Raw genomic sequence first — 1,153,433 nt, 5'->3', positions numbered from 1 at the left:
GTATGGTGTACACTACACCACACACCCCAACCTGACGTACACTACACCACACCCCAACCTGACGTACACTACACCACACACTCCAACCTGACGTAGTGTCAGGTTGGTGTGTATGGCGTAGTGCACGTCAGGTTGGTGTGTGGTGTTGTATAGTGTACGTCAGGTTGGTGTGTGTGTATGGTGTACACTACACCACACACACCAACCTGACGTAAACTACACCACACCCCAACCAGACGTACACTACACCACACACCCCAACCTGACGTACACTACACCACACCCCAACCTGACGTACACTACACCACACACTCCAACCTGACGTAGTGTCAGGTTGGTGTGTATGGCGTAGTGCACGTCAGGTTGGTGTGTGGTGTTGTATAGTGTACGTCAGGTTGGTGTGTGTGTATGGTGTACACTACACCACACACACCAACCTGACGTAAACTACACCACACCCCAACCAGACGTACACTACACCACACACTCCAACCTGACGTAGTGTGTCAGGTTGGTGTGTATGGCGTTGTGTACGTCAGGTTGGTGTGTAGTTTGGTATAGTGTACGTCAGGTTGGTGTGTGTGTGTGGTGAATACTACACCACACACACCAACCTGACATACACTACATACCTTCCATACGCAACATGGTGTCCGCTAATGAATGGAGCTAATTTTCCATTCAAAAAGTGAAATGGCGCTCCTTCCCTTCCGAGCCTTGCCGTGCGCCCAAACAGTGGTTTACCCCCACATGTGAGATATCAGTGTACTCAGGAGAAATTGCCCAACAAATTTTAGCATCCATTTTAGCCTGATGCCCATGTGAAAATGGAAAAAATTGAGGCTAAAATAAAATTTTTGTGAAAAAAAGTACTTTTTCATATTTATGGATCAATTTGTGAAGCACCTGGGGGTTCAAAGTGCTCAATATGCATCTAGATAAGTTCCTTGGGTGGTCTAGTTTCCAAAATGGGGTCACATGTGGGGGAGCTCCAATGTTTAGGCACACAGGGGCTCTCCAAACGCGACATGGTGTCCGCTAAAGATTGGAGCTAATTTTTCATTCAAAAAGTCAAATGGCGCTCCTTCCCTTCCGAGCCTTGCCGTGCGCCCAAACAGTGGTTTACCCCCACATGTGAGATATCGGTGTACTCAGGAGAAATTGCCCAACAAATTTTAGCATCCATTTTATCCTGATGCCCATGTGAAAATGGAAAAAATTGAGGCTAAAATTAAATTTCTGTGAAAAAAAGTACGTTTTCATTTTTATGGATCAATTTGTGAAGCACCTGGGGGTTCAAAGTGCTCAATATGCATCTAGATAAGTTCCTTGGGTGGTCTAGTTTCCAAAATGGGGTCACATGTGGGGGAGCTCCAATGTTTAGGCACACAGGGGCTCTCCAAACACGACATGGTGTCCGCTAAAGATTGGAGCTAATTTTTCATTCAAAAAGTCAAATGGCGCTCCTTCCCTTCCAAGCCTTGCCGTGCGCCCAAACAGTGGTTTACCCCCACATGTGAGATATCAGTGCACTCAGGAGAAATTGCCCAAAAAGTTTTAGCATCCATTTTAGCCTGATGCCCATGTGAAAATGGAAAAAATTGAGGCTAAAATAAAATTTTTGTGAAAAAAAGTACTTTTTCATATTTATGGATCAATTTGTGAAGCACCTGGGGGTTCAAAGTGCTCAATATGCAGCTAGATAAGTTCGTTGGGTGGTCTAGTTTCCAAAATGGGGTCACATGTGGGGGAGCTCCAATGTTTAGGCACACAGGGGCTCTCCAAATGCGACATGGTGTTCGCTAAAGATGGGAGCTAGTTTTTCATTCAAAAAAATCAAATGGCGCTCCTTCCCTTCTGAGCCCTGCCGTGCGCCCAAACAGTGGTTCCCCCCCACATATGAGGTTTCAGCGTACTCAGGACAAATTGGACAACAACTTTTGGGGTTGAGTTTCTCCTTTTACCCTTGGGAAAATAAAAAAAATGTTGCTAAAAGATCATTTTTGTGACTAAAAAGTTAAATGTTCATTTTTTCCTTCCATGTTGCTTCTGCTGCTGTGAAACACCTGAAGGGTTAATAAACTACTTGAATGTGGTTTTGAGCACCTTGAGGGGTGCAGTTTTTAGAATGGTGTCACTTTTGGGTATTTTCTCTCATATAGACCCCTCAAAGTGACTTCAAATGTGAGGTGGTCCCTAAAAAAAATGGTGTTGTAAATTTTGTTGTAAAAATGAGAAATCGTTGGTCAAATTTTAACCCTTATAACTTCCTAGCAAAAAAAAATTTTGGTTTCAAAATTGTGCTGATGTAAAGTAGACATGTGAGAAATGTTATTTATTAACTATTTTGTGTCACATATCTTTCTGGTTTTACAAAATAAAAATAAAAAATTTGAAAATTGCGAAATTTTCAAAATTTTCGCCAAAATTCCTATTTTTTTTAGAAATAAACGCAAAAATTATTGGCCTAAATTTACCACTAACATGAAGCCCAATATGTCACGAAAAAACAATCTCAGAACCGCTAGGATCCGTTGAAGCGTTCCTGAGTTATTACCTCATAAAGGGACACTGGTCAGAATTGCAAAAAACGGCAAGGTCTTTAAGGTCAAAATAGGCTGGGTCATGAAGGGGTTAATATTCTTTCAGCATCCGAGTAAAGTAAAGAAAACCTTGAGAAGCTCATATGAGTTCTTAGTATGAAATAGAGAATGTTTTTCAATAAGTGGAATCGTATTGTACATTGGCAGCACATAAATAGAAATGCCCATCAAATTTTCTGTACATTGCCGACAATTATTAGAGATCACGTATAGTATGCCAGATGAATATGTCCAAATACTAAAAAAGACTGACATTCTGGTATGGTAAGACAGTAAGAAAGTAGCGACAATGATTGTTTTAGGTATTTAATGGTAACAAGTGACGTAAATACAGTGAATAATTTACAAGAGCAGCTTAAGATTATAAGTAGGTCATGAAGTACTGCAGTCTTGGTTGGCTGATACAGTGAGATCCTTTTAGTGCTCCCTTGGCATCAACGAAGAAAGTGCACATGACATGGGCTTTTAATTTTTCAGGAAGGAATAGACATTAAAGTTGCTCAGTCAGATTTTGTCCGGTAATGCCTTAATAAATCAAGAAATTCAGCCTGAGAACTGTATGGAGGAAGTCAGGTCAACATTGATTCATGAACCTAGTGACAGGATGACAGTTTCAGTACAGAAAAACAAATGTGCTGTAATTAAATTTCATTTTTTCCAACGGACTCTGATCTAACGTGATCTTGGATGCGGGATCAAGATGGGAATGTCAATGGGGAGTAAAGGGTATATATATACAGTACAAAAGGTTATTTGTGTAGTATATGGTTTGCGATGTGTTTTCTGAGATATTAATATGTTTCATCAAGAAAATAGTCTGTGTTAAGTTCTGTATTAACCCCCTACCAGAGAATGGGTAGAACACCCAGCCTCTAGAAAACACATAGTCAAATTACCACCAATCTACTCTAGAAAAAGCGTAAACAAATTACCACCAATCTAACATTTATGGCTAATCCTCGCGATATTTCTTCAGTGTCTGGACCTAACAGCTTACTGAGATAGCAAGCCATATGGCCATTATTCTCATCTGAGGTATTGCTTCACTTTTCCAGATTTTTTAATATCAAATATGTCTTTTTGCAATTGAGGAGTTTGGGAGAGTTGTTTAAAGCTAGTATGTGATTTGTAATGGCTGACATGTACAGTTAGGGCCAGAAATATTTGGACAGTGACACAATTTTCGCGAGTTGGGCTCTGCATGCCACCACATTGGATTTGAAATGAAACCTCTACAACAGAATTCAAGTGCAGATTGTAACGTTTAATTTGAAGGGTTGAACAAAAATATCTGATAGAAAATGTAGGAATTGTACACATTTCTTTACAAACACTCCACATTTTAGGAGGTCAAAAGTAATTGGACAAATAAACATAACCCAAACAAAATATTTTTATTTTCAATATTTTGTTGCAAATCCTTTGTTGGCAATCACTGCCTTCAGGTCTTGCTTGTTTGTGGGTCTTTCCATCTTAAGTCTGGATTTGAGCAAGTGAAATGCATGCTCAATTGGGTTTAGATCTGGAGATTGACTTGGCCATTGCAGAATGTTCCACTTTTTGGCACTCATGAACTCCTGGGTAGCTTTGGCTGTATGCTTGGGGTCATTGTCCATCTGTACTATGAAGCGCCGTCCAATCAACTTTGCAGCATTTGGCTGAATCTGGGCTGAAAGTATATCCCGGTACACTTCAGAATTCATCCGGCTACTCTTGTCTGCTCTTATGTCATCAATAAACACAAGTGACCCAGTGCCATTGAAAGCCATGCATGCCCATGCCATCACGTTGCCTCCACCATGTTTTACAGAGGATGTGGTGTGCCTTGGATCATGTGCCGTTCCCTTTCTTCTCCAAACTTTTTTCTTCCCATCATTCTGGTACAGGTTGATCTTTGTCTCATCTGTCCATAGAATACTTTTCCAGAACTGAGCTGGCTTCTTGAGGTGTTTTTCTGCAAATTTAACTCTGGCCTGTCTATTTTTGGTATTGATGAATGGTTTGCATCTAGATGTGAACCCTTTGTATTTACTGTCATGGAGTCTTCTCTTTACTGTTGACTTAGAGACAGATACACCTACTTCACTGAGAGTGTTCTGGACTTCAGTTGATGTTGTGAACGGGTTCTTCTTCCCCAAATTAAGTATGCGGCGATCATCCACCACTGTTGTCATCCGTGGACGCCCAGGCCTTTTTGAGTTCCCAAGCTCACCAGTCAATTCCTTTTTTCTCAGAATGTACCCAACTGTTGATTTTGCTACTCCAAGCATGTCTGCTATCTCTCTGATGGATTTTTTCTTTTTTTTCAGCCTCAGGATGTTCTGCTTCACCTCAATTGAGAGTTCCTTTGACCGCATGTTGTCTGCTCACAGCAACAGCTTCCAAATGCAAAACCACACACCTGGAATCCACCCCTGACCTTTTAACTACTTCATTGATTACAGGTTAACGAGGGAGACGCCTTCAGAGTTAATTGCAGCCCTTAGAGTCCATTGTCCAATTACTTTTGGTCCCTTGAAAAAGAGGACGCTATGCATTACAGAGCTATGATTCCTAAACCCTTTCTCCGATTTGGATGTGGAAACTATCATATTGCAGCTGGGAGTGTGCACTTTCAGCCCATATTATATATATAATTGTATTTCTGAACATGTTTTTGTAAACAGCTAAAATAACAAAACTTGTGTCACTGTCCAAATATTTCTGGCCCTAACTGTATGTAATCTGTCTCTCCACATGTTAGATACAGGTATATGCCAAGAAATAGAATGGGCGCAAGCACATTGACTAATGAATCTCAGTAAGGCAGATATTCAGGATTCACTATTCCCTTCTGAGTATCGGATGAAACCGGTGCTAAAAAAAATAGCATCCCAAAATGGATCACCCATATAGCATGCATGTCTTTCTGGATACATTGTCAGTATTAGATATAAAGGCAACTAAGGGCGCTGCACAAAATATATATCTATATTGGTAATCCTCCCGCTGCAAATAAATGGACACAACTACCAAAACTGTCCGATACAAAGTGCAAAAACACCAACGATTATATATAAATCTGTATCTGCGCTGGAGGTACCATCAAATCCAAACAAAGCAATTAATAGAAAAGCTTTCTACATAAAGTGTCTGTCCCCAACATATATAAACAATTGCCTCATTGGCAGATATTAATACGGCATCCAACCTGCATATAAGATGTTAATAATTACCGGATGTTCACATGCAAGTGTATCATAGTCCGGGATTCCCAAATATATGCACAACGGTAGTATAATCTTCTGCTCTGTTTCCAAAAAATATGCGAGGGAAGGGTGTAAAAAGCCTGTCCCGGCCGGTGACAGTCACCCCCTACCTCACAATCGTTGTTTCCGGGTCTTCAGCGCAAGACCGCGCTTCCACACGCTGGTTGCCGGCAAGGTGCAGAAAGTCTGCAGGACCTCGCGTGACGTCACATACACGTGATGCTTCACGTGAACGGCTTACGGAGTGCACACAGTGCCAAAAAGGTTCTATCCAACGCGTTTCGGAGTCGGCGGACTCCTTCCTCAGGGATGGACCGGTGCATATCAGCAATACCTTTTATATCATGTGGCGAGTGGAAGCGCTGAGTTTAATTGGCTAAAAGTAAAGAGTTCAAACCCACTGTTAAGCCCATTTAGAATCATATATTGAGTGGAAGCACTGTTGTGAATTCTGTGGCTGAATTCACTCCTGTGGTCACAAGTGGTACTGCAGCTTCTGAGCTTCCTCCCTCAGGTGTTCTGGTGAGCTCGTTAACTGCTTCATTACTTAACTCCGCCTGATGCTGCTATCCTTGCTCCTTGTCAATGTTTCAGTGTTGGATCTGAGCTTCTCCTGATTGTTCCTGTGACCTGCTGCTCTGTATAGCTAAGTGCTTTTTGCTTTTTTGTTGCTTTTTTTTCTGTCCAGCTTGTCTTTTGTTTTGCTGGAAGCTCTGAGACGCAAAGGGTGTACCGCCGTGCCGTTAGTTCGGCACGGTGGGTTTTTTTTGCCCCCTTTGCGTGGTTTTGCTTTAGGGTTTTTTGTAGACTGCAAAGTTCGCTTTACTGTCCTCGCTCTGTCCTAGAATATCGGGCCCCACTTTGCTGAATCTATTTCATCCCTACGTTTTGTCTTTTCATCTTACTCACAGTCATTATATGTGGGGGGCTGCCTTTTCCTTTGGGGAATTTCTCTGGGGCAAGTCAGGCCTATTTTTCTATCTTCAGGCTAGCTAGTTTCTTAGGCTGTGCCGAGTTGCCTAGGTAGTTGTTAGGCGCAATCCACAGCCGCTTTTAGTTGTGTTTAGGATAGGATCAGGTGTGCAGTCTACAGAGTTTCCACGTCTCAGAGCTCGTTCTTGTATTTTTGGGTGTTTGTCAGATCACTGTGTGCGCTCTGATCGCTAAGCACACTGTGTTTCTGGATTGCCTTCATAACACCTGTCATTAGCAAACATAACAGTAACACCTGTCATTAGCAGACATAACAGTACAAGGAGCCAAACTAATGATTCTCAATAGAGGGAAAGAAAAAGTTCTGACATCATTTTTTTTTTTTTTTCTGCTCTGTGTTCACTTTTTTTTTTTTCCCCTAGACATTTGGGTGATTCTGGACACAGGTGTGGACATGGATATTCAGGGTCTGTGCTCTTCAATGGATAATCTCGTTATAAATGTACAAAAAATTCAAGATACTATTGATCAGAAATCTATGTTAGAACCAAGAATTCCTATTCCTGATTTGTTTTTTGGAGATAGAACTAAGTTTCTAAGTTTCAAAAATAATTGTAAGCTATTTCTGGCCTTGAAACCTCATTCTTCTGGTAATCCTATTCAACAGGTTTTGATTATTATTTCTTTTTTGCGCGGCGACCCTCAAGACTGGGCATTTTCTCTTGCGCCAGGAGACCCTGCATTGAGTAGTGTCGATGCGTTTTTCCTGGCGCTCGGATTGCTGTACGATGAGCCTAATTCAGTGGATCAGGCTGAGAAAAATTTGCTGGCTTTGTGCCAGGGTCAGGATGATATAGAAGTATATTGTCAGAAATTTAGGAAATGGTCAGTACTCACTCAGTGGAATGAATCTGCGCTGGCAGCTTTGTTCAGAAAGGGTCTCTCTGAGGCTCTTAAGGATGTCATGGTGGGATTTCCTATGCCTGCTGGTTTGAATGAGTCTTTGTCTTTGGCCATTCAGATCGGTCGACGCTTGCGCGAGCGTAAATCTGTGCACCATTTGGCGGTACTGCCTGAGGTTAAACCTGAGCCTATGCAGTGCGATAGGACTATGACTAGAGTTGAACGGCAGGAATACAGACGTCTGAATGGTCTGTGTTTCTACTGTGGTGATTCCACTCATGCTATTTCTGATTGTCCTAAGCGCACTAAGCGGTCCGCTAGGTCTGCCATCATTGGTACTGTACAGTCCAAATTCCTTCTGTCCATTACCTTGATATGCTCTTTGTCGTCGTTTTCTGTCATGGCGTTTGTGGATTCGGGCGCTGCCCTGAATCTGATGGATTTGGATTATGCTAAACGTTGTGGGTTTTTCTTGGAGCCTTTGCGGTGTCCTATTCCATTGAGAGGAATTGATGCTACACCTTTGGCCAAGAATAAACCTCAATACTGGGCCCAGCTGACCATGTGCATGGCTCCTGCACATCAGGAAGTTATTCGCTTTCTGGTGTTGCATAATCTGCATGATGTGGTCGTGTTGGGGTTGCCATGGCTACAAACCCATAATCCAGTATTGGATTGGAATTCCATGTCGGTATCCAGCTGGGGTTGTCAGGGGGTACATGGTGATGTTCCATTTTTGTCGATTTCGTCATCCACCCCTTCTGAGGTCCCAGAGTTCTTGTCTGATTATCAGGATGTATTTGAAGAGCCCAAGTCCGATGCTCTACCTCCGCATAGGGATTGTGATTGTGCTATCAATTTGATTCCTGGTAGTAAATTCCCTAAAGGTCGATTATTTAATTTATCCGTGCCCGAACACGCCGCTATGCGCAGTTATGTGAAGGAATCCCTGGAGAAGGGACATATTCGCCCATCGTCATCACCACTGGGAGCAGGGTTCTTCTTTGTAGCCAAGAAGGATGGTTCGCTGAGACCGTGTATTGATTACCGCCTTCTTAATAAGATCACTGTTAAATTTCAGTATCCCTTGCCATTGTTATCTGACTTGTTTGCTCGGATTAAGGGGGCTAGTTGGTTCACTAAGATAGATCTTCGTGGTGCGTATAATCTGGTGAGAATCAGGCAAGGAGATGAATGGAAAACTGCATTCAATACGCCCGAGGGTCATTTTGAGTATCTAGTGATGCCGTTCGGACTTGCCAATGCTCCATCTGTGTTTCAGTCTTTTATGCATGACATCTTCCGTGAGTATCTGGATAAATTCCTGATTGTTTACTTGGATGACATTTTGATCTTCTCAGATGATTGGGAGTCTCATGTGAAGCAGGTCAGAATGGTTTTTCAGGTCCTGCGTGCTAACTCTTTGTTTGTGAAGGGATCAAAGTGTCTCTTCGGTGTGCAGAAAGTTTCATTTTTGGGGTTCATCTTTACCCCTTCTACTATCGAGATGGATCCAGTTAAGGTCCAAGCCATCCAGAATTGGATTCAGCCGACATCTCTGAAAAGTCTGCAAAAGTTCCTGGGCTTTGCTAATTTTTATCGTCGCTTCATCTGTAATTTTTCTAGCATTGCCAAACCATTGACCGATTTGACCAAGAAGGGTGCTGATTTGGTTAATTGGTCTTCTGCTGCTGTGGAAGCTTTTCAGGAGTTGAAGCGTCGTTTTTGTTCTGCCCCTGTGTTGTGTCAGCCAGATGTTTCTCTTCCGTTCCAGGTCGAGGTTGATGCTTCTGAGATTGGAGCAGGGGCGGTTTTGTCACAGAGAGGTTCTGATTGCTCAGTGATGAAACCATGTGCTTTCTTTTCCAGGAAGTTTTCGCCCGCTGAGCGTAATTATGATGTGGGCAATCGAGAGTTGCTGGCCATGAAGTGGGCATTCGAGGAGTGGCGTCATTGGCTTGAAGGAGCTAAGCATCGCGTGGTGGTATTGACTGATCATAAGAACTTGACTTATCTCGAGTCTGCCAAGCGCTTGAATCCTAGACAGGCCCGTTGGTCGTTATTTTTTGCCCGCTTCGACTTTGTGATTTCGTACCTTCCGGGCTCTAAAAATGTGAAGGCGGATGCTCTGTCTAGCAGTTTTGTGCCCGAGTCTCCGGGTTTATCTGAGCCAGCGGGTATCCTCAATGAAGGAGTCATTGTGTCTGCCATCTCCCCTGATTTGCGGCGGGTGCTGCAAAAATTTCAGGCGAATAAACCTGATCGTTGTCCAGCAGAGAAACTGTTCGTCCCTGATAGGTGGACTAATAAACTTATCTCTGAACTTCATTGTTCGGTGTTGGCTGGTCATCCTGGAATCTTTGGTACCAGAGAGTTAGTGGCTAGATCCTTCTGGTGGCCATCTCTGTCACGGGATGTACGTACTTTTGTGCAGTCCTGTGGGATTTGTGCTAGGGCTAAGCCCTGCTGTTCTCGTGCCAGTGGGTTGCTTTTGCCCTTGCCGGTCCCAAAGAGGCCTTGGACACATATTTCGATGGATTTCATTTCTGACCTTCCCGTTTCTCAAAAGATGTCAGTCATTTGGGTGGTCTGTGATCGCTTTTCTAAAATGGTCCATCTGGTGCCCTTGGCTAAATTGCCTTCCTCCTCTGATTTGGTACCTTTGTTCTTTCAGCATGTGGTTCGGTTGCATGGCATTCCTGAGAATATTGTTTCTGACAGAGGTTCCCAGTTTGTTTCAAGGTTTTGGCGAGCCTTTTGTGGTAGGATGGGCATTGACCTATCCTTTTCCTCGGCTTTCCATCCTCAGACTAATGGCCAGACCGAACGAACCAATCAGACCTTGGAAACATATCTGAGATGTTTTGTTTCTGCAGACCAGGATGATTGGGTGTCCTTTTTGCCGTTGGCTGAGTTCGCCCTTAATAATCGGGCCAGCTCGGCTACCTTGGTTTCTCCATTTTTTTGCAATTCTGGGTTCCATCCTGGTTTCTCTTCAGGACAGGTTGAGTCTTCGGACTGTCCTGGTGTGGATTCTGTGGTGGATAGGTTGCAGCAGATCTGGACTCAGGTAGTGGACAATTTGATCTTGTCCCAGGAGAAAGCTCAACTTTTCGCTAATCGCAGACGCCGTGTGGGTCCCCGACTTCGTGTTGGGGATCTGGTTTGGTTATCTTCTCGTCATATTCCTATGAAGGTTTCCTCTCCTAAATTTAAACCTCGTTTTATTGGTCCGTATAGGATTTCTGAGGTTCTCAATCCTGTGTCTTTTCGTTTGACCCTCCCAGACTCCTTTTCCATACATAATGTATTCCATAGGTCGTTGTTGCGGAGATACGTGGCACCTATGGTTCCATCTGTTGAGCCTCCTGCCCCGGTTTTGGTGGAGGGGGAATTGGAGTATATTGTGGAGAAGATTTTGGATTCTCGTGTTTCTAGACGGAAACTCCAGTATCTGGTTAAATGGAAGGGTTATGCTCAGGAAGATAATTCCTGGGTTTTTGCCTCTGATGTTCATGCTTCCGATCTTGTTCGTGCCTTTCATGCGGCTCATCCTGGTCGGCCTGGGGGCTCTGGTGACCCCTCCTCAAGGGGGGGGTACTGTTGTGAATTCTGTGGCTGAATTCACTCCTGTGGTCACAAGTGGTACTGCAGCTTCTGAGCTTCCTCCCTCAGGTGTTCTGGTGAGCTCGTTAACTGCTTCATTACTTAACTCCGCCTGATGCTGCTATCCTTGCTCCTTGTCAATGTTTCAGTGTTGGATCTGAGCTTCTCCTGATTGTTCCTGTGACCTGCTGCTCTGTATAGCTAAGTGCTTTTTGCTTTTTTGTTGCTTTTTTTTCTGTCCAGCTTGTCTTTTGTTTTGCTGGAAGCTCTGAGACGCAAAGGGTGTACCGCCGTGCCGTTAGTTCGACACGGTGGGTTTTTTTTGCCCCCTTTGCGTGGTTTTGCTTTAGGGTTTTTTGTAGACTGCAAAGTTCGCGTTACTGTCCTCGCTCTGTCCTAGAATATCGGGCCCCACTTTGCTGAATCTATTTCATCCCTACGTTTTGTCTTTTCATCTTACTCACAGTCATTATATGTGGGGGGCTGCCTTTTCCTTTGGGGAATTTCTCTGGGGCAAGTCAGGCCTATTTTTCTATCTTCAGGCTAGCTAGTTTCTTAGGCTGTGCCGAGTTGCCTAGGTAGTTGTTAGGCGCAATCCACAGCCGCTTTTAGTTGTGTTTAGGATAGGATCAGGTGTGCAGTCTACAGAGTTTCCACGTCTCAGAGCTCGTTCTTGTATTTTTGGGTGTTTGTCAGATCACTGTGTGCGCTCTGATCGCTAAGCACACTGTGTTTCTGGATTGCCTTCATAACACCTGTCATTAGCAAACATAACAGTAACACCTGTCATTAGCAGACATAACAAAGCACTAGGTTTTATTTGTTGAAGGCAAAGAGTTCAATCTCGCTATTAAGCCCATTTGGAATCAATGTATTCATTTCAAAGATCCATTTGCTCTCTTCCCTTGACATCTGATGGATGAAGTTACCTTTCCGCCAATCCTTTTTCACTATTTTGATCCCAGTGACCACAATATCTTTTCTAGAGCCCTCATGATATTCCTCAAAATGTTGTGATACGGGATGACCCTCAAATTTTTGGTTGATATTGCGTAGGTGTTCCCCTATACGTGTACTCATAGGACGAATAGTACGCCCTATATATAGTTTTTCACACGGGCATTTTATGCCATAGATTACTCCTCGGGTGGAACAAGTTATGAAATCCTTAATTTCTGCCTCATTGTCTTTATGAATAATACTCAATTGTTTTTTCGTGTTTAATTTTCTGCACAATAGGCACTTTTTGCATGGAAAAAAGCCAGACATGGTTTGTGATATAGACGGTAATGTTTGTAAACCTGTGTCGCCCACATTACCGTCTATATCACAACTTGTTCCACCTGAGGAGTAATCTATGGCATAAAATGCCCATGTGAAAAACTATATATACACGTATAGGGGAACACCTACGCAATATCAACAAAAAATTTGAGGGTCATCCCCTATCACAACATTTTGAGGAATATCATGAGGGCTCTAGAAAAGATATTGTGGTCACTGGGATCAAAATAGTGAAAAAGGATTGGCGGAAAGGTAACTTCATCCATCAGATGTCAAGGGAAGAGAGCAAATGGATCTTTGAAATGAATACATTGATTCCAAATGGGCTTAATAGCGAGATTGAACTCTTTGCCTTCAACAAATAAAACCTAGTGCTTCCACTCAATATATGATTCTAAATGGGCTTAACAGCAGGTTTGAACTCTTTATTTTTAGCCAATTAAACTCAGCGCTTCCACTCGCCACATGATATAAAAGGTATTGCTGATATGCATCGGTCCATCCCTGAGGAAGGAGTTCGCCAACTCCGAAACGCGTTGGACAGAACCTTTTTGGCACTGTGTGCACTCCGTAAGCCGTTCACGTGAAGCATCACGTGTATGTGACGTCACGCGAGGTCCTGCAGACTTTCTGCACCTTGCCGGCAACCAGCGTGTGGAAGCGCGGTCTCGCTCTGAAGACCCGGAAACGATTGTGCGGTAGGGGGTGACTGTCACCGGCCGGGACAGGCTTTTTACACCCTTCCCTCGCATATTTTTTGGAAACAGAGCAGAAGATTATACTACCGTTGTGCATATATTTGGGAATCCCGGACTATGATACACTTGCATGTGAACATCCGGTAATTATTAACATCTTATATGCAGGTTGGATGCCGTATTAATATCTCCCAATGAGGCAATTGTTTATATATGTTGGGGACAGACACTTTATGTAACATAGTAACATAGTAACATAGTTAGTAAGGCCGAAAAAAGACATTTGTCCATCCAGTTCAGCCTATATTCCATCATAATAAATACCCAGATCTACGTCCTTCTACAGAACCTAATAATTGTATGATACAATATTGTTCTGCTCCAGGAAGACATCCAGGCCTCTCTTGAACCCCTCGACTGAGTTTGCCATCACCACCTCCTCAGGCAAGCAATTCCAGATTCTCACTGCCCTAACAGTAAAGAATCCTCTTCTATGTTGGTGGAAAAACCTTCTCTCCTCCAGACGCAAAGAATGCCCCCTTGTGCCCGTCACCTTCCTTGGTATAAACAGATCCTCAGCGAGATATTTGTATTGTCCCCTTATATACTTATACATGGTTATTAGATCGCCCCTCAGTCGTCTTTTTTCTAGACTAAATAATCCTAATTTCGCTAATCTATCTGGGTATTGTAGTTCTCCCATCCCCTTTATTAATTTTGTTGCCCTCCTTTGTACTCTCTCTAGTTCCATTATATCCTTCCTGAGCACCGGTGCCCAAAACTGGACACAGTACTCCATGTGCGGTCTAACTAGGGATTTGTACAGAGGCAGTATAATGCTCTCATCATGTGTATCCAGACCTCTTTTAATGCACCCCATGATCCTGTTTGCCTTGGCAGCTGCTGCCTGGCACTGGCTGCTCCAGGTAAGTTTATCATTAACTAGGATCCCCAAGTCCTTCTCCCTGTCAGATTTACCCAGTGGTTTCCCGTTCAGTGTGTAATGGTGATATTGATTCCCTCTTCCCATGTGTATAACCTTACATTTATCATTGTTAAACCTCATCTGCCACCTTTCAGCCCAAGTTTCCAACTTATGTAGAAAGCTTTTCTATTAATTGCTTTGTTTGGATTTGATGGTACCTCCAGCGCAGATACACATTGTCAGTATTAACCTAAGACTCTGTATTTGATCATTTACATTTCAAAATGTTCACGTATAAAAAAAAATGGCACACGGATATCACATGGATGTCACACAAGATGTAAAATGCGAATATGTGGATATTTCTCGGATGACAAAAAATTGTTTGAGTTTTTTGGATTCAAATCTGATGATCTTCCACACACTCGCCTGGCCTTCAACATATTTCATTTGATACTTTTAAGACTTTTTGAACTTTATTCCCTTTGTCCATTAGTACATTAAGGCTAAGTTCCTTCAGGTGTCCACTAAGCCTTCTTTTTTCTTCCGTTTCAATGGGAACCGTTTTGCTTACTAAAACAGTTTCAAACCGATGATCACAGGACATGTGAACCGTCAAGTAATCACCTATTTGAAACTGATCCAGTAAGAAAAACAACAGATCCCTTTCAAATGGATGGCCATTTAATGGATCAGTTTTCTGTAAACTGCAGCGTTAAAAAAAATGGATCCAGTTGCATTCAGTTCTTTTAGCCGACAAAAAAACTTGTCTGCATAACTTGTTTATTCATTATTTAATTAGGATGTAAATCTTTTCTTCTCTCATTTGAGCTTTTGACACAAACCAATGTGTCATGTATTGAATTATAGAAGTTTTATATTTCTGCTGTCAGTTCTAAAGCCAATATTTTTCACTTACTAGTGATCAAAACTAGGAGTCTAAACTGCAAATGATTGTCTGCCAGTAATTGATCAATTGGTGACAGAAATGAAATGTTAATATAAATCAATAAGACATTCTGTAATAAAACCTTGTTTTATACAGTGTCCCCATAATCATAAAGCTCCATTTAAATGACATAGGTGGTTGCATGTCCTGTAATGGATTTTTAATAATATTTTCAGGAAAATGCAGCAATCATTCTCTGAAGGTGTACAAAGAAATTGTCTTGTGACGAACATATATCTACCTATATTTTCTATTGTAAGGCCGGCGTCTCACACAGCGTAAAACAATATGGTCCGTATATTACGGCCGTAATACGCTGAAAAGTCCCCAAAATAGTGGTCCGTAGCTCCTCTGTAGGCAGGGTGTGTCACCGTTTTTTGCGCATGGCATCCTCCGTATGTAATCCGTATGGCAGCCGTAATGCGTGTTTTTATCGCAGGCTTGCAAAACCGACATACGGCTATACAAGGGATCCATGTGTTAAAAAAAAAACATATATACTGTCTCTCTATATATATATATATGTCAGTAGACACATATATGTATATATATTATTACTTCATACAGCGCGAGATAGCAGAAAGCCGGTAATTCAATTGCCGGCTTATGCTATCTCCTTCCTAAAACCCGACATGATATGAGACCTGGTTTACATACAGTAAACCATCTCATATCACCATTTTTTTTGCATATTCCACACTACTAATGTTAGTAGTGTGTATATGCAAAATTTGGCCGTTCTAGCTAGTAAAATAAGGGGTTAAATGGCGCCCTCTGCTGGTTGTCCTCATATGAACTCGAGCCTGGGAGCTTTCTAGGAAAGTTCCCACGATCTAGGAACAGCCAGCAGAGGGCGCCTCACCGCAAATGAAGCTAAATATAGATCATTGACCTATATTTAGCTTCTTTCGCCGGGGTTTTGCAGAAATGAGCATCCTGCATTAGCGGAGCTCGTGTCTGCAAAATATTTTAACCCCTTCAGATGGATTTACATCGTTGGACGTGCCAGATCCTCGGAAGGTAAGTATATTGTTGGTTTATTATTTTTTTTATTTACAGATCGAGGGTCTTCAGTGAGTGGATTGAGAGTAGAATAAATTAATACAACAGCTTTTGTGATTTTTTCAATAAATTAATTTTTAATAATGTGTGTGTTTTTTTTTTAAACCCTTTACTAGTATTGGATTAATAATGGATAGGTTTCATAATTGACGCCTCTCCATTATTAATTTGGCTTAATGTCACCTTACAATAGCAAGGTGGCATTAACCCTTCATTACCCCATATCCCACCGCTACACGGGAATGGGAAGAGAGTGGCCAAGTGCCAGAATAGGCGCATCTTCCAGATGTGCCTTTTCTGGGATGGCTGGGGGCAGGTGTTTTTAGCCAGGGGGGGGCCAATAACCGTGGACCCTCTCCAGGCTATTAATATCTGCCCTCAGTCACTGGCTTTACTACTCTGGTGGAGAAAATTGTGCGGGAGCCCACGCCAATTTTTTCTGCCATTTAACCCCTTAATTTACTAGCTAGAATGGCCAAATTTTGCATAGACACACTACTAACATTAGTAGTGTGGAATATGCCAAAAAAAATGGTGATATGAGATGGTTAACTGTATGTAAACCAGGTCTCATATCATGTCGGGTTTTAGGAAGGAGAAAGCAAAAGCCGGTAATTGAATTACCGGCTTTAAAGCTGTCTAGCGCTGGAAGAAATATTAATATATATACATATATGTGTCTCACTGACATATATATATATATATATATATCTATTCTATGTGTACACATTTATTCTACCTATTCTACTGTAAGCTGTCAGTGTGATTTTACTGTACACCGCAATGAATTACCGGCTTTTCTCGCTAACACCGCTGCGTATTTCTCGCAAGTCACACTGCTGGTCCGTGTGTAATCCGTATTTTTGGGGCTTCCATAGACTTTCATTGACGTTTTATTTGCGCAATACGGTGACAAACGCAGCATGCTGCGATTTTCTACGGCCGTAGAAAGCCGTGTAATACTGATCAGTAAAATACGAGAATAATAGAGAATAATTGTGCCGTATTTTTTGCGAGTTTTACGGACGTAGTTTCTGCGCTCTTACGTCCGTAAAACTCGCAAGTGTGACGCCGGCCTAAGGGTATTAAACTTTAATGGCCAAAGCATCATACTAAACAAAGGCAGAAAAAGAACATATACAATATATCTGTGTATATTAGAGAATTAAATTACGGTAAATTTATATTCTCTACTAAATTGTGAATAATAGAATCACTTTTGTTCATAGATCTTAGTAATTTGTCATGTACTCAAAAACAATAAGATTTTCGTCAATGTTTTAGATTTGATTTCTATCAGTGTTTGGTTAGTGTCAGTTTTTACTATCAATAGCTTCATCAGTGATTTTTTTCCTGTAAAAAAAAATAGATTACAATGCTTCTATTCATTACAGTGTTAATCTCAGACTGCTGACTTATGTCATCCTTGTGCTATTTGTGATTTTTCGAAGACCCTGATCAAAACTGTACATGCCTATTTGTTTTTCTTGCGGACGCAGAGTCCGCAAAAAAATTATGTGATCAGCTCCATAATCTATAATTGCTACATGTTCTATCCGTGAAAAACACATGTGAAAAATGTATTTCTAAATGAGGGCTCAGGGAAAATTGACAACTCGAAAGTTTTCATACAAAATCAAAGGCTTATTTTATATGACAATTTTTTATTTTAGTCTGTTTTTCTTTTATTCAAGCTTTACTGACTCACAAATTTGGCGCAAATCCTTATTTCTGCAGATCTGGTTTTGGCTGTCATAATCTGTAGGTAAATATTTTACAATAATTAACACTTAGCTTCACAGAGTTAAAATCAATAGGTTTTTATGACATATTGTTTTTGATATTTCTATCCTAAATTTTACTGTGCCATTTGTGTCAATGTAAGATCTGTGTTTCATGTTGTTTGTTATGTCCAGAAATATTTGGATAGTAACTGAATCTTTGTTATTTGGGCTCTGTATGTCACTATTTTGGATTTCAAATGAAAAAAACTGAGAGGCCATTGAAATGTAAAGTGGGCACGGTGGGTTTACAGACCCCTTTAAATTTTCTACTCTTTGTTTCATTGCAGCCATTTGGTAAATTGAAAAAAGTTTATGTTTAACATATTAATGTACAGTCTGCACCCTATCTTGACAGAAAAATAACAGAAATGTAGAAATGTTTGCACATTTAATAAAAAAGAAAAACTGAAATATCACATGGTCATAAGTATTCAGACCCTTTGCTCAGACACTCATATTTAAGTCACATGCTGTCCGTTTCCTTGTGATCCTCCTTGTGATGGTTCTACTCCTTCATTGGAGTCCAGCTGTGTTTAATTAAACTGATAGGACTTGATTTGGAAAGGCACACACCTGTCTATATAAGACCTCACAGCTCACAGTGCATGTCAGACCAAATGAGAATCATGAGGTCAAATGGACTGTATTATGTATGTAGTATGTAGTATTCTCTTTATGATAGACTTAGATACTGTATCAACTATTTCCTGGAGAGTGTTCTTCACTAGATTCAATGTTGTGATGGGGTTTTTCTTCACCATGAAAAGGATTCTGCTATTATGCACCATTTTTGGCTTCTGTGGACATCCTGGCCTTTTTGAATTCTCAAGCTCACCAGTGCACTCTCTCTTTTTGCTAAATTAATAAAATTATTGATTTGTCAACTAATAACATTTCTGCTATCTCTCTGATGGATTTCTTCCTCTGTTTCAGCTTAAATATGGTCTGTTTCCCTTCCACTGAGAGCTCCTTAGACCAGTTGTTGTGTGTTCACAGCAACAGCTTCCAAATGCAAATGCCACTCCTGGAGTCAGATCCAGACCTTTTACCTGCTTAATTAATGATTGATAAACAAGGGAATGGCCCACAAAGCCCATTAAATAGATTTTGAGATAATTGTCCAATTACTTTTGGTCTCTTTAAAAAGAGGCACTACATATTAAAGAGCTGTAATTCCAAAATCCTTACTCCAAATAGGATGTGAATACCCTTAAATTAAGGTTGAGAGTCTGCACTTAAAGTCAATTTTGCTTATATAACTGTATCTTGAATATATTTTGGCAAACAGCTAAAATGCTAAAACTTGTGTCTGTCACTGTCCAAATATTTCTGCACCTAACTGTAATATTGCAGGTACACATTAATAATTTTAGTTCAAAACATTATGATCGGATTGGTGTTGATTGAACTACTCAGATGGAACATAATGGGTGTGACTCATTAAGACTATCGTGTATTAAGTACATTGACCTTTGCTTAATATGGTTCTTGTACCCAGCATGCGCTGTTAAGAAAAATGTTCGCCAGCTAGGGGCAGTGGTGTAAGTTACACCACACTAATGGTGTTGTTATGATGAATTTGATGGGTGGACATGAACATGCCTACACTAGGCCCATATTGACATAGCTCACCAGCTCTAGCTTTTAAATGCCAAAAGTTGCAATAATTTTGCACAACTGCTGAGTTGTTCAAAAATATTCCTATTAAGATTTCTGGCGTAACCACTTGAATGAGTCGCTCTCAGTATATTTCAGCTTTGCCTGATTTTGCCAGTCAGTATTATTCAGTTGCATGTAAGTGAGCTTTAGTGTACTGCAATATGACGTACAGCCAGTACCAAATGTATGTGTCTCATAGGGTAAGGTAAATGAATTACAGTCATTTAGTCACTGAATGCTGGGGGTTCGTGCTGTTGGCTTACCCACCAACCTGATCATATTGATAGCCTAATCTAAGTATTAGCCATCGATAACAAAGCCTTGGAAAACCCTTGAAAGATATATGGATACAGCATCTTAAAGACGGTGGTGTACCTTCATAGTTTTTGAAGAAGATGCTTCATGTGTTTTTTCCTGCAGCGTCTTCTTGCTTGACTCCCTTATTGCTTTTGCAACAGTTACGTTTTTATTTTTTTTCTATATATAAAATAGTGTCCGTTCCCAAGCAGAAGCCTGAGGAATTGTAAGGTTTAGAAACAATTGAACAGTTGCACAGAAAGTCATTATGACATTGCTGTGAAGGGGTTACCGTATATACTCGAGTATAAGCCGAGATTTTCAGCCCATTTTTGGGGGTTGAAAGTCCCCCTCTCGGCTTACACTCGAGTCATACCCAGGGGTCGACAGGGGAGTGGGAGCTGGGGCTGTCAAATTATACTCATCTGCTCCTGGCGCGGTCCCTGCAGGCCCCTTCTTCCTGTACTGAGCAGTCACATGGTACCGCTCATTACAGTAATGAATATGTGGCTCCACCTCCCATAGGGGTGGAGCCGCATATTCATTACTGTAATGAGCGGTAACAATGACCGCTCAATACAGGAAGAAGCTGCGGCGCAGGGACTGCACCGCGCCAGGAGCCGGTGAGTATAACGGGGAGGGGAGCACTGCATGATATTCACCTGCTCCCCATTCCAGTGCCGCTCTGTTTTCAGCAGCTTCTGCAGTGATGCTCAGGTCAGAGGGCGCGATGAAGTGGTTAGTGCGTGCCCTCTGCCTGACTGTCAGTGCAGAAGATGCTGAAGATGGAGCGGCACCAGAACGAAGTCAGGTAAATATTGAAAGCGTCGGGGGCCTGAGCGACGGAGAGGTGAGTATGTGATTTTTTTTATCGCAGCAACAGGAAATGGGGCAAGTGTCTGTATGGAGCATCTTATGGGGCCATAATCAACGTTTGTGCAGAATTTTATGGGGCAAATATCTTTTTGGAGCATCTTATGGGGCCATAATCAACATTTGTGCAGCACTATATGGCGCAAATAACTTTATGGAGCATCTTATGGGGCCATTTTTAACGTTTGTGGAGCATTATATGGGGCAAGTGTCTGTATGGAGCATCTTATGGGGCCATAATCAAGGTTTCTGCAGCACTGTAGCGGGCAAATATCTTTATGGAGCATCTTATGGGGCCAAAATCAACATTTTTGCAGCATTATATTGGGCAAATGTGTCTATGGAGCATCTTATGGGGCCATTATTAACCTTTATTCAGGATTATATGGGGCATATTTTAATATGGAGCATCTTATGGGGCCATCATAAACTTTATGGAGTATTATATGGTTCTCCTGATTCAATATGGATATTCAAAAACACTTAACCTACTGATGTCTCAATTAATTTTACTTTTATTGGTATCTATTTTTACTTTTGACATTTACCGGTAGCTGCTGCATTTTCCACCCTAGGCTTATACTCGAGTCATTAAGTTTTCCCAGTTTTTTTGTGGCAAAATTGAGGGGGTCGGCTTATACTCAGGTCAGCTTATACTCAAGTATATACGGTAGTTACTTTTTAGTCTTATTTTTTTTTCTAATTTTTTTATGCATGTTCTAGGCTGAATCCGCCTAAAAAGATGCTGTGTACACATACTCTAATTTAATATATTTCTACTTATTAGGCTCCTTAGTTCTGCCGCATAAGCTTAACTGTTGCCACGTTCCATAATTTACAGCCCCTTCATCCTATGCATAGGTTTACCTAATGTGCGCAGGATAATACGTTTAACATTGTATTATTACCCCCGTGACATACTTGTCAATGAATTATTTACTGTGGTTTCAATATTATTTATTTTACAGCTGATTATATATGTATATTAGGGAAACGTTCTCAGTGTGACTGCTATTATTTAGTAGCACTTTCCATGTTACTTGAGAGAATGCATGTGGCTAAATTTAGCTATGTATTAATAATTTAGTAGCTTCCCTGCAGTGTGAGACATTAACTATGCTGTGTTTATTGTCTGGAAATGTGTGGTTTATACTAAATTGGTAAAAATGTCTGTAGAAATGTTACAGGTTCAGCTTTGCTAAAATTGCTCCTTAGTAATTTTAAAGAAAAAAATGCAAGTATAAAAATGTGTTTAAGATACGAGGCTTTACATGGAGTAACCTTCTTATGGATCATTAACAGATGCATTTGTTAATTACTGAACATATTCAGGTACACTTGAGATTAACAGCAATTGACATCAAATCCAAAAAACATCACAGCACAAAAAGCTGTCATACCTTGTAAATGCCTGATCACAATATTAATGCACTGCAGGATTAAGCAGGACCCCCATGACACAAACGGAGGCATCACAGGTGCAAAATACTGGTGAACAATCATTTACACAACTACCATTCATGGAGGGGTTGTTTCGCAAGTATTGTAGATGTACAGGTAAGGCGTTTATAAGGCAATAGTTACCCTGTTACATGTAATGCACCCTGCCGGCTTACAGCCTATTGGTTGCCCCCGTACTATTAGATCAGGTTAGCTGTCCAGCACACAAGTGTATCCTACTAGAACAGACATTCTTATTACCCCTACTTGAGATATATTTTTTGTATGTAAACCATGAATATTAGTTTTCTTCACACCTGTAAATCGTCGCAATGCTTGTACTAATAGATCTAGCACATTGACCCCATTAACAGTATCAGTAGAGTGGTTTTTGACAGACTAAGGAGTCAAGATTAAAGGGAGCAAGATAATTAAATATAGAACAAAATCTTCTTAATGGTGGCTGACAGCAGATTTTACAGGAGACTTGTCTTACTTTATTCAACCCCTTCATGACAAGAATCTTTAGTACTTAGTAAAGATTAATTTTGCTGTTATGATCTGCTGTAAACATAATGCAAAATGCTTGGGATTACGGCCTTTTGTAAGGTCTAGTGATGTGCAAGCTTTAGCCACCTCAGTAAAGGCATGACATTTCTTAGTAAGAATGTATTCATAATGGTTTAAATCCATATTTCCATCCTTACACTGCAGGTTTATGTGCCAGAGAAAGCTAAGCAAGCCACAGAGCATTACAGAGCTACCACCATGTTTCACTGTGGACAGGTTGTTTTCAGCATGTGTTTACTGTGTATACTAAAACCTCATTGCCTGATGTCACCAAATCTTGCTGCAGGTCTTTTGCAGTTACTCATGAGTTTGACTGCCTTCATCCTCAGGAATCCGGTGGCAGATAGTGAGAGTTTCCTCTTCCTGCCAAGTCCAGGCAGTGTAGCCACGGTTCTTTGAACTTGCAAAGTTTGTTTCCAGCTTTATTTCTTAGTCAATGCCTTTGCTATCTTTTTGTATCCTTCTCCTTGTTTGTGACATGATCTTTTAACTTCTTGCATCACTCTCTTGACAACACAAAATTATTAATGTACTGGAGTCCCTTTCTTCTGAGGAATAGCTAAGATTCCTCAGGAGCACTGCCAAAACCAAGGGTCTGGTTATGTATTATGTTTGCATCAGGTCATAACATTCAAAGGGGCTCTACTAAGTACTTAAGATGCCTATGATCAAGGTGAATTTTGAAAATGCAGTAGACATTAAAAGTGGTATTTTGTGTTGAATTTTGAGAAATCCCTAGGAGAGGAGAGAAGTTGAGGAGAACCTGGGGAGTGGAGCTGTAACCAAGCTCACCTCAGAGCTGAGCGCTAGAAACCTCACACTGGAGTCCGTAGTTGCGCGGGTACTGAAGTCCCGGCAGCTAAATCCGGAAGGCAGGAGACTGAAGGTCCCCTGGCTCATCTAATACCCAGTGGCACAGCAGCATACCAGAGTCTGGAGCTGCGATGAAGGAGCGACACCTGTAATAGGCTCAAGCGGCCTGCGATGCGGGTAATGTTTTATTCTGTCAGACAAAGAGAGGAACTTGAGCAGAGCTTAAAGCAGCAAGGACCTAACAGCCCCTGTGTCCTCCAGTCATTTCTCGCACCCTCATTCCTGAACCCAAACATCCACGATCCCCTACAACAGTACTGGTAGCCCTGGGGCCCCACTCCATCTGTAGGGAGCAGAACCATCCCAGCTGTGTCACCATCAGCCCCAGGGGTCCTTATTTTATTGCACGCCCAGGGCCATGGACCGAGTCACTGCTGCCGTGCAACCCCCTGAAGAAATCCCCGACCTGGACCAAGTACCCCGCAGCCCTAGCGGGCATCGCACTTATTTAAGTGTTTCATCATCATTTCTTAGTTGATTAAAGAATTTTCATTGTCTTGTTCCTGTCACGTCTGTCAGAGATATGTTCGAAAAGGCTAGTTTGGACATACTTAGAATAAGATACTCCATCTACAGAATCCAGAGGAAACACAACCTTCACGATGTAAACCCTGTACAGGGATCTTGTCTTACAATGGGCTCCAATGGATTGCTTCTATGGAAGGGCTGCTGACCGGAAGAACAAACCAGCCTCAGGAAGTATCGCCTATCAGGGCCAATACCAAGAGGTCACAGAATCGGTAAATAAGAGGGTAGTCCAAATTCACACCAAGGTCAGAAAATAGGAGGAATCAGAAAAACGCCACAAGCAAGGACAGACACACAAGTCAGGTAGCAAAACTAACTGACTGATACTGGATACAGATCCAAGGATCTAAATAGCATGCAGCCCATGGATCTCTGACACCAGACAATAAACCCCATAGTTCCCTGGTCTCATGGCACTGTCATGATCCGTTCCAGGGTTTATTAGTGTCTGCCCTTTTTTGGACGGATCATATCAAGGGTTAACTTTGCTCTGCCTTATTCTGGGTTCGGGTTTGCTTTTTAGCTCCCATGAATCTTGCTGGCAGTGTCAGTTATAGTTCTGTCTTCGGCTTCTGAACCTGACTCTGGAAACCCTTGGTTTGTCCTGCTGTAAACCCTGACTTGTCCTGTGTCTGTAATCCCCCTCTGTCTGCCCTATCCCTGCGTTGGTCTGTTCTGATTGATTCTCTGATGCTGATCTCATGGCTTGGTTATTGACTCTGTCTTGATTTGTCCCTTTGTACCGTATTTTGCTTGCCCTGGTTTACTGATCTCCTGCTATGTCCTGACTATCCTTTCTGTTTAATCCTTTTGTACTGACGTGTTATCTTGTGTCCTGACTCGGCTTTTTCTGACTACTCTCTTGCCACTAGGTGGCATCTGTTCAGCTGCTCAGTGTATGCAGTCTCGCACCCCTATTAAACTCCCCCTGGTGTTAGTTGCACTGCAGCTTCATGTCATTATAACTGACCACACATTTAAAGGGGATTTTGTCTTTTTTTTTTCTCTGGTCATGGATCCGCTTTGCAATCTGGCGGATCAAGTGTCCAGTCTGACAGAGTTGGTGCTGGATTTTTCTAGGAAACATCAGTCCCTTGACACGTCTCATGTTGTTAGCCTGCCTGGTGACTCAGTGGATGTCTCTTTGCACTCTCCTGAACCTACTGTCAAACTCCCAGATACCTTCTCTGGGGAGAGGGAGAGATTTCATACTTTTAAGGAGAGTTCCAAGCTTTTTTTTTCTCTTAGGCCTCGATCTTCTGGAGATGAGAGTCAACGGGTGGGGTTAATTATTTCCTTACTGCGGGAGGGACCTCAGTCATGGGCCTTCTCTTTACCTGCTTCTGCTCCTGAATGTGTGTCTGTGGACAAATTCTTTGAGGCTTTGGGACTTATTTATGACGAACCAGACTGGGTCAGGGTTGCAGAGGACATGATCATGAGTCTCTCCCAGAATGAACTCACTGCTGAACAGTATTGTTCTGAGTTTAGGCGGTGGTCCGTTGAGGTGCCCTGGGATGACTCTGCTCTGAGATGCCTGTTTGAGAGAGGACTTTCTGATCATCTCAAGGACGCTCTGGCCCTTCATACGCCACCCAGTTCCCTGGTGGAGGCCATGACTCAGGCCATTCGTATGGACCGGAGATTACGGGAGAGAAGAATTATCCAGCGTGAGATTCCTATTTTGCTTGTCAAGTCTGAGGAGACTATGGAACTTAGTGTCATCAATTTCAAGGAGAAGGAGAGGAAACGTGACGTGATGGGAAATTATGTTTTTGTTGTGGAAATTCAGGACATTTGAAGAAAGACTGCCCCTCTTGTCCATCGAGTAACAAGCTGCTGAGTCTGGGTGATGGTCTTGGAAGTCATCCAGACTCTCAGGTACCATTTTTGTCATGTCAAAAAGTTTTGCTACAGGTGGAACTGTGTTATGGAGGTGTTTTTGCATCCACCTCAGCATTTGTGGACTGTGGATATTCCATGAACTTCATTGACTATAGTCTGGTGTCCAAGTTAAAGTTAGGGACAGTTAGGCTAGAGACTCCCATCCATATCGTTGCTATTGATAAGACACCGTTGGCTCAAAATGTCCTTAGATTTGTCTCTGAGGAGTTCCTCCTCAAGGTGGGTTCTTTACACCAGGAACGAATTTCATGTTTTGTTATGAATAATCTTCCTGCGGGACTGGAGTTGGGGTTTCCCTGGTTAAAGAGGCATAATCCTGTTATAGACTGGGGATCTCGTGATATTGTTAAATGGGGTCCTAATTGTTCCAATGGTTGTCTTTCTGCTGTGTGTGTGTCCGCCATTTGTCCAGAAGGTATTCCGGAGTACCTAAAGGACTTTGGTGATGTGTTCTCCGAAAAAGAGGCTGAGGTCTTACCACCCCATCGTCGATATGATTGTACCATCAGTCTTATTCCGGGTTCTAAATTGCCCAAAGCCCGTTTGAACAATCTTTCTGGCCCGGAACGTACTGTCACATCTGTCCCTCTGTCTCACCTGTGGCCACGGGATTTTTTCTTGTCAAGAAAAAAGATGGTGCTTTACGTCCATGCCTCGATTTCCGGGAACTAAATAAAATTACGGTGAGAAATACCTACCCTCTTCCACTCATTCCTGATCTCTATAACCAATTGTCTGGGGCTAAGTGGTTTTCGAACCTTGATCTTAGGGGAGCATATAACCTTATCCGCATTCAGGAAGGGGATGAGTGGAAAACGGCATTTCTCACCTCCGAGGGCCTGTTTGAAAATTTGGTCATGCCCTTTGGTCTCACGAATGCGCCCTCGGTGTTTCAGAACTTCATAAATTATGTCTTTTCTGATTTTATCGGGCACTTTATGGTTGTATACCTGGATGATATCCTTGTGTTCTCGCCTGACAAAGAATCTCACATTGGTCATTTACGTGCTGTTCTTCACAGGTTACGGGAAAATTCTTTGTTCGCTAAACCAGAGACATGTTTGTTTTATGTCCAGGAGCTTTCTTTTCTGGGGATCATCCTTTCTGCAAATGGGTTTCGGATGGATCCCGGAAAGGTACAGGCTAGGGTTGAGCGACTTTTACTTTTATAGGATCGGGTCGGGTTTCACGAAACCCGACTTTCTCGAAAGTTGGGTCGAGTGAAATCGGCCGATCCTATAGAAAAGTCGGGGTCGGGGTCAGCCGAAACACGAAACCCAATGCAGTGCAATGGGATACTATGGTCCCAGGGTCTGAAGGAGAGGAAACTCTCCTTCAGGCCCTGGGATCCATATTTAAGTGTAAAATAAAGAATTAAAATAAAAAATATTGCTATACTTACCCTCTGACGCGCCCTGGTACTAACCGGCAGCCTCCCTTCCTAAGAATCAGCGCTTGAAAGACCTTCGGTGACGTCGCGGCTTGTGATTGGTCGCGTGACCGGTCACATGGGCGGTCGCGCGACCAATCACAAGCCGCGACGTCATCTAAGGTCCTTCACGCGCTGATTCTAAGGAAGGAAGGCTGCCGGTTAGTACCAGGGCGCGTCAGAGGGTAAGTATAGCAATATTTTTTATTTTAATTCTTTATTTTACACTTAAATATGGATTCCGATACCGATTTCCGATATTTCAAACATATCGGAACTCGGTATCGGAATTCCGATACCAGATTCAGAAGATCGCCGACCTCATGGCCGACCCCACACAGGGGTCGGGTCGGGTTTCATGAAACCCGACTTTGCCAAAAGTCGGCGACTTCTGAAAATGGCCGACCCGTTTCGCTCAACCCTAGTACTGGCCATTGTTGATTGGGTGCAACCCAGAGACCTCAAGGGGTTGCAGTGTTTTTTGGGTTTTGCCAATTATTACCGGAAATTCATCAAGGGGTTTTCTCAGGTAGTCAAGCCACTCACCGATCTCACTCGCAAGGGGGCTGATCTCAAAGTTTGGTCATCCTTGGAAGTTGAAGCATTTATTACATTAAAAAAGTGTTTTATGTCTGCTCCTGTATTAGTTCAGCCCGATCCATCTAAACCATTTATTGTAGAGGTGGATGCATCGGAGGTGGGAATAGGGGTGGTGTTATCTCAGGGACCCGTTACTTTGACCAACTTAAGACCATGTGCTTTTTTTTCCCGGAAGTTTTCTTCTGCTGAGAGGAACTATGATGTTGGGAACCGGGAGTTATTGGCTATAAAGTTGGCTTTTCAAGAATGGAGGCATTTTTTGGAGGGGGCGGTTCATCGGATCACGGTGATTACTGATCACAAGAACTTGTCTTATATTGAAACTGCCAAACGGTTAACTCCTAGACAGGCTAGGTGGTCGCTTTTTTTTCTCTCGTTTTCATTTTTCAATCACTTTTCGGCCTGGTTCCAAGAATGTCAAGGCTGATGCCTTATCTCGCAGTTTTGATCCAATATCACCCCCCGAACCTCCTTCCTCCATTCTTCAGCACGGGGTGGTTGTTGCATGGGTATCCTCTGAATTGGAGCAGGAGATTCGAGAGGCTCAGTCTCTTGCTCCTCCCTCTTTGCCTGACAATAAGCTTTTTGTCCCAGTTCAGTTCAGATTGAGGATTCTCCGTGAGTTCCATGATTCTGCTCTTAGTGGTCACCCAGGGATCTCTGCCGCCTGGAAAACTATTGCTAGGCTGTTTTGGTGGTCCTCCATGAACTCTGATATCATTGTGTTTGTGTCTGCTTGTGATACCTGTGCCCGTGCTAATAGCTCCCATAACCGGTCGGCCGGGGAATTGGTGCCATTGCCAATTCCGGATAGACCTTGGACTCATTTGTCCATGGATTTTATCACTGATCTTCCTCCCTCCAATGGCAAAACTGTAATCTGGGTAGTGGTTGACAGATACAGTAAGCAAGCGCATTTTGTACCTCTGACAGGATTGCCTAATGCTGAGACACTATCTAGATTTTATGTTGAGCACGTGGTACGGCTGCGTGGCATGCCTTTGAGTGTGGTTTCTGATAGAGGGGTACAATTTATGTCCAAATTTTGGAAGGCATTTTGTAAAAGATTGGGTATTTGTTTGACCTTTTCCTCTGCTTACCATCCTGAGACCAATGAGCATACGGAGAGGACCAATCAGTCACTTGAACAGATTTTGAGGTGTCTTGCTACGTCTCAGCAGGATGATTGGTGTTCTTCATTGCCCGTGGCTGAATTTGCATTTAATAATCGGATTAACCAGTCCACGGGCACTTCTTCATTCTTCTGTAACTACGGTTTTCACCCCCATTTTGGTGAATTTTCTAGGCTGGATTCAGGATGTCCAGGGGCTGATACGGCAGTGCAACGGTTGGGGGAGGTGTGGAGGGAGGTCCAGAGGAACATTGGGAAGGCTCAGGGCAAACATAAACTTTTTGCTGATAAGCGACAGTCTGTAGGACCTATATTTCTGGTAGGAGATAAAGTGTGGTTGTCTACCAAGAACATTCATCTAAAGATTCTTTCTGCTAAGCTTGGTTCTAGGTTTATCATTCCTTACGAGATCACTGAGGTGGTCAATCCAGTTTCCTTTCGTTTACGCCTTCCTCAGTCACTTCGGATCCCCAATGTGTTCCATAAATCCCTTCTTAAGTCCTTTGTACCATCTTCCGCTGGACCTCCATCCCCTCCGCCTCCTGTCTCTGTGGATGGTCAGACCGAGTTTGAAGTAGAACGGATCATGGATTCTCATATGGTTCATAGTTCACTTCAGTATTTGGTCCATTGGAGGGGTTATGGTCCTGAGGATCGATCTTAGGTTCCGGCGCGATCTGTCCATGCTGATCGATTGATCTGGGCATTTCATGCACGTTATCCTGGGAAACCTGGTGGTCCCGTGGCCCTCCCTTGAAAGGAGGGTACTGTCATGATCTGTTCCAGGGTTTATTAGTGTCTGCCCTTTTTTGGACGAATCATATCAAGGGTTAACTTTGCTCTGCCTCATTCTCGGTTCGGGTTTGCTTTTTTAGCTCCCATGAATCTTGCTGGCAGTGTCAGTTATAGTTCTGTCTTCGGCTTGTGAACCTGACTCTGGAAACCCTTGGTTTGTCCTGCTGTAAACCCTGACTTGTCCTGTGTCTGTAATCCCCCTCTGTCTGCCATTTCCCTGCGTTTGTCTGTTCTGATTGATTCTCTGATGCTGATCTCCTGGCTTGGTTATTGACTCTGTCTTGATTTGTCCCTATTGTACCATATTTTGCTCGCCCTGGTTTACTGATCTCCTGCTATTTCCTGACTATCCTTTCTGTTTAATCCTTTTGTACTGACGTGTTATCTTGTGTCCTGACTTGGCTTTTTCTGACTACTCTCTTGCCACTAGGTGGCATCTATTCAGCTGCTCAGTGTGTGCAGTCTTGCACCCCTATTAAACTCCCCTTGGTGTTAGTTGCACTGTATTGCACTGCAGCTTCATGACAGGCACCAAAAGTCCCATGAATAAAACAGGACTGATGCTGCTAAACATCACCTACAACAAAGGTGCAACGCCTTGCTGCCAAAGAGGAAACCAGCACAGATGTTACAGATTTTCACTTAGTTTGTCATCTATAATCAAAGATTAAAAATCCGTTCAGTAGCTTTAAAGCGAACCTGACACCCCCAAAATCGAGGGTTAGGTAAGCCCACCGGCATCAGGGGCTTATCTACAGCATTCTGTAAAGCCGGGATCACACATACGCGAGATACGGCCGAGTCTCACAGGTGAAAACCCAGCTCTGGCACCGGCACTCCGGAGCGGAGCGTGCAGCCGCACAGCAGTACATGGAGCTGCACACTCCGCTCCGGAGTGCCGGCGCTAGAGCTGGTTTTCACCTGCGAGACTGGGCCATATCTCGTGTATGTGTGATCCCAGCCTAATGCTGTAGCTAAGATGAGAAAAACAGGTTATATTATACTCACCCAGGGGTGTTCCCACTGCTGGTCCGGTCCGGCGCCTCCTATCTTCATCAGATGATGTCCTCTTCTGGTCTTCACGCTGCGGCTCCGGCGCAGGAGTACTTTGTCGGCCCTGTTGAGGGCAGAGCAAAGTACTGCAGTGTGCAGGCACCAGGAAAGGTCAGAGAGCCCTGGCGCATGCGCACTGCAGTACTTTGCTCTGCCCACAACAGGGCCGACAAAGTCCACCTGTGCCGGAGCCGCAGCATGAAGACCAGAAAAGGACGTCATCATAAGAAGATGGGAGGCCCCGGACCCGGACCGCAATGCCCATCGGATCGGACGGCCCTCCCAGTTTAGTATAAGCTAACCTTTTTTTCTCATCTTTTAGGATACATCGGGGCTTATCTACAGCATTACAGAATGCTGTAGATAAGCCCCGGATGCCGGTGGGCTTAGCTCACCGTTGATTTTGGGTGTGACAGATTCCCTTTAAGGCATAAATTATAGCCATTTACTGGGGAGAGTGTTGACATAATGACTAATTTATCCTTAAATGTTGGCAAGAATTATAAGCTACTATACCCTTTCTTATACTTAATGTAGTTGCTTCTATGAAAGATTTTACTTTGAACCCATAAACTTCTTGTTACATCCCTAGATAACTAAACCAGTAACTTTCTGAATGCTGAATAAATAAAGTTTTAATTTGTATTGATTATGCACTCTTCCTCTCCTTAAGTGCATGGAAATAAATTTAAATGGCTGTCCACACCGACCACACCAGAAAATGCTGATACGTTTGCTTTTTAACTATGCGCATAACAATCTAGCCATATTAACATCATTGCACTGTAGTATATTTTAATGCCTTCATTTTTAATATGTTTACACATCCGGTCTACAGTTTTTTTTATAAGGTTTAATTCCACAATCTGAAAATCAAAGCTACTACGTTAATTTTCATAATGATGTATTACAGACTTAGTGTTAGAATATTTTTCTGCTTACTGTAATTACTGAAGATATTAAAACGGAAGTTTTATGTTTCTGACAGCATTTTAAAAATACATACATGCATGCTTTTTTATCAAAATATCTACTATTTAGTTGGTGTCTTACTTGATTCAGCCCTTCCTTTGTGCCTGTAGAAATAAGCAGGTTACTTGGTATAGAAATGTCTCTTGCTGTTATATCTGAGGTATTTTTATCAGAGCTCGGGTGATAGGTCTGCAAAGTGAATCTGACTTTATCTTTCACCTGAACAGTGTAAAAATGACATTTGCTATGATGATACAAGGCAGTAGCCCTCCTTGGTTTTAGCAAGGATATTTATTCTTCTGGAATAAATGTTAAATATATATATCCACTTGAGAATAGCATTTGGTGTGATGCTTAAAACTATTTATTTTGCATAATTTAATACACTGACAATATAAATATTACCATTTCACTTCAAAAGGATTTAAATGATGCTGATTAATTGCTAGTTATAGATAGACTAGATTGTGGCCCGATTCTAACGCATCGGGTATTCTAGAATATGCATGTCCCCGTAGTATATGGACAATGATGATTCCAGAATTTGCGGCAGACTGTGCCCGTCGCTGATTGGTCGAGGCAACCTTTAGGACATCATCGTTGCAATGGCAACCATTATGACATCTACGTCGATACTGTGCCCGTTGCTGATTGGTCGAGGCCTGGTGGCCTCGACCAATCAGAGACGCGGGATTTCCAGGACAGACAGACAGACAGACAGAAAGACAGACAGACAGACAGAAAGACAGACAGACGGGAAAAACCCTTAGGCAATTATATATATAGATATCTCCTGGGTTCAACATAGCCAAGAAAATTATTGAGGATTTTACATTGGGCCATTGCTCTGACAAAAGTAATCTATGAATCATTACTGAGTGATTACTACAACCCCTGGCAATAATTATGGAATCACCGGCTGTTAGGGCTAGCGGAACGCACCGAGTAATAGGTAGATAGCTACAAGGTGCGTTCGCAGCCCGGGATCCACTGTGCAGAGATATCTGCTGCTAAGTAAAGGCGGATGGACTCTGAGCTCACAAGTGGGTTAAGGTACCTTCACACTGAACAACTTAACAACGATATCGCTAGCGATCCGTGACGTTGCAGCGTCCTGGATAGCGATATCGTTGTGTTTGACACGCAGCAGCGATCTGGATCCTGCTGTGACATCGTTGGTCGGAGCAGAAAGGCCAGAACTTTATTTAGTCGCTGGATCTCCCGCAGACATTGCGTGTGTGACGCCGATTCAGCGATGTCTTCACTGGTAACCAGGGTAAACATCGGGTTACTAAGTGCAGGGCCGCGCTTAGTAACCTGATGTTTACCCTGGCTACCATTGTAAATGTAAAAAAAACCAAACAGTACATACTTACATTCCGGTGTCTGTCCCCTCGCCGCTCTGCTTTACGGCCGGCCGACGCTGACACAGTGCAAGGAAGCTGACGCCGGGGGACAGACACCGGAATGTAAGTATGTACTGTTTTTTTTTTTTTTTACATTTACAATGGTAACCAGGGTAAACATCGGGTTACTAAGCGCGGCCCTGCGCTTAGTAACCCAATGTTTACCCTGGTCACCAGGGGACTTCGACATCATTGGTCGCTGGAGAGCTGTCTGTGTGACAGCTCTCCAACGACCACACAGCGACGAAACAGCAACGCTGCAGCGATCGGCATCGTTGCCTATATCGCTGCAGCGTCGCTTAATGTGATGGTACCTTTAGGCTTCACCCCGTGTGAACTGGTAGCGAACTCTGTTGCCTCACATAGTCGCACGGTACACAAAACTAATGCCCTAACTAGGCTAATTGCCCCCACTGACGCTAGCTGCCTGCCTGAGTGTACAGTCCCAATGCTAACAACTTCACACCACATACAACTGAGTGGTATAGTATCCACTGGCATAAGCCAAAACACATTTGATACTAGCGCATGGCCGTGCGGCCATGCGAGCCTTAAATAGCTGCAGCACATATAGGACCCTTCAAAGAAGGACCAATGGAATTACTGCAGTAACTGAGCATGTGACCTTAGATCTCCACTGAGAGATCTTGCCCTGGGCATGCTCAGTGTGCAAAGCAGAACTTAGTCCTAGCAACTGCAGGACCTTCTGTGAGAAGGACCAATGGAAGTCGCTGCAGTACCTGAGCATGTGACCCTAGATCTCCACTGAGAGATCTTGCCCTGGGAATGCTCAGTGTGTGCAAAGCAGGACTTAGACCCAGAAAAGCCTGCTCACCGCAGATCATTGCAGGGTATAATAGCAGAGCCTGGAGAGGCAGTAGTAACCCTTTGCACAGTATCAGTCTCAGTGAGATGCTGGGAGCGACGTCTCCACTGAGCAGGCTGCACTGCGGCCGATGCAGAATGGGAGACCGCAGCAGACACGGATCAAGATTCCCCCTGTGCAGCAGAGGAAACAAGACTCCTAACATTACCCCCCTCCTAGGGGCCCCCTCCTTGAGCCTCGCTACGCTCAAAAGCTGCAATGAGCAGCGTAGCCCGAATGTGCTCCACAGGCTCCCAGGTTCTATCCTCTGGACCGTGGCCCTTCCAGTCCACCAGATAAAATTTCTTGCCACGTACCACCTTGCACCCCATGATAGCATTCACTTCAAACTCATCCGTGGATGAACCTGATGTCCCGGCAGATGACTCAGAAAACCGGGACAAATGAACGGGCTTTAAGAGGGAAACATGAAAAGTATCTGTGATGCCAAGGCGTGGAGGAATAGCCAAACGGTAGACCACAGGGTTGACCTGTTCCAGAACCTTGAACGGGCCAATGTTATGAGGCGCAAACTTAGTGGACTCAACTCACAGCCTGATTTTACGGGCTGAGAGCCACACTAAGTTGCCAGGAGCAAAGGTCGGAGTGGGGCGCCGGTGTGTATCAGCCGAAACCCTCATTCTCTCCTTGGAGGCCCGGATGGCATCCTGTGTGCGGTCCCAGATGTCACGTGCCTCCACCGCCCAGTCTGCCACACTAGAATCGGTGGATGACACGGGCATGGGAACAGGGACACGCGGATGTTGGCCGTAATTAAGGAGAAAAGGAGTCTGACCAGTGGAATCGGCTACGGCGTTGTTCAATGCAAATTCCACCCAAGGTAGCAAAGATGCCCAGTCATCCTGCCTAGCAGAGACAAAATGTCGCAAGTATGTCACCAGAGTCTTGTTGGTTCTCTCTACCAACCCATTCGTCTCGGGATGATATGCAGAGGAGAGATTCAGCTCTATGCAGAGCTCTCTCCAAAACCGAGATGCAAACTGGGGACCCCGGTCACTGACAATTTTATCAGGCATTCCATGTAAGCAGAAAATATGTCTTCTGAACAATGCCGCCAAGGCTCGTGCAGAAGGTAACCGTGGAAGCGGCACCAAATGCACCATCTTGGAAAAATGATCGGTGACTACCCAGATAATGGTGCAGCTACGAGACTTGGGTAAGCCCACCATGAAGTCCATCCCGACCATCTCCCAGGGCCTATCTGCCACCGGCATGGGGTAAAGTAACCCAGCAGGCCTTTGTCGCGAAGACCGATTCTGGGCGCAGGAGACACACGCTCGAATATAGTCCCCGACGTCACGAGCCATATGCGGCCACCAGTACGTCCTCATCAAAAGCTCACATGTCCTCTTGGTCCCAAAATGTCCACCCACTTTGGATGAGTGAGCCCAAGAGAGAACCTCCGGTCACAAATTCGCTGGTATGAAAGTCTTGCCTAGGGGCACGGACTCTAGCGAAACCGGAGCCACAGTTCTCAGGCTCTCAGGAGGGACAATAAGCTGGGGCTCCTCTTCCTCCTCCTCAGATTACACTACGGAGCAGGAGAGAGCGTCGGCACGAATGTTCTTCTCCCCAGAGAGAAAATGGAGAGTAAAATGGAACCGGGAGAAGAACAGGGACCATCTAGCCTGGTGAGAATTCAGCCGCTGGGCCGTCTGAATATATACCAAGTTCTTGTGGTCAGTGAACACTTGGAAGGGAAAGCGAGCTCCCTCCAAGAGGTGTCTCCACTCTGAAAAAGCCAACTTCATGGCTAGTAACTCCCTGTCCCCGATGGAATAATTCCTCTCCGCTGGTGTGAAGGTCTTGGAGAAGAAGAAGCAAGGATGCTTCCGACCTTGAGCATCCTTTTGGAAAAGGACTGCTCCAGCACCAACGGATGAGGCATCCACCTCCATGACAAATGGCTTATCTACATCGGGGCGATGTAGGATGGGAGCGCTAGCGAAGTGTGACTTAATCGAGCGAAAGGCCTTGGAGACCTCCTCTGACCACAACTTGGGATTTGCTCCCTTTTTGGTGAGGGCAACCAAGGGAGCTACCAAAGTTGAGAAGTGTGGGATGAACTGACGATAGTAGTTAATGAACCACATAAAGCACTGCACCGCTTTAAGTGAATGGGGTTCCTGCCAGTCCATCACAGCCTATAGCTTGGCAGGATCCATAGCCAAACCCTGGGCAGAGATGATATAACCAAGGAAAGGCAAGTACTCCTGCTCAAACACACACTTCTCCAACTTGGCGTAGAGGGAGTTTGCCCGTAAGAGGTCGAAGACTTTGCGAACATCTCTCCGATGGGAGTCAATATCTGGAGAGTAGATGAGAATATCATCCAGATAGACTACGACCGAGGTGGTGAGCATATCCCGGAAAATGTCGTTCACAAAGTCTTGGAAAACGGCTGGAGCATTACAGAGCCCGAAGGGCATCACCAGATATTCATAGTGCCCATCCCTGGTGTTAAAAGCCATCTTCCATTCGTCCCCCTCACGGATGCGAATCAGGTTGTAAGCACCCCGCAGATCTAATTTTGTAAATACCCTTGCTCCCCGTAGCCTATCAAAAAGCTCAGATATCAGGGGTAATGGGTACTTGTTCTTAACGGTGATGGCGTTAAGATCCCTGCAGTCTATGCATGGACGAAAGTCTCCAGACTTCTTCTGTACAAAGAAGAACCCAGCCCCTGCAGGTGACACTGACTTCCTAATGAATCCTCTTGCGAGATTCTCTTGGATGTACTGAGACATTGCCTCCGTCTCCGGGAGTGACAACGGATAGACTCGACCCCGGGGAGGCTCAGCACCAGGCAAGAGGTCAATAGGGAGTCATAGGGGCAGTGAGGCGAAAGGGTCTCCGCAGCCCTTTTGGATAACACGTCTGCATAGGGCCAATAATGCTTGGGGAGAGAGGAAAGATCTGCGGGTACCTGTGTTGTAGCAACCTGAACGCACTCCTGACATCTACCCTCGCAGGATTTACTCCATCCCAAAATTCACCCAGAGGACCACTCTATATGAGGAGAATGATAGCGTAGCCATGGTATCCCCAACAGGACCTCATCATTTCCCTCAGGAATGACTAATAGGGAGATAATCTCCTGATGTGATGGAGACACAGAAAGCGTAGTAGGAATGGTTTGGTGGGTAATCTGTGAGGGTAGTGTCGACCCATTTACCACTCAAACGGTTACTGGCTTGGCGAGCATCACCAGGGGTATTGCGTGACGCTTTGCGAAAGCGGATGACATAAAATTACCCTTCACCCCAGAGTCCACGCATAGCTCTACCATAAGAGTGGATGGGCCGATGGTAATTGTCCCCTTGAAGGGCAACTTTGAGGCAAACGTCACTGTGTCTATTGTACCTCCTCCAACTGCCACTAGACGCTGACGTTTTCCCGACCGCTGAGGACACTTGGAAGCAAGATGTCCTGACTGCCGGCAAACATGACAGACCTTATGTGCACGAGTGGACTGGGACGTGGATCCCGCTCGTGTCACCTCTGTGGCCTCATGTGACTCGGACGCCTGGACTGGAGATTCCAAAGGTCTGGCGAAGGTGGGAGCCAGCCAAAACCTCTGCCTACACTGGGCTCGCTCCAACTTTCGCTCGTGAAAATGAAGGTCTACGCGAGTTGATACTGCTATGAGCTCCTCCAGTGTGGCGGGAATCTCCCTAGTAGCCAAAGTGTCCTTCACATGGTCAGCCTGCCCCTTCCAAAATACGGGAATGAGGGTTTTATCTGGCTATTCCAATTCAGACGCTAAAGTGAACAGCAAAATGACTCACCATGGTTGAACCCTGAGTCAAAGCCAGCAGTTGGAGCGCTGTATCATGGGTGACTTAAGGTCCTAAAAAGACCTGTTTCAGAGTGTCCAGAAACCGAGGAACACTCCGCACCACATGATCGTTGCGCTCCCACAGCGGCGTAGCCCACTCCAACGCTCGGTCCGACAAGAGAGAGATTATGAATCCCACCTTTGCCCTCTCAGTGGGAAAACGTGCAGCCAAAAGCTCGATGTGTATACCACACTGGCTCACGAAACCCCTACAGGACTTACTGTCCCCTGAGTATCTCTGAGGCAAAGGGAGGTGAGATAGGGTCGAAACAGAGGTGGCAGTGGGTAAGGCTGCTGCAGCCACGCTAGCAGCCTGAACAGCTATTGCGGTAACATCCACCGCCGAGGTTGCACGCTCAAGAGATGCCAACCGGCCCTCCAGCAGCTGGATGTACCCCTGCAATCACTGTTCAGCCGCCATTACTTAGCCAGATCCTGGCGCTAGTATACTGTTAGGGCTAGCGGAACGCACCGAGTAATAGGTAGATAGCTACAAGGTGCGTTCGCAGCCCGGGATCCACCGTGCAGAGATATCTGCTGCTAAGTAAAGGCGGATGGACTCTGAGCTCACACGTGGGTTAGGCTTCACCCCGTGTAAACTGGTAGCGAACTCTGTTGCCTCACAGAGTTGCACTGTACACAAAACTAATGCCCTAACTAGGCTAATTGCCCCCACTGACGCTAGCTGCCTGCCTGAGTGTACAGTCCCAATGCTAACAGCTTCACACCACATAGAACTGAGTGGTATAGTATCCACTGGCATAAGCCAAAACACATTTGATACTAGCGCATGGCCGTGTGGCCATGCGAGCCTTAAATAGCTGCAACACGTACAGGACCCTTCAAAGAAGGATCAATGGAATTGCTGCAGTTTCTGAGCATGTGACCCTAGATCTCCACTGAGAGATCTTGCCCTGGGCATGCTCAGTGTGTGCAAAGCAGGACTTAGACCCAGAAAAGCCTGATCGCCGCAGATCAGTGCTGGGTATAATAGCAGAGCCTGGAGAGGCAGTAGTAACCCTTTACACAGTATCAGTCTCAGTGAGACGCTGGGAGCGACGTCTCCGCTGAGCAGCCTGCACTGCGGCCGATGCAGAATGGGAGACCGCAGCAGACACGGATCGAGATTCCCCCTGTGCAGCAGAGGAAACTCGACTCCTAACACCGGCCTTGGAGGATGTTCATTCAGTTGTTTAATTTTGTAGAAAAAAAGCAGATCACAGACATGGCACAAAACTAAAGTAATTTCAAATGGCAATTTTTTGACTTTAGGAAACACTAAAAGAAATCAAGAACAAAAGATGTGGTAGTCAGTAATGGTTACTTTTTTAACCAAGCATAGGGGAAAAATTATGGAATCACTCAATTCTGAGGAAAAAATTATGGAATCACCCTGTAAATTTTCATAACCAAAACTAACACCTGCACCAAATTATATCTGCTGGTTAGTCTGCATCTAAAAATTAGTGATCACACCTTGGAGAGCTGTTGCACCAACTGGACTGACATGAATCATGGCTCCAACATGAGAGATGTCAATTGAAACAAAGGAGAGGATTATCGACTCTTTAAAAGAGGGTATATCATCACGCAATGTTGCAAAAGATGTTGGTTGTTCTCAGTCAGCTGTGTCTAAAATCTGGACCAAATCCAAACAACATGGGAAGGTTGTTAAAGGCAAACATACTGGTAGACCAAGGAAGACATCAAAGTGTCAAGACCGGAAACTTAAAGCAATATGTCTCCAAAACAGGAAATGCAAAACAAAACAAATGAGGAACGAATGGGTGGAAACTGGAGTCAACGTCTGTGACTGAACTGTAAGAAACTGCCTAAAGGAAATGGGATTTACATGCTGAAAAGCTAAACGAAAGCCATCATTAACACCTAAACAGAAAAAACAAGGTTACAATGGACTAAGGAAACAGCAATTGTGGACTGTGGATGACTGGATGAAAGTCATATTCAGTGATGAATAGCGAATGTGCATTGGGCAAGGTGATGATGCTGGAATTTTTGTTTGGTGCCGTACCAATGAGATTTATAAAGATGACTGCCTGAAGAGAATATGTAAATTTCCACAGTCATTGATATGGGGCTGCATGTCAGGTAAAGGCACTGGGGAGATGGCTGTCATTACATCTTCAATAAATGCACAAGTTTATCTTGATATTTTGGACACTTTTCTTATCCCATCAATTGAAAGGATGTTTGGGGATGATGAAATCATTTTTCAAGATAATATTGCATCCTGCCATAGAGCAAAAACTGTGAAAACATTCCTTGAAAAAAGACACATAAGGTCAATGTCATGGCCTGCAATTATCCCAGATCTCAATCCAATTGAAAATCTTTGGTGGAAGTTGAAGAAAATGGTCCATGACAAGGCTCCAACCTGCAAAGCTGATCTGGCAACAGCAATCAGAGAAAGTTGGAGCCAGACTGATGAAGAGTGCTGTTTGGCACTCATTAAATCCATGTCTCAGAGACTGCAAGCTGTTATAAAAGCCAGAGGTGGTGCAACAAAGTACTAGTGATGTTTTGGAGTTTGTTTTTTTTGTTTGTTTGTTTTTCACGATCCCATAATTTTTTCCTCAGAATTCAGTGATTCCATAATTTTTACCCTAAGCTTGGTTAAAAAAGTAACCATTAATGACTACCACATTTTTTGTTCTTGATTTCTTTTACTGTTTCTTAAAACCTGAAAGTTGCCATTTGAAATTACTTTTTTTCTACAAAATTAAACAACTGAATGAACATCCTCCAAGGCCGGTGATTCCATAATTTCTGCCAGGGGTTAGAACCCATGGATGTTCAGCTGATCCTGGACCTCATTAAAATGGATGGGGGGCCTGAAAATTGGGTGTTTCCCACGCTGTCATCTGTGTGACAGCGCGAGAGGCACAGGCTCTGAATTTTGTTACTGCAACAGTTCTTTTATCTCCCCTCACTCAATCCAACATTTAACCTGTGTTATAGATTGTAAAGTCAGCATAAATCACATGCCAACATAGCCTGATTTCTTAATGAGCTGCCACCACTCATCAAACACACAGTGGGAACCAGTCCCCAAAATAACATATGTTACTATCAGACAATCAGCAGGTCACATACACAATCTTAAAGGCTTTGGCTTCTTTAGAGTATACAGGGATCAAACATATTAAAAATTTAGAGGTTTAATATAAAATATACGGTGCTACAATAAAAGATATAAAAAGATAAAAAGAAAATGACACAAGTATGCAAAAGTTATAAAATAAAAAGGGAGAAATAACAGAAATATCTAAATATCTAAACATTTCCATCTACCGTTATCTTCCGTTTCCTTGTGGGAAGGAGAAGTCAATTATGGATCACAACGGAATACACAGCAATCGTATATGAGCAAATTCTTTTGTGCCACCCAGCTTTTTATAGTCCTAACCATAGGCTCATATTTCCAGGATGACATGGATTGGCCAATTTAAAAGTTGCGGTTTGTGAATGGACCATGGGCTAAGTTGTGGCATTTCAAATATCCTGTGTCCTCCCTCCTTCTCTCTATATAAGCAAATAGGAAATATTCTGCCCAGTTACCCCTTGTGGTTGTGAGTTCCTGCAATAAGAGTAGGCAGATGTTATGTCCTTTATCTTAGAGAAAATCATGTGGCTACAGCCATACTGGTTATTATACTAACATTATAGTTTCCGTTACAATTATATAATTCCTTCACAGGTATCAACTTATGTGTCTTTTGCAGTGTGCCGACTGGCAAGGAGGGCAGGGGTGTGGAATGGTTTGCAGATGATGCGGGGTATGATGAGTTCCTATACCCCACATGGAGCGAAGGCCATCTTAGTGACGTGGTCAGTTCAGAGGAAGAGGAAGTCGTCTCACTGTCCCAGCATCACAGACCAAAGGGGAGCAGGATGGAAAAGGACAGGTTTCAGCTTGTAGTTGGTTTGCCAGCTGTGCAATGCTATCAGTGGCATGGTCCACATAACGACTGATATGTGGACCAGTAAGCATGGCCAGGCACGTTACATCTCCTTAATAGCAGACTGAATAACTGCATTGAAGTGGTGGCTGGGCCAGAGGCAGAAGGCGATCTAGCAGATGTCCTACCACCACTGAGGATTGATTGACATTCCTTTGACAAGGTTGCCGCTTCCTCCACCGCCTCATCATCCACTCACAGTAACACCTGCACCACCAACGTGAATTCAGGCAAGGGGAAATGTTAGGCAGTTCTGAAATTGATCTGTTTGGGGGACAGACCCCACACTGCACAAGAGCTGTGGACTAGGATGAGAGAACAGATAGATGAGTCCTCAAGCCCAGCCAGTTGGTGTGCGATAAAGGGTAAATCTGGTAGCCACTCTGGGTCTAGCCGGGTTGACGAACATCCCTTATCTGGCACTTGTTCTTAATTTGGTTTTGCAGAGTTTCCTCAAAAATAACCCAGATATGTCTGATCTGTTGGTGAAAGTGCAGGCAATGTATGAACACTTTTGGCTATGTCACCCTGCTGCTGCTTTCCTGTCTATGTTGCAGCATCACTTCTCTCTTCCTGCTCACTACCTCTAATGCAATGTAACACCAAGGTGGAACTCCATCCTGCATATGCTGGAGAGACTGTGTGAGCAGCAGCAGGCAATTATACACTTTCAGCTGCAGCACCCACAGGTGAGTTGCTCTGCAAGAACAACCATACTTCATAACCAATGACTGGGCCTCCATGTGCGACGTGTGTGCCATGTTGCTCTTCTTTGAATATTCCAGCAACATGGTGTAGGGATTCCACTCACTCAGGTGCGATGGCTGAGACTCAGGAGGCGTGTTCCTTTAAAGTTCACTGGGTTTATTGCTTCATAAACCATATGGCAAAACAACAGAAAACAAATAGCCTTTGGTTCAGGCAAAGAAAAACAAGTGTCCAGTTCATCCGGCTCAGTCCTGAAGCCTTGACACTCAGGAGGGTTTCACCTCCACACATATCTACTGTGTTAAGCATTAGCCTGTCTTATATAGGACTAACCACACCCAGTAATCTATCACATGATTAGCCATGTGGTCTGACATCACCACAGGTCCTGAAACACAAATATATGGTTATGCAAAACAAAGAAATATTCCGGGCTACATTACAGCGACAAGGTACCTATGTGACACATACCTCCCGTCGACCACACACCCGTTAGCCATGCTACATACCTCCCCCCTCTGCCTAAAGCCATGGGGCTTGGCACTTTCCCCAACTAAACAAGGGATTCTTGATAGGGCATCCGCATTACCGTGCAGCTTTCCGGCCCTATGTTCCACATGGAAACTAAAGTCCTGCAGGGCTAAGAACCAACGGGTGACCCTAGCATTCTTACCCTTTGTTTCCCTCATCCATCTAAGTGGGGCATGGTCAGATATTAGTCTGAATTTACGACCCAGCAGATAGTACCGTAACGTGTCCACCGCCCACTTTATGGCCAAACACTCTTTTTCCATGACTGAGTAGTTCTTCTCAGATGAGGACAGCTTTCTACTCAGATAGAGAACGGGATGCTCCTCCCCATGTAGCTTTTGGGAAAGGACTGCTCCTACCCCAACATCTGAGGCATCTGTCTGAAGAATAAATTCTTTCTTGAAGTCTGGGGCCATCAGAACGGGCTGCTTACATAGAGCCCCTTTCAACTCTTGGAAGGCTGACTCTGTCTCTTCGGACCATTTAACCATCACTGCCTTTGTCCCCTTCAGCAGATCAGTTAGAGGCGCAGCCACTGTGGCGAAGTTCGGGATGAACCTCCTGTAATATCCCACGATTCCCAGAAAGGCTTTAACTTGCTTTTTTGAAAGTGGTTTCGGCCACGTTTGGATTGCCTCCACTTTCCTGATTTGGGGCTTTATTTCTCCACGACCCACTATATAGCCTAGGTATTTAGCTTCTTCCTTACCCAAGGCACACTTCTTCGGGTTTATTGTAAACCCCGCCTCTCTTAGAGCATCAAACACCGCTTGGACTTTCTCCAGATGACTTTCCCAGTCCGGGCTAAAGATGACGATATCATCTAGGTATGCAGCAGCGTAGGCCTTATGGGGTGCAAGGACTCTATCCATAGCCCTCTGGAAGGTCGCCGGAGCTCCCTGTAGGCCAAACGGCATCCGGACATACTGGAAGCATCCATCAGGTGTCGAAAAGGCCGTCTTCTCCTTGGCTTCCTGTGCCATGGGGATCTGCCAATACCCCTTTGTCAAATCCAAGGTGGATATATATCTGGCGTGCCCAAGCCTTTCAATGAGCTCATCAACGCGGGGCATGGGATAAGCGTCAAACTTGGAGACCTCATTCAACTTCCGATAGTCGTTGCAAAACCGCCACTCTCCATCAGGTTTTGGGACCAGGACAATTTGGCTTGACCAACCGCTCTTGGATTCCTCAATGACTCCAAGCTTCAACATACGCTCCACTTCCTTGGAGATAACTTCTCGACGAGCCTCAGGAATACGATAGGGCTTCACGTTCACCCGCACATGTGGCTCTGTTAGAACCTCGTGCTCTATGACCTTCGTGTGTCCTGGCAACTCTGAAAACAGGTCCCTGTTTTTCTGGAGTAACTCCCGGCACTGCTGTTTCTGGGTCTTCGATAGCGTCTCTGCTATAGTAACTGCTCCAACCTCACCTTCTGGGTTGCTTAACAACGATGGAGTTACTGTCGGCTCTCTATCTTGCCACGGCTTGATGAGGTTGACATGGTAAACTTGGAATGGTTTCCGTCTTCCTGGTTGGTGAATTTTATAATTTACCTCACCAAGATTCTCGACAACCTCATATGGCCCTTGCCATTTGGCCAAGAACTTGCTTTCCACCGTCGGAACTAACACAAGAACTCGGTCTCCCGGATTGAACTGCCTCACTCTTGCAGACCGGTTGTAGACCCTGGCCTGAGCTTCTTGTGCTTGGAGAAGGTGATCTTTCACGATAGGCATCACCTTTGCAATCCTCTGCTGCATCAGGGCCACATGCTCAATGACGCTACTGTGGGGCGTGACTTCGGCTTCCCAGGTTTCCTTGGCTATATCCAGGAGTCCTCGTGGATGTCGGCCATATAGAAGCTCAAACGGTGAGAACCCTGTGGAGGCCTGTGGAACTTCACGAATGGAAAACATCAGATAGGGTAAGAGACAATCTCAGTCTCTACCGTCTTTCTCTATAGCTTTTCTCAGCATGCTCTTCAGTGTCTTGTTAAATCTCTCAACAAGGCCATCTGACTGGGGATGGTACACCGAGGTCCTCAACTGGGAGATTTTCAGGACTTTGCATAACTCCCTCATCACCTTGCTCATGAAAGGTGTACCCTGGTCAGTCAGGATCTCCTTCGGCAGACCTGTCCGGGAAAAGACATGGACCAACTCGCGGGCTATGCTCTTTGAGGAAGAATTTCTCAAGGGAATTGCCTCAGGATAGCGTGTGGCATAGTCCAGGATGACTAATATATACTGATGGCCCCGGGCTGATTTAACTAAGGGACCGACCAAGTCCATGGCAATTCTCTCGAATGGTACCTCAATAATGGGCAGTGGCACAAGGGGGTTCCGGAAATGAGGAGTGGGAGCAGTTAGCTGACATGTAGGGCAGGACCTGCAATAGTTCACTATTTCCCGGTGACACCCAGGCCAATAGAACCTCTGCACAACCCGTTCCTGCGTTTTATCCACCCCTGGGTGTCCACCCAAGATGTGTGAATGGGCAATGTCCAATGCCTTCCGTCTATACGGACCCGGCACTACCAACTGCTCTACCAACTCCTCCCTTATTTTCGTGACCCGGTACAACAACTCCCCACTCATCAGAAAATGGGGAAATCTTGTGTCTGCCCCCGTCTCCTGTACCACCCCGTCAATAACTGTGACATTATTAAAGGCTTCCCTTAGAGTGGGGTCCCTATGTTGGGCAGTCCCAAAATTTTCACCGGATACCTCTAACTCCAGAATGTCAGATGCAGGGGACACTTCCTCCTCATCTCCAACCAGGACACAAAAAGGAAACCTGTCTGACTCTGGGTGTGGCGACACCCTTCCAGGGTTCATTGGTTCCCTACTCTTGCTAGGGAGCTCAGAACCTTTCCCCCACAAATCCCAAAACAAACAGAAATCCCGGCCAATAATTATAGGGTGCAACAAGTCCTGAACGACGCCGACTATTTGGGACTCAGTGCCACATGCCGTTTCAATGTCCACCCTGGCCATAGGGTAGTCCTTTGCATCACCATGTATGCACCGCACTCCGACCTTCTTTCCTGGGAGCAGCTGGAGAGGAAAAGTGGCTCTCACCAGGGTCACTAGGCTCCCCGAGTCTAACAGTGCCGTTACTGCTCGACCGTTCACCTTTACGGGACACGCTTGAGGTCCCTCGTTGGATGGAGAGTTCACACTACTGGCTGGATACGCATAGTATGAACAACGGCGTCCCATGCTGCAGTCCATCTGCTCAGTGGTCTGGGAACAACGGGCAGCTATATGTCCTGGCCCGTGGCACCTCCAACAAATAATATCACCCGTAGGGACCTTGGGCACCACCTCCCCCGCCCTTTGTGACCTTGGACGCACCACCCCTTTTTGGGGCTCAGCTCCCTTCTGGGACCCCCAGTACGGCATGGGCTGCCTCCCGAAGGAGCCTTCCAACCCTTGGTATCTCTCAACCAGTTTGATCAGCTCGTCGGCATTCTGGGGATCACCCGTCAGGTATGGCGCCAATACCTCTGCCCACTGCTCTGGCGGAAGTTTTTCCCTCTCAGCGACCCTCTCAAACACCGTCAGGAATGCCTCAACATCATCCCCGGGGGTCATTTTCTGCAATGCGCGTCTTACCATCTTCCGGACGTGGGTGTCATCAGCCAGACCTAGGGTTGGGGAGCTCATCTTGCCCTGGATGGCGGTTGCCAGAAGCTGCATCTGCTGCCGTTGCTCCTGCTGGCTTTGTTGCATCTGCTGCCGTTGCTCCTGCTGGCTCTGTTGTATCTGCTGCATCAACAGCCTGTTGGTCTCTTGCTGCCTTTGCTCCTGCTGGCTCTGCCGTTGCTCCTGCTGTGACTGTAACTGACCCAAGTGTTTCAGCAGGTCCTCCATTTTCCCCGGCGATGCTTGCTGGCTTGCAACAGACTTGACCCAGGACATTAAACAATAGACTTACGTCTCTGCTGGGAACGCTGCCCGCATTCTCCACCAATTGTAGGGATTCCACTCACTCAGGTGCGATGGCTGAGACTCAGGAGGCGTGTTCCTTTAAAGTTCACTGGGTTTATTGCTTCATAAACCATATGGCAAAACAACAGAAAACAAATAGCCTTTGGTTCAGGCAAAGAAAAACAAGTGTCCAGTTCATCCGGCTCAGTCCTGAAGCCTTGACACACTCAGGAGGGTTTCACCTCCACACATATCTACTGTGTTAAGCATTAGCCTGTCTTATATAGGACTAACCACACCCAGTAATCTATCACATGATTAGCCATGTGGTCTGACATCACCACAGGTCCTGAAACACAAATATATGGTTATGTAAAACAAAGAAATATTCCGGGCTACATTACAGCGACAAGGTACCTATGTGACACATACCTCCCGTCGACCACACACCCGTTAGCCATGCTACAATGGCCAGCGCTCATGATACCATCATCAGTGTTATGATACCAATTGTTTGTCTGCTATAAAAAACACTACAGGCAATGATGCACAAGGAAGAGGGAGAGCAGGAAGAGGAGCAGGAGGAACAGAGAACAAGTGTTGTCAGGTGAGTCATCATCACAAGTGTAGAACCAGGGGACAGTAATGGAGAAGGAGGAAGACGAGGAGGTGGAAAACAGCTGTGTTCCCAGCAGTGTGGCTTGCAGAGCAGCTCATGTGCACCACTGGAGCATGGATGAGGGGATAGTGAGGATACAGGCTATACACCTCCCACCGAGGACAGCCTTTTGTTGATTCTCGGCAACATAAAACACATGAGCCAAGAAAAGCTGCAGTGCCAGTTCAATTACAGTCCAGTTGCTCATATTTTCAGTAGTGCAAATTATTGCTGACCACCCTGCTGGATGCCCGTCAGTGGAGCGGGATCTAAAAATGCGGCAATACAAGATGCTTATACAGAAACTACTGATGGCTTTCCCACCTGACAGCGGATGCTCAGTGGAAGAACAAGGCAGATGGGGAGGAAAAAGTCGCCAACGCAGCTTTGACACCTCCTCCACCAAAAAATGCAGGGTTAACATAGTTGCAATGTGACAACATTTCATGAGCACTCTACAACATACAGCACGATCAAGTGATACTGCCTGCATTAGCAGGACACAGCATTTACAGAACATTATGGAAGAGTACTTGTCCACACATACAGCTCTGGCAAAAATTAAGAGACCACTGCAAAATGTTCAGTTTGTCTGATTTTTCTTATTATATGTATATTTTTGAGTAAAATGTAAATTGTTCATTTATTCAATAAACTTCTGACAATGTGTCTAATAATTTCCAAGCAATAAATTTTGTATTTTTTTCCAAAAAGGAGCAATGGTCAAAATAAAAAAACAGGCCTTTCAGACCTCAAATAATGCAAAGAAAACAAGTTCATAATCATTTAGAAACAACAATAATGATTTAACTCAGATAGAGTTCAGAAATCAATATTTTGTGGAATTTTTAATCACAGCTTTCATGCGTCTTGGCATGCTTTCCACGAGTCTTTCACACTGCTCCTGGCGCAAAAAATTGAAGCAGTTCTTCTTTGTTTGATGGCTTGTGACCATCCATCATCCTCTCAGAGGTTTTCAATGCAGTTATTCAGTCTGGAGATTGGTCTGCCCATGACAGAGTTTTGATGTGGTGGTCTCTTAATTTTTGCCAGAGCTGTATATCCATGTACAAACTGATGGGTCTGCCCCATTTAACTGTTGGGTGTCAAAATTGGAGATCTTACCCTGTATGCCTTGGAGAATGCTGGCCAGCCTTGCAGCAGTTATGATGTTGGAGCGTGTCTTTAACACCGCAGGTGGTGTCATCACAGACAGGCGCATCTGCCTGTCCACAGACAATGTGTGCAAGATAACATTCCTAAAAATTAAACAAAAGGTGCATCACAAAGGACATGACCTTACCTTTGGCTAACTAGACAATTATACCAGCCACATCCAGCCATGGTTACACTGTAGTTTGCATTTGTTTCATTTCGTTGCATGCCAAAATATAAACAAAACCCAAAAAAATAGTGTTGGCCCCATCTTCCATGTACAGCACCACATTCACCTCCACTTGAACCACTGCATCATGGTTTTATATTTTATTTTTGTTAATTTTTGTTTAATAATTTCTTTATTTGTTATTTTAAGTGAGAACTTTCTCACGATGGTAGCAGTCACGTCAGTGAAGTGACTGGGGTTCTTCAGCTATGAACTCCGGTGACCTTTCTCAAGTCAGTGTTACACAAAGCAGGAGTGTAATCACACTCTTTTTTCAGTGTATTCTGGCTGGCTTGTTGAGTGATCGCATCATGCCAGAGCTCAACAAACCACCCATATGTAACAGAGCTGGATTTCTTTTTGAACAGATATGGATTATTTTCTCTTCGGACAAGTGAGCAATAAAGTAGTTTATGATTTTTATTTTACAGAAAAAAATGGGAAGAAGAGGGACTTTATTTTGGCTGTGTATTTTTTGCAATCTGACTATGTGGTTAGTAATGGGGGTGTCTTATAGATGCCTCTCCATAACTAACCTGTGGGTTTGATGTCAGCTGACATTACAAAGCTGACATCAACCCCATCAACTATTACCCCTCTTTCCACCACACTAGCCAAAATGGGAAGAGTCAGGAAAAGCTTTTCTAGGGTGGCTGCGGGCTGCTATTTTTTGGCTGAAGGGGGCCAATATCCATGGCCCCTTCCCAGTCTGAGAATGCCAGCCCCCAGCTGCCTGTTTAGCTTGGCTGGTTGTCAAAAATGAGGGGACCATAGGCTGTTTTTTAAATTATTTATTTTAATTTTTTTTTAAGAAAAACAGTATGAGGATGCCTCTATTTGATAACCAGCCAAGATAATGCTAACAGTGAGGGCTGCAGCCCACAGCTATTAGTTTGGCCTGCGCTGGTTGTCAAAAATAGAGGGGACCGCATTTTTTTGTATTTACTTGTCGCACAGGCGCTGGATGGTTAATACTCTCATCTTCGTACACCAGCTCTCACTGCTATTAGTGAGAGCAGGCGTACGATGATGAGAGTAGTGTTAACGCCTGTGAGCAGTGGTAACCTTTTTACTGCCAGTCAGAACACCTGGCTCACACGCTCACATGAACGTACTGCTGATTAGAGCCGGAGTTTCTTGCGTTGTCACATAGATGACAGTGTAGGAAACACCCGATGGTTGGGCTGCCGAACCAGAACAGTAACATGGACTTCCTGGAGAAGTCAGCGTTTGCGGTCCGTGCACAGACACAAGTTGTTAGGTACGGTCCCCAAACTTTACCATTCGGATTCGCCCACTACTAAGTACTAGTTCTGAGGGTAATGATAACGATAAAGATTACTATGCAGTAAAAGTGGATGTGCATATTCTGAGGGTGAACATTCAGTCTGAAACTTTTTTTTCTTGAAACAATGTTAAATAAGTAACATTTTATCTACAGTATATAGGAAAAAAAACTGAAGCCATGGGTGTTTTTCTAATCATGGTAGCCATAGATTAGCTTTTTGGTGGCCATATAACCCATATTGCTTTAGATAGACTTTCTGGTTGAATCATCTAATATTCTGCCATTCAGTTTAATATACTGTACTATCAGTTGATGACCATAGTGATTAATGATATTTGTATTATGTGTTATGGAAAAAAATTAAATTTGGTTTGTGAAAATATAGTTGGTATGTAATTGTGTTTCCCAAACTCCAATCCTCACGGCCCCAACAGATCATGTTTTCAAGTTTTGCTCAGGTGGTGAAATTATTATCAGAAGCGTCGTCCACAGTTTCTCTCACCTGAGCAATACTGAGAAAATCCTGAAAACCTGATCTGTTGGGGACCGTGAGGACTGGAGTGTGGGAAACACTGGTGTATAGCCATCTGAAAAGGGGTAATCTACTGCTACTATGATATTGATGACCTTTCCTTTGGTGGCTCAGTGGTTACCCCTGCTGCTTTTGATCGCTGGGGATCAGCATCCAAATCCCACCAAGAATAACATCTGCAATGAGTTAAAGACATTCTGATTGGGAATTTTGATTGTGAGCCCTAATTGGGACAGTGATTATGATGACTCTAAAGTGCTGTGAAATTAATGGTGACATGAAAGTGAGTAAAATTAATCAATGTTGAGCCAACATCCAGCACCTTGACTGATCAGCTGTTCCAACTGCAGGCAGTGGCCAGATAAAAAAACAGAATACTGTGTTGTACAGTACATCAGAGCTCTGAACACAGCTTAGTGGCTGCTCTCGGGTACTCCAGATCATCTCCTATTCAAATGATAGACTAGCTGACGCAGTTCCCGGTCACCAAGCAGTCACTAAACAGAGTGAAGAGCTGTGAGGTTCTCCTCTGTACACCGTTTTTTTCCAGCCGCCAACAACAGTTATTCATTGAAGATGCCGGATGTCAGACTCCAACCGGTCTAATCTTGATGACCTATCCAATATGATAGTAGTGGACAACCCCTTAGAGAAAAAATGATTGATGTATCCCTGCCCTAAGGAGAGTTTTGCTATTTTGTTTTATTGAATGAATACAAAATGACACAAGTATTACATTTTTGTTCCACATCGCTTAAAACCATGAGAGATAAAGGGATTTTCTTGTTCATAGATGCAATAGATGAGCCAGTATTTGTTCACACCTGTAGTCATTGACCTGGGATGCAATGTAATCAAAGATAATGTAACTTTGTGTATGGTTCTGCTCATGGACTAAGCTGATTTACTTTTTTTGTGTTCACTCATTAGACATTGATGAATGTGCCGAAGGATTTGTTCAGTGTGACAGCCGTGCTAACTGCATTAACCTACCAGGCTGGTACCACTGTGAATGCAGAGACGGCTACCATGACAATGGGATGTTCTCTCTGGGAGGAGAGTCATGCGAAGGTCAGTACTCACATTCCCAGTGCTTCAAAGGTCTTTGTGAGATAAAGTATAAGGCATGAAACATCATAACACAATAACATCTTTATGTTAAGGATCATTTTCTATGCATATCAAACAATTTTCAGTTCCGTAAAAGATGGAATCATACTTTTTAAATATGATTTTGTGGGGTTTAGAAAGAGAGATGAACATTTCTGTTCATCGGGCCATTCATGTTCATGGCCACAGTCGGGCCATTCCTTTAGCACTACAAATATGACGAAGAAAGGCTCCATAGGTTCTGCTCTGCCTATTCATGCAGGAAAGAGAGAGAGGATTTGTGAAAATGCATTTATTTCATGTCCCAGAATCTCTCCTCTGCTCTGTAAAACCACATAAATAAAAGGCTAAGTAACACTATGTGGTGCTTCCATCTGAAGTACAAATGATATTCTTTCTGGTGACTGAATAGGCCTCTAGGAGAAATAAAATCAATTACAATGGCAATACAACTAAATGCAGCACTATCCTTTAAAGTCAGGTGCTGTACAAGGATTAATGTTAAAAGAAATGAAAACCAACCGCTGATTCAAAAATGTTCTCCGATGCAATGTTCATAATAATACAGATGTATAACGCACAATACACACTGTAACTTTGGATCCATGGAAATCTGGAGATGCATATTAATTAGTGCTGAAGATTCTCTCTTCTATTAAGCTAGATGCATTTTAATGAATTTCTTTCTCATGCTTTCAAGAGGCAGAAATCCATGTGTGCGCATAGCATTAATTTCAAGTGGAAATTAGAATTTGAACCTCATGGGTTCTGTCTAAATTTAGCCTTATTAATATGGCTAATAACTATCGATTTGATGATTTTATTTCTTGCATTAATACTATAATATTTTGGGTTATTTTTCTTCGGGAAATTGTGTCCTATAAGCATATTTAACAAAAAGAAGTTCCAGCTTCACAAAGTACATTATCTGGTTTCTGTTAAAGAGGTTGTCCAGTGCTTTAACATTGATGGCCTACCCTTAGAATAGGTCATTCATGTCTGATCAGTGGGGGTGCAACCCTGGGCACACTCGTTATAGAGGCTACAACCAGGTATTGTACATCTGCCCCCTTTTCAAATAAATAGGGGTTGGATGTGCAGTACCTGGCCGCGGCCACTACTTAGTCAACAGAGCTGCACTGAGCAATTCTGGCCTCTGCTGACAGTGGGAACAGCAGCCCCACCGAGCAGACATTGATGACCTATCCTAAGGTTGGCCCATCAGTGTTAAAGTAACGGACAACCTCTTTAAATACTCTTCTTCCTTGTATAGAGTAGAGTTCTGCATTTCAGGTATTCATTTTTATCACAGATACAACTTGTGTTTTAACCCCTTTCTGACATATGACGTACTATCCCGTTGAGGTGACCTAGGACTTAATTCCCAGGGACGGGATAGTACGTCATGAGGGAACAGCCACGCTCACAGGGGGGGAGCGCGGCCAATCGCCGCTAAGTGTCAGCTGATTATTACAGCATTCCGGCAGCATAGGGAAGCATTGCGCAGGGAGGGGGCTCCCTGCGTGCTTCCCTGAGACCCTCGGAACAACACGATGTGATTGCGTTGTTACGAGCGTCTCCTCCCTGCAGGCCCTGGATCCAAGATGGCCACGGGGCTCCTTCCGGGTCCTGCAGGGAGGTGGCTTGCAAGCACCTGCTGAGAGCAAGCACTGGCAAGCAGGGCCGGACTGGGACTAAAATTCAGCCCTGGCTTTTGAAGTTACACAGGCCCTCTTGTCACATGGTGACTGTATATCTTTGTACACTTGTAGGCTGGGCTGGTTTTAGGTAAAGTGGGGCCCTAGGCAAAGTTTAAAATGGCGCCCCAAATGCTAACATATTGCACATCACACAAAAGCATTTCGGTTGTATTTACAAGCGCTGAGATCAGGCCGCTAAATGAGTTTGATCGACAATACTGAAGTTGTTCAACGCTTGTTTCCCGGCCTCTTTCCACCAGCTGAGGAATAATGATGGGACAGAACGATCACTAATAAATCACTAACAGATCACCATACAGTATCATGTTATCATGTTTTTAGAATGGTGTCACACTTGTGTATTTTCTATCATATAGACTTCTCAAAGTGACTTCAAGTGTGATGTGGTCCCTAAAATAATGGTGTTGTAAAAATGAGAAATTGCTGGTCAACTTTTAACCCTTATAACTCCCTAACAAAAAAAAATGTGGTTCTAAAATTGTGCTGATGTAAAGTAGACATATGGAAATTGTTACTTATTAAGTATTTTGTGTGATATACTGTATCTCTGTGATTTAAGGGCACAAAAATTCAAAGTTGGAAAATTGCGAAATTTTCCAAATTTTTGTTAAATTTCTGTTTTTTTTTCACAAATAAATGCAGGTAATATCAAATAAATTTTACCACTATCATGAAGTACAATATGTCACGAGAAAGCAGTGCCAGAATTATCAGGATCCATTGAAGCATTCCAGAGTTATAACCTCATAAAGGGACAGTGATCAGAATTGTAAAAATTGGCCTGGTCATTAACGTGCAAACCACCCCTGGGGGGTAAGTGGTTAAAGGCCAAACAATGGGGCCAATATTTTATACCGAGTCTATCCAAAAATTGCAATCCAATCCTACATAGCAAAGAGACCCCCCCCCCCCCCCACTGTCAATAATACGGAAATCGTTATTAAGTCATGATTACTCTGAAATGTTCAAATAAAAGACATAAAAAATAAAGGAGGAAAACATAATACAGGATATGTTATAAAAAGCTCATTGCTGTGGGAGTACAATTACATAAACAGTTATTGGTAGGAGGAAAACTAGTAAAATACACATCCAGTGTACACAGTTAGGCCTATTTCAATGAAAGCGCAAGTGCAGCAAAGGGAAAAAAATTCCTTAAAACATTCAGGAAATCAGGAAATATTATGTATAAGGATAGTGCTATTGACACATTTCCACGCCAAATCTAAGCTGATAGAAATAAATTAGAAAAAAAACCCTTCTAAGTTTATAAGGGTATGTTCCCACATACACACACGAATAGTCAGCTCACCTGAATATCGGCTATTCCTCATCTGTTCCTGCGCGGAAAGGTTGAGCAATCAGTAAACAGAAAAATACGATGAATCCAGCAGGAATGTAAATTAAAATTTGTATATTTATTTCTCCATTTTAAAAATTCTTTGACTTTCTATGGTAAACCACTTAAAAATAGTAATATCTTACACCATTACGCACATTTAGCAGCATTTGTCTGACGCGTTTCAACTGATGTCTTAATCATAGCATGTCTGGAGTGAAACTGAACAGTTCTTATACTTCTTTCTCTGGAATCATAACAACTGATTCTGATTGTATTAATTGTCTTGCAAGTAACACCCCCAGCTTGCTGCAACATTGCGTGTTCCAAAATTAAAACTAAAAAAAAGGGGAAAGGGAGGGAATAAAACTATATACATGTAGTATGTTAAAAACAAGAAGAGAATATATGTATACATGATTGGACATTAAATTAAAGAAGAAAATCATCAATATTGTAAGGTTAGATCTTGTCTGGAGTTCAGACCATGCGGATTTCTGGTCTCCAAGGTAAAGATCCAGAAGGATTCTCTGTTTAATAGTTTTCTTCTGTGATCTCCTCCTCTTTGTGGTTTGTATACCTTTTCTATAGCACAGAAAGAAAATGCCGCTGTGCACATTGGCAAAATGCTTGGATACTGAGGAAGATGAGAATGCTGTTGAATTGGACGCATCTGACAAATGTCTGCGAATCCTTGTTTTTAATGTGCACATTGTGCACCCTACGTATTGCAATTTGCATATGGTGCATTCAATCAAATATACCACATAAGTATCATTACAATTCAACATTTGTCAGATCACATACGTGATCCAGAGACATCCAACTGAGGCGCTGAGTGATCTTCGTCCTGTGGCCCAAGAGAGCGAGACCCCGGGTCCACCATCTGCTCTCGGAGCCCGTCCCAAATCATTTCCCTCTGCCACAACCGGCCAACTCACGCCAAAAGAGTCAGAGGTGCTGGGGCGTACAACCTCGCCAGGTGCTGGAGGGGACACATGTCTCAAACAGCCAGGCAACCCAGGGAACCACATGCCCGGCACACCTTAATGAGAGTCAATTTCCATCTCCAGACCAGCTGGTGTGGATTGCCAATGTGGTGGAGCAAAAGAAGAAAAGTGAGAGGGAGGTCTGGGCCGAGTTGCGCCAGCCAGTAGGTGGCACTATTGTTTGTCGCCGCACATATGGTCAGTTAACGTGTGTGGAGTCAGGCCGAGGATACGGCTTTATTTGTGACGTCGAGACCCATCAAAAGGTGTTTGTGAACACGGCCTCCGTGAAATTCAAAAAGCTCCTGGAGAAGGGAGACTGGGTCTCATTCTATAAAGAGAACTGCCCTGTGGGCTGTTATGCTGTAGTTGTGGCCTTGTGTACCCCAGAAGAAGTGAAGCAGTATGCGGGACTGAGGGTGGCCTAATAAGACTCCCGCAGAGTATTTGTATGTTTTTCAAGCTCCTACCACTTTATTGGGGCAATCCGTGGCTCCTGCGGCTGCAGAGTCACCCCATCCCAAAGTTGGGTAAGTAATAGAGGATTGTTCCGCGTCCTGTCAGGGCAAAAGAGACGCCCTGCTGTTTTGCCCAGTAGATAGGAGTCCCGTGTGTGTTCCTTGTTTGTCTGTTTTGATGCAGAGGACTGTGAGCTGGATGTTCTTTTACAGAGCCCATGGACTCTTTTGTTTGTTTTTGTTGCACCTTGTTTTTGTTGCTGGAAAGCAGGACTTCTACAAAAAGTACTGTGTTTTAAGGTACAGGAGTACCACATTCTAAGAAAGGGGGGAGCGTCTCCCTTTGCCAAGAACATTTATTTAACTCTTTATTATATTATTATATTGGGAACAACCATATTAGTAGAAAGGGGAAATGTAGGGGAAGTGGTATTATTGTTCCTTTTTCTCCCCTACCCCTGTTTGCACTTCGCCTTTTATTAATGTGTTCATGTACCATATGATACTGCTACATATTTAATGTATTATCACTGTGTCTTATAATGCGTACTGCTACGCATAAAGCATATTACTCTTGTTATATATATATATATATATGTACAGCAGTGCCACAAAGTTTCTCACCTACAATACGCAAAACAGCACAGAGACAAGCCTCAAAACTTCTGGAACAAGGTAATTTGGAGTGATGAGACCAATATTGAACTTTTTGGTCACAGCCATAAACGTTACATTTCAGGAGATGTGACAGCTCTATAAGCCTCTAGTGACACACTGACAGGAGACAATGGCTCCTGCAGTGTTATCACTGAGAGTTCAATGGCCTCTCACTTTACGGCACTGCTGCATGAGAATTTTCCCACGCAGCGGTGCTGCAAGTAACAGTATGAACTTTACTGTACTCACAGCAGCGGAGGGATACAGTGCGGAAGGATACCTTCCGTCATTGTATCCTGGAGCCCCTGGAGAGTGGTCACACTGGAGATCATCGCGGGACACTCGTTATTAAATGGATTACATTGGATCAGGGAGTATACTGTTGGTTTATTTTTATTCTTTTTTTCAGGTGATCGAGGGCTTCGGGGACTAGGTGTATGGTGCGTATATACTGTATGTTGTATGTTCTGTATGTGCATGTTTTGTTTTTTTTACACTTGAACACAGTAGCCAGATGATGGGACTACTACTGTCCCATCATCCGGCTAGCTGTCACTGTAGCAGGCATAGCCGGATGGGACTAGTAGTCCCATTGGACAATGCCTGCCTACACACAGACCTGCACGCACACGCACAGAGCCCTGCACACACACACATACAGCCCCGCACACCCACACACACACAGATGCACACAAACACCCACACACAGAACCGCACACACACAGTCTCCGCCTACACACATAGTCTCCACCCACACACTCTTCTACCTCCCGATCTGCAGCATTTCTCGCAGGCACATCCGCAGCAAATCTGCAGATCTTTTTTAAACCTGCAGTTTTGCTGTGGATTGGCCTAACACAATGGAAGTCAATGGGTGTAGAAACGCTGCTGAACCGCAATAAGAATTGACATGCTGCGAAAAAAAACGCTGCAGTTCCGCATGTTTTTCTCCACAGCATGTGCACACCAAATGTCAATTTCACATAGACTAATATTGCTTGTGCACTACACTGGGGATTTGATGCAATTCCGTGTGTCCAAAAACTCTGCGGATCCACATAAAAATCCACAATGTGTGCACATAGCCTAAGACTAGTCCAAATTATCACATTTCATATGAGGAGAATAATCAGCAATGATTATTGATGTCTCAAGTGTTAAATGACAATGTTCCTTTCACTAATATTCACACAAACTTTCCAAATTGTAATCCATGTTAACAGCATGCAAACTCGGCATGCGCTGTAAGTTGCAGTTTGTAGTATGCTCTGCTGATAAAACTTATTCTGTTTCCAGCCAAGCTCATCACTGGCATAATGAAAAGTTATACAGTTTTCTAGTATACTTTCTCTTCTTCTAGTCTTTGATTGGAAAACTACATTGTTTTTCCAGGATCACGTGATGATTTGCATAGGTGCGTGGCTGACTACAATTCAGTTAGTAGACCTGTGTCTTCAGCCCCCAATACACATTAGACTAACGTTGCGCGAACCTGCTGATATCTCCGTGTTCGGCTGACAGTCTCATGTGTATGGAGGTCCTGGACAATTGTTTTTCTTGAGAGACCAATTTCGGATTGCAGATCCTTTTGTTCTACTGGAGATAAGTCATCGCCAGACAGTCAGCCCTCTCATAGAGGACACAGAATGTTTCGTCTTTTGAGTGATAGCCATCTAATGTATATGGTGGGCTTAATAAAAATAATTTTAAAGGGCTATGCATTGCTGTTCACTAGTCTGTCCTCCTCATTCTGTGAAGTGCGATTATTTTGCCTCTTCAAGCGTAGCTGTAGTACCACACAATAATGATTAATCTAACCAAAGTCATGACCAAAGTAGATATCTTTACTGAAAATATATGATGAGCCAAGTGTCAGAGATTGCATGCATTAAAGCTTCGTATTGATCTCCTGATCTAGTAGCTGGACTGAAAATTCAATTTTCTCTATATGGCTTTTAGCCTACTCAAGCAATCCATAGGAAATCTAATTCTAAAATGTAAATAAAAGCCTCTGCATTTGATATATGTATGCCTCAGTCATTCTTTATGGAGGTTCAGAGCTCTATTTTATGACTGCCATGTGACCTTCTGATCATTTACCTCTGGTGTACATCCTGAATATTCTGACTTATCTAATCAGTTGATGCATTTTATGTGCGTCTTTATTTACGTCTTTATTTACTTTGCACTATAAACCTTCAATGAAATATATGTACTCATTTTCCCTTATGTAAATGTAGCCGCAATCATTTTTATTGATTGAGCCCTTGCTTTATAGTTCTCCTTTCCTTTAGCTTTTCCTGTCTGTATAATAAGGTATGGCACAAATGGCAATCATTTAGATTAAATGTTGATCCATAATTACATTACTCAGAGAATTAAGCCATCTTGGACGTTTGTGAACATCTAACTTTCCTTCTTTGGGTTCTCCAAATTAAATATGGGCAAATCTAGGATCATTCATATTGTCATTAGAAATCAATTATTCTTAGCTGTGACATTCTGTTTCTCCTTGGAAAATTGCATATTTTGAGCTCAGTTGTCCAAATTGTATAATAACGTGAACACATGGAGCCTTGTAAAGCTAGAACTTAAAGTTAAATTCAAAACCCAAGTTAGTACCAACCCACCGCAGATCAACTCACCTTGTGAATGCCCAATGAAGGTTTTATCAAAATATTGATAAATAAATAATAGGATAATACAAATGCAGTAACGCCATTAGGCTCACAGTTGTTTTGCAGTTAAGTAAGGGAGTGAGGAGAAGATTTCAGAGGTGGGCGGTTTACGTTTTGAAGAAGGATGTGAAAGAGCGGTACAGGATAATAAGGAACGTGGCAAGCTCTGCCTTCTCTGTAATTATTGTTTTGTACTAGTTCTTCTTTATTTTAAGCATTGGAACTAATTACTATAATAAATATAATAAAAAAAAGTTATAAATAAGAACAAAAGATAAAAGTATTTATATACTGCAAGGTAGCATTTTCATTAAGGGCCAAAGTAGAGGCTTTGAAATGTGTTGCACTATATATATACTTTTATTACTTTTTTCATACTATTTGTTGTTTCATCCAGTTGTTTATTTTTGTGTAATATGTTAATAAAGCATTCACTGATTATACACTATGTATGATGTAAAATCCATGAGTAATGCACATATTCAGCTCACGTAAAGCAAAAGCTGGTTTTGCAAGAGTACTCTTTTGTGCTTTGGGTAATATTATTATTATTATACATTTTTATAGCGCGAAATGAGAAATGACCATTAATACTAAGTGTTATGGCCACAATGTTCCAATAAATGATGGACATCTGTTCTGACAGTATGGCTGTCAGCTTACTTTCTTCTTCTGTGTGCTCACCCTGAAGGAAAAAGCACCTATATCTTCCTGAGCTGCAGTAATTGATGATGTCTGGATCTCTTGATAAAGTGTTTGCATGTTATTTAAAGAGACATAGGCAAAAGAATATAAAAAATATATATTTTATTCAAAAATTATTAAAATGATGTAAAACAAGGGGAAATTCTCAAAAAAAGTTAGCTGGGGTGGAGGCGTGCTCTAGGAGGGTCGAGCTACATTGCGGTGGGTATAATTCCTGTCTTGCCATACACTGTCACTTTGTTACATGTGTGATTGTTTCACTCTGCTACGTGTGTGATTGTTACTATATTATAGTGGTGGCTTTGTAGACATGGTCTATTATTAGTCCCACCATCTCTTGCCATGCAGTGTCCATTTTTGGGACTTTCCTATGTTTAGGGACCTGGTGCCAGTGGTTGAGGATATTTATCCCCCCATAATTCGGGTTACTTATATCAGTGGTTTCCGGGTGGTGTATCCCTAGTATTAATCTGCATGTGTATATATATTGACCCCCTAGTCCCATGCCTCTTGTCAATGTTGTTATGTAGCATGACTTTACCTCTATGCTATTCATCGCCTTTAGCTACCCGATGTCAAATTTTTATACATTTTTTGATGAATAAAGTATTGTGATTTTATATTATTTTTTTCGACTGGGTATCATCTGTTTTTCATGATATATGTTACATATGATGATGGGTCGTATGGTGGTCGTATTCATGGTGAATCATTATTGATTGCTATACATGTACCATGCATAGAAATACTATAAGTGGTTACATAGTAACTATAAAAGGTAGATAAAACACAGACAATATTTCCAATTATAATCCTTTGTAAGGTAATAAATCGCATTTAGACTGTGTTTGCATAAAAAAGTAAAGTGCATAATGCTAGTACATTGCAAAGTAAGTACATAAATGAAATCATAAAGTGCATAAGTGCATTGGAGCAATATAAATAAAGAACTGTGTAACTTACAACTGTGTCCATGTTTCACCTGCTGGCTTCCTCAATTGGGGGTATGTGTGTTGTGGGTGCAACACGTGCCCCGACGCTACCTACAGCTGTCACCTGAATATTTAAGGGCACGCGTTGCGCACACAACACACATGCCCCCAATTGAAGAAGCCAGCAGGCGAAACGGTGCTGTCGGGGTGTAGCTGAGGTGTGCCCAAGGCCAGAAGAGACACGGATGTAAGTCACACAGTTCTTTATTTATATGGCAGATGTTTTGCTCCAATGTACTTATTCACTTTATGATTTCATTCATTTACTTACTTAGCATCAGGAGCATGGTTGTTTTTCCGTAGGTGACTATGTTTTGCAATATACTAGCATTATGCACTTTACTTTTTTATGCAAACACAGACTGAATGCGGTTTATTACCTTACAAAGGCTTAAAATTGGAAATATTGTCTGTGTTTAATCTACCTTTTATAGTTACTGTTCCTAGCTCTTGTTCACTTCCAGCTAAATTTTCTGAAAATGTTTTGAGAATTTCCCTTTGTTTTACACCATTTTATTTTAATAATTTTTGAATAATATATATATATATTGTTAAAATATGCAATACAATTTAGGTACATTTTTATTTATTTTTCAATTTTTTAAATGACCAATAATGTCACTTCCAAAGGGACAAATACCACCGTACCATGACCAGACACCATATTACCACCACAGTGACCCAACAATATCACATACAAGGGACAAATACAACCGTACCATGTCCAGACCACATATTACCACCACATGGTGACCAATAATACCACAAACAAGGAATACCAACACAACATGACCAGACCACATATTACCACCACATAGTGACTTATAATACCACATATAAGTAACAAATACTGCCACACCATGTCCAGATCACGTATTACCACCACAGTGACCGACTAATATCACATACAAGGGACAAACACCATCGCACCATATCAAGATCACATATTACCACCACATGTGACCAATAATACCACATACAGGGAAAAAATACCGCCACACCATGACCAGTCCACATATTACCACCAAAGTTACCGAATAATAGCACATACAAGAGACAAATACTGCAACACCATGAACGGACCACATATTACCACCACATAGTGACTGAATACTACAATACTGATCATTAATAAATAAAAAACCAATACTATCACCAAAAGTGCCACTATGCACAGGAGATCTGTACTTAGTATGCAGTGTCTGTGTACAGGTAATACAGTGCTCACTGGTGATATTATACACAGGGGCTCTTTATACAGTATCAGTGTACAGGTAATACAGTGATCACCAGTGACAATATACACAGGAGCTCTGTATATAGTGTAAGTGTAAATGTAAAACACTGATCACTGGTGACATTGTACACAGGACCTCTGTATATAGTGCCAGTGTACAGGTAATACAGTGATCACTGGTGATATTGTACACAGGAACTCTGTATATAAGGTAGTGTATAGTGTCAGTGTACAGGTAACACACTGACTCACCAGTGACATCTCTAGGTGAAGTCCTTCAGCTTTGGTTTTCATCCTCAACCAACACAGACTGCCATCACTTCATCCAGCCAGGACTTGTCTCTGCAGGAAATAACACAGTTATCTAGAGCTCCGCTTGCAGAACACATTACTTAATTTTTTCCCAACTTCTACACTGCACCAGATGAAGAAAAAAGGGCGACATAGTATCACTCTGCACAGTAACAGGACTGCCCCCTCATTTAAAACAGTATCCTCAAAAAATAAAATAAATACATCACTGCGGTAATAATATCCCTTAGTCTGGGTTCACATTGCATTAAACAGCAGCCCGTTCAACACATAAGTGAACGGGCTTCTGTAACGCAAGTGCCGACTTGTCACATCGCTAGCGCAGGTAGAGCATCTGCTAGCTTAATCTGCGCTAGCAGTGACAGACCCGGAAACACTGCAGCCTGCGTCTCGGGGTCCGTCACTCAATGACGGCACATTGCTAGCGCACACCCATTGTGGGCGTGCGCTATCAATGCATCCAACATTGAATCCAATGGCAGCGTTACCAGACTGTTACACCGCGTTATGCCACGGTGTAACGTAGTCCGTTTAACGGATACCATTAACGCTATGTGATCCCAGCCTTAATTAGCCCCTATGGTAATAATATCCCCCATCCTGACCCCATGTATCTCATTCCTGGCTCCAGCCTTATGTTCTCCCATTCTGCCCTCATTAGGATCCATTCTGCCCCCATATGATTGCCCAATCTGTCTCATAATCCTGCCCCACCTGTCCCATCCTACCACCCCATCTGTCTCCATCCTGCCCCATGATCCTGCACCATGTGTCTCCATCCTGCACCATGATCCTGCCCCATCTGTCTCCATCCTGCTCCTATTTCTCCCATGCCCCCGTGTCTCACATTCTGCCCCCTGTGTCTCCATTCTTCCCCTTGTGTCGCCATCCTGCCCCTTGTGTTGTTTCCATTCCTGCCCCCTGTATTGTTTCCATTCCTGCCCCCTGTATTGTTTCCATGCCTGCCTCCTGTGTTTATTCCATTCCTGCCCCGTGTTGTTTCCATTCTTGCCCCCTGTGTTGTTTCCATTCCTGCCCCCTGTGTTGTTTCCATTCCTGCCCCCTGTGTTGTTTCCATTTCTGCCCCATGTTTCAATTACTGCCCCCTGTGTTGTTTCCATTCTTGCCCCCTGTGTTGTTTCCATTCCTGCCCCGTGTTGTTTCCATTCCTTCCCTGTGTTGTTTCCATTCTTGCCCCCTGTGTTGTTTCCATTCCTGCCCCGTGTTGTTTCCATTCCTTCCCTGTGTTGTTTCCATTCCTGCCCCCTGTGTTGTTTCCATTCCTACCCCCCGTATCTCCATTCTGCCCCAGACTTGCCGCATTCAATAAAAATAAAAAAACACCTTTCTCCTTACCTGGCCACGGTCCAGCGCCGATGTCCATCCCTGGCATTTCAGCGCGAACTCGCCGGCAAATAACAATGATGTCATACGTTGGTGACATGCGCGCTGATGTCAGCTGCCAGCCTCTGATTGGCTTGCGGCTTTAACTGCTGCTTTGCGGGCACACACGCACACAAACACTCAGGAAAACTCACATGCACACACACCCCCACCAATACTCAGGAAAACACACACTCAGGAAACACACACACATACATACACACACCCTCACACTTAGGAAAATACACACACTCAGGAAAACACACACACACATTCAGGAAAACACACATACTCTGACCTGCCATGTTTAATTTGTTAAATGCCCCCCTTCCCGCTGCCACTTAGCACATCAAGCGTTGAGATGAGCAGCTGGAGAGGTTACCTGGTGTGTGCTGGACAGTGGGCACAGAGGGCAGCCTTCCTCTCATCTTGTCTATGTCCTGCCGTCCTGTGCTGCTGCTCTAGTCTGCACGCTGTAACTCCTACCCCTCCAGGCCTGGCTGAGCAGACATCAGAGACAGATCTGCACACAGAGGAGGAGGCTGCGTGCGATCACTATCTATGTTATGCAGTCTCCTCCTCTTCTTGTGTGCCAGGACTAGGAGCTGCCCCCTCTCACTGCAGCGTGCACATTACTGAAGCCGGCCATAGCTCCAGCCACAGGTGCACGCTGCGTGTCCTGCCCTCCTGTTCCTGCTCATCACAGGTCCTCCAGCGGCCCTGTGCAATGGCTTAGGCACCAGCCCGGGGGGCAAATGCATTCCTGCCACCCGGCCCAGTCTGCCCCTGTTAGCTTGCCTTCTTCCCATAGGACATTTTAGTTGTCATCTCTTCACCAGTGACATGCAGACACACAGCTATCCACAAATTCAGTAGACCAGGCCACCTTCTTCTCTTGTTCTATGTTTCTATTCTGATCTTTATCTTTACAGACCCATAGTAGACACTTTCCATGGTGATCAGGGCTCTGCAAAGGCTCCCTCACAGGATCTGTCATAGCCAACATTTTTTGCTATAGTAATGCAGCAATTAGCCCTGGACACACATGAAATCTGTCACTAGTTCATCATTGATCATATATGGATCGCTTTTGGTAGGTAATAGCCACTGCATACTCAGAATACTGGATCTGACATTTTTAATATGGTCTGATCCAGTTGTTACAATTAGGCAACCATGAGCCTGTTGCCCAATTTCTTAATCCACAGCATTAACCATTAATTAAACATTAATCGAAAACATTAACTCCAAGAACTGGCAGTTTATTTGTTGCCTTGTATATGCCACCTTTTCAAACAGTGCAATTATAATAACATAATCGGTAGGATTCACTTCACCAGATTTTAATGTTTTGGCTGATTGGTGAATATATTTCAGGTAACAAGAACAACGATCTAACATCCTAACATTAAAAAATATTAATTAATTAAAAAAGCAATACTTTAGAATCCTGAAGAAAAAACAATTTGGTTAGCATTGAAATGCTTGATCATTGTACACGTTCTTGATGAGAAAAACAATGAACTCCAGGCTAGAAGAAGTGACTGTGTTGTGTTTTGTTATAGACATTGATGAATGTGCTACAGGAAGACACAGCTGCAGTAATGACACTGTTTGCTTCAATTTGGATGGTGGATATGATTGTCGATGTCCACATGGTAAAAACTGTTCTGGTGACTGCATACATGAGGGAAAAATCAAGCATAATGGACAAATCTGGGTGTTGGAAAATGATCGATGCTCAGTATGTTCATGCCAGGTTAGTTAAACTGATGTCTCCAGTATTTCAATGTTTTCTATTTCCTACTTTTTAAGAACTCTTGCATAATTAGTATAATTAAATTACTTTTTATGCATTGCCACAGGTGGGGCTGGTAATGTGTCGTCGTATGGTCTGTGATTGTGAAAACCCAACGGTTGACTTGTTTTGCTGTCCTGAATGTGATCCGCGACTCAGCAGTCAGTGTCTGCATCAAAGTGGAGACATTACATATAAAAGTGGAGACACCTGGGTACAAAACTGTCAGCAATGCAGATGTTTGGTAAGTGCAGAAAAAAAATGCTAGTTTCTATGACATTACATCATTCAATTCAGTAGCAAACATACTGAAATAGTGAATAGAGAATACTGCTATATCTAAACTGCACATAGGTTCTACTAGAAATTAATCTCAGAGGAGGACAGAGTAGTTGACAGACTTTAGTTTTCTTCTAATTTTCCTGAAGTCCAATATCTTTTCAGCTGTTTTTTTTTTTGCTCATGGTCTCTTATTAAAATGTTTCCCAAGTTAAGGCTTCATGCTTCTCCGAACATAACTGGAATTCTTGTCGCTTTCCTCAGTCATAATAATCTTTGCTGCCTCATTTTTGCAATAAAAAGTAAATAAAGTCTAAAATCCATTGAATGTCTCATTTAAAACACAGAGTCTCAAAGTTTTTGTTTTTCCATTTTCTGCACCGTGTAACTTCATGGCATCTTAGGTAGAGCTTTAGGACTTTATAAAAACTTGGAGGTTGAGCCAAAGCGTTGAACTCTACATATCTTAGATTTGTCCCTTTTTAGTCATGACCATCCTATGTAAATATATAATTTTGGGCGCAAACTGTTGAGGAAAAGAAAATCCTGTTATATCATGTCTCCAAAGTATTAGACAACCTAATTGATACCATCTTGGATTCAATTTTGATTTTCCAAATGGGAAGGCAAGTGTGTGACACATCATCTTGGTTGAAATTTCACAGGAAACACATTTGTGTGCTTTATGTTTTCGTACCTTTATTTGTTTTCATGGTAAAACAGTGATTTTTCTTTTGGACAGGTCAGTAGGTCAATGACTTCATCACAAGGAGAATTTGTTCTGATGAACAAACCACAAATATTATTGCAGATAATTTTAACCAACACCAACCAAATAGGCCTCCCATTATCCATAGTGCAGTTCCAAATTTTTGTCAAACTCCTAGAAGCAAGTTCAATCACCAATAACACAAAAGCTGGACAACTAAAAAAAACGCTATAAATGTAGCAACTACTACCACTGCACTAGCCTCACTCAGCAAGGTGTCACCACGTAAGGCCCACAATCAGGAATAGTTGCATATTTTCTGTGCTTCCAAAAAGCTGCACAGTTGATGGGATTTATAGAAATCAATTTTCTTCTTTTACACACTACGTGAACTCACCTGCAATGCGGGTTTCCGAGCAGCAACATGTAAGATTCTGTAGCGGAGATGCTTAGTCTCCTGTGCGTATTCTCTCCAATAGACTGTCATTAGATGCCGTAAATTCATATAGTTCCAAAAAACAAGTGCATAACATATAACACAGCATTTTGGATTTATTGAAAATACGCTGCATCCAAAACACTACTATTCCTGATCGTGGGCACGTAGCCTAATACTCATATTTTACATCTGCAATATGGGGTTAGTCATCCCTGAATTTAGCAAATTTTTTTGTTTACCCACATGTGGTATTTTTGCACATTTCTGATGCTGCAAACACCTTACCAAGCATGACTCAGACTGTCGGCTAGAATTTTGAGAAAGGGTGAAACACCAACTTCAGATAAACCTCATCAGCTGCTGATCAGTGATGGCAGGAAGTTTAGAAACTGTGTTGTGGGTAATGAGAAGCTTTTTTTGGGTGCCGTTGACTGAAATGATCTGCAATAACAAGTGTGCTTACTTCACCAGATATCAAAACAATCTCAAAACATCTTGTTCCCTTTAACACCAGTCTTCATATATCAGGAAAAAAAGTAAATTCATTGGTTTAACACAATAATGTATAAAATTGTTACCAAGAAAAGCTACTTTTTTCTGGGGACAATTTCTAAAAAATTAGTTATTCATTTTGCGCCATCGTATTCCGCAGCGCTTTACAGACAGTATTGGCACTGCCCCCATTGGGGCTCACAGTCAAAATATCCTATCTTTATGTCTTTTTGGAGAGTGTGAGAGAAAAGTGGTGTACCAGGAGGAAACCTATTCAAACATGGTGAGAACACACAAACTCCTTACTGATGGTGTCCTTGGTGGAATTTGAACCTGGGCCTCTGAGTCACCCGCCAGTGCCATGGGGTGCCCGGTACCAGATCAGTGTTCACAGGGGGATGTCACGGTGGTGACCCGGTCTGTGTCCCTGGGCGCCCATGTAAAAGGGGAAAGTCTTTGAAGGGATTTAATGTTCGTGACGCCACCTATGGTATTCGGTCAGCGGCGACCGACGCTGCTTTAAGGGGTCCTCTGCGGTGATGTTATGGAAGGTAGATGATATAACTTCCCACAGGTGAAGTGTGTCCCCAGGGCTCCGGGTGTGTAGATGGAAGATGGTGAATGGCGCAGTAAAGAATGAGGACACAGGTTTGCAGTCTCTTTACCTGGTTTACTGAAGACTTCAGGCACCCACTGTCCAGGGTACCAGATCACAGGGCAGGCAGGGTCTGGCCGGCTTGGAAGCGAATCCAGAGTACCCTTTACCAGGTGGAGTTAAAAGCCTTCCTCTAACGCAGTGGTGTTGTAGTCACTTACTGCCTATGGCTTCACAAAAGGTCATCATAGTTCTTCTCTCTGTCCCCCATATAGGATAGGACATAACCTGTATGACTGGTGACTTGAGCCATTTTACAGGGACTCTAGCATGCCCCGGGCTCTATAGGTGTCACCGTGCCTCCTGGTTATTAAGGCGAACAGGTAACTTGCAGTTCAGCTGTCCTTCCGGTCTCTGATGTAAGTCGTAGAGTCCTTAAAACTTCGATGATCCGGCTACCAGTTATCTGCGCCTCAGAGGAGGCAGCCTGTTGTGAATTCTGTTGTCGGGCTCCCTCCTGTGGTCATGAATGGTACTTCGGCTGGTTCTGTCCATGGACTTTCTCTGGTGGCTGTGGGTGTTTCTGAGTTTCCTTTCCACAGGTGACGAGGTTAATTCGTTAGCTCGCTGCTCTATTTAACTCCACTTAGATCTTTGCTCCATGCCACCTGTCAATGTTCCAGTATTGGTCTAGTTCACTCCTGGATCGTTCTTGTGACCTGTCTTCCCAGCAGAAGCTAAGTGACTGCTTCTTTTTCTCTGGTTTGCTATTTTTCTGTCCAGCTTGATATTTTGATTGTTGTCTTGCTTGCTGGAAGCTCTGGGACGCAGAGGGAGCGCCTCCGCACCGTGAGTCGGTGCGGAGGGTCTTTTTGCGCCTTCTGCGTGGTCTTTTTGTAGGTTTTTGTGCTGACCGCAAAGCTACCTTTCCTATCCTCAGTCTGTTCAGTAAGTCGGGCCTCACTTTGCTTAATCTATTTAATCTCTGTGTTTGTATTTTCATCTTTACTCACGGTCATTATATGTGGGGGGCTGCCTTTTCCTTTGGGGAATTTCTCTGAGGCAAGGTAGGCTTTATTTTTCTATCTTCAGGGCTAGCTAGTTCCTTAGGCTGTGCCGAGTTGCATAGGGAGCGTTAGGAGCAATCCACGGCTATTTCTAGTGTGGTTGATAGGATTAGGGATTGCGGTCAGCAGAGTTCCCACGTCCCAGAGCTCGTCCTATATTATCGGTAACTATCAGGTCATTCCGTGTGCTCTTAACCATCAGGTCCATTATTGTCCTGACCACCAGGTCATAACAGCAGCCTGCTCATAGCTTGTCTCCCCCGATGTTACTCTCCTGTGCTTCGTTCTCCTGCACGCTCACTGAACAATGTTCGACTTTCTGTATGTCTCTTTCCAGGAGCTGTAGTGCTTCGGACTACATGGCCCCTTCAGACCTTCTGACCCTCTAGGTCGGTCTGCTCTCTTCTCTGTCTCTCACAGTCTGAACTGAACTCTCTTTCCCTCCAAACCACAATATATATATAGGGGAGCTTCCTAGTAAATAGGATCAACAGCTCCCCCTTCTGACCTGGAGTGTGAACATGTTGTATGCATTGTGGTTACCTGATAAAAGATATCCTTCATCGCTTCCAAACATAACATCACTCTCCCATGAGGAAAGCAATGCTACTGTGATGACCAGGACCCTAGGGCGCCACACTTGCAAAACCACAATGCTAATCACTGAGCCAACCTGCTGCCACTAGTTTGATGTGTCACACTCCTACCTCACTTAAATAACTAAATTTGAATCTCAGATGGCAGCATTCAAGATGACCATGCTGGTGTCATGGCCTAACAGGTTTCTCCTTACCCAAAATATTGTGTATAAAATTTGATCACTGTTTCCAAACAATTTTCATTTTATATGAGTGTTTACTTATTTTTGAGACACCCTGTATTTTTAATGTAGAAATAAACTCCTATTTAACATACAGTTTGCAGTATGTACTGTATTGCATGTTGTATTTTTACTGTCTGCACTGTATTGCATCTTGTATATGTATTGTATATACTATATTGTATCTTTTACAAAATTTTTTGGTGGATGAATATTACAGACACAATAATATTCAGTTTATGACCCTGTACTTAAACAGGTTTGTTTCTTTGTTTGTTTTTTTCATTTTTGCAGCAAGGAGAGGTAGATTGCTGGCCTTTGCCATGCCCAGAAGTTGACTGTGAATTTAGCGTGGTTCCAGAGAGTGAGTGTTGCCCACGCTGCATCAATGACCCCTGCCAAGCTGACATAATACGCAACGACATCACAAAGACATGTGTTGACGAAACAAATGTAGTTCGTTTTACAGGCTCTTCTTGGATTAAGCATGGCACAGAATGCACCCTTTGTCAATGCAAGGTAAGTAAAATTATGGACTTACCATGTATTCATATATGTTTCCCAGTAAAAGGAAAAGCATCTAGTATGACAAAAAAAATTGCACAGTAAGGTAAATGTGCTCAAAACCAACCATAAAAGCTGATGTAACACATATTGTATACTGTTTACACCAAATTCACTACAATGTTTGTAATAACCCTTTGTTAGATATGCAGTCTTGACCATTAACTTGTGAGAATTCTATGTATTTATATATGTACCTAAGTGTTCATAATTTTGTTTGTTTTATGCAGATCCATCTAAACCTATATTGCGTACCCCCAACAAAATTTTAATCTTCTTAGAATATATTTGTATTAAATATAATTTAAGAAATTATAATTAGAAGTTATAATTCTGCCATGGGACAAAACATTATAATCGTTACAGTTTAATTTCATTTAATAAAAGGATACAGGAACAGGAAAGCAAAATTAAATATCTGAGCACCTCAGAGCAAATAATGGGGCAAATGGACAATAGTTATTAACTGGAGAAGAAGTAAGGTAATAAAGAAAGTAAAAGTAGGGAGTTGAAGGGAAAAGTAAATGAGAAAAGTAAAAAGAAACAGGGAAATTGAACATGTAAAGGTGGTGAAGAAGAAATACTCCCCAGTGCAAATTGTTAACATTATGCTATCATGGCAAGAAACTTAAACATTTTCCTTGTAAAGTGCTTAAAGTAGTAAAAATATAACAGCAAGAGAGCAGCCAAGTCTACAAGAACAAACAAAAGGGTTAACGGAGAAGTTTGTACCAAAGAAGGTTTGTATAGTCCACTACAGTGAGAGTTGCTGTGACCCCTAGTTCGTGGTCTCCACAGTTCTAATGTTCTGCTTTAGGTTTTAAAGTCTCACTTCTTCAGGTGTTTTGTTCCCTTGTATTACTACGAATATTCTAGAGGTTACAACTTCCTCCTTCCTGCACAAGTACTGAACTAAAGTAATAGCACCATAGGGAGCAATGTTTTATATCACAAGTGTATTAGATGAGCTTTAAATCTACTAGGGAGTCGGTTCTCCGTGATGACATAACATGAATCAGAATGAAAAACGCTCTAACTTATTACTAGTAATGATCAAATCTGCCAACAATCAAATTCACCAAACTGTGCAGATGTTACAGGGAAATTCACAGTGAAGGAATTCTCTGCTAATTGAATGTTCTTTTTTATATTCTGGGATCTCTCCAAACATAAACATACAATGTAAAAAATACTTCACTGCTGACCTGTACCGCTCTTGCCACAGACCACCATCCTCTAAGCCTTTTCCCCTTTCCAATTCGAATGCATTCTTTTTAGCATCTTCACTCCAGGTCATGGCTTCTGACTTGACTGAGATGCAGGAAAGATATATATCTTGGTACCGTGTTAGCCAGTGGATAGAAAATATTTAGAACTGAGAGTCCTCAGTGATTGATACCTTTAAAAGGCTAACTGAAAAGATGGTAACAAATTGCAACCTTTCGAGACTACTCCGGTCCCTTCAGCAGGCCATACAGTCTCTGGAAACCAACAAAGAAATCATCATCAAATCTACTGACAAGGGTGGGGCAATAGTCATGATGAACACATCAGACTATATGAAGGAAGTAAACAGACGCCTTATGGACACACGCTGCTACAAAAAATTGGAGTCGGATCCTACACAGGACTATTACAAGGAACTAAACAAGTTGGTATCTTGTATCTACATGCTTCCCAAAATCCACCAATCTGGAAATCCAGGAAGACCAATTATTTCATGTGTGGGCACCTTTACTGAGCAGGTATCTGGATGGGTAGAGGGTATTCTTAAACCACTGGTAATGGATACTCGCAGCTTCATTCAGGACACAACTGACCTATTGAATAAACTGTCAGCAATAGGTCCTCTACCAGAAGGAGCCATCCTGGCCGCCATGGATGTGGAATCTTTGTACTCCAATATCCCACACCAGCATGGATTAAATGCCTGCAAATTCTTCCTGGAAAACACAGGGACTGATGGTGATTCTGTGGTGAAACTTATAAAATTCATCCTCACCCGCAATTACTTTGAATTTGACAACAAGATATACAGTATCTACAGGAGACTGGCACAGCAATGGGAAGTATGGCCCCTCAGTATGCAAATATTTTCATGGCCAAGCTTGAAAGTGAGTTTTTGTCTTCATGTCCCATCAGGCCTCTGGCGTACTACCGCTACTTTGATGATATTTTAATCATCTGGATGGAGTCTGAGCCACAGCTAAAGACGTTCCATGAACATTTTAATCAATTTCAACCTACCATCAATTTAACACTCAACTACTCCTGCACTGAAATTAACTTTTTGGACACCATCATTAAGCTGCAGAACAATGGAACAGGAACATCCCTGTATCAGAAACCTATCAACCGGCCAACATACCTTAAATGGGACAGTTTCCATCCAAAACACATAAAAAACTATATGGTCTACAGCCAAGCCATCAGATACAATCATATATATTCCAACCCCATGGATAGGGATGACCACCTTGGTCACCTCAGAAAGTCCTTTTTGAATCAGGGCTACCACCCAAGCACAATTCAAAACCAAATTACAAGAGCCACCAGAATATCAAGGAATCACCTGCTACATTCAAAGCTAAAGAAGAAAATAATCAGGTGCCTCTAGTAGTCACTTACAATCCAAATGTGGAGGTGCTGAGGGGAGCTGCACGGAAATTACAACCTTTGCTACAAAAAGATGCCCGCTTACAATCTGTTTTTCCAGACCCCCCACTACTGTGTTTTAGGCAGAAACTCCCTGTCCTCTCAAACAGCTGCAGGAACCTTTCCTTGCAACCACAAAAAATGTAAAACCTGTCCATTTATAATGACCATGGACAAGATAAAGATCCCCAATTCACATCAGGACTACAAGATACCAGGTGCTTTCAGCTGCATCACTTCTAATGTGGTGTACTTAATTATTTGTACTAAATGTCCAACTGGGGGTCTGTATGTGGGGGAGACAGGGCAGAAACGGAAAACAATGATGAACTCTCATCATCATACAATAAGAGAAAAAAGAATGGATCTACCTGTGGCAATACATTTTTGTCTCCCTGATCATAGCATTATGGACATGAAATTACTTGTATTAAAAGGTAACTTCAAATCTCAGAGAGACAGAAGAAATAAATAGGATGAAAATAAAAAATTTTACATATTGAAATATCTGCCCCACTCTCCCTCCCAAAATGTCTATTATGACCTTTATGGAGGGCAAAATGTGTAAAACAAATTAATGAATAAACAAAAAATAGCAGGTAAAAAATAGATTAAAAAAATAAATAAAAAAATGCCACTGTCAATCCAAATCGCTGTTACTAGTACAACTCTTATAAAAAAAAACATGTATGATAAATAAAAATATTGTTTTTAAGTGTATTTTTAATTGTATTTTAGTAGTTCTTTGTGGTTATAAGACTAGGAAAAACAATCATATATTTTCCTTATATCTGAAAGCAATATAAAGGAAAAGAATATTATAGTGACACAAAAATCAAGATCAAAAGTGGCCATTTTTTTCTAATTTAATTCCCCCTGATAACTTGAGTATTCTACTGTTCCAGAAATATGAGCCTTTTAGTTTAGCGCTAATGTCTATTAATTATACCAAAAAGGCATTTCTCACATTGTTAGGGCTAGCGGAACGCACCGAATAATAAGACAGATGGAGTAAGGTGCGTTCGCAGCCCAGGGTCCACCGTGCAGAGATGGAACCTGCTGCCAAGTAATGATGGACTATATGGCGGTAAAATATGAATACACACATGGGTTAACCTCACCCTGTGTGAAGGAAGCGAACCCTGTTGCATCACAGGACCGCGGTACCGCACCAAAAGCGCAAGCAAGGAGTCTTAGAACTCAATCCCAAGACACAGGATTTGAGTACATATAGACCTCATGCACTCGACACTGCTACTGAGGTGTCAGAGTGACTGAAATAATTACAATAAAGAAGCACGAAAGTGCATGCGGTGCTGCACTGGCTAACGCCTCTAACCACCCAGGCTTGGGTCAGGAAAGCGCTGTGAAAGCGAATGGCGCCGCACTGGCGGTCACAGCAATTAGAGGCTGTATTGTGTGTAACGTGCTGATGGTTATGTCGGGCGCTAGGTAGCAATCATCCACCTTCCGCGAGCAGTCATACAATAGGGAGGGGATTTTAAAGAACGACTTTCATCCATCGACATACATCCATCAACACACACACATTATCAAGACTATACTAGCGCATGGTCGTGCGGCCATGCGAGCCTTAAATAGTTGCAGCACGTTTAGGACCTTCAGAGAAGGACCAATGGAGTTGCTGCAGTAACTGAGCATGTAACCCCAGATCTCCACTGAGAGATCTTGCCCTGGGCATGCTCAGAGTGCAAAGCGGGACTTAGTGCTAGCACCTACAAGGACCTTCCAAGAAGGACCAATGACCTAGCTGCAGTATCAGATCATGTGACCCTCGATCTCCACTGAGAGATCTCACTCTGGGCATGCTCAGAACGCGAAAAGCAGGACTTAGACCCAAAAGCGTCTGCTCGCCGCTGCGCAGCACTGACTACAATGGCAGAAGCAAGAAATGCAGCAGTAACTCTATTAACAGAGTGAGACTGAGCAAGACACTGGGACCGACTTTTCTGCTGAGCAGACTCCACTGCGGCTGGAGAAGAATGGGAGACCGCAGCGGAGATGGCTCGAGATTTCCCCTGTGCAGAAGCGGGAACTCGACACCTAACACACATGGTCATAATACAGAGCAGCCTAAACATGAGCCACCGGAGAATCATGTGAGCAACAGCCTTTGGTAAAGACCGTAAAAGACCATTAAAGTAACTAAATAAAAGCCCCATATTGTAGAAATTGATACTTTTGACCTAGTGAATGGTCCCCTTTAAGTAGTATAAATAAATAAATAAATATTTTTCTACATGTTATTACATTTGCAATGATACCATATGTATGTTTTTTTTTAATAAAATATCATTTTTCTAATAAATCATGAGGAGGGAATTTTATGTTAAACTTTACTGCTCTATTAAGTGATAAGAGGCTGCAAATGTTTGATATCTGATGTAATGTTGTGGAATACTACATAATCCAAAACATTAATGCCAGTCAGAATTACATAGCCTGATATAAATTTTTAACTATGGCAGACCCAGGGTTCTTTATAATCTATGAAATCTGGCATCCATTGCTAAATTGTGTCTATGATATCTACTTTAAAGGGAACTTCCCATTAGGATACAAGACCCTTAACTTATGGCTTGTGGGCAAGGGCCTTTTAAAGTTTATTAAAGGGAGCCTGACATACAACCTATGGGCATCAAGTATCAGACAATGGCTGTACGATTTCAGCACTGTGTGTTTGACTTAAAAACTTTGTGGTATTTCAGAGTAGAACATACTTAAAAAGCCAACTGGTACTGAGCCACAGGGCAGACTAGTCAGATAGGCGGGATCTCCCACGGCTTCTCCACACCCACTTCCCTATAGTGACAAATGCCTTCCTAAGGAAAGACCTGTAATTCAAAGGGAGTGGACAGGGTGAAGCCACCGAGGATCCACCTGCCAGACTAGTCCTCCGTGTGGCTTGGTCCCTGTTGGCATTTAATATATGGGTTTTTTTTTAGGAAACGCCACAACATTTCAGAGTTAAACATACCTGGCAGAAATCAGAGTTCATGTAGCATATATCAGCCATCCCTTTGGATCCATATACTATTTGTAATGTTTTTTTGGAAATTATAGAGAAATCTAGCCTCCAAATTTTAATTGCAAACAGTGTATTTCTACCTCTTCTGCCTCTCTTCTATTTCCTGCTGGACTCTGGTAACTGATGGACAATCTAGCATTAATGATCTGCGCATGCACTTCCCCCTCTGATGAGATAACCCCAGGCATGTTTGCTGTGATGCACACAATTAGGATTTAAGGTGGTTTTCCACGACTAGGATAGGTCAACAATATCAGATCTGTGGGGGCCCCACACCCTGACTTCCACAAATGAGCTGTCACCTAACCCCAACTTTGGCTGGATATAAACAACAGAGTGCAACAGCAGCGGTTCAACACTGTTTAGCGGCAGCTGCCAGGTTCTGCGGATCAGCTCCTGTTCCACAAGAAATCAATTTAAATGTTTATTTTTACTAATATATGAATGGATCAGCAACATTTCAGAATAGCAAAAATGAACAACTTTGCAGAAAATTAAATAACAAAGATAGAAATGTATATTTGCTGACTACGGTAAATGACACTAAGAAACTTAATAACACAAGTACTCACCAAAACATTTCCCCTATCTACTGGAATACCGGTCTTTAAAGGGAACCTGTCATAAGATTCATGCTGCTCAATAACACGTTGCGATGTTTCAGAGGGAAACATACCATGGTTCGAGCATCATGAATCTTGTTAATAAACCACTCCTGATTACTACTGCAGGGCAGGGTGCTTGAGTCTTGCTCTACTTTATCGATATCATTCAGAAGACATATAATCCTCCCACTCGCACACGATGGACACCATCGTACTGTAAAGGGAAAGGTTTTTGCAGCACTTAAGATAATGTAAAAACCCTATGGCAGAGCGTTTATCGCACATTCTGGAAGTTACTGCTCTCTTCAGAATAGAATGACTCATTATTAAATTGCGAGGAAAGTGTTGTTTATGTAGTATGTACCTAACAAGTGCGGTGCACAGAAGCGAGTGCTTGTTTCTCCAGGCTGGGACCGTACAAATTGTCAATTTGAATACATCTTCTCCATGATATGTCTCTGGCTGACTGGTAGAATTTAGAGATGTCAGCCAGTTATGTCACACCATGGCTTTAGGAAATCTCCATGCACAGCTCTTTGGCTGAATAATATAATGGTTTTGATTGTGAAAATCAAGGTTGCAAGAGAAAAGTCTACAAAGAAGAATACAATCAAAGAGCCACAATTACTATCTTTATTGTTTGCTGCCCATTTAAATTACCAGTGTGGACAAATGTGAACCTAAATATCATTGTCAATAACTGAACCATTCCTAGATGGTAATGATGCACTGCAGAGGATCTATTTTATCTTTTGCCCAAATGAAATGACTAAGGAAGTAACAACACAGCTCAGAAATACATTAGCAGAAGGATACACAGCAGATACAACGATTTCATGGTGTTTACACATACAATGGCATGTAACAGGTTGGGCACTCCTGGTCAAAATTACTGTTATTGTGAACAGTTAAGCAAGTTCAAGATAAAATGATCTCTAAAATGCCTAAAATTAAAGATGACACATTTCATTTGCATTTTAGGGAAAAAAAAATATATATTGTCATTTTTTACCTTTTAAAAATTTCAAAATGGAAAATGGGCTACAGCAAAAGTTTGGGCAGCCTTGGAGATTTCTGTGCTCAGATAACTCTGACCAAGGTTTCAGACCAAAGTTTTGAGAAAGTTCAGCTATGAACTCCGATCATCTCATTAACGTTAGTGCTAGACACTGCATGACCATTCTCACGAAGGGGCAGCTTGGGGCTGATATTCTTAGTTTGGGAGGAGGCCAATATCCATGGCCTCTTCCTAGGCTATTAATATCAGCTCACAGCTGTCTGTCTAGACTTTGCTGGTTATTAAAAATAGGCGGGGACTCCACATTATTTTTTTGAGGGTCATCACTTGTTAATAACCAGTAAAGGCTAAGCCGACAGCTGTGAGCTGATATTAATAGCCTGGGAAGCTCCATGTTTATTAATTACTTCCTAGGCTATAAACATCATTCTTCGGCTTTCCCCCAGCTGGTAATGAAAAAATGTGGGCAATCCTACACAATTAAAAAAAAAATTAGAAGCATGTAAAACTACTAATAAAGTTGGACACTAAACTACTGTACATATGAAAAGAAAATATAAGGTCCCTAGTTTCGTGCTAAAGTCACCACTGCTATGGGCCTTTGAAATCCCCCTTTTTATAAATCTTTTCACATTATGTTAGGGCTCGCGGAACGCACCAAATCATAAGATACGTAGAATAAGGTGCGTTCGCAGCCCGGGGTCCACCATGCAGAGATGGAACCTGCTGCCAAGTAATGATGGACTATATGGCGGTACAATGTGACTACACACACGGGTTAACTTCACCCTGTGTGAAGGAAGCGAACCCTGTTAAGTCACAGGGCCGCGGTACCGCACACAAGAGCATAAGCAAGGAGTCTCCGAGCTCAGTCCTAAGACTTGGGATCTGAGTCTGTGTAGACTACTTGCGGTCGACACCGCAACTGGGGTGTCAGCGTAACCAAAATAATAACTAAAGAATGCATGAGAGTGCATGCAGTGCCGCACTGGCGGACGCCACTAACCACCCAGGCTTGGGTCGGGAAAGTTCTGTGAAAGCGCATGGCGCCGCACTGGCGGACACAGCAACTAGACACTGTATTGGTGTGTAACGTGCTGTTGGATAAGTCGGGCGCTAGACAGCAATCATACTCCTTCCGCGAACAGTCATCCAATAGGGAGGGTTTTTTAAAGAACGACTTTCACTCACAACACACACACGTTTACCAATGTACACTAGCGCATGGCCATGGACACACACAGAAATCCTCCTGTCCATCATAACTCACAGCAATTTCCAGGTCACATACGCCAGTGCTGGTGTATGGGGCACTCCTTCGCTGGTAGCACAGCTGGCTTATTGGTGCATGGAGGGAGGTGTCCATGGACTGCAGTGAGGCGGTGCTCTCCGAAGGCTCCTCTTCAATCTGGCCTCCAGTTCTGCCTCCAGGGCACAATCCTCTTCGGCCTACAGCAGCTCCGAGCTGGAGGTAGTTCACTTTTTTCTCAGACTAGTTTTGTAAGGTGAAGGGATGACAGGGAATACAATTTTTTGCCCTGAAAAATCATAATCAAAACATTGCAAACAAAAAACTGAAAAAGGTAGCCACTTATGGGTGAAGATCTAGGACTTGGGACAAAAACTGCAGCTGGTCATAATAGAGGAATGGCCTTTTTCCAAGGGCCACACCACCACTCTTGCTCCACTTTTGTCTGTCACAGTGGATCTAGTCCCAGCAACTCCTTTAACGTCTTGTCACTAATCCTACTAGAAAGAAAGGTGGAAGATATTAGATAACAGATTAGTGTAGGTAAAAGATGTTCTCTGAAATAACATGTATAATGTGTCTTCAAAAATCACTGCTAGTGTGGCGTTTAGTTTTCTTTGTGTTTTTTATTGTTTATGTTGGCTAGCTAAATTTGTTCTTTTATTGGGGCATTTTGGTGGGAAAAAAATTGGACACAATGTTTTTGATTAAATATTTTTTGTCTTTCACCTCACCTACAAAATTACACATATAATTATAATGTGCCATTTATATTTGCCATACTTACATCCTCTTGAACCTGTTGTGAGCGACCTTCAAAATTTGAATACAGTTGGCAGCAACTCTAGGTCCATTATGCATGCCAGCAACCCTCGTCCGCATAACCATCATCCTTGCTGTCCCACACTTCTTGCCTTTGATGCACAAGAACCAACATCATTTCCATATTGATGGTGGGAGCCATATTTATGGGTTCCGTGAGGTGTTTTTTTTTCACTTTATAGTATCCCTTGTGTCAAATGATAAGCTTCCTGGATTTTCCAAAAGAAATTTCCTTTTTTTTGTTACATAGATGCGTTTTATATGGAGGCAGTACGGATGGCATATGCATGGTCCCAGTGCTGTGTGATATTTTTCTCGCACCCACTGAATAAAATCCTTAAATTGAAATAAATGACACAGACTCCTTTTGTTTGAAGTAAAAGTAGAAAACAAATGTAGACTGACCTTACGAGTTGACCATTCCATTGAAGCCTTTGTCCATGTAAAAAAACAGAAAATAATAAACAAAAATATTCACCTTACGCCTTATCCACCAACACTCATGTCCCCTGTAAAAAGAAAAAAAAGTGCAGCTAATCCAGAGTGTCCCACAATGATTTGGAAAGCAGTCACATTAGTGACCGCTCTCCCCATCATCCATCTTATACAGACAGGAGCGATATGCTCCTGTCAGTGTCTAGCGCTAAGCTCCTGTGAGAAAGTTCACTGAAGTTCAAAGCTGAACCCCGGTGAACTACGGCACCGCTGCACGAGAAAGTAAGTTCACCAGGGTTAGACCCCAGTCCAGAGCCTCTCACATAGCCAAATTAGTTCTCATGCTTCGCACTGACGAGGGTCAACAGCCCGAAACACCGTGTCTGCGAATTGAGATACTGATTTGGCTTTTATCCTAAGTCATATTGCACGACTCGTTAAAGAGTTGATTGTGACTTGTAGGATCGCTACTTTCAACAGGTGGCGCTATAGAGTTAAGTCCTCTTTGTCTCAGAAGAGGCAATTTGCATATCAGGGTTCATCTGTGAAACTCTGGTGAAGTTTCTCACTGCAGTTCAGCAGTTCAGCGTTAGACAATGACAGAAGCAATTACTATAGTGTTAGTAGTGGATGGGCTTGATGTCACCTGACAATACAAAGGTGACATCAACCCCCAACCCTATTATTCCAATTTCCACCACCACAGGGCAAATGGGAAGAGTGAGGCTAAGCACCAGATTTGGCGTATCTTATTGATGCGCCATTTCTGGGGTGATGAGGGCTGATGTTCTTAGCCTGGGAGGAGAGACAATTTCCCATCCCCTTCCTTGGCTATTAATATCAACCCACAGTTGTCTGTTTAGCCTTTAGCCTTTGCTGCTTTCAAATTATGGGGACCCAACATAATTTTTTTCTGTGGTCCTACCAACAACTGTGAGCTGATATTAATAGCCTGGAACCCTTTAGAGATATTGCCCTCCTTCACAGAATATTAGCTTCAGCCCTCAGCCTTTGGCTTTCCCTCCGCTGCTTATAAAATTACTGGGGACACCACACCATTATCAGTGACAGCAGGTGTGGCTGAGTAGTATTCCTATCAGCCGATGCCTCTGTGACCATTGCACTGCATCGCTCTGACTGCATCGCTCTGACTGGCGGTAATAATCAGATGACAGCATTGGAAACACCCGATGTTCGGAGTGAGGAACCTGAACAGTAGCACCGACTTTCTGGAGAAGGCCGTGTTCAGGGGCCGTGCCCAAACAGTAGGTATTCAGGAAGGACCTTGAACTTTACTGTTTGGGTTTTCCCATCTCTCCACATATTCACTAAAAATACAGTGGGTACAGAAAATATTCATACCTCCTTTAAATTTTTTACTCATTGCAGTCATTTGGTAAATTCAAAAAAGTTAATTTTTTCACATCTTGACTAAAAAAAACAGAAATTTAGACATTTTTGCAAATTTAATAAAAAAGAAAAACTGAAATATCACATGGTCATAAGTATTTAAACCCTTTGCTCAGACACTCATATTTAAGTCACATGCTGTCCATTTCCTTGTGATCCTCCTTGAGATGGTTCCACTCCTTCATTGGAGTCCAGCTGTGTTTAATTAAACTGGTAGGACTTGATTTGGAAAGGCACACATCTGTCTATATAAGACCTCACAGCTCACAGTGCATGTCAGACCAAATGAGAATCATTAGGTCAAAGGAACTGGCCAAGGAGCTTAGAGACAGAATTGTGGCAAGGCACAGATCTAGGCAAGGTTACAAAATAATTTCTGCAGTACTCAAGGTTCCTAATAGCTCAGTGACCTCCATAATCCTTAAATGGAAAAAGTTTGGGACCACCACAAGTCTTCCTAGACCTGGCCGTCCAGCCAAACTGAGCAATCATGGGACAAGAGCCTTGGTGAGAGAGGTAAAGAAGAACCCCAAGATCACTGTGGCTGAGCTCCAGAGATGCAGTATGGAGATTTGAGAAAGTTACACAAAGTAAACTATCACTGCAGCCCTCCACCAGTCGGGCCTTTATGGCAGAGTGGCCCAACGGAAGCCTCTCCTCAATGCAAGACACATAAAAGCCCTCATAGAGTTTGTTAAAAAACACATGAAGGACTCCCAGACTATGAGAAATAAGATTCTCTGGTCTGATTAGAGGAAGATAGAACTTTTTTTGTGATAATTCTAAGCAGTATGTGTGGAGGAGAAAACCAGGCACTGCTCATCACCTGCCCAATACAATCCCAATAGTGAAACATGGTGGTGGCAGCATCATGCTAAGGGGGTGTTTTTCAGCTGCAGGGACAGGACAACTGGTGGTCTTTGAAGGAAACATGAATGCAGCCAAGGACAGAGATATCCTGGATGAAAACAACTTCCAGAGTTTTCTGGACCTCAGACTCGGCCGAAGGTTCACCTTCCAGCAAGACAATGACCCTAAGCACACAGCTAAAATAACAAAGGAGTGGCTTCAGAACAACTCTGTGACAATTCTTGACTGGCACGGCCAGATCCTGACCTAAACCCAATTGAGCATCTCTGGAGAGACCTAAAAATGGCTGTCCACCAACGTTCACCAGTCAACCTGATGGAACAGGAGAGGATCTGCAAGGAAGAATGGCAGAGGATCCCCAAATCCAGGTGTGAAAAACTTGTTGCATCATTTCCAAGAAGACTCATGGCTGTACTAGCTCAAAAGGGTGCTTCTACTCAATACTGAGCAAAGGGTCTGAATACTTATGACCACGTGATATTTCAGTTTTTGTTTTTTAATAAATTTGCAAAAATTACTGCATTTGTTTTTTTCAGTCAAGATGGGGTGCAGAGTGTACATTAATGAGAAAAAAATGAACTTTTTTGAATTTACAAAATGACTGCAATTAAACAAAGAGTGAAAAATGTAAAGGGGTCTGAATACTTTCATACCCACTGTACATAAAGCTGTCACGCTTGGCTCAGGAGAGTCCTGACCGTGCCCACTGCAGCCCTTGATCGGACCAAAATCCACAGACAACTGCATGCGCCCTAAGGGAATGAATTGTTACACATTTAGATGACAACGGTAATGTGGTTGTCTTACCAGAGATGTAGTCACAGTTTGACAGTAATGTGTCTTTCTGTTGAAATAATTAAATATAATGTGATTATTTTTATTACCCAGTAAAGCAGAAAAGGTTCAAAGGTTGTGTTTATACAGTATACTAGTTGCCACTGAATATAAATATCTATATAAATAAGTATAAGGTGAAATTCTTACTATTGATGGTCCTGTTTTTCTTCTGGTTTGCTCATATTTATGGCACAAATCTTTTACTGGAAGTACTATACAGGCCAAGCTTCTACCAAAACTGCCACAATTGTGTAAAGCAAGTGTGTTTTTTTATTTCATCTCTGGAGTGGTGCTTAAAATCCAAGTCCCTTGTCCCCAAGTCTCATACTCACCTTACGACGTTTTCATTAATTTTCACAGAATTGGTCCATCTCTTGCACTTTGTGACCTGCTTGCTGCTCCAATGTTTCATAGAACGAGCTGGAGGTCACTAATCAATGTAAATCTATGAGAGCCTCATTCTGGATTCTTTCTGGCTCTCATAGACTTGCCTTGAGAGCTTGTGACATAAGTTCAGATTATCGGTCAGTCAGAAACTGCACTCACAAGATGGCGTCACAGGACCAGAGCGAAAAATGACCAGGGCCAGAGCACTTACGTCACCACACCATCAGTGAAAAAAAAATATTGCAGTGGGATTTTAACCCATTACATGCCAAAATCAATCACAATTTAATCCAAGGAGTTAAAATAAAAGAAGGGGTGATTTCACAAGCCCTTAAAACTCTACCTTAACCCCTTCATGACCCAGCCTATTTTGACCTTAAAGACCTTGCCGTTTTTTGCAATTCTGACCAGTGTCCCTTTATGAGGTAATAACTCAGGAACGCTTCAACGGATCCTAGCGGTTCTGAGATTGTTTTTTCGTGACATATTGGGCTTCATGAAAGTGGTAAATTTAGGTCAATAAATTCTGCGTTTATTTGTGATAAAAACGGAAATTTGGCAAAAATTTTGAAAATTTCACAATTTTCACATTTTGAATTTTTATTCTGTTAAACCAGAGAGATATGTGACACAAAATAGTTAATAAATAACATTTCCCACATGTTTACTTTACATCAGCACAATTTTGGAAACAAAATTTTTTTTTTGTTAGGAAGTTATAAGGGTTAAAATTTGACCAGCGATTTGTCATTTTTACAACGAAATTTACAAAACCATTTTTTTTAGGGACCACCTCACATTTGAAGTCAGTTTGAGGGGTCTATATGGCTGAAAATACCCAAAAGTGACACAATTCTAAAAACTGCACCCCTCAAGGTACTCAAAACCACATTCAAGAAGTTTATTAACCCTTCAGGTGCTTCACAGCAGCAGAAGCAACATGGAAGGAAAAAATGAACATTTAACTTTTTAGTCACAAAAATTATCTTTTAGCAACAATTTTTTTATTTTCCCAATGGTAAAAGGAGAAACTGAACCACGAACGTTGTTGTACAATTTGTCCTGAGTAGGCTGATACCTCATATGTGGGGGTAAACCACTGTTTGGGCGCACGGCAGGGCTTGGAAGGGAAGGAGCGCCATTTGACTTTTTGAATCAAAAATTGGCTCTACTCTTTAGCGGACACCATGTCACGTTTGGAGAGCCCCCGTGTGCCTAAAAATTGGAGCTCCCCCACAAGTGACCCCATTTTGGAAACTAGACGCCCCAAGGAACTTATCTAGATGCATAGTGAGCACTTTGAACCCCCAGGTGCTTCACAAATTGATCCGTAAAAATGAAAAAGTACTTTTTTTTCACAAAAAAATTCTTTTAGCCTCAATTTTTTCATTTTCACATGGGCAACAGGATAAAATGGATCCTAAAATGTGTTGGGCAATTTCTCCTGAGTACGCCGATACCTCATATGTGGGGGTAAACCACTGTTTGGGCACATGGTAAGGCTCGGAAGGGAAGGAGCGCCATTTGACTTTTTGAATGAAAAATTATTTCCATCGTTAGCGGACACCATGTCGCGTTTGGAGAGCTCCTGTGTGCCTAAACATTGGCGCTCCCCCACAAGTGACCCCATTTTGGAAACTAGACCCCCCAAGGAACTTATTTAGATGCCTAGTGAGCACTTTAAACCCTCAGGTGCTTCACAAATTGATCTGTAAAAATGAAAAAGTACTTTTTTTCACAAAAAAATTCTTTTCGCCTCAATTTTTTCATTTTCACATGGGCAGTAGGATAAAATGGATCATAAAATTTGTTGGGCAATTTCTCCCGAGTACGCCGATACCTCATATGTGGGGGTAAACCACTGTTTGGGCACACGGCAGGGCTCGGAAGGGAAGGCGCGCCATTTGACTTTTTGAATGGAAAATTAGCTCCAATTGTTAGCGGACACCATGTCGCGTTTGGAGAGCCCCTGTGTGCCTATGCATTGGAGCTCCCCCACAAGTGACCCCATTTTGGAAACTAGACCCCCAAGGAACTTATCTAGATGCATATTGAGCACTTTAAACCCCCAGGTGCTTCACAGAAGTTTATAACGCAGAGCCATGAAAAGAAAAAATAATTTTTCTTTCCTCAAAAATGATTTTTTAGCCTGGAATTTCCTATTTTGCCAAGGATAATAGGAGAAATTGGACCCCAAATATTGTTGTCCAGTTTGTCCTGAGTACGCTGATACCCCATATGTGGGGGTAAACCACTGTTTGGGCACACGGCAGGGCTCGGAAGGGATGGCACGCCATTTGGCTTTTTAAATGGAAAATTAGCTCCAATCATTAGCGGACACCATGTCACGTTTGGAGAGCCCCTGTGTGCCTAAACATTGGAGATCCCCCAGAAATGACCCCATTTTGGAAACTAGACCCCCAAAGGAACTAATCTAGATGTGTGGTGAGGACTTTGAACCCCCAAGTGCTTCACAGAAGTTTATAATGCAGAGCCATGAAAAAAAAAAAAAAAATTATTTTCTCAAAAATGATCTTTTAGCCTGCAATTTTTTATTTTCCAAAGGGTAACAGGAGAAATTTGACCCCTAAAGTTGTTGTCCAGTTTCTCCTGAGTATGCTGATACCCCATATGTGGGGGTAAACCACTGTTTGGGCACATGCCGGGGCTCGGAAGTGAAGTAGTGACGTTTTGAAATGCAGACTTTGATGGAATGCTCTGTGGGCGTCACGTTGCGTTTGCAGAGCCCCTGATGTGGCTTAACAGTAGAAACCCCCCACAAGTGACCCCATTTTGGAAACTAGACCCCGAAAGGAACTTATCTAGATGTGTGGTGAGCACTTTGAACCCCCAAGTGCTTCACAGAAGTTTATAATGCAGAGCCGTGAAAATAATAAATACACTTTCTTTCCTCAAAAATAATTATTTAGCCCAGAATTTTTTATTTTCCCAAGGGTTACAGGAGAAATTGGACCCCAAAAGTTGTTGTCCAGTTTCTCCTGAGTACGCTGATACCCCAAGTGTGGGGGTAAACCACTGTTTGGGCACACGTCGGGGCTCAGAAGGGAAGTAGTGACTTTTGAAATGCAGACTTTGATGGAATGGTCTGCGGGCGTCACATTGCGTTTGCAGAGCCCCTGGTGTGCCTAAACAGTAGAAACCCCCCACAAGTGACCCCATTTTAGAAACTAGACCCCCCCAAGGAACTTATCTAGATATGTGGTGAGCACTTTGAACCCCCAAGTGCTTCACAGACGTTTACAACGCAGAGCCGTGAAAATAAAAAATCATTTTTCTTTCCTCAAAAATGATGTTTTAGCAAGCATTTTTTTATTTTCACAAGGGTAACAGGAGAAATTGGACCCCAGTAATTGTTGCGCAGTTTATCCTGAGTATGCTGGTACCCCATATGTGGGGGTAAACCACTGTTTGGGCACACGTCGGGGCTCGGAAGTGAGGGAGCACCATTTGACTTTTTGAATACGAGATTGGCTGGAATCAATGGTGGCGCCATGTTGCGTTTGGAGACCCCCTGATGTGCCTAAACAGTGGTAACCCCTCAATTCTACCTCCAACACTAACCCCAACACACGCCTAACTCTAATCCCAACTGCAGCCATAACCCTAATCACAACCCTAACCGCAACACACCCCTAACCACAACCCTAACCCCAACACACCCCTAACTCTAATCCCAACTGTAGCCATAACCCTAATCACAACCCTAACCCCAACACACCCCTAACCCTAATCCCAACTGTAGCCATAACCCTAATCACAACCCTAACCACAACCCTAATTCCAACCCTAACCCTAAGGCCATGTGCCCACGTTGCGGATTCGTGTGAGATTTTTCAGCATCATTTTTGAAAAATCCGCAGGTAAAAGGCACTGCGTTTTACCTGCGCATTTTCCGCGGATTTCCAGTGTTTTTTGTGCGGATTTCACCTGCGGATTCCTATTGAGGAATAGGTGTAAAACGCTGCGGAATCCGTACAAAGAATTGACATGCTGCAGAAAATACAACGCAGCGTTTCCGCGCGGTATTTTCCGCACCATGGGCACAGCGGATTTGGTTTTTCATATGTTTACATGGTACTGTAAACCTGATGGAACACTGCTGCGAATCCGCAGCCAAATCCGCACCGTGTGCACATGGCCTAATTCTAAAGGTATGTGCACACGCTGCGGAAAACGCTGCGGATCCGCAGCAGTTTCCCATGAGTTTACAGTTCAATGTAAACCTACGGGAAACAAAAATCGCTGTACACATGCTGTGGAAAAACTGCACGGAAACGCAGCAGTTTACATTCCGCAGCATGTCACTTCTTTGTGCGGATTCCGCAGCAGTTTTACAACTGCTCCAATAGAAAATCGCAATTGTAAAACCGCAGTGAAATGCGCAGAAAAAAACGCGGTAAATCCGCCATAAATCCGCAGCGGTTTAGCACTGCGGATTTATCAAATCCGCAGTGGAAAAATCCGCAGAGGACCAGAATACGTGTGCACATACCGAAACCCTAACCCTAACCCTACCCCTAACCCTACCCCTAACCCTACCCCTACCCCTAACCCTAACCCTAACCCTACCCCTACCCCTAACCCTACCCCTAACCCTAACCCTAACCCTACCCCTACCCCTAACCCTAACCCTACCCCTAACCCTAACCCTACCCCTAACCCTACCCCTAACCCTAACCCTTGTTAAGGACTGGCGGAACGCACCAAGTATAGATGGTAAGAAACTAGGTGCGTTCGCAGTCCGAGGTCCACCGTGCAGGTAAAAGACCCTGCAGCTAGCAAGACGGACAATATGGCGGTACTAGGTATACACACATGGGTTAACTGCACCCTGCATGAAAGAAGCGATTCTGTTACGTCACAGGACCGCAGTACCGCACATAGAATGCGAGCAAGGAGTCAGCGAACACAACCCCAATCCGGGATTGAAGTCCGATTAGACTCTTGCTGGCACAACACCACAACTGGGTGTGAAAGGAAACTTATAAATAGAAACTTAAGGCACAAGAGTGCGTGCGGTGCCGCACTGACGGACGCCACTATCCACCCAGGCTTGGGTAAGGAAAGCGCAGAGGAAGTGCACGGCGCCGTACTGGCGGACACAGCCAAAGGACGCTGAGATGTGTGTTACGTGTAGATGGCAAGTCGGGCGCTAGATAGCTACCATCATCCGCGAACAGTCAACAACACTAGGGAGGGATACTTAGGAGCTTTCATCCTTCGACATACATCCATCTACACACACACATTATAACAAGACAATACTAGCGCATGGCCGTGCGGTCATGCGCAGTTTATATAGGTGCAGCACAGGAAGCTGCTACTGAAGTTTTGCCCTTCCAAGACCTTCCAGGAGGACCAATAGAATGTGCTGCAGTACCTGAGCATGTGACCCTTGATCTCCAATGGGAGATCTTGCCCTGGGCATGCTCAGTGTGTGCAAATAAGGACTTAGTCCCAGAGAAGCCAGCTCGCCGCAGATCAGTGCAGAGTACAACAGGAGAGCCAGGAAAGGCAGCAGTAACTCCCTGCACAGAATCAGTCCCAGCAAGACGCTGGGAGCGACGCCTCTGCTGAGCAGAGCCCACTGCGGGCGAAGCAGAATGGGAGACCGGAGTAGACACGGATCGAGATTCCCCCTGTGCCGCAGAGGAAACTCGACTCCTAACATTACCCCCCCTCCTAGGGCCCCCCCCTCCTTGAGCCTCACTACGCTCAAAAGCCGCAATAAGCAGCGGAGCCCGAATGTGCTCCACAGGCTCCCAGGTTCTATCCTCTGGACCATGACCCTTCCAATCCACCAAATAAAATTTTTTGCCACGTACCACCTTGCTTCCCACAATAGCATTCACCTCAAACTCATCCGTGGATGAACCCGATGTCCCAGCAGATGACTCGGAAAACCAGGACAAATGAACGGGCTTTAAGAGGGAAACGTGAAAGGTATCGGTGATACCAAGGCGTGGAGGAATAGCCAAACGGTAAACCACAGGGTTGACCTGTTCCAGAACCTTAAACGGGCCAATGTAGCGAGGAGCAAACTTAGTGGACTCAACTCGCAGCCTGATGTTACGGGCGGAGAGCCACACTAAGTCGCCGGGAGCAAAGACCGGAGCGGGACGCCGGTGTGTATCAGCCGAAACCCTCATTCTCTCCTTGGAGGCCCGAATGGCATCCTGTGTGCGGTCCCAGATGTCCCGTGCCTCCACCGCCCAGTCTGCCACCCTAAAATCAGTGGATGACACGGGCATGGGCACAGGAACACGCGGATGCTGGCCGTAATTAAGGAGAAAAGGAGTTTGGCCAGTGGAATCGGCTACGGCGTTGTTCAAGGCAAATTCCGCCCAAGGTAGCAAAGATGCCCAGTCATCCTGCCTAGCGGAGACGAAATGTCGCAAATATGTCACCAGAGTCTGGTTGGTTCTCTCCACCAACCCATTCGTCTCGGGATGATATGCAGAGGAGAGGTTTAACTCTATGCTGAGCAAACGGCAGAGCTCTCTCCAAAACCGAGACGCGAACTGGGGACCCCGATCGCTGACAATCTTATCAGGCATACCATGCAATCGGAAAACATGCTTCATGAACAACACCGCCAAGGCCCGTGCTGAGGGTAACCGAGGAAGCGGTACCAAATGTACCATCTTAGAGAAATTATCGGTGACAACCCAAATAATGGAGCAGCCACGCGACTTGGGTAAGCCCACCACAAAGTCCATTCCGACCATCTCCCAGGGCCTGTCTGCCACCGGTAGAGGGTAAAGCAACCCAGCAGGCCGTTGCCGAGGAGACCGATTCTGGGCACAAGAAACGCACGCCTGAATATAGTCCTTGACATCTCGGACCATATGCGGCCACCAATATGTTCTCGCCAAAAGCTCAGATGTCCTCTTGGTCCCAAAATGCCCACCCACTCTGGAGGAGTGAGCCCAAGAGAGAACCTCCGGTCGCAAGTTAGCTGGCACAAAAGTCTTGCCCGGGGGCACAGACTCCAGCGAAACCGGAGCTACAGTTCTCAGGCTCTCAGGCGGGACAATAAGCCGAGGCTCCTCCTCCTCCTCCTCAGATGACACTACGGAGCGGGAGAGAGCGTCGGCACGAACGTTCTTCTCCCCGGAGAGAAAATGGAGGGTAAAATGGAACCGGGAGAAAAACAGGGACCATCTAGCCTGGCGAGAATTTAGCCGCTGGGCCGTCTGTATATACACCAAGTTCTTGTGGTCAGTGAAGACTTGGAAGGGAAAGCGAGCTCCCTCCAAGAGTTGTCTCCACTCTGAAAAAGCCAACTTCATGGCTAGCAACTCCCTGTCCCCGATGGAATAATTCCTCTCCGCTGGTGTGAAAGTTTTGGAGAAGAAGAAGCAAGGATGCTTCCGACCTTGAGCATCCTTTTGGAAAAGGACTGCTCCAGCACCAACGGATGAGGCATCCACCTCCAAGATGAATGGTTTATCTACATCGGGGCGATGTAGGATGGGAGCGCTAGCGAAGTGTGACTTAATCGAGAGAAAGGCCTTGGAGACCTCCTCTGACCACAACTTGGGATTTGCTCCCTTCTTGGTGAGGGCGACCAAGGGAGCTACCAAAGTTGAGAAGTGTGGAATGAACTGGCGATAGTAATTAATGAACCCCATAAAGCGCTGCACCGCTTTAAGAGAATGGGGTTCCTGCCAGTCCATTACCGCCTGTAGCTTGGCAGGATCCATAGCCAAACCCTGGGCAGAAATGATATAACCAAGGAAAGGCAAGGACTCCTGCTCAAACACACACTTCTCCAACTTAGCGTAGAGGGAGTTTGCCCGTAAGAGGTCGAAGACTTTGCGAACATCTCTCCGATGGGAGTCTATATCTGGAGAGTAGATGAGAATGTCATCCAGATAGACTACGACCGAGGTGGTGAGCATATCCCGAAAGATGTCGTTCACAAAGTCTTGGAAAACGGCTGGGGCATTACAGGGCCCAAAGGTCATCATTAGATATTCATAGTGACCATCCCTGGTGTTAAAAGCCGTCTTCCATTCATCCCCCTCACGGATGCGAATCAGGTTGTAAGCACCCCGCAGATCTAACTTTGTAAATACCTTTGCTCCCCGTAGCCTATCAAAGAGCTCAGATATCAGGGGTAATGGGTACTTGTTCTTAACGGTAATGGCGTTAAGACCCCTGTAGTCTATGCATGGACGTAAGTCTCCAGTCTTCTTCTGTACGAAGAAGAACCCAGCCCCTGCCGGTGACACTGACTTCCTAATGAATCCTCTTGCCAGATTCTCCTGAATATACTGGGACATTGCCTCCGTCTCCGGGAGAGATAACGGGTAGACTCGACCCCGTGGAGGCTCAGCACCAGGCAAGAGGTCAATAGGACAGTCATAGGGGCGGTGAGGCGGAAGGGTCTCCGCAGCTCTTTTGGAGAACACGTCTGCATGGGACCAATAGTGCTTGGGGAGAGAGGAAAGATCTGCGGGTACCTGTGTAGTAGCAACCTGAACGCACTCCCTCTGACATCTACCCTCACAGGATTTACTCCATCCCAAAATTCTCCCAGAGGACCACTCAATATGAGGAGAATGGTAGCGAAGCCATGGCATCCCCAACAGGACCTCATCAATTCCCTCAGGAATGACTAATAGGGAGATTATCTCCTGATGTGATGGAGACACAGATAGCGTGAAAGGAATGGTTTGGTGGGTAATCTGTGAAGGTAGTGTTGACCCATTTACCACTCGAACGGTCACTGGCTGGGCGAGCATCACCAAGGGTATTGCGTGACGCTGGGCAAAGGCGGAGGACATAAAGTTACCCTCTGCCCCAGAATCCAAGCATAGCTCGACCGTAAGAGTGGATGGGCCTATGGTAATTGTCCCCTTGAAGGACAACTTTGAGGCAAACGTCGCCGTGTCTAGTGTACCTCCTCCAACTGCCACTAGACGCTGACGTTTCCCCGACTGCTGAGGACTCTTGGAGGCAAGACGTCCTGACTGCTGGCAAACATGACGGACCTTATGTGCACGAGCGGACTGAGACTTGGATCCCGCTCGTGTCACCTCCAAGGCCTCATGTGACTCAGATGCCTGGACTGGAGATTCCAAAGGTTTGGCGAAGGTAGGAGCCAGCCGAAACCTCTGCCTACACTGGGCTCGTTCCAACCTCCGCTCGTTAAAACGGAGGTCTATGCGAGTAGAAATAGATATTAACTCCTCCAGTGTGGCAGGAATCTCCCTAGTGGCCAGAGCGTCCTTAACATGGTCAGCCAGGCCCCTCCAGAATATGGGGATAAGGGCTTTATCCGACCACTCCAGCTCGGAAGCTAAAGTACGGAATCGGACGGAAAAATGGCTGACCAAGGACTCACCCTGAGTTAATGCCAGTAGTTGGAGCGCTGTATCATGGGTGAGTTGAGGTCCTAGAAAGACCTTTTTCAGCGTGCCCAGAAACAATGGAGCACTCTGCACCACATGATCATCACGCTCCCACAGCGGCGTAGCCCACTCCAACGCCCTGTCCGACAACAGCGAGACAATAAATCCCACCTTAGCCCGCTCTGTAGGAAAACGTGCAGCCAGGAGCTCGAGGTGGATAGAGCACTGACTCACGAATCCCCTACAAGTTTTGCAATCTCCAGAAAATTTTTCTGGCAACGGGAGTCGGGATAATGTCGGAACAGGGGTGGCAGTGGACAAGGTTGCTGCCGCCACGCCAGCAGCCTTTACAGCAACTGCGGTAACATCCACAGCTGAGGTTGAGTTCTCGAGAACCTTCAACCTACCCTCCAACTGCTGGATAGACCGCAAAGATTGCTGAATGTCCGCCATACTAGCCAGACCTTGGCGCTAGTATTATGTTAAGGACTGGCGGAACGCACCAAGTATAGATGGTAAGAAACTAGGTGCGTTCGCAGTCCGAGGTCCACCGTGCAGGTAAAAGACCCTGCAGCTAGCAAGACGGACAATATGGCGGTACTAGGTATACACACATGGGTTAACTGCACCCTGCATGAAAGAAGCGATTCTGTTACGTCACAGGACCGCAGTACCGCACATAGAATGCGAGCAAGGAGTCAGCGAACACAACCCCAATCCGGGATTGAAGTCCGATTAGACTCTTGCTGGCACAACACCACAACTGGGTGTGAAAGGAAACTTATAAATAGAAACTTAAGGCACGAGAGTGCGTGCGGTGCCGCACTGACGGACGCCACTATCCACCCAGGCTTGGGTAAGGAAAGCGCAGAGGAAGCGCACGGCGCCGTACTGGCGGACACAGCCAAAGGACGCTGAGATGTGTGTTACGTGTAGATGGCAAGTCGGGCGCTAGATAGCTACCATCATCCGCGAACAGTCAACAACACTAGGGAGGGATACTTAGGAGCTTTCATCCTTCGACATACATCCATCTACACACACACATTATAACAAGACAATACTAGCGCATGGCCGTGCGGTCATGCGCAGTTTATATAGGTGCAGCACAGGAAGCTGCTACTGAAGTTTTGCCCTTCCAAGACCTTCCAGGAGGACCAATAGAATGTGCTGCAGTACCTGAGCATGTGACTCTTGATCTCCAATGGGAGATCTTGCCCTGGGCATGCTCAGTGTGTGCAAATAAGGACTTAGTCCCAGAGAAGCCAGCTCGCCGCAGATCAGTGCAGAGTACAACAGGAGAGCCAGGAAAGGCAGCAGTAACTCCCTGCACAGAATCAGTCCCAGCAAGACGCTGGGAGCGACGCCTCTGCTGAGCAGAGCCCACTGCGGGCGAAGCAGAATGGGAGACCGGAGTAGACACGGATCGAGATTCCCCCTGTGCCGCAGAGGAAACTCGACTCCTAACAACCCTACCCCTAACCCTAACCCTATTCTAACATTAGTGGGAAAAAAAATTTCTTTATTTTTTTATTGTCCCTACCTATGGGGGTGACAAAGGGGGGGGGGGTCATTTATTATTTTTTTTATTTTGATCACTGAGATATAATCTATCTCAGTGATCAAAATGCACTTTGGAACGAATCTGCCGGCCGGCAGATTCGGCGGGCGCACTGCGCATGCGCCCGCCATTTTGGAAGATGGCGGCGCCCAGGGAGAAGACGGACGGAGCTCGGCAGGATCGGTAAGTATGATGGGGTGGGGGGGAGCACGTGGGGGTGGATCGAAGCATGGGGTGGGGAATCGGAGCGCGGCAGGCGTGGAACGGAGCACGGGGGGCGTGGAACGGAGCACGGGGGGGCTGGAACGGAGCACGGGGGGGCTGGAACGGAGCACGGGGGGTGGATCGGAGTGCACGGGGGGTGATTGGAGCACGGGGGAGTGATTGGAGCACGGGAGGAGCGGACAAGAGCACGGGGGGGAGCGGAGCACTGGACGGAGGGGAGTCGGAGTAGTGTACCGGCCAGATCGGGGGGCTGGGGGGGGCGATCGGTGGGGTGGGGGCACATTATTATTTCCAGCCATGGCCGATGATATTTCAGCATCGGCCATGGCTGGATTGTAATATTTCACCCGTTATAATAGGTGAAATATTACAAATCGCTCTGATTGGCAGTTTCACTTTCAACAGCCAATCAGAGCGATCGTAGCCACGAGGGGGTGAAGCCACCCCCCCTTGGGCTAAACTACCACTCCCCCTGTCCCTGCAGATCGGGTGAAATGGGAGTTAACCCTTTCACCCGGCCTGCAGGGACGCGATCTTTCCATGACGCCACATAGGCGTCATGGGTCGGATTGGCACCGACTTTCATGACGCCTACGTGGCGTCATGGGTCGGGAAGAGGTTAAAATAAAAAAGTGATGGGTCTCAGAAATCAAAACAAATTATTCTCAGGTGATTTTATTAAGCAAAAATAATAAAGCATTTTATAAATTTTGTATTGTTGCAATCATACTGACTGCACGGCAAATGAAACCCAAAAACACAAAACCCCAAGAATTATGGAATTGTTATTTTTTATTTTTTTTTGCATCCTTGCAAAATATTTGTTTACAAAATCTAATCAATAATTTATGTGAACCTCAAATTAGTAATATTTAAAACACTACTTGTCCTGCAAAATACAAGCAAGTCCTAATACAGAAATAAATATAAATGTTATGACTTTTGGAATAGAAGGTTAAAAATGGAAAAAAAGCTAGGTCCAATCAAAGGTTGTCAATTACTTTGACTAGTTAAAAAAAAAAGTAAAACAGCCAAGTGCTGTATAAGAATAACAAATAGTATATACTCATCTACTAATCCGCTCTCCGCTCCTCTACTACCGCTTTCCAGGATCCTCACTAGTATTGCTGAAACCAGTAAATACCTACATTGGTCATATGTCTATACAATTAGGGATGGATCTTGGGCCTGGGCAGTGTTAACATTGGAATGATGGGAGATTGTTAGAAAAGTATATACTATTTGTTATTTTTCCACAGAGGTAAGCTCTCTTTTATTGTCCAAAACAGGTCTGTCCTTCAGGAGTTAAATTGAGACCTTCAAGATTATCTACGTTCTGTATCACTGCACTAAATTCTGGCCCATAAATTAATAACTCAATCTAAAGTAAAATAGGTAAACCAGAGCATTACCTAACTAAAAAAATAAAAATAATCTGCATTTTGAATTTATACCCATCTTGTTTGGGAAGTTCTGCCCATCCACCCTCCGGCCCCACATAGCGGTGCTTTTCCCCATTATGATGACATATATTAGCATAATGTCAGAATGCAACATGAACACTGCAGATATGTCAAATGTAATATCTAATGCATCATATTATAGTACAGAGCATTTCCTAACCATTCCTTTTAATATGCAGCAAATAATTCACTCATACGAGTAATGCCAAGTATCCAGAGAAATTGCATCAAATGAAGGTATCGGCAGAGATGACATTTTATTCCTTCATGTTTTATACATTACCTTTGATAGCATTTTAATGAATACACCATACTGGATATTAAAACATCAGTATCATCTAATAAATGACTCGTTTTCTTCCATATTATTTTTCTTATGTGCATGCTAAGCTTTTTCAGCAGATTATTTTTAATGGCACTTGGACATCACATTAGATTCTTTGTCTGTACTTTATTCTTGTAGAAAGTGATGCATTATTATGGAGTAACCTCTGTGCTTCAGATCACAGCAGTTCATGGAATTCAGCGCTTTAGAATTAAAACACCATGACTTTTGGACATTGTATGGTTGTCACTCTTAAAGGGGTTGTTTCACAATGACAACCTCTATCCATTTACCCAATGGGTCATGAAAGGTGGTTTCCCCAATCAAAACCTCCTTTATTAACCAGAGCATATATCTAGTAATGACTGTGCATTGAAATGCTTAATGTAATGCTACAGAGGAGAGATGAGTGAATCAGGCAAAATTCAATCTCAAATTTTAATGTCCCTTAATATGCTTTGGAGTTTCTTTGACCCCAGAACATGATCAACAAAAGATGTAAAAAATACTTATACTCACCTTATCGGTCACCTCTCTGGCCCCTCCACTCCTCACTGTCACCCATCTGGTGCTTATCACATCTTCTTATCACAGCCACAGATGCTGAATCCTTGGCCTCCTCACACTAGGCCATGACATCTGGCTTTGATGTGGCCCAGGATAGTTGTGCACAAGCACGCGTAAGGTCATGATGCCGCAACCTTGCACAAGCATGACCATAAGTGTCCTGGGCCCAGGGATTTCAAAAGATGCAAGAAGAACTGAATGGCGGGCAGTGGAGAAGCCAGTGAAGTGAGCAGTAAGGTGAGTATAAGCATTTTTTTATTTTTTAACCTGTTGATGGCCCATTAAGGTCCAGAAAAATGTAGACCAGTGGCCACCATTTTGCTGAATTAGCACAGAAACTAACTACAAAAAAATCTGCATTTTGATGAATGTGTATTCTTATAGTATGCTCACGTAGAATTGAATGCTTCTTGAATATTAGCTCATCTGTAATACAGCAAAACTTCTTAGCTAGAGCCCACTTTGGTGATAACAGCTCATTGCTGGGGGTTACAGAAACCAAAAGGGTATCTTTGTGAATACGTTTTAAGAAAAGTATCCCAAATTTGCAACTATAGAATCCAAAATAAATGCATTTAATATTTTATTTTAGCCTTATTTAAAATCACATTAATGTAATAGAAACCTGGTGCACAAATTGGAAGAGTGGATACTTTGAGATACATTCCCAGCAATCTGGAATACAACATATGGGTTGGAAGCGATGGAGGGAAGGAATACCCTTGCTTGATATTCTAGATGAGTAAATTAAAATAAAACTTTCTTAACAGTGTTAATGGACCAATTTCACCCATGATTAGTCTGATCACACCAGTCTACAAAAATTATAGCATTGTCATTGTCAGCTAGATGTTCTATATTTTTCTGGAGCTTCATCTTCATCAGTCAAGCAGAGAGGTTTATGAAGTACTTTAGTAATTATAATATTCTGTACGAAGTTATATGAAGATAATTCCTTATTATTGCAGGGAGAAAAGGACATCTGATACCATATTATTTCCATTAGAAGTTGTGGAATCTCTTATGTCTTCTTCAATTATGTGACAAATTAAAGCGTATCATTAATCTATATTGACAAGCTATTATATCGGCAATGAGCAAATATAATTTTATTATGTGATGCAAGTTGTTAACCTTTTATTTCTATTTCTACCTGCAGAATGGGCATATGTGTTGCTCTGTAGATCCACAGTGCCTTCAGGAGCTGTGAGGATGACCGACTACTCCTACAGAAGGCTCATGGGTTAAGAATGTTTTTCTCATTAAAGAACTGACACCAAATAAAAATTACATAATTGGAACTGATGTATTATAGTGTGCAGACAAATCTCCTGGTTCAAGAAGAATTCCAAGTGATAACAGCCAGTATATGGAAGGTTTTACCTTTGATTTTGTGATACTTGAGGCCAAATATAGAACAGTCGCCACCGACATTTTTGTGCAGGATGTCCTTTGGGAATCTAAGTACATGACCATGTTTTTTAAATGAGGCATCAACCAAACATTTAATGTATAAACCAATGGAACTGTTCATGTATAAAGATGAATCTACGCACCTTTTCATAAGATTTTATGCCAGCCATTGCTTGAAAACCATGGATTACCTGGAAAATAGTATTACACACATCCGTTCTCATGTTTCTAAAAATAAAAAAAATAGAATGTGCGACCACTCTGTACACCAAGTCTTTGAACATGAACTTGGCATATCTAATTGATCTTTGAAACTTTCCTCACTCTTCATCAACTGCACATAATTTTCTCACTGAAATATTTTATTACATATTGTAGAAAGTGTTTTTGCAAATGATAAAAAAGATTTATGATATATCGTGTTATGGGCACTTCATATTCCTTGGTAAACAGATATTTATGTACTGGCATGGTAAAAAAAAATGTGTTTTGAAGGAAAAATTGCCATCCATGTTTTGATTTCTTTCTTTTTTTGCACATCTTATTTCCTTATTTCTTGATTGGATTGGATTAGTATAATCGTGTTCTTGTGAAGACTGAAATAAATGTTTCTCTTACATATGATTTTGGATTAGATTGTATTCTTTTTTTATTTCATACTCAACTATACTTACACAAAAAAGGAACAAGAGCAGAATAATAGAGCTATATCCTGGCTCTTTTGACACATACCTGTTTGACCCACTGGACGTCAAAACTCAAATTTCTGAACAGATTTCGCAAACTCGGATGACATTCCTTAATGAATTGCACAAAATTAACTGAAAAATTAATTCCAACCATTTAAAGAGGGTATGTCAGCAGGATATTCAATCATTACCTGGGTTCGTTGTAACGACAGTGCTGACATAGTAAGCTTTTCATGATGTTGGAGGAGTCAGTAAATTGATCTTGCAGCATTGTCAGGAGTTCACTGTACAGACGCCATCCATTATGGTCAAATGAACCCAGGCAATGACATTGCCAGGGAATGCAGGTCCATGAGAGAAGAGTGACCTGTCAATGACAGGAGGCCGGAAATGGGTGGTAAAGTACAGCAGAGCTGGTGAACGATGCGCCCGTTCAGATGCACTTGAGAATAAAACTATAATAAAATGTTACTAGGAAGGTATGAATGTAATATCCATTAAAGGGGCTTTCTACTCGTACCTTTAGTTAGTTATCTAATATCCTGCTGACAGGTCCTCTTTAATACCATTTGTTATGAGATATACTGTATATCTAGCCTATTTAAATGTTCTCATCATATTTGCCATTACCCTCTCCTGGTGCATGGCCTTCCTTTGTTCCACTACTCTGATGTATAAGTTGCTCTACCTCTATATGTAAAGAAAGTGATGAGTTTTATCAATGCAGATACACTTAGAAGTAGCAAGGGTAAATAAACTCTTAAGAGTGTATAGAACTCCAAAACAGAAAATAAGGCATAAAAAGGGCTGAAAAACAGGAGTATATTTTGCCCAAAATGTAATCATTTATTTAAACATAAATAGATAAATCATATTTAGACAAAAAAGGACAAAGGAAAGCATAGTTCTGCACACAAACAGGAAACACAGTATGTGGAGGTATGTGCTGTAAAATAGACATAATAGAATTACTTGAGTAAGGTATCCTATAAGTTGAACAAATATCATAAGAAATTAAGACTATGCCGATACATGCTTTCTTCCATTGTAGCTGTTACTCTACGCGTCCTTGTCACCCCAACACACGTTTCACCCTTCATCGTCAGGGGAGCATGACAGAAAATGGAAAAACATGCATTGGAGTGACAGTGACACACAGAATACCAGCCACAATGTTAGTTAGCATATATGGGCATTGCCTTAGATTCTTGTGACACTTGTTCAACATATGGGATATCTTCCTCAAGTAATTTTATAGTGTCCTTTATGCAGCACATGCCTCAACGCAGTCCATTTACTTGGTCTAATGGAAACGAAGGTGTCAGCTCACCAAACTGGCAGGCTTCGGAACAGTGGGAGGCTTTGCATGGATCAGGCTGGAGCTGCAGCGATTTCAATGAAGGACAAATGGAGAGAATCCAGCTTGGAATGTGCCAATCCAGGTGAATATGAATAAAACTAAAATGTTATTACATACAAGTAAAAACTCCAGAACAAATGGCAGACAAAAATCCACAGTAAAGCAAGTATAAAAAAGGAGTCCAGACATACCTACGCGCTTCGGCTTTCAAACCTTACCCATGGTCTGAACAGTAGTAGCTAGTATCCCCATTTGAATAATGAGGTTATCCCATAGCAGGGCATTCCCCATTGCTATTTAGTATGTAAAGGGAGAGCTAATAAATGGGTAGATTGATACCATTAATTAAAAACAATTAGAATGACTAGATACCAATATGCATGATGAACAACAACCAGAAAACTAACATGACAGAAACAACATGACATGCTAGAATCAATGTAATTATCAATCATAAGAAAAAAGGGGAGCAATAAGTCCAATCATATAAAAATGTATACATTTATTAATAACAAAATTACCAAAATGCATTCAGCAAATGACAATAACAGACTAGGATCAGGTAATAAGGCTGAACAATGTCCAGACTGTAACAGTTTTCATTTTATATGGGTAAAGTGCTCAAATGCCAAAAAACACCCAGATAAGGGAAATTGTGGTGAATAAGGAACACTATAAACCAACAATTATCATAAGTGCACGCTATATCGTTGGAACTCGAGTCGCCACACTACTATACGTGCTTACCCATGACGTACGGAGTTAGGACATGTGCCTCGCCACCAGCGACTCACGTTTCGCTTCTTTCTCAAGGTGCGGTCTATGCAATGTAATTAATGGATAAGATCATAAATATTATAAAATGAGATGATGTCTAGTGTTGAGACCACTGGGTACATGGGTTTCTAAGGTAAACATACACTTTGATTCCATATTAAATGGTTTGCGCCCATAGTCTCCGCTTGCAGTGGTCAATACACTTTTTCAATACCCATGAATTTTAAACCAATAAGGTTGCATTTATGTACCTGGGAAAAATATCTACGTATGCGTATTTTAAGGGGTCCTGTTCTGCATCCCACCTATTGGATTTCACAGATGGTACATTCAATAAGATAGATGACATGTGTACTGTTACGATTAATATAATAATGTATTACAAAATTTTGTTTATTTGTGCTTGAGGAAAAATGAGTTGCTTTTGTGCATACTTGCAAGCTTTACATTTATTGGCTCCGCACTTAAAAAAGCCAGTTCAGTTAAGCCATGTTTTTTGTTGTCTAGGGTAATCACTAGTGATAGGCGAACCCCTCGATGTTCGAGTCCGGCAGGTTCGGCTGAACATTTAAAAAAAAAGTTTGGTTACCAGAATAGTACCCGAATCTGGACTCCATTTAAATGAATGGAGGGCCTGAACATCCATTGTTTGCCACGCCGTCATCTGCATAACAGCTCGGGAAATACTGCCTCTGATCAGCGGTAAGATCATTACCCCCGGTTAGAGAGCACCGGTTCCCAATCTGTCAGATAACAGCATGAGCCAGCAGCTGTGATTAGCAGCAAAAAGTTTACCTCGATTCACAGTCCTACTCCCATCAGCCTACCCCCGCTGTCACTAATAACAGCGAGACCACGTGCCATTGATGGTAGTATACATTAGCCTACACTATAAATAAATTAATCATTAAAAAATGACATGGCGCCTGTTCTATTTTGGACAAACAGCATGGCAAAACTGACAGCTGTGACCTGCAACCCTCAGCTGTCAGCTTTATCATGGCTAGCTATTAAGAATAGAGGGGTCTCCACACCATTTTTTAAAGTTATTTGAATAAATAATAAAAAAAGAGCATGGAGTCCCCTTTATTTTTGACAAACAGCCAAGCTAAAGCAGAAAGCTGGGGGCTGTTACTCTCCGACTGGTAAGGGGCCATGGATATTGGCCCTCCAGCCTAAAAATAGCAGCCTTCAGCCACCTCAGAAAAGGCGCATCTATTAGATGTGCCAATTCTGGCACTTTGCCTAGCTCTTTTCATTTGCCCTGTGGCGGTGGCAAGTGGGGTAATATTTGTGGGGTTGATGTCACCTTTGTATTTTCAGGTGACATCAAGCCCACAGGTTAGTAATAGAGAAGCGTCTATAAGGCCCCTATCCATTGTCATATTGTAAATAAAAAACACCCAGAATAAAGTCCTTTATTTGAAATAAAAATCCACATCCTGTTTTATAGATATATTTGGGAAACACTACTATTTCGGTGCAAGGCAGGTCTAGCACCGTTTGACTTTTTGAACACAAAATAAGCTGAAATCAAGAGCAGATGCCATATCGCGTTTGGAGAGCCCCTGATGTGCCTAAAGAGTAGAAAACCCCCACAAGTGACACTATTTTGGAAAATAGACCACTTAAGGAATGTATTTAAATGTGTGCTGACTGCTGAGCACCTTTAACCCTCAGATGCGTCACAGAAGTTTATAACGTAGAGCCAAGCCTTATTACGATTTTTGGAATGTAGAATAAACAAACAGACAGCAGTACAATAATAGTTCTTATTTTTATTTTTGCACGGTTCTTCGTGCAGTATAAGTGATAAGGCAGATTTATTCTAAGGGTTGGTTCAAATACAGCAATATTAGATTTATATAGTTTTTTTTAGGTTATGCTGCTATCATATAGTAAAAATGCTTTTTTATAAAAAGTAGTTTCTTTTTGTCCCCATATTAACTGTCAGTTTTTTATTTTACCATTTTGGAGTTCATAATATTTTTTTATTGCTTTTTTTCTTCAGATTTTTCAGATGCCGAATAAACAAAACCCAGCAATTCAGTTATTGTTTTTTTTGTTTTGCTTTTTTTTGTGCCGTTCACCATGCTGTAAAAGTGATAAGACCAGTTTGTTCGTCGGGTCGGTACGATTACAACGATACCAGATTCTTATTGTTTTTTTATGCTTTGTTCTTTTTACAGATTAAAAACAACAATGAATTTGTATTTCCATGACTATATTCTGAGCGCTGTAACTTTTAAATTTTTTTGCCAAATGAGCCACATTAGGGCTTGGTTTTTGCGGGACAGTTTGTGGTTTTCAGTAATACCATACTTTTTTACATATGACTTTTTGATCGCATTCTATTCACTTTTTTGTGAGTCAGCATGATAAAAAAAGTTACGTTTTCGGCATGTTTTTTATTTTTTTCCAGTAAACGGAATAAATAACATGCCAGTTTTATAGGGCAGGTCGTTAGAGATGCAGCGATACCAATTATGTGTATTTTTTTGGTTTATTTTTATTTTATCACAAATGCTAAGTTTTGAGTGGCAAAATGGATTTTAGTGATTTGTATACGCTTTTTTTTTTATTTTTACATATTCTATTTTACTTTTTTTCACTTTTTTACTTAGTCCCACTGTGGGACAGGTATAATTTTCAGTCTGATCACTTGTCTCATACACTGCTGGATTCATGTACAGCAGTGTAAGAGACTGTCAGTGACTCGATGGATCTCACATGACACCATGGTAACCATCGGACCTGTGATTCTCATTGCGGGGGTCTGATGGTTACTAAGATAGTCTTGGTACCAAAATTGGCCAGGGCCGATACAGCATGGTGTGAGCTGTCATGTACAGCTGACACCCACAGCTTGTCCCTTATTCCCGATCGCCATTTAAAAATAATAAGTATAATAATGACTGCCGTTTTAATACGAATCGGCGGTCATTAAGGGGTTAAACAGCCGTGATTGTATGATGTAAATGCATCCTTTACAGTACTGTGTACAGTTTGTAAAATCCGCTATCAACAATAATACCTTTCAAGTTCTCCAAGGATGCAGTGGTTGCCCAGTTGGTAAAAATGTATTTTATGAAAAAGTTGAAGATCTAATTTATGTTATGAATTATTTATTTATTAAGTGCTGTTGCCCCTTGAATCATTTGTATGAACCAAAACAAAATATAATTCCAAAAAAAATCAATGACAATATTAATCTTAGATTTATGATACTTTTATTATAATTTTACAGATTAAAGTTTTAAAGTGTGCTGCCACGTCTTTTTCTGTAATTCGACCGGTAGCTGAACTTCAAATTCAGCTTGTTACCATCCTCAGTCTCAGAAGAGCCAAAATGAGATTTATATACATTTTTCATGTCATGTAATCTCAAGCTTTGGTGTAACATTATAAAGTCTCAGGCACCTGGCAGTGCTCTGTGAATATATCCTAAGTGATTCCTTTTAAAAATAGAGATGAACAGCCACCGATGTTCAGTACATACAGAGTTCAATGGAACGCGCCTCAATATTCATCTGAGCTCTAACGATCCACTATATTCAAGAACCAGAAAACCCGCAGCATATTGAAATTTAACTTTGCATTCAATTAGAATATATATATATATATATATATATATATAATATAGTATATAGATTTAAACTGTGAAATGTAATATTGTGTTATTTTAGTTACATATTGTCGAAGGAAATTTCAAAAGAAAGTAAAGGTATGGCTTTTACAGAACAGACTTTCTATTACCCTGCTGTCTACATAATGGATTTAACTAAATATGCATTATACCATGGCTCATTTCCTTCTCTATTGCCCTTATACCATTGTGATGACAGAAGAATACGGCCTATAATGAATACACAGCACCAAAGACAATTTCATCATCTTTTACGATAGTCTTTGTATAAGTTAATAGCATTCTTCTGTGTGACGAAAAAATAGTATTAGTATATTTAACGATTGCAGTCGTAAGCGGTGCTGTAAATTGTGAACTAAGCAATGTGATGTGCCATATAAATTTGGGTATCCACTAGTGACAATGTATGATGTTCTTCAAAAGGGTTTATAAGCCTATGTCTGCTGTGTTGGTGCATTTATAATGTTAATGTTTAAGCTCAACCCCAGAGAACTAAAGATTTATAGATGGGCAAATGAGATTTTCATATGACAGCTAACGCTAACCCCTCCATCCAGACCTCCCCCAAAGGCCTTGTAATCCTGCAAAATCTAATTATTGCAATTATTTTTCATACAATGCCACAGATACTCCATAATAGGATTTTGCAGTTGCGTGCTCGTGTAATAGATGCTTATGCATGAAATATGCTTTTATTGAAAAATTCATTTGCTGCAGCTGCTTTAGCAATTTTTACAGATTTCACAGAAAGAAATTCTTCTCCAATGACTTGTGCTGACAGCACTATGGACTAACAGTGCGCACAGTACGAGTAATTTACAATTAAATATGTAAAACCACAGACCAAGGCATGCATGAAAGAAAAAAATGTGTTGACATGTAAATAAACAATAAATATTAAGAAATGATCAGTAGGTTCATTAATATATGAATGCAATTTAAAGATAGTCCACCAATGTTGAAGTCCAGGCGTGTCCTTTTAACCCATTCATACATTTTTCATTTTTGCGCTTCTATATTTTTCTTCCCACTCACACAGCTTTTTTTTTTTTTTTAAATTCCATCAATATTACCATATGAAAACTTGTGGGACGAGTTGTTGTTTTCATGATGACATTCATTTTGCCAAGGAAGGTACTGTAAAAATTAAATGTTGAAAATAAAAATGCAATTGTGTCAATCTTTTTTTGTCTTTCCATTGTTCATTGTGTAATAATTTATATCAATATCAGCATAATTTTCCAGGTCAGTGCAATTAAAGTGTTCGCAAACATGCATAGCATTTTTATTTAGATTTTAAGTGGGGGAAAAAATTGTAAACAAAAAAAAATTGCCAATTTCTGAGACCTGTAATTTTTTTTATTTTTTCAATTGATTTGGATTGTATTTTGTGGGGAAACATATTTTATTGATGTGATGTTATGGTAAATATGACATTTTGATCACTTTTTATTTAATTTTTAAGGAGGTGCTAAAGTAAAATAATTCAAGCATTTTGATTTTTTTTCTTCCTGCTGGACTGTTATAAACATGACAATACTAAATACGCTTACGTTTTATTTCTTTACTATTAAATGGGAAAAAGGGAATTTTTAATTATTTTTTTTACTTTTTTACAATATTTAATTTACCTTTTAGTTTCCTTAGGAGACCTGAATCTGCGATCAATTGATTGTTTCATCTATTTACTGCAATTCCACCATTTGCACTATATAGTAAAAATGACATTCTCATTTGAAGCCCAGCCACACACTGAGCTTCAGACAAATTATGTCAGCTTTCAGCAGGCCCCGAGCTGCCATGACGAGGGTTGCCAGATTCTCCACTTCATTACTCTGGCCCTGCTCTACTTTAACCTATCAAACATTTCTTAAAATATCCAATACTTTTTTTAGGTATATTTTTATTTTTATTTAAGGGAATGTGTCACATACATTTTTTTATAATTACCAAAAATACAATATACAAGGAACAAATACCATCACACCATGGCTGGACCACAGAATGCCACCACATAGTGACCGATTAATGCCACCTACAAGGAGCAAATACCGCTACACCATGACAAGACCACATATTACCACCTTATAGTGACTGAATTATACAAGAGACAAATACTGCCACACCATGACCAGACCACATATTACCACCACATAATGACTGAATGATAGAATAATACCACATACAAGGGACAAATACTGTCAAACAATGACCAGACCACATATTATCACCACATAGTGACCAAATAATACCACAAACAAGACCAAATATTACCAACACATAGTGGCTGAAAAATACCAAATACAAGGAACAAATGCCACTACACCATGACCAAATCACGTATTACCAATACATAGTGGTCGAATGCTACAATATCGACTATAAATGAAAAAAAAATTCTAATATTACCATATGTGCCATTATACACATGAGCTCTGTATATGGTATGCAGTGTCTGTGTACAAGAAATAAAGTGATCACCAGTGACATTATACACAGGTGCTCTGTATATAATGTCAATGTACATGTAATACAGTGACTCACCAGTTACATTATACACCAGATCTCTGTATTTACTGTCAGTGTACAGGTAATGCAGTGACTCGCCAGTGACATTATACACAGGAGCTCTGTATATAGTGTCAATGCACAGATAATACAGGGATCACCAGTGATATTATACACAGGAGCTCTGTATATAGTATCAATGTACAAGTAACACAGGGACTCACAAGTGACATTGCACACAGGAGCTCTGTATATAGTGTGCAGCTATTACAGTGATCATTTGTGACATTATACACAGGAGCTCTGTACATAGTGTACAGTGTATAGTGTAAGTATACAGGTAACACACTAACCGGTGACATCTATAGTTGAAGTCCTTCATCTTCGCTTTTCTTCTTCATCCAGTGCAGACTGCTATTATTTATTCCAGCCAGGACTCATCTGTGCAGAAAGTATAACACAATTATCTAGGGCACTGCTTCCAGAGCACATTCCCCACTTTTTCCCCAACTTCTACACTATGCAGCTGAATACAGACATGCACCCAACATTAATCCCTTAACTACCAGAGGTTGTTAGGGGTTGAGTTCCTGCCTCTGCACAGGGGGAATCTCGGGCCATCTCTGCTGCGTTCTCCCATTCTTTTCCTGCCGCAGTGGAGCCTGCTCAGCGGAGATGTCGGTCCCAGCGTCTCGCTCAGTCTGACTCTGTGCAAAGGGTTACTGCTGCTTTTCCAGCTTCTGCCATTGAAGCCAGTGTTGGGCAGCGGCGAGAAGACGTTTTTGGGACTAAGTCCTGCTTTTCCCCTTCTGAGCATGCCCAGGGTAGGATCTCTCATTAGAGATCGAGGGTCACATGCTCGGATACTGCAACAAGACCCATTGGTTCTCCAGGAAGGTCCTGAAGTTCCCCAGGCTCTGTGGCAGCCTCTCATTGGTCCTTCTAGGAAGGTCCTGTACGTGCTGCAGCTATATAAGGTTTGCATGGCCGCCCGGCCATGCGTTAGTATCAATTTATGTATGAGCTCAGCGCCAGTGTGGTCATGTTTGTATGCAGTCAGGGACCCGGCTGAAATAAGCCCATAGTATGCTGGCACCTCCGGCGAGGAGTTTTGTGTGTGTGTATTCAGGGACCCGGCTGAAATAAGCCCCTAGAATGCTGGCACCTCCGGCGAGGAGTTTCATGTTTGCATTTGACTGCATGACCACCATCTGCTCTACTAAGTAGCTGTGTTCCTCTGTGAGCCAAACAGGGCACAGCGTTATCTTTGCTGACAGACTCTGTGAAGTAACAGTCTGTTTATACTGCTTTTTGTACCGCCATATCTAGCAGCAAGTGCTTTCCTGCATGGTGGATCCCGGGTTGCGAACGCACCTACTTCTTCTAAAAAATATATATTCGGTGCGTTCCACCAACCCTAACAGAGGTATTTTGGGTTTTGGTAAAATTATGTACCTCAGTACATGTAGGTACGTGCTAGATAATTGCCAAAAGGGAGCCACTGATAGATAAATAAAAGAGTGGAGTGGCCTATAATGGTGATCGGTAGAAAAGTGCAACTTATAGATATATTCACAAAAGTCTATAATGACACCAAAGGTAGGTAGAATGGATAGTGTTCATAGGTATTCCTACCTCCAGTCACAAGTCACACGTCCTCGATGAAGTAGGAAGCCGCTTTGCTGCCGCTGTAGTTCCGGTGAATTCCAGGTAAGAATGAAAAGTACAAATCCAAACTGGTGGCTGCCCCGGCCGGTAGCAGCCACCTGAAACTAACCTCCGGGATGAAACGGAGTCCTGCGGTGCCGGACGCCGCGTGGAGTGAAAGCGGTGAGTCCGGATGCAGTGCAGGACCTGCGTGACGTAGCTGGTCACGTGACCGTAAACGGAGCCCGGGAGTGAGTACGGAGCGCAATGAGGGTCACCTAACCTACGCGTTTCGGAGACTACTGTCTCCTTCCTCATATCTATAAGTTGCACTTTTCTACCGATCACCATTATAGGCCACTCCACTCTTTTATTTATCTATCAGTGGCTCCCTTTTGGCTATTATCTAGCGCGTACCTACATGTACTGAGGTACATAATTTTACTGGATTATATATTTACTAGATGGCAGCCCGATTCTAAAGAATCGGGAGTCTAGAATCCATATATACTTTATTTATTCAAATGTAAGAATAATACAATTAATAAATAATAGTAAGAAAGAACAATAATAGGCAGTATATGGAGAAAACACCAAACAAAAGTTCAAAATTGGTGTGAAAATGTCACTGAACCACTTCACAACTAAATATATATAGTTTTGGTAAATGGTATTATCATTTTTTTGACAAAATTCGGCAGGAGCTTGAAGAGCAACGTCACTGGGCCCGCCTCCACGCAGTAGAAACTTGCTGTGAGGTAAAAATTAAAAAATCACACCAAAATGGCGGGCGGAGTGTGTCACAGTACGGCATGTTTCTGATTGGTCGCTCGCAGCAGGCGGCAACCAATCAGACACTGGACACTGTTGACGTCACTTATCTCCGGACATTAGCTCCGGACATTAGCTCCGGACATTAGCTCCGGACATTATCTCCGCACATTAGCTCCGGACATTAGCTCCGGACATTAGCTCCGGACAAAGCCACGGAAGTTGGCACAAATTGCAGGAAGTAGTATTCTAGGCAATTAATCTCCGGACATTAGCTCCGGACATTAGCTCCGGACATTAGCTCCGGACAAAGCCACGGAAGTTGGCACAAATTGCAGGAAGTAGTATTCTAGGCAATTATATATTAGATTACCAACTGGGTGTGGAAGTTGGTTTGGTATCGCAGCAAGGACTAATAGTTTTTTAACACTTTCGCGCCACCATTAATATACACCTTAGTATTTTGGGTTTTGCATTTTCGTTTTTTGCTCCCCTTCTTCCCAGAGCCATAACTTTTTTATTTTTTTGTCAAAATGGCCATGTGAGAGATTGTTTTTTGTGGGACGAGTTGTACTTTTGAACAGCATAATTGGTTTTGCCATGTTGTGTAAAACCAAAAAAATCCAAGTGCGGTGAAATTGCAAAAAAGTGCAATCCCAGTGTTGTTTTTTGCTTTGCTTTTTTACTATGTTCAATAAATGCTAAAACTGACCTGCCACTATGATTCTCCAGGTCATTACCAGTTCATCGACATCAAAATGTCTAGGTTGTTTTTTTATCTAAGTAGTGAAAACTAAATCCAAACTTTGTTAAAAAAAAAAAAAATTGCGCCATACCAATACCTATAATGTCTCCATTTTTCATGTTCTCTTGTTTGGATAAGGGCTTATTTTTTGCACGCTGAGCTGACATTTTTAATGATACCATGTTGATGCAGATACGATCTTTTGATCACCTGTTATTGCATGTTAATGCAATGTCGCGGTGACCAAAAAAATTTAATTTGGGCGTTTTGACTTTTTTTCTCGCTACGGCATTTAGCAATCAGGGTAATCCTTTTTTATTGATATATTTTACAATTCTGAACGTGGTAATACCTAATATGTGTATGTTAGATTTTTTTATTGTTTTATTTTGAATGGGGCAAAAGGAGAGTGATTTGAACTTTTATATTTTTTTATTTTTTTATATATTTTTTTAAACATTTTAATTTTACTTTTTGAAGGCTTCAATAGTCTCCATGGGAGACTAGAAGCTGCCACCACCCGATCGCCTCTGCTACATACAGGCGATGATCAGATCGCCTGTATGTAGCAGAATATCTCCCTTGCTTTGAGTGGCGACCAACGGGCGACACTCATAGCAACCGTCAGTTTCAACCAGAGATGTCTGCAGGAGACCTCTGGTTGTCATTCCAACCCATCGGTCACATGACGGGGGGTCGCAGATAGCCAGATATCTGGCATTTTTTGCCAGAAGCGCGTGTTAAATGTCATTGTCAGAGTTTGACAGCGGCATTTAACGGGTTAACAGCCGCAGGAGGATAGCGATTCCTGCCTATGCAGCATCAATAGTAAAAAGATCTAATGTTAAAAATAATAAAAAAACAAAAAACCTGCTATTCTCACCTTCCGTCGTCCGCCGATACGCGCGCGGCTGCCGCCAGCTTCCGTTCCCAGAGATGCATTGCAAAATTACTCAGAAGACTTAGCGGTCTCGCGAGACCGCTAAGTCATCTGAGTAATTTCGCAATGCATCGCTGGGAACGGAAGCTGGCGGCAGCAGCGCGCGCATCGGGACAGCTTCGCTGGACGCCGGCGGGTGAGTATTTAACTATTTTTTATTTTAATTATTTAATTTAACAGGGATATGATGCCCACACTGCTATATACTACGTGGGCTTTGTTCTATACTGTGTAGCTGCTATATACTACGTGGCCAGTGTTATATACTGTGTGGGCTGTGTTATATACTGCGTGGGCTGTGTTATATACTGCGTGGCTGCTATATACTACGTGGGCAGTGTTATATACTGCTTGGGCTGTGTTATATACTGTGTGGGCTGTGTTATATACTGCGTGGCCACTGTTATATACTGCATGGCCTGTATTATATACTGCGTTGCCTGTATTATATACTGCGTGGCCTGTATTATATACTGCATGGCCTGTGTTTTATACTGGGTGGGCTGTGTTATATACTGCATGAGCTGTGTTATATACTGCGTGGGCTGTGCTATATATTACGTGGGCTGTGTTACATACTACGTGGCTGTGTTATAGACTGCTTGTCTGCTATATACTACATGCCTCCTATATACTACTTGGCCTGTGCTATATACTATGTGGCTGCTATACACATACATACATATGCTAGAATACCTGATGAGTTAGAATCGGGCCACCATCTACTTCTTTATAACGAGCAATGATAAAGCTGACAGCTGAGGGTTGCAATCTGCAGCTGTCAATTTTGCCTGAGCTAGTTATGAAAAGTAGTTAATTGGATAAAATATAACTTTTAATAAATATGCAAATAAAATAAAGCTAAATCAAATCCAAAGTGCAAAGTGCTAGGACAAACAAAACAGACATGGTGAAAACACACAAATACAAGGAAAGTCAGTAGCCTATAAAATACCCTTATGGACCCTCAGTCCGTTTCTTATATGGTAGATACAGCCATTGTTTGTATCCTCTGGTAGCAATACCTAACTTCAAACGTACACAGTTTCAATTTCAAAAATGGGTACAAATAGTCAACCAGGTTGTGTGTATATTCCACAATACAATCGTAAAGGAAACCGGCGTTGCAGGTTATATGGACCGGCTTACATAAAGCATACCTCTAGGTCCTTATAAACTACTGCGCTGGTTTTTAAACTTTTGTGTATACATTAAAATATTGCAGGTGCTGCACAGAAAAGGCTTGCCAGGCAAAGCACCAGCATGCCATCAATCAGACCTTATGCCCCATACTTCATGGCAAGTCCCCCATCAATCTAAAGGGCTATTATATGCCACATGTATATGCAAAGGCTGCAATCTGATTCCAACAGATCTTGGTGAGGTCTCACTTACACTGGGAGGTACGGTGCCTTGCGAAAGTATTCGGCCCCCTGGAACTTTTCAACCTTTTCCCACATATCATGCTTCAAACATAAAGATACGAAATGTAATTTTTTGGTGAACAATCAACAAGTGGAACATAATTGTGAAGTTGAATGAAATTTATTGGTTATTTAAAATTTTTGTAGAAATTCAAAAACTGAAAAGTGGGGCATGCAATATTATTCGGCCCCTTTAATTTAATTCTTTGTTGCGCCACCTTTTGCTACGCTTACAGCTGCAAGTTGCTTGGGGTATGTCTCTATCAGTTTTGTACATCGAAAGACTGAAATTCTTGCCCATTCTTCCATGGCAAACAGCTCGAGCTCAGTGAGGTTTCATGGAGATCGTTTGTGAACAGCTGTTTTCAGCTCTTTCCACAGATTCTTGATTGGATTGATGTTTGGACTTTGACTTGGCCATTCTAACACCTGGATATGTTTATTTGTGAACCATTCCATTGTAGATTTTGCTTTATGTTTGGGATCATTGTCTTGTTGGAAGACAAATCTCCGTCCCAGTCTCAGGTCTTTTTCAGACTCCCAACAGGTTTTCTTCAAGAATGGTCCTGTATTTGGCTCCATCCATCTTCCCATCAATTTTAACCATGTTCCCTGTCCCTGCTGAAGAAAAGCAGGCCCAAACCATGATGCTGCCACCACCTTGTTTGTGACAGTGGGGATGGTGTGTTCAGGGTGATGAGCTGTGTTGCCTTTACGCCAAACATATCATTTGGCATTGTTGCCAAAAAGTTTGATTTTGGTTACATCTGACCAGAGCACCTTCTTCCACATGTTTGGTGTGTCTCCCAGGTGGCTTGTTGCAAACTTTAAACGACACTTTTTATGGATATCTTTGAGAAATGGCTTTCTTCTTGCCACTCTTCCATAAAGGTCAGATTTGTGCAGTGTATGACTGATTGTTGTCCTATGGACAGACTGTCCCACCTCAGCTGTAGATCTCTGCAGTTCATCCAGAGTGATCATGGGCCTCTTGGTTGCATCTCTGATCAGTCTTCTCCTTGATTGAGATGAAAGTTTAGAGGGACGGTCGGGTCTTCGTAGATATGCAGTAGTATGATACTCCTTCCGTTTCAATATGATCCCTTGCACAGTGCTCCTTTGGGATGTGTAAAGTTTTGGAAATCATTTTGTATCCAAATCCGGCTGTTGTTTTCCTTGGTCTTCATGATGCTCTCTGTTCTTCAAACAGATCCCTGAGACTATCACAGAGCAGGTGTATTTATATGGAGACTTGATTACACACAGGTGGATTATATTTATCATCATTGGGCATTTAGGAGAACATTGGATCATTCAGAGATCCACAATGAACTTCTGGAGTGAGTTTGCTGCACTGAAAGAAAAGGGGCCAAATAATATTGCACGTCCCACTTTTCCGTTTTTGAATTTCCACAAAAATGTAAAATAACCAATAAATTTCGATCAACTTAATACTTTTTTTGACTTGTTGTTGATTCTTCAACCAAAAATTTACATTTGGTATCTTTATGTTTGAAGCATGATATGTGGGAAAAGGTTGAAAAGTTCCAGGGGGCCAAATACTTTCGCATGGCACTGTATTACTATACACAACACCCAATTCCCAAAAAGATATGGTGATCAACACTCCCATAACAGATACTTCCCGGCATCAAATGATAAGAATCAAATGCGACATATGGGCAAGTTATGTGAAAAGGAAGAGGTCTCATCAGATACGGAATAATAATAATAATAATAATCTTTATTTTATATAGCACTAACATATTCTGCAGCGCTTTACAGTTTGCACACATTATGATCTCTGTCCCCGATGGGGCTCACAATCTAAATTCCCTATCAGTATGTCTTTGTAATGTGGGCGGAAACCGGAGTACCAGAAGGAAACCCATGCAAACACAGGGAGAACATACAAACTCCTTGCAGATGTTGTCCTTAGTAGGATTTGAACCCAGGACTCCACTGAGCCACCGTGCTGCCCCGGAATGAGTGATTCACTAGTTACTGCACCACTCTTTCCAAGTTCCATGGAGGACGCTCTCCCCCTTCTCCCAATGGTTATGAAAAGTAGAAGAGATCCCACTTTATTTTTTTTTACTATTTATTTATAGCACAGGTGTGGGCTGATGAATACTGTCATCATTGACACCTGCTCTCGCTGTTATCAGCGACAGCAGGAGTAGGCTGATAGGAGTAGTATTTTTTTTTATGTTTGCTGGGCTGTCATGGCAGCGTGGCAAACAATGTATGTTCATGCCCCCCATTCATTTGAATTGGGCCCCGGTTTGGGTTCGGGTACTGTTCAGATACCAGAACCAAACTTTAGTTTTAGATGTTCGACCTAACCCACCAGACCTCAACATCCAAGCCCATCACTATCCACCACTGTGTCCCTACTAAGTATAAATAGCCACGTTTCCCATCATAAATATATAAATTAATTAGCATCTGTACTCTTTCCCACAATTCAATACCAGTCACACTCCTGTATCCTTAATGCCCTCCACTCTCTATCTCCTATTCCTTCTATTAATTATATTTACAAGTCACCCTGAACCCCAATTCATTGTCATGTCCACTGTTTCATCCCCACCATCTATTCATTATCACCTGCTCTCCCCCTCCCTCAATTCATCATCATTCGGTCTCCTGCACACTGAATACATCATTTGCCTTTCAATTCATCATCATTAGTGTTGAGCATTCCGATACCGCAAGTATCGGGTATCGGCCGATACTTGCGGTATCGGAAGTCCGATACCGAGATCCGATACTTTTGTGGTATCGGGTATCGGTATCGGATACATAGAGATGTGTAAAATAAAGAATTAAAATAAAAAATATTGATATATTTACCTCTCCGGCGGCCCCTGGACTCAGCGCGGGTAACCGGCAGGCTTCGTTGTTCAAAATCAGCGCTTTTAGGACCTGAGAATCACATCCCGGCTTCTGATTGGTCGCGGGCCGCCCATGTGACCGCCACGCGACCAATCACAAGCCGCGACGTCACCGCAAGCTATTAACGCGCTCATTTTTAAAAATGAGCGCGTTAATGACTTTCAAAGACGTAGCGGCTTGTGATTGGTCGCGGCCACGCGACCAATCACAAGCCGCGACGTCACCGCAAGCTATTAACGCGCTCATTTTTAAAAATGAGCGCGTTAATGGCTTTCAAAGACGTAGCGGCTCGTGATTGGTCGCGTGGCCGCGACCAATCACAAGCCGCGACGTCACCGCAAGCTATTAACGCGCTCATTTTTAAAAATGAGCGCGTTAATGACTTTCAAAGACGTAGCGGCTTGTGATTGGTCGCGGCCACGCGACCAATCACAAGCCGCGACGTCACCGCAAGCTATTAACGCGCTCATTTTTAAAAATGAGCGCGTTAATGGCTTTCAAAGACGTAGCGGCTTGTGATTGGTCGCGTGGCCGCGACCAATCACAAGCCGCGACGTCACCGCAAGCTATTAACGCGCTCATTTTTAAAAATGAGCGCGTTAATGGCTTTCAAAGACGTAGCGGCTTGTGATTGGTCGCGGCCACGCGACCAATCACAAGCCGCGACGTCACCGCAAGCTATTAACGCGCTCATTTTTAAAAATGAGCGCGTTAATGGCTTTCAAAGACGTAGCGGCTTGTGATTGGTCGCGTGGCCGCGACCAATCACAAGCCGCTACGTCTTTGAAAGTCATTACCGCGCTCATTTTTAAAAATGAGCGCGTTAAGGACCTGCGAATGACGTCACGGCTTGTGATTGGTCGCGTGGCGGTCACATGGGCGGCCCGCGACCAATCAGAAGCCGGGACGTGATTCTCAGGTCCTAAAAGCGCTGATTTTGAACAAAGAAGCCTGCCGGTTACCCGCGCTGAGTTCAGGGGCCGCCGGAGAGGTAAATATATCAATATTTTTTATTTTAAGTCTTTATTTTACACATCCCTATGGATCCCAGGGCCTGAAGGAGAGTTTCCTCTCCTTCAGACCCTGGGAACCATGAGAATACCTTCCGATACTTGATGTCCCATTGACTTGTATTGGTATCGGATATCGGTATCGGCGATATCCGATATTTTTCGGGTATCGGCCGATACTATCCGATACCGATACTTTCAAGTATCGGATGGTATCGCTCAACACTAATCATCATTTGTTGTCCCCCACCCTTCACCCTCAATTTATCATCATATGTTCTCTTTCACTTTCATTACATAATCCTTTACTCACCCCCACCCCCAATTATTCATTATTTGCTCTCCCCACCACAATACATCATAATTTTTTGCCCACCCCTCTCCCCCACCCTTAACTCACCATCATTTGCTCCCACCACAGCCATTTTATTCAGTTTATTAAAAGACTTTATCTCCCATATGATCCCCTGCAGGTCCACCTCTGGTATCCTGGCGTGTGTACATGCCAGCACCTACGCAATGATGTGAATACATAGGCACAGTTACCAGCATCTCACTGCGCTACCATTCTCTTTTGTGGCCATTGAGCTCCAGGAAAGCTTCCTGCTATGAGATGTGTGCTGCGGATAGTAGCAAGCCGGCGCAAAATACATTATTATACCCTGGGGCTCGGTGAGCAGAAGCAAACAGGGGGTGTGTGTTATGACCTGGTGGTTAGGAGCACCAGGAATGACCTGATGGTTAATCACATAGGACAAGCTCTGGGAAGTGGGAACTCTGCTGACCGCAATCCCTAATCCTATCACACACAATAGAAATAGCCGTGGAGCGAACCTAACAGGCCTAGTCGCCTCAGCACAGCCTAAGAGCTAGCTACCCCTAGAGGAGAAAGTAAAGCCTACCTTGTCTCAGAGAAATTCCCCAAAGGAAAAGGTAGCCCCCACAAATATTGACTGTGAGTAAGATGAAATACACAAACATAGGAATGAAAAGAGATTTCAGCAAAGGGAGGCCCGACTAATTAAACAGACAGAGGATAGAAAAGGTCACTTTGCGGTCAGCACAAAAATCTACAAAAGACCACGCAGAGTGTGCAAAAAGACCCCCGCACCGACTCACGATGCGGCGGTGCCACTCGGCATCCCAGAGATTCCAGCTAGCCAGACAAAATCATATTAGCAAGCTGGACTAAAACGCAAGAACAACAAAAATTAACAAGCAGGGACTTAGCTTCTGCTGGCATAGACAGGTCACCAGAAAGATTCAAACACGAACTGAACCAGTGCTGGAACATTGACAGGTGGCCAGGAGTAACGATCAGGGTGGAGTTAAATAGGGCAGCAGCCTAAGAACAAACCAGGTCACCTGTGGAAGGAATCTCAGAACCAGCAGCTCCACTCACAGCCACCAGAGGGAGTCCATGGACATAACTTGCCGAAGTACCATTCATGACCACAGGAGGATGCTCCAAAACAGAATTCACAACAGTACCCCCCCCTTGAGGAGGGGTCACCGAACCCTCACCAGAACCCCCAGGCCGGTCAGGACGAGCCAAATGGAAGGCACGAACCAGATCGGCAGCATGAACATCAGAGGCAACAACCCAGGAATTTTCTTCCTGACCATAACCCTTCCACTTGACCAGGTACTGAAGTTTCCGTCTCGAAATACGAGAATCTAAAATCTTCTCCACCACATACTCCAACTCCCCCTCGACCAACACCGGGGCAGGAGGATCAACAGAGGGAACCATAGGCGCCACGTATCTCCGCAGCAACGACCTATGGAACACATTATGGATGGCAAAAGAAGCTGGAAGGGCCAACCGAAATGACACAGGATTAAGAACTTCAGAAATCTTATAAGGACCAATGAAACGAGGCTTAAACTTAGGAGAGGAAACCTTCATAGGAACATAACGAGACGACAACCAAACCAAATCCCCAACACGAAGTCGAGGACCAACACGGCAACGGCGGTTAGCGAAATGTTGAGCCTTCTCCTGGGACAATGTCAAATTGTCCACTACGTGAGTCCAAATTTGCTGTAACCTGTCCACCACCGAATCCACACCAGGACAGTCCGAAGGCTCAACCTGCCCTGAAGAGAAACGAGGATGGAAACCAGAATTACAGAAAAAGGGCGAAACCAAAGTAGCCGAGCTGGCCCGATTATTAAGGGCGAACTCAGCCAAAGGCAAGAAAGACACCCAATCATCCTGATCAGCAGAAACAAAGCATCTCAGATATGTTTCCAAGGTCTGATTGGTTCGTTCCGTTTGGCCATTTGTCTGAGGATGGAAAGCCGAAGAAAAAGACAAATCAATGCCCATCTTAGCACAAAAGGACCGCCAAAACCTCAAGACAAACTGGGAACCTCTGTCCGAGACAATGTTCTCAGGAATGCCATGCAAACTAACCAAATGCTGGAAAAATAATGGCACCAAATCAGAGGAGGAAGGCAATTTAGACAAGGGTACCAAATGGACCATCTTAGAGAAGCGATCACAAACCACCCAGATGACCGACATCCTTTGAGAGATAGGGAGGTCTGAAATAAAATCCATAGGGTCTCTTCGGGACCGGCAAGGGCAAAAGCAACCCACTGGCACGAGAACAGCAGGGCTTAGCCCGAGCCCAAGTCCCACAGGATTGCACAAAAGAACGCACATCCCATGACAAGGAAGGCCACCAAAAAGATCTAGCCACCAAATCCCTAGTACCAAAGATTCCGGGATGACCAGCTAACACCGAACAATGAACCTCAGAGATAACTCTACTAGTCCATCTATCAGGGACAAACAGCTTCTCCGCTGGACAACGGTCAGGTCTATCAGCCTGAAATTTCTGCAGCACACGCCGCAAATCAGGGGAGATGGCAGACAAGATTACCCCCTCCTTAAGAATACCAGCCGGCTCAGGAACGTCCGGAGAGTCAGGCACAAAACTCCTTGAAAGGGCATCAGCCTTCACATTCTTAGAGCCCGGAAGGTAAGAAACCACAAAATCGAAACGGGAGAAAAACAGCGACCATCGAGCCTGTCTAGGATTCAACCGTTTGGCAGACTCGAGATAAGTCAAATTCTTGTGATCTGTCAGGACCACCACGCGATGCTTGGCTCCTTCAAGCCAATGATGCCACTCCTCGAATGCCCACTTCATAGCCAACAACTCTCGGTTGCCAACATCATAATTACGCTCGGCAGGCGAAAACTTTCTAGAAAAGAAAGCACATGGTTTCATCACCAAGCCATCAGAACTTTTCTGAGACAGAACAGCCCCTGCACCAATTTCAGAAGCATCAACCTCGACCTGAATCGGGAGCGAAACATCTGGCTGGCACAACACAGGGGCAGAAGAAAAACGACGCTTCAACTCCTGAAAAGCCTCAACGGCCGCAGAAGACCAATTAACCACATAAGCACCTTTCTTGGTCAAATCAGTCAACGGTTTAACAACACTAGAAAAATTAGCGATGAAGCGACGGTAAAAATTTGCAAAGCCCAGGAACTTCTGCAGACTCTTCACAGATGTAGGCTGAGTCCAATCATAAATGGCCCGAACTTTAACAGGATCCATCTCGATAGTAGAAGGGGAAAAAATGAAACCCAAAAATGAAACCTTCTGAACCCCAAAGAGACACTTAGACCCCTTCACAAACAAGGAATTAGCACGAAGGACCTGGAACACCATTCTGACCTGCTTCACATGAGACTCCCAATCATCCGAAAAGACCAAAATATCATCCAAATATACAATCATGAATTTATCCAGATACTCTCGGAAGATGTCATGCATAAAGGACTGAAACACAGATGGAGCATTAGAAAGCCCGAATGGCATCACCAGGTACTCAAAATGGCCCTCGGGCGTATTAAATGCTGTTTTCCATTCATCGCCCTGTTTAATGCGCACAAGATTATAGGCCCCTCGAAGATCTATCTTGGTGAACCAACTAGCCCCCTTAATCCAAGCAAACAAATCAGACAGTAGCGGCAAAGGGTACTGAAATTTAACCGTGATATTATTAAGAAGGCGGTAATCAATACAAGGTCTCAGCGAACCATCCTTCTTGGCCACAAAAAAGAAGCCTGCTCCCAACGGTGACGATGACGGGCGAATATGTCCTTTCTCCAAGGATTCCTTTATATAACTCCGCATAGCGGCGTGTTCTGGCACAGATAAATTGAACAGTCGGCCCTTAGGAAACTTACTACCAGGAATCAAATTAATAGCACAATCACAATCCCTATGAGGAGGTAGGGCACCGGACTTGGGCTCATCAAATACATCCTGGTAGTCCAACAAAAACTCAGGAACTTCAGAAGGAGTGGAAGACGAAATTGACAGGAATGGAACATCACCATGTACCCCTTGACAACGCCAGCTGGACACAGACATAGATTTCCAATCTAATACTGGATTATGGACCTGTAGCCATGGCAACCCCAAAACAACCACATCATGCAGATTATGCAATACCAAAAAGCGAATATCCTCCTGATGAGCAGGAGCCATGCACATGGTCAATTGAGTCCAGTACTGAGGCTTATTCTTGGCCAAAGGCGTAGCATCAATTCCTCTCAATGGAATAGGACACTGCAAGGGCTCCAAGAAAAAAACCACAGCGCCTGGCAAACTCCAAGTCCATCAAATTCAGGGCAGTGCCCGAATCCACAAACGCCATAACAGAATAGGACGACAAAGAACACATCAGAGTAATGGACAAAAGAAATTTAGGCTGTACCGTACCAATGGTGGCAGACCTAGCGAACCGCTTAGTGCGTTTAGGACAATCAGAGATAGCATGAGTGGAGTCATCACAATAAAAACACAGCCCATTCTGATGTCTGTGTTCTTGCCATTCAGCTCTGGTCAAAGTCCTATCACATTGCATAGGCTCAGACCTATTCTCAGAGAATACCGCCAAATGGTGCACAGCTTTGCGCTCACGTAAGCGCCGATCGATCTGAATGGCCAAAGACATAGAGTCATTCAGACCAGCGGGCGTGGGAAACCCCACCATAGCATCCTTAAGGGCTTCAGAAAGACCCTTTCTGAAAATTGCCGCCAGGGCACACTCATTCCACTGAGTAAGCACAGACCACTTTCTAAACTTCTGACAATATACCTCCGCTTCATCCTGACCCTGACACAAAGCCAGCAAATTTTTCTCTGCCTGATCCACTAAATTTGGTTCCTCATAAAGCAATCCAAGCGCCAGAAAAAACGCATCAACATCACGCAATGCAGGATCTCCTGGTGCAAGGGAGAATGCCCAGTCTTGAGGATCACCATGTAACAAAGAAATAATGATTTTTACCTGTTGAATTGGGTCACCAGAGGAGCGGGGTTTCAAAGCAAGAAACAGTTTACAATTATTTTTGAAATTCAAGAACCTAGATCTATCCCCAGAAAACAAATCAGGAATAGGAATTCTAGGCTCTAACATTGGATTCCGAACTACAAAATCTTGAATGCTTTGTACCCTTGTAGTGAGATGATCCACACAAGAGGATAGACCTTGAATGTCCATATCTACACCTGTGTCCTGAACCACCCAGAGGTAAAGGGGAAAAGAGAGACAAAACACACTGCAGAGGAAAAAAAATGGTCTCAGAACTTCTCTTATCCCTCTATTGAGATGCATTAGTACTTTGGGCCACCTGTACTGTTATGACCTGGTGGTTAGGAGCACCAGGAATGACCTGATGGTTAAACACATAGGACAAGCTCTGGGAAGTGGGAACTCTGCTGACCGCAATCCCTAATCCTATCACACACAATAGAAATAGCCGTGGAGCGAACCTAACAGGCCTAGTCGCCTCGGCACAGCCTAAGAGCTAGCTACCCCTAGAGGAGAAAGTAAAGCCTTACTTGCCTCAGAGAAATTCCCCAAAGGAAAAGGTAGCCCCCCACAAATATTGACTGGGAGTAAGATGAAATACACAAGCATAGGAATGAAAAGAGATTTCAGCAAAGGGAGGCCCGACTAATTAAACAGACAGAGGATAGAAAAGGTCACTTTGCGGTCAGCACAAAAATCTACAAAAGACCACGCAGAGTGTGCAAAAAGACCCCCGCACCGACTCACGATGCGGTGGTGCCACTCGGCATCCCAGAGCTTCCAGCTAACCAGACAAAATCATATTAGCAAGCTGGACTAAAACGCAAGAACAACAAAAATTAACAAGCAGGGACTTAGCTTCTGCTGGCATAGACAGGTCACCAGAAAGATCCAAACACGAACTGAACCAGTGCTGGAACATTGACAGGTGGCCAGGAGTAACGATCAGGGTGGAGTTAAATAGGGCAGCAGCCTAAGAACAAACCAGGTCACCTGTGGAAGGAATCTCAGAACCAGCAGCTCCACTCACAGCCACCAGAGGGAGTCCATGGACAGAACTCGCCGAAGTACCATTCATGACCACAGGAGGGAGCTCCAAAACAGAATTCACTACAGGTGTGTACTGGATCTGTGCCCCCTCTTTGCTTCTGCTCACCAGGCCCCATACACGAGTAAGGGCAGTAGTGCCTTCATGGTGGCCCTGATCACGACATTTGATCCGCACCTGGTGATCCCATCCTAAGAGTCGATAGGAGCCAGTGTAGGGTTCTATTTAAGTGCTGTCAGTGATTAACAAAGACATTTAAATAGTTAAACAGCAGCGATCAGAGCTTAGCTCCTATTACTATTGTTATAGGAAGATGCTGGTGTGGCGCACTGTCTGTGTCGCCAAAAAATGGTCAATTATGTGCTATTTTATACATGTATTGTAAATGGGAGTTATGATTTCTCTGCTGGGGACAACTGCACACACAATTTACCCAGCTCCCTTACTCTGTCTGAAGCTTAGAGCTTTGCAGAGATACCATAACTGGGAGGGGAGGGGCATAGTTAGTCTTTGAGGAGACAGTGTGTGAAAAAGAAAATGGAGAAAGTTCATGGAGGAGAGACATGTGCTCTCTCCAGGGACAGTGCTGAGAAGGATCAGGGCATCAGCCCCTAGGCCATCCAGGCTTCCAGAGTCACATGGTAAGCTGAGATGCTGTGTGTAGGGTTGAGCGAAACGGATCGTTCATTTTCAAAAGTCGCTGACTTTTGGCAAAGTCGGGTTTCATGAAACCCGACCTGACCCCTGTGTGGGGTCGGCCATGCGGTACGCGACCTTCGCGCCAAAGTCGCGTTTCAATGACGCGAAAAGCGCCATTTCTCAGCCAACGAAGGTGAACGCAGAGTGTGGGCAGCGTGATGACATAGGTCCTGGTCCCCACCATCTTAGAGAAGGGCATTGCAGTGACTGGCTTGCTGTCTGCGGCGTCACAGGGGCTATAAAGAGGCGTTCCCGCCGACCGCCATCTTACTGCTGCTGATCTGAGCCTAGGGAGAAGTTGCTGCCGCTTCGTCAGAAGCAGGGATAACGTTAGGCAGGGTCCATTAACCACCAAACCGCTTGTGCTGTAGCGATTTCCACTGTCCAACACCACCTTTTGTTTGCAGTGACAGTGGAAGCTACATTTTTTTTTCTCAGCGCTGTAGCTCATTGGGCTGCCCTAGAAGGCTCCCTGATAGCTGCATTGCTGTGTGTACGCCGCTGTGCAAACCAACTGCTTTTTTCAAAGCACAAATCCTGTTGTTCCTTCCTTTCTGCACAGCTATCTTGTTTGTTTGTCCACACTTTTTATTTAATTTGTGCATCAGTCCACTCCTTATTGCTGCCTGCCATACCTGGCTGAAATTACTGCAGGGAGATAGTAATTGTAGGACAGTCCCTGTTTTTTTTTTTTTTTTTTTTTTTAGTTCTCCCTAAAAAAATAAGTTGTGGGAGATTAAGATTGGCATTTCTGCTAGAGTGCCATCCCTGTGTGTGCCATCTCTCTCACATAGTGGGCCATAGAAAGCCTTTTTATTTTTCTGTTTTTTTTTGTGGGGTTTATAAATTCTCCCTAAAAAAAAAAACAGTGGGAGATTAATATTGGCCTTTGGGCTTGTGTGCCAGTCCTGAGTGTGCCATCTCTCTCTCAAATAGTGGGCCATAGAAAGCCTATTTCTTTTTTTTTTATTTGGTTTCTAAATTCTCCATGAAAAAATCATTTTTTTTAAATTTGGTTTCTAAAGTCTCCCTGAAAAAATTAAAAAAAATCAGTGGGAGATTAATATTGGCCTTTCTGCTTGTGTGCCATTCCTGACTCCTGGGTGTGCCATCTCTCTCTCTCAAATAGTAGGCCATAGAAAGCCTATTTTTTTTTAATTTGGTTTCTAAATTCTCCCTGAAAAAATAAAAAAAAATCAGTGGGAGATTAATATTGGCCTTTCAGCTTGTGTGCCACTCCTGACTCCTGGGAGTGCCATCTCTGTCTCTCAAATAGTGGGCCATAGAAAGCCTATTTATTTTTTTTTTATTTGGTTTCTAAATTCACCCTGAAAAAATAAAAAAAATCAGTGGGAGATTAATATTGGCCTTTCTGCTTGTGTGCCAGTCTTGACTCCTGGGTGTGCCATCTCTCTCTCTCAAATAGTGGGCCATAGAAAGCCTATTTTTTTTTTTATTTGGTTTCTAAATTCTCCCTGAAAAAAATCATTTTTTTTATTTGGTTTCTAAATTCTCCCCGAAAAAATCATTTTTTTTAAATTTGGTTTCTAAAGTCTCCCTGAAAAAATAAAAAAAAAAAACAGTGGGAGATTAATATTGGCCTTTCTGCTTGTGTGCCATTCCTGACTCCTGGGTGTGCCATCTCTGTCTCTCAAATAGTGGGCCATAGAAAGCATATTTATTTATTTTTTATTTGGTTTCTAAATTCACCCTGAAAAAATAAAAAAAAATCAGTGGGAGATTAATATTGGCTTTTCTGCTTGCGTGCCAGTCTTGACTCCTGGGTGTGCCATCTCTCTCTCTCAAATAGTGGGCCATAGAAAGCCTTTTTTTTATTTGGTTTCTAAATTCTCCCTGAAAAAATCATTTTTTTTAATTTGGTTTCTAAAGTCTCCCTGAAAAAATAAAAAAAAATCAGTGGGAGATTAATATTGGCCTTTCTGCTTGTGTGCCATTCCTGACTCCTGGGTGTGCCATCTCTCTCTCTCAAATAGTAGGCCATAGAAAGCCTATTTTTTTTTATTTGGTTTCTAAATTCTCCCTGAAAAAATAAAAAAAAATTAGTGGGAGATTAATATTGGCCTTTCAGCTTGTGTGCCACTCCTGACTCCTGGGTGTGCCATCTCTGTCTCTCAAATAGTGGGCCATAGAAAGCCTATTTATTTTTTTTTTATTTGGTTTCTAAATTCACCCTGAAAAAATAAAAAAAAATCAGTGGGAGATTAATATTGGCCTTTCTGCTTGTGTGCCAGTCTTGACTCCTGGGTGTGCCATCTCTCTCTCTCAAATAGTGGGCCATAGAAAGCCTATTTTTTTTTTATTTGGTTTCTAAATTCTCCCTGAAAAAATCATTTTTTTTTATTTGGTTTCTAAAGTCTCCCTGAAAAAATAAAAAAAAAACAGTGGGAGATTAATATTGGCCTTTCTGCTTGTGTGCCATTCCTGACTCCTGGGTGTGCCATCTCTGTCTCTCAAATAGTGGGCCATAGAAAGCCTATTTATTTTTTTTTTTATTTGGTTTCTAAATTCACCCTGAAAAAATAAAAAAAAATCAGTGGGAGATTAATATTGGCCTTTCTGCTTGTGTGCCAGTCTTGACTCCTGGGTGTGCCATCTCTCTCTCTCAAATAGTGGGCCATAGAAAGCCTATTTTTTTTTTCTTTTGGTTTCTAAATTCTCCCTGAAAAAATCATTTTTTTTTATTTGGTTTCTAAATTCTCCCTGAAAAAATCATTTTTTTTAATTTGGATTCTAAAGTCTCCCTGAAAAAATAAAAAAAAAACAGTGGGAGATTAATATTGGCCTTTCTGCTTGTGTGCCATTCCTGACTCCTGGGTGTGCCATCTCTGTCTCTCAAATAGTGGGCCATAGAAAGCCTATTTTTTTTTTTTATTTGGTTTCTAAATTCACCCTGAAAAAATAAAAAAAAATCAGTGGGAGATTAATATTGGCCTTTCTGCTTGTGTGCCAGTCTTGACTCCTGGGTGTGCCATCTCTCTCTCTCAAATAGTGGGCCATAGAAAGCCTATTTTTTTTTTATTTGGTTTCTAAATTCTCCCTGAAAAAATAAAAAAAAAAGTGGGAGATCAATATTGACATTTGTGCTTGAGTGACAGTCCTGCGTGTGTGGCATCTCTGTCATTTGGTGCCACCGAAAACAGAGTGTGTAACATTGTGCCTGATTTTCCTTGCGGTCTCACCCACCTGTAAAGGGATATCTAAATCATACTGAAGTTATAGCTCACCGTGTAAGTTGTTTTACAGCAACAAATACCGTTACTTTGGTTAAGTTTTTAAAACAATGAGGAAGTCTGGTGGAAGAGGTCGTGGCCGTGGGCGTTCATTGTCAGCTGGTAATGATGGTAGTGGTAGTGGAGCATCAGGTGGTCGTGGGAAAAAAAATATTGCACCTAAGTCTGGAGCTGTGGAGCCAGGTTCGTCGTCTGGCTACAGAAGGCCTCGAACGCTCCCTTTTCTGGGAGTAGGAAAACCGCTTTTAAAGCCGGAGCAGCAAGAGCAAGTTTTGGCTTAACTTGCTGACTCAACCTCTAGCTCTTTTGCCTCCTCTTTTGAAACTGGTAAATGTAAAAGCAGCGCGTCGTTAGTGGATGTTCACGGTCAGGGACAAGTCGCTTCCTTGTCCTCTTCAGCAAAAACAACAACAGAGAAGGATGCAGCAGGCGACACAACGGGTTACTCCATGGAGCTCTTTACACATACCGTCCCTGGCTTAGAAAGTGAAGCAGTTAACAGGCCATGCCCATTACAAGTTGAATCTGACATGGAGTGCACTGATGCACAGCCACAGCCAGACTACTATGCTGGTCCTTTGACTCAGACCACAACATTGCCCTCGCAGGGTACTGATCCAGAATCAGACCCTGATGAGACTATGTTGCCCCGTCACGAACGCTCTACCACCGACTTACACGGTGACACAGACGAAGTTGCGCACGAGCTAGAAGAGGAGGTTATAGATGACCCAGTTGTTGACCCCGATTGGCAGCCATTGGGGGAACAGGGTGCAGGCGGCAGTAGTTCTGAAGCGGAGGAGGGGCCGCAGCAGGCATTAACATCGCAACAGGTTCCATCTGCCGGGCCCGTAGATGGGACAAAACGCGTGGCAAAGCCAAAACCTGTTGGAGGACAGCATGGCCATCCGGTTAAAGCTCAGTCTGCAATGCCTGAAAAGGGATCCGAGGCTCGAAAGAGTGCAGTCTGGCATTTTTTTAAACAACATCCAATTGATCAGCGCAAAGTCATCTGTCAAAAATGTTCAACTACCTTAAGCAGAGGTCAGAATCTGAAAAGTCTCAATACAAGTTGCATGCATAGACATTTAACCACCATGCATTTGCAAGCCTGGACTAACTACCAAACGTCCCTTAAGGTTGTAGCACCCTCGGACAATGAAGCTAGTCAGCAACGCTACATCCCTGCCGTCACTCTAAGGCCACCATTTTCCGCACCACCTGCAGTATCTGTGCAGGTTTCTTTGCCAGGCCAAAGCAGTCAGGGTCAGGGAATCACCAGTTTCATAGTAGGAAACACTGCATCTAGGGCACTGGCGGAAACAATACCGTCTCCAACCGTCTTTCAGTCTGCCATGTCCACCGGCACACCCGCTAGTTCCACGATCTCCAGCTCTTCAGTCCAGCTCACCCTACATGAGACTCTGGTTAGAAAAAGGAAGTACTTATCCTCGCATCCGCGTACACAGGGTTTGAACGCCCACATAGCTAGACTAATCTCGTTAGAGATGATGCCCTACCGGTTAGTTGAAAGTGAAGCTTTCAAAGCCCTGATGGACTACGCTGTAACACGCTACGAGCTACCCAGTCGACACTTCTTTTCGAGAAAAGCCATCCCAGCCCTCCACCAGCATGTTAAAGAGCGCATCGTCCATGCACTCAGGCAATCTGTGAGTACAAAGGTGCACCTGACAACAGATGCATGGACCAGTAGGCATGGCCAGGGACGTTACGTGTCCATCATGGCACACTGGGTGAATGTGGTGGATGCAGGGTCCACAGGGGACATCAATTTCGAGACAGTTCTGCCTAGCCCACGGTCTAGGAAACAGTTGGCTGTAGGTGTTCGCACCCCCTCCTCCTCCTCCTCGTCCTTCTGCAGAAGCGAGAGCTCGTCCACAGACCGCAGTCGCCAAACCACTCCATCCGCAGCTGGCACTGTTGCACACCAGTTGTCCCATTATGGGGCAGCTACTGGCAAGCGTCAGCAGGCTGTATTGGCTATGAAGTGTTTGGGCGACAACAGACACACCGCAGAAGTTCTGTCCGAGTTCTTGCAGAGAGAAACGCAGTCGTGGCTGGGCACAGTAGATCTTGAGGCAGGCAAGGTAGTGAGTGATAACGGAAGGAATTTCATGGCTGCCATCTCCCTTTCCCAACTGAAACACATTCCTTGCCTGGCTCACACCTTAAACCTGGTGGTGCAGTGCTTCCTGAAAAGTTATCCGGGGTTATCCGACCTGCTCCTCAAAGTGCGCAGACTTTGCTCACATATCCGCCGTTCGCCCGTACACTCCAGCCGTATGCAGACCTATCAGCGGTTTTTGAACCTTCCCCAGCATCGCCTAATCATAGACGTTGCAACAAGGTGGAACTCAACACTGCACATGCTTCAGAGACTGTGCGAACAGAGGCGGGCTGTTATGTTTTTGTGGGAGGATACACATACACGGGCAGGCAGTAGGATGGCAGACATGGAGTTGTCAGGTGTGCAGTGGTCAAAGATACAAGACATGTGTCAAGTCCTTCAGTGTTTTGAGGAATGCACACGGCTGGTTAGTGCAGACAACGCCATAATAAGCATGAGCATCCCCCTAATGCATCTGCTGATGCAAAGTTTGACACACATAAAGGAGCAGGCGTCTGCAGCAGAGGAAGAGGAAAGCCTTGATGACAGTCAGCCATTGTCTGGTCAGGGCAGTGTACAGGACGAGGTAGCGGGCGAACAGGAGGAGGAGGACGAGGAGGATGATGGGGATGAGTATTTTTTTAATGAGGAAGCTTCTCCAGGGCCACTGGGAATTGGTGGCGTGGCAAGGCCGGGTTCCGGGTTTCTGAGGGACACAAGTGACGTAGATTTGCCTGAAACTGCCCCTCAACCAAGCACAACCGCAGATTTGACAACTGGAACTTTGGCACACATGGCAGATTATGCCTTACGTATCCTCAAAAGGGACACACGCATTACGAAAATGATGAACGATGACGATTACTGGTTGGCCTGCCTCCTTGATCCTCGCTATAAAGGCAAATTGCAAAATATTATGCCACATGACAACTTGGAACTAATATTAGCAACCAAACAATCAACTCTTGTTGACCGTTTGCTTCAGGCATTCCCAGCACACAGCGCCCGTGATCGTTCTCACATGAGCAGCAGGGGGCAGCAGACCAGAAGTGTTAGAGGTGAAGAAATCCGAAGTGGCATTGGACAGAGGGGTTTTCTGACCAGGTTGTGGAGTGATTTTGCTATGACCGCAGACAGGACAGGTACTGCTGCAACAATTCAAAGTGACAGGAGACAACATTTGTCCAGTATGGTTACTAACTATTTTTCATCCCTTATCGATGTTCTACCTCAACCGTCATTCCCATTTGATTACTGGGCATCCAAATTAGACACCTGGCCAGAATTGGCAGAATATGCATTGCAGGAGCTTGCTTGCCCGGCAGCTAGTGTCCTATCAGAAAGAGTATTCAGTGCTGCAGGTTCAATATTAACCGAAAAAAGGACTCGTCTGGCTACCCAAAATGTTGATGATCTAACCTTCATTAAAATGAACCACAACTGGATTTCGAATTCTTTTGCCCCACCTTGCCCGGCCGACACCTAGCTTTCCTATGAAAAGGTATTGCCTGTGGACTACTCTGAATGACTTTACCAATCTCGTAATTTGCAGCAGCTGATTGTCCAGCATACGACATGTTTACACCTCCCTAAATGGCCAAACTCCCCACACGGGGCCGTGGTATCGCCACTTGGCGCAAGCACCTGTGAGAGTGATGTTTGTCTGAAGAGGTGGGTGTGCCCGCTTTTGGTCGACGGCACTACCACTGGGTCCCTCATAGTACAATAAAGTGTCTCTGGCGGTGGTGGTGCGCACCCAACGTCAGACACACTGTTGTAACATGAGGGGCCCTGGGCATGTACCGCCGGCCACAAGAGAGTTCCCCCACCCCCAGCTCAAACATTGCTCTACCACTTGCACAATTATCTCTCACAGTTCCACCAATGTTTAGTCTATGCGCTGACATCCGTAAATTCCTGCCACTGACAATACCATTGTGTTGACATGTATGATGGTACTTAACATAGTCAGGGGCAGTGTCCTATATTAACCCAAGTAAATACTTTGTGCCAAATTACTAGGTCTGAAACTACGCAGAGGAGCCCACCCCTGTACCTAATGATTGCACCCTTTTGTGTTTTCGTTTTGTTGTAATGTGAGACATTAACATGTATTTATTGTTTGGGACTACTAACTGGCAGACACTCATTACAATCGGCCGCCGCTGACAACACCAATGGTGCCTGTGTACCCCTGCAAGAGAATTCAAAGTGCCTACAGCCCAATTTTATTATGTTAGGCCTTCGAAGCCTGTCTGCGGTTCCTCCTTCCACTAAGCCTCCACTGACCTGTCTACTGGTTGAAACCAGGGATTCAAGCTTCAGGAGGCTAATTTGCATATTCCAGGTGCCTTCTGGGAGAAGCGAAGTCTCCCTAAGCTAGAAGATCGTTGGGTACAGCCGGGACCAGCTGCTTCGAAAGCATCACCAAACCAGGGATTCAAGCTTCAGGAGGCTAATTTGCATATTCCAGGTGCCTTCTGGGAGAAGCGAAGTCTCCCTAAGCTAGAAGATCGTTGGGTACAGCCGGGACCAGCTGCTTCGAAAGCATCACCAAACAAGGGATTCAAGCTTCAGGAGGCTAATTTGCATATTCCAGGTGCCTTCTGGGAGAAGCGAAGTCTCCCTAAGCTAGAAGATCGTTGGGTACAGCCGGGACCAGCTGCTTCGAAAGCATCACCAAACCAGGGATTCAAGCTTCAGGAGGCTAATTTGCATATTCCAGGTGCCTTCTGGGAGAAGCGAAGTCTCCCTAAGCTAGAAGATCGTTGGGTACAGCCGGGACCAGCTGCTTCGAAAGCATCACCAAACCGCGCACCTTATGGCGCGCAAATTTTTGCCTGTAGGACATTATTGCAAGAGAGCTTGGCTGAGTAGATTACACAAGAAGGAAAACACACAGCAAGTCAGCAGGATCTAGGAGCAACATGGCAGATGTGACAACCTACATGGTGAGCTGCAGCATGTGCTACATGTTCACAGATCGACCAGAAGAAGAATCCAATTTCACCTGTCAGAAGTGTAGACTAGTGGCCCTTTTAGAAGAAAAGGTGCGGGGTCTGGAAGAAAGAATAGCAACTTTGAAACTCATCAAAGAGAATGAAGACTTTCTAGACAGAACAGAAGCATCTCTACTGGTCACAGAAGGTGCAAAAAGTGTCAGAGAACCTCCAAAAGCAGATGAGTGGAAGCATGTGACCAAAAGAAGCAAGAAGACCATGGAGAAATCACCAACCACACAACTGAAGAACCGATATCAAATCTTTGTAGAGGATGAAGATGGCACACCTAAGAATGAAGCAATACCAGCAAGCAAAAAAGAAAAGGGCACACAGCAACAAGTGACAGCAAAAAGTACAGCCAAGAAGCAACGAAGAGTGGTGGTGGTGGGAGACTCACTACTGAGAGGCACCGAAGCAGCCATCTGCAGACCGGACATAACTGCAAGAGAAGTATGCTGCCTTCCAGGTGCGATGATCAAGGATGTGACCGATAGGATACCAAAGCTCTTCAGCTCCAAGGACGTCCACCCATTTCTTCTGATACATGTTGGCACCAATGACACGGCAAGGAAGGACCTACCGACAATCTGCAAGGACTTTGAAGAGTTGGGGAAGAAAGTAAAGGAACTGGATGCACAGGTAGTTTTTTCTTCTATCCTTCCAGTAGACGGGCATGGCACCAGGAGATGGAACAGGATCCTTGATGCAAACAACTGGCTAAGACGATGGTGCAGACAACAAGGATTTGGATTCCTGGACCACGGTGTGAATTACTGGTATGATGGACTCCTCGCCAGAGACGGACTACACCTCAACAAACCTGGGAAACACACATTCGCCAGAAGACTCGCTACACTCATCAGGAGGGCGTTAAACTAGAAGAAGAGGGGACGGGAAGAAAAACATTAGACTCGAACAAAGACCACCCAGGAAAACATACTCAGAAGGGAGGTAAGAACATTTCTAAAACAATTCACAGTGAGGAGATTGGAACAAAACAAAATCCTCTAAACTGCATGCTCGCAAACGCCAGAAGCCTGACAAACAAGATGGAAGAACTAGAAGCAGAAATATCTACAGGTAACTTTGACATAGTGGGAATAACCGAGACATGGTTAGATGAAAGCTATGACTGGGCAGTTAACTTACAGGGTTACAGTCTGTTTAGAAAGGATCGTAAAAATCGGAGAGGAGGAGGGGTTTGTCTCTATGTAAAGTCTTGTCTAAAGTCCACTTTAAGGGAGGATATTAGCGAAGGGAATGAGGATGTCGAGTCCATATGGGTTGAAATTCATGGAGGGAAAAATGGTAACAAAATTCTCATTGGGGTCTGTTACAAACCCCCAAATATAACAGAAAGCATGGAAAGTCTACTTCTAAAGCAGATAGATGAAGCTGCAACCCATAATGAGGTCCTGGTTATGGGGGACTTTAACTACCCGGATATTAACTGGGAAACAGAAACCTGTGAAACCCATAAAGGCAACAGGTTTCTGCTAATAACCAAGAAAAATTATCTTTCACAATTGGTGCAGAATCCAACCAGAGGAGCAGCACTTTTAGACCTAATACTATCTAATAGACCTGACAGAATAACAAATCTGCAGGTGGTTGGGCATTTAGGAAATAGCGACCACAATATTGTGCAGTTTCACCTGTCTTTCACTAGGGGAACTTGTCAGGGAGTCACAAAAACATTGAACTTTAGGAAGGCAAAGTTTGAACAGCTTAGAGATGCCCTTAATCTGGTAGACTGGGACAATATCCTCAGAAATGAGAATACAGATAATAAATGGGAAATGTTTAAGAACATCCTAAATAGGCAGTGTAAGCGGTTTATACCTTGTGGGAATAAAAGGACTAGAAATAGGAAAAACCCAACGTGGCTAAACAAAGAAGTAAGACAGGCAATTAACAGTAAAAAGAAAGCATTTGCACTACTAAAGCAGGATGGCACCATTGAAGCTCTAAAAAACTATAGGGAGAAAAATACTTTATCTAAAAAACTAATTAAAGCTGCCAAAAAGGAAACAGAGAAGCACATTGCTAAGGAGAGTAAAACTAATCCCAAACTGTTCTTCAACTATATCAATAGTAAAAGAATAAAAACTGAAAATGTAGGCCCCTTAAAAAATAGTGAGGAAAGAATGGTTGTAGATGACGAGGAAAAAGCTAACATATTAAACACCTTCTTCTCCACGGTATTCACGGTGGAAAATGAAATGCTAGGTGAAATCCCAAGAAACAATGAAAACCCTATATTAAGGGTCACCAATCTAACCCAAGAAGAGGTGCGAAACCGGCTAAATAAGATTAAAATAGATAAATCTCCGGGTCCGGATGGCATACACCCACGAGTACTAAGAGAACTAAGTAATGTAATAGATAAACCATTATTTCTTATTTTTAGTGACTCTATAGCGACAGGGTCTGTTCCGCAGGACTGGCGCATAGCAAATGTGGTGCCAATATTCAAAAAGGGCTCTAAAAGTGAACCTGGAAATTATAGGCCAGTAAGTCTAACCTCTATTGTTGGTAAAATATTTGAAGGGTTTCTGAGGGATGTTATTCTGGATTATCTCAATGAGAATAACTGTTTAACTCCATATCAGCATGGGTTTATGAGAAATCGCTCCTGTCAAACCAATCTAATCAGTTTTTATGAAGAGGTAAGCTATAGACTGGACCACGGTGAGTCATTGGACGTGGTATATCTCGATTTTTCCAAAGCGTTTGATACCGTGCCGCACAAGAGGTTGGTACACAAAATGAGAATGCTTGGTCTGGGGGAAAATGTGTGTAAATGGGTTAGTAACTGGCTTAGTGATAGAAAGCAGAGGGTGGTTATAAATGGTATAGTCTCTAACTGGGTCGCTGTGACCAGTGGGGTACCGCAGGGGTCAGTATTGGGACCTGTTCTCTTCAACATATTCATTAATGATCTGGTAGAAGGTTTACACAGTAAAATATCGATATTTGCAGATGATACAAAACTATGTAAAGCAGTTAATACAAGAGAAGATAGTATTCTGCTACAGATGGATCTGGATAAGTTGGAAACTTGGGCTGAAAGGTGGCAGATGAGGTTTAACAATGATAAATGTAAGGTTATACACATGGGAAGAGGGAATCAATATCACCATTACACACTGAACGGGAAACCACTGGGTAAATCTGACAGGGAGAAGGACTTGGGGATCCTAGTTAATGATAAACTTACCTGGAGCAGCCAGTGCCAGGCAGCAGCTGCCAAGGCAAACAGGATCATGGGGTGCATTAAAAGAGGTCTGGATACACATGATGAGAGCATTATACTGCCTCTGTACAAATCCCTAGTTAGACCGCACATGGAGTACTGTGTCCAGTTTTGGGCACCGGTGCTCAGGAAGGATATAATGGAACTAGAGAGAGTACAAAGGAGGGCAACAAAATTAATAAAGGGGATGGGAGAACTACAATACCCAGATAGATTAGCGAAATTAGGATTATTTAGTCTAGAAAAAAGACGACTGAGGGGCGATCTAATAACCATGTATAAGTATATAAGGGGACAATACAAATATCTCGCTGAGGATCTGTTTATACCAAGGAAGGTGACGGGCACAAGGGGGCATTCTTTGCGACTGGAGGAGAGAAGGTTTTTCCACCAACATAGAAGAGGATTCTTTACTGTTAGGGCAGTGAGAATCTGGAATTGCTTGCCTGAGGAGGTGGTGATGGCGAACTCAGTCGAGGGGTTCAAGAGAGGCCTGGATGTCTTCCTGGAGCAGAACAATATTGTATCATACAATTATTAGGTTCTGTAGAAGGACGTAGATCTGGGTATTTATTATGATGGAATATAGGCTGAACTGGATGGACAAATGTCTTTTTTCGGCCTTACTAACTATGTTACTATGTTACTGCTGCCCGTGTACCCCTGGAACCAATTATAAAGTGCCTACAGCCCAATTTTATTATGTTAGGCCTTTGAAGCCTGTCTGCGGTCCGTCCTTCCACTAGGCCTCCACTGACCTGTCTACTGCTGCCCGTGTTCCCCTGGAACCATTTTTAAAGTGCCTACAGCCAAATTTTATTATGTTAGGCCTTCGAAGCCTGTCTGCGGTTCGTCCTTCCACTAGTCCTCCACTGACCTGTCTACTGCTGCCCGTGTTCCCCTGGAACCAATTTTAAAGTGCCTACAGCCAAATTTTATTATGTTAGGCCTTCGAAGCCTGTCTGCGGTCCGTTCTTCCACTAGTCCTCCACTGACCTGTCTACTGCTGCCCGTGTACCCCTGGAACCAATTTTAAAGTGCCTACTGCCATATTTTGTTATGTTAGGCCTTCGAAGCCTGTCTGCGGTCTGTCCTTCCACTAGGCCTCCACTGACCTGTCTACTGCTGCCCGTGTGCCCCTGGAACCAATTTTAAAGTGCCTACAGCCATATTTTATTATGTTAGGCCTTCGAAGCCTGTCTGCGGTCCCTCCTTCCACTAGGCGTCCACTGACCTGTCTACTGCTGCCCGTGTGCCCCTGGAACCAATTTTAAAGTGCCTACAGCCCAATTTTATTATGTTAGGCCTTCGAAGCCTGTCTGCGGTCCCTCCTTCCACTAGGCGTCCACTGACCTGTCTACTGCTGCCCGTGTGCCCCTGGAACCAATTATAAAGTGCCTACAGCCCAATTTTATTATGTTAGGCCTTCGAAGCCTGTCTGCGGTCCCTCCTTCCACTAGTCCTCCACTGACCAGACCACTGCTGCCCGTGTACCCCTGGAACCAATTATAAAGTGCCTACAGCCCAATTTTATTATGTTAGGCCTTGTAAGCCTGTCTGCGGTCCCTCCTTCCAATAGTTCTCCACTGACCAGACCAATGCTGGCCTTGTACCCCTGGAACCCAGCTGAAAGTGCATGGAGCCTACTTTTTTCTTTGTTTTATATTTCTAAAGCCCAGATGAACTACTCTGTACCACGGTTCAAGCTACCCAGTCGACACTTCTTTTGCGAGAAAAGCCATCCCAGCCCTCCACCGGCATGAAAAAGTCTGCATTGTCATAGCACTCAGGCAATCAAACAGTACAAAGGTGCACCTGACAAGAGACGCATGGACCAGTAGGCATGTCCACAAAAAAATACGTGTCCATTACGGCGCACTGGGTTAATGTGTTGGATGCATGGTCCACAGGGGACAGCCTACAAAGTCTGTCTGCAGTCCCTAATTCAAATTGTCCTCCGCTGACCACACCACTTCTGCCCGTGTACCCCTGGAACCAATTATAAAGTGCCTACAGCCCAATTTTATTATGTTAGGCCTTTGAAGCCTGTCTGCGGTCCCTCCTTCCACTAGGCGTCCACTGACCTGTCTACTGCTGCCCGTGTGCACCTGGAACCAATTATAAAGTGCCTACAGCCCAATTTTATTATGTTAGGCCTTCGAAGCCTGTCTGCGGTCCCTCCTTCCACTAGTCCTCCACTGACCAGACCACTGCTGCCCGTGTGCCCCTGGAACCAATTTTAAAGTGCCTACAGCCATATTTTATTATGTTAGGCCTACTACGCCTGTCTGCGGTCCCTCCTTACACTTGTCCTCCACTGACCAGACCACTGCTGCTCGTGTACCCCTGGAACCAATTTTAAAGTGCCTACAGCCTAATTTTGTTATGTTAGGCCTACTACGCCTGTCTGCGGTCCCTCCTTCCAATACTCCTCCACTGACCACACCACTGGTGCCCGTGGACCCCTGGAACCTATTTTTAATTGCATAGAGCATCCTTTTTTTAATAGTAGGCGTACAAAGTCTGTCTGCGGTCCATAATTGAAATTGTCCTCCACTGACCAGACCAATGCTACCTGTGTTCCCCTGTAACCTTTTTTAAACTGCATTGAGCCACATTTTTGTTTTAAGGCCTACTACCTGTGTCTGTCTATGCCACTCAATACAGCTGTCCTCCTTTGAAAAAAGCTGAGCGTCAATAGTCTTGTTTTCAGCCTCTAGGAATTTGAAAACTACATTGGGGCTACTACTTCGGTAGGGCCTACTAACGGTGTCTGCCGCTCCAAGGTGTTCCCCAGGTTTCCTCGCCATTGCTTCGATCTTCTGACTCTCGTTTAGTAGTTGTTGAAAACTACACTGCATTAGGCCTACAAGTTGGGTCTGGGGTGTAGAGACGGTGTGTTCCACTCCAAGGTGTTCCCCAGGTTGCCTCTCCATTGCTTCAATCTTAAAGCTCTTGTTTAGTAGTTGTTGAAAACAACACTGCATTCGGCCTACAAGTTGGGTCAGGGGTGTAGAGACGGTGTGTTCCACTCCAAGGTGTTCCCCAGGTTTCCTCTCCATTGCTTCAATCTTCTGGCTCTCGTTTAGTAGTTGTTGAAAACAACACTGCATTCGGCCTACAAGTTGGGTCAGGGGTGTAGAGACGGTGTGTTCCACTCCAAGGTGTTCCCCAGGTTTCCTCTCCATTGCTTCAATCTTCTGGCTCTCATTTAGTAGTTGTTGAAAACAACACTGCATTCGGCCTACAAGTTGGGTCAGGGGTGTAGAGAAGGTGTCTTCTACTCCAAGGTGTTCCCCAGGTTGCCTCTCCATTGCTTCAATCTTAAGGCTCTCGTTTAGTAGTTGTTGAAAACAACACTGCATTCGGCCTACAAGTTGGGTCTGGGTTGTAGAGACGGTGTCTTCCGCTCCAAGGTGTTCTCCAGGTTGCCACTTAATCGAAGCTGCATAGAGCCTATTTTGTAATTTTACGCCTACAAAGTCTTTCTGCGGTCCCTCCTTCCAATTGTCCTCCACTGAGCACAACAATGCAGAACGTTTACCCATGTAACCTTTTTTAAACCAGCGTCGAGCCAACTTTGTGGTTTAAGGCCTACTTGTAGGGTCTGGCTGCGCCACTCAATACAGCTGTCCTCTTTACAAAAAATGACCTACAATTATCTCGTTTTCAGCCTATCGGGATTTTAAAACTGCAGTGGGCCTACTAGTTGGGTTGGGGCCTTCTATCTGTGTCTGCCGCTCCTTGCTGTTCTCCTACAGTGAACAAAGCTGTGCCGCCTGTTTACTACTCTTGCCAATTTTGAACTGCATTTAGACTACTTACAGATTTGGGCCTACTCTCTGTGTCAGCCTCTCATTCCAGTTGTCCTCCACTGAAAAAAACAATGCCCCCTGGTTAGTCCTGTTACCAATTTTGAACTTCATTTAGCCCACTTTAGTCTTTGGGCCTATATCTGTGTTTCCTCCTCATCCTGCCCATTGCCCAGCCAGTGATAGATGAGTCTGCTGGTACATTGACCCATAACGCAACATTCCCCGTGCACGCTACACTGCAAGATTGTGACCCTGCTGAAAGTCAGGTCCCCCTTCCCGCATACCATACCACCTTACGCGGGGACAAAGAGGAAGGTGCAGATGAAGGTGCAGGTTCCTTCATCAGGTGGGGGGAGGAATACTCGTTGGCGACGTCACTGGCACAGGGCCCCTCATAGTACGCAAAAGTGTTGCTGCCGGTGGGAGGCGCCCCCGCCATGCAAACACACCGCTGTACTTTGAGGGGCCCTGTGCCAGTGCCAATGCCAACGAGGGGGCCCCCCCTGCTTGCTCAGGATCACAGCACTTGCAAAGTTGAAATACTTACCTCTCCCTGCTCCACTGCCGTAACGTGGTCCAGATGTCCTGGGCTCAGTAATTGCTTGAACCAGCCCTACCCCCCACAACATTAGCCAAATGACCCCCAATTTCAAATGCCTTCCAATTATTATAAGCTAAATTACGATTGACAAGCTTCAGTAGCAAGAATGGATGTTTTTGCCAATACAATGGGCTCTGTACCGACTGCCGACTATGCTCCCCCATTGACTTGCATTGGGTTTCGTGTTTCGGTCGATCCCCGACTTTTCGCGATAATCGGCCGATTCCACTCGACTCGACTTTTGAGATAGTCGGGTTTCGCGAAACCCAGCTCGACTCTAAAAAGGTCAAGGTCGCTCAACTCTAGCTGTGTGGTTTTCATAACCAGCAGTGAAGTGTTTTTCAAAGGAGCTCCATAGCAACAGAGAATCAGTGAGGGATTGTGCAAGAACAAACACGTGCTTCACATAGGTTTCACGCTGCGGGCTACAGGAGAAGAAAACACAGTGAGTACGTGGCTGCACTGGAAGTTTCAGACTCCAGGAAACCTTTGTCCCAGAAGGTATTAGAGCAGCAGGGAGTTCATACTGAATCACAGCAGAGATAGATAATTCCCATTGTGCAGAGCAGACTGTGTACCTGGTGAGAGTTAAATTCCATATTCTGAAATTGCATCTGGACTTCAGTATATTGTAAAGTGACTTTTCCTGTCTCCTGCCTTAATACTCTGCACCATATACTTCCATCACTATCCCACGGGGCTAGCCCTAGTTGGAGGGGGTTAAACACCTGCACTGCCATCATCACCTACCCCTCCAAGGATCATCTGCAGTGCCGGCCATCTTACAGCCGAACACTCCTACTGGCGTCACAAACTCTTCTTTTTAATTTTTGTTTTCCTTTTTATTTTTTTTATTTTTAATCCCAATTTCACTGTCCCCAGAGCACAGGCACCGGACACGGCTGCCATCCCTGCGTTCGTGACCACTGAATCTAACGCTGCCCGGTGAACTGAGTACCCCGCTCTGGGCGATACACTGGCTATGTATTACAGCAAGTATCTCCCAGGTATGATGTGAACTCAGCTCCTGAGCCTGCTCAATACTCCAACATCCAGCATGTGCTGCACATTGAGAAGGAGTTAAACTAGAATACATCAGTAGAGTAACAAGCAAACAGGGTCAAATAGCAACATTTGGTGTGGGAATGGCCTCCAAATTTTGCACCAAGTTATTTAATAAAGAGATTATGATTCATTTGCTTTTCAGCGTGTGACATCTATGTCCTATTAATGTACAGGCATAATGCCAATGGTAATACATTATCTGTGGGCATAATGCTAACAGGGCTGTCACAACATTGAGACTATGCACATTGTGCAGAATAATTCACTCTCGAGAGCTAGAGCTAATGAATCATGCACAAGGTAGTAGAGAGAACAAGAGGGTCTGTAATCTTGGACCAAATTGTTACCAACAGGGAGGAAATGATTGAGGAAGTATAGGTGGCTGAGAATTTAGGAGGCAGCGATCATGCTATCCTTGAATTTTGGATTACAAGAGGAGGAAAATCAGTGAGGACTCAGACTTTAAGGCAGATTTTAATGGACTTAGAAAGAGAGTAGGAAAGGTCCAATGGCTGGATGTTCTAAAGGACAGAAATGTCTAAGAAGGATGGGAGATTTTGCTAAATGAAAATTTTCACCGCACAATCGGTATTAATCATCAAAATAAAGTAAAAAACCCACTATAAACAGAAATAGTTAGGGTTAGGGGTAGGGATCATAACCCTAACCCTAACCATAAAGGGATCCTAACCCTAACCCTACCCCTACCCCTAAGCCTAAAGGGATCCTAACCCTAACCCTAAAGGGATTAGGGTTAGGGGTAGGGTTAGGGTTAGGATCCCTTTAGGGTTAGGGTTAGGGATAGGGTTAGGATCCCTTTAGGGTTAGGGTTAGGGATAGGGTTAGGATCCCTTTAGGATTAGGGTTAGGGTTAGGGATAGGGTTAGGATCCCTTTAGGGTTAGGGTTAGGATCCCTTTAGGGTTAGGATCCCTTTAGGGTTAGGGATAGGGTTAGGAACCCTTTAGGGTTAGGGTTAGGGTTAGGATCCCTTTAGGGTTAGGGTTAGGATCCCTTTATCACCTTTATGGTGGCGGGTGGCATATCAGTGTGTTTTCTGTTTTTTTAAAATAAAAACGCATGCGTTTTTAACGCAAACAAACGCATGTGCTTAAAAACGCATGAGTTTACATAGACATCAATAGGTTTTTTTGCCGTGAAAAAACGCATGCTTTTTTGCGGCAAAAAAAAAGCCGCAAAAATTACTACATGTTGCATTTCTGCAACACAACGCATGCAGAGAAAAAAATGCATGCATTGCAAAAACGCGTCAAAACGCATGCAAAAAACGCATGCGTTTTTAATGTTAAATATAGGGGAAAAAAACGCAGGCTTTTTTTTGCGTTTTTTACCGCAAAAACGCAAAAAAAAATGCAAATGTGAAACCAGCCTAAGGCTTGCAAGGGAGCCCAAAAGCAGCAAAAAGGATTTGAGGGGTATGTCAAAAGGAAAGTCAAAGATGCTATAGGATTTTTACAGGATGAAAAGGGTGAAGTGGTCAAAAATAATGTTGAGAAGGCAGAACTTTTAAATTCCTATTTTGCATCTTTGTTCTCTAAGAAAGCAAATGCAACATCAACTGATCTTCACGGTGCCATTGAAGGAATAAAATAATCCACTCTATCAATAATCAGAGAGATAGTGAGGAAACACTTAGATAATTTAAATTAATTAAAATCTCCTTGTTCAGATGAATCACATCCTAGAGTGCTGAAAGAGTTAGCAGAGGAAATTGCAGAACCGCTAGCCAGAGTCTGAAAAATCCTGGAAAACAGGAGAAGTCCCAGAAGATTGGAGAAGAGTAAATGTTCTCTCTGCCTTCAAAAAAGGAAAGAACATGGAGCCAGGAAATGACAGGCCAGTGAGCCTTACTTCTATCACAGGAAAGATTTTGAACAAATTATGAAACAGCATGTATGTAAGTACTTGGATAAGAATACAGTATTTAACCAGAGCCAGCATGGGATTGTAGCAAACAAGTCATGCCAGACTAAGCTAATTTCCTTCTGGGATGGAATCATTGACTGGGTGAATCAGGGAAAGGCGGTAGATATAGAATATCTCAACTTCAACAAGGCATTTTATAAAGTATCTCATACAATCCTTATTGAAAAAATGACCAAGTACGGGATTGACAAGGTTACGGTTACTTGGATTCATAACTTGCTCAGTGATCATACTCAAAAAGTGGTAATAAATGGTTGCATATCCAATTGGAAAAGTGATTTAAGTGGGTTACCACAGGTCCCAGTGTTGTTCAACATTTTTATAATTGATCTAGATGAGGGAACTGAAGGTAAACTAATGAAATTTGAAGATGATGCAAAGTTAGGAGGGATAGCTAACACTAGACAAGACAGAGAAAGGATTCAGAAGGATCTAGATAAGCTTGAACAATGGGCAGTGACTAATAGAATGGTATTTAACAGGGAGAAAATCAAGATTCTACATATGGGCAAGAAAAACGAAAATTGCATCTATAAAATGGTAGGAATAGAACTAAGCAACAGCACATGTGAAAAAGACTTGGGCATACTAATAGATCACAGGCTGCACATAAGTCAGCAGTGTAATGCAGCAGCCAAAAAAGGTAAACACAGTTCTGCAATGTATTAAGAGAAGCAGAGAGTCTGGATCACATGAAGTAATTATCTCCCTCTACTCCTCCTCGGTCAGGCCTAATCTCGAATATTGTGTCCGGTTCTGGGCACCACATTTTAAAAAAGACATTGAAAAACTGGAGCAAGTTCAGAGAAGAGCTACCAGGATGGTGAGCTAACTGTAAAGTATGTCCTACGAGAAACCGTTAAAGGATCTGGGAATGTTTAGCCTGCATAAAAGAAGGCTGAGAGGAGACTTAATAGCTGTCACAAATATCTGAAGGGATGTCACAGTCTAGGGGCATCATCATTATTCTCATTTGCACATGGAAACATGAGAAGCAATTGAATGAAACTGAAAGGGAGAAAATACAGACTAGATATTAGAAAAACATTTTTGACAGTGAGAGTGATCAATGAGTGGAACAGGCTACCACGAGAGGTGGTGCATTCTCCTTCAATGGAGGTCTTCAAACAGAGGCTGGACAGACATCTGTTTGAGATGGTTTAGTGAATCCTGCATTGTGCAGGGGGTTGGACACAATGACCCTTGATGTCCCTTCCAACTCTAACATTCTATGATTCTATGAATCATAACAATGTATCGTAGTAGGATAATGCACATAATGAGAAATCAAAAACAAATGAAGACAATAGTCAATAATCAAAACAAAATAATAAAACACACAATGATATCACAGCAAGGGATAATGCACATAATAATGTCCCAGTCCAGAGATAAGTGTGCATCATAACATCACAGCATATAAATCATTCAAGGTGTGATGCACCAGTATAGTATATCACAAGATGAGTTCACAGTATTGTAATGTAATCCAATCTTTGATCTCTTCTGCATTCTATTTTAAACTCTCCCTGTGCATCAACCAAAATCATTATTAACAGCACTTCACCTCTTCTCAAGAGAGCCCCATAGCAGCAGCTGCTGTGCCTAGTATCCTGGACACTTTGCCCAAGCAAAGAAAGAATAAATAATCTGCTGACATCCTGTGCATGCTCTCAATGCAAAAATGTTGTCAACAAAGTAAGAAGCAGAACCAGAATGCGGCATCATGTGTGACTCAAAATGGCCATTTGTGGAAAGGTAAAATGCTCTGGCATTCATGTTTTAAAGGAAAAATGCTCCCAGCGGAGTTATTGGCGCAGTACCACACGATTCCACATTATATGGCAAGATAGCAGTTGAAATAGATTAGGTTAGGTGAAATGTTCAAGGTGGGGGGAGAAGAGGTGTTTGGCAAAAAGTGCATCACTATATATAATTTGGAAGGGGTAGTAATCTGCTAGGTTGCAGATAGGTACCACTGTGAAAGGTTCCAGCCATCAGCCCTTAATTTGGGAAGATGGGTAAGTTAATGTACTTAAGACAAGTATGGTAGCTCTGTGTGTCTTGTCAACAGGTGGTGGGAAGGGGATTCTTTGAGTTGGTGGCAAAAATTGTGGTAAGCGTTGTACACCAAGTATATAGTAACCTAATATTGAGTTTGGAATTTTGGTAATCTTCCTTTTCTGTTGAGCCTTGATCCCATTTTCAATAAAAAATGACTCATGGTTTAGCGAATCTCCCAAATGTGTTGGGTAAGGGGCCTACATCATGCAAATATATAGCATCTTCTAGGTTTTTTTCTAATATAAGCTAGTAAATTCTGTTTCTTGTAGTAAAGGGTAATCTGTATATTGGCCCTATTCACTTTAATCAGGGCCATTTTCTGCTGGGATATGTTTAATGGTAGCCATTAGGTGTTGAATGTTAGTTTGGAAGTGTTCATGCCAGTCTATGGCTAGTCAAGTCCTAATAAAAAATAAATACACTATGCTTGGAATATATTCTAGAAACATTCCAGAAGAGTTAAATCTTTTATTTTATTCAAAGTTTAGGTCTTTTTTTTCTTGTTGAACATTTGATATTCTAAAGGAGATGGATTAAGTTAGGAATGTCAACGTGCAGCGGAGGATATATTGCTATTTCTAACTAAATGCAGAAAGAAAATGAGCAGCTTAATGAAAACAAGCACAGATAATAAAGAGAGAGGGTGCAGCTGACAAAAAATCTATTGCTGGCTCTATTGGCAATTGGCTTACTTACAGAAGTTAATTATCCATAGCATTATTGGCAATTGGCTTACTTACTGTATTCTGAGCCTTATTGGCGATTGGATTTCAATCATTTACAATATGATGGCAAGAGAGAGCAAAGTAAACTCATGAAATAAAAAATAGACATCTTAGGAAAGGGAATTCGAAATTGCATTTTGGAATCCATGACTGTTGGACTCCAGCTCCATTAGATTTTAATAGGATTGTGGAACCTACAACACATTTCATTTTTTTTAATTAAAACACACATGATTTCTCATTTGCAAAAAAAAACATCCGTAATGCACAAATCTACTCAGACATTGCTCCTTGAATTAGTAATTTTGACAGCTGCTCATGGCGTTGCCACTGTTAAAACCTGAGATTTCACATTTTAAGATATGAATCTTGTAGATAATCATACTGACAAGAAGTACTGGATTAAGAGCAAGCACTTCATACAGACTGGGTCAAGAAGAACAAAATCCAGTTTCTTGCTGAAGGAAGTAATTTCAGGTTGAGATAACTTTGCATAAAATTTCTGGAAGATGTCCGTGTACATCTGTGTTTACTTTTTCATCAAGTACTATTGCCTTGACTATTATCTACAGTTTCTGTGTGCCAGTATCTATTCAGCGGATTAACACACCTAGTTAGGCTACTTTCACACTAGCGTCGCAATGCGTCGTTTTGCAGAAAAAACGCATCCTGGAAAGTTGTTTGAAGGGACCTTTTCAAATCACATATGTGGTCAATAAATTTTCAACTGGTGCTTAGGCATTTCAATTTTACATGAGGCCATTGTTTTTTGGGTGGGGGGAAATGATTTTACAGCTTGGACATATTATTGAACTAGGTAATCCAGCTCAGACTGGTGTGCCTTGGGTATATTTTTTGGGGGTTGTTTCTCAAAGCACTGTTTGTTGGCTTGCTTGAACATTGCTCAGATCATTTGAGCAGGGTGGTTTTTAAATCTTTTACATTAGCTAGTTTGGGAGGTTTGTGGGTCTAAGTATAAATTCTTTATACTTACAGATCCATCAGGGACCTCTCAGCTAGCAGAGACCACCAGGACAGCAGTGACCACCGTGCCAGCAAGACAGTTTCCTGATGTAAGTATTAAAGACCACAAAGCTTGAAATTTTATTTGTATAGTAGCTTACAAGAGTCTTTATACTTGCAGATACACCAGAGACCACCGAGACAGCAGAAAATGTCTTCTTCTGGGAGCCCTCCTCCACAGCGTCTGCATTGTGAGGGAATCTAAAAAATTTTTAGTTTTTAGTATTCTTGTTAAAATTTCGGTTAAACACTATATGCATTAATAATGTTTTCTGTTGTGAATTCTGTGGCTGAGTTCACTTCTGTGGTCACAAGTGGTATTGCAGTCTCTGGGCTTCCTCCCTCAGGTGTTTTGGTGAGCTCGTTGGCTGCCTTGCTATTTAGCTCCACCTGAGTCTGTCTTCCTTGCTCCTTGTCAATGTTCCAGTGTTGGATCTGAGCTACTGCATCTTTCCTTGGGCCTGCTGCTCTGCTAGATAAGTGCTTCTAGTTTGTTTTCTGTTTTTTTCTGTCCAGCTTGCTATTGTCTTTTGCTGGAAGCTCTGAGAAGCAGAGGGGTGCACCGCCGTGCTGTTAGTTCGGCACGGTGGGTCTTTTTGCCCCTTTGCGTGGTTTTCGTTTTAGGGTTTTTTGTAGACTGCATAGTTCTCTTTGCTATCCTCGCTCTGTCTAGAATATCGGGCCTCACTTTGCTGAATCTATTTCATTCCTACGTTTGTCTTTTCATCTTGCTAACAGTCATTATATGTGGGGGGCTGCCTATTCCTTTGGGGTATTTCTCTGAGGTAAGTCAGGCTTGTATTTCTATCTTCAGGCTAGTCAGCTCCTCAGGCAGTGCCGAGTTGCATAGGTAGTTGTTAGGCGCAATCCACTGCTGCTTATAGTTGTGTGAGGATAGATCAGGTACTGCAGTCTACAGAGATTCCACGTCTCAGAGCTCGTCCTATTGTTTTTGGTTATTGCCAGATCTCTGTATGTGCGCTGACTACTGCACGCTGTGTTGCCTGATTGCCAGCCATAACAGTACAAGGAGCCACACCAATGATTCCCAATAGAGGGAAAAAAGAAATCCTGACATCATTTTTTTTTCTTAGCTCTGTCTTCAGTCTTTTTTTTCCCCTAGACATTAGAGTGCTTCAGGACCCATCTGTGGACATGGATATTCAGGCTCTGTGCTCCTCAATGGATAATCTCGTTGTAAATGTACAAAAGATTCAAGATACTATTGATCAGAAATCGATGCTAGAACCAAGAATTCCGATTCCTGATTTGTTTTTTGGTGACAGAACTAAGTTCCTGAGCTTCAGAAATAATTGTAAGCTATTTTTGGCCTTGAAACCTCATTCTTCTGGTAATCCTATTCAACAGGTTTTGATTATTATTTCTTTTTTGCGCGGCGACCCACAGGACTGGGCGTTTTCTCTTGCACCAGGAGATTCTGCATTGAGTAATGTTGATGCATTTCTCCTGGCGCTCGGATTGCTTTACGATGAGCCTAATTCAGTGGATCAGGCTGAGAAAAATCTGCTGGCTTTATGCCAGGGTCAGGATGATGTAGAAGTATATTGTCAGAAATTTAGGAAATGGTCAGTACTCACTCTGTGGAATGAATCTGCACTAGCGGCTTTGTTCAGAAAGGGTCTCTCTGAAGCTCTTAAGGATGTAATGGTGGGATTTCCTATGCCTGCTGGTTTGAATGAGTCTATGTCCTTGGCCATTCAGATCGGTCGTCGCTTGCGCGAGCGTAAATCTGTGCACCATCTGGCGGTACTGCCTGAGAGTAAACCTGAGCCTATGCAGTGCGACAGGACTATGACTAAAGTAGAACGGCAAGAACACAGACGTCTGAACAGACTGTGTTTCTATTGTGGTGATTCTACTCATGCTATTTCTAATTGTCCTAAACGCACTAGGCGGTTCGATAGCTCTGCCGTTATTGGTACTGTACAGTCCAAATTCCTTTTGTCCATTACCTTAATGTGCTCTTTGTCATCGTATTCTGTCATGGCGTTTGTGGATTCAGGCGCTGCCCTGAATCTGATGGATTTGGATTATGCTAAACGTTGTGGATTTTTCTTGGAGCCTTTGCGGTGTCCTATTCCGTTGAGAGGAATTGATGCTACACCTTTGGCCAAGAATAAGCCTCAGTACTGGGCCCAGCTGACCATGTGCATGGCTCCTGCACATCAGGAAGTTATTCGCTTTCTGGTACTGCATAATTTGCATGATGTGGTCGTGTTGGGGTTGCCATGGCTACAAACCCATAATCCAGTATTGGATTGGAACTCTATGTCGGTAACCAGCTGGGGTTGTCAGGGGGTACATGGTGATGTTCCATTTTTGTCTATTTCGTCATCCATTCCTTCTGACATCCCAGAGTTCTTGTCGGACTTTCAGGATGTATTTGAAGAGTCCAAGTCTGATGCCCTACCTCCGCATAGGAATTGTGATTGTGCTATCGATTTGATTCCTGGTAGTAAATTCCCTAAGGGTCGTTTATTTAATTTGTCCGTACCTGAACACACCGCTATGCGCAGTTATGTGAAGGAGTCCCTGGAGAAGGGACATATTCGCCCATCGTTGTCACCATTGGGAGCAGGGTTCTTTTTTGTAGCCAAGAAGGATGGTTCGCTAAGACCGTGTATTGATTACCGCCTTCTTAATAAGATCACTGTTAAGTTTCAGTATCCCTTGCCATTGATTTCTGACTTGTTTGCTCGGATTAAAGGGGCTAGTTGGTTTACTAAGATTGATCTTCGTGGTGCGTATAATCTGGTGAGAATCAGGCAGGGAGATGAATGGAAAACGGCATTTAATACGCCCGAGGGTCATTTTGAGTATCTGGTGATGCCGTTCGGACTTGCCAATGCTCCATCTGTTTTTCAGTCTTTTATGCATGACATTTTCCGTGAGTATCTGGATAAATTCTTGATTGTTTACTTGGATGACATTTTGATCTTCTCAGATGATTGGGAGTCTCATGTGAAGCAAGTCAGAATGGTTTTCCAGGTACTGCGTGCTAATTCCTTGTTCGTGAAGGGATCAAAGTGCCTCTTCGGTGTGCAGAAAGTTTCATTTTTGGGGTTCATCTTTTCCCCTTCTACTATCGAGATGGATCCGGTTAAGGTTCAGGCCATCCAGGATTGGACTCAGCCGACATCTCTAAAAAGTCTGCAGAAATTCCTGGGCTTTGCTAATTTTTATCGTCGCTTCATCTGTAATTTTTCTAGCATTGCCAGACCATTGACCGATTTGACCAAGAAGGGTGCTGATTTGGTTAATTGGTCTTCTGCTGCCGTGGAAGCTTTTCAGGAGTTGAAGCGTCGTTTTTGCTGTGCCCCTGTGTTGTGTCAACCTGATGTTTCTCTTCCGTTCCAGGTCGAGGTTGATGCTTCTGAGATTGGTGCAGGGGCGGTTTTGTCACAGAGAGGTTCTGGTTGCTCAGTGTTCAAACCATGTGCTTTCTTTTCCAGGAAATTTTCTGCTGCTGAGCGTAATTATGATGTGGGCAACCGAGAGTTGCTGGCCATGAAGTGGGCATTCGAGGAGTGGCGTCATTGGCTTGAGGGTGCTAAGCATCGCGTGGTGGTATTGACTGATCATAAGAACTTGACTTATCTCGAGTCTGCCAAGCGCTTGAATCCTAGACAGGCCCGTTGGTCGTTATTTTTTGCTCGTTTTGATTTTGTGATTTCATACCTTCCGGGCTCTAAAAATGTGAAGGCGGATGCTCTGTCTAGGAGTTTTGTGCCCGACTCTCCGGGGTTATCTGAGCCGGCGAGTATCCTCAAGGAAGGAGTCATTGTGTCTGCCATCTCCCCTGATTTGCGGAGAGTGTTGCAGAAATTTCAGGCTAATAAACCTGATCGTTGTCCGGCCGAGAAACTGTTCGTCCCTGATAGGTGGACTAGTAAAGTTATCTCTGAACTTCATTGTTCGGTGCTGGCCGGTCATCCAGGAATCTTTGGTACCAGGGAGTTGGTTGCTAGATCCTTCTGGTGGCCATCTCTGTCACGGGATGTGCGTGCTTTTGTGCAGTCCTGTGGAATTTGTGCTAGGGCTAAGCCCTGCTGTTCACGTGCCAGTGGGTTGCTTTTGCCCTTGCCGGTCCCGAAGAGGCCTTGGACACATATTTCGATGGATTTCATTTCTGACCTTCCCGTTTCTCAAAAAATGTCGGTCATTTGGGTGGTCTGTGATCGCTTTTCTAAAATGGTCCATCTGGTGCCCTTGGTTAAATTGCCTTCCTCCTCTGATTTGGTGCCTTTGTTCTTCCAGCATGTGGTTCGTTTACATGGCATTCCTGAGAATATTGTTTCTGACAGAGGTTCCCAGTTTGTCTCGAGGTTCTGGCGAGCCTTTTGTGGTAGGATGGGCATTGACCTACCTTTCTCCTCGGCCTTCCATCCTCAGACTAATGGCCAGACCGAACGAACCAATCAGACCTTGGAAACATATCTGAGATGTTTTGTTTCCGCTGACCAGGATGATTGGGTGTCATTTTTGCCGTTGGCTGAGTTCGCCCTTAATAATCGGGCCAGCTCGGCTACCTTGGTCTCTCCATTTTTCTGCAATTCTGGGTTCCATCCTCGTTTCTCTTCAGGACAGGTTGAGTCTTCGGACTGTCCTGGTGTGGATTCTGTGGTGGACAGGTTGCAGCAGATCTGGACTCAGGTAGTGGACAATTTGACCTTGTCCCAGGAGAAGGCTCAGCTTTTCGCTAATCGCAGACGCCGTGTGGGACCCCGACTTCGTGTTGGGGATTTGGTTTGGTTATCTTCTCGTCATATTCCTATGAAGGTTTCCTCTCCTAAATTTAAACCTCGTTTTATTGGTCCGTATAGGATTTCTGAGATTCTCAATCCGGTGTCTTTTCGTCTGACCCTCCCAGACTCCTTTTCCATACATAATGTATTCCATAGGTCGTTGTTGAGGAGATACGTGGCACCTATGGTTCCATCTGTGGAGCCTCCTGCCCCTGTTTTGGTGGAGGGGGAATTGGAGTATATTGTGGAGAAGATTTTGGATTCTCGTGTCTCTAGACGGAAACTCCAGTATCTGGTCAAATGGAAGGGTTATGCTCAGGAAGATAATTCCTGGGTTTTTGCCTCTGATGTCCATGCCCCAGATCTTGTTCGTGCCTTTCATGTGGCTCATCCTGGTCGGCCTGGGGGTTCTGGTGAGGGTTCGGTGACCCCTCCTCAAGGGGGGGGTACTGTTGTGAATTCTGTGGCTGAGTTCACTTCTGTGGTCACAAGTGGTATTGCAGTCTCTGGGCTTCCTCCCTCAGGTGTTTTGGTGAGCTCGTTGGCTGCCTTGCTATTTAGCTCCACCTGAGTCTGTCTTCCTTGCTCCTTGTCAATGTTCCAGTGTTGGATCTGAGCTACTGCATCTTTCCTTGGGCCTGCTGCTCTGCTAGATAAGTGCTTCTAGTTTGTTTTCTGTTTTTTTCTGTCCAGCTTGCTATTGTCTTTTGCTGGAAGCTCTGAGAAGCAGAGGGGTGCACCGCCGTGCTGTTAGTTCGGCACGGTGGGTCTTTTTGCCCCTTTGCGTGGTTTTCGTTTTAGGGTTTTTTGTAGACTGCATAGTTCTCTTTGCTATCCTCGCTCTGTCTAGAATATCGGGCCTCACTTTGCTGAATCTATTTCATTCCTACGTTTGTCTTTTCATCTTGCTAACAGTCATTATATGTGGGGGGCTGCCTATTCCTTTGGGGTATTTCTCTGAGGTAAGTCAGGCTTGTATTTCTATCTTCAGGCTAGTCAGCTCCTCAGGCAGTGCCGAGTTGCATAGGTAGTTGTTAGGCGCAATCCACTGCTGCTTATAGTTGTGTGAGGATAGATCAGGTACTGCAGTCTACAGAGATTCCACGTCTCAGAGCTCGTCCTATTGTTTCTGGTTATTGCCAGATCTCTGTATGTGCGCTGACTACTGCACGCTGTGTTGCCTGATTGCCAGCCATAACAGTTTTCACAGGAAGCTGAAGCAGCCGAGGGCCTCTCAGAAGAAGATGGGATGGGTGGAGAACCGCTAGAAGCGGGTGCACAGAGTGTAAGTTGTGCGAAACAGTTGCTTCACACATCACAGTGCACCCAACACATACAAAACAGATCATCATACATCACAGAACACATACAACATATGCCTACATACAGCATAATTAATTTTCCTTTTTTTTAGTCTGCTGCACATTCTGGCCAACGCCATGAAGGTCCTCCCAGCTGCTCCCAGAGTCGAAGTCGTAGTCGCCGCAGCTGTCAGCCAGCAGTAAGTTGTTTTTTTTTTCTTTTTTCTCTTGGTAGTTTTGTGTTTCAGTGTACTAATTTTTTTTTGCTCTTTTCACAGTATTCACAGCGTGCTCCCGACTCAGATGTTGAGGACGGCAGACTAGGTGTGGACCGCCTCATCGAGGAGGTCTGCGAGCGGGAGCCACTGTGGAACATGGCTGACCGCAGCCATGCAGATCAGTTTGTAACATGTCGGCTCTGGGAGCAAACATGCATGAACGTTGTGGCCAACTGGGAGGACCTTGATCCAAGGCTCGAGAACGTAAGTAGTCACATTTCAGTAATTTCTGTAGCAGGATGGAATGTGTCGTAATTAGTGTTGAGCGATACCGTCCGATACTTGAAAGTATCGGTATCGGATGATACCCGAAAAATATCGGATATCGCCGATACCGATATCCGATACCAATACAAGTCAATGGGACATCAAGTATCGGAAGGTATTCTCATGGTTCCCAGGGTCTGAAGGAGAGGAAACTCTCCTTCAGGCCCTGGGATCCATAGGGATGTGTAAAATAAAGAATTAAAATAAAAAATATTGATATGCTCACCTCTCCGGCGGCCCCTGGACATCACGCTGCTAACCGGGAGGCTTCTTTGTTTAAAATGCGCGCCTTTAGGACCTGCGAATGACGTCCCGGCTTCTGATTGGTCGCGTGCCGCCCATGTGACCGGCACGCGACCAATCAGAAGCCGTGACGTCATTCGCAGGTCCTCAATTCCTAGAATTAGGAGTTTTTGTGAATGAGAATGACGTCGCGGCTTCTGATTGGTCGCGTGCCGGTCACATGGGCGGCATGCGACCAATCAGAAGCCGGGACGTCATTCGCAGGTCCTAAAGGCGCGCATTTTAAACAAAGAAGCCTCCCGGTTAGCAGCGTGATGTCCAGGGGCCGCCGGAGAGGTGAGCATATCAATATTTTTTATTTTAATTCTTTATTTTACACATCCCTATTGATCCGATACCGATACCCGATATCACAAAAGTATCGGATCTCGGTATCGGAATTCCGATACCACAAGTATCGGCCGATACCCGATACTTGCGGTATCGGAATGCTCAACACTAGTCGTAATTAACCCATTTTTTTATTTCATTCTTCTCTTCAAAGGTGAAAGGGTTATGAAGTGGTGGCGGTCACTCAGGGATCGCTTCAAGAGGGAGTTCAACAAGGATATGCAGGCCCCGAGTGGCTCAAGAGGACGCAGGCCACAGTACAAATATAGCCATGCCCTGTCATTCCTCCGGGAAATGATGTTGAGAAGAAGGTAAATATTCAACAGCCCATTTAATAATTCAACATGTTTACTTGTCTAACCTTTTTTTGTTTCAGGCATGGCTTTTTCCTATCAATATATTAATTGTTATTTTTTTCTATTATTTCACAGCACCTTCTGCAGCACTCGGGAGCCTGCTTCTACCTTGGATCCCACAGGAGTCCGCCACCGTGGGCCACGTTGGTAGACCCCACCCCTCTGACCCCTCATCTGGCCCTTCCCTCACTTCTGGTACCTCTGCCCCATCAACATCAACATCCGCCAGCGCTGGAGCATCATCGCAGACTTCGTTACATGAAGCTGCTAGTGATGAGTTAGCATTCCCTTTACCCCACCCCTCTGATCTTGCCACCTCTAGAACACCTTTAGGTTCAGGGCGGCAGCGACAGAGGGGTCAGGAAAGGAGTTATGCTCCTGAGTTCTTGCATCTGAATGCATCCTTCCAGAGCTCTTTCAAACTTTTGGGAGAGCAAGTGACTGTTGGGTTCAGCTTGGTGAACAAAAGCATCAGTGAACTCAGCAGTCGCTTGGATAGGCTGCATTCAGATGCAAGGGAATCTCCAAATCTTCCAATCAATGCTCAGGAGCATGGAAAAGCTAAAGGTACCATCACACTCAGCAACTTTCCAACGATCATGACCAGCGATACGACCTGGCCGTGATCGTTGGAAAGTCCTTGTATGGTCGCTGGAGAGCTGTGTAAACGCCGGTCGTGAAGCAGAGCGGTGACATCACCGCTGTGCTCTGCTTTACGGCTGGCCGGCGCTGACACAGGATGCAGGAGGAGTGCAGGGAAGCGGACGCCGGGGGACGTGACAGGCACCGGAATGTGAGTATGTGTTTGGTTTTTTTTACATTTACAATGGTAACCAGGGTAAACATCGAGTTACTAAGCGCAGCCCTGCGCTTAGTAACCCGATATTTACCCTGGTTACCAGTGAACACATCGCTGGATCGGCGTCACACACGCCGATCCAGCGATGTCAGCGGGTGATCCAGCGACGAAATAAAGTTCTGGCCTTCTAGCTCCAACCAGCAATGTCACAGCAGGATCCAGATCGCTGTTGTGTGTCAAACACAACGATATCGCTATCCAGGATGCTGCAACATCACGGATCGCTATCGTTATCGTTGTAATGTTGTTCAGTGTGAAGGTACCTTAACTCTTGACCAGCAGATGCATGTAATGCAAGGCTGCCATGCTGCTCTAGTGCAGGCCATCACCCAAGCCCCTCCAACTCCCACACCTCCCACACAGCCACTGTCTCTCCTACCAACCGTTTCCAAACTACTTGTCATTTCCCAACCCAGGTCCAATTCCCAACCCAGGCCCAAATCCCAACCCAGGCCCAAATCCCAATGTCCTCCCCACTGTTTCCTTCCCTATCATATTTTCCTTCCCCGTTTAGTTTTCCACCTACCCCAACACCACCCCCTGTCCAACCTGACCTCCCTGCTCAGCCTCATGTTCCCCCCCCCTTCCACTACAGATCAACCCCAACCCAGTAGGCTTTCCCCCACTATCGACGTGGTCCAACCTTCCAGCCCCTCCGTTAGTATCTCCACCCCACAATTTACAGATTTATAAAGTGTTATGTTTTATAATTTTGTGTAATAAACATTTTTAAAAATATTTTGTTTAACCCAAAAAGGATTTAAAAAGTGTTTAACCCAGAAAGGTTTTTAAAAAAATTGTTTTACCCAAAAAAGTTAAAAAAAAGTGTTTAATAAAAATATGTAAAATAAAATTTGGTTTTGTTTAAAAACTATTTTATTGTTAAGTGTTTTCATTTAAGTATGGTAAGAAAAAAAGGTACAAAAACCATAACACATGTTGACAAGGTATAACATGTTTGGTTTATTAGAAAACATACCATTAGGGAACTACGTAAAACTTGGTGTCAAGAAAATCATAAGACTTTGTAAAGAAACATTATTGACATAGGCATCAGAGAAACATCTCAAACTATGTCATCTTGCCATGGAACTCTGCCTTCAGGTGACATGAAATAATCAGCGAAGTGGTCCCTCATTCTGGAAACCGCAACTGCGGTCCGAACAAAGTTGCTTTGATAGTCCCACAAGGTTGTCTGAGAGTCCTCTTCATCCATGGAAACTGGCTCCTGGGAAATAACATAATTGTGCAGCAGCACACAGGCCTTGACAACCCCATCCACAGTCTCTGTCTGTAGTTTTATGGCGCTTAGCAGCACTCGCCACTTTGCTGTTAAAATGCCAAACGCGCACTCCACCACTCGTCTGGCTCTCGCTAAATGGTATAACACTCATTTGGTTCTGGTCAATCCACTGCTTGAATAAGGTTTCAGTAGGTGTGGTGACAGCTGGAATGCCTCATCACCAACACAGACAAATGGCATAGGTGGGCCAGATGTTCCCAGGAGTGGTCTTGGTGGTGGGAAATCATAGGTGTCTCTATATAGACAACGGCCCATAGGAGATGTTTTGAAGACCTGTGAGTCGTTTGAGTGGCCATAGGCTCCAGTGTCCACAGCAATAAACTTACAATTGGCATCTGCTATGGCTATAAGCACTATCGAAAAGTACTTTTTGTAATTAGAGTACTCGGAGCCAGATCCTTCAGGTTTTGAAATCCAGATATGTTTGCCATCTATGGCACCCAAGCAATTAGGGAAATGGCACAGTTTTTCAAAACTTTCAGCACTCTGCAGCCAGATGTCCATAGTCGGGTTCGAAATGAATTCCTGGTGCAAAGTATCCCATAGTGCGCGGCATGTCACTTTAACAATTCCTGAAATTGTGCAGATTCCCAGACGAAACTGATAATGCTGTGATGTTTGGGATTCTCCAGTAGCAAGGAATCTGTAGAAAAAAAATAAATACATTTTATTAAAAAATGCAAGCACCAACATTACATTTTAAAGCAATTTTCACAAATATAATATCTTTAATTTAATTTTTTTTTTTTTTTTTAATTTTGTTAAACGGCACTGCGGAAGTTTTTTGTTTCTGTTTTAGTGCACATTTAAACCAGCATTTTTACATCTGTGCATTCCTATTATGGAGCAGGTGTTAAACACTGTGGAATGGGCACAAATAATTAAATAATTGACATGCTGCAGAAAATGCAACACAGTGTTTCAGAGCAGTATTTTCTGTAGCATGTTCACTGCTGATGTGGTTTTCCTTAGGTTAACATGTGCACATGGCATTAACTATGAACAATGATAAAAAAAAAACATAAAAATAGGCTTACCGCAGTGTCACCATGAGCCGCTCCGCCGGTGAGATGGAAAACCTCAACTGTGTGTCCTTCCTTCGGATGACATCCCCAACAAGTTCCAACAAAACATCAAAGTGTTCCTGTCTCATTCGAACATAGTTAAAGAATTTATCTGGGTTCTGCCGCAACTCCATGTAGAGTGTTGAATAAATGCCCCGGGTCATCCGCTGTGCATTTACGGGATGTATCCATAGGCAGCATTGGTGACGTCGCTGTCGAAGAATCCTCTCTCTTGCTGCTGCCTCCTTCTCCTGAACTATTATTGCCAGCCTATTGGTCTCAAAAATAACATCAGAACATATGGTCGCAATCTTCACAAGCACTCCTTCCATCTCTGCCACTTTCTCTAAACCCTGTCAAAGATGGGGTGTAAAAACAGTCAATATATAGGTTATTTTCCAGTAGCCAATCACATTTGGGAGACTCCCATTTTTAGTCATGGAAAACGGATCCGTCAAAAAAATGGATGAAACGGATGCTAAAAACGGACAAGACGGATGCAACGGATCCAGAACCATCTAGCGGGTCCGTCGAAATACTGTATGCGTTGCATCCGTTATTCACTATTTTTGACGCATCCGTCTATACGTTGCGCCGACGCATTGTGATGGCCACCAGACGACGGAAGTGTGAAAGAGGCCTTAGATGGAACATCAGACAATGTATTGCAACAGTATACAATACACTATATAATTCACTTTAAAGGGATTTTCCCATCTCCATATAGTATAGTTATTATGATTAGCTAAGTCCCTTTCCCTATGTAGGGCATTGCAGGAGCTTAGGTATCCATGCTTACAAGCAAATAACTGTCACTATATCAGGGGTAATACCCAAGGATAGCTAAGCTACTGCAATGACCTGCACATGGGGTAAGCAGCATAGCGTATCATAAGAAAAATACTAAATTTTTAATGGGAGGTATTTGCTAATATTATAATTAATATTGAAACAACAACAGGTGGTGGGGTCCGGCCGGTTTGGAGGCAAGTCCAGAGTCCCCTCGTCCAGGTGGAAATCAATAGCCTTCCCCTGCGCTGTAGTGGTGTATTCCCTTACTGCTAAGCCTCTCGTAAGGTCCTCACAGATGTGGTGTCTCTCTCTGTCCCCCATATAGGATAGGAGAAAACCCGTATGACTGGTGACTTGAGCCTGTTTATAGGGTCTCTTAGATAACCCGGCTCTGTGGGGTGTCACCGTGCCTCCTGGGTGTAGGTGCAGACAGGTAACGTGCAATTAGCTGTCCTGCCGGTCTCTGAAGAAAGGCTTAGAGGTCCTTACTACCTCGGAGTTCCGGCTTCCGGTTATCTGCGCCTCAGAAGGAGGCAGCCTGCTCGGGGCTGGTCTCCTTCTGGTATCCTCTCCCGTGCTTTGCTTTCCTGCACGCTCAGTGCAATGTATTCGGCTTCCTATGTGTCTCTTTCTGGGAGCTGCCGCTCTTAGGGCATGCACAGCTCCGTGAACCCTCCATCCTCCTCAGACGGCTGTCTGGAACTGACTAACTTTCCCTACAGGCTACCAGTTATATATATATGGGGAGTCACCTAGTAAATAGGACTAAAAGCTCCCCCTGGTGGCCTGGAGTGTGAATGTGTTGCATGTTTGTGGTACCTGGATGCAGTTATCCTTTCTTGCCTCCAAATGTAGCATCACTCTCCCCAGGAGGAAAGCAATTCACTGTGATGACCAGGACCCTGGGGCGCCACATGTGTACATAGTCCTTTACTATCACAGTTCTTTGTGTTATCGAACATGGCATGTTGGACACACTCACACAATAGTACTGTCCTCCGTAGAAATACCTCTCAACTGACCACTGCTCAGGTAAAATGAAAGCTGTGCTCTGATTGGTTGCTATGGGTATACTGGGAGACATATTGGATAATTGAGGCCTGATAAACATTATCATGTACAAACCACACTAGAGAAGCAGGATTTTTGTCTGAACCACCTTGTAGAAGCCTAACCCATGGAAATGTTGCACTTTATAGACTTTCTTTAGGTTCCATTATGTGTACAACCTAGTCAGTCTCGTCCATGACTATGGGACATGACAAACACTATAATAATCTAATAATAATAATCTTTATTTTTAAATAGTGCTAACATATTCCGCAGCACTTTACAGTTTGCACACATTATCATCGCTGTCCCCGATGGGGCTCACAATCTACAGTGGTGTTCAAAAGTCCTGCATAGGCGTGAAGAAAATGATATGTTTCATACTTCTGCATTACTACAGTGAAACTGGTGGAACAGATATGTTTTTGTAATCCCTCATTGTATGCCATACTCATTTTTGAATGTCCCAAGTGTATAAATTGTTATGGTATGCGTATTTTTGATAATTTTTTTTACAGCATAACCATACCTACACCAGTACAGTGTGTAGAATGGTGAACAGGTTTCTAAGTTCACTAACTTCCAATGCAAGTACACACAGACTTAAATTTTACTTTTTAAGATTTATTATTTTTTATTTAATTCAGAGTGTTGAGCAGAAGGCAGCATTTTCTTATTAAGGATGTCTATGTATTTTTTTGCATTAATCATACCCTCCACAATATGAAGCCTTCCAACACCATTGGCTGCCATACAGCCCCAGACCATTACTTTCATAGGATGTTTCACAGAGGAGCTCAAACACTCTGGCTTGTACTCTTCATGTGGGAACCTTCTCACATAAGACTTGCCATCATTTCCTAAAATGCAAAAAGTGCTTTCATCACTAAATAGCACTTTTTCCCACTCCTCCATCCTCCATTTTAACTATTTCAATTCCCACAGTTTTCGCCTTTGTCTTTGTATGGCTGTCATCAATGGCTTCTTTCGGGCCTTGCACCCTCTCAATCCTGCTTCCAAACATCTCTTCCTAACAGTTGATGTTGCTACCTCAATATTGTACTTTTCTTGCCATTCTCGCAGAAGCTGAGGAGAGGTGAGCTTTCGATTGGCAAGGGATGTTCTTATCAGTACTCTATCCTCCCTTTTAGTTGACTTTCCAGGCCGACCAGATCTGGGCCTGTCCTGGGTGATTCCAAGCTGCTTATGTTTCTGCAAAATTCTTATGACTGTCTGATTACAGCCGACCTTCCTTGCGATCTGGGGGCCAGTATAACCCTCTTCATGTAGCACCACAACTCGCACACGATCCTCCGCTGGCAAAAATCTGAAGGCTCCCATCATAAAACTCTACAGTATGATTCACTAGATAGACCAACAGATAAAACAAACAAACAAAGCAGCAGATGTGATGCAATGTAATGCAATGTGATCGGCTGCCATATCCAGGTTATGATTGGTCACAAGAACCTCATCTGTGATTGGCTAATTTTGGATCTGAAGCTGTACAATGTTTAGTTCTGCTTTCAATTCCCATATTGTTGCAATAATTTCAGGCAAAACTGCTTCAAAAGCTAAAAATATTACAGGGAGAGAATGCAAAATTGTATTCTGAACAAAACGATATATAATATGTCATATTAGCATCGAAAATATTCAACAGAAAACGTTTAAAACATGAAAAATCAATCAATTTATCCTATGCAGGACTTTTGAACACCACTGTAGAATCCCTATCGGTATTTTTTTTCGGGATGCGGTAGGAAACCGGAGTACCCGGAGGAAACCCACGCAAACACAGGGAGAACATGCAAAATCCTTGCAGATGTTGTCCTTGGTGGGTCCTTGGTCCACTATTTGTAGAGATGAGTGAATAAGTGGAATTTAATTCTACTCAAATTTTTTACAAATCGCCATTTGCCGAAATGCAGATTTTGGTAATTTGCTTCCACTTTTCAAACAGTAAAGGGCCATCAAAATGTTAAAAAATGAAAAAAAAAAATCCTATACTCACCTTGCCGCTCATCTCTCCAGTCCATCTGTGTCACCTGTCAAGTCCTCATTGAGTTGAAATCCCCGGAAATTCCCTCTCACGCTGATATGGGACTTCTGGCTTTCATGAGGCCTGGCAGAATTCTGTACAATCGACCAAAAGGTCATGGCGTTATGACACCCAGCAGCTTCTGTCACAGGCACTTTATTAGACTTCAAAAGCCCTATATACTGTGCTGGCACAGGGGCCCTCTACTGTTAAGTCAGCCACTAGTAATGTTACATACAGTATAAATGGCTGCCCTCACTGTGTCCTCTGCAAATTTGCCATATACAGACATAGCAGGCAATAAAATGTGACAAGTAGCTAAATTTCCTCCATCGTGGTGTTGGCTTGTCAAAGATGACATACTGTATTTTGCTCTCCGGCAAAGCACAATACATCAGAGGTGGCCATATCATTGGTGCAATCAGTGCAGTTGATCACAGACACATTATTGGGCTGCATAAGGTGCATATATTGTTCTTGCACAGGGGCCCTCTTCTATCTGTCTTTGCCCCTGCAATACATTGTGTGATATACCAATAAAATGTCCATTATTCCTATCATCTGATGAACACAGATGTTCCCTAGCTATACAGCATGTGTTCTAAAATTGAAAAAAGTTACCCAACAATAAGATATACATTGAATATTGTTTTGACCAGTAGTTTTCTGCCAGGCTTATTTTTGCTCCTGCAGTACCCAATTTTACTTCCTACTCATAGCATCTGGGCCATAAAACAATGTAATTAGATAACCCACTAGGACCAGTGTGATGTTCTACTGAACTTTAGATGAACTGTGTAAAGTTGCCTAACTGTATAACAACTCTACAGCACTGAGAAAAATGTTTCAGTTATCTAGCTGTATAGACAAAACCCTGAGGAGTATGTTAAAATCTGGTTGTACATTTGCTTGCTTAGAATTCTATAAGGACTACAGTGATTCAGTACATGTTAATAATATTGGCAGCTTAGGGTATTGAAGGAGTTAATATATTCTATAAAATGATGCTGTTGATTCCTGGCTTTCTTGATACCTGAGATGTCAGGAGGCAGACATGACTGGTCCTAGATTGCCCACATAGCTTGGTGATATTTCTGTTTTGTGCATGGTTAGCTTTAGTGTCTGTAATGTTGTCATGAAGAAGAATAGACGTAAGAAAAAGTAATCTATTGTATGTTGACTTACCCTGGCCAGGAATACTTCAATGCAGCCCTGAAATTTGGATGAAGCCATTCAATATTATGATGCTGACACAGTCACTTTGGGCACTGTCTCGCCTTTTTAAGCCAAATAAAAGTACATGAGCAAATACATCATTAAATTGGCAATTTTACGAATTCAAACATTTTGAGATTCAGTTGGTGCTTCACCAAAAAAACAACCTTGCTTGGCACATTTCCCTCATTACTGAATCATCTGGGAGCAGGCTGATGTCTTTTTGCATTAATAAAAATAATCTATATTTTTTATATAGCGCTAACATTTTCCGCAGCGCTTTACAGTTTGCTCACATTATTATCACTGTCCCTGATGGGGCTCACAATCTAAATTCCTTATCAGTATGTCTTTGGAGTGTGGGAGGAAACCGGAGTACCCGGAGTAAGCCCACACAAACACGGGGAGAACATACAAACTCCTTGCAGATATTGTCCAAGGTGGGATTAGAACCCAGGACTCCAGCGCTGCAAGGCTGCAGTGCTATCCACTGAGCCACCGTGCTGCCCCTTTGCATTGCCACATGGGCCTCCCTACAATGCCCTGCATTTATGACATATTCTGGATTATCATACCTTGTTTGGTGGTGGTCAGTACCAGGGCCCAGTACCAGGGCCATTACATTTCAGCGGTTCCCAGTGTAATGAGAAGACCCAGACCAGGCCTACCTACTCCATGACAGATCCAGAACTGTTGGGGCTGTCACCCAGTTTTCATGGGGGAAAGCTTAAAGCCCAGGACCGACCTATGCACCTAGGAGCAGGGTGTGTGGCTAATATAAAAGGGCCACAGCGCATGACAAATCAATTAGTTGCCGTGGGAACGTGCATCATGCAGGAGGGCAGTGTCATGGCTTCTGCGAGGGGGGGGGGGAGCAACTGCCAGAGTGGGCAAAAACCAGCAGAGGCTAAAAGCTGTTTACAGAGACTGCCGACAACGACGTACCTGGTCACCGCTGACATCGCTGACTGGGGAAAGACTGTGCTCTGTCCGGCTCATCGTTTCCTGACACATCGATCATCAACCGGACCACGAGGAATCACTGCTGCCACCAGGATCCAGGACACCATCTTTTCCAGGACCATACTGGACCCCTTACTGCTTTGGCGCCAATGTCCACATCCTGAACTAACCGCATTCTGAAGTCGTCAGACTGATAAGTTTGCTATCTTTGAACTTCCTACCCTATGCTTCACACCCCCTTACCCTAAGTTATGTTTCCTGTGTTCCTTTATATTGTTTTATCTGTTTTCTCCCTGCGAGGAGTATATATGTTAAATTAAACCCCATGTTAACACTTGCTCTGCCTCTGAGCCGTTACTGCATCTTCCTACCTGCTCACAATTGGCATAGTCAGCAGGATGCAGTCTTCTGGCACGGAGGGTGCAGACCAAGTGTCTGGGGAGAGCCCTAAGTCCAGCATTTCCCTTGGGGCAATGTTAAACAACCTACCTAAATTTAATGGGAGTAACACCATGTTGTGGTGTTACGTATACTGGAAGAAACACATGGGGACCCCACATATGTAGGAGAGCTGCGCATGTGACTGTTTAGCCGGATTCAAAAAGAAGAGGAGACAGTGACACAGTTCATGTCTGGCATGTCTGGCAGATACCGGCTCCCATGTAACCACGATGCCAGTGAAGTATTTCAGAAACCATTTCCCTGAAGTGATTAGACCTGAGTGGGGACAGGTGATAAAGTTGACAGCAGCCATTCAACTCCCCATCCGGGTCGCAGGGGTGGCATGGATGCAAATTAGAGTCTGCGGCAAAGACTTGGGCTGCCGAGGTGTGGTACTGACTTCGGGTTACAGTGAGCATGGATATACTGTTACCCTGAGGATGAATATGCTTAAGGAGTTCGGAAGTTTGCTTATCAATGGGTCCCCGGACCAGTTTCTGAGACAACGGAGCCCCCGAACACCCCAAAGGAAAATATTTCAACAGTTGATTCGGATGGCTCAGGCGCAAGAAGATTCCTGTGATGGAAAAGTGCTGGGCAGAGTGGTCATTCCAGCTGCAAATAGTCTTGAAATACCTCCAGGGCAGACTGTGCTCTCTGTCCCTGTCCAGGCCTGCACCCCTCTGGAAGGAGTGGAAGGAGTGGAAGTACAACTAGAACCAGCTGCTATAGAGAATCTACCACCTGGACTCCTAATTGCCCAAATATTGGCGACACACTGACACTTTTCCCCAGGCGTGAAATAGCACAAATAGTCGGCATGCCCGAGGAGCTGATACCATCACAATCCGTACAGTTGACGGCAAAAAAAGGAGACCCTTGGACTGTAACAGTAGAAACTCATTCAATGTCGGAACCCCCACAGTAAAGAAAAGGGCAAAGAATCTTAGAACAAATGCGGGCTGAACTAACAGAGCTCACACTACAGCAGATACAGCAGGTGGAAGATGTACTCAGATGCTATCAAGACGTATTTGCTCGCCATGAGGACGATTTGGGCTGTACCACTGCAATCGCTCACGAGATCCCTACGGGCAATGCTGCACCCATAAGAGAACGCTGCCATCAAATTCTTCCACAGTTGTATCAGGAGGTGAAAGGAATGCTCTCACAGATGTTACAGAACGGTGTCATCAAGGAAAAAAAAAAGCCCATGGGCTGCTCCTATAGTCCTAGTATGAAAAAAAGATGACAGATTTTGTGTAGACTATCGCAAGTTAAATGGCTGCACTTGTGCGGGATTCGCACCCGCTACCCCGGATTGAAGAGTCCTTATCCACCCTGGGACAAGCAAGATACTTCTCTACCCTAGATCTGGCCAGTGGTTATTGGCAAGTGCCGATGTCCAAACACGACAGAGTGAAGACGGCCTTCATACTACCTATGGACCTGTCTGAGTTTAATAGAATGCCGTTTGGGCTGGCCAACGCTCTTGAAACTTTTCAGCGACTGATGAAGAGGTGCTTGGGTGACCTGAATTTCTAAGTCACTTTGTTCTATCTAGATGATATAATTGTCGATGCCACCACGTTCGAAGAACACCTGCAGCGTTTGGATCAAGTACTGAGCCGGCTCCAGAAACATGGACTGAAGGTAAAACCATCCAAGTGCCATTTGTTCCGCACCCAAATCGAATACCTAGGACATGTGGTCTCTGCGGAAGGAGTACGTCCGTCCCATGAAAAGATTGCAGCAGTGCAAGATAGGCCCACCCAGAAGAATGTCAAGGATGTCCAGGCTTTTCTGGGAATAACCAGGTACTATCGATGGTTCGTGAAAGACTTCACTCGCATAGTGAATCCGTCATTGGGGCTGCTGAGAGGAGTTCCGTCTGCAGCCAAAAACCAGGAAATCCAGTGGGGAGAATGGCAGGAGAAAGCATTTTAAGCCTTGAAAGTGGCTTTAACAGAAGCACCCATCCTGGCCTACACTGACTTCTCTTGGCCCTTCATCCTACATACTGATGGAAGCTTGCATGGACTAGGAGCTGTGTTGTCACAGGTTCAGGACAGGAAGGAGCGAGTGATTGCTTACGCCAGTCATTGTCTTCATGAATCCGAACGGAATCCGGAAAACTACAGTTCGCTCAAGTTGGAGCCAGGTCCACAGTCTTACCTTAGAAAGACTTACCTTAGACTGTGGACACAGACAGTCATCCTCACTCTGGGGCTCCTAGCCACTGCGGGACCCACGATGTGCACGGACTTACATCTGGACTTATTGTACCTACTGGAACTCATCTCTATATAACTTCCCTGATGATTCTCCGTGACTGGAGTTGAAACGCGTAGGAAGAAAAAAAGACTTTACTTCCAATGGAAGAATGAGCTTTGCCATCATATACATTTGGTGTGGCGGTTCCTTTTAGTGAGGTCCATTTGGGGCCTGTCCTTGTGAGGACAGGAGTTACACTGGGGTATACATGGTAGATATTGAACTCCTAGCCCTGCCCCTATTCCACAACCTGGGACCTCCTGTGTATCCTTGGAAACATTACTGTCCATCGGCTTTGGTGAGATCAGTCCAAATTTTATTCTGAGCACTGGTTCACTAGAGCACTTTTTGTTTGTTGTTTGTGTCTGATTTTGGGTGTACTATATTTTAATCTTTTCAGTAAAAGTTATGTTTTAATAGTGGATATCCTCCACAGCTGATTCCACTTATATTAAGACCAGAAATCCTTAATCCTTTGGAAATCATCAGATTTCATAAGGCCTTGCACACAGTCAAGGCACCCAGTGACAGAGGCAGCAAAACAACCCCAAAATATTTGTGAACCATATTTGACTGTAGGTAGTTGTTCTTTTCTTTGTAGGCCTCAATTCATTTTCAGTAAACACTGTAGAATGATGTGCTTTACCAAAAAGCTCTATCTTGGTCTCATCTATCCACAAGACTGTTTCCCTGAAGAATTTTGGTTTAACCACATACATTTTGACAAACTGCCGTCTAGCTCTTTAATGTCTATGTGTCAGCAGTGTGGTCCTCCTGCATCTCCTGCAGTAGCCGATCATTTAATTCAAACATCGAAGCATAGTTTGCGCTGACACTAATGCACCTTGAGCCTGCAGGACCGCTTGAATTTCTTTCGCACTTGATTGGGGCTGCTTATCCACCATCAAGACTATCCTGCATTGCAACCTTTCATCAATTTTTATCTGCCATCCACATCCCGAACGATTAGCTGCAGTGCCGTGGGTTGTAAACTTCTTTATTATGTTTTGCACAATTGACAAAGGAAAATCATGATCTCTGGATTTGTAACCTCAAGATTGTTGATATTTTTCAACAGTTTTGGTACTCAAGTCCTTAGACAGTTCTTTTTGTTTTTTGTTCTTCTTGCTTAGTGTGGCCCACAAACAATGCAAAGATTGAGTCAATTTCTCTCCTTTTTATCTGGTTTCAGGTGTGATTTAGATATTGCTCCCATCTACTATTTGCCACAAGTGAATTTGAATGAGCATCACATGCTTGAAACAAAATTATTTACCCTCAATTTTGGAAGGGTGGCAACAAGTTTGTCCAGCCCATTTTGGGGATTTTATGTGAAATAATGTCCAACTTTCCTTTTTTCCTCTGTTTTTTTTTTGTGTTTTTCAATACATACAAAGGAAATAAAGTTGTGTATAACAAAATATGTTTAATTGCAATAATTTGGGGGGAGAAACACTTCATTTTCTAGAACAATTTCAAGGGTGCCAACACTTTCGGCCAATACTGTATACACATATACACGAATATTGTGAGGCAGTGAGAAGAATCATATGAGGGCTGGTATCTGTCCCATAGAGGCATATTTAACCCGCTGGAGAGAATTGTAGCTTCGCTTGTGGTTACAATGCAAAATAAAATAGAGAGTGGATTTGGTCAAACTATTTGACCAGTCATATTTTGGGAAAACCTGACAAGGGCTTTTATTTTTGGAGAGATCTGCAGGATTGGTTGTGGGGTGGATCTCTCCCTCCACTCCGAGTTTTGGGAGTGGCTCATTTCCACAAAACCAATTTAAACTTTCAGTTAAAGTTTGGGTTTGTCAGTGTGTTGTTTGCAAGCATCTAAGCAGGGAGCTATGTCTGATATGATGCCAAATTATGGTATCTGAAATGATACCATAATTTCCCACGGGATCAATAAAGTGTATCGTATCGTATCGTATCGTATGTGCAGGACAGGTCTGTGTGAAGTCTGAACACAGGCTAGAGAAGTCAAAGCCATGGACACACCCACGAGTGATACGAACTGTTGTGGACGACCCGGCTGGGATCCGGAGGATAAAGTTTGCCTTTAGTTTGTAAGTTTTGAAAATAAAGAAATTAAGTTGAACTTTCTTGGGTCACTGCCTCATTGCCACATGGACACGAAAGCCGCTGCCTTACACTATATACATACAGATATATACTGTATATATGGCAGAAATATTGCAGAAACATAAATCTTTTGGTATACATGCTTCACTGGCATTACTCTCGATCTGACAATCAATTTGCTTCATCCACTATTATGTTGCTTCCTGTCTGCAAAATCATCGTGCATATTCCCTGAATCTCATTCGCATTGTATTCATCTTTCTCTGCATGTTTATCACCTCAATTTTTTGATGCTAATACACACTTGTCTATATCTGTTCATTTGAGTACATCTATTTATTTTAATGCAATTCATCCTAAATGCATTTTAGCTCCTGTCTCCTAATTATCCTCTTTTGTTACCTGTCTCACTGCGGTTCCTCCTGCTCACACCTGTCCTATTCCATATGAGTTGTATAAATGTGAAGACCTAGGTCTGATGAATGTGGTCTGCATGGCTCCATCAAGTGTGGCTCTTTAAGTGTACATCAGAAATATGCCAGAAACATAACAGAAGTGACCAGATGCTAAGAGTAACCACTGCTTATTATCTGTATTAAGCTTTTCTTTTACCAATACACTTACTCTTTCACCATGCTTAAATACACCATTACAGTTTTTCCTCCACTAATCCTCACTCTCCTTCGCTATCCCCAATCCCCAGCATCCTCTAAACAAATAATTATCTCTCCTTCCCTCTAACCTCCCCATCGGACCTCATCTGCAGACCTGCTCCTCAAACTCAGATCTACTAAAATATAAAAAAGGACGGCCACTCCACTCCCTCCTGTTCTCTCTCTCTGCTTCTTCTCACTGCTAGAGACAGACATAAAACCCATGCCCTTGAGACCTAACCCCCTGCTCTCTGTCTCTGGAGTACTCTAGACCACCCACTCCATCTGCAATAAGCTCCATGTGATCCATGACCTCTTTACCTCTCGCAATCTATCCTTCCTGGGCCTCACCGAAACATGGCTGACACCATCCGACACAGCCTCTCCTGCTGGCAGTGTTACGGTGGCCTTCACTACACACTTCTCATCCTGGCAACAGACATGGTGGAGCAGTGGGTCTTCTCCTTTAAACCTGCTGCACCATCAATCCAATCCCACCTCTACCCTCCTTTATTCTCTCTTCTTTTGAAGTACTATCTGTCCATACCAACTCATTCTCCAACCTCCAAGTGGCCGTCATATACCAACCTATGGGCCCAGCCACTGCCTTTATTGACCAGTTCTCCACCTGGCTTCTTCACTTTCTCTCTGCTGACATTCCTACCATCATGATAGGTGACTTTAACCCCTTCATGACCCAGCCTATTTTGACCTTAATGACCTGGCCGTTTTTTGCAATTCTGACCAGTGTCCCTTTATGAGGTAATAACTCAGGAACGCTTCAACGGATCCTAGCGGTTCTGAGAATGTTTTTTCGTGACATATTGGGCTTCATGTTAGTGGTAAATTTAGGTCAATAAATTCTGCGTTTATTTGTGATAAAAACGGAAATTTGGCGAAAATTTTAAAAATTTCGCAATTTTCACAGTTTGAATTTTTATTCTGTTAAACCAGAGAGTTATGTGACACAAAATAGTTAATAAATAACATTTCCCACATGTATGCTTTACATCAGCACAATTTTGGAAACAAAATTTTTTTTTTGCTAGGAAGTTATAAGGGTTAAAATTTGACCAGCGATTTCTCATTTTTACAACGAAATTTACAAAACCATTTTTTTTAGGGACCACCTCACATTTGAAGTCAGTTTGAGGGGTCTATATGGCTGAAAATACCCAAAAGTGACACCATTCTAAAAAATGCACCCCTCACGGTGCTCAAAACTACATTGAAGAAGTTTATTAACCCTTCAGGTTCTTAACAGCAGCAGAAGCAACATGGAAGGAAAAAATGAACATTTAACTTTTTAGTCACAAAAATTATCTTTTAGCAACAATTTTTTTATTTTTCCAATGGTAAAAGGAGAAACCGAACCACGAAAGTTGTTGTCCAATTTGTTCTGAGTACGCTGATACCTCATATGTGGGGGTAAACCACTGTTTGGGCGCACGGCAGGGCTTGGAAGGGAAGGAGCGCCATTTGACTTTTTGAATGAAAAATTGGCTCCACTCTTTAGCGGACCCCATGTCACGTTTGGAGAGCCCCCGTGTGCCTAAAAATTGGAGCTCCCCCACAAGTGACCCCATTTTGGAAACTAGACGCCCCAAGGAACTTATCTAGATGCATAATGAGCACTTTGCACCCCCAGGTGCTTCACAAATTGATTCGTAAAAATGAAAAAGTACTTTTTTTTCACAAAAAAATTCTTTTAGCCTCAATTTTTTCATTTTCACATGGGCAACAGGATAAAATGGATCCTAAAATTTGTTGGGAACTTTCTCCTGAGTACACCAATACCTCACATGTGGGGGTAGACCACTGTTTGGGCACATGGTAAGGCTTGGAAGGGAAGGAGCGCCTTTTGACTTTTTGAATGGAAAATTAGCTCCAATTGTTAGCGGACACCATGTCGCGTTTGGAGAGCCCCTGTGTGCCTAAACATTGGAGCTCCCCCACAAGTGACCCCATTTTGGAAACTAGACCCCCCAAGAAACTTATCTAGATGCATATTGAGCACTTTAAACCCCCAGGTGCTTCACAGAAGTTTATAATGCAGAGCCATGAAAATAAAAAATAATTTTTCTTTCCTCAAAAATTATTTTTTAGCCTGGAATTTCCTATTTTTCCAAGGGTAATAGGAGAAATTAGACCCCAAATGTTGTTGTCCAGTTTGTGCTGAGTACGCTGATACCCTATATGTGGGGGTAAACCACTGATTGGGCGCATGGCAGGGCTCGGAAGGGAAGGCACGCCATTTGGCTTTTTAAATGGAAAATTAGCTCCAATCATTAGCGGACACCATGTCACGTTTGGAGAGGCCTTGTGTGCCTAAGCTTTGGAGATCCCCCACAACTGACACCATTTTGGAAACTAGACCCCAAAAGGAACTAATCTAGATGTGTGGTGAGGACCTTGAACCCCCAAGTGCTTCACACAAGTTTATAACGCAGAGCCATGAAAATAAAAAAATATATATATTTTCTCAAAAATGATTTTTAGCCTGCAATTTTTTATCTTCCCAAGGGTAACAGGAGAAATTTGACCCCAAAAGTTGTTGTCCAGTTTCTCCTGAGTACGCTGATACCCCATATGTGGGGGTAAACCACTGTTTGGGCACATGTCGGGGCTCAGAAGTGAAGTAGTGACGTTTTGAAATGCAGACTTTGATGGAATGCTCTGCGGGCATCACGTTGCGTTTGCAGAGACCCTGATGTGCCTAAACAGTAGAAACCCCCATAAGTGACCACATTTTGGAAACTAGACCCCGAAAGGAACTTATCTAGATGTGTGGTGAGCACTTTGAACCCCCAAGTGCTTCACAGAAGTTTATAATGCAGAGCCGTGAAAATAATAAATACGTTTTCTTTCGTCAAAAATAATTATTTAGCCCAGAATTTTTTATTTTCCCAAGGGTTACAGGAGAAATTGGACCCCAAGAGTTGTTGTCCAGTTTCTCCTGAGTACGCTGATACCCCATGTGTGGGGGTAAACCACTGTTTGGGCACATGTCGGGGCTCAAAAGGGAAGTAGTGACTTTTGAAATGCAGACTTTGATGGAATGGTCTGCGGGCGTCACGTTGCGTTTGCAGAGCCCCTGGTGTGCCTAAACAGTAGAAACCCCCCCACAAGTGACCCCATTTTGGAAACTAGACCCCCCAAGGAACTTATCTAGATATGTGGTGAGCACTTTGAACCCCCAAGTGCTTCACAGACGTTTACAACGCAGAGCTGTGAAAATAAAAAATCATTTTTCTTTCCTCAAAAATTATGTTTTAGCAAGCATTTTTTTATTTTCACAAGGGTAACAGGAGAAATTGGACCCCAGTAATTGTTGCGCAGTTTGTCCTGAGTATGCTGGTACCCCATATGTGGGGGTAAACCACTGTTTGGGCACACGTCGGGGCTCGGAAGTGAGGGAGCACCATTTGACTTTTTGAATACAATATTGGCTGGAATCAATGGTGGCGCCATGTTGCGTTTGGAGACCCCTGATGTGCCTAAACAGTGGAAACCCCTCAATTCTACCTCCAACACAAACCCCAACACACCCCTAACCCTAATCCCAACTGTAGCCATAACCCCAACACACCCCTAACCACAACCCTAACCACAACCCTAATTCCAACCCTAACCCTAAGGCTATGTGCCCAAGTTGCGGATTCGTGTGAGATTTTTCAGCATCATTTTTGAAAAATCCACGGGTAAAAGGCAGTGCATTTTACCTGTGGATTTACCGCGGATTTCCAGTGTTTTTTGTGCGGATTTCACCTGCGGATTCCTATTGAGGAACAGGTGTAAAACGCTGCGGAATCCGCACAAAGAATTGATATGCTGCGGAAAATACAACGCAGCATTTCCGCACGGTATTTTCGGCACCATGGGCACAGCGGATTTGGTTTTCCATAGGTTTACATGGTACTGTAAACCTGATGGAACACTGCTGCGAATCCGCAGCGGCCAATCCGCTGCGGATCCGCAGCCAAATCCGCACCGTGTGCACATAGCCTAATTCTAAAGCTATGTGCACACACTGCGGAAAATGCTGCGGATCCGCAGCAGTTTCCCATGAGTTTACAGTTCAATGTAAACCTATGGGAAACAAAAATCGCTGTACACATGCTGCAGAAAAACTGCACGGAAACGCAGCGGTTTACATTCCGCAGCATGTCACTTCTTTCTGCGGATTCCGCAGCGGTTTTACAACTGCTCCAATATAAAATCGCAGTTGTAAAACTGCAGTGAAATGTGCAGAAAAACCGCGGTAAATCCGCCATAAATCCGCAGCGGTTTAGCACTGCGGATTTATGAAATCCGCAGCGGAAAAATCCGCAGAGGACCAGAATATGTGTGCACATACCGAAACCCTAACCCTAACCCTATTCTAACCTTAGTGGAAAAAAAAAATTCTTTATTTTTTTATTGTCCCTACCTATGGGGATGACAAAGGGGGGGGGTCATTTACTATGTTTTTTATTTTGATCACTGAGATATAACCTATCTCAGTGATCAAAATGCACTTTGGAACGAATCTGCCGGCTGGCAGATTCGGCGGGCGCACTGCGCATGCGCCTGCCATTTTGGAAGATGGCGGCACCCAGGGAGAAGACGGACGGATCCCGGGAGGAATGGTAAGTATGATGGGGTGGAGGGAGCACGGGGGGGATCGGAGCGCGGGGGTGGATCGGGCACGGGGGGGTGGATCGGAGCACAGGGGGTGGATCGGAGCATGGGGGGTGGATCGGAGTGCAGGGGGGTTGGATCAGAGCACGGGGGGGTGATTGGAGCACGGGGGTGAGCGGACAAGAGCACGGGGGGAGCGGAGCACAGGACAGAGGGGAGCCGGAGCAGTGTACCGGACAGATCGGTGGCTTGGGGGGGCGATCGGTGGGGTGGGGGCACATTAGTGTTTCCAGCCATGGCCGATGATATTGCAGCATCGGCCATGGCTGGATTGTAATATTTCACCAGTTTTAATAGGTGAAATATTACAAATCGCTCTGATTGGCAGTTTCACTTTCAACAGCCAATCAGAGCGATCGTAGCCACGGGGGGGTGAAGCCACCCCCCCGGGCTAAACTACCACTCCCCCTGTCCCTGCAGATCGGGTGAAATGGGAGTTAACCCTTTCACCCGATCCGCAGGGACGCGATCTTTCCATGACGCCACATAGGCGTCATGGGTCGGATTGGCACCGACTTTCATGACGCCTACGTGGCGTCAAAGGTCGGGAAGGGGTTAACATCCCCACTGACACCCGCCAGTCGGCAGCCTCCAAACTCCTCTCATTTACTTCATCTTTTGGACTTACTCAATGGTGCTCCTTAGCCACCCACACAAATGGACATACATTAGACCTTATCTTCACCTTCGTCTGTTCCCTATCTAACCTCAAAATGTCACCTCTATCTGACCACCATCTACTCAATGTCTCATCCCTGTCCTTCTCACATGTCACACATATCCAGCAACTAGCACCACCTTGCAGAAACCTCGCACATCTAGACACTCACACACTCTGACTCTATTCTAACACTGTCATCCATATCTTTAATCCATGACACAGACAGTGCCACTGCTTTCTACAATGCCACTCTTGCATCTTCAATTGATGTGATCACCCCTCTTGTGCATTGAATAGTGTAACGAATCAAAAAACAACCCTGCTAATGACTGACACACAATTCATAAATAAGATCGACCAAACAAGGCATGTTTTTACAGTTTAACCACCACAACCTCTTTGTATACCAGACAAATGCCCTTCCCCCATTACCTCCCTCTCAAACATCAGATAGCCTACTCATCTCCTCTCCAAATCACACCTCATCACTTGTGTACTTGATCCTAGTCCATCGCACCTCATCCCCAACCTTAGGGTACCGTCACACACTGCCATTTCGATCGCTATGACAGTACGATTCGTGACGTTCCAGCGATATCGTTACGATATCGCTGTGTCTGACACGCAGCAGCGATCAGGGATCCAGCTGAGAATCGTACGTCGTAGCAGATCGTTTGGAACTTTCTTTCGTCGCTGGATCTCCCGCTGTCATCGCTAGATCGGTGTGTGTGACACCGATCTAGCGATGCGTTCGCTTGTAACCAGGGTAAACATCGGGTTACTAAGCGCAGGACCGCGCTTAGTAACCCGATGTTTACCCTGGTTACCAACGTAAATGTAAAAAAAAAAAAAACAGCACATACTTACATTCCGGTGTCCGTCAGGTCCCTTGCCGTCTGCTTCCTGCACTCACTGACTGCCGGCCGTAAAGTGAAAGCAGAGCACAGCGGTGACGTCACCGCTGTGCTGTGCTTTCACTTTACGGCCGGCAGTCAGTGAGTGCGGGAAGCAGACGGCAAGGGACAGACACCGGAATGTAAGTATGTGCTGTTTGTTTTTTTTTACGCTGGTAACCAGGGTAAACATCGGGTTACTAAGCGCGGTCCTGCGCTTAGTAACCCGATGTTTACCCTGGTTACCCGGGGATCTCGGCATCGTTGGTCGCTGGAGAGCTGTCTGTGTGACAGCTCTCCAGCGACCACACTACGATTTACCTACGATCACGGCCAGGTCGTATCGCTGGTCGTGATCGTAGGTAAATCGTATAGTGTGACGGTACCCTTACCATCACACTTATCCCATCCCTAACCCATCTCTTCATCCTATCACTATCTTCTGGTACCTTCCATTCTGCTTCCAAACATGCTACAATCACGTCTATCCTCACAAAGCCATCCCTCGACCTGACCACTATGTGTAGCAATAGCCCTATATCGCTGCTCCCATTTGCTTTCAAACTCCTTGAGCAGCATGTTCACAAAGAACTTTCATCCCACCTCTCATCTAACTCACTCTTCGACAACCTACAATCTGACTTCCGTCCCCACCATTCCACTGAAACTGCCCTGACCAATAATACAAATGGCTTATTTACAGCCTAAGCTAACAGACAATTCTCTATACTCCTCCCTCTAGATCTGTCAACTGCTTTCGGCACAGTTTACCACTGCCTCCTACTACAGATCCTCTCTTTCTTTGGCATCAAAGACCTTGCCCTATTTTGGATCTCCTCATACCTTTCCAACTGCACATTTAGCGTCTTTCACTCCCACACTACCTCCTCATCCCACCATCTTTTGGAGTCCCTCAAGGGCTCCTTCTCTTCTCCATCTATACCCTTGGCCTGGGACAACTCAAAGTCCCATGACATCCAATACCACCTATACGCTGATGACACTCAGATCTACCTCTCTGGCCTAGATGTCACCTCTCTCCTGTTCAGAATCCTAGAGAGTCTATAAGGCCGGGATCACACATACGCGAGATACGGCCAAGTCTCGCAGGTGAAAACCCAGCTCTGGCGCCGGCACTCCGGAGCGGAGCGTGCAGCTGCACAGCAATACATGGAGCTGCACGCTCCGCTTCAGACAGGGTCCTTTTCCGTCTTTACCAGTCTATTATTATTAGTGTACTGTAAATTACATCTGTATTTTGTATGTAACCCCTCATGTACAGCACCATGATAAATGTATGTACAGCTGCATCGGAGAAAGATGATAATATGATAATATAACAATACACTGGCTGATGACTGAAACCCTTGAATTTACATTTATCATTCAAGGTTAATTGTTTCATCTACATGATTGTGTTCTCTTTAGTATTCTTGGTGCATGGTACAAGCATTTACTCAAGACCTACACAGTCAATATGGTATGTACAGAATTTACATAATGTACAGGTTGCTACTTAATTATACAATGCTCTTGTTTTTTTGTAGTGCTAAAATGTCAGATTTTGCATAATTAAGTTTGTCACTGCAGCTTAGCACCTGTAGTTTATTAAGAACATTGTGTTCCAAAATTAGATCATAAGAGAGTAGAAAATAATTGCTAATCCATTGTACATTTTTCTTTTACATCTTTTCCTAATACTTAACTTCAGTTCTGTGTGGTAACAACTTCCTCTTAAAACTGATTCCACATAAAACAACAGAAAGAAAGAAGAAAGACATCTTTGCAGTGTATAGACATTAATTATTCAAACTTAATTGATTACTTCAAACTTAATTGGATATATTTTTGGAAAGTGTAAAGGGTGCTTTCACACTGTGCTTTGTCCCAGGTGTGGTAGTTTGTGTCTGAATGTCGCCTCCAGAATTTTGTATACATTATATAAAAAGACACATATGCATGTTTTTCTCAATACCTGACATGAAATCAGAATAAACCTTTCCTGTTTAAGGTCCATTAGGATTACCAGAATTAGTAATATTTGCCAAATGCCAGAATAATAAGAGAGAGAATGTTTTAAGGAATTTTTATTACTTACTGCAAAGTCAAAAGTTTACATACACTAAGATTACTATGCCTTTAAACAATTCTAGATGGCCCATATGATAATGTCATGTGTTTGGAAGCTTCTAAATGTGTCTAGTTCATCTGTACTAACAATTATATACAAGTACAGACAAGATCGGAATGTCCAGCCATCACCACTCAGTAAGAAGACGAGTTCTGTGTCACAGAGATGAACGTGCTTTGGTCCGACATGTACATATCAGCATCAACCCAAGGACAAAAGCAAAAGATCTTGTGAAGATAATTGTGGAAGCTGGTAAGATTGTGTCAATATTGTAGCATGGCTAAAGGTCATATAGTCGACGGGAGATATGTGTCACATAGGTGGCTTGTCGCTGTGACATAACCATGCCTATCTATGTGTGTTTCAGGACCTGTGGTGATGTCATAACCACATGTCTAATCATGTGATGGGTTCCTGGGTGTGGTTAGACCTATAAAAGAATGGCTAATCTTTAACACAGTAGGTATATGTGTGGAGTTGAAACCCTCCAGAGTGTGTTAAGGCTCCAGGACTGAGCCTAAAGGACTGGACACTTGTTTTTCTTTTCCTGAGCTAAAGGCTATTTGCTTTCTGTTATTTTGCTATGTGGTTTATGGAGCAATAAACCCTGTGAACCTTTAATGGAACGTGCCTGCTGAGTGTCAGCTGTTGCACCTGAGTGAGTGAAACCCCTACAATATCCACAGTGAAACAAGTACTCTATCAACATGGACTGAAAGGTCACTCTGCCAGGAAGAAGCCATTACTTCAAAAGAAACATAAAAAGCCAGATTAATGTTTGCAAATGCACACAGGAACAAAGACCTTAATTTTTGGAGACATGTCCTGTGGTGTGATGATAAAATTTAACTTTTTAGGCATAATGACCATCCTTACGTTTGCAGGAAAAAGGGAGAAGCTTAAAAGCCTACGAACACCATCCCAACTGTGAAACACGGGGGTGGCAGCATCATCTTGTGGAGCTGCTTTGCTGCAGGTGGGGTACATGTAGCACCTGTACAGTCTCTCACCAGGTAACCATGCACCTTTATTTTGTAGAAACACTGACTTTGGTCATATACAGTATATCACTAGTGCGCATGTGATATACTAATATATTGTCACTATTTTTTTCTAGCATTTATATGTATGCATATTTTCAGTGTATCCTGCATACTTTGGCATGTGTCTATATCCATCCCTGGGTTCCTACACTTTACTTATGCCCCTGGTCACATCTGATGATCATACACCAATTTTATACTCCTCTCTTCTTTATATTTATTGATTCTGGCCACCCTATATTTTGGTATACACTGATACACCTTGCACCAGAATCACTTCGACACCTGGCAAGTCCTGTCCACTTGGATATCTATATACAATATTAGTATCTTCCATCTGAATACCAGCTCTACTTTGGTGTATTCATTTACCTCTGTGTTGCATTTACATTCCAAACAGGATGCTGTGATGTACTATTATATTTCATTATCTGTATGTGCAGGCACCTCCATTAGTTCTGCCACCATTTCACCAATTGTCATAATGAAGGTGTTTTATTCTAAATTTGTTTTCATCTTTTCGTGACCTATATTCGATTTTTTTCTGTTGGTTCTGCTGTATTCATCCAAATGATCTGCCATTCCTGTGCATGCACATGTTTATCACTGTCACTGATGATATGTATTGTGAAGCAGTGACTGGTGTTACATGTGAGGGTTGCTGTGTGGTCCCCCCAGGATGCGCACAGAGGTGTATTGAGGCCATGAGAGTACATTGCAGTCACAGGCGGAGCTGTGATTGCAATTGTGAGGCAGTGACCGACGTCACAGGTAGGGGTCACTGTGTGGTCTTCCCTGGATGTGCATGGAGGAGTATGGAGGCCATGGGAGTGCATTGCAGTCACAGCTATAGCTGCGATTGCAATACGGAATAAAAGTAAGTGTTAGTCTTAAGCCAGATGTAAGAAAATCTGCTGGGCTTTTATTTTTTAAAACGGACTACAGGATGGTAGTAGGGCAGTCCATTTCCTTCCTGGTCAGATTGTCCTTGTGGCTGAAGGTCACAGATTCCAGTTAAAAACCCTGCAGTAAAGGGTTTGGGGGTGTCAGGGTCACTGTCAGGTGTTTGCAAGAGTGCAAAGCAGAAAGCTCTGCAGAGCTCCACCTGTGTGAGGCACAGCTGAAAGGCCTGGCACTCACAGTGTACACAGCAGTGCAGTGCAGTGCAGTTTACATACTCTGGCAGAATTTTTTCCTTCACCTAAACGTTTTCTCCACTCATGGTTAGTGGTTGGGTGAAGCCATTTATTGTGAAACTACTGTGGTTTCCATTTTTAAATCATAATAACAACTCAAAACATCCAATGACCCTGAACAAAAGTTCACATACCCCATTTCTTAATATCATATATTACCCCCTCTAACATCAATAGCAGCTTGAAGTCTTTTGTGGTAGTTGTGGATTAGATTCTTTATTTTCTCAGAAGGTAAAGATGCCCACTCTACTTGGCAAAAAGCCTCCAGTTTCTGTGAATTCCTGAGCTGTCTGGCATGAACTGCAGGCTTCAAATCTCCCCAGAGAGGCTCAATGATTTTGATTTCAGGAGAGTGAGGTGGCCACTTCAGAACCTTCACTTTGTTCCGCTGTAGCCAATGACAGGTCGACTAGGCCTTGTGTTTTGGATTGTTGTCATGTTGAAACGTCCAAGTACATCCCATGCACAGCTTTCGGGCTAATGAGTGAAAATTTGCCACTAGTATTTGCTGATAAGGTGTTGCATTCATCTTTCCTTCAACTTTGACTAAGTTTCCTGTGCCTTTGTAGCTCACACATCACCAAAACATCAGCGATCCCACCTCCATGCTTTACAGTAGGAATGGTGTTCCTTTCAACATAGGCCTTGTTGCCAAAGGGAAAGAAGCCAACTGTATCCGTTTCAGTATCCTTTACAGATAGGCTTAGCCTCATTGCTCACTTCTGCCCTGGCAATTGTTGCTCTTCGAATGGTGGGATAGTCTTTTCCTTCTGGAACAAATGCCACATGACTGCAGCTCAGTTTGGAACTTTTTTGCTCCTTTGCCTCCTTATCTAAGTTCTAGGGTGGCACACCTTAGTAGCATGTGTGAGCGCAGGATTTATATTTTATCTACCTTGACTTGATATTAGTTTCTTTCTAAATGTATTTCTTTCCTTCCAAGATGGAGTCCATGATCAGATAAGGGGGCTAAAGAATGCCTTTGTGTAAGAGACTTAGAAAAAACATAGGAAAGTGAAAGAAACTAAACTAAAGGTACCGTCACACTTAGCGACGCTGCAGCGATACCGACAACGATCCGGATCGCTGCAGCGTCGCTGTTTGGTCGCTGGAGAGCTGTCACACAGACCGCTCTCCAGCGACCAACGATGCCGGTAACCAGGGTAAACATCGGGTAACTAAGCGCAGGGCCGCGCTTAGTAACCCGATGTTTACCCTGGTTACCATCCTAAAAGTAAAAAAAACAAACACTACATACTTACCTACAGCCGTCTGTCCTCCAGCGCTGTGCTCTGCACTCCTCCTGTACTGTCTGTGTGAGCACAGCGGCCGGAAAGCAGAGCGGTGACGTCACCGCTCTGCTTTCCGGCTGACCGACGCTCACAGCCAGAGCAGGAGGAGTGCAGAGCACAGCGCTGGAGGACAGACGGCTGTAGGTAAGTATGTAGTGTTTGTTTTTTTTACTTTTAGGATGGTAACCAGGGTAAACATCGGGTTACTAAGCGTGGCCCTGCGCTTAGTTACCTGATGTTTACCCTGGTTACCAGTGAAGACATCGCTGAATCGGTGTCACACACGCCGATTCAGCGATGTCTGCGGGGAGTCCAGCGACCAAATAAAGTTCTGGACTTTCTTCCCCGACCAGCGACAGCACAGCAGGGGCCTGATCGCTGCTGCCTGTCACACTGGACGATATCGCTAGCGAGGACGCTGCAACGTCACGGATCGCTAGCGATATCGTCTAGTGTGACGGTACCTTTAGAGGCTAGGAGGACACCTAGACCACAGGCTGGGTGTTAACAGTGTTAAGTTAGCCAATTAGTATGCATGCTAATGCCAGCACATTTTTAGAGACAAGATGAGGCAATTATATTGTTACAATGCATGAATACTGATAAGCTATAAAACCCCTGACCAAGGTATGGAATAAAGAAAGATCTGCTTTCATTCTTAATGTATCAGCGTGGCTCTTCCGTGCACATATTTGAAATTTACAATTTAATTTGGAACAGGGGCAACGTCTCAGAATGTCCCACATTATGTGGCGACGACACATGTACTGTCCCCTGCCTGCAGCTAACTACGGTGCTAGTGTTCTCATAGCACAAGCTTCTCGTGAGACTATCTGAGCTGTCTGTGTGTCAGACACCTACTGTCAGAAAGTTGGACCCTTTTATGCTCTCTAACTTGATTAATATTTAATAGAGGAAACTCACATCTATCTAGAGATTGGAGCTCCACTGAGCACTCTCCCAAATGGAGAGGTGGCTGCAAAAGAGCAGCCTTCTTTTCATCTCTATTGGCTAAAATTGCCAAGTATGCTGACTCTGCAATTTTAGGAGCTCCTATCGAAATTCATGGGTAGACCTGCGCATGTGTGGCCACTTTTCCATTCATGACAGTCAATGTATAACTTGGTCAAGTTACTTGAATTGCAATAGTTCTGCTCCCACCAAGACTCTTGACCAATCTTGAGGTGCTTAGCTTCTCTACTTTGTTTTCAAAGGTAAAATAATAGCACAGAGATTTCCAGTCTACCCAGTTTTAAGAATTTTATTAGGGCACTTACACTTTTGTTTAACATTTTACTTACTGCATTATTAGCCATTGTAAATGTGTAGCCTTACTTTTTCTGTACTATGCTATAGGAAATATGTTCTTAAACACCTTACACAAAGCTTAGATTATCTGTGACTCAAGCTAGACTTTCACTTGATAACAATACGTTAAACGTTGTAACATTGAACACAGTGATCACATAACTCCGTACATTATGCACATAAATGCGAAGAGGTACAATCTTTCCAAAAAATGATTTTAACTACAGTATTTCAGAAATAATGGAGCTTCAGAGCTAAAAGACCTTTGAAACTACCATACAGGAAACAATGTACATTGCATAGTGGATTTCATTACTTTTCAACATGTATTCAGTCTACCAAACTATAATTGGCTTATATAGCATTGCTTTAAACTGAGCTATACTTCTATTAGAATACATTGCTATTGTGCTAAAGTAGTAAGTGAGTCGTGAGGAAAAAATAAATACAACATAAAACGGTCTTAAAAATATATTTTAAAATGACCCATAAAAATATATTAGAATCAAGGCACACATCTAGAAAAGTTTGAAAGTTAACTAGTTTGTATACATAATATACACAATATTCAACTCACTTAATAATTCAAGTCAAGTAGACCATATAACGTAACCTATAGCAGCTACTATGATAATACAATAGTTGGCGTTTCTCTTCATATTTTCTGATACGTACATTTTCATCCATATATACTGAGTTTGCAAGTCAGGAGGCCCTATAGTCACCCTCCGCTGCTGGTAAGACTACTAATATCCTAACAACCTAAGACAGTGCCTGCTTGCCCCCTGCGTCTATGTTCTTTGTTTTCTAGGTTGAGTCCCCATGTCCTTGTTTGTAGGAGCTGTGGAGTGGAGGCCCATATTGGCCACATATGTCTAAGGTACCCTAGGCCACATATGTCTAAGGCACCCTAGGCCACATATGTCTAAGGCACCCTAGGCCACATATGTGGCACCTAAAGAGGTTGTCACTTTTTATGTAGAAAATAAAAATGAATAGAATGTCTATTATAGTTGAAACAAAAAACATCAAACAAGAATAAACCTACATAAAGTACAATGGAAAGGTGCCTTAGAGCCTTTTAAGAAAATGAATAAATAAATGGTTACATTTGATCTGTTTAATTGGTATGGACATATTGCTTTTTATTCAGTGTATTCAATAGGGTGTATTTCTGTACAAATCCATACCTACTGCTTAAAGGGACTCTGTCACCCCCTCCAGCAGTTAGAAACTAAAAGAGCCACCTTGTGCAGCAGTAATGCAGCATTCTGACAAGGTGGCTCTTTTAGTTATTGGTGCAGTCAAAGCAGAAATAAAGCGTTTTATAATTTCGCAAAAATACCTGTCTTTAGTCGTGGAGGCAGGTCTTAACCCCCCTGCTGCACACGCCACACTTCCGTCACTCAAAGCTTCTTGGGCGCCGGGCACCGCCCCCTCCGCGCTGTTTTCCAATCAAATCCGGTGCCTGCGCTGTTTAGTTCTGCCAGGGGCAGGTGCAGTGAGCGCTGCCTGTCTGACCTCAGATGCAGTCTCGCAGACTGCGCCTGTGCGGCCACCCAGCTTGTGAATCCCAGCCCCACACTGTGAATAAAGCATAACACACTGCGGGGCTGGGATTCGCAAGCAGGGTGGCCGCCGGCCCCGAAGAAACTTTAAGTGACGAAAGTGTGGCGTGTGCAGCAGGGGGGTTAAGACCTGCCTCCCTGTCTAAAGACAGGTATTTTTGCGGAATTATAAAACGCTTTTTTTCTGCTTTTACTGCACCAATAACTAAAAGAGCCACCTTGTCAGAATGCAGCATTACTGTTGCACAAGGTGGCTCTTTTAGTTTATAACGGCTGGAGGGGGTGACAGAGTCCCTTTAAAACAAATATGTCGTAACAGACACATGATTTGGAAGTTTGCTGATACTATAGCAACAGCTTTGGCCTCAAACTCCTTCAGCCCAAAAATATTTGACAGTCCTGCAGTTGGATTTCTTTCACAGTTTGTCATTTAAAGATAACCTGCCACCAGGTCAAAAGTGGCTGGTCTTTGCTCTTACTATTTTCCTGCTGATCCCCTAAGTATTGTAGATTTTGAGATTTCAAAATCCATCATACATTTTACAGAGATATGGGCTTTTTTAATTTTGGGTCTTTAATAAGGGGCATTGCTCAAAGGATTCTCTGGAGGCTTGCCTTTAGACTGATCTACATAATTACTCCATGAGCACTGCCACCCTTGGAAAACACCATAAAATAATGGTACAAAACAAAAAGGTCTATATCTCTGGAAAGATATATAACGGAATTAAAAAAAAAAAGAAAAGCTGGAAGCCTCTAGAATGCAGTGACGATCTGGCTACTTTTGACCTAGTGACTAATGATGGGTGAACGTGCTCGGATAACGTCTTATCTGACCATGCTCGGGTGTTATTCGAGCATCTGGGAGTGCTCGTATATAGGGTTGAGCGACCTTGACTTTTTTAGGGTCGAGCCGGGTTTCGCGAAACCCGACTATCTCAAAAGTCGAGTCGAGTGAAATCGGCCGATTATGGCGAAAAGTCGAGGATCGACCGAAACACGAAACCCAATGCAAAGTCAATGGGATTTTTTTTTCTCTCTCTCTCTCTCTCCCCCTCCGTCCCTGAACTTTACACAGTGCAAATCGCTACAGCGCACAAGCGACAACATGACGATAGGCGTCCACGCCCCTAAGACCTATGTCATCACTCTGCCCACGCTCCTTCATTGGCTGAAAAAAATGGCGCCGAGCGCGTCATACGAAACACGACTTTGGCGCGAAAGTCGCGTACCGCATGGCCGACCCCACACAGGGATCGGGTCGGGTTTCATGAAACCCGACTTTGCCAAAAGTCGGCGACTTTTGAAAATGAACGATCCGTTTCGCTCAACCCTACTCGTATATTATATTTGCATCCCTTCGGCTGCATGATTTGTGGTTGTTAGGCAATCCATGCATGTGGTCAGGCTGCCAAACAGCTGCAAATCATGCAATCACAGGAACTCGAACATAATATACGAGAACTCCCAAGATACTCAGATAACACCAGAGCATGCTCGGATAACACGTTATCCGAGCACGTTCGCTCATCACTACTGGTGACAGATCTTATTCAAATGCTGTTTCTATCTTGGAGATTTAGAAAAGACACTTTTCTAAAATAAAGAATTAAAGGATTGTATGTGTTAAAGGGGTTTATCAGAGATTAGAAAAATATGACTTGCCTTCTTTCAGAAGCACCACCATTAGTCTAATAGAACTGTGATTCGTAATAAAGCATAGCCATATAGATGCAACTGTGGCCTTACTACAATACCAGTCACAGACCATAGCATTCTCTTAGAAGAAATCATCCATGTTTTTCTAATCTCATACAACCTCTTTATAGATACAGCCATTTCAGATGTGCTGCATTAAAGTATATATTTACAGTTAGAACCAGAATTTCACATACACTATGTTTTCTCAATATCTGACATGAAATCAGAATAAACCTTCCATAAGCTTCTCACAATAGTTGGTTGGAATTTGGGCCCATTCCACCTGACAAAACAGCTGTAACTGATCCAGGTTTGTAGGTTGCCGCCTTGCTCGCACCTGCCTTTTCAGCTTTGTCCATAAAATTTGAATAGGATTGAGATCAGGGCTTTGTGATGGTCACTCCTAAACATTGACTTTGATATCCTGAAGCCACTTTGTTACCATTTTGGCTTTAAGCTTTATGCTTTAAGTCATTGTCCATTTGAAAGACCCATTTCCGCCCAAGCTTTAACTTCCTGGCTGATGTCTTGAGATTTTGCTTCAGTATTGCCAAATAATCCTTTCTCATGATGCCATCTATTTTGTGAATTGCACCAGTCCCTCTTGCAGCAAAACAATCCCACAACATGATGCTGCCAACTCCGTGTTTCACAGTTGGGAAGGGGTTCCTTGGCTTCCAAGCTTCTCCCTTTTTCCTCCAAAACATACTGATGGTCATTATGCCCAAAAAGTTAAATTTTAGTTTCATCAGACCACAGCACATCTCGAAAAATTAAGGTCTTTGTTCCTGTGTGCATTTTCAAACATTAATCTGACTTTTCATGTTTCTTTTGGAGTAATGGCAACTTCCTGGCAGAGTGGCCCTTCAGCCCATGTTGATACAGTACTCGTTTCACTGTGGATATTGACTGTTGTGAATTCAGCTTTTGGGCTCCCTCCGGTGGTTGTAGAGGGTAATGCAGTTGTGCCTGGACTGCAGGAGTGGACAGGTGTATCTACTAATTGCAAAACTGACTGGGGTATATAGCTTTGCAGGATCCTTTAGTCAGTGCCAGTTGTCCATGGTTCTGGAAGGATTCTCTTCCCTGCTGGTCCCTCCAGTTTGCTGTGCTTTTCTACAAAGATATACCCCCCATGTCTTTAGTCAGATGTGGTGATCCGTATTTTCTGCGGTGGATATTTTCTAGTGTTTTTGTACTGACCGCATAGTACTCTGTTCTTTTCTTTCTTTTTAGCTAGTATGGCCTCCTATGCTAAAATCTGATTTCATATCTGCGTATGTTATTTCCCTCTCCTCTCACAGTCAATATTTGTGGGGGGCTGTCTATCCTTTGGGGATTTTCTCTGAGGCAAGATAGGTTTCCTGTTTCTGCCTTTAGGGGTAGTTAGATCTTAGGCTGTGCCGAGGGGTCTAGGGAGTGTTAGGTACCCCCCACAGCTACTTCTAGTTGCGCTGCTAGGTTCAGGGTTTGCGGTCAGTACAGGGACCACCTTCTCCAGAGTCCGTCTCATGCTGCTCCTAGGCCACCAGATCATAACAATTGACATCTTAACACCTGATATCTTAACACCTTCGGCCATCGTCTTCACAAAAGTCTTTTGCTTTTGTCCTTGGGTTGATATGCACATGTTGGACCGAAGAACATTTATCTCTGGGACACAGAACCCATGTCCTTCCTGAGCGGTATGATGGATGTTTGCACTTGCATATAATAGTTTGTACAGATAAACGAGGCACCTTCAGGTATCTTGAAATCCTTGTACCCAAGGATGAGCTACACTTGTGCCAGTCCACAATTTAGAAGCTTCCAAACAGATAACATCATCATAGGGGCAGTCCAGAATTGGTTAAAAGCAGAGTAATCTTAGTGTATGTAAATGTTTGATTTTTCAGTAAGTGATAAAAATGCCTTAATACATTCTCTCTCTCTCATTATTCTGGCATTTGGAAAATATGAATAATTACAGCAATCCTAACTGACCTAAAATGGGAAAGGTTTATTCTGATTTCATGTCAGATATTGAGAAAAACATGCATATGTGTCTTTTTATACAGTGCGTGTAAACTTTTGGTTTCAACTGTATATACACTGCTCAAAAAAATAAAGGGAACACTTAAACAACAGAATATAACTCCAAGTAAATCAAACATCTGTGAAATCAAACTGTCCACTTAGGAAGCAACACTGTTTGTCAATCAATTTCACATGCTGTTGTGCAAATGGAATAGACAACAGATGAAAATTATTGGCAATTATCAAGACATACTCAATAAAGGAGTGGTTCTGTAGGTGGGGACCACAGACCACATCTCAGTACCAATGCTTTTTGGCTGATGTTTTGGTCACTTTTGAATGTTGGTTGTGCTTTCATACTCGTGGTAGCATGAGACGGACTCTACAACCCACACAAGTGGCTCAGGTAGTGCAGCTCATCCAGGATGGCACATCAATGCAAGCTGTGGCAAGATTTGCTGTGTCTGTCAGCTTTGTGTCCAGAGGCTGGAGGCGCTACCAGGAGACAGGCCAGAACACCAGGAGATGTGGAGGGGGCCGTAGGAGGGCAACAACCCATCAACAGGACCGCTACCTCAGCCTTTGTGCAAGGAGGAACAGGAGGAGCACTGCCAGAGCCCTGCAAAATGACCTCCAGCAGACCACAAATGTGCATTTGTCTGCATTGCATGTGCATTTGTTAGAAACCGACTCCATGAGGAAGGTCTGAGTGCCAGACATCCACAGATGGGGATAGAAACAATATCTCAAATACAGATATCATATTATGATACCACACAACAGGCCCAGAAAAAGTGCCCGGAACCAAGATGAATGGTATCGTCTGGAGCTCCTAAACGTCTCAAAATAACAAAAAATTGGAGCAAACAACCAAAATATATAAAATATATCAAATTTTATTAAATTCCATTTAAAATTGCATATCAATACAGTATACCACACAGAGCAAAAATAAAGGGTAAATGGTGCACCTTGAGTGATGGCACCCCCTGGACAAGACCATAAAGCCACTATTCCATGTGTGAGTCATACAATGAAACAAGAGCCATAAAATGCCCAGTGCATTACATAACAAAGGCTAGCTAATACAATCTCCTAAGTCACGGGTAAATGGATCCCTCCATATTAAACAGCACAGTGGCTATGCAGTAGAAAATACCCGAGACCATCAGTGGATCTTACCTATGTTCCCGTCCATGGGGATACCCACGCGCCCCATGGTGCGTGGGTATCCCCATGGACGGGAACATAGGTAAGATCCACTGATGGTCTCGGGTATTTTCTACTGCATAGCCACTGTGCTGTTTAATATGGAGGCATCCATTTACCCGTGACTTAGGAGATTGTATTAGCTAGCCTTTGTTATGTAATGCACTGGGCATTTTATGGCTCTTGTTTCATTGTATGACTCACACATGGAATAGTGGCTTTATGGTCTTGTCCAGGGGGTGCCATCACTCAAGGTGCACCATTAACCCTTTATTTTTGCTCTGTGTGGTATACTGTATTGATATGCAATTTTAAATGGAATTTAATAAAATTTGATATATTTTAGATATTTTGGTTGTTTGCTCCAATTTTTTGTTATTTTGATCCACAGATGGGGGTTGTGCTCACAGCCCAACACCATGCAGGATGCTTGGCATTTGCCACAGAACACCAGGATTGGGAAATTTGCCACTGGCGCCCTGTGCTCTTCACTGATGAAAGCAGGTTCACACTGAGCACATGTAACAGACGTGACAGAGTCTGGAGACGCTGTGGAGAGCGATCTGCTGCCTGAACATCCTTCCGCATGACCGATTTGGCAGTGGGTCAGTAATGGTGTGGGGTGGCATTTCTTTAGAGGGCAGCACAGCCCTCCATGTCCTCACCAGAGGTAGCCTGACTGCCATTTGGTACTGAGATGAGATCCTCAGACCCCTTGTGAGACCATATGCTGCTGTGGTTGGCCCTGGGTTCCTCCTAATGCAGGACAATGCCAGACCTCATGTGGCTGAAGTGTGTAAGCAGTTCCTGTTAGATGAAGGCATTGAAGCTATGGACTGGCCTGCTCTTTCCCCATACCTGAATCCGATTGAACACATCTGGGACATCATGTCTCGCACATCCACCAACGTCACAATGCACCACAGACTGTCCAGGAGTTGGCGGATGCTTTAGTCCAGGTCTGGGAGGAGATTCCTCAGGAGACCATCCGCCGCCTCATTAGGAGCATGCCCAGGCATTGTAGCGAGGTCATACAGGCACGTGGAGGCCACACACCCTACTGAGCATCATTTCCTTGTCTTGAGGCATTTCCACTGAAGTTAGATCAGCCTGTAACTTCATTTTCCACTTTGATTTTGAGCATCATTCCAACCTCAGACCTCCGTGGGATATTAGTTGTGATTTACGCTGATCATTTTTAGGTTTTATTGTTCTCAACACATTCCACTATGTAATGAATAAAGATTTACAACTGCAATATTTCATTCAGTGATATCTAGGATGTGGATTTTAGTGTTCCCTTTATTTTTTTGAGCAGTGTATATACAGGGTGGGCCATTTATATGGATACATCTAAATAAAATGGGAATGGTTGGTGATATCAACTTCCTGTTTGTGGCACATTGATATATGGGAGGGGGAAAACTTTTCAAGATGGGTGGTGACCATGGTGGCCATTTTGAAGTCGGCTATTTGGATCCAACTTTATTTTTTCCAATGAGAAGAGGGTCACGTGACACATCAAACTTATTGAGAATTTCACAAGAAAAACAATGGTGTGCTTGGTTTTAACGTGACTTTATTCTTTCATGAGTTATTTACAAGTTTATGACCACTTATAAAATGTGTTCAAAGTGCTTCCCATTGTGTTGGATTGTCAATGAAACCCTCTTCTCCCACTCTTGACACACTGATAGAAACACCGCAGAAGAAATGCTAGCACAGGCTTCCAGTATCCGCTCCTCATGTGTTAACCTCTGTGACATGTCAATGGCTGTAAACAGAGAGAAATTTTTAAATAACTCATGAAAGAATAAAGTTATGTTAAAACCAAGCACACCATTGTTTTTCTTGTGAAATTCTCAATAATGAAGAAACACCATTGGCTGTCCTAGCTTCATTCAGCAAAAGCCCACAGCGTAGCACTCGCCGCATGTCAATGTAGAGTGGCATCAGTCAAACATCCCTTCGGTGGATATTATCACTCAGAAATGGCATCCCTACAAAATCCAGCTGCTGCAGCATCTCAACGAGGATGACCCAGATTGGCATGCTGAATTTGCAGAATGGGCAAAACAAAAATTGGAACATGAACCTCACTTTAAACAACTGTCAATTGGCAATTGTCTATGCTGTGAAGATATGAGATGTGCAGCATCTGAAACAACGCATATTGGAAGCCTGTACTGGCATTTCTTCTGCGGTGAAAGAGTGGGAGAAGAGGGTTGCATTGACAATCCAACACAATGGGCAGCACTTTGAACACATTTTATAAGTGGTCATAAACTTGTAAATAACTCATGAAAGAATAAAGTTATGTTAAAACCAAGCACACCATTGTTTTTCTTGTGAAATTCTCAATAAGTTTGACGCCACATGACCCTCTTCTCATTGAAAAAAATAAAGCTGGATCCAAAATGGCAGACTTCAAAATGTCTGCCATGGTCACCACCCATCTTGAAAAGTTTTACCCCTCCCATATACTAATGTGCCACAAACAGTATTTTATTTAGATGTATCCATATAAATGGCCCACCCTGTATATAAACACACATATATAAATAAACCAGTGCTAGTGGGAGCAGTAGTTGTGGCTTAAGTATTGCTATCCACCCTTCCACATTAGGAATTGGCCTAACCTGACACACTTCTTTTAAGGAAAGTCAAATATAGGCACAGACAACAAAATACAAAAATGTGCGGGTTGTAACTTTTTGAGCACCAGAATAACCTTTAACCTTATGCGCATTTTTTTTTACAAAAGGTAAAAGTAAGAAATCATCTATATACACTGTATGTATACTGTGTCTATATATATATATATATATATATATATATACATACATACAGTATATATAATCATATATTATTGCGACACATGTAACATTGTTAACTAATTGGATCGTCATAAGGAACAATGTCTGCAGCTGGCTCTGTCTCTGTTATAGAGGGAAGATTGTCTAATTCTGTTGCTGGAGGGTAACACAGTATTTCATTTTCTTTTGTCCTTGGAGCTAAGAGCGTTGGATCATGTAGGCATAAAGGTTCCTCTACAACTGCCTGAAGGTTTTCTATGGTCATTCCCATTTCCTTGCTGTGCTCAGAAGGAGATTTCCTGTTGATGCGTTTATAAGATTTATCTTTATTTTCCATTCCTTGTTCACTTTTCTGAAATCGCCCAAATAATGAAATGAAAAATCCAAATAACACAAATGCCATGAGACTTGGAATGAAAGCCAAGCATTTCACATTCAGACTTGCTCCAGTAAATCTGCTGTGTAAGAACATGTCTCCATCGACATAACTTCGATTGGTATACGGGTCAGTATGGTTTGATCTCCATTCCCATGATAAAGTTGATTGATTAAGATTCTGCAAGCTTTCGGAATCTTCAACCGTATATATCTTCTGGCCAGGGCCTATGTATTGACCATATGCAGGGGGCTTGTAAAAGATTTGATTCTTCCACATATTGAGATCAAGGATTAATACAAGGAATATAATGCCATAGTTAAACCATTTACCTACATGGAAGAACAAAAAGGAAATAATATAGTAAACACCCATAAAAGTACTAATCACAATACTCTATAATAAAGATGAACTGGATAAGTTCTTGAAGGGTAATTACAGTATTAATAAAGAATAATTCTAGACTTGTCACTGCTGTGTTGCTCAGTTATGATTACAATATGAGGAGCTTTTGTGGAGGAGAGAGAGTGCATGGTGATTGATATCTCTGCTGTCAAGTCCTTTTATGCCATAGTCCTGAGCTGGAAGATAACTGCACATATCTTAAAGCACTGGAAAGCATAATCAACACAGACAATATACAATATTTATTGGCTAATGTGCTTTGTGCAGCGATCTTTGAGCTTAGTAGCACAAAAAAAAGCCCTATGAGATAAAATTATCTACAGCTTTCTCTCTCTATCCAAGAAAAAGTATGGACAACAAGTGTATTGTACTGTACAAGACCATACAATACTTGATTTCCTTTGATTCGGCTAAAGTAACCTTTTTATAAAGAATTGTATCCAGGCTGGAAAACAAAATACTTGCGTAAGTTTTTCTCTTTTTTTTTAAATGTCCACTAAATTTTATTTACAAAAACCCATGTAAATCCTTTTATCCCACTAACAAGCCACTACTGGTGAACAGAGCAGGGGATAATGTTCCTAAACATGTATCCATATAACTTAAATTATAAGTTAAAGAAGTTAAAGAAGAAGAACTATAATTAAAGAAGTTTAATTGTGGCATGTTGCACAGTAATTAATGAATACAAGGCCAGTACCAGACGAATATAATACCAGGACATCTCTCTGCCTTCTGATGCCATTTTTTCCCTAGAGACATGATAATAAGTAAGCAAGAACCAGACGAAGTTTAGAAAAGAGGATCACATCTGTTGATTTTAAGAAGTAATCAGTACATAGCTTGCTTGGCCTTTTCACTTTTTTAAGATAATCAAGTCACATATAAAGGCACATGTGCTTGCCACATTTTTAAAAAACCTTAGTGTACTCCATAGACCAATTTTATGTTGTAGATGTATTTTTATATTTTACTTACGGTATATAGCGCCATTAATTCCCATAGCACTTTGCCGACATCGTTACTTTCCACATTGTTGCTCACAATATAAGTATTTCTTTGAAGTGTGGGAATAACCCAGAGAAACCAAAGCGAATACTGGGAGAACATACAAACTGCAGTTTTCTCCACGTTATTCAGCGTCCTATGAACTGCATGCCTATATAGATTTCTTAGGAGGGTTGATTCTACTAACAGACTCCCTTTAAGTCTTTTTAAGCTTTTTCAGTCCAATGTTACAATCTGATTCTATTTTACAGCAAAAGCCATGGTCTGTAAACAGCTTACAACACAGCAAAGGGACTTCATTGTTAAATGTTGTTAGTCAGGAGAAGGGTACAAAACATTTTTGAAGAAATTAGTTATACCATGAAACACTTTGAAGACAGTGATCAAAAAGTGGCTTAAATTTGACTTTACGTAGAATTAGACATCCCTCAAAAATTGATGAAGAGACAAAAAGAAAAGTTACCCAGAAAGCTGCTAAAAGGCCTACAGTAATATTATAGGAGCTACTGAAATTTCTGGCTGTTTACTGCAAGTGACAACAATCACCCATAATCTTCTTATGTCTGGCATGACACTGAAGGTGGAAAAACTTCTGAAATTACTCTTTTTGGTATGATTTTTCTACATGACAAAAACATGGCATTTTAATAGTTGTGTGTAGACTTATTATGTACACTGTACGCATCATCAACCATATGCAAGAATTATAGTGCATACGCATAATGAGAAAACATATACTGCTTTTCAAAAAATACATATTATAAATCACAGGAAAAAAATTAAACAAATACCATTGAAAATGGGATTTGAACCCAAACAGTATGACCAAACTTTGCAGAGAAAAGTCACAATAGCAAATGCAGCATGTAAAGTACATATAAAAAGTAAGAAACAATTGGTTATAGATGTAAAATAATAACATGGACAGGCATTTTTTTCTTAAAAAAACATTGCAGACTATTGTACACAGTTTGACAATATATAGAATAAATAAATTGTAAAGATTAAAGAATAACCAGTGTTTTAATTTGTATTCTATAAATCCATAGTATGTGTGAAACAATAAATTTTGTAATATATCTCATATGAGAAATCTGCTTCTTTCTTCTTCTGGACTGATCTTTCTTTTTCAAAATTCTCATTTCATGGGTAAAATCTGTATTCAGTGAGGACAAATTTTTACATCACTGAGATAGGAGATGGAGGCTGCTACTGATAAGATTTTACATAGAGAGGAGGAGGAATTTTTAGCTCCTCCCTCCCCTCTACATAGAATATTATAAGCAGAGACAGTTTTGGTCAACAACCCTCAGAGCGCTTCCTTCCGACTTCCCAACCCTCCACCTCCAAAGCCAACTTCTCCACCATTACAGAAGATCAACTCTCCACTCTACTCTCAAGATCGCATCTCACCACCTGTGCACTTGACCCGCTCCCATCCCACCTCATCCCAAACCTCACCACAGTCTTCATCCCAACCCTAACCCATCTCTTCAACCTATCACTAACAACTGGTGTTTTCCCCTCAAGCTTTAAACATGCCTCCATCACACCTATCCTCAAAAAGCCCTCTCTTGACCCATCCTCTGTATCTAGCTATCGCCCTATATCACTTCTCCCTTATGCCTCCAAACTACTGGAACATAGTAACATAGTAACATAGTTAGTAAGGCCGAAAAAAGACATTTGTCCATCCAGTTCAGCCTATATGCCATCATAATAAATCCCCAGATCTACATCCTTCTACAGAACCTAATTGTATGATACAATATTGTTCTGCTCCAGGAAGACATCCAGGCCTCTCTTGAACCCCTCGACTGAGTTCGCCATCACCACCTCCTCAGGCAAGCAATTCCAGATTCTCACTGCCCTAACAGTAAAGAATCCTCTTCTATGTTGGTGGAAAAACCTTCTCTCCTCCAGACGCAAAGAATGCCCCCTTGTGGCCGTCACCTTCCTTGATATAAACAGAACCTCAGCGAGATATTTGTATTGTCCCCTTATATACTTATACATGGTTATGAGATCGCCCCTCAGTCGTCTTTTTTCTAGACTAAATAATCCTAATTTCGCTAATCTATCTGGGTATTGTAGTTCTCCCATCCCCTTTATTAATTTTGTTGCCCTCCTTTGTACTCTCTCTAGTTCCATTATATCCTTCCTGAGCACCGGTGCCCAAAACTGGACACAGTACTCCATGTGCGGTCTAACTAGGGATTTGTACAGAGGCAGTATAATGCTCTCATCATGTGTATCCAGACCTCTTTTAATGCACCCCATGATCCTGTTTGCCTTGGCAGCTGCTGCCTGGCACTGGCTGCTCCAGGTAAGTTTATCATTAACTAGGATCCCCAAGTCCTTCTCCCTGTCAGATTTACCCAGTGGTTTCCCGTTCAGTGTGTAATGGTGATATTGATTCCTTCTTCCCATGTGTATAACCTTACATTTATCATTGTTAAACCTCATCTGCCACCTTTCAGCCCAAGTTTCCAACTTATCCAGATCCATCTGTAGCAGAATACTATCTTCTCTTGTATTAACTGCTTTACATAGTTTTGTATCATCTGCAAATATCGATATTTTACTGTGTAAACCTTCTACGAGATCATTAATGAATATGTTGAAGAGAACAGGTCCCAATACCGACCCCTGCGGTACCCCGTTTACCTTGTTTTACGTTTACCTTGAACTGTCCTCCCATCTCTCTTCTTGCTCCCTCTTTGACCGCTTACAATCTGGCTTCCGGTCACACCATTCCACTGAAACTGCCCTAACTAAGGTCACCAATGACCTCTTAACCGCCAAGAGCAAGCGACACTACTCTGTCCTCCTCCTCCTCGACCTGTCGGCTGCCTTTGACACAGTGGACCATTCCCTATTATTACAGACCCTCTCATCCCTTGGCATCACAGACTTGGCCCTATCCTGGATCTCATCATACATAACAGACCGGACATTCAGCGTCTCCCACTCACACACCACCTCCTCACCTGGCCCCCTATCTGTCGGAGTCCCACAAGGCTCAGTCCTTGGGCCCCTGCTCTTCTCCATTTACACCTTTGGCCTGGGACAGCTCATAGAATCTCATGGCTTTCAGTATCATATCTATGCTGATGACACACAGATCTACATCTCTGGACCAGATATCACCTCCCTTCTAACCAGAATCCCTCAATGTCTGTCCACTATTTCATCCTTCTTCTCCGCTAGATTTCTCAAACTTAACATGGACAAAACAGAATTCATCATCTTTTCCCCATCTCACGCGACCCCCCCAACGAACCTATCCATTACAGTAAATGGCTGCCCACTCCCCCCAGTCCTTACAAGCTCACTGCCTCGGGGTAATCCGTGACGCTGATCTCTCCTTCAAACCACATATCCAAGCCCTTTCCACTTCCTGCTGACTTCAACTCAAAAATATTTCACGAATCCGTTCATTCCTCAACCATGAATCTGCAAAAACCCTAGTCCATGCCCTCATCATCTCTCGCCTTGACTACTGCAACCTCCTGCTCTGTGGCCTCCCCTCTAACACTCTCGCACCCCTCCAATCTATTCTAAACTCTGCTGCCCGACTAATCCACCTGTCCCCCCGCTATTCCCCGGCCTCTCCCCTCTGTCAATCCCTTCACTGGCTCCCCATTGCCCAGAGACTCCAGTACAAAACCCTAACCATGACGTACAAAGCCATCCACAACCTGTCTCCTCCATACATCTGTGACCTCGTCTCCCGGTACTTACCTACACGCAACCTCCGATCCTCACAAGATCTCCTTCTCTACTCCCGTCTTATCTCCTCTTCCCACAATCGTATACAAGATTTCTCTCGCGCATCACCTCTACTCTGGAACCCTCTACCACAACACATCAGACTCTCGCCTACCATCGAAACCTTCAAAAAGAACCTGAAGACCAACCTCTTCCGACAAGCCTACAACCTGCAGTAACCACCGATCGACCAAACCGCTGCATGACCCGCTCTATCCTCACCTACTGTATTCTCACCCATCCCTTGTAGATTGTGAGCCTTCGCGGGCAGGGTCCTCACTCCTCCTGTACCATTTATGACTTGTATTGTTTAAGATTATTGTACTTGTTTTTATTATGTATACCCCTCCTCACATGTAAAGCTCCATGGAATAAATGGCGCTATAACAATAAATAATAATAATAAAGCACCAACTGTCATCTCCCATCTCAGTAATGTAATAACTTGTCTTCACTGAATACAGATTTTATCCGTGATTTGATAATTATGAAAATTAAATATCAGTCCAGAAGGAGAAAGAAGCAGATTTCTCTAAAGATATATTACAAAGTTGCTTATTTTCATGTATACTAATGATTTATGAAATAAGAATTAAAATGATGGTTACTTTTTACACAATAAAGATATCATCCTTTAACCAACAACATGCTGTACCTGTTATATGTATATGGTATTCTTCTTTTAATATCCTGTGACAGTATGGTACTCTGAACTGCATGTGAGCAGTTGGCAGACCAGGGAGATTAACATCCACATCACCCATGAAGTGAGGAAATTCCCAGTCCTGAAATAATAATTCAGTTTGAAATCACACATGGGAAACAATTGATTGACCATAGCATACCGTAAAACAGATTTTCCATATTAAATATTATAATAATTATTTTTCATATTATTTTTATGCTATTTTTAAATCAGTCCATGCTACATCTCCATAGAACAAACTAATTGTTTCAGTTCAGATTCAAATGGAATTGTCTTAAGATAGATCTTGGGAGTCTTATCACTGTCAAACCATTTTTCCATTAGATCTATAGTGGTAGCGAGGCTAACTCTGCCTCTGTCATGTAATGGCTGTTAATGATAAGCAGGGAGAGACAAAGACATGGCTGTAATATAAAAGCATCAATAACATTTAGGTTTTTGCCACACGGTCATATCTTTCACCTGCAGCCCCAACACCATACCAGTGTAACATCTTTACTTTCTAATTATCTTATATCATATTGTGTCATTAAAGGAGTTGTCCAAGACCTTTAATTTTTTTTTCTATAGGCCGAAAAATTAACAGAGGCGACTACATACAAATTGCCTCTTCTGAGAAAAAGAGGACTTAAACTCTATAGCGCCACCTGTTGGAAGTAGCGATCCTACAAGTCACAAGCAACCCTTTAACGAGTCGTGCAATATGACTTAGGATAAAAGCCAAATCAGTATCTCAATTCGCAGACATGGTGTTTCGGGCTGTTGGCCCTCGTCAGTGCGAAGCATGAGAACTAATTTGGCTAGGTGAGAGGCTCTGGACTGGGGTCTAAGGAGTATCGTTTCTCCCCATAGGCCTCCATATAGTATAATGCACTCCCCATAGGCCTCCATATAGTATAATGCACCCCCATAGGCAGCCTCTATAGGGCAATGCAGCCCCTAATATAATGCACCTCATAGGCGGCCATTATAGTGTAATGCGGCCCCTAATATAATGCACCCCCATAGGAAGCCTCTATAGTATAATGCAGCCCCTAATATAATATATAGTATAGGAAGCTTGTATAGTATAATGCATTCCCCATAGGCAGCCTGTATATTATAATGCACCCCCATAGGTAGCTTGTATAGTATATTGCACCCCCATAGGTAGCCTGTATAGCAGGGGTGTCAAACTGCATTCCTCGAGGGCTGCAAACAGGTCATATTTTCAGGATTTCCTTGTACTGCACAGGTGATAATTTAATCACCAACTCATTATTTGTGTAGATGATTAAATTATCACCTGTGCAGTACAAGGAAATCCTGAAAACATGACCTGTTTGCAGCCCTCGAGGAATGCAGTTTGACACCCCTGCTGTATAGTATAATGCACCCCCATAGGTAGCCTGTATGGTATATTCCACCCCCATAGGTAGCCTGTACAGCATAATGCACCCCCATAGGTAGCCTGTATAGTAACATGCATCACTATAGGCAGCCTGTATTTTATATTACACACCCATATGCAGCCTGTATAGTATAATGCATCCCCATAGGCAGCCTGTTTAGTATACTGCACCCCCATATGCAGCCTGTATAGTATAATGCACCCCCATATGCAGCCTGTATACATAGTATAATGCACCCAATAGGCAGCATATATAGTATATTGCACCCCCATAGGCAGCATACATAGTATATTGCACCCCCATCCATAGGCAGCCTGTATAGTATATTCAATATACTATACAGGCTGGCTATGCATTATACTATACAGGCTGCCTATGGATGTGGGTGCAATATACTATACATGCTGCCTATGGGGATGCAATATTCTACACATGCCTGGGGGTGAATTATATTATGTATACAGGCTGCCTGTAGGGATGCATTATACTATATTGCATCCTCATAGGCAGCCTGTATACTATATTGCATACCCATAGGCAGCCTCTACAGTATAATACACCCCCCAAAGGCAGACTATAACATGATGCACCCCCAAAAAAATAAATCCAATACTCACCTCTCTTCCTCCTGGTTTCATCGCTGCTTTGAACGACTGCACGTCTCTGGACCGCGGGCGCCGAGTAGTAATGTCATCGCAACCCCCTGCCAGTGTCGGCATCGGTGACGTCAGACGCTGACAGGGGGATGATGGGAGAGGGAGAGTAATGCTCCTTCTCTCATCATTGCAGTCAGCTGAATGCCATACAGCTGAAACTGCGATGATGGGTGGGGGCCTACTGCTGGCACCGACCTCCCCCCGCCTGCTAAGGGGCCCCATAGCGGCTGGGAGGCAGTGCAGGGAGATCGATTCTCCCTTCTCTGCTGCAGAATGTAACTGTATCGGCGAGCTGCACCCACCGATGCAGTTACAGTACTGTAGCTCTGGGTGGGCGATGGCCCCCTCTGCCCCCCCCCCCGGTAGCTACACTACTGGCAGCACCCATCGGACTTCACCGCCCCGCAGGTGAGTATAATAAAAGTTATTTTTCTTCTCTTGCAGGTCGGCTTGGGGGGCTTATATACAGCATTATATCAGCCCTGAAAGGTGGTGGCCGTAACTCTTATCAGCCAAACCTCATGACCGGTTCCCTTTAATTTTTTTTTTATTTGTGCCAAATTCACAAAACATTGTTGACCATTTTAATGAATTTGGCACAAAGTTCACAAATTAAAACAATGTCAAGACACAACCATTACTTAATAAATGCAATTGATGAATGGGGAGGCAATGTTTCTTTCATAGTCTGTCTTGACTTTTTTACTTGTCGAGTTACTGCCACGTGATTGGTTGATTTGGTAATAGGCTTGTACAGATATGGAATGGGTCATTATGGCTCCTTTTTTTGTTAGGAGTTACTGCCACCTGATTAATTGATTGGTTAGATCTTGTAGTAATGGGCATTTGTACAATGTCATCATGGTTTCACTTTACAAATCATGAAGGATATTGTGCATCAGCTATGACGAATTTGGTTGGTCTGATATGATTATTTTGCCATCACATTTTTCGTTTCTATACTGAACATACTACAACATACTATATTAGAAGACACAAAAGAGAATAGTAAAACCAAAAACACTCAGTTTGAAAAAATGTTGCAGTAATCTGCAAGTGCTAGTAAAAGATGTAAAAAACAGGGTATTTGGTTGATACGTTTTTTGCAAAAAATGTATACTAAGCTGCTCTACCAATCTTCATGGTATACCCTTATCAGAGCAGTCCTAACTAATGTATGCAATCCCTATCTGATGTATTTAAAAACCTGATCATCTGTATATAACCTGTGTGAACAGGGTTCAGAGAGGAAAAATCCATGTGTGCATACAGGGTAGAACAGCTTTTGTGCAGATAGCCCAAGAGGAGTGGTGGAACTCCCCAGTCTTGTAGACACAAGAGAACAATTATGGAAACAGGAACACATGGGCTACTTGCACAGTGAACAAGTCTGTATGATCATGTTCACACACCACCAAGAAACCTGAAGACACAAAAGAGAATAGTAAAACCAAAAACACTCAGTTTGAAAAAATGTTGCAGTAATCCGCAAGTGCTAGTAAAAGATGTAAAAAACAGGGTATTTGGTTGATACGTTTTTTGCAAAAAATGTATACTAAGCTGCTCTACCAATCTTCACGGTATACCCTTATCAGAGCAGTCCTAACTAATGTATGCAATCCCTATCTGATGTATTTAAAAACCTGATCATCTGTATATAACCTGTGTGAACAGGGTTCAGAGAGGAAAAATCCATGTGTGCATACAGGGTAGAACAGCTTTTGTGCAGATAGCCCAAGAGGAGTGGTGGAACTCCCCAGTCTTGTAGACACAAGAGAACAATTATGGAAACAGGAACACATGGGCTACTTGCACAGTGAACAAGTCTGTATGATCATGTTCACACACCACCAAGAAACCTGAAGACACAAAAGAGAATAGTAAAACCAAAAACACTCAGTTTGAAAAAATGTTGCAGTAATCCGCAAGTGCTAGTAAAAGATGTAAAAAACAGGGTATTTGGTTGATACGTTTTTTGCAAAAAATGTATACTAAGCTGCTCTACCAATCTTCACGGTATACCCTTATCAGAGCAGTCCTAACTAATGTATGCAATCCCTATCTGATGTATTTAAAAACCTGATCATCTGTATATAACCTGTGTGAACAGGGTTCAGAGAGGAAAAATCCATGTGTGCATACAGGGTAGAACAGCTTTTGTGCAGATAGCCCAAGAGGAGTGGTGGAACTCCCCAGTCTTGTAGACACAAGAGAACAATTATGGAAACAGGAACACATGGGCTATCTGCACAAAAGCTGTTCTACCCTGTATGCACACATGGATTTTTCCTCTCTGAACCCTGTTCACACAGGTTATATACAGATGATCAGGTTTTTAAATACATCAGATAGGGATTGCATACATTAGTTAGGACTGCTCTGATAAGGGTATACCGTGAAGATTGGTAGAGCAGCTTAGTATACATTTTTTGCAAAAAACGTATCAACCAAATACCCTGTTTTTTACATCTTTTACTAGCACTTGCGGATTACTGCAACATTTTTTCAAACTGAGTGTTTTTGGTTTTACTATTCTCTTTTGTGTCTTCAGGTTTCTTGGTGGTGTGTGAACATGATCATACAGACTTGTTCACTGTGCAAGTAGCCCATGTGTTCCTGTTAACATACTATATTATTCTGACCTTCAAAAATCAATGAAAATGTGATAACAAAAACACAAGTGTGAAAAGAAACCCCTCTCTGAATATCTCTCACTTGGCGTAAGACATTTCTAAACTGACCACGTTTCTATGAGAACAGCAGTAAGTTACAAAGATAAAGCCAACATTCTGTATTGATTCAGTTTGTACAAAACCATAAAAAGGTTTAGATTACTCAATTCTCTCGTATTTAGCCACACGCCCAAAGGGGAATGGAAACTCATATGTCTCTGGTCCCATTGTTCACAACACTAAAGGAAAATATATCTAACGTGAACCTAGTTCCCAATTTATTCAGGAGATAGGCTGGATATTTGACCTTTGCTCACGACAGGGTTACATCTCAGAGTAAATGCATGAACATGACATATCTACAAGCAGCATCCAATTTCATTTACAATAAGCTGAGAAAACAATCCTCAATTTGTGAGATAATACAGAACAGATAAATATGACACCGAAACAATCTACCCAGTATAAGTTGAATCTGTAGAGTCATTGGATCCATAAAATAAGATGAGAGACTGCGGTTTCAGTATTACAGCCTGGATTTCATGATCGGTACAATTCAGGACTAAAGTGTCTTAAACAAATGCTTGTTTCAGATTGCTGGGATTTTCAGAAATATTATTTTACAAAAATGCTTTTCGAAAGTATCAGCCAAATAAAACCCACTGTTTCACTCTAGCTATCTATCTATGTCATAGAGCGTATGCCATGGGGAGCCGGAAGAATGCGGTGAGCAGTAACAGGGTTTTCTTGTCCTTGTGTGTTCTTTATACCCTTGGGGAGGTCCGTTTCCTCACTGTTTTATTTATAATTGTATGAGCATTTCTATTTAAGTATCTTTAAGACTCATTAGGGAAAACTATTTCCTCCTAACCAGCATTTAATAAATATGCCAGCAAAAATGAAGGAACAGTGTTGCATGACAGTGTAAAACCGTTCATCCCCTCTGGAGCTATCAGACAGCTGAGAAGACATGCAAATGTAATAGTCAGTCTTCCAAATCATCCTCACTGTTCAGCCTGGAATGCTCCCAAGTGATACTGTTCTCACTTACAGTATTTAACCCAGTGTGCCTCAAAGTCCCCACCAGTCTTGTTTCAAACACCAGGACTATGAGGCATAACTCTGTACAAAATCATTTGTTAACATTACCTCAGGTTACTGCAAGACTCCTGCTGAAAATTGCATCTGGCTTGATTTCATAAATCTAAAATAGTCCACATTCAATAGCCTCAATAGTACCTCATAACTACTAACTTTGAAAGATAAGAAAGAAGGAGAGATACGGCAGTGCGCTGCATGGCACTTTATTTTTTACGCTAAGCCAGTACCTTTTCCTTCCCTAGCTCTTTAAACGTGCAAACACAATGAAGCCCATCAGTCTTCCCATACAGTATGGTACCCCTTTCATTGCAATCACTATCCCCCACACAGTACGACGTGCCCACGGAGCATGTGATGACCTCACAGTGTCCCACTATACAGTAATATACACCACACTAGATTCCTCCCACAGACAATATGATATCCCCACAGTACATTCCCACACAACACATTCATCTCACACAGCCATCCACCTACACTATGATGTCCACACAGTTACCTACACACAGTATGATACCCCAACAGATCCCCCCTGCACATACACACTGTATGGTTTACTCACACAGTACGTTGCCCCCCAAACAGTACAATATGCCCTCACTGCACATTTTCCCCACACACACACACACACAGTATTATATTCCTGAAGCCTCGCTCACACGAGAGTATAACACGATCAAGTGCTATCCGATGATTTATAGGATAGCACTTGACCCAATGTTATACTATGGGGCAGTGCAGATTAGCGATTATTTTCTCATGCCAATTCGACATGAGAAAACAATCACAGCATGCTGCGATTGGCAACGAGACTCAGCTTACAAGTATATGGGTGCATGTGAAACATCAGACTGCACTTGGATGTCATCCCAGTGCAGTCCGCTATACACCAAGACAGGCAATTTAGGATATGGATAAAATACTTTCTCCGACTCTTCCCCACATGTACTGCGATTCTCTCATGTGAGAGGAACAAAACACAGAGCACTGACACTCAACTCACTGGAGCCGAGTGTCATTGGCATATTGCATCTGATGCTCTCACATGCGATGCTATACGCTAGTGTGATTACAACCTGAAGACTCTGACGTCACTGACGCGGACACTGACAGGGGTCACGATGATGTTACTGCTCGGAGCGCACTGTCCGGAGGCGTGTGGGCGCTCAGAGCAGTGGAGGAACCAGGTAGAAGAGAGGCGAGTATTTATTTTTTATGGGGGCTCCCTTATACTACAGAGTCTGCCTATAGGGGGATTCCTTATACTACAGTCTGCCTATGGGGGGATTCCATATACTACAGAGTCTGCCAATGGGGTGCTGCCTTATAAAATAGAGTCTGCCTATGGGGGGCTTCCTTATACTACATAGTCTGCCTATGGGGGCTGCCTTGTGCTATAGAGTCAGCCTATGTGGGACTGCCTTGTGCTATAGAGTCTGCCTATGGAGACTGCCTTATACTGCAGAGTCTGCCTATGGGGCTGCCTTATACTACAGAGTCTGCATATGGGGGCTGCCTTACACTACAGAGTCTGCCTATGGGGGGCTGCCTTATACTACAGAGTCTGCCTATGGGGGCTACCTTATACTACAGAGTCTGCCTATGTGGGCTACCTTATACTACAGAGTCTGCCTATGGGGGCTGCCTTATGCTACAGAGTCTGCCTATGGGGGCTGCCCTATACTACAGTCTGCCTATGGGGGCTGCCTTATACTACAGAGTCTGCCTTTAAGGGCTGCCTTATACTACAGAGTCTGCCTATGGGGGCTGCCTTATGCTACAGAGTCTGCCTATGGGGGCTGCTTTATACTGCAGAGTCTGCCTATGGGCTGCCTTATAGTACAGAGTCTGCCTATGGGGGCTGCCTTATACTACAGAGTCTGCCTATGGGGCTGCCTTATACTACAGAGTCTGCCTATGGGAGCTGCCTTTTACTACAGAGTCTGCCTATGGGAGTTGCCTTTTACTACAGAGTCTGCCTATGGGAGCTGCCTTATACTACAGAGTCTGCCTATGGGGGCTGCCTTTGCTACAGAGTCTGCCTATGGGGTGCATTATACAATATAGCTTCTGCCTATGGGGAGTGCATTATACAATATAGAATAGGCCTATGGGAGTGCATTATATTATGTGGAGGCCTATGGGGAGTGCATTATACAATATGGAGGCCTATGGGGAGTGCATTATACTATATTGAGGACTATCTGGTGCATTATACTATATGGAGGCTTTCTAGGGGCCATCATACAGTGTGGAGATTACAGTGAGGGGGCCATCACACAGTGTGGAGATTACAGTGAGGGGGTCATCATACAGTGTTGGAGCCATCAAACAGTTTGGGGAACACTAAGGGGTCAGTATACTGTGTGGGTGGTGCTATACAGTAAGGGTGCATTATATTGTGTATAAGAGAGCATCATAATGTGTATAGGGGAGCTGTACATGGGGGAGACTCGGGACATTATTAAATGTAAAGTGGTCACTTATTGTTATAGGGGAACTCAGGTTACTGTGACTATTAAAGGGGCACATAGAGGGCAATATTACTTTCTAGGGGCAAAATATGGGCACTGGTTTCTAGAGCACTTGCACCCGGTATTACTATATTCTAGAAGGTTGCTTTAGAATTTAGAAGGCACAGTGAACCACACAGTAGGTGTTGAAATAGGGACACATATGGCAGCAGCGGCTCAATATTGGGATATCAGCAGGATGAGGAGTTTGTGCAGGTTGGGAATAGATGGTGATGAGGCTGGAATATGAGAAGTGAAATGTGTCTTTGTTGTATTCTCTGCAGCTGAATCGTGGCTGGAAGAAGTTGTCATTTCGGTCTGGGCCAGATGGAAAAGACTTGAAAAGTGAACGACTCCATCAGAAAGAACGTCAGCGGTAAGTCATTATCTGTAACTGTGCAGTGATATCTTATGTTCTGTAGGACTGGTATCTACCACTGACCATATGGCAGTAATATCCATGTTGGTCTTTATATAGAGATTATTTTCAGTAGCAGCACGGTCATCTGCTGCGGTCCTCCTCCACTATTAGGGTGCGTCACCGAGTTGTATTCAAGGTTACCTAGTTAGGGGCCAAATGAGAAGTTTCGCCTCCCTGAACAGAAACCCTTTCTATGCCTCTGTCCCCCACTATCCCACCACCATAGTAGGATAACTCCCATGTCCACCACACATTATGATGACCCCTACATTGCCCCAAGAACACTAATATGACACACAATATAATACCTTGTCAATATAAATAAATTCATAAATATCTGTGTCACATTAGTTTTGAAGTAATCACTGTAATACATTAAAATGGCCACCGTCTTGTTAGATACAAAGAAACTAGTCCTAGAATTAAGAGGAAAGGTGCCTGATAGCATGTACAATAGGAAGCTTTACCCTCCTCCCTCCCTGAGAAATGGGCTCCCAGAGAATATATCGATCTACAGTAATACTGGAGATATTCACTGGAGATATGCAGCATTAAGAACAAGTTTCTTACACTGCTGTCCCACCCAGGGATGCCACTAGGAATTTCGGGGCCCCATACTGGAAACATTTTCAGGGCCCCTGAGACTACACCCAGGCTCCACCCCAGCCCCGCCTCCACCCTTCAAACTGTCCACAGCCCCACCGCTCTGTCTTGGAAAAACTCCACTTCTCACCAATCACACATTAACAGTTCCCATCACTAGATCACACATATAGCCAGCAGCTTTTGTTTTGGTCAAAAGAGCTCTACTCTACTAAAAGAGCTCTACTCTATCGTATTAATCATTTGTTAAAATATCCAATACAATTTTGGTATATTTTTATTTACTTTTCAATTTTTAAAAGGACCAATAATATCACATACAAGGGACAAATACCACCGCACCATGGCCAGTGTTGTGAATTCTGCTCTTGGGCTCCCTCCGGTGGTTGTAAGTGGCACTTTTGTGAGTTCTGCTCTTGGGCTCCCTCTTGTGGTTTCTAGTGGTATGGCTGCTCCTTGGAGTTAGCTGTCTTCAGCTGCCTCCACTTATCGTCTCTTCTGCTCTGCTATTTAAGTCTGGCTCTTTCTTCAGCCTGTGCCACTTGTCAATGTTTCCTGGCTGGATTCACATCTCTGCTTGGATTCTCCTGGTTTCCTGACCAGTTCTGCAAAGATAAGTTCTGGCTTTGCTCTTTTCAGTCCACATGTTGTGGACTTATTGTTCTGTGCATTCTATATTTGTCCAGCTTGTCAGTATGGATTATTTCTGTTAGCTGGAAGCTCTGGGAAGCAGATTTACCCTCCACACCTTTAGTCAGGTGTGGAGATTTTTGTAAACTCTGTGTGGATTGTTTTGTAGTTTTTATACTGACCGCACAGTATCCTTTCCTGTCCTATCTATCAAGCTAGACTGGCCTCCTATGCTAAAATCTGATTTAATTTCTGCGTATGTTATTTTCCCCTCCTCTCACCGTCAATATTTGTGGGGGGCTATCTTTCCTTTGGGGATTTTCTCTGAGGCAAGATAGGTTTCCTGTTTCCATCTTTAGGGGAAGTTAGATCTTAGGCTGTGCCGAGGGGTCTAGGGAGCGTCAGGTACCCCCCACGGCTATTTTTAGTTGCGCTGCTAGGTTCAGGGTTTCCGGTCAGTACAGATACCACCTCCTTCAGAGCTTGTCTCATGTTGTTCCTAAACCACCAGATCATAACAGTACAAGTGGCCAAAAATGAATTAAATGCATCTCAAAAGAAGGAAAAGAAAGTTCTGAACCATTTTTTTTTCTGTGCTTTGGTTTGTCTTTTTTTTCCCTCTTGATATCTGGGTGGTTCAGGATATATGTTTTGGCATGGATGTTCAGGGTTTGTTTTCTCGTGTGGATCAACTTGCTGCAAGAGTACAGAATATCCAGGACTATGTTGTCCAGACTCCGGCTTTAGAGCCCAGAATTCCTACTCCTGATTTGTTTTTTGGGGACAGATCCAAGTTTTTGAACTTTAAAAATAACTGCAAATTGTTTTTTGCTTTGAAACCCCGTTCTTCTGGTGATCCCATTCAGCAAGTAAAAATCATCATATCCTTGCTGCGTGGTGACCCTCAAGACTGGGCTTTTTCTCTTGAAACAGGGGATCCGGCATTATTGAATGTAGATGCATTTTTTCAGGCGCTCGGATTATTGTATGACGAACCTAATTCTGTGGATCATGCAGAAAAAACCCTGTAGGCCTTGTGTCAAGGTCAGGAAGCGGCAGAGTTATACTGCCAGAAATTTAGAAAATGGTCTGTGCTCACTAAATGGAATGAAGAGGCTCTGGCTGCTATTTTCAGAAAAGGTCTTTCTGAAACCCTTAAAGATGTTATGGTGGGCTTTCCTACGCCTGCCGGTTTGAGCGAATCTATGTCTCTAGCCATTCAGATTGATCGGCGTCTGCGCGAGCGCAAAGCTGTGCACCATATGGCAGTATCCTCTGAGCAAAGTCCTGAACCTATGCAATGTGATAGGATTTTGACTAGAATAGAATGGCAGGAATTCAGATGTCAGAATAGGCTGTGTTTTTACTGTGGTGATTCGGCTCATGTTATCTCTGATTGCCCTAAGCGTACTAAGAGAGTCGCTAGGTCTGTTACCATTAGTACTATACAGCCTAAATTTCTCTTATCTGTGACCCTGATTTGCTCATTGTCGTCCTTTTCTGTCATAGCATTTGTGGATTCAGGCGCTGCCCTGAACTTAATGGACTTAGAATTCGCCAGGCGCTGTGGTTTTTCCTTGCAGCCTTTGCAGAGCCCTATTCCTTTGAGGGGCATTGATGCTACACCCTTGGCCAAGGATAAACCTCAGTACTGGACACAGATGACTATGTACATGGCTCCTGCACATCAGGAAGATTGCCGTTTTGTGGTGTTGCATAACCTGCATGATGTTGTTGTACTGGGATTTCCATGGTTACAGGAACATAATCCGGTGCTGGATTGGAAAACTATGTCTGTGACTAGTTGGGGTTGTCGAGGAGTACATATTGACGTTCCTTTGATGTCAATTTCCTCTTCCCCCTCTTCTGAGGTCCCTGAGTTTTTGTCGGATTTCCCCAATGTATTTGATGAGCCCAAGTCCAGTTCCCTTCCTCCACATAGGGACTGTGATTGTGCTATTAACTTGATTCCAGGTTGTAAGTTCCCTAAGGGCCGACTTTTCAATCTGTCTGTGCCAGAGCATGCCGCCATGCGGAGCTATGTTAAGGAATCTTTGGAGAAAGGGCATATTCGGCCCTCTTCGTCACCATTGGGAGCGGGTTTCTTTTTTGTTGCTAAGAAGGATGGCTCCTTGAGACCCTGTATTGATTATTGTCTTCTTAATAAGATCACGGTCAAATTCCAATACCCCTTGCCTTTGCTTACTGATTTGTTTGCTCAGATTAAGGGGGCTAGTTGGTTTACTAAGATTGACCTCCGAGGGGCATATAATCTTGTTCGTATTAAACAGGGTGACGAATGGAAAACTGCATTTAATACGCCCGAAGGCCATTTTGAATACCTTGTGATGCCATTTGGGCTCTCTAATGCTCCATCTGTGTTCCAGTCTTTCATGATATTTTCCGCAATTATCTTGATAAATTCATGGTCGTATATTTGGATGATATTTGATTTTTTCCAATTATTGGGAGTCTCATGTGAAGCAGGTCAGGATGGTGTTCCAGATCCTTCGTGATAATGCTTTATTTGTGAAGGGGTCTAAGTGCCTATTCGGAGTTCAGAAGGTCTCTTTTTTGGGTTTTATTTTTTCTCCCTCGTCTATAGAAATGGATCCTGTTAAGGTCCAAGCTATTCATGACTGGATCCAACCCACATCTGTGAAGGGTCTTCAAAAATTTTTGGGCTTTGCTAATTTCTATCGCCGTTTCATTGCCAACTTTTCCAGTGTGGTTAAGCCCCTTACTGATTTGACGAAGAAAGGCGCTGATGTGACGAATTGGTCCTCTGAGGCTGTTGAGGCCTTTCAGGAGCTTAAACGCCAATTTACTTCTGCCCCTGTGTTGCGTCAACCGGATGTTTCTCTTCCTTTTCAGGTTGAGGTCGACGCTTCTGAGATTGGGGCAGGGGCCGTTTTGTCTCAGAGGGAGTCTGATGGTTCTTTGATGAAACCGTGTGCTTTTTTTTCCAGAAAGTTTTTGCCTGCGGAACGCAATTATGATGTTGGCAATCAGGAGTTGTTGGCTATGAAGTGGGCGTTTGAGAAGTGGCGACATTGGCTTGAGGGAGACAAACACCGTGTTGTGGTCCTGACCGATCATAAGAATCTGATTTTTCTCGAGTCGGCCAAGCGGCTGAATCCTAGACAGGCTCGATGGTCCCTGTTTTTCTCCCATTTTGATTTTGTGGTCTCATATCTTCCGGGATCTAAGAATGTTAAGGCTGATGCCCTCTCTAGGAGTTTTTCGCCTGATTCTCCTGGAGTCCTGGAGCCGGTTGGCATTCTTAAGGAGGGGGTGATTCTTTCTGCTATCTCCCCTGATTTGCGGCAGGTGCTTCAGGAATTTCAGGCTGATAGGCCTGACCGCTGTCCAGTGGGGAAGCTGTTTGTTCCTGATAGATGGACAAGTAAGGTAATTTCTGAGGTTCATTGTTCAGTGTTGGCTGGTCATCCTGGGATTTTTGGTACCAGAGATTTGGTTGCTAGGTCCTTTTGGTGGCCTTCCTTGTCTCGCGATGTGCGTGCTTTTGTGCAGTCCTGTGGGACTTGCGCCCGGGCCAAGCCTTGCTGTTCCCGCGCTAGTGGGTTGCTTTTGCCTTTGCCGGTCCCTGAGAGGCCCTGGACGCATATTTCCATGGATTTTATTTCGGATCTTCCTGTTTCCCAGAAGATGTCTGTTATCTGGGTTGTTTGTGACCGGTTCTCTAAAATGGTCCATCTGGTACCTTTGCCTAAGTTGCCTTCCTCCTCAGATCTGGTTCCATTATTTTTTCAGCATGTGGTTCGTTTGCATGGCATTCCGGAGAATATTGTCTCTGACAGAGGTTTTCAGTTTGTCTCTAGATTTTGGCGGGCCTTTTGTGCTAGGATGGGCATTGATTTGTCTTTTTCTTCGGCGTTTCATCCTCAGACTAATGGCCAAACTGAGCGAACTAATCAGACCTTGGAAACCTATTTGAGATGCTTTGTGTCTGCTGATCAGGATGATTGGGTGTCTTTCTTGCCGTTGGCTGAATTTGCCCTTAATAATCGGGCTAGTTTGGCTACTTTGGTTTCACCTTTCTTTTGTAATTTTGGTTTTCATCCTCGTTTTTCTTCTGGGCAGGTTGAGCCTTCTGATTGTCCTGGTGTTAATTCTGTGGTGGACAGGCTGCAGCAGATTTGGACTCATGTGGTGGACAATTTGACGTTGTCTCAGGAAAAGGCTCAACGTTTTGCTAACTGCCGTCGGTGTGTTGGTCCCCGGCTCCGTGTGGGGGATTTGGTTTGGTTGTCTTCTCGTCATGTTCCTATGAAGGTTTCTTCTCCTAAGTTTAAGCCTCGGTTTATTGGTCCTTAAAAAATTTCTGAAATTATTAATCCGGTCTCTTTTCGTTTGGCTCTTCCTGCCTCTTTTGCCATTCATGATGTTTTCCATAGATCTTTGTTGCGGAGATATGTGGTGCCCGTTGTTCCCTCGGTTGACCTCCTGCCCCGGTGTTGGTTGAGGGAGAGTTGGAATATGAGGTTGAGAAGATTTTGGATTCTCGTTTTTCAAGGCGGAGGCTTCAGTATCTTGTCAAGTGGAAGGGTTATGGCCAGGAGGATAATTCTTGGGTTGTTGCCTCTGATGTCCATGCCACCGATTTGGTTCTTGCATTTCACTTGGCTCATCCTGATCGGCCTGGGGGCTCTGGTGAGGGTTCGGTGACCCCTTTGTTGTGAATTCTGTGGTCGAGCTCCCTCCTGTGGTCACAAGTGGTACTTCGGCTGATTCTGTCTATGAGCTTCCGTTGGTGGATGTGAGTGGTACTGCGGCTTCTAAGTTTCCTTCCTCAGGTGATGAGGTTAAGTCGTTAGGTGCTGCTCTATTTAACTCCACCTAGTGCTTTGCTCTTGGCCTCCAGTCAATGTTCTAGTGTGGATCTTGCTCTCTCCTGGATCGTTCCTGTGGCCTGTCTTTCCTGCATAAGCTAAGTTTTGCTGGTGTTACTTTTGTTGCTATATTTTCTGTCCAGCTTGCGCTATTGGTTTTTCTTGCTTGCTGGAAGCTCTGGGACGCAGAGGGGGTACCTCCGTACCGTTAGTTGGTGCGGAGGGTCTTTTTGCCCCTCTGCGTGGTTGTTTGTAGGGTTTTGTGTTGACCGCAAAGTAATCTTTCCTATCTTCGGTCTATTCAGTCAGTCGGGCCTCACTTTGCTAAAATCTATTTCATCTCTGTGTTTGTATTTTCATCTTAACTCACAGTCATTATATGTGGGGGGCTGCCTTTTCCTTTGGGGAATTTCTCTGAGGCAAGGTAGACTTATTTTTCTATCTTCAGGGCTAGCTAGTTTCTCAGGCTGTGCCGAGTTGCATAGGGAGCGTTAGGCGCAATCCACGGCTACCTCTAGTGTGGTATGATAGGATTAGGGACTGCGGTCAGCAGAGTTCCCACGTCTCAGAGCTCGTCCTTGTTATTGGTAACTCTTAACCACTAGACCCATTGTGGTTCTGAATTACCTGTTCATAACAGTACTGGAGGCCAAGGTACTAATGCTTCTCAATAGAGGGAAAAAAGAAGTTCTGAGACCATTTTTTTTTCTTTGCACTGTGTTTTGCCTTTTTTTCCCCCTAGACATTTGGGTGGTTCAGGACACAGGTGTAGTGATGGACATTAAAGGTCTGTCTTCATGTGTGGATCATCTCACTGCAAGAGTACAACATATTCAAGACTTTGTGGCTCAGAATTCTATGTTAGAACCAAGAATTCCTATTCCTGATTTGTTTTCTGGAGATAGAGCTAAATTTCTAAGTTTCAAAAATAATTGTAAACTGTTTCTGGCTTTGAAACCTCGCTCCTCTGGTGACCCAGTTCAACAAGTTAGGATCATCATTTCTTTATTACGTGGCGACCCTCAAGACTGGGCGTTTTCCCTTGCGCCAGGAGATCCTGCATTATGTAATATTGATGCGTTTTTTCTGGCGCTCGGATTGCTGTATGAAGAACCTAATTCAGTGGATCAGGCAGAGAAAAATTTGCTGGCTCTGTGTCAGGGTCAGGATGAGGTAGAGGTATATTGTCAGAGGTTTAGGAAGTAGTCCGTGCTCACTCAGTGGAATGAATGTGCGCTGGCAGCGATTTTCAGAAAGGGTCTCTCTGAAGCCCTTAAAGATGTCATGGTGGGATTTCCTATGCCTGCTGGTTTGAATGAGTCTATGTCTTCGGCCATTCAGATCGGTCGATGCTTGCGTGAGCGTAAATCTGTGCACCATTTGGCGGTATTATCCGAGCATAAACCTGAGCCTATGCAGTGCGATAGGACTTTGACCAGAGCTGAACGGCAAGAACACAGACGTCAGAATGGGCTGTGTTTCTACTGTGGTGATTCCACTCATGCTATCTCCGATTGTCCTAAGCGCACTAAGCGGTTCGCTAGGTCTGCCACCATTGGTACGGTACAGTCAAAATTTCTTTTGTCCGTTACTTTGATCTGCTCTTTGTCATCTTATTCTGTCATGGCATTTGTGGATTCAGGCGCTGCCCTGAATTTGATGGACTTGGAGTATGCTAGGCGTTGTGGGTTTTTCTTGGAGCCCTTGCAGTGTCCTATTCCATTGAGAGGAATTGATGCTACGCCTTTGGCCAAGAATAAGCCTCAGTACTGGACCCAGCTGACCATGTGCATGGCTCCTGCACATCAGGAGGATATTCGCTTTCTGGTGTTGCATAATCTGCATGATGTGGTCGTGTTGGGGTTGCCATGGCTACAAGTCCATAACCCAGTATTAGATTGGAAATCTATGTCTGTGTCCAGCTGGGGTTGTCAGGGGGTACATGGCGATGTCCCATTTCTGTCTATTTCGTCATCCACCCCTTCTGAGGTCCCAGAGTTCTTGTCAGATTACCGGGATGTATTTGATGAGCCCAAGTCCAATGCCCTACCTCCGCATAGGGATTGTGATTGTGCTATCGATTTGATTCCTGGTAGTAAGTTTCCTAAAGGTCGACTGTTTAATTTATCTGTGCCTGAGCACGCCGCTATGCGGAGTTACGTAAAAGAATCCTTGGAGAAGGGTCATATTCACCCGTCATCGTCGCCATTGGGAGCAGGGTTCTTTTTTGTGGCCAAGAAGGATGGTTCGCTGAGACCTTGTATTGATTACCGCCTTCTAAATAAAATCACGGTCAAATTTCAGTACCCCTTGCCGCTGCTATCTGATTTGTTTGCTCGGATTAAGGGGGCTAGTTGGTTCACCAAGATAGATCTTCGTGGTGCGTATAATCTTGTGCGTATTAAGCGGGGCGATGAATGGAAAACTGCATTTAATACGCCCGAGGGCCATTTTGAGTACCTGGTTATGCCATTCGGACTTGCCAATGCTCCATCAGTGTTTCAGTCCTTTATGCATGACATCTTCCGAGAGTACCTGGATAAATTCCTGATTGTATACTTGGATGATGTTTTGGTCTTCTCGGATGATTGGGAGTCTCATGTGAAGCAGGTCAGAATGGTGTTCCAGGTCCTGCGTGCTAATTCTTTGTTTGTGAAGGGATCAAAGTGTCTCTTTGGTGTTCAGAAGGTTTCATTTTTGGGGTTCATTTTTTCCCCTTCTACTATCAAGATGGACCCTGTTAAGGTCCAGACCATCTATGATTGGACTCAGCCGACATCTCTGAAGAGTCTGCAAAAGTTCCTGGGCTTTGCTAATTTTTATCGTCGCTTCATCTGTAATTTTTCTAGTATTGCTAAACCATTGACCGATTTGACCAAGAAGGGTGCTGATGTGGTCAATTGGTCTTCTGCTGCTGTGGAAGCTTTTCAAGAGTTAAAGCGTCGTTTTTCTTCTGCCCCTGTGTTGTGCCAACCAGATGTTTCGCTTCCGTTCCAGGTCGAGGTTGATGCTTCTGAAATTGGAGCGGGGGCTGTTTTGTCGCAAAGAGGTTCTGATTGCTCGGTGATGAAGTCATGCGCCTTCTTTTCCAGGAAGTTTTCGCCTGCTGAGCGAAATTATGATGTTGGCAATCGAGAGTTGCTGGCCATGAAGTGGGCATTCGAGGAGTGGCGTCATTGGCTTGAAGGAGCTAAGCATCGTGTGGTGGTCTTGACTGATCACAAGAACTTGACTTATCTCGAGTCTGCCAAACGGTTGAATCCTAGACAGGCTCGTTGGTCGCTGTTTTTCTCCCGTTTTGACTTTGTGGTTTCGTACCTTCTGGGCTCTAAAAATGTGAAGGCGGATGCCCTGTCTAGGAGTTTTGTGCCCGACTCTACGGGTTTATCTGAGCCGGCGGGTATTCTCAAAGAGGGAGTAATTTTGTCTGCCATCTCCCCTGATTTGCGGCGGGTGCTGCAAAAATTTCAGGCTAATAAACCTGATCGTTGCCCAGCGGAGAAACTGTTTGTCCCTGATAGGTGGACGAATAAAGTTATCTCTGAGGTTCATTGTTCGGTGTTGGCTGGTCATCCTGGAATCTTTGGTACCAGAGAGTTAGTGGCTAGAACCTTTTGGTGGCCATCTCTGTCGCAGGATGTGCGTTCTTTTGTGCAGTCCTGTGGGATTTGTGCTCGGGCTAAGCCCTGCTGTTCTCGTGCCAGTGGGTTGCTTTTGCCCTTGCCGGTCCCGAAGAGGCCTTGGACACATATCTCTATGGATTTTATTTCAGATCTTCCTGTCTCTCAAAAAATGTCAGTCATTTGGGTGGTTTCTGATCGCTTCTCTAAGATGGTCCATTTGGTACCCTTGTCTAAATAACCTTCCTCCTCTGATTTGGTGCCATTGTTCTTCCAGCATGTGGTTCGTTTACATGGCATTCCAGAGAATATCGTTTCTGACAGAGGTTCCCAGTTTGTTTCGAGGTTTTGGCGAGCTTTTTGTGCAAGGATGGGCATTGACTTGTCTTTTTCCTCGGCTTTCCATCCTTAGACTAATGGCCAGACCGAACGAACCAATCAGACCTTGGAAACATATCTGAGATGCTTTGTTTCTGCTGATCAGGATGACTGGGTGTCCTTTTTGCCTTTGGCTGAGTTCGCCCTTAATAATCGGGCCAGCTCGGCTACCTTGGTTTTGCCGTTTTTCTGCAACTCTGGGTTCCATCCTCATTTCTCTTCAGGGCAGGTTGAGTCTTCGGACTGTCCTGGTGTGGATACTGTGGTGGACAGGTTGCAGCAGATTTGGACTCATGTAGTGCACAATTTGACCTTGTCCCAGGAGAAGGCTCAACGTTTCGCTAATCGCAGACGCTGTGTGGGTCCCCGACTTCGTGTTGGGGATTTGGTTTGGTTGTCTTCTCGTCATATTCCTATGAAGGTTTCCTCTCCTAAGTTTAAACCTCGTTTCATTGGTCCGTATAGGATTTCTGAGGTTCTTAATCCTGTGTCTTTTCGTTTGACCCTTCCAGATTCTTTTTCCATCCATAACGTATTCCATAGGTCATTGTTGCGGAGATACGTGGCACCTATGGTTCCATCTGTTGATCCTCCTGCTCCGGTTTTGGTGGAGGGGGAGTTGGAGTATATTGTGGAGAAGATTTTGGATTCTCGTGTTTCAAGATGGAAACTCCAGTATCTGGTTAAGTGGAAGGGTTATGCTCAGGAAGATAATTCCTGGGTCTTTGCCTCTGATGTCCATGCTCCCGATCTTGTTTGTGCCTTTCATGTGGCTCATCCTGGTCGTCCTGGGGCTCTGGTGAGGGTTCGGTGACCCCTCCTCAAGGGGGGGGTACTGTTGTGAATTCTGTGGCAGAGCTCCCTCCTGTGGTCACAAGTGGTACTTCGGCTGATTCTCTCTATGAGCTTCCGTTGGAGGAGAGTGGTACTGCGGCTTCTGAGTTTCCTTCCTCAGGTGATGTGGTGAAGTCGTTAGGTGCTGCTCTATTTAACTCCATCTAGTGCTTTGATCCTGGCCTCCAGTCAATGTTCTAGTATTGGACTTGCTTCCTCCTGGATCGTTCCTGTGGCCTGCTGCTCTGCATAGCTAAGTTCCGCTTTTGTTATTTTTGTTTGCTGTTTTTTTCTGTCCAGCTTGCTTATTTGGTTTTTCTTGCTTGCTGGAAGCTCTGGGACGCAGAGGGTGTACCTCCGTGCCGTTAGTCGGTACGGAGGGTCTTTTTGTCCCCTTTGCGTGGTTGTTTGTAGGGTTTTGTGTTGACCGCAAAGTTACCTTTCCTATCCTCGCTCTGTTCAGAAAGTCGGGCCTCACTTTGCTAAATCTATTTCATCTCTACGTTTGTCTTTTCATCTTAACTCACAGTCATTATATGTGGGGGGCTGCTTTTTCCTTTGGGGTATTTCTCTGAGGCAAGGTAGGCTTATTTTCTATCTTCAGGCTAGCTAGTTTCTCAGGCTGTGCCGAGTTGCATAGGGAGCGTTAGGCGCAATCCACGGCTGCCTTTAGTGTGGTTGGAGAGGATTAGGGATTGCGGTCAGCAGAGTTCCCACGTCTCAGAGCTCGTTCTATGTTTTTGGGTTATTGTCAGGTCACTGTATGTGCTCTGACTTCTATGTCCATTGTGGTACTGAATTACCTAATCATAACAGTCTCCATTCTTTCCCCTGTGTCTCCATTCTTTCCCCTTTGTCTCCCATCCCGCCCCCTGTGTCTCCCATCCTGTCCCATATCTCCACTCTTCCCCGTGTCTCCATTCTTCGCCCTGTGTCTCCCATCCTGCCCCGTGTCTCCATTATTCCCCCCTGTGTCTCCATTCTTGCACCATATCTCCATTCTTGCCCTATATCTCGATTCTTGCCCCGTGTCTCCATTCTTGCCCCCTGTGTCTCCATTCTTGCCCCCTGTGTCTCCATTCTTGCCTCCTGTGTCTCCAATCTTGCCCCCTGTGTTTCCCATCGTGTCCCCATGTCTCCCATCCTGCCCCCGTGTCTCCCATCCTGCCCCCGTGTGTCCCATCCTGCCCCCATGTTTCCCATCCTGCCACCGTGTCTCCCATCCTGCCCCCCTGCCTCTTGCAATAAAAAAATCAACTTTCTTCTTAACGTACTCCTGTGGCGAAGTTTCCTCCACGCTGTTGCAGCACGACTCACCTGCGAATGACAATGATCTCATACGCCGGCGACGTGTGCGCTGACGTCAGCTGCCAGCCTACAATTGGCTGGCGGCATTTAACTATTGTCGTGCAGGCCCGGACTCACACAGCAATAGAGTTTAACTGAACCTGTGTCTCGGATGCAAGTTCAGTTTCTGCATCCTTCTACTGGGGCCGATGACTAGAAGAGACGGGGCCCAATACGGGCCCCCTCTGGTCATCTGGCCCCATACCCCAGTCAGGGCAGTAATGCCCTCATGGCGGCTCTGGTCCAACCTGTCTTTCTGATTTAATACTGGAGATACCAAGGGTGCGGTGATAAGAAGAGGCTGCTCACATTGCTTTTCAGTGTCTTTCTGATCTAATACTGTAAATACCTTAAGTGCTGAGGTAAGAAGAGGCTGCAGATGCTGCTTTCCATCATGTCATTGTGATCTAATAATAAAGATACCAGGGGGTAGGAAAGTAAGAAGCAGTTGCTAACACTGCTATCCACCATGTCGATCTGAATGCTGAATGACTGTTTTTCAACCTGAAGATAACCTATGCCACATTCTGTCAAGCTATCTCCAGGTCACAGAAGCAGCATTTTCTACTACACATACAGTAAACAGTCCACTGTCAGACACAGACAGGAAAGTCCCCCTGCGCAAGAACAATATATGGATCCTTTGCAGCCAAAGAGCTCATAAAAATGCAAAATTGCTCCTGTTATGGAGGTAGCAATGGGCCCCCTTACCTCCTGGGCCCCTGTGTGGCCGCACAGGTTGCATCAATGATATTCCCGCACCTGCACCAGTTAGATTAACATTTAGGATAACAGGACACATTTTGTCAGTATAACAAGACAACAGCGATTTTAACATTTTTACAGTGATTATCTCCCTTAGGCCGATTTCACACGTTCTGATATTTCCGGTACCGGTAAACACGGTACCGGAGAAATCCGTGTGTCCTACATGTGGCACAAGTGTGGCAAACGTGTGCCGCATCAGGACCACACGGACGGCCACCGGGAAGCAGCACTGCAGTAAGCGCTGTTCCCCTGCGTATGGTGCTGAAGCCAGCGGTCATCCATTCTTCTCCCCTACTCGACCGGCGAGCAGGGGAGAAAGAATGAATGATACGCAGTGGGCACAGGCTCAATAACTAGCGCTGACGTCACTGGGTCTCTGCTCGCTCGCCAGCATGAACTCGTGTGACCTCAGGACCGTGTGAGAATGTAAGTGATGAGGTCACTGTGACAGAGCTTGAACTGCCATGACCTCATTACTTGCATTCTCCCACGGTCCTGAGGTCACAGGAGTTCATGCCAGCGAGTGAGCTCAGACTCAGTGACATCACCGCTAGTTACTGAGCCTGCGCCCGCTGCGTATCGTTAATTCCCCAGTAGTTTACAGCCTGGAGCGGTCCTGGTTGTAAACTGTAAATTCCCCTAGATATGGATTACTGCATGGGACTGACTAAACGCCGGACAGGTATGGTATATTGTTGTTTTATTATTTTTACATTTTTTACAGGAGATCGAGGGCTTCGCTTGGAATGGCAGAAGAATAAAGATGTAAAAATGTGTATATTGTTTTATTTAATTAAAAGACTTTTTAACAACTATAGGATTAGTAATGGAGAGGTGTCTTATTCAAAACACGCCGACATCTGCCTAGACCGAATGGGTCTAAGTGTGTCAGTGTCTCCGGTACGTGAGAAAACTGTCACTACACTTATTGGAGACACTGACGTGTGAAATTGGCCTTAACAAAAGAAGTGTAATTTGCTAATTTAATGTATTTATTTATATAAAGTGTTTTTTTATTTTCTTCTATTTCTACAGGATCCCTTTAATCCCTTTGTGACACAGCCAATTTCCGTTTTTTCCTCCTCTTCTTCCCAGAGCCATAACTCTTTTATTTTTATGTCCACATAGACATTTGAGGACTTGAATTTTGAGGAAGAAGTTGTACTTTTGAATGACATCATTAATGTCACTACATAGTATACTGGAAAATGGGGAAACAAATTCCAAGTCTGGTGAAATTGTTAAAAAAACCAAAACACAATTCTGACGTTTTTTGGGGAATTGTTACGGTGCACATTTTGTGACAAAAATGACCCTGCAATTCAATTCTCCACATCAATACGATTACAGTGATACCAAACATATCCTTTTTTTAAAATATTTTAGTGGTGAAAAAAATCAGAAGTTTAAAAAAAAATAAATTGGGGGTTGTGTTGCCATTTTCCAAGACCCGTAATATTTTTATTTTTAGGCCGATGAAGCTCTATGACAGCTTATTTTTTCCGGGCCGAGACAACATTTTTGTTATTACCATAGTGGAGTAGAGTTCAATTTTTGATCGCATATTACAGCCTTTTTTGGGGAACTGCGGCAACCAAAAAAACGCAATTTTGGTGTTCTTGAATCTTTTCCATTTATGGTGTTTACCGATTGGGTTAATTGTTTTTATATTTTGATAGATCAGCCTTTTCTGAACCCGGCAATACCACATATGTGTATTTTTTAATTTTTTTATATCTTTATTTTCAATGGGGGAAAGGGAAGTGGTTTGAATTTTTATTTTTGTTTTTTTTTTTACTTTTTACTGATTTGAGTTAGCCCCCTTAGGGGACTCGCAATCATTTGTTCGCAAATCACTTATCAAAAAGTGATAACTGATCTCCTTAGCTGTCTTGTGGCTGAACCCTATCGTTAAAGGAAATCTTTTAGTAAGTTTTAGCTAAAGGTACCGTCACATTTAGCGACGCTGCAGCGATCTAGACAACGATGCCTATTGCTGCAACGTCGCTGTTTGGTCGCTGGAGAGCACAGACAGCTGTCACACAGACAACTCTCCAGCGACCAATGATCCCGAAGGCCCCGGGTAACCAGGGTAAACATCGGGTTACTAAGCGCAGGGCCGTGCTTAGTAACCCGATGTTTACCCTGGTTACCAGTGTAAATGTAAAAAAAACAAACACTACATACTTAAATTCCGGTGTCTGGTCACGTCCCTCGCCTTCAGCTTCCCGCACAGATTGAGCGCCGGCCGTAAAGCACAGCGGTGATGTCACCGCTGTGCTGTACTTTACGGCCGGCCAGTGCTCACAGTCAGTGCGGGAAGCTGAAGGCGAGGGACGTGACCAGACACCGGAATGTAAGTATGTAGTGTTTGTTTTTTTTACATTTACACTGGTAACCAGGGTAAACATGTTTACCCTGGTTACCAGTGAAGACATCGCTGAATCGGCGTCACACACGCCGATTCAGCGATGTCAGCGGGTGATCCAGCGACGAAATAAAGTCCTGGACTTTCCCCAGCGACCAACGATCTCCCAGCAGGGGCCTGATCGTTGGTCGCTGTCACACATAACGATTTCGTTAACAATATCATTGCTATGTCACAAAAAGCAACGATATCGTTAAGGATATCGTTATGTGTGACGGTACCTTAAGTGCAGCATGATGTAGGGGCATATATACCTTGATTCCAATGATGTGTAATTTACTCAGCTGTTTTGTTGTTTCAATAAAATCAGTATTTATTTATCAGTTGTCTTGTGACATCTAGTTCTCCTGCTCTGTGTAACCTCACCCTCACCACTGATTGGCAGCTTTCTGACAATTTACAGTGTACACAGAAAGCTGCCAATCAGTGGTATGGGTGAGGTTTTAAAGAGATCAGAATTCAGAGATATGTTAGATCTGCAGCAGAGAAAGCAGATATTTTATCAAAACTGCAGCAATCATAATAGTAAGTGATCCATCGCTAGAATCATGGTCTCTGTTCCTACATCATGAGTCTCAGATTACATAGCAAAACCTGGTACTAGATTTCCTTTAACCCCTTCCCAACATATGACGCACAGTTACATCATATGTTGGAACCCTGTCCTTTCCCGGCAGATGATGGCTGTTTTATTTTACCATCTTCTGACTCTAAAAGCAGTTGGTGGAACAGAGCTGGCCTTAAGTGTTTTAACCTGTTAAATGCCACTGTCAATCTCTGGCAGTGGCATATACAGTGCGGCTGCAGGGGGGACGCATCATTCTATTCACCCATTGGCACGCCTGTGACGTAATCTCGAAGCACCAATGGGTTGCCTTGATGGCTGGGAGTCTGTTGGAGGTCCCTGTGCCTGTCATTACTGTACTCCTGTGAAAGCCAGCCTGTAGCTGGAGTTCATAGGAGACCACGATTTTCAAACTACGTAGTAATACTATTGCATTGCTGTGTATAGTACAAGGGATCAGACAATCACAGGTTCAAGTTCATTAACCCCTTAGCGACCGCCGATACGCCTTTTAACGGCGGCCGCTAAGGGTACTTAAACCACAGCGCCGTTAATTAACGGCGCTGTGGAAAAAGTCCATAGCGCCCCCCAGAGGCCGATTTTCTCCGGGGTCTCGGCTGCCGAGGGTAGCAGAGACCCCAGAGAACATGATTCGGGGTTTTTTTAACCCACCCCGCATTTGCGATCGCCGGTAATTAACCGTTTACCGGCGATCGCAAAAAAAAAAAAAAAGCGATCTCTTTTTAATTTCTCTGTCCTCCGATGTGATCGCACATCGGAGGACAGAGAAAAGGGGTCCCAGGTGGCCCCCCAATACTCACCTAGCTCCCCCGATGCTCCTCGTGTCTCCCGGTGGGCGCCGCCATCTTTAAAATGGCAGGCGCATGCGCAGTGCGCCCGCCGGCCGGCATCGGGAGAATCTTTGGGGTCTCGGCTGCCGGGGGTAGCCGAGACCCCAAAGAGCATGATTGGGGTCGGTATTACCGACCCCTGTTTTGCGATCGCCGGTAATTAACTGTTTACCGGCGACCGCAAAAAAAAAAAAAAAAAGTAAAGTGTAATTCTCTGTCCTCTGATGTGATCGCACATCAGAGGACAGAGAAATAGGGGGATTCGGGGACCCTACAATACTCACCTAGGTCCCTTGATCCTCTTGCTGCTCCTCCTGGCCGCCGGCAGAAGAACATGGCGGACGCATGCCCAGTGCGCCCGCCATCTGTCTCCATCTGCCGGCCGGCAGGAGAACAGCAGTTGGGGCTAAAATTAGGGTTAGGGTTAGGGGTAGGGTTAGGGGTAGGGTTAGGGGTAGGGTTAGGGGTAGGGTTAGGGGTAGGGTTAGGGGTAGGGCTAGGGTTAGGGGTAGGGTTAGGGGTAGGGTTAGGTTAGGGGTAGGGGTAGGGTTAGGGGTAGGGTTAGGGGTAGAGCTAGGGTTAGGGCTAGGGTTGGGGCTAGGGTTGGGGCTAAATTTAGGGTTAGGGTTGGGGCTAAACTTAGGGTTAGGCTTCTTTCACACTTACGTCGGTACGGGGCCGTCGCAATGCGTCGGCCCGACATACCGACGCACGTTGTGAAAATTGTGCACAACGTGGGCAGCAGCTGTAGTGTTTCAACGCATCCGCTGCCCAATCTATGTCCTGGGGAGGAGGGGGCGGAGTTACGGCCACGCATGCGCGGTCAGAAATGGCGGATGCGACGTACAAAAAAACGTTTCATTGAACGTTTTTTTGTGCCGACGCTCCGCCAAAACACAATTGATCCAGTGCACGACGGACGCGACGTGTGGCCATCCGTCACGATCCGTCGGCAATACAAGTCTATGGGCAAAAAACGCATCCTGCGGGCACATTTGCAGGATCCGTTTCTTGTCCAAAACGACGGATTGCGACGGAATGCCAAACGACGCAAGTGTGAAAGTAGCCTTAGGGCTAGGGTTAGGGTTGGGGCTAAAGTTAGGGCTAGGGTTGGGGCTAAAGTTAGGGTTAGAGCTGGGATTAGGGTTAGGGTTTGGATTAGGGTTGGTATTAGGGTTAGGGTTGGCATTAGGGTTACGCTTGGGATTAGGGTTAGGTTTGGGATTAGGGTTAAGGTTAGGGTTGTGATTAGGGGTGTATTGGGATTAGGGTTAGGTTTGAGGTTAGGGTTGAGATTAGGATTAGGGGTGTGTTGGATTTAGGGTTTTGATTAGGGTTATGGTTAGGGTTGACATTAGGGTTGTTTTGGGGTAAGGGTTGTGATTATGGTTAGGGTTAGTGATTAGGATTATGGATCAGGTTGGGATTAGGGTTAGGGGTGTGTTGGGGTTAGGGTTGGAGCTAGAATTGGGGGGTTTCCACTGTTTAGGTACATCAGGGGGTCTCCAAACACGACAGCCAATTTTGCGCTCAAAAAGTCAAATGGTGCTCCCTCCCTTCTGAGCTCTGCCGTGCGCCCAAACAGTGGTTTACCCCCACATATGGGGTACCAGCATACTCAGGACAAATTGGACAACAACTTTTGGGGTCCAATTTCTCTTGTTACCCTTGTGAAAATAAAAACTTGGGGGCTAAAAAATCTTTTTTGTGGAAAAAAAAAATATTTTTTATTTTCACGGCTCTGCATTATAAACTTCTGTGAAGCACTTGGGCATTCAAGGTTCTCACCACACATCTAGATAAGTTCCATGGGGGGTCTAGTTTCCAAAATGGGGTCACTTGTGGGGGATTTCTACTGTTTAGGCACATCAGGGGCTCTCCAAACGCGACATGGCGTCCGATCTCAATTCCAGCCAATTCTACATTGAAAAAGTAAGACGGCACTCTTTCTCTTCCAAGCTCTGCGGTGCGCCCAAACAGTGGTTTACCCCCACATATTGGGTATCGACGTACTCAGGAGAAATTGCACAACTTTAGTGGTCTAATTTCTCCTGTTACCCTTGTGAAAATAAAAATTTGTGGGCAAAAAGATCATTTTTGCAGAAAAAATGCGATTTTTTTTTTTTCACGGCTCTACGTTATAAACTTCTGTGAAGCACTTGGGGGTTCAAAGTGCTCACCACACATCTAGATAAGTTCCTTAAGGGGTCTAGTTTCCAAAATGGTGTCACTTGTGGGGGGTTTCCACTGTTTAGGCACATCAGGGGCTCTCCAAACGCGACATGGCGTCCAATCTCAATTCCAGCCAATTCAACATTGAAAAAGTAAAACGGCGCTCCTTCACTTCCAAGATCTGCGGTGCGCCCTAACAGTGGTTTACCCCCACATATTGGGTATCGACGTACTCAGGAGAAATTGCACAACAACTTTTGTGGTCTAATTTCTCCTGTTACCCTTGTGAAATAAAAATTTGTGGGCAAAAAGATCATTTTTGTAGAAAAAATGCGATTTTTTTTTTTTTCACGGCTCTACGTTATAAACTTCTGTGAAGCACTTGGGGGTTCAAAGTGCTCACCACACATCTAGATAAGTTCCTTAAGGGGTCTAGTTTCCAAAATGGTGTCACTTGTGGGGAGTTTCCACTGTTTAGGCACATCAGGGGCTCTCTAAACGTGACATGGCGTCCGATCTCAATTCCAGCCAATTCTGCATTGAAAAAGTCAAACGACGCTCCTTCACTTCTAAGTTCTGCGGTGCGCCCAAACAGTGGTTTACCCCCACATATGAGGTATTGGCGTATTCAGGAGAAATTGCATAACAAAATTTATGGTTACATTTCTGTTTTTACACTTGTGAAAATAAAAAAAATGGTTCTGAATTAAGATGTTTGCAAAAAAAAGTTAAATGTTCATTTTTTCCTTCCACATTGTTTCAGTTCCTGTGAAGCACGTAAAGGGTTAATAAACTTCTTGACTGTGGTTTTGAGAACCTTGAGGGGTGTAGTTTTTAGAATGGTGTCACACTTCATTATTTTCTATCATATAGACCCCTCAAAATGACTTCAAATGTGATGTGGTCCCTAAAAAAAAATGGTGTTGTAAAAATGAGAAATTGCTGGTCAACTTTTAACCCTTATAACTCCCTAACAAAAAAAAATTTTGTTTCCAAAATTGTGCTGATGTAAAGTAGACATGTGGGAAATGTTATTTATTAACTATATTTCGTGACATATCTCTCTGATTTAAGGGCATAAAAATACAAAGTTTGAAAATTGCAAAATTTTAAAAATTTTCGCCATATTTCCGTTTTTTTCATAAATAATCGCAAGTAATATCGAAGAAATGTTACCACTAACATGAAGTACAATATGTCACGAAAAAACAGTCTCAGAATCAGCGGGATCCGTTGAAGCGTTCCAGAGTTATAACCTCATAAAGTGACAGTGGTCAGAATTGCAAAAATTGGCCCGGTCATTAAGTACCAAATTGGCTCTGTCACTAAGGGGTTAAGGGAACTAAGAAGTGAAGTAGAAATTTAAAAATATATATGTTTAAAAAAATAAAAAACTTAAAAAATTCAAATCACCCCCTTTCTCCCCAATTAAAAATGTAAAAACTAAACATATTTGTTATCGCTATGTCAACAAAAGTCCAATCAAAAAATAAAATAAATTAATCCAATTGGTAAACAGTGTTATTAGAACAAAAATCGAAACGGAATTACATTTTTTCAGCAGCTACAACACTGCAATAAAATATAATAAGCGGAGACCAAAACATTGTATCTACCCCAAAATGGTATCAATAAAAACGTCAACTCAATGCACAAAAAATAAGTAATCACACAGCCCCATTAACCAAAAACTTAAAATATTATAGGTGTTGGTAAATGGCAACACAAGCAAAATAAAAAATTTTGACAAATTTCCAAATTTTTTTTCAACACCTCAACAAAAAAAACTGTGCATATTTGGACTCTGCGTAATTATACTCACCTGAAGAATCATATTGACAGGTCTATTTTACCGTACAGTGAATATGGTAAATGAAACCCCCCCCCCCCACAAAATTGTGGAATTGCACTTTTTTTTTTGCAATTTTATCACAGTTGTAATTCTTTTCCCCCGCTTTCCTGTGCATCAAATAATAAATGATTGTTGTCATTCAAAAGTAAAATTCATCCTGCAAAAAACAAGCCCTCATATTGTTATGTGGATGGAAAAATAAAAAAAGTTATGGCCCTTGGAAGAAGGAGAGGAAAAAACGAAAATGAAGAAACGGAAATTGGCTGCGACGGGAAGGGGTTAAGACAGAACTTACATCCTTTGCACTACCCTCTGGTCTTCTGAAAGAGAAAATGCAATTCCAATATACAAAAAGACCAACAAACAAGTACTGTATATGTCAGTATAAAAAAATAATCTTTGTTTGAAAAATTCAGAAACATAATTTAAGAAGGTATCAGACAATGTAGTAGAGGACAATATAGTAAATAAATTACTAGTACATACAGGATATAACATATACTATTACCATGTGTACTGGAGCAACAAACAGATTGAGTAATTATGTAAAAAGACTGGCCAAAGCGTTACAATGTGCTAATAGAGGTAGCGATAGCAGACCAGCAAAATAACCTGCTAGATTCGGTGCGTGGAAATAAGTACAAGTGTCAATTACAATAGATACATTTGTAAAATCTAATACCATATATTAAAAAGCTGGAAAACAAAAGCCAAAAGAGGGCCAAGCTATCAAGGAGACAAAGTAAAACACATTCCCATTAAAAGTGCATCTCACAAAATTAGAATATCATCAAAAAGTTAATTTATTTCAGTTATAATAATAATAATAATTTTTATTTATATAGCGCCAACATATTCCGCAGCGCTTTACAAATTATAGAGGGGACTTGTACAGACAATAGACATTACAGCATAACAGAAATACAGTTCAAAACAGATACCAGGAGGAATGAGGGCCCTGCTCGCAAGCTTACAAACTATGAGGAAAAGGGGAGACACGAGAGGTGGATGGTAACAATTGCTTTAGTTATTCGGACCGGCCATAGTGTAAGGCTCAGGTGTTCATGTAAAGCTGCATGAACCAGTTAACTGCCTAAGTATGTAGCAGTATTGACACAGAGGGCTATTAACTGCATAAAGTGAATGAGAACATGATGCGCGGAAGTGAAAAGTGAAACTCATATATTGCATAATCATTACAAACAGAGTGATCTATTTCAAGTGTTTACTTCTGTTAATGTTGATGATTATGGCTTACAGCCAATGAAAACTCAAACATCATTATCTCAGTAAATTAGAATACTTTATAACACCAGCTTGAAAAAAACTATTTTAAAATCCAAAATATTGTCCTACTGAAATGTATATTCAGTAACTGCACTCAATACTTGGTCGGGGCTCATTGTGCATCAATTACTGCATCAATGCGGCGTGGCATGGAGGCGATCAGTCTGTTGCACTGCTGAGGTGTTATGGAAGCCCAGGTTTATTTGATAGCAACCTTCAGCTATTCTGCATTGTGTTGTCTGGTGTCTCTCATCTTTGTCTTGACAATACCCGATAGATTCTCTATGTGGTTAAGGTAAGGTGAGTTTGCTGGCCAATCAAGCACAGTGATACTGTGTTTAAACCAACTCCAAAAAACTTGTCGGCAGAGGGAAGCATGAAGTGCTCTAAAATTTCCTGGTAGACAGCTGGGCTGACTTTGGTTTTGATAAATCACAGTGTATCTATACCAGCAGATGACATGGCAACCCAAACCACCACTGATTGTGGAAACTTCACACTAGACCTTAAGCAGTTTGGATTGTCTGTCTCTCCACTCTTCCTCCAGACTCTGGGACCTTGATTTCCAAGGTCTAGTGTGAAATATCCACAATCAATGATGGTTTGGGGAGCCATGTCATCTGCTGGTGTAGGTCCACTGTGTTTTATCAGGACCAAAGTCAGCTCAGCCATCTACCAGGAAATTTTAGAGCACTTCATGCTTCCCTAACATGTACTCGGATGAATATTAGTCTGTGGTTCTAACAGAGAGGACCGCCTAATTAAAGTGTTGTGCAGGAGGAGAACTTGGTAAGCGCTCAAGGACTGATGGGCAGTTGTTATGCTGGCCTACGGACGCAAGAACATGAGCTCTTTATTCTTGGGTCAGTGCTCTGGGGTCAGAGAAGTGCAGTGCCAAGTTTAAGTTCAAGTCCAGTTGGCTACTAGGGTCAGCATGTGACCACAATTCCAGGTAGTAGGATGTCATACTGGAATCCCGAGCATAGGTGTCACAGATTTACTGCAACAGAGTGGAGGCAGCAGACTGCAGCATCTCCTACTACTGCACTGTTTAGAAGCACTTCACCTTCATATTAAAGGGAAACTGTCACCCCCAAAATCGATGGTGAGGTAAGCTCTCCGTCATCAGGGGCTTATCTACAGCATTCTGTAATGCTGTAGATAAGCCCGCCGATGTTACCTGAAAGAGGAGAAAAAGACGTTAGGTTATACTCACCCAGGGATGGTCCCGCTGCGGTCTGGTCAAATGGGTGTCTCAGGTCCGCTCCGGCGCCTCCCATCTTCATTCCATGACATCCTCTTCTGGTCTTCACGCCGCAGCTCCGGCGCAGGCATACTTTGTCTGCCCTGTTGAGGGCAGAGGAAAGTACTGCAGTGCGCAGGCGCCGGAAAGGTCAAAGAGGCCCGGCGCCTGCACACTGCAGTACTTTGCACTGCCATCAACAGGGCAGACAAAGTACGCCTGCGTCGGAGCCGCGGCATGAAGACCAGAAGAGGACATCATGGAATGAAGATGGGAGGCACCGGATCGGACCTGAGACACCCATTTGACCAGACTGCAGTGGGACCGCCCCTGGGTGAGTATAATCTAACGTTTTTTTTCTCCTCTTTCAGGATACATCGGGGGCTTACCTAAAGCATTAGAGAATGCTGTAGATAAGCCCCTGATGACAGTGAGCTTACCTCACCATCGATTTTGGGGGTGACAGGTTCCCTTTAAGCAGTGCAGGTTTCTTTTAGAATACAGGGGTTAATCTGGTCAGTTGAGAGCTCTTGGAAGCTTTCCTGCATTAAGGTTTTCAGCTGTTCAATTGGCCACTCCCCTCTCCTATATAATTTGGACCCTGGTAAGTAGGGTTGAGCGAAATGGGTCGTTCATTTTCAAAAGTTGCCGACTTTTGGCAAAGTCGGGTTTCATGAAACCCGATCCGACCCCTGTGCGGGGTCGGCCATGCGGTACGCGACTTTCGCGCCAAAGTCGCGTTTCAATGACGCGAAAAGCGCCATTTCTCAGCCAATAAAGGTAAACGCAGAGTGTGGGCAGCGTGATGACATAGGTCCTGGTCCCCACCATCTTAGAGAAGGGCATTGCAGTGATTGGCTTGCTGTCCGCGGCGTCACAGGGGCTATAAAGGGGCATTCCCGCCGACCGCCATGTTACTGCTGCTGATCTGAGCTTAGGGAGAGGTTGCTGCCGCTTCGTCAGAAGCAGGGATAGCGTTAGGCAGGGTCCATTAACCACCAAACCGCTTGTGCTGTAGCGATTTCCACAGCCCAACACCACCTTCGGTGTGCAGGGACAGTGGAAGCTACATTTTTTTTTTTTTCCTCAGCGCTGTAGCTCATTGGGCTGCCCTAGAAGGCTCCCTGATAGCTGCATTGCTGTGTGTACGCCGCTGTGCAAACCAACTGCTTTTTTCAAAGCACAAATCCTCTTGTTCCTTCCTTTCTGCACAGCTATCTTGTTTGTTTGTCCACACTTTTTATTTAATTTGTGCATCAGTCCACTCCTTATTGCTGCCTGCCATACCTGGCTGAGATTACTGCAGGGAGATAGTAATTGAAGGACAGTTCCTTTTTTTTTTTTTTCTTTGTGGGAGATTAAGATTGGCATTTCTGCTAGAGTGCCTTCCCTGTCTGTGTCATCTCTCACTCAGTGGGCCATAGAAAGCCTATTTATTTTTTTGCTTGATTTGGGTTCTAAAATCTACCTGAAAAAATCACTACATCAATCAGTGGGAGAAAAATATTGGCCTCAGGGCTTGTGTGCCACTCCTTACTCCTGTGTGTGCCATCTCTCACTCAGTGGGCCATAGAAAGCCTATTTATTTTTTTGCTTGATTTGGGTTCCAAAATCTACCTGAAAAAATCACAACATCAATCAGTGGGAGAAAAATATTGGCCTCAGGGCTTGTGTGCCACTCCTGACTCCTGTGTGTGCCATCTCTCACTCAGTGGGCCATAGAAAGCCTATTAATTTTTTTGCTTGATTTGGGTTCTAAATTCTACCTGAAAAAATCAATAAATCAATCAATCAGTGGGAGATTAATATTGGCCTTTGGGCTTGTGTGCCAGTCCTAAGCGTGCCATCTCTCTCTCTCAGATAGTGGGCCATAGAAAGCCTATTTATTATTTTTTTTATTGGGTTTATAAATTTTCCCTGGAAAAAAAAAAAAAAGTGGGAGATTAATATTGGCCTCTGGGCTTGTGTGCCAGTCCTGAGCGTGCCATCTCTCTCACAAATAGTGGGCCATAGAAAGCCTATTTATTTTTTTGGTTGATTTGGGTTCTAAATTCTACCTGAAAAAATCAATAAATCAATCAGTGGGAGATTAATATTGGCCTTTGGGCTTGTGTGCCAGTCCTAAGCGTGCCATCTCTCTCTCTCAGATAGTGGGCCATAGAAAGCCTATTTATTATTTTTTTTATTGGGTTTATAAATTTTCCCTGGAAAAAAAAAAAAGTGGGAGATTAATATTGGCCTCTGGGCTTGTGTGCCAGTCCTGAGCGTGCCATCTCTCTCACAAATAGTGGGCCATAGAAAGCCTATTTATGTTTTTGGTTGATTTGGGTTCTAAATTCTACCTGAAAAAATCAATAAATCAATCAGTGGGAGATTAATATTGCCCTTTCTGCTTGTGTGCCAGTCTTGACTCCTGGGTGTGCCATCTCTCTCTCTCCAATTGTGGGCCATAGAAAGCCTATTAATTTTTTTGCTTGATTTGGGTTCCAAAATCTACCTGAAAAAATCACTAAATCAATCAGTGGGAGATAAATATTGGCCTCTGGGCTTGTGTGCCACTCCTGACTCCTGTGTGCGTCCTCTCTCACTCAGTGGGCCCTAGAAAGCCTATTTTTTGTTTTATTTGTTTTCTAAATTCTCCCTGAAAAAATCATTTTATTTTATTTGGTTTCTAAATTATTCCTGAAAAAATTATTTTTTTTGTATTTTTTTTTTCTAAAGTCTCCCTGAAAAAAAAAAAAAATCAAATCAGTGGGAGATTAATATTGCCCTTTCTGCTTGTGTGCCAGTCTTGACTCCTGGGTGTGCCATCTCTCTCTCTCCAATTGTGGGCCATAGAAAGCCTATTAATTTTTTTGCTTGATTTGGGTTCCAAAATCTACCTGAAAAAATCACTAAATCAATCAGTGGGAGATAAATATTGGCCTCTGGGCTTGTGTGCCACTCCTGACTCCTGTGTGCGTCCTTTCTCACTCAGTGGGCCCTACAAAGCCTATTTTTTTTTATTTGTTTTCTAAATTCTCCCTGAAACAATCATTTTATTTTATTTTGTTTCTAAATTCTTCCTGAAAAATTCATTTTTTTGTATTTTTTTTTTCTAAAGTCTCCCTGAAAAAAAAAAAAAATCAAATCAGTGGGAGATTAATATTGCCCTTTCTGCTTGTGTGCCAGTCTTGACTCCTGGGTGTGCCATCTCTCTCTCTCTACAATTGTGGGCCATAGAAAGCCTATTAATTTTTTTGCTTGATTTGGGTTCCAAAATCTACCTGAAAAAATCACTAAATCAATCAGTGGGAGATAAATATTGGCCTCTGGGCTTGTGTGCCACTCCTGACTCCTGTGTGCGTCCTCTCTCACTCAGTGGGCCATAGAAAGCCTATTTTTTTTTATTTGTTTTCTAAATTCTCCCTGAAACAATCATTTCATTTTATTTGGTTTATAAATTCTTCCTTAAAAATCATTTTTTTTTATTATTTTTTTTTTCTAAAGTCTCCCTTTAAAAAAAAACAAAACAAATCAGTGGGAGATTAATATTTACATTTGCGCTTCAGTGACAGTCCTGCGTGTGTGGCATCTCTCTCATTTGTTGCCACCAAAAACAGAGTGTGTAACATTGTGCCTGATTTTCGTTGTGGTCTCACCCACCTGTAAAGGGGTAGCTAAATCATACTGAAGTTATAGCTCACCATGTAAGTTGTGTGACAGCAACAAATACCGTTAGTTTGGTAACGTTTTTAAAACAATGAGGAAGTCTGGTGGAAGAGGTCGTGGCCGGGGGCGTTCATTGTCAGCTGGTAATGAGGGTAGTGGTAGTGGTGGAGCATCAGGTGGTCGTGGGAAAAAAAATATTGCACCTAAGTCGGGAGCTGTGGAGCCAGGTTCGTCGTCTGGCTACACAAGGCCTCGAACGCTCCCTTTTCTGGGAGTAGGAAAACCGCTTTTAAAGCCGGAGCAGCAAGAGCAAGTTTTGGCTTATCTTGCTGACTCAGCCTCTAGCTCTTTTGCCTCCTCTCGTGAAACTGGTAAAAGTAAAAGCAGCGCGTCGTTAGTGGATGTTCACAGTCAGGGACAAGTCGCTTCCTTGTCCTCTTCAGCAAAAACAACAACAGAGAAGAATGCAGCAGGCGACACAACGGGTTACTCCATGGAGCTCTTTACACATACCGTCCCTGGCTTAGAAAGTGAAGCAGTTAACAGTCCATGCCCATTACAAGTTGAATCTGACATGGAGTGCACTGATGCACAGCCACAGCCAGACTACTATGCTGGTCCTTTGACTCAGACCACAACGTTGCCCTTGCAGGGTGCTGATCAAGAATCAGACCCTGATGAGACTATGTTGCCCCATCACGAACGCTATACCACCGACCGACACGGTGACACAGACGAAGTTGCACACGAGCTACAAGAAGAGGTAATAGATGACCCAGTTCTTGACCCCGATTGGCAGCCATTGGGGGAACAGGGTGCAGACGGCAGCAGTTCTGAAGTGGAGGAAGAGGGGCCGCAGCAGGCATCAACATCGCAACAGGTTCCATCTGCCGGGCCCGTATCTTGCCCAAAACGCGTGGCAAAGTCAAAACCTGTTGGAGGACAGCGTGGCCATCCGGTTAAAGCTCAGTCTGCAATGCCTGAAAAGGTATCCGATGCTAGAAAGAGTGCAGTCTGGCATTTTTTTAAACAACATCCAATTGATCAGCGCAAAGTCATCTGTCAAAAATGTTCAACTACCTTAAGCAGAGGGCAGAATCTGAAAAGTCTCAATACAAGTTGCATGCATAGACATTTAACCACCATGCATTTGCAAGCTTGGACTAACTACCAAACGTCCCTTAAGGTTGTAGCACCCTCGGCCAATGAAGCTAGTCAGCAACGCAACATCCCTTCCGGCAGTGTAGGGCCACCATTTTCTGCACCACCTGCAGTATCTGTGCAGGTTTCTTTGCCAGGCCAAAGCAGTCAGGGTCAGGGAATCACCAGTTTCGTAGTAGGAAACACTGCATCTAGGGCACCGGCGGCAACAATACCATCTCCCACCGTCTCTCAGTCTGCCATGTCCACCGGCACCCCCGCTAGTTCCACGATCTCCAGCTCTCCAGTCCAGCTCACCCTACATGAGACTATGGTTAGAAAAAGGAAGTACTTAGCCTCGCATCCGCGTACACAGGGTTTGAACGCCCACATAGCTAGACTAATCTCGTTAGAGATGATGCCCTATCGGTTAGTTGAAAGCGAAGCTTTCAAAGCCCTGATGGACTACGCTGTACCACGCTACGAGCTACCCAGTTCGACACTTTTTTTCCAGAAAAGCCATCCCAGCCCTCCACCAGCATGTTAAAGAGCGCATCGTCCATACACTCAGGCAATCTGTGAGCACAAAGGTGCACCTGACAACAGATGCATGGACCAGTAGGCATGGCCAGGGACGTTACGTGTCCATCACGGCACACTGGGTAAATGTGGTGGATGCAGGGTCCACAGGGGACAGCAAGTTTGGGACAGTTCTGCCTAGCCCACGGTCTAGGAAACAGTTGGCTGTAGCCGTTCGCACCCCCTCCTCCTCCTCCTCGTCCTCCTGCAGAAGCGAGACCTCGTCCACAGACCGCAGTCGCACAACCACTCCATCCGCAGCTGCCACTGTTGCACACCAGGTCTCCCATTATGGGGCAGCTACTGGCAAACGTCAGCAGGCTGTATTGGCTATGAAGTGTTTGGGCGACAACAGACACACCGCTGAAGTTCTGTCCGAGTTCTTGCAGAAAGAAACGCAGTCGTGGCTGGGCACTGTAGATCTTGAGGCAGGCAAGGTAGTGAGTGATAACGGAAGGAATTTCATGGCTGCCATCTCCCTTTCCCAACTGAAACACATTCCTTGCCTGGCTCACACCTTAAACCTGGTGGTGCAGTGCTTCCTGAAAAGTTATCCGGGGTTATCCGACCTGCTCCTCAAAGTGCGTGGACTTTGCTCACATATCCGCCGTTCGCCCGTACACTCCAGCCGTATGCAGACCTATCAGCGTTCTTTGAACCTTCCCCAGCATCGCCTAATCATAGACGTTGCAACAAGGTGGAACTCAACACTGCACATGCTTCAGAGACTGTGTGAACAGAGGCGGGCTGTTATGTTTTTGTGGGAGGATACACATACACGGGCAGGCAGTAGGATGGCAGACATGGAGTTGTCAGGTGTGCAGTGGTCGAAGATTCAAGACATGTGTCAAGTCCTTCAGTGTTTTGAGGAATGCACACGGCTGGTTAGTGCAGACAACGCCATAATAAGCATGAGCATCCCCCTAATGCGTCTGCTGATGCAAAGTTTGACGCACATAAAGGATCAGGCGTCTGCAGCTGAGGAAGAGGAAAGCCTTGATGACAGTCAGCCATTGTCTGGCCAGGGCAGTGTACAGGACGAGGTAGCGGGCGAACAGGAGGAGGAGGACGAGGAGGATGATGGGGATGATTATATTTTTAATGAGGAAGCTTTTCCGGGGCCAGTGGAAATTGTTGGCGCGGCAAGGCCGGGTTCTGGTTTTTGGAGGGACACAAGTGACGTGGATTTGCCTGAAACTGCCCCTCAACCAAGCACAACCACAGATTTGAGAACTGGAACTTTGGGCCACATGGCGGATTATGCCTTACGTATCCTCAAAAGGGACACACGCATAACAAAAATGATGAACGATGACGATTACTGGTTGGCCTGCCTCCTTGATCCTCGCTATAAAGGCAAATTGCAAAATATAATGCCACATGAGAACTTGGAACTAATATTAGCAACCAAACAATCAACTCTTATTGACCGTTTGCTTCTGGCATTCCCTGCACACAGCGCCCGTGGTCATTCTAACACGAGCTGCAGGGGCCAGCAGACCAGAGGTGTTAGAGGGGCAGAAATCAGAAGTGGCGTTGGCCAGAGGGGTTTTCTGACCAGGTTGTGGAGTGATTTTGCTATGACCGCAGACAGGACAGGTACTGCAGCATCAATTCAAAGTGACAGGAGACAACATTTGTCCAGTATGGTTACTAACTATTTTTCATCCCATATCGACGTTCTCCCTCAACCGTCATTCCCATTTTATTACTGGGCATCAAAATTAGACACCTGGCCAGAATTGGCAGAATATACATTGCAGGAGCTTGCTTGCCCGGCAGCTAGTGTCCTATCAGAAAGAGTATTCAGTGCTGCAGGTTCAATACTAACAGAAAAAAGGACTCGTCTGGCTACCCAAAATGTAGATGATCTAACCTTCATTAAAATGAACCACAACTGGATTTCGAAATCTTTTGCCCCACCTTGCCCGGCTGACACCTAGCTTTCCTATGTAAAGGTCTTGCCTGTGGACTATTCTGAACGACTTTTCCAATCTCGTAATTTGCAGCACCTAATTGTCCAGCATCCGACATGTTAACACCTCCCTAAATGGCCAAAGTCCCCACACGGGGCCGTGGTATCGCCACTTGGCGCCAGCACCCGTGAGAGTACTGTTTGTCTGAAGAGGTGGGTGTGCCCGCTTTTGGTCGACGGCACTGCCACTAGGTCCCTCATAGTACAATAAAGTGTCTGGCGGTGGTGGTGCGCACCCAACGTCAGACACACCGTTGTAATATGAGGGGCCCTGGGCCTGTACCGCCGGCCACAAGACAGTCCCCCCCCCAGGTCAAACAGTGCTCTACGACTTGCAAAATTTTCTCTCACAGCTCCACCAATGTTTAGTCTATGCGCTGACATCCTTCAATGCCTGGCACTGTCAATACCATTGTATTGACATTTTTCTTATGTTAGGCCTTCGAAGCCTGTCTGCGGTCACTCCTTCCACTAGGCCTCCACTGACCTGTCTACTGCTGTCCGTGTTCCCCTGGAACCAATTTTAAATTGCCTACAGCCAGCCCAATTTATTATGTTAGGGCTTCGAAGCCTGTCTGCGGTCCCTCCTTCCACTAGGCCTCCACTGACCTGTCTACTGCTGCCCGTGTTCCCCTGGAACCAATTTTAAATTGCCTACAGCCAGACCAATTTATTATGTTAGGGCTTCGAAGCCTGTCTGCGGTCCCTCCTTCCACTAGGCCTCCACTGACCTGTCTACTGCTGCCCGTGTTCCCCTGGAACCAATTTTAAATTGCCTACAGCCAGCCCAATTTATTATGTTAGGGCTTCGAAGCCTGTCTGCGGTCCCTCCTTCCACTAGGCCTCCACTGACCTGTCTACTGCCGCCCGTGTTCCCCTGTAACCAATTTTAAATTGCCTACAGCCAGCCCAATTTATTATGTTAGGGCTTCGAAGCCTGTCTGCGGTCCCTCCTTCCACTAGGCCTCCACTGACCTGTCTACTGCTGCCCGTGTTCCCCTGGAACCAATTTTAAATTGCCTACAGCCAGCCCAATTTATTATGTTAGGGCTTCGAAGCCTGTCTGCGGTCCCTCCTTCCACTAGGCCTCCACTGACCTGTCTACTGCTGCCCGTGTTCCCCTGGAACCAATTTTAAATTGCCTACAGCCAGCCCAATTTATTATGTTAGGGCTTCGAAGCCTGTCTGCGGTCCCTCCTTCCACTAGGCCTCCACTGACCTGTCTACTGCTGCCCGTGTTCCCCTGGAACCAATTTTAAATTGCCTACAGCCAGCCCAATTAATTATGTTAGGGCTTCGAAGCCTGTCTGCGGTCCCTCCTTCCACTAGGCCTCCACTGACCTGTCTACTGCCGCCCGTGTTCCCCTGGAACCAATTTTAAATTGCCTACAGCCAGCCCAATTTATTATGTTAGGGCTTCGAAGCCTGTCTGCGGTCCCTCCTTCCACTAGGCCTCCACTGACCTGTCTACTGCTGTCCGTGTTCCCCCGGAACCAATTGTAAATTGCCTACATCCCAATTTTTGTTATGTTAGGCCTTCGAAGCCTGTCTGCGGCCCGTTCTTTCCACTAGGCCTCCACTGACCTGTCTACTGCTGCCCGTGTACCCCTTGAACCAACATCAGAAAATATAAAAATAAGTATTTTGCTTATAAAAAAGAAAATACTGGAGAGATATCAAATGCAGACATTTTAACATTAAAAACAAACACATACAACAAAAATCGGGTACAGTACTAAAAATGGCCACCAGCTACAATAACTTTCTCCTGCAAGTAGTTAACTGAAAGTTTTTTTCAATTTAAAACACAGATATGGCATCCACCGAGTGTTGTCCTGTCGCGTCTTCTTTATATTATTGCCAAGAAGATGCAAAACAATGAAAATAATAAAATCATTATTTACCAAAAAAATAGAGTAAGTCAAAACCACATTGCAAATAAACATTCATTACAAATAAAGAAGCAGGGCGCGTCCGAGGGTGAGTATATACCTAATAAGAATATAATCACCCTCGGACGCGCCCTGCTTCTTTCCGACAGCCTTCCTTCCTAAGAATCAGCCCTTCCGTGGTGTAGAGAGAGGGTGTGTTACACTCCAAGGTGTTCCCCAGGTTGCCTTTCCTGAGCTTTGATCTTCATGCTCTCGTTTAGTAGTTGTCGGAAAGTAGGCTGCATTAGGCCTACAAATTGGGTATGGGGTGGAGAGAGATGGTGTGTTACACTCCAAGGTGTTCCCCAGGTTTCCTTGCCATTGCTTCGGTCTTCCGACTCTCGTTTAGTAGTTGTAGAAAACTACACTGCATTAGGCCTACAAAATGGGTATCGGGTGGAGAGAGATGGTGTGTTACACTCCAAGGTGTTCCCCAGGTTTCCTTGCCATTGCTTCGGTCTTCCGACTCTCGTTTAGTAGTTGTAGAAAACTACACTGCATTAGGCCTACAAAATGGGTATCGGGTGGAGAGAGATGGTGTGTTACACTCCAAGGTGTTCCCCAGGTTTCCTTGCCATTGCTTCGGTCTTCAGACTCTCGTTTAGTAGATGTAGAAAACTACACTGCATTAGGCCTACAAAATGGGTATCGGGTGGAGAGAGATGGTGTGTTACACTCCAAGGTGTTCCCCAGGTTTCCTTGCCATTGCTTCGGTCTTCCGACTCTCGTTTAGTAGTTGTAGAAAACTACACTGCATTAGGCCTACAAAATGGGTATCGGGTGGAGAGAGATGGTGTGTTACACTCCAAGGTGTTCCCCAGGTTTCCTTGCCATTGCTTCGGTCTTCCGACTCTCGTTTAGTAGTTGTAGAAAACTACACTGCATTAGGCCTACAAAATGGGTATGGGGTGGAGAGAGATGGTGTGTTCCACTCAAAGGTGTTCTCCAGGTTGCCTTTCCTGAGCTTCTATCTTCAGGCTCTCGTTAAATTGTGGTTAAATGGAACAACTGCATTTGGTGTACTAGTTGGTTTGGGGCCTACTAACAGTGTCTGCCGCTCCTTGCTGTTCTCCTGGTTTCCTGTCCTGAAATTCCGTTTTCAGGCGCTCGTTAAGTAGTTGTTAATGTTAGACTGCATTTGGCCTACTAGTTGGGTTGGGGCCTACTATCGGTGTCTGCCACTCCTTGCTGTTCTCCTCCACTGAACAAAGCTGTGCCGCCTGTTTACTACGGTTGCCAATTTTGAACTGCATTTCGACTACTTACTGATTTGGGCCTACTCTCTGTGTCAGCCTCTCATTCCAGTTGTCCTCCACTGCAATGCCCCCTGGTTATTCCTGTGTTACCAATTTTGAACTGCATTTAGCCAACTTTATTCTTTGGGCCTATATCTGTGTTTCCTCCTCATCCTGCCCATTGCCCAGCCAGTGATAGATGAGTCTGCTGGTACATTGACCCATAACGCAACATTCCCCGTGCACGCTACACAACAACATTGTGACCCTGCTGAAAGTCAGGTTGCTCTTCCCGCATACCATACCACCTTACACGGGGACAAAGAGGAAGGTGCAGATGAAAGTGCAGGTTCCTTCATCAGGTGGGGGGAGGAATACTAGTTGGCGACGTCACTGGCACAGGGCCTCTCATAGTACGCAAAAGTGTTGCTGCCGGTGGGAGGCGCCCCCGCCGTGCAAACACACCGCTGTACTTTGAGGGGCCCTGTGCCAGTGCCAATGCCAACGAGTGGGCCCCCCCTGCTTGCTCAGGTTCACAGCACTTGCAAAGTTGAAATACTTACCTCTCCCTGCTCCACTGCCGTGACGTGGTCCAGATTTACTGGGCCCACTAATTACTTGCACCAGCCCTACCCACCACAACTTTAGCCAAATGACCCCCAATTTCAAATGCCTTCCAATTATTATAAGGTAAATTACGCTTGACAAGCTTCATTAAGAAGAGTGTAACATAGTAACATAGTAACATAGTTAGTAAGGCCGAAAAAAGACATTTGTCCATCCAGTTCAGCCTATATTCCATCATAATAAATACCCAGATCTACGTCCTTCTACAGAACCTAATAATTGTATGATACAATATTGTTCTGCTCCAGGAAGACATCCAGGCCTCTCTTGAACCCCTCGACTGAGTTCGCCATCACCACCTCCTCAGGCAAGCAATTCCAGATTCTCACTGCCCTAACAGTAAAGAATCCTCTTCTATGTTGGTGGAAAAACCTTCTCTCCTCCAGACGCAAAGAATGCCCCCTTGTGCCCGTCACCTTCCTTGGTATAAACAGATCCTCAGCGAGATATTTGTATTGTCCCCTTATATACTTATACATGGTTATTAGATCGCCCCTCAGTCGTCTTTTTTCTAGACTAAATAATCCTAATTTCGCTAATCTATCTGGGTATTGTAGTTCTCCCATCCCCTTTATTAATTTTGTTGCCCTCCTTTGTACTCTCTCTAGTTCCATTATATCCTTCCTGAGCACCGGTGCCCAAAACTGGACACAGTACTCCATGTGCGGTCTAACTAGGGATTTGTACAGAGGCAGTATAATGCTCTCATCATGTGTATCCAGACCTCTTTTAATGCACCCCATGATCCTGTTTGCCTTGGCAGCTGCTGCCTGGCACTGGCTGCTCCAGGTAAGTTTATCATTAACTAGGATCCCCAAGTCCTTCTCCCTGTCAGATTTACCCAGTGGTTTCCCGTTCAGTGTGTAATGGTGATATTGATTCCCTCTTCCCATGTGTATAACCTTACATTTATCATTGTTAAACCTCATCTGCCACCTTTCAGCCCAAGTTTCCAACTTATCCAGATCCATCTGTAGCAGAATACTATCTTCTCTTGTATTAACTGCTTTACATAGTTTTGTATCATCTGCAAATATCGATATTTTACTGTGTAAACCTTCTACCAGATCATTAATGAATATGTTGAAGAGAACAGGTCCCAATACTGACCCCTGCGGTACCCCACTGGTCACAGCGACCCAGTTAGAGACTATACCATTTATAACCACCCTCTGCTTTCTATCACTAAGCCAGTTACTAACCCATTTACACACATTTTCCCCCAGACCAAGCATTCTCATTTTGTGTACCAACCTCTTGTGCGGCACGGTATCAAACGCTTTGGAAAAATCGAGATATACCACGTCCAATGACTCACCGTGGTCCAGTCTATAGCTTACCTCTTCATAAAAACTGATTAGATTGGTTTGACAGGAGCGATTTCTCATAAACCCATGCTGATATGGAGTTAAACAGTTATTCTCATTGAGATAATCCAGAATAACATCCCTCAGAAACCCTTCAAATATTTTACCAACAATAGAGGTTAGACTTACTGGCCTATAATTTCCAGGTTCACTTTTAGAGCCCTTTTTGAATATTGGCACCACATTTGCTATGCGCCAGTCCTGCGGAACAGACCCTGTCGCTATAGAGTCACTAAAAATAAGAAATAATGGTTTATCTATTACATTACTTAGTTCTCTTAGTACTCGTGGGTGTATGCCATCCGGACCCGGAGATTTATCTATTTTAATCTTATTTAGCCGGTTTCGCACCTCTTCTTGGGTTAGATTGGTGACCCTTAATATAGGGTTTTCATTGTTTCTTGGGATTTCACCTAGCATTTCATTTTCCACCGTGAATACCGTGGAGAAGAAGGTGTTTAATATGTTAGCTTTTGAGTGGATGGTTTTGACATTAAAATGGGCACTCTAGGTGTTTTCCTGGCCCCCACTCACTGCCGACTATGCTGCCCCATTGACTTGCATTGGGTTTCGTGTTTCGGTCGATCCCGACTTTACGTCATAATCGGCCGATTTCACTCGACCCGACTTTTGAGATAGTCGGGTTTCGCGAAACCCGGCTCGACTCTAAAAAGGTCAAGGTCGCTCAACTCTACTGGTAAGCACTCAATGCCAGAACTAGCTTCATACTGCATGGTTTAGGAGATAGTCGTTTGTTATTGTTTGAGAAGGTGTTTGGTAGATTTGTCTGATACTGTTGCTATGTTTTGGATTTGTGTTAATCCCCTCCTTCTCCTAATTTGGTTTTACCCCATTCTCCACTCCCTGGTGTTTACTGTTGTGAATTCTGTGGCTGAGTTCACTTCTGTGGTCACAAGTGGTATTGCAGTCTCTGGGCTTCCTCCCTCAGGTGTTTTGGTGAGCTCGTTGGCTGCCTTGCTATTTAGCTCCACCTGAGTCTGTCTTCCTTGCTCCTTGTCAATGTTCCAGTGTTGGATCTGAGCTACTGCATCTTTCCTTGGGCCTGCTGCTCTGCTAGATAAGTGCTTCTAGTTTGTTTTCTGTTTTTTCTGTCCAGCTTGCTATTTACTTTTGCTGGAAGCTCTGAGAAGCAAAGGGGTGCACCGCCGTGCTGTTAGTTCGGCACGGTGGGTCTTTTTGCCCCTTTGCGTGGTTTTCGTTTTAGGGTTTTTTGTAGACTGCATAGTTCTCTTTGCTATCCTCGCTCTGTCTAGAATATCGGGCCTCACTTTGCTGAATCTATTTCATTCCTACGTTTGTCTTTTCATCTTGCTAACAGTCATTATATGTGGGGGGCTGCCTATTCCTTTGGGGTATTTCTCTGAGGCAAGTCAGGCTTGTATTTCTATCTTCAGGCTAGTCAGCTCCTCAGGCAGTGCCGAGTTGCATAGGTAGTGATAGGCGCAATCCACTGCTGCTTATAGTTGTGTGAGGATAGATCAGGTACTGCAGTCTACAGAGATTCCACATCTCAGAGCTCGTCCTATTGTTTTTGGTTATTGCCAGATCTCTGTATGTGCGCTGATTACTGCACGCTTTGTTGCCTGATTGCCAGCCATAACAGTACAAGGAGCCCACCAATGATTCCCAATAGAGGGAAAAAAGAAATCCTGACATCATTTTTTTTTCTTAGCTCTGTCTTCAGTCTTTTTTTTCCCCTAGACATTAGAGTGCTTCAGGACACAGCTGTGGACATGGATATTCAGGCTCTGTGCTCCTCAATGGATAATCTCGTTGTAAATGTACAAAAGATTCAAGATACTATTGATCAGAAATCGATGCTAGAACCAAGAATTCCGATTCCTGATTTGTTTTTTGGTGACAGAACTAAGTTCCTGAGCTTCAGAAATAATTGTAAGCTATTTTTGGCCTTGAAACCTCATTCTTCTGGTAATCCTATTCAACAGGTTTTGATTATTATTTCTTTTTTGCGCGGCGACCCACAGGACTGGGCGTTTTCTCTTGCACCAGGAGATTCTGCATTGAGTAATGTTGATGCATTTTTCCAGGTGCTGGGATTGCTTTATGATGAGCCTAATTCAGTGGATCAGGCTGAGAAAAATCTGCTGGCTTTATGCCAGGGTCAGGATGATGTAGAAGTATATTGTCAGAAATTTAGGAAGTGGTCAGTACTCACTCTGTGGAATGAATCTGCACTAGCGGCTTTGTTCAGAAAGGGTCTCTCTGAAGCTCTTAAGGATGTAATGGTGGGATTTCCTATGCCTGCTGGTTTGAATGAGTCTATGTCCTTGGCCATTCAGATCGGTCGTCGCTTGCGCGAGCGTAAATCTGTGCACCATCTGGCGGTATTGTCTGAGAGTAAACCTGAGCCTATGCAGTGCGACAGGACTATGACTAAAGTAGAACGGCAAGAACACAGACGTCTGAACAGACTGTGTTTCTATTGTGGTGATTCTACTCATGCTATTTCTAATTGTCCTAAACGCACTAGGCGGTTCGATAGCTCTGCCGTTATTGGTACTGTACAGTCCAAATTCCTTTTGTCCATTACCTTAATGTGCTCTTTGTCATCATATTCTGTCATGGCGTTTGTGGATTCAGGCGCTGCCCTGAATCTGATGGATTTGGATTATGCTAAACGTTGTGGATTTTTCTTGGAGCCTTTGCGGTGTCCTATTCCGTTGAGAGGAATTGATGCTACACCTTTGGCCAAGAATAAGCCTCAGTACTGGGCCCAGCTGACCATGTGCATGGCTCCTGCACATCAGGAAGTTATTCGCTTTCTGGTACTGCATAATTTGCATGATGTGGTCGTGTTGGGGTTGCCATGGCTACAAACCCATAATCCAGTATTGGATTGGAACTCTATGTCGGTAACCAGCTGGGGTTGTCAGGGAGTACATGGTGATGTTCCATTTTTGTCTATTTCGTCATCCATTCCTTCTGACATCCCAGAGTTCTTGTCGGACTTTCAGGATGTATTTGAAGAGTCCAAGTCTGATGCCCTACCTCCGCATAGGAATTGTGATTGTGCTATCGATTTGATTCCTGGTAGTAAATTCCCTAAGGGTCGTTTATTTAATTTGTCCGTACCAGAACACACCGCTATGCGCAGTTATGTGAAGGAGTCCCTGGAGAAGGGACATATTCGCCCATCGTCGTCACCATTGGGAGCAGGGTTCTTTTTTGTAGCCAAGAAGGATGGTTTGCTAAGACCGTGTATTGATTACCGCCTTCTTAATAAGATCACTGTTAAGTTTCAGTATCCCTTGCCATTGATTTCTGACTTGTTTGCTCGGATTAAGGGGGCTAGTTGGTTTACTAAGATTGATCTTCGTGGTGCGTATAATCTGGTGAGAATCAGGCAGGGAGATGAATGGAAAACGGCATTTAATACGCCCGAGGGTCATTTTGAGTATCTGGTGATGCCGTTCGGACTTGCCAATGCTCCATCTGTTTTTCAGTCTTTTATGCATGACATTTTCCGTGAGTATCTGGATAAATTCTTGATTGTTTACTTGGATGACATTTTGATCTTCTCAGATGATTGGGAGTCTCATGTGAAGCAAGTCAGAATGGTTTTCCAGGTACTGCGTGCTAATTCCTTGTTCGTGAAGGGATCAAAGTGTCTCTTCGGTGTGCAGAAAGTTTCATTTTTGGGGTTCATCTTTTCCCCTTCTACTATCGAGATGGATCCGGTTAAGGTTCAGGCCATCCAGGATTGGACCCAGCCGACATCTCTAAAAAGTCTGCAGAAATTCCTGGGCTTTGCTAATTTTTATCGTCGCTTCATCTGTAATTTTTCTAGCATTGCCAGACCATTGACCGATTTGACCAAGAAGGGTGCTGATTTGGTTAATTGGTCTTCTGCTGCCGTGGAAGCTTTTCAGGAGTTGAAGCGTCGTTTTTGCTGTGCCCCTGTGTTGTGTCAACCTGATGTTTCTCTTCCGTTCCAGGTCGAGGTTGATGCTTCTGAGATTGGTGCAGGGGCGGTTTTATCACAGAGAGGTTCTGGTTGCTCAGTGTTCAAACCATGTGCTTTCTTTTCCAGGAAATTTTCTGCTGCTGAGCGTAATTATGATGTGGGCAACCGAGAGTTGCTGGCCATGAAGTGGGCATTCGAGGAGTGGCGTCATTGGCTTGAGGGTGCTAAGCATCGCGTGGTGGTTTTGACTGATCATAAGAACCTTACTTATCTTGAGTCTGCCAAGCGCTTGAATCCTAGACAGGCCCGTTGGTCGTTATTTTTTGCTCATTTTGATTTTGTGATTTCATACCTTCCGGGCTCTAAAAATGTGAAGGCGGATGCTCTGTCTAGGAGTTTTGTGCCCGACTCTCCGGGGTTATCTGAGCCGGCGAGTATCCTCAAGGAAGGAGTCATTGTGTCTGCCATCTCCCCTGATTTGCGGAGAGTGTTGCAGAAATTTCAGGCTAATAAACCTGATCGTTGTCCGGCCGAGAAACTGTTCGTCCCTGATAGGTGGACTAGTAAAGTTATCTCTGAACTTCATTGTTCGGTGCTGGCCGGTCATCCAGGAATCTTTGGTACCAGGGAGTTGGTTGCTAGATCCTTCTGGTGGCCGTCTCTGTCACGGGATGTGCGTGCTTTTGTGCAGTCCTGTGGAATTTGTGCTAGGGCTAAGCCCTGCTGTTCACGTGCCAGTGGGTTGCTTTTGCCCTTGCCGGTCCCGAAGAGGCCTTGGACACATATTTCGATGGATTTCATTTCTGACCTTCCCGTTTCTCAAAAAATGTCGGTCATTTGGGTGGTCTGTGATCGCTTTTCTAAAATGGTCCATCTGGTGCCCTTGGTTAAATTGCCTTCCTCCTCTGATTTGGTGCCTTTGTTCTTCCAGCATGTGGTTCGTTTACATGGCATTCCTGAGAATATTGTTTCTGACAGAGGTTCCCAGTTTGTCTCGAGGTTTTGGCGAGCCTTTTGTGGTAGGATGGGCATTGACCTATCTTTCTCCTCGGCCTTCCATCCTCAGACTAATGGCCAGACCGAACGAACCAATCAGACCTTGGAAACATATCTGAGATGTTTTGTTTCCGCTGACCAGGATGATTGGGTGTCATTTTTGCCGTTGGCTGAGTTCGCCCTTAATAATCGGGCCAGCTCGGCTACCTTGGTCTCTCCATTTTTCTGCAATTCTGGGTTCCATCCTCGTTTCTCTTCAGGACAGGTTGAGTCTTCGGACTGTCCTGGTGTGGATTCTGTGGTGGACAGGTTGCAGCAGATCTGGACTCAGGTAGTGGACAATTTGACCTTGTCCCAGGAGAAGGCTCAGCTTTTCGCTAATCGCAGACGCCGTGTGGGACCCCGACTTCGTGTTGGGGATCTGGTTTGGTTATCTTCTCGTCATATTCCTATGAAGGTTTCCTCTCCTAAATTTAAACCTCGTTTTATTGGTCCGTATAGGATTTCTGAGATTCTCAATCCGGTGTCTTTTCGTCTGACCCTCCCAGACTCCTTTTCCATACATAATGTATTCCATAGGTCGTTGTTGAGGAGATACGTGGCACCTATGGTTCCATCTGTGGAGCCTCCTGCCCCTGTTTTGGTGGAGGGGGAATTGGAGTATATTGTGGAGAAGATTTTGGATTCTCGTGTCTCTAGACGGAAACTCCAGTATCTGGTCAAATGGAAGGGTTATGCTCAGGAAGATAATTCCTGGGTTTTTGCCTCTGATGTCCATGCCCCAGATCTTGTTCGTGCCTTTCATGTGGCTCATCCTGGTCGGCCTGGGGGTTCTGGTGAGGGTTCGGTGACCCCTCCTCAAGGGGGGGGTACTGTTGTGAATTCTGTGGCTGAGTTCACTTCTGTGGTCACAAGTGGTATTGCAGTCTCTGGGCTTCCTCCCTCAGGTGTTTTGGTGAGCTCGTTGGCTGCCTTGCTATTTAGCTCCACCTGAGTCTGTCTTCCTTGCTCCTTGTCAATGTTCCAGTGTTGGATCTGAGCTACTGCATCTTTCCTTGGGCCTGCTGCTCTGCTAGATAAGTGCTTCTAGTTTGTTTTCTGTTTTTTCTGTCCAGCTTGCTATTTACTTTTGCTGGAAGCTCTGAGAAGCAAAGGGGTGCACCGCCGTGCTGTTAGTTCGGCACGGTGGGTCTTTTTGCCCCTTTGCGTGGTTTTCGTTTTAGGGTTTTTTGTAGACTGCATAGTTCTCTTTGCTATCCTCGCTCTGTCTAGAATATCGGGCCTCACTTTGCTGAATCTATTTCATTCCTACGTTTGTCTTTTCATCTTGCTAACAGTCATTATATGTGGGGGGCTGCCTATTCCTTTGGGGTATTTCTCTGAGGCAAGTCAGGCTTGTATTTCTATCTTCAGGCTAGTCAGCTCCTCAGGCAGTGCCGAGTTGCATAGGTAGTGATAGGCGCAATCCACTGCTGCTTATAGTTGTGTGAGGATAGATCAGGTACTGCAGTCTACAGAGATTCCACATCTCAGAGCTCGTCCTATTGTTTTTGGTTATTGCCAGATCTCTGTATGTGCGCTGATTACTGCACGCTTTGTTGCCTGATTGCCAGCCATAACAGTTTACCTCTGTTGTTTGTGTGAGTACAGTGTGGAAAAAAAATTTTTATTCAGCCACCAATTGTGCAAGTTCTCCCACTTAAAAAGATGAGAGAGGCCTGTAATTGACATCATAGGTAGACCACAACTATGAGAGTAACAATGAGCAAACAAATCCAGAAAAATCGCCTTGTCTGATTTGGTAAGATTTATTTTGCAAATTATGGTGGAAAATAAGTATTTGGTCACCTAAAAACATGCAAAATTTCTGGCTCTCACAGACCTGTAACTTCTTCTTTAAGAGGCTCCTCTGTCCTCCACTCATTATCTGTAGTAATGGCACCGGTTTGAACCTATTATCATTATAAAAGACACCTGTCCACAACCTGAAACAGTCACACTCCAAACCTCCACTATGGTGAAGACCAAAGAGCTGTCGAAGGACACCAGAAACAAAATTGTAGCCCTGCACCAGGCTGGGAAGACAATCTGCAATAGGCAAACAGCTTGGTGTGGTGAAATCAACTGTGGGAGAAATAATAAGAAAATGGAAGACATACAAGACCACTGATAATCTTCATCGATCTGGGGCTCCACGCAAGATCTTATCCCGTGGGGACAAAATGATCACAAGAATGGTAAGCATAAATCCCAGAACCACATGGGGGACCTAGTGAATGAGCTGCATAGAGCTGGGACCACCGTAACAAAGGCTACCATCAGTAACACTACACCGCTGGGGACTCAGATTCTGCAGTGCCAGACGTATCCCCCTGCTTAAGCCAGTATATGCCCGGGCCTGTCTGAAGTTTGCTACAGAGCATTTGGATTATCGAGAAGAGTATTGGGAGAATGTCATATGGTCTGATGAAACCAAAGTAGAACTGTTTGGTTGAAACAAAACTTGTCGTGTTTGGAGGAGACAGAATGCTGAGTTGCATCCAAAGAACACCATACCTACTGTGAAGCATGGTGATGGCAATATCTTGCTTTGGGGCTGTTTCTCTGCAAAGGGACCAAAACAACTGATCCGTGTACATAAAACAATGAATGGGGCCATGTATACTGAGATTTTGAGTGCAAACCTCTTTCCATCAGTAAGATGAAACATGGATGGGTCTTTCAGCATGATAATGATCCCAAGCACACCACCAGGGCAACAAAGGAGTGGCTTTGTAAGAAGCATATGAAGGTCCTGGAGTGGCCTAGCCAGTGTGCAGATCTCAACCCCATAGAAAACCTTTGGAGGGAGTTGAAACTCTGTTGTCCAGCGACAGGCCCAAAATATCACTGCTCTAGAATAGATCTTCGTGGCCAACATACCACCAACAGTGTGTGACAACCTTGTGAAGACTTACAGAAAACGTCTGACCTCTGTCATTGCCAACAAAGGTTAAATAATAAAATATTGAGATGAACTTTTGTTAATGACAAAATACCTATTTTTCACCATAATTTGCTAAATAAATCTTGCCAAATCAGACAAGGTGATTTTCTGGATTTGTTTTCTCATATTGACTCTCATAGTTGTGGTCTACCTATGATGTCAATTACAGGCCTCTCTCTTTTTTTAAGTGGGAGAACTTGCATAATTTGTGGCTGACTAAATACTTTTTTCCCCACTGTATATTTGTATTATTGGTATTTTCCTTTATCCCTGTTTGTATTACCTTGTTAATTTGGTTGGTTTATTATGGTACACTACTACTCCCCTCTTCCCTGAGTGGGGGAAGGGTACAGAGTGAGTGCTGATTCAGGAGCTAAGGCAAGGTACATGGCCCTGGTGTCTTCACCCTCAGAAGTAATCTGGGGAATAGGGTGAGTTGGGGTGACCCTAGCATTAGGGACAGGAAAGGAGCCCCTGGTCCTGGGACACCCGACAACAGAGTCATGACAATACTCATCTGTAGCGCCCAGAGTCCAAGGTCTGACTTGGGGGCTGCCGATCACATCGTGTCCTTTGGCGCACAAGGGAAGATGGACAGGGGCCCACCAAGACAGAAGGTAATGGATCCCGGGTGCTCTGCTGAATGGGAAGGGAGATCCCTGGGGCTAACAGAGCCTGTGGGCAAAGGGTTGCTCAAGGAGGACTGAATGGTAGGTCTGAAGACGTGCTCTGCTAAGAAAGTAAGTAATATGAATTGCTGTGCCCTATCTCATGTGTTACCACTTGATCAACTTAGATTGACTAGTAAATGTTTGCTTGTTGCAAACAACAAGGTGTCCATCGATTCGTGTGCGGTGGCTCCTGAGGATGGAGGCCTGGAGACAGCTGATGCCTGCAGCCTACAAGTGAGTGTGATGCACCCCACACCTAACAACACACTTTTACTGGGACACTGTTTATCTGTAAAGTGGCAGAGCGTAACAGGCCTAAGCTCAGTCATGGCTCCCGCTCTCACACACTTCACAGCTGTATATCCTAAGTCAGGGGAGAAGGCCCTTTAAAGAGTAGATATTGACTTATAGGATTGCAGCTTCCACTAGGTAGCACTAGGATTCCTGTACTTTTCCACTGTGAAGAGGTTTCTTGAAATTGGTGCACCTTTCTTGTAACATATTTTTCAGTACTCTTCTGATATTTCAGTAGAATCACATTTTCAGAAGCAGCTAAAACAGCTCCACGGTGTAAGAATCCCTGCAAACAGCTGCCTATAGCTTAGATCCCTAGAATTCTGATGTGCCAAAAGTGAATTAGGTCAACTTTAGTCACAGTCCTATTTGAATTGTTCTTTTTTCAGCAAAATTTATATTTATCAAGGTAGAATCTATTTTCTCAGTTAAATTAATAAAAAAACGCAGGTTGCCCTATGAAAAAACACTGTGTAATTGGAAATAACCTAAGCTGGCATGTTGACTATTTACATGCATTACTTAGGGTACCGTCACACTGAAACGACGCTGCAGCGATACGACAACGATGTCGATCGCTGCAGCGTCGCTGTTTGGTCGCTGGAGAGCTGTCACACAGACAGCTCTCCAGCGACCAACGATCCCGAAGTCCTCTGGTAACCAGGGTAAACATCGGGTTACTAAGTGCAGGGCCACGCTTAGTAACCCGATGTTTACCCTGGTTACCAGCGTAAACGTAAAAAAAACAAACATTACATACTTACATTCCGTGTCTGTCCTCTGGATCTGTGCTCTCCTCTGCACTGTCAGCGCTGGTCAGCCGTAAAGCAGAGTGGTGACGTCACCGCTGTGCTTTCCGGCTGGCTGGCGCTGACACAGGATGCAGGAGGAGTGCAGAGAAGCAGAGCGCCGGGGACAGAAAGCTGAAGGTAAGTATGTAATGTTTGTTTTTTTTACGTTTACGCTGGTAACCAGGGTAAACATCGGGTTACTAAGCACGGCCCTGCGCTTAGTAACTCGATGTTTACCCTGGTTACCAGTGAAGACATCGCTGAATCGGCGTCACACACGCCGATTCAGCGATGTCAGGGGGAGATCCAGTGACGAAATAAAGTTTCAGACGATCTGCTACGACGTACGATTCTCAGCGGGGTCCCTGATTGCAGTAGCGTGTCAGACACAGGGAGATCGTAACGATATCGCTGGAACGTCACGGATCGTGCCGTCCTAGCGATCAAAGTGCCACTGTGTGACGGTACCCTTACACTGTCCCAAATCTGTTAAGGAACTATATAATTAAATCTTTCAGTCAAGCTTTATTTTCTTACATTCTGCCAGCGTGTGTCATGTTAGGACATTTCACAATGTTTCCTGTGTTATAAATGTAAACCTTGCAGGCATGTTGTTCTCGTACACTAAGAATTATTAAAGATTATTAAAAAAGAAGCACACAGGACTCAATGGGTGTTAGGGCTAGCGGAACGTACGGAGTATAGGAAGGAGACAACAAGGTGCGTTCGCAGCCCGGGGTCCACCGTGCAAAGATATCTGCTGCAAAGTAATTGGCGGCACTATATGGTGGTATAAGCAAACTCTGTTAACTTCACAGAATCGCAAAGATATGAAAACGCTGTGCCTTGTTAACCTCACAGAGGATCCCAGCTACCTAACTGAGCAAAGCAAAGAGTGGTCATGCAGTCAGCATAGCACACAAACAATTCTTCACCAGAGGTGCCGATATTCTAGGGGCTTATTTCAGTTGGGCCCTGAATCCAAGCATACAAAACTCCTCACCGGAGGTGCCGGTATTCTAGGGGCTTATTTCAGCCAACCCTAACCACATGCAGACATGACCACCAAGTAGCAAAGCTCATAACACAGGTTGATACTAGAGCATGGCCGTGTGACCATGCAAACCTTTTATAGCTGCAGCAGACAAGGACCTTCCTAGTGGTCCAATGGGAGCTGTTACAGGGCCTGAGAGTGTGACCCCTGACCTCCAATGAGGTCCTCCCGTGGGCATGCTCAGTGTGTGCAAAGCAGTCCCAGAAAAGCCTGCTCGCTGCTGACCAGTGCAGGCTACAACAGTAAAGCCTGGAAAGGCAGCAGTAACCCTTTGCACAGTATCAGGCTGAGCGAGACGCTGGGACTGACGTCTCTGCTGAGCAGGCTCCACTGTGGCCGATGCAGAATGTGAGACCACAGCAGACACGGCTCGATATTCCCCCTGTGCAGTGGCAGGAACTCAATAAGATGCACACATATATCAGTAAGTTCATAACTCATCCTAACAGCTATTTGCAGAGCTTGTTAGACTCCCTCCAACAAAGAAAAATGCATATTAAAATAAGATAAATTCAAAGAATTCTCCTAAAATTAAAACAGCATAAAAGTATGATACTGCAATTAAATTGTATAGTACATGTAAAGCATTGTGTCATATGTCAAGTAAACACATTTTAGGCCTTATTCACACGTCTGTGTTTAAACATGTATGCAAAAAATGATACTGGTGTCATCAGTGTTGTGCATCAGTGCGTCTGATTTTTAACCATAAGTATGTCGTGTGTGTGTCCATTTTTTACTATCATTTTCATCAGTGTTTTCCATCAGTGTGTTAGTGTTAACCATCAGCATCATCAATGTTTTCCATCAGTGTGTCCGTTTTTACCATCAGTGTGTCATCAGTGTTTTCCATCAGTGTGTCCATCTTCACCATCAGTGTGCCATCAGTGTTTCAGTGTGTTCGTCTTTACCATCAATGTGTCCATCTTTACCATCAGTGTATCATCAGTCTTTTCCATCAGTGTGTCAGTGTGTCCGTCTTTACCATCAGTGTGTAAGGGGATGAAAAGACTGCCCCTTTAAGAATCTTTAACTGCTTTGTATATACGATATGTTATGTGATGTGATGTAAATGTATAAAGTGCAAGGGAGTTAATGTCGTGACCATTTTTGACCACTAGATGGGGGGGCATTCTAGTTCTGACTTTCACCCTGTAGATAGTTAATGTAAGAGGGATTGACCCCATGTGCAGTGAGTAAGGAGGAGGAGGATGCTGTATTCTCACAAGGGACAGTACAGTCGGGCAGGTCGCTCACCTCGTGGCAGCTGACTGCAAGGGCGGAAGACTCTAGGTCTGGTGCGAAGCAGACGGGAGTACGCCAAAACGTAGCAGAGCTGAACAGGGAGGACGCTGAGGAACTGAGTGAGGCAGTTCATCCAGGGAACGAGCTGTGTAGTAGCGAAGAGAGTGCAGGACAGGGAAAAGCAACGTGTACTTTGAAAACTGCTGTTAATGGTTACTAAGGATGTGCTGTGTAACAAAGCCAGTAAAGAAGTTCTGATGAAAGTTGATATGGACTGTGTGTCATTCTGTAAAAAACCGTGCGGAGAGAATCTTCAGCAAAGCAGAGAAGATCCTGATGGTGCAGAGTATGTGGACACAGGTATGCTGAATAGTGGACCTTATTTACATGTAATTGTGGACCAAGGCATGTGAAATCAGCTAACTGCAGCCACGACTGCTGCCCTGGTCCGACCTTTTATAAGTGTGTCATCAGTGTGTCAGTGTGTTCTTCTTTACCATCAGCGTCATCAGTGTTTTTCCATCCGTGTGTCATCAGTGTATCGGTCTTTACCATTAGTGTCATTAGTTTTTTCCACAGCTGGATAAAGAAATAAATAAATGCCAAATCTTCTCCTGTTCATTGCGATGATAAATACGGACAGCACATTACAGTGATGAATATGCGGCTCCACCCCATATTCATGACTGTAATAAGTGGCACCACGTGACCGCTCATACAGGAAGAGCTGCGACGCTGAGAGGAGTCATCGGGGGAGCTGGGTAAGAATTTTAATGCCAGCGCGCGGGCGCACAGGAGGAGGGAGGGGGGAGATAACCAGGAACTTTATTTTAACAAAAAAAAAGATTTTTCATTCCTTCTCTCCATCGAACGCTGCTGGTGAGAAGAAATGAATAGGGCTTCAGCACCACAAGCTGGGGGGACAGCGCTTACTGTAGTGCTGTCTCCTGCACAGCACACGGACTGCACACGGACAGCATCCATGTGCGGTACGTGTTTTACATGGACCCATTGACTTTAATGGGTCCGTGTGATCCGTGCACTCCCACGAACACTGACATGTCTCCATGTTTTTCAAACGACACATGGTCCGCTAGCAGTGGTGGCATTTACCAGGCACTCAGTAAAGATTCCCTAAAAGCCGGTCCTACCATTCTGGATTCTGACCGTGAAGGAGATCAGACCCCCAGAGAATTTCGAACTCAGGGCAACCATCCCCATGGCTCCCCATGCTACGTTATTGGACTGATGGTATGCCATAGTGGTGGGACATGCTGTTTAGCTCTTCTAACAATACATCTTCCATATACCATTGCAGTGTACACAGTTCACATGTTATGCACAGCACAGGAAGCTTTTCCTATAATCCCAAGGCAAGGTGTCCTTCCTACACAAGCACATTAGAATGATCATCTCATTATTCCAGAGAAAGGAGGAAGGTTCACATAATTATCCATGAAACGACAGGTTCATTAAACTTAACGGTGTGCAATCTCCTGGCCCTAATGAATATTGAGATCACCAGTAGCTTTATTTATTTATTACCCGTCTACCCACTCAGAAGCTAATACCTGCAAAAATTCCTCTTACTGCATAACATGAAAAAAGAAACAATTTTGCACAATAAAATATTTATTTTGCAAACAAGTTCTTAAAGTAACAAATGTTATCAGCAAAATACAAGCATGAAATATAATCTAAATGTACAGTGCAGACCAAAAGTTTGGATACACCTTCTCATTTAAAGAATTTTCTGTATTTTCATGACTATGAAAATTCACACTGAAGGCATCACAACTATGAATTAACACATGTGGAATTATATACTTAACAAAAAAGTGTGAAACAACTGTAAATATGACTTATATTCTAGGTTCTTCAAAGTAGCCACCTTTTGCTTTGATGACTGCTTTGCACACTCTTAGCATTCTCTTGATGAGCTTCAAAAGATAGTCACCGGTAATGGTTTTCACTTTACAGGTGTGCCCTGTCAAGTTTAATAAGTAGGATTTCTTGCCTTTATAGGGCTGTTTTCACACATCAGGTTTTTTGTTTCAGGCTAAATCCGGCTCTCGGGAGAAAAACCGGAACCGGAAAAAATAAAAACCGTTTTTTCTCCCATTGACTTGTATTAGCACTGGCTTGCGTTGGATAGCCCAGCGTTCTTTCCGGTTTGATGCCGGATCCGGCGTACAATCGATTCCGGCGTCTGGAAAAAACGTCTACTGTAACGTTTTTTGTCTCCGACGAAAAAGTCTGAAGCACCGGTTCAGGCACTTCCGGCCGTTTGCTTGAATGGAAGCCTATGGAAGCCGGAAGGTGCCGGATGCAGAAAATGGCGGATCCGGTGGCCCGATCCAGTTTTTTAAACTGAGCATGCTCCAAATTTTTTTTATCCAATAATCTAGATAGGCTAGCCGGATCCGTCAAAAAAACGGATCCGTCGCATCAGTTTTTCACAATCTGCGCCGGATCCAGTTTTTCCAACATTCGCCGGATTTAGCCTGAAACAAAAAACCTGATGTGTGAAAGTAGCCTTAATGGGGTTGGGACCATCAGTTGTGTTGTGCAGAAGTCTGGTGGATACACAGCTGATAGTCCTACTGAATAGACTGTTAGAATTTGTATTATGGCAAGAAAAAAGCAGCTAAGTAAAGAAAAACGAGTGGCCATCATTACTTTAAGAAATGAAGGTCAGTCAGTCTGAAAAATCGGGAAAACTTTGAAAGTGTCCCCAAGTACAGTTGCAAAAACCATTAAGTGCTACAAAGAAACTGGCTCACATGAGGACCGCCCGAGCAAAAGAAGAACCAGAGTCACCTCTGCTTCTGAGGATAAGTTTATCCCGAGTCACCAGCCTCAGAAATCGCAGGTTAACAGCAGTTCAGATTAGAGACCAGGTCAATACCACACAGAGTTCTAGCAGCAAACACATCTCTACAACAACTGTTAAGAGGAGACTTTGTGCAGTAGGCCTTCATGGTAAAATAGCTGCTAGGAAACCACTGCTAAGGAAAGGCAACAAGCAGAAGAGACTTGTTTGGGCTAAAGAACACAAGGAATGGACATTAGACAAGTGGAAATCTGTGCTTTGGTCTGATGAGTCCAAATTTGAGATCTTTGGTTCCAACCACCGTATCTTTGTGCGATGCAGAAAAGGTGAACAAATGGACTCTAAATGTCTGGTTCCACCGTGAAGCATGGAGGAGGAGGTGTGATGGTGTGGGGTGCTTTACTGATGACACTGTTGGGGATTTATTCAAAATTGAAGGCATACTAAACTAGCATGGCTACCACAGCATCTTGCAGCGGCATGCTATTCCATCCGGTTTGCGTTTAGTTGGACCACATTTATTTTTCAACAGGACAATGACCCCAAACACACCTCCAGGCTGTGTAAGGGCTATTTGACCAAGAAGGAGAGTGATGGGGTGCTACGCCAGATGACCTGGCCTCCACAGTCACCAGACCTGAACCCAATCGAGATGGTTTGGGGTGAGCTGGACCGCAGAGTGAAGGCAAAAGGGCCAAGTGCTAAGCATCTCTGGGAACTCCTTCAAGATTGTTGGAAGACCAATCCCGGTGACCACCTCTTGAAGCACATCAAGAGAATGCCAAGAGTGTGCAAAGCAGTCATCAAAGCAAAAGGTGGCTACTTTGAAGAACCTACAATATAAGACATATTTACAGTTGTTTCACACTTTTTTGCTGAGCATAAATTCCACATGTGTTAATTCATAGTTTTGATGCCTTCAGTGTGAATTTACAATTTTCATAGTCATGAAAATACAGAAAATTCTTTAAATGAGAAGGTGTGTCCAAACTTTTGGTCTGTATTGTAACTGTACTTCTTTCCATATTTCGGAGCGGTGGCATTGTACAGAGTGTGATTGGTGCCAAATGTTCTTAGTTTATTCCATGCCTGCTTTCAGTGTAGGCGGCTACTGGCATATTGGGTATGGTTTGTTCATGTGTTTGTGTTTTGCTCAATCTGGCATCAACCACTTAGTGATGGAGTCATTTCTGGGATTTGTAACTAAAACTCAATTTTTCAATTCTGTCACGAGTCACTTTATGCGGAAATCTTGTTTCTCATTTCTGAATGTTTCTCATTACCCCAGTGATTCTGAGTGTGACAAATTATGTTTTATGTTAGTGGTAAATTTACGTCGATATCTTTTGTGTTTATTTATGAGAGTATTTATATGCGTTTTCAGGACTCTTGAGATGCCAAAACATCAGAAATCACCCATAAGTGAATTTGGGAATCTAAACCTCTCAAGGAATTCATCTAGGGGTTTGGTGATCATTTTCAATCCAAAGGTGCGACACATAATTTTATAAGAAATTATATTAGAAAACACTAACTTGGACTTAACTAAAGTTATTAAGTGCTAAATAGTTTGGTTGCTAAGGCTGGTTTCACATTTGCGTTTTTTTTTTGGCGTTTTTGTGCTAAAAAACGCAAAAAAGCATGCGTTTTTTTTCCTATACTTAACATTAAAAACGCATGCGTTTTTTGCATGCGTTTTGACGCGTTTTTGCAACTCATGCGTTTTTTCTCTGCATGCGTTGTATTGCACAAATGCAACATGTAGTTATTTTAGCGGCGTTTTTTTGTAAGAGTTAAAAAAACACACACAATATTAAAAAGTATTTGATTATACTGTACATAAGGAGAAATGGTGGCATCATACAGTGTATAGTGAGATGTGGTGGCATCATATTGTGTATAGAAAGCTATGGAGGACATTATACTGCATTTATGGGAACATTATATTGTGTATATGGAGCTGTGGGGGATATCATACTGTATAAAAGAAGCTATGGGGACAATAATACTGTATAAAAAGAGTTGTGGGAACATTATACTGAATATAGAGGGGCTGTGGGGACACCAACCAGTTTATAGGGGAGCTGTGTGGTCCATCATAGTGTATATAGGAAGCTGTGGGGGATATCATACTATATATAGTGGGCTGTGTGGGGCACCATACTTTGTAAAGGAAAGGAAGCTGTGGGGACATCATACTACGTACAGTGAGCTTTGAGGGTACTGTATATAGGGGAGCTATGGAAGCTTTATACCGTATACATGGAGGTGTGGAATCCATGATACTGTATATATGGAGCTTTGGAGCCATTATCCTCTGTGTTGGGTGCTGTAGAGGCAAAATACGGTGTAGCGGGGAAAGTGGAGGTTATAATACTGTGTATTAGGAGCTGTGAACGCCATCATACTCCTTATAGAGGGGTTGTGGGGTCATCATATTGTGTATAGGAAGTTGTGGGGGTCTTCATCCTGATCCTATGTATAGAGAACTGTAATGGTCATTATACTCCATTTAGAAGGGCTGTGGGGGCCATTGTAGTGTGTGTATACAGTGCTCTTGTGACCATCATACCATGTTGGAGGCTGTGGAGCCATCATACTGTGTATAGTGAGCTGTGGGTGCCAATATACTGTGTATAGGTTGGGTGTGACATTACACTATGTTTGTGTGGGGGGACATAACTGTAGTAATATCATACAGCATTGCATTGTTATTTTCCTGTCCCCTGTTTGCATTCACATGGATTTTTTTAAATCTTTTGAATAAACTCGGAAACATATTTTATTGAAGAAGAAGCTGGAATAATCCTTTCTTGTTTTTTTAACCCCTTCAAGACCCAGCCTATTTTGACCTTAAAGACCTTGCCGTTTTTTGCAATTCTGACCAGTGTCCCTTTATGAGGTAATAACTCAGGAACGCTTCAACGGATCCTAGCGGTTCTGAGATTGTTTTTTCGTGACATATTGGGCTTCATGTTAGTGGTAAATTTAGGTCAATAAATTCTGCATTTATTTGTGATAAACACGGAAATTTGGCGAAAATTTTGAAAATTTCGCAATTTTCACATTTTGAATTTTTATTCTGTTAAACCAGAGAGATATGTGACACAAAATAGTTAATAAATAACATTTCCCACATGTTTACTTTACATCAGCACAATTTTGGAAACAAAATTTTTTTTTGTTAGGAAGTTATAAGGGTTAAAATTCGACCAGCGATTTGTCATTTTTACAACGAAATTTACAAAACCATTTTTTTTAGGGACCACCTCACATTTGAAGTCAGTTTGAGGGGTCTATATGGCTGAAAATACCCAAAAGTGACACCATTCTAAAAACTGCACCCCTCAAGGTACTCAAAACCACATTCAAGAAGTTTATTAACCCTTCAGGTGCTTCACAGCAGCAGAAGCAACATGGAAGGAAAAAATGAACATTTAACTTTTTAGTCACAAAAATTATCTTTTAGCAACAATTTTTTTATTTTCCCAATGGTAAAAGGAGAAACTGAACCACGAACGTTGTTGTCCAATTTGTCCTGAGTACGCTGATACCTCATATGTGGGGGTAAACCACTGTTTTGGCGCACGGCAGGGCTTGGAAGGGAAGGAGCGCCATTTGACTTTTTGAATCAAAAATTGGCTCCACTCTTTAGCGGACACCATGTCACGTTTGGAGAGCCCCTGTGTGCCTAAAAATTGGAGCTCCCCCACAAGTGACCCCATTTTGGAAACTAGATGCCCCAAGGAACTTATCTAGATGCATAGTGAGCACTTTGAACCCCCAGGTGCTTCACAAATTGATCCGTAAAAATGAAAAAGTACTTTTTTTTCACAAAAAAATTCTTTTAGCCTCAATTTTTTCATTTTCACATGGGCAACAGGATAAAATGGATCCTAAAATGTGTTGGGCAATTTCTCCTGAGTACACCAATACCTCACATGTGGAGGTAAACCACTGTTTGGGCACATGGTAAGGCTCGGAAGGGAAGGAGCGCCATTTGACTTTTTGAATGAAAAATTATTTCCATCGTTAGCGGACACCATGTCGCGTTTGGATAGCTCCTGTGTGCCTAAACATTGGCGCTCCCCCACAAGTGACCCCATTTTGGAAACTAGACCCCCCAAGGAACTAATTTAGATGCCTAGTGAGCACTTTAAACCCTCAGGTGCTTCACAAATTGATCTGTAAAAATGAAAAAGTACTTTTTTTTCACAAAAAAATTCTTTTCGCCTCAATTTTTTCATTTTCACATGGGCAGTAGGATAAAATGGATCATAAAATTTGTTGGGCAATTTCTCCCGAGTACGCCGATACCTCATATGTGGGGGTAAACCACTGTTTGGGCACTCGGCAGGGCTCGGAAGAGAAGGCGCGCCATTTGACTTTTTGAATGGAAAATTAGCTCCAATTGTTAGCGGACACCATGTCACGTTTGGAGAGCCCCTGTGTGCCTAAACATTGGAGCTCCCCCACAAGTGACCCCATTTTGGAAACTAGACCCCCCAAGGAACTTATCTAGATGCATATTGAGCACTTTAAACCCCCAGGTGCTTCATAGAAGTTTATAACGCAGAGCCATGAAAATAAAAAATAATTTTTCTTTCCTCAAAAATGATTTTTTAGCCTGGAATTTCCTATTTTGCCAAGGATAATAGGAGAAATTGGACCCCAAATATTGTTGTCCAGTTTGTCCTGAGTACGCTGATACCCCATATGTGGGGGTAAACCACTGTTTGGGCGCACGGCAGGGCTCGGAAGGGATGGCACGCCATTTGGCTTTTTAAATGGAAAATTAGCTCCAATCATTAGCGGACACCATGTCACGTTTGGAGAGCCCCTGTGTGTCTAAACATTGGAGATCCCCCAGAAATGACACCATTTTAGAAACTAGACCCCCAAAGGAACTAATCTAGATGTGTGGTGAGGACTTTGAACCCCCAAGTGCTTCACAGAAGTTTATAACGCAGAGCCATGAAAATAAAAAAAAAAATTATTTTCTCAAAAATGATCTTTTAGCCTGCAATTTTTTATTTTCCCAAGGGTAACAGGAGAAATTTGACCCCAAAAGTTGTTGTCCAGTTTCTCCTGAGTACGCTGATACCCCATATGTGGGGGTAAATCACTGTTTGGGCACATGCCGGGGCTCGGAAGTGAAGTAGTGACGTTTTGAAATGCAGACTTTGATGGAATGCTCTGTGGGCGTCACGTTGCGTTTGCAGAGCCCCTGATGTGGCTTAACAGTAGAAACCCCCCACAAGTGACCCCATTTTGGAAACTAGACCCCCAAAGGAACTTATCTAGATGTGTGGTGAGCACTTTGAACCCCCAAGTGCTTCATAGAAGTTTATAATGCAGAGCCGTGAAAATAATAAATACGTTTTCTTTCCTCAAAAATAATTATTTAGCCCAGAATTTTTTAATTTTCCCAAGGGTAACAGGAGAAATTTGACCCCAATATTTGTTGTCCAGTTTCTCCTGAGTACGGTGATACCCCATATGTGGGGGTAAACTACTGTTTGGGCACATGCCGGGGCTTGGAATTGAAGTAGTGACGTTTTGAAATGCAGACTTTGATGGAATGCTCTGCGGGCGTCACGTTGCGTTTGCAGAGCCCCTGATGTGCCTAAACAGTAGAAACCCCCCACAAGTGACCCCATTTTGGAAACTAGACCCTGAAAGGAACTTATCTAGATGTGTGGTGAGCACTTTGAACCCCCAAGTGCTTCATAGAAGTTTATAATGCAGAGCCGTGAAAATAATAAATACGTTTTCTTTCCTCAAAAATAATTATTTAGCCCAGAATTTTTTATTTTCCCAAGGGTTACAGGAGAAATTGGACCCCAAAAGTTGTTGTCCAGTTTCTCCTGAGTACGCTGATACCCCATATGTGGGGGTAAACCACTGTTTGGGCACACGTCGGGGCTCAGAAGGGAAGTAGTGACTTTTGAAATGCAGACTTTGATGGAATGGTCTGCGGGTGTCACGTTGCGTTTGCAGAGCCCCTGGTGTGCCTAAACAGTAGAAACCCCCCACAAGTGACCCCATTTTAGAAACTAGACCCCCCAAGGAACTTATCTAGATATGTGGTGAGCACTTTGAACCCCCAAGTGCTTCACAGACGTTTACAACGCAGAGCCGTGAAAATAAAAAATCATTTTTCTTTCCTCAAAAATTATGTTTTAGCAAGCATTTTTTTAGATTCACAAGGGTAACAGGAGAAATTGGACCCCAGTAATTGTTGCGCAGTTTGTCCTGAGTATGCTGGTACCCCATATGTGGGGGTAAACCACTGTTTGGGCACACGTCAGGGCTCGGAAGTGAGGGAGCACCATTTGACTTTTTGAATACGAGATTGGCTGGAATCAATGGTGGCGCCATGTTGCGTTTGGAGACCCCTGATGTGCCTAAACAGTGGTAACCCCTCAATTCTAACTCCAACACTAACCCCAACACACCCCTAACCCTAATCCCAACTGTAGCCATAATCCTAATCACAACCCTAACCCCAACACACCCCTAACCACAACACTAACCCCAACACACCCCTAACCCTAACCACAACCCTAATTCCAACCCTAACCCTAAGGCTATGTGCCCACGTTGCGGATTCGTGTGAGATATTTCCGCACCATTTTTGAAAAATCTGCGGGTAAAAGGCACTGTGTTTTACCTGCGGATTTTCCGCGGATTTCCAGTGTTTTTTGTGCGGATTTCACCTGCGGATTCCTATTGAGGAACAGGTGTAAAACGCTGCGGAATCCGCACAAAGAATTGACATGCTGCGGAAAATACAACGCAGCGTTCCCGCGCGGTATTTTCCGCACCATGGGCACAGCGGATTTGGTTTTTCATATGTTTACATGGTACTGTAAACCTGATGGAACACTGCTGCGAATCCACAGCCAAATCCGCACCGTGTGCACATAGCCTAATTCTAAAGGTATGTGCACACGCTGCGGAAAACGCTGCGGATCCGCAGCAGTTTCCCATGAGTGTACAGTTCAATGTAAACCTATGGGAAACAAAAATCGCTGTACACATGCTGCGGAAAAACTGCACGGAAACGCAGCGGTTTACATTCCGCAGCATGTCACTTCTTTGTGCGGATTCCGCAGCGGTTTTACAACTGCTCCAATAGAAAATCGCAATTGTAAAACCGCAGTGAAATGCGCAGAAAAAAACGCGGTAAATCCGCCATAAATCCGCAGCGGTTTAGCACTGCGGATTTATCAAATCCGCAGCGGAAAAATCCGCAGAGGACCAGAATACGTGTGCACATTCCTAACCCTAACCCTAGCCCTAACCCTAGCCCTAACCCTAGCCCTAACCCTACCCCTAACCCTAACCCTACCCCTAGCCCTACCCCTAGCCCTACCCCTAACCCTACCCCTAACCCTACCCCAACCCTAACCCTACCCCTAACCCTAACCCTATTCTAACATTAGTGGAAAAAAAAAAATTTCTTTATTTTTTTATTGTCCCTACCTATGGGGGTGACAAAGGGGGGGGGGGTCATTTATTATTTTTTTTATTTTGATCACTGAGATAGATTATATCTCAGTGATCAAAATGCACTTTGGAACGAATCTGCCGGCCGGCAGATTCGGCGGGCGCACTGCGCATGCGCCCGCCATTTTGGAAGATGGCGGCGCCCGGGAGAAGACGAACGGGACCACGGCTGGATCGGTAAGTATGATAGGGTGGGGGGGGACTACGGGGGGGGGGATCGGAGCACGGGGGGGGGATCGGAGCACGGGGGGGGGGAATCGGAGCTCGGGAGGGGTGGAACGGAGCGCGGGGGGCGTGGAACGGAGCACGGGGGGGCTGGAACGGAGCACGGGGGGGTGGAACGGAGCACGGGGGGGGGTGGATCGGAGTGCAGGGGGGGTGATTGGAGCACGGGGGGTGATTGGAGCACGGGGGGAGCGGACACGAGCACGGGGGGAGCGGAGCAGTGGACGGAGGGGAGCCGGAGCAGTGTACCGGCCAGATCGGGGGGGTGGGGGGTCGATCGGAGGGGTGGGGTGGGGGCACACTAGTATTTCCAGCCATGGCCGATGATATTTCAGCATCGGCCATGGCTGGATTGTAATATTTCACCCGTTATAATGGGTGAAATATTACAAATCGCTCTGATTGGCAGTTTCACTTTCAACAGCCAATCAGAGCGATCGTAGCCACGAGGGGGTGAAGCCACCCCCCCTGGGCTAAACTACCACTCCCCCTGTCCCTGCAGATCGGGTGAAATGGGAGTTAACCCTTTCACCCGATCTGCAGGGACGCGATCTTTCCATGACGCCGCATAGGCGTCATGGGTCGGAATGGCACCGACTTTCATGACGCCTACGTGGCGTCATGGGTCGGGAAGGGGTTAATATCATACTACGTGTTGGGGAGGACATTTTGGAGGTCATTATACTCATAGAGGACCATGAAAGAGGTATCATAATAATGGGCGTCTTTGGGCAAATTACCTGGATGTTCTAATCCTCGAATGGATCACTGATATCAGATTTATGGTGATCCAGAACCCAGCACCCATGTTGATCAGCAGGCATATCCTCTGGCAGAGGCTGGGTGTAAACATTTATGAAGCTTCACTATACAACTCTCTCCAAAGTGTCATTTTACATTATCATTAAAGGGGTTGTCCAGGCCAGAGCTAATCTTGTTCAGACACTGTATAATGCCTAATCCTAATAGTGTGGAGCATTAAAATTGGTATTCAGAGAAGCAGAAAGATTAGAAAATTGCGTACAAGTGATCACAGACTGAATTGGCAATCTTAACATTGTGTACCACATGTCAATACCATAAGATACCGTGCCCTGGTCTAAAATAAAAAACCTTTAATGATAATGCATTGGCCTCTGTATTCAAGTGCTGCATAGCAGTCAGTGCGCTGGAGAGAGAATTATTCATTAGGCTGCTTGGAGGACACTTTGTTTATTACAGTATAACATTTATAACTGTGATAACTGTGTGTGTGTGTATATATATATATATATATATATACAGTCATGGCCAAAAGTATTTAAAGAAGCTGCGGAGACACCATCACGTGTTTCTCGACACAAGCAGTGAATAGCCAGGCCTTTCCCCGGGATGGAACAACCACGGGAAGGGCAGCATCCTATGAAGGAAAGCCACCTATGCCAAGCAACAGCTGTCTGTGGATGGATACCATGCTTGGCATAGGTGGCTTTCCTTCATAGGATGCTGCCCTTCCCGTGGTTGTTCCTTCCGGGGGAAAGGCCTGGCTATTCACTGCTTGTGTCGAGAAACACGTGATGGTGTCTCCGCAGCTTCTTTACATGCATCTGCATATTTCCCATAAGGGATGGGGGCAGTGTTCTGGAATCACTGCGTTGAGAAACACGTGATGGTGTCTCCGCGGTGTTGGATGTTTTGGTCTCCCCGAGGCCAATCATCTGTGCCTTTATGGCCAAAAGTATTGACACCCCTGCAATTCTGTCAGATAATACTCCGTTTCTTCCTGAAAATGATTGCAATCACAAATTCTTTGGTATTATTATCTTCATTTAATTTGTCTTAAATGAAAAAAAAAACTGGATATAATTCCACACCAAACATAAAAAAGGGGTGGACAAAAGTATTGGTACTGTTGGAAAAATCATGTGATGCTTCTCTAATTTGTGTAATTAACAGCACCTGTAATTTACCTGTGGCACCTAACAGATGTTGGCAATAACTAAATCACACTTGCAGCCAGTTGACATGGATTAAAGTTGACTCAACCTCTGTCATATGTAGTTGTGTGTACCACATTGAGCATGGAGAAAAGAAAGAAGACCAAAGAACTGTCTGAGGACTTGAGAAGCCAAATTGTGAGGAAGCATGAGCAATCTCAAGTAGGGTTGAGTGACTTTTAGTTTTTTAGGGTCGAGTCGGGTTTCGCGAAACCCGACTATCTCAAAAGTCGAGTCGAGTGAAATCGGCCGATTATCGCGAAAAGTCGGGGATCGACCGAAACACAAAACCCAATGCAAGTCAATGGGGGAGCATAGTCGGCAGTGAGTGGAGGCCAGGAAAACACGTACAGTGCCCATTTTAATGGCAAAAACATCCATTCTTGTTACTGAAGCTTGTCAATCTTAATTTACCTTATAATAATAGTAAAGCATTTGAAATTGGGGGTCATTTGGCTAAAGTTGTAGGGGGTAGGGCTGGTTCAAGTATTTAGTGGGCCCAGGAAATCTGGACCACATCACGGCAGTGGAGCAGGGAGAGGTAAGTATTTAAACTTTGCAAGTGCTGTGATCCTGAGCAAGCAGGGGGGCCCACTCGTTGGCATTGGCACTGGCACAGGGCCCCTCAAAGTACGGCGGTGTGTTTGCACGGCGGGGGCGCCTCCCACCGGCAGCGACACTTTTGCGTACTATGAGGGGCCCTGTGCCAGTGACATCGCCAACGAGTTTCCCCCCCTCACCTGATGAAGGAACCTGCACTTTCATCTGCACCTTCCTCTTTGTCCCCGTGTAAGGTGGTATGGTATGCGGGAAGGGGAACCTGACTTTCAGCAGGGTCACATTCTTGCTGTGTAGCGTGCACGGGGAATGTAGCGTTATGGGTCAATGTACCAGCAGACTCATCTATCACTGGCTGGGCAATGGGCAGGATGAGGAGGAAACAAAGATATAGGCCCAAAGAATAAAGTGGGCTAAATGCAGTTCAAAATTGGTAACAGGACTAACCAGGGGGCATTGCTTTGTTCAGTGGAGTACAACTGTAATGAGAGGCTGACACAGTGAGTAGGCCCAAATTAGTAAGTAGGCTAAATGCAGTTCAAAATTGATAACAGAAGTAAACAGGCGGCACTGGTTTGTTCAATGTAGGAGAACATCAAGGAGCGGCAGACACCGTTAGTAGGGCCAACAAAACAAGTAGGCCAAATGCAGTGTTATATTAAAAACAATTTAACGAGAGCTTGAAGATAGAAGCTAGGGAGAGGCAACCTGGAGAACACCTTGGAGCGGCAGACACCGTCTCTACAACCCAGACCCAACTTGTAGGCCTAATGCAGTGTTGTTTCAACAACTACTTAACGAGAGCTTGAAGATAGAAGCTAGGGAGAGGCAACCTGGAGAACACCTTGGAGCGGCAGACACCGTCTCTACAACCAAGACCCAACTTGTAGGCCGAATGCAGTGTTGTTTCAACAACTACTTAACGAGAGCTTGAAGATAGAAGCTAGGGAGAGGCAACCTGGAGAACACCTTGGAGCGGCAGACACCGTCTCTACAACCAAGACCCAACTTGTAGGCCGAATGCAGTGTTGTTTCAACAACTACTTAACGAGAGCCTGAAAATGGAATTTCAGGACAGGAAACCAGGAGAACAGCACGGAGCGGCATACACCGTTAGTAGGCCCCAACCACACTAGTAGGCCAAATTCTGTGTAATATTAACTAATAACAACTACTTAACGAGAGCCTGAAAATGGAAGTTCAGGACAGGAAACCAGGAGAACAGCACGGAGCGGCATACACCATCAGTAGGCCCCAACCCAACTAGTAGGCCAAATGCAGTGTAATATTAACAACTACTTAACGAGAGCCTGAACATGGAAGTTCAGGACAGGAAACCAGGAGAACAGGAAGGAGCGGCAGACACCGTTAGTAGGCCCCAACCCAACTAGTAGGCCAAATGCAGTTGTTCCATTTAACAACTATTTAACAAGAGCCTCAAGATAGAAGCTCAGGAAAGGCAACCAGGAGAACACCTTGGAGTGGCAGACACTGTTAGTAGGCCCCAACCAAACTAGTAGCCCCACTGCAGTTGTGAAATTCCGATAGGCTGAAAACTTGATAATTGCAGGTAATTTTTTTTAAAGAGGACAGCTGTATTGAGTGGCGCTGCCAGACACTGTTAGTAGGCCTTACACCACAAAGTTGGCTCGACGCAGGTTTAAAAAAGGTTACATGGGTACACGGTCTGCATTGGTCTGCTCAGTGGAGGACAATTGAAAGGAGGGACCGCAGACACACTTAGTAGGCCTAACATTAAAAAAAATAGGCTCAAAGCACTTTCGATTATGTGGCAGGGGTACACAGGCAGCATTGGTGTGGTCAGCGGAGGACAATTGGAAGGAGTGTCTGACACAGTTAGTACTCCCAAAAAAAAAAAAAATATTAATGTCTCGCAAAACAACAAAACCAAAAACAAAGGGTGGCATACTTAGGTACAGGGGTGGGCTCCTCTGCTGAGTTTCAGACATAGTAATTTGGCGCTAAGTATTTACTGGTGCCAATATAGGACACTGACCCTGACTATTTTAACTGGCATCATACATGTCAAAAAATTGGTATTGTCAGTGCCAGGCATTGAAGGATGTCAGCGCATAGACTAAACATTGGTGGAGCTGTGAGAGATAATTTTGCAAGTGGTAGAGCCCTGTTTGAGCTGAGGGGGGGAGCAAGGGAAACTCTCTTGCGGCCGGCGGTACAGGCCCAGGGCCCCTCATGTTACAACGGTGTGTCTGACGTTGGGTGCGCGCCACCACCACCAGAGACACTTTATTGTACTATGAGGGACCCAGTGGCAGTGCCGTCGACCAAAAGCGGGCACACCCACCTCTTCGGACAAACGGCACTCTCACGGGTGCTTGCGCCAAGTGGCAAGACCATGGCCCCGTGGGGGGAGTTAGCCCATTTAGGGAGGTGTAAACATGTCGTATGCTGGACAAACAGCTGCTGCAAATTAAGAGATTGGAACAGTCAGTAAGACCAATCCACAAGCAAGACCTTTTTATAGGAAAGCTAGGTGTCAGGCCGGAAAGGTGGGCCAAAATAATTAGAAATCCATGAGTGGTTCATTTTAATAAAGGTTAGATCATCAACATTTTGGGTAGCCAGACGAGTCCTTTTTTCGGTCAATATTGAACCAGCAGCACTGAATACTCATTCTGATAGCACACTAGCTGCTAGGCAAGCAGGCTCCTGCAATGCATATTCTGTCAATTCAGGCCAGGTGTCTATTTTGGATGCCCAGTAATCAAATGGGAATGACGGTTGAGGAGAACATCGATAAGGGATGAAAAATAGTTAGTAACCATACTGGACAAATGTTGTCTCCTGTCACTTTTAATTGATGCTGCAGTACCTGTCCTGTCTGCGGTCATTGCGAAATCACTCCACAACCTGGTTAGAAAACCCCTCTGTCCAACGCCACTTCTGATTTGTGCACCTATAACACCTCTGCCCTATTGCCCCCTGCAGCTCGTGTGAGAACCATCACCGGTAGTGTTGAGCATTACGATACCGCAAGTATCGGGTATCGGCCGATACTTGCGGTATCGGAATTCCGATACTGAATTCCGATACTTCCCGCGTATCGGATACCGGAATCGGAAGTTCCCAGAATTCAAACTGCACGCAGCAGCCAATGAGGAATGAATGGAAGTGTGGGCACATCCTGTTTAGCATGGTGGGCATGTAAGTACTGGCAAGGCTGTGATTGGCTGCTGAAATGATGTCACCATGCACTATAAACAACGCTGCCGCCATTTTGCGCTCACTCTGCTGTGATTTCAGTTAGGGACAGGACGCTGTGTTCTAACTGAGGGCCAGTTGAGATAGCTAATTGCTTTATTTTGCTTTTCCAAGGCTAATTTAGCAAACGCTGTGTTTACTGTTCAGTTCACCTTGCTCTTGCCTTGCAGCGCTGTTTTAACAGCGTTCTGCAAGGTCTCTGTGTGTGTGTGTGTGTGTGTGTGCAGCTCACTCTGTAGTCTGTGTGCAGCCATATACCAGGTTGTATTCAGCTCAGGGGGGGTTCACACTGCCTCATACAGTTCTATCCATTGTCCTTTTTTGCTCATAGTGCAGCCTGCTGCACATTTTTTCTAAAATGTCCTATTAGTGTCTTTCCACCCGTCTCCAGCCAAATAGTGGAAAAACACTACATAGGATAACCTAGAGGGGGTTTTTTGGGCCTTGCAGCACCGTTTACGGCTGTCTGCACAGTCTCCGTGTGAGCGCAGCTCGCCCTGTAGTCTGTGTGCAGCCATAGCCGGTTGTATTCAGCTCAGGGTTTGTCACTGCCTCATACTGTAAAATAACTTGTCCTTTTTTCAAATAGTGCAGCCTGTTGAAATTTTTTTTTAAAATTTCCTATTAGTGTCTTTCCACCCGTCTCCAGCAAAATAGTGGAAAAACACTACATAGGATAACCTAGAGGAGGGTTTTTGGGCCTTGCAGCGCCGTTTACGGCTGTCTGCACGGTCCCCGTGTGAGTTAAACTCGCTCTGTAGCCCGATCTGCACCAAAAAAAAAAAGTAAAGTTCACCAAACACCACTTAACACTTGTGTAGGCCACATTTTATCAATAATAAAGTCTAGTCCACACTTTACAACATTAGTGTTTCTTACACCTGTTAGGAGGAGCATTTCAGGAATAAGCACACTAAGGCCTTAGTACTTTTCTGCTTATCTTTATCTGTCAACCAAGATGAAGAGGGCAGGGAGTAAGGGGCGTGGGCGTGGGCGCGGAGCAGGGAGAGGAGCAGGGAGAGGACATGGTGATTCTGTGCCTGCTGCGGGCACCGGTGACTCATCATCACCCAGTTTCAGCAGGGAACAGTCCTTCATGCGCAGCTTTGTCGGAGAGCGCCGTGCACCGCTGCTGCGTGAAGATCAAATTGAAGCCATTGTCGGATGGATAGCAGCTAACGCATCGACTTCAATTAGTGCCACATCCTCTCAGGCACAGACCACTGGAGAGCAGCCATCTGTCTCTTCACCACCTGCCAAATTGGCCAGGCAGTCAGAGAGCCCAGGACAGGAGCCGTCTTTACTTCTGTTCTCTGAATCTCTTGGCTTGGAAACAGGGGGCCAGCCAAGCAGCATTGGAGAAATGGAAGAAGAGGCAGTGTGCAGTGATGCCCAACACCTTTGTCTCTCTGACTCTGAAGAGGCGGGTGGGCCAGTGCCTCCGGTGACCACAGCACAGTAAGCATCTGATGATGAAACTCAGGTGCCGCTTTCTGGTGCGTACTGTGCTGCCGAGACTACCCAGGAGGAGCAGTTGGTGGCAGAGGGTAGTGGAGATGATGAGGTCCTTGACCCATCGTGGCGTGAGGAACAGGAAGGTGGTGGGAGTAGCTCTGAGGAAGAGATTCCCCAAACGGGCCAAAGAGGGAGAGGGAGGGGGAAGACTGCGGAGCCTGTAGCCTCCACTTTGGCACCCGTTAGGAGCCTGTCTCTTCCACAAGCCAAAAAGGGCGCTCCCAAGACTTGCAGTGCCTGGTCCTTTTTTGACACAGTTGCAGATGACATTTGTTTTGTCAAATGCAAGCTGTGTCATCAGAAAGTCAAAAGAGGGAAAAGTGTCAGCAACCTCAATACCACAAATATGTGGAAACATGTGTGGACCAGGCACGCGGTGGAGTTACAAAAACACACTGAAGACCTAGGCCAACCAACAGCGGCAGCTACCACCTCTTCAGCTCGTGTTGCCTCTTCCTCCAGCTCACGCACAGCTGGTTCGGCTTCCTCCTTGGATCGCCATGGAAGAACCTCTGGCACTGTTGTCCAGAGACCTAGTGTAATTCCACCCACAGCACCACGTTCCCAGTCATCCTCACACTCCCAGCCTAGTCTACAGCCATCGGTAGTACAGGCATGGGAGAAAAGGCGGGCATTCTCGGCAAACCACCCCCGAGCACAGGCTCCGAATGCAGGCATTGCCAAACTTCTGTCGCTGGAAATGCTCTCATTCAGGCTGGTGGAGACTGACAGCTTCCGTGACTTGATGGCATTGGCAGTCCCACAGTACAAGGTGCCCAGCCGCTTTTACTTCAGCAGGCAAGCCGTCCCTGCCCTGCACAAGCATGTGGAGGGACAAATAAAACACGCGCTACTGAACGCCGTCAGTAGCAAGGTCCACCTCACCACCGATGCGTGGACCAGTCAACATGGACAGGGGTGATACCTTTCCGTCACTGCCCTTTGGGTTAATGTTGTTGAGCCGGGTACAGACCGTGCGAGTGGCGCAGGACGTGTCCTGCCCACTCCAAGGATTGCAGGAATCCAGTCTGTACGCATTGACTCCTCCTCTTACACAAGTTCCTCAGATTCATCGCTGCAGGATCCGTCACAGTCCACCTCCACATGGACCCGTGAACGTTTACCTGTTACGACTGACATGAGCACAGCCGTGGCCAAACGTCAGCAGGCCGTCTTGAAATTAGTTTCTTTGGGGAATCGAAGCCACACAGCGCAGGAGCTCTGGAATGCCCTAAAGCAGGAGAGCGATGTGTGGTTTGTGCCAGCGAATCTCCAGCCAGGCATGGTAGTGTGTGACAATGGCCGAAATCTGGTGGCAGCTTTAGCCCTTGGCAACCTCACTCACATCCCATGTCTGGCACATGTGCTCAATTTGGTTGTGCAGAGTTTTCTGAGGGACTATCCGGATCTTGATGCACTTCTGCACAAGGCCCGCCTAGAGTGTGCTCACTTGCGGCGTTCCAGCTTGGCAAGATCCCGCATTGCTGCTCTGCAGCGTCGGTTTCGCCTTCCTGAACATCGCATCATATGTGACCTACCTACCAGGTGGAATTCCACGTTACATATGTTGGAGCGGTTGTGTGAGCAGCAGCAAGCAGTAATGGAGTACCAGCTGCATCAGGCGCAAAGAAGTCGCAGTCAGCGCCGATCAGACTTCACAACCACAGAGTGGGCCACTATGAAGGACGTCTGCCAGGTTTTGCGTCCTTTCGATTATTCCACGCGGATGGCAAGTGCAGATGATGCACTAGTCAGCATGACTGTCCCCCTTATCTGCCTGCTTCAAGAAACCCTGCAAGGGATAAGGGATGATGTGGAAGAGGTGGAGGATGAGGAGTCACCTTTTCCATCAACTTCTGGACAGTCAGCGCCACGTGGTTCCTCACAAAGGGGTCGGCAGGGGACCCTTTGTGAGGAGGATGAGGAGGAGTCAATGGACGAGGAAGAGCTACGTCCAGAGGAGGGAGTTACACCATTGTCCAGTGGTCAGTGTGTACAGCGAGGGTGGGGTGATGAAGAGCGGGCAGAGATCATGTCTCAAGCAGGGGACAGCGTTTCTGGGCCAGTTGGCAGTCTCAGGCACTGCAACATGAAATCAACCATGTGCTGCACAGACGACCGCCGCATCGACCACATTCTCAACGTGCCTGATTATTGGGTGTACGCCCTCCTCGATCCTCGCTACCGTGACAACGTCCAAAACCTCATCCCGGCGTTGACACGGGAGCGTAAAATGCGGGAGTACCACGACACACTGGTGAATTCCATCATCTTCTCCAGTCCAACTGAGAGGAGTGCTGCTAGTGCTTTAGAAAGCAGCTCAGTGCGTCGAGGAAGTGGAGGAGGCTCTGCACAAAGAGGGAGCAGAAGCAATGCCTCTGCCCAAGGCAAGACCAGTATGGCACAACTGTGGAAAACTTTTGTGTGCCCGCCCCAAATGTCTACACCATCACCGGCGGCTCCAGTCAGCAGGAGGCAACGGTTCCGTCAGATGGTGACAGACTACATGGCTTGCCCTCTTACTGTACTCCCAGACGGCTCTTCCCCGTTCAAGTTTTGGGTCTCTAAGCTGGATACATGGCCAGAGCTAAGCCAGTATGCATTGGAGGTGCTGGCTTGCCCTGCGGCTAGTGTCTTATCGGAACGTGTCTTTAGTGCCGCAGGTGGTGTACTAACAGACCGTCGCATGCGACTATCCTCCGATAACGTTGACCGGCTTACTTTCCTGAAAATGAACCAGGCCTGGATCTCGCAGGAATTTGCCACTCCTCTGCCTGATTAAGTAATTGGGTGTCATCCAGGTCTCCTGATGTGTTCATCTTTCTACCACCTGAACTGCTATTCCTGGGCTCCAACACCGCCAGTTGTGGCTCAGAAGTGCAGGCTGCACAGTCAAAACATACGACCCAGTGTTATTGGGTTTCAGTAACGTCAGCTGATCCCCAGCTGTGTAGCCGGCAATGTGTCCTGCGACCGCCACGCTGGCACAACAACCTAAATGTAAGGGAACCTGTCCCCCCCCCCTCGGCGTTTGTTACTGAAAGAGCCATCTTGTGCAGCAGTAATGTTGCACAAGGAAAAGGTAGCTCTTTTAGTTTAGCTCCTTGCACACACAGAACTTAACACTTATAAAATGTGTTCACTGATACCGTTATACCGTCCCGGAGCTGGGACTTTCCTTCATAATGTGACGCAGCACAGCCGTCATTCCTACCCCCTTGGTGCCATGCGCTGCCTCCTCAGCGTTGTTTTAAGCTGTCACGGAGCCTGCGCTGTTCTGTTATCCCTTGGCCATGGCCAGTTTGCGCTGCCTGTCTTCTGACATAATTTGTTGTCAGGATTGCTGCGCCTGTGCGCCCGCGCTGCCCGAGAACCCGCCTCGCAGTGTCTTCTGATTGAATCACACTGCGAGCCTGGGATCCATGGGCATGCGCAGTGCATATCTTCACCTCGGCCTCTCGCCCATCTCCCTCCACCTTCTTTAGACTGTGCGCCGTCAGCTGATCCCTAATAGCATGCCACGGCCGTGACGCCGCACAGTCTGAAGAAGAGGGAAGGAGGGGAGTGAGAGGCGAGGATATGCACTGTGCATGCCCATGGATCCAAGGCCCGCAGTGGGATTACATTAGACGACACTGCGAGGTGAGATCTGGAGCAGCGTGGACGCACAGGCACAGACAGCCTGACACCAAATTATGTCAGAAGACAGGCAGCGCAAATTGGGCATGGCCAAGGGATAACAGACCAGCGCAGGCTCCGTGACAGCTTAAAACAACGCAGAGGAGGCACCAAGGGGATAGGAATGACAGCTGTGCTGTGTCCCATTACGAAGGAAATTCCCACCTCCGGGACGGTTTTACGGTATAAGGGGACACATTTTTAGTGTTTACTTCTGTGTTTGCAAGGAGCATAATTAAAAGAGCACCCTTTTCCTTTTGCATCCTTAGTGCTGCACAAGATGGCTCTTTCAGCTACAAACGTCTTGGGGGGGGGTTAAAGGTTCCCTTTCAACTTGCTCCAATCAGGCTTCGGCCTACACTCTGTTCCTCTGCTCCTCCTGCTGTCCCTGGGCTCTAACACCGCCAGTTGGTGCCTGGAAGTGCTGTGTGCACAGTCAACAGTCGCTCCTCTGTTATTGGGGTTCAGTAACGTCAGCTGATCCCCAGCTGTGTGTGCGGCAATACCTCCAATCTGCTCCTCCTGCTGTCCCTGGGCTCTAACACCGCCAGTTGGTGCCTGGAAGTGCTGTGTGCACAGTCAACAGTCGCTCCTCTGTTATTGGGGTTCAGTAACGTCAGCTGATCCCCAGCTGTGTGTGCGGCAATACCTCCAATCTGCTCCTCCTGCTGTCCCTGGGCTCTAACACCGCCAGTTGGTGCCTGGAAGTGCTGTGTGCACAGTCAACAGTCGCTCCTCTGTTATTGGGGTTCAGTAACGTCAGCTGATCCCCAGCTGTGTATCCGGCAACGTGTCATGCGACCGCCACGCTGGCACAACTAAAATGTAAGGGAACCTGTCCCCCCCCCCAGGCGTTTGTTACTGAAAGAGCCACCTTGTGCAGCACTAATACTGCACAAGGAAAAGGTCGCTCTTGAAATTATGCTCCTTGGAAACGCTGAACTACACACTCATGTAATGTGTCCCCTCACATCGTCCAACCGTCCCGGAGGTGGGACTTTCCTTTGTAATGTGACGCAGCACAGCCGTCATTCCTACCCCCTTGGCACCGTGCGCTGCCTCCTTAGCGTTGTTTGATTCCGTCATGGACCCTGCGCTGTTATGTTATCCCTTGGCCATGCAAAGTTTGCGCTGCCCGTCCTCTGACATCATTTGTTGTCGTCCTGGCTGCGCCTATGCGTCCACGCTGCCCGAAATGCCACCTCACAGTGTCGTCTAATGTGATCCCACAGTGGGCCTGGTATCCATGGCCATGCGCAGTGCATATACTAGCCTCTCACTCCCCTTCTTCACGCTTCTTCAGACTAGGCGGCGTCAGCTGATCCCTAATAGCATGCCACGGCCGTGACGCCGCACAGTCTGAAGAAGCAGGAAGGAGGTGAGTGAGAGGCGATGATATGCACTGTGCATGCCCATGGATCCCTGGCCCGCAGTGGGATTACATTAGATGACACTGCGAGGTTGGATCTCGGGCAGCTTTGACGCACAGGCACTGCCAGCCTGACACCTAAATGATGTCAGAAGACGGGCAACGCTAACTGTGCATGGCCAAGGGATAACATTACAGCGCGGGCTCTGTGACAGAACCAAACAACGTTGAGGAGGTGGCGCACGGCACCAAGGGGGTTGGAATGACGGCTGTGCTGTGTCACATTACAAAGGAAAGTCCCACTTCCGTGACAGTTTTACGGTGTGAGGGGACACATTATATGAGTGTGTACTTCAGCGTTTGCAAGGAGCATAATTTAAGGAGCCACCATTTTCCATGTGCGGTATTACTGCTGTACAAGATGGCTCTTTCAGCAACAAATGCCTGGGGGGGGGTCAAAGGTTCCCTTTCAACTTGCTCCACTGCAGGCTTCAGCCTACACTCTGCTCCTCTTTGATTCCCTGGGTTTCAACACTGTCAGTTTCCACCTGGAAGTGTTGTCTACACAGAAAAAACACTAGCTGATGTGTCAGTGGGGTTCAGCACCGCCAGCTGTTCCCCTGCTGTGTAGTTGGCAACGTGTCCATCACAAGCCACGCTGGCACAACAGAACAAAAGCTGTCACCAGTGCAGGCTTCGGCCTACACTCTGCTTCTCTCCTCCTCCTGCTGACCCTGGGCTCTAACACCGCCAGTTTTTGCCTGGACGTGCTAGCTGCACAGAGAAAAACACCAGCCAATGTGTTAGTGGGGTTCAGCACCGTCAGCTGTTCCCCTGCTGTGTAGCCGGCAACGTGACCTGCAAACGCCACGCAGGCACCTGAACTGAAATTAAAGGGACCCTGACCCCCACCCCCAGGTGTTTCTATGTATAAGTCACCTTGTACAGCAGTACTGCTGCATTTGTACAAGGTGGCTGACTTTTTCTCCTTGCCCACGTTGAATGTAACACGTACAAAATGTGTCTCATTACAGACCATTACAATGTCCCTGAGGTGTGACTTTCCTTTTTAATGACACGCAGCACCCCCCTTGGTAGCACTGCCCGTCTTCTGACATCATTGGTTTGCTGCCTGTGCCTGTGCGTCCGCCCTGCCCGACACAACCCCCCTCGTTGTCTCATATATTTTGGCTGCGAGGGTGTGATTGATGGGCATGTGCAGTGCATATGTTCGCCTGTCTTAACTCATCTCCTTCCGCCTTCTTCAGACTGTGCGGCCCCATGGCCGTGGTAGGCGATAAGGGATCAGCTGAGGCCGCCCAGTCTGAAGCAGGTGTAAGGACATGTGTGAGCGTCGAACATATTTACTGCGCAAGGCCACAAATCCCAGCTCTGTAGTGTGACTTTATTAAAAGACACTGCGGGTCTGGGATTCATGCCCATTGCTAACCGCACCGGCCAACATGAAATGAGGTGAGAAGACAGGCAGCGCTCACAGCGCATGGCCAAGGGATTACAATAGCGCAGACTCCTGTACAGCAAATAACAACGCTCAGGAGGCTGCGCCTAGCACCAAGGTGTTATTTATGTGCACCTGTGCTGCGTCTCCTTAAAAAGACAAGTCACGCCTCCAATACAGAGAAATACACCCGCCATTGTGTCAGTGGGGTTCAGCACCGCCAGCTGTTCCCCTGCTGTGTAGCCGGCAACGTGACCTGCAAACGCCACGCAGGCACATGAACTGAAATTAAAGGGACCCTGCCACCCACCCCAAGGTGTTTCTATGTATAACAGCCACCTTGTACAGCAGTAATGCTGCATTTGTACAAGGTGGCTGACTTTTTCTACTTGCCTCAACACGTACAAAATGTGTCTCATTGAGACCATTCCACTGTCCCTGAGGTGTGACTTTCCTTTCTAATGATACGCAGCACCCCACTTGGTAGCGCTTCCCATCTTCTGACATCATTGGTTGACTGGCTGCGCCTGTGCGTCCGCCCTGCTCGACACAACGCCCCTCGGTGTCTTACTTATTTCGACACCGAGGGTGTGATTGATGGGCATGTGCAGTGCATATGTTCGCCTGTCTTCACTCATCTCCTTCCGCCTTCTTCAGACTGGGCGGCCTCATGGCCGCGGCATGCGAGAAGGGATCAGATGAGGCCGCCCAGTCTGAAGCAGGTGTAAGGACATGTGTGAGCGGCAAACATATTTACTGCACAAGGCCACGAATCCCAGCCACGCAGTGTGAATTTTTGAAAACACACTGTGGGTCTGGGATTTATGGCCATCGCTAACCGCACCGGCCGACATGAAATGAGGTCAGAAGACAGGCAGCACTAACAGTGCATGGCCAAGGGATAACAAGAGCGCAGACTCCTGTACAGCAAATAACAACGCTCAGGAAGCTGCGCCCATGCACCAAGCTGTTATTTGGGACACCTGTGCTGCGTCTCCTTAAAAAGACAAATCACGGCTCCACTACAGTTTGACTGTATAATGGGCTAAATTGTGTACGTGTTTCATTCAGCGTGTGCAAGTAGACAAATTAATAGAGCAACCTTTTACTTGTGCAGCATTAATGCTGCACAAGGTGTGGCTCTCGTACCTTGCAACACCTGAGGGGGGGTTAAAGGTTACCTTTGAAATTGGTTCTACTAGGCTTCGGCCTACACTCTGCTCCTCTCCTCCTCCTGCTGACCCTGGGCTATAACACCGCCAGTTGTAGCCTGGAAGTGCTAGCTGCACAGAGAAAAACACCAGCCAATGTGTTAGTGGGGTTCAGCACCGCCAGCTGTTCCCCTGCTGTGTAGTCGGCAACGTGTCCAGCACAAGCCACGCTGGCACAATTGAACAAAAGCTGCCACCAGTGCAGGCTTCGGCCTACACTCTGCTCCTCTCCTCCTCCTGCTGCCCCTGGGCTATAACACCGCTAGTTTTTGCCCGGAAGTGCTGGCTGCACAGAGAAAAACACCCGCCATTGTGTCAGTGGGGTTCAGCACCGCCAGCTGTTCCCCTGCTGTGTAGCCGGCAACGTGACCTGCAAACGCCACGCAGGCACATGAACTGAAATTGAAGGGAGCCTGCCCCCCACCCCCAGGTGTTTCTATGTATAACAGCCACCTTGTACAGCAGTAATGCTGCATTTGTACAAGGTGGCTGACTTTTTCTACTTGCCCACGTGGAACTCAACACGTACAAAATGTGTCTCATTGAGACCATTCCACTGTCCCTGAGGTGTGACTTTCCTTTCTAATGATACGCAGCACCCCCCTTGGTAGCGCTTCCCGTCTTCTGACATCATTGGTTGACTGGCTGCGCCTGTGCGTCCGCCCTGCTCGACACAACGCCCCTCGGTGTCTTACTTATTTTGACACCGAGGGTGTGATTGATGGGCATGTGCAGTGCATATGTTCGCCTGTCTTCACTAATCTCCTTCCGCCTTCTTCAGACTGGGCGGCCTCATGGCCAAGGCATGCGATAAAGGATCAGCTGAGGCCGCCCAGTCTGAAGCAGGTGTAAGGACATGTGTGAGCGGCGAGCATATTTACTGCACAAGGCCATGAATCCCATCCCCGCAGTGTCATTTTTTGAAAACACACTGTGTGTCTGGGATTCATGGCCATCGCTAACCGCACCGGCCTACATGAAATGAGGTCATAAGACGGGCAGCGCTTACAGGGCATTGCCGAGGGATAACGCAAGAGCGCAGACTCCTGTACAGCAAATATCAACGCTCAGGAGGATGCGCCCAGCACCTAGGTGTAAATTTTGACACCTGTGCTGCGTCTCCTTAAAAAGACAAGTCACGCCTCCACTACAGTTTGACTGTAGAATGGGAGGAATTGTTTACGTGTTTCATTCTGCGTGTGCAAGTTGAAAAATTCATAGAGCAAACTTTGACTTGTGCAGCATTAATGCTGCACAAGGTGTGGCTCTTGTACTTTGTAACACCTGAGGGGGGGTTTAAAGGTAACCTTTGAAATTGGTTCAACTAGGCTTCGGCCTACACTCTCCTCCTCTCCTCCTCCTGCTGACCCTGGGCTCTAACACCGCCAGTTTTTGCCCGGAACTGCTAGCTGCACAGAGAAAAACACCCGCCAATGTGTCAGTGGGGTTCAGGACCGCCAGCTGTTCCCCTGCTGTGTAGTCGGCTACGTGTCCAGCACAAGCCACGCTGGCACAACCGAACAAAAGCTGCCACCAGTGCAGGCTTCGGCCTACACTCTGCTCCTCTCATCTTCCTGCTGACCCTGGGCTCTAACACCGCTAGTTTTTGCCCGGAAGTGCTAGCTGCACAGAGAAAAACACCCGCCAATGTGTCAGTGGGGTTCAGCACCGCCAGCTGTTCCCCTGCTGTGTAGCCAGCAATGTGACCTGCAAACGCCACGCAGGCACATGAACTGAAATTAAAGGGACCCTGCCACACACCCCAAGGTGTTTCTATGTATAACAGCCACCTTGTACAGCAGTAATGCTGCATTTGTACAAGGTGGCTGACTTTTTCTCCTTGCCCACGTTGAATGTAACACGTACAAAATGTGTCTCATTACAGACCATTACAATGTCCCTGAGGTGTGACTTTCCTTTTTAATGACACGCAGCACCCCCCCTTGGTATCGCTGCCCGTCTTCTGACATCATTGGTTGGCTGGCTGCGCCTGTGCGTCCGCCCTGCCTGAAACAACGCCCCTCGTCTTACTTATTTTGACTGCGAGGGTGTGGTTTATGGGCACGAGCAGTGCATATGTTCGCCTGTCGTCACTCATCTCCTTCCGCCTTCTTCAGACTGTGCGGCCTCATGGCCGCGGCATGCGAGAAGGGATCAGCAGAGGCCGCCCAGTCTGAAGCAGGTGTAAGGACGTGTGTGAGCGGCAAAAATATTTACTGCTCAAGGCCACGAATCCCAGCACCGCAGTGTGACTTTATGAAAAGGCACTGTGGGTCTGGGTTTCATGGCCATCGCTAACCGCACCGGCCAACATGAAATGAGGTCAGAAGACAGGCAGCGCTCACAGCGCATGGCCAAGGGATAACAAGAGCGCAGACTCCTGTACAGCAAATAACAACGCTCAGGAATCTGCGCCCAGCACCTAGGTGTAAATTTTGACACCTGTGCTGCGTCTCCTTAAAAAGACAAGTCACGCCTCCACTACTGTTTGACAGTATAATGGGCTAAATTGTGTACGTGTTTTATTCAGCGTGTGCAAGGAGCAAAATTAATAGAGCAACCTTTTACTTGTGCAGCATTAATGCTGCACAAGGTGTGGCTCTTGTACCTTGCAACACCTGAGGGGGGGTAAAAGGTTACCTTTGAAATTGGTTCTACTAGGCTTCGGCCTACACTCTGCTCCTCTCCTCCTCCTGCTGCCCCTGGGCTATAACAGCGCCAGTTGTAGCCTGGAAGTGCTAGCTGCACAGAGAAAAACACCAGCCAATGTGTTAGTGGGGTTCAGCACCGCCAGCTGTTCCCCTGCTGTGTAGTCGGCAACGTGTCCAGCACAAGCCACGCTGGCACAACCGAACAAAAGCTGCCACCAGTGCAGGCTTCGGCCTACACTCTGCTCCTCTCCTCCTCCTGCTGACCCTGGGCTCTAACACTGCCAGTTTTTGCCCGGAACTGCTAGCTGCACAGAGATAAAAACACCAGCCAATGTGTCAGTGGGGTTCAGCACCGCCAGCTGTTCCCCTGCTGTGTAGCCGGCAACGTGACCTGCAAACGCCACGCAGGCACATAAACTGAAATTAAAGGGACCCTGCCACCCACCCCAAGGTGTTTCTATGTATAACAGCCACCTTGTACAGCAGTAATGCTGCATTTGTACAAGGTGGCTGACTTTTTCTCTTTGCCCACGTGGAACTCAATACGTACAAAATGTGTCTCATTGAGACCATTCCACTGTCCCTGAGTTGTGACTTTCCTTTCTAATGATACGCAGCACCACCCTTGGTAGCGCTGCCCGTCTTTTGACATCATTGGTTAGCTGGCTGCGCCTGTGCGTCTGCCCTGCTCGAAACAACGCCCCTCGGTGTCTTATTTATTTTGACAGCGAGGGTGTGGTTTATGGGCACGAGCAGTGCATATGTTCGCCTGTCGTCACTCATCTCCTTCCGCCTTCTTCAGACTGTGCGGCCTCATGGCCGCGGCATGCGAGAAGGGATCAGCAGAGGCCGACCAGTCTGAAGCAGGTGTAAGGACGTGTGTGAGCGGCGAAAATATTTACTGCTCAAGGCCACGAATCCCAGCACCGCAGTGTGACTTTATGAAAAGGCACTGTGGGTCTGGGATTCATGGCCATCGTTAACCGCACCGGCCAACATGAAATGAGGTCATAAGACGGGCAGCGCTAACAGGGCATTGCCAAGGGATAACACAAGAGCGCAGACTCCTGTACAGCAAATAACAACGCTCAGGAAGCTGCGCCCAGCACCAAGGCATTATTTGGGACACCTGTGCTGCGTCTCCTTAAAAAGACAAGTCACGCCTCCACTACAGTTTGACTGTAGAATGGGCTAAATTGTGTACGTCTTTCATTCAGTGTGTGCAAGTTGCAAAATTCATAGAGCAACCTTTGACTTGTGCAGCATTAATGCTGCACAAGGTGTGGCTCTTGTACTTTGTAACACCTGAGGGGGGGTTAAAGGTTTCCTTTGAAATTGGTTCAACTAGGCTTCGGCCTACACTCTGCTCCTCTCCTCCTCATTCAGACCCTGGGCTCTAACACCGCCAGTTGGTGCCTGGAAGTGCAGGCTGCACAGAGAAAAACACCCGCCATTGTGTCAGTGGGGTTCAGCAACGCCAGCTGTTCCCCCACTGTGTAGCCGGCAAAGTGTCCTGCAAACGCAACGCAGACACAAAGCTGCCTCCAGTGCAGGCTTCGGCCTACACTCTGCTCCCCCTGCTTACCCTTTGCTCCAACACCGCTAGTTGGGGCTGTAGGAAGACAATCTTTAATAGGCAAAGCATCCTGGTTCCAGCACCGTCAGCTGGTTCCGGGTAGTGTCAAGGTCACTGACACACCTATACGTTGTCGCGTCGTGTTGCGGTCGGGTTAGCCAACTCCATGGTGCCTCCAGTTTAGGAGCTTCCTATGTGGGCTGCGTGAATTGGTAGTCAAGGCTGGCTCTGTAGTGCCAGTAGGCCAAGCTCCCCCTGTAGGACTGTTGGGGTTCGGTAACTGCGGCTGCCTCGCGGCCTAGCTGTTCTCTCCTCTCCTGTGGACCTTCTGGTCCACATCCTGGTTCCAGCACCGTCAGCTGGTTCCGGGCAGAGCCTTTGGCTTTGGTGCCTCCTCCTGGGTATCCGAGTTCCGCCAACGCCAGGCGGTCCTTGGTAGTGCTTTTAAGCGCGGGTACCTACAGCTTAGTAACCGGGTTCCAGCACCTTCAGCTGGTCCTCGGTGCCATTGGCTCTTGCACACTGGGGCAACGCATCCTGGTTCCAGCACCGTCAGCTGGATCCGGGTAGCGTCAAGGTCACTGACACACCTATACGTTGTCCCGTTGTGTTGCGGTCGGGTTAGCCAACTCCATGGTGCCTCCAGTTTAGGAGCTTCCTATGTGGGCTGCGTGAATTGGTAGTCAAGGCTGGTTCTGTAGTGCCAGTATGTCAAGCTCCCCCTGTAGGACTGTTGGTGTTTGGTAACTGCGGCTGCCTCGCGGCCTAGCTGTTCTCTCCTCTCCTGTAGACCTTCTGGTCCACCACCTGGTTCCAGCACCATCAACTGGTTCCAAGCCGAGCCTTTGACTTAGGTGCCTCCTCCTGGGTATCCGAGTTCCGCCAACGCCAGGCGGTCCTTGGTAGTGCTTTTAACCCCTTTCTGACATCGGACGTACTATCCCGTCCATGTGGGGTGGGCCCCTATGACCATGGACGGGATAGTACGTCCAGCGCGATCGGCGGGGCTCACGGGGGGAGCGCCGCCGATCGCGGCCGGGTGTCAGCTGCCTATCGCAGCTGACATCCGGCACTATGTGCCAGGAGCGGTCACGGACCGCCCCCGGCACATTAACCCCTGGCACACCGCGATCAAAGATGATCGCGATGTGCCGGCGGTGCAGGGAAGCACCGCGTAGGGAGGGGGCTCCCTGCGGGCTTCCCTGAGCCCCCCGCAGCAACGCGATGTGATCGCGTTGCTGCGAGGGTCTTACCTCCCTCCCTCCCTGCTCGAGCCCCGGATCCAAGATGGCCGCGGATCCGGGTCCTGCAGGGAGGGAGGTGGCTTCACAGAAGCCTGCTCAGAGCAGGCACTGTGAAGCAGCCTGCACTGCTATCAGATCAGTGATCTGACAGAGTGCTGTGCAAACTGTCAGATCACCGATCTGTGATGTCCCCCCCTGGGACAAAGTAAAAAAGTAAAAAAAAAATTTTTCAAATGTGTAAAAAAAAATAAAAAAAAATATTCCAAAATAATGAAAAAAAAAAAATATTATTCCCATAAATACATTTCTTTATCTAAATAAAAAAAAACAAAACAATAAAAGTACACATATTTAGTATCGCCGCGTCCGTAACGGCCCGACCTATAAAACTGGCCCACTAGTTAACCACTTCAGTAAACACCGTAAGAAAAAAAAAAAAAAAGAGGCAAAAAACAACGCTTTATTATCATACCGCAGAACAAAAAGGAGAATAACACGCGATCAAAAAGACAGATATAAATAACCATGGTACCGCTTCATCTTGTCCCGCAAAAAACGAGCCGCCATACAGCATCATCAGCAAAAAAATTAAAAAGTTATAGTCCTGAGAATAAAGCAATGCCAAAATAATTATTTTTTCTATAAAATAGTTTTTATCGTATAAAAGCGCCAAAACATAAAAAAATTATATAAATTAGGTGTCGCTGTAATCGTACTGACCCGAAGAATAAAACTGCTTTATCAATTTTACCAAACGCGGAACGGTATAAACGCCTCCCCCAAAAGAAATTCATGAATAGCTGGTTTTTGGTCATTCTGCCTCACAAAAATCGGAATAAAAAGCGATCAAAAAATGTCACGTGCCCGAAAATGTTACCATTAAAAACGTCAACTCGTCCCGCAAAAAACAAGACCTCACATGACTCTGTGGACCAAAATATAGAAAAATTATAGCTCTCAAAATGTGGTAACGCAAAAAATATTTTTTGCAATAAAAAGCGTCTTTCAGTGTGTGACGGCTAGGGTTAGGGCTAGGGTTAGGGTTAGGGCTAGGGTTAGGGCTAGGGTTAGGGCTAGGGTTAGGGCTAGGGTTAGGGCTAGGGCTAGGGTTAGGGCTAGGGTTAGGGCTAGGGCTACAGTTTGGGTTGGGGCTAAAGTTACAGTTAGGGTTTAGATTACATTTACGGTTGGGAATAGGGTTGGGATTAGGGTTAGGGGTGTGTCTGGGTTAGAGGTGTGGTTAGGGTTACTGTTGGGATTAGGGTTAGGGATGTGTTTGGATTAGGGTTTCAGTTATAATTGTGGGGTTTCCACTGTTTAGGCATATCAGGGGCTCTCCAAACGCGACATGGCGTCCGATCTCAATTCCAGCCAATTCTGCGTTGAAAAAGTAAAACAGTGCTTCTTCCCTTCCGAGCTCTCCCGTGTGCCCAAACAGGGGTTTACCCCAACATATGGGGTATCAGCGTACTCAGGACAAATAGGACAACAACTTTTGGGGTCCAATTTCTCCTGTTACCCTTGGGAAAATACAAAACTCGGGGCTAAAACATATTTTTTGTGGGAAAAAAAAGATTTTTTATTTTCACGGCTCTGCGTTATAAACTGTAGTGAAACACTTGGGGGTTCAAAGTTCTCACAACACATCTAGATTAGTTCCCTGGGGGGTCTAGTTTCCAATATGGGGTCACTTGTGGGGGGTTTCTACTGTTTAGGTACATTAGGGGTTCTGCAAACGCAATGTGACGTCTGCAGACCATTCCATCTAAGTCTGCATTCCAAATGGCGCTCCTTCCCTTCCGAGCTCTGCCATGCGCTCAAACGGTGGTTTCCCCCAACATACGGGGTATCAGCGTACTCAGGACAAATTGGACAACAACTTTTGGGGTCGAATTTCTCCTCTTACCCTCGGGAAAATACAAAACTTGGGGCTAAAAAATGATTTTGGGGGGAAAGATTTTTTTTTTTAATTTTCACGGCTCTGCGTTACAAACTGTAGTGAAACACTTGGGGGTTCAAAGCTATCACAACACATCTAGATGAGTTCCTTAGGGGGTCTAGTTTCCAAAATGGTGTCATTTGTGGGAGGTTTCTACTGTTTAGGTACATTAGGGGCTCTGCAAATGCAATGTGACACCTGCAGACCATTCCATCTAAGTCCTCATTCCAAATGGAGCTCCTTCCCTTCCGAGCCCTCCCATGCGCCCAAACAGTGGTTCCCCCCCACATATGGGGTATCAGCGCACTCAGGACAAATTGGACAACAAATTGTGGGGTCGAATTTCTCCTGTTACCCTCGGGAAAATACAAAACTGGGGGCTAAAAAATAATTTTTGTGGGAAAAAATTTTTGTTTTATTTTTACGGCTCTCCATTATAAACTTCTGTGAAGCCCTTGGTGGGTCAAAGCGCTCAGCACACATCTAGATAAGTTCCTAAGGGGGTCTACTTTCCAAAATGGTGTCACTTGTGGGGGGTTTCTACTGTTTAGGTACATAAGGGGCTCTGCAAACGCAATGTGACACCTGCAGACCATTCCATCTAAGTCTGCATTCAAATGGCACTCCTTCCCTTCTGAGCCCTCCCATGTGCCCAAACAGTGGTTCCCCCCACATATGGTGTATCATCGCACTCAGGACAAATTGGGCAACAAATTTTGGGGTCCAATTTCTCCGGTTACCCTCAGGAAAATACAAAACTGGGGGCTAAAAAAATAATTTTTGTGGGAAAAAAATTTTGTTTTATTTTTACGGCTCTGCATTATAAACTTCTGTGAAGCACTTGGTGGGTCAAAGTGCTCACCACACCTCTAGATAAGTTCCTTAGGGGGTTTACTTTCCAAAATGGTGTCACTTGTGGGGGGTTTCAATGTTTAGCCACATCAGTGGCTCTTCAAACGCAACATGGCGTCCCATCTCAATTCCTGTCAATTTTGCTTTGAAAAGTCAAACGGCGCTCCTTCCCTTCCGAGCTCTCCCATCCACCCAAACAGTGGTTTACCCCCACATATGGGGTATCAGCGTACTCAGGACAAATTGTACAACAACTTTTGGGGTCCAATTTCTTCTCTTACCCTTGGGAAAATAAAAAAATTGGGGGCGAAAAGATAATTTCTGTGAAAAAATATGATTTTTTATTTTTACGGTTCTACATTATAAACTTCTGTGAAGCACTTGGTGGGTCAAAGTGCTCACCACACCTCTAGATAAGTTCCTTAGGGGGTTTACTTTCCAAAATGGTGTCACTTGTGGGGGGTTTCAATGTTTAGGCACATCAGTGGCTCTTCAAACGCAACATGGCGTCCCATCTCAATTCCTGTCAATTTTGCATTGAAAAGTCAAACGGCGCTCCTTCCCTTCCGAGCTCTCCCATCCGCGCAAACAGTGGTTTACCCCCACATGTGGGGTATTGGCATACTCAGGACAAATTGTACAACAATGTTTGGGGTCCATTTTCTCCTGTTACCCTTGGTAAAATAAAACAAATTGGAGCTGAATTAAATTTTTTGTGAAAAAAAGTTAAATGTTCATTTTTATTTAAACAGTCAAAAAATTCCTGTGAAGCACCAGAAGGGTTAATAAACTTCTTGAATATGGTTTTGAGCACCTTGAGGGGTGTAGTTTTTAGAATGGTGTCACACTTGGGTATTTTCTATCATATAGACCCCTCAAAATGACTTCAAATGAGATGTGGTCCTTAAAATAAAATGGTGTTGTAGAAATGAGAAATTGCTGGTCAAATTTTAACCCTTATAATTCCCTAACAAAAAAAAATTTTGGTTCCAAAATTGTGCTGATGTAAAGTAGACATGTGGGAAATGTTACTTATTAAGTATTTTGTGTGACATATCTCTGTGATTTAATTGCATAAAAATTCAAATTTGGAAAATTGCAAAATTTTCATAATTTTTGCCAAATTTCCGTTTTTTTCACAAATAAACGCAGGTACTATCAAATAATTTTTACCATTGTCATGAAGTACAATATGTTACGAGAAAACAATGTCAGAATCACCAGGATCCATTGAAGCGTTCCAGAGTTATAACTTCATAAAGGGACAGTGGTCAGAATTGTAAAAATTGGCCCGGTCATTAACGTGCAAACCACCCTTGGGGGTAAAGGGGTTAAGCGTGGGCACCTACAGCTTAGTAACAAGGTTCCAGCACCGTCAGCTGGTCCTCGGTCGTGCCATTGGCTCTTGCACACTGGGGCAACGCATCCGGGTTCCAGCACCACCAGCTGGTTCTCGGCAGTGTTTTTGTCACGGGTACTCCCTCGTGCCCAGCCTGGTCCCAGCACCGTCAGCTGTTTCCGGGTAGTGTCAAGCTCACTGAGACGCCTATGCTTGCCCCGTCGGGTTGCGGTCGGGTTAGCCAACTCCAGGGTGCCTCCAGTTTAGGAGCTTCCTATGTGGGCTGCGTGAATTGGTAGTCAAGGCTGGTTCTGTAGTGCCAGTAGGCCAAGCTCCCCCTGTAGGACTGTTGGGGTTCGGTAACTGCGGCTGCCTCGCGGCCTAGCTGTTCTCTCCTCTCCTGTGGACCTTCTGGTCCACCACCTGGTTCCAGCACCGTCAGCTGGTTCCGGGCAGTGCCTTTGGCTTAGGTGCCTCCTCCTTGGTATCCGAGTTCCGCCAACGCCAGGCGGTCCTTGGTAGTGCTTTTAAGCGCGGGCACCTACAGCTTAGTAACCGGGTTCCAGCACCGTCAGCTGGTCCTCGGTCGTGCCATTGGCTCTTGCACACTGGGGCAACGCATCCGGGTTCCAGCACCGCCAGCTGGTTCTCGCAGTGTTTTTGTCACGGGTACTCCCTCGTGCCCAGAATGGTCCCAGCACCGTCAGCTGTTTCCGGGTAGTGTCAAGCTCACTGAGACGCCTATGCTTGCCCCATCGGGTTGCGGTCGGGTTAGCCAACTCCAGGGTGCCTCCAGTTTAGGAGCTTCCTATCTGGGCTGCGTGAATTGGTAGTCAAGGCTGGTTCTGTAGTGCCAGTAGGCCAAGCTCCCCCTGTAGGACTGTTGGGGTTCGGTAACTGCGGCTGCCTCGCGGCCTAGCTGTTCTCTCCTCTCCTGTGGACCTTCTGGTCCACCACCTGGTTCCAGCACCGTCAGCTGGTTCCGGGCCGAGCCTTTGGCTTAGGTGCCTCCTCCTGGGTATCCGAGTTCCGCCAACGCCAGGCGGTCCTTGGTAGTGCTTTTAAGCGCGGGCACCTACAGCTTAGTAACCGGGTTCCAGCACCGTCAGCTGGTCCTCGGTCGTGCCATTGGCTCTTGCACACTGGGGCAACGCATCCGGGTTCCAGCACCGCCAGCTGGTTCTCGGCAGTGTTTTTGTCACGGGTACTCCCTCGTGCCCAGCCTGGTCCCAGCACCGTCAGCTGTTTCTGGGTAGTGTCAAGCTCACTGAGACGCCTATGCTTGCCCCGTCGGGTTGCGGTCGGGTTAGCCAACTCCAGGGTGCCTCCAGTTTAGGAGCTTCCTATGTGGGCTGCGTGAATTGGTAGTCAAGGCTGGTTCTGTAGTGCCAGTAGGCCAAGCTCCCCCTGTAGGACTGTTGGGGTTCGGTAACTGCGGCTGCCTCGCGGCCTAGCTGTTCTCTCCTCTCCTGTGGACCTTCTGGTCCACCACCTGGTTCCAGCACCGTCAGCTGGTTCCGGGCAGTGCCTTTGGCTTAGGTGCCTCCTCCTGGGTATCCGAGTTCCGCCAACGCCAGGCGGTCCTTGGTAGTGCTTTTAAGCGCGGGCACCTACAGCTTAGTAACCGGGTTCCAGCACCGTCAGCTGGTCCTCGGTCGTGCCATTGGCTCTCGCACACTGGGGCAACGCATCCGGGTTCCAGCACCGCCAGCTGGTTCTCGGCAGTGTTTTTGTCACGGGTACTCCCTCGTGCCCAGAATGGTCCCAGCACCGTCAGCTGTTTCCGGGTAGTGTCAAGCTCACTGAGACGCCTATGCTTGCCCCATCGGGTTGCGGTCGGGTTAGCCAACTCCAGGGTGCCTCCAGTTTAGGAGCTTCCTATGTGGGCTGCGTGAATTGGTAGTCAAGGCTGGTTCTGTGGTGCCAGTAGGCCAAGCTCCCCCTGTAGGACTGTTGGGGTTCGGTAACTGCGGCTGCCTCGCGGCCTAGCTGTTCTCTCCTCTCCTGTGGACCTTCTGGTCCACCACCTGGTTCCAGCACCGTCAGCTGGTTCCGGCAGAGCCTTTGGCTTAGGTGCCTCCTTCTGGGTATCCGAGTTCCACCAACGCCAGGCGGTCCTTGGTAGTGCTTCTAAGCGCGGGCACCTACAGCTTAGTAACCAGGTTCCAGCACCGTCAGCTGGTCCTCGGTAGTGCCATTGGCTCTTGCACAGTTGGCCAACGCATCCGGGTTCCAGTACCGTCAGCTGGTTCTCGGCAGTGGCTTTTGCTCTTGTACCTTCTGCTCCCCATCCTGGTTCCAGTACCGTCAGCTGGTTCCGGGCAGAGCCTTTGGCTTAGGTGCCTCCTTCTGGGTATCCGAGTTCCACCAACGTCAGGTGGTCCTTGGTAGTGCTTTTTAGCACGAGTACCTCCTGCTTAGTAACCGGGTTCCAGTAACGTCAGCTGGTCCTTGGTAGTTCCATTGGCTCTTGGACCTTCGGCTACCCATCCGGGTTCCAGTACCGTCAGCTGGTTCTCGGCAGTGTCTTTTGCTCTTGTACCTTCTGCTCCCCATCCTGGTTCCAGTAACGTTAGCTGGTTCCGGGCAGAGCCTTTGGCTTAGGTGCCTCCTTCTGGGTATCTGAGTTCCGCCAACGTCAGGCGGTACTTGGTGGTGCTTTTTAGCACGGGTACCTCCTGCTTAGTAACCGGGTTCCAGTAACGTCAGCTGGCCCTCGGTAGTTCCATTGGCTCTTTGACCTTCGGGTAGCCATCCGAGATCCAGTTCCATCAGCTGGTTCTCGGCATTTTCTCAGCCTTCTTGTACCTTCTGCTACATTTCCAAGTTCAAGACCCTAAAGACGAAGACCCAGAAGACCACCCCTAAGATGACGACGACACCAGAGACGACAACCACTGAGATGACGACGACCCTGGAGATGACGACGACCCTGAAGACCACCCCGATGATGACGATGACGACGGCGGAGACAACGACGGCGAAGACGACGACCCTGGAGACGACGACATGGAAGACCGAGAAGCAGAAGAACAAGAGGCTGCAGAACAAAGAGCAGAAGAACATTAAGCATAACACTTAATATCAGAGCAAAAGATATTATCTAAATTATATGCAGAAGAAGACTAAGCAGTGTATGGGGGTGAGTCCGTACCTCCTCGTGGTGCCCCTGGATAAAGCCTGATGCTGCAGGCCAAACTGAACGCGGACAAATGTAACTTTTGTGACAGGCAGAACGGAAGGTGTAATCTTCAAATTTTTATAGATAACAACTACGGCAATGCCTGTCACAAATGAGGATATGATGAAGAAGTAGAATAGGAAGAATAATAATAGTTGAATAAAATTAATATGAAGAATGTAATCCAAAAAAATAATAGGTAGAAGATGAAGAAGAAGATGAATAAGGTGAAGAAGAAGTTGATGTCAAAGATGCTGATGATGATGATGAAGGTGAACGTGTGGGAAAAGTTAAAAAAAAGAAGGGGAAGGGCGTGGAATAGTGAAACATCAATATCGGACAAAATAAAAAAAAATTTACATAGTCAATATCTTTGTCACTCCGAACGTCTTTAAAAAAAAAAAAATCATGCTATTCTATTTGATTGGGCTAAACCTCTATGCCTTTAATGTCTCCGCCACCTCACCAAATACATCCTACATTATTCTAAAGTTGTTTTCCTTCATATAGAATGAACCTACAAGGAAAGAAAGGGTTTATTTTAATTCCGATATTTTGGTCCCATTGACTTGCATTGGGATCGGGGATCGGGTATCGGTATCGGCGATATCCGATATTTTTTGAATATCGGCCGATCCAATCCGATACCGATACTTTCCAATATCGGAAGGTATCGCTCAACACTAATCACCGGCGCTGTGTGCTGGGAATGCCTGAATCAAACGGTCTACAAAAGTTGCTTTTTTGGTTGCTAATATTTGTTCGAGGTTCTCATGTGGCATGATATTTTGCAATTTGCCTTTATAGCGAGGATCAAGGAGGCAGGCCAGCCAGTAATAGTCATCGGTCATCATTTTAATAATGCTTGGGTCCATTTTGAGGATACGTAAGGCATAATCCGCCATGTGGGCCAAAGTTCCAGTTGTCAAATCTGCGGTTGTGCTGGGTTGAGGGGCAGTTTCAGGCAAATCTACGTCATTTGTCTCCCTCAAAAAACCTGAACCCGGCCTTGCAACGCCACCAGTTTCTTTTGGCCCCGGAGAAGCTTCCTCATTCAAAAAATACACATCCCCATCATCCTCCTCGTCCTCCTCCTCTTCGTCCGCTACCTCGTCCTGTAGACTGCCCTGACCAGACAATGGCTGACTGTCATCAAGGCTTCCCTCTTCCTCGGCTGCAGACGCCTGCTCCTTTATGTGCGTCAAACTTTGCATCAGCAGATGCATTAGGGGGATGCTCATGCTTATTATGGTGTTGTCTGCACTAACCAGCCGTGTGCATTCCTCAAAACACTGAAGGACTTGACACAGGTCTTGTACCTTTGACCACTGCACACCTGACAACTCCATGTCTGCCATCCAACTGCCTGCCCGTGTATGTGTATCCTCCAACAAATACATAACAGCATGCCTCTGTTCGCACAGTCTCTGAAGCATGTGCAGTGTGGAATTCCACCTTGTTGCAACGTCGATGATTAGGCGATGCTGGGGAAGGTTCAAAAACCGCTGATGGATCTGCATACGGCTGGAGTGTACAGGCGAACGGCGGATATGTGAGCAAAGTCTGCGCACTTTGAAGAGCAGGTCGGGTAACCCCGGATAACTTTTCAGGAAGCACTGCACCACCAGGTTTAAGGTGTGAGCCAGGCAAGGAATGTGTTTCAGTTGTGAAAGGGCTATGGCAGCCATAAAATTCCTTCTGTTATCACTCACTACCTTGCCTGCCTCAAGATGTACAGTGCCCAGCCATGACTGAGTTTCTTGCTGCAAGAACTCGGACAGAACTTCCGCGGTGTGTCTGTTATCGCCCAAACACTTAATTGCCAATACAGCCTGCTGATGCTTGCCACTAGCTGTCCCATAATGGGACACCTTGTGTGCAACAGTGGCAGCTGCGCATGGAGTGCTCGTGCGACTGCGGTCTGTGGACGAGTTCTTGCTTCTGCAGGAGGACGAGGAGGAGGGGGGGGCCAACGCCTACAGCCAACTGTTTCCTAGACCGTGGGCTAGGCAGAACTGTCCCAATATTGCTGTCCCCTGTAGACCCTGCATCCACCACATTAACCCAGTGTGCCGTGATGGACACGTAACGTCCCTGGCCATGCCTATTGGTCCATGCATCTGTTGTCAGGTGCACCTTTGTACTCACAGATTGCCTGAGTGCATGGACGATGCAGTGTTTTACATGCTGGTGGAGGGCTGGGATGGCTTTTCTCAAAAAGAAGTGTTGACTGGGTAGCTCGTAGCGTGGTACAGCATAGTCCATCAGGGCTTTGAAAGCTTCGCTTTCAACTAACCGGTAGGGCATCATCTCTAACGAGATTAGTCTAGCAATGTGGGTGTTCAAACCCTGTGTATGCGGATGCAAGGATGAGTACTTCCTTTTCCTAACGAGAGTCTCATGTAGGGTGAGCTGGACTGGAGAGCTGCAGATCGTGGAACTAGCGGGGGTGCCGGTGGACATAGCAGACAGAGAGGGTTGGAGATGGTATTCTTGCTGGTGCCCTACCTGCAGTATTTCCTACCACGAACCTTGTGATTCCCTGACTGCTTTGGCCTGGCGACGAAACCTGCACATTTACTGCAGGTGGAGCGGGAAATGGTGGGCTTACAGTGAGGGAAGGGATGTAGCGTTGCTGACTAGCTTCATTGGCCAAGGGTGCTACAACCTTAAGGGACGTTTGGTAGTTAGTCCAGGCTTGCAAATGCATGGTGGTTAAATGTCTACGCATGCAACTTGTATTTAGACTTTTCAGATTCTGACCTCTGCTTAAGTTAGTTGAACATTTTTGACAGATGACTTTGCGCTGATCATTTGGATGTTGTTTAAAAAAAATGCCAGACTGCACTCTTTCTACTATCGGACACCTTTTCAGGCATTGCAGACTGAGCTTCTTTAACCGGATGGCCACGCTGTCCTACAACTGGTTTTGGTTTTGCCATGCGTTTTTGGCCAGATACGGGCCTGGCAGATGGAACCTGTTGCGGTGTTGATGCCTGCTGCGGCTCCTCCTCCTCCGCTTCAGAGCTACTGCCGCCTGCACCCTGTTCCCCCAATGGCTGCCAATCGGGGTCAACAACTGGGTCATCTATGACCTCCTCTTCTATCTCGTGTGCAACTTCGTCTGTGTCACCGTGCAAGCCGGTGGTATAGCGTTCGTGACGGGGCTCCATAGTCTCATCAGGGTCTGATTCTGGATCAGTACACTGCGAGGGCAATGTTCTGGTCTGAGTCAAAGGAACAGCATAGTAATCTGGCTGTGGCTGTGCATCTGTGCACTCCATGTCCAATTCAACTTGTAATGGGCATGGCCTGTTAACTATTTCACTTTCTAACCCAGGAACGGTATGTGTAAAGAGCTCCATGGAGTAACCCGTTGTGTCGCCTGATGCATCCTTCTCTGTTGTTCTTGGTGAAGAAGACAAGGAAGCGTTTTGTCCCTGACCATAAACACCCACTAACGACACGCTGCTTTTACATTTAGCAGTTTCAGAAGAGGAGGCGAAAGAGCTAGAGGCTGAGTCAGCAAGGAAAGCCAAAACTTGTTCTTGCTGCTCCGGCTTTAAAAGCGGTTTTCCTACTCCCAGAAAAGGGAGCGTTTGAGGCCTTGTGTAGCCAGACGACGAACCTGGCTCAACAACTCGAGACTTAGGTGCTATATTGCTTTTCCCACGACCACCTGATGCTCCACCACCACTACCATCATTACAAGCTGGCAATGACCGCCCACGGCCACGACCTCTTCCACCAGGCTTCCTCATTGTTTGTAAAACATAACCAAACTAACGGTATTTGTTACTGTAAAACCAGTTACAAGGTGAACTCAAACTTCTGTTGGATTTATATATCCCTTTATAGGTGGGTGAGACTGCAGGGAAAATCAGGCCCAATGTATAACAGTACACAGCTTCAGTGGCAGACAGATATGCCACTAACAGGACTGACGCAGATGCAGACACTACCAATAAAAATCTCCCCCTTTTTATTTTTTCTGGGAGAATATTGAAGAAATGTGGCCCACTCTTATACAGTATATGTTCTGTGGCATAAAATGAAAGACAGATGCCACACACGACTGGCACTGAGGCAGAATTGCCAATCTTAATCTCCCACTATTTTTTTTATTTATGGGAGAATTGGCAAGAAATCAGGCCCACTGTTAGACTGTATGTTTTCTGTGGCACAAAATGAGAGACAGATGCCACACACAGGACTGGCACAGAGGCAGAAATGCCAATCTTAATCTCCCACTATTTTTTTTTTCTGGGAGAATTTTAAAAAAATCTGGCCCAGTATTACACACTAGGTTTTCTGTGGCACAAAATTAAACACAGATGCCACACACACGACTGGCACTGAGGCAGAAATGCAAATCTTAATCTCCCACTATTTTTTGTAACTTTATTGTGTGAGAATTGTCAAGAAATCAGGCCCAGTGTTACACACTAGGTTTTCTGTGGCACAAAATAAAAGACAGATGCCACACACAGGACTGGCACTGAGGCAGAAATGCCAATCTTAATCTCCCACTTTTTTTTCTGGGAGAATTGTCAAAAAATCTGGCCCAGTGTTACACACTAGGTTTAATGTGGCACAAAATTAGAGACAGATGGCACACACAAGACTGGCACTGAGGCAGAAATGCCAATCTTAATCTCCCACTATTTTTTTTTTCCAGGGAGAATTATAAAAAAAATCAGGCCCAGTATTACACACTAGGTTTTCTGTGGCACAAAATTAAAGACAGATGCCACACACACGACTGGCACTGAGGCAGAATTGCCAATCTTAATCTCCCACTATTTTTTTTTTATTTGTGGGAGAATTGGCAAGAAATCAGGCCCACTGTTAGACTGTATGTTTTCTGTGGCACAAAATGAGAGACTGATGCCACACACAGGACTGGCACTGAGGCAGAAATGCCAATCTTAATCTCCCACTTTTTTTGTAACTTTACTGTGGGAGAATTGTCAAGAAATCAGGCCCAGTGTTACACACTAGGTTTTCTGTGGCACAAAATGAGAGACAGATGCCACACACACGACTGGCACTGAGGCAGAATTGCCAATCTTAATCTCCCACTATTTTTTTTTATTTATGGGAGAATTGGCAAGAAATCAGGCCCACTGTTAGACTGTATGTTTTCTGTGCCAGAAATGAGACACAGATGCCACACACAGGACTGCCACTGATGCAGATTTGCCAATTTTAATCTGCACCCTTTTGTTTTTTTTTCTTCAGGGAGACTAGTGAATAAATCTGGGCCACTGTATTAGAGTATATTTTCTGTGGCAGAAAGTGGCTTGAAGAGATATAACGGAAAAAAAAAAAAGGGACTGTCCTACAATTACTATCTCCCTGCAGTAATCTCAGCAAAGTATGGCAGGCAGCAATAACAAGGAGTGGACTGCTGCACAAAAAAGTCAAAAGTGTGGACAAACAAACAAAATAGCTGTGCAGAAAGGAAGGAGCAACAGGATTTGTGCTTTGAAAAAAGCAGTTGGTTTGCACAGCGGCATACAAACAGCAATGCAGCTATCAGGGAGCCTTCTAGGGCAGCCCAATGAGCTACAGCGCTGAGGGAAAAAAAATGTAGCCTCCACTGTCCCTGCAAACAAAAGGTGGTGTTGGACAGTGGAAATCGCTACAGCACAAGCGGTTTGGGGGTTAATGTACCCTGCCTAACGCTATCCCTGCTTCTGACGAAGCGGCAGCAACCTCTCCCTATGCTCAGATCAGCAGCAGTAAGATGGCGGTCGGCGGGAACTCCCCTTTATAGCCCGTGCGACACCGCAGAAAGCAAGCCAATCACTGTAATGCCCTTCTCTAAGATGGTGGGGACTGAGACCTATGTCATCATGCTGCCCACACTCTGCGTCCACCTTCATTGGCTGAGAAATGGGGCTTTTCGCGTCATTGAAACGCGACTTTGGCGTGAAAGTCGCGCACCGCGTGGCCGACCCCACACAGGGATCGGGTTGGGTTTCATGAAACCCGACTTTGCCAAAAGTCGGCGACTTATGAAAATGACCGATCTGTTTCGCTCAACCCTAATCTCAAGGCTACAAGTCCATCTCCAAAGACCTGAATGTTCCTGTGTCTACCGTGCGCAGTGTCATCAAGAAGTTTAAAGCCCATGGCACTGTGGCTAACCTCCCTAGATGAGGATGGAAAAGAAAAATTGACAAGAGATTCCAACGCAAGATTGTGTGGATGTTGGATAAAGAACCTACACTAACATCCAAACAAGTTCAAGCTGCCCTGCAGTCCGAGGGTACAACAGTGTCAACCCGTACTATCCGTCGGCGTCTGAATGAAAAGGGACTGTATGGTAGGAGACCCAGGAAGACCCCACTTCTTACCCCAAGACATAAAAAAGCCAGGCTGGAGTTTGCCAAAACTTACCTGAACAGCGTAAAACGTTTTGGAAGAATGTTCTCTGGTCAGATGAGACAAAAGTAGAGCTTTTTGGGCAACGGCATCAACACAGAGTTTACAGGAGAAAAAAAGAGGCATTCAAAGAAAAGAACACGGTCCCTACAGTCAAACATGGCGGAGGTTCCCTGATATTTTGGGGTTGCTTTGCTGCCTCTGGCACTGGACTGCTTGACCATGTGCATGGCATTATGAAGTCTGAAGACTACCAACAAATTTTGCAGCATAATGTAGGGCCCAGTGTAAGAAAGCTGGGTCTCCCTCAGAAATCATGGGTCTTCCAGCAGGACAATGACCCAAAACACACTTCAAAAAGCACTAGAAAATGGTTTGAGAGAAAGCAACGGAGACTTCTAAGGTGGCCAGCAATGAGTCCAGACCTGAATCTCATAGAACACCTGTGGAGAGATCTAAAAATGGCAGTTTGGAGAAGGCACCCTTCAAATATCAGGGACCTGGAGCAGTTTGCCAAAGAAGAATGGTCTAAAATTCCAGCAGAGCATTGTAAGAAACTCATTGATGGTTACCGGAAGCGGTTGGTCGCAGTTATTTTGGCTAAAGGTTGTGCAACCAAGTATTAGGCTGAGGGTGCCAATACTTTTGTCTGGACCATTTTTGGAGTTTTGTGTGAAATGATCAATGTTTTGCTTTTTGCTTCATTCTCTTTTGTGTTTTTTCATTTAAGACAAATAAAATGAAGATAACAATACCAAAGAATTTGTGATTGCAATCATTTTCAGGAAGAAACGGAGTATTATCTGACAGAATTGCAGGGGTGTCAATACTTTTGGCCATGACTGTATATATATATATATATATATATATATATATATATAATATAACGCTGGGAGCGTCACTCTTTCTGAAGCCTTTATAGACTGCGCAAGCGCAAGTGCCGTCGCAGTCTGGGCCTCACAGAGTGACGCTCCCGGGAGATCCGGTATGCGTTAACACAGAACGCACATCGCGATCTCCAACAGAGAAGCAGGGACCGCCAGGAGGGTGAGTATCGGCTATATTCACCTGTCCTCCGTTCCATCGCTACGCGCCACCATCTTTCCGGTCCTCGGCCTGTGACCTTCAGTTCAGAGGGCGCGATGACGTGCTTAATGCACGCCGGCGCCGCCCTCTGACTGACCAGTCACAGCGCGCAGCAGTGGAACGGAGGACAGGTGAATATAGTAAGTGCTGGGGGGCCTGAGCTGGCGGCGATACCGGCACCTGACCCCCACAGCGTGCCGGTGTCCCCGCCTGCTCAGGCCCCCAGCACTCGGTGCCCAGCGACGATAGGTGAGTATGTTTGTTTTTTTTTAATATATTGCAGCAGCATACGGGGGCATATAGAATGGAGCATGTTAAGGGGGCCATCAACCATAATGGAGCAGTGTACGGGGGCATATAGAATGGAGCATGTTAAGGGGGCCATCAACCATAATGTGGCAGTGTACGGGGGTATAGAGTATGGAGCATCTTATTAGGCCATAAACCATAATGGAGCAGTGTACGGGGGCATATAGTATGGAGCATCTTATGGGGGCCATAAACCATAATTGAGCAGTGTATGGGGGCATATACAATGGAGCATCTTATGGGGCCATAAACCATAATGGAGCAGTGTACGGGGGCATATACCATGGAGCATCTTATGGGGCCATAAACCTTTATGGAACAGCGTACGGGGCATACACTATGGAGCATCTTATGGGGGCCATAAACCTTAATGGAGCAGTGTACGGGGGCATATACTATGGAGCATCTTATGGGGGCCATCAACCTTTATGGAGCAGTGTACGGGGCATATACTATGGAGCATTTTATGGGGGCCATAAACCTTTATGGAGCAGCGTATGGGGAATATGGATGGGAGCAGCAAATTAAAGAACGGTGTCGCAGGATGGGAGCAGCACATGACAGAACGGGGGCACAGGATGGGAGCAGCACATGACAGAATAGGGCAGCACATGACAGAACGGGGGTGCAGGATGGGAGCAGCACATGACAGAACGGGGGCGCAGGATGGGAGCAGCAAATGACAGAACGGGGGCGCAGGATGGGAGCAGCACATGACAGAACAGGGGCGCAGGATGGAAGCAGCACATGACAGAACGGGGGCGCAGGATGGGAGCAACACATGACAGGATGGGGGCGCAGGATGGGAGCAACAAATGACAGGATGGGGACGCAGGATGGGTGCAGCACATGACAGGATGGGGACGCAGGATGGGTGCAGCACATGACAGGATGGGGACACAGGATGGGTGCAGCACATGACAGGATGGGGACGCAGGATGGGTGCAGCACAAGACAGGATGGGGATGCAGGATGGGTGCAGCACATGACAGGATGGGGACGCAGGATGGGTGCAGCACATGACAGGATGGGGACGCAGGAAGGAGCAGCACATGACAGGATGGGGACGCAGGATGGAGCAGCACATACCAGGATGGAGACCATATACATGCTCGCCACCCAGGCGTAGAATTGGTTCAATAGCTAGTATATAAATATATGTGTATATATATATATATATATATATATATATATATATATATATATACACACATACAGTACAGACCAAAAGTTTGGACACACCTTCTCATTTAAAGATTTTTCTGCATTTTCATGACTATGAAAATTGTACATTCTCACTGAAGGCATCAAACTATGAATGAACACATGTGGAATTATATTCATAACAAAAAAGTGTGAAACAACTGAAGTTATGTTTTATAGTCTTGTTTCTTCAAAGTAGCCACCTTTTGCTTTGATGACTGCTTTGCACACTCTTGGCATTCTCTTGATGAGCTTCAAGAGGTAGTCACCGGGAATGGTCTTCCAACAATCTTGAAGGAGTTCCCAGAGATGCTTAGCACTTGTTGGCCCTTTTGCCTTCACTCTGCGGTCCAGCTCACCCCAAACCATCTCGGTTGGGTTCAGGTCTGGTGACTGTGGAGGCCAGGTCATCTGGCATAGCACCCCATCACTCTCCTTCTTGGTCAAATAGCCCTTACACAGCCTGGAGGTATATATATATACTAGCTGTTTCCAGCCAGCTAACGCTCGGCACGCTCATTGCTATCTAATTAACACTGCTGGTGATTACAGTAAAGTAAATAATGACAGCATTCAATAGCGCTTACGCAGGTTGTAAATTAACTTAAAATGAAGTTAATAACAATAGTAAAAATAAAAAATCTGAATAATACTAATAATACATTTTATTCACAGTGTAAAATCAAAAACAAACTGGATTCAGTAAGATGTGCGTTGTTTATTCATTCCAGCATCTAAACAAATTTCATAACGAAACATAAATTATGTTAAAATTTCTCTGTAAACACAATTAAATGTATAGTCATTTTCATCATTTTCAAAGATCTTTCCTTGACTTCAACCAGGCACAATTTAATGTGTGGGGATGGGATTGTGTGTGGTGATGTGGTGGGGGGCGGGATTATGTGTAGTAATGTGGTGGGGGGCGGGATTATGTGTGGTAATGTGGTGGGGAGGAGGGATTATGTGTGGTAATGTAGTAGAGGGGATTATGTGTGGTAATGTGGTGGGGGCGGGATTATGTGTGGTAATGTGGTGGGGGGCGGGATTATGTATGGTAATGTGGAGGGGGGATTATGTGTGGTAATGTGGTGGGGGGCGGGATTATGTGTGGTGATGGGGTGGGGGGCGGGATTATATGTGGTAATATGGTGGGGGGCGGGATTATGTGTAGTAATGTGGTGGGATTCGGGATTATGTGTGGTAATGTGGGGGGGGCGGGATTGTGTGGTAATGTGGTGGGGGGCGGGATTATCTGTGGTGATGTGGTAAGGGGCGGGATTATGCATGGTGATGTGGTGGGGGCGGGATTATACATGGTGATGTGGTGGGGGTGGGATTATACATGGTAATGTGGTGGGGGGCGGGATTATGTGCGGTAATGTGGTGGGGGGCGGGATTATGTGCGGTAATGTGGTGGGGGGCGGGATTATGTGTGGTAATGTAGTGGAGGGGATTATGTGTGGTAATGTGGTGGGGGCGGGATTATGTGTGGTAATGTGGTTGGGGCGGGATTATGTATGGTAATGTGGAGGGGGGATTATGTGTGGTAATGTGGTGGGGGGTGGGATTATGTGTGGTGATGTGGTGGGGGGTGGGATTATATGTGGCAATATGGTGGGGGGCGGGATTATGTGTAGTAATGTGGTGGGATTCGGGATTGTGTGTGGTAATGTGGTGGGGGGGCGGGATTGTGTGGTAATGTGGTGGGGGGCGGGATTATCTGTGGGGATGTGGTAAGGGGCGGGATTATGCATGGTGATGTGGTGGGGGCAGGATTACACATGGTGATGTGATGTGGGGGGGCGGGATTATGCATGGTGATGTGGTGGGGGGCAGGCATATGCATGGTGATGTGGTGGGGGGCTGGATTATGTGTGGTAATGTGGTGGGGGGTGGGATTATGTGTGGTGATGTGGTGGGGGCAGGATTATGTGTGGTAATGTGGTGGGGCGGGATTATGTGTGGTAATGTGGTGGGGGGCGGGATTGTGTGGTAATGTGGTGGGGGCGGGATTATGTGTGGCAATATAGTGGAGGGGATTATGTGTGGTAATGTGGTGGGGGGCGGTATTATACATGGTGATGTGTTGGGGGGCAGGATTATGTGTGGTAATGTGGTGGGGGGCGGGATTTTGTGTGTTGATGTGGTGGGGGTGGGCAGCATTATGTGTGGTAATGTGGTGGGGGGCTGGATTATGTGTGGTGATGTGGTGGGGAGCAGGATTATGTGTGGTAATGTGGTGGGGGGCGGGATTATGTGTGGTAATGTAGTGGAGGGGATTATGTGTGGTAATGTGGTGGGGAGCGGGATTATGTGTGGTAATGTCGTGGAGGGGATTATGCGTGATAATGTGGTGGGGGGTGGGATTATGCGTGGTGATGTGTTGGGGGGCAGGATTATGTGTGGTAATGTGGTGGGGGGGCGGGATTGTGTGTGGTGATGTGGTGGGGGGCAGGATTATGTGTGGTAATGTGGGGGGTGGGATTATGTGTGGTAATGCGGTGGGGGTGGGATTATGTGTGGTAATATGGTGGGGTGTGGGATTATGTATGGTAATGTGGAGGGGGGATTATGTGTGGTAATGTCGTGAGGGGTGGGATTATGTGTGGTCATGTGGTGGGGGGCGGGATTATGTGTGGTAATATGGTGGGGGGGTGGAATTATGTGTGATAATCCCGCCCCCCCACCATATTATGTGTGGTAATGTGGTGGGATTCGGGATTATGTGTGGTAATGTGGTGGGGGGCGGGATTATCTGTGTTGATGTGTTAAGGGGCGGGATTATGCATGGTGATGTGGTGGGGGCGGGATTATACATGGTGATGTGGTGGGGGGTGGGATTATACATAATGATGTGGTGACGGGCGGGATTATGCATGGTGATGTGGTGGGGGACTGGATTATGTGTGGTAATCTGGTGGGGGCGGGATTATGTGTTGTAATGTGGTGGGGGGCAGGATTATGTGTGGTAATGTAGTGGAGGGGATTATGTGTGGTAATGTGGTGGGGGCGGGATTATGTGTGGTAATGTGGTGGGGGGCGGGATTATGTGTGGTAATGTAGTGGAGGGGATTATGTGTGGTAATGTAGTGGAGGGGATTATGTGTGGTAATGAGGTGGGGGGCGGGATTATGTGTGGTAATGTGGTGGGGGGCGGGATTATGTGTGGTAATGGGGTAGGGGGCAGGATTATGTGTAGTGATGTGTTGGGGGTGGGATTATGTGTGGTGATGGGTGGGGGGGCAGGATTGTGGGTGGTGATGGGGTGGGGGGTGTTTTTGTGGGTGGTGATGGGGTGGGGGGGTGTTTGTGGGTGGTGATGGGGTGGGGGGCGGGATTGTGGGTGGTGATGGGGTGGGGGGCAGGATTGTGGGTGGTGATGGGGTGGGGGGGCGATATTGTGGGTGGTGATGGGGTGGGGGTGCAGTTTGATTTTGGGTGGTGATGGGGCGGGATTGTGGGTGGTGATGGGGTGGGGGGCAGGATTGTGTGGTGATGGGGTGGGGGCGGGATTGTGTGTTGTGATGGGGTGGGGGGCAGGATTGTGTGTGGTGATGGGGTGGGGGGGCGGGATTGTGTGTGGTGATGGGGTGGGGGGCGGGATTGTGTGTGGTGATGGGGTGGGGGGGCGGGATTGTGTGTGCTGATGGGGTGGGGGGTGGGATTGTGTGTGGTAATATGGTGGGTGGCGGGATTGTGTGTGGTAATGGGGTGGGGGAGGGATTGTGTGTGGTGATGTGGTTGGAGGCAGAGCTACTGTGCAGAGGGCGGGATTAGCGAGTAATCACGATGCCTCTTATATATATATATATATCTTTGTGTATGTGTATACATATATATATATATATATATATATAAATTACAGACCAAATGTTTGGACACACGTTTCCATTTAAAGATTTTTATGTATTTTCATGACTATGAAAATTGTACATTCAATCTGAAGACTTCTAATCTATGAATTAACACATGTGGAATTATATACTTAACAAAAAAAGTGTGAAACAACTGAAATTATGTCTTATATTCTAGGTTCTTCAAAGTAGTCACCTTTAGCTTTGATGACTGCTTTGCACACTCTTGGCATTCTCTTGATGAGCTTCAAGAGGTAGTCACCGGGAATGGTTTTCACTTCACAGGTGTGCTCTGTCAGGTTTAATAAGTGGGATTTCTTGCCTTATAAATGGGGTTGGGATCATCAGTTGTGTTGTGCAGAAGTCTGGTGGATACACAGCTGATAGTCCTACTGTATAGACTGTTGGAATTTGTATTATGGCAAGAAAAAAGCAGCTAAGTAAAGGAAAACGAGTGGCCATCATTACTTTCAGAAATGAATGTCAGTCAGTCTGAAAAATTGGGAAAACTTGTGTCCCCAAGTGCAGTGGCAAAAACCATCAAGCGCTACAAAGAAACTGGCTCACATGAGGACCGCCCCAGGAAAGGAAGACCAAGAGTCACCTCTGCTTCTGAGGATAAATTTATCCGAGTCACCAGCCTCAGAAATCGCAGGTTAGCAGCAGCTCAGATTAGAGACCAGGTCAATGCCACACAGAGTTCTAGCAGCAGACACATCTCTACAACAACTGTTAAGAGGAGACTTTGTGCAGCAGGCCTTCATGGTAAAATACCTGCTAGGAAACCACTGCTAAGGACAGGCAACAAGCAGAAGAGACTTGTTTGGGCTAAAGAACACAAGGAATGGACATTCGACAAGTGGAAATCTGTGCTTTGGTCTGATGAGTCCAAATTTGAGATCTTTGGTTCCAACCACCGTGTCTTTGTGCGACGCAGAAAAGGTGAACCGATGGACTCTACATGCCTGGTTCCCACCGTGAAGCATGGAGGAGGAGGTGTGATGGTTTGGAGTTGCTTTGCTGGTGACACTGTTGGGGATTTATTCAAAATAAAAGGCATACTGAACCAGCATTGCTACCACAGCATCTTGCAGCGGCATGCTATTCCATCCGGTTTGCGTTTAGTTGGACCATCATTTATTTTTCAACAGGACAACGACCCCAAAACACACCTCCAGGCTGTATAAGGGCTATTTGACCAAGAGGGAGAGTGATGGGGTGCTACGCCAGATGACCTGGCCTCCACAGTCACCAGTTGTGAACCCAATCGAGATGGTTTGGGGTGAGCTGGACCGCAGAGTGAAGGCAAAAGGGCCAACAAGTGCTAAGCATCTCTGGGAACTCCTTCAAGATGGTTGGAAGACTATTCCAGGTAACTACCTCTTGAAGCTCATCAAGAGAATGCCAAGAGTGTGCAAAGCAGTCATCAAAGCAAAAGGTGGCTACTTTGAAGAACCTAGAATATAAGACATAATTTCAGTTGTTTCACACTTTTTTGTTAAGTATATAATTCCACATGTGTTAATTCATAGTTTTGATGCCTTCAGTGTGAATGTGCAATATTCATAGTCATGAAAATACAGAAAAAATCTTTAAATGAGAAAGGTGTGTCCAAACTTTTGGTCTGTACTGTATATATATATATAGTGGTGACCTTTAAGAAACAAACTACTTTTCCATTTTTCTCTAAAAAAACCCTGCAATTGAATGTATACAGACTTTCCCCTAGAGGTACAGTACATGTATAGTTCCTTATTAAGGGTTACATTTCAAAGAATGCCTTAATATTATCTGCTGAATATTATTATATGTATCGCTGGTAAATACAGTCACAAGCTATGGTTCTATCATAAAACCATAAAAAAGAAACATACCTGCATAACAATAAGAAGGTCAAACACCAAGATAAATGAAGCCAAAAAAGCTCTTGAGACCTCATCACTGGGCAAAAATCCCCGATTCAGCTTGTCCCAGCTTATCCAGTCAGTGGTAATGACAAGAACAACCACAGAGGTCAGGCTGAACAAAACAGTCCTAGAAGAAGAAAAAATAATTATTTTAAAGGGGGTATACCTTAGTAGAGTCAGCCAGCAAATATACACTAATCATAAATCTCTGCCAGGGATAAAAACAAAAGCGTACGAATAATCATTTGTTATTTCGTTCTGACATTATCTAAAGATTAATTTATGGTATACACTGTCTGATTACGGTAAATCATATAGCTGTCCATTTCTGATCATATCGCTCCTCCTATTGCCTCCTCTTTTTCAATGATTTACTCTCTTTTAATCATCATCGGACAGAGCTATTTAATGAAAAAGCATTTACTATATGAGTGCCCTATCGGGGGATGGTGCTTCATTGTATTATCCTATTACAGAATGATTGGTGACTAGAACTGCAGTCTGTAGCTTTAAATATTTCATTCAGACGTCAGTGATTTTTCCCATACACAAAAAGATGGTCCAATTTTCACCAGTGTTTTTAATCAAGTTTCCATCAGTATTTGGTCAGAGTTTTCCATTTATAGCATCAGTACTGTGATCAGTGATTTTCTACTGAAAAGTCTACTATATAATTGTCTAAGGCTGCCTTCACACTAGCAGTATTTGGTCAGTATTTTACCTCAGTATTTATAAGCCAAAACCAGGAGAGGAACAAATAGTGGAAAAGTATAATAGAAACATTTCACAACTTCTGCATTTATCACCCACTCCTGGTTTTGGCTTACAAATACTGATGTAAAACACTGACCAAATACTGATAGTGTGACGTCAGCCTAAGGGTCACTTCCGTCTGTCTGTCCTTCTGTCTGTCTGTCACGGATATTCATTGGTCGCGGCCTCTGTTTGTCATGGAAATGCAAGTCGCTGATTGGTCTCGCCAGCTGCCTGTCATGGCTGCCACGACCCATCAGCAACGGCCACAGTCCGATTAGTCCCTCCCTACTCCCCTGCAGTTAGTGCCCGGTGCCCGCTCCATACTCCCCGCAGTCAGCGCCCGCTCCATACTCCCCTCCAGTCACCGCTCACACAGGGTTAATGCCAGCGGTAACGGACCGCGTTATGCTGCGGGTAACTCACTCCATTACCACCGCCAATAACCCTGTGTGACCAAGTTTTTACTATTGATGCTGCCTATGCAGCATCAATAGTAAAAAGATCTAATGTTAAAAATAATAAAAAAACAAAAAACCTGCTGTTCTCACCTTCCGTAGTCCGACGATGCGCTCACGCCTGCCGCCAGCTTCCGTTCCCAGTGATGCATTGCAAAATTACCCAGAAGACTTAGCGGTCTCGCGAGACCGCTAAGAGATGTGGGTAATTTCGCAATGCCTCCTGGGAACGAAAGATGGCGGCAGCCGTGCGCGCATCGCCAGAGGTTCGCTGGATCTAGCCGGCGGGTGAGTATATAACTATTTTTTATTTTAATTATTTTTTTAACAGGGATATGGTGCCCACACTGCTAAATACTATGTGGGCTGTGTTAGATACCGCTTGGCTGCTATATACTACCTGGTCAGTGTTAGATACTATGTGGGCTGTGTTCTATACTGCGTTATATACTACATGGCTGCTATATAGTACGTGGGCAGTGTTAGATACTATGTGGGCTGTGTTCTATACTGCGTGGGCTGTGTTATATACTACATGGCTGCTATATAGTACGTGGGCAGTGTTATATACGTGGGCAGTGTTATATACTACGTGGCTATGTTCTATACTGTGTGCTATATACTACGTGGCCACTGTTAGATACTAATGGGCTGTGCTATATATTACGTGGCCAGTGTTACATACTATGTGGGCTGTGTTATATACTGCGTGGCTGCTATATACTGTGTGGGCTGTGTTATATACTACGTGGGCTGTGTTATTTACTGCGTGGCCTATATTAACACATTGGGTATTCTAGAATATGTATGTATGTATATAGCAGCCACATGGTATATACCACAGGCCACGCAGTACTCCTCTATACTACGTGGCCTGTGCTATATACTATGTGGCTGCTATATACATACATATTCTAGAATACCCGATGCGTTAGAATCGGGCCACCATCTAGTAACTTAATAAACTTCAAAGCTTCTTCGATATATCTTTCTGATTTTTCTTTTTGCACACAGTCTGCAAAAATATCACACACATGTGACCAGCACCATAGATTATAATGGTACGTGTACGTGTTCTATCCATGAAAATGGTCTTGTGAATTATTATTATTATTTATTACTGCGCCTTTTATTCCATGGCGCTTTACATGTGAGGAGGGTGTACATATTAAAAAACAAGTTCAATAATCTTAATCGATACAAGTTACGACGGGTAAAGTTGGAAGAGGACCCTGCCCGTGAGGGCTCATTATCTACAAGGGATGGGTGAGGATACAATAGGTGAATGAGAGCTTGGTTAACTCTTTGACCAAAATACTTTATTTTTCTTTTCTTAACAGTATGAAGTCATAAAGTAATAAGAATATAAATACATGTCTCATGTAATTCTGAAAGTAGAAATAGATATAATCCTAATACAAAGATGAAGCCCCGTCACTCACCAAATAGGAAATCGCATTTACTTTATGGAATGCACAAATAAAATCTCTTTTCCAACACATTAAAAAACAAACAATTCTGCTTACCTTCCTCCGCTCCCACGACATGCGGTGTCCTCTTATACAGCCTGCAGCTAATTTCTATGTGCTAGCTATGGGCGGCACATGACGCCACTGATGTGCGCCGCTCGTGATGCCAATGTTACGGCCCTCTGATTGTCCAGTGGCGTGTCTTTGGACACATATTCAGTTGAAATAGGCGCTGGTGTCAATGGCCTACTTTCTGCACCGCCCGGTCGTGATTACTACACCCCAAGTCATTTCATACTGGTCATATTTTATTCTCACCCATTCTTTGGTACTTTATAAGGAATGAAGGTATGACACAGATGTCTTACACCGGACCATATCGTTGCTCCAAATTGCTTTGATGTTGTATGATTGCACTATGCATTGCACACTTTCTAAGAAGACAGCTTGGAATGTGGTCATTTATATCCAAGTGCCGATACGCGTCTCTAAGTTACACATTCGCTATTGTTTTTTTCCTGCATACTGGCACTTTTACCGCAGGGTAACGATAGGTGCGCGCACTGACATTCTGCACTCTGAGGATGTTTTCGCAGATCTCCAGCTCCAGAACAGCAGGCCTGAAAGCTATACAGAGGACAACAAGCTTTCATGTAATTTGTAAACCTTTGTATGAAAACAATTCTATGCATGAATTTAACCCCGCAATGTTCAAGCTCAAGAATTCCATTTGTTGCTAAGTTACATAAGCTTGCAATATGTTGAGGTGTGTTCAGAATGCAAAGTATGTCCTAGTTTCTACTTAAAAACCTCTTGCTGTTGTTACAATAAGATGGGATCATTTTCCTATAAATATATTGCAATCCCATACATTAATTGAATTATTTAATTATTATTTTTTTATTTTGGTATTTTATTAGTAATTGCACCTCATGAGAAAAGAAATATCTATTTTGCTATTTCAAAATGTACATTTGCTAAATGTAAATGTGTTGCCATTTTAGAGCAAAGTTAACTATTAAACATGGAATGTCATAAGCCACAACGTAAAGTTTAATATTAAAAGCGTTATATAGAACTAGAAAAGGTTTGCACACCCCCATTTATCTGAATAGTGCTGAATTGCAATAATATACACAGCCCGTTGACAAATGTGCTGCTATTTCTGGAGAAACAGCAGATCCTTTTTCCCAGCCCTGGCCCATTCAGAAGGGTGAATAATTATTGGTAACGAGCATTTGTAAGATTAGCGGCTCATCTATACAGGCCATAAACATCTGAAAAAATTGCATAATGTCGGTGAGGCAGGTGCAGTGATTTTTAAACAGGATTAGAAACCATTGTTATCGACAGCACATAGTCCTGTGTAAACAGGCGATGTGCTGATAACATGATATGCTATGTGGACAGTATCATCATACTATCAGAATTCCGATCAATCTGTTTAAACAGGCCAATAAATGACTGTCGATCTGCAGTTGTTTAACGTCTCGGATTGGGTAGTGTAGATTAACCCTTAATTAAAGTTTAAAGAGAACCTGTCAGTTGATACATGCTGCCCAAACTTTGGGCAGCATGTATCTGCCCTGCTGTGCGATCACAGCCATATATGTTTTACTCTGAAACACTTTGAGGAAAAAACATACATTAAATTGCCGCCAGGGACTGAGCCATGCTATTGTCTAGTTGTACAGGTGGGTCCCCGGAAGCTTTTCCCAACCCACTGACAGTGATTGGGCAAGCCTTTGGCTATAAGCGCACATAGAAAGAGACTTACTAGTCACTGTCAATAGGCAGGAAGAAGCCACCAGTAACCCGGTCCCTGGCGGTGATTAAAAGTATGTTTTCTTCTGAAATGCCGCAGTATTTCAGAGTAAAACATACATGACTGTGATCGCACAGCCAGGGGCGTGGGCAGCATGTACCAACTGTCAGGTTCCCTTTGAGCTGATGGCAATTCTTGGTACTGAATAAAAAGTAACTGAAAGCACAATCGCTGACATAAAAATCAGCATAAATATTGTATCTCCTCTTAAATAAAAAAAATTGGCACAAGGTGTTCCTCCCACTCTGTGATCCCTGTCTCATCAAATCAAAATGCATTGAGGCCCACTACACACTTTTATATCCATTCTGTTGTGTTGTTCTCCTCTCCCTTATACTCTACTGATACTGACATGATTCTCCTGACTCTGTGACATCTGAGAGAATATGCAGTTGAACTCTAGGATTCTGGTAGCGTGGAGCAATTAACAGACAGAGACAGGTTTCTTTAGTGCAAATAGTGTATTTGTACCACAGCAATAACACCCAAAACAATATACTGATAACCCGCAATGAAACAAGTCCCTTAAGCATATACAGAAAATTGGAAGAGTTCTTAGGGCAGAGTCCTCGGCAAGGTGAGTGTGACCGGTGACGTAGTGCAGATCCAAAACACTGTAGGTGCAGAAAGAGTCAAATCCAGGTATGTAGTAAACACAGGGAAGTCCAGAACAAGTCCTCAGGTTAATCCCAGGTGTGGCATGAACACACGTAAGTCCAGAAGCAAGTTCTCAAGTTGATCTCAGTTGTGGCATAAACATGGGTAAGTCCAGAACAAGTTCACATTAAAGTGTTATACGGGTGTAATTTCCAGTAGCTCCCTCTGGGGGGAGTAAATGAAGGATTAAGTAGCAAAAAAACAGTCCAGCAACATAGTTCCAAAAACACAGTTCCAAAACAGAGTTCTTACCAGGAGGAGTGAACCAAGGGTTAAGTTCCAAAGCGAACAGACTGAGAGTGTAGCTTACATAGGCAGAGATTGTCCAGAGCCACGGGTAGAAGCACAGTAGAACAAGCAGCTGAGCTGAAGTGGAAACGGAAGCAGAATACTCCAGCAAAGAGGCTGACACCTGACCCGGGTTTTCAACAAACGAACAGAAAGTAGGGCAGACAAAAACAGCAAACTCCATCTTAACAAAGGGCAAAATTATTCACAAGGTGACTTGGAAAACCCAGAATACTGACACTCGGTTTGGGGATTCGATCTGGTGACCTCTTACTCCATGGAGCGTTCTCCTGTCTGTTGATCTATTGCTATTTTCTTATCTGTCCATATGCTGATCGTTCCTATTGCCTTTAATTTTTTCTTTCTGGGTTTGCTCATCATCAGGCATTTCCAAATGTCTCAATTTGGTTTCCCTAGCACATTCTGGGTTGGGCTTTATATTTTCTCCCTTCACTACACTTCCTTGCTGGCTATACTTCTAAGTGGGTTATTGCTAAGAAGTTCCAGGTCTTCAGCAAAGGGATTTTCCCTGCTAAACAAACACCATTTGTATTTCTGCTATGTGTTTGTTTATCTGCCTTCTCAGCACATTTCCTTTCTCCTCAGTTAGGTTGGTGGGACATTATTCTTGCTTCAGTAATTATTCCTCCTTACTTACCCTTCATGCAGGTGCTTTAAATTTCCTTACTCCTCATGACCTTCTGCACACTCTCTCTTTGCTGGTTAGCTGTGCACAGCGGCCTCCCCATTGGTTCCTTAGGAGGTACGAGAAGCCTCTCAACGGCCTTTTGGGGAGCCAGGTCCAAGGTGGTGTTTTCAGTTGTGCAGTTAGGGATTATCTAATCTGTATCGGGACCAGTAGGGTGTGAGTGTGGCTTTTCTTTCTTGTAGGTTAATTGTCGCTGTTATCTGTATATGAGTGACTTACGTGCCTAACAGGTCATAGGACGCAGAATAAAATGATACCTTGATATCTGCGATCCGATTTCTTATTTCAGATAAATACATGTTTTTGTTATATGTAAATGAGCTGTTCCATGCTATGGGCAGGACACTGATCTGCATGAGAATCTGCCTCCAGAACTAATGTTAAATAGAAAAGGTAGTTTGTGTGAGACTAAATGAAGAAACAGAAGGATTTGCGCAAACCTACTTCCACAGAACTGTTGTTAGTTCTCCAAGAAGTTTACAACAACCTTCCTGCTGAGTTACTTCAAAAATTGTGTACAAGTGTATCTAGAATAAAGTTATTATGTCACTTATGCCACACAGACAACAGAAAACAAAGCAGCCTAATTGGGAAAAAGATTTCCATTCTCACTTTCACTTCTGTCACATATTAATTTCTTGAAGATACTTTGGGGGTCAAAGCACCACTCAATAAATGCTTTGTTGTGTACATTTTTTAAAATGGTGATTTCTTCTATACTACCACCTCCAGGGCATGATAATGAAATATAACAACAGGAAACTATTCCAGCAAAGTTTGAGTTCCAAATTGCAAAGTTTAAATTTTTATGCCCTTAATCCACATAGCGATATCAGATAAAAAAGTTAATGCATAACATTTGCCGCATGCATACTTTATATAATCATTTTTTAAATAAAAATGTTTTTTTTTTAAGATGTTAGAAGGGTTAAACTTTGATCAGCAATTTCTCATTTTTCCAACAAATTTACAAAATGAATTTTTTCAGAGACCACATCACATTTGAAGTGACTTTGAGGGACCTATATGACAGAAAATAACCAAAAGTCACATGATTTTAATAAATGCACCCCTTAAACTGCTCAAAACCACATTCAAGAAATGTATTAATCTGCTTCACAGGAATTAAAGCAATGTGGAAGAAAAAAATGAAAATTTACTATTTCACACAAAAAAGTTGGTTTTGACCCAAATTTTCCATTACCACAATGGTTACAGGAGAAAATGGAACACAATTTGTTGTGCAATTTTTCCTGAGTACACTGATACTCCGTATGTGGTGGAAAACTACTGTATGGGCGCACAGCAGAGCTTGGAAGGATAGGAGCAACAGTTGACTTTTGGAATGCAGAATTGGCAGGAATAGATAGCGTATGCCATGTCATGTTTGAAGAGCACCTGATGTGCCTAAATAATGGAAAACCCTCACAAGTGACTCTATTTTGTAAACTACACTCATCAAGGAATTTATTTAGAGTTTTGGTAAGCACCTTGAATCCACAGGTTCAGTTTTACAATGTTGCGCTGTGAAAATAAAAAATTACCGCATATACTCGTGTATAACCAAGTTCTTCAGCACATTTTTTTACGCTGAAAATGTCCCCCTTGGCTTATAAACGAGTCATTGTCCCAGAAAGACTGCAGGGGAGGGGGAGTGGCAGAACAGCGGGTCACAGAGGCAGGAGCCGGCTGGCAGTGAATATTAATTTCTCTTATAGCGCGCAAAGTTACAGACGCAGGCTTCCAGCACACATTCTATTTACCTTTCCTGTGTGCCTTCGCTGCATTTAGTTCGCTCTGGCAACAGCAGCTCTTCCAGCCAAGTGATCACGTAGCTCCGCTCATTAAGGTAATGACTATTCACACCTCTCCACTCCCATAGGTGTGGAGTGCATATTCATTACCTTAATTAGCAGGGCCATGTGATCGCTTAGCAGAAAGAGCTGTTGGCGCCGGAACGAGATGCAGCGAGGGCGGGCAGGGAGGTATGGATGTGTTTTTTTTTAATAGGAACCATGCATACAAGGATAGGGCATAAGAAGCCATGCATACAATGATAGGAAATAAGGAGCCATGCATACAAGAACAGGGACGGGGAGCCATGCAAAGAAGTACAGGGAAGGGGGAGCCATGCATACCAGGCCAGGGACGAGGGAGCCATAAATGCAAGGACAGGGATGGGGAGCCATGCATACAAAGACAGGGTTGGGGGAGCCATGCATACAAGGACAGGGATGGGGGAGCCATGCATACAAAGGAAGGGAAGGGGAGCAATGCATACCAGGATAGGGATGAGGGGACAATGCATAGCCGGCTTATACTCAATAAGTATACCCAGTTTTTCATGGCAAAATTAGGTGCCTCGGCTTATACTTGGGTCGACTTATATTCGAGTACATATGGAACACCCGCCAGGGCCGTGGGGTATTCGGTACCAGGTCCGGGTCGGTACTTAGAGGGATGTGTCACGGCGACAGCGACTCAGTCTGTGGCCCTGGGCGCCCATGTTAAAGGGAAAGTCTTTTTAAAGGGGTTTTTGAAAAAAAAAGTTAATGACGCCACCTGTGGTATTCGGTCTGATGTGACCAACACTGCTTAAAGGGGTCCTCTGGGGTGATGTTATGGCAGCCAGATAGTATAACTTCCCACAGGTGAAGTAGGTCCCCAGAGCTCCCGGTGAATAAATGAAAGATGATGAGTGGTGCAGTAAGGAACGAAGAACGCAGTTGTGCAGTCTTTTTACCTGGTTTACTGATGGTAGCAGGCAGCCACAGTCCAGGGCACCAGAGCACCGGTACAGGCAGGGTCCGGCCGACTTGGAAGCGAGTTCAGAGGTCAGCTTTACCAGGAGGAGTTAATGTCTTCCTTCTAGTGCTGTGGTGTAGTTCCTTACTGCAAATGGCTTATTAGTTAGGTCCTCTCAGTTATATATGTCCTTTATTGAAGTGGGTCACAAAACCGTATGACAGATGACTCGAACCTTTTTACAGGGTCTCTATCATGACCCAGGCTATGTGTCACTGTGTCTCCTGGGCATTAGGGCGAACAGGTTACGTGTAGTCTAGCTGTCCTACCGGTTTCTGCTGTGCCTCATTGAGTATGACACAACCTCAGTCTTCCGGTTACCGGTATCTGCGCTCTATCAGGGAGGTAGCCCTCGCACAGCTATTGTTCCTTGTTGTCTCTCTCCTGTGCTTTGCTCTCCGGCACATTCACTAAAAGCTGTTCTTCCTTCTGTATATCGCTATCCAGGGGCTACAGCACTTCAGGCTGTACGGCCCCTCACTCATCCTTCTGCCTCAGACTGCTCCAGTCTGCTGTCTGACACCAACTGTCTATCTTTTCCTAACTGCCTAGCAACTGCCTAGAAACTAACTTCTCCTCCTGACCAGAGAGAGCAGCTCCCCTGAAGTCAGGGTTTAGAGCTCCCCCTTCTGGCCTAGAGTCAGAATGGTGTTGTATGTGCTAATTACCTGTTAAGAGGAATCTTCCATCGCTTCCAAGCATGACATCACTCTCCCTGTGAGGAAAGCAATGCCACTGTGACAACCAGGACCCTGGGGCGTCACACATACGGTACATTTTTCCAAGAAAAATGTTGTTCTTGCCCCAAAGTTTTAATTTTCACAAGGGTAACAGAAGAAAACGGACCATAAAATTTGTTGTGCAATTTCTCCTGAGTACATCAATACCCCATATGTGATGGAAAACTACTGTTTGGGCGCACAGCAGAGCTCAGAAGTGTAAGAGCGCCAATTGAACTGTGGAGTGCAAGTTTAGCTTAAATAAATTGTGCATACCTTGTCTCACTTGAAGAGCCCCTGACATGCCAAAACAGCAGACACCTCCACAATGGCTATATCTTGTAAACTACACCTCTTGAGGAATTCACATAGGGGTGTAGTCAGCATTTTTAACCTTAAGATGATTCACAGAGTTGTATAACATTAGGCTTAGTAAATGAAAAATTACTATTTTTTCCACTAAAATCTTGCTTTGGCCCCAAGTTTTTAATCTTCAAAAAAATAATAAGAGGAAATGAACTGTACAATTTGTTACACAATTTCTCCCGAGTATGCCAAAAGCCCATATATGATTAAAAACTACTTTTGAGGCATAGTGCAAAGCTCAGAAGGGAATAAGTGCCATACTGGAGTTCAGATTTTGCTGGAATGGTTTGAGGGTGCCATGTCACATTGGTAGAGCCGTTGAGGTACCAGAAAAGTAGAACGCGGAACAGCAGAAGTAAACCCAATTTACAAACTACATCCCCAATGAATTTATCTAGGGATGCAGTGAGCATGTTGACATCACTTGTGCCTTGCAGAATTTTATACCATTGGGCAGTAATGAAAGAATAATTACTTTATCACTAAAATGTTGTTTTAGCCCCAAATGTTTAATTTCTATAATTGGCAAAAAATGGACCTCACAGTACAATTTCTCCTGAGTGCGCCAACGGCCTACATGTAATCAGGAAACTACTTTTCAGGCACAGTGGAAAGTTCAAAAGGGAAGAAGTACCATATTATAATGCAGATTTTGCTGTTATAGTTTGCGGTGTCATGACCCACTGGGAGAGCCCCTAAGGTGCAAGAACAGAAGAAAGCCCCAATAAGTGACCACATTTTAGAATCTACACCTCTCAATCAATTAATCCAGGGTTGCAGTGATCATATTGACACCACAAGTGTATCACAAAATTTTACACCATTGGGCAATGAAGAAAAAATAATTACATTTTTACTGCAAACATTTTGTTTTTGCCCCAGATTTCACATTTGCACCTGGGGAAATGAGCAAAAATGGAACCAAAATGTGTCAAACAATTTCTGCTGAACATGGAAAGCACCACATATGTGGTGGTACAATACTGTCTAGCAGAAGAGCAGAATCACACCTCAAGTTGCCCAATTTTGGAAATCACACCCCTTTGGGAATTTATCTACAGGTGTAGTGATGATTTTAACTTCACGGGTGTTTTCCATAAATGAGCAGCAATGGATGTTACTAAGTGAAAATTGCAAATCTTCCATTGTAGTGCCTGTACATTGTTGTGGCCAGTACATTGTAGTGCCCAGTGCATTATGCCCAGCTTGTGCTTCTGGAGACATGCACCGGTAAATTAACTGGACTCTCATCACTACAGAAATGCCAAACATGTGGATGCTATTTGTGGTTTAGGCACACTGGGGCTGAGAAGGGAGTGGGGCTATTGAACTTAGGAGTGTAAAATTCAATGGATTTCTTTTGCAGAGAGAGGAGCTGTAGTGCTTTTCCACAGTGTTACCAGAAATGTGGATACTTTACATAACATTTTGGATCACATTTATCCTATGCTAACTGCTGAGCACTTACATCGGGGTTTCCATGGAAATCTCCAAATGAAGTGATTCAGATGAAACCCCTGACAGATCCATTCAAAAAGTTACTCTGTACTCTGGCCTCTGTTCGTGGTGCCTTCTTTTCGGAGATGCGCAAAGCTGTGGTCGACCGTGCTTTTAGGCAGCCTTAAAAAGATGGACACCGTTGGATCACAGGCCAGAGGGCTGCCACAGTGTCTTCATCAGCCTTATTATAGGAACTATTTCACCTGTGGTTATGTCTGAATTGCATATTTCAGAGATGTACACGAAAACCCCGGTGTAAGCGCTCATCATAGAGCACAAGATAAATGTGAGCCGAGCCTTACTGTGATTTTGGGAGGCAAAATGGACAAAACAGCAGGTCAAGAATTGGCTCTAATTATTTTTTATGTCGTTCCTCATGCAGTATAAATGATTAGACGGCTTTATTTTTTGGGTCAGTCTGATTCCAAATTTATATTGGGGTGTTATATTTGTCTGCTGTCACATACTAAAACACGCTTTTAAAAAAGTTTTTGTATTGCAATATTTTGAGAGCTACAATTTTTCTGACAGTCATTTGAGGGCTTGTTTTTACTGGGGCGAGTTAATGTTTTTAATGGTACCATTTTGCGCACATAACATTTTTGATCGCTTTCTATTCTGATTTTTGGGAGACAGAATGAACAAAAACCAGCAGTGTTGTGGTAAAAGTGATAAGGCAGCTTTATTCTTCAGTTCAGTGTGATGCTGATACATTTGAAGGCTGCGCGCCAGGCTCCCCTGACTCACAGGCCCCACAGTGGCTGCGTGGTATGCTGCTTTTAGCGGCACACTACTGGCTGGGGTCCCTAGGCAGCTGCCTAGTCTGCCTGCCCCTAATGCCGACCCTGATTATAATCATCAGTATCTGTACCATGAGGATGCAGATACCGGTTAAATCAAGATGTAGGATGGAGAAGGGGAGAGCAGCCGGAGTGTTTGGCCTGCAGGCCACTTTTTCCAGTCTCTTTGCTGCTCTAGTGTCTGGGCCGAATAGGAACGGCCAGATGTGATCCACAGACTATATTTTGCTCGGGCCTGGTGTAGACTGCAACAAATTGTAACCTTAACAATTTTATACAATAAAAAATTAAATACTTTGAAAAATATTTCACTACACCTCTGACTTTGCATATATAAAAAAATGATTTTTCCTAGCAGGAATTTATTTAATGCAGTATAAGTCCACATTATAATTGCTTAGAGTGGACATTTTTGATGCCCTTGACTTTGGACGCAGTTATTGCAGGTATTTGAAATATGCAGAGCTGACGAGAACATGAACAAGCTGATTCAATCAAATTATTACAATTTTTATTTTCTGCTTAGCCCTACAAGACTGCAGACTGATCATAAAGAACTCTGCAATGAATGAACAGCGCTTCATCTTACTGCCTGTTTTTCTCTTTAATTTGGTGTCAAATAAAAAGTTCTTTCCTGTGTTCTTATTTTGAAGATACAAAGTGAAATACTTTGCTGTACTTGTCCGCTAAATTGATGTCTTCTATTAAAATGGTTCTGCGGATGAAATGAATGTGGATTCATTGTATGCATTTCTGTCCTATTGGTTAACACATATCAGAAATACATTACCAAGAAATATGCTATTGCCTAACCAGCATATAAATCAAGTTAAATAACATTTCCTGGATCACAGTGAATGATGAGGATGAAGTCTCCAGTAAGGTCAAATAGTAGCTCTACTGCTACTTAAACAGATGGAAACGTAAATCAGATTAAAAAAAAAAGGTATGGTATTCACAAAATGAAATGTAATAAAGATAATGACAATAACATGACTAACAAAGAGACTCTCCACCTTCTTTCGCTTTATATTTTATATATCAAAATACAACTTAATGTAATGCCACATAAAAAAAATTCGGCTGCCCATATTTATGTGTAGAAACATGGATAGTGAGGTATGAGACATGAAGCAGGAATATGGTCATATTAACAATAATATTATTTTGAAATATTTTATTTGTTTTACAGTTACTTTACATATGCATTATATTTGCACTGCAGCTGATGGTACTGCATTACCATATTATGATTTATTCATACTGGATGATTACATTTTATGAGCATCATGGCTGGTACAATTTGAAGAGGACTATGCTTGGTATGATATAGCCACATCTATGGCTTTTATGATACTGTAAAAGCCAGACGATTTCTCATCTTTGCACTATTGTTTTTTTATTGTCTTCCATACCTAGCTATATAAGGGCTTGTTGTTTGTAGAATCCTTTCTAGTTCTGAATGACACTATTCATTTTTACTATAAATGTAGTGAAAACAGGAAAACATATTTCAAGTGCAGTGAAATGGTGAAAAAAGGCATCAGTTCTGACAACAGTTTCTTTTATCAGCATTAGTGATGAGCGAGTGTACTCGTTGCTCAGGTTTTCCCAAGCACGCTCGGGTGGTCTCCAAGTATTTGTAACTGCTCGGAGATTTAGTTTTTGTTGACGCAGCTGCATGATTTACGGCTGCTAGCCAGCCTGAGTACATGTGGGGGTTGCCTGGTTGCTAGGGAATCCCCACATGTATTCAAGCTGTCTATCAGCTGTAAATCATGCAGCTGAGGTGACGAAAACTAAATCTCTGAGCACTTACATATACATAGAGACCACCCGAGCGTGCTCGGTAAAACCCGAGCAACGAGTATACTCGCTCATCACTAATCAGCATTCAATACCCTGACATTATTCTCCATAACGCTGATACTAAACATATGAGTTTTCAATTATATTTAAGTGGGCCGAAATTTCTGAACTTAGAAAATAAAAACACAGACCAAATTTTAGTTTTACAAAGACTTCTATGTTATTCTGTTTGTGGACCTGTGCTTTCAAGTCTCAAGCTTTTTTTTATTACATATTGGGGTACATATGATGTTTTCATCACTTTGTACTGCATTTTTTAGGTAAATATCTAGACCAAAATCAGCAATTCTGGTGTTTCAAATTTTTCTCTCGGTTTCATCATTCACTGTAAGAGAGAAATATTTTATATACTTGTTTGTTTCAGGGAATAACACATGTGGCAATACCAAATATGTAAATTTTTTACATTTTGCTATTTTAATCTTCAAAAAAGGGGTATGATTTAAAGGGAACCTGTCACGTCATTTGTAGCATCTAAAGTGTCCCCAGTGCATTGGTAGTGATGCAATGTGCATCACCAACATGTTTTTTCCATTAAAATCACTGCTGTAATTCTTTTCAAAAAAGACTTTATATGCAAAATTCCTTATGACATGTGCGCAAACCTCATCATCAACTATAAAAAACGTCTGACTGCTGTGCTTGCCAACAAGGGTTTTGCCACCAAGTATTAAGTCTTGCTTGCCAGAGGGATCAAACACTTATTTCTCGCTGCAAAATGCAAATATATTATATAATTTGTACAATGTGATTTTCTGGAATTTATTTTTGATATTCTCTCAATGTTAAAATTAACCTACCCTTAAAATTCTACACTGTTCGTGTATTTGCCAGTGGGCAAACTTACAAAATCAGCAAGGGATCAAATACTTACAGTATTTCCCCCACTGCAGTTATATCTTACCTGCTCGTTTAGTCATAGGGGTGTGCTTCGTTGCATTCAGTCAGGGTTGTCCCTGCCCACCCAATTTGAATTATGTCCCGTGATTTTCACAGATGTCACTGCATAGCCTGCGCTTGTGCATTATTTATCATGTTGCCGCGCTTGCGCTGTGTGTATGGGGGGAACCGCACTTGTGCAATATGTAATGTAGTGCCCTTAGGAGACTTGAATGTGTGAGCGTACGTTCAGTGGATTGTGAAATTGACGATCTTCTATGAAGTCCAACAATACGCTGGGCCTTATGGGAGTTTCAATAAATGTTACAGACATGCAAATTTCTGCAGGCCTCCACCTGCTATAACAACAATCAGTACCTCATAATTGTGTAATACAGGTAACTATTAACCATCAGAACAGACTGGCACCAGTCTGGAAGCCTTTTAAATGTCATTATCAGCATTTGAGAGGTGAAACTGATAATATTGGAGCTAACTCAGACTACACCAACTACGGTACTCTTGAGGACAAGCTATGTAAACTTAAACATGAAAAGAACCGTGGATAAAAAAACAAAAAATAGGAACTTAACTTACAATGTAAATACTTATAATTCAGGGGCTTTCTCACTAGATTTTATTATTGTACAAATGGATGTGATGGAAACATCAAAGTATTACATACATGATCATATACCAGACTGGCGCCACTACTCCTTACTGTGTTCCCGCTGGTCTCCAGTCTTCCACTTACGTTGAGAATGACTGCAATAGTCAATAAGGGGTAAAACTTGTCTGAGCCAGAAAAAAACAGTCAGGCCATATTTAGCCATTGCAAAATGCCCACTGCCAAGAGAGGAAGCCAGGAGACCAATGGGGGGACACAGTAAGGAGTACAGAATAGCATCAGTAACATACAGTCAACAACCCATTTAAGACCTAGTACATTACATTGTAAAATGTTTTATATAGTCTAGTACTATTTATTTACATGCATGATGAACATATTGTGAACCAAGAGCTAAAATAAAAAAGAATTGATAAAAGGTTATTATATAGGAATCATACACAGTCAAACGAAATTTCCCTGCAATCTTACAATATTTAGGCTATGTGCACACGATCAGGAAAGTTTGCAGAATTTTCCTGAGCAAATATAGACAACTTTCGCAGGAAACCCGCTTGAGGTTTTTTTTCGCATTTTTTGCGAGGATTTTTCCGGAGGTTCCCAATGCAATAAAATAGCGGCAAATCCGCAAACAATCCACAAAATGAATGAACATGCTGTGTTATTTTTTTCACGATGCGTTTTTTTCACGGAAAAAAACGCAGCATGGGCACAAAAATTGCAGAATGCATTAAATTGATGGGGTGCTTAATGTAAGCATTTTTTAAGCGTTTTTGCAGTGGAAAAAAACGCGAAAAATCCAGAACGTGTACACGCAGCCTTACTTGTATCTATATTTGACCCAATGTTTAATCATAAGTTTCTTTGAAAATCAAGATTCCAAATCTATATAAGAAAAACTAATTGACAAAAACAAGAAAAGTCTACAAAGAAAGCATGCTATAAAATGATGTTCTCGTAAATGACAATGTGCACTTAGGCGGATAGCATGACTAAACACTATTGACTATCCATGCTTCATAAATAAGCCACAAATGGCAAAAGGTTAATTTATTATTATTTAACACTAAGTATTAATTCCAGAATCCACAAATTCAACTCTAAGTTACTGTAAAGAACATTGTTGGATGGAGAGAAGGGTCAAATATCAAGGCTGTCCAGAAAGACGACATGACATTCACCTTTAAATTCACAGCTTTCTCTGAAAAGCTTAAGGGGCTCCAGAGTGCTCTTGACCTTCACTGAATGTCACTGAAGTACTTTCGCTGATTAAAATCCCATGTTACTCTGCACAGCATGATCCATTATCTCCAAGTATAATTTAATGGTAAAGCCAGTGCTGCCATTAGAGATTGTGGCTGAACATAAATATTTAGATAATTAAGAATGTTATTTAAAAAAAAAAAAAAAAAAAAATTTAGACCTCTATTGCAAATTGTTTTGTAACTCAAAACTTAAATTAAATCCACCCAAGACTAAAGCAGACTGAAAATCAAAATCCATATTGTACAATATTCTATAGGAAAAAAATAAAACAATACTAGAAAACACTGGGTCAAAATGAACATTCCAAAGCAAAAAAGTAGGCATTAGTCCTACCAGCAATAGGTTTTCCAGGAGTCCATCATGACAGCACCATCAGTAAGTTGTCCTTCTTATCCTTGCTAGGGACAGGAACACACAAGAGGTTAAAAGGTTCCTCCCTCCACCACCCTCAGTGATTTTCCAAGTACCACACCAGGATGGATGCAACACTATTTTATTCAGTTTTCCTTCTACATATGTTACCATCAAATATTAGATAAGAATTTAAGGGAGAGAATGTAATAGGTGCTGTCATGATGGACTCCTAGAAAACCTATTACCGGTAGGACTAATGCCTACTTTCCAGTACGTCCCTCCTGACAGCACCATCAGAAAAATGCCAGAAGATACATTCAGGGCAGGACCACTGCTTGGAGGACCTTCCTTCCGAAGGCCATCTTTTGGCCAGATAAAACGTCCATTTTATAATGTCTGCAAAAGGTATTAAGGCTTGTCCATGTTGCAGCACTGTAGATTTGGTCCACCAAGGCTTGGTCCACCAAGTCCACCCTGCTTTCTCTGCCTAAGATGTGGCTACTGTTCTCATGGAATGGGCTCTAATGTTGATTAGAGGAGACTTTCCTTCTGATGCGTAGGTCAGGCTGATCACTGACCTAAGCCATCGTGCCAACATCGCTTTTGTCGTATTTTTCCCCCTATTCTTCACCCAAAAATGTATGAACAGATTGGGATCTATTTGCCAGTCCTTTGTGGCTTCCAATTACCGGAGGACTATTCGCCTGACGTCTAGGGAATTAAATGACCGTTCTTAACTATTTTTATGGTCCTGGCAGAAGGAAGGCAAGACTACCTCTTGGCTCATATGAAAGGATGTTACTACTTTTGGTAGAAATTAAGGGTCTAACCTAAGAATAATGCAATCATCTAAGATACTCAGGTATGGGCTTTTTATGGAAAATGCCTGTACTTCTCCAATTCATCTGGCTGTTGCTATGGTAACCAGGAATGCAGTTTTAAAGGAGAGAGATTTTATATCTGAATCCTCAAGCAGTTCATATGGTGATCTGCATAATCCATTTAAGACTGTTCAAATCTGAAGGCGGGACATTGGCTCTAACCATGGTCTTATTCTGCCTGTGGCCTTAATGAATCGTTCAATCCATGGATGCCCTGCTAGTGGACAGTCCATAAAAATACTCAGAGACAAGACTTTCACTTTCAGAGTGCTGGGTCTTAGGCCTTTATCAAATCCTGCTTGGAGGAATTCTAATATCAGAATATCAGAACTAGATAATTCTATTGTTGCCTCAGGATATTGCGCACAAAATTTTCTCCATATTTTCATATATACTGTATAGCCGATGTTACCAGTTTCCTGCTTTTTTTGTATTGTTGTTATGACAGAGTCTGAGAGATTTTTAGATTTCAAGATCTGCCACACAGGCAGACAACTGTAGGGGCTTCATATTGAGATGGTGTATTGGCCCCTGAACCAGTACATCCTGCCTCTCTGGAAGGATGATGGAATCTTCTATGGCCATCCTTCTCAGTAAGGGAAATAAGGGAAACCAGCTCCTTCTGGGCCAAAATGGTAATATTATGATCATCTTGGCTTGATCCTCCTGTATCTTCCTCAGCACTGCTGGTATTAGAGGAAATGGGGGAAATGCATAAGCGAGGTACATATCCATTTTTTGATATAAAGCATTCACACCTGTTGGTCTGTCTCCCTGATTGAGGGAAAATAATTTCTCTGCTTTTGAATTTTTTCTTGCAGTGAACTGGTCCATCTGGGAGGCACCCCATCGGCGTATTATGTGATGGAATTCTTCCCAGTTCAGCTCCCATTCTGACTGTTGAACTGTTTTTTGGCTGAGAAAGTCTGCTACCACGTTCTGAGACCCTTTCAGATGTACTCAGGTTACTGATAGCACCGTTTCCTTTGCCCAAAGGAAGATTTTATGTGCTACCGCATGTAAAACGTGGTGTCTTGGTCCCCCTTGATGTTTGAAGAGGGCCACTGTTTCTGGCTGACAGGCCTCAGATGTGCTGTTTCTTTAGACTTGGCCCACATAGCTTTAGTGTTTCCCAGACCTCCTAAAGCTGTGAGGTTGCATGATCTGGGACAATCTGAGCTTTGCCAGGTACACTGTATTCACAGATCCTGCACTTGAGTTCCCCAGCCACTCCCATTTGCGTCTGTGGTGATCAATATAAACAGGGACAGTTTCCACATAATCCCCTTCTTCAGGTTGGTTATGGAAGTCCACCAGGCTAATAACTATTTTGTTACTGTTGACAGTCTTAACTTTTTGTCTAGCCCATCTCTTCTTCTGTTCCAGGTTGTCAGCACCTGATCTTGTAGCTGTCTCGAGTGGAATTGACTCCACCGGACTCCTGGTATAGAAGCAGTCATCAGTCCCAGAATCCTCTGAGCCTCTATGATGGACACCAGTGATCTCCCTCTGAAGGCTATAACCTTGTTACTGAGTTCTTTCTGTTTCTTTTCTGGCAGAAAGGACATCTGCTGTTCAGAGTCCAAGAGATTTCCTAGGAAGACCTTCTGTCTTCCTGGCACAAGGTCTGATTTTCCCCAGTTTATGATCCACCCTAAGTTGTTTAGCACTAAGATGGTTGATGTTAAACTGGTCCTTAGTTTCAGGGGGATACATTTCAAAAACCTGACCTGCACATCCAAACATAGACTGAGTGTGAACAGGTGCTGAACCCAGAGTCGCCAACTCGTATATAGTTAAATAAATAGGGCAGCACACTGCAGCGCCAAAACATGCAAACTTGAAAAAACTAAATTTGAACTGCATTACTGCACTAGAAATATGAAAAATGAGAGCTTTTAGCGCACAAAAATGGCCAATTTTATGTGTACCTCGTAGCCACGTTAAGGCATCTCTCTTATACGAGGTCCTACGTTTGACCTACCTCACTGAGAATAAACGTCTCCATCTGAATGGGTACATGTAAAAACCTCTTCTTGGACTCAAATTCTCTCTCTATGTGGAGGGGTATTGGACCTACTATAATTAAAACACCTGAAGCTAGGAGGCGGGGAGTGCACGAACAGAAGGCTAGAGAATACATTTCAAAAACCTGACCTGCACATCCAAACATAGACTGAGTGTGAACAGGTGCTGAACCCAGAGTCGCCAACTCGTATATAGTTAAATAAATAGGGCAGCACACTGCAGCGCCAAAACATGCAAACTTGAAAAAACGAAATTTGAACTGCATTACTGCACTAGAAATATGAAAAATGAGAGCTTTTAGCGCACAAAAATGGCCAATTTTATGTGTACCTCGTAGCCACGTTAAGGCATCTCTCTTATACGAGGTCCTACGTTTGACCTACCTCACTGAGAATAAACGTCTCCATCTGAATGGGTACATGTAAAAACCTCTTCTTGGACTCAAATTCTCTCTCTATGTGGAGGGGTATTGGACCTACTATAATTAAAACACCTGAAGCTAGGAGGCGGGGAGTGCACGATCAGAAGGCTAGAGAATACATTTCAAAAACCTGACCTGCACATCCAAACATAGACTGAGTGTGAACAGGTGCTGAACCCAGAGTCGCCAACTCGTATATAGTTAAATAAATAGGGCAGCACACTGCAGCGCCAAAACATGCAAACTTGAAAAAACGAAATTTGAACTGCATTACTGCACTAGAAATATGAAAAATGAGAGCTTTTAGCGCACAAAAATGGCCAATTTTATGTGTACCTCGTAGCCACGTTAAGGCATCTCTCTTATACGAGGTCCTACGTTTGACCTACCTCACTGAGAATAAACGTCTCCATCTGAATGGGTACATGTAAAAACCTCTTCTTGGACTCAAATTCTCTCTCTATGTGGAGGGGTATTGGACCTACTATAATTAAAACACCTGAAGCTAGGAGGCGGGGAGTGCACGATCAGAAGGCTAGAGAATACATTTCAAAAACCTGACCTGCACATCCAAACATAGACTGAGTGTGAACAGGTGCTGAACCCAGAGTCGCCAACTCGTATATAGTTAAATAAATAGGGCAGCACACTGCAGCGCCAAAACATGCAAACTTGAAAAAACGAAATTTGAACTGCATTACTGCACTAGAAATATGAAAAATGAGAGCTTTTAGCGCACAAAAATGGCCAATTTTATGTGTACCTCGTAGCCACGTTAAGGCATCTCTCTTATACGAGGTCCTACGTTTGACCTACCTCACTGAGAATAAACGTCTCCATCTGAATGGGTACATGTAAAAACCTCTTCTTGGACTCAAATTCTCTCTCTATGTGGAGGGGTATTGGACCTACTATAATTAAAACACCTGAAGCTAGGAGGCGGGGAGTGCACGATCAGAAGGCTAGAGAATACATTTCAAAAACCTGACCTGCACATCCAAACATAGACTGAGTGTGAACAGGTGCTGAACCCAGAGTCGCCAACTCGTATATAGTTAAATAAATAGGGCAGCACACTGCAGCGCCAAAACATGCAAACTTGAAAAAACGAAATTTGAACTGCATTACTGCACTAGAAATATGAAAAATGAGAGCTTTTAGCGCACAAAAATGGCCAATTTTATGTGTACCTCGTAGCCACGTTAAGGCATCTCTCTTATACGAGGTCCTACGTTTGACCTACCTCACTGAGAATAAACGTCTCCATCTGAATGGGTACATGTAAAAACCTCTTCTTGGACTCAAATTCTCTCTCTATGTGGAGGGGTATTGGACCTACTATAATTAAAACACCTGAAGCTAGGAGGCGGGGAGTGCACGATCAGAAGGCTAGAGAATACATTTCAAAAACCTGACCTGCACATCCAAACATAGACTGAGTGTGAACAGGTGCTGAACCCAGAGTCGCCAACTCGTATATAGTTAAATAAATAGGGCAGCACACTGCAGCGCCAAAACATGCAAACTTGAAAAAACGAATTTTGAACTGCATTACTGCACTAGAAATATGAAAAATGAGAGCTTTTAGCGCACAAAAATGGCCAATTTTATGTGTACCTCGTAGCCACGTTAAGGCATCTCTCTTATACGAGGTCCTACGTTTGACCTACCTCACTGAGAATAAACGTCTCCATCTGAATGGGTACATGTAAAAACCTCTTCTTGGACTCAAATTCTCTCTCTATGTGGAGGGGTATTGGACCTACTATAATTAAAACACCTGAAGCTAGGAGGCGGGGAGTGCACGATCAGAAGGCTAGAGAATACATTTCAAAAACCTGACCTGCACATCCAAACATAGACTGAGTGTGAACAGGTGCTGAACCCAGAGTCGCCAACTCGTATATAGTTAAATAAATAGGGCAGCACACTGCAGCGCCAAAACATGCAAACTTGAAAAAACGAAATTTGAACTGCATTACTGCACTAGAAATATGAAAAATGAGAGCTTTTAGCGCACAAAAATGGCCAATTTTATGTGTACCTCGTAGCCACGTTAAGGCATCTCTCTTATACGAGGTCCTACGTTTGACCTACCTCACTGAGAATAAACGTCTCCATCTGAATGGGTACATGTAAAAACCTCTTCTTGGACTCAAATTCTCTCTCTATGTGGAGGGGTATTGGACCTACTATAATTAAAACACCTGAAGCTAGGAGGCGGGGAGTGCACGATCAGAAGGCTAGAGAATACATTTCAAAAACCTGACCTGCACATCCAAACATAGACTGAGTGTGAACAGGTGCTGAACCCAGAGTCGCCAACTCGTATATAGTTAAATAAATAGGGCAGCACACTGCAGCGCCAAAACATGCAAACTTGAAAAAACGAAATTTGAACTGCATTACTGCACTAGAAATATGAAAAATGAGAGCTTTTAGCGCACAAAAATGGCCAATTTTATGTGTACCTCGTAGCCACGTTAAGGCATCTCTCTTATACGAGGTCCTACGTTTGACCTACCTCACTGAGAATAAACGTCTCCATCTGAATGGGTACATGTAAAAACCTCTTCTTGGACTCAAATTCTCTCTCTATGTGGAGGGGTATTGGACCTACTATAATTAAAACACCTGAAGCTAGGAGGCGGGGAGTGCACGATCAGAAGGCTAGAGAATACATTTCAAAAACCTGACCTGCACATCCAAACATAGACTGAGTGTGAACAGGTGCTGAACCCAGAGTCGCCAACTCGTATATAGTTAAATAAATAGGGCAGCACACTGCAGCGCCAAAACATGCAAACTTGAAAAAACGAAATTTGAACTGCATTACTGCACTAGAAATATGAAAAATGAGAGCTTTTAGCGCACAAAAATGGCCAATTTTATGTGTACCTCGTAGCCACGTTAAGGCATCTCTCTTATACGAGGTCCTACGTTTGACCTACCTCACTGAGAATAAACGTCTCCATCTGAATAGGTACATGTAAAAACCTCTTCTTGGACTCAAATTCTCTCTCTATGTGGAGGGGTATTGGACCTACTATAATTAAAATACCTGAAGCTAGGAGGCGGGGAGTGCACGATCAGAAGGCTAGAGAATACATTTCAAAAACCTGACCTGCACATCCAAACATAGACTGAGTGTGAACAGGTGCTGAACCCAGAGTCGCCAACTCGTATATAGTTAAATAAATAGGGCAGCACACTGCAGCGCCAAAACATGCAAACTTGAAAAAACGAAATTTGAACTGCATTACTGCACTAGAAATATGAAAAATGAGAGCTTTTAGCGCACAAAAATGGCCAATTTTATGTGTACCTCGTAGCCACGTTAAGGCATCTCTCTTATACGAGGTCCTACGTTTGACCTACCTCACTGAGAATAAACGTCTCCATCTGAATGGGTACATGTAAAAACCTCTTCTTGGACTCAAATTCTCTCTCTATGTGGCCATTCAGATGGAGACGTTTATTCTCAGTGAGGTAGGTCAAACGTAGGACCTCGTATAAGAGAGATGCCTTAACGTGGCTACGAGGTACACATAAAATTGGCCATTTTTGTGCGCTAAAAGCTCTCATTTTTCATATTTCTAGTGCAGTAATGCAGTTCAAATTTCGTTTTTTCAAGTTTGCATGTTTTGGCGCTGCAGTGTGCTGCCCTATTTATTTAACTATATACGAGTTGGCGACTCTGGGTTCAGCACCTGTTCACACTCAGTCTATGTTTGGATGTGCAGGTCAGGTTTTTGAAATGTATTCTCTAGCCTTCTGATCGTGCACTCCCCGCCTCCTAGCTTCAGGTGTTTTAATTATAGTAGGTCCAATACCCCTCCACATAGAGAGAGAATTTGAGTCCAAGAAGAGGTTTTTACATGTACCCATTCAGATGGAGACGTTTATTCTCAGTGAGGTAGGTCAAACGTAGGACCTCGTATAAGAGAGATGCCTTAACGTGGCTACGAGGTACACATAAAATTGGCCATTTTTGTGCGCTAAAAGCTCTCATTTTTCATATTTCTAGTGCAGTAATGCAGTTCAAATTTCGTTTTTTCAAGTTTGCATGTTTTGGCGCTGCAGTGTGCTGCCCTATTTATTTAACTTAGTTTCAGGGGGGACTCTGCCATCAACAGGAGGTCATCCAAATACTGGACAATCAATATCCCTCTTTGAGATCTAGCATGCACATTGCCATATTTTCCTTGATCAATAGAGTCATAGATCTTACAGACTCCATCTTGAATTTCTTGTGGGATACCCATCTGTTTAGAGTGTTTAGATTTATTATGGTGCTATTAGGGTTGAGCGAAACGGGTCGAAATTGTTCAAAAGTTGCCGACTTTTGGCAAGGTCGGGTTTCATGAAACCCGACCCGACCCCAGTGGGGGGTCGGCCATGAAGTCGGCGATCTTTTGAATCTGGAATCGGAATTCCGATCCCGATTCCCGATATGTTTAAGATATCGGGAATTGGTATCGGAATTCAGATTAAAGTGTAAAATATAGAATTAAAATAAAAAATATTGCAATACTTACCCTCTGACGCGCCCTGGTACTAACCGGCAGCCTTCCTCCTTCGAATCCGCGCTTCTAGGACCTTGCCGTGACGTCGCGGTGACGTCGCGGCTTGTGATTGGCCGACCATGTGACCGCTCGCACGGCCAATCACAAGCCGCGACGTCACCCGCGACGTCACCGAAGGTCCTGGAAGGGCTGATTCTTAGGAAGGAAGGCTGTCGGAAGGAAGCAGGGCGCTTCCGAGGGTGAGTATATTCCTATTAGGTATATACTCACCCTCGGAAGGGCCCTGCTTCCTTCCGACAGCCTTCCTTCCTAAGAATCAGCCCTTCCAGGACCTTCGGTGACGTCGCGGGTGACGTCGCAGCTTGTGATTGGCCGCGCGAGCGGTCACATGGGCGGCCGCGCGGCCAATCACAAGCCGCGACGTCACCGCGACGTCACGGCAAGGTCCTAGAAGCGCGGATTCGAAGGAGGAAGGCTGCCGGTTAGTACCAGGGCGCGTCAGAGGGTAAGTATTGCAATATTTTTTATTTTAATTCTATATTTTACACTTAAATATGGATCCCAAGGCCTGAAGGAGAGTTTCCGCTCCTTCAGACCCTGGGAACCATGGAAACCCAATGCACTGCATTGGGTTTCGAGTTTCGGCCGACCCCGACCCCGACTTTTTTTATAGGATCGGCCGATTTCACTCGACCCGACTTTTCCAAAAGTCGGGTTTCATGAAACCCGACCCGATCCTATAAAAGTGAAGGTCGCTCAACCCTAGGTGCTATAATTGCCCCCAAGTTTCTTTATTGAGAGAAGGCTTGAATAGACACCATTCTGACTCAGGCACTGGAGCACTGCTCCTGAATCCACCAACTTCTTTACTTCTTCCAGCAGCCTTCTTGCAACCTGGGGGACCGGATAGTTGTCAGGTGGAATCTTCCCTGGGATATCTGCACAAATTGTATTTTGTATCCTTCTGTTACTGTCTGCAGTATCCATGGGATCTTGGATACTTCTGTCCATGCTGGAAGAAAGTTTTGGAGTCCCCCCCCATTTTCTTGGCATCATTGCTTATCCAAACTATTTGCTGAACTCAAATGCTGAACTCCTTTACCGCCCTTCGGGGAGCTACATCTACCAGTCTTCCCTTTTTCTTTTATATTCCGGTTTCTGATGGGAGGCTTCCGAAAGGATGAAACTTTTTTAAGATTCTCTTTCGGAAACCTATTTTTTTTATCTGACACCCTTTCCAAAATGCCAGCCAGTACAGGACCAAACATTCAAAGGCCAGACAAGGGGATGGAGCACAAATTATTTTTAAGAGTAACAATCCCCTGATGTTTTTAGCCAGATTGCTCGCCAGACATGTTGGCCAATGCCCCATTCCTTGCGGCACATCTAATGGACTCTGCTGAGGCATCCGCCATGAACCCTGTTGCCATTTTGAGTAACGGCATAGATTCCAAGATCTCATCTCTGGATGTCTTCTTCCTTAGATTAGCCTCCGACACTTCTATCCATATATTCATGGCTCTTGCCACAGAGGTAGATGCTATATTCGCTTTAATTATAGATGCAGAGGTATCCCCTTTTTTTTTTTAGAATCCCCTCTGCCTTTCTGTCCATTGGATCTTTTAGGCATGGTGAGTCTTCAAAGGGGATAGCAGTTATCTTTGCTACCCTAGCAATAGGGATATCTACTTTAGGGATTCCTTCTCATAATATTATGTCCTCAGACTCAAAAGGTAGACGTGATCTGAAACTTCTTGGGATTATCAGTCTCTTTTCCATGTCTTCCCACTCCTCGATGGCTTTACTATGTTTATTGAGAGAGAAAACTTGGTTCATATGGCTCTTTAAACCTCCGAACATTTCATCCTGTGTTGAAGAGGGTTGGTGGGTATCCTTCACCTCCATAGTATTCCTGACGGCTGATAATAGTGCGTCAGTATCTTCCTAAAAGATAAAGACCCAAGAGAAATAGTATTGTCTCACCTTTCTTCCATCTGAATTGTCAAAAGGCGATTCCTATTTAAATTAGGATTCAGTGCTTTTTTTCAAATTTTCCAGAAGTGCATTCCACATTGGAACGCACGCCGGGTACTAGAGGCCTGTGTGTCATCCTTCTGTAACCAGAAATGCCTCTTTCTATCTTCAGTGCGTACTGGAGTCGCGCGCAGGGATGGGCAGCGTGAGCCAAGAGCCCCCCTGGATGGGAACCCCAGGAGCCACCGCTCAACTGGACAGGCTGAGGGACCCCTTTGTTCGTCGGGGTGTTGGCCTCCGGACCTCATGCAAGAGGAAGGGGAGAAATGGTGAGGATCCCTTCCCGATCCTCCTTTATCCAAGATCAGGAGCTCCAGCTTGCTGAGAGATGTAAGGTACACTCTTCTGCATCCCTCACTGATAGGAACAGGAAAAACACTGAGGGGTGGTTGAGGGAAGGGTCTTTTAACCTCTTATATGCTTCTGTCCCTATCAAGGATAAGAAGGACAACATACCCACACATACATACACACACAGGTGGTTCTCACAAAATTAAAGTATAATCAGAAAGTTAATTTATTTCAATTCTTCAATACAAAAAGAAATACTCATATATTATACAGAGTCATTGCAAACAGAATGATCTATTTCAAGTGTTTATTTCTGGTAATGTTGATGATTATGGCTCACAGCCAATGAAAACCCAAAAGTCATTATCTCAGTAAATTAGAATAATTAACAAAAAACATCTGCAAAGGCTTCCAAAGCATTTAAAAAGGTCTCTAAGTCTGTTTCAGTAGGCTCCACAATCATAGGGAAGAATGTTGACTTGACAGATGTCCAGAAAGCAGTCACTAACATACTCCACAAGGAGGGTAAGCCACAAAAGGTAATTGCTAAAGAAGATGGATGTTCACAGAGTGCTGTATCCAAGCATATTAATGGAAAGTTGAGTGGAAGGAAAAAGTTTAGAAAAGGGTACACAAGCAACCAGGATAACCGCAACTTTGAAAGGATTGTTAAAAGGCCGTTCAAAGGCCTTTCAAAATATGGGGGATATTCACAAGGAGTCATTGCTTTAACCCCTTCATGACCCAGCCTATTTTGACCTTAATGACCTGGCCGTTTTTTGCAATTCTGACCAGTGTCCCTTTATGAGGTAATAACTCAGGAACGCGGTATTTTCCGCACCATGGGCACAGTGGATTTGGTTTTCCATAGGTTTACGTGGTACTGTAAATTTGATGGAAAACTGCTACGAATCCGCAGCGGCGAATCCGCTGCGGATCCGCAGCCAAATTCGCACCATGTGCACATAGCCTAATTCTAACCCTAACCCTAGTTCTAACCCTAATTCTAGCCTTAACCCTAACCCTAGCCCTAACCCTAGCGGGGGAATAAAAATATTTTCTTTGTTTTATTTTTGTCCCTACCTATGGAAGTGATAAAGGGGGGGGTTATTTATTATTTTTTTATTTTGATCGCTGTGATACAACCTATCACAGCGATCAAAATGTACTTGTAACGAATCTGCCGGCCGGCGGCACCCATGGAGCAGACGGATGGACACCGGGAGGGACACCGGGAGGGACATGGGAGGTCGGTAAGTATGATGGGGGGATCGGACTGCGGGGGAAGCGGACAGGAGGATGGAGGAGAGCGGAGGACAGCTAATGACCGGACGGAGGATGGAGAGGAGATCGGTGGTGGTGGGGGAGGGGCAGATCGCGATCTCCAGCCATGGCTGATGCTATTGCAGCATCGGCCATGGCTGTATTGTAATATTTCACCAAGTTTCATTGCTGAAATATTACTATCGCTCTGATTGAAAGTGAAACGTCACTTTCAACAGCCAATCAGAGCGATCGTAGCCACGGGGGGGGGTGGCAAAGCAACCCCCCCCCCAGGCTAAAGTACCACTCCCCTGTCCCTGCAGATTGGGTGAAATTGGAGTTAACCCTTTCACCCTGCAGGGACGCTATCATTCTGTGACACAGCATATGTGTCACAGGTCGGATTGGCACCGACTTTCATGACGCATACGCTCTGTCACAGATCGGGAAGGGGTTAACAGCCACAACACACACAGACATATCCAAGACATGGGCTACAAGTGTCATATTCCTTGTGTCAAGCCACTTATGACCAATAGACAACACCAGAAGTGTCTTACCTGGGTCAAGGAGAAAAATAACTGGACTGTTGCTCAGTGTTGTTTTCTAAGGTGTTGCTTTCAGATGAAAGTAAATTTTTGCATTTAATTTGGAAATCAAGGTCCCAGAGTCTGGAGGAAGAGTGGCGAGGCCACAATCCAAGCTGGTGGAGGTTTAGTGTGAAGTTTCCAAAATCAGTGATGGTTTGGGGAGCGATGTCATCTGCTGATGTAGGTCCACTGTGTTTTATCAACCCAAAGTCAGCACATCCGTCTACCAGGACATTTTAGAGCACTTCATGGTTCCCTCTGTCAGCAAGCTTTTTGGAGATGGAAATCTCATTCTCCAGCAGGACTTGGCACCTGTCCACACTGCCAAAAGTACCAGTATCTGGTTTAAAAAGAGCAGAATCACTGTGCTTGATTAGCCAGCAAACTCGCCTGACCTTAACTGCATAGGGATTCTATGGGGTATTGTCAAGAGGAAGATGAGACACCAGACCCAACAATGCAGACGAGCTGAAGGGTGATATCAACGCAATCTAAGCTTCCATAACACCTCAGCAGTGCCACAGGCTGATCGTCTCCAAGCCACACCACACTGATGCAGTAATTGATGCAAAAAGAGCCCTAACCAAGTATTGAGTGCATTTTCTGAACATACAGTAGGCCAACATTTCGGATTTTAAAATCATGACTTTTGGGTTTTCATTGGCTGTAAGCCATAATCATCAACATTAACATAAATAAACACTTGAAATAGATCCCTCTGTTTGTAATGACTCTATATAATATATGAGTTTCACATTTTGTATTGAAGAACTGAAATAAATTAACTTTTCGACGTTATTCAAATTTTGGAAGAAGCACCTGTATGTATAATCTCCTAATATATATGCAGTATACATATATATACATATATATATATATAGATATACACACTGTATATATAGTGTATATATATATATATATATATATATATATATATATATATATAGTAACAATGCTGCTAACTTGGAAATGGGAAGGGTTATCACAGGGACTGTTTCTACTTAAAAGTGCAGCTGGTTTATTTCATTCCTTATAAACCGCATCAAAGGAAAAGTTAAGTACAGCCTTTGTCCAGCATAAAGTGAAACATAAAGTAAAGAGTCCATACAATAGTGTGAGTTACCATGTAACTTCCCGGCTCTGTGCTCCACATGGAAATGGAAATCCTGCAGGGCTAGAAAACAGTGGGTGACATGGGTAGCAGTCCAGATTCTCAGACCTTTAGCAAATGCACACAATCCTGGAGGTCTGCACACCTCTAAAAACCAGACGTGTGAGACAAACAGGTCACATTTTACAATTTGAACCACAAACAGGGGTGGAGATATGGTGAGCAGCCATTCTGCACAACTCTACAGCTGCTCATAATGAATCCAACCCTCTCATGTCTAATTAACCCCTCATAGTACTATGTGTACTAGAGCATTACTCCAGGTTTATATCTCAGAGGGCAACCACATCTGTGATACATATTTCCCACACACTATGTGTCCAGCAGCTATCTTATGTACCTCCCCCTCTGCCTAAATCTGTAGATTATGATGTAACTTCCTCGCTCTGTGTTTCACATGGAAGCAGAAATCCTGCAGGGCTAGCAACCAGTGGGTGACATGATCATTTTTTCCCTTTTTCTCCCTCATTCCACCTGAGTGGGGCATGGACTGACACTAATTTAAATATTCACCATAACAAATAGTATTGCAATGTGTACACCATCCACTTTAGTCTTCCTTTTCTATGATGGAATATTTTTTCTCACATGCTGACAGTTTCCTACTCAGGTAGAGAACCAAGTTCTCCTCTCCGTGTGTCTCCTGATAAAGGTCTGCTCCTAATCCAACTTCTGAGGCATCCGTCTGGAGTACAAATTGATTCCTAAAATCGGATAGGTACCAGGACCGGTGGCTTACACAGAGCTACTTTCAGTTCTTGAAAGGCCGTCTCTGCCTCCGTCGTCCATTTGGTCATAACCGATTTTGTCCTCCTACAAAGGTCGCTCAGGGGTGCGGACACCATGGCAAAGTTTGGAATGAACCTCCTGTAGTACCCTGAGATTCCCAGAAAGGCCCTAGCTTGCTTTTTTGAGAGTGGTTTTGCCAGTTCTAGATTGTTTCCACTTTATTGATATGTGGTTTGATTTTGCCTCTGCCTACTACATATCTAAATTATTTGGCCTCTTATTTTCCCATGGCACATTTGTTTGGATTTATAGAGATCCACATCTTTGTGAGAGCATTAAACACCCACTGGACCTTTCCCAGATGACTTCCCCAAACCATGCTGAAGATTATGATATCGTCCAGGTATGCCACAGCGTAATTCTTATGGGGTGCGAGGATCTAGTACATGGCCCTCTGGAAGATGGCCGGAGCTCTCGGTAGTCCGAACAGCATCCGGACGTATTGGAAGCACCCATTGGGCGTAGAGAAGGCCATCTTCTCCTTGGCCTCTTGTGACATGGGGATTTGCCAATATCACTTCGATATATCCAAGGTGGTTATACACCTTGCCAGTCCAAGTCTGTAGATCAGCTTATCGACATGCAACATCGCATATGCGACCAACTTGGAGACTTTGTTCAGCTTCCAATAATCATTACAGAATTTCCATCTGCCATTGGGTTTTGCAACACGGACAACTGGGCTACACCACTTAGATTCCTCAATGACTCAGAGATTCAGCATTCATTTCACTTTCTTGGAGATCAGTTCTCGCCGGGCCTTGGGAATTCAAACCTTGTGTTCTATGACATCTGTAAACCCCTGCAAATCTGAGAATAGGTCCTGGTTCTGCTGCAGCAATTCCCAAAACTGCTATTTTTGAGCCTTCAACAGCATCTCGGCTACTGTGACAGATTCAATGTCCCCTTCTAGCTTAACCAGCAAGCACAAATTTTTAACGGGGTCCCTGTCTTGCCGTGCTTTGATAAGATTGACGTGGTATGCCTGTTACAGCTTTTGCATAAGCAGCTTATTTGTCTGCTGTTGTGCCAGCTGTTGTTGTTGGTGCTGTTGATGCTGGGCTTGCACAAAGTGTTTAATCAGTTCCTCCATGCTGTCTGACGTTGCTCTCTGGCTTATATCTGCCTTAACCCAAGACATGCAGTACTTCTGCAGCAGTCACACGTTACATAGTTACATAGGTTGAATAAAGACCTAGGTCCATCAAGTTCAACCTTTCTCCACCAGTTGTACATTTCGTCACGAATCTAGCCATAACCCGCAATGTTATGTGTATCAAGGGAATCGTCCAGCCCTTTTTTTAAAGCTGTTATAGTGTCTCATGGGAAAGTTGCTCACACTTCTAACACCAAATGTAACAATGCTGCTCACTTAGGAGTGGGAGGAGGTTTCACAGGAACCGTTTCTATTTAAAAGTCCAACTGAACTATTTCATTCCTCATAAATCACATCACAGGAAAACGAAAGTATAGCCTTTGTCTGGCATAAAGTGAAGGGGAAACGCATATATTACACAAATGACACATATCAAATGGCACATTGCAGCCCTGTTCATACAGAAAAATGAGAAGAGATTCTGTTAAATCCACTTAGTCAAAATGTTAATCAAATAACTGAAATCGTAAAATTCTGTCAAATAAAAAACACTATCTCCAATTAAAAATAAAAAATTTGCATCATGTTTTTTTAATGAATGTCAAAAGTCTAGACCACCAACAGAACAGCACTGATGATAAAACAATGTAAAGCATAAGTTATTAATTATGCAGAAGAAATGGCTTATGATTATTTATATTACTACATATTTTATTAATAATTCATGCATACAGTATGTCCATGTCAGATAATCGAGCATGTATGTCATTTTGTTCTGACAATTATTGTAGGTGGTATCAACGACATAACGCCACCGCCCCCAGTGAAGGGGGCTCATCAAACGCATTTCCAGCTGAAAAGTATTGTCACACAGGGAGCCACTAGATATACAATCCCCTGCCCAATGAAACCATACAGCTAACATCAGCATCATGTCACAGGTAGCAGAATAATGTAGAAGAGAGGAGCTGCTTGTTGTGGGAGCGTGTAATGATAATGTGAAAAACACCAGAATGGGAGACATTATTACTATACATATATATGGGCCAAATTCTGGGATGTTTTTACTGAATAGGGATCAGAATGTGGGACATTATTATTGTATGGGGGCAATTGGGGGGAAACCATTACTATATGGGTCTAATTGGTGGACATTATTATTATACTAGATGGAGGCCCGATACTATCGCATCGGGAGGGCGGTAATGTCACGATGGGGGCAGGCTTTGCAGCATCGAGAATCTCTCCCCCCATGCGCTCACCCACCTATCCACTCTCTCTTTCCAAATGTGCTGTCTTCTCCCATCTGTGATCTTTTCTTTGACCTGTCTACCCCATGTGCTATGCGCTTCTCCTATACAAAGATGGCGGTCAGTGAATCCCGGCGGTGGTGTATTCGCGATGGTGTTCCGCTGGTGGTACCGCGCAAGAGGCTGTGTGTGGTGCGTACTGCGTATACAGTGTGTGTGTGTGTGTGTGGTGCATATGGCATATACAGTGTTTGTTTGTGTGTGTGTGTGTGTGGTGCGTACGGTGTATGCAGTGCGTGTGTGTGTGTGGTGCGACAGTGTAACGCTGGTGGTACCGCGCATGAGTCTAGTACCAACAGCAGTGTCCATATTGAGACTCCCATCACTTGGGTGTCCCAATATGGAGGTTGGTGAACTTCCGCCTCTTGGAATTCTGGGATGCAGACACATCTGGACTTACAAGGTAAGTATATATTAAGATGTGACCAAAATAGGTGACATTATTACTATATGTGGCTACCACGGTAGGACTTTATTACTGTATGCGGCCACCATAGGTGACATTAATAATGCCCTTCATTGCTTCTTTATACCTTTACAGTAAAATCCCTTGAAGCGCCATACATTATTAAAAATATAGGGGTCCACAAATTGGGACATTTCAGCTTATCAAGGCATAAAAGGAGGGTGCTGTTACTGTTGGGGTGTCAAAAAAATCTACATTACTACGGTATGTGTGCAACTGGGGAGGGGGCCATTGCAGCTGTATTTGAGCACACATATAAACTTTGCTGCTGTATAAAAGCACAAAATGTAAGGGGGTCTTAAAAGGAGACATATGCATTAAAATTGTTTGCAACCAAACAGAGAGAGTCAAAAAGGGGGGACATCACTGCTGTAATATATTTTATTTTTTGGGCTATTGTTACTGTGGGGGAAGTGCTGTTACAGTATAGGACACATGGATGGTATTATAGTAATTGTCTTCTTTATCTGCTGCACTGTATAGATGGAAAAAGTGAGGAGGGTGCCCTAGAGGCGATCAGCTAGAGACAGGTCGTGGGTGGAAGAAGTCATAGCAGTCTGTACCAGATGAGGAAGAAGAGCAAAATTTAGTCCTTTAATTGAAGACATCATTAGTGAGTCATTGTATTTTTATATATACGTACACTATATGCTATATTCCGTGTATAAATGTGACTGGTGATAATACTAGTGTTAGGACTGTGGTTTTTGTTAATGATCAATATGGCGGTATTATTCTGTCAACATGAGGTGGTTAGAAATAAAAAAAAATCTATTTGATGTGAATTGAATTTATGACAACTTTTATGAAATTTGCAGGTCCTGGTGAATTAAAATAGAAATTTGCATCAGCCACAGAAGGGTCACATAAAATCAAACACAACCACGTGGGCTTACCTATAAAGCCTTGCAGCTATCACATCACATCTTAAGCATAGTCAACCGTAAGGGACTATTTTAGCCTTTATAAAAACCAAGACAGGGAAAGCAGCAGCCATTTTAGGATGATTTAGAATAGTAAGAGGACATCAGAGCTCACAAGTCAGCAATACAGATAAGAAAAGAACGTGATAAAACATTGGACAAATACTTCAGGCAGTAATACAGGTGCTTCTCACAAAATTAGAATATAATCAAAAAGTTAATTTATTTCAGTTCTTCAATAAAACAAAAAGTGAAACTCATGTTATATAGAATCATTACAAACAGAGTGATCTATTTCAAGTGTTTATTTCTGCTAATGTTGATGATTATGGCTTACAGCCAATGAAAACCCAAAAGTCATTATCTATGTAAATTAGAATACTTTAGAACACCAGCTTGGTCGGGGACCCTTGGTCGGGGCTCCTTTTGCATCAATTACTGCATCAATGCAGTATGGCATGGAGGCGATCAGCCTGTGGCACTGCTGAGGTGTTATGGAAGCCCAGGTTGCCTTGATAGCAGCCTTCAGCTTATCTGCATTAACATAGTAACATAGTAACATAGTTAGTAAGGCCGAAAAAAGACATTTGTCCATCCAGTTCAGCCTATATTCCATCATAATAAATCCCCAGATCTATGTCCTTCTACAGAACCTAATAATTGTATGATACATTATTGTTCTGCTCCAGGAAGACATCCAGGCCTCTCTTGAACCCCTCGACTGAGCTCGCCATCACCACCTCCTCAGGCAAGCAATTCCAGATTCTCACTGCCCTAACAGTAAAGAATCCTCTTCTATGTTGGTGGAAAAACCTTCTCTCCTCCAGACGCAAAGAATGCCCCCTTGTGCCCGTCACCTTCCTTGGTATAAACAGATCCTCAGCGAGATATTTGTATTGTCCCCTTATATACTTATACATGGTTATTAGATCGCCCCTCAGTCGTCTTTTTTCTAGACTAAATAATCCTAATTTCGCTAATCTATCTGGGTATTGTAGTTCTCCCATCCCCTTTATTAATTTTGTTGCCCTCCTTTGTACTCTCTCTAGTTCCATTATATCCTTCCTGAGCACCGGTGCCCAAAACTGGACACAGTACTCCATGTGCGGTCTAACTAGGGATTTGTACAGAGGCAGTATAATGCTCTCATCATGTGTATCCAGACCTCTTTTAATGCACCCCATGATCCTGTTTGCCTTGGCAGCTGCTGCCTGGCACTGGCTGCTCCAGGTAAGTTTATCATTAACTAGGATCCCCAAGTCCTTCTCCCTGTCAGATTTACCCAGTGGTTTCCCGTTCAGTGTGTAATGGTGATATTGATTCCCTCTTCCCATGTGTATAACCTTACATTTATCATTGTTAAACCTCATCTGCCACCTTTCAGCCCAAGTTTCCAACTTATCCAGATCCATCTGTAGCAGAATACTATCTTCTCTTGTATTAACTGCTTTACATAGTTTTGTATCATCTGCAAATATCGATATTTTACTGTGTAAACCTTCTACCAGATCATTAATGAATATGTTGAAGAGAACAGGTCCCAATACTGACCCCTGCGGTACCCCACTGGTCACAGCGACCCAGTTAGAGACTATACCATTTATAACCACCCTCTGCTTTCTATCACTAAGCCAGTTACTAACCCATTTACACACATTTTCCCCCAGACCAAGCATTCTCATTTTGTGTACCAACCTCTTGTGCGGCACGGTATCAAACGCTTTGGAAAAATCGAGATATACCACGTCCAATGACTCACCGTGGTCCAGCCTATAGCTTACCTCTTCATAAAAACTGATTAGATTGGTTTGACAGGAGCGATTTCTCATAAACCCATGCTGATATGGAGTTAAACAGTTATTCTCATTGAGATAATCCAGAATAACATCCCTCAGAAACCCTTCAAATATTTTACCAACAATAGAGGTTAGACTTACTGGCCTATAATTTCCAGGTTCACTTTTAGAGCCCTTTTTGAATATTGGCACCACATTTGCTATGCGCCAGTCCTGCGGAACAGACCCTGTCGCTATAGAGTCACTAAAAATAAGAAATAATGGTTTATCTATTACATTACTTAGTTCTCTTAGTACTCGTGGGTGTATGCCATCCGGACCTGGAGATTTATCTATTTTAATCTTATTTAGCCGGTTTCGCACCTCTTCTTGGGTTAGATTGGTGACTCTTAATATAGGGTTTTCATTGTTTCTTGGGATTTCACCTAGCATTTCATTTTCCACCGTGAATACCGTGGAGAAGAAGGTGTTTAATATGTTAGCTTTTTCCTCGTCATCTACAACCATTCTTTCCTCACTATTTTTTAAGGGGCCTACATTTTCAGTTTTTATTCTTTTACTATTGATATAGTTGAAGAACAGTTTGGGATTAGTTTTACTCTCCTTAGCAATGTGCTTCTCTGTTTCCTTTTTGGCAGCTTTAATTAGTTTTTTAGATAAAGTATTTTTCTCCCTATAGTTTTTTAGAGCTTCAGTGGTGCCATCCTGCTTTAGTAGTGCAAATGCTTTCTTTTTACTGTTAATTGCCTGCCTTACTTCTTTGTTTAGCCACATTGGGTTTTTCCTATTTCTAGTCCTTTTATTCCCACAAGGTATAAACCGCTTACACTGCCTATTTAGGATGTTCTTAAACATTTCCCATTTATTATCTGTATTCTCATTTCTGAGGATATTGTCCCAGTCTACCAGATTAAGGGCATCTCTAAGCTGTTCAAACTTTGCCTTCCTAAAGTTCAATGTTTTTGTGACTCCCTGACAAGTCCCCCTAGTGAAAGACAGGTGAAACTGCACAATATTGTGGTCGCTATTTCCTAAATGCCCAACCACCTGCAGATTTGTTATTCTGTCAGGTCTATTAGATAGTATTAGGTCTAATAGTGCTGCTCCTCTGGTTGGATTCTGCACCAATTGTGAAAGATAATTTTTCTTGGTTATTAGCAGAAACCTGTTGCCTTTATGGGTTTCACAGGTTTCTGTTTCCCAGTTAATATCCGGGTAGTTAAAGTCCCCCATAACCAGGACCTCATTATGGGTTGCAGCTTCATCTATCTGCTTTAGAAGTAGACTTTCCATGGTTTCTGTTATATTTGGGGGTTTGTAACAGACCCCAATGAGAATTTTGTTACCATTTTTCCCTCCATGAATTTCAACCCATATGGACTCGACATCCTCATTCCCTTCGCTAATATCCTCCCTTAAAGTGGACTTTAGACAAGACTTTACATAGAGACAAACCCCTCCTCCTCTCCGATTTTTACGATCCTTTCTAAACAGACTGTAACCCTGTAAGTTAACTGCCCAGTCATAGCTTTCATCTAACCATGTCTCGGTTATTCCCACTATGTCAAAGTTACCTGTAGATATTTCTGCTTCTAGTTCTTCCATCTTGTTTGTCAGGCTTCTGGCGTTTGCGAGCATGCAGTTTAGAGGATTTTGTTTTGTTCCAATCTCCTCACTGTGGATTGTTTTAGAAATGTTCTTACCTCCCTTTTGAGTATGTTTTCCTGGGTCGTCTTTGTTCGAGTCTAATGTTTTTCTTCCCGTCCCCTCTTCTTCTAGTTTAACGCCCTCCTGATGAGTGTAGCGAGTCTTCTGGCGAATGTGTGTTTCCCAGGTTTGTTGAGGTGTAGTCCGTCTCTGGCGAGGAGTCCATCGTACAAGTAATTCACACCGTGGTCCAGGAATCCGAATCCTTGTTGTCTGCACCATCGTCTTAGCCAGTTGTTTGCATCAAGGATCCTGTTCCATCTCCTGGTGCCATGCCCATCTACTGGAAGGATAGAAGAAAAAACTACCTGTGCATCCAGTTCCTTTACTTTCTTCCCCAACTCTTCAAAGTCCTTGCAGATTGTCGGTAGGTCCTTCCTTGCCATGCCAACATGTATCAGAAGAAATGGGGTGCATTGTTGGGGCTGGTGTCTCTCATCTTCCTCTTGATGATACCCCATAGATTCTCTATGGGGTTAAGGTCAGTCAAGTTTGCTAGCCAATCAAGCACAGTGATACTGTTGTTTTTAAATCACGTATTGGTACTTTTAGCAGTGTGGACAGGTGCCAAGTCCTGCTGGAGAATGAAATTTTCATCTCCAAAAAGCTTGTTGGCAGAGGAAAACATGAAGTGCTCTAAAATTTCCTGGTAGACGGCTGTGCTGACTTTGGTCTTGATAAAGCACAGTGGACCTACACCACCAGATGACATGGCTCCCCAAACAATCGCCGATTGCGGAAACTTAACACTAGACCGCAAGCAGCTTGGATTGTGTGCCTCTAAACTTTTCCTCTACAGTAGACTCTGAGACCTTGATTTCCAAATGAAATGCAAAATTTACTTTCATCTGAAAACAACACCTCGGACCACTGAGCAACAGTCCAGTTCTTTTTCTCGTTGGCCCAGGTAAGATGCTTCTGGCGTTGTCTATTGGTCATGAATAGAGATGAGCGAATAGCTTCGGATGACTCCTTATCCGAATAGCTATAGCGCTTACCGAATAGCTACATCGGGAACCCAGATACTTGGAGCGCTCCCGATAATCAGCTGTTCAGCACCGCAGCTGCATGTGTCACGGCTGTGTGACAGTCACAACACAAGCATGGAGAGCTGTAAGCCATAATCAAACATTAACAGAAATAAACACCCAAAATAGATCACTCTGTTTGTAATGAATCTACTGTTAGGGTTTGGCGGAATGCCCCAAATATATATTTAAAGAGTAATAGGTGCGCTCGCAACCCGAGGTCCACAGTGCAGGAGTAAAGCCCGCTGCTAGTAACTGATGGTACTACAGTATATGGCGGTATAAGTGAACTCTGTTACTTCACAGAGTCACTTAAGACAAGAGAACGCTGTGCCCTGCTAACCTCACAGAGGAACACAGCTACCAAATACAGTGAACAGTGGTCATGCAGTCAGAATAGCACACGCAAAACTCCTCACCAGAGGTGCCGGTATTCTAGGGGCTTATTTCAGCCGAACCCTGAAACCACATACACATGACCACACTGGCGCAGAACACACAACTTAGTTGATACTAGCGCATGGTCGTGCAACCATGCAAAGCTTTTATAGCTGCAGCAACTACAGGAACTTTCTAGAGGACCAATGGGAGCTGCTACAGTACCTGAGCCACTTCAGGACCTTGCTAGAGGACCAATGGGAGCTGCTGTAGTACCTGTAACAACTCTGCTGGCATCATGGCATGGCCTCGCATCTCTCACACTATCTTACCCACTGCTCCAGGTCATGATGTGGTTTCTGTTTCATGCCAGCTCCATGTTCTATGTCTCTGCTCTGTGCATGCTTTATGGCTATGTGTATAGGGAGGCGGCGCCTGAACTCTCTGGTTCTTATAGGAATCAGGTGCACCTGTCTAATCTGTTCCTGACCAATTACCAAGAGGCCTCCAGTATTTAGTGCAGCTCCACCCAGTGGACTGGGCCTGTGGAATGTGTTAGCTCAGTTACTGTTTAGCTTCCGAGTTTGCCAGGCCTTGCTCTGAGTTACTACCTCTCTGGAGGCTTTTCTCTGTGCTATTGCCTTGATCTTGTTGTCCGCCCTCCAGGAGGCAGAATATCCTGGTCCCTGTGTCTTTGTCCTTGTGCCTTGTTCCAGTGCCTTGTCTGTACTTTGTCCTATCTCGGTCTCCTTGTCTGTGGCTTCCTTCCCTGCTGTGTCTTTCCTTGTGTTCTCAGTCTGCTTACGCTCCACACTCTTGCGGCTCTGCCTGCTCTGTACCTTTGTGGCTTGATCTCTGCTCCGCACTCCTGCGGTTCTGCTCCATTCTGCTCTGCTCCGCTCCGCTCCCGTTGCTGCACTAATCTCTTGCTGCAGCTTCTCTCCGCAATCCTTGCGGTTCCACTCTGCTTAGCTTCTGCAGTATCTCTTGCTGCAGCTCCTCTCCACATTCCTTGTGGCTCCGCTCCATTTAGCTTTTATTGCTGTGCTATCTCTTGCTGCTCTACCGCTCCTATTCGCAGCCTTGCAGTTCTCTTCCAGTCTGAACAGGTCCCAACCTGTTCCCTCTTACTTCTTTCATACTACATTTCCGTATCTGCACCTCCTGTGTGAACAGGTCCCTACCTGTTCCTCCATATTACATTTCCGTACCAGCACCTCCAGTGTGAACAGGTCCCTTCCTGTTTATTCATTCTACATATTCATACCTGCACCTCCTGTGTGAACAGGTTTCTACCTGCTCCTTCATATTTCATATCCGTTCCTGCACCTCCAGTGTGAACAGGCCCCTACCTGTTCATTCATACACCACATCAATCAGTCCTGTGTTCTCTGCTGTGCCTTCCTATCCAGTGTTCCTACCAGTCCAGCCTTTCCTGCCGTGCCTTCCAGTCCTGTGTTCCTGCCGTCCTAGCAGTCCTGTTTCCTGCCGTCCCTGCCAGTCCTGTGTTTCTGCCAGCCCTGTGTTCTCTGCCGTGTTCTCTGCCAGCCCTGTGTTATCTGCCGTGTCTCTGCCAGCCCTGCGTCTCAGCCGTGCCAGCCTACTCCTCTGAGTTTCAGCCGTGCTCTTCTGCCAGTCCTGCCTGATGTCCACACCAATCCTGGTGTTCCTGTCTCCCAAGTGGGATCAGCAGCCACAGCCAGACAACACCCTGGAGTAGCACCTGGCAGCTGCCTGCTGCACAAGCCTGACCTCACCATCAGAGACTCCAGCGAAAACCCAGGCAGCTGTCATAGTCACAACCCTTCCAGGGTAGTCTGGTTTGTGGCACAGTGGGGCCACAAACCCCCCGATCTCACGCCCACCAGTCAGGGCATGAGCGTGACAGTACCTGAGCATATGACCCCCGACCTCCAATGAGAGGACTTACCCTGGGCATGCTGAGAAGGGGAAAAGCAGGACTTAGTCCCAGAGACGTCTGCTCGCCGCTGACCAGTACTGGCTACAATGGCTGAGCCTGGAAAGGCAACAGTAACCATCCACACTGTATCAGGCTGAGCCAGATGCTGGGACCAATGTCTCCACAGAGCAGGCTCCACTGTGGCTGGAGAAAAATGGGAGACCGCAGTGGAGATGGTTCGAGATTGCCCATGGGCAGAGGCAGGAACTCGACCCCTAACATTACCCCCATCCTAGGGCTCCCTCCTTGGACCTCGCTATGCTCGAAGGCCGCAATGAGCTGCGGAGCTCAAATGTGCTCAGCAGGTTCCCAAGACCTGTCCTCTGGGCCATAAACCTTCCAGTCCACCGAATAGAATTTTTTGACACATACTACCTTGCACCCCAAAATAGCGTTCACCTCGTAATCGTCCGTAGACGAACCCGATGTCCCGGCAGATGACTCAGAGAACCGGGACATGTATACAGGCTTCAAGAGGGACACATGAAAGGTGTTGGTGATACCTAGGCATGGAGGAAGGGCCAGACTGTAGACCACAGGGTTAACCTGTTCTAGGACCTTGAAGGGACCCAAGTAGTGAGGTGCAAATTTAGTGGACTCAACACGCAGCCTGATGTTATGGGCGGAGAGCCACACCGGGGCACCGATGAGCATCGGTGGAGGACCTCATTCTCTCCTTGGAGGCCCAAATGGCATCCTGAGTGCGGTCCCAAATGTCACGTGCCTCCACAGCCCAGTCTGCTACCCTGGAGTCGGCGGAAGACACAGGCATGAGCTCAGGGACACGCAGATGCTAGCCGTAATTAAGGAGGAATGGAGTCTGACCGGTGGAGTCGGATACGGCGTTGTTAGGTGCAAACTCCGCCCACGGTAGCAAGGATGCCCAGTCAGCCTGCCTGGCAGAAACAAAATGACGTAGATATGTGACCAGAGTCTGGTTGGCCCTCTCTAGCAACCCATTTGTCTCGGGATAGTATGCCGAGGAGAGATTCAACTCAATGCTGAGTAGACGACAAAGCTCTCTCCAGAATCGAGACGCAAACTGGGGACCCCGGTCACTGACAATTTTGTCCGGCATACCATGTAGGCGAAAGATTTGTTTGATAAACAACGCTGCCAGCGCCTGTGCAGAAGGTAGCTGTGCAAGAGGCACCAAGTGCACCATTTTGGAAAAATGGCCGGTGATCACCCAAATAATGGTGTAGCTACGAGACTTGGGTAAGCCCACTACAAAATCTATCCCGACCATCTCGCAGGGCCTATCCGCCACCGGCAGGGGGTAAAGCAACCCAGATGGCCGTTGATGAGGAGACTTGTTCTTGGCGCAGGAGACACACGCCCAAACATAGTCTGCGACATCACGGGCCATATGCAGCCACCAGTATGTCCTCGCCAGCAGCTCAGATGTCCTTTTGGACCCAAAATGTCCACCCACCCCGGACGAGTGAGCCCAAGAGAGAACCTCCGGATGCAGACTGGATGGTACAAAAGTCTTGCCTGGAGGCACAGACTCCAGCGAAACCGGGGCCACAGTTCTCAGACTCTCTGTATGGACAATAAGCTGAGGCTCCTCTTCCTCCTACTCAGATGATACAACAGAGTGAGAAAGAGCATCGGCACGAATGTTCTTCTCCCCGGAAAGGAAATGGAGGGTGAAATGGAACCAGGAGAAGAACAAGGACCGTCTGGCCTGGCGAGAATTTAACCGCTGGGCTGTCTGCAGGTAAACCAAATTCTTGTGGTCTGTGAATACTTGGAAAGGAAAGCGAGCCCAATCCAAAAGATGTCTCCACTCAGAGAAGGCCAACTTCATTGCTAGCAACTCCTTGTCCCCGATGGAATAATTCCTCTCCGCTGGTGTGAGGGTCTTGGAAAAGAAGAAGCAAGGATGCTTCCGACCTTGAGCATCCTTTTGAAAGAGGACTGCTCCAGCACCAACAGAAGAGGCATCCACCTCCATTATAAACGGCTTACCTACATCGGGTCGATGTGGGATGGGAGCGCTAGCAAAATGGGACTTAATAGAAGGGAAGGCCTTGGATACCTCTTCAGACCACAATTTGGGATTTGCTCCCTTCTTGGAGAGGGCTACCATGGGAGCTACCAAAGTGGAGAAATGAGAAATGAACTGGCGATAAGTTAATGAACCCCATAAGGCGCTGCACCACTTTAAGAGAATGGGGTTCTTGCCAGTCCATCACAGCCTGTAGTTTGGCAGGATCCATAGCCAATCCCTGGGCGGAGATGATATAGCCCAGGAAAGGCAAGGATACCTGCTCAAACACACACTTCTCCAACTTGGCATAGAGGGAATTAGCTCATAAGAGGTCGAAAACTTTGCAAACATCTCTCCGGTGGGAGTCAATATCTAGAGAGTAGATGAGAATATCATCCAGATAGACTACAACCGAGGTGGAAAGCATATCCCGGAAGATATCGTTTACAAAGTCTTGGAAAATGGCTGGGGCATTACAGAGCCTAAAGGGCATCACTAGATATTCATCCCTGGTGTTAAAAGCCGTCTTCCATTCGTCCCCCTCATGGATGCAAATCAGGTTGTAAACACCCCGCAGATCTAGTTTAGTAAATACCCTTGCTCCCCAAAGCCTATCAAAGAGCTCAGATATCAGGGGCAGGGGATATTTATTCTTAATGGTGATGGCGTTAAGACCCCTGTAGTCTATACATGGACATAGTTCCCTGTTCTTCTTCTGCACGCATTTAGACACAACTACAGATGTACCAAACACTGTTCACTAATAACCGTGCCACAGTCATCAATATTGGAATAATAGAAACCATATACCAGTGATTAGTGCTCTGTGGAGAAGGTTTGGAAAACCACTAACAAGGGGATAAAGGCAAACACAACCAATATACAGAAATACCAGAAAAAACACCAAGCAGGGAATAGATATAAAATGCCTTTATTATATATAATTGGCAAAAATAATAATATAACAAATTGTGCGCACAACAGGACAAAAAAAATAATTTTTACCACTAATTAAATATAAAATAAATATATATTAAAAAGGAGATGGCAAAGGCTTACCCAAATAAATTGATATGTCTAGATATAAGGTTAGTGCTACCCTATTTTATAAAAATATGAAAAAATTATGACAAAAATTGATGACTAAAAATTTATGACAAAAATTGAATGAGGTAGTATATGTAAATTGTAATATCTAAAGTGCAGGGTTACAATTATCAAGAAGTACCCATATATATCAGCCTACGTGTGATGCCCTATAGGTCATAATGTAACTCGCGTGCACAAAAATATATATGTGCAAAAAAATAAAAATATAAAATATATAAAGTGCAATGTGACTAACTTCCAATACAAAATATTGGCCTACATGTAATTAATGTGTAATGTGTGCAAACAGCAATTTAGATGTGCAAATGGGCAGTTATCTCAACCAAAGTATCAGACAATGTGGGTAATAATATACCCCTCATATATAAGGTGCTATAGTGAAATGTGCAAGCTGCTATTATATATTTAACCAAATGGAAAGTTGCCCAGAATGCCAGTATATATCAGCCTAGGTAGAATGCAGCACAACCGCAAGAGTGTTCACAGGTGTCAACATAAAGTGTGCTAAAATGCCGAGTCTTACTACGGAGGAGATCCAGCAGGAATCCCACCACAAAAATAATCTAAAGTACGGAGTGTAGGAAATAGGGATGAGCATACACTATACCTTTAAATAACAGGGTCAGCCACGTCCCTTGATAGCGCACATCGACGCGCGTTTCGGATCTCAATCCTTCGTCAGGGGGTGGCCATTGTAGCACATATGAACCTTTTTATACGGTCCCCCAACCTAGCACTGCGGCCCGGGTGTAGCCGGCGCATGTGCGGTCCCATCGTTCCGGAGTTTCCGACGCCCGCGTCATGCAGCCGGACGTACGGGGGCAGAGTACCTGACGTCACCATAAATACGAAGACGCGATGCGGCCGAGCTCCCTCACGTCGACTGGGCATGCACACGACCAAGGACCGAGTCTAGGGTAAGTAAACGGGAAACTACCAGCGGCATTAACCAAAGCATGGTAGTATTAACTACTTGTGGGCCCGATCTAGTAGAGAAATAGAATAGAAGGGACATATACAATATAGTGTATGCCCACAGACCGTCACAGCAAAATCCCCACTAATGAAAATAGAAGACATGGGGGGAATATGGTATGAATGGTTACTAAATGGATCAGACATAATTGTAAATATTCCCACATGAAAAAACAGACCGTCACAGCAATATTCCCTATTAAAAAAATAGGAAAAGGGGAGATATGGTCAAAATACAAACTAGATGGATCAGACATAGTGGGAATATGGCACCTATAAGTAAAGAACAAAAAGAATATATTAAGAAAATTATGATATAAAGAATATCTATAATATAACGCTGGGAGCGTCACTCTGTCCGAAGCCTTTATAGACTGCGCAAGCGCAAGCGCCGGCGCAGTCTGGCCCCCAAAGAGTGACGCTCCCAGGAGATCGCGTTATGCGTAAGCACTGAACGCATACCGCGATCTCCACCGGAGAGTCAGGGACCGCCAGGAGGGTAAGTATGTTCACCTTTCCCCGTTCCAGCGCTGCGTGCGGCTCCGTCTCCCGGGTCCTATGCTGTGACAGTTCAGAGGGCGCGATGACGCGCTTAATGCGCGCCGGCGCCGCCGTCTGACTGACCAGTCACAGGCAGAGGAGCCGGAGTGTGCCTTCAAGAAAATGGCGCCGGAAAGCGCGGACTGCGCAGGCACCGATTCCTGCTGCCGGAATCGGCGCCTGCGCAGTCCGCGCTTTCCGGCGCCATTTTCTTGAAGACACACTGCCGGCGCCATTTTCTTGAAGACACACTGCAGGTGTGTCTTCAAGAAAATGGCGCCGGAAAGCGCGGACTGCGCAGGCGCCGATTCAGGCAGCAGGAGGATGAAGAAAATGGGCGGAAAGGAATGGCGTAAGTAACAAATTGCTGTGGCATGAAGCTGTGACACTTCATGCACCAGCAATTTATTTATGCCACCTGATTCCTTTCCGCCGCCATTTTCTTGGTCCTGCTGCCGGAATCGGCGCCTGCGCAGTCCGCGCTTTCCGGCGCCATTTTCTTGAAGACACATTGCCGGCGCCATTTTCTTGAAGACACACTGCAGGTGTGTCTTCAAGAAAATGGCGCCGGAAAGCGTGGACTGCGCAGGCGCCGATTCCGGCAGCAGGAGGACGAAGAAAATGGGCGGAAAGGAATGGCGTAAGTAACAAATTGCTGTGGCATGAAGCTGTGGCACTTCATGCCACAGCAATTTGTTATTTACGCCACCTGATTCCTTTCCGCCGCCATTTTCTTAGTCCTGCTGCCGGAATCGGCGCCTATGCAGTCCGCGCCTTCCGGCGCCATTTTCTTTAAGACACACTGCAGTGTGTCTTCAAGAAAATGGCGCCGGAAGCGATTCCGCCAGCAGGAGGACCAAGAAAATGGCGGCGGAAAGGAATCAGGTGGCGCAAGTAACAAACTATTTGTTACTTACGCCACCTGATACGGGGCATATACTATGGAGCATCTTATGGAGCAGCGTATGGGGCATATGGATGGGAGCAGCAAATTAAAGAACGGTGCCGCAGGATGGGAGCAGCACATGACAGAACGGAGGTGCAGGATGGCAGCAGCGCATGACAGAATGGGGGCGCAGGATGGGAGCAGCACATGACAGAACGGGGGCGCAGGATGGGAGCAACAAATGACAGAACGGGGGCGCAGGATGGGAGCAGCACCATATCTCCCCTTTTCCTATTTTTTATAATAGGGAATATTGCTGTGATGGTCTGTTTTTTCATGTGGGGATATTTACAATTATGTCTGATCCATTTAGTAACCATTCATACCATATTCCCCCCATGTCTTCTATTTTCATTAGTGGGAATTTTGCTGTGACGGTCTGTGGGCATATATTATATTGTATATGTCCCTTCTATTCTATTTCTCTACTAGATTGGGCCCACAAGTAGTTAATACTACCATGCTTTGGTTAATGCCGCTGGTAGTTTCCCGTTTACTTACCCTAGACTCGGTCCTTGGTGGTGCGCATGCCCGGTCGGCGTGAGGGAGCTCAGCCGCATCGCGTCTTCGTAGTTATGGTGATGTCGGGTACTCTGCCCCCGTACGTCCGGCTGTGTGACGCGGGCGGCGGAAACTCCGGAACGATGGGACCGCGCATGCGCCGGCTACACCCGGGCCGCAGTTCTAGGTTGGGGGACCGTATAAAAAGGCTCATATGTGCTACAATGGCCACCCCCTGACGAAGGATTGAGATCTGAAACGCGCATCGGGGTGCGCTATCAAGGGACGTGGCTGACCCTGTTATTTAAAGGTATAGTGTATGCTCATCCCTATTTCCTACACTCCGTACTTTAGATTATTTTTGTGGTGGGATTCCTGCTGGATCTCCTCTGTAGTAAGACTCGGCATTTTAGAACACTTTGTGTTGACACCTGTGAACACTCTTGCGGTTTTGCTGCATTCTACCTAGGCTGATATATACTGGCATTCTGTGCAACTTTCCATTTAGTTAAATATATAATAGCAGCTTGCACATTTCACTATAGCACCTTATATATGAGGGGTATATTATTACCCACATTGTGTGATACTTTGGTTGAGATAACTGCCCATTTGCACATCTAAATTGCTGTTTGCACACATTACACATTAATTACATGTAGGCCAATATTTTGTATTGGAAGTTAGTCACATTGCACTTTATATATTTTATATTTTTATTTTTTTGCACATATACAATTTTGTGCACGCGAGTTACATTATGACCTATAGGGCATCACACGTAGGCTGATATATATGGGTACTTCTTGATAATTGTAACCCTGCACTTTAGATATTACAATTTACATATACTACCTCATTCAATTTTTGTCATAAATTTTTAGTCATCAATTTTTGTCATAATTTTTTCATATTTTTATAAAATAGGGTAGCACTAACCTTATATCTAGACATATCAATTTATTTGGGTCAGCCTTTACCATCTCCTTTTTAATATATATTTATTTTATATTTAATTAGTGGTAAAAATTCTTTTTTTGTCCTGTTGTGCGCACAATTTGTTATATTATTATTTTTGCCAATTATATATAATAAAGGCATTTTATATCTATTCCCTGCTTGGTGTTTTTTCTGGTATTTCTGTATATTGGTTGTGTTTGCTTATATTCTTCTGCACGCAGAAGAACCCAGCCCCTGCAGGTGACAATGACTTCCTAATGAATCCCCTTGCCAAATTTTCATGGATGTACTGTGACATTGCCTCCATCTCCAGGAGAGATAACGGATAGACTCAACCCCAGGGACGCTCAGCACCAGGCAAGAGGTCTATAGGACAGTCATTGGGGCGGTGAGGCGGAAGGGTCTCCGCAGCCCTTTTTGAGAACACGTCAGCATAGGGCCAATATTGCTTGGGGAGAGAGGATAGATCTGAGGGTACCTCGGTAGTAGCAACCTGAACGCATTCCCTCTGACATCTACCCCCACAAGATTCACCCTATCCCAAAATTCTGCCTGTGGACCACTCAATATGAGAGTGGTACCATAGCCAAGGTATCCCTAACAGGACCTCATCAATTCCCTCAGGAATGAGAAGCAGAGATATGATCTCCCGATGAGATGGTGACATGGACAGAGTGAAAGGGATGGTCTGGTGTGTTATCTGAGAGGGCAGTGTTGACCCATTCACCACTCGTATGGTAACTGGTGGAGCTAGCATAACCAGGGGAATTGCGTGACGTTGGGTGAAGGCAGAAGACATAAAATTGCCCTCCGCCCCAGAATCCACGCAGAGCTCTACCGAGTGGGAGAATGAGTCTATAATAATTGTCCCCTTAAAGGACATGTCTAGTGTACCTCCACCTACTACCACTAGACGCTGACGTTTCCTCGACCGCTGGGGACATCTGGTGGCAAGATGTCCTGACTGCTGACAAACATGACAGACCGTGAGTGCACGAGCAGCCTGGGACTTAGATCCCACTCGTGACACTTCCATGGCCTCATGTGACTCAGGGACCAGGACCAGAGATTACAAAGGTTTGGCGAAGGTGGGAGCCAGCCGAAACCTCTGCCTACACTGGGCTCGCTCTGGTGGCAAGATGTCCTGACTGCTGGCAAACATGACAGACCGTGAGTGCACGAGCAGACCAGGACTTAGATCCCACTCGTGACACTTCCATGGCCTCATGTGACTCAGGGACCAGGACCAGAAATTACAAAGGTTTGGCGAAGGTGGGAGCCAGCCGAAACCTCTGCCTACACTGGGCTCGCTCTAACCTCCGCTCGTGAAAACAGAGGTGAATACGAGTGGACAGTTATTAACTCATCCAGTGTGGCGGGAATCTCCCTAGTGGCCAGAGCGTCCTTCACGTGATCAGCCAGCCCCTTCCAAAATATAGGGATAAGGGCTTTATCCGACCACTCCAGCTCTGATGCTAGGGTATGGAAGAGGACGGCAAAATGGCTGACCAAGGACGAGCCCTGAGTCAATGCCAACAGTTGGAGCACCATATCATGGGTGACTCGAGGTCCTAAAAAGACCTGTTTCAGAGTGCTCAGGAATAGCAGAGCACTCTGCACCACATGATCGCCACACTCCCACAGCGGCGCAGCCCACTCCAACGCCCTGTCCGACAGGAGAGATACTATAAATCCCACCTTTGCCCACTCTGTGGGGAAACGTGCGGCCAAGCTCGAGATGTATAGAGCACTGGCTCACGAAACCCCTACAAGATTTACTATCTCCAGAAAATTTCTCTGGCAGCGGGAGACGAGAAATAGTCGGAACAGGGGTGGCAGTGGACAAGGTTGTTGCAGCCATGCTAGCAGCCTGAACAGCAACTGCGGTAACATCCACTGCTGAGGTTGAGCGCTCGAGAGCCGCCAACCTACCCTCCAGCTGCTGGATGCACCGCAAAGATTGCTGTTTTTCTGCCATTTACTAGCCACACCCTGGCGCTAGTATTATGTTAGATTTTGGCGGAAGGCACCAAATATATATTTAAAGAGTAATAGGTGCGTTTGCAACCCGGGGTCTACCGGTGTAGGAGTATAACCCGCTGCTAGTAACTGACGGTACTATATGGCGATATAGGTGAACTCTGTTACTTCACAGAGTCACTTAAGACAAGAGAACGCTGTTAACCTCACAGAGGAACACAGCTACCAAATACAGCGAACAGTGGTCATGCAGTCAGAATAGCACACGCAAAACTTCTCACCGAATGTGCCGGTATTCTAGGGGCTTATTTCAGCCGGGCCCTGAAACCACATACACATGACCAGACTGGCGCAGAACACACAACTTAGTTGATACTAGCGCATGGCCGTGCGGCCATGCAAACCTTTTGTGGCTGCAGCAACTACAGGACCTTCCTAGAGGACCAATGGGAGCTGCTACAGTACCTGAGCCACTTCAGGACCTTCCTAGAGGACCAATGGGAGCTGCTATAGTACCAGAGCATGTGACCCTCGACCTCCAATGAGAAGACTTACCCTGGGCATGCTCAGAAGGGGAAAAGCAGGACTTAGTCCCAGAGACGTCTGCTCGCCGCTGACCAGTACTGGCTACAATGGCTGAGCCTGGAAAGGCAGCAGTAACCATCCACACCCTATCAGGCTGAGCCAGACGCTGGGACCAACATCTCCACTGAGCAGGCTCCACTGCGGCTGGAGAAGAATGGGAGACCGCGGTGGAGATGGTTTGAGATTCCCCCTTTGCAGAGGCGGGAACTCGACCCCTAACATCTACCTTATTTAACCCCTATCTGACCTCGGACAGGACAGTACGTCCGAGGTCAGATCCCCTGCTTTGATGCAGGGCTCCGCGGTGAGCCCGCATCAACGCCGGGACATGTCAGCTGTTTTGAACAGCTGACATGTGCCCGTAATAGGCGCGGGCAGAATCACGATCTGCCCGCACCTATTAACTAGTTAAATGCCGCTGTCAAACGCAGACAGCGGCATTTAACTACCGCTTCCGGCCGGGCGGCCGGAAATGACGTCATCGCCGACCCCCGTCACATGATCAGGGGTCGGCGATGTGTCTCCATTGTAACCATAGAGGTCCTTGAGACCTCTATGGTTACTGATCGCCGGTGGCTGTGAGCGCCACCCTGTGGTCGGCGCTCACAGCACACCTCCATTTCTGCTACATAGCAGCGATCAGCAGATCGCTGCTATGTAGCAGAGGCGATCGAGTTGTGCCTGCTTCTAGCCTCCCATGGAGGCTATTGAAGCATGGCAAAAGTTAAAAAAAAAAGGTTGAAAAAAATGTTAAAAAAATAAAAAAAATATAAAAGTTTAAATCACCCCCCTTTCGCCCCAATAAAAATAAATCAATAAAAAAAATATAAAATCTACGCATATTTGGTATCGCCGCGCTCAGAATCGCCCGATCTATCAACTAAAAAAAAGCATTAACCTGATCGCTGAACAGCGTAGCGGGAAAAAAATTCAAAACGCCAGAATTACGGTTTTTTGGTCGCCGCGACATTGCATTAAAATGCAATAACGGGCGATCAAAAGAACGTATCTGCACCGATATGCTATCATTAAAAACGTCATCTCGGCACGCAAAAAATAAGCCATCAACCGAGCCCAGATCACGAAAAATGGAGACGCTACGAGTATCGGAAAATGGCGCAATTTTTTTTTTTTTTTTTTAGCAAAGTTTGGAATTTTTTTTCACCACTTAGATAAAAAATAACCTAGTCATGTTAGGTGTCTATGAACTCGTACTGACCTGGAGAATCATAATGGCAGGTCAGTTTTAGCATTTAGTGAACCTAGCAAAAAAGCCAAACAAAAAACAAGTGTGGGATTGCACTTTTTTTGCAATTTCACCGCACTTGGAATTTTTTTCCCGTTTTCTAGTACACGACATGCTAAAACCAATGATGTTGTTCAAAAGTACAACTCGTCCCGCAAAAAATAAGCCCTCACATGGCCAAATTGACGGAAAAATAAAAAAGTTATGGCTCTGGGAAGAAGGGGAGTGAAAAACGAACACGGAAAAACGAAAAATCCCAAGGTCATGAAGGGGATAATATACGAGTTTCACTTTTTGTATTGAAGAACTGAAATAAATTAACTTTTTGATGATATTCTAATTTTGTGAGAATCACTTGCATGTTGTGCAACTGAAGCACTTAAGAAGATGAGAGTGATAGTCTGACAATAATGGTAAGCTCACACTAACGTATAAAAAATTGGTCCTAGTCTCATCCAGAACAGTGGTATAATTTTTTCCTCACTTGTCATCTGTGTGCTGTCCATATACAATCCATTTTTTACTCAGCAGCTACAGAATTGAAATGTATCTGTAAAAATTGAATATCGTACTGATGGCATGCAAGTTTTTTCTCACACCTGTCACATTTCGGAGTGAAATTGCAGTATGCTACAATTCTTTTCTACAGCTGAGAACAAATACAAAAATCTGCACTGCCTCAGTGAATAACATTGGTCCGAGAGAAATCCGATTTTTTCTCACATTGCACTCGTCCGAAATTATACGTTAGTGCGAGCAACCCCTTATACAGAGATTCTATGAAAGGGGGTGGGGGAATGGTAGGAGAGGTGCCAGCAGCACTGCCAGAAATTGTGTAATTGGCATTTGTCCTAATCCATTTGAATTACAATGTTTTCCTAATACATAAGAAAGTTGCAGCAGGGCACAGATGGAAAAACCTGAAATCAGTGTCATTTAGAGACAGTGTGCTTTCTTATGATTTGTGGAGGGAGAATTAATTGTGTTTTTTTAATACAAAATAAAATTTCACAAAATCCAGACATTTACAGTTAAGTCCATATATATTTGGACAGAGACAACATTTTTCTAATTTTAATTATAGACATTACCACAATGAATTTTAAACAAAATAATTCAGATGCAGTTGAAGTTCAGACTTTCAGCTTTCATTTGAGGGTATCCACATTAAAATTGGATGAAGGGTTTAGGAGTTTCAGCTCCTTAACATGTGCCATCTGTTTTTAAAGGGACCAAAAGTAATTGGACAATTGACTCCAAGGCTACTTCATGGACAGTTGTCAGCAATCCCTTCGTTATGTCATTCTCAATTAAGCAGATAAAAGGCCTGGAGTTGACTTGAGGTGTGGTGCTTGCATTTGGAAGGTTTCGCTGAGAAGTAAACATGCAGTCAAAGGAGCTCTCCATGCAGGTGAAACAAGCTATCCTTAAGTTGCGAAAACAGAAAAAAAACATCCGAGAAATTACTACAATATTAGGAGTGGCAAAATCTACAGTTTGGTACATCCTAAGAAAGAAAGAAAGCACTGGTGAACTCATCAATGCAAAAAGACCTGGGCGCCCACGGAAGACAACAGTGGTGGATGATGGCAGAATAATCTCTGTTATGGACCTGGTGGTTAGGAGCACCCGGAACGACCTGATGGTTAAACTCACACAGGGCAAGCTCTGGGAAGTGGGAGCTCTGCTGACCGCAACCCCTAATCCTATCACACAACTAGAAATAGCCGTGGAGCGTACCTAACTCTACCTAGACGCCTCTTCACAGCCTGAGAGCTAACTAGCCCTAGAGACAGAAAATAAAGCCTACCTTGCCTCAGAGAAATCCCCCAAAGGAAAAGGCAGCCCCCCACATATATTGACTGTGAGTTAAGATGAAAGTCACAAACACAGAAATGAAACAGGTTTCAGCAAAGGGAGGCCAGACTTACTAAACAGACTGAGGATAGGAAAGGTATCATTGCGGTCAGCACAAAAAACTACAAAAAGACCACGCAGAGTGTGCAAAAAGACCTCCGCACCGACTCACAGTGCGGAGGTGCCACTCTGCATCCCAGAGCTTCCAGCTAGCAAGGCGAAATCATGATAGCAAGCTGGACAAGAAAACAAAGAACAAATAATTAACTAGCAGGGACTTAGCTTCTGCTGGAGTGGACAGGTCACCAAAAAGATCCAAGAGCGAACTGAACCAGTACAAGAACATTGACAGCTGGCATGGAGTAACGATCTGAGTGGAGTTAAATAGAGCAGTCAGCCAAAGAATAAACTATGTCACCTGTGGAAGGAACCTCAGAAGCAGCAGCTCCACTCACAGCCACCAGAGGGAGTCCATGGACAGAACTCGCTGAAGTACCATTCATGACCACAGGAGGGAGTTCGATAACAGAATTCACAACAGTACCCCCCCTTAAGGAGGGGTCACCGAACCCTCACCAGAGCCCCCAGGCCGATGAGGACGAGCCAAATGAAAAGCACGAACTAGATCGGCAGCATAAACATCAGAGGCAAAAACCCAGGAATTATCTTCCTGACCATAACCCTTCCACTTGACCAGGTACTGGAGTTTCCGTCTCGAAATACGAGAATCCAAAATCTTCTCCACCACATACTCCAACTCCCCCTCGACCAACACCGGGGCAGGAGGATCAACGGAGGGAACCATAGGTGCCACGTATCTCCGCAATAACGACCTATGGAACACATTATGGATGGCAAAAGAAGCTGGAAGGGCCAAACGAAATGACACAGGATTGAGAACTTCAGAAATCTTATACGGACCAATGAAACGAGGCTTAAACTTAGGAGAGGAAACCTTCATAGGAACATAACGAGACGACAACCAAACCCCCAACACGAAGTCGGGGACCAACACAGCGCCAGCGGTTAGCGAAACGTTGAGCCTTCTCCTGGGACAATGTCAAATTGTCTACCACATGAGTCCAAATCTGCTGCAACCTGTCCACCACAGTATCCACACCAGGACAGTCCGAAGGTTCAACCTGCCCTGAAGAGAAACGAGGATGGAAACCAGAATTACAGAAAAAAGGCAAAACCAAAGTAGCCGAGCTGGCCCGATTATTAAGGGCGAACTCAGCCAAAGGCAAGAAGGACACCCAATCATCCTGATCAGCAGAAACAAAGCATCTCAGATATGTTTCCAAAGTCTGATTAGTTTCGGTTTGGCCATTTGTCTGAGGATGGAAAGCCGAAGAAAAAGACAAATCAATGCCCATCTTAGTACAAAAGGACCGCCAAAACCTGGAAACAAACTGGGAACCTATGTCCGAGACGATGGCTGGCCCGATTATTAAGGGCGAACTCAGCCAAAGGCAAGAAGGACACCCAATCATCCTGATCAGCAGAAACAAAGCATCTCAGATATGTTTCCAAAGTCTGATTAGTTTCGGTTTGGCCATTTGTCTGAGGATGGAAAGCCGAAGAAAAAGACAAATCAATGCCCATCTTAGTACAAAAGGACCGCCAAAACCTCGAAACAAACTGGGAACCTATGTCCGAGACGATGTTCTCCGGAATGCCATGCAAACGAACCACATGCTGGAAAAACAATGGCACCAAATCAGAGGAGGAAGGCAATTTAGACAAGGGTACCAAATGGACCATCTTAGAGAAGCGATCACAAACCACCAAAATGACCGACATCCTTTAAGAGACGGGGAGATCTGAAATAAAATCCATGGAAATATGGGTCCAGGGCCTCTTCGGGACCAGCAAGGGCAAAAGCAACCCACTGGCACGAGAACAGCAGGGCTTAGCTCGAGCACAAGTCCCACAGGACTGCACAAAAGAACGCACATCCCGTGACAAAGAAGGCCACCAAAAGGATCTAGCCAACAAATCTCTGGTACCAAAGATTCCAGGATGACCAGCCAACACCGAACAATGAACCTCAAAGATAACTCTACTAGTCCATCTATCAGGGACAAACAGTTTCTCCGCTGGACAACGGTCAGGTCTATCAGCCTGAAACTTCTGCAGCAAACGCCGCAGATCAGGGGAGATGGCAGACAAAATTACCCCCTCTTTGAGAATACCCGCCGGCTCAGGAACACCCGGAGAGTCAGGCACAAAACTCCTTGACAGGGCATCAGCCTTCACATTCTTAGAGCACGGAAGGTACGAAACCACAAAATCAAAACGGGAGAAAAACAGCGACCATCGAGCCTGTCTAGGATTCAACCGCTTGGCAGACTCGAGATAAGTCAAATTCTTGTCATCCGTCAAGACCACCACGCGATGCTTGGCTCCTTCAAGCCAATGTCGCCACTCCTCAAATGCCCACTTCATGGCCAACAACTCTCGATTGCCAACATCATAATTGCGCTCAGCAGGCGAGAATTTTCTAGAAAAGAAGGCACATGGTTTCATCACCGAGCCATCAGAACTTCTTTGCGACAAAACCGCCCCTGCTCCAATCTCAGAAGAATCAACCTCGACCTGAAACGGGAGCGAAACATCTGGCTGGCACAACACAGGGGCAGAAGAAAAACGATGCTTCAACTCCTGAAAAGCCTCTACAGCCGCAGAGGACCAATTGACCACATCAGCATCTTTCTTGGTCAAATCAGTCAACGGTTTAGCAACACTAGAAGAATTAGCGATGAAGCGACGGTAAAAATTAGCAAAGCCCAGGAACTTCTGCAGGCTCTTCACAGATGTCGGCTGAGTCCAATCATAAATGGCCTGAACTTTAACAGGGTCCATTTCGATAGTAGAAGGGGAAAAAATGAAACCCAAAAATGAAACCTTCTGAACTCCAAAGAGACATTTTGACCCCTTCACAAACAAGGAATTCGCACGAAGGACCTGGAACACCATTCTGACCTGCTTCACATGAGACTCCCAATCATCCGAAAAGACCAAAATATCATCCAAATATACAATCATGAATCTATCCAGGTACTTTCGGAAGATGTCATGCATAAAGGACTGAAACACAGATGGAGCATTAGAAAGCCCGAATGGCATAACCAGGTACTCAAAATGGCCCTCGGGCGTATTAAATGCTGTTTTCCATTCATCGCCCTGTTTAATTCGCACAACATTATACTCCCCTCGAAGATCTATCTTGGTGAACCAACTAGCCCCCTTAATCTGAGCAAACAAATCAGACAGCAGCGGCAAAGGGTACTGAAATTTGACTGTGATCTTATTAAGAAGGCGGTAATCAATACAAGGTCTCAAAGAACCATCCTTCTTGGCCACAAAAAAGAACCCTGCTCCCAACAGTGATGACGACGAGCGAATATGACCTTTCTCCAAGGATTCCTTTATATAACTCCGCATAGCGGCGTGCTCTGGCACAGATAAATTAAACAGTCGGCCCTTAGGAAACTTACTACCAGGAATCAAAATAATAGCACAATCGCAATCCCTATGAGGAGGTAGGGTGTTATGACCTGGTGGTTAGGAGCACCAGGAATGACCTGATGGTTAAACTCACAGGACAAGCTCTGGGAAGTGGGAACTTTGCTGACCGCAATCCCTAATCCTATCACACACACTAGAAATAGCCGTGGAGCGTACCTAACAGGCCTAGACGCCTCGCCTCGGCAGAGCCTAAGAACTAGCTAGCCCTAGAAATAGAAAATAAAGCCTACCTTGCCTCAGAGAAATTTCCCCAAAGGAAAAGGCAGCCCCCCACAAATATTAACTGTGAGTTAAGATGAAAGTCACAAACACAGAAATGAAACAGGTTTAGCAAAGGGAGGCCAGAATAACTAAATAGACAGAGGATAGGAAAGGTATCTTTGCGGTCAGCACAAAAACTACAAAAGACCACGCAGAGTGTGCAAAAAGACCCCCGCACCGACTCACCTTGCGGAGGCGCCACCCTGCATCCAAGAGCTTCCAGCTAGCAAGACAAAATCATGAAAGCAAGCTGGACTAGAAAACCATGAACAGAAAATAACAAACGGGGACTTAGCTTCTTGCAGGAAGAGACAGGTCTCCAGAATGATCCAAGAACGAACTGAACCAGCACAGGAACATTGACAGCTGGCATGGAGTAACGATCTGAGTGGAGTTAAATAGAGCAGCCAACCAAAGGATAAACCACGTCACCTGTGTAAGGAACCTCAGAAGCAGCAGCTTCACTCACAGCCACCAGAGGGAGTCCATGGACAGAACTCGCCGAAGTACCATTCACGACCACAGGAGGGAGTTCAACAACAGAATTCACAACAGTACCCCCCCCTTGAGGAGGGGTCACCGAACTCTCACCAGAGGCTCCAGGCCGATCAGGATGAGCCAAATGAAAGGCACGAACTAGATCAGCACCATGAACATCAGAGGCAAAAACCCAGGAATTAAATTCCTGACCATAACCCTTCCACTTGACCAGGTACTGGAGTTTCTGTCTCGAAACACGAGAATCCAAAATCTTCTCCACCACATACTCCAACTCCCCCTCGACCAACACCGGGGCAGGAGGATCAACGGAGGGAACCATAGGCGCCACGTATCTCCGCAACAACGACCTATGGAACACATTATGGATGGCAAAAGAAGCTGGAAGGTCCAAACGAAATGACACAGGATTGAGAACTTCAGAAATCTTATATGGCCCAATGAAACGAGGCTTAAACTTAGTAGAGGAAACCTTCATAGGAACATGACGAGATGACAACCAAATCAAATCCCCAACACGAAGTCGGGGACCAACACAGCGCCGGCGGTTAGCGAAACGTTGAGCCTTCTCCTGGGACAATGTCAAATTGTCCACCACATGAGTCCAAATCTGCTGCAACCTGTCCACCACCGTATCCACACCAGGACAGTCCGAAAGCTCAAGCTGCCCTGAAGAGAAACGAGGATTGAAACCAGAATTACAGAAAAAAGGAGAAACTAAAGTAGCCGAGCTGGCCCGATTATTAAGGGCGAACTCAGCCAAAGGCAAAAAGGACACCCAATCATCCTGATCAGCAGAAACAAAGCATCTCAGATATGTTTCCAAAGTCTGATTAGTTCGTTCGGTTTGGCCATTAGTCTGAGGATGGAAAGCCGAAGAAAAAGACAAATCAATGCCCATCTTAGCACAAAAGGACCGCCAAAACCTCGAAACAAACTGGGAACCTCTGTCCGAGACGATGTTCTCTGGAATGCCATGCAAACAAACCACATGCTGGAAAAACAATGGCACCAAATCAGAGGAGGAAGGCAATTTAGACAAGGGTACCAAATGGACCATCTTAGAGAAGCGATCACAAACCACCAAAATGACCGACATCCTTTGAGAAACAGGGAGATCAGAAATAAAATCCATGGAAATATGCGTCCAGGGCCTCTTCGGGACCAGCAAGGGCAAAAGCAACCCACTGGAACGAGAACAGCAGGGCTTAGCCCGAGCACAAGTCCCACAGGACTGCACAAAAGAACGCACATCCCAAGACAAAGAAGGCCACCAAAAGGATCTAGCCACCAAATCTCTGGTACCAAAGATTCCAGGATGACCAGCCAACACCGAACAATGAACCTCAGAGATAACTCTACTAGTCCATCTATCAGGGACAAACAGTCTCTCCACTGGGCAACGGTCAGGTCTATCAGCCTGAAACTTCTGCAGCACGCGCCGCAAATCAGGGGAGATGGCAGACAAAATTACCCCCTCTGTAAGAATACCCGCCGGCTCCGGATCACCCGGAGAGTCAGGCACAAAACTCCTTGACAGGGCATCAGCCTTCACATTCTTAGATCCCGGAAGGTATGAAACCACAAAATCAAAATGGGAGAAAAAGAGCGACCATCGAGCCTGTCTAGGATTCAACCGTTTGGCAGACTCGAGATAAGTCAAATTCTTGTGATCCGTCAAGACCACCAGGCGATGCTTAGCTCCTTCAAGCCAATGTCGCCACTCCTCGAATGCCCACTTCATGGCCAACAACTCTCGATTGCCAACATCATAATTGCGCTCAGCAGGCGAGAATTTTCTAGAGAAGAAGGCACATGGTTTCATCACCGAGCCATCAGAACTTCTTTGCAACAAAACAGCCCCTGCTCCAATCTCAGAAGCATCAACCTCGACCTGAAACGGGAGCGAAACATCTGGCTGGCACAACACAGGGTCAGAAGAAAAACGACGTTTCAACTCCTGAAAAGCCTCCACAGCCGCAGAGGACCAATTGACCACATCAGCACCTTTCTTGGTCAAATCAGTCAACGGTTTAGCAATACTAGAAAAATTAGCGATGAAGCGACGGTAAAAATTAGCAAAGCCCAGGAACTTCTGCAGGCTCTTCACAGATGTCGGCTGAGTCCAATCATAAATGGCCTGAACTTTAACAGGGTCCATCTCGATAGTAGAAGGGGAAAAAATGAAACCCAAAAATGAAACCTTCTGAACTCCAAAGAGACACTTTGACCCCTTCACAAACAAGGAATTCGCATGAAGGACCTGGAACACCATTCTGACCTGCTTCACATGAGACTCCCAATCATCCGAAAAGACCAAAATGTCATCCAAATATACAATCATGAATCTATCCAGGTACTCTCGAAAGATGTCATGCATAAAGGACTGAAACACAGATGGAGCATTAGAAAGCCCGAATGGCATAAGCAGGTACTCAAAATGGCCCTCGGGCATATTAAATGCTGTTTTCCATTCATCGCCCTGTTTAATTCGCACAAGATTATACGCCCCTCGAAGATCTATCTTGGTGAACCAACTAGCCCCCTTAATCCGAGCAAACAAATCAGACAGCAGCGGCAAAGGATACTGAAATGTGACTGTGATTTTATTAAGAAGGCGGTAATCAATACAAGGTCTCAAAGAGCCATCCTTCTTGGCCACAAAAAAGAACCCTGCTCCCAATGGTGAAGACGACGGGCGAATATGACCCTTCTCCAAGGACTCCTTTATATAACTCCGCATAGCGGCATGTTCTGGCACCGATAAATTGAACAGTCGACCCTTAGGAAACTTACTACCAGGAATCAAATCAATAGCACAATCACAATCCCTATGAGGAGGCTCATCAAATACATCCTGGTAATCCGACAAAAACTCAGGGACTTCAGAAGGAGTGGAAGACAAAATTGACAGCAATGGAACATCACCATGTACCCCTTGACAACCCCAGCTGGACACAGACATTGATTTCCAATCCAATACTGGGTTGTGGACCTGTAGCCATGGTAACCCCAAAACGACCACATCATGCAGATTATGCAACACCAAAAAGCGAATATCCTCCTGATGTGCAGGAGCCATGCACATGGTCAAATGAGTCCAGTACTGAGGCTTATTATTGGCCAAAGGCGTAGCATCAATTCCTCTCAATGGAATAGGATACTGCAAGGGCTCCAAGAGAAAACCACAGCGCCTGGCAAACTCCAAGTCCATCAAGTTCAGGGCAGCGCCTGAATCCACAAATGCCAAAACAGAATAGGACGACAGAGAGCAAATCAGAGTAACGGACAAAAGAAATTTAGACTGTACAGTACCAATGGTGGCAGACCTAGCGAATCGCTTACTGCGCTTAGGACAATCAGAGATAGCATGAGTGGATTCACCACAGTAAAAACACAGCCCATTCCGACGTCTGTGTTCTTGCCGTTCAGCTCTGGTCAAAGTCCTATCACACTGCATAGGCTCAGGCCTATGCTCAGAGAATACCGCCAGATGGTGCACAGCTTTGCGCTCACGCAAGCGCCGATCGATCTGAATGGCCAAGGACATAGACTCATTCAGACCAGCAGGCGTGGGAAATCCCACCATGACATCCTTAAGGGCTTCAGAAAGACCCTTTCTGAAAATTGCCGCCAGGGCACACTCATTCCACTGAGTAAGCACAGACCACTTTCTAAACTTCTGAGAGTACACCTCCGCTTCATCCTGACCCTGACACAAAGCCAGCAAGATTTTCTCTGCCTGATCCACTGAATTTGGTTCATCATAAAGCAATCCAAGCGCCAGAAAAAACGCATCAACATCACGCAATGCAGGATCTCCTGGCGCAAGGGAAAATGCCCAGTCTTGAGGGTCACCACGCAAGAACGAAATAATGATTTTTACTTGTTGAACGGGGTCACCAGAGGAGCGGGGTTTCAAAGCTAGAAACAGTTTACAATTATTTTTGAAATTCAGAAACTTAGATCTACCGTATATACTCGAGTATAAGCCGAGATTTTCAGCCCAAATTTTAGGGCTGAAAGTGCCCCCCTCGGCTTATACTCGAGTCACGGTAGCGGTGGGGTCGGCAGGTGAGGGGGTGAGGGCGCTGGGGTATACTTACCTAGTCCCAGCGATCCTCGCGCTGTCCCTGCTGTCCCACGGGCTTCGGCGCTGCAGCTTCTTCCTCTCTTCAGCGGTCACGTGGGACCGCTCATTACAGAAATGAATAAGCGGCTCCACCTCCCATAGGGGCGGAGCCGCTTATTCATTTCTCTAATCAGCGGTGCCGGTGACCGCTGATAGAGAAAGAAGCTGCAGCGCCGAAGACAGGAGGGGACAGCGCGAGGATCGCCAGGACTAGGTGAGTATGTTATATTCACCTGTCCTCGTTCCAGCCGCCGGGCGTCGCTCCATCTTCCCGGCCGGCGCCTCCATCTTCCCGGCGTCTCTGCTCTCTGACTGATCAGGCAGAGGGCGCGATGACGCATATAGTGTGCGCGGCGCCCTCTGCCTGATCAGTCAGAGCAGAGACGCCGGGAAGATGGAGGCGCCGGAACGAGACGCTGGGAGCTGCAATCAAGGGAGGTGAGTATGTGTTTTTTTTTTTTATTGCAGCAGTAGCAGCGGCAGCACAGATTAATGTGGAGCATCTATGGGGCACAGTGAACGGTGCAGGGCACCGTATATGGAGCACATCTATGGGGCACAGTGAACGGTGCAGAGCACCGTATATGGAGCACATCTATGGGGCACAGTGAACGGTGCAGAGCACCGTATATGGAGCACATCTATGGGGCACAGTGAACGGTGCAGAGCACCGTATAAGGCACAGCTAGGGGGCACAATGAACGGTGCAGAGCACCGTATATGGCACAGCTAGGGGGCACAATGAACGGTGCAGAGCACCGTATATGGCACAGCTATGGGGCACAGTGAACAGTGCAGAGCACTATATGGCACAGCTATGGGGCACAGTGAACGGTGCAGAGCACTATATGGCACAGCTATGGGGCACAGTGAACGGTGCAGAGCACTATATGGCACAGCTATGGGGCACAGTGAACGGTGCAGAGCACCGTATATGGAGCACATCTATGGGGCACAATGAACGGTGCAGAGCACCGTATAAGGCACAGCTAGGGGGCACAATGAATGGTGCAGAGCACCGTATAAGGCACAGCTAGGGGGCACAATGAACGGTGCAGAGCACCGTATATGGCACAGCTAGGGGGCACAATGAACGGTGCAGAGCACCGTATATGGCACAGCTATGGGGCACAGTGAACAGTGCAGAGCACTATATGGCACAGCTATGGGGCACAGTGAACGGTGCAGAGCACTATATGGGGCACAGCTATGGGGAAATATGAATGGTGTAGAGCACTATATGGCACAGCTATGGGGAAATAATGATCTATTTTTATTTTTGAAATTCACCGGTAAATGCTGCATTTCCACCCTAGGCTTATACTCGAGTCAATAAGTTTTCCCAGTTTTTTGTGGCAAAATTAGGGGGGTCGGCTTATACTCGGGTCGGCTTATACTCGAGTATATACGGTATTCCCAGAAAATAAATCAGGAATAGGAATTCTAGGCTCTAACATAGGATTCTGAACCACAAAATCTTGAATGTTTTGTACCCTTGCAGTGAGATGATCCACACAAGAGGACAGACTTTGGATGTCCATATCTACACCTGTGTCCTGAACCACCCAGAGGTTAAGGGGAAAAGAAAGACAAAACACACTGCAGAGAAAAAAAAATGGTCTCAGAACTTTTCTTATCCCTCTATTGAGATGCATTAATACTTTGAGCCAGCTGTACTGTTATGGACCTGGTGGTTAGGAGCACCCGGAATGACCTGATGGTTAAACTCACACAGGGCAAGCTCTGGGAAGTGGGAGCTCTGCTGACCGCAACCCCTAATCCTATCACACAACTAGAAATAGCCGTGGAGCGTACCTAACTCTACCTGGACGCCTCTTCACAGCCAAAGAGCTAAATAGCCCTAGAGACAGAAAATAAAGCCTACCTTGCCTCAGAGAAATTTCCCCAAAGGAAAAGGCAGCCCCCCACAAATATTAACTGTGAGTTAAGATGAAAGTCACAAACACAGAAATGAAACAGGTTTAGCAAAGGGAGGCCAGACTAACTAAATAGACAAAGGATAGGAAAGGTATCTTTGCGGTCAGCACAAAAACTACAAAAGACCACACAGAGTGTGCAAAAAGACCTCCGCCCCGACTCACGGTGCGGAGGTGCCACTCTGCATCCCAGAGCTTCCAGCTAGCAAGGCGAAATCATGATAGCAAGCTGGACAAGAAAACAAAGAACAAATAATTAACTAGCAGGGACTTAGCTTCTGCTGGAGTAACAGGTCACCAAAAAGATCCAAGAGCGAACTGAACCAGTACAAGAACATTGACAGCTGGCATGGAGTAACGATCTGAGTGGAGTTAAATAGAGCAGTCAGCCAAAGAATAAACTACGTCACCTGTGGAAGGAACCTCAGAAGCAGCAGCTCCACTCACAGCCACCAGAGGGAGTCCATGGACAGAACTCGCCGAAGTACCATTCATGACCACAGGAGGGAGTTCGATAACAGAATTCACAACAAATCTCCATGGTGAAGAGAAACCCCTTCACAACAGCCAACCAAGTGAACAACACTCTCCAGGAGGTAGGCGTATCAATATCCAAATCTACCATAAAGAGAAGACTGCATGAAAGTAAATACAGAGGGTTCACTGCACGGTGCAAGCCTCTCATAAGCATCAAGAATAAAAGACTAGACTGGACTTTGCTAAAAAGAAGAACATTCTCTGGACAGATGAAACAAAGATCAACCTCTACCAGAATGATGGAAACAGAAAAGTATGGCGAAGGCGTGGTACAGCTCATGATCTAAAGCATACTGCATCATCTGTAAAACACGGCGGAGGCAGTGTGATGGCTTGGGCATGCATTGCTGCCAGTGGCACTGGGTCACTTGTGTTTATTGATGATGTGACACTGTTAGGGCTAGCGGGTCCACCATGCAGGAGGAACCTGCTGCTAGTGAATGGTGGCACTGTTTGGCGGTATAGACTAGCTCTGTTACCTCACAGAGCAGCCGTGAGAGGAAAGCACTGCGCCCTGTTAGCCTCACAGGAGCACAAGCTTACTGCCGAACTGATAGCAGTCAGTGGTTATGCACACACGCAATCTCCTCACCGGAGGTGCCGGTATTCTAGGGGCTTATTTCAGCCAGGTCCCTGAATACATTCACACAATCTCCTCACCAGAGGTGCCGGTATTCTAGGGGCTTATTTCAGCCAAGTCCCTGAACACATTCATGCACAACAAAACTGGCGCAAAGCACATATTTGGATTGATACTAGCGCATGGCCGTGCAGCCATGCGAGCCTTATATAGCTGCAGCAAGTACAAGACCTTCCTAGAAGGACCAATGAGAGGCTGCCACAAAGCCAGAGCACCTACAGGACCTTCCTGAAAGGACCAACGGACTTAGCTGCAGTATCTAAGCATGTGACCCTCGATCTCCACTGAGAGATCTTACTCTGGGCATGCTCAGAACGAGAAAAGCAGGAATTAGTCCTAGAAGCGTCTGCTCGCCGCTGCCCAGCACTGACTTCAATGGCAGAAGCAGGAAAAGCAGCAGTAACTCTTTGTACAGAGTGAGGCTGAGCAAGATGCTGGGACTGACGTCTCCGCTGAGCAGGCTCCACTGCGGCAGGAGAAGAATGGGAGACCGCAGCGGAGATGGCCCGATATTCCCCCTGTGCAGATCCGGGAACTCGACCCCTAACAGACACAGAACAGACGCAGCCGAATGAATTCTGAGGTATTCAGAGCCATACTGTGTGCTCAGATCCAGCCAAATGCAGCCAAACTCATTGGTCGTCGTTTCATACTACAGATGGACAATGACCCAAAACATAAAGCCAAAGCAACCCAGGAGTTTATTAAAGCAAAGAAGTGGAATATTCTTGAATGGCCAAGTCAGCCACCTGATCTCAACCCAATTGAGCATGCATTTCACTTGTTAAAGACTAAACTTCAGAAAGAAAGCCCACAAACAAACAGCAACTGAAAACCACCACAGTGAAGGCCTGGCAGAGCATCAAAAAGGAGGAAACAGCGTCTGGTGATGTCCATGAGTTCAAGATTTTAGACAGTCATTGCCAACAAAGGGTTTTCAACCAAGTACTAGAAATGAACATTTTATTTAAAATTATTTAATCTGTTCAATTACTTTTGGTAATGTGGATACCCTCAAATGAAAGCTGAAAGTCTAAACTTCAACTTCATCTGAATTGTTTTGTTTAAAATAAATTGTGGTAATGTCTATAACCAAAATTATAAAAATGTTTTCTATGTCCAAATATATATGGACGTAACTGTAACTGTGACTGTCTACCTCACAAAGCATGCATTTTTTCAATCTATTTTTTGTGTGCATGTCTGTTTTTGCACTCAATTTACTAGTATAATTTGACAATTGTACCTGGCACAGCTATTCTGCAACAAGCCACCACATTTTGTTTTTTATAAATCCGAGCACATACATATGTTATACATTTCCTGACTACTACACTGTGCCAGTATGGTCAAATACTCCTACAGATATATATCAAATTAGAACAATTGGAGTCAAACAATGATATCAAATAAACAAAAGCAATTTATTAATCACAATTACAACATTAACAATTACATATCAAATATAGTAATATAAATATAGATAGACTGGTGATTAGACCAGATATCAAAAAGACTGAAGGACACAGGTAAAAAAAAAAGAGTCCCTTGAGAAACGCTAACAGCAAATATCCGACCAGAGAATACAAATTCTTTGAGCAAAAAGTCCACAAAGTAAACACGTGTATGCACCTTTAAGTGCAGGAAGTAAATTGGCTAGTCAAAGATTGATTCTCACTCATCATGGTCGCAGCACATCAATGGAATACCAGTCCCTACGCGCGTTTCGCGTTGGCTTATTCGGGGGGCCAGGCAGCATTAGCTTGCCTTACACACACAATCGTGCTGCACTGCATAGCTGAAACCAGCAGGAACAGTGCACTGTGCTGTTCTGTACCACCCCTTGGCCCTGTGATTTCAGTTCGGCAACGCGATAGTGTGCGGAAGGCAAGCTAATGCTGCTGAAGAGAGAATGGAGGTGATGAGCCTCTGTATCAGGCCCGAAGAGACCCGCGCTCTCCTTCCTATAATCTAATATATTCGTGTCTTTCAGATGCGAATACATTTGAACAGTGTGGCGCCGCCACTGAGGCAGAGGAGCGCTAGTCAACCCCGGCCACGACGCACAGCAGCAGGTTGAGGTCAGCACGCTGCGAATGTTATCACATGGCATTTTGGGCACCGGTAAGTGCTCCATCATGGAGCTGAAGAATAAATATTTAGCACCCAAGTCCCAAGGCACTCTGTGACATTAACACTGGCACATAACTTTTTTGATTCTTCATGGATCCGGTGGCTGCTCTGGCAGGGCAATTGCAGCAACTCAGTCTGGAGGTGGAAGACTTGCACACAGTTTCTGTGCAGCACCCAAACACTTCAGGCTTAGGGCCAACGGCTATCAGGCAATCCCTAGTTGAGCCTAAGATCGCTTTACCGGATACCTTCTTTGAGGGTCTGGATAAGTTGGTTGTTTTTTTCAGGGAGGCTAGTAAACTCTATTTTAAATTATGTCCTCACTTCTAAGGTACCAAGGAGCAAAGAGTGGGGATCGTAATTTCTCTCCTCCAGGGTGATCTCCCAAGCCTAGGCATTTTCTCTCCTGTCTGACTCTGTCTCTTCAGATGGTATAAGAATTTTTTCTAGCTGTGGGTCTTACAGTGGGGAAAATACGTATTTGATAAACTGCCGATTTTGTAAGTTTTCCCACCTACAAAGAAAGGAGAGGTCTGTAATTTTTATTGTATGTACACTTCAACTGTGAGAGACAGAATCTTTCAAATAAAATTCAGAAAATAACACTGCATGATTTTTACATAATTAATTAGCATATTATTACATGAGTTTTTGATACAATAGAAAAACATAACTTAATATTTGGTACAGAAACCTTTGTTTGCAATTACAAAGGACAAACATTTCCTGTAGTTCTTGACCAAGATTGCACACACTGCATTTTGGCCCACTCCTCCATACAGATCTTTTCCATATCTTTCAGGTTTCGAGGTTGTCACTGGGCATTATTGAGTTTCAGCTCCCTCCAAAGATCTATTGGATTCAGGTCTGGAGACTGGCTACGTCACTCCAGAATCCTAAAATTCTTCTTATGGAGCCACTCCTTAGTTGCACTGGATGTGTATTTAGGGTCATTGTCATGCTAGAAGAACAAGCCATGACTTATCTTCAAAGCACTTACTGAGGGAAGGGAGGGTGTTGGCCAAAATATCGCGATACATGGCCCCATCTATCCTCCTTTCAACATGACCCCATCCTGTCCCCTTTGCAGAAAACTACCCCCAAAATATGATGTTTACTCTACCATGCTTCAAGTCTGAGACAGTGTTCTTCGAGTTGTACTCACCCTTCTTCTTCCCCCAAACACGGCGAATGGAGTTGATACCAAAAATTTCTATTTTTATCTCATCTGACCACATGACCTTTTCCCATGCCTCCTCTGAATCATTCAGATGGTCATAGGCAAACTTCAAACGGGCCTGGTCATGTGCTGGCATGAGCAGGGGGACTTTGCGTGCCCTGCAGGATTTTAATCCATGACAGCGCAGTTTGTCACTCAAGGTAATGTTCAAAACTGTCGTCCCAGCTCTCTGTAGGTCATTGACTAGGTTTTTACCCCACGAGGCGAGATCCTGCATGGAGCCTCAGACTGCGGAAGACTGACGGCCATCTTGTGATTCTTCTATGTCTTAATAACTGTACCAACAGTTGTTGCCTTCTTACCAAGCTGCTTGCCTAATATCTTGTGGTCCATCCAAGCCTTGTGCAGGTCTACAATTCTGTCCTTAGACAGCACTTTCGTCTTAGTCATCGTGGAGGAGTTGGAGGTTGATTGAGTGCATGGACTAGTGTCTTTTATACAAATGCAATTAATACAGGTAATAAGTGGAGAGTAAGAGGGCTTCTTAAAAAAAACTAACAGGTCTGTGAGAGTCAGAATTCTTGATGGTTGGTAGGTGATCAAATACTTATTTCATGTAATAAAATGCAAACTAACCATACCATGTGATTTTCTGTTTTTTTATTTTTGGATTCTGTCTCTCACAGTTGATAAAAATGAAATGAAATCTGTGCTTTGGTCTGATGAGCAGCATGGTGGCGCAGTGGATAGCACAGCAGCCTTGCAGCGCTGGAGTCCTGGGTTCAAACATCTGCAAAGAGTTTGTATGTTCTCTCCGTGTTTGTGTGGGTTTCCTCCCACATTCCAAAGACACACTTATAGGGAGTTTAGATTGTGAGCCTCAACGGGGACATTGATGATAATGTGTGCAAAATGTAAAGTGCTGCGGAATATGTTAGCGCTATATAAAAATATTTTTTTAAAAAATTTATTTATACTTATTTTCCCCACTGTATTACAGCATGCTGAGCACTCTATATTAAAAAGGCAACAAACTTTGAAATGCTTTCCAGCCATGAGAAAAAGGTGTTCTACGACTGTCCATATACTTGTAATTCACAGTTTGCAGAAATGTGACAATTGTGTATTTTACATATTTGTATTATAAAGTCATGACTCATGACACAATTCCATGAATACAGAGTGTGAGTATTTTATAGAGATAAATCATGTATTGTTATTAAAGGAAGCCTCTTAGGTGTTACAATACTAATGCAGTCTGCATCTTTAAGCTTGTCTCGTGCATGAAGTATAAAGGTTTTTGAGTTCATATTGTATTGACAGTGTTTGAGACAGACAAAGAGCAGAACCTTGTCTATCAAAACTATTGTTTCCATGTATTTTGGGATAAGAATTTGCCATGGGACTTGTCAAATATTTCTTCCCCTACACATCACACATCTAGGAACATTTTTAACATTCTTGTTGTGCACTACAAACCAGAAATTATACTGTAACATTAATTTTCTCTTTTTATTGAAATAAAAACAGCCTTTTATATTAATATATCCCATGAATATCAGTATGCACATATATTTCTTTCTTCAGTATACTGTATACACGAAGTTGCATTTCTTTGACTTATTTACATAACATGTTAAATTAAACAAATTATTTGTTTAATTTTCCTATAAAGCTGTTCTATTTCACCCAGAAACCACAAAAATATATTTACACGCATAGACATTTTTACGACTAAGTAAAAATTAATATTCCAAAAGAATACTGAAGCAAATAGGTACTTGGAAAGTAAAATTAGCTAATGAATTAATTAAAATGTAAAACATGACAGGCAGGAGATAAGAATAAAATGAAGGTTGGGGGAAGAAGTGGCATTAAAAAGTCAGTGGGTCAGATAAAAATTAAGAAATACAAGTCCAGCTGTACAATAGAGTAGATATCAGATAATAAACATATAAATTCAATTAGTTTCTAAACATAAAAATTGAGCTTGGTTTGAGTTGGTATACATGCAGCACATAAACGCATGTTCATATTGGCCATAAAGCGCACAAAACCTACAAGAGAAAAAGTGAGCAAAAACCCTGCTGTAACTAAATAAGTAAAAAGTAAAAGTGCATTTAAATAACTCAGGGTTCTTAGTAATACTGTTCTTGATCAAAAATAGCATAAAAGCCATCCCACCGTCAACAAGGTGACTCTGATCGGGAGGTCCTACATGGTCTAATATTAAAAACCTTACCATGTGTCAGAGTTGACCTCAGTGTGTGAATAAGGGCAGACAAAAGGACCGGCTCCCAACCAGTGGACACCAGTCTGGGGAAGACTTTAAATGTAATTTCCAGCTCAGGAAAGGGAGGCCACACCCCGACTTCCACAGAATGCAAAAATACAAAAAAATTTTTTTTTACTTGTATTTTTGCTCTCTAGGGTCTCAGCTCCCCCGGGTAGCCGAGACCCCGGAGAAATTCTGTATAGCACATATGCTAATGATCAATCATTTCACTGAATTGCCAGCCTAATAGCCTTTTTAACTTTGAATGACAGAATAGCCCTGTGGTGCTTTAATAGGCCCTTTACAGTTGTTTACTGCCACTAAACATATCCCAGATCTAAATAAATATAAACATAATCATAATATAAGGTGTATCAATGCTCGAATAAAATCTCTCAAGAAGAAAAAAATGAATAGGTAATAAATAATGAGGAACAAAGCACTGACGTAGAAAGGGATATAAATAATAATAATAATAATAATAATAATAATAATAATAAAAAATACCTATAACATAGATTATAGGCATACAAGGAGTCCAAATATAAAAATCTCTTCAATTTATACTTGTGATCAATATCACCTAATACATGTGCAAACCACACATATGCAGCAAGATATGCCCAATAACAAATCAATATCAAATGACCAAAAAATCATAAAATGTCAATCTGCTACCTCGACAATATACACCACTATTAACAATACACACAACGGTGTCAATAACAACCCATCCTATAGAAAATTGGTATATGAACAACTTCAACAAGCCTGAATAAAGCCAAGCAGCTTGGACTCAACTCATGTCCCCTTAAATAGGTTAATCAGGAGTAACATAAATAATAATTTGCCTCAAGATGATATATGATGCCAACATCACCAACCAGGCAGGTATTCCAGTGTATGCAGGGACGAGATGACCCAATAATAGCCAACTTATTAGCACTCATCACTGAAAAATAAGAAGATGGCCCATATGGAGGTAGGATAGGGTAAAATATCTATATATATAATTGTCTAAGGGTTTTTCCGTCTGTCTGTCTGTCTGTCCTGGAAATCCCACGTCTCTGATTGCTCGAGGCCGCCAGGCCTCGACCAATCAGCGACGGGCACAGTATCGACGTAGATGTCATAATGGTTGCCATGGCGACGATGATGTCATAAAGGTTGCCTCGCCCAATCAGTGACGGGCACAGTCTGCCGCGAATTCTGGAATCATCATTGTCCATATACTATGGGGACATGCATATTCTACAATACCCGATGCGTTAGAATCGGGCCACAATCTAGTATCTATATATATAATTGTCTAAGGGTTTTTCCGTCTGTCTGTCCTGGAAATCCCACGTCTCTGATCCAATCAGCGACGAGCACGGTATCGACGTAGAAATCCCGCGCCTCTGATTGGTCGAGGCCGCCAGACCTCGACCAATCAGCGAAGGGCACAGCGACGATGATGTCATAAAGGATGTAGACATCCCGCGTCTATTATTGGTCGAGGCCCACGTTTCTGATTCAGCGATGGGCACAGTATCGACGTAGATGTCATAATGGTTGCCATGGCGACGATGATGTCATAAAGGTTGCCTTGACCGATCAGCGACGGGCACAGTCTGCCGCGAATTCTGGAATCATCATTGTCCATATACTACGGGGACATGCATATTCTAGAATACCCGATGCGTTAGAATCGGGCCACAATCTAGTGTATATATATATATATATATATATATATATATATATGTATATACAGTATATATATATATATATATATATATATTTATTTATACCATATTTTAACTTAGAGAATAACTTTTTTGTGCGTCTGTACAAAAGTATAAAACTGACTAAAGATTAGGAAGTTTTGGGGCATTTTAATGTGCACCGCATATTACACAAATATGAGAAGGACAATGTGGCTTTTTGAAGGCTTAATGCCATTACATTATTTAGTCAGAATTCTACAACATCAGATAGGAAAAGTAATTCAAAGTAATACAGTATGCATTAGTCTAACAATCACAATTCATATGTGAGCAGCTTTTGAAAGAAATAACAAAGAAAAATATGCTTCCTCTGGTTTATCCTTGTCTCATTATTCCACAAGTGAAAGAAAATGTTATCTGTTTCAAACACAAGTTCACTTCAATTAAACTAATCAGTCTTAAGCCGCTACTTCCAAATATTTTTACATATCTAGAGCAAACAGCATAAAGAGTTTGAGGAGATTACAATATGCTTATTATAACTAGTAACGCATTTTGAGTTGAAACTAATTGTAAGAAGATTTATAAAGACATCTCTTGCTATGCTGATGTATTAAAGTGCATTTCACAAATCAGCCGGCAGAAGAGTTTAATAAAGCGGGAGACATGAGGTCTATTCTCTCGTGACATACTTCATCTATTTTTGGAACAATGTGAACACGGTTCATTTCATCCAAATTCATATCAGGTACAGATTAGAATAATTTTGTCAAACTATTGGACTGGACCTATTGACTATATGATACAATGACTCCCCACAGATGTGCCCTCATAACAATGGTCTCATCAGGTCAAGAAAAGGTATTCGATTCTAGTATGCTGCAAACCAGTGGAAAGACAAGCAAAGACATTAGCTCCCCAGAGTCCTGAGAATAAATTGTTAGAGAACAGTCAATGCCTTGTTTTTATTGAGACTCGGTGGTAAACCACTGCAGAACAGCACGGTAAAATGAATCGATAGATTAATGGATAACTCATGAGTGTAGCCACCTTTACCAGGTGGAGGAAGAATACAATGCAAGTTTATTAGCATGGACGCTTTGTAGGGAATATGTTGCTGGTCACAGTCTATAATTCCCATATTCATTGCTTTACTTCTGCTAACTTCACAGTCGGCAGGTTGAGCTATGTTTTCATATTCAGGGATTGCATTCTAGATTATGAATATTATAACCCATCACTTATATATTTACCTACATTGCTCTACTTTATTGGCATTAAAAAAATATTATGGCATATGTAAGGGGAGCAACGAGACTGCAGGTACCTACGTGTCGGGTCCGGAACTAGAAAAGCTGCATCCCCTGTTCCCTGGGGGAAGATTTAGTGAGGCGGACCTTCCCTTTGGCCTGGGAGAAGCGGGACTTCACTCCATACAGAGGGGGCAGGGGGATAAAAAGGCAGGGCACGCGCAGCAGGGGAGTTTTGGCACGAACCTGGGGCAACGAGCGGTCAGAGGAGCACTGTGCTCCATCCCTTCACACAGTACCGTTGCTGTGACAGGCCCCACCACCTGCAGAGGGGCCGCAGTAGAGAGAAGGGCCCGGCGTGCTGCAGCAGACAAGGAGAGGTATTGCTGTGCTGAGGGGCCGTGTGTCCAGCAGCAGCCAAGCAGAGGAGTGCTCTGTCTGGGGAGCACCAGCATCGTGAACGCCAGCGTTCACCATCTCCCACTGCCAGCGGCAGAGATCAGAGAGAGAGAGAGAGGTGCAGCGTGCCCGGTGACTACCAGAGAGTAAGGCGCCATTTCTGGTACCCTTGCTTCAGTCTTTTTAGGGTAACAGGTGTTTTAACTTACTCATTTTTCTGCCCTATCACCTTTTGAGTGTGGCTTTATATACTTTCCCCTTGCTGGAATTTCCTGCTGGTGATAGTCTCATTTGGATGTTCAGACATACAGCTGTCATTTAAACTAGTCAGTGAAAGATCAGCTAGGGTTTATCTCTTTACTGCTTATGTTATTAATCCTTTATTTTGTATTTCATGGTTTGTTTTACTCACCCTGGGATCTCTTTCTATTTCAGCATACTTTCCCTTCTATAGGTAATTTGAACTCTGCTCTGCCCTCCGGTTCTTTAGGAGGAACGCCAAGTGTTTGACGAACTTTCTTGCAATTTAGGGCTGAGTTGCCATTGTCTAGTCTGTGGTTTGGGCTATCTCAGAAAAAAAACACTAGAGACTGTGGGGTCAGGATCTCTAGTCTGTACAGGAATCGGCAGGGTCAGTTGCAGTTTTTAGTGTGTTACCTATTTTCCTGAGTTATTACACTATCATAAATAAATCTTGCTAAAGAAAAATGTCTGTCTGCAAATATCAATAACAGACGCAAACTTCACCATAAAATACGATCTAATGGGATGAGTAGAAGGAAGTGATGCTTTATTTAGTATAATCAGACAGGTGAATACAGATGCATAGCTGGTCTTTTTCAAAATTATCTGAATGCAAATCAAATTGAGTCATGAAAATAATATAATGACAAGACAAATGATAACAAAATAACATCAAAAGTAGTATCCTGTCAGATTATACTAAATAAAGCATTACTTCCTTCTACTTATCCCATTAGATCATATTTTGCGCAAAAGTTTACCTCTGTTATTGATGACATTAGTCATTTCTTCTGAGCACAATTCATTTTGGCAGTAGTGGAAGCTTATCTACTTATGTCCCCTAATATCAGACATATCTGCCTATCCTACATCCCCAATATCTGGCCATTGCGCTGTCTCGATTGCACTGTCTGTGGTCATAATCTCTGCACTCACTGAAATACCATGACAACAGTAAGGCAGAGTACCATTGTAAAATATCAGTAAGGGGAAATAATAAAATATACAAAAAGAATAGAATGAGGTAATAAAGGAATATCAGATCATCTACTTATTTATATGCTTCAGACTAGGGTGAACCCTGTATTACAGAATCTGTTGAAGATACTGTTATGATTGTTGGAGAAATTATTGCAGCATGCAGCACTATTTTTTTGGTGGAAAAACCCGAAACAATAATAATAATCTTTATTTTTATATAGCGCTAACATATTCCTACACATAAACCCAGACTCATAATGAAAAAGGTGGCCAAAGACAATATCTAGGCCCCTATAAATACTACTCCCAATAAGACATCTATACACACAGGAGGACAACAGGAGTGTCTAAAAGGATGAATATAAACTTTATTTAGGAAATTTGTTAAAAACTGACATACTTAAAATACACCACATGAAAACACCAGAGAAAAGTATCAGTGCCGGTACCCTTTGTTAACAACAAAATTGTTAGCATATAATAATGCATGAAGAGAAGATCCATAATCACCAAAGCCCCCCAGAAAGGACAAAAAATTCAAGACCAGCTTCTATATCCTATTATTAACCAATGTCGCCCATACGGCTGAAGCAATAAAAGGCTAGCCAGAACGTAGTCTCAAATGAGGGTAATTATGGGTAGTGTCCTAAGGAGCAGCGTGGGTAAAGTGCCACCTGGCGTAAACCCCCCCCCCCAGAACACAAATAGTATCCAGATCTTACCCAGTACTGAGGTCCCTGGATTGGGCGCCACCCCCGACGCGCGTTTCGCTGCTATTTTGCTTGCTTTATCAATCCAACAAGATTTATTGCAACAGGAACTGGGATAACACAAATGAAAGTAGTTCTGCAGTGTCCGTAAGTAGTCCACAATGAGTCCACAATGAATCTACACAAAGGGAGCAGATCTGGGGGTGCCACCCGGCAATCCAACGCCAGGGAAATAGAAATAGTCCTTTAGTGAATTCAATGGCTCCAGCAGATGAAGGACACAACACAGTCCAACGTGGCAGCTTTTTACCTGCCACACCCGAACCACAGCCCGAAAGACTCTATTAGGATATGTGTACACGTTGAATATTTGGATGCTGAAATTTCTGCACCATTTCAGCATCTTTTGTCATCTCTTGGCAGGAAATACACAGCATACTATACAAGTGTTTTTGATGCATTTTTGCATGCGTTTTCAGATAGCAATGGATGCTATATATAAAGATAATAGAGATAGATAATAGATATAGGTAGATAAATATAGATAGACATATAGACAAACCAACAGACATACAGTGGGGCAAAAAAGTATTTAGTCAGTCAGCAATAGTGCAAGTTCCACCACTTAAAAAGATGAGAGGCGTCTGTAATTTACATCATAGGTAGACCTCAACTATGGGAGACAAACTGAGAAAAAAAATCCAGAAAATCACATTGTCTGTTTTTTTAACAATTTATTTGCATATTATGGTGGAAAATAAGTATTTGGTCAGAAACAAAATTTCATCTCAATACTTTGTAATATATCCTTTGTTGGCAATGACAGAGGTCAAACGTTTTCTGTAAGTCTTCACAAGGTTGCCACACACTGTTGTTGGTATGTTGGCCCATTCCTCCATGCAGATCTTCTCTAGAGCAGTGATGTTTTTGGCTTTTCGCTTGGCAACACGGACTTTCAACTCCCTCCAAAGGTTTTCTATAGGGTTGAGATCTGGAGACTGGCTAGGCCACTCCAGGACCTTGAAATGCTTCTTACGAAGCCACTCCTTCGTTGCCCTGGCGGTGTGCTTTGGATCATTGTCATGTTGAAAGACCCAGCCACGTTTCATCTTCAATGCCCTTGCTGATGGAAGGAGGTTTGCACTCAAAATCTCATGATACATGGCCCCATTCATTCTTTCATGTACCCGGATCAGTCGTCCTGGCCCCTTTGCGGAGAAACAGCCCCAAAGCATGATGTTTCCACCACCATGCTTTACAGTAGGTATGGTGTTTGATGGATGCAACTCAGTATTCTTTTTCCTCCAAACACGACAAGTTGTGTTTCTACCAAACAGTTCCAGTTTGCTTTCATCAGACCATAGGACATTCTCCCAAAACTCCTCTGGATCATCCAAATGCTCTCTAGCAAACTTCAGACGGGCCCGAACATGTACTGGCTTAAGCAGTGGGACACGTCTGGCACTGCAGGATCTGAGTCCATGGTGGCGTAGTGTGTTACTTATGGTAGGCCTTGTTACATTGGTCCCAGCTCTCTGCAGTTCATTCACTAGGTCCCCCCACGTGGTTCTGGGATTTTTGCTCACCGTTCTTGTGATCATTCTGACCCCACGGGGTGGGATTTTGCGTGGAGCCCCAGATCGAGGGAGATTATCAGTGGTCTTGTATGTCTTCCATTTTCTAATTATTGCTCCCACTGTTGATTTCTTCACTCCAAACTGGTTGGCTATTGCAGATTCAGTCTTCCCAGCCTGGTGCAGGGCTACAATTTTGTTTCTGGTGTCCTTTGACAGCTCTTTGGTCTTCACCATAGTGGAGTTTGGAGTCAGACTGTTTGAGGGTGTGCACAGGTGTCTTTTTATACTGATAACAAGTTTAAACAGGTGCCATTACTACAGGTAATGAGTGGAGGAAAGAGGAGACTCTTAAAGAAGAAGTTACAGGTCTGTGAGAGCCAGAAATCTTGATTGTTTGTTTCTGACCAAATACTTATTTTCCACCATAATATGCAAATAAATTGTTAAAAAAACAGACAATGTGATTTTCTGGATTTTTTTCTCAGTTTGTCTCCCATAGTTGAGGTCTACCTATGATGTAAATTACAGACGCCTCTCATCTTTTTAAGTGGTTGAACTTGCACTATTGCTGACTGACTAAATACTTTTTTGCCCCACTGTATAACTGCACAACCTTCTGACATATGATAAAATGTAACATCATGGAGATTAGTAGACAGCTTTTATGATTAAATAAATAAATGAAAAAAATGACATGGAGTCCCACTCACACATTTTTTGTAACCAGCAAAGGTAAAGAAGAAGGAAACTGATATTATCAACCTGAAGCTAACAGAAGAAGTGGAACATCACATGAGATGCACCAATTTTGGCGCTTCGCATTGGCTCTTGCCGATTGTCTTGGTCTGTTGGCAATCGAGGTAATGGAGATTGATGTCAGCTCTTTAGTGTCCAAAAACACGCAGACATCAAAGCCTGTTGTTCATAATGGAGAGGTGTCTATCAGAAGTAGGTCTGCTGTAGTCCACAGAATACGACATATGTCTATATAGTCTATAAGTCTACATGTCTGTCTATCTACATTTTCTATCTTTATCGATCTACCTACCTATCATTGCTACTGCATTCACTGCTGTAAAATATGCATGTGTAAAATGCAAGCAAAAATGCTACCAAAACACAATCATTTTTAGACCTGCGTTTTTATAGTGTTGAAGTCAAAGGGTGAAAAAACGCTGATAGAATTGACATGCTGAGGACTTGAATCCGCCAGTCACAAATAAGCAAAGTGAGTATAATCTAACCTCTTTTTCTCATCTTTCAGGATACATCGGGGGCTTATCTACAGCATTACAGAATGCTGTAGATAAGCCCCTGATGGGGCTTAGCTCATTTTGGGGGTGACAGGTTCCCTTTAAAGGAACAGAGAACCAGAAATGTTTAGTGCAGATGAAACTATCCTTTAACTGATTATATTAATATCTTCTTATTTTGAGGACATCTTAAACTAGTTAAGTAAATTGGTAAGTAATTGGTTACTAGGTAAGTAAATTGTGAATCTGAGCAAATTAATTTTAAGAGCGAGGACAACTATCCTGTCTGTTGCATTTCCATAAAAGCTTTGATCTTGACACTTCATAGTTTAAATATTAAAATACTCTTGACTTACAGAGTTCAAATGCAGCTTTAGTTGAAAGAAAGCTTTTTTTGAGGTTATGTGTATATTCACACTGTGAAATGATTTCACTTCATTGTGGGAAACAAAGTGAATATTCTGAACATCTTGATGGAATCTGGCAGTCAGGCAATCCACTGATTGTTCTATATGCCTCTCAGAGAATAAATATAGCTACTGTCATTCACGGATACTGGAGAGTAGAGGATATGTTGTACTTCAAGTGTTTGGAAAATCAGACAAGAAAAGACAGTATACTGCATCAATTACTAAGAAATAGAGAATTTACATTTAGGCATTTCTGTTTCAAACAAAATATTTACTCAATTGTTTGCCTTATTGTTGGGTCACATATGCGCTGTCAGTAACACGGCATTGACATACTATGATTTTTCTTACGATTCTATTAATTGTGATTTATAAGCTATCATTCCATGTAAATGACCTTTGCAACTTACGAGTTTAAATTTAATTTGAAAGTAATCACTACAATTAGGATTGAAATCAGTCTAATAATGTAGACCATTGTGTAATTAGACGGAATGGTAATTGCCACACTTATACAAAGAGTCTTTTTCGGTTATCTGTATCAGACAGAGTGTGTGGTCTTAAACAAGTCACACCCTACTGAAAATGAATCAGCTCACAATTTAGTAGAAGCATAGTATGTCTAAAGGTACCGTCACACTAAGCGACGCTGCAGCGATACCGACAACGATCCGGATCGCTGCAGCGTCGCTGTTTGGTCGCTGGAGAGCTGTCACACAGACCGCTCTCCAGCGACCAACGATGCCGGTAACCAGGGTAAACATCGGGTAACTAAGCGCAGGGCCGCACTTAGTAACCCGATGTTTACCCTGGTTACCATCCTAAAAGTAAAAAAAACAAACAGTACATACTTACCTACAGCCGTCTGTCCTCCAGCGCTGTGCTCTGCACTCCTCCTGTACTGTCTGTGTGAGCACAGCGGCCGGAAAACAGAGCGGTGACGTCACCGCTCTGCTTTCCGGCTGACCGACGCTCACAGTCAGTGCAGGAGGAGAGCAGAGCACAGTGCTGGAGGACAGACGGCTGTAGGTAAGTATGTACTGTTTGTTTTTTTTACTTTTAGGATGGTAACCAGGGTAAACATCGGGTTACTAAGCGCGGCCCTGCGCTTAGTTACCCGATGTTTACCCTGGTTACCAGTGAAGACATCGCTGAATCGGTGTCACACACGCCGATTCAGCGATGTCTGCGGGGAGTCCAGCGACCAAATAAAGTTCTGGACTTTCTTCCCCGACCAGCGACAGCACAGCAGGGGCCTGATCGCTGCTGCCTGTCACACTGGACGATATCGCTAGCGAGGACGCTGCAACGTCACGGATCGCTAGCGATATCGTCTAGTGTGACGGTACCTTAACTCAAGTAGAAAGGAGCACACCAGAGGCATAGCTTGGGGTTTATCAAAAGAGGGGATGGAACAGCTCTGTGTGGTCCCCCAATCTGAATTGTTCATGTTTACAACTATGATGGGGAACCACAGCAGACAGACTTGCTGCTATTGAATAAAAAAACAAACTACACAAAGACCAAGACCAATATTTCTATAATGCAGTGACCATATACTGGTAGATACAAATTCTGCAGACCACATAGGTAATTTCAGTACAGGTGATATCTTTTCTGAAAAGAGTTGTTAACTTTTCTCATCTTTTCCAACTTGCCCACACCATCATAAATACTTCTCCCAGCCATAAATTGTCTGCATAGTTTGAATCAAATGTCTATTTCAGTCCTTAATAATGTAAAGAGTGCCTCGTTACTCAATAATCATGCTAAAGAGTAGAGATGAACGAATGTGTTCGGGTCCCTCCTTATTCGGCAAGCTATAGCGCTTACCGAATAGGCTGCAGAGAGAACCCCGCTTCCTGGAGCGCTGCTGCTTATCAGCTGATCGGCTCCACAGCTGCATGTGTCACGGCTGTGTGACTAACAACACATGCATGGAGAGCCTGTTTGTTGGGCTGTCCATGCATGTGTTGTGCCTGTCACACAGCCATGACACATGCAGCTGTGGAGCCGATCAGCTGATGCAATCCAGGAAGCGGGGTTATTTCTGCAGCTATAGCTTGCCGAATAAGGAGGGACCCGAACATATTCGTTCATCTCTACTCAAAAGCCCCTTAATGACTGATAATAATATTAATATAAAAGTGTCCATTAATTTAATAATAATAACGCCCACATGCCTATTATTGAATAAAAATGTCCTAGTGTGCTACCTTATTCAATATTAATTATGCCAAGAATAGCCTTCTAATGCTTTCATTATCAAAAGTAGTAATCTCTCCCCAGAACTCCTCAGCACTCCTCTTCTCCGCAGAGTTCCAAACACCACAGCACTCCTCCTTAGAAACACAAGCTTCAGACCAGAAAACATTTCCTTAATCACTTATTCCCCTTAATTCATACGGTAGGGTGCTACAGCCCCCCCCCCCCAGGAAGCCCACGCGAAACGCGCATTGGGGCTGCAATACTCAGGTCACCGCAGTGGAGATTATGCGTAAGGGCATTATTTGACATCCTCAGAAGTGTGAATAGATCTTAAAGTGATACATGCTTAATTTCTCGCTGGGTTTCATTGTGACTGGTCAGGTTGTTGTTCTGCCTCCCAATTTTCTTATATTAGCAGCATTCTACATTCTGATACTGTGTTTATGAATATACTGTTTTAGAAACTGCATTGATCTATTTATTTTTTTGAGCAGTATCATTTCTCCTACCAGTGACATTTCTACCTAATGCGACATTACTTCATACTTCATGTACTAGCACTTTCTGATGTAAGGTTGTTTCTGTTCTCCCATCCTTTTTGATATATGCGGCTTCTGGGTGTTACACCTGCAATGTCAGCTATTCCACTTTGTCTATTTGATTATTTTCTGTGGTTACTTTGTGTTGTCTACCTGTAAATTTAAATAAATTATGATTTTGATTGTATTTGGGACTTTTGGTGCTCTTTTTCTCTTGTGTTGTTCTTCTATACAATTAACAGCCAAGATCAGATTGAACAAAGAAGTGATGTCACTGCGGTGCTTGGGCGGGGATGCTGGCGTCTTGCATGGCGCCACTGTCTTGTAGTCCGCGGATCAAAAGTGGCCTGCAGCTTACTGAACTAAGAGGAGAAGTGCATGGAGCCCCAGGATTTAAATATATTAGTGCCCTGAGAATGCTAATGCAGCTAAAAGTGGCAGTAGTGAGTGGGCCTTCCAGCCAGGCACCCTGATAGCTAGGCCACAGACATAGTGGCTAAAGCAGGAAAACCGCAACAACTCAATTAAACAAGGGAGTCTATGTATAGGGAACAGAGGTTGTACAAGGACAAAAATAAATGCAACATTTTTAATATAGTAACTGTACGACGATGTACCCCCAAATCACATTCATACCACGGTGTATTTCTTGCATCTATAAGATCGAGAGTGCAACCTTGGTACCGAATTATAAAATAACATAGTAAACTAAACATTGCCAGGAATTATTGCATTTACTTCACTGAACAATATTTTTTAGATAGAGGCTATCTAATCTGGCTTAGCTAGGGGAATGCAAAGCGTGGAGCTGTGCCTCTAGGGTACGCTCTTTGTTTCTTTCACACTAAGCCTATGATCCTGTTTTAAGCTTATGCGTTACAAGAACCCTGGGTGGTCAAAAACATTTTTTCTGGTGTTTGACATAGTTGCTTTTGAAACTGCCCTTTATATCTATACAGAGCATAATTTAACAAAAGAAAAAGATATAAAAATGTAGCAAAATGCCCTATGAGGAATATCATAATTGCTAAACTCTTCAAAGACAAATAGAAATGTGTTTAACAGATTGGTTTCTTCAAAGGTTTCATTATACCTGATTTACGTCACTTTTGAAAAACAAGACTGCAACAGATAATGAGACAAAACAATAGGCTACTGACATGCAATTTTACAAAGAAAAATGCAGTTCTTGGCAGAGTAATTTTCCTTATACTGGGAACATTCCCAAATGAGCTTCCTACTGAGTTAAGAGCACAATCAAGGAGAAAAGAGATGAGCTTTATTAGTGAAAAGTGTCGAGGGAAAATGTGGGCTTTAAAGAAGATGGAATATAAAATATCATAGTTACATTAAGTCCAACATTACACAACATGAAACATAAGTTGTATTGTGCTTAATCATAACTAAGACTGCAGAAGACTTAATAATGTCAGTTGTCAGCTTTATACATAACACTAGCTGGTTGCACAGAGATGGACAGATCCCAATAGAAAGGACGTGACATAATGTACAGGAGATACAGCTCCTTTAATGAAAACAATGCACAATGCAACAACATGGAATTAAGATTTGCGAAAGCATCGAACTGTCGGAGAATAAATTATTAAATGAGATAACAGGTCATTTTTACAATAAACATAATAATCATACTTTCTTAGCCTGGAAAAAAGATAGAGCTTATGTTTAAACTAGATGGAGGCCTGATGCCATAGCATTGGGCGGCGTGTGAGTCCCGGCAGGGGGGGGTACTGCGCAAGGGCCTGGTACCACCAGCGGGTGCCATATTGGAATACCCATGACTTGGGTATTCCAATATGGCAGTCAGCGTACTTACCATGCGGTGTGGTGGATCGTGACGGGGAGTCCCAGCAGCTCCGGTGCGGCGCGGTGGATTGCATTGGGCGCCGGGGGAGTCCCAACAGTGGGGGGTCCGACGATGACCCACTGGTGGTACTGCGCAAGGGCCTGGTACCACCAGCGGGGGCCATATTGGAATACCCATCACTTGGCAGTGGATGACAGACAATTTAAGGTAATTATATAAATAGATTTTATGACCTGGTGCATGATTTATAGATTCCAGATCTTGTACAAAGGTCCATAACATACGATGGATTTGTTCTTCCGATTACAGAATTCAAACTATGGAAAGCCTTACTGCAGGAGGTTGGTAATGGAAGTTTCAATGTCAGCATTTAAAAAGGGCTAGATGTTTTCTAATGATAAATAGCATTTTTTTCTATCAAATCAATTAATTAAAGGGGTATCCCATTGATATAATGCCATAAATATCTGAGAAGGGAGTACTCTCTTAATAATGTAAGATTGATCAAAAAGGGCCTTAATTGATGTCTTTTTTCAACCTATGTAACTTAGGATCTCCATACACATTAGACTAATATCGGCCCAACCTGCTATTGTTAAAAGGTTTTGGCAAAAGTATATTGCATATGGGAGCCTTCCAACTTTCCCACAATAGATGATGTTAGTAAACAGAAAGATCCTGCATCGTCTGATTTTGGCTGCTGATCATTTTGTTGTCTAAGACAGGGGTCCCCAAATCCAGTCCTCAAGGCCCACCAACATGTCATGTTTTCAGGATTTCCTTAGTCTTGCCCAGGTAATAATTGCATCACCTGTGCAATGCAAAGGAAATCCTGAAAACATGACCTGTTGGTGGGCCTTGAGGACTGGAGTTGGGGACCCCTCGTCTAAGAGATAAACTGCCGCCAGATATGTCTGGCAGTGGTTCTCTCATACAAAACACAGGAAGGCTCAACTAGAAAAGCGCTACTGCGTATGTCAGTGGAATGAATGGTCTATTTAAAGTGTGCAGGGGTTAAGTAAAAAGTTACATATATTAGTTATACAAAATTATATTGCACAAGAATCTAATGCCTTCAGAACCGCATCAAAGTATCAATTCTTCTAGGTTCTCTTGTTACCTGCACATAGGTTTTGAATAAATTTCACAGGGCGGATGCTGCAAACATCTTGGAGAAACAACCACAGATCATGTAATCCAGGACAGACTCAATGAAATTGAGATCAAGGCTCTGTGGAGGACATATCAATCTCTTCCAGGACTCTCGGTTTTTCCTAATGCCGAAGATAGTTCTTAATGACATTGGCTGTATGTATGGGGTTGTTGTTCTGCTGCATAATAAATTTGGAGCCAATCAATGGTATTGCATCATGGATAGGTATCTGATATTAATCCAGGCAAAATCCTCAAATTTATTTGCTGAAATGTAGTACCAAACTTGGAAGGAACCTCCACTGTTGCCTGCCCACAGACACTATTGAAACACTCTCCAGGCCTTTGGTGAACAATTGACTTTCACACACAATTATTTCACATTTTAACTGATCCATCCAGAGCACCTGCTGGCATATTTCTACCCCACAATTCCTATGTTTGGCCTTGCTTCAATGTTGAAGGTCTGGATTTTTGGTCATAATTCTTCCATAAAAACCACTTTGAGCCATACTATTCCGAACAGTAAAATGATAGCTTAACCCATTTACCCCCCAAGGGTGGTTTGCATGTTAATGACCAGGCCAATTTTTACAATTCTGACCACTTTATAACCCTGGAACACTTCAAGGGATCACAGTGATTCTGACAATGTTTTCTCATGACATATTGTCCTACATGATAGTGGTAACATTTCTTTTATATAACTTGCGTTTATTTGTGAAAAAACCAGAAATTTGGCGAAAATTTCGCAATTGACCAAATTTGAATTTTCATGCCCTTAAATCACACAGATACAGTGCCTTGCGAAAGTATTTGGCTCCCTGGAACTTTTCAACCTTTTTCCCACATATCATGCTTTAAACAAAGATACCAAATGTAAATTTTTGGTGAAGAAACAACAACAAGTGGAACATAATTGTGAATTTGAACGAATTTTATTGGTTATTTTAAATTTTTGTGGAAATTCAAAAACTGAAAAGTGGGGCATGCAATATTATTCGGCCCCTTTAATGTAATAATTTGTTGCTGTGATTACAGCTGCAAGTCGCTTGGGGTATGTCGCTATCAGTTTTGTACTGAAATTCTTGCCCATTCTTCCTTGGCAAAAAGCCCGAACTCAGTGAGGTTTGATGGAGATCGTTTGTGAACAGCAGTTTTCAGCTCTTTCCATAGATTCTCGATTGGATTGAGGTCTAGACTTTGACTTGGCCATTCTAACACCTGGATACGTTTATTTGTGAACCATTCCAATGTAGATTTTGCTTTATGTTTGGGATTATTGTCTTGTTGGAAGACAAAGCTCCGTCCCAGTCTCAGGTCTTTTGCAGACTCCAACAGGTTTTCTTCAAGAATAGTCCTGTATTTGGCTCCATCCATCTTCCCATCAATTTTAACCATCTTCCCTGTTCCTGCTGAAGAAAAGCAAGCCCAAACCATGATGCTGCCACTACCATGTTTGACAGTGGGGATGCTGTGTTTAGGGTGATGAGATGTGTTTCCTTTATGCCAAAAATATCGTTTGTCATTTTTGCCAAAAAGTTCGACTTTGGTTGATGCAAACTTTAAACTACACTTTTTATGGATATGTTTGAGAAATGGCTTTCTTCTTGCAATTCTTCCATAAAGGCCCGATTTGTGCAGTGTACGACTGATTGTTGTCCTATGGACAGACTGTCCCAACTCAGTTGTAGATCTCTGCAGTTCATCCAGAGTGATCATGGGCCTCTTGGCTGCATCTCTGATCAGTCTTCCCCTTGTTTGAGATGAAAGTTTAGAGGGACGGCCGGGTCTTGGTAGATTTGCAGTGGTATGATACTCCTTCCATTTCAATATGATCACTTGCACAGGTTCCCCCTTAAATGTTTAAACTTTTGGAAATCATTCTGTATCCAAATCCAGCTTTAAACTTCTCCACAACAGTATCACGGACCTGCTGTTAGGAGTCGAGTTCTGGCCGCTGCACAGGGGGAATCTCGAACCATGTCTGCTGCAGTCTCCCATTCTGCATCGGCTGCAGTGGAGCCTGCTCAGCGGAGACGTCGGTCCAGCATCTCACTGAATCTGATACTGTGCAAAAGGTTACTGTTGCCTCTCCAGGCTCTGCTATTGTACCCTGCACTGGTCTGCGGCGAGCAGGCTTTTCTGGGACCAAGTCCTGCTTTGCACACACTGAGCATGCTCAGGGTAAGATCTCTCAGTGGAGATCACGGGTCACATGCTCAGGTACTGCAGCAACTTCCATTGGTCCTCCAGGAAGGTCCTGTACCTGATCAAGTTCTGTGGCAGCCTTCTATTGGTCCTTCTAGGAAGGTCCTGTAGGTGCTACAGCTATAAAAGGTTCTCATGACTGCACGGCCATGCGCTAATATCAAAAATGTACGAAATCAGTGCCAGTGTGGTCGTGTGTGTGGTCAGGGATCCGGCTGAAATAAGCCCCTAGAATTCTGGCACCTCTGGCGAGGAGTTTTGTGTATGCAGTCAGGGACCCGGCTGAAACAAGCCCCTAGAATGCTGGCACCTCCGGTGAGGAATTCAGGGCTGGATAATAGCCATTAGAATCCCGGCTCCACCGGAGAGGAGCTGCGTGTTGGTTGGACTGCATGACCACTGTCGGCTCTACACAGTAGCTGTGTCCCCTGTGAGCTAAACAGGGCACAGCGTTCTCTTTACTACGGGCTCTGTGAAGTAACAGAGTTCGTTTGTACTAATTTGCTTCGCCGCCTTGCTTAGCAGCAGGTTCTTTCCTGCACGGTGGATCCCGGGTTGCGAACGCACCTATCTCATTTAATAAATATATTTGGTGCGTTCCGCCAACCCTAACAGTATACTTGCGCCAGGATCTGGCTAAGTAATGGCGGATGAACAGCGATTGCAGGGGTACATCCAGCTGCTGGAGGGCCGGTTGGCGTCTCTTGAGAGTGCGGTGGATGTTACCACAATAGCTGTTCAGGCTGCTAGCGTGGCTGCAGCAGCTTTACCCACTGCCACCTCTTTTCCGACTTTATCTCACCTCCCATTGCCTGAAAAATACTCTGGGGACAGTAAGTCCTGTAGGGGTATCGTGAGCCAGTGTGGTATACACCTCGAGCTCTTGGCTGCACGTTTTCCCACAGAGCGGGCAAAGGTGGGATTCATAATCTCTCTTCTGTCGGACAGAGCTTTGGAGTGGGCTACGCCGCTGTGGGAGAGCAACGATCATGTGGTGCAGAGTGTTCCTCGGTTTCTGGACACTCTGAAACAGGTCTGTCACGGGTGTTGTGAATTCTGTTATCGAACTCCCTCCTGTGGTCATGAATGGTAATTCGGCGAGTTCTGTCCATGGACTCCCTCTGGTGGCTGTGAGTGGAGCTGCTGCTTCTGAGGTTCCTTCCACAGGTGATGTAGTTTATTCTTTGGCTGGCTGCTCTATTTAACTCCACTCAGATCGTTACTCCATGCCAGCTGTCAATGTTCTTGTACTGGTTCAGTTCGCTCTTGGATCTTTCTGGTGACCTGTCTACTCCAGCAGAAGCTAAGTCCCTACTAGTTAATTATTTGTTCATTGTTTTGTTGTCCAGCTTGCTATCATGATTTCGCCTTGCTAGCTGGAAGCTCTGGGATGCAGAGTGGCACCTCCGCACCGTGAGTCGGTGCGGAGGTCTTTTTGCACACTCTGCGTGGTCTTTTTGTAGTTTTTTGTGCTGACCGCAAAGATATCTTTCCTATCCTCAGTCTGTTTAGTAAGTCTGGCCTCCCTTTGCTGAAACCCGTTTCATTTCTGTGTTTGTGACTTTCATCTTAACTCACAGTCAATATATGTGGGGGGCTGCCTTTTCCTTTGGGGAATTTCTCTGAGGCAAGGTAGGCTTTATTTTCTATCTCTAGGGCTAGTTAGCTCTTAGGCTGTGAAGAGGCGTCTAGGCAGAGTTAGGTACGCTCCACGGCTATTTCTAGTTGTGTGATAGGATTAGGGGTTGTGGTCAGCAGAGCTCCCACTTCCCAGAGCTTGTCCTGTGTGAGTTTAACCATCAGGTCGTTCCGGGTGCTCCTAACCACCAGGTCCTTAACACACGGGGCTACCACGACAGAGAGGTTCCAGAGAACCGCAGCGCTCTGGGCCTCGTTCACACACAGTGAACAGAAGCTCCTCTCCTGTATTTTGACCTGGTTGCTTTGTGCCAGCAGTGCAGGAGTTAACCTTATTTGCTAAGTTGCTCTGAGCTGGGTCTCTCAGCTGAAGGTGATTTTGTAATCTCCTCCTCTATATAGACCCAGTCCTGACTACAGCTAGTGTCAGTGATCAGTTCTGCTGCCTTGCTTGGAGGTTGAAGGAGAGTGATATTTGGAGCTTGGAGGTTTATTACAGAGATTGGTATCTGCAGTTTTGGTTGCATGTTAAACCTGTTTTCCTTTCTAGTTTTCTCCTTCTCTTCCCTTCTATGTGTACCCTCTGTGGTTGTGTGAGTATTTGGTGAGTTTGAGACTTTTAGTTACCTTGTCTGTATACCCTGTTTATTGTTGTGTTTAAACACTGGTGCAGTCCTCCTCCATGGGGGGAGAGGGGGTCACTTATAGGGCCTGCACAGGAGACAGGGATACGCTGGTGGCTCGGGCCTCCTAACCATCATAGGTACCCTCGAGATAAGGGAATACCAGGGCCCCATTAAAGTGGTAGGGACAGGTGCGGGACCCAGTACGCCATCCTGCCCCTTTAACGCCGTTTACGGCGTGACAAGGTCTTTGTAGGACCTCAAGGCACCCATGATACAGCGCTCCAACTGCTGGCTTTGACTCAGGGTTCAACCATGGTCAGCCATTTTGCCGTCCACTTCTGGACATTAGCGTCTGAGTTGGAATGGCCAGATTAAACCCTCATTCCTGTATTTTGGAGGGGGCTGGCTGACCATGTGAAGGTTGCTTTGGCCACTAGGGAGATTCCTGCCACACTGGAGGAGCTCATAGCCTGAACAGCTTGGAGTAGGACAACATGTATAAAAAGTATCATGTGATCAAAATACAACTTGCCTAATAATTCTGCACACAGTGTAGTAGCAATTACACATGTTTTGTTATACACATGCTTGTTTCCTTTGTATGTATTGGAACAGCACAAAAAACAACAGTTAAATTGGACATTATTTCACACAAAATCCCCAAAATGGGCAGAACAAAATTGTTGGCACTCTCAGTCTAATATTTGGATACACACCCTTTGGTACAAATAACTGCAATCAATTGCTTCCTATAACTATCAACAAGCTTCTTACACCTCTCAACTGGAATTCTGGACCACTCTTCTTTTGCAAACTGCTCCAAGTATCTCATATATAAAAGGTGGCTTCTCCCAACAGTAATTTTAAGATCTCCCCACAGGTGTTCAAAGGCATTTAGAGCCAGACACATTGCTGGCCACTTCAGAACTATCCAGTGCTGGGTTTCCATCCATTTCTATGTGCTTTTTGAAGTATGTTTGGGGTCATTGTCCTGCTAGAACACCCATGACCTAGGACGCAAACCTAACTTTCCAACCAGACACTAGGCACTACCTTGCGACCCAAAATAACCTTTGCAATTTTTAGTTTTCATGATGCCTTACACACAGTGAAGTACCCAGTGCCAGATGCAGCAACACAACCCCAAAACATCTTAGAACATCTTGGAAAAGTTTTATCTTGGTTACATCTGTCCATAAGATGCTTTCCCAGAGGGATATTGGTTTACTCAAGTACATTTTACCAAACTGCAGTTCAGCTTTTTATGTCTCTGTGTCAGAAGTGGGGCCTACTATGGCTACTGCCATTTATGTCATTCAAATGTTAACTGATAGTTTACACTGACACTGATACATCCTGACCCTGAAGGACAGCTTGAATTTGTTTGGAACTTGATTGGGGCTGTTAATCCACTATCTGGACTATTCTGTATTTCAACCTTTCATCAATTTTTCTCTGTCGCCAACATCCAGGGAGATTATCTACAGTGCCATGGGTAGTAATCATCTTGAGTATGTTGCACTTCGTGGACAAAGGAACATCAAGATCTCTGAAGATGGATTTGTAACCTTGAAATTGCTGATATTGGTCAACAATGTTGGTTCTCAAGTTCTCAGACAGTTCTCTTCTCCTGTTTCTGTCCTCCATGCTTAGTGTGGCACTCACAGACATACAATGCAAAGATTGAGTAAACTTCTCCCCCTTTTATCTGGCTTTAGGTATGATTTTCTTATTGCCCACACCTCTTTCTTGCCACAAATGAGTTTGAACAAGCATCACATGCTTGAAACAAAGTTATTTTCCCACAATTTAGGAAAGGTGCCAACAATTTTGTCCACCCCATTTTAGGGGGGTTTGTTTGAAGTTATGCCCAGTTTGCTTTTTTTACTCTGATTTTTATGATGTTATAATACTCACAAAAGAAATAAACATGCATATAACTTTTTTGTGAGTAATACTTTTTTGGAACGATTTCAACGGTGCCAACATTTTCTTTCACATACATATATATATATATATATATATATATATATATATATATATATATAAAAATATATATATATATATATATATATATATATATATATATACCGTATATACTCGAGTATAAGCCAAACCCGAGTATAAGCCGACCCCCCTAATTTTGCCACAAAAAACTGGGAAAACTTATTGACTCGATTATAAGCCTAGGGTAGGAAATGCAGCAGCTACTGGTAAATTTCAAAAATAAAAATAGATGCTCTATACCGTTCATTATTGCCCCATAAGATGCTCCATATAAAGCTGTGCCATATATGTTATGAAAGGTAATTCAGTACCACAATGGACATAGAGGTCAGCGCACATACAGTGACCTGGCAATAACCCAAAAAACAAGAACGAGCTCTGAGGAAGGAAACTCAGAAGCCGCAGTACCACTTTCCTCCACCAACGGAAGCTCACAGAGAGAATCAGCCGAAGTACCACTTGTGACCACAAGAGGGAGCTCTGCCACATAATTCACAACAGTACCCCCCCTTGAGGAGGGGTCACCGAACCCTCACCAGAGCTCCCAGGACGACCAGGATGAGCCATATGAAAGGCACGAACAAGATCGGGAGCATGGACATCAGAGGCAAAGACCCAGGAATTATCTTCCTGAGCATAACCCTTCCACTTAACCAGATACTGGAGTTTCTGTCTAGAAACACGAGAATCCAAAATCTTCTCCACAATATACTCCAACTCCCCCTCCACCAAAACCGGGGCAGGAGGATCAACAGATGGAACCACGGGTGCCACGTATCTCCGCAACAATGACCTATGGAATACGTTATGTATGGAAAAAGAATCTGGAAGGGTCAGACGAAAAGACACAGGATTAAGAACCTCAGAAATCCTATAAGGACCAATAAAACGAGGTTTAAACTTAGGAGAGGAAACCTTCATAGGAATATGACGAGAAGATAACCAAACCAAGTCCCCAACCCGAAGTCGGGGACCCACACAGCGTCAGCGATTAGCGAAACGTTGAGCCTTCTCCTGGGACAAGGTCAAATTGTCCACTACATGAGTCCAAATCTGCTGCAACCTGTCCACCACAGTATCCACACCAGGACAGTACGAAGACTCAACCTGCCCTGAAGAGAAACGAGGATGGAACCCAGAGTTGCAGAAAAACGGTGAAACCAAGGTAGCCGAGCTGGCCCGATTATTAAGGGCGAACTCAGCCAAAGGCAAAAAGGACACCCAGTCATCCTGATCAGCAGAAACAAAGCATCTCAGATATGTTTCCAAGGTCTGATTGGTTCGTTCGGTCTGGCCATTAGTCTGAGGATGGAAAGCCGAGGAAAAAGACAAGTTAATGCCCATCCTACCACAAAAGGCTCGCCAAAACCTCGAAACAAACTGGGAACCTCTGTCAGAAACGATATTCTCTGGAATGCCATGTAAACGAACCACATGCTGGAAAAACAATGGCACCAAATCAGAGGAGGAAGGCAATTTAGACAAGGGTACCAAATGGACCATCTTAGAGAAGCGATCACAGATCACCCAAATGACTGACATCTTTTGAGAGACGGGAAGATCTGAAATAAAATCCATAGAGATATGTGTCCAAGGTCTCTTCGGGACCGGCAAGGGCAAAAGCAACCCACTGGCACGAGAACAGCAGGGCTTAGCCCGAGCACAAATCCCACAGGACTGCACAAAAGTACGCACATTCCGCGACAGAGATGGCCACCAAAAGGATCTAGCCACTAACTCTCTGGTACCAAAGATTCCAGGATGACCAGCCAACACCGAACAATGAACCTCAGAGACAACTTTATTCGTCCACCTATCAGGGACAAACAGTTTCTCCGCTGGGCAACGATCAGGTTTATCAGCCTGAAATTTTTGCAGCACCCGCCGCAAATCAGGGGAGATGGCAGACACAATTACTCCCTCTTTGAGGATACCCGCCGGCTCAGATACACCCGGAGAGTCGGGCACAAGACTCCTAGACAGAGCATCCGCCTTCACATTTTTAGAGCCCGGAAGATATGAAATCACAAAGTCAAAACGGGCAAAAAACAATGACCAACGAGCTTGTCTAGGATTCAACCGCTTGGCGGACTCGAGATAAGTCAAGTTCTTATGATCAGTCAAGACCACCACGCGATGCTTAGCTCCTTCAAGCCAATGACGCCACTCCTCGAATGCCCACTTCATGGCCAGCAACTCTCGATTGCCCACATCATAATTTCGCTCAGCAGGCGAAAACTTCCTGGAAAAGAAGGCGCATGGTTTCATCACCGAGCAATCAGAACGTCTCTGCGACAAAACAGCCCCTGCTCCAATCTCAGAAGCATCAACCTCGACCTGGAACGGAAGCGAAATATCTGGTTGACACAACACCGGGGCAGAAGAAAAACGACGCTTCAACTCTTGAAAAGCTTCCACAGCAGCAGAAGACCAATTGACCACATCAGCACCTTTCTTGGTCAAATCGGTCAATGGTTTAGCAATACTAGAAAAATTGCAGATGAAGCGACGATAAAAATTAGCAAAGCCCAGGAACTTTTGCAGACTTTTCAGAGATGTCGGCTGAGCCCAATTATGGATGGCTTGGACCTTAACAGGGTCCATCTCAATAGTAGAAGGGGAAAAGATGAACCCCAAAAATGAAACCTTCTGGACACCAAAGAGACACTTTGATCCCTTCACAAACAAAGAATTAACACGCAGGACCTGAAACACCGTTCTGACCTGCTTCACATGAGACTCCCAATCATCCGAGAAGATCAAAATGTCATCTAAGTACACAATCAGGAATTTATCCAGGTACTCTCGGAAGATGTCATGCATAAAGGACTGAAACACTGATGGAGCATTGGCAAGTCCGAATGGCATTACTAGATACTCAAAATTGCCCTCGGGCGTATTAAATGCAGTTTTCCACTCATCGCCTCGCTTAATACCCACAAGATTATACGCACCACGAAGATCTATCTTGGTGAACCAACTAGCCCCCTTAATGCGAGCAAACAAATCAGATAATAATGGCAAAGGGTACTGAAATGTAACCGTGATCTTATTTAGAAGGCGGTAATCTATACAAGGTCTCAGTGAACCATCATTCTTGGCTACAAAAAAGAACCCTGCTCCTAATGGCGACGATGACGGGCGAATATGCCCCTTCTCCAAAGACTCCTTCACATAACTCCGCATAGCGGCGTGCTCAGGCACAGATAAATTAAACAGTCGACCTTTTGGGAATTTACTACCAGGAATCAAATCGATAGCACAATCACAATCCCTATGCGGAGGTAGGGTATCGGACTTGGGCTCATCAAATAAATCTCGGTAATCAGACAAGAACTCAGGAACCTCAGAAGGGGTGGATGACGAAATAGACAGAAATGGGACATCACCATGTACCTCCTGACAACCCCAGCTGGACACAGACATGGATTTCCAATCTAATACTGGATTATGGACTTGTAGCCATGGCAACCCCAACACGACCACATCATGCAGATTATGAAACACCAGAAAGCGAATAACCTCCTGATGTGCAGGAGCCATGCACATGGTCAGCTGGGTCCAGTACTGAGGCTTATTCTTGGCCAAAGGCGTAGCATCAATTCCTCTCAATGGAATAGGACACTGCAAGGGCTCCAAGAAAAACCCACAACGCCTAGCATACTCCAAGTCCATCAAATTCAGAGCAGCGCCTGAGTCCACAAATGCCATGACAGAATACGATGACAAAGAGCAGATCAAGGTAACGGACAGAAGAAATTTTGACTGTACCGTACTAATGGTGGGAGACCTAGCGAACCGCTTAGTGCGCTTAGGACAATCAGAGATAGCATGAGTGGAATCACCACAGTAGAAACACAGCCCATTCAGACGTCTGTGTTCTTGCCGTTCAACTCTGGTCAAAGTCCTATCGCACTGCATAGGCTCAGGTTTAAGCTCAGGTAATACCGCCAAATGGTGCACAGATTTACGCTCGCGCAAGCGTCGACCGATCTGAATGGCCAAAGACATAGACTCATTCAGACCAGCAGGCATAGGAAATCCCACCATGACATCCTTAAGGGCTTCAGAGAGACCTCTTCTGAAAATAGCCGCGAGCGCACCTTCATTCCACTGAGTGAGTACAGACCACTTTCTAAATTTCTGACAATATACCTCTATCTCATCCTGACCCTGACACAGAGCCAGCAAATTCTTCTCTGCCTGATCCACTGAATTAGGCTCATCGTACAGCAATCCGAGCGCCAGGAAAAACGCATCAATATTACTTAATGCAGGATCCCCTGGCGCAAGGGAAAATGCCCAGTCCTGAGGGTCGCCACGTAGAAAAGAGATAATGATCCTAACTTGTTGAACTGGATCACCAGAGGAGCGAGGTTTCAAGGCCAGAAACAGTTTGCAATTATTTTTGAAATTCACAAACTTGGCTCTATCACCATAAAACAAATCAGGAATAGGAATTCTTGGTTCTAACATAGGCTTCTGAACCACCAAATCTTGAATCTTTTGTACATTTATAACGAGATTATCCAATGAAGAGCACAGACCCTGAATATCCATGTCCACACCTGTGTCCTGAACTACCCAAATGTCTAGGGGAAAAAAAAAAGGCAAAACACAGTGCAAAGAAAAAAAAATGGTCTCAGAACTTCTTTTTTCCCTCTATTGAGAATCATTAGTACTTTTGGCCTCCAGTACTGTTATGAAATGTAATTCAGTACCACAATGGACAGAGGTCAGCGCACATACGGTGACCTGGCAATAACCCAAAAAACAAGAACGAGCTCTGAGACGTGGGAACTCTGTTGACCGCAATCCCTAATCCTCTCCAACCACACTAAAGGCAGCCGTGGATTGCGCCTAACGCTCCCTATGCAACTCGGCACGGCCTGAGGATCTAGCTAGCCTGAAGATAGAAAATAAGCCTACCTTGCCTCAGAGAAATATCCCCAAAGGAAAAGGCAGCCCCCCACATATAATGACTGTGAGTTAAGATGAAAAGACAAACGTAGAGATGAAATAGATTTAGCAAAGCGAGGCCCAACTTTCTGAACAGAGCGAGGATAGGAAAGGTAACTTTGCGGTCAACACAAAACCCTACAAAAACCACGCAAAGGGGGCAAAAAGACCCTCCGTACCGAACTAACGGCACGGAGGTACACCCTCTGCGTCCCAGAGCTTCCAGCAAGCAGGAAAAAACAAATAGACAAGCTGGACAGAAAAAACAGCAAACAAATAGCAAAGAATAACTTAGCTATGCAGAGCAGCAGGCCACAGGAACGATCCAGGAGGAGACAGGTCCAATACTAGAACATAGACTGGAGGCCAGGATCAAAGCACTAGGTGGAGTTAAATAGAGCAGCACCTAACGACTTCACCATATCACCTGAGGAAGGAAACTCAGAAGCCGCAGTACCACTTTCCTCCACCAACGGAAGCTCACAGAGAGAATCAGCCGAAGTACCAATTGTGACCACAAGAGGGAGCTCTGCCACAGAATTCACAACACATATATAATGCTCCATACTGTTCATTATTGCCCCATAGATGTGCCATAGAAAGCTCTGTCATATAGTGCTCTGCACCGTTCATTATTGCCCCATAGCTGCCATATAGTGCTGTGTGCCATTCAGTAATGCCCCATAGCTGCCATATACTGCTGTGTGCCGTTCAGTACTGCCCCATAGCTGTGCCATAAAAAGCTCTGCCATTGCTGCTGCTGCAATAAAAAAAAAATCCATACTCACCTCTCTTGATTGCAGCTCCCAGCGTCCGGTCCCGGCGTCTCTGCGCACTGACTGATCAGGCAGAGGGCGCCACGCACACTATATGCGTCACCTGAACAGTCAGAGCGGAGCGACGCCGGGAAGATGGAGCGGCGCCCGGCGGCTGGAACGCGGACAGGTGAATATTACATACTTACCTAGTACCAGCGATCCTGACGCTCCCTCTGCCTGTCACAGCTGGTCTTCGGTGCCGCAGCCTCTTTCTCTATCAGCGGTCACCGGCACCGCTGATTAGAGAAATGAATAGGCGGCTCCACCCCTATGGGAGGTGGAGCCGCCTATTCATTTTTCTAATGAGCGGTCACACGTGACCGCTGAAGAGGGGAAGAAGCTGCAGCACAGAAGACCGTGGGACGGCAGGGGGAGCGTCAGGATCGCTGGGACTAGGTAAGTATACCTCAGCGCCCTCTCCCCCTCACCCGCCGACCCCACCGCTACCGTGACTCGAGTATAAGCCAAGAGGGGCACTTTCAGCCCAAAATTTTGGGCTGAAAATCTCGGCTTATACTCGAGTATATACGGTATATATATATAGATATATGACTGTAGTTCCACTACCATTTGCTGTTGCTGAAAAATAACTGTGTATGAGTACATTTACTGACATACAGCTCATGTACAGTGTACCTGCCTGAATACTAACAGTACTAGTCAAAAGTTTGAACACATTTGTTCATGTAATAGTTTTATTTGTTCTCATTGAATTATACATATTCTACACTGCTCAAAAACAATGAAGGGAACACTAAAATACCACATCCTAGATATCAATGAATTAAATATTTCAGTTGCAAATCTTTATTCATTACATAGTGGAATGTGTTGAGAACAATAAAATATAAAAATGATCAATGTATATCAAAATGAATATCCCATGAAGTCTGAATTTGGAATGATACTCAAAATCAAAGTGGAAAATCAAATTACAGGCTGATCCAACTTCAGTGGAAATGCCTCAAGACAAAGAACTTATGTTCAGTTGTGTGTGTGTTGCCTCCATGTGCCTGTATGACCTCTCTACAACACCTGGGCATGCTCATGATGCCAACTCCTGGACAGTCTGTGGTGCAACGTGACGTTGGTGGATGGTGCAAGACATGAAGTCCCAGATATGTTCAATCGGATTCAGGTCTGGGGAATGGGCGGGCCAGTCCATAGCTTCAATGCCTTCATCTTGCAGGAACTGCTGACACACTCCAGCCACATGAGGTCTGGCATTGTCCTGCATTAGGAGGAACCCAGGGCCAACCGTACCAGCATATGGTCTCACAAGGGGTCTGAGGATCTCTTCTCGGTACCTAATGGCAGTCAGGCAACCTCTGGCGAGCACATGGAGGGCTGTGCGGCCCTCCAAAGAAATGCCACCCCACACCATTACTGACCCACTGCCAAACCGGTCAAGCTGAAGGATGTTGAAGGCAGCAGATCACTCTCCACGGCATCTCCAGACTCTGTCACATCTGTCACATGTGCTCAGTGTGAACCTGCTTTCATTTGTGAAGCGCACAGGGCACCAGTGGCAAATTTGCCAATCCTGGTGTTCTGTGGCAAATGCCAAGCGTCTTGCACTGTGTTGGGCTGTGAGCACATCCCACATCTGTGGATGTCAGACACTCAGACCATCCTCATGGAGTCGGTTTCTAACTGTTTGTGCAAACACATGCATATTTGTGGCCTGCTGGAGGTCATTTTGCAGGGCTCTGGCAGTGCTCCTCCTTCCTCCTTGCACAAAGGCCGAGGTAGCGGTCCTGCTGCTGGGCTGTTTCCCTTCTATGGCCCCCTCCACGTCTCCTGGTGTACTGGCCTGCCCCCTGGTAGCCTCCAGCCTCTGGACACTATGCTGACAGACACAGCAAACCTTCTTGCCACAGCTCACATTGATGTGCCATCCTGGATGAGCTGCACTACCTGAGCCACTTGTGTGGGTTGTAGAGTCTGTCTCATGCTACCACGAGTGTGAAAGCACAACCAACATTCAAAAGTGACCAAAACATCAGCCTGGAAGCGTTGGTACTGAGATGTGGTCTGTGGTCCCCACCTGCAGAACCACTCCTCTATGGAGTGTGTCTTGATAAATACCAATAATTTTCTTCTGTTGTCTATTTCATTTGCACAACAGCATGTGAAATTGATTGTCAAACAGTGTTGCTTCCTAAGTGGACAGTTTGATTTCACAGAAATTTGATTTGCTTGGAGTTATATTCTGTTGTTTAAGTGTTCCCTTTATTTTTTTGAGCAGTTTGTATTCAGATTGAGGGCAGAAAAAGCATAGCACACTCATGGAAACAAGAAGCAAAGAAACGTGTGAAACAAACCAGAATATGTGTTAAACTTTAGATTTCTAATAGGAGAATGGAACATAGTAACATAGTAACATAGTTAGTAAGGCCGAAAAAAGACATTTGTCCATCCAGTTCAGCCTATATTCCATCATAATAAATCCCCAGATCTACGTCCTTCTACAGAACCTAATAATTGTATGATACAATATTGTTCTGCTCCAGGAAGACATCCAGGCCTCTCTTGAACCCCTCGACTGAGTTCGCCATCACCACCTCCTCAGGCAAGCAATTCCAGATTCTCACTGCCCTAACAGTAAAGAATCCTCTTCTATGTTGGTGGAAAAACCTTCTCTCCTCCAGACGCAAAGAATGCCCCCTTGTGCCCGTCACCTTCCTTGGTATAAACAGATCCTCAGCGAGATATTTGTATTGTCCCCTTATATACTTATACATGGTTATTAGATCGCCCCTCAGTCGTCTTTTTTCTAGACTAAATAATCCTAATTTCGCTAATCTATCTGGGTATTGTAGTTCTCCCATCCCCTTTATTAATTTTGTTGCCCTCCTTTGTACTCTCTCTAGTTCCATTATATCCTTCCTGAGCACCGGTGCCCAAAACTGGACACAGTACTCCATGTGCGGTCTAACTAGGGATTTGTACAGAGGCAGTATAATGCTCTCATCATGTGTATCCAGACCTCTTTTAATGCACCCCATGATCCTGTTTGCCTTGGCAGCTGCTGCCTGGCACTGGCTGCTCCAGGTAAGTTTATCATTAACTAGGATCCCCAAGTCCTTCTCCCTGTCAGATTTACCCAGTGGTTTCCCATTCAGTGTGTAATGGTGATATTGATTCCTTCTTCCCATGTGTATAACCTTACATTTATCATTGTTAAACCTCATCTGCCACCTTTCAGCCCAAGTTTCCAACTTATCCAGATCCATCTGTAGCAGAATACTATCTTCTCTTGTATTAACTGCTTTACATAGTTTTGTATCATCTGCAAATATCGATATTTTACTGTGTAAACCTTCTACCAGATCATTAATGAATATGTTGAAGAGAACAGGTCCCAATACTGACCCCTGCGGTACCCCACTGGTCACAGCGACCCAGTTAGAGACTATACCATTTATAACCACCCTCTGCTTTCTATCACTTAGCCAGTTACTAACCCATTTACACACATTTTCCCCCAGACCAAGCATTCTCATTTTGTGTACCAACCTCTTGTGCGGCACGGTATCAAACGCTTTGGAAAAATCGAGATATACCACGTCCAATGACTCACCGTGGTCCAGCCTATAGCTTACCTCTTCATAAAAACTGATTAGATTGGTTTGACAGGAGCGATTTCTCATAAACCCATGCTGATATGGAGTTAAACAGTTATTCTCATTGAGATAATCCAGAATAACATCCTTCAGAAACCCTTCAAATATTTTACCAACAATAGAGGTTAGACTTACTGGCCTATAATTTCCAGGTTCACTTTTAGAGCCCTTTTTGAATATTGGCACCACATTTGCTATGCGCCAGTCCAGCGGAACAGACCCTGTCGCTATAGAGTCCCTAAAAATAAGAAATAATGGTTTATCTATTACATTACTTATTTCACTTAGTACTCGTGGGTGTATGCCATCCGGACCCGGAGATTTATCTATTTTAATCTTATTTAGCCGGTTTCGCACCTCTTCTTGGGTAAGATTGGTGACCCTTAATATAGGGTTTTCATTGTTTCTTGGGATTTCACCTAGCATTTCATTTTCCACTGTGAATACCGTGGAGAAGAAGGTGTTTAATATGTTAGCTTTTTCCTCGTCATCTACAACCATTCTTTCCTCACTATTTTTTAAGGGGCCTACATTTTCAGTTTTTATTCTTTTACTATTGATATAGTTGAAGAACAGTTTGGGATTAGTTTTACTCTCCTTAGCAATGTGCTTCTCTGTTTCCTTTTTGGCAGCTTTAATTAGTTTTTTAGATAAAGTATTTTTCTCCCTATAGTTTTTTAGAGCTTCAATGGTGCCATCCTGCTTTAGTAGTGCAAATGCTTTCTTTTTACTGTTAATTGCCTGTCTTACTTCTTTGTTTAGCCACATTGGGTTTTTCCTATTTCTAGTCCTTTTATTCCCACAAGGTATAAACCGCTTACACTGCCTATTTAGGATGTTCTTAAACATTTCCCATTTATTATCTGTATTCTTATTTCTGAGGATGTTGTCCCAGTCTACCAGATTAAGGGCATCTCTAAGCTGGTCAAACTTTGCCTTCCTAAAGTTCAGTGTTTTTGTGACTCCCTGACAAGTCCCCCTAGTGATAGACAGGTGAAACTGTACAATATTGTGGTCGCTATTTCCTAGATGCCCAACCACCTGCAGATTTGTTATTCTGTCAGGTCTATTAGACAGTATTAGGTCTAAAAGTGCTCCTCCTCTGGTTGGATTCTGCACCAATTGTGAAAGATAATTTTTCTTGGTTATTAGCAGAAACCTGTTGCCTTTATGGGTTTCACAGGTTTCTGTTTCCCAGTTAATATCCGGGTAGTTAAAGTCCCCCATAACCAGGACTTCATTATGGGTTGCAGCTTCATCTATCTGCTTTAGAAGTAGACTTTCCATGGTTTCTGTTATATTTGGGGGTTTGTAACAGACCCCAATGAGAATTTTGTTACCATTTTTCCCTCCATGAATTTCGACCCATATGGACTCGACATCCTCATTTCCTTCGCTAATATCCTCCCTTAAAGTGGACTTTAGACAAGACTTTACATAGAGACAAACCCCTCCTCCTCTCCGATTTTTACGATCCTTTCTAAACAGACTGTAACCCTGTAAGTTAACTGCCCAGTCATAGCTTTCATCTAACCATGTCTCGGTTATTCCCACTATGTCAAAGTTACCTGTAGATATTTCTGCTTCTAGTTCTTCCATCTTGTTTGTCAGGCTTCTGGCGTTTGCGAGCATGCAGTTTAGAGGATTTTGTTTTGTTCCAATCTCCTCGCTGTGGATTGTTTTAGAAATGTTCTTACCTCCCTTCTGAGTATGTTTTCCTGGGTCTTCTTTGTTCAAGTCTAATGTTTTTCTTCCCGTCCCCTCTTCTTCTAGTTTAACGCCCTCCTGATGAGTGTAGCGAGTCTTCTGGCGAATGTGTGTTTCCCAGGTTTGTTGAGGTGTAGTCCGTCTCTGGCGAGGAGTCCATCGTACAAGTAATTCACACCGTGGTCCAGGAATCCGAATCCTTGTTGTCTGCACCATCGTCTTAGCCAGTTGTTTGCATCAAGGATCCTGTTCCATCTCCTGGTGCCATGCCCGTCTACTGGAAGGATAGAAGAAAAAACTACCTGTGCATCCAGTTCCTTTACTTTCTTCCCCAACTCTTCAAAGTCCTTGCAGATTGTCGGTAGGTCCTTCCTTGCCGTGTCATTGGTGCCAACATGTATCAGAAGAAATGGGTGGACGTCCTTGGAGCTGAAGAGCTTTGGTATCCTATCGGTCACATCCTTGATCATCGCACCTGGAAGGCAGCATACTTCTCTTGCAGTTATGTCCGGTCTGCAGATGGCTGCTTCTGTGCCTCTCAGTAGTGAGTCTCCCACCACCACCACTCTTCGTTGCTTCTTGGCTGTACTTTTTGCTGTCACTTGTTGCTGTGTGCCCTTTTCTTTTTTGCTTGCTGGTATTGCTTCATCCTTAGGTGTGCCATCTTCATCCTCTACAAAGATTTGATATCGGTTCTTCAGTTGTGTGGTTGGTGATTTCTCCATGGTCTTCTTGCTTCTTTTGGTCACATGCTTCCACTCATCTGCTTTTGGAGGTTCTCTGAAACTTTTTTCACCTTCCGTGACCAGTAGAGATGCTTCTGTTCTGTCTAGAAAGTCTTCATTCTCTTTGATGAGTTTCAAAGTTGCTATTCTTTCTTCCAGACCCCGCACCTTTTCTTCTAAAAGGGCCACTAGTCTACACTTCTGACAGGTGAAATTTGATTCTTCTTCTGGTCGATCTGTGAACATGTAGCACATGCTGCAGCTCACCATGTAGGTTGTCACATCTGCCATGTTGCTCCTAGATCCTGCTGACTTGCTGTGTGTTTTCCTTCTTGTGTAATCTACTCAGCCAAGCTCTCTTGCAATAATGCCCCACAGGCAAAAATTCGCGAGCCGTAAGGCGCGCGGTTTGGTGATGCTTTCCAAGCAGCTGGTCCCGGCTGTACCCAACGATCTTCTAGCTTAGGGAGACTCCTTGCTTTTCCCAGAAGGCTCCTGGAACATGCAAATTAGCCTACTCTAGCTTGAATCCCTGGTTTGGTGATGCTTTCCAAGCAGCTGGTCCCGGCTGTACCCAACGATCTTTTAGCTTAGGGAGACTCCTTGCTTTTCCCAGAAGGCTCCTGGAACATGCAAATTAGCCTCCTCTAGCTTGAATCCCTGGTTTGGTGATGCTTTCCAAGCAGCTGGTCCCGGCTGTACCCAACGATCTTCTAGCTTAGGGAGACTCCTTGCTTTTCCCAGAAGGCTCCTGGAACATGCAAATTAGCCTCCTCTAGCTTGAATCCCTGGTTTGAATGAACAGCTGTGTTTATGTAAGGGTAAGACGGGTCTGCGAATACCTTCTTGCCGGGTCCGGAACCGTTGAGGCTGCATCCCCTGTTGCCTGGGGGAAGAAATGAGAAACCGGACCATCCTCCTGACCTGGGGATGCGGGGTGGCATAAAAGGAAAAGCATGTGCAGCAGCAGCATTTTTGGCGCCAACCCGCAAGCAGAACACAGTCAGGTGAGTGGCGTGCTCCATCCCCCCCGAGTACTGGAGCCACAACAGGCCGCATTGGATGGACCCCACCGCCTGCAGAGGGACCGCTGCCCTGAGAGGTGCTGTGCATTCTGCAGTAGCCAGCAAGAGGAGCGCTCTGTCCCGCGAGCATAGGCATTGAGCAGTCCAGCGTCCATTGACTCCCGCCGCCAACAGCGGGGAATTGAGAGTTGTAGTGTGCTCGGTGGCTACCAAAGAGCAAGGTGCCATACACTCCAATGTCCGTGAGTACAGCGCATGTGCCACATAAGAGAAACCAGGTATGAGACAGACACTTGTGCTCTGATTTGCCAGTTTATACTTGCCGGTCTACATTGGACCCGGACAGCGCTACGGCCTTAATTGTCTCAGCCGCATCGGTTTATGGACTAGGGGCTCAGCGGAAGGTACCGGAGACCAACTGCTGCAGCCAGAAGATGGATCACCATTGTCTACAGGACCTTCTTGTACAAGCACAGCTCCAGCCGTTGTTGGTGCTATTGACTTCCCCACAGCATTCACAAGAACTGCCATTATCTCATTCATTGTTCCTTAACTTCGGATATCCTTTACAGTTGAACTGTTTATTCCCTCATTTAACTGTTTACCTCTCTACATGGAGTATCCCATTGTTAAAGTAAAATTGTTAACCCTTGCTCTGCCTCCTGTCCATCACTGCATCCCGCAACCTGCTTACACTTGGAGTAGTCGGCAGGATGCAGTCCATAGGCGCAGAGGTGGCAGACCAAGCGTTCGTTGGTGCCCCAACGGTCAGCTTACCATTAGGGGCAATGATTAGTTACCTCCCAAAGTTCACAGGGAGTAACAAAATGTTGTGGGACTGGACTTAAATAGTTAAGAGCATGATGCAAATGTGCCCTATGGCTCCTGTGCTGCAGGCAAAGATAGCATTAATGTCCCTAGATGGTGAGGCCCGGTATTCTGTAATGTTCTGCCCCCTCATGAATGGGACACATTGACCAAGGTATTCCAGATCCTAGAGGAAATGCATAGAGATCCCACTGATGTTGGGGAAGAAGGGGTGCCTACCCGAATAGTCCACCAAAGTAAGTCACGTCCCTGCCTGTCACAAGATCCCTTAAATGCTCACTCCCACTCGTTATGACCAAGACCAGTTTATTTGGCAGCTTGTGAACGTCTGATGAAGGAACTCTCACCCGTGGAATTGCGAGTCAAAGGAGAGGGGGAGTGTAAGGGGGAAGACCAGGCTGCGGATACTTGCTTGCCGGGTCCAGAACTGTTTAGGCTGCATCCCCTGTTGCCTGGGGGAAGAAATGAGAAGCCAGACCAACCTCCTGATCTGGGGAGGCAGGGTGACATAAAAGGAAAAGCATGTGCAGCAGCAGCAGCAATTTTGGCGCCAACCCGCAGAAGCATGCAGTCAGGTGAGTGGCGCGTGCTTCTTTGCCCAGAGTAGCGGTGCCGTGACAGGCTGCATTGGTTGGACCCCGCTGCCTGCAGAAAAAACGCTGCGCTGAGAGGTGCTGTGCTATCTGCAGTAGCCAGAGAGAGGAGCACTCCGTCCTGCGAGCACCGGCATTGTGCAGGCCAGCGTCCATTGACTCCCGCCACCAAAAGCGGGCGGAAATTGGAAAAGGTGCAGTGTGCCCGGTGACTACCAGAGAGAAAGGTGCCGTATGCTCCTTGTCCGTGAGTACAGCGCATGTACCACATAAGAGAAACTGGGTACGAGACAGACAATTGCGCTCTGATTCGACAGTTTATACTTGCGTACTTTTATACAGTTTATACGGTCTACATTGGACCCGGACAGCCTTAATTGTCTCGGCTGCATCGGTTTATGGACTAGGGGCTCAGCGGAAGGTACTGGAGACTGATGGCTGCGGCCAGAAGACGGATCGCCGTTGCCTACAGGAATTATCCAGTGAGTTTTCTATTATTTTATAACATTTCTCCCAGTTGGGATTACTTTTTTTCTGATGTTAGAAAACTATTATAGTTAATTATTGGCAACTAAATAGAGTTCATTAATTTAATAACAAAATTGGGGTCTAATCAGTGACTCTTGAGAGATTACATCAATTTTTAATCAGTGACATGATCGTTCAAATGTGCATTACAGTAAATAATAGAATAAAGTATATACACTTTTATGATGATTTTATATCAAGGACAAGGAACTATTATCTGGTTTGTATATTTGGTTGATTATCACAGATTTATTTCAAGTTTATACTTCATATTCCTTTTCCTTGTCTATGGAAGTCTCTTTTGTTAAATGCTAAAATTTACTTTCTGTAAAAAGAAAAGATCATTGAAACATTATGGAAATGTATGTTTGGCCTTTTATTTTTACCATCATATTGGCATGATAATGTCTGCAATGCATATAAACGACTATTTAAACCTAAAAGTTAGAGAGAAGAATAGTAACAATGTCACGTGGTTTCATTAACCTTGGTAACATTATGTTCTTTTTAATTTTAGCTTGTATTCTACTATGCTTGTGCTACCGTAGCAACTAATGGAATTTCCATTTATGCCGAACAGAATATACAAGAATGGAATTCTTGATGGTTTCCTGACCTATGGTCTCCATTACCAATCAAGCTTCAATTTAGGTTTGAAGTGTTTTCGACTGCTTCACCAGGCTGTTTAAGAGAGAAAACAGGGCATAACCTTTATATTTAAACTACCTAGAATACAATGAAACCTTCTAAATAAAATAAAAAAACAATGTACTATAGATCAATATACTGTACAATTAAACTAATTTATTAAAATCAGTATAAAAAATAAGTAAAGCATAGAAAATTTGAGAGTTGAGCAAATCAATCCAATGTAAACTGAATGACTAAAATTTCCAAGTATAAGCAAATTTGAACAATTTTCAATTTGCTTTGTATGAACCACCAAAAAAATGCCGACTGTCACATTGCTTAAGACTTCATCATCCACAGAATGCTCACATGACTTTAAAGGGAACCGGTTAGCAGTTTTAATATGTCTGAAGTAAGACTAGCACCTTAATCAGTGCCTGTGCTGCATTCTACAAAGGAGTGTATAACTCCCTGACTCCCCCTATATGCCCCCAAAAACCTTTTGAAATTCTCCCATTCTCTATGTAAATCCTGCTGCTCCTGTCCTATAGGTGTCCTTGCTGGAATTATGGAATACATGCACATGCATTTGGGAACAAATAGGCATGCACAGCAGCAGAAATGAATTCTTCACCAAGCAGAATGTCCCAAGTGATTAATAGGCTGTAGCACATGGTTGAGGAACTTGTGGTGAAACTGCAGGAGTTCTCTTGAGCTAAACTGGTGAGATAGATTCCCAAAGTTGCAGGATAGGTTGTAATAATGCATCCGCTGATCCCGTTGTGCTGCGTGGTCACAGGATGCGTTGGTACGTCGGCCCGACGCACTGCGATGGGCCGACGCCGACGCTAGTGTGAAAGTAGCCTTAGTATCCTCTTTAGTTTATGTCTCGACTGAACCAAGCTCAGCTCCCTTTCTATATGACTGCTGCCCTTTGCAATACTCCACATCAGGTTTATAAGCTGCTTTTATGACTATTATATCACTAGGACTTTTTAAGGCCCATTTGGATGCACTCCTATATCTGATCATTAATCAGGAACTGTGTCCACCAGACTTATTTGTACTGGTATTGTAACCAAGTCATCAGTTTCTGTTATTGCTTCAGACTTCTGTAAACTCTGCACAGTACCTGCAGGTTAACTCTTTCTGTATGCTTCTTGAACTATTATTGAAGCTTCTAATACCTCCTCAAAAAAAGGGTGAAAGAATAAAACATACAAAACCAATATGGTAAAAATACATACATTTTTATTAAATAATGTTAAAAACACATTAAAAGAGGGGGAAAGAGAAAACACCAGGACAATGCAAAAAAACCCCATAGTGCAATAATTGGAGTGGGCTCATAGACATAGTAGTAAATAAGTAAAAGGGTATAAATGGTAAATCCTCTAGCACATAGCCAACATCTATTTTGCAGACATGCATTCAAAGAGATTAAAGTAAGGCAAAAAAAAAGGTATTAACACAAGTACCCTATAACATAGAACAGTTCATACCCAGGAATATCCTGCTAGCTCCAACTCACGTTTCGCCTGGACGTGGCTTTTTCAAGGAGTCCTTCAAGGAGCTCAAAATAGATGTTGGCTATGTGCTAGAGGATTTACCATTTATACCCTTTTACTTATTTACTACTATGTCTATGAGCCCACTCCAATTATTACACTATGGTTTTTTTTTGCATTGTCCTGGTGTTTTCTCTTTTCCCCTCTTTTAATGTGTTTTTTAACATTATTTAATAAAAATGTATATATTTTTACCATATTGGTTTTGTATGTTTTATTCTTTCACCCTTTTTTTGAGGAGGTATTAGTAGTTATATGGGGTGATATTTGATTTGTTCATATATTATTTACTGTAGGAATTGCATTTAGTGTATTATTGAAGCTTGAATGACCTGCATCTGCTGATATTTCACCCATTAACTGCTGCGAACATCCACAACTGTTATCGGAGTCTGTTCACATTACATACTCTTATGTGTCTGCTTAAGACTTGCCATTTTTCCTACATCTGCACTTCTGGTCCTGTGGCTTCCAGCGTCTCACATTTCTTGTTTGCATGCTGCCCAGTGTAGCCAGTTATACAAGTCCTCATTTTACCATGTGCCACCTAGCTTGCTGTTATGAACTGTGGAAATCTCAGTCAAAGTGGTAGGGACACTGTCAGTGCCAAGGTGTTAGTGAACCACTAAGTCAGATTAAATTTCAATCTGGGAATTATCCTGGAGAGGGTGAAAGGACCCCTGGGACTCCTGGGCCACAGGTGGACAGGCGGTGTAACACCAGGTGATCGCCGCCACCTATTACCGGCTGTAGGAATCCATAGGGAGAGGCAGGCTGGATCCTGCTTCACTGCCTCTCCCTCCGCACATGCACAAGGCCCGCCGTCCCTGGAACTGTGGTGCTTCGGAGAGAGAAGACCACGATACCCGAGGCAGGGCTCCCTGATGCTTAGATCGGTCAGATGGACCCCCTGCATTCCACGACGACTTGTCAATCAGGTATGCTGTAGGTTTCCTGTCAGGGACAGGAAACTGAACTGATGTGGGAGAGAGGTACCGCCTTTTTCACCTGTATGTTTCCTGTCCCTGAGGGCAGATCCCTCTCTCTCCGATGTGCCATTATGGGGGAAAGAGAAAATAAAAGATTCCCCACAAATATGTTTTTAGCACAAAATATTGCATTTTCATAAGGGTAACAGGAGAAATTGCACGATAAAATTTGTTGTGCAATTTCTGCTGAGTACGCCGATACCCCACTGTTTGGGTGCACGGCAGACCTTGGAAGGGAAGGAGTGCCATTTGACTTTGAATTTAAAATTTCCTGGAATGATTAGTGGACGTCATGTCCCATTTGGAGAACCCCTGATGTGCCAATACAAGTGACCCCATTTTGGAAACCAGACCCCTCAAGGAATGTATTTAGATATGTGGTGAGCATCTTGAACACCCAGGTGCTTCACAAAAGTTTATAATGTTGAGCTGTGAAAATAATAAAATCACATTTTCCTCACAAAAATGTTGTTTTAGACCCAAGTTTTTCAATTTTTCAAAGGGCTAATAGGAATTTGTTTTTACAACAAACTGAGGTCCATTTTCTACTGAGGGCGCCAATACCCTACATGTATTAGGGAAATATTTTTCAGGCACAATACAAAGCTCAGAAAGCAAGGAGCGCTAGATTTTACTGTTATGGTTTGCAGGTGCCCTGACACACTGCGAGAGCCTATGATATGCCGGAACCGCAGAACCCCCCATAAGTGACCCCATTTTATAAGCTACACCTCTCAATGAATTCATCTAGGGGTACTGTGATCATACTGACACCATGGGTGTACCACAGAATTTTATACCTTTGAACAGTGATGAAAAAATAACCACATTTTTACCACAAAGATTTTGTTTTAGCCACAGATTTTAAATTGCCACACATTTACATTTTCACACAAGAAGTGGGTAAAAATGGCCCCAAAATTTATTCCACAATTTCTACTGAACGTGGCAATACCCCACACGTGGCCGCACAGTACTACTTAGCCATACGGAGAGACTCGGGAGCGCAGATTTTCCTAGAACAGTTTGCGGACTCAATTAACAGAGGCCCTAATTGCTAGGAGAGCAGAATTTCCCCTCAAGTGATCCCATTTGGGAAACTATACCCCTAGGAGAATTTATCTACAGGTGTGGTGCTGATTTTGACTCCATTGGTATTTTCCAGAAACAAGCAGCAATGAATGTTGCCATGTGAAAATTGCAAACTGCCGTTGTACTGACCAGCACGCTGTAGTGACCAGTACGTTGCAGTCACCAATACATTATGCCCAGGAGGCATGCACCTGTAAATTAGGTGGGCTCTCATCTCTTAAAAAATGCCAAACATGAACGCAATATGTGGTTTAGGTACACTGTGGGGCTCAGAATGGAGGGGGACATTTGGATTTGGGAGCGCAGAATTTGCTGAATTTCTTTTGTCGGGTGAGGAGCCATTTAGCTTTTTCAGAGCCTTTGTGCAACCAGAAATGTGGAAGCCCCCTTTATTTCCATTAAGAGATGACAGACCTGAGTGAGGCTTGCTTTTTTGGATTGAGTTGAAGCTTTAATTGGGAACATTTAACATAACTTTTGGGATCACATTTATCCGACACTCTACATGAGCACTTACATTGGAGTTTCCATCTAAATCTCTGAGAGATGTGATTCAGATGAAACCCAAGAGGGATTCATTCACTATAATGAGGCAGCAGAGTTACTCTGGACTCCATCTGGCCTCTGTTCAGCGGTGTCCTTTTCATAAGTGCACAAAACTGTGTCCGACGGCACTTTTATGCAATCTTAAGAAGACGGACACCGCAGTATCACAGGTCAGACGGCGTCCACAGTGCCTCCATCTGCCTCATTATAGGGAATCTTCTACCTGGGGTTCCATCTGATTCACATATTTCAGAGATTTACATGGAAACCCTGGTGTAAGCACTCAGCACAGAGCGCAGGATAAATGTAGGCCAAGCCTTACTGTGATCTTTGGAAAGTAGAATGAGAAAATCAACAGCATGTGAAGAATTGGTTTTATTTATTTTTTATGTCATTCGTCGTGCAGTATAAGTGATAGGGCGACTTTATTCTTCGGGTCAGTGCGATTACAGTGATTTATATCAGTTTTTTACGTTTGACAGCTGCCACACACTAAAAGACGCTTTTTATTGCAAAAAATAGTTTTTGCATCACCACATTTTGATGATGATGATGATTCATTATAATACCCCTGAACAAAAAGGGGGAATAAACGCGATCAAAAATATGAATATAAATAAATATGGTATTGTAGAAAACCATCTTGTCCCGCAAAAAATAAGCCTAATATACAGCTCCATCAGCAGAAAAATAAAAAAAGTTATAGTATTCAGAATAAATCACTTCAAAACTAAATAAAATTCTCTAGAATTATTTTTATTGTGTAAAAGTGCCAAAACATAAAAAAAATAAATGTGGTATCTCTGTAATCATACTGACCAGAAAAATAAATCTGCCTTATCAATTTTACCACAGAGGGAACAGCATAAAAAAAAAAGAACTCTTGAATTGCTGTTTTTTGTTCAATCTGCCTCCCAGAAATCGGAATAGAAAGCATTCAAAAAATGCTATGTGCTCAAAAATGATACGAATAAAAATGTAAACTTGTCCCACAAAAAACAAGCCCTTTAAATAACTCTGTCAGCCAAAATATAGAAAAAATATACCTCTCAAAATATGGCGATGCACAATAAAAAGCGTTTAGTGTGTAACAGCAGCCAGGCAGAAAAAAAAAACTATATAAATCTGTTATCGCTGGATTTGCACCGCCCTGAAGAATAAAGTCGCCTGATCACTTATACCACTTACCAATTCTTCACCTGCTGTTGATTTTTTTTTGGATCCCAGACATCGCAGTAAGCCTCAGCTCACATTTATCCTGTGCTCTGTGCTGAGCACTTACACTGGGGTTTCCGTGTAAATCTCTGGAATATGTGATTTAGACGGAACTCACGGATAAAGATTCCCTATAATGAGGCAGATGGAGGCACTGTGGACGCCATCTGGTAGACTATGATATGGAACTGTTCATCTTTTTAGGTGTGCATAAAAGCGTGGTCTGCAAAAAGCACTCAATAATAATCTATATTTTTATATAGCGCTAACATATCTGCAGCGCTTTACATACATTGTCATGGCTGTCTCCAATGGGGCTCACAATCTAAATTCCCTATCAGTATGTCTTTGGAATGTGGGGGGAAACCAGAGTGCCCGGAGGAAACCCACGCAAACACAGAGAGAACATACAAACCCAGGACTCCAGCGCTGCAAGGCTGCAGTGCTATCCACTGAGCCACCGTGCTGCCCATTATATTAAATGGATCCCTCAGGGTTTCATCTGAAACATGTCACTTCAAGATTTAGATGGAAACTACAAAGTGCTCAGCATAGGTTGCAGGATACATGTGATACCAAATGTTATGTTTAATGTTCCCCAAAAAAGTCCCCACTCAGGTCCATCTTCTGCTTTCAGAAATATAGAGGGCTTCCACAAAACTGGTAGAACAAAAGTTCAGGAAAAGCTAAATGGTTCCTCGCCTCCAAAACAAATTCAGCATTCCCAAATTCAAATGCCCCCTCTCTTCTGAGTCCCAGTGTACCCAAACCACATATAGCATCCACATTTTTGGCATTTCTATAGTGACAACAATCCGATTAAATTACGGGTGCATATCTCTAGAAGCATGAGTTGGTCACTACAACATCCTGGTCACTACAATGCACTAGTGACTACAACTTACTGGGCACTACAATGGCAGTATGCAATTTTCACTCAGCCACATGCACTGCTTCTTGTTTCTGGATAACACCAATGGAGTCAAAATCGTCACTACACCTGTAGATAAATTCCCAAAGGGGTATAATTTCCAAAATGGGGACCCTTGAGTGGGGATTCTACTTTTCTAGCACTTAGGGGCTCTGCATATGCAGTCTGCAAACTATCCCAGGAAAATCCATGCTCCAGGAGGTAAATAGCTCTTCATCCCTCCAGAGTCTAACGTTTAGCTAAGCTGTACTGTACAGCCAGATATGAAGTACGTCTACAATCAACAGAAATTGTCCAACACATTTTGGTGCTATTTCGCCTATTTCCTCTTGTAACAATGGAAAATCTGGGGCTAAAACTACATTTTGGTGGTAGAAATGTAATTATTTTTTCTTCACTGCCCAATGGTATAAAATTTTGTGACACACCTATGGTGTCAATATGATCACTGTACCCCTTGTTGAATTCATTGAGAAGTGTAGTTTGTGAAATGGGGTCACTTATGGGGGGTTCTGCTGTTCTGGCACCTCAGGTTCTCTGCCAATGTCACATGGCACCCTCAAATCAGTCCAGCAAAATCTGAACTCCAATATGGCGCTTCTTCCCTTCTGAGGTTTGCACTGTACCTCAAAAGTAGTTTTCAACCACATATAAGGGGTTCCTTTTTTGCTGTTATCCTTGTGAATATAAAAAATGTGGGGCTAAAATTACATTCTTGTGGGAAAAAAGTATTTTTTTTATTTTCACGGCTCTACATTATAAACTTCTGTGAATCACCTGGGGATTCAAGGTGCTCACCACACATCTAGATACATTCCTTAAGGGGTCTAGTTACCAAAATCTGGTCACATGTGGGGGGTTTCCACTGTTTAGGCACATCAGGGGCTCTCCAATCATGACATGACACACGCAGACCATTCCATCAGTCTGCATTACAAAATGTCACTTCCTTCCTGAGGCCTGCCATGCACTCAAACAGTAGTTTTCCCACACATATAAAAATTTGGAGCTAAAATAAAATTTAGTGTCAGCTAATTATTCCAGCAAATGTTGCATTCAAAAAGTCAAATGGTGTAGTTTCCCTTTCGAGCCCTGACGTGCGCTGAAGCAATAGTTTTCCTGCACATATTGGGTATGGGACTCAAGACAAATTTTACAATGGAATTTCTCCTGCTATCCTTGTGAAAAAACAAAATTTGAGAGTAAAAACCTTTTTCTGGGAAAAATTTTATTTTTTTAATTTTCACGGCTCAACGTTATAAACTACTATGGGGTTCAATTACCATAGATCTAGATAAGTTCCATGTGGGGTCTAGTTTCTAAAATGAGGTCACTTGGTGGGGTTTCCACTGTTTAGGCACATCAGGGGCTCTCCAAATGTGACATGGCATCTGTTGATTATTCTAACAGTCAAATGGTGCTCCTTCCCTTCTGAGCTCTGCTGTGTGTCAAAACAGTGATTTTCCCCCACATATACATTATCAGCATGTACAGGAGAAATCGCACAACAAATTTTGGAGTCCATTTTTTTCCTGTTACCCTTCAGAAGATAAAAAATTTGGGGTCTAAAGTAAACGTTTTGTGAAAAAAAGTTAAATGTTAATTTTTTCCTTCAACATTCCATTAATTCCTGTCAAGCACCTGATGGGTTAATAAACATTTGAATGTGGTTTTCAACACCTTGAGGGGTGCAGTTTTTAGAAAGGTGTCACTGAGTATTTTGTGTTACATAGGCCCCTCAAAGTCATTTCAAATGGCATGTGGTCCCTAAAAAAAATGGTTTTGCAAATTTTGCTGTAAAAATTAGAAATCGCTGGTCAACTTTCAACCCTTATAACTTCCTAAAAATAAAATTGTGCTGGTGTAAAGTAGACCTGAGGGAAATGTTAATTATTAATTATTTTGTGTGACATACCGCTCTAAGGGCATAAACATTTAAAGTTTGAAAATTGCAACACTAACATTTTTTGCCAAATTTAAATTTTTTTTTCACAAATAAACACAAGTCATATCGAAGAAATTTTACCACTATCATGAAGTACACTATGTCACAAAAAATACAGTCTCAGAATCAGTGGGATCAATTGAAGCTTTACAGAGTTATTACTTCAAAGTGACACTGGTCAGAATTGAAAAATTTGGCCAGGTCATAAAGGTGAAAACAGGCTTGAGGGGTGAAGGGGTTAAGGATAGGTCATCAATATTTATTTATTTCTAATTTTATTTATTTTACTCATTTATATAGTGTTAGGGCTAGTGGAACGCACCGAGTAAATAGAGATGTTTATTGATATTGGTGCGTTCGCAGCCCGGGGTCCACAGTGCAGGAGTATCTGCTGCTAGCAAACGGCGGAGCTATATGGCAGTATAGACTAACTCAGTTAATTCACTGAGTAGCCGTGAAAGGAAAGCACTGTGCCCTGTTAGACTCCACAGAGGCACAGGCTAACTGCCCAAACAGAGAGCAGTCAGTGGTCACACAAACACACAAGGCTCCTCCGGCGAGGAGTTAGCATTCTAGGGGCTTATTTCAGCCGGGTCCCTGAACACACATACATGTGACCACACTGGCGCAAAGCACATAACATAAGACAATACTAGCGCATGGCCGTGCGGTCATGCGCAGTTTATATAGTTGCAGCACAGGAAGCTGCTACTGAAGTTTTTGCCCTTTCAGGACCTTCCAAAAGGACCAATGGAAAGTGCTGCAGTACCTGAGCATGTTTTGCCCTTTCAGAACCTTCCAGAAGGACCAATGGAATGTACTGCAGCACCTGAGCATGTGACCGAACATGTGGCCCTCGACCTCCAATGGGAGACCCTGCGCTGGGCATGCTCAGTGTGAGTAAACAAGGACTTAGTCCCAGAGAGGCTCGCTCGCCGCAAATCAGTGCAGGGTACCATAGGAAAGCCAGAAAAGGCAGTAGTGACCCTATGCACCGAATCAGCCCCAGCGAGACGCTGGGAGCGACGTCTCCGCTGAGCAGAGCCCACTGCGGCCGATACCGAATGGGAGACCGCAGCAGACACGGATTGAGATTCCCCCTGTGCAGCAGAGGAAACTCGACTCCTAACATTACCCCCCCTCCTAGGGCCCCCCCTCCTTGAGCCTCACTACGCTCAAAAGCCGCGATAAGCAGCGGAGCCCGAATGTGCTCCACAGGCTCCCAGGTTCTATCCTCTGGGCCGTGACCCTTCCAGTCCACCAGATAAAATTTCCTGCCACGTACCACCTTGCACCCCACAATAGCATTCACCTCAAACTCATCCGTGGATGAACCCGATGTCCCAGCAGATGACTCGGAAAACCGGGACAAATGAACGGGCTTTAAGAGGGAAACATGGAAAGTATCGGTGATACCAAGGCGTGGAGGAATAGCCAAACGGTAGACCACAGGGTTGTCCTGTTCCAGAACCTTAAACGGGCCAATGTAGCGAGGAGCAAACTTAGTGGACTCAACTCGCAGCCTGATGTTACGGGCGGAGAGCCACACTAAGTCGCCAGGAGCAAAGACCGGAGCGGGGCGCCGGTGTGTATCAGCCGAAACCCTCATTCTCTCCTTGGAGGCCCGGATGGCATCCTGTGTGCGGTCCCAGATGTCACGTGCCTCCACCGCCCAGTCTGCCACCCTAGAATCGGTGGATGACACGGGCATGGGCACAGGGACACGCGGATGCTGGCCGTAATTAAGGAGAAAAGGAGTTTGACCAGTGGAATCGGCTACGGCGTTGTTCAGGGCAAATTCCGCCCAAGGTAGCAAAGATGCCCAGTCATCCTGCCTAGCAGAGACGAAATGTCGCAAATATGTCACCAGAGTCTGGTTGGTTCTCGCCACCAACCCATTCGTCTCGGGATGGTATGCAGAGGAGAGGTTTAACTCTATGCTGAGTAAACGGCAGAGCTCTCTCCAAAACCGAGATGCGAACTGGGGACCCCGATCGCTGACAATCTTATCAGGCATACCATGCAATCGGAAAACGTGTTTAATGAACAACACCGCCAAGGCCCGTGCTGAGGGTAACCGAGGAAGCGGCACCAAATGCACCATCTTGGAGAAATGGTCGGTGACAACCCAAATAATGGAGCAGCCACGCGACTTGGGTAGACCCACCACAAAGTCCATCCCGACCATCTCCCAGGGCCTGTCTGCCACCGGTAGAGGGTAAAGCAACCCAGCAGGCCGTTGCCGAGGAGACCGATTCTGGGCGCAAGAAACGCACGCCTGAATATAGTCCTTGACATCTCGGGCCATATGCGGCCACCAGTACGTTCTCGCCAGAAGCTCAGATGTCCTCCTGGTCCCAAAATGCCCACCCACTCTGGAGGAGTGAGCCCAAGAGAGAACCTCCGGTCGCAAGTTAGCTGGTACGAAAGTCTTGCCCGGGGGCACAGACTCTAGCGAAATCGGAGCTACAGTTCTCAGGCTCTCAGAAGGGAAAATAAGCCGAGGCTCCTCCTCCTCCGATGACACCACGGAGCGGGAGAGAGCGTCAGCACGAACGTTCTTCTCCCCGGAGAGGAAATGGAGAGTAAAATGGAACCGGGAGAAGAACAGGGACCATCTAGCCTGGCGAGAATTCAGCCGCTGGGCCGTTTGCAGATACACCAAGTTCTTGTGGTCAGTGAAGACTTGGAAGGGAAAGCGAGCTCCCTCCAAGAGATGTCTCCACTCCGAAAAAGCCAACTTCATGGCCAGCAACTCCCTGTCCCCGATGGAATAATTCCTCTCCGCTGGTGTGAAGGTCTTGGAGAAGAAGAAGCAAGGATGCTTCCGACCTTGAGCATCCTTTTGGAAAAGGACTGCTCCAGCACCAACGGATGAGGCATCCACCTCCAAGATAAATGGCTTATCAACATCGGGGCGATGTAGGATGGGAGCGCTAGCGAAGTGTGACTTGATCGAGAGAAAGGCTTTGGAGACCTCCTCTGACCACAACTTGGGATTTGCTCCCTTCTTGGTGAGTGCAACCAAGGGAGCTACCAAAGTTGAGAAGTGTGGAATGAACTGGCGATAATAATTAATGAACCCCATAAAGCGCTGCACCGCTTTAAGAGAATGGGGTTCCTGCCAGTCCATTACAGACTGTAGCTTGGCAGGATCCATAGCCAAACCCTGGGCAGAGATGATATAACCAAGGAAAGGCAAGGACTCCTGCTCAAACACACACTTCTCCAACTTGGCGTAGAGGGAGTTTGCCCGTAAGAGGTCGAAGACTTTGCGAGCATCTCTCCGATGGGAGTCAATATCTGGAGAGAAGATGAGAATATCATCCAGATAGACTACGACCGAGGTGGTGAGCATATCTCGGAAGATGTCGTTCACAAAGTCTTGGAAAACGGCTGGGGCATTACAGAGCCCGAAGGGCATCACCAGATATTCATAGTGCCCATCCCTGGTGTTAAAAGCCGTCTTCCATTCATCCCCCTCACAGATGCGAATCAGGTTGTAAGCACCCCGCAGATCTAACTTTGTAAATACCCTCGCTCCCCGTAGCCTATCAAACAGCTCAGATATCAGGGGTAGTGGGTACTTGTTCTTAACGGTGATGGCGTTAAGACCCCTGTAGTCTATGCATGGACGTAAGTCTCCAGTCTTCTTCTATACGAAGAAGAACCCTGCCCCTGCCGGTGACACTGACTTCCTAATGAATCCTCTTGCCAGATTCTCTTGGATGTACTGGGACATTGCCTCCGTCTCCGGGAGAGATAACGGATAGACTCGACCCCGGGGAGGCTCAGCACCAGGCAAGAGGTCAATAGGACAGTCATAGGGGCGGTGAGGCGGAAGGGTCTCCGCAGCTCTTTTGGAGAACACGTCTGCATAGGGCCAATAGTGCTTGGGGAGAGAGGAAAGATCTGCGGGTACCTGTGTAGTAGCAACCTGAACGCACTCCCTCAGACATCTACCCTCGCAGGATTTACTCCATCCCAAAATTCTCCCAGAGGACCACTCAATATGAGGAGAATGGTAGCGAAGCCATGGTATCCTCAACAGGACCTCATCAATTCCCTCAGGAATGACTAATAGGGAGATTATCTCCTGATGTGATGGAGACACAGATAGCGTGAAAGAAATGGTTTGGTGGGTAATCTGTGAAGGTAGTGTTGACCCATTTACCACTCAAACGGTTACTGGCTTGGCGAGCATCACCAAGGGTATTGCGTGACGCTGGGCAAAAGCGGAAGACAAAGTTACCCTCTGCCCCAGAATCCACGCATAGCTCGACCATAAGAGTGGATGGGCCTATGGTAATTGTCCCCTTGAAGGACAACTTTGAGGCAAACGTCACCGTGTCTAGTGTACCTCCTCCAACTGCCACTAGACGCTGACGTTTCCCCGACCGCTGAGGACCCTTGGAGGCAAGGTGTCCTGACTGCTGGCAAACATGACGGCCCTTATGTGCACGGGCAAACTGAGACTTGGATCCCGCTCGTGTCACCTCTAAGGCCTCATGTGACTCGGATGCCTGGACTGGAGATTCCAAAGGTTTGGCGAAGGTGGGAGCCAGCCGAAACCTCTGCCTACACTGGGCTCGCTCCAACCTCCGCTCGTTAAAACCGGAGGTCAATACGAGTAGAGACAGTTATTAACTCGTCCAGTGTGGCAGGAATCTCCCTAGTGGCCAGAGCGTCCTTAATGTGGTCAGCCAGGCCCCTCCAAAATATGGGGATAAGGGCTTTATCCGACCACTCCAGCTCGGAAGCTAAAGTACGGAAGCGGACGGAAAAATGGCTGACCAAGGACTCACCCTGAGTTAATGCCAGTAGTTTGAGCGCTGTGTCATGGGTGACTTGAGGTCCTAAAAAGACCTTTTTCAGAGTGCTCAGGAACAACGGAGCACTCTGCACCACATGATCACCACGCTCCCACAGCGGCGTAGCCCACTCCAACGCCCTGTCCGACAAAAGAGACACAATAAATCCCACCTTAGCCCGCTCTGTAGGAAAACGTGCAGCCAGGAGCTCTGACTCACGAATCCCCTACAAGTTTTGCTATTTCCAGAAAATTTTTCTGGCAGCGGGAGGCGAGATAACGTCGGAACAGGGGTGGCAGTGGACAAGGTTGCTGCAGCCACGCTAGCAGCCTGTACAGCAACTGCGGTAACATCCACAGCTGAGGTTGAGCTCTCGAGAGCCGCCAACCTACCCTCCAGCTGCTGGATATACCGCAAAGATTGCTGAATGTCCGCCATTTACTAGCCAGACCCTGGCGCTAGTATTCTGTTAGGGCTAGCGGAACGCACCGAGTAAATAGAGATGTTTATTGATATTGGTGCGTTCGCAGCCCGGGGTCCACCGTGCAGGAGTACCTGCTGCTAGCAAACGGCGGAGCTATATGGCGGTATAGACTAACTCAGTTAATTCACTGAGTAGCCGTGAAAGGAAAGCACTGTGCCCTGTTAGACTCCACAGAGGCACAGGCTAACTGCCCAAACAGAGAGCAGTCAGTGGTCACACAAACACACAAAACTCCTCGCCGGAAGAGCCAGCATTCTAGGGGCTTATTTCAGCCGGGTCCCTGAATACACTCAGACTCAATCTCCTCGCCGGAGGAGCCAGCATTCTAGGGGCTTATTTCAGCCGGGTCCCTGAACACACATACATGTGACCACACTGGCGCAAAGCACATAACATAAGACAATACTAGCGCATGGCCGTGCGGTCATGCGCAGTTTATATAGTTGCAGCACAGGAAGCTGCTACTGAAGTTTTTGCCCTTTCAGGACCTTCCAAAAGGACCAATGGAAAGTGCTGCAGTACCTGAGCATGTTTTGCCCTTTCAGGACCTTCCAGAAGGACCAATGGAATGTACTGCAGCACCTGAGCATGTGACCGAACATGTGGCCCTCGACCTCCAATGGGAGACCCTGCCCTGGGCATGCTCAGTGTGAGTAAACAAGGACTTAGTCCCAGAGAGGCTCGCTCGCCGCAGATCAGTGCAGGGTACCATAGGAAAGCCAGAAAAGGCAGTAGTGACCCTATGCACCGAATCAGCCCCAGCGAGACGCTGGGAGCAACGTCTCTGCTGAGCAGAGCCCACTGCGGCCGATACCAAATGGGAGACCGCAGCAGACACGGATCGAGATTCCCCCTGTGCAGCAGAGGAAACTCGACTCCTAACATATAGCGCCATTGATTCCACAGTGCTTTACAGACATTATTGGGACTGTCCCCAATATCACAGTACTCAACATCCTATATATTTTGTACAGGGGCATAAGGAAAAAGTAATGAAAGTATGTTTTACAAAAGATGGCTACTGCTAACCTGCGTAAAAATTCAACATTTACTCAGAGTAATTTTGTCTGCCTCTTATCTACAAAAGCACATCAAAAAGCTGAAAATGACTACAGCACAGAGGGTTATCATCTTCTGAAACAGGTCATACAATAGAAGATCTAAAAAAAATTGTCTCTAAAAGGTCACTTCAGAATTATCTTAGAAAGAAGAAATCTTTGAGCTAAAATTATGATTTTTATTCTTATAACAGCACTCTCAATGACTGCCATGATTATCCCCAAATGATCTTTCAGTACACAAATGATCCGTATCCTGACTTTTTTTTGCTTTTACTGCTACACAATACTCCAATTCTAACAGATGAGGAGCCAATACGATTCCATAAGCCATTTGCCTCCTGTGTGACACCATAACAGGTATTCTTCTCGAAGACACTTTTATTGGCTAGAGCGGTTTGAATTTCCAACTATTAGTCACATAACAGTTATTTAGGCTGCGCTCACACACAGTGGTCATGCTGCAGCCTTAAACAACAACAGCTTTGCGCTGCTGCAATCCTGTCCACTACTTTTAATTTATCTTTGATGGAATAAAGATTATTTTTGGAATTTTACCAGAAGCTGGAACTCTTCTTCTTTTCTCTGCATTACGATTGCTCACCCAGTTTTGCAGGAAATAGATGTTTCCCGGCAAGATTAAAGGGGTTGCCCATTATTCTGACAACCTCCTCTTAAATATATTTTCGAATAATAACACATGTTCATGTCCTGAACTAACAATGTTTCAGGGATGTGAGTACAGGGTTATCCGAGGCTTGCATGACAATATTATGCCATGTGAGCACTGCAGCCAATCACTTGCAGCTAATGTGCTGCAGGTCACACACTTTCTTCAGATGTCGGAGGTTCATCTGAAGAAAGTGTGAGTGAAGCAACCCCTTACTGGATGTTTACAATGACCCATGTACCTTGGAAGATCCAGCGAAAACATCGCAGAAACAACGCATGTGCAGAGGTGAGAATACGATATTTTTATTTTACCTTAGGGAATATTTTATTTAAGAAGGGGTTGTCCACACGGTGGACAAGTCCTTTATATGATTGTACAGGACTACTGCGTTTTATAGCTGCAGCATTACCATTATGTGCGAGTGCAAGCTTAAAGAGGACCGTTTCCCAGGTCAAAAGTGTCCAACTTTCCTTTTATTTTATTGCCACTATTTTCTTTAATGTTCCATTTTTGGGGTGATTAAATTTGCCAAACAGTTTCAGAGATATGGAACCTATAATTTACTCCAAATTTGTAGTTTTTATTAATGAGGCATTGCTCTCAGTATAAGGCTGCCGTCACACTAGCAGTATTTGGTCAGTATTTTACCTCAGTATTTGTAAGCCAAAACCAGGAGTGGAACAAATAGAGGAAAAGTATAATAGAAACATTTGCACCACTTCTGCATTTATCACCCACTCCTGGTTTTGGCTTACAAATACTGAGGTAAAATACTGACCACATACTGATAGTGTGACGGCAACCTAAGTATGCAAAGCATCCTAAAGACACAACCAGAGAATGCTGTGAGTCACACCCCCTTGTAAAAACCATAAAAACAAGCACTAAATAAAAAGTCCTTATCTCTAGAATCGTATGACGGATTTAAAAACAAAAAGAAAAGAAAAAAGGAAAAATGGAATACTCAGGAGAGTTCTGAGAATAAAATAAGAGCAATAACTGGACACTTAATTTGGTGACTCGTCCTCTTTCACCTGTAAAAATATATAAAAAGGAAAAGCAATTCTAAGAAACTTTATAATGTGTCTTATCAAAGAAATCAGCGTGCTTGCCCATTTATCAGACTTTCTCCCCTCCCCTATATCCTGAACTCAACATCCACTGAAAAAACAGCTCAAGTCCGTCTTGCTCAGAGGAGCAAGGTGTTTTATGACAAATGTGACAGATGCCATGTGACACATTCCATATTTCATAGCAGGGAAGAGAATAGACATAGGCAGACAAAAAAGCATGGGGCAGAGGTCTATGACAAGTGTTTTAACCCCTTAGAGGCTAATTCAGATCAACACAGCTAAGCTCTGCTGTATAACGACTTCTGTGCTGCAGCTTCTCTCTGTGAGCTCAAAAGTGAAGAAAGATCAGGTACCCTCCTGTTTCTGCTGAGTTTTCTATAGAAGATATCACTGCAACTTGTCCCCTCTTCCAGATACCAGTGGATTGCAAGTTACAGATAGAGCTCACTGAGGGGAATACTGATTATAATGTAGGATATGTCACATAATTGCCAGAAATGATGTTATTCCTCATGTACACATAGGACAGTTTAAAGCACAGCTACCCTTTAATTCTAAACAACATTCAGTTGTGCTGAGGAAGCATTTAAAACAGAGAAAATCAGTTATGTTTTTGATACATTGCCGATTTTGCAAGTTTTCCCTCCTACAAAGAATTAAGAGGTCTTGAATTTTTATCGCAGGTGCACTTCAACTGTGAGAGACAAAACCTTAACAAAAATTCAGAAAATCACATGGTATGATTTCTAAATAATTAATTAGCATTTTATTGCAAAAGTTTCAGCACCCTACAAAGATTTTCTACTGGGTTAAGGTCTGGAGACTGAATAACCCACTTCAGGACCTTGAACTGCTTGTTATGGACCACTCCTTAGTTGCCCTCGCTGTGTGTTAAGAGTCATTGTCATGCTGGAAGACCCATCTTCAATGCAGTTACTGAGGAAAGGAGGTTGTTTGGCAAAATTTTGTGATACATGACCCCATCCATCCTCCTTTCAATACAGTGCAGTTGTCCTGTTCCCTTTGCAGAAAAGCAGCCCCAAAGTATGATGTTTCCCCCACCATGCTTCATGGTTGGCACAGTATTCTTGGGGTTTGACTCAGCCTTTTTCTTCCTCCAAACACGGCGAGTGGAGTTGATACCAAAAAATTCTATTTAGGTTTCATCTGACCACGTGATCTTCTCCTATGCCTCCTTTGGATCATCAAGATGGTCATTGGTGAACTTCAAATGGGCTTGGACATGTGCTGGCATGAGCAGGGGGCCTTGCATGTCGTGCAGGATTTTAATCCATGATGGCGTATTGTGTTACTAACTGTAATGCTTGAGACTATGGTTCCAGCTCTCTTCAGGTCATTGACCAGGTTCTCCCATGTAGTTTTGGGCTGATTTCTGAACTTTCTCAGAATCATCTTTACGCCACGAGGCGAAATCATGCATGGAGCCCCAGACCGAGGAAGACTGACAGTCATCTTGAGTGTCTTCCATTTTCTAATAATTGTGCCAACAGTTGTTGCTTTCTCACCAAGCTGCTTGCCTATTGTCTTGTAATCCATCCCAACCTTGTGCAGGTCGAAAACTTTGTCCCGGGTGTCCTTAGACAGCTCTTTGGTCTTGGCCAAGAAGGAGAGGTTGAGTGTGTGGACATTTTACAGGTAATGAGTTCAAACAGGCAATGAGTGCAGAGTAGGAGTTATTCTGAAAGAAAAACTAACATGTCTGTGAGAGGCAGCATTCTTGCTCGTTGGTAGGAGTGAGAAAAATGAACAAAGAGTGAAAAATGTTAAAGTGGTTGGAATACTTTCCATACCACTGTACATATATATTCAGTGGCATGTAAAAGTTTGGGCACGGTAGGTCAAAATTACTATTATTGTAAACAGAGATGAGCAAATATTTCAATGTTTGGTTTGGATTACGATCGCCGAATTTGCAATATTCGCCTGTGTATTTGTATTCAAGGCAATGGGAGACAAAAACAAACGAATACACAAAACCTTCAAACAGGCCGAAAAGCTGCCAAAACACATCAAATGAGGGACAGACATCAGGAAGGTGGCCTCAATTCAACACAGTACAAATTATAGCATGGCACGGCAGCAATCAGCATGAGGTATGATGGTCTGGGCCAGCATTTCCAGCTTAAAATTGAATGTCAAATTAAGGCGAGGTGGGTGAGGGATTGGTGTAGGCCTGCTGTGCTGGGAGCCTTGATACCACATGCAATAGCTCAACCTGCTTTCATGCTCAGCCACACTCAGATGGCACAACTATCAGTTTTGTACACTACTACACTACTATTGTCAGAAAAATCTAAGGATAGTAACATGGGTAGCTGACTCATAGGAATTGACGGCCTGAAGGCCTCAGAGGCCTACTACTACAGGCAACACACACGAAGGAGACCCAACCAGGAGTCTACACATTTAAAAAAATTAGTGGCAGACCAACAAAGTGGCATCAATTTCACAAGAATGGAAATAGTATAATAGGGATCGACATCTCTTCCATTACAGCCTGTTACGCCATCCTATACTTACCTTTCTGGCCGGTGGGCTCCCGACGCTCCTCCTCGCTCTTCTGTCTCTGCTTTCCTGGGTGCTCGTCCCTTTGCCGGATGGGCTTTTTGTACCGCTGGGGCTTCTGGGAGTTCGTAACCCGTTGGCTCCGTCCCCAATATGGCGGCGCCCATTGGGTATTTCACTCCTGCATTTGCCCTGGTTAGACGCCTTTGTGTCTATCGTGTTTGTCAGCTCCTAGCCGGCATCCCTTTAGTTTCCTTGGCTCCACTAGCATTTACTCTGTTTTGGTCTTTGTCTCATTGTCGCCTTCCTTGCCAGTCCTGTGTTACTGCCGCCTTGCCAGTCCTGTGTTCCTGCAGCCTTGCCAGTCCCGTGTTCCTGTCGTCTCGCCAGTCCCGTGTTCCTGCCACCTTGCCAGTCCTGTGTTACTGCCGCCTTGCCAGTCCTGTGTTCCTGCCGTCTTGCCAGTCCTGTGTTCCTGCCGTCTCGCCAGTCCCTTGTTCCTGCCGTCTCGCCAGTCCTGTGTTCCTGCCGCCTTGCCAGTCCTGTGTTCCTGCCGTCTTGCCAGTCCTGTGTTCCAGCCGCCTTGCCAGTCCTGTGTTCCTGCTGTCTTACCAGTCCAGTGTTCCTGCTGTCTCACCAGTCCCGTGTTCCTGCCGTCTTGCCAGTCCCGTGTTTCTGACGTTCCCCATCTATCGTGCGTCTCCTTCATACCGGTCAGTACATTTTCCCTACCTACTCTGCTCGTCCTGTGACTCTTCTGATCTGTTTGCCTTAGTGACACCACCTCTCCCTTATCCTCTGACCCATCTCTGGTTCTTACTTCAGTCGTCCCTTTGGCTCCGGCAGTCGAGGCTTCACCCTCCTTGGGCCTGTCCCTAACACTCCCTGTATAGGGGGTGGCTCCATCTGGTCCTCTTGCCTTTGGGGGCTCTGTAGCCGTGACCCAGAGGGTCCACTTCTCGGGTCGTAATACAGCCAACCCAGCAGATGGAGAGACCCAATCAGGAGTGTTCACATTTCAAACAATTAGTGGCACACACCACCAAAATGGCATCAATTTCACAAGAGTAGGAAATAGTATAATAGGGATTGACATCTCTTCCACTACAGCCAACCCAGCAGATGGAGAGACCCAATCAGGAGAGCTCACATTTCAAACAATTAGTGGCAGACACCACCAAAATGGCATCAATTTCACAAAAGTAGGAAATAGTATAATAGGGTCAGCATCTCTGTCACTAAAGACAACCTATAATAATAATAGTCTTTATTTTTTTATATAGCGCTAACATATTCCGCAGCGCTTTGCAGTTTGTACACATTATCATCACTGTCCCCGATGGGGCTCACAATCTAAATTCCCTATCAGTATGTCTTTGGAATGTGGGAGGAAACCGGAGTACCCGGAGGAAACCCACGCAAACACTTAGAGAACATACAAACTCTTTGCAGATGTTATCCAGGGTGGGATTAGAACCCAGGACTCCAGCGCTGCAACCTATCACATGGAAACCCAACCTGGAGTGTTGACATTTCCAAAAATTAGAGCCTGACACCACTGAAGTGGCATCAATTTCACCAGACAAGAAATAGCATAATGGAGAATGATATCTCTTTCACTACAGCCAAACCAGAGCAGATGGAGAGACCCAACCAAAACTCTCCACATTTTCAAAAATTATTGGCAGACACCACCAAAGTGGCATCAATTTCACAAGAGTAGAAATAGTATAATAGGGATTAACATCTCTTCCACTATAGCCAACCCATCACATGGACACCCAGCCAGGAGTGTTCACATTTCAAAAAATTAGGGCCTGACACCACTGAAGTGGCATCAATTTCACCAAAATAGAAAAAGTATAATAGGGATTGACACATCTTCCACTACAGCCAATCCAGCAGATGGACACCCAACCAGGAGTGTTCACATTTCCACAAAGTTGTATTAACATCTGCAGCAGCAACAGCAGGCACAGAAGCCACACTAAAGATATTACAGAGTGTAATTACATTAGATTAATGCAGCACAAGAAAAAAATTAACAATGCCTAGTCTGTACAGTGTGCAATTGGGGTGCAAAAGTCCTTGGAGATCCATAACTCGTTCATTTTGATGAAAGTAATAGGTGGTCTGTAAACATGATATGTGCTGTCATGATCCCAATGGCAGGGGATCACAAAAGGACAAGCACAAAAAACAAAACAAGCTCTAGGGTGATGGAAACTGAGCTGACCGCGATCCTGAACCTCAACACACAACTAGCTGTAGCCGGGGAACGTGCCTACGATGATTCTAGACGTCTCGCGCCAGCCGAAGAACTAACTTTCCCTATTAGAAGAAACACAGACCTCTCTTGCCTCCAGAGAAACACCCCACAGAAATAGCAGCCCCCCACATGTAATGACGGTGAAATGAGAGGAAAGCACATACGTAGTTATGAAAACAGATTCAGCAAAATAAGGCCCGCTAAAGCTAGATAGCAGAGGATACAAAAGTGAACTGCGCGGTCAGCGAAAAACCCTACAAAAAACCATCCTGAAATTACTTGAACTCATGTTCCAACTCATGGAACATGAGGAGTAATATCAGCCCACTAGAGCAACCAGCAAAAAGGAATCACATATCTGCAAGCTGGACTAAGACAAAAATTAAGCAAAACGTGGAACAGGAAAATCAAAAACTTAGCTTGTCCTGAAGAATACAGAAGCGGGAAGCAGAGGTAACAAGACACACTGATTACATTGATAGCCGGCGAGGAAATGACAAGAAAGCCAGGTTAAATAGGAAACTCCCATATCCTGATAGAACAGGTGGACACCAGAGACCGCAGAGAGCACAAGTCACCCAGTACCATCTGTAACCACCAGAGGGAGCCCAAAAACAGAATCCACAACAGTACCCCCCCCATGAGGAGGGGTCACCGAACCCTCACGAGAACCACCAGGGCGACCAGGATGAGCCCTATGAAATGCATGGACCAAATCAGCAGCATGAACATCAGAGGCAACCACCCAAGAATTATCCTCCTGACCATAACCCTTCCACTTGACCAAATATTGGAGTTTCCGTCTGGAAACACGAGAATCCAAGATCTTCTCCACAACATACTCTAATTCTCCCTCCACCAGCACCGGAGCAGGAGGCTCAAGCGAAGGAACAACAGGTACCTCATACTTCCGCAACAACGACCGATGGAACACATTATGAATAGCAAACGATGCCGGGAGATCCAAACGAAACAACACAGGGTTAAGAATTTCCAAGATCCTATAGGGACCGATGAACCGAGGCTTGAACTTAGGAGAAGAGACCTTCATAGGAACAAAACGAGAAGACAACCACACCAAGTCCCCAACACGAAGTCAAGGACCCACGCGGCGACGGCGATTAGCAAACTGCTGAGCCCTCTCCTGGGACAACTTCAAATTGTCCACCACATGACTCCAAATCTGATGCAACCTATCCACCACCATGTCCACTCCAGGACAATCAGAAGGCTCCACCTGACCAGAGGAAAACCAAGGTAGCAGAACTAGCCCGAATATTAAGGGCAAATTCGGCAAGCGGCAAAAAGGTAACCCAGTCATCTTGATCAGCAGAAACAAAACACCTTAAATAAGTTTCCAAGGTCTGATTAGTTCGTTCCGTCTGGCCATTCGTCTGAGGATGGAATGCAGACGAAAAGGACAAATCAATGCCCATCTTAGCACAGAACGTCCGCCAAAATCTAGACACAAACTGGGATCCCCTGTCAGAAACGATGTTCTCCGGAATCCCATGCAAACGAACCACGTTCTGAAAAAACAGAGGGACCAACTCAGAGGAGGAAGGTAACTTAGGCAAGGGTACCAGATGAACCATCTTAGAAAAGCGGTCACACACAACCCAGATGGCGGACATTTTTTGAGAGACAGGGAGATCCGAAATAAAGTCCATGGAAATGTGCGTCCAAGGCCTCTTCAGAATAGGCAAAGGTGACAACAATCCACTGGCCCGAGAACAGCAAGGCTTAGCCCGAGCTCAAACTTCACAAGACTGCACAAAAGAACGCACATCCCTCGACAAGGAAGGCCACCAAAAAGACCTGGCCACCAAGTCTCTAGTACCAAATATTCCAGGATGACCTGCCAACGCAGAAGAATGGACCTCGGAGATGACTCTACTGGTCCAATTATCCGGAACAAACAGTCTTTCAGGCGGACAATGATCAGGTTTATCCGCCTGAAACTCCTGCAAAGCACGTCACAAGTCTGGGGAGACAGCCGACAAAATCACCCCATCCCTAAGGATACCAGTGGGCTCAGAATTTCCAGGGGAGTCAGGCACAAAACTCCTAGAAAGAGCATCCGCCTTCACATTCTTTGAACCTGGCAGGTATGAAACCACAAAATCGAAACGGTGAGAAAAACAGTGACCAACGAGCCTGTCTAGGATTCAGACGCTTGGCAGACTCAAGGTAAATCAGATTTTTGTGATCAGTCAAGACCACCACACGATGTCTAGCACCCTTAAGCCAATGACGCCACTCCTCAAATGCCCACTTCATGGCCAAAAGCTCCCGATTACCAACATCATAATTCCGCTCAGTGGGCGAAAACTTTCTAGAAAAGAACGCACATGGCTTCATCATTGAGCAATTGGAGCTTCTCTGTGACAAAACCGCCCCCGCTCCAATCTCGGAAGCATCAACCTCAACCTGAAAAGGAAGCGAAACATCTGGCTGACGCAACACAGGAGCAGAAGAAAACCGGCGCTTAAGTTCCTGAAAGGCCTCCACAGCCGCAGGAGACCAATCAGCAACATCAGCACCCTTCTTAGTCAAATCCGTCAAAGGCTTAACAACACTAGAAAAATTAGTTATGAAACGACAATAAAAATTAGCAAAGCCCAAGAACTTCTGTAGACTCTTAAGAGATGTAGGCTGCGTCCAGTCACAAATAGCCTGAACCTTGACGGGATCCATCTCAATAGTAGAAGGGGAAAAAACATACCCCAAAAAAGAAATCTTCTGGACTCCAAAGAGACACTTTGAACCTTTTACAAACAGAGAATTGGCCCGCAGGACCTGAAACACCTTCCTGACCTGCTGAACATGGGACTCCCAGTCATGCGAAAAAACCAAAACATCATCCAAATACACAATCATAAATTTATCCAGATATTCACGGAAAATATCGTGCATAAAGGACTGGAAGACAGAAGGAGCATTAGAAAGTCCAAAAGGCATCACCAAATACTCAAAATGGCCCTCAGGCGTATTAAATGCGGTTTTCCACTCATCACCCTGCTTTATCCGCACAAGATTATACGCACCCCGAAGATCAATCTTAGTGAACCATTTAGCCCCCTTAATGCGAGCGAACAAATCAGTCAACAATGGCAAAGGATACTGATATTTAACTGTAATCTTATTCAAAAGACGGTAATCTATACAAGGCCTCAAGGAACCATCTTTTTTGGCCACAAAAAAAAAACCTGCTCCCAAAGGGGACGAAGATGGACGGATATGTCCCTTTTCCAAGGACTCCTTAACATAATCCCGCATAGCAGTATGCTCTGGCACTGACAGATTGAACAAACGACCTTTAGGAAATTTACTGCCAGGAATCAAATCTATAGCACAATCGCAATCCCTGTGAGGAGGAAGCGAATTGGGCTTAGGCTCCTCAAAAACATCCCGATAATCAGACAAAAATACCGGAACCTCAGAAGGAGTAGATGAAGCGATAGAAATCGGAGGTGCATCATCATGAACCCCCTGACATCCCCAGCTTAACACAGACATCGTTTTCCAGTCCAAGACTGGTTTATGAGTTTGTAACCATGGCAGACCAAGCACTAAGACATCATGTAAATTATACAGTACCAGGAAGCGAATCACCTCCTGATGAACGGGAGTCATATGCTTGGTCACTTGTGTCCAGTACTGAGGTTTATTCATAGCCAAAGGTGTAGAGTCAATTCCTTTCAAAGGAATAGGGACTTCCAGAGGCTCCAGACTAAACCCACAGCGGTTGGCAAATGACCAATCCATAAGACTCAGGGCAGCGCCTGAATCCACATAGGCATCGACGGAAATGGCTGATAATGAACAAATCAGAGTCACAGACAGAATGAACTTAGACTGTAAAGTACTAATGGCAACAGACTTATCAACCTTTTTTGTGCGTTTAGAGCATGCTGATATAACATGAGCTGAATCACCACAATAAAAACACAACCCATTTTTCCGCCTATAGTTTTGCCGTTCACTTCTGGACTGAATTCTATCACATTGCATTGTCTCAGGTGCCTGTTCAGAAGACACCGCCAAATGGTGCACAGGTTTGCGCTCCCGTAAACGCCAATCAATCTGAATAGCCATAGTCATAGACTCATTCAGACCTGTAGGCGCAGGGAACCCCACCATGACATCTTTAATGGCCTCAGAAAGGCCATCTCTGAATCTTGCAGCCAGGGCGCACTCATTCCACTGAGTAAGCACCGACCATTTCCGAAATTTCTGACAATATATTTCTGCTTCATCTTGCCCCTGAGAGAGAGCCAATAAAGCTTTTTCAGCCTGAATCTCTAGGTTAGGTTCCTCATAGAGCAAACCCAATGCCAGAAAAAACGCATCCACATTGAGCAACGCAGGATCCCCTGGTGCCAATGCAAATGCCCAATTCTGAGGGTCACCCCGCAGGAAAGATATAACAATCTTGACTTGCTGAGCAGGGTCTCCAGAAGAGCGAGATTTCAAAGAAAGAAACAACTTGCAATTGTTCCTAAAATTCAGAAAACTAGATCTATCTCCAGAAAAAAACTCTGGGATAGGAATTCTAGGTTCAGACATAGGAGCATGTACAACAAAATCTTGTATATTTTGAACCTTAGCAGCAAGATTATTCAGGCTGGAAGCCAAACTCTGGACGTCCATGATAAACAGCTGAGGTCAGAGCCATTCAAGGATTAAGAGGAGGTAAGACGCAGCCAGGCTGCAAATAAGGCTATTCAGCAAACTCTGAGGGGAAAAAAAAAAAAAAAAAAAACTTCCTCAGACTACTTTTCCTCCTACTTCAGCCAATACGATTACCACTTTTTGGGCCGGCTATACTGTCATGATCCCAATGGCAGGGGATCACAAAAGGACAAGCACAAAAAACAAAACAAGCTCTAGGGTGATGGAAACTGAGCTGACCGCGATCCTGAACCTCAACACACAACTAGCTGTAGCCGGGGAACGTGCCTACGATGATTCTAGACGTCTCGCGCCAGCCGAAGAACTAACTTTCCCTATTAGAAGAAACACAGACCTCTCTTGCCTCCAGAGAAACACCCCACAGAAATAGCAGCCCCCACATGTAATGACGATGAAATGAGAGGAAAGCACATACGTAGTTATGAAAACAGATTCAGCAAAATGAGGCCCGCTAAAGCTAGATAGCAGAGGATACAAAAGTGAACTGCGCGGTCAACGAAAAACCCTACAAAAACCCATCCTGAAATTACTTGAACTCATGTTCCAACTCATGGAACATGAGGAGTAATATCAGCCCACTAGAGCAACCAGCAAAAAGGAATCACATATCTGCAAGCTGGACTAAGACAAAAATTAAGCAAAACGTGGAACAGGAAAATCAAAAACTTAGCTTGTCCTGAAGAATACAAAAGCGGGAAGCAGAGGTAACAAGACACACTGATTACATTGATAGCCGGCGAGGAAATTACAAGAAAGCCAGGTTAAATAGGAAACTCCCATATCCTGATAGAACAGGTGGACACCAGAGACCGCAGAGAACACAAGTCACCCAGTACCATCTGTAACCACCAGAGGGAGCCCAAAAACAGAATCCACAACAATGTGCCACGTCCATAATGCATTGGCCCAGGCTATACAAAATGACATACCGCATGAGATCTCGTAGCTGCTGCCACAGTCTCTGCAACATGTGCAGAGTGGAATTCCACCATGTGGGCACATCGCATATCAACCTGTTAACTGGCATGGACAAAGAATTCTTCAATGATGCAAGTCAATGACCTGAGGGGTGAGAATGGCGGAAGTGACTACACAGGTTCCGTGCTTTCTGCAGTAACTCACCCAGGCCAGCATAGCAGCGGAGAAAACGCTGTACCATCAGGTTGAGGATGTGAGCCATGCAAGGCACGTGTGTGAGCTTGCCTCTGAGTAGGGTCATCACCAGGTTAGCACTGTCATCGGACACTTCCTTCCCTGGATCCAGGTTCAGCAGAGATAGCCATTGCTCAAACTCGGCTCGGAGAGGTGTCCACAACTCTTCAGCTGTATGATTGAGATCTCCAAGGCTTATCAATTTTAACACTGCCTGATTGCAGTGAACCCTGGCTGCACAGTTCAGAGGTGATGGGGAGTTGTTCTGCACTGTAGGAACTCGAGTCTCATTAAGGCTACTTTCACACTAGCGTCGTACGACGCACGTCGCAATGCGTCATTTTGCAGTAAAAACGCATCCTGCAAAGTTGTTTGCAGAATGCGTTTTTTCTCCATAGGCTTGTATTAGCGACGCATTGCGACGCATTGCCACACGTCGCAACCGTTGTGCGATGGTTGCGTCGTGTTGTGGCGGACCATCGGCACCAAAAAACGTTGCTTGTAACGTTTTTTGGTGCGTTGTGTCTGCCATTTCCGACCGCGCATGCGCGGCTGGAACTCCGCCCCCTCCTCTTCGCAACTCACAATGGGGCAGCGGATGTGTTGTAATAATGCATCCGCTGCCACCATTGTGCTGCATTGTCACAGGATGTGTCGGTACGTCGGTCCAATGCACTGCGATGGGCCAACGCTAGTGTAAAAGTAGCCTAAGGCAGAGGTTGAGGGAGCAGGTGGAGGTCCTAAAGGAGGTGGAGGAGGCAGAAGCAGTGGAGTAAGTGTGAAATATAGAGGTCTATCCTGCAAGACTTGAGGATTCCAAGATTTGTGACATGCTAGTGTACCACAGGCACAGCTTTCATAGAAAAGTAATGGCAACTGGAACTGGGTGACTGTGAAGGCCATCAGCTTTTGGAAACAGTCTGTATTTACAGGGGGAAAGGCAGCCTTTCCGTGGCCAACAGATTGGAGAAGGTAGAGTTCAACCTCTTAGCTTTGTCATGTGTAGGAGGAAACAATCTTTTACATGACCACAACTGTGAGACCTTGGACTGGCTGCAGTACTGACAGAGGGCAAAGTACGGTGAACCGAACAAACTGCTGGACCATGAGGGAGGTGCAGGCAAATATGTTACGGTGGATTGAGAACATTGTGGAATGCTCAATTACTAAGATCGGTGAAAAACAGAAGGCTTGTTTGCTTCTGTTACAGCTGACGGCGGGCTCTCAGTCAGTGTGACTAGAGCAGGTACAGAATCAGGGGTTCTGCGGTCAGATACCTGCGTTACAATACTTGGCACAGTAACAGAGGAGGAGGAAAAAGCAGCAGATGTGATTGATGTGGCGGCTGATTGTTGTTGAAGTCTGCATATTAGCGCAGTGGGATTCCTAGAGTAATGCATGTCGATTGAGCATGTGACAGTTCATACATGTAGTAGTCAAATTATTGCAATTTTTCACTCTACTCAACTTTTTTCGCAAAGTTGTCAGATTATGTGAGCTGGCTCATCCTTTGCACTGTCAAAAAAGGACCAGGCTAGGCAACCCCTGCCAACCCTGCTGTTACGGAACTGCAACACAGCACTAGGATAGAAGGGGAAACTGACAATGCACTATGACTAGGCTGATTCCCTACGATAGAGTGGGCGACCCATTCCTAGCGAATAGACCCACGATCCTAGGTTAATCTCAAGTGAAGACCTATAGATAGGGGGAAGGGGATCCCTGAAAGAACTAAGGACTGGGTACAAAACAGGTCACCTCCTAATAGAAGGCACAGAGAAGGTTGCAGAAACCAACTGAAAACAAAAACTAGACTAGCAGAACCAGAGGTCCCAGACCTGCACAAATTGTACACATGGAAGACAAAGCAAAGCACCAAGCTAGAACTCAAGCAGATTAACACTGTTGTCCAGCAAGGACTGGGAGGCAGGTGCTGGTTAATAAAGACTAATACAAACACCTGACCCAAGACCAACCCAGCACCAGAGGAAAAAGATCAGCAGCCAAAGCACCACAAGAAAATGGTGGATAGTCACAAAATAAACAGATTCTAACACCTGCGAGCTGCAGACCCTGGAACGCTGCTGGTCAAAGCCACAATTAGGTCTGCGATATACAGCGCAACGTAACCTCCTCGTCTTCCTCCTCCTCAGATGACCTCTACTCAGCTGTGTGACTTTATGTTCACGCCAACTGGGATCTACCACCTCATCATTATCATCCTCTTTGTTATCACTTTCTTCACCCTTAGTGTCACCCTCCTCTTCCTGCCCTGACAGCACAGTACAGTCCGCAAGAGCCTCAGACATCTGAGTCTCATCAGGATCACCTCCCCTGTGGGTTAACATCTGTTGACATGGGTCAGGATGCTGCTCGGAACCTACTTCATCCTGCCCTGTATCCAAGCTAAAAAAATTGGGGGCATCGGTGCAGATTTCTTTCTCTTGAAGATTTTGAGCACACTTCTGATTCCCATGGCATGGAATATGTGAACAGCTCTTCAGACTCACCCACTTGCGGTTCCCTACAGTCAGTTGTAGGGTTGGAGAGATGTGATGCTGAGGTATGCAATGGTAATTTGGGTGCCACCTCTGTGGACACTACTGGGTGTGATGTTGAGGTGGAAGAAGAGGAGAAGGAGAAGCCACTTAAAGCTGCCATCCACTCAAGAACATGTTGTTTCTGGCCTCATCAACAAGGTGTACCACTGTGCGTCTGCTAAAGAAATGTAGCGGAGTTGCCCATCCAGTAACCGTAGTTGTCAGTTGTCTTTGTATAGGACGTGACGTTGTTGGTTCACTAGTGCTTAACTACAATTGACCCTTATAAAAAATAACTTTTATTAAGTAACAATTTAAAATATATTACCCAAAGGGAAGTGAATAAGGCACTGAAGTGCAAAGAAAATATCAATGGCAGGAGCAGGGCAAGAGATGGATTAGGTTTCCTGCTCGGCGACGGGGTAAAAGAACACATACAGGGATGCTAGTAAGAGCAGGGCACATCCTCAGGTGAGTGCAGGCGGTGTCCATTCCCCATTCCCTACCGACAGGGCCCACCGTTGTTAGTGTCAACATTTTGTGTTTTGCCGTTTTTTGACCGTCCATTAGTCTGGTCATGTTATGCTTGGATAGTCACTTCGTGACATTATAAGCAACCCTCCCATTTTTTCTGGTGAGCCATGGCTCAAATGCAGGCCTTTGCCCAACTGCTTCAGACCTTCACCGAGGAGTTTAAGGTGCTGCTGGGTGAGGTGGTGCAGCAGCCGCAGCAGTTGGTGGGGTTTTGGGTTTCGGCACAGATGCAGGTTAAAACAGAACCAAAGATATCTCTTCCTGAAAGGTTCTCTAGAGGGAGAGATACATTTTTGTTTTTTCAGGAAGCCTGCAAGTTGTACTTCAGGCTCCGCCCTCGTTCATCAGGGAGTGAGGAACAGCGCATGGGGATTATAATCTCCTTTCTTAAGGGTGATCCCCAATCCTGGGCCTCCTCCCTGCCGGCCGGTTCTCCATCTTAATGGTCGGTGGATGAGTTTCTTGTGACATTGGTGCTTGTGTGTGGGGATCCTGATGGCGTCTCCTTGGCGGAATCCCGACTGCATAAAATCAAGTAGGGGGGGTCAGCCAGCTGAGAAGTACTGCTCGGAGTTCAGGAGGTGGGCCACTGACACACAGTGGAATGACCCTGCCATTAGGAGCCATTTAATGCAGGGCCGGTCTCCAAGGTTGCAGTATACTCTTGTGCAGTACACTGCCCCCAGGTCATTGGAGACTGCCATGTTCGTTGCCATCCGGGTAGATAGACGCTTGAGGGAGAGACATACACAAAATGTGCCCCTGGTAGTCCTTGCTAGGGAGGAGGACAGACCTGAGCAGGCAGATGAACCCATGCAGGTGGGAGGAGTTGGTTCCCAAATGGGGTTGCCTGCGGTTCGTCATTGTGTGGGGGCATGTTTTTACTGTGGGCGGACTGGTCATTTCATTGGTGTCTGCAAGCTTGCGCCAGAATATCTGAACCATCTAAGCCGCGTCCCCCTGGTCGTGTGGAGGGAGACGACCAGGGAGTGTATATTTCCTCCATTTTTACTCAACCCTCACCACATGCTAACCCCGAATGTCGGAGTCCCCTCAGGAGGAGGGGTCAGGGGAGCGTGTTGGTTCCCTCTGAGCATTGTGGGGGTGTGAGTGACACAGGAGGATGCCTCTGTTGTCAATTCCTCAAAGAATTCACCATCTTGTGGCAGACGTATGCATGGAAATAAACATTCAGGTCCGGACCTGTGTGTGAATGAGTACATATGCGTTTCCACCAAAGACATCAGGTGTAAGTATGCAAATGGGACCTGGAGCTTTGCCGTTTTGTGACAGTCCATTAGTTGGGTCGGGTCACGCTAGCACAGTCACTTTGTGACAGAGGCGATCAGCCTGTGACACTGCTGAGGTGTTATGGAAGGCCATGTTGCTTTGATAGCAGCCTTCAGCTTGTCTGCATTGTTGGGTCTGGTGTCTCTCATCTTCCTTTTTACAATACCCCTTAGATTCTCTATAGGGTTAAGGTTAGGCAAGTTTTCTGGTCAATCAAGCACAGTGATGCTGTTGTTTTTAAACCAGGTATTGATACTTTTGGCAGTGTGCAGAATGAAGTCCTGCTGAAGAAATTTCCATCTCCAAAAAGCTTGTCGGCAAAGGGAAGCATGAAGTGCCCTAAAATTTCCTGGTAGAAGGCTGCGCTAACTTCGGCCTTGATAAAACACATTGGACCTACAACAGCAGATGACATGGCTTCCCAAATCATCACTGATTGTGGAAACTTCACACTAGACCTTAAAAAGCTTGGATTTTTTGCCTCTCCACTCTTCCTCCAGACTCTGAGACCTTGATTTCCAAATGAAATGCAAAATTTACTTTCATCTGAAAACAACACCTTGGAACACTGAGCAACAGTCAAGTTCTTTTTCTCTTTGGCCCAGGTAAGATGCTTCTGGCATTGTCTATTGGTCATGAGTGGCTTGACACAAGGTATGCGACGTCCTGGATACGTCTGTGTGTGGTGGCTCTTGCAGCAATTAATTCAGCAGCAGTCCACTCCTTGTGAATCACTCCCAAATTTTTGAATGGCCTTTTCTGAACAATCTTTTCAAGGCTGCGGTTATGCCAGTTGCTTGTGCACTTTTTTCCACCACACTTTTTCTTCCACTCAACTTTCCATAAATATGCTTGGATACAGCACTCTGAACAGTGAGCTTCTTTAGCAATGACATTTTGTGGCTCACCCTCCTTGTGGAGTGTGTCAATGACTGCCTTCTGGATATCTTTGATTGTGGAGCTTACTGAAATAGACTAAGTGTTAGGACTGGCGGAACGCACCAAAACAGATGGTATAGATGCGTTCGCAGTCCGGGGTCCACCGTGCAGGTGAAAACCTGCTGCTAGCAATTAGCAGACTATATGGCGGTACACTAAAGTATACACGCGTGGGTTAACCTCACCCAGCGTGAAGAAAGCGATCCTGTTAAGTCACAGGACCGCGGTACCGCACATAGAGCGCGAGCAAGCAGGCAGCGAACTTAACCCCAAAAGGGATTGTAGTCCGATTAGACCCTTGCTGGCAGAACACCGCAACTGGGTGTGCAAAGAACCTTATCTGCAATATAAGAGCACAAGAGTGCGTGCGATGCCGCACTGACGGACGCCACTAACCACCCAGGCTTGGGTATGGAAAGCGCAAGGCAAGCGCACGGCGCCGTACTGGCGGTCACAGCAACTGGACGCTATAATGTGTGACTAGTGCTGTAGGATAAGTCGGGCGCTAGGTAGCAGCCATACACCTTCCGCGAACAGTCATTCAATAGGGTAGGGGTATCCAAGGACGACTTGCACTCACAACATACACACATTAGCAATTGTAAGACAATACTAGCGCATGGCCGTGCGGTCATGCGCAGTTTATATAGCTGCAGCACAGGAAGTGGCCACAGCACCTTTGCCCTTCCAAGACCTGCCAAGAGGACCAATGGAATGTGCTGCAGAGCCTGAGCACATGACCCTCGATCTCCAACGGGAGATCTTACCCTGGGCATGCTCAGTACGTGCAGACAAGGACTCAGTCCCAGAGAAGTCCGCTCGCTGCTGACCAGCACTGACTTTAATGGCAGAGACTGGAGAAGCAGCAGTAACTCTCAGAACAGAGTGAGAATGAGCAAGATGCTGGGACCGACGTCTTTGGTGAGCAGACTCCACTGCGGCTGGACAAGAATGGGAGACCTCAGCGAAGGTGGCTCGAGATTCCCCCTGTGCAGAAGCGGGAACTCGACCCCTAACATGGCCCCCCCCCTCCTTGGGCCTCGCTACGTTCGAAGGCAGCAATGAGCTGCAGAGCCCGAATGTGCTCAGCAGGCTCCCAGGACCTATCCTCAGGGCCGTAACCCTTCCAGTCCACCCAAAAAAAATTTTTGCCACGTACCACCTTGCACCCCAAGATAGCGTTCACCTCGAAATCGTCCGTAGACGAACCCGATGTCCCGGCAGATGACTCAGAAAACCGGGACATGTATACGGGCTTAAGGAGGGACACATGAAAGGTGTCGGTGATACCAAGGCGTGGAGGAAGGGCCAGACGGTAGACCACAGGATTAACCTGTTCGAGGACCTTGAAGGGACCCAAGTAGCGAGGAGCAAATTTAGTGGACTCAACTCGCAGCCTGATGTTACGGGCGGAGAGCCACACCAAGTCGCCAGGAGCAAAGGTCGGGGCGGGGCGCCGATGAGCATCGGCGGAGGACCTCATTCTCTCCTTAGAGGCCCGAATGGCATCCTGAGTGCGGTCCCAAATATCCCGTGCCTCCACAGCCCAGTCTGCCACCCTGGAGTCTGTGGAAGGCACGGGCATAGGCACAGGTACCCGTGGATGCTGACCATAGTTGAGGAGGAATGGGGTTTGTCCAGTGGAGTCGGCTACGGCGTTGTTCAGCGCAAACTCTGCCCATGATAGCAAGGATGCCCAGTCATCCTGCCTGGCTGAAACAAAATGTCGCAGGTATGTGACCAAGGTCTGGTTGGCCCTCTCTACCAACCCATTCGTCTCGGGATGATAAGCGGGAAGAGAGATTCAACTCAATACTGAGAAGACGACACAGCTCTCTCCAGAACCGAGACGCAAACTGGGGACCCCGGTCACTGACAATTTTGTCAGGCATACCATGTAGGCGGAAGATGTGCTTAATGAACAACGCAGCCAAGGCCCGTGCAGAAGGTAACCGTGGTAGCGGCACCAAATGCACCATTTTCGAGAAATGATCGGTGATGACCCAAATGATGGTACAGCCGCGAGACTTGGGCAAACCCACGACAAAGTCCATCCCGACCATCTCCCAGGGCCTATCTGCCACCGGCAAGGGATAGAGCAACCCAGCTGGCCTTTGACGCAGAGAATTATTTTTGGCGCAGGAGACACATGCCAGAATATAATCCCTGACATCCCGGACCATATGCGGCCACCAGTACGTCCTCGCCAGTAGCTCAGATGTCCTCTTTGTCCCAAAGTGTCCACCCACTCTGGACGAATGAGCCCAAGAGAGAACCTCCGGTCGCAAATTAATGGGCACAAAAGTCTTGCCCGGAGGAACAGACTCAAGCGAAACCGGCGCTACGGTTCTCAGGCTCTCAGAAGGAACAATAAGCCGAGGCTCCTCTTCCTCCTCTTCAGTTAACATAAGGGAGCGAGAGGGAGCATCAGCACGAATATTCTTCTCCCCGGCGAGAAAATAAAGAGAAAAGTGGAACTGGGAAAAGAACAAGGACCATCTGGCTTGGCGAGAATTTAGCCGCTGGGCTGTTTGTAAGTAGACCAAATTTTTGTGGTCAGTGTAAACCTGGAAGGGAAACCGCGCACCTTCCAGAAGATGTCTCCACTCTGAAAAGGCCAACTTCATTGCTAGCAGCTCCCTATCCCCGATGGAGTAGTTTCTCTCCGCTGGTGAGAAGGTCTTAGAGAAGAAGAAGCATGGATGCTTCCGACCTTGAGCATCCTTCTGATAGAGGACTGCTCCAGCACCAACGGACGAGGCATCCACCTCCATTAGGAATGGCTTATCCACATCGGGACGATGTAAGATGGGAGCGCTAGCAAAGTGGGACTTAATAGAAGTGAAGGCCTTGGAGACCTCTTCCGACCACAATTTAGGATTCGCTCCCTTCTTGGTGAGGGCTACCAAAGGAGCTACCAGAGTTGAGAAGTGGGGAATGAACTGGCGGTAATAGTTAATGAACCCCATAAAGCGCTGCACCGCTTTAAGAGAATGGGGCTCTTGCCAGTCCATCACAGCCTGTAGTTTGGCAGGATCCATAGCCAATCCCTGGGCGGAGATGATATAGCCCAGGAACGGCAAAGACTCCTGCTCAAACATACACTTCTCCAACTTAGCGTAAAGAGAGTTTGCCCGTAGGAGGTCGAAGACTCTGCCAACATCTCTCCGGTGGGAGTCAATATCTGGAGAAAAGATGAGAATATCATCCAGATAGACTACAACCGAGGTGGAAAGCATATCCCGGAAGATGTCGTTGACAAAGTCTTGAAAAACGGCTGGGGCATTACAGAGCCCGAAGGGCATCACCAGATACTAATAGTACCCATCTCTGGTGTTAAACGCCGTTTTCCATTCGTCCCCCTCACGGATGCGAATCAGGTTGTAAGCACCCCGCAGATCTAATTTAGTAAACACTCTAGCTCCCCGAAGCCTATCGAAGAGCTCGGATATCAAGGGCAAAGGATACTTGTTCTTAACGGTGATAGCGTTAAGACCCCTGTAGTCTATGCATGGACGTAGCTCCCCATTCTTCTTCTGCACGAAGAAGAACCCTGCCCCAGCAGGTGACACTGACTTCCTGATAAACCCTCTTGCCAGATTCTCTTGAATGTACTGAGACATGGCCTCCGTCTCCGGGAGAGATAATGGATAAACTCGACCCCGGGGAGGCTCTGCACCAGGCAAGAGATCGATAGGACAGTCATAGGGATGGTGGGGCGGAAGGGTCTCCGCCGCCTTTTTGGAGAACACGTCTGCGTAAGACCAATATTGCTTGGGGAGAGAGGATAGATCTGCGGGTACCTCAGTAGTAGCAACCTGAACGCACTCTCGGTGACACCTACCCCCACATGATTCACCCCATCCCAGAATTCTGCCAGAGGACCACTCGATGTGAGGAGAGTGGTACCGTAGCCAAGGTATCCCCAACAGGACCTCATCAATACCCTCAGGAATGATGAGCAGAGAAATAATCTCCTGATGGGATGGCGACATGGACAGAGTAACAGGGATGGTCTGATGTGTTATCTGTGCGGGGAGTGTCGACCCATTCACCACTCGTACCGTTACTGGTTGAGATAGCATAACCAGGGGTATTGCGTGACGTTGGGCGAAGGCAGAAGACATAAAATTGCCCTCCGCCCCAGAATCCACGCAGAGGTCTACCAAGTGGGAGGATGAGCCAAAGGTAATTGTCCCCTTAAAGGACAATTTGGAGGCAAACATCGCAGTGTCTAGTGCACCTCCACCTACTACCACTAGACGCTGACGTTTCCTCGACCGCTGATGACATCTGGTGGCAAGATGTCCTGACTGTTGGCATACATGGCAACCCTGGAGTGCACGAGCGGTCTGGGACTTAGATCCCGCTCGTGACACCACCTTAGGTTCCTGGAACTCAGGAGCCTGGACTGGAGATTCCAAAGGTTTGGTGAAGGTGGGAGCCAGCCGAAACCTCTGCCTACACTGGGTTCGCTCTAACCTCCGCTCGTGAAAACGGAGGTCAATGCGAGTAGCTACTGTTATTAACTCTTCCAGTGTGGCGGGAATCTCCCTAGTGGCCAGAGCATCCTTAACGTGGTCAGCCAGCCCCCTCCAAAATATAGGGATAAGGGCTTTATCCGACCACTCCAGCTCAGATGCTAGAGTGCGGAAATGGACGGCAAAAAGGCTGACCAAGGACGAGCCCTGAGTCAGTGCCAACAGTTGGAGCGCCGTGTCATGGGTGACACGAGGTCCTAGAAAGACCTGTTTCAGAGTGCTCAGGAATAACGGAGCACTCTGCACCACATGATCGCCACGCTCCCACAGCGGCGTAGCCCACTGCAACGCCCTGTCCGACAATAAGGAAATTATAAAGCCCACCTTAGCCCGCTCTGTAGGGAAACGAGAGGCCAGAAGCTTGAGATGTATTGAGCACTGACTCACGAAACCCCTACAGGACTTACTGTCACCAGAAAATTTCTCTGGTAGCGGGAGGCGAGATAGCGTCGGTACAGGGGCGGCAGTGGACAAGGTAGCTGCAGCCACACTTGCAGCCTGAACAGCGACAGCAGTAACATCCACAGCTGAGGTTGAACGCTCAAGAGCCGCCAACCTTCCCTCCAGCTGCTGGATGTACCGCTGTAAACGCTGGTCGTCCGCCATTTTACTAGCCAGACCCTGGCGCTAGTATTCTGTTAGGACTGGCGGAACGCACCAAAACAGATGGTATAGATGCGTTCGCAGTCCGGGGTCCACCGTGCAGGTGAAAACCTGCTGCTAGCAATTAGCAGACTATATGGCGGTACACTAAAGTATACATGCGTGGGTTAACCTCACCCAGCGTGAAGAAAGTGATCCTGTTAAGTCACAGGACCGCGGTACCGCACATAGAGCGCGAGCAAGCAGTCAGCGAACTTAACCCCAAAAGGGATTGTAGTCCGATTAGACCCTTGCTGGCACAACACCGCAACTGGGTGTGCAAAGAACCTTATCTGCAATATAAGAGCACAAGAGTGCGTGCGATGCCGCACTGACGGACGCCACTAACCACCCAGGCTTGGGTATGGAAAGCGCAAGGCAAGCGAACGGCGCCGTACTGGCGGTCACAGCAACTGGACGCTATAATGTGTGACTAGTGCTGTAGGATAAGTCGGGCGCTAGGTAGCAGCCATACACCTTCCGCGAACAGTCATTCAATAGGGTAGGGGTATCCAAGGATGACGTGCACTCACAACATACACACATTAGCAATTGTAAGACAATACTAGCGCATGGCCGTGCGGTCATGCGCAGTTTATATAGCTGCAGCATAGGAAGTGGCCACAGCACCTTTGCCCTTCCAAGACCTGCCAAGAGGACCAATGGAATGTGCTGCAGAGCCTGAGCACATGACCCTCGATCTCCAACGGGAGATCTTACCCTGGGCATGCTCAGCACGTGCAGACAAGGACTTAGTCCCAGAGAAGTCCGCTCGCTGCTGACCAGCACTGACTTTAATGGCAGAGACTGGAGAAGCAGCACTAACTCTCAGAACAGAGTGAGAATGAGCAAGACGCTGGGACCGACGTCTTTGCTGAGCAGACTCCACTGCGGCTGGACAAGAATGGGAGACCGCAGCGAAGGTGGCTCGAGATTCCCCCTGTGCAGAAGCGGGAACTCGACCCCTAACACTAAGGGACCTTTTTAAATGCATATGGAGCCTTTGCAGGTTTTTTGTCAATTATTCTAATATACTGAGAAAATGACTTTTGGGTTTTTATTCGCTGTAAACTACAATCATCAACATTAACAGAAATAAACACTTGAAATAGATCACTGTTTGTAATTACTCTAGAAGTACTTGAGTATATAGTGGTGCAATTTTGTGAATGGACACTGGGTTTGAATAGTTTCCTAACATCCTAATACTGTATAAATTTTTACTCATTAACACATTAATAACCAGTGTAATTATTATGTATTCATATGGTAATCTGACTTTTAGTTGCTCTTGTGTTAATTAGCATCATACATCCAAGCGTCAATGAACCAAGGTGTCCTGAGCATTCACACATAGCATAATTAGAATAAATATAAAGCCATTAAACGATCTGTACCCAGCCGATAGCCTGCAGGTAACAAGAGAACAATTATTTTATGTTGCTTAGATTAGCAAATTCAAAATAGGTAAAATGCTAATTAAAATATATTACAACAGTGCAAGCTTTTACATTCACTAAGAATCCAGAAAATGTTTACCGAAGGATTTAAAACACTTCTTGACATGGAAATCTGACATTTGTTACACATGAAGAAAATATGTTGTTTAAAGGGACAGATAAAACTGTGATTAGATTATTTAAAAAATCCATATATATACTGTAGAGATAAGGCCATTCATTAAATCACCAGATCCCCCAAAAAGTCTAGCTTAACCTCAAATACAACACAAATACCAAATCCCCTCCCCCCAAAAAAAATTTTTTTTAAAGGATAGAGAGACATCAACGAAATAAATTAAAATTTCAAATATTTTATTGAATTCTACAATGAAATGTATAAAACACAATTTCAAACATAAGGGTATTTAATAAAAAATGTAGCAAAAGGGCAAAGAGCTCAAATATTGAATACTTTTTTAGGACTCACAAAACCCTCAGACGGATATATTCCTAAAAATTAAAATAATTTGAAAAAGCTCAAAAAAGTGCGAAGTGCAATACTTTAAGTAGGTAAAAAGATTATGAATAACTGAGTCTTTTCTTATATAATAAGTATATTTCCCCATGATTAGAATGTATAGATCAAACCTAAATGTGATATATTCTACTGCAAAAGTTCCAATGCTGATAATCAGTGAGATACTTATTATTAATGAGGATTACTAAAGCATGCTGTCTGCAAAAAAGTGCTTAGTGCATAAAGATCCTTTTGAGGACTACTTACATTATAGATGATGCATCAAGGAAATGCAGTGCTCCAGAGCGCCCTAGCTACCACCCCGACAGTGCCGTTTTGCCACCCAGGCTTCTTCTATTAGGGGGTATGTGTGTATTGTTTGTGTTTTGTCCTTTAAATAGTGCTTAAAGTCCATTACAGCTGCTCAGCGTCTCAGTTGATTATTGCGCATGCGCCGTTTGATGAGCCGCTCCCGTGTACTCAGTGATTTCCGAACCTCCGCACCTGGAAAGCAAGCATGGAATGCTCGTGTCACCAGATGTGTGTGGTCAGGAATCACAAAGGGGCTCTGAACGGGTCATATGCAGACTGAAAACAGTAATGTATCACTGTCCCAGAAGGTGCAGGGTTGAAAAAGAGCAAACCAATAACAAAAATCTAATGGGGCGGAAAGGATAAAGCTGATTGAAAAAAAGTCTAAGATATGAATATATGCAATAGTGCAAACAATATTAAAGGTATATAGATGTCATTAAACCAAAATTAAAAGGGGAAACAATAATCAAGTAAAAACATCCTAAAGGTAAACATATATAAGTGAATATGTGCTATAGTGTAGATAATGTAAAATTATATGAGCGATATAAAACCGAAACAAAAAATTAATAACGACCTAAAGATGAAATTATGAGTAATAATACAATAGATATTGAAAATATGCAAACAGTCAATGCCAAAATTTAAAATTTAAAAGGCATGATTGCTTTAAATAGTGAAGACCTAGTGATTGTAGAAAATGAATGATTCTTCCAAAAATTATAAGTGAATCCTGATTAAATACAATTATAAGTGCTGTTAAAGTGTAGTATCTATGTGATTGAGATTTTATAATTCCACTAGCTGTACTACCCGGCTTCGCCCGGGTTAATAACTGCTTTTAGCAAAATAGAATGTGTTAACAAAAATTTATTCTGCACACAAAAACCACAAAACTAATAGAAATGAAATTATTAAAAGGCAAAAACTAAGCTAATAGAAGCATTTCACAACATATATTTCAACACCAGAGATATTCCACACAGATTTAAAAAAAAATTGGCCAAGTAATGTGAAGTAATCTTCTGCAAAAAAGAAAAAAAAAAAAAGAGCATGAACCGCACATCCCAAAATCATACGTTGATCTAAAGCCGCTAGGCAAAAATTAATATAACTGAATATGAGGTTTTCAGTTTAACATTCTGATCAGACTGTATGAAGCCCACTGCCACTTCACGGCAAACCTCGTAGTGGGTCCTATCGCCCTAACGGAGCGGAGCCGTGCGGCGCCCTCCGCCACATCGGCCATGCACCAGCAGGGCGGACGGCCTGTTGCCCCACAGCACCCATGCTGCGAGACTGAGCCCCCAGTGAAGTGGCAGTGGGCTTCATACAGTCTGATCAGAATGTTAAACTGAAAACCTCATGTTCAGTATATAAATTTTTGCCTAGCGGCTTTAGATCAACGTATGATTTTGGGATGTGCGGTTCATGCTTTTTTTTTTTTTTTTTTTTCCTTTTTTTTCCTTTTTGTGAAGTAATCTTCTACTGCTTATTCGAGAGCCTTTTGATAAACAACATTCTTAGTTGTTCCTTCAGGTGCAAAGACAAACAGATTTTTGGCTGTTCCAACTCTTGAACAGGCCACATAAAGTTGACCATGAGAAAAACATGGAGATTGTAAATTGATTCCAATTACTTTCAAGGACTGTCCCTGAGCCTTGTTGATGGATATAGCAAATGCCAGTCGAACAGGAAACTGGAGGCATTTAAAATCAAAAGGCAAATCAGATGGAATGAGAGGAATTGTTGGAATGAAAACATATTCTCCTGTGGCACATCCTGTCAAAATGGTTGCCTCAATTACATGTGGAAACAGGTTCTTAATCAAAAGTCTTTTTCCATTACACAGCTTTAGTGGATCCAAATTTCTCAATAGCAGAATAGGTGCTCCAGGTTTTAGAAAGAGGTTGTGAGGAGGAAGTACTTGTGGTCCAAGAAATTGAGGGACTCAGTTGGATAAAATAATGCTTGAGCAGGGTCTATTACTGTATCCACTGACTTATAGGTTGTGCACACACCTGGAAGGAGATTTAGAATTTGAAGATTGATCTTGTTGACGCTGTCATTTTTGGGAGCTAGAATAGCCCTTTCACACAGCCAGCCAGAATTTTTGAAGTGGAGTTGAATGTTTGGAAAAACCTTTGCTTTCAACTCCTCAATGGAAGTCACAATGCAACAAAAGTTGCTTGGGAAGGTGATCTGTCCAGTGGTTGAGTTTACTGGTGCCAATAGTCAGCAGCTGGCTTGAAAACAGTCCAGCAGAAACATCGCCTGTTATGTAGACCCTCATATTTGTGTTCAGTGACATTTTCTTTACTTTTCTCCAAAGGTATGATGCTTTGAGACAGGCATTGAGTTCATCTGCAGGGGTTGATCTTGGAATAACAGGTAGGGTTTGGCGGAAGTCACCTGCCAAAACAACAACTACTCCTCCCATTATATATTTGTTGCTACACAGCTCTTGCAGCAGTCTGTCCACTGCTTCCAGAGCCCTTTTGTGTGACATGGTGCATTCATCCCAAATGATGGCACTGCATTTTTGAAGCAATTTGGCCAGTCCTGATCCCTTGGCAATATTACACACGGGGCTGTCACTACGAGACAGGTTAAGTGGTAGTTTGAATGTTGAATGTGCTGTCCTGCCACCTTTTAAAAGTGGAGCTGCAATTCCAGAAGATGCCACTGCAAGTGCAATCCTTTTTTGTTGTCGAAATTTTGCCAGGAGCAAGTTGAAATGCTTTTCCTGTTCCACCTGGAGCATCAAGGAAGACAACCCCACCTTTGTTGGTTTCACTGAAACTTAAAATGTAGTTATAGGTGTCCCTTTGATCTGGTACCAATATTGGCTCATTCTGAGACACACTTCCTCAGTGAAGTTGATGAGTTGCTGAAGATTTTCCCTTCTAATCTGCATGAGGATGTCCTCACTGAGATCAGTTTTGTACTTTGTCCAAATCTCAAGAGGATTTGAAATGCTACAGGTTGTTCGAATAATAGCAAAGAGGTGTCTTAGTCGCTTTGGGGTTTGTGTGGCTGCTGCTTCACTGAGGGTCATGTCCCAGTGTCCATCATTTTTCAGAAGTCCTTTTCTTTGGCAAGCTTCACTGAGTGTTTCGCACACATGGCCTCCAACGGTCTTCAGGTCAGAAAATGATGTAGGGCCTTTGACAACATGAAGTAACATGCGTAGGCAGAAGCACTCTGCATTTGACGGATGAACAGTGTAGACGCAACCAAGAGTATCAATTGCTTTCACCCCTGGATAGCCTTCAATAGAAAGCCTCCATTTCCTCCATTCAAGTGTTGTTCTGGAGGCATTCCAAGTGTAGTACTTTGGTAAATCACAGTAGAGAATTGTTTTTGCAAAAGGGTCTTGTTGACACAGCTCAAAAAATGCCAAGAGGGTGGTCTTAGGTGGTGTTAGGTGCTGCTGCGGGAAGTTTGCTGGGTCAAAGTAAATTCTCTGTCCATTTTTCAAGTGCACTCTCAGATGCACAACTGGTGGGTAGCGCTCATGAATGGAGAATCCTAGAATTCTCCAAACAGCTTCATTGATGCTTATGTACTTGCCCATCTGGAATGCCTCCACTTCATCAATAATAGGTCCATTTTTCTGGAGTTCAAAAACTGCTTGATCACTTCTTTTGTGGACATATTTGCAGATATACTTGATTGAATTCATAGAGTGGCAAGATTCGACATTTATGTGGGCCTGGAAGATTTTTGAGAGCAAAGGGTTGTAAAGCACTACCCAACTGTTGTCAATTTCTATATCTTGAAGTGATAATCCAACATGCATTTTTAGCTTTGCAGTGAAACCACCATCCCCTGGCTTTCTTCGGTAGACTGGATATCCATCTTTTCCTGATTGGGTTTCTTGGACCAGGGATTGTCGGCAATGCTTTGAACACCTGCCATCAATCATACAGTGAGAATTTTTGTTGAGACTCCCACAAGGACCATGGATCATGTTTTTTGTGATGGTGTCAAACAGCAATGGGTCAATCTGAAGGTCTGTCAATTCGGCACTGATGATATTGTCAATTTCGGTCAATTTTTTTTGCTTCAGCCAGATCAAGATGTGGGCGTGAGGAAGGCCTCTTTTTGCCATTCAACTGAATACATTCAGCACTGTGTCTCACCATAAATATGTGATTTTGTGATGAGATTAGTCATTTTTGAAAGTTCCTGTTTGAAAACCCGAGCAATAGGGTCATGGCGATTCACTGTTTTTTGGCCCGGCAACAGGTGCCCTCCAATTTCCTCCCAGGCAGGATTGCAAGTAAAGGTGATGAAAAGATCTGGCCGGCCATACTTTCTCACATAAGTCATTGCATCCTGTGTGTATTCATGCATGTGTCGTGGGCTTCCAGTGACAGTTGATGGAAGAATAACCATTTTCCCCAACTCTTTTGGATCAGCATCATTTGCAACAGCATCTCTAAGGTGAATATATTCCTCTGCCCTGAACTTCTTTTGATTTAGTTGAATATATAAAAAGACGTTCGCTCTCAATCTTTGTATACATGTCAACAATAAATTAGTGGAAGAGGTGTTTGCATTTCAAGATGTGATTTTCCTCTGAAAATCTTGTCATGGTCCTATATGCATAGAAGTCCATGGAAGACACTTTTTTTCCTGAAGGGTTGCCTGTTGTAGGATCTGACCTCGTCAGAATGCTAAGCAGCTTTAGGCTAGGCAGGGACCAGCATGGGACACTGGCTGGGAATCCCTGGTACCGTTTGTACTCCTTATTATTTATTCCTTATTTGTGTGTGCCAAGGTGTCATCCTCTGCCTCCTTTTGTATTTAAATATATGACCCTTCCAGCCCTGGGCGTCCTTAACCCCTGTATGGTTCGGGATCTTTTGGTTTTAGCATTTGTTTTTATGTTTGTGTTTGTGATTTTAACCTCTGGTTTATTTACATTATTAGTGATAATAATTGATCTGTGGCCTTAAGTTATGCCTTTTGAATATGTCCTTGGCTCCGTTCAAGTAACCAGCGTGGATACCATCCAAATCGGGGCAAAGTGGACTCATCAAGACATCTGCTTCAGAGAGAATGGGACAAATATTCTTACTATGAAGACTGTTAAACTGAAGCGATGCACTTTTTCCACTATAATGTGATGCCGATGTATAGAAAACGGTTTAGTGCCACTTTCTATATTTGTTCATTTACCGGTTTTTATTGTGAGCTGTATTTTTGATGGGTCCCCAATTGTCCTGTATTGGTAGTAGCTATGAGTAGTGGATGTGGAGGGAGTAGCTTTTATACTTATATTGTGCACTTTTAGTATTTTCCCTCACCAGTGGCCGTGCGCATTGCGCTGTGATTCGTCCTGTCCCTGTGTGGACCGGCGTCTTAGGGCTCGGTGTGTGCGCTCCGGACATTTTTTCTTTGCCCTGGGTGTGCGCACCTGGTCTGACGCTGATTTCCACTGCTGGGACTTGCCGGACACAGTGCACATGTGCCGATGGCGCCACTGTGATTGGCTGCTGTGTACCATGTGACCGGGGCCAAGGGCTATTTTAAGGTCCTGTTAGGCAGTACATGGTTATCCCCCTGAGGAAGTGGCACTGGTGGCCACGAAACGTGCGTTGGGGACCATCGCCCGACCGCCCCCCCCTACCTCTGTGTAGTGGTAAGTGCTAGCACCCTTTCTCCACCACCATACTTAATGGCATTACTATAGAATCCCACTGCTTTGGGGTGACCTTGGTTGGATAGTGTAGGTGCTTTTTCTTATGCATACCATTACAAGGGTATTTACATCTGGGGGAGTGGGGGGATGGGCGCTTTTCCAGCATTCCTGGGACATTCATCCTGTGCTCTAGTCATTAGATAATGTAATATTTTGATATATGTTTTTGTATTATTTATGGCAATTAAAGTTTGTTTTATAAATCATTGCTCTGAATTGCTCTCCTTTTGGCACTGTTGTAGGATCTGTCTGAGGTATTCCAAAGTGATAGCCATTCTGTCCCTGCCAAAAGATGATTGGATATTGCAGTGCATCATAGGACCTGTGAGTTTCTCCTACTCGTTGCAAACTATTGTTCCTTTTCTGAAGCACAGTGTTGCAACTTTTGTGCATGTGGCAATTTTTCCGCGTGTGCAAGTTTAGCATGTGGCGAGTTTTCCTAGAGGTGACTTTTGCACGCGTGGCGAGTTTTGCGTGTGGCGAATTTTGCGCTCGGTGACTTTTGAGTGGCGACTTTTGTGTTTTGACTTTTATATGGCGAGGTTGGTGTATGTGTGGTAAAATGTGTGCTGAGGGTGGTATATATGTGTTCAAGCACGTGGTATTGTGTGGTGCATTTTGTGTGTGTTCATATGATCATACCCCCGTGTGTGGTGAGTATTTCATGTTGGGGCCCCACCTAAGCAACTGTACGATATATACTCTTTGGCGCCATCACTCTCAATCTTTAAGACCCCCTTGTTCACATCTGGCAAGTGTCAACACTTTTCCTTTCACTTTTTCCCCATTATGTAGATAGGGGCAAAATTGTTTGGTGAATTGGTGAATTGGAACGCACGGGGTTAAAATTTCTCCTTACAACATAGTCTATGACGCTCTCGGGGTCCAGATGTGTGACTGTGCAAAATTTTGTGGCTGTAGCTGCGACGGTGCAGATGCCAATCCCGGACACACACACATACATATATATATATACACACACATATTCAGCTTTATATATTAGATTAAAACCATCCCATTCCATTATAAAATTAATTACATAATAACAATATTATATCTTACTTTACAAAACAATAATAACCCATTAGAATTATATTAATAAATTCTATTAAGCATAATACTATCCATATATACCTTCACTGAGAGAAAATACAATAATAAATCCCCAAAAATGCTATCCCATGAAATTAGATGTGACTTAATAATGCTAAAAGGAAAGTCACCCAAACAAAAACGAAATGAAATACAAAAGACCAAAAAAAAAGAAAAGAAAAGAAAAAGAGAAAAAGGATTACACACAAAAGTATGCCTTATAATAGTCAATGGGTTATTGTTTCGTAAAGTAAGATATAATATTGTTATGTAATTTTATAATGAAATGGGATGGTATTAATGGAATTATAAAATCTCAATCACATGGATACTACACTTTAACAGCACTTATAATTGTATTTAATCAGGATTCACTTATAATTTTTGGAAGAATCATTCATTTTCTACAATCACTAGGTCTTCACTATTTAAAGCAATCATGTCTTTTATATTTTAAATTTTGGCATTAACTGTATATTTTTAATATCTATTGTATTACTCATTTTCACCTTTAGGTAGTTTTTACTTTTTTGTTTTGGTTTAATGTCGCTCATATAATTTTACGTTATCTACACTATAGCATATATTCACTTACGATATATATTTTTACTTTGAGGATTTTTTTACTTGATTATTGTTTCCCCTTTAAATTTTGGTTTAATTCCGTCTATATACCTTTAATATTGTTTGCACTATTGCATATAGTCATATCTTAGATGCTTTTTTCAATTAGCTTTATCCTTTCCTTCCCATTAGATTTTTGTTACGCCTCTTTTCAACTCTGCACCTTCTGGGACAGTGACACATTCCTTTTCTCAGTCTGCGCATGACCTGTTCAGAGCCCCTTTGTGATTCCCGACCACACACATCTGGTGACCCGAGCGTTCCATGCTTGCTTTCCAGGTGCGGAGGTTCGGAAGTCACTGAGTACACGGGAGCGGCTCGTCAAAACGGCGCATGCACAATAATCAATTGAGACTGAGTAGCTGTAATGGACTTTAAACGCTATTTAAAGGGCAAAACACAAGCAATACACACATACCCCCTAATAGAAGAAGCCTGGGTAGCGAAACAGCGCTGTCGAGGTAAGTAGGGCGCTCTGCAGCACTGCATTTCCTTGATGCATCATCTATAATGTAAGTAGCCATTTACTTATCTCAAAAGGATCTTTATGCACTTTTTTGCAGATATCATGCTTTAGTAATCCTCATTAATAATAAGTATCTCACTGTGATTATCAGCATTGGAAATTTTGCAGTAGAATATATCACATTTAGGTTTGATTTATACATTCTAATCATGGGAAATACACTTATTAAATAAGAAAAGACTCAGTTATTCATTCTTAATCTTTTTTACCTACTTAAAGTATTGCACTTCACACTTGACTTTTTTCAAATTATTTGCATTTTTAGGAATATATCCTCCTGAGGATTTTGTGAGTGCTGAAAAAGTATTCAATGTATGAGCTCTTTGCCCTTTTGCTACATTTTTAATTAAATACCTTTATGTTTGAAATTGTGTTTTATACATTTCATTGTAGAATTCAATAAAATATGTGCTATGTTCTGCATAAATATGTGAATCTTCAAAATTTCTTTTAGTCATTGCTTGATGAAGAGACCTGTGTAGTCTTGAAAGCTGCAATTTGTTACCATCTTTTCAGTTAGCCATTAAAAGGTACCAACCAAAATCTCTGGTACCAAAAATCCCAGGATGGCCAGCCAACAAAGAACAATGAACCTCAGAAATCACTTTACTAGTCCATCTATCAGGAACAAACAGTTTCCCCACTGGACAGCGGTCAGGTTTATTAGCCTGAAATTCCTGAAGAACACGTTGTAAATCAGGGGAGATGGCAGAAAGAATCACCCCTTCCTTCAGAATGCCGACCGGCTCAAGGACCCCAGGAGAATCAGGAAAAAAACTCCTAGAGAGGGCATCCGCCTTAACATTCTTAGTACCAGGAATGTACGAGACCACAAAATCAAAACGGGAGAAAAACAGGGACCATCGAGCCTGTCTAGGATTCAGCCGTTTGGCAGACTAGAGGTAAATCAGATTCTTATGATCGGTCAGGAACACAATACGGTGCTTGGCCCCCCCAAGCCAATGTCGCCACTCCTCAAATGCCCACTTCATAGCCAACAACTCCAGATTGCCGACATCATAATTGCGTTCCGCAGGTGAAAACTTCCGAGAAAAGAAGGCACACGGTTTCATCAAGGAACCATCAGAATTCCTCTGAGACAAAACGGCCCCTGCCCCAATCTCAGACGCGTCAACCTCAACCTGAAATGGAAGAGAAACATCTGGTTGATGCAACACAGGGGCAGAAGTAAATCGGCGTTTAAGCTCCTGAAAGGCAGAAACAGCCGCGGAGGACCAATTTGTCACATCAGCGCCTTTCTTTGTCAAATCGGTCAGAGGTTTAACCACACTGGAGAAGTTGGCAATGAAACGACGATAAAAATTAGCAAAGCCCAAGAATTTCTGAAGGCTCTTCACAGATGTGTGCTGAATCCAATCATGAATGGCCTGAACCTTAACCGGATCAATTTCTATAGATGAGGGAGAAAAAATGAAACCCAAAAAAGAAACCTTCTGCACTCCAAAGAGGCACTTTGACCCCTTCACAAATAAAGCATTATTACGGAGGATCTGAAATACCATCCTGACCTGTTTCACATGAGACTCCCAATCATTGGAAAAAATCAAAATATCATCCAAATATACCACCATGAATTTATCAAGATAACTCCGAAAGATATCATGCATGAAGGACTGGAACACAGATGAAGCATTAGAGAGTCCGAATGGCATCACAAGGTATTCAAAATGGCCTTCGGGCGTATTAAATGCAGTTTTCCATTCGTCACCCTGCTTAATACGAATAAGATTATATGCCCCTCGAAGGTCAATCTTAGTAAACCAGCTAGCCCCCTTAATCCTAGCAAACAAATCAGTAAGCAAAGGCAAAGGGTATTGAAATTTGACCGTGATCTTATTCAAGAGGCGATAATCAATACAGGGTTTCAAGGAGCCATCCTTCTTGGCAACAAAAAAGAACCCCGCTCCCAACGGTGAAGAAGATGGCCGAATATGCCCCTTCTCCAAAGACTCCTTAATATAGCTCCGCATGGCGGCATGTTCTGGCACAGACAGGTTGAAAAGTCGGCCCTTAGGGAACTTACAACCTGGAATCAAGTCAATAGCACAATCACAGTCCCTATGCGGTGGAAGGGAACTGGATTTGGGCTCATCGAATACATCCTGGAAGTCAGACAAAAACCTCAGGAACTTCAGAAGAGGGGGAAGAGGAAATTGACATAAAAGGAACATGATCATGAACCCCCTGACAACCCCAACTAGTCACAGACATGGATTTCCAATCTAACACCGGATTATGTAGCTGCAACCATGGAAAACCCAGCACAATATCATCATGCAAATTATGCAACACCAGAAAACGACAATCTTCCTGATGGGCTGGCGCCATGCGCATGGTCAGCTGTGTCCAAAACTGAGGTTTATTTTTAGCCAATGGTGTAGCATCAATGCCCCTCAAAGGAATAGGGTTCTGCAAAGGCTGCAAGGGGAATCCACAACGTCTGGCAAATTCTAAGTCCATTAAGTTCAGAGCGGTGCCTGAATACACAAAAACCATGACAGAAAATGATGATAATGAGCAGATCAAGGTCACAGATAACAGAAATTTAGGTTGTATAGTACTGATGGTAACAGAACTAGCGATTCTCTAAGTACGCTTAGGGCAATCAGAAATAACATGAGCAGAATCGCCGCAGTAAAAACACAACCTATTCTGACGCCTGAATCTTTGACGTTCAGCTCTAGACAAAATCCTATCACACTGCATAGGCTCAGGGCTCCGCTCAGAGGACAACGCCACAGTGTGCACAACTCTGCGCTCGCGCAAGCGCCGATCAATCTGGATGGCCAGAGACATAAAATCACTCAGACCAGCAGGCGTGGGGAACCCCACCATAACATCTTTAACAGATTCAGAAAGACCCTTTCTGAAAATTGCCGCCAAGGCATCCTCATTCCATTTAGTCAGTACAGACCATTTTCTAAATTTCTGGCAATACGATTCTGCGGCTTCTTGACCTTGACACAGGGTCAACAAGATTTTCTCAGCCTGATCCACAGAATTAGGCTCATCATACAACAACCCCAATGCTTGAAAGAAAGAATCAACATTAAGCAAAGCAGGATTGCCAGTTTCCAGGGAAAATGCACAATCCTGTGGGTCACCACGCAGCAGAGATATGATGATTTTAACCTGCTGAATAGGATCACCAGAAGACCGGGGTCTTAATGCAAAAAACAGTTTACAGTTATTTTTGAAACTCAAAAATTTGGATCTGTCACCAAAGAATAAATCAGGAGTGGGAATCTTAGGTTCTAAGGCAGGAGTCTGAACAATAAAATCTGAAATACCCTGTACCCTAGCAGCAAGCTGATCCACCCGAGAAACTAACTCCTGAACATTCATGTTAATACTAGATTCCGTAGCCACCCAGAGGTTAAGAGGGAGGATAACACAAAACAGGCTAAGGAAAAAAAATGGCTCAAAAGCTTCCCTCCCTTCTTCTGAGATGCAATTAACTCATTGTTGGCCAGTTGTACTGTTATGATCTGGTGGCCTAGGAGCAGCATGAGATGGACTCTGGAGAAGGTGGTCCCTGTACTGACCGCAAACCCTGAACCTAGCAGCGCAACTAGAAGTAGCTGTGGGGGGTACCTAACACTCCCTAGACCCCTCGGCACAGCCTCAGAACTAACTTCCCCTAAAGACAGAAACAGGAAACCTATCTTGCCTCAGAGAAAATCCCCAAAGGATAGATAGCCCCCACAAATATTGATGGTGAGAGGAGAGGAAAATAACATACACAGACATGAAATCAGAATTTAGCATAGAAGGCCATACTAGCTAAAAAGAAAGAATAGAACAGAGTACTATGCGGTCAGTAAAAAACACTAGAAAATATCCACCACAGAAAATACAAGTCACCACATCTGACTAAATACATGGAGGGTATATCTGCATCTCCAGAGACACAGCTTGGCTGCAAAAAAAAAACCTTCACAGACAAAGCTGGACAAGACAAAAACATGAATATGCACAGAACTGTAAGGTCCACAGCAGGTGGACAGCAAAAACAAAAGCCAGGACTTATCTTTGTAGAAAAGCACAGCAAACTGAAGAGACCAGCAGGGAAGTGAATCCTCCAAAAACAATGGACAACTGGCAGGGACTAAAGAGTCCTGCAAGACTATATACCCCAGTCAGTTTTGCAATTAGTAGATACACCTGTCCAATCCTGCAGTCCAGGCACAACTGCATTACCCTCTACAACCACCGGAGGGAGCCCAAAAGCTGAATTCACAACACTGCTGCAAAGCACCACACAACAGAGGAAAGGCACAGGACCACAAACTCCACAAAACAAGCAGATTCACCACTGCAGCCAGAGAGCTCCTTATTCCAGACATGGTCAACATAGATTACTATATCACTGACAGTCAGCTGATGCATCAGGTGACTATTTAAACGATTGTGGGAGTAATCACAACCCACATCAGCTAATCAGCAATGCAGGAGCTGCCAGCAAGGAAACAGACATTAACCCTTGCTGGCCTGAAAGGAAAAAAGCTACATTTAAATTATAGCACAACCAGTGCTGCCACGAATTCAAACCTGAATCATGACGACAGTCTGGTACTTGTAGATAATGTTATCCCTTCCGCATCCTCCTCTGCTTTCTCCTCTTCTTCTGGCACTACCATCTCATCTCCTCCTGCAGGCTATTCAAAGTCTGCTCCAGCATATAGATGACCGGAATAGTGATGCAGATAACTGCGTCAGAGCTAACCATCTTGGTAGCCATTTCAAAACTGCAGAAGGGTGCAGAGGTCCTTAATCTGTGCCCACTCAAATGTCATATGCACCATATCCGTACTGTGTAGGCCCAGGCTATATGACATGACAAACTGCATCAGGGCTTGTTGCTGCTGCCACAGTCGGTGCAACATGAGCAGAGTGGAATCCCACCATGTCGGTACATCGCATATCAACCTGTTAACTGGCATGGACAAAGACCTCTGTATCGATGCAAGTTGATGACCTGAGGGGTGCGAACCGCGGAAATGAGCACACAGCTTCCATGCTTTCTGGAGCAGCTCACTCAGGCCAGGATAGAGGTTGAGAAAATGCTGTACCACCAGGATGAAGATGTGAGCCATGCAAGGCACGTGTATGAGCCTGCCTCGCAGTAAGGCCGCCACAAGGTTTGCACCATTATCGGACACGGCCTTCCCTGGATGCAGGTTCAGCGGAGACAGCCATTGATCAAACTCAGCCTGGAGAGCTTTTTACAATTCTTCAGCTGCATGACTGCGATCTCTAAGGCATATCAATTTTTAACACTGCCTGATTGTGGTTAGCCCTGGCTGCGCAGTACGTAGGTGGTGGGGATTCGCACTGCAGTGTTGCAACGTGTCTTTTATTAAGGCATAGGTTGAGGACGCAGAAGGAGGACCTAGAGGAGGGTGCAGAAGCAGCAGGGGAAGTGTTAAATGTGGAGGTTGGTTTGCAAGCCTTGAGGATTCCAAAACTTGTGGAGCAGCGCCTGCCACCATAGCCACCAGAGTCACCAAGTGCCTAGTCAGCAAGATGCTACATCCTTGGCCATGCTTACTCGTCGAAGTGTCTGTGGTGAAATGCACCCTGGTAGACAGATTTAGTCATGGAAAAGGTGATGTTGTCTGTGACATGCTGGTGTAGAGCAGGCACGGCTTTCTTAGAAAGTAATACAGCAATTGGTACTGGAGAACTGCGACGGCCATAAGCTTTCAGAATCCGTCTGTATCTACCAGGCGGAAAGGCAGCATTTCCATGGTCAACAGACTGGAGATGGTAGAGTTCAACCTCTTAGCTTTGTCATGCATAGAAGGAAACAATCTTTTACATGACCAAAACTGCGGAACTGTGGTCTGGCTGCAGTGCTGAGTGAAGGCAGAGTACGGTGAACCAAACAAACTGCTGGACTGTGAGAGGTGCAGGTGGAGATGTTGCGGTGAATTGAGAAAGTTGTGGTGTGCTCATTCTCTGATATCGGTCAAAAACAGCAGGCATGTTCTCTTCCGTTACAGCTGACTGTAGGCTCTCAGTCAGCGTGACTGGAGTGGGTAAAGAACCCGAGGTTCTGTGGTCAAAGACCTGCATCACAATAGTTGGCATGCTAACAGAGGAGGAGGAAGAAGCAGCAGATGCGATTGATGGGGCGGCTGATGGTTGTTGAGGCCCGCTGGTCCTCATTTTTGCACAGTGGGATTCCTGTTATGATAGGCAATTCAGTACTACAATGGACATAGCGGTCAGAGCACATACAGTGATCTGACAATAACCCAAAATCATAGAACGAGCTCTGAGACGTGGGAACTCTGCAGACCGCAATCCCTAATCCTCTCCAAACAACACAAGAGGCAGCCGTGGATTGTGCCTAACTCTGCCTATGCAACTCGGCACAGCCTGAGAAACTAACTAGCCTGAAGATAGAAAATAAGCCTACCTTGCCTCAGAGAAATACCCCAAAGGAAAAGGCAGCCCCCCACATATAATGACTGTGAGTTAAGATGAAAAGACAAACGTAGAGATGAAATAGATTCAGCAAAGTGAGGCCCGACTTTCTTAACAGATCGAGGACAGAAAAGGTAACTTTGCGGTCTACACAAAACCCTAAAGAAAACCACGCAAAGGGGGCAAAAAGACCCTCCGTACCGAACTAACGGCACGGAGGTACACCCTTTGCGTCCCAGAGCTTCCAGCAACAAAATAGACAAGCTGGACAGAAAAAATAGCAAACAAATAGCAAAGAAGAACTTAGCTATGCAGAGCAGCAGGCCACAGGAATGATCCAGGGAAAAGCAAGTCCAACACTGGAACATTGACAGGAAGCCAGGATCAAAGCATTAGGTGGAGTTAAGTAGAGAAGCACCTAACGACCTCACCAGGTCACCTGAGGGAGGAAACTCAGCCGCAGTACCACTTCCCTCCACCAACAGAAGCTCACAGAGAGAATCAGCCGAAGTACCACTTGTGACCACAGGAGGGAGCTCTGCCACAGAATTCACAACAGTACCCCCCCCTTGAGGAGGGGTCACCGAACCCTCACCAGAGCCCCCAGGCCGACCAGGATGAGCCACATGAAAGGCACGAACAAGATCGGGAGCATGGACATCAGAGGCAAAAAACCCAGGAATTATCTTCCTGAGCATAACCCTTCCATTTAACCAGATACTGGAGTTTCCGTCTAGAAACACGAGAATCCAAAATCTTCTCCACAATATACTCCAATTCCCCCTCCACCAAAACCGGGGCAGGAGGATCAACAGATGGAACCATAGGTGCCACGTATCTCCGCAACAATGACCTATGGAATACGTTATGTATGGAAAAAGAATCTGGAAGGGTCAGACGAAAAGACATAGGATTAAGAACCTCAGAAATCCTATACGGACCAATGAAACGAGGTTTAAACTTAGGAGAGGAAACCTTCATAGGAATATGACGAGAAGATAACCAAACCAAATCCCCAACACGAAGTCGGGGACCCACACGGCGTCTGCGATTAGCGAAACGTTGAGCCTTCTCCTGGGACAAGGTCAAATTGTCCACTACATGAGTCCAAATCTGCTGCAACCTGTCCACCACAGTATCCACACCAGGACAGTCCGAAGACTCAACCTGTCCTGAAGAGAAACGAGGATGGAACCCAGAATTGCAGAAAAATGGCGAAACCAAGGTAGCCGAGCTGGCCCGATTATTAAGGGCGAACTCAGCCAAAGGCAAAAAGGACACCCAGTCATCCTGATCGGCAGAAACAAAGCATCTCAGATATGTTTCCAAGGTCTGATTGGTTCGTTCGGTCTGGCCATTAGTCTGAGGATGGAAAGCCGAGGAAAAAGACAAGTCAATGCCCATCCTACCACAAAAGGCTCGCCAAAACCTTGAAACAAACTGGGAACCTCTGTCAGAAACGATATTCTCTGGAATGCCATGTAAACGAACCACATGCTGGAAGAACAATGGCACCAAATCAGAGGAGGAAGGCAATTTAGACAAGGGTACCAGATGGACCATCTTAGAAAAGCGATCACAGACCACCCAAATAACTGACATCTTTTGAGAAACGGGAAGATCAGAAATAAAATCCATAGAGATATGTGTCCAAGGCCTCTTCGGGACCGGCAAGGGCAAAAGCAACCCACTGGCACGAGAACAGCAGGGCTTAGCCCGAGCACAAATCCCACAGGACTGCACAAAATCACGCACATCCCGCGACAGAGACGGCCACCAAAAGGATCTAGCCACCAACTCTCTGGTACCAAAGATTCCAGGATGACCAGCCAACACCGAACAATGAACCTCAGAGATAACTTTATTGGTCCACCTATCAGGGACAAACAGTCTCCCCGCTGGACAACGATCAGGTTTATTAGCCTGAAATTTTTGCAGCACCCGCCGCAAATCAGGGGAGATGGCAGACACAATTACTCCTTCCTTGAGGATACCCGCCGGCTCAGACAAACCCGGAGAGTCGGGCACAAAACTCCTAGACAGAGCATCCGCCTTCACATTTTTAGAGCCCGGAAGGTACGAAATCACAAAGTCAAAACGGGCAAAAAACAGCGACCAACGAGCCTGTCTAGGATTCAACCGCTTAGCAGATTCAAGATAAGTCAAGTTCTTATGATCAGTCATTACCACCACGCGATGCTTAGCTCCTTCAAGCCAATGACGCCACTCCTCGAATGCCCACTTCATGGCCAGCAACTCTCGGTTGCCCACATCATAATTTCGCTCAGCAGGCGAAAACTTCCTGGAAAAAAAAGCGCATGGTTTCATCACTGAGCAATCAGAACCTCTCTGCGACAAAACAGCCCCTGCTCCAATCTCAGAAGCATCAACCTCGACCTGGAACGGAAGAGAAACATCTGGTTGACACAACACAGGGGCAGAAGAAAAACGACGCTTCAAGTCTTGAAAAGCTTCCACAGCAGCAGAAGACCAATTGACCAAATCAGCACCCTTCTTGGTCAAATCGGTCAATGGTTTGGCAATACTAGAAAAATTGCAGATGAAGCGACGATAAAAATTAGCAAAGCCCAGGAACTTTTGCAGACTTTTCAGAGATGTCGGCTGAGTCCAATCATGGATGGCTTGGACCTTAACAGGATCCATCTCGATAGTAGAAGGGGAAAAGATGAACCCCAAAAATGAAACCTTCTGCACACCAAAGAGACACTTTGATCCCTTCACAAACAAAGAATTAGCACGCAGGACCTGAAAAACTGTTCTGACCTGCTTCACATGAGACTCCAAATCATCCGAGAAGATCAAAATGTCATCCAAGTACACAATCAGGAATTTATCCAGGTACTCTCTGAAGATGTCATGCATAAAGGACTGAAACACTGATGGAGCATTGGCAAGTCCGAATGGCATCACTAGATACTCAAAATGACCCTCGGGCGTATTAAATGCAGTTTTCCATTCATCTCCTCACCTGATTCGCACCAGATTATACGCACCACGAAGATCTATCTTGGTGAACCAACTAGCCCCCTTAATCCGAGCAAACAAATCAGATAACAATGGCAAGGGGTACTGAAATTTAACCGTGATCTTATTTAGAAGGCGGTAATCTATACAAGGTCTCAGCGAACCATCCTTCTTGGCTACAAAAAAGAACCCTGCTCCTAATGGTGACGATGACGGGCGAATATGCCCCTTCTCCAGGGATTCCTTCACATAACTGCGCATAGCGGCGTGCTCAGGCACGGATAAATTAAACAGTCGACCTTTTGGGAATTTACTACCAGGAATCAAATTGATAGTACAATCACAATCCCTATGCGGAGGTAGGGCATCGGACTTGGGCTCATCATATACATCCCGGTAATCAGACAAGAACTCTGGAACCTCAGAAGGGGTGGATGACGAAATAGACAGAAATGGAACATCACCATGTACCCCCTGACAACCCCAGCTGGACACTGACATGGATTTCCAATCTAATACTGGATTATGGGCTTGTAGCCATGGCAACCCCAACACGACCACATCATGCAGATTATGCAACACCAGAAAGCGAATAACCTCCTGATTTGCAGGAGCCATGCACATGGTCAGCTGGGTCCAGTATTGAGGCTTATTCTTGGCCAAAGGCGTGGCATCAATTCCTCTCAATGGAATAGGACACTGCAAGGGCTCTAAGAGAAACCCACAACGCTTAGCATACTCCAAGTCCATCAAATTCAGGGCAGCGCCTGAATCCACAAATGCCATGACAGAATACGATGACAAAGAGCAGATCAAGGTAACGGACAGAAGAAATTTTGACTGTACCGTACCAATGGTGGCAGACCTAGCGAACCGCTTAGTGCGCCTAGGACAATCAGAGATAGCATGAGTGGAATCACCACAGTAGAAACACAGCCCATTCAGACATCTGTGTTCTTGCCGTTTAACTCTGGTCAAAGTCCTATCGCACTGCATAGGCTCAGGTTTAAGCTCAGGTAATACCGCCAAATGGTGCACAGATTTACGCTCACGCAAGCGTCGACCGATCTGAATGGCCAAAGACACAGACTCATTCAAACCAGCAGGCATAGGAAATCCCACCATGACATCCTTAAGGGCTTCAGAGAGACCCTTTCTGAACATAGCTGCCAGCGCAGATTCATTCCATTGAGTGAGCACGGACCACTTTCTAAATTTCTGACAATATACCTCTATCTCATCCTGACCCTGACAAAGAGCCAGCAAATTTTTCTCTGCCTGATCCACTGAATTAGGTTCATCGTACAGCAATCCGAGCGCCAGGAAAAACGCATTGATATTACTCATTGATTAATGCAGGATCTCCTGGCGCAAGAGAAAATGCCCAGTCCTGAGGGTCGCCGCGCAAAAAAGAAATAAAAATCAAAACCTGTTGAACTAGATCACCAGAGGAGCGAGGTTTCATGGCCAGAAAAAATTTACAATTATTTTTGAAACTCAGAAACTTAGTTCTATCTCCAAAAAACAAATCAGGAATAGGAATTCTTGGTTCCAACATAGCTTTCTGATCAATAGTGTCTTGAATCTTTTGTACTCTTGCCGAGAGCTGATCCACAAATGAAGACAGACTTCTAATGTCCATCGCTTCACCTGTGTACTGAACCACCCAAATGTCTAGGGAAAAAAAAGGCAAAACACAGTGCAAAGAAAAAAAAATGGTCTCAGAACTTCTTTTTTCCCTCTATTGAGAATCATTAGTACTTTGGGCTTCCTGTACTGTTATGAAAGGCAATTCAGTACTACAATGGACATAGCGGTCAGAGCACATACAGTGATCTGACAATAACCCAAAATCATAGAACGAGCTCTGAGACGTGGGAACTCTGCAGACCGCAATCCCTAATCCTCTCCAAACAACACTAGAGGCAGCCGTGGATTGCGCCTAACTCTGCCTATGCAACTCGGCACAGCCTGAGAAACTAACTAGCCTGAAGATAGAAAATAAGCCTACCTTGCCTCAGAGAAATACCCCAAAGGAAAAGGCAGCCCCCCACATATAATGACTGTGAGTTAAGATGAAAAGACAAACGTAGAGATGAAATAGATTCAGCAAAGTGAGGCCCGACTTTCTTAACAGATCGAGGACAGAAAAGGTAACTTTGCGGTCTACACAAAACCCTAAAGAAAACCACGCAAAGGGGGCAAAAAGACCCTCCGTACCGAACTAACGGCACGGAGGTACACCCTTTGCGTCCCAGAGCTTCCAGCAACAAAATAGACAAGCTGGACAGAAAAAATAGCAAACAAGTAGCAAAGAAGAACTTAGCTATGCAGAGCAGCAGGCCACAGGAATGATCCAGGGAAAAACAAGTCCAACACTGGAACATTGACAGGAAGCCAGGATCAAAGCATTAGGTGGAGTTAAGTAGAGAAGCACCTAACGACCTCACCAGATCACCTGAGGGAGGAAACTCAGAAGCCGCAGTACCACTTCCCTCCACCAACAGAAGCTCACAGAGAGAATCAGCCGAAGTACCACTTGTGACCACAGGAGGGAGCTCTGCCACAGAATTCACAATAGATTCCCACAGTAACACATGTTGATTGCGCATGTGAAAGTTCATACATGTAGTAGTCAAATTATTGCACTTTTTACCTCCACTCTGTTTGCAAAGTTGACAGATTTCATGAGTTGGCTCATCCTTTGCAGTGTCACAAAAGGCCCAGGCTAGGCAACCCTTGCCACACCTGCGAGCTACAGACCCATGGACGCTGCTGGTCACAGCCACAGTTATGGCTGAAGATGCATTGCTCGTCGTGGCTACATCACTAGGTGTCTGCGACGTACAGCGCAACGTAACCTGCTCGTCTTCCTCCTCAGATGACCAACTCAACAGTGTGCCTCTATGTTAATGCTAACTGGGATCTAACACCTCCTCATCATCATCCTCTGTGTTATCATATTCCTCGCCCTTGGAATCACCCTCCTCCTCTTCCTGACCTGACAGCACAGTATAGTCCATGTTAGCCTCAGATATCAGAGTCTGATCAGGATCACCCCCACCCCCCAGGGGTTAACGTCTGATGATGAGGGTCAGGATGCTGTTCGGACCCTACATCATCCTGCCCCGGATCCAAGCTTAAAATATTTTGGGCATTGGTTTAGATTTCCTTCTCTTCACTCCTTGAAGCTTTTGAAAACACTTCTGATGACCATTGGGTATAATGTGTAAACAGCTCTTCAGACTCACCAATTTGTGGTTCCGTATAGTCAGTTGTACAGTTGGAGAGTTGGGAGTCGGCGGGGGAAGCAAGGCTAATTTGGGTGCCACCTCTGTGGACTGTACTGGGTGTGATTTTGAGGTGGAGGAAGAGGAGGAGAGGCCACTTGAAGCTGTGCTTGCCATCCACTTGAGCACATGCTCTTTCTGGGCCTTATCAACAAGGAATACTGCTGTGCGTCTGCCAAAGAAAGGTAGTGGAGCAGCCCGTCCAGTAACAGTCTTTGCATAGGACGTGATGCTGTTGGTTTACAAGTGCTTTCACTAACCTTACCACCTACCCCACTAAGGCTGGTTTCACACTTGCGTTTCAAAACGCATGCATTTAAAAAAAAAAAACGCATGGTGAAAAAACGCATGTAAACGCATGCAAACGCTGTGTTTTTTTGATGCATGCGTTTTTGCATGTGGTGAAAAAAACGCGGCGTTTTCATGCGTTTTTTTCATGTGTTTGCGTTTTTTAAACGCATGCTGAGAAATGTGTGTCAGCTGCCAATCATCAAAATAAAGTAAAAAACCCACTATAAACAGATATAGTTAGGGTTAGGGTTGAGGGTAGGGTTAGGGGAAGGGATCATAACCCTAACCCTAAAGGGATCCTAACCCTAACCCTACCCCTAACCCTAAAGGGATTAGGGTTAGCGTTAGGGGTAGGGTTAGGATGCCTTTAGGGTTAGGGGTAGGGTTAGGGGTAGGGTTAGGGATAGGGTTAGGGTTAGGATCCCTTTATCACCTTTATGGTGGGGGGTGGCATATCAGTGTGTTTTCTGGGTTTTTTAAATAAAAACGCATGCGTTTTTAATGCAAACGCATGTGCTTAAAAACGCATGCGTTTACATAGACATCAATAGGTTTTTTTGCCGCGAAAAAACGCATGCTTTTTTTTGCGGCAAAAAAAACGCCGCAAAAATTACTACATGTTGCATTTATGCAACACAACGCATGCAGAGAAAAAACGCATGCGTTGCAAAAACACGTCAAAACGCATGCAAAAAAAAACGCATGCGTTTTTAATGTTAAATATAGGGGGGAAAACGCATGCTTTTTTTGCGTATTTTACCGCAAAAACGCAAAAAAAAACCGCAAATGTGAAACCAGCCTTACACTTCAACATCAAGCCTAATTCCCCTTCCACACAGCCTCGCTTTTTCACAGGCATGTTGCTCAGATCGTGTGGTAGCAGCACGGTATTTGCAACACAAAATTAGATTTGAGCTCTTTACCATCTCTGCAAACAACTGAATTTCAGCGCAGGTAAATTCCACAGTGAAACATGGCCTGCTGTATCGCGTGTGAGAGCGCTCACTGCATGTGTTGTGGGACACTCGCTTAGCAACGGGACTCAGTCACACAGGCACATTTTTTCTCATAAAAACAGTCGATGCGGTTTGTTATGGCATCATAAACCGGGTCATACACAGTCCATTACACTTCAAGGAACACAATAGGCACCAACAGGTGACATTAAACTGCATCTTTAATTTAGATATTTCAGATATGGCTTTCAACTCACAGTTCAGACACTACACCAGCCAGCCCTCCTTGACTAGTTCCCGGGGGTGTCCGTACGCAGTATCAATGTCTCTAGTCATTTGGTGCACACGACATTGGTTCACAGTCTCTAAACGCGATGGACCTCACTTCGTCCAGGTACTGTGGGAGACCACATAGTTCATTACTGACCCCCTGTCGTGTGCACACAATTCCCATACTCTGGGTTACCTTCCAGGAACTCCTGCTCCACATGCTGACTCCTGTCAGTCCTCTCTCCTCCAGGGAAACTGCCGAACTGGGATCACCAACTTGCCTGTCAGGTACACATCAGTCAGTCCAGATCCTCAGAAGGGCTGTAGCTCCCCCAATACAGTGCCATTGCAGACTCTGCATACACTCCTTCCCATGTGCTCTTCAGGAAGTCCTACTCCCAGGACTCGCAACACAGGTTGTACTATTCAGGAAGTCTTACTCCCAGGACGTCTTACTCCCAGGACTTCCAACACAGGCCACTGCGTGTGCTGTTCAGAATGTCCGTCCCCACCTGGGACCGTCCAACACACAAGTCTCTCACTGTGCTTATCAGGGATCTAATCATTCTCCCAGAATCTCCCAACACATAGAACTTTTTGTGTGCTATTCAGGGATCCGATCCTACTCCCAGGATCTCCCAACACACAAGTCTTCCAGATCCACAGCCTCTCAGTGCACTGTTCAGGGATCCAGTCCACACACAGGACCTCCCAACACACAAGATGTCCAGGATCTAAACACTCTAAATTACAGAGAGCACAGGAACCATTAAGACTCCATTGCAGAGATCACAGGAACCATGTGACCCACAGCCTGGTCGCATTATGTATTGTAACCACTCCTATAGATGGGTAGTGTGTGTGACTAGTTAGACCCGCCCAGCTCTCATAACTAGCCCTGTAAGCCTCCCTTCACAATTATACAAACACTTGTGGGACTACAGGCCCATAACAACAACATTACTTCAGGCTTACAGCGCAGACTCCCTCTGCAACACATAACAGCCATTTACAACTCTGTCAGTCACTGTTTCACCATCATTTTAACCACAGATATGCCTCCATGCATATCCCGAGGAGCACACACAGCGACCCATAGCTGTATCAGGGTTCACTGCACTACACGCGTTAATCACAGAACAAAGAATTGTTTGAGTGTGGATGAGTCCTGTATGACAAAGAAGATATGCTACAAACAATTTGAAAGTCAGATGTCTGCTACTGTATGACGTTAGGAACAGAAGAATTTTTTTGTGGCTTCTGGATAAAGCCTCTATAACACACTAGATGCTACAAACTGTTTTAATGTCAGGTCCCCTACTGTATAACACTAGGAACTGAAGATTTTTTGTGGCCTCTGGATAAGGCCTCTATAACACACTAGATGCAACAAACTATTTTAAAATCAGGTCTCCTACTGTATGACATTTAGCAACAGAAAAAATGTATTGGTTATGTGCGTGACATCTGCATACAGCTTAATTTCAATCCAAAAAAATGAAAAAGTGTGATATGGTGGGCAGTCTAACTTTTTGCAATATAAAAATTATAATTTTTTTAATGTGTGTTAGGTCTGCAGACAGTTTCATATCACCACAGCACTAAAGACAAGGTGGGATACAACAGGCTGTTTCACATTTAGCTAGTGAAAAAGTATTATTTAGAATGCTGTACTCATGCATGGAGCCGATTAGAAGCAGTGCACAACAAAATTGTAGGACATGTCCCCTGCTGGCTTTGTCTTTTGACCTCAGTAATGAGAAAAAAAATGCTGGAAGTGGAAGGTACATTTAACCGCCACACTCGACACTAGCTAGCTACACTATCTGACTGATATACTACTGTGGGTAAAATCCTGGAGGGCATTCTAAGGGACGCTATACTGGAGTATCTGAAGAGGAATAACCTCATGACCCAGTATCAGCACGGGTTTACTAGGGACCGTTCATGTCAGACTAATTTGATCAGTTTCTATGAAGAGGTAAGTTCCGGACTGGACCAAGGGAACCCAGTGGATGTAGTGTATATGGACTTTTCAAAAGCTTTTGATACGGTGCCACACAAAAGGTTGATACATAAAATGAGAATAATGGGGATAGGGGAAAATATGTGCAAGTGGGTTGAGAGCTGGCTCAGGGATAGGAAACAAAGGGTGGTTATTAATGGAGCACACTCGGACTGGGTAGCGGTTAGCAGTGGGGACCACAGGGGTCAGTATTGGGCCCTCTTCTTTTTAACATATTTATTAATGACCTTGTAGGGGGCATTCAGAGTAGAATTTCAATATTTGCAGATGACACTAAACTCTGCAGGGTAATCAATACAGAGGACAATTTTATATTACAGGATGATTTATGTAAACTAGAAGCTTGGGCTGATAAATGGCAAATGAGCTTTAATGGGGATAAATGTAAGGTCATGCACTTGGGTAGAAGTAATAAGATGTATAATTATGTGCTTAATTCTAAAACTCTGGGCAAAACCATCAATGAAAAAGACCTGGGTGTATGGGTGGATGACAAACTCATATTCAGTGGCCAGTGTCAGGCAGCTGCTACAAAGGCAAATAAAATAATGGGATGCATTAAAAGAGGCATAGATGCTCATGAGGAGAACATAATTTTACCTCTATACAAGTCACTAGTTCGACCACACTTAGAATACTGTGCACAGTTCTGGTCTCCGGTGTTTAAGAAAGACATAGCTGAACTGGAGCAGGTGCAGAGAAGAGCGACCAAGGTTATTAGAGGACTGGGGGATCTGCAATACCAAGATAGGTTATTACACTTGGGGCTATTTAGTTTGGAAAAACAAAGACTAAGGGGTGATCTTATTTTAATGTATAAATATATGAGGGGACAGTACAAAGACCTTTCTGATGATCTTTTTAATCATAGACCTGAAACAGGGACAAGGGGGCATCCTCTGCGTTTGGAGGAAAAAAGGTTTAAGCATAATAACAGACGCGGATTCTTTACTGTAAGAGCAGTGAGACTATGGAACTTTCTGCCGTATGATGTTGTAATGAGTGATTCATTACTTAAATTTAAGAGGGGACTGGATACCTTTCTGGAAAAGTATAATGTTACAGGGTATATACACTAGATTCCTTGATAGGGCGTTGATCCAGGGAACTAGTCTGATTGCCGTATGTGGAGTCGGGAAGGAATTTTTTTCCCAAATGTGGAGCTTACTCTTTGCCACATGGGTTTTTTTTGCCTTCCTCTGGATCAACATGTTAGGGCATGTTAGGTTAGGCTATGGGTTGAACTAGATGGACATATAGTCTTCCTTCAACCTTAATAACTATGTAACTATATATGTAACTATGTAACAACTGCCTAGCTAACTAGCTTGCTGAAAACAGTGCCAGCATCAGGAGCAGCCTCTCTTGCACTGTTACATTGTCAAAATGGTGCTAAAACAAGATGTCCGCTCTTTATTTGGAGGGGGACATGTGATTTCAGCAGCCAATGACACAAGCCGTGGTGTCAGGACATTGTGGATGTTTCCTGCCCCCAGATTGTGTGCACATTGCAGCTAGCCAATGTAAGGGAAAAAAAAAAACTTCACAAGAACACAACGCCTCTGAGCTCTGCAAATCCCTTCCCTTCATGGAACATATGCAAAACGCTCATGATACAGTAACACCACCAATATCGTTGCAAAAATGCTGAAAATACTTTTGTGGCAACGCAAATATTTTCCCGCACTCATTACCGAATGTTACCAATTTTTACCGATTTTATAAAAATTTGCTTGTGTTTCGGATCACGAATGCAAATGTGCCATATTCGTGCCAAACTTATGTTTGGCAATCGTTTTCCAAACAAATGCGCCCATCACTAAAAATCACCACAAATCTACTTTTATAAAAAATATTAATAGCCATCTTTTACAGAATTAATTATTGTTTGAGCTTGGTTGCAGAATGTGAATTTTGACCCAAACTGAAAAATTTGACACTTGGCACAAAGGAATTATCTGTTCATATTTCCAAGTCAATAAAGCTCATTAAAAGTATGCCTACAATATAAACTATTCCACAAGAGTTCAGTTTAGGATGAAATTGACAGGAATAATACACTCGCTCATTACAAATCCAATTACTGTGTTGAACATTTTCCATAACAAATAGAAGAGAAGGATTTCTGCACATTGATTGTATGTGTGCGGTTACCTAGCAACAAATAAAAAGACTGTATAAAAATCTGTATAAATACAAAAAAAATTTAAGTCCTAAAATCAGGCCACATCCTAGATTGTGAACAGGTATAATAACTGTTGTTCTAGAGCCTAAGAGGAGGCTTAAAGGTCCATCTGTCACATACACGTGGTCAAAATTGTTGGTACCCCTCGTTTAATGACAGAAAAACCCACAATGGTCACAGAAATAACTTGAATCTGACAAAAATAATAAATAAAAAATATCTGTGGAAGCATGGTTGAAAAGCAATATCTAACTTTCATTTGTTCATTTTCATAGATTTTTAATTTATTATTATTTTTGTCAGATTCAAGTTATTTCTGTGACCATTGTGGGTTTTTCTGTCATTAAACGAGGGGTACCAACAATTTTGACCACATGTGTATACAGACTCCAGTATTAAAAGTAGGATATGGTAATTTGACAGCCATGTGACAAATCTTGCATCAGGAACGAAGAGCTACATGTTTCACCTCTACATGAGTCCCATGTTGCCAAAGAAATGGTCTTGTTAATGGTCCAGTGTTGACAATAATGTCATAGACAAGCTGGAAACTTTAAAAAGTCACCACTGCAGCCACTAATTCACAAGACTCACTTGTGTTATCAGTCCATGAAATACCAATCACACAAATAATGCCCAATGCGTCAAGTCCTTTTTCAGCATCAAATGTAGATAAAGCACCAAGAAAAGGGGATAGATGTTCAGAAAAAAACATAATCACATTCAGGGTGAGAATAGTTAGAAAAACGTATTTGAAATTCAAAATTCAGATGTGTTGTATGTTTAGAAAAGTTATTGGAGTTTAGGTAGAACAAAATATTTCATCATAGTTGTTCAAATTTATCACTACGCACCAAGGACACAACTGACTGACAAATCCAGGCCCGCTACATCTGCTTCAGATACAGTAATGGCCATGTTTTTTTATTTCTATGCAACCTGATAAGCTAATATGAGTAGCAGATGAAGGCAAGTACAAAGTTAATTTAGAGAGATTTCAAACTTCAGGGACCCTTTAACTGATTTATACTGCCCAATTATAGTGAAAGAACATTACTGCAAGGTGAGATGATTTTTAAGCTGACTTAAAAATCATTATTTTTGGCAGCACATCATAGTGTATAAATAGAACAAGTGCTGCCAAGAACATTATCAGCTGTAAGATGGCCACCGGACAGATCCTCAAGGGGAGATATGTATCTGATAGCCTCAGTGATGTAAGCCCATAAAAGCAGGCTCCAGCACTTATAGTACTGAGAGAGTTAAAAAGGAGTGTCCAGGGCCGAGTTTTTATGAGCATTCAGAGAGATGGGTGGCACTGGCTGTTCAGATATCCCCACCCCGGGGCGTTATATGGCAGACATAAAGGAGACCAGTTGTTTCATTCAGTGTCTTTGTCTGGAGGTGAGTAGTATTGCTTGTGTTTGCTAAAGGACTCAATAGCTGGACACTAACCTGAGCAGGTGAACCTGCAATACTGTATGAACTATTTACTCTGTGTTTTCACTTTGTGCCCAGGATGCTGTTTTGTGTGGTTTCCAGATCAGTTTATAAAGTCTTAATAAACCAACCTGGACATTTTACTCAAATCGTTACCTGTGACTCCCTCAATTGCAATCGAGTGAGTAGAAACTCTACAATTGATACTAGAAGCAGGGGAATTGATAAAGCAACTGGTGCAGACTAGTCTCCTGCTCCAACAGCTATGGCAGCATAAGTGGCAACAGCAGCAGTAAGTGCAGCACGGGCAGCAGATGGAACTTATGACCAAGGCGATCCATGGCAGTGCAACCACTCCACCCTCAAGTCAAGGTGATGACTGACACGTGAGGAAGATGTTAATGAGTGCCTTGCAAAAGATGGCCCCAGGTGATCACGTTGAGGCATTCCTGACGGTTTTCAAAAGCGAAGTGAGATAAAGTGCCTCCACAGCAGTGGGAGGAGGTTATTGCACCATATCTAATAGAGGAATCACAGAAAGACTATTATGATTTGGCCTTACAGAATGCAAATGAGTACACAAAGTTGAAAACTGAGATCTTGAAGAGCATAGAAGTGACTGACTGACACGGTGCAATGGGTGCACCGCTGGGTCTATTATGGTGAAAAACCTCCCAGTCCCAAATGTACAACCTCCTAATAGTGGTTGCAACCTGAATGTTCATCCCTAGCGCAGATGGTGAAGAGGGTCTTCATGGACAGATTCATGCACTTCCTTCCTAGGCCGATGCAATCCTAGGTTGCCCAGGAAGATCCCCGGAATGCTAATCACTAGGTGGGCCTGGTGGAAAGGTACAAGGCAGTTGGGAGTTCCTTGGGAGGCAAGGGGTTTTAACATCTCCATACTGGGGTTCCCAAACTAGAGCCACGCCTGAGGGGCATCCAAGATTCCAGGAAGCCTCTGATTTGTTGCTAAAAGTCCCATCCAATAACATAATTTGTTGGAGGTGTCACACTCTGGGTCACATAGCCGCTTGTTGCCACATGACCACTGAGCCAACGGACTGCAGAATAGAATGGCAGTGCTCTACTTTGCATATAATGCCTGCAGTGCTGTCCTTCAACCAGGTGAGGGATCACAGGCATGTTCCGTATTAGTGAACAAAATGCAAATGACTGATCTGTTGAACTCGGGAAATTTGGTAACTCTATTGAGAGCCACAATTCCTTATCGGTTGATTGCTAGGAAGATGGTGGGCATCCACTGTATCCATGGGGAGGCTAAAGACTACCCTGTGGCCCTAGTGGTCATAAACACAAACTGTGGCACCGAGCCCCATGAGGTTGGCATAGTCAAGGACCCATTATACCCTGTTATAATAGGGCGAGACTTTGCCTTGTTTTGGACTTGTGGGGGAAAGTTAGAATGTCTGGCTGCCCGGACCACAGCCAGGTCACTCCTAAAGAAACCTTGTTGCAGGCCGCAGCTGACTGGCTTCCCTTTTGATTCCTTGTTGGCAATTAGAATGAGGCAGCTTCCCCTGGAGGTGTCCATGGGAAACTCTGGAACCACCCAACTCAGGGACTTAACTCTAAAAGGGGCATATGATAATGTGACTGTACCCTTGATCCCGAAGCCTGTTTTCATTTTCCTGACTAGGCCAATTTTTACAATTCTGACCAATGTCACTTTATGAGGTCATAACTCTGGAACGCTTCAACGGATCCCAGAGGTTTCTGAGACTGTTTTCTCGTGACATATTGTAATTTATAAAAGTGGTAACATTTCTTTGATATCACTTGTGTTTATTTGTGGAAAAATGGAAATTTGATGAAAATGTAGAACATTTTGCAATTTTCAAACTTTTAATTTTTATGCCCTCAAATCAGAGAGTCATATCGCACAAAAAAGTTAAAAAACAACATTTCCCACATATCTACTTTACATCAGCACAATTTTGGAAACATAATGTGTTTTGTTAGGAAGTTATAAGGGTTAAAATTTGACCAGCGATTTCTCCATTTTACAACAAAATTAGCAAAACCATTTTTTTAGGAACCACCCCACATTTGAAGTGACTTTGAGGGACCTATATAACAAAAATAGCCTAAAATCACACCAACCTTAAAATTGCACCCCTCTAGGTACCCAAAACCACATTCAAGAAGTTTTGTTAACCCTTCAAGTGCTTCACAGGAATTTTTACAAAATGTTTTTCTTTAGACCTATTTTTTTTTTTTAAATTTCGCAAGGGTAACATTACAAAATGGACCATACATTTTGTAGTGCAATTTCTCCTTAGCATGCCGATACTCCATATGTGGGGGAAATCTACTGTTTGGGAGCACGGCAAGGCTCAGAAGGGAAGGAGTGCCATTTCACTTTTTGAATGCAAAATTTGTAGGTATAATTAGCGGACGTTATGTCATGTTTGGAGAGCCCCTTATGTCTCTAAACAGTGGAAACCCCCCACAAGTGAAACCATTTTGGAAACTAGACCCCTTATGGAACTTATCTAGATGTGTATTGAGCACCTTGAACTCACAGGTGCTTCACAGAAGTTTATAGCGTAGAGCCGTGGAAATAAAAAAAATCTAATTTTTCCCAAGTAAATCTTTTTCAGCTCCATATTTTGCGTTTTCTTAAGAGTAACAGGAGAAATTGCTCCATACAATTTATTGTGCAATTTCTGCTTAGTACGGCGATACACCATATGAGGGGCAATACTACTGTTTGGGCGCACGGCAGGGCTTGGAAGGGAAGGCGCGCCATTTGAGTTTTTGAATAAAAAGTTGATGGACTAATTAGTGGACGCCATCTCGCGTTTCAAGAGCCCCTGATGTGCCTAAACAGTGGAAACCCCCCACAAATAACACTATTTTGGAAACTAGAAACCTTTGGGACCTTATCTAGATGTATATTGAGCACCTTGAACCCCCAGGTGCTTCACAGAAGTTTATAACGTTAAGCCGTGAAAATAAAAAATAAAAAATCACATTTTTTTCCTCAAAAATCTTTAGCCACAAATTTTGTATTTTCACAAGAGCTATATTTTTTCATATTTTGGCCCACAGTGATGGCTTGTTTTTTTGCTGGGCAAGCCGACGTTTTTATTGGTAACATTTTCGGGCACATGACATTTTTTGATCGCTGTCTATTCTGATTTTTGAGAGAAAGAATTAACAAAAACCAGCAATTCGGGAATTGCATTTTTTTCCTTAATACTGTTCCACGTGTGGTAAAATTGGTAAGACCACTTTATTCTTCGGGTCAGTACGATTACAGCCATACTGTATTTATATCTTTTTTTATGTTTTCGCGCTTTTACACAATAAAAACTATTTTTTCAGAAAAAATAATTTTGCATGACTTTACTCTGAGAGCTATAACTTTTTCATTTTTTTGCTGATGGAGCTGTATGGCGGCTTATTTTTGCAGGACAAGGAGACATTTTCAGCAGTACCATTTTTATATCCATCTTTTTGGTCACGTTTTATTGCACTTTTTGTTTGGTGGTATGATGATAAAGCATTGTTCTTTGCCTATGTTTATTTTTTTACGGTGTTCACTGAAGGGGGACAGTTTTATAGAGTGCGCTGTTATGGACGGGGCGATAACAAATTTGTGTACTTTTATTGTTTTTTATTTGCATAAATAAATGTATTTATTGGAAAAATATATAATGTATTTCCTTTACTAATATTTTTATACTTTGTAATATTTTTTTCCTAACTTTTTAACATTGTCCCGGGATGGGACATTAATATATTACATATATTACATCAGATCGCTGATCTGACACTCTGCACTGCAGAGTATCAGATCAGGATCTGACATGCAGGGAAGGAAGAGCTCACAAGCACCTTCCCTGTAGGACTCAGAAGGACCCTGTGGCCATCTTGGGGCCAGGGATCTCCATGGAGACCATCAGGACAACGCGATTGCATTGCGTTGTCTTAATGGAAGCGAGCAGGGAGCCCCCTCTCTACACGATGCCCCATCTGCCACTACTGACAGCAGCATCAGAGGGGTTAAATGCCCATGATCGGTGCTAGCACTGATAGTGGGTGTTGCCATAGGGTGTCATCTGTCACATACAGCTGACATCTGCACCCAATCGCCACGCGATCAGTGCACCGTACTAGCACTGCTGTTTGGGGGAACACATCTCCCACAGAGCAGTATTAGTATGGCGCATGTTGGGAAGGGGTTAATGGGGTGGTTCAAGAGCTGGGGTCCGACACACGATATCCATATTTTGCTGTAAATGGGGAGTTACCATATCGGGTCACCAGAGAGTGAAGGTAATCAAGCAGTTACTTGTACCATGGCCATACATAGTAGGGTGTTAGACAAGGACCATGCTCATGAGTTATGTGCTCATCTGGGGGTAGACAAAAAACAGTAACGGATCCTCCAGAGGTTATATTGGCCTAGTTGTCACTGAGAAATCTTGAACTATTGTAGGTCCTGTCCCACCTGCCAGCTGACCTCCCGGGTGGCTCACTTCTGTAGCCCCTTAGTGCCATTGCCCATCATTGAGGTCCTTTTTGATTACATAGCAATGGATCTAGTGGGACCCCTGGTCAAGTCAGCTAGAGGGCATCAGTACATCCAGGTGATCTTGAGTATGCTACATGGTATCCAGAGGCCATACCACTATGAAGCTACTATGCCAAGTGCATAGTTTGTGAGTTGGTCCATGTCTTTTCCAGAATGGGGTTGCCTAAGGACATCCTAATGGACCAAGGGACTCCATACATGTCAAAAGTAATGAGAGAGTTTTGCAAAACCCTGCAAATCGCACAACTCAGGTCCTCAGTCTACCATCCACAGAGAGAGTGGAAAGGTTTAATAAAACCTTGAAGGCCATGTTAAAGAAGTTTCTTCTCATTTGAACTGTTTTATGGTCGACAGCCCTGTGGACTCCTGGATGTAGCAAAGGAGACTTGGGAAGCGGAGTCTACACCCTACAAGAGTGTGATCGAACATGTGGCCCAAATGTAAGAGAGAATTGGTAAGGTGATGTTCATTGTGAAAAAATGTTTCCTCAAAACACAAGAGGCACAGTCGAGGGTGTACAATTTGTGAATATGAGACACTTCAACCCTAGGGATCAGGTAGTGGTGCTGGACCTATGGTGGAGAGAAACTTTCTGGCCAAGTGGCAGGGCCCCTATCAAGTTGTCAAAAAGGTTGGTGATGTCAACTATAAAATCCACCAACCAAGGAGAAGGAAGGCCTACCACGTCTACCACCTCAACCTGATTAAGCCATGGTGAAATAGGGAGCCCTTGGAAGCTCTGTGCTTTGATGGCTACATCTAAAGCAAACATAAAAGAGGTCAATGCAGCAGAGTCACTGTCACAGGCCCAAATGCAGCAGTGCTGAGAATTGTTACATCGGAACAGAGACCTGTTCTCAGAATTACCAGGTTTTGCGCAGATCATAGAGCATGAGGTTCTTATGGAGCCTTATGTTCAGGTGATATTGAAGCCGTATCAGATCCCCGAAGACTGCTGAGAGATGATCTAGAAAGAGGTGAAGAGGATGCTGAGACTGGGAGTCATTCAAGAGTCTAAGAGTTGCTGGTCCAGTCTAACATAGTAACATAGTAACATAGTTAGTAAGGCCGAAAAAAGACATTTGTCCATCCAGTTCAGCCTATATTCCATCATAATAAATACCCAGATCTACGTCCTTCTACAGAACCTAATAATTGTATGATACAATATTGTTCTGCTCCAGGAAGACATCCAGGCCTCTCTTGAACCCCTCGACTGAGTTCGCCATCACCACCTCCTCAGGCAAGCAATTCCAGATTCTCACTGCCCTAACAGTAAAGAATCCTCTTCTATGTTGGTGGAAAAACCTTCTCTCCTCCAGACGCAAAGAATGCCCCCTTGTGCCCGTCACCTTCCTTGGTATAAACAGATCCTCAGCGAGATATTTGTATTGTCCCCTTATATACTTATACATGGTTATTAGATCGCCCCTCAGTCGTCTTTTTTCTAGACTAAATAATCCTAATTTCGCTAATCTATCTGGGTATTGTAGTTCTCCCATCCCCTTTATTAATTTTGTTGCCCTCCTTTGTACTCTCTCTAGTTCCATTATATCCTTCCTGAGCACCGGTGCCCAAAACTGGACACAGTACTCCATGTGCGGTCTAACTAGGGATTTGTACAGAGGCAGTATAATGCTCTCATCATGTGTATCCAGACCTCTTTTAATGCACCCCATGATCCTGTTTGCCTTGGCAGCTGCTGCCTGGCACTGGCTGCTCCAGGTAAGTTTATCATTAACTAGGATCCCCAAGTCCTTCTCCCTGTCAGATTTACCCAGTGGTTTCCCGTTCAGTGTGTAATGGTGATATTGATTCCCTCTTCCCATGTGTATAACCTTACATTTATCATTGTTAAACCTCATCTGCCACCTTTCAGCCCAAGTTTCCAACTTATCCAGATCCATCTGTAGCAGAATACTATCTTCTCTTGTATTAACTGCTTTACATAGTTTTGTATCATCTGCAAATATCGATATTTTACTGTGTAAACCTTCTACCAGATCATTAATGAATATGTTGAAGAGAACAGGTCCCAATACTGACCCCTGCGGTACCCCACTGGTCACAGCGACCCAGTTAGAGACTATACCATTTATAACCACCCTCTGCTTTCTATCACTAAGCCAGTTACTAACCCATTTACACACATTTTCCCCCAGACCAAGCATTCTCATTTTGTGTACCAACCTCTTGTGCGGCACGGTATCAAACGCTTTGGAAAAATCGAGATATACCACGTCCAATGACTCACCATGGTCCAGTCTATAGCTTACCTCTTCATAAAAACTGATTAGATTGGTTTGACAGGAGCGATTTCTCATAAACCCATGCTGATATGGAGTTAAACAGTTATTCTCATTGAGATAATCCAGAATAACATCCCTCAGAAACCCTTCAAATATTTTACCAACAATAGAGGTTAGACTTACTGGCCTATAATTTCCAGGTTCACTTTTAGAGCCCTTTTTGAATATTGGCACCACATTTGCTATGCGCCAGTCCTGCGGAACAGACCCTGTCGCTATAGAGTCACTAAAAATAAGAAATAATGGTTTATCTATTACATTACTTAGTTCTCTTAGTACTCGTGGGTGTATGCCATCCGGACCCGGAGATTTATCTATTTTAATCTTATTTAGCCGGTTTCGCACCTCTTCTTGGGTTAGATTGGTGACCCTTAATATAGGGTTTTCATTGTTTCTTGGGATTTCACCTAGCATTTCATTTTCCACTGTGAATACCGTGGAGAAGAAGGTGTTTAATATGTTAGCTTTTTCCTCGTCATCTACAACCATTCTTTCCTCACTATTTTTTAAGGGGCCTACATTTTCAGTTTTTATTCTTTTACTATTGATATAGTTGAAGAACAGTTTGGGATTAGTTTTACTCTCCTTAGCAATGTGCTTCTCTGTTTCCTTTTTGGCAGCTTTAATTAGTTTTTTAGATAAAGTATTTTTCTCCCTATAGTTTTTTAGAGCTTCAATGGTGCCATCCTGCTTTAGTAGTGCAAATGCTTTCTTTTTACTGTTAATTGCCTGTCTTACTTCTTTGTTTAGCCACATTGGGTTTTTCCTATTTCTAGTCCTTTTATTCCCACAAGGTATAAACCGCTTACACTGCCTATTTAGGATGTTCTTAAACATTTCCCATTTATTATCTGTATTCTCATTTCTGAGGATATTGTCCCAGTCTACCAGATTAAGGGCATCTCTAAGCTGTTCAAACTTTGCCTTCCTAAAGTTCAATGTTTTTGTGACTCCCTGACAAGTCCCCCTAGTGAAAGACAGGTGAAACTGCACAATATTGTGGTCGCTATTTCCTAAATGCCCAACCACCTGCAGATTTGTTATTCTGTCAGGTCTATTAGATAGTATTAGGTCTAAAAGTGCTGCTCCTCTGGTTGGATTCTGCACCAATTGTGAAAGATAATTTTTCTTGGTTATTAGCAGAAACCTGTTGCCTTTATGGGTTTCACAGGTTTCTGTTTCCCAGTTAATATCCGGGTAGTTAAAGTCCCCCATAACCAGGACCTCATTATGGGTTGCAGCTTCATCTATCTGCTTTAGAAGTAGACTTTCCATGCTTTCTGTTATATTTGGGGGTTTGTAACAGACCCCAATGAGAATTTTGTTACCATTTTTCCCTCCATGAATTTCAACCCATATGGACTCGACATCCTCATTCCCTTCGCTAATATCCTCCCTTAAAGTGGACTTTAGACAAGACTTTACATAGAGACAAACCCCTCCTCCTCTCCGATTTTTACGATCCTTTCTAAGCAGACTGTAACCCTGTAAGTTAACTGCCCAGTCATAGCTTTCATCTAACCATGTCTCGGTTATTCCCACTATGTCAAAGTTACCTGTAGATATTTCTGCTTCTAGTTCTTCCATCTTGTTTGTCAGGCTTCTGGCGTTTGCGAGCATGCAGTTTAGAGGATTTTGTTTTGTTCCAATCTCCTCACTGTGGATTGTTTTAGAAATGTTCTTACCTCCCTTCTGAGTATGTTTTCCTGGGTCGTCTTTGTTCGAGTCTAATGTTTTTCTTCCCGTCCCCTCTTCTTCTAGTTTAACGCCCTCCTGATGAGTGTAGCGAGTCTTCTGGCGAATGTGTGTTTCCCAGGTTTGTTGAGGTGTAGTCCGTCTCTGGCGAGGAGTCCATCATACCAGTAATTCACACCGTGGTCCAGGAATCCAAATCCTTGTTGTCTGCACCATCGTCTTAGCCAGTTGTTTGCATCAAGGATCCTGTTCCATCTCCTGGTGCCATGCCCGTCTACTGGAAGGATAGAAGAAAAAACTACCTGTGCATCCAGTTCCTTTACTTTCTTCCCCAACTCTTCAAAGTCCTTGCAGATTGTCGGTAGGTCCTTCCTTGCCGTGTCATTGGTGCCAACATGTATCAGAAGAAATGGGTGGACGTCCTTGGAGCTGAAGAGCTTTGGTATCCTATCGGTCACATCCTTGATCATCGCACCTGGAAGGCAGCATACTTCTCTTGCAGTTATGTCCGGTCTGCAGATGGCTGCTTCGGTGCCTCTCAGTAGTGAGTCTCCCACCACCACCACTCTTCGTTGCTTCTTGGCTGTACTTTTTGCTGTCACTTGTTGCTGTGTGCCCTTTTCTTTTTTGCTTGCTGGTATTGCTTCATACTTAGGTGTGCCATCTTCATCCTCTACAAAGATTTGATATCGGTTCTTCAGTTGTGTGGTTGGTGATTTCTCCATGGTCTTCTTGCTTCTTTTGGTCACATGCTTCCACTCATCTGCTTTTGGAGGTTCTCTGACACTTTTTGCACCTTCTGTGACCAGTAGAGATGCTTCTGTTCTGTCTAGAAAGTCTTCATTCTCTTTGATGAGTTTCAAAGTTGCTATTCTTTCTTCCAGACCCCGCACCTTTTCTTCTAAAAGGGCCACTAGTCTACACTTCTGACAGGTGAAATTGGATTCTTCTTCTGGTCGATCTGTGAACATGTAGCACATGCTGCAGCTCACCATGTAGGTTGTCACATCTGCCATGTTGCTCCTAGATCCTGCTGACTTGCTGTGTGTTTTCCTTCTTGTGTAATCTACTCAGCCAAGCTCTCTTGCAATAATGTCCTACAGGCAAAAATTACGGCGCGCGGTTTGGTGATGCTTTCGAAGCAGCTGGTCCCGGCTGTATCCAACGATCTTCTAGCTTAGGGAGACTTCGCTTCTCCCAGAAGGCACCTGGAATATGCAAATTAGCCTCCTGAAGCTTGAATCCCTGGTTTGGTGATGCTTTCGAAGCAGCTGGTCCCGGCTGTATCCAACGATCTTCTAGCTTAGGGAGACTTCGCTTCTCCCAGAAGGCACCTGGAATATGCAAATTAGCCTCCTGAAGCTTGAATCCCTGGTTTGGTGATGCTTTCGAAGCAGCTGGTCCCGGCTGTACCCAACGATCTTCTAGCTTAGGGAGACTTCGCTTCTCCCAGAAGGCACCTGGAATATGCAAATTAGCCTCCTGAAGCTTGAATCCCTGGTTTGGTGATGCTTTCGAAGCAGCTGGTCCCGGCTGTACCCAACGATCTTCTAGCTTAGGGAGACTTCGCTTCTCCCAGAAGGCACCTGGAATATGCAAATTAGCCTCCTGAAGCTTGAATCCCTGGTTTGGTGATGCTTTCGAAGCAGCTGGTCCCGGCTGTACCCAACGATCTTCTAGCTTAGGGAGACTTCGCTTCTCCCAGAAGGCACCTGGAATATGCAAATTAGCCTCCTGAAGCTTGAATCCCTGGTTTGGTGATGCTTTCGAAGCAGCTGGTCCCGGCTGTACCCAACGATCTTCTAGCTTAGGGAGACTTCGCTTCTCCCAGAAGGCACCTGGAATATGCAAATTAGCCTCCTGAAGCTTGAATCCCTGGTTTGGTGATGCTTTCGAAGCAGCTGGTCCCGGCTGTACCCAACGATCTTCTAGCTTAGGGAGACTTCGCTTCTCCCAGAAGGCACCTGGAATATGCAAATTAGCCTCCTGAAGCTTGAATCCCTGGTTTGGTGATGCTTTCGAAGCAGCTGGTCCCGGCTGTATCCAACGATCTTCTAGCTTAGGGAGACTTCGCTTCTCCCAGAAGGCACCTGGAATATGCAAATTAGCCTCCTGAAGCTTGAATCCCTGGTTTCAGTCTGATAGTCTTAGTGCAGAAACCAGATGGAAAATGGCAATTTTGCAATGATTATAGGAAGCTTAATGAGGTCTCTAAGTTCTATACATATCCAATGCCTCATGTCGATGAAATGAATGAAAGTCTAGGTCTAGCCTGGTACATTACCACCCGGTACTTCACGAATGGGTATTGGTAAATTCCCATGTCCAAAAATACCAAGAAGAAGATGGCCTTCTAAACAACAGATGGATGTTTTCAGTACACAAGGATGCAGCTTAAGCTGCAAGTAGCTTTGGCTACCTTCTAGAGAGCCATGGACTGGATCCTAGCTCCCTACAAGAAGTACAAAGCAGGCTATCTGGGTGAGATCGTGATCTTCAGTCAGGATTGGGGAAGCGATCTCAGCAAAATCCAGGCAATGTGCCATGGGAATGGAGGAAGCTGAATACGTGGGCTACGTCATAGGCAGAGGCGAAATACAGCCCAAAATAAACAAAGCTGACAATAACGCATGTACTATTTTACTTTATGTTTTCACCTTGTGCTGGAAAAGGCTGTTTTGTTTGGTTTCCTGACCTGTTTAAGAATCTCTAATAAACCAGCCTGGACATTTTTACTGAAACCCGGTTCTGTGCCTACCTCAAACACAACCAAGTGAGTAGAAACCCTACACAGCAAATACACACTGAACAATCTACTACTGATCTTTCTATTAAAATAGGACATGCAATCGGCCTGTCTAAACTGGTATTAAACAACAGCAAACAAGTACTAGACTTGGGTTCATTTCACGTTGCAAACCAGGAGGTGTAAATCCACCCTTATACATAAGAAAGATCATGATGACCTATTCTATATGATATCAGCCAGGATGACTAAACAAATGAATTCTTCCTTAAATAATTTTATACTTCAAATTTGCTTACCAAAACAGGATTATACGTATATTTCCCCTTCTCCAAAAGGTTCGTGCAGATTTACCCCAATCAGGGTACTGAGTGTCCTGAAGCATCATATCAGTCACCTGTAGAATAAAAATGTTACAATGTTATAGTATTTTTTAGTACATTCACAGTTTAATTTAATAAACCCAAAAATAAACTGATATATACAAAGATTTAACATGAAGCCCTAATTGTACCAATGAACCAAACATTTGTTTCTATATGTCACAGAATTGTATTTTTGTTACTTTTCTTCCTCTGTCAGCCATGGCAGTACAGTCCAAGTGTGGAAAGTGAAGCTGGGAAAAACAGCTGATAAATTAAAAGGGCATGTATTAATAATAATAATAATAATAATAATAACAATAATAATAATAGCAAATACTTCCAATTAGAAAAATGTAGCTTGCAAAGAAAACCCACTAAAATGTAACTTTTCATATTCTATTTAAAATTTTTAGATAAGAAAAACCCTCCATACTAGAGGTAATAAGATAAACATGGTGTTAGGGTTGGCGGAACGCACAAAATATATTTATTAAATGAGATAGGTGCGTTCGCAACCCGGGATCCACCGTGCAGGAAAGAACCTGCTGCTAAGTAAGGAGTGAAGTAAATTAGAATAAACAAACTCTGTTACTTCACAGAGCCCGTAGTAAAGAGAACGCTGTGCCCTGTTTAGCTCACAGGGAACACAGCTACTGAGTAGAGCCGACATTAGTCATGCAGTCCCAACCAAACATGCTGCTCCTCTCCGGTGGAGCCGAAATTCTAATAGCTATTAGCCAGCCCTGAATTCACTCATGAGAAACTCCTCGCCGGAGGTGCCAGCATTCTAGGGGCTTATTTCAGCCGGGTCCCTGACTGCATACACACAAAAACTCCTCGCCGGAGGTGCCAGCATTCTAGGGGCTTATTTCAGCCGAGTCCCTGACCACACTGGCACTGAGCTCGTACATATTTGATACTAGCGCATGGCCGTGCAGTCATGAGAACCTTTTATAGTTGTAGCACCTATAGGACCTTCCAAGAAGAACCAAAGGAAGGTGCTGCAGTACCTGAGCATGTGACCCTAGCTCTCCACTGAGAGATCTTGCCCTGGGCATGCTCAGTGTGTGAAAAGCAGGACTTAGTCCTAGAAAAGCCCGCTCGCCGCAGAACAGTGCAGGGTACAATAGTAAAGCCTGGAGAGGCAGCAGTAACCCTTCGCACAGTAGCAGATTCAGTGAGACGCTGGGACCGACGTCTCCGCTGAGCAGGCTCCACTGCGGCCAATGCAGAATGGGAGACCGCAGCAGACATGGTTCGAGATTCCCCCTGTGCAGCAGCGGGAACTCGATTCCTAACACATGGTATTTTTTAAATAAATAATACATGATTTCTGCCACAAAAAAGGTATAATTGGTTTATGCCAAAAAAGACAATATATCTCTCTCTACTTGTCCCTTGACTGTTTACCCTGCCTTGGCACCCTACAATAAACACTAATGGAGTCCCACTCATTGTTGGCTGACCTGGATTGGTCCTATTAATTACTGGCCTAATACGAAGCAATTCCAATCAAGGCCCTACAGGCCTACAGATTACAAATCCAAATGGAGTGGAATACCAGATTTAGACTGATTTTTCTTATATATCTATATAAATTTGAAATAGAATATTAAAAGTTACATTTTACTGAGTATCTTTTTGCAAGCCACAAGTCATTTACGGTACTCTTGAAAAGCATTAATTAGAAATGTAGTATTATTCTGATTTGCTATTTCATATCCCCATGTGCATGACATTGCAGTAGGTATCCATTACAACCACTCTTATAGTAACAGTTAGTTGTTAGTGGTCGTAACTTTGGATACCTAAGCACATTGGGTAAGAAACACAGCTTATAAGAAGAACTATACTGCATTTCTAATTGGGATTATTTGCTTTTATTATTTTATTATTATTATTATTCCTACTACATATTGGCATAGGATCTTGGACATGGCAAATCCCCTTTAAACTCTAGGTAACCAAACTAAAAAGGAAACATCTCTGGTAATAGAGAGAGACTGTCAGTATCAGTTGCCTATTTTACAGGCTCATCTGCTCTCATCTAGGAATTACTTCTTCAACTTCTGCCATTATTAGGCTACAAAAGTGTCCACTATCGAGTCTTGAAGATATAAGAGGAGGTACTGTATCCAAGAGATTTTTAGTTCCATTTTGTTGTGATTCACCCACTTTGCTATCTTCATACATAACATAAGGTAAGGATAGTCTAAAACTGGAGTTTAAAATAGTCTTATCTTCATGGCCAATTTACTTAAAATATATACGGTAAATAGATCTGGTATGGTGTATGATTGGCATATTTTTACAGCCAACATCAGTAACATACAGCACATTTTTTTTATATAGAAATGTTCACATAATAAGATCATGTCTTTATTAGTTACAATACAGAGCTCCAAATCTTCAGCACAGAACTTTTAAAAATAATTTAAAATTAAATGTCAAAATTCTGGTTACCTAAACACACAAATTGGGGAAACTTAGAAGCTATCACTTACTTCAATGTCTTTTTAAAGGGAATCTATCACAAAGCTTTTGCTTCATCATCTTAGAGCATTGTTATTTATGAAAAGAGAGACAGATTTCATAGACGTATCACTAAATTTACTGAGTGCAGCAGATTGTGATACAATCAGAGTTTTTAGATGTAGCATTTAGCAGGCCTCAAAAGCTAACCCCATCCACACCACAGGTTTCTGTGTACATTGTATATTTACAGTAAGCTGCTAATCAGTGGTGGGTGCAGAGTTGGACCAGGTCTCACGTGGACACCAGTCTGGGCAATGATAATCTCCTGCTTATAAAACACTCATTGTATTGAAACAACTACACACGGCCTAATAAGTAACACATTGCTGAAATGAATGTCTCAGACCTTACATTATGCTGTCCTCAGATTGCCCAGCAAAATCCTGCTGACAGATTTCCTTTAAGCTCAAAGGGAGTTCTAACCGCTGTAACGACATAATGCAAAGTTCTTAAGCAGCAAATGTTTTACCTATTTAAATTTACAAAAGTGGTGTTCATGGGTGAACATTAAACAACAAACTGTTCATTGGTTAGTGTAGCAATAGCCACTAAATAAGGGTATACAGGACTAGAGATGAGCAAACCTTTAAAGGTTTGGTTTGGATTCTGCGAATGGACCTATGTTCGCCAAACATATCCAAACCTCACTGAATTCAATGGGAGACAAAATCAAATGCATAGACAACACCTTTGGGGAGGGGGGAGCTATCCAAAAAGCTCAAATTAGGGCAGACACCATGAAAAGTGGCATCAATTGACCCACAGTAGAAGTGTTAGGCTATATTCACACGTTGCGGTTTTTACCGCGGAACCGCAGCGATTTTGCCGCTGCGTGTCCGCTGCAGTTTCCACAGCGTTTACATTTTAGAATGGCACAGTAGTCAGGCATGCCAGCATTTATAGCCTAGAATTGAAGTTTCAATGAGGGCCTGGTGGTTAAGGGAGCAGTATAAATCTTATTAGCTGGTAAACCTGATTCCTCATGCAATAACTCCAATTTTTTTTTTTAATTTCAGCCACACTCAGATGGCACAAACATCAGTTTCATACAGTACTATAGGTAGAAAAATGTAAGGAAAGTAACACAGGTTGTCGACTGATCAATTGACACACATTAGAACCTTTTATAATGGCACATAAATAGTGAGCCATGGCCCATGCATGAGGTATAAGGGCCTGGCCCAGCATTTACAGCTTGTAATTGAAGTTTTAATGAAGACCTGGTGGTTAAAGGGAATCTGTCACCTACTTTTTCGTATATAAGCTTCGGCCACTGCCATCAGGAACTTATCTACAGCATTCTGAGTTAGATTATACTCACACGGGAGGGGGGGGGCGGTTCAGTCCGATTGGCGTCGCAGTCCAGGTCCGGCGCCTCCCATCTTCATGCGATGATGCCCTCTTCCTTGCTTCTTGTCGCAGCTCCTGTGCAGGCATACTTTATCTGCCCTGTTGAGGGCAGCGCAAAGTACTGCAGTGCGCAGGTGCTGGGCTTCTTGGACCTTTCCTGGCGCCTGCGCACAGCAGTACTATGCTCTGCCCTCAACAGGGCAGATAAAGTACGCCTGCACAGGAGCCATGACAGGAAACAAGGAAGAGGACATCATCGCATGAAGTAGGGAGGCGCCGGACCGCGACGCTCATTGGACCGGATCGCCCCCCAGGTGAGTATAATCTAACTTGATTTTCTTATCTTTCAGGTTACATCGGGGATTTATCAACAGCCACACTCAAATGGCACAAACTTCAGTTTCATACAGTACGATCGCCAGAAAAATGTAAGGAAAGTAACACAGGTAGTTGACTGAAAGTAGGTGAAAGCCTGCCTGTCTGGGAGCCCTACTTACACAGGCAACCAGCCAGATGGAGAACCAACATTCAGTCTCCACATTTCAACAAAATAATTGTCACACACCAATAAAGTGTTATCCATTTCCACAGAGTAGAAACAGTATAATAGGCCAATAACACACCTTCCACCAAAGGCAACTCACCAGATAGAGACCCAACTTGGAGTCTCCACATTTTCAAAAATTGTTTGTAATATTAGCAGCAGTAGCAACAGCAGGTGCAGCAGAGACCACAAAGATGGCACAAGCTGCAATAACGTGAGATCAATACATGACACTAAAAACAACACCATCGCCTAGTCTGTAGTCTGCGACTGGGGTGCAAAAGTCATTGTAGATCCATGACTTGTTCATTTTAATGAAAGTTAGGTGGTCTACACTTTCAGGGGACAGCCGGATACACTTATCTGTCAGGATAAAACCAGCAGCGCTGAAGACACATTCTGAGAGAACGCTGGCTGCTGGGCATGACAGAACCTTTATGGTGTGACAGGTGAACTCAGGCTACTATTCCATTTTTGAAGACCAAAATGCAAAAGGGTTCAAACCCCTCCCGATGGCATTGATGTTGAGCTCAGATACTCCTGCACCATCCTCTCCAGTCTTTCTCAATGTGTCAGACTTGTACTCTGTTCTGGTGGTGCACAGACTGGTCTAAAAAACATGTTAAACGACACACAGAAATTGCTTATGCCACTTACACTGCTGCTGCTAATATTTTTGCGATGAGGCCTTGACATTCCTGGGGAGAGAGCAGATCATTATCCTTTTCATCTCCTGACTGTTGTGCATCCATCACCTAGTTCTCTTCCATTTGTTCCTCGGTTCCTGCATCTTCACTAACAGTTTGGTATGATGAGCCCCCCATGATTGCTGTAAGCCTTCCTCCTATGGCACCCGCCTGTGCGACGAGAGTCTGGAAATTTTGAGATCTTGTTATCCATATCCTCCTCTGCTTTCAACTCTTCCTCTGGGACCATCACCTCCTCACGCAGACTATTCAAATTGTGCTCCAGCATGTAGATGACTGGAATAGTGATGCTGATGACAGCATCGTCAGTGCTAACCATGTAAATAGCCATTTCAAAACTTTGCAGTGGTCCTTCACCAATACCAACTCTGCAATCATGATTTGCACCACATCCAGACTGCATTGGCCCAGGTTATGTGCAGAGTGGAATTCCACCGTGTCTTAATAGGACTAATCAAACAGTTAACTAGTAGGTAGGCAGAAAGACCTCTGCAGCAGTGCACACAGTCCGGGAGGGTGGTGGAGAAATAGCTGTACCAGCAGGTTGCACATGTGAGGCATGCAAGGCACATGTGTGAGGTTGCTATGGTGTAGAGCCACCAGCAGGTTTACACTGTTATCACACACAGCCTTCCCTGGATCCAGGTTTAGTGGAGACAGCCATTGATCTAACTCGGCCTGGATATCTGTCCACAACTCTTGAGCTGTGTAACTACGATCTCCAAGACATATTAATTTAAACACTGCCTAATTGCGGTGAGCCATGGCTGCGCAGTATGGAGGTGGAGGAGATTCTATCTCCACTGTTGGAATGCATGACTAATTAAGGGAGAGGTTGAGGGCACAGGTGGAGGCCCTAGAGGAGGTGGAAGAGGCAGAAGCAGTGGAGGAAGTGTTAGATATAGAGGTTTATCCCACAAGCCTTGGGAATTCCAAGACTTGTGGAGCAAGTCGAGATGTTTGCTCATCAGGTGTCATTGGTGAAATGCACCCTCATAGACATAGATTTGTACAGGGAAGTTGTAGCACAGGCACAGCTACCTTAGAGAACTAATGGCGACTGGGATACTGGTACTGAGGACTGCGATGAACATCACCTTTCTGAAACCGCCTGCATCCACCAGGCTGAAAGGCAGCATTTCTGTAGCCAACAGATTGAAGATGGTGGAATTCAAGCTCTTAGCTTTGCCATGTGTAGGAGCAAACATTCTTTTATGTGACCACAACTGCGGGACTGAGGGCAGGCTGCTGTGCTGAGAGGGCAGAGTACGAGAACAGGACAAACTGCTGGACTGTGAGGTGCAGGCGGAGATGTTATGGTGGATTGAGAAAGATGTGTTGTGCTAGGTGACACAAAAGGAGCAGTCATGTCTACTTCCATAACAGCAGACTGGCTCTCACTCACCTCGTCTGTGGTGTGTAAACAATTGTAGTTTCTGTGGCCGGAGACCTGTGTAAGGCCGGGGTCACAATTGCGAGTCAGAAACATGGGAATGGAGTTTGTGGCTGCATGTATTTCTATGCAGCTGAACGCTCTGCTCCCGAGTGTCGGTGGCAGTGTCGGGTATTGATACGAGAGACTTGTGCGAGTTTCTCGCATTGCACTCGCAAGTGTGACCCCGGCATAAGACTGAAAATGGGGACGGAGTAGGAAAAAGCAGCAGAAGGGGTTGATGGGATGGCTGGTGGTTGCCGAGGCTCACTAGTTCGCATTTTAGCGCAGTTCATGAATGTAGTTGTAAAATTATTGCAATTTTTGCCTCTACTGAGTCTTATTTTGCAAATTTGACAGATAACTAGTGTTGAGCATTCCGATACCGCAAGTATCGGGTATCGGCCGATATTTGCGGTATCGGAATTCCGATCCCGAGTTCCGATATTTTTGCGATATCGGGAATCGGGATCGGGATGAATATTTATGTGTAAAATAAAGAATAAAAATAAAAAATATGAATATACTCACCCTCGGACGCGCCCTGGTTGTAACCGCTGCAACCGGCAGTCTCCGTTCCTAAGAATGAGCGAGTGAAGGACCTGCGATGACGTCGCGGCTTGTGATTGGTCGCGTGAGCCGCTCACCCGCTCATTCTTAGGAATGGAGACTGCCGGTTACACCGCTAAGGTCCAGGGTCCGCCGGAGGGGTGAGTATATCCATATTTTTTTTTATTTTTATTCTTTATTTTTACATGAATATCGATCCCAGGGCCTGAAGGAGAGTTTCCTCTCCTTCAGACCCTGGGAACCATTCCAGGATACATTCCGATATTTGTGTCCCATTGACTTGGTATCTGGTATCGGTATCGGCGATATCCGATATTTTTCGGATATCGGCCTATACAATCCGATACCGATACTTTGAAATATCTGAAGGTATCGCTCAACACTACAGATAACGTGTGCTGAGTCATCTTTTGCGGTCACAAAAAAATATCGATAATAGGCCTATCGATTTTTAAGTGGAAATCTGGCCTTCTGATTTGCCATTGAAAGTTTGATCACAAACGATTTGGAGTAGGTAATTGGGGCTCATGGCTGCACCACTATATTAGGCACCCTTGCAGCGTCCTGCTCTGTTGCCATCAGCTGATTTATGCTTGTAAGCAGCGCATGGGACTGTGTGAGCACAGTGTCAGCCGGAGCCTTCCTGCAGCTGCCAGCGAGCGGTCACGTCTTAAGTAGTGGCACATGTAGTGGCCACTAGCAGCTGCATGAAGCTGGCTGCTGACACTGTGCGCGCTACTGAACAGCAATGAATACTCACTGCTCTCTGAGCACACAGTCCTGGCGTGCAAAGCAGTGAGTATTCCGACAGCTGCTCTTCGGCTTGCAAGCAGAGCTTGATCTCCCTGCCATGCACTGCTTACAAGCATAAAGCAGCTGCTGGCAAAGGAGCAAGATGCTGCAAGGGCGCGCCGGGAAGGTAGGTGTAATGGTTTGGGGTTTTTTCTTGTGATCTGATGGGGCCAATCATACCAGGGTAAGGATGGGGCCCTGCATAATAGGATAGAGATTGGGAGGTATGCATACCAGGATGAGGATGAGAAGGACAATTCTTACCAGTATAGGGATGAGGGGGCCATGCCTACCAGGCTAAAGATAAGGGGGACATGCGTACCAGGATGGGGATGAGGGCCATGCATACCAGGATAGGGATGAGAAACCATGCATACCAGGATGGGGATGAGAAGCAATGCATACCGGGATGGGGATGAGAAGCCATGCATATTGGGATTAGGGGACCATATATACCAGGATAGGGGATATTAAGTACAGAATTGACCACATTTTTTGCTTTTTTTTCTTAATTTCCTCCTCTAAAACTTAGGTGCGTCTCATGGTCCGATGCGTCATATAGTCTGAAAAACACGGTATTTGGAGTAGCTAATTGGCCCTCCAGGCTACAACGCAATATTAGTCTTAACGATTTTTAAGTGAAAATCTGGCCTTCTGAATTGCCACTGAAACAGTTTTAGCACAAAGGATTTCGAGTAGCAAATGGGGCATCCGGAGACTGCCACACAGTTTTTGCACAATATACTTTGATTCTGGAAGTTTGGTTTTCACACAGGACAGGACCTTATCTAATTCAATGACAAGTTCACTTTCAGCACCAACGCAGGAGCGACCTCTCTGCACTGTGACACTGAGCAAATGGCGCCAGCAAAACAAGATGTCTGTGTTTTATGTTGCCAGGGACATGTGACTTCAGCACCCAATCACAGAAGATTTTGTGTCATGGCGTTGTGGATGGTTTCTGCGCCCTGATTGGTTGCCGAAATCAATACACAAAGTTAAGGGGAAAAAAAAGCACGCCACTGCTGTAACCACTCCACACGCTCCTCTAACCTATCCATACTCCCTCCCCTCAAAACACGTCCACCCACTCATCATACTGCATCACTATCCTAGCCAAAAGCATTAGTTGAAACGCAGTGATTTATCGAACGGTGACTGATTTTTGCTGACTGAGTAAAAATGCTTGTGAAAGTGAACACTAATCAGAATGTGCTAAGTTCGTGTCGAATTTGAGATTGGCAGACGTTTTTCGAACACGTTTGCTCATCTCTATGCAAAACACCCATATTTATATGCCTTTAGAAAAAAGTACTGTTCAGACAAATTTATGAAATTATAAATAAATCCATCAAAAAGGGTTTTAACTTTACCAGAGAAGAACTTATTTTGAAAAAGAAAAAGCTTACAACTAAAAAAGGAAAAATATATGCACAATTAACAAGTCCAATGAAGGGTCTAGGATTTACAATTTCATACTATATGTTTCCACAAATGTTATTTTATTCCTATCTTTCTCTGTTTTGCTTGCTGCTTTTATTTACTGCCTAGTTCTCACTAATGACGGCATGAGAAATGCTAAATATAATAGCTACACTGCTAACCAAAGCTGGAATAGTTATTACAATTTTTATTTATTGAAAAAAAATACATCAGCAAAAAGCAACAATAGCACACTATTAAAAAAAAAATAGTACTGGAGAGCTTAGCAACATGAAACAATGTGGAAGAGCATAGAGGTTAACATGAGTGGATGATCACTGAATCCTTTCATTGCTAAAGAAAAACCCTTTCACAATATCTAACCAATTCAAGAATGTTTTCAAAGAGGTGAGTTCATCATCCTCAAAGTTTACAATTTAGAAATTCCTGAATGCATGAAAATCTAGAGGACTTATCTCAAACTTCAAACAAGTAGCAACAATGAACAACAGAAAGGCCAGTTTAGAGTTTGCGAGAAAACATCTAAAAAATATGCCCAGATACTTTGGTCAGATGAAAACAAGAATAACTGGTGCCAGATTGTTAGGAAGAGAGTAGTTAAAATAAAGAATCATATGTCAAAAAATAGTGGAGCCAATGTTACAGCTTGGAGATGTATCCACAAGTAAGAAGTAACTCAAGGATGCTGCAATCAAGTGCTATCAAGGAAGGTCACTCATTAGGTGATGTCTATATGTTCTGCCTTTCAAGGAATTGCTGAATAATAATGCATTCACTTTTGTTCTGTAACATTTTGATATGTGTTCTGCATCAGTGACTCAAACAGTAGTGGGTCAAGTACACACAGGTACAGAGCACTCCATTCTACTTTTTTTGTTTATACTCCAGCTATAGTTTTGGCTTAGAACAACTAATGCAAATTGCCAGCCAAGAGAAGTTAATTGTATTTAGAACTATTTTAGCATCGAGTTGGGGATAATTTAACTTATTAGATTAATAATGTTTCCCTAAGGGTAAGGGTAATTGACACACAATTTTGTTTCACAGTTATGCAGGTGTTGGTCCTGGGTGTTTGGAGTTTTGGCAATGCTGCCACTGCACTACAATGCTGTCTACACTCTCTGGACGTACCCTAAGCTTCTGTTTATATTTACATAGTGTGAGGCAGTGACTCCTGTTACAGCTAGGGGGCGCTGTATGTGCTCTCCAGAACGTGCATGGAAGCAAAGTGAGGCCATGGGGGTATACTACAGACACAGGTGTGGCTGTAATTAGAATAGTGAAGCAGTGACTGATTAAAAGCCCTGTAGTAGAGGGAGAGGTGTGTCAGTGTTGGTTTGGAAGCAGGCAGATAAGTTGTCTGCAGAGCTCTTTGTGTGTGGAGCAACACAGGGGCAAAAGGAACTGACACCCTGCATCCCGGGCCGTCTTGTGTTGCCAGGCTGCAATCCGGAGGATAGCGTGATGTGCACGGCGTGAGTAGAGACTTGGTATCAGCGGGCAGTTGCCCCAGGGAATCTGGACAATGGGAAGTCTGGCCTGTGTAGGGACTGCAAAGGTAAAGCCGGTTACTGTGTATTTCTGATCGACTATGTGAAGAAGCCGTGTACTGTATATTTTCCTTTGGCCTGGATGAAGAAGTCATTTACTATGTATTGCTAAAAGACTGTGTGAAGTAACACAATAAAGAAATGTTTTGTTTGAACTTGCGTGGGTATCTGCCGCTTCACTGCGTATAGTCCTACCGTGGCATCACAATAGGTAGCTCTGTTGCTTATTATCCAGCAATTTTTTTCTTATAAAATTATAGGAACTATAACTAGTAATGAGCGATTGAACATTGGGGTGCTCGGGTATGCTCATTAGCGTGGGTGCTCGAGTGCCATGCTCAAGTCCCCGCCCTGTATGTATCGCGCTTGTTAGACAGCTGATGAACATGATGTGATTGCTTGGCATTCAATGTACTGCCATAGCCATGTTGGCTACAGTCAGTACTGTGATTAACCGGCCTCATCGCATCATTGGGTGTTATATAAGACGCGGTGACACAATGCTCGGCACACTCATCTGGAAGCAGTTCAGGGAGAGTCGTTATAGGAGGGAGAGCTTATTATAGAGCAGTCATAAACAGTGGAGTGTAAAAGTTTTTGCACCCCTGGTCAAAATGATTATTATTGTGAACAGTTAATCAAGTTGAAGATTAAATGATATCTAAAAGACCTAAAGTTAAAGACAACACATTTCCTTTGCATTTTAGGCTAAAATTTACTTACATAATCTTTTTTTTTATTTTAAAAATTACCAAAAGGAAAATGGGATAATGCGAATGTTTGAGCAACCTTGGAGATTTGTGCGCTCAGATAACGTTGACCAAGGTTTCAGACCTTAATTAGCCTGTTAAAGTAATGGCTTGTTCACTATCATCATTAGCACAGGGCAAGGAGATGCTAATTTCCCTGCTTTATAAAAATTCTAACTCCTCAAACCTTGTACCAAAGAACAGCAGCCATGGCTTTTCTAAGAAGCTGCCGAGCACTCTGAAAATGTACGTGGTGATGGCCCAGAAAGCAGGAGAAGGCTATAAGAAGGCTATAAGAAGATAGCAAAATGTTTTCAAGTTACCTTTTCCTCAGTTTGAAATGTAATTAATAAATGGCAGTTAACAGAAACAGTGCATCTAGGCATCTTCTCCATTCCATTTGAACACTGTTTCCATCAATTTCAGTGAATTTCCTGCCCCCTACCCCCCCCCCCAGCATTTCTGTTAGGGTCTTCTGGAAAATGCTTGAGTTTCCCATTGACTTCCATTATACAGTACTTGTTACTTTAGTCACGCTCATCAGAGCATCCAACCTGCTCAATTCGACCACTGAGCACTTGAGTATTTCAATTATTATTATTTATTTATATAGCACCATTAATTCCATGGTGCTGTTTATGAGAAAGGGTTTACATACAGGGTTATAGATATCGTTTACAGTAAACAGGTTTACAGTGACAGACCGGTACAGAGGGGAGAGGACCCAGTCCTTGTGGGCTTACATTTTAATTCTCGCTCATCACTAACTATGATGGAAACAAGATGGAACCCAGTTTTAGTCGATGGGGTCTATCAGGTGCCACTGTGGCCATCATGTGACAGATCTGTCTTTTGCATGAATTCTATTTTTAACTTCTGTACCAGAGTAGAGATGCAAATTCTTAATGCACATTTAGACTTAGAAGGAATTATTCTATGAAAGCTTTTATATGACAAAGAACATTGTATTATAGAATGTAGATTTAGACCTTTACAGACCGTTACATTATGGAAAAATCATTACTATAGGTCTAGACATATTCCTTAGTAAAGTTATCAATGCTGTCAACCAATGACATACATTTAACTGTAGATGTTCCCTATTTAAATACAATTCAATGATGTATTAATGTAACACTTTAATACTTCAATTATGCAAATATAGCTTATAGCGCAAGTCTTTTCTGAACAAATGTGTCTAATGCAATTGTCTATGATTCATGGTTCCCTGAGCCTCAATCTATGAAAGTGGGGCAGGGAGAAGCTGCCTCGGACTAGTCATCTGAGACATCTAGTCCTGGCTAGCCTTTCAAAGGAAGCTTTCTCTGAAACACCTTCTGTTTCAGTGGAAAACATATATGGCTAAAATAGGACTGTCAGATCCTGATTCATGCTTCAATACCTCAGGCAGCATGCGTTAGCTGACAAAATTCCTTTAAAGAAAGTGACCTTGTCATACACCTTTTTTATTGTCATATTCTATCTGTACAATATTAAACCTGTCAGGTTCTGAAAATGTTGGATGAAAGTAAATTTACTTAGAAGTTTTCCTATAGGATGTGTCCTTTTACTAAATTTCACTTTACAAAGAATACGCATGGAATCTAAATTGGTAATATGTCATGCAATGCAAAAAAAGGCTTCACCCATTATTCCATGAATTCGAAAAGTTTTACAATTCAAATTAGTCTTTATAAAGTATTTGTATTAGTTTTCCCGTATATACTCGAGTATACGCCGACCCCCCTAATTTTGCCACAAAAAACTGGGAAAACTTAATGACTCGAGTATAAGCCTAGGGTGGGAAATGCAGCAGCTACTGGTAAATTTCAAAAATAAAAATAGATACCAATAAAAATAAAATTAATTGAGACATCAGTAGGTTAAATGTTTTTGAATATCCATATTGAATCAGGAGCCCCATATAATGCTCCATAAAGTTCATAATGGGCCCCATAAGATGCTCCATACAAAAAAATAGGCGCTCGGTACTTCATGGCGGCCAATAAGTTATATAAACCATCCCACATGCTTGGTTTCCGTCTATCTCTGCCATTCGTTGGCTCTATGAAGCCAGAATAAAAAAAAAGACGGAGGATGAAGATAGAGGAAAAACAAGCCGGTGGGAAGGTGTATGTAAATGATTGGCGTCGCCATGGAACACTTAGCGGTGGGACTTCATTTCAATAGTCATTCAAGACTCTAGAAGATTCTTGGCAAGTTTTTGATTTAGAAGAAAAATGATTGCTGATCTAAGGCCATATTTGTGTTGAAATGTAATTCTCCCTACTTATGGGAAGAATACATTACATGATAAGAAATGTATAAAACAATTTGACAAATACTTCAGAATGGTGGATACTTCAACGCTATGGTATTCACCTCAAACAATTTGTTAATACATACTTACTCATCTATATATATAATTGTCTAAGGGTTTTTCCGTCTGTCTGTCTGTCTGTCTGTCCTGGAAATCCCGGCTCTCTGATTGGTCGAGGCCGCCAGGCCTCGACCAATCAGAGACTGGCACAGCATCGACGTAGAAATCCCGCGTCTCTGATTGGTCGAGGCCGCCAGTCTGATTGACACTTCTATATTGATCAGTCCTCCTGACACTTCTGTATTGATCAGTCCTCCTGACATTCTATATTGATCAGTCCTCCTGACACTTCTATATTGATCAGTCCTCCTGATACCTCTATATTGATCAGTCCTCCTGACACTTTTATATTGATCAGTCCTCCTGACACTTCTATATTGCTCAGTCCTCCTGACACTTCTATATTGATCAGTCCTCCTGACATTCTATATTGATCAGTCCTCCTGACACTTCTATATTGATCAGTCCTCCTGATACCTCTATATTGATCAGTCCTCCTGACACTTCTATATTGATCAGTCCTCCTGACACTTCAATATTGATCAGTCCTCCTGATACCTCTATATTGATCAGTCCTCCTGACACTTCTATATTGATCAGTCCTCCTGATACCTCTATATTGATCAGTCCTCCTGACACTTCTATATTGATCAGTCCTCCTGACACTTCTATATTGATCAGTCCTCCTGACATTCTATATTGATCAGTCCTCCTGACATTCTATATTGATCAGTCCTCCTGACACTTCTATATTGATCAGTCCTCCTGACACTTCTATATTGATCAGTCCTCCTGACACTTCTATATTGATCAGTCCTCCTGACACTTCTATATTGATCAGTCCTCCTGACACTTCTATATTGATCAGTCCTCCTGACACTTCTATATTGATCAGTCCTCCTGACACTTCTATATTGATCAGTCCTCCTGACACTTCTATATTGATCAGTCCTCCTGACACCTCTATATTGATCAGTCCTCCTGACACTTCTATATTGATCAGTCCTCCTGACACTTCAATATTGATCAGTCCTCCTGACACTTCTATATTGATCAGTCCTCCTGACACTTCTATATTGATCAGTCCTCCTGATACCTCTATATTGATCAGTCCTCCTGACACTTCTATATTGATCAGTCCTCCTGACATTCTACATTGATCATTCCTCCTGACACTTCTATATTGATTAGTCCTTCTGACACCTCTATATTGATCAGTCCTCCTGACATTCTATACTGATCAGTCCTCCTGACACTTCTATATTGATCAGTCCTCCTGACATTCTATATTGATCAGTCCTCCTGACACTTCTATATTGATCAGTCCTCCTGACATTCTATACTGATCAGTCCTCCTGACACTTCTATATTGATCAGTCCTCCTGACATTCTATATTGATCAGTCCTCCTGACACTTCTATATTGATCAGTCCTCCTGACACTTCTATATTGATCAGTCCTCCTGACACTTCTATATTGATCAGTCCTCCTGACACTTCTATATTGATCAGTCCTCCTGACACTTCTATATTGATCAGTCCTCCTGACACTTCTATATTGATCAGTCCTCCTGATACCTCTATATTGATCAGTCCTCCTGACACTTCTATATTGATCAGTCCTCCTGACACTTCAATATTGATCAGTCCTCCTGACACTTCTATATTGATCAGTCCTCCTGACACTTCTATATTGATCAGTCCTCCTGACACTTCTATATTGATCAGTCCTCCTGACACTTCTATATTGATCAGTCCTCCTGACACTTCTGTATTGATCAGTCCTCCTGATACCTCTGTATTGATCAGTCCTCCTGACACTTCTATATTGATCAGTCCTCCTGACACTTCTATATTGATCATTCCTCCTGACACCTCTATATTGATCAGTCCTCCTGACTCTTCTATATTGATCAGTCCTCCTGACACTTCTATATTGATCAGTCCTCCTGACACCTCTATATTGATCAGTCCTCCTGACTCTTCTATATTGATCAGTCCTCCTGACACCTCTATATTGATCAGTCCTCCTGACACTTCTATATTGATCAGTCCTCCTGAAACTTCTATATTGATCAGTCCTCCTGACATTCTATATTGATCAGTCCTCCTGACACTTCTATATTGATCAGTCCTCCTGACACCTCTATATTGATAAATCCTCCTGACACTTCTATATTGATCAGTCCTCCTGACACCTCTTTATTGATAAATCCTCCTGACACTTCTGTATTGATCAGTCCTCCTGATACCTCTATATTGATAAATCCTCCTGACACTTCTATATTGACCAGTCCTCCTGACACTTCTATATTGATCAGTCCTCCTGACACTTCTATATTGATCAGTCCTCCTGACATTCTATATTGATCAGTCCTCCTGACACTTCTATATTGATCAGTCCTCCTGACACCTCTATATTGATCAGTCCTCCTGACACTTCTATATTGATCAGTCCTCCTGATACTGCTATATTGATCAGTCCTCCTGACACTTCTATATTGATCAGTCCTCCTGATACCTCTATATTGATGGCGGCCTCGACCAATCAGAGACCGGCACAGCATCGACGTAGAAATCCCGCGTCTCTGATTGGTCGAGGCCGCCAGTCTGATTGACACTTCTATATTGATCAGTCCTCCTGACACTTCTATATTGATCAGTCCTCCTGACACTTGACGATGATGTCATAAAGGACGTAGATATCCCGCGTCTCTGATTCAGCGACGGGCACAGTATCGACGTAGATGTCATAATGGTTGCCATGGCGACGATGATGTCATAAAGGTTGCCTCGACCAATCAGCGACGGGCACAGTCTGCCGCGAATTCTGGAATCATCATTGTCCATATACTACGGGGACATGCATATTCTAGAATACCCGATGCGTTAGAATCGGGCCACAATCTAGTATATTTATAAATATGTTCCAAAGTCTGCATCCAAATAGTCCTCATTACTTTAATAATGCTTACAAAATAATTTGCTAATGACTTTTGTGAAATAAATACATTTTACTGCATCACTTTTTTGTTACTAATTAAAGCTAAACACTGAAACAAATACTCTTTTCTAATCCTACTTAAGTTTTAGTACATCATTTGAGGGCAGCCATCTTGCTGCTCGGCTTTAATAACGTGATTTCAAACATTTGCGTTTGAGAAGTCTGAAGAAGACCAATTTACTTCTATGAGAGAGATCTGTGTAGAGATTGTAGTGCAAAGAAGGGGAGTTGTTCAATCATCTATTGTCAATCCTTTGCCTCCAGCTACCTCCTTTGACGATAATAAGATGATGGAACATTTAAATTCCAGTTATAGAGACTAAATGGCCGGTGAAAGATCTAAATATATTAGATTGTTAACCTTAAAAGTTTAAAACCCCCACCAGATATGGAACCTTCTCTGAAAGGCCAATTACACATAATGTTTTATTCCTTTTATTAAAAATCATTACTTACACATAGTAATTTCAATGGAGTAGTTAATCAAAAAAGTCAACTTTTGCCAATATTGATAAAGTGAACCCTAAATAAACTTGATGGACCTAGGTCTCATTTTTTCAAACTATGTAAATAGCGTATTTACTTAACCTTGTATAAGATAGCGCCACTGTTTATCATTGGTGTATACTCGTTAGACAAATTAGGGGTATATAAAATTAGATGCACGGCATATGTCCCCCCAACGTGTTTCACCGTTTTTTCAGTGTCATCAGGGGATGGGATATTAGTATGAAATAGCCCATTTAGGATTAACTATCTAATAATAAGATGACATCTGGGAAGTCACAGGATGGGTGACCTATTAGGGGCTCAGTGATTTCAGGATTCTTTTCAAAATAAAGAATGCAGTGAAAAATAAAAACAAACACTTTTTTTTATAAACACTTGATTTACACAAGTCATTTTTAATGAAAATTTAAATTTAATAATTTGCTTCTAACCACTAAAGCAGCAATATTTAAAAAAAAAATAGCTGAAGGATAGGTGTATAAAACACAGATTTTAATAGTATAATTGGTATTGTCTTTTAGCTACCAAATTGTAATTTTCTAATTTGCCTTACAAGAAAACACTATCACTCTTACCTTAATTTCCTCGGCCTGTACCTAATGTATCAATGTCAACTAATAATCAAACTACAGTGTCAGCCATGTATAAAATGAGCCTAGACTAATAAATCTCCTTGTCAGCATGAGAATAGTGAAGGAAATCTTTGAGAAACACCTGCCCGTTGAGAGTTGGGACAATAACAAACAGCTCTGTCACTAACATTTCATTTAGAAAGCATGGTTATAATAATGACACTATTAGATGTCTAAATATCAAAGAGATTAATAGACGTAATAGTGCTTTCAGACTGCATGGTAAACAATCCCAATACCCCTCCAGAGCAAGAACTTTCCGAAATTGCATTCCTACATTTAGAAGGCTAACATATATTGTCAGCAAGGGAAATAAATATGGGCGGTGAATACATTAAATTGGATTTATATATGCTATCCTGGCAGCTTGTATTTATGTAGCAAGCATGGTTACTTTTTACCGTGCTACATGTTTCTCTGATTTTAATGTACCTGGCATGATATTTTATTAAACAGGAGGATGCTTTTTATATTTTACTATGCATAGATTATATCTTGACAGTTAGATGGGTTACTATGGCAATTTGATTCTGCTCCAAGAATATGGGGGTAGGTAATGCAATCTCTATATTATTCATTGCGCAAAATAAATAGATGCAATTAATAGATGGAGGAGAAAGGCGGATGGCACAAGCAAGAGCCTGATTATATTCAGTAAACATTAGAGATATGGCAGCTCTTTGTTGGATCGCAATGCCCTCCAGATTTTAGAAAACGTAAGCTATTTCTTTTCGTGTGAAACATTTTCCAAAATCTAGTCCAAGTGAAACTCTAAACAACATCATATTACTGTTCTCAGTGTTGGTAAGGGCATGCAAACCGAAGAAGCAGGCCATTGTTGATAAAGAAAGAACTTACAACTCCAACTTAAAGGGTTTTTCTGGGACTATTTCATTCTTTTTACTTTGGACTTAAGAACTAACTGGCAGGTGGATGCTAACTTTGTGCCTGTTCAACATGCCGCATCACAGACGGCTCCTGCCCGTGATTCTGCGGCTTCCGTTGACATTGCGTCGACAGACCAGCTGCTTCACTTCTGCTGTGTTCTGTTGATGGGGCATGAATGTCAACGTTATACAGATTGAGAGATGGCTCTCAACTGCCTAACTGTGCAAAGCCACCTGTCAATCAGCATGACGCCAGCAGTAACAACCCATCAACAGAGTAGACTGGAATACTTTCTTTGTCTATGTGAAGCAGCAGAATTGCTGGCAGGAGCGGTCCATGACTGCCCTCAGTCAGCATCAGGCAGAACAGGCAGGTAGTTAGCCAAAACCAGTCTTTTAGGTCTTAAGGTACCTTCACACTGAACAACTTAACAACGATATCGCTAGCGATCCGTGACGTTGCAGCGTCCTGGATAGCGATATCGCTGTGTTTGACACGCAGCAGCGATCTGGATCCTGCTGTGACATCGTTCGTCGGAGCAGAAAGGCCAGAACTTTATTTCGCCGCTGGATCTTCCGCAGACATCGCTGAATCGGCATGTGTGACGTCGAGTCAGCGATGTCTTCACTGGTAACCTGGGTAAACATCGGGTTACTTAGCGCAGGGCCGCGCTTAGTAACCCGATGTTTACCCTGGTTACCATTGTAAATGTAAAAAAAACCAAACACTACATACTTACATTCCGGTGTCTGTCCCCCGGCCTCAGCTTCCCGCACTGACTGAGCGCCGGCCGGCCGTAAAGCACAGCGGTGACGTCACCGCTCTGCTTTACGGCCGGCCGGCGCTCACAGTCAGTGCGGGAAGCTGACGGCGAGGGGACAGACACCGGAATGTAAGTATGCAGTGTTTGTTTTTTTTTACATTTACAATGGTAACCAGGGTAAACATCGGGTTACTAAGCGCGGCCCTGCGCTTAGTAACCCGATGTTTACCCTGGTTACCAGGGGACTTCGGCATTGTTGGTCACTGGAGAGCTGTCTGTGTGACAGCTCTCCAGCGACCACACAGCGACGAAACAGCGACGCTGCAGCGATCGGCATCGTTGCCTATATCGCTGCAGCGTCGCTTAATGTGACGGTACCTTTAGGCCCACAGTAAACAAATAACCTAGTCCCTGATAAGTTGGAGTGTGAACCAGCACAAAGAGAGGAGCTCATTATTACATATGAAGCTCTATAGTGTATATTCCAGATTTCTTACCATACAACCTTACTAATAATTGTACTTATTATATGTATTAAAGTAAAGTTAAAAAAAAAACAGAAAAATAACTCAAAGAAAACCTCCCATGATGGATAAGATTAATTTATATGGAGCATTGTCTTCATGCGTGAACTAAGAACATATCCACCACTACATGCATTGTGACTAAATCTAGTGTCATTCCTTATAGTATGAAAATGTGCTGTATTTTATTTTTCAAAAAATATAAAATCCTACAACAGACAAGTTATCGCACTTATGCCTTTGAAAAGGCCCAATGGATTTACTGTCAGGCCAGGTCACATAATTCATATAATCATTCTGAGAGAAATGTTATAAGGTGCATTATGATCATTTGACAGGATAGGAAATACATAATTTAAAGTCAAAGCACATTCAGTCTACAAATCTTTAACTGCTATTACAGTGTCAATGCAATTACAGCTTGTCAGTGGTTTCTGCTACAAACTGTCATCAATGTGGCTGCTTTTATAAAAACTTGAGAATAACGATGAGGGTTTATTGTTACTTTAAAATATATACATGAAAATATAAATTAGCTTAAATAACAGCCTGCAGGTATTATATATTAATGTAAGGTTCAGGTGGCCGATCGTGATGTCGAACTACATACGTTACAACATTTAGTTATCTAATATATAAAGCTGAATGTGTGTATGTGTGTGTGCGTATGTATGTCCAGGATTGGCATCTGCACCATCGCAGCTACAGCCACAAAATTTTGCACAGTCACACGCCTGGACCCCGAGAGCGTCATAGGCTATGTTGTGAGGCGAAATTTTAACCCCGCGCGTTCCAATTCACCAAATAATTTTGCCCCTATCTACATAATGGGGAAAAAGTGAAAGGAAAAGTGTTGGAGGCGTCGCAGCTACAGCCACAAAATTTTGCACAGTCACACGTCTGGACCCTGAGAGCGTCATAGGCTATGTTGTGAGGTGAAATTTTAACCCCGCGCTTTCCAATTCACCAAACAATTTTGCCCCTATCTACATAATGGGAAAAAATGAAAGGAAAAGTGTAGGAGGCAAATTGACAGCTGCCAGATGTGAACAAGGGGGACTTAAAGAATGAGAGCGATGGCGCCAAAGAGTATATACCGTACAGTTGCCAAGGTGGGGCCCCGACATGGGATACTCACCACACACGGGGATATGAACACACACACAAAATGCGCCACACACTACCACGTGCTTGAACACATATTACCCTCAGCACACATTTCACCACAAATACACCAACCTCGCCACATAAAAGTCGCCACTCAAAACTCGCCACGCGCAGAACTCGCCACATGCAAAAACTAGGCTCTTGCAAAACTCGCCACAAGTGCAAAACTCACCTCATGGAAAACTCGCCACACGCAAAACTTGCACACGCGGAAAAATTGCCACATGCACAAAAGTTGCAACACATGCAAAAGTTGCCTCACACAAAACTTGCACAAACTCAAAAGGCACCACACATAAAACTCGCCACGTGCAAAACTCGCCATGCGCAAAACTTGCTGCACACAACTTGCTACACTAACCTGTCACATGCAACTCGACACACAAAAAGTTGCTACACGCATGTTGCCACACAAAACGCATCTCACAAAAGTCGCTACATGCATGTCACCACACGCAACTCAACACACACAACTTGACAAACGAAACTCGCCCTAAAACACACACAAGTCTGGTATTATCCTTCAAAAATAAAAATCTGATTAATAAGCAGACAAACTACAACAAATGTACCAAATAGGAAATACAGCAGCTGTCAGTCACATGACCTGTCTATTATGTGTATGTGTGAGCTAATATATACTGCCAGGGGGAGGGCTTCCTGTTGGCTGGGGATTTATCAGGCTGCCAATTTAGCTTACAAATACTGAGGTAAAAATACTGAGCAAATAACGTGTGAACGAGATCTAATACAGGAGGAGATGACACACAGGTATATACTATATACAGGGGAGATGACACACAGATATATACTATATACAGGAGAGATGACACACAGGTATATACTATATAGAGGAGGAGATTACATACAGGTACATATATATACAGGAGGAGATGACACACAGGTATATACTATATACAGGAGCAGATGACCTACAGGTATATACTATATACAGGAGGAGATGACATACAGGTATATGCTATATATAGAAGATGACATGCAGGTGTCTATATATAATTGTCTAAGGGTTTTTCCGTCTGTCTGTCTTTCTGTCTGTCTGTCCTGGAAATCCCGCCTCTCTGATTGGTCGAGGCCGCCAGGCCTCGACCAATCAGCGATGAGCACAGCGACGATGATGTCATAAAGGACATAGATATCCCGCGTCTCTGATTGGTCGAGGCCGCCAGGCCTCAACCAATCAGCAACGGGCACAGCGACGATAATGTCATAAAGGATGTAGAAATCCCACGTTTCTGATTCAGCGACGGGCACAGTATCGACGTAGATGTCATAATGGTTGCCATGGCGACGATGATGTCATAAAGGTTGCCTCGACCAATCAGCGACGGGCACAGTCTGCCGCGAATTCTGGAATCATCATTGTCGATATACTACGGAGACATGCATATTCTAGAATACCCGATGCGTTAGAATCGGGCCACAATCTAGTATACTATATACAGGAGGAGATGACACACAGATATATACTATATACAGGGGAGATGACACACAGGTATATACTATATACAGGAGGAGATGACATACAGGTATATACTATATATAGGAGATGACATTCAGGTATATACTATATACAGGGGAGATGACATACAGATGTATACTATATATAAAGGAGATGACAAACATGTATATACTGAGGTGATGAGGTGAAAATGACAGGTGTGAGGAAAAATAGTGGAGTGATCAGAAAATGACAGATGTGAGGTAGAAATGACTAGTGTTAGGGGGGTATGAGAGGAGTGAGGGAGAAAATGAGAGGTGTGAGGGAGAAAATGAGAGGTGTGAGGGAGAAAATGAGAGATGTGAGGGGGAAAATGAAAGGCGTGATGGGAAAATAAGAGAAGTGAGGTGCTATAACTAGCCACAGATATTTCCTATGCCCAGGCAACGCCGGGCTCTTCAGCTAGTCTAAAAATATAGTGGTAATCTGCAGGTAAATGGCATTGAAACGCTGTGTAACGAGTATACTGGAAGAAACTTACCTTTTATTCTCCTTGCAGCCACTTTCTTCCAGTCATTTCGGGGAGGCAGAGGGCTGTTACAGTCACCATCACTACACATTGAGCACGGCACCTACACTGACAGCCTGCTCTGAACACATACTCCACTCATACACTACAGAGCACAATGTCAATCAAAGTCCTGGGGACTGATTACTTTATGCTCACTCTAATGAGCAGTGACTGACCGCTCCCTGCACCGCCCTGATGACTTGGAGCGAATCGGCTCCAGATAGAATATCACTTTATTTTCTCCCTGTAGCCGCACTTCCAGTAATTTGGCTACACAGTATTTAAATGCTATTTACATGGAGATTAACCCTATATCTGCAGGTAAATAGCATTACTCGAGGTGACAGGTTTCTTTACTGATGTATTGTAGAAATGTTCTGAGCTCAAACTCAGGATTCTCTCTCCATCCCTGAGAATAAAGTGGCAAAATGACTTTATTCCAGAGATTCATTGCCAGGGCTTGATCTTTAATATAAACCTTAAGATCTGTCCTATCCGCCAGTTTGAAAGTATTTGAATAGTGAATAATCAGGGCTTTGTATGCAAGGTGTATTCTTGAGTGTGCCAATAAATCAAGGATGATAACAGTGTGGCTCTTTTATTAAGCTCTAGACTAGCGATACTCAAGCCAAACAAGTGTCCAGGGTTCATGGCTCTATCCCAACACATGTATGATGCTTCCTGTCAGACCTGTCTACTCCCATGCTGATCTGACTGCACAGGAAGTGAATGGAAATGACAGCTTATGAGTTGCACAAAGATAAAACAGAGGGACGGGCAGGTCTATCTTGATGTTATTATCGCTCTGTAGCTATTTGACTACATGATCACAACTGTGGTGTACAGCTGAAAATTGCACCAGCATATACTGTAGATAATTTCTTGCCCCAAACATTTGCATTGGCCCATTTTCTTTTTTGTAATTTTTAAAATGTAAAAAAAGACTTTTTTTGCCTAAAATACAATGGAAATGTAATTTTAATGTTTTTATTTAGGCCCTATATGGGACTTTAACTTTTATTACTCAGATCGCAGATATAATACATTGAAGAGCACCAGTATTGCAATGCATAATACCTGTCAGTGTTACAATGACAGAAGCCTCTTAGACCATACCGCTGGCATGGTCTAAATAGGCCATAGTAGCTGGTCCTCAGGTTGCCATAGCAACGATCAAAAGCCCACAATGTTATCTGCTGAACTTGATAGACATTTGCTTTTTTAAACAGTATTAACTATTACATGATCCTTATAGTCAAATCATCAGCAAATTTAGAAAAAAAACTCTACATGTGTTAAAAAGGGCACATTGTTTTCACCACTCACTGTGTTCTAAGGATGCTCTGAGTGACAGCTCAGCCACCCAATCTGAGGCAGGTGCTTGAGCTGTCAGTATTGTGACTGACAGTTCTGCTGTCCAATCTGGCCGATCCTGTGGGGGTTTTCTCCAGATGCCGCCAGATTACCTGGCTGGAAATGATTAGAACATTGCCAGTTGTAGCTTAGCTTGTGGTGGGTGTTTGCTCTGTCCACTGAGTAATTATATTCTGATCTTTGTTGCTCATCCGTGGAATTTGCCTTTGACGATCTGTTTGCCTAGTCCCCTTGTCCTGATCTGCTACCTTCTTGGAATTCTGACCTCTGACTGTGACCTGACTATGCCTTTTTCTCTTCCCTCATTTATGATATACCCTCCTGGCTCTTGACCTCAGACGCCTACACTTCCCTGATTACTGGTTTGTCTCTGAGAAGTGACTCTGTCATACTACAACTAGCCTATCCATTTTGGCAGAGAAAAAAATAGTTTAGTATATTCAGGGAGAGCTGTAGGCTATTTTTACCCTGTGACCTCAGTTTTCAGGGGATGAGTTCTAGTGGGTGGGGATAACCATGTCTACTGCAAGGGAGGCTTTGGGCCTGGACATCTTTGTCCCCACAAGCTTCAAAACCATCTTCTGTTGACGCCTTTTTAGACTTTAATCTATGACTAACTCGACACGATCCAGGTCGCTGGGGCAAAGATCATGAACCTGGCACCAGGGGTGGCCGCTATGCTGAGGACAACTGCATCAAATTTCGGTTCTGTGGAATGATGCAGCTCTCAGGTGCCAGTTCCGCAAAGGCCTTTCCTAGACTTTAAAGGACTCTCTGGTTCTTCATGAGTCCCCTAGTTTTTTGGCAGAGGCCATAACCAAGGCCATATAGATGGACAGCAGAATCAGTGAGAAACATGGTAAGCAGCAGGGTGCCTGTTATACTTCCCTGGAGCATATCCATTTACCTGAGGTGGAACAATTGGAGGTTGGAGTTGCCAGTTTTCATGCTGTGGAGAAAAGACATAGACAAGATCTTGGTCTCTGTCTATACTCTGGTCCCATAGGACATTTTTTAAAGCACTGTCCTACTCATCCTCAAGCAGACAAGCCATTAGGAAAATGCCTTAGTCTGGGTGATTGTGGAATAGTCACCCAGATTTCCAGGTACATATTTTCTAATCAGATAAAGAACTGTTTAATACAGTATTGGAATTCAAGAACCAGGTGTTGCCAGCATTTGCTTTCATTGACTGTGGTTCTGCACCTAACTTCATTGATTTGGAACTAAAATTAGGATTAGGGACAGTTAGTCTGGATAAAACCATTCAAATTTTTGCTATTGACAAAACACCACTACTTCAGAACTTCATTAAATGGGTAACTGTGGAATTCACAATTACAGTGGGAGTACTTCACTCTGAATCCATTTCCTGTTTTGTCTTCTAGGATTAACCTGCTGGGGTGGTGCTGGGTGGGTGGGGTACTCATGGCTGCTTATTCACAATCCTGTAATTGATTGGTGTCAGAATTAAATTGTTAAATTGAACCTCAATTGTCATAAGAAATGTCTTAGTTCTGTACAAATATGCTCTGCTAGAATGGAGGGTCTGCTGAGGAACCTGAATAACTTTGAGATGTGTTTGACAAAGAACACAGCTCGTGTTCGAAATGCGTAGCTGCACATATGGGTGTCATGTCACTATTTTATACGAATATGGAATACAGACAAGCTTTTTTTATCAGCTGGACTCATACTGCTTTTTTTTCATTATGTATGCATTGCTTCCGCCCCACTGGGGAGGTGCCTGAGAAACCTTACTGTTTTGCAGTCTATGTTGTGCAAGGTTGCATACCAGTCCCTGCTGCACTCTGGTGCAGACCCTGCCTGCTGCACTCTGGTGCAGACCCTGCCTGCTGAACTCTGGTGCAGACCCTGCCTGCTGAACTCTGGTGCAGACCCTGCCTGCTGAACTCTGGTGCAGACCCTGCCTGCTGAACTCTGGTGCAGACCCTGCCTGCTGAACTCTGGTGCAGACCCTGCCTGCTGAACTCTGGTGCAGACCCTGCCTGCTGAACTCTGGTGCAGACCCTGCCTGCTGAACTCTGGTGCAGACCCTGCCTGCTGAACTCTGGTGCAGACCCTGCCTGCTGAACTCTGGTGCAGACCCTGCCTGCTGAACTCTGGTGCAGACCCTGCCTGCTGCACTCTGATGTAGACCCTGCATGCTGCACTCTGATGCAGACCCTGCATGCTGCACTCTGATACAAACTCTGCATGCTGCTTCATCTACTTTTATCCTCTGGTGTTGTGAATTCTGTGGCAGAGCTCCCTCCTGTGGTCACAAGTGGTACTTCGGCTGATTCTCTCTGTGAGCTTCTGTTGGTGGAGGGAAGTGGTACTGCGGCTTCTGAGTTTCTTCCCTCAGGTGATCTGGTGAGGTCGTTAGGTGCTTCTCTACTTAACTCCACCTAATGCTTTGATCCTGGCTTCCTGTCAATGTTCCAGTGTTGGACTTGCTTTTCCCTGGATCATTCCTGTGGCCTGCTGCTCTGCATAGCTAAGTTCTTCTTTGCTATTTGTTTGCTATTTTTTCTGTCCAGCTTGTCTAATTTTTTGCTGGAAGCTCTGGGACGCAAAGGGTGTACCTCCGTGCCGTTAGTTCGGTACGGAGGGTCTTTTTGCCCCCTTTGCGTGGTTTTCTTTAGGGTTTTGTGTAGACCGCAATGTTACCTTTTCTGTCCTCGCTCTGTTAAGAAAGTCGGGCCTCACTTTGCTGAATCTATTTCATCTCTTCGTTTGTCTTTTCATCTTAACTCACAGTCATTATATGTGGGGGGCTGCCTTTTCCTTTGGGGTATTTCTCTGAGGCAAGGTAGGCTTATTTTCTATCTTCAGGCTAGTTAGTTTCTCAGGCTGTGCCGAGTTGCATAGGCAGAGTTAGGCGCAATCCACGGCTGCCTCTAGTGTTGTTTGGAGAGGATTAGGGATTGCGGTCTGCAGAGTTCCCAAGTCTCAGAGCTCGTTCTATGATTTTGGGTTATTGTCAGATCACTGTATGTGCTCTGACCGCTATGTCCATTGTGGTACTGAATTGCCTTTCATAACACTCTGGGTCCAGCTGCTGCATGACCATTGGGCTGTCCTGGAGTGGCACCTGGCACTCATCGGGAGACAAGTCTAACCTCGCCATCAGAGGCTCTAGTGAACAGTCCGGAGCTCATTTAGTCATGCCCCTCCAGGCTCTCCGTGGTCCAATGCACAGTGGTTCCACAAACCACATCTGTCACAAATGAAAACACAATCCATGCAACAGAAAGCATACTAATTATAGTGAACCCATCACCAAGTAGTATTCTGGGTAAAGGTTACAGGACGCTCTCATTAATGGCAAATTCATGTATTGTCATCCGTGACAAAGGTATCGCTTTTAAAAATTAAAAAAAGTTTATATTTGTCCTTCCTCCTCCACTGTAGCTGCTAAGATGGTGGCCTCTGTCCTCACCTCGATTTCCAGAAACTGCAAAATTACGGTTAAGAAAAGATACCCATTTCCACTTATACCTGACCTATATAATCATCTTATGGGGGCTAAATGGTTTTCTAAACTTGACCTTAGAGTGGTTTACAATTTGATGCGCATCAAGAAGGGTGATGAGTTTAAAACAGCATTTTTGAAGTCTGAGAGTTTATTCAAAAATGTTATTTGGATTAACCATATTTCAAAACTTTATGAATGATATTTTTTTCTGAATGCATTCGGAGATTTGGTGTGATCTAACTTGATATTTTATTTTATTTTTTGCCTGATTTGGATTCTCACCAAGAACATGTCTGTCTAGTATTACAAACATTGAAGGAGAATTCTTTGCTTGCTAAAATTGAGAAATGTAATTTTTTCGCTCATAAAATTTTATTCTTGGGGTTCATTTTACCGGCTGATGGGTTTAAGATGGATCCTGAGAAGGTGCAAGCCATAATAAATTGGGTCCAACCTAGTGACTTGAAAACATTGAGAAGTTTTCTTGGATGCAACAACCATTATAGGAAATTAGGGGTTTTTCTCCGATTGCTAAACCTCTTACTGACTTTAAACGTAAGGGAGCGGATTTCAACATTTGGCCACCAGATGCTTTGAGTACATTGGAAAAATTAGAAAGGTGTTTTATATCTGCTCCTGTTCTAATTCAACTCGAACTTCAAGAATCATTCATTGTGGAGTTGGATGCTTTGGAGGTCAGGGAAGGGTTATTTTTTTCTCAGGATTCCAAAACTCTGACTAATTTGCGGCCATGTGATTTTTTTGTCAAGAAAATTTTTGTCTGCTGAAACAAATTATGATGTTGGCGATCGTGAGTGACTCACTGTTAAATTATCCTTTGAGAAATGAAGACATTTTTGGACAGGGCAGTTTATCAAGTCACTATGGTTACTGACCATAAGAATTTGGCTTGAATCAGCTTAAAGGGAGCCTGTCAACAGGATTATGCATATTAACCTACACACACTGTCAGGTCGGTGGTTGCATTATACTGATTAAAATGATACCTTGGTGGATGAAATTCGTCTTTTGGTTGTTTCTTAATCTTTATTTTTAGTTTTGTGTTAATGATATGCTCATGCCCTAAGGTGGGGTTGGTGTATGTGGTGCTCTGATTAGGTATTCATAATGCAGACTGCTGACAGGTCACTGATCCCTCACTGACCTGCCCCTTAGTTTGCATAATGAATACCAGCATATACTGAGTAAAGGTACCGTCACACTCAGCAACTTTGCAAAGAGAACGACAACAATCTGTGACGTTGCAGCGTCCTGGATAGCGATCTCATTGTGTTTGACACGCAGCAGCGATCTGGATCCCGCTGTGCCATCGCTGGTCGGCGCTAGAAGTCCAGAACTTTATTTCGTCGCCAGGTCGGCATGTATCGTCATGTTTGACATCAAAAGCAACGACGCCAGCAACGTTTTACATGGAGCTAACAACCGAGAACGAGAAGTGAGTCGCCGTTACGTCACTGGATTGCTCCTGCATTGTTCTGGAGTTGCTATGTTTGACGTCTCTACAGCGACCTAAACAGCGACGCTCCAGCGATCTAGTTTAGGTCGGCTCGTCGTCTATATCATGGGTCCCCAACTCCAGTCCTCAAGGCCCACCAACAGGTCATGTTTTCAGGATTTCCTTTGCATTGCACAGGTAATGCAATTATTACCTGGGCAAGACTAAGGAAATCCTGAAAACATGACATGTTGGTGGGCCTTGAGGACTGGAGTTGGGGACCCCTGGTCTATATCACTGCAGCGTCGCTGATTGTGACGGTACCTTAAAAGAAAAAAAAGCTTCTGCAGACAGGTGCCAGCTGTGGCACCTCGGCTACAGCATAATCACATGTTTACAGTGCACTGAATCCCTTTTGCTTATTTAATTAAGGAACAAAAAAGTATTTTTAAAAAATGGCGTGGGGTTCCCATAATTTTTGACAACCAACCAAGCTAAAGCAGACAGCTGAAGCAGACGGCTGGGGGCTGGTATACTAAGCCAGGTAAGGGGCCACGGACATTGCCCCCCGCAGCCAAAAAAATAGCAGCTTGCAGCCACCCAAAAAGGGAGCATCTATTAGATGCGCCAATTCTGGCACTTTGCCTGGCTCTTCCCACATTTCCTGTAGCAGTGGCAAGTGGAGTGTCACAGCGCCGCTCAGTGCCGCCGCTCGTGCCGCCCCACCTGCCACTCCGTCTCCTGCTCACCAGAATACTTACCCTCTCTGGGGTGCTCCTCCTGCAGGTGTACATTCTTCCTTCTACTCCCCCTGATTCACCGCAGCTTCCTGGGGTCCGTCGGGTGCGTTTGTGCACCTGGCACTCCATCTCCCGTGCACTTCCTCTTTGATATACTTGTGCACTCCTTCTCCTCTCTGTGGCCTGGAGGACCCAGAACCGAAAGTCCTCCTTCACACCATGTATTTAAGGTACACCCTTCCTCTGCTCCTTGCCTGATTGTCATTTGTGCTTCCTATGACCCAGGTCCTCTCTTGTGTCTACTCGGTCTGTCCTGTGTCCTTGCTCAGTGCAGCCTGTCCTGTTTCTTCACCGTATTTAGTCTTCCCCGTCGCATCGTCCAGTCCAGCCTGCCCTGTGTCCACCCCCGTACCTGTTCTACCACCTCTGTGCCTCCATCATTCCCAGCTTTTCTTTGTGTCTCGCCTGTGTCCAGTCCGTACATGTCCATTCTGCATCTTCTCCCGTTCAGTCTAGTCCTACGCTCTCCCACTCTCTTTTGCATCTCCTATTCCCTGTCCCCAGGTGCCAGCTTCTGCGGCAATAGTCTCCCTCAGGCCTGCCCCTAATGCTCCCTGTATAGGGGATGGTCTATCTGGCTAGCTCACCCTTGGGAGGTTCGTTGTTGTGGATCTGCGGGTTAACTCTAGGAGCTCCAAAAAACCTCACAGTACAATCAGGCCATGGACCCCGCTGGTACCCCGACTCTTAGGGTACCGTCACACAGTGCCATTTCGATCGCTACGACGGTACGATTCGTGACGTTCCAGCGATATCGTTACGATATCGCTGTGTCTGACACGCAGCAGCGATCAGGGATCCTGCTGAGAATGGTACGTCGTAGCAGATCGTTTGGAACTTTCTTTCGTCGCTGGATCTCCCGCTGTCATCGCTAGATCAGTGTGTGTGACACCGATCTAGCGATGCGATCTAGCGATGCGTTCACTTGTAACCAGGGTAAACATCGGGTTACTAAGCGCAGGACCGCGCTTAGTAACCCGATGTTTACCCTGGTTACCAGCGTAAATGTAAAAAAAAACAAACAGTACATACTTACATTCCGGTGTCCGTCAGGTCCCTAGCCGTCTGCTTCCCGCACTCACTGACTGCCGGCCGTAAAGTGAAAGCAGAGCACAGCGGTGACGTCACCGCTGTGCTGTGCTTTCACTTTACGGACGGCAGTCAGTGAGTGCGGGAAGCAGACAGCAAGGGACAGACACCGGAATGTAAGTATGTACTGTTTTTTTTTTTTTTTACGCTGGTAACCAGGGTAAACATCGGGTTACTAAGTGCGGTCCTGCGCTTAGTAACCCGATGTTTACCCTGGTTACCCGGGGACCTCGGCATCGTTGGTCGCTGGAGAGCTGTCTGTGTGACAGCTCTCCAGCGACCACACTACGATTTACCTACGATCACGGCCAGGTCGTATCGCTGGTAGGGATCGTAGGTAAATCGTATAGTGTAACGGTACCCTTACTCAGAAGGAGTTATTTTTCCTTTGGGAGAATCAATCAAGGATTATGTCCTTTTTGAAATCCATGGAGTCTCGACTCGTCTCTGCAGGCTTCAGACCCTGGGAGTGCTTTAAAGTTGGCCAGTTTCCAACAGGAGCTTGTTCAGCAGCGAGACACTCAAGCTCACATTCTTAATTTCATGGCCTCTGTGTATGATCATCTTCGCGCCCTTCAGTCTTCTGCTCCCGTTGTTTCTCAGTCCTCGGTCCCTCATCCACCACTATAGTGGGGATCCTAAATTGTGTAGAGGGTTTTTAAATCAATGTCAGCTTTATTTACTACCCTTGCAGTACCCCACGGACCGTGCTAAGGTGGCTTTTGTAATTTCTCACATAGAGGGTGAGGCGTTAGCATGAGTTAATCCTCTCTGGGAGCAGGATGACCCTCTTGTTTCTCAACTCTCCATCTTTCTTGATACTTTCCGTAAAGTATTCAATCAACCAGGTCGTTTGGCCTCTACCACCGAGTCTCTTTTTAATCTTCATCAAGGGACGCTTTCGGTGGGTCAATACGCCATCCGGTTTTGCACCCTTTCATCTGAATTAGGATGGAATAATGAGGCTTTGGTGGGAGCTTTCTCCTCAGATCAAAGATGAGTTAGCAGGTCGTGACACTCCGATGTCCTTGGAGGATCTAATCTCGTTGGCAACCCGCATCGATTTACGTTTCCAAGAGCTTACTCAAGAATCCACTAGAGAGAGGAGATTTCCTTATCTATCCTCGGTTACTCTTAGTCTTTCCCGCTCTCGTCCTGAGTCGTCTTCTGCCACTTCTGCCACTTCTGCCCCGGAACCCATGCAGGTGGATCGTCTTAAGCCTGTGGAACAGCGTTGGAAGGAGAGGCTTGCTCAAGGTTTCTGTTTCTATTGTGGCAGTGCGGCTCATCTTTTGCATTCCTGTCCTTTGAGGCCGGGAAACGCCTCCACCTAGGACAGGTAGGAGAGGCCTCCCTAGGTATTCCTGAACCCTCTTAAGTTATAAGTTGTTTTTCTTATTTAGCTTATATAGATTCTGGGGCGGCCGGGAATTTCATCCAACTCGAAGTGGTTAGGAGATTGCGGATTCCGGTCAGATCCCAGGAGACTCCTCGACAGCTTGCGTCAGTCGATGGCCAACCTCTGCGGGAGTCCGTTACTTTGGTAACTGAAGAATTGGAACTTCAAAATGGAATCCTGCATTGGGAGAAGATTGCCTTTTATGTGCTGCCTTCCTTGTCCCATACCATTCTGCTTGGTCTTCCTTGGTTGAGGACTCACGAGCCTACTCTTGACTGGTGATCTGGCGAAATCCTGCAGTGGGGACTCTTCTGTCAAAATAACTGTCTGCTTCTTGTTCTGCCAAGAAAACCTGCTCATCCTATTTCAATGTCCTCTAATTTACCTTCTTCATATTTGTCTTTCTCGGATGTCTTCAATAAGAAAGAAGCCGAGACCTTGCCTCCGCATCGGCCCCTGGTTTGCCCAATCGATCTTGTACCAGGCTCTACTCCACCTCGAGGTCGAATCTACCCGTTGTCTCCAGCTGAGACTCGGGCCATGACTGAATATGTCCGGGAGAATTTAGCTAAAGGCTTTATTCGCAAGTCCTCATCCCCTGCAGGTGCGGGTTTTTTCTTCGTTAAGAAGGATGGAACTCTCCGTCCATGTGTAGACTACCGAGGTTTCAACAATTTCACGATCAAGAACAAGTATCCTCTACCACTTATTCCAGAGTTGTTCAATCGCCTTAGGGGAGCACGAATTTTCACGTAATGGGATCTTCGCGGAGCTTACAATCTTATGCGTATTCATTCCGGAGATGAATGGAAAACTGCCTTTAACACTCAAGACGGCCATTATGAGTATTTGGTCATGCCCTTTGGCCTGTGTAATGCTCCAGCAGTGTTCCAGGAGTTTGTGAATGATGTTTTCCGGGATCTACTCTACTCCTGTGTGGTGGTATACTTAGACGACATTCCTGTGTTTTCCTCGGACCTGGCTTCTCACAGGAGATGTTTGCCAAGTCCTTTCTCGTCTTAGACAGAACCATCTTTATGCTAAACTCGAAAAGTGTGTCTGTTTGAACACTCTTTGTTACCGTTTCTTGGCAATATCATTTCTGACTGGTTTGCGGATGGACCCGGATAAAGTGTCTGCTGTGCTAAACTGGCCACGTCCTCAGGGAGTGAAAGCCATTCAATGCTTCCTCAGGTTCGCAAACTACTACAGGCAGTTTATCCCGCATTTTTCTACTTTGTTCGCCCCAATTTCTGCCTTGACTCGCAAAGGGTCCAACCCTCACATCTGGACTTCTGAAGCTGAAGATGCTTTTTGGTCTCTGAAACAAGCCTTTGCCTCGGCTCCTGTACTCCGTTGTCCAGAGATCAACAAGCCCTTCATTCTGGAGGTAGATGCCTCTGCCATTGGCGCTGGCGCGGTACTTTCCCAGAAATCTTCTTCCGGACAGCTGGCTACTTGTGGTTTCTTTTCCAAGATCTTCTCCATTTCTGAAAGGAATTACGCTATTGGCGACAACGAACTATTAGCCATCAAGTTGGCGCTGGAGGAGTGGCGGTATTTGTTGGAGGGAGCTGTTCACCCTTTCAAGATCTATACTGATCACAAGAATCTGGAATATATCCACTCTGCGCAAAGACGTAACCCCCGACAGGCCATATGGTCGTTATTCTTTGCCCACTTCAACTTTGAATTACATTTCCGTCCTGGCGACAAGAACTTTTCTCACGTCCGATATTGAGGAGGAGCCTTCACACATAGTGGACCCCAGCAAGATCATTCTTGTAGCTCCGATCAGCATGTCTTCCTTACCTGCAGGTAAGACCTTTGTCCAGGCAAATGAGAAGTCTTGCATTCTACGATGGGGTCATGCCTCCAAACTGGCAGGCCATGTGGGGTACAAGAAGACGCTCGCTCTCATCATTGGTGGCCGTCCCTTCTACTGGATGTCCAAAGTCTTATCGCCTTGTGTCCATCTTGTGCAAAAAACAAGGTTCCTAGACATCTGCCCTCCGGTCTCCTGCATCCGCTTCCTGTTCCTTCGGCTCCCTGGCAACACATCGATATGGATTTTATTATTGATCTGCCTTAGTCTTCTGGACACACGGTCATTTTTGAAGCTGTGGATCGATTCTCCAAGATGGCTCATTTTGTCCCTTTGCCTGGATTACCTTCTGCTCCTGAATTGGCAAGAATCTTCATTGCTCATATCTTCCGGATTCACGGTTTTCCTCTACATATAGTCTCTGATAGAGGAGTCCAGTTCACCTCTCGATTCTGGCGGGAAACAAATGAATGTTGCTTTGGATTTGGATTCGTCTTAAGATTCCTTCGTATAAATTGGGTCCTCGGTACATTGGTCCTTTCGAGGTTTTGGCTCATATTAACGATGTTGCCTACAAATTGAAATTGCCCGCTTCACTTTGCATACCCAACTCTTATCACGTTTCCCTTCTGAAACCAGTTGTTTTCAATCAGTACCATGCTTCTCCTGCTCAAACTCCTTTGCCGGTTTCTAATCCAGATATCTTTGAGGTTAAAGATATTCTTGCCATGAAAAAGTCTAGAGGTAAAACTCTCTTTTTGGTCGATTGGAAGGGTTTTGGTCCCGAGGATAGGTCTTGGGAACCCCGTGAAAACATACAGGCTCCTCGTATTTTAGCCAGATTCCTTTCTGGTCTTAGAAAGAGGGGGAGTAAGGGGAGGGGTACTGTCATGGCGCCACTCAGCGCCGCCGCTCCACCTGCCGACATACTTACCCTCTCCGGTGCGCTCCTCCTGTAGGAGCGCGTTCTTCCTTCTTCTCCCCCTGATTCACCGCAGCTTCCTGGTGTCCGTCGGGTGCGCGTGCACACCTCGAACTCCATCTCCCTCTGCGCACACGCACTTCCTCTTTGATATACTGGCGCACTGATTCTCTCTGTGGCCTGGAGGATCCTGACTCGAAAGTCCTCCTGCACCCCATGTATTTAAGGTACACCCTTCCTCTGCTCCTTGCCTGATTGTCATTTATGCTTCTTATGACCCAGGTCCTCTATTGTGTCTGCTCGGTCTGTCCTGTGTCCTTGCTCACTGCAGCCTGTCCTGTTTCTTCACCATATTTAGTCTTCCCCGTCGCATCGTCCAGTCCAGTCTGCCCATTTTCCATCCCCGTACCAGTTCCACCACCTCTGTGGCTCCATCATTCCCAGCTTTTCCTTGCGTCTCGCCTGTGTCCAGTCTGTACCTGTCCGTTCTGCATCTTCTCCCATTCAGTCTAGTCCTACGCTCTCCCACTCTCTTTTGTATCTCCTATTCCCTGTCCCCAGGTGCCAGCTTCAGCGGCAATAGTCTCTCTCGCGCCTGCCCCTTACGCTCCCTGTATAGGGGGTGGTCTATCTGGCTAGCTCACCCTTGGGATGTTCGTTGTTGTGGATCTGCGGGTTCACTCTAGGAGTTCCAAAAATACCTCACATGGAGTTCATATCTGTGGTGTTGATATCACCTTTGTATTGCCTGGTTACATCAAGCCTATGGCTTAATAATGGAGAGGTGTCCATTACTAATCCTATATATATATATATATATATATATAGTATATACCTGTATGTCATCTCTCCTGTATATAGTGTACATACCTCTCTCTCTCATATATATATATCCTTTGGAGGCAATCACTGCCTTAAGTCTGGAACCCATGGACATCACCAAACGCTGGGTTTCCTCCTTCTTAATGCTTTGCCAGGCCTTTACAGCCGCAGCCTTCAGGTCCATATATATATGAGAGAGAGAGGTATGTACACTATATACAGGAGAGATGACATACAGGTATATACTACAGTTAGGGCCAGAAATATTTGGACAGTGACACAAGTTTTGTTATTTTAGCTGTTTACAAAAACATGTTCAGAAATACAATTATATATATAATATGGGCTGAAAGTGCACACTCCCAGCTGCAATATGATAGTTTCCACATCCAAATCGGAGAAAGGGTTTAGGAATCATAGCTCTGTAATGCATAGCATCCTCTTTTTCAAGGGACCAAAAGTAATTGGACAATGGACTCTAAGGGCTGCAATTAACTCTGAAGGCGTCTCCCTCGTTAACCTGTAATCAATGAAGTAGTTAAAAGGTCAGGGGTGGATTCCAGGTGTGTGATTTTGCATTTGGAAGCTGTTGCTGTGAGCAGACATAATGCGGTCAAAGGAACTCTCAATTGAGGTGAAGCAGAACATCCTGAGGCTGAAAAAAAAGAAAAAATCCATCAGAGAGATAGCAGACATGCTTGGAGTAGCAAAATCAACAGTTGGGTACATTCTGAGAAAAAAGGAATTGACTGGTGAGCTTGGGAACTCAAAAAGGCCTGGGCGTCCACGGATGACAACAGTGGTGGATGATCGCCGCATACTTAATTTGGTGAAGAAGAACCCGTTCACAACATCAACTGAAGTCCAGAACACTCTCAGTGAAGTAGGTGTATCTGTCTCTAAGTCAACAGTAAAGAGAAGACTCCATGACAGTAAATACAAAGGGTTCACATCTAGATGCAAACCATTCACCAATAACAAAAATAGACAGGCCAGAGTTAAATTTGCAGAAAAACACCTCAAGAAGCCAGCTCAGATCTGGAAAAGTATTCTATGGACAGATGAGACAAAGATCAACTTGTACCAGAATGATGGGAAGAAAAAAGTTTGGAGAAGAAAGGGAACGGCACATGATCCAAGGCACACCACATCCTCTGTAAAACATGGTGGAGGCAACGTGATGGCATGGGCATGCATGGCTTTCAATGGCACTGGGTCACTTGTGTTTATTGATGACATAAGAGCAGACAAGAGTAGCCGGATGAATTCTGAAGTGTACCGGGATATACTTTCAGCCCAGATTCAGCCAAATGCTGCAAAGTTGATTGGACGGCGCTTCATAGTACAGATGGACAATGACCCCAAGCATACATCCAAAGCTACCCAGGAGTTCATGAGTGCCAAAAAGTGGAACATTCTGCAATGGCCAAGTCAATCTCCAGATCTAAACCCAATTGAGCATGCATTTCACTTGCTCAAATCCAGACTTAAGACGGAAAGACCCACAAACAAGCAAGACCTGAAGGCTGCGGCTGTAAAGGCCTGGCAAAGCATTAAGAAGGAGGAAACCCAGCGTTTGGTGATGTCCATGGGTTCCAGACTTAAGGCAGTGATTGCCTCCAAAGGATTTGCAACAAAATATTGAAAATAAAAATATTTTGTTTGGGTTATGTTTATTTGTCCAATTACTTTTGACCTCCTAAAATGTGGAGTGTTTGTAAAGAAATGTGTACAATTCCTACATTTTCTATCAGATATTTTTGTTCAACCCTTCAAATTAAACGTTACAATCTGCACTTGAATTCTGTTGTAGAGGTTTCATTTCAAATCCAATGTGGTGGCATGCAGAGCCCAACTCGCGAAAATTGTGTCACTGTCCAAATATTTCTGGCCCTAACTGTATATACATTAGATATTTCACAAAAACCTAAGAGATCAACATACTGTGAAGAGATTTGTGACTAAAACGGAGCACAGGCAGAGTTCATGCAGATAAGGCACAATGAGGAAGGTTTCTGCCAGACAAATTCATTGGGTTAAGAGAGCAGCTGCCAAAATACCATTACAAAGCAGCAAACTGTTTTTTGAAGCTGCTGGTGCCTATGGTGTCCCTCGAACCTCAAGGTGTAGGATCCTTCAAAGGCTTGCTGTGGTGCATAAACCTACTATTCGGCCACCCCTAAACAGTGTTCACAAACAGAAACTGTTACAGTGGGCCCAGACATGCATGAAGACTAATTTCCAAACAGTCTTGTTTACTGATGAGTGTCGAGCAACTCTGGATGGTCCAGATGGATGGAGTAGTGAATGGTTGGTGGATGGCCACCATGTCCCAAGAAGGCTGCAACATCTGCAAGGAGGTGGAGGAGTCATGTTTTGAGCTGGAATCATGGGGAAACAGTTGGTAGGGCTTTCTAAGGTTCTTGAAGGTGTGAAAATGACCTCCGCAAACTATATAGAGTCTCTGACTGTAAACTCTCTTCCATGGTCTAAAAAGCAGAAACGTGCTTTCACGAGCAAAATCATCTTCATGCATGACAATGCACCATCTCATGCTGCAAAGAATACCTCTGAGTCATTGGCTGCTATGGGCATAAAAGAAGATAAATTCATGGCGTGGCCACCATCTTCTCCTGACCTTAACCCTATAGAGAACCTTTGGAGTATCATCAAGCAAAAGATCTATGAGGGTGGGAGGCAGTTCACATCAAAACAGCAGCTCTGAGAGGCTATTCTGACTTCATGCAAAGGAATACAAGCAGAAACTCTCCAAAAACTCACAAGTTCAATGGATGCAAGAATTGTGAAGGTGATATCAAAGAAGGGGTCCTATGTTAACGTGTAACTTGGCCTGTTAGGATGTTTTGGCGTTAAATAGCTTTTTTGTTCAGTGAATGTGACTTCCTAATGCTGCAAATTCTACAAATGAGCATTTTCAGTTCTTTAAAACATATTAAATGTTTAGAAATTCTACTGTGCCTGATAATTTGGAACAGTGCATTTTGAGTTTTTATTCATTTTGGAGATTATACTGTTATCATTGGGAGGTTTCTTCAATAAAATTTGATGTATAATCTAACGGGTGATGACTTTTATTAGACTGTCATTTGCACTGACCATTTAGGAAAATCCGAGAAAAATATCATTTGCATAATAATTTGGGACACGGTGTAAAAAGGAGCAGATGACATACAGGTATATACTATATACAAGAGGATAGCCAAAAAGAAATGACCTAGTCACAAATGGCACTTACAAATAAACTGAAGCATATGCCAAGTAAAATTCAAAAAAAAAATTTTATTTAACAAATATTGACACACACAACAACCATATTTTCTGGCGTACAAGACGACTTTTTAACCCCTGAAAATCTTCTCAAAAGTCGGGGGTCGTCTTATACGCCAGGTACGGCGTGTGCAGGGAGTGATCCTGGATGGTTCCCAGGGTCTGGAGGAGAGGAGACTCTCCTTCAGGCCCTGGGATCCATATTCATGTTAAAAAAAAAATAATTAAAAAAAAAATATGGCTATACTTGCCTTCTGTCGGCCCTCAGCGGTGCAAGCGGCGGCCTCCGTTCCCAAGGATGCACTGCGCGAAGGACCGGAGATGACGTCGCGGTTGCGTGAAAGACTAAATGTGCACCATTTGTTATAGATCTTGCCTAATATGTAACATAGTCAAAATGCTTGCAACTGTATATGAAAATTATTTTATAACATTACTAACATAGAATTTTGAAAATCAACAGTGAGTTACTTCTGTGTCATCATCAAAAAATTTGAGCATTTAGTCTAAATGGAATTGCTTTTCAAAGTCTTAAGTTGACAGCTTTATAGAGCACAGTATATCAGCTGGACATTTCAAGATAAATGACGGGTGACATAAAATAACAAAAGTAAATGAAATATGCTCTTAAGTAAAATCACTCAGTGAAATGTTTCTAGGGGAAAAGCTTAATTTGGCATTTATTCCAGTAAATTATGCAGCAAGAACACATGGCAGGTTCCCTTTCATCTGATCTCTGCTCCCTGTGCAGAATTAGTTTTCATAACCTTTAATCAAATAGCAGCAATCAGTGTAACTGCAGGAGAATCAACAAGACAAGATCAGCTCCCTCCACTGCACAACTGACATAGGGACCAATAATAACTGCAGCCAAAGTTTTATGCTAAACTTTTCCTCCATCTGTGGTCCTGCTAGAAGAGAACATCTGATAAACTTAACTACACAACATAAATTAAAGGCCGATGTATATGAATTGACAGCACATAGGGTCCATCTGCCACCACTGATTTCCTCATTTCCATACCTGCTGAAACATGTTTGCCCAGATATATGCATCGTCTTATCTCTTTTGTCAAAATAACACTACAAGTGTAGTATAGAATAACACAAAGAATTAAGTATAGAACTAAATATATGTCCTATGTGCCGATAATTATCAGAAAAATGTTTGCTCGTCATTATTGCCCAGTATAAAATTGTCAGATCTCCAACGATAAAAGATAACTAATTTGTTTGTCATTGAATACATTATTTATGATGACATCATCATTTGACTGCAGCATTTTCCTTGTGTAAACGCATCAAATCACGCATGAAAGCTGTGATTAAAGATCATGGTTATTCCACAAAATATTGATTTCTGAACTCTTCCTGAGTTAAAACATTAGTATTGTCATTTCTAAATGATTATGAACTTGTTTTCTTTGAGGTCTGAAAGCACTGGGTTCTTTTTAATTTTGACCATTCCTCCTTTTCAGAAAAAAAGTACAACATTATTTGACTGGCAATTCAGAGAGATGTCAGAAGTTTATAAAATAAAAAAAAAACAATTTACATTTCACTCAAAAATATACTGTACCTATAAAGAGACAAATCAGACAAACTGAACAATTTGCAGCGGTCTCTTAATTTTTGCCAGAGCTGTATGCTATGCGAAACGAATGTCTGGTGCAGTGGGCATTCTGTTATTCGGTCTTTATTTTTCACATTTTCTTACCTGTGGCCGTATCTGGTTCTACTTATTGCAATGTAATTCGTTGTTGTACATTTTGAATGCAATTAACTTTAATAAAGTTTACTGTGTCCGCCCGGTATTTTGCCTTGTTCTATTTTTCCTGTGCGTGTGTTTAAAATATTTTGGTTTAGTGTACATTAATTATGGATTTATCTTGGTCCTATGCATGCCCTTTAATTAGTTGGGGTTTTCAATTTTGCATGCATCTGCTTGTTAATTTTGAGACCATTTGGTACATGTTTATGTTACAAATCAGGAGCATAAAGGCCTACAGAAAATTTTTATTTGATAGGTAACGGTAAAAGCATATACTCAATTGCAAGTAGTCAAATCATAATGTCTTCTATCTGAAGTTAATGTGTACTTCTGCTTTTATCCATTTTATGTTTAAGGCTATGCAAGAAAATGGCACTGATAGAGCTGTACTGCGTGAGTGTCCGAGTTTTAACCCCTACACGACCTATGATGTATAGATAAATCATAGTATGTCTCCCGGCGCTTGATGTGGGCTGTGGCATTGGGCATGCATCTTTTCAGGCCCATGACAGCTGATTTGATCAGCTGTCAAGTGCCCCTAACAGTCGCTGGTGGAAAAGCGATCAACCTGTGGCTGTTGACATGTTAAAAGCTGCCGTCAATCTCTCACAGCGTCAAGTAACTTGTGCTTACCAGAAATACGTTACAAACCCCGCCTATCAGTGGCCTTGTCACATGATCGCACGGCACTAATGGGTTGGCATTAGTGATGAGCGAGTGTACTCGTTGCTCGGGTTTTCCAGAGCACGCTCGGGTGACCTCTGAGTATTTATGACTGCTCGGAGATTTAGTTTTCATCGTGGCAGCTGAATGATTTACAGCTATTAGCGAGCTTGATTACATGTGGGGATTCCCTAGCAACCAGGCATGTTACCCCCACATGTACTCAGCCTGGCTAGTAGCTGTAAATCATTCAGCTGCCGCGATGAAAACTAAATCTCCGAGCAGTCATAAATACTCAGAGGTAACCCGAGCGTGCTCTGGAAAACCCAAGCAATGAGTACACTCGCTCATCGCTGGTTGGCATAACAGCCAGTGGTCTGCAGAAGTCCCCCGTGCTTGTCTTTGCAGATCTCCTATGAAAGCCAACCCGTGGCCACGTCATGAAGGGGTTAAAGAACCTTATTATGGCACTCATAGAAGAGTATGGAGACCTACTGCGCTTACACATGCCAAGGATTAATATGCCATACAGTGCAGAACAAAAAGGGCATTTTAAGTCTAGCAATTTTTGGGATAACCACTCATGCAATTTTTTTTTGGCATGCCTTAATGACATATGACAAGATACTGTACATCTTACCATCCAAGCTGTAACAAAGTCTCCCATCCATGTTCCAACTGCTGCAACCTTCATAAAGCTCTCATTCCTGATGCCCATGAATTCAGTTATAATATAAGGGCTGTGGAGAACAAAATCAAATGGTCATAAATCTGTATTAGAAAAATATTAATGTTCCAAAAAACTGCAAGTGGATTATATTCTGTACTGGATTCTTCTTCCTATAATGTAATACAACTATACATAATAGACCTTTTTTGTGTTTAAATGGTAAAGTACTGCAGTGCGCAGGCGCCGAGCCTCTCTGACCTTTCCGGCGCCTGCGCACTGCAGTACTTTGTTCTGCACTCAATAGGGCAGACAAAGTACGCCTGCGCCGGAGCCGTGGCTGAAGATCAGAAGAGGACGTCTTGGAATGAAGATGGGAGGCGCCGCAGCGGACCAGAGACACCCATCCGACCGGACCAGCAGCGGGACCGCTCCTGGGTGAGTATAATCGAACGTCTTTTTCTCCTCTTTCAGGTAACATCGGGGGCTTATCTACAGCATTACAGAATGCTGTAGATAAGCCCCTGATGACGGTGGGCTTACCTCACCTGCGATTTTCGAGGTGACAGGTTCCCTTTAATGTCATCCAATTGTTTTCACGCCCCCGCAGACTTGCATTGGACATGATCGCAGCCTCAGAATATCAAAGGTACGAGTGCTATCCATGAAAACCACAGATAGCACTCGTACGAGAAAATCGGCCATGTGCACGAGCCCTTACCCTTACTACTTAAGCAGAGTTAACCAATAGGGCTGATGCACATATCAATCTTGATTTCTATGTAAGGTCAAAAATATTGTGTCTGGGATGGCAGAATTATGGGTTTGTTATTTTGCTATTCAGTTTTATTTTTCAGAAATATAATACTAAAATCCAGCAAATATGAAAATATTCCACTTTGTTCTGTTTCATATTGTTAGACAAGTCATACTATGGTAATACATGAAATATTAAGACTGTGCCAACAATATTCATATTTTTTACACTCTTCATAAATTCATAATTCTGGATATACGGTCTTATTTTTATTTCCAGTTTATGTTTTCACATTGGTTGCTTAAAAATATAATGATTTAGAAGCTGAAAGAGTTTCTGTTGATGTTTCCACGCGTTTTCTCTTCAGCCTACCAGCTGTTTCATTTGTTATTTCCTACATTAATATGGAGTTTTATGCCTTGCTGCTGGCCAGAATGATATTCATTTAAGAACTATAAAATGTCCAAGTATCCATAATACAACCAACAGCCTCCATTTATCACCGCTTGCATTTGGAAATAGATCTACGTTAAGTTAGACACTGCATAGGCAGCCTTGTATTTTTATGCAGCCAACAACCTGTCCTGGGGGACCATGCGAACAGACAAATAGTTCTCTACTAAAACAACACTTGTTTTATGTTTTGTTTGCCATCCAGATTGTTTCTTGCAAACTAATAAAATATGAGGAACGTTCCCATCCTGAGACACTATTAGGTAATATACGACTGATTGCCGAAACATTAAAGAGGGAAAAAGGAGACATGAGAGAGAGAAATGGAGGATTTCGTACATGCAGCTCATTAGCACCAAAATAAATAATTAACCATTTCGCTCCAGAGCCTGTTTTTACCTTCGTGACAAGGTCAATTTTTTCAATTCTGACCACTTTGTGTCACTTTATGAGGCAGTAACTCTGGAACGCTTCAGCGTTCTGAGAACGTTTTTTCATGACAAATTGTACTTCATGTTTAGTGATAAATTTAGGACAATATGTTTTGCATTTATTTGTGAAAATATCAGAAATTTGGCCAAAAGTTTGTAATTTTCAAACCTGTAATTTTTATGCCCTTAAACCAGAGAGTTATGTAGCACAAAATAGTTAATAAACAACAATTCCAACATGTCTACTTTACATTGGCATAACTTTTGAAACATAATTTAGTTTTGTTAGGAAGTTAGAATTTTTCCAACAAAATTTATAAATCCATTTTTTTAGGGACCGCTTCAATGTTTGAAGTGACTTTGAGGGGCCTTTATGACAAAAAATACCCAAATGTGACAATTCTAAAAACTGCACCCATCAAAGTGGTCAAAACCACATTCAAGAAGTTTATTAACCCTTCAGGTGCTTCACAGGAATTAAAGCAATGTGGAAATTTTATTTTAGCCCCAAGGTTTTCATTTTCATAAGTGTAAAAGGAGAAAATGTGTGTGGAAAACCTAAACAGTGGAAACCCCCTGTTGGCGGATTGCACTAAATAAAATAAAGCAGAATCGCAACTGGGGGCCACCATTCAGAGATGGAAAATTGCTGCTAGAGTACAATGATGGAACACACGGCGAACGATTACTTGAACACACAGAAATGAAAGAGATGCTCTGCAACTGAGCTGTGTCACGCACACACAGTAACAAAAGAGATGCTCTGCAACAGAGCTGTGCCACTCGCACACAGAAACGAAAGAGATCCTCTGCAACAGAGCTGTGTCAGTCGCACACAGAAATAAAAGCAATGCTCAGCAACTGAGCTGTGTCACTCGCACACAGAAACAGAACAGATGCTCTGTGCTTAATACCCTGAGTAGAGTTGTGCTTGCTCTGGAACTCTACTGTGCTAACCGCACACCTGTAGGAACCAGATGCTAAGCCAAGCGGCTAATTACCCCCACTGACACTAGCTGCTTACCTAAGTGTACAGTCCCAAAACTAGACAGACATTCAAGACTTGCAGGCAGAGTGGTAGAGTCTCCTCTCACATAGCTGAACATAAATGATACTAGTGCACCCCAACCCCCCTCGCTGTCACTGGGAGCCTTTGATACCCAAAGCTCCACCCCAAACACTCACACTGATATCACCTGTGGGCCAATCCAGAGCTGACACATCACCAGAGCAGGCGATGTTCGAGCACCAATGAGAAGGCGCCACATCACAGACATGCTCAGTAAAGTAATTTCTGGACAGACTTCAGTATGCAATGCAGCACGTGCAATACACTGGTTATCATAGACTTGACTGGAGAGACAGCAGTAAACAAATGTGTGGCACGAGCCTGAGCAAGATGCTGGGACTGACGTCCATGCTGAGCAGCAGTCCCAGTGGCCAGGACCGAATGGGAGACCACAGCACTGGACACAACCTGGGATCCATCCCATGCAGCGGGAAAATCCAGATGATTAACACCCCCCACAAGTTATCCTAGTTCGGAAATTACACTACTTGAAGAATCCATCTGCTGTTGTGATGACCATCTTGATGCCCTGAAAATGAAATATTATGATTTTTTCATGTAAAAGTTGATTTAGCTTCAAATTTCTTATTTTCACGAGGGTAAAAAGAGAAAATTGACCCTACAGTAAATTGTGCAATTTATCCAGAGTATGCCAATATCCCATATGTGGTTGGAAACTAGATTTCAGCCACATTACAAAGCTCAGAAGAGAAGGAGTGCAATATCGGAGAGCAGATTTTGCTAGAATTGTTTGTGGGTGACATGTCACATTGGCAGAGACTCTGAGGTGCCAGAACAGCAGAATCGCCTATAAATGACCCAATTTTACAGCCTACTCCCTTGAATAAATTCATCCAGTAGTGCAGTAATCATGCTGACACCACCGCTGTTTCATAGAATTTTATATCGTTGAGTGGTGAAGAAAAAAAATTACATTTTTACCACTAAAATTTTATTTTAACCCTAGATTTTACATTTAAACATGGAAAATATGTAAAAGTAGCCATTTGTCTAACAATGTTTGCAATACCCCACATGTGGCTGTACTGTTTGTCAAGGCAGCAGGACTGAGGAAGGAAGAAGTGCTAGTTGACTATTGGAGCACAGATTTTCTTAGCATAGTTTGTGGACTCCATTTGCAGAGCCACTAAGTGCCAGAACAGCAAAATCCCCCTGAAGTGACCCCATTTTGGAAATTACACCCCTCTTGGAATGCATTAACGCAGTGGTCCCCAACCTTTCTGACCTTGAGAGCCTCATTTAGCTTAAAGAGAGGGTCGTGAGCCACATTCAGCACTGAGAGAGGGTCGCGAGCCACATCCAGCTCCCACCTTCTTCAAAGTAGTGTCAACCAAAGCCCCCATTAGAGGTATAATGATAACCGAAGCTTTTCCACAGAAATCACTCCAGAGCAGTACACTGATATCCAGGGGTTCCCACAATACCCCCATTCAGTATTCTCCCAACACACTGTCACATCCAGCTTTGAGCACCTCCTCTAACAGGTAGTACAAACCTCCAGCGTACCATACCTAAAACATCTCTAAACCCCTAAGACCAGTAAATGTGCATCTAGATCTGCAATTCTGTGCAGGGCTACTCACAAAATTCACCATTTTGAGATGTGGTCTTCATACCTGTTTGCTAGACCTGGACCTAATCCATCAAGCTGGCAGACAGTCGCGAGCCACAATTCATGGGGCCGCGAGCCACATGTGGCTCCCGAGCTACAGGTTGGGGAGCCCTGCATTAACGGGTGAAGTGACTATTTTCACCCCATGGATGACTTCCAGAAACAAGCACGCAGTGGATGTTTTAGAGCAAAAATGGCAAATATGCCATTATAGTGCCCAATATATTGTGCACAGTTTAAGTTTTGATAAGCGAGCTCTACTCGAACTTGTCATTCACTATCGGGTATCACATCTCATTCCTCTCTTGGAGCATACACGACATCTTCTCTGGGGGTTCTTTCTTGTTTCTGTTCCTGGAATGAGTGCAATAAAATGTCGCTCAGTTATCTTTTGACATCTTCTGATTCTAATGGATGAGCGGGGCCAACATTTGCAAAAACAAGATTTTCAATGACTTTTTCCTGTTAATCCAGGAAAGTATCTGAATTTCCTGATTTTTTTTCACAAAATAATTATAGGTGACCACCTAAAACAAGTAAATAACTAACTTTTTGTACTAGGTAAATTATTTTCTGGATACCTGGTATGGCTGTAAAACCTGTTCCGCAAGGTCCACACCCAGCATGCATTTGTTGCATTCAATGACTGACACAGGTTTTTGTTTTGGAGTAGTGGATCCTAGTTCTACAATAGCCCTTGTGGAATCTGTGTGGATCAAACTGAGGATAAAAAAATATCTTTCTTATGCTTCAATACTAGTAGAGGATAAGCAGCTCTCCATTACATAAAGCCCCTGACTGCCCCTATTGGAACCTTTTGTTGACCAATGATTGTGAAACCCTTAATGGTTTTTATGAATGGTCCCAAAAGCCTCTATGTTGAGTTCAACAAGACTTTTAAATAGTGGTATGCTGGTGTAGTAATTGTCAATATACAGATTATAGCCTTTTTTTTTTAACTGGACTTATCAGCTCCTAAACGATTTTTCCAGATGTCCCCAGATAAGAAAAATATTTAGAATTGAGAGTCCTCAGTGGTTGATACCTTTTAATGGCTAACTGAAAAGATGGTAACAAATTGCAAGCTTTCGAGACTACTCAGGTCTCTTCATCAGGCACAAACTAAAGCAAATTCTGAAGAATCACATATTTATACACAACACAGCATAGAACTGTCATTATGGAACAAACATTTTTGTATGCCTGATCATAGCACCATGGACCTGAAATTACTTGTATTAAAAGGTAACTTCAAATCTAAGAGAGACAGGAGAATTTGGGAGTATAAATTTATGACACCCTTTGACAAACTTAGTGCAGAAATGAATGTGTCGCATGGATTTATGTCTTTTTACATCAGTTGAGGAATTTGCACTTCAGACCATGTAGGGTCATTATAACAGAACCAGACCCCAATCAGAGGACAACAAAACATTCCCTCCTAATCTAGGAACTTTCTAATATTTATGGACACAACTGTTTATCACTTATCACTCTCCCATAATGACAGTTCTGTGCTGTGTTGTGTATAAATATGTGATTCTTCAGAATTTGCTTTAGTCTGTGCCTGATGAAGAGACCAGAGTAGTCTCGAAAGCTTGCAATTTGTTACCATCTTTTCAGTTAGCCATTAAAAGGTATCAACTATCAACCACTGAGGACTCTCAATTCTAAATATTTTTCTATTTACTGGCTAACGTGGTACCAAGATATATATCTTTCTTGTACCCAGATAAGAAGGACATCCTGATGGGTGTAGTTGGCTATCTTTCCCCTCATAAATGCGAAAACCTTATGTGTATCCTGTTGAACTCTTGCATGTTTTATAGAGTTTTAGACTTGAACACTAAGACTGGAAAAACTCTTTTAACTAAATAGCAGAATCTTATTCAGGTATAGAAATTGAACAACTAAAATGTACAAAAATATCTAAAAAACTAAATTTGGCAAATGATTAGATCATGTATTGCAGTTTTTGATGGCAATACACTGGAAAGTAACGGCATACAGTAATATATGTTTTCCATCTTCAGTAGAACAGAAACTGCAGGATATGAATCAGCACAATTTCTGTACTTTCTAAATCAGGTCTCTATTTCTAAAAATGATTTCAGTTTTCTGAAAGCTTATGGTCATGCCCCTATTTCACTACACTAGTAACATGACTTTGTAAGGTACATCTGAAATGTGTGATGACAATTAAAGTAGTTTTAATTAGTGTTTGGATATAAGTAATTATGTTCAGGAAGGAAACAATAAAAAAAATGCAAGCCCTTAATCTCTAAATGTTATGTGGTCAATGCCTCTTAATGAGCTGCATCCTAATTGAGATTAATAACCTTCCTTTTAAATTAATTATCCCAAGCCGTTTTACTGCACACTTCATGGAATCAAAATAAGTAATGTTCACTGAAATATTACAATACTATTTAATTATGTTTACAAAATTATTGCTCTCTAGTAATAAAATCTATTATTATTTTATACAGTTTTAGAGATTTTTCCCTCTGAAGCCATATTCACGTATTACAGATTCTGCCATGAATATGCTATGGATTCCAGTCCAGACAGAATTCATGTAATTCCACTACCAATTAATGGGTTATTTTAGCTGGCAGAAGTCTAACCATTTCGGATGTGGACTTAACCTGCGGACATTAATGGACCATCCTCAGTCATGTAAATTGGTGATTAAAGGGGTTGTCTGGGCACAGTATCCTAATACAATATCTGTATCAGATTGGTGGGGGACAAACACCCAGCACCTGCCATAGGGAAAAACTGTATACTCCTTAATCTTGTCATAGGGGTCATTCTGCAGTACTTGGCAGCTGCTGCTACACATTGAATGAGTCCAATTAAATTGTTGGGGTTTTTTATGATTTGACTGCCATTAGATCAAATAAAAGCTGATCGTGGGGTTGCCTGTTGTGGGACCCCAACCAATCTTATATTAATGACCTATTTTATGGATAACAAATGTGTAGGGTTAGTTCCAAGCACTCTTCAAAAAGGACAAAACAGCAGATCAGGGCATTCTCACATATAAAGACGACAAGGGTGGATATATCTGGGAGTGGAGCCCGGAATTTTGATCACTGTTCTGTCTAATTGGGTATACTATTGAAACCTACTGTGCTGCACTGTTTTGTATGCTTGAAAAAGACCTGTGATTAGGGTTGAGCGAAACGGGTCGAACATTTTCAAAAGTCGCCGACTTTTGGCTAAGTCGGGGTTTCATGAAACCCGATCCGACCCCTGTGCGGGGTCGGCCATGCGGTACGCGACTTTCGCGCCAAAGTCGCGTTTCAATGACGCGAAAAGCGCCATTTCTCAGCCAATGAAGGTAAACGCAGAGTGTGGGCAGCGTGATGACATAGGTCCTGGTCCCCACCATCTTTGAGAAGGGCATTGCAGTGATTGGCTTGCTGTCTGCGACGTCACAGGGGCTATAAAGAGGCGTTCCCGCCGACCGCCATCTTACTGCTGCTGATCTGAGCTTAGGGAGAGGTTGCTGCCGCTTTGTCAGAAGCAGGGATAGCGTTAGGCAGGGTCCATTAACCACAAAACCGCTTGTGCTGCAGCGATTTGCACTGTCCAACACCACCCTCGGTGTGCAGGGACAGTGGAAGTTTTTTTTTTTTTTTTCCCCCTCAGCGCTGTAGCTCATTGGGCTGCCCTAGAAGGCTCCCTGATAGCTGCATTGCTGTGTGTACGCCGCTGTGCAAACCAACTGCTTTTTTCAAAGCACAAATCCTCTTGTTCCTTCCTTTCTGCACAGCTATCTTTTTTGTTTGTCCACACTTTTTATTTGATTTGTGCATCAGTCCACTCCTTATTGCTGCCTGCCATACCTGGCTGAGATTACTGCAGGCAGGGAGATAGTAATTGTAGGACATTCCCTGTTTTTTTTTTTTTTGGTGGGAGATTAAGATTGGCAATTTGGCATTTCTGCTAGAGTGCCATCCCTGTGTGTGCCATCTCTCTCACATAGTGGGCGATAGAAAGCCTTTTCATTTTTCTGTATTTTTTTTTGTGGGGTGTATAAATTCTCCCTGATAAAAATACAGTGGGAGATTAATATTAGCCTTTGGGCTTGTGTGCCAGTCCTGAGTGTGCCATCTCTCTCACAAATAGTGGGCCATAGAAAGCCTATTTTATTTTTTTTGGGGTTTTATAAATTCTCCCTGAAAAAAAGGGAGATTAATATTGGCCTCTGGGCTTGTGTGCCAGTCCTGAGCGTGCCATCTGTGCCAGCCCTGAGCGTGCCATCTCTCTCACAAATAGTGGGCCATAGAAAGCCTATTTAATTTTTTTTTTGGTTTTATAAATTCTCCCTGAAAAAAAGGGAGATTAATATTGGCCTCTGGGCTTGTGTGCCAGTTGTGAGCGTGCCATCTGTGCCAGTCCTGAGCGTGCCATCTCTCTCACAAATAGTGGGCCATAGAAAGCCTATTTAATTTTTTTTTTGGTTTTATAAATTTTCCCTGAAAAAAGGGAGATTAATATTGGCCTCTGGGCTTGTGTGCCAGTTGTGAGCGTGCCATCTGTGCCAGCCCTGAGCGTGCCATCTCTCTCACAAATAGTGGGCCATAGAAAGCCTATTTAATTTTTTTTTTTGGTTTTATAAATTCTCCCTGAAAAAAAGGGAGATTAATATTGGCCTCTGGGGTTGTGTGCCAGTTGTGAGCGTGCCATCTGTGCCAGTCCTGAGCGTGCCATCTCTCTCACAAATAGTGGGCCATAGAAAGCCTATTTAATTTTTTTTTTGGTTTTATAAATTTTCCCTGAAAAAAGGGAGATTAATATTGGCCTCTGGGCTTGTGTGCCAGTTGTGAGCGTGCCATCTGTGCCAGTTGTGAGCGTGCCATCTCTCTCACAAATAGTGGGCCATAGAAAGCCTATTTAATTTTTTTTTTGGTTTTATAAATTTTCCCTGAAAAAAGGGAGATTAATATTGGCCTCTGGGCTTGTGTGCCAGTTGTGAGCGTGCCATCTGTGCCAGTCCTGAGCGTGCCATCTCTCTCACAAATAGTGGGCCATAGAAAGCCTATTTAATTTTTTTTTTGGTTTTATAAATTCTCCCTGAAAAAAAGGGAGATTAATATTGGCCTCTGGGCTTGTGTGCCAGTTGTGAGCGTGCCATCTGTGCCAGTCCTGAGCGTGCCATCTCTCTCACAAATAGTGGGCCATAGAAAGCCTATTTAAATATTTTTTTGGTTTTATAAATTCTCCCAGAAAAAAAGAGAGATTAATATTGGCCTCTGGGCTTCTGTGCCAGTCCTGAGCGTGCCATCTGTGCCAGTCCTGAGCGTCCCATCTCTCTCACAAATAGTGGGCCATAGAAAGCCTATTTTTTTTTTTTTTGGGGTTTTAGAAATTCTCCCTGAAAAAAAAAGGGAGATTAATATTGCCCTTTGGGCTTGTGTGCCAGTACTAAGCGTGCCATCTCTCTCTCTCTCTCTCTCTCAGTCAGTGGGCCATAGAACGCCTATTTTTGGTTTTATTTGTTTTCTAAATTCTCCCTGAAAAAATCATTTTATTTTATTTGGTTTCTAAATTCTTCCTGATAAAATCATATTTTTTTTATTATTTTTTTTTCTAAAGTCTCCCTGAAAAAAACAAAACAAAAAAAAAAACAAACAAAAAAAACAGTGGGGGATTAATATTGGCCTTTCTGCTTGTGTGCCAGTCTTGACTCCTGTGTGCGTCATCTCTCACTCAGTGGGCCATAGAACGCCTATTTTTTGTTTTATTAGTTTTATAAATTCTCCCTGAAAAAATCATTTTATTTTATTTGGTTTCTAAATTCTTCCTGATAAAATCATATTTTTTTTATTATTTTTTTTTCTAAAGTCTCCCTGAAAAAAAAAAAAAAAAACAGTGGGAGATTAATATTGGCCTTTCTGCTTGTGTGCCAGTCTTGACTCCTGTGTGCGTCATCTCTCAGTCAGTGGGCCATAGAACGCCTATTTTTGGTTTTATTTGTTTTATAAATTCTTCCTGAAAAAATCATTTTATTTTATTTGGTTTCTAAATTCTTCCTGATAAAATCATATTTTTTTTATTATTTTTTTTTCTAAAGTCTCCCTGAAAAAAAAAAAAAAAAAACAACCAAAAAAAACAGTGGGAGATTAATATTGGCCTTTCTGCTTGTGTGCCAGTCTTGACTCCTGGGTGTGCCATCTCTCTCTCTCTCTCTCTCTCTCTCTCTCCAATTGTGGTCCATAGAAAGCCTATATTTTTTTTCCTTGATTTGGGTTCCAAAATCTACCAGAGAAAATAACTACATCAATCATTGGTAGAAAAATATTGGCCTCTGGGCTTGTGTGCCACTCCTGACTCCTGTGTGCGTCATCTCTCAGTCAGTGGGCCATAGAACGCCTATTTTTGTTTTTATTTGTTTTATAAATTCTCCCTGAAAAAATCATTTTATTTTATTTGGTTTCTAAATTCTTCCTGATAAAATCATATTTTTTTTATTATTTTTTTTTCTAAAGTCTCCCTGAAAAAAAAAAAAAAAAAAACAACAAACCCCCCCAAAAAATGGGAGATTAATATTGGCCTTTCTGCTTGTGTGCCAGTCTTGACTCCTGGGTGTGCCATCTCTCTCTCTCTCTCTCTCTCTCTCTCTCTCCAATTGTGGTCCATAGAAAGCCTATATTTTTTTTCCTTGATTTGGGTTCCAAAATCTACCAGAGAAAATAACTCCATCAATCATTGGTAGAAAAATATTGGCCTCTGGGCTTGTGTGCCACTCCTGATTCCTGTGTGCGTCATCTCTCACTCAGTGGCCCATAGAAAGCATATAGTTTGTTACATTTGTTTTCTAAATTCTCCCTGCAAAAATCTATTTTTTTTTTTTTTTGGGGGTTTCTAAAGTGTTCCTGAAAAAAATAAAAATAAAAAAAAAATAATAGTGTGACATTAATATTAACATTTGTGCTTCAGTGACAGTCCTGCGTGTGGGGCATCTCTCTAATTTGCAGCCACCAAAAACAGAGTGTGTAACATTGGGCCTGATTTTCGCTGTGGTCTCACCAACCTGTAAAGGGGTAGCTAAATCATACTGAAGTTATAGCTCACCGTGTAAGTTGTGTGACTGCAACAAATAACGTTAGTTTGGTTACGTTTTTAAAACAATGAGGAAGTATAGTGGAAGAGGTCGTGGCCGGGGGCGTTCATTGTCAGCTGGTAATGAGGGTAGTGGTAGTGGTGGAGCATCAGGTGGTCGTGGGGAAAAAAATATTGCACCTAAGTCTGGAGCTGTGGAGCCAGGTTCGTCGTCCGGCTACACAAGGCCTCGAACGCTCCCTTTTCTGGGATTAGGAAAACCGCTTTTAAAGCCGGAGCAGCAAGAGCAAGTTTTGGCTATCTTGCTGACTCAGCCTCTAGCTCTTTTGCCTCCTCTCGTGAAACTGGTAAAAGTAAAAGCAGCGCGTCGTTAGTGGATGTTCACGGTCAGGGACAAGTCACTTCCTTGTCCTCTTCAGCAAAAACAACAACAGAGAAGAATGCAGCAGGCGACACAACGGGTTACTCCATGGAGCTCTTTACACATACCGTCCCTGGCTTAGAAAGTGAAGCAGTTAACAGTCCATGCCCATTACAAGTTGAATCTGACATGGAGTGCACTGACGCACAGCCACAGCCAGACTACTATGCTGGTCCTTTGACTCAGACCACAACATTGCCCTCGCAGGGTGCTGATCAAGAATCAGACCCTGATGAGACTATGTTGCCCCATCACGAACGCTATACCACCAAACGACACGGTGACACAGACGAAGTTGCGCAGGAGGTACAAGAAGAGTTATTAGATGACCCAGTTCTTGACCCCGATTGGCAGCCATTGGGGGAACAGGGTGCAGGCGGCAGCAGTTCTGAAGCAGAGGAGGAGGAGGGGCCGCAGCAGGCATCAACATCGCCACAGGTTCCATCTGCCGGGCCCGTATCTTGCCCAAAACGCGTGGCAAAGCCAAAACCTGGTGGAGGACAGCGTGGCCATCCGGTTAAAGCTCAGTCTGCAATGCCTGAAAAGGTATCCGATGCTAGAAAGAGTGCAGTCTGGCATTTTTTTAAACAACATCCAATTGATCAGCGCAAAGTCATCTGTCAAAAATGTTCTACTTCCTTAAGCAGAGGTCAGAATCTGAAAAGTCTCAATACTAGTTGCATGCATAGACATTTAACCACCATGCATTTGAAAGCTTGGACTAACTACCAAACGTCCCTTAAGGTTGTTGCACCCTCGGCCAATGAAGCTAGTCATCAACGCAACATCCCTTCCGGCAGTGTAGGACCACCATTTAGCGCACCACCTGCTGTATCTGTGCAGGTATCTTTGCCAGGCCAAAGCAGTCAGGGTCAGGGAATCACCAGTTTCGTAGTAGGAAACACTGCATCTAGGGCACCGGCGGCAACAATACCATCTCCCACCGTCTCTCAGTCTGCCATGTCCACCGGCACCCCCGCTAGTTCCACGATCTCCAGCTCTCCAGTCCAGCTCACCCTACATGAGACTATGGTTAGAAAAAGGAAATACTTAGCCTCGCATCCGCGTACACAGGGTTTGAACGCCCACATAGCTAGACTAATCTCGTTAGAGATGATGCCCTACCGGTTAGTTGAAAGCGAAGCTTTCAAAGACCTGATGGACTACGCTGTACCACGCTACGAGCTACCCAGTCGACACTTTTTTTCCAGAAAAGCCATCCCAGCCCTCCACCAGCATGTTAAAGAGCGCATCGTCCATGCACTCAGGCAATCTGTGAGCACAAAGGTGCACCTGACAACAGATGCATGGACCAGTAGGCATGGCCAGGGACGTTACGTGTCCATCACGGCACACTGGGTAAATGTGGTGGATTCAGGGTCCACAGGGGACAGCAAGTTTGGGACAGTTCTGCCTAGCCCACGGTCTAGTAAACAGTTGTCTGTAGCCGTTCGCACCCCCTCCTCCTCCTCCTCCTCCTCGTCCTCCTGCAGAAGCAAGAGCTCGTCCACAGACCGCAGTCGCACAAACACTCCATCCGCACCTGCCACTGTTGCACACCAGGTCTCCCATTATGGGGCAGCTACTGGCAAACGTCAGCAGGCTGTATTGGCTATGAAGTGTTTGGGCGACAATAGACACACCGCGGAAGTTCTGTCCGAGTTCTTGCAGCAAGAAACGCAGTCGTGGCTGGGCACTGTAGATCTTGAGGCAGGCAAGGTAGTGAGTGATAACGGAAGGAATTTCATGGCTGCCATCTCCCTTTCCCAACTGAAACACATTCCTTGCCTGGCTCACACCTTAAACCTGGTGGTGCAGTGCTTCCTGAAAAGTTATCCGGGGTTATCCGACCTGCTCCTCAAAGTGCGTGGACTTTGCGCACATATCCGCCGTTCGCCTGTACACTCCAGCCGTATGCAGACCTATCAGCGTTCTTTGAACCTTCCCCAGCATCGCCTAATCATAGACGTTGCAACAAGGTGGAACTCAACACTGCACATGCTTCAGAGACTGTGAGAACAGAGGCGGGCTGTTATGTTTTTGTGGGAGGATACACATACACGGGCAGGCAGTAGGATGGCAGACATGGAGTTGTCAGGTGTGCAGTGGTCGAAGATTCAAGACATGTGTCAAGTCCTTCAGTGTTTTGAGGAATGCACACGGCTGGTTAGTGCAGACAACGCCATAATAAGCATGAGCATCCCCCTAATGCGTCTGCTGATGCAAAGTTTGACGCACATAAAGGATCAGGCGTCTGCACCAGAGGAAGAGGAAAGCCTTGATGACAGTCAGCGATTGTCTGGTCAGGGCAGTGTACATGACGAGGTACCGGGCGAAGAGGAGGTGGAGGATGAGGAGGATGATGGGGATGAGTATATTTTTAATGAGGAAGCTTTCCCGGGGGCACGGGAAATTGGTGGCGTGGCAAGGCCGGGTTCTGGTTTTTTGAGGGACACAAGTGACGTAGATTTGCCTGCAACTGCCCCTCAACCAAGCACAACCGCAGATTTGACAACGGGAACTTTGGCCCACATGGCGGATTATGCCTTGCGTATCCTCAAAAGGGACACACGCATTACAAAAATGATGAACGATGACGATTACTGGTTGGCCTGCCTCCTTGATCCTCGCTATAAAGGCAAATTGCAAAATATTATGCCACATGAGAACTTGGAACTAATATTAGCAACAAAACAATCAACTCTTGTTGACCGTTTGCTTCTGGCATTCCCTGCACACAGCGCCCGTGATCGTTCTCACACGAGCTCCAGGGGCCAGCAGACCAGAGGTGTTAGAGGGGCAGAAATCAGAAGTGGCGTTGGCCAGAGGGGTTTTCTGACCAGGTTGTGGAGTGATTTTTCTATGACCGCAGACAGGACAGGTACTGCAGCATCAATTCAAAGTGACAGGAGACAACATTTGTCCAGTATGGTTACAAACTATTTTTCATCCCTTATCGACGTTCTCCCTCAACCGTCATTCCCATTTGATTACTGGGCATCCAAATTAGACACCTGGCCAGAATTGGCAGAATATGCATTGCAGGAGCTTGCTTGCCCGGCAGCTAGTGTCCTATCAGAAAGAGTATTCAGTGCTGCAGGTTCAATACTAACAGAAAAAAGGACTCGTCTGGCTACCCAAAATGTAGATGATCTAACCTTCATTAAAATGAACCACAACTGGATTTCAAAATCTTTTGCCCCACCCTGCCCGGCTGACACCTAGCTTTCCTATGAAAAGGTCTTGCCTGTGGACTATTCTGAATGACTTTTCCAATCTCGTAATTTTCTTCACCTGATTGTCCAGCATACGACATGTTTCCACCTCACGAAATGGCCAAACTCCCCACACGGGGCCGTGCTATCGCCACTTTGCGCTTGGACCCTTGAGAGTGCTGTTTGTCTGAAGAGGTGGGTGTGGCCGCTTTTGGTCGACGGCACTGCCACTGGGTCCCTCATAGTACAATAAAGTGTCTCTGGCGGTGGTGGTGCGCACCCAACGTCAGACACACCGTTGTAATATGAGGGGCCCTGTGCCTGTACCGCCGGCCACAAGACAGTTCCCCCCCCCAGCTCAAACAGTGCTCTACCACTAGCAAAATTATCTCTCACAGCTTCACCAATGTGTAGTCTAGGCGCTGACATCCTTCAATGCCTGGCACTGACAATACCATTGTTTTGACATTTTTGTTATGTTAGGCCTTCGAAGCCTGTCTGCGGTCCCTTCTTTCTACAACTACTACACTGACCAGGCCACTGCTGGCCGTGTTACCCTGGAACCAATTTAAAAGTGCCTACAGTCAGCCCAATTTTGTTATGTTAGGCCTTCGAAGACTGTCTGCCGTCACTCCTTCCACTAGACTTCCACTGACCATACACTGCTGCCCATGTACCCCTGGAACCAATTTAAAAGTGCCTACAGCCAGCCCAATTTTGTTATGTTAGGCCTTCGAAGCCTGTCTGCGGTCACTCCTTCCACTAGACTTCCACTGACCAGACCACTGCTGCCCGTGTACCCCTGCAACCAATTTAAAAGTGCCTACAGCCAGCCCAAGTTTGTTATGTTAGGCCTTCGAAACCTGTCTGCGGTCACTCCTTCCACTAGACTTCCACTGACCAGACCACTGCTGCCCGTGTACCCCTGGAACCAATTTAAAAGTGCCTACAGCCAGCCCAAGTTTGTTATGTTAGGCCTTCGAAGCCTGTCTGCGGTCACTCCTTCCACTAGACTTCCACAGACCAGACCACTGCTGCCCGTGTACCCCTGGAACCAATTTAAAAGTGCCTACAGCCAGCCCAAGTTTGTTATGTTAGGCCTTGGAAGCCTGTCTGCAGTCACTCCTTCCACTAAACTTCCACTGACCAGACCACTGCTGCCCGTGTACCCCTGGAACCAATTTAAAAGTGCCTACAGCCAGCCCAAGTTTGTTATGTTAGGCCTTCGAAGCCTGCCTGCGGTCACTCCTTCCACTAGACTTCCACAGACCAGACCACTGCTGCCCGTGTACCCCTGGAACCAATTTAAAAGTGCCTACAGCCAGCCCAAGTTTGTTATGTTAGGCCTTGGAAGCCTGTTTGCGGTCACTCCTTCCACTAGACTTCCACTGACCAGACCACTGCTGCCCGTGTACCCCTGGAACCAATTTAAAAGTGCCTACAGCCAGCCCAAGTTTGTTATGTTAGGCCTTGGAAGCCTGTCTGCGGTCACTCCTTCCACTAGACTTCCACTGACCAGACCACTGCTGCCCGTGTACCCCTGGAACCAATTTAAAAGTGCCTACAGCCAGCCCAAGTTTGTTATGTTAGGCCTTCGAAGCCTGTCTGCGGTCACTCCTTCCACTAGACTTCCACAGACCAGACCACTGCTGCCCGTGTACCCCTGGAACCAATTTAAAAGTGCCTACAGCCAACCCAAGTTTGTTATGTTAGGCCTTGGAAGCCTGTCTGCGGTCACTCCTTCCACTAGACTTCCACTGACCAGACCACTGCTGCCCGTGTACCCCTGGAACCAATTTAAAAGTGCCTACAGCCAGCCCAAGTTTGTTATGTTAGGCCTTGGAAGCCTGTCTGCGGTCACTCCTTCCACTAGACTTCCACTGACCATACACTGCTGCCCATGTACCCCTGGAACAAATTTAAAAGTGCCTACAGCCAGCCCAAGTTTGTTATGTTAGGCCTTCGAAGCCTGTCTGCGTCCCGTTCTTTCAACTACAACTACACTGACCAGGCCACTGATGGCCGTGTTCCCCTGGAACCAATTTTAACTTGCCTACAGCCAGCCCTATGTTATTATGTTAGGCCTTCGAAGCCTGTCTGCGTCCCGTTCTTTCAACTACAACTACACTGACCAGGCCACTGATGGCCGTGTTCCCCTGGAACCAATTTTAACTTGCCTACAGCCAGCCCAATGTTAGGCCTTTGATGCCTGTCTGCCGTCACTCCTTCCACTAGGCCTCCACTGACCTGTCTATTGCTGCCCGTGTACCCCTTGAACCAACATCATTAAATATAAAAAAAATTAATTTGATTATAAAAAATAAGATCGTGTTGAGATCTCAAATGCAGACATTTTAACAATCAAAACAAACACACAACAAATATCTGGAACTGTACTACAAAGGTCCAACAGCTACAATTTCTTTCTCCTGCAAGAAGTTAACTGAAAGTTTTTTGGAGTTGTTAACACAGATATGGCATCCACCGAGTGTTGTCCTGTCGCGTCTCCTTTAAATTATTTCCAATAAGATGTTAAACTATTAATTTAATAAAATCAATAATTAAAAAAATAATTGAGTAAGTCAAAAGCACATTGCAAATAAACATTAATTACAAATCAAGAAGCATGGCGCGTCCGAGGGTGAGTAGATACCGAATAAGAATATAATCACCCTCGGACGCGCAATGCTTATTTACAACAGCCTTCCTTCCTAAGAATCAGCCCTTTCGTGGTGTAGAGAGAGGTTGTGTTACACTCCAAGGTGTTCCCCGGGTTGCCTTTCATGAGCTTCGATCTTCCGGCTCTCGTTTAGTAGTTGGTGGAAACTACGCTGCATTAGGCCTACAAATTTGGTATGGGGTGTAGAGACAGGTTGTGTTACACTCCAAGGTTTTCACCAGGTTGCCTTTCCTGAGCTTCTATCTTCAGGCTCTCATTAAATTGTGGTTAAATGGAACAACTGCATTTGGCGTACTAGTTGGTTTGGGGCCTACTATCGGTGTCTGCCGCTCCTTGCTGTTCTCCTGGTTTCCTGTCCTGAAATTCCATTTTCAGCCTCTCGTTAAGTAGTTGTTAATGTTAAACTGCATTTGGCCTACTAGTTGGGTTGGGGCCTACTATCGGTGTCTGCCACTCCTTGCTGTTCTCCTCCACTGAACAAAGCTGTGCCGCCTGTTTACTACGGTTGCCAATTTTGAACTGCATTTCGACTACTTACTGATTTGGCCCTACTCTCTGTGTCAGCCTCTCATTCCAGTTGTCCTCCACTGCAATGCCCCCTGGTTATTCCTGTGTTACCAATTTTGAACTGCATTTAGCCCACTTTCTTCTTTGGGCCTATATCTGTGTTTCCACTTCATCGTGCCCATTGCCCAGCCAGTGATAGATGAGTCTGCTGGTACATTGACCCATAACGCAACATTCCCCGTGCACGCTACACAACAACATTGTGACCCTGCTGAAAGTCAGGTTGCTCTTCCCGCATACCATACCACCTTACACGGGGACAAAGAGGAAGGTGCAGATGAAAGTGCAGGTTCCTTCATCAGGTGGGGGGAGGAATACTAGTTGGCGACGTCACTGGCACAGGGCCTCTCATAGTACGCAAAAGTGTTGCTGCCGGTGGGAGGCGCCCCCGCCGTGCAAACACACCGCTGTACTTTGAGGGGCCCTGTGCCAGTGCCAATGCCAACGAGTGGGCCCCCCCTGCTTGCTCAGGTTCACAGCACTTGCAAAGTTGAAATACTTACCTCTCCCTGCTCCACTGCCGTGACGTGGTCCAGATTTCCTGGGCCCACTAATTACTTGAACCAGCCCTACCCCCCACAACTTTAGCCAAATGACCCCCAATTTCAAATGCCTTCCAATTATTATAAGGTAAATTACGCTTGACAAGCTTCATTAAGAAGAATGGATGGTTTTGACATTAAAATGGGCACTCTAGGTGTTTTCCTGGCCCCCACTCACTGCCGACTATGCTGCCCCATTGACTTGCATTGGGTTTCGTGTTTCGGTCGATCCCGACTTTACGTCATAATCGGCCGATTTCACTCGACCCGACTTTGGACATAGTCGGGTTTCGCAAAACCCGGCTCGACTCTAAAAAGGTCAAGGTCGCTCAACTCTACCTGTGATAGGTCAAAACGTCGCATCCTGTGTATGGCAGAAAAAAGATGATTTGAGCTTCATTACCTACTGGACGTTGTCTACTATTTTGCTATTCCATAGAAAAGTCATCAATATTTTGTGCCTGGATAACCTTTTTAAAAAAACTATAATTACTACATTTCGAGTGTTTTAATGCTTTTAAATTACCGTAGTTGTCCTCTATCAAATAATGTTTCAATAAAATATTGCTCATTTTTTTTAAATGTCCCAATTTACGTATATATAACTATATTTGGTATATTTTATTAGACTCATAAAGATGATAAGAAGCAAAATATTTAAAATGTTATTGTGAAGAAGATTATTTTTTAAGTTAAAGTATTCAATAGAGTGGAATTCACTGCTTATAGCAGATCTAATTTAATACAGCAAATACTCATGTTCCTTTATTTTAGTACAAACGGTAAATGAGATCTCAATAGACTTAATAAGAAAAAATATAATTACTGGTATGATTAAAGCATAAGCAGCTTATTTGTAAGAAGAAAGTATTTCTCTGATGTTATATTAACTGTAAATCTGAAATCCAGAAAATAATCTTATTGTTCAAATTAAAATATGTATCATCAATGCTGAAAAAGAAAACTGGGTGCTCTACAGTCAGCCATAGCCAGAGCAGAAATTGTTCCTTGAAATAATCTATATGTTCCTTACAATATGTTCCTTACCATATAGAAGTCCAGGACTTATATATTACGGATCTATCTCTATGATAGGCCATCAATATCAGATCAGTCCAACATCCGGCTCCAGAGTTGACAACTTGACTTTTTATTTTTTTCTAGACAGCTCATCAAAAAAATCACAGGCAGACAATATTTTTACGGACACATTGGAAAACCTTGATAAATCCTTATGATTATAAGTGATCCATGTCTACCTGCCATGCCTATAATTATGATAATAGACTTCAGCTGCATTCATTCACTGTAAAATGATCATTACAGTTAACATTTTCTGTAGAAGGTTCTTTAGCCTCAAAAATTACCACGGATGCCCTACATTTTTTTTACGGAAAGGGCAAAAAAGTGCCTTATTTTTACGGGCTGTCCTAGAATTTCTGGAAAGTTGGCCACCCTGCCGGGCTTCCTCATGATCAGCTGTTTGCAGGTCCCATTGTGGCTGGATGTAGACAGTGTAGAGTTTTGAACACTGTAATGCTCATTTTCGGGAACTGCAGCTCAGCTTCAAATCACTTCAATAGGAGTCAAGCTGAAGTACCTAAAAATGTACACTATATAGTGTAAAGAGTTGTGCTTTTCTTGCTCTGTACGCTGAGTACATTTGAACACCATGGGAGCTGCAAAAAGCCAAACAATATAGGTGCAGATGTCAAGCCACCACCAATCTGATATTGATGGCCTAGCCTAAAGATAAATCATCAATATATAGGTCTTGGACAAGGCACATATTTTTACATTGCTATAGTTATTGTTCTGCTGTTGCTTTTGCTGGTATTCTCATAGCTAACAGACCCCACAAAAAAGACTGATCTGCCAAAAATAATGCACGGTTCTTTGAACATATGAGAGCACCTACAGTAACTGTCTTAACAAAAAAAAATGTTGTATCACAGTATTTTTCGCTTTGTAAGACGCTCTGGATTATAAGACACACCCCAAATGAGGAGTAAAATAGGAAAAAAACTTTCATTTAATAAATTGGTGGTGCTTCATATAATCCATGCGTCTTATTGCTTACCGGGGGTGGTGGCAGCGGTGATGCGGGATCCCAGGGTCGCTGCTGGAGGAGGCAGGAGTGGAGCATTGCTGCAGGCTGGGATGAGGGGGTGTGCAGGTGTCCTGTGCTGCAAGGGGCTCCTGTGCTGCAAGGGGCTCCTGTGCTGCAGGGAGGCTTCTGTGCTGCAGGGAGGCTTCTGTGCGCAGGGGGGCTCCTGTGCTGCGGGGGGCTCTTGTGCTGCGGGGGGCTCCTGTGCTGCAGGGAGGCTTCTGTGCTGCAGGGGGGCTCCTGTGATGCTGGCGTCTGCGGTGCTGTAGGGGGCTCTGCTGACATTTTCTGAAAGGCCAGAGCCCCCCGGCAATTGTCCATGCTTTCCTGTGCAGTTTACTTCGGGAAAATGGCCGCCAGGACCAAGATCTCGAGAGATGAGATCTCAGCACTGAAACCTCTTCTCCCGAGATCTTGGTGCTGAGATCTCTATCTGCGCATGCGCCGCTTCACGGCGGCAATTTTCCCGAAGTCCAGGAAAGCATGGACGAACTGCCGGGGGGCTCTGGCCTTTCACAAAACATTGGCAGAGCCCCCCGCTGCACTGCAGACACCAGCATCACCCTCGGCAGTGGCTGACACCCGCGGCAGCAGAACCCCCTCATCCCAGCCTGCAACAGTACCGGTAAGCGGTATATCCACTTTGTAAGACGCACCCCTATTTTATCACAAATTTGGGGGAAATAAAGTGCGTCTTACAAAGCGAAAAATACGGTATTTAGAAAAAAAAAATTACAGAACTGCTGTTTGTGATAAGCTCACATAAGGTCAAAAAGTCAAATGTAAACTCCAAATGGTACTGATAAAAACTAGAGCTTATGCTGCAAAAATGCAAGCCCCTTACATCTGTGCAGACTAAAAATTAAAAGCTAGAGCTCTCAGGAGCTAGAAGGAAAGACAAAAACGAAGAGGGAACTACTGAGCAGGGGCCAGGATGGGGGCTATTCTGAAATAAAGAGGCCAGGGTGGGGAAAATTATTGCAGCAAAGGACCGAGGACAGAGGTCATTATTAATTAAGGGTTAGGATAGGAGACCTTATTACAGGAAAGGGCCAGTATGAGGATATTATCGTATGGGTGGTGAAAACCTATGTCTTTATAGGATGTTTACAAGGCCCAGGTACAAATCTCTGGAATGGGTGATGTCGTAAGTATGGTTTAATTAAGATTTATTAAAGGAGTCTGCGTCATTCTATCAATGAAAGGACTTTATTCTGGGTGTGGTTGTTTTTTATACCAAATTACTATGGGATTAGTAATGGGGGCATCTTATAGCTGCATCTCCATAACTAACCTCTGGGCTTGAGGTCACCTCACAATATAAAGGCTGCCCCCTGAAATATCACATGGTCATAAGTATTCAGAACCTTTGCTCAATATTGAGTAGAAGCACCCTTTTGAGCTAGTACAGCCATGAATCTTCTTGAAATTTTTTTCCACCTGGATTTGGGGGATTCTCTGCCATTCTTCCTTGCAGATCCTCTCCAGTTCCATCAGGTTGGAGGGTGAACATTGGTTGACAGCCATTTTCAGGTCTCTCCAGAGATGCTCAATTGGGTTTAGGTCAGGGCTCTGGCTGGCCCAGTCAAGAATGGTCACAGAGTTGTTCTGATGCCACCCCTTTGTTATTTTAGCTGTGTGCTTAGAGTCATTGTCTTGTTGGAAGGTGAACCTTCGGCCTAGTCTGAGGTCCAGAGTACTCTGGAAGAGGTTTTCATTCCGGATATCTCTGTACTTGGCTGCATTCATGTTTCCTTCAATGGCAACCAGTCGTCCTACCCCTGCAGTTGAAAAACACCCCCATAGCATAATGCTGCCACCTCCATGTTTCACTGTTGGACTTGTTTGGGGCAGGTGATAAGCAGTGCCTGGTTTTCTTCACACATACTGCTTAGAATTACAGGGGTTGGACAAAGTAATGGAAACACCTAACGTTTTGGCATCATAATCTTCGAACATGTGATAAACATGCAAACCGTGACATATGGTAATGTTTTGTAGTTGATTATTTGTGTTATGTGATATGTGTATGTAAATTAACTGTTTGTTTTGCATAATTGAAAGAACATTGATGAGAAACTGATACCAATGGCAGACCTCTCGGATTTTCAAAGAGGCCAAATTGTTGTTGCTCGTATGGCAGGCGCTAGTGTAACAGAAAGTGCCTGAATGCTTGGCGTGTCAAGAGGTACTGACTGCGTTTGAAAGAGAAGGAAAAACGTCCGCAGCAAAGCACAGGTCCGGCCGAAAGTCAAAGTTGACTGAGAGAGACCGTCGGACTCTAAAGCAAATTGTTAGAGAGGATCGCAAGACCACGGCTCCGCAATTCACTGCTGAGCTCAATGAACACCTACAGAACCCAGTTTCCACTAAAACTGTTCGTCGGGAGCTGCACAAATCTGGATTCCACGGAAGAGCTGCAATTAGAAAACCGCTGCTCTCAATGACAAATGTTTCCAAGCATTTAGAGTGGTGTACAAACCTCCAGAATTGGTCCCTCAAGCAGTGGAAACATGTGATATTCCTAGACGAATCATCGTTTACCTTATTTCCGACCTACGGCCGAGTGTACGCTTGGAGACAGCAGAAACAAGCATTCCATCCAGACTGCCTTCTCCCAACCGTAAAACATGGTGGAGGTTCTGTGATGATCTGGGATGCTATTTCATGGATATCCACCGGGCCAATGATATCCCTTTATGGAAGAATTACCAGCCCGAGATTATTTAGGCATTTTGAAAGACCAATTGCATCCAATGGTTCAAGCACTGTTCCCGAAGGGGAACGCCATCTTTAAGGATGATAATTCACCAATTCATACAGCTATAATCATTAAAGCATGGCACGAGGAACATTCTAATGAAGTTGAGCATCTCATCTGGCCCTCAGAATCCCCAGACCTCTACATTATTGAGCATTTATGGTCGATTTTAGAGATTCAAGTTAGACGTCGATTTCCGCCGCCATCGTCGCTCAAAGAACTGGAGGGAGTTTTAACTGCAGAATGGGCTAAAATTCCTTTGGAAACAATTCACACCTTGTATGAATCCATACCTCGGAGAATTGCAGCTGTAATCGCTGCAAAACGTGGACCTACACCATATTAAACTAACTTTTGTTGATGTTTCCAGGTGTTTCCATTTTTTTGTCCAACCCCTGAATCACCAAAAAGGTCTATCTTCATCTCATCAGACCAGAGAATCTTATTTCTCATAGTCTGTGAGTCCTTCTTCATGTATTTTTTTTAGCAAACTCTATGCGGGATTTCATATGTCTTGCACTAAGGATATGCTTCCGTCGTGCTACTCTGCCATAAAAGCCCACTGTATATGTCACTGACATCTTTATATCTATGTATTCTATGTGTATATATCTATTCTACTCTAACCTGTCATGCTGTGATATTGCTGTATGTGGCAGATGAATTACCGGTTTTTCAAAGGAAATCGGTGTGTAAAAATTGGACACAACTCGCATAGTCCGAATGCTGTGCGATTTTTTTTCTCACACCCATAGGCTTGCATAGGCGAGTCTCAGACGATATACGCGTACAATCACAGCCTGCTGTGTTTTACACGCACACTGAATACGCCTGAGAAAAAAAAAAACTCTGATTTGAGCTGCCCCATAGAGTAACACTGGTCTGAGTGCTATGTGATGTTTTATCGCACAGCACTTAGCCGTATTCTACGGTAGTATGACTCCAGCCTATGTGGAAATTCTGCACAGAAATCTCAAGAGAAATTGATGGGTTTTGGATTTGAAACATGCACCGCCGGTCAGATTACGCTGCATTTAAAAGTAAAACAGTGGGCATGAGATTTGTATACATCCCATTCAGTTTGCTTGTACTGTAAAATGCTGCATTAACGATGGAGCAAAAATACGCAGCATCAAAAATGCACCATCATCATAGCCCAAGGGTTTCATATGATATGCAAACAGTCTGAAACGTATGTGTTTTTTTATTCGTCTTTGGAACATTCATGATTTTACTATTAGAAGTGCCCCAAATAGAAGCTTGCTTCCAATCTGAAAGAGTAGCAATCGGCAAATTTTTTTCTAATTATTTTTTTTATTTCTGTTTACCATGTGTCTCAGCTATGTATATACACAGTGTATACATATACCAATGCCAAGAGTGTGCAAAGCAGTCATCAAAGCAAAAGGTGGCTACTTTGAAGAACCTAGAATATAAGACAGAATTTCAGTTGTTTCACACTTTTTTGTTAAGTATATAATTCCACATGTGTTAATTCATAGTTTTGATGCCTTCAGTGTGAATGTACAATTTTCATAGTCATGAAAATACAGAAAAATCTTTAAAAGAGAAGGTGTGTCCAAACTTTTGGTCTATACTGTATATATATATATATATATATATATATATATATATATATATATATATATATATATATATATATATACATATACAGAAATCGTGCAGGTGAAGAACTTTCCGGTCTCTGTATACACAACGCTGAACGAGCTGTCAGAACTTCCTCCTCTGAACCCAGTGATTATGTGATTTTTAGGTGTCCGGAGAAAATAGGGCTATTATATAGGGGACATCAGTAATAATAATAGTAATAAAAACATGTCTTAAAATTACCACCACAATCTTTGAAAAGGTCTATTATTAATAATAATAATAATTTTTATTTATATAGCGCCAACATATTCCGCAGCACTTTACAATTAAGCGGGGACATGTACAGACAATAAATTCAGTACAAGTTAAGACAATTTAAACAGTGACATTAGGAGTGAGATCCCTGCTCGCAAGCTTACAATCTACAAGGAAATGGGGGGACACAATAGGTGAAAAGTGATTGTTATTTCAGGTCTGGCAATTGTAATAAATAGGGATTTTCATATAAAGCTGCATGATCCGGTCATCAGCCCGTGTGTTTAAGTGCAATAGTCAAGTATCAAGTGCAGTTATCATGTGCATGGAGGGTGTGGAGACAGATGAATAGTAGGGTGCAGATTCACATGCAGATAATATTTGGAAGGAGGGAACAGGACAAAGTTAGTTTACTGAGTAGTTGATGTGGTAGGCTTGTTTGAAGAGATGGGTTTTTAAAGCGCGCTTGAATAGGTCGGGGCTAGGTATCAGTCTGATCGTCTGGGGAAGTGCATTGGAGACTGAGGTGCAGTCTTGGAGACTGAGGTGCGAGGTTCGGATTACGGAGGATGTTAGTCTTAGGTCATTTGTAGAATGGAGGGCACGTGTAGGGCGATAGACAGAGATGAGAGAGGAGATATAAGGCGGTGCAGAACTGCGGAGAGCTTTGTGGGTGAGAGAGATGAGTTTATACTGGACCCTGTAGCGAATGGGTAGCCAGTGTAATACCTTTTAATACCTCATGGGGGGAGGCAAATAAAAATAATTTCTACAAAAGGGGGCATGCAGGTTAAAATATTTTAGTGGTACTTTGTAGTAATAAAAATAAACTGGAAAAATGTCCTATTTTCATTTTTTTCTGATATACGTCTAAAAAGGAATATGAGAATGACAAAAAAAAATTATTTTAATATCTGAACAGGAAAAATATTTAGAGCTGCTAAAAGTGTAATGTACAAAAAAAGGGAAAATGTGCCAGGTCAGGCAGGGTATTAGGGTATTGTGACAGCGTGCAATGTGCACATTGTCACGACTCCTCATGTATTTGCAGCACGAGTGGATAGTCATGTGATGCTAGTATGCAAACTGCGGTCACATGCCGACTAGATTCTCATTCGCTTCATTCCATTTTCTATTAGTGAAATGGATGAGACTCTAGTTGGCATTTTCGATTGAGAGAAGCAGATGAGAATCTAATCGGCATGTAATACCCACTTGCACTGGAAATAGTGAGGACGGCATACAATTCTCTTGAGCCTGGAATACCCCTTGAAGATGGATGGCTGTTAAAGAGTTAAAGATAAATGTGCCCCATTTGTATAAAACTAGTGTCATCATAATCAAATATAATTCTATCTCAGTACTGATCAGATTAAGCAAAACCCAACAGATTGGCAGTTTCATTAAATCAATTAAAGTGCGCCCCATCTGCCATTATTTTTTCTGTCATGCAGAATGATAAGATAATATATGTTCGTGCCCTGACATTTTGATGCCAGATACTATTTATAAACATTTCTAATGAATGTGTCAGTTGATGAAGTACATTGTTAAACTTCTTGAAACCTATTTTATGGAAACCAGCCAGCATAATTCACATTCTGTTTGTTTAGAGATGATATACATAAGATGAGAGAAAGAACATATGTGAAATGTCACTTAAGAATATACTGAGAATGCCTCGTATTCTAGTGTAATGTTGCGGGTTTATACATGTCAACTGGAGTTATAGTAGTATAAAACCAAATAAAAAATAAATAAATATGCCACTTGTTTTACTTAAATATTTTGAGGTATTCCTGAAATTTCTGATTGCAATGTACTTGGAATAAAAATAAAATGTTGAAGGCAATAATATAAAAAAAGTACTCCCTTTACATTGTGTCATCTAACCATGTGATATACTGCAGTAACCATTTCAAACATTCACTACCACTTTTTATCCTGCCCCAGTCAATGAATAAAACTCTAGAGAGGTCTAAGCATGGAAACAAGTGCGTTGGCTGCACTCAGAGCACTCAGGGCAGGGAATGGATGGGGACCGCTGGCATAAATGGAGACACAGCAAAACACGGCAGAGGTTCTTACCTGCCTAGGCCTCCAAACAAATGCACTAACAGGATGCAGTGGACCCATGTGGTAAAATAGAAACACAGGTGCAGCATAACCGATGACGCAGCCACTCACCAGCTACCAAACTAATGGAGGGGGTGGCTGCTTGGCACATAGCTGCACATAAAAACTTGTATGTGGCACTGTTCACACAATGGAGATGCACAGCATCCAGGCAGGCCTAGTAGTGACACCCTTCTATTAGATCAGGCGGGCCTGCCCAGCGCTATCCAAATGCACCCCATGTGCACAGACACCACAGTTTACAAGCAGAAAATGGGCCCAACTGCACCCCGAAAAAAAGTGCAAAAAACACATAAAAAAATATTATGTGAGGTATTGGTTTATATTCTGGCCAAAATACGCTGCTTGTAAACTGTGGTGTCAGTGCACATGGGGTGCATTTGTTTAGCGCTGGGCAGACCCGCCTGATCTAATAGAAGGGTGTCACTACTAGGCCTGCCTGGATGCTGTGCATCTCCATTGTGTGAACAGCGCCACATACAAGTTTTTATGTGCAGCTATGTGCCAAGCAGCCACCCCCTCCATTAGTTTGGTAGCTGGTGAGTGGCTGGGTCATCGGTTATGCTGCACTTGTGTTTCTATTTTACCACATGGGTCCACTGCATCCTGTTAGTGCATTTGTTTGGAGGCCTAGGCAGGTAAGAACCTCTGCCGTGTTTTGCTGTTTTTTCTAATTTTTGGAGGATCTCTGAATCCTCTTTTTGTGCTTTTGCTGTTTAGACATAAATGGAAACACCTTTCCTGTCTCACTGCGTGTAGGTTGCATGTCAGAATGGTAGATTAGAGGATTGATGCTCCAAAAACCAGCATCTCCAACAATTATGGCATACCTTGTGGATAGATGTTTGGCCCATGAAGCTGCGAAATAGGTTAAAATCTGGCTGCATGCAGCTTTATTATCTTTATACATGTCAAAGCAAGTAAATAACATTATAGCCAAATAACTCTGCAATCAAGTTACTAACTAAACATTACAGCACCTTAATTGTCCAGGGTCTGAGCCTCAAGCGAAAATCAGAAAATAACCTTTATACCATTCCTCATGGTGATGACACTGAGTCTTATCAGTGCCTGCTCTTCAAGATGGAAGCACAGAGTTGAGCTTTGCCGAACTCACACATCCATGTGTTAGGGTTCATGTACTGACTTTCAAAGCATGGACTGGCCACAGGTATCCTACTGACCCTGAGTTTGGGTTAATAGACCTGCATCTGATCTGTGGATCACAGTCTGTGTGCGGGCCATGACATATGTACGCAAGAATGCAAAAAAAAATACGGTACCTCTTTGCTGTATCTGGATATATATACGGCTATACAGCTCAAACTGGCCCACCGAGGGACCAGGGAATCCCCCAGAAGGCCCATGAGATGGTGGGCCAATAAGTAAGGTTTGAACAATCGTGACAGGGCCTTAAGCAGTCTTAACCTTACAATAGAATTGCTGGAGGGACTTAAGATAGTGGGGGCCCTGATATATTGCCCACTTTGAACCACGCTGCCCTCTAACGCAAGCCCTGCGTACCATCCTGTTTCCCCTTCAGTTCCTCTTGACTCCCTTAGTTAAAGGACCTTTGGTAACATAATGATCACATGACCAAAAGTCTTTAAGCATTCTTAACATTGGAATAGAAAGGCTGGGAGCCACCAAGATAGTCGGGACCCTGAGAAATTGCCCCGTTTGCTATCCTCCCCAATGCTGGCCCTGACTGTAGCTAGGACTTATTTTTGGAGTAGGACTTATATTTCAAGCATAGTCCAAAAATCCTGGAAAATTATGCTAGGGCTTACTTTCGGAGTATTTTGGGGAAACAGCATCAATATAATTGATGCTATTCTGTAATGTCACCAGACTGTACACTTACACTCTACAGTATATACTATATACAGAGCTTATATGTATAATATGACATGTGATCACTGTATTACCTATACACTTACACTGAACTTACACTGAACTATACACTATTTACAGGGCTTCTGAACATAATGTCACCAGTGATCATTCTATAACAGTAGACTTATGCCCTGAATCATCAAAGCAATTTCGCCAGACTTCAGTCATAAATTATTTGAAACCATGCACTGTTGTGCAAAAATGTTGTAACTTTTTGCGTTTTAATGCCAGCAGCAAGTTTTACATTGTAAACTGAGCGTGGAAGGAGGAAAACTTCCAAGTCTTCAGGAAGGGCAATTCACATAAGTTGTACTTTGTCTCAGTGTAGTTAGAGGGGAAAGAACCTAAAGTATTCTGAAAGGTGAGAATCATACAGCCTGTGTGCTTATCTATGGAGACAAGAGAGACCCCTTTCCAAACTGTACAAGGAGAGACAAATCACAAACTTTCCAAATTTTATAGCTCTTTAAACTGCATGTATGAAAAAACATGAAAATGTGCCTTGTCAGAAAAGGAGAAAAATGGCATGGTCCTGCAATGATTAAAGGGAACCAGTCAGCAGGATTGTGCATAGTAACCTACAGACAGTGTCACGTCCACACCATTATACTGATTAAAATGATACCTTGGCTGATGAAATCCGTCTTATGGTTGTTCTTTAATCTTTATTTTCAGTTTGTAGTTAATGAGATTCTCGTGCCCTGAGGCGGGATTGGTGTATGTGGTAAATATACTGTAAGTAAAAAATGAAGGCAGCACTCCATATAGTTCACATTCATCAGCTCTCGCTTACGGCACCACTGTGTGGGAAAGTTCTCATGCAGCGGTGCCGTAATGAGAGCGCCAGAGCTGATGAACTCTGGTGAACTCTCATAGCAGCGCAGTGATGCACTGCGGGAGCGATTATTTCCTGCCAGTGTATCGCTGGAGGCCAGGTAGAGCGGTCACATCTCCCAATGTGACTGTTCTACACGTGAGAACGCCATGGGACACTCAGTATTAAATGGACTACGTTGGACATGATAGTATTATATGTTGGTTTATTATTTTATTTTTGTTGCAGGAAACAAGGGCGTTGGGGATTAGGCATCCAGTAAGAATGGTAAATTAAGACTCAATAAAGGAGTCTGTGTGATTATTTCAAATAAAAGACGTTATTCTGTCTGTGTCTTTATTTGCCATGTAACTATAGGATTAGTAATGGAGAGGCATCATAGATGCCTCTCCATTACTAACCTGTGGGCTTGATGTCACCTGACAATACATAGGTGACATCAACCCCACAAATGTGAACCCCACTTGTCACCACTACAGGTGAAGTGGGAAGAGCAAGTCTAAGTGCCAGAATTGGCTGTGTGTGTTTATTTAATATTAATGAGGGTATCTGGCTGAAGAGGTTGAACAAAGAAATTTCATCACAATTCTTTTTTTTTTTAAATAATAATATATCTGTATTTAGCATACAAAACTGCATGAAAAACCGCATCAAAACTGCAACAAAAACAAGTGCGTTTTTCACTTATTCTAATGAATGGGGAAAACACGCATCAAAAGCGCATGCAAACAATATGTCAAAAACGAATCAGAAACTCATCAAATGATATGTATTTTATGCTGCATTTTTCTTGACTACACTTCAGTATTTGCAGGAGAAATGTCTGCAGCATCTACGTACTGTGTACACATACCCTTACCCAGAACTGAAAGTAGGATTGACCATTATAGCTACCATAGCATTTGACAACATATGACATTTTATGTTTTACACCAGTCATGAGTCTCTTAACCTGATTTCAACAGCCTCAAACAGAAAACAGAAAGAATACTGGAAGTTTCTATTTCACATTCTTGTCATTCCCCTTAACCCTCAAGGTGTCCAGTTTTACAAATTTTGTAGAAGTAAATAATATGTATCCTTACTTTGGGCTGGGTCCTGGGGAGAATATGCTGAGTCAGTCAGTGTCGAGGGTGCGATTACAGCCGCTGCTCTCTAAACTAAGAGCGGTAACTGAACCTCCGTTGGCGCCGCGCCTGTGACTGGAACCAGAACGCTGCCAGCCTCACGCCGGAGGGGGTCTAAGTGCCGACATGGGGCAGGTTCCCTTAAAGATATGATATTGGTATTATAAACTCCAAGTAAAGAGTAATGGAAATTAGATACACCTGTCTTTCTCAACTGGAAATATTAACAACAAAGTTACCACGTCCCGTATTTATAATCCTTCAGAGATTCCCCACCATGAAACGGACCCTGTCAATTGATTCATGCTTCACAGACAGAGGGAACAAGAAATTTTGCCAGATATATTATTCTCTGAATAATGTTATTAATAATTATTCTCTAATAATAATTCTCTCATTCAAAGAAAATATACTTTGTATGACTGGGTACCATTGCCAGAGATGGGACCAGTTCAGCACCGCCTCAGCCAGCTCGTCCCGACGCCCTACGTACACGCGCGGGAGAGATCTGTCAGTTACCTTCAGCTGTGCTGGGAAGAGACTGGGGGTGAGATCTTCAAAGTATATTGTTTTCTAAATGCTTGAGCGTGAGACAGAACCTTATACCTGGCTGAATTCATATAGCCTGACTGCGATTCATGATGTCTGCGGTTTAGAGAGAACCTGTCATTTTTATACATGTAGTGATACATGTAAGCATCAGTGTACACAGCAGAGGAACTGATCAGATTGACATATAGTTTTGTAGGTTAACGAACCTGTGATTTATTCATTTCTATGCATTGGAGTCTCGTAGGTGGTTTTATTAAATGACTGACTGCCATCAGGGAATATAAAGTACACACAAGTAAAGCATAACCATGCCATACAGTGCCATGTACAAATAATAGTGACTTACATTGGCAAAACAAGAAATAGTGATGCTATACTGTGCCAAAATAATACATAATGCAGTGTTACATAATGCTTTGGTAGATACTAGAACACAGTAACCAAATAATACCAAAATATCATTATATTAGTCTTTGTTCCACAAATAACGATCACTATTTAATAGACACAAGACTAAATGACAGTATGCTAGGAAGCAATCACCTATTAATTACTGTTACTAAGTCAACAGACATGAATCTCAATTAGGACATTGCCATGTTATCATAGTACAAGGGATATAAAAAAATTGGTGTCATCTCCTGGATATAAATACATATCACATAGAAGTGACCTAAATCTATCACTATCATAAGAGCATAAACAAGTATTTTTCTATTCCACTCTCACTGGTGGTGGCAAATGTGTTGGCAGAAGAGAAAAATCTTTATAGGGCCACGGTTGTAAACATTTTCATAGTTTTTTTTACCAGTATTTTTAATGATATTCTTTATCTTGTTACATTTGTGTAATGCAGTTTTTTATTTTTTCACTTTTTAAGAGCTGTAAAAAGTTCATATTAAAAACATAAATAAAAATGCACAAACCCACTCCAAAAAGCCAAGACCAAGAAAAATACTTTTGACAGGTTTACTTTAAAGTAACTTAAGGGCACAGTGATTTTTAACCTAAAAATTGCTTAAAAAAGGGCAATAAAAATGCCTTGAAGAAGAAGAAATACTAAAATATGTTAGAAGCGAATCTATCCCATACATACACATGTGAATATCTATAATATAACGTTGGGAGCGTCACTCTGTCCGAAGCCTTTATAGACTGCGCAGGCGCAAGCGCCGGCACAGTCTGGCCCCCACAGAGTCACGCTCCCAGGAGATCGCGGTATGCGTAAACACTGAACGCATACCGCGATCTCCACCGGAGAGTCAGGGACCGCCAGGAGGGTAAGTATATTCACCTTTCCCCGTTCCAGCGCTGCGTGCGGCTCCGTCTCCCGGCTCCTCTGCTGTGACAGTTCAGAGGGCGCAATGACGCACTTTTAATGCGCGCCGGCGCCGCCCTCTGACTTACCAGTCACAGGCAGAGGAGCCGGAGTGTATCTTCAAGAAAATGGCGCCGGAAAGCGCGGACTGCGCAGGTGCCGATTCCTGCTGCCGGAATCGGCGCCTGCGCAGTCCGCGCTTTCCGGCGCCATTTTCTTGAAGACACACCTGCAGTGGAGCCGGACGATAGGTGAGTATGGTATTTTTTTTTATATATGGCAGCAGCATACGGGGGCATACACACTGGAGCGTCTTATGGGGGGCATATCATACAATGGTGGCGCAGGATGGGAGCAGCACATGACAGAACGGGGGCCGGATGGCAGCAGCACATGACAGAACGGGCGCAGGATGGCAGCAGCACATGACAGAACGGGCGCAGGATGGCAGCAGCACATGACAGAACGGGCCCAGGATGGCAGCAGCACATGACAGAACGGGCGCAGGATGGCAGCAGCACATGACAGAACGGGGGCGCAGGATGGAGCAGCACATGACAGAACGGGCGCTGGATGGCAGCAGCACATGACAGAACGGGCGCAGGATGGCAGCAGCACATGACAGAACGGGCGCAGGATGGCAGCAGCACATGACAGAACGGGCGCAGGATGGCAGCAGCACATGACAGAACGGGCGCAGGATGGCAGCAGCACATGACAGAACGGGCGCAGGATGGGAGCAGCACATGACAGAACGGGCGCAGGATGGCAGCAGCACATGACAGAACGGGGGCGCAGGATGGGAGCAGCACATGACAGAACGGGGGCGCAGGATGGGAGCAGCACATGACAGAACTGGGGCGCAGGATGGCAGCAGCACATGACAGAACGGGCGCAGGATGGGAGCAGCACATGACAGAACGGGCGTAGGATGGGAGCAGCACATGACAGAACGGGCGCAGGATGGCAGCAGCACATGACAGAACGGGCGCAGGATGGGAGCAGCACATGACAGAACGGGCGCAGGATGGCAGCAGCACATGACAGAACGGGCGCAGGATGGGAGCAGCACATGACAGAACGGGCGCAGGATGGCAGCAGCACATGACAGAACGGGGGCGCAGGATGGGAGCAGCACATGACAGAACGGGCGTAGGATGGGAGCAGCACATGACAGAATGGGCGCAGGATGGCAGTAGCACATGACAGAATGGGCGCAGGATGGGAGCAGCACATGACAGAACGGGGGTGCAGGATGGGAGCAGCACATGACAGAACGGGGGTGCAGGATGAGAGCAGCACATGACAGAACGGGGGCGCAGGATGGGAGCAGCACATGACAGGATGGGAGCAGCAAATGACAGAATGGAGGCGCAGGATGGGAGCAGCACATGACAGAACGGGGGCGCAGGATGGGAGCAGCACATGACAGAACGGGGGCGCAGGATGGGAGCAGCACATGACAGGATGGGGATGCAGGATGGAGCAGCACATGACAGAATGGGGATGCAGGATGGAGCAGCACATGACAGAATGGGGGCGCAGGATGGAGCAGCACATGACAGAATGGGGGTGCAGGATGGAGCAGCACATGACAGGATGGGGGACGCAGGATGGAGCAGCACATGTCAGGATGGGGATGCAGGATGGAGCAGCACATGACAGGGGAGCAGGATGGGAGCAGCACATGACAGGATGGGGACGCAGGATGGAGCAGCACATACCAGGATGGAGACCATATACCAATATAAATGCTCGCCACCCGGGCGTAGAACGGGTTCAATAGCTAGTATAAATATATACAGTTAGGTCCAGAAATATTTAGACAGTGAACAAATCTCCATGATTTGGCTCTGCATGCCACTATTTTTTCTTTAGGGCCGAGTGCTATGCGATAAAAAAATTGCATAGCACTCGGACCAATGTTAATCTATGGGGAAACTCAGATCACCGTTTTTTTCTCGTCCGTATTGTAGGTGCAAGTGAAATCGCAGCATGCTGTGATTTCCCGCGAACGTCGACCAAGTCTCACCATTGCAAGTCTATGGGTGCGAGAAGAACTCGCACACCATACGGATCATCAATGTGACTTGCGAGAAATACGCAAGCTTTGGCCAGGTGTCAGGAAATTCCCTCAGTGATTATTCAGGAAGCTTTGGCATGCTAATTACCCTGGCAAGCTCAACAAAAAGCCTCCACAGAGTCCAGCAAGATGGACAGACACATAAGGCTGGTTTCACACATCAGGTTTTTGCCGTCAGGCGCAATCCGGCGATTTTTGAAAAAAAACAGATCTGGCGAATGATGCCGCTGGATCCATTTTTTTCTCATAGACTTATATTAGCGCCAGATTGTGCCGGATGGCCTCACGTTTTGTCCGTCTTTTGCCAGATCCGACGAAAATTGTCGGTCCGGCGCAGGAGACAACGCACAGTGGAACGTTATTTGTTTCCGTTGAATAAACGGACAGCGACAGATCCGATGCCATCCGGCGTTTGCTAGAATGGAAGCCTATGGTGCGGAATCCGTCAAAAGTAAAAAAAAAGCAAAAAGTTTTTAAAAATGTTACAAAAAATATAAAAAGTAAAAAACTTAAAATCACCCCCCTTTTGCCCCATTTAAAATAAAACAATAAAAAAATGAAATATTTGGTGTCGCCGGATTCAGAATTGCCCGATCTATCAATATAAAAAAAAATAACACTATCACTAAAAGGCATAATGAGAAAAATATTCAAAACATTGCAATAAAATGCAATAACGGGTGATTAAAAGATTGTATCTATCCCAAAATGGTGTCAATAAAAACATCAGCTCGGCGCACAAAAAATAAGCTCTCACCAAGTCTAAGATTACAAAAAAAGGAGACGCTCCGGGTCTCGGAAAATGGCACCATTTTTTACCAAACTATGGATTTTTTTCTCACCACTTAAATAAAAAAGAACCTAGACATGCTTGGTGTCTATGAACTCGTAATGACCTGGGGAATCAAAATGGCAGGTCAGTTTTAGCATTTAATGAACATGGTAAAAAAAACTCCAAAAAACAACTGTGGAATTGAATTGTTTTGCAATTTCACCGCACTTGGAATTTTGCTCCTGTTTTCCAGTACTCTATGTTAAAACCAATGGTGTCATTCAAAAGTACAACTTGTTCTGCAAAAAACAAGCCCTGAAGGGGTTAAGGGGGGGGGGGGGGGGCAAAAGGTCTCTTTGGCCACTATGAGCAGACTAAAACTAATACATTTCAATGACAGCTGGAGGCTTTGTTTTTGCATTGGGGCCCACAAAATTCAAGCTACATCACTGCTGATCAGGCACAGAATGGAAAAAATTAATAAAAAGAAATAGTAAAGTTTTAGATTGTATTATGATTATGTTTTCAAATTTTTTCCAGGAGGTTCTCTAACCTTAAAAGTGAGTTTTATATTTTTTTAGTCTTTTACAATAACTACATGCTAATACAAAAGCTAGCAGAAATTATAATTTAATAGGAACACGTCAGATCCGAAAATTAACCTGCAGATATGGGGTTAATGAAGATGCCAGACCGCAGTACTGAAATTGCGGCACCCAGGAGAAAATGAACTCAGCAATGCATCAGTGTAGAGTCATGCACCTTCATAACGTTATTAACCTAGATACAAAGAGAAACAAGAGCAACCAGGTACAATTTATCAAAGTATTATTTATTAGTTATTAGTAAAATCAGGACCAGTAGATCCAATAACCATAGACCGTCACAAAATTCAATAGGACAAATACAGGAAGAAAACACACAAAAATAGTGTAGGAAAATAGTGGGGGTTACATATTGCCACTGCCCGATTGTGCAAAATATATTCATAAGGCTCTAAAGTGCTTGAACGGCACTAAGAGTCATTGTTATTAAGGAAGCCACCCCTAATATGGGAAATCTCACAAAATCATTACCAACAATAATACGAGGGGCGATCCAAAGGTAATGATAATCGGTTATTTCTATTGCACACAGAAATTAAAATAAAATGTTTTCTTCTCTCTTAGGTACCCACTAGTCCAGGAAAAAAATTTTACTTAAATAGACCATGATTCCCAAGAGCTACATTCATTTGAATATGAACTGCTGAGGAGTAAACATCAAAATGGAAAAAAACGAGCTCAGAGCTGTCATCAAATACCTCTGCTTGAAAAAAATGACTACCAAAGACATACACAGCGACTTGGTGGAAACATTGGGGGACTCTTCTCCTCCATATTCCACAGTTGCACGCTGGGCCAAGGAATTTAAGCTGGGAAGAACATCGACGGAAAATAACCATCGTGAAGGACGCCCATCCACGTCCCTCAATGAAGAAAACGTGGAAAAAGTTGAAGAAGTTGTATTGGCAGATCGAAGAGAGGGTCAAGATCAAGAATTTTTTCCAAGGGAATTCTAAGTTTAGAAAAGAGATGGACTAAATGTATAGACTTGTTAGGAGACTATGTAGAAAAATAAATTTATTTTTTGACTATATTCATTGTGTTTAGTATTGATTATCATTACTTTTGGATCGTCCCTCGTATGTTACATAGGGGAAAAGGCTTAGCATAGGCAGAGGTCAATACACCCCAAGTGGGATGTTGGGTGACCCCAAGGAACAACCCCGATGCGTGTTTCACGTGCTCCCAGCAACCCTTTATCAAGGGGAGTACCAAGATGTCCCTGCAAGGACCTTTTATGATCACATGGTGGGTCAGATGGTATGGAAAGAGCCAATCACGGTGGCTATATAGACGACGCATGCGCATCGCGTCACACAGGTCCTGGATGGCACGGATCAGCGCCACACGTCACTGCACACGCGCGGGGAGATGGAAACCGTAAGGCCCCATGCGAGCGAGGCTACAGACACATCACCGTCCACCAGGTAAAAAAGGACGTGACGCGCATGCGCCTCACATATACGTATGATGAGAAGAGGGTCAACTTCCTTGGACTTTCCCCGAATGACTGCCAGAAGATCAAAAAATCTTAAAGATTTATTAGTGAGCAGCCATTATGTCCATTTGGCTCTATAGGTCCAACTTTGGGCTCTTATCGTGCGGTCGCTGTCTTGCCTGCGCAAATGTCCTGCGCTGCTCCACGTTCAGCTCTTCGGACGGTAAGAAGCAATTCGATATCAGACACAGGATATCGTGCAGTAGTACGAATGTGATTTATTACGCAACCTGTGGTTGTTCTAAGATCTACATTGGACTCACATCCAGAGAGCTGAGAATACGTGTACGGGAGCATGTGCGGAACATTTGCGCGGCCAAGACAGCGGCCGACCTTATCCTCCTGAAAACGATCCCGCGACATTTCAGACAATGTCATAATTGTGAACCCTCGTCTTTTCAGGTGAGAGGGATTGATATTGTCTATCTGGGGATCAGAGGGGGTATTTATAAGAAAATTCTGGCCCAAGTTGAAGCTAAATGGATTGTCTTATTAGACACTACGACCCCTAAGGGACTAAACGAGCCGTTGCCATTTGCATCGTTCTTATGAGCTCCATTTGGGGATCAAACCCAACTTGATTGCGTATCTGTGTCTCTAAAATCCTTTTTAGTTGCTATACCCTTTTGTACATATCCCTTCCCCTGGTACGATGTTGGTCTCCCCTATTTTTAATTTTCTGTTTTTAATCTCTGTGTTCTTTTCATTTATAATTTTCGCAGTGTAATTGATTTTGTGGTCTGAAGTTACTCCTGATGGACCTCTGCAGGGATGGAGCCTCTCTATATCTGAATTTGAGCAGCCAGATGATGTCATCAATTTGCACCTGATTTTGCGTGAAACTAAACAGCACATACATGAATGTGGACTATCAGGGATATGATCTAATTATGTATTTTTTGTATATTTTTTCACGAGTGATGTATGTCCGTGTTATATCCCTATGATTGGTGCTTTAGATTATACATATAGGTGCTCTGACTCATATATGCTGGTGTTTTAAACATCTCGGTGGCTGTGTGCATGCGCTTCGCGTCCTTGGTTACCTGGTGGACGGTGATGTGTCTGTAGCCTTCCTCGCTCACGTGGGGACTTACGGTTTCCGTCTCCCCGCGCGTGCGCAGTGACGTGTGGTGCTGATCCGTACCATCCAGGACCTGTGTGACGCAATGCGCAAGCGCCGTCTATATAGCCACCGTGATTGGCTCCTTCCATACCATCTGACCCACCATGTGATCATAAAAGGTCCTTGCAGGGACATCTTGGTACTCCCCTTGATAAAGTGTTGCGGAGAGCACGTGAAACGCGCGTCGGGGTTGTTCCTTGGGGTCACCCAACATCCCACTTGGGGCGTATTGACCTCTGCCTATGGCAAGCCTTTTCCCCTATGTAACATATTATTGTTGGTAATGATTTTGTGAGATTTCCCATATTAGGGGTGGCTTCCTTAACCCCTTCATGACCTTAGGATTTTTCGTTTTTCCGTGTTCGTTTTTCACTCCTCCCAGTTCCCAGAGCCATAACTTTTTTATTTTTCTGTCAATTTGGCCATCTGAGGGCTTATTTTTTGAGTTGTACTTTTGAACGACATCATTGGTTTTAGCATGTCGTGTACTAGAAAACAGGAAAAAAATTCCAAGTGCGGTGAAATTGCAAAAAAAGTGCAATCCCACACTTGTTTTTTGTTTGGCTTTTTTGCTAGGTTCACTAAATGCTAAAACTGACCTGCCATTATGATTCTCCAGGTCAGTACGAGTTCATAGACACCTAACATGACTAGGTTATTTTTTACCTAAGTGGTGAAAAAAAATTCCAAACTTTGCTAAAAAAAAAAAAAAAAATTGTGCCATTTTCCGATACCTGTAGCGTCTCCATTTTTCATGATCTGGGGTCGGCTGAGGGCTTATTTTTTGCGTGCCGAGATGACGTTTTTAATTATAGCATTTTGGTGCAGATACGTTCTTTTGATCGCCCGTTATTGCATTTTAATGCAATGTTGCGGCGACCAAAAAAACATAATTTCTGGCGTTTCGATTTTTTTTCTCGCTACGCTGTTTAGCGATCAGGTTAATGCTTTTTTTTAGTTGATAGATCGGGCGATTTTGAGCGTGGCGATACCAAATATGCGTAGATTTGATATTTTTTTATTGATTTATTTTTTGTTTTTTTCACATTTTTTTTTTACTTTTTTTTTTTACTTTTGCCATGCTTCAATAGCCTTCATGGGAGGCTAGAAGCAGGCACAGCACGATCGCCTCTGCTACATAGCAGCGATCTGCTGTTCGCTGCTATGTAGATGAAAATCAGGTGTGTTGTGAGCGCCGACCACAGGGTGGCGCTCACAGCTACCGGCGATGAGTAACCATAGAGGTCTCAATGACCTCTATGGTTACAATTCTGAAGCATCGCCGACCCCCGATCATGTGACGGGGGTCGGCGATGATGTCATTTCCGGCGTCCGGCCGGAAGCGGTAGTTAAATGCCGCTGTCTGCATTTGACAGCGGCATTTAACTAGTTAATAGGTGCGGGCAGATCGCGATTCTGCTCGCGCCTATTACGGGCACATGTCAGCTGTTCAAAACAGCTGACATGTCCCGGCTTTGATGCGGGCTCATCGCCGGAGCCCGCATCAAAGCAGGGGATCTGACCTCGGACGTACTATCCCGTCCGAGGTCAGAAAGGGGTTAATAACAATGACTCTTAGTGCCGTTCAAGCACTTTAGAGCCTTATGAATATATTTTGCACAATCGGGCAGTGGCAATATGTAACCCCCACTATTTTCCTACACTATTTTTGTGTGTTTTCTTCCTGTATTTGTCCTATTGAATTTTGTGACGGTCTATGGTTATTGGATCTACTGGTCCTGATTTTTTTAATAACTAATAAATAATACTTTGATAAATTGTACCTGGTTGCTCTTGTTTGTCTTTGTATCTATATTGATTTTTGAGTGGGTACATAGTTTTTTGCTTTATGGGCTACTCTTAGCCCGATTATGACACTATGGTGTCACTGAGGTATATTTGTATATCATCATTATTAACCTGCAGACTGATCCCGCATCTGCAGATGAATAGCGTTATCTGACCTGACAGGTTTCTTTGAAGCAAAATTAGTAACATCATATTCACTTACTCGAGTCCTACACCTGAAATAAAAAAAATATGCAGCAGGCTTAAAAAAAAAAAGAAAAAGCATATTCTCCTTACTGTTCCTCTGCTGCCTATTTGCTTTTAAATTCTTGTGCAGTCTACCTACTTCTTCCTTTACCCGAGGCAAGTATGTGACCGCTGTAACCAATCACTGGCAGCAATAATAACAATGTCATCACTGCAGTCAGTAATTGGTTGCAGAACATGATGGGCAGAGGCTGGATCTTTGTGTCATCTTCAGGTTGTACAGGCAAGTGACTGCCATGCCCCTTCTAAATAGAAGAGGAAACACATGAGCAATAGGTGTACGAAATTACTTAATGACCAATATTCATACTTGCATCAGTGCAAGAACCAAAAACTGAACTTAGGGTAATCCTAATTAATTTTTTTCATAATTAATCCATACTTGTATAACTGAAAAAAATGAAAATATACTAGAGAACTGTTATCTGATATAATGGTGGGCATGTTGAGCTGCACCAAAGTGATCAATGGTAGTTTTCTAGGCTAATTTACTGGGATAATTCAGAATATGAATGATCCAAAATTAAATGCAAGAGTCCAAAATAATACTGAAATGAGTCCAGGTCACTACAGTTTGTTATTTGTGCTGCTGCATTTGTCATAATATCCCAGCAAAGAAGAAAAACTCCAGTTATGATGCAGCTGCAGTGCTCAGCATGGGACTGATCCCAGCAGAGCAGAACAATCACCAGCAACAGACGGAGCCAACAAATTGGGCGAGATTAATGAGTGATGCAACTAATACACGTTCCTAATTAAATAACTGTGGATAAAGAGCCAGTGATTTATGGTTAAGAACTATTACAGGAAAATAAACTCAGAAAGGGACCTACCGTAATTAAAAAAAAGCTGGTTTTTATCTTCTTGAATCTTGATGAATTATTAGCTATAACTTTGACGATAAATGAAGGAGAAATGCAAACTGGAAATGACAACCTGAACTTTTTCATGCTTTCTTTAAAAATGACATGGAGTCTACATAATCTGCTTATCAGTTCTCGCACTTTGTGTTGTACTGTAGAAGCTTACAGTATTTCAATTTACTATGGGTTTAAAATCAAATTTCTGGTTATGAACAGAATGTTTCCCGAGACCTCATCTTCTTATCTGGTCACATTCAAAGAAGGTTTTCTGGCTCTAAATCTTAGAATTTACACTTAAATGAGTGCACTTTTGCATCAGATACATTGAAGGTGGCCCCAGGGCTATCTCACTCCTGTCTTGTTTTCTTATCATGGACCCTGTTTAAGGCTAGAGTATGGCAGTAACTTCCCAGTTTCGTCCTGCCTTGACAACTTCTTTGAAGACGACCATCCAGAATACAGTTTCAAAATATTCCAAGTTATCTCTGTAAGGGCTTGTACACACGCAATATTTGGTCTCACAGAATGGAGAAGAAATAAAGACTTTTCACCATTTTCTCCTCATCCAAAAGAATCAGATCAAACTATGATCACACTTTGATCAACCTCTAAATAATTGACCCGATTCTCTCGGATGAGACAAAATACGCTCATGTGACCCTAGCTTAAAGTAGCTGAAACCAGAGAATCCTGAGAATTTTTCTGGACAAATGTAAAGAGATCTTTCAGGTTATCAAGGGTACTCCATTTACACATATGACTGCCATGCACAATAAAAACCAGAAATGATGCATGTACAATGACACAGCAAATGCCAACAAAAAACATTTTTACACATTGAACATGAATGGCTGGTATTTCATTCATCCGGATCTTTGGAATGCTGAGCAAAAAAGGAAGAGAAAAGCTGAACAGTAAATAAGCGTACACACCCAAATATATAATATACATAGCTTAACATGGTCTCTTTGATCAACAAAAAAAGTGCTTAAAAACAAACAAAAAATTAAAACAATTAAAAACACATATGAAACTCAAACAGGTGAAGGATATAATAATCCAAGAAATATATATATACCCCACCACATCTGCCCCTGACAAAGATACATCAGGTAGCAACACACGTTGAGTTTAGTCTCCTTCCACAGGGCATCCTAATATATCCTTGAATGTCCCTTTGGTATTACCTGCAGGTGTTCGACAACACCACAGCCCCAAATATATAAATTAAAGGGGAAAGAGGATCCATTGCAAAAAAATTGTAAAAATATAAATTTTATTACAGAATACTTAAAAATTATTAGAAATCCAAGCATTGGCATACAAACCAAGTGATACGTTATTGATAGTATGATTATAAATTCTATATTAGGTCAACATCACAGGCAAAGAGTTTTTAAAGGTGGAAATAGTTAAACAGCGTTCCAGATATAAAGTGCATGTGCATATAATTGATTTAAAGCTATTTATCTATATTACTAAGCAAAAAAAAATTTTGTGCAAAAATATATATATATATATGTCTGTGTGACAAAACACTCTGGGATCGCCTTTGCTGGGGTCAAAGGACACGTGGTTTGTGCATTGAATCTGAGGCGTACAGCAGGTTTCTGAGCAGGCTGACCTCAGGTCAGATTTTATTAACGTGAAAGCAACACAAAAAACAAAACATAAAAATAAATCCTAGCCTGTCCGGCACTAACTAAACAAATACGTTGCTATCTCAACAACTGGGGGGGCTTCTCCCACCCAGCTAACATCACACAATTCTTGAGCAGAGCTCTTCACTCACGTTTGTCTCACACAGGCAGGCAATCTGTGTGCCCCAGGCAGACACTGGAAACACCCAGCTGGTCATCTTTTATTCCTGCAATCATTAACCCATTAGCACCCTGAAGATACTGAGTGGCCTAATTCACATAGGACAAACACCTGGGCGAGATATATCTGCCTCCAACTACCACACCAGCATGAGTCTTACATATCCCCCCCCCTTGCTCAGACCACTCCGGTCGAGCAAGAACACTTTTGAAACAGTGCTCTCGGGATAGGGCATCGGCGTTCCCCATCTGCACCCCAGGTCGGTGCTCCACCGTAAAAGAGTAAGCCTGCAGGGCAAGGAACCACCGGGTTACCCGACTATTACGGTCCTTGTGGAGGTGCATCCACTTGAGAGGGGCATGGTCTGTGACCAGCCTAAACTTCCTACCAGCCAGGTAATACTTGAGGGAGTCGAGAGCCCATTTAATGGCTAGGCACTCTTTTTCAACCACCGCATACCTCTGCTCATGTACATTCAGTTTCCGACTGAGATAGAGGACCGGGTGTTCGACTCCGTCCCTCACCTGGGAAAGTACAGCTCCGACACCAGTATCAGAGGCATCAGTTTGTACCACAAACTCGCTGCTGAAATCAGGAGTCAGTAGTACGGGCTGAGAGCACAAAGCCCGTTTCAGGCTGTGGAAGGCCTCTTCAGCAGCTGAGGTCCATTTTACCATGACGGAACCCTTCCCCTTGGTAAGATCCGTCAAGGGAGTAGCCATGGCTGCAAAATTGGGTATGAACCGGCGATAATAGCCGGCAATCCCCAGGAAAGCCTGCACTTGTTTCTTGTTCACTGGTTGTGGCCAGCCATGAATTGCCTGTATTTTGTCGATCTGGGGTTTAACCACTCCTCGGCCAATCACGTAGCCCAAGTATCGGGCTTCTTCAAGCCCGATGTGGCATTTCTTGGGGTTTGCCGTTAAACCTGCATCTCGCAGGTCATCAATCACCGCTTGTACCTTCTGGAGATGAGTTTCCCAGTCCATGCTGTAAATTACGATGTCATCCAGGTAGGCAGAAGCGTACTGTCTGTGAGGCCTCAAGACTCGATCCATCAATCTCTGGAACGTTGCGGGAGCTCCGTGAAGTCCAAACGGCATATAGACATACTGGAACAGACCTTCCGGTGTAGCAAATGCCGTCTTCTCTCTGGCCGCCTCGGCCAGAGGAATCTGCCAGTACCCCTTTGTTAAATCCAGGGTCGTAATGTATCGGGCTTTACCAAGCCGGTCGATCAACTCATCGACCCGGGGCATAGGGTACGCATCAAATTTAGAAACTGCATTCAGTTTCCTAAAGTCATTACAAAACCGGATGGAGCCATCCGGTTTAGGTATCAACACAATTGGACTGGACCAGGCGCTGTGTGACTCCTCAATGACTCCTAAGTCCAACATTGCAATCACTTCCCGGGAGACGGCTTCACGGCGGGCTTCCGGAATCCGGTAGGACTTCACATGAACAGTGACGCCAGGCTCTGTGACAATCTCATGTTTCACCAACTTAGTCCGGCCAGGTTTTTCGGAGAAAAACTGTCGGTTCTGTAACAAAAATTGCTTAACCTCAGATTTTTGTCGTTCTGAGAGAGTCTCAGCAACCTGCACCTCTGGTACAGTAGGTGAACAAACCGGACGGGGCAGATCCGCCGTTAGGGCAGAGCGGTCTTTCCAGGATTTTATCAGATTCACATGATAAATCTGTTCCGGTTTTCTCTTACCCGGCTGGTACACTTTATAGTTCACTTCACCAACTCTTTCTCGGACCTCAAATGGGCCCTGCCATTTCGCCAGGAATTTACTATCCACCGTAGGGATTAGGACCAACACCCTATCGCCGGGTGCAAATGTACGGACCTTAGCGCCTCTATCATAACTTTGCCTCTGGGCTCCCTGGGCCTGTAACATATGGTCCCTAACAATGGGCATGACAGCGGCAATACGATCCTGCATTTGTGTTACATGGTCGATCACCGTTTTAAAGGGAGTGACTTGACCTTCCCAGGTTTCTTTTGCGACGTCCAGCAGTCCCCGGGGACGACGGGCGTACAACAGTTCGAAAGGCGAAAACCCTGTGGAAGACTGGGGAACTTCCCTAATGGCAAACAGCAAATAGGGTAACAAGTAATCCCAGTTCTTCCCATCTTTGTCTATCGCCTTCCGGAGCATCTGTTTTAAGGTTTTGTTGAAGCGCTCAACCAGGCCATCTGTTTGAGGGTGATAGACAGACGTACGCAACGGGTCTATTTGTAAGAGCCTGCAGAGCTCCTTCATTACCCTCGACATAAAGGGAGTCCCCTGGTCGGTGAGTATCTGTTTTGGAATTCCCACCCGACTAAACACTTGTACCAATTCCTTGGCGATCGTCTTGGTAGCTGTGTTACGCAAAGGGACGGCTTCCGGGTAACGAGTGGCATAGTCCATGATGACGAGGATATGTTGGTGCCCACGTGCGGATCGGGGAAGGGGCCCAACCAAATCCATCCCAATTCTCTCAAAAGGGACCCCGATGATAGGAAGGGGTACCAAAGGGCTACGGAACTGAGATTTAGGGGCCGCGATTTGGCACTCTGGACAGGACTCACAATAGTTACGCACATCACAATGTATTCCAGGCCACACAAAACAATGCAATATCCTTTCTGTGGTTTTCTGTACCCCCAGATGCCCCCCCCATTATATGTCCGTGGGCCAAATCCAGTACCTTCCGCCGATAAGGTTTGGGTACCACTAACCGTTGCACTGTGTCTTCCCCTTTTTTTTCTACCTGGTAGAGCAAATCATTTTCAAGAACCATATACGGGTACGCTAGCCTAGTGTCAGGTTCTACGGGTACCCCATCTATCATTTTTACATTTTTCCTAGCCGGAGTTAGGGTAGGATCTTTCATTTGCTCGCTGTGGAAGTCATCCACCTGGACTCCCAAATCTGGCAGGCAGGGTGCCGGATGGCTGTCTGCCTCCGCCTCTCGCTGAGGTTCCTCAGTTTCCTCTGTTTCCCCCGCCATGACGGAGAAGGGGTACTGAAGGTTAGATTCACCAACCTCCCCAGCAACATCTTCCTGTGGGGTCTCCTCTAGGGACTCGGGACCTCCAGATGGCATGGGAGAAGATTCACGGGTACAGCTACCGTGAAGGAGCAACTGATTCTCCCACAACTGCCAGAAATAGGGAAAATCCCTGCCCAGGATTACATCCTGTAACAATGCGGGGACGAGTCCCACTTTGTGCTGCACTGACCCATAGGGAGTAGAAATCCATATGACCGCTGTTAAGTACGAGCGGGTGTCACCATGCACACACGTCACAGAAAACTTGTCAGATGGACCAGACGGAAGTGCCACCAGACTAGCTTTCACCAGAGTCACCACACTTCCAGAGTCTAGTAATGCCACAACATTTTTCCCATCAACAGATAATTCACACAGGTGTTTCACTGTATCATTTTGACCCGCATTCACACTCACTAGCTGTGTAACCAAAGACATGCGTTTTCTAGAGTCTATAACGTCGCACTGCATGGGTTCAGCGGTAACAGGACAGTTCGCAGAAACATGACACTTCTCATGGCAGCGGAAACACCTAACAGGTCCCCTACTGAGACCACCGTCCAATACTCTTGGTCTCGGAGTGCGAGCAGTCCCGGACTCCTCCCCCACAGTTTTAAGCGATTTTCCTTCACCCGTGGTCCCTGGAACAGTCTTACCGGTTCAACGAGGAGGAGGCACAGACCGGGGGTTGGCGGTGTCGTCGGGAAGTCCTTCTGCCACGGAATAACGCTCGACCAACTCCACAAGTTGATCCGCTGTCGTGGGATTTCCTTGGCTTACCCACCTTTTCAGCGCTGGGGGTAGTACTCTCAGGTACTTGTCCAGGACAACCCGCTGGATTATTTCGGGTATTGTCAGTACCTCGGGTTGCAGCCATTTCTTTGTCAAGTAGATCAGATCGAACATCTGAGACCGCGCCGGTTTATCTTGCTGGTATGTCCACTGATGTACCCTCTGTGCACGGACAGCCGTCATCACACCCAGCCGGGCCAGGATCTCAGCTTTCAGCTTCTCAAAGTCCTGAGCGACCTCCGGGTCCAAATCATGGTAAGCTTTTTGGGCCTCGCCGGAGAGAAACGGGGCAATCAAATCGGCCCATCGTGCCTTCGGCCACTTCTCTCTCAATGCCGTCCGCTCAAACGTTGTCAGGTATGCCTCGACGTCATCTTCTGCAGTCAGCTTTTGCCAGTATCGACTCACATGGATCCTTCTGGACTCTGCTTCCGGGTCAGCATCAGGCATGCTCACCAGGCGCTGCGCCACCTGTTGGAGAAGTTGGCGGTCTGCAACCGTCATGTCCAGTAACTCCTTCAGCTGTGCGGCCATCAAGCGATTAGCTTCGTGCTGTGCGGCAGTGGCCTGCTGCTGTACGGCAGTGGACTGTACTAAGGCTTTCACCACGTCTTCCATGCTGTCGCCTGTGCCACGGTATGCCCGCACTCTCCACCACAATGTGACAAAACACTCTGGGATCGCCTTTGCTGGGGTCAAAGGACACGTGGTTTGTGCATTGAATCTGAGGCGTACAGCAGGTTTCTGAGCAGGCTGACCTCAGGTCAGATTTTATTAACGTGAAAGCAACACAAAAAACAAAACATAAAAATAAATCCTAGCCTGTCCGGCACTAACTAAACAAATACGTTGCTATCTCAACAACTGGGGGGGCTTCTCCCACCCGGGGGGGCTTCTCCCACCCAGCTAACATCACACAATTCTTGAGCAGAGCTCTTCACTCACGTTTGTCTCACACAGGCAGGCAATCTGTGTGCCCCAGGCAGACACTGGAAACACCCAGCTGGTCATCTTTTATTCCTGCAATCATTAACCCATTAGCACCCTGAAGATACTGAGTGGCCTAATTCACATAGGACAAACACCTGGGCGAGATATATCTGCCTCCAACTACCACACCAGCATGAGTCTTACAGTCTGCTAGATGCTTCAAGATCAAAGTTCAACAATAGTTCCACAGCTTTTCAATATTGAATGCATGTGCATATAATCAATCATAAAGCTATCAATCTTTTTGCCGACTTAATTGAAAAAAAGCATCCAGAGCAAATGCAAGTCTGTTAGATAAAATTGGGTATACTTACAAATGCTGTTGTGCCTATAAGATGAGGATAACGTATCACCGCCCTGGACGACGCCATTTCGCTAAGTGCTTCTTCAACATGGGCGTTCGTAAACTGATGTTTCATTTTGCAGGGTATATGGCATTTTGCACTTTTACTGCTCAGGTTACCATTATAGCATCTATAGTATTACTATAATTTTAGTAGTTATACATTTACTTACGTGTATACACTTACTTATTTGTGCATTGTCAATTACCGGAAGGTATTCATATTCTGATGCTTCAATGCTTCATTTTGCATGGTATATAGCACTTTGAATTTCAACTACTCAGATTATTATTATTAGAGCACTTAAATTATTATTTTATTATTTATACACCTTTGCTCATTTGTATACATTTATTTATTTGTGCATCTTATCCTGCTCTCATCATATTTAATTTTTGTGTGAGCCTGGTGTGGTGGGATATATATATATATATATATATATATATATATATATATATACATAAATGCACACACACTGCTCAAAAAATAGAGGGAACACTTAAACAACAGAATGTAACTTCAAGTTAATCAAATTTCTGTGAAATCAAACTGTCCACTTAGAAAGCAACACTGTTTGACAATCAATTTCACATGCGGTTGTGCAAATGGAATAGACAACAGATGGGAATTATTGGAAATTATCAAGACACCCTCAATAAAGGAGTGGTTCTGCAGGTGGAGACCACAGACCACATCTCAGTACTAATGCTTTCTGGCTGATGTTTGGTTACTTTTGAATGTTGGTTGTGCTTTCACCCTCATGGTAGCATGAGATGGACTCTACAATCCACACAAGTGGCTCAGGTAGTGCAGCTCATGGCACATCAATGCGAGCTGTGGCAAGAAGGCTTGCTGTGTCTGTCAGCGTATTGTCAAGAGGCTGGAGGCGATACCAGGAGACAAGCCAGAACACCAGGAGACATGGGGGCCGTAGGAGGGCAACAACCCAGCAGCAGGACCGCTAAATCAGCCTTTGTGCAAGGAGGAACAGGAGGAGCACTGCCAGCGCCCTGCAAAATGACCTCCAGCAGACCACAAATGTGCATGTGTCTGCACAAACGGTTAGAAACCGACTCCATGAGGGCGGTCTGAGTGCTCGACGTCCACAGATGGGGGTTGTGCTCACAGCGCAACACCATGAATGATTATTGGCATTTGCCACAGAACACCAAGATTGGCAAATTCGCAACTGGCGCCCTGTGTTCTTCACAGATGAAAGCAGGTTCACACTCAGCACATGACAGTCGTGACAGTCTGGAGACGCCGTGGAGTGTGATCTGCTGCCTGCAACATCCTTCAGCATGACTGGTTTGGCAGTGGATCAATAATGGTGTGGGGTGTCATTTCTTTGGAGAGCTGCACAGCCCTCCATGTGCTCGCCAGAGGTAGTGTGACTGCCATTAGGTACCGAGATGAGATCCTCAGACCCCTTGTGAGACCATATGCTGGTGTGGTTGGCCCTGGTTTCCTCCTAATGCAGGACAATGCCAGACCTCATGTGGCTGGAGTGTGTCAGCAGTTCCTGCAAGATGAAGGCATTTAAGCTATGGACTGGCCCGCCCGTTCCCCAGACCTGAATCTGATTGAACACATCTGGGACATCATCTCTCGCACCATCCACCAACGTTACGTTGCACCACAGACTGTTCAGGAGTTGGCAGATGCTTTAATCCAGGTCTGGGAGGAGATCCCTCAGGAGACTATCTGCCTCCTCATCAGGAGCATGCCCAGGCATTGTAAGGAGGCCATACAGGCACATGTAGGCCACACACACTACTGAGCATCATTTCCTTGTCTTGAAGCATTTCCACTGAAGTTAGATCAGCCTGTAACTTCATTTTCCACTGTGATTTTGAGCATCATTCAAACTCCAGACCACTGTGGGATATTAGTTGTGATTTAGTTGATAATTTTTAGGTTTCATTATTCTCAACACATTCCACTATGTAATGAATAAAGATTTACAACTGGAATATTTCATTCAGTGATATCTAGGATGTGGGATTTTAGTGTTCCCTTTATTTTTTTGAGCAGTGTATTATCAGGATTATTATATCCTTCCTGTTTGTTTTTCATATGTTTTTTAATTGTTTTTAATGTATTGTGTGTCTGTAATCAATAAAACCAAGTTTATCCATTTATTATATACAGTAATTGGGTGTGCACTTATTTACTGTACAACCTTTTCCTTCCTTTTTTGCTCAGTTTGCATGTTTAGCACAGTTTTATATACAGTAGCACCCCTTCATTTATTTTTTTATATTTTATTTTGTGATGGCCACTATACTTTTTTTTGCTTCTTTGTATATCGTGGGAAAGTGTTTCCACAGTCAGGAACGTCAATGAGAGTATATAAGACAATGTTGAGGGCTGAAGATAAAGGACTCATCCCTACTTGTCACTTATGTCAATGTCCAGCAGGCATTTACCGTATACACTTAGCTGCACTTGACTTTGGGGCTCTTCAAACATGTTTTTGACTGCTACAAATGATTGGCATATTGGTGTTCTGGAGCACTCAGATATGTGTCTACATCTTGTGAAAAGATTTCAGCCAAAACCTCAGGGAAACAATTTTCACTGTTCATAAATGTGAGAACAGTTTAAGGCCGTATGCAAACAATTGGAAATTCACTATTCTACATCAAGGCAGACTTTATATAAATGGAAAGCCCACAAAATAATTGTCAATCTTGTAAACAATGGGTGTCCCATAAAAACTGGTCTTCAATTAGACCTGCACAGACAAAGATAAGCCTGAGAGCTACATTACATGACCTACAAACATTCTGTAAGCATACTAAACGTTCATGTCCATGACATCACACTTAGAAGACTGAACAATTACAGGTACTATAAAGGGGAGATTAGCAAAATTAGGATTATTTAGTCTAGAAAAAAAACAACTGAGGGGCAATCTAATAACCATGTATAAGTATATAAGGGGACAATGCAAATATCTCTCAGAGGATCTGTTTATACCAAGGAAGGCGACGATCACAAGGGAGCATTCTTTGCGTCTGGGGGAGAGAAGGTTTTTCCACCAACATAGAAGAGGATTCTTTACTGTTAGGGCAGTGAGAATCTGGAATTCCTTGCCTGAGGAGGTGGTGATGGCGAACTCAGTCAAGGAGTTCAAGAGAGGCATGGATGTCTTCCTGGAGCATAACAATATCAAATCTTACAGTTATCAGTGTCTTTAGAAGGACATAGATCTGGGGATTTATTCTGACAGAATATAGTAACATAGTAACATAGTTATGAAGGTTGAAGGAAGACTTTAAGTCCATCTAGTTCAACCCATAGCCTAACCTAACATGTTGATCCAGAGAAAGGTAAAAAAAAAAACATGTGGCAAATAGTAAGCTCCACTTTGGGGAAAAAAATTCCTTCTCCACTCCACATACGGCAATCAGACTAGTTCCCTGGATCAACGCCCTATCAAGGAATCTAGTGTAAATACCCTGCAACATTATTCTTTTCAAGAAAGGTATCCAATCCCCTCTTAAATTTAAGTAATGAATCACTCATTACAACATCATACGGCAGAGAGTTCCATAGTCTCACTGCTCTTACAGTAAAGAACCCGCATCTGTTATTATGCCTAAACCTTCTTTCCTCCAGACGTAGAGGATGCCCCTTGTCCCTGTCTGAGGTCTATGATTAAAAAGATCAACAGAAAGGTTTTTGTACTGTCCCTCCATATATTTATACATTAAAATGAGATCACCCCTTAGTCTTCGTTTATCCAAACTAAATAGCCCCAAGTGTAATAACCTATCTTGGTATTGCAGACCCCCCAGTCCTCTAATAACCTTGGTCGCTCTTCTCTGCACCCGCTCTAGTTCAGCTATGTCTTTCTTATACACCGGAGACCAGAACTGTACACAGTATTCTAAGTGTGGTCGAACTAGTGACTTGTATAGAGGTAAAATTATGTTCTCCTCATCTATGCCTCTTTTAATGCATCCCATTATTTTATTTGCCTTTGTAGCAGCTGCCTGACACTGGCCACTGAATATGAGTTTGTCATCCACCCATACACCCAGGTCTTTTTCATTGACGGTTTTTGCCCAGAGTTTTAGAATTAAGCACATAATTATACATCTTATTACTTCTACCCAAGTGCATGACCTTACATTTATCCCCATTAAAGCTCATTTGCCATTTATCAGCCCAAGCTTCTAGCTTACATACCGTAAATCATCCTGTAATATAAAATTGTCCTCCTATAGGCTGAACTGTATGGACAAACCTCTTTTTTTGGCCTTGCTAACAATGAATAGGAAATCGCCTCTTTTATGTATTAAAAAAAATAAAATAATGGCAATGGGATTTATGTTTGCATCTGAACAAATCACAATACTCCTGTAAGAACATCTTTTAGATCCATATGATGAAAGTAGAGATGTTTGGTCATGATTGTTGGTTTTCAGTCAACACGTCACATAATTTAAAACAGGCTAAAAGCTATAAAAAGTCATATGTACCCCCAGACAATCTATATAAACACTCAAAAGAAAATCAAATGATGGCATGAAAAAAATAAATTGTCCAGCAAAAAAGGTACTTATACGGCTATATAAATCGAAAAATATAAAAAATAGTGATGAAACAGCAAATAAAATAACAATTAGATACATTTTTTTTTTAAATTGAATTTGAAAGTGGATAATCAGTTAATATTATTTTGAAGGTGGCCAATTTTTTATTGCAGCTAATTTACCCATTACCAAAGGTATATAGGAGAAAAAAAAAATTGTAAACTCTACATACTGTTAACCTAAACTTTTTTTAATCTGACCAGTGTCACTTTATGTACTAATAACTCTGGAATGCTTTAATGTATCTCAATGATACTGCAACTGTTTTTTCGAGAGACATTGCACTTTATGTTAGTGGTAAATTTAGGTTGATATGTTTTGCAAATATTTGTGAAAATATTGGAATTTTGGCGGAATTTTAGACTTTCAATATTTATTATTTTGGCTGGAAAAGATTGAGGATGCCTTGTCACATTTGAAGAGTTCCTGACATATGAAAACTGCAGAAACATCACCGAGTGACACCATTTTGGAAACTACAACTCTTGAGGAATTCATCTAGGGGTGTAGTGAGCATTTTTAACCCTCAAGCTATCACATAACTGAATAACATTGGGCTGAGTCAAAGGAAAATTACCATTTTTCCACTAAAATGTTACTTTGGCTTCAAGTTTTCAATTTTCAGAAGTTTTAATAGGAGAAAATGGACAACAAAGCTAAAATGGCACCCGATATTTATTCCATCAAATTTTGCATTCAAAAACTTAAATGATGCTCCTTTCCTTCCGAGTCCTGCTGTGTGCCAAAACAGTAGTTTTACCTCACATATGGGATTTTGGCATGCTTAGGAGAAAATACGCAACAAATTTTGGGGTCCATTTTTTACTGTTACCCTTGTGTAAAAAAAAAAAAATTGGGTAATATTTTTTGTGAAAAAAGTTAAATGTAAATTTTTTCCTTCCACATTCTAAAAATTCCTGTGAAGCACTTGTTAATAAGAGATAATAAGCTTATTGAATGTGGTTTTGATGACCTTGAGGGGTGCAGTTTTTAGAATGGTGTCACTTTTGAGTATTTTCTGTCATACAGACCACTCAAAGTTACTTCAATGTAATGAGGTTCCTAAAAATAAAATGGCTTTGTAAATTTTGTTGGAAAAATGACAAATTGCTGGTCAAATTTTAGCCTTTCTAACTTCCTAAGCAAAAGAAAATGGTGTTTCAAAAATTGTGCTAGTATAAAGTAGACATGTGGGAAATGTTACTAATTAACAATTTTGCATGACATAACTCGGATTTAAGGCCATCAAAATTAAAATTTTGAAAATTGCAAAATTTTCAAAACTTTCCACGAATTTCCTTTTTTAAAACATAAATAAACAAATAAAGTCATATAAAAAAATGTAACAGTATCATGCCGTACAATATATCACGAAAAACAATCTTAGAATCAGTGGGATCCATTGAAGCACTTCAGAGTTACCACATAAAATGACCTTGGTCAGAATTGTAAAATTTGGCCTGGTTATGAAGGTGAAAACTGGCTGAGGGGTGAAGGGGTTAAGTAGCTCCACATCAAGTTGTCTGAGCATGATGGAGTTATTCTCATTTTTGTGAACAAAGGATTATATTGGAATAACTCTTTAAATACTGTTTTTTTCTGAAAAGTGACAAGGTGATATAGGTCCCGAGTCTGTAGTGACAGCTTTGACATGTTGTATTAACATAATCTTTCATAATTAGTTTCCAACCCCAACTGTCAGAGACAGCCAGGGACCTTGAGAAGAAGACAGAACACGTCTAATTTCTTTTATGTCATCCAGCATAACATGTAAATAGAACCTGTCACCAGGTCAATAATGTCCAGCTTGTGCTCTTATTTTGTTCTCGATGCTCTCCTATGTAATCCAATTGTTTTCTTTGTTTTCTTTGGTTTTTTTTCTTTTTCTTTTTAAATCTGCCAAATGACTCCAGAGTTATGGACCTTTTTATTTGGTATTAATTTTTAAGTCCTTTACTAGGTGGGCTTGGCTCACAGTATAATAATGTGGAGCAAGCCTAACGACACTCCCTCAGAAAATCATGTGAGACATACTCCCTTTAAAGGCCATAAAAATCAGCACCAAATAAACAGTCCATATCTCTGGAACTCTATGGCGGATTAAAGAAGCACTCCCATCAAAGATTTTATCCTCCTAATTTATTGCAGTCATCATATTATATAGCTCTGTGTACTTACAATTTCTCATTTTGCCTTTCTACCCAGCTCATCCTTCTTTTTTTCTCTGATCTATGTGGAAACAGGAAGTCTCTTGTCCCTGCAGAAATTATTCCTCTCTTCAACTCCAGACTTAGCTGCTCTGCACCTACAACTGCCATTGACTTTTGCAGTGACTGATGAGTCATCGAGGAACATTTGACCTCCTGTTTGCTTCTACATAGAGATTAGAAGGATTCAGCTAGTCAGTTTTTAATCACGTGATATCATAGATGTTATGGGAAAACAGAAGAATTAACAGAGTAGAAAGGCAAAATGAGCAATTGTAAGTACACAGTGCTATATAATACGATGTCTGCAATATATTAAGAGGATAAAAAATTTGATGGGAGCACTTCGGTAAGAAAAAAAACTGCATGCTCAGTGGAGCAGTTGTAATGAAATAAGAGCAAAAACTTGTCACTTTTGACAGGGTGACAAGTCCTCTTGAAAAATTCTATTGTATTGAATAAAAGGATCGGCAATGACCATGCTTAAATTGCACTGGGTGATTACATGATCATTAGGTGTTTGCCCAAAACAGCAGAGTTGCAGCCCAGCATCAACTTGAGTTATTTCATAGATTGGAGCTGTGTTCCTTTTTAACTGGTGCTTAAATAGATGCTTTAGCTACAGTGAAAAATTGCACAATTAGAAAAAAATTAATGTCAACTCTGTAATGCTCACGCCCAGACTGGTTGGCGCCGGCATCCAGGGTTGGACCACTGACCAGACAACCCTGGAAGGGGCATAACTAAGTAGCTTCCTAGGTTTTCGCCAGAGCCTCTGATGGTGAGGTCAGACTTGTGCGGCAGATAGCTACCAGGTACCATTCCAGGGTGGTGTCTGGCTGTGGCTGCTGATCCCACCGGGGGACAGGACACAGGCAGGCAGGCACAGATGTGACACTGGCAGACAGACGGGTACGGCAGAGACACTGGCGGACAGATGGGCAAGACTGAGACACTGGCAGGCAGGTGGGCAAGGCTGGCACTCTGGCAGGACAGGCAGACAGCACTGATATTCTGGTAGGACAGGTAGACAGGGCTGATACTCTGGTAGGACAGGTAGGAACTGGTAAACAGGCGGGTGTATGGAAACAGGTAAGAACCTGTTCAGACTGGAGGGTATATGGGAACAGGTACGGACCTGTTCAGACTGGTGAATGTAAAGAAACAGGTAGAGACCTGTGCGGCAAGTTGTTGAACAGAGGTAGAGCAGGACTGCAAGAGCAGATACAAGGTGGAACCAAAGGAGGTGGAGTAAAGAGCAGAAATGTAGGAGGCGGAGCCAAGAGCAGAGAGGGAGAAGGTGGAGCTATGAGCAGAGAGGGAGAAGGTGGAGCTAAGAGCAGAGAAGGAGGCGGAGCCTAGAGCAGAGCCACTGGAGGCGGAGCCAAGAGCGGAGCCTAGAGCAGAGCTGCAGGAGGTGGAGCCAAGAGCAGAGCCACAGGAGGCGGAGCCAAGAGCAGAGCCACAGGAGGCAGAGTCAAGAGCCAGAAGGTGCAGAGCCACAGGTTGTGGTGAGCAGAGCAGTGAAGCACAGAGCCACGGTTGTGGCAGAGCACAGAAGCAGAGCTGCGGGTTGTAGTGGGCAGAGCAGAGGTGCAGAGCCACTGATTGTGGCATGCAGAGCAGAGAGGTGAAGAGCCACTGATTGTGGCAAGCAAAGCAGAGACATAATGCAGAAATACACACAGCAGAGTGGGAATGGCAAACAAACAAAGAAGGAACGGACATAAACCCGAGTACAGGCAAGAACAGACACGGATACAGAAACAGAACACAGATATAGGCCTGCATATTGCAGCCCTCAGAGACAGAGACAGAACACGACCTGGCAGCTCAGTAGCACATACTAACTGAAGGAGATAGTTTGCTCAGGCGTCCTCCAATGGGTGAGGATGCCTTAAGTTTCAGAGGCCTCTAGGCAATTGGCCAGGGAAACCATAGGGAGGTGCACACAGTCTCAATAAGAATCTGGATTTGCCAGCGCCTCCCCCTATGCACACAGCCAGGAAGTGTACACAGAGCAAGCACATGGCATGGAGTCAGCAGCAGACAGATCTCACAGCATGGCACAGGGTGAGTGAGTTGATGTATCAGGCAGGTGGGGGATGGAAGGCCATGCAGTGATGCTGGCAGGGTTGTTACGAACTCAATATTTTTAAAATTACATTTAATAGCATACATAATATGTAAACGCAAATCCATACACATATTAGACCATGTATATTAGTCATTTACATGACATGACAGTACAAATCTGAAAAAGTTGGGTATTTTCCGTAGAACATTGTGAAAAAAAAGAAAAAATTTAAATTTAAAAAATTGCATGGCATCACAAGATTAAAGAGGCTGTACAATAGGTTGTTAACAGTCCAAAGTAACCAGATAAATAATGCTCCCAGTATTCAGATACACATGAAATACAATGCCCAGATAAATAAAGCGTTCTTATGGAAACTTACAATACACATACTAATAGTGAGTAAATTAAAATTGGGCCATACAATTTATGGAATTTTTCTTAGAAAAAACAATTCTTTATTTTAAATTATAGTTTGTTACATAGATACATAATTACATTACTTAGTTACATAGTTATATAGGTTAAATAAAAGACCTAGTTTCATCAAGTTCAACCTTTCTCCACCAATTGTACATTTTGTCACTAAATTAACTATAACCCGCAATGTTATGTGTATTGAGGAAATCATCCAACCCTTTTCTAACCCCTTAACCCCGGAGCTTTTTTCGGTTTTGCTTTTTGTTTTTCGCTCCCCTTCTTCCCAGAGCCATAACTTTTCAATATGGCCGTGAGGGCTTGTTTTTTGAGGGACAAGTTGTACTTTTGAACAACTAGGTTCACTAAATGCTAAAACTGACCTGCCAGTATGATTTTCCAGGTCAGTACAAGTTCATAGACACCTAACATGTCTAGGTTCTTTTTTTATCTAAGTAATGGAAAAAAAATTCCAAACTTTGTTTAAAAAAAAAAGTGACATTTTCTGATACCCGTAGTGTCTTCATTATTTGTGATCTTGGGATGGTTGAGGGCTTATTTTTTCCGTGCCGGGCTGACGTTTTAAATTATATAATTTTGGTGCATATACGATCTTTTGATCGCCCATTATTGCATTTTAATGCAAGGTCGCGGCGACTAAAAAAAACGTAATTCTGGCACTTTGACTTTTTATTCTCGCTGCGCCGTTTAGCGATCACGTTAATTTTTTTATTGATAGATTGGGTGATTCTGAAAGCGGCGATACCAAATATGTATAAGTTAGATTTTATTTTTATTGTTTTATTTTGAATGGGGCGAAAGGGAGTGATTTTAACTTTTATATATTTTTAAAAACATTTTTTATTTTTGGCATGCTTCTATACTCTCCATGGGAGACTAGAAGCTGCTACAACCTGATCAGCTCAGCTACATAGAGGCGATGTTCAGATCGCCTCTATATAGCAGATTTACTAACATGCTATGAGCGCCGACCACTGAGTGGCGCTCACAGCAAGCTGGCACTGACAACCATAGAGGTCTCCGGGAGACCTCCAGTTGTCATGCCAACACACCGGTGAAAAGCGAACATGTGACGGGGTCACTGGTGCGTGTATTTCCGTCGCGATTGCTGGAAGCGCATGTTAAATGCCACATCTGACAGCGGCATTTAAGGAGTTAATAGCAGTGGGTGGATCGTGATTCTACCCGCGGATATTCTGAGCACATATCAGCTGTTCAAAACAGCTGATATGTGCCGGGAAAGATGTGGGCTCACCGCCGGAGCTCACATCAAAGGGAGGGAGTCTGACATCGATGTACTATCACGCCCGATGTCGAAAAGGGGTTAAAACCTGTTATAACATCTGCCATTACTCCCTCTTGTGGTAGAGTATTCCACAGTCAGACTGCTTGAACTATAAAGAACCCTTTCCTAATTAGCTGCCAGAATCGCATTTCTTCCACCCGTAATGAGTGCCCCCTAGTCCTTAGTATGGTCTTTAGAAGGAAGAATTATTATTATTATTATTATTGTTATTTATTTATATAGCATCATTAATTCCATGGTGCTGTACATATGTGAAAAGGGGTTACATACAGGGTTATAGATATCGTTAACAGTAAACAAATTTACAATGACAGACTGGTACAGAGGGGAAAGGACCCTATCCTTGCGGACATACATTCTTCAGGATAATGGGGAAGAGACAGGCGGTCGGTGTGCTGCAGCACTGGTGGTGGTGAGGCGGCAGCTCTGGTGGTGGTGAGGCGGCACCTCGGGTGGTTGGTGAGGTGGCAGCTCGGGTGGTTGGTGAGGCAGCATCTCTGGTGGTGGCGACGCAACAGCTCGGGTGGTTGGTGGGGCGGCAGCAGCTTGGGTGGTTGGTGGGGCAGCAGCTCGGGTGGTTGGTGAGGTGGCAGCTCGGATGGTGAGGCGGCAGAATGGTTATTGCAGGCAGTAGGCTTTCCTGAAGAGATGGGTTTTCAGGTTCCATCTGAAGGATCCGAGGGTTGTGGATAATCGGACGTGTTGAGGAGTGGAATTCCAAAGTATGGGGGATATTCGGGAGAAATCTTGGAGGCGGTTGTGTGAGGAACGAAAAAGGGTGGAGGAGAGTAGGAGGTCTTGGGAGGATCGAAGATTAAGTGAGGGAAGATAGTGGGAGATTACTTCAGAGATATAGGGAGGGGACAGGTTGTGGATGGCTTTGTAGATGAGTGTTAGTAGTTTGAACTGGATTCATTGGGGAATTGGGAGCCAGTGGAGGGATTTGCAGAGGGGTGAAGCAGGGGAGTAGCGAGGAGGTGGATTAGCCGAGCAGCAGAGTTGAGGACAGACTGGAGTGGTGCAAGGGAGTTAGCGGGGAGGCCATAGAGAAGGGTGTTGCAGTAATCGAGGCAGAAAATGATGAGGGCATGCACAAGAGTTTTAGTAGATTGTGGGCTGAGGAAGGGACGTATTCTGGCAATATTTTTGAGTTGGAGGTGACAGGAGGTGGCAAGAGTTTGAATGTGCGGTTTGAAGGACAGGGCAGAATCGAGTTACCCAGAGGCAGCGGATTTCAGGTGCGGGAGAGAGCGAGATGCCGTTTACCATAATAGATAGATCGGGTAGGGGGGATACGCAAGATGGGGGAAAGATGATGAGTTTGGTTTTGTCTACATTGAGTTTTAGGAAGCAAGAGTTGAAGAAGGAGGATATGGCTGACAGACACTCCAGGATTCTGGACAGAAGAGAGGCGACATCTGAGCCACAGAGGTAGATCTGAGTGTCATCCGCATATAGGTGGTACTGGAAGCCATGGGACTTTATGAGTTGTCCTAGGCCAAGGGTGTAGATGAAAAAAAGTAGGGGCCCTAGCACAGAGCCTTGAGGGACTCCAACAGAGAAATGCTAAATGTGCGGTCGGAAAGGTATGAGGCAATCCAGGACAGGGCAAGGCCTTTGATGTCGAGGGAAAAAAGAATCTGTAGCAGTAGGCAGTGGTCGACTGTGTCGAAAGCAGAGGACAGGTCGAGAAGGAGGAGGATGGAGAACTGTCTGTTAGCTTTGGCTGTGAATCATTAGTAATTTTGGTCAGAGCAGTTTCGGTGGAGTGGTGGGGGCGGAAGCCAGATTGGAGGTCGTCAAGGAGAGAGTTAGATGAGAGGTGGGAGGAAAGCCGACCATGGACATGCTGCTCAAGGAGTTTGGAAGCAAACGGGAGCAGTGATATGGGGCGATAGCTGGGCATAGCAGTTGGGTGAAGGTTAGCTTTTTTGAGGATGGGTGTGATGGTGGCATGTTTGAAGGCAGAGGGGAACGTACCAGAAGATAGCGATAGGTTGAAGAGATGGGTTAGGGCTGGAAGGAGAGTGTTAGTGAGGTTGGGGAGCAGGTGGAAAGGGATGGGGTCAAGTGCACAGGTGGTGAGGTGTGATTTGGAAAGGAGGTACAGTGGGGCAAAAAAGTATTTAGTCAGTCAGCAATAGTGCATGTTCCATCACTTAAAAAGATGAGAGGCGTCTGTAATTTACATCATAGGTAGACCTCAACTATGGGAGACAAACTGAGAAAAAAAATCCAGAAAATCACATTGTCTGTTTTTTTAACATTTTATTTGCATATTATGGTGGAAAATAAGTATTTGGTCAGAAACAAACAATCAAGATTTCTGGCTCTCACAGACCTGTAACTTCTTCTTTAAGAGTCTCCTCTTTCCTCCACTCATTACCTGTAGTAATGGCACCTGTTTAAACTTGTTATCAGTATAAAAAGACACCTGTGCACACCCTCAAACAGTCTGACTCCAAACTCCACTATGGTGAAGACCAAAGAGCTGTCAAAGGACACCAGAAACAAAATTGTAGCCCTGCACCAGGCTGGGAAGACTGAATCTGCAATAGCCAACCAGCTTGGAGTGAAGAAATCAACAGTGGGAGCAATAATTAGAAAATGGAAGACATACAAGACCACTGATAATCTCCCTCGATCTGGGGCTCCACGCAAAATCCCACCCCGTGGGGTCAGAATGATCACAAGAACGGTGAGCAAAAATCCCAGAACCACGCGGGGGGACCTAGTGAATGAACTGCAGAGAGCTGGGACCAATGTAACAAGGCCTACCATAAGTAACACACTACGCCACCATGGACTCAGATCCTGCAGTGCCAGACGTGTCCCACTGCTTAAGCCAGTACATGTCCGGGCCCGTCTGAAGTTTGCTAGAGAGCATTTGGATGATCCAGAGGAGTTTTGGGAGAATGTCCTATGGTCTAATGAAACCAAACTGGAACTGTTTGGTAGAAACACAACTTGTCGTGTTTGGAGGAAAAAGAATACTGAGTTGCATCCATCAAACACCATACCTACTGTAAAGCATGGTGGTGGAAACATCATGCTTTGGGGCTGTTTCTCTGCAAAGGGGCCAGGACGACTGATCCGGGTGCATGAAAGAATGAATGGGGCCATGTATCGTGAGATTTTGAGTGCAAACCTCCTTCCATCAGCAAGGGCATTGAAGATGAAACGTGGCTGGGTCTTTCAACATGACAATGATCCAAAGCACACCGCCAGGGCAACGAAGGAGTGGCTTCGTAAGAAGCATTTCAAGGTCCTGGAGTGGCCTAGCCAGTCTCCAGATCTCAACCCTATAGAAAACCTTTGGAGGGAGTTGAAAGTCCGTGTTGCCAAGCGAAAAGCCAAAAACATCACTGCTCTAGAGGAGATCTGCATGGAGGAATGGGCCAACATACCAACAACAGTGTGTGGCAGCCTTGTGAAGACGTACAGAAAACGTTTGACCTCTGTCATTGCCAACAAAGGATATATTACAAAGTATTGAGATGAAATTTTGTTTCTGACCAAATACTTATTTTCCACCATAATATGCAAATAAAATGTTAAAAAAACAGACAATGTGATTTTCTGGATTTTTTTTCTCAGTTTGTCTCCCATAGTTGTGGTCTACCTATGATGTAAATTACAGACGCCTCTCATCTTTTTAAGTGGTGGAACTTGCACTATTGCTGACTGACTAAATACTTTTTTGCCCCACTGTAAGTTCTCCTTCAGTGATGTTGGAGAGGGAAGTTATTGGGGAAGGGCAGAGGTATGGTATATGGAGTGGTTGGGGTGGTGGAACAGTAAAGGTTTGCCTTGTTTGGTCGATCTTGTTTTTGAAGTAGGTGGCAAAGTCCTCAGAAGAGATGAGGGAAGTTGGAGGTGGCAATGGCGGGCGGAGGATAGAGTTAAATGTGCTGAACAGTTATTTTGGGTTGTAGGATAGTGAAGATACAAGGTTAATGAAATAGGTCTGTTTAGCAGAAGTGAGGGCTAGTTTGAAGGCAAGTGTAGATTGTCTGAAAGCGGTGAAGTCGTCTGGCAGGCGTGTTATTTTTCCAGCGCCGCTCTGCGACCCTGGATGCTTGTCGGAGTTTTTTGGTGAACTTGTTATGCCAGGGTTGCCTTGTCACACTTTGCCGTGCATGAGAAGGGCGACTGAATCTATGGCTGATGTGAGGGTGGAGTTATAGAAAGCAGTTGTGCTATCTGTGTCGTAGAGTGAAGATATGGAGGACAGGGGTAGGCGAGAGTCTGAGAGTCTGTGAATGTCTAGGTGTGCAAGGTTTCTGCGAGGATGTGGTAGTGGCTGGACATGGGGGGAGAGTGAGGAGGACAAGGATGAGAAGGTGAATAGATGGTGGTCGGATAGGGGGAAGGGAGAGGTTGTAAGATTAGAGAAGGTGCAGAGGCGGGTGAAGATGAGGTCTAGTGTACGTCTGTCTGTGTGGGACCACTGAGTAAGTCCAAAGGATGAGGTAAGGGCCAGGAGCTTGGAGGCTGCTGGCTGGCAGGTGTCGGTAGGGATATTAAAGTCACCCATTATGATGGTGGGGATGTCAGCAGAGAGAAAGTGAAGAAGCTAGGAGGAGAATTGGTCAATAAAGGAAGTGGCCGAGCCCTGTGGTCGGTATATGACAGCCATTTGGAGATTAGAGGGAGAGTAGATATGGACAGAGTGAACCTCGAAAGAAGAGAGGATAAGGGAGGGTGGGGGTTGGATAGGGTTGAAGTAACAGTTTTTGGAAGCCATGTCTGTTCCCAGAGCGAGGAGTGTGGGTAAAGTGGAGGCCACCATAACTCAGTGCAGCAGGGGAGGAGGAATAACTCATGTGCCAGTGTGTACTGGCCACACATATACTTATACATGTAAATGAGATCTTCTCTGAGGCGCCTTTTTTCTAAGCTAAACAAGCCCAATTTTTCCAACCTCTCCTCATATGAGAGGTCTTCCATCCCTTGTAATCATCTAGTTGCCATCTTTGAATTGACTCTAACTTCTGAATATCCTTTTGAAAATGTGGAGCCCAAAACTGGATCCCATATTTAATTGTTTTCTATATTGCTCACTGCTTTATATTAAAGTGTGTTTAAAACCCCAGGAAGCAAGAATCTGCCCGTCAGACAAAATGAAATCTAGATTTCCAACGCAGTTGTTAATAAATACATGTACACTACCATTCAAAAGTTTAGGGTCACTTAGAAATTTCCTTATTTTTGAAAGAAAAGCACAGTTTTCCCAATGAAGCTAACATTAAATGGTTCAGAAATATACTCTATACATTGTTAATGTGGTAAATGACTATTTAGTTTATAATGCAATATCTTCATAGTTGTATAGAGGCCCATTTCCAACAACCATCACAACCATCACTCCAGTGTTCTTATGGTACTTTGTGATTGCTAACTGTGTAAGAAGGCTAATGGATGGTTAGAATACCCTTGAAAACCCTTGTGCAAGTATGTTAGCACAGCTGAAAACAGTTTGGCTGATGAGAAAACCTATAAATCTGACCTTCCTTTGAGCTAGTCGTGAATCTGGAGTGTTACTTTTGTTGGTTCCATTAAACTCTCAAGTTGGCCAGAAAAAAAGAACTTTCATGTGAAACTCAACAGTCTATTCATGCTCTTAGAAATGAAGGCTATTCCATGCGAGAAATTGCCAAGAAACTGAAGATTTCCTACAACGGTGTGTACTACTCCCTTCAGAGGAAAGCAGAAATAGGCTGTAACCAGAGTCGAAAGAGAAGTGGGAGGCCCCGCTGCACAACTGAGCAACAAGACAAGTAGATTACAATCTGTAGTTTGAGAAAATGACGCCTCACAGGTCCTCAACTGGCAGCTTCATTAAATACATGCAAAAGGCTAGTGTCAACGTCTACAATGAAGAGGCGACTCCGGGATGCTGGATTTCAGGGCAGAGTGGCAAAGCCATATCTGAGACTGGCTAATAAAAAGAAAAGATTAATATGGGCAAAAGAAAACAGAAATTGGACTGAGGAAGATTGGAAAAAAGTGTTATGGACAGACGAATCCAAGTTTGAGGTGTTTGGATCACGCAGAAGAACATTTGTGAGATGCAGAACTGAAAAGATGCTGTAAGAGTACCTGACACCATCTGTCAAGCACGGTGGAGGTGATGTGATGGTCTAGAGTTGCTTTGGTGCTGGTAAAGTGGGAGATTTGTACAAGGTAAAAGGGATTTTGAATAAGGAAGGCTATCACTCCATTTTTCAACATCATGCCATACCCTGTGGACAGCGCTTGATTGGAGTCAATTTCATCCTACAACAGGACAATGACCCAAAGCACACCTCCAAATTATGCAAGAACTATTTAGGGAAGAAGCAGGCAGCTGGTATTCTATCTGTCATGGAGTGGCCAGCGCAGTCACCAGATCTCAACCCCATTGAGCTGTTGTTGGAGCAGCTTGATCGTATGGTACGCAAAAAGTGCCCATCAAGCAAAACCAACTTGTGGGAGGGTCTTCTGAAAGCATGAGGTGAAATTTCTCCAGATTACCTCAGCAAATTAACTGCTAGAATGCCAAAGGTCTGCAATGCCGTAATTGCTGCAAAGGGAGCATTCTTTGAGGAAAGCAAAGTTTGAAGGAGAAAATTATTATTTCAAATAAAAATCTTTTTTCAAACCTTGTCAATGTCTGGACTAGATTTTAAATTCATTTGCCAACTCATTTGATTAATAAAAGTATGAGTTTTCATGGAAAACACAAAATTGTCTGAGTGACCCTAAACTTTTGAACGGTAGTGTATGCGCATAGAATTTCATGTTAAACCTCATATGCACATATAAGGCACACTGCTACGACTGGCCTCTGGTTTATTTCCCCTAAACTAATGCATCAGATGTGCTTTAATTCCGTAGTAAACTGTGGAATACCATTAAAAATATGTCGGTATGGTTTTATGTAAATGAGTCATTTTGGGATAGAAAAATCTAAACACTCTTTTGAAATATAAAAAACTCTCCTGCCTTTGCTTTTTAGATAAACCCTTAATAACAGCACCATTAAACACCCCTTTATCAGCTCAGCAACACAGCCACTTTGCAAAGCATAAAAGTGGGAAATGCGCTTTTTGAATGGCTAGCATGCATTTATATCCTTCTAGTTACAGAATTTCCTTTAGAAAGATCCTCACATAATAGCGCAGCTTTTCTTGCTGTTTTACAAGATTACTTTCATTGAAACAAGAGATTTTACCTCGATTTATCCTGCTACTCATGCTCTCTGTCAAACTCCTGCTGGCTTGCTTGCAGAAAAAGGACTTTAAAAATAACTTAGCAAGCAGCCTACGCAGAGCAAGCTGAGAGGAGAAAATAATGGGGAATTAATTAACATTTTAGTATTTCCAAGCTATTGGTAGATCTATCTACACAATTGGGAAACGCAATTTGCTTTTCATAAGCCTTTTTATATTCATCGAGTAATCGTTCCACTACTTTGTAGCAGAGCTTTTACCAGACGTAATAAACACCTGCATCATCGGCACTGGTGACGTGGATTCAGATGATCTTCTAAAAGCCACCTCCTAAATATATTAGAATAGGTTACCCATTGCTCTTTAATAACTTCCATTGATGAAGATCTCCAGTATGATATCATATAAAACTAATAATACCCAGTTGAACAATTGTGGGTAACAAACACAAGGCTTTGCAATAAATGCCACATTTTTATTGTTTAGCAAGGGCACAACTAGGCACTCTCAAAAGAAACCCCAAGAATGCTGAACAGTTGATGAACTGTGACTGCATCCTTGGCATGGGGATACTGTTGAATAATGTGGTAGAAGAGAAGGACTTCGGTTCACCACCATTTGTTCTCATAGACCACATCTTATGAGGAGGTAAGACTCAATGCAGTGATGTCATCTTACCTGCCATGCCTCTGAAACAACAGGCCAGAGTTGGAACTGCTCAGTTCATTGTGGGTAAAGGGTTAGGTGAGTATAATTTATTTTGGGGGGGAAGAGGGGTGGACTATTCCTATGTGTGAAGCACTAGACTGAAGCTACAATGAGGAGCAATAATGGGGAATTTGCAAAAAAAGGCGGCACTAGTACTAAATTGTAGGTATGAAGGGAGGTCTATAACTCTTCAGAGAGCTCTATTACTCTTTAGGGCCAATAAGCAAGCACTAATTCTAGGTAGGCATAGTAAGGAGGTTTTAGATAGGTAGTGATAATCCTGAAAATGTGTAAAAACATTAACATGGCGATCTTACTGTGTAATGGCGTATTCCGAGCGCTTTGGAAGCAGTGGACACCCGCCCCGTCCAAAGCGCTGCCGGGTTTTGTATGCGCGGTGATTCCGCATGCGTTCATTGAACACATGCAGAATCACCGCATCCTATACAAGAATGGTGCTATTTATTTTGCGGAGACTGTGCGTCTCCGCAAAATAGACATGCTGCGGTATAAAGACGCGCCGCTTGTGCATATATGCAGGTTTGCCACATGCGTCTTTGTACACATAGTGGATATGTGATTTCATAAAATCCCATCCACTATGCTGTAAAATCTGGATGCTGCGGACTGGACGCTGCGGACTGGACGCAGCATCCAATCCGCAGCAAATACGCCACATGGAAACATACCCTTACGGTGTATTGTACACATAACTTTATCCTCTATTTTTATGATAACACCAGCAAATATACTTCTTGTCTTACCTTTACTAAAATTAAATCACATTCATAAATTTGGATGTTACCAAGTGTCATGTTTCTGTTTTTACCAGCTTAACATGAGACAATCCCTTTAACCCCTTAGTGACAGAGCCAATTTGGTACTTAATGACCAAGCCAATTTTTACAATTCTGACCACTGTCACTTTATGAACTCTGGAACGCTTTAACGGATCCCGCTGATTCTGAGATTATTTTTTCGTTACATATTGCACTTCATGTTAGTGGTAACATTTCTTTCGATATTACTTGCGATTATTTATGAAAAAACGGAAATATGGCAAAAAATTTTAACATTTTGCAATTTTCAAACTTTGTATTTTTATGCCCTTAAATCAGAGAGATATGTCACAAAAAATAGTTCATAAATAACATTTCCCACATACCTACTTTACATCAGCACAATTTTGGAAACAAAAGTTTTTTTTGTTAGGGAGTTATAAGGGTTAAAAGTTGACCAGCAATTTCTCATTTTCACAACACCATTTTTTTTTAGGGACCACATCACATTTGAAGTCATTTTGAGGGGTCTACATGATAGAAAATAACCAAGTGTGACACCATTCTAAAAACTGCACTCCTCAAGGTGCTCAAAACCACATTCAAGAAGTTTATTAACCCTTAACGTGCTTCACAGGAGCTGAAACAATGTGGAAGGAAAAATTGAACATTTAACTTTTTTTGCAAACATTTTAATTCAGAACCATTTTTTCTTTTATTTTCACAAGTGTAAAAACAGAAATTTAACCATAAATTTTGTTGTGCAATTTCTCCTGAATATGCCGATACCCCATATGTGGGGGTAAATCACTGTTTGGGCGCACCGCAGAGCTTGGAAGAGCTTTTCAATGCAGAATTGGCTGGAATTGAGATCAGATGCCATGTCACGTTTAGAGAGCCCCTGATGTGCCTAAGCAGTGGAAATGCTCCACAAGTGACACCATTTTGGAAACTAGACCCCTTAAGGAAATTATCTAGATGAGTGGTGAGCACTTTGATCCCCCAAGTGCTTCACAGACGTTTATAAAATAGAGCAGTGAAAATAAAAAATCACATTTGTTTACAAAAAAATCATATTTTTGCCCCAAAATGTTTATTTTCACAAGGGTAACAGGAGAAATTAGACCACAAAAGTTGTTGTGCAATTTCTCCTGAGTACGTCGATACCCCATATGTGGGGGTAAACCACTGTTTGGGCGCACCGCAGAGCTTGGAAGAGAAGGAGTGCCGTTTTACTTTTTCAATGTAGAATTGGCTGGAATTGAGATCGGAAGCCATGTCGCGTTTGGAGAGCTCCTGATGTACCTAAACAGTAGAAACCCCCATCAAGTGACACCATTTTGGAAACTAGACCCCTTAAGGAACTTATCTAGATTTGTGGTGAGCACTTAACCCCCAAGTGCTTCACAGAAATTTATAAAGTACAACCGTGAAAATAAAAAATCCTTTTTTTTTCCTCAAAAATGATTTTTTAGCCTGCAATTTTTTATTTTCTCAAGGGTAACAGGAGACATTGGACCCCAAAATCTGTTGACCAGTTTGTCCTGAATATGCCCATACCCCATATGTGGGGGGGACTGTTTGGGCACCCATCGGTGCTCGGAAGGGAAGGAGCGCCGCTTGGAATGCAGACTTTGATGGGATGGTCTGCGGGCATCATGATGCATTTGCACAGCTCCTGATGTACCTAAACAGAAGAAACCCACACAAGTGACCCCATTTTGGAAACTACATCCCCCCCAAAGAGCATATCTAGATGTGTGGTGAGCACTATGAACCCCCAACTGCTTCACAGAAGTTTATAATTTAGAGCCATGAAAATAAAAAAAATCATATTTTTTCCACAAAAATGATCTTTTCACCCACAAATTTTTACTTTCACAAGGGTAACAGGAGAAATTGGACCCCAAAATTTATTGTGCAATTTATGCTGAGTAGGCTGATACCCCATATGTGGGAGGGACCACTGTTTGGGCGCATGGCAGAGCTCGGAAGGGAAGGAGCGCCGTTTTGGAATGCAGACTTTGATAGAATGGTTTGCGGGCGTTATGTTGCGTTTGCAGAGCCCCTAATGTACCTAAACATTAGAAACCCCACACAAGTGACCCCATTTTGGAAACTAGACCCCCCGAAGGAACTTATCTAGATGTGTGGTGAGAACTTTGAATGCCCAAGTGCTTCACAGAGGTTTATAATGCAGAATCGGGAAAATAAAAAATATTTTTTTTCCACAAAAAAGATTTTTAGCCCCCAAGTTTTTATTTTCACAAGGGTAACAAGAGAAATTGGACCCCAAAAGTTGTTGTCCAATTTGTCCTGAGTATGCTGGTACCCCATGTGTGGGGGGGACCACTGTTTGGGCGCACGGCAGAGTTCGGAAGGGAAGGAGCGCCGTTTTGGAATGCAGACTTTGATAGAATGGTCTGCGGGGATTAAGTTGCGTTTGCAGAGCTCCTGATGTACCTAAACAGTAGAAACCCCCCACAAGTCACCCCATTTTGGAAACTAGACCCCCCAAGGAACTTATCTAGATGTGTGGTGAGAACTTTGAATGCCCAAGTGCTTCACAGAAGTTTATAATGCAGAGTCAGGAAAATAAAAAAATATTTTTTTCCACAAAAAAGATTTTGTAGCCCCCAGTTTTTATTTTCACATGGGTAACAGGAGATATTGGACCCCAAAAGTTGTTGTCCAATTTGTCCCAAGTACGCTGATGCCCCATATGTGGGGATAAACCACTGTTTGGGCGCACGGCAGAGCTCAGAAGGGAGGGAACACCATTTGACTTTTTGAGCGCAAAATTGGCTGTCGTGTTTGGAAACCCCCTGATGTATCTAAACAGTGGAAACCCCCCAATTCTAACTCCAACCCTAACCCCAACACACCCCTAACCCTAATCCCAACCAGATCCATAATCGTAATCACAACCCTAAAGATAATCACAACCCTAACCCCAAAACAACCCTAATCTCAACCCTAACCATAACCCTAATCAAAACCCTAAATCCAACACACCCCTAATCTTAATCTCAACCCTAACCTCAAACCTAACCCTAATCCCAATACATGCCTTTATTGTGCAATTGTATACTGGGCAGTCACCCCCTCCAGGAGTGGGTATGTGGAGGGTGGCTGTTGATCTGGTATTTTGCACCTGTGTTGCTAACATCTTGCTTTATGGGCTGGCTGCACCCTGCAGAGTAGGACTGTCTGGCGCTAGGTTGCTTCCAACATTCGTGAGCAGGCAACACTAGGGATGGGAATGATTCAGAGCTTTCATCCATCGACAGGCATTCATCTACACACACAAGTAAATATGTTTACACTAGCGTATGGCCAAGTATGGGAAAAGCAGGACTTAATCCCAGAAAGGCCTGCTCGCTGCTGATCAGTGCTGGTTGGAAAGGCAACAGTAACCATTCACACAGTATCTGCTTGAGCCAGACGCTGGGACCGATGTCTCCACTGAGCAGGTTCCACTGCGGCTGGAGGAGAATGCAGCGGACATGGTTCGAGATTCCCTCTGTGCAGCGGTGGGAACTCGATACCTAACACAGTGTATGAAGATGTTCCCTCACAATCACAAATAATAAAGGTGAGAGTGGACACCCCAGTTTCATGTCATTCTTTATGGGAATGGGTGGGGATAATGATCCATTAAGCAGGTGCGTAGCACACGTATATAGGGAAAGAATTTTACGGCGAAGTAAGGGACATAGGACTATCTGAGAGATGCTGTCATGAAGCTCCAGTGCACTCAATTAAAGTAGCAAATCAGTGTGAGCTGGATTCAGTTTTGGACATTAAAAATAAGGTTTTATTATAGTCCTGTCTTGTTCCTTTCAACCTTTTACAAACCCAACTTGGTCTGTATTTTTAACCAAGGAAAGAAGAAGTGGTGTTAACCTGTTGGCCAATGTTTTATACAATATCTTAATAGCTACAATAATTAGGGATATACAGTACAGACCAAAAGTTTGGACACACCTTCTCATTTAAAGATTTTTCTGTATTTTCATGACTATTAACCCCTTCCCGACCCATGACGCCACGTAGGCGTCATGAAAGTCGGTGCCATTCCGACCCATGACGCCTATGCGGCGTCATGGAAAGATCGCGTCCCTGCAGATCGGGTGAAAGGGTTAACTCCCATTTCACCCGATCTGCAGGGACAGGGGGAGTGGTAGTTTAGCCCAGGGGGGGTGGCTTCACCCCCTCGTGGCTACGATCGCTCTGATTGGCTGTTGAAAGTGAAACTGCCAATCAGAGCGATTTGTAATATTTCACCCATTATAACGGGTGAAATATTACAATCCAGCCATGGCCGATGCTGAAATATCATCGGTCATGGCTGGAAATACTAGTGTGCCCCCACCCCACCCCTCCGATCGCCCCCCCACCCCCCCGATCTGGCCGGTACACTGCTCCGGCTCCCCTCCGCCCTGTGCTCCGCTCCCCCCTCGTGCTCGTGTCCGCTCCCCCCGTGCTCCAATCACCCCCCCGTGCTCCAATCACCCCCCCTGCACTCCGATCCACCCCCCCCCGTGCTCCGTTCCACCCCCCCGTGCTCCATTCCAGCCCCCCCGTGCTCCGTTCCACGCCCCCACGCTCCGTTCCACCCCTCCCGCGCTCCGATTCCCCCCCCCGTGCTCCGATCCCCCCCCCCGTGGTCCCCCCCCACCCTATCATACTTACCAATCCAGCCGTGGTCCCGTCCGTCTTCTCCCGGGCGCCGCCATCTTCCAAAATGGCGGGCGCATGCGCAGTGCGCCCGCCGAATCTGCCGGCCGGCAGATTCGTTCCAAAGTGCATTTTGATCACTGAGATATAATCTATCTCAGTGATCAAAATAAAAAAAATAATAAATGACCCCCCCCCTTTGTCACCCCCATAGGTAGGGACAATAAAAAAATAAAGAAATTTTTTTTTTTCCACTAATGTTAGAATAGGGTTAGGGTTAGGGGTAGGGTTAGGGGTAGGGTTAGGGTTAAGGTTAGGGCTAGGGGTAGGGGGTAGGGGTAGGGTTAGGGGTAGGGTTAGGGTTAGGGCTAGGGTTAGGGTTAGGAATGTGCACACGTATTCTGGTCCTCTGCGGATTTTTCCGCTGCGGATTTGATAAATCCGCAGTGCTAAACCGCTGCGGATTTATGGCGGATTTACCGCGTTTTTTTCTGCGCATTTCACTGCGGTTTTACAATTGCGATTTTCTATTGGAGCAGTTGTAAAACCGCTGCGGAATCCGCAGAAAGAAGTGACATGCTGCGGAATGTAAACCGCTGCGTTTCCGTGCAGTTTTTCCGCAGCATGTGTACAGCGATTTTTGTTTCCCATAGGTTTACATTGAACTGTAAACTCATGGGAAACTGCTGCGGATCCGCAGCGTTTTCCGCAGCGTGTGCACATACCTTTAGAATTAGGCTATGTGCACACGGTGCGGATTTGGCTGCGGATTCGCAGCAGTGTTCCATCAGGTTTACAGTACCATGTAAACATATGAAAAACCAAATCCGCTGTGCCCATGGTGCGGAAAATACCGCGCGGAAACGCTGCGTTGTATTTTCCGCAGCATGTCAATTCTTTGTGCGGATTCCGCAGCGTTTTACACCTGTTCCTTAATAGGAATCCGCAGGTGAAATCCGCACAAAAAACACTGGAAATCCGCGGAAAATCCGCAGGTAAAACACAGTGCCTTTTACCCGCAGATTTTTCAAAAATGGTGCGGAAATATCTCACACGACTCCGCAACGTGGGCACATAGCCTTAGGGTTAGGGTTGGAATTAGGGTTGTGGTTAGGGTTATGGGTTTTGGGGTTAGTGTTGTGGTTAGGGGTGTGTTGGGGTTAGGGTTGTGATTAGGATTATGGCTACAGTTGGGATTAGGGTTAGGGGTGTGTTGGGGTTAGTGTTGGAGTTAGAATTGAGGGGTTTCCACTGTTTAGGCACATCAGGGGTCTCCAAACGCAACATGGCGCCACCATTGATTCCAGCCAATCTCGTATTCAAAAAGTCAAATGGTGCTCCCTCACTTCCGAGCCCTGACGTGTGCCCAAACAGTGGTTTACCCCCACATATGGGGTACCAGCATACTCAGGACAAACTGCGCAACAATTACTGGGGTCCAATTTCTCCTGTTACCCTTGTGAATCTAAAAAAATGCTTGCTAAAACATAATTTTTGAGGAAAGAAAAATGATTTTTTATTTTCACGGCTCTGCGTTGTAAACGTCTGTGAAGCACTTGGGGGTTCAAAGTGCTCACCACATATCTAGATAAGTTCCTTGGGGGGTCTAGTTTCTAAAATGGGGTCACTTGTGGGGGTTTCTACTGTTTAGGCACACCAGGGGCTCTGCAAACGCAACGTGACACCCGCAGACCATTCCATCAAAGTCTGCATTTCAAAAGTCACTACTTCCCTTCTGAGCCCCGACGTGTGCCCAAACAGTGGTTTACCCCCACATATGGGGTATCAGCGTACTCAGGAGAAACTGGACAACAACTTTTGGGGTCCAATTTCTCCTGTAACCCTTGGGAAAATAAAAAATTCTGGGCTAAATAATTATTTTTGAGGAAAGAAAACGTATTTATTATTTTCACGGCTCTGCATTATAAACTTCTATGAAGCACTTGGGGGTTCAAAGTGCTCACCACACATCTAGATAAGTTCCTTTCAGGGTCTAGTTTCCAAAATGGGGTCACTTGTGGGGGGTTTCTACTGTTTAGGCACATCAGGGGCTCTGCAAACGCAACGTGACGCCCGCAGAGCATTCCATCAAAGTCTGCATTTCAAAACGTCACTACTTCAATTCCAAGCCCCGGCATGTGCCCAAACAGTAGTTTACCCCCACATATGGGGTATCACCGTACTCAGGAGAAACTGGACAACAAATATTGGGGTCAAATTTCTCCTGTTACCCTTGGGAAAATTAAAAAATTCTGGGCTAAATAATTATTTTTGAGGAAAGAAAACGTATTTATTATTTTCACGGCTCTGCATTATAAACTTCTATGAAGCACTTGGGGGTTCAAAGTGCTCACCACACATCTAGATAAGTTCCTTTGGGGGTCTAGTTTCCAAAATGGGGTCACTTGTGGGGGGTTTCTACTGTTAAGCCACATCAGGGGCTCTGCAAACGCAACGTGACGCCCACAGAGCATTCCATCAAAGTCTGCATTTCAAAACGTCACTACTTCACTTCCGAGCCCCGGCATGTGCCCAAACAGTGATTTACCCCCACATATGGGGTATCAGCGTACTCAGGAGAAACTGGACAACAACTTTTGGGGTCAAATTTCTCCCGTTACCCTTGGGAAAATAAAAAATTGCAGGCTAAAAGATCATTTTTGAGAAAATAATTTTTTTTTTTATTTTCATGGCTCTGCGTTATAAACTTCTGTGAAGCACTTGGGGGTTCAAAGTCCTCACCACACATCTAGATTAGTTCCTTTGGGGGTCTAGTTTCTAAAATGGTGTCATTTCTGGGGGATCTCCAATGTTTAGGCACACAGGGGCTCTCCAAATGTGACATGGTGTCCGCTAATGATTGGAGCTAATTTTCCATTTAAAAAGCCAAATGGCGTGCCATCCCTTCCGAGCCCTGCCGTGCGCCCAAACAGTGGTTTACCCCCACATATGGGGTATCAGCGTACTCAGGACAAACTGGACAACAATATTTGGGGTCCAATTTCTCCTATTATCCTTGGCAAAATAGGAAATTCCAGGCTAAAAAATCATTTTTGAGGAAAGAAAAATTATTTTTTATTTTCATGGCTCTGCGTTATAAACTTCTGTGAAGCACTTGGGGGTTTAAAGTGCTCAATATGCATCTAGATAAGTTCCTTGGGGGGTCTAGTTTCCAAAATGGGGTCACTTGTGGGGGAGCTCCAATGTTTAGGCACACAGGGGCTCTCCAAACGCGACATGGTGTCCGCTAACAATTGGAGCTAATTTTCCATTCAAAAAGTCAAATGGCGCGCCTTCTCTTCCGAGCCCTGCCGAGTGCCCAAACAGTGGTTTACCCCCATATATGAGGTATCGGCGTACTCGGGAGAAATTGCCCAACAAATTTTATGATCCATTTTATCCTACTGCCCATGTGAAAATGAAAAAATTGAGGCGAAAAGAATTTTTTTGTGAAAAAAAAGTACTTTTTCATTTTTACAGATCAATTTGTGAAGCACCTGAGGGTTTAAAGTGCTCACTAGGCATCTAAATTAGTTCCTTGGGGGGTCTAGTTTCCAAAATGGGGTCACTTGTGGGGGAGCGCCAATGTTTAGGCACACAGGAGCTATCCAAACGCGACATGGTGTCCGCTAACGATGGAAATAATTTTTCATTCAAAAAGTCAAATGGCGCTCCTTCCCTTCCGAGCCTTACCATGTGCCCAAACAGTGGTTTACCTCCACATGTGAGGTATTGGTGTACTCAGGAGAAATTGCCCAACACATTTTAGGATCCATTTTATCCTGTTGCCCATGTGAAAATGAAAAAATTGAGGCTAAAAGAATTTTTTTGCGAAAAAAAAGTACTTTTTCATTTTTACGGATCAATTTGTGAAGCACCTGGGGGTTCAAAGTGCTCACTATGCATCTAGATAAGTTCCTTGGGGCGTCTAGTTTCCAAAATGGGGTCACTTGTGGGGGAGCTCCAATTTTTAGGCACACGGGGGCTCTCCAAACGTGACATGGTGTCCGCTAAAGAGTGGAGCCAATTTTTGATCCAAAAAGTCAAATGGCGCTCCTTCCCTTCCAAGCCCTGCCGTGCGCCAAAACAGTGGTTTACCCCAACATATGAGGTATCAGCGTACTCAGGAAAAATTGGACAACAACTTTCGTGGTTCAGTTTCTCCTTTTACCATTGGGAAAATAAAAAAATTGTTGCTAAACGATAATTTTTGTGACTAAAAAGTTAAATGTTCATTTTTTCCTTCCATGTTGCTTCTGCTTCTGTGAAGCACCTGAAGGGTTAATAAACTTCTTGAATGTGGTTTTGAGTACCTTGAGGGGTGCAGTTTTTAGAATGGTGTCACTTTTGGGTATTTTCAGCCATATAGACCCCTCAAACTGACTTCAAATGTGAGGTGGTCCCTAAAAAAAATGGTTTTGTAAATTTCGTTGTAAAAATGACAAATCGCTGGTCGAATTTTAACCCTTATAACTTCGTAACAAAAAAAACTTTTGGTTCCAAAATTGTGCTGATGTAAAGTAAACATGTGGGAAATGTTATTTATTAACTATTTTGTGTCACATATCTCTCTGGTTTAACAGAATAAAAATTCAAAATGTGAAAATTGCGAAATTTTCAAAATTTTCGCCAAATTTCCGTGTTTATCACAAATAAATGCAAAATTTATTGACCTAAATTTACCACTAACATGAAGCCCAATATGTCACGAAAAAACAATCTCAGAACCGCTAGGATCCGTTGAAGCGTTCCTGAGTTATTACCTCATAAAGGGACACTGGTCAGAATTGCAAAAAACGGCAAGGTCTTTAAGGTCAAAATAGGCTGGGTCTTGAAGGGGTTAAAATTGTAAATTCACACTGAAGGCATCAAAACTATGAATTAACACATGTGGAATTATATACATAACAAAAAAGTGTGAAACAACTGAAATTATGTCTTACATTCTAGGTTCTTCAAAGAAGACATCTTTTGCTTTGATGACTGCTTTGCACACTCTTGGCATTCTCTTGATGAGCTTCAAGAGGTAGTCACCGGGAATGGTCTTCCAACAATCTTGAAGGAGTTCCCAGAGATGCTAAGCACTTGTTTGCCCTTTTGCCTTCACTCTGCAGTCCAGCTCACCCCAAACCATCTTGATTGGGTTCATATCTGGTGAATGTGGAGGCCAGGTCATCTGGCGTAGCACCCCATCACTCTCCTTCTTGGCCAAATAGCCCTTACACAGCCTGGAGGTGTGTTTGGGGTCATTGTCCTGTTGAAAAATAAATGATGGTCCAAGTAAACGCAAACCTGATGGAATAGCATGCTGCTGCAAGATGCTGTGGTAGCCATGCTGGTTCAGTATGCCTTCAATTTTGAATAAATCCACCAGCAAAGCACCCCCACACCCTCACACCTCCTCCTCCATGCTTCACGGTGGGAACCAGGCATGTAGAGTCCATCTGTTCACCTTTTCTGCATCGTACAAAGACACGGTGGTTGGTACCAAAGTTCTCAAATTTGGACTCATCAGACCAAAGCACAGATTTCCACTGGTTTAATGTCCATTCCTTGTGTTCTTTAGCCCAAAGAAGTCTCTTCTGCTTGTTGCCTGACCTTAGCAATGGTTTCCTAGCAGCTATTTTACCATGAAGGCCTGCTGCACAAATTCTCCTCTTAACAGTTGTTGTAGAGATGTGTCTGCTGCTAGAACTCTGTGTGGCATTGACCTGGTCTCTAATCTGAGCTGCTGTTAACCTGCGATTTCTGAGGCTGGTGACTCAGATAAACTTATCTTCAGAAGCAGAGGTGACTCTTGGTCTTCCTTTCCGGGGGCGGTCCTCATGTGAGCCAGTTTCTTTGTAGCGCTTGATGGTTTTTGCAACTGCACTTGGGGACATTTTCAAACTTTTCCCAATTTTTCGGACTGACTGACCTTCATTTCATAAAGTAATGATGGCCACTCATTTTTCTTTACTTAGAATTTGTATTATGGAAAGAAAAAAGCAGCTAACAGTCTATTCAGAAGGACTATCAGCTGTGTATCCACCAGACTTCTGCTCAACACAACTGATGGTCCCAACCCCATTTACAAGGCAAGAAATCCCACTTATTAAACCTGACAGGACACACCTGTGAAGTGAAAACCATTTCCGGTGACTACCTCTTGAAGCTTATCAAGAGAATGCCAAGAGTGTGCAAAGCAGTCATCAAAGCAAAAGGTGGCTACTTTGAAGAACCTAGAATATAAGACATAGTCTCAGTTGTTTCACACTTTTTTGTTAATTATATAATTCCACATGTGTTAATTCATAGTGTTGATGCCGTCAGTGTGAATGTACAATTTTCATAGCCATGAAAATACAGAAAAATCTTTAAATGAGAAGGTGTGTCCAAACTTTTGGTCTGTACTGTATGCCTCTAATTTGAGGTGACTAATGAGCTTTGGCTCAACACTGATATGAGCCTCCAAAAATTGTGACACAAAAGATGGACTATTTGAATTTTAAGTTGAAAACGTTCATGAGGAAGGGAGTGAGCTCATCTCTATGCAACTTATAAAAGGCAGGAGTAAAGGTACCTTCACACTCAGCGACGCTGCAGCGATACCGACAACGATGTCGATCGCTGCAGCGTCGCTGTTTGGTCGCTGGAGAGCTGTCACAGACAGCTCTCCAGCGACCAACGATCCCGAAGTCCCCGGGTAACCAGGGTAAACATCGGGTTACTAAGCGCAGGGCCGCGCTTAGTAACCCGATGTTTACCCTGGTTACCAGCGTGAAAGTAAAAAAAACAAACACTACATACTTACCTACCGCTGTCTGTCCCCGGCGCTGTGCTTCTCTACACTCCTCCTGCACTGGCTGTGAGCACAGCGGCCGGAAAGCAGAGCGGTGACGTCACCGCTGTCTGCTTTCCGGCTGACCGACGGTGACAGCCAGTGCAGGAGGAGTGCAGAGAAGCAGAGCGCCGGGGACAGACAGCGGTAGGTAAGTATGTAGTGTTTGTTTTTTTACTTTCACGCTGGTAACCAGGGTAAACATCGGGTTACTAAGCGCGGCCCTGCGCTTAGTAACCCGATGTTTACCCTGGTTACCAGTGAAGACATTGCTCCAGCGATGTCTGCAGGGAGTCCAGCGACGAAATAAAGTTCTGGACTTTCCTCAGTGACCAACGATCTCCCAGCAGGGTCCTGATCGTAGGTCGCTGTCACACAGAACGATTCCCTTAACAATATCGTTGCTACGTCACAAAAAGCAACGATATTGTTAACGATATCGTTATGTGTGAAGGTACCTTTAAGCTGTCTTGGCGTTGTTCTCAGAATGTTTTTTAGCTACGCAATATCTTTGCATGGGTTTAACTATAGTTTTAAGTGTCAAAGGGCAAATTTTGGAACTGCTCCTAAACCCCCATCACAACTACCTTGAGTAGTTACTATAAAAATACAAATATAATATAAAATATAATATAAAACATAATATAATATAAAAATCCCACAGAAAACATAAGGCATAAGATAATGACTGTCTGCTCTGCCACAGATGCAAATCCAGTTGAAAACAGTGTAGGAAACTGGAGGAACCTCATCCCCACCCCTTGTGACTGCAATTGTTACGTGCCTGTCTGTGTCAGATAAATCCTCTTCCAATGTTTCTATATCTTCTCTATCCAGAAGCATGACATTTTAACAATGTGTTAAATAAAGAATTTAATTTTATCTGCATGCTAGGAGCATTTTTCTTTTTGGATATAATTTGACTCTTTATTGTGAACCCCAACACTGAGAGTATTGGAAATTCACTTGTAGATATGGACAGTCCAAACTCTAAAAAAGGCTGTGGAGCACATTTTAGTAAAATCCAAACAGATGCCTCTGCAGTGGAAAAAGTCCCTCGATAAATGAATAACATGTTACTTAGTAGTCAGAATCCTTCCATTATCCATATCTATTGGTTTGTTCTACAAACACAAGGCATTTCGCCATCGGGGTCTAACTAAACTAAGAAGAAAATCAGCTACTTATAGATTTTATTTCCATGTTTCTGTCAAGAAGTGCAACATAAGGCAGATAATTGTAGATATAAGGCTTTAAGGCAATACAGTTATTCAATGGTACAGAAAACATTAATCCAAACTTTAATTATTACACATTTTACAGATAAGCATTCTCTAGATAGATCTGTACTTCTTATTTAATTTCAATTTTATATCTCACTCACAACTACATTTCTTAAGAAGACATTGCTTTATCCTCAGTATTAAATGGACACAAAGCCAATGCAGACTCGTGTTAATCCAAAGCCATCTGGTCACATGAATACAAAATAAATCCAGGATTTCTACATTGATCAGTGCATTAATCAAAACATGCATTTTGCTTTTATTACTATACTTGAAACATAATTTGAAATAAATTCTTCCAGCATCATAGGATTATGATTATAAACCTAAGATTATAGCTTTTTTTTAGTCCAGAAAATGTAGTAATGGTTTTACAATGTCCTACTGAAATGTTAAGTGAATGAATAATAATAACAACTCAAATAAAAAACAAACAACACAATGAGATTAATGCTATTAATCTGCCAGAAATAAGAGGCACAACCAAAAAAGATATACAGTGAGGGTATGTGCACACGCCAGGATTTCTTGCAGAAATTGCCTGACAAAAAACAGACATTTCTGCCTGAAATCCGCATGCGTTTTTTTCACACTTTTTATGCGTTTTTTATGCATTTTTTGCGCATTTTTGTGCATTTTTTTGCGTTTTTTCCCCAATGCATTAAATAGCGGGAAAAACGCGAAAAATCCGCAAAATTAATGAACATGCTGCTTTTTTTTACCGCAATGAGTTTTTTTTGCAGAAAAAAATGCATCATGTGCACAAAAATTGCAGAATGCATTCTAAATGATAGGATGCATATATCTGCATTTTTAATGCGTTTTTATAGAGAAAAAACGCGAAAAAAAATGAACGTGTGCACATAAACTGAAGGAAATAATTATTTGATCCCTTGCTGATTTTGTAAGTTTGCCCACTGACAAAGACATGAACATATTATACATACCATATTTTTCGGACCATAAGATGCGCTTTGTTTCCTCCAAATTTGGGAGGAAAGTGTGGGGTGCGTCTTATGGTCGGAATGTAGCATGTGGGGAGGGGGGCAGTGGCTAGTGGGATCGCACTGTGATCCCACTTGCAGGAGGCATAAAAATGTCCCAGCTGCCTGGAATCCAGCACTGCGGAAACCACATGGTCCCGATCATTAAAGTGCAGTGAATATTCATTAGCTGCTTCCCTGCCCACCTGTCAGCTGAGCAGTGAGTCAGGAGCAGCAAATGAATACTCCTTCAATAGGGACACACATGGTTTCCCCAGCACTGGATTCCTGCAGCTGCTGGGGAGATCTGTGTGTCTGGTGTAGGAGGAGGGGGCAGCAGCAGGGGCCAGAGGGGACAAGATCGCTGCATACCTGCCTGGCTGTGCTGGATGGATGCTGAGTGCTGCGGCATAAGGACCTTTGTGAGGTCATGAAGAGGGCGGGCTGGAGCATCACATGATGGCACAGAGCCCTCCCTCTTCTGATGTCATCACAGATCCTTCAGACTCCCCACTAGAATCTCCAAGCTTCCCCTTATGACCTGTGCTGTGGAGAGGCAACAAGAGGGAGCGCTCTGTGGTGTCATGGGATGGGATGCTCCAGCATTTTACCTCACCACAGTGTGGCTGGCACAATTAAGCACTCTGCCACTCCTGTGGTGAAGTATAACTCCCAGCATGCCATAGGATCTGCAGGACATGCTGGGAGTTATAGTTCTCCCAATGGGATCTTAAAGCAGCACTCCAGTGTTTTTTTTCAGTTCTGGAGTGGTGCTTTAAATATAAGCCCTGTACCCCCATTCTTATTCTCACCCTCAAGAGTCTTCATACAGTACAGACACCACACTGGTCCCGCAGCTTCCAACATAATAACATACTGTTATATAATAACACCACATATAATAGTATGTTATTAAATTTTACCACATTTTATTTTTTTTTGCTTCAAATATTTTCCCCCTATTTTTCACCTCTAATACCTGGGTGCGTCTTATAGTCCAGTGCGTCATATAGTCCGAAAAATACGGTATCTATAATTTTAAGGGTAGGTTAATTTTAACATTGAGAGATAGAATATCAAAAATAAAATCCAGAAAATCACATTGTATAACTTTATTTGCATTTTGCAGTAAGAAATAAGCATTTGATTAAACAGCTTATTAACATTTACATTTATTCATATTTCTGCCCTTATTTTTTGTTCAAATATTTTTTTTTATTGGGATTTTTAACTTATTAACTGACAAATAAGCAAAAGTACACATTACTAAAACCAGGGAAGGTAAAAAGGGGTGGAATATCGAGGGAAGGAAGGTAAGTAAAGAAAAGATTTGTTAGGGGAGGGACCAAGAAGGGAGGGGGAGATGGGATGGAAAGGAAAGAAATCCCCTACAGTTATAGGGAAAAAAGACAAGTGCACATTGCATTCGCCCAACCTTTATAGAATATAATATAACACGCAGTATAATTATCTATAGAATATAGTACCTTACTGTATATAAGAAATAAAGCAAGAAAAATAAAAACATGTTAGTAACATACAATAGACAGTGCTTTAAGTAGTTGCTACATGTACACTTGCCAAGGTCAGGAACTAGTCCATGAACTTCTGGGGGAAAAATTTGCTTTGAGACAATACTGTAATATTTTCAGGTGGATCTTGAAAGAAATCTCTAAACTCTTTATATTTCCATTAGTCTTAACCCCTTAATGACTAAGTGGATGGGATCTATAGAAATCTCACGCCCACTGTGCTTTTCTTTTTTTTGCTCAACGTAAACTGACCTGCGGTGCATGTTTCAAATCCGCAACATGTCAATTTCTCTTGCGGGTACGCTGAGTTTCATGCTTCCTATAGACTTGTATTAGATGGGGAAAATCCGCAAGCAAAACCAACACATGCATTTTTAGTGCATTTCTGCAACAGATTTGCATTAAAAAAAACTATGTATTCAGCACATGACTATATCAATAAAGTTTTCTGTAAAACACGGCACACCACAAGACAAAAACCGAAGTGTCAAAAATGCTATAAAAACGCATGTAAAAAAAGGCACTCAAAAACACAATAAAAAAAGCAAGTAACCTAATTTACTTAATAGGTGCCGAAAATCTGCAACATCAAAAGCTCACTGTGTGAACGTAGCCATAACATCAGTATTATAAAACTAAGAGCATTACAAAGTATATTTTGTGCACATTTAGAATATTGGGCAGCTGAACAAGAAAATTGGGTAACCTCATTAAGATTATGTTTTCCTAGTGTTTTGAATGTACAAGGAATTTGAAGCCTCAGGCACTAATTCATACCTGAAGATTAAATAGTAATAAAAAAAAGCCTGCAGCAATATTGCCAATCATATTTGAAGAAGTCACATCTGTTAAAACAGAAAATCCCCTCCTTAGATAAATTTCAAGGAGATTTACTATGCATGAGCTACAGAAAACATTAGGTTCCATTAAATGAATAAACACAAATCTGACCTGGAGTAGCTCCCTTGGGATCACTTTTTTCCCTAATGGAATAATAAAACCCGTTATAAACGTCTGCCTTCAAAAATATGATATGATATTCCATAATATTTTATCTCTGTATAATAGTACCCATTCACTTTTCTATCCCACCCATATTTTCAGATTTGCACCAATTTTACTTTTAGTTCACATTTTTTAATTATTATCAATGCAGTAGATATAGTATGTGCAGAAATAATTACTTCACAGCAATACAATAGAAAGGTTACCTAATATACCCCAACATGGTACCGGTAAAAACTACAGCTCATGCTGCAAAAAATAAGCCTTTATATAAAAAAAATTGACCTAATAAAGAAAGTTATTGCTTTTAGAATATTGCGACTCAAACAATTTTTTTTAAAAACTTAAAAAATATATAAATTGGGTTTCTCTATATCTGATTATATTTTAATGTGAATGGTGAATTTCAAAACTACAACACGTCCTGCATAAAAACAAGCCATCATGTGGCTATTTAATGGAAAAATAAATAGACACAGCTCATTGCCGACCACAGCTTCGGTACAGCTTGTGGAGCGCCCCCATGGGGCCGTGGGGTACTCGGTACCGGGTCCTGCAGTTCACAAGGGGATGTCACGGTGGCTGACCCGGGCCGTGGCCCTGGGACGTCCGTATAAAAGAGAAAGGTCATTAAGGGGAATGTTCGTGACGCCACCTGTGGTATTCGGTCAGGGTGACCAACGCTGCTTTAAGGGGTCAGCTGGGGTGATGTTATGGCAGCAAGATGGTATACCTTCCCACAGGTGAAGTGTGTCCCCAGGGATTCCCAGTGTGTAGATGGTGGATGGTGAGTGGCGCAGAGAAGAACGAGGACACAAGGTTGCAGTCTCTTTACCTTTACTGAAGACTTCAGCATCCACAGTCCAGGGCACCAGATCACAGGGCAGGCAGAGTCCGGCCGGTTTGGAGGCAAGTCCAGAGTCCCCTTGTCCAGGTGGAAATAAAAGCCTTCCTCTAGCGCCGTGGTGTTGTAGTTCCTTACTGCTAAGATTCTCATAAGGTCCTCACAACTGTTGTAGATGTTCTTTCTTTCTCTGTCCCCCAGATAGGATAGGACAAACCCGTGTGATGGGTGGCTTGAGGCGGTTTGTAGGGACTCTAGCATGCCCCAGCCTCTAAGGGGTGCCACTGTGCCTCCTGGGTGTAGGGCGGACAGGTAGCTTGCAATTAGCTGTCCTACCGGTCTCTGGAGCAAAGCATAAAGGTCCTTACTCCCTCGGTGTTCCGGCTACCGGGATCCTGCGCCTCAGAAGAAGGCAGCCTGTGCAGGGCTGGTCCCCTTTTGGTATCCTCTCCTTTGCTTCCTCTCCTTTACACGCTCGCTGCAATACAATTCTGCCTTCTGAATGTCTCTTTCTGGGAGCTGCAGCTCTGAGGGCATGCACAGCTCTTTGGACCCTCTGTCCACCTCAGACTACTGTCTGGAACGTTCTACCTTTCCCTACAGACTACCAGTTATATATATATGGGGAGTGACCTAATAAATAGGAGCAGAAGCTCCCCCTGGTGGTCTGGAGTGTGAAATGTGTTGCATGTGTGTGATACCTGGGTGCAGTTATCCTTCTTTGCCTCCAAACGTAGCATCACTCTCCCCGAGAGGAAAGCAATACCACTGCGACGACCAGGACCCTGGGGCACCGCACTTGCAAGTGCTGCTCTGAGGCTAGAATAGGAGAAAATAGTGCACTCCAGCCATCCTGACCAGCCTCAAAGCAGCACTTACAAGCTCAATAGAAAAGAGCTTCCAAGCAGCGCACATGTTCTGCTGTCAAGTAGCAGTGATTGGTCTACACGGTAACAAGCTATACACAAAAAATAGTATTAGTATATCAAGAACATACGGTAATTATGAAAAATTTTAATAACAAATTGCTAAATTTGCAACTAAGAAAATGGGAATAATCCTTTAATTAAAACTGCATGAACATTGTCTGCTAGAATGTTTTGGAAAATGAAATCCCAAAACAATGCACGTCTGCACAGAATACAATCAATATATTGAGAGCGAAACGATCAGAAGTAAAAGGAGCAATATCCCCAGCACGTAAAATGAACAATTTTACCTTTAGTTCACATTTTTTAATTATTATCAACGCAGTAGATATAGTATGTGCATAAATGCTTAGTGTACAGCAATACAAGAGAAAAGATACCTAATGTACCCCAAAATGTGACTACTCTCAAAGACAGCCAGCGATACACTGACAGGAGGTAATCGCTCCTACACTGTATCACTGAGCTGCCGTGAGAGAGTTCTCAAGCAGTGGTGCCATGAGGGCACCGGAGCTGATCAAATAATGAACTCCAGTGACCTCTCTCACGGTAGGTCAGTGATACACTGTGGGAGGATTACCTCCTGTCAGTGTATCGCCGGAGGCCGGGTAGAGCGGTCACACCTCCCGATGTGACTGTTCTATACGTGAGATTGCTGTGGGACACTTGGGAGTTCGGTGGGAGAAGTAGTCTCATCAGCCAACGCCTGCTGACCTGTGGTCAGCTTTTTACCGAAAGTCACCACTGCGGGTCACAGCTGCGGAGTCAGGCTGGCATCTGACAGCGTGACCCGGCAGCGCTCTGAACGATGGTCTTAATGGCGTTACCGCTGATAGGAACCACTACGCCGTTGTTTCCCACACTGTCACACAAATGACAGCGTGGTAAACACCATAGGAAGCCGGTAAAAACACAAACAAAAACTCTTCAAATCCTCAAACATTTTTATACCTGCATTTTTGCTGCGGATTTGACTCACTCAATTGAAGTCAAAGTGTAAAAACGTTACAAAAACGCACAAAGAATTGACCTGTTAGAGAAAAGAAATGCACTACAAATATTCAAAGAAAATGTATTGATCATATACACAACACTTCAGGATTGTTATTAAATTAGCTTGCATAAGGATTCCATAGAATTTTTGGCCCACTTCAGCGCGGAAAAAATGCACGGTGTGCACACAGCCTTATGCAAATGTCATGCGTTTTTCATGCGAGTATAATCCAATTTTTAACACCTAGCATCCAATTTATATCCTAATGCAGTGCGATTGCTATCAGATTGCAATGTGATCTTAACTTGAGCTTTTACATAGAGCAATTCTCTGTCATTTACACATCGTTTTCAAAGAAAATATTCTTCATAGCATAGATAGATAGATAGATAGCAATTCAGCAGCTGCGTATAGTAAAATCACAGCAGGACTCAACTTTTTAATAGCCAGTAAAGGCAAAGTATACAGCTCTGAGTTGTTTTTAATAGCATGGGAAGCATCATGGGTATTACTCCATTCCCAGGCTATAAACATCTGCCCCCAGCCGTTGGCTCTTCCTCTGCTCTGCTGGTTATGAAAATTACTTGGAAACACATGTCATTTTTTTTTCAGAAAAATCATTTAAATAATTAAATACATGTACAGTAAGCTGCAAATTATTTGGTATTATTATCTTCATTTAATTTGTCTTAAATGAAAAAACACAAAAATAATTGTCCTAAAGCCAAGTTGGATATAATGCCACACCAAACATAAAAAAGGGGGTGGACAAAAGTATTGGCACTGTTCAAAAAATCATGTGATGCTTGTCTAATTTGTGTAATTAACAGCACCTGTAACTTACCTGTGGCACCTAATAGGTGTTGGCAATAACTAAATCACACTTGCAGCCAGTTGACATGGATTAAAGTTGACTCAACATCTGTCCTGTGTCCTTGTGTGTACCACATTGAGCATGGAGAAAAGAAAGTAGACCAAAGAACTGTCTGAGGACTTGAGAAACCAAATTGTGAGGAAGCATGAGCAATCTTAAGACTACAAGTCCATCTCCAAAGACCTGAATGTTCCTGTGTCTACCGTGCGCAGTGTCATCAAGAGGTTTAAAGCCCATGGCACTGTGGCTAACTTCCCTAGATGTGGACGGAAAAGAAAAATTGACAAAAGATTTCAACGCAAGATTGTGCGGATGTTGGATAAAGAACCTCGACTAACGTCCAAACAAGTTCAAGCTGCCCTGCAGTCCGAGGGTACAACAGTGTCAACCCATACTATCCGTTGGCATCTGAATGAAAAGGGACTGTATGGTAGGAGACCCAGGAAGACCCCACTTCTTACCCCAAGACATAAAAAAGCCAGGCTGGATTTTGCCAAAACTTACCTGAAAAAGCCTAAAACATTTTGGAAGAATGTTCTCTGGTCAGATGAGACAAAAGTAGAGCTTTTTGGGCAAAGGCATCAACATAGAGTTTACAGGAGAAAAAAAGAGGCATTCAAAGAAAAGAACACAGTCCCTACAGTCAAACAAGGTGGAGGTTCCCTGATGTTTTGAGGTTCCTTTGCTGCCTCTGGCACTGGACTGCTTGACCGTGTGCATGGCATTATGAAGTCTGAAGACTACCAACAAATTTTTCAGCATAATGTAGGGCCCAGTGTGAGAAAGCTGGGTCTCCCTCAGAGGTCATGGGTCTTCCAGCAGGACAATGACCCAAAACACACTTCAAAAAGCACTAGAAAATGGTTTGAGAGAAAGCACTGGAGACTTCTAAGGTGGCCAGCAATGAGTCCAGACTTGAATCCCATAGAACACGTGTGGAGAGATCTAAAAATGGCAGTTTGGAAAAGGCACCCTTCAAATATCAGGGACCTGGAGTGGTTTGCCAAAGAAGAATGGTCTAAAATTCCAGCTGAGCATTGTAAGAAACTCATTGATGGTTACCAGAGGCGGTTGGTCGCAGTTATTTTGGCTAAAGGTTGTGCAACCAAGTATTAGGCTGAGGGTGCCAATACTTTTGTAACATAGTAACATAGTAAGGCCGAAAAAAGACATTTGTCCATCCAGTTCAGCCTATATTCCATCATAATAAATCCCCAGATCTACGTCCTTCTACAGAACCTAATAATTGTATGATACAATATTGTTCTGCTCCAGGAAGACATCCAGGCCTCTCTTGAACCCCTCGACTGAGTTCGCCATCACCACCTCCTCAGGCAAGCAATTCCAGATTCTCACTGCCCTAACAGTAAAGAATCCTCTTCTATGTTGGTGGAAAAACCTTCTCTCCTCCAGACGCAAAGAATGCCCCCTTGTGCCCGTCACCTTCCTTGGTATAAACAGATCCTCAGCGAGATATTTGTATTGTCCCCTTATATACTTATACATGGTTATTAGATCGCCCCTCAGTCGTCTTTTTTCTAGACTAAATAATCCTAATTTTGCTAATCTATCTGGGTATTGTAGTTCTCCCATCCCCTTTATTAATTTTGTTGCCCTCCTTTGTACTCTCTCTAGTTCCATTATATCCTTCCTGAGCACCGGTGCCCAAAACTGGACACAGTACTCCATGTGCGGTCTAACTAGGGATTTGTACAGAGGCAGTATAATGCTCTCATCATGTGTATCCAGACCTCTTTTAATGCACCACATGATCCTGTTTGCCTTGGCAGCTGCTGCCTGGCACTGGCTGCTCCAGGTAAGTTTATCATTAACTAGGATCCCCAAGTCCTTCTCCCTGTCAGATTTACCCAGTGGTTTCCCATTCAGTGTGTAATGGTGATATTGATTCCTTCTTCCCATGTGTATAACCTTACTTTTATCATTGTTAAACTTCATCTGCCACCTTTCAGCCCAAGTTTCCAACTTATCCAGATCCATCTGTAGCAGAATACTATCTTCTCTTGTATTAACTGCTTTACATAGTTTTGTATCATCTGCAAATATCGATATTTTACTGTGTAAACCTTCTACCAGATCATTAATGAATATGTTGAAGAGAACAGGTCCCAATACTGACCCCTGCGGTACCCCACTGGTCACAGCGACCCAGTTAGAGACTATACCATTTATAACCACCCTCTGCTTTCTATCACTTAGCCAGTTACTAACCCATTTACACACATTTTCCCCCAGACCAAGCATTCTCATTTTGTGTACCAACCTCTTGTGCGGCACGGTATCAAACGCTTTGGAAAAATCGAGATATACCACGTCCAATGACTCACCGTGGTCCAGCCTATAGCTTACCTCTTCATAAAAACTGATTAGATTGGTTTGACAGGAGCGATTTCTCATAAACCCATGCTGATATGGAGTTAAACAGTTATTCTCATTGAGATAATCCAGAATAACATCCCTCAGAAACCCTTCAAATATTTTACCAACAATAGAGGTTAGACTTACTGGCCTATAATTTCCAGGTTCACTTTTGGAGCCCTTTTTGAATATTGGCACCACATTTGCTATGCGCCAGTCCTGCGGAACAGACCCTGTCGCTATAGAGTCCCTAAAAATAAGAAATAATGGTTTATCTATTACATTACTTAGTTCTCTTAGTACTCGTGGGTGTATGCCATCCGGACCCGGAGATTTATCTATTTTAATCTTATTTAGCCGGTTTCGCACCTCTTCTTGGGTTAGATTGGTGACCCTTAATATAGGGTTTTCATTGTTTCTTGTCTGGCCCATTTTTGGAGTTTTGTGTGAAATGATCAATGTTTTGCTTTTTGCTTCATTCCCTTTTGTGTTTTTTTAATTTAAGACAAATTAAATGAAGATAATAATACCAAATAATTTGTGTTTGCAATCATTTTCAGGAAGAAAATGAGTATTATCTGACAGAATTGCAGGGGTGTCAATACTTTGGCCATGACTGTATATATCTATCTATTCTATGTGTATATACTGTATATAATCCATCTATTCTATCCTGTCAGGTCCTGGTGTGATTTTACTGTACGTGGCTGCTGAATTGCGGGCTTTATATCTATTTGTTATCTATTATCTCCTTTAAAATATTTTATCGGCAAAGCAATTATTTTCCTGCACTTTTACTGACTTTTTCCGATTTTAAGAATAAATGCTCATGTTTCCGATCATGAATCCGAATGTGCCATATTCGAGCCGAATTTATGTTCGGCGATCGTTTTCCAAATATATTCGCTCATCTTTGAATGTGAGCACCGCATGTGTTAGCCCTTAGCTCAATTTAATATGTCTTCAATAACATTAAATTCAAAAAGATGGTTTCAAATACAGTTAAATTAAAGATGTGGCACAAAATATCGGACTCACGGAGACAGGTGACAGGGTAGATGAAGCAGATATGATGAGTTGTAAAAGACAAGGTGTCAGACAAATGCCTTGGGGTGAGTCTTTAAAGAAATCTATGAGCAAGCAGGGTATTCCTGAAGATGGAATAACAAGCAGGGACAATTTACCATAATAAGTAATAATATACCATATGGTGAAAATTGCAAAAGTGAATCCAACGCTCGCAACATATTCAGGCAGTATAGTAAATGGCAAAAGGTTAATGCTTAAAATACATCTGTACAGCTCACGATTTACAGACATGAGCAGGCTTTCAGTGAGGGGCTTACAAGAGCAAAAGTCAAAAAATATTCTGGTCACACCAGAGAATCGAGGAGTTCACAGAATCGTTTTTCTTATTCCTTTTGGCAATGACCAGCATTTATCCTTCTGTCTGAGCATTAGTAATACTGGTACAGATTTAGTACTGACAATTTTAAAGTAAATTTTATTAATTGATAACTGCTGATGCACTCTGTTCAGAAAGGACACAAAGTCAAAAAGAAATTGCAGCATCATTCAAACAGACCAGATTTCTTACTTTGTCTTCTTTTAGGCTACGTTCACATTAGCGTTGTGCGGGACAGAGTCGGCGACGCAACGCACAACGCATGCAAAAACGCATGCTCAACGCAGCTTTTTGTGACGCATGCGTTCATTTTTGCATGATTTTTGGCGCAGAAAAAACTGCATCATGCAGCGTCCTCTGTGCCCTGACAGGTGCGCCAAAATGACGCATGCGTCACAAAACGCAAGACAAGGCATGTTCATGCACCCCCCATGTTAAATATAGGGGCGCATGACGCATGCGTCGTCGCAGCTGAGCCTGACGCTGCCCCGCACAACGCTAATGTGAACGTAGCCTTAGAAATTAGGACTCCCAAGTGAAAAGATATTTGTATAACTTGGAACACTTACGTGCAAAATCATCTTGGAAAAATTTATAATTTTACATAGAGAGTAAAACAATCTTGTCGGTGCCGGCACTTCACTAATGAGAAATCAATGTGTTGTAAACTGCAGAAGGCGTCTGCGCAGACTGGGTGGGTAAAGCTGTACATATCATTCCATACTTCATTATTAAGCACCAGAACACAGTTTACTAAACACAAGCGTAGCAACATAAAAATAGCTAATGGAAGTCTGATAAGTAAAAAAAAGTTCTGGAAAATACAACTTTTTGTACTTGGAAATGGGGCTGAGAAGATCACACAAGAGTGAGCTCAGAAGACTTGGTTACATTTTAGGAAACTACCTGCTGTTATACTTCTCTCTAATCTTGTCTCCGAAAGAAACGTATTTATATTTCTAGAAGGAAATGCTGCGTATTTAGTTCCCCTGATATGTCTGTTTTGTTAATTACTTCTATTCCCTATGAAACAACAAGGTTCATTCCTCAGATATTATTCCTATAAATGACCGCTCCTGCTAGCAATTCTCCTACTTCCTGTGATGATACGACGACATGGCAGCTCCTTTCCTCCTCTGCTCTGTCGATAGGGTGCAATTGCCAACGTAATGCAGACTGAAATCGTCTCTCTGCTACATAACTATGGGTAATCAGCTGTTAGGGTATGTGTCCACGTTCAGGATTGCATCAGGATTTGGTCAGGATTTTTCATCAGTATTTGTAAGCCAAAACCAGGAGTGGAACAATTAGAGGAAAAGTATAATAGACACATATGCACCACTTATTTATCACCCACTCCTGGTTTTGGCTTACAAATACTGATGTAAAATACTGACCAAATACTGATGCAATCCTGAACGTGGACACATACCCTTAGTCAGCATGATATCAGTAGTGACACCCTGTCACCATAGCAGAGCAGAAGAGAAAGAGCTGCTCTTTCAATATGAAAAAGGAGAATTGTCACCTAAAATGGGAGAAATCTTTGCAGGACAGAACGGGCACATAGATAGCAATAATATGCTGACTGTCACGGTTCCACACCTCAGTGTGTCTGGGATGCAATTACTGACAGTTCCGCCATCCCATCTGGTATAGGGATGTGCTGAAGCTGTCAGTACTTTAATTGACAGCTTGGCCATCCAATCTGGTACAGGGGTGTGCTGAGCTTTTAGTGTGTTGATTGACATTATCAACTATCCAATCTGCATCTGGGAGGCGTTGGCTGTCTCCATGTGTTCATTATTCCAGTTAATTGCCATGCTTCTTAACTGAGCTGGGTCTGCCAGAACTCTGCCAGACCTACATTCAGCTTGTGAGGATTGTCCTCTCCTGTGCCTAGAGTTCTTTATGCTTGATCTGTTGCCTGACCTTGGACTTTGATCTTACCATCTGTCTGTTTAACCCCTTCAGCTATGATCCGTTATCCTCCCGGTACTTTGACTTCGGAACGTTACCTTTTGTCTCTTCCTTCTGTTTATAACATACCCTCCTGGCTTCTGACCTTGGACTCCTTGACCACTCCGACTCACGGCTTGGCTATGAGAAGTGACTAGCATCACACTGATGAAACCATAGGTTAGAGGTGAAATGTGCTTCGAGGCTAAGCTTACCCCACACATGGAGCCTAATGTGCCAAAGTATACATGATAGGTTTTTCATTTATTCTATACTGCTATTTTCATTATTGTAATTTGCACTTTCTAGTATACATTTAGTATGATATATAGCTATCTGTCCTATTTTCCTTGTGCATTCTAATAGTGGCAGCCCTATGCCACAATATATATATGAGTGGTGCTTTGCAATTTCATTTACCCTATTGTATATTGTACTATTTTATTAACAGTTACCTATGATATTATTTATAGTCTTCTGCGTTAACAAGGTTTCACCTCCATTCTGTGCCCTTTTCTCTCTGCAAAGCAGACTACATTGCATTTATTTTTGCTTTATCTTTGCATAAGTCTAATAAATACCAAGTTTTAATATTGCTGTAATCATCTGCAAATGTTCTTATATCCTTTATAAGTTTCTATATAGTTAGCAACTACCTGCCAATAAGTTTAGCCCTAAAGGAAAACTGAGTGGTCCTTGTTAATATTCATGGAGCCTAGAGAGTTCAGTTATGTTGCCTTGTCCATATAAAACCAGAAGAAGACAAACAAAAACCATTTACAATTACACAATTGTCCACATATGAACTTATTTAACCTATTTTTTGCTTGTTAGTGGACCAAATCTTGCAACGCACATTAAACATCAAACTCGCCATGCAAGCTAAACCACATGTACCCACATCTTGTTTTAGAAAACATTTTGGTAATTAAGATGGTAAAACTATCATTACAGATTTTAGCTCAGCTTGTTGACAGATCGAGCAATCATCTAGTCAGCAGGAAATGCTGCCGGGCAGGAGGTGGGATAAATCAGAGACAAAGTGCTTTCTGTACACATTATAACTATGCTCTAAATGCTGTGTAGCCACTTATTACTACCTGCTTAGAGGTACTTTTGCACCTCAGATTTTCTCCTGTCAAAAAAATCCATCAAATACAGTACAGACCAAAAGTTTGGACACATCTTCTCATTTAAAGATTTTTCTGTATTTTCATGACTATGAAAATTGTACATTCACACTGAAGGCATCAAAACTATGAATTAACACATGTGGAATTATATACTTCACAAAAAAGTGTGAAACAACTGAAATTATGTCTTATATTCTAGGTTCTTCAAAGTAGCTACTTTTTGCTTTGATGACTGCTTTGCACACTCTTGGCATTCTCTTGATGAGCTTCAATAGGTAGTCACTGGGAATGGTCTTGCAACAATCTTGAATGAGTTCCCAGAGATGCTTAGCACTTGTTGGCCCTTTTTCCTTCACTCTCCGGTCCAGCTCACCCCGAACCATCTCGATTGGGTTCAGGTCTGGTGACTGTGGAGGCCAGGTCATCTGGCGTAGCACCCCATCACTCTCCTTCTTGGTCAAATAGCCCTTACACAGCCTGGAGGTGTTTTTGAGGTCATTGTCCTGTTGAAAAATAAATGATGGTCCAACTAAACGCAAACCGGATGGAATAGCATGCCGCTGCAAGATGCTGTGGTAGCCATGCTGGTTCAGTATGCCTTCAATTTTGAATAAATCCCCAACAGTGTCACCAGTAAAGCACCCCCACACCATCACACCTCCTCCTCCATGTTTCACGGTGGGAACCAGGCATGTAGAGTTCATCCGTTCACCTTTTCTGCGTCGCACAAAGACACGGTGGTTGGAGCCAAAGATCTCAAATTTGGACTCATCAGACCAAAGCACAGATTTCCACTGGCCTAATGTCCATTCCTTGTGTTCCTTAGCCCAAACAAGTCTCTTCTGCTTGTAGCCTGTCCTTAGCAGTGGTTTCCTAGCAGCTATTTTACCATGAAGACCTGCTGCACAAAGTCTCCTCTTAACAGTAGTTGTAGAGATGAGTCTGCTGCTAGAACTCTGTGTGGCATTGACCTGGTCTCTAATCTGAACTGCTGTTAACCTGCGATTTCTGAGGCTGGTGACTCGGATAAACTTATCCTCAGAAGCAGAGATGACTCTTGGTCTTCCTTTCCTGGGGCAGTCCTCATGTGAGCCAGTTTCTTTGTAGTGCTTGATGGTTTTTGCCACTGCACTTGGGGACACTTTCAAAGTTTTCCCAATTTTTCTGACTGACTGACCTTCATTTCTTAAAGTAATGATGGCAACTCGTTTTTCTTTACTTAGCTGCTTTTTTCTTGCCATAATACAAATTCTAACTGTCTATTCAGTAGGACTATCAGCTGTGTATCCACCAGACTTCTGCACAACACAAGTGATCGTCCCAACCGCTGCCAGGGCACACCATTCCCGATGACAAGCTCTTGAAGCTCATCAAGAGAATGCCAAGAGTGTGCAAAGCAGTCATCAAAGCAAAAGGTGGCTACTTTGAAGAACCTAGAATATAAGACATAATTTTAGTTGTTTCACACTTTTTTGTTAAGTATATAATTCCATATGTGTTAATTCATAGCTTTGATGCCTTCAGTGTGAATGTACAATTTTCATAGTCATGAAAATACAGAAAAATCTTAAAATGAGAAGGTGTGTCCAAACTTTTGGTCTGTACTGCATGTACAGTTAAAACAAGACAAACATCCTTGGTTGAACCGTACGTCTCACATTTCTGCCGCCAGTGTATAGGTTGGGATGCCACAGTCCTGTGTGTATAACATCCTATTCAATGGGGATTATGCATGTACAGCTACCCACTGCAGTTTCCATAGAAAATATGCAGGGAAAAAGCAAAATTAATCGGCATGTCACTAATTATTTACCAAGTTACTGATTTCAAATCATTGGAAAATATTGTGGCCGTGTGATCAGTAAAGAGGATGACTTGTGGGTCTACATCTGTGGGAAATATGTGGAAAAATCCACGTGATGATTCTATTATGTAAACTTATCCTAAGGATGTTCTCAGTATTGAAATGTAAAAAAGAATAAAGGAAAAATGTAAGCTGAAAAGAACTTTGAAAACTTTAGGGCTCGCTCACACTACCGTATGAATCAGACTAGTACTATCCGTTGTTTTATCGGACCGCACTCGGACCAATGTTATTCAATGAGGCAGTGTAGATGGCTGATTTTTTTTCACTGACAGAATCTGTTTGTGACAAAAATCGCAGCATGCTATGATTTCAGTCCATAATCTGGTGCGTGCGAGACAAAAAAATAAATAAATAAATTACAATTCTGTAACACATGAAACTGGAAATGGACCTGTAAACTATTAATACCTGCTGAGCAAAAACAAAACGGACAGCACGAGGATGACATGTGGGGAAACAGATCTTTTCTTGATGAAAATTGGACTGATTTTTAAAACTCTCATGTGACCCCAGTCTTAAAGGGAATCTAATACGCGGCTTTTAGTACCCCATTGGAGACCAGCATGATATAGAGAAAGAGACTCTGATTCTAGTGATATGTCACTTACTGCATTTTTGGCAACATCACAATTTCATCTACTGCAGATTTAGCAGTTCTCTAAACACTGAGCTCTGTATAGCCCCGCCCACACCACTGATTGGCAGCTTTCTGAGTACACGGTGCATAGACAAAGTTGCCAAAAAGTGGTGTACATTCGATTATGCAGTCCTCATGAATATGGAAGACTACATGCCAGCAGGTTTATTAGTCCTCTAGAGATCATTTTGTTAAAACAACAACAAGCAGCATAGTAAGTGACACATCCCTGGAATCAGGGTCTCTGTCTCTACATTCTGCTGCCTGGTGACGGATTCCTTTTGACTTGCCATCCTAAACCATGAAGTGTTTAATGCCGCTCCACTGGAGGGACCATTCCATCACTCCAAAAACAACACTGTTAAAGGGAACCTGACAGTAGACTCATGCTGTCTGAGCCACGTATCAGACACTGGCTCACCTTGCTCCTAAAGACTAAAAGGTCTCTTAAAGGAGTTGTCCGGTCTAGAACAACAAGTCTGCAGTCATTCTGTGTGTCTGCAGACTGGCGAATCCTCCCAATGCACGCACTGTGTGCTGCAATGATTCACCAGCGTCAAGTATGAGATATGTAAACTCCAGGCCACAATACATTTGTGACTGCAGACTTGTCATTCTAGAGAACCCCTGTAACATACACACATAATATAAGTTATAATATGTTATTTTACAGAACAGTTTAAATTCCCTTTATCCCTTGCCCCAGCTATGCACGGAGGCCCCTGCTGATCATGGATGAGACAGTTGGTCGCTGCACACATGGGATATAAAATGGCAGACTCCCTCACTGTCAGTTTTTTCATTCATTCTGCGGAGGCGCTGAATAGTAGCTGAACTTGTGCATCACGCAAATACAGGCTGCATCTACACAGAAGACAAAGGCTGCACTCAAAAATAAGCACATACAAGCCTTAACACTCGCATTACTGGAGGATATGTCTAGCTTCCCTTTTCTACTGATCCAAACTAACGGTATCACAAGTAATGTGCGTTAGATATCTTTGACAGGGTCAATTCATGCTGCATTACTGTTACCATAACAAAGGCTGGATTTGACATGAGTCTAACATACAAATGAGGTCTGTAAAATTATATTTTTGACTGTTTTTTATATCAATATAATGTAATATAAAAAAACAAAACAAGGTAAAGGGAAATTAGCATTAGAGGTTGATTGTAATTGCAAAGATTTCTACGTTATTGAGGGACAATTTGTTTCATTTTCAAATCATATACTTTTACTTTTCACAATTCATGTCATTTATTATTATATCAATGTCACTGTTATTTATACATCCAGTATGTTTTTGAATACAGATATCTTAATAGATATTGTGTTTTTATGTTGCAGCTCCAGCATGGAATGCTGTGCATGATATTTTACTGCTCTATTGTTAGCACACAATTATAATACTCTGTCCACTGTATTGATGGAGGAGAAAAGAAATCTGCATCAAAGTAACTCGCAGTGGAGTCCAAAATCACCAAGACAAGGTAATTTGCTGCCATCTAGTGGTATCACATGAGCGGTGTCAAATAAGAGGAATATTAAAGGGAATCTGTCACCTGCTTTTGTTACCCCATCTGAGAGAAGCGTAATACCGGGGCAGAGACCCAGATGTGTCACTGAGCTGCTTGCTGTTATTTTAATTAAATCACTTTATTATCTGCACTTTTCTGAATAATCCCATCCACACCACTGATTGCCAGCTCTCTGCCTATGTAAAATGTACACAGATAGATGCCAATCAGTGGTGGCGTCCGGATTATACAAAGCTAATGAATATGGAGGACTAAATGGCAGCAAGGTTACTAGTCCTCTAGTGATAAACTGCTGATTTTACAAAAAACTGCAGCAAACAGCCCAGTAAGTGACACCTCACTGGAATCAGGGTGTCTTGTTCTACATTATGCTGCTCTCAAATTACAGAGCAAAATTCTGGTGACAGATTTCTGTTAAGGGGTTAACCTGCTTAATAATAATAAAAAAAAAAATACAGAAGCAAATGCTGTAGAACAAAAAGTAACACTGCCTGCCGCTTGTTTTCCCCATCTTTGCAGTGCAGATTTCCTAATTGTGCTTTGTTTCCAAGAGGCCAGGGCGTGATTTCTGCAGCAGTCATGTGCTATACTACTATACTACTATCATTAATGCTCAGCCATGAGCAGGGATGCCAATGTAAAGTAAGGCATGTGATCCAGGGTGCGGTGAGACCCTCCTCTCTACCCTACCCTCGGAGCCATGTGGGTATTTATTGTGGATGACAGCTATATGGCTTTACTATACCGTAGATGTGGGTGTTCTTCTGGGAGGGTTACTCAGACATAATACGACTGTCTGCCTTACTGCAAGGTAGAATGGCAGAGGATCCCCAAATCCAGGTGTGAAAAACGTGTTCCATCATTCCCTAGAAGACTCATGGCTGTACTAGCTCAAAAAGGTGCTTCTACTCAATACTGAGCAAAGAGTCTGAATACTTATGACCATGTCATATTTCAGCTTTTCTATTTTAATAAATTTGCAAAAATTTCAACAGTTTTGTTTATTTAGTCAAGATGGGGTGCAGAGTGTACATTAATGAGAAAAAAATGAACTTTTTTGAATTTACCAAATGGCTGCAATGAAACAAAGAGTGAAAAATTTAAAGGGGTCTGAATACTTTCTGTACCCACTGTAAGTGTGATTTTAATGGCTTGCATTTTTTTTCTATCATTGGTATTATTGTTGTTTAATGCATATAATCCTTACTGTATAGATTGTAAGTATTAGGTGTGATCACAGCAGCAACACCCTCCAGCAGAGATGAGCACTTCTTGTGTAAAAGAGGTAGATTGGACTGTCGTGTTCATAGCCATGAAGATACCAATTGCGTTGTGTGTATCAAATGTGTTGTGTGTGTGTGTATGTATATATATATATATATTAGTCATGTGAAGTGTAATATCATGTATAGTGTATAAGTAATGTTGGTATTGTACAGTATAGGATAAGTGTAGGGTAGGACATAGTTTAGGGCTTAGGACTAGCCCACAGTGGGAGGGGCTTAGTGTTAGGGCAAGTGACTGCTTCCTGTAGTTAAGCAGATAGAGACAAGTTCATGTTCAAGTAGGAAGTGTGTGTGAACAGTGCTACCATTTAGGGAGAGCTACCGAGGTAAGGAGACTAAGGGAGTAGCGCGATCCTGAAGTGACCAATGAGACAGAGTGGCCTGCCTTCCACAGCAAAGGGATAGGGCAACAGGTCATGACGAGAAACCCTGGGCTTGCAAAACGCAGAGGGTAATGGACCTAAACAGGACTGAGTTTGTGGGACTAGAGGGAGTCCCGAGTAGTAGATCCAGGGCACCAGTAGTGGAAGAAATCGGATGCAAAACTGCTGAGCAGATAGAGGGGCCTGCTAATCAGGACTGTGGCGACAAGCTAGGCTGTGATGAAGTAGATATAAACAGTGTGTTTCACCAGCCCTGGAGTAGAAATACAGTGGAAGGATACTGCGCGAATGAAAATGAAAAAGACTGTGTACTCACTAATGCTTGTATATAACCCTTACCAAGTTACTGTTCGGTACAGACTGTGTGGTAGAACAGGAGTCTCCTTTATTAAACTGTGAAACCTATGGTCCTATGCAGCCAACACCAACAGCTACATAGGCCTGCATGGGCACAAGGCCCTCACAGCACCAACACCCAGCCAGAACCCACACTGTCATGTAGCGTGCCGGAGCATAAAAGTGAGATACCATTGATTCACCCGCTGCTACCACACCGCACAACCCATGGTCCAGGTCAGTGTTCTAAGGGAGTTGATTTTTTTAGAAGTTTTTTCACCTAATAGGATATGCACTCTTGCCTGAGGCTACCGGCTGCAACTAGGTCTGGGTTGACCGTGTGCACGTACAGTCATGGCCAAAAGTATTGACACCCCTGCAATTCTGTCAGATAATACTCAGTTTCTTCCTGAAAATGATTGCAAACACAAATTATTTGGTATTATTATCATCTTCATTTAATTTGTCTTAAATGAAAAAACACAAAAAGAATTGTCCTAAAGCCAAATTGGATATAATTCCACACCAAACATAAAAAGGGGGTGGACAAAAGTATTGGCACTGTTCGAAAAATCATGTGATGCTTCTCTAATTTGTGTAATTAACAGCACCTGTAACTTACCTGTGGAACCTAACAGGTGTTGGCAATAACTAAATCACACTTGCAGCCAGTTGACATGGATTAAAGTGGACTCAACCTCTGTCCTGTGTCCTTGTGTGTACCACATTGAGCATGGAGAAAAGAAAGAAGACCAAATAACTGTCTGAGGACTTGAGAAACCAAATTGTGAGGAAGCATGAGCAATCTCAAGGCTACAAGTCCACCTCCAAAGACCTGCATGTCCCTGTGTCTACTGTGCGCAGTGTCATCAAGAAGTTTAAAGCTCATGGCACTGTGGCTAACCTCCCTAGATGTGAACGGAAAAGAAAAATTGACAAGAGATTTCAACGCAAGATTGTGCGAATGTTGGATAAAGAACCTTGACTAACATCCAAACAAGTTCAAGCTGCCCTGCAGTCCGAGGGTACAACAGTGTCAACCCATACTATCCATCGGCATCTGAATAAAAAGGGACTGTATGGTAGGAGACCCAGGAAGACCCCACTTCTTACCACGAGACATAAAAAAGCCAGGCTGGAGTTTGCCAAAACTTACCTGAAAAAGCCTAAAACGTTTTGGAAGAATGTTCTCTGGTCAGATGAGATAAAAGTAGAGCTTTTTGGGCAAAGGCATCAGCATAGAGTTTACAGGAGAAAAAAAGAGCCATTCAAAGAAAAGAACACGGTCCCTACAGTCAAACATGGCGGAGGTTCCCTCATGTTTTGGGGTTGCTTTGCTGCCTCTGGCACTGGACTGCTTGACCGTGTGCATGGCATTATGAAGTCTGAAGACTACCAACAAATTTTGCAGCATAATGTAGGGCCCAGTGTGAGAAAGCTGGGTCTCCCTCAGAGGTCATGGGTCTTCCAGCAGGACAATGACCCAAAACACTTCAAAAAGCACTAGAAAATGGTTTGAGAGAAAGCACTGGAGACTTCTAAGGTGGCCAGCAATGAGTCCAGACCTGAATCCCATAGAACAGGGGTCCCCAACTCCAGTCCTCAAGGCCCACCAACATGTCATGTTTTCAGGATTTCCTTAGTCTTGCCCAGGTAATAATTGCATCACCTGTGCAGTGTAAAGGAAATCCTGAAAACATGACCTGTTGGTGGGCCTTGAGGACTGGAGTTGGGGACCCCTGCCATAGAACACCTGTGGAGAGATCTAAAAATGGCAGTTTGGAGAAGGCACCCTTCAAATATCAGGGACCTGGAGCAGTTTGCCAAAGAAGAATGGTCTAAAATTCCAGCAGAGCATTGTAAGAAACTCATTGATGGTTACCGGAAGCGGTTGGTCGTGGTTATTTTGGCTAAAGGTTGTGCAACCAAGTATTAGGCTGAGGGTGCCAATACTTTTGTCTGGCCCATTTTTGGAGTTTTGGGTGAAATGATCAATGTTTTGCTTTTTGCTTCATTCTCTTTTGTGTTTTTTCATTTAAGACAATTTAAATGAAGATAATAATACCAAATAATTTGTGTTTGCAATCATTTTCAGGAAGAAACGGAGTATTATCTGACAGAATTGCAGGGGTGTCAATACTTTTGGCCATGACTGTACAAGGTCGTTCCAGTCCCTGACACATCCAGAAGATGTATTATGAAGACATAGCTCACATCTGCTGCAAGAAGATGGGTTACAGCCAACAGTGGAGGTGGCCAGAGAAGTGAGTGGTAAAGTGAGAATTGTCTTCTTTTTTTTAAACTTTGGTTCAGCAAAATGTCAGACAGCTGTTTTCCATTTTGCTGAACTTTTGCGGCGCAAATCACAAAAAAAAAAAATCAGCATGCTGGAGAATACAGATTTTTTAATAAACATCATCTCCTGCCTCAGTAATGGGAGAGTCTGTATTCGCTAAAGACAAATTTTATACATTGCACCCAAGAATTAAGAACGAAAAATCAATCCAAGAGGTGATAAAAGCTAATTTCACCGATAACATGAAAAAGAAACTTTGTAATTTATCTTAATTTATTAAATAAAAATTAAAATGACGGTTACTATTAAGGAATCGTTCAACTATTTTTAACAATTTTACTTGGGGAAAACAGATAGTTCAGACCAGATAGCAAAAATGTCTGAAAGAAAAGCAATCAGCCATTAGAGATCCAACTAGGTAGTATCAGTCAGAGTGCTATTTAATGACTACCAGAGTGCCCACAAAACTAATAAGGCTGTGTGCACATGTTCCAGATTTTTTGCATTTTTTTCATGTTTTTTCGCTATAAAAACGTAATAAAACCGCAAAAAAAACGCTCACATTAAGCATCCTATTAATAGAATGCAATCTGCATTTTGTATGCGCATGCTGCATTTTTTTCTGGAGCGGAAACACATTGTTCATTAATTTGCGGAATAGCGGGGATTTCGCACACATAGGAATGCATTGATCTGCTTACTTCCTGCATGGGGCTATGCCCACCATGCGGGAAGTAAGCGGATCATGTGCAGATGGTACCCAGGGTGGAGGAGAGGAGACTCTCCTCCATGGAATGGGCACCATATAATTGTTAAAAAAAAGAATTAAAATAAAAAATAGTGATATACTCAACTTCTGATGGCCCCGGAGTCCTCCCGTCTCTCAGCGGTGCACGCAGCGGCTTCCATTCCTAGGGATGCTTTGTGTGAAGGACCTGGGATGATGTCGCGGTCACGTGACCATGACGTCATCCCAGGTCCTTCACACAAAGCATCCCTGGGAACGGAAGCCGCCGCGTGCACCGCTGAGGAGATCAGGGGCCGTCGGAAGGTGAGAATAACCATTTTTTTATCATTTTTAACATTAGATCGTTTTACCATTGATGCTGTATAGGCAGCATTAATAGTAAAAAGTTGGTCACACTTGTCAAACACTGTGTTTGAGAAGTGTGACCAACCTGTCAATCAGTTTTCCAAGCTATCCTACAGATCGCTTGGAGAACGCTAGCATTCTGCAAGCTAATTACGCTTGCAAAACGCTAGTGCCAATTCCACATGCGATATACCCTCAGCAGGAGTTGCAGAATTGCCGCAGAAATTTCCGCGGCAATTCTGCAATGTCTGCACTTAGCCTAATAAGTGACAGCCATACTGCCTCCATATACAGAGACAGTCAATGATCTTAATCGTCAATAACAGCCAGTCTGCTTCCAAGAAGTGACCATCAGAGAGCAGTCACAGTCAGTGACTAACCAGAATGTCTACAATAAATCCCATGTAAATAGACACTGTGCTCCCGGAGAAAGTGAATAATGAGAATTTATTTGAAATTGATAAAGCCAGCAAATATTTGTGAGCATCAGAGATCGGTCGGTCAAATGGAAGTTTCTCCCATTTTAAGCACCTTGCGCGCTGCTGCTCCTGTTGGTTTTATATATCAACTAGTGATTAGCTGTAAATTTGTAATATGCAAAATGTCCTTGTACAAAACTTAGTTAACTTAGTGAAGTCTAAGAACGAGCAAAATGTTTCTACTTACCTCATATTTCCAGCTATTAGAAGAAGAATATTGTAGATATGAGAAAAGATGAAGAGAAAAAGTATTGTGCTGAAAAACATGGTCATCCACGAGCCATGGTCATCTCGAAATACTTTCAGACGTAGAAACTGACCTGCAACAAAAACAATAGTCAATAATGTATTGGATCATACATTTATCTACAGTTGAAACTAGAAGTTTACATATACTATATAAAAATACACATATGCATGTTTTCCTCAATATATGACATGAAATCAGAATAAACATTTCCCGTTTTAGGTCAATTAGGAGATGCAAAGTCAAAAGTTTACTTACACTAAGATTTCTATGCCTTTAAACAATTCTGGACTGCCTATATGATGTTGTCATGTGTTTGGAAGCTTCTGATAGTTTTTTTTTTTTTTTTGCAACATCTGAGTTAATTAGAGACACACCTGTGGATGTATTTTAATGCAACCCTGAAACACACTGCTCTTTGTGTAGCATCATGGGAAAATCTCAAGAAATCAGCCAAGATATCAGGAGGAGAATTGTGGACTTGCACAAGTCTGGCTCATGCTTGGATACAATTTCAAGACACCTGAAGGTGCCTCGTTCAACTGTACAAACAATTATACGTAAGTATAAACAAGCTGGGAATGTCCAGCCATCATACCGCTCAGGAAGGAGACGGGTTCTGTGTCCCAGAGATGAATGTGCTTTGGTCCGACATGTGCTTATCAACCCAAGGACAAAAGCAAATGACCTTGGGTAGATGATGCCAGAATTTTGTAAGATTGTGTGTTATATCCACAGTGAAACGAGTACTTTATCAGCATGGGTTGAAAGGTTACTCTGCCAGGAAGTTGCCATTACTCCAAAAGAAACATAAAACAGCCAGATTAATGTTGGCAAATGCACACAGGAACAAAGGCCTTAATTTTTGGAGACAGGTCCCGTGTTCTGATGAAACTAAAATTTAACTTTTTGGGTATAATGATCATCATTACGTTTGGAGGAAAAAGGGAGAAGCTTGGAAGCCTAAGAACGGCATCTCAAGTGTGAATCATGGAGGTGGCATCATCATGTTGTGGGATTGTTTTGCTGCAGGAGGGACTGGTGCACGTCACAAAATAGATGGCATCATGAGAAAAGAAGATTATGTGGCAATACTGAAGCAACATCTCAAGACATCAGCCAGGAAGTTAAAGCTTGGGCAGAAATGAGTTTTCCAAGTGGACAAAGCGCTTAAGGATAACAAAGTCATTCTTTTGGATTGGCCATCACAAAACCCTGATCTCAATCCTATTGAAAATGTACCGACAAAGCTGAGAAGGCAGGTGCGAGCAAGGCGACCTACAAACCTGAATCAGTTAGGCTATGTGGACACGCTGCGGAAAGGTGTGTGGATTATTCCGCACTGATTTTGGTAAATCCGCAGGTAAACCGCACTGCGGATTTACAGCAGTTTTTCCCCAGTTTATGTGCGGATTCCACCTGCGGTTTTACACCTGTGGATTCCTATTGAGGAGCAGGTGTAAACCACTGCGGAATCAACACAAAGAATTGACATTCTGCGGAATAAACAACGCTGCGTTTCCGCCGGTTTTTTTCCGCAGCATGTGCACTGCGGATTTTGTTTTCCATAGGTTTACATGGTACTGTAAACTCATGGAAAACTGCTGCAGATCTGCAGCGTCAAATCCGCTGCGGATCCGCAGCGTGTGCACATACCCTTACACCAGTTTTGTCAGGAGTAATGGGCCCAAATTCCGACCAGCTATTGTGAGAAGCTTGTGGAAGGATATCCCAAACATTTGACCCAAGTCACTCAGTTTACGGGCAATGGTACCAAATACTAATGAAATGTATGTAAACTTTTGACTTTGCAGTAATAAAAATGCCTTAATACATTCTCTCTCTCTTGTTCTGGCATTTGGCAAATATTAATAATTATGGTAAAACTAATTGACCTAAAATGGGAAAGGTTTATTCTGATTTCATGTCAGATATTGAGAAGAACATGCATACGTGTCTTTTTATATAGTGTATGTAAACTTTTAGTTTCAACTGTACACTCCTACATAGCAAGAACAAGGCTGTCACAAGGATAACAGTACACTGTTTGACAAGGGCACACCATCTGTATACAATATGAGACAAAATAGAAAGGCTACAAACAAGCTCAACCAAAAATGTAGACATTTTAGAGGTTTTAGAGAATGACAGTTTTTTTTTTCAGTGGAAGGACTCAGGTCACAACTAGAACCATGAGCCCCCAAAATTCTCAAGACTTCTGTAGCTGATCTTCCAATGCAGTATTAAAAGACAACACCATATTAGAGCATCTGTACATCATTGAGGGGCTAGAACAAAGCCAAACTGTAATAGACTACCGTATTTTGATACATTTTCCTGACAAAACCTCCAGCAAACACAATGGGCTTGATTCATCAAAGCTTTTATGGCAATATTTTGGCATAATTTTGGTGCAAATGAGGGCAATGCTAAAATTATGCAACTTTTTCTCACACCATGTTTGCCCGGCTCCTACAAAGTGAATAGAGCTGGGACAGGACTGTGGCATGGCATCACATTAATGATGAGTGGTGGCATTCGATATTCCACAAATCTTACTCCAGCAGGGACCGGAGTAGGATTTGTGGCAAGGTGCCCACTGAAGAAAATGCCACTTGTCTGGGGCTCCTGACTCATGAAGAGGTTTACGCCACATGAATCAGGGCCTTACGACTCGGACACACCTCCTCATCAACACATGTGTCAACAATGCTGGTCTTGATGTATCGGGCCCAATGTATTTACTGGGTAATTTCTAAATATATTTGGGGATAGAAAATATGCAATGTTATGCAGTATTAGAAAAGAAACACTCCAGAAATTATCTGCGCAGAAATTGATCTTCATTATGGATCTTGAAATCCTCAGCATGTAAATTCTTGCTGCGAATTTTGATGCGAGATTGTAATCTTGAAGGGTGAATTTCAAGGAATAATCATATTATTCCATTTTGGCAAAATTCACTGCAGAAATATCTGTTCTTTGTGCAGGTACCCTAAGGCCATGGTCACACTTGCAACTGCAATGCAAGAAACACGTGAGAGTCTCTCGCCTCAATACCCGGCACTGTCGCTGGCACTTGGGACAGGAGTGTTCAGCTGCATAGAAATACATGCAGCTGCACGCTCCGGTCCTGAGTGCCGGCGGCAGTGTCGGGTATTGAGGCAAGAGACTCGCGCAAGTTTCTCACATTGCACTCGCAAGTGTGACCCCGGCTTAATAGATATAGTTGCCCCTGTCATTACCAGCTGTTACCCCTGGCTTTACCAGCTATTTGCAGAGGGGCAGAAAATACAGACTCATTGCATTCAGCTGATCTTTAGGTCAGTTTTCTTTTGTGATTCAACCTTCTAAGGGTATGTGCACACGATCAGGAATGGCTCAGTATTTGTTCAGGATTTTACGAAGGTGAAATCTGCACAAAATCTGCATCTCAGGTCACTGGGAGGTCACCTGCGTTTTTGATGCATTTGATGGGTTTTTTCAATGCATGCGTTTTTTTTGTCATTTGAAATAAAGCTAATTGAAAGTTGGCTTCTGGGAAGGGAAAAAAAGTGATTTCCTGTTTGCAGATATATTGGGGGTCCAACCTGCAGCGCCCAGATGGTACAGCATAGTGGATGGGATTTCATGAAATCCCATGCCCACTATGTGGGCACCAATGCCCGCAGCTCACCAGCTGAGACGGAAATGCAGCGCATCTTTCCAGACCATAGCATGTCTATTTATGTAGCGGAGACCCTCAGTTTCCGCTGCATAAATTACCCACACACTTTCATTAGATGCGGTAAAACCGTATTACCTTCCTAATCACATGTGTAGTAAGTGCGGGGACGCAGCTTACCATGCATGTGTACTAATTTACATAATGGTGAATCTTGTGACACAGCTGGAAGTAAATGACTTAGGAAGTGGAGGAAAGCGCAGAGAGAGGTCCCCTCCTTTTTTAATAAGTAAATAATTTTTAAAAAATAGCATGGGGTCCCCCTATATTTGTTAACCAGCCAGAGTACAGCAGACTACAGTGACTGGTATTTTAGGCTGGTAAAGATCCAACATCCATGAACCTTACCAGCCTGATAATACCAGGCCTCAGCAGTCTTGTATGGTTAGCAAAAATAGTGGGATCCCCTCCATAAAAAAAAAAATAGCGTGAGGCCCCCCCTTTTTTGTTAACCAGCCAAGGAAAAGGCAGACAGCTACAGCCTAGTATTCTCAGGCTGGCAAGGCCTATGGATTTTGGCCCTCACCAGCCTAAAAACAGCAGCACGCAGTCACCTTACAATTGGCACATCCACGGATGTGCCAATTGTGGCACTTTACCCGGCTCTTCCCACTTGCCCTGTAGCGGTGGCAAGTGGGGTTCATATTTGTGTGGTTGATGTCACCTTTGTATTGTCAGATGACATCAAGCCCACAGCTTAGTAATGGAGAAGCGTCTAAAAGACACCTATTGATTACTATCGGTTGAAGTGAAGGACAGTATATAGTCAGGGTGAAAAAGATTCTTCTTTATTAAGCCATAAATGCCATAAATGCAACGTTTCAACCTCTAGGGTCTTTGTTGATTCTTTGCTTGACAAAGACCCTAGAGGTTGAAACGTTGCATTTATGGCTTAATAAAGAAGAATCTTTTTCACACTTACTGGATGCTCTCCTTCACTTCAACCGACGGTATGTACTCTTCCACTTGGCTCCAGTGGAAATGGGACGAGCATCCGCTTTTACTTGTTTTATGGTCAGATGTGCTGTCAGCCGCCAAAACCTTTATTTTGGACCTATTGATTACTAATCCTAGAGTTACATGGTAAATAAAGTCACAGCCAGAATAAAGTATTTTAATTGAAATAATGACACAGACTTCTTTAACAGATCTTAATTAAACCATACTTGCTGCATCACCTATTCCACAAACGCCCTTGTCTCATGGAAGAGAATTAAAATAAAAAAGTAACAATATTCTTACCTGTCTGCCAAGAAGATATACATCTTGTCCCACGACGAGTCCAGCTCTGCTACATCTGGATGCCTTTGGCTGAATGGTGGCATTATGCAACCATTCAGCCTGACATCCAGAACACAGCTGAGCTTAAAGCTGGTCACCGGAGAAAGCGCTGTCCCCAGCGGTCACGTGCACTGCAGTTCTCTCGATCAGCTGATTGTGAGAACTTGGCTAGTGACCGCAGATAACCCCATCCACGACGGTCACATGCACGGCAGTTCTCGCGATTGGCTGCCGATCGCGAAAACTGCAGTGTACGTGTACTTCCGGCTAAAACAAGGTACACCATTATTTAAATTAGTGCACGTGTGTAGTAAGTTGTGTTCCCGCACTTAATACGCATGTGACTACAAAGATAATGTGGTTTTACCACATCTAATGAAAGTGTATGGGTAATTTACTCAGCGGAGACTGAACGTCTCCGCTACATAAATAGACATGCTGCGGTCTGGAAGGACGCGCCTCATGTCCGTCTCCACAGGGAAGCTGCAGTGTTGGTGCAAGAATAGTGGGCATGGGATTTCTTGAAATCCCATCCACTATACTGTAACATCTCACCGCTGCGGATGTATTCAGCTTCCAACCCGCAGTGTTTACTGACCGTGGGAACATACCCTTAAGCTTTACATGCATATGAATGTCCTTTTACTTAGCATGTTGTTTCATATGTAAAATAACAGAAATCTCTGAAAAGTGTCAAAAAGGTTGCAAAGTCTTTTAAGAGCTCTATCATTCTGGATTTAGAAGAAAGAATGAATCTGTGGGTCTAAGAGGGCAAATTTCCCCATACAGCACAGCTGTCCCTGTCCCTGTATGTCTTCGGACAAGTCTCACATATTTTCATATTGTTTATATTTTTTATATTAAATTAATAAAGTATTTAATTGTATAAATTAATTATCTGCTTCGTCTGATTTTTCTTATCTCCATTATTTATATTATATGAGAACATGGGTGTGCTCTACATTATTTAGTGAGATTATCTACAGTTCTGGAAATAATTAAAGGGACACTGTCACCTGAATTTGGAGGGAACAATCTTCAGCCATGGAGGCGGGGTTTTGGGGTTTTTGATTCACCCTTTCCTTACCCGCTGGCTGCATGCTGGCTGCAATATTGGATTGAAGTTCATTCTTTGTCCTCCGTAGTACATGCTTGCACAAGGTAATCTTGCCTTGCGCAGGCGTGTAGTATGGAGGACAGAGAATGAACTTCAATCCAATATTGCAGCCAGCATGCAGCCAGCGGGTAAGGAAAGGGTGAATCAAAAACCCCCAAACCCCGCCTCCATGGCTGAAGATTGTTCCCTCCAAATTCAGGTGACAGTGTCCCTTTAAGAGACCACTGCAAAATGTTCAGTTTGTTTGATTTTTCTCTTTATAGGTATATTTTGGAGTAAAATGTAAAAATTTTCTTTTATTCTATAAACTTCTGACAACAGGTCTCCGAATTTCCAAGTAATACATTTTGTATTTTTTTTCTGAAAAGGAGAAAGTCAAAAATACAAAAAAAAAACAACCCAGTGCTTTCAGACCTCAAATAATGCAAAGCAAACAAGTTCATAATCATTTAGAAACAATACTAAAGTTTTAACTCAGGAAGAGTTCAGAAATCAATATATTGTGGAATCACCATGATTTTTAATCACAACTTTCATGCATCCTGGCATGCTTTCCACCAGTCTTTCACACTGCTCCTGGCACAAAAATGTAAGCAGTTCTTTGTTTGATGGCTTGTGACTATCCATCATCCTCTTGATTACATTCCAGAGGTTTTCAATGGGGTTCAGGTCTGGAGATTGGGCTGCCCATGACAGGGCTTTGATGTGGTGGTCTCTTAATTTTTGCCAGAGATGTACAGTACAGACGAAAAGTTTGGACACATCTTCTCATTTAAAGATTTTTCTTTATTTTCATGACTATGAAAATTGTACACTCACACTGAAGGCATCAAACCTATGAGTAAACACATGTGGAATTATATACTTAACAAAAAAGTGTGAAACAACTGAAATTATGTCTTATATTCTAGGTTCTTCAAAGTAGTCGCCTTTTGCTTTGATGACTGCTTTGCACACTCTTAGCATTCTCTTGATGAGCTTCAAGAGGTAGTCACTTGGAATGGTTTTCACTTCACAGGTGTGCCCTGTCAGGTTTAATAGGTGGGATTTCTTGCCTTATAAATGGGGTTGGGACCATCAGTTGTGTTGTGCAAAAGTCTGGTGGATATACAGCTGATAGTCCTACTGAATAGACTGTTAGAATTTGTATTATGGCAAGAAAAAAGCAACTAAGTAAAGAAAAACGAGTGGCCATCATTACTTTAAAAAATGAAGATCAGTCAGTCCGAAAAATTGTGAAAACTTTTAAAGTGTCCCCAAGTGCAGTGGCAAAAACCATCAAGCGCTACAAAGAAACTGGCTCACATGATGACTGCCCGAGGAAAGGAAGACCAAGAGTCACCTCTGCTTCTGAGGATAAGTTTATCCGAGTCACCAGCCTCAGAAATCGCAGGTTAACAGCAGCTCAGATTAGAGACCAGGTCAATGCCACACAGAGTTCTAGCAGCAGACACATCTCTACAACAACTGTTAAGAGGACACTTTGTGCAGCAGGCCTTCATGGTAAAATAGCTGCTAGGAAACCACTGCTAAGGACAGGCAACAAGCAGAAGAGACTTGTTTGGGCTAAAGAACACAAGGAATAGACATTAGACCAGTGGACATTTGTGCTTTGGTCTGATGAGTCCAAATTTGAGATCTTTGGTTCCAACAACCGTGTCTTTGTGCGACGCAGAAAAGGTGAACGGATGGACTCTACATGCCTGGTTCCTACCGTGAAGCATGGAGGAGATGGTGTGATGTTGTGGGGGTGCTTTGCTGGTGACACTGTTGGGGATTCATTCAAAATTGAAGGCATACTGAACCAGCATGGCTACCACAGCATCTTGCAGCGGCATGCTATTCCATCCGGTTTGCGTTTAGTTGAACCATCATTTATTTTTCAACAGGACAATGACCCCAAACACACCTTCAGGCTGTGTAAGGGCTATTTGATCAAGAAGGAGAGTGATGGGGTGCTACACCAGATGACCTGGCCTCCACAGTCACCAGACCTGAACCCAATCGAGATGGTTTGGGGTGAGCTGGACCGCAGAGTGAAGGCAAAAGGGACAACAAGTGCTAAGCATCTCTGGGAACGCCTTCAAGATTGTTGGAAGACCATTCCCGGTGACTACCTCTTGAAGCTCATCAAGAGAATGCAAAGAGTGTGCAAAGCAGTCATCAAAGCAAAAGGTGGCTACTTTGAAGAATCTAGACTATAAGACATAATTTCAGTTGTTTCACACTTTTTTGTTAACTATATAATTCCACATGTGTTAATTCACAGTTTTGATGCCTTCAGTGTGAATGTACAATTTTCATAGTCATGAAAATACAGAAAAATCTTTAAATGAGATATGTCCAAACTTTTAGTCTGTACTGTATATACGTTTCATGATCTAAAACTTTTTCAGTGTTTAAGAAGTTGCACCCTTTGTACTGGAGGTTGCATAGGTTTGGTAAGAATAATATATGAACCCTTTGAAGTCCAATAGATTATCATAATGCAAAATTCCACCTGCTTTGGAGGTAGAATTGGGCTCCATTACATCTTAAACCAATGGTATGTGTGCTCCTGTATGTACTATTCCTCATGAGTAAAATATTTAATAAAATGTTTCATGCAAATGTCAGCAATTATGCAAAAAATACACACATGCTGTACATTTCTGTTAATTGCGAGTATTGCCAAATGGAAATCAATAGCAATTGAACAGAAGGATAGACATTTTAAATGGGATAACAGGGAATTTGTAGAAAAAAAATGCCTAAGCACTAACAGGCATATAGTTGCTACTGATATAGAAGGGTTAATAGTTTGCCTTTAACTACCTTGCCTTTAAGTGCCTTTTGCCTTAAAGTGTTAGAATTACTAGAATCTGTTGACTCAGTAGTCTGACGGTCTCCTCTTCAAGGAGACTGTACTTCTTATCATGTATGTTCTCAAGAGTCAGTACAACATATTCTGGGTTATGGTAAATAAAGTATGACCCTGGGTGATGGTGGGGGCTACATGAGTTACATTGAAATGCATTATGTGTAAATGGTATAACATATTGCTTCTTGCTCTATTACTTCAGATAAAAGTGACTTGCTCACAGGATATGTGTGAGGTGTCTTTTTGTCTCCAAGCGCGCTTGTAAAATGACGGGCGTAACTCCACAATTTGGCCCTCACTGGTGATCTGTCAGCTGACATTTGGGTCAGAATGAAAAACAGCTACGACAGTTTGGGCGCCCAACGTGGGGCCGTGTATCCAGCCTATTCGGAATCCGTATGGGGGAGCTTCTGGGAGATTGGCATGCAAAACACCAGCTGCAGCAAGGTGAGAAATATTATTCTTACAATCTGTTTTGCACTTGCAATCTCTCATCTGGATCTCTCCATACCTATGGGTAAAAGGCTGCGAACATGGTTCAAAGAATCCACATCACCAGTGAGTTTTGTGTTTTGTCTATTTATGTCCGTATGAGAGTTGAATAATAGAGTTATAAGATGATAATTGTTATCTGTATCATTTGTCATTACCCTAATTGGTTGTGTATTTGTGTAGTGTGTAATACAGAGCTGGGATAGACTCTGTGCAGTGTTGTTATTTTGGTCATTTTGGATTGGCAGTACATTATATGAAGCTGTATTTTGTATTAGGGCCGTGGTTTTTGTTGTTTGGCCTTAAAGTGCTTTCAGAGTGTCACTGGACACTGCTGCAGTTTTTGTTATATAGAGTTGTGTTAATTCCAAAGTGCAAAATAGGCAGGCTGTGTGAGCCTTGTATGTCTATGAGAACTCTGAATGAGATAAGAGGTGAGTAAATGAGTATAAGGAATAAACATAAATCCCTGATTGATGAGGGGTTCCGTTAGGTGTGGTCCTCTGTATGTGACAGAAGACATTATTCAGTGCAGTTTGAGCTGAATTAGGTGGAGTGATTGAGATAAGGGATTTTCTTCTTGTAAAAATCAACTGAAAGTGAAAGGAAAAGAAACAACAATCCCTGAATGAGCATGTAGGTATGAGTGATCACATAAGTATCATTACTTATCTAACTGTTGTTAATTGTCCAGGACGAATGAGTTGTGGATATTTTTAATGTACATTTAATTTACAACTGAGATTCAGTGAAACCCGTGTTATGTGTGCTTTGACATTGGATAGGTTTCTATATGTGTTTTGGCCGGACGCGGTCAGAATCAGCTTATTCAAGTTGTGCAGTGATCTGCCTGTATAGAGAAACTGTTTTTAATTCCGAGAGAATGAATGTTTTGTAGAGATTAAGTCTGAAAACTGCTGCATTCTGTTTCTGTGTGTGTAAGACAAGCTCTTATCTGTGTTTACCTGATGGGAGGGGCGAACCCCTGCGCAAATTGTTTTTGATTTTCTCCTCCTTGTGCTGCGGGCCAGAGGAAGGGGGGCCACATAGCTGCATTCTAAAGTTTCTCTGTCTTTGGTTTAGTACACGCTGAGAGATTTGTGTTTAAAGCAATAGTACTGTATGTATTGAAGTAGAAAGAAATATCGTAAGTTCAAGTTGGAATTTGAAAGTGAAAAGAACTGTGCCTAGTTTTAGAGGAAGCTTGTAAGTGATTGAAAAGATTGGTAAAAGATTCACCTGCTTCAAGTTGAGTGATTGATATAGCAAATTGAGGATCAACAGAGGAGGTAGCCAACTGCACGGCTGATGTAATAGGTGGTGTAACCTGCTACAGTCAGCCTACGGCAAATTGGTGGTGTAACCTTGCCGTTCCATGGAGCTGTGCTAGCCAGCTGATCTACCGAGTGGTAGGTGGTGTAACCTGCTTGCTAGAATCCTTTAGGTCTACCGAGTGGTAGGTGGTGTAACCTGCTCGCTAAACCTTGACACTCACTCTGACTTGTCACGTGTTGCAACCCTGGTTTAAGGCAAGGCACACTAATAAAGGGCATTTTTAGAGGTGAGTGTCTGAGCGGATAAGTTGAAGTCATGGGCAACTTATTCTGTGTGCAGTCAGGGCCCCCAATGGGATCCAGAACCGCTATAGAGATTGTAAAAGACAGAGAAGGAAAGGAAGCAGTGAAAGATGTGAGACCAATATTGAAACAGGCAAAGATGCCAGTGAGTGGATGGATGTTTGGATGTTCAAAAAGGCACAGACAAATGAGGAAAATAGCATGTGAATAAATGGCATCTGAGAGAGTGCAGCAGGACGGAAGTAAGGTGTATTATGAATGTATGAATGAGTGTCACCCCCACCATCAGAGAACCAACCACATCAGGTAGTGTAAGACAGATACAGGAGTATTATCCCTGGAAGCCCTCTGGCTAGCTAGCTGCGCTAAAATAATTGGCTGACCCTGAGAACAAACCTTTCCCATTTTACAGACAAAGACAATATGCTGGACGTATAAGTGCACCTGAGCAGACCTAGAGAGTTGGTGAGCACAAAAGCAGGTGACGTACTAGGATGCAAATTAAGACTTTTACAGATGTGACTAAAGGAGAGAGAGTAGAGATGTACTCTGGACGGTTACAGCTGAAATGGGCAGACATGGGGTACAGTCCAGTAAACCCACTCAATGTTAAAATATTGGTAAATACATTCATTGACGGTATGACAAAAGGCTTATGAGACGCAGTACAGACAGCCAGACCTAAATGGAGAAATGTAGATCCAAAGACCTCCTAAAGGTTGCTAAAGGAGTTGAAGAAACTAGGACAATAAGACGACGTGTCATGTATGCTGGAAAACGAGGAAAACAGTAGAGACGTAGTAAGGGACCTAAGGACTTAGAAACAGTGAAGTGCTGGAATTGTGGAGAAAATGGACACTCAGACCAATCTTCCACCTTCTTCACCTTCAGACTAGCTGACATTTGGGTCAGAATGAAAAACAGCTACGACACTACCTACCTGCCAGTTGTGTTTGTCACCATTCTTTGATGCCACAGAGCGGTTACAGGCCGCTCCTGGTAAAGATTCAGCTTCCTCTTCTGACATCATGTTGACAGAGTGGTGGCTTCTTTGTCCCTGTGCTCTGTTGACAGAGCAGGACTGCCAACATTTTGCTGATTGACAGCCAGCTCCCTGCTGCCTAATTGGGGAAGCCTGTTGTCAAACAACATGACGTTCGCAGTAACGCACCCTCAACAGAGCAGGGTGGAAAAAAGCCTTTTAGTGCTTAGTCACTTTTTTTTTTTTACAAAGTCCTTGATATCCCCTTTAAGTTTCATTGGAGCTAAAGCCCAAAAAACAAATTTATTATACTAAAAGATTAAATTTGATTCTACATTCACAGGGCAATTCAGCAATCTTAATTCAAGGCATGAAACTCAAGCAAACGGAAAAGCAGTTTAATTATCTAACCTTAAGCTTGTTACTGCTCATTTTAAGATTAATTAGGATATTACTGTCACCTTGCTTGACCTTTAGATTATGCTTCGATTTTTACACAAATAAAATACAAAATGTTAAACAACTGATGATCCCAAGTTGACCCTGTCTGGAAACATAAGTCATATGCGTTCATAAATAAACAGACTTGGGAAAACAGATTGAAATCAAATACAACAAAATAAACAAAACAAAAATTCTATAAAAATAAAATGCAAAATAAAAAAGATGAATTGAAAAAAGGAACAGTTTTACCATATATGCTGGAAATACAGCTTATCATTTGCTTTTCTTTCAGGCTGTGTGCACACGTTCAGGATTTTTCGCGATTTTTCGCTATAATAAAGCTATAAAACCGCGAAAATAACGCATACATTAGGCATCCTATTACTAGAATGCAATCCGCTATTTTTGTGCACGTGTTGCGTTTTTTTCCGCAGCGGAGTCGCATTCCGGAAAAAAACGCAGCATGTTCTTTCTTTGTGCGGAATCGCAGGGATTCCGCACACATAGGAATGCATTAATCCGCTTACTTTCCGTATGGGGCTATGCCCACCATGCGGGAAGTAAGCAGATCATGTGCGGTTGGTACCCAGAGTGGAGGAGAGGAGAATCTCCTGCAGGCCCTGGGAACCATATAATTGTTAAAAAAAAGAATTAAAATAAAACATCATGATATTATCACCTTCCGGCGTCCCCGGCAGTCTTCCCGCTCCTTGCGATGCTCCCGTTCCCAATAATGCTTTGCGGCAATGACCTGTGAGGACGTAGCAGTCTCGCGAGACAGCTACGTCATCACAGGTCATTGTTGTGAGGCATCACTGGGAACGGAAGCTGCCAGGAGCATCGCGAGGAGCGGGAAGGCTGCAGGGGACGCCGGAAGGTGAGAATATCACGATTTTTCATTTTTTTTTTTATTACTTTTAACATTCTATCTTTTTACTAATGATTCTGCATAGGCAGCACCAATAGTAAAATGTTGGTCACACTTGTCAAACGCTATGTCTGACAAGTGTGACCAACCTGTCAATCAGTTTTCTAAGCGATGCTACAGATCGCTTGGAAAACGCTAGCATTCTGCAAGCTAATTACGCTTGGTAAACGCTAGTGTTTAGCTGGAAAATTCATGCCAATTCCGCATGCGTTTTACCCACGCCAAAGTTGCGCAATTGGTGCAGAAATTTCTGCGGCAATTCCGGACGTGTGCACAAAGCCTCAGTTTTCTTTTTAGTCTTACTCTATTTTTACATATTTGATTTTGCTCAGTTTTCTTGCCGCAATTTTTTATGAAAATTAAAAGCTATTTTTTTACAGTACCAGCAAAAACTATGAGATTTCACAAATCTCATGCACATGCTTGTTTTTCTTCATGACTAAATTGGAAAACGGCTTTTTTCTTTAAACTGCAGCAAATCAATTTTTCCAGTGTTTTTGCAGCATTTTTTCACCCATAGAAAGCAAAGAGCAAGTGCAAAAAAGGTTGACAGTTTTTGCAACATTTTTTGTTTAAAAAGCAGGTACAGCAGGATGTGTAACCCATTTATTTTGTTAGTTATCTAAGTTTAAACCAAAATGTCTTGGTATCCTCACACGAGCATGGATGTTAGTATTAAAACAGTTTAATTAACCCCTTAGTGACAGCCAATTTGCTACTTAATGACCAAGCCAATTTTTACAATTCTGACCACTGTCACTTTATGAGGTTATAACTCTGGAACGCTTTAACGGATCCCGCTGATTCTGAGATTGTTTTTTTCATGACATATTGTACTTCATTTCAGTGTTAAACTTTCTTGCGTTTATTTATGAAAAAAACGGAAATATGGCAAAAAAAAATTAGCAATTTTCAAACTTTAAATTTTTATGCCCTTAAGTCAGAGAGATACAGTGGGGCAAAAAAGTATTTAGTCAGTCAGCAATAGTGCAAGTTCCACCACTTAAAAAGATGAGAGGCGTCTATAATTTACATCATAGGTAGACCTCAACTATGGGAGACAAACTGAGAAATAAAAATCCAGAAAATCACATTGTCTGTTTTTTTAACAATTTATTTGCATATTATGGTGGAAAATAAGTATTTGGTCAGAAACAAACAATCAAGATTTCTGGCTCTCACAGACCTGTAACTTCTTCTTTAAGAGTCTCCTCCTTCCTCTACTCATTATGTGTAGAAATGGCACCTGTTTAAACTTGTTATCAGTATAAAAAGACACCTGTGCACACCCTCAAACAGTCTGACTCCAAACTCCACTATGGTGAAGACCAAAGAGCTATCAAAGGACACCAGAAACAAAATTGTAGCCCTGCACCAGGCTGGGAAGACTGAATCTGCAATAGCCAACCAGCTTGGAGTGAAGAAATCAACATTGGGAGCAATAATTAGAAAATGGAAGACATACAAGACCACTGATAATCTCCCTCGATCTGGGGCTCCACGCAAAATCCCACCCCGTGGGGTCAGAATGATCACAAGAACGGTGAGCAAAAATCCCAGAACCACGCGGGGGGACCTAGTGAATGAACTGCAGAGAGCTGGGACCAATGTAACAAGGCCTACCATAAGTAACACACTACGCCACCATGGACTCAGATCCTGCAGTGCCAGACGTGTCCCAATGCTTAAGCCAGTACATGTCCGGCCCCGTCTGAAGTTTGCTAGAGAGCATTTGGATGATCCAGAGGAGTTTTGGGAGAATGTCCTATGGTCTGATGAAACCAAACTGGAACTGTTTGGTAGAAACACAACTTGTCGTGTTTGGAGGAAAAAGAATACTGAGTTGCATCCATCAAACACCATACCTACTGTAAAGCATGGTGGTGGAAACATCATGCTTTGGGGCTGTTTCTCTGCAAAGGGGCCAGGACGACTGATCCGGGTACATGAAAGAATGAATGGGGCCATGTATCGTGAGATTTTGAGTGCAAACCTCCTTCCATCAGCAAGGGCATTGAAGATGAAACGTGGCTGGGTCTTTCAACATGACAATGATCCAAAGCACACCGCCAGGGCAACGAAGGAGTGGCTTCGTAAGAAGCATTTCAAGGTCCTGGAGTGGCCTAGCCAGTCTCCAGATCTCAACCCTATAGAAAACCTTTGGAGGGAGTTGAAAGTCCGTGTTGCCAAGCGAAAAGCCAAAAACATCACTGCTCTAGAGGGGATCTGCATGGAGGAATGGGCCAACATACCGACAACAGTGTGTGGCAACCTTGTGAAGACTTACAGAAAACATTTGACCTCTGTCATTGCCAACAAAGGATATATTACAAAGTATTGAGATGAAATTTTGTTTCTGACCAAATACTTATTTTCCACCATAATATGCAAATAAAATGTTAAAAAAACAGACAATGTGATTTTCTGGATTTTTTTTTCTCAGTTTGTCTCCCATAGTTGAGGTCTACCTATGATGTAAATTACAGACGCCTCTCATCTTTTAAGTGGTGGAACTTGCACTATTGCTGACTGACTAAATACTTTTTTGCCCCACTGTATGTCACACAAAATACCGTACATAATAAATAACAGTTCCCACATGTCCCACATATCTACTTTACATCAGCACAATTTTGGAAACTAACATTTTTTTGTTAGGAAGATATAAGGGTTAAAAGTTGACCAGCAATTTTTAATTTTTACAACAAAATTTACATAACCATTTTTTTTAGGGACCCCATCACATTTGAAGTCACTTTGAGGGGTGTAAATAACAGAAAAAGTGACACCATTCTAAAAAGTGCACCGCTCAAGGTGCTCAAAACCACATTCAAGAAGTTTATTAACGTGCTTCACAGGAACTGAAGCAACTTTTTTTCACAAACATTTTACTTCAGAACCAATTTTTTTATTTTCACAAGTGTAAAAAGAGAAAATGAGCCACAGAATTTGTTGTGCAATTTCTCCTGAATACGCCGCTACCCAATATGTTAGGGTAAACCACTGTTTGGGCGCACGGCAGAGCTTGGAAGGGAGCGCCATTTGACTTTGTCAATGCAGAATTGGCTGGAATTGAGATTGGACGCCATGTCGTGTTTGGAGAGCCCCTGATGTGTCTAAACAGTGGAACCCCCCAAAAGTGACAACATTTTGGAAACTAGACCCCACAAGGAACTTATTTAGATGTGTGGTGAGCATTTTGAACCCCAAACTGTTTCACAGAAGTTTATAACGTAGAGCCATGAAAACAAAAAATCATTTTTTCCACAAAAATATTTTGCCCTCAAATTTTTATTTTCCCAATGGTAACAGGAGAAATTAGACCCCCAAAGTTGTGCAATTTGTCCTGGGTATGACGAAACCCCATATGTTGGGGTAAACCACTGTTTGGGCGCGTGGCAGAGCATGAAAGGGTAGGAGCGCCGTATGACTTTTCAATGCAGAATTGGCTGGAATTGAGATTGGACGCCATGTCACATTTCGAGAGCCCCGGATGTGCATAAACAGTGGAAACTCTCTAATTCTAACTCCAACCCTAACCCCAACACACCCTAATTCCAACATAATCCATAACCCTAACCACAAACCTAACTCTAACACACCCCTAACCCTAATCCTAACCTTAACCGTAATCCCATCCATAACCCTAATCCCAACCCTAACCCTAGCCCCAACCCAAACCATAACCCTAACCACAAACCTAACCCTAACACACCCCTAACCCTAATCCCAACCATAACCCTAATCCCAACCTCAACTTTAACCCTAATCCCAACCTTAACCTTAATCCCAACCCTAATCCCAACCCCAACCCTAGCCCCAACCTTAACCATAACCCTAACCACAAACCTAACTCTAACACACCCCTAACCCTAACTGTAATCCCAACCATAACCCTAATCCCAACCCTAATCCTAAACCTAATCTCAACCACAACCCTAACTATAACCCTAACCACAAACCTAACCCTAACATACCCCTAACTCAAACACACTCATAACCATAATCCCAACCCTAACCCTAATCCCGACCCTAACCCTACTCTCAACCCTAACCCTAACTTTAGCCGCAACCCTAACCCTAACATTAGCCCCAACCCTAACTTTAGCCCAACTCACTTTAGCCCAACTCCAACCGTAGTGGGAAAATGGAAATAAATATTTTATTATTTTTCCCTAATTAAGGGGGTGATAAGGGGGGATGGATTTACTATTTTTTTACTTTGATCACTGTGATAGGGTCTATCACTGTTATCAAAATGAACCAATAGGAAAAATCTCCTATTATTGCCGGGTGCTGGCCGGCAGATCTCTTTCCGGAAGACGCCGGCAGTCATGGGGGGGAAGCAGGAGAGTCCAGTGACACCGGGAAGTACTGAGAGGGGACCGGGGGACCCCATTTCTCTCTCCTCTGATGTTCAATCACATCAGAGGAGAGAGAAAATAAATGGAAAATCAGACTTTTTTTTGCGGTCTCTGTTATACCGTTAATAACGGCGATCGCAACACCGGGGTCGGTAAAAACCGACCCAAGTCATGTTCTCTGGAGTTTTGGCTACCCCCGGCAGCAGAGACCCTGGAGAAATTCCAAATCTGGGGGCGCTATACACTTTAATTAATGGGGCCGTGGTTTAAGTAAACTTAACTGCCGCTGTGAAAAGGTGTATCGACGGTCATTAAGGGGTTAAATTTGAAAACAAAGTCTAACCAATGTGTGAAAGTAAACACTCTGAGACCAACTCAATGCCCTACTAATGTGTTATAGTAAACAATGGAATCACGATCCACCCGCTGCTATTAACTAGTTAAATGCCCCTTTCAAACTATGACAGCGGCATTTAAATCGCGATTCCTGCCATCGGGCTGGAAATACGCACACCGGTGACCCGCATCATGTGATAGCGGGTCACCGATGTGTTGGCATGACAAGCTGAGATCTCCTGGAGACCTCTATGGTTGTCAGTACTGGTTTGCTGTGAACGCGACCCAGTGGTCAGCGCTCATAGCAAGTCAGTATATCTGCTACAAAGAGGCGATCTGAATATTGCCTCTGTAGCAGAGCCGATCAGACTATGGCAACTTCTAGTCTGCTATGTAGACTATGCCAAAAGTAAAAAATAATGTTTTTAGAAACATAAAAAATATAAAAAAAAAATAAAAGTTCAAATCACCCCCCTTTTGCTCTATTCAAATAAAACAATAAAAATAAAAAATAAAAAATACACATATTTGGTATCGCCGAGTTCAGAATCGCCCGGTCTATCAATAAAAAAAATAATATATAAACAGCGTAGCGAGAAAAAAAGTAAAAATGCCAAAATTATGTTTTTTTAGTCGTCGTGACATTGCATTAAAATGCAATAATGGGAGATCATAAAATCTGCTCCAAAATAGTATTATAAAATGTCAGCTTGGCACACGAAAATTAAGCCTTCACCCATCCGGAGATCACAAATAATGGAGACACTATGGGTATCGGAAAATGGCACAATTTGTTTTTCAACAAAGTTTAAAAAATGTTTTCACCACTTAGATAAAAAAGAACTTAGATATGCTTGGTGTCTATGAACTCATAATGACCTGGAGAATCATAATGGCAGATCAGTTTTAGCATTTAGTGAACCTAGTAAAAAAGCCAAACAAAAAACAAGTGTGGGATTGCACTTTTTTTTGCAATTTCACAGCACTTGGAATTTTTTTCCCATTTTCTAGTACACTACATGGTAAAACCAATGGTGTCGTTCAAAAGTACAACTCGTCCCGCATCAAACAAGCCCTCACATGGCCACATTGACGGAAAAGTAAAAAGTTATGGCTCTGGGAAGAAGGGGAGCGAAAAACGAAAATGCAAAACCGAAAAAAGCTCAGGGGGTTAAGGGGTTAATCAAGAGATTCCAGGGTGGAGCCAATTAGGGTGGAGGAAATCAGGAACAACACAGGTACTAGTATCTAGGTTAGTGAGGAACTGTCTAGTGAGCTGAATAGCTCAAAGGAAAGAGCTGCCTGCCTAGTGCACAAGAGCTGCTGGGTTCAAATCCTGACAGCCATGCCAATACTTTATCACAACTTATATGGGCAGTTAACAATTATAATATCATAAGCTTATTAATATTCATGCTATGAACACTGGGACCTGTTGTTTGCTTACTAATGGTCTGAACATACTTTGTGTTTGCTCAGCCCTGTAAATGCAACATAAAGAGCCAAACCTTTTTGTGTTCTTTGTTACAAATTAGTTGTAGACTAGTCACCAGCACACACAGAGTTAGCTCCTATGTTCATATGACAAACAGGGCAAAGATGGCTCAAGCTTCCCAGTTCTTGAACAAGGATAAAAAGCGAGGGCATATCTGTCTGTAGTAAATCACTATGGAACTTGATTGTGCACAAAGCTAGTGTGAAAACAACCCTTCTCTATGAGAAGACTGTCAGTTGACATGTTAACCGGGAGCCTATCTTTGGAAGAATAATGCGAAATCGAACATGCCCAATCGACATCTCCCCCGACAATCAGTCGGCCAGCACCTCCTTACACATTCGACTTCCTGTCGAATCCAGCAATATCCGCAGGTTCAGCTGACATTAGTCTTAAATGTATGAAGGCATTAAAGGGGTGGTGCAGTACCTAAACTGCATTTTCTAAATATCTACCTTTATATCACTTTATAACCACTTTTATAATGAGCTTTATTACACAATACCCTACACTTCTTCCTATTTAATCCCTAAATGTGTTTTTTTATATCACTTCCTGTAACTTTTTTTGTTTGAGTGGAATCTCAAACAGGATGTCACAAGAGACTGGGGCTGTACTCACTCCAGCATCTCTCGCCATGCCTGGAACAGGACGTCATTAAAAGACAGCACTGCAGTTAGTTCCTAAGGTTTATTGCATCGCCACTGTCACATGACTGTAGTTTGATATTCCAGGAATAGAGGCTCCTTCCCTATCCCTAAAGCTAGGGGCGACCTAGCTATCCCTGCTCCCCAGATTACTTCTAATGGTGAAGAAGCCAGCCAATATAACTTGCTGAACTCCAGAATCAGCCCTTATCTGTCCCCTCCAACACCCAGGAAAGTGGGGAGTACTTGTATGTAAGAATACACAAAACAAACTAACAAGGGAAGTCATACACAGATAAATGAAAATACCAATCATACAAATTTGCACTTACAAACAACAGAATGGAACACCAGGAAGTAAAAGGAAGGAACAACCAAATAGGAGAGGATGAGGATATACTGTGTATTCAGACCCTTTGCTCAGTATTGAGTAGAAGCACCCTTTTGAGCTAGTACAGCCATGAGTCTTCTTGGGAATGATGCAACAAGTTTTTCACACCCGGATTTGGGGATCTTCTGCCATTCTTCCTTGCAGATCTTCTCCAGTTTCATCAGGTTGAATGGTGAACGTTGGTGGACAGCCATTTTCAGGTCTCTCCAGAGATGCTCAATTGGGTTTAGGTCAGGGCTCTGGCTGGGCCAGTCAAGAATGGTCACAGAGTTATTCTGAAGCCAGTCATGTGTTATTTTAGGTGTGTGATTAGGGTCACTGTCTTGTAGGAAGGTGAACCTTCTGCCAAGTCTGAGGTCCAGAGCACTCGAAGAGGTTTTCATCCAGGATATCTCTGTACTTGGCTGCATTCATGTTTCCTTCAATGGCAACCAGTCATCCTGTCCCTGCAGCTGAAAAACACCCCAATAGCATGATGCTGGCACCACGTTTCACTGTTGGGATTGTATTGGGCAGGTGATGAGCAGTGCCTGGTTTTCTCCACACATACCGCTTAGAATTATCACCAAGAAGGTCTATCTTCGTCTCATCAGACCAGAGAACCTTATTTGTCATAGTCTGGGAGTCCTTCATGTGTTTTTTAGCAAACTCTATGCGGGCTTTCATATGTCTTGCACTGAGGAGAGGCTTCTATCGGGACACTTTGCCATAAAGGCCCAACTGATGGAGGGCTGCAGTGATAGTTGACTTTTAGAGCTCAGCCACAGTGATCTTGGGGGTGAAATCTTGACTTCTTTCACCAACGCTCTTCTCCCACGACTGCTTAGTTTGGCTGGATGGCCAGGTCTAGGAAGACTTCTGGTGGTCCCAAACTTCTTCCATTTAAATATTATGGAGTCCACTGTGCTCTTAGGAACCTTGAGTACTGCAGAAATTCTGTTGTACCCTTAGCCAGATCTTGATAGTTGACTTTTGGAGCTCAGCCACAGTGATCTTGGGGTTCTTCTTGACCTCTTTCACCAAGGCTCTTCTCCCATGACTGCTCAGTTTGGCTGGACGGCCAGGTCTAGGAAGACTTCTGGTGGTCCCAAACTTCTTCCATTTAAAGACTATGGAGGCCACTGTGCTCTTAGGAACCTTGAGTACTGCAGAAATTCTGTTGTAACCTTAGCCTGATCTGTGCCTTCCTACAATTCTGTCTCTGAGCTCCTTGGCCAGTTCCATTGACCTCATGATCCTCATTTGGTCTGACATGCACTATGAGCTGTGAGATCTTATATAGACTGGTGTGTGCCTTTCCAAATCAAGCCCTATCTGTGTAAATTAAACACCGGCGGACTCCAATGAATGAGTGGAACCATCTCAAGGAGGATCACAAGGAAATGGATGTCATGTCACTTAAATATGAGTGTCTGAGCAAAGGGTCTGAATACTTATGACCATGTGATATTTCAGTTTTTCTTTAATAAATTTGCAAACATTTCTACATATCTGTTTTTTTCAGTCAAAATGGGGTGCAAAGTGTACATTAATGAGAAAAAAATGAACTATTTTGAATTTACCAAATGGCTGCAATGAAACAAAGAGTGAAAAATTTCAAGGTGTCTGAATACTTTCCGTACCCACTGTATACAAAATTATACAGTGGGGAAAACAACTATTTGATACACTGACGATATTGCAAGTTTCTCACCTACAAAGAATGGAGAGGTCTGTCATTTTTTATCGTAGGAACACAAACTGTGAGAGACAGAATCTTAAAATAAAAAACAGAAAGTCACATTATATGATTTTTAAATAATTAAATTGCATTTGATTGCATGAATTAGTTGATCACCTACCAAACAGCAAGAATTCCGGCTCTCACAGACGGTTAGTTTTTCTTTAAGAAACACTTCTACTCTGCAATCATTACCTGTATTAATTGCACCTGTTTGATCTTATTACCTGTATAAAAGATAACTTTCCACACACAATTAATCACATTCCAACCTCTCCACCTTAGACAAGACCAAACAGCTGTCTAAGGAAACCAGTGACAAAATTGTAGACCTGCACAAGGCTGGGATGGGCTACAGGACAATAGGCAAGCAGCTTGGTGAGAAGGCAACTGTTACACAATTATTAGAAAATGGAATAAACAAAAGATGACTGTCAATCTTACTCAGTCTGGGGGTCCATGCAAGTTCTAGCCTCCTTGGGAAAGGATGATTCTGAAAAACGCCATTGATTAAAATCCCGCAGAGCTTGCAAGGTTTCCTTGCTCACGCCAGCACATGTTCAAGGCCCATTTGAAGTTCATCAATGACCAACTTGATGATCCAGAGGAGACATTGGAGAAGGTCATGTGGTCACATGAGACCAAAATAGAACTTTACTGGTGTCAACACCACTCGCTGTATTTGCAGGGAGAAGAAGGATGAGTACAACCCCAAAAATTCCGTCCTAACCATGAAGCATGGTGGGGGAAGCATCATACTTAAGGTGTGCTTTTCTGCAAAGGGGACAAGACGACTACACCATATTGAAGGGAGGATGTATGGAGTCAAGTGTTGCGAGATTTTGGCCAACAACCTCTTTTCCTCATTTAGAGAATTGAAAATGGGTCGTGGCTTGGTCTTTGAGGATGACAATGACCCAAAAAACATAGCCTGGTCAACTAAGGAGTGGCTTCATAAGAAGCATTTCAAGTATTGGAGTGGCCTAGACAGTCTCCAGACCTGAGCCCAATAGAAAATCTTTGGAGGGAGCTGAAACTCAATGCTGCCCAGCGACAGCGCCGATACCCCAATATTTGATGCCTTAAAAAATGCAACAAACGACGCATACATACGCATGCGAACGCATGCAAAAACATGTCCCTGCGTACACAATGTTAAAGATATGTATGCATGATGCATACGGATGTATGCGGATCATACGCTGCGAACAGAAACGCTAATGTGAACCCAGCCTTACAGAGGAGTAAGACTATTCCCAAAATCATGGCCCAGTTGCCACATCTGTAATCCATAGCCATTGGATCGGAGCCCTGCAATCCCCTTAGTGCTTGAAGGAATCCTGGACACCTTTTTTGATTAATAGGCTCTGCGACAGTGTTGTTCCAGCATAATGTACATATGACACTGTGCAAGGTCTTCTACTCAGAGAAGGTGTTGGGAATGTCAATAGGTAAAAGAAGGATCACAGGGCTCTAGTCTGGCGATAAGACCACCAACATGGTACCTTTTGATCATCTCTATTGCACATGATCACTGCAACAAAGTTAACAATGACCAGCTAGGACCGCTGTATGTTGATGTTGGGTCAGGAAGATAATTTCCAGGTATTTCATAAGGAATTAATTTCATTCTTTTCTATCTAAAAAAAAATGAAATCCGAGACAACCCCACTAAAGGGGTTTTCCACTACTGGAACAACCTCTTCTCAATCAGTATGGTTTACCAATATAAAATAATAGCACCTATACTCACCTCTGGTGTCAGTGCCATTCCTGTGACATTGGCACCTGGTCTAACAGCGGTGACGTGACATTCTTATGTCACGTGAGCCCTGCAGCCAATCAGCGGCCTCTTCCTTCTCACTTCCTCTGGACTAAATGGACACCTGGAAGAAGTGAAAGCTCAATTGATTGCCTGCAGGGCTCACGTGACATAACAATACCAGGTGTCAACACCACAGAAAAGGCACTGCCACCAGAAATGAGTAACATAGTAACATAGTTAGTAAGGCCGAAAAAAGACATTTGTCCATCCAGTTCTGCCTATATTCCATCATATTAAATCCCCAGATCTACGTCCTTCTACAGAACCTAATAATTGTATGATACAATATTGTTCTGCTCCAGGAAGACGTCCAGGCCTCTCTTGAACCCCTCAACTGAGTTCGCCATCACCACCTCCTCAGGCAAGCAATTCCAGATTCTCACTGCCCTAACAGTAAAGAATCCTCTTCTATGTTGGTGGAAAAACCTTCTCTCCTCCAGACGCAAAGAATGCCCCCTTGTGCCAGTCACCTTCCTTGGTATAAACAGATCCTCAGCGAGATATTTGTATTGTCCCCTTATATACTTATACATGGTTATTAGATCGCCCCTCAGTCGTCTTTTTTCTAGATTAAATAATCCTAATTTCGCTAATCTATCCGGGTATTGTAGTTCTCCCATCCCCTTTATTAATTTTGTTGCCCTCCTTTGTACTATCTCTAGTTCCATTATATCCTTCCTGAGCACCGGTGCCCAAAACTGGACACAGTACTCCATGTGCGGTCTAACTAGGGATTTGTACAGAGGCAGTATAATGCTCTCATCACGTGTATCCAGACCTCTTTTAATGCACCCCATGATCCTGCTTGCCTTGGCAGCTGCTGCCTGGCACTGGCTGCTCCAGGTAAGTTTATCATTAACTAGGATCCCCAAGTCCTTCTCCCTGTCAGATTTACCCAGTGCTTTCCCGTTCAGTGTGTAATGGTGATATTGATTCCTTCTTCCCATGTGTATAACCTTACACTCTCATGTACAGCACCATGGAATCAATGGTGCTATATAAATAAATAATAATAATAATAATTTATCATTGTTAAACCTCATCTGCCACCTTTCAGCCCAAGATTCCAACTTATCCAGATCCATCTGTAGCAGAATACTATCTTCTCTTGTATTAACTGCTTTACATAGTTTTGTATCATCTGCAAATATCGATATTTTACTGTGTAAACCTTCTACCAGATCATTAATGAATATCTTCGTTATACCAAGAAACAGAAAGATGATCGGCACAGAGCTTCACTATAGCGCAATTGGAGATTCGCTTAAACGATCTGTTTCAGAAGGACAGATGAGGTCTCCCTTGCTGTGAGCTGCGGGTGGTGCTATGCAATCGTCAGAGTTTTGTACAAGACCATATAAGGAGAAGAAAAATGATGCAGCACTCACCCTTGCGCTTCTTCCAAGTGTGCTCTTTATTCAGCAAAACATACTATGCATAGTATGAACCGGCATACGCAGTGATCTGTGAGGGAGCGGGAGTGAGGAGAGACCGGACGACGGCCGTATCGCGCTACGGCGCTTCTACGGGTCCATGCCGCCGGGCATGGACCCGTAGAAGCGCCGTAGCGCGAAACGGCCGTCGTACGGTCTCTCCTCACTCCCGCTCCCGCTAGGGAGTTATAAGGGTTAAAAGTTGACCAGCAATTTCTCATTTTTACAACACCTTTTTTTTTTTAGGGACCACATCACATTTGAAGTTATTTTGAGGGGTCTATATGATAGAAAATGACGAAGTGTGACACCATTCTAAAAACTACACCCCTCAAGGTTCTCAAAACCACATTCAAGAAGTTTATTAACCCTTTACGTGCTTCACAGGAACTGAAACGATGTGGAAGGAAAAAATGAACATTTAACTTTTTTTTTAAAACATTTTAATTCACAACCATTTTTTTTATTTTCACAAGTGTAAAAACAGAAATTTAACCATAAATTTTGTTATGCAATTTCTCCTGAATACGTCGATACCCCATATGTGAGGATAAACCACTGTTTGGGCGCACCACAGAGCTTGGAAGTGAAGGAGCGCCGTTTTACTTTTTCAATGTAGAATTGGCAGGAATTGAGTTTGGACGCCATGTCGCGTTTGGAGAGCCCCTGATATGCCTAAACAGTGGAAACCCCCCACAAGTGACACCATTTTGGAAACTAGACCCCTTAAGGAACTTATCTAGATGTGTGGTGAGCACTTTGAACCCCCATGTGCTTCACAGAAGTTTATAACGTTGAGCCGTGAAAATAAAAAATCGCATTTTTTCTACAAAAATGATCTTTTTGCCCCCAAATTTTTATTTTCACAAGGGTAACAGGAGAAATTAGACAACAAAAGTTGTAGTGCAATTTCTCCTGAGTACGTCGATACCCAATATGTGGGGTAAACCACTGTTTGGATGCACCGCACAGCTTGGAAGAGGAGTGCCGTTTTACTTTTTCAATATAGAATTGTCTGGAATTGAGATTGGACGCCATGTCGCGTTTGGAGAGCCCCTGATGTGCCTAAACAGTGGAAACCCCCCCACAAGTGACCCCATTTTGGAAACTAGACACCCCATGGAACTTATCTAGATGTGTGGTGAGAACATTGAATGCCCAAGTGCTTCACAGAAGTTTAGAATGCAGAGTCGTGAAAATAAAAAAATATTTTTTTTTCCACAAAAAAGATTTTGTAGCCCCCAAGTTTTTATTTTCACAAGGGTAACAGGAGAAATTGGACCACAAAAGTTGTTGTCCAATTTATCCCGAGTACGCTGATGCCCCATTTGTGGGGGTAACCCACTGTTTGGGCGCACGGCAGAGCTCAGAAGGGAGGGAGCACCGTTTGACTTTTTGAGCGCAAAATTGACTGTCGTGTTTGGAGACCCCCTGATGTAACTAAACAGTGGAAACCCCCCAATTCTAGCTCCAACCCTAATCCCAACACACCCCTAATCCCAACTCAATCCATAATCCTAATCACTAACCCTAACGATAATCACAACCCTTACCCCAAAACAACCCTAATGTCAACCTTAACCATAACCCTAATCAAAACCCTAAATTCAACACACCCCTAATCCTAATCTCAACCCTAACCTCAAACCTAATCCTAATCCCAATACACCCCTAATCACAACCCTAACCTTAACCCTAATCCCAAACCTAACCCTAATCCCAAGCGTAACCCTAATGCCAACCCTAACCCTAATACCAACTCTAATCCAAACCCTAACCCCAAATCTAACCCTAACCTTAGCCCCAACTCTAGCCCTAACTTTAGCCCCAACCCTAACCCTAGCCCTAAGGCTACTTTCACACTTGCGTCGTATGGCATCCATCGCAATCCGTCGTTTTGGACAAAAAACGGATCCTCCAAATGTGCCCGCAGGATGCGTTTTTATGCCCATAGACTTTTATTGCCGATGGATCGTGACGGATGGCCACACGTCGCGTCCGTCGTGCACTGGATCAGTTGTGTTTTGGCGGACCATCGGCACAAAAAACGTTCAATGTAACGTTTTTTTGTACGTCGCGTCCGCCATTTCTGACCGCGCATGCGTGGCCGTAACTCCGCCCCCTCCTCCCCAGAACATAGATTGGGCAGCGGATGCGTTGAAAAACTGCATCCGCTGCCCACGTTGTGCACAATTTTCACAACGTGCGTCGGTATGTCGGGCCGACGCATTGCGACGGCCCCGTACCGACGTAAGTGTGAAAGAACCCTAACCCTGAATTTAGCCCCAACCCTAAATGTAGCCCCAACCCTAGCCCTAACCCTATCTCTAGCCCTAACCCTAACCCTAGCCCTAACCCTAGCCCTAGCCCTAACCCTAGCCCTAACCCTAGCCCTAACCCTAACCCTAGCCCTAGCCCTAGCCCTAACCCTAGCCCTAACCCTAGCCCTAATCCTAACCCTAACCCTAATTTTAGCCCCAACTGCTCTTCTCCTGCCGTCCGGCAGATGGCGATAGATGGCGGGCGCTGTTAGGGTTGGCGGAACGCACCAAATATATTGTTTATTAAAAGGAATTGGTGCGTTCGCAACCCGGGATCCACCGTGCAGGAAAGTACCTGCTGCTAAATAATGGCGGCTCTATATGACGGTATATACTAACTCTGTTAGCTTCACAGAGTAACCACGAGAGGTTAGCTATGTGCCCTGTTAGACTTTCACAGAGGCACAGGCCAACTACCCAGATGTGAGCAGTGAGTGGTCATGCATGCATACTCAATCTCCTCACCGGAGGAGCCAGCATTCTAGGGGCTTATTTCAGCCGGGTCCCTGAACACACTTATACACAATCTCCTCGCCGGAGGTGCCAGCATTCTAGGGGCTTATTTCAGCCGGGTCCCTGAACACATACAAACACATGACCACATTGGCGCAAAGCATATAGCAACAGACGATACTAGTGCATGGCCGTGCGGTCATGCGCAGTTTATATAGTTGCAGCACAGGAAGCTGCTACTGAAGTTTTTGCCCTTTCAGGACCTTCCAGAAGGACCAATGGAAAGTGCTGCAGTACCTGAGCATGTTTTGCCCTTTCAGGACCTTCCAGAAGGACCAACGGAATGTACTGCAGCACCTGAGCATGTGACCGAACATGTGGCCCTCGACCTCCAATGGGAGACTCTGCCCTGGGCATGCTCAGTGTCAGTAAACAAGGACTTAGTCCCAGAGAGGCTCGCTCACCGCAGATCAGTGCAGGGTACCATAGGAAAGCCAGAAAAGGCAGTAGTGACCCTATGCACCGAATCAGCCCCAGCGAGACGCTGGGAGCGACGTCTCCGCTGAGCAGAGCCCACTGCGGCCGATACCGAATGGGAGACCGCAGCAGACACGGATCGAGATTCCCCCTGTGCAGCAGAGGAAACTCGACTCCTAACATTACCCCCCCCCTCCTAGGGCCCCCCCCTCCTTGAGCCTCACTACGCTCAAAAGCTGCGATAAGCAGCGGAGCCCGAATGGGCTCCACAGGCTCCCAGGTTCTATCCTCTGGGCCGTGACCCTTCCAGTCCACCAGATAAAATTTCTTGCCACGTACCATCTTGCACACCACAATAGCATTCACCTCAAACTCATCCGTGGATGAACCCGATGTCCCAGCAGATGTGTTGTGAGTTCTGTTTTTGGGCTCCCTCTGGTGGTTACTGATGGTACTGGGTGATTTGTGTTCTGCTGTCTCTGGTGTCCACCTGTTCTATTAGGATTTGGGAGTTTCCTATTTAACCGGGCTTTCTTGTCATTTCCCCGCCGGCTATCAAGGTTATCAGAGTGTTTTGTTACCTCAGCTTCTGGCTTCAGTAATCTTCAGGACAAGCTAAGTTTTTGATTTTCTTGTTCCACGTTTTGCTTTATTTTTGTCTTGTCCAGCTTGCATATAATTGTTTCTTTGCTGCTGGTTGCTCTAGCGGGCTGTAATTGCTCCTCATGTTCCATGAGTTGGAACATGAGTTCAAGTAATTACAGGATGGTTTTTTGAAGGGTTTTTTGCTGACCGCACAGTTTACTTTTGTATCCTCTGCTATCTAGTTTTAGCGGGCCTCATTTTGCTGAATCTGTTTTCATACTGTGTATGTGCCTTCCTCTCATTTCACCGTCATTATATGTGGGGGGCTGCTATTTCTGTGGGGTATTTCTCTGGAGGCAAGAGAGGTCTGTGTTTCTTCTAATAGGGGAAGTTAGATCTTCGGCTGGTGCGAGACGTCTAGGATCAACGTAGGCACGTTCCCCGGCTATTGTTATTTGTGTGTTCAGGTTTAGGGTCGCGGTCAGCTCAGGTTCCATCACCCTAGAGCTCGTTGGTGCTTGTCCTTTTGTGATTCCCTGCCATTGGAATCATGACAGTATAGCCGGCCCAAAAATGTTTGGGCTGAAGTAGGAGGAAAAGTAGTCTGAGGAAGTTTTTTTTTTTTTTTCTCCTCTGAGGTTGCTGCCTAGCCCTAATTGCAGCCTGGCTGATTTTTTTTTTTTTTTTTTCCTCCTCTTAATCCTTGAATGGCTCTGACCTTAGCTGTTTATCATGGACGTCCAGAGTTTAGCTTCCAGCTTGAATAATCTTGCTGCTAAGGTTCAAAATATACAAGATTTTGTTGTACATGCTCCTATGTCTGAACCTAGAATTCCTATTCCAGAGTTTTTTTGCTGGAGATAGATCTAGTTTTCTGAATTTTAGGAACAATTGCAAGCTGTTCCTTTCTTTGAAATCTCGCTCTTCTGGAGACCCTGCTCAGCAGGTTAAGATTATTATATCTTTCCTGCGGGGTGACCCTCAAAATTGGGCATTTGCATTGGCACCAGGGGATCCTGCGTTGCTTAATGTGGATGCGTATTTTCTGGCATTGGGTTTGCTCTATGAGGAACCTAACCAAGAGATTCAGGCTGAAAAAGCTTTATTAGCTCTCTCTCAGGGGCAAGATGAAGCAGAAATATATTGTCAAAAATTTCGGAAATGGTCAGTGCTTACTCAGTGGAATGAGTGCGCCCTGGCTGCAAAGTTCAGAGATGGCCTTTCTGAGGCCATTAAAGATGTTATGGTGGGGTTCCCTGCGCCTACGGGTCTGAATGAGTCTATGACTATGGCTATTCAGATTGATCGGCGTTTACGGGAGCGCAAACCTGTGCACCATTTGGCGGTGTCTTCTGAACAGGCACTTGAGACAATGCAATGTGATAGAGTTCAGTCTAGAAGTGAACGGCAAAACTATAGGCAGAAAAATGGGTTGTGCTTTTATTGTGGTGATTCAGCTCATGTTATATCAGCATGCTCTAAACGCACAAAAAAGGTTGATAAGTCTGTTGCCATTAGTACGTTACAGTCTAAGTTCATTCTGTCTGTGACTCTGATTTGTTCATTATCATCCATTTCCGTCCATGCCTATGTGGATTCAGGCGCTGCCCTGAGTCTTATGGATTGGTCATTTGCCAATCGCTGTGGGTTTAGTCTGGAGCCTTTGGAAGTCCCTATTCCTTTGAAGGGAATTGACTCTACACCTTTGGCTATGAATAAACCTCAGTACTGGACACAAGTGACCATGCGTATGACTCCCGTTCATCAGGAGGTGATTCGCTTCCTGGTATTGTATAATTTACATGATGTTCTAGTACTTGGTCTGCCATGGTTACAAACTCATAATCCAGTCCTTGACTGGAAAACAATGTCTGTGTTAAGCTGGGGATGTCAGGGGGTTCATGATGATGCACCTCCGATTTCTATCGCTTCATCTACTCCTTCTGAGGTTCCTGTATTTTTGTCGGATTATCGGGATGTTTTTGAGGAGCCTAAGCTCAGTTCGCTTCCTCCTCACAGGGATTGCGATTGTGCTATAGATTTAATTCCTGGTAGTAAATTTCCTAAAGGTCGTTTGTTCAATCTGTCAGTGCCAGAGCATACTGCGGGATTATGTTAAGGAGTCCTTGGAAAAGGGACATATCCATCCATCTTCGTCCCCTTTGGGAGCAGGTTTTTTTTTCGTGGCCAAGAAAGATGGGTCCTTGAGGCCTTGTATAGATTATCGTCTTTTGAATAAGATTACCGTAAAATATCAGTATCCTTTGCCTTTGTTGACTGATTTGTTTGCTCGCATTAAGGGGGCTAAATGGTTCACTAAGATTGATCTCCGGGGTGCGTATAATCTTATACGAATAAAGCAAGGTGATGAGTGGAAAACCGCATTTAATATGCCTGAGGGCCATTTTGAGTATTTGGTAATGCCTTTCGGACTTTCTAATGCTCCTTCAGTCTTCCAGTCCTTTATGCATGATATTTTCCGTGAACATCTGGATATATTTATGATTGTGTATTTGGATGATATTTTGTTTTTTTCTGATGACTGGGAGTCTCATGTTCAGCAGGTCAGGAAGGTGTTTCAGGTCCTGCGGGCTAATTCCTTGTTTGTAAAGGGCTCAAAGTGTCTCTTTGGAGTCCAGAAGATTTCTTTCTTGGGGTATATTTTTTCCCCTTCTACTATTGAGATGGATCCCGTCAAGGTTCGGGCTATTTGTGACTGGACGCAGCCTGCATCTCTTAAGAGTTTGCAGAAGTTCTTGGGCTTTGCTAATTTCTATCGTCGTTTTATAACTAATTTTTCTAGTGTTGTTAAGCCTTTGACGGATTTGACTAAGAAGGGTGCTGATGTTGCTGATTGGTCTCCTGCGGCTGTGGAGGCCTTTCAGGAACTTAAACGCCGGTTTTCTTCTGCTCCTGTGTTGCGTCAGCCTGATGTTTTGCTTCCTTTCCAAGTTGAGGTTGATGCTTCCGAGATTGGAGCGGGGGCGGTTTTGTCACAGAGAAGCTCCGATTGCTCGGTGATGAAGCCATGTGCGTTCTTTTCTAGAAAATTTTCGCCCGCTGAGCGGAATTATGATGTGGGTAATCGGGAACTTTTGGCCATGAAGTGGGCATTTGAGGAGTGGCGTCATTGGCTGGAGGGTGCTAGACATCGTGTGGTGGTCTTGACTAATCACAAAAATCTGATTTACCTTGAGTCTGCCAGGCGTCTGAATCCTAGACAGGCTCGTTGGTCACTGTTTTTCTCTCGTTTCAATTTTGTGGTTTCATACCTGCCAGGTTCAAAGAATGAGAAGGCGGATGCTCTTTCTAGGAGTTTTGTGCCTGACTCCCCTGGAAATTCTGAGCCCACTGGTATCCTTAGGGATGGGGTGATTTTGTTGGCCGTCTTCCCAGACTTGCGACGTGCTTTGCAGGAGTTTCAGGCGGGTAAACCTGATCGTTGTCCGCCTGAGAGACTGTTTGTTCCGGATAGTTGGACCAGTAGAGTCATCTCCGAGGTCCATTCTTCTGCGTTGGCAGGTCATCCTGGAATATTTGGTACTAGAGACTTGGTGACCAGGTCTTTTTGGTGGCCTTCATTGTCGAGGGATGTGCGTTCTTTTGTGCAGTCTTGTGAGGTTTGTGCTCGGGCTAAGCCTTGCTGTTCTCGAGCCAGTGGATTGTTGTCACCTTTGCCTATCCCGAAGAGGCCTTGGACGCACATTTCCATGGACTTTATTTCGGATCTCCCTGTCTCTCAAAAAATGTCCGTCATCTGGGTTGTGTGTGACCGCTTTTCTAAAATGGTTCATCTTGTACCCTTGCCTAAGTTGCCTTCCTCCTCTGAGTTGGTCCCTCTGTTTTTCCAGAACGTGGTTCGTTTGCATGGGATTCCGGAGAACATCGTTTCTGACAGGGGATCCCAGTTTGTGTCTAGATTTTGGCGGACGTTCTGTGCTAAGATGGGCATTGATTTGTCCTTTTCGTCTGCATTCCATCCTCAGACGAATGGCCAGACGGAGCGAACTAATCAGACCTTGGAAACTTATTTGAGGTGTTTTGTTTCTGCTGATCAGGATGACTGGGTTACCTTTTTGCCGCTGGCCGAGTTTGCCCTTAATAATCGGGCTAGTTCTGCTACCTTGGTTTCTCCTTTCTTTTGTAATTCGGGGTTTCATCCTCGTTTTTCCTCTGGTCAGGTGGAGCCTTCTGATTGTCCTGGAGTGGACATGGTGGTGGATAGGTTGCATCAGATTTGGAGTCATGTGGTGGACAATTTGAAGTTGTCCCAGGAGAAGGCTCAGCAGTTTGCTAATCGCCGTCGCCGCGTGGGTCCTCGACTTCGTGTTGGGGACTTGGTGTGGTTGTCTTCTCGTTTTGTTCCTATGAAGGTCTCTTCTCCTAAGTTCAAGCCTCGGTTCATCGGTCCTTATAGGATCTTGGAAATTCTTAACCCTGTGTCTTTTCGTTTGGATCTCCCGGCATCGTTTGCTATTCATAATGTGTTCCATCGGTCATTGTTGCGGAGGTATGAGGTACCTGTTGTTCCTTCGCTTGAGCCTCCTGCTCCGGTGCTGGTGGAGGGAGAATTGGAGTATGTTGTGGAGAAGATCTTGGATTCTCGTGTTTCCAGATGGAAACTCCAATATTTGGTCAAGTGGAAGGGTTATGGTCAGGAGGATAATTCTTGGGTGGTTGCCTCTGATGTTCATGCTGATGATTTGGTCCGCGTTTTTCATAGGGCTCATCCTGGTCGCCCTGGTGGTTCTCGTGAGGGTTCGGTGACCCCTCCTCAAGGGGGGGGTACTGTTGTGAGTTCTGTTTTTGGGCTCCCTCTGGTGGTTGCTGATGGTACTGGGTGATTTGTGTTCTGCTGTCTCTGGTGTCCACCTGTTCTATTAGGATTTGGGAGTTTCCTATTTAACCGGGCTTTCTTGTCATTTCCCCGCCGGCTATCAAGGTTATCAGAGTGTTTTGTTACCTCAGCTTCTGGCTTCAGTAATCTTCAGGTCAAGCTAAGTTTTTGATTTTCTTGTTCCACGTTTTGCTTTATTTTTGTCTTGTCCAGCTTGCATATAATTGTTTCTTTGCTGCTGGTTGCTCTAGCGGGCTGTAATTGCTCCTCATGTTCCATGAGTTGGAACATGAGTTCAAGTAATTACAGGATGGTTTTTTGAAGGGTTTTTTGCTGACCGCACAGTTTACTTTTGTATCCTCTGCTATCTAGTTTTAGCGGGCCTCATTTTGCTGAATCTGTTTTCATACTGTGTATGTGCCTTCCTCTCATTTCACCGTCATTATATGTGGGGGGCTGCTATTTCTGTGGGGTATTTCTCTGGAGGCAAGAGAGGTCTGTGTTTCTTCTAATAGGGGAAGTTAGATCTTCGGCTGGTGCGAGACGTCTAGGATCAACGTAGGCACGTTCCCCGGCTATTGTTATTTGTGTGTTCAGGTTTAGGGTCGCGGTCAGCTCAGGTTCCATCACCCTAGAGCTCGTTGGTGCTTGTCCTTTTGTGATTCCCTGCCATTGGAATCATGACACAGATGACTCGGAAAACCGGGACAAATGAACGGGCTTTAAGAGGGAAACGTGGAAAGTATCGGTGATACCAAGGCGTGGAGGAATAGCCAAACGGTAGACCACAGGGTTGACCTGTTCCAGAACCTTAAACGGGCCAATGTAGTGAGGAGCAAACTTAGTGGACTCAACTCGCAGCCTGATGTTACGGGCGGAGAGCCACACTAAGTCGCCAGGAGCAAAGACCGGAGTGGGGCGCCGGTGTGTATTAGCCGAAACCCTCATTCTCTCCTTGGAGGCCCGGATGGCATCCTGTGTGCGGTCCCAGATGTCACGTGCCTCCACCGCCCAGTCTGCCACCCTAGAATCAGTGGATGACACGGGCATGGGCACAGGGACATGCGGATGCTGGCCGTAATTAAGGAGAAAAGGAGTTTGACCAGTGGAATCGGCTACGGCGTTGTTCAGGGCAAATTCCGCCCAAGGTAGCAAAGATGCCCAGTCATCCTGCCTAGCAGAGACGAAATGTCGCAAATATGTCACCAGAGTCTGGTTGGTTCTCTCCACCAACCCATTCGTCTCGGGATGGTATGCAGAGGAGAGGTTTAACTCTATGCTGAGTAAACGGCAGAGCTCTCTCCAAAACCGAGATGCGAACTGGGGACCCCGATCGCTGACAATCTTATCAGGCATACAATGCAAACAGAAAACGTGTTTAATGAACAACACCGCCAAGGCCCGTGCTGAGGGTAACCGAGGAAGCGGCACCAAATGCACCATCTTGGAGAAATGGTCGGTGACAACCCAAATAATGGAGCAGCCACGCGACTTGGGTAGACCCACCACAAAGTCCATCCCGACCATCTCCCAGGGCCTGTCTGCCACCGGTAGAGGTTAAAGCAACCCAGCAGGCAGTTGCCGAGGAGACCGATTCTGGACGCAAGAAACGCACGCCTGAATATAGTCCCTGACATCTCGGGCCATATGCGGCCACCAGTATGTTCTCGCCAAAAGCTCAGATGTCCTCTTGGTCCCAAAATGCCCACCCACTCTGGAGGAGTGAGCCCAAGAGAGAACCTCCGGTCGCAAGTTAGCTGGCACGAAAGTCTTGCCCGGGGGCACAGACTCTAGCGAAACCAGAGCTACAGTTCTCAGGCTCTCAGATGGGACAATAAGCCGAGGCTCCTCCTCCTCCGATGACACTACGGAGCGGGAGAGAGCGTCGGCACGAACGTTCTTCTCCCCGGAGAGAAAATGGAGAGTAAAATGGAACCGGGAGAAGAATAGGGACCATCTAGCCTGGTGAGAATTCAGCCGCTGGGCCGTCTGTATATACACCAAGTTCTTGTGGTCAGTGAAGACTTGGAAGGGAAAGCGAGCTCCCTCCAAGAGGTGTCTCCACTCTGAAAAAGCCAACTTCATGGCTAGCAACTCCCTGTCCCTGATGGAATAATTCCTCTCCGCTGGTGTGAAGGTCTTGGAGAAGAAGAAGCAAGGATGCTTCCGACCTTGAGCATCCTTTTGGAAAAGGACTGCTCCAGCACCAACGGATGAGGCATCCACCTCCAAGATAAATGGTTTATCTACATCGGGGCGATGTAGGATGGGAGCGCTAGCGAAGTGTGACTTAATCGAGAGAAAGGCCTTGGAGACCTCCTCTGACCACAACTTGGGATTTGCTCCCTTCTTGGTGAGGGCAACCAAGGGAGCTACCAAAGTTGAGAAGTGTGGAATGAACTGACGATAGTAGTTAATGAACCCCATAAAGCGCTGCACCGCTTTAAGAGAATGGGGTTCCTGCCAGTCCATTACAGCCTGTAGCTTAGCAGGATCCATAGCCAAACCCTGGGCAGAGATGATATAACCAAGGAAAGGCAAGGACTCCTGCTCAAACACACACTTCTCCAACTTGGCGTAGAGGGAGTTTGCCCGTAAGAGGTCGAAGACTTTGCGAACATCTCTCCGATGGGAGTCAATATCTGGAGAGTAGATGAGAATATCATCCAGATAGACTATGACCGAGGTGGTGAGCATATCTCGGAAGATGTCGTTCACAAAGTCTTGGAAAACGGCTGGGGCATTACAGAGCCCGAAGGGCATCACCAGATATTCATAGTGCCCATCCCTGGTGTTAAAAGCCGTCTTCCATTCATCTCCCTCACGGATGCGAATCAGGTTGTAAGCACCCCGCAGATCTAACTTTGTAAATACCCTTGCTCCCCGTAGCCTATCAAAAAGCTCAGATATTAGGGGTAATGGGTACTTGTTCTTAACGGTGATGGCGTTAAGACCCCTGTAGTCTATGCATGGACGTAAGTCTCCAGTCTTCTTCTGTACAAAGAAGAACCCAGCCCCTGCCGGTGACACTGACTTCCTAATGAATCCTCTTGCCAGATTCTCTTGGATGTACTGGGACATTGCCTCCGTCTCCGGGAGAGATAACGGATAGACTCGACCCCGGGGAGGCTTAGCACCAGGCAAGAGGTCAATAGGACAGTCATAGGGGCGGTGAGGCGGAAGGGTCTCCGCAGCTCTTTTGGAGAACACGTCTGCATAGGGCCAATAGTGCTTGGGGAGAGAGGAAAGATCTGCGGGTACCTGTGTAGTAGCAACCTGAACGCACTCCCTCTGACATCTACCCTCGCAGGATTTACTCCATCCCAGAATTCTCCCAGAGGACCACTCAATATGAGGAGAATGGTAGCGAAGCCATGGTATCCCCAACAGGACCTCATCAATTCCCTCAGGAATGACTAATAGGGAGATTATCTCCTGATGTGATGGAGACACAGATAGCGTGAAAGGAATGGTTTGGTGGGTAATCTGTGAAGGTAGTGTTGACCCGTTTACCACTCGAACGGTTACTGGCTTGGCGAGCATCACCAAGGGTATTTCGTGACGCTGGGCAAAAGCGGAAGACATAAAGTTACCCTCTGCCCCAGAATCCACGCATAGCTCGACCATAAGAGTGGATGGGCCTATGGTAATTGTCCCCTTGAAGGACAACTTTGAGGCAAACGTCGCCGTGTCTAGTGTACCTCCTTCAACTGCCACTAGACGCTGACGTTTCCCCGACCGCTGAGGACCCTTGGAGGCAAGATGTCCTAACTGCTGGCAAACATGATGGACCTTATGTGCATGGGCGGACTGAGACTTGGATCCCGCTCGTGTCACCTCTAAGGCCTCATGTGACTCGGACGCCTGGACTGGAGATTCCAAAGGTTTGGCGAAGGTGGGAGCCAGCCGAAACCTCTGCCTACACTGGGCTCGCTCCAACCTTCGCTCGTGAAAACGAAGGTCTATGCGAGTAGATACGGCTATGAGCTCCTCCAGTGTGGCGGGAATCTCCCTAGTTGCCAAAGCGTCCTTTACATGGTCAGCCAGCCCCCTCCAAAATACGGGAATGAGGGTTTTATCTGGCCATTCCAACTCAGACGCTAATGTCCGGAATTGAACAGCAAAATGGCTGACCATGGTTGAACCCTGAGTCAAAGCCAGCAGTTGGAGCGCTGTATCATGGGTGACTTGAGGTCCTAAAAAGACCTGTTTCAGAGTGTCCAGAAACCTAGGAACACTCCGCACATGATCGTTGCGCTCACACAGCGGCGTAGCCCACTCCAACGCTCTGTCCGACAGGAGAGAGATTATGAATCCCACCTTTGCCCGCTCAGTAGGGAAACGTGCAGCCAGAAGCTCGAGGTGTATACCACATTGGCTCACGAAACCCCTACAGGACTTACTGTCCCCAGAGTATCTCTCAGGCAAAGGAAGGTGAGATAGGGTCGGAACAGAGGTGGCAGTGGGTAAAGCTGCTGCAGCCACGCTAGCAGCCTGAACAGCTATTGCGGTAACATCCACCGCCGAGGTTGCACGCTCAAGAGACGCCAACCGGCCCTCCAGCAGCTGGATGTACCCCTGCAATCGCTGTTCATCCGCCATTACTTAGCCAGATCCTGGCGCTAGTATACTGTTAGGGTTGGCGGAACGCACCAAATATATTGTTTATTAAAAGGAATTGGTGCGTTCGCAACCCGGGATCCACCGTGCAGGAAAGTACCTGCTGCTAAATAATGGCGGCTCTATATGGCGGTATATACTAACTCTGTTAGCTTCACAGAGTAACCGCGAGAGGTGAGCTCTGTGCCCTGTTAGACTTTCACAGAGGCACAGGCCAACTACCCAGATGTGAGCAGTGAGTGGTCATGCATGCATACTCAATCTCCTCACCGGAGGAGCCAGCATTCTAGGGGCTTATTTCAGCCGGGTCCCTGAACACACTTATACACAATCTCCTCGCCGGAGGTGCCAGCATTCTAGGGGCTTATTTCAGCCGGGTCCCTGAACACATACAAACACATGACCACATTGGCGCAAAGCATATAGCAACAGACGATACTAGCGCATGGCCGTGCGGTCATGCGCAGTTTATATAGTTGCAGCACAGGAAGCTGCTACTGAAGATTTTGCCCTTTCAGGACCTTCCAGAAGGACCAATGGAAAGTGCTGCAGTACCTGAGCATGTTTTGCCCTTTCAGAACCTTCCAGAAGGACCAACGGAATGTACTGCAGCACCTGAGCATGTGACCGAACATGTGGCCCTCGACCTCCAATGGGAGACCCTGCCCTGGGCATGAGAATGAAAAAAGTAAGGCGCACTGCTATATAACTATAATATTAATGTCAGAGGGTGCAATAGCAGTGATAAACAAAAGCAGCAAAAATATATGAGAAAAAAGCATCACTGCATCACATGCACACCATCCAAATAATAACAAACATAATAAGAATAACAGAAAATAATTTATTGACACATCTTAAAACACACCAACAATTAAAACATACTTAAAACACCAAAAATCATACAACACAGGATATTCATCTACACCAGGTTGTATGCTCATTGGGATTTTGTCATGGGCTTGTTATTTGCCGTCCCTATGGCAGAGTACCTTCACCTTGTGTCCAGCCCGTTTTAGGAGTTTGATTATAACTCTGGCTAGGGTCATCTATTTGTGGGGATGTATTTATTTATTTTTTCTTTACCCCCCTTTTTTTTACCCATACTAGTGGCTGGTTAGTCCTATTATGGATACATGGGATGTTATAATATGAGCCAGTTAGGTTTAGGCATTGGTTTGGCCCTATTGTATACAGCTATTTAACCTGTGTTGTATGATTTTTGGTGTTTTAAGTATGTTTTAATTGTTGGTGTGTTTTAAGATGTGTCAATAAATTATTTTCTATTATTCTTATTATGTTTGTTATTATTTGGATGGTGTGCATGTGATGCAGTGATGCTTTTTTCTCATATATTTTTGCTACCCTGACCTGGGCATGCTCAGTGTGAGTAAACAAGGACTTAGTCCCAGAGAGGCTCGCTCGCCGCAGATCAGTGCAGGGTACCATAGGAAAGCCAGAAAAGGCAGTAGTGACCCTATGCACCGAATCAGCCCCAGCGAGACGCTGGGAGCGACGTCTCCGCTGAGCAGAGCCCACTGCGGCCGATACCGAATGGGAGACCGCAGCAGACACGGATCGAGATTCCCCCTGTGCAGCAGAGGAAACTCGACTCCTAACAGGCGCACTGCGCATGCGCCCGCCATGTTCTTTTCCCCGGCAGCCAGGAGGAGCAGCAGGAGGATCCAGGGACACCGGTGAGTATGATAGGGTCCCCGAATCCCCCTATTTCTCTGTCCTCTGATGTGCGATCACATCAGAGGACAGAGAATTACACTTTGATTTTTTTTTTTTTTGCGGTCGCCGGTAAACAGTTATTACCGGCGATCGCAAAACAGGGGTCAGTAAAACTGACCCCAATCATGTTCTTTGGGGTCTCGGCTACCCCCGGCAGCCGAGACCCCAAAGATTCTCCCGGTGCCGGCCGGCATTTTGAAGATGGCGGCGCCCACCGGGAGCCACGAGGAGCACCGGGGGAGATAGTTGAGTATCGGGGGGCTACCTGGGACCCCTTTTCTCTGTCCTCTGATGTGCGATCACATCGGAGGACAGAGAAATTAAAAAGAGATCGCTTTTTTTTTTTGCGATCGCCGGTAAACGGTTAATTTCCGGCGATCGCAAATGCGGGGTCGGTTAAAAAAACCCCGAATCATGTTCTCTGGGGTCTCGGCTACCCCCGGCTTCCGAGACCCCGGAGAAAATCTGACTCTGGGGGGCGCTATTCACTTTTTCCACAGCGCCGTTAATTAACGGCGCAGTGGTTTAAGTACCCTTAGCGGCCGCCGTTAAAAGGCGTATCGGCGGTCGCTAAGGGGTTAAAGCAAAGAAGTGGAATATTCTTGAATGGTCAAATCAGTCACCTGATCTCAACCCAATTGAGCATGCATTTCACTTGTTAAAGACTAAACTTCAGACAGAACGGCCCACAAACAATCAGCAACTGAAAACCACCACAGTGAAGGTCTGCGGGAGCATCAAAAAGGAGGAAACACAACGTCTGGTGATGTCCATGAGTTCCAGACTTCAGGCAGTCATTGCCAACAAAGGGTTTTCAACCAATTACTAAAAATGAACATTTTATTTAAAATTATTGAATCTGTCCAATTACTTTTGTTCCCTTTAAAAAGAGGGTGGCACATGTTAAGGAGCTGAAACTAATAAACCCTTCATCCAATTTTAATGTGAATACCCTCAAATGAAAGCTGAAAGTCTCAACTTCAACTGCATCTGAATTGTTTTGTTTAAAATTCATAGTGGTAAAGTCTATAACCAAAATTAGAAAAATGTTGTCTCTGTCCAAATATATATGGACCTAACTGTATTTTACCAACAATAGAGGTTAGACTTACTGGCCTATAATTTCCAGGTTCACTTTTAGAGCCCTTTTTGAATATTGGCACCACATTTGCTATGCGCCTGTTCTGCGGAACAGACCCCGTCGCTATACATAACATAGTAACATAGTTAGTAAGGCCGAAAAAAGACATTTGTCCATCCAGTTCTGCCTATATTCCATCATAATAAATCCCCAGATTTACGTCCTTCTACAGAACCTAATAATTGTATGATACAATATTGTTCTGCTCCAGGAAGACATCCAGGCCTCTCTTGAACCCCTCGACTGAGTTCGCCATCACCACCTCCTCAGGCAAGCAATTCCAGATTCTCACTGCCCTAACAGTAAAGAATCCTCTTCTATGTTGGTGGAAAAACCTTCTCTCCTCCAGACGCAAAGAATGCCCCCTTGTGCCCGTCACCTTCCTTGGTATAAACAAATCCTCAGCGAGATATTTGTATTGTCCCCTTATATACTTATACATGGTTATTAGATCGCCCCTCAGTCGTCTTTTTTCTAGACTAAATAATCCTAATTTAGCTAATCTATCTAGGTATTGTAGTTCTCCCATCCCCTTTATTAATTTTGTTGCCCTCCATTGTACTCTCTCTAGTTCCATTATATCCTTCCTGAGCACCGGTGCCCAAAACTGGACACAGTACTCCATGTGCGGTCTAACTAGGGATTTGTACAGAGGCAGTATAATGCTCTCATCATGTGTATCCAGACCTCTTTTAATGCACCCCATGATCCTGTTTGCCTTGGCAGCTGCTGCCAATTTTAATGTTTGCTCAATTACCAGGACAAAACGCAACTGCTCCAGGCGTTTAGAGCCGCTTCATCGTTGAAGAATGAGGGTCACTCCCTTCTCATGTTTCAGGATTTCTCTGCCTTGGTAGTGGCCAAGCGCCATGCTTTTCATCAGTTTGTAAACTGTTATATGACAGGGGTACACATTTTGCCATTCTATACCCTGCACGCCTCTAGGTGGTGCTTCACAGAAAGCTGGTGTTCTTTGACGATCCTGATACAGCCTTGGGGAAAGTGGAGCGTTCCTTCCGGGGCCCTTCTCTGGTTACTTGACTTTGATTTCTCGTCATATGTTCCATTACCTTTAAATATTGGGATCCGGGTGGTGATGTGATTTTATTGTACAATTATCACCTAGGGGGTTTCTTTTTTTTTCTATATAGCGTGCACAATGTTTGCTCATATTTTGTAAAATTCCTTTCCAGGGGTTGTTATTAGTCGGGTTAATTTAACTTGATGTTCAGTATTTTGATTTATATGTTGTTTTTCAGTTTTTTGGGGGATTGGTGGTTTTTAATGTCTTTGGGCACACTCTGTACTCATTATTTTTGGTCATTTTGGGACTAGAGGTCTGCTCGCTGGGACAGACCTTTGCCCATATATCCTTTTCTTATTACTTCTATTTTCTGGCCTCCATGTGGGATGGGTTAATATGGCTGCATTTAATGATGTAGCTTCTCATATCAATATAGACTCTCTCAAACTTTTATCCTGGAATTTTCAAGTGAAGCGTAAGAAGGTATTAGACCATATTACACGCCTACGCCTGCATATTGTTTTTGTACAAGTAACTCACTGGCTTTGCAGAGGTCACCCGGCGCTCCATAATAGACATTATTTGGAGTGCTTGGAGGCTTCCTTTTCATGGAAGAAGCGTGGGGTGGCCATTTTGTTTCATAAAGATCTCGAATACTCTATTGTTGTGAATTCTGTGGTCAAGCTCCCTCCTGTGGTCACGAGAGGTACTTCGGCTGGTTCTGTCTATGAGCTTCCTCTGGTGGATGTGAGTGGGCCTGCGGCTTCTGAGTTTCCTTCCTCAGGTGACGAGGTTAAGTCGTTAGGTGCTGCTCTATTTAACTCCACCTAGTTCTTTGTTCCAGGCCTCCAGACAATGTTCCAGTATTGGTCTTGCTCTCTCCTGGATCGTTCTTGTGGACTGTCTGCCCTGCATAAGCTAAGTTTTGCTTGTGTTACTTTTGTTTGCTATATTTTCTGTCCAGTTTGCTATATTGGTTTTTCTTGCTTGCTGGAAGCTCTGAGACGCAGAGGGAGCACCTCCGTACCGTTAGTCGGTGCGGAGGGTCTTTTTGCCCCCTCTGCGTGGTTGTTTGTAGGATTTTGTGCTGACCGCAAAGCTATCTTTCCTATCCTCGGTCTATTCAGTAAGTCGGGCCTCACTTTGCTAAAATCTATTTCATCTCTGTGTTTGTATTTTCATCTTAACTCACAGTCATTATATGTGGGGGGCTGCCTTTTCCTTTGGGGAATTTCTCTGAGGCAAGGTAGGCTTATTTTTCTATCTTCAGGGCTAGCTAGTTTCTCAGGCTGTGCCGAGTTGCATAGGGAGCGTTAGGAGCAATCCACGGCTACCTCTAGTGTGGTATGATAGGATTAGGGATTGCGGTCAGCAGAGTTCTCACGTCTCAGAGCTTGTCCTATGTTAGTAACTATCAGGTCACTTTGTGTGCTCTTAACCACTAGGTCCATTGTGGTTCTGAATCACCTGTTCATAACACTCTATACAAGATGCAGTGAGAGATAAGGTGGGCCAATATTTACTAGTTAGAAACCATATTCAACAGTGAAAATACTGCCTCATTAATATTTATGTACCCAACACTGCCAATCCTTCTTCTTTCGCTAGACTCGTGGAAGTTGTTCATGGCTGGCATCCCACTAATATATTATTGGGTGGAGATTTAAATACCCTTCATGATGTCTTCCTTGATAGATCTACACCTATGTCTGCATCTCATTCTCCTACTGGAGCACTTTCTGCCCTATTAGATAGGCTTGATCTAGTTGATGCTTGGAGATGCTGCCACCCTACGGAGAGAGAGTACACATTTTATTCTAGAGTACATGACGTTCATACTTGCATTGATTACTGGATATTCTCTGCCCGTCTTCTTTACTTCTTGAAAACAGTTGATAAACTCCCATTGGTTATCTCGGACCATTCTCCGGTTTTTCTTATTTTGGAACTCCCCACTAGTAGAACTGTTTCTTTTCGTTGGCATTTTCCTTCATATCTTTATACTTCAGATGACTTCAAACGCTATATAACTGATTGGTGGGAGACCTACAGTACATGGAGGATAACTTGGAACACTTGGACGATATTAAATTATTTTGGGCCACTGCTAAAACGGTGCTTAGTAGACATATTATCTCCTTTGTGTCTCAAAAAAAAAATTGTTGTCCTCCCTGCAGCCTTAGACCGGCTTACTCAAGCATATAGGGATTTTTAGCTACATAATATTCCCTCTTTCAGAGAGGCTTATCTTATGGCTAAACTAAATTTCGACACCTTTCTTCAAGAACAGGCACACAATCAATTAGCTCATCAACGTAACTGATATTTTCGGTGGGGTAATAAACCAGGTCATCTTTTGGCGTCCTTTATGAAGCCATTCAAAGCGGCTACTAGAGTCTCTAATATTACACTATCAGATAGCTCTATTACCCATGACCCAACTTAATCTGTGTGGTTTTTAGAGATTTTTATGCAGATCTTTATGGTCCATCCCTAGACTCGCAGGAGGATGGGTACAAAATTTTACATAAGGCTCATCCGCCAAAACTTCCGCTTCCCAAAGGGACACTTCAAATCAACCGATTTCTCCTGGAGAGGTGATCAGTCATCAAGTCTTTAAAGTTGCTTAAAGCACCTGATCCGGATGGATTTTTGGGGAATTTTATAACATGCTACAACCTTTACTCACTCCCCACCTAACTTCTCTTTTCAATCATATTATTGATTTAGGTTCTATGCCTGACAAACTCAACAAAGCTTGTTTATCTTTGTTGCTAAAGCCAGGCAAGGACCCGCTTCTCCCTGCCTCGTACTGTCTGATCTCCCTCCTACACGTTGATTTTAAATTGCTTACTAAAATCATGGCTAATAGACTTCAGTATATTCTTCCTCCATCTCAAACGGGTTTTGTTCATGGTCACACTATCACTTATAATATTAGGACGGCATTGGCTGCCATTATACATAGTTACCAGACCAAAGCCAAGCAGCATATATTAGTCAGCCTTGATGCTGATAAAGCTTTTGATCGAGTGTCCTGGTCTCACCTCATTCGAACACTTATGTATAGATTGTTTGGCTTTACTTTCTTTAACTTTGTGAGGACAATTTATACCAATCCCCATTCTTCATTATGGCTTAATGGCATTCAGTCACCTTCTTTTTCCATCTTCGGGGGTACGAGGCAGGGATGTCCCCTGTCACCTTTGTTATTAAATATTGACCTAGACCCTTTACTAAGATACCTGGCGATCGGCCACCATACGCTTAAAACATTGGCAATTGCTGATGATCTTACTCATGATAGCCAATCCTAAGGAATCCATTCCTTCTATAATGTATGCCTTTAATGAGTTTGGAGCAGTTTCAGGATTTCACAAATTATGCTAAATGTTACGCTTTTGCGATCTTCAAAGCTGTTCAGAAACGGTGGTCAGTCGCTTTCCCCTTTCAATGGAGGAGAGATTCCTTGCGATATCTTGGGGTATATTTACCCTCTAATCCTTATGACATTTATAAACTAAAAGTTCGACCCCTTATTTCTGCGGTTATACAGGAAATACAATCCTGGAAATCTCTTAAATTATCCTTTGCAGTCAAGGCCCATCTGATTAAAATGATCTTTTTCCCTTACAGATGCTACCAGTTCTACTCTCTAAAACTGATGACAGGCTTTTAACAAAAGTCTTCCTTCAATTTATTTGGGGCTCAAATTGGGGCTCCAGAATTAGTAATTTTAAGTTGCAACAAACTAAATCCCATTAATGGCCTTAATCTCCCTAATCTACGCCTATATAGTATAGCGGCTGTTTTCCGCCTCTCCCTGGACTGGATCTATCCCTTCACCCACTTTAATAATACTCCAATAGATGAGGCGATGTGTAGACCTTTTAGTCTTCCTGCTATGCTGTACTGCGGGATATACTGGACGACGTTAGAGTGCACCCTTTAAACTTAATCTGCATTAAAGCACATGTGGGGAATTATTCTTTCAGTCATATATACAAGTCAATAAAACCTTCCATACAGTGGTCAGACTCTTCACCGGGGAGGTGGGTATCTCAACTAACCGACTGTCAGGTAAAAAACCTCTTGAAAGGTACATTACGTATTAACTCTATGTTACCATATGATAGTTACACAACCATGACTCTCATGATATTGCATAGACCATATATCTCCCCAGAGATTAAATCTAAAATGTCCCCCTCAGGTTATTTTCCCTGCCCTAAATGTTTACATTCTCCAGCTGATATTTTTCATTGTCTCTGGGACTGTCCAAAAATACCAGAGGTCTAGGATACACTCTTGCAACATTTCACTAATACCTTTGGTGTATCCATTTCCTTTTCTCCAGAGTGGACCATATTCCACATTCTCCCACAAGATCAGTTGGTGAGGCTTTCTGTTCAGCAGTGCCACATTCTGTTTGGGCGGCAGCCACCCGTAAAAGTATTCTACATTTATGGGCACAGAGTAGTACTCCCTCTTTGAGCTCAATTAATACGAAAGTAGCCTATCTCTTCAAGATGGACTGGATAGAGTCCATAATGAATAAAGAAAATACACTTAACGGTTTTTCTTTAAGTGGTCTTCTTTTATTAATACCCAGACATTATTTGCATGCCAGGCGATTCATGGTTGCTTCCAATTTACAGACTAGTACATGAGAGAGCAAATGGGTGACAGAACTCCTGTTAGGCTTGATTGATGTGATTTTATGAAGATGTAGGTGTGTGCCTGGAGGTGGGGTGGGGTGTGGTGGGGGGTTGGCTTAGGGGAAGTTGGTTACAGTTATAATACACTGTCTAATGTTTAAAAGTACTGTAAAATTCTATTTGTCGGATCTTTTCTGGTGCTTTTGAACAATTTTTGTACTTTCTGTTTATTGTTCAATAGACGGTTTAAAAAAAACGATTCCCATGGGTGTCAGCTGTACACGGGTGTCAGCAGGCCGTATCAGCCTCGACTGGTTTTGCGACCTATCGGGCCAGATTGTGCCAGTGATATCTAACTTGTTACGATGGGGTCCCGATGGTTACCATGGTACTTTGAGGTCATGTGATGACCCTAGGGTACAGTGGCCTGTAAGATCCAGAAATAAGCCGGCTTTAACAGGCACAGTCAGTGAGTCACTGACAGTCTCATGCACTATGAGACAAGTGATAAAAATAAAAATTATACATGTTTCACAGTGAGACTAAGTAAAAAAGTGAAAATAAAATAAGTAAAAAAGTTTTAAAAAAAGCGCACAAATCACTAAAATCCGTTTTGTTACTGAAAATACAGCGTTTGTGATAAAACAAAAATAAACAAAAAAGTACACACATCGTCGCATCCGTAACGACCCACTTTATAAAATTGGTATGTTATTTTCTCCGTTTGGGGAACTCCGTAAAAACAAATAATTAAAAAAAAACACAGCAAAAATGTAACTTTTTCATCATACTGACTCACAAAAAGTGTGTAAAAAGCAATCAAAAAGTCATTTTTTAAAAATGGTATAAATGAAAACATCAAACAGTTGCAAAAAATAAGCCCTAATATCTGTCAGAATATGATGATGCAAAAACAAATTCCTTTTTGTAAAATAGTTTTTAGTATCTAAAAAGAACATACCATAAAAAAATATAAATTTGGTATCGTTGTAATCATACTGACTCGACGAACAAATCGTTCGTTCATTCTGTGTTTGAAAACTCTGAATAAAAAGCAATCACAAAATATTATGTGCCCCAAAATGGTACCAAAGAAATTTGCAAAAAATAAGTACTCATATAGCTCTGTTCGCAAAAAATAAAAAGTTACAGCTCTCAGAATATGGCGACAAAAAAACTACTTTTTATTTAAAAAAAACATTTTTACTGTGTGATAGATATTAGCAAAAGCTAAAAAAAAAAAAAACAACTATCTAAATCTGGTATTGCTGTAATCGCACTGATCTGAAGAATAAATCCACCGTCCAATTATACCGCTCAGTGGACAGTGCAAAAGTATAAACAAGAAATGTTCTTGTACTGCTATTTTTTCATTCTACCTCCCAAAATTTGGAATAAGGCTCGGCTCACATTTATCCTGTGCTTTCTGCTCAGATCTTAAATCAGGTTTTCTGTGTAAATACCCCACAACCGTGATTCAAACCCCTGGACGGAACCACTCATTTATGAAGCAGATGTAGTCACTCTGGACTGGTCTGTGTTCTGGTGGTGTCCCATCATTTTAGGCATCTTTTTAGCGCACAAGAGTGGACAATCACAGATCTTTGCACACCTGAAAAGATGGATACCATTGGAGCAGACGTCAAATGGAGTATGAAGTGTCTCCATCTGCTTTATAGAAGGGTAGGGTTCCATTGGGGGTTTTGTCTGAATCACATTTATGTGGGATTGATATGGAAACCCAGACGTAAGTGCTCAGAGCAGAACACAAGAATGTGATCCCAGCCTTATACTGGAAGCAATCAAAAAATGTTATGTACCCCAAGATGTTACCAATAAAACCCCTATTTTATCCCACACAAAACCAGCCCCCACTCAGGTCTGTCATCTGTCACTGGAACTATAGGGGATTCCCATGTTACTAGTAGAAGAAAAACTCTGGAAGAGCGACATGACTCCCACCCCCATAAATAAAATCCAGTGAGTGAATTCTGTGCTCCCAAATCCAAATCCCCCTCCTTATGAGCCCCACTGTGACTAAACAACAGTAAGCGGCCACAAGTTTGGCATTATTGTAATGAAGAGAGAGCACTTAATTTATAGGTGTGTATCGTCAGAAGCACAAGCTGGGCACAATGTATCGGGGCACTACATGGGGGCTCTACACTGTATGGGGACACAAAACAGTCACGGCAGCCATAGATTAATTCATTGAGAGGTGCACTTTCTACAATGGGGTTACTTTTGTTTTTTTCTGCTTTTCTGACACCTTTGAGGCTCCGCAAATATCACAGGCAAACTATTGTAGCAAAATCTGTGCTCCAAAAGCCAACTAGCGCTCCTTCCTTCTCAGCCCAGATGTGTGGCCTAACAGTAATTTCTTACAACATATGGGGCAGCACTGCTTTTGGGAGGAATTGTGCAATAAATTGTGGGGTCTAGTTTCACCTATTAACCCTTGTGTACCTGAAAAATTTGCAGCAAATACAAAAATTAAATTTTTACCACTAAAATGTCATATTTCCAAGTCTCAATGTTATAAAATTCTGTGAGGCACCTATGGGTTCAAAATACTCACTACACCCTTACCCTAGATGAATTACTTGAGGGATCTAGTTTCCAAAATGGGGTCACTTGTGGGAGTTTCTGCTGTTTTCCCATGTCAGCGGCTCTTCAAATGCGACATAGCATTCACACACTATCCCAGGCAAACAGCGTGCTTTTCTTTTCAAGTCCTGCCATGTGCCCAAGCAGAAGTTTTTGACCACATATGGGGTATAGGCGCATTCGAGACAAATTTTACAACAAACTATGGGGTCCAATTTCTCCTATTATGCATTGTGAAAATTACAAATTTGAGGTGAAAACATTTTCATGAAAAAAATAAACATTTTCAATATGATAACCTAATGCTATCAACTTCTGTGTAGTACCTGTGGATACAAAATGCTCAAAACACCCATTGATAATATCCTCCTTGAGGGATGTAGTTTCCAAAATGGGGTAACTTGTGGGGTTTTTTCACTGTTTAGGCACATCAGGGGCTCTCCAAACAGAACATGACGCCCACAGACTATTCAAAGTCTGCATTCTAAAACGTCCTTCCTTTCCGAGCCCTGCCGTACACATAAGCAGTAGTTTTCCTCCACATATGGGGTATCGGCGTACTCAGAAGTTGCTCAACAAATGTTTGGGTCAATTTTCTCCTGTTACCCTTGTGAAAATAACAAAGTTGGAGCTAAAGTAAAATTTTTGTGAAAAAAGTTTAAATGTTTATTTTTTTCCTTCCACATTGCTTTAGCTCCTGCAAAGCAACTGAAGGGTGCTGTTTTTAGAATGGTGTCACTTTTGGGTATTTGCTGTCATATAAGCCCCCAAAATCACTTCAAATGTGATGTGGTCCCTAAAAAATGGTTTTATAAATTTTGTTGGAAAAATGAGAAATCGCTGGTCAACTTTTAAACCTTCTAACTTCCTAACAAAAGCAAATCATGTATCCCAAATTAAGTTGATATAAAGTAGACATGTGGGAAATGTTATTTATTAACTATTTTGTGTTGATTTAAGGGCACGAAAATTAAAATTTTTAAAATTGCAACATTTTCAAAATTTGACAAATTTCATTTTTTTTCATAAATAAACGCAAGTTATATTGAAGAAATGTTACCAGTACCACTACCATAAAGTACAATATGTCACGAAAAAAACCAATTTCAGAATCAGTGGGATCCGTTTAAGTGTTCCAGAGTTATTACCTCATAAAGTGACACTGGTTAGAATTGTAAAATTTGGCTTGGTCATGAACGTGAAAATTGGCTTGGTCGCTAAGGGGTTAAATTAATACTAGACTTGCCAATTCTCTCAAAATGCACATGAAAGTTCTAATAAGGCCACGTTCAGTATTTGGTCAGTATTTTCCAGCTGTATTTGTAAACCAATACCATATTTTGAGTAGATTCACATTATGAATCCTAAAAGTGGGTGGCAAAGCAAGGGGAAATGTTGCAGGATTGACAACGGCCACAAGTTAATAAGGACCAATGAACCTGGGTCCCAGTTTCCAGAAAGAAAGCTTTAGGTTAATGTTCTTCGAGGACAACCACACCAAATCACCAACACACAGGTTCGGACCCACCGTCTCCAATCTGCCATGCTCTTATATTTAGACCCCCATCTTCTTCAAATTATTAAAAATCTCTTGCCACACAGATGTAATAGAAGATGAAAACCGTTCCTCTTAACCCTTTCACGACATGCGCAGTAATAGTATGGCGCATGTCGTGTCTCCCCCTTTGATGTGGGCTCTGGCGGTGAGCCCACATCAAAGTCGCGACATGTCAGCTGTTTTGTACAGCTGACATTTGCACGAAATAGCGGCGGGTGAAATCGCTATTCACCCACCGCTATTAACCTGTTAAATGCCGCTGTCAAACGCAGACAGCGGCATTTAACCGGCGCTTCCGGCCCGGGCGGCCGGAAATAATGTCATCGCCGACCCCTGTCACATGATCGGGGGTCAGCGATGCATCAGGAAGGTAACCATAGAGGTCCTTGAGACCTCTATGGTTACTGATGCAGGCCTGCTGTGAGCACCCCCTGTGGTCGGCGCTCACAGCACACCTGCATTTCTGCTACATAGCAGCGATCTGATGATCGCTGCTATGTAGCAGAGCCGATCAGGCTATGCCAGCTTCTAGCCTCCCATGGAGGCTATTGAAGCATGGCACAAGTAAAAAAAAAATATTTTTAAAAATATGAAAAAAATAAAAAAAATATAAAAGTTTAAATCACCCCCCTTTCGCCCCATCCTAAATAAAACAATTAAAAAAAAACAAACCTACACGTATTTGGTATTGCCGCGTTCAGAATTGCCCGATCTATCAATAAAAGAAAAGCATTAACCTGGTCGCTAAACAGCGTAGCGAGAAAAAAATCCGAAATGCCAGAATTACGTTTTTTTGGTCGCTGCGACATTGCATTAAAATGCAATAACGGGCAATCAAAAGAACCTATCTGCACCGAAATGGTATCATTAAAAACGTCAGCTCGGCACGCAAAAAATAAGCCTTCACCTGACCACAGATCACGAAAAGTGGAGACGCTTCGGGTATCGGAAAATGGCACTTTTTTTTTTTTTAAAGCAAAGTTTGGAATTTTTTTTCACCACTTAGATAAAAAATAACCTAGACAAGTTAGATGTCTATGAACTTGTAATGACCTAGAGAATAACAATGGCAGGTTAGTTTTAGCATTCAATGAACCTAGCAAAAAGCCAAACAAAAAACAAGTGTGGGATTGCACTTTTTTTGCAATTTCACCGCACTTGGAATTTTTTTCCCGTTTTCTAGCAAAAGACATGGTAAAACCAATGGTGTCGTTCAAAAGTACAACTCGTCCTGCAAAAAATAAGCCCTCACATGGCCATATTGATGGAAAAATAAAAAAAGTTATGGCTCTTGGAAGGAGGGAAGTGAAAAATGAAAACGCAAAAACGAAAAAGGGCCGCGACTTGAACCAAATCACCAACACACAGGTTCGGACCCACCATCTCCAATCTGCCATGCTCTTATATTTAGACCCCCATCTTCTTCAAATTATTAAAAATCTCTTGCCACACAGATGTAATAGAAGATGAAAACCGTTCCTCTTAAGGTATTCCTGAGGAACAATTCCTATTAAACCAGCTGAATTGAGGATGAAGCACCGAAGTCTTACCAGTAGACTCATGACAACGGTTATTCACCGCAAATTCAGCTACAGGTAAGTAAGTAACCCAATCCTCACACACAAAACACCTAAGATAAGTCTGAAGATTCTGGTCAACACATTTAGTTTGCCCATTAGACAGTAGATGAAAGGTTGGAGAAAATGACAGATGGATCTCCAAACGAGCCCAAAACGCTCAGCAAAATTTGGAATTAAATTGCACCTCCTGTTGAAAAACAATATCGGTAGGAAACCAAGGTACTTTTACGATTTCTTTTATGAAATTTTACATCAATGTCTTGATATTGGGTAAAACAGAAAGCACAATAAAATGAGACATCTTGCTGAATTTGTTTACCACCACCAAAATAACAGTATTACATGCAGATACGGATAGATCCGTGATGAAATCTAATGATAAATGAGTCCAAGGTCTACTGGGAATTGCCAATGCATGGAGAGACCAGACAGATGAGTATGAGGGGTCTTAGTATGCGAACAAACACTACAGGCAGCTATATACTCCCAAACATCCTGTTGAACCCCAGACCACCAAAAACACTGAGTAAGGCGATTTCTGGTGGCTTTACTACCAGGATGTTCAGCCAAGACTGAATCACATGCTGTTTACTTAGAACTCTAAGATGGGAGATTGACAGGTATGAACAATTTACCTAATGGACAGACAGCAGGGGCATTCCCCTGAGCCTCCACCACCTTCCTCTGAAGATCAGAACCTATAGAAGCAATAACAACTCCTTTTTGTAATATAGGAACCAGTTCACTATTATCTCCACCCCCAAGAAAACGAGATAAGACATCCGCCTTAATACTTATTCCCCGGCCTAAACGTCATAGAGAAGTTGAATTTGGTGAAAAATAACAACCATTTTGCCTGTCTAGACATCAGATGCTTAGCAGATTCTAAATATAACAGATTTTTATGATCAGAGATTACCATGACCAGAGGAACTGCCACATCCAGAAACGCTCGCCCCTTCTCAAAAACCCATTTAAGTCACAAGAGTTCCCTATTACAAATGTCATAGTTTTTCTCAGTGAATGACAGTTTCTTAGAAAAATATACTATGACAACATTTACTAGGAGAAGCACTCTGCAACAAAGCCCCCACCCAAACTTCAGACTCGTCAATTCCTAAAATAAATTGCTGCATGACTTCAGGCTGTATAAGAATTGGTGCAGACTACACCATTTGGACCAGTATGTCCCTTTCCTGGTCATATCCATAAGTTGTTTGGCCACTATCGCAATTTTTTTTGATGAACTTAGGGTAGTAGTTGGCAATACTCAAAAACCTTTGTAACATCTTTAAGTCCTCAGGACGATCCCAACCCAGTACCTCTTGGACTTTCGCCAGATCCATACGAAATTCAGTGGCCGCTAAAAAATAACCCAGAAATGAATTGAACTGCGAACATACATTCCTCTAGTTTGACAAATAATTTGTCTCTGAGTATCTGTAAGACCTGCCTGACATGTATCTGATGTGACTCAATGTCAGGTAAATAAATAAATCAATATGTCATCAAGATAGATCACAACAAATCCACCTGCCAAGTGACTAAAAATGTCACTAGCAAAGTGTTGAAAGAAGACGGGAGCATTAGATAACCCAAATGGCATCACAAGGTTTTCATAGTGACCCTCAGAGGTACTGAAGGCTGTATTTCACTCATCCCCCTGCTTAATGTGAATGAGATTATATATTAGAAAACCATTTGGTCCCTACGATCTGATTAAAGAGGCTCAGGATGAGAGGGAGAGGATATGGATCCCGGACCGTGATCTGATTTTGTTCACAAAAATGGAGGTAAGGGAGTAGCCCTCTTTTTTTTTTACAAAGAAAAGCCCAGCTGCAACAAGAGATGAAGATGGCCTGATATGGCCCTTTCTCAGACTTTCAGTGATACAGTCCTTCATGGCCTGCCTCTTTGGAACAGAGATATAATATACTATGCTTTTTTGAATCTTGGCTCCAGGAATATGATTAACGTTCTTGACCCAGCTGTTCTGAAAACACATCCCTGAAGTCAGACAGGTATTTAGATAGAGATAGGGTACCCAGACACTGGCTAGCAATGCCCAAGTAATGTCCTTATACAAAAAAACCCTGTTTGGGAGAGAACAGACAAATCGCGGCGCCCTAAGTGCGTAAACACAATATTATAGTCTTTAAAGGGTGCACAATTTTATGCACTCACCTGATAAAAGACTAAAATGGCTTTAGATCGTGTATCCTCCAAATTCCCTCTGAGATATTTTTCAATATACAGGGCTTGCAGCTTGCCTCGGGTGGATCCAAGTGAGAGAGCCAGAGTAAGGCTCACACAGGATGAGTAGTTCAAGAAAAGCACATCCAGCCCATGAATGGCAGCGCTTCCCAGGACTCACATTCAAAGATGATATTTCATATTTTTTTATTTCATAACTTAAAATAGAAGAGATACAACGCGTTTTGGATACAGTATATATCCTTCTTCAGGTATCATAAAAACACAGTACAAATCTTACTAGTATAAAATTCAATTACACTTATATATAGTATCACACCTTTTATCCCAGTCTCAGAAACTTGATTTGGGGTGTGGACCAAATTCAGGAAAACACCCACTGATTGATACAGCCTTGTTAACATTGATGCAAGAAAGAGAGAAAAAAGAAAAATAAAATAAAATAAATAAATAAAAAAAAATATCAAAGGGAAAAAAAAAAACACAAGAAGAAAATAAAAAAATAAAAATCACAAGAAAAAAAAAAAAAAAAATCCTTTAAACTCTCTCTATGATATCATTCAATCCATTTGGAAATAATGTTCCCAAACGATATATCCAAAACGTTTCTTTCCTGTTTAAAAGAGCATTCCTGTTTGCAACTCCAGAGGGTATCTGCTCCACTGGAGTTACTTTTATGTTAAAATTTTTATTATGTTTAAGTAGTAGATGCCTTGAGAGACTATGTTTTAAAAAGCCATTTTTTGCTCTATTTCTGTGGCCATTAATGCGGGACCGCAGTGTCTGTACAGTGCGTCCCACATACTGCAAACCACAACTGCATGTGATGACATATATAACATGATCACTACTACAGGTGAGTCTTTGTGAGATTTCAAAGACATCACCAGTATTATTGCATTTAATAGTTTTAGCCCCATGATCTAGGATCCCACAGGTACAACATTTTTTGGAGTTACATTTAAAAACTCCGGTGCCTTTAAGAACTCCACATAAAGTTTGATCCTTATTTTTATAAATGTTTTTTCTTTTTGGATCCAACTGTTTTTTTAAATTTACTGGGGGCCACCAAATTTTTCAAAGTTTTCCCCCTTCTATATGTAATCCCTGGTTTATCAGGGAGATGTTTTCCCAAGACAGGGTCACGCTTCAAGATGTACCAATATTTAGAAAGCACAGTTCTTATGATTTTATTGCCCCTATTGAATGTTGTCACAAAATTCAATTTCCAGCGATCATCACTTTTTTCCTTACCAGTGGTCAAAGTGTCCCCCTTCCTGGCTTTTCCTTTTAAACATTCCTCCTGTGTTTTTATTTTGTTGTCCCTATATGCACCATTTATCAAATTTTTCGGGTATTTTTTTTCTTTAAATTTTCTTTTTAAAATTTTAGACTGAGCTACATAATCAGATTCTCTCGTACAATTCTTTCTGATGCGATAAAATTGGCTGTGGGGTATATTAACCTTCCACTTCTTGTAATGTGCACTATTGAAATCTAAAAAGCCATTTGAATCCACTTTTTTGAAGTGGGATTTCGTGATGATTTTTTTACCACTATGGCTGATCTCTAAATCAAGAAATACCATTTTTTCTTTATTAATTTGTGATGTAAAGGTAATCCCCCAGGTGTTATTATTGAGCTCCTTTATGAATTGTGCCGCTTCCTCCTCTGTCCCCTTCCATATGATAATCAGATCATCTATGAAGCGCTTGTAAAGCCTTATTTTGTCATAGAAAACAGGCTTAGAAAGTGACGATGAGGACTCGAATCGCCCCATGAATAAGTTTGCGAAACTTGGCGCGACCCGAGTCCCCATCGCGGTGCCGAGCAACTGTAAGTACAGTACGCCTTCAAAAATGAACACATTGTGTTCAAGAATGAATTTCAGACCCTTTAAGAGAAAATCTCTTTGTTCGGGGAGCATCTCTGTCTTTGCTAAATAAAAACCCACTGCATTTACCCCCATTTCGTGGTCTATGTTGGAATATAATGAATTGACATCCAATGAGATAAAGGAATAGTTATCTTCCCATTCAATATCCCTCAGCTCCTCGATTAATTGTGTGGAATCTCTCAAATATGAAGGAAGAGACTTTACTAGATCTTGTAGAAACAGGTCAATATAATGAGAAAGATGACAAGTTAAAGACCCTATTCCTGATATAATTGGTCTACCAGGTGGTTTTTCACAGTTCTTATGCACTTTTGGTAGATGATAAAATAACGCCATGGTTGGCGCAGGATTTGATAAAAACCTTTTTTCTGTTTTATTGAGAATGTTCCTCTCATAGGCTTCCTTAATCATATGGTGATAGTCCCGAACAAAGGATTGTGTAGGATCTTCTTTTAGAATTTTGTAATATCTCATATCAGACAATATGTTCAAAGCTTCCTCAATATAGTCAGATCTGTTTTGCACAACTACTCCCCCTCCTTTATCAGCTTGCCTTATTACTATATCTGTATTTTGTCTCAAATCCTCCAATGCCATTTTCTCTCTTTTAGAGATATTGTTCTCCTTTTTTATCTTGTTTTTTCCAGTTCCATGCTTTTGGATTTTATGTTTATTATTATTATTTTCCCATTTCCTAAATTCTTCAGATACTAATGAAAAAAAGGTATCTATATTTGGTCCTCGGTGTTGATGAGGATTAAATAGAGATTTTGGGTGTACCTCCTTATGGATATATTCTCTTTCTTTGTTTGTCTCTATTGGGATCAGTATTTTTGGGGGATCCCCAATGTCCCCATTTTTTTCGTTCAACAAGAAATGCCTTTTAAGAGTGAGTTTACGAGTGTACGCATTTAAATCGAGAAAAAGATCGAATGCATTCATATCTTGAGCAGGGCAGAAATTTAGTCCCCTACTTAAAATTTCCATTTCTGAGGAGGATAAAATATGGGACGATAAATTAAATATTTTAACCAGAGGCGGATTTAGTTGTTTATAAGTTTCAGGGTTCCTTGTTTTTTTACATATTCTCAGATTTCTATTAGATCCCTTTCCTCTTTTTCCTCTTGCTCTACTTTTCTTTTTTTGGATCTTGATATTACAGTTGGTGCGAAGTAATTTGTAATATGATTCTTTTGTATTGGACTGAAAATTTGAGCCGTTTGTGAAGAACTGATTAGTGGTGGTAAAATTATTTCGGAAACACTTGGACGTGTGGGACCTATCTCTAAAAAAGAGATGTTGGATACTACTGAAGATGGTGATGGAGTGGGCGCTTGTAATACTGTGGTGAATGTAGATGGGGATTCTGTATGATCATGGATAGTTAGTTCATTTATATCAAATTCAACATTGGAAATTTCTTATAGTCTTATGAGTTTGTTAGTGGAAAAGCGTTCTGAGTTAGCCAGTAAAGCCACAATGATTTGTGAAAAGAAATCACTTGAACTTGAAAAGTTTAAAAGTTTACATTTTTTTAATTTGGTGAATGATGACATTACCAGGAAACTCAAAGTATTTGAAAATGATCTAGTAGATGTAAAAATAAAAAAATTTCGTAGGGATACTGTTAAAACTAAACCAATGTCAAAGGAACCAATCAGGAATAAATACCTGATAGGTATCAATGAACCAACAAAGAAAAAACCTAGTAATTTAAGAACAGAAGTCCTGGTCTCACAGGAATTAGGTTTAAAACAAACAAGGACTATAATCAATTCAAATATAAAAAATATACATGACATTGAAACAACTATATCTCAAATTAAATTACCTCTAAATACGTCTACCCCCGAGAACATTCACACCATATTGAATAAAAATGCAAAAAAGAAAAAACCTCCACCCATTGAAAAAAACATTCCATTAGAGCCCAGGATCATTATAATGAAAAATGCTCCAACATTACCTCTCCCTAATCCTGGACTTCCCCCATTGGAAATTCCTACTGCTTCCCACAGGTTGGAAATTTCCAATGTTGAATTTGATATAAATGAACTAACTATCCATGATCATACAGAATCCCCATCTACATTCACCACAGTATTACAAGCGCCCACTCCATCACCATCTTCAGTAGTATCCAACATCTCTTTTTTAGAGATAGGTCCCACACGTCCAAGTGTTTCAGAAATAATTTTACCACCACTAATCAGTTCTTCACAAACAGCTCAAATTTTCAGTCCAATACAAAAGAATCATATTACAAATTACTTCGCACCAACTGTAATATCAAGATCCAAAAAAAGAAAAGTAGAGCAAGAGGAAAAAGAGGAAAGGGATCTAATAGAAATCTGAGAATATGTAAAAAAACAAGGAACCCTGAAACTTATAAACAACTAAATCCGCCTCTGGTTAAAATATTTAATTTATCGTCCCATATTTTATCCTCCTCAGAAATGGAAATTTTAAGTAGGGGACTAAATTTCTGCCCTGCTCAAGATATGAATGCATTCGATCTTTTTCTCGATTTAAATGCGTACACTCGTAAACTCACTCTTAAAAGGCATTTCTTGTTGAACGAAAAAAATGGGGACATTGGGGATCCCCCAAAAATACTGATCCCAATAGAGACAAACAAAGAAAGAGAATATATCCATAAGGAGGTACACCCAAAATCTCTATTTAATCCTCATCAACACCGAGGACCAAATATAGATACCTTTTTTTCATTAGTATCTGAAGAATTTAGGAAATGGGAAAATAATAATAATAAACATAAAATCCAAAAGCATGGAACTGGAAAAAACAAGATAAAAAAGGAGAACAATATCTCTAAAAGAGAGAAAATGGCATTGGAGGATTTGAAACAAAATACAGATATAGTAATAAGGCAAGCTGATAAAGGAGGGGGAGTAGTTGTGCAAAACAGATCTGACTATATTGAGGAAGCTTTGAACATATTGTCTGATATGAGATATTACAAAATTCTAAAAGAAGATCCTACACAATCCTTTGTTCGGGACTATCACCATATGATTAAGGAAGCCTATGAGAGGAACATTCTCAATAAAACAGAAAAAAGGTTTTTATCAAATCCTGCGCCAACCATGGCGTTATTTTATCATCTACCAAAAGTGCATAAGAACTGTGAAAAACCACCTGGTAGACCAATTATATCAGGAATAGGGTCTTTAACTTGTCATCTTTCTCATTATATTGACCTGTTTCTACAAGATCTAGTAAAGTCTCTTCCTTCATATTTGAGAGATTCCACACAATTAATTGAGGAGCTGAGGGATATTGAATGGGAAGATAACTATTCCTTTATCTCATTGGATGTCAATTCATTATATTCCAACATAGACCACGAAATGGGGGTAAATGCAGTGGGTTTTTATTTAGCAAAGACAGGGATGCTCCCCGAACAAAGAGATTTTCTGTTAAAGGGTCTGAAATTCATTCTTGAACACAATGTATTCATTTTTGAAGGCGTACTGTACTTACAGTTGCTCGGCACCGCGATGGGGACTCGGGTCGCGCCAAGTTTCGCAAACTTATTCATGGGGCGATTCGAGTCCTCATCGTCACTTTCTAAGCCTGTTTTCTATGACAAAATAAGGCTTTATAAGCGCTTCATAGATGATCTGATTATCATATGGAAGGGGACAGAGGAGGAAGCGGCACAATTCATAAAGGAGCTCAATAATAACACCTGGGGGATTACCTTTACATCACAAATTAATAAAGAAAAAATGGTATTTCTTGATTTAGAGATCAGCCATAGTGGTAAAAAAATCATCACGAAATCCCACTTCAAAAAAGTGGATTCAAATGGCTTTTTAGATTTCAATAGTGCACATTACAAGAAGTGGAAGGTTAATATACCCCACAGCCAATTTTATCGCATCAGAAAGAATTGTACGAGAGAATCTGATTATGTAGCTCAGTCTAAAATTTTAAAAAGAAAATTTAAAGAAAAAAAATACCCGAAAAATTTGATAAATGGTGCATATAGGGACAACAAAATAAAAACACAGGAGGAATGTTTAAAAGGAAAAGCCAGGAAGGGGGACACTTTGACCACTGGTAAGGAAAAAAGTGATGATCGCTGGAAATTGAATTTTGTGACAACATTCAATAGGGGCAATAAAATCATAAGAACTGTGCTTTCTAAATATTGGTACATCTTGAAGCGTGACCCTGTCTTGGGAAAACATCTCCCTGATAAACCAGGGATTACATATAGAAGGGGGAAAACTTTGAAAAATTTGGTGGCCCCCAGTAAATTTAAAAAAACAGTTGGATCCAAAAAGAAAAAACATTTATAAAAATAAGGATCAAACTTTATGTGGAGTTCTTCAAGGCACCGGAGTTTTTAAATGTAACTCCAAAAAATGTTGTACCTGTGGGATCCTAGATCATGGGGCTAAAACTATTAAATGCAATAATACTGGTGATGTCTTTGAAATCTCACAAAGACTCACCTGTAGTAGTGATCATGTTGTATATGTCATCACATGCAGTTGTGGTTTGCAGTATGTGGGACGCACTGTACAGACACTGCGGTCCCGCATTAATGGCCACAGAAATAGAGCAAAAAATGGCTTTTTAAAACATAGTCTCTCAAGGCATCTACTACTTAAACATAATAACAATTTTAACATAAAAGTAACTCCAGTGGAGCAGATACCCTCTGGAGTTGCAAACAGGAATGCTCTTTTAAACAGGAAAGAAACGTTTTGGATATATCGTTTGGGAACATTATTTCCAAATGGATTGAATGATATCATAGAGAGAGTTTAAAGGATTTTTTTTTTTTTTTTCTTGTGATTTTTTATTTTTTTATTTTCTTCTTGTTTTTTTTTTCCCTTTGATATTTTTTTTTATTTATTTATTTTATTTTATTTTTATTTTTTCTCTCTTTCTTGCATCAATGTTAACAAGGCTGTATCAATCAGTGGGTGTTTTCCTGAATTTGGTCCACACCCCAAATCAAGTTTCTGAGACTGGGATAAAAGGTGTGATACTATATATAAGTGTAATTGAATTTTATACTAGTAGGATTTGTACTGTGTTTTTATGATACCTGAAGAAGGATATATACTGTATCCGAAACGCGTTGTATCTCTTCTATTTTAAGTTATGAAATAAAAAAATATGAAATATCATCTTTGAATGTGAGTCCTGGGAAGCGCTGCCATTCATGGGCTGGATGTGCTTTTCTTGAACCAAGCAATGTCCTTGACACACTCCATTTCACCACCTTCCGAACCAAGTTTGCAGAGTCAATGGAGATTATAAGTATTGGTCTATCTAGATAGGTTATGTGATTTGAGACCCTGGAGCTGGACAAACTTAGCGTCAATTAAATTAAACCCTGCCTCACTGTCAAGAAAGGCTTAAATAACCACGTTATTTTTGCCCAGATGTATTTCTACCAAGAAAAAAAATATGACCTACCCACAGAAGAAATATGTACAATCGGGTTGCTAACTTCCCCGAAACCCGAGATCCTTAGTTTTCCAGGGCCTGTTTACGGTGTGTCATGGATGAACAAGCACCAACAAAATGACCTTTCCCACTACTGAAGAAACATGCTCCCTCTTTACTCCAAACTACAGTTGGACCAACAAAAACTAATCGCCCCATACAACTGCATGGCTTCCTCAGTTAACTCAGACCCAGATTCCTTTGATCCTCAGGTACCCAGCAAATTGAAGTGTCTATAAGTGTCTGCAAAAACAGCAGTCCATATGGATTGCCAGAGACATGGCCGCCTCAAGGGAAACTGGAGTCTCATACAAGACAAAGGAATATTTTACCCTCACAGAAAGACCCTGACTGAACTAGCTATGGAGCAGGTGGTCATTCCACTTAAATTCAGTGGACCAACTCCGAAACTCGAAGCAATACTCCTTCACTGACCAGCCTCTCGGATGAAGCAGATATAGAGTAGCCTCAGCCAGGGAGACGCAATCGGGGTCATCGTATATGTGACCTAATATCTGAAAAACTTCATCAACTATCCAAAGTGACATAGTCTACCCGGAGAGAAAAGGCCCAGGCTTGAGGGGGTCACACTACATGAGCAAGATTTTGATTCCCACCGGTTGATCCTTGGTTCTCAAAGAGTGGGCCCGCAATTTAAAGTAAAGCTTACAGGCCTCCCTGAAAACAACAAACTTGTCACGCCTCCCAGAGAACCTGTCAGGCAACACAACCTTGGACTCCACCAGGAGTTGCCTAGAAGCCAGAGACAAAATAGAAAAAATAGGCGCGCACTTACCCTGTTGCGGTGAATATCACTTTATTAGGACATATAAACAAACGGATAGCAGGGAGGGATAGGGTCAGCCACGGACAACGATCGTTTCGTGCTCTACGGCACTTCAACGGTTGCCTAGAAGCCAGAGATCCTAAACTACACGTGTTAGGGTGCTGTGAAACATCCAAGCAAAGATCTGCCACCTCCAGGCTGAGTTGCTGCAGTTGACCAGCCAGAGCAGTAAATTGATCTATAATGGATCAAAAAATGGCCAGCGTTAATGTCACATGACTGTAGTTTGATATCCTGGGGTTAGGGGCCCCCTTCCCTATCACTAACGCAAGGGGTGCCCTAGCTATCCCTGCTCCCCAGATTACTTTTAATGGTGAAGATGCCGAGACCATGTGCCTTGCTGAGCTCCTGAATCAGCCCTTATCTGTCCCCTCCAACACCCAGGGAAGTGGGGAGTAGTTGGCAAAATAAGAATACACAAACCAGACTAAAAAAGGAAGACGTACAAGGATAAATGGAAATACCAATCATACAAATATGCGCTCACAAACAAGAGAGTGGAACACCGGGAAGTAAAACAAAGGAACAACCAAATAAAGAAGGATAAGGATATGCACACAAACAAATCACCAAGCAACAGTCTTTAGCACAATACTCCAAATGACTCCTCAATAAACACCTCCAACACCACACCAGGCAGTATGAAACTATCGCTGGCAATTCTCATTGCCGAAGGAGAGTATATATAGCAATGGGGAGTGGTCAACACTGAACAGCTGAGATCATCGCAGCTGGAAAGCTTCAGGGACTCTCAACTGAACAAATTTAATCCCTGCACTGCTAGCAGAGACCTGCAAAGTTTACTATAATTGTGAAGTGATTCTAATCAGTGCAGGGGTATGTGGAATTAACACCGCTGTCTTCTGGCCCCTCTCTGTTGCTGTAAACCTGTGACAGACACCCTCTGTAGATGTACTGAATCCATGGTCATGGTGATAGAATATGTGGGATAGGTGAGTGCAGGCAACCACTCTATTTCTATCTCTGCTGCTGCTTCCAACTCAAATGAATCTTCATCAGTGGCAGGCGCTGGTGTCACTCACAGAACTTCTATCAATGCCCCTTTAGACGATTCATGTGAGAGCGGTAATAGAACCTGTGGGCAGCGGTGATGTCACTCATACAACTATCATCGCCCCCTGGTGACGATTCATTTGAGGGCAGTAACAGAAGCTGTTAGGCAGCACTGCTTCTATCTCCGCCCCCTTTCACTTAGAAGAAGCAGCGGTGGAGATAGAAGCAGAGGGCTGGCATTGCTCATATCTCCCATAGGTTCTATCACCAAGACCATAAATCCAGTATATCTTCAGAGGGCAGGGAAGTAAAAAACTGTAGTAAGTATCTGCCCCGATGATGTCCTGCTCCAGTAGGGGTGATAAATGCTGCAGGGAAGGGAGTGCAGCCCCAGCCTCCTGTGATGTCCTGTTTGAGACTACTCAAAGGAAACATCAAAGGAAGTGAAGTAAGAAAAAACACATTCAGAGATTAGATAGTAAGAAGTGTAGGGAATTTTATGATAAAGCTAATTACAAAATTGGTTAGGGTGTAAAGATAGATAGTCAGAAACAACATTCTATGTACCGCTTTACGATATCCATGCAAAGTCCTGTAATATGTGAACATTTACTAACAGTAAATGTTAAAATGCAAGTGAAAAATAATATAACTAAAAAATAAAACCCTACTAATTAAATTAAGCCCAAATGATGGGAATATTACATTAAATAAACCTCTCAATTTTTAATTAGCATGGTGATTTCATAACTTACAAATACATGACTCAGTTAAGGAAATACATTGTACATATTGCGCATTATGTACTGGAAAGTCAACATGTATTGAGAGTCACTCATTATTGCAATCAGCGCACATGACAAATAGATCATATTGAAACAGTTTTTGATTCCAAACAGGTGGAAGTCAAGATCACAGGTCGGTCCTACAAAAAATTATAACTTAACAGGTGCCTGGATTCAGAAAAATAATCTGGCAGAAGATATACCACTTGCTGCAATATAACTGAAAACAGCAACTACATTCAGAAATGAAGAACTGTGGTCAGATAAACAGGGATAGAAATGATTCAGAAAAAGGTATGTAATGCTGGATATAATATTATGCATATACAATACTACTAATGTATGCATGATGTTAGTCATTGCTCAGTGTGAGGTTGTCAAAATACATGCAATGGATATTTTTATGATTACACACTTCGCACTTCTTATCAGATACAATCTACACCTCATTACAACCTGTTTTCAAGTTGAATTTTAACCAAAAAATTATTATTATAATCTGTGAATAAACAACCCCGTTCAAGTCAGTAAACTCTCCATGAGTGTAAGGCAGAGATTGTGACTTGGTTCTTTGGTATGGTAGCTTTGTTCTCATGATGTGCCTATTTACTAACATGTAAACTATCTACCTTCTCTTATACCACAGGTAGTCACCCTTGGAACAGCGACAATATCACATGCGTGTCTTTATTCTGCTCAGACGACAATCTGGAATGGTACTGCTATGTACTCATCGCAATGTGCTTCACCTGTATATTGGTTGGATTTTTGGGAAATATAATTGTTCTCATCAGTTATGCCTACTACAATAAAGCATGGAAAAGCAGCACAATTTTCTTGTTCAATCTTGCGCTCTGTGACTTTACATGGATTATTATCCTTCCGATCTCCATCTACTTCAGCATTAATAAATTAGTAATGTTCTCTTTTCCTGCGTTCTGCAAGTTTAAGAGGATTATTTTCAACATCAACATATATGGCAATATTTTCTTCTTAATGCTCATAAGTTTTGATAGATATCTTTATTCTGTGCATCCATTGACCTCACTAAGATGGTGGGACAAGAAGAAAGCCAAGCTGTGCACTACAGCAATATGGTTATTCATTTTTATTGAATTAACCCCGGACATCTATTACATACTACATACAAAGCATGCAATCGAGGCTGTCGCGTGTTTTGATTACTTAGAGGAACCAATGGATTTTGTGGTTCCCCTTACACTGTCGAGATTTGCAATTGGTTTCCTAATTCCTGGTGCCATTATATTTATATGTTATTTCTGTTCCCTGAGAGCTTTAAGGCACCTTAAAGGGCAATGTCACAATAGAAGAGCCAAGAAGCCTTTAATGCTGGTTTCAGCCACAATGCTTGTGTTTGTCATCTCATTTGTCCCATATCATATTGTGACGATGATTATACTTTTCTACAGATTTAACTGTTCAGTAGACTCTGCTAATATCAGTTTACTTTTCGCATCATATCAGATTTCTGAAATGCTTTGTTCTTTAAGTAGCTGTGCAGATCCAGTTATCTTCATTTTGGCAAATAACAATTTTAAGCAGATCAAATCCATGAAATGTTCTTCTACAAGATTTTTCTTTTGTTGTCCTTCAAACAAGGTTGGAACAATAAATCAACAATAAATAGGTTCTAAAAACTCCAAGCAGTTTTGTTTAATATACATATCCATATTAAAAATAAATCACAATAGCTTTCATGTTGTATGCATATTAGATGTAGTGCAACCAGGAATATTGCATCTAGCCAGCATCAGTTGGGTCTTTTTCCTTCCAATATATTTCCCACCTATAATTGCACATTTTCATTCTCTATACTTGCGGACCGACCATATATAAGAGCTATGCTGTGTGTTCGGAGCCAATTAAATTTCTTCTCTCTACTACCGCTCCTATTTAAAAATAAACTAAAGATAAAAACAAAATGGGCATATACCCTGTAGTAAGTAAATAAATAGCAATAGTCCATGTAAATAACATAGGGTACTATATTAAATGTGAACATGCTCCTACACATTATACCAACTTAAAGGGAACCCGTCACCCCGTTTTTTCAGATTGAGATAAAAATACTGTTAAATAGGGCCTGCGCTGTGCGTTACAATAGTGTATGTAGTGTACCCTGATTCCCCACCTATGCTGCGAAATACATTACCAAAGTCGCCGTTTTCGCCTGTCAATCAGGCTGGTAAGGTCAGGTGGGCGTGGTGACATCGCTGTTTCTTCCCCAGCTTTTCGTTGGTGGCGTAGTGGTGTGCGCATGTCCAAGTGCCGAATCCACTGCGCGCACGTGAAGAAACAGCGCGCGATCTGCGCTATTACCCTTGTCATCGGTGGGGACGGCCATCTTCCTGGGGCCGCGCATGCGCAGATGGAGTGCTCTGCTGCACGGGGCTTCAGGAAAATGGCCACGGGATGCCGCGTGTGCGCAGAAGAGATCGCGGCGGCCATTTTCCCAAAGCCGAGTTTTCCTCAGGAAAATGGCCGCCACTACCGATAACAACAGGATTCACCCGGCTCTGCTGCTTACCGGGCTGCTGCATCACCTCACCGGAGAAAGGGACCCCGCTTACTGTGCCTCCTCTGCCGCCACACCTCTGCCGCCGCACCTCTGCCGCTGCACCTCTGCCACCGCACCTCTGCCGCCACGGTAAGCCTGCATTGCGACTATTAGACGCACCCTCCATTTTCCCCCCTTTTTTGGGGGGGAAAAAGTGCGTCTTGTAGTCCGAAAAATACGGTAATCTGAACCGAATTTTGAAAAAAATTTGCTCAAATCTATTTGTAAATCCATTACATGCTCGTGAGAAAGGGTACTGCTGTAACCAGCAACATTTGAAAGTCAAAGAAGTGACTAGACCAGATGTGCAAACACTAGGATAAAACTTTTCCCTAAAAATCAAAGTTCCTAAAATTGGGCACAGGGGAAAAGTTAAAGCAGTGAACAAAAAAAAAAAAAAAGGTTCATATTTAAAACGACAAATTAAAAAAGTAAAATCTTTAAAACTTTTTATGGAACAGATCATCTTTTGAAGGAAGAAGCCCACAAACTTCCACAGTGTGGACTGTCAGTTTCATTCTTCACCTGTCATGATCAATAGCAGTGGTATAACTAGCCCTTATAATAGTTACACTGTTTGACCTCTCTATCCTTTACTATCGGGGGAAAAATCAAACTGTTCCCTTAGCTAAAGGAAAAATAATTGCTTGGGGTACAATTTTTCCTCTGATCTAGTCACATGTTTGAGTCAGATGTAAGGCATAGCTTGAAAGAACCCTAATAATAATGTTATGTATTACTCTTACATTTACATATTAGATGAAGTTCATCATGACCCAGGCATAAGCTGCCCTTATTTTACCCCAAGTTAATGAATAATTAGAATTTCAACTATTCAAGTTTATCAACCCAAACTTTGTGATATAAATGGCTATTCTTTTCTCAGTATTTTATCATAATGCTGTTAATATTAGTATATTTACCTATTAATCCTATAATATCTAGACTGAACATCTTTGAATCCTAGATTTTGCTGCTAACTCAATGACGCCAGATTTTTCATTGTCTTTATTTCTCATTTCCTTATCCATGGTTGTACTGTGAACACACATTTTTCTATTGACTTCCATAACAATGATTTTTTATTAATAACACTGTTTGATTTTAAAAGAGAATAATGGGGTAGCCGATATATTTGTTTGCACAGCTTTACTGCTGCTTTCATTTCCCACATTTCCTTATTACTAGAATATAGTCATACAGTTACAGTTAATACGCTTGAAAAACGACAAATGTCAATCCAGTTCAACCGAGGGAAGCGAAAGATAAGTAGCAGGGGTATAACCACAATGGACAATCCAGTCCACACCAAAAGAGTTAATCTTTCCCTCCTGAATCCAATTGTCCATCCACTTCACCCAACATTCAGAATAGAACATTTACATAAACATACCGTATTTTCCGCTTTGTAAGACGCACTTTTTCCCCAAAAAATTTGGGGGTAAAATGGGGGGTGCGTCTTACAATGCGGACATACCTTATCGGTGCTGCCGCTGCGGGTGTCCAATGCTTGCCGCCACACTATCCCCGATGCTGCCTTGTGCTGTTGCTGCTGCGCTGTGTCCCCTGTGCTGCTGCCGCCACGCTGTGTCCCCTGTGCTCCTGCCACCGCGCTGTGTCACAGGTGCTTGCTGCCGCTCTCTGTCCCGTGCTGCATGGGGGGGCTCTCCAGTTCCATCCATGCCTTCCTGTGCAGTGGAATCTTTCCAGGAAAATGGCCGCCGGGAGGTCTCGGGAGATGAGATCTCAGTGCTGAAATCTCATCTACCGAGATCTTGCTGCCGAGATCTTCATCTGCGCATGCGCCACCTCCCGGCGGCCATTTTCCCGGAAGGAATCCACCGAACAGGAAAGCATGGATGGAGCTGCAGAGCTCCCCCATGCAGCATGGAACAGAGAGCAGCGGCAGCACCCGACAGCATTAGACAGACCATGGCATCAAGCATCGGTGACACAGCACGGCAGCATCACCCGGTAAAAGAGCGCGGCAGCAAGCATCAGGGATACAGCGTGGCAGCAGCACCCAGTAAAAAAAAGTGTGGCAGCAAGCATCAGGGACACAGCATGGTGGCAGCACGGGACAGAGAGCAGCGGCAGCACCCGGCAGCATTAGACAGACCATGGCATCATGCATCGGTGACACAGCACGGCAGCATCACCCGGTAAAAGAGCGCGGCAGCAAGCATCAGGGATACAGCGTGGCAGCAGCACCCAGTAAAAAAAAGTGTGGCAGCAAGCATCAGGGACACAGCATGGTGGCAGCACGGGACAGAGAGCAGCGGCAGCACCCGGCAGCATTAGACAGACCATGGCATCATGCATTGGTGACACAGCACGGCAGCATCACCCGGTAAGAGCACGGCAGCAAGCATCAGGGATACAGCGTGGCAGCAGCACCCAGTAAAAAAAGTGTGGCAGCAAGCATCAGGGACACAGCTTGGTGGCAGCACCCGGCAGCAAGGGACAGAGTGCAATGGCAAGCTTCGGGGACACAGCATGGCGGCAGCACACGGCAGCATGGGACAGAGTGCGACGGCAACACCCACCTCCTGCAGCAGCAATGCTGAGACCCAGCTTCACCACAGCCACCACCCCGGTAAGCAATAAGATGCATGGATTATAAGAAGCACCACCATTTTATTAAAAATGTTTTTTTCCTATTTTTCTCCTCAAAATTTGGGGTGCATCTTATAATCCGGAGCGTCTTATAAAGCGAAAAATACGGTATATGGTATTTTCTTCTACAAAAAAAAAAGCATCCAAGCCTTTTTTTAAACTATCAACCATTCAGCTTTAACCAGCTCCTGAAGTAGAGTACTCCGCAGATTAATAGCTATTATGCTTAAGAAGTTCTGCCTGCTCTGGAGAATGAACCCTTTTTTCTACAGAAGGAAGGAGTGCCCCTTTATTTTTTGAGGGGGGTTACATTAAGACAGTTTTTGACCATACTTTTTGCATGGGCAATAAATGTACTGAACTTATGCATTCCAGGTGAAGCTGTACTAATGCTTTTTAAAATGGTAGCATTTCATCCCTGTCCTGTGAGTCCATGCCTTTTTTGTTATGGTTAATAATTTATACCTTGTTTTGATTATCATTTAAGCAATTTACATAGCAGAGTTTCCAGCACATTACAATAACAACAGAAGGTGGAGGGCACCAACCACAATACTTTAGAAAATAGAAGGGATCAACCCAGGGTATGTCAAAAATAACAAACAATTGGATAAAAAAAAAGTTTACAGCCCATTACGTAGTGCCTGTAATCCCAGCATTGTCAAAACTGGACCTTCTTCGGACTCGAGTGCAAGGATCTCTCTGGGAATCACTCAATAAAGCATCAGTGAGTAACCCATTGTGCTACGAATAATTCAGTCTTACCTAGAGGGCTCTGGGACAGGTGGTCCGAACAAGACACCCTGTTGAACCTTTACCGGTGTTTGAATTCTGTCTGTATCACTTACAGTCTATTATGTGTATCAATGTGTATTTAGATGTGTAACTGATGATTGAATGACGGTTGAATGAAAATTGAAATTGAAAAAGTGACAAGTAGCCAACATTGCCCAACGATACTGGTGAGGTGCCGCCGCAGTTCTACCTATATATTTCAGAAGTCGGAGGATTATTACATGTTGTTCTCATTTTTTATATGACTGTGCTGTCTGGAATGATATTGGTGAAAACTTTGACGATCCCTGAATGTAGGACTGAATCACTTTTAGTGACTAATAAGGGACTATGGTCTCTGATTGATAAGAAATCTCATTAGATGTGATTCCTCACATATGGTGAAGGAAAAATTGTCACTATAGTGAAGTGTAACTGTCTATAACAGAGGAATCCTTCACGGAAAGGTAGTATAAAATTTCCCTTGTAAATTAATAAGGGCACACTCTTGAAAGGGTCAATACATCAATACAAGGACCAGAGTGTGTGGCTGCATGTATTTCTATGCAGCTGAATGCTTCATCCGAGTGTCGGCGGCAGTGCTGGGTATTGATGTGTGAGTTTCTCGCATCACACCCGCAAGTGTGACCCCAGCCTTAGCCCGAACACAACAGGAAGAATTATAAAAGTGATTGTGAAGTGTTAATTAAGTAACTGACGTACTGTAAAATTGTGTAGATGGATCAGAATCTTTGTCACGCACTATGTCCCGGTAGTATTTCGCTGTGTTCCGGGACATAGTGCACCGGCGCATGCGCACTAATGCTTTTCGGCTTTGCCCGCAGTTGGGCAAAGCATACTGCGCGTGCGCAAGGCAAGATTGCTTTGCGCACGCGTGAGCTACAGAGGAAACAGACTCATATTCAAGATAATATTGCGGCCAGCGGGAAAGGAAGGGGTGCATGAAAGGAGAGAAAACACCGCCCATTGGACCGGACAGAGAGCCCGCAAAATTCAGGTGACAGAGTCCCTTTAACATTACTTGCGTTTGTGAAAAAACTGAAATTTGGTGAAAATTTTGAAAATTTCGCAATTTTCCAATTTTTAATTTTCATGCCCTTAAATCACAGAGATACAGTATGTCACACAAAATACTTAATAAGTAACATTTCCCACATGTCTAATTTACACCAGCACAATTTTGGAACCAAATTTTTTTTGTTACGGAGTTATAAGGGTTAAAAGTTGACCAGCAATTTCTCATTTTTACAACACTATTTTTTTTTAGGGACCACATCACACTTGAAGTCACTTTGAGGGGTCTATATGATAGAAAATACCCCAAAAATACACCATTCTAAAAACTGCTTCCCTCAAGGTGCTCAAAATCACATTCAAGAAGTTTATTAACCCTTCAGGTGTTTCATAGGCATTTTTGGAATGTTTTAAAAAAAATTAACATTTAACTTTTTTCCACAAAAAATGTACTGCAGATCCAATTTGTTTCAGTTTACCAAGAGTAACAGGAAAAATTGGATGCCAAAAGTTGTTGTACAATTTGTCCTGAGTACGCTGATACCCCATATGTGGGGGCAAACCACTGTTTGGGCGCATGGCAGAGCTCGGAAGGGAAGGAGTGACGTTAGACTTTTCAATGCAAAATTGACTGGAATTGAGATAGGATGCAATGTCGCATTTGGAGAGACCCTGATGTGCCTAAACAGTGGAAACCCCCCATAAGTGACACCATTTTGGAGTAGACCCCCTAAGAAACTCCTCTAGATGTTTTGTGAGAACTTTGAACCCCCAAGTGTTTCACTACAGTTTATAACGCAGAGCCATGAAAAAACTTTTTTTCAACAAAAATGATTTTTTTAGCCCCCATTTTGTATTTTCCCAAGGGTAACAGGAAAAATTGGACCCCAAAGGTTGTTGTACAATTTTTCCTAAGTACGCTGATACCCCATATGTGGGGGGAACCATCGTTTGGGCGCATTGCAGAGCTCAGAAGGGAAGGAGCACCGTTTGGAATGCAGACTTAGAAGGAATGGTCTGCGAGCGTCACGTTGCGTTTGCAGAGCCCCTGATGTACCTAAACAGTAGAAACCCCCGACAAGTGACCCCATATTGGAAACTATAGCCCCCAAGGAACTTATCTAGATGTATTGTGAGAACTTTGAACCCCCAAGTGTTTCACTACAGTTTATAACGCAGAGCCGTGAAAATAAAAAAAAAAATTTTTTCCTCAAAAATTATTTTTTACCCCCAGTTTTGTATTTTCCCAAGGGTAACAGGAGAAATTCGACCCCAAAAGTTGTCAATTTGTCCCAAGTACGCTGATGCCTCATATGTTGGGGTAAACCCCTGTTTGGGAGTACGGGAGAGCTCAAAAGGGAAGGAGCACTGTTTTACTTTTTCAACGCAGAATTGGCTGGAATTGAGATCGGATGCCATGTCGCATTTGGAGAGCAACTGATGTGCCTAAATAGTGGAAACCCCGAATTCTAACTCCAACACTAACCACACCCTTAACCCGAACACGTCCCTAACCGTAATCTCAACCCTAACCACACCCCTAACCCCAACACACCCCTAACCCTATACCGTTCCGCGTCTGGTAAAATTGGTAAAGCAGTTTTATTCTTCGTGTCAGTACGATTACAGCAATACCTCATTTATATTTTTTTTATGTTTTGGCGCTTTTATACAATAAAAACTATTTTATAGAAAAAATATTTATTTTTCATCACTTTATTCTGAGGGCTATAACTTTTAATTTTTCGCAGATGATGCTGTATCGTGGCTCATTATTTGTGGGACAAGATGACGTTTTCAGCGGTACCATGGTTATTTATATCTGTCTTTTTTATCGCGTGTTATTCCACTTTTTGTTTGGCGGTATGATGATAAAGCATTGTTTTATGCCTCATTTGTGTTTTTTTACGGTGTTCACTGAAGGGGTTAACTAGTGGGACAGTTTTATAGGTCAGGTCGTTACAGATGTGGCAATACTAAATATGTGTACTTGTACTGTTGTTTTTTTTATTTACATAAAGAAATGTATTTATTGGAACATTTTTTTTCTTTATTTAGGAATTTTTAATTTTTTTTTTTTTACACATGTTAATATTTTTTTTTTACTTTTTTACATTGTCCCAGGGTGGGACATCACTGTATAGTGTCAGATCACTGATCTGACACTTTGCAAAGCACTGTGTCAGATCAGCGATCTAACAGGCAGTGCAAGAGGCTTGCCGGCACCTGCTTTCATCCCCATCCTGGTAGGCATAGCCCCCATCCCCATATACATGGTCCCCTCATCCCCATTCTGGTATCAATGGCTCCCTCATCCCTATCCTGGTATGTATGGCTCCCTTATCTCCATCCTGGTATGGATGGCCCCCATCAAAAAAAACATAAACCATTCTACTTACCTGCCCTGCACTCCCTCGCAGCATCCTGTTCTGATGAAAGCAGCCGATTTCAGCTTGTAACGGTGGGCATGATTCTGGGCGTGTGGAACAGTGAATATTCATTTCTCTTTAATAGCAGGCAGAGTGTTAACCGCAGCCGCCGGTTTCCTGCAGCGGCTGTGCAATCATGTGTGCCCACTAGTGATGAGCGAGTGTAGTCATTGCTCGAGTTTTCCCGAGCACGCTCGGGTGCCCTCCGAGTATTTTTGACTGCTCGGAGATTTAGTTTTCATCGCGGCAGCTGAATGATTTATAGCTAATAGCCAGCTTGATTACATGTGGGGATTCCTTAGCAACCAGGCAACCCCCACATGTACTCAGCCTGGCTTGTAGCTGTAAATCATTCAGCTGCCGGGATGAAAACTAAATCTCCGAGCAGTCATAAATACTCGGAGGTCACCCGAGCGTGCTCGGGAAAACACGAGCAACGACTACACTCGCTCATCACTAGTGCCCACTACTAAAGGGAATGAATATTCACTGCTCTCCACTCCCACAAGTGATCACACAGATGTTGCAGAAAGCTGGCGGCTGAAAAACTGCGCCCACCTTTAAAGATCAATGGCAGTGGAGAGCAGTGAATATTAATTCCCTTTACTAGCAGGTACATGTGATTGCGCAGTCACTGCCTAACAATGTGCCTGCTATTAAAGAGAAATGAATATTCATTGCTCCCTACACCCGTATTCCCTTTCACCTCTTGGTGCCGGCTTCAGTTCATGGAGGTGGGATGGACTATGGGCATGAGGAGAAGTGAATATTAATTTCTCTTTAGCAGAGGACACAGGGGTTAGCCGCAGCAGCCGATTCCTGCCTCCTGTGACCCCTGCTCCGCCGCTGCCACTCTCCCACCTCCCCATCCACAGCCACAGCAGGTACATCCGGACTATTGGAGGAAAAAAATGCCAAAATATATGGTAATCCAACATTCCCCTTGCTTTTGTGGGTGTAATAAAAACTTGGGACTCGGCATCTGAGATTTCTGACACAAAGGCGTTCTCTGCCTCTGGAGTCCATATTTTAGGATTGGCCCCCTTGCAGGTCAGAGCAGAAATAGGAGCAGTCCAAGAGGACAAATGTGGAATAAACTGGCGGCAATAGTTCACAAATCTGAGAAACTGCTGGATGGCTATCAGACTGTCTGAACGGGGTCACCTTAAGATGGCAGAAACCTTATCGGAATCCATTTTCAAGCTGGTTTCGGAGATGATGTACCCAAGAAACAGAAGAGAGGTCTGCTCGAAGATGCACTTTTCATATTTGGTGTACAGATGGTTCTTCCTTAACCTCTGCAAGATGTGGCGATTATTACTTTGGTGTGAAGGCAGATAGAGAGAGAACACCGAGGTGTGTGGTATACTACCACACCCATGTAGAGAAGGTGCCGGAAGATGCCATTTACCAGTTCTTGAAAGACAGTGGGGGCATTACATAGTCCGAATGGCAGTACCTGATACACACAATGGCCATCTCGGGTATTAAAAGACCGTCTTCCATTCATCTCCGCATCGAATACGGATTAGGGTGTATGACCCGCTAAGTTCGAGCTTCATGAAAACTTGGTAACCCATAAGTCGATTGAACAACTCAGATGAGAGGCAGGGGGTACTTATTCTTGATAGTAATAAGGTTGAGACTTCGGTAATAGATACAGGGTCAAAGAGAACCTTCCTTTTCTTCACAAAAAAAAAATTGCTCTAGCTGAGGAGGAAGATTTCCAGATAAATCACCTGGCAAGGTTCTCTTCAATATAGTCAAACAAGGCCCGGGTCTCAGGCCAGCATCACACTTGGCGTAAGACAATACGGTCCGTATATTACGGCCGTAATACGCTGAAAAGTCCCCAAAAAAGTGGTCCGCAGCTCCTCCGTAGGCAGGGTGTGTCAGCGTATTTTGCGCATGGCATCCTCCGTATGTAATCCGTATGGCATCCGTACTGCGTGTTTTTCTCGCAGGCTTGCAAAACCAACACACGGCTATACAAGGGATCCATGTGTTAAAAAAAAAATTATATATATATACTGTCTATATATATATATATGTATATATATATATATATATATATATATGTCATTAGACACATATATGTATATATATTATTACTTCATACAGCGCTAGATAGCTTTAAAGCCGGTAATTCAATTACCGGCTTTTGCTATCTCCTTCCTAAACCCGACATGATTTGTGACATGGTTTACATACAGTAAACCATGTCATATCACCTTTTTTTTGCATATTCCACAGCCTGCGACAGGGGATAGATTTGGCCTCGTGGGGGAGAAACACCTGGTAGGAGATCAATAGGACAGTCATATGGCCTATGAGGTGGTAGAGTCTCAGCCTCCTTTTTATCAAAGATGTCAGCATACGTCCAATATGCAGTAGGCAGCCAGGTAAATTAGATGGAGAAGCTGGAGGTTGAGCTAATCCTCTCTCGTGGCACTTCTGGTTCCAGCGGAGAACTTCTGTGAATCTTCAATCCTAGACTGGTTCATGTTTTCGGAGCCATGGCAGACCTAGCAGCAGAGGGTGAGATAGTCCCGACAGCACACATAGATTAACCTTCTCCAAGTGCAGCACTCCTACTCGGAGTTCTACAGTCTCGGTCACGAATAGGATGGTTTCGGAAAGGGGTTTTTCATCCAGATTACATGTTCAGGCCTGCCACAATAGAAGCACCTTCCCTCAGACCGGCGGACCTGCTGACAATGCTTGGTCTTTTTCACCTAGTTTACCTGCATGGACTCAGGAGAGGGTGCCGGAGCTGAGGTTTGCTGTATGACCAGTCTTTAAAACGTAGGAGCCAGGTATACAGGTTCACCTCCTTGGAACTCTCCTGAAACCTGATGTCTATAAGTGTTGCTAGAGACACCAGGTCATCCAGTGAGGTGGGTATATCACGACCGGCCAGTTCGTCCTTGATTCGCTCAGACAGGCCCTCCCAGAAGGTGGTGACCAGAGCCTCATTATTCCAGATGAATCTAAAAGGAAAGATGCGGAAACGTACAGCGTATTGACTCACTTAATGTTTTCCCTAGTGTATTCAGAGGAGAGAAGATGCAGCTGAGGATGCTCCACTGGGTTTGTTGAAGACGTTATGGAAGGTCTCTGGAAAGGACTGATTGTTTGACACTAGAGGATTCCCTCTCTCTCATAGCCACGCTAAAGCTTCGCCAGGGAGGTGGGACATAATGAAGGTCACGTTGTCCCGATCTGAAACGTACTGATGAACCAAGAGTTCGAAATGTATTGAGCACTGATTAATGAACCCTCGACATACAGCAGGGTCACCGCCATAGTGAGAAGCAGACAGATGGGAGAAGTCAGATACACAGCGGGCAGACTGTTGGAGTACATCTGACGCTGTTGCATCTTGGGTAGATGCGGATGCAGCCGGACTTTTCAGAATGTCTACACGGGTGTTAACTGTCTGCAGTTAGACTAGGATCTTGTCCTGTTGGTTTTTCTGGTGGGAGACCTCCAGAATCTAACCTCGTATGTGTGGTGGCTGGTAAAACCGCAATCTGCTACCAGGACTTACCACGGGTAAATGGCCGCTGACCCACAAGAGACAGAAGGCAGGAATGGTAGATTTAGCAAGTACTGGCTGGCACAGCTGGTATAGTGACTGGCACGATGGACACACAGCCAGGCAGGTACTGACAGGCACAACTGGCATCCTGGCAGGCGGGTACGGCTGAGATACAGACGGACGGGTGGGCACAGGTGATAGACAGGCAGGCACAGCCGATAGACAGACAGGCAGGCATGGCTGATAGGCAGGTAGGCAGTCTGGCATTCAGGACAGGGATACTGGGATATGAACACTGGGACCTGAGAACTAGAACTGAGGACATTTTAGGACAGTGTGCGTGCAGCCCCTTTAAGAAGGAGGGTGCACGTGCACCCTAAGCACAGTTCCCGGGGATGTGTGCACTGTGCACATATCCCACACATCAACAGCAGGAGAGGAGGAGGTGTGGGACCGTAGCGGTGAGTGGAATGGCCGGGGAATGGAGGCAGAGTGCAGAGACGCTGGTGCTACACATAGTATTAGAGAAACTTGGAAAAGTATCCTTCAGTCTCTATTACTAAAGATCAATGGAAGGAAACAAATTCTCACTTCTAGCCTAAATGCATACAATACCAAGAAAACGCCTGGGAAATCTATTACAGAGGATATTTTTGGCCAGTTAGACTAGCTTGTATTTATCTCTCTACTAGAAATGTGGCTAAACAGATGGATCTCTTTATAACAAGGGGTGGAAGTGTGGGTAAAATCATAATCGATGGAAAGATGCTTTTCAATTCCTTTCCTCATAAGGAGGTTTTAGTATCTCTCCCAAACCAGCGTTGGCATTATTATTAGTGATGAGCGAATATACTCGTTTCTCGAGATTTCCCGAGCACGATCGGGTGTCCGACGAGTATTTTTTAGTGCTCGGAGATTTAGTTTTCTTTGCCGCAGCTGAATGATTTACATCTGTTAGCCAGCATAAGTACATATGGGGGTTGCCTAGCAACCAGGCAACCCCCTCATGCACTTATGTTGGCTAATAGCTGTAAATCATTCAGCTGAGGCGATGAACACTAAATCTCCGAGCACTAAAGAAATACTCGGAGGACACCCAAGTGTGCTTGGGAAATCTCGAGAAACGAGTATATTTGCTCCTCACTAATTATTATCTATAAATTGTACTGCATTTCCTCTAAACAATGTTACATTTATTCCTAATTACCAGATTGAGAGTACTGGCATGTGGTGAGAGAAAAATTCACGTTCACTGAATACCTTGATTAAAAATTTGAATGATAATTGCTGGTTTGAATTCACGGAGGCATTTGCTCCTAATGGTAAATACTTGTTCATTAGAATATGGAGATTGTGGTGAAGAAGTGAATTCAATTCATTATCTGAATGAAACTTCACCCCTGCAAACCTGTCTCCCTACGTTTGTAAAACAGATTTACTGCTTTACACCTCTGTGATCTCTGTATTACTTATGTACTCATATATGCTATGTTTTAAAAAAACTTCAATAAAAATTAATATTTAAAAAGTAGATGGTGTAAATGTATACCAGACAATCTACAAATATGTGAGGTTTATAAAACCACATTAACCATTGTGATAAATCTGGTCCATTTTAACAGCTTTATACCCAGGTGATTTTCTTTTTTTTCTTCAGAATTTTGTAAGAAAACCAATTGTTCTTTGGTCTCCAGTTTCCGAGACCCATAACATTTTCATTTTTCAGGATATGGGGCAATGTGAAGGCTTTTTTCACACTCTGGGGTGAGCTTTATCTGATACCATTTTGGAGTAGATACAATGCTTTATTCACCTCTCATTGCATTTTATTGCAATTTTGTGGCAACCCCAAAAAATTGAATTCTGGCGTTTTGATTTTTTTTTCCTTACCAAAAAATCATCAGATATTGATCAGACTTTTACGAACGCAGAGATAACAAATATGTGTATTTTTGTTTTTACTTTATTTTTAATGGGGCATTTGAACTTGTTTTTTAATTCTATTCATATTTTTCAAAACTTTTTGTTCAATTTTTACTGTATTTAATAGTCCACTTAGGGGACTTGAAGCTGCAATCATCTGAACGCTTCTGCTATACATAGCACTGCAACAGCACTGCTATATATAGTGAAAATGAAGATCTATGAATGCCAGCCACGGGCTGGCTTTCACAGGAGAATTGCAATAACAAGCACAGAAGTCATTACCAGAACCCGGCTGGTATGACAACTCATTGCAATCACACCACCGGCGCGCTGATGGCAGCAGGAAATGATTAAATCGGACTCATGTGTGGGGAAATATGTGGATTCGGCATGAGAGACCACATCAAAGTCAGGGACAATACATGTTGGTCAAAAGTCATGAAGGGACTGCCTAATCTAAGTTTGCACAGTCTAAGAATGAGATCATATTGATAAATCTGCCCTTGTGTGCTTTCACAAAAAAGAAACTGTACCAGCCACTAAAGCTAATGTGAAATATAAATTCCCATTGTCAGAGTGGTATAGCTCTTTGCAGTTTGTCTGCTGTAATTTGCGTCATTCTCTATACATATTTTATCCATAAGAGCTCGCTGACATAAGTGTATAACACAGCCGAGTGCTAGGCGATGTTTTATCGGATAGCACTCGGCATCATGTTAGAGGTTGGGGCAGTGCGCTGATGACTTGGCATGAAAAAACAATTGTAGCATACTTCGAGTACATTCGATAATCGGATTGCACTCACCCATTTAAGTCTGGGTGCGTGTAAAACATCGGACTGCGCTCGTATTTAATCCGAGTGCAGTCTGATGTACGTGTACAGAGACAATGGAGAACATGGAGAAATTCATTTCTCCGTACCTGTGATTCGATTTTGTCATGCGAGAGAATCTGAACACAGTAGATGACTGTTATGATCCAAAATGGCCTTCGGGCGTATTAAACGCAGTTTTCTATTCATCACCCTGCTTAATACGAACAAGATTATATGCCCTCCGAAGGTCAATCTTCGTAAACCAACTAGCCCTCTTAATCCTAGCAAACAAATCGGAAAGCAAAGGTAAAGGGTATTGAAACTTGACCGTGATCTTATTCAAGAGGCGATACTCAATACAGGGTCTCAAGGAGCCATCCTTCTTAGCAACAAAAAAAAATCCCGCTCCCAACGGTGAAGAAGATGGCCGAATATGCCCTTTCTCCAAAGACTCCATAACATAACTCTGCATGGCGGTATGTTCAGGCACACATAGGTGGAAAAGTCGACCCTTAGGAAACTTACAGCCTAGAATCAAGTCAATAGCACAATCACAGTCCCTGTGCGGTGGAAGGGAACTGGACTTGGGCTCATCGAATACATCCTGAAAATCAGACAAAAACTCTGGAATTTCAGAAGAGGAAGAAGAGGAGATTGACATCAAAGGAACATAATTATGAACCCCCTGACAACCCCAACTAGCCACAGACATAGACTTCCAATCCAACACAGGATTATGTACCTGCAACCACAGAAAACCCAGCACGATACCATCATGCAAATTATGCAAAACCAGAAATCGACAATCTTCCTGATGGGCTGGCTGTTGTGAATTCTGTGGCAGGGCTCCCTCCTGTGGTCACAAGTGGTACTTCGGCTGGTTCTCTCTGTGAGCTTCCGTTGGTGGAGGAAAGTGGTACTGCGGCTTCTGAGTTTCCTTCCTCAGGTGATGTGGTGAAGTCGTTAGGTGCTGTTCTATTTAACTCCACCTAGTGCTTTGATCCTGGCCTCCAGTCAATGTTCTAGTATTGGACCTGTTTCCTCCTGGATCGTTCCTGTGGCCTGCTGCTCTGCATAGCTAAGTTCCTCTTTGCTATTTGTTTGCTGTTTTTTTTCTGTCCAGCTTGTCAATTTGTTTTTTACTGCTTGCTGGAAGCTCTGGGACGCAGAGGGTGTACCTCCGTGCCGTTAGTTCGGTACAGAGGGTCTTTTTGCCCCCTTTGCATGGTTTTTGTAGGGTTTTGTGTTGACCGCAAAGTTACCTTTCCTATCCTCGCTCTGTTCAGAAAGTTGGGCTTCCCTTTGCTAAATCTATTTCATCTCTACGTTTGTCTTTTCATCTTAACTCACAGTCATTATATGTGGGGGCTGCCTTTTCCTTTGGGGTATTTCTCTGAGGCAAGGTAGGCTTATTTTCTATCTTCAGGCTAGCTAGTTTCTCAGGCCGTGCCGAGTTGCATAGGGAGCGTTAGGCGCAATCCACGGCTGCCTTTAGTGCGTGTGGAGAGGATTAGGGATTGCGGTCAACAGAGTTCCCACGTCTCAGAGCTCGTTCTTGTTTTTTGGGTTATTGCCAGGTCACTGTATGTGCGCTGACCTCTATGTCCATTGTGGTACTGAATTACCTTTCATAACAGCTGGCGCCATGCGCATGGTCACCTGTGTCCAAAACTGGGGCTTATTTTTAGCCAAAGGTGTAGCATTAATGCCCCTTAAAGGAATAGGGTTCTGCAAAGGCTGCAAGGAAAAACCACAATGTCTGGCAAACTCAAAGTCCATTAAGTTCAAGGCGGCGCCTGAATACACAATTGCCATGACAGAAAATGATGACAATGAGCAGATCAAGGACACAGATAACAGAAATTTAGGTTGTACAGTACTGATGGTAAATGAACTAGCGATCCTCTTTGTCCGCTTAGGGCAGACTGAAATGGCATGAGAAGCATCGCCACAATAATAACACAACCTATTCTGACGTCTGAATCCTTGTCGTTCCGTTCTAGACAGAATCCTATCACACTGCATTGGCTCAGGAATCTGCTCTGAGGACAACGCCACAGCGCGCACAGTTCTGTGCTCCCGCAAGCCCCGGTCAATCTGAATGGCCAGAGACATAGAATCACTCAGACCAAAAGGCGTGGGAAACCCCACCATAACATCTTTAACAGATTCAGAAAGACCCTTTCTGAAAATTGCCGCCAAAGCATCATCATTCCATTTAGTCAACACAGACCATTTTCTAAATTTCTGACAATACAATTCTGCCGCCTCTTGACCCTGAGACAGGGCCAACAAGGTCTTCTCCGCTTGATCCACAGAATTCGGTTCATCATATAATAATCCTAAAGCCTGAAAAAAGGAGTCTACATTAAGCAAAGCCGGATTCCCAGATTCTAGGGAAAATGCCCAATCCTGTGGATCGCCACACAGCAGGGAGGTGACGATTTTAACCTGCTGAATGGAATCACCGGAGGATCGAGGTCTCAGAGCAAAAAAAGAGTTTACAGTTGTTTTTAAAACTCAAAAATTTGGACCTGTCACCAAAAAACAAATCAGGAGTAGGAATCTTTGGTTCTAAAACAGGAGTCTTAACAATATAATCAGAAATACCCTGTACCCTAGCAGCAAGCTGGTCTACACGAGAAGCTAATTCCTGAACATCCGTGCTAGCACAAGACTCCTCAGCCACCCAGAGAAAAAGAGGGAAGAGAAGACAAAGCAGACTGCAGAAAAAAAATGGCTGAACACCTTTCTTCCCTTCTTCTGAGATGCATTTAACTCATTATTGGCCAGTTGTACTGTTATGATCCGGTGACCTTGGAGCCGCATGAAACTCTCTCTGGAGTAGGTGGTAACTGTACTGACCGCAAATCCTGAACTAACACCGCAACTAGAAGTAGCCGTGGGGTGTGCCTAACAAACCCTAGACACCTCGACACAGCCGGAGGACTAAATACCCCTATAGATGGAAATAGGAATTCTACCTTGCCTCAGAGCAGAACCCCAAAGGATAGGCAGCCCCCCACGAATATTGACTGTGAGTAGGAGAGGAAAGACACACGCAGGCAGAAAACAGGATTTAGCAAAAGAGGATACTCTAGCTAAATAGGAAAGGATAGGCCAGAATACTAAGCGGTCAGTATTAAAATCCTTCCAAAAATATCCACAGCAGATAATACAAAAAATTCCACCATCTAACTAAAGACGTGGAACGTATATCTGCAACTCCTGAGAATCCAACTAGACTGAGTAAATACTGACACAATCTAAGCTGGACAAGAAAAAACAAATGAATAGCACTGAATTATCAAGCACACAGCATGTGTGCCACAGAAACAAAACCAGACACTTATCTTTGCTGATTTGGCAGCAAGGCAGGAGGAACCAGACAGAGGTCCAACACCTCCCAACAACCATGGACAACTGGCAAGGACTAATGAATCCTGCACACCTAAATACCCCAGTCAGAACTGCAATCAGCAGATACACCTGACCTGGACTGCAACCCAGGGACAACTGCATTACCACCTACAACCACCGGAGGGAGCACAAAAGCAGAATTCACAACAGTAGTCCCCCTTGAGGAGGGGTCACCGAACCCTCACCAGAGCCCCCAGGCCAATCAGGACGAGCCAGATGAAAGGCACGAACCAAATCAGCAGCATAGACATCAGAGGCAAAAACCCAAGAATTATCCTCCTGGCCATAACCCTTCCATTTGACAAGGTACTGAAGCCTCCGCCTCGAAAAACGAGAATCCAAAATCTTCTCAACAACATACTCCAACTCCCCATCAACCAACACAGGGGCCTGAGGATCAACAGAGGGAACAACGGGCACCACATATTTCCGCAATAAAGATCTATGGAAGACATTATGGATAGCAAAAGAGGCCGGAAGCGCCAATCGAAAAGACACCGGATTAATAATCTCAGAAATCCTATAAGGACCAATAAACCGAGGCTTAAACTTAGGAGAAGAAACCTTCATAGGAACATGACGGGAAGACAACCAAACCAGATCCCCAACCCGAAGCCGGGAACCAACACACCGACGACGGTTAGCAAATCGTTGAGCCTCCTCCTGAGACAACACCAAATTGTCCACCACATGAGCCCAAATCTGCTGCAACCTGTCAACCACAGAATCCACACCAGGACAGTCAGAAGGCTCAACCTGCCCAGAAGAAAAACGAGGATGAAAACCAAAATTACAAAAGAAAGGCGAAACCAAAGTAGCCGAACTAGCCCGATTATTAAGGGCAAGAAGGCCACCCAATCATCCTGATCAGCAGACACAAAGATGTTATGATCCGGGGACCTTGGAGCTGCATGAGAACTTTCAATGGAGAAGGTGGCCACTATACTGACCGCAGAGGCGTAGCTAGAGCTTTTGCCGCCCGGGGCTGTTCCCGAGTTTGGCGCCCCCCCCCCCGGCTCAATACACACTAAGGTTACCAAAAACAGTTTTCCTGTTTTGTAGAACTTAAACTGGGCCTAATGGTGTCACCCCCACATGCCACACCTGTGACTTAATACCACCACACCATGACCAGGCCACATGGTGACCGAATAATACTACATACAAGGGACAAATACCACAACACCATTTCCAGACCACATATTACCACCACATAGTGACTGAATACTACAATACTGATCAGTAATAAAAAAAAAACCACAATACTATCACCATAAGTGCCAGTATTCACAGGAGATCTGTACTTAGTATGCAGTGTCTGTGTAGAGGTAATACAGAGATCACTGGTGACATTATACACAGGACCTCTATATAGTATACAGTGTATAGTGTCAGTGTATAGGTAACACTGACTCACCAGTGACGTCTCTAGGTGAAGTCCTTCATCTTTCATCCAGCACAGACCGCCATCATTCCTTCCAGCCAGGACTCGTTTCTGCAGGAAATAACACAGTTATCTCGAGCTCCGCTTGCAGAACACATTACTTAATTTTTCACAACTTCTACATTACATCACATGAAGAAAAAAAGGTGATATAGTGTCACTCTGCACAGTAACAGGACCGCCCCCCCATTTAAAACAGTATACTCAAAAAATAAAATAAATACATCACTGCAGTAATAATATCCCTTAATTAGCCCCTATGGTAATAATATTCCCCACCCTGGCCCCGTTTCTCATTCCTGGCTCCAGCCATATGTTCTCGCATCCTGCCCTCATGAGTATCCATTCTACCCCATATGATCTCCCCATCCTGCCCCACCAGCCTCCATCGTATCCGTCCTGCCCCATGATCCAATCCTGCCCCGTGTCTCCAATCATGCCCCGTATCTACATTCTGCCCATGCCTCAAGTCCTGCCCCCAGTGTGTCCAGCATATTACCCCCATGTTGTCCAGCAATCTGCCCCAGTGTGTCCAGCATATTACCCCCATGTTGTCCAGCAATCTGCCCCAGTGTGTCCAGCATATTACCCCCAGTGTGTCCAGCAATCTGCCCCAGTATGTCCAGCACTGCCCCCAGTGTGTCCAGCAATCTGCCCCAGTGTCCAGCCTTTCCCCAGTGTGTCCAGCAGTCTGCCCTAGTGTGTCCAGCATATTACCCCCAGTGTCCAGCATTGCCCCAGTGTATCCAGCATATTACCCCCAGTGTGTCCAGCAATCTGCCCCAGTGTCCAGCATTGCCCCAGTGTGTCCAGAAGTCTGCCCCAGGGTCTCCAGCATTGCCTCAATGTGTCCAGAAATCTGCCCCAGGGTCTCCAGTATTGCCCAAGTGTGTCCAGCAATCTGCCCCATGGTCTCCTGTATTGCCCCAGTGTGTCCAGCATTCTGCCCCATGGTCTCCAGTATTGCCCCGGTGTATCCAGCAATCTGCCCCATGGTCTCCTGTATTGCCCCAGTGTGTCCAGCATTCTGCCCCATGGTCTCCAGTATTGCCCCGGTGTGTCCAGCAATCTGCCCCATGGTCTCCAGTATTGCCCCAGTATGTCCAGAAGTCTGCCCAGGGTCTCCAGCATTGCCTCAATGTGTCCTGAAATCTGCCCCATGGTCTCCAGTATTCAGTGTGTCCAGCAATCTGCCCCATAGTCTCCTGTATTGCCCCAGTGTGTCCAGCATTCTGCCCCATGGTCTCCAGTATTTCCCCAGTGTGTCCAGCATTCTGCCCCATGGTCTCCAGTATTGCCCCAGTGTGTCCAGCAATCTGCCCCATGGTCTCCTGTATTGCCCCAGTGTGTCCAGCATTCTGCCCCATGGTCTCCAGTATTGCCCCAGTGTGTCTAGCATTCTGCCCCATGGTCTCCTGTATTGCCCCAGTGTGTCCAGCAATCTGCCCCATGGTCTCCTGTATTGCCCCAGTGTGTCCAGCATTCTGCCCCATGGTCTCCAGTATTGCCCCAGTGTGTCCAGCATTCTGCCCCATGGTCTCCAGTATTGCCCCAGTGTGTCCAGCATTCTGCCCCATGGTCTCCAGTATTGCCCCAGTGTGTCCAGCATTCTGCCCCATGGTCTCCAGTATTGCCCCAGTGTGTCCAGCAATCTGCCCCATAGTCTCCTGTATTGCCCCAGTGTGTCCAGCAATCTGCCCCATGGTCTCCTGTATTGCCCCAGTGTGTCCAGCAATCTGCCCCATAGTCTCCTGTATTGCCCCAGTGTGTCCAGCAATCTGCCCCATGGTCTCATGTATTGCCCCAGTGTGTCCAGCAATCTGCCCCATGGTCTCATGTATTGCCCCAGTGTGTCCAGCAATCTGCCCCATGGTCTCCAGCATTGCCCCAGCCCCAGACAGTCAGACATAAAGAAAAAAAAAAAAAAGTAAAATCCTCACCTCTCCCGTTCCTAGCGCAGGTCCGGTGCAGTCAGCGTCTCTCCGGCTCTGCGACGCTCAGGACAGAGAGGCAGAGCGGCGCGCACAGTAGTGACGTCATCGCGCCCTCTGCTCTGAGACGTCGCAGAGTCAGAGGACGCTGCAGCTGCCGGCGCCGCAGGAACCAGGAGAGGTGAGTATAGAGCGGGGGGCGGGGTCCGGTGGTGGGGGGAGCTGGCCCTGGTCGTGGCGGCGGACGGCGCCGCCCGAAGATTTAAAGGGGCGTCTTTTTTTTTTTTTTTTTTCTTCTGCAGCGCCGGCCGCCCCCCGCATTGTGCCGCCCGGGGCGGACCGCCCCCCCCGCACCCCCCTTCCTACGCCACTGACTGACCGCAATCCTGAACTTAACACCGCAACTAGAAGTAGCCGTGGAGTGTACCTAACACACCTAGACACCTCGTCACAGCCGGAGGACTAATTACCCCTAAAGATGGAAATAGGAATACTATCTTGCCTCAGAGAAAATCCCCAAAGGATAGACAGCCCCCCACAAATATTGGCGGTGAGTCGGAGAGGAAAAAACATACACAGGCAGAAAACAGGAGTTAGCACAGGAGGCCACACTAACTAGATAGGACAGGATAGGACAGAGTTCTGTGCGGTCAGTATTAAAACCCTTCAAAAACATCCACAGCAGAAATTACAAAAACTTCCTACATCTAACTAATAGATGTAGGAGCGTAAATCTGCAACTCCAGTGAATCCTACATTCAGAGCAGGAATAAAACTGAAACAAGCACTCAGCAGTGTGCCACAGATACAAAAAAAAACAAACACTTATCTTTGCTGAATTTGGCAGCAAGCAGGAGAAGCCAGAAAGTGATTCATCACTTCACAAGGAACATTGACAACTGGCAAGGGCTAAAGGATCCTGCACACCTAAATATCCCAGTCCGAATTGTAATCATCAGATACACCTGGCCAGGACTGTGACTCAGAGACAACTGCATTCCCACCTACAACCACCGGAGGGAACCCAAGAGCAGAATTCACAACCAAAGCATCTCAAATAAGTCTCCAAAGTCTGATTAGTTCGCTCGGTCTGACCATTTGTCTGAGGATGAAATGCAGAAGAAAAAGACAAATCAATTCCCAGCCTAGCACAAAAGGCCCGCCAAAACCTAGAAACAAACTGGGAACCTCTGTCGGACACAATATTCTCCGGAATACCATGCAAACGAACCACATGCTGAAAAAACAACGGAACCAAATCTGAAGAGGAAGGCAATTTAGGCAAAGGCACCAAATGAACCATCTTAGAGAACCGGTCACAAACAACCCAGATTACCGACATCCTCTGGGAAACCGGAAGATCAGAAATAAAATCCACAGAAATATGCGTACAGGGCCTCTCAGGGACCGGCAATGGCAAAAGCAACCCACTGTCATACCGGCCTCCTCTGATGCTGCGGCCGCTTCTCTTATCAGTCCCGCTCTCTCCATTTCTCCTCGCCGCTCTCAGTGTCGCGCCGGTTCCCCGCGTCCTCTTCCTGCTGCTCGGGGATTTCGGCGTGTGGTGCGCGCTCCTCTTCCCTCCCGTCCTGTACCTGTTCCACACATGCGCCTTAGGACGCGGGCGTGCACTTCTTCCTCCAGTTAACCATTTCGGACCCTCCCTGCTCCTGTCTCCTCCAATCAGGTACTTCTTTGGAGGTGCCTGATTGTTGTGTGCAGTTTGTACCTTCGTTTGGCCCTGTCTGATTCAGATCCTTTTCTGCTCCGGTCTGGTCCGTTTTCTCAGGCTCATTCTCCTCCTGTCTTCCCTCCGTTTTCCCAGCCTATCTCCCTTGGTTCGTCCCTTCCTCCCCTCTCCCTTTTACTTTCATTCCCAGGATTTCTCCTCCACTTCCGTCCTTCGCTTCTGTCCTTTCCAGAGCCGTCCCTCTTGGTGCCAGCTGTTGCGGTATTGTTCCCCTCGGGCCTGCTCCCCAACTATCCCTGTATAGGGGTTGTCATCGCGGGTTCGCTCGCCCCTGGGTGTATCAGTACCGTGACCCAGAGGGTCCACTCTCTGTCCGGTTCTTCCGTCCTCACGGTCACTATTGGACTGCGCTCAGATTTCATCAGAGTGCAGTCAGATTGTCACAGTCTTCCGTCCTCACGGTCACTATAGGACTGCGCTCAGATTTCATCAGAGTGCAGTCAGATTGTCTCAGTCTTCCGTTCTCACGGTCACTATAGGACTGCGCTCAGATTACATCAGAGTGCAGTCAGATTGTCACAGTACAATCAGGCCATGGACCCCGCTGGTGCCTCCGCAGCAACCCAGAAGGAGTTGTTGTTCTTACGGGAGAATCAGACCCGTATTATGTCTGTTATGAAGTCTATGGACTCTCGTTTAACCGCCCTACAGACGGATCCTGGTAACGCCCCTCTGCTGGTGGGACTCCAGCAGGAGCTCGCACAGCAGCGAGATACCCAGTCCCATATTCTTACATGGCGTCGGTTGACGACCGCCTTCACTCTCTTCAGTATGCAGCCGCCGCTGCTTCTGCCTCTCATCGAGATCCTGTACCCCTTCCTCCTCCTCGTTTGGGAAAGCCCCCTCGATACAGCGGCGATCCCAAATTGTGCCGGGGTTTTTTGAACCAGTGCCGTCTACACTTCGAGCTCCTACCCCAGCAATATCCCTCTGATCGTGCTAAGGTGGCCTTTATTGTGTCCCATCTCGAGGGAGAAGCTCTGTCCTGGGTTAACCCCTTATGGGAGCGGGATGACCCGGTAGTTGCCAGTATACAGATTTTTCTGGACACATTTCGTAAGGTCTTTGATGAGCCAGGTCGGGTGGCATCTACCACTGAATCCCTCTTTAATCTTCAACAGGGGAACCTTATTGTTGGACAATATGCCATCCGTTTCCGGATACTTTCTTCTGAGCTTGGGTGGAATAACGAGGCACTGGTAGGGGCTTTTTGGAGAGGGCTCTCGTCCAAGATTAAGGATGAGCTCGCAGGTCGGGATACCCCTACTATCAGGGCCGGCTCCAGGTTTTTGAGGGCCCCGGGCGAAAGAGTCTCAGTGGGCCCCCCCCCTTTAACACATACCCGATTTATGATGCACAGATATGGCAGAGAAATGTATAGTACAATGCCAGATTTCACTTCTTACATGAGTGACAGCTATTGTAAATTCTGCAGTGTATATATACAGGACAGGAGGAGTGGTACTGTGCAGTGTATATATACAGGAGGAAAGGTGCTGTGCAGTGTATATATACAGGAGAGGTGCTGTGCAATGTATACATACAGGAGGAAAGGTGCTGTGCAGTGTATATATACAGGGGGAAAGGTGCTGTGCAGTGTATATATACAGGGGGAAAGGTGCTGTGCAGTGTATATATACAGGAGAGGTGCTGTGCAGTGTCGTGAGCAGGGCGTTGTTGTATCAGAAAATCTTTTCTGTTTTGAGTTTTTCTATGACACAAAGACTTTTCTACATAAACAACGTTGTTTGGTTTTGCGGCCCTAACAGATCTGTGCTACAAAGTAACATCGCTCAGGCATTAATGAGGGACCTGATGCTGAATCCTTTCCACAAACCCTAATGACCCAATTAGTGCCCCGTCATTAGAAGCTCATTAAACGCCTCCCTGTCCCGAGCAATCATGTACAGTATGGGGGGATCCTGCAGCCCACCCGTGACTGCTCCATACCATACACTGCCCTCTGTGGCTCTCACTATTATCCTGTGCATTTCTCCTTCATCGTTACCCCATGTTACACTTGTCACCCCCCACTACAGAGTAGCAGGGCAGCCAATGTCACCCCCTCCCGGACCCTAATGGCAGCAGGAAATGTCTGCTCCTCTATTGGGTTGGAACCTGATTTAATCAAGGAATAATGTGGATTTGTTGCCGGTGGCTGCAGGGGAAGGGTTAAGTGATGCCATGTCCTTGGTGGGAGCAGTGGCAGCTGCTGGGACCTGGACAGACACAACCAATGTTGCTGTGACTGCACAGTGTGACCTGGAGGAGAGAAGCTGAGACTCCGGAGCAGAAATCACCCACATGCCAGCACTGGGCAGAGTCCCTCCAGTCACCAGCATGCGGCCACGGGGCCCCAACCTACAGCCCACATGGCAGCAGCTCCCCTTCCTCCTGGCATCTGGTTAACCCCATTTATGCGGGTCAGATTGTTAAGGTTTATCAATAACCTTCATACAGATGGGAAGGGGTTAAGCTTCTTCCTACCCCACTGGTGCAGGTTTGGTGCAGCATGAATGTATTCTGGGGTTCTGGGAGAGCTGGGTGGCTGCAGGCTGCACCCCACCAGCTGCTCCTCCAGACATCACCCACATTTTTAGGCAGCAGAGACAGACAGCAGCAGACTGAGCCACAGGACCAACTGCAATTATTGCTGGATACCTTTGCACTCTGGTAGGACTAGCTCCTCCGGAATCTTCCTGATAAGTTCAGCTCAGCAGCACTGTCTGCAGCCACCCAGGGGGGAGAGCAGAGAAGTGCTCTCTCCGCCCACAAACAGTCACGCTGGCTGCCTTCTCTTAACCCCTATGTGTGCCTGCCTGGCTGCACTGACTGAGTGAGAAGATGCTTGTGTCAGAGCTGGCACATAGGGGTTAAGAGAACGCAGCCAGCAGTGACTTTGTGGGCGGAGAGAGCATGTTATCTCCTGCTCTGCTCTCCCAGCTGCTAGTGGGCCCCCCTTTCTTCCCAAGGCCCCGGCATTTGCCCGCTGTGCCGGGTGCTGACGCCGGCCCTGCCTACTATCCTGGAGGACCTTATATCCCTGGCCACACGTATTGATTTACGTTTCCAGGAGCGCTCTCGAGAATAAGTCAGGGAGAGGAGATCCTTTAGGACTAATTGGGTGCCTGGTTCCTCCTCGGTCAAGTCCTCTGCTTCTTCCGCTCCTGAACCTATGCAGGTGGATCGAGTTAGGTTGTCGGAGCAGCGTCGTAGGGAGAGGTTGGCGCAGGGCTTGTGTCTTTATTGCGGAGGGGTAAATCATTTCTTGCGTTCCTGTCCAGAGAGGCCGGGAAACTCCTCCACCTAGGCCAGGTAAGAGAGGCCTCCCTAGGTGATTCAAATTCCTCTCTACCCCTAACTATTTCAGCTTTGATTTCTGTAGGTCTTGAGCGTAGGTCTGTGGAGGCGTATGTGGACTCGGGTGCCGCTGGTAATTTCATTCGGCAGGAGGAGGTGAACAAATTTCGGATACCTGTGGTTACTCTTGAGACTCCGCGTTTTATTTCTGCAGTGGATGGCAGACCCCTACCTGTTTCCATCAAGATGGTCACTCTCGAGTTGGACATGCAGATTGGAGCTCTACACCAGGAGAAGATAGCATTTTATGTTCTGCCTAATCTTTCTCACGCTCTGCTCTTTGGTCTACCCTGGCTCAGGTCGCACAAGCCAGTTCTTGATTGGAGCTCTGGAGAGATACTCCGCTGGGGTCATGGTTGTCATGAACATTGTCTGCTGTCCGTTTCCCGTCCAGGTCTTCCCCAAGCACCCGTCAATCTTCCTAGTCTTCCCTCTGGACAAGAACACCCACGACCAAGGTATAGATTAGTACCAGGTAAGACACCAGGCAGAGAATAGATATAAAATGCCTTTATTACATATGATTGGCATGTAAATATTTTTTACAAAACATAATTTGTGCGCACAGAAAACCAAAGGAAATTATTAATCATTAAAAACAATATAACAAATATCTATATATATATATATATATATATATATATATATATATACAGTGGGGCAAAAAAGTATTTAGTCAGTCAGCAATAGTGCAAGTTCCACCACTTAAAAAGATGAGAGGCGTCTGTAATTTACATCATAGGTAGACCTCAACTATGGGAGACAAACTGAGAAAAAAAAATCCAGAAAATCACATTGTCTGTTTTTTTAACATTTTATTTGCATATTATGGTGGAAAATAAGTATTTGGTCAGAAACAAAATTTCATCTCAATACTTTGTAATATATCCTTTGTTGGCAATGACAGAGGTCAAACGTTTTCTGTAAGTCTTCACAAGGTTGCCACACACTGTTGTTGGTATGTTGGCCCATTCCTCCATGCAGATCTCCTCTAGAGCAGTGATGTTTTTGGCTTTTCGCTTGGCAACACGGACTTTCAACTCCCTCCAAAGGTTTTCTATATGGTTGAGATCTGGAGACTGGCTAGGCCACTCCAGGACCCTGAAATGCTTCTTACGAAGCCACTCCTTCGTTGCCCTGGCGGTGTGCTTTGGATCATTGTCATGTTGAAAGACCCAGCCACGTTTCATCTTCAATGCCCTTGCTGATGAAAGGAGGTTTGCACTCAAAATCTCACGATACATGGCCCCATTCATTCTGTCATGTACCCGGATCAGTCGTTCTGGCCCCTTTGCAGAGAAACAGCCCCAAAGCATGATTTTTCCACCACCATGCTTTACAGTAGGTATGGTGTTTGATGGATGCAACTCAGTATTCTTTTTCCTCCAAACACAAGTTGTGTTTGTACCAAACAGTTCCAGTTTGGTTTCATCAGACCATAGGACATTCTCCCAAAACTCCTCTGGATCATCCAAATGCTCTCTAGCAAACTTCAGACGGGCCCGGACATGTACTGGCTTAAGCAGTGGGACACATCTGGCACTGCAGGATCTGAGTCCATGGTGGCGTAGTGTGTTACTTATGGTAGGCCTTGTTACATTGGTCCCAGCTCTCTGCAGTTCATTCACTAGGTCCCCCCGTGTGGTTCTGGGATTTTTGCTCACCGTTCTTGTGATCATTCTGACCCCACGGGGTGGGATTTTGCGTGGAGCCCCAGATGGAGGGAGATTATCAGTGGTCTTATATGTCTTCCATTTTCTAATTATTGCTCCCACTGTTGATTTCTTCACTCCAAGCTGGTTGGCTATTGCAGATTCAGTCTTCCCAGCCTGGTGCAGGGCTACAATTTTGTTTCTGGTGTCCTTTGACAGCTCTTTGGTCTTCACCATAGTGGAGTTTGGAGTCAGACTGTTTGAGGGTGTGCACAGGTGTCTTTTTATACTGATAACAAGTTTAAACAGGTGCTATTACTACAGGTAATGAGTGGAGGAAAGAGGAGACTCTTAAAGAAGAAGTTACAGGTCTGTGAGAGCCAGAAATCTTGATTGTTTGTTTCTGACCAAATACTTATTTTCCACCATAATATGCAAATAAAATGTTAAAAAAACAGACAATGTGATGTTCTGGATTTTTTTTCTCAGTTTGTCTCCCATAGTTGTGGTCTACCTATGATGTAAATTACAGACGCCTCTCATCTTTTTAAGTGGTGGAACTTGCACTATTGCTGACTGACTAAATACTTTTTTGCCCCACTGTATATATATATATATAATGGGAGATGGAATAATATAACGGACTGACCAAAAATGTTTGTTTATATAAAGGCAGGAGCAATCGCTAAAAAAAGCCACATGACCAAATAAACAAAAATATGAGAAAAAAATTTATATTAAAAAACCGCGATAAACGATGAAAGAACGGTGTGGAAAGAGGATTCCAGAGGTAGTAGATGAGAATAGACCGCCCTATCTAAAGTGCTAAATGACAAGAATTTTTTTTTTTTTTTTAATAAAATAAATAAATAATAAAAATATCAATTATATAAAGTGCACAGAAAGCAGTGTGCAAAATAAGCAATATTTAGAAATAGTCACACAGGGTTATATAAACCGAGATAATAGTGTGCAAATAAGCAAGAAAAGTGTACACAATGGCAGTACATAAAACCACCACTAAACCATCTGGCCACAAAACATATCCCAATGTGAATGGGTAATCGGCTAGCAGCCGAATAGGGCTGCAGAAACAAGTGTAATCACAGGGCTTTAAAGTCCAAACCAAACAAGAATATATACTACACACAGTAATGAGTCAAATAAAACTACAAAAAGTGCTATCACACAGTGTATAAACATATAAAAGAGGAATACACCATGCCTCAAATGGAAAACGGCCGAAATGTATGCAGCTGTCAATAAGAGGTTCCAAGGGAACGGCACACACAGCTATAGGCCAAATTCAGCAACAGGTGTGCCACCACGAAGTGCAATATAGCGTAAGTGATAGAGCAATGCACCATACCTTATCCTAAATACTAATGGTCAGTCCGGTCCTTAGGAGAAGCGCACCCCGACGCGCGTTTCGGATCAGAGTCCTTCGTCAGGGGGTGACTATTGGAGCGCCTAAGCGCTCTATATATACTGTCCCCAAACTAGCAACAGCGGCCTGGATGTAGGCGGCGCATGCGCGGTCCTTTCGATTCCGGAACTTCCGCCGTCCGCGTCACGTAGCCGGACGTACGGGGGCAGAGTACCCGACGTCTCCATAGCTACGAGGACGCAGCGCGGCCGAGTTCCTTCACGCCGACCGCGCATGCGCACCACCCAAAGCCGCGTTTAGAATGAGTGGAAACCAGAAAAGGATTATGTAACAACCGAAGCCGCTACAATACAAGACTGGTAAGGTAACCTTAGACAGGCAAGATATACTTCTATCACAGAGCGTCCCTAACACTATACAAGAGTAGGTGAGGGATGAAAGAAAAAAACCCTTTACCGCTCATAGTACAGATCACATATAAAAGCGGTCAATTAACAACTACTCCTGTCTGCCCACCCTACATAAAGGAGCATGTGGTTACATTACCACAGAATGTCCCTGCTACATAATACAAAGATAGGCTAAGGACGGAGAGAAATCACTGAACATGTGCGTGGCATACAGGCTGCCAAAGAGGTGGAGGATATATCTGAATTAAAAACTCTTCCAAAACATTTTAGAATCCATCATAATTGTGACCCGTTTGGCCTAAAATTCATCTTGCCTGTCTAAGGTTACCTTACCAGTCTTGTATTGTAGCGGCTTCGGTTGTTACATAATCCTTTTCTGGTTTCCACTCATTCTAGACGCGGCTTTGGGTGGTGTGCATGCGCGGTCGGCGTGAAGGGACTCGGCCGCGCTGCGTCCTCGTAGCTATGGAGACGTCGGGTACTCTGCCCCCGTACGTCCGGCTACGTGACGCGGACGGCGGAAGTTCCGGAATCGAAAGGACCGCGCATGCGCCGCCTACATCCAGGCCGCTGTTGCTAGTTTGGGGACAGTATATATAGAGCGCTTAGGCGCTCCAATAGTCACTCCCTGACGAAGGACTCTGATCCGAAACGCGCGTCGAGGTGCGCTTCTCCAAAGGACCGGACTGACCATTAGTATTTAGGATAAGGTATGGTGCATTGCTCTATCACTTACGCTATATTGCACTTCGTGGTGGCACACCTGTTGCTGAATTTGGCCTATAGCTGTGTGTGCCGTTCCCTTGGAACCTCTTATTGACAGCTGCATACATTTCGGCCGTATTCCATTTGAGGCATGGTGTATTCCTCTTTTATATGTTTATACACTGTGTGATAGCACTTTTTGTAGTTTTATTTGACTCATTACTGTGTGTAGTATATATTCTTGTTTGGTTTGGACTTTAAAGCCCTGTGATTACACTTGTTTCTGCAGCCCTATTCGGCTGCTAGCCGATTACCCATTCACATTGGGATATGTTTTGTGGCCAGATGGTTTAGTGGTGGTTTTATGTACTGCCATTGTGTACACTTTTCTTGCTTATTTGCACACTATTATCTCTGTTTATATAACCCTGTGTGACTATTTCTAAATATTGCTTATTTTGCACACTGCTTTCTGTGCACTTTATATAATTGGTATTTTTATTATTTATTTATTTTATTAAAAAAAAAAAAAAAATTTCTTGTCATCTAGCACTTTAGATAGGGCGGTCTATTCTCATCTACTACCTCTGGAATCCTCTTTCCACACCGTTCTTTCATCGTTTATTGCGTTTTTTTTATATAAATTTTTTTCTCATATTTTTGTTTATTTGGTCATGTGGCTTTTTTTAGCGATTGCTCCTGCCTTTATATAAACAAACATTTTTGGTCAGTCCGTTATATTATTCCATCTCCCATTATATATATATATATATATATATATATATATATATATATATATATATAGATATAGATATTTTTTATATTGTTTTTAATGATTAATAATTTCCTTTGGTTTTCTGTGCGCACAAATTATGTTTTGTAAAAAATATTTACATGCCAATCATATGTAATAAAGGCATTTTATATCTATTCTCTGCCTGGTGTCTTACCTGGTACTAATCTATACCTTGGTCGTGGGTGTTCTTGTCCTTGGATAGTGGTTTAGTCCACATTCTTTTCTTCCACAGAGCACTGGTCACTTATATTAAATTTCACTAGTATATATTGCCATTATGGCACAGGTATAAGTATATAGTGTTGTGGTGCATCTGTGGTGGTGTTTAATCTAGTCTTCCCTCTGCCTATCTCTCGTTTGCCGATGTCTTTGATAAAAAGGAGGCGGAGTCTCTTCCTCCACACCGAGCCTATGACTGCCCTATCAAGTTAATTCCTGGATCTACCCTTCCCAAGGGAAGAACCTATCCGTTATCTCCGGCAGAGACCTTAGCCATGTCAGAATACATCCGAGAGAATTTAGCCAAGGGTTTCATCCGGAAGTCCTCTTCTCCAGCTGCAGCCGGTTTTTTCTTCGTTCGGAAGAAAGATGGATCCCTTCGGCCATGTATAGACTACCGAGGTCTGAATGCCATCACAGTCAAGAATAGGTATCCCCTACCGCTGATTCCTGAACTCTTCGACCGACTGAGAGGAGCCCGAATTTTCTCCAAACTAGATTTACGCGGAGCCTATAATTTGATCCAAATTCGCGCTGGAGACGAGTGGAAGACTGCCTTCAATACCCTGGATGGCCACTATGAATACCTGGTCATGCCCTTTGGTCTCTGTAACGCTCCAGCGGTCTTCCAGGAATTTGTGAATGAGATCTTCCGTGATCTACTGTATTCTTGTGTGGTGGTGTATCTTGACGACATCCTTATTTTTTCACCCGACTTGTCCTCTCACAGAAGAAGTGTTCGTCTGGTTCTACAGCGTCTTCGGGAGAATCGCCTCTACGCAAAGATCGAGAAGTGTTTGTTTGAACAGACTTCTTTGCCTTTCTTGGGATATATTATTTCTGACATGGGGTTGGAGATGGATCCTGAGAAACTATCTGCTGTACTTAAGTGGCCTCGTCCTATTGGAGTGAAGGCCATCCAACGATTTTTGGGCTTCGCTAACTACTATAGACAATTCATTCCGCATTTCTCTTCTGTGACAAAGCCTCTTGCCGCTCTTACCCGGAAAGGAGCGGTTCACAATGTTTGGCCTCCGGAGGCAGAAGACGCCTTTCTCTCCCTAAAAAGGGCCTTCACATCTGCTCCTGTTCTTCATCGGCCTGTGGCCAGCAGGCCTTTCATCTTTGAAGTGGATGCCTCCTCTTCGGGTGCTGGGGCAACTCTCTCCCAAAGATCTCTCTCCGGTCGTCTGGTTCCTTGTGGGTTCTTCTCGAAGTCATTTTCGCCCGCGGAATGCAATTATTCAACTGGAGATCGAGAATTACTAGCTATAAAGATGGCTCTACAGGAGTGGCGTTATCTCTTGGAAGGGGCCATTCATCCCTTTAAAATTTTCACAGACCACAAAAACTTGGCTTACATTCAATCCGCCCAAAGACTTAATTCCAGACAGGCCAGATGGTCTTTGTTCTTTTCTCGTTTTGATTTTAAGCTTCATTTTCGACCCGGAGATAAGAATTCTAAAACGGATGCACTTTCCCGATCCTTGCAATCTCCCGAGACAGAAGAAGGTCCTTCACATATTATTGATCCTGCCAAAATCATCATGGTGGCTCCCTCTAACCTCCTCTCTGTTCCCCCTGGCAGAACTTTTGTCCCGTGTGACAAGAGAACAGAGGTATTGCATTGGGGACATTCTTCCAAAGTTGCTGGACATGTCGGCACCAAGAAGACTCTCGCTCTTCTCTCCCGGTACTATTGGTGGCCGTCTCTCCGACAAGATACTTCGGATTTTGTGGCCTCCTGCACGACTTGTGCTAAAAACAAAGTACCTAGAGGGCTACCTTCCGGTCTCCTGCATCCGTTACCCGTTCCCGAGGCCCCTTGGCAACAAATAGCTATGGATTTTGTTACAGATTTGCCTCGTTCCTCTGGATGCACAACCATCCTGGTGGTGGTGGATCGGTTCTCCAAGATGGCCCATTTTGTTCCATTGCCTGGATTACCCTCGGCTCCAGAATTGGCAAGAATTTTCATCCATCAGATCTTCAGATTACATGGACTTCCTCAGCGAATTGTGTCGGATCGAGGGGTCCAATTTACCTCCAAGTTCTGGAGAGCACTTTGTAAGCTCTTGGGCATTTCGCTGGATTTCTCCTCCGCCTATCATCCTCAGACCAACGGGCAAGTGGAACGGATAAATCAAATCTTGACCTCCTACCTCTGCAATTTTACCAACGCTCATCATGATGACTGGGTAACTCTTCTTCCTTGGGCTGAGTTTGCCCATAATAATCATCCTAGTGGGGCAACTTCTAAATCTCCATTCTTTGTGGTTTCTGGTCTGAACCCAGGAATACCTCTTCCTATGTCTTCCCCTTCTGGAGTGCCTGCAGCAGACGCCTTTTCTTCTGAATTTTCCCAAATTTGGAGACCAAGGAGGCTCTCGTTCGGACTGCAGCCCAGATGAAGAGACACGCCGACAAAAGGAGGAGGGATCTTCCACCGTATCATCCTGGTGACAAGGTCTGGCTTTCGACTAAACACATTCGCTTGAAGATTCCTTCCTACAAGTTGGGTCCTCGATACATCGGTCCCTTCGAGATTTTGGGACGTATTAACAAGGTGGCATATAGATTGAGATTGCCGGCTTCTCTCCGAATCCCTAACGTCTTCCATGTCTCGCTCTTGAAACCTCTCATTCTTAATCGATTCTCTCCTGCACCCATGGACTCCCCTCAGACCTTTAGCATTGACAATGATTTTGAAGTAAAGGATATTCTGGCCATGAAGAGGGTTAGAGGAAGGGTCATCTATCTTATTGATTGGAAGGGGTTTGGTCCTGAGGAGAGGTCGTGGGAGCCTAGGGAGAACGTTAATGCTCCACGGATTCTGAGAAGATTCACAGCCAGTCTCGGAGAAGGGAGTCTTAGGAGGGGGGGTACTGTCATACCGTCCTCCTCTGATGCTGCGGCCGCTTCTCCTATCAGTCCCGCTCTCTCCATTTCTCCTCGCCGCTCTCAGTGTCGCGCCGGTTCCCCGCGTCCTCTTCCTGCTGCTCGGGGATTTCGGCGTGGGGTGCGCACTCCTCTTCCCTCCCGTCCTTAGGACGCGGGCGTGCACTTCTTCCTCCAGTTAACCATTTTGGACCCTCCCTGCTCCTGTCTCCTCCAATCAGGTACTTCTTTGGGCTATATCAGGCCTCGCCTCCATAATGGAGGTGCCTGATTGTTGTGTGCAGTTTGTACCTTCGTTTGGCCCTGTCTGGTTCAGATCCTTTTCTGCTCCGGTCTGGTCCGTTTTCTCAGGCTCATTCTCCTCCTGTCTTCCCTCCGTTTTCCCAGCCTGTCTCCCTTGGTTCGTCCCTTCCTCCCCTCTCCCTTTTACTTTCATTCCCAGGATTTCTCCTCCACTTCCGTCCTTCGCTTCTGTCCTTTCCAGAGCCGTCCCTCTTGGTGCCAGCTGTTGCGGTATTGTTCCCCTCGGGCCTGCTCCCCAACTATCCATGTATAGGGGTTGTCATCGCGGGTTCGCTCGCCCCTGGGTGTATCAGTACCGTGACCCAGAGGGTCCACTCTCTGTCCGGTTCTTCCGTCCTCACGGTCACTATTGGACTGCGCTCAGATTTCATCAGAGTGCAGTCAGATTGTCTCAGTCTTCCGTTCTCACGGTCACTATAGGACTGCGCTCAGATTACATCAGAGTGCAGTCAGATTGTCACACCCACTAGCACGGGAACAACAAGGCTTGGCCCGCGCACAAGTCCCACAGGACTGCACAAAAGAACGCACATCACGTGACAAAGAAGGCCACCAAAAGGACCTACCAACCATGTCTCTGGTACCAAAAAAACCAGGATGACCAGCCAACACAGAACAGTGAACCTCAGAAATCACTCTACTAGTCCATCTTTCGGGAACAAACAGTTTCCCCACTGGACAGCGGTCAGGTCTGTCAGCCTGAAATTCCTGAAGAACCCATCGTAAATCAGGGGAAATGGCAGAAAGGACCACCCCTTCTTTCAGAATGCCGACCGGTTCAAGGACCTCAGGAGAATCAGGCAAAAAACTCCTAGAGAGGGCATCAGCCTTAATATTCTTAGAACCCGGAAGATACGAGACCACAAAATCAAAACGGGAAAAAAACAAGGACCATCGAGCCTGTCTAGGATTCAGCCGTTTGGCAGACTCGAGGTACAACAGATTCTTATGATCGGTCAAGACCACAATACGGTGCTTAGCTCCCTCAAGCCAATGTCGCCACTCCTCAAACGCCCACTTCATTGCCAACAACTCCCGATTGCCGACATCATAATTGCGTTCAGCAGGCGAAAACTTACGGGAAAAGAAGGCACACGGTTTCATCAAGGAACCAACAGGATCCCTCTGAGACAAAACGGCCCCTGCCCCAATCTCAGAAGCGTCAATCTCAACCTGAAACGGAAGAGAAACATCCGATTGGCGCAACACCGGAGCAGAAGTAAATCGGCGTTTAAGCTCCTGAAAGGCAGAGACAGCCGCAGAGGACCAATTCGCCACATCAGCGCCTTTCTTCGTCAAATCGGTCAAGGGTTTAACCACACTGGAAAAGTTAGCAATGAAACGGCGATAAAAATTTGCAAAACCCAAAAATTTCTGAAGGCTCTTCACGGATGTGGGCTGAATCCAATCATGAATGGCCTGAACCTTAACCGGATCCATCTCCATAGATGAGGGAGAAAAAATGAAGCCCAAAAAAGAAACCTTCTGCACCCCAAAGAGACACTTAGACCCCTTCACAAACAAAGCATTGTCACGAAGGATCTGAAATACCATTCTGACCTGTTCCACATGAGACTCCCAATCATCGGAAAAAATCAAAATATCGTCCAAATATATAATCAAGAATTTATCAATATAAGTCCGGAAGATATCATGCATGAAGGACTGAAAAACAGATGGAGCATTAGTGAGCCCGAATGGCATCACAAGGTATTCAAAATGGCCTTCGGGCGTATTAAACGCAGTTTTCCATTCATCACCCTGCTTAATACGAACAAGATTATATGCCCCCCGAAGGTCAATCTTCGTAAACCAACTAGCCCCCTTAATCCTAGCAAACAAATCGGAAAGCAAAGGTAAAGGGTATTGAAACTTTTGAAACTTGACCGTGATCTTATTCAAGAGGCGATAATCAATACAGGGTCTCAAGGAGCCATCCTTCTTAGCAACAAAAAAAAATCCCGCTCCCAATGGTGAAGAAGATGGCCGAATATGCCCTTTTACCAAAGACTCTTTAACATAACTCCGCATGGCGGTATGTTCAGGCACAGATAGGTTGAAAAGTCGACCCTTAGGAAACTTACAGCCTGGAATCAAGTCAATAGCACAATCACAGTCCCTGTGCGGTGGAAGGGAACAGGACTTGGGCTCATCGAATACATCCTGAAAATCAGACAAAAACTCTGGAATTTCAGAAGAGGAAGAAGAGGAGATTGACATCAAATGAACATCATTATGAACCCCCTGACAACCCCAACTAGTCACAGACATAGGGAAACAGGAACGTATCAACCAAATACCCTGTTTTTTACATCTTTTACTAGCACTTGCGGATTACTGCAACATTTTTTCAAACTGAGTGTTTTTGGTTTCACTATTCTCTTTTGTGTCTTCTAGTCACAGACATAGACTTCCAATCCAACACAGGATTATGTAACTGCAACCACGGAAAACCCAGCACGATAGCATCATGCAAATTATGCAACACCAGAAATCGACAATCTTCCTGATGGGCTGGTGCCATGCGCATGGTCACCTGTGTCCAAAACTGGGGCTTATTTTTAGCCAAAGGTGTAGCATCAATGCCCCTTAAAGGAATAGGGTTCTGCAAAGGCTGCAAGGGAAAACCACAACGCCTGGCAAACTCAAAGTCCATTAAGTTCAAGGCGGCGCCTGAATACACAAACGCCATGACAGAAAATGATGACAATGAGCAGATCAAGGACACAGATAACAGAAATTTAGGTTGTACAGTACTGATGGTAAATGAACTAGCGATCCTCTTTGTCCGCTTAGGGAAGACTGAAATGACATGAGAAGCATCGCCACAATAATAACACAACCTATTCTGACGTCTGAATCCTTGTCGTTCCGTTCTAGACAGAATCCTATCACACTGCATTGGCTCAGGAATCTGCTCTGAGGACAACGCCACAGCGCGCACAGTTCTGCGCTCCCGCAAGTGCTGGTCAATCTGAATGGCCAGAGACATAGAATCACTTAGACCGAAAGGCGTGGGAAACCCCACCATAACATCTTTAACGGATTCAGAAAGGCCCTTTCTGAAAATTGCCGCCAAAGCATCATCATTCCATTTAGTCAACACAGACCATTTTCTAAATTTCTGACAATACAATTCTGCCGCCTCTTGACCCTGAGACAGGGCCAACAAGGTCTTCTCCGCTTGATCCACAGAATTCGGTTCATCATATAATAATCCTAAAGCCTGAAAAAAGGAGTCTACATTAAGCAAAGCCGGATTCCCAGATTCCAGGGAAAATGCCCAATCCTGTGGATCGCCACGCAGCAGGAAGATGACTATTTTAACCTGCTGAATGGAATCACCGGAGGATCGAGGTCTCAGAGCAAAAAAAGAGTTTACAGTTGTTTTTAAAACTTAAAAATTTGGACCTGTCACCAAAAAACAAATCAGGAGTAGGATTCTTTGGTTCTAAAACAGGAGTCTGAACAATATAATCAGAAATACCCTGTACCCTAGCAGCAAGCTGGTCTACACGAGAAGCTAATTCCTGATCATCTGTGCTAGCACAAGACTCCTCAGCCACCCAGAGAAAAAGAGGGAAGAGAAGACAAAGCAGACTGCAGAAAAAAAAATGGCTCAACACCTTTCTTCCCTTCTTCTGAGATGCATTTAACTCATTATTGGCCAGTTGTACTGTTATGATCTGGTGACCTTGGAGCTGCATGAAACTTTCTCTGGAGTAGGTGGTAACTGTACTGACTGCAAATCCTGAACTAACACCGCAACTAGAAGTAGCCGTGGGGTGTGCCTAACAAACCCTAGACACCTCGACACAGCCGGAGGACTAAATACCCCTGTAGATGGAAATAGGAATTCTACCTTGCCTCAGAGCAGAACCCCAAAGGATAGGCAGCCCCCCACGAATATTGTCTGTGAGTAGGAGAGGAAACACACACGCAGGCAGAAAACAGAATTTAGCAAAAGAGGCCACTCTAGCTAAATAGGAAAGGATAGGACAGAATACTAAGCGGTCAGTATTAAAATCCTTCCAAAAATATCCACAGCAGATAATACAAAAAATTCCACCATCTAACTAAAGACGTGGAACGTATATCTGCAACTCCTGAGAATCCAACTAGACTGAGTAAATACTGACACAATCTAAGCTGGACAAGAAAAAACAAATGAATAGCACTGAATTATCAAGCACACAGCATGTGTGCTGTTGTGAATTCTGTTGTCGAACTCCCTCCTGTAGTCGTGAATGGTACTTCGGCGAGTTCTGTCCATCGACTCCCTCTGGTGGCTGTGAGTGGAGCTGCTGCTTCTGTGGTTCCTTCCACAGGTGACGTGATTTATCCTTTGGTTGGCTGCTCTATTTAACTCCACTCAGATCGTTACTCCATGCCAGCTGTCAATGTTCCTGCATTTGTTCAGTTCGCTCTTGGATCTTTCTGGTGACCTGTCTACTCCAGCAGAAGCTAAGTTCCTGCCAGTTATTATTTGTTCATTGTTGCCTTGTCCAGCTGGATATCATGATTTTGCCTTACTAGCTGGAAGCTCTGGGATGCAGAGTGGCATCTCAGCACAGTTAGTCGGTGCGGAGGTCTTTTTGCACACTCTGCGTGGTCTTTTGTAGTTTTTTGTGCTGACCGCAAAGATACCTTTCCTATCCTCTGTCTGTTTAGTAAGTCTGGCCTCCCTTTGCTGAAACCTGTTTCATTTCTGCGTTTGTGACTTTCATCTTTACTCACAGTCAATATATGTGGGGGGCTGCCTTTTCCTTTGGGGAATTTCTCTGAGGCAAGGTAGGCTTTATTTTCTGTCTCTAGGGCTAGCTAGCTCTTAGGCTGTGAAGAGGCGTCTAGGGAGAGTCAGGAACGCTCCATGGCTATTTCTAGTTGTTGTGATAGGATTAGGGGTTGCGGTCAGCAGAGCTCCCACATTCCAGAGCTTGTCCTGTGTCAGTTTAACTATCAGGTCGTGCCGGGTGCTCCTAACCACCAGGTCCATAACAGTGTGCCACAGAAACAAAACCAGACACTTATCTTTGCTGATTTGGCAGCAAGGCAGGAGGAACCAGACAGAGGTCCAACACCTCCCAACAACCATGGACAACTGGCAACAGGGGCGTCGCTATCATGAGGCCACTTGAGTTGGTTGCTTCAGGCGGCGCCACCTGCTGATAAGAAGGGGGGCGGCATCTGCGGGGAGCGTTCTTTCAGATGTCGGCTTGTGCCTGCATTTGGCCGCTCTCCTCTCCCTGACTTCCTGTTATCTCCTTACTGGGGGAACATGCACTATGATTACTGGTGTGTGGAGGCTTTTACACTCCGGGTTTAGAAACTCAGAGAGGGGAGGTGTCGTACAGGAGAAGAGCTCCTGTCCTCCTGCATGGCGCGTCTTTGAAGGGAAGAACTGAGAGCCAGGAAATAAGAGCAGAGAGGAGCCACCTGTGCTGGAAGGTAGGGGAGCAGCAGCTCCAATCCACAAGGTGACAGATCTCCTGCTGGGCAATCCCGGCAGAGTGAGTGAGGGTGGGGTCAGCTGTGAGCAGGGAAGCTGCACATGTACACCAGCCCCCACCCCTGTAGCACAGAAGAGTTTGTGTGTGTGTGTGTGTGTAGCACAGAAGAGTGTGTGTGTGTGTGGCACAGAAGAGTGTGTGTGTGTGGTTGTGTCGTGTGTGTGGGTCGTTTCTCAATGTCTTTCTGTGTGGTGTGTGAGTAGTATCTGTGTGTGGGTTGTGTCTATGTGTGAGTCTGTGTATGGTCTGTCTGCCCAGATCCCTCCATCAGCTGGTGTCCTTGGTGCCCAGCAGATCCTTTATGTCTGTGCACATGTGTCAGTCTTCACTGCATGTCTGGAATTCTATTAATTTAAAGTTACGGAATATAAATGGTTAAAAGTATCCTAGCCTGAATCTGCCATTTCATGGGGGTGTGGGATTTATTTTGGGGAGCAAGAGGGCACATGTTCTTTGTATAGCAGGTGAGAGAAGAGGTGTCAGGAACGAAGATGCCAGGAGTGGAGCCTTCTCATGGCGGCAGCCGCTGGTTGGTTGTGGTGTCAACGCGCTAACGAGCAAAGGGCGAGACAAATGTGGGCGACTGAGTCTACGCCCAAAACCTGAGGAGGGGATCAGATTCAGGAGGGGAATCAGTTACCCACAGAAACAGGCAGAGTCCACAGCAGCACAGAGGATTTCTGGAGAGGACTCCCTTGATCCACAGTGGAGTACAAAAAAAGGGGTCAACAGCAGCACAGAGGATTTCAGGAGAGAACTGTGCAGATCTTTATGAAGATCACTGACCGAGAGTTAAAGAGTGGAAGGAGCAGTATCCACAGCAGCACAGAGGATTTCAGGAGAGAAATGTGTTCACCTAGTGGGATATGGCAAAGTGTTTTATAATGAAAAGAGTAGCGTCCACAGCAGCACAGAGTATTTCAAGCAAAGTCTGAGACTAGCAGTTAGAGCAGGGTGTTTCAAATATATGAGGTGATAGAGAGAGGAGGTACAAAACCATACAAATATGGGGTAGGAGGGGCACAAACATATAAGTAGTTACGGTAGCATATCAGAAGGGCAGAGTGTTTAAGGACTATTTCAAAGGATGTTTTCAGTGTTGGATCAGGATTTGCTCTATTCACATTCAGAGCTGCAGCCAAAATTCTGCCAAGACCAGGACAGTTGGTGCACAGCATGTAATACCCAGTTTAACCTGGGGGGGGGGGGGTAGTGCAGGAGAAATGACAGCTAGTTACTTGACTGGTGCATTGATTACAGATGATCACTGGTGGATTGACGATTTTTAAAGCGGATTATCCCTTTAAGTAGTAATTTACCTCGCTGCTGCAATTGCTAGAAGTTCAGGTTATTACATTTGCGAGCGTCTCTTTACATCTCTTTGCTGTGCATTACAGAACTCCATTGAATTTCTCCATAAACAGATTGCATTAATATATAATATTGGATCTCACTTGCATTGGACAAATCAAAGGGTCCAAAAAATGAGGAGGTGGACCCTCACGTTATCCGCACGCTGCAGATGTATACAAATAAATAAGTGAAAAATTACCGCAGCAACGTTCTCTTACAGATAAACAGCTACCCGAATCCTTCTACATTCTCAGAACCATCAGAAATATTATTCTGCTCCTACTTTGAAGAGACTCGCCATAACTTACACACCATGTCCAATGCTGCCCCTCGGTACATACAGGCATTCAGCCATATTTTTCGGTTGTGCTCGCTACCCTTCCCACTCTCACATCGCTTACTCAACCCAATAGGAAGGCCCCTGCTATTAGCTCCGGACAGCCCCATGTGCGGCGCTTGTGATTGGCTAAAAGTTTCGGGAGAAGGAGGCGTGATCTTTTTGGACATCTTTTTTCTATTTCTCTAAATTAAAATGTCCACTATTGTCCTCATTTCTACAGTATAGATATAAATCTGTATGAACCAGATTTATTCCTACAGATTTAAGCAAATTTACTATGGGGGGGGGGGGGGGGCACCATTCTGCACTTCGCCTCAGGCAGCACAGAGGCTAGGTTCACCCCTTACTGGCAAGGACTAATGAATTCTGCACACCTACATACCCCAGTCAGAACTGCAATCAGCAGATACACCTGACCAGGACTGCAACCCAGGGACAACTGCATTACCACCTACAACCACCGGAGGGAGCCAAAAAGCAGAATTCACAACAGATGACCATCCGATCAAATTCTGACAGAATTTGAGCAGAGTTTCATTAGCATAATCTGCCTCATTCTCCCGCACAAGAGAACATATGCATAATACAAGAAAATTCTTGATGAATAGGATAGCAGTGATATATTCATCAAGGATTGGTCTAGTGACATTCTTTTTATTTTAGTCTATTAAAATATTTAAAAAAGTTATTAAAAGTATATTACAATAAAAACATTAAAAAAAAACCTTCGCACTCCCATGAGGTTTTCTACTTTTAAAAAAGTTGACTCCAAACGATTCCTACAATATAATGTATCAAAGACAGATAGTACTCACCCTCATCACAGCTTCTCCGGTTTCTGCATTTCAGAGCACAAAGTCACTGACTCCGTCACTTACCCAAGCAGGACATGGGCATCCCTTCTGTATGTGACCTGCCCGAGGCCAGCACAAACAGGGGACATTGGCGGTGAAATGATGTCACTGCATCTCACCACCAGCATTCACTGCGCGAATTGATACAAGATGAGTCAGACGCTGCAGAGGGGGTGGTGTCTGGATTAGGTGAGTATAGGGTTTTAAAAAAAATTGGGGGAGTTGTAGGGGACCATCACACTCTATAGGGTGCTGTGAGTTGGGCCATCATAGTATATAAGGGGCTGTGGGGTGGACCACCATACTATATAGTGTACTGTTGGGTAAACTGTCATACTACATAGAGGGCTGTTGGGAGGACCATCATACTATATGGGGGACTGTGAGGTGGACATCATACTATATAGGGGGTTATGAAGTGAACTATCTTGCTATATGGGGAGTATGGGGGGCTGTTGGGGTTACCAACATAATACATAGCAGCTGGGGGACGTGGGATGGACCATAATCAGTGGCGTAGGAAGGGGGGTGCGGGGGGGGGCGGTCCGCCCCGGGCGGCACAATGCTGGGGGCGGCCGGCGCTGCAGGAGAAGATAAAAAAAAAAAAAAAAAAAAAGACGCCCCTTTAAATCTTCGGGCGGCGCCGTCCGCCGCAACGACCAGGGCCAGCTCCCCCCACCACCGGACCCCGCCCCCCGCTCTATACTCACCTCTCCTGGTTCCTGCGGCGCCGGCAGCTGCAGCGTCCTCTGACTCTGCGACGTCTCAGAGCAGAGGGCGCGATGACGTCACTACTGTGCGCGCCGCTCTGCCTCTCGGTCCTGAGCGTCGCAGAGCCGGAGAGACGCTGACTGCACCGGACCTGTGCTGGGAACGGGAGAGGTGAGGATTTTACTTTTTTTTTTTTTTTCTTTATGTCTGACTGTCTGGGGCTGGGGCAATGCTGGAGACCATGGGGCAGATTGCTGAACACACTGGGGCAGTACTGGAGACCATGGGGCAGAATGCTGGACACACTGGGGCAATACAGGAGACTATGGGGCAGATTGCTGGACACACTGGGGCAATACAGGAGACCATGGGGCAGATTGCTGGACACACTGGGGCAATACAGGAGACCATGGGACAGATTGCTGGACACACTGGGGCAATACAGGAGACTATGGGGCAGATTGCTGGACACACTGGGGCAATACTGGAGACCATGGGGCAGAATGCTGGACACACTGGGGCAATACTGGAGACCATGGGGCAGAATGCTGGACACACTGGGGCAATACTGGAGACCATGGGGCAGAATGCTGGACACACTGGGGCAATACTGGAGACCATGGGGCAGAATGCTGGACATACTGGGGCAATACTGGAGACCATGGGGCAGAATGCTGGACACACTGGGGCAATACAGGAGACCATGGGGCAGATTGCTGGACACACTGGGGCAATACTGGAGACCATGGGGCAGAATGCTGGACACACTGGGGCAGTACAGGAGACTATGGGGCAGAATGCTGGACACACTGAATACTGGAGACCATGGGGCAGATTTCAGGACACATTGAGGCAATGCTGGAGACCCTGGGGCAGACTTCTGGACATACTGGGGCAATACTGGAGACCATGGGGCAGATTGCTGGACACACCGGGGCAATACTGGAGACCATGGGGCAGAATGCTGGACACACTGGGGCAATACAGGAGACCATGGGGCAGATTGCTGGACACACTGGGGCAATACTGGAGACCCTGGGGCAGATTGCTGGACACACTGGGGCAATACTGGAGACCCTGGGGCAGATTTCTGGACACATTGAGGCAATGCTGGAGACCCTGGGGCAGACTTCTGGACACACTGGGGCAATGCTGGACACTGGGGCAGATTGCTGGACACACTGGGGGTAATATACTGGACACACTGGGGCAATGCTGGACACTGGGGGTAATATGCTGGACACACTGGGGCAGACTGCTGGACACACTGGGGAAAGGCTGGACACTGGGGCAGATTGCTGGACACACTGAGGGCAGATTGCTGGACACACGGGGGGTAATATGCTGGACATACTGGGGCAGATTGCTGGACACACTGGGGGTAATATGCTGGACACACTGGGGCAGATTGCTGGACAACATGGGGGTAATATGCTGGACACACTGGGGCAGATTGCTGGACAACATGGGGGTAATATGCTGGACACACTGGGGGCAGGACTTGAGGCATGGGCAGAATGTAGATACGGGGCATGATTTGAGACACGGGGCAGGATTGGATCATGGGGCAGGACGGATACGATGGAGGCTGGTGGGGCAGGATGGGGAGATCATATGGGGTAGAATGGATACTCATGAGGGCAGGATACGACAACATATGGCTGGAGCCAGGAATGAGAAACGGGGCCAGGGTGGGGAATATTATTACCATAGGGGATAATTAAGGGATATTGTTACTGCAGTGATGTATTTATTTTATTTTTTGAGTATACTGTTTTAAATGGGGGGGCGGTCCTGTTACTGTGCAGAGTGACACTATATCACCTTTTTTTCTTCATGTGGTGTAATGTAGAAGTTGTGAAAAATTAAGTAATGTGTTCTGCAAGTGGAGCTCGAGATAACTGTGTTATTTCCTGCAGAAACGAGTCCTGGCTGGAAGGAATGATGGCGGTCTGTGCTGGATGAAAGATGAAGGACTTCACCTAGAGACGTCACTGGTGAGTCAGTGTTACCTATACACTGACACTATACACTGTATACTATATAGAGGTCCTGTGTATAATGTCACCAGTGATCTCTGTATTACCTCTACACAGACACTGCATACTAAGTACAGATCTCCTGTGAATACTGGCACTTATGGTGATAGTATTGTGGTTTTTTTTTTATTACTGATCAGTATTGTAGTATTCAGTCACTATGTGGTGGTAATATGTGGTCTGGAAATGGTGCGGTGGTATTTGTCCCTTGTATGTAGTATTATTCGGTCACTATGTGGCCTGGTCATGGTGTGGTGGTATTAAGTCACAGGTGTGGCATGTGGGGGTGACACCATTAGGCCCAGTTTAAGTTCTACAAAACAGGAAAACCATTTTTGGTAACCTTTGTGTGTATTGAGCTGGGGGGGGGGATGGGGGGGGATTGGGGGGGGGCGCCAAACTCGGGATCAGCCCCGGGCGGCAAAAGCTCTAGCTACGCCTCTGACCATAATAAAAGTATTGTGGCTCTGGGGGTTCTTCATAGTGTATGGGTGTTAAGGGGAGAATGTATGGCATATGAAGATATACTTAAATCAAACCTATATGGATGCTTTGCTTAACTTTAGACTCGTGTAGCTTTAAGGTTTTCTGATTCACTGTCATAAGACTAAATTCTGTTGATTACTCTGTACCAGGATGTACCAAGATCCGTGTAAATCCCCTAGTCTTATCGAGAGTAAACGTATCTGCACAAAGGTGAATTGATCCCCAATAAATCAAAGATAAGTAGAATGCGTGCATAGACAGATGTCAGCTTGACCCAAAGCACCCATTAGGGCGATAACGGTACAGAAATAGACTAAAAGCAATAATCATTAGAATAATGGTCCAATAATAATAAAGATAATAACATAGAACATGTTATGATCAAAGTGACTTGTGATAATTATTATGTTGGAAAGACCTATGATGTAATGTGCTGAGACTGCCCGATTTCTCTTATAAAAAGAGCGGTACGACCAATAAAATCAGAAATCTTTGAGAGACAATTGCTTGCATTTGTGTCCTGATTTCTCCGGCCGTAATACCTCACATCCAATTTGGCAGCAGACAACTAAGATGAGAACACACGCATCCCGTGTGCCCTAACATTTGGCGCCCAACGTGGGGCTAGGACGAAAGTTCGAACCTGGCCAGTCGCGAAGAAGACCTCCAAGCTTGGACCGGACCACTCGAGGGTGGAGAAGTGCACCTCCTATTAGGTAAGAAAATCATTCATCTTACCTATAACCCTCCAGTGTTTCCGTGCAAAGATAAAGGTCAGTCGGCTGTCAGACTCGGACATAGTGACCGTTCTGACAAGTCCTAGCACCAAAAACCCACCCTGGACACGATTTCCTTAATTGTCTGACTTATCTGTTTTGCCTCTCTGCTTTGCTGTTTTGTTTGTTTGCATATGTGGTACTACCTCAGCCAGCCTGAAAAAGATAGGGAGACATACTGAGCAATTTCACTGTCACTCTGGTTCCGGTCCTGCTCTCAGCTTGACCGATGGTCGCAGAAGTCTGACCTGTGTCTCTCCCAGTGGACAAGTGGGAGTAGCGGCTTGATTACTCTGAGTGATTTTACAACCTCTAAGTGGTTGGTGACTTCTTGCGGATGCCAACCGGAGATCACCTGGCTATGGTGATGATGTTTTGGCTGCAGCATAAGTTCATAGGTTTTATTCTATAAAGGTGTAATTACAATTACCATATTGATGTGACTGAGTGATTGCTCTCTCCCTGTCTACCTAAAGTGTGTTCTGCCCAGGTATAGACTTTTTGTCTCTACAGATCAGGCTGGCATTTATATTGGTAAATTGTGAAGTGTTTTGTTGTCAGGGATTCACAGTATCTGACATCAGTGCTAGTTTAAGCTGTCTTTTGTCTATTTGTATGGCATATGGTTTGCCGGCAGGAAGCGTACTAACATATGGTTAAAGTTTTGAATTCATTCTGTATATATATATATGTTGTGAGATTAGAGAATTAGTTAACCGGTTTTGTTTTGCATACTTTAGAATTGTAAAGTTAGTTGTTAAATGTGTTCATGTAGGAAGAGAATTCCTTGAATAGTAATTGCTTTTACTCGTACAGATATCTCTGGTAGTGTGAGATCCGAAGTCCATTGTTACTCTTTAGTTAATGTTTGACTAACGTCACTGCATTTTTCTGTGAGACGATTTTTTAAATGATTTTTGTTAAAGTGAAAGTGTTGTGGAAGCAGATATTCTAGCAATTTATCTGGCATTTTTAGACTACGCATTTTCTGGGTATAACCAAAACCAAGAGAAAGAAAAAAGCAGTAACTAGTCCAAAATATATCATGCAGTGTGTCCATTATGGTCCTATATAGGGTCCCGTTAAACTATACATATAGATATACCCTGAATGGGTTTTTGTAATAATGTTGGTGACCTTCCGCTCATCCACCGTGTGTATTTATCATTTTCTGGGTATACAAGAATTGATAAATACCCTGGTGGTAATTGTTAGCTAAGTTCCTATATCACTGTGTTCAAAATACTAGACATCACAACATCACTGAAGACCCCTTTTCTTTGACATAAAAAGTACATACAGCTTTCACAGTCATATAGCCAACTGTTCAAAACCCCGTGGGAACTTGTCTCAAGAGATAGACACACATGTCCCTCAGACGCACTAAGAATTCAAATGATAGAATTGGTGGGAGTAGTCAGTCAACACACATAAGACAGACACGACCCATAGGGGAGCAAGGAAAGAAAATGCATGTTAAAAAGAACCCTCCGACCCCAAAGGGGGGAGGATTAGATAAGAAGGTATGGAAGAATGTGTTAATGAGTACAGGGCAGGGTCCCAGGCTTAGATATTATGAAATCTTACAGGGCCCTGAAGCATTTTATAAGATGATAAAGGAAGTTAGAAGACAGGCATGGAGAGAGGAATACGACAAGGATACTGAATTTTATTCCAAACACGTGCCTACAGAAAATGTGTCAGTTGCAACATCTGCATTACAGTCATTGATACCGTCCATATACATTCCCGACGACTGGACATGTACCAGCTGTCAAACGCAGAATGCAGAATATCGTGAGACTTGTTCTGACTGTCAGATGACTAACCCAAATAGCCCTACTTTCTATCCAACTATATATGTAGATGGAATACCTTATGCTACATATTGTCCAGCATCCACTATAGCTCCGTTAATTAATACAGTCTAGAAAAAAAATAAGGAAGGAGAAGATGAACATGACATTGAAGTACATGATCAAGCAGAAGGGAGGGAGGACAGGAATCAACAGCTCAGACTGATAATCCACAGCATCCACCACTATATGGTGGGAGTACATCATCATCTTCAAAACCTCAAAGCTTACACTCTCGCACACAATCTACTCCACACAAGGACCCCTGGAAATACCAGGATACACCCTAGTGAGCAGCTTGCCAGACCCAGTGCAACATCCCATGCCATTTTATAAAAGGATGCATCAAATACAGAAGGCACACTCTGCCTCATGGACAGATTTAGAAAGGCTCACTCAAATTGCAGCAGGATGTTCCCTTCGGCCAAGGATGCGACTAGCCCTTGAGCCTGACAACCTCCATGTAGAATGGCTTGAATCACGTGTATCCGGAGAATATTTCCTCCGTAAGCTTTACGTCTGGGCTAAGAACCGCCTGCCAGCCCAGACCCCACTCTCCAGGATGTCATGCAGGGGAAAGGAGAACCTGTGGATAGTTTCTTCCATCGATGTAATCAAAAGTTTCAGGATCTCAGATTTGAAATACAAGTTAATCAATTAGAAGAAACTTTTATACCCACCACTACCGAGCTCCAGACCCTGATAGGGTATTGGCATACTGAATCCACAATCCATGAAAGTACGTATACCCTTACAGTCCACAAAAATACCAGAGACAAGCGTAATCTGTTATGACCTGGTGGTAAGGAGCACCCGGTACGACCTGATAGTTAAACTCACACAGGACAAGCTCTGGGATGTGGGAGCTCTGCTGACCGCAGGCCCTAATCCTATCACAACAACTAGAAATAGCCGTGGAGCGTTCCTGACTCTCCCTAGACGCCTCTTCACAGCCTAAGAGCTAGCTAGCCCTAGAGATAGAAAATAAAGCCTACCTTGCCTCAGAGAAATTCCCCAAAGGAAAAGGCAGCCCCCACATATATTGACTGTGAGTAAAGATGTAAGTCATAAACGCAGAAATGAAACAGGTTTCAGCAAAGGGAGGCCAGACTTACTAAACAGACAGAGGATAGGAAAGGTATCTTTGCGGTCAGCACAAAAAACTACAAAAGACCACGCAGAGTGTGCATCCAGCTAGCAAGACAAAATCATGATAACCAGCTGGACAAGAAAACAATGAACAAATAATAACTATCAGGAACTTAGCTTCTGCTGGAGAAGACAGGTCACCAGAAAGATCCAAGACAACGGACAACGGTCAGGTCTATCAGCCTGAAACTTCTGCAGCACGCGTCGCAAATCAGGGGAGATGGCAGACAAAATTACCCCCTCTTTAAGAATACCCGCCGGCTCCGGAACACCCGGAGAGTCAGGCACAAAACTCCTTGACAGGGCATCAGCCTTCACATTCTTAGATCCGGGAAGGTATGAAACCACAAAATCAAAACGGGAGAAAAAGAGCGACCATCGAGCCTGTCTAGGATTCAACCGTTTGCAGACTCGAGATAAGTCAAATTCTTGTGATCCGTCAAGACCACCACGCGATGTTTAGCTCCTTCAAGCCAATGTTGCCACTCCTCGAATGCCTACTTCATGGCCAACAACTCTCGATTGCCAATATCATAATTGCGCTCAGCAGGTGAGAATTTTCTAGAAAAGAAGGCACATGGTTTCATCACCGAGCCATCAGAACTTCTTTGCGACAAAACAGCCCCTGCTCCAATCTCAGAAGCATCAACCTCGACCTGAAACGGGAGCGAAACATCTGGCTGGCACAACACAGGGGCAGAAGAAAAACGACGCTTCAACTCCTGAAAAGCCTCTACAGCCGCAGAGGACCAATTGACCACATCAGCACCTTTCTTGGTCAAATCAGTCAACGGTTTAGCAATACTAGAAAAATTAGCGATGAAGCGACGGTAAAAATTAGCAAAGCCCAGTAACTTCTGCAGGCTCTTCACAGATGTCGGCTGAGTCCAATCATAAATGGCCTGAACTTTAACAGGGTCCATCTCGATAGTAGAAGGGGAAAAAATGAAACCCAAAAATGAAACCTTCTGAACTCCAAAGAGACACTTTGACCCCTTCACAAACAAGGAATTCGCACCAAGGACCTGGAACACCATTCTGACCTGCGTCACATGAGACTCCCAATCATCCGAAAAGACCAAAATGTATACAATCATGAATCTATCCAGGTACTCTCGGAAGATGTCATGCATAAAGGACTGAAACACAGATGGAGCATTAGAAAGCCCGAATGGCATAACCAGGTACTCAAAATGGCCCTCGGGCGTATTAAATGCTGTTTTCCATTCATCGCCCTGTTTAATTCGCACAAGATTATACGCCCCTCGAAGATCAATCTTGGTGAACCAACTAGCCCCCTTAATCCGAGCAAACAAATCAGACAGCAGCGGCAAAGGATACTGAAATTTGACTGTGATCTTATTAAGAAGGCGGTAATCAATACAAGGCCTCAAAGAGCCATCCTTCTTGGCCACAAAAAAGAACCCTGCTCCCAATGGTGATGACGACGGGCGAATATGACCCTTCTCCAAGGATTCCTTTATATAACTCCGCATAGCGGCGTGCTCTGGCACAGAAATTAAACAGACGGCCCTTAGGAAACTTACTACCAGGAATCAAATTAATAGCACAATCGCAATCTCTATGAGGAGGCAGGGGACCAGATTTGGGCTCTTCAAATACATCCCGGTAATCTGATAAAAATCAGGGACTTCAGGAGTGGAAGGCGAAACTGACAACAATGGAACATCACCATGTACCCCCTGACAACCCCAGCCGGACACAGACATAGATCACCAATCCAACACTGGATTATGGACCTGTAGCCATGGCAACCCCAAAACGACCACATCATGCAGGTTATGCAACACCAAAAAGCGAATATCCTCCTGATGTGCAGGAGCCATGCACATGGTCAATTGAGTCCAGTACTGAGGCTTATTCTTGGCCAAAGGCGTAGCATCAATTCCTCTCAATGGAATAGGATACTGCAAGGGCTCCAAGAAAAAACCACAGCGTCTGGCAGACTCCAAGTCCATCAAATTCAGGGCAGCGCCTGAATCCACAAATGCCATAACAGAATAGGACGACAGAGAGCAAATCAGAGTAACGGACAAAAGAATTTTAGACTGTACCGTACCAATGGTGGCAGACCTAGCGAACCGCTTAGTGCGCTTAGGACAATCGGAGATAGCATGAGTGGATTCACCACAGTAAAAACACAGCCCATTCCGACGTCTGTGTTCTTGCCGTTCAGCTCTGGTCAAAGTCCTATCACACTGCATAGGCTCAGGCCTATGCTCAGAGAATACCGCCAGATGGTGCACAGCTTTGCGCTCACGCAAGCGCCGATCAATCTGAATGGCCAAGGGCAGACTCATTCAGACCAGCAGGCGTGGGAAATCCCACCATGACATCCTTAAGGGCTTCAGAAAGACCCTTTCTGAAAATTGCCGCCAGGGCACACTCATTCCACTGAGTAAGCACAGACCACTTTCTAAACTTCTGACAGTACACCTCCGCTTCATCCTGACCCTGACACAAAGCCAGCAAGATTTTCTCTGCCTGATCCACTGAATTTGGTTCATCATAAAGCAATCCAAGCGCCAGAAAAAACGCATCAACATCACGCAATGCAGGATCTCCTGGCGCAAGGGAAAATGCCCAGTCTTGAGGGTCACCATGCGATAAAGAAATAATGATTTTTACTTGTTGAACGGGGTCACCAGAGGAGGGGGGTTTCAAAGCTAGAAACAGTTCACAATTATTTTTGAAATTCAAGAACTTAGATCTATCCCCAGAAAATAAATCAGGAATAGGAATTCTAGGCTCTAACATAGGATTCTGAACCACAAAATCTTGAATGTTTTGTACCCTTGTAGTGAGATGATCCACACAAGAGGGCAGACCTTGAATGTCCATATCTACACCTGTGTCCTGAACCACCCAAAGGTTTAGGGGAAAAGAAAGACAAAACACAGTGCAAAGAAAAAAAATGGTCTCAGAGCTTCTCTTATCCCTCTATTGAGATGCATTAATACTTTGGGCCAGCTGTACTGTTATGACCTGGTGGTTAGGAGCACCCGGTACGACCTGATAAACTCACACAGGACAAGCTCTGGGATGTGGGAGCTCTGCTGACCGCAGGCCCTAATCCTATCACAACAACTAGAAATAGCCGTGGAGCGTTCCTGACTCTCCCTAGATGCCTCTTCACAGCCTAAGAGCTAGCTAGCCCTAGAGATAGAAAATAAAGCCTACCTTGCCTCAGAGAAATTCCCCAAAGGAAAAGGCAGCCCCCCACATATATTGACTGTGAGTAAAGATGTAAGTCACAAACGCAGAAATGAAACAGGTTTCAGCAAAGGGAGGCCAGACTTACTAAACAGACAGAGGATAGGAAAGGTATCTTTGCGGTCAGCACAAAAAACTACAAAAGACCACGCAGAGTGTGCAAAAAGACCTCCGCACCGACTAACGGTGCGTAGATGCCACTCTGCATCCCAGAGCTTCCAGCTAGCAAGACAAAATCATGATAACCAGCTGGACAAGAAAACAATGAACAAATAATAACTATCAGGAACTTAGCTTCTGCTGGAGAAGACAGGTCACCAGAAAGATCCAAGAGCGAACTGAACCAATGCAGGAACATTGACAGCTGGCATGGAGTAACGATCTGAGTGGAGTTAAATAGAGCAGCCAACCAAAGGATAAACCACGTCACCTGTGTAAGGAACCTCAGAAGCAGCAGCTTCACTCACAGCCACCAGAGGGAGTCCATGGACAGAACTCGCCGAAGTACCATTCACGACCACAGGAGGGAGTTCGACAACAGAATTCACAACAGTAATCAGGAACATTGACTTACCAGACCCAGACTTTCTCACGGACACAGTAGTGTCTTTTGTGGGGGTGGATGGTAACACACGGTACACTGTAAGGATCAGACCCCTACACAAAGGCCTACAACCTGCAGAGTATGCTGTCTCAATTGGTTGTCTCATCCACCTATCCTGTCAGTTTACTAGGATCAGATCTACTACCAAAACTCCAAGCCAGCATTCTGTTTCATAAGGACAAAACTGTCACTTTCACAGGGGCAGTCTGCGGAAGTGTACGGTCTCTTCCCTTTACAGGACACACCTGTAGATCATGTGGACATTGAACTGATGGCATTGATCCCAGACTCACTGCGGACACGAGGCCCGGAAGAAACTGGCAGACTCAAAGTCCAGCCTATGAAGATGGAACTGGAGTCAGGAGCCCTGCTGCCATGGAAACTGTAATGCCCACCTTCCATTTCGTAATCTGCCGCCATTATACAACAACTGGAAATATACCTGGAGCCCTGGAAGATGACACATCCCACTGAAGATAGGAAAGCAGCTGTTCAGCGCATACCTCTGGCAGCCAAGCCAACACAGCTACAGTCCTTCATTGGACTGGTTTCCTGCCATCCCTGGAGCCTTGATGCCTCTAAACATGTCTCAAGGACACTCTTTTCAGTTCAACCAAGGAAGCCATCAATGGGTTTGACATGCTAATCTGCACTCACATCTTCTCCTGCTCTAGGACTGCCAGACTATAACAAACTGTTCTGCCTGTTTTGTCATGGAGAAGCAAGCCATGCAACTGGAGTCCTGACACAGCTCCACAGAAGGAGACAATGCCCTCCTGGGTACTACTCTTAACAAAGTTGCCCGTGGGTGTCCCAACCTGCATGAGAACCGCATTGCAACCCACCTGTACTGGACAAGGCTTCTGACATCATTATGGGTCACCAGTTGAAGATCCTGGCCCATAGCACCTGTCTGCCATAGCACCTGCTACGTCTGCAATGCCCTATTCTGCTCAACGTCACTGTCTCCAGATGTGCTGTTCATAACCCAGCTACTCTCCTACCTCTGCCAAGGGGGGAGAGGGTGAAGATCACATCTCTGACACATCAGTGGAAGAGGTAGTCGACTCTGAAATGGCTCAACAGGATTGTCTCGCTGTCATGAGACAAGAAGACCTCTGGAAGATCCTGACCTGACGCTCTTTGTGGTTTGACCAAGGTATGCAGACCAAGAAGGCCGTTCGCACACTGGTATAGCAGTAGTTACAGAAGAAACCTGCTGCCAGTAAAACCGCTGCCTCCACCCAAAGGCAGGACTGCGGGCCTTGATAGAAGCATGCAACAGGTCCATTCAACACACAGCCACGACCAATCTGGAGGGAAAGAGACTTCATCATGGCTAATGGAACGCCGGTCAGAATCAGCCAAAGCCATACAAGAACAAATGGAGTCCTCGTTGATGTCTGGAAGAGTTGCGGTGGTAAAAGGTGAAGACGCACACACACTGGAGACACCTCAAGGGAAACGGTGGGCAGCAGACTAACTGAAGCAACAGCAAAAGAAGCAGCAATGATACTACTTGACACAGAAACATCTCATCTGTACTCTAATATGGATCCAGAAACGGAGGAAAAAGGGTTATCCCTGGAAAAAGATGTCCTAACATCCCAGAAGCAAGCATCCAAAGAAGAGAAGAACGTAGATCGAGCCACACCGGAGGAAAACACGCCTACAGATGAACAAGGGAAATTGAAGGCCTCGAACAAATGACCCTACATACTTACTGCTAGACAGGAAACAGTGGAGCTATAGCATAAGGAGTTTTAGTCTTTCCCTTAGGTTTCACATACGCATGCACACACACACACACTAGCAGGTCCTATAAACTCAACGCTATAAGATCCTACTAATATTCCCAGTTTAGGGTTATACCTTTTCTAACTACAGTTGTCTATATGCAGACTAAGTTTATTGTTAAATAAGGCATGTGAAATTTGTTCTCAAGTTCCATCCATCCCAGATCCTGAGGACCTAGAACGTGCCCACCAGATCCTGCCTGATGACTGATTCCTCATCACCAAGAGGTTCAACAGACGTACCCTCAAACCTAGAGATGACATCCCGTTCCAAGTCCTGTCTACTACCACAGCAGTCTATGGGTCCACGCTTCCCACTGCAAGGAGATGCCAGATCCAGAATCCAGTGGCGGCTGCCACTCTTCATCCGTCTGACACTTATCCTTCACCCAGTCCAAGGGATAGTCAGTCACCAAGGGGTAGTCACTGATGAGGAGGGTATAGTGACATTTTGGTATAATATCTCCACCCCAAGAGTAACATATTAATTTGACTATTGCCTCATAGTAGAATGCCCAGGCCCCATGACACAGTTTGACATATGGCTACACACACAATTCATCTGTGGCACCATTGCCGAAACAGGGGAAGGTTCAAACTGTGAGGATTGGTCACTTGTTGGGTGGTACACTGGTGAAAGTGACTGGGGATTTTTTTAACTGTATTAGCCTTAATTATCTACCCGCATAGCTACATGCCTTAAGAAAATGATGATGAGGACCATGGAAACCAAAGGGATGACGACCATACATGCCGATTTCAAAGATCCCCTAGATGAAAGAAGCTGCTGTGAAAACCATGAGAGGATCCACATCCCCCGGAATATGTCTGCCTGAAGGACACCAATGAGGGAAAGACCAGGATCTGACTTCCTCCTGTGCAAAGTCCGTTAGGAGGGGGTCCATCTACTAGAGATGGGCCGTCTCGTGTATACGGTGAAGATTAGTTAGGGTCCAGCATTTTGAGTCAGGTAGGCCGGGAGGACAGATCGATAGGCTCGACGAGATCAGAGTTTTGATTTTGCATATCTCCAAAGGGGGGACTGTTAAGGGGAGAATGTATGGCATATGAAGATATAATTAAATCAAACCTATATGGATGCTTTGCTTAACTTTAGACTCGTGTAGCTTTAAGGTTTTCTGATTCACAGTCATAAGACTAAATTCTGTTGATTACTCTGTACCAGGATGTACCAAGATCCGTGTAAATCCCCTAGTCTTATCGAGAGTAAATGTATCTGCACAAAGGTGAATTGATCCCCAATAAACCAAAGATAAGTAGAATGCGTGCATAGACAGATGTCAGCTTGACCCAAAGCAGCCATTAGGACGATAACGGTACAGAAATAGAATAAAAGCAATAATTATTAGAATAATGGTCCAATAATAATAAAGATAATAACATAGAACATGTTATGATCAAAGTGACTTGTGATAATTATTATGTTGGAAAGACCTATGATGTAATGTGAGACCAATAAAATCAGAAATCTTTGAGAGACAATTGCTTGCATTTGTGTCCTGATTTCTCTGGCCGTAATACCTCACATCCAATTTGGCAGCAGACAACTAAGATGAGAACACACGCATCCCGTGTGCCCTAACATGGGGGATCTATCATACTGTGACTGGGGGGATCATCTTACTGTGTAGAGTGGTTACAGTGGACATTATTCTGTGTGCGATGGCTGTGGTGGATATTATACTGTTTGGAGGTCTATGAGGTACATTCTACTATGTTGGGGGCTGTGGTGACATCCTACTGTATGGAATGATTATAGGGGACATCATACTGTATGGGGTCTGTGGGGTCCTCATATTGTATGGGAGGCTATGCTGGACATCACATTTTATAAAGGTGCCTGTGGTGGACATCATTCTGTGTGGGGGACTGTAGTGCCTCTCATCCTGTATAATGGGGGCTGTGGTAGATCCCATACTATATGGGAGGCTGTGATGACAATCAAACTATGTGGGGTGCTGTTTATGGGCAATCATATTGTGTGAGATAATCATAGTCTGTTGGGGTCATGAAAGGGGTATCACGGTGAGTGGGACCCCATGGGGCTTCAGTAGGGACAAAATAACTAAGTGCAAAATATTTCCTTCCCTGTTTCCTAAAATGTTGGGAGCTACGGTATGCTCTTCTTTGACTGCGCCGTGATAGGACCTTTTCTATAGCACTTGTTATTTCTATGAACGCCCCTCTTTAGGAGAATTATTACAATAAAGAGGCACTGAGGGTCATTATTATAAGTAGGCACAATGAGGGGATTGTAGTCATTTTAGGGAAAACAATGATATGTTTATTATTGTAAGGAGGTACAGGGTCATTATTATAAAAGGTCAAGGGGGAGCATTATTAACCCCTTCACCCTGAAGCCTGTTTTCAACTTCCTTACCAGCCCATTTTTTTCAATTCTGACCGCTGTCACTTTATGAGGTCATAAGTCTGAAAAGCTTCAACGGATCCTGGTGATTCTGAGATAGTTATCTCGTGACATATTGTACTTTATGATAGTGGTAAAATTTCTTCGATTTGACTTGCGTTTATTTGTGAAAAAAAACAGAAATTTGGTGAAAATTTGGAAAATTTTGCAATTTTTAAATTTTAGTTTTTATGCCCTTAAATTACAGAGTCATATCATGCAAAATAGTTAATAAATAACATTACCAACATGTCTGCTTTACATTAGCACAATTGTGGAAACATAATTTTTTTGTTAGGAAGTTATAAGGGTTAAAAGTTGACCAGCGATTTCTCATTTTTACAACAAAATTTGCAAAACCATTTTTTTAGGGACCACCTCACACTTGAAGTGACTTTGAAGGGCCTATATGACAGAAAATGCCCCAAAGTGACACCAATCTAAAAACTGCACCCCTCAAGGAACTCAAAACCACATTAAAAAAGTTTATTAACCCTTCAAGTGCTTCACAGGAATTTTTGTAATGTTTAAAAAAAATTGAACATTTAACTTTTTTTCACAAAATTTTTATTTCAGATCCAATTTGTTTTATTTTACCAAGGATAACAGGAGAAATTGGACCAAAAAAGTCGTATAATTTGTCCTGAGTGCGTCAATACCCCATATGTGGGGGTAAACCATTGTTTGGGCACATGGCAGAGCTCGGAAGGGAAGGAGCGCCATTTGACTTTTCAATGCTGAATTTGCTGGAATTGAGATCGGACACCATGTCACGTTTGGAGAGCCTCTGATGTGCCTAAACAGTGGAAACCCCCACAAGTGACACCATTTTGGAAAGAAGACCCCTAGGAAACTAACCTAGATGTGTGGTGAGCACTTTGAACCTCCAAGTGCTTCACAGAAGTTTATAATGTAGAGCCGTAAAAAAAATCATATTTTTTTCACAAAAAATGATCTTTTCGCCCCCAATTTTTTATTTTTACAAGGGTAATAGGACAAATTGGACCCCAAAAGTTGTTGTTCAATTTATCCTGAGTACGCTGATACCCAATTTATGGGGGTAAACCACTGTTTGGGCGCATGGCAGAGCTCGGAAAGGAAGGAGCGCCGTTTGACTCTTCAATGCAAAATTGGCTGGAATTGAGATCGGAACCCATGTCGCATTTGGAGAGCCCCTGATGTGCCTAAACAGTGGAAACTCCCCACAAGTGACCCGATTTTGGAAAGAAGACCCCCTAAGGAACTAAACTAGATGTGTGGTGAGCACTTTGAACCCCCAATTGTTTCACTAAAGTTTAGAATGTAGAGCCGTAAAAATTAAAAAATCATTTTTTTTCCACAAAATGATCTTTTAGCCCACAATTTTTTATTTTCCCAATGGTAACAGGAGAAATTGGACCCCAAAAGTTGTTGTCCAATTTGTCCTGAGTAAGCTGACACCCCATATGTGGAGGGGAACCACCGTTTGGGCACATGGCAGAGCTCAGAAGGGAAGGAGCACTGTTTTGGAATGCAGACTTTGATGGAATGGTCTGCGGGCATTTGCAGAGCCCCTGATGTACCTAAACAGTAGAAACTCCCACAAGTGACCCCATATTGGAAACTATACCTCCCAAGGAACGTATCTAGATGTGTTGTGAGAACTTTGAACCCCCAAGTGTTTCGCTAAAGTTTATAACGCAGAGTCGTGAAAATAAAACATATATTTTTTTCCACGAAAATGATATTTTAGCCCCCAAATTTTTATTTTCCCAAGGGTAACAGGAGAAATTGGACCCCAAAAGTTGTTGTCCAATTTGTCCTAAGTACGCTGATAGACCATATGTGGGGGAGAAACACTGTTTGGGCGCACAGCAGAGCTCGGAAGAGAAGGAGCGCCGTTTGGAATGCAGACTTAGATGGATTGGTCTGCAGGCGTCACGTTGCATTTGCAGAGCCCCTGATGTACCTAAACAGTAGAAACCTTCCACAAGTGACCCCATATTGGAAACTAGACCCCCCAAGGAACTTATCTAGATGTGTTGTGAGAACTTTGAACCCCCAAGCGTTTCACTACAATTTATAACACAGAGCCGTGAAAATAAAAAATATTTTTTTTCCACAAAAATTATTTTTTAGCCCCCGGTTTTGTATTTTCCCAAGGGTAACAGGAGAAATTGGACCCCAAAAGTTGTTGTCCAATTTGTCCCGAGTACGCTGATACCCCAAATGTTGGGGTAAACCTCTGTTTGGGCGCACGGAAGAGCTTGGAAGGGAAGGAGCACTGTTTTACTTTTTCAAAGCAGAATTGGCTGGAATTGAGATCGGACGCCATGTTGCGTTTGGAGAGCCCCTGATGTGCCTAAACAGTGGAAATCCCCCCAATTCTAACTCCAACCCTAACCCCATCGCACTCCTAAACCTAATCCCAACCATAACCCTAACCACACCCCTAACCCAAACACACCCCTAACCCTAATCCCAACCCTAACCATAACCCTGACCACACCCCTAATCCTAATACCAGCCTTAATCTCAACCCTATCCATAGCCCTAACCACACCCCAACCCTGACACACCCCTAACCCTAATCCCAACCCTAACCCCAACCGTAAACATAATCCAAACCCTAACTGTAGCCCCAACCCTAACCCTAACTTTAGCCTCAACCCTAACCCTAGCATTAGTCCCAGCCCTAACCCTAACGTTAGCCCCAATCCTAACTTTAGCCCCAACCCTAATGCTAACTTTAGCCCCAACCCTAACCCTAACTTTAGCCCCAACCCTAACCCCAACGTCAGCTCCAACCCTAACCCTAATGCGAAAATGGAAATAAATACATTTTTTTTATTTTATTATTTTTCCCTAACTAAGGGGGTGATGAAGGGGGTTTGATTTACTTTTATAGCGGGTTTTTTTAGCAGATTTTTATGATTATCAGCTGTCACAAGCTAGACGCTTTTTATTGCAAAAAATAATTTTTTGCATCACCACATTTTGAGAGCTATAATTTATCCATATTTTGGCCCAAAGAGTCATGTGAAGTCTTGTTTTTTGTGGGACGAGTTGACGTTTTTATTGGTACCATTTTCGGGCACATGACATTTTTTGATCGCTTTTTATTCCGATTTTTGGGAGGCAGAATGAACAAAAACCAGCAATTCCTGAATTTCTTTTAGGGGGGGGCGTTTATACCGGTATACGTGTGGTAAAATTTACAAAGCAGCTTTATTCTTCGGGTTAGTATGACTACAGCGATACCTCATTTATATCTTTTTTTATGTTTTGGTGCTTTTACACAATAAAAACTATTTTATATAAAAAATAATTGGTTTTGATTTGGCTTTATTCTGAGAGCTATAACTTTTTTATTTCTCTGCTTATGATGCTGTATGGCAGCTTTTTTTTGCGGGACAAGATGACATTTTCAGCGGTACCATGGTTATTTATATCTGTCTTTTTTATCACATTTTATTGCACTTTTTGTTTGGCATTATGATAAAGCATTTTTTTTCCCTCGTTTTTTATTTTTTGTGGTGTTCACTGAAGGGGTTAACTAGTGGGATAGTTTTATAGAGCGGGTCGTTACGGATGCAGCGATACCAAATATGTGTACTTTTATTGTTTTTTTTTTATTTACATAAATGGATTTATTGGAAAATATTTATTTATTTTTTTCTTTATATGGGGATATTTTTTTTTTACTTTATAACATTGTCCCAGGGTGGGACATCACTATATTTCATCAGATCGCTGATCTGACACTTTGCATAGCACTGTGTCAGATCGGCGATCTGACAGGCAGTGCAGGGGGCTTTCTGGCGCCTACTCTGAGCAGGCGCCGGCAAGCCATCTCAGTGAAGGACACGGAAGAAGCCCAACGACCATTTTGGATCCGGGGACTCCTTCCAGAACACTGGAACAACGCGATCGCATCGCGTTGTTCCGGTGGGAGAGCGCAGGGAGCCCCCGTCCCTGCGCGATGCCCCTCTATGTCGCGGTCACTACTGAAAGCAGCATCAGAGGGGTTAAATGCCGACGATTGGCACTAGTGCGACATACAGGTGACACCCGCACGCAATCGTCGCGGTGCTCACTGTGAGACCGCGCGATCCTGCCGCCGTACTAGTACTGTGGTTTGTGGGAATTCAGCTCCCGTAGAGCAGTACTAGTATGGCGCATGTCGGGAAGGGGTTAAAGGAGGCACAGGGGAATTATTATAGGGTATGACAAATTGTGGCTTGTGTAGAGTTGGTAGAATGTGAGGAGGGTCCTGGAAAATCAGTAAAGTGAAGATGTGTGTGTGTGTGTTACATCTTACAGGGACGAGCTATGGATGGAATGGGAGGTCACTGTGGTCTGGACCGAACGCAAAGGAAAAGGGAAAATGAATGACAACAATCAACGAGAATGTCACTGGTTAAATCCTGGACAATACACACATACAGCTCTGGCAAAATTTAAGAGACCAATGCAAAATTTTCAGTTTCTCTTATTTTTCTCTTTATAGGTATATTTTTGAGTAAAATGTAAATTGTTCTTTTATTCTATAAACTTCTGACAACATGCCTCCGAATTTCCAAGCAATAAATTTTGTATTTTTTTCTGACAAAGAAAAATGGTCAAAATTAAAAAAAAACACAGTACTTTCAGACCTCAAATAACGCAAAGAAAACTAGTTCATGATCATTTAGCAACAACAATACTAATGTTTTACCTCAGGAAGAGTTCAGAAATCAATATTTTGTGGAATAACCATGATTTTTAATCACAGCTTTCATGCGTCTTGGCATGCTTTCCACCAGTCTTTCACACTGCTCATGGCGCAAAAATGTAAGCAGTTCTTCTTTCTTTGATGGCTTGTGACTATCCATCTTCCTCTTGATTACATTCCAGAGGTTTTCAATTGGGTTCAGGTCTGGAGATTGGGCTGCCCGTGATAGGATTTTAATGTGGTGGTTTCTTCATTTTTACCAGAGCTGTAGGTGTCTTGTATTTTACAGTCACATATGGAGTATTCTCACATTCAGCAGAAATTGTGTGATAAATTTTGATGCCATATTTACCCATTTCCCTGTGTGAATATGTATAATTTGGAGCTAAAGCAAAATTTTTGTGGCAAAAATTTAATTTTTTTCTTCACTGCCCAATGGTATAAAATGATGTGACACACCCATGGTGTCAATATGATCACTGCACCCTTAGATTGAGAGTTGCAGTTTGTAAAATGTGGTCACTTATGGTCACTTATTGAGGGTTCTGCTGTTCTTGCACCTTAGGGGCTCTTCCAGTGGGTCATAGCACCCGCCAACAAAATCTGCACTAGAATATGGCTCTCCTTCCCTTCTGAGCTTTCTATTTACTCAGCCAAATGTTATATAATTCTGTGAATTGCCTGAAGGTTAAAAATGCTCAATATACCCCTAGATAAATTCCTTAAGATTCCAAAAAGGTCACTTATGGGGGTTTCTGCTGTTGTGGCATCCGCAATCTATTCCAGCCAAAATTGTGCTCCTTCCTTCCGAGCCCTGCCGTGTGCCCAAACATTAGCTTTCCACCACATATGGGCTATCAGTGTACTCAGTAGAAATTGCAAATTGTATGGTCCATTTTCTCCTGTTACCTTTTTTAAATTGAAACATTTCGGGGGGAAAAAAAACAATATTTTTGTGGAAAAAATGTATTTGTCAATTTTCACAGCCCAATGTGCCCACCACACCTCTAGATAAGTTCCCTCAGCAGTGAAGTTTTCAAAATGGGTTCATGTGTGGGTGTTTCCACTATTTAAGCACATCAGGGGCACTGCAAACACGGCATGGAAACCTCTATCAATCCCAGCCAATTCTACATTCCAAAAGTCAAATGGTGCTCCTTCTCTTCCGAGCCCTGTCAAACAGTAGTTCTCTACCACATATTGGGTACGCAGGAGAAATTGTCCAATTTCTCCTGTTACCCTTCAGAAAATACAAAATTTGGAGCTAATTCAACAATTTTATGGGGAAAAAGTAACATTTTCATTATTTTCCTCCACATCGCTTTAATTGTAGTGAATTTGTTATGAGCACTTTGAAGGGTACAGTTTTTAAAATGGTGTCACTTTTGGGTATTTTATGTCATATAGCCCCCCCAAGTCACTTCAAATGTGATGTGGTGCCTAAAAAATAGTTTTATAAATTTTCTACGAAAATTGAGAAATTGCTTATCAACTTTTAACCCTTTTAACTTCCTAACAAAAATAAATGTTTCAAAAATGATGCTGATGTAAAGTACACATGTGGGAAATGTTATTTATTAACTATTTTGTCTGATAAACCATCTAGTTTAAGAGCATAAAAATGAAAACTTTGAAAATTACTAAACATTTTGCCCAAATTCTGATATTTTAACAAATAAATGCTAAAAATGTCAGCCTAAATTTACCACTACTATGAAGTGCAATGTGTTGCTAAAAAACAATCTCAGAATCAGTGGGATCTGTTACTGTATTACAGAGTTGTTACCTCTTAAAGTGACAGGTCGGAATTGTAAAATTTAGCCTGGTCAGGAAGGTGTGTTATATATGATGTATGCAGTTTATCTACAGTATACTGAATACATGTTTGCTGTTATTTTTCATTACTATGCAACCTATATACTGTGTGGATTATTTGTTTAGTCCTACGTTTACACACCACATGTAATCTCACACTACCTCTATTACAATGACACGTAGCTCATGGCTAGCTCTACCACCAGTAAAGGAAGTGATGGAATGTTAGACTGATCACATGAAAGTGCAGATTTTCCAGAGATGTCATTAGCACCATGAATCGTTGATTAATTGATCACTGAAAAAGATAGTTTGATAGGTAGATACAGTGGGTACAGAAAGTATTCATAACCCTTTAATTTTTTCCCTTTGTTTCATTGCAGCCATTTGATAAATTCCAAAAAGTTCCTTTTTTCTCATTAATGTACACTCTGCACCCAATTCTTGACTGAAAAAATCATAAATGTTGAAATTTTTGCAAATTTATTAAAAAAGAAAAGATTAAATATCACATGGTCATAAGTATTCAGACCCTTTGCTCAGTAGTGAGTAGAAGCACCCTTTTGAGCTAGTACACCCATGAGTCTTCTTGGGAATGATGCTACAAGTTTTTCACACCTGGATTTGAGGATCCTCTGCCATTCTTCCTTGCAGATCCTCTCCAGCTCCATCAGGTTGGATGTTGAACGTTGGTGGACAGCCATTTTCAGGTCTCTCCAGAGATGCTCAGTTGGGTTTAGGTCAGGGCCCTGGCTGGGCTAGTTAAGAATGGTCACAGAGTTGTTCTGAAGCCACTCCTTTGTTCTTTAGCTATGTGCTTAGGGTCACTGTCTTGTTGGAAGGTGAACCTTCGGCCAAGTCTGAGGTACAAAGCACTCTGGAAGAGTTTTTCATCCAGGATATCTCTGTACTTGGCCGCATTCATGTTTCCTTCAATGACGACCAGTCGTCCTGTCCCTGCAGCTGAAAAACACCCCCATAGCATGATGCTGCCACCACCATGTTTCACTGTTGGGATTGTATTGGGCAGGTGATGAGCAGAGTCTAATTTTCTCCACACATACTGCATAGAATTATCACCAAAAAGGTCTATCTTCATCTCGTCAGACCAGGGAATCTTATTCCTCATAGTCTGGGAGTCCTTTGTGTGTTTTTAGCAAACTCTATGTAGGCTTTCATATGTCTTGCACTGAAGAGAGGCTTCTGTCAGAACACTCTGCCATAAAGGCCCAACTAGTGGATGGCTGCAGTAATAGTTGACTTTGTAAAACTTTCTTCCACATCCCTACTGCATCTCTGGTGCTCAGACAGTGATCTTTGGGGTTCCTCTTTACCTCTCACACCAAGGCTCTTCTCCCACAATTGTTCAGATTGGCTGGACGGCCAGGTCTAGGAAGACTTCTGGTGGTCCCAAACTGCTTCCATTTAAGGATTATGGAGACCACTGTGCTCTTAGGAACCTTGAGTACTGCAGAAATTCTTTTTTAACCTTGGCCACATCTGTGCCTTGCCACAATTCTGTCACTGAGCTCCTTGGCTAATTCCTTTGACCTCACGATTCTCATTTGGTCTGACATACACTGTGAGCTGTGAGGTCTTATATAGACAGGTGTATGCCTTTCCAAATCAAGTCCTATCAGTTTAATTAAACACAGCTGGACTCCAATGAAGGAGTAGAACCATCACAAGGAGGATCACAAGGAAACGGACAGTATGTGACTTAAACATGAGTGTCTGAGCAAAGGGTCTGAATACCTATGACCATGTGATATTTCAGTTTTTCTTTTTTTTTAAATTTGCAAAAATTTCTACTTTTGTTTTTCAGTTAATATGCAGAATGTACATTAATGTGAAAAAATGAACTTTTTTGAATTTACAAAATGGCTGCAATGAAACAAAGAGTGAAAAATGTAAAAGGGTCTGAATACTTTCCGTGCCCACTGTAGATAGATAGATAAATAGATAGATAGATAGATAGATAGATAGATACTTACCAAACAAGCGTTGATGAAAAAGAAACTTCCCAGCGACCAATCCAACTATGATGGCAATAAGCCAAAGGATGACTTTTAAAAAGTTCCAACCTCCTCCGGGGTATTTAGTCATGATGAATGAAAAGCAGTTCCCAACAACAATGACGTTGGCTTCTGTTTGGCTATGAGACACAGGGTCTTCAGCAAATATTAAGAAATTAAAAAATGTCACCAAGTAGGCAATAACTATCCGTGACCACGGGTGCTGGAAATAATAACGGAAGTCTTTAGCCATCCTTGAAATCTTCTGTATTGTCCTGAAATATAAAATAATTACTTTTTAGTACACTAAATCTGACATGGTAACAGCACACATTGATGGGAATTCTCTACTTGCTGAGTGACCTGAATGAGAAGCGCTGACACAGATTACTTATATTGTCTTCACTACAGTCACCAAAAATAGCTTGTAGCCTCCGCAGGAAGAAATGAACTGTTCCCATAAATTTAATGTCCTTCTAACTATTCCAAATATTAGTAAATAACCTACAGTCATGGTCGAAAGTGTTGGCACCCTTGAAATTGTCCCAGAAAATTAAACACCATAATTTTCGGATTATAAGATGTACCGTATGTACTCGAGTATAAGCCGACCTGAGTATAAGCCGACCCCCCTAATTTTGCCACAAAAAACTGGGAAAACGTAATGACTCGAGTATAAGCCTAGGGTGGGAAAAGCAGCAGCTACCGGTAAATGTCAAAAGTAAAAATAGTTACCAATAAAAGTAAAATTAATTGAGACATCAGTGGGTTAAGTGTTTTTGAACATTCATATTGAATCAGGAGCCCCATATAGTGCTCCATACAGTTCATGATGGGCCCCATAAGATGCTCCATATTAAAATATGCCCCATATAATCCTGCATAAAGGTTAATAATGGCCCCATAAGATGCTTCATAGACACATTTGCCCAATATAATGCTGCACAAATGTTGATTATGGCCCCATAAGATGCTCCATAAAGATATCTGCCCCATATAGTGCTGCACAAATGTTGATTATGGCCCCATACAGACACTTGCCCCATATAGTGCTGCACAAACGTTATGGCCCCATATAGTGCTGCACAAATGTTATGGCCCCATATAGTGCTGCACAAACGTTATGGCCCCATATAGTGCTGCACAAACATTATGGCCCCATATAGTGCTGCACAAACGTTATGGCCCCATACAGTGCTGCACAAACGTTATGGCCCCATACAGACACTTGCCCCATATAGTGCTGCAAAAACGTTGATTATGCTCCATACAAACACTTGCCCCATTTGCTGTTGCTGCGATAAGAAAATAAAAAAATCACATACTCACCTCTCGTCGCTCAGGCCCCCGGCACTTTCAATATTCACCTGACTTCGTTCCGGCGCCGCTCCATCTTCAGCGTCTTCTGCACTGACGTTCAGGCAGAGGGTGCGCACTAACCATGTCACTGTGCCCTCTGACCTGAGCATCACTGCAGAAGACGCTGAAGACGGAGTGGCACCGGAACGAGGAGCAGGTGAATATCGCGCAGCGCTGCGCTCCCCGTTATACTCACCTGCTCCTGGCGCTGTGCAGTCCCTGCTTCCCCGCAGCTTCTTCCTGTACTGAGCGGTCACCGTTACCGCTCATTACAGTAATGAATATGCGGCTCCACCTCTATGGGAGGTGGAGCAGCATATTCATTACTGTAATGAGCGGTACCATGTGACCGCTCACTACAGGAAGAAGCCGGGGAAGCCAGGGACCTGCAGGGACCGTGCCAGGAGCAGGTGAGTATAATTAGACAGCCCCCGCTCCCCCTCCCCTGCCGACCCCTGGGTATGACTCGAGTATAAGCCGAGAGGGGGACTTTCAGCCCCAAAAAATGGGCTGAAAATCTCGGCTTATACTCGAGTATATATGGTACTTTTTTTCCTCAAAATTTGGGGAGAAAGTGTGGATGCCTTTTATAATCCGAATGTAGCTTACTGGGGGTGGCAGCTGCGGTGGAGCGGGATCACAGGATGCTAGGTTGCTGCTGCAGGAAGTTTGCGGTGGCAGGAGTGAGGAGACCATTTTCTTGATGTCCACCGCACTGAAAGCAATAGGAAGTGGACTCCATCAACTTTTTTTTTTTTTAAAGCCCGCCGAACACCCCTCCTTCCAGCCCGGGACCCACAGAATCACCACACTCCTGCTACCACAGACAGCATTCTGCAGCAGTAACCTGGCCTCAAAATCAGACTAGTGAAGGGATAGAAGGAAATATTGAGCAATAGGATCTTATCTGGGTATAAAGAGATAAATTCCAATCAAGTTTACTCACCAGACCCAGCCCTTACAAAGGCTTAAAGAAACTTAAGCTGCTACAGATCCACCAGTCTCCCCGTGACCACACCAAAGATAAAAAAAAAATGGGGTATAGATATATATAGGTATGCATATTTCATGTGTTATCCTTATGAAGGAGCCGTGGTGCTCCGATATGCGTTTAAATAAAGCCACTTTTCATTGGATTACTCAACTGGACTTCTAATTTTAAGAACGACGCAGAGAATAATCCATCTCTATATCCCAGAAAATCAGACTATAAGGCTGCCGTCACACTTGCAGTATTTGGTCAGTATTTTACATCAGTATTTGTAAGCCAAAACCAGGAGTGGAACAAACAGAGGAAAAGTATAATAGAAACATATGCACCACTTCTGCATTTATCACCCACTCCTGGTTTTGGCTTACAAATACTGAGGTAAAATACTGACCAAATACTGCTAGTGTGACGGCAGCCTAAGACGCACTAGCATTTTATTTTTTTAAAAAATCCTATTTTCTACTCCAAAATTATTTAGTTAAATAATTTAAAAAAAAGCGTGAGAACCCCTCTATTCTTGATAACTAGCCGTGCTGAAGCTGACAGCTGGGGGATGCAGCCCCCAGCTGTGAGTTTTGTCTGGTTGGTTATTAAAATTAGGGGGGAACCCACGCTGTTTTTTTTTTTTAATTATTTATTTATAGCGCACGAGCGGCAGATGAAAACCCCCATCCGCTGCTCCTGCTGTCACAGTAATTAGCGTTAGCAGGTGTCAGATGATGGGAGCAGTAGTCCCATCAGCTGACACCAGTGATCGGAGGTGAGTTCAAGCCTCCGATCACAGCTGAGAACTACCTGCTGTCTTCTGACAGTGTGGGAGCCGCGGCTCTCTGACTGGCGGGGAGTATCTCCCCGCCGATCAGAAGCGATGTTTGCTGCGCTGTTGTACATATGACAGCGTGTCAAACACTGTAGTGTCGGACCCTCCATTGAAGTGAATGGGGTTCGCTCTGCTAGATGACAGGCTGCATGGACGCATCATGCAGCCTGCCATCTAGAGGTATCAGAGCAGAGTGTGACATCACATCCGTCCGGCTCTCCTTGACTTTTCTGCAGCAAATACGCTGCAAGAAATGTCAACCTTGCGTATTTGCAGCGTTTTTTCACCATCCATTCAAGTAAATGGGTGGAAAACGCTGGAAAAACGCTGAAAGAAGTGACATGCCCTATGTCAAAAAAACACTGCAAAGCACAAAATACTGATCACACAAAAACCAAATGTGTGTGCATGAGATTTCTGAAATCTCATAGGCTTTACTGGTACAGTAAAAAGCAGCTGAAAATCTGCATAAAAAACGCCCTGTGTGAACTTACCCTTAGGCACAAAACCCCCCAAAATGCGCTAGACAAAATTGTTGCCACCTTTCCAAAATTATAGTAAAACAACTTTATTTTAAGCTTGTGATGTGCGTTCAAACTCACCTGTAGTAAGTAACAGGCGTGAACAATATGAAAATCACATTTGAAACCAAATAGGAGAGAAGTTGACTCAATCTTTGCATTGTGTGTCTGTGTGTGCTACACTAAGCATGGAGAACGGAAACAGGAGAAGAGAACTGTCTAAAGACTTGAGAAACAAAATTGTTGAACAATATCAACAATCTCAAGGTAACAAGTCCATATCCACAGATTTTGATGTTCCTTTGTCCATGGTGCCCAACATAATCAAGAAATTTACAACCCATGGCACTGTAGCTAATCTCCCTGGATGTGGACGTCAGATAAAAATTGATCGGGGGCGTGGCCTAGCACTCAATGTGAGCGGACGGCTCCTGTGACCTCTACGCTGCATTGCTTCATTTATACTGTTCAAAGTTCCTCCGGGGTGATGATAACGATCGTGCTGGTGGAGGTGGGGAGCGGAGGCAGACCCCCGACACGCTGTGCTGTGCTGACCTGAGGCCATGGTGAGGGGACGCCAGCAGGAAGCGAGGACAGGAGATAGGGGCCGAGCTGAAGATGGTTCCGGGAGCATGGAGGCAGCTGAGAAGGCAGACGCTGCAAATGCCTCCTACGCACGGAGATGTTGTGAATTCCGCTCTTGGGCTCCCTCCGGTGGTTGTGGGTGGCACTTTTGTGGGTTCTGCTCTTGGGCTCCCTCTTGTGGTTTCTAGTGGTGTGGCTGCTCCTTGGAGTTAGCTGTCTTCAGCTGCTTCCACTGATCGTCTCTGCTCTGCTATTTATGTCTGCTCTGTCCTTCAGCTGGTGCCACTTGTAAATGGTTCCTGGTTGGATTCACATCTCTTTGGATTTCCCTGTTATCTTGACCAGTTCAGCTAAGCTAAGTTTTTGCTTGCTCTTTTCTGTTCAGAGATTGTGGACTTATCCGTTCTGTGTTTTCTATGTTTATCCAGTGTTATCAGTATGAATTAATTCTGTCTTGCTGGAAGCTCTGGGAAGCAGATTTACCCTCCACACCTTTAGTCAGGTGTGGAGATTTTTAGTAAACTCTGCGTGGATTTTTGTAGAGTTTTAATAATGACCGCACAGTATCCTTTCCTGTCCTATCTATCAAGCTAGACTGGCCTCCTATGCTAAAATCTGATTTCATTTCTGCGTGTTATTTTCCCCTCCTCTCACCGTCAATATTTGTGGGGGGCTATCTTTCCTTTGGAGATTTTCTCTGAGGCAAGATAGGTTTCCTGTTTCCATCTTTAGGGGAAGTTAGATCTTAGGCTGTGCCGAGGGGTCTAGGGAGCGTCAGGTACCCCCCACGGCTATTTTTAGTTGCGCTGCTAGGTTCAGGGTTTGCGGTCAGTACAGATACCACCTCCTTCAGAGCTTGTCTCATGTTGTTCCTAAACCACCAGATCATAACAGTACAAGTGGCCAAAAATGAATTAAATGCATCTCAAAAGAAGGAAAAGAAAGTTCTGAACCATTTTTTTTTTCTGTGCTTTGGTTTGTCTTTTTTTTTTTCTCTTGATATCTGGGTGGTTCAGGATATATGTTTTGGCATGGATTTTCAGGGTTTGTTTTCTCGTGTGGATCAACTTGCTGCAAGAGTACAGAATATCCAGGACTATGTTGTCCAGACTCCAGCTTTAGAGCCCAGAATTCCTACTCCTGATTTGTTTTTTGGGGACAGATCCAAGTTTTTGAACTTTAAAAATAACTGCAAATTGTTTTTTGCTTTGAAACCCCGTTCTTCTGGTGATCCCATTCAGCAGGTGAAAATCATCATATCCTTGCTGCGTGGTGATCCTCAAGACTGGGCTTTTTCTCTTGAAACAGGGGATCCGGCATTATTGAATGTAGATGCATTTTTTCAAGCGCTCGGATTATTGTATGACGAACCTAATTCTGTGGATCATGCAGAAAAAGCCCTGTTGGCCTTGTGTCAAGGTCAGGAAGCGGCAGAATTATACTGCCAGAAATTTAGAAAATGGTCTGTGCTCACTAATTGGAATGAAGAGGCTCTGGCTGCTATTTTCAGAAAAGGTCTTTCTGAAACCCTTAAAGATGTTATGGTGGGCTTTCCTACGCCTGCCGGTTTGAGCGAATCTATGTCTCTAGCCATTCAGATTGATCGGCGTCTGCGCGAGCGCAAAGCTGTGCACCATATGGCAGTATCCTCTGAGCATAGTCCTGAACCTATGCAATGTGATAGGATTTTGACTAGAATAGAACGGCAGGAATTCAGACGTCAGAATAGGCTGTGTTTTTACTGTGGTGATTCAGCTCATGTTATCTCTGATTGCCCTAAGCGTACTAAGAGAGTCGCTAGGTCTGTTACCATTAGTACTATACAGCCTAAATTTCTCTTATCTGTGACCCTGATTTGCTCATTGTCGTCCTTTTCTGTCATGGCATTTGTGGATTCAGGCGCTGCCTTGAACTTAATGGACTTAGAATTCGCCAGGCGCTGTGGTTTTTCCTTGCAGCCTTTGCAGAGCCCTATTCCTTTGAGGGGCATTGATTCCACACCCTTGGCCAAGGATAAACCTCAGTACTGGACACAGATGACTATGTACATGGCTCCTGCACATCAGGAAGATTGCCGTTTTCTGGTGTTGCATAACCTGCATGATGTTGTTGTACTGGGATTTCCATGGTTACAGGAACATAATCCGGTGCTGGATTGGAAAACTATGTCGGTGACTAGTTGGGGTTGTCAAGGAGTACATAGTGACGTTCCTTTGATGTCAATTTCCTCTTCCCCCTCTTCTGAGGTCCCTGAGTTTTTGTCGGATTTCCAGGATGTATTTGATGAGCCCAAGTCCAGTTCCCTTCCTCCACATAGGGACTGTGATTGTGCTATTAACTTGATTCCTGGTTGTAAGTTCCCTAAGGGCCGACTTTTCAATCTGTCTGTGCCAGAGCATGCCGCCATGCGGAGCTATGTTAAGGAATCTTTGGAGAAAGGGCATATTCGGCCCTCTTCTTCACCATTGGGAGCGGGTTTCTTTTTTGTTGCTAAGAAGGATGGCTCCTTGAGACCCTGTATTGATTATCGTCTTCTTAATAAGATCACGGACAAATTCCAATACCCCTTGCCTTTGCTTACTGATTTGTTTGCTCAGATTAAAGGGGCTAGTTGGTTTACTAAGATTGACCTCCGAGGGGCATATAATCTTGTTCGTATTAAACGGGGTGATGAATGGAAGACTGCATTTAATATGCCCGAAGGCCATTTTGAATACCTTGTGATGCCATTTCGGCTCTCGAATCTGTGTTCCAGTCTTTCATGCATGATATTTTCCGCAATTATCTTGATAAATTCATGGTCGTATATTTGGATGATATTTTGATTTTTTCCGATGATTGGGAGTCTCATGTGAAGCAGGTCAGGATGGTGTTCCAGATCCTTCGTGATAATGCTTTATTTGTGAAGGGGTCTAAGTGCCTATTCGGAGTTCAGAAGGTCTCTTTTTTGGGTTTTATTTTTTCTCCCTCATCTATAGAAATGGATCCTGTTAAGGTCCAAGCTATTCATGACTGGATCCAACCCACATCTGTGAAGGGTCTTCAAAAATTTTTGGGCTTTGCTAATTTCTATCGCCGTTTCATTGCCAACTTTTCCAGTGTGGTTAAGCCCCTTACTGATTTGACGAAGAAAGGCGCTGATGTGACGAATTGGTCCTCTGAGGCTGTTGAGGCCTTTCAGGAGCTTAAACGCCGATTTACTTCTGCCCCTGTGTTGCGTCAACCGGATGTTTCTCTTCCTTTTCAGGTTGAGGTCGATGCTTCTGAGATTGGGGAAGGGGCCGTTTTGTCTCAGAGGGAGTATGATGGTTCTTTGATGAAACCATGTGCTTTTTTTTCCAGAAAGTTTTCGCCTGCGGAACGCAATTATGATGTCAGCAATCGGGAGTTGCTGGCTATGAAGTGGGCGTTTGAGGAGTGGCGACATTGGCTTGAGGGAGCTAAACACCGTGTTGTGGTCCTGACCGATCATAAGAATCTGATTTACCTCGAGTCGGCCAAGCGGCTGAATCCTAGACAGGCTCGATGGTCCCTGTTTTTCTCACATTTTGATTTTGTGGTCTCGTATCTTCCGGGATCTAAGAATGTTAAGGCTGATGCCCTCTCTAGGAGTTTTTCGCCTGATTCTCCTGGAGTCCTGGAGCCGGTTGGCATTCTTAAGGAGGGGGTGATTCTTTCTGCTATCTCCCCTGATTTGCAGCGGGTGCTTCAGGAATTTCAGGCTGATAGGCCTGACCGCTGTCCAGTGGGGAAGCTGTTTGTTCCTGATAGATGGACAAGTAAGGTAATTTCTGAGGTTCATTGTTCAGTGTTGGCTGGTCATCCTGGGATTTTTGGTACCAGAGATTTGGTTGCTAGGTCCTTTTGGTGGCCTTCCTTGTCTCGCGATGTGCGTGCTTTTGTGCAGTCCTGTGGGACTTGCGCCCGGGCCAAGCCTTGCTGTTCCCGCGCTAGTGGGTTGCTTTTGCCTTTGCCGGTCCCTGAGAGGCCCTGGACGCATATTTCCATGGATTTTATTTCGGATCTTCCTGTTTCCCAGAAGATGTCTGTTATCTGGGTTGTTTGTGACCGATTCTCTAAAATGGTCCATCTGGTACCTTTGCCTAAGTTGCCTTCCTCCTCAGATCTTGTTCCATTGTTTTTTCAGCATGTGGTTCGTTTGCATGGCATTCCAGAGAATATTGTGTCTGACAGAGGTTCTCAGTTTGTCTCTACATTTTGGTGGGCTTTTTGTGCTAGGATGGGCATTGACTTATCTTTTTCTTCGGCGTTTCATCCTCAGACTAATGGCCAAACTGAGCGAACTAATCAGACCTTGGAGACCTATTTGAGATGCTTTGTGTCTGCTGATCAGGATGATTGGGTGTCTTTCTTGCCGTTGGCCGAGTTTGCCCTTAATAATCGGGCTAGTTCGGCTACTTTGGTTTCACCTTTCTTTTGTAATTTTGGTTTTCATCCTCGTTTTTCTTCTGGGCAGGTTGAGCCTTCTGATTGTCCTGGTGTTGATTCTGTGGTGGACAGGCTGCAGCAGATTTGGACTCATGTGGTGGACAATTTGACGTTGTCTCAGGAAAGGGCTCAACGTTTTGCTAACCGCCGTCGGCGTGTTGGTCCCCGGCTTCATGTGGGGGATTTGCTTTGGTTGTCTTCTCGTCATGTTCCTATGAAGGTTTCTTCTCCTAAGTTTAAACCTCGGTTTATTGGTCCTTATAAAATTTCTGAAATTATTAATCCGGTGTCTTTTCGTTTGGCTCTTCCTGCCTCTTTTGCCATTCATGATGTTTTCCATAGACCTTTGTTGCGGAGATATGTGGTGCCCGTTGTTCCCTCGGTTGACCCTCCTGCCCCGGTGTTGGTTGATGGAGAGTTGGAATATGAGGTTGAGAAGATTTTGGATTCTCGGTTTTCGAGGCAGAGGCTTCAGTATCTTGTCAAGTGGAAGGGTTATGGCCAGGAGGAACATTCTTGGGTTGTTGCCTCCGATGTCCATGTTACCGATTTGGTTCGTGCTTTTTACTTGGCTCGTCCTGATCAGCCTGGGGGCTCTGGTGAGGGTTCGGTGACCCCTCCTCAAGGGGGGGGGGGTACTGTTGTGAATTCCGCTCTTGGGCTCCCTCCGGTGGTTGTGGGTGGCACTTTTGTGGGTTCTGCTCTTGGGCTCCCTCTTGTGGTTTCTAGTGGTGTGGCTGCTCCTTGGAGTTAGCTGTCTTCAGCTGCTTCCACTGATCGTCTCTGCTCTGCTATTTATGTCTGCTCTGTCCTTCAGCTGGTGCCACTTGTAAATGGTTCCTGGTTGGATTCACATCTCTTTGGATTTCCCTGTTATCTTGACCAGTTCAGCTAAGCTAAGTTTTTGCTTGCTCTTTTCTGTTCAGAGATTGTGGACTTATCCGTTCTGTGTTTTCTATGTTTATTCAGTGTTATCAGTATGAATTAATTCTGTCTTGCTGGAAGCTCTGGGAAGCAGATTTACCCTCCACACCTTTAAAGGTACCGTCACACTAAGCGACGCTGCAGCGATACCGACAACGATCTGGATCGCTGCAGCGTCGCTGTTTGGTCGCTGGAGAGCTGTCACACAGACAGCTCTCCAGCGACCAACGATCCCGAGGTCCCCGGTAACCAGGGTAAACAACCAGGCCCCTGCTGTGATATCGCTGGTCGGGGCAGAAAGTCCAGAACTTTGTTTCGTCGCTGGACGTCCCGCTGACATCGCTGAATCGGCGTGTGTGACGCCGATTCAGCGATGTCTTCGCTGGTAACCAGGGTAAACATCGGGTTACTAAGCGCAGGGCCGCGCTTAGTAACCCGATGTTTACCCTGGTTACCATCGTTAAAGTAAAAAAAAAAACACTACATACTTACCTACCGCTGTCTGTCCCCGGCGCTCTGCTTCTCTGCTCTGGCTGTGAGCACAGCGGCCGGAAAGCAGAGCGGTGACGTCACCGCTGTGCTTTCCGGCTGCCCGGCGCTCACAGCCAGAGCAGAGAAGCCCAGCGCCAGGGACAGACAGCGGTAGGTAAGTATGTAGTGGTTGTTTTTTTTACTTTAACGATGGTAACCAGGGTAAACATCGGGTTACTAAGCGCGGTCCTGCGCTTAGTAACCCGATGTTTACCCTGGTTACCAGCGAAGACATCGCTGAATCGGCGTCACACACGCCGATTCAGCGATGTCAGCGGGACGTCCAGCGACGAAACAAAGTTCTGGACTTTCTGCCCCGACCAGCGATATCACAGCAGGGGCCTGATCGCTGCTGCCTGTCACACTGGACGATATCGCTAGCCAGGACGCTGCAACGTCACGGATCGCTAGCGATATCGTCCAGTGTGACGGTACATTTAGTCAGGTGTAGAGTTTTTTTGTAAACTCTGCGTGGATTTTTGTAGAGTTTTAATACTGACCGCACAGTATCCTTTCCTGTCCTATCTATCAAGCTAGACTGGCCTCCTATGCTAAAATCTGATTTCATTTCTGCGTATGTTATTTTCCCCTCCTCTCACCGTCAATATTTGTGGGGGGCTATCTTTCCTTTGGGGATTTTCTCTGAGGCAAGATAGGTTTCCTGTTTCCATCTTTAGGGGAAGTTAGATCTTAGGCTGTGCCGAGGGGTCTAGGGAGCGTCAGGTACCCCCCATGGCTATTTTTAGTTGCGCTGCTAGGTTCAGGGTTTGCGGTCAGTACAGATACCACCTCCTTCAGAGCTTGTCTCATGTTGTTCCTAAACCACCAGATCATAACAGGAGACTAGAGATAGCAGCCAAATTGGAGAAGTTTTCGAGGCTGGAAGGAGAAGCAAAGGGGATGGCTGAAGGGGAAGTGACAAGGAAGACTCAGAGGCTGATTCGGTTCAGGAGGGGTTAATGAGTGAGGATGAACGGCGGGAAAAGGACAGTGTGGTGCAGGAAGACACTGAGGAGCCTGTTATAGGGGAGCCCACATTGAAGGATGTATATGACTTGGTTAGATTCTGTAAGGCTGCACTAACAGCCCTTACAAAGTGAGTGGATGAGGCTAAAGAAGAAAGGTCCAGCATGAAGGCAGCCATAAATAAAACTGACACCAGAGTGGGGGCAGTGGAGGAGAGAGTGAGTGTGCTGGAAGACCAACTCTCTAAAATGCAGAAGTCTCACACTCAATGTTTGCAGAGATGTGCTGCCCTGGCTTATAAAAATGATGACTTGGAAAACCGCTCAAGGCGGAATAATGTGAGATTAGTGGGCATCCACGAGAAGGTGGAAGGGACCGATCCTACAGCGCTTATTGAGGACTGGCTCCGCACTAAAATTGGCACCGATAACTTGACCAAACTTTATGCGGTGCAGAGAGCGCACCGTGTTCCCATGAGACCCCTACATTCGGGATCCCCCCTCATACTATCCTTGCTAAGATCCTTAGTTATAGAGACAGAGACATTATATTAAGGAAAGCAAGAACGGCCAACAACCTGTGCTTTAATGGCCAAAACTCACTCACTCACCTACCACAGAAGTGAATATTTGTGCCATTTGCTGGCTACTGAAAATGAGCAGCATTCCTTCAAAAAGGATGGTGGCCAGCAGGGCCGGACTGGCCATTGGGCAATTCTGGCAAATGCCAAAGGGCCTGTCTGGTCATGGGCTGCCTTGTCTGCTACGTTGTTAGCAGAATCAGTGTTCTCAAGACAGCCATATTGTTAACAGTTGTGATGGAGCACAAAGTCACTGACTCCGCCACTTACCCCAGCAGGCCACGGGTATCATTAGAAATATTGGTCTTGTAGTAAATCTTGCTTTCCTCCATCCACGATATTGTTAATATATCCCCATCTGTTGCTTGGAAATGGGACAACATGGGCCTGTGTGATTGCAAATGCCAGGGCTGAATTTTAGTCCCAGTCTGTACCTGGTGGCCAGTATTGCCAACCTACGATTCAATTTTTGATGGACAACTGGACCAAAATTCACATAAGGTCCAATTTTTTTTTACAGAAACACCCTTAAAAACACACAACCCTTTAAACAACACCCCATAATAAAACTATGCCTCCTGAGATGTCCAAAAGAATAAGAAAAAAAAGTAAGAGCACATACTGAGAATTACGTGCAGCATAAACAACAGGAGAAGTGATACTGTGCAGCCTGTGCATAATTACAACCAGTCTGCAGTAGCATGTAAAAGTTTGGGCACCCCTGATCAAAACTACTGTTATTGTGAACAGTTAAGCAAGTTGAAGATGAAATGATGTATAAAAGGGCCAACGTTAAAGATGACATCTCCTTCACATTTTAAGCAAAAAAAATATATAGCCACTTTTTACATTTTAAAGGGAACCTGTCACTCCGAAATTCGCGGGTGAGGTAAGCCCACCGGCATCAGGGGCTTATCTGCAGCATTCTGTAATGCTGTAGATAAGCCCCCGATGTTACCTGAAAGAGGAGAAAAAGACATTATATTATACTCACCCAGGGGCGGTCCCGCTACTGGTCAGGTCAGATGGGTGTCTCTGGTCCGCTGCGGTGCCTCCCATCTTCATTACAAGACGTCCTCTTCTGATCTTCAGCCACGGCTCCGGCGCAGGCGTACTTTGCTCTGCCCTGTTGAGGGTAGACAAAGTACTGCAGTGCGCAGGCGCCGGGCCTCTGACCTTTCCGGCGCCTGCGCACTGCAGTACTATCCTCTGCCCTCAACAGGGCAGAGCAAAGTACGCCTGTGCCGGGCTAATGTAAATGTTTAGACACCCTCAGAGATTTGTGTTCTCAGATAACTTTAACCAAGGTTTCAGACCTTAATTAGCCTGCTAGGCTTATGGCATGTTCACTTTATAAAAACCCAGCCTTCTTTAACCTTGTGCAAAAATACAGCAGCCATGGGTTCTCCTAAACAGCTGACTAGCACACTGAAAATGAAAATGGTGCAGGCCCACAAAGCAGAATAAGGCCGTAAGAAGATAGAAAAACATTTTCAAGTTGCCCTTTCTTCAGTTCGAAATGTAATTAAGAAATGGCAATTAACAGGAACAGTGGAGGTCAAGATAAGTTCTGGAAGACCAAGCAAAGTTTTGTGAGAGCTGCTTGTAGGATTGCTAGAGAGGCAAATCAGAACCCATGATTGACTGCAAAAGACCATTATAAAGATTTAGTAGACTCTGGAGTTGTGATACATTCAGGGGCGGACTGAGAGTAGCCAAATCCCCGGGCAGTTTAAAAGGCATGGCCCTCCCAAGTACCCGATGTATCACCTTACATGTCACATGATCCCTTTTGAAAGATCATGTTATAGTTCATGCGAGTAACACACAGGTGCTCTGGTGCACATCCAAACACGGAGAACGACATAGATAATGGCGTACAGCGCACATTTTTCCCTTATGTGCTGCACTACCCATAACATAGTGTTACAAAATAGAGCAAGGGTGGGAGATTAATTTTCCCAAGGGGCCACATGACAGATCGTGACAATTGTGGAGGCCAAACCAATAGGCTGAAATACGTTTTGCTCAATATTAATATAATCTAAAAAAAATATTAATAAGACTTAGTATTGAGCAGCACTAAGCATGCCAACAGCCACATATATAGAGTATTACCCACCCATATTGCCCCTACATACAATATGAGTCCCCACATAGCCCCCTCAATCAACAACCAAAGCAATCAACCTATGGGGATCTTATACATGTAAACCATAATAAAAAAATTAAAAAAAGTTCTCTCTTTAATTTAGTTTAAAAACCCATACATAAAGACATACATGTACACAAATTTGCACAGAAAAGACAGTGATTTAATTTAAAAAAGAGCAGAAATGAGGGGAGATAGGGACTAGTTTTGCTCTTCACAATTCCTTTCCTGACGGCAAATGTTGGAACCCATTGAGTCCCCGTCGACTGCCCCTATGTAGCCCTACCACTACTCTGGCTCACCAGGCATCCTCAATAGGTGATCAGATAATATGTAATGAGCATATATAAATATATACAATAAAGATACTAGTGGGCTGAGGGGTATCATCAATATTTTTCAACAATCTGACCATAAAAAACCTAACAAAGTCCAAGAAGAAACACATAAGATGTAATTGTCAAACAAAAAATAACCCTTCAGACCATAAATGGCCAGTCATGTGGCAACGCAATTAACATCACAAAGCATCCATATACCTCAGTCACGTTTCTATGAACACGGACTAATACACATATACAGTCATGGTCAAAAGTATTGATACCCCTGCAATTCTGTCAGATAATACTCATTTTCTTCCTGAAAATGATTGCAAACACAAATTATTTGGTATTATTATCTTCATTTAATTTGTCTTGAATGAAAAAAACACAAAAGAGAATGAAGCAAAAAGCAAAACATTGATAATTTCACACAAAACTCCAAAAATGGGTCAGACAAAAGTATTGGCACCCTCAGCCTAATACTTGGTTGCACAACCTTTAGCCAAAATAATTGCGACCAACCACTTCCGGTAACCATCAATGAGTTTCTTACAATGCTATGCTGGAATTTTAGACCATTCTTCTTTGGCAAACTGCTCCAGGTCCCTGATATTTGAAGGGTGCCTTCTCCAAACTGCCATTTTTAGATCTCTCCACAGGTGTTCTATGGGATTCAGGTCTGGACTCATTGCTGGTCACCTTAAAGGTCTCCAGTGCTTTCTCTCAAACCATTTTCTAGTGCTTTTTGAAGTGTGTTTTGGGTCATTGTCCTGCTGGAAGACCCATGACCTCTGAGGGAGACCCAGCTTTCTCACACTGGGCCCTACATTATGCTGCAAAATTTGTTGGTAGTCTTCAGACTTCATATGCCATGCATACAGTCAAGCAGTCCAGTGCCAAAGGCAGCAAAGCAACCCCAAAACATCAGGGAACCTCCGCCATGTTTGACTGTAGGGACCGTGTTCTTTTCTTTGAATGCCTCTTTTTTTCTCCTGTAAACTCTATGTTGATGCCTTTGCCCAAAAAGCTCTACTTTTGTCTCATTTGAGCAGAGAACATTCTTCCAAAACGTTTTAGGCTTTTTCAGGTAAGTTTTGGCAAACTCCAGCCTGGCTTTTTTATGTCTCGGGGTAAGAAGTGGGGTCTTCCTGGGTCTCCTACCATACAGTCCCTTTTCATTCAGATGCTGACGGATAGTACGGGTTGACACTGTTGTACCCTTGGACTGCAGGGCAGCTTGAACTTGTTTGGATGTTAGTAGAGGTTCTTTATCCAACATCCGCACAATCTTGCGTTGAAATCTCTTGTCAATTTTTCTTTTCCGTCCACATCTAGGGAGGTTAGCCACAGTGCCATGGGCTTTAAACTTCTTGATGACACTGCGCACGGTAGACACAGGAACATTCAGGTCTTTGGAGATGGACTTGTAGCCTTGAGATTGCTCATGCTTCCTCACAATTTGGTTTCTCATGTCCTCAGACAGTTCTTTGGTCTTCTTTCTTTTCTCCATGCTCAATGTGGTACACACAAGACACAGGACAGAGGTTGAGTCAACTTTAATCCATGTCAACTGGCTGCAAGTGTGATTTAGTTATTGCCAACACCTGTTAGGTGCCACAGGTAAGTTACAGGTGCTGTTAATTACACAAATTAGAGAAGCATCACATGATTTTTCGAACAGTGCCAAAACTTTTCTCCACCTCCTTTTTTATGTTTGGTGTGGAATTATATTCAATTTGGCTTTAGGACAATTCTTTTTGTGTTTTTTTTTTCATTTAAGACAAATTAAATGAAGATAATACCAAATAATTTGTGTTTGCAATCATTATCAGGAGGAAAATGAGTATTATCTGACAGAATTGCAGGGGTGTCAATACTTTTGGCCATGACTGTACGCTTCTAAAAAAAATTAAAGGGAACACTAAAATCCCACATCCTAGATATCACTGAATGAAATATTCCAGTTGTAAATCTTTATTCATTTCATAGTGGAATGTGTTGAGAACAATAAAACCTAAAAATGATCAACGTAAATCACAACTAATATCTCACGGAGGTTTGCAATTGGAATGATGCTCAAAATCAAAAAGTGGAAAAAGAAGTTACAGGCTGATACAAATTCAGTGGAAATGCCTCAAGACAATGAAATGATTCTCAGTAGTGTGTGTGGCCTCCATGTGCCGGTATGATCTCCCTACAATGCCTGGGAATGCTCCTGATGAGGCGGCGGATGGTCTCCTGAGGGATCTCCTCCCAGACCTGGACTAAAGCATTCGCCAACTCCTGGACAGTCTGTGGTGCAACGTGACGTTGGTGGATGGTGCAAGACATGATGTCCCAGATGTGTTCAATCGGATTCAGGTCTGAGGAATGGGAGGGACAGTCCATAGCTTCAATGACTTCATCTTGCAGGAACTGCTGACATACTCCAGCCACATGAGGTCTGGCATTGTCCTGCATTAGGAGGAACCCAGGGCCAACAGCACCAGCATATGGTCTCGCAAGGGGGTCTGATGATCATGATATATATATATATAGCGCCCCAGGCTCCTGGTCGTTGCAGTAATGTCATTCTTCCACCAAGGGGAGTGATGTTACGTCTGAAGGCAATAAAGGAGATCACCTTACCAGGTATCAGAAACCACACAACACACTTCGCACTCCAGTGCGCCAGGGGGAGCCATGCTCCTATCTATTAGGGCACTCCTCACAATTAGGTAAAACTGGTGGTCTGGATAGGAAGTGAGGCAGAAGCTGACTGGGCTTCAGCCAGGCAGCACCTGTCAGGCAGCCAGTGGGGAAAGGAGGAACATCTAGCAGCTGCAGACAGGAGGGTCCCTGACAGGGGTGGGATCCGGTCAGAGGCCTAGACAGAAGGCCACGGAGCTGCGCCTGCTTACCAATGCGGCAGCATCCAAAGGAAGAGACATTGAAAGGAATTGCGTTCTGCCCTGTAAAAGGCTGCCTTCTTTCTGAGGCGCAGAAGCCGGTAGCCGGAACACCGAGGGAGTCATCGTCTCCAAGCCTGGCTCCAGAGACCGGCAGGACAGCTAGTTCCATATTAGTTGCCCGACCTTATACCCAGGAGGCACGGTGGCAACTGTGGGGGCCGGGGCGTGATAGTGTCCCTGTAAAAAGCCTCAGGCCATCAGTCATACGGGTTTGTCCTATCCTTACCATCAGGGGACAGAGAGAGAAAGAGACATAATCTTCTAGAACATCTACAACAGTTGTGAGGACCTTACCGAGACGCACAGCAGAGAGGTACTACAACACTCAGGCGCTAGAGGAAGGCTACCGATTTCCACCTGGATAAGGGGACTCTGGATTTGCCTTCAGACCGACCGGACTCTGCCTGCCCTGTTATCTGGTGCACTGGACTGTGGATGCTGAAGCCTTCAGTAAAAAGGTAAAGAGATTGCACCCTTGTGTCCTCGTTCTTCACTGCGCCTCACACCATCCACATCTACACTCTGGGAAGCCCTGGGGACATACATTACCTGTGGGAAGGTATACCATCTAGCTGCCATAACATCATCCCAGCGGACCCCTAAGCAGCGCCGGTCACCCTGACCGAATACCACAGGTGGCATCACGAACATTATCCCTTTAAAGACCTTTCCCCCATTTAATACGGACGTCCCTAGGGCCACAGACTGGGTCAGTCACCGTGACATTCCCCTTGAGAACCGAAGGGCCTGGTGTTATGACCTGGTGGTCAGGACAATAATGGACCTGGTGGTTAAGAGCACACGGAATGACCTGATAGTTACTGATAATAACGACGAGCTCTGGGACGTGGGAACTCTGCTGACCGCAATCCCTAAACCTATCAAACACACTAGAAATAGCCGTGGATTGCGCCTAACGCTCCCTATGCAACTCGGCACAGCCTAAGAAACTAGCTAGCCCTGAAGATAGAAAAATAAAGCCTACCTTGCCTCAGAGAAATTCCCCAAAGGAAAAGGCAGCCCCCCACATATAATGACTGTGAGTAAAGATGAAAATACAAACACAGAGATGAAATAGATTTAGCAAAGTGAGGCCCGACTTACTGAACAGACCGAGGACAGGAAAGGTTACTTTGCGGTCAGCACAAAAACCTACAAAAAGACCACGCAGAGGGCACAAAAAGACCCTCCGCACCGACTCACGGTGCGGAGGCGCTCCCTCTGCGTCCCAGAGCTTCCAGCAAGCAAGACAACAAATTAAATAGCAAGCTGGACAGAAAAATAGCAAACCAAAGAAATACAAGCTGGAACTTAGCTTCTGATGGGAAGACAGGTCACAAGAACGATCCAGGAGTGAACTAGACCAATACTGGAACATTGACAGGTGGCCTGGAGCAAAGATCTAAGTGGAGTTAAATAGAGCAGCAGCTAACGAATTAACCTCGTCACCTGTGAAACTCAGAAACACCCACCAGAGGAAGTCCATGGACAGAACCAGCCGAAGTACCATTCATGACCACAGGAGGGAGCCCGACAACCGAATTCACAACAGCCCGGCTCCGAGTACCCCATTGCCCTTAGGGGGGCGATCCATATACACACACAGTACAGACCAAAAGTTTGGACACATCTTCTCATTTAAAGATTTTTCTGTATTTTCATGACTATGAAAATTGTACATTCACACTGAGGGAATCAAAACTATGAATTAACATATGTGGAATTATATACTTTAAAAAGTGTAAAACAACTGAAATTATGTCTTATATTCTAGGTTCTTCAAAGTATCCACCTTTTGCTTTGATGACTGCTTTGCACACTCTTGGCATTCTCTTGATGAGCTTCAAGAGGTAGTCACCGGGAATGGTCTTCCAACAATCTTGAAGGAGTTCCCAGAGATGCTTAGCACTTGTTGGCCCTTTTGCCTTCACTCTGCGGTCCAGCTCATCCCAAACCATCTCGATTGGATTCAGGTCTGGTGACTGTGGAGGCCAGGTCATCTGGCATAGCACCCCATCACTCTCCTTCTTGGTCAAATAGCCCTTACACAGCCTGGAGGTGTGTTTGGGGTCATTGTCCTGTTGAAAGATAAATGATGGTCCAACTAAACGCAAACCGGATGGAATAGCATGCCGCTGCAAGATGCTGTGTTAGCCATGCTTGTTCAGTATGCCTTCCATTTTGAATAAATCCCCAACAGTGTCACTAGCAAAGCACCCCCACACCATCACACCTCCTCTTCCATGCTTCACGGTGGGAACCAGGCATGTAGAGTCCATCCGTTCACCTTTTCTGCGTCGCACAAAGACACGGTGGTTGGAACCAAAGATCTCAAATTTGGACTCATCAGACCAAAGCACAGATTTCCACTGGTCTAATGTCCATTCCTTGTGTTCTTTAGCCCAAACAAGTCTCTTCTGCTTGTTGCCTGTCCTTAGCAGTGGTTTCCTAGCAGCTATTTTACCATGAAGGCCTGCTGCACAAAGTCTCCTCTTAACAGTTGTTGTAGAGATGTGTCTGCTGCTAGAACTCTGTGTGGTATTGACCTGGTCTCTAATCTGAGCTGCTGTTAACCTGCGATTTCTGAGGCTGGTGACTCGGATAAACTTATCCTCAGAAGCAGAGGTGACTCTTGGTCTTCCTTTCCTGGGGCGGTCCTCATGTGAGCCAGTTTCTTTGTAGCGCTTGATGGTTTTTGCCACTGCACTTGGGGACACTTTCAAAGTTTTCCCAATTTTTCGGACTGGCAAGATTGCTTTGCGCAGGCATGTACTACGGAGGACAGAGAATGAACTTCAATACAATATTGCAGCCAGCATGCAGTCAGCGGGTAAGGAAAGGGTGAATCAAACACCCGAAAACTCCGCCCATATGACCCAAAACCAGTCCCGCCAAATTCAGGTGACAGGTTCCCTTTAAAGTAATGATGGCCACTCGTTTTTCTTTACTAAGCTGCTTTTTTCTTGGCATAATACAAATTCTAACAGTCTATTCAGTAGGACTATCAGCTGTGTAACCACCAGACTTCTGCACAACACAACGGATGGTCCCATCCCCATTTAGAAAGGTACCTTCACACTGAGCAACTTTACAACGAGAACGACAACGATCCGTGACGTTGCAGCGTTCTGGATAGCGATCTCGTTGTGTTTGACACGCAGCAGCGATCAGGATCCCGCTGTGACATCGCTGGTCGTAGCTAGAAGTCCAGAACTTTATTTGGTCTTCAGGTCGGCGTGATTCGTCATGTTTGACAGCAAAAGCAACAATGCCAGCAATGTTTTTACATAGAGCTAACAACCAGCGAAAACGATAAGTACGTCACTGGATCGCTCCTGCATCGTTCTGGTGTTGCCGTGTTTGACGTCTCTACAGCGACCTAAACAGCTACGCTGCAGCGATCGGCTCGTTGTCTATATCGCTGCAGCGTCGCTCAGTGTAACGGTACCTTAAAGAGACACTGTCACCTGAATTTGGAGGGAACAATCTTCAGCCATGGAGGCGGGGTTTTGGGGTTTTTGATTCACCCTTTCCTTACCCGCTGGCTGCATGCTGGCTGCAATATTGGATTGAAGTTCATTCTCTGTCCTCCATAGTACACGCCTGCGCAAGGCAAGATTGCAATACGGAGGACAGAGAATGAACTTCAATCCAATATTGCAGCCAGCATGCAGCCAGGGGGTAAGGAAAGGGTGAATCAAAAAAACCAAAACCCCGCCTCCATGGCTGAAGATTGTTCCCTCCAAATTCAGGTGACAGTGTCCCTTTAAGGCAAGAAATCCCTCTTATTAAACCTGACAGGGCACACCTGTGAAGTGAAAACCATTCCCCATGACTAGCTCTTGAAGCTCATCAAGAGAATGCCAAGAGTGTGCAAAGCAGTCATCAAAGCAAAAGATGGCTACTTTGAAGAACCTAGAATATAAGACATAATTTCAGTTGTTCATAATTCCACATGTGTTAATTCATAGTTTTGATGCCTTCAGTGTGAATGTACAATTTTCATAGTCATGAAAATACAGAAAAATCTTTAAATGGGAAGATGTGTCCAAACTTTTGGTCTGTACTGCATATATATATATCCTACTAGATTGTGGCCCGATTCTAACGCATCGGGTATTCTAGAATATGCATGTCCCCGTAGTATATGGACAATGATGATTCCAGAATTCGCGGCAGACTGTGCCCGTCGCTGATTGGTCGAGGCAACCTTTATGACATCATCGTCGCCATGGCAACCATTATGACATCTACGTCGATACTGTGCCCGTCGCTGAATCAGAAACGTGAGATCTCTACGTCGCTGTGCCCGTTGCTGATTGGTCGAGGCCTTGCGGCCTCGACCAATCAGAGAGCCGGGATTTCCAGGACAGACAGACAGACAGACAGACGGAAAAACCCTTAGACAATTATATATATAGACTAGATTGTGGCCCGATTCTAATGCATCGGGTATTCTAGAATATGCATGTCCCCGTAGTCTATGGACAATGATGATTCTAGAATTCGCGGCAGACTGTGCCCGTCGCTGATTGGTCGAGGCAACCTTTATGACATCATCGTCGCCATGGCAACCATTATGACATCATCGTCGCTGTGCCTGTTGCTGATTGGTCGAGGCCTGGCGGCCTCGACCAATCAGACGCGGGATTTCTACGTCCTTTATGACATCATCGTCGCTGTGCCCGTTGCTGATTGGTCGAGGCCTGGCGGCCTCGACCAATCAGAGAGCAGGGATTTCCAGGACAGACAGACAGACAGACAGACAGACGGAAAAACCCTTAGACAATTATATATATAGATATAGGGGGATATATGGAGTAATAGGAGGAGATATAGGAGGATATATGGAGTAATAGGAGGAGATATAGGAGGATATATGGAGTAACAGGAGGAGATATAGGAGGATATATGGAGTAATAGGAGGAGATATAGGAGGTTATATGGAGTAATAGGAGGAGATATAGGAGGATATATGGAGTAATAGGGGGAGATATAGGGGGATATATGGAGTAATAGGAGGACATATAGGGAGGATATATAGAGTAATAGGAGGAGATATAGGAGGATATATAGAGTAATAGGAGGAGATATAGGAGGATATATGGAGTAATAGGAGGAGATATAGGAGGATATATGGAGTAATAGGAGGAGATATAGGAGGATATATGGAGTAATAGGAGGAGATATAGGAGGATATATGGAGTAATAGGGGGAGATATAGGGGGATATATGGAGTAATAGGAGGACATATAGGGAGGATATATAGAGTAATAGGAGGAGATATAGGAGGATATATGGAGTAATAGGAGGAGATATAGGAGGATATATGGAGTAATAGGAGGAGATATAGGAGGATATATGGAGTAATAGGAGGAGATATAGGAGGATATATGGAGTAATAGGGGGAGATATAGGGGGATATATGGAGTAATAGGAGGACATATAGGGAGGATATATAGAGTAATAGGAGGAGATATAGGAGGATATATGGAGTAATAGGAGGAGATATAGGGAGGATATATGGAGTAATAGGAGGAGATATAGGAGGATATATGGAGTAATAGGAGGAGGCCTCGACCTGCCAGGCCTCGACCAATCAGAGACGCGGGATGTCTACGTCCTTTATGACATCATCGTCGCTGTGCCCGTTGCTGATTGGTCGAGGCCTAGCGGCCTCGACCAATCAGAGACGCGGGATTTCTACGTCGATGCTGTGCCGGTCTCTGATTGGTCGAGGCCTGGCGGCCTCGACCAATCAGAGAGCCGGGATTTCCAGGACAGACAGACAGACGGAAAAACCCTTAGACAATTATATATATAGATATGGCCTGAACAGTTGTGTACACAGCTTAATGGCATTTTTTCCGATGCGGTTCCCCCCTCTTTTGATCATTCAGGTGTTCATCAGGGAAGTCTTTCAATCAAGACAAGAAAAGGAGCCATACTTCAGTGAGGATAGCAGCGCACAGGTCCAGGTAATATGCCCCCAAATAGCCCACACATACAATGATTCCCCACATAGCTCCTACATACAGTATTAATCCACACTCAGACCCCTACATACAGTATGAATCCACACTCAGACCCCTACATAGAAAATAAGTCCACAACCAGTCCCTACATACTGTACAGTATAAGCCCCACATAGCTCCCTATATACAGTACTAGATGGTGGCCCGATTCTAACGCATCGGGTATTCTAGAATATGCATGTCCACGTAGTATATTGCCCAGCCACGTAGTATATTGCCCAGCCACGTATTATATTGCACAGTCACGTAGTATATTGTCCAGCCACGTAGTATATTGTCCAGACACGTAGTATATTGCCCAGACACGTAGTATATTGCCCAGTGACGTAGTATATTGCCCAGTGACATAGTATATTGCCCAACCACGTAGTATATTGCCCAGTGACGTAGTATATTGCCCAGCCAAGTAGTATATTGCCCAGTTACGTAGTATATTGCCTAATGACGTAGTATATTGCCCAGTTACGTAGTATATTGCCCAGTTACGTAGTATATTGCCCAGTGACGTAGTATATTGCCCAGCCACGTAGTATATTGCCCAGCCACGTAGTATATTGCCCAGCCACGTAGTATATTGCACAGTCACGTAGTATATTGTCCAGCCACGTAGTATATTGCCCAGCCACGTAGTATATTGCCCAGCTACGTAGTATATTGCCCAGTGACGTAGTATATTGCCCAACCACGTAGTATATTGCCCAGTGACGTAGTATATTGCCCAGCCAAGTAGTATATTGCCCAGTTACATAGTATATTGCCTAGTGACGTAGTATATTGCCCAGTTACGTAGTATATTGCCCAGTTACGTAGTATATTGCCTAGTGACGTAGTATATTGCCCAGCCACGTAGTATATTGCCCAGCCACGTAGTATATTGCAGTCACGTAGTATATTGTCCAGCCACGTAGTATATTGCCCAGCCATGTAGTATATTGCCCAGCCACGTAGTATATTGCCCAGCCACGTAGTATATTGCACAGTCACGTAGTATATTGTCCAGCCACGTAGTATATTGCCCAGCCACGTAGTATATTGCCCAGCTACGTAGTATATTGCCCAGTGACGTAGTATATTGCCCAGTGACGTAGTATATTACCCAACCACGTAGTATATTGCCCAGTGACGTAGTATATTGCCCAGCCAAGTAGTATATTGCCCAGTTACGTAGTATATTGCCTAGTGACATAGTATATTGCCCAGTTACGTAGTATATTGCCCAGTTACGTAGTATATTGCCTAGTGACGTAGTATATTGCCCAGCCACGTAGTATATTGCCCAGACACGTAGTATATTGCCCAGACACGTAGTATATTGCCCAGTGACGTAGTATATTGCCCAGTGACGTAGTATATTGCCCAACCACGTAGTATATTGCCCAGTGACGTAGTATATTGCCCAGCCAAGTAGTACAGGTCCTTCTCAAAAAATTAGCATATAGTGTTAAATTTCATTATTTACCATAATGTAATGATTACAATTAAACTTTCATATATTATAGATTCATTATCCACCAACTGAAATTTGTCAGGTCTTTTATTGTTTTAATACTGATGATTTTGGCATACAACTCCTGATAACCCAAAAAACCTGTCTCAATAAATTAGCATATTTCACCCATCCAATCAAATAAAAGTGTTTTTTAATAACAAACAAAAAAACCATCAAATAATAATGTTCAGTTATGCACTCAATACTTGGTCGGGAATCCTTTGGCAGAAATGACTGCTTCAATGCGGCGTGGCATGGAGGCACTCAGCCTGTGACACTGCTGAGATGTTATGGAGGCCCAGGATGCTTCAATAGCGGCCTTAAGCTCATCCAGAGTGTTGGGTCTTGCGTCTCTCAACTTTCTCTTCACAATATCTCACAGATTCTCTATGGGGTTCAGGTCAGGAGAGTTGGCAGGCCAATTGAGCACAGTAATACCATGGTCAGTAAACCATTTACCAGTGGTTTTGGCACTGTGAGCAGGTGCCAGGTCGTGCTGAAAAATGAAATCTTCATCTCCATAAAGCATTTCAGCCGATGGAAGCATGAAGTGCTCCAAAATCTCCTGATAGCTAGCTGCATTGACCCTGCCCTTGATGAAACACAGTGGACCAACACCAGCAGCTGACATGGCACCCCACACCATCACTGACTGTGGGTACTTGACACTGGACTTCAGGCATTTTGGCATTTCCTTCTCCCCAGTCTTCCTCCAGACTCTGGCACCTTGATTTCCGAATGACATGCAAAATTTGCTTTCATCAGAAAAAAGTACTTGGGACCACTTAGCAACAGTCCAGTGCTGCTTCTCTGTAGCCCAGGTCAGGCGCCTCTGCCGCTGTTTATGGTTCAAAAGTGGCTTTACCTGGGGAATGCGGCACCTGTAGCCCATTTCCTGCACACGCCTGTGCACGGTGGCTCTGGATGTTTCCACACCAGACTCAGTCCACTGCTTCCTCAGGTTCCCCAAGGTCTGGAATCTGTCCTTCTCCACAATCTTCCTCATGGTCCGGTCTCCTCTTCTCGTTGTACAGCGTTTTCGGCCACATTGTTTCCTTCCAACAGACTTACCATTGAGGTGCCTTGATACAGCACTCTGGGAACAGCCTATTTGTTGAGAAATTTCTTTCTGGGTCTTACCCTCTTGCTTGAGGGTGTCAATGATGGCCTTCTTGACATCTGTCAGGTCGCTAGTCTTACCCATGATGGGGGTTTTGAGTAATGAACCAGGCAGGGAGTTTATAAAAGCCTCAGGTATCTTTTGCATGTGTTTAGAGTTAATTAGTTGATTCAGAAGATTAGGGTAATAGGTCGTTTAGAGAACCTTTTCTTAATATGCTAATTTATTGAGACAGGTTTTTTGGGTTATCAGGAGTTGTATGCCAAAATCATCAGTATTAAAACAATAAAAGACCTGACAAATTTCAGTTGGTGGATAATGAATCTATAATATATGAAAGTTTAATTGTAATCATTACATTATGGTAAATAATGAAATTTAACACTATATGCTAATTTTTTGAGAAGGACCTGTATATTGCCCAGTTACGTAGTATATTGCCTAATGACGTAGTATATTGCCCAGTTACGTAGTATATTGCCTAGTGACGTAGTATATTGCCCAGCCACGTAGTATATTGCCCAGCCACGTAGTATATTGCCCAGCCACGTAGTATATTGCACAGTCACGTAGTATATTGTCCAGCCACGTAGTATATTGCCCAGCTACGTAGTATATTGCCCAGTGACGTAGTATATTGCCCAGTGACGTAGTATATTGCCCAACCACGTAGTATATTGCCCAGTGACGTAGTATATTGCCCAGCCAAGTAGTATATTGCCCAGTTACGTAGTATATTGCCTAGTGACGTAGTATATTGCCCAGTTACGTAGTATATTGCCCAGTTACGTAGTATATTGCCTAGTGACATAGTATATTGCCCAGCCACGTAGTATATTGCCCAGCCATGTAGTATATTGCACAGTCACTTAGTATATTGTCCAGCCACGTAGTATATTGCCCAGCCACGTAGTATATTGCCCAGCTACGTAGTATATTGCCCAGTGACGTAGTATATTGCCCAACCACGTAGTATATTGCCCAGTGACGTAGTATATTGCCCAGCCAAGTAGTATATTGCCCAGTTACCTAGTATATTGCCTAGTGACGTAGTATATTGCCCAGTTACGTAGTATATTGCCCAGTTACGTAGTATATTGCCTAGTGACGTAGTATATTGCGTAGCCACGTAGTATATTGCCCAGTGACGTAGTATATTGCCCAGTGACGTAGTATACAGCACAGAGCCACGTAGTATATTGCCCAGTGACGTAGTATATTGCCCAGTGACGTACTATATTCGCCAGTGACGTAGTATGCAGCACAGAGCCACGTAGTATATTGCACAGCGATGTAGTATACAGCACAGAGCCACGTAGTATATTGCCCAGTGACGTAGTATACAGCACAGAGCCACGTAGTATATTGGCCAGTCACGCAGTATATTGCCCAGCTACGTAGTATATTGCCCAGCCAGGTTTGTCACAGGTTAAAAAATAAAAAATAAACATATACTCACCTTTCCGAGGGCCCCTTGTAGTCCACGGCAGCTTCCGGTCCCAGGTTTGGTATGTGCGCAGGACCTGTGATGACGTCGCGGTCACATGACCGTGATGTCATGGCAGGTCTTTCTAGCGCAGGCGCGCAGGGCCTGTGATGACGTCACGGTCACATGACCGTGACGTCATGGCAGGTCCTTCTCGCGCATGCGCGCAGGGCCTGTGATGACGTTGCGGTCACATGACCGTGACGTCATGGCAGGTCCTTCTCCCATACTATCTTTGCCACCGGAACCTGCAACGGAAGATGGCGGCCAGCACGAGCGACTACGGAGGGTGAGTATAGCAGGTTTTTTTTTTTTATTATTATTATTATTTTTAACGTTACATTTTTTACTATTGATGCCGCATAGGCAGCGTCAATAGTAAAAAGTTGGGGACACACAGGGCTAATAGCGGCGGCCGGAGGGGAGTATGCGGGCGACAGGCACTGACTACGGGGAGTATGGAGCGGCCATTTGCTTCCGAACTGTGCCCGTCGCTGATTGGTCGCGGCAGCCATGACAGGCAGCTGGTGAGACCAATCAGCGAATGAATAACCGTGACAGAAGGACAGACAGACGAAAGTACCCCTTAGACAACTATATAGTAGATGAGCCTGCACATAGTCTCCTATATACAGTATGAGCCCACTTATAGCCTGCTATATACAGTATGAGCCTGCACATAGAACCCTTTATACAGTATGAACCCACACATAGCAGCCCATATACAGTATGAACCCGCACATAGCCTCCTCTATACAGTATGAGCGCCCACACACAGCCCCCTACATACAGTATGAATCCACACTCAGACCTCTACATACAGTATGAGTCCATACACAGCTCCTACATACAGTATGAGCCCACATAGCTAACTATATACAGTATAAGGCCCCATGGCTCCCTATATACAGTATGAGCCCCATATAGCCTCCTATATATAGTACGAGCCCGCACATAGCCTTCTATATACAGTACGAGCCCTCACATCCCATACACATATTAATAAAAAAAATAACAACACATACAGACATAGTCACCTCGCTCCTGTTCTCCTTGCACTCTGCTCCGGTCAATGAGGCTCCACTTCTACTGGCACATCACAGCAGAGGCAATAAGAGCTCCCCTGCAGCTGCGCTGCCATTCTGTATCATCGGCACCCAAAGCATTGGACCCCAGGTGGTAGTCCAGATTGTCCTCATTATAATCCACCTATGGGTACATTGTTCTACTGTTAGGTGACACCTGCACAAATATGGTCTTCAAGGAAGAGTCATCAAAAGAAAACCTCTCCTGCATCCTCACCATAAAATTCAGTGTAAGGCCGGCCTCACACTAGCGTGTTTTACGGATGTAAGAGGTGCTGAAAATACAGATTGCATACGGTACAATGCTTCTCTATGCTCCAGCTGCTATCAGCCGTATTTTACTGATCTGTATTATACGGTCTTCTACGGCCGTAGAAAATCGCAGCATGCTGCGTTTGTCACCGCATTGCGCAAAAAATACGCCAATGAAAGTCTATGGGGGCCAGGAAAATACGGATTACACACGGACCAACAGTGTGACTTGCGAGAAATACGCAGCGGTGTTCTAGCGAAAAGCCGGTAATTCAGTGTGGTGTACAGTAAAATCACACTGACAGGTTAGAATAGAATAGCTATAATAAATGTCTACACATAGTATGGGGTATATATATATATATATATATATATATATGTCAGTGAGACACATATATGTATATATATTAATATTTCATACAGCGCTAGATAGCTAAAAAGCCGGTAATTCAATTGCCGAGCTTGGGAAAATATTCTGAAAAGTTCCCAGACTCGAGTTTATATGAGGACATCCAGCAGAGGGAGCATCACCGCGACTGAAGGTAAATACAGTTCATTGACCTACATTCCATTCATTCCCCCGGGGTTTACAGGCAGGAGCACAGCTGCATTAGCAGGCTTCTGCTTGTAAAATTAGTTAACCCCTTCAGATGGATTTACAGCCTGGGACGAGACTGATCATCGGAAGGTATGGAATATGGTTGTTTGTTTTTTTACATTTGTGCCAGGTGACAAGGGTCTTCAGGTGGATTACCAGTATAATAAAATACTAAAACAACCTGTGTATTTATTTCATTAAAAGACTTTGTAAGAATGTGTGTTTTTTTTAACCATTTCATACTATTGGATTAATAATGGATAGGTGTCATTATTGATGCCTCTCCATTATTAACTTGGCTTAATGTCACCTTACAATAGCAAGGTGACATTAACCCTTCATTACCCCATATCCCACCGCTACACGGGATGGGAAGAGAGTGGCCAAGTGCCAGAATAGGTGCATCTTCCAGATGTGCCTTTTCTGGGGTGGCTGGGGGCAGATGTTTTTAGCCGGGGGGGGAAGGGACAATAACCATGGACCCTCTCCAGGCTATTAATATCTGCCCTCAGTCACTGGCTTTACCACTCTGGCGGAGAAAATTGCGCGGGAGCCCATGCCAATTTTTTCCACGATTTAACCCTTAAATTTAATAGCTAGAGCGCCCAAATTTTGCACATACACACTACTAACATTAGTAGTGTGGAATATGCAAAAAAAAGGGATATGAGATGGTTTACTGTATGTAAACCATGTCTCATGTCAGGTTTGAGTAGGAGATAGCTTAAAAGCCGGTAATTCAATTGCCGGCTTTTCCTATCTAGCGCTGTATGATATATATATATATATATATATATATATATATATATATATATATATCTGTGTCTCACTGATATATCTATATATATATAATTGTCTAAGGGTTTTTCTGTCTGTCTGTCTGTCATGGAAATCCCGCGTCTCTGATTGGTCGAGACCGCCAGGCCTCGACCAATCTGCGACGGGCACAGTATCGACGTAGAAATCCCGCGTCTCTGATTGGTCAAGGCCGCCAGGCCTCGTCCAATCAGAGACGCGGGATTTCCAGGACAGACAGACAGACAAACAGACTGAAAAACCCTTAGACAATTATATATATATAGCCATATATTATGCCTTTAGTGGAACAAGTAATAGAATCTTTAATATTAATTGCCAATGATTGATTAAAGATTGAGGTTTGTTTTTTAGTACCCAGTTTTTTACAAGGAAAAAACCATTGGGGCGTTGGGATAAAAAGGAATTTTTCGTCTTCAAAGATCTACTGATCGTGGGGGCTATTACCGTATTTTCCGCTTTGTAAGACGCACTTTATTTCCCCCAAATTTGGGGGGGAAATGTGGGTGCGTCTAACAAAGCGGATATACCGCTTACCATTACAGGCTGGGAGGAGGGGGTGTCCGCCGCCGCTACCGCCTGCCGCCGCTGTCGTCCGCCGCCACTGCCGGGGTTGTCCGCTGCTGCCCCGGGTGATGCTGAAGGCTCCGGTGCTGCGGGGGGCTCTGGCGACATTTTGTGAAAGACCAGAGCCCCCCGGCAGTTCTTCCATGCGTTCCAGTATGACTAATTCCGGGAAAATGGCCGCCGGAATCTCGGGAGATGAGATTTCAGCGCTGAGATCTCATCTCTCGAGATTCCGGCGGCCATTTTCCCGGAGTTAGTTCCAGTATGACTGACTCCGGGAAAATGGCCGCCGGAATCTCGGGAGATGAGATTTCAGCGCTGAGATCTCATCTCTCGAGATTCCGGCGGCCATTTTCCCGGAATTAGTCATACTGGAACGCATGGAAGAACTGCCGGGGGGCTCTGGTCTTTCACAAAATGTCGCCAGAGCCCCCCGCAGCACCGGAGACAGCCCTACAGCACAGGAGCCCCCTGCAGACCCCTCATCCCAGCCTGCAGCAAAGGAGCCCCCTGCAGACCCCTCATCCCAGGCTGCAGCACAGGAGCCCCCCTGCAGCACAGGAGCCCCCTGCAGACCCCCTCATCCCAGCCTGCAGCAATGCTCCACTCCTGCCTCCGGCAACGAGCCTGGGACCCTGATCCACCACAACCACAACCCCTGGTAAGTAATAAGACGCATGGATTATAAGACGCCCCACCAATTTATTAAAAAATAGTTTTTTCCTATTTTTCTCCTCAAAATTTGGGGTGCGTCTTATAATCCGGAGCGTCTTACAAAGCGAAAAATACGGTATATTTCCCAAATTATTTGATTTTTGTAGACAAATCTCGGACACATTGGTAATGATTCTCCAATTACCTTATCCTCCTTCAGAATATTCCAAGGTCTGCTTCTGTGTGATTATTTTTTAAAGTTCACTGCTACGACCAGTAATAAAGAAATTAATTTTTTAGATTTAACAATTATGGTAGAGAATAGCACAATCCAGACTCAGATATATCACAAGCCCACCGATTCTAATAACTATATTTCCCTAGACAGCTGCCATCTTCCAAGTTGGCTCCTTAACGTCCTGAAGAGCCAATTCATAAGAGCCCATAGGAACTGTTCCAGGCCGGAAGACTATGACACAGAAGCAGACCTTCTAGTGGAGAGATTTGAAATCAAGGGATATGATAAGCTATTTTTAATGGAAACCAAAAGGCAGGTTGGAAGATATCCACGAGAAAAATTGTTGATTCAGAAGGATAAAAAAGAAAATATTAGTAAAAAAATGGGAAAATGGCGAAATCCCAATTATAACACAATATAATTCCAATAGCAAACTCCTAAATAAGATTGTCAGTAAACACTGGAATATTCTGAAGGAGGATAAGGTAATTGGAGAATCATTACCAATGCGTCCGAGATTTGTCTACAAAAAAGCAAATAATTTGGGAAATATAATAGCCCCCACGATCGGTAGATCTTTGAAGACGAAAAATCCCTTTTTATCCCAACGCCCCAATGGTTTTTTCCTTGTAAAAAATGCTTACCATGTAGAAAACTGGGTACTAAAAAACAAACCTCAATCTCTAATCAATCATCGGCAATTAATATTAAAGATTTTATTATTTGTTCCACTAAAGGAATATTATATGGCTTGACTTGTCCTTGTGGAAAATTATATATAGGCCGGACTATACGCCCAATGCATGTGAGGATCGGAGAGCACTTACGTAACATCAGCAACCAGTTTATGGGGCATCCTCTATCCCTGCATTTTGCAAAACACCATGGGGGCTCACTGAAGGACATTTCGGTCACTGGACTCAAAATAGTTAAAAAAGATTGGCGTGGGGGTAATTCATTCACCAAATGTCTCGGGCAGAAACCAAATGTATATTTGAGATGAATACCTTGGCACCGAACGATCTAAATAACAAAGTAGAACTGTTCGCCTTTAATTAACAATCGAGCAATAAGAGACCCGGCATCATATAAAAGGCACACACTATGCACACCGAACCATCCCTGCGGAAGGAATCAGAAATTCCAAAACGCGTAGGATAGTGTGGTTCTGTGTGCGCCCTGTAGCCGGTCACGTGAAGCTATCACGTGTCAGTGACGTCACGCAAGCGCCTGCAGCTACGCTGTAACTTGACGCCTCTACCCTTTGGATTGAGCCATTACTGCCAGTGCACGGCAGACTTGTATTTTCCAGGAGGCACGCCAGTCACCGGCCGGGACGGCGTCCTCCGGACAACTGCTTTTTCTTATTATTATCACCTACCACTTTCCGGCATTTGGCATTGTTGGGACAGAGAAATCACATAAGAAACCGAGCGCCACTTGAAGGACCTTCTAGGACGCAGGAGGCATCATTTGAATAGAGTCTAGAGGATCGAGGTAACCATCTACCAGCCCCCATGTTACTATCAGTGAGGGGTTAATACGGTGTTTCATTTATTTATGTTTTTAACTGAATTTTTTGCGCAAATATTCAAAATATTTTTTATAAAGTTGAAAAGAGGATGGTTTCTACAAATGAATAAAGATCCCAAAGACACATCAAAATCTACAATAGACTACCTGAAGGTTTTACACCGAACCTCACAGTCCTCTGATCTGAACATCATTGAAAAAATTGAAAAAAGAAAAGAAAAAGAGATTGAATTTGTTTGCTTCACTACTATGCATGAGTTGTATTGGGATTTGCACCTCTGCCCCATTCTCTTAAGTAAATCTGAGTCACAGTACCAGACACAGCATGGAAAAGAGCGTCACAGTTCTAGATAAATAGGAAGATTTCTGATCTCCATAAACCCCTTTAAGGGGTTGTCCACTACGGTGGCTGAACTGACCAGTTATGCCCAGGAACTGCACATCCGCCACCTATTGATTTGAATACGGAGCAGATGTGCAGTACCCGACCCCTGCCACTTATACAGTAGATTGAGCTGTGCAGCTCCATAAGTGGTCAGTTCTGGCGGCTGAAACAGAGAGCAGCAAATCGGCAGGGGTAGCAGGTGTCGCACCCCCACCGATCAGAAATTAATGACCTACTCTAGGATAAGTCATCAATGTTAAAGTGGTGGACAACCTTTTTAACCCCTTCCCGACCTGTGACACAGCGTATGCGTCATGAAAACCGGTGCCAATCCGACCTGTGACACATATGCTGTGTCACAGAAAGATAGCGTCCCTGCAGATCGGGTGAAAGGGTTAACTCCAATGTCACCCGGCCTGCAGGGACAGGGGGAGTGGTAGTACAGCCCAGGGGGGGTGGCTTCACCTCCCCCCCCCGTGGCTACGATTGCTCTGATTGGCTGTTGAAAGTGAAACTGCCAATCAGAGCGATTTGTAATATTTCACCTATGAAAAGTGGTGAAATATTACAATCCAGCCATGACCGATGCTGCAATATCATCGGCCATGGCTGGAAACACTGGTCTGCCCCCCCCCCCACCCCACCGATCGCCCCCCCAAGCCACCGATCTGTCCTGTGCACTGCTCTGCTCCCCTCCGTCCTCCTGTCCACTCCCCCCGTGCTCTTGTCCGCTCCCCCCGTGCTCCAAACCAACCCCCCTGCACTCCGATCCACCCCCCGTGCTCCGATCCACCCCCTGTGCTCCAATCCACCCCCCATGCTCCGATCCACCCTCCCACCCTCCGATCCACCCGCCAATGCTCCGATCCACCCCCCCTTGCTCCCCCCCACCCCATCATACTTACCGAGCCTCCCAGGGTCCGTCCGTCTGTCTTCTCCATGGGCGCCGCCATCTTGCAAAATGGCGGGCGCATGCGCAGTGCGCCCGCCGAATCTGCTGTCCGGCAGATTCGTTCCATGTACATTTTGATCACTGTGATAAAACCTATCACAGTGATCAAAAGAAAAAAAATAGTAAATGACCCCACCCCCCCCTTTGTCACCCCTGTTATGACCTGGTGGTTAGGAGCACCAGGAATGACCTGATGGTTAAACTCACAGGACAAGATCTGGGAAGTGGGAACTTTGCTGACCGCAATCCCTAATCCTATCGCACACACTAGAAATAGCCGTGGAGCGTACCTAACAGGCCTAGACGCCTCGGCACAGCCTAACAACTAGCTAGCCCTAGAGATAGAAAATAAAGCCTACCTTGCCTCAGAGAAATTTCCCCAAAGGAAAAGGTAGCCCCCCACAAATATTAACTGAGTTAAGATGAAAGTCACAAACACAGAAATGAAACAGGTTTAGCAAAGGGAGGCCAGACTAACTAAATAGACAGAGGATAGGAAAGGTATCTTTGCGGTCAGCACAAAAAACCACGCAGAGTGTGCAAAAAGACCCCCGCACCGACTTACGGTGCGGAGGCGCCACCCTGCATCCCAGAGCTTCCAGCTAGCAAGACAAAATCATGAAAGCAAGCTGGACTAGAAAACCATGAACAGAAAATAACAAACGGGGACTTAGCTTCTTGCAGGAAGAGACAGGTCTCCAGAAAGATCCAAGAGCGAACTGAACCAGCACAGGAACATTGACAGCTGGCTGGAGTAACGATCTGAGTGGAGTTAAATAGAGCAGCCAACCAAAGGATAAACCACGTCACCTGTGTAAGGAACCTCAGAAGCAGCAGCTTCACTCATAGCCACCAGAGGGAGTCCATGGACAGAACTCGCCGAAGTACCATTCACGACCACAGGAGGGAGTTCGACAACAGAATTCACAACAGTACCCCCCCCCCTTGAGGAGGGGTCACCGAACCCTCACCAGAGCCCCCAGGCCAATCAGGATGAGCCAAATGAAAGGCACGAACTAGATCAGCAGCATGAACATCAGAGGCAAAAACCCAGGAATTATCTTCCTGACCATAACCCTTCCACTTGACCAGGTACTGGAGTTTCCGTCTCGAAACACGAGAATCCAAAATCTTCTCCACCACATACTCCAACTCCCCCTCGACCAACACCGGGGCAGGAGGATCAACGGAGGGAACCATAGGCGCCACGTATCTCCGTAACAACGACCTATGGAACACATTATGAATGGCAAAAGAAGCTGGAAGGTCCAAACGAAATGACACAGGATTAAGAACTTCAGAAATCTTATATGGCCCAATAAAACGAGGCTTAAACTTAGGAGAGGAAACCTTCATAGGAACATGACGAGATGACAACCAAACCAAATCCTCAACACGAAGTCGGGGACCAACACAGCGCCGGCGGTTAGCGAAACGTTGTGCCTTCTCCTGGGACAATGTCAAATTGTCCACCACATGAGTCCAAATCTGCTGCAACCTGTCCACCACCGTATCCACACCAGGACAGTCCGAAGGCTCAACCTGCCCTGAAGAGAAACGAGGATGGAAACCAGAATTACAGAAAAAAGGAGAAACTAAAGTAGCCGAGCTGGCCCGATTATTAAGGGCGAACTCAGCTAAAGGCAAGAAGGACACCCAATCATCCTGATCAGCAGAAACAAAGCATCTCAGATATGTTTCCAAAGTCTGATTAGTTCGTTTGGTTTGGCCATTAGTCTGAGGATGGAAAGCCGAAGAAAAAGACAAATCAATGCCCATCTTAGCACAAAAGGACCGCCAAAACCTCGAAACAAACTGGGAACCTCAGTCCGAGACGATGTTCTCTGGAATGCCATGCAAACGAACCACATGCTGGAAAAACAATGGCACCAAATCAGAGGAGGAAGGCAATTTAGACAAGGGTACCAAATGGACCATCTTAGAGAAGCGATCACAAACCACCCAAATGACCAACATCCTTTGAGAAACAGGGAGATCAGAAATAAAATCCATGGAAATATGCGTCCAGGGCCTCTTTGGGACCGGCAAGGGCAAAAGCAACCCACTGGCACGAGAACAGCAGGGCTTAGCCCGAGCACAAGTCCCACAGGACTGCACAAAAGAACGCACATGCCGTGACAAAGAAGGCCACCAAAAGGATCTAGCCACCAAATCTCTGGTACCAAAGATTCCAGGATGACCAGCCAACACCGAACAATGAACCTCAGAGATAACTCTACTAGTCCATCTATCAGGGACAAACAGTCTCTCCGCTGGACAACGGTCAGGTCTATCAGCCTGAAACTTCTGCAGCACGCGCCGCAAATCAGGAGAGATGGCAGACAAAATTAGCCCCTCTTTAAGAATACCCGCCGGCTCCGGAACACCCGGAGAGTCAGGCAAAAAACTCCTTGACAGGGCATCAGCCTTCACATTCTTAGATCCCGGAAGGTATGAAACCACAAAATCAAAACGGGAGAAAAAGAGCGACCATCGAGCCTGTCTAGGATTCAACCGTTTGGCAGACTCGAGATAAGTCAAATTCTTGTGATCCGTCAAGACCACCACGCGATGTTTAGCTCCTTCAAGCCAATGTCGCCACTCCTCGAATGCCCACTTCATGGCCAACAACTCTCGATTGCCAACATCATAATTGCGCTCAGCAGGCGAGAATTTTCTAGAAAAGAAGGCACATGGTTTCATCACCGAGCCATCAGAACTTCTTTGCGACAAAACAGCCCCTGCTCCAATCTCAGAAGCATCAACCTCGACCTGAAACGGGAGCGAAACATCTGGTTGGCACAACACAGGGGCAGAGGAAAAACGACGCTTCAACTCCTGAAAAGCCTCTACAGCCGCAGATGACCAATTGACCACATCAGCACCTTTCTTGGTCAAATCAGTCAATGGTTTAGCAATACTAGAAAAATTAGCGATGAAGCGACGGTAAAAATTAGCAAAGCCCAGGAACTTCTGCAGGCTCTTCACAGATGTCGGCTGAATCCAATCATAAATGGCCTGAACTTTAACAGGGTCCATCTCGATAGTAGAAGGGGAAAAAATGAAACCCAAAAATAAAACCTTCTGAACTCCAAAGAGACACTTTGACCCCTTCACAAACAAGGAATTAGCACGAAGGACCTGGAACACCATTCTGACCTGCTTCACATGAGACTCCCAATCATCCGAAAAGACCAAAATGTCATCCAAATATACAATCATGAATCTATCCAGGTACTCTCGAAAGATGTCATGCATAAAGGACTGAAACACAGATGGAGCATTAGAAAGCCCGAATGGCATAACCAAGTACTCAAAATGGCCCTCGGGCGTATTAAATGCTGTTTTCCATTCATCGCCCTGTTTAATTCGCACAAGATTATACGCCCCTCGAAGATCTATCTTGGTGAACCAACTAGCCCCCTTAATCCGAGCAAATAAATCAGACAGCAGCGGCAAAGGATACTGAAATTTGACTGTGATCTTATTAAGAAGGCGGTAATCAATACAAGGTCTCAAAGAGCCATCCTTCTTGGCCACAAAAAAGAACCCTGCTCCCAATGGTGAAGACGACGGGCGAATATGACCCTTCTCCAAGGACTCCTTTATATAACTCCGCACAGCGGCGTGTTCTGGCACTGATAAATTGAACAGTCGACCCTTAGGAAACTTACTACCAGGAATCAAATCAATAGCACAATCACAATCCCTACGAGGAGGTAGGGCACCGGATTTGGGCTCATCAAATACATCCCGGTAATCCGACAAAAACTCAGGGACTTCAGAAGGAGTGGAAGACGAAATTGACAGCAATGGAACATCACCATGTATCCCTTGACAACCCCAGCTGGACACAGACATTGATTTCCAATCCAATACTGGGTTGTGGACCTGTAGCCATGGTAACCCCAAAACGACCACATCATGCAGATTATGCAACACCAGAAAGCGAATATCCTCCTGATGTGCAGGAGCCGTGCACATGGTCAAATGAGTCCAGTACTGAGGCTTATTCTTGGCCAAAGGCGTAGCATCAATTCCTTTCAATGGAATAGGATACTGCAAGGGCTCCAAGAGAAAACCACAGCGCCTGGCAAACTCCAAATCCATCAAGTTCAGGGCAGCGCCTGAATCCACAAATGCCATAACAGAATAGGACGACAGAGAGCAAATCAGAGTAACGGACAAAAGAAATTTAGACTGTACAGTACCAATGGTGGCAGACCTAGCGAACCGCTTAGTGCGCTTAGGACAATCGGAGATAGCATGAGTGGATTCACCACAGTAAAAACACAGCCCATTCCGACGTCTGTGTTCTTGCCGTTCAGCTCTGGTCAAAGTCCTATCACACTGCATAGGCTCAGGCCTATGCTCAGAGAATACCGCCAGATGGTGCACAGCTTTGCGCTCACGCAAGCGCCGATCGATCTGAATGGCCAAGGACATAGACTCATTCAGACCAGCAGGCGTGGGAAATCCCACCATGACATCCTTAAGGGCTTCAGAAAGACCCTTTCTGAAAATTGCCGCCAGGGCACACTCATTCCACTGAGTAAGCACAGACCACTTTCTAAACTTCTGACAGTACACCTCCGCTTCATCCTGACCCTGACACAAAGCCAGCAAAATTTTCTCTGCCTGATCCACTGAATTTGGTTCATCATAAAGCAATCCAAGCGCCAGAAAAAACGCATCAACATCATGCAATGCAGGATCTCCTGGCGCAAGGGAAAATGCCCAGTCTTGAGGGTCACCACGCAACAACGAAATAATGATTTTTACTTGTTGAACGGGGTCACCAGAGGAGCGGGGTTTCAAAGCTAGAAACAGTTTACAATTGTTTTTGAAATTCAGGAACTTAGATCTATTCCCAGAAAATAAATCAGGAATAGGCATTCTAGGCTCTAACATCGGATTCTGAACCACAAAATCTTGAATGTTTTGTACCCTTGCAGTGAGATGATCCACACAAGAGGACAGACCTTGAATGTCCATCTCTACACCTGTGTCCTGAACCACCCAAAGGTCTAGGGGAAAAGAAAGACAAAACACAGTGCAAAGAAAAAAAAATGGTCTCAGAGCTTCTCTTATCCCTCTATTGAGATGCATTAATACTTTGGGCCAGCTGTACTGTTATGACCTGGTGGTTAGGAGCACCAGGAATGACCTGATGGTTAAACTCACAGGACAAGATCTGGGAAGTGGGAACTTTGCTGACCGCAATCCCTAATCCTATCACACACACTAGAAATAGCCGTGGAGCGTACCTAACAGGCCTAGACGCCTCGGCACAGCCTAAGAACTAGCTAGCCCTAGAGATAGAAAATAAAGCCTACCTTGCCTCAGAGAAATTTCCCCAAAGGAAAAGGCAGCCCCCCACAAATATTAACTGTGAGTTAAGATGAAAGTCACAAACACAGAAATGAAACAGGTTTAGCAAAGGGAGGCCAGACTAACTAAATAGACAGAGGATAGGAAAGGTATCTTTGCGGTCAGCACAAAAACTACAAAAGACCACGCAGAGTGTGCAAAAAGACCCCCGCACCGACTCACGGTGCGGAGGCGCCACCCTGCATCCCAGAGCTTCCAGCTAGCAAGACAAAATCATGAAAGCAAGCTGGACTAGAAAACCATGAACAGAAAATAACAAACAGGGACTTAGCTTCTTGCAGGAAGAGACAGGTCTCCAGAAAGATCCAAGAGCGAACTGAACCAGTACAGGAACATTGACAGCTGGCATGGAGTAACGATCAGAGTGGAGTTAAATAGAGCAGCCAACCAAAGGATAAACCACGTCACCTGTGTAAGGAACCTCAGAAGCAGCAGCTTCACTCACAGCCACCAGAGGGAGTCCATGGACAGAACTCGCCGAAGTACCATTCACGACCACAGGAGGGAGTTCAACAACAGAATTCTCAACACACCCCTATAGGTAGGGACAATAATAAAATAAATAAAAAAAATTTTTCACTAAGGTTGGGGTTAGAACTAGGGTTAGGGTTAGGGTTTCGGTATGTGCACACGTATTCTGGTTCTCTGCGGATTTTTCCGCAGCGGATTTGATAAATCCGCAGTGCTAAACCGCTGCAGATTTATCGCGGATTTACCGCAGTTTTTCTGCACATTTCACTGCGGCTTTACAACTGCGATTTTCTATTGGAGCAATTGTAAAACCGCTGCGGAATCCGCAGAAAGAAGTGACATGTTGCGGAATGTAAACCGCTGCGTTTCCGTGCAGTTTTTCTGCAGCATGTGTACAGCGATTTTTGTTTCCCATATGTTTACATTGAACTGTAAACTCATGGGAAACTGCTGCGGATCCGCAGCGTTTTCCGCAGCGTGTGAACATACCTTTAGAATTAGGCTATGTGCACACGGTGCGGATTTGGCTGCGGATCCGCAGCGGATTGGCCGCTGCGGATTCGTAGCAGTTTTCCATCAGCTTTACAGTTCCATGTAAACCTATGGAAAACCAAATCCGCTGTGCCCATGGTGCGGAAAATACCACGCGGAAACGCTGCGTTGTATTTTCCGCACCATGTCAATTCTTTGTGCGGATTCCGCAGCGTTTTACACCTGTTCCTCAATAGGAATCCGCAGGTGAAATCCGCACAAAAAACACTGGAAATCCGCGGTAAATTCGCAGGTAAAACACAGTGCCTTTTACCCGTGGATTTTTCAAAAATGGTGCTGAAAAATCTCACACTAATACGCAACGTGGGCACATAGCCTTAGAGTTAGGGTTGGAATTAGGGTTGTGGTTAGGGTTATGGCTACAGTTGGGATTAGGGTTAGGGGTGAGTTGGGGTTAGTGTTGGATTTAGAATTGAGGGGTTTCCACTGTTACGGCACAACAGGGGTCTCCAAACGCAACGTGGCGCCACCATTGATTCCAGCCAATCTTGTATTCAAAAAGTCAAATGGTGCTCCCTCACTTCCAAGCCCCGACGTGTGCCCAAACAGTGGTTTACCCCCACATATGGGGTACCAGCATACTCAGGACAAACTGCGCAACAATTACTGAGGTCAAATTTCTCCTGCTACCTTTTTGAAAATAAAAAATTGCTTGCTAAAACATCATTTTTGAGGAAAGAAAAATTACTTTTTATTTTCACGGCTCTGCGTTGTAAACATCTGTGAAGCACTTGGTGGTTCAAAGTGCTCACCACATATCTAGATAAGTTCCTTTGGGGGTCTAGTTTCCAAAATGGGGTCACTTGTGGGGGGTTTCTACTGTTTAGCCACATCATGGTCTCTGCAAACGCAACGTGACGCCCGCAGAGCATTCCATCAAAGTCTGCATTTCAAAACATCACTACTTCACTTCCGAGCCCCGGCATGTGCCCAAACAGTGGTTTACCCCCACATATGGGGTATCAGCGTACTCAGGAGAAACTGGACAACAACTTTTGGGGTCAAATTTCTCCTGTTACCCTTGGTAAAATAAAAAATTGCGGGCTAAAAAATCATTTTTGAGAAAAGAATTTTTTTTTTTTATTTTCATGGCTCTGCGTTATAAACTTCTGTGAAGCACTTGGGGGTTCAAAGTGCTCACCACACATCTATATTAGTTCCTTTGGGGGTCTAGTTTCCAAAATGGTGTCATTTGTGGGGGATCTCCAATGTTTAGGCACACAGGGGCTCTCCAAACGTGACATGGTGTCCGCTAATGATTGGAGCTAATTTTCCATTTAAAAAGCCAAATGGCGTGCCTTCCCTTCCGAGCCCTGCTGTGTGCCCAAACAGTGGTTTACCCCCACATATGGGTATCAGCGTACTCAGGAAAAACTGGACAACAACATTTGGGGTCCAATTTCTCCTATTACCCTTGGCAAAATAGGAAATTCCAGGCTAAAATATCATTTTTGAGGAAAGAAAAATTATTTTTTATTTTCATGGCTCTGCGTTATAAACTTCTGTGAAGCACCTGGGGGGTTTAAAGTGCTCAATATGCATCTAGATAAGTTCCTTGGGGGGTCTAGTTTCCAGAATGGGGTCAATTGTGGGGGAGCTCCAATGTTTAGGCACACAGGGGTTCTCCAAATGTGACATGGTGTCCGCTAACAATTGGAGCTAATTTTCCATTCAAAAAGTCAAATGGCGCGCCTTCCCTTCCGATCTCTGCCGTGTGCCCAAACAGTGGTTTACCCCCACATATGAGGTATCGGCGTACTCGGGAAAAATTGCCCAACAAATTTTAGGATCCATTTTATCCTATTGCCCATGAGAAAATGAAAAAATTGAGGCGAAAAGAAATGTTTTGTGAAAAAAAAAGTACTTTTTCCTTTTTACGGATCAATTTGTGAAGCACTTGAGGGTTTAAAGTGCTCACTAGGCATCTAGATAAGTTCCTTGGGGTTTCCAGTTTCCAAAATGGGGTCACTTGTGGGGGAGCTCCAATGTTTAGGCACACAGGGGCTCTCCAAACGCGACATGGTGTCCGCTAATGATGGAGATAATTTTTCATTCAAAAAGTCAAATGGCGCTCCTTCCCTTCCGAGCCTTACCATGTGCCCAAACAGTGGTTTACCCCCACATATGAGGTATCAGCGTATTCAGGACAAATTGGCCAACAACTTTCGTGGTTCAGTTTCTCCTTTTACCATTGGGAAAATAAAAAAATTGTTGCTAAAATATCATTTTTGTCACTAAAAAGTTAAATGTTCATTTTTTCCTTCCATGTTGCTTCTGCTGCTGTGAAGCACCTGAAGGGTTAATAAACTTCTTGAATGTGGTTTTGTGCACCTTGAGGGGTGCAGTTTTTAGAATGGTGTCACTTTTGGGTATTTTCAGCCATATAGACCCCTCAAACTGACTTCAAATGTGAGGTGGTCCCTAAAAAAATGGTTTTGTAAATTTCGTTGTAAAAATGAGAAATCGATGGTCAAATTTTAACCCTTATAACTTCCTAGCAAAAAAAATGTTTCCAAAATTGTGCTGATGTAAAGTAGACATGTGGGAAATGTTATTTATTAACTATTTTGTGCCACATAACTCTCTGGTTTAACAATAAAAATTCAAAATGTGAAAATAGCGAAATTTTCAAAATTTTCGCCAAATTTCCGTTTTTATCACAAATAAACGCAGAATTTATTGACCTAAATTTACCACTAACATGAAGCCCAATATGTCACGAAAAAACAATCTCAGAACCGCTAGGATCCGTTGAAGCGTTCCTGAGTTATTACCTCATAAAGGGACACTGGTCAGTATTGCAAAAAACGGCCAAGTCATTAAGGTCAAAATAGGCTGGGTCATGAAGGGGTTAACTTGTCAAATGTATATGAATAGATCACCTATACATTTGGGTTTGTTACAGAATTCATTTGGATGTCTACAACAGTAGCTATAAAAAAGTATCTTTCTGATGCATCTAATGTTGGGAATGTCTGTCCACAGAAAATAAAATAAACAACAAACACAACTAGAAATTATAAAGAGGGCAATATATTCTTTAACCCATGCACAATAGTTTCAAATGACAAACTCTAGAACTGATCCTAATAAGGCAAATTATTTCATGTACAAACATTTATCATCCGTAACTTTCACATATTATCGAACGTCCAACATATTTACACTTTTATGATAAAAATGAAGCAAATATAGCAATTCAAAGGATTTTGATGCATTGTAATAGATTGGTAAATTTCCAGAAATGGTGTAATGTTTATGACCAGATTTATGTATGAACTGCTACTATTAGGATAAGTCATGAAGAGCTGTAAAGTCACGCAGAAAGAAGAAGTGCCTTTAGATTTAAAAATGAACAAGGTCTTATTATCAAGCATCTACTGCACAATAAACTCACCTTTCCAATCAGCAGCAATCAATGCAACCACAGAAACTTAAAAGATGTAACCTAATGTTTAAAAAACAAACAAAGAGAAACGCTTCACAATAAAGCTCAGTAGAATGTTTTTCCTCAATGTCACCTGGAGAGAAAACTTGTCAGACTGGTTTTTCAGAATGTAAGCACTTTATAGAGAACTAGCTGAAGAGCCCGGGGTTGCCTGGGCATAGTAAATATCTGTGGTTAGTTATAGCACCTCACTTCTCTTATTTTCCCATCACGCCTCTCATTTTCCCCCTCACATCTTTCATTTTCCCCCTCACATTTCTCATTTTCTCCCTCACACCTCTCATTCCCCCCTAATACTTGGCATTTCGACCTCACATCTGTCATTTTCATATCACTCCTCTATTTCCCCTCACTCCTCTCATTTTGCACTCACACCTTTTCAATTTCACCTCACACCCCTCATTTTCACCTCACACCTCTCATTTTCCCCTCAGTATATACATGTTTGTCTTCTCCCTTATATATAGTATACACCTGTATGTCATCTCCTGTATATAGTATATCCCTGTATGTCATCTCCCCTGTATATAGTATATACCTGCTGTATGTCATCTCCTCCTGTATATTGAATATACCTATGTGTCATCTCCTCCTGTATATAGTACAGTTATATGAAAAAGTTTGGGCACCCCTATTAATCTTAAGCTTAATGTTTTATAAAAATTGTTTTTTTTTGCAACAGCTATTTCAGTTTCATATATCTAATAACTGTTGGACACAGTAATGTTTCTGCCTTGAAATGAGGTTTATTGTACTAACAGAAAATGTGCAATCTGCATTCAAACTAAATTTGACAGGTGCATAAATATGGGCACCCTTATCATTTTCTTGTTTTAAATACTCCTACCTACTTTTTACTGACTTCCTAAAGCACTTTTTTTGGGGTTTTCTAACCTCATTGAGCTTTGAACTTCATAGCCAGGTGTATGCAATCATGAGAAAAGCTACTTAAAGTGGCCACTTGCAAGTTGTTTTCCTGTTTGAATCTCCTCTGAACAGTGGCATCATGGGCTCCTCAGAACAACTGTCTAATGATCTGAAAACAAACATTATTCAACATAGTTGTTCAGGAGAAGGATACAAAAAGCTGTCTCAGAGATTTAACCTGTCAATTTCCACTGTGAGGAACATAGTAAGGAAATGGATGAACACAGGTACAGTTCTTGTTAAGGCCAGAAGTGGCAGGAAAAGAAAAACATCAGAAAGGCAGAGAAGAAGAATGGTGAGATCAGTCAAGGACAATCCTCAGACCTCCTCCAGAGAGCTGCAGCATCAACTTGCTGCAGATGGTGTCACTCTGCATCGGTCAACTATACAACGCACTTTGCACAAGGAGAAGCTGTATGGGAGAGTGATGCGAAAGAAGCCGTTTCTGCAAGCACGCCACAAACAGAGTCGGCTGAGGTATGCAAAAGCACATTTGGAGAAGCCAATTTCTTTTTGGAAGAAGGTCCTTTGGACTGGTGAAACCAAGATTGAGTTGTTTGGTCATACAAAAAGGCGTTATGCATGGAGGCCAAAAAACACAGCATTCCAAGAAAAACACTTGCTACCCACACTAAAATTTGGTGGAGGTTCCATCATGCCTTGAGGCTGTGTGGCCAATGCCGGCACTGGGAATCTTGTTAAAGTTGAGGGACGCATGGATTCCTCTCAGTATCAGCAGATTCTTGACAATAATGTTCATGAATCAGTGACAAAGTTGAAGTTACGCAGGGGATGGATCTTTCAGCAAGACAATGATCCAAAACACCGCTCCAAATCTACTTAGGCATTTATGCAGAGGAACAATTACACTGTTCTGGAATGGCCATCCCAGTCCCCAGACCTGAATATCATTGAACATCTGTGGGATCATTTGAAGAGGGCTGTCCATGCTCAGCGACCATCAAACTTAACTGAACTGGAATTGTTTTGTAAAGAGGAATGGTCAAAAATACCTTCATCCAGGATCCAGGAACTCATTAAAAGCTACAGGAAGCGACTAGAGGCTGTTATTTTTGCAAAAGGAGGATCTACTAAATATTAATGTCACATTTCTGGTGGGGTGCCCATACTTATGCACGTGTCAAATTTTGTTTGAATGCAGATTGCACATTTTCTGTTAGTACAACAAACCTCATTTCAAGGCAGAAACATTACTGTGTCCAACAGTTATTAGATATATGAAACTGAAATAGCTATTTAAAAAAAAAACTATTTTTATAAAACATTAAGCTTAAGATTAATAGGGGTGCCAAAACTTTTTCATATAACTGTATATACCTGTATGTCATCTCTTCTGTAAATAGTATATACCTGCTGTAGGTCATCTCCTCCTGTATATAGTATATACCTCTATGTCATCTCCCCTGTATATAGTATATACCTGCTGTAGGTCATCTCCTCCTGTATATAGTATATACCTGCTGTATGTCATCTCCTCCTATACAGTTCCTTCTCAAAAAATTAGCATATAGTGTTAAATTTCATTATTTACCATAATGTAATGATTACAATTAAACTTTCATATATTATAGATTCTTTATCCACCAACTGAAATTTGTCAGGTCTTTTATTGTTTTAATACTGATGATTTTGGCATACAACTCCTGATAACCCAAAAAACCTGTCTCAATAAATTAGCATATCAAGAAAAGGTTCTCTAAACGACCTATTACCCTAATCTTCTGAATCAACTAATTAACTCTAAACACATGCAAAAGATACCTGAGGCTTTTATAAACTCCCTGCCTGGTTCATTACTCAAAACCCCCATCATGGGTAAGACTAGTGACCTGACAGATGTCAAGAAGGCCATCATTGACACCTTCAAGCAAGAGGGTAAGACCCAGAAAGAAATTTCTCAACAAATAGGCTGTTCCCAGAGTGCTGTATCAAGGCACCTCAATGGTAAGTCTGTTGGAAGGAAACAATGTGGCAGAAAACGCTGTACAACGAGAAGAGGAGACCGGACCCTGAGGAAGATTGTGGAGAAGGACCGATTCCAGACCTTGGGGAACCTGAAGAAAGAGCCACCGTGCACAGGCGTGTGCAGGAAATGGGCTACAGGTGCCGCATTCCCCAGGTAAAGCCACTTTTGAACCATAAACAGCGGCAGAGGCGCCTGACCTGGGCTACAGAGAAGCAGCACTGGACTGTTGCTAAGTGGTACCAAGTACTTTTTTCTGATGAAAGCAAATTTTGCATGTCATTCGGAAATCAAGGTGCCAGAGTCTGGAGGAAGACTGGGGAGAAGGAAATGCCAAAATGCCTGAAGTCCAGTGTCAAGTACCCACAGTCAGTGATGGTGTGGGGTGCCATGTCAGCTGCTGGTGTTGGTCCACTGTGTTTCATCAAGGGCAGGGTCAATGCAGCTAGCTATCAGGAGATTTTGGAGCACTTCATGCTTCCATCGGCTGAAATGCTTTATGGAGATGAAGATTTCATTTTTCAGCACGACCTGGCACCTGCTCACAGTGCCAAAACCCCTGGTAAATGGTTTACTGACCATGGTATTACTGTGCTCAATTGGCCTGCCAACTCTCCTGACCTGAACCCCATAGAGAATCTGTGGGATATTGTGAAGAGAAAGTTGAGAGACGCAAGACCCAACACTCTGGATGAGCTTAAGGCCGCTATTGAAGCATCCTGGGCCTCCATAACATCTCAGCAGTGTCACAGGCTGATTGCCTCCATGCCACGCCGCATTGAAGCAGTCATTTCTGCCAAAGGATTCCCGACCAAGTATTGAGTGCATAACTGAACATTATTATTTGATGGTTTTTTGTTTGTTATTAAAAAACACTTTTATTTGATTGGATGGGTGAAATATGCTAATTTATTGAGACAGGTTTTTTGGGTTATCAGGAGTTGTATGCCAAAATCATCAGTATTAAAACAATAAAAGACCTGACAAATTTCAGTTGGTGGATAATGAATCTATAATATATGAAAGTTTAATTGTAATCATTACATTATGGTAAATAATGAAATTTAACACTATATGCTAATTTTTTGAGAAGGACCTGTATATAGTATATATCTGTATGTCATCTCCTGTATATAGTATATACCTGTACGTCATCTCCTGTATATAGTATATACCTGTATGTAATCTCCCCGGTATATAGTATATACCTGCTGTATGTCATCTCCTCCTCTATAAACCTATGTGTCATCTCCTTTTTTTATATAGTATATACCTGTATGTAATCTCCTCCTGTATATAGTATATACCTGTATGTCATCTCCTCCTGTATATAGTATATACTTGTGTCATCTGCTCCTGTATATAGTATATATATGTGTGTCATCTGCTCCTGTATATAGTATATACCTGTATGTCATCTCCTCCTGTATATAGTATATACCTGTATGTCATCTCCTCCTGTATATAGTATATACCTGTATGTCATCTGCTCCTGTATATAGTATATATCTGTGTGTCATCTCCTCCTGTATATAGCATATACCTGTATGTCATCTCCTCCTGTAGATAGTATATACCTGTGTCATCTGTTCCTGTATATAGTATATACCTGTGTGTCATCTGCTCCTGAATATAGTATATACCTGTGTCATCTGCTCCTGTATATAGTATATACCTGTATGTCATCTCCTCCTGTGTATAGTATATACCTGTATGTCATCTCCTTCTGTATTTAGTATATACCTGTATGTCATCTGCTCCTGTATATAGTATATACCTGTGTGTCATCTGCTCCTGTATATAGTATATATGTGTGTCATCTACTCCTGTATATTAGTAACATAGTAACATAGTTAGTAAGGCCGAAAAAAGACATTTGTCCATCCAGTTCAGCCTATATTCCATCATAATAAATCCCCAGATCTACGTCCTTCTACAGAACCTAATAATTGTATGATACAATATTGTTCTGCTCCAGGAAGACATCCAGGCCTCTCTTGAACCCCTCGACTGAGTTCGCCATCACCACCTCCTCAGGCAAGCAATTCCAGATTCTCACTGCCCTAACAGTAAAGAATCCTCTTCTATGTTGGTGGAAAAACCTTCTCTCCTCCAGACGCAAAGAATGCCCCCTTGTGCCCGTCACCTTCCTTGGTATAAACAGATCCTCAGCGAGATATTTGTATTGTCCCCTTATATACTTATACATGGTTATTAGATCGCCCCTCAGTCGTCTTTTTTCTAGACTAAATAATCCTAATTTCGCTAATCTATCTGGGTATTGTAGTTCTCCCATCCCCTTTATTAATTTTGTTGCCCTCCTTTGTACTCTCTCTAGTTCCATTATATCCTTCCTGAGCACCGGTGCCCAAAACTGGACACAGTACTCCATGTGCGGTCTAACTAGGGATTTGTACAGAGGCAGTATAATGCTCTCATCATGTGTATATACTATATATTGTATATACCTGTATGTCATCTCCTCCTGTATATAGTATATACCTGTATGTCATCTCCTCCTGTATATAGTATACATCTGTGTATCATCTCCTCCTGTATATAGTATATTTCTGTGTGTCACCTCGTCCTGTATATAGTATATACCTGTATGTCATCTGCTCCTGTATGTAGTATATACTTGTGTGTCATCTGCTCCTGTATATATATTATATACCTGTATGTCATCTGCTCCTGTATATAGTATATACCTGTATGTCATCTGCTCCTGTATATAGTATATACCTGTATGTCATCTGCTCCTGTATATAGTATATACTTGTGTGTCATGTGCTTCTGTATATAGTATATACCTGTGTGTCATCTCCCCTGTAAATAGTATATCTGTCTCATCTCCTCCTGTATATAGTATATACCTGTATGTCATCTGCTCCTGTATATAGTATATACTTGTGTGTCATCTGCTCCCGTATATAGTATATACCTGTGTCATCTGCTCCTGTATAAAGTATATACCTGTATGTCATCTCCTCCTGTATATAGTATATACCTGTATGTCATCTCCTCCTATATATAGTATAATATACCTGTGTGTCATCTCCTCCCTCGTATAGTATATATTTGTAAGCTAAATTGGCAGCCTGATAAATCCCCAGCCAACAGGAAGCCATCCCCCCTGGCAGTATATATTAGCTCACACATACACATAATAGACAGGTCATGTGACTGACAGCTGCCATATTACCTATATGGTACATTTTTTGCTCTTGTAGTTTGTCTGCTTATTAATCAGATTTTTATTTTTGAAGGATAATACCAGACTTGTGTGTGTTTTAGGGCGAGTTTCAGGTGTCAAGTTGTGTGTGTTGAGTTGCATGTGGCGACATGCATGTAGCGACTTTTGTGAGATGAGATTTGTGTGGCGACATGCGTGTAGCAACTTTTTGTGTGTCGAGTTGCATGTGACAGGTTAGTGTAGCAAGTTGTGTGCAGCAAGTTTTGCGCATGGCGAGTTTTGCGCGTGGCGAGTTTTATGTGTGGTGTGTTTTGAGTAGGTGCAAGTTTTGTGTGAGGCAACTTTTGCATGTGTTGCAACTTTTGTGCATGTGGCAATTTTTCGACGTGTGCAAGTTTTGCGTGTGGCGAGTTTTCCATGAGGTGAGTTTTGCACATGTGGCGAGTTTTACGTGAGCCTAGTTTTGCATGTGGCGAGTTTTGCGCGTGGCAAGTTTTGAGCGGCGACTTTTGTGTTTTGACTTTTATGTGGCGACGTTGGTGTATGTGTGGTGAAATATGTGCTGAGGGTGGTTTATGTGTTCAAGCACATGGTAGTGTGTGGCGCATTTTGTGTGTGTGTTCATATCCCCGTGTGTGGTGAGTATCCCATATCGGGGCCCCACCTTAGCAACTGTACAGTATATACTCTTTGGCGCCATCACTCTCACTCTTTAAGTCCCCCTTGTTCACATCTGGCAGCTGTCAATTTGCCTCCAACACTTTTCCTTTCACTTTTTCCCCATTATGTAGATAGGGGCAAAATTGTTTGGTGAATTGGAAAGCGCGGGGTTAAAATTTCACCTCACAACATAGCCTATGACGCTCTCGGGGTCCAGATGTGTGACTGCAAAATTTTGTGGCTGTAGCTGCGACGGTGCAGATGCCAATCCCGGCCATACACACACATTCAGCTTTATATATTAGATGTACATACCTGAATATTCTGAGCACATTACAAACGTAAAGTGTAAAGATTTGTCTTTACCTTTCTCACTTATCCTGGTATTTATGTGCTATGATTGTTTTGTGCTTGTTTACATTCTGTGCGTGGTATTTACTTGTGATGCTGTGTGCAGTATTTATTTCTGATGCTGTGTGCAGTATTTACTTGTGATGCTGTGTGCAGTATTCATTTGTGATGCTGTGTGCAGTATTTACTTGTGATGCTGTGTGCAGTATTTATTTGTGATGCTGTGTGCAGTATTTACTTGTGATGCTGTGTGCAGTATTTATTTGTGATGCTGTGTATGGTATTTACTTGTGATGCTGTGTGCAGTATTTATTTGTGATGCCGTGTGCAGTATTTATTTGTGATGCTGTGCATGGTATTTACTTGTGATGCTGTGTGCAGTATTTATTTGTGATGCTGTGCATGGTATTTACTTGTGATGCTGTGTGCAGTATTTATTTGTGATGCTGTCTGCGGTATTTATTTGTGATGCTGTGTATGGTATTAGCTTTTGATGCTGTGTGCAGTATTTATTTGTGATGCTGTCTGCGGTATTTATTTGTGATGCTGTGTATGGTATTAACTTGTGATGCTGTGTGCAGTATTTACTTGTGATGCTATGTGCAGTATTTATTTGTGATGCTGTGTATGGTATTTATTTGTGATGCTGTGTGCAGTAATTACTTGTGATGCTGTGTGCAGTATTTATTTGTGCTGCTGTGTATAGTATTTGTGACGCTGTGTGCAGTATTTACTTGTGATGCTGTGTGCAGTATTCATTTGTGATGCTGTGTGCAGTATTTACTTGTGATGCTGTGTGCAGTATTTACTTGTGATGCTGTGTGCAGTATTTACTTGTGATGCTGTGTGCAGTATTTATTTGTGATGCTGTGTATGGTATTTACTTGTGATGCTGTGTGCAGTATTTATTTGTGATGCCGTGTGCAGTATTTATTTGTGATGCTGTGCATGGTATTTACTTGTGATGCTGTGTGCAGTATTTATTTGTGATGCTGTGCATGGTATTTACTTGTGATGCTGTGTGCAGTATTTATTTGTGATGCTGTCTGCGGTATTTATTTGTGATGCTGTGTATGGTATTAGCTTTTGATGCTGTGTGCAGTATTTATTTGTGATGCTGTCTGCGGTATTTATTTGTGATGCTGTGTATGGTATTAACTTGTGATGCTGTGTGCAGTATTTACTTGTGATGCTATGTGCAGTATTTATTTGTGATGCTGTGTATGGTATTTATTTGTGATGCTGTGTGCAGTAATTACTTGTGATGCTGTGTGCAGTATTTATTTGTGCTGCTGTGTATAGTATTTGTGACGCTGTGTGCAGTATTTACTTGTGATGCGGTGTGCACTATTTATTTGTGATGCTGTGCATGGTATTTACTTGTGATGCTGTGTGCAGTATTTATTTGTGATGCTGTGTATGGTATTTACTTGTGATGCTGTGTGCAGTATTTATTTGTGATGCTGTGTATGGTATTTACTTGTGATGCTGTGTGCAGTATTTACTTGTGATGCGGTGTGCACTATTTATTTGTGATGCTGTGCATGGTATTTACTTGTGATGCTGTGTGCAGTATTTATGACGTTGTGTATGGTATTTATTCGTGATACTGCATACGTTTTTTGTGATGCTGTATGCAATATTTGTGACACTGTGGGCGGTATTTATTTTTGTTGCTATTTGCAGTATTTATTTCTGATGCTCAAGGCCGGCATTATGGGCAGGCATACCAGGCAGCTGCCTAGGGCCCCCAGGCATAGAAGGGGCCCTCTGCTGGTTCCACAATGGCGCTCACAATTCAAATATCACAAGGCAGTGCTTCTCTTTGGAGAAGAGACAGATATAAGTGCATCTTTTCTGTTCTGCAATGTGAGCCTTTCCAGGCGATGCGCTGCCTAGTGTTATTTATAGTAATGTCGGCAGGAACAGTCAGGCGTGTACTACTGACCTGACCCGCATCTTCTCCTGTTCTTCTGCTATATGGCCATCCATCCTCATTCTTACAGGCTTTAGGGTTATCATTTATACTGTGTCCTGGCCGATGCTGTTCAGTGTCAGGACCTTCCTATGTGACACCTGACCACTGACGTAGTCCTGATGCTGCACAGCAGCGCCTGTCAGGAAAAAGTACAGGAGCTGTGCTGCCACCCAGGAGATGTGTTCCCATATAGACAACACTAAATCACTGGTGATGGTACCTCCACACCAGTCACACACTGCACAGCAACACAAACTTCCAACGTAATAGACATAACAAAAATGAAAAACAAAACACAAAATGATATATAAATGATATATAAAGAAAAGATTGCTACCTGCTGTCACTCATCAGGATCCTGCATCACTCAGGTGACTTGTACGATCTATCATCGTATGTTTTCATAATGGCGCTCTGCTCTCGTCACCTGACTGCTGCAGCTTATTACAGAAGGCAGCGGTCCTGTGGTCAGAGATCACAGTGACGTCATCACTCCCGGTCACAGAGCGGCCTGTGCAGGTTCCTGATCAGTGACAGCAGGTATCATTTATGTATTTCTAGTGAATCCAAGCTGCCCCCAGATAACATTGTTCAAGGGGAATACTCAAGATTAGAAGATATCACTTATCCACGGGATAATGTTCAGATCTCCGGGGTCTGACTGCCGTGGCCCCACCGATCCCAAGAATCAGGGCGAAGAGCGCCAGCTGAATGGAGCAGAGATCGATCATGTGAAACACCAGTCCATTCATTGTTAATGGCAGCACCAGAGATTGCGGAGAACAGTGCTTGGCTGACCTCCTATTAGGCCAGGGGTCTCAAACTCGGCTGGGTATATGGGCCGCATGTAGAAAATAAATTAATTTAGGGGGCTGCATTCTTTCAAGGACAAAGTGACATTTTTATTGATACCATTTTGAACATGTTTGCCGTTTTTTTTTTAATTTCTTTAGACCTTGTGTCATTATGGATGAGGTGATAACAAATGTGTACTCATATTGTAGTTATTTGCTCATATTGCAGTCATGTCCCCATATCCAGGTCCTAATATTGTAGTTATGTCCCTAGGTTTTAGAGGAGGAAAATAGAAAAAAAAGTGAAGCAACAAATGTGGTCAATTCTGCACTAATATCCCCTATCCTGGTTATATATGTTTCAAATCCAGGTATACACGCGCCCCTCATCCCCATCCTGGTATGCATGGCTCCTCATCCCCATCCTGGTATGCATGGCTCCTCATCCCCATCCTGGTATGCATGGCCCCCTCATCCCCATCCTGGTATGCATGGCTCTCTCATCCCTATCCTGGTATGCATGGCTCCTCATCCCCATCCTAGTATGCATGGCTCCTCATCCCCATCCTGGTATGCATGGCCCCCTCATCCCTATCCTAGTATGCATGGCCCCCTCATCCCCATCTTGGTATGCATGGCCCCCTCATTTCCATCCTGGTATGCATGGCCCCCTCATCCCCATCCTGGTATGCATGGCCCCCTCATCCCTATCCTAGTATGCATGGCCCTCTCATCCCCATCCTGGTATGCATGGCTCCCTCATCCCCATCCTGGTATGCATGGCCCCCTCATCCCCATCCTAGTATGCATGGCTCTCTCTCATCCTCATCCTGGTATGCATGGCTCTCTCATCCTCATCCTGGTATGCATGGCCCCCTCATCCCCATCCTGGTATGCATGGCCCCCTCATCCCCATCCTGGTATGCATGGCCCCCTCATCCCCATCCTGGTATGCATGGCCCCCTCATCCCCATCCTGGTATGCATGGCCCCCTCATCCCCATCCTAGTATGCATGGCCCCCTCATCCCTATCCTGGTATTCATGGTCCCCTCATCCCCATCCTGGTATGCATGGTCCCCTCCTTGGACTAAAATATTGTCTTTGTTATGCGAGTGGCTTCTTGGCGCTTAAGGATGTTGCTACCAGCTCAAAACTCACTTCAATGCACTGAATTACGGTAACTGTAATGCGGCTGTTAGTGCAATATTTCAGAATCTGGGGCCCCACTTTGAATTTTCCTAGGGCAACAATTTGTCTAAAACCGGCCCTGCTGATGCTGTATGTGGTATTTGTTTGCGAGGGTGTGTATGTTTTATACTTCTTTACCTGCTGTTTACAGTATTTATGATGTAGCATGCAGTATTTGTGATGCTGTATACAGTATATCTGATGCTCTATGCAGTATTTATTTGTGATGCTTAGTACTGGTTCATTTGCTGTGTGCAGTATTTATTTGTGATCTAGCATGCAGTATTTATTTGTGATTCTGTGTACAGTATTTGTGATGCCATTTGCAGTATTTGTTTGCGAGGTTGAGTATCTTTTGTACTTGTTTACATGCTGTGCGATACACTTATTTGCGATGTAGTATGTAGTAGTTATTTGTGATGCTGTGTGCAGTATTTGTGATGCTGTGGCTGTATTTATTTGTGATGCTGTGTGCAGTATTTACTTGTGATGCTGTGTGCAGTATTTGTGATGCTGTGAACTGTATTTATTTGTGATGCTGTGTGCGGTATTTATTTGTGATGCTGTGTGCTGCATTTGTGATGCTGTGTGCGACATTTGTGATGCTGTGTGCGGTATTTTTTTGTGATGCTGTGTGCGGTATTTATTTGTGATGCTGTGTGCAGTATTTATTTGTGATGTTGTGTGCAGTATTTGTGATGCTGTGTGCTGCATTTGTGATGCTGTGTGCGGCATTTGTGATGCTATGTGCGGTATTTATTTGTGATGCTGTGTGCGGTATTTATTTCTGATGTTGTGTGCAGTATTTGTGATGCTGTGTGCGGTATTTCTGATGCTGTGTGAGGTATTTACTTGTGATGCTGTGTGCTGTATTTACTTTTGATGTTGTGTGCAGTATTTGTGATGTTGTGTGCAGTATTTATTTGTGATGTTGTGTGCAGTATTTGTGATGCTGTGTGCTGTATTTATTTGTGATGCTGTGTGCGGTATTTATTTGTGATGCTGTGTGCTCTATTTGAGATGCTGTGTGCTGTATTTACTTGTGATGTTGTGTGCAGTATTTACTTGTGATGCTGTGTGCTGTATTTATTTGTGATGTTGTGTGCGGTATTTCTGATGTTGTGTGCAGTATTTGTGATGCTGTGTGCAGTATTTGTGATGCTGTGTGCGGTATTTATTTGTGATGCTGTGTGCTGCATTTGAGATGCTGTGTGCGGTAGTTCTGATGCTGTGTGCTGTATTTATTTGTGATGCTGTGTGCGGTATTTCTGATGCTGTGCTGTATTTATTTGTGTTGCTGTGTGTGGTATTTCTGATGTTGTGTGCAGTATTTCTGATGCTGTGTGCTGTATTTATTTGTGATGCTGCAATATAATTTAGGCTCTTACTCTATATATATATATATATATATATATATATATATATATATATATAGGAATACGACTTATTAATAAACCAGGTACATAGCAGACACAGTTTTAAACTTCTCTTGCTGAAATAATCTATATATAACCCCCAAACATATCCCTTCAATACATGTAGAAGAGGCAGGTCACAGCCAATGGCATGTTAAATATTTCCATCATTTATTTGATAGGGGTGGGCTGCAATCTGCCCCCACCATGTGCCTGTAGCATACACAGTGGAAGCTGGCTACACCCACATGGCACTGTACAAATACAGGTTGGTGGGATCAGTGCAATGCTGAGATGTTCAGAGGCCATCACTTACCAGCCTGATAAGCACTGCCCTAGGCATGAGTCCTGCGAGGGGAGAGCTTCCAGGGCATTGCTTCAGCTTCCAGGAATAGCCATGCAGACATCATGCCCACGCCCTCCACAGCCAGGCTGCCAGTGCTCCATTCACTGAGGTGCTCTGCCTGCACCAAGCCCAGGGAAGCAGTGTGTCCTCTCTGAGAGCTCTCCGACAGCCATTCCTTGTGAGTATTACATCACAGGACTGATGGAGGGGCACAGTTGGCACTTGGCAGCCATTAGACTCCTCTAAATGACGTCATATGTCATGCAAATAATGCTGTTGACTGGCACAGGACAGGCACTGGGCTCCTGAAGGGGTTAAAAGGCTGAGCTGATTACAGCTGATTCGGTGGCAGTGTGTGCAGAGTCTATTGTGTCTGTGAGCAGGATTTGTGCCCCCTTCCCGGAAGGCAGGAGGGGTTTACAAAACAAGATGTGACCCCCCCCCCCCCCCAAGCCTAGAAATGGGGCATATCCTGACCTGCCAGTTTATACTGTGAAATGGCCCCACCAAGGAAACGATCTTCCTGAAAAGCATGCAGGACCCTTCTTCTTCCCTTTAAATACATAGATTGAAAAAAAAAAATGTGTCTTTTATATACAATATAATATCAGGTTATGTCTGCCAAACAACATTTTTAAGACTGTGGTGAAAAGCACCAGTAACACGAAAACCGTGCCATATATATGTTTCCGCTCAGGCAACAGGTGCGTGTTCACATTACACAACCGGAGTATCACACCATGTATTGTTTTACAGTTATTTTTTATTCTGTTGCTTTTTGTACATACATTTTCCTGTTGTCCAACTCCTACATAGAGGCCCATGGCAGAAAAAGGACCATACCTAGAGCATGCTTCATTCTAAAAGAAATGCCATTGACTTAGACCCAACAACATAAAACAAACTGAATCTGTGTATGTGTGTCAAGTGACGGAGGGTGGTAGTCATGGTCTAGCTGCTTCTCCATGACACCCTGGCACTTTACAGGAAAATGGTGTCCCAGTCACAGGGTGCTGTCAGGTGTGGGGTGTATCACACTCCCCTGTAGGCCGCAGACCTCCGCTGTCTCCAGGCCTCCATCCTCAGGAGCCACGGCATATCATTCAGGGGACACCCATTTCGTTTCAGCAAACAAAAGGGTATGTTTCCACGTTCAGGAAACGCTGCATTTTTGACGCTGAGTTGAGCCACAGCGTCAAAAACGCAGCGTCCAGACGTTACAGCATAGTGGAGGAGATTTCATGAAATCCCGTCTCCACTATGCATTAAAAGACGCATGCGGCATACCCGCGAAAACGGACATGCGGCGCGTCTTTTAAGAACGCAGCATGTCCTTACATTGCAGAAACAACGCAAGGACAGCGCAGGTGACCTGCCAGTGACCTCAGGTGCAGATTTGGTCAGGATTTCACCTGCATAAAATCCTGACCAAATCCTGAACGTGGACACATACCCTAACATGTAATATTGGGCACAACACTCATTTCTTCTTTCCTTAATAAAGTACATCTTGAGCATTACTATCCACATTTCCATCAGCCCCAGAGATTTCCGTTCCTGTTCCACAGTACAGCCAGAATCAGTTACCTTCCCTTAACACGGTCCCACCAGGGGTGTAAAGACTGCGGTCGCAGAGGTTGCCACCGCGACCAGCGGGTAAGGGACCCACCGACACCAGCAGAAACTTCAACTGAATGTGCTTCCTCGGACTCATATCCAGTTACAGTGTATTGGGGGGCAGATACGCGTCAGGTCTGAGTGATGTAATACACGCTGCCATCCAATCAGAGGCCAGCAGCTGACATTGGTGTGCACATGATGGAGCGCATGGCAGTGACGTCATGTGTTTCTGTTGCTTGCACACTGAATGCAACTGCCGGCTTCAGAAGAGGATGCCACGGTTTATTTTTTTTCTATGCATTAACCCCTTTGCGACGTTGGGCGTAATAATACGCCCACATCGGACTCCCCCTGTTTGGTATGGGCTCCGGCGCTGAGCCCGCACCTTTCCGGGCACATGTCAGCTGATCTATAAAGCTGACATGTGCCCCCAACCGCCGAAGGTGGAATCGCAATCCACCTGTGGCTGTTAACTAGAAGTGATGAGCCAATATACTCAGTATGCGAGATTTCCCGAGCACGCTCGGGTGTCCTCCGAGTATTTGTAAGTGCTCGGAGATTTAGTTTTCAGCATTGCAGCTGAATGATTTGTTAGCCAGCTTGATTACATGTGGGGACTCCCTAGCAACCAGGAAACCCCCACATGTACTTATGTTGGCTAACAGATGTAAATCATTCAGCTCCGAGCACTTACAAATACTCAGAGGACATCCGAGCGTGCTCGGGAAATCTCGAGTACCGAGTATATTCGCTCATCACTATTAACTAGTTAAATGCCGTTGTCAATCTCTGATACTGGCATTAAAATCTTGCATACTGGCAGCGCGTCCTTTACCGCACCCATCGGTGACCCCATCACATGATCTCGGGTTACCGATCGGTCAGCATGACAACCAGAGGTGTGAAGCAGACCTCTATGGTTGTCATTGCCAGATTGCTATGAGCAATTGAATGTGGTGGTCCAATCAAGGTGTGGATGAAGGACCAAAACATCAAATCCCTGTCAGGGCCAGCCCAATCTCCAGACCTGAACCCCATTGAAAACCTCTGGAATGTAATCAAGAGGATGATGGATAGTCACAAGCCATAAAACAAAGAACTGCTTACATTTTTGCACCAGAACCATTGTGAAAGACTGGTGGAAAGCTTGCCAAGACGCATGAAAGCTGTGATTAAAAATCATTGTTATTCCACAAAATATTGATTTCTGAACTCTTCCTGTGTTAAAACATTAGTATTGTGTTGTTTCTAAATGATTATAAACTTGATTTCTTTACATTATTTGAGGTCTGAAAGCACTGTTTTTTTGACCATTTCTCCTTTTCAGAAAAAAAAAATACAAAATGTAATGCTTGGAAATTCGGAGACATGTTGTCAGATGTTTATAGAATAAATGAAAAATTTACATTTTCCAAAAAAAATACTTATAAAAAGAGAAAAATCAGACAAACTGAAGGGACATATGCAGGTTGGGGGATATACAGTGGGGCAAAAAAGTATTTAGTCAGTCAGCAATAGTGCAAGTTCCACCACTTAAAAAGATGAGAGGCGTCTGTAATTTACATCATAGGTAGACCTCAACTATGGGAGACAAACTGAGAAAAAAAAATCCAGAAAATCACATTGTCTGTTTTTTTAACATTTTATTTGCATATTATGGTGGAAAATAAGTATTTGGTCAGAAACAAAATTTCATCTCAATACTTTGTAATATATCCTTTGTTGGCAATGACAGAGGTCAAACGTTTTCTGTAAGTCTTCACAAGGTTGCCACACACTGTTGTTGGTATGTTGGCCCATTCCTCCATGCAGAACTCCTCTAGAGCAGTGATGTTTTTGGCTTTTCACTTGGCAACACGGACTTTCAACTCCCTCCAAAGGTTTTCTATAGGGTTGAGATCTGGAGACTGGCTAGGCCACTCCAGGACCTTGAAATGCTTCTTACGAAGCCACTCCTTCGTTGCCCTGGCGGTGTGCTTTGGATCATTGTCATGTTGAAAGACCCAGCCACGTTTCATCTTCAATGCCCTTGCTGATGGAAGGAGGTTTGCACTCAAAATCTCACGATACATGGCCCCATTCATTCTTTCATGTACCCAGATCAGTCGTCCTGGCCCCTTTGCAGAGAAACAGCCCCAAAGCATGTTTCCACCACCATGCTTTACAGTAGGTATGGTGTTTGATGGATGCAACTCAGTATTCTTTTTCCTCCAAACACGACAAGTTGTGTTTCTACCAAACAGTTCCAGTTTGGTTTCATCAGACCATAGGACATTCTCCCAAAACTCCTCTGGATCATCCAAATGCTCTCTAGCAAACTTCAGACGGGCCCAGACATGTACTGGCTTAAGCAGTGGGACACGTCTGGCACTGCAGGATCTGAGTCCATGGTGGCGTAGTGTGTTACTTATGGTAGGCCTTTTTACATTGGTCCCAGCTCTCTGCAGTTCATTCACTAGGTCCCCCCGCGTGGTTCTGGGATTTTTGCTCACCGTTCTTGTGATCATTCTGACCCCACGAGGTGGGATTTTGCGTGGAGCCCCAGATCGAGGGAGATTATCAGTGGACTTGTATGTCTTCCATTTTCTAATTATTGCTCCCACTGTTGATTTCTTCACTCCAAGCTGGTTGGCTATTGCAGATTCAGTCTTCCCAGCCTGGTGCAGGGCTACAATTTTGTTTCTGGTGTCCTTTGACAGCACTTTGGTCTTCACCATAGTGGAGTTTGGAGTCAGACTGTTTGAGGGTGTGCACAGGTGTCTTTTTATACTGATAACAAGTTTAAACAGGTGCCATTACTACAGGTAATGAGTGGAGGAAAGAGGAGACTCTTAAAGAAGAAGTTACAGGTCTGTGAGAGCCAGAAATCTTGATTGTTTGTTTCTGACCAAATACTTATTTTCCACCATAATATGCAAAAAAAATGATAAAAAAACAGACAATTTGATTCTCTGGATTTTTTTTTCTCAGTTTGTCTCCCATAGTTGAGGTCTACCTATGATGTAAATTACAGACGCCTCTCATCTTTTTAAGTGGTGGAACTTGCACTATTGCTGACTGACTAAATACTTTTTTGCCCCACTGTATATACCATAAGAGGAATATATATACCAGGATAAGGGACATATTACCAGGATGGGGGCTATATACAGTGGGGCAAAAAAGTATTTAGTCAGTCAGCAATAGTGCAAGTTCCACCACTTAAAAAGATGAGAGGCGTCTGTAATTTACATCATAGGTAGACCTCAACTATGGGAGACAAACTGAGAAAAAAAAATCCAGAAAATCACATTGTCTGTTTTTTTAACATTTTATTTGCATATTATGGTGGAAAATAAGTATTTAGTCAGAAACAAACAATCAAGCTTTCTGGCTCCCACAGACCTGTAACTTCTTCTTTAACCCTGCTGTTCTGTTCGGTCTGGGGAGACCTATTTTGAACTTTGGTATTTTTTGGGGTGTTCAAGATGCGGTTCTGAAACTTGTGGTTGATTGACTTAAATGAGGATGGGTCGGTCGGCCACGGGTTTCAGAGCCGCATCTTGAATATTTTAAAGAATATTGAAGTTCAAAGTCGGTCATTTTTGACCAACAGAACAGCAGGGTTAAGAGTCTCCTCTTTCCTCCAGTCATTACCTGTAGTAATGGCACCTGTTTAAACTTGTTATCAGTATAAAAAGACACCTGTGCACACCCTCAAACAGTCTGACTCCAAACTCCACTATGGTGAAGACCAAAGAGCTGTCAAAGGACACCAGAAACAAAATTGTAGCCCTGCACCAGGCTGGGAAGACTGAATCTGCAATAGCCAACCAGCTTGGAGTGAAGAAATCAACAGTGGGAGCAATAATTAGAAAATGGAAGACATACAAGACCACTGATAATCTCCCTCGATCTGGGGCTCCACGCAAAATCCCACCCCGTGGGGTCAGAATGATCACAAGAACGGTGAGCAAAAATCCCAGAACCACGCGGGGGGACCTAGTGAATGAACTGCAGAGAGCTGGGACCAATGTAACAAGGCCTACCATAAGTAACACACTACGCCACCATGGACTCAGATCCTGCAGTGCCAGACGTGTCCCACTGCTTAAGCCAGTACATGTCCGGGCCCGTCTGAAGTTTGCTAGAGAGCATTTGGATGATCCAGAGGAGTTTTGGGAGAATGTCCTATGGTCTGATGAAACCAAACTGGAACTGTTTGGTAGAAACACAACTTGTCGTGTTTGGAGGAAAAAGAATACTGAGTTGCATCCATCAAACACCATATCTACTGTAAAGTATGGTGGTGGAAACATCATGCTTTGGGGCTGTTTCTCTGCAAAGGGGCCAGGACGACTGATCCGGGTACATGAAAGAATGAATGGGGCCATGTATCGTGAGATTTTGAGTGCAAACCTCCTTCCATCAGCAAGGGCATTGAAGATGAAACGTGGCTGGGTCTTTCAACATGACAATGATCCAAAGCACACCGCCAGGGCAACGAAGGAGTGGCTTCGTAAGAAGCATTTCAAGGTCCTGGAGTGGCCTAGCCAGTCTCCAGATTTCAACCCTATAGAAAACCTTTGGAGGGAGTTGAAAGTCCGTGTTGCCAAGCGAAAAGCCAAAAACATCACTGCTCTAGAGGAGATCTGCATGGAGGAATGGGCCAACATACCAACAACAGTGTGTGGCAACCTTGTGAAGACTTACAGAAAACGTTTGACCTCTGTCATTGCCAACAAAGGATATATTACAAAGTATTGAGATGAAATTTTGTTTCTGACCAAATACTTATTTTCCACCATAATATGCAAATAAAATGTTAAAAAAAACAGACAATGTGATTTTCTGGATTTTTTTTTCTCAGTTTGTCTCCCATATTTGAGGTCTACCTATGATGTAAATTACAGACGCCTCTCATCTTTTTAAGTGGTGGAACTTGCACTATTGCGGACTGACTAAATACTTTTTTGCCCCACTGTATTTATCAGGATGGGGCCCAGGATAAAGGACTTGCAGTATACCAGGATATGTATGTGTATATATATACGAGGTGCAGTGGGGTTGGTGCAGTGTGATAGACAGGCAGGGACCACAGGAAAGTTCACAGCAAACGTGTTAAAATTGTCCAAACTCACGCAGTAAACAGCACACGGTATCCTCCGGATCGCAGCCGGGAAACAAGACAGTTCATAAATGTGCCCAGTTGCTGAGGGCAACTGCACCACCGTATCACGCTGCGGGGTGCCAGGCGTTCGCTCTGCCGGTTCTTTGCTACCTCACGCAGACAGAGCTTCTGCAGAGCCGACTGCTCCACAGATTGCCAACTGCAAACTAACACACCCAAACCCTTCCTGCAGGATTTTTCTACACTGGAATCTGTGGCCATGGGCCACTTGTAAGATCCGGCCTGAAGGAAAAGGACAGGCCCCACTACCTTCCTGCAGTCCGTTTAAAAAATAAAAGCCCATACCGGGTTTTCCTGAACAATTCCTTGGCCACGTAACTTGACCAGGTTCATGCTTACTTTTATTCTGCATTGTGACTCCCAGGCATCCTTCTGTGACCACAAGGCACTCCAGCGGATCTAATACACTTCTGAGCGTATCCTGGGGGGCACATAGCAACCATCGCAAATAACACCAGTCGCTGCCTCACAGGGCACAATGGAGAAACATGGTGGCACTAAGGAGAAACATGAGGGCAGAATGGAGAAATATGGGGGCAGAATGGAGACAACATTGGGCAGAATGGAGACGACATGGGGCAGAATGGAGATGACATTGAGTTAGAATGGAAACGTGTGCAGAATGGAGGCACATGGGAACAGAATGAAGACATTGGGCACAATGGAGTCACATGGGGCACGAAGGAGAATCATGGGGGTAAGATGGAGACACATGGGGCAAAATGTAAACATGGGGATAGAATGCAGGTGACGTAGGGGCAGAATAAAGACGACATGGGGCAGAATAAAGACGACATGGGGCAGAATAAAGATGACATGGGGCAGAATGGAGATAACATGGGGGCAGAATGGAGACATGGGGATAGAATGGAGACACGGGGCCACAGTGGAGAAACATTGGGGCACAATGGAGATTACATGGGACAGAATGGAGAGGACATGAGGCGGAACGGAATTGAGTAACGGGTACAATGGGGTAACATGGGGCACAATTGAGTCACATGGAGGCAGAACGGAGACACATGGGGCAGAATAGAGATATGGGGGAAGACTGGAGACACATGGAGGAAGAATGGAGACATGGGGCAGAATGGAGACACATGGGTGCAGAATGGAGATATGGGAAGACTGGAAACACATGGAGGAAGAATGGAGACATGGGGAAGAATGGAGACATGAGAGCAGAATGGAGATATGGGAAGACTGGAAACACATGGAGGAAGAATGGAGACATGGGGAAGAATGGAGACATGAGAGCAGAATGGAGACAACATGGGGCAGAATGGAGACAACATGGGGCAGACAGAATGGGGATACATGGGGCAGAATGGAGACACAGATACAGAATGGAGACACATGAGCCAGAATGGAGACACATGGGGGCAGAATGGAGACACATTGGTGAAGAATGAAGACATGGGGCAGAATGGAGAAACATGGGGACAGAATGGGGAAACATGGGGACAGAATGAAGATGACATGGGGGCATAATGGAAACGTGGGCATAGTGGAGACACATGGGGGCATAATGGAGACACATGGGGCAGAATAGAGACACATGGGGCAGAATAGAGACATGGGGCCACAATGGAGTCACATGGGGCAGAATGAAGATGACACAAAGCAGAATAGAGACGACATGAGGGCAGACAGAATGGAGATATATGTGGCAGAATGTAGACACATGGACAGAATTGAGACACGTGGGGCAGAATGGAGAAGCATGGGGACAGAATGGAAACACATGGGGCAGAATAGAGACAAATGGGGAAGAATGGCGACATGGGGGCAGAATGAAGACGACAAGGGGCAGAATGAAGACGAAATGGAAGCAGAATGGAGACATGGCATTAGAATGGAGACTTGGGCCACAATGGAGAAACATTGCGGCACAATGTAGTCACTTGGGGGCAGAATGGAGATGTCATGGGACAGAATGGATACGGCATGGGGCAGAATGGAGACACATCAGTGCAGAATGGAGACACAAGGGCTCAATGAAGTCATATGGTGAACAATGGAGTCACAAGTCACATGGAGCACAATTGTGTCACATGGAGGAAGGATGGAGACACATGGGGCAGAATGGAAACATATAGAGCAGAATGGAGACACATAGGGTAAGAATGGAGACACATGGGAGAAGAATGGAGACATGGGGCAGAATGGAACACATGGGGACAGAAAGAAGGCATGAAGGCAGAATGGAGAAACATGGGGTCAGAATGGAGAAATATGGGGACAGAATGAAGACACATTGGGCAGAATGGAGACATGGGGGCACAATGGAGTCACATGGGGCAGAATGAAGATGACATGGAGCAGAATGGAGGCAAAATGGGGCAAACGGATTGGAGATACATGGGGCAGATTGGAGACAACATGGGGCAGACAGAATGGAGATATATGGGGGGCAAATTGGAAACACATGGGATCAGAATAGAAACATGGGGCAGAATAGAGAAGATTGGGAACATAAACCATGGGGGCAGAATGGAGATAACATGGGGGTAGAATGGAGACACATGGGGTCGAATGGAGACAAATGGGGGCAGAATTGAGAAAAATGAGGCAGAATGGAGACATGGGGTATAATGAAGACACATGGGGATAGGATGGAGACGTGAGGGCAGGGACAGAAGGGAGATGACATGGGGCAGACTGAAGACAACACGGGAGCTGACAGAATGGAGATACATGGGGCAGAATGGAGACACATGGGGACAGAATGGAGAAACATGGAGGCAGAACAGAGATGACATGGGGCAGAATTGGAGACAGGGGGGCACAATGGAGTAACGTGGCAGAATGGAGATGAAATGGGAGCAAAATAGAGACTGCTGACAGCATTGTGGAGGGCAATCTGCTGGCAGCATTGTGGAGGACACTCCGCTGGCAGCACTATGGAGGCCAGTCTGCTGGCAGCATTATAGGGGGCAGTTTGCTGGCAACATTATAGTGGGCAGTCTGCTGGCAGCATTATTGTGGGCAGTCTGCTGGCAGCCTTATGGACAAGTCTGCTGGTAGCATTATGGAGGGAAGTGTGCTGGCAGAATTATGTGAAGGCAGTCTGCTGGCAGCATTATAGGGGTAGTTTGATGGCAGCATTATGGAGGGCAGTCTGCTGGCAACATTATGGGGCGGTCTGCTTGCAGTATGATGGGGCAGTCTACTGGCAGCATTATGGAGGGCAGTCTGCTGGCAACATTATGGGGCGGTCTGCTTGCAGTATGATGGGGCAGTCTGCTGGCAGCATAATGGGGGCAGTCTGCTGGCAGCACTATGGAGGACAATCTGCTGGTAGCATTATAGGGGGCGGTCTGCTGGCAGCATTATAGGGGGCATTCTGCTCTGGGCCATATTTGCCACTAGGCACTTGAGGGCACGTGCCTAGCGCAGCAGGATGCGGGGGGCGCACTTGAGCAAGGTTTTTTTTCTTTTTTTTTTCTAAAGTCCGAGGTCAAGCGGTGGGAGGATGGAGGAGCCGTGCACACCGGGTGGGAGGATGGGGAAGCCATGCACGCACCATGGGATGATGGGGGAGCCGTGCACACACCGTGGGAGGATGGGGGAGCTGTGCACACAGGGTGGGAGGATGGGGGAGCCGTGCATACAGGGTGGGAGGATGGGAGAGCCATGCATACAGGGTGGGAGGATGGGGGAGCCGAGCCATGCATACAGGATGGGAGGATGGGGGAGCCATGCATACAGAATAGGATGATGGAGCAGCCGAGCATTGCATACAAGATGGTAGGATGGGGGAGCCATGCATACAGGGTGGGAGGATGGGGGAGCCATGCATACAGGATGGGGGAACCATGCATACAGGGTGGGAGGATGGGGGAGCCTAGCCATGCATACAGGATGGGAGGATGGGGGATATGTATGAGGAAACAGTACTGGGGAATGGGGGGCATGTATGAGGAAACAGTATGGGGGAATGGGGGGCATATATGAGAAAACAATATGGGGGATGGGTGCAGACAGTATGGGGAGCGAACGAGGGAATGTGTGTGGACACAGTATGAGTAGCGATGTGAAAAATGGATGTGGACAGAGTACGGGGAGTGAGGGTGATGGGATGTGTGCAGACAAAGTATGGGGAGTCAGGTGAGCAGGCAGTATAGAAAGTGAGGGGGTAAATATATGAGGAGACAGGATGGTGAACAGGGGGATGTGAGAGGAGACAGTATGAGGAGGGAGGGGAATAGTGTGAGGAGACAGTATGGGGGCAGAAAAGTGAGTGGGCACAGAATAGAAATTGAGTAGTGGGGGCGTAGCATGGAGGGACAGTGTAAGGGCACAGCCAGGAGGGGACAGTATACCAAGAAGGGGGAGTGTAATGAGAGAGTACAGTATAAATACTGAGCCCAATAGGGGGACACAGTGTGAGAAGACAATGTGAAGAGGGGGGTCGGTATGGAAAGGGGAGGTAAGTGTAAAGAGCATGTACCATAAAAGGGACAGTGTGGGGGTCTTATTTTGTGCAGACAATATAGTGAGGGGCAATTTTTTATTCAGGGGCATTCTAATGACACTTATATCTTTAAGGGCATCATGTGGACATTTTCGGCAAAGGAGCGGAGATGTAAGTCTGCAGAGACGGCTGTGGATGAGAAAACTCATCATGGGGTCTGGACAAGATGAAGAAAAGAAGCACGGCTCCAGAGGCGACGTCATCTATACACAGCAGATGCGGGAAAACTGCCGGATCTGCTGCAAAAGGCGACTTTCACATCAGCGATTCTTGCCAAAGTCACTGCTGATAGTGTCATACTCACCAAAGGGGGAGGCAGCGCTAAAAGTGCCTAGGGCAGCAGGAACTCTAAATACGGCCCTGATTCTGCTGGCGGCGTAATGGAGGGTAGTTTGCAGCATTATTGGGTCAGTCTGCTGGCAGCGTTATGGAGGGCAGTCTTCTGGCAGGATTATAGCGGGCAGTCAGCAGCATTATAGGGGGAAGTCTTCTGGCAGCATTATGGGGGCAGTCTCTTAGCAGCATTATAGGGCACAGTCTGCTGGCAGCATTATGGTGTGCAGTTTGCTGGCAGCATTATGGAGTGAAGTCTGTTAGTAGCATTATGGGGGCAGTCTGCTGGCATTATGGGGCAGTCTGATAGCAGCATTATGTGGGAGCAGTCTGATGGCAGCATTATAGGGGGCAGTCTGCTGGCAGCATTATGTGGGGGCAGTCTGTTAATAGCATTCTAGGGGGCAGTCTGCTGGCACCATTATGGGGCAGTCTGATGGCAGCATTATGGAGGCAGTCTGATGGCAGCATTATGGGGCAGTCTGATGGCAGCATTATGGGGCAGTCTGCTGGCACCATTATGGGGCAGTCTGTTAATAGCAGTATTATGTGGGGGCAGTCTGATGGCAGCATTATGGGGGCAGTCTGATGGCAGCATTATGGGGGCAGTCTGATGGCAGTATTATATGGGGGCAGTCTGCTGGCAGTATTATGTGGGGGCAGTCTGATGGCAGCATTATGGGGGCAGTCTGATGGCAGCATTATGGGGGCAGTCTCATGGCAGTATTATGGGGGCAGTCTCATGGCAGTATTATATGGGGGCAGTCTGCTGGCAGTATTATGTGGGGGCAGTCTGATGGCAGTATTATGTGGGGGCAGTCTGATGGCAGCATTATGGGGGCAGTCTGATGGCAGCATTATGGGGGCAGTCTGATGGCAGTATTATATGGGGGCAGTCTGCTGGCAGTACTATGTGGGGGCAGTCTGATGGCAGCATTATGGGGGCAGTCTGCTGGCAGTATTATGTGGGGGCAGTCTGATGGCAGCATTATGGGGGCAGTCTGCTGGCAGTATTATGTGGGGGCAGTCTGATGGCGGCATTATGGGGGCAGTCTGCTGGCAGTATTATGTGGGGGCAGTCTGATGGCAGCATTATGGGGGCAGTCTACTGGCAGTATTATGTGGGGGCAGTCTGATGGCAGCATTATGGGGGCAGTCTAATGGCAGTATTATGTGGGGGCAGTCTGATGGCAGCATTATGGGGCAGTCTGATGGCAGCATTATGGAGGCAGTCTGATGGCAGCATTATGGGGCAGTCTGATGGCAGCATTATGGGGCAGTCTGCTGGCACCATTATGGGGCAGTCTGATGGCAGCATTATGGAGGCAGTCTGATGGCAGCATTATGGGGCAGTCTGATGGCAGCATTATGGGGCAGTCTGCTGGCACCATTATGGGGCAGTCTGTTAATAGCAGTATTATGTGGGGGCAGTCTGATGGCAGCATTATGGGGGCAGTCTGATGGCAGCATTATGGGGGCAGTCTGATGGCAGCATTATGGGGGCAGTCTGATGGCAGTATTATATGGGGGCAGTCTGCTGGCAGTATTATGTGGGGGCAGTCTGATGGCAGGATTATGGGGGCAGTCTGATGGCAGCATTATGGGGGCAGTCTCATGGCAGTATTATATGGGGGCAGTCTGCTGGCAGTATTATGTGGGGGCAGTCTGCTGGCAGTATTATGTGGGGGCAGTCTGATGGCAGCATTATGGGGGCAGTCTGATGGCAGCATTATGGGGGCAGTCTGATGGCAGTATTATATGGGGGCAGTCTGCTGGCAGTACTATGTGGGGGCAGTCTGCTGGCAGTATTATGTGGGGGCAGTCTGATGGCAGCATTATGGGGGCAGTCTGCTGGCAGTATTATGTGGGGGCAGTCTGATGGCAGCATTATGGGGGCAGTCTGCTGGCAGTATTATGTGGGGGCAGTCTGATGGCAGCATTATGGGGGCAGTCTGCTGGCAGTATTATGTGGGGGCAGTCTGATGGCAGCATTATGGGGGCAGTCTAATGGCAGTATTATGTGGGGGCAGTCTGATGGCAGCATTATGGGGGCAGTCTGATGGCAGCATTATGGGGGCAGTCTGATGGCAGTATTATATGGGGGCAGTCTGCTGGCAGTATTATGTGGGGGCAGTCTGATGGCAGGATTATGGGGGCAGTCTGATGGCAGCATTATGGGGGCAGTCTCATGGCAGTATTATATGGGGGCAGTCTGCTGGCAGTATTATGTGGGGGCAGTCTGCTGGCAGTATTATGTGGGGGCAGTCTGATGGCAGCATTATGGGGGCAGTCTGATGGCAGCTTTATGGGGGCAGTCTGATGGCAGTATTATATGGGGGCAGTCTGCTGGCAGTACTATGTGGGGGCAGTCTGCTGGCAGTATTATGTGGGGCAGTCTGCTGGCAGTATTATGTGGGGGCAGTCTGATGGAAGCATTATGGGGGCAGTCTGCTGGCAGTATTATGTGGGGGCAGTCTGATGGCAGCATTATGGGGGCAGTCTGCTGGCAGTATTATGTGGGGGCAGTCTGATGGCAGCATTATGGGGGCAGTCTGCTGGCAGTATTATGTGGGGGCAGTCTGATGGCAGCATTATGGGGGCAGTCTGCTGGCAGTATTATGTGGGGGCAGTCTGATGGCAGCATTATGGGGGCAGTCTGCTGGCAGTATTATGTGGGGGCAGTCTGATGGCAGCATTATGGGGGCAGTCTGCTGGCAGTATTATGTGGGGGCAGTCTGATGGCAGCATTATGGGGGCAGTCTAATGGCAGCATTATGGGGGCAGTCTCATGGCAGTATTATATGGGGGCAGTCTGCTGGCAGTATTATGTGGGGGCAGTCTGCTGGCAGTATTATGTGGGGGCAGTCTGATGGCAGCATTATGGGGGCAGTCTGATGGCAGCATTATGGGGGCAGTCTGATGGCAGTATTATATGGGGGCAGTCTGCTGGCAGTACTATGTGGGGGCAGTCTGCTGGCAGTATTATGTGGGGGCAGTCTGATGGCAGCATTATGGGGGCAGTCTGCTGGCAGTATTATGTGGGGGCAGTCTGATGGCAGCATTATGGGGGCAGTCTGCTGGCAGTATTATGTGGGGGCAGTCTGATGGCAGCATTATGGGGGCAGTCTGCTGGCAGTATTATGTGGGGGCAGTCTGATGGCAGCATTATGGGGGCAGTCTGCTGGCAGTATTATGTGGGGGCAGTCTGATGGCAGCATTATGGGGGCAGTCTAATGGCAGTATTATGTGGGGGCAGTCTGATGGCAGCATTATGGGGGCAGTCTGCTGGCAGTATTATGTGGGGGCAGTCTGATGGCAGCATTATGGGGGCAGTCTGCTGGCAGTATTATGTGGGGGCAGTCTGATGGCAGCATTATGGGGGCAGTCTGCTGGCAGTATTATGTGGGGGCAGTCTGATGGCAGCATTATGGGGGCAGTCTAATGGCAGTATTATGTGGGGGCAGTCTGATGGCAGCATTATGGGGGCAGTCTGCTGGCAGTATTATGTGGGGGCAGTCTGATGGCAGCATTATGGTGGCAGTCTAATGGCAGTATTATGTGGGGGCAGTCTGATGGCAGCATTATGGGGGCAGTCTGCTGGCAGTATTATGTGGGGGCAGTCTGATGGCAGCATTATGGGGGCAGTCTGCTGGCAGTATTATGTGGGGGCAGTCTGATGGCAGCATTATGGGGGCAGTCTAATGGCAGTATTATGTGGGGGCAGTCTGATGGCAGCATTATGGGGGCAGTCTAATGGCAGTATTATGTGGGGGCAGTCTGATGGCAGCATTATGGGGCAGTCTGTTAATAGCAGTATTATGTGGGGGCAGTCTGATGGCAGCATTATGGGGCAGTCTGTTAATAGCAGTATTATGTGGGGGCAGTCTGATGGCAGCATTATGGGGGCAGTCTGCTGGCAGTATTATGTGGGGGCAGTCCGCTGGCAATGTTTGTGAAGAGGCACTCTGCAGGTAATACAGTCTATTGATGGCTGTCTGCCTGCAGCATTGTTTATGGGGACACTGCTGACAAGAGGTCACACTGAATGCAGTGTTAGTGAAGGCACTTTAGTGGTCATTAGCGTTATGGGCAGGGTACATAGGAAACATATTACTATGGTACAGCAAGTCAGGTATTTGCCTTTGGAGTGGACATTTCCCTCTGCAGCTCTTGTCGCCAGCCAGGGGGTAACTGATTCCTGCAGGTGATAGAGCGGGTTCTTATGTAATGCAGCTATATCATGCGTGTAGTTCCATCGTTGCTCCACTAGAGGTCAGTATTACCAGCGTGTGTAATGCCCAGCTTCCACTGTAGGGCGTGTACCCGGTGCCGGTGTTAGAAGCCGGCTCTGTTGCCCAGCAACCAGGCCGATGACGTGTATCCCGCTGGAGCCGGCTCACCGCTCTCACTTCCTGGTTGGGGTTCGGGAATTGCACAGTCCTTACCATGTCTCACCAGACGGGCATCCAGGGTGAGTACTACAGGGGGCAGCATGGGGGACGGGGTGGGTTCACACATCTATAATACATGCTGTGCAGAGAGGAGTATGATCCACTAGTGCTGTTATAGTGTCAGTGCATAGATAACTGCTGCCATGAGAAGGCCCACTGCAGCGTGCCCTGTGCCCCTCCAGCTGGGTACACCTATACAATGCCCACTGCAGCGTGCCCCGTGCCCCTCCATCTGGGCACCTCTATACAATGCCCTCTGCAGCGTGCCCTGTGCCCCTCCATCTGGGCACACCTCTATACAATGCCCACTGCAGCATGCCCTGTGCCCCTCCATCTGGGCACCTCTATACAATGCCCACTGCAGCATGCCCTGTGCCCCTCCATCTGGGCACCTCTATACAATGCCCACTGCAGCATGCCCTGTGCCCCTCCATCTGGGCACACCTCTATACAATGCCCACTGCAGCATGCCCTGTGCCCCTCCATCTGGGCACACCTCTATACAATGCCCACTGCAGCATGCCCTGTGCCCCTCCATCTGGGCACACCTCTATACAATGCCCACTGCAGTGTGCCCTGTGCCCCTCCATCTGGGCACACCTCTATACAATGCCCACTGCAGCATGCCCTGTGCCCCTCCATCTGGGCACACCTCTATACAATGCCCACTGCAGCATGCCCTGTGCCCCTCCATCTGGGCACACCTCTATACAATGCCCACTGCAGTGTGCCCTGTGCCCCTCCATCTCGGCACCTCTATACAATGCCCACTGCAGCATGCCCCGTGCCCCTCCCATCTGGGCACCTCTATACAATGCCCTCTGCAGCGAGATATAAGTCTTCCCTTCCTTGTGGGATTTATGAGTATATTTGTGGTACTATGCTATACTCTGTCGTGCTTTTAGCTAATTATCACACCTATGCAATGCCCACTACAGTGTGCCCTGTGCCCCTCCATCTTGGCACACCTATACAATGCCCACTGCAGTGTGCCCTGTGCCCCTCCATCTGGGCACACCTCTATTCAGTGCCCACTGCAGCGTGCCATGTGCCCCTCCATCTGGGCACACCTATACAATGCCCACTACAGCATGCCCTGTACCCCTCCATCTGGGCACACCTCTATACAGTGCCCACTGCAGTGTGCCCTGTACCCCTCCATCTGGGCACACCTATACAATGCCCACTACAGCGTGCCCTGTACCCCTCCATCTGGGCGCACCTCTATACAATGCCCACTGCAGCATGCCCTGTACCCCTCCATCTGGGCACACCTCTATACAGTGCCCACTGCAGCATGCCCTGTACCCCTCCATCTGGGCACACCTCTATACAGTGCCCACTGCAGCGTGCCCTGTACCCCTCCATCTGGGCACACCTATACAATGCCCACTACAGCGTGCCCTGTACCCCTCCATCTGGGCGCACCTCTATACAATGCCCACTGCAGCGTGCCCTGTACCCCTCCATCTGGGCACACCTCTATACAGTGCCCACTGCAGCGTGCCCTGTACCCCTCCATCTGGGCACACCTCTATACAATGCCCACTTCAGCGTGCCATGTACCCCTCCACCTGGGCACACCTCTATATAATGCCCACTGCAACGTGCACTGTACTTTTTTTGTCACTTGAAATCAAGCTAATTGAAAGTTGGCTTCTAGGAAGGAAAAAAAATATTTCCTGTTTGCAGATATATTGGGGTATGTTCCCACAGTCAGTAAATGCTGTGGATTGGATGCTTGTTACATTCGCAGCGTCCAACCCACAGCGTCCAGCTGTTACAGCATAGTGGATGGGATTTCTAGAAATCTCATGCCCACAGACACACGTGGTTCACCCGCGTAGACAGACATGCGGCGCGTCTTTCCAGACTGCAGCATGTCTATTTATGTAGCGGAGACACTTCCTAGTCACATGCGTATTAAGTGCGGGAACGCAGCTTAATACACGTGCATAGTAATTTAATTAATGGTTAATCTTGTGACACAGCCAGATGTACATGACACAGGAAGTGGAGGAAAGCACAGAGCGAGAGAGAGGTCCCCTCCTGCATTGCTGACTGAGCCCAGAAAAGTCTGCCAGCTGCCTCTATCGGGGGTCATGTCATTCTGGTGATCATCGTGGTTTCTGTTTTCTGGCCAAGCTGGAAGACACCATCTTTTACTTGGCTTTGACCGAATGTGAAGGGAGTCTACGTTTTTTTTGTGCCGTTTTGATAGGGGTGGTGTTACCATTCACGTGTGAATCAGGATTGATGGGGGTCCCAGCAGTTGGACCCTCGTTGTTGATAAAGTGATGGCATATCCTAATGATATGACATGGGGTTATGAGACTAGAATACCCCTTTAAGTAAACACCTCCGGAGCTGTTCGGGATATGTGGTGGTTACGTGCTGTATGTATATTATTACATGGCTGACATAGGCCACATATATTTTTATGTGGCGCTCTGTGAACAGTTATAGCCTGTTTGTGCCTATTCCGATAGTTCCTCTTAAATTATACAACTTAAAGGGCCCGTTCTGGAATTAAACTCATTTTATTCACTAAATGCTCAAAGTTTGAAACAAAGCAAGACTACAGTACTGAACGTGTGTGATTCTGATCAGGGGGCATGGGCACCAGTGGCATGCACATAAGCCCAAATAGACCGTCAGTACAGTACAGGCTTCCCCGCATCCGTCACCGGTATAGATTAATCAGCAATTCAATAGGGAGACGTGAACAAGTGACACTAGCGATACCTGACCCTGAAGCACCAGTGTAACCGTAGCCTGGCTGCTAACAAGGCTTAATACTTCCTGCTGTCACATTATACTGCTATAGTATGGCAAGAGTGGACTGACATGTTCTGTATATACAATATGAATTGTGCAGACCCGACTGTAGGATCGCTCTGTTATGCACAGTTTGTAAGAACTAGAAGCCGGCAACCAGGGCACTTGGTATGGAGGGCTGGGCAAGCACATGCTTTATTGGGGGATCAACATGTGGCAGAGATCCATAACATTACTGGCTGCTAACGTTTGAGTCCATCCCGGACCTTTCTCAAGGCCTATGTCTTGTAGGGTTAGAGCAGGATAAGTGCCTTCACATATTTCTTGCAAAAGTATTCAAGTATTCAGTAGCATTTTTACTGTTTTGCTACCACACAACCTGAAATTTCACAGGTTTTTTTTGTGGTAGCGAAACGCACGTTGGAGAGCAGTGAAGGGGAGGTGTGTACAATCTGGTCAGTATCTCATCATGGACTAATACCCTATCAATCTTAAGGTACCGTCACACTAAGCGACGCTGCAGCGATACCGACAACGATCCGGATCGCTGCAGCGTCGCTGTTTGGTCGCTGGAGAGCTGTCACACAGACTGCTCTCCAGCGACCAACGATGCCGGTAACCAGGGTAAACATCGGGTAACTAAGCGCAGGGCCGCGCTTAGTAACCCGATGTTTACCCTGGTTACCATCCTAAAAGTAAAAAAAACAAACAGTACATACTTACCTACCGCTGTCTGTCCTCCAGCGCTGTGCTCTGCACTCCTCCTGTACTGTCTGTGTGAGCACAGCGGCCGGAAAGCAGAGCGGTGACGTCACCGCTCTGCTTTCCGGCTGACCGACGCTCACAGTCAGTGCAGGAGGAGTGCAGAGCACAGCGCTGGAGGACAGACAGCTGTAGGTAAGTATGTACTGTTTGTTTTTTTTACTTTTAGGATGGTAATCAGGGTAAACATCGGGTTACTAAGCGCGGCCCTGCGCTTAGTTACCCGATGTTTACCCTGGTTACCAGTGAAGATATCGCTGAATCGGTGTCACACACGCCGATTCAGCGATGTCTACGGGGAGTCCAGCGACGAAATAAAGTTCTGGACTTTCTTCCCCGACCAGCGACAGCACAGCAGGGGCCTGATGGGCCCCCCCCCCCCCCCATAATTTTCCGATATTTATAGCTTAAATAACAAAAATGTATAGTTGTAATATTTAACTGTATTTAATAAACCAAAAAACTAATAATTTAGCTTACTTGCTTAGTGACTTCTTTCTTCATCTGTCAGTCGTGTTTTTTTTGTTGGTCTTGACATTATTTAACTTGTGTTAAACCTCCTTTACTTAACCTTGTTTTTTTATTTTTTGGGTTCTCCATCAGGGGGGCAATGACAGAAGATAGAATTATAGATAGCCTGTTAGCCCTGCAGGCAATTAAGGGTTAACTAGCCTAACTGACCACAATATGGCACATGTAACTGCCTTTTAGGAAAGGACAGGGTTAATAAGCAGAAATAGGGGTTAATAAGGATGCACAACAGTAATAGTGGTGAAATGGAGTCTGCGCTATGCTGCAAGATGGCATTCCTTATGTAAATTAAGATGTCTGCCGCTATTTCTAATGGCGGGAAATGGCACTCCTAGCACAGGCTTTCGCCTCTCCCAGCCTCCTCCTCACTTATCTCAGTAATGATGGTCAGTTAGAAATCCACAACGCCCCAGAATAGTAGATTGGATGATGGTTGCTCGTAATGGCGATCACAGGCCCCAGAGATGCGTCCCCCGCTGCTCCGCCGGCCGGAAGTGAGGTCAAAGATTCCCCAACGGCAGTCCCAAAACTAGACGCTCTGTGCCGGAGTTCTGTTGTTTTGGCCTACAGACCTCCAGAACAGAGTCACTACACTACAGCAAATGTTTTATCGTTGGCTACAGATGGGCGGTTTGGGTTCGGTATTCAGAACAGTACTCGGAACCCTTTCACTTGAATGGGGGCTCGAAAATCCAGTGTTTGCCACGCTGTCATGTGCATGACAGCACGGCAAACACCACTTCTGATCGACGGTGAAATCATCCCCACTGGTCAGAGAGCTGGGGTTCCAATGCTGTCAAAAGAAAGCGTTAGTACTAAGCTGTGATCGGAGGTATAAACTTTTCCTGCAGTCACTGGTGTCAGCGGATGGGACAACCGCTCCCATAATCCGATACCTGCTGCCACTAATAACAGTGAGAGCAGGAACGGCGGAGGGGAGTTTTCATCAGCCGCTCTTGCACTGTAAATAAATAAAAATAAAAAACTGGCTTGGGTCTCCCTGTATTTTTTGATAACCAGCCAGGCAAAACTCAACGCTGGGGGTTGCAATCCTCAGCTGTCAGCTTCAATAAGGCTGGTTATCAAGAATAGAGGGGTCTCCACGCCGTTTTTTAAATTATTTAAATAAATAATTTAAAAATACGGCGTGGGGTCCCCCCCATTTTTGATAACCAGCCTTGCTAAAGCAGTGGCTGGTATTCTCAGGCTGGTAACGGGCCATTGATAATGCCTACCCCAGTCTAAAAATGAGCAGCCCGCAACTGCCGAGAAAAGGCACATTCGATGTGCTAATTCTGGCGTTTTGCTCAGCTCTTCCCACTTGCCCTGTTGCAGTGGCAAATGGGGTTCATATTTGTGGGGCTGATGTCACCTTTAAACAGCTCTGGCAAAAATTAAGAGACCACCACATCAAAACCCTGTCATGGGCAGCCCGATCTCCAGACCTGAACCCCATTGAAAACCTCTGGAATGTAATCAAGAGGAAGATGGATAGTCACAAGCCATCAAACAAAGAAGAACTGATTACATTTTTGCGCCAGAAGCAGTGTGAAAGACTGGTGGAAAGCATGCCAAGACGCATGAAAGCTGTGATTAAAAATCATGGTTATTCCACAAAATATTGATTTCTGAACTCCTGAGTTAGTATTGTTTACTAATACTAAAACATTAGTATTGTTGTTTCTAAATGATTATGAACTTGTTTTCTTTGTATTATTTGAGGTCTGAAACCACTGTTTTTTTTTTTCTAATTTTGATCATTTCTTCTTTTCAGAATAAAAAATACAAAATGTATCTCTTTGAAATTCGGAGACATGTTGTCAGAAGTTTATAGAATAAAGGAACAATTTACATTTTACTCAAAAATATACCTATAAAGAGAAAAATCAGACAAACTGAACATTTTGCAGTGGTCTCTTAGTTTTTGCCAGAGCTGTATTGTCAGCCCACGGCTTAGTAATGGAGAGGGTCTAATAAGACATCTATCCATAAGGCTATGTGCACACGGTGCGGATTTTACCGCGGACCCGCAGCGATTTTGATGCTGCGGGTCCGCAGCAGTTTCCATTGCGTTTACAGTAACATGTAAACCTATGGGAAACCGCAATCCGCTGTGCACATGCTATGGGAAAAAACGCGCAGAAACGCAGCGGTTTACAACCCGCAGCATGTCACTTCTTTGTGCTGAATCGCAGCGATTCTGCACACATAGAAATGCATTGATCCGCTTATTTCCCTCATGGGGCTGTGCACACCATGCGGGAAGTAAGCGGATAATGTGCGGGTTATACCCGGGGTGGAGGAGAGGAGACTCTCCTCCAGGCCCTGGGAACCATATTTGTGTAAAAAAAAAAAAGAATTAAAATAAAAAATGATATACTCACCCGTCAGCGCTGCACGCGGCCGTCCAGTCTCAGGTTTGCTATGCGAGCAGTACCTGCAGTGACATCGCGGTCACATGACCGTGACGTCGCGGTCACATGACCGTGACGTCACAAAGGTCCTTCTCGCACAGCATCTTTGGAACCGGACCGCCGCGTGCAGCCCCGAGGAGATCGGGACGTCAGAGGGTGAGTATAACCATTTTTTTATTATTTTTAACATTACCATTGATGCTGCATATGCAGCATCAATAGTAAAACCAGTGCAGGAGTAAAACCCGCAGTGGAACCCGCAACACAAACCGCGATAAATCTGCAGGGATAACCGCAGCGGTTTTGCCCTGCAGATTTATCAAATCCGCCGCGGGAGAACGCGCAGGGACCCTTCCTACATGTGCACATAGCCTTACAAATCCTATAGTTACATGGTATATAAAGACACAGCCAGAATAAAGTCCTTTAATTGAAAGAAAGACACAGACTCCTTTAACTCCTTCATGACCGGAGCTTTTTTCGTTTTTCACTTCCCTCCTTCCCAGAGCCTTAACTTTTATTTTTCCGTCAATATGGCCATGTAAGGGCTTATTTTTTGCGGGACGAGTTGTACTTTTGAACGACACCATTGGTTTTACCATGTCGTGTACATTTTAGCGGGGAAAAAATTCCAAGTGCGGTGAAATTGAAAAAAAAGTGCAATTCCACCATTTTGATTCTCCAGGTCAATACAAGTTCATAGACAAACATGTCTAGGTTCTTTTTTTTATCTAAGTAATGAAAAAAATTCTAAACTTTGCTTAAAAAAAAAAAAAAAAAAAAAAAATTGCACAATTTTCCGATACCCGTAGCGTCTCCATTTTTCGTGATCTGGGGTTGGATGAGGGCTTATGTTTTGCGTGCCGAGCTGACATTTTCAATGATACCATTTAAATGCAGATACGTTCTTTTGATCGCCTGTTATTGCATTTTAATGCAATGTCGTGGCGACCAAAAAAACAATTCTGGCGTTTTGACTTTTTCTCTCGCTTCGCCGTTTAGCGATTAGGTTAATCCTTTTTTTTTATTGATCGGGCGATTCTGAACGCGGCAATACCAAATATGTGTAGATCTGACATTTTTTTTTTATTTTATTTTGAATGGGGGAAAAGGGGGGTAATTTAAACTTTTATATTTTTTATTTACATTTTTTAAATTTTTTTTTTTTTTTTTTACTTTTGCCATGCTTCAATAGTCTCCATTGGAGACTAAAAGCTGGCACAACTTGATCGACTCAACTACATAGAGGCGATGCTCAGATCGCCTCTATGTAGCTGAATTGCTGAGTTGCTATGAGCGCTCACCACTGGGTGGTGCTCATAGCAATCCGGCACTGGCAACAATAGAGGTCTCAAGGAGACCTCTGGTTGTCATGCCGATGAACCGATGACCGCCATCATGTGACAAAAGCAGGATTTAAATGCCGCTGTCAGAGTTTGACAGCGGCATTTAACTAGTTAATAGCGGGCAGATGTCATCTGTTCAAAACAGCTGACGTGTCCCCGGAAAGATGTGGGCTCACTGCTGGAGCCCACATCAAAGCGGGAGATACTGACATCGGCGTACTAATACGTCCGATGTCAGTAAGGGGTTAATAATCTCAATTAAACCATACTTACGACCTCGCCTAATTCCACCGAAAACTTCGATCTCCTGTAATAATCCAAAAATAGAAAAACAACAATATACCATACCTTTCTGTCCCACTCCGAATCCATGTCTGGAGGATAAACCGTTTTCAACCTGGATGGTGCCAAGATGCGACCGTCCAGGCTGAGAACCACTGGTGACTGAACTGCTGCGAGCGCAGCCTCAGTGACTAGCGGTGACGTCATCGAGGTTATCTCCGGTCAGTGAGGCCCTGTTCCCAGCCGGGCTGAAATGCCATGACCGCGGTGACATACCCGCTAGCACCGTGAGAGTTTTTCTCACGGTGCAGCGGGTATCTTACCGAGATCACGGCAGTTCAGCCCGGCTGGGATCGGAGCCTCAGTGACCGGAGATAACCTCGATGACGTCACCGCTAGTCACTGAGGCTGCGCTCTCAGCAGTTCAGTCACCAGTGGTTCTCAGCTTGGACAGTCGCATCTTGGCACCATCCAAGTTGAATACTATTTCTCCCCCAGACATGGATTGCGGCGTGGGACAGAACAATGTTTTATTACAGGAGAACGAGGACTTCTGTGGAATTAGGTGAGGTTGTAAGTATGGTTTAATTAAGATTATTTAAGGAGGCTGTGTAATTTTTTTCAATTAAATGACTTTATTCTTGGTGTGTGTTTTTGCACAATGTGACTATGGGGTTAGTAATGGGGGCGTCCTATTGACGCCTCTCCATTACTAACATCGGGGCATGATGACACGTGACAATACAAAGGTGACATCTGTAGGGGCGATAATAATAGCCGTCTGGCCCGTAGGGGCTGGAACAAGAGCCATCTGGCCCGTAGGGGCTGGAACAATAGCCATCTGGCCTGTAGGGGCTGGAACAACAGCCATCTGACCAGTAGGAGCTGGAACAAGAGCCATCTGGCTCATAGGGGCTGGAACACAAGAGCCATCTGGCCCGTAGGGGCTGGAGCACAAGAGCCATCTGGCCCGTGGGGGCTGGAGCACAAGAGCCATCTGGCCCGTAGGGGCTGGAACAATAGCCACCTGGCCCGTAGGGACGGGGACAATAGCCGTTTGGCCCGTAATTCAAAAACGCTCGTTTGTCACACATTGCAAGCAAAAAAAAAAACATCCATTGTGCAGTGTAAATGGAAATCATGGTATCTTAATACAGCAAGTGATTGAATGATCAAAAATGTACCGTATTTTTTGTCATGATTAAGTTACAGTGTAAATGCTCATCTGCCATCCAGTGTATCTCACCTATTCCAATGATATCATGAATCCTTTACACGATTTTCCACCCATCTAGATGTACCTTCTTACCAGTACGTCTGTGTGAGACTCTCCTGGGTTTGGAGTATAGCCCAGTATATATGCCTTTTGGGATTGTAATCTGTTCTGCTCTGACACCTGCTTCCATACCCTGAATGTATGTGCTGACCCATGCCAGAGTGATAAATCTGGCACTTATTAATGCTGCTTGTCACAGGTTAAACAAATATTAAACTGGTAATAGTAAATCTGCCCCATTGTTCACAGGGTGAATATGAGATGTTCTGTGACCCCCAATATGGCTGCATTTTCACATTCATAGGAGGTTGTTGTGATGTGTACGGCGGGGCAGGTAGACTGCGCAATTTGCCATTTCTTCGAGCCAACAGATGATCCCCGGAGCAGGACCAGCAGCTGTCATCTGATCAAGGCACCTGCTTTCCATCCCTTTCCAACTAGAGTCCATATCCATGGGTTGGTGTGAGGAACTGCTCCCTTTTTTCCCATGCCCTAATTTTGAAGAATCTCCTACTTAGTCCTGTATGACTGTTCTAAACATATAATCAGATGATTCTAGAGAGTGAATCAGCTTTATTGGTTATTAATAGCTGCGGAATTTTCTATAATTATATGGTAAATGTCCTTCATAGTAACAGCTGTGTCTTAGCTCTGAGAAATCCAAATGCTCAGTGTTGGCCAATATTAATAACTTTTTCAAGGCCCATCAGCTTTTCTTGGAAACTTCTGAATCAGACTTTACCCCTCGTCAGACCTTTACTCTCCGCGTCCATCCTCCCACCCTGTCTGTGCAGTCTCTGTCTTCCATGTAAACATGGCACAAGGCTCTTTCATTCCAGCGAGTGTCATTATGCTCTAAGACCTGCGAGCCTCTCCTAATAGGGAAAGGACTATGACGGGTGGAAGCATTCCCTATCCTTCTTGTATAATGGACCTGAAAATGTTTTGTAGAATATGGCCAAGAAGGGTAGGGTATCAAGACATTTACAGAAGATACTAGATGATTGGAAATGCAAAATTAATGAAAGTTGGCAGGAAACCTACTTTATACTGGCATGCCACCTTGTATGGTTGCAATATACGGCCTTCTCTTAACTCCCCAGATTGGATAACAGGCAGCATGCCCAACGTGTCAGACTCCCATCACCGATTTATGGCATTGGGTATGGGAGGGTAAGTTTACACCAGAGCCCTGGAAAGACCTATCAGTTTATATACACAGACAGACTAGATGTTCCCTTACTGCACAAGAAATGTAATTTCACCAGCTTGGACCCCCCAGAGAATGGTACTACAGGCAGTACCACCTTGCTCAAAACTGTTCATATAATCTTAGTAGTAGTTTTATGGTGTCTCTTCCATTAGAACTTAAGGTCACAGACCCCAAATATTTCAGCTATCATATTAACACTTAAATTAGTGTTTAATATAGACCAGCTTGATACAGAGAATCATTAAGAATCAGAATCAAGTAAATTCTTTCAAAAGTTGAAATCCACTTCACCAGGTGTAAATTCTGTCACACCAGGGTGTGACCCATCTTAATTGTCTGCTGCCAAATTAGATGTGAGGTTTTACGGCTGGAGAAATCAGGACACAAATGCAAGCAATTGTCTCTCAAAAGATTCCTGCCCTTTATTCGTCGGACCGCTCTTTTTATTAGAGAAATCGGGCCGTCTCAGCACATTACATCATAGGTCTTTCAAACTTAATTATCCCAAGTCATTTGATTGGTTATATTGTTTGTTGCTTATTCTGTACCGTTATCACCCTATTGACCTGTTCTAGGTCAGGTTGGCATTCTACTGATCTTCAGTTTATTGGGAATTGATCTCCCTACGTACAGGTGTATTTACTCTTGATAACACTAGTGGTATTACATAGTCCATCTAGACATTGGTATATCTTGGCACATCCTGGGATGGAAAATTAAACAGAATTAAGCCTTATAACAGTGGATCAGAAAACCTTATAGTGACATGAATCTAATACTAAGCAAAGCGTCCATATAAGTTTGATTTCAGTATATCTTCATATGAAATACATTCTCCCCTTAACACAGGGAAGAGATACAAGATGTAGTCTACCCATTCCGGTACATTCAATGGTACTGTACAGAAGACTTGGGTGGGACTTTAGGTTTGAGACCTGAACAGGACTATGACAAAGTAATATCATTTAAAGAGGTTGTCCACTACTTTAAAGGGAACCTGTCACCCGCAAAATCGAAGATGAAGATAAGCCCATAAGCATTCTGTAATGCTGTAGATAAGCCCCCGATGTATCATGAAAGATGAGGAAAAGAGGTTAGATTATACTCACCTGGGGGGGCGGTCGGGTCCGATGGGCGTCGCGGTCCGGTCCGGGGCCTCCTATCTTCTTAGGATGACGTCCTCTTCTGCGGCGCAGGCGTACTTTGACTGCCCTGTTGAGGGCAGAGCAAAGTACTGCAGTGTGCAGGTGCTGGGTCTCTCTGACCTTTCCCAGAGCCTGCGCACTGCAGTACTTTGCTCTGCCCTCAACAGGGCAGTCAAAGTACGCCTGCGCCAGAACCGCAGCGTGAAGACAAGAAGAGGACGTCATTGTAAGAAGATGGGAGGCCCCGGACTGGACTGCCCCTGGGTGAGCAAAATCTAACGTCTTTTTCTCATCTTTCAGGATACATTGGGGGTTTATCTACAGCATTACAGAATGCTGCAGATAAGCCCCTGATGCCGGTGGGCTTAGCTCATCTTCAATTTTGGGGGTGACAGGTTCCCTTTAAAATTGGTGACTCATCCTTAGGATAGGTCATCAATGTCTGATTGGTGGGGTGCATAATAATAATAAAAATAATAATCTTTATTTTTATATAGCGCTAACATATTCCGCAGCGCTTTACAGTTTGCACACATTATCATCACTGTCCCCGATGGGGCTCACAATCTAAATTCCCTATCAGTATGTCTTTGGAATGTGGGAGGAAACCGGAGTGCCCGGAGGAAACCCACGCAAACACGGAGAGAACATACAAACTCTTTGCAGATGTTGTCCTTGGTGGGGTTCGAACCCAGGACTCCAGCGCTGCAAGGCTGTAGTGCTAACCACTGCGCCACCGTGCATAACCCTGCTTCCCCAAGAATCACCTGTTCTAGGTGCCAATGGTGGACAAAACTGCTCAGTTATAGAACAGCTCCATCTACTGATGGTGGCTGTGGCCGGGTACTGCATATCTTCCCTTTATTCAAATCAGGTGCAGCAGCTGCCTGAACCTAGAACAGCTAATTGTTGGTGGTAGCTAAGTGTTGCACCCCCACCGATCAGACATTGACAACCTATTGTATGGATAGGTCATAAATAAACTAGTGGACAATCTCTTTAAATTTCATGGTGGAATTCATTGTGAGATGTAGATGCCACTCCTATAGGGTTTCTATTTGCATGACAGGCATTCCTGATGTATTTTATTATCCGGATGATATATTCCCGCAATCTTCATATTTACTCATGTATTTAATGTGACATGATTGAATGGCTGAGTTTCTCGTTCCAATTTGTGCAATGATGTGCAAAGTTCTTTGATACTTCAGGTTTGAAAATACTGGAATCAGATTGACATTTTTTTGTTAAAAAACTATCATAACCTCTATAACTATCATAACCTCTAAAACTATCATAACCTCTGTGGTGATCTAATCATGCACACTGTGGACCCGATTCATTCACGTTTTTTGCCATAATTCTGGTGTAAGAAGATGGGAAAAGTCCACAATTTTGGCGCATCTTTTAGGCTGCGTTAAAATCTTGTGAATGTTGTCGTTCTGTCGCCATTTTCACCCAGCTCCAACAAAGTGGGCAGAGCTGTAGCGTGGGAGCCCCTGCTAGTCAGATGGATGATGAGTAGCAGCGTTCCTTACACCACAGCCGGGGACTGGAGTAAGATTTATGGCGAAGCGCTATTTGTCAGACGCGCCTGATTCTTGCGATTCTAAAATTAAGAGTGTGTGACTCCAGCAGACTACCATCATCACGACCAATGTTTTTCAATCAGGGCTTGTGTTCATGCTCTCTTCTGGCCCTTCCTGCTCTCTTCTGGCCCTTCCTGCTCTCTTCTGGCCCTTCCTGCTCTCTTCTGGCCCTTCCTGCTCTCTTCTGGCGCTTTTCATCTTTTGGTATTTGTACATACACACATCAGTGAGAGTATTGCACTTATCTCCCATTTATTTGAGTGGAAGATAGCGGCTGCTGCAGGTTACTATACCACTAACATGCCATCTTGATAAGTTTTCGCAGAAAGTTATCTCTCTCACTGGACTAAGATAAGGTAACATTACAAAAGCCATTGACTGATCTCAAAGTAGTGTCCGATTACACTTTTCCACTCTGTGATGTCCCAGTGCTGTTATCTGTGCTATTTGAACTATTTATTTTACTCATTTATACACCGCCATTAATTCCACAGCGCGTTACAGACACCGACACATCTGTATTGTGGCCAAAGTAGTGTTCGAAGCTGCAGTCTCCACACATAATTTTTGTATCTGGCCGATGCTGGTTATTGGATCCATTCTGATCTGATATTTGCAGGTGTTTTTTGTTAATTACCGTATTCTAATTTACTGAGATAATGACTTTTGGGGTTTCATTGGCTGTAAGCCATAATCATCAACATTAACAGAAATAAACACTTGAAATAGATCACTCTGTAATGACTCTATCAAATGTGAGTTTCACTTTTTGTGTTGAAGAACTGAAATAAACTTTTTGATGATATTCTAATTTTGTGAGAAGGAGCTGTATGTGTGGCTTTCCTCAGTGTACTTCGGTTTCATCCCATACTCCAGAGACATAGTGATAGAGAATCTTGATTGTGAGCCTTAATGGGGGCCAGGATGATGATCTCTGTAAAGTACTGTTGAAGTAATGGCGCTATATAAGTAAAATAAGTCTAGGAGACTTGAATCTTTTTTTTTTTAATCATTTGTCACCTGTATGCAATTAGTTTTATACACAAGCAGTTATTAAAACTTTAGAAGACTAAATACAGTTTTGAAAGACTTGAACTGAACTCTTGACAAAGCATATCTATTCACTGGAAGCTACTCCTGGTGACTACTTCCTGAAGCTGCTGAAAAGAATCGCGGGTTCCGATGGTTACCATGGTACCCTGAAGTCATGTGATGACCCCTGGGTACAGTGGCCTGTGAGTACTGCAGCGTATGAGATCAGTGATCAAAATAAAAACGCGATAAAAAGGCATACATATGCATTCTGTCATTTAGAATGCATTCCGCAATTTTTGTGAACATGGTGCGTTTTTTTTCCACGAAAAAAAACGCATTACGGTAAAAAAAGCAGCATGTTCATTAATTTTGCGGATTTTTCGTGTTTTTCCTGCTATTTAATGCATTGGGAAAAAACGCGCAAAAACGCGAAAAAAATTTCTGCAAAAATGTCCGTTTTTTATCAGGAAATTTCTGCAAGAAATCCAGAACGTGTGCACATACCCTAAGGGGATGTGCACACGTTGCGGATTCTCTGCGGATCCGCAGTGTTTTTTGCAGTGCAGAAACGCTGTAGATTCGCAATTGATTTACAGTACAATGTAAATCAATGAGAAAAAAAAATGCTGTGCACGCTTTGCGGAAAATCCGCTGCGGAAACGCTGCGGTTTAAAAGAAGTAGCATGTCACTTTTTTGTGAATCTGCAGCGTTTTTGTACCCATTCCATTATAGAAAACCGCAGGGGTAAAAACCGCAGCAAATCCGAAGGAAAAACGCACAAAAATCGCAGCGGAACCGCACAAAAAACGCGACAAATCTGCAGGTGCGTTTTCTGCCAGGAGAGGCAGAATCCGCACCATAAATTCTTAAGCCTAATCTGCAACATGTGCACATAGCCTTAATGTCGCACCATGAGACTAAGTTAAAAAGTGAAATAAAATTCTGTAAAAAAAAAAAACAAAAGCGCACACTTTGCGAAAAGTCGTTTCGCCACTCCAAAGTGCAGCATTTGTGATTAAGACAAAAATAAACCCAAAAAAGTAAACGTGTCTGGTATTGCCACATCTGGAATGACCTGATCTATAAAACTGGTACATTATTTATTCTGTATAGCAAACACCGTAAAAATAGAAAAAATTACAAAAATGAAACTTTTTTCATCATACTGGAAAAAGTCAATAGTAAGCGATCAACAAGTTATGTAAAAAAAAATAGTATAAATGCCAAACCGTGCCGTAGAAAGCAAGCACTAATATGGCTCTTTTGGCATAAAAAAAAATAAAGTTACAGATCTTAGAATATGATGATGGAAAAACAAATTTATTTTTGTATAATATTGTATTTACTGTGTAAAAATAGCGAAGCATTAACAGCTATATAAATCTGGTATCGCTGTAATCGTACTGACCCATAAAACAAATCAGTCTTATCACTTCTATTGCACAGTGAACGGCATAAAAAATATAAACACTAACTGAATTGCTGGCTTTTGTCCATTCTGTGCCTGAAAAAAGCTGAATAATAAGTGCTCAAAAAACATTATGTACCCCAAAATAATCTGCAACTCTTTAAAAAAATAAGCCCTCATACTTCTCTGTTTGTCAAACAATAAAAATGGCAGCTCTCATAAGACGGTGACAAAATAAACTACAGTACTTTTTATAGAACAGCATTTTTACTGTGACAGCAGCAAAATCTGGAAAAAAATTAAAACGATACCAGATTTGTATAGCTGTAATTGCACTGACCCGAAGAATAAATCCACCTTATCACTTATGCCGCACGGTGAACCGCATAAAAGTAAAAATAACTATTCGTGTACTGCTGCCTATTGGTTAATTCAACCTCCAAAAAATCAGAATAAGGCTCGGCTCACATTTATTCAGCACTCTCCGCTGAGCGCTTACATCAGGGTTTCCATGTATATCCCCAAACCACAATTTGGACAAAACCCTGGACGGAACCACTCGCTTATGAGACAGATGGAGTCACTTTGGACTGGTCTGTATTCCGGTGGATTCCCATCATTTTAGGCGTCTTTTTATTGCACAAGTGTGGACGACCACAGATCTGTGCATGACTAAAAAGATGGATACCACCGGAGCAGATGCCAAACGGAGTACGAAGTGTCAGAATCTGCGTCATGGTGGGTGTTTTTCTGTTTGAGGTGTCATCTGAATCGCATTTTTGTGGGATTCACACAGAAACTCTTGACGTAAGTGCTCAGCGTAGAACACAAGAATGTGATTCAGCCTTATTCTGGAAGCGATCAAAAAATATTATGTAACCAAAAATGTTACCAATAAAAAACTATATACTCGAGTATAAGCCGAGATTTTCAGCCCAAATTTTTGGGCTGAAAGTGCCCCTCTCGGCTTATACTCGAGTCACGGTCGGCGGGTGAGGGGGAGAGGGCGCTGAGGCATACTTACCTGCTCCCGGTGCTCCTGGCGCTCCCCCTGCCCGGCCCACGGTCTTCGGTGCCGCAGCTCTTCCCCTGTTCAGCGGTCACATGGGACCGCTCATTAAACTTATGAATATGGACTCCACTCCCATAGGGGTGGAGCCGCATATTCATTTCTCTAATGAGCGGTGTCAGTGACCGCTGACAGAGGAAGAAGCTGCGGCTCCCGAAGACCAGCTGTCCTCGGGAAGGAGCGGGACGCCGGGAGCAGGTAAGTATGTCATAGTTACCTGTCCACGTTCCACACGCCGGGCGCCGCTCCATCTTCCCGTCCTCTGGCTCTGACTGTGCAGGTCAGAGGGCGTGATGACGTATAGTGTGCGCGCCGCCCTCTGCCTGAACTGTCAGTGCGGAGAGATGCCGGGACGGGACGCTGAGGAGCTGCAAGCAAGAGAGGTGAGTATGGCATTATTTTTTTTTATTGCAGCAGCCGCAGCATTATATATACCGGTAGCACAGTTTTATATGGCACATCTATGGGGCAATAATGAACGGTGCAAAACACTATATGGCAGAGCTTTCTATGGCACATCTATGGGGCAATAATGAACGGTGCAGAGCACTATATGGCAGAGCTTTCTATGACACATCTATGGGGCAATAATGAACGGTGCAGAGCACTATATGGCAGAGCTTTCTATGGCACATCTATGGGACCATAATGAACGGTGCAGAGCACTATATGGCAGAGCTTTCTATGGCACATCTATAGGGCAATAATGAATGGTGCAGAGCAATATATGGCAGAGCTTTCTATGGCACATCTATGGGGCAATAATGAACGGTGCAGAGCATTATATATGGCACAGCTTTATATGGCACATCTATGGGGCAATAATGAACGGTGCAGAGCACTATATGGCACAGTTTTATATGGCACATCTATGGGGCAATAATGAACAGTATGGAGCATTATATATGGCACAGCTTTATATGGAGCATCTATGGGGCAATAATGAACAATATGGAGCATTATATGTGGCACAGCTTTATATGGAGCATCTATGGGGCAATAATGAACAATATGGAGCATTATAAGTGGCACAGCTTTATACAGAGCATCTATGGGGCAATAATGAACGGTATGGAGCATCTATTTTTATTTTTGAAATTCACCGGTAGCTTCTGCATTTCCTACCCTAGGCTTATACTCGAGTCAATAAGTTTTCCCAGTTTTTTGTGGCAAAATTAGGGGGGGTCGGCTTATACTCGGGCCGGCTTATACTCGAGTATATACGGTAATTCATCCCGTACAAATCCAGCCCCCACTTAGTTCCGTCATCTGTCACTGAAACTATAAGGGGTTCCCACGTTACTGGTAGAGCAAAGACTCTGGAAAAGCGACATAGCTCCTGATTCCTCAAAATCCAGTGAATTCTGCACTCCCAAATTCTAATACCCCCCCTCCTTCTGAGCTCCACTTTGCCTAAACCACAGTAAGCAGCATTATTATAGTGGGTAGACTTCACTTAAAAATAAACGGGGTGTGTATCACCAGAAGCACAAGCTGGGGGGCTCTACACTTTATGGGAGCACAATGTATGGGCGCTAAGTTGGCATATTTGCAATTTTCCAAAAAAAAAAAAAAAAGCCAAGTGTGGGTATTACAAAATGGTCAAGGTTTTTTGAATCATCTGTAGGTTAAAAATGCTCAGTACACCCTTAGATGAATTCCTAGAGGGGTCTAGTTTCCAATATGGGGTCACTTGTTAGAGTATTTCTTCTGTTTTCACATGCCAGGGGCTTTCTAAATGCGACCTGGCATTCGCAATCTATTCCAGACAGATAGCGCTCTTTCCTAGCCCTGTCATGTGCCCAGAGAGAATGCTTTTGACCACATATGGTGGGTATCATTACATTCAGGAGAAATTGCGTAACAAATTATTGGGTCTATTTTCACCTCCATTGTGAAAATTAAACATTTTGGGCTAAAACATTTTTGTGAAGGAAAAAAAATGCAAATTTTCAATATCATAACATAATGTTACCGAATTCTGTATCGTCAAAATACTATCACCTGGAAAAAATCCTTGAGGGGTGTAGATTCCAAAATAGGGTCAATTGTGGGAGTTTTCCACTGTTTAGGCACATCAGAGACTCTCCAAACATGACATGATGCCCGCAGACAATTTCATCACAGTCTGGGTTCCAAAACTTCACTCCTTCCTTCCTGAGCCCTGCCGTGCATCCAAACAGTAGTTTTCCCCGATATATGGTCTTTCTGCATACTGTGGATAAATTGCACAACAAATTTTGGGGTCCATTTTATATTACCTTTGCGAAAATAAAAAATTTGAGGCTAATGTAAAATTTTGGTGAAAAAAGTAAAATGTTCATTTTTTCCTTCCACATTGCTTTAGTACCTAAAAGGTTAATAAACTTGAATGGGGTTTTGGTGACTTTGACTGGTTCAGTTTTTAGAATGGTGTCGCTAGTGGCTATCTTCTGTCATATGTGCCCCCCAAAGTAACTTCAAATGTGATGTGGTCCCTAGAAAAAAAAATGGTTTTGTAAATTTTCATGGAAAAATTAGAAATTGCTGATCAACTTTTAACCCTTCTAACTTCCCCCAAAAAAGTTTAAAAAATGATGCATGTAAAGTAGACATGTGGAAATATTACTACGGTAACTTTTTGTGTGACTCTCTGGTTTAAGGGCATAATTATAATTAGTAAAAGTGTTTAAGGATTCACTGACACTTCCGTATAACATGGCTGATTGCTATCCAGTGTTGTATCAGATATCCCTTTGCCCTACGGGGCAGTGCAGATCTGCGATTAACTCGTGCTCATTTGGCATGAGAAAACAATCACAGCATGCTCCAAGTGCATCTGAAAATCGGATCGCACTTTCCATACAAGTGTGAAACATCGGACTTAATTCGGATGTCATCCGATTTCATCCGAGTGCAGTCTGATTATTGAGGAAAAAAGCATGGGATTTTATCGGGTGTGTAGACCTTTTATATCCACGGTAAATATGGAACCAGTATAGATTTTTAACAGGAAGAATAGATAGTACCTGCTTAAAAGAGATCGGGGGAAAAAGAGCGCAAAAGGCCATAAAGTGTCAAGAACACCTACGCATTCATTGCTTTCTTCTAGTTGGAAATAAGGACCAGGAACCCATTTTTCTCTAATTTAGAGAGAATCCTCTTGATATTACTCTTATGACAGGTCTCGTTGACCTGTTGGTAGATGCTAAGGTGATTATGGCTATTTATGTCTAAGGGACGGCTAGGTTTTAACTAGTCCAAACACTACTTTGCTAAACTGTAAGAACATATTACATCAAAAGACCTATAGCATATATACTTACATGTATTTGGGTAAACTACCTGTCATATGTTGTGTATGAAGGTGAAGTCCTAAGCTAACGGTTATGTATTGGAGAAGCTCAGTCATAAAGGGTTAAGAAGTTGAACTGACTTGCCATCATTCACACTTGGCAAGCTGAACAGAGGAAGTCGGTTGAGGACTTTGTACCAATGTTGCGCTACTGCACCTGGCTAGTGAGTATATTGTATGTTCGTGATTGCCAGTGCTACTGTAATATGGGACGTTTGCAGACCGTTTACTTGCAATGTCTTCTCCAATGCTGAGCATACTTGTGTAATCGAGTGACACAAACCTCAATTTTTCAGATGTTCGACTTGTAGGTTATATCTACATGTGGGGATTTAGCGCAGAAAATTCACCATGAAAATACAGGCTGCTGCAACTCCACTGTAATGTCCGTTCTGCAGTTATACCATTATTGTATGTTGATATGTACTTGGATGATGCCTTAACTAGCCCGCACACTTTTCCCTTACCCTTATAAAAAAAAGACAAAGTTTACAGTTTCTATAGCCTTCTGTGTCTTATCAGGCAACTGGTTTAATCCGTAATTGGCTTTGCATGATTATGAGGACAGCCATTTTTGCCATAGCTGCTGCTGTGGCAGCACTTCAGAGATTTTCTTTGCAGTAGGACATGGGCCATAGGAATTTACAGTGCCTTGAAAAAGTATTCATAAAAATCTGAAAATTATGCTGAGAATTTATTCAGCCCCTTGTAGTCTGATACCCCTAAATAAAATCCTGAGTGACCAATTGTCTCCAGAAGTCACATAATTAGTAAATTGATTGTACCTATGTGTAATTTATTCTCTGTATAACTACAGCTATTCTGTAAAGGCCTCAGAGTTTCTTTTTAGAATATTAGGGAGCAAAAAGCATGAGGAAAACCAAGGAGCACACCAGAAAGGTCATGGATAAAGTTGTGGAAAAGAATAAAGCACGGTTAGGTTATAAAATAAATAGCCCAAGCTCTAAACATTTCATGGCGCAGTGTTCAATCCATCATCCAAAAATGAATGAAATGGATCTAAACTGGCACCCCAAGCAAAGAGAGTACTAATTGGAGAACCAGCCAAGAGGTCCATGGTCACTGGAGGAGCTGCAGAGGTCCATAGCTCAGGCGAAATATGTCCACAGGACAACTATTAGGCTACGGTTACACTAACAGAATTTGTAAGCCAATACCAGGAGTGGGTGATAAATACAGAAGTGGTGCATATGTTTCTATAATATTTTTCCTCTGATTTGTTCCACTCCTGGTTTTGGCTTACAAATACTGAAGTAAAATACTGACCAAATACTGAGTGTGACCGTAGCCTTAGTTGTATACGCCACAAATCTAGTCTTGTATAGATGAGTGGCAAGAAAGCTATGTTTGAAAGCAAGCCGTAAGTCCTGTTTGTTGAATATAAAAAAGAAATACAGTGGGGCAAAAAAGTATTTAGTCAGTCAGCAATAGTGCAAGTTCCACCACTTAAAAAGATGAGAGGCGTCTGTAATTTACATCATAGGTAGACCTCAACTATGGGAGACAAACTGAGAAAAAAAAATCCAGAAAATCACATTGTCTGTTTTTTAAACAATTTATTTGCATATTATGGTGGAAAATAAGTATTTGGTCAGAAACAAACAATCAAGATTTCTGGCTCTCACAGACCTGTAACTTCTTCTTTAAGAGTCTCCTCTTTCCTCCACTCATTACCTGTAGTAATGGCACCTGTTTAAACTTGTTATCAGTATAAAAAGACACATGTGCACACCCTCAAACAGTCTGACTCCAAACTCCACTATGGTGAAGACCAAAGAGCTGTCAAAGGACACCAGAAACAAAATTGTAGCCCTGCACCAGGCTGGGAAGACTGAATCTGCAATAGTCAACCAGCTTGGAGTGAAGAAATCAACAGTGGGAGCAATAATTAGAAAATGGAAGACATACAAGACCACTGATAATCTCCCTCGATCTGGGTCTCCACGCAAAATCCCACCCCGTGGGGTCAGAATGATCACAAGAACGGTGAGCAAAAATCCCAGAACCACACGGGGGACCTAGTGAATGAACTGCAGAGAGCTGGGACCAATGTAACAAGGCCTACCATAAGTAACACACTACGCCACCATGGACTCAGATCCTGCAGTGCCAGACGTGTCCCACTGCTTAAACCAGTACATGTCCGGGCCCGTCTGAAGTTTGCTAGAGAGCATTTGGATGATCCAGAGGAGTTTTGGGAGAATGTCCTATGGTCTGATGAAACCAAACTGGAACTGTTTGGTAGAAACACAACTTGTCGTGTTTGGAGGAAAAAGAATACCGAGTTGCATCCATCAAACACCATACCTACTGTAAAGCATGGTGGTGGAAACATCATGCTTTGGGGCTGTTTCTCTGCAAAGGGGCCAGGATGACTGATCCGGGTACATGAAAGAATGAATGGGGCCATGTATCGTGAGATTTTGAGTGCAAACCTCCTTCCATCAGCAAGGGCATTGAAGATGAAACGTGGCTGGGTCTTTCAACATGACAATGATCCAAAGCACACCGCCAGGGCAACGAAAAAGTGGCTTCGTAAGAAGCATTTCAAGGTCCTGGAGTGGCCTAGCCAGTCTCCAGATCTCAACCCTATAGAAAACCTTTGGAGGGAGTTGAAAGTCCGTGTTGCCAAGCGAAAAGCCAAAAACATCACTGCTCTAAAGGAGATCTGCATGGAGGAATGGGCCAACATACCACCAACAGTGTGTGGCAACCTTGTGAAGACTTACAGAAAACGTTTGACCTCTGTCATTGCCAACAAAGGATATATTACAAAGTATTGAGATGAAATTTTGTTTCTGACCAAATACTTATTTTCCACCATAATATGCAAATAAAATGTTAAAAAAACAGACAATGTGATTTTCTGGATTTTTTTTTCTCAGTTTGTCTCCCATAGTTGAGGTCTACCTATGATGTAAATTACAGACGCCTCTCATCTTTTTAAGTGGTGGAACTTGCACTATTGCTGACTGACTAAATACTTTTTTGCCCCACTGTATGTAGGAGACACAGCTAGCATGTGGAAGAAGGCGCTCTGGTCATAGACCAAAATAGAACTTTTTGGGCTAATGCAAGACGCTATGTGTGGCGGAAAACTAACAATGTACATCACCCCGAAAACCCCATCCCCACTGTCAGACAGGGTGGTGGCAGCATCATGCTTTGGGGATGCTTTTCTTAAGCAGGGACAAGGAATCTGGTCAGAGTTGATGGGAAGATGGATGGAGCTAAATACAGGGCAATCCTGGAAGAAAACCTAATATAGACTTTAGACCGGCTCATAGGTTCACCTTCAAGTAGGACAACGACCCTAAACATAATGCCAGAGCTACAGTGCAGACCACATTAATCTGACAAGAAGAACCAAGTGGAAACTCAGCCTGAGAGAGGGGTTACCATACTTTCCAGGACGTCATCCTGACAGCACCCTGGACGTCCTCCTCCCCTTGCTGGGACAGGAAACACACGAGTTTAAAAGGCCAAGTCCCACCCACAGTCCTCAGTGTTTTTCCTGTCCCTGCAAGGAAGGGACGCACGAGTGAGAAGTTGCGCAGGACTTACCGGAGCTCAGGGGGATCGTGCGGCTTGCCAATACCCTTCCCCCTGTCAAGAGGCTCAGGGCAGAAACCCTCCGCTGGGGGGTCCCTCTGCTCCAAAGACCAGGAGTGGACGAAGCTCCTGGTGGCAGCCGCTCCTCCCGGTGGGAGGCTCTCGGCTGCGGACGCTATCCACGCGGTGCGCGGCCATCCTGGGCAGCGTGGTATACAGAACGGCGTCTCCCGGCAGGAAGTCGTCAGAACGCGTCACTTCCGGTCCGTCGGCATTTCGTTACCGCTACTTCCGGTAACGCTGTATGCTCGGGGGAGAGCGTGCAGTGAATCGCACAGCGGCAGAAGCGCTCCTGATCTGGCGCTGAGAGCTGCGGGGACCTGCTACCCTCATCATGGAAGCAAGTACTCCAACCGAGGAGGGGGTAAGTGCGCATGGCGCAAGTTCCCCTATCTATATGCAGAAGCAGGCTCACCCCAGTGCTTATCCCTTCTTATGTCATTTAAGGATAAGGGAAACCCCGCGGGTCCTCCTGTTCAGATTAAGAAATCCGGCAAGGCATCTGGGAAATCTGTTAGATGTCCCCTTTGTAATATGAAGCTCCCGGACTCCCATGGGAAATCTTTATGTGGGGACTGCACAGCTAAGGTCGTAAGGGACGAACAACCCACATTGCTGGCTGAGATGAGATCCCTTATACGTGAAGAAGTACAAGCTTCTTTGTCTACCATGGTGCAGAAATCCAGTCCTATCCCCACCCGTAAGCGGGCCAGACGGGAGCAGGACTTAAGAGAACAGGAGGTTACTTCTGAGGACAAGTCTAACTCAGAGGACTTCGTCTCAGAGGAAGAGGGAGAGCTTCCGTCAGGAAGCCAGGATTACCAAAGAAAATACCTCTTCCAGGCAGAAGACACAAATTATCTGGTGCAGGTGGTGCGATGCACTATGCAAATAGAGGAGACATCTAAACCACAAACCAGGCAGGACTTGATGTTTGGTGGACTTATGTCACGTCAGCAGACAGTATTTCCGGTTAGCGAGCACATTAAGGCCATGATTCTGGAAGAATGGAAAGAGGCAGAACGCCGGCTGGTGTTATCCAAGGACTTTAAGGCTCGTCTACCTTATGAGCCGGAGGACATAAAACTATGGGACGAAGTTCCCAAAATTGACGTTCCTGTGGCAAAGGTGGCCAAGAAAACGGCCATACCTTTTGAGGACTCATCAAACTTGCGTGATCCTATGGATAGGAAAGCCGACATATTGTTAAAAAGAGCCTGGGAATCTTCTGCGGCTCTAATAAAAACATATAGCGGCTACTTCGGTGGCTCGGTCTATGTATCTATGGATGGGTCAATTGGAGGAACACCTATCCAATAAGACCCCGAGTTCTGAAATCATAAATTCCCTCCCTATGATGAAATCTGCCACGGCTTATCTGTCTGATATGACTGCTGAGTCAGTCAGGTTTTCGGCCAGATGCAGTTCCTTATCTAACGCGGCTAGGAGGGCGGTCTGGCTAAGGTCCTGGTCGGGGGATAATGCTTCCAAATCTAAACTTTGTTCAATTCCCTTCTCAGGTGAAAGGGTTTTTGGACCCTCCCTGGATACCATTTTGGAGTCAGCCTCCGACAAAAAGAAGGGGTTTCCAGAGGAGAAATCTAAGAAGCCCCAGTCCTTTCGGAGAGGATTCCCCTTCAGAAGGCAGTCTGAGTTTCGAGGAGGCAGATCCAGTAGAGGCTCTTATAGGGGCTCCCGTAGCCAGGGCAATAGAAACAGAGGTTTCTTCTTCAGCCCTTCCTCAAAATCTAAATCGCAATGACGCCAGTCTCATAGGGGGTCGACTCCGCCAATTTTCGCACAATTGGGCTCGGATCACTCAAAATCAGTGGGTCCTTCGGACCATCTCAGAAGGTTACAGTATAGAGCTCTACTCCCCCCCCACCAGACAGATTCATCAGTCCTACGGTAGTACCACGAGACTCTCCCATGTTGACAGACCTGATGGAAATGCTCTCCTCAGAGGTCATAGTTCCGGTACCATCTCCGGAAATAGGCTTGGGTCATTACTCCTCCCTTTTTTCCATAATGAAACCGTCCGGCGAATCTCGCACTATAATAAATCTGAAACCTCTAAATGCCTGGGTCAGGTACAAGAGGTTTCGTATGGAATCCATCCGTTCGGCAATACTCCTAATAGATCAGAATGCTGTGATGTGCACTCTAGATCTAAAGCGTGCCTATTATCAGGTTCCCGTCCACCCTTCTTCTCAGAGGCTTCTGAGGTTTGCGGTAGTCCTGCCGTCCGGGACCTGTGACTTCCAGTTTCAGTGCCTTCCATTTGGTCTTGCCTCAGCACCTCGTATCTTCACAAAACTGGTGTCGGAGATTGTCGCTTTCCTAAGAAATCAAGGGATCAGAATAATCCCTTATCTCGACGACTTTCTCCTGGTGGCAAGAACGCCAGAAATTCTATCAGACCACAGGAACCGAACTATTTCAGTGATGGAAGAACTTGGTTGGGTCATAAATTGGCGGAAATCCGATTTGACTCCAGAGTGCATGAAGACGTTTCTGGGAGTACGTCTGGATTCAAGGAACAGAATATCCCTCTTACCCGAGTCCAAGCTGATTGCAGTGCAGTCTCAGGTTTGGCTCCTGCTGGAGCACAGGGTGACGACAAGGATGGCCATGCGAGTCCTCGGCCTGATGACGGCCTGTATTCCGTGTGTGAGATGGGCTCAGTTCCATTCAAGACCACTACAGAAATTGATTCTTTCCAGATGGGACAGGAGTCTGTCTTCTCTGGACAGTACTTTACACCTATCACATTGTGTAAGAAGGTCTCTCCTCTGGTGGACAAAGCCAGAGAAATTAAGAAAAGGAGTATTATGGTCCGCAGATCCATACGTAGTAGTTACTACAGATGCCAGCGCTTGGGGCTGGGGAGCTCACCTAGAAGACAGGATCCTTCAGGGGAGATGGCCGGAAGACGTCATCCACAGCTCCTCCAACTTCAAAGAACTATACGCGGTCTGGGAAGCTTTGAGAAGGAACCGACACATCCTGGAAAATCGTCATGTCAGGATAATGTCCGACAATGTGACAACAGTCTCTTTTCTGAAACATCAAGGAGGTGCGAAACACCATGCGCTTCAGGAACTGACAGAGAAGATATTTCGTTGGGCAGAAAGATCGGTCCTTTCTATTTCAGCGGTTCACCTAGAAGGCTCCCAGAACGTTATAGCGGACTATCTCAGCAGAAGGGAGGTGTCTGCAACAGAGTGGGAACTCAACCAGGACGTCTTCCAGGACTTATGTCTTCGCTGGGGAACCCCCTGTATAGACCTATTCGCAAGCAGGAGAAATTCAAAGGTCTCAAAATTCTTCTCTCTGAACCCGCGGGATCTTCCAGAAGGAATAGATGCTCTGAGCCAGGATTGGACGGAACCTCTCTCGTATGCATTTCCCCCTCTGGCGTTGGTTCCGGCTGTTCTCAGAAAGATCAAGGAGGATCGAGCTCTCGTCATATTGATCGTTCCATACTGGCCAAGAAGGAGTTGGTTTTCCCTTCTACTAGAGCTAGCAATCGAGAATCCAGTAGAGCTCCCTCTCAGAGCGGATATAATCCACCAGGGTCCGGTATTCCACCCAAACCCAGAGAAGCTCCATCTCTCGGCATGGATCCTGAAGGGTCCATCTTGAAGGCTAAGGGTCTATCAAGCCAAGTAATATCTACTATGAAGTCTAGTAGGAAGCCTGTTACGTCAGCAATTTACTTGAAAATTTGGAGACGGTTCTGTCTGGAGGGTGGCAGGTCTGAGGTTACGGCAGGCACTCCCGACTTACCCAGAATTTTAGATTTCTTGCAGGCTGGGTTTGACAAAGGTCTTAAACCAAGCACTTTGAAGGTGCAGATCTCGGCACTTAGTTCTTTCCTCGACTATCCCCTAGCGTCACACCCGTGGATAGTTAGATTCATCAGAGCTACCCAGAGGTTGCGCCCCACTATCAGACATATGTCTCCTTCTTGGGACCTTAACTTGGTCCTCAGATTTCTCTGCATAGACCTCTATGCGTCAGTGGATAATATGCCCATTTCCATTCTTACACGTAAAACGGCGTTTCTTGTAGCAGTGACTACGGCTAAAAGAGTGGGGGAAATTCAGGCCCTGTGTACTAGGGACCCATACCTTCAAATTAGAGAGGATTGTATAATTCTTAAACTCGACCCCTCCTTTATTCCAAAAGTAGGAACATCTAAAAATAGAAATCAAGAGATTGTGTTACCATCTTTCTGCAATAACCCTGCTAACGCTAAAGAAAAAGTCCTTCATTCTCTGGATGTCAGGCAAGCAGTCCTTGACTACCTGGCAGCCACCAACACTTGGCGCATCGACCCAAACCTATTCATTTTGTATGGGGGCAAAAATAGGGGTAAAAAGGCCTCTAAGGCCTCTATTGCTCGGTGGATCACGTCTGTGATCTCTGAGGCCTATCAATCTGAAGGGCTCTCTCCTCCGGAGGGTCTCCATGTACATTCGACTAGAGGGATAGCTACTTCTTGGGCAGAGAGGGCAGGTGCCTCTCTAGAACAGATTTGTAAGGCCGCGACATGGGCTAGTGCCAATACCTTTTGCAAACACTATAAACTTGATGTTTTGTCTGGTCAGCATACTGCATTTGGGAGAAAGGTTCTCCAAGCGGTTATCCCACCCTGAGGAGGTGCTTTGGTACTCTCCAGGGTGCTGTCAGGATGACGTCCTGGAAAATAGGTATTAAGCTTACCATTAATTATGTTTCCAGGAGTCCATCCTGACAGCACGGGTAGTTCCCTCCCTGTATTATTATATGATGCATGGTATTCTAGCATGTTTGTAACCTATTCCTAGCATATGATGTAATATGTTCCTGGTTATAATGTGATATGTTTGCTACCATTAAACAAAGATTTTTTCTGCATTTCCTTGAGGCGGTTCTTGTTACAACACTGAGGACTGTGGGTGGGACTTGGCCTTTTAAACTCGTGTGTTTCCTGTCCCAGCAAGGGGAGGAGGACGTCCAGGGTGCTGTCAGGATGGACTCCTGGAAACATAATTAACGGTAAGCTTAATACCTATTTTTCATTGCAATCTTGCCTGTGAAATGACTACTGAAAAGTGATCTTTACAGAGGAGGAAATGTGGTTCTATTATGACATTAAAGGTAACCTGGGCAGCATACATCGGCAGTGGTGGAGGGTTGCCAAAGCAACAAGCTGTAAACAAAAGAAAAGTGTTAATTACACAAGAATGGCTAACGGCCTCCATACATATTCCATTGCCGTCAGCTGAACAATGCTTAATCTATACATTTGCCCGAATATTGACCTAGTTTTCTATACACCGTGTTCATCTGGTTGAGCACTTATGTGTTCTCTACGAGAAAGTCACTGACAAACATCCCTGCCGGTGGCTTATGTCCTGGAGAATTGGTCTGCAGTCCGATATTTGAATGCCCAATCTCCATTAACCCCATACATATTAGATTGTCATCCGAACCCATCGGTATTGGAGGATAGGGCTGACCTTAATGTATGTGGGGCTCAAAAACGTTAATAACCTGTAAATTTTATAGGCTCTATCCAACCATACCGATCGATGAAGATGGGAATATCCCTTTAGGGGGTAATTGTACCGCTTACTTTGTGCTGCCACTTTCTCTTTTACCTGTTCACCTACTTTGAATGTGTTCTAGTTATTCTCAAGCTTCTGACCTATTTGTTTTTACCAACAGCGAGTGAAGATGTTCAAGAGACCTTTGCCAAGGCTAGAAATGGCAAATACAGACTACTGAAACTGGACATTGACGATGGTTTGTAATGCTCTTTATTTTCTTTGGACAGCACATCTTGGCTCCAGATTGGTGGCAGGAAAGTGACAATATACTCGTGTTTTTGTAATTTTATGTGTTTATTTGCAGCTTGTTTACTTGTGTTTTTTTTTACCCATTTGAATTGGCGAGAAGCGCTGTAGAAATGCGGAAAATTGACATGCTGCAACTTGGGGAAAAAAAGCACAGCAGAGCTCAAAATACGTGCAGGAGAAACAGCTGTGTGTACATAAGTTTTCAGAAATCTTATAATGCTGGTACTGTAAAACGCTGCGTATTTTAAACACCAAGTACGCTGCCAAAAATACGTAGCAAAACACCACATGTGAGCATACCCCAATACTGTCTAGGCGTAATGAAAATGGAAAGGATTATGGAAGGAAAATGTGCTTGTAATGAACAGTAGCCCTTCAGAGAGAATTTCAGAGGCAAATAACCTTATTCTATTGTGCATATTTTACCAGCTTTCTGAACACACCCAGCTGTGTAAACAGTGGCTGTTTTTTTTCTCTGGGTGACTTGTGTATTGTGCATGCATGTATGCGTGTATGTGTATATCTACTATATAAAGCTGAATGTGTGTGTGTGTATGTATGTATGTATGTCCGGGATTGGCATCTGCACCGTCACAGCTACAGCCACAAAATTTTGCAGTCACACATCTGGACCCCGAGAGCGTCATAGGCTATGTTGTGAGGTGAAATTTTAACCCCGCGCTTTCTAATTCACCAAACAATTTTGCCCCTATCTACATAATGGGGAAAAAGTGAAAGGAAAAGTGTTGGAGGCAAATTGACAGCTGCCAGATGTGAACAAGGGGGACTTAAAGAATGAGAGCGATGGCGCCAAAGAGTATATACCGTACAGTTGCTAAAATGGGGCCCCGACGTGGGATACTCACCACACACAGGGATATGAACACACACACAAAAGGCGCCACAAACTACCACGTGCTTGAATGCATATACCACCCTTAGCACACATTTCACCACACATACACCAACCTCGCCACGTAAAAGTCAAAACACAAAAGTCGCCACTCAAAACTCGCCACATGCAAAACTAGGCTCACGCAAAACTCGCCACACGTGCAAAACTCACCTCATGGAAAACTCGCCACAGGTGGAAAAATTGCACACGCGGAAAAATTGCCACATGCACAAAAGTTGCAACACATGCAAAAGTTGCCTCACACAAAACTTGCACATACTCAAAACGCACCACACATAAAACTCGCCATGCGCAAATCTTGCTGCACACAACTTGCTACACTAACCTGTCACATGCAACTCGATGCACAAAAAGTTGCTACACGCATGTCGCCACACAAAACTCATCTCACAAAAGTCGCTACAGGCATTTCGTTACATGCATGTCGCCACAAACAACTTGACACATGAAACTCGCCCTAAAACACACACAAGTCTGGTATTATCCTTCAAAAATAAAAATCTGATTAATAAGCAGACAAACTACAAGAGCAACAAATGTACCATATAGGAAATACGGCAGCTGTCAGTCACATGACCTATTTTGTGTGTGTGTGAGCTAATATATACTGCCAGGGGGTAGGGCTTCCTGTTGGCTGGGGATTTATCAGGCTGCCAATTTAGCTTACAAATACTGAGGTAAAAATACTGACCAAATAACGTGTGAACGCGGTCTAATACAGGAGGAGATGACACACAGATATATGCTATATACAGGAGGAGATGACACACAGGTATATACTATATACAGGAGGAGATGACACACAGGTATATACTATGTACAGGAGGAGATGACACACAGGTATATACTATATACAGGAGAAGATGACACACGTATATACTATATACAGGAGAAGATGACACACGTATATACTATATACAGGAGCAGATGACACACAAGTATATACTATATACAGGAGGAGATGACACACAAGTATATACTATATACAGGAGGAGATGACACACGTATATACTATATACAGGAGGAGATGACATACAGCAGGTATATACTATATACAAGAGAAGACATACAGGTGTATACTTTATATAAGGGAGATGCCAAACATGTATATACTGAGGTGAAAATGAGGGGTGTGAGGTGAAAATGAAAAGGTGTGAGTGCAAAATGAGAGGAGTGAGGGAAAATAGTGGAGTGATCGGAAAATGACAGATGTGAGGTCGAAATGACAAGTGTTAGGGGGGAATGAGAGGAGTGAGGGAGAAAATGAGAGGTGTTAGGGAGAAAATGAGAGGCATGATGGGAAAATAAGAGACGTGAGGTGCTATAACTAGCAACAGATATTTACTATGCCCAGGCAACGCCGGGCTGTTCAGATAGTGTATGTATGTATATATATATAAGTCCTAATAAATTGCTCCAGACAACCTCTGCTGTACCAGATCTAGCTACAAAGACCTGCAAAAAAAAAGAACTGTTTTCAAAAATGCACACAGTGGGGAAGAAAAGTATTTAGTCAGCCACCAACTGTGCAAGTTCTCCCACTTAAAAAGATGAGAGGTCTGTAATTGACGTCATATGTAGACCACAAATATGAGTCAAAATGACAAAAACAAATCCAGAAAATCACCTTGTCTGATCTGGTAATATGTATTTTGCAAATTATGCTGGAAAATAAGTACTTGGTCATTAACACAAGTTTATCTCAATATTTTGTTATATATCCTTTTTGGCAATGACAATGGTCAAACGTTTTCTGTAAGTCTTCACAAGGTTGGCACAAACTGTTGGTGGTATGTTGGCCCATTCCTCCATGCAGATCTCCTCTAGAGCAGTGATGTTTTGGGCCTGTTACTGGGCAACACGGACTTTAAACTCCCTCCAAAGGTTTTCTATGGGGTTGAGATCTGGAGACTGGCTAGGCCACTCCAGCACCTTCATATGCTTACGAAGCCATTCCTTTGTTGCCCCGGCAGTGTGCCTGGGATCATTATCATGCTGAAAAGACCCATCCACGTTTCATCTTCAATGCCCTTGCTGATGGAATGAAGTTTGCACTCAAAATCTCACGATACATGGCCCCATTCATTCTTTCATGTACACAGATCATTTGTCCTGGTACCTTTGCAGAGAAACAGCCCCAAAGCATGATGTTGCCACCCCCATGCTTCACAGTAGGTGTTGTGTTCTTTGGATGCAATTCAGCATTCTGTCACCTCCAAACACGACGAGTTTTGTTTCTACCAAACAGTTATACTTTGGTTTCATCAGACCATATGACATTCTCCCAATACTCTTCTGGATAATCCAAATGCTCTCTAGCAAACTTCAGACTGGCCCGGACATGTACTGTCTTAAGCAGGGGGACACGTCTGGCACTGCAGGATCTGAGTGCCAGGTGGCGTAGTGTGTTATTGATGGTAGCCTTTGTTACGGTAGTCCCAGCTCTATGCAGGTTATTCACTAGGTCCCCCTGTGTGGTTCTGGGATTTTTGCTCACCGTTCTTGTGATCATTTTGACCCCACGGGTTGAGATCTTGCGTGGAGCCCCAGATCGAGGGAGATTATCAGTGGTCTTGTATGTCTTCCTTTTTCTTATTATTGCTCCCACAGTTGATTTCATCACACTGAATCTGCAGTAGATAAGCAGTTAGTCTTCCCAGCCTGGTGCAGGGCTACAATTTTGTTTCTGGTGTCCTTCGACAGCTCTTTGGTCTTCACCATAGTGGAGTTTGGAGTGTGACTGTTTGAGGTTGTGGACAGGTGTCTTTTATAATGATAATAGGTTCAAACAGGTACCATTACTAAAGGTAATGAATGGAGGACATAGGAGCCCCTTAAAGAAGAAGTTACAGGTATGTGAGAGACAGAAATCTTGCATGTTTTTAGGTGACCAAATACTTCTTTTCCACCATAATTTGCAAAATAAATCTTGCCAAATCAAACAAGGTGATTTTCTAGATTTGTTTTCTCATTTAACTCTCATAGTTGTGGTCTACCTGTGATGTCAAATACAGGCCTCTCTCATCTTTTTAAATGGGAGAACTTGCACAATTGGTGGCTGACTAAATCCTTTTTTTTACCCACTGTAGGAGACAAGTAAGTGACACATAGCTGGAATTTAGGTCTCTGCCCCTATATCATGCTCTTCTCAGATGGGGTAGCAAAAACTTTGAGACAAATTCTCTTTAACCTGTCTTGTTCTTTAAATTGTTCACAGAGGAATTGATGGTGAGCACCAGTGAAGAGCCAGCAGGTTCCTGGGACCAAGACTATGACGACTTCGTTCTGCCGCTGTTGGAAGATAAGCAGCCATGTTATATTTTGTACCGGCTGGATTCTCGGAATGCCCAGGGCTATGAGTGGATCTTCATTGCCTGGTCTCCAGACTACTCTCATGTAAGTGCGCTGATACAAAACCGCCGTCATTTTCCTTTTGAAGTTGGGTCCAATTTCCATGAACCTGAATTGTAGGTTTTTTTCCCTTCTTTTCACTGCATTGTTCTTTTATTATGTTTGTGTGAACCTTACACATAAAGAATATTCCTTTTTAATGCTTAAAAGGCTGAGAATTCATCCAATCGTCATAATGATCTTACTTTCTTGGACACATTCAGGTAAGACAAAAGATGTTGTATGCCGCAACAAGGGCAACTGTGAAGAAGGAATTTGGAGGTGGACACATAAAAGATGAAATTTTTGGAACAACTAAAGTAAGTGTGACAAAATGATAGATAATTGAGCGTATTTCTAGGCTCTCATTATAGACCTATTGGAGCCACTGTGTGATTTTTCTGACTTGTCAAAGTAAATTTTTTTTTAATCCTTCCGCTTATCCTTATTGCTCTAGTTTAAATTGATCGCTGTTTACATTTTTACTATAAATCTGTGTAAAATTTGCCTTTTAGTTTTGAACCATCCACTCCCCTAAACATGATGGGCATTCAGATCCAGTGTTAGGAAGCAGAGCGGAGCCTTCATCCCTTTTTGTTACATTGCTAAATATCCAGGTCAGCAGTCTGCATCATAATCCCTAAATCCAGGGAGCAGACATCTGTCTCATTTGCAATAAGGAATGATCCTATACTGTGAGCGGTGTGATCTGGTGATTGTAGAAGAAAGGGTGAGCCTATGTATCAGTGCACATTATACCGGGTGACTAATGGAGAAGAGAATCTGAGAAAGCAATGAAGAAAGTTCAGAGACTCCACAAAAATAGGTTTTGCAGCATTTTTGGGAGATGAAACTAACTTTATTAAAGCACCACTCCAGCGTCGTTTTTTATTTTGGTGCTGGAATGGTGCTACTAATCTAAGATCCTTGATTCTAGTCTTCTACTTAGCAGCTGCCGTTTTCAGCTCTTTCCAGCGCCACTCCAGTCCCGCAGCACCATTTTGTGACCACAACTTCTGACTGCGGTAATGGCCACAAGCGCTCAGTGTAAGACTGACAGCCACGTCCTGACTTACTTTGAGAAGTGACCGCCGGCAAACACTGGAGTGGATCTGGCAGGTCACAACCTGCAGAAGATGACTGGATGGGTGGCGAGTAGTGATGATACTCGGTACTCAATGATACTCGATACTTGAGATTTCCCGAGCACACTCGTGTGTCCTCCGAGTATTTATAACTGCTCAGAGATTTCGTTTTCCTCACCGCAGCTGAATGATTTACATCTGTTAGCCAGCTTGATTACATGTGGGGATTCCCTAGTAACCAGGCAACCCCCACATGTACTTATGCTGGCTAGTAGCTGTAAATCATTCAGCTGCGGCGAAGAAAACTAAATCTCTGTGCACTAAAGAATACTCGGAGATCACCCGAAAGTGCTCGGGAAATCTCGAGTAATGAGTTTACTTGTTCATCACTAGTGGCGATAACCGATGAAGACTGCGGCTGGTATATATAATACAAGGGCCAGGGATCTTTAGATTAGTGGCACCACTCCAGAGCTGCAATAAATAAAACACTAGAGTGCTGCTTTTAAACTTGTTCTGTGTACAAATCAAATGTAGTAAGTGTAACAATAATATTAGCAAATGCCTCCAATTTGAAATTTAGTATAGTTCTTCTGATTTGCTATGTACAGTAGCTACAGTTATATGAAAAAGTTTGGGCACCCCTATTAATCTTAAGCTTAGTGTTTTATAAAAATTGTTTTTTTTTGCAACAGCTATTTCAGTTTCATATATCTAATAACTGTTGGACACAGTAATGATTCTGCCTTGAAATGAGGTTTGTTGTACTAACAGAAAATGTGCAATCTGCATTCAAACAAAATTTGACAGGTGCATAAGTATGGGCACCCCACCAGAAAAGTGACATTAATATTTAGTAGATCCTCCTTTTGCAAAAATAACAGCTTCTAGTCGCTTCCTGTAGCTTTTAATGAGTTCCTGGATCCTGGATGAAGGTATTTTTGACCATTCCTCTTTACAAAACAATTCCAGTTCAGTTAAGTTTGATGGTCGCCGAGCATGGACAGCCCTCTTCAAATGATCCCACAGATGTTCAATGATATTCAGGTCTGGGGACTGGGATGGCCATTCCAGAGCAGTGTAATTGTTCCTCTGCATGAATGCCTGAGTAGATTTGGAGCAGTGTTTTGGATCATTGTCTTGCTGAAAGATCCATCCCCTGCGTAACTTCAACTTTGTCACTGATTCATCAACATTACTGTCAAGAATCTGCTGATACTGAGAGGAATCCATGCGTCCCTCAACCTTAACAAGACTCCCGGTGCCAGCATTGGCCACACAGCCCCAAAGCATGATGGAACCTTCACCAAATTTTACTGTGGGTAGCAAGTGTTTTTCTTGGAATGCTGTGATTTTTGGCCGCCATGCATAACGCCTTTTTGTATGACCAAACAGCTCAATCTTGGTTTCATCAGTCCACAGAACCTTCTTCCAAAAAGAAATTGGCTTCTCCAAATGTGCTTTTGCATACCTCAGCCGACTCTGTTTGTGGCGTACTTGCAGAAACGGCTTCTTTCGCATCACTCTCCCATACAGCTTCTCCTTGTGCAAAGTGCGTTGTATAGTTGACCGATGCATAGTGACACCATCTGCAGCAAGTTGATGCTGCAGCTCTCTGGAGGTGGTCTGAGGATTGTCCTTGACTGATCTCACCATTCTTCTTCTCTGCCTTTCTGATGTTTTTCTTGGCCTGCCACTTCTGGCCTTAACAAGAACTGTACCTGTGTTCTTCCATTTCCTTACTATGTTCCTCACAGTGGAAATTGACAGGTTAAATGTCTGAGACCGCTTTTTGTGGCCACTTTAAGTATCTTTTCTCATGATTGCATACACCTGGCTATGCAGTTCAAAGCTCAATGAGGTTAGAAAACCAAAAAAAGTGCTTTAGTAAGTCAGTAAAAAGTAGGTAGGAGTATTTAAAACAAGAAAATGATAAGGGTGCCCATACTTATGCACCTGTCAAATTTTGTTTGAATGCAGATTGCACATTTTCTGTTTGTACAATAAACCTCATTTCAAGGCAGAAACATTACTGTGTCCAACAGTTATTAGATATATGAAACTGAAATAGCTGTTGCAAGAAAACAATTTTTATAAAACCTTAAGATTAATAGGGGTGCCCAAACTTTTTCATATAACTGTGCTAAGTTATACATGATTGCAACCACTAACCGCGGAGTGTCCACTATATGAATAGTAGTAATAGGGGGTACCTAAGCTACTTCAATGCCCTGCACATCGGGTAAGCGACAATGCAAATCAGCAGAACCATTCTACATTTCTAATTGCTAATATTATTATTACACTTACCACATATTGATTTTCCAGATCCACCAGAGCTGTTCTTACACAGCAGTGCTCTGACAGAAATTTTCGTTTGTTCCAAAACGTTAATTTTCAGTACATTGTACCATTGAACACTACTTTTCTGTGCAGGAAGATGTTTCGCTTAATGGGTATCAGAAGTACTTGGTCTGCAGATCAGCTCCGGCCCCTCTTACAGCATCAGAAGAGGAATTGCGGCAAATTAAGATGCACGAGGTAAGGTTCTCTGTTCTGTAGGCTGCTGTTCTAGGCAGTTATGTGACCTCAAGTATGCGATATGCGCACTTCCGGCTACATTCTCAATAGACGTGTGCGGCTTCGCTCAATTCACTTGTTTTCAGCTAGTCACCTCTAATCTGAATGTGGTCGGGAGTATTCATGTCACATAATTGCGATTTACATGACCTCCAGCAACGGAGATTCCCGATGGCGCTCGTGACTGCAGACTTTTTTTTGCCAATCCTTGATGGCCCCTTTAAATCCTTCCTGACACCTGTACCACCTTTACATGTCCTACAGAAGGTGCCATTTTCCATAAGGTTGTGAACAGGCAGTGCATCTTCACTCTGGGCTCGTGATCCTGGCGCTCCCTCTAACAGTGATCTTGCTAGCTTAGAAACATCCGACGGGAATGAGTCAGTGTTTGTGGAGTCTGAATTATCTCCTGTCCTTAGCAGCCAAGTAACCATGTAAAGAGGTTGCTCCCTCTATCACTCCATCAGCTCCCCGCAACGGGATCAAGAGGAACCGATGGTTTCTATGGAAACTAGAAACTCAACTATGGACTCTACCATAGACTAAAGTCTAATAGATCATACCAGATGCTTCATCTATTAGTTTTCCTGTCGGTATAAGACTAACAGGCTTGTATTATCTGTGTAATAAAAAAATGACATGTTCAAGTCTTTTTGTTTTGACTAAAAATATTGTAAAATAAATAAAAAAGGTTTGTTGTAAAAAAAATTCATTTTTTCCCCCCAAAAAAAGTAGTTTGTCCATAACCAAACACCCAGAAAAACATAGGACTTTTATCACCCCATCCGTAATGATGCATATTTTAAAACGAAACTACCGTATATACTCGAGTATAAGCCGACCCCCTAATTTTGCCACAAAAAACTGGGAAAACTTATTGACTCGAGTATAAGCCTAGGGTGGGAAATGCAGCAACTACCAGTAAATGTCAAAAGTAAAAATAGGTACCAATAAAAGTTAAATTAATTGAGATATCAGTAGGTTAAGTGTTTTTGAAAATTCGTATTGAATCAGGAGCCCCATATAATGCTCCACACAGTTCATGATGGCCCCATAAGATGCTCCATACAAAATACGCCCCATATAATGCTCCATAAAGTTCATGATGGGCCCCATAAGATGCTCCATATTAAAATATGCCCTATATAATGCTGCACAAAAGGTTAATGATGGCCAAATAAGATGCTCCATATAATATTATGCCCCATATAATGCTGCACAAAGGTTGATGGCCCCATAAGATGCTCAATAGAATAATATGCCCCATATGCTGCTCCATAAAGGTTGATGGCCCCATAAGATGCTCCATAGAATATTATGCCCCATATGCTGCTCCATAAAGGTTGATGGCCCCATAAGATGCTCCATAGAATATTATGCCCCATATGCTGCTCCATAAAGGTTGATGGCCTCATAAGATGCTCCATAGAATATTATGCCTCATATAATGCTGCACAAAGGTTGATGGCCCCATAAGATGCTCCATAGAATAATATGCCCCGTATGCTGCTGCTGTTGTGATTTTTAAAAAAAAAAAGACATACTCACCTCTTGTCCTGAGCAGGTGGGGACACCGACACGCTATGGGGGCCAGGTGCTGGAGTTGCCGCTGGCTCAGGGCACCGGCACTTGCGACATTCACCTGTCATAGTTCCACCATCGCGTGCAGCTGTGTCTTCCGGGTATCTGCAGTGACGTCAGGCAGAGTTCGCGCACTTACCACGTCATCGAGCCCTCTGACCGGAACATCACAACCAGAGGACGCGGAAGACATAGACCGGTGGTGGAATGGGGACAGGTGAATATTGCATGGCTCACCCTTCCCCGTCATACTCACCCCATCCTGGTGCGGTCTCTCTGCAAGTCCCTGCTTCTCTGATGGTCTCCGGCGCGCCAGCAGCTTGTTCCTGTGTTCAGCGGTCACATGGTACTGCTCATTAAAGTAAGGAATATGCGCACCACACCTGTGGGAGTGGAGGTGTGTCCATATTCATTACTTTAATGAGCGTGACCACTGAACACAGGAAGAGCTGCGGGTGTCGGAGACCATCGGAGCAGCAGGGAAGTGCAGGGACCGCGCTGGGAGCAGGAGAGTATGATGTGACAGCCACCACTCCTGTTTCTCCCCTGCCAACCCCCTGGGACAATGACTCAAGTATAGTCCGAGAGTGGCACTTTCAGCCTAAAAAAATGGGCAGAAAATGTTGGCTTATACTCGAGTATATACGGTATTTATCACCCAGAATGACCGCCCCATGAAAACAAAACTAACCCAAATTGATGTTTTTGTTAAAAAAAAAAAAAAAAAAACCTCCAGAGCGCGGGGGTAATATAAGCTTATGGTGTCCCATTATGATGCTTGCGGTGACCTGCTCATGTTCTTAATGACCTGTTCCTTTATTGGGTTTACAGACTCACTCGGAGGTTTCCGTAGACACCAAACACCAGACTCTCCAAGGAGTGGCCTTTCCCGTAGAGAGAGAGGCCTTCCAGGCACTGAGTCAGCTGAAGAGCAGGAAGCTGAACTATGTCCAGCTGGTGAGTACACGCCGATCTTTGCTGGCCTTCACACATAGATGCACTCCGCAGTCGCCCATTCTTTGCTGGCCTTGACACATAGATGCACTCCGCAGTCGCCCATTCTTTGCAGGCCTTCACACATAGATGCACTCCGCAGTCGCCCATTCTTTGCTGGCCTTCACACATAGATGCACTCCGCAGTCGCCCATTCTTTGCTGGCCTTCACACGTAGATGCACTCCGCAGTCGCCCATTCTTTGCTGGCCTTCACACATAGATGCACTCCGCAGTCGCCCATTCTTTGCTGGCCTTCACACGTAGATGCACTCCGCAGTCGCCCATTCTTTGCTGGCCTTCACACATAGATGCACTCCGCAGTCGCCCATTCTTTGCTGGCCTTCACACGTAGATGCACTCCGCAGTCGCCCATTCTTTGCTGGCCTTCACACATAGATGCACTCCGCAGTCGCCCATTCTTTGCTGGCCTTCACACATAGATGCACTCCGCAGTCGCCCATTCTTTGCTGGCCTTCACACGTAGATGCACTCCGCAGTCGCCCATTCTTTGCTGGCCTTCACACATAGATGCACTCTGCAGTCGCCCATTCTTTGCTGGCCTTCACACATAGATGCACTCCGCAGTCGCCCATTCTTTGCTGGCCTTCACACATAGATGCACTCCGCAGTCGCCCATTCTTTGCTGGCCTTCACACATAGATGCACTCCGCAGTCGCCCATTCTTTGCTGGCCTTCACACATAGATGCACTCCGCAGTCGCCCATTCTTTGCTGGCCTTCACACATAGATGCACTCCGCAGTCGGCCACATCCGAAACTCTTTAACTTACACAAGAATAAAATGTTTCTCAGGGCTCAGTCACACGAGCTTATAACACGGCCGGGTGCTATGCGCTGTTTTATCAGATAGCACTCAGACCATTGTTGAACAGATCTGCACTGCCCCATTGTATTTTTTTTTCTCATGCCAGTTTGGCACGAGAAAATAAATTCCAGCATGTTGCAAGTGTGTCCAATAATCGGACCAAAAAGGAAAGAAGCCACTCAAACGAATGCATTCGTTTGAGTGGCTTCTTTTCTTTTTTGTGCAGATTTACGACATTAGCCTCTTGTTTGCACCCCGTTTGGTGTTTTGCACCATTCAATATTGGTAGTGCGCTCTTTCTATCCTATTGTTCAATAATCGGACCATGCGTACCCATATCAGTCTATGGGTGTGGGTAACCTATCAGACTGCACTCCGATGTCATCCGAGTACAGTACGTGGACACAGACAGTGGAGAAATCACTTTCTCCATCTTCTCTTCCCCTTTGATGCGAATTGGGGCACAGCGGACTGACACTCGGCTCAGACTCTGTCATTAGCATAATCTGCCCAATTCTCTCACGTGAGCGAGCCCTTAAGGTACCGTCACACTAGACGATATCGCTAGCGATCCGTGACGTTGCAGCGTCCTGGCTAGCGATATCGTCCAGTGTGACAGGCAGCAGCGATCAGGATCCTGCTGTGATATCGCTGGTCGGGGAAGAAAGTCCAGAACTTTGTTTCGTCGCTGGATCTCCCGCTGACATCGCTGAATTGGCGTGTGTGACGCCGATTCAGCGATGTCTTCGCTGGTAACCAGGGTAAACATCGGGTTACTAAGCGCAGGGCCGCGCTTAGTAACCCGATGTTTACCCTGGTTACCATCGTTAAAGTAAAAAAAACAAACGCTTCATACTTACCTACCGATGTCTGTCCCCGGCGCTCTGCTTCTCTGCTCTGGCTGTAAGCACATCGGCCGGAAAGCAGAGCGGTGACGTCACCGCTCTGCTTTCCGGCTGCCCGGCGCTCACAGCCAGATCAGAGAAGCAGAGCGCCGAGGACAGACAGCGGTAGGTAAGTATGAAGCGTTTGTTTTTTTTACTTTAACGATGGTAACCAGGGTAAACATCGGGTTACTAAGCGCGGCCCTGCGCTTAGTAACCCGATGTTTACCCTGGTTACCCGGGGACCTCGGGATCGTTGGTCGCTGGAGAGCGGTCTGTGTGACAGCTCTCCAGCGACCAAACAGCGACGCTGCAGCGATCCGGATCGTTGTCGGTATCGCTGCAGCGTCGCTTATTGTGACGGTACCTTTTAGAAAGGGTTTTATTGTACAGTAGCAATAGATTCATTATAGATCCGAGTTCAGTCACTTGATGAAGGATGACTTTGCAAAGTTTTCAGTCTGGCTACCCATTACACACATTGGTCAGATGGTGACGAAGCTTATGCTCTGTTCACACCACATTTTGGTCCACATGAGATGTAAAAGATGCATGTACCCCAGAAGTCTATGGTGCAGAAGAATGTACTGAAAATGTATGTTAAGCACTTCTAGGTTGGGATGATGGCGGCTGTAGTTGTGCCAAACTGCTGTCCCCATGCTAGTGTTGCACCACCTGTCACCCTCCAGCAGCAGATCTCCCCCATAAGTGTTGGCAAACCCCACATTTCTTCCCCCTATTTTCCTTCTATAAAATCTAGATGCGTCTTCTGATGGTCCGGTGCGGTTAATAGTCCAAAAAATACAGTACTCATAGCCTTAACCTTGGCCAAAAATGGCACAGACATCACTTACTGAACATAACAAAGCTTTTTTAAGGTTCGCTATATGATGTTAAATTATTCAAAACTGTAATAACACAATAATTAAAAGAAGCTACATATATAAAAATGCCAGAAAAATATAGTTGCATCTGTGGTACAAAATGACTGTACTGTCCCAAAGAAAAAAAATATAGCCAATAAACCAGTTTTACTATTTAATAACTTTCTGATCATTAATTGGTTGAGACTATAAATGGCAGCAGTGCAGCCACCGATGCAGAATTTTGAGAAGTTGTCTAGTGACTACAAGTGATCATGTATCGAAGAGGAGGGTTGAGGTAGAGGCTGTCTGAACGCCGAGACACACATGATTGGAAGATCGGTGAACTTTTATACCATTTAGAATGGAGCCGCAGTGAGCATGCCCGACCAACGCACCATTCATTCTCTATGGGGCCACCTAAAAAAGCTGAGCGCACCACTCAGCAGCCCTGTAGTGAATGAATGGAGCGGTGGTTGGTCATGCTCACTGCTGCTCATCCTACTGATAAGGCCTCAATCACACGTTCGGGTTTAAACATGTACGTGAAAAAAATGTCAGCGATGTCATCAGTCTTTTCCATCAGTGTGTCTGTTTTTACCATCAGTGAGGTTATCAGTGTTTTTCACGGATAAAGAAAGAAATAAATTACAAATCTTCTCCAAAAAAAGTGACGTGCTGCAGATTTAAAACACACTGCAGTTTTCCAATTTCGTCAGGAAAACCAAAAAGTGTGGGCATGAGTTCTGAAATCTCATAGCTTTTCCTGGTACTCTAAAAAGTAGCTTTTATTTTGCATTAAAAAGCTGCAAAAAATACATAAAAAATGCAACATGTGAACATAGCCTTATACTGTATGAGCGCATTCTTCTAGTTTTTTATAATTGCCTACTAAAACTGCAGACTGCATTCAGCTGTAAGGTCAAGTATATGTTAGTCCTTAATATTTCCCTTTTACTTGCACACATGTATATGTTGTTCAGTCAAATATATATTGTGAATGTCATTTCCCAGGCAAAGCCTATTTGCATGTCCGCTAGCACTATGTAAAACACCGGTATGTGTCCTAATGCATTTCATGTCATGTATTCAGCTTTCCTCCTTATTAACACTTTATTTCTTCCTAGAAAATCGACATACAGAATGAAATAATTGTTTTGGCAAACACTGCGTACACGGAAGTGAAGGACTTGCCAGCAAGGGTTCCGAAAGATGCTGCCCGATACCACTTCTTCCTGTACAGACATTCCCATGAAGGGGATTACTTGGATTCTATAGGTACTGCACTTGCTTTTATCAATCATTTTACACGAGTTCCCTTTTCTGGTAACTAAGAATTCATTCAGGAGATCTATTGTTTCTTAAGTAAAGGGGTAGTCCCACGAACAAAGTGCATTTTAATCAATAGATCCTGGAATAGTTGTAAATTCCACAATTAGATGTGTTAAAAAATGTTCCTGTGCCGAGATAATCTTCTAAATGTGCCCCTGTGTAATGGCTGTGTCTTACCATGACAGCTCCTGGTTAGGGAAGAAAACAAAAGAGTATACAGACATGACAGCATGGGATCGCTGCTGATGCTTTCTGTGAGGTAAAACATGTTTAAAAACTGGATCCTGTGCTGTCCTGTCTGTATACACTTCCCCCTCCAATGCCCAGGAACTGTGGTGCGGTCAGATACAGCCATTACACAGTACATCGCAGGGGCACATTTATAAGATTGTCTCGGCACAGGAAGATTTTTTTTTTTTTTAGCACATCCAATTGTAGAACTTATTTTTTTTCCAAGATCTCTTAATTAAAATGTACTTAATTTGTGGGACAACCCATACATTTTAATAAATGGAGCTGCAGTATACTGATTAAATTATTATTGACTACTTGGACAACCCCCTTCTTAAACGAAATCTGTCAAGTTTTTGCTATGTAATCTGAAAACAGCAGGATATAAAGGATGAAACACAGAATTCAGGGATGTGTCCCTTGTCAAAGTGTGTGCTATTGTTTCCGAACTGTGAAGGGATTAACATTGCAGGACTACAGTAGTGTCCGCCTGTGCTAAGCAGCTCACTGTCTATGGACTTTGTACATACAGAGCCTGGTGTGGGCAAGGTTAGCTTTCTCCGCTCTGCTTCATTTTAAAACTAAAAACGCTGATTGTGCCAGAACTGCTGCACCCAGTAAACTAAGTGATACATCCTTAGAATCGGGGTTTCTTTGCCTACGCTGCTCTCAGATGAGGTAGATTGTGATTATCCAGAATTTAATTTTCAACCATTTTATTCTTAAATATGTGCTTTATTATATCTTTACAGTGTTTATTTATTCTATGCCCGGGTATAACTGCAGTATACGAGAGCGAATGCTTTATTCCAGTTGCAAGAGCCCATTGTTAGATGTAATTGAAAAACAGCTAATGATGGAAATTGTCAAAAAGGTAATATTGCCTTGTTCCGAGTACTTGCATTGGTTATTTTATGTTGCTGCAGACCTTAGTGATTTTTAATTTGAGCAATGTAATTGTGTGCACAAATAAGGCTAACAATTTGTCGCTTTTCAGCTTGTACTGTGTACTCTGGGTACAGCGTCTATTTTCATTTTAGCACTGTGGCGGCATTGACTAGTTTTTTGGTTTCTTTATTAATTTGGCAGGTTAAAGCAGTTGTCTACTGCTTGGACAACCACTTCTCAATTTCTGTATTCCTCCAAATAAAATAAAAACAACCTATACTTTCCTCCTGTGACGCTAGCGCAGGGTCTCCCAGTGCTCCCGTGATGATATGTCATAGGAGCCCGGCACCCATACCTCTAATGGGCGCGTCTCTGTCGCCTCCATCAGATGTAAGGAACATCCTGAGGGGCTGAGAGAGCAGCAGCCGTTCTGGAGTGAAGCGGACAATTATTGGCCAATGTTGGGGTACAAGGATCACGTGACATAACATCACATGAGACTCAGCGCCAACAACTCTGGAAGTGGGATTGTCCGAGTAGTGGACAACCTTTTTCCGTTTGAAAGATGAGGCTGTATCTGCTGTTTGAAAGTGGGTCTGTCAAAGATCACATCAAGATCAAAGGGTATAATAATCCGTGAGGTCACATGTAGAGATAAATGGATCAGACAAAATTCAAATTCACCGATTTGAGTTTTCCAGAGAAAATCTATGAATTTAATGTTCCTTACTACGCTTTTGGGTCTTTCCAAATTTTAGAGAATAGTAAAAATATGTAAAAACAAAAATACTAATCTTCCCGTCTCTCACCCACTCATGCTGCTCCCTGCCCACTGTCCTGTCCTCCTCCAGCCGGTGTTCACGCTAAGCTGGAGCTGCAAGTTTGCCCGGGAGCATGAGCAGTGAATTCCAGGGTCTGCTTGCATCAAGAAGCCCTAGCGTAGTGTGAATATTGCCACTGAGGACTGGGCAGAGAGCAGTGAGGTTGGTCAGAAAAGTAAGGTGGTGACAAAAAGTGAAGAAAAAAAAAACCATACCTCACTGCTCATGTTTCCAGCTTCCTGCCCTTGTGGGGTCTTTCGCATGTCGAATATCTGGCCCATTGTTCTTTCCTAGGCCCCTTTCACACATCAGTTTTTTGCTATCAGTCACAATCCATCGAATTTTGAAAAAAAAACTATTCCGTTTTTTTCCTCATAGACTTGTATTAGCGACGGATTGTGACGGATGGCCTCACGTTTCATCCGTCGTTTGCAGGATCTGTCGAAAATTGTTTGTCCGGCGGCCGGGCACAAAGGACTAAGTACGTTTTTTGTGTACGTCGAAAAATCGGACAGCGATGGATCCGTCGCAGTCTGTTGTTTGCTCAAATGGAAGCCTATGGGCGCCGGATCCATCAAATGACGGAGTCCGGCGGATTCTGTTTTTTTTTTTTTTTTAACTGAGCATGCTCTGATTTATTTAGGATTTAACTAGCCAGATCAGCTAGTCGGATCCGTCGAAAAAAATGAATGTCGCATCCGTTTTTCACAATCTGCGATGGATCCGTCGAGCCAACGGATTGTGGCTTATGGCAGAAAACTGTGAAAGGGGCCCAAATTGGGACTTCTGGGGCTGAGCGTAAACCCCGGCGCATGTGCAGTGAACTCCTGTGGGTGCTCGTGGCATGATGTCCCGGCCTACAGTGAAAACCGGGCACAGATAGATGTGACATGATGGAGTCGCGGAGAACCATACAGACGTCAGAAAGCAGAGGGGATAGCCGGAACAGTGAGGTGTTTTGTTTGTTTTTTTTTCTTTTTAACCTTTTGCTGGTCCTCTGCTGTTCACAAAGATGGTGTTTGCTGAATCTGCGCAGAGCAAATTACAGAAATGTCCATGTTCTCCAGAATGCAAATTCTTGTAAAATTCAAATACATTTGCTCATCTGTGGTTACACATGTTGACCCTCTAAGCAACTGAAGGCCTCTCTCACCTTCATGAATCCTCCCTCAGGACAGGACAGCTTGTCATCACTGCTGAAACAATTTGGAATTTTACTAGAAAATTCTAAAGGAAAATGTCAGGATGTCTATCCATGATGTGAATCTTAACAAAACTATCCCAAGCATACAAAAGAATGGTGTAAGAAGAGTAAAGTTAGTTTTGGAAAAGTCAAGTCAAATTCCTGATGTAAATCCTGTAGAAACATTGTGGAAGCACCTAACCATGACAGTTCATGAGGTAAAATCCACCAACATAACATAATAGAGCAGTTGATGTACATCACTCATTGCCAGGTACATTTAGATGACGTTATAGCTCCACAAGTGGTTCACACCTGGTACTAAAAACAAAGGTTCACATACTTTTGCCGCTTACAGACATGTGATATTGGATAATTTTTCTCATTTAAAAAAAATTACAAAGTCTAATATATTTGACTAACTTATTTGATTTGGTTCTCTTGGGAGTTGAGTGAAAATCTGATGTAATTTTAGGGTCAAATTTATGCAGAAAAGTCGAAAATTCTGAAGACTCGCACGCTTTCAGGCAGCACTAAACCATTTTCATTTTATTTGTACAGCTTGAAATAGATAATGGAGATGAACTGACACCAGATTTCCTCTATGATGAAGTCCACCCAAAGCAACATGCACACAAACAAAACTTTGCAAAGCCTAAGGGTCCAGCTGGAAAGAGAGGCATCAGGAGGCTCATCAGAGGTCCTGCCGAAGCTGAAACGGCCATTGACTAGAACTGTACGGCGGGATCTTCATGTGTGGAGGGGTGAGCAGTGACCATTCCACCCCGGTCTTCATCTACACACAATACAAAATGATGTTTGTCATTCCTCCACTACTGTCACTTTCCACTCCTGTCCTCAAGCATTTTGATGATTGCTCCACTGCGCTAAGTTCTCTCCTACCTAAAAAAGCAATATGGCCACCACTAAAAGAAGGGACTCATGACAATGCATTAGTGGTATGCACATAATAAGGGGAAATTGACACTATTACTAATATATGTTTGTATATGTGGCAACTACGCTTTTTACAAAATGCGGAAATCTCTATTACTTCCCTTTCATATTTCCAGCACCAAGGTAGAGTTTATCATAGCCTAGTACCATGCAATGCATTTTTCATTTTTTCCAATGTTTGTAACATATTTAAAAGAAACTCTTGTACAATTGTAAACTTTGACTACAAACCTACTACTATAGCTATCAGTTACGTCGGTAAATCCATTGCTGGCTATCTACAGCTCGCTGTATCTTGTGTACAGTGTCCTACACGGGTCAATATATCCCCTAAGAAGGTGCAACCACTGCCGCTTCCCAAGTCTCGCCTCTCGCAGACATCTGCGTTGCTACCTCTTATGCGAATGGAAGAAGTTCTACAAAGTAGACAGTCTATAACATTGCTTCGAATAAAGGAACCTGTCAATATTTTCCCTCGAAGATAAAGCAGATGGGTACCCCTCAGGTATTTATACAGCGCAAGGTTGTATTGGTAACGGCACGTCAATAATAGATTCCCTTTAAGCAATCCCCTCAGCTGGTTTTTGCTATGTAATCTGAGAACACCTTAATGTAGGAGCAAACACTCGCATTACAGTGATGTCACTTAGTAGGCTGTGTTTTGTTGTTCCAATACAATCAGTGCTTTATCAGCAGGAGATAATCACCAGGAGACAACCGGCCTCCTAGTCCAACCATGCCCCCGACACTGATTAGCAGCCTCTTGTACGCGTGTAAAATGTACACAAAGCTGAGGTGCGGATGTGCAGAACAAAAAAACTCTGCTGCACCCAGTAAACTAAGTGATATATCACTGGAATCCGGGTCTCTATCTATGCGTCATGCTGCTGTCAGGGTACATTGCAAAAACCTGTTGACAGTTTCTCTTTAATTGGTTGTATCCATTATGTCTGTTCACTTCCATATAATGTAAATCTCTCAGGAAGGAGTGGAAATGTTTCCTCTGCGGGTCTTCATACCCTTTTAGGTAAAAGTATTGACCTCCATCTACAGCTATGTATGTTGTCAACTTTGGACAACCCTTTGTTTTAGGAAATGTCCACTAATAATCTAATTGATTGGCGGGGGATCATTGTTGTGACCCCATGATCGGCTTTTCCAGCAGCGAAGTAACTTTAATAATATCCATTAAACTTGAATTTAGCTCCTTGTCTTATTGAAGGCAATTGGGCACATGTGTCATTGAATTGTGGCGTTCAGGACAAGTTCTGCTGGGGCAGAATGTGAACACTGCTGCTTTCCGTGTGACCTATGTATTCTATTGACTAGAGCAATATAACACTGAAAATAATCGGACCCAATATCCGCTTTACTAATACACTTGTGTATCTTCCCAGGTACAGTGGAATCGCCCCACAACCTGACACTGACATTTCAGCCGCAAGTGCCGATGTCTTACGTATTTTTCACTTTTCTACTTCTGTATTCCACCCAGTTTATACAGTCTGTCACATCATGGTTACCGTTATTGTTTTATATTGGCCCCGTAGCGGTATAACGGGCCGGTGATATTTGTAAGCCTACCGCAGCGGTTCAGTTTTATTCAGCTGTGGCGCAGAATAAAGTGTTTTTTCCTCTTTCGTCTTTTACTATGCGTTCTTTTAATCAGTTTTTTTTTTTCACAGCCTTCATTTCTCGGAACCAAAGATTATTCTGTTGGGGAAAAAAAAACCTTTGCAATGTTTTAAAGGGATAATGCAATTCTATTGATTTTCTGCTCTGCCATTAGTCGTTGACTTCATAATCTTCTGCCTCCACCAAGGATGTGTGAAAACCACAGAAAAGATGGTGGATGTGATATAACTCTGCTCCTCTTTTACAAACTTTATCAAAGGTATACTTCTATTTCGAAGTATTGAAAATCGCAATGCACTACACCTTTCTACAATTTCACAATGTCCCTAAAAGATACGTCGCCGCCGATGGCTATAATACAGGATTTTATTAAATGACGCAGACATTTTAGATATTTTTTTTTATTTTCCAGGAATCTGACTACATTGTAAGCACATGGTCATTGATTGGTCCTTTGTTTAGATGTGAGGTCTGATATCCGGAATCAGATCTAGGCGCAATGCTACAGGGGTGTGACCCACAATTGGGCCCCTTTATCCTGGAAATGAATGATGGTGCGAGATAATACTACATCTGTCATGTGTCTATCATGTATCAGAAGATCATTTTCACTGAATTTTCCCCAGTAATGTTTGTTTTCCCCCCAAGTCTTCCATGACCCAACTAATTTTCAGCTGAGGATCTTTTTCACTTCACGTAGAACCATGCCTTTAATTTTTGCTTGCAGATAATAAAATCTCACTGATTTTGTAATTCTTTCATAGAGTACTTTTTTCTGAGCTTTCAAACTGCGAATTTGCCTATAAACTGTTTTATTGAAATGGCACGTCTTACAACCTTTGCTGATTTATGCAAATTTCTAATAGAATGCATTTTTACTGCCTTTCGTTTCACATGTATGTATGATTATGAAATGTTTTTGAATTTGAAAGAAACAAAAAAAAAATCTACATATGAAGATTATTTGTGAATAAAATCAACCCAAAAGCATTAAAATTAGCTTGTAGATTCCTTTCCACTTACCTGGTGTTTATTGCTTTACTTTTTTTTTTTTTTTTTTACTGTCGCATTTAGACAGCAATCATAAAGCTGCTTTCAGTTTAACCCCTTAACCCCCAAGGGTGGTTTGCACGTTAATGACCGGGGCAATTTTTACAGTTCTGACCACTGTCAACAAATCCTGATGATTCTGACATTGCTTTCTTGTGACATATTGTACTTCATGATGGAGGTAAAATTTCTTTGATGTTACCTGCGTTTATTTGTGAATAACGGAAATTTGGCGAAAATTTTGAAAATTTCTCAATTTTCTAACTTTGAATTTTTATGCCCTTAAATCACAGAGATATGTCACACAAAATACTTAATAAGTAACATTTCCCACATGTCTGCTTTACATCCGCACAATTTTGGAACCAAAATTTTTTTTCTGTTAGGGAGTTAAAGGTTAAAAGTTGACCAGCAATTTCTCGTTTTTACAACACCATTTTTTTTTTTAGGGACCACATCACATTTGAAGTCATTTTGAGGGGTCTATATGATAGAAAATACCCAAGTATGACAACATTCTAAAAACTGCACATCTCAAGGTGCTCAAAACCATATTCAAGAAGTTTATTAACCCTTCAGGTGTTTCACAGGAATTTTTGGAATGTTTAAAACAAAAATGAACATTTAACTTTTTTTTCACAAAAAATTTACTTCAGCTCCAATTTGTTTTATTTTACCTATGATTACAGGAGAAATTGGACCCCAAAAGTTGTACAATTTGTCCTGAGTACGCTGATACCCCATATGTGGGGGTAAACCACTGTCTGGGCGCATGGCAGAGTTCGGAAACGAAGGAGCGCCATTTGACTTTTCAATGCAAAATTGACTGGAATTGAGAGAGGATGCCAAGTCTCGTTTGGAGAGCCCCTGATGTGCCTAAACATTGAAACCCCCCACAAGTGACACCATTTTGGAAAGTAGACCCCTAAGGAACTTATTGCAAAAAAAGTGAGAGCAGCACAGAAAAGAAAAACAAAAATCAGGGTGCAGGGCCCCTCAGGCATGTACCAAACCTTGTCATAGAAGTCCAAAAATCAGAGGCAGCACACCATTCTGGATAAGGTTATGAAGGTATTCAAATTTAATAGCCCATAATGGCAACGTTTCGGCCCGTGGAGAGCCTTTCTCAACCCTTGAGAAGGGCTTGAGAAAGGCTCTCCACGGCCCGAAACGTTGCCATTATGGGCTATTAAATTTGAATACCTTTATAACCTTATCCAGAATGGTGTGCTGCCTCTGATTTTTGGACTTCCCCCTAAGGAACTTATCTAAATGTGTTGTGAGAACTGTGAACCCCCAAGTGTTTCACTACAGTTTATAACGCAGAGCCGTGAAAATAAAAAATCTTTTTTTCCACAAAAATTATTTTTTTCGCCCCCAGTTTTGTATTTTCACAAGGGTAACAGGAGAAATTGGAGCCCAAAAGTTGTTGTCCAATTTGTCCTGAGTACGCTGATACCCCATATGTGCGGGAACCACCATTTGGGCGCATGGCAGTGCTCGGAAGGGAAGGAGCGCCGTTTGGAATGCAGACGTAGATGGATTGGCCTACAGGCGTCACATTGCATTTGCAGTGTTATGGAGAAACAGCCGCACACATGAAACTTGAAGGTTTTATGCTAAAATTACACTTTTTATTAGTACAGTCATCACTGTTATGATCTGGTGATTAAGGAGCGACATGCGACTAGCTCTGAGCAGGTGGTAGCCTCGCCTCCAGGGTCAGGACAATGGCGGCTGTTATGATCTGGTGATTAAGGAGCGACATGCGAATAGCTCTGAGCAGGTGGTAACTATACTGACTACAGTCCCTAAGCTCGACACAACACTAGAAGTAGCCATGGAATGCTCCTAACTCTCCCTAGGCATCGCGTCACAGCCTAAGAGCTAACTACCCCTAAAGATAGAAGGAGGAAAACTATCTTGCCTCAGAAAATCCCCAAAGGATAGATTAGCCCCCCACAAGTAATGACTGTGAGAGAAGAAGGAAAAGACATACGTAGTATGAAACAAGATTAAGCACAGGAGGCCACTTCTAGCTAGATAGAAAAAGTACAGGACAGAACGCTGTGCGGTCAGTAATAAAAACTAGAAAAAGTCCACCGCAGAGGAATGCAAAAATCTTCACACCTAACTAAAGGTGTGGAGGGCAAACTGCTGCCCAGAGCTTCCAGCCTAGCTGAATAGATCCATACTGATAAGCTGGACAAATGAACAAAACATAGAAAGTGCTGAACAACAAGTCCACAACAAGTGAACTGCAAAAGGAAAAGCAAGAACTTGGCTTTTGCTGAACTGGTCAGAGTGTCAGGAAAATCCTAAGAGCAATGACTCCAGGCAGGAACAATTGACAACTGGAATTGAATGAGGGATAAGGCCAGACTAATATAGCCGAGCCAGAAAGACGATCAGTGAAAACAGCTGCTGAAGCTAAATCCAAGAAGCAGCCATACCACTCAAAACCACAGGAGGGAGCCCAAGAGCAGAACTCACAAAAATGCTACTTACAACCACCGGAGGGAGCCCAAGAGCGGAATTCACAACACATCACCGAGTGCTCATTAGCGTAAGAAAATTTGACAGTTTAAGTTAGGGTTAACGTTTAGACCACGGCTGGTCTTTGTCAAAACCACACTTTTAATAAGGGATAGAGTGTGCCAAGCAGAAAATCAGTCTGGAGTGGGCGGAATCTGCAGAGGTCCATGTTGCGTTTGGAGAGCTCCTGATGTGCCTAAACAGTGGATATCCCAGAATTCTAATTGAAACCCTAACCCAAACACACCCCTAATCCCAACCCTAACCACACCCCTAACCCCAACACACCCCTAATCCCAACCCTAACCACACCCCTAACTCCAACACACCCCTAACGCTAATCCCAACCCTAATTCCAACCATAAATGTAATCCAAACCTTAACTGTAGCCCCAACCCTAACTTTAGCCCAAACCCTAACTGTAGCCCCAACCCTAACTTTAGCCCCAACCCTAACCCTAACTTTAGCCCCAACCCTAACCCTAATGGGAAAATGGAAATAAATACATTTTTTAAAATATTATTTTTCCCTTACTAAGGGGGTGATGATGGGGGTTTATTTACTTTTATAGCCTTTTTTAGCGGATTTTTATGATTGGCAGCTGTCACACACTAAAAGACGCTTTTTATTGCAAAAAATAGTTTTTGCCTCTCCACATTTTGAGAGTTATAATTTTTCCATATTTTGGTCCACAGAGTCATGTTAAGTCTTGTTTTTTGCGGGACGAGTTGACGTTTTTATTGGTACCATTTTTGAGCATGTGACATTTTTTGATCGTTTTTTATTCTGATTTTTGTGAGGCAGAATGACCAAAAACCAGCTATTCATGAATTTCTATTGGGGAGGGGGTGGGGGGTGGCGTTTATACCATTACACATTTGGTAAAATTGATAAAGCAGTTTTATTCTTGGGGTCAGTACGATTACAGCGATACCTCATATAATTTTTTTATGTTTTGGCGCTTTTATATGATAAAAGCTTTTATATAAAAAATAATTATTTTTGCATCGCTTTATTGTGAGGACTATAATTTTTTTTTTTCGCTGATGATGCTGTATGGCGGCTCGTTTTTTGCGGGGCAAGATGACGTTTTCAGCAGTACCATAGATATTTATATCCGGCTTTTTGATCACGTGTTATTCCACTTTTTGTTTGTCGGTATGATAATAAAGCGTTGTTTTTTGTTTTTTTTTTGTTTTTTTTTACGATGCTACTGTGGGGTGCTACGCCAGATGACCTGGCCTCCACATTCACCAGACCTGAACCCAATCGAGATAGTTTGGGGTGAGCTGGACCGCAGAGTAAAGGCAAAAGGGCCAACAAGTGCTAAGCATCTATGGGAATTCCTTCAAGATTGTTGGAAGACCATTCCCGGTGACTACCTCTTGAAGCTCATCAAGAGAATGCCAAGAGTGTGCAAAGCAGTCATCAAAGCAAAAGGTGGCTACTTTGAAGAACCTAGAATATGACATAATTTTAGTTGTTTCACACTTTAAGTATATTATTCCACATGTGTTAATTCATAGTTTTGATGCCTTCAGTGTGAATGTACAATTTTCATAGTCATGAAAATACAGAAAAATCTTTAAATGAGAAGGTGTGTCCAAACTTTTGGTCTGTACTGTATATATATCTTGAAAAAAAGAAATGACTGCATAATATGTATGTAATTCATTTCTTTTATGTTTTCCTTAAATTCATCTAAAAAAGATGTTGCTGCATTCGCAGTAGCAGCTATTGGATCACCGATAACTGCGCAGGCGTGGCCGGCACCATTTTCAAATGGATTTTTTTTTATGAATTTAAAGATAACATGAAAGAAATGATTTACATACACATTACATATGCGATCATGGTGCAGTACAGGTACCACCACCGGTGCCTGCTTGCAGAAGGGGACTTTTTTTCAAGAGATATATTAGAGTATAAAGGTACCTTCACACTCAGCAACTTTACAACGAGAACGACAATGATCTGTGACGTTGCAGCGTCCTGGATAGCGATCTCGTTGTGTTTGACACGCAGAAGGGTGTCAGGCAGGAGAACTTTCCCACGCTCGCGGTGCCCCATTTTAATGGCCTGTAATGGCTAATTATACAGCTGTGAGCTGATATTAATAGCCTGGGAAGCTTCATGGGTATTACCCCCTTCCCAGGCTATAAACATCTGCCCCCAGTCGTCTGTTTTCCCTCTGGGGCTATAGTTAGCCCATCCAAATACACAAAAAGTTTACCCACTCTAGAAACTCTTGTTTATATATGTCCAGTAATTTGCCCACACTGTACTAATTGTATTTGTCACAGACATCTATATATCTACCTATTCTATATGTATTTACTGTATGTAATTCATCTGTATCCTGTCGGCTCCTGCTGTGATTTTACATAACACAGCAGACGGCAGATGAATAACCGACCTTTTTTCTATCTATGTAATTATATATATATACATATATATATATATACTAGATGGTGGCCCGATTCTAATGCATCAGGTATTCTAGAATATGCATGTCCACGTAGTATATTGCCCAGCCACGTAGAATATTGCCGAGCCACGTAGTATATTGCACAGCCCACATACTATATTGCCCAGCGACGTACTATATTGCCCAGGCACGTAGTATACAGCACAGAGCCACGTAGTATATTGCACAGCGACGTAGTATACAGCACAGAGCCACGTAGTATATTGGCCAGTGACGTAGTATATTGCCCAGCTACGTAGTATATTGCCCAGCCACGTATGTCACAGGTTAAAAAATAAACATATACTCACCTTCCGAGGGCCCCTTGTAGTTCGGTCACATGACCGTGACGTCATGGCAGGTCCTTCTCCCATACCAAAACAAACAAAGAAGAAAGTTTGACCGCACAGCTGCTGTGAGATCAGTGTGCTGACAACAATGCCTCCAGGCATGAGCCTGACATCCCAGTAGAGGTGCTCGTATGGAAAGCAGGTATGATCCAACAAGAAATCTGAAGAGAAGTACGGCAACACTCACCAGTCCAGTGTGGTGCAACAATCTTTATTCAAGCCTTTAAACCGCCATCACATAGACGGCCCGGGACAGTGCTTCTCCCATACCATCCTTGGCACCGGAACCTGCCGCTTGCATGGAGCGGTCACCGGAGCGTTGCGAAAGGTGAGTATATAATGATTTATTTTTTTCATTAATTTTAACATTAGATGTTTTTACTATTGACGCTGCATAGGCAGCATCAATAGTAAAAACTTGGTCACACAGGGTTAATAGCGGCGGTAACTGAGTGAGTTACCCGCGGCATAACGCGGTCCGTTACCGCTGGCATTAACCCTGTGTGAGCGGTGTCTGCGGGGAGTATGGAGCTGGCGCCGGGCGCTGACTGCAGGGGAGGGACTAATCGGACTATGGCCGTCGCTGATTGGTCGCGGCAGCCATGACAGGCAGCTGGCGAGATCAATCAGCGACTTGGATTCCATGACAGACAGAGGCCGCGACCAATGAATATCCGTGACAGACAGAAAGACGGAAGTGACCCTTAGATAATTATATAGTAGATATATATATATATATATATATACAGGTCCTTCTCAAAAAATTAGCATATAGTGTTAAATTTCATTATTTACCATAATGTAATGATTACAATTAAACTTTCATATATTATAGATTCATTATCCACCAACTGAAATTTGTCAGGTCTTTTATTGTTTTAATACTGATGATTTTGGCATACAACTCCTGATAACCCAAAAAACCTGTCTCAATAAATTAGCATATTTCACCCATCCAATCAAATAAAAGTGTTTTTTAATAACAAACAAAAAAACCAACAAATAATAATGTTCAGTTATGCACTCAATACTTGGTCGGGAATCCTTTGGCAGAAATGACTGCTTCAATGCGGCGTGGCATGGAGGCAATCAGCCTGTGACACTGCTGAGATGTTATGGAGGCCCAGGATGCTTCAATAGCGGCCTTAAGCTCATCCAGAGTGTTGGGTCTTGCGTCTCTCAACTTTCTCTTCACAATATCCCACAGATTCTCTATGGGGTTCAGGTCAGGAGAGTTGGCAGGCCAATTGAGCACAGTAATACCATGGTCAGTAAACCATTTACCAGTGGTTTTGGCACTGTGAGCAGGTGCCAGGTAGTGCTGAAAAATGAAATCTTCATCTCCATAAAGCATTTCAGCCGATGGAAGCATGAAGTGCTCCAAAATCTCCTGATAGCTAGCTGCATTGACCCTGCCCTTGATGAAACACAGTGGACCAACACCAGCAGCTGACATGGCACCCCACACCATCACTGACTGTGGGTACTTGACACTGGACTTCAGGCATTTTGGCATTTCCTTCTCCCCAGTCTTCCTCCAGACTCTGGCACCTTGATTTCCGAATGACATGCAAAATTTGCTTTCATCAGAAAAAAGTACTTGGGACCACTTAGCAACAGTCCAGTGCTGCTTCTCTGTAGCCCAGGTCAGGCGCCTCTGCCGCTGTTTATGGTTCAAAAGTGGCTTTACCTGGGGAATGCGGCACCTGTAGCCCATTTCCTGCACACGCCTGTGCACGGTGGCTCTGGATGTTTCCACACCAGACTCAGTCCACTGCTTCCTCAGGTTCCCCAAGGTCTGGAATCGGTCCTTCTCCACAATCTTCCTCAGGGTCCGGTCTCCTCTTCTCGTTGTACAGCGTTTTCTGCCACATTGTTTCCTTCCAACAGACTTACCATTGAGGTGCCTTGATACAGCACTCTGGGAACAGCCTATTTGTTGAGAAATTTCTTTCTGGGTCTTACCCTCTTGCTTGAGGGTGTCAATGATGGCCTTCTTGACATCTGTCAGGTCGCTAGTCTTACCCATGATGGGGGTTTTGAGTAATGAACCAGGCAGGGAGTTTATAAAAGCCTCAGGTATCTTTTGCATGTGTTTAGAGTTAATTAGTTGATTCAGAAGATTAGGGTAATAGGTCGTTTAGAGAACCTTTTCTTGATATGCTAATTTATTGAGACAGGTTTTTTGGGTTATCAGGAGTTGTATGCCGAAATCATCAGTATTAAAACAATAAAAGACCTGACAAATTTCAGTTGGTGGATAATGAATCTATAATATATGAAAGTTTAATTGTAATCATTACATTATGGTAAATAATGAAATTTAACACTATATGCTAATTTTTTGAGAAGGACCTGTATATATATATATATATATATATATATATATAGTGTGTGTGTGTGTGTCACTGACATATATCCTATATATGGTCTGAGTGATGTGCAAACATTTTTTTTTTCTCACACCCATAGGCTTGCAGTGGCGAGTCTTGGTGACAATCCCAACATGCTGCCATTTTACACGCATGCTGAATATGACCGAGAAAATAAATGGCAATGTGAGCTGCCCCATAGATTAACATTGAGCCGAGTGCTATGCGTCTCGCATAGCACTCGCCCATATTCTACTGTAGTGTGACGCCGGCCTACGTAAATCAGTTTTTTTCTCCTGATGTGATCGGGAACAAGAAATAGAAGTGACCAAAAAGGATATTTTTTAGTTATAAAAACATGGTAATTTAATAATTAAATAAAAACACTTAATTTCAGGAATAGATGCTGAAATATAGAGGTATAGGTAGTAGAAAAGTTTATAAATAGCAGCAATGTATACAGTGTTACTTTTCTCTATATTTAAAAATCATGTACCATAATTCATAAAGTAGATTATAAATGATAATTAACCCAATCATTTCTAAAGTGCCAATGCTTATAGAGAAAAGTGTACAATGAAACAAGAAGTTTTAAACCCTTAATCCCATATGACGTACTATCCCATCGAGGTGACCTGGGACTTAATTCCCAGGGACGGGATAGTACGTCATATGCAATTGGCCGCGCTCACGGGGAGAGCGCGGCCGGGTGTCAGCTGACTATCACAGCTGACATCCGGCACTATGTGCCAGGTGCGGTCATCGACCGCTCCCAGCACATTGCGATCAAACATGATTGCAGTGTCTCGGGGGCATAGGGAAGCATTGCGCAGGGAGGGGCTTCCCTGAGAAGATCGGTACAAGGCAATGTGCTCACCTTGTACCGAGCGTCTCCTCCCTGCAGGCCCCGGATCCAAAATGGCCGCAGGGCTACTTCTGGGTCCTGCAGGGAGGTGGCTTACCAAGCGCCTGCTCAGAACCGACGCTGGTAAACCAGATCGCTGATCTGACACCGTACTCTGCAAAGTGTCAGATCAGCGATCTGTAACTATAAAGTGAAAAAAAATTTTTTAGATGTGTAAAAAAAAAAAAAAAAAATCCTAAATAAAGAAAAAAAAATATTGTTCCCATAAATACATTTCTTTATCTAAATAAAAAAAAATAAAAGTACACATATTTAGTATCGCTGCGTCCGTAACGACCCGACCTATAAAACTGTCCCACTAGTGAACAACGTAAAAAAAGGCAAAAAACACAACGCTTTATTATCATACCACCGAACAAAAAGTAGAATAACAAGCAATCAAAAAGGCAGAAATAAATAAAAAGAAAAAACATTGTATTTCAGCTCACCCGCATGGCAGAATTTATCATAGTCCAAATGTAATCCGAGCACGGAAAGCGTCTCTGTCCAACGCTGAGGTAAATGAGCAAAAAAGAAAAAAAATCCAGCTCCAGGAGTAAAATTAAACAAAAATTTTTATTAAATATCTTTAAAAGTTGGAAAGCTGCTTACGAAAAATATAAATCACAAAATAAGGATAAAGACAAACATCAATTCGCTGGACGCGTTTTGAGCGCCAAAAGCGCTCTTAAACTTCAGCATAAGAATGAACAGAAAAGTCCCGGATATAAAAAGCAATACAACAGGTGAGTGTAATCAATCTAATGTGAATCATTATCAAGCCGACACAGCGGCGAGAAAGAAATCCAGAACCAGCTTAAAAAAAAAAAAAAAAAAGGGGGCACTGTGCATGACAAACATATGAAACAAATGCAAGAAAACATTGTAAAACACAAGTTAATAATGCAACATCGCTTCCTTCCTCAGATTTAATCCTGTGGGTACACGGGTATTAAGCAAATAAATCCAAAATGCTTCTTTATCGCGTAATTTCCTTTCTCTGTCTCCTCCTCTGTTGTTCCTATAGATCTGTTCAATCGCATAGACTTTTAAACTTTTGGTTTGCCTGTTATGAATTTTAATGAAATGATTAGAAACATTTGATACATGTCTCAATGTTGGTTGTGTGATATCATAAAGATGTTCACGAAATCTGTCCTTGAGTCTTCTAATGGTAGATCCAATATACAATAGTTTGCACTCAGTACATTCAATTACATAAACAATAAAATTTGTGTTACAATTAAGAAAGCTTTTGATGGAAAAAATAAATAACCATGGTACCGCTGAAAATGTCATCTTGTCCTGCAAAAAACGAGCCGCCATACAGCATCATCAGTGAAAAAATAAGTTACTGTCCTCAGAATAAAGCGATGCAAAAATAATAATTTTTTCTATAAAATAGTTTTTATCGTATAAAAGCGCTAAAACATAAAAAAATGATATAAATGAGGTATCGCTGTAATCGTACTGACCCGAAGAATAAAACTGCTTTATCAATTTTACCAAACGCAGAACGGTATAAACGCCTCCCCCAAAAGAAATTCATGAATAGCTGGTTTTTGGTCATCCTGCCTCACCAAAATCAGAATAAAAAGCGATCAAAAAAGTCACATGCCCGAAAATGTTACCAATAAAAACGTCATCTCGTCCCGCAAAAAACAAGACCTCACATGACTCTGTGGACCAAAATATGGAAAAATTATATGTCTCAAAATGTGGTAACTAGGGTTGAGCGAAACGGGTCGTTCATTTTCAAAAGTCGCCGACTTTTGGCAAAGTCGGGTTTCATGAAACCCGATCCGACCCCTGTGCGGGGTCGGCCATGCGGTACGCGACTTTCGCGCCAAAGTCGCGTTTCAATGACGCGAAAAGCGCCATTTCTCAGCCAATGAAGGTAAACACAGAGTGTGGGCAGCGTGATGACATAGGTCCTGGTCCCCACCATCTTAGAGAAGGGCATTGCAGTGATTGGCTTGCTGTCTGCGGCGTCACAGGGGCTATAAAGGGGAGTTCCCGCCGACCGCCATGTTACTGCTGCTGATCTGAGCTTAGGGAGAGGTTGCTGCCGCTTCGTCAGAAGCAGGGATAGCGTTAGGCAGGGTCCATTAACCACCAAACCGCTTGTGCTGTAGCGATTTCCACTGCCCAACACCACCTTCGGTGTGCAGGGACAGTGGAAGCTACATTTTTTTTTTTTTTTCCCCCTCAGCGCTGTAGCTCATTGGGCTGCCCTAGAAGGCTCCCTGATAGCTGCATTGCTGTGTGTACGCCGCTGTGCAAACCAACTGCTTTTTTCAAAGCACAAATCCTCTTGTTCCTTCCTTTCTGCACAGCTATCTTTTTGGTTTGTACACACTTTTTATTTAATTTGTGCATCAGTCCACTCCTTATTGCTGCCTGCCATACCTGGCTGAGATTACTGCAGGGAGATAGTAATTGAAGGACACTCCCTGTTTTTTGTTTTTTTTTTGTGGGAGATTAAGATTGACATTTCTGCTAGAGTGCCATCCCTGTCTGTGTCATCTCTCACTCAGTGGGCCATAGAAAGCCTATTTATTTTTTTGCTTGATTTGGGTTATAAAATCTACCTGAAAAAATCACTACATCAATCAGTGGGAGAAAAATATTGGCCTCAGGGCTTGTGTGCCACTCCTGACTCCTGTGTGCATCATCACTCACTCAGTGGGCCATAGAAAGCCTATTTATTTTTTTGCTTGATTTTGGTTCTAAAATCTACCTGAAAAAATCACTACATCAATCAGTGGGAGAAAAATATTGGCCTCAGGGCTTGTGTGCCACTCCTGACTCCTGTGTGCATCATCACTCACTCAGTGGGCCATAGAAAGGCCATTTTTTTTTTTTTTTGCTTTATTTGGGTTCTAAATTCTACCTGAAAAAATCAATAAATCAATCAGTGGGAGATTAATATTGGCCTTTGGGCTTGTGTGCCAGTCCTAAGCGTGCCATCTCTCTCTCTCAGATAGTGGGCCATAGAAAGCCTATTTATTTTTATTTTTTTTTATTGGGTTTATAAATTTTCCCTGGAAAAAAAAAAAAAAGTGGGAGATTAATATTGGCCTCTGGGCTTGTGTGCCAGTCCTGAGCGTGCCATCTCTCTCACAAATAGTGGGCCATAGAAAGCCTATTTATTTATTTTTTTTTGGTTTTATAAATTCTCCCTTAAAAAAAAAAGGGAGATTAATATTGGCCTTTGGGCTTGTGTGCCAGTCCTAAGCGTGCCATCTCTCTCTGTCTCTCAGATAGTGGGCCATAGAAAGCCTATTTATTATTTTTTTTATTGGGTTTATAAATTTTCCCTGGAACAAAAAAAAAAAAGTGGGAGATAAATATTGGCCTCTGGGCTTGTGTGCCACTCCTGACTCCTGTGTGCGTCATCTCTCACTCAGTGGGCCATAGAAAGCCTTTTTTTGTTTTATTTGTTTTCTAAATTCTCCCTGAAAAAATCATTTTATTTTATTTGGTTTCTAAATTCTTCCTGAAAAAATCATTTTATTCTATTTTTTTTTTCCTAAAGTCTCCCTGAAAAAAAAAAAAGAAAAAAACAAATCAGTGGGAGATTAATATTGCCCTTTCTGCTTGTGTGCCAGTCTTGACTCCTGGGTGTGCCATCTCTCTTCTCTCTCTCCAATTGTGGGCCATAGAAAGCCTATTATTTTTTTAGCTTGATTTGGGTTCCAAAATCTACCTGAAAAAATCACTACATCAATCAGTGGGAGATAAATATTGGCCTCTGGGCTTGTGTGCCACTCCTGACTCCTGTGTGCGTCATCTCTCACTCAGTGGGCCATAGAAAGCCTTTTTTTGTTTTATTTGTTTTCTAAATTCTCCCTGAAAAAATCATTTTATTTTATTTGGTTTCTAAATTCTTCCTGAAAAAATCATTTTATTCTATTTTTTTTTTCCTAAAGTCTCCCTGAAAAAAAAACAAAAAAAAACAAATCAGTGGGAGATTAATATTGCCCTTTCTGCTTGTGTGCCAGTCTTGACTCCTGGGTGTGCCATCTCTCTCTCTCTCTCCAATTGTGGGCCATAGAAAGCCTATTATTTTTTTTAGCTTGATTTGGGTTCCAAAATCTACCTGAAAAAATCACTACATCAATCAGTGGGAGATAAATATTGGCCTCTGGGCTTGTGTGCCACTCCTGACTCCTGTGTGCGTCATCTCTCACTCAGTGGGCCATAGAAAGCCTTTTTTTGTTTTATTTGTTTTCTAAATTCTCCCTGAAAAAATCATTTTATTTTCTTTGGTTTCTAAATTCTTCCTGAAAAAATCATTTTATTCTATTTTTTTTTTCCTAAAGTCTCCCTGAAAAAAAAAAAAAAAATCAAATCAGTGGGAGATTAATATTTACATTTGTGCTTCAGTGACAGTCCTGCGTGTGTGGCATCTCTCTCATTTGTTGCCACCAACAACAGAGTGTGTAACATTGTGCCTGATTTTCGTTGTGGTCTCACTCACCTGTAAAGGGGTAGCTAAATCATACTGAAGTTATAGCTCACCGTGTAATTTGTGTGACAGCAACAAATACCGTTAGTTTGTTTACGTTTTTAAAACAATGAGGAAGTATGGTGGAAGAGGTCGTGGCCGGGGGCGTTCATTGTCAGCTGGTAATGAGGGTAGTGGTAGTGGTGGAGCATCAGCTGGTCGTGGGAAAAAAAATATTGCACCTAAGTCTGGAGCTGTGGAGCCAGGTTCGTCGTCTGGCTACACAAGGCCTCGAACGCTCCCTTTTCTGGGAGTAGGAAAACCGCTTTAAAAGCCGGAGCAGCAAGAGCAAGTTTTGGCTTATCTTGCTGACTCAGCCTCTAGCTCTTTTGCCTCCTCTCGTGAAACTGGTAAATGTCAAAGCAGCGCGTCGTTAGTGGATGTTCACGGTCAGGGACAAGTCGCTTCCTTGTCCTCTTCAGCAAAAACAACAACAGAGAAGAATGCAGCAGGCGACACAACGGGTTACTCCATGGAGCTCTTTACACATACCGTCCCTGGCTTAGAAAGTGAAGCAGTTAACAGTCCATGCCCATTACAAGTTGAATCTGACATGGAGTGCACTGATGCACAGCCACAGCCAGACTACTATGCTGGTCCTTTGACTCAGACCACAACATTGCCCTCGCAGGGTGCTGATCAAGAATCAGACCCTGATGAGACTATGTTGCCCCATCACGAACGCTATACCACCGACCGACACGGTGACACAGACGAAGTTGCACACGAGCTACAAGAAGAGGTAATAGATGACCCAGTTCTTGACCCCGATTGGCAGCCATTGGGGGAACAGGGTGCAGGCGGCAGCAGTTCTGAAGCGGAGGAGGAGGGGCCGCAGCAGGCATCAACATCGCAACAGGTTCCATCTGCCGGGCCCGTATCTTGCCCAAAACGCGTGGCAAAGCTAAAACCTGTTGGAGGACAGCGTGGCCATCCGGTTAAAGCTCAGTCTGCAATGCCTGAAAAGGTATCCGATGCTAGAAAGAGTGCAGTCTGGCATTTTTTTAAACAACATCCAATTGATCAGCGCAAAGTCATCTGTCAAAAATGTTCAACTACCTTAAGCAGAGGACAGAATCTGAAAAGTCTCAATACAAGTTGCATGCATAGACATTTAACCACCATGCATTTGCAAGCCTGGACTAACTACCAAACGTCCCTTAAGGTTGTAGCACCCTCGGCCAATGAAGCTAGTCAGCAACGCAACATCCCTTCCGGCAGTGTAGGGCCACCATTTTCCGCACCACCTGCAGTATCTGTGCAGGTTTCTTTGCCAGGCCAAAGCCGTCAGGGTCAGGGAATCACCAGTTTCGTAGTAGGAAACACTGCATCTAGGGCACCGGTGGCAACAATACCATCTCCCACCGTCTCTCAGTCTGCCATGTCCACCGGCACCCCCGCTAGTTCCACGATCTCCAGCTCTCCAGTCCAGCTCACCCTACATGAGACTATGGTTAGAAAAAGGAAGTACTTAGCCTCGCATCCGCGTAAACAGGGTTTGAACGCACACATAGCTAGACTAATCTCGTTAGAGATGATGCCCTACCGGTTAGTTGAAAGCGAAGCTTTCAAAGCCCTGATGGACTACGCTGTACCACGCTACGAGCTACCCAGTCGACACTTTTTTTCCAGAAAAGCCATCCCAGCCCTCCACCAGCATGTTAAAGAGCGCATCGTCCATGCACTCAGGCAATCTGTGAGCACAAAGGTGCACCTGACAACAGATGCATGGACCAGTAGGCATGGCCAGGGACGTTACGTGTCCATCACGGCACACTGGGTAAATGTGGTGGATGCAGGGTCCACAGGGGACAGCAAGTTTGGGACAGTTCTGCCTAGCCCACGGTCTAGGAAACAATTGGCTGTAGCCGTTCGCACCCACTCCTCCTCCTCTTCGTCCTCCTGCAGAAGCGAGAGCTCGTCCACAGACCGCAGTCGCACAACCACTCCATCCGCAGCTGCCACTGTTGCACACCAGGTCTCCCATTATGGGGCAGCTACTGGCAAACGTCAGCAGGCTGTATTGGCTATGAAGTGTTTGGGCGACAACAGACACACCGCGGAAGTTCTGTCCGAGTTCTTGCAGAAAGAAACGCAGTCGTGGCTGGGCACTGTAGATCTTGAGGCAGGCAAGGTAGTGAGTGATAACGGAAGGAATTTCATGGCTGCCATCTCCCTTTCCCAACTGAAACACATTCCTTGCCTGGCTCACACCTTAACCCTGGTGGTGCAGTGCTTCCTGAAAAGTTATCCGGGGTTATCCGACCTGCTCCTCAAAGTGCGTGGACTTTGCTCACATATCCGCCGTTCGCCCGTACACTCCAGCCGTATGCAGACCTATCAGCGTTCTTTGAACCTTCCCCAGCATTGCCTAATCATAGACGTTGCAACAAGGTGGAACTCAACACTGCACATGCTTCAGAGACTGTGTGAACAGAGGCGGGCTGTTATGTTTTTGTGGGAGGATACACATACACGGGCAGGCAGTAGGATGGCAGACATGGAGTTGTCAGGTGTGCAGTGGTCGAAGATTCAAGACATGTGTCAAGTCCTTCAGTGTTTTGAGGAATGCACATGGCTGGTTAGTGCAGACAACGCCATAATAAGCATGAGCATCCCCCTAATGCGTCTGCTGATGCAAAGTTTGACGCACATAAAGGATCAGGCGTCTGCAGCTGAGGAAGAGGAAAGCCTTGATGACAGTCAGCCATTGTCTGGCCAGGGCAGTGTACAGGACGAGGTAGCGGGCGAAGAGGAGGAGGACGAGGAGGATGATAGGGATGATTATATTTTTAATGAGGAAGCTTTTCCGGGGCCACTGGAAATTGGTGGCGCGGCAAGGCCGGGTTCTGGTTTTTTGAGGGACACAAGTGACGTGGATTTGCCTGAAACTGCCCCTCAACCAAGCACAACCGCAGATTTGAGAACTGGAACTTTGGCCCACATGGCGGATTATGCCTTACGTATCCTCAAAAGGGACACACGCATAACTAAAATGATGAATGATGACGATTACTGGTTGGCCTGCCTCCTTGATCCTCGCTATAAAGGCAAATTGCAAAATATAATGCCACATGAGAACTTGGAACTAATATTAGCAACCAAACAATCAACTCTTGTTGACCGTTTGCTTCTGGCATTCCCTGCACACAGCGCCCGTGATCGTTCTCACACGAGCTGCAGGGGCCAGCAGACCAGAGGAGTTAGAGGGGCAGAAATCAGAAGTGGCGTTGGCCAGAGGGGTTTTCTGGCCAGGTTGTGGAGTGATTTTGCTATGACCGCAGATAGGACAGGTACTGCAGCATCAATTCAAAGTGACAGGAGACAACATTTGTCCAGTATGGTTACAAACTATTTTTCATCCCTTATCGATGTTCCCCCTCAACCGTCATTCCCATTTGATTACTGGGCATCAAAATTAGACACCTGGCCAGAATTGGCAGAATATGCATTGCAGGAGCTTGCTTGCCCGGCAGCTAGTGTCCTATCAGAAAGAGTATTCAGTGCTGCAGGTTCAATACTAACAGAAAAAAGGACTCGTCTGGCTACCCAAAATGTAGATGATCTAACCTTCATTAAAATGAACCACAACTGGATTTCGAAATCTTTTGCCCCACCTTGCCCGGCTGACACCTAGCTTTCCTATGAAAAGGTCTTGCCTGTGGACTATTCTGAATGCCTTTTCCAATCTCGTAATTTTCTGCACCTGATTGTCCAGCATATGACATGTTTACACCTCACTAAATGGCCAAACTCCCCACACGGGGCCGTGGTATCGACACTTGGCGACAGCACCCGTGAGAGTGCAGTTTGTCTGAAGAGGTGGGTGAGCCCGCTTTTGGTCGACGGCACTGCCACTGGGTCCCTCCTAGTACAATAAAGTGTCTCTGGCGGTGGTGGTGCGTACCCAACGTCAGACACACCGTTGTAATATGAGGGGCCCTGGGCCTGTACCGCCGGCCACAAGACAGTTTCCCCCCACCCCAGCTCAAACAGTGCTCTACCAATTGCAAAATTATCTCACAGCTCCACCAATGTTTAGTCTATGCGCTGACATCCTTCAATGCCTGCCACTGACAATACCATTGTATTGACATTTTTGTTATGTTAGGCCTTCGATGCCTGTCTGTGGTCACTCCTTCCACTAGGCCTCCACTGACCACACCACTGCTGCCCGTGTACCCCTGTAACCAATTTAAAATTGCCTACAGCCATGTGTTATTATTTTAGGCCTTCGATGCCTGTCTGCGGTGACTCCTTCCACTAGGCCTCCACTGACCACACCACTGCTGCCCGTGTACCCCTGGAACCAATTTAAAATTGCCTACAGCCATGTGTTATTATTTTAGGCCTTCGATGCCTGTCTGCGGTCACTCCTTCCACTAGGCCTCCACTGACCACACCACTGCTGCCCGTGTACCCCTGTAACCAATTTAAAATTGCCTACAGCCATGTGTTATTATTTTAGGCCTTCGATGCCTGTCTGCGGTGACTCCTTCCACTAGGCCTCCACTGACCACACCACTGCTGCCCGTGTACCCCTGGAACCAATTTAAAATTGCCTACAGCCATGTGTTATTATTTTAGGCCTTCGATGCCTGTCTGCGGTCACTCCTTCCACTAGGCGTCCACTGACCACACCACTGATGCCCGTGTACCCCTGGAACCAATTTAAAATTGCCTACAGCCATGTGTTATTATTTTAGGCCTTCGATGCCTGTTTGCGGTGACTCCTTCCACTAGGCCTCCACTGACCACACCACTGCTGCCCATGTACCCCTGGAACCAATTTAAAATTGCCTACAGCCATGTGTTATTATTTTAGGCCTTCGATGCCTATCTGCGGTCACTCCTTCCACTAGGCCTCCACTGACCACACCACTGCTGCCCGTGTACCCCTGGAACCAATTTAAAATTGCCTACAGCCATGTGTTATTATTTTAGGCCTTCTATGCCTGTCTGCGGTCACTCCTTCCACTAGGCATCCACTGACCACACCACTGCTGCCCGTGTACCCCTGTAACCAATTTAAAATTGCCTACAGCCATGTGTTATTATTTTAGGCCTTCGATGCCTGTCTGTGGTCACTCCTTCCACTAGGCCTCCACTGACCACACCACTGCTGCCCGTGTACCCCTGTAACCAATTTAAAATTGCCTACAGCCATGTGTTATTATTTTAGGCCTTCGATGCCTGTCTGCGGTCACTCCTTCCACTAGGCCTCCACTGACCACACCACTGCTGCCCGTGTACCCCTGGAACCAATTTAAAATTGCCTACAGCCATGTGTTATTATTTTAGGCCTTCGATGCCTGTCTGCGGTTACTCCTTCCACTAGGCCTCCACTGACCACACCACTGCTGCCCGTGTACCCCTGGAACCAATTTAAAATTGCCTACAGCCATGTGTTATTATTTTAGGCCTTCGATGCCTGTCTGCGGTTACTCCTTCCACTAGGCCTCCACTGACCACACCACTGCTGCCCGTGTACCCCTGTAACCAATTTAAAATTGCCTACAGCCATGTGTTATTATTTTAGGCCTTCGATGCCTGTCTGCGGTCACTCCTTCCACTAGGCCTCCACTGACCACACCACTGCTGCCCGTGTACCCCTGGAACCAATTTAAAATTGCCTACAGCCATGTGTTATTATTTTAGGCCTTCGATGCCTGTCTGCGGTCACTCCTTCCACTAGGCCTCCACTGACCACACCACTGCTGCCCGTGTACCCCTGGAACCAATTTAAAATTGCCTACAGCCATGTGTTATTATTTTAGGCCTTCGATGCCTGTCTGCGGTCACTCCTTCCACTAGGCCTCCACTGACCACACCACTGCTGCCCGTGTACCCCTGGAACCAATTTAAAATTGCCTACAGCCATGTGTTATTATTTTAGGCCTTCGATGCCTGTCTGCGGTCACTCCTTCCACTAGGCCTCCACTGACCACACCACTGCTGCCCGTGTACCCCTGTAACCAATTTAAAATTGCCTACAGCCATGTGTTATTATTTTAGGCCTTCGATGCCTGTCTGCGGTCACTCCTTCCACTAGGCCTCCACTGACCACACCACTGCTGCCCGTGTACCCCTGGAACCAACATCAGAAAATATAAAAATAAGTATTTTGCTTATAAAAAAGAAAATACTGGAGAGATATCAAATGCAGACATTTTAACATTAAAAACAAACACATACAACAAAAATCTGGTACAGTACTAAAAATGGCCACCAGCTACAATAACTTTCTCCTGCAAGTAGTTAACTGAAAGGTTTTTTCAATTTTAAACACAGATATGGCATCCACCGAGTGTTGTCCTGTCGCGTCTTCTTTATATTATTGCCAAGAAGATGCAAAACAATGAAAATAATAAAATCATTATTTACCAAAAAAATAGAGTAAGTCAAAACCACATTGCAAATAAACATTCATTACAAATAAAGAAGCAGGGCGCGTCCGAGGGTGAGTATATACCTAATAAGAATATAATCGCCCTCGGACGCGCCCTGCTTCTTTCCGACAGCCTTCCTTCCTAAGAATCAGCCCTTCCGTGGTGTAGAGAGAGGGTTTGTTACACTCCAAGGTGTTCCCCAGGTTGCCTTTCCTGAGCTTCGATCTTCCGGCTCTCGTTTAGTAGTTGTTGGAAACTACGCTACATTAGGCCTACAAATTGGGTATGGGGTGTAGAGAGATGGTGTGTTCCACTGTAGAGAGATGGTGTGTTCCACTCCAAGGTGTTCCCCAGGTTTCCTCTCCATTGCTTCAATCTTCCGGCTCTCATTTAGTAGTTGTTGGAAACTACGCTGCATTAGGCCTACAAATTGGGTATGGGGTGTAGAGAGATGGTGTGTTACACTCCAAGGTGTTCCCCAGGTTTCCTCTCCATTGCTTCGATCTTCCGGCTCTCGTTTAGTAGTTGTTGGAAACTACGCTGCATTAGGCCTACAAATTGGGTATGGGGTATAGAGAGATGGTGTGTTCCACTCCAAGGTGTTCTCCAGGTTGCCTTTCCTGAACTTCTATCTTCAGGCTCTCATTAAATTGTGGTTAAACGGAACAACTGCATTTGGCGTACTAGTTGGTTTGGGGCCTACTATCGGTGTCTGCCGCTCCTTGCTGTTCTCCTGGTTTCCTGTCCTGAAATTCCGTTTTCAGGCGCTCGTTAAGTAGTTGTTAATGTTAGACTGCATTTGGCCTACTAGTTGGGTTGGGGCCTACTATCGGTGTCTGCCACTCCTTGCTGTTCTCCTCCACTGAACAAAGCTGTGCCGCCTGTTTACTACTGTTGCCAATTTTGAACTGCATTTCGACTACTTACTGATTTGGGCCTACTCTCTGTGTCAGCCTCTCATTCCAGTTGTCCTCCACTGCAATGCCCCCTGATTAGTCCTGTGTTACCAATTTTGAACTGCATTTAGCCCACTTTATTCTTTGGGCCTATATCTGTGTTTCCTCCTCATCCTGCCCATTGCCCAGCCAGTGATAGATGAGTCTGCTGGTACATTGACCCATAACGCAACATTTCCCGTGCACGCTACACTGCAAGATTGTGACCCTGCTGAAAGTCAGGTCCCCCTTCCCGCATACCATACCACCTTACACGGGGACAAACAGGAAGGTGCAGATGAAAGTGCAGGTTCCTTCATCAGGTGGGGGGAGGAATACTAGTTGGCGACGTCACTGGCACAGGGCCTCTCATGGTACGCAAAAGTGTTGCTGCCGGTGGGAGGCGCCCCCGCCGTGCAAACACACCGCTGTACTTTGAGGGGCCCTGTGCCAGTGCCAATGCCAACGAGTGGGCCCCCCCTGCTTGCTCAGGTTCACAGCACTTGCAAAGTTGAAATACTTACCTCTCCCTGCTCCACTGCCGTGACGTGGTCCAGATTTCCTGGGCCCACTAATTACTTGAACCAGCCCTACCCACCACAACTTTAGCCAATTGACCCCCAATTTCAAATGCCTTCCAATTATTATAAGGTAAATTACGCTTGACAAGCTTCATTAAGAAGAATGGATGGTTTTGACATTAAAATGGGCACTCTAGGTGTTTTCCTGGCCCCCACTCACTGCCGACTATGCTGCCCCATTGACTTGCATTGGGTTTCGTGTTTCGGTCGATCCCGACTTTACGTCATAATCGGGCGATTTCACTCGACCCGACTTTTGAGATAGTCGGGTTTCGCGAAACCCTGGCTCGACTCTAAAAAGGTCAAGGTCGCTCAACTCTAGTGGTAACGCAACAAATATTTTTAATTAAAAGCGTCTTTTAGTGTGTGACGGCTGCCAATCACAAAAATCCGCTAAAAAACCCGCTATAAAAGTAAATCAAACCCCCCTTCATCACCCCCTTAGTTAGGGAAACTTAAAAAAAAGTATTTATTTCTATTTTCCGGTTAGGGTTAGGGTTGGGGCTAAAGTTAATGTTAGGGCTACAGTTAGGGTTGGGGCTAAAGTTAGGGCTAGGGTTTGGATTACATTTACGTTTGGGATTACTCTGTGCCAAGGTTAGGGGTGTAGTTAGGGTTATGGTTGGGATTAGGGTTAGGGGTGTGTTTGGGGGGTTTCTACTGTTTAGGTGCATCAGGGGCTCTGCAAATGCAACGTGACACCTGCAGACCAATCCATCTAAGGCTGGTTTCACATTTGCATTTTTTGCCGCTGCGTTTTAGCGCAAAAAAAGCAAGCATTTTTTTTCTATACCTAACATTAAAAACGCATGCTTTTTTTGCATGCGTTTTGCCGACGCATGCGTCATTTTTATGCTTGCGTTTTGTTGCGGAAATGCAACCTGTAGTAATTTCTAGCTGCGTTCTTTTGCCGCAAAAAAAGCATGCTTTTTTTGCGGCAAAAAAACGCATTGCTGTCTATGTAAACGCATGCGTTCTTAAGCACATGTGTTTGCATGCATTTTTAAATGCATGGATTTCAATAGAAAAACACAAGAATACACACTGATAAGCCACCCCCCTACCCTAACCCTAACCCTAGGGATCCTAACCCTAACCCTAGGGATCCTAACCCTAACCCTTGGGATCCTAACCCTAACCCTAGCTATTTCTGTTTATAGTGGGTTTTCTAGTTGATTTTGATGATTGGCAGCTGTCACACACTTCTCATCATGCGTTTCAAAAACGCAAACGCAGGAAAAAAAGCATGTAAACGCGTCAAAACGCCGCGTTTTTTTTACCACATGCAAAAAGGCATGCGTCTAAAAAGCGCAGCGTTTTAACGCGTTTACATATGTTTTTGCACCACATGCGTTTGCGTTAAAAACGCTGCGTTTTTTAACGCAAATGTGAAACTACCCTAAGCCTGCTTTCCAAATGGCGCTCCTTCCATTCCGAGCTCTTTCATGTGCCTAAACGGTGGTTCCCCCCACATATGGGGTATCAGTGTACTCAGGACAAGTTGGATAACAACTTTTGGGGTCGAATTTCTCCTGTACCCTTGGGAAAATACAAAACTGGGGGCTAAAAAATAATTTTTGTGAAAAAAGAAAAGAATTTTTATTTTCACGGCTCTGCATTATAAACTGTAGTGAAACACTTGGGGGTTCAAAGCTGTCAAAACATATCTAGTAAAGTTCCTTAGGGGGTCTACTTTCCAAAATGGTGTCACTTGTGGGGCGTTTCAATGTTTAGGCACATCAGGGGCTCTCCAAACATGACATTGTGTCCCATCTCAATTCCAGTCAATTTTGCATTGAAAAGTCAAACGGCGCTCCATCCCTTCCAAGCACTTCCATGCGCCCAAACAGTGGTTTACCCCCACATATGGGGTATCAGCGTACTCAGAACAAATTGTACAACAACTTTTGGGGTCTATTTTCTCCTAGGAATAAATATATAAATGGAGGGCACCGCAAAAATACAACAAAGATTGGAAGGTTCACTGTGGGCTTGTGATTAAATATGAAGAAAGAGCAAGAAAAAGATCATGCCCACATAGACAGGAACACCTCCATATATAATCCAGTATCAAAAATAGTTTTTATTATTAAATTGGTAAAAAACTCAAGACTGCACATAAGTACACACACAAAACAAAAACCATTAAAAACACTTAAAAAATGCAAACATACAAGAAAACATGCCTATATATATATATATCATATCCTAGAATGAGGAAAATGACAGCCCACAAAACATGTGCTTCCCACAATAATGTTATCACAAGAATCTGACTGCACAAGCGAAAATAATGCAAGGATAAATGACCACTCCATGAAATGGGTGTAAAGATGTTAATATTGCAATACCATACATCCCTATAATAATGCACATAATATGCGTGGAGGATACTTCAATAATATAGAAACTTTAGTCATATGGCAAAAAGAAAAAATGTAACTGATGAAAAAAGGCGTACAACAAAAATGGTGATGAATGAGACAGTAGAAAAAATAGAAAAGCATAAGAGATGTTAATATATGAAGTGTCTCAGTAATAGTACGCATAGGACCTGCGGGAGGGGGAGGGAGAGGGGGAACTAGACAATGCAAGAGCCCAAAACCTCTATCCCATGGGGGAAGAAAAAAAACAAAAAAAAATACTTGTCAGGCCGGCGTCACACACAGCGTAAAACAATACGGTCCGTATATTACGGCCGTAATACGCTGAAAAGTCCCGAAAAAAGTGGTCCGTAGCTCCTCCGTAGGCAGGGTGTGTCAGCGTTTTTTGCGCATGGCATCCTCCGTATGTAATCCGTATGGCATCCGTACTGCGTGGTTTTCTCGCAGGCTAGCAAAACCAACATACCGCTATAGAAGTGATCCATGTGTCCCAAAAAGAAAAGAAAATATATATATACTGTCTATATATATATATATATATATATATATATATATATATATATGTGTGTCAGTAGACACATATATTAGAGAGAAAAGCCGGTAATTCAGTGCGGTGTACAGTAAAATCACACTGACAGCTTACAGTAGAATAGGTAGAATAAATGTGTACACATAGAATAGGTATATATACAGTGGGGCAAAAAAGTATTTAGTCAGTCAGCAATAGTGCAAGTTCCACCACTTAAAAAGATGAGAGGCGTCTGTAATTTACATCATAGGTAGACCTCAACTATGGGAGACAAACTGAGAAAAAAAAATCCAGAAAATCACATTGTCTGTTTTTTTAACAATTTATTTGCATATTATGGTGGAAAATAAGTATTTGGTCAGAAACAAACAATCAAGATTTCTGGCTCTCACAGACCTGTAACTTCTTCTTTAAGAGTCTCCTCTTTCCTCCACTCATTACCTGTAGTAATGGCACCTGTTTAAACTTGTTATCAGTATAAAAAGACACCTGTGAATACCCTCAAACAGTCTGACTCCAAACTCCACTATGGTGAAGACCAAAGAGCTGCCAAAGGACACCAGAAACAAAATTGTAGCCCTGCACCAGGCTGGGAAGACTGAATCTGCAATAGCCAACCAGCTTGGAGTGAAGAAATCAACAGTGGGAGCAATAATTAGAAAATGGAAGACATACAAGACCACTGATAATCTCCCTCGATCTGGGGCTCCGTGCAAAATCCCACCCCGTGGGGTCAGAATGATCACAAGAACGGTGAGCAAAAATCCCAGAACCACGCGGGGGGACCTAGTGAATGAACTGCAGAGAGCTGGGACCAATGTAACAAGGCCTACCATAAGTAACACACTATGCCACCATGGACTCAGATCCTGCAGTGCCAGACGTGTCCCACTGCTTAAGCCAGTACATGTCCGGGCCCGTCTGAAGTTTGCTAGAGAGCATTTGGATGATCCAGAGGAGTTTTGGGAGAATGTCCTATGGTCTGATGAAACCAAACTGGAACTGTTTGGTAGAAACACAACTTGTCGTGTTTGGAGGAAAAAGAATACTGAGTTGCATCCATCAAACACCATACCTACTGTAAAGCATGGTGGTGGAAACATCATGCTTTGGGGCTGTTCCTCTGCAAAGGGGCCAGAATGACTGATCCGGGTACATGAAAGAATGAATGGGGCCATGTATTGTGAGATTTAGAGTGCAAACCTCCTTCCATCAGCAAGGGCATTGAAGATGAAACGTGGCTGGGTCTTTCCACATGACAATGATCCAAAGCACACCGCCAGGGCAACGAAGGAGTGGCTTCGTAAGAAGCATTTCAAGGTCCTGGAGTGGCCTAGCCAGTCTACAGATCTTAACTCTATAGAAAACCTTTGGAGGGAGTTGAAAGTCCGTGTTGCCAAGCGAAAAGCCAAAAACATCACTGCTCTAGAGGAGATCTGCATGGAGGAATGGGCCAACATACCAACAACAGTGTGTGGCAACCTTGTGAAGACTTACGGAAAACGTTTGACCTCTGTCATTGCCAACAAAGGATATATTACAAAGTATTGAGATGAAATTTTGTTTCTGACCAAATACTTATTTTCCACCATAATATGCAAATAAAATGTTAAAAAAATAGACAATGTGATTTTCTGGATTTTTTTTTCTCAGTTTGTCTCCCATAGTTGAGGTCTACCTATGATGTAAATTACAGACGCCTCTCATCTTTTTAAGTGGTGGAACTTGCACTATTGCTGACTGACTAAATACTTTTTTGCCCCACTGTATATATATATGTCAGTGAGACACATATATGTATATATATTAATATTTATTCCAGCGCTAGACAGCTTGAAAGCCGGTAATTCAATTACCGGCTTTTTCCTTCTCCTTCCTAAAACCCGACATGATTTGAGACATGGTTTACATACAGTAAACCATGTCTTCTCTCCATTTTTTTTGCAGATTCCACACTACTAATGTCAGTAGTGTGTATCTGCAAAATTTGGCCGTTCTAGCTCTTAAAATAAAGGGTTAAATGGCGGAAAAAATTGGCGTGGGCTCCCGCGCAATTTTCTCCGCCAGAGTAGTAAAGCCAGTGACTGAGGGCAGATATTAATAGCCTGGAGAGGGTCCACGGTTATTGGCCCCCCCCTGGCTAAAAATATCTGCCCCCAGCCACCCCAGAAAAGGCACATCTGGAAGATGCGCCTATTCTGGCACTTGGCCACTCTCTTCCCATTCCCGTGTAGCGGTGGGATATGGGGTAATGAAGGGTTAATGCCACCTTGCTATTGTAAGGTGACATTAAGCCTAATTAATAATGGAGAGGCGTCAATTATGACACCTATCCATTATTAATCCAATACTAGTAAAGGGTTAAATAAAACACAAACACATTTTTTAAAATTATTTTAATGAAATAAAAACAATGGTTGTTGCAGTATTTTATTCAACGCCCAATCCAGTCACTGAAGACCCTCGTTCTGTGAGTAAAAAAACATAATAAACCAACAATATACTTACCCTCCGCAGATCTGTAACGTCCAACGATGTAAATCCTTCTGAAGGGGTTAAAACATTTTGCAGCAAGGAGCTGTGCTAATGCACGCTGCTCCTCGCTGCAAAACCCCAGGGAATGAGGCTAAAAATAGATCAATGATCTATATTTAGCTTCATTTGCGGTGAGGCGCACTCTGCTGGCTGTTCATAGATCGTGGGAAATTACCTAGAAAGCCAGGGAGCTTTCTAGGTAATTTCCCACGATCTATGAACAGCCAGCAGAGGGCGCCTCACCGCAAATGAAGCTAAATATAGATCATTGATCTATTTTTAGCCTCATTCCCTGGGGTTTTGCAGCGAGGAGCAGCCTGCATTAGCACAGCTCCTTGCTGCAAAATGTTTTAACCCCTTCAGAAGGATTTACATCGTTGGACGTTACAGATCTGCGGAGGGTAAGTATATTGTTGGTTTATTATGTTTTTTTACTCACAGAACGAGGGTCTTCAGTGACTGGATTGGGCGTTGAATAAAATACTGCAACAACCATTGTTTTTATTTCATTAAAATAATTTTAAAAAATGTGTTTGTGTTTTATTTAACCCTTTACTAGTATTGGATTAATAATGGATAGGTGTCATAATTGACGCCTCTCCATTATTAATTAGGCTTAATGTCACCTTACAATAGCAAGGTGGCATTAACCCTTCATTACCCCATATCCCACCGCTACACGGGAATGGGAAGAGAGTGGCCAAGTGCCAGAATAGGCGCATCTTCCAGATGTGCCTTTTCTGGGGTGGCTGGGGGCAGATATTTTTAGCCAGGGGGGGGCCAATAACCGTGGACCCTCTCCAGGCTATTAATATCTGCCCTCAGTCACTGGCTTTACTACTCTGGCGGAGAAAATTGCGCGGGAGCCCACGCCAATTTTTTCCGCCATTTAACCCTTTATTTTAAGAGCTAGAACGGCCAAATTTTGCAGATACACACTACTGACATTAGTAGTGTGGAATCTGCAAAAAAAATGGAGAGAAGACATGGTTTACTGTATGTAAACCATGTCTCAAATCATGTCGGGTTTTAGGAAGGAGAAGGAAAAAGCCGGTAATTGAATTACCGGCTTTCAAGCTGTCTAGCGCTGGAATAAATATTAATATATATACATATATGTGTCTCACTGACATATATATATATATATACCTATTCTATGTGTACACATTTATTCTACCTATTCTACTGTAAGCTGTCAGTGTGATTTTACTGTACACCGCACTGAATTACCGGCTTTTCTCTCTAACAGCGCTGCGTATTTCTCGCAAGTCACACTGCTTGTCCGTGTGTAATCCGTATTTTTCACGCTTCCATAGACTTTCATTGGCGTATTTCTTGCGCAGTACGGTGACAAACGCAGCATGCTGCGATTTTGTACGGCCGTAGAAAGCCGTATAATACTGATCAGTAAAATACGGCAAATAGGAGCAGGGGCATAGAGAATAATTGTGCCGTATTTTTTGCGAGTTTTACGGACGTAGATTCTGCGCTCTTACGTCCGTAAAACTCGCAAGTGTGACGCCGGCCTCATACCCACAGTCCAAAGCCATAGAGAAAGATCTTGTGAAGTGGGGAAGCAGAATGTGGGATAGGCTCCCACGCGTAGCGCCGCCTGAGTAGCGGCTTCCTCAGGGAAAAGATATCATGTAGTGTGAGGCATCCCATGTGATAACATATATACATATCCCTAATGGTACTAAAGGTATTCACCCGTGTGGAGAGATCTCAAGGAGCACATGCATGCAATACAGCACGGTCGCGGCCATCTTGTTTGTGTTAAAATCCTGAATGAAGCAATAAAGTTTGATCACATAGCTAGTGCACATACATGGAGGCGATGTGCACCGAAAACTCAGATATAAAGCGTCTAGCCATTGCTGCGCAAACCCAAGGGGGAAGTATCTGCGCATGCACACTGCATGGCACTGCCTAAGTATCACAGTACATGCTACAATTATTCTGCACATACCAAGTAGCCAATGTACCTGCGAAAATTAATGTACACAGTTCCCACTAAGTAAACAAAGCATGACCCAATTTTGTAACATTGATGGGGGGAAAAAAAAAAAAAAAGGAAAGCACCTTATGCTTGTGCGCATAGACATGGATGTCATATGCCAGGAACATGAAACTGACCGACATGGTGATTGCTGCACAGACAAATGGAGATGGTACCAACGCTTGCGCTATGTGCCACACAACACCCATGCAAGACCACTCGCTGTGGGTATAGGCACAAAAGATGCTGAGGCTTATTGGTGTAATAGAGAGAATATCAACATATATAAAAGCACATGCACAGCATCCAAGAGGATAAATAGATGAAAACACGCTCATTACATGGGGCTAAGTAGCCTGTACTGAAAATGAAAAAAAAAAAAAATTTTTGCTCAAAAGATGGAAGCTATTAATCAATTATATTTGTAACAAATACTGTTGTAATACCACCATGCCCGACACAAGATACAGATGTTTTTGCGCCATTGTGATCCTTTGTGCCTAAAGTACATAGTACAATTAAGGTGCATGAAATAGACTTAAGCGTATGGTACTGCAATATCAAGAAATGAAAAATCAAAAAATCTCTGAAAAACAGGCATAAACGAGACAGAGTAAAAAAGGGGGAGTGGGGGGTTGTTGTGATCAGACCTAACTCAAAAATATATATGTATATCCAGGTGCAAACAATGCACACGCAAATAGGTTTCATACCATATATGTACATGTATACAGCACGGCAATCCAGGCATCAACAGGATAACTATGACTATTATACAGATAGGCCCCCACATGAATATTTTGACAATGGTCCAATCTGGGATGCAAAATAAGGTCCAAATCAGCCATAAAATCCAGAGAACAAGAGTTCTTCATTTAGTCCGTTGGGCAATAAGCTTTTTAAATTGAAGATCCAACGGGATTCTCGACGCAATAATTCCTTAGTCCGATCGCCCCCACGTATACTCCCCAGCACCTGGTCCAAAACCATGACCCGTATATTGTGATATTTGCTGTCATGATTGTCCAAAAAATGGGATGCCACAGATGAAATGGGTTTGTCCTTCTCCTTGTCCCCTTTGGCTCTGCTGATGTTTGATATATGCTGCTGGATCCTTCGTCTGATTTCTTGGCCCGTCTGCCCAACGTATATTTTCGGACATGAACAGACAAGTAGGTACACCACATTCCTGGATCGACAGTTGGCATATATCCTTGTTTCAATTTGCTCCTCAAGAATTGTCCCTTGGGCAGATTTTTTCGCAGGTGATGAGGATGGAAGTTGGAGAAATGGAGTAAACTGTTAGTTGCAGTAGTTTTACGATGAATCTTTGTTTGGATGTGACACCCAGACTTCATGATTTTAAGATCCAAAAATTCAACTGATGTTGTAGGTTGTAGAGATAGAGGCTGTAGTTTGCTTGTTCAGAAAGAACGAGACTGCTTCAATTCCCAAAGTATGGCTGATGCAAGTGTATAGAGAAGCAACATCCATGGTCACAAGCAAGGTGTCCTCGGGGATCCTCAAATCCTGTAGCTGGCGGATAAGATGAGACGTATCCTGAATGTACGAACCCGGTGGTTCTTGTATAGACTTGTGAATTTTTGGAAGCAAGTATAGCGAGGGGACGATCGGAGAGGCTGTAGACAGAAAATTGAATTCCCTGCTGTCCAGTATGCAATTGGATTTAGCTGACATAAGCAACCGGTCCAGCTTCCTCTTAAATGTATCAGTTCGTAAAAGATCTGAATTGCGGGAGAAATGGCGAAGGATGGCGTAACTTGTGTGGGTAGATGCCATCTTCTATCGGTGTGCCTGGGACCGGAATCCTCGTTTTCTTCTAACAGCTCCATCAGGTCATGAAAGACCTGTCTCTCATCCTGCGGCAATGAATCTATGACGTCACCATCTGTCTCAATCACTACTTCCTCCTGTTGCTCCTTGGAGGGTATCTGTGCATTGGAGACCATGTTTGATATTGTCGCCCTTTCTTCTTTTGAGTGGGCTGGTTTGAGGCGACCTCTTCTGTGGCGCTTTCTTGGTCGCCCGCGCCTGACGATAAAAAAATCGCTCACGGAGGAGTCACCAACCATGACCAATGGAGCAGATTTTTGTCTGTCCAAACCACCAAACTTGCTAAACCGTGCGTTGCCGTGATGTGTCCATTTGAAAATTTGCTGGCTGTCAAAATCCCCTTTGTCCCGTATAAACTTTTTCTTTTTTCTCTGTATGATGTCTTTCTCAAAGACCTCAATTATTTCCTTTAAGCGCTGTTGAAACGGTAAGACCACAGTTTGTGCATCAAACACATTAAGCTCTGTCTCTTTAGCTTTAATCTTATCCTTCAATTTGCCCATCAGGCCACGATCATGATCAATTAATAAATTGATGAGAATAGAGGAACATTTAAGGAGACCAGCCTCCCAGACACTCTTGAAATCACTGTCAGCTTCCCATGCTGGGAAAATTTTTACCCTAAGTCCCCTAGGGACAATGCCAAACTTGTTATATTGTTCCAGACTCTTTACATTCCACCATGTCCTGGTAAGTAACTTATGGAGACTTATAATCTCTGAACATAAATTAGTGGCGGACCCATCCTGTGTGGTCTCTGTGTCAGCGGTCCCAAAAATGTCCTCCACCTGACCTCTCCATGCTAATTCTCTTGTTTCCAAATTCATAATGAAATATCATATACCAATTATACCAAAAGCGAGATAAATGCCAATGTGCAAAACCTTATTCAATTGGAATTAGGTATTTTTTATATATATAAACAATCAATGAATACATAAGTAGCTGCGTGCCTACACTCCACAAGAAAAATCAGAGGACTAACCCCTGAATAAGAGAACTAGGAATAAATAGATAAATGGAGGGCACCGCAAAAATACAACAAAGATTGGAAGGTTCACTGTGGGCTTGTCATTAAACATGAAGAAAGAGCAAGAAAAAGATCATGCCCACATAGACAGGAACACCTCCATATATAATCCAGTATCAAAAATAGTTTTTATTATTAAATTGGCAAAAAACTCAAGACTGCACATAAGTACACACACAAAACAACAACACAAAAACCATTAAAAACACTTAAAAAATGCAAACATGCAAGAAAACATGCCTATATATATATATATATATATATATATATATATATATGTCATATCCTAGAATGAGGAAAATGACAGCCCACAAAACATGTGCTTCCCACAATAACGTTATCACAAGAATCTGACTGCACAAGCGAAGATAATGCAAGGATAAATCACCACTCCATGAAATGGGTGTAAAGCTGTTAATATTGCAATACCATACATCCCTATAATAAGGCACATAATATACGTGCAGGATACTTCAATAATATAGAAACTTCAGTCATATGGCAAAAAGAAAAAATGTAACTGATGAAAAAAGGCGTACAACAAAAATGGTGATGAATGAGACAGTAGAAAAAATAGAAAAGCATAAGAGATGTTAATATATGAAGTGTCTCAGGACAAACCCATTTCATCTGTGGCATCCCATTTTTCGGACAATCATGACAGCAAATATCACAATATACGGGTCATGGTTTTGGACCAGGTGCTGGGGAGTATACGTGGGGGGCGATCGGACTAAGGAATTATTGCGTTGAGAATCCCGTTGGATCTTCAATTTAAAAAGCTTATTGCCCAACGGACTAAATGAAGAACTCTTGTTCTCTGGATTTTATGGCTGATTTGGACCTTATTTTGCATCCCAGATTGGACCATTGTCAAAATATTCATGTGGGGGCCTATCTGTATAATAGTCATAGTTATCCTGTTGATGCCTGGATTGCCGTGCTGTATACATGTACATATATGGTATGAAACCTATTTGCGTGTGCATTGTTTGCACCTGGATATACATATATATTTTTGAGTTAGGTCTGATCACAACAACCCCCCACTCCCCCTTTTTTACTCTGTCTCGTTTATGCCTGTTTTTCAGAGATTTTTTGATTTTTCATTTCTTGATATTGCAGTACCATACGCTTAAGTCTATTTCATGCACCTTAATTGTACTATGTACTTTAGGCACAAAGGATCACAATGGCGCAAAAACATCTGTATCTTGTGTCGGGCATGGTGGTATTACAACAGTATTTGTTACAAATATAATTGATTAATAGCTTCCATCTTTTGAGCAAAATTTTTTTTTTTTTCTCATTTTCAGTACAGGCTACTTAGCCCCATGTAATGAGCGTGTTTTCATCTATTTATCCTCTTGGATGCTGTGCATGTGCTTTTATATATGTTGATATTCTCTCTATTACACCAATAAGCCTCAGCATCTTTTGTGCCTATACCCACAGCGAGTGGTCTTGCATGGGTGTTGTGTGGCACATAGCGCAAGCGTTGGTACCATCTCCATTTGTCTGTGCAGCAATCACCATGTCGGTCAGTTTCATGTTCCTGGCATATGACATCCATGTCTATGCGCACAAGCATAAGCTGCTTTCCTTTTTTTTTTTTTTCCCCCCATCAATGTTACAAAATTGGGTCATGCTTTGTTTACTTAGTGGGAACTGTGTACATTAATTTTCGCAGGTACATTGGCTACTTGGAATGTGCAGAATAATTGTAGCATGTACTGTGATACTTAGGCAGTGCCATGCAGTGTGCATGCGCAGATACTTCCCCCTTGGGTTTGCGCAGCAATGGCTAGACGCTTTATATCTGAGTTTTCGGTGCACATCGCCTCCATGTATGCGCACTAGCTATGTGATCAAACTTTATTGCTTCATTCAGGATTTTAACACAAACAAGATGGCCGCGACCATGCTGTATTGCATGCATGTGCTCCTTGAGATCTCTCCACACGGGTGAATACCTTTAGTACCATTAGGGATATGTATATATGTTATCACATGGGATGCCTCACACTACATGATATCTTTTCCCTGAGGAAGCCGCTACTCAGGCGGCGCTACGCGTGGGAGCCTATCCCACATTCTGCTTCCCCACTTCACAAGATCTTAATCTATGGCTTTGGACTGTGGGTATGACAAGTATTTTTTTTTGTTTTTTTTCTTCCCCCATGGGATTGAGGTTTTGGGCTCTTGCATTGTCTAGTTCCCCCTCTCCCTCCCCCTTCCGCAGGTCCTATGCGTACTATTACTGAGACACTTCATATATTAACATCTCTTATGCTTTTCTATTTTTTATACTGTCTCATTCATCACCATTTTTGTTGTACGCCTTTTTTCATCAGTTACATTTTTTCTTTTTGCAATATGACTAAAGTTTCTATATTATTGAAGTATCCTGCACGCATATTATGTGCCTTATTATAGGGATGTATGGTATTGCAATATTAACAGCTTTACACCCATTTCATGGAGTGGTGATTTATCCTTGCATTATCTTCGCTTGTGCAGTCAGATTCTTGTGATAACATTATTGTGGGAAGCACATGTTTTGTGGGCTGTCATTTTCCTCATTCTAGGATATGACATATATATATATATATATATATGTATATATATACATATATATATATGCATGTTTTCTTGCATGTTTGCATTTTTTAAGTGTTTTTAACCCCTTCAAGTCGCGGCCCTTTTTCATTTTTCACTTCCCTCCTTCCCTGAGCCATAACTTTTTTATTTTTCCGTCAATATGGTCATGTGAGGGCTTATTTTTTGCGGGACAAGTTGTACTTTTGAACAACACCATTGATTTTACCATGTCTTTTACTAGAAAACGGGAAAATAATTCCAAGTGCGGTGAAATTGCAAAAAAAGTGCAATCCCACACTTGTTTTTTATTTGGCTTTTTTGCTAGGTTCACTAAATGCTAAAACTAACCTGCCATTATGATTCTCCAGGTCATTACGAGTTCATAGACACCTAACATGACTAGGTTATTTTTTATCTAAGTGGTGAAAAAAAATTCCAAACTTTGCTAAAAAAAAAAAAAAATAAAAAATAAAGTGCCATATTCCGATACCCGTAGCGTCTCCATTTTTCGTGATCTGGGGTCGGGTGAGGGCTTATTTTTTGCGTGCCGAGCTGATGTTTTTACTGATACCATTTTTGCGCAGATACGTTCTTTTGATCGCCCGTTATTGCATTTTAATGCAATGTTGCGGCGACCAAAAAAACGTAATTCTGGCGTTTCGGATTTTTTTCTCGCTATGCCGTTTAGCGATCAGGTTAATGCTTTTTTTTAATTGATAGATCGGGCGATTCTGAACACGGCGATACCAAATATGTGTATGTTTGATTTTTTTTTTTTTTTATTGTTTTATTTAGGATGGGGCGAAAGGGGGGTGATTTAAACTTTTATATTTTTTATATTTTTTTCATATTTTTAAAAACATTTTTTTTTACTTGTGCCATGCTTCAATAGCCTCCATGGGAGGCTAGAAGCTGGCACCACTTTATCGGCTCTGCTACATAGCAGCGATCATCAGATCGCTGCTATGTAGCTGAAATGCAGGTGTGCTGTGAGCACCGACCACAGGGGGGCGCTCACAGCAGGCCTGCATCAGTAACCATAGAGGTCTTAAGGACCTCTATGGTTACCTTCCTGATGCATCGCCGACCCCCGATCATGTGACGGGGGTCGGCGATGACGTCATTTCCGGCCGCCCGGCCGGATGCGGTAGTTAAATGCCGCTGTCTGTGTTTGAGCGATTTCACCCGCCGCTATTGCGCGCACATGTCAGCTGTACAAAACAGCTGACATGTCGCGACTTTGATGTGGGCTCACCGCCGGAGCCCACATCAAAGGGGGTGACACGGCATGCGCAGTACTAGTACGGCGCATGTCGTGAAGGGGTTAATGGTTTTTGTGTTGCTGTTTTGTGTGTGTACTTATGTGCAGTCTTGAGTTTTTTGCCAATTTAATAATAAAAACTATTTTTGATACTGGATTATATATGGAGGTGTTCCTGTCTATGGGGGCATGATCTTTTTCTTGCTCTTTCTTCCTGTCTATTTTCTCCTGCTATCATTAGTAAAATAAAACAAATTGGAGCTGATGTAAATTTTTTGTGAAAAAAAGTTAAATGTTAATTTCTTTTTACAGGAAATCAATATATCTTGGCACCGTGTTAGCCAGTAGATAGAAAAAGATTTAGAATTGAGAGTCCTCAGTGGTTGATACCTTTTAATGGCCAACTGAAAAGATGGATAAGCCAGGTGACATGAAGCAGAATTACCATGGGTGATAAACAGTTACTTCCATACATATTGGGCCAATTCTTAGATAAGGATTGTTTTATTGTCCTGTGATTAGGGTTTCTGTTTTGTGGTGACCCTTCATGGTCTGAGGGGCAAGTTCCTTAGTTGATGTAAAGCAGGTACCTTTCCTTGCAATCAGAAAAAATGTAAAACCTGTCCATTTATAATGACCACGGACAAGATAAAGATCCCCAACTCACATCAGGACTACAAGATACCAGGTACTTTCAGCTGCGACACTTCTAATGTGGTGTACCTAATTATTTGTACTAAATGTCCAACTGGGGGTCTGTATGTGGGGGAGACAGGGCACAAACTGAGAACAAGGATGAACTCCCATCGCCATACAATAAGAGAAAAAAAGAATGGATCTACCTGCGGCAATACATTTCTGTCTCCCAAATCATAACATTATGGACATGAAATTACTTGTGCTAAAGGGGAGCTTCAAATCTCAGAGAGACAGAAGAGTCTGGGAATATAAACTGATGACGACCTTTGACACTCTCACTGCAGGAATGAATGTGTCACACGGATTTATGTCGTTTTACATCAACTAAGGAACTTGCCCCTCAGACTATGAAGGGTCATCACAACAGAAACCCTAATCACAGGACAATAAAATAATCCTTATCTAAGAGCTGGCCCAATATTTATGGACATAACTGTTTATCACCCATGGTAATTCTGCTTAATGTCACCTGGCTTATCCATGGTTTTTTCCCCTCTTTTTTTTTTTTTTTTCTATACTATGTTGTGCATAAATATGTGATTCTTCAGAATTTCTTTTAGTCTTTGCCTGATGAAGAGACCTGTGTAGTCTCGAAAGCTTGCAATTTGTTACCATCTTTTCAGTTAGCCATTAAAAGGTATCAACCACTGAGGACTCTCAATTCTAAAAATTTTTTTAAACATTCCAAAAATTCCTGTAAAACACCTGAAGGGTTAATAAACTTCTTGAATGTGGTTTTGAGGGGTGCAGTTTTTAGAATGGTGTCACACTTGGTTATTTTCTATCATATAGACCCCTCAAAATGACTTCAAATGTGATGTGGTCCCTAAAAAATATTGGTGTTGTAAAAATGAGAAATTGCTGGTCAACTTTTAACCCTTATAACTCCCTAACGAAAATAAATTTTGGTTCAAAAATTGTGCTGATGTAAAGTAGACATGTGGGAAATGTTATTTTTTAATTATTTTGTGTGACATATCTCTGCGATTTAAGGGCATAAAAATTCAAAGTTAGAAAATTGCAAAATTTGCTAAATTTTTGCCAAATTTCTGTTTTTTTTTTTTCACAAACGCAAGTTATATCGAAGAAATTTTACCACTATCATGAAGTACAATATGTCATGAAAAAACAATGTCAGAATCGCCAAGATCCTTTGAAGCGTTCCAGAGTTATAACCTCATAAAGGGACAGTGGTCAGAATTGTAAAAATTGGCCCGGTCATTAATGTGCAAACCACCCTTGGGGTTAAAGTGCCAATACTGATCAAACACTAATTGATTTCAGGAATATCCTGATTAAAATAAATCAAATTGTGTCAAAAAGTAGACACCAAGTGCAATTTTAGTGATTAACCACTAGATGGCACAACTCTATCATTATTCTAAGATGCATGTGCATAAACCACAGAAAAACATATTTTTGGGGGAAACAACTAGTGATGAGCGAGTATACTCGTTGCTCGGGTTTTCCTGAGCACGCTCGGGTGATCTCCGAGTATTTGTTAGTGTTCGGAGATTAAGTTTTCTTCGTCGCAGCTGAATGATTTACAGCTACTAGCCAGGCTGAGTACAAGTGGGGGTTGCCTGGTTGCTAGAGAATCCCCACATGTCTTCAAGCTGTCTAGTAGCCACAAATCATGCTGCTGAGGCGATGAAAACTTAATCTCCGAGCAGTCATAAATACTCGGAGACCACCCGAGCGTGCTCGGGAAAACCCGAGCAACGAGTACACTCGCTCATCACTAGTAACAACCAAAATTGGGATCGTTCAGAATCTCCTCATTATAGGCTATATTAAATATGACATTTTAGTTGCAGTACATGCATACATCTGTCTGTGTCAGGGCCGTATTTGCCACTAGGCACTTGAGGGCACGTGCCTAGGGCAGGACAAAGCAGTGGGCGGCACCTGAGCATAAGCAAGTTTTTTTATTTTTTTTTATTTAAGTCCTGGGTCACCTCCCGACCCCATAGATGCCCCATATAATGCTCCATGCAGTTATGGCCCCATAGATGCCCCATATAATGCTCCATGCAGTTATGGCCCCATAGAAGCTCCATATAATGCTCCATGCAGTTATGGCCCCATAGATGTCCCATATAATGCTCCATGCAGTTCATTATGGCCCCATATAATGCTCCATGCAGTTATGGCCCCATAGATGTCCCATATAATGCTCCATGCAGTAATGGCCCCATAATTGCCCCATATAATGCTCCATGCAGTTATGGCCCCATAGATGCTCCATGCAGTTCATTATGGCCCCATAGATGTCCCATATAATGCTCCATGCAGTTATGGCCCCATAGATGCCCCATTTAATGCTCCATGCAGTTCTTTATGGCCCCATAGATGCTCCATACAGCATTGTGCCACATGTAATGCTGCTGCTGCAATAAAAAAAAAATTACATACTCACCTCTCGTTGCTACGCCTCAGCGTCCCGTCTCTCCGCACTGACTGATCAGGCAGAGGGCGCCGCGCACACTAATACGTCATCGCGCCCTCTGACCTGCACAGTCACTGCAAGAGGACGGGAAGATGGAGCGGCGCCCAGCGGATGGAATGCGGACAGGTGAATATGAAATACTCACCTGCTCCTGGTGCTCCTGACGCTGTCCCTGCCTGTCCCACGGTACCGCAGCTTCTTTGCGCCTGCGCGAGAAGGACCTGCCATGACGTTACGATCACATGACCATGACATCATGGTAGATCCTTCTCGCGCAGGGCCTGTGATGACGTCGCGGTCACATGACCGTGACGTCATGGCAGGTCCTTCTCCCATACCATCGTTGGCACTGGAACCTGCCGCTTCCATGGAGAGGTCACTGGAGCGTCGCGAGGAGCGGGAAAGGTGAGTATATAATATTTTTTTACTATTTTTAACATTAGATCCTTTTACTATTGATGCTGCATAGGCAGCGTCAAGAGTAAAAACTTGGTCACACAGGGTTAATAGTGGCGGTAACGGAGTGAGTTACCCGTGGCATAACGCGGTCCATTACCGCTGGCATTAACCCTGTGTGAGCAGTGACTGTGGGAAGTATGGAGCGGGCACTGACTGCAGGGGAGTAGGGAGGGACTAATCGGACTGTGGCCATCGCTGATTGGTCGCGGCAGCCATGACAGGCAGCTGCCGAGACCAATCAGCGAATGAATATCTGTGACAGAAAGAAAGAAGGACAGACGGAAGTGACCCTTAGACAATTATATAGTAGATTGAGCATCATGTGGGGTCATTATACAGTATGGAGAACTGTGTGTGGCCTTTATACAGTATGGAGCATCATGTGTGACCATTATACAGTATTGAGCATCATGTAGGGTGTTGTGAATTCTGTTGTCGGGCTCCCTCCTGTGGTCATGAATGGTACTTCGGCTGGTTCTGTCCATGGACTTCCTCTGGTGGGTGTTTGAGTTTCTTTCCACAGGTGACGAAGTTAATTCGTTAGCTGGCTGCTCTATTTAACTCCACTTAGATCTTTGCTCCATGCCACCTGTCAATGTTCCAGTATTGGTCTAGTTCACTCCTGGATCGTTCTTGTGACCTGTCTTCCCAGCAGAAGCTAAGTTCCAGCTTGTATTTCTTTGGTTTGCTATTTTTCTGTCCAGCTTGCTATTTTTATTGTTGTCTTGCTTGCTGGAAGCTCTGGGACGCAGAGGGAACGCCTCCGCACCGTGAGTCGATGCAGAGGGTCTTTTTGCGCCCTCTGCGTGGTCTTTTTGTAGGTTTTTGTGCTGACCGCAAAGTAACCTTTCCTGTCCTCGGTCTGTTCAGTAAGTCGGGCCTCACTTTGCTACATCTATTTCATCTCTGTGTTTGTATTTTCATCTTTACTCACAGTCATTATATGTGGGGGGCTGCCTTTTCCTTTGGGGAATTTCTCTGAGGCAAGGTAGGCTTTATTTTTCTATCTTTAGGGCTAGCTAGTTCCTTAGGCTGTGCCGAGTTGCATAGGGAGCGTTAGGCGCAATCCACGGCTATTTCTAGTGTGTTTGATAGGATTAGGGATTGCGGTCAGCAGAGTTCCCACGTCCCAGAGCTCGTCCTTATTATCAGTAACTATCAGGTCATTCCGTGTGCTCTTAACCACCAGGTCCATTATTGTCCTGACCACCAGGTCATAACAGTACAGGTGGCCCAAAGTACTAATGCATCTCAATAGAGGGATAAGAGAAGTTCTGAGACAATTTTTTTTTCTTTGCAGTGTGTTTTGTCTCTCTTTTCCCCTTTACCTCTGGGTGGTTCAGGACACAGGTGTAAACATGGACATTCAAGGTCTGTCCTCTTCAATGGATAATCTCACTACAAGGGTACAGAGCATTCAAGATTTTGTGGTTCAGAATCCGATGTCAGAGCCTAGGATTCCAATTCCTGATTTGTTTTTTGGTGATAGATCTAAGTTCTTGAATTTCAAAAATAATTGTAAATTGTTTCTTGCCTTGAAACCTCGCTCTTCAGGTGACCCTGTTCAACAAGTAAAGATCAATATTTCTTTGTTACGTGGTGACCCTCAGGACTGGGCATTTTCCCTTGCGCCAGGAGATCCGGCATTGCGTGATGTTGATGCATTTTTCCTGGCGCTTGGATTGCTTTATGACGAACCTAATTCAGTGTATCAGGCAGAGAAAATCTTGCTGGCTCTGTGTCAGGGTCAGGATGAAGCGGAGATATATTGTCAGAAGTTTAGAAAGTGGTCTGTGCTCACTCAGTGGAATGAATGTGCCCTGGCAGCAATCTTCAGAAAGGGTCTCTCTGAAGCCCTTAAGGATGTCGTGGGATTTCCCATGCCTGCTGGTCTGAATGAGTCTATGTCCTTGGCCATTCAGATCGATCGACGCTTGCGTGAGCGTAAAGCTGTGCACCATTTGGAGGTACTATCTGAGCATGGGCCTGAGCCTATGCAATGTGATAGGACTTTGACCAGAGCTGAACGGCAAGAACACAGACGTCGGAATGGGCTATGTTTTTACTGTGGTGATTCCACTCATGCTATCTCCGATTGTCCTAAGCGGTTCGCTAGGTCTGCCACCATTGGTACGGTACAGTCTAAATTTCTATTGTCCGTTACTCTGATTTGCTCTTTGTCATCCTATTCTGTTATGGCATTTGTGGATTCAGGCACTGCCCTGAATTTGATGGACTTGGAGTATGCTAGGCGCTGTGGTTTTTTCTTGGAACCCTTGCAGTATCCTATTCTTTTGAGAGGAATTGATGCTACGCCTTTGGCCAAGAATAAGCCTCAGTACTGGACCCAATTGACCATGTGCATGGCTCCTGCACATCAGGAGGATATCCGCTTTCTGGTATTGCATAATCTGCATGATGTGGTCGTTTTGGGGTTGCCATGGCTACAGGTTCATAATCCAGTATTGGACTGGAAATCTATGTCTGTGTCCAGCTGAGGTTGCCAGGGGGTACATGGTGATGTTCCATTTTTGTCTATTTCGTCTTCCACTCCTTCTGAAGTTCCAGAGTTTTTGTCGGATTATCGGGATGTATTTGATGAGCCCAAAGCCAGTGCCCTACCTCCTCATAGGGATTGCGATTGTGCAATTAATTTGATTCCTGGTAGTAAGTTTCCTAAGGGCCAATTGTTCAATTTATCTGTGCCAGAGCACGCCGCTATGTGGAGTTATATAAAGGAATCCTTGGAGAAAGGCCATATTCGCCCGTCGTCATCACCATTAGGAGCAGGGTTCTTTTTTGTGGCCAAGAAGGATGGTTCTTTGAGACCTTGTATTGATTACCGCCTTCTTAATAAAATTACAGTCAAATTTCAGTATCCTTTGCCGTTGCTGTCTGATTTGTTTGCTCGTATTAAAGGGGCTAGTTGGTTCACCAAGATAGATCTTCGAGGGGCGTATAATCTTGTGCGTATTAAACAAGGCGATGAATGGAAAACAGCATTTAATACGCCCGAGGGCCATTTTGAGTACCTGGTTATGCCATTCGGGCTTTTCAATGCTCCATCAGTATTTCAGTCTTTTATGCATGACATCTTCCGAGAGTACCTGGATAAATTCCTGATTGTGTATTTGGATGATATTTTGGTCTTTTCGGATGATTGGGAGTCTCATGTGAAGCAGGTCAGAATGGTGTTCCAGGTCCTTCGTGCAAATTCCTTGTTTGTGAAGGGGTCAAAGTGTCTCTTTGGAGTTCAGAAGGTTTCATTTTTGGGGTTCATTTTTTCCCCTTCTACTATCGAGATGGACCCTGTTAAAGTCCAGGCCATTTACGATTGGACTCAGCCGACATCTGTGAAGAGCCTGCAAAAGTTCCTGTGCTTTGCTAATTTTTATCGGCACTTCATCGCTAATTTTTCTACTGTTGCTAAACCGTTGACTGATTTGACCAAGAAGGGTGCTGATGTGGTCAATTGGTCTTCTGCAGCTGTAGAGGCTTTTCAGGAGTTGAAGCGTCATTTTTCTTCTGCCCCTGTGTTGTGCCAGCCAGATGTTTCGCTCCCGTTTCAGGTTGAGGTTGATGCTTCTGAGATTGGAGCAGGGGCTGTTTTGTTGCAAAGAAGTTCTGATGGCTCGGTGATGAAGCCATGTGCTTTCTTTTCTAGAAAGTTTTCGCCTGCTGAGCGTAATTATGATGTTGGTAATCATGAGTTGTTGGCCATGAAGTGGGCATTCGAGGAGTGGCGTCATTGGCTTGAAGGAGCCAAGCATCGCGTGGCGGTCTTGACAGATCACAAGAATTTGACTTATCTTGAGTCTGCCAAATGGTTGAATCCGAGACAGGCTCGATGGTCGTTATTTTTCTCCCGTTTTGATTTTGTGGTTTCGTACCTTCCGGGCTCTAAGAATGTGAAGGCTGATGCCCTGTCAAGGAGTTTTGTGCCTGACTCTCCGGGTGTTCCTGAGCCAGCGGGTATTCTCAAAGAGGGGGTAATTTTCTTTGCCATCTCCCCTGATTTACGGCGGGTGCTGCAAAAATTTCAGGCTGATAGACCTGACCGTTGCCCAGCGGAGAAACTGTTTGTCCCTGATAGATGGACTAGTAGAGTTATCTCTGAGATTCATTGTTCAGTGTTGGCTAGGCATCCTGGAATCTTTGGTACCAGAGATTTGGTGGCTAGATCCTTTTGGTGGCCGTCTTTGTCATGGGATGTGCGTTCTTTTGTGCAGTCCTGTGGGACTTGTGCTCGGGCTAAGCCCTCCTGTTCTCGTGCCAGTGGGTTGCTTTTGCCCTTGCCGGTCCCGAAGAGGCCCTGGACGCATATTTCTATGGATTTTATTTTGGATCTCCCCGTCTCTCAAAAGATGTCGGTCATTTGGGTGGTTTGTGATCGCTTTTCTAAGATGGTCCATTTGGTACCTTTGTCTAAATTGCCTTCCTCCTCTGATTTGGTGCCATTATTTTTCCAGCATGTGGTTCGTTTACATGGTATCCTGGAGAACATCGTTTCTGACAGAGGTTCCCAGTTTGTTTCGAGGTTTTGGCGATCCTTTTGTGCAAGGATGGGCATTGATTTGTCTTTTTCCTTGGCTTTCCATCCTCAGACAAATGGCCAAACCGAACGAACTAATACAACTTTGGAAACATACCTGAGATGCTTTGTTTCTGCTGATCAGGATGATTGGGTGTCCTTTTTGCCGTTGGCTGAGTTTGCCCTTAATAATCGGGCCAGCTCGGCTACTTTGGTTTCGCCGTTTTTCTGCAATTCTGGTTTCCATCCTCGTTTTTCTTCAGGGCAGGTTGAGTCTTTGGACTGTCCTGGTGTAGATACTGTGGTGGATAGGTTGCAGCAGATTTGGACTCATGTGGTGGACAATTTGACATTGTCCCAGGAGAAGGCTCAACGTTTCGCTAACCGCCGGCGCTGTGTGAGTCCCCGACTTCGTGTTGGGGATTTGGTTTGGTTGTCGTCTCGTTATGTTCCTATGAAGGTTTCCTCTCCTAAGTTTAAGCCTCGTTTCATTGGTCCGTATAAGATTTCTGAGGTTCTTAATCCTGTGTCATTTTGTTTGGCCCTTCCTGCTTCTTTTGCCATCCATAATGTGTTCCATAGGTCGTTATTGCGGAGATACGTGGCGCCTGTGGTTCCATCCGTTGATCCTCCTGCCCCGGTGTTCGTTGAGGGGGAGTTGGAGTATGTGGTGGAGAAGATTTTGGATTCTCGTGTTTCGAGACGGAAACTCCAGTACCTGGTCAAGTGGAAGGGTTATGGTCAGGAAGATAATTCCTGCGTTTTTGCCTCTGATGTTCATGCTGCCGATCTGGTTCGTGCCTTTCATTTGGCTCATCCTGGTCGGCCTGGGGGCTCTGGTGAGGGTTCGGTGACCCCTCCTCAAGGGGGGGTACTGTTGTGAATTCTGTTGTCGGGCTCCCTCCTGTGGTCATGAATGGTACTTCGGCTGGTTCTGTCCATGGACTTCCTCTGGTGGGTGTTTCTGAGTTTCCTTCCACAGGTGACGAGGTTAATTCGTTAGCTGGCTGCTCTATTTAACTCCATTTAGATCTTTGCTCCATGCCACCTGTCAATGTTCCAGTATTGGTTTAATTCACTCCTGGATCGTTCTTGTGACCTGTCTTCCCAGCAGAAGCTAAGTTCCAGCTTGTATTTCTTTGGTTTGCTATTTTTCTGTCCAGCTTGCAATTTTTATTGTTGTCTTGCTTGCTGGAAGCTCTGGGATGCAGAGGGAGCGCCTCCGCACCGTGAGTCGGTGCAGAGGGTCTTTTTGCGCCCTCTGCGTGGTCTTTTTGTAGGTTTTTGTGCTGACCGCAAAGTAACCTTTCCTATCCTCGGTCTGTTCAGTAAGTCGGGCCTCACTTTGCTAAATCTATTTCATCTCTGTGTTTGTATTTTCATCTTTACTCACAGTCATTATATGTGGGGGGCTGCCTTTTCCTTTGGGGAATTTCTCTGAGGCAAGATAGGCTTTATTTTTCTATCTTTAGGGCTAACTAGTTCCTTAGGCTGTGCCGAGTTGCATAGGGAGCATTAGGTGCAATCCACGGCTATTTCTAGTGTGTTTGATAGGATTAGGGATTGCGGTCAGCAGAGTTCCCACGTCCCAGAGCTCGTCCTTTATTATCAGTTACTATCAGGTCATTCCGTGTGCTCTTAACCACCAGGTCATAACAGTAGGGCCACTATACAGTATGTGGAGCACTGCGTAGCCATTATACAGTATAGAGCATTATGGGTGGCCATTATACAGTATTGAGCATCATGTGTGGCCATTATACAGTATGGAGCACTGTGTGGCCATTATACAGTATTGAGCATCATGCGGGGCCATTATACAGTATGGAGCACTGTGTGGCCATATTTTTTTGTTTATAATTATTGTTTATGAAACAGTGTGATCAGCAGTGCTAAATGGGTGTGGTTGGGACGTGGATATGGGTGTGACTAGTAGTGAAATGGGTGTGGTCAGAGGTGTGGCCTAAAATTTGGCGTGGCGCACTACGCACATCGCAAACTTTATACCTCTTTCCCTTCAAAAGTTGGGAGGTATCGTACCGCATTTGCCAGATCACGGCAAGTGCCACAAATCACATAGGGAATGAATGAGGCCAAACGCAGTGTTGCTGTAAGTGATCCGTTACACGGCAGATGCGGAAAACTGCCCGATCTGCTGCAAAAGGCTACTTTCACATCAGCGATGCTTGCCAAAGTCACTGCCGATAGTGTCATACTCACCAATGGGGGAGGCAGCACTAAAAGTGCCTAGTAGGGTTGAGCGACCTTTACTTTTATAGGATCGGGTCGGGTTTCACGAAACCCGACTTTTGAAAAAGTCGGGTCGAGTGAAATCGGCCAATCCTATAAAAAAGTCGAAACCTGAAACCCAATGCAGTGCATTGGGTTTCCATGGTTCCCAGGGTCTGAAGGAGCGGAAACTCTCCTTCAGGCCCTGCGATCCATATTTTAGTGTAAAATAAAGAATTAAAATAAAAAATATCGCAATACTTACCCTCTGACGCGCCCTGGTACTAACCGGGAACCTTCCTTCCTTAGAATCAGCCTTCCAGGACCTTGCGGTGACGTCGCGGCTTGTGATTGGCCGCGCGGCCGCCCATGTGACCGCTCGCGCGACCAATCACAAGCCGCGACGTCACCGAAGGTCCTGGAAGGGCTGATTCTTAGGAAGGAAGGCTGTCAGAAAGAAGCAGGGCGCGTCCGAGGGTGTGTATATACCTAATAGGAATATACTCACCCTCGGACGCGCCCTGCTTCTTTCCGGCAGCCTTCCTTCCTAAGAATCAGCCCTTCCAGGACCTTCAGTGACGTCGCGGCTTGTGATTGGTCGCGCGAGCGGTCACATGGGCGGCCGCGCGGCCAATAACAAGCCGCGACGTCACCGCAAGGTCCTGGAAGGCTGATTCTAAGGAAGGAAGGTTCCCGGTTAGTACCAGGGCGCGTCAGAGGGTAAGTATTGCGATATTTTTTATTTTAATTCTTTATTTTACACTTAAATCTGAATTCCGATACCAATTCCCGATATCTTAAACATATCGGGAATCGGTATCGGAATTCCGATTCTAGATTCAAAAGATCGCCGACTTCATGGCCGACCCCACACTGGGGTCGGGTCGGGTTTCATGAAACCCGACCTTGCCAAAAGTCGGCGACTTTTGAAAAATTTCGACCCGTTTCGCTCAACCCTAGTGCCTAGGGCAGCAGAAACTCTAAATACGGCCCTGTCTGTAGCAGTCAATATAGTAAGAAATAGACTCTGTGTAAAGCCATGGTTGAAAAGTGGAGATGAGAAAGCATAGAATGCCTCGGATCTGCTGCAGCATGAAGCTGTTGTGAAGCTATAACCTCCTGTCCCCGAATCGTGCATTTCAGGCCCCCTTCCCTGAAGAAGCTCTCACACCCACAATCTTCCTTAGGCCGGAGTCACACTTGCCATATAAAAAAAATCGGTCTGATTCTCTCGGCCGAGAATCGCACCAATGTTCTCCGTATGGTCATCCATGTGTAATCCGTTTGCAATGCAATGATGCAATTTCCTTGCACCTATGTATCCGTATGACATGTGTATGGCTTTATATTTCTCACTGCTTTTCCCCATTGAATTTATGGCTCAATGGGCTGAAATGAGGAAAATGTGTGTGTAGTTCTTGAAAGTCTCATTGATGGTTCGTGTGGTGTTAGGTTTTTTTCTCACACCCATAGACTTGCATTGGCGAGACCCGTGCGATCTACGCTTAGAATCCCAGCATGCTGCGATTTCACTTGCATGTATAATATACTCGAGAGAAAAAACGGTGATGGGAGCTGCCCCATAGATTAACACTGGTCTGAGTGCTACGCGATGTTTTCTCACATAGCACTCGTCCGTATTCCTCAAATGTGACTTCGGCCTTCCACACACTCTCACAACCACTCACACACACATTCTCATACACCCTCACTCTCTTACACACAATCTCACTCTCACCCACTCTCTCACTCACACACACACACACACACACACACACACACTCTCTTAGGCCGGGGTCACACTTGCAAGTGCAATGCGAGAAACTCGCACGAGTCTCTCGCATCAATACCCGGCACTCGGGATCGGAGCTTGCAGCTGCATAGAAATACATGCAGCCACACACTCCTGTCCCGAGTGCCGGCGTATTGATGCGTGAGTTTCTCGCATTGCACTTGATAGTGTGACCCCGGCCTTACACGCTCACTGTTTCTTACATGCACACACTCACTCACACTCTTATACACACTCGCACTCTCTTACACATGCAATGTCACACACACATTCTCTCACACATTCACACATAGTCTCTCTTAGGCGGTGGTCACACTAGCGTAGAATACGGACGAGTGCTATGCGATAAAACATCGCATAGCACTCGGACTAGTATTCCTCTATGGGGCAGCTCCCATCGGCGTTTTTTTTCTCGGCCATTTTCAACGTGCGAGTGAAAAGTCACTGACACTCAGCCGAGTCTCGGCTCACTCGCACCCATATAAGCCTATGGGTGCAAGTGAGACAACGCACATCACTCGGATATCATGACACTCGGCTCCTGCTCAATTATGACACCTATCCATTTTTAATCCAATAGTATGAAATGGTTAAAAAACACACACACATTATTACAAAGTATTTTGAGGAAATAAATACACAGGTTTTTGTAATATTTTATTATACTGGTAATCCACCTGAAGACCCTCGTTCTGTAAAAAAGGTAAAATAAAAAAACAACCATATCCCATATCTTCCGTCGTTCTGTAACGTCCCAAGATGTAAATCCATCTGAAGGGGTTAACTAATTTTACCAGCAGAAGCCTGCTAATGCAGCCGCCCCTGCCTGTAAAACCCCAGGGAATGAATGGAATGTAGGTCAATGATCTGTAGTTACCTTCAGTTGCGGTGATGCGCCCTCTGCTGGATGTCCTCATATGAACTCGAGCCTGAGAACTTTTCAGAATATTTTCCCACGCTCGAGTTCATATGAGGACATCCAGCAGAGGGCGCATCACCGCGACTGAAGGTAACTACAGGTCATTGACCTACATTCCATTCATTCCCTGGGGTTTTACAAGCAGGAGCACAGCTGCATTAGCAGAGCTTCTGCTTGTAAAATTAGTTAACCCCTTCAGATGGATTTACATCGTGGGACGTGACAGAACGACTGAAGGTCTCATACAGAAACAATCTCTCTCATACACACACATCCTCTTTCACACTCTCATATGCGCACACACAATTTCTCTCACATTTTCTCTTACACATTCTCCTAAATATAAACAGTCACAAACTCTCCTACATACACACACTCTTACAGATACCCTCCCACACTCACAATCTCTCATACACTCTCACACACACAATTCCTCTCACACAGTGCTCTCACTCCACTTTCACATCCACTGTCTCACGTTCTCTTACTCAGTCTCTCACGCTCACACAATTACTTATAGACTCACACATTCTTTTACTGTCACACTCAATTATACACTCACACACATACTCCTACACACAAACTTTTTTTTACACACAAGCACTCTCTCCTTCACACACCCTCACATTCACATACTCTCTCACACAGTATCAAACACATTCTCCCTCACACACTCTCACTTAATAATAATAATAATTATTATTTATATAGCACCATTGATTCCATGGTGCTGTACATGAGAAGGGGTTACATACAAATATTATACACTTATTCTCACTCTTACACACTCACACACAAGCACTTTCTCCTTCCTTCACGCTCCCTCTCACACACACTCAGTGTCACACACACACTTTTACAAACTTTCAAATACACACACTCAAACACCCACACACATTCTCGCACTCTATCATACATACACACTGTCTCACACCACACATACTGGCTCTCACACACACACACACTTTTATACACAGTGTCATATGCACAGTGTCACACACACAGTGTCGTACACACACTCTCACATCCGCTCACACATTTATGACAGTCACTCACTTTCCTACCCACATGTACTGTCTCACACACTCCCTCTTAGACACATTCTCACACACACTAAGGGTACCGTCACACACTGCCATTTCGATCGCTACGACGGTACGATTCGTGACGTTCCAGCGATATCGTTACGATATCGCTGTGTCTGACACGCAGCAGCGATCAGGGATCCTGCTGAAAATCGTACGTCGTAGCAGATCGTTTGGAACTTTGTTTCATCGCTGGATCTCCCGCTGTCATCGCTAGATCGGTGTGTGTGACACCGATCTAGCGATGCGATCCAGCGATGCGTTCGCTTGTAACCAGGGTAAACATCGGGTTACTAAGCGCAGGGCCGCGCTTAGTAACCAGATGTTTACCCTGGTTACAAGCGTAAAACTAAAAAAAAACAAACAGCACATACTTACATTCTGGTGTCCGTCAGGTCCCTTGCCGTCTGCTTCCTGCACTGTGACTGCCGTCCGTAAAGTGAAAGCAGAGCACAGCGGCTGTGCTTTCACTTTCACTTTACGGCCGGCAGTCAGTGAGTGCGGGAAGCAGACGGCAAGGGACCTGACGGACACCAGAATGTAAGTATGTGCTGTTTTTTTTTTTTTAGTTTTACGCTTGTAACCAGGGTAAACATCGGGTTACTAAGCGCGGTCCTGCGCTTAGTAACCCGATGTTTACCCTGGTTACCCGGGGACCTCGGGATCCTTGGTCGCTGGAGAGCTGTCTGTGTGACAGCTCCCCAGCGACCACACTACGATTTACCTACGATCACGGCCAGGTCGTATCGCTGGTCGTGATCGTAGGTAAATCGTATAGTGTGACGGTACCCTTAGTCTTATACACAAACACACATTCTCACTCTCACACTCTTATATACACTCAGTATCATACACTCAGTGTTATACACACACTTTCTCAGACTCAAACACGTTCTCTTTCACACAATCACATACAATTTCTCACACATTCTACACACACACACACACACACACACACACACTCTCTATCTCACACTCATTGTCACACACACTCAATTTCTATCACACTCACATTCTCCTACACATACACACTATCTAACACACAAACTCTCCCACTCCAACACACTAATACACAAAACATCGCATTACTGTCTCTGGGAACGCATTGGTATCCATGGATATGCGCATGGAGCAATTGAGTAATGATTCTTCCCAGGGTCGCCGGGCCTGAGTTTCTGAGGTGGAAAGACGGCGTATTCTTGATTGTTTTTGGTTTAAGTGTTTCATTTTATCACTTAATTTTGTTTGTTTCTTTGATGTCTAGGTTCCACAACATGAGGAAGCCAATACCATCATTGACAATGATCAACTGATTAATCTTGTGCAAGAGCGAGTAGTGTTGTGGGACAATCGTGATCGTCAACATTCTGGTTTGGTAGTGATTCAACGACTCTGGGAAGAAGTTGCCCGATCGCTCATGGCAAATTGGGACCGTGCCACCACACAAGTCAGAAAGGATTTTTGTAAGTATTGCAATGTGGTCTGACGCGGCAGTGAACCTGTAAATATAGGTGCATTGTTTTACAATTTTTTTTCCCCTTTCACAGTGAAGAGAGTAAAAGTCCGTTGGCATTCGATGAAGGATCGCTTCAATATAGCTAGAGAGGAGATTCAGGTTCAAAGTGGTGCTGCTCCAAAGATATCAAAATACAAATACCATCGCATGCTGGATTTCCTGAGGCCTGCATTTGTTCATCGAAGGTGAGTAGCTTTGTGTATTCAACTATCTAACATCTGAATTGTTCATTTTGATAGGATATGTTGGCGCTTTTGCAGCGCCCCAGGGTCCTGGTCGTCGCAGTGGTATTGATTTCCTCTTGGGGAGAGTGATGCTACGTTTGGAGGCAAAGAAGGATAACTGCATCCAGGTATCACAAACATGCAACACATTTCACACTCCAGGCCACCAGGGGGAGCTTCTGCTCCTATTTATTAGGACAATAAATATATATATAAATATATATATAAAATGTGTTGCATGTTTGTGATACCTGGATGCAGATATATATATCTATATATATCTGGTAGTCTGTAAGGAAAGTTAGTTAGTTCCAGACAGGAGTTCAGTTCCTGGCAGGGCTCCAGCCGGGAGTTCTGTTAGAACATTTCAGACCAGAGTCTGAGGAGGATGGAAGGTTAAAGGAGATGTGCATACTCCCAGAAAGACTTTGAAAGGCATAATTGTATTGTAGCGAGTGTGAAGGAAGTTGAAGCAAAGGAGAGGATACCAGAAGGGGACCAGCCTGGCTCAAGCTGTGTCCTTCTGAGGCGCAAAATCCCGGTAGCCGGAACACCGAGGGAGTAAGGACCTCTACGCCTTATTTCAGAGACCGGCAGGACAGGTTACCTGTCCACACCTACACCCAGGAGGCACGGTGACACCTACAGAGCCGGGTTTTCTAAGAGACCCTATAAACAGGCTCAAATCACCAGTCATACGGGTATTGTCTTATCCTATATGGGGGACAGAGAGAGCAAAACATGGCATCTGTGAGACCCTTATGTGAAGACATAGGCAGTAAGGGACTAAACCACCGCAGCACAAAGGAAGGCTACTGATTTCCACCTGGATAAGGGAACTCTGCCTCCAAACCTGCCGGACTCTGCCGCCCTGTGATCTTGTGCCCTGGACTGTGGATGCTGAAGTCTTCAGTAAAGGTAAAGAGACTGCAACCCTGTGTCCTTGTTTTCACTGCGCCATTCATCATTCACCATCTACACACCGGGAAGCCCTGGGGACATACAGGTATACATCTAACATTCCTCTTAAAGACCTTTCCCCTTTTACACGGACGTCCCAGGGCCACAGACCGGGTCAGCCACCTGTGAACCGCAGGACCTGGTAAAGAGTACCCCACGGCCCTTGGGGGCGATCCACTTTCTTTTTAGTAAAGTTTTTCATTTATTTTCCACACAGAACCTGGAGCAGCACCACACAACCTGGTTCGTCCTCAGTTGGAGCAGCCCCTCATTGAACAGCCACGGAACACTCAATCATCCGCCATCGATGCACCAACTGGGCAGGCTTCACAGTCCGGGGAACAGGCAGCCGGTCCATCAGGTTTTCCCCTCTCCTAGTCCTCTACCACTGCTTTTGTTGGGACTTCTCACCAGCGACAGAAGGCCTGGGAGAGGTCAGTTTATTCACTGAAAGGGAACCTGTCACCCCAAAATAGGTGAGCTAAGCCCACCGGCATCAGTGTTATGGACCTGGTGGTTAGGAGCTCCCAAAACGACCTGATGGTTAAACTAACAAAGGACAAGCTCTGGGAAGTGGGAGCTCTGCTGACCGCAACCCCTAATCCTATCACACACACACACTAGAAATAGCCATGGAGCGTACCTAACTCTGCCTAGACGCCTCTTCACAGCCTAAGAGCTAACTAGCCCTAAAGATAGAAAATAAAGCCTACCTTGCCTCAGAGAAATTCCCCAAAGAAAAAGGCAGCCCCCCACATATATTGACTGTGAGTTAAGATGAAAGTCACAAACACAGAAATGAAACAGGTTTCAGCAAAGGAGGCCAGACTTACTAAACAGACTGAGGATAGGAAAGGTATCTTTGCAGTCAGCACAAAAAAACTACAAAAAGACCACGCAGAGTGTGCAAAAAGACCTCCGCACCGACTCACGGTGCGGAGGTGCCATTCTGCATCCCAGAGCTTCCAGCTAGCAAGGCAAAATCAAGATAGCAAGCTGGACAAGAAAACAATGAATAAATAATTAACTAGCAGGGACTTAGCTTCTGCTAGAGTAGACAGGTCACCAGAAAGATCCAAGAGCGAACTGAACCAGTACAAGAACATTGACAGCTGGCATGGAGTAACGATCTGAGTGGAGTTAAATAGAGCAGCCAGCCAAAGAATAAACTAAGTCACCTGTGGAAGGAACCTCAGAAGCAGCAGCTCCACTCACAGCCACCAGAGGGAGTCCATGGACAGAACTCGCCGAAGTACCATTCATGACCACAGGAGGGAGTTCGATAACAGAATTCACAACACATCAGGTGCTTATCTACAGCATTCTGGAATGCTGTAGATAAGCCCCCGATGTATCCTAAAAGATGAGAAATAGAGGTTATATTATACTCACCCAGGGGCGGTCCCAGTCCGATGGGTGTCACGGTCCAGTGCCTATCTTCATCAGATGACGTCTTCTTCTGGTCTTCACGCTGCGGCTACAGGCGTACTTCGTCTGCCCTGTTGAGGGCAGAGCAAAGTTCTGCAATGCGCAGGCCCTCTCTGACCTTTCCCGGCGCCTGCGCACTACAGTACTTTGCCTGCGCCGGAGCAGCAGCATGAAGACCAGAAAAGGACGTCATCTGATGAAGATAGGAGTCCCCAGACCGCGACACCCATCGGACCAGAACCGGACGGGATCGCCCCTGGGTGAGTATAATCTAACCTCTTTTTCTCATCTTTTAGAATACATCGGGGACTTATCTACAGCATTCCAGAATGCTGTAGATAAGCCCCTGATGCCGGTGGGCTTAACTCACCTTCCATTTTGGGGGTGACAGGTTCCTTTAAGCTCGATTTTCCAGGATGGGATGAAAGTGATTGGAGATAGACTAGACCAGGGGTCCCCAACTCCAGGCCTCGAGGGCCGCCAACAGTGCAGGTTTTCAGGATTTCTCTAGTATTGCATCGGTGGTAATGTGATCATCTGCACAGGTGATGATTCCAACCCCTGTGCAATACTAAGGAAATCCTGAAAACCTGCACTGTTTGCGGCCCTCGAGGCCTGGAGTTGGGGACCACTGGAATAGACAGTGGGTTCACTCAGGTGAACACACTTTTCCAGGATGTTCACAGACGTCTTGATCTCCTGGAAGCCGACCTTCAGAGACCGGCACATTTTTTTTTCCGCAATAGAGCGGGTCGTGTCGGAAAACCTTATGCCTGAACTCCAGCTGAACGTCATGCAGGCCTGCTAGGATGCTTACAGCCAGGCATTGCAGCAGTCCCGAAGCTACCATCTGCAGGCTGGATATTACCAGCAGGTGAACATTTCTTTCCTGACACAGCAACAAAGCCAAGGACAGCATCAGTGGGCAAAGATGCCAGCACCAAACTATCCTCCACCAACAACGCTGGACATTACGGCTGTTCCCTCAGTTCACAGCTACACCACTCTCCAGAGTGCAGCACCCCTGCAGCATGTACCACCCTGCAGAGTGCTGCACCCCTGCATCATCCACCATGCTGCCGAGTGCAGAACCCCTGCAGCATCCACCATGCTGCCGAGTGCAGCACCACGGCAGCATACATCCACCAAACTGCCCAGTCCAACACCATGCCAGCATGCAGCATCCACCACCAGTCTGCCAAGTCCAGCAGCATACCAGCACACTGCTACAGAAGCCACTCAGCCTAGAAAGAAACACAGAGGTACCTACAAAAGAAACCGACTCCCGCTAGTACCTCTGCTCAGCACAGGAAAATGAAGACATGGAGCAAAAAATGTCAGCCAAAATTGGACCCACCACCTCCATCCTCACCTCCCAATGTGTCTCTGTTGTCAAATATGTCACTATCTTCCCTTGTGTCTCTCCCTTCCAATTTGTCTATCCCTTCCCAAGAGTCTATTCCTAATGTGTTGTCTACTCCGAATGTCCAGTCCCATCCCTGATCCAATCCTGCAATTTAACCCCATCAGACTACCCCACAATCATCAATGCTCAACACCCCCAAGGTCCACAATATCTTACCTTCAGACAGACCCCAAACATAAATAATAATAATAATAATTTTTATTTATATAGCGCCAACATATTCCGCAGCGCTTTACAAATTATAGAGGGGACTTGTACAGACAATAGACATTACAGCATAACAGAAATACAGTTCAAAACAGATACCAGGAGGAATGAGGGCCCTGCTCGCAAGCTTACAGACTATGAGGAAAAGGGGAGACACGAGAGGTGGATGGTAATTTCTTTAGTTATTCGGACCGGCCATAGTGTAAGGCTCGGGTGTTCATGTAAAGCTGCATGAACCAGTTAACTGCCTAAGTATGTAGCAGTACAGACACAGAGGGCTATTAACTGCATAAAGTGAATGAGAACATGATGCGAGGAACCTGTTTTTTTTTTTTTTTTTATATAAATAGGCCACACAGGGATCGTTAGGTTAATGCATTGAGGCGGTAGGCCAGTCTGAACAAGTGAGTTTTTAGGGTACGCTTAAAACTGTGGGGATTGGGAATTAATCGTATTAACCTAGGTAGTGCATTCCAAAGAATTGGCGCAGCACGAATAAAGTCTTGGAGACGGGAGTGGGAAGTTCTGATTATTGAGGATGCTAACCTGAGGTCATTAGCGGAGTGGAGGGCACGGGAAGGGTGGTAGACTGAGACCAGAGAGGAGATGTAGGGTGGTGCAGAGCCATGGAGTGCTTTGTGGAACCCAACTGATGGTTAACTGAAAATAAAGTTGTTTATTGTTAAATAAAATTTATTTTGTTTGCAAAATCCCTGTGTTTTCTTTGTCTTTTTATGTGAAAACACACACGTGTGTATTGTATTGGTGAGTGAAGTAGTAACGAGTGTTTCAGTGGAGGTGTTTTATTAGTAAAGTCAGCAAACATTACAGGTACACTACTATTCAAAAGTTAAAGATCACTTAGAAATTTCCTTTTGAAAGAAAATCATTTTTTTCCAATGAAGCCAACATTAAATGATTCAAAAATACACTCTATACATTGTTAATGTGGTAAATGACTATTCTAGCTGCAAACATCTGGTTTGTAATGCAATATCTTCATAGGTGTATAGAGGCCCATTTCCAACAACCATCACTCCAGTGTTCTTATGGTACTTTGTGTTTGCCAACGGTGCAAGAAGGCCAATGGATGGTTACAATACCCTTGGAAACCCTTGTGCAAGTGTGTTAGCACAACTGAAAATAGTTTGGCTGATTAGAGAACCTATAAACCTGACCTTCCTTTGAGCTAATTGAGAATCTGGAGCATTACATTTGTTGGTTCCATCAAACTCTCAAAATGGCCAGAAAAAAAAAAGAACTTTCATGTGAAACTCAGTCTATTTTTGTTCTTAGAAATGAAGGCTATTCCATGCGAGAAACTGTCAAGAAACAGAAGATTTCCTACAATGGTGTGTACTACTCCCTTCGGAGGAGAGCACAAACAGGCTCTAACCAGAGTAGAAAGAGACCCCACTGCACAACTGAGCAACAAGACAAGTACATTAGAGTCTGTAGTTTGAGAAATCGACACCTCACAGGTCCTCAACTTGCAGCTTCATTAAATAGTACACGCAAAACACCAGTGTCAACGTCTACAAGTGAAGAGGCGACTCCGGGATGCTGGCCTTCAGGGCAGAGTGGCAAAGAAAAAGCCATATCTGAGACTGGCTAATAAAAGGAAAAGTTTAATATGGGCAAAAAAACAGACATTGGACAGAGGAAGATTGGAAAAAAGTGTTATGGACCGACGAATCCAAGTTTGAGGTATTTGGATTACACAGAATATTTGAGATGCAGAACAACTGAAAAGATGCTGGAAGAGTGCCTGATGCCATCTGTCAAGCATGGTGGAGGTAATGTGATGGTCTGGGGTTGCTTTGGTGCTGGTAAAGTGGGAGATCTGTACAAGGTAAAAGGGATTTTGAATAAGGAAGGCTATCACTCCATTTTGCAACGCCATACCCTGTGGACAGAGATTGATTGGCGCCAATTTCATCCTACAACAGGACAATGAACACCTCCAAATTATGGAAGAACTATTTAGGGAAGAAGCAAGCAACTGGTATTCTATCTGTAATGGAGTGGCAAGTGCAGTCACTAGATCTCAACCCTATTGAGTTATTGTGGGAGCTGCTTGACCTTATGGTACGCAAAAAATGCCCATCAAGCCAAACCAACATGTGGGAGGGGCTTCTGGATGCATGGGGTGCAGATTACCTCAGCAAATTAACTGCTAGAGTGCCAATGGTCTGCAATGCTGTAATTGCTGCAAAGGGAGCATTCTTTGACGAAATCAAAGTTTTAAGGAGAAAATTATGATTTCAAATAAAAATCTTTTTTTCGACCAGTGTGAATGTCTGGACTAGATTTTCAATTAATTTGGCAACTCATTTGATTAATAAAAGTATGATTTTTCATGTAAAACACAAAATTGTCTGAGACACTAAACTGTTGAACGGTAGTGTACATTTACTTGCAAGTGTATTAAACCATATTGTCTTGCCATGCCACACCGCCAATATAGTAATAATAATCTTTATTTTTATATAGCGCTAACATATTCCGCAGCGCTTTACAGGTTGCACACATTATCGTCGCTGTCCCCGTTGGGGCTCACAATCTAAATTCCCTATCAGTATGTCTTTGGAATGTGGGAGGAAACTGGAGAACCCGGAGGAAACCCACGCAAACACGGAGAGAACATACAAATTCTTTGCAGATGTTGTCCTTAGTGGGGCTTGAATCCAGGACTCCAGCGCTGCAAGGCTGCTGTGCTATCCACTGCACCACTGTGCTGCCCGTCCGAAAAAGTAAGCAGCAAACTTATCCCTCACTTGGGCAACTTCCACTGTAGTCCTCAGGGTGATTGAACCCAGGACTCCAGCGCTGCAAGGCTGCTGTGCTATCCACTGCGCCACAGTGCTGCCCGTCCGAAAAAGTAAGCAGCAAACTTATCCCTCACTTGGGCAACTTCCACTGTAGTCCTCAGGGTGATCACAGTAATCCTGCAAAGTGCTAGCAACAGTTTGGTCAAGTTCTAATTGTTGTCGCTCTTTTGCCAGGATGTAATTATGCAGAACAACACACACTTTGACCACATCATCAATGTTCTGTTTTTAGACTGATCGATGTTCCCAAAATGCACCATTTACATGTCAGCAAACCAAAGGCACATGCCACAGTTCTTCGTGCACTTGTCAGTCGATAGTTGAAAATCGTTTTGGTGTGATTCAAGTCCCGGCTAGAGTACGGTTTTAGTAGATTGGCTCACATTTGAAAGCCTCATCCCCAACCACAACAAATGACATTCGCTGTCTTTCAGTGTTTGGAAGAGGTTGTGGCGATGGAAAATTTAAATTATTACCATACAAACATTGGCCCATGTCGAAGTTTTTTTAAAGTCTGAGTCATTTCCTCATCCAAATAAGCGAACATCAACAGCGACAAATCGACATTTAGCATCTGCAATCGCCGTGAGAGCAGAAAAATATTTTTTGTAATTGAAATATTCAGATCCACTTCCGGCATATTTCATTATCCGAATGTGTTTGCTGTCCACTTGCAGCATTTTCCAGCCAGAGTTCAGTTGTGGGTTGGAAGAGGAATTCTGCACGCAGAATGTTACATAAAGCACAGCAGATGTCTCCAACAATCCCAGAAAAGGTGGGCACTCCAATCCGGAATTGAAAATATAGAGATCTTAAGGTCTGCCCGGCATGGTCTAACAGGCTTGCTGTAGCAATGATTGGGCCTTCACGATGATATCGTAGGGGCACAGATGGAAATAGAGATGGAGCCCCATCCCTCTTCCAGCCTTCTAAATGCTGCAATCGGTATTGATTGCAGCATTGAGAGTGTTAAAATGCTAGGGGTGGACAGGCGAATATCGGCTGTAGGTTAAGTGGAACTCCGCACAATCACCATAAGGTATACATATGCCAAAGCTCAGGAACCCCTATCCAACCATGACATATGGGTACGTCAAAGACTGTGGAGAGGTTAATCAACTTTTGAAGTTGGCAACAATAGCATAGTCTCGGGTAGAACAATTCTGCGCACAGATTTGACCTCTACCCCAATCAAACCACTTTGTGAAGAACTAGAAAAAAAGAGATTGTGACCCATTTCTGTCATTTATCAGTGCCTGACCTTACAACTCTTCTTAATTATTAATGGGCAAAAATTCCTATAAATACACTCCAAAATCTTGTAGAAATCCTTCCAAGAAGAACAGGGGCAGTTATATCTGTAACTAGGGAACCAACAGAATGTTAATACCTATGAAATCAGAATGTTATGTAATTTTCTGTAGATGCAATGCGTAGGAGCCCCAATATTTGTACATACAGGTTTAACTGACTATAAAGAAAACAAACATTTCATTTCAATATTTATTTAGTGTTAACTAAATCTTTTTTCATATAAATTTGTAGAAACAAAAACAAACATGATGTACATGGAAATCACACAAGTCTGTATACATATGTATAAATCTTATCTTCATGAACAGTATGAAACATATTTTACACCTTCCTACAAGCAATCACAGTTTCCCATTAAAATGGGCAGTTGATTTTCTGAACATTACTCAAACAGAACTTGTCACCCATCACAAAAGTGAACAGTTTTGCTATTTTATTCTTGCTGCGTCCAAGTATTGCAATATTTTTCTTTTTCAAATCGGCCATACGGTTCCAGAGATGCGGGTATTATCATTTGAGGTTAATTGTGATCGTTTCTAATGAAGTGTGTCTTTAGGCTGCTCTGCGTAATTACTTAGCGAGCAGTGCCCCCTTGGAAAAGATCACAGAGTGAGAACTAAAAGTCCCATATCTCCAGCCCCATATGGCGGATTTAAAAAAAGGAAAACTCAGCGAGAATACAATAAGGGTAAACCAGGATACTCTTGACCTGGTGAAAGGTTTTCCTTAAAGGGGTGGGGGTTGTCCAATTTAAACAAGCCCTAGTTTACTGTGGCAGGCCTTCAGTGTATAGATGATGCATGGGTACACAATTCCCATGCAGTTATCTTGTAGGGTAAATGAAGCATTACCCCACCCCATTTAATGTGGGTGTTCATGTAATGCAGAGATCTTTGTGCCCCTCTCTTACCTCCAGCTAAGTAGGCGAAAAGGGTTTTTCTGAAGAAAACTTTTCCGTTCAGCTCAAGTTTGTTAAAATAGTTTACATTTAATTTTACAAAATCATTACAATACACAAATAGATAAAGAATAACAATGTGTAGAAGACTGTGGACATCAAAGTGTAGCATTCGCTCAGTAGGTCACATAATGAAGCACCCAAAACACATTTAGGTTTACTTCTTGTCATTGATCATATGGAGACTATAATACTAGGATTGGCAATCACCTCAAGTATTAAATTTACCCCTTCTTAAAACAGAGGAGCACAATTATTCCTATAGCATAGCTTTACATTTTAGGAAAGTTTTTCTTTGCCTTAACTATAGATGTATTACAGTACGTGGATTTTTAATCCTATAAATCATTGTAAGAAACATATCGAAATAGTGTTAAAAAATAGAAAATATTTAAATTGCACTGTAAATAAAAAGAAAAACTGTGAATTTTATTAAAGACATATCCTGGCATAGCAAAGCATTATCCATTTAGGGTTTCCTATTGAGAACAAGTGCCAGAAGAATTTATGAAGAATTCCCTGCCCCAGTTTGACTCTAGTCCTCAATATTGGCCCATCAGAAACCTAGAACAATAGAATCAAAATGGAGGTTTCCAACCTAAAGCGCTATTCCCAAAATGTAGGGAATAACTCTTAAACATGTCACAAGACATGAAAGTCTCCATGAGAGCTAGTGTTTGCTTCTCAATGTCCATGCTGCACTCTCAAAATTGTTTAAAAGGAATCAGTCAGCAGGCTTTTGCTAGGTAATTTGAGGACAGCTTGATGGGGGTTAAAACAATGACCTCACGGATATGTCACATGACCGGCTGTGTGGTGGTGATTACTTAGGCTGAAGGATTAATAACCTGGTGATTATCATTGCTGTGACTATCAGGCATATGGGTAATCGTAATCGTTCAACTCCACCCCTCCTGTGATAAGCAGCTCACTATCTATAGACAATGTACATTGAAAGGCTGGTAGGGGCGGGGTTAGGTTTCTCAGCTCTGCTTCATTGCTAAATCTTAAAAGCTCTGATGGCATCAGGACAACTGCATCCAGTAATCTGATACAGTCATGGCCAAAAGTATTGACACCCCTGCAATTCTGTCAGATAATTCTGTCAGATTTTCGTCCTGAAAATGATTGCAAACACAAATTATTTAGTATTATTATCTTCATTTAATTTGTCTTAAATGAAAAAAAAACACAAAAAGAATTGTCCTAAAGCCAAATTGGATATAATTCCACACCAAACATAAAAAAGGGGGTGGGCAAAGCACTGTTCGAAAAATCATGTGATGCTTCTCTAATTTGTATAATTAACAGCACCTGTAACTTACCTGTGGCACCTAACAGGTGTTGGCAATAACTAAATCACACTTGCAGCCAGTTGACATGGATTAAAGTGGACTCAACCTATGTCCTGTGTCCTTGTGTGTACCACATTGAGCATGGAGAAAAGAAAGAAGACCAAAGAACTGTCTGTGGACTTGAGAAACCAAATTGTGAGGAAGCATGAGCAATCTCAAGGCTACAAGTCCATCTCGAAAGACCCGAATGTTCCTGTGTCATCAAGAAGTTTAAAGCCCATGGCACTGTGGCTAACCTCCCTAGATGTGGACGGAAAAGAAAAATTTACAAGAGATTTCAACGCAAGATTGTGCGGATGTTGGATAAAGAACCTCGACTAACATCCAAACAAGTTCAAGCTGCCCTGCAGTCCGAGGGTACAACAGTGTCAACCCATACTATCCGTCAGCATCTGAATGAAAAGGGACTGTATGGTAGGAGACCCAGGAAGACCCCACTTTTTACTCCGAGACATAAAAAAAGCCAGGCTGGAGTTTGCTAAAACTTACCTGAAAAAGCCTAAAATGTTTTTGAAGAATGTTCTCTGGTCAGATGAGACAAAAGTAGAGCTTTTTGGGCAAAGGCATCAACATAGAGTTTACAGGTGAAAAAAGAGGCATTCAAAGAAAAGAACACGGTCCCTACGGTCAAACATGGCGGAGGTTCCCTGATGTTTTGGGGTTGCTTTGCTGCCTCTGGCACTGGACTGCTTGACCGTGTGCATGGCATTATGAAGTCTGAAGACTACCAACAAATTTTGCAGCATAATGTAGGGCCCAGTGTGAGAAAGCTGGGTCTCTCTCAGAGGTCATGGGTCTTCCAGCAGGACAATGACCCAAAACACACTTCAAAAAGCACTAGAAAATGGCTTGAGAGAAAGCACTGGAGACTTCTAAGGTGGCCAGCAATGAGTCCAGACCCGAATCCCATAGAACACCTGTGGAGAGATCTAAAAATGGCAGTTTGGAGAAGGCACCCTTCAAATATCAGGTACCTGGAGCAGTTTGCCAAAGAAGAATGGTCTAAAATTCCAAAGAGCATTGTAAGAAACTCATTGATGGTTACCGGAAGTGGTTGGTCGCAGTTATTTTGGCTAAAGGTTGTGCAACCAAGTATTAGGCTGAGGGTGCCAATACTTTTGTCTGGCTCATTTTTGGAGTTTTGTGTGAAATGATCAATGTTTTGATTTTTGCTTCATTCTCTTTTGTGTTTTTTCATTTAAGACAAATTAAATGAAGATAATACCAAATAATTTGTGTTTGCAATCATTTTTAGGAAGAAAATGAGTATTATCTGACAGAATTGCAGGGGTGTCAATACTTTTGGCCATGACTGTACATCTTTGGATTCAGATTCTCTTAGCCTACATCTGGCTGCTTTCAGATGAAGTAGCAAAAACCTGCTGACAGATTCCCTTTAATGCTGAGTGCTACAAGGATATCCCAGTAAGAAGATAACTAGATAGAATACATCTTAATGAAGCATATATCCAGATTTTGTCTGAAGCGGATAGCAACAAAAGAAAATTACATGTGGACATATACTGTATATACTCGAGTATAAGCCGAGATTTTCAGCCCACTTCTTTGGGCTGAAAGTAACCCTCTCGGCTTATACTCGAGTCATACCCAGGGGTCGGCAGTGGAGGGGGAGCGGAGCTGTGTAATACGCTCACCTGCTACTGGCGGAGTCCCTGCACGTCTTTTCTCCAGAGCCTTCAGCTTCTTCCTGTAGTGAGCGGTCAAATGTTACCACTCATTACAGTTATGAATATGGACACCTATAGGGGTAGAGCCGCATATTCATTACTGTAATGAGCGGTACCATGTGACCGCTCACTACAGGAAGAAGCTGCCGGCGACGGGGAACAGACGTGCAGTGACCGCAGAACTCCGTGCGCGATATTCACCTGCTCCCCGTGGTGTCTTCTGCGTCCTCTGCAGTGACGCTCAGGTCAGAGGGCGCGATGACGCGATTAGTGCGCGCCGCTCTCTGCCTGATCATCAGTGCAGAGGATGGGAAGACAGCGGCGGTCGGCGGTGGAACGGGGAGCAGGTGAATATAGCAAGTGCCGGGGGCCTGAGAGGTGAGTATGTGATTTTTTTTATTTTTTAATCGCAGCAACAGCATATGGGGCAAATGTCTGTATGGAGCATCTTATGGGGCCATGTGCAGCATTATATGGGGCAATTATCTGTATGGAGCAGCTTATGGGGTCATGTGCAGCATTTTATGGGGCAATTATCTGTATGGAGCATCTTATGGGGCCATGTGCAGCATTATACGGGACAAATATCTGTATGGGGCCATGTGCAGCATTATATGGGGCAAATATCTGTATGGAGCATCTTATGGGGCCATGTGCAGCATTATATGGGGCAAATATCTGTATGGGGCCATGTGCAGCATTATATGGGGCAAATATCTGTATGGGGCCATGTGCAGCATTATATGGGGCAAATATCTCTATGGAGCATCTTAAGGGGCCATAATCCACATTTGTGGAGCATTATACGAGGCAAATGTGTCTATGGAGCATCTTATGGGGTCATAATCAGCATTTGTGCAGCATTGTATGGGGCAAATGTCTGTATGAAGCATCTTATGGGGCCCATCATAAACTGTATGGCGCATTATATGGGGTGTATTTTGTATGGAGCATCTTATGGGGCCCATCATGAACTGTATGGCGCATTATATGGGGTGTATTTTGTATGGAGCATCTTATGGGGCCCATCATGAACTGTATGGCGCATTATATGGGGTGTATTTTGTATGGAGCATCTTATGGGGCCCATCATGAACTGTTTGGAGCATTATATGGGGCTCCTGATTCAATATTGATATTCAAAAACACTTAACCTACTGATGTCTCAATTAATTTTACTTTTATTGGTATCTATTTTTATTTTTGACATTTACCGGTAGCTGCTGCAAGTTTTGCCAGTTTTTTTGAGACAAAATTAGGGGGGGTCGGCTTATACTCGAGTATATACGGCATTTAATATTAGATTTTTATCCCTGCTGAGGGTGACTGCTCAATAGAAAATGTGAACACGTTCATAAAAATCAAAATGGCCTTCATTTACCATTTAAAAAAAAAACCCCTGAAAAACTTGTGTAAACTTATCTGTAAGTCAGCATAACTGTGAGTACTTAAGTATCGGTATAACATTACTGACACTACAGGAGAGGTATTTAGCTTGTATCATGGGACCAGGATAAACCTGGATGTATCACTCATAATCTCTTATCAGCCTGCAAAGCAGTAATGTTATGGTTTTGTTCTAAAAGTCACAACCCCTCAATACTAAGACTCTGGATCGGCTGCTATTGTCTACTGATGTGGCTGCAGGATCAGAGTCCTACAAGCCTCCTCCATCCTGCCAGGATACCCAGCACCACTTCAGATTAGTAGACCCAGAGCAGCATCTAGCATGTTACGACTCAACAATGGCCTTGTTAATGGGGTTACTGCCATTCAAAAGATTACCAAATTTCACCATCCACAGAGATCAGACAGTAGTCAGCATATGAAACACTAATAAAGAGGCAAGATTTTCTGAAAAGTTCACAATTCTAAAATGCTATTTTCTTCAACAAATCAGGGTACAGCTGTTACAATCGGCTTCCAAGAAGTTCCTGCTGGTGCCAAAGATATTTATATAAAGGGGAGGAAGAAAATGCAATTTCATCATTAGTAGTCTGTAGGTACTATACTTATTGTATACAACTGCATTACACTCCAATAATGGAAAAAATAAATATTTCTAGGTTCCATTGCACCAAACCGTATGTTTATAATATAATCCTGATCGAAGAATCTCCTCTATACATTGCAGCAAAATACAAAAACAAAAATAAACTCACTTTGCTCTGTTCACAGTTTAGAAACGTGCAATTAGTGGTATCCAAGAAAATGTACAATTGTGCAAGTTAATCATGTGGAGTATGAAGAGGCCAAGCTGCAGCAGCGCAAATCCGAAGTGGAAACAGGTTTAGTGTGGAGAATTAGGATATGTTCAGAGACTGAGGTCATATCTAGTGATGAGCGAGTGTGCTCGTTACTCGGGAGTTCTGAGCATGCTCAGGTGTTCTCTGAGTATCTTGGGCGTGCTTGTAGATTAGGTTTGTGTCCCCGTAGCTGCACGATTTGCAGCTGTTAGACAACCAGAACATATGCAGGGTTTCTTAGGGAAGCCACACTGTATTCAGGCTGTCTAGCAGCTGCAAATCATGCAGCTGCGGGGACACAAACAATGTACGAGCACACGCAAGATACTCGGAGAACACTCGGTTTTCCATACAACTCACTCATATGCAGCGCCACTGGTACCAGCAATTAGGCGACATGTCTTCTCCTCTCATCTACCCTGTCCATTTATTTCACTTGGCATCACCTTGGAGAAAACAAATGACAGAAATGCAGCTTCACAACGTTATGTTTAACTTGCTGCTCATAACTCATCTGAGCATTACTCTAGGATTGCAAAATAGAAGTGAATTGTATACATTTCTCTACAGTGATTAAGATCTGCGGCTGAAGTATCTTTCATAGCTGAAACATGCGGAGTATGTCTACTAATAATGCAAATCGCGAGTACAGAAAAGAGAAGAGCCGAATACAAAGTCCTAATAGTTCATACCTGCCGCACTACAGGATTAGCATTGCCAATGTGGCATATGCAAGATAGAGCCTGGTGCTTCCGGAATTGTCGTATAAACATTGTTCTGAATCGCATTTTCTACATTTTCTTGAGCAGTAGTCTTCTTAAACTTTTTAAGTATATTTGGGTTTGTAGTAGTGGCCATCTCAAGGTGTGTATATACATGCAAATAACAAAAGACTCACCGTCGCTTCCAAACAGAAGACCGGTGTGTACAGGTGCAAACTAAGAGTAGCAATCCCCATATATAACTAACAAATATAGTAGCACTCTGTAGAACGAAAACATGACATATATGAAATTTGAATTGCATTACTGCTCTAGAAAATAGGACAAATTTAGAATACTTGGCGCATAAATAGGCCAATTCATGTATATCCAGGAGCTGCGATAAGGAGATTCTCGATGCTGGGAACCCTAGCCTAGGAGAGGATTGACATTAGATAGGTTCCCAGCAATGAGAATCGCCTTATCGCAGCTCCTAGGTACACATGATTTGGCCAATTTATGCACCAAGTCTTGTCAATTTTTCCTTTTTTTCTAGAGCAGAAATGGAACTCAAATTTCATATATGTCATGCTTTTGTGCTATAGCGCTACAGAGTGCTACTTTATTTGTTAGTGTATATACATGCGGCAGATTTGTTGCAGACATTTCTATGATGGAAAAAAACAGTTAAATTCATGTAAATAGGGTTATCGTGGGGTCAAATGCCATTCAGATGAATGAATTGGCCACAAATTTCTGCAAATCTCCCATGTGTAAGTATACTTATAATTGTTCTGTAGACAACAGACGGGTATCACTGTAAAGCATGTGGCCAAGTAAACATATGTGTGTGACATATCACTAAGGTTTATGCCAATTTAGTACAAACAATACATTTTTTTTCCCCGTGCTTTCAAGGTGTTCTGAGTTAAAGTCTCTGCATAAAAAGGGTCATTTGTATGCAGTGAACTTTCTGGTGATCAATTATCTTATAGAAATAAATGGACTAACTATTTTTATGGCAAATCTGTAACAAAAGCCTATTCTCTTCCGTGGCACCTCAATTTCTCTTCATGCAATTAAATGGAATGATATACAGTGGGGCAAAAAAGTATTTAGTCAGTCAGCAATAGTGCAAGTTCCACCACTTAAAAAGATGAGAGGCGTCTGTAATTTACATCATAGGTAGCCCTCAACTATGGGAGACAAACTGAGAAAAAAAAATCCAGAAAATCACATTGTCTGTTTTTTTAACAATTTATTTGCATATTATGGTGGAAAATAAGTATTTGGTCAGAAACAAACAATCAAGATTTCTGGCTCTCACAGACCTGTAACTTCTTCTTTAAGAGTCTCCTCTTTCCTCCACTCATTACCTGTAGTAATGGCACCTGTTTAAACTTGTTATCAGTATAAAAAGACACCTGTGCACACCCTCAAATAGTCTGACTCCAAACTCCACTATGGTGAAGACCAAAGAGCTGTCAAAGGACACCAGAAACAAAATTGTAGCCCTGCACCAGGCTGGGAAGACTGAATGTGCAATAGCCAACCAGCTTGGAGTGAAGAAATCAACAGTGGGAGCAATAATTAGAAAATGGAAGACATACAAGACCACTGATAATCTCCCTCGATCTGGGGCTCCACGCAAAATCCCTCCCCGTGGGGTAAGAATGATCACAAGAACGGTGAGCAAAAATCCCAGAACCACGCGGGGGGACCTAGTGAATGAACTGCAGAGAGCTGGGACCAATGTAACAAGGCCTACCATAAGTAACACACTACGCCACCATGGACTCAGATCCTGCAGTGCCAGACGTGTCCCACTGCTTAAGCCAGTACATGTCCGGGCCCATCTGAAGTTTGCTAGAGAGCATTTGGATGATCCAGAGGAGTTTTGGGAGAATGTCCTATGGTCTGATGAAACCAAACTGGAACTGTTTGGTAGAAACACAACTTGTCGTGTTTGGAGGAAAAAGAATACTGAGTTGCATCCATCAAACACCATACCTACTGTAAAGCATGGTGGTGGAAACATCATGCTTTGGGGCTGTTTCTCTGCAAAGGGGCCAGGACGACTGATCCGGGTACATGAAAGAATGAATGGGGCCATGTATTGTGAGATTTTGAGTGCAAACCTCCTTCCATCAGCAAGGGCATTGAAGATGAAACGTGGCTGGGTCTTTCAACATGACAATGATCCAAAGCACACCGCCAGGGCAACGAAGGAGTGGCTTCGTAAGAAGCATTTCAAGGTCCTGGAGTGGCCTAGCCAGTCTCCAGATCTCAACCCTATAAAAAAACCTTTGGAGGGAGTTGAAAGTCCGTGTTGCCAAGCGAAAAGCCAAAAACATCACTGCTCTAGAGGAGATCTACATGGAGGAATGGGCCAACATACCAACAATAGTGTGTGGCAACCTTGTGAAGACTTACAGAAAACGTTTGACTTCTGCCATTGCCAACAAAGGATATATTACAAAGTATTGAGATGAAATTTTGTTTCTGACCAAATACTTATTTTCCACCATAATATGCAAATAAAATGTTAAAAAAACAGACAATGTGATTTTCTGGATTTTTTTTTCTCAGTTTGTCTCCCATAGTTGAGGTCTACATATGATGTAAATTACAGACGCCTCTCATCTTTTAAAGTGGTGGAACTTGCACTATTGCTGACTGACTAAATACTTTTTTGCCCCACTGTATATTTAAAAAAAAAAAAAAAAAAAAAACATTCTGTTATGATCCTCATGACCATTACTGACAAAAAGACATCATTTGATTTCCTCCATATAGTGTATAGTTTTTGGGTATTCTTTCCGTAGCCAACAGGTAATAAAGACAACATAAATCAGGCAATACATTTAAGAGAACACTCATATGTACAACAAAAATCCATTAGGTTTGCTCTCTCAAGTCTGATCACACTGCATGAGGAGATCCAAATGATAAATCATGAAGAAAGAACAGCTTTGGTAGGCCATGTGCATCCAGACCAAAACTTTAACAATCCAGACATGGGGGAGACGAGACTATTCCCAATACCAGGCTTAAAAGGAATCAAGATATGCACGTTTAAGGCAAAATATGAAAGTGCCTATGCCAAAATTGTTTACAAAAATCAAGCAAGTAACTGAAATACTGTGGAAACTGGTGGAAAAAAAAAAGTCCACAGATTAAATAACGGGGCACACAGATTGGAGTGTTCATCTTGGCAGGACGACCCGTTCAAGGGCACATACTATGTGATCCCAGTTTTTGTAAAGAATTGCAAATAGTGTTACTGCAAAAAAAGTGCAGAATACGTGGAAACGACTCTTCATCATCGGAGCAGTGAACTTTGCAATAGTTGACACACAAACCAGAACAACAGTGATTAAGGCTAAAAGGATGTTTATGCATTTGCCCAGGAGCACTTTGGCATTCACAGATTCGGACTGTACAGCTAGCTGTTCCTGCTGGTGAAGCTCCAATTTGGAGACCCGAGTCTGGCAGGATTCCAACGCTTCCTATGAAAAACACAGGAAATAAAACTTAAGTTAGTGCATTTTGTGGTCTGTCCTGACATGAGCATTGTATAAACGTGAGCCCTAGTAGATAAACTGAGCATATAAAAGGTTCATGAATGAGGCTGGTTTCACACTTGTGTTTTTTTCAAGTCAGGCAAAATCAGGTTTTTCAGCCAAATCCTGATCTTTTCAAGATCCAGTTTTTCGTCCATTCAGTTTAATGTTGTCAGGAAGCAACCTGAATTAACTGGATTCTACCTGACACCATTAAAGTTAATGGGCAAAAACTGGATCCTGATTTTGCCTGATTTGAAAAAAGAAAATGCAAGTGTGAAACAAGCGTAAGCCAGCAGGTAGCAGTAGCAGATCTTGCCTAAAAAGTGTTTGGCTAGAGGAGGGTGTATAAAAAGGAGTTTTTGGAGACTTTGATGAGGATGCCAAGAGTCTGATATGGAGGAAAGTTCCTCATCAGTTTCAGTCAGCTGATTGAAGACCTACTCCAGTGTCTACGGTGTCCTCTTCAGTTTTTACCTGGCACAGCACCATACATGATGTATCACCTGCAACTTGTTCTGCAGCTTGATCCCTTCCAAGAGAATAAGTCCAAACTGCAGAACCACTACATGATGTTCAGAACTGGGCCAGTAAGGGTACTTTCGCACTAGAGTTTTTTGTAAATCCGTCACAATGCGTCGTTTTGCAGAAAAAACGCATCCTGCAAAAGTGCTTGCAGGATGCGTTTTTTCCCCATAGACTTCTATTGGCGACGCATTTGCGACGGATTTGCACACTTCGCATCCGTGCTTTGGCGGACCGTCGGGAAAAAAAACCCCTACATGTAACGTTTTTTTCTCCCGACGGACCGCTTTTTCCGACCGCGCATGCGCGGCCGGAACTCTGCCCCCACCTCCCCGCACCTTACAATGGGGCAGCGGATGCGCCGGAAAAATGCATCCGCTGCACCCATTGTGCAAAGCGTTAAACGCTAGCGTCGGAATCTCTCCCCGACGCATTGCGACGGGGAGATTCCGACGCTAGTGTGAAAGAAGCCTAAGCAAGCGCTTGAAGGAGCCTTAACTCTTAGGTATTCGGGGCTGGAATGACCACAACTTGGTATCACTGACCTATCCTGAGCCCACCACATCACAAAACAGATTTGGGAAACCCCACTATGTGGTATACACAGCCGTAGAAGTGTTTTTTTCAAATATCCTTGTTGCTATACTAATATCCAAATGCTGATTGTATTTAAGTAGAGGATCAACTTGGGAAGAAATGCTCTGCAAAGACCAAGCTTTTAAGAAAGTATAACATGACATTAATAAAAATGTATAGCTAGAATCTTTTCACTTCAGTGCACTCTACATGGAAACACAAAAGCCTTCTGCCCTCCAGGCATTGCCCAGGCATGTGGCACAGTAGTCTTCTGAAAGAGTACTCCTGTCACCATCTTCCCAAAAGATTTGTAGCGGTGTTCAAATTGCTGACAGCAGCAAGGATAGCAAGGCTCCGTAGCCATCTCAATTATTGAGCACGTTTCTATAATGTGAGGTCAAAGTGCTTATGCTTTAGAGCCCAAAAAGCATATCGGAAGAAAGTACAGCTATTTAAGGACACTTTATTCCCCTGATACTCCAGGAAATATTCAGCATTTCTTTACCCTGAAGACAGAACATATCCTACAGAATTGCTATAGAAAAAATAGATGTGCTATACAGTACGTGGAAGAAGCAAAACTGTTTAAAGGCAACCTACAGAAATAAATTATGTGCTGGCTTTACAGGGGAGTTAGATCATTTGGCTGTATACTGCATATTATTTATATACTGTATAGACAATTTCCTATAAGGAAACTGCAGGTTTGGCTTTTCTTACTACTAGCACTTAGCTGTTATCTCAGAGAAACTCCATGCTGCACTGAATCGGTGCATGGAGTCCGCCATATTAAAAGGGAACTTGACAGCTGGTACATACCACATGCATCAGATCTTGGCTATAAAAGTTCAGTCATATGGGTTTAACTCTGATTTTCTCTGAAACGCTGTCATATTTCAGTTTACTGGTGACCAATCCATACAGGAGACTAGTCAGACCGGTGGGTCACAGGCGATTAATGAACGTGTGCAACAGAACTTGCTAAGGCCAATACCCAATTTGAGATGTAATTTGTTGGGCTACTGTTTTAATTACTGCATTTTGATAGTTGGCACTAATTTGTACTACAGCAATGCCGTGCTATGTACATTTTTTTTGCTTTCCCATGAAGAGGACCTGGGGTACCTCACAAGAGCTTTACATGCTAATAGACAATAGCAGACAGGGTGTGTTCCATTTGTACTAAATGTCCAACTGGGGGTCTGTATGTAGGGGAGACAGGGCAGAAACTGAGAACAAGGATGAACTCAAATTGCCATACAATAAGAGAAAAAAGAATGGATCTACCTGTGGCAATACATTTTTGTCTCCCCAATCATAACATTATGGACATGAAATTACTTGTATTAAAAGGTAACTTCAAATCTCAGAGAGACAGAAGAGTATTGGAATATAAGCTGATGATGACCTTTGGCACTCTCAGTGCAGGAATGAATGTGTCGCATGGATTTATGTCCTTTTACATCAACTAAGGAATTTACCCTCAGATCTTGTGGGGTCATCATAACAGAACCAGACCCCAATCAGAGGACAATAAAACATTCCTTATTTATGAACTGTCCCATTATTTATGAAAATAACTGTTTATCACTCACATAATGGTAGTTCTGCTTCACGTCACCTGTCTTATCTATGGCAATTTTCTGTGCTGTGTTGAGCATAAATATGTGATTCTTCAGAATTTCTTTTAGTCTGTGCCTGATGAAGAGACCCGAGTAGTCTGGAAAGCTTGCAATTTGTTACCATCTTTTCAGTTAGCCATTAAAAGGTATCAACCACTGAGGACTCTCAATTCTACATATTTTTCTATCCACTGGCTAACATGGTACCAAGATATATATCTTTCCTTTTTCATTTGTCTGAAACTAAAGGTACCTTCACACTGACCAACTTAACAACGATATCGCTAGCGATCCGTGACGTTGCAGCGTCCTGGATAGCGATATCGTTGTGTTTGACACGCAGCAGCGATCTGGATCCTGCTGTGACATCGTTGGTCGGAGCAGAAAGGCCAGAACTTTATTTCGTCGCTGGATCTCCCGCAGACATCGCTGAATCAGCGTGTGTGACGCCGATTCAGCGATGTCTTCACTGGTAACCAGGGTAAATATCGGGTTACTAAGCGCAGGGCCGCGCTTAGCAACCCGATGTTTACCCTCGTTACCAGTGTAAATGTAAAAAACAACAAACACTACATACTTACATTCCGGTGTCTGTCGCGTCCCCCGGCGTTCTGCTTCCCTGCACTGTGAGCGCCGGCCGTAAAGCACAGCGGTGACGTCACCGCTCTGCTTTACGGCTGGCGCTCACACAGTGCAGGGAAGCAGAGCGCCAGGGTACAGACACCGGAATGTAAGTATGTAGTGTTTGTTTTTTTTACATTTACACTGGTAACCAGGGTAAACATCGGGTTACTAAGCGCGGCCCTGTGCTTAGTAACCCGATGTTTACCCTGGTTACCCGGGGACTTCGGCATCGTTGGTCGCTGGAGAGCTGTCTGTGTGACAGCTCTCCAGCGACCACACAGCGATGCTGCAGCGATCGGCATCGTTGTCTAGATCGCTGCAGCGTCGCTAAATGTGACGGTACCTTTAGCAGCACTAGAACAATAGTACTGTGAATCAAATCAATGATCCATGAAATTCATTAGTGTCACACACCAGGAGCTATGCTATCAGACTTGTACATTTACCTATGTACAATGGTTGCTTACAAGATCTGGATAACAGTCTTTAACCAAGGCCTGTAACAAAGGAATATTAGGCTAGATCCAAATTAATACAGCGGTCTGACGTGCACTAAGTCAGGATTTCTGTTGGAATCACAAAAACCAGTGCTATGAAGGGAATAAAGACAGAGCCATTCACTTAACTAAAGCAGAGGACATCACTGTTGACAAGGTCTGGCCTCCAACAGTCGCAACAGAAGCCAGACAGCCTCCAGTGACTCCATCAACTGCTTTCAAATGAATGGCTCTGTCTGGAGTCCCATCAGAATACTGTTTTCTGGGTATTCTGACATGATCCACAAAGTGGTGTATAACTGACAACCTAGCCTTACAATGGCTGTAATCTATTTCTAGTGCACTAACTTGTGTGCCAGCAGAGGGCAGCAGCAGAATGGAAACTGTGCCAGCACTAAATCACCAATATGATGCAATGCTTATTTAATTTGTTGTAAATATTTGCAAGAATAATTCTATTTTACTTGGCAAGAGGACAATTTTTAATCCGAGTAGAAAAAAATGGATTTATTCTACTAATCAGATGATGTAAGCTTTGATCTGTACCTGAATATCCCTGGACCTTTCATAAGCCTGGTAGGCCACCTTTTCCTCAATGCTAGCCAGGTCCTGCTTTAAGTTCGTGGTCTCATGCTGATGAAGGTCAGTAAGATCATTCAGTTGGTCTTCAAGTCTTTCAAATCTAAAATGTGAGCAACACTTGAGATTAGCAAAAAATAAAATAAAATCAAGCATAATATAGAACAGGTTGCTGAAGTAAGCCATTCACAGGATGTAACGGAAAAAAGTCATTTTCACAGAAGATTGGAGCCATCAAAATAGAAGATTTCTATATGTCCTGTATTGATATTACAAAGCAATATAGATGTGTACAAAAGTACATAGCAAGGGGTAAGTTACACAATAAACACGGTCCACATTTACTAATATTTTATGACACTTTTTTAGTTGCCAAATTTGACTTGTGCAAATTTGTAAGGTGACAAGAAAAATGGACGGGATTTGGAAAAGATGCAATTTAGGCCAGAATTGCATGTAGAATTGAGTAGATGGACATGAAGCAAATTTTGGCCCAAACCTATACTTGTTGATTTAATTTACGTAGCCAATTTATTAAGGGCGCGTAAATTGCAGTTTGGTGGTTAAAAGAACCATAAGCAAACATGCAGGTTTCTCTTTACTTTAAAGGGAATCTGTCACATTCACCATGCCCTCCAACCAAGCAGCATTCACTTATTTATGAGTAAATTCCCTACCTAACTATCCCTGTATAAGGTTTTTCAGTATAAATGAGGCTTACAAAAAAAAAAAAAAAAAGCATATTGTCCCCGTTTGCTATGCGTTAGTTGCCCCAGACTAGTCAGCCTTCTTTCCACGAGTCATCGCAGCTCATGCAAATTTAGAACATGCGCGCCGCTCATTCTGGCTGCATCACTGCCTCTGAAGCGGGGTGTATGCTTCCCAGCTACAGAGGCGCGTACTGCGCATGACCAGACTTTAGGGTGCCTACGATCCAGAACTAGCAGCTCTTTGGACGCAACGTATGTTCGCAGCATCGAAAGCGCTGCCGTCTTTTGAACGCAGGTAAACCGCATGTAAACCGTGCGGATGCACCATATTCAATACATTCTACAGATGTAATTGCTCTTACGAAGACGCTAGTTTGACACTGGTTTGATGCTGCATTAGTACGGCAGATGCAGAAAAGAAGCCCCAAGCCATGACATTGCCACCACGTTTCACTGTAGTTGTTTGCTACCTTACATCATTAATGTTTGCCAATTGGGTGGTATACATGATGCTTGCCATCACTACCAGACTGAACTTGGATTCATCCAACCACAACACCTAAGACCAATCTGATTCTTTCCATTATTGGGCAAACTCAAGTCGGACCTTCCGGTTCTTTGCAGAGATGAAAGGCTTCTTGACTGGAACTCGTGCATTCAACCCTACTGCTCTCCGCCATTGCACCACAGTTTGGCGACTCACTTTGACCACATATTCTTCATTCATTTTCTGCGAAATTTGAACACCACTTTTATGGACATCAGATGCTGACTTTTTCTTAATGTGATCAACTTTGGAGAAAGCTTCCCGTGGTCGTCCACTTCTAGGTTTGTCAGCTGTTACATAACCTTTTTCTTTATTTATTATACATAACACTTGACTAAGGTTAGTTGAATTCCTTAACTACCTCTTTTTGGCTTTTGCCTGACTCCACTCTCAGAATAATAAGCTTCCTGACATCTGGTGATAAATTTGATTGTCTTTGCCATGTTTGAACCTAAAAACACAAACAAAAAAATTTCGACTCCCAATAACTACCTCAAAAATTTGGCCCAACAAATGTTGAATACTAACACAAAGGGATAAAACAATGTCAAACAATTTTTATCCTTTTAGCTGAAAACCATTTGCTTCCGGTTTACTAAACTCACTAGGAAAATGGAATCACAGCAACCAGACAAAAGCAATCACATTTTTTTTTTTTTAAATGCAAAACTTTTGGTTGCTACTGTATGTCCAATTTGCTGCAGAGGTCAGGTGACTGGAGCAAGGCGTCATAGGGTGTGCTCCCAAATGTTTCGACATGTTGCCAAGGGGTTAAAATTAATTTGTATGACAATACAAGCGTTTTTGTTTTTTAACATTTGTTTTTTTCTTACAATCACATAACTTGTAGTATAAAAATGTGACAGTAATAGGTTTAAGGTTTTTTATTTTTATTTAACACAAACGGAGGTCATCTCGTTGCATGTTTGTCACATACATACTTCTCAACACGTGACGTGGAGTGCGCCTTCACAGGTTAATTTATCTCTCCTCACTCAATCCAGGTCTCAACTTCTGTTTTTAAGCTATGCAGTGGGCACAAATCACACCCCGACACATTCAGCACACCCTGGTTTCTCAAATCACTGCCACTAGTCAAACACACAGGGTGACAAGTCCCCAAAATGTTACTGCCAGACAATTTGTCATCATATACAGGTTCTCATATCCAATATATAGGATGAGCTAAACACATACTAAAAACTAGAATAAGAGCACATCTGTCTGATGCGGGTAATAAAAGAAAAAGTAGTTTTTCTGCTGCCTCCTTTCACCTTACATAAATTCATTCTAATGACACCTCTAATCTGAAAAACAAGCTTCTGAATGAGTCATGAAACTGGTTAGAGGTGGAGACCATCACCGCAAGCTATTAAAACGGACCTTTTGGATTTTCATGCTAAAAACTTGCATTCCTAAAGGTTTAAATACCAGACATGATATAGTTCTGTAATATTACTGGACCAACTTTTTCGCTGTTATCCTCATTTATTTGGCCATTAAAATGTTTAACTCATGCAGCCATACGCCAATTATAGTATTAGGTCATGTCACTTGTATCCAGATCAGCAGTAGTCAATTCGATCATGTGATTTTGCTCGGCACCACGAATGGTTGCCTAAGGGTATGTGCACACGTAGAAAGCTCCTCTACGGATTTTTCCACAGCGGATTTGCTAAATCCGCAGTGCAAAACCGCTGCGGTTTTTCCTGCGGATTTATTGCGTTTTCTATTGCGGATTCCGCTGCGGATTTACATCTGCAGTTTTCTATTGGAGCAGATGTAAAAACGCTGCGGATTCCGCACAAAGAATTGACATGCTGCGGAAAATAAAACGCTGCGTTTCCGCGCATTTTTTCCGCAGCATGTGCACTGCGGATTTCATTTCCCATAGGTTTACATTGTTCTGTAAACTCATGGGAAACTGCTGCGGATCCGCAGCTGCGGAAACGCTGTGGATCCGCGGCAAAATCCGCATCGTGTGCACATACCCTTGTAGTTTTAAATCACGGTTTTGTACATTTTTCTACACTATGGGCCCGATTCATGAAGACCAGCGTTGTTCACACCAGTCTTAATGACGGGGCGTGCTGGAGTCAGATGCTCCTGATTCATGAAATGGCATTTTTCATCATGGACTGGGAGCGTGTGGCGAGTGTCATGTGCCTCGTGCACTACTCCAGTTAGATACTGGAGTGAGATTTCTGGAGCAAAGAATGCCACAGCTTGTCATGAATTACAATAGATGGGCTGTGGAATCACTGTGCCTCTGTCTCACCCAACTGTGAACATTTCAGCGCAGATGTGAGAACCTGGAGTGAAAACACAAAATCCTATAGATGTAGGCTCAACTCCGAGTTGCGCCTAAATTTAGCATCTTTTCAAAAGCTTTTACAACAGAATTCTGGCATGAAAGCTTTAATGAATCGGGCACTATGACTATGGGCATAATAACCTGAAATATGTGAGCAGCTGTGGTACATGTTTCAGTGATCGAGGACCTTCAACTCAAAATTACCCATCAAAACAAATTCATAGATTCACTGACTGTAGTGGACTAGAATAATCTTATAATGTCGCCATTTATTGTTAAAATGTTTAACCACATCCACTGTGCTTTTTGCACTATGCCCCGATAGGTAAATGTCAGGATCATATTGTGAATTCTAATGAAGATAAAATCAACAACTGTGTTCTTTTAATATTCATGAAACAGTACACTTTATAATCCTTCAGGGGGATATCCACTAGTGAGTTAAAACCCACCTATGCAAGACTGTCTCGGAAACTTTATAGAGGAATTTGCACAGCACCACATACAAATGTAAACTGCATTACTCTAATGAGAGTTTACGTATGCACTTGGCCAATCATTTGAATTGGATTGTTCTCGGCAACCAAGTATCTTGCACAATCGCACTAGATGTATTCCCTCCAGTCTGTATCCTCTCTGTATAGATACTCCAGTGTAAATATGTAACCTATATCTAGAGTATCCAATAACCGCTTTCTGGATATTCTAATATGTTGCCTGGTTCATAGACTGCTTAACAAACAGCTTCTACTATACTAGAGGATAAATCCCTCATAATCTATGGAGAAATCAGGATGCGCACTCATCCATTCATTTAAGAAACATGCCCCAGACACACACTGCCCCTTCTAATCACCGAGAGGCTAATATAGCCATCGTTATTATCCAATCCCCAGATACTACATCAGAGCGCCTTGCCACGTTTCGCCCATTACTAAACTTATTGGGCACATCAGGAGGCTTATTCAAAGGTTTGTGCTTATAAGATCAGTGATACAATTAATCTCGATGCACAGGAACTCCTAAATACTATGTGAGCCACGGGCGGCAGCATGAAGGCTCGAAATGTATAAAGAATCCTCCCCCTTTGACGCGCACTCACAGGCTCCATACCTCCGTACCATCATATGTGGCAACGTCAGACGCGAGTGCCATCGCATCAGTGGGGAAGTGGCAGTATACAGGATACAGAGGAAACAACAGATAAACTCCAATGGTAAGCGTTTAGAATCTGGTACCAATCCCTTCTATTACAATTTGCAGCACCTACTTGTATTATCAAACATAACCTAGGCTAAACCATAGTACCAAGTGCTACATGTCCATTATTTGTCGTATCACATGATATGCTTTTAAAAGAGAATCTATCAGCAGGTTTTTGACATTTAATCTGAGCATAGACAGCAAGATCTAGAGCCATAGAGGCAGATTTCAGGGATGTATAACTTATTAGGCTGTGTTGTAGTTTCAATACAATCAGTGCTTTATCAGCAGGAAATTATCACTGTGACTAGGTCTCAGTGCAGTCCAGTCCAGCTACTCTGTGTAACCCCACCCCTACCATCGATTGGCAGCTATCTGACAATATATAGTATGCACAGGAAACTACTGATCCCTGGTGGGGGCGGGGTTAAACGGCTGTGTATTCTGATTACTGTTACATCTACAAAGAAAATGAATTCTATCAAACCTACACCAAACAGCCTAGTAAGTAACATATTGCTGGAATCGGGCTCACTGACCCTATAGTATATGCTGTTCTCAGATTACATTGCAAAAACCTGCTGATATGTCCCATGTAATCTGAAGAAATACAAATTGTAACATTTTAAATTACATTTTGAATGCTGGCTTCTATCTAAAAACAAACAATAAAAGCATTTCCTTTACAAGGATTTAAAGAGGACCTACTGTTTGCTCGAGATGATAGCTAATTACTTTGTAAAAATCTCCCGATTCTGACACTCTTCCATTTTGCTACATCACACCACTGCAAAGCTGGATACTCACAATTGTAGCTTTTGGAGCGCAGTATGTGAAATTTCTGCTTGCGGTTTAACTGGGCGTTTCTTCAGTCTCCTCTGGAGGTGTGCGCTTTTTCCCCTTGCTCCTGTGATTGCCAGCTTTTAGGAGCCAGGGTTAACCGTGCACGCCCTCTGCGAAGACTGTGAAATTTCTACTTGCACTCCAACTTGACTTTTCTTCATACAGTAGAACGCTCCAAAAAAGGTAACAAAAGCGAATATCTCTGCCATGGAGTGATGCAGCACAAAAGAGAAAAAGCGACAAACAAAGGAGCGCAGATATCGAACACGATTTTTTGAGTAAAAGACATTTACCGTATATACTCGAGTATAAGCCGACCCCCTAATTTTGCCACAAAAAAACTGGGAAAACTTAATGACTCGAGTATAAGCCTAAGGTGAGAAATGCAGCAGCTACCGGTAAATGTCAAAAGTAAAAATAGACACCAATAAAAGTAAAATTAATTGAGACATCAGTAGGTTAAGTGTTTTTGAATATCCATATTGAATCAGGAGCCCCATATAATGCTCCATAAAGTTTACGATGGGCCCCATAAAATGCTCCATATTAAAATATGCCCCATATAATCCTGCATAACGGTTAATAATGACCTCCTAAAAGATGCTCCATAGACACATTTGCCCAATATAATGCTGCACAAATGTTGATTATGGCCCCTTAAGATGCTCCATAAAGATATTTGCCCCATATAATGCTGCACAAACCTTGATTATGGCCCTATAAAGATGCCCCATACAGACACTTGCCCCATATAATGCTGCACAAACGTTATGGTCCCATAGATGCTCCATACAAACACTTGCCCCATATAGTGCTGCACAAACGTTATGGCCCCATAGATGCTCCATACACTTGCCCCATTTGCTGTTGCTGCGTTAAAAAATAAATCACATACCCACCTCTCCGTCGCTCAGGCCCCCGGCACTTTCAATAGTCACCTGCTCCTTGTTCCGGCGCCACTCCATCTTCAGTACTGACGTTCAGGCAGAGGACGCGCACTAACCACGTCACCGCGCCCTCTGACCTGAGCGTCTCTGCTGAAGACAGAGCGGCGCCCGGAACGGGGAGCAGGTGAATATCGTGCAGTGCTCCCCCTCCCCACTATACTCACCTGCTCCTGGCGCTGTGCAGTCCCTGCTTCCCCGACCCGCAGCTTCATCCTGTACTGAGCGGTCACCGTTACCACTCATTAGGTTAGGTTCCCATTGCATTAATGGGTTAGTGCTAACGGACAGCGTTGCACGGCGAAAATGTCGCAATTTACGCCGTGCAACGGGTCCATTAGCGCACCCATTGACAGCAATGTTATTTCTGCCTGAAGCGCATCGCTAGCGCGTGCCATTTTCGGCACGCGCTAGCGATGTGCCGTTCTTTTGTGACGGACCTTGGACGCTGCTTGCAGTGTCCGAGGTCCGGTCCTCACTAGCGCAGATCGGGGATGTGCGCTAGCGGAGACGGCGAACGCGGACCAAAAAGAAACATTGTGTTAGCGCTATGCGCTTAACGCATTGCCCTAACGCAAAAGGAACCTAGCCTTCCAGTAATGAATATGCGGCTCCACCTCTATGGGAGGTGGAGCCGCACATTCATTACTGTAATGAGCGGTACCATGTGACCGCTCAGTACAGGAAGAAGCTGCCGGCGCCGGGGAAGACAGGGACCGCACCAGGAGCAGGTGAGTATAATTAGACAGCTCCCGCTCCCCCTCCCCTGCCCACCCCTGGGTATGACTCGAGTATAAGCCGAGAGGGGGACTTTCAGCCCCCCACAAATGGGCTGAAAATCTCGGCTTATACTCATTTAAATGACCCTTTGTTGGAACAGTCCTTTTATTATTTATTTATTATGCTTTACTTATATAGTGCTATCTTATCAGGGCTTTACATACATTATCACTAGCCCTATAGGGGCTCACAATCTAAATTCTCTATCAGTATGTCTTTGGAGTGTGGGAGGAAACCGGAGAACCCGGATGAAACCCACGCAAACATGGGGAGTATATATAAACTCCTTGTAGATGTTGTCCTTAGTGGGCTTTGAATCCAGGACTCCAGGCACTGCAAGGCTGCAGTGCTAACCACTGAGCCACTGTGCTGCACTAAGTACAACATAATTTACCAAGTTTTGAATCAGGAAGCAGGAGAATCCCGAATAACAAACAGCTAAGCTCTGAAGCCTGCACATAAGTCTTGTAGGACTCAGCTTTATTAAATATGCATGTTGATAGTGTCTGTCTGCAGCCTATAAGGCATTTTCTACACATTGTGATAGAGTCATGGTCACAGAACATATAACCAGCTTTGTTCTATCCATTCCAGGAAGGACAGTGTGACTAGTATTATGCATTGAAGTTTAGTACTATAGTGTTTGGTTTGCTGTGTTATAGCACCATCTATTCGTAACATAGTTATTAAGGTTGAAGGAAGACTTTAAGTCCATCTAGTTCAACCCATAGCCTAACCTAACATGCCCTAACATGTTGTTCCAGAGGAAGGCAAAAAAAAAAACCCACGTGGCAAATAGTAAGCTCCACTTTGTGGAAAAAAAATCCTTCCCGACTCCACATACGGCAATCAGACTAGTTCCCTGGATCAACGCCCTATCAAGGAATGTAGTGTATATACCCTGTAACATTATACGTTTCAAGAAAGGTATCCAATCCCCTCTTAAATTTAAGTAATGAATCACTCATTACAACATCATACGGCAGAGAGTTCCATAGTCTCACTGCTCTTACAGTAAAGAATCCGCGTCTGTTATTGTGCTTAAACCTTCTTTCCTCCAGACGTAGAGGATGCCCCCTTGTCCCTGTCTCAGGTCTCTGATTAAAAAGATCATCAGAAAGGTCTTTGTACTGTCCCCTCATATATTTATACATTAAAATAAGATCACCCCTTAGTCTTTGTTTTTCCAAACTAAATAGCCCCAAGTGTAATAACCTATCTTGGTATTGCAGACCCCCCAGTTCTCTAATAACCTTGGTCGCTCTTCTCTGCACCCGCTCTAGTTCAGCTATGTCTTTCTTATACACCGGAGACCAGAACTGTGCACAGTATTCTAAGTGTGGTCGAATTAGTGACTTGTATAGAGGTAAAATTATGTTCTCCTCATGAGCATCTATGCCTCTTTTAATGCATCCCATTATTTTATTTGCCTTTGTAGCAGCTGCCTAACACTGGCCACTGAATATGAGTTTGTCATCCACCCATACACCCAGGTCTTTTTCATTGACTGTTTTGCCCAGAGTTTTAGAATTAAGCACATAGTTATACATCTTATTACTTCTACCCAAGTGCATGACCTTACATTTATCCCCATTAAAGCTCATTTGCCATTTATCAGCCCAAGCTTCTAGTTTACATAAATCATCCTATAATATAAAATTGTCCTCCTCTGTATTAATTACAGAGTTTAGTGTCATCTGCAAATATTGAAATTCTGCTCTGAATGCCCCCTACAAGGTCATTAATAAATATGTTAATAAGAAGAGGACCCAATACTGACCCCTGTGGTACCCCACTGCTAACCGCGACCCAGTCAGAGTGTGCTCCATTAATAACCACCCTTTGTTTCCTATCCCTGAGCCAGCTGTCAACCCACTTACACATATTTTCCTTTATCCCCATTATGTGTGGCACCGTATCAAAGCTTTTGAAAAGTCCATATACACTATGTCCACTGGGTTCCCTTTGTCCAGTCCAGAACTTACCTCTTCATAGAAGCTGATCAGATTAGTCTGACATGAACGGTCCCTGGTGGTTAAATTTATAATCTGTGCCTTCGTAACAATTAGAGTGTTGCATTGTGGGATTGTACCAAGGTATGCTGGGAGAGGTAAACTCCATTATTTTCTGTGTACTTCCTGGAACACACATGCTCATGTGCTGTGGCGGAATCATCTCACTTACTTGCCATCCTGGTTAAGTTTATCCGGTAAGATTCCAACCTCTGTTCTTGTAATATAGTGTTGTTCAGAATGTGATTTACTGTATAGCAGCCAGTACATAGGAAACATTATCTGAGACTTACTGTATGTAGTTATATACACAAGTTGCATTATACTGTATACTTTCTCTGTTCGTTGTAAAGTGTCAGCTGTGCTATTATTTGGCCCAATACTTATTTATGTCATTTGTATTCTTAGGCCATGTTCACACAGTGCGTTTTTTACCGCGGAACCGCGGTGGTTTTGCCGCTGCGGTTCCGCAGCTGTTTTCCATGCAGGGTACAGTACACTGTACCCTATGGAAAACAGGACACACTGTGCACATGGTCCGGAAATTGTAAAAAAAAAGCCGCGCTGAATAGCTCCCGGAAAAAAGAAGGAGCATGTCAATTCTTCTTCCTGAACCGCAGCGGTTCTGCACCCATAGACCTCCATTGTGAGGTCAAAATCGCAGTAAAACCCGCAGATCAAAAATATATCTGCGGGTTTTACTGCGATTTGATGTGCAGAACCGCTGCAGCAGGAAGTGCGGGGGAGCGGGCGGAAGTGCGTGGGCGGAGTGTGGCTGCCCCCCCGTGCTCCGATCCCGCCCCCCCGTGCTCCGATGCCCCCCCCGTGCTCCGATGCCCCCCCCCAGTGCTCCGATGCCCCCCCCGTGCCCTAATCTCCCCCCCTTATACTTACCCGGCGTCCCGGTGTCCGTCCGGCCGTCTTCTCCCTGGGCGCCGCCATCTTGCAAAATGGCGGGCGCATGCGCAGTGCGCCCGCCGAATCTGCCGGCCGGCAGATTCGCTCCAAAGTGCATTTTGATCACTGAGATATAACCTATCTCAGTGATCAAAATAAAAAAATAGTAAATGACACCCCCCCCACTTTGTCACCCCCATTGGTAGGGACAATAAAAAAAATTAAGAATTTTTTTTTTTTTTTTCACTAAGGTTAGAATAGGGTTAGGGTTAGGGGTAGGGTTAGGGGTAGGGTTAGGGTTAGGGGTAGGGTTAGGGGTAGGGTTAGGGGTAGGGTTAGGGGTAGGGTTAGGGGTAGGGTTAGGGGTAGGGTTAGGGGTAGGGTTAGGGGTAGGGTTAGGGTATTTTCAGCCATTTTAGCCCTAAAAAGCTTCCTAGGAAACACACAGTAAAAAAAGGATAAAAAAATCGCATCAAAAAACGCATCAAAAAACGCATCAAAAACGCATCAAAAAAGGACAAAAAAAGGACCTGCGTTTTCTGCCAAGAGCTGCAGTTTTTTAAAAAAACTGTCCTGAAAAAAAAAGGATGGAAATCCTGAACGTGTGAACATACCCTTATAGTTTTACCGCGTTTACAATACCTGTTTACCAATAAACAAGTTAGACTACAGAGAACAGTCTGCTTATCTGGAGGACAGAAGTGGTTTATGCTGTGTGTTGGATCACACACCGTATCAACGTGTATGAAGACAGAACAAGTTTCATTTTCAGAAATCATTTGGTCTACCTTTGACGAAGAGCAACAGTCCCAGACATTACCCTTTTAGGGATCGCATTTATTTTTGCCTTATTTAAACATTACTGAAAAACCTTCAGGTCACGTTCTCTTGCGTGGAGATACGTAGCTTTTTTTTTTAATACACATTTTTCAGGTGTTCGCACCCAAATATGCACTGATAATTTGGTTTTCTAGCTCACTTTTGGTGCAGATTTATTTTGTGCATTTTTTTTTTTTAAGTGTAGAAACAAAAATGCAGTGTTCCAAAAGAAAAAAAGTTTTTAAATGCATAGTGTGCATGAATTTGCAAAAACACAACGGAGTAACATACCAGCCATATGGATAGGATTTAACCCCTTAGTGACCGAGCCAAATTTTTGAAATCTGACCAGTGTCACTTTATGTGGTAATAACTCTGCAACGCTTCAACAAATCCCAGTGATTTTGAGATTGTTTTTTCGTGACACATTCTACTTTATGATAATGGTAAATTTAGTTCAACATTTTTTGTGTTTATTTATAAAAAAAATCAGAAATTTGAGAAAAATGTTAAAAAATTAGCAATTTTCTAAATTTGAATGATTATCCCTTTAATCCAGATAGTCATACAACAGCAAACCATTAATAAATAACATTTCCCACATGTCTGCTTTACATCAGGACCATTTGTAAAATGTTATTTTATTTTGTTAGCATTTTAGGAGGTTTAAAAATGTAGCAGCAATTTTTCATTTTTTCAAAGAAATTTACAAAATTTATTTTTTTAGGGACTTATCCATGTTTGAAGTGACTTTAGGGGTCCCATATATTGGGAAACCCCCAAACGTGATACCATTTTAAAAACAGCACCCCTAAACATATTGAAAACTGCTGTAAGGTAGTTTATTAACCCTTCAGGTGCTTTACAGGAATTAATGCAAAGTGGTATGACAGAAATGAAAATGTGTATTTTTACCACCTAAATGTCTCTAACTTCTAAACAGATTACTACAGCCGTCAGACTCTAAGGCCGCTATTTGGTCATGAATTGCCATGGCAAACATCAGGACCGCAAAATCATGATCTGAGGGCACCAATTGGGATAAAGAGGAAGCCCCCACACTCTGTTAACCATTTATAATGATGTAGTCACTATTGACAGCAGCATCTAAGGGGTTAAACAGATTTAGAAGGTGCAAATACTGATCGTGGCTGGTGCAGCAAGTTGTCAGCTATAGTGGACAGCCGACAGATGATGGATTGTCATCTGTATGGGGATACTATTCTCTTATATCTAAGGTCAGTTAAAAGACGTATTGGCGGTCATTAAGGGGTTAAAAAACAGCACGAACGTTGATCCTTTTCACTTTTTTCCAACCTCATGTGGACAAACATGGCAACAAATACAGAGTTATATTATAGACTCTTTCTAAAGAAGCCAAAATATTGTTTCAGATTTATTATATCTAATCACCGGATTGTGCGTGACCACTTACGGTAATTTTTCAGCCCGAATAAATTATGTGATGATAAAAAATTAAAAAAAAAAAAAACACACAGAAGGAAGTTGGACTGCATGCTTGCTTTGCTATAAATATGACCTATGAGAGTTTCAGATTGCTCTCCCATCACCATATATCTATGACTAAAAACCATTGAATGCCAAAGATGGGGGTATTGTGTTTGACCTGAGCAGAAATATTTAATACATTCCAGGGTATGACACAGACACAGCTGCTACACTTCTAGAACTTTGTTATTTTTTGATGCACGAGTCAGAATTTGACATTGTGCCCCTCCCTTCAAAGGAATTTTCACCTATAGATTATTAACAAACGTTAAAGAAGTTTCACACAAGATATTCATGTAATACTACTCAGTCAAATTGTGTATTGCAATAGCTGGCATAATATTAGCTCAAAACAGTGGCAGCCACAGCTCCATAGTAGACAAGCCCTCCAACAATCTAATAAATAGCAGCCTGAAACTTCCTGTTATAGCTCAGTAAAAGTACAGTATTCTCCAATTAATATCTTACAAATTGACATGGCAGGGTGATTTAATGATGACTGAACTTACATATTCCCTCTCCTATGAACATGTACTTCTATCCCTGTCACAGTACAGTATTTTAGAAGATATTTAAATAGATAATTGAACATGGCAAAAATAATATTTCTGTGGTTAAAGAAGCACTCCTATTAAGTGTTATATTAAATGTGTGTATATGTGCCTGTAATGTAGTGAGCGTATTAATATACTCACCTATACTCACCTCTCTCCAGAGCCCGCTCTGCAGTCTCTCTGGATCACACATTACGCCCTGCATGACCGGGAAGTCTCTTTTACAATGGAAGACTACGGGATGTCAGAATGAGGATATAGGTTTTCATTGTAAGACAAACTTTGGGCTCACGTTCAGAGAAGAGAAGGAACCGGTTAGTCGGAATTGTGACAATGGTACTGAGAAGAAAAGTACTGTTTGTAGTTTGTATCAGATACAACATGCATTTAATCTAGGAAGTGAGAGGGAGCTGCAGAAGCAAGGAGAGTGACTGAATACAATATCTAGGCAGGAATTAGGGCTTTGCAGTCCGTCGCTATATATATACTAGCTATTGAACCCGTTCTACGCCCGGGTGGTGAGCATTTATATTGGTATATGGTCTCCATCCTGGTATGTGCTGCTCCATCCTGCGTCCCCATCCTGTCATGTGCTGCTCCATCCTGCATCCCCATCCTGTCATGTGCTGCTCCCATCCTGCGCCCCCGTTCTGTCATGTGCTGCTCCCATCCTGCGCCTCCATTCTGTCATTTGCTGCTCCCATCCTGTCATGTGCTGCTCCCATCCTGCACCCCCGTTCTGTCATGTGCTGCTCCCATCCTGCACCTCCGTTCTGTCATGTGCTGCTCCCATCCTGCGCCTCCATTCTGTCATTTGCTGCTCCCATCCTGTCATGTGCTGCTCCCATCCTGCGCCCACGTTCTGTCATTTGCTGCTCCCATCCTGCGCCCCCGTTCTGTCATGTGCTGCTCCCATCCTGCGCCCCCGTTCTGTCATTTGCTGCTCCCATCCTGCGCCCCCGTTCTGTCATGTGCTGCTGCCATCCTGAACCCCCGTTCTGTCATGTGCTGCTCCCATCCTGTGCCCCCGTTCTGTCATGTGTTGCTCCCATCCTGCGGCACCGTTCTTTAATTTGCTGCTCCCATCCATATGCCCCATACGCTGCTCCATAAGATGCTCCATAGTATATGCCCCGTATCAGGTGGCGTAAGTAACAAATAGCTGTGGCATGAAGTGCCACAGCCTCATGCCACAGCAATTTGTTACTTGCGCCACCTGATTCCTTTCCGCCACCATTTTCTTGGTCCTCCTGCTGGCGGAATCGGCGCCTGCGCAGTCTGCGCTTTCCGGCGCCATTTTCTTGAAGACACACCTGCAGTGTGTCTTCAAGAAAATGGTACCGGCAGTGTGTCTTCAAGAAAATGGCGCCGGAAAGCGCTGACTGTGCAGGCGCCGATTCCGGCAGCAGGACCAAGAAAATGGCGGCGGAAAGGAATCAGGTGGCGTAAATAACAAATTGCTGTGGCAAAAAGTGCCACAGCTTCATGCCACAGCAATTTGTTACTTACGCCATTCCTTTCTGCCCATTTTCTTCGTCCTCCTGCTGCCGGAATCGGCGCCTGCGCAGTCCGCGCTTTCCGGCACCATTTTCTTGAAGACACACCTGCAGTGGAGCCGCAGTGTCTTCAAGAAAATGGCACCGGAAAGCGCGGACTGCGCAGGCGCCGATTCCGGCAGCAGGAATCGGCGCCAGCGCAGTCCGCGCTTTCCGGCGCCATTTTCTTGAAGACACACCTGCAGTGGAGCCGGAGTGTCTTCAAGAAAATGGCGCCGGAAAGCGCGGACTGCGCAGGCGCCGATTCCTGCTGCCGGAATCGGCGCCTGCGCTTTCCGGAACCATTTTCTTGAAGACACACCTGCAGTGGAGCCGGAGTGTGTCTTCAAGAAAATGGCGCCGGAAAGCGCGGACTGCGCAGGCGCCGATTCCGGCAGCAGGAATCGGCGCCTGCGCAGTCCGCGCTTTCCGGCGCCATTTTCTTGAAGACACACTCAGGCTCCTCTGCCTGTTACTGGTCAGAGGGCGGCGCCGGCGCGCATTAAGCGCGTCATCGCGCCCTCTGAACTGACACAGCAGAGGAGCCGGGAGACGGAGCCGCACGCAGCGCTGGAACGGGGAAAGGTGAATATACTTACCCTCCTGGCGGTCCCTGACTCTCCGGTGGAGATCGCGGTATGCGTTCAGTGCTTACGCATACCGCGATCTCCTGGGAGCGTTACTCTGTGGGGGCCAGACTGCGCCGGCGCTTGCGCCTGCGCAGTCTATAAAGGCTTCGGACAGAGTGACGCTCCCAGCGTTATATTATAGATTATTAGTTGCATTGTGGTACATTTCTGTTATATAGCACTCCTAAAAAGTGCTGTCATTTTTCTATATTCAATTACGCATCTATAGAGTATTACATGCTCTGTGGGTGACAAAAGTGGCAGAAGCACGGAAGATTTGTGAGGGAGTGACCAGAGGTATATTGGAGCCAGAGCAAGCTGGCGTAAGAGTGGAGGAGGCAGGAGCCTGTGGTCAAGAGCTGCGTACAGAAGCGCCAAGATCCAGGAACTGGTGAGCGGAATGCGGGGGGCTACACTGGGAGGAGATGACAGAAAAACGACTGGCACATCCAAACTAGTGTGAATAGGTGCATACCAGGAACAGCTACCTCCATATACAATATACAAAACGGTTGTACTCTATCGTGCCAAAGCATGTCTAATAATAAATACATGAAATCTGAATAGCAAAATGGCTTTTGAACATTAGGAAAAAATTTTGAGAGATGCTTTGCACAGGATTTGGCCAAATAGTGTGAGCCCATCAACCATCGTCAAGTCAAGGTGTCTCATTAATCTGATGGGTCCCTGACCTCCCTGTCCAAATGTGAACACTTACCGAAGGCTAATGTCTGTATGCCTGGGTGAATGTGGACACCTCTGTCAGTAAAGCTACATATGGGTTGGCCGGAACCAAGTGTGATTAGATGTAATTAAAAACCACATGGTGAAGGGAGGAGTGCTCAGTCAGTAAGCTAACATAGAAATGACAGAAAAACGACTGGCACATCCAAACTAGTGTGAATAGGTGCATACCAGGAGCAGCTACCTCCATATACAATATACAAAAAAAGGTTGCACTCTATCGTGCCAAAGCATGTCTAATATGAAATACATGAAATATGAATAGCAAAATGGCTTTTAAACATTTGGAAAAATATTTGAGAGTGTTCACATTTGGACAGGGAGGTCAGGGACCCATCAGATTAATGAGACCACCTTGACGATGGTTGATGGGCTCACACTATTTGGCCAAATCCTGTGCAAAGCGTCTCTCAAATATTTTTCCTAATGTTCAAAAGCCATTTTGCTATTCATATTTCATGTATTTCATATTAGACATGCTTTGGCACGATAGAGTGCAACCTTTTTTTCTATATTAAACTGGGAGGAGAGCCAGAACCAGGCCTGGAGAAATGCTAGCGGGACCTCTAGTCACAAGTTGCCAACCCAAGGGAGGTAGTTACACACGATGGGGCAGAAATGGGGGTGCATCAAAAAGTTTGGGACCGGTGATCACATTTCGTTCAACCAGCGGGCAATAGAGAAGGAACACTTGCTTAGAAGGCTGCAAGAGCTGACGGCTGGAACCAGGGTCACATTCCTCAAAATGGAGGAGTAACGTCACTTGTTTGCAGTGGGTTTGTTCTGAGAAGGAAAGGAGAAAGATGAACCCTTCTTGAGGAATGGACAAGCCTGGGAAAGGCTTCTCGAGGTGGCAGGGTTACTACCATCCCCAAGAGATTGGACTGTCCTTGGGTTTCCCACCTCCCATGCAGGAGCATGTGATGACACAGGGGGCCATCGCCCATTTCTACATGTCGGGGGTGTCCGGAACTACCCGAAGCCAGGTCACTTACAGCCCAGGCACCTGGTTATCGGGCTCCAGGAAGCAGGTGGAAGCAGTCCCCACAGCCTCCCGAGGAAAGAAGCAGCGGACACTTCAAGAGGATTACTGTATTACCCCCCTTTATTTCCTACCTTTGCACTTATGAGTACATCAAATAAAATTTTAAAATATTTATATTCAAATTTTTTTCTGGATTCAATTAGTCATCCATCCAGTTTATTGTGCTTTGTCTAAAATTATATGGTGGGTAAAACATTTTAAAAACTGCTTGGCCTGGTACAGTTTGCAAAATATTTTTGCTCTAGAAATGGACTATTGTCACATACTTAGATCACCATTGTCCCTAATATATCACTGGCACTTCCTAACATATACAAAACACTTTCGGACTGACATAACAGGCAGCCGAACAAATTGAAGAGATCCAGAACTTTAAATTTAAAATAAGGCTTTTAAGGCAAGCTTCCTTGTCCAACCAAAGAGGAAAGGCATGGGAAACACACAAGGTAAAGCAGAGGCAGGGGTACACTGTCCTGGGCTAATTTCATGACACCCTCCCAGTGTCTAGGCCTGATGACCAGGTATTTTTGACAAGGAGGGAAAAGTATTTAAAGATGGTCAAGCAATACCTGATTGACAAAACCAGTATACTACCTAATTCCTCTCATAAGCTGGACACCTGGCATGAACTGTCCCTCTATGCCCTGAGGTGATGTGCTGCCCTGCCGCTAGTGTCTTGTCTCAGTGGGTGTTTTTAGTGCATAACAGACATGCACTTTCAACAGAAAGTGCCGACGGGCTCACTTTGATAACAATGAACAAAGTCTGGATTACACCAAACTTTTCCACACCACCAGATCACAGCAGCACAGTGTTTTAAATGTTCAGTATTTGAATGAGGCCCGCCAGTTGGTGAATTCTAGGGTCTATGGATGACCTACTTATTTTTTCCTGGCTTTGCACATTGTGCAAAGCGTTTATGAGAGTAGAAGTACCACAACTAAACTTTAATTTTCTTTTTAGGAGACACTCCAGTTGGTGCCTTCAAGGGTGTATGCATGACCCAGCTTGTAATTTTTGGCAGCATTTGCACTGTGTGCAGAGCTTTTGAGTCTTGGAGTACCACTACATTACAATTTGGACACAATGTGTAGGAGGCGCTCCTCATGTTCAATACAGCATGAATCCGAGTCCTTCAATTTTATCACTTCTTGCTTCCTTCATAAATTACACTTAAATTTCCTATTTTTAATAAAAAAAAACAATTTTGGTTTACTTCAACTATAATTTTTAAAATTTTGCCTTACATAAAAGTCATTATACATGAAAAAATGTTTCACTTTTTCCAGTAAATTCCAATTTTCAGTCGATTTTGAAAGATTTTATTGTCAGTCCTTAAAGTGGAGTAAAGGTGTGACATCATTGTTCTCAGCAGCGATCTGAGAGTCAGAGATGCTTCCAAGGGGTCTTCCCTAAGCTGCTCTCTTCCATTCAGAACTTTTTCCATTCATTCAACATTTTCACTGCCCCTCAGACCACCCTGTAGGGTCTGCCGGAAAAATGCTCAGATTTCCCATTATCTCCCATTATACCGTATATACTCGAGTATAAGCCGAGAATTTCAGCTCATTTTTTTTTCAGGCTGAAATTGCCCCTCTCGGCTTATACTCGAGTCATACCCAGGGGTCGGCAGGGGAGGGGGAGTGGCAGTGGCAGCTGTGTAATAATACTCACCTGCTCCTGGCACGGTGTCCCTGGTTCTCCGGTGCCGGTAGCTTCTTCCTGTAGTGAGCGGTCACATGAGCTGGAGCCGCATATTCATTACTGTAATGAGCGGTACCATGTGACCGTTCACTACCAGAAGAAGCTGCCAGCGCTGGAGAACCAGGGACACTGCGCCAGGAGCAGGTGAGTATAACGCAGTGCGCGATATTCACCTGCTCCCCGTTCCACCGTTGGCGCCGCTGTGTCTTCTGCGTCCTCTGCACCGACGCTCAGGTCAGAGGGCGCGATGACGCAATTAGTGCGCGCCGCCCTCTGCCTGAACAGTCAGTGCAGAGGACGGGGAAGACACAGCGGCGGCCATTGGTGGAATGGGAAAGGTGAGTATAGCAAGTGCTTGACAGGTGAGTATGTGATTTTTTATTTTTTTAATCGCAACAACAGCATATGGGGCAAATATCTGTATGGAGCATCTTATGGGGCCATGTGCAGCATTATATGGGGCAAATATCTGTATGGAGCATCTTATGGGGCCATGTGCAGCATTATATGGGGCAAATATCTGTATGGAGCATCTTATGGGGCCATGTGCAGCATTATGTGGGGCAAATATCTGTATGGAGCATCTTATGGGGCCATGTGCAGCATTATATGGGGCAAATATCTGTATGGAGCAGCTTATGGGGCCATGTGCAGCATTATATGGGGCAAATATCTGTATGGAGCATCTTATGGGGCCATGTGCAGCATTATATGGGGAAAATATCTGTATGGAGCATCTTATGGGCCCATGTGCAGCATTATATGGGGCAAATATCTGTATGGAGCATCTTATGGGGCTATGTGCAGCATTATATGGGGCAAATATCTGTATGGAGCATCTTATGGGCCCATGTGCAGCATTTTTATGGGGCAAATATCTGTATGGAACATCTTATGGGGCTATGTGCAGCATTATATGGGGCAAATATCTGTATGGAACATCTTATGGGGCCATGTGCAGCATTATATGGGGCAAATATCTGTATGGAGCATCTTATGTGGCCATGTGCAGCATTATATGGGGCAAATATCTGTATGGAGCATCTTATGGGGCCATGTGCAGCATTATATGGGGCAAATATCTGTATGGAGCATCTTATGGGGCCATGTGCAGCATTATATGGGGCAAATATCTGTATGGAGCACCTTATGGGGCCATGTGCAGCATTATATGGGGCAAATATCTGTATTGTGCATCTTATGGGGCCATGTGCAGCATTATATGGGGCAAATATTTGTATGGGGCCATGTGCAGCATTATATGGGGCAAATATATCTATGGAGCATCTTATGGGGCCATATGCAGCATTATATGGGGCAAATATCTCTATGGAGCATCTTATGGGGCCATGTGCAGCATTATATGGGGAAAATATCTGTGTGGAGCATCTTATGGGGCCATGTGCAGCATTATATGGGGAAAATATCTGTATGAAGCATCTTATGGGCTCATGTGCAGCATTTTTATGGGGCAAATATCTGTATGGAGCATCTTATGGGGCCATGTGCAGCATTATATGGGGCAAATATCTGTATGGAGCATCTTATGGGGCCATGTGCAACATTATATAGGGCAAATATCTATATGGAGCATCTTATGGGGCCATGTGCAGCATTATATGGGGCAAATATTTCTATGGAGCATCTTATGGGGCCATAATCTGCATTTGTAGAGCATTATACGGGGCAAATGTGTCTATGGAGCATCTTATGGGGCCATAATCAGCATTTGTGCATCATTATATGGGCCAAATATCCATATGGAGCATCTTGTGGGGCCATAATCAACATTTGTGCAGCATTATATGGGGCATATTTTAATATGGAGCATCTTATGGAGCCATCATACACTGTATGGAGCATTTTAAGGGGCGTATTTTGTATGGAGCATCTTATGGGGCCCATCATGAACTGTATGGAGCATTATATGGGGCTCCTGATTCAATATGGATTTTCAAAAACACTTAACCTACTGATGTCTCAATTAATTTTACTTTTATTGGTATCTATTTTTATTTTTGAAATTTACCAGTAGCTGCTGCATTTTCCACCCTAGGCTTATACTCAAGTCATTAAGTTTTCCCAGTTTTTTGTGGCAAAATTAGGGGTCGGCTTATACTCGGGTCGGCTTATACTCGAGTATATACGGTACTTCTTGTTAATTGAAATGAACATCCAAGCATTTTAGTTCTCACTCATCTCTATTTAAATGGCTGCGTTTGTCCATTGTAACTGCAGTAAGACGTTCATGAAATCCAATACAGTCATGCAACATGGAGACAATAATATTTGTAGTGCAATGATTCATTCTCAAGAGCTCAGTCTCCTGTGGCATCTTTCCAATTAGATAATTTGTACAATTTCTGGCCTGTCAAAGAGATGTAATTCTTGAAAAGCCAACTGCAGCTCAGGCACGAAGTGATATATAAGTGATGTTTGCAGGAAAATTGCTCAGCAGAAAAGTCAAGGACTTAAGTGAATAGTTGTAAACAGGGCAATAAAACAGACAATGCCAGTAGATGTAAAAGCACTTCTCTATTAGAGGAACTTATAAAGGACTACCTACAGTACCTTTCTCATCTAGTAGTCTTTATTTTACGCATGTACTCTAAATATATAAAATTTTAGAGAGAAAGAGGGGGTGGAGCTGCAATTTCTCTTGCTCGCATACAGAAATCAATACTTAAACGCTACCCATCACTAATCTACGACTGCCCCTTTTTAATATAGGAGTAGGCAGGTTATTTAGAAAAACAACATTAACAAAACCGTCTTTTTCTGGGTTGTGGGATCCCAAAATGCAGAGAAGGATCTCACAACACACTGCATTTGCTCTCACAAAGAGCCAGGTCTCACGCTCATCAACAGAGTGTCGCATCATTGACTAATTCTATGATAACTGCTGCACCCAGAAAACTAAGCGATACATCGCTGGAATCCGGGTCTCTGTCTCTACCTCATGGTGCCATCAAATTAAAGAGAACCTTTTTTCACAGTCAATCTGCTGCAAGTTCTCCTGCAGCGACTTTTACAGTTCTCTATAGAAACTTTCCAAGCAACAACTGGCTTCTCCTAATCTCCCATCTCGGGAATTACAAAATTTGTATTACTAAATGCAGATTATCCTTGTGAATTGAGAATTTGGGGAATGAATGATTAGTCCAGGAGAAGGAAAATGAAAAAAAAACGCATTTCTCTAATATTCCTACTGATTTATGAATTTTTTTTTTTTTTAAATGGACAGTTACTCTATAAATAAAGTAAGAAGGCCAGCCCCGGATTTTTGATAAGAAATTTTTAAACTAAACACAATATATTACTAGGTGACAAAGATGCAGAATTAATGAAACATTGTGTGTCTTTTGGGCAGATGTGACTTGGCATTTAGATGGAACCCGATGGCACTCCTGACAATAACTGACAACTGGAGGTTACGTGTTTGAGGAGGTAGGATGGTGAAAAGTACAGTAGTCTCTATGAAAGTGTGCCGTTTTGGTATGTGTGGCATGGCAGGCCAAAAGTGAAGTGTATAGTGGTTTAGAAGAACTGTTTAAGAGTAGCATTTGCCATGTTTTTTTAAAGTGAACCTGTCACCAGCCAAAATACTATTAACAAGTAGATATGGTGTTAATCTGCTGGTTAATGGCGTCGCTAATCTGCCCGATGCCTGCACGTAGCTGAACACTGCAGGGAGAAAATCACGGGGCAGTGCTGGATCAGCAGAGGCTGTAACCGCGCTCCCAGCACGGACTGACACTGGCTCTGCAATCGGGCCGGCGGTCAGGGACGCGGTTACAACTTCCGCTAGGTACATCCAGAGCGGTGACTGAACCAGAATCAGCGCCGCGCTCGTGACTAAAACTGAATGCTGCTGGGGGTAATAAAGTTCTCTCCGCAACGTTCGGCGAAGTGCGAGCAGGTTAGTAACGCTAATAGCCTACAGATTATCCCCAAATCTGCACGTTAATAGCATTTTTGCTAGTGACCGGTTCACTTTAAGAAACGGTGTTGGTGCAAAGTGGCTTTAGGTCATTTCCTTGTTCCAGACTACAGACAGTTTAAACCTTTCCTTCAAGCTTGCCTTGGAGGGAACAAGTTATAAACAAGGCCTTCCTGATACCCAAGTTTAGACACCAGGACCAGAGGAATAGTAATACTGAGTTGTCAATTCTCATACAACATTTCTCAAAAGGAATGGCATGGCACAATGCAGAGAAACTATTTACGAACTTAGGCATGTCAAGAGTATGGATGGCTGGGAGGACTAAAGACTAAAGTAAAAAAAAATAAACATTTAAAAATTTATAAAAACATGTTCGAAGGAAAAAAAAATTAATTATTTTTTTTTAGTCACTGTGGTGCTCCTTACTCCAATAAATGCTGTAAAATCAATATGTGGCATAAACTTCCAAATTGTAGTCAATAAAAAAAAGTCAGCTTGGCAAAAAAAAAAAAAAAAAAAAATCAGTCCTCATACATCTCCATTTCCTTCTTGAAAGAGCCGTAACACTTAATTTTCTGTCCACATATACATTTTTTTTTTTTTGCGGAATGAGTTATACTTTTGAATAACACCATTCATTTTAAGACTGAACTGGAAAATGGAAAAAAAATCCAAGTGAAGAACAATTTAAAAACAATAAAAAAAATACCCTGTAATTCTAAACGGTTAAAATACACTGTATGAAGAGATCAAAATGCCATACCTATAACAAAATGGTATATAAAAAAAAAAAAAAAAGTCTCGCCCAGCAAAAAATAAGACTTCATATAGCTATAAAAGACTGAAAAACTAAGGCTATGTGCCCACGTTGCGGATTCGAGTGCGGATTTTTCCGCACAGTTTTTTTAAAAATCCGCAGGTAAAATACACTGCGTTTTACCTGCGGATTTCCTGCGTTTTTTGTGCAGATTTCACCTGCGGTTTTACACCTGCAGATTCCTATTGAGGAGAAGGTGTAAAACTCTGCGGAATCCGCACAAAAATTTGACATGCTGCGGAAAATACAACGCAGCGTTTCCGAGCAGTATTTTCCGCACCATGGGCAAAGCGGATTTGGTTTTTCATAGGTTTACATGGTACTGTAATAAACCTGATGGAAAACCGCTGCGAATCCGCAGCGTCCAATCCGCGGACAAATCCACACAGCGTGCACATACCCTGAAACCGTCATAGGAAGGAAAAAATGAAAATCCAAAAACAAATAAAAACTGTCTGGTCCCGTAGGTTTAACCCCTTCATGACCCAGCCTATTTTGACCTTAAAGACCTTGCCGTTTTTTGCAATTCTGACCAGTGTCCCTTTATGAGGTAATAACTCAGGAACGCTTCAATGGATCCTAGCGGTTCGTGACATATTGGGCTTCATGTTAGTGGTAAATTTAGGTCAATAAATTCTGTTTATTTGTGATAAAAACGGAAATTTGGCGAAAATTTTGAAAATTTCGCAATTTTCACATTTTGAATTTTTATTCTGTTAAACCAGAGAGTTATGTGACACAAAATAGTTAATACATAACATTTCCCACACGTCTACTTTACATCAGCACAATTTTGGAAACAAAATTTTTTTTTACTAGGAAGTTATAAGGGTTAAAATTTGACCAGCGATTTCTCATTTTTACAACGAAATTTACAAAACCATTTTTTTTTACGGACCACCTCACATTTGAAGTCAGTTTGAGGGGTCTATATGGCTGAAAATAGCCAAAAGTGACACCATTCTAAAAACTGCACCCCTCAAGGTGCACAAAACCACATTCAAGAAGTTTATTAACCCTTCAGGTGCGTCACAGCAGCAGAAGCAACATGGAAGGAAAAAATGAACATTTAACTTTTTAGTCACAAAAATGATTTTTCAGCAACAATTTTTTTATTTTCCCAATGGTAAAAGGAGAAACTGAACAACGAAAGTTGTTGTCCAATTTGTCCTGAGTACGCTGATACCTCATATGTGGGGGTAAACCACTGTTTGGGCGCACGGCAGGGCTTGGAAGGGAAGGAGCGCCATTTGACTTTTTGTTCCAAACAATTTTATTGGATTTTTCAACTGAAAACAGGGTAATTATGAGGGGTGGGTAGGGGAAGGAGGGACAGGGGGAAGGGATATGATGGGGGAGGGTAAGGGGAAAAAATAACCCCTATGTAATAGGGGAGACAGGTATCGTATAGTAGGTTAGTATAAACACAATTATTTGAAATGAGATTACACAGTAGGCTATCAAAAACACACAAGTAATTTGTAGTATAGATTCGCTGAGTATACATCTAAAGTTTTAGTCAGTAGGTGATAGAATACGAAGTCCTGTTGTGAGTTTTAAGCTTAATGTAAAATATATCGTAACTTATTGACTCTCCAGATCATCTCCAGATGACCTTCGGGCCTTGTGAGCAAAATGTTCGGTTCAATCACAGGCTGTGACGTGGATTAAACGTGAGGAGATGAAATGTCTCTCAAAGTTCTCAGTTTGGTTTTGGTTTAGGCGAAGGGTTAGAAGGAGAACCAGGAGGACCAATTCCCGCACAGTCCAGGAAGTCCGTTGCCCCGTCCGAAGAAGTGAAGGTACGCCACTTTGCCGCAAAAAAGAATCTTAGACTGGAGAATTGGTGCCAAATGTATTGTATTCCAGCCTGCTGCAGTCTATAAGTGACCTGTTGGAACGATTTCCGTTTTTGCAGAGTGTCTTTACATAAATCCCTGTAGAAGGCCAAGTGACTATATGGGGAAGAGAGGAATTTTGATTCTCTTGCTATATCGAGCAATGAGTCTCTTAACCAATTGGGGTAGAATGAGACAATGACGTCTGCGGCTAAATTTGACGGAAGAGACGGTGGCCTGGGTATCCTGAATACCTTCGCAACTAGATTTTTCCCTTTCGTTTCGGGGAGCAGATAAGTTATCATAGAGGAGATGTAATCTCCCAGTTGAGATTTTTCCACTGATTCCGGGATTCCTCGGACCTTAAGGTTGTTCTTTCTTTTAAAATTTTCAAAGTCTGTTAAGTTATTCTTAAATGAGACTATATCCTTCTTTAGTTTGTTCATAGGGTCTGGTCGTACGGGATCACCCCCTATATCATTAGAAGGCGCCAACTCATGATCCTCTCTAGGGGCATCAGACATTTTCGGGGTGTTGGAAAGTTTGACATGGGACATGTTAAAGTCCGAGGTTGGGACAGCGGTAATCCGTGAAAAAATGTCTTTAAATATTTTTTTGAAGATTTTCTCAGATGATCTAGTTCCCGCTATGTCCATAGATGTTAGGAGGGCCTTGCATAGGTTGACCATGAATCTCACTGAGGGGTAGTCGTCAGAGGCTGAGATTTTGTCTATCAAGGAGTGGTTAGGGACCTCCTGGCAAGACTCCATGTCGCTGATGTCTGAGGTACTTGACATGTAATCTGAGCCGCTCAAATCCTCAATGTCGCTAGACCCTTCTGAGTACCCATCTGTGTCTGATATATTCCCATTGTCAAAGTCGTCAGAGGAACCGTTATAGTCGTGGTCAGAGGAGGCTGAAGAATCTATATAGTTATCTGAGTGTGCATACTCCTCCTCCATTGGTGGCATAGGAGGATCACGGGTTAAATGAGAATTGTCAGTGTTGGACTGGTCTCTGGTGAGGGTCTCAAGTTTCTCCTCAAGCTGTAAAGTGAACGAGTCAATAAATGATTGGGGTAGCGTTGCAGCAAGTTCTGCTATTTCTCTTAGTGAAGGGGATGTATTCCCACTCAGTTTGTTTTTATTTTTTGAGGAAAGACAATCATTGGTGGTGTTGAGCTGGATTCCCAGCTCCAGTGATAGAAACTCCTCTTCATTATGGCTCAGCAATGAGGGTGATGGGGGGTTGTCCCTGTGGCTATGCCCCTGTTTTATGCACGATCCTGCTCCATCTCTAGGGAGACTGTCCCATTCTGGTATGTTAAGCTTATTGCCGTCTTTTTTGTCCCTTATAGTTTTCTCCCCTCTGCTCTGGGGAGGTGTGTGGCGTTCAGTGTGCTCTCCCTCTGGATGCAGTGCAGCGTGTGAGCCTCGCCGCTGCACTCTGGCTTCCCCGACCCCCGCCGCCTCTCCCGGTGCCTGACGCCGTCTGCCCCCATTGACTCCAGGCACAAACTCCTGTGCGTCGTACCTTAGCACACTGCGGCGTGCCGGAGGGATCACTCCGCGGCTGGGCTGCTGCGCTGCTATTCTGTCCACCGGTGGCTCTCTCTGCGGCGCCGTGTACCATTTGACTTTTTGAATGAAAAATTGGCTGCACTCTTTAGCGGACACCATGTCACATTTGGAGAGCCCCCGTGTGCCTAAAAATTGGAGCTCACCCACAAGTGACCCCATTTTGGAAACTAGACGCCCAAAGGAACTTATCTAGATGCATAGTGAGCACTTTAAACCCTCAGGAGCTTCACAAATTGATCCGTAAAAATGAAAAAGTACTTTTTTTTCACAAAAAAATTCTTTCAGCCTCAATTTTTTCATTTTCACATGGTCAACAGGATAAAATGGATCCTAAAATTTGTTGGGCAATTTCTCCTGAGTACACCGATACCTCACATGTCGGGGTAAACCACTGTTTGGGCACATGGTAAGGCTCGGAAGGGAAGGAGCGCCATTTGACTTTTTGAATGAAAAATTATCTCCATCGTTAGCGGACACCATGTCGCGTTTGGAGAGCCCCTGTGTGCCTATGCATTGTAGCTCCCCCACAAGTGACCCCATTTTGGAAACTAGACCCCCCAAGGAACTTATATAGATGCATACTGAGCACTTTAAACCCCCAGGTGCTTCACAGAAGTTTATAATGCAGAGCCATGAAAATAAAAAATAATTTTTCTTTTCTCAAAAATGATTTTTTAGCCTGGAATTTCCTATTTTGCCAATGGTAATAGGAGAAATTGGACCACAAATGTTGTTGTCCAGTTTGTCCTGAGTACGCAGATACCCCATATGTGGGGGTAAACCACTGTTTGGGCTCACGGCAGGGCTCAGAAGGGAAGGCACGCCATTTGGCTTTTTAAATGGAAAATTAGCTCCAATCATTTGCGGACACCATGTCGCGTTTGGAGAGCCCTGTGTGCTTAAACATTGGAGATCCCCCACAAATGACCCCATTTTGGAAGCTAGACCCTCAAAGGAACTAATCTAGATGTGTGGTGAGCACTTTGAACCCTCAAGTGCTTCACAGAAGTTTATAACGCAGAGCCATGAAAATAAAATAAAAAATTTATTTTCTCAAAAATGATTTTTTAGCCCGCAATTTTTTATTTTCCCAAGGTTAACAGGAGAAATTTGACCCCAAAAGTTGTTGTCCAGTTTCTCCTGAGTACGCTGATACCCCATATGTGGGGGTAAACCACTGTTTAGGCACATGCTGGGGCTCAGAAGTGAAGTAGTGACGTTTTGAAATGCAGACTTTGATGGAATGCTCTGCGGGCATCACGTTGCGTTTGCAGAGCCCCTGGTGTGCCTAAACAGTAGAAACCCCCCACAAGTGACCCCATTTTGGAAACTAGACCCCCCAAGGAACTTATCTAGATATGTGGTGAGCACTTTGAACCCCCAAGTGCTTCACAGAAGTTTACAATGCAGAGCCGTGAAAATAAAAAATCATTTTTCTTTCCTCAAAAATTATGTTTTAGCAAGCAATTTTTTATTTTCTCAAGGGTAACAGGAGAAACTGGACCCCAGTAATTGTTGCGCAGTTTATCCTGAGTATGCTGGTACCCCATATGTGGGGGTAAACCACTGTTTGGGCGCTCGTCGGGGCTCGGAAGTGAGGGAGCACCATTTGACTTTTTGAATACAAGATTGGCTGGAATCAATGGTGGCGCCATGTTGCGTTTGGAGACCCCCTGATGTGCCTAAACAATTCTGACGCCAACACACCCCTAACCCTTATCCCAACTGTAGCCATAACCCTAATTACAACCCTAACCCCAACACACCCCTAACCACAACCCTAACCCCAACACACCCCTAACCACAACCCTAATTCCAACCCTAACCCTAAGGCTATGTGCCAACGTTGCGGATTCGTGAGAGATATTTCCGCACCATTTTTGAAAAATCCGCGGGTAAAAGGCACTGCGTTTTACCTGCGGATTTACCGCGGATTGCCAGTGTTTTTTGTGCGGATTTCACCTGTGGATTCCTATTGAGGAACAGGTGTAAAACGCTGCGGAATCCGCACAAAGAATTGACATGCTGCGGAAAATACAACGCAGCGTTTCCGCGTGGTATTTTCCGCACCATGGGCACAGCGGATTTGGTTTTCCATATGTTTACATGGTACTGTAAACCTGATGGAACACTGCTGCGGATCCGCAGCCAAATCCGCACCATGTGCACATAGCCTAATTCTAAAGGTATGTGCACACGCTGCGGAAAACGCTGCGGAAAACGCTGCGGATCCGCAGCAGTTTCCCATGAGTTTACAGTTCAATGTAAACCTATGGGAAACAAAAATCGCTGTACACATTCTGCAGAAAAACTGCACGGAAACGCAGCGGTTTACATTCCGCAGCATGTCACTTCTTTCTGCGGATTCCGCAGCGGTTTTACAACTGCTCCAATAGAAAATCGCAGTTGTAAAACCGCAGTGAAATGCGCAGAAAAACCGCGGTAAATCCACAGCGGTTTAGCACTGCGGATTTATCAAATCCTCTGCGGAAAAATCCGCAGAGGACCAGAATACGTGTGCACATCCCTAACCCTAGCCCTAACCCTACCCCTAACCCTAGTTCTTACCCCAACCTTAGTGGGAAAAAAAAAAATCTTTATTTTTTTTATTGTCCCTACCTATGGGGGTGACAAAGGGGGGGGGTCATTTACTATTTCTTTTATTTTGATCATAGGGGGGTGGATCGAAACACGGGGGGGTTGATTGGAGCACGGGGTGGGGGATCGCTGTGCGGGGGGGTGGATCGGACCACGGGGGGGGGGGGGAAATCGCTGTGCGGGGGGGATCGGAGTGCAGGGGGGGTTGATTGGAGCACGGGGGGAGCGGACAGGAAGACGGGGGAGCGGAGCACAGGACGGATGGGAGCGGACCACAGATCGGAGGGCTGGGGGGGGCGATCGGTGGGGTGGGGTGGGGGCACATTAGTGTTTCCAGCCATGGCCGATGATATTGCAGCATCGGCCATGGCTGGATTGTAATATTTCACCAGTTTTTTAGGTGAAATATTACAAATCGCTCTGATTGGCAGTTTTACTTTCAACAGCCAATCAGAGCGATCGTAGCCACGGGGGGGTGAAGCCACCCCCCCTGGGCTGTACTACCACTCCCCCTGTCCCTGCAGATCGGGTGAAATGGGAGTTAACCCTTTCACCCGATCTGCAGAGACGCGATCATTCTGTGACACAGCATATGCGTCACAGGTCGGATTGGCACCGACTTTCATGACGCATACGCTGTGTCACAGGTCGGGAAGGGGTTAAAGATGTGGACCATATACATTTAATGGAGTAGTAATATTACAAAGTGGAGCAGAGTCTTCTACTGCATTGTTAAGCAGTGTCATTAACAAGTCATTTAACTGAAAATTTGTGTTCGTGTCAGCTAGGGAGTTTCATCTAAAAAATGTGTAATAAACACTTTCAGTTCCTCATCAAGAACAAACAATTCCACTAAATCTACCTTATTTCGTATATTGCACTTGAAAATAGGACTAAAGGGGGTCTGTTAAAGGAGAGAGTTATGTGACAAAATAGTTAATAAATAACATTTCCCACATGTCTACTTTACATCAGCACAATTTTGGAAACAAACTTTTTTTTTGCTAGGAAGTTATAAGGGTTAAAATGTGACCAGCGATTTCTCATTTTTACAATGAAATTTACAAAACCATTTTTTTTAGGGACCACCTCACATTTGAAGTCAGTTTGAGGGGTCTATATGGTTGAAAATAGCCAAAAGTGACACCATTCTAAAAACTGCACCCCTCAAGGTGCTCAAAACCACATTCAAGAAGTTTATTAACCCTTCAGGTACTTCACAGCAGCAGAAGCAACATGGAAGGAAAAAATGAATATTTAACTTTTTAGTCACAAAAATGATCTTTTAGCAACATTTTTTTTTATTTTTCCCAAGGGTAAAACGAGAAACTGGACACCAAAAGTTATTTTCCAATTTGTCCCGAGTACGCCGATACCCCATATGTGGGGGGGAACCACTGTTTGGGCGCATGACAGGGCTCGGAAGGGAAGGAGCGCCATTTGACTTTTTCAATGAAAAATTGGCTCCAATCTCTGGCGGACACCATGTCGCGTTTGGAGAGCCCCTGTGTGCCTAAACAATGGAGCTCCCCAACAAGTGACCCCATTTTGGATACTAGACCCCCCCAAGGAGCTAATCTAGATGCATAGTGAGCACTTTAAACCCCCAGGTGCTTCACAAATTGATCCGTAAAAATGAAAAAGCACTTTCTTTTTTCACAAAAAATTTCTTTTAGCCTCAATTTGTTCATTTCCACATGAACAACAGGATAAAATGGATCCTAAAATGTATTGGGCAATATCTCCTGAGTACATTGATACCTCACATGTGGGGGTAAACCACTGTTTGGGCACACGATAGGGCTCAGAAGGGAAGAAGCGCCATTTGACTTTTTCAATGAAAACTTAGCTCCAATCGTTAGCGGACACCATGTCGCGTTTGGAGAGCCCCTGTGTGCCTAGACATTGGAGCTCACCCACATGTGACCCCATTTTGGAAACTAGACCTCCCATGGAACTAATCTAGATGTGCGGTGACCACTTTAAACCCCCAAGTGCACCACAGAAGTTTATAACGAAGAGCAGTGAAAATAAAAAATCATTTTTCTTTCCTCAAAAATTAGTTTTTAGCCCACAATTTTTTATTTTCACAAGAGTAACAGGAGAAATTGGACCCAACAAGTTGTTGTCCAGTTTGTCCTGAGTACGCTGATACCCCATATGTGGGGGAACCACTGTTTGGGCACACGTCGGGGCTCGGAAGGGAAGTAGTGACGTTTTGGAATGCAGACTTTGATGGAATAGTCTGCGGGCATCATGTTACGTTTGCAGAGCCCCTGATGTGCCTAAACAGTAGAAACCCCCCACAAGTGACTCCATTTTGGAAACTAGACCCCCCAAGGAACTTATCTAGATATGTGGTGAGCACTTTGAACCCCCAAGTGCTTCACAGAAGTTTACAATGCAGAGCCGTGAAAATAAAAAATCATTTTTCTTTCCTCAAAAATTATGTTTTAGCATGCAATTTTTTATTTTCGCAAGGATAACAGGAGAAATTGGACCCCAATAGTTGTTGCACAGTTTGTCCTGAGTATGCTGGTTCCCCATATGTGGGGGTAAACCACTGTTTGGGCGCACGTCGGGGCTCGGAAGGGAGGGAGCACCATTTGACTTTTTGAACGCAAGATTGGCTGGAATCAATGGTGGCACCATGTTGCGTTTGGAGACCCCTGATGTGCCTAAACAGTGGAAACCCCTCAATTCTAACTCCAACACACCCCTAACCCTAATCCCAACTCTAGCCATAATCCTAATCACAACCCTAACCCCAACACACCCCTAACCCTAATCCCAACCCTAACCCCAACACACCCCTAACCCTAACCACAAGCCTAATCTTAACCCTATTTCCAACCCTAGCCCTAATTCCAACCCTAAGGCTATGTGCACACAATGGGGATTCGTGTGAGATTTTTCCGCATCATTTTTGAAAAATCCGCAGGTAAAAAGGCACTGCATTTTACCAGTGGATTTACAGCGGATTTCCAGTGTTTTTTGTGCAGATTTCACGTGCGGATTCCTATTGAGGAACAGGTGTAAAACGCTGCGGAATCCGCACAAAGAATTGACATGCTGCAGAAAATACAACACAGCGTTTCCACGCGGTATTTTCCGCACCATGGTAACAGTGGATTTGGTTTTCCATAGGTTTACATGGTACTGTAAACCTGATGGAAAACTGCAACGAATCTGCAGCGGCCAATCCGCTGCGGATCCGCAGCCAAATCCACACAGTGTGCACATAGCCTAATTCTAACCCTAACCCTAATTCTAGCCCTAGTGGGAAAAAAAAAATAACAAAATGTTATTTTATTATTGTCCCTACCTATGGGGGTGATAAAGGGGGGGTTCATTTACTATTTTTTTTATTTTGATCACTGTGATAAAACCTACCTGGAACGAATCTGCCGGCAGATTCGGCGGGCGCACTTTTTGTAAGATGGCGGCACCCATGGAGAAGACGGACGGACAACGGGAGGCTCGGTAAGTATGAGGGGGTGGGATTGGAGCACAGGGGGGTGGATTGGAGCACTGGGGGGGTGGATCGGTGCACGGGGGAGTGGACAGGAGAGCGGAAAGGAGGACAGGGGAGCGGAAAGGAGGACGGAGGGGAGCGGACCACAGTACGGGACAGAACGGAGGACTGGGGAGGAGATCGGTGGCGGGGGCAGATCAGGGTTTCCAGCCATGGTCGATGATATTGCAGCATCGGCCATGGCTGGATTGTAATATTTCACCACTTTTCAAGGGTGAAATATTACAAATTGCTGATTGGCTGTTGAAAGTGAAACAGCCAATCAGAGCGATCGTAGCCACGGGATTGGGGGGAGGGGGTTGAAGCCACCCCCCCTGGGCTGAAGTACCACTCCCCCTGTCCCTGCAGATCGGGTGAAATTGGAGTTAACCCTTTCACCCGATCTGCAGGGACGCGATCATTCTGTGACACAGCATATGCATCACAGGTCGGATTGGCACCGACTTTCATGACGCATACGCTGTGTCACAGGTCAGGAAGGGGTTAATATTTACAACACTCATTACCATGCGAACTAGCACGTAATTACCAAGGACTTTCTACTATTCATGAAATGTGCCCTTTAAATCAGTCTTTCCATATTTTATGGCAATGAAATATTTCTTCATTTATTTTATCTTAGCAATAAAAACAATATTTGGCATTACTTTGTAGTGCATGTATAAAATATGGTGCAATCAGGGCGATTCACAGCTTTTCATTCACTCCAGTCAAAGGAACATGGTCCATCTTGCTGGGCAGTGATAAATATTGTGGCTGGAGGCATAGTTAGCAAACGAACTCCGGAGCCATATTGTTTTCACTGGTAACCACCACGGATAAACAATGGAGTTCTAGGCAACCGTAGTCCAAACATGGCCAGGCCTCGTGAGGGTTGCAGTCTAGCAGCTTACTGCAGAAATGATAGACAGCAATAGATTTTGTTATTAAAAAAGCGTTAAACTAAATCATAAACCTTTGGACTTGAAAATAACATAATTATAAAAAGAAATCATAAAAATTACAATCCTGGCGCTGACTAAGTTGTTCATGTGATGAAAGTAGAGATATTCTGTTTGCAGAGTTAACACCCTAGCCGAAGCAACCCGCAAGAACAGAAAGGTCATACATAATAAAATGATTCAACTACCTTTATAGCAGGGGAATATCGATAGCCAGAACTTGCAAACAAACACTACGTGCACAGACCACAATGGCGACTTAATCAGGATGTTTGAAATTAAATGGCTCATACGAGAACTGAAAACTATAAGAGGAAAGTGTAATGTCATCATTGTAGGCAAAAGGGTATGCTTTACTACAAGCACCAAATAGCTAAGTTTTACTGTCCAAGGAACAAATGTGGCTAAATGGAATTGGTCAGCGGATGTCATCCTGCAACTAGGAGTATACAGCTCTTTTGAAAACAAGACCACCAATACCTTTACACGGCCAGTCCGTTCCTCCATGACTGAGAAATTAGCATTTGAATCTATATATCTATATCTATATATATCTATGTCTAAGGGGCACTTCCGTCTGTTTGTCTGTGTCTGTCTGTCACGGAAATCCCAAGTCGCTGATTGGTTGCAGCCGCTCGCCACGACCAATCAGCGACGGGCACAGTCCAGCCGCAAAATGGCCGCTCCCTACTCCCCTGCAATCAGTGCCCGCGGCATAACGCGGTGTAACGCAGTCTGTTAATGCTGCTATTAACACTGTGTGACAAACATTTTACTATTGATGCGGCCTATGCAGCAGAACAGAATCTGAACAGATTAACCTCTGCACTGCTAGAAGAAACCTGAACTGTATAATGTGATGGTGAAGTGCTTCTAATCAGTGCAGGAGTATGTGAAATCAGACACCACTTTTTCTGGCCCCTCTCTGTTGCGATAAACCAGTGAGAGACAATATTGGTGTAATGTATACCTGCCATTAGCTAGCATAAGGATAAGGAAGCTTACATGTGTAAAAAGTGGTGCCATTTAATACATTTGTAGAAATGTAATAAACCTCTCAAAATATGTTACATCCTGTTCTTACATTCTGGGGAAGCAAACTGCATGCACCAATCAGTATTTACTCAAAAAGAGTCTCCACCTCTGCTCTTACAGGACCAAGCAATATGGACGCCAAGTACCTCCACTTTACAAATATATTCTATACAGCAGCTTACATTCTCTATAGTCAATGTTTGCATACATCTTAGCATATACTGAGTGCTGCTGCATTCTTTGGTCTGTATATAATGCAGTCATGGCTGCTCGCACTTGTTCACACTTGCTCCAGTCTGTTCGAAGGTGCTGGTCAGTATTTTGCTTGCTTGCAATTCACGTGTATGGCTCCAATGAATATATTTTTCCCTTTACATGTCAGTTCAGAGCAAATATGTGGCCATCTGCAGCTTTACGGTCACGAAAAACAGATTATCTGTTAAGAAAACCCTTGAGAACAAATTCCCCTCATTTTAAACCCACAGGAAACACCATGAAGTCTTTCATCTCAATGACTGCCTACTAACAATAAAAATTAGAATTGTGCATAAATGGATTGTCTGATTTTGGCAAATCCATTTGTGTTTGTAGAGTCGCCTGTAATCTGTGAGAACAAGATGGCAGGTGGTCCCCTGCAGCGCTGCCACAGGGAAAATTAAGCCTAACAGTTTCCATTTCACCCCGAGCCTGTTTCCACCTTCCTGACCAGGCCAAATGTTACAATTCTGACCACTGTCACTTAATGTGACAACTCTGGAATGATTCAATGTATCCCAGTGATTCTGAGATAAACAGCATCATTTTTTTAACAATTTATTTTGTTAGGAAGTTAGAAGGGTTGATCAGCAATTTCTCAATATCCAAAGATGTAAATATTATGCCCCAAAATAAAAATATTCAGAATATTCATTTCTCTTAAGTATCAGCACACGTGACTACCGGCAGGAGCAGGAAGCAGGTGGCTGACAGTGCGCGCTACTGAAGAGGAATGGAAACTCACCGCGATCTCCGATGAACACCCGGTGAGTATTCCGGCAGCTGTGCTCTGCTTGTGAGCAGCGCATGATGTCCCTGCCATGCGCTGCTTACAAGCTTTAGGCTAAGTGCACACGTTCAGGAATTCATGCAGAAAATTCCTGTGTAAAACCGGACATTTTCTGCATGAAATCCGGAAGAAATCCGCATGCGTTTTTGCCGCGGTTTTGCCGCGTTTTTTCCGGACACTTCCCAATGCATTTTGCAGTGGGAAATCCGCATAAAAACCGCAAAAAGAATGAGCATGTCCGGATTTTGTGCCTGATGCGTTTTTTATGCGGAAAAAAACGCATCATGTGCACAAAACATGCGGAATTCATTCTAAATGATGGGATGCTTCTTGTATGCGTTTTTTTTTGCGGTTTTATAGCGTTTTTATCGGGAAAAACCGCGAAAAAACCGGAACGTGTGAACGCAGCCTTAATCAGCTGCTGGCACCGGAGTAGGACGCTGCGACTGCGAGGAAGGTAAGAGTGAGGCTATGCACACGTTCAGGTATTTTCGCTTTTTTCCGCGATAAAAACGCTATAAAAACTCATTTAAAAAACGCATACATTATGCATCCTATCATTTAGAATGCATTCTGCATATTTGTGCACATGATGCGTTTTTTTCCCGCGAAAAAAACGCATCGCGGTAAAAACAAAAAGCAGCATGTTCATTAATTTTGCGGATTTTCTGCGTTTTTCCCACTATTCTATGCATTTGGGAAAAACGCATAAAAAAAAACGCACCAAAAACGCGGTAAAAATGCATGCTGATTTCTGGCAGAAATGTCCGGTTTTTGTCAGGAAAATTTCTGCAAGAAATCCTGACGTGTGCACATACCCTAAAGGTTTTTTAATCTTTTCTGATGGGGCCGTGACTGGGACTGGGACTACCAGGAGTGGGATGGGGCCAATTATACCAGCAAAGAGATGGGGCCAATCAATCATACCAGGATGCCAGGAAGAAATGAATATGAATTTCCCTCCATGCCCATGGGCGTGGAATGCAGTGCATATTCATTTCTCTTTAGCAGCGGGCACAGGAGTTAACCAGAGCCGCCGGCTCCTGCCTCTGTGTCCCGCTGCTCCTCCGATACCGATCCCCCACCACAGCCAGAGCCAATATATCCGGACTATAAGACCCCCCATTTTCCTCCACATTTTGGGAGGAAAAAGGTGCGTCTTATAGTCAGTAAAATACGGTAGTTGTGATGGAGCGCAAACCTGATAAATTGCAGAGTTGGTTCTGTGGCCAGATTGCTTTTTTTTTTAAGGAAATATTTGCATGCCACAATGTGGTGTAGCTTATACAATATACAAAGTGACCTGGAGGGCTTTATATTGGGGAAACCATGCAAAAACTACAAACAAGGATGAATCTACACAGACACACAATCAGGAATGAATTGGTCACCAATGGGAAAACATTTCTCTGGATCTGGACACTGTATGACAGATTTAAAAGTCTTAATACTAAAATGTCATTTTAAGGAAGACAGAGAAGAATTTGGGAATTCAAACTGATAAAGATGTTCAATTCTTTGACAATGGGACTCTATTTACCACCTGGATTTAAGACTCACTTACGTGGGCAATTTGCACCTTTACCAGGACTCCAGATAACTAAGGGAACATTCACACATCCTCTCCTTTTGTAACAAAATGCCCAAATTTAAATCATTGGCTTATCTTAAGGCTATGTGCACACGTATTTGGGTCCACTGCGGATTTTTCTGCAGCGGATTTGACAAATCCGCAGTGGAAAACCGCTGCGGATTTACCGCGGTTTTCCATAAGGGCAGTTGTAAAACCGCTGCGGAAAACGCAGAAAGAAGTGACATGCACATCCGCAGCAAAATCCGCATCGTGTGCACATATCCTAAGGATGCATCACCCCTTCCACCTCATGAATGTTCTGCTCTTGTCTTATTAACTAATTTGTAATCCTGCCTGAAGGGAGATTCTGTGCTCTGTAAGCTTGCAAATATATTTTTGTCTGGTTAGCCAATAAAAGGTATCACTGCGAGAATACTTTTGTAATTTTTGGGCATAAAAGTATTTACATCGATTTCCCCGGTTTACACGGTGTCACAATATACCGCTTCGCTATTGATCGCAGCATTCAGGCTGTGAAGTGGCGCGGGGCAATGCAGGCACCACACATGGCAGTGACAGACAAGGCTCGGCTTTCAGTTAAGCTGAGCTCCCGGCGGCGATCGTGTACCGAACGTGTAGGAACTGCTCCTTTGCCCGCATGATCTCCAAGTTTACGTCAAATGTCGTCAAGGGGTTAAAGGGATTTCGTCAATGGAATCAACACACCTAAGCTGTCTATACGGGCATCTAGGTCATAGAAAGTTGAATAAAATGAAACCTTGATATTTGTAATCTGATGTCATATTTTAGAAAAATCAACATTTGTAAATTTGCTATTGACATCTATGGGCCAGACACAGAGCTCCCAGATAATCCACCTCCAGAGCTCATTTTAAAGGAAAGTGGGTGTTAGCACTGAGATATACAATCATAGGGCAACCATTACGTATCACACTGTTAATGTACCCTTTGATTTAAATTAAGCTCTAGTGCAGGGATGTCAAACTCAAGTACAGAGGGACAAAATTAAAATTTTGGACAAAGTTGTGAGCCAACATTGATGTTTATTAATAAAAATGTCTACAATTGAGGAAGTTTTTCTTTCTCAAGTAGAACAACGAACCTTTTCATATGGAAACAAACTTAAAGTAGGTTGTTCCATGAACAAAGTACAATTAACCTTTGTCAGGCTGCATAATTTTACAACGTTAACAGGCTGCAGAGGTACAATTGTACCTTCATATATATTTTATCGAAATTTGGCCAATATATTCTGGACCAAAACTGCAGAGATGTCACAAAATTTCAGCCCTCTACGGCTTTTCGAAAAAAAAAGTTATTGCGATTTTAAAACGGAATAGTTACAATTGTACCTACTCAGCCGGACGAAGGTTAATAGATCTTAGAACAAAATCAACACATGATCACATATGAGGCATACTGGAATAATATGTCATGTAAGAGCAGTAAACGCATTTGGCTCAATTGCTTAAATATGTAACAAAGGATAACCTTGTATAATACAGATAATAAAGCATGATGACAACAAAAGTGCCTCCCAAACACCGCAAGATACACTCACAGCAAATTCCCCCACAGTACTCTCCACACACACGGTATGATGACCTTACTGTACCCATGCCCCCCTCTACCACCCCGGCAAAGTATGGTGACACCATCACAGAACGATTCCCGAACTGAGATCCCCACACAGTATAATGGGCCCTATATAGTTCTCCATATAATATAATGGGCCCTGAATGGCCTTCCATACAGTATAATGACCCAACACAGTCCTCCATACAGTATAATGGGCCCCACAAGATGCCGATACAGTTGAAAGTGGGATGCCAGGCTGGGGTCAAATATACTCTCTGCAGGCCAGATTTTGACATGGGTGATGTAGAGGCAGATTCTATGTAGAACCCGTAGATCACAACAGCCAATATAAATATTAAGAAAAATGTGGATTTCTTTGGAGTAAGACATCATATCACAGATATCAAAGTATCATTATATTCAACTTTCTATGACCTGCATGCCTATATAGACTGTTTAGGAGAGTTGATCCTACTGACAGGATTCATTTTAAATGCAATAAATGTGAATAAAGAGATACAAAATAGAAAAAAGTACATGGAATGAGATTTTACCTGTATCTTTCGTCTTGCAATGTTTGGGAAATAATGGTATAGTCCCTTTTAAACTGTAATTTGAGTTGCTCAATGTCTTCTGCCAGCTGAGACTGAGCTTCTCGTATTTCTCTCAGCTCATCCAGAAAGACAGCAAGATCTTGACTATCCGCAGTATTTGTCCGCCCAGCGTCAAATGGCTGGTTTCCATTGCTATCTGCTGAACCAGATGTTGCGCTAGAACACTCATCATCACTTACATACTTGGGTTTTGTCACTATTGTGGCACTACCACTCAAATTTCTGGAAGTGCTTTCTGGGTGAAAGTCATCAAGCGAATTCTTTAAATGAGCAATGTTATCGGCACTTCCAAATTTATTTCTAATAAGATTTGCAAACTCCCTTGATTTATTAAAAACAAACATTGGCGGAGTCAATGATACCCCAGGTACACCCATTTTACAGGATTCCACTGGGGCAGCAGGCCGAGTAACGCTGGTGATATCTTTTAAAGGATGTTGTAGATCTTTCAGATTTTCTTTGGAAATATCCTTGGTACTTTTGGCGGCAGAGCCATTTTGCTCTATTTCCTTTAACTTTTTATGATATTGTTCTAGTTTTTTCTGCAGCTGTGCTATAGAGTGAGCAGATTTCTGGTTCTTCTTTTCGAATACTTGTTTAATTCGACTTGCCTGCTGTTTATCAGCACTATTCACCAATTTCAAGTACTCTGCCACATTGCCGTCACGAGCACTTTGTTCAATTTTGATCTGCTCTGTGACTTTCAAAATTTTCTGCTTCAGGCTGTCGGCAGAAAGTTTGACTTTGTGAAAGTCTAGGGCGCCATCTGGTATATCGAAGTTAAGGTTGGTATCTGATCCTCCACGTCTTATGTTGAGAGGCAAGCTGAGCGTGTTCATATCAGACCTGTCCACCTAGAAAAAAACCACAAATATTACTTACAACTTGGATGGAATTTATCTTCACAAAAATTTATCTGGATGAAGGAGCATGACTTTTAGAACATTACTTTAACCCAACTGTTAAGCACAAGTCTAATTAAAAGTTAACTCATATCTCCGAAATGCACCACTTATTAATGATGTGAAAGCACACTTGCAACCAGGGCTGTGGAGTCAGAGATGTGGAGTCGGTGTCCATTTTGGGAGTCAGTATAAAATGGACAGTCTCATAAAATATATAATAAGTTGGGTACCGTGCAGGATGTTCTGTAAATGTTTCATATTAATTTGGGAAAGTTATGAAACGTCCTATAAAGGTCTGTTCTATTCCTCATCTAAGGATCTGGGCTTTTAGTTGAGATGCACAGTAATAAGGCAATGATGTGGAGTTGGAGTCAGAGGTTAGAGAAATTGAGGAGTCAGTCTTGAGTCGGTGGTTTAGCTTACTGACTCCGCATCCCTGTGGTTGAAGCATGAGATCACAAAATTACAACAGGGAAGGTGATGCTTTTAGTAGTGGCTATGTCGCATGACAAATGTCTGATAGATGTGTGTCCCACTTCTGGAATCCACAATTATGAATGCTTGAAAATAAGAGTCCCCCCATTTCCTTCCAACCTGGTGAAAAGACCGCCACTGTCAGATGGAGAATGAATGGAGAGGTGGCTGTGCGTGTAGGCAACTTTCTGCAATCTGTTCTGTAAGAGCACAGAAACCGCTAAGTAAGAAAGCAAGCAGCAGCATTCCATTACTTCTCTAACAGGGAGTCAAAATGCAATAAAATGTCTGAGATAGAATTGCCCCATTGACTGTATGCGTAGATTTATTTATTTATTTTTTAAAGGACACAGAAAATCCCTGAGGTTTTACAACAGATATTTTGGCCATTTGCACAGTATCAGACATGTAATTAAACACGTCTCAGCCGAAATATGCTTGCTATGTGTTCTACTCACAATCATCACACGTTCATGGGAAACGCCCTAGCTTTGAGTAACCAACATAACAGTGCACACCTAAAAGATTTACTACCATACCAATTATAGTGCACAGAAAACAAGGTATATGCCATATATCTAATTGTAAAACCTGCTACTTAACACCTCTCTTAATACTGTAATAGATGCACACAGACTCTACAGCTGTGCTGGTCAACCTGCCCCACTATGGAGGCTCGAAATCATTCAGCCAAGTGGCAGGCATACATGCACACAGAGCTAGTTAAAAAGCCATGGTTGCAGTTTTTGTTTCAAGAACCATGTTTCCTTTCAATATCTGCACTTTTAGACTTTACAATATGTGCTGTGATAAGCACAAGGCTGAATGTGCATCCTTTGGTTTGTCAGTGATTAGAAAAAAAAAATATGGCTGCTTTCTTCCAATTGGAAAAATAATACTCCCCATTATCCACGGGTTGTGTTTGCTTTCACATGGAACTGAGCTGCAATACCAGTACTTCACTTTGACCTCCCATAGTCTATGGTTGCCTGCTACCCGCTAAAGCAATTTCACAAGGTGGAACTTTACTTAGAAAGAAATTAGAACAGTCAAAAGTCCAAAGCAACTTTAGTCATTTACTCCTAAGCAATATCCATGCAACCTCCCACAGGGCATAGTTTAATCTTGAAATTGTGTTCCGAGCATGACTATTTTACCAAGTACCAATTGCGCATCACAAGAGCATGAGGAAGTAACAAATACTACATTATCGCAAGTGGAAATTAAAAAAATCTCTCTGCCACATAATGGCTGTAATGTTCTTTCTGCTGTAACAAATTAATCTGCTCTCCAAAGCAATTGTAAAACACAACGCCCTGCTTAAGTAAAAATCACCAAATCTCTTGTTCTTCTTCAGTAACCTCTACTAACCCAGAAATACACATTAAACCATCAGGACTTTATGTACTAAGCCAAAGAAGTGCATCTCTGTGTATACTGCAAATAATCTATATAAATATCCTTATATATTATTTCGAAACGCTCTTTTCCGGTGATTACTTTGCATCTCCGTTCATACTGTACCCACACACACAAATGATACACCATTTGAAAGGTAAACTTGCCCCCTTCAGCAAGAAAATAGCCAAACAAACCACACATCCATGATGTAATCACAAAATACAGTTTAAACATTGATTTTCATAAACATGCAGTAAGGAAAAATGACCTGCAGGTGGCACCACACTACCCCAAAGCATACTACCACAAAGCTGCTTGCAGACATCACAAACAAATCCTAACATTTGCCTTGGGGGCTTTCCAGCTTGCTGAACTCCTTGCCCAGCCGATTCCAGAAACACTGGAGGATTGCACACTTCACTGCAGGCGAGTCACATATGCAAACATTTGTAAACATGCACTGCCTATTCACCTACACACTTGCTCCGTTTATACTCCACCAACACACACAAATGATACACCATTTCAAAAGATCAAATAACCTTCAGGTGGCATTTGCCTTGGGGTCTTTCCAGCCTACTGAAGTGCTTGCCCAGCCTATTTCAGGCACATTCAAGGATTGCACACTTCACTGCAGGTGAGTCACATATGCAAACACATTTGTAAACATGCACTGCTTTTTCAGTGACTACTTCGCCCCCCACACACAAATACACCATTTGAAAGGTAAACTTGCCCCGTTCAGCAAGAAAAGACAAACCACACATTCACAATTTGATCAATAAATACAGTTTAAACATTGATTTTCAGAAACCTGCAGAAAAAAAACCTGCAGGTGGCACCACAACCTTAACCCCTTTCTGACCTCGGACGGGATAGTACGTCCGAGGTCAGAAGCCCCGCTTTGATGCGGGCTCCGGCGGTGAGCCCGCATCAAAGTCGGGACATGTCAGCTGTTTTGAACAGCTGACATGTGCCCGTAATAGGTGCGGGCAGAACGCGATCTGCCCGCACCTATTAACTAGTTAAATGCCGCTGTCAAACGCAGACAGCGGCATTTAACTACCGCATCCGGCCGGGCGGCCGGAAATGACGGCATCGCCAACCCCTGTCACATGATTGGAGGTCGGCGATGCTTCTTCATTGTAACCATAGAGGTCCTTGAGACCTCTATGGTTACTGATCGCCAGTAGCTGTGAGCGCCCCCCCTGTGGTCGGCGCTCACAGCACACCTGATTTTCTGCTACATAGCAGCGAACATCCGGATGTGATGTCACATTCGGCTCGCTTACATCTAGATGGCAGGCTGCATGATGCGTTCATGCAGCCTGTCATCCAGCAGCAGACCCCCATTCACTTGAATGGGGGGTCCAACATTCGTATTTGACACGCTGTCATATGCATGACAGTGCGGCAAACACCGCTTCTGATCCTCCCCGCCGGTCAGAGCGCACTGGCTCCCCGCTGTCAGAAGACAGCAGGAGCGATCAGCTGTGATCGGAGGTGTAAACTCACCTCCGATCACTGGTGTCAGCTGATGGGACTACTGATCCCATCATCTGACACCTGCCACCGCAATTTACAGTGAGAGCAGGAGCGGCGAATGGGAGGTCCTGTGCTATAAATAATATAAATAATAAAAAAAAAAAAAAAAAGGGCATGGCTTCCCCCCTAATATTGTAACCAGCCAGACAAAACTCACAGCTGGGGGCTGCAACCCCCAGCCGTCAGCTTAAGCAAGGCTGGTTATCAAGAATAGAGGGGTCTTAAAGCTTTTTTAAAAAAATTATTTAAATAATTAAAAAAAAAAAAAAAACGGCTTGGGGCCCCCCCCATTTTTGACAACCTGCCTTGCTAAAGCTCACAGCTGGGGGCTGGTATTCTCAGGCTGGTAAGAGGTTATGGATATAGGCCCCCCGCTAGTCTAAAAATAGCAGCCCGCAGCTGCCCAGAAAAGGCGCATCTATTATATGCGCCAATTCTGGCGCTTTGCCTGACTCTTCCCACTTGCCCTGTAGTGGTGGCAAGCGGGGTAATAAGGGGTTAATAATGTCACCTTGCTATTGTAAGGTGACATTAAGCCGGCTTAGTAATGGAGAGGTGTCAATAACACACCTATCCATTACTAATACAGTAAGAAAAGAGTTTTTTAATTAAATAAAACACCACACAGTTTTAACCATATTTTTATTGTTCTGCCATTCCAAAGTTAAGCCCTCGATCTTCTATAATAAAAATAAAATAAAAAAGCAAAAGTATACTCCCTGATCCGTCGTAGTCCAATATAAAGAGTGCCCTACGCAGAATCTGGGGGAGATAAAGCTTGCAACTGGGAGCACTGCTAATGCGACCGCTCCCGGCTGTAAGCTACTGGGGAATGAATGAGACGCAGCGGGTGCAGGCTCAGTAACTAGCGGTGGCGTCACCAAGCCTGCGCTCCCTCACAGCCTGTCCGGAGGTAACCTCTGCACCGTGGGAAAATGCCAGGGAAGAGGATACCGCAGGTAATGTATCTATTCTATCAATCTATCGATTCCATCAATTCTATCCATTCTATCTACAGTATTCATTCTATCTACAGGAAGTTGTTTTTTTTCTCTGTGTGCACTCAACTTTATTGCCATGAACAAAGAAAAAAAAACGCAAGAAAAAAACGCAGCAAAAAATGCACCTAAACCTGCGTTTTTGACGCAGCCTTTTTCCTGCCAAGATGATCAGGCTTTGCTGCAGAAAAAAAAGCAACAAAAACGCCCTGTGTGAACTTACCCCAAGACATTTTTTTTACCTCTACTTATCAAACCAATTTATTGTATTACCAATCTACGTATATACAGTCATGGACAAAAATGTTGAGAATGAGACAAATATTAATTTTTCCAAAGTCTACTGCTTCATTTTTTCTAATTGCAATTTGCATATACCCCTGAATGTCAGAGTGATCAGCTTAACAGCAATTACTATACTTGCAAAGTCAATATTTGCCCAGAAAATGAACTTTAACCCCCAAAACACATTTCAACATCATTGCAGTCCTGCCTTAAAAGGAGCAGCTAACATCGTTTTAGTGATTGATCCATTAACACAGGTGTGGGTGTTGATGAGGACAGGGCTGGCGATCAGTCACGATTAAGTAAGAATGACATCACTGGACACTTTAAAAGGAGGCTGGTGCTTGGTATCATTGTTTCTCTTCAGTTAACTATGGTTATCTCTAAAGAAACACGTGCAGCCATCATTGCATTGCACAAAAATGGCCTAACAGGGAAGAGTATCGCAGCTACAAAGATTGCACCTCAGTCAACAATCTATCACATCAAGAACTTCAAGGAGAGAGCTTCCATTGTTGTCAAAAAGGCTCCAGGGTGCCCAAAAAAGACCAGCAAGCGCCAGGACCGTATCTTAAAACGGTTTCAGCTGTGGGATCGGACTACCAGCAATGCCGAGCTTGCTCAGGAATGGCAGCAGGCTGGTGTCAGTGCTTCTGCACGCACTGTGAGGCGGAGACTCTTTGAGCAAGGCCTGGTTTCAAGGAGGGCAGCAAAGAAGCCACTTCTCTCCAGAAAAAACATCAGGGACCGACTGATATTCTGCAAAAGGTACAGGGAGTGGACTGCTGAGGACTGGGGCAAAGTCATTTTCTCTGATGAATCCCCTTTTCGATTGTTTGGGACATCTGGAAAACAGCTTATTCAGAGAAGAGGAGGTGAGAGATACCACCAGTCTTGTCTCATGCCAACTGTAAAGCATCCTGAAACCATTCATGTGTGGGGTTGCTTCTCAGCCAAGGGAATCGGCTCACTCACAGTCTTGCCTAAAAACACAGCCATGAATAAAGAATGGTACCAGAATGTCCTCCAAGAGCAACTTCTCCCAACCGTCCAAGAGCAGTTTGGCGCCCAACAATGCTTTTTCCAGCATGATGGAGCACCTTGCCATAAAGCAAAGGTAATAACTAAATGGCTCATGGAACAAAACAGAGATTTTGGGTCCATGGCCAGGAAACTCCCCAGATCTTAATCCCATTGAGAACTTGTGGTCAATCATCAAGAGACGGGTGGACAAACAAAAACCAACACATTCTGGCAAAATGCAAGCATTGATTATGCAAGAATGGACTGCTGTCAGTCAGGATTTGGTCCAGAAGTTGATTGAGAGCATGCCAGGGAGAATTGCAGAGGTCTTGAAGAAGAAGGGTCAATACTGCAAATATTGACTTGCTGCATTAACTCATTCTAACTGTCAATATAACCTATTGGTACTCATAATATGATTGCAATTATATTTCTGTATGTGATATAAACATCAGACAAACACTAATAAAAACCAGAGGGCAGCAGATCATGTGAAAAAATAATTTTGGTGTCATTCTCAAAAATTTTGGCCAAGACTGTAAATACCTCTCTGTGTTCATCATCTCATTAAATACATTAACATTTGACCAGCTTGATTTTCCTGAAATTGCCTGCGCCCCGACAACCAATGTGCGAAAATTTCACACGGGCCAACTAGAATAAGGAAATTGGAAAAGTCGCTCCTCAAATAATCAGAAAGATTTATAAAACAATTGAAGCAATGAGATACTATAAATACCCTGTAATTTCCTGACTGGTCCAACTCTGGAGTACAGTCTATGTCCCATGTAGCTACACTATGGGAAACTAGGTATACGGTTCTTTAGTTACAGATGTAACAGACCTTTCCTATACAAGGAGAAGGCATGCCATCCTGCTGTGACGGATCAATACAGCAATGGAAACATGCTACCAGTATTTATGATAAAAAACAGCTTTGTTACAATAGTAAAGCTATAAAGTATGAAAACAGGTGAATAGCATTTAGCTTTGTTGAATACAATATCCCACTTTTAGGCTGGAGTCACACTAGTCTGTAATACGGACGAGTGCTATGCAAAAAAAAAAAAAAAAAAAAAAAAAAAAAAAAAAAAAATCGCACAGCACACGGACCATGCGTGTGACTTGCAGGAAATTCTCAGGCATTGGCAGGTGACAGGAAAGGCTCAGCCATTATTTGCTCATTTTGCAAGTGTGTGAGAAAATCTCACCATACGAATGAGATACTGATGACACACGGATACTTTTTTGAGAAAAAAAACGCACCCCGGTATTGCACACGGATGACATACGGATCAGCATACAGAGAACATTTGTGCAATTCTCAGCAGACAAAATCGGACAGATTTTTTATACATTGTGTGTGACTCCAGCTTTATTCAGACTGAACTGAAGGAGAAAGGTGTATATAATCAGTTTGTTGCACGAAGTTTGGAATAAATCTTTCTACCTACTGGTTTTCCATCTACTCCCCCTAAAAAATGACAGGTTTGGATTTGCAAAAGCCAGGGCAAGGCAGAGATGGATGGAAAACAAGTAGGTGGGTGGGTAAACTTAACTGTTGGTCCACGGCAAGAATCCCCAGAGCGACTTTTGTGGTGACACTCCCTTTAAAAGTCAAAAACATTACTTGCAACACATTTTACTTTTAAAGTGTCTTTTTTTGCAGTTCAAGGCAATTTTTGCTTAAAACACATTCAAAATTCTGGAGGAAAATGGGGGGTGCATCTTACAGTGCGAACGCAGGCTTACTGGGGGGCTGCGACAGAGGTGTGACAATGTTGCGGCGGTGCGGAGTGCACCTGAGCAGGGTCCCTTCTTCAGGATGCCGATGGCATAAATGTGGTGGCGCCGCGGCCCAGTGCCCACGGAGAGCAGACTGCATCACCGATTTCCCTGTGACCATCTTCCTAAAGCTGTGGGCCACCGGAGGCTTCCACAAAAATGGCCGCCAGAGGTCACGCGTGCGCAGACTGAAGTCTCGGTGGCACTCTGCTTCAGGAAAATGGCTTCAGGGAAGCCGGTGATGCTACATTTATGCTGCTCTATCCTGAAGAAGGGACCCTGCTCAAGTGCACTCCGCTCCACCGACTGCAACAGCATCGCCACACCTCTGCTGCCGCCGGCATCCTGAGGATGGGACCTTGCTCCAACTCTCCCTCACCGCTGACACCAGACCCGCAGCATCGCACCCCAGCACTGCAGCATTGCCCCACTTCTGCAGCCACCGGCTTCCTGAAGAAGGGACCCTGCCTTCTGTGACCCCGCTGTACCACCGCCGGCTCTCAGGTAAGATACCTTAAAAATTTAGACAATAAGACGGACCCACATCTTATAAAAACCTTTTTTCTGCCATTTTCCACCCCCAAATTTGGGGTGAGTCCTATGGTCTGAAAAATACGGTAACTACCTATGTAGTTATGTGCAAGAGTATTAATGTACCAATCGCCGTAGTCATGAAAAAACATTAAAATCCATAACATCTACAGGGAGGAAGCATTCAGGCAGAGCTTGCGTTCTAAGAGCCTCATTGAAGGAGAAATACATGGTTAACAAAGGAAAGTGAGGAACTTACGCATGGCTGGGAAGTGAAAACACCAATTCAAATCCCCTTTGAGGACGGGACTTCCTATGGTAACCAAATAATTAAGGCAAGACATCTATTGTGGGAATGGACATGAAGCTTAAAATTTGTAGAATTAAGGGGCAGAGAAGCAGGAAATCTAACACCTTTAGAAGTAACTCTTGACCCCCTCAGAGGAAACTGGACATCTGCAACTAATCAGTTCGGTGGCGATGGGAAGTTATGAATATTGGGGTTTGCATAGATCAGATATTGATGAAACATAAGTTTCAACTTTAGGACTAGTCGGGGAAGAATATGCATATTTTTTCATAACTGTGACAAATGCCTATAAGCCTCAAATCAACAGTGGCCATGTCGCTGACAACAAGCATGCAATGTTTCCTTACTCTGAAAAGGTAAAATCCCAATTAAAAATATTACGGCGATAGCAAAATCTTGTGATCGTCAGGAGTGAAGATAATGTGATTGTTGGGAATATCATCATTCTCAAACTGAAGCCACATCCCATGACCAGTCCTGTTATGAATCATCAAGAAAGGAGTGTGGGTGTAACTTAGGTACTGATAAAAAGGACAAGGCAAATTATCTGTACACCATGCAGAAAAATACATATCAGTGTATGCATGATCCACGCTCACTGGATGTTTCCAATCAAAATTGCTCTCTTTTGTAAATACAACAATCGCTTATTTTATGTAATTATATGCTGTATTGCTTGTCCTCTTTGTGAAATAATTATGGTTCTGGTTTAAATATAAAATGTATTAGTTCTGTTCCTTTTGTTCTGTAAACCGCACCACAAAGCCATAAGGCTACCAGAAACTAGGCGTCCGATCGGCCTGTATAAACAATTGGTGGTAAATGAAGAGAAATGAAGAGAATTCACCGCACACTATCCGTATGATGCAAAAAAGGAAATTTATTTATGTGATCACACACAATATTCGTAGAGCAGAGAAGAGAAAGAAAAACGTATATGAGCGACTCTATTCGACGTTTCAACTGATCTCCGGTCTTATTCAATATGCCGCTGCAAGAGAAGGAAGTTGTATAAATACCCTATACAAATGGTGAATAATAATGCAAAAGTGAAAAAAATACAAAAACCCTGACAAAATACAATAACATTATACAATATCTACAAAGTATGTACAAAATATTCAGAACTTAGCAAAATGTCTGTCACAATAACCTGTAAATAATCATGTATAGTGAAATAAACCCACAATATCTGTACATTATGTTGTTATAGGTCCACTACCCTGATGAACCCAAGGTATCGCTACAGCGGCGTGTAATGAATATACAATCATATAGTGTGGCCAATCATAATATGTGATAGAATGTAGTCAGGAGATCTTAATGGAGGAAAGTAAGGTAAAAGTTATAGACTGACCCTTATGTTGAGAAATGCTTGAGTGGTCCCGTAAAGTGGACGTTATCGGCAGCGCTCCATCGCTTTGCCCCCCTTGACATGGACCATTTTGTCAAACTTTGGGGCTAAATCAACAATATTTGGGGAAAAAGTAAAATTTAAATTTTTTTCCAACACCTGAAGAGTTGATAAGCTTACTCAATGTGGTTTTGAGTACTTTGAGGGGCGCAGTTTTTAACCGCTTCCTGACATTTGAAGTATATACACACACACACACCTCATGGCTGGGAAGGACTTTCCATCCAATGAAGTATATATACGTAAAGCTGTTCATGTGATCACCGTGACTAAACCTACGGTGATCGCATGAAGGTGCCTGCTGTTTCGGACATGAAGACCCCGGGACTTGTAGCCATGCTCCCCTCACAGCTACGATCACTGTGCTTGACTGAAAACGCTGCGATTGCCTGTTCTGAACTGAACAGTCAATGAAACACAGATGTCCAGCCTATGATCGGTGCTGTAACAGCCTAGCAACGCTGGCGTCACCAGGGCCAGCTCTGATTGTGTGATCAACATCATTGTTGGATTTCACCAACCAGAGTGCACAGAGGTGACCTGACCTCAGTATATATAACCAGTCATACTGTCGCTCTGTGCTGGGTCTTGTGGTGCCACAAACTTTTGCAAGCCTATGCCATCCCTGATGCTGGTAATCCTGGGATTCCTGAAAGATGTTCCTTATCCGTTCCTATCCCCCTCCACCCCCTTCTGCCACCAAGCGCTGATCAATACTTGATCGCTCGATTTTTGGCAGGTGTGTGTGTGTGTGTGTGTGTGTGTGTGTGTGTGTGTGTGTGTGTGTGTGTGTAAGGAACTGAATAAAAAAAATGTAGATTAGTTAATAGGACTAGATTAGGCGCAGTAAAACTAGCGATAAGAAGTGCACACCAAACACACACACCTAATAAAATTTGGTGTACACACAACAAAAAAATGTTGTCCCATACACTTTTCAGCAGAGGAAGCATACACTTTCCTTGCCGCCGACACGGATAGTAAGGAATAGGATCCTACCTTACTTTAGTTTTCTTCCTCAAGTCATACTGAACAGTCGTGTAGACACCCCAGGACAAAAACATGAACCAGTGCATACCGTTAGTGACCCCTATAGACATCACCTCCCGAAAATTATGAGCAACAGAATCCTGATTTTGTGGCATAATCACAAATCCAATTTGACATCACCAGCCTCCAAGAAATTGACTTTTTCAAAGTATTTTTCTCTGAGGATTTTGAACGCACAATTTTCATCCAAAAATCCCACTTCATCATTTGCCAACTGGATGGCTGTAGACGCTGTAGAAATGATTACGTTTTGATGCCTTGTTGTTCACATGGGGATAGTGAAGACAGACATTTGGCAATAGTGGAGTGTTGAGGTTTTGTATAACCCTGACTGCACTGTTCTGCATGGTTATGCCAAGGACACACTTCGAGGCCATCCACAAATTTTTGCATTACAGTGATAATGAACAATGTTCTCCCCAAGATGACCCCATCTTTAGCAGGTATTTCAAAGTCTGGCTGGTCAATGATCACTTCAGTAACAAGTTTGCTGAGGTATACGTTCCACAAAGGGACACCTGTGTGGATGAGTCCCAAATACATTTCAAGGGGTGGCTCAAAATGCGGTAATACTTGCCCAGTAAGAGGGCAAGATTGCCTTGCGCAGACGTATACTACGGAGGACACAGCATGAACTTCAACCCAATATTGCGGCCAGCATGCAGCCAGCGGGTAAGGAAAGGGTGAATCAAACACCCGAAAACCCCGCCCCTATGACCGCAAACCTGTCCCGCCAAATTCAGGTGACAGGTTCCCTTTAAGCATATGGGCATACAAATTAAAAGTCTGAAAATTGCAAATTGTTACTGACAATTCCAATATTTTCACAAACGCAAAAAAAAAGAAAAGCCTAAATTTACCACTAACACGAGATACAATGTGTTGCAAAATACAGTCTCAGAAGCACCGGGATACCTTGACGCGTTCCAGAGCTATTACCACAAAGTGACACTGGTCAGAATTGTAAAATTTGGTCTGGTCAGTAAGGTGAAAAGGGGCTTGGGGTGCCATGATTCACAAAGAAAACAAAGTGAAGGTACCCTTTGGCATTGGTCAGCGTACAGGATGCTGTGGGGAGCATTCTATGTTTTATGGTAGGGACTTTCTTCCCTTAAGACCCTTAGTGAATATGAAACATTCCTATGTGAATGGACAGCTGACTTGGAAGCGCAGATACAGCACTAAACATTATAAGTGCACATTTCCTCTTATTATATAATCAGAAAAGTACAACAATCTTCTGCCGCCAAACAAGTAAAGGAAGGCTCACATGCCAATAACTGCACAATGTAGCGAGAGACGCCAAATACAATCTTAAGGGTGCACCTTCCGGTCAAATAGTACAAGGGAACCTTTTCAGTACAGGAAAGGCTAGAATCCTCCAGCACAGTCTAGTAAAACACTACATTACAAAATAAGAACACAGTGTCCCCTCGACACCCTGGTCTCGCTTTCTACATGGCAATCTCAGGTGCACACAATTACCAGAATTTAGCTGGCGCAAGCAAAGTGTCGACAGTTTTGTGAAAATACAGTATATATAGCTGTGCACTTTACAAATAAATGTAACAAACATACTACTGCAATGTTATCATCATTTATTCTATGGCGCTTCACGTGTGAGGAGGGATATACATAAAAACAAAAAACATAGGATATGTGCACATGGGAGTTCTTGAAGGTTTTTTTTGTGTTTTATTTTTGGAGTATGTCAACTCCAAAAGAAGTCACGAAAAACGAAAGTTTCAAAGAAAATCTTGAAAAACTATTCATTTCTAATGTAAAACCAGTTCATAGGTTGTAGGTTGTTTTTTGACCATTTTTTTTTTTCAGGTTGTGAAAAACCTGCGTAAACAGGCATGTACACGACCGATAAAAGTTTACCAATTGGCAATTGTATCATGCCGCTGGTCAGTGTGTGTAAAAGTGCCTACAAGGCTACAGTCACATCCGTGTGAAGTTTTAAAAGTTTTTTCATCAGTGCAGCATCCGTTTTTAATCTTTTTTTGCAGCCGTTTTTTTATTTTTTTTTATTTTTAAGTAAAGGAGATAAAATCAACGAATTAAAAAAGATAACAGTTTAACAAACAGATGAAATCCAGATGAAATCTTAAGAAGGTGTCTTCAGCACTTCACAGAGTCCCAGACTTTAATGACCTTGTCGGATAAGCAAAGCAGATGAGAATAGGACATGCTCCACTCTCATGGCATGGAAACACTTTTTTTTTTTTTTAAACTGGTGTGTGTGTATGGATCAATTACACTATGGGCCTGTGTGCTGTCAAGAGATATAAAAAAAAAAAAAAAAAAAAAACACAAAAAAAAGCGCATTGGGACATGTCATGTAGCTTTAACCATTTCTTTAAATAAAAAATAAAAAAAAAACTGCCAAATGTATGTTCCAATATATTTCATGCATAAATTGGATACCAAGCATCTGTTGTGCAGCGTTTAGTACGGCTTTATAGCAGTAAGTCACTGACTCAAACTATTTAGCATCTCAAGCTCCATTCACAACTTCAAATACTCGGATTTCAGCTGGAACGTCCCATGGGACAGCACCATTTCATACATTTTAAGAAGAAAAAACTAAATAAAACAATGTTCGATTAAGTTGTGGATTAGCAGTGCCGACCCCGCCATTCATTCATTAATATATCAGGCTCTTGTAGCCAGAAATGCACACTCTGGAAGAAACATTTCTAAAGCAGATTCATGCAAATCATTTGGCTAATTGTTATATGTAGCCATCTGTCCTTAGGGGCCAGAAACTCAATAGAAATAAGAAAAAAACATTTGTAAAAAGGAAACAGGGCAAGCATCCTGTACCCAGCAGATAACAAAATATCCTGTCTGAAGGGTTTTCCACTGTGCTACTTAAAGGGAAGGTGCCATCAAAAACATTTTTTTTTCAGAAATTGTAAAAATGTAAAGAATTAATGATTACATATTCTTAAAAAATATTATCATTTGTTTATAATTGTTTTTAGTAAAATATGAAAAATAATTTGAAAAGTTTTGGAATTTCCACTTTTCAACACTAGGGGGAGCAGCTGCTGAAATTTCAGAAAAACCTAGTGTACAACTAGCTCACATTACTCCACTGCTGTAATTATGGGCGGAGTCTGCTGACGTGTGTGATGTCTCCTCCCCTTCTGGGTGTTTGCTAAGGGATTAGAGAGGATGAGATTCAGGAACCCAGTGAGCAGCCATTTTGTTGGTGACTGCAGAGTATGGCTGCCGTCACACTATCAGTATTTGGTCAGTATTTTACCTCAGTATTTGTAGCCAAAACCAGCAGTGGAACAATTAGAGGAAAAGTATAATAGAAACACTTCACCACTTCTGTATTTATCACCCACTCCTGGTTTTAGCTACAAATACTGATGTAAAATACTGACCGAATACTGATAGTGGACGGCAGCCTTAGGCTACTTTCACACTAGCGTTTTTGGCTGTATGTCGCAATGCGTCATTCAGGAGAAAAAACGCATCCTGCAAAGTTGTCTGCAGGATGCGTTTTTTCCCCATAGACTAACATTACCGACGCATTGCGACGTATTGCCACACGTCGTAACTGTCGTACGACGGTTGCGTCATGTTTTGGCGGACCGCCGCCACAAAAAAAGTTACATGTAACGTTTGTGCATCGAGTCCACCATTTTCGACCGCACATGCACGGCAGAAACTCCGCCCCCTCCTCCCCAGACCTTACAATGGGGCAGCGGAAGCGTCGTAAGACTGCTTCCGCTGCCCACGTCGGGCATTTCTTTCACAGCATGCGTCAGTACATCGGCCCGACACTGCGACGAGCTCGTACCGACGCTAGTGTGAAAGCAGCCTTATACTGACAAGTCTACGGTCACCGAGGATGGCAGGCAGCAAGGATTCTGGGAGATATGTGGTGGAGGGAGCAGGGTGACAGCAGCACAGAGTATTTCAGGAGAGCAGTGTGCTGGTCTATAGGGGCCCCCTGTTCGGTGTGCGGAGCAGCCAGGGATTGTACATAGAGCGCTGTCTTTAATACTCATGGATGGACCGTCTGCTCCACAGAAATCCTGGAAACATTTCTGCGGATTGATGGCCTGTTCTGATCCAGACTTTGCATACAGACCCCATTCCCCTCCTCAGATCCTGTCTTCTCCATCCTGTCCTGGCGATGTGTGAAAGCGAGGCGACAGGAGCAGTCTGGGGTGATGCTGGGAAGGAAATGTAGCCATATAGTAACAATAAAAATGAGACCCCTCTCTTCAGCTACCTCACCAGCCTTCCCCTGACTGCACCTAACTGGAGGTCATGCTGTACCCTCTATTACCCCAGACCCGCGTGCAGGTGCTCAGCCAGAACCACCATAGAATAGGTCCGCTTTCTGAAGATAATACTGCCATAGTGTTCTCACATAATACCGCCATATAGATCACACACAATACTATCAAATAGATCACACAATACTGTTATACAGTTCTCACATAATACCACCATATAGATCACACATAATACCACCAGTGTTCTCACATACCGCCATATAGATCACACATAATACTGCCAGTGTTCTCACATACCACCATATAGATCACACATAATACTGCCAGTGTTCTCACATACCGCCATATAGATCACACATAATACTGCCAGTGTTCTCACATAATACCGCCATATAGATCACACATAATACTGCCAGTGTTCTCACATAATACCGCCATATAGATCACACATAATACTGCCAGTGTTCTCACATACCACCATAGATCACACATAATACTGCCATAGTGTTATCACATAATACCGCCATATAGATCACACATAATACCGCCAGTGTTCTCACATACCACCATATAGATCACACATAATACTGCCAGTGTTCTCACATACCGCCATATAGATCACACATAATACTGCCAGTGTTCTCACATAATACCGCCATATAGATCACACATAATACCGCCAGTGTTCTCACATACCACCATATAGATCACACATAATACTGCCAGTGTTCTCACATACCGCCATATAGATCACACATAATACTGCCAGTGTTCTCACATAATACCGCCATATAGATCACACAATACTGCCATAGTGTTCTCACATAATACCGCCATATAGATCACACATAATACCGCCAGTGTTCTCACATACCGCCATATAGATCACATAATACCGCCAGTGTTCTCACATACCGCCATATAGATCACACACAATACCACCATATAATTCTCACAATACTGATCAAGCATAATACCACCATACAGATCACATAATACCGTCATATAGATCTCACATAATGCCATAATACAGCATGACGCCCGCAGCTCCTGTTATCGCACGCATTGAGTTGTGTGTGCAATGGGGAAAGATATGCAGGGGGGAGAGGAGTGCATAGGAGTGGGTTAGATACACGGTTCACCAGACAGTACCACAAAGGAGAGGATTAGATACACGGCTCAGCAGTCAGTATCACACAGGATTAGGCTATGTGCACACGTCAGGATTTTTTCCTGACATAATCCTGAGAATTCTGCCAGAAATCCGCGTGCTTTTTTCGCGCGGAATTTGCGCGTTTTTTGAGTTTTTTTTTTTTTCCTCCGGAATGTCCTTTTTGATAGGAAATCCGCAAAAACATAGAGCATGTCCGGATTTTTTGCGGTATGCGTTTTTTTTGCAGAAAAAAACGTTAACATCTGCACAAAAAATGCGGAATGCATTCTAAATGATAGGATGCATAATGTTAGCGTTTTTTTAGCGGATTTATACCGTTTTTATGGCGAAGTTCCGCAAAAAAAACGCTAAAAATCCAGACGTGTGCACATAGCCTTAGATACACAGGTCAGCACAGGATAGGATTAGATACACGGCTCAGCAGTCAGTATCACACAGGATAGGATTAGATACACGGCTCAGCAGACAGTATCACACAGGAGAGGATTAGATACACGGCTCAGCAGTCAGTATCACACAGGATAGGATTAGATACACGGCTCAGCAGTCAGTATCACACAGGATAGGATTAGATACACGGCTCACCAGACAGTATCACACAGGAGAGGATTAGATACACGGCTCACCAGACAGTATCACACAGGAGAGGATTAGATACACGGCTCACCAGACAGTATCACACAGGAGAGGATTAGATACACGGCTCACCAGACAGTATCACACAGGAGAGGATTAGATACACGGCTCACCAGACAGTATCACACAGGAGAGGATTAGATACACGGCTCAGCAGACAGTATCACACAGGAGAGGATTAGATACACGGCTCACCAGACAGTATCACACAGGAGAGGATTAGATACAAGGCTCAGCAGACACTATCACACAGGAGAGGATTAGATACACGGCTCAGCACAGTATAGTGATAGATGCACGGTCTGATGTCCTGTGAGGAGCTGCAGTGAGGTCGGAGCAGCACAGAGATTCTCCCCCATCCCCCTCTGTTACCTCTCTGCAGCTCCAGATAAGAGAACATCAGACCACAGCACTTCACCCTCTCTAGCGATTCTAGAGATTACAGGCAGCAGAGGACAGGGAATGGCCGCTGAGTGTGAGGGGAGACAGATGGAGCTGCCCCTCCAACAGCGCAGCTCTCAGTCACAGTGGAGCTCACAGGTACACTCCACTGTGGCTGAAGCAAGATGGCGCCGATCTCCTGCCTCTGCTGTGATGTGGAGACAGCCCAGGGGGCGTGGCCACATCAGAGCAGAGAGCAGCTTATAATGCATTACTAGCTATGGGGTCGGACGCCGACTGCTGAGTCCTATGTCCAGGGCTGCCGTATGTGAAGACTGTAAGTGTCGTGCAGCTACACTTACAGTCCTGCAAATCAAAATGGCGGCGCCCAGTGGCAGAAAAAAAAATGAATAAAAAAAAAAACAATAAATACTATGCACTTGAAAATAACTTATAAAAATAAGGAATTAAAGAGGTTTTTTTTTTTTTTTTTACAATATTAAAACGCGGCACCTTCCCTTTAAGTTATCAGGAGGAAGCCACTAAAAAAAAACCTCTATCAGTTTGAGTTGGACCAAATGATGTCACTACTACCAGTGACCCGGCCTACTGACAGATCTTGGCAGTCATATCACTTGTGGTGAGAGCTGAAGTAAATGAGCATGGGGTAGATTCAAATGGAATTTGTTGTTGTTTTAAGGATGGCTTCCCACTGGTAAGTTTAAAGTGGCACTTGCTCAAAAAAAAAAAAAATGATTCCTGAGCTTCCCTGATTCTCTTCCCCTTTTCCATTGTGCACTCTATTGCAGATATCACCACATTTCTTTCTTCTGCAGCACAAAATGTGAAATCTCTGCTTGTGTGACACTAGTCACCACTCGTTCAAACCACAAGGCTGGATAGTCAAGAGGTCTGAGGTCAAAAGCCTGGAGGGTGCATCGCACACAGAGGGGTGAGACTAAAGGCATAGTCAGGTCACAGAAAGTACAGACAGAAAGACAGAAAGTAGCAGATCACAATAAAGGGGATAGACCAATGCAAGTTCACGCACACAAGAACACATGAACACACCTCGTGAGCAAAGCTACAAATGGCAGCAATTTATGGCAGAGAGCTGGTTAAATAGTCAGGCAACTACTCCAAACAGGAGACACATGGATGAAGCCCTGGCCCTTACTGGACAGCTAAACAGTCACTCGAGACATTGACAGCTCAGTACACCCCTGCCCTAGATTGGATGGCAGGAATATCATTCACTGCATCCAGACACACCGATCGTCAGATTCGTTACAGTACCCCCCTTTCTATGGGGGGGGGGAGGGAAACGGACCCCCAGATTTCCCACAAAACCAATGATTATTAGCCTTCACGGAATAAGGCAGAGCCCAGGATCTGTCCTCGGGTCTGTATCCCCCTCCCATGAACGAGATATTGGAGAGAATTTGGGAGCTCCTTCCAAGAGAATCCACAATCCTACACACCTCATACTCCAAACCTCCATTTGACAGAAACCGGCGGAGGCAGACAACATTGCAGAATCAAAGGAGTCCAGGGATTTCCAAAAATGGCATTTAATGGGGTTTGTCCACAACTACAATAAACCCTTCTCAATCTGAATGTTTGCTCCCTGTTAAAATGAAAACACCTATACTCCCCTCTTGTGCTGGCACCATTCCAGCGGTATCTGTACTCGCATTCCCAGGGATCGCGCGAGGTTGTCAAGTCACGTGTGCCCTGCGCCCAATCAGCGCTGGCATATGAATAATCAAGAGGGCGTGAGCAGCTGCCGCAACTCAGACTTGTTCTCGATTACTTAATCGTTCAAAGGAGGATACCGTGAAACCAGCGTTGATCAGGCGCAGGGCTCATGTGACAACCTCACGCGAGTCCCAGGAATGCGAGTGCTGACATGGCTGGAACATAGTCAGCACAGGAGGTGTGTACAAGTGTTTCCATTTTAATGGGAGGAAGGGTGTAGGCAAACATTTCGACTGATAAGGAGTTGTGCTAGTAGTGGAAAACACCATTTTTTTTTTATAGCACGTGCTTATGTCCACCTAAGGTCACCACATTGCCAAGCCCATTAAACACCATTTACAGTGCTGGTTGGATTGTTTCTTTACTCTAGTACAAACACCACCCTCACCAGGACCAAATAATCTATTTCATGCTGTTTGTATGGTGGCCTAGTTGTTAGCACTGTTGCTTAGCAGTTCTGGGGTCTCCAAAGTGTTTATATGTTCTTTAGTGTTGAGCGAACGTGCTTGGATAAAGTGTTATCCAAGGATGCTCGTGTGCTAATAGAGTGTCTTCAGTGTGTTCGAAAAATATGCTCAAGTCCCCGAGGCTGCATGTCTCGCGGCCATTCGAAAGCAGCAACACATGCAGGGATTGCCTGTTTGATATTCCTTCCTATATTTTAAAACTTTAATCTTTTTTCCTCTATTAAATTTTTTTAAATATGCAACAAAGGTACTGAACCAGAAAAAGTTGGTGAAATTATGTCAAAATTGTATTTGACTGCATGTTAAAATCAGTGAAAGTCATTCCAATAGCTACACATTACAGCTTACTACCCAGATTATTGCTTAAATTATGCAATCCTTTTTAAAGATAAAGGATGACGAATATATCTGTATAGACAAGAAAAATAAAAGAGGTTAGTCTGTTGATTTTGTGGTCTAATTAAAAAAGGGAACATGTCACCTTATTCATTACAGGCAACATGAATCGGAGCCCGGTTACATAATTGCAGTCAGGTATATTTTTTTCACTAAAATATAGTTAGAAGATCCACCCTGGGGCCGTAGGCAGACTAAAGAAAAAATGTCAAGACTACATTCAAATATGTAGTATTGTACAAAAAAGCTCAACTAGGTACACAACACTTAAAGGGAGCGTGTCAAATAGCTGGTGGCAGGAATCAGGGCCCGCCTTTCCAGAGACAGGATAGTTGGAAGAGACTAGACTAGTTTGGCGCCATCCCTTGCTACTTTCTCCGGGAGCTGCTCCGGGTGAATGACAAATCTTTCCTATGGCGAGGAACCTGTCAATCACCTGCAGCAGCGCTGAGGAAAGCCGGATGTGAGTAGCAGACTAGCCTAGTCTTTTCTAACAATACTTTCTCTGAAAGCCGGGGTCCGATTTATTCTTACAGATTTCCTTTAAGCATTGTGAGTCTAGCGGAACGTTTTTAGCAATACAAATTGTAAGAGGTCAAAAATCCATATTTTATTTTTTACCTACAGCCCATAATTCCAAATTAGCTGCGTTCACTGTAAAACCATGATAATTACAGTTAAAATAATCTGTGTACATTTCTATAACTTTATTTTTTTTTTTAAAATGTAAGGTGTCCATGATTTTAACAGACAGGGCAAAACAAGTGCCCTATTTTCATTGACTGTCCTGGAAATTCTGGCAACCCTGTTATAAGAGCAGCTAGGGCTTTGAAAACAAAAATCATGACACAGAATAATTTGTGTAGACCTAGGACAAAATATTGTACAAGGCAGGTATCCCAAACTTGGCATGTGCTTCGGCACTTCCCATGCATCAGTAGACAATCACATTCCCATCTGTTTCTTTAGTGAAAAGGAAGCTGCACAAATTCTGCATAAGAATAAATAATACAATGTCTTATGACGCAGTAGGTCTTCACAGAAGTCAATATGTAGTAAGCGAATGGAAAATGGATATCACAAACATGACCATGCAGAGGAAAATCATTTTATTTTTCATATTGTTTCTGAATTACCATAAATGGAGATGACCACGTATTGCGGAACATTTGATTTAAGAAGTCTAAGGAGACTGTTGACTAGAAGGACAGTCCTATTCTGTTCTATAAAAATAAGGAGTCATCTGAGGATCTAAAGCCAAGTTCACACGTTCAGTATTTCATATCGGCATTTATACGCTAAAACCAGGACTGGGACAATCAAAGGAAAAATATAATAGAAACATGTCACCACTTCTGGATTTATCTAAATGATCATCTGAGGCAGTATCGATTGGTCATGTCCGATTTTGGACTACTCATAGCACTGTCCTACTAGAAATAAGCCTCTCTCATGTAAAACAGGAGCACTTGGCCAAACAAACGCTCCTGTGCATGAAAGAATCTGTTGCGATGGCTGTCGGCAAAAGCATCGTTCAGCTGACAGCCATCTAATGTGTATGGGCAATCTTAACATTTTCTAGTACACATATTGTTAGTATGCTATGCCGGTCCAATAATCCTGTGGTCACATGACAGCCAATAAGTAATTTGCATACTTGAAAGTCACATGATGACTAGCCTCTCCTCCTGCTTTTGGTACATTCTCATCATTCACGCAAAGTTTGGCGACCACTAATGAGTGCTTGAGTTTGCAGTAACACGAACATGTTACTTGCAAGCTTGTTGTGAGATCATTCACGCATGCACGTGGGAATGGCAGTGCTACTGCATACCTGTAAAACTAATACAAATCTGTCTTGAGAGATGGATGGACTTTCAACTTCCTCAGGGGTCGGATTACTTGTTGCCCATAATGTCTATTGGAATAGCGGTGGAAGAGGAACGGGAGCAAATTGAGACAGGCAGAGACACACAGGCAATGCTGCTGACGGATCTAGTAAGTGTTGTACCTCTCGCCAGTGCTTTGGAGACTGTACTACACAGAGATCGAGAAGGGTCTCCAGTTTTCTGTGTACGGTGCACGGGATATATAAAAGCTAGTTTTCGCCCACTAGCTTATCCAAGATTGTAAGGAATCATTTTATTTGGTAGTGCTGTTGACATCTGCTTTCACCAAAAACTCATATAGAAAGTATTAGTATCTATGGTTAGATGGATATATGGATATATCACCTAAATGCTGTATGTATTTTACATCGTTTAGCCATCCTTTACATTTGAATTCAACAATGTCTGGTGAAAATCAATTACACAATTCTGTTTTTTTTTTCATTGTGGTGACTTAGAAATCAAAAAGCATGTTCCCCCGTAATTAAATCAGTCGAATCACTCCGAGCAAAAATAGCAAATAGCTTAGCAACAAATTGGAAACCTCTTTAGAGACAAACAGCTCAAAAGCACTTTGTAAAATGTACGACAATATGCAGATCAGGCCAGGCATCACAAGCTGGACAAATTACATCTTTACAGGCTGAAGATAAAGGCGGCTATCAAATTCAAAGTACAATAGGCTTGTGAAGTAGGCACATCCGCATGTATTATAGAAAGTCCTATTAAAAAAAAAAAACCCTCAACAGTTGCCATTAACTTCCCTACATTATTTTATATTCCGTTTAATAAATCTCTCTTATTATCTTGGCTAGCTATTCTCTAACCAGAGCAAGGCAATACATATGGAAGTTTAAGGCTATGTGCACACGTTCAGGTTTTTTCGCTTTTTTTCGCACTAAAAACGCTATAAAAATTCATTAAAAACGCATACATTATGCATTCTATCATTTAGAATGCATTCTGCATGTTTTGTGCACATGGATGCGTTTTTTTCTGCGAAAAAAACGCATCGCGGTAAAAAAATGACCATGTTCATTAATTTTGAGGATTTTCTGCGTTTTTCCCGCAAGTCTATGCATTTTGAAAAAACACACACAAAACACGCACAAAAAACGCGTAAAAAATGCGGAAAAAAAACACATGCGGATTTCTGGCAGAAATGTCCGGTTTTTGTCAGGAAAATTTCTGCAAGAAATCCTGACGTGTACACATACCCTAAGGCTATATTCACACTTAGCGGTTTTTACCGCGGAACCGCCGCGATTTTGATGCTGCGGGTCCGCAGCAGTTTCCATAGCGTTTACAGTAACATGTAAACCCTATGGAAACCGCAAACCGCTGTGCACATGCTGCGGGAAAAACCGCGCGGGAACGCAGCGGTTTACAACCCGCAGCATGTCACTTCTTTGTGCAGAATCGCTGCGATTCTGCACCCATAGGAATACATTGAACCGCTTACTTCCCGCATGGGGCTGTGCCCACGTTGCGGGAAGTAAGCGGATAATGTGCGGGTGGTACCCGGGGTGGAGGAGAGGAGACTCTCCTCCAGGCCCTGGGAACCATATGTGGGGTTAAAAAATAAAAAATCTGGTTATACTCACCCTCTGATGTCCGGAGCTCCTGGGCGCTGCACGCGGCTGTCCGGTCAGAGTTGCTGTGCGACCAGGACCTGCGGTGACGTCGCGGTCACATGACCGTGACGTCACGAAGGGTCCTTCTCGCACAGCATCTCTGGAACCGGACCGCCGGGTGCAGCGCCGAGGGATCGGGACGTCAGAGGGTGAGTATAACCAATTTTTATTATTTTTAACATTACTATTGATGCTGCATATTGCTGCATATGCAGCATCAATAGTATAGGCGGAAACCCGCAGCGGAAAACGCGGAACAAACCGCGATAAATCTGCAGGGAGAACCGCAGTTGTTTTGCCCTGCAGATTTATCAAATCCGCTGCGGGAAAACCCGCAGAGGGACGCCGCAAGGTGTGAACATAGCCTAAGAGATGTCAGGCCTGTTTAACATGACAAGATGAACTCATTGAAGGTGGAAAATGTGATCCTTTAATAGTAAAGTTAACACAGCTTTCCTATTTTTAATTACAGATTTTTCATTTGGCTCTAGTTAGAATATTTTTTTCTTTATTTCAGTAGCAAAGCCAAGCCAAGCTCTCTTGTGTTCTGTACCACAAACACCGCAGACAACTTCTCTCCGGCAGAACACCGCAATCAGCAGTCTGAAATCAGATGCCTGGTCGACATCTTCCCAATGATCAGTTGGTTGGCCAGCTGATCTAGAGGATATTGGAGGGTTCAGCAGACATTAGTCTAATGTAAGCCCCCCCGCTCAGACAGCAGAAATTTAGCGGGGGTCCCATGTCCACATAGGCCTGGCACCTTCATTAATATTATATTCACTGGGGGTCAATTTGAGGTCAGGCTATTTATGGTTAATGTATGTAAAAGCAGTCAGATCTGGTTTTGACTGGCTTTTTGCCCGCCTAAATTTTTGACAGTTGATTGATTGTCAATCAGTTGCTGGGCAGAATTGGTTGTTATATATGCCTGGGCGCCGGCGTTGGATACTCAGATCGCCGGCGCTTGAAGAAAAGAAGAGACCTCACCGAGTGATGGAGAAGCTCCTTCAGGAACTCCTATCAAGAGCCGGCGGGGAGGACGGAGAGGATTGGCTGAGGAGCTGCTTAGCTATGAAACCTCCACTAGCAGCCTCCGAAGCCGTCTCTCCTCCTCCTGTTCCGGAACCAGCGGTACCAGCTGCGGGGATTGAGACGGGAACTCCGGCCGCCGTGAGCCCTCCAGTGAGGACCAGAAGACAGAAGGCGGCTTCCTCCCCTGCTCCGTCTCCTGCAGCGTCCAGGCCCGGCCTGTCAGAGGAAAGCCGGAAGTCACGTCGCCGCTGCGCGTCGAAGTCTCGCAGCCCTCTGCGAGATTTCGGCGGCCATCAGCTGGGTGAGCCGTCCACGTCATCAGGAGCGGCCGGAAGAGCCAGAAAGGGCACCGGCCGTAAAAGCGCTGCGGTGCCCCTCTCCGCTGGCGCTCGGTCGGCTCCTGCGGCTGCTGCACGGGGCTCGAGGTCCGCTCCGCCCCCCCTGTCATCTGACGAAGAGGAGGACCATGATCCGAGAATCGCAAGGCAGCTGCGCTCGCCCCACTCTGCGGGCTGGAGCGCGGGCTGTGAAAAAGGAGGAAGACCGGACGACCGACCTGCGAGGGGTGAGGCTTGTAATATCCCCATGTCTGTCCCTCAGAACCAGTTAAGAGACTTAATTAAGTCCGTAGTAGCTGAAGCGTTAAGCGAGGCTAATAGCTCATCTCGGGCAGCAGCTTCTCCTGCTAATTTTCGCTCAGAAGCTCCTGCCCTTAGCATGCCTCCTATGAACCCGTTCAAGGAGGCTTTAACTTGTGAGCTTTCCCCTCTGGGATTCCATCTGAGCCCGTCTGTGAAGGAGCTCATTTGGAATAATCAATTTGTCGATCTGTTTTCATTGCTACCTAGTAGGGATCACCCCCCTAAGCCTGAGAAAAAAGATGACAAATCTGAGCACGATGACCCTAAACGTAGTATTAGGTCCTTTAATAACTGGGTCCAGGCGTTTGCCATCTATGCTGCCGTGTTGGGAGAGAAATCACCTAACCTTTGTAGTAGTCTCTTTCAACACGTCGACATTATTCTGGAGGCTTATAGGAATTTCGGTGGCTCCGCATGGCTCAGTTATGATGAGGCATTTAGACAAACTGTCAATTCACCCGGAGGTAAAATGGGGCTCCAAAGATATTGGGCTATGGATTAATCTAATGCTTCCTATGAGGAATGCTGTTGCTAGGCAGCCTGCTGTTTCTGTCAGCAAAAAAGGTGTTTGTTTCGCTTACAATGATTCTTTCTGTAAGTGGAACAATAATTGCCGTTTTCGGCACGAATGTTCTTTCTGTGGGAATTCCCACTCTATGTCCAAGTGCTTTAAAAAGCAGGCTGCCCAGCAATCCTCTAAGGAATCAATTTCAAAGGGCTCAATCGCCAGTGAGGCTGGGAAAAATGGTCCACTGGCTAAGCAAATACCCAGACAGGGAGATCAGTAATTTGCTATATGACGGTTTCTCGTTAGGTTTTCGTGTTCCTCAATTCAAGGGTTCTGGTTGTGTTTTAGTTAAAAATCTCCCGTCCATTGCCGACTTCCCTGACGTCGCTAGGGAGAAAATTTGTTCTGAGATCGAGTTAGGCAGAGTCGCCGGCCCCTTTTTGTCCCCCCCCCCCATTTTTAAATTTTCGTTTATCTCCCCTGGGTATCGTTCCCAAAATGGAGCCGGGGTCTTTCCGGATGATTCACCACTTATCTTATCCAGTCGGCCAATCACTGAATGATGAGGTGGACAAGACAATGTGTTCTGTCTCCTACTCCTCCTTTGATGGCGCTCTGGATATGCTTAGAAAATTTGGCCCTAATGCCCTTATGTCCAAATCAGACATTAAATCTGCCTTCAGACTTCTCCCAGTGCATCCGGAGGGGTTTAATTCATTGGGTTTTCACTTTGATAACTGCTTCTTTTTTGACAAATGCCTCCCTATGGGTTTTTCCCTGTCCTGTTTTTATTTTGAGAATTTTTCCAGTTTTTTGCATTGGGTTTTAGAGTCTAGCGGTTGTGAGGCAGGTATTCTACACTATCTAGATGACTTCCTGTTTGTTGGCCCATCCCATTCTATGTTGTGTGAAAATACTCTTTCTAGGTTTCTTGAATTGTGCGCATTTTTCGGAGTCCCAATTGCCCATGAGAAAACAGTAGGCCCTTCTTGTCGCATGGAATTTTTGGGCATCACGATCGATTCGGAAAAAATGGAGACTGTCCTGCCTAAGGAGAAAATTGACAAGCTTCGTAGCTCTCTGGAAACCTTGCTTTCAAAAGACAAAATCACCCTTAAGGAGCTTCAGTCCCTGCTGGGGCTGCTGAATTTTTCCTTGAGGGTCATTCCGATTGGCAGGGTTTTTTCCAGGTCGCTTTACGGAGCTACTAAAGGGCATTCTTCCCCTAATTCTCATATCAGATTGCGTTCCGAGGTAAAAGAGGATGCCAGAATCTGGCTATCATTTTTAGCAGGTTTTAATGGCAGATCAATAATCCAATCTCCTTTTATCTCTTCGGATTCTATTCCCCTCGTTTTTTCTACAGACGCTACTCTAGGAGTAGCTTGTTTGTTCCAATCTCACTGGGTATCCCTGGACTGGCCTGTCAATTGGGTTGCTAGGAAATTGAACAAAACCCCTTTTATTACTGAGCTTTTGTCAATCCTGCTATGTATTTGCTTATGGGGCCGTGAATTGCGAAACTCCAGGGTTCTACTACATTCAATGAATCAGGCAGTAATTTTTTCTATCAATACCCTTTCATCCAAAAATGCATATGCAGCAAAAATTTTGAGAAAATTAGTTTTGGAATGTTTAAATTGCAATATTTGGTTAAAGGCAGTCTCAGGGGGTGGTAAAGTTAGTTATTTAGCTGATCTTATATTGCATCGTCAGTGGCATGATTTTTATCTACAGGTCCCAATGGCAGACAAAGAGGCGTACGATTGCCCCCTTTCAATTCAGGACCTGATTCCGATTTAATCCCCTATTTTATTCAGAATTCGTTATCAAGCAGATCATGGGCTGATTACTCAGCTGCATGGAAGAAATGGGTTGATTTTTCTGTACTTTTCGGTTTTGACGCCTCTGTTTCTGACCCGACTTCGGCTTTGAAATTTGCTGAGTCTCTGGTTAAGCAGGGCTTATCTTACTCCGCAGTAGCCAAATGCCTTGCGGGAGTCTCTTTCTTTTTGAAATTGCATGGCGGTACCGCGTTAACAGAATTTTTCTTAGTTAAGCAATTTTTGAAGGGCCTGAAAAGGGAAAGGTTTTTTCCGGATTCAAGGTGCCCTATTTCCATTTCTTTGTTAATTGACATTTGTTCTGCCCTTGCGCATGTTTGTAAGAATTTTGAGGAAGCGCTTTTGTTTAATTCCATATTTTCTATCTCCTTTTTTGGGGCACTGAGGGTTAGTGAGGTAGTGTCAGCCAAGAAATCTGTCCCGTCTGGGCTCATGCTCTCGGACGTCAGAATTTTTGAATCGTTTCTTCTTTTGTTTATTAGAAAGTCTAAAACGGATCAGCTGGGGAGGGGATCTGAACTAAGACTGAATTCGTTTTCTGTCTCTAAAATTTGTCCTGTGGCTATTCTGTCCAAATGGATTACGTTTAGGCCTCCAGCTGATGGCTCCCTATTTATTCATAGGGATTCATCCCCGGTGACGGTATTTCAATTCAATTTTATTTTAAAGAAATGTTTGGCATTTTTGGGTAAAGGTCATCTCAAAATTACTTCCCATTCTTTCAGAATAGGTGCGGCTACAGAAGCCTCAAGAGCCGGCTTGTCTGACGATAGAATTAAAAAAATGGGAAGATGGGAGTCGAAAAGATTCAAAATTTATGTTCGTCCTGATTTATATCCCGATTAACTTTCATTTCTCTTATACCCCGCAGTTATTTGGATAGTTGGGCATTCATTTGTCTTCTGGGCTCAGAAGAGGGCCGGCCTTCGATCATATTCTGAAAATCTGTCGTTCCATTCCTCTAAAGTTCAAGTTTTTTGGCACGGCATTCGCGGCCTGAATTGGCCTTCTTTGGTGTACGAGGTAAAGAGTTGTTTGGAGAGGTTCCCTTATCCGGATTTAATTGTAGTGCATCTCGCTGGGAATGATTTAGGAAGAATCAACACTTTGAATTTGCTGGCCATTATGCGGTCAGATCTTACTTATTTAAGACAGACTTTTCCGTTGTCTGGTGTCGTTTTTTCAGAAATCATTCCCAGGCGTGCTTGGCACTGTAGTCAACTTTCATTTTTGAATAAGATCCGGAAGAGGGTTAATTTCTCCATGAAGAAGTTTTTACCTCTTATTTCTGGGTTTTCTTTTAGACACACGGATTTAGAAGGTTTTTTACCTGGAATGTTTAGAACTGATTTGGTTCATTTGTCCGATACCGGACTTGATATATTTAATCTTAACATGGGCAACATAATTGAGAAATGGCTGTGCGGTTTGGGGGGGGGGCCTCGGCTCTTTGAACCTTGGCCTTCTGGGTAAAAATCACTCAACTTTGGGTGGATTTGGTTTCTGGAAGTTTTATGGACATTTGGACTTATGAACTTATGGATATTATTTATTGGTTATTTATTTAATTAATTGGAATTTTGTAACCCAAAATAAAACCTCACGGCCATTTATTCCAACCAATAAAGGTGTCTTGTGTTTATTATAGTTATAAGTTATAGGCCTTATGGGGACATGTAAGCCCCCCCGCTCAGACAGCAGAAATTTAGCGGGGGTCCCATGTCCACATAGGCCTGGCACCTTCATTAATATTATATTCACTGGGGGTCAATTTGAGGTCAGGCTATTTATGGTTAATGTAAAAGCAGTCAGATCTGGTTTTGACTGGCTTTTTGCCCGCCTAAATTTTTGACAGTTGATTGGTTATCAATCAGTTGCTGGGCAGAATTGGTTGTTATATATGCCTGGGCGCCGGCGTTGGATACTCAGATCGCCGGCGCTTGAAGAAAAGAAGAGCCCGCCCTCCCTCCCTTTATGTTATCATTCACCTGTTGTTTGGTTTTATTTGTGGGTAAAAATCACTCAACTTTGGGTGGATTTGGTTTCTGGAAGTTTTATGGACATTTGGACTTATGAACTTATGGATATTATTTATTGGTTATTTATTTAATTAATTGGAATTTTGTAACCCAAAATAAAACCTCACGGCCATTTATTCCAACCAATAAAGGTGTCTTGTGTTTATTATAGTTATAAGTTATAGGCCTTATGGGGACATGTGATTGAGGGCCTTAAAAGGTGGTTGTGTCATGCTCTGCACCACTTGATCAGTGCGGAAATCGAGAGACACAGAACACAATCATCTCCAGGTTGTTCTAATAGCTCTGAACATACCACTAAGGCTACGTTCACATAAGCGTTTTGCGGGGCTGCGTCGGGCGCAGCCACGGCGACGCATGCGTCATGCGCCCCTATATTTAACATGGGGGCGCATGGACATGCGTTGTCTTGCGTTTTGTGATGCATGCGTCTTTTTTGGCGCAAGCGTCAGGGCGCAGAGGACGCAGCAAGTTGCATTTTTTTTGCGTCCAAAATCATGCCAAAAAAGGACGCATGCGTCACAAAACAATGCGTTTTGCATGCGTTTTTGTTTGCGTTGTGTCGCCGACTCAGCACCGCACAACGCAAATGTGAACGTAGCCTAAGCGCATTATACAGCTGTCCGAGATCAAAAGTTTCAACAGTCTTATCTTGTGTGAAGAGGATACATGGATTGAGATGTTGGCATGTCGAGGGCACTGACTGAGGAGTCTGGAAATGGCTTTAATTTCTCTCCATGTTGAAAACACATGAATGCTCCGCCATTTTATGTAAATGGCCAACTTTAGCATCAGTGTAGACTATGCCTGGAAAGAGCATGCCAAGGTATTCATTTAATATAAGTGGAGCCACTTTGCATTACATGCATTTATTAGGGAAAGCAGAGATTGAAGGAGTATCAACCACATTTTTTTTTAAGCAAACAAAAAATATATATCACTATAAAAGGACATCAAGAAGACATTTGCAGATTGACTTGGCATCATCAACTCTGCCTTAAAACAAAGGCGAATGCAAGGGAAGCAGTCTTCCGGCATTCCATATTTAATGGGGACAAATATACCGGCTGTGTCACAAATGGAATTTTCCAGGATTAATGACTAAAGCAATTAGAAAAGCAATCTCTGGCTGCATCTAACCACGTCAAACACTTGTTTTAGGGAGCGTGTAAATACAAGCATTTTTGTAATTTACTATATGTTAAATTCTCCCCCCTCGTCCGTGACACTGCTAACTTATTTTGCTTGTGGCTCATTGCCTGGTACCGGCAATGCGTAATATTACCGAACATGAGCTGTTTTCAAGGGAGGCTGCAAACACTACACTGAAGCTGGAGCATACAGTTCACCAATAATCACTGTCAGGGAAGTTTCATGTAGTAGCATTGAAGAGTAGGGTTGAGCGAAACGGATCGTTCATTTTCAAAAGTCGCCGACTTTTGACAAAGTCGGGTTTCATGAAACCCGACCCGATCCCTGTGTGGGGTCGGCCATGCGGTACGCGACTTTCGCGCCAAAGTCGCGTTCCGTATGACGCGCTTGGCGCCATTTTTTTCAGCCAATCAAGGGGCGTGGGCAGAGTGATGACATAGGTCTTAGGGGCGTGGACGCCTATCGCCATGTTGTCGCTCGTGCGCTGTAGCGATTTGCACTGTGTAACACCAGCTTTTCAGTTGAGAGAGAGAGAGAGAGAGAAAGAGAGAGAGAGAGAGAGAGAGAGAGAGAGAGAAAAAAAAAAAAAAAAAAAATTCCCATTGGCTTTGCATTGGGTTTCGGTCGATCCTCGACTCTTCGCCATAATCGGCCGATTTCACTCGACTCGACTTTTGAGATAGTCGGGTTTCGCGAAACCCGGCTCGACCCTAAAAAAGTCAAGGTCGCTCAACCCTATTGAAGAGTACACAATTTGGACAAAGGCGGAACAATTCCGAGCAGGATGGGTCCGGCCATTCAAAACCAGACCCATTTGGGATCATTCATGCACTGATTTGTTGCTAACCTTTCTGTGACTAAAAATCAATTCCATGTATCTGAAAGTGATTGTTTTGGCAGCAAGCACGCTGAATTCTGCAACCCTCATTAAAATGATTAAACCAGAAACTGTGGCAGCAAATCAACCAAGTGTGAATATATACTTGTAATATTTATTACTTTTCTATTGTGTTGATAATTAATCACTTTTGAGGGTTCACTCACAACAGCATATACATCAGGCGAGTGCTATCCAATTTGGAGAGCACTTTGACCAATGTTATGCAATGGGGCAGTGCTGAGGATTCTCTCACTGACAGAATCTGGATGCCACGCACCCATTCAATTGTATAGGTGCGTGGAAAACACCGACCTGTACTCTGATAACATCTGAGTGCAGTCAGATTTCCGTAGATTCACACAATTAAAAAGGATGAGGAAATTTAGTTCTCTATCCACTCCTCAGTGTGCTCAAATTCGCTCACCCAAAAGAATTGGATTACACTATGCTGATTCTTGAAAAAAAACTGATCAGCTTTTAATTAGTGTCCTTTGCAAGCCTATGCATAGCCCAACATTTACATTACATTTGCAATGTGACTGTTCACTTGCTCAAACAATTTAGTTAAATAAATACCTTTTAAAAGTTTCAGGATGTCCCCAGATACTGCTGCCCTTTCATTTATTTGCTGTGTCACTCCATTGCAGAGATATTCACGTTTATCTCTTCTAGAGTGCACTATGTGAAATTTTTACTTACAGACCAACTGGGCATGTCTTCACAGCCTTCTCTAGGGGCGTGCACCATCACTGCCTCCCAATTTGCTGCCAATCAGAATTCGGCAGTGTCTGAGAATGACCTGTGATTGGCAGCATCTGGAAGGGGTGAAAGCGCACATCCCGGAGAAGACTCTGAAGAAATACCTAGGGGAAAAAAAAGCAGATTTCAGAAATCTCTGCAATGATGCAACTTAGCGAAAACCGGAAAAGAGCTGCAGAATCAGGGGAGCTCCGGGATTTTTACAAGGTATTTATATTTATCTCAGTTTTTTTGAGAAAGTGACATACACTTTATGGGAAAAAGCCTCTAGTTAAATGTTAATATAATATTGTATTTTCTGAATAGAAATCTAAAGGATAATTTTTAGACATACGATCAGCAATATAAAGTACAATTCCACATCTCAATAGTTACGTCACCTCTGTCAATCTGTACAAATAACTTCTAGGTTATCACTCTCAGCCTTTAGATTAATGTATTATTTGACATGCCACACACGAATCAGAAGAACATCAGCACTGAGATTAGTTTGTGTTCAATACAGCAGCTCATCTAATGGATAGTGCACATTTACTGACCCAAGAACAATGGAGCACTAAGATTGGAAACCTACAAGGGAGGGTGAATTATTTCACTGTTTATTGTACTCTGTTTCGGAGATTTAGCAATAGCACAGTTAAAGCCCAAAGGAAACCCACAAAAATCAATCAAGACATAAGTGTACATGTTAATCTCACAGAGAACACCTATATTTTCGGCTCCATTAAAAGAGGGTGTCAAGTTAACGTAAAACAAAAGGAAAGGAGGGGGAAGGCTCCGGATACTTCTCACGGAGTATCAGTGAAATGTCATAAGGGAGAGGCGCAGCAGGCGAAGACCTCAGGCTATAGCTCACTGCGAGCTCTTACACCACAGCGGAGAAAGAAAAATGGACATATACACAAAGCAGCAGAGGCTAGGAAAAATACTCAAATATGCAAGTTAGCCATTTCGTACAGTACTGTATCCAATATATTTGACAATGGGGCCAATAAACTTTACAGGTTCCTCTCAGTTTTTCAGAGCAGATACACACAACAAAAAATAAATAAATAAATAAGTTACATGAAACGCTTTAAAAGTGAACCAGTCATGTAAAACAACACCAGTAACATGCAGATATAGGGTTAATCTGCAAGTTAACATGCACTAGGAGCCCCCATGCAGGAAGGAGATTAACTTTATTGCCCTTGGAAGCATTCGGCTTCCAGTCATCGGGATGGCGCTGGCAAGGGGTGACCACACTCCTGCACTGACAGCTAGCCCTAATTTAGTCAGTGCGGTTACAACCAGCGCTCTCTATACACAGAGAGGTGACTGAATCCATGCCGCCACCACCCCAATGACTGGAAGGCAAATGCTGCCTGGGGGAATAAAGTTAATTTACTCCTGGCAGCGGCGCTCTCAGTGCGGGCGCCTGATGGTGTCTGAACACTACTAAACTGCAGATTAACCCTATATCTTCAAGCTAATAGCGCTATTTTGCATAACCATAACTTTAATATCTCTTCAAAGTCACTTCCTGAAACAGTTGCTGCTTGAAAACACTTGTTCATTTTTGAAGCAAAATAGAATTTGCAAATTCTATGGATGATGGATCCCTATTTTTACATGGCTTTGGACATTCTTTGTATGTGTATGCCCACGGAGTTTTGTTATGATGACATGTGGGATATTTTTCACACATGGACCACTAGTTATTAAACGAAACAATTGTACGCTGGCTCCTGGCACATTTACTCATTTGTGCAGGTATTATATGGTATTACCTACTTTGGGGCATACTAATGCATTGGAGCCTTACATTACATTACATATTTTATTATTATTTTTTTTTTTATATACCTTCTGATGTCATGGGGATTACTATTATCTGTATATATATTGCATTAACATCTCTTCCTTCCCCCAGGTACTTTATTCGTTACTTATGGGGCTTTATTTCATTGCATATGCCCATACATCAGGTGGTCATGCACCGTGACCTATGCTCTGCCACTCATTTGGCATATGTCCTCTCCTCCTATCTCCCTCTTGTATCATTCCCCGCTGGTACCGGCCTTTCCTCCCCCCCCCCCTTCTCCTCACTCCTTTCTTTTGTCTAGCAGGATCATTTGTCCTGCATGCTTATCGGCTGGCTTGGTCTGTTTAGCTGAACTTACCTGGGCTTTCATGTTCCTCTAGGGGCGCAGCGTCCTCCGGCTCTCCTAACCAGGCTATCGTGTGCACAGCGGTATGTAATTTACCCTAATTGATTTAACTATTTAATCCGGTCATATGCGCCTCCAGGTCACTTCCCCTGACGAAGCTGCTGCGGCAGAGATACGCGTGGGGCCTGCTTCCACCACACTCCTCCATTTCTGGGCTATTCTGCCCGTTTTCCCTGTTCATTCATAGGGAGTTTATTTAATTGCTATTTTTGGACTTCTGCCTCATATTTTTCTGCAGCACATCTCAGGATCCATCTTATCCATGCACAGGTTGTATCCACAGGATTGATGTACTTCATCGTCACCTTTATTTCAGGGGACTATATTTCTATGGGTCACCCTCCTGGGCTATTTGCTCTTCATACCTGGGATAGTGGGTATATGCATAGTGCTGTTGTTGTCATATATATGGATTGATGTGCACATAATTTCCAATGCATATGCAGGACAATATTTATAGATGTTATGACCTCATTATTATGAGGAGTTTCTATCTCTTGGAGTGTGGTTTTTTTCGTACTAATTCATGTACCATGTTTTAAATGTTTTTATGTGAATATCTTTTGAGGTACAATAAAGGTGTTTATATATATATATTTTCTATATTGATTGTGGTTGTGCATACTATACTAGTCTACTTTTTCTCTTTGGTTTCGTATACAGCACTGTCCACGCAGTATATAACACAGCCCACGTAGTATATAGCAGCCACGCAGTATATTATTATTATTAATTATTTATTATTATAGCGCCATTTATTCCATGGCGCTTTACATGTGAGGAGGGGTATACATAATAAAACAAGTACAATAATCTTGAACAATACAAGTCACAACTGGTACAGGAGGAGAGAGGACCCTGCCCGCGAGGGCTCAATCTACAAGGGATGGGTGAGGATACAGTAGGTGAGGGTAGAGCTGGCCGTGCAGTGGTTTGGTCGATCGGTGGTTACTGCAGGTTGTAGGCTTGTCGGAAGAGGTGAGTCTTCAGGTTCTTTTTGGAGGTTTCAATGGTAGGCGAGAGTCTGATATGTTGTGGTAGAGAATTCCAGAGTAGGGGGGATGCACGAGAGAAATCTTGTAGGCGATTGTGGGAAGAGGAGATAATAGGGGAGTAGAGAAGGAGATCTTGTGAGGATCGGAGGTTGCGTGCAGGAGAGTACCGGGAGACGAGGTCGCAGATGTATGGAGGAGACAGGTTGTGGATGGCTTTGTATGTCATGGTTAGGCTTTTGTACTGTAGTCTCTGGGTGATGGGGAGCCAGTGCAGGGATTGACAGAGGGGAGAGGCCGGGGAATAGCGGGGGGACAGGTGGATTAGTCGGGCAGCAGAGTTTAGAATAGATTGGAGGGGTGCGAGAGTGTTAGAGGGGAGGCCACAGAGCAGGAGGTTACAGTAGTCAAGGCGGGAGATGATAAGGGCATGGACTAGGGTCTTTGCGGATTCTTGGTTTAGGAATGTGCGGATCCGTGAAATATTTTTGAGTTGGAGGCGGCAGGAAGTGGAAAGGGTTTGGATATGTGGTTTAAAAGAGAGATCAGTGTCAAGGATTACCCCAAGACAGCGGGCTTGTGGGACTGGGGAGAGTGGGCAGCCGTTTACTGTAATGGATAGGTTCAATGGGGAGGTCGTGTGAGATGGGGGAAAGATGATGAATTCTGTTTTGTCCATGTTAAGTTTTAGAAATCTAGTGGAGAAAAAGGATGAAATAGCAGACAGACATTGAGGGATTCTGGTTAGTAGGGTGGTAATATCTGGTCCAGAGATGTAGATCTGTGTGTCGTCAGCATAGAGATGATACTGAAAGCCGTGAGATTCTATGAGCTGTCCCAGGCCAAAGGTGTAAATGGAGAAGAGCAGGGGTCCTAGAACTGAACCTTGCGGGACTCCGACAGATAGGGGGCGAGGTGAGGAGGTGGTGTGTGAGACGCTGAATGTACGGTCAGTTAGGTATGACGAGATCCAGGATAGGGCCAAGTCTGTGATTCCAAGGGATGAGAGGGTCTGCAGCAGCAGGGAATGGTCCACTGTGTCAAAGGCAGAGGACAGGTCCAGGAGGAGGAGGATAGAGTAGTGTCGCTTGCTCTTGGCGGTTAATATAACACAGCCCACGTAGTATATAGCAGTGTGGGCACCATATCCCTGTTAAAAAAATAATTAAAATAAAAAATAGTTATATACTCACCCGCCAACGTCCAGCAAAGCTGTCCTAATGCACTCGCTGCTGCCAGCTTCCGTTCCCAGCGATGTATTGCAAAAGTACCCAGATGACTTAGCGGTCTCGCGAGAGCGCTAAGTCTTCTGGGTAATTTCGCAATGCATCTCTGGGAATGGAAGCTGGCGGCAGCCGCGCGCGCATCGGCGGACAACGGAAGGTGAGAATAGCAGGTTTTTAGTTTTTTATTATTTTTAACAGATTATTATTATACATTTTTAAAGCGCCATTTATGCCATGGCACTTTACATGTGAATATGGGGCAAATATAGACAAATACATTAAACATGAGCAAATAAGGCTGCATATGCAGCATCAATAGTAAAAAGTTGGTCACACAAGGTTAATAGCAGCATTAACGGAGTGCGTTACCCGCGGTGTAACGCGGTCCGTTAACACTGCCATTAACCCTGTGTAAGCGCTGACTAGAGGGGAGTATGGAGCGGGCAACGGGCACTGACTGGACGGAAGTAGGGAGAGACTAATTCTCGGCGCGGGATTTCCGTTACAGACAGACAGAAGTACCCCTTAGACAAATATATATATATATATAATTTTTATTTTTATTTTTTATTGAATATGATATCTAAGGCACAACTCCATTAATTTGGCCATGCACTGGGGACGACTGGCAAGTAACGTGGATTTCACATTCAATTCTCTGCAAATTGAATGTTCTTTATTATGCTTTGGGCCATCTTCTGACGTCAGAGCATTATAAACGGAGACTTCGAAAGGTTAAGACGTCATGCCATGAGCCGAGCTGGGACGTCCGAGGCCTGGTTGTGTCGAAAGCCATGGCTTGAAGTAAAAATGTGAAAAGGCTGAGGAGGATCCACGATACGCGAGTATGGGAAGAGGCACAGAGGACTGGATGGCAGAGCAGGTAAGCAGTGTGGAGTAGTATTTTTTAACATTTTGTCTCCATTTTGCTGAATTCGGGAATTACAAAGCGGAAAAACATTTTTTTTTGGAGAATGCAAATATTTGAAGAATTCAATGTAACTACCTACTGTGCACACAAGATATCTAAACACTCATTGAGATTCTTTGGGGACCTCAACACACCCAGTCCTTCACCTCCTAACACCCTGCATCAAGGGACAGTCGGCAGGCCCCAATATAGATAAGATTGTCAGCCAAATTGGTTAGGATTCATTAGGAGACCCAATTGACTTGATTTGAATTGATTTGCCGATATCTGTCAATAAATATCTCATGCTTGTATGTAGCCAGGATCACAATCCAGTCAGAATAACCACCCTGTGTTCTAGAAAAATCCACTGGAAAGAGATAAATTGATCTATAGGATACATTACCCTTCTTTGAGGATTGCTATCCCTACGTTATATGTGCTTACATATAACCACTATAGTTATTTGTATTAACCCCTTTACCCCCAAGGGTGGTTTGCACGTTAATGACCGGGCCAATTTTTACAATTCTGACCACTGTCCCTTTATGAGGTTATAACTCTGGAACGCTTCAATGGATCCTGGTGATTCTGACATTGTTTTCTCGTGACATATTGTACTTCATGACAATGGTAAAAATTATTTGATAGTACCTGCGTTTATTTGTGAAAAAAACGGAAATTTGGCGAAAATTATGAAAATTTCGCAATTTTCCAACTTTGAATTTTTATGCAATTAAATCACAGAGATATGTCACACAAAATACTTAATAAGTAACATTTCCCACATGTCTACTTTACATCAGCACAATTTTGGAACCAAAATTTTTTTTTGTTAGGGAGTTATAAGGGTTAAAAGTTGACCAGCAATTTCTCATTTCTACAACACCATTTTATTTTAGGGACCACATCTCATTTGAAGTCATTTTGAGGGGTCTATATGATAGAAAATACCCAAGTGTGACACCATTCTAAAAACTACACCCCTCAAGGTGCTCAAAACCATATTCAAGAAGTTTATTAACCCTTCTGGTGCTTCACAGGAATTTTTTGAATGTTTAAATAAAAATGAACATTTAACTTTTTTTCACAAAAAATGTAATTCAGCTCCAATTTGTTTTATTTTACCAAGGGTAACAGGAGAAAATGGACCCCAAACATTGTTGTACAATTTGTCCTGAGTATGCCAATACCCCACATGTGGGGGTAAACCACTGTTTGGGCGCATGGCAGAGCTCGGAAGCGAAGGAGCGCCATTTGACTTTTCAATGCAAAATTGACTGGAATTGAGATGGGACGCCATGTTTCGTTTGGAGAGCCCCTGATGTGGCTAAACATTGAAACCCCCCACAAGTGACACCATTTTGGAAAGTAGACCCCCTAAGGAACTTATCTAGAGGTGTGGTGAGCACTTTGACCCACCAAGTGCTTCACAGAAGTTTATAATGCAGAGCCGTAAAAATAAAACAAAATTTTTTTCCCACAAAAATTATTTTTTTAGCCCCCAGTTTTGTATTTTCCTGAGGGTAACAGGAGAAATTGGACCCCAAAATTTGTTGCCCAATTTGTCCTGAGTGCGATGATACACCATATGTGGGGGGAACCACTGTTTGGGCACATGGGAGGGCTCAGAAGGGAAGGAGTGCCATTTGAATGCAGACTTAGATGGAATGGTCTGCAGGTGTCACATTGCGTTTGCAGAGCCCCTAATGTACCTAAACAGTAGAAACCCCCCACAAGTGACACCATTTTGGAAAGTAGACCCCCTTAGGAACTTATCTAGATGTGTGCTGAGCGCTTTGACCCACCAAGGGCTTCACAGAAGTTTATAATGGAGAGCCGTAAAAATAAAAAAAAAATTTTTTCCCACAAAAATTATTTTTTAGCCCCCAGTTTTGTATTTTCCCGAGGGTAAAAGGAGAAATTCGACCCCACAATTTGTTGTCCAATTTGTCCTGAGTGCGCTGATACCCCATATGTGGGGGGGAACCACTGTTTGGGCGCATGGGAGGGCTCGGAAGGGAAGGAGCTCCATTTGGAATGAGGACTTAGATGGAATGGTCTGCAGGTGTCACATTGCATTTGCAGAGCCCCTAATGTACCTAAACAGTAGAAACCTCCCACAAGTGACACCATTTTGGAAACTAGACCCCCTAAGGAACTCATCTAGATGTGTTGTGATATCTTTGAACCCCCAAGTGTTTCACTACAGTTTGTAACGCAGAGCCGTGAAAATTAAAAAAAAAAATCTTTCCCCCCAAAATTATTTTTTAGCCCCCAGTTTTGTATTTTCCCGAGGGTAAGAGGAGAAATTCGACCCCAAAAGTTGTTGTCCAATTTGTCCTGAGTACGCTGATACCCCGTATGTTGGGGGAAACCAACGTTTGAGCGCATGGCAGAGCTCGGAAGGGAAGGAGCGCCATTTGGAATGCAGACTTAGATGGAATGGTCTGCAGACGTCACATTGCGTTTGCAGAACCCCTAATGTACCTAAACAGTAGAAACCCCCCACAAGTGACCCCATATTGGAAACTAGACCCCCCAGGGAACTAATCTAGATGTGTTGTGAGAACTTTGAACCCCCAAGTGTTTCACTACAGTTTATAACGCAGAGCCGTGAAAATAAAAAATCTTTTTTTTCCCCACAAAAAATATGTTTTAGCCCCGAGTTTTGTATTTTCCCAAGGGTAGCAGGAGAAATTGGACCCCAAAAGTTGTTGTCCTATTTGTCCTGAGTACGCTGATACCCCATATGTTGGGGTAAACCCCTGTTTGGGCACACGGGAGAGCTCGGAAGGGAAGAAGCACTGTTTTACTTTTTCAACGCAGAATTGGCTGGAATTGAGATCGGACGCCATGTCGCGTTTGGAGAGCCCCTGATGTGCCTAAACAGTGGAAACCCCCCAATTATAACTGAAACCCTAATCCAAACACATCCCTAACCCTAATCCCAACAGTAACCCTAACACCTCTAACCCTGACACACCCCTAACCCTAATCCCAACCCTATTCCCAACCGTAAATGTAATCTAAACCCTAACTGTAACTTTAGCCCCAACCCAAACTGTAGCCCTAGCCCTAACCCTAGCCCTAACCCTAATCCTAACCCTAGCCCTAACCCTAGCCCTAACCCTAGCCCTAACCCTAGCCCTAACCCTAGCCCTAACCCTAGCCCTAACCCTAGCCCTAACCCTAACCCTAGCCCTAGCCCTAACCCTAACCCTAGCCCTAACCCTAGCCCTAACCCTAGCCCTAGCCCTAACCCTAGCCCTAACTCTAACCCTAGCCCTAATGGGAAAATGGAAATAAATACATTTTTTTAATTTTTCCCTAACTAAGGGGGTGATGAAGGGGGGTTTGATTTACTTTTATAGCGGGTTTTTTAGCGGATTTTTATGATTGGCAGCCGTCACACACTGAAAGACGCTTTTTATTGCAAAAAATATTTTTTGCGTTACCACATTTTGAGAGCTATAATTTTTCTATATTCTGGTCCACAGAGTCATGTGAGGTCTTGGTTTTTGCGGGACGAGTTGATGTTTTTATTGGTAACATTTTCGGGCACGTGACATTTTTTGATCGCTTTTTATTCCGATTTTTGTGAGGCAGAATGACCAAAAACCAGCTATTCATGAATTTCTTTTGGGGGAGGCGTTTATACCGTTCCGCGTTTGGTAAAATTGATGAAGCAGTTTTATTCTTCGGGTCAGTACGATTACAGCGACACCTCATTTATATCATTTTTTTATGTTTTGGCGCTTTTATACGATAAAAACTATTTTATAGAAAAAATAATTATTTTTGCATCGCTTTATTCTCAGGGCTATAACTTTTTTATTTTTTTGCTGATGATGCTGTATGGCGGCTCGTTTTTTGCGGGACAAGATGACGTTTTCAGCGGTACCATGGTTAGTTATATCTGTCTTTTTGATCGCGTGTTATTCCACTTTTTGTTCGGCGGTATGATAATAAAGCGTTGTTTTTTGCCTCGTTTTTTTTTTTTTTTTCTTACGGTGTTTACTGAAGGGGTTAACTAGTGGGCCAGTTTTATAGGTCGGGCCGTTACGGACGCGGCGATACTAAATATGTGTACTTTTATTGTTTTTTTTTTTTTATTTAGATAAAGAAATGTATTTATGGGAATAATATTTTTATTTTTTTTTCATTATTTTGGAATATTTTTTTTAATTTTTTTTTACACATTTGAAATTTTTTTTTTTTACTTTTTTACTTTGTCCCAGGGGGGGACATCACAGATCAGTGATCTGACAGTTTGCACAGCACTCTGTCAGATCACTGATCTGATAGGAGTGCAGGCTGCTTCACAGTGCCTGCTCTGAGCAGGCTCTGTGAAGCCACCTCCCTCCCTGCAGGACCCGGATCCGCGGCCATCTTGGATCCGGGGCTGGAGGGAGCAGGGAGGGAGGTGAGACCCTCGCAGCAACGCGATCACATCGCGTTGCTGCGGGGGGCTCAGGGAAGCCCGCAGGGAGCCCCCTCCCTGCGCGGTGCTTCCCTGTACCGCCGGCACATCGCGATCATCTTTGATCGCGGTGTGCCGGGGGTTAATGTGCCGGGGGCGGTCCGTGACCGCTCCTGGCACATAGTGCCGGATGTCAGCTGCGATAAACAGCTGACACCCGGCCGCGATCGGCGGCGCTCCCCCCGTGAGCGCTGCCGATCGCATATGACGTACTATTGCGTCCTTGGGAAGAAAAGCCCACCCCACATGGACGCAATAGTACGTCTAATGGCAGAAAGGGGTTAAATATGGTACACTTTTTAACATTGCTGAGAAGGCCAGCTGTGAAAACTGTAGGATGTGCAATGAATGCACACTGGGCTCTAAAGACACTCACATGCTAGAAAGCTTCACAGCCATAACAGTGCTCATAACTACATGCGAACCATCAGGCTGTAATATGGTATGCGGAACGCTACTGTGCCATTATTCCTACCATACTAGTGCTGGTAACCTCTGATGCTTGAACCACTTTTTGTCTAGCTGTAAATCAATGAGCACATTTACCGTATATACTAGAGTATAAGCCGACCCGAGTATAAGCCGACCCCCCTAATCTTGCCACAAAAAACTGGGAAAACTTATTGACTCGAGTATAAGCCTAGGGTGGAAAATGCAGCAGCTACCGGTGAATTTCAAAACTAAAAAGATACCAATAAAAGTAAAATTATATGTATAATGCTCTGCACCGTTCATTATTGCCCCATAGATGTGCCATAGAAACCTGTGCCCCATATAGATTGCTCTGCACCGTTCATTATTGCCTCATAGATGTGCCATACAAAGAAGTGCCCCATATAGATTGCTTTGCACCGTTCATTATTGCCCCATAGATGTGCCATAGAAAGCTGTGCCCCATATAGAATGCTCTGCACCGTTCATTATTGCCCCATAGATGTGCCATAGAAAGCTGTGCCCCATATAGATTGCTCTGCACCGTTCATTATTGCCCCATAGATGTGCCATAGAAAGCTGTGCCATTGCTGCTGCAATAAAAAAAAAAATGCCATACTCACCTCTCTTGCTTGCAGCTCCTCAGCGTCTCTCCGCACTGACTGTTCAGGCAGAGGGCGGCGCACACTAGTACGTCATCGCGCCCTCTGACCTGAACAGTCAGAGCAAGAGGACGCGGAAGACGGCGCGGCACCCGGCGGGAGGAACGCGGACAGGTAAATATGAAATACTTACCTGCTCCCGGTGTCCCTGGCTCCTTCTCCCGGACAGCTGGTCTCCGGGTGTCGCAGCCTCTTCCTCTATCAGCGGTCACCGTTACCGCTCATTAGAGAAATGAATATGCGGCTCCACCCCTATGGGAGTGGAGTCCATATTCATAACTTTAATGAGCGGTCCCACGTGACCGCTGAACAGGGGAAGAGCTGCGGCACCCGAAGACTGTGGGACGGGCAGGGGGAGCGCCGGGACTAGGTGAGTATGCCTCAGACCTCTCTCCCCCTCACCCGCCGACCCTGACTCGAGTATAAGCCGAGAGGGGCACTTTCAGCCCAAAAATTGGGCAGAAATCTCGGCTTATACTCGAGTATATACGGTATCTTTTGACCAAACTACAAGATGAATTACAGCAAGAGCTGTATGGGACAGCCATATGTGTATCGGGTACAAGGCTTCAAGCATCATATCAAGCTATGGCAGCATGGTGGCTCAGTGGTTAGCACTGTAGCTTTGCAGCGGTTATGAATGCCAAAGCACATTCACACGGGTAACATACAAACCAGGAAGACAAATGCCTGAACCAGACAGGTCCCTGTTCAGACTAGGAAAAGCCCTTCTCTGATCCTGGTCTGTCCATGCCTGACCAAGGAGGTTGGCACCCTAAGGTGATGCAATGACCCCACCTCCTCTCGATGAGGCTTACCATAAATGTCTTTAGAGAATTACTACTATAGCAATCCTAGGAACTGCTAAGGAGAAAAGGAATCACACAAAGCAACTACAACCAACAAACTACAGCAAAGTCTATCACCAGCAGGAAACATCAGTAGAGGAAGATATTTAAAGCTGCACCCAAAAGGTGATAGCACAGACAAACAGTAAATCAAAAACACCTGTTCTCCAAAACCGACAAATAAAGACAACAGAATGAAAACACACAGCGGAAAGATGCCAACCACAAGATCAAGGGTTGAATCCAGACGCATGACAGCAGCGCTGGGGACTCGGGTTCAAATCTCACCAAGGACAAGACCTGCATGGAGTCTGTATGTTCTCATTTTGCATGGGTTTCCTCCTACACTCCCAAGACATATTGATGGGGAATTTCAATTGTGAGCACCAATGGGGACAGCGATGACTATGTCTGTAGAGCACTGGAGAATATGATGGCGCTAAGCATAATAATTCTCTATACATTTGTCATCTAGTAGCAGGGATGTGGAGTCTGAATCCATGTAATACATTTGGTACCTTAGTACCATGCAGGATGCGCTGTACATTTTTTCATAAGAATTTGGGAAAGTTATGAAATGTCCTATAAATGTCTGTTCTATTTCTGATCTAAGAATTTCGGCTTATAGTTGAGATGAATCTGTGCTGCACTTTATGTATATGCTCAGTAGTGAGGCAGTGCCGTGGGGTCAGAGTTGTGAAGATGTATAAATTGAGGAGTCGAGGTTTGGCTTAGGCTACTTTCACACTGGCGGTTTTATTAATACGCCGCAATGCATCGTTTAGGGGCAAAAACGCATCCTGCAAAGTTGTTTGCAGGATGCGTTTTTGCCCCATAGAGTAACATTACCGACGTATTGACACATGTCGCAACTGTCGTGCGACGGTTGCGCTGTGTTGTGGCGGACCACCGGGAGCAAAAAACTTTAAATGTAACGTTTTTTTGCTGCCGACGGACCGCTTTTTCCAACCGCGCATGCGCGGCCAGAACTCCGCCGCCACCTCCCCGCACCTCACAATGGGGCAGCGGATGCGCCGGAGAAATGCATCCGCTGCACCCGTTGTGCGGCGCATTAAACGCTAGCGTCGGAATCTCGGCCCGACGCACTGAGACGGGCCAAATCCGACGCTAGTGTGAAATTAGCCTTACCGGCTCCATACCCCTGTCTAGCAGAGCATGCCACGATTTGTTTTTCTCCCGAACTTGTTTGGAATCCTACAGAAAATTCCCCTGTATAATACATCCCTATAGGAAAGAGAAGAAAACCATGTGCTCCTTCATATAGAGCATTACAGGCAGCTTTGGATTCTGGTATATTCTTCCCTCAAAGCAATGTGCCCAAGGGAGAATGTAGCTGTATGTATAGCTGATGACGCATGCCATAAATTATGTTTTTTTCTAATTCTTATTAAACCTGAAAAAAATACTGCTGTGTACTGCTATAGAAAATTCTGAAGAATACAGGGGTACAGCAGAGGCCCCATACAACTGTTAAAAAAACAAAGCAATATTATACAATATGCTGGTGTGCATGACGGCATTTTGTATTTTTCTTAAAACCGTAACAAATTTATTCTTCGTGAGCTTTAGCCAGGCTGAATTCCGATCTGTTCTTCGACCACATTAGACAAAACTACTGATAAGTTGTGAGAGAGAGAAGAATTGTCCCGTCATTACACTGGCTGTACAAAGCTGATAAAAGAGGTTTTAGTCTGTGGGCGCAAGTATGTTTAAAAACAGGTTCAACAAGTATTTTCATACCGCACATCTTCCTCTAAATGCAAAATCCTGAAGATAGAGATTTTCCATATTTATAGGGCACTTCCCAGAAACGAATACAAAAGAGGTAACACAGTGTTGGTTCAGATAAAAGAACAGACTAACATATGGAAATGTTTTGTTGAATAACTAAAAAAAATGCCTTCCTCCAGATCCTTCAGGGCTGTGCAATGCAAGTATGCAAGCATCGGTATCAGCAAGACCCCGGCTCTAAACTAAAATGTCCATGTGCTTACTTGTGCCCCACCAGATCTAAGGTTATGTGCACACAACATTTTTCAGCATTTAAAAAAAAAATAATGCTTTGGATTTACGGGTTTTTTTTGGAAGGGGTGGTCATGAGCACCTTTTTGCCATTTTTCACACCATTTTTGAGGAGACTAAGGGCATGTGCAGATGGTCAGTAATTGGCAGTGCTTTGGACGCAGCATGTCCGCTGCCGGCTTTTGAACGCAGGTGATTCCGTATGTGTTCACTGAACAGTGCGGAGTCACCACTTCTCCACAAGATAAATGGACATGCTGCGGTCTGGAAAGACACGCTGCATGTCCATCTCTGCGGGTGATCTGCAGGCATCTGTGCACGCATAGTGGGCATGGGATTTCTTGAAATTCCATCCACTATGCCATAACATCTTGACGCTGCGGGTTGGATGCTGCGGAGGTACACAGCGTCCAACCAGCAGCATTTACTGACTGTGGGAACGTACCCTAAGGTGTTTGCTCAGGATTTTTTTTCCTTTCTCCTCCTTTGGCTTTTTAGAAATTCATTAAACAAAAATAAGAAACTAGCATTTTTCTTTTAGGTGAAAACATTTGAGAAAACACTCAAAAAGAACCCTGGGGGTCTTTTTAGCCTTCGCATTGATCATTCTTTTTAAGTAAAAAAAACAAAACAAAACAAATCTTCCAAGCCTGAACAATGGCCAGGTCACTTCATTTTATTTATTAAAAAAAGTTAAATAAATTTAAAAAAATGAGGTGCATAAAATCTTCAACATAAGAGCAGCAAGTCATTTTTGTATAGAAAATAAAGTTCATTCTTTTGAGCCTTCTCTGGGTGGGAGTAGATCAGCTTCAAAGCGGTCTAAGAAAAAACTAAAACGAAAAAAAAAAAATGTTGTGTGAACATACTAAGTTAGCAAATGGCAAACATTTACGGTATATATTATTCTATATGACAAATCAAGAGAAAGGGAACAAAATACATAGTTCACAGATTAGGACCATCCAGGTCCATGTGGAAAGCAACACAATAATATGCAGACGTGTACAAAGACTGCAATGTACAAAAAAAATCACTAGGAAATCAAATATAAGCGATGGATCGAACACTGCAATAGAACAAGACACAGACAACCACCGGCAGTTCTCGCTTTACAGAGACATTATTTCTGCAGCAAAGACCGCTGAATGATTAAATCTGGCATCAATAACGTCACCGTGATTACGCACATTCATCAACCTGGTTCATGACGCAGAGTGATCTTAGCTCCATGGAGAATCCGAGGCGCTGGTAACTGCTCACCGGGTTATAAAGCAGACGCCTGTGGCATTTGTGCGAGCAGCGCGAATGTCAGAAAAAAGACCGCTCAATTGTGCCCCTTTTACTGCCCTTACTACAGCAGCAGCCAGATGGTACTGGGCATTGCTGTGAATTGAAGGATCTTTCATTGAAGTAGGGACTTGGCTTTCTGACACTCATCTACTGGTATCGTAAGGGTATGTTCACACAGGCAGATAAGCTGCAGATTGTCCTAGAAGAAAAGACAGTCTATTACAGTTCCAGCAGAGTAGATTAGATGTTCGGCTACTTTCACATTACCGTCACAATGCGTCGTTCTGTGGAAAAAACGCAACACTGCGTCCGTTGCCACCGTCACTCACAAATTCACAAACTTCCGACGGTACGTCGCGCCAACGCTTGGCGACAGCATTGTACCGACGGAAATGTGAAAGAAGGCTTAGGCAGCTCTTGGATGAGACTTGCTAAGAGAAAATCAGTGTGTCCATCACTTGTAGCTATGCTGCAGATTTTTAGATTAAACTTTACCCTTTGCAACGCAGAGGTGGAATCCATGGTGAATCTTAGGTAAAATTTGCGTGTACCCTCTGGAATTTCAAGCAGATTTCTCACAAACTGTGTGAGATTTATGGCGCATTTTTTAAATAAATTTTCATCCCATGTAGACAGTATTGAACAACCTGTTTCAGAATGTGTGTGTTTTATAACCTATCCTAATGTCCGATCAGTCAAGGTCTAAAGTCGGCCATTTACAATAGTACAGCTGATCGTTTGTTTGAAAGCCATCAATCTCATACACAGGGATATTGGCAGTTTTGAAAGACACCAGTATTATTTGTATTAACAACACAGCACTTCCACCGATCAGCCGTTACCTCGCCCATTGGCAGCCTTGTCACATGATTGCAGGGCGCCAATAGGTTGGCATGACAACCAGGGTTTGCACCTCAAAATGAGGTCGGGAAAAAAAGAAAAGACCCCCTCCCGCAACCCCCCTGCCACCTCACGTGAATGTCCTGGAACATGGACTTTTTCTTCTAGGAAAGGGCGAATGCCGCATTTCTTGGTATTTATACAGATGTAATCTCCATGTGTCCGTCAATCGGCGGTAAGTGGAGAAGATTTTGACACCTATATATTAAATAAGTGCTCATTACAATAAGGCTAGGTTCCCATTGCGTTAGGGCAATCCGTTAAGCGTATAGCGCTAGCGGATTGCGCTAACGCAATGTTTCTTTTTGGTCCACGTTCGCCGTCCCCGCTAGCGCAGATCCCAGATCTGCGCTAGTGAGGACCGGACCTCGGACACGCCTCGGACGCTGCAAGCAGCGTCCGAGGTCCGTCACAAAACAACGGCACATCGCTAGCGCGTGCCGAAAATGGCACACGCTAGCGATGCGCTACAGGCAAAAATAACATTGCTGTCAATGGGTGCGCTAACGGACCCGTTGCACGGCGTTAATTGCGACATTTTCGCCGTGCAACGCTGTCCGTTAGCGCTAACCCATTAACGCAATGGGAACCTAGCCTTACTGAACAGGTAAACATTAGAAAATTAAGGTGAAAGGCATACAAGTAAGGAAGGTGGGCACTATCACTCCATGCAGTAGGCAAACATGAGGTAAGAGGCGAGCAATAAATAATCTCATCTTTATGTGACGCGAACCCTTTCTAATGACTAGATCTTCAGTTTCCAGTGCTTCTCTTTGCTGACCTGCCTGTACTACATTAAATGGTCCCAAGTGACCATTCCGTGATGAAATGCGCTGAAGGAAGGACAATGTACATTTTTATCAACATGTCTGCATCAGTTGACGCTGCAAGCAATAAGAACATGTGATTCACAGTGTTATCATGTGAACATTTGCCAAGTCATTCAGAACATACAACGCCTGGGGTTACAATACACAATTGAATTGTTGTCTCATTTACATAATAAATGGAGAATAAGAAAGCAGCACAGTGGTGTCTGTGAATCATAAACACAGCCGTCTTATAAGTTGGCACATCAGAGCTCAGATGCTCAGGTGACTGGAGACGTCACAGTGTGCACCCCATAGCCTATCTGATCTAGGTGCGCATATTGAGCATTTGCTTGCATAAATTACTGCAAGGTTTCTGCATCTCCTGGCAGTGAAAACGATGCAGCAAAAAAAACACATTTTGCTGTGAATTTTGGGGCGTATGTGTCACTTTTTGCATGAGATTTTGCAGGTGTTTTTGTACAGCAATGAAGGCTTTTTTTTAGAGGTAAAAGATTTAGAAAAAAAATAAAGTTTTGTGATGTAATTTCTTGGTTCAACACCACCTTTTTCATTCTGATGCAGTGGCATGAGGGTAATGGGATCAGGGCTTGGTGTCAGCAGCTGTCATTGACACCAAGCCCTAGCGTAATAATGAAAAAGCTTCATCCAGACACCCTCATTACTAAGGTGGTAAGTAAACACAAACGTACACAAACACAGGGACATGTCACCAGTCTATGTAGGAGCGTACAAACCTACATAGGATGTAACCAAACTCTTAAATTACAAAAAAAAATAAATAAAAAAAAAGAATTGCGTGGGCTCCCATGTAATTTTCATAACCAGCAGAAGGAAAGCTGAGGGCTGATGTTAATATTCTGGGAAGGAGCCAATAGCCACAAAAGTTCCCAGGCTACTAATATCAGCTCACAGCTGTTTGCTTAGCCTTTACTGGATAGTTTACAGGGAGACCCCAGATTAAAATTGACATAGGGTCTCCCTATATAATCTAACCAGCAAAGGCTAGGCAGCCAGCAGTGGGCTGATATTAAATAGCCTAGGAAGAGGAGATGGATATTGGCCCAGACTAAAAACATTAGCTCTCAGCAGTGCCAGAAAGATGCGCCAAATCAGGTGCTTAGCCTCACTCTTCCCACTTGCCCTGTAGCGGTGTCAAGTGGGGTAATGGTTGGGGTGGGGTGTTGATGTAACCTTTGTATTGTCAGCCCACAGCTTACGCTGGGTTCACACTGTTTTCTGGCAGTCCGTTAGACGGACTACGTTACACCGCGGCACAAATGCGGTGTAACGTAGTCCTTTAAGGCCGCCATTAATTCCTATGTCGGACACATCGCTATCGCACGCCCACAATAGGCGTGCGCTAGGGATGTGCCGTCATTGAATGACGGACCCTGAGACGCGGGCTGCAGAGTTTCCGGGTCCGTCACTGCTAGCGCAGATAGAGCTAGCAGATGCTCTATCTGCGCTAGCGCGATGAAGAATGTCGGCACTTGCGTCAGCAGCCCGTTCACGTATGTGTTGAACGAGCTGCTGTTTAAGGCTATGTGCACACTTTGCAGATTCCACTGCGGATTTTTCCGCAGCGGAATTGCAAAATCCGCAGTGAAAACCCATTGCGGTTTTTACTGCGTTTTCTTCTGCGGATTTTCAACTGCAGTTTTCTATTGGAGCAGCTGAAAATCCGCAGAAAAGAAGTGACATGCTGCGAAATGTAATCCGCAGCGTTTCCGCGCGGATTTTTCTGCAGCATGTGCACAGCGTTTTTTGTTTCCCATAGGTTTACATTGAAATGTAAACTCATGGGAAACTGCTGCGAATCCGCAGCGGTCAAATCCGCTGCGGATCCGCAGCAAAATCCGCAAAGTGTGAATATAGCCTAACGCAATGTGAACCTGGCCTGAGTAAAGGAGAGAGTCGCCTCCACAGAGAGTCACACTGACATCTCTCAGCATGACCCCGCAGCGCTCTGACCAACGGTCTCAACCGCAGCAGCGTTACCGTCGATAAGAACCACCGCGCCAGTGTTTCCCACGCTGTCACAAAGATGACCGAGTGGGGAACACCATAGGAAGCCGGTAAAAACTCAAACTAAAACTCAGCAAATCGGCAAACATTTTCATACCTGCGTTTTTGCTGTGGATTTGACTGACTCAATTGAAGTCAATGGGTGAAAAACGCTGCAGAAATGCACGAAGAATTGACATGCTGCAGAAAAAAAAGCAAAACTCTGCAAATACTCAAAGGAAATTTACTGATCATGTGCACAGCACTTCAGGATTGTCATGGCATTAGCTTGCATAAGGATTCCATAACGTTTTTGGCCCATTTCCGCACGGAAAAATGCAGCGTTAAATGCATAAAAAAGGCATCGTGTGCATATGGCCTAAATGATAGTGATATGATAAATCACAGATTTCATAGAGCAATGTGTGCCATGAACAGGATTAAAACGGATCTGTGAGGGTATGTGCACACGTAGGTGGGATGTCTGCGGATTTTTCCACACCACTTTTTGTTAATCCGCAGGTAAACCGCACTGCAGATTACCTGCGGCTTTCCTGCAGAATTACCGGGGTTTTTGTGCGGATTCCACCTGCGGTTTTACACCTGCGGATTCCTATTATGGAGCAAGTGTAACCTGCAGCGGAATCTGCACGAAGAATTGACATGCTGCGGAATAAACAACGCAGCGTTTCCGCTCGTTTTTTTCCGCAGCATGTGCACTGCGGATTTTGTTTTCCATAGGTTTACATGGTACTGTAAACTCATGGGAAACAGCTGCGAATCCGCAGCAAAATCCGCAGTGTGTGCACATAGCCTATCAGCCACAGACCTATCCATTGTACCAGTTAAACCCTACTTTTAAAGTGAATCTGGCAGTTTTTTGCTATGCAATCTAAGGACAGCAAGAGATAGGGGTTAAAACACTGAATTTAACTATGTATCACATAGAAAACTGTGTGCCATTTACTCACAATTAAGGTTTTATCACCTGGTGATCATCATTTCCCAGACTACAGCAGAGCGTGCATGCTATTCCAGCTCAGTCACTCTTGTGATAAAGCAGATAACTATCAATAGACTATGTACATGGAGAGCCTGTATACTCCCTGTCCGCAGAAATCCACGAGTGTCCCACGACGATCTCCAGTGGAGAACGGCAGCATCAGCTGATGCGACCGCTCTCCAGGGGCTCCAGGAAAACAATGACGGGAGGAAGGTATCCTTCCATACTGTATTCCTCCGCCGCTGTAAAAAAAAAAAGTCCCTAGTCTCACTTGTAGTCCCATCGGATGATGCCTGCATACACAGAGCCCCGGGCAGGCCCGCACAGACCCCCGGGCAGGCCCGCACAGTGTCCGCCCACGCACACTCTTCCCCCCTCCGGAACAGCATATAGGACACAAAGGGCTTATTTTCATTCCGATATTTGTGTCCCATTGACTTGCATTGGTATCGGGTATCGGTATCGGCGATATCCGATATTTTTTGGATATCGGCCAATCCAATCCGATACTTCTGGATATCGGAAGGTATCGCTCAACACTAGTTGCGAGTGCCAACAATTTTGTCCGGCTCATTTTGAGGGCTGTGTGTGAAATTATGTCCTATTTACTTTTTTTCCCCTCTCTTTTTTTAGTGTTGTTCCAATACACAGAAAGGAAATAAACATGTGTATAACAATAATTTCCTGGGAGAAATACTTTATTTTCTGAAAAAAATGTCAAGGGTGGCAACACTCAGCCATGACTATATGAAACAGACTTTAAGGAGATTCAGTAGATCGCTCATTTGGGATCCAAAAACAGTCAAGTAAATGAGGCCAAACATTTCCAAATTGAAGGAGAAGTAGACCAGAAAACTAGCAGCATTGTAAAAGTACATTGGGAGAATCGAGAAGAAAAAAATATATATATATATTGTAGCGTTTCACCCGCTACGGGTCTTGGGGATACTAGCTTGGCAGCAGGATAAACACTTCAGGCACGATATCTCTCACACATCAGTCCATATGGTTTATTTAAACTCCGCATAAACCAGACAGGGTACAGTCCATTTCATTACAGCCATGAAACATTGGACAGTTCACGTAGCAGATAGGCTTCTCTGCTGTATATTATAATCCCGTTGTCCGGGGTTACCTCTCAGAAGTTCCACTCCTTACACTGACTTCAGGTCAGTCCCAGGTCCTCAACACAGACCGTCCAGGTCTACGGTCTCCAGGTGCCTCCAACACCGACCGTCCGTGCTATGTCCAGCACGCAGGCTCTCCAGCCTGGAATGGTCTCTGTGTGCTTCCAGGACGTCCCCCCTTGGAACCGTCCAACACACAGGCCATTCTGCAGTGTCCTGCCAGGACACACAGAAGTGTGTCCACCCTGACAGACACTAACTCAATCTCTCCCTTACCATGTGCTACACACACCTCCTTTACATAAGTGTAACCACACCCAGGTACCTGTCACATGGCTAGTCAGGTGAGCGTGACATCACCACAGGTCCTTACACACAAAACCATCTTACGTGTTCAGACACGCCTCTTTGGCTGGGTTTGTAGGTGACTGAACCCACCCATCTCTCCAATCACCTGGAAGCCTTCCCAATGTAAACAAACAGCAGTAGATCTGCTTGAGCAAAACATACCCAAAACATACACAGGCTTCCATCACAGGGCCATCCACCTCTGCGATACATACCATCCATCATTCACATGACCAGTCGCTATGCTACAATATTTATTGCGTGTATGTATATATGTATGTATCCATCTATCTACTGTACCTATATATATTTTTTCGTCTAAAGGGGCACTTCTGTCTGTTTGTCTGTCACGGAAATCCCAAGTCGCTGATTGGTCGCGGCAGCAACCAATCAGCGACGGGCACAGTCCAGCCGCGAAACCGGTTTTTACATACCGGTAATAGGATTTTACGGAGCCACGACAGCACCCCTACGAGAGAGAGGGGATCCGCCCACCTTCCGGACAGGAACCTACAGGATTTAAAGGGGCGGTCCTCCTCATCACTCCAGTTTGTGTTTCAGAGTATAAGGGACACCGCCATTGAGTTAGTACATAAACATATATACTTAAAAAAATCACTCTTTAGAAGGTGATGGTATTTAGTAATGTTTAACAAGCACACTTTCTCCAAAAGGGTGCAGAAACCAGTGATCAACTACGGGGGGAATGTGCGGGTGCTGTCGTGGCTCCATAAAATCCTATTACCGGTACGTAAAAAACGGTTTTCCTATCGCCACGACAGCACCCCTACGAGAGATTTTCAAAGATCAATCACCTGGGAGGGACTACAGCACTAAGTACTGTTCGGCCAAAAACTAAATTGACCTCTGAAGATAAGTCAAGACGATAATGTCTATAAAAGGTGGAAGGAGATGACCACGTTGCCGCCTTACATATTACGTCTATGGAGACGTCCGCTCTTTCCGCCCAGGATGAGGCCATGGCTCGAGTGGAGTGGGCCCTGATGCCATCTGGTGGTGTCTGGCCTTTAGCAGTATAAGCAAGATATATGGCATCTCTTATCCATCTGGCGATAGACGCTTTAGTTACACTCGCCCCTTTCCTTGGATTCTGAAAGGAGACAAACAGAGTTCTTCTGACATCTAACATGTGATATTTCTGCTCGTCAGCTGAATTCGGATTGTCACAGAAAGATGGTAAAATTATTTCCTGACTTCTATGAAATTTGGAAGCTACTTTTGGTAGGTATGCTGGGTCTGGTTTTAATACTACCCTATCTTGAAAGACCATTAAATAAGGAGGATCTATCGACAAAGCTTGTAAGTCACTCCCTCTCCTAGCAGAGGTCAGGGCTACTAGGAAGGCTGTTTTTAAAGTTAAATTTTTTATGGAGACAGAATCTAATGGCTCAAAGGGGGGTTCTGTTAAGGCGTCTAAAACCAAATTTAAGTCCCATGGTGGTAATCTAGAAATAAACACTGGGTTACTACTTTCAGTGGCCCTAATAAATCGGGAAACCCATCTATTTCCCGCCACATCGCTGTTATATAACGCTCCCAAAGCTGATACTTGGACTCTAAGGGTATTTACCGCCAAGCCCAATTCTTGGCCCTTCTGTAAAAACTCCAGAATAGCCGGAATTGGGACCTTGCCTGAAAAGGGATTTTGATAGAAGGCAAGGAACTTTTTCCAAGTTTTAGCATAGATTTTAGTGGTAACTTCTTTCCGGCTCTTTAAAAGGGTAGATATGAGAGCCTCTGAAAACCCTCTTCTCCTCAACAACTCCCTCTCAAATTCCATGCCGTCAGATGCAGGGATTCCACATTGGGGTAACGGAATGGACCCTGAGAAAGAAGCTCCGGGCTGGTCGGCAGTACCCAGGGGTCGGACACAGACATTGCCCTGAGTAACGAGAACCATGCCCTCCTGGGCCAAAAGGGGGCAATCAGGATCACTCTCGCTCTCTCCTCCCTGATCTTCCTGAGGACTATAGGAATCAGACACATTGGGGGGAACGCATAAGCCAGAGGGAAATCCCAGTGTATTTGAAGGGAGTCTATTATACAGGGCTTGTCCGCCACCTGAAGAGAAGCGAACTTCCTGGTCTGCCTGTTCTCTCTCGTTGCAAATAGTAGACCTATGGGGGTTGCCCGTTATCGATCTATCTGTTTGAACACACATCGATTCAGAACCCATTCTCCCTGACGTAGAGAATGACGGCTGAGGTAATCTGCTACTGTGTTGAGCTCTCCCCGAATGTGAACAGCTGATAGAGAGCAAAAATGGGCTTCGGCTACTTTGAGTATGTCTGTGGCGGTGTTCATTAGGGATCTTGACCTTGTACCCCCTTGATGGTTGAGATACGCCACTACTGTTGTGTTGTCTGTCTGGACTCTTACATGTGAATCCTGCAGAGATGGAAGCAACCTGAGTAAAGCCTTCTTTACTGCTGTGAGCTCTTTCCAATTTGAGGACACTTGAGCCTCTAAGAGAGACCATTGCCCTTGAGTCCAAACATCTCCTATATGAGCTCCCCAACCTATTGGACTGGCATCGGTTGTGACCGTGTTGTCTGGCACTACACTCCAGCGTACTCCTTTTTCTAAATGTCTTCTGTTTAACCACCATCTCAGAATGTGTAGAGTGGCGGTGGACAGCCTGAGTCTTCCGCCTAATTGCCCTTGAAGACTCCTCTCTGCATCCAAGACTTGGGCCTGCAACACCCGAGTGTGGAATTGAGCCCACTGGACGGCTGGTATGCAAGACGTTAGGGATCCCAGAAGGGACATAGCGTCTCTTAAAGTCAGATCTGGCTTCCTTGTTACCGTACTGACTGTGTACAATCCTCTGCTTTTTGTCTTCCGGAAGGAAACATTGTTGCTCTTCCGAATCTAGCAGAATACCCAGGAAGGTCTGAGTTGTTGATGGTTCCAATCTTGATTTTTCCATATTGACTATCCACCCCAAGTCCTGTAAGGAAGATATTACATGATTTAGGCGAGTACTACACTGAAAAAATGAATATCCCACTACCAGGAAGTCATCCAAGTAGGGTACAATTAATGTATCCTGTTCTCTGACATGGGCCAATACTTCCGCCATGACTTTAGTAAACACCCTCGGTGCCATAGATAGACCAAATGGCATTGCAGTAAACTGAAAGTGTCTGACCTGGTCGTTAAAGCGCACCGCCATTCTGAGGAATTGTTGATGATCCTGGTGAATGGGCAGATGGTAATACGCATCTTTTAAATCCAGGACTGTCATATAACATCTGGGAAAAAGAAGTTTAGTCGCCGTTTTAATAGATTCCATCTTAAAGGCATGATAATTTAGATGTTTGTTCAATCTCCGTAAATTTATGATGGTTCGAAAGGATTCATCTGGTTTGGAGATTAAGAATAAAGGGGAATAGAACCCTTTTCCCTGTTGATGTTTCGGAACCTCCACTATAACTTCCTTCTGTCTTAACATATGGACCTCTTTTTCAAGGGCTTTTTGTTGGTCTAAGGAATCAGGGGCAGTCAAGATATAAAAATCAGAAGGTTTCTCCCGAAACTCTAATTTTAACCCTGAATCAATTATACCTAAAACCCAATTACTCGCAGTTATTTTAGCCCACTGCGCATAGAAATATTTTGACCTGCCCCCTACTGGAAGATCTTTACTATCGATAATTTCTTCTTCTTCTTGAGGAAGATGATGAGGCATTAAAGTCCGAACCTTTCTTTTTCGGGTCTGTTGGTTCCCAGTCTCGGTTGTGGTAAGGTCTTCGGTATTGGAAGCGTCTCCTGAAGGTATTCCTAAAGGTAGGATTGAAAGCTTTAGGAAAACCTTTCTTCCTATCCTCAGCTTTAGCTAGGATATCATCCAATACCGGGCCAAACAGTTACTCACTCCTACACGGTATTGTACACAGTTTAGCTCTCGCCTGGGCATCTCCTTTCCAGGTTTTAAGCCATAAGGCTCGGCGAGCCGCGTTTGAGAGGCCTGCTGATCTTGCCGCTAACTTTAAAGAATCCACCGATGCATCCGCTAAATACGACACCCCTTCCCGTATTTGCGAAAGAGAGTTCAGCATCTTGTCTCTGGGCACCTTGGATTTCAGCTGTTCCTCCAGCTGTGATATCCACGCCATGACTGATCTAGCCGTACACATGCTAGAGATAGCAGCCTTAAACGCTCCCGCAGATGATTCCCACACTTTCTTCAAAAACATGTCGGCTTTTCTATCCGACGGATCTTTCAGAAGGCCCACATCCTGCAGCGGCAAAGCACCGGCTTTAGACGTAGAAGCCACCGCTGCATCCACTTTTGGAACTTTCATCCATTCTGCCAGATCATTGTCGTCAAAGGGATATCTTCTCTTGGCTGATGACGGCAATAAACCTTTATCCTGCTTATCCCATTCCCGCTTTATAAGGGACTTAACTGTATCTACCACCGGGAATGCCTTACGACTCCTCTGGCACAAGCCCACAAACATTATGTCCTGTGCGGACCTTGGTTCCTTGCTCTCTGCAACACCCATGGTAGCTCGGACTCCTTTAACTAACATGTCAATGTTCTCCACCGAGAAACAAGGCCTTCCCTCTTCATCTGAGGAGGATGGAGATGAGGAGCGGGAACATTCACCTTCTTGCAGGGACAGACTAGATCCTGGAGATAAGTCCCTGCCCGACCTTCCCTGGCGGCTGCCTCTAAGGGAATAACTTATTTCCTCCCTTATGACCGCTCTAAGGTCTGATGACCGAAGGGGAGCTTCCTCTTCTAAGGTCTGACAGATGCAAGCCTGACAAAGCCTCTTGGTATAACTGTCAGGCATTGGAGTCATGCATAGAGCACATTGCTTGTGCTTAGATTTAGCTGTTTTTTTCCCCTAAAACAAAGCACAAATAACAGACCATATCAGCACCAGGTGTCTAGTTAACACTCACCATTAAGGCTGACTCTGAATACCGGTTCTGGAGGAGTAGGGTCCAAATGTGACGCTGGGGCGCTCGCACGCTGCTGCCCCCGTACCACGCTGCTGCTGCTGCTTCTCCTTGAGCGGCCGCTACCACTCTTACTGCGCTGCTCCGTTCCCTCTCCATGAGGGTGCTCGGCGTCCCCTACTGAGGACATGGCTGCACAACTCATTCCATTGGCGCCGCTCTTTTACAGCGCTGCAGCGCTCCTCCCCCGGCTTACCCCCGAATTGTACTAACTACTTCCGGGTTCACCAGCGCCGGTGTGGACGCTGCACACCGCGCTCAACTGCGGACCAGGACGGCACTGCCCGACTCCTGGGACGCGCTCCGTATGGCCAGACGAGGGGGGGTCTGCGCGCAGGACACCCCCGACGCTGCTTCCGAGCCCCCAATTCTGCCGTTCCCACAGATACCGCGCAGAGGCATGGAGGCACGGGTAAGACTGCTGGTGCAGGCTCCCGCCGTCCGGACAGGAACCCAAACTGGAGTGGTGAGGGGGACCGCCCCTTTAAATCCTGTAGGTTCCTGTCCGGAAGGTGGGCGGATCCCCTCTCTCTCGTAGGGGTGCTGTCATGGCGATAGGAAAATGGCCGCTCCCTACTCCTCTGCTGTCAATGCCCCCTCCATACTTACCCCCCCAGTCAGCGCCCGCCGCCCACATAGCGTTTTAGCAGTCCGCTAAACCGACTGCGTTACACTGCAGCGTAACACAGTCTGTTAACGCTGCTATTAACACTGTGACAAACTTTTTATTATTGATGCTGCCTATGCAGCATCAATAGTAAAAAGATATAATGTTAAAAATTAAAAAAAAAAAAAAAAAGAAAAAGGTGCTATTCTCACCTTCCGCCGTTCACCAATGCGCGCGAGCGGCGAGGCTGCCGCCAGCTTCCGTTCCCAGAGATGCATTGCAAAATTACCCAGATGACTTAGCGAGACCGCCAAGTCATAAGGGTAATTTCGCAATGCATCTCTGGGAACGGAAGCTGGCAGCAGCCTCGCTGCTCGAGCGCATCGGTGGACGCCGGAGGGTGAGTACATAACTAATTTTTATTTTAATTTTTTTTTGAACAGAGATATGGTGCCCACACTGCTGTATACTACGTGGCTGGCTGTGCTATAGACACCACGTGGCTGTGTGTTATATACTACGTGGCTGTACTATATCCTGCACCCCGAACCCCCAACATCTTGCGACCAATCAGCGACAGATGCAGTCCAGCCGCGAATTGACGCGGGATTTAAACCACGCTTCACTGATTGGTCGCGCCCAGCCGGGCGCGACCAATCAGCGATATTGGCACGGGATTTAAACACAGCTTCAGTGAGTGTTAGCTCACGGCCGTGCGTGACCAATCAGTGATATTGGCGCGGTATTTAAACACCGCTTCAGTCATTGGTCGTGCCCGGCCAGCCGCGACCAATCAGCGACAGGCGCAGTCCGGCCAGGAATTGGCGCCAGATTTGAACCACGATTCGCTGATCGGCCAGCCGGGCGCGACCAATCAGCGATATTGGCGCGGAATTTAACTTCCACTCACAGCGCGACGTACATACATACGGTACATATTCTAGAATACCCGATGATATAGATATATAGATCTTATATCATATATATATATATATATATATATATATATATCGCTATATACACACACACATATACATACATACACACATACATATATTATATATACAGTACAGACCAAAAGTTTGGACACACCTTCTCATTTAATGATTTTTCTGTATTTTCATGACTATGCAAATTGGAAATTCACACTATTCAAGACTATGAATTAACACATGTGGAATTATATACTTAACAAAAAAGTCTGAAACAACAGAAAATTTATATTCTAGGTTCTTCAAAGTAGCCACCTTTTGCTTTGATGACTGCTTTGCACACTCTTGGCATTCTCTTGATGAGCTTCAAGAGGTAGACACCGGAAATGGTTTTCACTTCACAGGTGTGCCCTGCCAGGTTTAATAAGTGGGATTTCTTGCCTTATAAATGGGGTTGAGACCATCAGTTGTGTTGTGCAGAAGTCTGGTGGATACACAGTTCATAGTCCTACTGCACAGACTGTTAGAATTTGTATTATGGCAAGAAAAAAGCAGCTAAGTAAAGAAAAATGAGTGGCCATCATTACTTTAAGAAATGAAGGTTAGTCAGTCTGAAAAATTGGGAAAACTTTGAAAGTGTCCCCAAGTGCAGTTGCAAAAACCATGAAGCGCTACAAAGAAACTGGCTCACATGAGGACCCACGCAGGAAATGAAGACCAAGAGTCACCTCTGCTTCTGAGGATGTTTATCCACGTCACCAGCCTCAGAAATCGCAGGTTAACAACATCTCAGATTAGAGACCAGGTCAATGCCACACAGAGTTTTAGCAGCAGACACATCTCTACAACAACTGTTTTAAGAGGAGACTTTGTGCAGCAGGCCTTCATGGTAAAATAGCTGCTAGGAAACCACTGCTAAGGACAGGCAACAAGTAGAAGAGACTTGTTTGGGCTAAAGAACACAAGGAATGGACATTAGACCAGTGGAAATCTGTGCTTTGGAACCAAAGATCTCAAATTTGGACTCAGACCAACCACCGTGTCTTTGTGTGACGCAGAAAAGGTGAACAGATGGACTCTACATGCCTGGTTCCCACCGTGAAGCATGGAGGAGGAGGTGTGATGGTGTGGGGGTGCTTTGCTTGTGACACTGTTGGGGATTTATTCAAAATTGAAGGCATACTGAACCAGCATGACTATCACAGCATCTTGCAGCGGCATGCTATTCTATCCAGTTTGCGTTTAGTTGGACCAACATTTATTTTTCAACAGTACAATGACCCCAAACACACCTCCAGGCTGTGTAAGGGCTATTAGACCAAGAAGTAGAGTGATGGGGTGCTACACCAGATGACCTGGCCTCCACAGTCACCAGGCCTGAACCCAATCGAGATGGTTTGGGGTGAGCTGGACCGCAGAGTGAAGGCAAAATTGCCTATATACACACAGATATACAAACAGACACATGTATATGCACAATAAGTGCCAGGTAGGTGGCTGCTTTAAATAGGTGAAAGCAACAGACCATGTTATTTAGTGCCTGGTGTACGGTTGAACATTATGCTCTATTTCCTACACAACAAAGAAAAAATGAGTTCTAATCGATCTCAACAGCCCAAAAAGGCTCTTGGGACCAGAGTGGTCTCATCACCTGCAGTTATGTCACAGCCACCTGAAGAGACACTACTACAAGTTGATGCGTAAATTAATGCATCCGCTCACAGTTTTATAGGCAACAGTAAAAACGATAAAGAGATCTTTAACCCAGTTAGATCACCGTGTCCACCAGTTTGCTGTGACTCATCCATTTCTTTCAGAGACAGCACAACACAATTACTCAGTGTCCTGAGCCACTTCTATATCCAGAACTGAAGAATACTTTCTATTGCAGGTTTTAAACACACTGTTCCAACAGAATGCCAATGCTCTGCACGGTCTTTACCAGCCTGTCGCATTGAATTATGGCAGCCACGAAGGATGTGGCTTGGTTCCCCCAGTGACCAAAGAGAAGCTGCACATTCCTATTTTCCTGGCAGATCATATAATATCACATGCTGACCATTTCATTCAGAGGGTATCCGAGTACTAACACTGTGAAATAGGCAATAATGGCGCCTAAATTTGTAATTTCTACTGAGTTTAGAAACACCCTATATATGGCTGTGCAGTACTGCCTAGCCACATGGCGAGAGTCAGGAGGGAAAGTGATATTTGCTCCATGGAGCGCAGAGTTTCCGAGAATAATTTGCGGACTCTATACACATAGCTTCTAAGTGCTAGAAGAGAAGAATCCCCCTCAAGTGACCCCATTGTGGGAATTTATCTACAGGTGTAGTGACGATTGTGACTCCATGGGCGTTTTCCAGAAATAAGCAGCAGCGGATGTTGCCGAGTGAAAATTGCAAACTGCCATTGTAGTGACCAGTATGTTATGCCTAGCTCATGCTTCTGGAGACAGGCACCCGTAAATTAGTCAGGCTGTCATCACTTTGGGGTTTCCATCTAAATCTCTGAATAGCGCGATTCAGATGAAACCCCCAAAGGATTCATTCACTATAATGAGGCAGCAGAGTTCAGCGATGTCCTGCAAAAAGACAGACACTGCCGGATCACAGGCCAGACTGCGTCTACAGTGCCTCCATAATGTGTCTCATCATTGGCTGCTGTCACACACTAAAAAACACTTTTTTGGCAAAAGCTAGTTTTGGCATCGCTATGTTTTAAGAGCTATAATTTTTCCATATTTCGGCTGACAGTCATGTGAGGGCTTTATTTTTGGACACAATTTTTTGATTGCTTTTTATTGCAAATTTTTATTTTTTTTTTTATTTTTTTTTGTTAGAATGAACAAATCCCACCAATTCAGGATTTTTTTTATTTATTTATTTTTTTTGGGGGGAGGGGTATTTTTGTTCAGCGTATGGTAAAATTGATAAGGCAGCTTTATTCTTCGGGTCAGTACGATTACAGCGATACCAGTTCTACATTTTTTTTAGGTTTTGATGCTTTTACACAATAATTATTTTTGCATTGCTTTATTCTCAGAGCTATAACTATTTTTCCACTGTTGGAGCTGTATGGCAGCTTGTTACTTGCAGGACAAAATGATGTTTTCAGCAATACCACTTTTATTTACATTCACTGGCTGTATGATAAAGCTTTTTTTTTTTTTGCGGTGTTCACTAAAGGGTTTAACTAATGCGACAGTTTTATAGGTCAGCTCATTTCGGATGCGGTGATACCGAATGAGTACTTTTATTTATTTATTTTTTTCATAAAAATATTTATTAATGGGTTCAACATTTTTATTTTGGGGGGATTTTTTTTTTTTTTTGACTGTCACACTATGGAACTTTCACTTTTTACAATCTGATAGTTTGTAAATCATAGCAAAGCAGAAGCTATGTTTTACAAACTTGCTACACACATCAGGTCATACCTAGGAAGTCTTTGCAGCGGTTTTTTGTAAGGCCATGTTCACACAATCCTTTTTTTACTGCGGAACCGCCGCGATTTTGCCGCTGCGGGTCCGCAGCTGTTTTCCATGCAGGGTACAGTACAATGTTACCCTATGGAAAACAGGAACCGCTGTGCCCACATTGCGGAAATTCACTAAAAAAGCCGCGCTGAATTGCTGCGGTAAAAAAGGAGGACCATGTCACTTCTTTGTGCGGAACTGCAGCGGTTCTGCACCCATTGACCTCCATTGTGAGGTCAAACCCGCAGTAAAACCCGCAGACGAAAAAAATATCTGTGGGTTTTCTGCGGTTTGTGGTGCAGAACCGCTGCAGCAGGAAGTGCGTGGGCGGAGTGTGGCTGTCCCCCCGTGCCCCAATCCCACCCCCCCATGCTCCGATGCCACCCCCCCTCCCCCCGTGCCCTCATCTCCCCCCCTTATACTTACCGGGCCTCCCGGTGTCCGTCCGTCTTCTCCCTGGGCGCCGCCATCTTCCAAAATGGCGGGCGCATGCACAGTGCGCCCGCCGAATCTGCCGGCCGGCAGATTCGTTCCAGGCATATTTTGATCACTGGGATAACCTCACAGTGATCAAAATAAAAAAAAAAAAGTAAATGACCCCCCCCCCCCCCCTTTATCACCCCCATAGGTAGTAACAATAATAAAATAAAGAATTCCCCCCCCCCCTCACACTACAGTTAGAACTAGGGTTAGGGGTAGGGTTAGGGGTAGGGTATTTTCAGCCATTTTAACCCTAAAAAACTTCCTAGAAAACACACAGACTCTGCAGAGAAAACTGCATAAAAAACCGCACTAAAAAACGCATCAAAAAACGCATAAAAAAACGCATAAAAAAAACGCATAAAAAAAAAAAAAGCATTAAAAAAACGCACCAAAAAACGCACCAGCGTTTTCTGCCAAGAGCTGCGGTTTTTAGTGCAGAAAAAACAGCAGGGAAATCAGGAACGTGTGAACATAGCCTTATTCTAGTTTACTGAGATAATGACTTTTGGGTTTTTCATTGGCTGTAAGCCATAATCAACATTAACAGAAATAAACACTTGAAATAGATCACTGTTTGTAATGGCTCTATGAGTTTCTTGTATTGAAGAACTGAAAGTTTTACTTTTTGATATTCTAATTTTGTGAAAAGCGGACCTCAAATTTTTTTTTATTTTTTTGCTTGTTTTTTTTTTCAATATTAAACATTATACTGGGTTGGTTAGGCAGGGAATTTAGTCATATATATGTGAATGCTGCTGATTTGGAGAGAGGGGGACCTGACAGGTTCCCTAAAATAGTTTAGATACCGTAAGTCAAATGTGGTGAAAGATTCCCTTTAGGCCATGTTCACACCATCCTTTTTTTCATGCGGAATCGCCGCGATTTTCCTGCTGCGGGTCCGCAGCTGTTTTCCATTCAGGGTATATTACAATGTACCCTATGGAAAACAGGAACTGCTGTGCCCACATTGCAGAAAATCGCGAAAAAAGCCGCGCTGAGTAGCCGCGGTAAAGAAGAAGTACCATGTCACTTCTTTTTGCGGAACTGCAGCGGTTCTGCACCCATAGACCTCCATTGTGAGGTCAAACCCGCAGTAAAACCCGCAGATGAAAAAAATATCTGCGGGTTTTCTGCGGTTTGTGGTGCAGAACCGCTGCAGTGTGGCTGCCCCCCTGTGCCCCAATCCCACCCCCCCATGCTCCGATGCCACCCCCGTGCCCTCATCTCCCCCCCTTATACTTACCCGGCCTCCCGGTGTCCGTCCGGCCGTCTTCTCCCTGGGCGCCGCCATCTTGCAAAATGGTGGGTGCATGCGCAGTGCGCCCGCCGTATCTGCCGGCCGGCAGATTCGTTCCATAGTGCATTTTGATCACTGAGTGATCAAAATAAAAAAAATAGTAAATGACCCCCCCCCCCCCCCTTTGTCACCCCCATAGGTAGGGACAATAAAAAAAATAAAGATTTTTTTTTTTTTTTCCCACTAAGGTTAGAATAGGGTTAGGGGTAGGGTTAGGGGTAGGGGTAGGGTTAGGGTATTTTCAGCCATTTTAACCCTAAAAAAACTTCCTAGAAAACACACAGACTCTGCATAGAATACTGCATAAAAAAACGCATCAAAAAACGCATAAAAAAAAAGGACCTGCGTTTTCTGCCAAGAGCTGCGGTTTTTAGTTCTGAAAAAAAAGGAGGGAAATCAGGAACTACTCCACACTGATGAGGGGCAAAAACCCCGAAACAGCTGTCTGTGGATGGATACCATGCTTGGCATAGGTGGTTTTCCTTTATTGGATGTTTTCCTTTATTGGATGCTGCCCTTCCCTTGGTTGTTCCTTCCCGGGGAAAGGCCTGGCTATTCACTGCCTGCGTTGAGAAACACGTGATGGTGTCTCCGCAGCTCCTCTACTTGCATTTGCATATTTGGGGGCAGTGTTCTGGAATCACTGCGTTGAGAAACACGTGATGGTGTCTCCGCGGTGTTGGATGTTTTGGTCTCCACGAGGTCAATCATCTGTGCCTTCACTACTGAGCATGAACATACCCCGACCCCACAGCACTGCCTCACTACTGAGCATATACATAAAGTGAAGCACAGATTCATCTCCACTATAAGCCGAAATTCTTAGATCAGGAACAGGACATTTATAGGACATTTCATAACTTTCCCAATTTCTAATGAAAACCTTTACAGCACATACTGCGTTGTACTACTGTAGCCAATGTATTACATATTTTAGATATCGGAGTCGGTGCATTTTATACCGACGCCACAGCCCTGGATAGAGTAACTTATTTGCTGCGGAACTATCAAAATGACATCAAGCAGCTCAGAAAGTGATATATAGCTGGAAGTAGGGTCTCTTCCCCTACATTACGCCGCTTTCAGGCAGGGTAGCAAATACATGATGACAGATTCCCTTCAAGACTATGCAGATATAAGGAACAGGTTTCATAAGGAGTTCATACTTCAAAAATAAAAAGGTTGCAAAAAAGAGGTTAAGTAGTAATAGATGGCTGCTTAATTTACAATGCTACTTTATTCCAGGATGACCATTGTTGAAAATATTGCAATTCTGCATTATAATTTTATAGACTAGTAATCGGTTTCAAGCCCCTAAAATCTAAGGGGTTAAAATATAAACTTTTCCTGATCCCTTTGGTGTGTGTGTGTGTGTGTGTGTGTGTGTACACAAACATGTATTATTATCTCATGGGGCTCTAGCTATAAGTTTAGAAGTCTTTCTGCTCCTATTCCAACTAAAGCCAAGTTCCAGAGGAGCGTCCCACTGCGATACCCTAAGCACTATATAACGCTGCGTATAGCATTGCAAAAATACAACGTAGGGGGGAGAGCATAGGGTGAAACTTGTACGTACTTCCACAGCATAAGCGGACATGCTATGGACCTCAAACCTCAGATTACAGAGGAGATCTAGTTCGCAGAAAGTTACGGCGATTTCTTAAACGTCCATGCACTTCACTAGCACTATGTAAAATACAGTGGCTATTCTGCAAGCAAATAAAGCAGTGGAAAATCCACTGTGCAGGATTCCAAGTTCCCATAGTGCAGAACCAGAGTCCAACCAAGCTCCACAGAAGGCCATTAATCTCCATCCTACCACTGTATGAGGGAGTAGGAATGTGCTCGGGCTCAATGTGCCTCCCAGTAACTTCTCATTTCATTTAATTTGTCACAATGAGCACAACTGTCTGTGAAACAAACACTGAACTGTCAGATCGAATAACGCAAGACTCAGATTTTCACTCACTATCCTACTGAAATTGTAACGTAGCATAAGTTGTAGCACAGATGTGTAGAGCCCGTCAGATGAAGTCTTCACGCTCCCATTAGTGTACGGGTAATCATGCTAATACAAGCAGATACACCTTCCTTTTTCATTTGGCATCATATCTGTGTCATATGTATGTCTGTAAGGATCCTTCAGAAGAGAGAGAAAAAAATAAAAACTAGTAGGAAACCTCAAACTCTATATGTATGGATGTATCCTCCCCTAGAACCGGACATTGTCTGTAGGGCAATGGCCAGAGGTTGTGCGGTTCCATAATAATGACTTATATAGGCCCAGTATATCACAGAAGTGAGTACACCCCTCACATTTTTGAAAATATTTTATTATATCTTTTCATAGGACAACACTGAAGATCTGACACTGATATAATGTACAGTTGTCATTGTACCCATTGTATAACAGTGCCAATTTGGTGTGCCCTCTAACTCAACACAGCCATTAATGTTTAAACCGCTGGCAACAAAAGCGAGTACTCTTAAAGGGAACCTGTCACCCCCAAAATCGAAGGTGAGCTAAGCCCACCAGCATCAGGGGCTTATCTACAGCATTCTGTAATGCTGTAGATAAGCCCCCGATGTATCCTGAAAGATGAGAAAAAGAGGTTAGATTATACTCACCCAGGGGCGGTCCCGCTGCGGTCCGGATCCGATGGGTGTCGCGGTCTGGTCCGGGGCCTCCCATCTTCATAGGATGACGTCCTCTTCTTGCATTCATGCCGCGGCTCCTCATCAGGGCAGACAAAGTACGCCTGCGCCAGAGCTGCGGCGTGAAGACAAGAAGAGGACGTCATCGTAAGAAGATGGGAGGCCCCGGACCGCGACGCCTATCAGACCGGACCGCAGCAGGACCGCCCCTGGGTGACTATAATCTAACCTCTTTTTCTCATCTTTCAGGATACATCGGGGGCTTATCTACAGCATTACAGAATGCTGTAGATAAGCCCCTGATGCTGGTGGGCTTAGCTCACCTTCGATTTTGGGGGTGACAGGTTCCCTTTAAGTAAAAATGGCCACAATTAGCCATTTTTTCTTCCCCAGTATCATGTGACTCATTAGTGTTACAAGGTCTCAAGTGTGAATGGGGAGCAGGTGTGATACATTGGGTACGTTCTCACTCTCTCTCATACTAGTCACTGGAAGTTCAACACTGCCTGTCATGGCAACTCTGAGGATCTGAAAAAAAAAAAAAAAAAAAAAGGAATCGTTTCTCTAAAAAAGATGGCCTAGGGTAGGTGCACACGGTGAGTAATTGGCAGCACTTTGGACGCAGCATCCAAAGTGCTACCAGCTATTGAACGCAGATGATTACGCATGTATTCATTGAACCGTGCGGATTTACTACATCCAATACACTGTATGGGTGAGATTTATCTTGCGGAGGCGCAAGATAAATAGACATGCTGCAGTCTGAAGTGACGTGCCACATGTCCGTGTCCGCAGGGATCTCTGGACACATAGTAGACATGAGTTTTCTTGAAATCCCACCCACCATGCTGTAACATCTGGCCGCTGCTAAGTACACAGCATCCAACCCGCAGTGTTTACATACCCCTAGGCTATAAGAAGATTGCCAACACCCTGAAACTGAGCTGCAGCATGTTTGCCAAGACCATATAGCAGTTTATCAAGACAGATTCCACCGAGAACAGGACTTGCATTGGGCAACAAAAGAAGTTGAGTGCACATGCTCAGCGTCGCATTCAGCGGTTGTATTTTCACAATAGATGTATGAGTGCTGCCAGCATTGCTGCAAAGGTTAAAGGGAACCTGTCACCCCGAAATTCGTGGGTGAGGTAATCCCACCGGCATCAGGGGCTTATCTACAGCATTCTGTAATGCTGTAGATAAGCCCCCGATGTTATCTGAAAAAGGAGAAAAAGACGTTATATTATACTCACCCAGGGGCGGTCCCGCTGCTGGTCAGGTCAAACGGGCGTCTCCGGTCCGCTGCGGCGCCTCCCATCTTCATTACAAGATGTCTTCTGATCTTCAGCCACGGCTCCGGCGCAGGCGTACTTTGCTCTACCCTGTTGAGTGCAGACAAAGTACTGCAGTGCGCAGGCGCCGGGCCTCTGACCTTTCCGGCGCCTGCGCACTGCAGTACTATCCTCTGCCCTCAACAGGGCAGAGCAAAGTACGCCTGCGCCGGAGCCGTGGCTGAAGATCAGAAGAGGACGTCTTGTAATGAAGATGGGAGGCGTATAATCTAACGTCTTTTTCTCCTATTTCAGGTAACATCGGGGGCTTATCTACAGCATTACAGAATGCTGCAGATAAGCCCCTGATGCCGGTGGGCTTACCTCACCCGCGATTTTCGGGGTGACAGGTTCCCTTTATAGCATTTGTTTGTTTGTTGTTTTTTTTTTGTTTTGTTTTGTTTTTTTGTTTTTTTTTTGGGGGGGGGGGGAATGGGCAGCCAGACAGCGCTCAGACAATGTGCCGCACGCTGCATTAAACTGGTGTGCATGGCTGATATCCCAGAAGGAAGCCTCTTCTAAAGATGATGCACAAGAAAGGCTGCAGTTTGCTGAGGACAGCAGACTAAGGACATGAGTTAATGGAACACTGTCCTGGTGTCTGATGAGGACAGTATAAACTTATTTGGTTCAAATGGTGTCAAGAGTGTGTGGCGGCAACCAGGTGTGGAGTACAAAGAAAAGTATCTTGCCTACTGTCAATCACAGTGGTGGAAATGTCATGGTTTGGGGCTACATGACTGCTTACGGCTGTGGGGAGCTACAATTCATTGAGGGAACCCTAAGGCTATGTGCACACGTTGCGGATTGGGGTGCAGAATTTTCTGCACAAAATCCGCATCTCCTGGCAGAAAATGCAGGTGCAGATTTAATGCGTTTTTTATGCGGATTTTGTGTGTATTTGTTGTGGATTTCATGCGTTTTTTACCACTGCGGAATTCTATAATGGAAGGGTGCAGAAACACTGCAGATCTGCACAAAAGAAGTGACATGCTACCTCTTTTGATCCACAGCATTTTTCATGCGGAATTTTCCGCACCATTAGCACAGCATTTTTTTTTTCCTATTGATTTACATTGTACTGTAAATCACTTTGCTGATCTGCAGCATTTCTGTGCGGAAAAAAACGCTGCAGAAATGCCAACATGTACTGTGATGTACTGAAGCAGAGCATGATCCTCTCCCTTCGGAAATTGGGCAGCAGGGCAATACTCTAAACACACCTCCAAGATGCCCGCTGCCTTGCTAAAGAAACTGAGGGTAACGGTGCTGAACTGGCCAAGCATGTCTCCAGACCTAAATCCTATTAAGCATCATTGGGGCTTCCTGAAATGGAAGGTAGAGGAGCGCAAGATCTCTAAATCCGCCAGCTTCGCAATGTCATAATAGAGGAGTAGAAGAGGATTCCAGTGGCAATCTGAAGATCTATTGAACTCCATGCCCAAGAGAGCTAAGGCAGTTCTTGAAAATAATTGTGGCAACACAAAATATTGGCACTGTGGGCACAGTTTGGCCATTTTTAATTAAAGGTGTACTCACTTTTGTTGCCAGTGGATTCTGCACCAAAAGTAACATCTAAAAACTCTTTAAAAGTTTCATATTTATTTAACGGAGAAAATTAGTCTAGTTTAAAGTGCACATCACATTTTCCACATTTGTTATATAAAAACAAGAAAGCATACTGGTACATTCTCGAAGTGCAAATTTTGGTTAAACAAAAGATCATTTTCAGGGTTTTTATAACGTAGTTTGACAAGTTTCTTGCAGCAGAAATTTAACACCATCTTGATACACCCCATATTAAAAATGCATCAGAAAGGAGTTGTTTTTTTCAAAAGTGGATCTGTGAGCCAAAAATTACAAGTGTCAAACAGAATCTGCCTCAGGATATTGCTGCATTTTCTCAGAGTTTCTTTTATCCTGTATCTTTTTTTCTTAAAACGTATTGTTACACACACACACACACACACACACACACACACACATATATATATATATCTCAGGTTGGCACCGTTATACTGAATAAAATGATACCTTGGTTGTGGTTGTTGTGTAATCTTTATTTTCAGTTTTGTGTTAATGATATGCTTGCGCCCCAGGGTGGTCTTCATGTGGTACTCTGATTAGGTGTTCATAACACAGACTGCCAACAGGTCACTGATCCCTCACTGACCAGCTGTGGGACCTGGGCTGCAGCATAGTCACATGTTCATTGATCAAGTACAACAACAACAAAAAATAAAACATCAATTTGAAAATGGCGCCCGCCACGCCTGTGCAGTAGCAGCTATCGGTGTGTATAGAGATCCGATGGCTGCTATTGCGCAGACGGTGCCATTTTGCTGGAGAAGAAAAAAAAAAATTTCTCCTCCAAGATGGCGCCGCTCGCACCATAGCAGCCATTGGATCTCTATACACACCGATAGCTGCTACTGCCCAAATAGATTTTTTTTGTACTTGATCAATAACATGAACAGTGATTACTAGGGCACTAAACATGTGATTACCTGCATGCAGGTGTTTTTTTGTTTTTTTTCCCCCTTCAGTATGTGCATGTATATATTATGCAAACTAGGGTGCAGGTCAGTGAGGGATCAGTGCCCTGTCAGAAGCCATACAGATAAATACCTAGTCAGAGCACCACATGAAGACCCCCATACAGGCTGCCCGGCGACACAAGCATATCATTAACGCAAAACTGAGAATTAAAGATTAAAGAACAACCACAAGATGGATTTCATCAACCAAGGTATCATTGTAATCAGAATAATGGCGCCGACCTGACACGGTCTGTAGTTTACTGTGCACAATCCTGCTGACAGGTTCCCTTTAATAAAATTTGTCTGCAGAACATATTTTTGCCTTCCATTGACTGCATTTGTAAAAGTATGGTGATCCTTCATAGCGGAAAACACCTGAAGAATGGTCCATGCAGTTAACTACTTGGCATTTTGTAAACCCAACGTGGTAAATTTAAACAAAAAAAAAGCCTGAACATGTTCTGTGCATCTGTTGGCTGACCACATACCTACAAGTGTAGGCAGACCACACCACCCAATATCCATCTCTCCTAAACGCCCCATGAACACGCATGCTCAGTTGACTGTGCACGTGTTCAGTAGGCAGTGGGGGGGGGGGGGGGGGGGGGAGAACCTTTTGTCAGACTCCACCATTAGCGTCTCCTTTTGCAGAGAACAAGGATTGAGGCATTGAAATCCCACTGCCCTAGATGTAGAGACAGTACACCAAGAGACATCTGATGTGTATGACAACTTTATTTTTGATCTACGGTACCTCCTATAAGTATGGCACCATCCTGCCAGTTTTTGGCAAGTTTAAATTTTGATCAGGTTACTCACATCAGCGCCTTGTACAAATATGAATGTCTAGGATATCGGGAAACCATAAACCACGTTACATACACTTATCTGTAGGTACAGTTGTGGCCAAAAGTATTGACACCCCTGCAATTGTCAGATAATACTCAGTTTCTTCCTGAAAATGATTGCAATCACAAATTCTTTGGTATTATTATCTTCATTTAATTTGTCTTAAATGAAAAAACACAAAAGAGAATGAAGCAAAAAGCAAAACATTGACCATTTCACACGAAACTCCAAAAATGGGCCAGACAAAAGTATTGGCACCCTCAGCCTAATACTTGGTTGCACAAAATAATGCGACCAACCGCTTCCGGTAACCATCAATGAGTTTCTTACAATGCTCTGCTGGAATTTTAGACCATTCTTCTTTGGCAAACTGCTCCAGGTCCCTGATATTTGAAGGGTGCCTTCTCCAAACTGCCATTTTTAGATCTCTCCACAGGTGTTCTATGGGATTCAGGTCTGGACTCATTGCTGGCCACCTTAGAAGTCTCCAGTGCTTTCTCTCAAACCATTTTCTAGTGCTTTTTGAAGTGTGTTTTGGGTCATTGTCCTGCTGGAAGACCCATGACCTCTGAGGGAGACCCAGCTTTCTCACACTGGGTCCTACATTATGCTGCAAAATTTGTTGGTAGTCTTCAGACTTCATAATGCCATGCACACAGTCAAGCAGTCCAGTGCCAGAGGCAGCAAAGCAACCCCAAAACATCAGGGAACCTCCGCCATGTTTGACTGTAGGGACCGTGTTCTTTTCTTTGAATACCTCTTTTTTTTCTCCTGTAAACTCTATGTTGATGCCTTTGACCAAAAAGCTCTACTTTTGTCTCATCTGACCAGAGAACATTCTTCCAAAATGTTTTAGGCTTTTTCAGGTAAGTTTTGGCAAACTCCAGCCTGGCTTTTTTATGTCTCGGGGTAAGAAGTGGGGTCTTCCTGGGTCTCCTACCATACAGTCCCTTTTCATTCAGATACCGACGGATAGTACGGGTTGACACTGTTGTACCCTTGGACTGCAGGGCAGCTTGAACTTGTTTGGATGTTAGTCGAGGTTCTTTATCCAACATCCGCACAATCTTGCATTGAAATCTCTTGTCAATTTTTCTTTTCTGTCTAGGGAGGTTAGCCACAGTGCCATGGGCTTTAAACTTCTTGATGACACTGCGCACAGTAGACACAGGAACATTCAGGTCTTTGGAGATGGACTTGTAGCCTTGAGATTGCTCATGCTTCCTCACAATTTGGTTTCTCAAGTCCTCAGACAGTTCTTTGGTCTTCTTTCTTTTCTCCATGCTCAATGTGGTACACACAAGGACACAGGACAGAGGTTGAGTCTACTTTAATCCATGTCAACTGGCTGTGATTTAGTTATTGCCAACACCTGTTAGGTGCCACAGGTAAGTTACAGGTGCTGTTAATTATACAAATTAGAGAAACATCACATGATTTTTCGAACAGTGCCAATACCGGTTTTTACTTACCGGTAATAGGATTTTACAGAGTCCACGACAGCACCCTACGAGAGAGGGGATCCGCCCACCATCTGGACAGGAACCTACAGGATTTAAAGTTGCGGTCCCCCTCACCACTCCAGTTTGTGTTTCAGAGTATAAGGGACACCGCCATTGAGTTAATTTACAATCATATACACTTAAACATTACTAAATACCTTCACCTCTATAGAGTGACAAACTAAAGGCACACCTTCCAATAGAGTGCAGGAATCCAGTGATTAACTACCGGGGGGGAATGTGCGGGTGCTGTCGTGGACTCTGTAAAATCCTATTACCGGTAAGTAAAAACCAGTTTTCCTATCGCCACGATAGCACCCTACGAGAGACTTTCAAAGACCAATCACCTGGGAGGGACCAAAGCACTAAGTACTGATCACCCAAACTCTAAGTTGGCCTTAGATGATAGATCAAGACGATAATGTTTATAAAAGGTGGAAGGAGACTACCACGTTGACGCCTTACATATTACGTCTATGGAGATGTCTGCTTTCTCCGCCCAGGATGAGGCCATGGCTCGAGTGGAGTGGGCCTTGATGCCTTCTGGTGGCATTTGTCCTTTTGGCAGAATAGGCAAGACATATTGCATCTCTGATCCATCTGGCGATAGAACCTTCTGTTACACTCACCCCCTTTCTTGGATTCTGGAAAGAAACAAACAGAGCCCTACTCTGCCTCCAGGGTTCTGTCTTGTGTAAGTACTCCTAGCATATGACATTTCTGTTCTTCTGCTGAAACTGGATTATCACAAAAGGATGGTAAATACATCTCCTGACTTCTGTGGAACTTAAGGTACCTTCACATATAACGATATCGTTAAGGATATCGTTGCAACATCAGGCTTTTTGTGACGTAGTAACGATCCCGCTAACGATATCTTTATCTGTGACAGCGACCAACGATCAGGCCCCTGCTGGGAGATCGTTGGTCGTGGGGAATGATCAGGACCTTTTTTTGGTCGCTGATCAACTCGCTGTCATCGCTAGATCGGCATGTGTGACGCCGATCTAGCAATGTGTTCACCTGTAACCAGGGTAAACATCGGGTTACTAAGTGCAGGGCACCGCTGTGCTCTGCTTTACAGCCGGCGCTGACACAGTCAGTGCAGGAAGCTGACGGCGGGGGACGTGACAGACATCGGAATGTGAGTATTTAGTGTTTTGTTTTTTTTTACTTTTACAATGGTAACCAGGGTAAATATCGGGTTACTAAGCGCGGCCCTGCACTTAGTAACCCGATGTTTACTCTGGTTACCCGGGAACTTCGGCATCGTTGAAGACAGTTTCAATGATGCCGAAGTCTTTCCCCGGATTGTTGGTCGCTGGAGAGAGCTGTCTGTGTGACAGCTCCCCAGCGACCACACAACGACTTACCAACGATCACGGCCAGGTCGTATCGCTGGTCATGATCGTTGGTAAATAGTTTAGTGTAACGGTACCTTTAGAAGCTACCTTTGGTAAATATGCTGGATCTGGTTTCAACACAATCTTATCCTGAAAGACCATTAGATAGGGAGGGTCTACTGACAATGCTTGCATATCACTAAGGCTAGGTTCACATTGCGTTACAGCAGCCCGTTCAACACATATGTTAACGGGGCGCTGTAAACGCAAGTGCCGGTATGGCAGCACGCTAGCGCAGATAGAGCATCTGCTAACTTTATCTGCTCTAGCGGTGACGGACACGGAAACGCTGCAGCCCGCGTCTCGGGGTCCGTCACTCAATGTCGGCACACGGCTAGTGCACGCCCATTATGGGCGTGCGCTAGCGATGCGTCCGACATTGTATTCAAAGGCGGCGTTAACGGACTACGTTACACCGCGTTATAACATAGTCTGTCTAACGGACGAGATGAACGCAATGTGAACCCAGCCTAACTCTTCTAGCAGAAGTCAATGCTACCAGAAGGACTGTCTTTAAGGTTAGAATTTTAATGGATACAGAAGACAACGGCTCAAGGGGGGGTTCGGTTAAAGCATCCAAAACCAAGTTTAGATTCCATGGCAGTAATCTAGCAATATGGACCGGGTTACTACGTTCACTAGCTTTAATAAACCTGGATACCCATGTATTCCTTGCCATATTGCTGTTATATAGAGCTCCTAAGGCTGATACTTGAACTCTAAGGGTATTTACCGCCAATCCCAATTCCCGGCCTCTCTGCAAGAACTCCAGAATTGCAGGAATTGGAACCCTGTCGGTTAAGGGATGCTGATGAAAGGCAAGGAATTTCTTCCAAACCTTAGAGTAAATCTTGGTCGTAATCTCTTTCCGGAAACTTAAAAGGGTAGATATTAAGGAGTCCGCAAAAACCCCTCCGTGCTAGCAACTCTCTCTCAAATTCCACGCCGTCAAATGCAGATACTCCACATTGGGGTGACGAAATGGACCTTGAGAGAGAAGCTCCGGACTCGAGGGCAACACCCATGGGTCGGTCACTGACACTGCTCTGAGTAATGAGAACCATGGCCTCTTGGGCCAGAAGGGGGCAATTAGGATTACTCTTGCCTTCTCTTCCCTGATCTTCCTGAGAACTAGAGGGATCAGACACATTGGGGGAAATGCATATGCTAGAGGGAAATCCCAATGAACTTGAAGGGAATCCACTATACAAGGTTTGTTCGCTACCCGAAGGGATGCAAACTTCCTGATCTGACTGTTTTCCCTCGTAGCAAACAGACCTATAAAGGGTAGCCCCCAAAGACAGACTATCTGTTTGAATATTAGCTGGTCTAGAGACCATTCTCCCTGACGTAGAGAATGACGGCTGAGGTAATCTGCCTCCACATTGTACTCTCCTCGTATGTGGATTGCTGATAAAGGAAGCGACTTTCGGCTATGGAAAGTATGTCTGCAGTGGTGATCATTAGAGAATTTGACCTTGTCCCTCCCTGATGGTTGAGGTATGCTACTACAGTCATGTTGTCGGTCTGTACCCGCACATGTGAATTCCGCAGTAGAAATTTGAGCAGAGTATATTTGACTGCTGTAAGCTCTTTCCAATTTGAGGACCTTTGGGTTTCTAGAAGAGACCATCGCCCTTGGGTCCAAACACTGCCCATGTGAGCTCCCCAACCTATTGGGCTGGCATCTGTTGTGACCGTGTTGTCCGGTACTATTCCCCAATGTACCCCTTTTGATAAATGTCCGATATCTAGCCACCATTTTAGACTGTAGGGAGTGGCGGCTGATAGTCTGAGTCTTCCATTCAGATGACCTTGAAGACTTCTCTCTGCATCTAGGATTTCGAATTGCAATACCCGAGTGTGGAATTGAGCCCACTGAACGGCCGGTATACATGACGTCAATGACCCCAGAAGGGACATTGCGTCTCTCACGGTTAGATCTGGGTCTTCCCTTACAGTCTTGACTTTGTGAATAATCCTCTGCTTTTTTTCTTCTGGAAGGAAACATAGCTGATCTTCTGAACTTAGAGCCATCAACGAGTCAGATTTTCCTCGGTATTCTGCTAACTTTGATTTCTTTAGGTTGACCGACCAACCAACCTAGGACCTGTAGAGATGATATTATACAGTTTAGGCGGATTGTACACTGAAAACACGAATTCCCCACAACCAGGAAGTCATCCAAGTAGGGTATAACTAATGTATCCTGTTCTCTGACATAGGCCATTACTTCCGAAATGATTTTTGTAAACACCCTCGGTGCCATAGAGAATCCAAATGGCATTGCCTTAAACTGAAAATGTCTGACCTGATTGTTTAATTGCACCGCCATTCTGAGGAATCGCTGGTGATCCTTGTGAATGGGTAAATGGTAGAACGCATCCTTTAGATCCAGGACTGTCATATAACACCTGGGAAAAAAAGTTTAGTTGCCGATTTAATGGATTCAATTTTAAAGGCATGGTATTGTAGAAATGTATTTATCTTCCGTAAATTTATGATGGTCCTAAAGGATCCATCAGGCTTGGAGATTAAAAATAAAGGGGAATAAAATCCCTCTTTTTCCTGATCTTTCGGTACTTCAACAATAACCTCCTTTTGTCTCAACAGCTGAACCTCTCTTTCCAGGACCTGCTGTTGCTCTGAAGAACTAAGAGCAGTTAATACATAGTAATCAGGAGGTATCTCCCGAAACTCCAACTTTAATCCTGACGCAACTATACCCAAAACCCAGCTGCTGGAAGTTATTTTGGTCCAATGATTATAGAAATATCTTAGTCTACCCCCTACTGGAAGTTGTGATTTATCGGTAATTACGTCTATGCCTTGAAGATGATGATGAGGTATTGAAGTCTGAACCTTTCTTCCTTGGCTCCGTCGGCTCCCAATCCCGGTATGAATAAGGCTTTCGGTAGGGCATGCGTCTCCTGAAGGTATTCCTAAAAGTGGGATTGAACACTTTAGGAAATCCATTCTTCCTATCCCGTCTTGGCGAGAATGTAATCCAGCACAGGGCCAAATAAGTACTCACCCCTGCATGGAATCGTACACAGTTTAGCTCTAGCCTGAGCGTCCCCTTTCCAGGCCTTAAGCCATAGGGCTCGCCGGGCGGCATTCGAGAGTCCCGCTGATCTTGCTGCAAGTTTCAGAGAGTCTACAGATGCATCCGCCAAATACGCCACACCCTCACGAATCTGAGACAGTGAGTCCAGCAATTTGTCTCTAGGTACTTTAGTTTTTAGCTGTTCCTCCAGCTGGGCTACCCAGACCATAACCGATCTGGCAGTGCAGGTACTAGCAATTGCAGGTTTTAAATGCTCCTGACGACGACTCCCAAACCTTTTTCAGGAACATGTCCACCTTTCTATCAGACGGATCCTTTAGAAGGCCTACATCCTCTAGTGGTAAGGTGCCTGATTTAGATGTGGAAGCCACAGCTGCGTCCACCTTAGGGACCTTCACCCACTCGGCTAGAACTTTTTCATCAAAGGGGTATGTTCTCTTTGCAGATGATAGCAAAAAACCCTTATCCTGCTTATCCCATTCACGTTTAATAAGGTCCTTAACCGTGTCCACTACCGGAAATGACCTACGATTCTTCTGACACAACCCTGCAAACATTATATCTTGGGTTGACCTTGGCTCTTTGTTCTCCGCAACCCCATGGTTGTGCGAACAGCCTTAATCAACACATCCATACCATCCACCGAAAAGCATGGCCTTCCCTCTTCATCCAAGGAGGATGGCGATGAGGAACCTGAACATTCGCCCTCTTGTAAAGACGGGCTAGATCCTGGCGATACCCCCATAGATCTCTCATGCCGACTGCCTTTAAGGGAATAATTTATTTCTTCCCTGATGACCGCCCTGAGGTCCGATACAAACCTGGCAAAGCTTTTTACTATAGCTATCAGGCAAAGGTACTGTGCACAATGCACACTGCTTATGCTTAGTTTTAGTTGTCTTTTTGGCCTACAACAAAGCACAAAAAAAACAGACCATATCAGCTACTAGGTGTATTTATAACACTCACCAAAGGCTGAACTCAATAGTACCGGTTTCGGAGGAGGTGAATCCACACGTGACGCTGGGGCGCTCGAACGCTGTTGCCTCCGTACCACACTGCTACTACTTCTTGAGCGGATGCTACCGCTTTTCCTGCGCTGCTCAGGCGCCTCCACCTGAAGGTGCTCTGTGTCCCCAACCGAGGACATGTTGCCGCACATCCAGCACACAGCCTCCGCTGCTTAATACCTGCAGCCGCGCCTCCTCCCCGGCCTCCCCCGGAAGTGTTACCATCTACTTCCGGGTCGCAAGCGCTGATGGGACGCCGAGCCGGCGCCACGCTCACGCGATCCAGGGCGGCACTGCCCGACCCCTGGGATCACGATATCCACATGGCCAGACGAGGAGGGACTGCATGCAGGACACCCCCTATGCTGCTTCCAGTGACCCCATCTCTGCTGTTCCCACAGACACCGCGCACAGGCTGAAGGACCTGGGAAAGAACTTCGTGCTTTAGCACCTGCCTATTCCCATCTAGGACAGAAACCCAAACTGGAGTGGTGAGGGGGACCCCCCCCTTTTAATGCTGTAGGTTCCTGTCCAGATGGTGGGCGGATCCCCTCTCTCTCATAGGGTGCTGTTGTGGCGATAGGAAAACTTTTGTCCACCCCCTTTTTTTATGTTTGGATATAATTCCACACCAATTTGGCTTTAGGACAATTCTTTGTGTTTTTTCATTTAATACAAATTAAATGAAGATAATAACAAATCATTTGTGATTGCAATCATTTTCTGGAAGAAACTGAGTATTATCTGACAGAAATGCAGGGGTGTCAATACTTTTGGCCACAACTGTATATATGGGTGCTATCCGTCTACATAGAGCATGGGCGCCATTCCTTATGGTAATTGGACTTGCAAACACGACTTGTACATCAGTCGGTCTCCTTGACCCGTTGTTTTCCCGACTAAGAAATTACAATCATTATAGAATATGAAACATCTGTGAAACGTGGGGAGAATAGCGTCCATGAAATCAGTGGAATGAGGCCAGCTGCATGCTTCATTTCCAGCTATATCACATATCTCGGGGCTTACCCTTTGATACATTGTGATAAACTCCACAACATTCCTCCCTGGCAGACTTGCTCATATCTCTATTCTCCTACCTGTATTTCAGTACCAGCCGCAGATCATTTTCTACATTCTGACTCAAAGCTCATTAGGCACTTGTCTATAAGAAGCCCGGCTGACTCAGTCTAGCCTGAATATCTGCAGATTGCTCTGAATTCAGGCAGATACCCATTATAGATTTGACCTTGAATGAAACGCTAATAGAAATCTAGGGTTATGTGGGAGACCATGCCAGGGCAGCACTAGTATTTTAGGTTACAAGTTGCAGACGTAACCTCGGAAGGGGAGCAGCGAGCCAAATCTCCACCACACATTCAGATATAAAACCAGATGAAACAATGGAGGGTTTTCCCGTCGCTCTGGCAACATCATAAAATGGTGCAATATATTCAGAGGGATAATGGCACATTGGATTCTGCGAGCCTATCACCGCATTAACCTATTATAATCTGCAGTGATCTTGACATGCATTTATACCACCTGATATGGAGACTTGAAGGCAGTGTGTGTGTGCGTGTGTATTCACAGCCTGCACAAAGCATGGAGGAACGAGAGATCATTCACCTGTATAATTTCTAAGAATAACTGAAAACTGGCTTATAAAAAGCCAACTGTGCTAATTTTTCATATAGCATCAAGTTGGCAGCACTGGATTATTTCATCTCATTAAACCTTCACTTATCCAATAATGCTTTTGTAAATCTGAAAAATACAGAAAGATTAGAAAGGTACGTGTGTGTGTGTGTGTGTGTGTGTGTGTGTGTGTGTGTGTGTGTGTGTGTGTGTGTGTGTGTGTGTGTGTGTGTGTGTGTGTGAAATAGATTTGCCATCAGACAATCCATGTAACGCAGGCCAAAATTTAAAATTTGGGCCATATACTGTGGGTACGGAAAGTATTCAGAACCCTTTAAAATTTTCACTCTGTTTTATTGCAACCATTTGGTAAATTCAAAAAAGTTCATTTTTTCCTCATTAAATGTACACTCTGCACCCCATCTTGACTGAAAAAAAAAAAAAAAAAAAATCAAAAAAGTGTTGAACAACTCTTCACTGGCCCAGCCAGAGCCCTGACTTAAACCCAATTGAGCATCTCTGGAGAGACCAGAAAATGGCTGTCCATCAACGTTCACCATCCAACCTGATGGAACTGGAGAGGATCTGCAAGGTAGAATGGCAGAGGATCCCCAAATCCAGGTGTGAAACACTTGTTGCATCATTCCCTAGAAGACTCATGGCTGTACTAGCTCAAAAGGGTGCTTCTACTCAATACTGAGCAAAGGGTCTGAATACTTATGACCATGTCACATTTCAGTTTTTCTTTTTTAATAAAATTTGCAAAAATTTCTTCATTTGTTTTCTTCAGTCAAGATGGGATGCAAAGTGTACATTAATGAGAGAAAAAATGAACGTTTTTTTAATTTACCAAATGGCTGCAATGAAACAAAGACTGAAAAATTTAAAGGGGTCTGAATACTTTCCACCTCCACTGTAAAGAGAAGGCATCACCCCATACAATATGTCACTTTAATCAAACTAGTGCAAACCTAATACCGTATTTTTCGGATTATAAGACGCATTTTTGTTCCCCAAAATTTTTGGGGAAAGTGGGGGGCGCGTCGAATCTGTGTGCTGTGCTGTAGAGGAGGGGGGGGCGGCTCTGGAGTGGTGTCAGGGGGCTGGAGTGGGTTGGCTGCAGGCTGCAGACACAGCAGGAGGTCCCATGCTCCCGCTCATTAGCCTTATGTAATATTCACTGCACCTGCTGTCCATCACCTCGGTGCTGAACCTGTGCGGAGTTGATTCACAGGGGAGCAGCAAATATTACATGTGCCTACACTCCCCCTCCTCCCATCATGGATATGGCCCTGGTCACTCTTATATGCCCCCCCCCCCCTCCCTGAACTGCTGGCAGGCACATGCCCCCATGCTGCTGGCAGGCACATGATAAAATAAACACTTAACTCACCTTCCTATGATGGCTCCATGCACACAGCTCCTCGGTTGTGCTTCCTGTGTCTGTGCTGACATCCGATCATGTGATCGGCACAGCACAGTGATGACACCACTGTGTGCCCAGGTCACATGATCCGATGCCCGGGAAACAGGAAGCACAACCGAGGAGCTGTGAGCATGGAGCCATCATCACAAGGTGAGTTAAGTGTTTGTTATTTTATCATGTGCCTGCCAGCAGCATGGCCGAAGGGGGGGGGGGGGGGGGATGGGAAGCATGTGTCTGCCAGCAGCACAGGGGGCGGGAAGCATGTGTCTGCCAGCAGCATGGCAGGAGGGGGGGCATGTGTCTGCCAGCAGCACAGGAAGGGGGGGAAAGCATGTGTCTGCCAGCAGCACAGGGGGGGGGGGGGGGAAGTATGTGTGTGCCAGCAGCACGGGGGGGGGGGGGAGGAAGTATGTGTGTGCCAGCAGCACGGGGGGGGGGGGGAAGCATGTGTCTGCCAGCAGCACAGGGGGGCATATAGTGACCGGGGGGGGGGGGTATGTGCCTGACAGCAGCACAGGGGGACATGTGCTAGCACAAGGATGGGTGTTATATAGATACCAGGATGAGGGACTTATGATTTGTAAGACGGACACTAAAATTATAAGACAGACCCCCATTTAACATAAATTATTTTTTTCTCTTTTTCTTCACCAAATTTGGGGGTGCGTCTTATAATCAGGTGCGTCTTATAAAGCGAAAAATACAGTATATATTTATTTGCAGTTGGAACAAAAGGTATTCAATGAGGCAGTGCAGATCTGCGTATTTTTCTCAGCTGTATTCTGCGTGTGAACAAAAAAAAAAATAAATCCAATGTCAAAAGTGTGGCATCTGATTTTTACAGATATCCTAACAGTTTCCTATGCTACAGAATTGTGATTTATGTGGCCACAATCAGGAATTGCTGCGGGTTTGACGTTGCGTATTTATGCAGTGTCAAACCCGCAGTGGCCAGATGTTACATCATAGTGGATGGGATTTCTAGAAATCCCATGTCCACTATGAGTCCATAGTGCCTGCAGATCATCCGGACATGGACAGGTCTTTAAGAACGAAGTATTATCAATTTCTCTTGCGGAGAAGCTAGTCACGACATCTTAAATTAAATCAATACAACGTATTGGACGTAGTAAATCCGCACGGTTCAGGGAACACATGCTCATTTACCTGCATTCAGTAGAAGGCAGGGTTTTGGACGCAGCGAATATACACTGCATCCAAAGCACTGCTAGTTCCGGATCGTGGGAACACAGTCAAAATGATCCTGCAAAAGTTTAATAGCTGCTGAGTATAAAAAAAAAATATAAAAAAAAAAAATGGATTGCACACTGACCGCAAACAGATTGCGAATGAAACAAAAAAAAAAATTAAAAAAAATAGTGCCAAATTTCTATACGCTAGTGTGAGCGAGCCCAATATTTTTCTCTATAAATTAAGATAAGGCTGTAACATGCTTTAACACTGTCCCTCACATCCATATTCTGGCAGTTATAGTATGTGCACGTTAAGAATTTAATGAGTTTTTGTCACATTTTTTTCCCAAACAGTCATAAAATCTGAAGGCTTTTCTAGAAACAAAGTGAATGAGATTTCTATTGTGTAATGCTGCATATTTTTTATTTATTTGAAGAAGTTTCAAATCTGCAGTAGGCAAATTTATGCAGCGATTATCAAAAAAAAAAAAAAATAAAGTTAAAAAAGGTCTTAGTTACTCACCGGTTAACGGTGTTTTTCGGAGTCCATGACAGCACCACGGAGAGAGGGGATCCGCCCTTCAGGAACAGGAAACCTACAGATATATAAGGGCGGCACCTCTCCCACGCATCAGTTGGTTTACAGAGCACAAGAGGACCACCAAGGTTAACAGCATAATTTATATACAACGATACTACTGCTTACTATTCACCAGGAGTAGATTATACAAAAAAATGAAGAGGTGTACACCCAGAACTTAAGAAGACAGGAAGTTATGTACGGGTGCTGTTATGGACTCCGACAAACATCATTAACCGGTGAGTAACTAAGACTTTATTGGTCGTCCATGACAGCACCACAGAGAGAATTACAGAGAGTAAACGGACTAGGGAGGGACTACAGCTTGCAGCACCCTTACACCAAAAGAGAGGTCCAAGGAAGCACCCAGGTTTAATCTATAATGGTTATAGATAGAATGTGTTTAGAGAAGACCAAGTAGCAGCCTTACATATTTGGTCGATCGACACCTCTAACCTCTCCGCCTACAAGGCAGCCATAGCTCTAGTGGAATGCGCTCTTAGACCTTCAGGCGCCGGCTTGCCCTTTGAGATGTATGCCAGCGAAATAGCCTCCCTGATCCACCTAGCTAGCGTAGATTTTGATGCTCTATGACCTTTCCTGCTACCCTGATAGGACACGAATAGGGCGTTATCTATTTTCCAAGGATCAGTAACTGCTAGATATTCTAGGATACATCTTCTTACGTTTAAAGTGTGTAGTTTCCTTTCCTTATCATTAGTAGGATTAGGGAGGAAAGATGGAAGAACTATCTCCTGTTTTCTATGGAATCTGGACACTAGGAAGATATGCAGGATCAGGGGAAAGTATCACTCTATCATCCCTAAGTTGCATGTAAGGGGGAAGCCTGGATAACGCCTGGATGTCGCCTATCCTACGAGCTGATGTTAGGGCTACCAGGAAGGCTACTTTAAGCGACAGATTTTTTAATAGAGGCTGAAGAAATTGGCTCAAATGGGGCTTCTGTCCTGGCCGAAAGGACTAAGTTTAAGTCTCACGGCATGACTATTCTTCACCATTGCCTAGACCGTTTTGTTGCCTTGATGAATCTGCTGACCCAGTAATTTTCAGAAATGTTGCATCCAAAGAGGGCCCCTAAGGCTGACACCTGTACTTTAAAGGGAACCTGTCACCTGAATTTGGCGGGACTGGTTTTGGGTCATATGGGCGGAGTTTTTGGGTGTTTGATTCACCCTTTCCTTACCCGCTGGCTGCATGCTGGCTGCAATATTGGATTGAAGTTCATTCTCTGTCCTCCATAGTACACGCCTGCACAAGGCAAGATTGCTTTGCACAGGCGTGTACTATGGAGGACAGAGAATGAACTTCAATCCAATATTGCAGCCAGCATGCAGCCAGCGGGTAAGGAAAGGGTGAATCAAACACCCGAAAACTCCGCCCATATGACCCAAAACCAGTCCCGCCAAATTCAGGTGACAGAGTCCCTTTAAGAGTATTTGGGGATAACCCCATATCCAACCCCTTTTGCAAGAACTCCAAAATCTGGTCTATTGGTGTTGATTAACCAGCTACTACCCCCGAGTTTTGTGGCTATGTCAGTAATCTATGGCTGCTGAAAGGGGAGCCCTGAGAACCGTCTCTTACTTATCTGTCATCAGCGCTTCTTTTGAGTAGCCGGCCTGGCTCAACATAATCATTGGGGCATGGGGAACTTGTGAACACCTTTCCACTGCTCCAGTGTCAGGTGGCTGCATGCTTTATGTCACTCCATCTGACAAATCGGCCATGGAAACCCATGCCATGAAACTCTTGGCACAAAGATTTTGTGCTGATGATAATTCCAGAGCAGGTTGGTGATTTTATGCATTATGCACCATGCTGTCTAATGAAAAAAGGATCTACAGATGCTGGCAGATAGGAAGCAGTTCTTAAGATTCCCATCCAGAGGCCAGATTACTGTCCTGGCTGATGGACTGGGTTCTGTGAATCGATTAGCACCAACTCTAAAGGAGATCTTATGCCATACTACATTGTGGCAACTTTAACGTTTGGTATAGCTGGGATAATACTACAGAGTTTTTCAGGGGTTAGCCTATTCCCCTTAGGTCAAATGAAGGGAAACCAATGCTTCAGCATACCAAGATATTTTGGACACTTGCATACTTCCATGTTTCTGGGAAAAGCCTTTTTCTGTTGCAGCATGTGAATGGGGAAGGGGTGAAAGTTTGACGTGGAAAAATGTCACAGGTCGCACAGAGCCATGACTTCAACCCCAAGGAACATCCTTGGGATAAAGCAAAGACTAAGTTCGGACCTTTTGTCCAACATCAGTGTCTAGTGATGAGCAAACGTGCTCAGATAAGGTGTTATTGGAGCATGCTTGTGGGTAACCTGACTGCCTTCAGCGAACTCGAAAAATATGTTCGAGTACCCGCAGTTGTATGTCTCGCAGTTGTTAAGCAATCCCTGTATGTGTTGCGGTTGTCGAAAAGCTGCAAATGATGCAGTCGAACAGCAAAAAACACCATACCAATATGCAGGTGAAGATGAGGCATAGGCATACATTTAAAAATATATATTTTATTAAAGCATAAATAAAATAACATAACAAGACAAGGAATTTCAATACAAAACTGATGGCAAGCAGGAATAACAACCAATATATAATGGGTAAAGCTACTCTAGAGATACCATATCATACTGCTGTACAAATATTAACCCCTTTACCCCCAAGGGTGGTTTGCACGTTAATGACCGGGCCAATTTTTACAATTCTGACCACTGTCCCTTTGTGAGGTTATAACTCTGGAACGCTTCAACGGATCCCAGTGATTCTGACATTGTTTTCTCGTGACATATTGTACTTCATGACAATGGTAAAAATTCTTTGATAGTACCTGCGTTTATTTGTGAAAAAAACGGAAATTTGGCGAAAATTATGAAAATTTTGCAATTTTCCAACTTTGAATTTTTATGCAATTAAATCACAGAGATATGTCACACAAAATACTTAATAAGTAACATTTCCCACATGTCTACTTTACATCAGCACAATTTTGGAACCAAAATTTTTTTTTGTTAGGGAGTTATAAGGGTTAAAAGTTGACCAGCAATTTCTCATTTCTACAACACCATTTTATTTTAGGGACCACATCTCATTTGAAGTCATTTTGAGGGGTCTATATGATAGAAAATACCCAAGTGTGACACCATTCTAAAAACTACACCCCTCAAGGTGCTCAAAACCATATTCAAGAAGTTTATTAACCTTTCTGGTGCTTCACAGGAATTTTTTGAATGTTTAAATAAAAATGAACATTTAACTTTTTTTTCACAAAAAATTTAATTCAGCTCCAATTTGTTTAATTTTACCAAGGGTAACAGGAGAAAATAGACCCCAAACATTGTTGTACAATTTGTCCTGAGCACGACAATACTCCACATGTGGGGGTAAACCACTGTTTATGCGCATGGCAGAGCTCGGAAGCGAAGGAGCGCCATTTGACTTTTCAATGCAAAATTGACTGGAATTGAGATGGGACGCCATGTTTCGTTTGGAGAGCCCCTGATGTGCCTAAACATTGAAACCCCCCACAAGTGACACCATTTTGGAAAGTAGACCCCTTAAGGAACTTATCTAGATGTGTGGTGAGCACTTTGACCCACCAAGTGCTTCACAGAAGTTTATAATGTAGAACCGTAAAAATAAAAAATCATATTTTTTCACAAAAATTAACTTTCCGCCCCCAATTTTTTATTTTCCCAAGGGTAAGAAATTGGACCCCAAAAGTTGTTATACAATTTGTCCTGAGTACGCTGATACCCCATATGTGGGGGTAAACCACTGTTTGGGCGGATGGAAGAGCTCGGAAGGGAAGGAGCGCCGTTTGACTTTTCAATGCAAAATTGGCAGGAATTGAGATGGGACGCCATGTTGCGTTTGGAGAGCCCCTGATGTGCCTAAACATTGAAACCCCCCACAAGTGACACCATTTTGGAAAGTAGACCCCCTAAGGAACTTATCTAGATGTGTGGTGAGCACTTTGACCCACCAAGTGCTTCACAGAAGTTTATAATGCAGAGCCGTAAAAATAAAACAAAAAAATTTTCCCACAAAAATTATTTTTTTAGCCCCCAGTTTTGTATTTTCCCGAGGGCAAGAGGAAAAATTTGACCCCAAAAGTTGTTGTCCAATTTGTCCTGAGTACGCTGATACCCCATATGTTGGGGGGAACCACCGTTTGGGCGCATGGGAGGACTCGGAAGGGAAGGAGTGCCATTTGGAATGCAGACTTAGATGGAATGGTCTGCAGGCGTCACATTGCGTTTGCAGAACCCCTAATGTACCTAAACAGTAGAAATCCCCCACAAGTGACCCCATATTGGAAACTAGACCCCCATGGAACTTATCTAGATGTGTTGTGAGAACTTTGAACCCCCAAGTGTTTCACTACAGTTTATAACGCAGAGCCGTGAAAATAAAAAATCCTTTTTTTTCCCACAAAAAATATGTTTTAGCCCCGAGTTTTGTATTTTCCCAAGGGTAACAGGAGAAATTGGACCCCAAAAGTTGTTGTCCTATTTGTCCTGAGTACGCTGATACGTTATGTTGGGGTAAACCCCTGTTTGGGCACACGGGAGAGCTCGGAAGGGAAGGAGCACTGTTTTACTTTTTCAACGCAGAATTGGCTGGAATTGAGATCGGACGCCATGTCGCGTTTGGAGAGCCCCTGATGTGCCTAAACAGTGGAAACCCCCCAATTATAACTGAAACCCTAATCCAAACACACCCCTAACCCTAATCCCAACAGTAACCCTAACCACACCTCTAACCCTGACACACACCTAACCCTAATCCCAACCCTATTCCCAACTGTAAATGTAATCTAAACCCTAACCGTAACTTTAGCCCCAACCCTAACTGTAGCCTTAACCCTAGCCCCAACCCTAACTTTAGCCCCAACCCTAACTGTAGCCCTAACCCTAGCCCTAACCATAGCCCTAACCCTAACTTTAGCCCCAACCCTAACTGTAGCCTTAACCCTAGCCCTAACCATAGCCCTAACCCTAGCCCTAACCCTAGCCCTAACCCTAACCCTAGCCCTAACCCTAGCCCTATCCCTAGCCCTAACGGAAAAATGGAAATAAATACATTTTTTTAATTTTTCCCTTACTAAGGGGGTGATGAAAGGGGGTTTGATTTACTTTTATAGCGGGTTTTTTAGCGGATTTTTATGATTGGCAGCCGTCACACACTGAAAGACGCTTTTTATTGCAAAAAATATTTTTTGCGTTACCACATTTTGAGAGCTATAATTTTTCCATATTTTGGTTCACAGAGTCATGTGAGGTCTTGTTTTTTGTGGGACGAGTTGACGTTTTTATTGGTAACATTTTCGGGCACGTTACATTTTTTGATCGCTTTTTATTCCGATTTTTGCGAGGCAGAATGACCAAAAACCAGCTATTCATGAATTTCTTTTGGGGGAGGCGTTTATACCGTTCCGCGTTTGGTAAAATTGATAAAGCAGTTTTATTCTTCGGGTCAGTACGATTACAGCGATACCTCATTTATATCATTTTTTTATGTTTTGGCGCTTTTATACGATAAAAACTATTTTATAGAAAAAATAATTATTTTTGCATCGCTTTATTCTGAGGACTATAACTTTTTTTTTTTTGCTGATGATGCTGTATGGCGGCTCGTTTTTTGCGGGACAAGATGACGCTTTCAGCGGTATCATGGTTATTTATATCTGTCTTTTTGATCGCGTGTTATTCCACTTTTTGTTCGGCGGTATGATAATAAAGCGTTGTTTTTTGCCTCGTTTTTTTTTTTTTTCTTACGGTGTTTACTGAAGGGGTTAACTAGTGGGCCAGTTTTATAGGTCAGGCCGTTACGGACGCGGCGATACTAAATATGTGTACTTTTATTGTTTTTTTTATTTAGATAAAGAAATGTATTTAGGGGAATAATATATATATTTTTTTTTTTCATTATTTAGGAATATATTTTTTTATTTTTTTTTTTTTTTTACACATTTTGAAATTTTTTTTTTTACTTTTTACATTGTCCCAGGGGGGGGGACATCACAGATCAGTGATCTGACAGTGTGCACAGCACTCTGTCAGATCACTGATCTGACATGCAGCGCTGCAGCCTTCACAGTGCCTGCTCTGAGCAGGCTCTGTGAAGCCACCTCCCTCCCTGCAGGACCCGGATCCGCGGCCATCTTGGATCCGGGGCTGGAGGAAGCAGGGAGGGAGGTGAGACCCTCGCAGCAACGCGATCACATCGCGTTGCTGCGGGGGGCTCAGGGAAGCCCACAGGGAGCCCCCTCCCTGCGGGAAGCTTCCCTATACCGCCGGCACATCGCGATCATCTTTGATCGCGGTGTGCCAGGGGTTAATGTGCCAGGGGTTAATGTGCCGGGGGCGGTCCGTGACCGCTCCTGGCACATAGTGCCGGATGTCAGCTGCGATAAACAGCTGACACCCGGCCGCGATCGGCGGCGCTCCCCCCGTGAGCGCCGCCGATCGCGCTGGACGTACTATCCCGTCCGTGGTCATGGGGGCCCACCCCACCTCGACGGGATAGTATGTCCCATGTCAGAAAGGGGTTAAGGCATGCATTATGACCAAAACCGGACTATAAACGCATGATATATTAATGGACACATAAAGCTAGCTAGAAGCTGATAAAGTGTGAGTGGAGGATAGAGAAAAATACATACTGCTCACAGGGGCATGTATAACTATAGTAAGAGCCTAAGATACGGGGCTTCTAATCCTCCAGCAGGTGTAACCACAAATAAAAGCAAGCTCAACAAATGTGTCTAACACAGCAGAACAATGCGATAGTGACCAGTCTGTGGAACAACATTCCTTACAGACCAATCCATTAGTAACGGTTCTATAAAGAGGCAATAGTAACTTACATATTAAAGTGTCTCAATGCTGCGTGCCCACCAGTAACCCCGACAGCGCCGTTTCGCCTTGTGGCTTCTTCCAAACGGGGGCATGCTAGCAGCGGCCACCCCAGACACACCATCCGGTCTGTGCCGGTTGGTGAGTTTGTTAGAATCAAACGTAATTGTAGTGATCAGCGTGATTTAAATGCGGAGATAGATTTGGTTTCGAGCAAATTGAAACGTCGCAACTATCCAGATTGGACGCTTAAAAGAGCTAAAAAGATTCTTAATAACAAAAATCGGGAGGATCTCATTGCACGGAAGGAAAATAAAATATTAACACCGACATCTCCTACATATAGAAAGCCCTATGTGTGCTTTCAATTCAGCCAACAATTTTATCAAATCAAAGGGATTATAAATAAATTCCTTCCCATATTATATGAGGATGAAAATTTAGCAGAAATTTTGAAAACTGGTGTTAACGTTGTTGCAAGAAAAGCACCGTCTATAGGCAACAGAGTCTCACCGAGTTTATTTTGCACGGATAAGAAAAGAAATAAAACATGGTTAGAGTGCAATGGTTTTTTCAAGTGCGGTACTAATAACTGTAAAACATGCGCACATGCTATTATTACCAAAAAAATTTCTAATCACAATAACACGCAATGTTTTAATATCAAGCAGTATATTAACTGCAATACTAAATGTGTTATTTATAAAATTGATTGCATTGCATGTCAGCTGTCTTATGTTGGCTGTACTTCACGAAAGTTGAAAATTCGTATCAATGAACATCTTTATGATATAGGCTATACGGGTGAATCTACACGTACCTTATCAGCGGCTTCCAAACATTTTGTAAATGCTCATGCTCGCAGCACTACATTTTTTCGGGCATACGGGATCGAACGTGTTAATAAGCCTCTACGGGGTGGAGACACTATTCGTTGCCTCCATACCCGTGAGGCCTTTTGGATTTACCATCTCAACACTCGGTCTCCTACAGGTTTGAATAGACGTAACGAATTAATGTTTAATTATTAGAATGTGTTTATATATGTTGTTGTTATGTTTTTTTATCACAGATTTGTTTAATTATTTATGTTTTGCCACTATTATGTGTATATGTGAAGGACTTTCTACACGGTCATGTGACCGTTCATTTGATTGCTATTGGTGTATAGGGTCTATATATCGATTGATGAACATTTCACATGTAGCTTTGATAAAGATCCGTGTAGGATCGAAACGCGTCGCTCGTGTCCTGATATGCACATGTAGAGCATATGTCCACCGTTGTTTTTACATTGGCGAAATAAAGTTGGAATTTGGATTTTACTATTTGGAGCTGGAACAATTTTTTTTTTTTTTTCTTTCCTTCATATGATGACCGCGTGGATCAGCGTTGGGTTCCGTGCTCCTGCGGTGGCTACTCGGTGAGCTGCCTTTTTTTCTTCTTTGCTCTGTTAACACCTTATTCAAGCACGTTCGCTCATCACTATGTCTGATGTCTCAAATACCAAAATCTTGTCGCAAAGGTAAAAATAAATAAATAAATAAAAATCCTACTTACCTTCCCTGCTTGCCCTCGCAGCATCTCGTTCCGGGCGATCATGTGTCCCGGCTCATTAAGGTAATAAATATTCACCTCTCTTATCTCCCATAGGCGTGGAGAGAGGTGAATATTCATTACCTTAACAAGTGAGGACACGTGATCGCCCGGCCGCAGGAACTGCTACGAGGGCGAGCAGGGAAGGTAAGTAGGATTTTTTTTTTAATGCTATATACAGTATTAAGTCTTGTTTGCCAGAAAGATCAAATACTTACTACTCACTGAAAAAAAAATGCAAATAAATTTGTATAAGTTATATAAATGTGATTTTCTGGATTTTAGATCTCTCAATGTTAAAATTAACCTACCCTTAAAATCATGGACCGTTCATGTCTTTGTCAGTGGGCAAACTTACAAAATCAGCAAGGAATCAAAATCATTTCCTTCGCTGTATGAACTCCCCCATCACACGCAGTGTGCGCTGAAGGGATTCGCTGGTTTCTGAGCCAGGACCAGAGGGTACATTTGCCTGCGTTATGCAGACTCAATTTGGACTGGACAACCCCTTTCATACCCATGGATTTAGAATAATGCCTGTCTGTAAAATCAAAACAATTTTGGTGTTTAGAAAACAAAAAAAATAAGAAAATGCAACAAAGTCACAATGCAGGGAGGGTCTAGTATATAATTTTACAATATTGTTTCAGGCAGACTGGATAGAATTGAAAACACTATAGGGAACAAGAATGACCTGGGTGGTGCAGAGATAAGGAATTGAACACAACTCCCTGAAGCACAGGAAAGACGAGAGAGTTCCTGGAAAATATAAGCAAGCCTCACTCCAGGGCAATACTTTTCAAGTCTATTCATAACACTTCCCATTCACTGCTGGTGTATGCGGCTCTCTGTAGATATGCCGTTTAGGATGGAAAAGAAAATGTCAGCATGTTCAGGCAGCTCCGAGTCCCGTGGAGCAGCTGATGGAGACTTGTTTATTCTGCCAGCTATTGAGCATACTTCCCCCAGAACCTTTCTATTACAGGGTATGGGCAATTTATAAACATATTTGCAAAAAAAAAAAAAAAATGATTCCATCTCCCTGACAGAATCCAACCTGTATTCATACGAAGAAAATAAATGAGATATCGATATACACTGCCACATAGAAAACCTCAAATCTACACCACCCCTTGGCATTTTTCATGTTTTACTATATCAACCTGGAATTCCATTTTTTTTTTTTGGAGGGTTCGCATCAGTTCATGTAAAAACATGCCTACAAGAGCGAACATTTGGCTTTCTTTTAACCTCTTAGTGACCAAGTCAAATTTTTACAAATCTGACCTGACCAGTATCACTTTATGTGGCAATAACTCTGGAACACTTCAAAGGATTCCACTAACAGACTGTTTTTTCATGACATATTGTTCTTCATGATAGTGGTAACAAGTTTTCAATATGACTTGCTTTTATGACAAAAAAACAAAAGTTTAGCAAATTTCAAACTTATAATTTTTTGTGCCCTTAACCCCTTTACCCCCAAGGGTGGTTTGCACGTTAATGACCAGGCCAATTTTTACAATTCTGACCACTGTCCCTTTATGAGGTTATAACTCCGAAACGCTTCAACGGATCCTGGTGATTCTGACATTGTTTTCTCGTGACATATTGTACTTCATGATAGTGGTAAAATTTCTTTGATAGTACCTGCGTTTATTTGTGAAAAAAACGGAAATTTGGCGAAAATTTTGAAAATTTCGCAATTTTCAAACTTTGAATTTTTATGCAATTAAATCACAGAGATATGTCACACAAAATACTTAATAAGTAACATTTCCCACATGTCTCCTTTACATCAGCATAATTTTGGAACCAATTTTTTTTTTTGTTAGGGAGTTATAAGGGTTAAAAGTTGACCAGCAATTTCTCATTTTTACAACACCATTTTTTTTTTAGGGACCACGTCTCATTTGAAGTCATTTTGAGGGGTCTATATGATAGAAAATACCCAAGTGTGACACCATTCTAAAAACTGCACCCCTCAAGGTGCTCAAAACCACATTCAAGAAGTTTATTAACCCTTCAGGTGTTTAATAGGAATTTTTGGAATGTTTAAATAAAAATGAACATTTAACTTTTTTACACAAAAAATTTACTTCAGCTCCAATTTGTTTTATTTTACCAAGGGTAACAGGAGAAATTGGACCCAAAAAGTTGTTGTCCAATTTGTCCTGAGTACGCTGATACCCCATATGTGGCAGTAAACCACTGTTTGGGCGCATGGGAGAGCTCGGAAGGGAAGGAGCGCTATTTGACTTTTCAATGCAAAATTGACAGGAATTGAGATGGGACGCCATGTTGCGTTTGGAGAGCCACTGATGTACCTAAACAGTAGAAACCCCCCACAAGTGACACCATTTTGGAAAGTAGACCCCCTAAGGAACTCATCTTGATGTGTTGTGAGAGCTTTGAACCCCCAAGTATTTCACTACAGTTTATAACGCAGAGCCATGCAAATAAAAAATATTTTTTTTTCCACAAAAATTATATTTTAGCCCCCAGTTTTGTATTTTTCCAAGGTTAGCAGGAGAAATTGGACCCTAAATGTTGTTGTCCAATTTGTCCTGAGTACGCCGATACCCGAATATGTGGGGGGGAACCACCGTTTGGGCGCATGGGAGGGCTCGGAAGGGAAGGAGCATCATTTGGAATGCAGACTTAGATGGATTGGTCTGCAGGCGTCACATTGCGTTTGCAGAGCCCCTAATGTACCTAAACAGTAGAAACCCCCCACAAGTGACCCCTTATTGGAAACTAGACCCCTCAATGAACTTATCTAGATGTGTTGTGAGAACTTTGAACCCCCAAGTGTTTCACTACAGTTTATAACGCAGAGCCGTGAAAATAAAAAATCTTTTTGTTTTCCCACAAAAATTATTTTTTAGCCCCCAGTTTTGTATTTTCCCAAGGGTAACAGGAGAAATTGGTCCACAAAAGTTGTTGTCCAATTTGTCCTGAGTACGCTGATACCCCATATGTTGGGGTAAACCCCTGTTTGGGCACACAGGAGAGCTCGGAAGGGAAGGAGCACTGTTTTACTTTTTCAACGCAGAATTGGCTGGAATTGAGATCGGACGCCATGTCGTGTTTGGAGAGCCCCTGATGTGCCGAAACAGTGGAAACCCCCCAATTATAACTGAAACCCTAATCTAAACACACCCCTAACCCTAATTCCAACGGTAACCCTAACCACACCTCTAACCCTGACACACCCCTAACCCTAATCCCAACCCTATTCCCAACTGTAAATGTAATCTAAACCCTAACCCTAACTTTAGCCCCAACCCTAACTGTAGCCCCAACCCAACCCTAACCCTAGCCCTAACCCTAGCCCTAACCCTAGCCCTAACCCTAACCCTAACCCTAGCCCTAACCCTAGCCCTAACCCTAGCCCTAGCCCTAACCCTAGCCCTAGCCCTAGCCCTAACCCTAGCCCTAATCCTAGCCCTAATGGGAAAATGGAAATAAATACATTTTTTTTTATTTTTCCCTAACTAAGGGGGTGATGAAGGGGGGTTTGATTTACTTTTATAGCGAGTTTTTTAGCGGATTTTTATGATTGGCAGCCGTCACACACTGAAAGACCCTTTTTATTGCAAAAAATATTTTTTGCAATACCACATTTTGAGAGCTATAATTTTTCCATATTTTGGTCCACAGAGTCATGTGAGGTCTTGTTTTTTGCGGGACGAGTTGACGTTTTTATTGAAAACATTTTTGGGCACGTGACATTTTTTTATCGCTTTTTATTCCGATTTTTGTGAGGAAGAATGACCAAAAGCCAGCTATTCATGAATTTCTATTGGGGGAGGCGTTTATACCGTTCCGCGTTTGGTAAAATTGATAAATCAGTTTTATTCTTCGGGTCAGTACGATTACAGCGATACCTCATTTATATCATTTTTTTATGGTTTGGTGCTTTTATACGATAAAAACTATTTTACAGAAAAAATAATTATTTTTGCATCGCTTTATTCTCAGGACTATAACTTTTTTATTTTTTTGCTGATGATGCTGTATGGCGGCTCTTTTTTTGCGGGACAATATGACGCTTTCAGCGGTACCATGGTTATTTATATCTGTCCTTTTGATCGCGTGTTATTCCACTTTTTGTTCGGCGGTATGATAATAAAGCGTTGTTTTTTCCCTCGTTTTTTTTTTTTTTTTCTTACGGTGTTTACTGAAGGGGTTAACTAGTGGGTCCGTTTTATAGGTCGGGTCGTTACGGACGCGGCGATACTAAATATGTGTACTTTTATTGTTTTTTTTTTTTTATTTAGATGAAGAAATGTATTTATGGGAATAATATTTTTTTTTTTTTTTTCATCATTTTGGAATATTTTTTTTTATTTTTTTTTTACACATTTGGAAAAAATTTTTTTTACTTTTTTACTTTGTCCCAGGGGGGGACATCACAGATCAGTGATCTGACAGTTTGCACAGCACTCTGTCAGATCACTGATCTGACATGCAGCGCTGCAGCCTTCACAGTGCCTGCTCTGAGCAGGCTCTGTGAAGCCACCTCCCTCCCTGCAGGACCCGGATCCGCGGCCATCTTGGATCCGGGGCTCGAGCAGGGAGGGAGGTGAGGAGACCCTCGCAGCAACGCGATCACATCGCGTTGCTGCGGGGGGCTCAGGGAAGCCCGCAGGGAGCCCCCTCCCTGCGCGGTGCTTCCCTGCACCGCCGGCACATCGCGATCATCTTTGATCGCGGTGTGCCAGGGGTTAATGTGCCGGGGGCGGTCCGTGACCGCTCCTGGCACATAGTGCCGGATGTCAGCTGCGATAAGCAGCTGACACCCGGCCGCGATAGGCCGCGCTCCCCCCGTGAGCGCGGCCGATCGGCTATGACGTACTATCCCGTCCAGGGTCAGATAAGCCCAGGGCACCTCGACGGGATAGTACGTCTAAGGTCACAGAGGGGTTAAAATCAGAGAGCTGTGTCACACAAAATTGCTAATAAACAACATTTTCCACATGTGTACTTTACATCAGCACAATTTTGGAAAAAAAAATTTTTTGTTACGACATAAGGGTTAAAAGTTGACCAGCGATTTCTCATTTTTCCAACAAAATTTACAAAATAATTTTCACAGAAACTTAAGCAATGTGGAAGGTAAAAAAAAATTTTTTTTGTGAAAAAAGTAATGTACTGACCCAAACTTCATTTTCACAAGGGTAACAAGAGAAAATGGACTACAAAATTTGTTGTGCAGTTTTTCCTGAGTATGCCGATACCCCATAAGTGGGGGAAATCCACTATTTGGGCGCACAGCAGGGCTCGGAAGGGAAGGAGCGCCATTTCACTTTCTGAACGTAAAATTGACTGGAATGGAGATCGGATGCCATGTCATCTTTGAAGAGCCCCTGATGTGCCTAAACAGTGGAAACCCGCAACAAATGACCCCAATTTGGAAACCTCACCCCTCAGGGATTTTATCACAGAGTACATTTTGAACCCACAGGTAAGTCATAGAATTTGATAACATTAGGTCGTCGTATTGAATATGTCATCATGAGTGTGGTGCGCAAGTGCTCGCTACTCCACTCTGCATCAGGTGCTCGGATATGCTCTGAATATCACGGGTGCTCGAGTGACATGCTGGAGTTCCTGCCCTGCATGTTTTAAAAAAAAAAAAAATTCGGGTAAATTTCCTATTGTTGCTGGGTACCGACCAGTAGATCTCGGCTAGCGTCCTGCACATGAGCCCGCCATTCTTTTTCCGGGAAGATGACATGGGAGGCCAAGGGACAGATCAGAGAGCATGGCAGAGGTACCGGGGAGGGCTTGGGGCATTTCTCTCTTCTCTGATATGCTAGATCATATAATAGGAGAGAATTGAATTTTCAATCGTACTTTTTTTTCACTGAATAACGTCAATCATGTAACAGGGGGACCATAAAATCCGGCCCTGATCATGTTCATATTAAAATGCAGCGCTGAGAAATAAGTACGCTTAACAGCCACAATGAAAAGGCATATTGGCAGTCGTTGAGGCCATGTGCACACGGTGCGGATTTGTACGCGGATCCGCAGCGGATTGGCCGCTGCAGACTCACAGCAGTTTTCCATCAGGTTTACAGTACCACGTAAACCTATGGAAAACCAAATCCGCTGTGCCCATGGTGAGTAAAATACCGCGCAGAAACGCTGCATTGTATTTTCTGCAGCATGTCAATTCTTTGTGCGGATTCCGCAGCGTTTTACACCTGATCCTCAATAGGAATCCGCAGGTGTAAAAACGCAAGTGAAATCCGCACAAAAAAACTGAGGAAATCTGTGGTAAATCCGCAGATAAAAAGCAATGCGTTTTACCTGCGGATTTTTAAAAAACGGTGCAAAAAAAATCCGCACACGAATCCGCAACGTGGGCACATAGCCTGAGAGGTTAAAATGTGAAGAAAACAACAAATAGGAATAAATAACTGAAAACTTCAGTGTACATACCTATTCACCCCCTAAAGTCAGCACTCTGTGGAGCCTCCTTTTGCGACAATTACAGCTGAAAGTCACTTCGGATAAGTCTCTATGAGCTTTCCACATCTTGCCACTATGATTTTTGCCCATTTCTCAAGGCAAAACTGCTCCAGCAGTTGTGAACAGCAATCTTCAAGTCTGACCACAGATTCTCAATTGGATTAAGGTCTGGGCTTTGCTAGGCCACTGCTAAACATGTACATGTTGCCAGTAAAGCCACTCGACTGCATTAGTAGTATAGCTGGGTCACTACCTTATTGGAAGGTGAACCTCCTTCCCAAACTCAAATCACTGACAGACAACCAGGTTTTGCATAAGAATATCACTGTATTTCACACCATCCACCTTACCCTTGACTCGGACCATTTTCCCCGTCCCTGCAAAACATCCCCACAGTATGACGTGATGCTGCTACCATAAGGTTTCACTGCTGGGATGGTATTCTTGGAGTGATGAGCGGTGTTGGTTTGGCATCAGACATAGCGTTTACCTTGGTGGCCACAGCATCTTCCTCCATACATTTGGGGAGTCTCCCATGTCTTTCAGCAAACTCAAAACAGTCCATGCAATTGGTGTGTGTAAGAAAAGGCCATTTCATGGCTACGGTCCAATAAATGCCACCTCTATGAAGTGTACGGCTTATTGTAGTTGTATGGATGGATAATCCAGTCTCTTCTTGGGAACTGTGCAACTCCTTCAGGGTTACCTATGATCTCTGTGCTGTCTCTCTGATTAATGCCCTCCTTACCCATACTGATAGTTTTGGCGGGCAGGCCCTCTCTTGGCAGGTTTGTTGCGGTACCATGTTCTTTCCATTTGATGACAATGGATGTGATGGTGCTCCGTGGGATTATCAGACACTGGGATATTTTAATTTCTTAACCCTGACTTGTACTTCTCAAAAACTTTGCCCCTGACTTTTTTGGAGATCTCATTGGTCTTCAAAATGTTGTTTGGTTCGTGGTGCCTCTTGCTTACTGGTGTTGCAGCCTCTGTGGCCTCACAGAGAAGGTGTGTGTATATACTGACAGGCCATGTGGACACAGGTAGACTTCCTTTCGCTAAGTATGTGGCTTAGGCCGGGATCACACATGCGAGAAACACGTCCGTGTCTCGCATGTGAAATCCAAGCTCTGGCGCCGGCACTGTGGAGCGGAGCGTGTGGCCGCATAGCAACACATGGAGCTGCACGCTCCGCTCCCAAGTGCCGGCGCCAGAGCTTGGATTTCACATGCGAGACACGGACGTGTTTCTCGCATGTGTGATCCCGGCCTTATGAAGGTAATTTCTTGCACCAGAAATTTTTTTATAGAGGCTTCATAGCAAAAGGGTGAATACATATGCACATGCCAATTTTTCGTTATTTGATCTCACAAATTTAGTTTATACCTATATTTTTCTCACTTCACCAACTTAGACTATTTAGTGCTGATGCATCACACACAAATCGGATTATAAACATATTTAATTGCAGGTTGTAATGTAACAAAATAGGTAAAAAGCCAAGGAAGGGGGGATACAAATACTTTCACAGGTCACTGTAGCTACTAGGAATGATACTATTAACCAAGCAATGAACCGACATATAGGGGAAAACCTAAATGGCCACTACACAATAAATTCTTGGCATTAGAGTCATTCACTAGCATCACTTGTGAATGGGATTGAGCTATTATAACCAGAATTATTATCAGGTTAGGCTTTATAATCCAAATGTTCCAAAACGCTGACAGAGAAGCTGCTGCTATGTCATGCTCAGTTATCAGACCCAAGTGGCCTGGAACACTGGTGACCCTCATTGCTGATAAAACTCATATATACCGAGCTGACCAAGCGGTGAAAGTTATCTGTAGTGTCAGGGCTGTACCTGAACAACCGCAGTTCTACGGAAAGTTGCACTACAAGAACATTCCCACAACTTGTCTACGACCTGCTGTCATGCGAGTACTTTAGAGATTTGATTTTGCTGTAGATGAAATAACTCTGTTGCCCAACAGTTGTATGACTTGCTTTGACACCTATGACATGTCGCCTGAAACTTAGGACCATTGCAAAAAAAAAAAAAAACATTTGCAATGCTGTGTGGTAGTATGTTGCAGGTCACAACAAAACATTTTGAAAATCATTACATCCAATGTTTCTATGTGTTGCAGCTATATCAGTGTCTATGTCGCCCTTACAATGCAACTCTATACAACCTCCAAGCTGTTTTCAGATAATTCTATAAAGCTCCAATGTAAATCCATAAGGCTCCAACATCCTACAGAGACATATGGGACGAGGCATCATAGAAGTATTCTCTAATAGATGCAATTACATAAAACAACAATTCAATCATCCTCTTCACAACTGATATGGGACTCTAAGGGTAGGTGCACACGAAAAGGAGTTACTGCGGGTTGGATGCTGTGTACTTGTGCAGCATCCAACCCGCAGCAGCCAGCTGTTACAGCACAGTGGATGGGATTTCAAGAAATCCCATGCCATCTATGTGTCCAGACAGCCATGGCTCACCCGTGGAGATGGACATGCGGCACGACTTCCCAGACTGCAGCATGTCTATTTCTCCTATCTCTGCAAGAGAAATTTCACCAATAGAGTTTGGTGAATCCTCACGGTTCCTTGAACACTGCGTCCAAAGTGCTGCCACTTCCGGATCATGTGCACCCGGCCTAAGGGGCTGTTAACATTACATTCAACATCTACATTGCTGGCTTTGTTGGCAATTTCGAACCTGGAAAGACAAAAAAAAAAAGCCAGAAAGGAATACAAACATAATGTAACATTGAATATTCTAAACTCAATTTGTGTTATTATACTCATTGGAATCTGTTTTTGGGGGGTGGGGGATTCAGACAGAGCGCCTGACATTAAAATAAGGGCTCAATTGGAACAGTCCATTAATCATTTTAGTAACTTTATGTTAAATCAAATCAGTTTTCAAACAGTCGATCATACTGAATGCCATATAAATGCTGCCCAGCCATTACCTGCCCAAAGCACAGTTGTAGTATGTGTCTCTGTATAGGGGAATGGCTTTCAAGTCTCACCAGCTGTCACTTTCCTGCTCGGACAACAGGCATTACTGAGGGTCATATTCCAGATTAGTGGCGCACCTGGCACATTCTGACTATACCCGGGCGAGGGATGCCAGGCTTAATTCAATATGTTGCAAACATAGATGAGGAAGAGACTTTTTTTCTTTAATCTAGCAGAGAGTTTCTACATCAGTTTAGTGACCGCATCGTCCATCATCCCTGTTTGAGGAAACATTTGTACAGGTATATATATATATATATATATATATATATTTTATATAGATATATATATATATCTCTCTCTCTCTCTCTCTCTCTATCTATCTATATATATCATTTTGTCACATTACATCAAGCAAGTGATAGAGCAGACAGGTCCAGACACCATGACCACCACTGGTGTACAAGGATAAGTTGGCACACAAAAAATGACACTTGCACCAGTCTGCCAACCATGCCAAACAAATGAACCCTATGAAGTGGCAATAAGGAGACCCTGTCCTAATTTATCCGCATGGCGGGCTCATTAATGTCATTAGCAACCTCTGAGACGAAGCCCACAACGTACAAAAGCTGTAAAAGTTTTGGGCATCATTAATTTGACAGCTGCTATTCCTTCTAACACAATGCCCAATAAACACCCAAACATCTTACATTCCGACAAGTCACATCTTCTGCATTCAAAAGCAACGGGCCGAATATCTGTACAAGGATCACGGCAGGCCTGAGTATAGAAAGCTGCCCGGATCTATTCTATCAGGCACCTATTCCATGATGTGTGCCCACACACACTACATTGTGCCAGGCACTGTCATATGTACCCATTTAGCAACTTTGTTACAAAAAAAAGCCAGAAACACTAAATTGCTGTTATTTTTGGTTTCCTGTGATACATACAATGGGAGGCAATTCACAGGGCTGAGATCTGGTGAAAAGGAGCAAGACATAGGAGCAAGGACACAACAGGACCCTCCGCTGCTGGATGTGGGTGCTGGAGTGACACATCCATGACCCTGGTAGGGAGCACAGTGGCAGCAGCCGCGTCACAACTACACCAAGCGGCATTTAAAGGTGCAGGAGGAGTCAGATATAGATATAGATATATATATATATATATATATCTACACACACACAGGCATGTGTAGATAAATGTCCGCTGCCCTGCCAGCCATGCCTTATTATATACACATGCTCGTGTCTGTGGGTAATATGTATAGTGACACAGTAAATGGCGCCACTGGCGATTACATTAGCTGGGTGCAATACATCTGACTGCTGAAGAACTACACTCCCCAGCACGGTGTGACAAGAAGCAGATTGGGCATGCTGGGACCTGTAGTTCTACACCAGGCGGCAGCTCGCCTGCCCACAGCCCGGAGTAGCTCCCTCACCTTGGTCTTGGTCCTCTGGTGCCTCCCGGGGTCCGAGTAGGTCCTGTCCACGGCTATCCCGGTGTCGCTGCCCGGCATGGTGCCCGCCTGCCCAGGAGCAATGCTTGTGGACGTGTTATAGCGGGCAGGCTGCCTGGCACATAGCCGGGGGCACCCACTGAGCACGGAGCTGGCTGCGCTGCGCCCGCCGTGTGTGCTGCTGCTGTGCGCTCGCTCCGGGGATGTCCGTGTGTATCAGGGTGGATCGGCCACGCCCCCCGCACGCTGCACCCCTTCACTGCTGGAGCGTCTCTGCGCACACACACACACACATACACACTGCCTGTAATGTCAGCTGCCTAAAGTCTGGTATATTGGGAACTGTGCCTGCACACACCGTGATCACAGTCACGTGACGGAGTGGGCTCAAAGGGCATTTCCACCTAACACATCAGATGGGGAAAGTGATAGGTTTCTTTAGAAATTAGAATGTAAGGAGGTTTTACATGTGATTTACAGTAATGCTTTTAAAGGGATGTTTCCATGAAGACAAGTAAGAAACTTGGCCCTCAGACTGCAGTGAATGAAACTAATACTTTAATGGCAATCCAATTACTTGTTCCTATTTCAGTCCTAACATAACACTGGACCTTCATGAGGTGATTGCCGCGTGGAAAATCAGTTCTGATGAAGGTCCAATGCGGGGCCAGTGTCACCACCTTGCGCCCCCGGGCAAGCGTCGGGGTCCTTGACGAACAGGGGGTCCACTCACCATTGGGGATACGGCCACACTACGGGCCCCGTGATTCAGGGACCCCTCCCCCACAAATACCTATCCCCATTTCCCGCTGCTGCGGTCTCCTCAGCGTCTACTGACTCTGTGACGTCTCAGGTCAGAGGGCGCAATGATGTCACTACAGCGCGCCCTCTACAAGCAGTGCAGAGAGTCAGAAGACGCTGAGGAGACCGAGGCAGCGGGAACAAGGAGAGGTGAGACCGCGGCAGCGGGGAGCGAGGAGAGGTGAGACCGCGGCAGCGGGGAGCGAGAAGAGGTGAGACTGCGGCATCGGGGAACGAGGAGAGGTGAGACCGCGGGGAGCGAGGAGAGGTGAGACCGCGGCAGCGGGGAGCGAGGAGAGGTGAGACCGCGGCAGCGGGGAGCGAGGAGAGGTGAGACCGCGGCAGCAGGGAGCGAGGAGAGGTGAGACCGCGGCAGCGGGGAACGAGGAGAGGTGAGACCGCGGCAGCGGGGAGCGAGGAGAGGTGAGAGTATTTTTTTTACGTATGTAGCAATATATGGTGCCATTATACTGTATGGAGCAATATAGGGTCCATTCTGTATGGAGCAATATATGGGGCTAATATACTGTATGGAGCAACATATGGGGCCATTATACTCTATGGGGCAAGATATGGGGCCCATTAACATAGTAACATAGTAACATAGTTAGTAAGGCCGAAAAAAGACATTTGTCCATCCAGTTCAGCCTATATTCCATCATAATAAATCCCCAGATCTACGTCCTTCTACAGAACCTAATTGTATGATACAATATTGTTCTGCTCCAGGAAGACATCCAGGCCTCTCTTGAACCCCTCGACTGAGTTCGCCATCACCACCTCCTCAGGCAAGCAATTCCAGATTCTCACTGCCCTAACAGTAAAGAATCCTCTTCTATGTTGGTGGAAAAACCTTCTCTCCTCCAGACGCAAAGAATGCCCCCTTGTGCCCGTCACCTTCCTTGGTATAAACAGATCCTCAGCGAGATATTTGTATTGTCCCCTTATATACTTATACATGGTTATTAGATCGCCCCTCAGTCGTCTTTTTTCTAGACTAAATAATCCTAATTTCGCTAATCTATCTGGGTATTGTAGTTCTCCCATCCCCTTTATTAATTTTGTTGCCCTCCTTTGTACTCTCTCTAGTTCCATTATATCCTTCCTGAGCACCGGTGCCCAAAACTGGACACAGTACTCCATGTGCGGTCTAACTAGGGATTTGTACAGAGGCAGTATAATGCTCTCATCATGTGTATCCAGACCTCTTTTAATGCACCTCATGATCCTGTTTGCCTTGGCAGCTGCTGCCTGGCACTGGCTGCTCCAGGTAAGTTTATCATTAACTAGGATCCCCAAGTCCTTCTCCCTGTCAGATTTACCCAGTGGTTTCCCATTCAGTGTGTAATGGTGACATTGATTCCTTCTTCCCATGTGTATACCCTTACATTTATCATTGTTAAACCTCATCTGCCACCTTTCAGCCCAAGTTTCCAACTTATCCAGATCCATCTGTAGCAGAATACTATCTTCTCTTGTATTAACTGCTTTACATAGGTTTGTATCATCTGCAAATATCGATATTTTACTGTGTAAACCTTCTACCAGATCATTAATGAATATGTTGAAGAGAACAGGTCCCAATACCGACCCCTGCGGTACCCCACTGGTCACAGCGACCCAGTTAGAGACTATACCATTTATAACCACCCTCTGCTTTCTATCACTAAGCCAGTTACTAACCCATTTACACACAATTTCCCCCAGACCAAGCATTCTCATTTTGTGTACCAACCTCTTGTGCGGCACGGTATCAAACGCTTTGGAAAAATCGAGATATACCACGTCCAATGACTCACCGTGGTCCAGCCTATAGCTTACCTCTTCATAAAAACTGATTAGATTAGTTTGACAGGAGCGATTTCTCATAAACCCATGCTGATATGGAGTTAAACAGTTATTCTCATTGAGATAATCCAGAATAACATCCCTCAGAAACCCTTCAAATATTTTACCAACAATAGAGGTTAGACTTACTGGCCTATAATTTCCAGGTTCACTTTTAGCGCCCTTTTTGAATATTGGCACCACATTTGCTATGCGCCAATCCTGCGGAACAGACCCTGTCGCTATAGAGTCCCTAAAAATAAGAAATAATGGTTTATCTATTACATTACTTAGCTCTCTTAGTACTCGTGGGTGTATGCCATCCGGACCCGGAGATTTATCTATTTTAATCTTATTTAGCCGGTTTCGCACCTCTTCTTGGGTTAGATTGGTGACCCTTAATATAGGGTTTTCATTGTTTCTTGGGATTTCACCTAGCATTTCATTTTCCACCGTGAATACCGTGGAGAAGAAGGTGTTTAATATATTAGCTTTTTCCTCGTCATCTACAACCATTCTTTCCTCACTATTTTTTAAGGGGCCTACATTTTCAGTTTTTATTCTTTTACTATTTATATAGTTGAAGAACAGTTTGGGATTAGTTTTACTCTCCTTAGCAATGTGCTTCTCTGTTTCCTTTTTGGCAGCTTTAATTAGTTTTTTAGATAAAGTATTTTTCTCCCTATAGTTTTTTAGAGCTTCAATGGTGCCATCCTGCTTTAGTAGTGCAAATGCTTTCTTTTTACTGTTAATTGCCTGTCTTACTTCTTTGTTTAGCCACATTGGGTTTTTCCTATTTCTAGTCCTTTTATTCCCACAAGGTATAAACCGCTTAGACTGCCTATTTAGGATGTTCTTAAACATTTCCCATTTATTATCTGTATTCTTATTTCTGAGGATATTGTCCCAGTCTACCAGATTAAGGGCATCTCTAAGCTGGTCAAACTTTGCCTTCCTAAAGTTCAGCGTTTTTGTGACTCTCTGACAAGTCCCCCTAGTGAAAGAAAGGTGAAACTGTACAATATTGTGGTCGCTATTTCCTAGATGCCCGACCACCTGCAGATTTGTTATTCTGTCAGGTCTATTAGATAGTATTAGGTCTAAAAGTGCTGCTCCTCTGGTTGGATTCTGCACCAATTGTGAAAGATAATTTTTCTTGGTTATTAGCAGAAACCTGTTGCCTTTATGGGTTTCACAGGTTTCTGTTTCCCAGTTAATATCCGGGTAGTTAAAGTCCCCCATAACCAGGACCTCATTATGGGTTGCAGCTTCATCTATCTGCTTTAGAAGTAGACTTTCCATGGTTTCTGTTATATTTGGGGGTTTGTAACAGACCCCAATGAGAATTTTGTTACCATTTTTCCCTCCATGAATTTCGACCCATATGGACTCGACATCCTCATTTCCTTCGCTAATATCCTCCCTTAAAGTGGACTTTAGACAAGACTTTACATAGAGACAAGCCCCTCCTCATCTCCGATTTTTACGATCCTTTCTAAACAGACTGTAACCCTGTAAGTTAACTGCCCAGTCATAGCTTTCATCTAACCATGTCTCGGTTATTCCCACTATGTCAAAGTTACCTGTAGATATTTCTGCTTCTAGTTCTTCCATCTTGTTTGTCAGGCTTCTGGCGTTTGTGAGCATGCAGTTTAGAGGATTTTGTTTTGTTCCAATCTCCTCGCTGTGGATTGTTTTAGAAATGTTTTTACCTCCCTTCTGAGTATGTTTTCCTGGATCTTCTTTGTTCAAGTCTAATGTTTTTCTTCCCGTCCCCTCTTCTTCTAGTTTAACGCCCTCCTGATGAGTGTAGCGAGTCTTCTGGCAAATGTGTGTTTCCCAGGTTTGTTGAGGTGTAGTCCGTCTCTGGCGAGGAGTCCATCGTACAAGTAATTCACACCGTGGTCCAGGAATCTGAATCCTTGTTGTCTGCACCATCGTCTTAGCCAGTTGTTTGCATCAAGGATCCTGTTCCATCTCCTGGTGCCATGCCCGTCTACTGGAAGGATAGAAGAAAAAACTACCTGTGCATCCAGTTCCTTTACTTTCTTCCCCAACTCTTCAAAGTCTTTGCAGATTGTCGGTAGGTCCTTCCTTGCCGTGTCATTGGTGCCAACATGTATCAGAAGAAATGGGTGGACGTCCTTGGAGCTGAAGAGCTTTGGTATCCTATCGGTCACATCCTTGATCATCGCACCTGGAAGGCAGCATACTTCTCTTGCACTTATGTCCGGTCTGCAGATGGCTGCTTCTGTGCCTCTCAGTAGTGAGTCTCCCACCACCACCACTCTTCGTTGCTTCTTGGCTGTACTTTTTGCTGTCACTTGTTGCTGTGTGCCCTTTTCTTTTTTGCTTGCTGGTATTGCTTCATCCTTAGGTGTGCCATCTTCATCCTCTACAAAGATTTGATATCGGTTCTTCAGTTGTGTGGTTGGTGATTTCTCCATGGTCTTCTTGCTTCTTTTGGTCACATGCTTCCACTCATCTGCTTTTGGAGGTTCTCTGACACTTTTTTCACCTTCTGTGACCAGTAGAGATGCTTCTGTTCTGTCTAGAAAGTCTTCATTCTCTTTGATGAGTTTCAAAGTTGCTATTCTTTCTTCCAGACCCCGCACCTTTTCTTCTAAAAGGGCCACTAGTCTACACTTCTGACAGGTGAAATTTGATTCTTCTTCTGGTCGATCTGTGAACATGTAGCACATGCTGCAGCTCACCATGTAGGTTGTCACATCTGCCATGTTGCTCCTAGATCCTGCTGACTTGCTGTGTGTTTTCCTTCTTGTGTAATCTACTCAGCCAAGCTCTCTTGCAATAATGTCCTACAGGCAAAAATTTGGCGCGCGGTTTGGTGATGCTTTCCAAGCAGCTGGTCCCGGCTGTACCCAACGATCTTCTAGCTTAGGGAGACTCTTCGCTTTTCCCAGAAGGCACCTGGAATATGCAAATTAGCCTCCTCAAGCTTGAATCCCTGGTTTGGTGATGCTTTCCAAGCAGCTGGTCCCGGCTGTACCCAACGATCTTCTAGCTTAGGGAGACTCTTCGCTTTTCCCAGAAGGCACCTGGAATATGCAAATTAGCCTCCTCAAGCTTGAATCCCTGGTTTGGTGATGCTTTCCAAGCAGCTGGTCCCGGCTGTACCTAACGATCTTCTAGCTTAGGGAGACTCTTCGCTTTTCCCAGAAGGCACCTGGAATATGCAAATTAGCCTCCTCAAGCTTGAATCCCTGGTTTGGTGATGCTTTCCAAGCAGCTGGTCCCGGCTGTACCCAACGATCTTCTAGCTTAGGGAGACTCTTCGCTTTTCCCAGAAGGCACCTGGAATATGCAAATTAGCCTCCTCAAGCTTGAATCCCTTAGTCTGTGTGGAGAATTATATGGTGTCAATATACTGTTTGGAGCACTATATGGGGCCAATATAGTGTATGGAGCATTATATGGGGCCCATAATATTGTATGAAGGACTATGTGGTGCCCATAATACTGTATGCAGGACTGTACTGTCCGGTCTCAAATAATAAGTCTGCAGTTACTCTGTGTGACTGCAGACTTATGAATCCCCCCAAAGCATGTAGTGAGCACTGTGAGGTTTTGCCGATTTCTGAGCAATTGTAGAATTTACAATAGATATCACTCATGTAATTTAGGAAGTAAGTGAAATCTTTGGCATTGTACTATACCTATATTTCTCTGCTGTATCTGTGCATCATGAATGTATGTGATAAAGGGGCCAAATTAGACTTTTTCGTCCGGGGCCCACGAAAACCTGTAGCTGGCCTTGGTTCCATGTTAGGACTGAAACGTTAACAATTGGATTGCCATTAAAGAATTTGTTTCATTCACTGCAATTTAATTACCAAGATTCTTTCTTGCTAATGGGTTGGAACCGTATTTGAGCACCTCATCTCCAAACCAGGGAGTGCCATATACTTCTACAGTATTGGTTCCTATGAAGACAGCATTAGGCTGGTTTCACATTGGCGTTTTTTGGGGTGCGTTTTTGCGGTAAAAAACGCAAAAAAACGCATGGTGAAAAAACGCATGTAAACGCGTGTAAACGCTGCGTTTTTTTGACGCATGCGTTTTTGCATGTGGTAAAAAAACGCGGCGTTTTGACGCGTTTACATGCGTTTTTACATGCGTTTGCGTTTTTTAAATGCATGCTAAGAAATGTGTGACAGCTGCCAATCATCAAAAAAAAGTAAAAAACCCACTATAAACAGAAACAGTTAGGGTTAGGGTTAGGGGTAGGGATCATAACCCTAACCCTAACCCTAAAGGGATCCTACCCCTAACCCTACCCCTAACCCTAAGGGATCCTAACCCTAACCCTACCCCTAACCCTAACCCTAAGGGATCCTAACCCTAACCCTACCCCTAACCCTAACCCTACCCCTAACCCTAACCATAAAGGGATTAGGGGTAGGGTTAGGGGTAGGTTTAGGGTTAGGGGTAGGGTTAGGGGTAGGGTTAGGTTCCCTTTATCACCTTTATGTTGGGGGGTGGCATATCAGTGTGTTTTCTGGGTTTTTAATAAAAAAACGCATGCGTTTTTTACCGCAAAAAACGCATGCACCAAAAAACGCATGCGTCCCCATTGACTCCAATGTATTTTTTGACCCCAAAAAAACGCATGAAAACGCATGCGTTTTTTTTGGTCCAAAAAACGCTTCTAAAAATACTACAAGTAGCATTTCAGAAAATGAACGCATGCAGTAAAAAAACGCATGCGTCAAAAAACGCGACCAAACGCGTACACAAAAAAAACGCATGCGTTTTCAATGTTAAAGATAGGGAAAAAAAACGCATGCGTTTTTTTGAAAAAAAAACGCTGCAGACAAAAACGCAAGTGTGAAACCACCCTTAGCCCATATGATTCCTATATGGGGCTGGTCCTACTGCCTGGGACCTGCCTTCTGCTTGAGGGTCTCCTGTCCTGGCGGAGGTGAGCCATTCCTGTATTAATTACTAGGGCAGCCATTAATATGACTGTTGTAGGGGCCAGTGCAGCCTGGGGCACAATCAGGGGTCCCTTACATAGTCCGGAGGGTTGGAGGAGATGGATACTGACAATTCTCTCATTCACACCTCAGATTTTCTCGTATGAGTACTATCCGTGTTGTTCACAGACAGCTCTCGGGCCTCTTATAGTCTATGGGGCAGTACACTTGTTCATGTATTGTGGACTGAGTGGTTATCACAAAATCACAAAGACATGCCTTCTATATGATTATCGTCTTGGATCAAACTCTCATGGCAAGTCTATGCATCCGCAAAAAATGTGGACAGCCCTCGGATGCCATCCATATGCTGTCTCTCGTTCACAGACTGTTTGTTAGGAAAAGCTTGAGAAATCTCCATCAGTTTTTTTTTCCATCCAAGAAAAACTGTTGAAACTCTGATCAAGTACTGATCAAAATCTGGTGAAAAACACTTATGAAACTGAGACAATTTTTTGCATATGGGAAAAAGCACTGACATGTGCATGAGGCTTAAGGCAAAACATGGCACGAGTGTCATCAGTGTTTGGTTTGTGCGTCTGGATCGCCCCCCAAGGACCGTAGGGTACTCGGTACCGGGTCCTTCGGTTCACAGGGGGATGGCACGGTGGCTGACCCCATGGCCCTGGGACGTCCGTATAAAAGGGAAAGGTCTTTAAAGGGATAAAGTTTATGTTCGTGACGCCACCTGTGGTATTCGGTCAGGGTGACCGACCCTGCTTTAAGGGGTCCGCTGCGGTGATGTTATGGCAGCTAGATGGTATACCTTCCGACAGGTGAAGTGTATCCCCAGGGCTTCCCAGTGTGTAGATGGTGGTATGGTGAATGGCGCAGTGAAGGACACAAGGTTGCAGTCTCTTTACCTTTACTGAAGACTTCAGCATCCACAGTCCAGGGTACCAGATCACAGGGCAGGCAGAGTCCTGCCGGTTTGGAGGCAAGTCCAGAGTTCCCTTGTCCAGGTGGAAACCAGTAGCCTTCCCTTGCGCTGCGGTGGTGTAGTCCCTTACTGCCTATGGCTTCACATAAGGGTCTCACAGATGCCATGTTTCGCTCTCTCTGTCCCCCGTATAGGATAGGATAAAACCCGTATGACTGGTGACTCGGGCCTGTTTATAGGGTCTCTTAGATAACCCGGCTCTGTAGGTATCACCGTGCCTCCTGGGTGTAGGTGCGGACAGGTAACCTGCAATTAGCTGTCCTGCTGGTCTCTGAAATAAGGCGTAGAGGTCCTTACTCCCTCGGTGTTCCGGCTACTGGGATTTTGCACCTCAGAAGGAGGCAGCCTGAGAGGGGCTGGTCCCCTTCTGGTATCCTCTCCTTTGCGTCGACTTCCTTCACGCTCGCTGCAACACAATTCTGCATTTCAGTGTCTCTGGGAGCTGCAGCTCTGAGGGCATGCACAGCTCCTTTAACCTTCTGTCCTCCTCAGACTCTGGTCTGGAGCCTCTAACAGAACTCCTGACTGGAGCTCTGTCAGGAACTGACTAACTTTGCCTACAGACTACCAGTTATATATATGTGGGGAGTGTCCTGGTAAATAGGAGCAGGAGCTCCCCCTGGTGGCCTGGAGTGTGAAATGTGTTGCATGTTTGTGATACCTGGATGCAGTTATCCTTCTTTGCCTCCAAATGTAGCATCACTCTCCCAAAGAGGAAAGCAATACCACTGCGACGACCAGGACCCTGGGGCGCCGCATGTCAGTATTTACCATTGGCAATTTTCACGTGTGGTTAAAGAAATGACTAAGCTTCTCCTAATCATTACTATCTTAATAAGAGGCAGCACACGGTGTGCACACTGATGGCATCCATGTGCAGTCGGTAATTTTCATCTGTGACCCGATAGAAAAACAGATGTGTCACAATGATTTTTTTGTGGACACACGGTCAACACAAGAACATGGACATGTGAACAGCCTTATGTGTGAGAATGAGGGATAGAACTCGTTCATGAAAAACAGACATCTGAATAAGGCCTAAGTTACACTACGTCATTATGTTTTAAGCTGACCCTAAACAGGGCATTGCTTTCTTGTCAAGCTTCCGCAAGATCGGTGATAACTTACACATCGGAGGGGGTCCTATCTCTGGGACCTTCACCGAACTACACAACATGACACTCCCTGATAGAATGGATTGGCAGTGCACTTGCTCAACTGCTGCGCTATTCATTCCCTTTGGAACTGCAAAGCCCTGTGCTCATTTTTTCCAGTACCCCCATAGAGAATGAATGGGAGGCAGTCGGGGGTCCAATCTGCACTCCAGTTTGTAACAGGGATAAACTGCCCTGTCGGGGATAGAAGCTCCCTGTTTTGATGATCGGTGTGGGTCGCAGTGCTCAGACCTCTTCCAAACAGTTATCTTTCTTGTGGGTATGTGATAACTTGTTTTCACTGGGCAAACCCTTTATGGTTCAAGTTGTTACCTATGTATCAATTGGACTAACAAGCAGTAGTTTAGGAGGTTTTTTGTTCTGACTTGTACCTCAAAATGTGCATGTTCAAGAACGCTCCCAATCTTGCTATTTTTGTGTGGAAAAAGTAGGCATCCTTGGTGCCAAGATATAAAAGCTATCTTTGTACAATCAGAACTCAAAAATCCTCCATATCTTTTCTATGCTTGGCACAGGCAGGAAATAGTCTTTTCTGGTGGATGCACTCAGTTACTGATGCTTTTTCTTTCTTTATAACTTTCTTTCTTCTTCAGTCTTAAAATAAAAGACAATTACTGTACATCCAGTTTATCAGTTGATAGAGGTTTAGCAAATAGTCATAGCCATCATTTATTTGAAATGGATGGTTTCTGGATCCCAAGATATGTGACACGGGAAAGGTGAGACTGGTTGGATACACAATGATAAGTAAAACTTTTCCTTTTTAAAACCAAAACATGTCCCTTTAAATCCAGCCCTAGCTTCATCATTACAATGAAAGACTTTTTCTCAATATACATTGGCATGTAAAAGTTTGGGCACCCTTGGTCAAAATTACTGTTATTGTGAACAGTTAAGCAAGTTGAAGATTAAATGATCTCTATAAAGCCTAAAGTTAAAGATGATATATTTCCTTTGTATTTTAGGCAAAATATATATGCAAAAAGGAAAATGGGCTGATGTAAAAGTTTGGAAACCCTGTATGGTTAGTAAATTGTAGCATCCCCTTTTGAAAGTATCACAGCTTGTTAACGCCTTTTGTAGCCAGACAAAATTCTTTCAATTCTTGTTTGAGGGATTTTCATCCATTCTTCCTTGGAAAATTCCTCCAGTTCTGTGAGATTCCTGAGTCGTCTTGCATGCACTGCTATTTTGAAGTCTAGCCACAGATTTTCATTGATGTTCAGATCAGGGGACTGTGAGGGCCATTGTGAAACCTTTAGCTTGTACCCTTTGAAGTTGTCTGTTGTGGATTTTGACGCATGTTTAGGGTGATTATCAATTTGTAGAAGCCATCTTTTCACCTTCAGCATGTTATGTATGCATCAAAAATTTGTTGAAATTTAATTGAATCCATTCTTCCCTCCACCCATGAAAAATTCCCTGTGCCATTGGCTGCAACACAATCCCAAAGCATGATTGATCTACCCCCATGCTTAGTGGTTGGCGAGATGTTCTTTTCCTGAAATTCTGTTCACTTTTTTCTCCACACATACCTTTGAACATTGTGGCCAAATTTTAACCTCATTCAGCCACAAGATTTGTTTTGAAAATGCATCAGGCTTGTTTAGATGTTCTTTTGCATATTTCTGATGCTGAATTTTATGGTGAGTGTCATGTCTGCTTCTCTGCAGTCTGCCTCTCTCCCTAGGCAGAGGTGCAGACTCACCACCGCGGCCCACACTCCCTTCTCTCCATCTTCTGCTCACTTCTTGCAGATCCCCGGGCACTGTGCATAGGCCATGCGTGTGGTCCCACCCTCTTAAAGGGCAAGCGTGCCATCCTAAAGTGTCCCCAGCCAATAGCTGGGAGACACTTATTATTTAAGGCAGAGGTGTCAAACTGCATTCCTCGAGGGATGCAAACAGGTCATGTTTTCTGGATTTCCTTGTGTTGCACAGGTGATAATTTAATCACCTGCACAGAATGATTCCAGCACCTTGTGCAAAGCTAAGGAAATCTTGAAAACACGCATGGTTTGAGGCCCTCGAGGAATGCAGTTTGACACCCCTGATTTAAGGTATCTCCACCTGATGGAGGTGCATGTGCAATGTTGTTAGTCTGTTTCTAAAACACTCTTGCTAGTTCTCAAGTCCCAGTACTCGTATCCTAATATACCAGCCTATCAGCCATGCCCACCTGCCTGTATTCCAACCATGCCTGCCTGCTTGTTTATCAGCTACGCCTGCCTGTCTATCAGCCGTACTCACATGCCTGTCTGTCAGCCGTACTCACATGTCTGTCTATCAGCCATGCCCGCATGCCTGTACATCAGCCGTGCCTGCCTGCACCTGTCTACCAAGTTACCAGACTTGCCTGCCAGTACCTGCCTGCCTGTGTGTTATTCGTGCCAGTTACTGTACCAGCCGTGCCAGCCAGTAATTGCCACGTCTACCATTGCTGGCCGTTCCTGCCTCCCATCCAGTCCTGGAGTAGCAAATGGTTCCACCTATCTTGCCCCTCCTCTGATCGCTATATCGTCAGCCACCGTGCACCTGAGGTCAGACTTGGTGAGCCACATAGTCAAACTCCTCCAGGCTCTCCTCGGATCATGACACAGTGAGGACGTGGGATAGGTTTTCTTCTGATGACTCTTCCATGAAGGCCATATTTGTGCAGGTGTCTATAAACAGCAGAACAATGTACCACAACTCCAGAGTCTGCTAATTCTTTCTGAAGGTCTTTTGCAGGTAAGCAGGGGTTTTGGTTTGCCTTTCTAGCAATCCTATGAGCAACTCTCACTGAAATTTTGCTTGATCTTCCAGACCTTATCTCGACCTCCATTGTTCCTGTTAACTGCCATTTCTTAATTACATTTCAAACTGAGGAAAGGGCAACTTGAAAACGCTTTGCCATCTTTTTATAGTTTCCTACTTTGTGGGCCGCCACCATTTTCTTTTTCAGAGTGCAAGACAGCTGCTTAGAAGAACCATAGCTGCAGTTCTTTGGCTCAAGTTTACTGGAGGCTGGGTTTTTATAAAGCTGGGAGATTTGCATCACCTGGCCTTTCCTAATAATTATAGTGAACAAGCCATAACCCTAACAGGCTAATTAAAGTCTGAAACCTTGGCCAAAGTTATCTGAGCGCACAAATCCTCAAGGATGCCCAAACTTATGCACGACCGATTTCACTTTTTGTAATTTTTAAAATGTAAAAAATGAAAAAAAAATTTTTTGCCTAAAATACAAAGGAAATGTGTCATCTTTACTTTTAGACCTTTTAGAGATCATTTCACCTTCAACTTGCTTAACTGTTCACAATAACCATAATTTTGAATAGGGGTGCCCAAACTTTTAAAATTCAACTGTGTTACTTATGATAAAGATAACTTTTAGATCTCATATGAGTTTTATCAAATTATGTTGTTTTTTTTTTATGTTGTAGTGTCAAACATAGTAAAATAAAGGATCGAAGTTCTACAAATTTGTACTAATTACTGGTTTACCAGCTGCAAGTCATTTCTTAAAAGCTATTTTTAGACTTTTTTTTCTTGCAAATTATTTAAAGGGGTTGTCTGCTCACAGCATGTTGCTAACCTCACTCACTTGAATCATTGTCTGACACTCCTAAACTAGTTCTATGTATGAAATACCTGAGAAGTGAATAGCAATTTCTCCAAAATCACCCATTCTCTCCCAAGCAGTGAATGAACAGCCACTGCAGAACACCTCTGACAACGGGGTATCTTTCCTGAAAACAAAAGGATCTGGATTTATAACTTCAACTACCCCATGATATCATCTGTAGAGGAAAATCGGGAGGCCCCATAGACATCAGACACTCGGTGCATTTGCTAGCCTTTTATCTTAAGTATCTGAGGACCATAGACTATGGGCTCATACTCACCTGCGAGAAACTCGGATGAGTCTCGCACGTCAATACCCGGCGCTGTTGCCGGCACTCAGGAGCGGAGCTGCATGTATTCTTATGTGGCCGCACGCTCCGATCTGAGTGCCGGCAGCAGCGCCGGGTATTGACGTGCGAGACTCATCCGAGTTTCTCGCAGGGGAGTATGAGCCCATAGTCATGAAATAACATTGTGGGGATCCAACACTCAGCACCCACCCGATCAGCAGCAAAGGCCAGCTCCATTCAATGTGTACTGGCCGCTGATGGGTACTGCAGAACAGCTTCTATTCCTTCCTGTTGACTCGCTCAGCCCATCGATTTCATATTGACCATAGTTTTCATGGTTAAAAAAGGTCGTGAATAGCAGAAGGACTGTTTTGAACTGATGTACAATGCCCGTATTGCGTATACAGTAAAATTGCAGACTGAATAACAATAGGATGTAAAGAAACAAATGAAAAGCTACGGTAATTACACAGTGGAACTAGGGTGTAGAATTACCTATCTGCTGCAAAAACCTTCCTGTGCATTTCGTTGTCCTAAACAGTGGACATGAAATGTAGGCTCATTTTCCAATCCGCATAGCATATAAATAGATGATATATTTTTATAATAAATTAAAACCTGAGCAACAAAGTAAATACATTTTCTAAACTTGTATGTACCATTTAATTTTTTCTTATATATTTGAACCCCCTTATATGCCCTTCATATCAATAGGGGTCCTCCTGAATACCCCCACCCCGATCACTTGAACTGCTGAGTATCGAGTATACTCGCTCATCACTACTGCTGAGACCTGCGCAGATCGACAAGAAGAAGAGGTTCGCTCATGCATGAGGATGTGCACTGATCTATAGACTTTCTATTGCGCCCAGATACCGTTCTGTGCGCACGCTCCTCATTCTGGAGCTGAGCGTTTCTGCTTGCAAAGCTGTGCGTTTCTGAGCGATCAGTTGGGGTCACAAGACCTAGACCTAGACTGATCTGCTGGACGTATAACAAGTAGTACATGTTTAAAAAAATGAAATGATAGGTTACATTGTTTCTGTTTTTTTTCTACAGGAGCTACAGAAACATTATAGCTATTGTAGCTCAGTCGCTCTCAGCTGTTTCCATAGCTCTACCTCCTGTGGTTAGCACCTGGATGGAGTTACTCCCATATCACCCCAAGTGAGAATAACCTTTTTACTTGTGATGAATATGAGTAATAGCATTTATTATAGCGAGTCGCTGCATTTGCACTTTACTTGGTTGGGGTTGTGCAGCTGGGAAACATTTTTGGCAAAAAACCTGAGTAATTTAGGGTATGTGCATGGATTTTTCAGCGAAGATTCTGAAAAATCTGCAGGTAAAACGCACTGCGGATTACCTGCGGATTTAGGGTATGTGCACACATCAGGATTTCTTGCAGAAATTTTCCTGACAAAAACCGGACATTTCTGCCAGAAATACGCATGCGTTTTTACCGCGATTTTGACGCGTTTTTGACGCGTTTTTGGTGCGTTTTTGTGCGTTTTTTCCCTAATGCATAGAATTGCGGGAAAAACGCAGAAAATCCGCAAAAATAATGAACATGTTCATTCTTTTACCGCAATGCGTTTTTTTCGCGGAATAAAACGCATCCATGTGCACAAAACATGCAGAATGCATTCTAAATGATAGAATGCATAATGTATGCGTTTTTAATGAGTTTTTATAGCGTTTTTAGCGCAAAAAAAAACGCGGAAAAAACCTGTACGTGTGCACATAGCCTTACCGTGGTTTTTGTGCGGATTTCAAATGTGTTTTTACACCTGCAGATTCCAATTATGGAACAGGTGTAAAACACTGCGGAATCTGCACAAAGAATTGACATGCTGCGGAAAATAAACCGCAGCGTTTCCGCGCAGTATTTTTTCCCGACTATGTGCACTGCGGATTTGGTTTTCCATAGGTTTACATGGTACTGTACAACGCATGGAAAATTGCTGCGAATCCGCAGCATCAAATCCGCTGCGGATCCGCAACGTGTGCACATACCCTTATAAAAAGCTAAAAAAATTGAGAGTGATCCCATAGTGCTAGTAACAATAGAGAAAAAAAACTGAACAAATAATATACAACATAGATTTAATTTTTATGCCCTTAAAACAGAGAGATATGTCACACAAAATAGTTAAGAAATAACATTTCCCACATGTCTACTTTACATCAGCACGATTTTGGGAACAATTTTTTTTGTGTTAGGGAGTTATAAGGGTTAAAAGTTGACCAGCGATTTCTCATTTTTATAACAAAATTTACAAAACCATTTTTTTTAGGGACCATCTCACATTTAAAGTCACTTTGAGGGGTGTACATGACAGAAAATACCCTAACTTGACACCATTCTAAAAAGTACACCTCTCAAGGTGCTCAAAACCACATTCAAGAAGTTTATTAACCCTTTACGTGCTTCACAGGAACTAAAACAACGTGGAAAGAAAAAATGAAGATTTAACTTTTTTTTGCAAACATTTCACTTCAGAACCAATTTTTTTTATTTTCACAAGTGTAAAAAGAGAAAATGAACCAGAAAATTTGTTGTGCAATTTCTTCATATGTTGGGGTAAACCACTGTTTGGGCGCACGGCAGAGCTTGGAAGAGAAGGAGCGACGTTTGACTTTTTCAATGCAGAATTGGCTGGAATTGACATCGGACACCATGTCGCGTTTGGAGAGCCCCTGATGTGCCTAAACAGTGGAAGCCCCCCACAAGTGACACCATTTTGGAAACTAGACCCCTTAAGGAACTTATCTAGATGTGTTGTGAGCACTTTGAACCCCCAGGTGCTTCACAGAAGTTTATAACGTAGAACCGTGACAATAAAAAATCACATTTTTTCTACAAAAATGATTTTTTAGCTCGCAATTTTTTATTTTCTCAAGGGTAACATGAGAAATTGGACCACAAAATTTATTGGGCAAGTTATCTTGAGAACTCTTATACCCCATATGTGGGGGGACCACTGTTTGGGCGCATGGCAGAGCTCGGAAGGGAAGGAGCGCCATTTTGGAATGCAGACTTTGATAGAATGGTCTGCGGAAGTTATGTTGCGTTTGCAGAGTGTTGTGAATTCTGCTTTTGGGCTCCCTCCGGTGGTTGTAGGTGGTAATGCAGTTGTCTCTGGGTTGCAGTCCTGGACAGGTGTATCTGCTGATTGCAGTTCTGACTGGGGTATTTAGGTTTGCAGGACTCATTAGTCCTTGCCAGTTGTCAATGTTTCTTGGGAAGTGTTGGATCTCTGTCTGGCTTCTCCTGCTTAGCTGCCAATTCAGCAAAGATAAGTGTCTGTTTCTTTTTCTATGGCACACAAGCTTGTGTGCTTGTTTTTTGATTGTATTCCTGCTCTGAGTTTAGTAGTCTCTGGAGTTGCAGATGTACGTTCCACGTCTTTAGTTAGATGGAGGAATTTTTGTATAATCTGCTGTGGATATTTTTGGAAGGGTTTTAATACTGACCGCACAGAACTCTGTCCTATCCTTTCCTATTTTAGCTAGAGTGGCCTCTTGTGCTAAATCCTGTTTTCTGACTGTGTGAGTCTTTCCTCTCCTACTCACAGCCAATATTTGTGGGGGGCTGCCTATCCTTTGGGGTTCTGCTCTGAGGCAAGGTAGAATTCCTATTTCCATCTTTAGGGGTATCTAGTCCTCCGGCTGTGACGAGGTGTCTAGGGTTTGTTAGGTACACCCCACGGCTACTTCTAGTTGTGGTGTTAAGATCAGGATTTGCGGTCAGTATAGTTACCACCTACTCCAGTGAAAGTTTTCATGCTGCTCCAAGGTCACCGGATCATAACAGCAGAGCCCCTAATGTACCTAAACAGTAGAAACCCCCCACAAGTGACCCCATTTTGAAAACTAGACCCCCCAAAGAGCTTATCCAGATGTGTGATGAGCACTATGAACCCTCTACTGCTTCACAGAAGTTTATAATGTAGAGCCATGAAAATACAAAATCATATTTTTTCCACAAAAATTATCTTTTCACCCCCAAATATTTATTTTAACAAGGCTAACAGGAGAAATTGGACCCCAAAATTTATTGGGCAATTTACCCTGAGTACGCTGATAGCCCATACGTGGGGGGGACCACTGTTTGGGCGCATGGCAGAGCTCGGAAGGGAAGGAGCGCCATTTTGGAATCCAGACTTTGATTGAATGGTCTGCGGGCGTTATGCATTTGCAGAGCCCCTGATGTACCTAAACAGTAGAAACCCCCTACAAGTGACCCCATTTAAGAAACTAGACCCCCCCAAGGAACTTATCTAGATGTGTGGTGAGCATTTTGAACTCCCAAGTGCTTCACAGAAGTTTGACGCAGAGCCGTGAAAATAAAAAAAATCCTTTTTTTTCCACAAAAATGATTTTTTAGCCCCCAATTTTTTTTATTTTTGCAAGGGTAATAGGAGAAACTGGACCCCAAAAGTTGTTGTCCAACTAGTACTTAGTATGCTGATGCCCCATATGTGGGGGTAAACCACTGTTTGGGCGCACGGCAGAGCTCAGAAGGGAGAGAGCACCATTTGACTTTTTGAGCGCAAAATTGGCTGTCTAAAGCTGGGTAACTTCCTGGTTCTCCTGTAGCTTTGAAGCACTCTGTTTTTCTAACTTCTCTATTTCATTATAGGGATTATAGGGACAGCCAGTTGGGGACAGTCTACGCTGAGTGGGGGGCGCCATATGCGCAGGTTCTTTTATGGTGCCATCATCCACGAAAGGCAGGTACCAGGAGTGTAGCTGGTTCCATATAGGGTACAATGGGGCGCCTCTTCCTTCACTCTATGATGGGGGTTTGGGTGGTGTCCCGTACTCCTCCTAGGAATAATATATATAGTTACACTAATGGCCAGTCCAGAAATTATATATTTCTTCTCATTTAGCAGTGATTTCTCCTCTTTCCCCCTCCTTTAAAAGGATTGCTTTGCCTTAACAAAATTTAATCTATTTATTTTTTTCTTTAATCAACTTACATCTATGCCTTATGGAACCGTTTTTTTTCGGTGTCTATATGAAGGTTTCGAGGGAATACTGAATCATATCTAAGGGTGGACATGACAGTGATGAAAGTAATAAGTCTGTCCTTTTGAAGTGTAGTGCCCAATAGACATGTCTATTATATACACTTAGACACGGATCATAATGTGTACAGCCCAATATGTGATGGGCTCTAATGGAGCCTCACATTTATCAGGTATGATGTCATCCTGATCTCTAGGTATGGAGCACATAAAGCTATTGCTCCGGTGCGGCGCATGGTTGCTGTGTGGGGGAGCGCTTGTGTTTCATCTTTACGGCGCCCTGTGTTCCACAGTCCGGATGAGCGCTCCACGATACCGGAAGTGCATTCTAAAGGAAAGGAAGTGCGTCACACGCTAGAGGCAGAGCCACGCTGGCGCCCATCCGGGTTCAGCGTTCATAAATCACAGAAGTGGGGAGACCTGTAAAGTGGCTATCACTGGTTGTCACACTCCGCTGATGATTCCAAGTAGATGAAACGCGTCGGGAGGCGCCAGAACTAATAGAGGCTTTATCGCTATCTCACGTTCCTTGAGAGATAAACGGATTCTCTCCAACTTTGGGTGAGATCTACCCATATTGATGGGCTCCATAAATGACGCAAATTTGCATATGCTGGCGTCTTAGGAAAAAAGAGCTTGGTGCAAAGGACATAATGACTGCACTGTAATGATCACAGGGGACGCTCATGATAATTGTTCATGAGGTAGCATGATCCCAGTCTATAGCATTGTTTCTAGTATGGCATTTGCCACTATATAAGGCTACCAGCTAAATACATAGGGTCACAGGCACAGTGACCATTAGCACTGTCAGCATTTTTTTGTATTTTCTTTTCCCTCCCCTTTATTCTGTGTTGGTTAGGGTTCACAAATGCACAAGGGTTCTTCCCTTCCCACTGTTTTTTATGTGTTGTATGTGAATTGACTTTTTATACATACCTATTAAAGGTTTTATATTTATATCCAATTACTAATAATACTCGTTTGGAGACCCCTGATGTACCTAAACAGTTGAAACCCCCCAATTCTAACTTCAACCCTAACCCCCAACACACCCCTAACCCTAATCTCAATCCAATCCATAATCCTAATCCCAACCCTAACCCTAATCAAAACCCTAAACCCAACACACCCCTAATCCTAATCTCAACCCTAACCTGAAACCTAACCCTAATCCCAATACACCCCTAATCCCAACCCTAACCTTAACCCTAATCCCAAACCTAACCCTAATCCCAAAGTAACCCTAATGCCAACCCTAACCCTAATGCCAACCCTAACCCTAATCCAAACCCTAATCCCAACTCTAACCCTAACTTTAGCCCCAACCCAAGCCCTAACCCTAACTTTAGCCCCAACCCTAACCCTAGCCCCAACCCTAACCCTAACTTTAGCCCTAACCCTAGCCCCAACCCTAACCCTAACTTTAGCACCAACCATAACCCTAACTTTAGCCCCAACCCTAACCCTAGCCCTAAGCCTAACTTTAGCCCCAACCCTAGCCCTAACCCTAACCCTAGCCCTAACCCTAATTGGAAAATGGAAATACATATTTTTTTATTTTATTATTTTTTCCTAACTAAGGAGGTGATAAAGGGGGGGGGGGAATATTTACTATTTTTTTTATTTTGATCATAGTGATAAGATCTCACAGTGACCAAAATAAAACAAAAGGAAGAATCTTCCTCTGCCAGCTGTCAGATCACGACGGGCACATTGCGTATGCGCCCGACATTTTCTTCCCGGAGGAATATGCTGGCGGCCTGGAGAAGAATCAGGAGGACCCAGCGACACCGGTAAGTATAACAGGGTCCCCGATCCCCCTATTTCTCTGTCCTCTGTTGTGCAATCACATCAGTAGACAGAGAATAAAACACCGCATTTTTTTGTGGTCGCCGGTAAACGGTTATTTACCGGCAATCACAAACCATCGAAACATCAAAAAAAGTGATCATGTTCTTTGGGGTCTAGGCTACCCCCGACAGCTGAGACCCCAAAGAACTTCCGGGTGCCGGCCGGTGGGCGCACTGCGCATGCGCCCGCCATTTTTTTGCTGGAAGAAGATAGCGGTGCCCATGGGGAACCACGAGGAGCACCGGGGGAGATGGGTGAGTATCGGGGGGTGATCGGGGACCCCATTTCTCTGTCCTCTGATGTGCGATCACATCGGAGGACAGAGAAATTAAATGGCAAATCGCTTTTTTTTGTGCGACCACCGGTAAACTGTTAATTACCGGCGATCGCAACTCGGGGGTCGGTAAAAACCGAACCGAATCATTTTCTCTGGGGTCTTGGCTACCCCCAGCAACCGAGACCCCAGAGAAAATCCGACTCTGGGGGGCGCTATACACTTTTTCCACAGCGCCGTTAATTAACGGTGCTGTGGTTTAAGTACCCTTAACTGCCGCCGTTAAAAGGCGTATCGGCGGTCTTTAAGGGGTTAAGGCCACAATTCCCAGCCTGATTATAGATGGTCATTCTATATAGGCATATGAATTAGCCCCTACTGTTTAAATTTATTCAATTGCCTTATTCAAGACCCTTTAACCTTAAAGGAGTTGTCTCGCTCATCTAAATTGATAAGTTTGCAGACACTCTGTGTGATTGCAGACTCATGAATCCCGCAGCGCACGCAATGTGCACTGAGTGGATTCACCGGTTTCATTTTTATAAATGATCTAGATAAGGGAACTGAAGGTAAACTGATCAAATTTACAGATGATGCAAATCTAAGAGGGATGGCTAACACTAGAGAAGACAGAGAAACGATTCAGAAGGATCTAGATAAGCTTAAACAATGAGAAGCAACTAATAGAATGGTATTTAACAGGGAGAAATGCAAGATTCTACATCTTGGCAAGAAAAACAAAAAATAAATATACAGAATGGGAGGAATAGAACTAAGCAACAGCACATGTGAAAAAGACTTGGGTATACTAATAAATCACAGGCTGCACATGAGTTAAGAGTGTTATGCTGGAGCAAAAAAGGCATCGTAGGATGCAGTAAGAAAAACGGACTCTAAGATCACGTGATGTAATTATCTCCCTCTACAACTCCTTGGTCAGGCCTCATCTGGAATACTGTGTTCAGTGTCATGATCCCAATGGCAGGGGATCACAAAAGGACAAGCACAAAAAACAAAACAAGCTCTAGGGTGATGGAAACTGAGCTGACCGCGATCCTGAACCTCAACACACAACTAGCTGTAGCCGGGGAACGTGCCTACGATGATTCTAGACGTCTCGCGCCAGCCGAAGAACTAACTTTCCCTATTAGAAGAAACACAGACCTCTCTTGCCTCCAGAGAAACACCCCACAGAAATAGCAGCCCCCCACATGTAATGACGGTGAAATGAGAGGAAAGCACATACGTAGTTATGAAAACAGATTCAGCAAAATGAGGCCCGCTAAAGCTAGATAGCAGAGGATACAAAAGTGAACTGCGCGGTCAGCGAAAAACCCTACAAAAAACCATCCTGAAATTACTTGAACTCATGTTCCAACTCATGGAACATGAGGAGTAATATCAGCCCACTAGAGCAACCAGCAAAAAGGAATCACATATCTGCAAGCTGGACTAAGACAAAAATTAAGCAAAACGTGGAACAGGAAAATCAAAAACTTAGCTTGTCCTGAAGAATACAGAAGCGGGAAGCAGAGGTAACAAGACACACTGATTACATTGATAGCCGGCAAGGAAATGACAAGAAAGCCAGGTTAAATAGGAAACTCCCATATCCTGATAGAACAAGTGGACACCAGAGACCGCAGAGAACACAAGTCACCCAGTACCATCTGTAACCACCAGAGGGAGCCCAAAAATAGAATCCACAGCAGTACCCCCCCCTTGAGGAGGGGTCACCGAACCCTCACGAGAACCACCAGGGCGACCAGGATGAGCCCTATGAAATGCACGGACCAAATCAGCAGCATGAACATCAGAGGCAACCACCCAAGAATTATCCTCCTGACCATAACCCTTCCACTTGACCAAATATTGGAGTTTCCATCTGGAAACACGAGAATCCAAGATCTTCTCCACAACATACTCCAATTCTCCCTCCACCAGCACCGGAGCAGGAGGCTCAAGCGAAGGAACAACAGGTACCTCATACTTCCGCAACAACGACCGATGGAACACATTATGAATAGCAAACGATGCCGGGAGATCCAAACGAAACGACACAGGGTTAAGAATTTCCAAGATCCTATAGGGACCGATGAGCCGAGGCTTGAACTTAGGAGAAGAGACCTTCATAGGAACAAAACGAGAAGACAACCACACCAAGTCCCCAACATGAAGTCGAGGACCCACGCGGCGACGGCGATTAGCAAACTGCTGAGCCCTCTCCTGGGACAACTTCAAATTGTCCACCACATGACTCCAAATCTGATGCAACCTATCCACCACCATGTCCACTCCAGGACAATCAGAAGGCTCCACCTGACCAGAGGAAAAACGAGGATGAAACCCCGAATTACAAAAGAAAGGAGAAACCAAGGTAGCAGAACTAGCCCGATTATTAAGGGCAAATTCGGCAAGCGGCAAAAAGGTAAACCAGTCATCTTGATCAGCAGAAACAAAACACCTTAAATAAGTTTCCAAGGTCTGATTAGTTCGTTCCGTCTGGCCATTCGTCTGAGGATGGAATGCAGACGAAAAGGACAAATCAATGCCCATCTTAGCACAGAACGTCCGCCAAAATCTAGACACAAACTGGGATCCCCTGTCAGAAACGATGTTCTCCGGAATCCCATGCAAACGAACCACGTTCTGAAAAAACAGAGGGACCAACTCAGAGGAGGAAGGTAACTTAGGCAAGGGTACCAGATGAACCATCTTAGAAAAGCGGTCACACACAACCCAGATGACGGACATTTTTTGAGAGACAGGGAGATCCGAAATAAAGTCCATGGAAATGTGCGTCCAAGGCCTCTTCGGAATAGGCAAAGGTGACAACAATCCACTGGCCCGAGAACAGCAAGGCTTAGCCCGAGCGCAAACTTCACAAGACTGCACAAAAGAACGCACATCCCTCGACAAGGAAGGCCACCAAAAAGACCTGGCCACCAAGTCTCTAGTACCAAATATTCCAGGATGACCTGCCAACGCAGAAGAATGAACCTCGGAGATGACTCTACTGGTCCAATTATCCGGAACAAACAGTCTTTCAGGCGGACAACGATCAGGTTTATCCGCCTGAAACTCCTGCAAAGCACGTCGCAAGTCTGGGGAGACAGCCGACAAAATCACCCCATCCCTAAGGATACCAGTGGGCTCAGAATTTCCAGGGGAGTCAGGCACAAAACTCCTAGAAAGAGCATCCGCCTTCACATTCTTTGAACCTGGTAGGTATGAAACCACAAAATCGAAACGGGAGAAAAACAGTGACCAACGAGCCTGTCTAGGATTCAGACGCTTGGCAGACTCAAGGTAAATCAGATTTTTGTGATCAGTCAAGACCACCACATGATGTCTAGCACCCTTAAGCCAATGACGCCACTCCTCAAATGCCCACTTCATGGCCAAAAGCTCCCGATTACCAACATCATAATTCCACTCAGTGGGCGAAAACTTTCTAGAAAAGAACGCACATGGCTTCATCACTGAGCAATCGGAGCTTCTCTGTGACAAAACCGCCCCCGCTCCAATCTCGGAAGCATCAACCTCAACCTGAAAAGGAAGCGAAACATCTGGCTGACGCAACACAGGAGCAGAAGAAAACCGGCGCTTAAGTTCCTGAAAGGCCTCCACAGCCGCAGGAGACCAATCAGCAACATCAGCACCCTTCTTAGTCAAATCCGTCAAAGGCTTAACAACACTAGAAAAATTAGTTATGAAACGACGATAAAAATCAGCAAAGCCCAAGAACTTCTGCAGACTCTTAAGAGATGTAGGCTGCGTCCAGTCACAAATAGCCTGAACCTTGACGGGATCCATCTCAATAGTAGAAGGGGAAAAAATATACCCCAAAAAAGAAATCTTCTGGACTCCAAAGAGACACTTTGAACCTTTTACAAACAAAGAATTGGCCCGCAGGACCTGAAACACCTTCCTGACCTGCTGAACATGGGACTCCCAGTCATCCGAAAAAACCAAAACATCATCCAAATACACAATCATAAATTTATCCAGATATTCACAGAAAATATCGTGCATAAAGGACTGGAAGACAGAAGGAGCATTAGAAAGTCCAAAAGGCATCACCAAATACTCAAAATGGCCCTCAGGCGTATTAAATGCGGTTTTCCACTCATCACCCTGCTTTATCCGCACAAGATTATACGCACCCCGAAGATCAATCTTAGTGAACCATTTAGCCCCCTTAATGCGAGCGAACAAATCAGTCAACAATGGCAAAGGATACTGATATTTAACTGTAATCTTATTCAAAAGACGGTAATCTATACAAGGCCTCAAAGAACCATCTTTTTTGGCCACAAAAAAAAAAACCTGCTCCCAAAGGGGACGAAGATGGACGGATATGTCCCTTTTCCAAGGACTCCTTAACATAATCCCGCATAGCAGTATGCTCTGGCACTGACAGATTGAACAAACGACCTTTAGGAAATTTACTGCCAGGAATCAAATCTATAGCACAATCGCAATCCCTGTGAGGAGGAAGCGAATTGAGCTTAGGCTCCTCAAAAACATCCCGATAATCAGACAAAAATACCGGAACCTCAGAAGGAGTAGATGAAGCGATAGAAATCGGAGGTGCATCATCATGAACCCCCTGACATCCCCAGCTTAACACAGACATCGTTTTCCAGTCCAAGACTGGGTTATGAGTTTGTAACCATGGCAGACCAAGCACTAAGACATCATGTAAATTATACAGTACCAGGAAGCGAATCACCTCCTGATGAACGGGAGTCATACACATGGTCACTTGTGTTGTGAATTCTGTGGCTGAGTTCACTTCTGTGGTCACAAGTGGTATTGCAGTCTCTGGGCTTCCTCCCTCAGGTGTTTTGGTGAGCTCGTTGGCTGCCTTGCTATTTAGCTCCACCTGAGTCTGTCTTCCTTGCTCCTTGTCAATGTTCCAGTGTTGGATCTGAGCTACTGCATCTTTCCTTGGGCCTGCTGCTCTGCTAGATAAGTGCTTCTAGTTTGTTTTCTGTTTTTTTCTGTCCAGCTTGCTATTGTCTTTTGCTGGAAGCTCTGAGAAGCAGAGGGGTGCACCGCCGTGCTGTTAATTCGGCACGGTGGGTCTTTTTGCCCCTTTGCGTGGTTTTCGTTTTAGGGTTTTTTGTAGACTGCATAGTTCTCTTTGCTATCCTCGCTCTGTCTAGAATATCGGGCCTCACTTTGCTGAATCTATTTCATTCCTACGTTTGTCTTTTCATCTTGCTAACAGTCATTATATGTGGGGGGCTGCCTATTCCTTTGGGGTATTTCTCTGAGGTAAGTCAGGCTTGTATTTCTATCTTCAGGCTAGTCAGCTCCTCAGGCAGTGCCGAGTTGCATAGGTAGTTGTTAGGCGCAATCCACTGCTGCTTATAGTTGTGTGAGGATAGATCAGGTACTGCAGTCTACAGAGATTCCACGTCTCAGAGCTCGTCCTATTGTTTTTGGTTATTGCCAGATCTCTGTATGTGCGCTGATTACTGCACGCTGTGTTGCCTGATTGCCAGCCATAACAGTACAAGGAGCCTCACCAATGATTCCCAATAGAGGGAAAAAAGAAATCCTGACATCATTTTTTTTTCTTAGCTCTGTCTTCAGTCTTTTTTTTCCCCTAGACATTAGAGTGCTTCAGGACACAGCTGTGGACATGGATATTCAGGCTCTGTGCTCCTCAATGGATAATCTCGTTGTAAATGTACAAAAGATTCAAGATACTATTGATCAGAAATCGATGCTAGAACCAAGAATTCCGATTCCTGATTTGTTTTTTGGTGACAGAACTAAGTTCCTGAGCTTCAGAAATAATTGTAATCTATTTTTGGCCTTGAAACCTCATTCTTCTGGTAATCCTATTCAACAGGTTTTGATTATTATTTCTTTTTTGCGCGGCGACCCACAGGACTGGGCGTTTTCTCTTGCACCAGGAGATTCTGCATTGAGTAATGTTGATGCATTTTTCCTGGCGCTCGGATTGCTTTACGATGAGCCTAATTCAGTGGATCAGGCTGAGAAAAATCTGCTGGCTTTATGCCAGGGTCAGGATGATGTAGAAGTATATTGTCAGAAATTTAGGAAATGGTCAGTACTCACTCTGTGGAATGAATCTGCACTAGCGGCTTTGTTCAGAAAGGGTCTCTCTGAAGCTCTTAAGGATGTAATGGTGGGATTTCCTATGCCTGCTGGTTTGAATGAGTCTATGTCCTTGGCCATTCAGATCGGTCGTCGCTTGCGCGAGCGTAAATCTGTGCACCATCTGGCGGTACTGCCTGAGAGTAAACCTGAGCCTATGCAGTGCGACAGGACTATGACTAAAGTAGAACGGCAAGAACACAGACGTCTGAACAGACTGTGTTTCTATTGTGGTGATTCTACTCATGCTATTTCTAATTGTCCTAAACGCACTAGGCGGTTCGATAGCTCTGCCGTTATTGGTACTGTACAGTCCAAATTCCTTTTGTCCATTACCTTAATGTGCTCTTTGTCATCGTATTCTGTCATGGCGTTTGTGGATTCAGGCGCTGCCCTGAATCTGATGGATTTGGATTATGCTAAACGTTGTGGATTTTTCTTGGAGCCTTTGCGGTGTCCTATTCCGTTGAGAGGAATTGATGCTACACCTTTGGCCAAGAATAAGCCTCAGTACTGGGCCCAGCTGACCATGTGCATGGCTCCTGCACATCAGGAAGTTATTCGCTTTCTGGTACTGCATAATTTGCATGATGTGGTCGTGTTGGGGTTGCCATGGCTACAAACTCATAATCCAGTATTGGATTGGAACTCTATGTCGGTAACCAGCTGGGGTTGTCAGGGAGTACATGGTGATGTTCCATTTTTGTCTATTTCGTCATCCATTCCTTCTGACATCCCAGAGTTCTTGTCGGACTTTCAGGATGTATTTGAAGAGTCCAAGTCTGATGCCCTACCTCCGCATAGGAATTGTGATTGTGCTATCGATTTGATTCCTGGTAGTAAATTCCCTAAGGGTTGTTTATTTAATTTGTCCGTACCTGAACACACCGCTATGCGCAGTTATGTGAAGGAGTCCCTGGAGAAGGGACATATTCGCCCATCGTCGTCACCATTGGGAGCAGGGTTCTTTTTTGTAGCCAAGAAGGATGGTTCGCTAAGACCGTGTATTGATTACCGCCTTCTTAATAAGATCACTGTTAAGTTTCAGTATCCCTTGCCATTGATTTCTGACTTGTTTGCTCGGATTAAGGGGGCTAGTTGGTTTACTAAGATTGATCTTCGTGGTGCGTATAATCTGGTGAGAATCAGGCAGGGAGATGAATGGAAAACGGCATTTAATACGCCCGAGGGTCATTTTGAGTATCTGGTGATGCCGTTCGGACTTGCCAATGCTCCATCTGTTTTTCAGTCTTTTATGCATGACATTTTCCGTGAGTATCTGGATAAATTCTTGATTGTTTACTTGGATGACATTTTGATCTTCTCAGATGATTGGGAGTCTCATGTGAAGCAAGTCAGAATGGTTTTCCAGGTACTGCGTGCTAATTCCTTGTTCGTGAAGGGATCAAAGTGTCTCTTCGGTGTGCAGAAAGTTTCATTTTTGGGGTTCATCTTTTCCCCTTCTACTATCGAGATGGATCCGGTTAAGGTTCAGGCCATCCAGGATTGGACTCAGCCGACATCTCTAAAAAGTCTGCAGAAATTCCTGGGCTTTGCTAATTTTTATCGTCGCTTCATCTGTAATTTTTCTAGCATTGCCAGACCATTGACCGATTTGACCAAGAAGGGTGCTGATTTGGTTAATTGGTCTTCTGCTGCCGTGGAAGCTTTTCAGGAGTTGAAGCGTTGTTTTTGCTGTGCCCCTGTGTTGTGTCAACCTGATGTTTCTCTTCCGTTCCAGGTCGAGGTTGATGCTTCTGAGATTGGTGCAGGGGCGGTTTTGTCACAGAGAGGTTCTGGTTGCTCAGTGTTCAAACCATGTGCTTTCTTTTCCAGGAAATTTTCTGCTGCTGAGCGTAATTATGATGTGGGCAACCGAGAGTTGCTAGCCATGAAGTGGGCATTCGAGGAGTGGCGTCATTGGCTTGAGGGTGCTAAGCATCGCGTGGTGGTATTGACTGATCATAAGAACTTGACTTATCTCGAGTCTGCCAAGCGCTTGAATCCTAGACAGGCCCGTTGGTCGTTATTTTTTGCTCGTTTTGATTTTGTGATTTCATACCTTCCGGGCTCTAAAAATGTGAAGGCGGATGCTCTGTCTAGGAGTTTTGTGCCCGACTCTCCGGGGTTATCTGAGCCGGCGAGTATCCTCAAGGAAGGAGTCATTGTGTCTGCCATCTCCCCTGATTTGCGGAGAGTGTTGCAGAAATTTCAGGCTAATAAACCTGATCGTTGTCCGGCCGAGAAACTGTTCGTCCCTGATAGGTGGACTAGTAAAGTTATCTCTGAACTTCATTGTTCGGTGCTGGCCGGTCATCCAGGAATCTTTGGTACCAGGGAGTTGGTTGCTAGATCCTTCTGGTGGCCATCTCTGTCACGGGATGTGCGTGCTTTTGTGCAGTCCTGTGGAATTTGTGCTAGGGCTAAGCCCTGCTGTTCACGTGCCAGTGGGTTGCTTTTGCCCTTGCCGGTCCCGAAGAGGCCTTGGACACATATTTCGATGGATTTCATTTCTGACCTTCCCGTTTCTCAAAAAATGTCGGTCATTTGGGTGGTCTGTGATCGCTTTTCTAAAATGGTCCATCTGGTGCCCTTGGTTAAATTGCCTTCCTCCTCTGATTTGGTGCCTTTGTTCTTCCAGCATGTGGTTCGTTTACATGGCATTCCTGAGAATATTGTTTCTGACAGAGGTTCCCAGTTTGTCTCGAGGTTCTGGCGAGCCTTTTGTGGTAGGATGGGCATTGACCTATCTTTCTCTTCGGCCTTCCATCCTCAGACTAATGGCCAGACCGAACGAACCAATCAGACCTTGGAAACATATCTGAGATGTTTTGTTTCCGCTGACCAGGATGATTGGGTGTCATTTTTGCCGTTGGCTGAGTTCGCCCTTAATAATCGGGCCAGCTCGGCTACCTTGGTCTCTCCATTTTTCTGCAATTCTGGGTTCCATCCTCGTTTCTCTTCAGGACAGGTTGAGTCTTCGGACTGTCCTGGTGTGGATTCTGTGGTGGACAGGTTGCAGCAGATCTGGACTCAGGTAGTGGACAATTTGACCTTGTCCCAGGAGAAGGCTCAGCTTTTCGCTAATCGCAGACGCCGTGTGGGACCCGACTTCGTGTTGGGGATTTGGTTTGGTTATCTTCTCGTCATATTCCTATGAAGGTTTCCTCTCCTAAATTTAAACCTCGTTTTATTGGTCCGTATAGGATTTCTGAGATTCTCAATCCGGTGTCTTTTCGTCTGACCCTCCCAGACTCCTTTTCCATACATAATGTATTCCATAGGTCGTTGTTGAGGAGATACGTGGCACCTATGGTTCCATCTGTGGAGCCTCCTGCCCCTGTTTTGGTGGAGGGGGAATTGGAGTATATTGTGGAGAAGATTTTGGATTCTCGTGTCTCTAGACGGAAACTCCAGTATCTGGTCAAATGGAAGGGTTATGCTCAGGAAGATAATTCCTGGGTTTTTGCCTCTGATGTCCATGCCCCAGATCTTGTTCGTGCCTTTCATGTGGCTCATCCTGGTCGGCCTGGGGGTTCTGGTGAGGGTTCGGTGACCCCTCCTCAAGGGGGGGGTACTGTTGTGAATTCTGTGGCTGAGTTCACTTCTGTGGTCACAAGTGGTATTGCAGTCTCTGGGCTTCCTCCCTCAGGTGTTTTGGTGAGCTCGTTGGCTGCCTTGCTATTTAGCTCCACCTGAGTCTGTCTTCCTTGCTCCTTGTCAATGTTCCAGTGTTGGATCTGAGCTACTGCATCTTTCCTTGGGCCTGCTGCTCTGCTAGATAAGTGCTTCTAGTTTGTTTTCTGTTTTTTTCTGTCCAGCTTGCTATTGTCTTTTGCTGGAAGCTCTGAGAAGCAGAGGGGTGCACCGCCGTGCTGTTAGTTCGGCACGGTGGGTCTTTTTGCCCCTTTGCGTGGTTTTCGTTTTAGGGTTTTTTGTAGACTGCATAGTTCTCTTTGCTATCCTCGCTCTGTCTAGAATATCGGGCCTCACTTTGCTGAATCTATTTCATTCCTACGTTTGTCTTTTCATCTTGCTAACAGTCATTATATGTGGGGGGCTGCCTATTCCTTTGGGGTATTTCTCTGAGGTAAGTCAGGCTTGTATTTCTATCTTCAGGCTAGTCAGCTCCTCAGGCAGTGCCGAGTTGCATAGGTAGTTGTTAGGCGCAATCCACTGCTGCTTATAGTTGTGTGAGGATAGATCAGGTACTGCAGTCTACAGAGATTCCACGTCTCAGAGCTCGTCCTATTGTTTTTGGTTATTGCCAGATCTCTGTATGTGCGCTGATTACTGCACGCTGTGTTGCCTGATTGCCAGCCATAACACACTTGTGTCCAGTACTGAGGTTTATTCATAGCCAAAGGTGTAGAGTCAATTCCTTTCAAAGGAATAGGGACTTCCAGAGGCTCCAGACTAAACCCACAGCGGTTGGCAAATGACCAATCCATAAGACTCAGGGCAGCGCCTGAATCCACATAGGCATCGACGGAAATGGCTGATAATGAACAAATCAGAGTCACAGACAGAATGAACTTAGACTGTAAAGTACTAATGGCAACAGACTTATCAACCTTTTTTGTGCGTTTAGAGCATGCTGATATAACATGAGCTGAATCACCACAATAAAAACACAACCCATTTTTCCGCCTATAGTTTTGCCGTTCATTTCTGGACTGAATTCTATCACATTGCATTGTCTCAGGTGCCTGTTCAGAAGACACCGCCAAATGGTGCACAGGTTTGCGCTCCCGCAAACGCCGATCAATATGAATAGCCATAGTCATAGACTCATTCAGACCTGTAGGCGCAGGGAACCCCACCATGACATCTTTAATGGCCTCAGAAAGGCCATCTCTGAATCTTGCAGCCAGGGCGCACTCATTTGACTGAGTAAGCACCGACCATTTCCGAAATTTCTGACAATATATTTCTGCTTCATCTTGCCCCTGAGAGAGAGCCAATAAAGCTTTTTCAGCCTGAAT

The 1,153,433-nt window shown here is 44.0% G+C and overlaps 4 protein-coding genes across 5 annotated transcripts in view; 2 read left to right on the top strand and 2 right to left on the bottom strand.

Annotated features, from left to right (window-relative positions):
- NELL2 (neural EGFL like 2) overlaps window positions 1–100,509 on the top strand; it is a 587,110-nt gene extending 486,601 nt beyond the window's left edge. The window contains exons 16-20 of the mRNA XM_069764734.1: window positions 52,201–52,341; window positions 66,417–66,610; window positions 66,717–66,893; window positions 71,345–71,569; window positions 99,632–100,509. Of these exons, the coding sequence (XP_069620835.1) occupies window positions 52,201–52,341; window positions 66,417–66,610; window positions 66,717–66,893; window positions 71,345–71,569; window positions 99,632–99,682 (788 nt within the window). The 3' untranslated portion in view covers window positions 99,683–100,509. The remainder of the gene's footprint in view (window positions 1–52,200; window positions 52,342–66,416; window positions 66,611–66,716; window positions 66,894–71,344; window positions 71,570–99,631) is intronic.
- Window positions 100,510–193,190: 92,681 nt separating this feature from the next.
- On the bottom strand, window positions 193,191–822,788 carry TMEM117 (transmembrane protein 117). The gene is made up of 8 exons (XM_069764733.1): window positions 822,659–822,788; window positions 778,465–778,760; window positions 645,318–645,450; window positions 539,595–539,694; window positions 496,430–496,527; window positions 309,152–309,311; window positions 199,348–199,477; window positions 193,191–193,840 (listed from the first exon to the last, which is right to left on the bottom strand). The coding sequence occupies exons 2-8, from the start codon at window positions 778,736–778,738 to the stop codon at window positions 193,206–193,208; spliced, it is 1,530 nt and encodes a 509-aa protein (XP_069620834.1). The 5' UTR covers window positions 778,739–778,760; window positions 822,659–822,788; the 3' UTR covers window positions 193,191–193,205.
- Window positions 822,789–851,503: 28,715 nt separating this feature from the next.
- TWF1 (twinfilin actin binding protein 1) lies at window positions 851,504–902,447 on the top strand. 2 transcript variants are annotated; one of them, XM_069764731.1, is made up of 9 exons: window positions 851,504–851,617; window positions 881,129–881,206; window positions 885,393–885,571; window positions 885,790–885,885; window positions 889,087–889,191; window positions 891,643–891,768; window positions 895,506–895,656; window positions 896,694–896,815; window positions 899,395–902,447. In XM_069764731.1, the coding sequence occupies exons 1-9, from the start codon at window positions 851,593–851,595 to the stop codon at window positions 899,563–899,565; spliced, it is 1,053 nt and encodes a 350-aa protein (XP_069620832.1). In that variant the 5' UTR covers window positions 851,504–851,592; the 3' UTR covers window positions 899,566–902,447. The 2 variants fall into 2 exon arrangements, with proteins under 2 accessions (XP_069620832.1, XP_069620833.1); XM_069764732.1 differs by lacking the exon at window positions 851,504–851,617 and adding an exon at window positions 880,325–880,456.
- A 69,058-nt stretch (window positions 902,448–971,505) lies between these two features.
- Window positions 971,506–1,121,703, bottom strand: TMCC3 (transmembrane and coiled-coil domain family 3). Its single transcript, XM_069764730.1, has 4 exons — window positions 1,121,497–1,121,703; window positions 1,016,562–1,017,475; window positions 976,682–976,817; window positions 971,506–972,237 (listed from the first exon to the last, which is right to left on the bottom strand). The coding sequence occupies exons 1-4, from the start codon at window positions 1,121,572–1,121,574 to the stop codon at window positions 971,935–971,937; spliced, it is 1,431 nt and encodes a 476-aa protein (XP_069620831.1). The 5' UTR covers window positions 1,121,575–1,121,703; the 3' UTR covers window positions 971,506–971,934.
- Between the last annotated feature and the right edge of the window lie 31,730 nt (window positions 1,121,704–1,153,433).

Source organism: Ranitomeya imitator, chromosome 4 (genome assembly GCF_032444005.1).
Source record: "Ranitomeya imitator isolate aRanImi1 chromosome 4, aRanImi1.pri, whole genome shotgun sequence".
NCBI lineage: Eukaryota > Metazoa > Chordata > Amphibia > Anura > Dendrobatidae > Ranitomeya > Ranitomeya imitator.
The sequence above is the reverse complement of the archived record's forward strand: the minus strand, read 5'-3'. Positions and strand labels throughout refer to the sequence as shown.

Bases quoted from the DNA above. Each gene is read 5' to 3' on its own strand.
- TMEM117 (XM_069764733.1), bottom strand. From the start codon at position 778,738: ATGGCTAAAGACTTCCGTTATTATTTCCAGCACCCGTGGTCACGGATA. The intron at 645,451-778,464 runs GTAAGTATCTAT...TTTTTGTTGCAG, and splicing joins TTTTCATCAACGCTTGTTTG to GTCAGTTTCTACGTCTGAAA. The intron at 309,312-496,429 runs GTAAGCAAATTT...TTCTTCTTCTAG, and splicing joins ATACGTATAATCCTGTTTTG to GACTGTTTTGTTCAGCCTGA.
- TWF1 (XM_069764731.1), top strand. From the start codon at position 851,593: ATGTCTCACCAGACGGGCATCCAGG. The intron at 881,207-885,392 runs GTTTGTAATGCT...AATTGTTCACAG, and splicing joins GAAACTGGACATTGACGATG to AGGAATTGATGGTGAGCACC. The intron at 891,769-895,505 runs GTGAGTACACGC...ATTTCTTCCTAG, and splicing joins AGCTGAACTATGTCCAGCTG to AAAATCGACATACAGAATGA.
- TMCC3 (XM_069764730.1), bottom strand. From the start codon at position 1,121,574: ATGCCGGGCAGCGACACCGGGATAGCCGTGGACAGGACCTACTCGGAC. The intron at 1,017,476-1,121,496 runs GTGAGGGAGCTA...GTTTTTTTCTAG, and splicing joins ACCAGAGGACCAAGACCAAG to GTGGACAGGTCTGATATGAA. The intron at 976,818-1,016,561 runs GTAAAATCTCAT...CTCACATTTTAG, and splicing joins TTGCAAGACGAAAGATACAG to ATTTGAAAGACTTGAAGACC.